Consider the following 987401-nt stretch of genomic DNA (forward strand, 5'->3'; position numbering starts at 1 on the left):
AATCACATGGTTTCATCTGCACGCACTACAAGCATGCGCTGTTGTTTTCATTGCTGCTGGTGGGTTTTTTTAAAATTTTCTGGTGTTTTAGCTACAATATTGTGGTAATTACTATTTGTGATTTAAAAGTAACATCAATACAAAAAAATTACTAAGGATTCTGTATAGTCTGGTATGGGAGGAGGTCTATGGGGGGGGGGGGTGGTGACACCATGAGTTACTGCACCAGATGTCACCCACCCTAGTGATGCCACTGGACGGGACCAGGTGGTAAGTCTGGATTCGGGCCGTCAAGAGCTCGGATGGAGGGACGGTTGAGACAAGGATTCGCGGTTGGAGCTCAGACAGGCAAGTGGCTGAAGTGAAGGTGCGCGGTCAGGACATTAGCACCTTGGATGGTTGGGTGGCCAAGGCGAGGGTTCACGGTCCGGGCATCAGGGTCTTGGATGGGTGTATGGTCAGGGTGTTGGGAACTCCGGTGAGCAGCAGCCGGGGTTAGAGTTGGGGCATTGGGAGCTCAGATGAGTGGGCGGTTGGAACCAAAAATAGGGGAGTCAACTTTTACACGGGATATATGGGAAATAGGTGATTTTTAAGCCAAAAAGGACTATTACATGTATATAAGGTACCTCTTATTTTGGCTTACATTCATTTTTCTAGTTTGAGTGAGTATGCATTCATGTTACTGTGTCTCTGGAACAAAGTCTTAAACCAGGATCCTTCTGTTCTCTTACAAGACACGTGTTCTCCTGGCCTCAATCTATGAAATTTAACAGAATCAGAATTTGTCATGAACACATCACAAAATTCATGGTTTTGCCGCAGCGTCACAGTGCAAACATTTACAAAATATATAGAAATTAATGCACAAAAAGGTCAAAGTGAGGCGGCGTCTTTGGTTCATTGATCATTCAAGAGCCTGAGGAAGAAGCTGTCCTTGTGGCACTGAGTGCTCGTCTTCAGGCTCCTAAACCTTTTTCCCCAATGGTAGCAGAGTGAAGATCTTCATCTGTAATTTAATGTAGTTACGTTTTTAATGCATTTCATAAAGCACTTTATTACATTTGTCTTGCAGTGCCTGATTAACCCTAATTAAATGTCCCAACTCAAAAAAAGCATCATATGTTAATGTTATCCCACCAGTGCTTTAGAGCAGTCTGGTTGTTAAGACAAAAGGTTATGGGTTGAAAATTTACTAAGGAAGCTCAGGGCCAAAAAATTAAACAGCTATTTCCAATGAAGTACTGAAGCAATGGTCAAATGTGAAAATACTGTTGTTCAAATGAGATGTTAAACTGTCCGCCCGCTCAGATGAAATGGGAGTTATTGCTAGTCTATGGGTCACCATCACCAAAGCAGATGCTGCTTTTTCTGCAATACAAAAGTGACTAATTGCAACAGCGTGGAAAATTTGGAATCAGTTATGTTGTTAAAGATGTTTTATACCTTTAACAGAATAGTTAATACTAATAATGTGCAAGCCAATGGATTAGAGTTGAGGCAGTGCATATGGAGCATATAACCCTAAAGCTCAGTAAAACAGCAATTCTTCCAGAAAGTTACAATGAGTAAAGAACGGTAACATATTAATTTCATGCATACAATATAAAGGCGTGTAATGGTTGAATTCTGTGGACCAACTTTTAGGGTAAAATTTAGGGGGTCGACTATTACACGCATATCACTTTGAATTGCAGTAAGTGCCTGCGTGGTTTGAGATGTCGCGAGCTTGGATGGGTGTACAGGCGGCTGGGGCTGGGTGGTGAGACTCCGGTCGGGCCATCAGGAGCTCGGATGGGTGGACAGCTGGGGCATCGGGAGCTTGGATGGGGTCGAGGTGAGAGTCTGCAGCCAGGACATCAGGAGCTTGGACGGAAAGGCAGTCAGGTCCTAGGCGAAGGTCCGCAGTTGGGTCATCGGGAGCTCTTAAGGGCAGGTGGCCATGGCTAAAAATATGGGGGGGGGGGATGACTTTCACACAGTATCAACTATTACACACATATAAATGATATATCAATCTTAATCACTTCCAACAGTGTGGCAAACAAATCCGAATGACAGGGAAATTAGCTAATCATCTCCACGAGCTAATTATAGTCCTATTGCCATATTCAGCTTTCTTTTACAGAGCCCCTTTCACAAAGTAAATTCTGAATGCATCTACCACAAATCAGATGCAACGTTGCTACAATTCAATTATATGCCTCTGTTTATTCAAAACAGTAATTCCACACTGGCAGGTCAACTTGTTTGACTAAAGAAAGCAGTCAGATCTGAACAAAGATAAGAAACACAAGTTGACTGGACAATGGTTGATGAGCTGTTCCAAATGACCAAATTACTCAGTTTTTAGAAATCAACCCCAATAACTTTAGAAATGAGCTCGGATCCTGACTGTAGAAATAAATGGAGGCTGAAATTACACCAATAAATTCTAATGAACAATAATTGTGAGGCTGCCACAAAACAACAAATTTTGTGACCTGTTCATGACAATAAATTCTGACTCTTGATATTTTAATGGCCCTGCTGAGTATTTCCAGTATTTCTGCCGTTTAGATTTCTATAAAACACCTTTTCTGTGCCCTTGGAGAATCTGGGTAGATGCTCTAAGTCCTGCTTCTGTTCATTACAGGTTAGCCATTGTGTGGAAACAGCATTTCCGATTTCACTTGATGACTGGGGATTTACAATGGTACATTGAACTCACAGTGAGGAAGATACACCAGTTATTCTGTGTAAATCATTCCATGAGTAGAAAATTATCACTCCATACATGCCCGTACATAAAGACCAATCACTCAAGAAGTTTCCATTTTGGGCTTAATTAGCATAATTTATTTCATTTAATCAATATTCATACACTGTAATTTGAGCTTTATGAAAATAGGTTACTTAAATTATAGTTATAAAGAAAGTCTGTTTTCTAATTAACTCCATATGTAACATTGAGGCCAGTATAATGTGTTTCAGTTTATCACAGGAGGATTAGAGAATTATTAATGAAGTTATGAATGTAATTCCCTTCCCACGTGCAGGATCAGACAGGACACAAAGGTGAAGATCCAACCCTGAGCTGCAGGTAAGAAGGTTCAATTTATATTCATACTGTGCCTTTCACACTAACTTATCTCCATGCTCTTAAGGCCACTGAGATTCTGCTGAAGTATAGTAAAGATTCTAATTAAGGGAAATTAAAGCACAAGATACAGAAGCAACGATGAAGCAAATGACCATGTGCAAAAGAGATAAAAATTGACCACGACAGCTCTTCTTTGGAATGTGAAGTGAAATCCCTCTCTCATCTTCCCCCCACTGGTTGATGGTCAATAGGCTGACAGGCCTGTTTCTGTGCCACATCTCTCTACAACTATAACACCAACTTGGCTCACAGTGTTAAGGTTCAGAATCAAAATCTATTGTCGTGAACAAGCGTCATGAAATTTGTTGTTTTGCAGCAACAATACAGGAGCAGAAATTGCTATAAAATATTTTTTAAAATAAATAACTAAATGCAAAAGATGAGAAAAAGTGAGGCATTGTCTGAGGTTTGGTGTGAAATCAGAAACTGGCAAATTTCTACCGAGATGTGGTGGAAAATGTGCTGACTGGCTGCATCATGCTCTGGTATGGGGACACCAATGTCCCCTGAACGCAAAGTCCTGCAAAAGGTAATGGACACAACCCAGGATATCACCGGCAAAACCCTCCTCACCATCGAGAACATCTATGGGGAACACTGCTGTTGGACAGCAGCAGCGATCATCAAGGATCCACATCACCCAGCACGCGCAGGTTTAGGAACAGCTGCTACCCTTCCACCATCAGACGCCTCCTCAACAACAAACTCAATCAGGACTCTTAATTTTGCACTTTATTGATTTTTCTTATTCTCTCTGTATTGCATATTTATTTTGTTATCTAGGTATAGGTTTACATACACATAAAAAAATGTAAACAACCTGACTATCCATTGCAGAGAAAAAAAATCAAAAAAGTTCAAAAGAGTCCTTAGACGAATCCGATTGAGTTTGTCATTGAGGGATCTGATGGTGGAGGAGTAGCAGTGGTTCCTGAAGCAGGTGGTGTGAGTCTTGTGGCACCTGTACCTCTTTCCTGAGGGCAGCAGTGAGAATTGACCATTTGCTGGGTGATGTGGGTCCTTGATGACTGCTGCTGCTCTTCGTTGGTAGCATTCCCCGTGGATGTTCTCAATGATGGGGAGAGTTTTGCCTGTGATGTCCTGGGCTGTGTCCACGACCTGTTGCAGGGCTTTTCATGGGGGGGGGGGGGGGAGGTATTGGTGTCCCCATACCAGATCTTTCCACTGTTATACTAAATTTCTGCAAACTCCTGAGGAAGTAGAGATACTGACATCCTTTCTTCACAATGCCATTAGTGTTGGGTCCAGGAAAGATCCTCTGAGATCATGGCTCCCAGGAACTTAAATTTGCTCTCCCTCTGCACTCTGATCCCCCAATGACCATTGACCTCTGGTTTTCCCTTCCTGAAGGCAACAATCAGCTCCTTGCAGACCTAGTTCTCAGGTTCTTTGGCTCACAGGCACTGAGACCTTGAAAGGCTCGGGTTTGAGGGCAGACAAGAGTTCAGGTGGAGACCTTCACCTGAATTTAAATTTAAATCTTATTTACTGCTTGGTAGAAGCTGGTTCTGGCCATTGAAACCCAAACCACCCAAATTAAATTGATGATTGAGTTTGGATCCACGTGCCTGAGTTTTGTGCATATATGCTGCCATGTTTGGGTGCACATATGCTCCTGTGTTTGGGTGGATATGTGCCCCAGGTCAAAGTGCACACACTTGCCTGATTTTGACTGCACAACACATTTAGGTTTGTGTGTTCAAGCACGTTGGAGTATGGGCTTACACACAGTACCTTCTTTTGACAGATATCCTATCACCAAAGCTGCTCTGCAAAAACTGTCATTGTGTTCAAATTTAACACCTGCACCAAAGCTGACAGCAGATGTGCTCCTCATTCATGTTAAAGTTGGACAAATAGAAATCTTGGTTCTTGATTATAGCAGGGTAAATCCCACTCTGAACATCTCTTACCAGGTCAGCAGGTAACGAATAAATGATGCATGGAAAAGACGGCAAAAGAAACATGAGCGAGTTGTAGTACTCAAGTAATTTGCAGTTTTGACTTCCCTTTTGTTGCATTAAGAAGCCATTATGTTATTTCTACAACTGTCAGGATGTCATAATTTTACCAAAGCACAGCTCAGCAGTAGACATCTAATTGGAGCTTTTGGGAGAGAAAATGATTTTGACACTTTAAAATAAAATGATGCACTACTCAGATGACTAACATCACGAGGCACTCTCTCAAATAATCAGTCACTCCACGGGATCCTCCAATTTCTTGCAGGGGTTGACAGCATTTTGTACAGTGCAGTGGTGCTTAGTGACACCATGCACCAGCATTGTAAAGGGAACTAACGTGTTATTCCATTGCATTGGTATCAGAGGGGAGAAAGATTTGCATTTCTATGCTGCCTTTCATGCTGAGGTGCAGTCACTGTTGTAAACTCAGATCCACCTTGCAAACATCAAGAGGCCATGTGGATGATAATAACCTGTTTTACTGAGGATACCTAAAGGACAGGTTTAAAGTACTGTTTTCTTTTTTGAATGGACATGCGGAATATTTTATTCTTGGCTGAAAAATAAAATGGAGTTTCAGTGCATACAGTGCCCTCTGTAATATTTGGGACAAAGACACATTTTTTTCCCTCTTTATTTGCCCGTGCTCCATATTTTCGCCTCGGTATTTCTGTTCATGAAGTCTTCTGCGAAGAGTCATCAACACATCAACGAGAGTGTTTCTGATCTGTCGGACATGTGTTTGGGGATTTTTATTCATTATGGTGAGAATTCTTCGGTCATCAGCAGTGGAGGTCTTCCTTGGAACACCAGTCCCTTTGCCATTACTGAGCTCACCAGTACTCTCTTCCTAATGATGTTCCAAACTTGATTTTGGTCCTCCTAAGGTTTGGGTGATGTTTTATCCTTGTTTTTCCAGCCTCATAATGACTTCTTTTACTTTCATTTTCACCCAAACCTTAGGAGGACCAAAATCAACTCTAGTCTTCATGTTGAAAAATGGCAACTCCAGACTCCAAAGGTGATTAGAAGTTTAGAAGCAAGCCCAGCTCTCTTATACCTGCACCATTGAAGCAATTAAACATACCTGAGTAATCACAAACACCGTGAAGCCAAATGTCCCAAACATTATGGTGCCCTGAATGAGGGGACGATGTATAAAAAGTGCTGTAATTTCTACATAGTTATAACTTTGAATATATTCTGGAATGTGCACTTTAATCACATGTACATTGTTTGATTACAAATTTAAAACTGTAAAGAAAAATATATCCTTGTCCCAAACATTATGGAGTACACTGTATGTTCAGATATTAAAATGAATATTCATTGAAAGACAATATTGTCAATGGGAAGAGGAGCACTGCAAGAACAGCAACTATGGCTTGTCCTTTAAATTCTCCTAGAGAATGTGGTGGTGAGTCACCATCATGAACCACTGCAATGCTTCTGGTCAAGATTCCCTTTCATCGTAGTTAAACAAGTCGTTCCAGAGGTGAGAAAGGCACGTATTTTCACTTTGGGAAAGCTGTGTGACTCAAAGGGGAACCTGTTGGCAATGGTGAAGCCTACATGTCTGGGTCAGAACCTTGGGAAAATTGCGGTGCAGTGGTAGAGTACATGTTGGATGCCAGTTAAGTGGCTTGCTTTGGTCCTGAAAGGTGCCGAGATTCAAGTTTAAGTTTATTATATCACCAAACAATTGTGAAGTACAACTGGGCAAAACGGCGTTCTTCGTTCCTCGGTGTAAATATATGCAAACACATATATAGACCTAGCACACAGGATTAAGCGATTTATATGCAGTACATATTGTATATAAAATATTGTTAAATAATAGTAGAATTTCAGTGGGATTGTATGAGCAGTTCATCAGTCATTCATCATTCTCAGTGCCCGTGGGAAGAAGCTGATCCTCATCCTGGTGGTGCTGGCTCTGATCCTCCTGTATCTCTTCCCCAACGGGAGCAGCTGAAAGATACTGTGTGTGGGGTGGAAAGGGTCCTCAATGATTTTGCGCGCCCTTTCAGACAGCGATCCCGGTAGATCACACCAGTGATCTCTCTGCCACTCTTATGGACCTGTGCATTGACCTCCGATCCATTTCTCTGCAACAACTACACCACACTGTGATGCAGCCGGCCAGGACACTCTCGATAGAGCTACTGTAGAAGGATGGCATAATGATAGAGCTCCGACACAAGTTGTGGAATCGGCTGACAGAGGATCAGTATTGATACCTCATCCAGGTTCTGGGGTTAGATCTCAATCAGCAGTCTACTCTCCTGAGGAACGAAGGACCGCATTTCTCTTCTTCAGCCAATTTGTGGAAGGTCCATCATCTCCGCTGAGGATCAAGGAGCTCTCCGAACATACAAATGCATAGGTTTATATTCTTTCTTTGGCTTGGCTTCGCAGACGAAGATTTATGGAGGGGGTAAATGTCCACGTCAGTGCAGGCTCGTTTGTGGCTGACAAGTCCGATGCGGGACAGGCAGACACGGTTGCAGCGGTGGCAGGGGAAAATTGGTGGGTTGGGGTTGGGTGTTGGGTTTTTCCTCCTTTGCCTTTTGTCAGTGAGGTGGGCTCTGCGGTCTTCTTCAAAGGAGGTTGCTGCCCGCCGAACTGTGAGGCGCCAAGATGCACGGTTTGAGGCGAGATCAGCCCATTGGCGGTGTTCAATGGGGCAGCACCAAGAGATTTCTTTAGGCAGTCCTTGTACCTTTTCTTTGGTGCACCTCTGTCACGGTGGCCAGTGGAGAGCTCGCCATATAACACGATCTTGGGAAGGCGATGGTCCTCCATTCTGGAGACGTGACCCACCCAGCGCAGCTGGATCTTCAGCAGCGTGGACTCGATGTTGTCGACCTCTGCCATCTCGAGTATTTCGACGTTAGGGATGAAAGCGCTCCAATGAATGTTGAGGATGGAGCGGAGACAACGCTGGTGGAAGCATTCTCGGAGCCGTAGGTGATGCCGGTAGAGGACCCATGATTCGGAGCCGAACAGGAGTGTGGGTATGACAACGGCTTTGTAGACGCTAATCTTTGTGAGGTTTTTCAGTTGGTTGTTTTTTTCCCAGACTCTTGTGTAGTCTTCCAAAGGCGCTATTTGCCTTGGCGAGTCTGTTGTCTATCTCGTTGTCGATCCTTGCATCTGATGAAATGGTGCAGCCGAGATAGGTAAACTGGTTGACCGCTTTGAGTTTTGTGTGCCCGATGGAGATGTGGGGGGGCTGGTAGTCATGGTGGGGAGCTGGCTGATGGAGGACCTCAGTTTTCTTCAGGCTAACTTCCAGGCCAAACATTTTGGCAGTTTCCGCAAAACAGGACGTCAAGCGCTGAAGACCTGGCTCTGAATGGACAACTAAAGCGGCATCGTCTGCAAAGAGTAGTTCACGGACAAGTTGCTCTTGTGTCTTGGTGTGAGCTTGCAGGCGCCTCAGATTGAAGGGACTGCCATCCGTGCGGTACCGGATGTAAACAGCATCTTCATTGTTGAGGTCTTTCATGGCTTGGTTCAGCATCATGCTGAAGAAGATTGAAAAGAGGGTTGGTGCGAGAAGCCTTGCTTCACACCATTGTTAATGGAGAAGGGTTCAGAGAGCTCATTGCTGTATCTGACCCGACCTTGTTGTTTTACGTGCAGTTGGATAACCATGTTGAGGAACATGGGTTTATATGCTCCAATGCTATCTGACCAATCACAAACAGTCTTCTTATGCAGTAAACATTATATCAAGTCAAGTTTATTGTCATCTGATTGTACAAGTACAACCTAATGAAAGTGTTCTCCGAACCTCAGTGCAAAATACGCAGACACACAACCAGACGTAACACACATACAGACAAATAGTACCCAGGCAGGACAAGTATTAGTTCTATAAAAATAAATAAATAAAATTTGTTTAATATTTGTAAATAAATATTATTTTATCCCATCAGCATTAAGCTACACAATGTACATCTACATGTTACATCCTATTATGAACCAATCACAGAGACGTGTTCCCCCTCCCTTCAGGTTCCCCTAATTCTTGTAAGTCATGCGATTTTGGATAAATTAGGGTGAGTGGAGCTTCATCAGCCAGGATGTTGTTGCCAGGCAACACATTAGGGGGCCCCCTCCAGTCCTTAGGTAACTGCAACTATCTCAGCACTCCTCCATGTAAGGATTAACCAGCATCAGGTCTAAACGAGACAGGCCCTTACTTTCATACAGCATTATGACATCAACCAGATTAAAAAGAATCTCAGGGTTGTATCTGTCAAATATAATTTGTTTTCTGCATGATTTGTTTCGGTATAAATGTCATCCAAGATGTAGGGAGAACTAACTTTCCATCTCATGGGTTCTTTCAGGGCAACATAGTTAGCACAATGTGATCGGGGCCTGGGTTCGAATCCCACAAGGAGGGTTTTCCCTGGGGGCTCCAGTTTCCTCCCACCTTTTAAAATGTACCACATATTGTAGGTCAACTGGGTGGCATGGGCTCGTGGGCCGAAATGGCCTGTTACTATGCTTCATGTCCAAATTTAAAATAAAATTCACATACTAAAAATCGGTTTTGGCATCTTAACACATTTGACACTGAAGCCCTTCTTTGGGACTGCATTTGAGGTTTGGGTCAGAGTTCTGAGCTCATCTCATGAGTGAAGCACTCTCCCAACAGATTTGTGAATTGACACCACCCCATCTCAATCTTTACTCAGTGACAAATCCCAGCTTCTTCATATCAATGTGCTTCATTTCTGAAGGTGATGTGGCTAAACGTGATGTGTTTACATTTGTTATCTGTTTACAATTCTTTATTTGTTTACATGTATACGCTGTGTTTTTGCACTACCAGTAAGTGGTAATTCTGCCTCGCCCGCAGGAAAAGGGACCTCAGGGTTGTATGTGAAGTCATGTATGTACTCTGACAGGTTATGTCCAACATTCATTCACCCATGTAAAGAGCACAAGAGTCTAAGATTGCAATGACAAAGAAAGACCAATTAGCACCAAGCAAAGGCCACATGATAACAATGTTATGGGGATCATTCAGGAGCCTGATGGCTGCAGGGCAGAAACTGTCTTTCAGTTCATTGGTCCACACTTTCCCACTCTTAAGCCTTCTCCCCAGTGGGAGGAGGGAGAAGAGAGTGTGATTGGGGATGGAGCTCCCTGATGGAGGAGTGGGAATCTGAAAAGTCACAGACAATTGGCTGCCACCTTGCAACACCTTCAGGCATTTTACACCCCAACTTGGATGGTGCAGCTAGTGGGGCCACTGCCTCTCAGCATCAGAGACCCATATCTGATCCTGACCTCTGTCACTGTCTGTGTGGAGTTTGCAAGTTCGCCTAGTGATTGTGTAGGCTTCTTACAGATGCTCCCATTTCCTCCCACATGCCAAAGACATGTCATTTGGTAGGTTATTTGTCTACTGTAAATAGCCCCTAATATATAGGGGAGTTGTAGAAATCAGAAGGGTTAATTAGAATGGGTTAACAGCCCCTAATATGTAGGTTAATAAGGGTTAACAGCCCCTAATATGTAGGTTAATAAGGGTTAACAGCCCCTAATATGTAGGTTAATAAGGGTTAACAGCCCCTAATATGTAGGTTAATAAGGGTTAACAGCCCCTAATATGTAGGTTAATAAGGGTTAACAGCCCCTAATATGTAGGACAGATGTAGAAATCAGAAGGGTTAATGAGAATGTGGGAAAATAAAAAAAGGGATTAATAAACAAATTCCATTGATAGAAAAATAAGATTAGTGTAATTATCAGTGTGGACTCGAAGGCCCTGGTTCTGTGCTGATTCTCTCAATAGCTGTATGTCCACCCTTGCACAGCAGGTGGAGACAGTTTAGAAGGAATCATGGAATTCAATTTATTCAAGTGTACGAGTTCTGTTACTGGATTTATTAAAGCATGAGTTTTTTGGTGCTTTAAAAAATATTTTGGTAATATTATACTGCCAGGCCATCTCTTTTTATTTCTTCATTCTGGTGAGGAGTGAATATAAAAGTTTCACAAGGGTTACAAAAAGAGAAAGTGAGCAGTACATCACAACCAGAGCAAAAAGCTGAGTCAAAATTAGTTCACGTTTCCACGTGGTTCTGTCCCACCATCACTTTTACAGAGGTCTTTGTCATCTTATGATATATATGAGGGAGTCAGGGGAACATGACCCAGTCCTCATCAAGGGCTCAGTAGTGGAGAGGGTCAAGAACTTTAAATTCCTGGGTGTCAACATCTCTGAGGATCTGTCCTGGAGCCTCCCTGTCGATGCAGTCATGAAGAAGGCTCACCAACGGCTACACTTTGTGAGGAGTTTGAGGAGATTCATGAAGACTCTTGTAAACATCTACAGGTAGACCATGGAGAGCTGGTTGCATCACTGTCTAGTATGGAGGGGCCAACTCTCAAGACAAGAAAAACCTCCGGAGGGTTGTTAATTCAGCCTGCGACATCTCAGGCACAACTTCACTCCATCGAGGACGTCTACAAGAGGTGGTGTCTTAAAAAAGCAGCCTCCATCTTCAATAACTCTCAACACCCAGGCCATGCCCTCTTCACTCTGCTACCATCGGGGAAAAGGTACAGGAGCCCAATGACGAGCACTCAGTGGCCCAAGGACAGCTTCTTCCCCGCTGCCATCAGATTCCTGAAGGAGCAATGAACCATAAACACGGCCTGACTTTTCGAGCACGATTACTTTTATTTTTTATAGTAATGTTGTAAGATGGTTATATGAACATTTGCATTATTGCTACTGCCACAAAACATCAAATTCCATGACAATGAATTGATTCTGATTTGCAAATATAGCATATTATATACACACAGTTATGCCATATATGCTATCTATATAGGCTACATATGCTATTTATCTGCACACACTATTTATTTATATTTCTTTGGCTTGGCTTCACAGACGAAGATTTATGGAGGGGTAATGTCCATGTCAGCTACAGGCTCGTTTGTAGCTGACAGGTCCGATGCGGGACAGGCAGACATGGTTGCAGCGGTTGCAAGGGAAAATTGGTTGGCTGAGGTTGGGTGTTGGGTTTTTCCTCCTTTGTCTTTTGTCAGTGAGGTGGGCTCTGCGGTCTTCTTCAAAGGAGGTTGCTGCCCGCCGAACTGTGAGGCGCCAAGATGCACGGTTTGAGGCGAGATCAGCCCACTGGTGGTGGTCAAAGTGGCAGGCACCAAAAGATTTCTTTAGGCAGTCCTTGCACCTCTTATTTGGTGCACCTCTGTCTCGGAGGCCAGTGGAGAGCTCGCCATATAACATGATCTTGGGAAGGCAATGGTCCTCCATTCTGGAGACATGACCTACCCAGCGCAGTTGGATCTTCAGCAGCGTGGATTCGATGCTGTAGGCCTCTGCCATCTCGAGTACTTCAATGTTGGAGATGAAGTCGCTCCAAAGAATGTTGAGGATGGAGCGGAGACAACGCTGGTGGAAGCATTCTAGGAGCCGTAGGTGATGCCGGTAGAGGACCCATGATTCGGAGCCGAACAGGAGTGTGGGTATGACAATGGCTTTGTAGACGCTAATCTTTGTGAGGTTTTTCAGTTGGTTGTTTTTTTCCCAGACTCTTTTGTGTAGTCTTCCAAAGGCGCTATTTGCCTTGGCTAGTCTGTCTATCTCGTTGTCGATCCTTGCATTCGATGAAATGGTGCAGCCGAGATAGGTAAACTGGTTGACCGTTTTGAGTTTTGTGTGCTCGATGGAGATGTGGATCTTCGCTAGGATTCTCCTAAATAGAATAATACCTAGTGTCGCCGAAAATATTCTCCCAGAATCACAGTGTGGCTTTCGCGCAAACAGAGGAACTACTGACTTTGCCCTCAGACAGCTCCAAGAAAAGTGCAGAGAACAAAACAAAGGACTCTACATCATCTTTGTTGACCTCACCAAAGCCTTCAACACCGTGAGTAGGAAAGGGCTTTGGCAAATACTAGAGCACCTCGGATGCCCCCCAAAGTTCCTCAACATGGTTATCCAACTGCACGAAAACCAACAAGGTCGGGTCAGATACAGCAATGAGCTCTCTGAACCCTTCTCTATTAACAATGGCGTGAAGCAAGGCTGCGTTCTCGCACCAACCCTCTTTTCAATCTTCTTCAGCATGATGCTGAAACAAGCCATGAAAGACCTCAACAATGAAGACGCTGTTTACATCCGGTACCGTACGGATGGCAGTCTCTTCAATCTGAGGCGCCTGCAAGCTCACACCAAGACACAAGAGCAACTTGTCCGTGAACTACTCTTTGCAGACGATGCCGCTTTAGTTGCCCATTCAGAGCCAGCTCTTCAGCGCTTGACGTCCTGCTTTGCGGAAACTGCCAAAATGTTTGGCCTGGATGTCAGCCTGAAGAAAACTGAGGTCCTCCATCAGCCAGCTCCCCACCATGACTACCATTTATTTATATATATATATATATATATATATATATATATATATATATATATATTACATATATATGTACATATGTGATTATTATGTTCTGTATTGTATGTATGCGTGTGCACAGAGGTCTGGAGAAACGCTGTTTTGTTGGGTTTTATATGTACAGTCAGATGATAATAAACAAACTAATCAAGAAGATACCAAACTCTGCCTTAAATCTACCCAATAACTTTGCCTCTACAGCCATCTGTGGCAACGAATTCCACAGATCCACCTCCCCTCCTGGCTGAAGAGATGTCTCATCTGTTCTAAAGGGATAGCTTTTTATTCTGAGGTTGTGCCCTCTGGTCCTTGGCTCCCCCACTAATGCAAGTTATTTTCAGGGAGGGATGAGAATTGACCGGGTCTCAATGTTAACAAGGAACTACAGCTGAGAGTACATTCTCTATGGAGGAAGTGAACAGGCCCAGTCACCTGATGCCTTCGAGGTCAGATAGCATTAGCAGCGCAGATAGATTGGGGTGATCTGCAGGCTTCAACTAAAGTGTGAAGCAATTGCAATTAATGCCACCCTCCCTCAAGGACCTTGAACAATGCTGGATGAGGAAAGAGTCAATAGAAATATCAGAGGCCGATAGTGGCCTTGTGAAACACTATTACAGCGCCAGCGACCAGGGTTGGAGTACCTCGCTGTCAGCGTGGGTTTCCTCCCTCTGTTCAAAATGTACAAGGCTTGGAGGTCAATTGGGTGTAATTGGGCAGCATGGGCTCGTGGTTAGAAAGGCCTGTTATGTATGTCCAAATTTAAATTTTTTAAAGAAGTTGAGCAAATGAAAATCAAGTATCAGGTTGCCACGGGCTATCTGAGTGGATGATAGAACAGGAGTGAGGGATAGAATGAGCAATATCTGATTATCGTCATGTTAACAGAGACAGTCCTCTGATTCCACGCTGACCATCAAGCGCCCATTCACGCTAATCCTGCACGTCGCTGAATTCCCATCAACTCTCCCAATGCCTCCCATGGTCTTGATGCAGGGTCTCGACCCAAAATGTTGGCACTTCCTTCTCACCCCCACGGATGCTGCTGGGTCCTTCAGTGGTTTGTTTTTCTGCTCTAGATTGAGTAACTGTCGTCTCTCGCGTCTCCACCCACTCCCCCCATTGTTGAGTGACAGGGTAGTACCACCAGAGAAAAAGAAGGTGCAAATGTCACACATGGGTGGCACGGCTAATGCCATGCTGTTACAGTGCCAGTGACCAGAGTTCCAATCCTGCACTGTCTGTTAGGAGTCTGCACGTTTCCCAGTGTCTACGTGGATTTCCTCTGGGTGCTTTGGTTTTCTCCTACTGCTTAAAACCTAACGGGGGTTGTAGGTCAATTGGGTGAATTGAGCACGTAGGCAGAAAGGGCCTGTTACCATGCTGTATGCATGACCCATCATGCCAATGTTCACACAGTCAGTCCCCAAGCTGCCTTCCAAGGTGAGTACTGCCAGCATCATGTACCCCAACCTGGGCATCAGTCTATACTGTCCAGCATTGGCAATGTTTTCTGCTTTTTTGGTTTAAGTACAGGTATACCCCACTTAACGAATAATCACTTTACGCAAATTTGCTTTTACGAAGAAACCGGTATTCGTTTTTATGAAAGGATTTTTGCTTTTTCAAAAGCAGCGAGCCAAAATAGAGGCTGCGCGCAAATCCCAAGGAGCTCCTTCCCTGGGAACTACAATGAGATGTCAATAGATAGATGACCCTCTTTTCTCTCTCTCTCTCTCCGACATCCCAGTCTTCTGTACCTCCCATCCAGTGGGTAAATGAAATGTATAAACTTCACTAGGGTTGGTTTAACCCCCCCACTATGGACTGAAGAAACAGGTGTGTGTTCCTCATATGTCCGGGGCGGCACTGAGCCGGGGGGAGGGCGGGCAGGGTCTCTGACCGGAGAATACTAGAAGGTTCAAAAATTAAATTTCTACTTTATTGGCTGTGTATTTTTCATATCATTCCTGCTTTTAATAAATACCTGTATTAGTGTTATTTGAGGTTTTGTGTGTTATTTGCTGGGGTTTTTTTGGGGTCTGGGAACGCTCAAAAATTTTGCCCATAGAAATCGATGGTCATCACTTCTTCACGACACCTGAGGAACACTCCAGTTTCGGTAAGCGGGGTATACCTGTACCCTCTTCCTTCTGACACCAACCTAGTCCTCTTCGATTCCAGGATGATGGATTCGTTTGAGAAAGGAAGATGACAAATAGTAAGCAGAGACCCCCCCCCAGGGAAGATGCTGCCAACAACTTCATAACAGATGGCTTGATATATTGAACAATAATTTGACATAAAATCAAGTGTAACCTATTGGAGATTCAGCACCTCATGAGATAATACAAAACCCCAGTAGAAGCAAAGTTGCTCTATGCAAAAAAAAAATGCAAACTTCTTTGGATTCACCCCAACACCTCAGTGACGAACAGCACTGGCTCATGCTGAGGTTCTCATTGCAGGCAGACTGCAAGTTGTGACCGAAAAGTCGCAAGTATTGATGGTCCTTTATATTTCTACGAGACGTACAAATAGACCATTCTGCCCATTGAATCAGTGTTAGTCCTCATTAAACGGCAAAGAGTTTAATGATTCATGAGGATATTACTGGAGGGCTTGTGTCACGAGGAGAAGCTGGGGCGTTTTCCCCTGGGGCACAGGAGGCCAAGGGGTGACCTGATAGAGGTATATTAAATCATGAATATGGTGGATGATCACAGTCCTTTTCCCAGAGTAGGGGACTCTAAAAGAGAGAGGGTAAACTTTTTCACACAGAGGCTGGTGGGTACATGAAATGAGCGGCCAGAGGAAGCTGTAGAGGTGGTTACCAGTTATGATGTTTAAAAGATATTTAGACAGGTACAGTAAAATCTCCATTATCTGGAATTCAAGCAACCAGCAAAAAAATAAGTAAACAAATACTAAAGTTTAATATTGGCGCACCTCGCAGTCAGTTCACCAATCTCGCAACACACAATCTCAAGCAACCAGCAAATTCACTTATCCGATATCCACCAATCCCCATAGGTACCGGATAACTTTTTTAATGGTATATGGATAAGAAAGGTTTAGAGGGAATATGAGCATATGGGACTAGCTTAGGAAGGCAATGTGGTCAACAAAGAACCTTCTTCCATCCTGTATAACTCTATCCTATTCCCCTACTTATCTCCCTGTAAACTATTCATTCTCATATGCCCACGATCATCCCACCCCGCCCCCCCCAACTCCATTCCATTCTACTCACAACAGGGGTCATTCACTGTGGTAAATTAACCAACCAGCACATCTTTAGGATGCAGGAGGGAACTGGAGTACCCGGAAGAAATCCAGAGAGAACAGGTCAACTCCTTGCACAGAATTCCAAAGAATCACAATTCTTTTTTAAAAAACGGTGTTAAATGTTCAATCATTTACCTTGACTCTTTCCCTTCATTCTGAACTCTTCAGCTGAGGCAAGAACCTCTTGCTATCCTGTCTGTTCAAAATCCATCATCCAGATTATCTTCCAAGCTCCAGATCATTGGCCCATTTTTTATCCAAATCTCTCTTCATGCGACAGCTCCTCATCGCAGGAACCAAAACTGAATTTCATTTAAATCAGTCGTTCTCAACCTTTTTCTTTCTACTCACATACAACTTTAAATATTCCCTATGCCATCGGTGCTCTGTGATTAGTGAGGGATTGCTTAAGGTGGGATGTGGGTGGAAAGAAAAAGTTTGAAAACCACTGTTTTAATCATACCTCATTGACTCATTATGTGCATGGTTGCATAACTCCACAAGAAATGGGCCAACGACAATTTTTCTCAAGCAAAATATTTCAGTAACAATTGGGTCGAGAGCAGTGGTTCTCAACCTTCCCTTCCCACTCACATCCCACCTTAAGCGATTCCCTACTCACAGAGGACCGATGACAATAGGGATGAAAAAGTGATATGCGAGTGGAAAGAAAACAGTTGAGAACCACTGCTTTAAATATACCCTTCCTCATGCAGGGTATTCCAGGTAGGATCTTTCCCCCTTTCCTCATTTAACCCGATTTTTCTATTCTTTCCCCACTCCTGCTAATATGGATTCCCTCTAAATTCATCTCTGCTGTTCAGTTCAGTTCATTGTGGCAAGTTCCTTACTCTCAAAACTCCCTGGATAAAGAATTCAATTTTACTGGTCGCCAGCATATTTATTTGCAAGATTCATCTACAAGTGAAAACTTTTATGCACGCTTTTAAAAGTTTAAAAGCTGTGAGAAGGAATGTGGGGAGAATAAATTGGGGTTAGTGTAGGATAGCGGTTCTCAACCTTTTTTCCCTGCTTGCATACAAAGTTAAGTAATCCCTTACTAACCAGAGCACCTAGTAGGGATTATTTAACTTTGTATGTGAGTGGGGAAAAAAGGTTCAGAATCACTGGTGAAGGATGTATGGGTTTGTGCGAGCTGGGACTTGGTGGGTTGAATGCCCTGTATCTAGGTGCACTGCGACATCCCTAATCTTCTCCTTTCTTGAGAAGGACCAGTGTTAAATTAAGACGGTGCTGGAGACGGGGTTATGGCTCGTACTTTCCCTCCTTTCTGATTTCTCATGCCACACATCGCTTTCAATTGGAGAGGTTGGGGCAAATAATCCAATCTTAGCTCTTTGCTGAAATCAAGGTCACGTGGGACCACTCTTCCTCCATGTGGAAGTGCACAGCTAACCTTCATCCAATCATTCTGTGGGCTCTGCTCAGACTGGGGAGTGGCTGACGTTCAGGACCTGATCTACTTGGAGCACAAGATGATTCGACAGAACTGACTAGAAGCATGAATGGCGCTGATGAGTAAATAAGACAAATGACTACATCCCATGCTCAGAACCCAGAGAACACACTTATGGTGATTAACACAGGAACCAAAAGCCACACAGGCTTTTTGTTAAATGCATGCAAGATGTTGTGCTAATTGGTTAGGCCAACAATGACAGAGAGAGAGCGAGAGATCAATAGTTTTACAATTACAAACACACACGGTTTAAGATCATACAATGGGCTAAAACCACACAGAAATGCTGGAGGAACTCAACAGCTTTCATAGGAGGTAAAGATAAATTACTAACATTTTGGGCCTGAGCCCTTCTTCAAGGAATAGTCAAAGAAATGGAAGGCGTCAGAATAAAGACTGAAGATTGGTCAGGGAGGGACCCAGACCAACAAAAGGGTTAATTGGATATGATAAGAGGAGAGGTGAGAGGGTGCGCAAATTTAAGTTTTTGGCAGTTACTATATCAGAAGATCTTTCATGGACCCAACACACCAAAGGCATCTTGAAGAGAGCACGTCAGTTCCTCTACTTTGTAGAGGTTTGGTATGACACGAGAAACCCTGGGAAATTTCTGCGGAGGTGTGCTGACCAGCTGCATCACACTCTGGTATGGGGATGAGCAGAAAACTCTCCAAAAAGGTAGTGGATGCAGCCCAGGACATCACAGGCAAAACAACCTCCCCACTATCGAGAACATCTGCAGGGAATGTTGCCGTCAGAGAGCAGCAGCAATCATCAAAGCCCCACACCACCCAGCACACCCTCTGTTCTCACTGCTGCCATCAGGAAGGAAGTATAAGGGCCACAAGACTTGTACCACCAGGTTCAGGAACAGCTGCTATTCCTCCACCATCAGACTCCTCAACAACAAACTCAATCATGAACTCATTTTGGACTCTTACTTGTGCACTTTATTAGATTTTTAAAAAATTCTCTCTGCATTGCCCAGTTTGCTTACATTTGTTTTCTGTTTACAGTTCTTTATATGTTTACGCTGTGCAGCTTTTTTGCCGCGCCTGCAGGTAAAAGAATCTTAGGGTTGTATGAGATGACAAGTCTGTACTCTGACAATAAATCGAAATTGATTTTGGCTCTGTGAAATGGGCTAATGGGCTAAATCCTCACATTGCCCCAGGGGTCCCAAACAGTTTTTCTCCGTTCCTCAATCCCAAAGGGTCCATATTTTCCAACCGCTGGAAATATGTAACAGTAAAGTGGTCAATCTGTAAACACACTGGAACTCAACCCTTCCCTTGCCCAGGGAGTGAGTGAGTGGACTCAACAGTAACGGTTGTTACCAAGCCATCAGCTCAAGGAAATGGTTCATCCCATGAAATGGAATTAGAGGTAGATAATGCTTGTAAGAAGTTCTGAAGGTCATGGGATGGTTTAAGCCACTCCCAATGGAACTCTGGGACAGGCTGGAGACCAAGGACCTACAATGCATCTTCTCAAATGTGCATTCCCAATTGTGCTAGAGGGGCTGGTGAGAAGTCAAGGGGTGAGTTAATAACTCAGGACACTGAGGGTTTGGAATTAACCAGGTTAAATTTAACCTCCTAGAGGAGAGAGAAATTAGGTAGGTGGACCCAGATCAAGATGGAAATCGAGCTGGTACGTGTAATAGGCAGGACAGTTAGTTCCTTTGATAAGTTTGAATGGAACAGCATAGAAGTGCAGGAGGTAGAGCCTCTGCCTTTCAGCTCCAATGACCTGTGTTCAGTTCACACGCGTGGTGCTGTCTACAGGATATCTGCAGGTTCTTCTGAGTCTGTGTGGGTCTTCACCAAGTGCACTTGTTTGCTCCCTCACCCCAGTGATGTTAATGGGCTACCATAAAACTGTCCATCAAGTGGGTGGGTGTCAGAATACTGGAGAAGCTAACAGGAAAGTGGGGAGAAGTGACTGCAAAAAGATGTTCGATGGGTGGCATGAATTCGATGGTCACTTCTCCATGGTGTGCCTGGGGGTGGGAAATAAGAGGAGGAATAAATCAACTCCCTTGACTGCTCTGTAACTGCAACAGGATGTGCTCTGGAACAAATGATTTCTACAGAAGGGGAGTTGGCCTCCTGACATTTACTGGAATCAAGGTGAAGAAAAACAAGTTGTTTTGAGACCTGAGTGACATCTACAGGAAGCTTAATATTGTAAGTACTGAACAAGAAAAAAAGTTAGTCGAGACTAATGGATCTCAGTGGGTGTTGTGGACTGGAACGCTTTCTAATCACTCACACGAAAGAAGTAAAATACTAAAGTCTGCAGACACTGTGGTTGAAGTAAAAAACATAAACTCTGGAGAAACTCAGCAGGTCAAAGATCAGTGAACCGGTGCAGACTCGAAAGGCCAACATGGCCTGCTTCTGCTCCGTAAATGGTTATATGGTTATGGTTATAAGGTCCTTTATGTAGCGCTTAAGTACTGAAGAAGGGCTCAAACCCTACAAGGAATGTCCAGTAAGAATGTGTTAATAGCGCAAACAATTGCAGCCTTGGCTATTACTTCTGAAATTTCTCCAGGAATTCAAAGTAAACTTGTTTCTGAGGGGCCGAGGCCGGGACGAAATGCCCTCCTGGGTGCGTGAGGACCACAGGGTTCACGAAGGACGTGGAGAGCTGCTGGCTCAGCTCCCCAGGAATGACCCGGTCTGTTTCACCAAACACATGCAGAGAAGGAAGAGCAATGGGCTCTTCGTAGAAGTGGCCATGCAGCCTGCACCTGCTCCTGAAGCCAGCGACAAGGATGGCAAAATTAAACTGGAATCTGGGGTCTCCCTGCTGCCTGAGGGCACAGATCATAGATACCAGAGCTGCCCCTTGGCTGAAACCCATGATACCGTCGAATGGGCCCAACTCAATCATGGCTTTGGCAATGGTCTCCAGCGATTCTTCCAGTCCTCTGCAGGACTCCACATGGTCCAAAGCATTAAAACTCTCCTCCTCTGGGTTTGAGAACCACCAACCTCGACTATCTCCCTCGCTATCCACCGCTTGAGCTCCTAAGAGAATGAGACAGAACACATTCTCAATGCGAGTCAAAGTATTTCCACCAAACTACAATTTTTTAATTTGAGATACTTGCTTCTAGGGTGCAGGTGGGACCATCAAGGCAATAATTACTGTGATTCTCAAGGCCTCTCCAAGGCTGTAGTATGAAATGTTTAAAGCAGGGGTGAGGGTGCAAATTCAGAGGTGATAGGATAGGTGCTGTTCTTCATCCAGAGTGATAAAAACCTGAAATGCACTGCTTGAGAGAGTGTCTGAACTGGGACACAGAGCATTCAAGATAAGTCTAGACCATTCATTTTCTATGACTCTCCCCTTCCTCCAACCCCCAGGGTCCACAGCACATTTAAGTATAAACCTTATTTTTCTCTTTAGTGCTTTTTTTTGCAATCTGTAGAAGTGAGGAAGAAACCAAAACTTGACCGTTTCACGGGGAAGGGGGCCTGTGAAGCTTTGAGCAGAATCCCAGGGTGGGGGTCATAACTGAAATATGATTGAGAATGGCTGGTCTTGACTAACACTTGGGCTATGGACCGTGCGCTGGGTGATGTGATTAACGTGGACTTTGGGCTGAATGGCCTGCTTCCTCAAGGCACCATTCTATGAATCGTCAGATTGATACTAGGGCTAAAAGAGCTGCACAGATTGGATCCATAATCTCTTAAATATAAATTCAGTCTCCAAGAAGAGTGTTAAAGATATTTAAAGAGCCTATAATTGAAAACATTTCCTCAGGCAGCACAAGGTGGCAAAACAATAAATTGAGAGCTAGACTTTCCTATAAAACTGTATTCAAGTAAAAAAAGTGTGGGGGAATTAATAAACAATTAATAAACAATTAATTGGCGCTCAACGTCATACAAGACGTACAAGTATGGGTGGCATGGTTAGCGCAAAGCTGTAACAGCGCCAATGATCCGGGTTCAAATCCGGCGCTGTCTGTAAGGAGTTTGTACATTCTTCCTGTGTCTGCGTGGGTTTCCTCTGGAGCTCCAGTTTCCTCCAAGTAGATTTGGAAAAGAGTTGAAGATTAACTGGGGTATTTGGGCAGCATTGGGTTGTAGGCTGAAAGAGCCCGTTACCGTGCTGTAAGTCTACATTTAAATTTAAAAAAAAGACATCTTCCTGAAGTTTAGCTAACAAACAGCGACCATCTAACAGAAATGGCGAATTGGCTACCTTCTCTTCCTTGTTTCCGAATCCCTCTCATGCATGACAAACTCTTCCAGCTGTTCACTCTCTGAGATCTCCGCACTCCTCCAATTCTCATCTGGTAGTGCCCCAGTTTCGTTCAGTCCACAACAGGTGCTTTCAGCTCCAGAATTCCCTCCTTCGCCCTCTTCCCTTTTCTGTAAGATGCCCCTTAGAATCTCATCCTTCTGATAATTCTTTCAATCATATCTTCATGCAGCTCAGTGTTAAAACTCCTGTGAAGTATCCTGGAACAGTTTTATTAGTGGAGGTAGTGGGTCTTGCTGTCAAGTTCAGTTATCAGTGTGTGTTCCATGCTGGACAGTTGCAGGCAGAAGGGACACTTATGGGGGTCCCAGTGTCAGACAGGACTGCAGAATCTTTTCAACAGGTCGGTCAATGTTTCTGGTTGGACAGCCATAAAATGTGACTGCATGGAGTTCGGGGCAGTAGATTTGGGAAATGGGTGAGGAGGAACTGCTACTCTCAGAGAGCAATGAATCTGTGGAATTATCTGACCAAGGAAACAGTAGAGGCTGCTTTACAGAAAATTTCAGTACAGGCCCTTCAGCTGTCTTTGTTGTGCCAACCTATAAAAATCTACTCAAACTGAACCTTCCCAACCTCACATCCATAATTCTCTATTTTTAACTACAGTCTAAGAGTCTTTTAAATACCCCCATTGTACCAGCTTCCACCACCACCTCCAGCAATACATTCCAGGCATCCACTACACTGTATAAAAAATCTTACCCCTGACATCTTCCCTAAACTTTCCTCCCCTTCATCCGATACAGATATTCTCTGGTGTTTGCTGCTCTCGTCCCAGGAAAAAGATACTGACTCTCCACCCTATTCTCCAATCTTAAACACCTGTTAAGTCATCTCTCATCCTTCTTTGCTACAACGAGAAAAGCTCTGTTAACCTTGCCCCATAAGACACCTTATCCAATCCGGGCAACATCCTGGTAAATAATCTCTGTGCCCTCTCCACAACTTCCACATCCTTCCTATAATGAGGTGACCAGAACTGAATACAATATTCGAAGTGTGGTGTAACCAGAAATTTATAGAGCTGCAATATTACATCACGAACCCATAACCATTGAATGAGATCATTTAAAATACAGCTAGATAGGTTTTTACATAGTTGAGGAATTCAGAGTTACAGGGAAAAGGCAGGTTGGTTGAGTCCACAGCCAGATCAGCCATGATCTTGCTGAAGGGTGAGAAGGATTGACTGGATTGATGGCCAACAGTCCTGAAACAAAGACGTTCCATTCCTCCCCAAAGATGCTGCCTCGGCCTGCTGAGTCCCTCATGATCTTCAGCACTACCGTCCAGGGTCGGCCTCAACGTGAAGGGACAAAAAGCTTCTTTGTGATCCAATGAAAGTACTTAAACCCTGCCCATTCCTGGGACCCCCTACCCCCTCTCGTCTTGGGACTCTCTGCCCCTTTCTCCCCCTCCCCCGGGACCCCAGCCCCCCCCCCCCGGACTTCCTTCCACTCCCTCCCCGGACCCCCCGCCCCTCCTCTCCCCCCCCCCCCGGACTTCCTTCCACTCCCTCCCCGGACCCCCTGCCCCTCCTCTCCCCCCCCCCCCCCCGCCCTCACTTACCGTCCCCGGCAGCAGCCAGCGGCTGAGGCGGGACTCTGAGCGGCGCTGACACGTAGAAGAGCTCGGCCCGTTTCCTCAGCAGCTTCCGCAGGGAACCGGTCCGCTCCCGAAAACTCCTCTCGTTCTGCCGGTAGCCGTGCACGCAAACGATCCGCAGCAACGGAGCCATTACCCGAACGACAGCAACGGCTGGGCGAGGCGGCCGGCCAATCCTGTCCGGCTGGGCGCCCAGAGTTGGGGTAAAGGTTCCGGGTCCTTCCTTCACCGACACCAATTCAGTCTCTTCAATCCGATCATTCAGAATGATACTTCCTAATTTTTTTGGTCTCTCTGCAAGGATAAAGAATTAAGCATTTGACAGATTTACATCACACTGAGCAATATCTCCTCTTCCCAAGAGCACTGAGAGTTCCTGAGGTTGGATATTTCCACAGAAGGAATTGAACACTAAAAGCTCATCTGATGATTTATTGTGACTTTAGAAATTCTCTCCATCTTTAAACAGGTTCGTCTGAGATGGTTTGAATCACATTCCCTTCCTTCGTGTACATTTATGTTAATTTTCGTGCCTTGTATTGTGGATTTGCTCTCTCATTATTGTACTACCAATCAACCATGATCAGACTGAGAGTGGTGATTAATAGGCTTTAACTGCCTTAAAGTGTCAGCACAGCTGTAGCGGTATAGCGGTACGCTTGGAGGGAGTGGGCAGAACCAGTGCTAACAGCTCTCGTCTTGTGATAGCAACTAGTTATTACAGCCACATTGAAACATAGAAGATAGGAGCAGGAGTAGGTCATTCGGCCCTTCGAGCCTGCTCCGCCATTCAATGAGATCATGGCTGATCTTAAAGTTCAGTACCCCGTCCCTGCCTTCTCTCCGTAACCCCTAATTCCCTTATACTGAAGAAATAGATCTTATTCCCTCTTAAATATATTCAGTGAACCTGCCTCTACTGCTCTCTGTGGCAATGAATTCCACAGATTCACCACCCTCTGGTTAAAGAAATTCCTCCTCATCTCAGTTCTAAATGGTTTGCCTATTATCCTCGAACCACGGCCCCGTGTTCTGGACTCCCCCACCATTGGAAACATCCCTTCCGCATCCATTCTGTCCAGTCCTGCCAGAATTTAATAGGTCTCTATGAGATTCCCCTCTCAATCTTCTAAACTCCAGCGAGTACAATCCCAAATTGCGCAATCTTTCCTCATAAGTTATTCCTGCCATTCCAGGGATCAGCCTGGTGAATCGCCTCTGCACTCCCTCCATTGCAAGAACATCCTTCCTCAGATAAGGTGACCAAAACTGCACACAATACTCCAGGTGAGGTCTCACCAAGGCTCTGTACAGCTGCAGTAAGGTATTCTTATTCCTATACTCAAACCCTCTTGATATGAAGGCCAACATACCATTTGCCTTTTTAACCGCCTGCTGTACCTGCATGCTCGCCTTCAGTGACTGGTGCACAAGAACCCCTAGGTCTCTCTGCATTTATGCCATGAGGCATAATGATTCAACAGAACTTGGGCCTACTGAGAAGCCCTGGCCTCCTCAATGTACCTACATCATGAGGTCATTCACACTTCAGATGTCATGATGCCAGGTCATATATTAAGCCTGATAGCACGTCAATAAATGCTTCTATTCTTCTCTGGCTGACAACTTCAGGTGAGGTCTTGTTATTCCTAACTCTTCAACATGATGACGTATGAGCACAAACATCATCCATCACACTGGCTCAGTTCCAAGGCACATACTGAGTGGGGTGTTTGGGCATAACAGTCTTTATGGGCATATCTGGAGGGAGGAGTCACAGGTTCAGGAGGGTGGGCCCAGCCCATACATCTATATACATAAAGGTAGCACCCCAATCACACTCATACACACTCTCTCTCTCTCAGTAAATACAACAGCCAATTCCCACACAGCAACCTGACGCCATTAATGACCACTTTGCAGTGATGTTTAATGAAGGATACTGACTGTTAACACGATGTTAGGGACATAATGCCATCCTGTACCTTTTACATCTACTTCATAGTTGAAGGGGTATTGGTTTAACATCAGATTCAAAAGATGGCATATCAAGAATGCAACATCCCCTCAGGAACTGCATGGAAATGTCAGCCAAGTTCAAGTCATATAATTTTATTTACAACACAGGGGAAGCTGATTCTGACCATTTAAACCTGTACCATCCAATTTGTGATGTTTCTTTTATTGCAATAAAGAAACTCAGGCTCTTTTAAAACAAAAGAGACTCGAGACTTTATAGACTCAAGACCATGTGGAGGCATCCATCTTTTTTTAAATAATTTTTTTTTCACTGTGAACCATATCAAGCAAAATATATAGAAACGCTTCTCATTGAATATAAACAGTGGCATTTTCTCCTTTTTTCCCCCCCCTACCCTCCCTCCCCCCTTGCCACCCCCCTCCAAAACCAATAAATATTCAACATACACAATACAATAAAACCATAAAACAATATCTTCACACAATGAAAAATAAACAAGAAAAATGTGTCATCTACTTTTACACACTGAATCAAGTTGTTTTGTCTTCTTATCATTTTAGAGGGTGGAGGTCTGAGGCAAGCCCTCTCTGTTATGTTCCATGTATGGTTCCCAAATTTGTTCAAATAATATGACTTTTTAAAAATTATATGTTATTTTTTCCAATGGAATACATTTATTCATTTCTATGTACCATTGGGGTATTCTCAGGCTCTCTTCCATTTTCCAAGTTGACATTGTACAATTTTTTGCTACTGCTAAGGCTATCATAATAAATCTTTTTTGCACTTTATCCAATTTGACGCCTAATTCATTACTTCTTATGTAACTTAGAAGAAAGATCTCTGGATTTTTTGGTATGTTTTTTTTTGTGATTTTATTTAATATCTGATTTAGATCTTCCCAAAAAATTTTCACTTTCGTACATGCCCAAATTGCATGTACTGTTGTTCCCATTACCTTCTTAAAGTGAAAACATCTATCTGATTACGTTGGATCCCATTCTTTTAACTTTTGAGGCGTGATATATAACCTGTGTAACCAATTATACTGTATCATGCGTAACCTTGTGTTTATTGTATTCTTCATAGTTCCAGAACATAACTTTTCCCATGCTTCATTTTTTATCTTTATGTTTAAATCCTTTTCCCACTTTTGTTTAGGTTTATAGCTTATTTCATCATTTTCCTTCTCTTGCAGCTTAATGTACATGTTCGTTATAAATCTTTTAATTATCATGGTGTCTGTAATCACATATTCAAAGTTGCTTCCTTCTGGTAATCTCAGTCTGTTTCCCAATTTATCCTTTAATAAGCTTTCAGTTGATGATATGCAAACATTGTACCATGAGTTATTCCATATTTGTACTTCAACTGTTCAAATGTTAATAAATTATTTCCCAAAAAACAATTTTCTATTCTTTTGATTCCTTTTCTCTCCCATTCTCTAAAGGAAAGGTTATCTATTGTAAAAGGGATTAGTGGGTTTTGTGTCAATAACAATTTTGGTATTTGATCATTCGGTTTTTTTTTCCTTTCTATGTGGATCTTCTTCTATATATTAAGTAAATGATGCAACACTGGTGAGTTTTTATATTGCACCAGCTTTTCATCCCACCTATAAAGTATATGTTCCGGTACCTTCTCCCCTATTTTACCTAGTTCCATCTTAGTCCAGTCTGGTTTTTCCCTTGTCTGGTAAAAATCTGATAAATACCTTAATTGTGCGGCTCTATAATAATTTTTAAAGTTTGGTAACTGCAAACCACCTTGGTTATACCTCTCTGTTAATTTATCTAACACTACCCTCGGTTTCCCCCCTTTCCATAAAAATTTCCTTATTATTCTCTTTAGTTCATTAAAGAATTTGTCTGTTAAGGGAATTGGCAACAATTGAAATAAGTATTGTATTCTTGGCAAAACATTCATTTTAATGCAATTTACCCTCCTTGGTAATTCTTTCCAATGTTCTAAGTCTTCCTGCAATTTCTTTATTAGTGGCTGATAATTTAGTTTGTACAAGTGGCTTAAGTTATTATCTAACCTGATCCCTAGGTATCGGATTACTTGTGCTTGCCATTTAAATGGTGATTCTTTTTAAAATTCTGTATAGTCTGTGTTACTCATTGGCATCACTTCACTTTTATTTGCATTGATCTTGTACCCCGATATTTCTCCATATTCCTTCAATTTCTTATATAATTCTTTTATTGATATCTCTGGTTCTGTTAGGTATACTATGATGTCATCTGCAAATAAGCTGATTTTATACTCCTTCTCCTTTATTTTTATCCCTTTTATTTTATTTTCAGTTCTTATCAGTTCTGCCAATGTTTCTATTGCTAAGGTGAACAATGAGGGGGATAATGGACATCCATGTCTAGTTGACCTACTTAATTTAAATTGGCTCGATACATATCCATTTACTGTTACCTTTGACAATGGTCCATTATACAATGCTTTAATCCAATTAATATATTTTTCTGGTAGATTGAACCTCTGTAATACTTTAAATAAATAGTTCCACTCTACTCTGTCAAAGGCCTTTTCTGCATCTAATGCCACAGCCACTGTTGGCTTCTTATTTCCTTGAACTACATGAATTAGATTAATAAGTTTACAGACATTATCCAATGTTCATCTTTTCTTTATAAATCCAGTTTGATCTTGTTTTACTATTTTTGGTACACAATCGGCCAATCTGTTTGCTAATAATTTCCCTATTATCTTATAATCTGAGTTGAGATATTGATCCATATGATGCTGGTGTTAATGGACCCTTCCCCATCTTTGGTATTACTGTAATTATAGCTGTCTTACATATTCGAGATGGCAGAGGCCGACAGCATCGAATCCACACTGCTGAAGATCCAACTGCGCTGGGTAGGTCACGTCTCCAGAATGGAGGACCATCGCCTTCCCAAGATCGTGTTATATGGCGAGCTCTCCACTGGCCACCGAGACAGAGATGCACCAAAGAAGAGGTACAAGGACTGCCTAAAGAAATCTTTTGGTGCCTGCCACATTGACCACCGCCAGTGGGCTGATATCGCCTCAAACCGTGCATCTTGGCGCCTCACAGTTTGGCGGGCAGCAACCTCCTTTGAAGAAGACCGCAGAGCCCACCTCACTGACAAAAGACAAAGGAGGAAAAACCCAACACCCAACCCCAACCAACCAATTTTCCCTTGCAACCGCTGCAACCGTGTCTGCCTGTCCCGCATCGGACTTGTCAGCCACAAACGAGCCTGCAGCTGACGTGGACATTACCCTTCCATTAATCTTCATCCGCGAAGCCAAGCCAAAGAAAGAACATGAATCTGGCAAGTTTTGTGTTTCTTCTCTCTGGTTCATTACTTCCAGGAGAGGAGGAGTTAATAACTCTTTAAATGTTTTATAAAATTCTTTTAGAAATCCGTCCTCTCCTGGTGTTTTATTGTTTGGCAGCTTTTTAAATATATCCTGTACTTCCTCTATTTCAAATGGTTTTATCAGTTTGTTTTGTTCCTCTTCTTACAATTTCGGCAGTTCAATTTTAGCTAAAAACTCTTCTATTTTGTCATCTTTCCCTTTGTTCTGTTTGGTATAATTGTTCATAAAATTCCTTAAAGTTTTCATTAATCTCTGTTGGGTTATATGTAATTTGTTTGTCCTTTTTCCTTGATGCCAATACAGTTCTTTTAGCTTGCTCTGCTTTAAGTTGCCAGGTTAATATTTTATGTGTTTTTTCTCCCAGTTCATAATACTTTTGCTTTGTTTTCATAATGTTCTTCTCCACCTTGAATGTTTGCTATGTTTTGTATTCCACCAATTCTCTCTTTTTCTTTATATCATCCCTTTTTACTAGTTCCTTTTCTGTACTTACTATCTTCATTTCCAACTGTTCTATTTCCCGATTGTAGTCCTTTTTCATCTTAGTTACATAACTTATTATCTGCCCTCTAATGAAGACTTTCATTGCATCCCATAATATAAATTTGTCTTTCACTGATTCCATGTTTATTTCAAAATATGTTTTAATTTGGCGTTCAATAAACTCTCTAAATAAACTCATGCCTTTTAAGTAGCATGGAATTTAACTTCCATCTATATGTTCCATCTATATGGTGGGATGTCCTCCAGTTCTATTGCTTATAACAGAGTCTAGCTTTATACTCAGTTTTCCTAACTCTCCCTTGAATATGGGCTGACAACAAAAACTTGTCAATCCTTGAGTATGTTTTATCCCTACTCGAATAATACAAATATTCCTTCTCTCCTGGGTGCTGCCTCCTCCATATATCCATAAGTTTAATTTCCTGCATTGATTTAACCATAAATTTGGCTACTTTATTCTTTTTGCCTTTCTTTTGTCCAGTTTTATCCAACATTGGATCCAAATTAAGGTTAAAATCCTCTCCTATCAATATATTTCATTGTGTATCTACAATCTTCAAAAAGATATCCTGCATAAACTTTTGATCCTCCTCGTTAGGTGCATATATATTGAGCAAATTCCAAAATTCTGAGTATATCTGACACTTTATCATTACATAACTCCCTGCCGGATCTATTATTTCCTCCTTATTTTGATTGGTACATTTTTTATTAATTAATATGGCTACATCTCTAGCTTTTGAATTATAGGATGCTGCTGCTACGTGTCCTACCCAGTCTCTCTTTAATTTATGTTCCACTTCAGTTAGATGCGTTTCCTGCACAAATGATATATCTACTTTTTCTTTTTTCAGTAAATTTAATAGCCCCTTCCTTTTAATTTGGTTATGTATTCCATATAGTTCAATGTGGCCATCTCATATCTTGCTTACACCTCTTTTCCGCTTACTCACCACCACTATCCACCTTTTCCCCATTTTCATCTCTCAGTTTTCTCTTTTTAAATTCAATGTATGACAACACATTTAAAACAAAAAATACTCCAACAATTCCCACTCCCAATATTACCTTAACCCCAAATCCCCCCCCCCTCTCTGAGTTGCCCTTATCCCTTGCTGGGCACCACAACTCCTCTTTCCATTTGGATTGCAATCTTGTCTGCAAGCATCAAATTATTTTGCAGTGACGGTTATTCTATCCCCCCCAACCCCCCGAGAAAACACTTATTTTTACACATATTACAAAGCTCTCCTTTTTCCCCCTTACTTCCTTCCTTCCCTTCTCTTTTCCCTCTTTAGTTCTTTACATATACATTGTTCTTACATCTTTATATATACTTTATCACCGTTCCTCATTCTTATTACATCTCTTCATCTCTCCTTCTGTCCTGCAAACATTCTGTGAATTCTTGTGCTTCCTCCAGATCCGAGAACAGTCTGTTTTGCTCCTGGGTATAAATATTTTAAGCACAGCTGGATGTCTTAACATGAATTTATAACCTTTTTTCCATAGGATCGATTTTGCTGTATTAAACTCCTTCCTCTTCTTTAAGAGTTCAAAACTTGTGTCTGGGTAAAAAAAATATTTTTTGTCCCTTGTATTCCAATGGTTTATTCTCTTCTCTAATTTTATTCCTTCATCCGCTCCAATATATTTTCTCTTGTTGTATATCTCAAAAATGTTACTAAGATGGATCTTGGTTTTTGATGTATCTGTGATTTCAGAGCTAATGCTCTGTGTGCCCTTTCTATTTCCATTTCTTCCAGCATTTCTGTTCCCAGGACCTTCGGGATCCATCCTTTTATAAATTCCTTCATGTCTGTGCCTTCTTCACCCTCCTTCAGGCCCATTATTTTTATGTTGTTTCGCCTACTATAATTTTCCAACATATCAATTTTCTGAGATAACAACTCTGTGTCTCTTTAACTTTTTTGACACTTTCTTCTAATTTTCCTCATAAGTCGTTTACTTCCATTTCTACAGCCGTTTCCCATTCTTCCACATTCTCTACTCTTTTCCCTATTTCTGTCATGACCAGTTCTAAACTTTGCATTTTATCTTCTGTTCTTTTCATTTAATTGTACTAAATTCTAATGACAACCATTCTTTTAATGCTCTCATTTGTTCTTGAAAAAAAGCTTTATCTATATTCTATCCATCTGTTTTACGTTCTATTTCTCTGTGAAGATCTTGGTCTTCTTCTTCCTCTTCTGTGTCTGTACCTGTGTTTGTGTCTTCTTCTCTTCTCTGTATCTGTATCTCTTCTGATTTTCCTGATGAGTTGCTTGTATCACTTTGTCGGGCCTCTTCTTGCTGGGCATCTTGCTGTTGGTCCTCCCCTTCCGGTCTGCTCATCTGTCAGGCCTCCTGCTGCTGCTCCTCTTGCCGTTCACCCTGTTGACTTTCTTTCTTACCTGGTACCTCACTCCCTCTCCTGCCACCTTCCTCATCTTCCAGCTGAGAGCCCTGGTGTCGGGTGTCCCTCAGCTGGTCGCTCCTCGGCTGAGCCCCCCTCCTGTCAGTGCTTTCTTTTACCTTTGATTGCGCATTTGCACACTTTTGTTTGGCTCAGAGAGCCATTATTGCAGTCCACTGGTGGGGGGGGGGGGGGGGGTTGCGACTCCGCAGGGCCGGCACCAACCTCAGAGAATGGACATTCTTTGCCTCCTGGCTTCCTGTTCCTTAGTTCAGGTAAGGCCTTCTTCTTTCTTTTCTGGTGACTTTTCTTTTTTTCCCATTGTTTTTACTTTTTCCTTCTTGGGTGCCATCTTCTTTTTTTTCTCTGCAACTTCATCTTCTAGTTCTTATATTTTATATTTGTTGAACTTTGTCTTTTTTTCTGGAGAGGGCTGGTTTTACCGTACTGTCACTACTCCATTATGTGACTCCTGGAGGCATCCATCTTGAATCCAAATGAAGCTGGAACAAACTAGTCTCTCATTCTCTCTAGTGGTCAGGAGAATACTAGCACCCTATTGCTGCACCTGAATTAACCTACAATTCCACCCCGTAGATTTTCTAAGGGTGGGAGGAAACTCTAGGAGGAGCACCCGGAGGAAACCTACACAAACATGAGGAGAATGTGCAAACTCTGTACAGACTGTGTGGGATTCAAATCCTGGTCGCTGTTGCTGTAACAACTTTGTATTAACCGCACTGCCCCACTTTATTGTCTGACTGTACATATACAACCCGATGAAACATCATTTCTCTGGACTCGGTGCACACAGACAACATACAGAGTATATAATAATTTTAAATCACACATAGCATATAAAAATGTTATTTATATTTATATATATCTATATATAGATATCTATAGATCTATAGATATCTATATATAGATATCTATAGATATATATGTTTATATGTATATACACAGACACACACATAAAGATATAATTTTAAAATAAACATATTTTGAGGTGATTTACTTGGTTTTTGGATACTGCTCATCATTCTCGCAGCCTGCGTGAAGAAGCCATTTCCCAGTCCAGCCGTCCTGATTTTGATGCCTCCTTCGTGATGGTTGTGGGTCAAAGATCCTGTGGGCTGGCTGGAAAGGTCTCCTCAGCTCTCTGGAGCAGCCATTCTCAATGGGGGCCACTACACATTTAAAGGAGAGCCAAGGACTGATATATTTTGATAAATGTTTTGTGTTTTTATATATAGTCAGTAGGAGAGAAGTACTGAAGAAACTAACTAAACGATGGCTTCACAGGGATGGGCACCCATAAACTTTCAGCAGTCTCCTAACAGGGCCATAGTAAAAAAAAAGATTGAGCATGGCAGGTCTGGGACTCGAACTAACAACTTTCCAGGACAACTGGAAAATAAAAGACTCTCCATTATCAATTGGGTCTTGAGCAGGATATTCTTTTCCACCTCTTGTAATTATTAGTTATCAGTTGCAGCATCAGTGACTGGAAGATTTATGATGAACTGCAGGAGAGGACAGTCCTTTTGGAAGGCAGCAAGCATTAAAGACTCTGACCTTCAGCACTTGTGGAACAGGAAATCCACTGAGGCATAAACCAAGAGTAAAAATGATTCAAACACAGGCCGATTCCCCTGAAAGAATTTCAGTACTTGGGTGGTGATGGGCACAAAAGTCAATAAACAGTCTGCATCGTAAATAATCAGATTAGAGGATGAGAAGAAAATGCCTTGAAGAACTGTTCATGACAGGTCAGTGTCCACGAAGTGATGCTCCACTGAGTCTGAGAGAAAACAAACTGAGGCTGTCTCTGTGATGATCATACCACACGATTTTCTGCGAGCATTCACTTTCCTAGTTTCGCAATGGGAAAAGGACACTGTGTTTTGTTCAAAGTTCAGATTTATTGTCACATCACATACAACCCTAGATTCTTTTTCCTGCAGGCCAGGCAGAATGTCTACTAACTGCTCATGCAAAAATCTGTATTCAAGAAAAGATGCATATGCAAAAGAGAGAAATGTAAATGAAGAAAGAAATGGTAACTGAGCAATACAGAAAAAAAAATATTCAGTAATAAATAATGTGCAAGAGTCTCCAATTGAGTCTGTCGTTGAGGAGTCTGATGGTAGCAGTTCTATCTGAACCTGGTGGTGTGAATCTTGTGGCCCCTGTACCTCTTACCTGATGGCAGCAGCGAAAACAGAACATGTGCTGGGTGATGTGGATCCTTGAGGATTGATGCTGCTCTCTGACAGCTGGGTTCCCGTAGATTTTCTCTATTGTTATGGACCATAGACTGACTTTTTGGATTGTGGACTGTCATTACAAAAGATGAATTTCTGCTAAGAACTGTGTAACATGGTGGTACAGTTTAGTGCTGACTCGCCAAGGTGAAGCCATGCAGAGAGAGAAATGTATTAATTCCTTGGAACTTTTGAGAATGAGGATTAATCCAGCTGTGAAGCAGAGTTCGGTTTAGAGCAGCTAAGAACAGACACCTCATGCTCTGTGCTTGAGAATAGTTCTGGCTGACCCACTTCTCAGGGGAAAGGCTGAATTAGAGTATGACTAAAAAGGTCACTGTGAATCTGTCTTGTCATAGAGATTTTGAAGAGCTGTGTGAAATGCACATGCCTCATAAGTGAGGTGGTTAAAAACCACACTTTGAAAACCGAGAGAAGTCCATCTGAGGAAACCGGCAAAAGGATTTGTAAGTTTACTGCAAGACAACATCAGCCATTTCGCTCTCCAATGTTCAATACGGCATCCTCTGTTATCAGGTTAAAGAACTGAACTTGGACATTGAACTTTGAGATTGAATTCTGTGGAACTAACTTGCTTGACCTGTGTTTTGGGGACATTTTTCCTATTTTGAGTATTGGGCACAGACTGTAATGGTCTGAGATGTAACACTATGGTAAGGAGAGTTGTGCCTGTGGTGTGCTGGGCTGTGTCCATTACCTTTTGAAGGCTTTCTGCTCAGAAATATTGGTTCCTCCATGCCAGGCCACGATGCAGCTGGTCAGTACACATCTGTAGAAGTTTGCCCATGTTTTCGATGTCATACCAGACCTCCACAAACTCCTGAGGAAGTAACGTTTCCTTTTATTAAAGGCAGATTCAGATTTTTCAGATTCGGATTTATTGTGCATATATGACATCAAATATGACCCTGAGATTCCTTTTTCCTGCAGGCCAGGCAGAAAAACTATGCTCAATGGTCACACAAATAAATAAATGTAAACAAATTAACTGTGCAATACCAAAGTAAGAGTCCTCAAATGAGTTCCTGATTGAATTTGTTGTTGAGGAGCCTGATGGTGGAGGGATAGCAGCTGTTCTTGTACCTGGTGGTGTGAGTCTTGCGGCATCGATACCTCTTTTCTGATGGCAGCAGCGAGAACAGAGCATGTGTCAATACTCTCTGATGGCAATGGTCCTTGTTGATGTTGTCGATGGTGGGGAGGGTCTCCTTATCATGGAGGGGGTATAAAGGAATGAATGAGATCTGTCCATTTATTCTCACAAGCCCTGTGGCTGCCATAGTGTAGTTGCTAGTGCTCTCACCTCTCAGTGGATCACCAAAGGATTGCTTCTTTGCCTGTGTTTGGAAGAAGTAATTAGACCGAATCTCCATTATGAATACAAACTATTCCATGACATTATTCAAGGAGAAACAAAGGTGTGTTCTCTCTGGTGAACTGACCATGATTATCCTCTCAGCAATGTCACATGATATAAAACTTGGCTTATTAGTGCACTGTTGGTGCTTTCTTGCACAAACTGACTGCGGTGTGTTCCACATACACCAGTTGCAGCACGCAACAAGCTCCAGAGTGTATTGGGAAGCCAAGAAAGGTGCTGTGTAAATGTATATTATTCCTTTACAGGGAATACAACCAGATGGAAACATGGCACAGGCTGTCAACCCCACCTATTAGCATTTAACGCAAGTTGATTGACTTGGTTCCACATTCTCACACTGTTCCCCCAGTAATTATTGGTTCCTAATTACCTTAAACTTTGATATCAGAGGGAAACTTCCAGTGACTCTGTCATCTCTCCACATCTTGCCCTCAGAATTACCTCAAGCACTTCACCAAATGCTTATGAAAGCTGAACTGCACTTGTGCCATCTCTCCCAGGCCCTTACTCCTCACAAACCATTTCCAAATGGTTGTCGTGCCTTGATTTCCCCACAGTTCCATCGTTAAGACAGTCCTCTCTTGATCTGTATAATGAATTGCAGACGTCCAAGCACTGATCCTTGTGAGAAGCCATGAATCAAAGCTGTCCACAAGAAATTTCCCATTAATGGTTACTTTCTGCTTCTTGGCCAGTATTCTGTCCAATTAACAATTACACCTCTGATTCCTTGAGGATTTGGTTTTATTTTATGGCAGCTCTTGTGAGGAACTTAAGTGCGATGCTTTCTGTAAGGTCACAGTTAATTCCCTTTGGTGATACCGACAGAAAATGGAAATCATCTTTGTGACCAGGGGAGATTGCCACATTAATTTCTCTCATTTCTCGGGAGCTTTGATTGCCAAGTCACTTGAAGGTTTCAAAGGACCCTTTCACCTTCTCCAGCAGGCAGGGCACCTTTGTACAAAATTGCACAGTTCCTGCACCTATGGAACCAATTTTCTCAGTGAACCAGGATATCATGACTTTATAATTAACATAGAGATACTATATATACTCGTGTAACGGTCAAACCTGTGTAAAAGTTGACCCCCCCTCATTTTTGGTTGCTTGCCCATCCGTGTTCCCAACACCCTGACCACCTGCCCACCTGAGCTCCTGACACCCCATGTGGATCCTCACCTCCACTGCCCACCCATTCGAGCTCCTGATGCCCCAACCATGGATCCTCACCTTGTCCTCCCACTCACCGGAGCTCCCAATACTCCGAGCACAGATTTACCACTCAGTCCTGCCTGTCTGGGCTCCTGTCGCCCTGACTGCGGATCCTCGACCTGGCTGCCTACCCACCATAGCTCCTGACGCCGCAGCCACAGACTCTCAGATTTATTTACCAGAGTGGTTGCATGGAATTTTCTTGGGCTCCTCCTGTCCGGTTACTGCAAACTCAGTAGAAGCGCAATTAATTATTTGGCTCATCCAGACATTCCACAAATCTTTTCTCAAATTAATTATGGAAAGGACAAGAAAATTCCTGAGGAAATTTTCAGTTATGATGACCGTTGATACTCCCCGTCCATCTCGTGGCCAATGTCTTGATTAAAATTCAGCCTTCGTGTCACAATTTACGAGTCAAACTCAAACCGTGTCACACTCCATGACTCACACTCAACTTCCTGTCACACTCCATGGTTCACTCTTAACTTCCTGTCACTCCATGATTCACACTCAAACTCCTGTGTTACACTCCATGACTCACACTCAACCTTCTGTCACACTCCATGACTCACTCTTCCTGTCACTCCATGACTCACACTCAAACTCCTGTCACACTCCATGACTCACACTCAACTTCCTGTCACTCCATGACTCACACTCAAACTGCTGTATCACACACCATAACTCACACTCAATTTCATCACACTCCATGACTCAAACTCAACTTCCTGTCACTCCATGACTCAAACTCAACTTCCTGTCACTCCATGACTCAAACTCAACTTCCTGTCACTCTATGACTCAAACTCAACTTCCTGTCACTCCATGACTCAAACGCAACTTCCTGTCATTCTATGACTCAAACTCAATTTCCTGTCACTCCATGACTCAAACTCAACTTCCTGTCACTCCATGACTCAAACTCAACTTCCTGTCACTCCATGACTCAAACTCAACTTCCTGTCACTCTATGACTCAAACTCAACTTCCCATCACACTCTATGACTCACACTCAACTTCCTGTCACTCTTCATATCTCACACACTCAACATAGTCCACAGAGAAGAGGTGGAAAATCTCTTGATATGGTGCAAGAGTAACAACCTGGGTCATAACATGGACAAGACGAAGGTGGTGAATGTGGACTTCAGGAGGACCAGGAATGACTACCCTCCACTACACATCAACAGCTTTGTATTAAAGAGAGTGGAGAGCACCAACAGTGACTACATCTCTTGAGAAGACTAAAGAAGGAAAGGCTATTGGCCACCATCATGTCAACCATCTACAAGATCTCTATCAAGAGTGTCCTGGCCAGCTGCATCATATGTGGTACATTTGCAGAGAAATGGATTGAAGGTTAATAGACAGGACCTTAAGAGAGGCAGAGAGGATCACTGGAGTCTCCGCCCCCCCCCACCTTGACATGATCTACTGGGATCGTTGTCTGAAGAGGGCGCGCAAAATCATTGAGGACCCCTTCCACCCTGCACACGGCATCTTTCAGCTGCTCCCGTTGGGGAAGAGATACAGGAGGATCAGAGCCAGCACCACCAGGCTGAAGAACAGCTTCTTCCCACGGGCAGTGAGAATGCTGAACGACCAAAGGAACAGCTCACACTAACTGTCCAAGACTCTCATAAGCACAAAGCAAAATTTATTTATTTATTTGTATATATGAATAACTTGTCCTGTACATGTATTGTTTGTCTGTACGTGTGTTATGTCTGGTTGTGTGTCTACATGTTTTACACCGAGGACTGGAGAACATTGTTTCGTCAGGTTGTACTTGTACAATCAGAGGACAATAAAGTTGACTTGACATAGCTGAAGATCTGCATTGGTTGTAAAACAGTTTGGGTTGGTCCTGACCATTTGAAACTACTGCTGAAGTGGTGTTTCCCGTTATTTAAAAAAAAGCACATCCTTCGCTTCATGTAAAAAACTGAAAGATTTGCGAATAGTTTAATTATGAACCGCGCTTCAGATGATATTTTCCCACCCACTTTGATGCGATGACCAAATAAACCCACTACTTCCTGAGAAGCCAAAGGAAATGCAGCACATCCCCGAGGTTGCTCATCAAGTTTTACAGATGCAGTACATAAAGTGTCCTGTCTGGGTGGATTGGGACAGGAAATGCACTGCCCAAGGCTGCAAGAAATCATGGAGAGCAGTGATCGCAGCTCAAACCAGCCTCCCCTCCCTCCGTCCACCCCTACTTATACTTCCTGCTGTCTTGGGAAGGCGGCCAACGTTGTAAATTCTGCTCACCCTCCTTTCTCCCCACGTCCACTGGTAAGAGGACACAGGAGTTTGCAGACACGCACCATAAAATCCGATGGCAGTTCCCTTCCCGTTGTTAGCGGACTCTTGAACAGACCTCTCTTTTGTCTAAAAGGTGATCTTTTTGTCTCCAAACACTGTGTTTTCGCCCTGATACTTGATTCTGTAGTTTTGTTTCATTTTGCTTACACTATTCGTTCCACTGAAGTCTCCGTTAACTTACCCGCTTTTCACTGTATTTTAATGTACATGACAATTAAAAATTTCAATTCAAATGCATCTGTGATCCTTAGAAATAAAAAAGTTGGATGTGAGGTTTTGGCAGAATATATTTCCTGTCTTTTCCCCTTATACTATAAAAGTAAACAGAGAACTTGAATTGGAAGGAAACTGGTTTTGCATTGCATCAATAAGATCTGCAATGACTGAAGGACAGAGAATTGGACTGTGCATTCATGTTGCACCCTGACCAATGGTTGTACTAACTGACGACCAACACCTCAGGAAATCTGAATGTGTGTGTTGCTATCTTCTTCTTTGGCTTGGCTTCGCGGACGAAGATTTATGGAGGGGGTAAATGTCCACGTCAGCTGCAGGCTCGTTTGTGGCTGACAAGTCCGATGCGGGACAGGCAGACACGGTTGCAGCGGTTGCAGGGGAAAATTGGTTGGTTGGGGTTGGGTGTTGGGTTTTTCCTCCTTTGCCTTTTGTCAGTGAGGTGGGCTCTGCGGTCTTCTTCAAAGGAGGTTGCTGCCCGCCAAACTGTGAGGCGCCAAGATGCACGGTTTGAGGCGATATCAGCCCACTGGCGGTGGTCAATGGGGCAGGCACCAAGAGATTTCTTTAGGCAGTCCTTGTACCTTTTCTTTGGTGCACCTCATTCACGGTGGCCAGTGGAGAGCTCGCCATATAACACAATCTTGGGAAGGCGATGGTCCTCCATTCTGGAGACGTGACCCACCCAGCGCAGCTGGATCTTCAGCAGCGTGGACTCGATGCTGTCGACCTCTGCCATCTCGAGTACTTCGACGTTAGGGATGAAAGCGCTCCAATGAATATTGAGGATGGAGCGGAGACAACGCTGGTGGAAGCGTTCTAGGAGCCGTAGGTGATGCCGGTAGAGGACCCATGATTCGGAGCCGAACAGGAGTGTGGGTATGACAACGGCTCTGTATACGCTTATCTTTGTGAGGTTTTTCAGTTGGTTGTTTTTCCAGACTCTTTTGTGTAGTCTTCCAAAGGCGCTATTTGCCTTGGCGAGTCTGTTGTCTATCTCGTTGTCGATCCTTGCATCTGATGAAATGGTGCAGCCAAGATAGGTAAACTGGTTGACTGTTTTGAGTTTTGTGTGCCCGATGGAGATGTGGGGGGGGCTGGTAGTCATGGTGGGGAGCTGGTAGTCATGGTGGGGAGCTGGTGATGGAGGACCTCAGTTTTCTTCAGGCTGACTTCCAGGCCAAACATTTTGGCAGTTTCCGCAAAACAGGACATCAAGCGCTGAAGAGCTGGCTCTGAATGGGCAACTAAAGCGGCATCGTGCCCTGACGATGTCCTGTTCTGTGTCACACACTAGATCGTATTCCCTTCTGCCAAAACCTGCACTCTTTAAGAATGCTACTGGAAAAAAAGTTTGTCACTGGCTCACTGGATCCCCATCCATCTAACTCTTTTTTCTGTTTCCCTATCTTCCCTGCCTGCCCCTCCCCTCCCACCCATCCCTTCTCACCTGTCTCCCTACTTTCCCTCTCACCCTCCCCTCTCCCAACCTCCCCACCCACCCTCTCCTCTCCCCTGACTCTCTACCTCCCCCATGCTCCCCTCCCCTGACCCTACCTCCCACCCATCCATCCCCTCTCCTGTGAACCTCCCCTCTCCCCTGACTCTCTACCTCCCCCATGCTCCCCTCCCCTGACCCTACCTCCCCACCCATCCATCCCCTCTCCTGTGAACCTCCCCTCTCCCCTGACTCTCTACCTCCCCCATGGTCCCCTCCCTTGACCCTACCTCCCCACCCATCCATCTCCTCTCCTGTACCTCCTTCCCGATGGTAGCAGAATGAAGAAAGTATGGCCTGGAATGTGGGTGTCCTTGAAGTGAGAGGCTGCTTTGTGAAGACAGTGCCTCGTGTAGATGTCCTCGATGGAGTGAAGTCTGGTGCCTGTGATGCCACAGGCTGAGTTAACAACTGTCTGGAGATTTTTCTTGTCCTGAGTGCTGGCACCTCCATACCAGACAGTAATGCAACCAGCCAGGATTCTCTACACCTGAAGAAATTTTCATGAGTCCTTGGTGACATATCGAATCTCCTCCTCATGAATAATAGCCACTGGCAAGGCTTCTTCATGTTTGCATTGACAAGGAGTCCCCAGGAGAGATTTTCAGAGATGTTGACACCTGGGAACGAAGTCCTTAACCCTTTCCATTGCTGAGCCCTGGATGAGAACTGGTTCATGTTCTCCTGATTTCCACAATCAGCTCTTTGGTTTTGCAAACATTGAGTGCAAGGTTGCACTACTCAACGAGCTGATCTATCTCTCTCCTGTATGCTTCCTCATTGCCGTCTGTGATCTTGTCGACAACTGTGGTGTTATTGGCAAATTTGTAATAGCATTGAAATTGTTCCTGGCCACAGAGTCATGGGTCTAGAGTGTAGAGCAGTGAGCTAAGCACATATCCTTGAGGTGCGCCTGCGTTGATAGTCTATGAGGAGGAGACGTTGTTTCCCATTCGTACTGTCTGTGGTCAATCAGTATGGGACCCCACCTATTTCTACCCATGGATGGCGCCTCCAGAAGCTCCTTGTTTTTCTCGAGGCTCCAGCACCTGCGGGCTTGGTGCTTCTCCTGCTCCACTGAGGTTTACTTCCTCCCATCCACTCTGCCTGCCTCAGGCCACTCTCTCCTTTCACCAGCTTGTGGCATCCTCACCGTCATGCCTGGACCTGGGTTTTGACCCTCGGCCCCTTCAGCACCGCCTCCTTTGTGGCTTCAACTCAATCTCTGCCTATTTACCACTGGCCCCACCCATCCCCAACCTTGTACCCCCTTGGCTGAAGTTCCATCCTTCACTCGCTTTAAACCCCAGCTTTTCATCAGTGCCCCTGCCCATTTCCTGTCTCCCAGTCCCCCACCCATCAGGTCCCATTTCCAAGTGCTCTTTGCCTTTGTGCTTTCACCCTTTCCTGCCTCCCCATCCAAAATTCCGATGCTCTCCTCACTCCTCATTCTCTCAGCAACTGATTGCACCACTGAACACAGAGCCGTTGACTACCAGGGACGCCCACCATGAATCTTTCCCTTCAACCTCTTCTTCACTCCACATTCACCTGCTTTAAGATGCTCCTTAGTGCCCAGCTCTTTCACAAAGCCTTTGTTCTCTCAGTATCTTGGGTCACATGACACAAAGGTTGGCAGCAAAGAAGGCTTTCAAAGCCTGCAGAGAGATCTCGACCAGCTGGAAAAATGGGCTACAAAATGGCAGATGGAGTTTAATGCAGACAAGTGTCAGGCGTTGCATTTTGGAAGGACAAACCTCGGTAAATAGTAGGGCACTGTGGAATGCGGTAGAACAGAGGGATCCAGAAATACCCTGAATGTGGTGTTCCTGGTAGTTAGGATCAGAACGAGACCTTTTGGCACATTGACCTCCATAAATAAAAGTACTGAGTATCGGAGTTGGGATAACATAGTAAAGTTGTGTAGATTTCAGTGAGGCCAGATATGGAGTATTGTGTGCAGTTTTAACATAACAATAATAACATAACATAACAATTACAGCACAGAAACAGGCCATTAGGCCCTTCTAGTCCGCACCGAACCAAACACCCCTTTCTAGTCCCACCTCCCTGCACAATGCCCATAACCCTCCATCTTCTTCTCATCCATATACCTGTCCAACCTTTTCTTAAATAATACAATTGACTCCGCCGCCACTATTTCTCCCGGAAGATCATTCCACACAGCTACCACTCTCTGAGTAAAGAAGTTCCCCCTCATGTTACCTCTAAACCTCTGCCCCTTAATTCTTAACTCATGTCCTCTTGTTTTAATCTTTCCTCCTCTTAACGGAAATAGTCTATCCACATCCATTCTGTCTATCCCTTTCATAATCTTAAATGCTTCTATCAAATCCCCTCTCAACCTTCTACGCTCCAAAGAATAAAGACCCAATCTGTCCAATCTCTCCCCATACTCCAGATGGTTAAACCCAGGCAACATTCTGGTAAACCTTCTCTGCACTCTCTCCACTCTGTTTATATCCTTCCTATAATTAGGCGACCAGAACTGCACACAGAACTCCAAATTAGGCCGCACCAACGTCTTATACAATCTCAACATCACCTCCCAACCTGGTCACCTAACTACAAGAAAGATATCAATAAGTTTTAAAGAGTGCCAGGATGTTGCTAGGACTTGAGGAACTGAGTTACAGGGAAGGGTTAAACAGATTATTCCCTGGAGAGTAGAAGAATAAGGGGAGATTTGATTGAGTTATTAAAAAATATGAGGGGTGTAGACAGAGTAAATGCAAGTCGACATTTTTCACTGAGGTTAGGGGAGATACAGAGAGTGGTGGGAGTGTGGAACAAGCTGCCAGCTGAAGTGGTGAATGCGGGCTCAATTTTATTATTTAAGAAAAATTAGGACAGGTAGTTGGATGGGAGGGGTATGGAATGGGTGCAGGTCAGTGGGACGAGGCAGAATAATAGATCAGCACAGAGTCTAAGAGTAAAGGGCTTATTTCTGTGCTGTAGTGTTCACTGTTGATAAACTATCTTTGGTTTAAACAGATCCTTCAGAAAGTCTGTGTGAATCAGACCTGCTGCAATGTGTGAATGGCCCTGATGCCTTTGCTTTTAATTACCTTGTGGTGCCATCTTCACTTACAGAATCAGGTTGCGTGCTGCTGCCGGCATCTGTAGAATATTGCCTTTAAAAATAACAAATGATTTGAGTACAAGAAGCTGGGGAGCCAGGCCGGAGACTTGGCTTCACCATTCAGAAAAGCTTCCTCCTCCTTTGTGATATCTTCCTTTTCTCAGTGAGTTCAGCAACATTTCTTGGCTTGAATGGTGTGGAGTCCTTTCATTCAGCCAGTTTAACCTCCTCACCCAACTTCCCCATTCTTTCGTTAACCTCTGCAACAATAAATATGCAAATGTGAACATGCACATCTCTGGGTCACGCTTCTAGTCATTTGCAGGATGACTGTATATTTGCTGTATTAAATCATGCTGGCAGAAAGGCTTAGTATTTTGGAAGAAGCTGGTGAGCTCAGAGACAGCGAGGCAAGTGTTAACATGACTTCTTAGATGAGTCTGAGAGAAGCCCACTTCATTTTTCATGGCTGTGTTTGAAGTGTAACATGCTTTTAAGCAAGAATGTTTAATATTTAACAAGATAATAGATAATGAATTTAGCCTTGACTCCCAGTTGTCAATCTCCCTTCCTTGTAAGGAGTTGATCAGGCTGAATGAAGTAAGGTCCCACCGATGTTGCAGTTCCATTCAGTACTTGATCACAGCCCCTTGAGTGGTTCCTCACCCACCCTGGATCTCCCTCCATTTATTACAGCTGCCATACGATCTTCCCTGTATTTATCCATTTGGCCCATGATCAGTTCTCACTCCAGTAATATTCAGTGGCAGTCTTGGTTTGGAAACTCACTCACTCTCCCCCCCCCCATCCCAACCAGAGCATCAAATCTTGACAGACACTCTGAGTGAGCCCTTCAGCAGTGCTGTAAAACACACACCAAAATGCTGCAGGAACTCAGCTGGTCTTGCAGCATCCAAAGGAGGTAAAGATACATTTCAGCCCTGAGCCCGTCTTCAAGGAATAAACAAAAAGACTGTGCTGGCTGGGGGAGGAGTCCAGGCCAACAAAAGGTGTTAATTGGATATGATAAGAGGAGAGATTCTGGTTCTGTGAAAGGAGACAGAGGGAAAAGGGAGAGAGGACTGTCCAAGGCTTTCCATTCAATGCAGCTGTCTAAATGTCCTTTGAAACTGACCCCACCCCCCCCAACCACCTCTACCACTTCCTCTGGCAGCTTGTCCATGTCCCCCTTTCTGTGTGAACAAGTCCAGGTCCTTTTGAAGCCCACCCTAACCCAAGACCAGCCACACCTGAACCTCCCATACAACCAAAACGGGAACCCCACACAAGCCCTCATACCCCATAGCGGACCCAGACAGTGGGCAAGACAGACTCCCAAGGGTAGGATACAATCACAGATCACAAAGGCATTCTTACACAAAATCAGCCTTAAAGGGTCCCACCAAATAACCCAATATTAGTCCCACGTGGGTCTGAAGTCCATCTGGCTTACTCTGCCAGGTAAGGACCAAGACTGACCCCCATGAAGGCAGCCTAACCCAAACTTAACCTTAACCTAAAAAAAAACCCAACTAACCAAATCTAACAGGGACACTAAGGCATTACAAAAAGCTACACCAGACACTGCTTAAGGCAGACTCCCCAGTCTAGGACAGAATCACAGATCACAGGAGCATTTTTACCCAGATTAAACCCAATGATAACCACCCAAATAACCAAAAATTAATTCCACATGGGCCTTAAGTCCATTCAGCTAAACCTGCCAGGCACTGCTTAGGGCAGGGTCCCTAGACTGGGACACAACCAGACGGCATAAATGCACCTTTACCCAGACTTAACCCTAACCCCCCAAACAACCCAGAATTAATCCCACATGGGCCCTAAGTCCATTCAGCTAACTCTGCCAGGCACTGTTTAGGACAGACCCCTCATGCCAGGACACAATCAGGAATCACAGAGGCAACCTTACCCAGACTTCACCTTATCCTAAACACCCAACAACCCCAAGTCAATCCCACAAGGGCCTACTAGGCCTGACAGCAAACTCCAACAGGCACTGCCTGATATAGACTCTCTAAGCCAGGACACAACCAGAGAGAATAAAGACACCCTTACCCAGACTCAACCCCATTTAAAGGCAACACAAATAGAAGCCCCACAACAACACCAATTCCCACAACAGATTCCCTGGGCCAGCACACTTATGACAAATTACAGGAACACTCTAACATAGACCCAAGCTTACAACCTAACCCTAACCCTAACTCTAATGTGGCAGTGCAAAGTGACACAGAACTCCAGAGAGGGGAAACAAGTGAACACATGGGGGATGATGATCCCGCTGTCCACATATTAGCACCCTAACCCTAACCCTTACCCAGACTCAACCCTTTTCAAAGACAACCCAAATAGAAGCCCCACAACAACAGCAATCTCCACAACAGACTCCATGGGCCAGCACACTTATGACAAATTACAAGGACACCTTAACACAGACCCGAGCTTACCAAGAAACACCCCCAATAACCCCAACACTAACACCATACAAATTGTAAAAACTTTTTAATGAATGATACAGAAACCTACCGGGGAAGATACGAGGCCAACAGAGGCTAGAAACAGACACAGTGTAATGAAAACATGGGCCAGCACAAAGTGGCAGTTCAGAACCCCAGAGAGGGGAAACATGTGAACACAAGGGGGGTGATTATCCCGCTGCCCACATATTGACAACCTCATATGCGAGAGAATGGTGAGGGCGCTTAATGGTGTTGGAGGTTCGGATCTGGAGCTCAGGTTGCCGATGATTTGGGACTGAAATCTGTGAGGCTACGGGAGAGCTGGAGGTGAATTCAAGGAAACTTGGTGACTTTGGGGGTAGGTGGGGGGGGGGGACTCTCTTTCTCTGACTGTAAGGGGTACTTGGCAATTCGTGTAATATTTACTGTTTTTATTACATGACAATGAAGGATTCTTGAATCCTGACCACCTTGAGGTTTGCTGACTCAGCAAAGACTGGCTCTTAGTCCTGAATCTTGATGATCTGTATACCTAGGTCCAATTACTCATTGAGAACATCTCATTGAACATCGGGGGAACTATATTTAAATGTCGTTTTGTTGGCTTTGATGTTGGCAGCTGCAGAAGGCTTCCTGTTAATTAGAAGACATTTCTACTTCCCTGACTTTTAAATGTTACAAAATGATTCATATGTTCCATGGCCGTTGATATAAAATCCTGTCATGAAGAAGAGGTGCTGGGGAACTCTCGCATGTCCTGGGGGGGGGGTCCCGCTGTTTATTCCCAGATCAACTGAACAAAAGCAAGATTGTTGGGCCATTACCCCATCACTGTTCCTGGGAACTTGCTGTGCTGTGATTGGCTTCCCCGTTTCCTTAGTAACTATACTTCAAAAATACTTTAGTGGCAGTGAAATGCTTTGGAACGTCCTGTAGTCGGAGAAGGTGCAATGTAAATAATAAGTCTTGCTTTATTCCTCATTACCAGTATCCATGGGCAACGAGGTACCACCTCACTGTTGTTTCTGGAACTGACTTCTTTAACATTAGTGGTCCCAATAAACCACAGAGATAGATACTTAGACAAGCACTGTGACAACTAATGAAAATAAACTATTCCTGGGACAGCCCGGGGCTATGAAAACATTAGAAAATTAATTTCAGTCCACAGACCCAAATATGCTATGCAAATTGAATTTTGACTTGCCTTTACCCTGTAGGCACAGGTTCAGATATGGATCCTGCTGTGGTACAATATTTATGCACATGTCCCTGACCCCAAAACAGATGTTAACAGCTGGTCAGGTTGGTGAGACATGGAGGCTTCTTGCAACTAAGTTGTTCCCAAGAAACATTTTAATTCTGAAGTAGAGATCTGGTGCAGCGTGGGAGATGCAGCAGCTGAAACGTGCGCAAAACAAGATTCCAACACCAGTGAGGTCCAGGTGAAAGTGCTTCAGTGACATAGAACTGTCTACGCCTATTTTGTCTCCCCCGCCACCCCCACCCTTGCAGGGGAGACGACTGTAGACCTGGAGGGCACAGGTTTAAATTGAAAGGGGAGATGGAAAAGTGACCTGAGAGGTAAACTATTCCACTCTGCATCGGAACAAAATGCCAGAGGAAACAGGTACAATTACCACATTCAAAAGACACCTGGAGAGATGAGTGGATCAGAAGGGTTTTGGATTTGGGCCAAACATAGGCAGACAGGACCATCCCAGAGTGCCATGGACAAGTTGGGAGAAAGGGCCTGTTCTGTGTTGTATACGTCTATAATGATGGGGGACAAATATTGGCTGTGGAACTGAACACAACTAATCCACAGTTAAATAAGTGATAATTATGCCTCGCTTGCAGAAAAAAGAATCTCAGGGTTGTATGTGATGGCATGTATGTACTCGGACAATAAATATGAAATCGTAATCTGTTTAGTATAGAGATAGGGCTTCTTTTACAACTCCCGAAAGAGTTGAATGAGCCTTCTTTAAGGCACCTTGGTCAGAGCAGCACTCCCTCTGTGGTATGGTGGAATGTACAGATCATGTGCTCAACTCCCTGATGCCACCACCAATATCAATTGCACGCTGTCAGTTTTTTGGGATGCTTTAACGGTTTTTTTTTTGCATGGGGTTTGACTTCTTCAAAAGCCAATTTGCTAATTACTGCTTAAGTTTTATTTCTCTCATTAGTGCCTCTGTAGGAGTTCTTGGAGACAGCATTTTTCGGTGGGATGATCAGCTGGGGGTAGGTCAGATTAGTGCTGCTCCATCACAAGGGCTGGCACACCCTCGAGAAAGAACATACCCACTAGATCTGCCATTTCCTCTGGAACAGTCGCAGTGGAAATGACACCCGTTTTACCCACGCACGCGCACACACACTCATTTATAGACACACAGACACACATATGTACACACACATGTACACAAACACACATGCACATTTGCACACACATTTGTACATGCATACAGAGACGCACACATTTGTACACACCCACAAACACACTGCACACAAACACATACTTGAATACACACACATCTGTACTCAGACACACTAGAAGTTACACATCTATTGGTACTCAGTGATATATGACACATATTGGACACACACACAAAACAGATGTGGTCTGCTGAAAACTATGAATTTACTGCCATGCCCTCTACCTTGAACATCCTTGGCTAATATTTATCGTTCGGTCACCATTATCACACGAGGCCCATGGGAGCGTCTGTGTTTAAATTGTCTGCTCCACTTCCTATATTTCAGCTTCAAAATCTGTACTTCCTTGGCTTTGGGACATTCTGAGGCAGGGAAGAGCTAATGGAAAAGGACATTTTCCCGACTCTTGGGGGCAATGACTTGTTCAATGGTCACCCTGTGGAGTGGTGATCAGAAGAAAATAAGCCCTCAAGCCTGTGAGCTCAATAAAATATTCATTGGGTATTTGCAAGTGAACAGAGGCTCCCTTGTGATTGGCAAATCTGGTAACGAATCAACAGCAAAATGACCCGGGGAAACGAGCCAGAGCTTCATTAAAGGACTTGGCTGTAAATCCTGCACTCCCATGAGTTGCCTGTCCCTGATGCAGGGTGGAATCTTCCCTGCACCATTGTCAGTCAGCGATGATCTCACACAAGCTGCTCACTTATGGCCCTGTTTTCAAACCTTGTCATTAACCGAGTAATTGTTTGCCTCATCATTGGACTGAAGTGCCAACAGCCGCTGCGGGTGATTGTTCAGCAGCTCTTGGTGTTAGCAGGCAGTGGGCTCAGTCCTGTACATTTTAGCCCGGCCCCCAGGGATTGCTCTTTCTATATCGTCTGTTAATTGCTTTACATTGGCTGTCCTGGTTCAGATAACGATACAGCCACCACAAAGAGCCCAGCATCGTCTTCACCTTCTGTCCAACCTACAGGAGTTATTGCCACTACTCCTCTCTCTAACAAAGTGATTTTATTTTTTACATCCTGTGATGATTTGGACCTTTTCAATATGCTGTCTCTGTCCCTGTGGGTAATGTATCAGCAGTGATTTCATGCTGAGTTCGACCCCAACGGCTTCTTGGGTTCAGGGTGGCACGATTGGCATAGAGGTTAGCGCCTTTACAACGCCAAAGATTGGGATCAGATTGGGTTTTGAATCCTGCACTGTGTGTATGTTCTCCCTGTGTCTGCGTGTGTTTTCTCCGGGGGGGGGGGGGGCATTGGTTTCCTTTCACCATTCAAAATATATCAGGGGTGTAGCATAATGGGTTGTAAATTGGACAGCACGGACTCACGGGCCAAAATGCCCTGTTACCGTGCTGAATGTCTAAATTAAAAAATTCAAGCCCCACTGTGTGAACTCTACCCTGAGGAAGAGCTGCACTGCTGGGGTGTTGTTACACTTGCTATGGCTAAAGCCATAGAGGCTGCTTTTTTTAAGACACCGCCTTATGTAGATGTCCTCGATGGAGTGAAGTCTGGTGACTGTGATGCTGCAGGCCGAGTTAACTGCTCTCTGGAATTTATTCTTGTCCTGAGCGTTGGCACCTCTATACCAGACAGTGATGCAACCAGCCAGAATGCTCTCCATGGTCCACCTGGAGAGGTTTTTGAGACTCTTTGGTGACGTACCGAATCTCCTCAAACTCCTGACAAAGTATAGCAGCTGGCAGGCCTTCTTCATGATTGCATCAACATGGAGGCTCCAGGACAGATCCTCAGAGATGATGACAATTTGAAGTTCTCGACACTCTCCACTGCTGATCCCTTGATGAGGACTGGGTTGTGTTGTCCTGACTTCCTCCTGAAGTCCACAATCATCTCCTTGGTTTTGCTGATGTTAAGTGCAAGGTTGTTGTTGTGACATCGCTCAACAAGCTGATCTATCTCTCTTCTGTTCACTTCCTCATTGCTGTCTGTGATTCTGCCGACAACTGTGGTATCATCCGCAGACTTGTAGATGGCATTTGAATTGTGCCTGGCCACACGGTCATAGGTATAGAGAGAGTAGAGCAGAGGGCTAAGGAATGAAGTAATGGAATAAGTGACCAAAATTAATCAGAAAGGAAGATTTGAAGGAACACCTTGATGAATGAGAGGGTTGGAGAGGCAGAGACTTTTAGAGGTGCTGTTCTGGAGCTCAGAGACTTGGCAGTTGAGGGCAGAGGTGCTGATCGGAGATGCACGAGAGATCTGAAGATCTTCTTGCCATCAGCACCCTCTCGAATCCTGGTTGACCTCAGTTCCTGATGTCACTGTCTTGTCATGCTGGGCTTTATCCCCAGATTCCCAGGGTCAGAGGGCATTGACAGCTCACTGTTGGCTGCGGGCGGGATAGCGAACATGACCGGTTTACGTAATGTGTAATATTGTCACATGAAGCTTGAGCCTGCATTACGTCACCCTGCTGTCCGCAACCATGCTGACGAGCAAGTCTTCCCCAGAGTCCTCAAGAGGTTTTATATAACTGCACCTTGTGACAATTTGCCATATACATAATTGGCTTCTGGGTTTCCTATGTTACAACAGAGTAAACACTTGAAAGTAGTTAATTTGATTACCTCAAGGTGTTGATGTATTACTGACTTCAATTCAAAGCCAAATTTTATCTTTTACATCATTAATAGCCAGACATGCAATTTTGATTAAATGAAAAGATAATTCTCCACCTACACATGCACCATGGCTAAGAGATATTATGTCTTGTTTAACTCAAGAAAAAAATTAGATATATCACGAAGGATTCAAATGTTAAGTTCCAAAAGACATGGGGCCTATTCATGGACGATAATCACACTCTCAAGATTTAAGATTGTTCTGGAATGTTGCTGCTGTTTAGGTCCCTCTCCCAGTTGTCACTTGATTTCAACGTGTCAATGTTCAACCTTGCTTCGAGGACGGGGTTTTGAAATTTTTCTTTATGTTATTAAATCTTATTTTATTGTTATGGTGGTGCTCTGTGCACTGGATTTCCTTATTATGAGAATATTGTATAAGGTTTAACCTTTTTTTTCCCTTTTTTCTAAATCTTGTAGCATGTTACATAATTGTTCAACCATTTATATTGTAAAACATCAATAAAAAGAAAAGAAATTACTATATATTTTGGCACATAGGTCGATCGGTGTATAAGTCAACCCCCACCTAATTTTTTGGGCTGTCCGAGCCTCCCAGCAACAACCCAAAATTTTTTACAACACCCCCTACCACCAAGTAACAAAGCTGTAAATTAAGCAAGTAAGTTAAAACAAAACCCTTAACTTCTGGCTGGGTCCAAGTCTTCAGCATCGGCTGCATCCAGAGTCGGCGGAAGTGATGATCTCAGGCTTTACAAACAAATGTAAAAGGTCTGGGTGGGTTATGGCAGTGCCAGGCGGTGGGATGTTGCTGGGGAGTGGTGGCGCTGGCGGCATGGAGGTGTTGGGGAGCGGCAGCGCTGGCAGTGGGGAGGTGCTTCCAGCGTCGTCTTATACGAATTGACATCAATCTGGTTTTATCATTGAATTTAAGGTCTCAAGTGTATAAGTTGGTTTCACGACTTGACTTATACATTGAAATATATGGTAGTTAATTAGTCATAAAGCAGTCCTAAGTCCTATCAATGCAAGTTATTCTTTACTCTGAGGAAGGTGGGAACAGATAAAAGATGGCAAGTTGACAGTAAAGAGTATATAGGTGTGTGTGCACTCAAAGCCACTGCACAGTAGATGACTGCTCACTGTTCACAGTGCCTGGCTTGTTTCCTCTGGAGGTGAGAGGAGATAAGCAGAAAGTAACAATGGAGAATTGGTTGACTGACCTTGGAGAAATCATCCTAAGCAGCTGGATGTTCTGTCCAAGAACTATCATGGAGAAAGGATGAAATGAGTGCTGCTGAGATAAAGGTTAGGCCCGACGAACTGTCGGAATGGAAAACATGCTCAAGTTGGCTGGCGCCAACCCAAGGGAGACAAACCGACAAAATCACAACTATTTCATTAGGTGGAACCACGCACAATATCTGGAGAGGTTGCGGGAGGATAGGAACCTTTGGATCGCTCATAATAAAAATGATTACCTCTCAGTTCATAAGTCAGAACATTTGTATTCTGCTGGAGAACAGAATTCTGCTGCTGAAGAGTAAGAATACAATGCTTCCAACTGTATGTCAATCTCTCTCTCTCTTTTTCTCTTTCCTCTCTTCTCTCTCTCTTTTTCTCTCTCCTCTCTCTCTTTCTCCCATTCTCAATGTGTTTCTAGTCAGTGAGCGGCTTTAAACCACTGTGAATCTGTGAAAAGGCAGTCATTTACGTTACTATTGAAATCATACAGATTAATGTCCTTACCTTTCTTTCAACCATGTAATTTTGCAGAGGTGGACAAAATAAGCATGAAATGCAGTGTAATTATACAGTATACATATATAAAAAGGGGACTCCTTGCATCTGTTTGCTCTTTGTTCATAGATGAGATGCAGAGAGACTCAATTTTCATAGAAGGTATATTTGTGTTGGAAAGGTCTCGTGGTGAGTGATGCTACGTCAAGGCATATGGGAAGAGGGTGTCCCTGGAGATGGACATTATTATCTTGGTTTAAAGTCTATGTGGCTCCGGAGTTCATGAAAGGAAGCCTAGTTATAAATCAAGTGCAATTTTTCCTCTCCTAACGAGGTGACAGCTTTACTAAACCGTGACAGTTCTGTCTCCACATATTCAATAGAGAGGGAGAGAGCATCATGGGAGTTCACGTTCTGTTACTGTCTGTTTACAATTTCCATTGCAGCTTCTTAATTAAGTTAAGAAACCCAGCAGACAATTCCCCTGTACGTCCACTTTCATAGGAGTGTAAGGCAAATATAGGAGAAATTACCAATTATACCTCAGAATTGAAATTGAAATTTTAAAATCAAATTAAGTTTTAAAAATGTAGATATACAAGACAGTAACAAGCCCGTGCCACCCAATTACACTCAATTAACCTACAACCTATGGTACATTTAGAAATATGGGAGGAAACCGGAATCCCCAGGGAAAACCCACACAGACACGGGGAGAATGTACAAAAGACAGCAGTAGGATTCGAACCCTGGTCCCAGCCACTGGCGCTGTAACAGCGTTGCGCTAACCGATACATCAACTGTGCCACCCCAGAGGGATGAAAGTTTAATTGTTTCTTTTGATCATTGCCCTTGGTGTCGAAGCTCTTCTCCCCCTCCCCTCCTTCCCTCCCCCAGCACCATCCCTGCATCTAAGGGCAGAGCGCCTCATCCAGATCCTCACCCGCCAGAGAAGTCAGCATTGGTCAAGGTCAAGTGGAATCTCGGAGCTAGTTATTCTCCAAAAAGATGCAGAGTGTCAGATGAGGAGCTCCTCGCTATTCACAGTCAGAATTATAAAGCCAGTCACCACAGCTCGTATTCAAGACTGTCAGCCCTCCGGGGAACAATCTCCGGGGTGGGCTGAGAGCGACTCAGAGAAACTGTAAAGGAACCCAAAGAGAACTACATGTTGTTTTAGCTTTCTGGGAGTTAAACAAGGAATTCTGCAGATGCTGGGGTCAAGTGCAATACCCAAATGTGCTGGAGAAATTCAGCAGGTCACCAACGTTTCAGGCCTGGGCCCTTTGCCAAGGTAAAAACAAAACTAAGCAGGTGCCTGAAAAGAAAAGGTGGGGGGGGGGGGGGTGGGGGAAAGGAGAGGAGGGAGGAAGGGCCAGGGGTAAGAGAACAGGGTAATAGGTAAGAGGTCACAGGTGGGAGGATAGAAGAGAAAAAAAACGGTTCTGTGATGGGGAGAGGGTAGATTTGATAGGAGAAGGAAGGGGGGAAGTGGGGAAAGAGAAGGTTTCGGAAAGAGAAAGACATGGGGAGGGGGTTAAGGGAAATTGGAGGTCGACGTTAATGCTGCCTGGTTGGAGAGTGCCCAGACAGAGTATAAGGTGTTGTTCCTCCAATGTGGGGGTGGCCAATTTTCCTGGACTACCTTTGCTGATTCCATTGGAGAAAGAGGCTTGACCAGATCAGGCAGTTGGAGGTGCATCGTCAAGAGCTGCGAGCTCGAAGAAATAGACATAGATTTATTTATAATTGTCACATGCACTGAGACACAGTGAAAACCTTCTGTGATCCCTTCAATGAGTGACAAAATAACAGAGAAAGGGAGGGAGAAGGAAAGAGACGGGCCTTTAGCAGAGAGAGAGAGAAATAGAGAGAGAGAGAGAGAGCGAGAGAGAGAGAGAGAGAGAGAGAGAGAGAGAGAGAGAACGAGTTTCACTGGCAACTCCTCCAATGCAGTGGTTTCCGTAGCAGGTAGCTTCATGTCCCAGTTCCCATGTGCCCAGGGACCATGCTGAGCCTAAGCCCCGATATCGTCTGTTCACTCTCCATTGCAGCCCCTTATATCCTGGTCCAAATTCTCAGATGGCTGCCGTCTACTGATTCAGACTTGAACATCCAGTTCTGCCACACCAATCACAAGGACACTTTATTGCTATGCTGGGTGTCTCCACTAATTGTGTGTTCCCTTATTGCTACTCTGGCTGAGATGAATTGATTTCCCCAGAGATGATAGTGTGCAGCCAAGGGCCTCTTGATGGACACCCCAATGTTCAGCAGTCTAGCCAATCACAGGGCCACACCCACTTTCTCCCACTCACTCCTGTGTGATTGATGAACAGTGACAGGAGCCTCAGGTCCACCTTCCTACCAGCCTGTCAAACATCTCCTCCCCCACCTGTGGCAAACTCCCAAATTCTCACAACTAAGAGTGCAAATGCAGTACATTTCTTTCGTTGTTTGCATTTATCTCCTTTTTGTACATATCTTTTCTTGAGCACAGTTTTTTTCGCACTACCAATAAGTGGAAATTCTGCCTGGCCTGCAGGAAAAAGAATCTCAGGGTTGTATGTGACTTCATGAATGTACTCTGAACTTGATCCTGAGGGACTGCCAGAGAAATACTGCAAGCAACGAAAAAGTCCAGTATCCAACAACAAATAAAAGGTGAATAAATTCAAAGGTTGGAAAACTATTGGCCAATTTATTTCAGTTTCAGGCAAAAATTGCCCAAATCAGTGTCACCCCCCTGCCAAGGCTTTAGCTGATCACAACCTGAGATCTGGACCTGCACCAACAGCAGTTGTGCGCCAATCTGATTTTACATTTTGAATCAAATGACCAGAATTACCCAATTTTGTGCATTTGCCACAGCGCGGAACATCAGGTCAGGCTTGAATAGGCCTGGGGTCGATCGGTGATGCAGGATTCTTTTGTTCCTTGAATCCATTCCTCCTGTTGCCTCAATTGCCCTGGAGTCGCCTTGTTGCTCAGGCTCATCCTTTCGGAGGGGGAGGGAGCTCCTCTGATTGGTCTTTGACTGACTCCTCTCGCTGGCACTTGGAATCTGCACACACACCTCTCAAGGCTGCTGGTGGCTTGGCCTGAGTGGAAACAAATCAAATCAGGCCACGTCCAATATAATGGTCCCCAACATCAGTGCTGGCACCCTTACACGAGGTTTAGGGTGGGTTCAAGCACACAACCTCCGCCTCCCCGTTGCAGTAACATGCAGAGATAATGAATCAAGTACTTGTACACCATTACAGATGACACAAAAGAGATGTCAGTCAGTGAATGCTGTCACCTGGAGCATTCCAGGCATACCCACAAAGGGACACACTGAAGCTTAGAGCAATCAACGTCATGGTTTTCTGAGGGCACATCACAATCTATGTTCCTGCTGCCTTGTCCTTTGTAAAAGCTTCGCTCGACGACGTTGCTCCAAGTGGCCACACGAATAGCATTGAAGGTTGCGATGAGTACAGAGTACAAGTGCACCAAAAATCTTACTTCCTGCAGCCGCGTGGGTACAGACACCAATTACTTCGGCATAAACTAAGTTACAACAATAAGCCAAGATGTCAAAAGAGAGGGCTGTAAAGTTAGTATAGTGGTTTGCGCAATGCTCTTACAGCGACCTGGGTTCAAATCTGTCGCTGCCTGTAACAAGTCTGTACGTCTCCCCGTATCCGCGTGGGTTTTCTACAGTTTCCTCCTACCCTTCAAAACATATGGGGTTTGTAGGTTAGTTGGTGTATTTGGGTGGTACGGGCTCGTGGGCCGGAAAGGCCTGTGACTGTGGTGTTTAAATGTAATTTTGCAAAAAAAAAAATCAAACATTTACATAATCAATCTAAGTGAATAGCTAAATAAATATTCTCATTTGCAGTTTGTGCCACAAAAGAAGTGCAGACTGATCTTTTTGGTGGTCCCGGTGTAGCTTATGGTTAGGATCAGGGTAGTACGGGGTGGTTCAAGTGGCTGATAGCTGGTGGAAAAATACTGTTCTTGAACCTGGAGGTGCTGGTCTTCAGGCTTCTGTACTTGCTGCCTGAAGGGAGCAGTGAGAAGAGGTTGTGACCGGTACATAATTTGTTGACACTACAAATGTACACATTTGACAATGCTATGGATGTATAGATTGGATGGAACTATGAATATTAAGAAGTCCATGCACTGTATGTCTTGAATATATTTTTATGGAGAAAGTTTATTTTTGAAATGTATAAGGGGCAACCTTTTCACTCAGAGGATAGTTCATTTGTGGAAAGTCACCAGAAGCAGGTGCAATTTTGACATTCAACAGACATCTTGATGGTATGTGAAAAGAGGTTTGGAGAACTGCAGGCAAATGGGACTAGAATAGATGGGAAACATGGTCAGCATGAATGTGATGGACTGAAGGGCCTTCTTGTCTGCCGAACAGCTTTTTAAACCTATGTAAGTGGTGCAGAGGGAACCAAATACTTTGAACTTTAGAGAAAAGCTGTCTAGACCTAGGATTAATGCATGTTCTCCCCTACCCCAAATAAATAACATTATATAGTAAAACTCCTGGTATCCAGCACCTACGGGATTGGTAGATGCTGGATAAGCGTATTTTCAAGTTGCTTGAACCATACACTGCCTCATGATCTACTACATTTACATCTGCCTGGTTGTTTTTCTTTTAGCATTGGGGGGGGGGGGGGTGGAATTTGTCCAAAATGAGGTCCTGTGAAACAGAATCTCCTGTTTGTTTACGTTGGTCACAAGGTGGGAACTGGTTTCAGGTGTCGCCTGGTTGCACGGTAGATTAATGAACTAATGGCGGGGCGCACCAATTAGGTTTTCTATTTTACCTATTATTTATTTTAATTTTAATTTATTTTCCTCTTTTTTTCTGCTGGTTGCTTGAATTCCAGATACTGTAGTTGGATGCCTTTCTCACCTGACCTCCTGTTATCAGCCTGCTTTCTCTCTCTCCCCGACCTTACCTACTTGTACCTGTGCTGCAGATTACACACTATGAAATGCTCCAGATGTTTCGCAGGAGCGTTAACCCACCAAATGCAATGCCAAGCCACATCAGCAAAGTCTGAAGTTTCAAGGAGCACCCAAGGAGAGGCGGAGGGGTTTAAGGGGAGAAATTCCAGTGGCCAGGAAGTTGGAAGTCAGGCTGCCAAGGGGAGAAGAATGAGAGTCGGGAGAGTGCTAAACAGGATTGAAAAAGGACAGAGACCTTGGAAGGCGTGAGAGCTGGGAGGAAGTTTCATAGGTGGGGAGGTGTGAGGGCAGGAATCAGTTTGAAAAGAGCTGTGTAAGCTTTAAAGTGCAGTGTAGCTTTGATGGAAGTGAATGTAGGTCAGTAAATACAGCAAATGAAAATTGCATGGACTGCAGATACTGGAAACAGAATTAATATCTCACTGTGATGGCTGGGCGCACCAGCAGCCTCATCCATCTCTTTACCTCTGCAGATACAGTCTGACCCACTGAGTTCTTCCAGCATCGGCATTCTCTTTCTATCTTTATAAAAGGGTTTGATGGGTGGATCTGGGGGTGATATTTCCACTGCGTACGAAACACAGGAGAATCGCCTTCACCAAGGAAAATGGATCCTCTTTCCTCTCCCCTCTCTCAAATACAGTAGAGGTCCTACAATTTGGACTGCTTGGGGATTGGGTCGGTCCAGATTTTCCAGATGCTCGGACAGTACTTTTAAAATTTGAACTTAACGATGGTAAAGAAGAGATGAACTGGTAAATTTTAATAGTTTTTTAATGGAACTTTTTTGTATCAAATACAAAGTACAAAAAAGACCCAAATATTTATTTATTCATTTCCGTGACCTCTGTGGCACTTCTGCATGTATGCATGCACACAAGAGAGTGCTAAATTAAAAAAGATTGAGAGTTTTCAAGAATTCCAGATTCTCGGGTGGCCCAGATTTCGGGCATCCGGGTTTTTGGACTTTTGCTACACCTTCTCCCTCTCTCCTGTTTGCTCCTGGGGCTGTTTTACAATAGAACAGTTTCTATCTAAATGCAAGTGATTCTGGTATCGTGAGGCACTGGTGACCAAACTGGCCAATGCAATCATTTCAACCAGAGCCTATCTCCTCCTCGCAAGCAAGCAATGAGACGGCTCAGGGGCTTTGTTCTGTCTCAGCGAGTCAGTCAATTCCACAGGAGGGGAGTGAACCGGGAAGGGGATCAGAATCCGCCATGATTCCTCTCATCAATCTCTTCCGCAATTTACCTGGAGTTGGCTATGAACGCTCAACCTGAACTGATTCACTTAACGCATCCGATCCTTTGCCCAACTTGCCTGTGATGAGTATGCTGCTGGAAAAGGCATCATCCAACATGCTGCCTTGGACAGATAATGGAGAAAATGACACACTGTGAGATTACACTGAGAGCCGGCTTCAGTGATCATCCACTTCGAAATATTATCAGTTCCTTTACTGCACGGAGCATTAGAATGGGAATTTCATCATGGAACAGGGTAAAAGAGCCTCTGGGCAAAATGCCCCACTTGTTGCAGAATTTCAATCAGTCTAGATATTACTTAAATTTCTAACAATAACAGAGGACCATTGAGGTTCAAATCAGATCAGATTCTACTTATTGTCATGTGATAAAACTGAAATGTCATTTTACACAAAATTGCCTTTAGTCTGCCATACGGGAGACCAAAGTTCACCATTAGTATCACCCAGCGCCATTTACAGTTAGAGAAAGAGAAACAAAAGAGAGTCCCTTCAAGGTCACTGGGTGTCCGTGGATTCACCTCCAGCGCTCCCGCAGCCTCTGCAGCCACACAGACTCCTGTTCGATTCATTGGCAACCCGAGCTCCAGATCCAAACCTCCGACACGATGAGGAAGCCTTCAGTGCCTGAGGCCCTTCGGGAGCCCTTCTTGCTCTCAGCGCCCTCTCAGATCCCGGTTCCAATACCTCATTCCCATGAGGTCTGGTACAGCCTGCTACTTTGCCCCGCGAAGATGCTGACAACATATATTATCTTTTAAAACTAAAGACTTTTGTTCCCCCTCCAGAACATCACAAAATGCTTCCAACAAAGTGACAGTGTGAGAAAAGTTGAGGAGCACGGTGGGAAAAGAGCCGTGAGGACGTCACAAATATCGGGCAATCAGGTCAGGCAAAGATCCGATGGTTTGATATCCAAAGAGAGTAGTTTAACAGTCATGGCATGTTCTCCTGGCTGAGGTTTGAAAAAGCCATCTTCACCAATAAAATCCACAAGAAGGCAGCCAACCTCATAGGAAGTACAGAAGCTTGAAGACCAGCTCCTCTAGGTTCAAGAACAGTTTCTTTCCAACAGCTCTTGAATCTTCCCTTGTTACCCTGATCATAAATCACTAAAAAAACACCAGAAAAAGGCCCGTCTGCACCATTGTAATGGCACTTTTCTTGTATTCTGGTAACTGTGAATAATAATTATTCATCTATATTTTGTATTTATGATCCCTTCGTAATTTAATTTAATGTATAGTTGCTTTTTTAAATAATAAATACTTTTTTTTCAAACGAAGTACCTGTTTGGCTGCAGCAAGTAAGAATTTTGGTGCATGTGTACATCGTACAATGTGTATGGCTATAAACGTTCTCGTTACTTCACTCTATTTGGCGTTCAAGACCAATGTGTAAAGCTTTTTAATTTATCGCCTCAACACAGTAGAATCCATTGAAACCCGTGTTGTCCGATTCAACCCAATTAACTGACAACCCCGTATTTTTTTTGGAGGGTGGGAGGAAACTGGAGAACCCGGGGGGAAACCCACACAGGTCACAGGGAGAAGGTACAAACTCTTTACAGACAGGAGGGGATTTGAACCCAGCCTAATAGTTGTGCGCTAACCGTGCTGCCCATCTGCAAGGCTAGACTAATTTTCAGTTTAAAAAAATTAATTTGTGAGTAATGAAATACTGTGTCCCGTTTTCTACGTAATTCATTGGGAAAGCGTCAACTGAAAATGGAAGCTGCATGTTTCAGATTTATGAAATGTGAAACCCAATTTGTACATAGGAACAGCAACAAAACAAATCATCTCACCTCGAGTTGGAGGTTGAGGGTTAAATATTGATCACGACGAGCGAGAACTGAACTATTTCTTCTTCAAAACAATCATTCACCTGAGAGGGCAGGACTGGGGTTTGACACCTCATTTGAAGGACAAGAACCCCAGTCATTCAGTTACTCTTTTCTTAGATGTGGGACAAGATTTAACAATGATCTGAATCCAAAGCAATACTTTGAACCAAGCCATTGAGTCAACAAGGCCCTCCCAATCTTGCTGTCCACTTCAGTTAGTCCCATATTCCTGCGTTTGGAGCATCTTCTCTGGAATGGGAGAAGACAGAGGGTGGTAGTGGATGATGGCTTCTCAGACTGAAGGCCTGTGATTAGTGGTGTGGCTCAGTGATTGGTGCTGGGACCATTGTAGTTTGTCGTTTATATCGATGATAACCGTAACCATATAAACCATATAACCATTTACGATCTGGATGATAATGTGGGAAATTGGATCAACAAGTTTGCTGATGACACTAAGATTGGAGGCGTCGTGGACAGCGAGGAAGGCTTTCAAAGCTTGCAGAGAGATCTGGACTAACTGGAAAAATGGGCCAGGAAATGGCAGATTGAATTTAATGAAGACGAGTGTGAGGTGTTGCATTTTGGAAAAACAAACCAAGGTAAGACATGGACAGTGAATGGTAGAGCACCAAGGAGTGTGGAGGAGCAAAGGGATCTGGGAAATCAGATACAAAATTCCTGAAAGGGGTGTCACAGACAGACAGGGTTGTAAAGAAAGCTTTTGGCATCTTGGCCTTTATAAATTAAAGTATTGAGTATGCAGCTGGGATGTTAGGGTGAGGATGCACAAGACATTAGGGAGGTCAAATATGGAGTATTGTGTGCTGTTTTGGTTGTCAAACTACAGGAAGAATATCAGTAAGATTGAAAGAGTGCAGAGAAGATTTACTAGGATGTTGCCGGGTCTTCAGGAGTTGAGTTACAGGGAAAGATTAAACAGGTTGGGACTTCATTCCTTAGAACGTAGAAGAATGAGGGGAGATTTGATAGAAGTTTACAAAATAATGAGGGGAATAGAAAGAGTAAATGCGAGTAGGCTCTTTCCACTTAGATTGGGAGAGAGTGGCCATAAAGGCTTATGTTTTGGGGTTAGGTTTATTGAGGTAATGCTATTATTGTTAATTTGTTAATAAATTTTGTGTTAAACTTAACCCTACTGCTTACGCACCTCTCAATTACTGCTGGCGAGGTGTAACACAGTCACCTGTTTGATTCTCATAACCCTTAATTCAGATTCCATTAATTGTCATGTACACATAAATTAAATTTAGACATATAGCTCAGTAACAGGCCACCCAGTAATACCCAATTGACCTACAACCCCCAGAACGTTTTGAAAGGTGGGAGGAAACCGGAGCCCCCAGGGAAAACCCACACAGACATGGGGAGAACGTACAAACTCCTTACAGACAGTGCAGGATTTGAACCCAGATCGCTGGCGCTGTGACAGTGTCGCGCTAACTGCTACACTAACCACGCCGTTTTCCTTTAGCCCAGCACTCCTAACGAGATGTGAATTCCCCAATTATTCTAAAACCTATCTGTCCCTTGAATATATTTAATGAGGCAGCCTTTCTCATTGGGCAGAGAATTCAGAGCAGCGCGGTTAGTGCAATGCTATTAAAGCGGTTGATCCGCTGCTGTCTGATTGTACGTTCTCCCCGCAACCGCGAGGTTTTCCTCAGGGTGTTCTAGTTTGCTCCCATGTTCCAAAACCTTTGGGTTGGTGGGCTGATTGATCACATGGATGTGATTGGGAAGCGTGGGCTCATGGGCTGGAAGGTCCAACTGCTGTTCTGTATCTCCAAATGTAAAAAAAAATTAAAAATTAGAATTCCACAGATTTTTTTATCCCCTGGGAAAAGCAGTTCCTTCTCATCTCAGACTTAAACATTCTAATAGTACCTGCTTCTGCAGCGTTTTCTAAAGCTGGAGAATTTGATACTGAATGCAGATGGTGGCTACTTGCCACGACAGAGATGAGGTGTTGTTCCTTGAGCTTGCATTGAATCTTTATGTCACAGGGCAGGAGACCACAATCACAGGGACCAGAGTGAGATTGGGACTGTGTAATGTGTTTAGTATCATATACACTGCGTGAGTACAATATATAGTTGGTGTAACTGTCAGCGTAACGAGCCAATGACCTGGGTTCAAATCCAGCGCTGTCTGTAAGGAGTTTGTACATTCTCTCCGTGCCTGCGTGGGTTTCCTCCGGGTGCTCTGGATTTCTCACACCATTCAAAAAACATACAGGGGTTTTAGGTTAATTTGGGTATTTGGGCAGTACAGGTTCGAGGGCCGGAAAGGCCTGTTACTGAGCTGTACGTCTACATTAAAAAAAAAATTTTAAAAATAAAATGTACAACTGCTCCAAAATTCTGACTTGGTGCAGCCAAACAGGCACTTTGATAAAAAAATAAACAACTCCAATAATATATATTAAATTGCCCCAGAACAGAAAGAGATAAGAAACACCACTAATAGATACAGAATAACATGTACAATTATAGTTAGTGCAAGAAAGAAACGGAGGCCTGTCAATAGTGCAGACAGGCCTTTTTGTGCTGTTGGGGGAGTTTACGATGCGAGTCGTAAGAGGAGGTTCAAAGGTGTGATAGCCCTGGGAGCCAGGTTTCGGAACTGGGATTCAAGAGGGTGCTGAGGGCAAGAAGACCTCCCGAAGGGCCTTGGATGCTGAAGGCTTCCTGATCGTGTTGGAGGTTTGGAGCTGGATCTTAGGCTGCCGATGGATCAACCATGAGTCTCTGTGACTGCGGGAGTGCGGGAGGCGAATCCACGGACACTCTTTTGATCTCTTTCTCCCATTGTTAGGGGTGCCGGGCAATGCTCATGGTGACTCTTTGTTTGCCTTGAGGCAGGTGAAAGTTGAAGTACATCATGTATATTAGATTTTTATGTGTCAATAAAAGGAACCTGTGAAAAACACTGTTCTTGAACATGAAGGTGATTCAAAGTGCCTGAACACCGTTCCCTTTTAGTGTCTGGAGGCTCCAACGAAGAGGGGGCCATACTGGGTGCACGAAATGCGGTCCCATAAATTGGGAGGTGCATCAATGCCTTTGTGTTTGTGGGTTCAAAGGAGGCTGGTTGAAATACCAGCAGGTGTCTATGGATGGCGCCATCTGCCTTGCCTTGAACAGATCCTGGGCAGAGCAGGAGTGCTGGTAGCAATCTGCAGTCGAGCCAATTTGGGATATATTTCATTGCAATTAACAATAAAGCAAACACTCCTCAAACCCCGAATAAATCCTTAAATGCCAGCAATTCTCCCACACAACAGCTGCAAAAATGTGAAAAAAATAAATAAAAATCTCACAAAATATGGAGAGAAACGGCACAGAAGATAAAGCCAGGGTTTCATTATCTTTGTGTTTTGCTCAATGCTGTTCAGGTAGGTTGAGAGTATCTGATGTTCTGATGTCAATTGGCTGCTGTCCCTTCCCCCATTCCAGCCTGATCTTGCTGCCTTCACTTGCCTCAATGTCACACCTACTTTAAAATATTTAAAAATACATTTGTTTCTGCAGTTTTTAAAATGAAAATTCACTTCACAGATGCCAACCTGTTTCCAACCTGTGTCTCTCATGCATTTTACTTGCCAAGGTTATCGAGTGCCTCAGCCCAGCGGGGCAGGGAGAAAAATAAAGGAAATCTTTTGGGTTGGGAAAAGAGGGAGAGGGAGGGGATAAATGGGATATTGAGATATGGAGAGAGAAAGGCAGAGAATGATGGAGAGGGAGAGAAAGTGACAGAGAGTACAGATGGAGTGATGAAACAAGCAAAAGAGAGAGTGAGAGCAAAAGAATCAATTGAGAGAAAAAGGAGGGCAAGGAAAGGGAGAATTTAGTTCTTACTAAATGGCAGAGCACGATCTTATTTCTTATTAGACAGTGGAGGATGGTGAAAGGGAGTCGGAAAGTGAGTGAGTGAGAGCAAGGAAGAGGTGATTGAAACAGTGGACAATAAGAATAAGAGACATTAAATTGAGATGAAGAGGCAGCGTTTTTAAAAAAATCATTTCAACAATACTATATGGTAGAAGCCAATTCCAGTCATTGAGACCTGTGACGCCCAATGACACCTAAGTAACCTTCCAACCCCGGTTCGTTTTGGAAGGGTGCGAGGAAACCAATGGAAACCCATGCGGACAGGGGAGAATGACCAAACTCCTTACAGACGGTGGTGGATTCGAACCCGGATGCCCGGGCACTAACCACGAGGCTAACTGTGGTGCCAGTTTCATGCAGTTGGTGCATTGGGAAGTGAGGAAGTGGTGGGGACAGAGAGCCTGAGTTGAGATTAGTGGGTACAGAATGGGTTTTGATCATGTCCAAAACATGACTTCCTGCCTCTAACCACTGGCCCACGGGCGCTCTTGGAAAATGATCCAAAATGGTGATAATGATCATAAATTTATCGTCATACACATTGTTCAGTCCTATTTCAATTGCTACCTCTTATGCCATTTTATCAAAGGTTACCTGGAAATTCATTGCATTTACTAGATCTGCTACTTATATCTTGACAGTCTAATTGATTTATTAGCCATGATATTCCTTTCATAAATATTTTCTGACCTGCCCAATGAGATTTCTATTTTTGCCACTACTTCCTCAATAACAGATTCTAACATTGTCCCAACCACTGATCTCAGGACAACAAATCGACAGCTTCTCATTTTCATTCTCTCCCTTCTTTCTTAAATCGTGGATTGCATTTGTAATCTTCTGATCTAGAATCTATAGAATGCTGGAAAATGACAACCAGTGTTTTTACCGTTCTCATGACAACCTCTCTCACGTCAGGTGCTGGTGATTGATTTTCAGCCCCATTATTTTCACCTATTTTTCTTTCAACCAAAATACTCATTTCTTTCAGCTCCTTATTTATTCTCGACCAGTTGATTTCCCCGATTGGCATGAGGTTTCCTGTGTCTTCTGTGAAGACCGATACAAAATATTTGTTTAAATTCTCTGCCATTTTCTCAATTCCCAATTTCACTCCTCCCTCACCACCATTTGGGACCTTAAATATTTATTCCAAATGAAGCAACATTTTTCACTTGTGAATCTGCAGGGGTCGTCTACGGCATCCGGCACTCCCGCTGTGGCCTCCTCTCCATTGGAGGGACTGGATGAAGACTGGGACACTTCATTGAGCACCTCGGCTCTATCTGCCGCAATACCAGGGATCTCCCAGAGGCCATCCATTCCAATTCCCTGCCCCATTCCTTTGCCAACATGTCTGTCCATGATCTCATGCACCGCCAGACTGAGACCAGATGGCATTGAGGACAACTTCTCCAGTTTCTGCCACCTATTTGCCTGAATATGCCTGGGATTGTCTGATCTCAGAAGCTAAGCAGGCTCAGGCCTGGTCAGTACTTGGAAGAGAGACCGCCTCGGCATACCAGGTGCAGTAGGTTTCTGTGAGGGGCGCTGAAGTTAAAGAATTTTATATATGTTACATTTTAAATGTAGTATTACGTGACAAAAATGGAATCTTTACCTTTTATTCCTTCGGTTTCCATTAGTCACCCTCCCCCATCTATCCCTATGCCTCCTCTCCTCTAGCTCTGCCTCTCTCTCTTTCCCCTAGCTCTGTATTCACAGAGCAAACCTCCTGTCCCCCCCATCAATTCTCACCTTTCCTCCAAAATGCCTTTTGTCTGTTGGTCTGCACTCCTCCCCCTGCTCTCTCTTCCCTTCTCCCCCAGTCTTTTAATTCAGACGCCCGCCTGCCTGCTTTTCACTCGTTCTTTGAGGAGGGACTCAGGCCTGAAACGCTGGTAATATATTGTTACCTCCTATGGACCCTGCGGGACCTGCTGAGTTCCTCCAGAGATTCTGTGGTTTTACTGCAATCACGGTGTCTGCAGACTTTCGTGTTTCACCTCAGTCTCCAAGCGGCTCATTCTAATTTAAAAATGTTTAACGAAGGAAGTTTTTACAGTCAGTTGTTCTCTTTCTTACTGAGCTATCATTTAATTCTACATTTCCTTTCCATATAATTTTTCTTTTTTTGTTGAAATTTAAAATGTTTCCAATCTTCCATCTTTTGGAAACCTTACGAAGCTTCGCCCTTCATTGAATTATCTTCAACTCCACTTGTTAGCTATGGATGTGCCAGCTATTTTGTTATTTATTTTGTGCCCTAAAGGAATACATAGCGGCTACAAATGATGCCGATGTTAGCCATTGCTCATTTGCTGTTACACCTTTCAATGCACTTTCCCAATCTATCATATTACATCTCAAGCCTTGTTAGGTTGCATTGTATGGAATTAAAATTCTTGTAAAAAATTGAACTGAATGGCTTTCAATCTAAATTTCTATCATACACTGTTCACTCTTTCCTCAAGGGTGCTCAACAATAAATTAACCTACAACTCCCCCCTTCCCCTCCATATGTTCGAAAACATACGGGGGGAGGGGGGGGTTGTAGGTCAATTGGGGTATTTGGGCAGTATGTGCTTTTGGGCCGAAATGTGGTGCATATCTAAATTTTAAAATGTTAACCATTCCAATATCAGATGTGAACTATATTATTCTCCTGTTGGCTCTGACAACAATCTCCCCTTCCTGGATCTCTCTGTCTCTGTCTAGGGATACAAGCTTTCCACCAGCATATATTACAAACCCAATAACTCCCACAACTACATCGACTACACTTCCTTGCATCCTGTCCCCTGTAAGGATTCCACCCCCTTCTCTCAATTTCTCCATCTCCGACCCATCTCCTCCCAAGATGAAGTCTTCCAGTCCAGATCTTCTAAGATGTCCACCGTCCTCCACAAACGTGGCTCCCCTCCACCACCATCAACTCAGCCTGCACCTGCATCTCCTCCATTTCCTACTCATCTGCCCTGGCTCCCTCTGCCCCCAGACGCAACAAACACAAAATACCCCTTGTCCTCACCTACCATCCCATCAGCCTCTGCATCCAACACATTATCCTCCGGAATTTCTGACCCTTACAACAGGATCCTACCACCGGACACATCTTGCCCTCTCCTCCCCTCTCTGCCTTCTTCAAGGTCCACTTTCTACATGACTCCCTTGCGTACTCATCCCTCCCTACCAATCGCCCGCACCCCCGGCACCTTCCCCTGTGACCACTGGAGATGCCACATTTGCGTCCACACCTAGTCCCTCACCACAGTCCGGGGCCCCAAACATATATTTACAGGACTGATTTACTGCATCCGGTGCTCCCTTTGTGGTCTTCTCTACATCGGAGAGACTGGGTGCAGACTGGGAGATCACTTCGCTGAGCACCTTCGCTCCTTCTACACTAGTGATAGAGACCTCGGAGTAGCCAACCACTTCAGTTCTGTGTCACACCCCCACACTCACATGTCTGTTCATGGCCTTACGCACTATCCTACCAAATTGGAGGAACAACACTTGATTTTCTGTCCGGGGGAACTCTCCAGTCAGATAGAATTAACATCGACACTTCTGGTTTCTGCTAACCTGTTCTCTCCTCCCCTTTCCAGTTCTCCTCCTTCCCTTCCCCCTCCACTCAGCCAGCCATCCCTCCTCCCGCTGATCGCTGCTGTCCCCTCCCTCCCTTCTCCACCTATCACCACCCCCCCACTCTTTTGTTCGGATGCCTGCCAACATTTTCCCATGCCTTGACAAAGGGCTCAAGCCCGAAACACCGGTTATGTTTTTTTTTTACCTTTGCTACATAAAGGACACTGCTTCACCTTCTAAGTTTCTCCAGCAGCGCTGGCTCTAGTTATTTGATTTGCTGTCAATTCTGCCCTCCAGCCTGAAGCCCTTCCCAGTAGCTCAGTTCCCTTCTTCCCCAGTACTGGTGCCATTGGCCCATAAAGTGAAAGTTGCTTGCCCCATGTATTTCACTTCCAGATCTCACTGGCAATATGCACGTCACGCCAAGTTTATTGTCATCTATTAAGTACAACCCGACAAAAGAGTTTGCCAGTCCTCGGCGCAAAACATGATGGTTAATGTGAGCAGATCCTTTGGTCGTTCAGCATTCTCACTGCCCGTGGGAAGAAGCTGTTCCTCAGCCTGGTCGTGCTGGTTCTGATACTCCTGTATCTCTTCCCCGAAGGAAGCAACTGTAAGATGCTGTGTGCGAAGTGGGAGGGGTCCTCAATGATTTTGCACGCCCTCATCAGACAACGATCCTGCTAGATTATGTCAATGGGGGGGGTGGTGGTGGGGGGGAAAGGGAGACCCCAATGATCCTCTCCGCCACTTTAATGTTTCTGTGGATTGATCTCCAATCCATTTCTCTGAAGCAACCGTACCGCACTATAATGCAGCCAGGCCAGGACACTCTTGATAGAACTCCTGTAGAAAGTTGACATTATGGTGGCCAATAGCCTTGCCCGCTTCAGTCTTCTCAGGAAGTGCAATCACTGTTGTGCCTTCCTGACAAGTGAGGAGATGTTGAGTGTCTACGGTAGGCCATTAGTTAAGTGAACTCCAAGGAACTTGGTGCTGAAGTATTCAATGGAGTGATCTCCTGGTCTGCACCCAGTCTCTCTGATGAGAGGGGTTGGTAGGTTAACTGGGTGTAATTGGGGAGAATGAGTTTCAATGGTCGGAGTCGGTTTCTGCCATGTTGAAAATAAATTTAAATTTTCCCCCGCTCTCTTTAAACTTGCCGGGTTCAATGCAAAATCTATTATAACACCATATGACACTTTGTAAAAAGAGAATTAAAAGTGTTTCAGGAAAGGGAGGGGGAACATTAATATTAATATCCAATAGTCTGGAAAAACTCCCAGTCCAGCATCACCTGAGGAGGCCAGATTATTGGAATGTAGTTGTACCGAGGATATCATCCTTTGTGAGAGATGCCTCATGACTGTCTTCCCCCTGTTAAAGGCCCAGCAACAGTTCTGAAGAACTGAAGAATACATCCCAACTTCCAGGCCTGTTTTTAACTCCCTGACTGACACCACTGAAAATATATTTGGTTATTACCTCCATGGGGTAATTAGGAATTGGCTGCCGGAACACTCCCTCCTACGTTTCCCGCAGTAGAACGGCCACCTTAGTTCAAAATTTTTTTTTCTCCCTAAAATAGACTTTATTCACAATAAATTATTTACAAGAAAGAAATCCTCTCACACCCTTAGTGTTAATCATATGTACACAATCCCATCAATGTACATCGGTACATTTGTTCTCTAAGTACCCCATGACTGCCCCAATGGCAAGTTGTCGCTTCTCTCCCCCCCCCCCACCCCCACCGCCCGTTGTTTGGGCGGCTCCCCTTTGGTCTAAGCCCCTCAATGCCTGGCCATGGGAGGGCTCCAGACTGTGGCCCTTCCCCATGGGGCCCTTGCGTTGGGTGCGCCAAGCTTCACTGTGCCCCTCAGCACGTACTCCTGCAGCCTGGAATGTGTCAGTCAGCAACGTTACCTCCCCAACATCTCCGCACGCTGAAAGACGGTTTCGGGAAGATACAAGTGCATCTTTCACAGACTTGATACAGCTCTAGATGTCTATCTCTGTGTACGTCCCTGGGAACAGCCCATAGATCAGAGCCACCTCAGTTCCCAAAGTAACCTGGTGTCTCAGCCCCCCCCGATATCAGCAGAGGGTGAGTTTAAACATCAGTGCCTGCTCTCTTTCAAAGCAGAACATATTTTGATCAGGACTCCTGGGGAGGAGGAAATATTCAAGATCAATTTTGCTGAAATTTTGCATCAAGACAAGACCAGAGTGAATCAACATGTTAAGAAATGTGTGGCTCTTGGTTTTTAGATTACAGCTACTCCAGGGATCCTGCACCTGCAAGGTTGGATATCTGATTTTCTGCAATTACATCGAGTAATGAGTTTGGGTTCTGTACACGCACCATCAGTCATCCATTAATATCTCATATATTGATTTTCAATGAAAACTATCCTGTGTCAAAACAAACTGATACGTTCCCACCAGTGCCACAACTCTCAGCACCAACACCATGTTTCTCCCTAAAATTAATTCACAGAAGGTGGGGGTAGAGTCAGAGAGTGAGGGGGTCAGAGAGGGAGAGTGTAAGAGAGAATCAGAGTCAGAGAGTGACAGAGAGAGGGGAAGTCAGAGGATCATAGAGGGGGAGGGAGAGAGAGAATCAGAGAGGGAGGGAGAGAGAGACAGAGAAAGAAAGAGAGAGGGAGGGAGAGAGAGAGACAGAGAAAGAGAGAGGGAGGGAGGGAGAGAGACAGAGAAAGAAAGAAGAGTCAGAGGGTCAGAGAGGGAAAGAGAGAGTCAGAGAGGGAGGGAGGGAGGGAGAGACAGAGAAAGAGGGAGAGTCAGAGGGTCAGAGAGGGAGGGAGAGAGAGGAAGGAAGGAAGGGGAGAGATAAATAGAGAGTTAGAGAGGGAGTGAGAGAGGAATGGGGAAAGAGTCAGAGAGGGAGGGGGAGAGAGAGTCAGATGGGAAGAGATAGAGCAGAAGAAAGAGAATGAGAGAGAGGGAAGGAGAGAGAGAGAGAGAGAGACAGAGGCAGAGAAAGAATAAAAGAGAGAAAGAGAGTCAGAGAGGGAGAGAGTGTCAGAAGGAGGGAGGGAGGGGAGGGGGAAGAAAGAGACCTGATCCCACTGTTGGTTCTACCACATCACCTGACTGGAGCAATGTGGGGAATGGAATCACCAGAACCCTTAAATCAGCAAACAGGAGCCAAATTAATTTCCTTGTTACTGGAAAAGCAAAACTAATGATGGTCCCTGAGATATTTACTGGCTCTGGACCTTTCGCCAGCTGCAAATCTTTTCTGCTGAATAGTTGTCAACCCTTGTAGAGATGGCTGTGTTTAAACACTGGCGATAAATGAAAGCTGACAGTGATGGACAGTGGCCGTAGGAGAGGTGCTCTCTGTGATTGGACAGTCTCAGGGCCAGAGGGAAGAGTGATTTACGGGGAGCTTTGTGTTTAAAAAGCACTCATGCTCAACAGAAGCAATGAAGGGTCTTGAATAGCTGAAGGATATTGATTACTTTGAATCATGCTCCTTGCATCATTTGCTGTAAAATCGGAGAGATTCTGAAAGGCACTCAATTCCTACTAATCAGGGAGATGAGGTCGAGCCTCCCCACAAAACTTTTATTAGGTGAACAGTTTGGGGATGTGGCTCAATCTGTCAATCACTTGGTACCAGGAAATGATGCACTGGACAATTAAGATTTTGCTTCCTGAACACTTATGGGTATATTTGATGGATTTTGGGCTGTTGATCAGAAAAATCGCTTTAAAATTTTCCTTTCACGTACCATTTTTTAAATATAACTTATTTTTGTGATTTCCTGTCATATTTTAAGTCTACTTCAAGCAGACAAAACCATGAGGTGCAATATGTCATTGAAAATTCATTCTCTGCATTTGCACTTGGACGTCTTCCCTGCTGATCTTGGTGCTATCAGTGACGAACACGGTGAAAGGTTTCACCAGGACATTGCGACCACGGAAGAGTGATATCAGGGCAACTGGAATCCATCAACAGTGGCTGAGAGGCATCAGATGCTGAGTACAAACGAAAATCAGCGGCAAAACATTTTTAGGTCGGTCGAACTAACGCAATGTGTCAGGATCATTATGTGATTAACCATGTTAAATTCAATAAAAGATAATGTTTCTCCAACTTCCTATGTGACACCTTTTGAAAAATTTGTTGACCAGTGAAATCAGCACACATACATCATATGACATTATCTCTCACTACTTAAAATGCCCATACTTAAACTGGTCGATTATGTTGGACACTGTTGCCCAGTGAATGTGTGGGGACAACACAGTGGTGCAGCAGGTGTCACAGAGATGCACACAGCCCACCGAGTGTGGCCCGGCCCAAGTTTTATACAGCTGCAACACAACCTCCTTACTCTTACACCAATGCCCCATCCAATGTAGGCATGCGTGCCATATGCCTTCTGCACCATCTTATCTATCTTGTGTGGCCGCTCAGTTATGGTCCAAGTCAGGGAGATTTCACTCGTGTAGAATATAGAGTAACTGGGACTGTTCAATTTGGAGCAGGTTGGGTTAAGACAAAAGCTGAGACAGGAGTTTCAGATCCCAAAAGTCTTTAACTGCGTAAACAAGAGAAAAAAAACTGGCAGCCAAGTTGGTACCTATAGATTCACGATAATTGACAAAAGGACCAAAGGGGAGATGGGGAGTATTTATTTTAACACAATGGCTCGATATCTGCAACCTATTGCCTGCAGGCACAGGAAGCAGATTCAAGAAGAACTGTCAAAAAAGAAATGGATAACACATTGCAGAAGAGGAGGCGCAGGCCTTAAAGCACTTAAAGATGGATAAATGTTCGAGGCCTGGCCAAGTGTAGCCTCGGATGTTGTGGGAAATTGCTGGGAGGGACCCTGGCAGAGGTGTTCGTAACACCGTTAGCTAAGGGTAAGGTACCAGAAGACAAGAGAGAGGCCAACATGGTGCTTTACTTTAGAAGGACAAAGGGAGGGAATTGGAGACCGGAGAGCTTAATATCAGCAGTGGGAAAGTTACTAGGAGGGTATTTGGGGAGACAAGATCTAACAACATTTGGAAAGGCAAGGACTGGTTAAGGATAGATTTTTGGCAGACATTGTCCCCATGGATTTTCACAAGGCCTTTGACAAAGTCCGGAATAGTAGGCTGGTCAGATGGGATCTAGTGTGAGCTGGCTAATTGGATATAGAATTGGTCTGATGGTAAGACTCAAGGGTAGTGGAAGCCATTTGTCTGATTGGACACTTTTCACCTATAGTGTGCCACAGGGATCAATGCTGGGTCCTTTTGTTTGTCATCTGTATTAACAACTGGATGAACATAGCACAGTACAAGCCCTTCAGCCCGTGATGTTGCACAGACCTATACAATATATTCCTACCAAAAAATACTAAACTCTTCCTACCTCATAGCCCTTTATGTTTCTTTCATCCATGTGCCTGTCTCAGAGATTGTTTCAGCCTCCAACACCATCCCTGGTAAAGCATTCCAGGCACCTGCAACTTTCTGTGTAAAAAATATACCTCTGATGTCACCCCCTAAACTCTCCTCCCCTTCACTTTGTACAGATGTGCTCTGGTGTTTGCTACTCCTGCAAATATCCAATGAGTTATGCAGTTGTCATTGTTAGTAAGTTTGCGAGTGGCATCAGCATCACAGGTATAGTGGACAGTGAAAATGATTGCCGAAGATTACAGTAGGATCTTGATCCACTGGGTAAGTGGGCTAAGAAGTGACAGATAGAATTAACATGGAAAAGTGCAGAGTGTTTCATTTAGTTAAGCCAAAGCAGGGCAGGATCTGCATTGCAAAGGGCAGGGCCCTGGAGAGTGTTGTCCAACAGAGAGATCTTGGGGTACAACAGATCGTTCCCCGGCAACAAAGCTAGACAGGGCTTGTCTAGTCTTCATTGGTCAGGGCATTGAGTACAGGAGTTGGGATGGTGTGTTACAATTGACACAGGTGAGACTGAACATGGACCATTGTGTGCAGTCTGGTCCTCCAGCTAGTGGAAGGATGTTGGTAAGCTGGGAAGAGTGCAGAAAAGATCCACAAAGATGTTACCAGGACTGGAGAGGCTTGGTTTATAATGTTGGATGGTCTGGGACTGGATAGCTTGGGTCTTTTCTCCCTGGAGCATAGGGGGTGACCTTACAGAGGTTTGTAAAACCAGAGATTTCCCACATAACATTCAGTCCACCTGGATGAGTTAGGGATAGGATGGGATTCCATCAATGGGTGGGGATCCAAAAGGAATTCCGATGCACTCAATGTAATCAGGTACTGTTCAGGCCAGCCTCTGGTCCACTGATTTATTCCATTGAATACACTCATTCAGTTGTTTATGCTGCTTAATTAGGACAAATTTGTAAAACCTCATGCTAACGGAGCGGCTGGTGGAAGTGGAGAAGTTGTATAGAGATGAGAAGTTTTTTTCAGACATACAGCACAGTAACAGGCCCTTCCAGACCACGATCCTGTGCCACCCAATTACATCCAATTGGCCTACAGCCCCGGTATGTTTTGAAGAGTGGGAGGAAACCAGAGTTCCAGGAGGAAACCCACGCAGACAAGGGGAGAACGTAGAAACTCCTTACAGACGGTACAGGGTTCGAATCTTGGTCCTGATTGCTTGTGCTGTAGCACCGCTGTGTTAACAGCCACGCTAACTGTGTCTCCCGGTATTGTTATACACATAAGTATAATTTAATTGCTACAGTTTCACACTAAGAAATAATAAGTATAAATTAAAATACCACATCATCCCAAAGATTTTTAGTTGGATTGTTTATGTGATCATTATGTACTGTGTATTGTGTGTGTAGTGCGGGCACCATGGTCTGGAGAGACTCTGTTTCATCGGGTTGTGTATGTATAATCAGATGATATTAAACTTGATCTTGAACTCAAGAGAAAAAATAAATATAAGGGGATAGAGAAATACAGTTTCAGTTCAAGTAAGAAACCCAGAAACACTACAAAATTGTAGACAGCCCATTGGTGGACCTGGACCATACAGGGAGGTTCAAGAAAGAAAGTGTTCTTGAACCTAGAGCTGCGGGACATCAGGCTTCTGAACCGTCTCCCTTTTTGGTGGCGGAGGGGATTAAATTGGTTATCTCGCCCAGAACCTTCGTTGAGGACCCCTCCCATTCCACACACAGCGTATTTCAGCTGCTCCTGTCAGGGAAGAGATACAAGAGGATCAGAGCCAGTACCACCAGGCTGAGGAACAGCTTGTTCCCGCGGGTAGTGAGAATGCTGAACAACCAAAGAAATTGCCCACACTAACTACCTGAGATGTTCATAGTTCTGAAAACAATATTTATTTATAAAAATCTATACTTGTCCTGCACGTGTATCATTTGTCTTTATGTGAGTTATGTCTGGTTGTATGTCCGTATGTTTTGAACCAAGGACTGGACAACACTGTTTCATCGGGTGCAGTCAGATGACAATATGGCTTGACTTCATAAAAGCTTGCCGAGCCTTTGATGTTTAGAAGTGGTTACCCGCCCTCAGAGCTTCATCACTGAGTACCTGCTAAGAGGGTGGGAAAAGGTGAGGAAGTTCTCAGTTTAGTGTGAGGACACATTTACTGACCACTAGAGTTGAAACACTAAGTAGGATAAAACAGAAAGCCTTGCCCCTTATTGCGATGCACTCTAGAGACAGAGACATCGCCAGTCCTTTCGGATCAAGTCTGACTGTGCTTGTGCGAGATGGGGTTCCACAATCGAATTTAGTGGCCTGAGTTGTCAAGCTCGATCACTGTCATGTGAACCTTGCTGGAATGTGTTACTGTGCAGGACTGGGTTTGTTCAAAGTGAAGCCGCAGAAGTTCTCTGCTGTTTATTTTGTACTTTAACAACAGTTACCACATGGCTCTTAATGCATCCTGAAGTTCAGAAAGGCCTTGTGCACTAAAACCCCCAGTATCTGGCACCTATGGGGAACGGTAGAGGCTGGATCAGTGAATTTCCTGGTTGTTTTGATTGCATGTTGCTTGATTGGTGAAAATAACTGCTTGGGGGCGCCAATTTTAAACCTTTTTACCAGTTTATTTTCCACGATTTGTTTTTTGCTGTTTGCTTGAATTCCGGATAACAAGGATTTTATAGTAGAAAGGTGCAAAGCTGTGGAATTACACCCGAGAGAAGGGAAAGTGGAAGGTATCTTAAAGACCATCATCTTGACAACAGCAGTCTTTTGTGAAAATGGTCTCATTTAGGCCATATCAGCACACAGCTGTCAGAAAACCATTTTTAACAGGAGGTTGTGAAAATCTGGAACTTTTATCCTCACAAGATTCTGAAAGGAATTTATTTTTCTTACATGGCCGAGGTGGATATATTTTCAGAGAAATGAAGCTTCAAGTTGTGGTCATTTTCATTTGTTCTGTCGTTGATACATCTTGCGTCCCTTTTCTCTGCAGCATGTAAAAATTTCTGTGTATCCGTGCTTCGTACTCAGTGTTATATCAGTAAACATGCTTACAATATAGATCAGTCTCGAGTCAAGAGGCTAAATAGCCTGTTCCTAATGAACAACAGCATGCACAAAGTCTTCAGAGGCATATAAATATCAGTCCGGTCCTCCCACTCTCTCAGCTCCTGATCCAATTTGCCCCCAAACCCAATCAGTGCAGTAACTGAGGCTGTTGATAAATTGCCACTAAGTGTGGCAAGCATAATCGGAGTACAGCATCGTCAGCTCATCTGACGCTAAATAAAATATTTGAAAATGATTTCTGAATAGTTCATTTAATTCCAAACTGCTTTCTGTGATAATATAACAGCTAAATAATGCGGTAACAATGTCATGGATAACAGGATGATGGAGGCCCATCCCTCATCCCAAATCTAATGAATCACGGTCGGCGCCAAGGTGGTGGGGGGAGGGTATTCGTGGCATTACTCCCTCCTTGCGAGGTGGTGTGTCCCCCAAACGCTCACGGCCATCACCCCCACCTGCGTCCAGCTTGATGCACGCTAGTGACTCTCCACGCAATAAAAGCAGCGCTTTTGGCTGCTACGTCAGAGGGAAGGAGGAGGTTTACATCTGCTCGACAGGTAGGCCACCTCCCCATGCTGAGTGGGTTTACGACTGTCAGACTATGCCCCACATGGGCAGGGAGGCTGCTGCCAGCACCCCCCATGCCCCCCTCAACTGAGTAGGTTTACGACCTAATGCCCTCCTCTAACACTTGTTCTGGCGCCAAGCCTGTAATGAATGATAATGGCTTATTCATAGAAGTCCTCTGGACTGCAGATCTGTGACTCAAGAGCAGTGCATTATTTCATCCAATGACGATCAATTGGCCCGATCTATGGTAAATGTCACAGTGTATGTGAGCACAAAATTGGCAAAGGAATATAGCGGGTCAGGCAGCGTCCGCAGAGAGCGACAGAGAGTCGGCGACTTCGGACCAAAGACCCTTCATCAGAAATGGGAAGAACAAGGGTGGAAGGCTGGGATGGGAGGGTGGGAGAGGAGAGGATTACGAGCTAGCAGGCAGCAGGAAGGTGCGTGGGGGACGGCGGGTGTTGGAAGAAATGCTATGGTGTAAGAAGCTAAGATTATTATTTTTTGTCTTTTTATTCCTTTTTTTAGATGAATGGATTATATACAGGTTTAATTAGGTTTGTCCTAGATAATAGTATCACATTAAACAGATATTACTTTGTGTTATGACCAACAGTTTCTATATTGTAACTCATTTGGTTTCTATCCAGAATTATTTTTTTTAAGAAATAATGTTTAATCAACAATTAGGGATGGATTTGAATTACATTTATATTAATTTGTAATATTTATATGATATGAAATGGTTTTTTTGCTACATTAGTAGACTATATGTAAGATTAATATGTTAAACTCAATAAAATTATTTTAACAGGAAAGAAGCTGGGAGGTGATTGGAAGAAATGGCAAGATACACTCTGACAGCGGAGGACAGCGGATCATGGAAAGAAGGAAGTGGAGCTTTCAACAATGTGTACATCGTCCTGGTTATCTCCAGCCAGATGGCATCTCCTATTTCCAGCACCTCCTTCTTGTTTTCTAAACCCCCCCACTCAATTTCCCTGATCCATCTGTAAATTTAAATTTAGACAAACAGCACAGGTTCTTCCAGCCATGAGCCCATGCCACCCAATTAACCTACTAACCCTGTACGTCTTTGGAACGTGGGAGGAAACCAGAGCGCCCGGAGGAAACCCACGCTGACACGGGGAAAAGGCACAAAGTCCTTGCAGACAGTGCTGGATTCAAACCTGGGCCACTGTTGCTGTAACAACGCTGCACGTACCGTGTCGCCCTCTTCTCCCTTTTCCTTCCCCTCCCCGGCCTCTCGATGGGCCCATCATCCTCAACTTCCTTTCTTTAGCTCCCCAGCCTCTTTAGCTAGACGGGATAAGGGGTTTTGGCTCAAACCGTTGGCCGCTTATTCTCTCTGACTGATGCCTCTTGACCTGCTGAGTTTCCCCAGCAGATCATGTGTCACATTGTGAATGCAGGTTGTGTGGTGAGTCAGAGCCTGCAGCTGAGGAGTTTGTGTCGACAGGTGATAGGCCCTCTCTAGAAGCTCTGACTCAGCATGCTCATGAACCCAGAGGTAACTCACGCAGACACAGGGGAGGACGAGCAAACTCCACACAATCAGCACCCAGGGGTGGGGCCTAAACCTGGTCTCTGCCAGTGCAAGGCTGTAGTCGACTGTCTGCGTCACGGGGCTGCCCACTGTGGTGCTATAGAAATGCAAGGCACCCAGAATGTGCAAACTCCACACAGACAGCACCGGAGGTCAGGATTGGACCTAGGATGATGGTGCTGAGGCCCTGGGTCTAACAGGGGTATCACCACACCCACCCTGACCCTCAACCCCAGAGAGGCAGAAGATCCGCTATGCAAGTCAGATCCTTGTCACATGGGGTCATATCTGTGTCACACCTGGAGTTAAGTCTGTGTCACACTCAGTGAAATGACTGTGCCACACCCACGCGCACGTCTGTTCCACACTCATGGTCATGCTGCCCTGACCTGAGGAATACCGGATCCTTAGCTCCCTTCCAGGCACACCTGTCTCACATCAGGCCTCCCCACAGCTACTCAACCCGACCATCAGATACCCCAACTCACCTCTGCAGTTTTACTTTCCCTCCTCGGGGGCTTGTGGTTCTCGTGGTTCACGGTCCACGGCCCCAGCGAGTGGCTGGCGTAGAAATCCATTGGGTAACGCTGTTGCCACTCCACCTTCTTCAGTGCTACAGTCGCCTATTATAGAGGGTGGACAACAAGATGTGGTGGGCCGGCAATAACAGGGGATGCATCAGGTCAAAGAAACCATACCACCCACTCACCACTTCGATGGCCTATCCCCCTGTATTATCCCCATCCCCAATCTGCCTGCTCCAGGACTCCACTGGCCACCTCTTCATGGGCTTCAATTATTTCCCGGGTGTCCTTGGGCCAACCCAAGAGGTGGAAACAGAGAGCACAAAGTGCCTGCTTCGTGGCGGAGTGAGGGGTGAAGGGGAGCAGGTGGGTTGGCCAAGCCACCGCCAGAGCTCCATCATGGGGCCGCTCCAGGCACCTCATGGGACGGCTCCGGCACCTCCTCGTCACCGTTTATGGTGAGCTCCAGCACCTAAAATATTAGCACTGCACCCCTGGGCCAGACCAGCCATGATCTCGTAGAATAACGGAGCAGGCTTGACAAGCCAGAGAGCATTAAACCAACCGACGCTAGATTCAAAGCTGTACTCCAAAGTGCTGGAGAAACTCAGCAGGCCATGCTGCTTCCACAGGAAGTAAAAGGCCATGGGGCATTTAGAACATAGAACACTGTACAGGCCCTTCAGCCCACAATGATGTGCTGACCCAAGAAAAAAACAAAACCCTCATACACCTCTATTTTTCTTCCATCCATGTGCCTGTCTGAGTCTCCTAAATGCCCAGCCTCCACCACCACCCCAGCAATGCATTCCAGGTACCCACAACTCACTGTCTCCCCTAAATTTTCCTCCCCTCACTTTGTACAGATGTCCTCTGGTGTTTGCTATTCCTTCCCTGGGAAAAAAAAGATGCTGCCTGTCTACCTTATCTATGCCTCTCATAATCTTGTCGACCTCAATAGAATTTTGGGCCTGAGCCCTTTGTCAGAAAAACAGGTAATGGCCTGAATAAAAAGGATAAAGGGGGGGCGGTGGAAGGAGGAGGAGAGGGAGTCAGGGGAAGGGGAAGGAGCATTGGCTGAGAGGTGATACAGGTGGGAGGGTAGAAAGTGAGAGGGAGAGTACACCCGATAACCTGCTCCTGCTCCCATTTTCTACATTCCATTCTTGTGCTGAGTATACTGACTCAAGACTCAAATGGCGACCCAGACCTCTGGCCCAGCAAGACCATGGTTTTGGGTGTCTGCTGCAGGCTTAAGCTCAGCGGAAGGATCGTTGGCCCTTGTGTGTCATGAGAAGCGACGTGAGCTCGGTGTCAGTATCAAGGATTTATGATCCTGATCTGAGTGGATCAGGACTTCCTGTTTGACCTTTAATTTTAAACAGCGCAGGCAATAGATATAATGAATGACCTGAATTCCTGTCGGGGACCTTTTACAGATAGCCTCAACCTGAAAAATGATATATATCATCTTTTTATTTTGTTTCCTCTATGTGTGTGTTTAAAGTTTAATTATCAATTGTTTGTTATAAATTACAATTGTATTTTTTCTCCCCCCCCCCCACATTATTTAACAATCAATCCCCTTGTTTGCTCATTAAGATCATGAAACTCAATGGAATTTGATCTTTCTTTAGCCGTCGCTTGCTTCGAAGTGAATTTTTAAAAAATAAAACATATATGTCTTTCCTTCTCTTGGTATCCCGGTGGAACACATTTGCTCCTGCATCACTGAGTGCCAGAGGCCTGCATTGGTTACTGTAATAACGCTGGAGTGCACAGGCTTCGTGGGGCCTAAGAACTGGGCCTCGGAACAAGAATTGCTCTGAAGGCTTCAGGAATTTTAGATTAAGCTCCAGGATAGTGCAGCAAAATCACAAGCCCAATTAAAAAAATGCTTTTAAGAAATAATTCTTTTACAATTATTTTACTCTTTTCTTCATGCAGGGAAAATAAAGGGCAACTTGACCAACAGGCAAGAATCATTCAATCACAAAACGCAGCACGTGCTTGCATTCCAACTGGCTGGCAACCACGACGAACGCATGAGGTGGTCAATGAACGAGGGAGGGCTTGATGGGTTTCTCCAGCACTTTTGCAATAGAAGGGCTCGGGCCCAAATCGTTGACTGCCTTTTACTTCCTATGGTTACTTCGTGACCTGCCGAGTTTCTCCGGCAATCTTGTGCACTACACCAGATCCCAGCATCTGTCCAGAGTTTTATTTTAACTTGGGCACTGAGTTCAGAACAGACACGTGTGGAGGTGGTGGGGGGGGGGGGGGGGGGGGGAAGGACCTGTTCCTGTACTGTACCATTCTATGATCCTATCCCTCGATTCTAATACTTTTGTAATAAAAGAAACATAACATTTACTTTCCTAATTACTTGTTGCAGCTATATATTAGTGTAGCAGTTAACGCAACGCGACTGGGGTTCAATCCCAGCACTGCCTGTCAAGAGTTTGTACACCCTCCCTGTGTCTGCGTGGGTTTTCCCTGGGACTCTGGTTTCCTCCCACCCTCCAAAACGTAATGGGGGTGCAATTTTACGACACGGGCTTGTGGGCCAGAAGGACCTGTTACCATGCTGTATGTCTAAATTTTAAATGTTGGCTTTTACTAGGTAATGAGCACATAATAACAATAAATCTTTCATTTAAGAATCTCTTGCTTTCTATTTTGACATATCGAGAAGGAGGACTGCTTAATGATTCATCTCGTGGTTCGTCTTCATCCCCCTAAAAGCCTCTGAATACCCTCCACTGTTGTTACACTCCCTCTTAATTTATATAGCAATAAACGTGCACATGTCACACCCGGTTCACCAGAGCTCATCGTTGATTGGGGTTACTAATAGCTGTGGGGTGAAAGCAATGAACCTGAATCTGACTTGAAATGAATCCTTCCAGGGATAAGCAGCCTCTACTGATCGATTATCTGCCTCTTGTCAGCTTCAAAACCCTGTTGGAAACACTGAGCCTACACTGGAAGACCCTGTTGTTCTTTTTCACTTTTCGGATGGTAACGTGGTGGACGTCTGAGTACCTTCACTAGGGTCCATGACAGGATCTTCTGGTACACCACCTTGCAACCTCAGTCGTGGTAGGGGATTCTAGGACAAGAGGCCACAACTTCAGGATAAAAGGGCGTCAATTTAAAACAGAGATGCTGAGAAATTTCTTTAGCCAGAGGGTCATGAGGCTGTGGGAGTGAGGTCGTTGGGTGAGATTGACAGGTATTTGCTCAGTCAGGGCCTTGGGTTATGGGAAGAAAGCCGAGGAGTGGGGCTGAGTGAGAGGATGGATCAGCTCATGATCAGATGGCGGAGCACACTCGATAGGCCGATGCCCCTACTTCTGCTCCTTTATCGTGAATTTGTGAACCTGCGACATCCCAAAATGAAACACAACAGCACAGAAACAGGCCCTTCTGGTCTGTGCCAAACTATTTCCTGCCTAGTCCCAGTGACCTGTACTCGGACCAGAGCTCTCCACACCCCTTCCTGTCAAAATTTCTCGTGGATGCCAAGATGGAGCTTCACCCTGCAGCTCGATCTCCAACCACTCTCTGTGTGAACAAGCTCTCTGAATTTTTTTTTAGACATCCAACACAGTAACAGGCTTTTTCGGCTCACAAGCCCATGCCACCCAATTACACCCAAATGAACTACAACCCTCCGGTCCGTTTTGAAGGGTGGGAAAAACCGGGTATTTGGAGGAGACCCATGCAGACACGGGGAGAACGTACAAGCTCCTTATGGACAGTGCTGAATTTGAACCCAGGTCAATGATGCTATATCAGTGTCACACTAATCACGTCATCCTGATGTCACCTTTAACCCATGCCCTTCAGTTCTTATCTGATTTGGAACAGTTAGGGGGTGACAGTTGTCCCATTGAATCTGCGTGGGATCCATTCATTGCCTGGTTCTCCATGGCAACCATGGCCACTCAAGCACCCATCTTCTTCACCCCTGACTGTTTCCATCGCCCCAAAGGTTGCGCGTTCCTGTTTGGCAGCTGAGCACCTACCTCAAAGGGGGTGAGCAGGGGTTTGGAAAAAGCCGTCCCCCAGTCGATGGAAAGTCTCGGACAGGCAACCTGGACCCACCTAGAAGAAGGACACAACCCCACATTGAATAATGCCTTGTCAGCAAAGCTCTGATATATTCCCACAGCCAACAACAGCTAACATTCAAGCGGTGCCTGTGGCTCAGTGAAACATTCCAACGCAATCTAATAAGACAGGGGCCTTTATTAACAGTAACAAATTAAATCGCAACTCCAATAACAATCTACGTTTATGAAGGGGCTTTAATGTTGCAAAATGTCTCAAGACGTTTGCATTTTAATCAACTAAAATTTGACACCAAGGAGGAATTAGGATCAATGTACAAATATTTCCTTCAGGTTGTGCGTAATGTGTTCAGTGATGAGGAGCTTGGGAGCTGAAGGCTCCTTGATGGTGGGTGCATGGAGTTGGAGAAGTGCAAGGGGTCAAGTGCAGTACATGACATCACATACAACCATGAGATTCATTTTCCTGCAGGCGAGGCAGAATTACCTCTTATTAGTCGTGATAAACTGTACACAATTAAACAAATAAAGAAATGTAAACAAACTGACTGTGCAATACAGAGAGAGAAAAAAAATCAATGAAGTGTAAATGTAAGAGTCCTTAAATAGTTTGTTGTTGAGGAGTCTGATGGTGGAGGGGGAGCAGCTGTTCCTGAACCTGGTGGTGTGAGTTTTGTGGCACCTAGACCTCTTTCCTGATGGCAGCAGTGAGAACAGAGCATGTGCTGGGTGGTGTGGATCCTTGATGATTGCTGCTGCTCTCCGACAGCTACGTTCCCTATAGATGTTTCCATTCAACCTTTCAAGTCTATGCCAGCTCGCTGAGCAATGCCCTCATACTAATGCTCCCTACATCCTCTTCTCCTTCCATCTCTGCCAACTGCTCCCAGATTCCACCACTCACCGATACACCGAGGACAATCGACAGTGGCCAATGAACCTTGGTGATGTGGGTGGAAGCCGGAGCACCCCAGGAAGCTCACGGGGTCACAGGAAGAACGTGCATGGGCCGCACCGGCAGTCAGGATTGAACTTGGATCGGTGGAGATGTGAGGCAGTGTCTCTGCCAGCTGGGCTACCCTGGTGCCTAGACAAAGCCCATCTCTTCCACGTTCCAAAGTGAAACAGGAAAGTCTGCAGACCCCGTGGTTGAAGTAAAAACACAAAGCTGGAGAAACTCAGCAGGTCAAACAGAGATAAAGATACATAACCAACGTTTTGGGCTTGTGACCTTATGAGCAAAATGTAGGCAGGCCCCCGAAGGATTTGACACAGACTGGGATATTGCTTCACTGAGCACTTTACATCAGTCTCAGGTATCTCCCAGTGGACAACCATTTCAACTCTGTGCCCCACGCCTATGCCGAAATGTCTGACCATGGCCTCAGACACTGCCAAACCAAGGCCACATATAAATTGAAGGAGAAACACCTTATTTTCCATCTGCACACTCTCCAAGTGAATGTCATTAATGTTGATTTCTCCAGATTCTTCTAGCCTACCCATTCTCCATCTCTTCCTCATCCCTCTGCCTCCTTTCCTCCAGGTCTCCACCCCCTTCTCTCTCCATTCACAGATCCATCCCCCCTTCCCCAAGCTCAAAATGTTGGTGATGTATCTTTATCTTTGCTACATGAAGTCCACTGTTTGACCTGCTGAGTTTCTCCAGCATTGGGTTTTATTTTTCTTCCACATTCCTGGCTTCTACTTACTTTCCGTGACCCAGAATTCCAGAAAGTTTGACCCTGTACCTTCCATCTCCCCATCTCATCCTTTTAGCCTTCATTCAGATTGTTATAAGCTCTGTCAAATCTAGCCCAGGTTGAGCTCCAGAGAAGTCCATTTACAAAATTAAGGTCACTACCTGACCTTGTTATCTGTTGCAGAAGCCACTTTCAATCCCACAATGTCCTTTCCCGACTGATTAATAAAGAATATGCTTGTCTCCGCTTCAGCAATGGGTCAAAGGAGTCCATCTTGTTCCTTTCAGCCTTTTGCATTGCTTTCAGAATGTTTTATTCTATTCAGGTCACTCCTTTTTCCTTCCCATTAATTAGACTGCTCGTGTGTAGCACCATGGACAGCAGCCCTGCTGCAGCTTCGGAGACAAGTCTCATTCAGAACAGCAGAGGCAGCACATTCCAGAATGTCTGAGTGTCCAACCCTTTGTCCATCCTTCCAGATACTACATGTTCATGATGCTCAGGACTGAAATGATTGGGGGACAGTGGGGGAGAGGGGAGAGGCCGTGAGGGGAGAGGAGGGAGGGAGGAGAGAAATGGGCAAGGAGGGAGAGGAGAGGGGAGAGAGGGAAGAGAAGGGGAGGAAAATGTGTAAAAGGGGCAGGGGGAGAGAGGAAAGGGAGTAGGAGAAAGGGAGAGGGGAAAGAGGTAGGAAGGGAGAGGGGTGAAAGGGGAAAAAAGGGAGTGGAGAGGTGTTGAAGGAAAAAGAGAGGAGAGAAGGGGAGAGGGAAAGAGAGGAAGAGAGGGAGAAATAGAGGTGTTCAAGAAGAAGTTGGAGAAGCAGAGGGAGAGGGGGAGAGAGGTGGAATCAGAATGAGAGGGATATCTCAGACCTTGGTTCGATCTCTGCCCAGTGGCACTTGTGGCAAAGTAGACATTAGTTGATTAGGAGTGAAGAAACGATTGATAAATGAATCAATTGCTTGGATTCACTTCAGTGCTGCTCCCTGAGCATGTGCAATGTCAGGGTCAAATGGCAGTACATGGCTGGAAACTGACTTAGTGTGCACCCTATGTCAGTGAGTTTCTACACACGTTTGAGCACCAGTGATCTTAATTCAATGACGCAGCTCATTGCAACTGTGCACACATCAGACTCTGTCACACTGTCTGGGAGTAAACCACAAAAGTCTGCAGATACTGTGATTGTAGTAAAAACACCAAAATGCTGGAGGAACTCAGGAAGTCTCGCAGCGTCCATAGGAGGAAAATATATATTACTGAGCCCTTAAGTGATCAGGCCCGAAACATTAGTAATAAATCTTGACCTGATATGGACGCTGCAAGACCTGGTAAGTTCCTCCAGTATTTCTGTGTTTTTACAGAGTATCTTTTTGGATCTAGGTAATTTCAGAACACAGGTCATTGCAGGCAGCACAGGTACCTGGTTAAAGCGGTCTCTCCAAGCACCAAGAAACAATGGATGAGCTGGCAATTGGATAAATGACAAGACAGCCAGGAGAGGACACAGCATTTGGGCAGACTATGGGAGAACAGATGTCCTGGCACTGGGTGACAAACGAATGGTCAACATTTCAGGTCAGACCCATTCATTAAGACCATAAGACCAAGGAACAAAAATAGGCTATTCAGCCCATCATGACCTGATCTATTTTCCCACTCAGCCCCACTGCCCGGCCTTCTCCCCATAACCTCTGATGCCCTGGCTAATCAAGAACCCATTAAACTCTGTCTTAAATACACCCAATGACTTGGCCTCCACAACCACCTGCGGCAGCAAATTCCACAGATTCACCTCCCTCTGACTGAAGAATTTCCTCCGCATCTCTGTTCTAAGCGAAAGCCCTTCAATCCTGAAGTTGTTCTCTCTTGTCCCAGACTCTCCCTCCACAGCAAACAACCTTTCTACATCCACTCTGTCCATGCCATTCAACATTCAAAATGTTTCAGTGAGATCCCCCCTCGTTCTCCTAAATTCCAACAAACTCAGGCCAAGAGCTTTCAAACTCTCCTCATTTCTGGAATTAAATCTCAATGAGCATTCTATTTCTCCCACGGACGCAGTTTGGCCTGCTGACCTTGTCCAGCACACGATCCGCTGCTTCACTTTTCAATGTCTGCCGTCTTTCGTCTCTCACTGAGACATGACGAATGTCTGGGCGCGCGACAGCCCAGGACAGGCATACCCTGCGTCTGAGTAGCTGGCCTTGACACATTGCCTGGACACCAGGTTAGGACTGACTGGCCAAGAACCAGGTTGCACCTGACTGCCCAGAGGCCAAGACTAAATTGCTGAGATTTACAGAGATCAATAAGCAATACAAACATTTGTCTAACGTTCTTCTAAGTCAGTGCTGTCAGAAGCTTGTACCTTGGATGGCTTCAGAATGTGAAACAATCTGACAGTGGCAAATAGATCTGTTCGAGCACTCTGAACTATCAGGTTGGGGAGGGTTGAGTGAAAGGGCTGACCGAATATTGATTGAAACTGTGCTGTTAATTAACAGAAAGCATGAGTTCTCTATTCAGGTTACACAAAATAATTGAACAAAACAAAAAGCTGCAAGTGTCACACACTGATGACATGGAGTCATGTTCGCCTTGTTCCTGTGTGATTTAACCATCATCCAGAGTAATCAAAAGTGAAGTACAGTTACACACGAACCATGCACTGCCTAAACAGCCCATCTCCTTGTTTGGTTGACACCATCAATGGCATTCAGCCAGGGGTTCAGACCTCACAGCGGGTTTGAGATATCAGTCGAGGTTTCAGCATCATGTGAACACATTAAAAAGAAAGAGCAAACAAAGAATCGCTGGAGGAACTCAGCAGGTCAGAGTAGAAATGGTCAGTTGACATTTCGGGGAGATTATTCAAAATTTGGAAGGTGCAAAGGGACTTGGGAGTCCTTGTGCAGGATAAAGGTCAAACTCCAGGTTGAGTTGGTGGTGAAAAAGGTGAATACAATGTTGATATTTATATCTAGAGGACCAGGAGGTAACAGCAGGGATGTGATGTTGAGGCTTTATAAGGCACTGGTGAGGCCTCACTTGGAGTAGTTTTGGGCTTATTTAAGAAGGATGTGCTGGCATTGGAGAGGCTTCAGAGAAGATTCACAAGAATGAGTCCTGGAATGAATGGATTTGCATGAGGAATGTTTGACGGCTCTTGGACTGTACTCCTTGGAGTTCAAAAGAATGAGGGGACCCTCATAGACATGAGCATTTTGAGTAGATGAAGCATGGTAGAAATGTCAAGGACATGACGGTAAAACTTCAGGATGAAAGGCGCCCAAGAGATGTGGAAGAATTTCTTTAGCCAGGGAGTGGAATTTGCTACCATGGGCGGCTGTGGAGGTCAAGTCATTGGGTGTATTTAAGGAAGTGATTGCAAGGTATCTAAATAGTAGGGGTATCAAAAATTATGGGGAGAAGGTAGGGGAATGGGGCTAAGTGGGAGAATGGTGGAATGTATTCAAAGGGGCGAAAGGCCTCCTTCTGCTCCTATATCTTTATCCAGAAGAATAAAGATTAGGTGAAATTACATATATGATCTGACAGTTCTAGTGAGGTGAATTACTGTTGCAAAATAAATAACACGGCATCCATTCTCTGTATTTCAGAATCCACAAAAATGAAAATACAATCATATAATCTGCTTTTCTTACATGATAATTGTTCTGGAATAAATAAAAACACAATGCTGGAGAAATTCAGCGGGTCAAACTGTTTATGTAGCAAAGAAACATAACCAGTGTTTCGGGCCTGAACAAAATGGTGGTGGTGGGGTTGGGGGGAAGGGTAGCGGGAGAAGCACAGTCCCACAGACATGGCTTCTCTAAAATGGAAAAACACAATGCTGGAGAAACTCAACAGGTTATATTCCAAAGGTACATCGACTATTCGGGTGCCTGTCTACATTTTGCTCATACCTTGCCCAAAATGTTGGTTATGTATCTTTGTTACATAAAGTCCACTGTTTGACCTGCTGAATTTCTCCGGCATTGTGTCTTTAGTTCAACCATAGTATTTGCAGACTTTCGTGTTTTACTCCATTGTTCTGGGATAAACAATGTCGTGGAGGGTCAGCCTGGTATCAGAGACAGAAGACAGTGGTTTTAAATCCCAAAGTCACATAATCTGGGCTAATACTCTCACAGTTTGTGTGAGGGAGAAGCTGCAGTTTGAATGTGAGACTAATCCAAGGTCCAAAACATCTTGGAGCGACCATATCATATCCTCCAACAGAGTTAGCAGGTAAGGAACTCTGACGTCCAATCATTGTGCAATCGCTAATACCAATAAACAGATTCAAGGATCTGTATCATAGACCACAGAACAGTACAGGCCCTTTCAACCCTTGAAGTTGTGCCAACCTATATATTCCTACTAAAAAAAATGTAAACCCTCCTGACCTTTAACCCTCGATTTTTATTTCATCCATATGCCTGTCTTTCTTTCTTTGGCTTGGCTTCGCGGACGAAGATTAATGGAGGGGTAATATCCACGTCAGCTGCGGGCTTGTTTGTGGCTGACAAGTCTGATGCGGGACAGGCAGACACGGTTGCAGTGGTTGCAAGGGAAAATTGCTTGGTTGGGGTTGGGTGTTGGGTTTTTCCTCCTTTGTCTTTTGTCAATGAGGTGGGCTCTGAGTCTCATAACTGCCCCTATTGTTCCACCACCACCCCCTGGCAATGCATTCCAGGCACCCACCTCTCTCATGTCTCCCCCAGACTTTCCTCCCTTCACTTTGTATAGATGTCCTCTGGTGTTTGCTACTCCTGTCCTGGGAAAAAGACACTGGCTCTCTTCCTTACCTATGCCTCTCAGAATTTTGTAGGCCACTTTGAAGTCACCTCTCACCCTTCTTCGCTCCAAAGAGAAAAGTCCTAGATTGTTACTGATTTTGGTCAACTTTTCATTCGGATCCAAAACGAGTGTGGTGAGTTTTTGTGAGTTCCTGCATGGCACACCAAACAAGACTTTTCACTGTACCTCTGTGCACATGGCAATCAACAATTCAATTATCGCACAAGTATTTGACAACATTCACTGGGAGTGTCGCTTAAATGGGGCTCCAAGAATTACCATCCATTGCACAAGATCTTGGACCACTATCATCAAGAAGGAGGTACACGATAATCAAAATCAGGACTGCTGGGCTTAGAACTAGCTTCTTCCCATGCTGGAAAATTGATGAACAGTATCCTGCGACCTCTTGAAAATCACTTATAAATGAAATGAGTGAATTATTCCAAAATATTTATTTTATATTTTATCTTTATGTATACAGTAAAAACTCAAGCAACCAGCAAAAATTGTGGAAAAGAAATAGGTTAAAAAAAATGGAGGTTTAAAGTTGGCGCACCTCACCGTTTGTTTTCCAATCCATGCAAAGCACAATCTCACACAACCGGAAAATTCACTTATCCAGCAACTACCAATCCCTATAGGTGCCGGATAGCAGGGGTTTTGCTGTATTCGTGATTATTATCTGCTGTGTGCATGCATTGTAATTCAGGGAAACTCTTTTGTCTGGTTGTATAGATACAGTGAGATGATGATAAACTTTTTAAAAAATATTTTAGTTTTGATTTTCCAAGACTCACACAAATCCAAAACAGTACAATCTTTTTCAACATGATATATTACATTCAGAGTCCATTTTTCCCCACCACCCCTCTCCTTTCCCCCCCATACCCTAATACCATAAGGAAAAGATTATGTAAATTAAATAAACATAAAGATCCAAAAATCTAGAGTCACTGACCTTTAAAGAAACCAAATATAAACCCAGAGTGAACAAAACCACATCATCTGCGCCACGACCCACTTATCTCACTCATTCCACTATTAGTACGGATTTTTACCTTTCTTCTATTTAGCACTAATGTGCTCCAGATAAGGCTGCCACACCCTAACAAATGAGCCATATTTCCTCCTTAAATTGTACGTGATTTTCTCCAGGGAAATGCAAACTCTGTATCTCTGTATTCCATTGTGTAATATTTGGAGTTGCCACATGACAAGGCGACCTTCATAAACTGAATTTGGTATTTGGACAGTTTAAAACTTATGTCCATAATGTTTCCCAAAAGATACAATTCCGGATCCTGTGGAAAATCCACCTTTGTAATTTTTTTCAGAAGGTCCCCCAGGTCCTCCCAGAAAGATCTCACCTTTGTACAGAGACAGGCCGAGTGGATAAAGGTTCCAATCTCCACATCACACTCAGAGCACATTTCTGAGATTCTGGTTCGGATTGATGCAATCTTGGTGGAGTGAGATGATAATCATCTTGAACTTGACCTGACTGGTTTTCTGGTGCTTTACTTGCTGCTATGATTCTTCAATTGTGATCATGATGAGGCTTCGAGAGTTAATGCTTGGCTAGAAGAAAACTTAGGGACTCTTGAAGTTGTGAGAGGTGCTGTGTAAATGCAGGCTGTTCATTTTTTTCATTCAAGTTACAACAGGAAACAGAGCACAAGTTATCATAAGGAGAGCCTGCATCCACAAATGGGGTAGCAGTCTGGGAGAAGGTGCCTGTACTCAGGGAGTTAAAGGCCCAAGCAGCTGTTTGCAGTTTGACATCTAATAGCTTGCCAGTGCCTTCAACAAGAAACCAGAAGATGTATTGAAGTTAGCTGATGGATATTACTTGACGTGCTTGCCAGTCGCAACTTGTGAGTGGAGAGAAATTGCTTTTATGTCAGGTAGAACTGCGGGAGAACATCATAGCTGACATTTGGTCCAAATAAAGCACGTCTGTGTAATTCTGGGAAACCATGCAGGCCAGAAGGAGAGCTAGGTGGCCCACATCCTTTACTGGAGCAAACCTAAATTAATCCCACCAGCCTTCGCCTGCTTCGAAGCACAGAATCATACTCACCTCCCTTACTTCCCTTATTCTTCTCCAAGGGCCACTGCTTACCCTTGGTGATGGGTTTAGACCACTAGTCCTTGCATCATTAACTGAGTTGTCACTATATTAAACCCCAACGGCTTTTTTTGAAAAGAAAATTGAGAAACAAAGATTGCGCGAATGAGAGGGTGAACTGAAGTAAAATGAGGGGAAATCGGACGCAGAACATTAATTTAACAGTCGCAGAGACTCGATGGCTCAAGCTCCTGCAATTCCATGTCAAGTCTCAAGTGCAGTCCTTTGAGAGTGGGCCATGCCAGCCCTGTGCCTTGCCACGGGTTCAATGTCTGATCCATTCTCAGCCTTTTTTTCTGGCTATGCCCCACACACCCAGGATTCTGCTCAAAGTTTATGGGCCCCCTTCCCTGTGAAGCAGTCAAGTTTCAGTTTCTTCCATACTTCTACCGACTACATCAAAACATATTTATGCTACACGAGATGAAAAGAAAACAAGGCATTTTCTAAAATGTGTTGTGGCCTCCAGGGTGGCCTTAAGGGCCCCATTGAGAATGGCTGGACGAGACAACCATGAGCTATTTTATATCAGCCCCTTTATGCCCAGTTAAACAGCACAATCAGACACCAAGTTATTTGTTGCATGTCATTAACTTGTACAAGTGTCACCATTGTTATGAGCTTGTGCATGAGACTCTGTGTGTGTGTGAGAGAGAGAGAGAGTGCATGAATATGAATGGATAAGCATGTGTGTGACTGGATTATTCTATGATTACATGTTCTTGGGTACAAGAGTTGTTTGACTTGCATCAAAAAGTCCTGTAATCGTCAACACTTATCGATCTGCCAGATACAAAGGTTACTGGCAAAAACACCTGACAAAGATTGATCTGTGATGGGAATTGGAGGGTTGTCATCTGGGTGGGGAGGGGGAGGAAGGATCTAAATGGTTCCAAGTGAGTGGGTGGAGGAATGACCTTTGTCGGAATGAACAACAATTTGTTCAGACCCGTGAGTGATTTGTGAAATACACAGTGTGATAGTTTCAAAAACAAGAGCATAATTCACTCAGCAACAAATTCAGGCAAAGCAATTTTGTTCATTACAGGGACCTCTCATTGGACTGGATAAATATCGTCTTCAAGTATTGACTAATCTTGACAACATTCATGATTTCATAATAACTGCCTGTATATTCCAGTTAAGTGGATTGTTTTTTTTTAAAGTGTAAGGTGTCTCTTATTCATTTACACTGTTGTAAGACTGAACTTGATTTCACTCAGTGTTAATTATTCCACCATGTTCTCAAGCTGTGCCAAATCTTTCAAGGCTCCTTTATATTGAATACAGTGTCAAATGCACAATGAACAACATCACTGAGAACTGTAAAAGTCTGGAGAACAGAAGAGCAGACGTCTTCCCGTTCTCTTATTATCATCTAAAGTACCATTTCATCAGACAGGGACAGCTGGGCCCCTATGGACGCATGGACACACGGAAATATAAACGAGAGGACATCTGTACAAAGTGAAGGGAGGATGGTTTTAGGGAAGATATCAGGGGGTCAGAGAGTTGTGGGTGCCTGGAATACATTGCTAGGGGTGGTGATGGAGGGAATTTAAGAGACAGGCATATAGATGAAAGAATAATAGAGGATTATGAGGTCGGGAGAGTTTCGTTTTTTTTTGTTGGTAGGTATATATGGGTCAGTACAACATCATGGGCTGAAGGGCCTATACTGTACTCTAAGGTTCTATGTTCTATGGAGCCGATCGCAGGATTTCCACACAGTGAATCCTGCTCTCTCACCCCATTTCTCTTGTAGGTGTTAATTTTGGGCTTCGCTTCCCAACATTCAATGCAGATCCCCGTGCAGACGTAGCCCCTTCCAACAGAAGGAAATATGGGATTGAGCAAAAATAGGCTTGCTGTATTGGCTTTACATCACTGAATAGAGTAAATATAACCCCGAGATTCTTTTCCCTGCAGGCGAGGCAAAATGACCACTTATTGGTGGCACACAAAAAAAAACTGTACACAATGTGCACTGATGGCACCAAGATCAGGAGGGAAAAAGTCCAAGTATGAATGCAGAAAATGAATTTTCAATGAAATGTTGAATTTCATGGTTTTGAATGCTTGAAGTAGACTTAAACTATGACAGGAAATCACAAAATAGGCAATATCTAAAAAGTGGTGTGTGATAAGAAAATTTCAAGGTGATTTTTGTGATCAGCAGCCCAAATTCTAAAAAATAAACCCAAAAATGTTCAGGATCTTTGTTCTCCAGTGCAGAAGCTGACAACACAGAGGAGCTCCTTCAGCCCATTAACTGGCCACAACCCATGGGTGTGTTGTTATCACATCACTGCTTCCAACCCAAGCAATAAAAACAAAAGACAACTATTAAATTAATTTGCTTCCTCTTTAAGCCACTGTTTTTTTTTTAACAAATTTCAATATCTGGCTCATTTAATTGGGTAATTTATTAGAGACTCTGGTAAAAAAAAATCAATGGCAATTCCAATAGGATGAACTTATTAGTGAATGGTGATGAAGGGAATGAAGCATGAGGAATCCCTCAGGATGGATGTGGTCTGGAAGCATTCCACATGTAGTTAACGCTTTCCACTCTGTTACCCGACGTTACTTATCCAGGCAACCACTCTCCAAATGGTGATTGCTTGCGTGACGATTCAGTTCTAACGCCATTACATTTATGCACAGAAATGCTGGAGGAACTCAGCCGGTCTCGCAGCGTCCATAGGAGGTAAAGATCTATCACCCACGTTTCAGGCCTGTGAGTTTTTACTACAATCACAATGTCTGCAGACCTTCAAGTTTCATTGCGTTCTGTGCAATTCTGGCTGCCCTGTTACAGGAAGGATGTCGGGGCTTCGGATAGGGTGCAGAGGAGAATGCTAATTAAAACACAGAAATGCTGAAGGAACTCAGGATATAAGGTAAAGATACATAACCCAGCGCTGCAGACCTGAGTCCTTCTTCAAGGTACGAGGAGTGGGGCTCAGGCCTGAAACTCCGGTTATATCTATTTACCTCCGATGGGCGCTGCAAGACCTGCTGAGTTCCTCCAGAATTTCTTTCCTTTTTAATATTTTTATGATTTTCACAAATAAGCATGAATATACAAAACAGTTATGAAATGCATAATAATAATGACAAATTAAATAACTCAACAAACTGTAAAACACAAAGATAATACAAAAATACACCAAAAAGAAAAAAAAAATTATCACATAAAGTGTGGCTCTAAACCCCATCCCCTCACCCACATTGTATGACTAAAGAAAGAAAGCACTTCGTTGCTGAAGCAAGTATTAAAATTCGGAAATAATATGTCTCGAGGTTATGAAAATAATTCAGAAATGGTCCCCACAATATTTGAACCCTTATACTTGAATTATTAATTGAGTCACGGATCTTTTCTACATTTAAACAGGACATAATGTCCCTCGGCCATTGAGGATGAGTGGGTGGGGCAACATCCTTCCATCTAAACAAGATCGCTTGCCTGGCCAAAATACAGAATTCAACATTTAATTAAAAGAATATCATCCTCTCCGGTTGTAGCAAAAAGAGCAACCAAAGGATTGGTCCTAAATTTACATTAATGATGAAAGATAAAAGTTTGAAACACATCCCTCCAGTATTTTTCAAGGCTACGGAACATCCAGAACATATGAATTAAAGAAGCCTCTCCTCTCTTACATTTATCAGAACAAGAATTTACATCTGAATAGATATGAGGTAATTTGACTTTTGACAGTTCAACTTTAAATTGTAACAAGCAATGATGGGGACATAAGGATGTAGTATTAACTAGCTTAAGAATTAGATCCCAGACTTTGTCCGTTAATGAGAGGTTTAAATCCTGTTCCCAGGCATTTTTAATTTTAGCTCAAGGGGTTTGTCTTAAACCCACCAACTTATCATAAATAATCGATATTAAACCTTTGTGAGGATGTTGTAGACTGAATAAATACATCAACAATGTTCGCATCAGGTGCCCGAGGAAAATCTATACCTGAGACCTCCAGCACTCCTGTGTTTTTACGACAATCTGAATAGAGTGTCTGCAGACACTCGTGTTTCACTCAATTGCTAACGTGCTGCCTGGATGAGAGGGTATGAGCTATAAGGAGAGGTTGGACAAACCTGGGTTGTTTTCTCTGGAAAATCAAAGGCTGAGGGAGTGACCTGATGGAGGTTTATACAGGGGTGCAGTGCTGCTGGAGGTCTCCAGAGCGCCGCTCCAGCACCTCTGTAAAAAAGGGCAAAATAAATAAGCAGGGAATTTTAACTAGTGGGGTATATAACAGCAGTCGCATATTAAATACAGGCAGGGTTGGCGTCATCCCCCCTGCTCAGCACTATTCTGAACATACAAGGAACCTGGTTCTTCCACGCCCCGTACACTCGTCCTCTTTCCTCGTCCTACCACTAGCTCAGAATTATACGACGCCAAATACAATATGGCGGCCACCAAGGCCAGGTCTCACGAGACCTCCTTGTCACTGTTTATTGTGACACTTTGGCCACCCTTGCCATAGGCGATATTTTTGCGTAGAAATAAACGGCGATAAGGAGGTATTGATCGCTGGTGCTGTAAAAGTGTTGTGCTGTAACTGCTCTGCTAACCATGACGCCCTGTATCTCGAACATAAACCTTAAACCTAAAGAGTTTGGGGGATTTGTTTTAGATAACACAAATAGGGAAGGGCATGCTGTCCGTTTCCTTTAGGGAGCATTGCCTTCTCTGTTGAACCTCGACACTATGACCAATGGTTCTTTCTTTCCTTTGGCTCCAAAGGAACATCGGAAATCCCAAAGGTTTTTTGCTTATTTTTATAGAGGCACCATAGAGGAATCTGCTCGGTTCCATCACAGCTTGGGATGGAAACTGCTTTGCACCAGATCACAGAAAGGTTTTTTGGTAATTTAACATTTTTTATAATTTAGCTATAACAGCACGGTTATAGGCCCTTCTGGTCCATGAGTCTGTGCCACCCAAATACCCCAGAAACCTACAAACCCTGTGCATTTTGAAGAATGGGAGGAAACCGGAGTACCCAGGGGAAACACACGCAGACACAGGGAGGACATTACAAACTCCTTACAGACAGTGCGGGATTCGAACATCGCTGGCACTGTGTTAACTGCTCTGCTAACTGTGCTGCCCTGGAGGGATTGTTTGTCTGCGTGACAGCCTCAACCTCCCCTCCATCAACTAAACGTACAGAAAGCTACCAACATAAAGGATCCCTTCCCACCCCCAGCCACTCTCTTCTCAAAGGTCCTTCTCCAACACCAGCATGAGTTGAACCTCCAGTTTCAAGGACTGTTTCCTTCCTGCTGTTATCAGGCTCTTAAATGAACCTCTCATCTGTAAAAGATGATGCCCCTGCATTGTTAAACTGTACTTTTCTCTAAATCATGCCCTTTTCCTGATTAACACTATGCCCTGCATTTTTGTTAGATTATTATACTACCTGTTACACTTGAGTAAGAGTTGACTTGCCTGTATAGCACGCAAAAGAGAACTGTCCACTGTACTTTGATGCACAAGACAATAAGCAATTCTGTAGATCAATTGGGTGTAACTGGGCCGCACGGGCTCATGGACCAAAATAGCCTGTTAGCAAGCTGTATGTCTAAATTTAAATAAATTTAAAAAAGAGCAAGTAATATAGTCAGTCTGATTACTGAGACGGCTATTAAGTGACTAAGGGGTGCGTAGAGTATACAGTGTGGATACGCTAGACAAAGGGATGATTCACATATCAGGTGGACGGTGCAAGATTTTATCACGCTACTCAGAACGCCACGTAATTTAAAACTTATGAATTGTTTATTTCCGGAACTTTCCATTTCATAATTTCGGTCCGTGGTTGACTGTGGGTAATTTAAATCATGGAAAGAAAATCTGCAGTTAAGTAGGGACCACTGTACCTAGTTAGGAATGAGGAGAATGGTTAAAGAGCAGGGATGCTGTGGGCAGGAATGTTGGAATGTGGGTGGGATTTAGGGAAAGATGAGACCTGCGGAAGTGAGAAGATCACTCTATCTTGCTGGAACCAACATTGTCAGATGGAGGTTTGCTGCTGCCATTTGGAAAGGTTCAAATCACTTGGTAGGGATTAGGATATCACAGAGCAAAAGGGGGCTGGGGGGGGGGGCGGGAGGCATTCAAGGAGTGACTATTCAGCCAAAACATGACAGATGGCTGACACTCCCCCATGGATCTATTGGCTGTGGCTGCAGTGGGATGGTCGGGACCCCCGATGCGTTGCAGAACAGATGTAAAGGTCCTGTCCTCTCTCACTCCTCATCCAGCTCCAGGCCAGCTTCAGCTCCATGAGGCACTGAGCTGAGGGACCTGATCTCCTTCGGATCTGGCCCCTCAGCTTTATCCTAACTCTTTCTTTGGCTTGGCTTCGCGGACGAAGATTTATGGAGGGGGTAAAAGTCCACGTCAGCTGCAGGCTCGTTTGTGGCTGACAAGTCCGATGCGGGACAGGCAGACACGGTTGCAGCGGTTGCAGGGGAAAATTGGTTGGTTGGGGTTGGGTGTTGGGTTTTTCCTCCTTTGCCTTTTGTCAGTGAGGTGGGCTCTGCGATCTTCTTCAAAGGAGGTTGCTGCCCGCCAAACTGTGAGGCGCCAAGATGCACGGTTTGAGGCGTTATCAGCCCACTGGCGGTGGTCAATGTGGCAGGCACCAAGAGATTTCTTTAGGCAGTCCTTGTACCTTTTCTTTGGTGCACCTCTGTCACGGTGGCCAGTGGAGAGCTCGCCATATAACACGATCTTGGGAAGGCGATGGTCCTCCATTCTGGAGACGTGACCCACCCAGCGCAGCTGGATCTTCAGCAGCGTGGACTCGATGCTGTCGACCTCTGCCATCTCGAGTACTTCGACGTTAGGGATGAAAGCGCTCCAATGGATGTTGAGGATGGAGCGGAGACAACGCTGGTGGAAGCATTCTAGGAGCCGTAGGTGATGCCGGTAGAGGACCCATGATTCGGAGCCGAACAGGAGTGTGGGTATGACAATGGCTCTGTATACGCTTATCTTTGTGAGGTTTTTCATCTGGTTGTTTTTCCAGACTCTTTTGTGTAGTCTTCCAAAGGCACTATTTGCCTTGGCGAGTCTGTTGTCTATCTCATTGTCGATCCTTGCATCTGATGAAATGGTGCAGCCGAGATAGGTAAACTGGTTGACCGTTTTGAGTTTTGTGTGCCCGACGGAGATGTGGGGGGGCTGGTAGTCATAGTGGGGAGCTGGCTGATGGAGGACCTCAGTTTTCTTCAGGCTGACTTCCAGGCCAAACATTTTGGCAGTTTCCGCAAAGCAGGACGTCAAGCGCTGAAGAGCTGGCTCTGAATGGGCAACTAAAGCGGTATCGTCTGCAAAGAGTAGTTCACGGACAAGTTTCTCTTGTGTCTTGGTAACTATGGCTGGTGCAAATCAGCTGGCCCAATCATTTGAACGGAGTCATTGAAGCTTCACGACAAAAAAATGTTATTTTTTCCAAAACTTTAATTCAGTACTGTGAAACACATTAACACAATCGTCCATCCACTTATATGCACATTAAATTAAACAAGAAAGTCTGTAGACGCTGTGATTGTAGTAAAAGCAGAGAAATGCTGGAGGAACTCAGCATGTCTCGCAGCGTCCATAGAGGGTAAAGATATATTACTGACGTTTCGGGCCTGAGCCATTCTTCAGGGTCTGAGCTAAAAAAAAAACGCTGCCTGCATTTTGCTCATATCTTGATGAAGGGCTCAGCCCCAAAACATTCCATGGACAATCTCCAGCATGTCTATTTTTTTCTTTAATTAATATTAATGCTTTTATTTAATTTTCATGTTAGCTGCCATTTTAAATGATCTTTCCATTGTTATATTCTAATTAAAATTACTTTCTCATTATCTAAAGGTTTTTCAGCTAAATTTTCTGATCATTGAAATGCTTGGTGGGGAAGGTGCTTTGAGAGAGCGAGGTGCAAAGAGACCGTTCGGGCATCCCAAGGGTATGGCTTCAGCAACCACTCACCAACACACACTCGCCACTGGTGGCCCACGGCCGGAGCAGCCCCAAAGCTGGCCCACGCTCATTGGGCGGGCCAGTGGGTACTCAACTGCCCGAAGCATTGGTTAGGCCAAACGTGGAGTATTGTGTGCAGTTCAGTTCATTCAGCTAGAGGCAGGACATCCATAAGTTGGAAAGGGTGCAGAGGACATTCACTAGGATGTTGCCGGCATTGGAAGGGTTGAGTTCAAAGGGGAGGTTAGATACTCTGAAACTTTAATCCCAAGAGCGGTGAGGGCAGAGGGATGGCGTTGTAGAGGTTTACAAAATTATTTAGACATACAGCAAGGTAACACGCCATTTCGGCCCACGCGTCCTTGCCACCCAATTTATACTCCATTAACCTACACCCCCGTGGAAAACCCTGACACGGGGAGAAGGCACAAACTCCTTACAACGTGGGATTCAAACCCCGGTCCCGATTACTGGCGCTGTAAAAGCATTGCGCTAACCTGCTACGCCAACTGTGCCGCCCTGGACATTACGACTGACATTAGTGAAAACAGGATCAATGTCAAGGTTACCTTGATGAAGGGCTCAGGCCCGAAACATTGGCTATATATCTTTCCCTCCTGTGGATGATACGGGACCTGCCAAGTTCCTCCAGCGTTTCTGTGCATTTCCTACAGTCATAGTGTCTGCAGATTTTCATGTTTTACTTAACGTGAATGTGGTGGAGGGATGACTGTGTGTGTGCACTCACTAACTGAAGGCCTATTTCAGGGGATTGGCTCTCCATGCCTTTATGATCTGTTTTCTTGTGCAATAACAAGGGGCCACAATTTTAAAGTCACCGAGGAAGACTTTTTCATCCAAAGTGTTTGATGTGAGGGGGGCAGGGTTGGTGGTTGAACTCATTGTCTAAAAAGCCTTCAGAACATTGACAAGTATTTGATATTAATAATATACAAGTTTGGGATTTTAATCAAAATAGAGAATGCAGATCGGGCATGATGTGTGGAGAGAGAAGAAGAATTAATGACTTGCTGTGAAGGATTTTGGCTTTGCTAGATTGTGTTTTTTGTTGTTGATTTGACCAGCAAGGCCATGAGGGGCCGAATGGCCTTCTACTGAACTGTCAATTTATATGGTTCTGTTATCCCATTGAAATTCTATCTGAGTTTAACCAGAAGGATGGACAGGAGTATCTGACTTGACTGACTACAGGGTTTCAGTAGGAGTTCAGTGAAGGCCAGGGTTGTTTTGTTTTTGTAGTTATTAATTTTTCTCGCCCTGGGCATGTCTGGTAAGGCCAGCATTTATTGCCCATTGCCAATCACCCTCGAGAAGATGGTGGTGAGAAATGCCCTCAGGGTGCGGAAAGTTCGACGCATCCCTTAACTGCAGGGCTTGCCTTCCCCCTCCCTCTGAGACCACGATTCATTAAATAATAAAAAAAGGACAAATAAACAAACAAAATTGCAAGAAAAGATGTTGCAGAGATATTACAAGGCACCATGCCAGGCAGCCACCGAGGGATTTACAGTGCCAGTCCGATCTCGAGCAGATACTTAAAGTTTTATAGCCATTGAGCGAACATCCAGGAGATTGGATGTTTTATGAAAAAGCATCAGTCCGTCAGCTGTAAACTAGAATATAAAGCAATCGCCTGTAAGGCCTCCAATATCATGGAGCTGCAGGGGTTCTTGGCTGTGCAGAGTAAGTCTATAGCTTTCAAAAGGACTATATTTAGAAATGCACTCTCAGTGTGAAAGATCTCCTGTTGCTTTCCAATAATGGAGAACGTGTTTCTGATCACTTAAAGAAACTCAGTGCTTTCATGAAGAAGTCTGAAGCCACAACTGTAAGCACATCACATCTTTAAAACAAAGGGAAAAAGCTCCCCTCTAGGTTTCCAGCATCGGGCAATGAGAGCTACATCTCTCTTGGGGATGAAATCAAGGATTTGTGCGCATCCACTGAGGATTGGATTCTCACAATCAGGATCCACCCCCCCCACCTTTACTCCAGCAGGAATGATAGATCACCATGTCTCGAACTTTGAGGTTGAGGTGGGAAATTTCAAATGACACTAAAAAGGGTAAAGTGGGGTGGAGTGCAGGGTAAAACACAATGCTGTAGAGAAACTCAACAAGTCAAGTAGTGTCCTTTATAGAGCAAAAGAAAAAATACATAACCAACGTTTTGGGGTTGAGCCCTTTATCAAGGTATGGACTAAATGCCAATAGGCATCCAAACAAAAGAGTTGGGGGAGGGGGGGAGTGCAGTGCGCAGGACATGGGTTGTGTGTTACATCATACACCAACAACCATATTTATTAATAACTATTAATAATATAACAACTTATTTCAACCTAAACTAACCCCAACTATGTGCAAATGTGCATGTGTATGGATTACCCAAACGATTACAGCTTAGGTACAGTTCTGAAAAGTCAATTCAAACTTCAGTCTTAGAAATCCTGTGTTGAGACTCATGTTCAGAAACTGATGTTCAGAAGTAATTATGAAGTAGGTGAGACACTGAGTCATCAAACTTCTCAAAACTCGTGAATCCTTGTTGAGTTGCTTCCAGAGAAATATTCTTTCATATAAATGATGATACAGCTCCCCTTTTCCTTGCATAGGGGAAATGAAACCTGTGACTTCCACGATGGTGCCAAAAACCCAGTCAAGGATTGTGACCATCAGAATGGCCACAATCTAAATACAGGAATGATCCTGTTTCCTTTAATCAGATATGGGTAAATCAAAAATGACCATTACAATGGTCATAGTAGGTCACTGTTTTCCCCTGACAAGGAGAAACAACAGAAGTGTCCATCTCACACAAGGTTACTTCATTTCTGTCTTGCAGATCTCTGGTTACTTATTAAATCAATCTTGCTCCTTCCAGAGCCTCAATCACGTCTTGCTTGATCAAAAGTGAAATCTGATTTTTGTTTTAATTTCCCAAAAACATGCGCCATAATCATGTGACCTGTAAAAGTCCCATCTGGTCTTCCTCACGACTCTCTTTAAGTGTCCTGGAATAGCAGCCATTGTTCTCCCAAAACATTAACTTAGTGGATAATTTGGATTTGATGATGCCATGATGCCTGAGAGCACAAGCTGTGGATGGTTTTGCTGTAAAAAGGTTTGGTCATGAAAGGTTTTTATCCCGTGTTAACTCTTAAAGTGTAATTACTAAATAAAATGTGAGCTTATAACATGTGGTATTCAATGCCGGGTGCAGCTCAAGACATGGGGATGAGAAATGTGGAGCGAAATTCAGGCAGAAGTTGGAGATATTCCAGCCTTTGAAACTTGCACCACCCATTTACATTCAATTAACCTATAGAGCAGGGATAGCCAACCTTTTAATTTTTAATTTAGAATTGGGCACCATGGACATATAGGCCAAAATGGCCTGTTACTATATGTCTAAATTAAAAATGTAAAATTAAAAGGTTGACCACCCCTGCTATAGAGCAATATGGAAGGGTTCAGGTCAGTGGGACCAAGCAGAATAATAGTTTGGCACAGACTAGAAGGGCTGAAGGGCCTGTTTCTGTACTGTAGTATTTTATGGCCCTATGATAATGAATATGTTAAAGAACTGAATATAATGTACAGGTTTAAATGTGGGATATGGGTAGAGCATGAGCTTTGGGATTGTATATGATATGTGGTTGAATAGGGAAAGTGAGGTTTTATTTGGAAATACAATGTGCAAGATATGGGGCAGTGCATGAAATATGGATCGGACATGAGATACAGGCCACATGTAAGATACAGGATTGAGGCAAGAATGAGACAGCTGTAAGATATTGGACAAATTGTGGGATCTGAGACAAGGAATGGGTAGAGAACAGTCTGTGATGCATATCAGCTGAAGTGTTAGTGAGATTCAGATTGGGGAAGAGGACGAGATATATAAGAATGTGAACAATGTGGGACTGAATGCAGGGTTGCTGTTAGATATCCCCTCAAGCTCTGTGCAACCTTGTTTCAAGAAGCCAGTGTGGACCCTCTGTTCTTTTTTTTCTTTGGCTTGGCTTCGCGGACGAAGATTTATGGAGGGGGTAAATGCCCACGTCAGCTGCAGGCTCGTTTGTGGCTGACAAGTCCGATGCGGGACAGGCAGACACGGTTGCAGCGGTTGCAGGGGAAAACTGGTTGGTTGGGGTTGGGTGTTGGGTTTTTCCTCCTTTGCCTTTTGTCAGTGAGGTGGGCTCTGCGGTCTTCTTCAAAGGAGGTTGCTGCCCGCCAAACTGTGAGGCGCCAAGATGCACGGTTTGAGGCGTTATCAGCCCACTGGCGGTGGTCAATGTGGCAGGCACCAAGAGATTTCTTTAGGCAGTCCTTGTACCTTTTCTTTGGTGCACCTCTGTCACGGTGGCCAGTGGAGAGCTCGCCATAGAATACGATCTTGGGAAGGCGATGGTCCTCCATTCTGGAGACGTGACCCATCCAGCGCAGCTGGATCTTCAGCAGCGTGGACTCGATGCTGTCGACCTCTGCCATCTCGAGTACTTCGACGTTAAGGATGAAAGCGCTCCAATGGATGTTGAGGATGGAGCGGAGACAATGCTGGTGGAAGTGTTCTAGGAGCCGTAGGTGATGCCGGTAGAGCACCCATGATTCGGAGTGTGGGTATGACAACGGCTCTGTATACGCTTATCTTTGTGAGGTTTTTCAGTTGGTTGTTTTTCCAGACTCTTTTGTGTAGTCTTCCAAAGGCGCTATTTGCCTTGGCGAGTCTGTTGTCTATCTCGTTGTTGATCCTTGCATCTGATGAAATGGTGCAGCCGAGATAGGTAAACTGGTTGACCCTCTGTGATCATACAGTAAAACCCCTGGCATCTATAGGGATTGGTAGAAGAAGGATCAGTGAATTTGCTGGTTGCTTGAGTTACATGTGGCGCGATTGCAGAGCTAATGGTGAGATTCGTCAATTTAAAAATTTTGTGGGTTTTTTTTTTCTTGTTTATTTTCAGCAATTGTTTTTTGCCAGTTGCTTGAATTCCAGGTTACAGTGATTTGACTAAATATTGTAATTGTCCAGTGATTTCAACTACTTGATTTACAATATCATGGAGCCCTGAAATATCCTCAATGCAGTCTGCAGGAACCTACTACATAGTGTGTTTATTGATTTACTTTTAATATGATTTTTATCTTGGCCAGTGGTATCAAAGTGTGGACTTAGATGCATTTTCATAGATTACAAAATGTTAATTTTATTATATTATGCCATTAAATTTAAATGCTATTAGCCAACAAACCGAGAAAATTAAACAGAATTCTTAGCAGAAGCAAGCCATACTTCCTGCTAATCATTTTCCAATTCAAGTTGATGTGCCATAAATCTGGTCCCCACTTGAGGAAAGATGAACTGGCTTTGGAGGTGGTGCAGAGGAGGTTCACCAGGTTGATTCCAGGGATGAGGGGGTTAGCCTATGAAGAGAGATTGAGTCATCTGGGACTGTACTCACTTGAATTTAGAAGATAACATAGAGGTAGGTAAATTGTTTCTATTGGTAGGGGTGACTAGAACTAAGGGACATAGACTCAAGATCCAGGATAGCAGATTTAGGATGGAAATGAGGAGGAACTGCTTTTCCCAGAAGGTGGTGAATCTATGGATTCACTGCTCATTGAAGAGTGGAGGCACTTCAATGAATATATTTAAGACAAGGTTGGATAGATTTTTACAAGTGAATTAAGGGATCTGGGGAAGGACAGGAAGGTGGAGGTGAACCTCTCATCAGAGCAGCCATGATCACATTGAATGGCAGAGCAGGCTTGACGGGGAGGATGGCCGACTCCTGCTCCTATTTCTGAGAAGATAAACTTTCTCTGTGGACATGTCACATTGTGATTCTCTCCTCCAGCCAGCGATGGTGCTGTCGGAACTTAGCTTTTGTCTCTCAACCTTGCCTGCATCTCTGTTTCTGGAATTGCCAAGGAACGTAAATGAGAGAAAAAAATGCAAATCAAAATGAAACGCTGAGTAATTCTGGTCCTGCACAACACCAAAAGGGATTGTTAACATTCTTAGTCATCAAAGAAATGCTCAGGTGTTAAGAGAAGATCAAATTATCTGCATTTTGGAACAGTGGTGTCTTAAGCTTTTAAGGAACATTTATTTGATCAAATTAAGAGCTTCATGGTATCTAAATGATGTCCAAGTTGTGTCTTAAATACATAACATTTTGCACTGACAATAATGAAGTTAATTTTAAAATGATTTATCACACAGTCATTTAATTGCAAGTTACATCAAGAGAACTTACTGCAGGTTTTTTAATAACGTTAAGGGAGGCATATTAAAATCATTGCCAAAGGGTTTAAAGTCTAGCCAGTTGGATTCCAAATTTATTACAATGCAACCAACCTATCTAATGTGTGCCTTTCTCATTAGCGTCCAGCGAAGGAATTAGAAACAGTTGCATTTTTTTGAAATAGCAAAGGAATGAGTGACTGAAGTTCGCAGAAGAGAAATATGAAAGAATGCTGTGTGACTTGCTGAGTTTCTCCATTGCTTTTGTGCATTAAAACATAAAAGAAGGATTTGGGTGAAATTTTAAATGCAGATTGAATGGGGTTTTAAATGAGCAGCTCTTGAATGGAACCTTGTTCCAACTTGCGAGATGTTTACCAGTTGAAGTCAGAGACAATCCAAATCCACATCTCCATGTCATCTCTGAGCAGAGATGGTGTTTGTCCCTGGAGACTGAAATTAATTGATTTGAAAATTCAGATCAGATCACTTTACTATTTATTGTCATGTAATAAAACAGAGATGCGATATTACACGAAATTAGCTATAAGGCGGACAAAGGTTTGCCATGAGCATTGTCCAGCGTCCCCTGCAGTCAAAGAAAGAGAAGCAAAAGAGAATCCCTTCAAAGACACTGAGTGCCCGTGATTTCACCTCCAGCGCCCCCACAGCCTCTGCAGCCGCAAAGACTCCTGTCCAATTCATCATCAACCCGACCCCAGATCCAAACCTCTGAAGCAGGAAGCCTTCGGGAGCCCTTCTTCCCTCAGCACCCTCAAACACTGGTTCCAATGCCTGGTTCCTGTCAGCCAGTGTGCAGCTCTGTGTGAGTCTTTGAACTCAATTCACCAGAGAACATGGGGATGTTATCCCCATTTCAGGTGCCCTGCGCCGGTCTGCTGCTTCGGCAGAGTCTGCAACCCCTTGTGGCTGTCACTGAACACAGGTGCCACCATCTTGGGCCCAGACCCTGCAGTCAAAGAATTTTTAAATAAAATACCATTGGTTCCTTTAACAGGCCACTTAAAGCCTGTACAGAGCCGTTGGAATTAGGACCCCACGGGGGAGCACTGTATCTCCGTTCTCCCCTCGTCCGTTGTTAATTTCTCCTGCAGCAGTCCAGAGGAATTTCATTGGAACATCACTGTGAGCAGGTTGGGGGTGGGCCGTTGTGCCAGTTACGTTGTCACACACAATTGGATGGAAGCATGGGCTGACATGCCTGGGTAACATGCAGAAGAAAGCATCTCACTGTGACAATAGACAATTCAGTTCAATTCAAAATAAGTCTGAGGCATTAAGGTGCACTGGCAATTCCTTCATTAGCCACACAAGTAGCTAGAGTGGTAAACAAAGCTCATGGTATGCCAGCCTTCGTTGAGAAAGGAAGCCATACCAGAGCTAGGTAAAACTTACACACTTTGAGTACTATGTGTAATTCTGATCACGCTCATTGCAGGAGGGATGTGGAGGCTTTGGAGAGGATACAATAAAGGTCTATCCACCGCAATAATGAGCCTCTCCCATTCTCATGCCCATGGTCTCGTGTACAACTGCCCCAATAAGAGTATTTGCTAATGACTGGGAATATCGGTTTTCTCACTGATGTTACTTAAGGGACTATTACAGCTGAGGACACAAGGCAGAGGACCCCTTGGAAATAAAAGATCTCCCAAAGGGTGGAGAAAGCCCCAATGGGTGCAGCGATGAAGAGTAGCCAGATGTATGTGTAGCTGTTATCTAGGTGGAGAGCCAGTGATAGTAACGTGAGGGTTTTGAGAAGAAGAGACAGAGCCAAGCTTGCAAGACTTCTTAGAGCAGTGGTTCCCAACCTTTTCGGTCTGAGGCCCACCTGGCTCAGGACTATCATGGCATGGCCCACTCGTGGCAATGACTGAGAAAAAGTTTCAAGTTAGAAGCAGCACTGTGAGAAACACATCTCATTTAAAGTGTTTTATTTAACATTTTTAAAGACCTGCATGTCAACATGCTGTGGCCCATGCTATGGCCCACTGGTTGAGGACCCCTGGTCTAGGGTCAATAGGACTTACATCATGGAGATGAGACCATGGGCCCTGGTTGTGCAGAAGAACGATGGGAGATTGGACAGAGGATACAAAATTAGGATGGGTATAGATAAACACAGGTAGGCTTTTTCCACAGAGGTTAGGTGAGATAAAAACTAGGACATTGGTTAAGGGTGAAAGGGAAAATTTAGGGGAACTTCTTCACGCAGAGAGTGGTCGGAATGTGGAATGACCTGCCAGAGGATTAACATTTTGACATTTAAGAAAAATTTGGAAGGGAGGGGTGGTTTATATGGACTGGGTGCAGGTCATTGGGACTAGGCAGAAAAATAGTTTGGTACAGATTAGAAGGGCTGAAGGGCTTGTTGTTGTCTTGTATGGTTCTAATGTCCATGCCGAACAAGGTGCCCTCCTACTTTAGTCCTACTTGCTCGCGTTAGGTCCAGATCCCTTCAATCCCCACCCATCCATGTAATTATCGTGGTCTCTAAAGGAAGCTAATGTACCTGCCACCACAACTTTGTTTGGCAGCTCGTTCCATGTGCCCACCATCCTCTGAGTGTAGAAACATCCCTTCGAAATCCTTCTACCCTCTTGTCCAATGTACCCACAGGAACACTCGACTTAGAACTCCAAACAAACACGGGCCCCAAGGCAGGCCCAGGGATATAATATTAACCACAATCTTTAAAGTGGCTTTTGTTTTGTCATATGCTCTCACATCCATTATGGGAAAAATTATGTACTTTTCCTGGTCTTATTGGCGGAGTGGAATTGACCAATCATTGTCTCTCCCAGATTTGGGGTGTGCTTTGAATTGTGAGTCAGTGCTCTGTCTGTACACCTGGTTAATATGTGTGCTGTCAGCTTTGGCACTTTCAAGCTGCAAGCAGCCTCTGAGCAAATTACAGAGGGATGTTGTTGCCTTGTCTTTAATCAGTTCTGCGGCTACTGGAGGCTGCGTGGGAACAAACGTGAACCAGAGACCAGATACAGTCACTCAAAGATCCAGGTAGAAATCCAGGAGGAGATACTTCATAGCAGAGTGGTTTGAACATGGAGCTTGTTGTGATAAGAAGTGATTGAGGAAGGGAGCAGACTTTCTCTTTAAGGAGAGGTTAGAGAAACAAAGTCTGAGAATGATTACCACACAGATGTCACTAAGCCCACTCCGTCAGTTAAACTGCCGCTCTTTCTCTCTAAACCTGCACATTATTATCACTGGCTCTCCAGCTCGACCACAGCAATACATACATCTAGCGACTCTCCATCGCTGTGTCCATTGTGGCCTTCTCTTCATCAGAGAGACTGGACACAGACTGGTAGATCGCTTCGCTGAGCACCTCAGTTCTGTCCACTCCTGCAGTGACATACCTGTCCATGGCCTCATGCACTGTCAAACCAAGACCACCCATAAATTGGAGGATCAATGCCTAAATTTCTGCCTGGGCTCTCTCCAACCAGATGGTGTTAACATCGGCTTCTCTGGTTTCTGCTCGCCCACTCCCCATTCTCCCCCATCCCTCTGTCTGCTCTCCACTACTTCCATTCAGAGCCACCCCTTCCTCCCCATCTTTTCTTGTGTCCTCACTCCCTTCTGACTTTTCGAATTTTTTCCTTGAAGAAGGGCTCAGGCCCAAAACTTGAGCATTTGTCTCCTATAGACGCTGAAAAAAACCAGCTGAGTTCCTCCAGCATTTCAGTGGGTTTACTACAACCATAGTGTCTACAGCCTATCGTGTTTCACCCTAACTAGACTTTAGGAACAGGGTAGGGGAGAAAATTGATCCTCCTGTTTCTGGTAGCACAAGGGAGAAAGGTTTGAGCTTTGAACTAGTTCAGGAAGAATAAAGAATAGGGCAGAATTGGTCTTGATCTGCATCAACTGATCAAATCTCAGAGCATGTTTCATGTGACCCATTGATGTGCACTCACACTTCCAGGCGAGCCTGTGAAAATCATTAGACCCAGTTCATCAAATAGACATAACAATGATTAAAGGCAAAGGAAACTGGAGGGGAGGACGCGTCGTCCTTGGCCCGTCCTGTGGAGAAGATGGTTTCAGAACATAAGTCACTGTCCACATGAAATCAATACAAGTGGAAACTAAACTGAAACGGGAGAGGGAGAGGACAGCACCGAGAGAGGGATGGGCAGTGAGATGGGAGAGAGGGCGATGGAAAAGAGAGGTGGATATGAAAGAGGGGGAGATGGGAGAGAGAGATGGATGGATGGGAAAGAGAGAGAGGGGAAATGGGAAAGAAATGGGTAAAAGATGGGAGAGAGAAAGAGGGATGGGAGAGGAGAGAAATAGGATAGGGAGAAAAAGAGGGTAAATGAGAGAGTATGCCTTTTGTTCCATGACCACTGCCTCACCTCCAATGGTTATAGAGTCTCTCCCTCATCCCACCCTTCCCAGACTTTCCCTTTCACTTCCCCCCACATCCCACCATCTCTGCTTCTTTAAACAGGATACTCAGGAGGACTCTTCCCTCTAAGTTGCACACACATTTTGGAGCCAGGGCACAAAGGAAGTTAATGTGCGCACAATAGGCTATTTACCTAAAATAATGGAGTCATTAATAATTCCACTTCTTGAATGCAATCATACTTGTTTTATAAGAAAACATGCCAATACAGTTTTATTGTCCACGAGAGATAGGCTGTGCCAAAATTATCCTGAGACAATTTCAGGTTTACATTTGCATGGGTGATCAACACACATGTACTTTTGTCACAGGAAAAAAAATGGGCACAACATAAGATTTTTGCGCACACTGGTAAGGAGGTACCCAGTGAGACGGTCTACGGAGAGAGAGTTAATGTTTCAGCCTAATGACCATCTATTAGAACCACCAACCTTTGCATCTTAAAAGTGGCTTCACATTTCCCAGCTGTGATTAAGGAGTGTCAGGTTGAAACATGAACCTCTCCACAGATGCTGCGGAGTATTTCCAGTCGTTTCTGCTTCATTCGCTACCTATCGGTCCAATTGAGAAAGTGATACTATTCTGTACAAATAAGAGGTATGATGAGAACCTTCAAGGCATTAAAGAGAACTGGTGGATGATGCATCAAAAGACCTGACTGCACTATTGGAATCTCACTTGCACTAACTGCAATATTTATTCTTCTATATTTTTGATCTCTGTCTCATGGCACATTGTAGTGATTGCAATTTGTGTCACGGTTGTTGGCGTACCTTAGTATCTCTGTGGCTGCAGCAAGTAGGAATTTTGGTGCCTCTGTATGTTACGTTCAAGTTTATTTATCATCCGATTGTATCAGTACAAACCTGATGAAATTGCGTTCTCTGGTCCACAGTGCAAAACAGTGCAAACACACATACAGACAAAACACATATATAGTCAAACAGATCCTGTATATAGTAAGATCCCCATTATCCGGCCCTCAATGAACTGGAAACTCAAACAACCAGCAAAAAAAAGGAGGAAACAAAAATATAAATAAAATTTAAATAAAAGTTCAGATAAAAGCTTTAAATTGTGAAAGTAAATGTTCTCCAAAGCAACACACAACCTCTTGGGAGCAAACATTCAGCCAGTGGAGCGCCTCGGTCATGACCTGCCCACAGCAGACGTTTCAATAAAGTTGCGTTTGAATAAAATGATGGCGCCCAGAATGAGGAGCTCGCCGCTGAGGCAACTCTCCTAAAGTATCTCCCTATCCCTGCATGGTAAGAATCTTTGTTTTTTATTAGTATATTATGAAGATTATTGGTAAGGCTTTATCTGTAGACCTGTTGGGGGGGTGGGGGGGGTTAATTATGATGGCGGCACGGTTAGTATAGCAGCTAGCGCAATGATCTTATGGTGCTCACAAATGGGGGTTGAATTTGCGTGGAGGTGAGTTGGGTGTCAGCACAAGGAAGGTGTGCCAAGGGCCTGACCTGGACACTTGAGTGGAGGTGAGCCGGATTGTGCTGAGGGCCTGACCGGGACACCAGGATGAAGAGCCAGTCGATGCAGCTCGCCACAGGGGTGACCCTCCCAAAGTGTCACCCTGTCATTGTCTAGTAAGAGTTTATATCTTTATTAATATTAAGTATATTAGTAAGGCTTTATCTATTAACTTAGGGGAGGAGGAGTTAATTATGACAGTTAGCAGTTAACGCCATGCTATTATAGTAATTTCTGTTTGGCCCCCCCTCCCCCATCTATCCCCATGTGTCCTTTCCTCCAGCTCTGTCTCTCTTTTCCCTTTTCTCTCTGTCTCCTTTCACAAAGCCAAAAACAAGCCTCCTCCCTCCCCCAATCAATTATCACCTTTCCTCTCTCCTGTCCTCTTACCAGATCCAATGAACTCCTTTTGTCTGTTGGTCTGCACTCCTCCCCTCCCATTCTTGCCTTTGGGGTAGGAAGGGCTCAGGCCCGAAATGTCAGCTACATATTTTTATCTCCTGTGGACGATGTGAGACTGGCTGAGTTTTGTCCAGTGTTCCTGTGTATTTACTGCAATCACAATGTCTGTGGACTTCTGTGTTTCACAGCCTCCTGCCGGTTTCAGTCTCAGCACATCTGGATTCGTGTGCTGAGACGAGAGAGGAGCACCCAATACCCGTTGGATGAATCTCCCACCAATTGCCGGTGTGTCTGAGCCACTGCTCAAAGCTGCCTGACTTGGCACCATTTCCATTCTGAAGCTCTCAGCCATTCTGTCGATCTATCCCTTATTGCTATTGTACGTCAGAGCCCAAAAGACTGCAATACAACAATTAATGTCAAACTGCATGTAACAGACAGAAGTAGATGTTTAAAAATATAACAAGGTCTTCTTTTACCAGAATTCTTCCAATTTATTATTGGCTAATCTGCAATCACTAACACTCTCAACATTGAGGCTGAACACACTGAAATCAAGTCCTACTCTGGAGACTTCAGCATGTCATCTGGGCTGACATTCCCAGTGCACAACTGAGCAAATGCTGCACTGACAGAGATACAGCATTTCCTTTTGGATGTCAAAGCAACGCTTGCAGATTCATGAGGAAGATCCCAGGGCATTAGGAGGAAAGGAAGAGAACTCCACTGTGAAATGTCCAGTGTTTAGTCCTTAATCAATGTCATGAATGCAGACCAAATGGCTACCTCCTGTTTGTCAAAACTTGCTGTGCACAAATTGTCCGATACATTTCCTTGCAACAGAGTCTATATTTCTAAAGAATTTCACTGTTTGCTATGAGTTGTTGAAAGGCATCTAAATATTTGTTCTCATTCTTCTCATGACCTCAAAGGCACACTGATCATGAACACCAGGGAACGTCTGGTTTGCTGGCATGATGTAACAATAAAGGAGATGTTGATTAACTCCAGGAATCATCCTCCATCAATAAGGCTGCAACTGTTCCAGGCATAAGATAGGAAGTCCCCAGTGCTGGAAATATTTAAAAACAAGTGGAGGACTAAAACCATCTGTCCCCTCCTGCAACACTCCACCTATCACACGTGATGCTTTGCAATTATTCAGGTACTACAAACTACATTTTCCTGAAAGAAATCGATTTCACTTGTATTTGAATAGAAAATTCAGTCTCTATTACAGACATATATATTTAATCAGCTCTCTGGGTTTGGGAGTGCAGGTGGGGGTGGGGGTGCATTTGGGATGGGATTGCAGGAGAGTTTCAGTGGAAGATAGAGAGGGAGAGAGAAAGGGGAGTAAAGGAGTGGGAGAGTGGACAAGGGGGAGAGGGTGAGAGAGGGAAGAGAGTGGGAGACGGTGAGAGAGTGGAAGAGGGAGTGGGACAGAGAGAGAGTGGGAGAGGAAAAAGTGGGAGAGGGAGGGAATGGGAGAGAGTGTGGGAGAGGGTGAGAGAGGGAGTGGGGGAGAATGGGAGAGGGTGGGAGAGGGAGAGGGAGAGACGCAGTGATGGGAGGCCCGGTGCAGAGCAGCAACTGTCTGTAAACGAGAGAAATGTTGGTCCACATCTGTATACTGATCCATTCACCTCCCAGTGTTTGCTGAGAAATAATGACTGACAGCTGAGGGTTGGTACAGGTGACATATGTTGGATGAGAAAGAGCTAACACCATTTGTCAGAACTGGGAAGGTGCAAAAGCAAGTTTGAATCCATTTTCAGCATGGGATGTATCAGGGAAAGGAAGTATCTCTGATAGGGTGAAACCACGATTGTCCCTGAGAGAAACTATAAATCTGGTCCACTCATTCATTTCTAGAAAAAGAGGAGAGAGTCCTTTGTTCATAAAAGCTAAGAGAGAAAGTAGAGGGTCTTCCCGAGGGTCTTGAAAGCATGCCAATGGCTCTACCTTCTGAGAAGATGAAGGAAGTTTGGCATTGTTGCCCTGTTCCTCAATAACTTCTACAGGTTCACCATTTCCTTGCTAAATTTGCCACAGTGAGGGATAGGAGCACTGTGCAAGCGTAAAAGGTTGTGGGGTGACTTTAGAGTTACAACAAATCATGGAGGCATGGATAAAGTGAAGGGTAAATGATTCTAGAACTGGAGGACATGGATTTGAGGGAAGAAATTGAAAACAAACCTGAGAGGCAGCTCTTTCCTTCAGAAGGTAGACCTTATCAGGATCAAACTGCCACGATAGACTATCAAAGGGGTATGTTTACAATGTTCATGTCCTTGGGTTAGACTTGTGGGTGGAATGGGTTTCTTTTTTTAAAAAATTCAGACATACAGCATGGTAACAGGCCCTATTGGCCCACGAGCCCGTGCCGCCCAATTAACCTACATTCCCAGTATGTTTTGATGGTGGGAGGAAACCCACGCAGACATGGGGAGAACGTACAAACTCCTTAAAGACAGTGCCAGATTGAAACCCGGGTCCCAAACGTGGGTGCTGTAACAGCATCGCGCTAACCACTACGTCAAATGTTTTGGAGGATATAGACCAAATGTGGTCAAATGGGACAGGCCCAAAAAGCTAGCATAAACAAGATGGGCTAAAGGGCCTGTTCCATGCTGCATAACCCTATCCTGTTTTTGTTTTTAATCAGCTGCTGAGCAGGGTTCTTTGACGTAAGAAGCGTTGGAAAGGCACGTGAATGCAAGCTGGACTTCCAAACCTCTCAGTGGCACGGAATCAAGGAGAAAACAATGCAACTCGTGGTTCTGCTTGATGTGGTCACTGTGAATGCAGTGTACTTACGCTTCTACCTCCTGGAAAAGCCGGAGCTTGTCTGGGAAGATTTCGGACAGCAAGACACTGATGTACGGCACATTGAGGGCTTGAAGCTGGGTCTCCAAGTGCTGAAAAAGAGGGATAGAACAACAGTCAGGAGAATCTGGCAGGAAACTTTTACTGAAGATCAATGGTAATGTTACTGAACCAGGAGTTCCAGAGGCCCAACTGAGTTTGTTGTTAATTGATATAAACCCAAAAGCTCAAGTTCAAGTTTATCATCATCCAATTGCACATGTACAACCTGATAAAACAATGTTCTCCAGTCATCGGTAGAAAACATGGAGACATACAACCAGACATAGAACATATGCAGACAAACAATATATACGCATATAAATATTTAAGAATAAATAAATATAAATATATAAGAATAGTGTTTAGTAAATATGAGAGTCTCGGATGGTTCAGGTGAGCAGTTCCTTTGGTCGTTCAGCACCCTCACTGGCCGTGGGAAGTAGCTGTTCCTCAGCCTCAGCTCTGATACTCCTGCATCTCTTCCCCGACAGAAGCTGCTAAAAATTGGTGTGTGCGGAGAGGAAGAGGTCCTTAACGATGTTTCATACCCTCTTCAGGCAACAATTCTGGTAGATCATGATGATTTGGGGGGGTGGGGGAGGGAGACTACAGTGATCCTCTCTGCCACTCTGATGGTCCTGTGGTTCTGTGGATTGACCTCCAATTAAATTCTCTGCCGCAACTGTATCACAGCTGGCAAGGACACTCTCGATAGAGCTCCTATAGAAGGTTGACAGAATGGCAGCCAAAAGTTTAAAAAAGTGGGCGTCGATGGAGGGGAGGGGGATATGTATAATGGAGTGTAGGTGCATCCCTCACACCTGCTTGTGTGTGTGTGTGTGATCCACCTCTGCAGTTTCTTGCAGTCTTGAAGGGAGCAGTTCCCATCCCATGCAGTGATGCACCCTGACTCTCAATGGTGTACTCTGGAGACAGGGATGCAGATCACAAGATATAGGAGCAGAAGTAAGTCAATCGGCCCGTCGAGTCTGCTTCGCCATTCTATTATGAGCTGATCCATCCTCTCACTCAGCCCCACTCCCCAGCCTTCTCCCCGTAACTCTTGATGCCCTGACTAATTAAATACACCCAATAACCTTGCTTATGCAGCTACCATTGGCAGCAAGTTCTACAGACTCATGACCCTCTGACTAAAGAAATTTCTCAGCATCTCTGTTGTAAATTGATGCCCTTTTATCCTGAAGGTGCCCTCTTGACCTAGACGTTATTGTACAGGAACTTGTACGAGACTCCCCCACCATGGGAAACAACCTTGCCACATCTACTCTGTCCAGGCCTTACAGCATTCAAAATTTCTCTTTGAGGCCCCTCCCCCAATCCTTCTGTAACTCCAACGAGTGCAGTCCAAGAGCTGACAAACACTCCTCATGTGCTAACTCTTTAATTCCTGGTATCATTCTAGTAAATCTTCTATGAACCCTCTCTAACGCCAGCACATCTTTTCTCAAATAAGGTGCCCAATCCTGTCTCACCAGTGCAGTTACCACCTTAAGTAAGCCCTATGCCATAGGTGCTGTGATTAGTAAGGGATTACTTAAGGTGGTCTGTGAATAGGAAGGGAAGGTTGAGAATCACTGCTCTAGACCCAACTGTTATGGAAATATTTTGCTTGAGAAAAATTGTCATTGGCCCATTTCCTTTGAAGTTATGAAACTGCACACATAACGAGTCAATGAGGCACAATTAAAACAGTGGTTTTCAAACTTTTTCTTTCCACCCACAGACCACCTGAAGCAATCCCTCACTAATTACAGAGCACCTATGGCATAGGGATTACTTAAAGTGGTCTGTGAATGGAAAGAAAAAAGTTTGAAAACCACTGGACCAGTGCTTTATAGAGTCTCAACATTACATTCCCGCTCTTGTAAGTTATTCCTTTAGAAATGAATGCCAACATTGCGTTCCCCTTCTTCACCACCAACTCAACCTGGAGGTTAACCTTTAGGGTACCCAGCTCAAGGACCCCAAGTCCCTTTGCACGTCCAACAGTGACAGGGCAGCATCTTGCTGTCTCCAGGCCCACCCAAAGCCCTGCTGCCACGTGGGGACGTGCAGCTGTGCCGGGAGGGTGGCGAAGAGTGCAGAGCAGAGAGAATAGTGGGAGAAAAGCACAAACAACCTGAAAGAAGCAAAGTAAATCAAGAATTTAATGGAAACAAGACACAGGACAACCTCCTCGCTCTATCGAAACTGACAGTTAATCGTCAGTCATCTATCTGCAGCAAGCAATTTCAATTAAGCCCTGTCACCAGTACTGCTCACAGGTCAGTGAGCAAGGCCTGTCGGACTGTTTTACTGTTAATTTTATTTTATTCTTTAATTAGATGGGCTATTTACATTTCCTGATTTATGCCTATGATTTATATTGTTTAAAAAACATTCAGTTCCAATTCTCTCTGTGGAAAATGCAGGGAACCAAAGACTCTGCCTTACTTCGACTTTTCGTGCACTTTATTTATTTATTTATTTATACGTTCGTTTATCTGAATGTTTGCACTGTGATGCTGCCACAAAACAACGAATTTCGTGACACGTTCGAGGCAGTAAGTTCTGATTCTGCCATTCAGCCCCACAAGTGTTTACACTCCGCATACACATTCCCTCATTGTAAATCATCTTGAGCTATTAGCATTTGCTCTATTCCTGCCTCCCTTGTGCATCTATGTCACCTTGGAAGGTACCAATTACTCAGGGAAGCGATCTGTTAGGTGCCAGTGGGACAGATCTGTGGCTTATTGGAGCAGCTACGTGAAGATGCTTATGTCACCTCCCTGAGAGAGAAGTAAATTATGGGAAGCTTATTGAAAACTGTGAGGGGAATGGATAATGGGAGGTTTGGCAAAATCTATATTTATAGAGAGAACCTGACAGCATAAATCCAATCAGAGATGATGTAAGAGAGACAGCTAACAGGGTGAAGCCTGGAGGGATTCAGACATGTGGAATTAGCAACTGCAGAACAGTCGGATAGACGAAGGTACATGACTTGCCCAGCTGACAGGAACTGAGCGGAGGCCAGTGCAGCAATCTCCAAGCCCATGGAGATGAAGGCGGATCAGTGCCAGAAGGGGCAATGGAGGTGGACAGACAGGAGGCAAGGAGGCAGGAGTCTTGCTCTCTGAGGCAATGACACGGGTATAACCTGGAAGGAATTGAAGTTAGTTCGTGTAAGTAAGAGAGATTCGAAGCACATGGTCATTTGAGGAAAGGGAAGTATCACAGATGATGCTCTGTACACTTTGTAACCGCTGTCAAAAGCTGAGGGGGTGGGGCACAGGTCGGGGGGGGGGTTGGGACAGAGGCAGTGGGCAGAGGGATCAGGGGGTGGAGCAGATTGGTCAGGTGGTGGGAAGAGGGGCGGTGTGCGACAGAGGGGTCAGGGGTGGGGCACGGTTCAGGTGGTGGGACAGAGGCATCAGGCAGAGAAGTCATGAGTGGAACAGAGGGGGTCATACAGTGGGATAAAGGGGTCGGACAGTGGGGTAGAGGGGCCAGGGGAGGAGCAGAGGGGTCAGGGGTGGGGAAGAATAGTCAGGGTGGGGCAGAGGAGTCAGGTGGTGAGACAGAGGGGTCAGGAGTGGGGCAGAGGGGTTGGGGGTGGGACCGAGGGGGTCAGACAGTGGGGCAGAGGGGTTGGGGAGGGGCAGAGGAGTCAGGTGGTGCGACAGAAGGGTCAGGGGTGGAGCAGAGGGGTCAGTCAGGGTGTGGGGCAGGGGAGATCAGGGTGTGACGGAGATAGGCCAGAGCGTGAAGGAGACGGGTCAGATGGTGGGACAATGCAATGAATTATGGGCACAATGAATTAAAAGAAATGCTGTGGTTGTTGGTGGAGTGTGTTGAAAGGAATGGGGAAGGGAGAAAACCTTGCAGAATTCCTGCCACAGTCCACTGCCCAGAGCGGGGATGTCTGCTCTTGTCAAATAGCACTCTGCACACCACCCACTGCACCAAACTGAATCGTTGTGCAGTCTCATGTACTGAAATACAGTCAAAAGCTTGGTATCAAAGCAAGTCAACTCACACACCAACTGAATGAATCAGATGCACAGGAGACTGCAGATGCAGCAACATGAAGCTAAGTATAATCTGCTGGAGGAACCCAGCAGGTCGAGCAGCATTAGTGGAAAAAAACAGAAAATGGTGGAAATCTGAAAGATAAGAATATAAGAAATAGGAGCAGGAGTTGGCCATTCGACCCATTGAGCACACTCTACCATTCATGGAGATTATGCTTCATCTCCACCAACCTGGCTTTTCTCCAGATCCCTTTATTCCCCTACTATGTAAAAGTCTCTCCAACCTTGTCTTAAATAGATTTATAGAGGTCGCCGCCTCTGCTTCAATGGGCAGCAAATTCCACAGATTCATCCCCTGCTGGAAAAGCAGTTCCTCCTCATCTCCGTCCTAAATCTACTACCCTGAATCTTGAGGCTACATCCCCTAGATCTAGTCTCCCCCATCAATGGAAACAGCATCCTTACCTCTATTTTATCTATGCCTTTCATAATTTTACACATTTCTGTAAGATCATCTCTAAATTATTCTAAATTCCAGTGAGTACAGTCCCAGATTACTCCTCACAGGCTAACCCCCTCATCTCTGGAATCAACCTGGTGAACCTCCTCGGCACCATGTCCAAAGCCAGTCCATCCTTCTTCAAGTCAGGAGACCAGAACTGCACGCAGTTCTCCAGATGCGGCCTCACCAGTACCTTGTTCAGTTGCAGCATAACCTCCCTTTTCCTAAATTCAATCCCTCTAGCAATGAAGGAAGGTTTAGTCTTCTGCCTCTGTCTGTCATATTTCACCTCTGCCTGGTTCACCCATCGCATCTTGCCCCTCCCACCCTTTCCCCTCTACACTGGCTAACATGCTAACTTCCCTCAGTCCTATTGAAATGTTTCAGAATGAAACATTGACCATTCTTTCTCTCCCCCCAACCCCTCCAATGATGTTGCTTGAGCCTCTGAGATCTTGCAGCAGATTGTAGGGAGTGTAGGGAGCAATGTTCCAAATAGTGCAAGGTGCAGAGAAAAGTATAAATGCCATGCAAGGGGATAGAAAAAAGTTGTTACAAAAGACAGTACAGGGGCATCACCATACGACCATAAGTCACTGGAGCACAAGTCTGCTCCGCCATCCCATCATGAGCTGATCCATTCCCCCACTCAGACCCATTCCCCTGCCTTCTTCCCATAACTTTGATAACATGACTATTCAGATACCTATCAAATTTACATCCACCCAATGACCTTGCCTCCACAGCCACCCACGGCAGCAAATTCCAGAGGTTCACCACTCACTGGCGAAAGAAATCCCTCCAGTTCTCTGTTTTAAATGGGCGCCCTTCAATCCTAAATTTGTGCCCTCCTGTCCTAGACACCCCGACTATAGGAAATAACTTTGCCACATCTACTCTGACCAGGCCTTTCAACATTTGAAATGCTTCTATGAGGTCTTCCCTCATTCTTCTAAACTCCAAGGAGTACATCCAAGAGCCAGTAAAATAATTTGCCTGTAAAAAATCCATTCAAGAGTCTGATAACGGCAGGAAACTATCCTTGAGCTGGGAGGTTTGCGTTCTCAAGCAAATGTATCTTCAACCCCAGTCATTCTCAACAGGTGCCATACAGCACCCCCAACCCCCATCCCCCAACCGGGGGCCACAGCACATTTTCACAAGCTGATGCCGAGCCTTTCCCCAAGGAGCAGGAGTTCTATGCACAGTCTCCTTCTACTTGCAGGTGTTCAGGGGCCAAGATTGGAGGGGGAGCCACCTTGGGGAGGAGAGCCACATTAGTGGCAATGGTGTTCTAAAGGGTTAATGCTGTAATATACAATAACAGAACATACAAACAAATCTGACACTAAGAATACAAAATCCTTGATGGTATCGATATTTGCATTTATTTGTGGAGATATAACTACAGTACGTTTCCAACTATCAAAAATGCTTGGGACCAGACCTGAATCGGTTATCTGGATTTTTCGGATAACAGAAATGGTAGCCCAGTAGCATCAGCAGAATACTTGTATCAGTGGTTAAAGAACAACAAAAAACAGTGGAAGGCTTTTCAAGCATGAAATAATGTTTAAATTTTACCAAAAAACAACATATACACACACACACACACACACACACACACACACACACATACATACACACACACACACACAGAGATATAAAATTTTTAAAAATTCAGATAACTGAGATTTTCAGTTAAGGGGTTTTCGGATAATCGGAAATGTACTGTATGTGATAATGTTGAAAGGAGAGATAACGTAGGGAAGCGTGAAGGAGAATGAAAAGGAAGAGGACAAAGTTAGAGAGAGGGAAACAGGAGGGTCAGAGAAAACAGAAAGATCAAAAGCATTTATGCCAGCAAGAGTTTTATAGACTCTTTCAGGAAGCTTTTTTAAAATAGAAAAACAGCAAGCCTAAAGACGAATGCCTGAAAGAAATATTAGAACATATCATGTGCTAATGCATAAACAAATGTTTTGAGAAAGCTGAATACCTTTAGTCTGGAAAGAAAGGTTCAGTTTTGAAGCCAAATTAAGCAGCTGTTCAAATTAAAGTAGATCTCAAACCTGAACTAATTTAAATTGTTATTAAAATTATGCTAATGGAAAATAACCTTCATCATAGAGACAGATGCAAACACACACTCACACACACAGCCACAAAAAATATACACACACACGCACGCACACACAAAACACACAAAACATACAGAAACACATACGCGCGCGCGCACACACACACACACACAAAAGCAGTCTCGATGAATTAGTCGCCATATACAGTATTTGGTGGGTAAGGGCCATCTTCAATTAAAGACAGTCTAACCTCCTCTTGACATCCAAAGTCATTATCATTATGCAGCTTCCATTCACAACACCCTGCAGTTTAATACAATTTCAGCCACACTAATAACCATGCAAAAGCACGTCAAAGAGGTCCTGCAGCAAGTGCCCTGCCCCTTATTACCCAAATGCACGTGCTACAACAGTAGCTAATCAAGGAGAGTTAACAAGGCTTTACGAGGGAGAAATCCTGCGTCGCTCATTTAATTAATTTTATTTTTGAGGAGGTAGCCAAGAAGACCGATGAAGGCAAGGCGGCAGATGTTGCTGATATGTGTGTGTGTGTGTGTGTGTGTGTGTGTGTGTGTGTGTGTGTGTGTGTGTGTGTGTGTGTGTGTGTGTGTGTGTGTGTGTGTGTGTGTGTGTGAGTGTGTGTGTGTGTGTGTGTGTGAGTGTGATAAAGTTCGCGTGGTATGCTGGTGCATAGCATTCAAGCACGTGGGATCCAGGGTGAGATGGCTAATTGAATTCAAAACTGGTTTGATGATAGGAGGCAGAGGGCAGTAGTTGAAGAATGGCTTTCTCATTGAATGATGAGCTGCGGGGATTGGAGCTGAGACCCTTAATGTTTGTGGCATGCTTTATTTATTTATTTTTCAGAGACAACATTGACATGGTTCATTTAAGAGGTACCTCTGTTGCAAGTTGTTTGGAACAGGATATGGAACTGTGACAATGGGTATATAATTGTTGAGGAACCATTGAGCCAAGTTGAACAGAAACAAATATGTAAGCTTTAAAATGCTGAACACTGCTAGAATAGTAGGCCAGAATATATCTTGATCAAGGCTGCTAAAGAGATATGTATATGACTGAATTAACAAATTAACATTTATTAAGAAATGTTTAAAGCACAATTGTACAGACTTCCTCACACTGCAGTAAAACAACGTAAAATATTATTTCTGAGAATCAATATTTTCTCAGTCCCATTCATGGTTTGGCAAAGCTGCAGGTTTGATTGGAACAGGACACTTACTGGAGCTTGTTAATTGCTAGATGAGCATGAATTTCAAATGAAAAGAAATTGCCCCATTGGAGTCAGATCTCCCACAGCAAGAATAAAGAACTGGGGAGATAACCATTAGGAAGTTTTGGATATAAACTGCCCTGTGGCATGTTCATGAAAGATCTCAATTCTGGATCACCCATACATTTTTAAACTGTCTGTGACTTGATTAACAAATAGGATGCAAATGTCGGAGGTATAACTGGCAGGTTTGCATGTGACAGATGGGATAGTGGTGTTGTGGACAGCGAGAAAGATTGTCTGAAGCTTTCCGACGGAAAGTTGGATGCGGCAACAACAGATGAAATTTAATCCCGAGAAGCGCCAGAAGACGCATTTTGGGAATTCAAATAGGGATGGGACATTGGGAATTCAAATAGGGATGGGACATTGCTTTTACCATAACCCTAGAACAATGCCAACAACCCAATTTGAATCCAGCGCCGTCTCTTAGGAGTTTGTTCATTCTCCCTTTGCCCTATTAGGGTTTCCCCTCCTTCTGCTGCTCAATTCAGCACCCAGGTGCCCTTCTCACCCTCAGCACTCTCTCAAATCCCGCTTGTGACATCTGGTTCTCATGAGTCATCCTCCAGCAGCCCCTGGTCTGGTGTGAGTCCTTGACCTCATCGCCAACAGCTCGCTGCCCGTGTGGATTCCTCATCTGCAAGTCGCCAACAGCTCGCTGCCTGTGTGTGCTCTTCAGCTGCAGAGCCCCTCTCAGGCCAGATGATATTTGTGATATTGGTTAATTCTGAGTAGATGCAAATTGCCTAATATTTCTCTATTCTTCTTTGGATCACTGGACAAAATGTTATTTCGGACAAAGAGAGCAAAAAGAGTCCTGATGTCATGTTTTATCTGACAAAAGAATGGTCCAACAGACAGACATACCCTGGCCACTACATGTGGACACGTTAGCCCACGTTTCTGCACTCAAGTCTCTAACGTGCTGGAATTAAAAAAAAAAAGTTTGGAGATACCACTAGCCAGCACTACACCCGTATGACCAATTAACCTACCAATCCCTGTGTCTTTGAAACATAGGAGGAAACCCACGGGGACACAGAGAGAATGTACACACTCTTACAAGATAGCGGCAGATTCAAACCCAGGTTGCTGGCGTTGTAATGGCGACGCGCTAACCGCTTTGCTAACCATGCCGCCCCTGTGGGACACGATTCATAGGCAGGAGTGCACTGAATTATGGTGCTCTCAGACTATGGAGAACTGACTGAAAGTCGGTATGGTCTCGGTGGTTAATTTGCGGAATTTTTTTGTCACAGGTGGTTGTGGAGGCCAGGACACTGGGTGTATTTAAAGCAGAGATTGATTAACCAGGGCATCAAAGTTTATGGGGAGAAGGCCGGGCTGAGTGGGAAATGGATCAGCTCGTGATTAAATGGTGAGGCTGAACAGCCTATTTTTGCTCCTAAGGTATTAAGGACTGGAGGCCGTTTCTGTGTTGTATTTATGAGAAACTGCAGGACCTTAGAAATTAGCAGGGAAATAAATAATCAATGCAAGCATGTAGCTAATCTGAAGTGTTTGTAAATTCAACCTGAAGTTAAAATAGTTGAACATGTTCTAATTATGCAGTGTTATGCACGATAATCATGGTGCCTGACAGACTCTACCTGTTAAATACGTACTCTGCAAGCCAACAGAATGTGATTAATTATAGATCCAGCAAGGGTTTTACAGTAATGTAGCGTTTTACATGAACTGGCTGTATCTTACACACCCTCCCTCCCTCCACCACCCAAACTCTTCCCAAGGAGAATTAACTTCATCAGAAATTCTGTAGGAATATTCTGTTTGGTGGGGGGAACAGACTCTCAGGAAAAGAATGTGGCCTTTCATGGAGAATATAATGGTCCAATAATTCAAGTTAATTGTCACAAGTACAACCAGTGACAAAGGGCAGCACAGTTGGCGTCGCAGATAGCGCAACACCGTTACTGCGTCAGCGACTGGGACCGAACCTAGGTAGAATCCCACGCTGTCTGTAAGGGGTTTGTACACTCTCCCCGTGTCTGCATGAGTTTTCTCTGGGGGCTCCAGTTTCCTCCCACCCTTCAAAAATATACAGGGGTGTAGGTTAATGGGGTGTAAAATGGGCAGCATGAATTGGCCTTTTACAGTGCTGGATGTCTAATTTAATTTAAAAAATCAGAACAGCATTCTCTGGTCCTCGGTGCAAAACACACAGACACACATGAGACATAGCACACATACAAACAGTCACATACCATATGCAAGGTATGGTGTAATTGGTATAATTACCATTCCGTGATAATTCTGTCTCGTCTGCAGGAAAAAGAATCTCAGGGTTGTATGTGATGTAATGCATGCACTCTGACCATAAATCTGAAATCTGATCTTTACCTTGATGAAGGGCTCAAGCCCAAAACGTTAGTTATGTCTTTTTATCTTTGCTACATAAAGTACACTGTTTATCCTGCTAATTTTCTCCAGTATTTATGTTTTTACCGACAAATACAGGCAAGTTTATGCACATTGTTACACCTTACACACACATCATAGATAAACACAAGCAAATTTAAATACACAGATAGCTTTTTCATCCTAAGGCATTTGGACTGGCACACGGAAAAGAAACATTTGTAGGGATATGAATTGTGCACAGGAAAATAGGACCAACTTAAATAGGCATCTTGGTCAGCATAGACGAGTTGGACCGAAGGACTTGTTTCCATTGTGTATGAATCTGACATGCACCAACAGACCTTAAAAACACACACACACACACACACACACACGCGCGCGCACGCACGCGCACGCACGCATGTATTCTTAACTCCCCCACCCCCACTCATGTACAACTGGAACTGACACATCCTCTTGGCATTTATTATTTTGCTTCTTTCTAACCATACGTAGAGGAGTGGGCAGCTGGTTAACAAAAGCTTTCCGCATCTTCTGCTGCACAGTGCAAACTTCATTATATTTCGTTAATTGAAAAAATGGAAAATGCAGAAAAAGGTTAAACATTCGCATCTCACACTCAAGAAGGAAATGGAACAAGGAGCAGATCAAATTGATTTCTGGCTGTGGAGGACCTTAACCATTGACTTGCCGGAGAGGACATGTCCTTCACAGCAAGCGCTAGACACAGCAAGTGGTTCACCCTCTCTTCAAGACGCTTTTGGTCGGACTTATCCACTGAATGCTAGTTTGTGCTTTCAGTATGTGTTCATCTTCCTGCTGTCTCCAAAATAAATTCCTGCTTCTTATCTTGTAGCCGAGAATCCAACTTACCCTGTCCACTATACTTTTGAAACAGTAGTCAAAGGTGAATTTAAAAACAAAACAGAAAATGGTAGAAATCTGAAATGAAAAGAACACAAGAAATAGGAGCAGGAGTCAGCCATCCAGCCCGTCAAGCCTGCTCCATCATTCAATGAGATCATGGCTGATCTGATGATCAGCTCATCTCCACCTTTCAGCCTTTTCCCCAGATCCCCTATTATGTCAAAATCTATCCAACCTTGTCTTAAATATATTTACTGAGGTCGCCTCCACTGCTTCAATGGGCACCGAATTCCACAGATTAACCCACCTCTGGGAAAAGCAGTTCCTCCTCATCTCTGTCCTAAATCTACTCCCCAAGTCTTAAGGCTACGACCTCTAATTCTGGTCTCCCCCACCAATGGAAACAGCTTCCCTATCTCTATCTTATCCATGCCTTTCATAATTTTATACATTTCCATAAGATCCCTTCTCATTCTTTTAAATTCTAATGAGTACAGTCCCAGACGACTCAATCTCTCCTCATAGGCCAACCCTCCCATCCCTAGTATCAACCTGGTGAATCTCCTCTGGACCACCTCCAATGCTAGTTCATTCTTCCTCAAGTAAGGAGGCTAGAACTGCATGTAGTACTCCAGATGTTCCAGTGTGTACAAAAAAATTATGATTTACCTAGCAAATCAGCAACATCTGTGGAGACAGAAATAATATGGTAACGCTATGGATCAATGAAATAGAAAAATGAGAAAATAAGGGTAGTTCAAGTTGCAGAGAGAGGGAGTAGTGGAACGGACAAAGTGGGTGATTGGAACATAGCGGTGACAAAGCCTGTATTTTTCATATTTCTCCTCAGTTTTAGAATGGGATCCCATTGACTATGAGGACATTTGCTACACATTCGTCTGACAACAGAGATGAACATTACATTTCTAGGTAATAAATTAGTAATTTAACTATTTACTCTACTGGCTAAATATCTCAACATTTGCAATCTAACTGAGGCAGACTTTCCCTCCAAACAAATGTTATTTTCGTTACTTAAATTTTTCCATGACTCATTTCTCTTGATCTGAATATATAACTCAAATACAGAAAACCCCCTGGTATTTGGCACCTATCGGGATTGGTAGATGCTGGGTAAGTGAATTTTCCGGTTGCTTGAGATTATATGCTGCCTGATTGGCAAACTGACCATGGGAGGCACCAATGTTAAATTTCTGCATTTTTTACCTATTCCACAATTCTTCTGCCGGATGCTTGAGGCTGCCAGTTGCTTGAATTCTGAACAACGATATTGTATAGAGTTAGCAACATGGGTGTTGTATGTTGGCATCTTTAGGTTTTAAGGGAAATGAGGTCAGTTAAATGCTGTTGATTTTCATAAGTGGACTGACATTTGCTTGGGGATTTTCTGAATGTTGCACGTAGCTGGTGTTGGGCTTGGATGTCCTGCTGAAGGGTCGCGGATGGAGCTAAACAGAGTGGCTGCTAGGGACAGCTGTAGGAAAGGTTAATGTGTCATGGGAGATTATTGTCATATATGTGAGTGTAATGCACAAACGCACAGAAATTCTCACTTGCTTCAGCCAGAGATGCACGATGCACCAACTACAGGAGTAAAAATGTAAATTGCTACGATCTGCCAAGACAGAAATACTGTAATTAATATTAAAGAATAAGTAAATAGATGAATATTCACAACTGCAGTTAGTGCAAGAAAAAAAAAGTGAGATTTCAGTTTTGCAAACAAATCTTTTGGTGGTCCTGGACTAGTTTCTGGTTTGGGTGGTAAGGGGAGATTTAATAGAGAATGTGTGTGTGTGTATGTTTTGTGTGTCTGTCTGTCTATGTGTGTTGTGTGTGTGTGTATGTGTTGTGTGTGTGTCTGTGTGTGTGTTGTGTTTGTGTGTCTGTGTGTGGGTGTGTGTGTTGTGTGGGTGTGGGTGTGTGTTTTGTATGTGTGTGTGTTTTGTGTGGGTGTGTTTTGTGTGTGTGTGTTGTGTGGGTGTCTGTGTGTGTGTTATGTTTGTGTGTCTGTGTGTGGGTGTGTGTGTTGTGTGGGTGTGTGTTTTGTATGTGTGTGTGTGTTATGTTTGTGTGTCTGTGTGTGGGTGTGTGTTGTGTGGGTGTGTGTTTTGTATGTGTGTGTGTTTTGTGTGGGTGTGTGTTGTGTGTGTGTCTGTGTGTGTGTTGTGTTTGTGTGTCTGTGTGTGGGTGTGTGTGGGTGTGTGTGTTGTGTGGGTGTGGGTGTGGGAGTGAGTTTTGTATGTGTGTGTGTTTTGTATGTGTGTGTGTGTGTGTGTGTGTGTGTGCTGCTTCGTCAGGTTGTACTAACATAAGCAGATGATGATAAACTTCAAATTAAGAGACTAATAGGTGTTTATTGCCTCCTTCTTTGAGGGAGGTGGTACCCCCACCTGGACACAAATTGGACTACACACAGTAGGAGAAAAGATAGCAGGAGATTTAATATATAAGTGGGACACTAAATTGATATTGAAGAAAACAGATAATCCCATATTAAAACATGTAATTCAGACACAGCAAAAAATTAAATCAATGTATTGGAATAAAGGTGGGGATATCTCCTAAAGTGCCCTTAACCAGAACAAATTAACACCCACGGCTCTTGATAATAAGATCCTGGACACCTGCTGCTAGAAGGGGATCAGGTGTATCAAGGAGTGTTATGACCAAGGACAGTTTATGTCATTTGAACAGCTAGGAATAAATGTGATTTGTCTAATAAAACTTTCTTCTGCTATCTTCAGCTAAGATCTTTCTTAAGGGATAATTTGGGACCATCTATAGCCTTGCCCATGTGTAGTTATATGGAGATTCTAATTAGAAAGAGGAATACGAAGTTAATCTCCATGATGTATCTCCCATTCCAAAGTGGAGGCCCTAAGCTGGGCTGACACAAGTTGAGGGAAAGGTGGGAGTCAGTCTTGGACACAACAGTCCACAAGCGGTGCTGGTCAAATCGGTGTCTGGACAGCATGGCAGCTGTTATTAATACCAGGTTGGTGCAATACAATTTCCTGCATCAACTGTACCTCACACCACAAAAATTACATAAATCCAAACCAGAAATCTCGGAAAGGTGCATTAGATGTGGTGTGAGATACAGTTGATGCAGGAAATTGTATTGCACCAACCTTTATCCATTCAACCTGGCTGTGTACAAAGGTGAGATCCTTCTGTAAGGACCTGAGGGACATTCTGAAAAAAATCACAAAGGTGGATTTTCCACACGATACAGAATTGGGAAATATTATTGGCATGTGTTTTAAACTGTCCAGATACCAAACTCAGTTTGTGAAGGTCGCCTTGATAGTAGCCAGGAAGTGTACAGGGGTCAGTGGAAGTCCGACTCCCAACTAAATATTACTCGATGGAATACGGAGATGTAGAGTTGCATTCCCCTGGAGAAAATCACGTACAATTTAAGGAGGAAATATGATACATTGGTTAGGTGTGACACCCCTACCTGCAGCTCATTGATACGCAGATATAATTCTACCCCTTCTACATAAAGGAAATGCAACAATCTGCATCAGTAGTGAGATGATTGGGATCAATGGGTGGTGGCGCAGATGACGGGCTCTTGGATTCTTTTTCTTATCTTTTTTATTTTAGGTTTGTTTGGGTTTTTCTTAAGTTTCCTTAAGGGTTTGTGATATTCCCGATATTTGGTTCTTTGCATTTGTTTAATTTACATAATTTTTTCTTTGTAGTATTAGGGTAGGGGAGGGAGGGGAGGGAGTAGGTGAATAAATAAATGTTATATACTATTGTTGAAAGAGATTGGGTTGTTGTGATTTGTGTGTCTTTGAAAATCAAAAATAAAATATTCCAAAAAAAGAGGTTGATAGGTGTTGGATTAAACATTCTTGAACCTAGGGGTTGCCTTGGGAAAAGAGTAGGACTGATTCCTGATGCAAAGTGTGACATGTCCAGGTTCAGGATTAAAGACCCTTCTGCTTCACAGTCAGCCACACAGCTCAGTCACTGTATCTCGGCTTCACCGTTACAGGAGCCTGTTCCCACTGAGTTTAATGACTGCTTCATGTCCCAGATCTTTTCCATGTGATTTTTTTTCTCCCTTCTTTTCTTGTCGCCTTCTGTGGCCTTTTCATTTTCTCCATCCATCTCTTTCTATCCATTGTTTTTCTTGTCCTCTATAAATGTTTAGCGCAGAATATTGGCTCATAAAAAAGTAATAAGTATTTCTCTTTGGTTTATGATCCAAGGTCCTTTAATAGGTTCAAAATTACAGGTATAGTAGCAATAAAGCTTTCCTTCTGTGGACTCATTGCCGAATTCACAATGTTGTTATTTTCTCTACTCCTGTAACCAATAAAACAGCAAAAACAAAATCTTCTATCTGCAGGCCGCAAGATTCAACTGGTAATCTCACCCAGAGGGGCAAATAAAAAATCCAATACATGGACAGTAAGGGTGGTACTCGGAAAGGGGATCTGAGACACTTGACTAGAGTCTGGGGAGCTTTTCCTCTACATGGCCAAGGAAATTTATTGATTTTTGTCAGACTACAGAACAGTGCAGCACAGTACAGGCTTTTCGATCCTCAAAGTTTTGCTGACTTATGTATGCCTATCTCAACTTCAATCTAACCCTTCCCTCCCTCACAGCCCATAATCCTCTATTTTCCTCAGCGTCCTTTAAATGTCCCTATTGTACCAGCCTCCAGCTCCATCTCCAATAAATCATTCCAGGCAACCATCACTTTCTGCATAAGAATATTACCTCAGATTTCTCCCCTAAATCTTCCTCCACTCAGTGAACAAATGTCCTAAATCTTCCTCCACTCAGTGAACAAATGTCCATTGCTGGCCTGGGAAAAAGATGCTGACTGTCCAACCCTCATAATCTGAAGTGACTTCTATTAAGTCACCTCCCATCGTCTGTTGCTTTAAAGAGAAATGGCCTATCCTCGGTCAACTTTTCTTCACAAGGAGTTCTCCAATCCAGACAACATCCAGGTAAATCTCCTCTGCACCCTCTCTAAAGCTTCCTACAAAGAAATGACCAGATCTGAACACAATACTCCATGTGCAGTCCCTAAACAGATGTTTATAGACTGCAAAATGACCTTGCTGCACCTGAACTCAATCCTCTGACTAATGAAGGCCAGCACACCAGCTATTTTCTTGACCATCCTATCAACTTGCACAACAACCTTGAGGGAGCCATGGACTTTGACCCCAAGGTCCCTCTGCTCCTCCACACTGTTGAACCTGCCATTAGCTACTGATTTTGCCTTCAAGTTCGACCTTCTAAAATGCATCAAATCACACTTCCTAATTGAACTTCATCTCCCACTTCTGTGCCCAACCTCAGACAACCTTCTACACTATCCACAATGCCTCCTACCTTTAGGTAGAAACTCTGAGAAGGAAAAGGAGTAGACCACTTGGAGCAGTGGTTCTCAACCTTTTCCTTTCCACTCACATCCCACTTTAAGTAATCCCTATGCCATAGGTGCTCTGTGATTAGTAAAGGATTGCTTAAGGTGAGATGTGGGTAGAAAGAAAAAGTTTGAAAACCACTGTTTTAATCATACCTAATTGACTTGTTATGTGCATGGTTGCATAACTCCAAAGGAAATGGGCCAATGACAATCTTTCTCAAGCAAAATATTTCAGTAATGATTGGGTCTAGAGCAGTGATTCTCAACCTTCCCTACCCACTTAAGCAATCCATTACAAATCACATAGTACCAATGGCATAAGGATTTCTTAAAGTGGCGTATGAGTGGAAAGAATAAGGTTGAGAACCACTGGGTTAGAGTTCTGGATCAGAGAAGATGCAAGGTTGGGCCTTATATTTAAATTTACATCGTCACAATGTTTCCTGTAAACGTTTCACTTCCTCTCAAAGAACTTAAAAGTAATCGAGGAGAAAGTCCGTCAGGGAGATCAGTTTCAGGAATGAATTAAGTGAAAGCATGGAAATGCTGGAGGAACTCAGCAAGTCTTGCAACGCCCATAGCTCAAGTTCATTTATCATCCGAGTGCACAAGTACAAACCAATGAAACAGCCTTCTCCAGTCCTCAGTGCAAAACATGCAGACACACATCTGGACAAAACACACATATAGACAAGCAATACATCTCTTTGGCTTGGCTTCGCGGACGAAGATTTATGGAGGGGGTAAAAAGTCCACGTCAGCTGCAGGCTCGTTTGTGGCTGACAAGTCCGATGCGGGACAGGCAGACACGATTGCAGCGGTTGCAAGGGAAAATTGGTTGGTTGGGGTTGGGTGTTGGGTTTTTCCTCCTTTGCCTTTTGTCAGTGAGGTGGGCTCTGCGGTCTTCTTCAAAGGAGGTTGCTGCCCGCCAAACTGTGAGGCGCCAAGATGCATGGTTTGAGGCGTTATCAGCCCACTGGCGGTGGTCAATGTGGCAGGCACCAAGAGATTTCTTTAGGCAGTCCTTGTACCTTTTCTTTGGTGCACCTCTGTCACGGTGGCCAGTGGAGAGCTCGCCATATAACACGATCTTGGGAAGGCGATGGTCCTCCATTCTGGAGACGTGACCCATCCAGCGCAGCTGGATCTTCAGCAGCGTGGACTCGATGCTGTCGACCTCTGCCATCTCGAGTACCTCGACGTTAGGGGTGTGAGCGCTCCAATGGATGTTGAGGATGGAGCGGAGACAACGCTGGTGGAAGCGTTCTAGGAGTCGTAGGTGGTGCCGGTAGATGACCTATGATTCGGAGCCGAACAGGAGTGTGGGTATGACAACGGCTCTGTATACGCTTATCTTTGTGAGGTTTTTCAGTTGGTTGTTTTTCCAGACTCTTTTGTGTAGTCTTCCAAAGGCGCTATTTGCCTTGGCGAGTCTGTTGTCTATCTCATTGTCGATCCTTGCATCTGATGAAATGGTGCAGCCGAGATAGGTAAACTGGTTGACCGTTTTGAGTTTTGTGTGCCCGATGGAGATGTGGGGGGGCTGGTAGTCATGGTGGGGAGCTGGCTGATGGAGGACCTCAGTTTTCTTCAGGCTGACTTCCAGGCCAAACATTTTGGCAGTTACATATACTGGACAAATATGCATATATAAATAAATATTGTTTAATAACTAGTCTCAGAGGGTTATTATGAACAGATAATTTCAATTTAAATTTAGACATATATCATGGTAACAGGCCCTTTTGGCCCACGAGCCTGTGCACTACAAGTTACACCTGATTAACTTACAACTCCATAATGTTTTGAACAGCAGGAGGAAACTAGAGCACCCAGAGGAAAACCACGCAGATACGAGGAGAACATGCAAACTCCTTACAGACAGAGCCAGATTTGAACCGCGATCGATGGTGCTGTAGCGCTGACCTCTACAATAACCACGCCGCCCACTATGCCATCCGTGCTGCCCAGCATTTAGTTGTTCAGCAGTATCACTGCCCATGGGAAGAAGCTGTTCCTCAGCCTTGTGGTGCTGGCTCTGATCCTCCTGCATCTCTCTCTCCCATTGGGAGCAGCTAGAAGATGCTGTGTTTGGGGTGGAAGGGGTCTTCAAAGAGAGATAAAGATATAACCAACATTTTGGGCCTGAGCCCATCTTCAAGGCATGAGTAAAAAGCAGGCAAAAGTAAAAGGCTGGGAAGGAGGAAAGAAAGGGCAGGGGGGAAGGTAGAGCTTAAGCCTCTTACACTTACAAGTATGTCCATGAGAGAGGGTGCAGAGAAAAGTACGGAGGCTATGGCCAGTATTTGTCTCAGGTGATTAGAAACAAATCTCTAAGGTGAAGGGAGTATAAACATGGGAGAAGAATTCAACTCAGTGCTGGAAAGTCGTATAATTGACCCCCTTCACCATGTTGGAGACCCTTTCACAATGTTGGAGACTCATTCACCACATTGTAGACCCTTTTCACCACGTTACAGAGACCCCCTTCACCACATTTGAGACCCCTTCACAATGTTGGTGACTCATTCACAATGTTGGAGACCCCTTCACCACGTTGGAGACCCCTTCACAATGTTGGAGACTCATTCACCACATTGTAGACCCTTTTCATCACGTTACAGAGACCTCCTTCACCACATTGGAGACCCCTTCACAATGTTGGTGACTCATTCACAATGTTGGAGACCCCTTCACCACGTTGGAGACCCCTTCACCACCTTGGAGACTCATTCACCACGTTGGAGACCCTTTCACCACGTTACAGAGACCCCTTCACCACATTGGAGACCCCTTCACCACGTTGGTGACTCATTCACAATGTTGGAGACCCCTTCACCACGTTGGAGACCCCTTCACCACCTTGGAGACTCATTCACCACATTGGAGACCCCTTCACCACATTGGTGACTCATTCACAATGTTGGAGACCCTTTCACCACATTTGAGACCCCTTCACCACATTGGCGACTCATTCACAATGTTGGAGACTCCTTCACCACGTTGGAAACCTCTTCACTACATTGGAGACCTCCATCAGGTTCCTCAAAGCTTTGGTAAAGAGCACATTTTAAACAGTTAATGTGAAGGAATTATCTTCAGGATGTCTGTAAAATGCTGGACAGACTCAGCAGGGTAGGGAGTATCATTTCCCCTCTGTCCCACTTCTGACAGAGGGCCTTCCTTAAAGGAAGGCTTTCACTTAAAGAGTTAACAAGACAAATGCCCTTCACTTAAAGGGTTAACTCTGTTCCACTTACGCCGTACATGCTGTTTTCAGTTTTATTTTTGTGCCAGGTATCTGATCATTTGCTTTTTCCATTGCTGAAACACCAGGGTCTCTGCTTTAACGACAAACTCACTGGTCCTGATGCATGAGCGAAACATCCTGAGGCACCTGCGGCTGAGTGGGTTTCACTCTTGCCTGGGGATTCAGGCCCCACTGCAAAACCTCGCTGACACTTCAGCACAAAGGCGTCAGTTTTAAAATGACCCATCTCTCCTCACAAGTCTAATTGAGGAATCCTGGTTCAGAGAGGTGCAGGGATGTTCCCTCTGGTGCAACAGATCAAGGACAAAGGATGATCTGGCCATTATGCCATTTCTCTTTGTGGGACCTTATCCTGCCCTAATTGGCTGTCTCATTGCCCATGTTACATCTTTGGCAATTCTTCAAAGGAACTTAATTGGCTGTAAAGCACTTCAGGACATCCTGAGGTCAGGCAAGCCTTTCCTTCCAAAATATTGCTAGTTTGTCCTTTAATATGGCTGCTTCTTGTTAAAGTGTCTTCAATTCATCAGACGTGTCCTCCTGAGATTCTCTTGGTCTTTGTCAAACTTTCGAAGCAGCAATAATCAAAGCAGAGAAAGTGTCCTTGCAGTGTGGATGGGGAACAGGAATAAGAGGACCAGTCTCATCCTGACTGTTTGCTTTATACTCTGTATTGAGAGAGAGAGAGAGAGAGAGAAAGGAGAAGGGGGAGAGTAGGGGGTAGCGAGAGAGGGAAAGAGAGAGGGAGAGAGAAAAGGGGGTAGAGATATAGAAAGAGAGGGGATAAAGAGAGGGAGAGAGATATATCGAGAGAAAGAGGAAGAGAGAAGGAGAGAGAAAGAGGGAGAGAGGAAAGGGAAGGAGGAGAGATAGAGAGGGAGATAGGAAGGGGAGAGAGAGGGGGCAATGAGAAAGTGTGAGAGAAAGAGAGAAAAAGAAATACAGCAAAATGATGGATACAGGCAACAGGAGAGACTTTGAAGAGGTCACTTCAATGCACTTTGCCTCATAAATAATAAGGAAAAAAATTAATTGCAGAATTAACAAAGCAACATTGTGAAATGAAAGGCATCTCTCCACTGAGCTGTTTTAATGAGCAATGAGCACACTGATTTTCATCCTCCCCACTTTCCCCCTCAAAAGGGGGTTTTGAATTGAAGCATTTATGCTCTGACTAATTGTTTGGCTGTTTCCAGCTCTTGGGTGAGTGGCTAAATGAAACCTGAAATGAATGGGCGTGCAGACACGCACAGACTAGTCATTAAGTCTAGTCAGGCAGAATGTAGCTGGAATTAAAAAAAAAGACATATCAATTCCATTAAAGCTCCGCAAGCCTATATCCTAACTAATGAATGGGTTTTAAAATGTGTCCCCTGGGGAGGGCGGGGAAAATCACATTTCATAACAGAAATAAGAGATTAGGAAAGTGATTATTTCCATTTCATAAATAGCTATTGTGCAGCTAAACTGCATTGTGTGGTTTATCATAATATGAGAATTGAAGAATTAAGATAGATCTTGGATCTGGAGCACAATTTAGGTCATATGATAAAGGTTATCCAAATTTTAAAGTAATGCATCTTGTTTGGTGACAGAAGCAGGGTCCGTTCCCATGAGGCTTCATGAAGCATCCATATTGTATAGAAAGGGGGGGGGGGGCATTTGGCCCATCATGTCCATGTTGGCTCTTTGAAGGAGCCATCTAATTAGTCCCAACCCTTCTTCCAATCGTCCAATTCCCCATTAATCCATTCAGTTCAAGTTAGTTTCACACATGCAATACTAATTTTTTCCAATTACAAACAAAACTTTGTAATCTCCAAGAGGAAGCAGAGAAAAGGTCAGTTCTGTGGTCAGGTTTCCCTTGGGCAATGAGGACGCTGAACGAGCAAAGGAACTACTGACACGAACCATCCAAGACTCTCATATTCATGAAACAATATTTATTTCTTTATTTGGGCAGATGAAATACTTGCATTGTTTGTCTGTATGTGTGTTATATATCTGCGTTTATTTGTACCGAGGACCAGGTTATACTTATATAATCAGATGACAATAAACTTGATGAGGTACTTTCCTCCCTTCTCACTTTCTCTACTTGTCCATTAGCCACTTACTCTGTCCTCCTCCACTGTTCCAAGTGGCCACCATTTCGTCGTTGTATGGTTCCACTGATCTCCCTTCCTCAGCTGTTTCCATCCTCATCCACCTCTCCAACCATTCTGGCTCCCACCTGCCTCTTCCCCCCTTCATTTGCTTCCACATACTACTCTCCCTTCCTCTGCCTCCCAGTGACATCCCTCCTGCTTGTCCACCTGGCTCCATCTATCCTTCCTAAGTCCACCTCTCACCTCATGATCTCTTCCCCTCTCCTTGTTAATACCAGATTCAGATCAGATTTAAATTTATGGAGTACACACATAACATCACATACAACCCTGAGGTTCTTTTTTCCTGCAGGTCAAACAGAATTATCACTTATTGGGGTGGCAAGGTTAGCATAACTGTTAGCGCAACACTGTTACAGCGAAAGCAATCGGGACCGAGGTTCGAATCTCACACAATCTGTAAGGAGTTTGTACATTCTCTCCTTGTCTGTGTAGGTTTCCTCTGGATTTCCTCCCATGTTCCTAAATTGTAATGGGTTGGTATGTTAATTGGCCACATGGCAGCTCGGGCCCATGGGCAGGAAGGCCCTGTTACAATGCTTTGTCTCTACATAAAATAAAATCTCAGATTATTGAAACCATTCCAGGAGATCATACCAATAATCCTATGTAACATACGATTTATTCTGTTAATCATACGTGTTATCAAGGAAAATATGACACCGAGCCATAGGACAGGTGAATAAAAATATTTGCCAAACTTTAATGGAATATGTTAAAGGATGGGAGGGCAGAACTGAGGTTGAGTTCCATGGGATGGGGTTTTAGCTCTCAATGTTGGGGAGCAGTCAAGAGACCAGAATTGGGGAAATGAAGCAGTCAGGGGCTGTTGTAGGCCTGGAGAAGGTTTCGGAGATGGGGGAGGGAGGGAGCAAGACCATAGTGGAATGTAGAGGCAAGAAATTGTGCTGGTGTACTAGGGAATATGATGCAGCTGGTTTGGACGGACAAGTTAAAGTTTATCATCATCTGATTGTACACATACAACCTGACAAAACAGTGTATCTCCAGTAATGCACATGAGTGGTGTTGAAAAAGCCAAGACTTGAATGAATACCCCTTGGCTCTGCTAAAGCATGCGGCAGGATAAACGTGGTTTCAGATTGTAGCTCCATCAACATGTAGTTACAACAGATGCTGCAGATGGCCCAGAATCTCTCCTGGTGTTACACCCTGAAGGCAAAACCTGGTGGACTTCACATATTGGCAAGAGAACAAAGGCAAACCGAGGGAGGTGAGATCTCCTTGGTGTTAGCTGACCTTTGCAATAAATCCCAGTGTACCACAGGCGATAACCAGAAAATCAACCCGCCTCCTGAAAGGTGAGGTGCGTAACAGGGCTATTAATATACTCCTTTCCCCTGTTTCTCCAGTTCTCAGGCAGAAAAGCCAAATCCCAATATTTCTGTTCTCTTGCATGCATTCTATTGTACGGAGAATTTGGAACCTGTACCTGGAATGGGCATGCTGGGAGCTTTCTGCCTCTGCCAAGACTCAAACTGACATCCAGAGAGTGTGAAACGAGAACTGGAGCCCAGCTGTTGTGATGTACTTCTGAGCATCTCCAAAAATAAAACCTCCGTGCTCCTGATGGTGGGAGTAAGGGTCTCTGGAGGACTTGACGACTGATGAGCCACAGGAGGGGCTCCTCTTCATGCCTCGCTGCATGGTGGGATCCCCATTGCGCAGTCATTGATGGGAGGGGTGGGAAGGAGGGAATTAATGACCCCCTGTAGGCCTCGGTCTAATTCAGATCATGCGGCAAGAACAGAGGTTCAAAGATAAAAGAACATGGACTTGCTCTCTGCAGAAGACTGCATACTTACAGAAGCAATTACAGATTCAGTTCAGGAACATATTGAATTGTTATTGAGGAAATTGGCCTTCTTTCTAATTTTTAATCATTTCTCAGTGAAACGTGAACAATTCTTTACAATTTCTAACTTGCCATTTAATTTTAATGGAAGACTATTTGAAATCTGCTCTATGTCGTAAGGACAACAGCTCCTGGTTGCCTTGAAGGGACAGACATTGCTCTCTCTTAACAGTTCCTAGTAATATGCCATAAAAATTCAGCAGTTACCTTTGATCCTTGGATCTTGGGATGATCACTGAGTGGGAATAGTATTTTCTGCACGAGGTTTGTGGCCAACATGCTGCGCAGACCTGCAACTATTTTTCAGATGGCAGGGGCTGGCAGCCATTCAGCCCCTTCAGATTATCCCACCACTCAATGAGATCGCTTTTTTAAACCAGATTTATTCTCCATTTAATAACTTTTTCCAGCAAAAATCTTTCAAACTCAGATATGATCTATCACATGAACATCATTTGCTTATTTCCCTGGAGAGGGTTCCATATTTAAGACACAGATACATGCATTTTTAAATGGAAGATAAGGGAACAGGTGGGTGAGTGAAGCTGAGTTCACGGCCAGATCAGCCATGATCCTATAGAACGGCAGAGAAGGCAGATCGCGCCAGGTGTCCGACTCCTGCTCCTGCCAAGACTCAAACTGACATCCAGAGAGTGTGAACGAGAACTGGAGCCCAACTGTTGTGATGTACTTCTGAGCATCTCCAAAAATAAAACCTCTGTGCTCCTGATGGTGGGAATAAGGGTCTCTGGAGGACTTGACGACTGATGAGCCACAGGAGGGGCTCCTCTTCATGCCTTGCTGCATGGTGGGATCCCCAACTTATTTCTATTATCCTTTTAATGAGGAAGTTTCCAAAGTTCACCCATAAGTAATTAACTCCTGGAGGACACGTGTTAAAGTTGAGAGGGGGAAAGTTTAAGGAGATAATGGGGGGTGGAGTTTTGAACACAGAGAGTGGTGGGTGCCTGGGACGGGCTGACGGTGATTGTAGTGTTTAAGAGGTTTCTAGATATCCACATGAAAATGGAAGGGCCAGAGTGATATATATCAGGTGCAAGCAGCAGAGATTTACTAATTGACTAATTGTCAATTTTTTTGAACCAATTTTTCGGATCAAATTTGAAAGGGTCAACTTTTACATAGCTCAAACTTTTGACCACGGAAACTACCTGCGTCATTCAAGGTGCTGAGAGCTAGGATGCTTAGGGCTAGGTACTAAGTCCACAGTCAGGGTGTTGGGTGTTCAAATGCGTGAGTAGCTGGGGCCTAGGAGAGAATCCGCAATGGGGTGTCAGGAGCTTGAATTGAGCTTGGATGGGGCAAAGGTCTGTGGTCATTGGGATGGGCAGCTGGGGAGAGGATCTCCAGCTGGGGCATCAGAAATTCTGGTGGATGTCAGGAGCTTGGGGTGGCCAGGGCTTTGGGAGCTCGGATAAATGGGTGATCAGGGCATTGGGAGCTGGGAGCTCGATGGGCAGGCGGCCGGAGCCATAAAAGGTGGGGGGGGGGGGGGGGGCTCGACTATTAAATGGGTCATATGAAAACAAGATTTTTGGCCCAAAAAAGGTTGAGAGAGTCAACTATTACACAATAATGACAATTTTATGAATATATATGGTAGTTTAATTTGGTATCATTTTCAGCACAGACGCAATGGGCCAAAGGGCCTGTTTCTGTACTGGTTGTACTACCAGATGTTCCATGAGGAGCTGAACTCTGGTTCAAGGATTCTGTTCCCTTGGCCTGATTCTCCTATTAATGTGAAAGGTTTCTGTCTTTTTGATTGTCAATTCCTTTTAAAATGCTAAAAAGACTCCAACGAAGTCAGCCCCTCGATCTTCTAGATTCTACCCAATAGAAGTCCCATTCACAATAATCCCAACCTGAAGACCTTGAGACTCGTCAGCAAGCTCAATGCTCTGGCAGCTTTGCAAAGGCGTGAGGACAACAGATGGTTAAACAAATCTTTCGATTCCACCACCGTGCTCCCGTAATGCACGTCAATTCTTCCTACCTCCATGATCTTGGGAGAACCCTGCCGTCCAAGGGTGCCAAGGATTAGACCCCACATCTTTGCTTTTCCTGCCACTGCTATTGCCTCCTTTCTGATTTCCTGCATCGCCCCGTGATTGTAGTACTCTCGGGAGAGGACTTTGCTGTAAGGATCGTATCTGCAACATCACAGAACATACAATTGAATTAATAGACAATAAATTTAAAAGATAATATAGAGAATAAATATTCACAGTTCTCCTTATGCAGAGGTTCTCAACCTTTTTGGGTCTAAGGCCCACCTGGCTTCCAGCCTAACAAACCATGGGCCACTAGTGGTAATGACTGAGCAATACTTTCAAGTCAAAGAAATACATTTGATCTAATGTACAGTATTTTATTTAATATTTTTAAAGACCCACAGCGTGGCTCACTGGTTGGGAACCGATGTGTTAGTGCGAAAATTTAAGCGACTTCGCAATTGAGCAGACAGTCCTTTTGTTGTGTTGGAGCAGACCCTGATTAGTGCAACAAGGGGAGGTTTAAGAGCCCGGCAGCTGTTGGACAGAAACTGTTCTTAAACCGAGAGGTGCCGGACTTCAGGTTTTTGCACTTTCTGCCTGAAATTAGCAGTGAGAAAAGATTGTGAGCAGGGTGATGGGGGTCCTTCATGATGCTGGCTGCCTTCTTGAGGCAACGCCTCACATAGATATCTGCAATGCATGGGAGGTCGGAGCCTGTGATGGATGTACGTTTACCACCCTCTGCAGCCTGCTGCATTCCTGGACACTCGAATGACCAAATCAGGGTGCGATACAACCTGCTAACATACTTTCCACAGAGCACCTGTCGAAGTTTGACAGAGTATCCGACGAGATGCCAAATCACCTGACTCCTTAGAAAGTAGAGGTGCTGATGTCAGTGTATACCACCTCTTCTTCCAATCAATATCAGTAAAAATCAGACATTCTCGCCTGCTTGGACACTGCTGCTAGTGAGACCATGCTGTGCAAAGTTTGATGTTGCATTACTTATAATGTGGATTCAATTTCTATAAAATCATCTTAGCAGTTGGAATTCCTAAAGGCACACGTGTCATAAACATATGCACACACGCACACAACAACCCCCCCTCCCCCCAAACCCTCACACACACACACAATCACTTTCTATTACACAGTCAGCCACTTAGAGAGATTAGAGGAATTTTTATTTTTAACATTCTGCCCAGAAAGAATTAATTTTCCTCTGACACAACCGCACGGAACCCCCCCCCCCACTCTCCATCCCCAGCAGAGCCTCGTATTTATGCAGTTAATTCCCATTCATAAACTCCCGAACGTTCACGATCTCTGCGGGAAATACAGATGGATTAGTTTAAGACAGTGATTTTCAAACTTTTTCTTCCCATTCTCATACCACCTTCAACAATCCCTTACTAATCACAGAGCACCGAAGGCATAGGGATTACTGAAGGTGGTATGTGAGTGGAAAGAAGTAGTTTGAAAACCACTGGTTTACGACCTAGCTCATCTCCCTTAGTTCCACTCATAATGTCCACACGGACCCTTGATCTCACCCTAATTCCTCACTGCTCTGAATAGAATCTCTTATCTGCCAAGGATGTCCTCTTTTTACCTCCTACATTCTTTTTTAAGTGTACTCCTGCATTTCTGATGCTTCTGCAGAAAATAATGCTTTAACAAACTGCAAAATCAATGCTGCTTTTAAAAACTATTATTCTAAATGGCTAAATGACATTTACACCTTTCAAGACAACCCTACATCACTAATCAGGAAGTACCACTTCAGTAATAGGCTCAATGCATTAAAACCATAGGGACATTCAGAGTGAGGCATATCCTTCAAGAGGATATATATCCGGTCCTTCCATTCCACACTTGCAGTTTTGAATGCACTGAAAGCAATTAATGTACTGTTAATAGCACACAGCCTCTTCCTTGTTCAGTCTCTCTCTTTCTCTCTTACCTATTATTTTTCTCCCATTGTCCCCACCTCTAGTTCTTTCCAGGTTTATTTCTCACTGAGTTACCTTTGTGTCTCTCAACATTGGATTCCTCACTCTGCATTCCACTTTTCAAAGTCCCTCACCCATTTTCTCGCTCCGTGCCTACATTCAACAACCTCGTGTGTGCAATCATTCTCTCTGAACACCCGTCTTCAATAGTCTCTCCTGCACCCTCAGACCCTCTCTGGTCAGCCCTCTATTTATTATCCTTTCCCCACTGGGCAATTTAATGTACCGTGTACACTCGTGTAATCATTGATACTGTGTAAAAGATGACCCTTCCCCGTTTTGACCTCGACCGTCTGCCTCCAAGCTCCCAATGCCCTGGCTGCGGATCCTCACCCCAGCCGTCCACCTACCGGAGCTCCCGAGGCCCTGACCATGGATCCTTACCCCAATTGCCCCCCTACCAGAGCTCCCGACGCCTTGATCGACACAGGTACTTATCACTGTCAAAGGTATGATCTGTGTAAAAGTTGACACCCCCATCCCCAAATTTGGCCCTGAAAAATTGGTCCCAAAAATTTGACGATTACCCGTATATATGGTACACTTTTGTGATTGGTGGGTCCGATGTTTGGCTGCAGCAATAAAGAAACATATCCTTTGTAATTATGTACATGACAGTAAACCCATCACCATTCTTTATCTGTTCTTCTTTGAGAGGATGAAGACAATTTTTTTCTCTCCCATTCTCTCCACTTGCACATGCCTTTAGTTCCAAATACTTGGGAGATAGCCCTCTCTGAACCAGAAAGTGATGCCTTCAATTACTCTCCCATTGGGCACAGATATTTGCCTGATATTCCCAGTCCAGTGCTGAGGGACTGCAACACTCTTGTAGGAACCACCTCATACTGGTTTGGTGAAGTTCAGATCCATTTCAAAGAACAGCACATCTCCAAGGTGTCCTGTATTATTTATCCCTCATCCAACAACAGGATGCACCCGTGGGATGGAATAATCTGAATCCGTCCTCCAAATACTTGATTAAAACACAATGCCGAAGAAACTCAGCAGGTCAAACAGTGCCCTTTATAAAGGCACATAACCAATGTTTCGGGCTTGAGCCCTTCATCAAGACATGAGCACAATGCAGACAGTTGCCCGAACAAAATGGTGTGGGGAGAGGGGCAAGAGCATGGCCCCAAAGGCAGGAGATAATCAGTGGATAAGGGAGGGAAGGCACAGCAGCAAATGGGGAAGGGGGATAGGAATGTAAATGCAGAGGGAAGGGGGTGGAGAGCTGGAGGAAAGGGGACAGAGGAACGAAGAAGGGAGGGAGAATGGGAGTAGAAACTGGAGAAGTAGATGTTAACGCCGTCTGGGTAGAGAGGGCCCAGAGGGAAAATTGGGTGTTGCTCCTCCAATTTACGACTGGTCTTGCACGGGAGTAGGGCTCAAAATTGAAAGGGTTGGCCACCGGGAGATCCCTGTCACTGATGCAGACAGAGCGAAGATGCTCAGTGAAATGCTCTCCCAATCTGCCCAGTCTCTCCGAGGTAGAGAAGGCCACAGTAGGGGCACCCAGATGCAGTAGATGTCTCCTGCTGATACACAAGTGAAGTGCTGCTTCTCTTGGAAGGCTTGTTTGGGGCCCCGAGTAGTAGTGAGGGAGGAGCTGAGGGCGCAAGTGTGGCCCATTAATCACCCCCTTGGCAGCTTCCCTTGTGGCCGCAGGAAGTGCCACACGTGCCCACACCTCCTCCCTCCCTCACCACTGCTCGGAAAAGAGAGAAATGTACACAAAGTGCAAACAAACTGACTGTAACACAGAAGATAATAATAAATAAAGTGCAATGTAAGATCTTTAAATGAGTCTCTGATTGAATTTGTAATGGAGGAGTCTGATGGTGGAGTGGGGGGGGGGCAGCTCTTCCTAAACTGGTGGGATGAGTCTTGTAGCCCCTCTATCTCTGTCCTGAAGGCAGCAGCGAGAACAAAGTGTGTGCTGAGCGGGGTGGATCCTTGACGATCATTGCTAATGATGATCCTTAATGAAGTCTCGATGGTGCGGAGGGTTTTGCCTGTGATGTCCTGGGTTGTGTCCACTACCTTTTGCAAGGCTTTCAGGCAGAAGGGACAGAGAAGCCTGAAGCCCAGCATGCTGGTTCATCTACCAAGCCAATTGATTTGAAAGTACAATCAGGGTGGCGTTTCTCCATTGGTTTAGAATGAATAGACATTTAGACAGGCACGTGGATTGGAAAGGAAGGGATACAAGCAAATGCAGGCAAGTGGGACGAGCTTGGTCAGAATGGATAGGCTGTGCTGAAGGGCCTGTTAAAGCCCAATGAGAGTATTTATAACAGGTTATCCCACTAGGGGGTGACACCAAATTGACTGTCTATAAAATTTTTGGGCAGTGTTTCGGCAGAAATTTATTATAAAAATATATGTGTAGATAGTTAAAACAACAAAAACATTTTTCATAAGCCCAGCTTACATGTATCAATATCCCTACCAGGCTAAAACTCGAGGCTCATTTACTTTTTGAACCTTCCAATGTGCTCCGGTCAGAGCGGCTGTTATTACCCAATTACAATGATGCTTTGAATCACGTGGTTTCATCTGCACGACTACCAGCACACGCTGCTGTTTTCATTGCTGCTAATGTTTTTATAGTCGTTGGTTTTGTCAAATTTTCTAATGTTTTAGCTAGAATATTGCCTATTTGTGAACCGAGATCAACAGCTTTTTTTTGAGAACTAAGTAGTAATTGAAGGAAACCAAGGAGAAAAATTTAAAAAAAAAGACATCATGGAGGAGTTGGGGTGGGGTGACACCACGAGTTACTCTAGTAGAGTTGCATGATTTTCCACTGGAGGATAAGACTGTGTTTTGATTCTGTGACCTTCAGTATCAGGTCTTGTCACACTGCAATGACTGTGCGTTCGTGCACTTCACTTTGCTCTGCTGCATTGTCCTGTTTTGTATATTTTAGCTGTTCAGTACTGTCAAGCACTACAGCACTGCCCTCAAATGGACTGCGCTCTACTGTGCTGCCCTGCATTGCACTGTGCTGTGCTTGGTTGTGGCCCAGAGCAGCCAATCTCAACAGGGGTTACAAGGTTTCCCTGAGGCCGCAGCACATATAAGGGGGTGGGGGAAGGATGAAAGCATGTTTTTTTTTCTCTCTTTGAATATTTTTATTGCGTTTTAGCAGTAGATGATACATAGATAATAACAATAATAAATATCCAACGCAATAACTACAAAAAACCTATGACACATAACCAGAAAATACATTGTATGAATAATAACCCCACCCTTATGAAGGTGTTGGTTGAACATACAATCTCCATTACTGTAAAAATGTAATCAGCCAAATCACTAAAATGGGATCCAAGTAGCTTGATAAATTATGAAAATAATTAAGAAAAGGATCCCATAAACTTACAAAGTTAAGATACATTTCAGTAGTAGAACATCTTATTTTTTTTCCAAAGTCAGACATGCCATCACATCAGATGGCCACTGGGTATGTGTCGGAGGGACAGCATATTTCCATCTCATCAATGTAGCTCTTCCAGCAATGAGAAAAACGCTTTTTATGTAGTCGGTAGGAGAGAAGTATGGAAGAAACTGACTGCAATTGTCTGTTTCATGGCAATGGGGGCCCATAAACTTTGTGCAGAGTCCTAAGGGGGCCATAACTGAAAACAGATTGAGAATGGCTGATGTGGAGCAGTGTTCAGTCTGGTGGTTTGTTGCCCATTCATATTATACTGCTCTATCACACTGTGCAATATGACACAACACTGTGCTGTGTTCTATGACACTGTGCTGTGGTCTAGGACACCCTGCTACTTTCTACAACACTGCTACATTTCTTGGACTCTGTATTGTGTTCTACAATACTCTGTTATATTCTATGGCACTGTGCTATGTTCTTAGACACTGTACTGTGTTCTGCGACACTACTATATGCTTCGGCATTGCTGTGTTCTACCACACTGTGCTGCATTCCTCCATTTTGTTTTTAATTTTTCGATGCAAGTACAATAAATCTACCATACTACATCAAATCACTGAAAAATGTGACAGCATCTATATTAAAATATTCCCATCCTTGTCCAGGATGCAATGTATCCTTGAGCTGACAACACTCCCAAAACACCTCCTGGGTTCCCATGGAGATTGCCTGCTCGTTTTCTGAGACATTCCCCCAGAAAATGACCAGTCAATCCAGGTGGAGCACCCAAAGGCTCGCTTCTTGGATGAACGGATAACGCGTTTCGCCGTGCCCAGGAGCAAGGATTGTTCTGCTGTGGTCAACAGCACCACTGTACCATGCTGTACTGCAGTCCGCTGCCCTCGACAGCCATGTTGCTTCATTCTCTGCTCTATTTTGCTCTGGCCCGTATTGCATGGCAGCACATGATCAACGGTTCCCTTTATCGTCATGTAATCATGCATTAAAAATGTCCCAATATACTTCAACGATTGTCTGCTCTAAAGCAAACAGAGTCACTGTGACCATTGCTCAGCATCCCTAACAATAGGAGAAAGAGAAGCAAAAGAGAGTCCTTTCAAACGAGCGCTCTGCTCTGTGCCACAGCTTTGTTTCCTGTAGTGGAAATGTTTGCACCACGAATTACTTTCCTGCATTGCCGCATTGCGCTGGACTGCCCTCTATTCCGTTGCGCCATATTATTTCTTTGGCTTGGCTTCGCAGACGAAGATTTATGGAGGGGTAATGTCCACGTCAGCTGCAGGCTCGTTTGTGGCTGACAAGTCCGATGAGGGACAGGCAGACACGGTTGGAGCGGTTGCAAGGGATAATTGGTTGGTTGGGGTTGGGTGTTGGGTTTTTCCTCCTTTGTCTTTTGTCAGTGAGGTGGGCTCTGCGGTCTTCTTCAAAGGAGGTTGCTGCCCGCCGAACTGTGAGGCGCCAAGATGGCGGTGGTCAATGTGGCAGGCACCAAGAGATTTCTTTAGGCAGTCCTTGTACCTCTTCTTTGGTGCACCTCTGTCTCGGTGGCCAATGGAGAGCTCGCCATATAACAAAACACACATCGGTACAGCAATGGAATAGGCCCCTTTGGCCCAGTACCTCTGCTGAACATCACGCCCATGTTAAACTCCGCTGCCTGCCATCATTCATATCCCCCTATCCACTGCGTATTCATCTGTCCATCTAGAAACTTGTTAAAAGCTACTGTTGTATCTGCTTCCACCACTGCTCTGGCCACCTGTTCCAAGTATCAACCAACCTCTATATAAAAAGCGTACACCACACATTTAAATTTAATTTTAAATTTAGGCATACAGCAAGGCAACAGGCCATTTCGGCCCATGAGTCCATGCTACCCTATTTGCACTCCTTTAACCTACACCCACGGTAAGTTTTGAACGGTGGGAGGAAATTATAGCCCCCCCCCAGAGAAAACCCATGCCGACATGCGGGATACAAACCTTGGATCAGTCCCTATTGCTGGCGCTGTAAAGGCGTTGCGCTAACCGTTATGCCAACTGTGCCACGCCCCCCAATAAACTGCCCCCTCCACCCCACCATTAAATGCATGGACAATACAGCTGCTCCCCCTCCACCATCAGACTCCTCAACAATAAACTCAATCAGGGACTCATTTAAGGACCCTTACTTTTGCACTTTATTGACTTTTTTTTCTCTAGTATTGCACAGTTTGTTTAAATTTCTTTGTTTGTTTACCTGTGTACATTGTGTATGTTTTTTTGCACTGCCAAGAAGTAGTAAATTCTGTCTGGCCCACAGGAAAAAGAACCTCAGGGTTGTATGTGATGTCATGTATGTACCCCGACAATAAATCTGAAATCTGACTATTTGGCCTACGATGTCTGGCTGGAACATAAGGCTGAATTAATCAAAATCTCTAATGATTGAATCTCTGTGTCCTTCCATCTTTGCACGCTCACTCACGTGTTTACCTAGAAATGCTACCATCATGTCAGATTGCACCACTACCCCAGCAATGCTGCAGAAACTTTGCCCACACATCTCCTTGCCTCGTTCCCCTCCATCACTCAAAGCACATCCTACAGCATTTGACATTAAATATGCCTGAATGTGCCTCTCTGCGCTCTTATTCCCCCATCTGATCGAAACAAAGAACATTTAAAGAAGTTCTATTACAGTAAAACATTAACACTGACGGGAGTCATTAAAACACCAGGAAAATGATGAACTGATGTTCCTTTTATTCTAATTAACTCCACACTAATGACTTTTCGAGGGAAACTCATTTTCTTTAATGTATAAAAATGTCACTCCTCTTTGATTTGTATAATTTACCAAAATAATCTGGACAATTCAGTCAACGGGTAGCACTGACTGAACCACATCCCTTCCCCTGTCACCATTAGCTCATGCCTTGGACCAGTGATTCTAAACTGGGTATGTCTGGTGAAGTTCAACTGTCGCAGCATTTTTCGTGTGTGTATGTGTGGGCATGCGTGCCTTTATGTTTGTGTATATGTGCATGTTTGAGTGTGTACGTGTTTATGCATGTGTGTGAGTGTGTGCATAAGTATGTGTTTGTGTGTGTGTGTCTGTGTGTATGAATGTTTGCATGTGAGTGCGTGTGCATGAATGTGTGCATGTGTGACTGTGTGTGTGTGTGTGTGTGTGTGTAAGTGTGAGTGTGTTTCCATGTAGGTCAAACAGGTCAGCAGGTCAAACAGTGCACTTTATGTAGCAAAGATAAAGATACAGAACCAACGTTTCGGGCTTGAGCCCTCCATCAAGGTCATTTTTCAGGTTGCCTTAAATCAACTGTGGTGTGTTGTTTGTCTAAATACTTACTGTATAAATGAACACATCCTTTACATTAAATTGCGGGTTGTAATGGTTAACTTACTTGGCTGGTAATGGGGACCTCTGACCTCACTGTCTGAAATGCCAACCTCGTCAGAGGTTTTGGAGAATTTAAATTCAGTCAATAAAATTTAAAAATCTAGAAGAGTGACCTTTTGATTTAATTTAGAGAAACAGCGAGGTAACAGGCCATTCCAGCCCACGAGGCCATGCCATCCATTTACACCCAACTTACCGAAAATGCCGGTAAGTTTTGAAGGGTGAGAGGGAACCGGAGCAGCCGGAGGAAACCCACGCAGACACAGGGAGAACGTACAAACTCCTTACAGACCGTGCTGGATTGCTGGCACTGTAATAGCATTGTGCTAACAGCTACGCTAACTGCACCCACCTTGAAAGCGGCCTTGTTTGAAAATGTCCTCTCACCTCGTTCTCATGCCTCTTTTTCCTCTCTTGCTCCAGTTTATTGTTGACTCCACTTTCCCTGCTACGAGACTATTTACTTTGCCCCACTTCATAGCCACATTATTTCAAAATGTCAAGATTTAGGACATGTTCGTGACATGACCTAGATAGCAGTGGAAGCCAGCATTTCAGCTTAGAAATACAGGAGAGAGGAAATTGGATCCATGCTGGTTGGCAAAGAGCTGACCACCCCGATCCCACCTTTCAGCACAAGGTCGCTGGTCTGCAAGTCCGTATTTGAGCACTGGTGAATGGCGGTGACAATTTCTGCATCTCCATCCTTTCAAACTGCAAATTCCAGGCCCTCTCCATTCTTCGGATGAAAGAAAAGTTCCAGATTTCCCTCCAATTCAACTACTAATGGTAGATCGGGGTAGAACGGTTAGCACCACACTCTTACAGCAATTGGGACTTAGGTTCGATTCCCACACTATCTGTAAGAAGTTTGTTCGATCCCCCTGTATCTGAGTGGTTTTTATCCTCTGGTTTCCTCCCACTGTTCAAAAAACTTTCCGAGGGTTGTAGGTCAATTGGGTGCAATTGGGCAGCACAGGATCATGGGCCAGAAGGGCCTGTTAACGTGCTGCATATATAAATTTAAATTTAAAATTTATGACTTAAAATCTATGGATTTGAAATGCATTCCCCTCTCAAAAACACCAAGTAGACTCTAACTTTTCATTCCTGAGCTAAGTCTAGATCCAATTTTCCATTCTTTCTTTTACTTTTTTAACCACTGTGCCATTTGGACTGAGATAAAATCCATGTCGACTGTGTCAAAAGCAGTGCCTTTATCAGAATTCATGTTACCTCCTCAAAAACTTCAGTCAAGTTCGTCAGACTGCCCCTGACTAACCTATGTTTTTTCTAAATTAAGTCCCATATGGATTCTTATTATTGAATTTAATAAACCTCCCACTGTTGATGTTAAACCAATAATTAAAAATAATTAAACTAATAAGTCCTCGTACTTTGCAACCACTCTATACCTAGAGTGTTGTTAAAGCCACTGCAATTTCCTCCCTTGCTTCTTCTAACAGCTTGGGATGGATTTCATCTGGGTCTGGAAACTTATCTGTTTAGAATTTTAAATTTAGAAATACAGCATGGTAACAGTCCCTTATAGCTCACAAGTCCAATTACACCCAGTCGACCCACAAACTTGGTATGTTTCCCATGAGCCAGGCTCCAGTGGCCCACAGCCCATGCAAGTCTCGCCCCCATCTGTAAGTCACCTGTAGGCTGTGTGGGTCACTCAGCTGATGAGCCCCTCACTGGTCCACCGTTGTGATCATAGGGTCGTTTCCTCTGCTTCTCCTGCTCAACAAGTGGTGCTCTCCCCATTTCGGGTGCCCCACGCCGGGTCCGCTGTGCTTTGGAATCTGCCATCCACCGTGGCAGATACCGAGCACGGGTGCCGCCATCTTGGGCACAGACTCCGCAGTTGCAGATTTTACTTTCAAAACACCATCTGCTTCTTTAACAGGTCGTTTCACACCCGTACAGAGCTGCCAGCATTAGGACTGGGCAGCTGAACCATTAGGACTGGGCAGCTGAACCATTCGGAGCAGCGCTGTGTCTCTGCCTCCCATTCTTCTGGGTCCACACCAGCTGCAGCACCGCCGTTACAGCAGCCCTGGCAGTGCCGCCATTTTTTTTGTGACTTGCCAATAATTTCCCAAGCCCTCTCTTCCTTTCCCTAATTTCCCATTGAATTTCACTCCCAGACTCTCGATACTCTTCTCGGTTTTCTGCTGTATTAAACTGCCCATCTTACCTAAGCTTTGTCTTTGCCTTATCCTCTCTGTACCTTGAAGCTGCTTCCAATGGCCCTTCTTCAAAGGTTATTTACCAATGCTTTGCCTCCTCTGCAGTTCATAGTTTAGGACAGAGAAGGCTTTAATAGATGAGAGAAACTGCATTAAATGTGAACTGCCATAAATTATAAGAACTGCAAGTTGCTTTTACATTGCCAGCTGAAGAATAAGTTTCTAATAATAATAATTAACATTTATAATAAACTGTGCTAAGTGCTAAGACACATAAAGGACAAAAAATGAGTGAACCACTGGAGAAGTGGTCTATAGCTCCTCTGTGTGGAGGATGACAATCTGAAAGACTTTCATATGAATGCAAAAGTCCCGGATTAATCTGAGAATCCAACTGTACAATGCTGTTGGGCTCCCCACTGTGTCCAGCAGCACAGTACAGGTTGCCAGAAAACATCAAACATTATGGCCTACAATGTTGTGGTGACCTACTCCACAACAATCTAACTCTTCCCTACCTCATTTATTTCTCTTACATCCACTTGCTGGTCTGAGAGTTGTTAAATATTCCTATTGTACCAGCCTACACCACCATCCCAGGCACCCATCTATCTCTCTGCAAAGAAGCTAACCTCTAATGTCTCCCCTGAATGTTTCTCCAGTCGCCTTAAGCAGGTGATATTGTCGGCCCAAGTAAAAATGTGTTGGCTGTCCATCTTATCTAAGCCCCTCATAATTTTATCTTTCTTTGTCTTTGGCTTGGCTTCGCGGACGAAGATTTATGGAGGGGGTAAAAAGTCCACGTCAGCTGCAGGCTCGTTTGTGGCTGACCAGTCCGATGCGGGACAGGCAGACACGATTGCAGCGGTTGCAAGGGAAAATTGGTTGGTTGGGGTTGGGTGTTGGGTTTTTCCTCCTTTGCCTTTTGTCAGTGAGGTGGGCTCTGCGGTCTTCTTCAAAGGAGGCTGCTGCCCGCCAAACTGTGTGGCGCCAAGATGCACGGTTTGAGGCGTTATCAGCCCACTGGCGGTGGTCAATGTGGCAGGCACCAAGAGATTTCTTTAGGCAGTCCTTGTACCTTTTCTTTGGTGCACCTCTGTCACGGTGGCCAGTGGAGAGCTCGCCATATAATACGATCTTGGGAAGGCGATGGTCCTCCATTCTGGAGACGTGACCCATCCAGCGCAGCTGGATCTTCAGCAGCGTGGACTCGATGCTGTCGACCTCTGCCATCTCGAGTACCTCGACGTTAGGGGTGTGAGCGCTCCAATGGATGTTGAGGATGGAGCGGAGACAACGCTGGTGGAAGCGTTCTAGGAGCCGTAGGTGGTGCCGGTAGAGGACCCATGATTTGGAGCCGAACAGGAGTGTGGGTATGACAACGGCTCTGTATACGCTTATCTTTGTGAGGTTTTTCAGTTGGTTGTTTTTCCAGACTCTTTATACCTCTACTAAATCACCTCTCATCCTTTGTCATTCCAAAGAGAAAATCCTTACCTCTGTTAACCAACCTCACTTCATAAAACATGTTCTCCAATCCTGGTAAATCTCTTCTGGGTGGCATGGTTGGTGTAGCGGTTAGCACAACACCGTAACAGCACCAGTGATCAGGACCGGGTTCGAATCCTGCACTGTCTGTAAGGAGTTTGTATGTTCTCCCCGTGTCTGTGTGGGTTTTCTCTGGGGGCTCCGGTTTGCTCCCACCATTCAAAATGTGCCGGGGGTTCTAGGTTAATTGGGTGTAAATTGGGTGGCACGGGCTCGTGGGCCTGCTACTGTGCTGTATGTCTATTTTTAATTTCTCTAAAGCTTCTACATCCTTCCTGTAATGAGGCCACCAGAAATGAACACAATATTTCAAGTGTGGTCTAACCAGTTTTATAGAGCTGCCACATTACTTAATGGTGCTTGAACTCAGTCCCCAAACTAATGAAAGCCAACACACCATACATCTTCTTAACCACCCCATCAAATTGTGCGACAACCTTGGACGTGAACCCCATGATCCCTTTTTTACTCCACACTGTTAAGAATCCTGCCTTTAACCAAGTACCCCACCTTTGTTCAACCTTTCAAAGTGCATTATTAAACAAACTTATCCTGATTGAACTCCATCTGCCACTTCTCCACCCAACTCTGCATTTTGTCTGTATTCTGTTGTATAATGAAAACCTTCTACCCTAATTATCCACAACAGTTTCAACTTTTTGGATCACTTGCAAACTTCCTGAACCACCCTTCTATTTCTTTGTCCAAGTCCTTTATAAAAATCACAAAGAGCAGAGGTTCAAAACTGATCCCTGAGGAATGTCAGTCACCACTAACCTCCAGACAGAATACGTTCCATCCACTACCACCTTGCAGGCACGCCAATTCCAAATCCATGCAACAAAGGTTCCATGGATTCCATACCTCATGACCTTCTGAATGAGCCTACCATGGGTGACTTTGTCAAATGTCTTTCAACAATCCATGTACTCCACATCCATCGCCCTAACTTAACCTCCAGCTCATACGCCTGTTCTACACTGACCAAGATTCCTCTCTCTGGTGAAACTGAAGCAAAGTATTCATTTAGGGCCTTCCCTACCTCCTCTTCATCCAGGCACATTCCTCCCCCCCCTCCACCTTTTATCGCTAAACAGCACTACCCTCATTTCAGTCATCCTTATGTCAATTCTCCCAGTGGCCAACCATTTCAATTCTGCTCCCTGCTCCTGCGTCAACCGGCATGTGCGTCCATGGCCTCATGCACTGCCAAACCAAGGCCACCTGTAATTGGAGGAACCACACCTAATATTCTGCCTGGGCACTCTGCAACCGGATGGTGTTAACATCGACTTCTCTGGTTTCTCCCTCCCTCATCCCTCCATCTCCTTTCCTCTAGCTCTCCACCATCTTCATTCACAGAGTCATTCCCCCACCATCTGCTGCTGTGCCCTCCCTCCCTTATCTACCATTAGGAACTGTGGGACTGTGCTCCTCCCCCCTACCCCTCCTCTCCACCATTTTGTTCAGGCACCTGCCTACATTTTGCTTATCCCCTAATGAAGGGCACAAGCTGGAAATGTCGATTATCTTTGCAACAGAAAGTAACTGTTTGACCTGCTGAATTTCTCCAGCATTGTGTTTTACTCTTGTCATCCATGACTAGTTCTGTTCTCATCATCTTTTCCGAGCACTTAAGCTGGGGAATTTGCCTACAGCTGCTACCCTGGGTTCAGTCTGATGTAGGATCAGTGACTTAATTCTGGACACTGAGGGCAAGAGGTAAGTTTCAGCAAATGCAAATTTTTTTCAGTTAAATAAGCTAATTTACATTAAATCCCCTGGAATCTGTCACCTATAGGGATTGGTTGATGCCGGATAAGTGAATTTTCAGGTTTCTTGAGGTTATGTGTGCATGGATTGGCGAACTAATGGCGAGAAGTGCCAATGTTAAACTTCCATATTTTTTACCTATTTAATTTCCGCAATTTTTTTATGTTGGTTGCTTGAATTCCAGACAACAGGATTTTAATGTAGATATTTTCAGTTGTTAATCTAAAAGTAAGTATTTAAATTGATTTTGTGATTTCTTGTACTTCCAACTGTTTAAATTAATTTTTATAAGATGTACATCTCGGAATTGCCTGTAATTGGGATTGGTTATAGATTGGTACACCATTGGCCAGTATGGACCTGGTGCTCTGGGATTACTTAAGGTGGTATTTGAGTAGAAAGAAAAAGGTTGAGAACCACTGCTTTAAACTAACTGCCCCACGAAGGGTTCAGAAAAGTTAGAAACAGTGCAAAGGTGTCAGCTTTTGTCAGCGGGAGATCCACCCAAGAGTCTGATAGAGATCTCCCCTCAGCACTCTCAGTCTTGATGAAGATTGAAACACTGCCCATTCCTTTTCTCCCATGGATGTTGCACGATCTGCTGAGATCCTCCAGCATATCATCTGGTACTGAGGCAAGAAAATGGCCTTGAACCTGGAGCCTCATGTTTTCAAGTTCCTGTACCTCCTGCTCGTCGGATGTTGTGGGGGGGGGGGGGGGAGTGTTGTAAAGGGAGTGTGATCGGGGTGGGCCGGGTTCGTTAATACGTTGTTAACCAAAAAAAAAAGCTGGAGACACTGGGGTTGAGTGCAATGCACAAAAGTGCTGGAGAAACTCAGCAGGTCACTCAGTATCTATGGGAAGTACAGGGTAACCAAAGTTTTGGGCCCAACGATTCAAGATTCAATTTATTGTCGTGTAATAAAGAATGCAATATTACATGAAATTTGTTTTCGTCTGCCATAACCCAGATTCTCCATCATCAGAAATTGCCTGAAGCGCCTTTACAGTCAGAGAAGGAGAAGCAAACTAAAGTTCCCCCAGAGTCACCGAGTGTCTGTGGCTTCACCTCCAGCACTTCCACAGCCTCTGCAACCGCACAGAGTCCAGTCCAAACCATCAGCAGCTGAGCTCCAGATCCGAACATCTGACATTATCAGGAATCCTTCAGTGCCCACAGCACCCTCTCGCACCCCAGTTCCAACATTTGGTGCTTTGTAACTATCAACAATTGTAGTTAGGAAGTACTCTTCGGCTCAGGGAGATATTGTTTAGTTGGTAAAATAGGCAGAGCAGTGGCAGATGAATTTAATCCTGAGAAGTGCAAAGTGATGCACTGGGTTGGGGCGGGGGGGGGGGGGGCGGTGGAAAGAGGGTGTGGGGAAAATTGGTGGGAATAGATCAGAGGGGAAATGGGATACTTCTGAGCTAGCACAGACTCAATGGGCCAAAAGAAGAGGTAGTGTGGAATCATGTGACTTATCCATGGACGGTAAAGAGGACCAAAGGGAGATGAGTGCTTGCAGATGTGGCACGAGACATTCACTAATTTACTCTGTCATAGTTAGGAGACTAACTCCTGAAAGATATTGAGACAGAGCTGTCTTGGGCCAACATATTTCTGATTAATGGAAGTTGAGTTTGCTTTTCACTCCATTTCTCAAACAGGATGTTTCTGGATGACCTGCTGCACAATTTATCGTGACTGGATTCACTGACTTGGATGCCATTAAGGCTGAACCCTGTTCATAAAGCAAAGTTAAGCACTTCATCAAGAAAGGATGACGCAGTCTTCCTCCTGAAGCAATGCTTAGCACCGACAGTTCTGCCTTCCAATAGCTCCCACAAAGAGCATCGAGACGACAGCCAGTGAACTGCAGTGCTGGAACCAGAATGCAAATCATGTTTGTGTGGAATTAGTGGTCTCTGGTCTGAGGGCCTTGTGGAAGCATCGGGACAGAAGAATTAAAGCCCAAAACGTCCACTGCCTTTTACTTCCTATGGATGCTGCATGACCTGCTGAGTTACTCCACTGTGATACAGGAGTTACGTGGACTCAGGAGTGATTGGTAAGAGGATCAGAGATGATCCTCAGTTGTGTCCATCATGCAACCTGTTTAATGATGTAGATTGAGGATGAAATATTGGCCTGAGAGGAACATGGTATCATATCCACAGGGGAGCCTCGGGTAACCATAAGATCATACGACTACGAGAAGAAATAGGCTATTCAGCCCATCACATCCGCCCCATCATTCAATCATGAGCTGATCCATTTTTCCACTCAGCTCCCTTTGATGCCTTGGTTAAACAAGAACCTATCAATCTCTGCCTTAAATACATCCAATGACCTGGTCTCGAAACCGCCTATGGCAACAAATTCCACAGATTCTCCACTCTCTGGCTGAAGAAATTCCTCCGCATCTCTGTTTTAAGTGGGTGTCTTTTAATCCTGAGTTGTGCCTGCTTGTCCTCGACTCTCCCACTCTGGAAAACAACTTTCTACATCAATCTGACAATGCCTTTCAACATTCAGAATGTTTCAATGAGATCCCCCATCTCATTCTCCAAAATTCCAAAGAATACAGGCCAAGAGCTGTCAAAATGTTCCTCGTATGATCACCATTTCATTTATTGGAATCATCCTGGTGAACCTCCTTCGTTCCCTCTCCAATGTCAGCACATCCTTACTTAAATGAGGAGCCCAAAATTGCTCACAATGCTCCATGTGAGGTCTCACCACTGCCCTATAAAGCTTCAACATCACATCCCATCAGTGGCAAAGAAGCACTCCCTCCAGGTGCTGGCAGTGTTTGAGGGATGAAGTGCTAACTATAGACTTCCAGACTCATGAAGGAACCATGATGAACACAACTAAAGCTCAGTCCTGACCCTCTTACCGAAAGGCCCATTCTTGTGCTGTGCCGTTTGATTTTTATAATCTCCTGACTCCTTTCTCTGTTAAACGTGGCCATTCCTTCAGCTGCCTGTTTCAGATGCTCAAGAATTCTCACCCTAAAGCCATCCTTCTCCCCACCTTCATTTCTCCTCCCTACGGCCATCCATTTGGCCTTGGGTTGCGTTCATTAATTGGTGTCAAACCTTTGTGACAGACCCTCTTTCAGCACGTGAATAGATTCATTATTGGGTCATTGGATGGATGTTCTGCAACCAATCAAATGACAGTCCTCCATCTTAAATTTTCTGCTTTGGTACTATTACTGATTTTTAAACCATAAGCAAAAGAGAAAATGGAAAAAAAAAGCCCAACGATTTCTACTGAGATAACCCCCCCACCCCGATCTGGTTCCACTGTTTTCATCTGTCTTTTCTCAACCCCATCCCCCTCTCTTTGTGTTCTCCTCCCCTCCCTGTCTCTCCACCTCTCCCACCTTTGTTTGTCCAGTGTCCTATCACCTCTTAGCCCCCCGGCCCAGCTCCCCCCTCCCCCCTTCACTTCCCATTTTAGTTTCAGTAAAGGGTTCCAACCCAAAACGTTGAATATCCACTTCGCTTCACGGATGTCACTCGACCTGTTGAGCCCCTCCATCTCTATCCCGTGCTGTCTGTAAGGAGTTTGTACATTCTCCCCATGACTGGGTTTCCTATAGGTTCCTAACGGTTTCCTCCCACCGTTCAAAATAAAAATGTTCTGGGGGTTTTAGGTCAATTGGGTCTAATTGGACGGCAAAGGTTCATGGGCCGAAAGGGCCATTCCCATACTGTATGTCTAAATTTTTTACTTAAAAAAAAAATCTAATATTTAGAGATTTAAAGAAGCAGCACAGTAACAGGCCCTTCCGGCCCACAATCCCGCGATGCCCAAATGCACCTATGTGACCAACGAACCAACTAATCCCCATGCGTCTTTGAGAACATGGGAGCGCACCGGAGCCCCTGGAGAAAACCCACACAGACACGGGGAGACTCCTTACTGACAATGCAGGATTCAAACCCGGATCCCTGGCACTGTAACGGCATTACTAGAAGCGCTACGCTAACTGTGCCAGCAGTTCTTGTGCTTCTCCTTTTTCCAACAATTTATCCATCCCTATGCTCTCAGGCAGGGCCTGATGATTGAACCCAGAGACCCCAGGATCATCCTGACCTTCTCTATCCCAGATGGGCTCCCCCATCAATGCCCCATGATTTTCCCAATATCTGCTTCTATCTGAGCCTCTGAGAAATGCCCATGGGACCTCACTTTTCCATTAAAGATGCTCTATAAATGGCAAGTAGTTGCCGCAAGAATTTTCCTTTGCAGCACCAGCGACTGTGGGATGAAGCTGTTTATTATTAACACATTTTCTGACTGTGGCTTCCAACGGGAGGTTAAAAGCATTAACAAAAGTAAAGATTTCAATTTCCTTCCAATATTGAATGCCTCTCTCTAGGTGCCTGATATAATTTGTGGCACTGTATTGATGGAAATTATTTTTTACACAAGGTGACAATGTGTGCAGTATTTGCATAAAATACAGAGAGACAATGTGCTGTCAGATTCCAATCCTGAATCAGGATAATTGCTGTGGATTCTGGGATGCATAGAAGATCACTGTCAACTGGCCTCTCCCCTATTGTAGTTCCCCAATGCTAAGCAAATAATTGAAAAAACACTAAAGCCGCTTTCAGGTGCAATCGCTCCGAGAATGAGCCTGCGGGTGTGTTCGAATCGATGTTCAGGTGGTAGCGCTGAAGGCGCTGTTCAGGCACCTGAAAGGGCCGACTGCAGGAGAGGCGCCTCGGAGCAAACGCTGGCTCGTGTCGACTGTGGTCGTAGTCCCGTCCACTATTGTGATGTCATTTGCAGCGCGTCAAGGCTGAAGCGGAAAGGAACACAGGATCATGGCGGGGCCCGGAGCAGAGAAGAGAAATGCCTCTAACGTACCGAAAAATGTGACTGTACTGGTAATGCCAAGCCTGCACACTCTCCAGTTTTTCAAAAATCGTGCCAAAGCATCTCAGGCTGATGATGTCACGGCAATGTCACCATGACGCCCCGTAGCAGCCGCTGCTGCTTTCAGGTGCCTCGGGGGACTGCTCGGAAGCAGAGAATATCCCTCCCTGAGGAGGGTTGGGTGAGTACTCCCTCCTCAGGGCCGGGTTTTCCGCTTTCAGGTGGCTTCCCGACAGTTGCATTCAGGTAGAATAGGCAGCTTTACATCTGGGTATTCTGGCCACCTGAAAGCGGCTTAAGAGACTTCCATCAGAGCAGAAAGAAGCTTCTCGAATCTCTATCACCCAGACAAACAACGTGGCTGCTTTATCTGGGATGAGATGGTTGCTGGAAATGTCGGCACTATTTAGAGCAACTGTTCCATGTACTGGTAAAATTTTGTCTTCCAGTTTTTTCCCCATGTCCATCAGCCATGGCCCAGCCTCTTCCCAGGTAATGATCATGAGTTTATTTACAATGCACATCTGCACTGAAATTCTTCCCTGCTGCTGAGGAATTGTGTAAAAGAGCAGGAAGGATTGGGATATGCTTAAACTTGTTCACAACCTTGAATTACCTATTAGCAGTTCATGAACTTTATGATGTACATAATGGTTGTGACTTGCATGAACAATGGCTGAAGAGGAACTGACTTAAAGTACCTGTTAAACGTGCACACCGGTCATGAATTTTGCAGACAATGGCTGCAGAGGAATTGACAGCACTGGCTGAGGTGCTCAAGACCAAGACAGGACATGCCTGCAGTATGAGGTGGCCATGCACCCCTAATCAATGGTGTCTGGCTTCAATATGCAAGTGTACCTGAAAACTGATGTATTAGAAGCAGTCTTGAACCTTGTTCGAGGCTCACTTGGTGACAGATATCTAAGCTTTATGAGTGAGACCCTGTATATCAATTAAGCAATGCAAGCTTACTCATAAAGGGTGCTTGGTTTGTAGTTCAATGGGTCTGAAGTTACTCCCTTGATCTGAAACAAGAAAAGGACAAAGCTGCACAATGCAGCTAAACAGGTAGGGGCAAAGAAAATCTATAATAGTAACCTTTTTACTCTGAGAGTGACGGGTGCTTGGAATGCATTGCCAGGGGTGGTGGTGGAGACTGGTACAATAAGGATATTCAGAAGACTGTAAGATAGGCACGTGGATGCAAGAAAACTAGAGGGTTATAGGTGTGAAGGAGGGAAAAACTGGATTGTCATGAAGTAAGTTTATATAGGTTGGCACAACATCAGACTGAAGAGCCTGTACTAAGCTGTAATGTTCCAAATTGTATTAAATTAAAAGAGACAATGAATACATGATAGATAATAAATAGCCACAATCATACAAGGGGAGGTTCAAGAGTCTGATAGCTGTTGGAAAGAAACTGTTCTTGAACCTAAAAGTGCTGGTCTTCAGGTTTCTGTACCTTCTGCGCAGAGAGAGCAGTGAGAAAAGGTTGTGACCAGGGTGATGGGCATCCTTCTTGATGTTGGCTACCTTCTTGAGGCAGTGCCTCACATAGATGTCTTCAGTGGTTGGGAGGTCAGAACTTGTGATGGACCTGGATAAGGTTTCGTACCTCCTGCGTTCCCGGACACTCGAATTATCGAACCAGGGTGTGATGCTCCCGGTCAGTATTTTTCACAGAGAACCTGTTGAAGTTTGATAGAGTGCCCAACGACATGCCAAATCTTCCCAGATTGCTTTGAAAGGCACTGGCGTACCTCAGTATTTGGCCACTCACCCATGGCCCTCCAACTTTGCCTGATCTATTTTCCACGTGTGAGGGCAGAGAGGGAACATCAGGGAAGCAGCAATAGGAGCAATAACTAGAAAAAAGCCCCATACCATTGAAGAACAGAGGTTTTGCTATCCATCAGTGCCCAATTATAATTAATTTTAGCTGTGCTATTTTACAGGTTGCTCCACTTATAAACTTGCCATTATAAAAATAATCCAGTCACCATGATTTTACTTGCTGAGAGAGCAGCAACGATAGTGAGATTAATCTTGACAAGAGCAGTTCGGGTTAAAAGCAAGCTTGATGTTACAAATTGGAAAATTATGCTCTTTCAGAGCATTTCATGCATGATATACCACTTCTGCATCGGGCTTTGCAAATTTACGTTAACTCATACAACAACAAGGCTCTATAATTGTTACTTGGCTGAGAAGTAGTCTGTTGCCCCCCCCCCCCCCCCCACCACCACCAGTGCAGGGAGCAGCGAGGTATGTGAATTGGGAGAAAGGCATTTCATTTTCTGTTGGCCCCTCGTTACTTTCCAAAGCAAATCATAACGGCCAGTTGGGTAGCTTGCTTCACTGAGAGGGTACCGAACTTGTGGAAATGTCAACCATTAGAAAGGTGTGGAGCCCAAATCAGTGGATATGCTGAAGGCGGAGACATTCTTGAAGCAGAAAGCCTTGAGGGGTATGTGAGAGAGTGGGAAAGTGGTACTTGAGGCATGGAATATGGAGATATCAGACTCAAAGGGTTGAATGGCCTATTGCTTTTGACCTATGTTGGTTCTGAATGTGGGCATTGTTGTAATGTAGAAAGGATGATCCCAGCAGGTTCTCACAATCAGTCATGTGACAGTGACATTAATCTGTTTTATTGATGATGGCTGAGGAATAAATATTGCGCGGGACCTTATTTTTTGAGGTTCAGCACAGTAACAGACCCTATTAATCCATGAGCCTAAATACACCAATTAATGTAGTGGTTAGCATAACTCTGTTCCAGTGCCAGCGATCGGGACCGGACCAAGGTTCAAATCCGGCGCTGTCTGTAAAGAGTTTGTACCTTCTTCCCGTGTCTGCATGGATTTTCCCTGGGCTCCCACCCTACAAAATGTACCAGGGGCTGTAGGTCAAATGGGTGTAATTGGATGGCATGAGCTTGTGGGCCGAAAGGGCTTGTTACTGGCCTATATGTCTATATTCAAAAAAATTAAAATTTATAATTTAAACTACCAACACCCGCACATTTTTGGAGGGTGGGGCGAAACCGAAGCACCTGCAGGAAACTCAAGCAGTCACAGGGAGAGCATACAAACTCCTTACAGACAGCGGCAGATTCAATCCCGGGTTGCTGTCACAGAAGTAGCATTGCGCCGACCCACACTGCCCTTTGCTGGGAACCCCCTTGCTCTTCTTGGAAGCAGGGGCTGAGAGGTCCCCCATCACCCTGCAGAGTGTTCAGCATCTGATCCGATGAGGGCAGGCATTGGCGGAGTCCTCGGAGCCTCTGGCGTTCCACACCAAGCCCAAGGGTGGCTCCGAAACGAGGCCCACCAAGGTTTAACAAGGACTGCCAGGCAACCCAAAAAGAGAAATTACCGCAGATTCAGATAAAATGCAAGGGAAGTAAAAATCAAAATCACAAAGCACCAGAAAGAAAGATAATATAACCAGAGACCCATTAATCCTACAGTTACTCTCAGTGTCATCAGAGACATGGGTTCAGTTTATTATTTTTTGACTCTGCATCACATTTATCAAGATGATCATGGTTTCTATTTATCATTTGATGCTATGGCGAAGGTGTATTATCATGGGATTTACATACTGTGGTAATCAAGTGCAAGGTCTCAGTCAGTTAGGTATCTTTAAAGTCATTGTTTGCCTAGACATCAATTCATTCTGCCAGGGAAATAAGGAAAAGTAATGGATTTTAAGAACGGTTTGTGCTAAAAGCCCTTCCTTTCTTGGATCGATTGAATGTCAAAGGCAGATCTGACTTTTTCCAGGATTAACAGATCTAATTACTCAGGAAGGAGGAATCATCAACTTTGTGCGCACCCCAGCAAAGCAGAACAGATGTTTGGTTTGATCAAAAACAATTCTTTTCATTTACTCATCTTTTCATTTCGTCCCTGAGAGGAGACTAAGGCAGGAAGGGAGAGAGCAGGAGGAAAGGGAGATTGAAGAAAATAGAAGAGAAGGTACAGGGAGCAAATTGGGAGATGAGAGCGATGGGCAGGAGGAGCGAAAGAAAAGAACAGGGAGGGTAAAGAGGAGAGATGAGAGAATAGGGTGGCACGGTTGGTGTAGCAGTTAACGCAATGCCTTTAAAACAACAGCAATGGAGACCGACCGGGGTCTCTGGTTTCCTCTCACCCTTCGGAATATTAGGTGGCAAGGACTTGTGGGCTGAAATGACCTGTTGTCTAAATTTAAATTAGAGGAATGAGGAGATGGGAGGGAAAAGATGTGAGGAGGTATGGAACAAGGGTAAAAGGGAGATGTTGAATGTGAACACACAGAGAAGGATGGGCACTCTTTGAGCTGTGGGCTGCCACTGCAGCAGTCCAGATCTGACTGTGAACACTGCAGTTGGACAATGTACAAACGCATCCCCATCATAGACCTGGGCACATGGCCAACATCACCCCTCAAATAAAAAAAATTAAATCCTGGGAATACTCAGCCAGTCAGGCAGTGATGGTGGAGAAACAGTGATAACTTTCCAAATCAACTACCTTTGGTGAGAGATTGGAATCAGTTTTAAGCAGGCAGAGAAAAGTAGGAGGGAGGAGAGAGTGAGAGGGGAGGAAAAAAAAAACCAGGCTGGAGAAACTCACCAGGTCAAACAGTGGATTTTATGTGGCAAAGATAAAGACACATAAACAGCGTTTCGGGCTTGAGCCCTTCAGTAAGGTGTGAACAAAAAGAGAGGAAGTTCTGTGATGGGGAAGGCAGAGGAGATTCAATGACCCAAGGGGTGACAGCCCAGGGTGAAAGAAAGCAGCAATAACACAAGGAAGGAGGGAAGAAAGGTGGTGTAAAATGGGGAGGTGGTGGAGCAGGAAAGGGTTCAAGAAATTAGGGAGATCAAAAAAGTAGGTAGGGGTGCAAGAGACGTACGGCCTGCTTGCCTTTATTGGATGGGGGGTGGGGCACTGAGTGTAAAAGTAAGGAGGTAATTGTGCAGATGTATTAACGTTGGTTACACCAAACTGAGTATTGTGTCCAATTCTGGTCGCCCTATTGCAGGAAGGATGTGGAGGCTTTGGAAAAGGCACAGAAGGGCGGCACAGTTGACGGAACGTTTAGTGCATTGGCTTTACAGGGCCAGGCATCAGGACCAGGCCATGGTTCGAGTCCCGCGCTGTCTGTAAGGAGTTTGGATGTTCTCCCCGTGTCTGCGTGGGTTTTCCTTCGGGGCTCCAGTTTTCTCCCACCTTTCAAAATGTACCAGGGGTGTAGGTTAATTGGGTGTAAATTGGGCGGCATGGACTCGTGGACCGAAATGGTCTATTGCCGTGCTGTATATCCAAATATTAAAAAAATTAAAAATAAATTTAAAAAGGAACATATACATTCACCTTCTCTTTGTGCTAGACATTCCTTATTACAATTTAAAATAGTCCATAGGGCCCACTACTCCAAAGTTCAATGAGCTATATTTTATCCCAATAGATCCTCTAAATGTGATAAATGCACCATTCAGGAAGGTATTTTATATCCTATGTTCTGGCTATGTCCCTCTCTCAGTAACTACTGATAGCTCTAATAGCTTGGTGATTGGAGCACTGGCCCTGTAAAACAGGGCTTGTGAGTTCGTTCCTCGCTGGGGCCTCATTTCTGTGAGGGGTGCTGGACAAAGTGGCGACTCTCTGTCTGCCTTAAGGTAGACAAAAGTTAAAGAATTTCATGTATGTAACATTCTAAATGTAGGACTATAATGGAACCTTTTCCTATTGGAAAGAGATATTTAGTAGTCTATCTTTAATTCTTGATATTACTCTGACTCCGAGTCTTTTTATTGCTATTTTTGGAGTGAGAGGACCACTAGTCTTAATTCGGACACCATCTCAATCTCATGTAGTCGCTTTTGTTTGCGAGGAGGCTCATTCTGCTGAGGTGGAAAGATTTTGTCCTTCCCACGCATACACAATAGTTCTTGGATTTGATGGCATCTCTCTCTCTAGGTGTTCAACTACCTCAACGAGTATTATTTTCTTCTCTTTGGAGTTCTTATTTCAACTATTTTCAAAATTTATATTATTATTTCAATTATTTTTCGTCCTTATTATTTTTTTTCCTTTCCCTTTTTGTTTTGAACCTATTAGTATCAAAATTAGTAGTTGACGCCAGACTTTGCAGAAATCGTTCAGGTTAGGGTTAGAAATTAGATTAGCAATAGATAGGCTTTTTCCTTCCTTTTTTTCATCAGTAATATGGATCCATGTGTATCTTGTTTACCATTGTTTATCATTTGTAATTCTATTTTATCTTGACCTGAACATTATATCATGTGTATCTATGAAACCTGATATTTTTTGTTCAAAAAACCATTAAAAAAGATTGAAAAAGAAAAAAAAACTTTTAAAACATTAAATTTAAGTGGTTTACAGGCCAGACTGGAGGGTATGAGTTGGACAAACTTGAACTTTTCTCTCTGAAGGGATAAAGGCTGATAGAAATTGATGTGAGGCATTGATAGGGTAGGCGGTCTCAATCTTATTCCGTGGGCAAAAGCATCACACCCTAGAGCAGTCATTTTTGATGGGGGCCCCATGGGGGTCACAGCACATTTAAATAAAAGCATTTATTCTTTTCACCTCAAGTAACATAAACATTTTTTGTGTTCTTTAATATAGTTGGTAGGATTGTATGTCCAGATTGGGCAACAGTTTTTCCCCCCCAGGCCATTAGACTCTTGAATTCCCAGAACATATGTGGATAGAGTACCTTGGTACTGGGGGCTCTTACAGTAAACATCTTAATATTTAATATTTTATGTGTTTAACTTGTATCTTAACATTTTTACGTAAACATGTTCCGTTGTCCTGGAGAAACGCTATCTCATCTTTACCATGTGAGCATGGTATGAACGATAAATAAAGGTGTCTTGACTTGAGAAGTACAGAAAAAAAACAAAACCTGACTGCTTCATAGGAAAGCGGGCCCATAAACTTTGAGCAGAGTCCTGAGGGGTACATAGCTGGAAAAAAGGTTGAGAATGGTTGGTCTAGAGGACATTCTTTTAAGGTGAGAGGTTGAGGGTGCCCGTCAAGTTTATTTCCATAGAATGCGGTGGAAGTCTGGGACGGGCTCTCAGGAGTAGTGGTGGAAGCAGATACAACGTGGTAGTGTTTAAGAAGCTTGCAGGTAGACACATGAAGATGAAGGGGATGGAGATAGACTATCAGGTGCAAGCAGCAGCACTGGAGTTGGATTTGGGCATCGTGTTGGGCACAGACACTTGAGCCCAATGGCTGTTCCTATGTTGTGTTGTTCTATGTTCAAAGTGGAAAAATGCTGGAAATGTTTATTAGTAAAATACAGAAGTGATAATTGCACAATGGTCAATTCCATTCAGAACCTCTACGAAAATGCAATAGCCCACACCTGCAAACAGCAAGACCCAGACAACAGTCAGGCATGGGCTGATGCAGGGAGAAGGAGAAGCAGAGGAGATAACCTGACAGGACGGTGACCACGCAGGAAGACTAACAAGGGGCTCAGTGGCTGAGGGATCCATGCAGGCTGCAGGTGACTTACAGTCGGGGGACCCACACGGGCTGCATGAAACTGGCTCAAAGGAACCAGGTATTGGAGCCAGAATTTGAAGGGGCGCTGAGGGCAAGAAGGTCCCAAAGGGCCTTGGGCCCTGATTGTGTTGAGGGGATTTGGATCTGGTGCTCAGGTTGCTGATAGATTGAACAGGGTCTGTGCAGCTGCGGGATGCTGGTGTGAATCCATGGGCACTCAGTGTCTCTGAAGGGACTCTCTTTTTCTGTTTCTCTCGTACTGTAAATGACGCCGGACAACACTAATGGTGACTCTTTGTCTGCCTTATGGCAGATAGAAGCCAATTTTGTGTAATATTATACATTCTGTTCTATTATATGACAATAAAAAAATCTTGAAACTTGAAGTAACAGTCACAAAAACGACAGACGATGAATGTGGCAAAGACTGGGTCTCACCACTTACTTTTGGCATTCACTCCACCATCAACAACTGGTGATGAACTGAAACTATGAAGGGCGGTCTGAGACTAGGTAGCCTGTAGTGCTACCTCTTCTCACTGCTGCCTTCAGCCTGCAGTCCTGCTCCTCTAGCTTCAAGAAGAGTTCAAGAACAACTTTTCTCCAACAGCTATCAGCCTCTTGAACCTACCCTAAACCAAGTTCAGGGCCATCTAAATAGCTGTCTGCACCACTCTTTTTCAAATTTCAAAAGTTGATCTACTGCAACTGTGAACATCTATCTGATATTTATTAGCTGTTTTCCTGTCTTGATATACTGTGGTAATTCACTATATACGATTGTAGCAGCGATCCCAAAACCTTTCCACTGTCTACAAGGCTCTGTCCAAGAGGGTCAGCGAGAATGTGAGTCCACACCTTTGGGTGAAGAGAAGGGAGAATGGGACATACAACTCCCTGACGTAGAGCATCAAAGATCATTGACCATCTGACTCCCTTTCTTTTGCCACAGCTTATTTTTCACATTTAAGTCATAGAGTACAGAACAGGTCCAACTTGGCCATGCCTTTGGGACCACTGTAATCCCACTTGCATGCATTTGGTCCGTATCTTTTAAACCCTACCTATCCATATATCTGCTCAAAGGTGTTTTGAATGTCATAAATGTAGCGGCTTCCATAGCTTCCTTGGCATTTTAAGGTTCCTTTATTGCCTGTAAAGGCATCAAAAGAGGCATCAGGGTTGGCCGCCCCCACCAAGAAGAGAGAGAGAGGGAGAAGCAAAAGGGAGTCCCTTCAGAGACATTGAATGACTATGGATCCCGCCATCTCCTCCAATGCCGTCGCCTCCTGTGCTCCCGTAACCTCCGTCACTGCACAGCCTCTTGTCTGGTGTGGCAGTGGACTCGAGCTCCAGGCATCCGAGTCACCCTTCTCGTCCCCTGGTTCCCAACCCCTGATACCTTCAGGTTTGCTGCTTATATTTCAGATTTTAAGCGTTTAGTTTTTAGCATTCGGCTTAGTGTGGATTGAGAATTTGGTCCTCCTAACCCAGTCCCTTAGAGGAGAGAGAAAGGGAAACACGGTCAGAGGAATGCTGTTACAGTGAAGGGTTCAAATCTGGCACTGTCTGTTCTCCCCGTGACCTCCATAGGATTCCTCCAGTTTCTTCCCTCCCTTTAAAAGCGTATGGGGGTTGTAGGTTAATGGGGTAATTTGGCTGGAAGGGCCAGATATCGTGCTGTACGACTGCATTTTTAAAAGAAATTAAGAACAGTGAGAAGAGAGAGAGAGAGAGAGAGAGAAAGGGACAGATAGGGGAGGAAGGGAGAGAGAGAAAGGAAATGGAGAAGGAGTGATAAAGAGGAATGAAAAGGAAAAGCAAAAGAAAAAATGCGAAAGAGGGAGTGGGAGAGAGAGAGAAAGATAGAAAACAAAGGGAAGAGTGAGAGGAGGAGAGGAAGAGCTGGCAGGAGAGGAGGGAGAGATGAGAAGATTGGGTCAACAAAACAAATTTATTTTTCAGGAAAATGATTTTCTTGTGAATAGAGCTTTGCACAGATTATTCAGCATTGATGTTGATAGTAAATCATTGGAGTTGAGTGATTTTAATTGTGGTCCATAAATGCCTGTTTTGCAGAACAGTGAGGGACAGGTCATCTCCACTGCTGATGGAACACAGACAGCAGCATTTGAAGAAGTTGCTATCATGTTTGCTGAAAACTGATTAAAGGGTTTTTTTTAAACGTTGCCACGGTAACAGAACCATGCTGTCACGCTGACATGCTGCAACGTGGGTTTTGCAAGTGCAGGGAATCAGTTGAGAACAGCACTAAGGAAATTACCTGTCCAGTTTGGATAACATCCCAACAATGAGAAGGAGCAACGGGAATGCGTAAACAGCAGCCAGGGGGCTTTTGCTTCCAAGAGAGCCGAAGGCTACTCTAGTGTCTTCAAACTCCCATCAATGTCCATCTATCTGTCTTTCTATCTATCTACCTATCAGAGATGTAGCACAGTAACAGGCCCTTCTGGCCCATGCTGCCCAAATACACCCGTATGATCAATGAACCTACTAACTCTGCGCGTCTTTGGAAGGTGGGAGGAAACTGGAGCATCTGGTGGGAGCACGTACAAACTCCTTCCAGACAGCAGCGGAATTGGACGCCAGTCGCCGGTGCTGCAATTGTGCTGCGCTGACCAAGCGGCCTGATATGCCTCTGTTAGGTCACCCATTAGCTTCCTGCACAGCAGGAAGTAATAAAGTTCCAGCCGATCCATCTAGAAATCACCTTTCAATTCAGAAACAGGAACTAAGTTATCCTGGATCTGGGTGGGGTGGGGGGGGGGTGGTCTAAGAAGGAGTTCACAAATGGGCATAGTGCTTTATCACCACATTGCTTTGAATGAGGACAGTTCATTGCAGTGGGCTATGATTTGGACTCCTCTCAGGTTCTGTTACACCATGAATGGCTAAACAGCTTTTTACATTGAACATTGCAGGCAGTACAGGCCTTTCAGCCCACGATGTTGTGCTGACCTATAAAAACATTCAAAATCCTAAACCTTTTATCCTGGATATTATGAATGAACATAGCATCTTGTTCTGGGCTACCAAAAGGTTTGTAAAATTATGATGGGGTAAATTGTCAGCAAAGAAGGGGAGCTGAATACTGTAGATTTAAGATGAGAGGCAAAAGGTTAAAAGGGGTGCCTAGAGGCAGATTTTTCCACACAGAGGCTGGTGGGTTTACAGAATAAGAGGTATGGACAATTACAATGCTTGAAAGACATTTGGACAGATACATGGATAGGAAAAGTTTAAGTGGATATGGGCCAAAAACAGACAGGTGGGATTAGAATTAGAATCAGAATTTATTGGCATGATCAAGTCACAGGATTTGTTGTTTTGCGGCAGTGTCACATAGTGCAAAACATATACCACGTTACAATAAAAATAGTGGACGAGAAGGCAAAGTAAGACAGAGTCTTGGGTTCATTGATTATTCAGAAATCTGATGGCAGAGGGGAAGAAGCCGTCCTTGTGATGCTTCAGGCTCCTGTATCGTTTCCCCGATGGTAGCAGAGTGAAGAGGGTGTGGCTCTTAGGTGGTGGGGGTCATTGAGGATAGAGGCTGTTTTCTTAAGACCCCGCCTCTTGTAGATGACCTTGATGTAGTGAAGACTGGAGCTTGTGATATTGCAGGCCAAGTTAACAACCTGTGGAGTTTTTTTCTGTCCTGAGCTTTGGCACCTCTGTATCAGACAGTGATGCAACCAGCCAGAATACTCTCCATGATCTACCTGGAGAAGTTTTTGAGAGTCTTCTGTGACATACCGAATCTCTTCAAATAAGGTTTAACCACTGGCAAGCCTTCTTCATGATTGCATCAACATGGAGACTCCGGGGCAGATCCTCAGAGATGTTGACACCCAGGACCTTGAAAGTTTCTACGCAAACAGTTCCCTGCCTTGGCTATGAACTGGAGCAGTGCTTGCCCCAGATACTATCAATTAAAACAGTCACCTGAGGAAAATTGGATGGAACAGTTAGTGAAACGATTAGCTGTTACAGCGCCAGCGACCTGGGTTTGAATTTAACAGTCTGTAAGGAGTTTGTACGTTCTCCCCATGTCTGCATGGGTTTTCTCCAGGTGCTCTGGTTTCCTCCCAGCTTTCAATAACATGTGGGGTATTCAGGTTAATTGAGAGGCATGGGTTTGTGGGTCGGAAGGGCCTGTAACTGTGATTTATGTCTTAAAGTAGCGATAAAGAAGAAATCTGCAGATGCTGGGGCTCTATATCAGTACACAGAAGTGCCGGAGGACCTCAGCACATCACACAGCATCCAAGGAAGGCATTCGATGTAGCCCAGGCCCGAAAAGTCAACTGCCTTTGGCTTTTGATGGATGCTGCGTGGCCTGCTGTTTTCTCCACCTCTCCCATGTACCGCAGGAGGAAATTAGCCCTCTTCCTCAGCACCGAGTAACCCAGCTGGGCACGGAGGGCTTTCTGAGCAGCCACAAGTGAGGGAGAATTGCAAAAGTGGGACGTGCCCATTCAATGCCCTTTGCTTACTTGTTCCTGGCTTTTCCCCATTCCAAGATGGAGCTAAGGTGAAGAGCGAAATTAGAAAGTGTAGTCATAGCGCTGGACAGGTGCATCTTTAATTAACGGCTATCAAATCTGTTCCCCTGGTGACTGGAGCACTAGAGGCTTGTGACATGACTGGCTAAGGTTTACACCCCCTGCCATTTCTGATGTTTAACTCTTTGGAGGAAATAATTTCACACATGAGTAGAGCGCTGTATCACGAGCAATTCATCTCTCAGACTTGCTGAGAGGAAGATAACAGAGACTATTACCGGAATGGAAATCAAGGTGAGCTCCAGACCTCAATTACTGCAACAACATGCAATTAAGGAGAGCCTTTAGTGCATTAAAACACCGCAAGGGCGTCCTAGAAGTGGAAATAGAGAGCTTGAATTGAAAGAGGCATGATGAAAGTTGACCAAACAGCTCAGCCAAAGAAAAAGTAAATAAAAAGAGAAGATAAGTTTAACTAGATTCATGGAAATGTTACTGGGACTGGCGGGCTTGAATTATAGGCTGGGATTTTCCGTCCTGGAACATAGGGGGGTGGGGGGGGGGCACTTTGAGGTTTATAAAATCACGAGGGGCATAGATAAGGTAAATAGTCATGGTCTTTTTTCCCAAGGTAGGGGAGTCTAAAAACTAGATTTAAGATGAGAGAGGACAGATTTTAAAGAGAACTATGGGGCATTTTCTTCACACAGAAGGTGGTGACGATAAGGAACAAGCTACCAGAGGAAATGGTAGAAGCAGGGAGAATTTTCATCTTCAAAGACCATTTCTGTTTTATTACATGACCATAAATAGTATCTGATATAGGCAATTTCATGGATAAGAAAGGTTCAGAGGGATACTGGCCAAACACATGCAAATAGAACTACAGCTGGAAAGCATCTTGGTCAGCATGAACAAGTTGGGCTGAAGAGCCATTTCCATGCTGTAAAATGCTATGGAGAGAAGTTACATTCAATTGGTTGCAAATTAATTTTGGACATTCTGAGTTATAAGATTGCAACTCAATTCATTCATGCAGCTCTTTGTATAAGAGTCCAGTTTAAAAATCCAAGGATGCATTTAAAATTTATTTCTGAAATGAAAACCTGCTGTAACATCACTCAGGACAGTATTACCAATGTTTAGATTTGCCTGATTTGCGGCTATACTTTGGGAGGAGTTTGAGGAGATTGGCCACGTCACTAAAGACTACATGTGTGCCGTGGAGAGCATTCTGTCTGGTTGCTTCACAGCCTGGTATGGAGGAGCCAATGCACCGGACAGGAAAAGGCTACAGAGGGTTGTGAACTCAGCCAGCGCAATCAAATCATCAATCTTCACCCCATTAAGAACATTGACAAGAACCATTCTCTATCCTCAAGGAACCCCACCACCCAGGCCATGTCCTCTTCTCACTGCTACCATCAGGAAGGAGGTACAGGAGCCTGAAGACAGACACCCAACTTTACAAAAGCAGCTTCTTCCCCTCCTCCATCAGATTTCTGAATGGATAATAAACCTACAGACACAGCCTCACTTTTTTCTTCTTTTGCATTAATTTATTTGTTTTTTGAAAAATTTAATTTATAGCAATTTTGCACCTGTAATGTTGCCACAAAACAACGAATTTTGTGCATATGTTCATGACAATAAATTCTGAGTGATGTTGGTTATTTGCCAAACAATTTCAGTATGTAACATTTGAAGCTGAAATATTCATCCCAGTATCTCCGATACAACATTTTTAAAACCAAAAATAGAATTTATTCACCATAAATTATTTACAAAAGGAAAATCGTTCCAAGTCTCTTCCTATCTTTAGTTTCGTATCCATACATTTCCATCACTGTACATTGTTTGTTAACATTTATTTCTATTTACACCATTACGGCTCTGATAGCTTAGTGGTTAGAGCTCTGGTCTTGTAAATCAGGGGTCACGAGTTTGTCCCTCGCTGGGGCCTCATTACTAAATGTAGTATGACATGACAATAATGGAACCTTTACCTTGACCATCCCCTTGGTCTCATCCCCTCAGTAATGGGAGGACTCTTAACTGTGGTCCTTCCCCAGAGTGCCCTCGCGTTGGCTGCACATGTACTCCTGCAGCTAGTCGGCAGCATTACCTCACTGATGACTCCGCGTTCTGAAAGACCAAATGTGTCTTTCACTGAGTTGATGGTCTTCCAGCAGTTCTGGATGTCTGACTCTGTGGGCGTCCCCAGGAACAGCCTATAGATTAGTGAGTCCTCTGTCACGCTGCTGCTGGGGACCCTTCTATCCTTCTCCCCACACTCTGAGCGAATCTGCATTCTTCAGCAAAGTGGGCGACTGTCTCCACTCCACTGCAGTCATCTCGGGGACAACAGGTTGAGGGTGATATTCCAGACATACAGGAAGGGCTCCTCTCACCGCCAGCAAGGCCAAGCCCTGGTGCATGTTTGCGAGCACTGGCGATGAAGCATTCCGCCAGATGACCTGAACGATCTGCTGAGGGAACCATGTCAATTGGGCCATTGAGTCTTTGTCTCTCAGGACTGCAGGACTTTCTACTAACCACTGTCTCTTGGCCTTGTGGTCAAAGACGTTTGTCTGGAAAATCTTTTCCACTTAGGATAGGTGGTGTGGCCAAGCCCAGCTGACTGGGACATTACGTGGCAACGGAGCCAGGCCCATCCTTTCCCACACCTGGGACAGGTAGAACCTCAGAACATCGCGGCACTTGATGCCCTCGTACTTTGGTTCCACACACAGCTTGATGCAGCCACACACGAAGGGGGTCATCAGGATGGGGACCATGTTGAATATGCCCTTCCCCCTGTTGTCTGGCAACTTGTACATGGTGACCCTTTGGACCTCCTGTACATCATAATATGGAAATGCGGTACTGATGGCCATTCACAATAAAACTGTGTCTCTGTGCACGTGTTCCTCCACTGAGTTCAATGCCATTAACTATAATGAGATGAGTTTATGCTATGGCTGATAGTTCCGCACCATTTACACAATAGCCGGCGTGGTTAGTGGAGCATTAGTGTGACACTATTACACTGCCAGTGACCCAGGTTTGAATCCAGCATTGTCTTTAAGGAGTTTGTACGTTCTCCCCGTGTCTGTGTGGGTTTCCTCTGGGTGCTCCAGTTTTCTCCCACCCTTCAAAATATACGGAGGTTGAGGGTCAATAGTGGGGCATGGGCTCGTGGACCGAAAAGGTCTGTTACTGTGCTGTATGTTTAAATTTAGATTTAAATTTAAAATTTAGTGCTAAGATCATTTCCTTCAACTGTTGAGTCATTGGAGTGACTTTATGTTGCATCAGGAAGGGGAACTCAGATTAAAAAGTCAAAAGGTGTCACCTTGTATGTCACCAAAGCCTACCCTGAGGTGACTCAAAGGCAAATTAGCAAATCAAAAAGCAAGAAAGAGACTATTTCTGATCAGTGCCTCTGCATTAAAAGTTGAAAACACTCTGAAAGAAAAGAAAGGTCTATTTGCTCAAATTCTTTCTTGGTTGCCAAGTGTTGATTTGCTAGGTTCAAACAATTTATGCTTGCTAATTTTGATTCTGTGAGACAGGAGACTGTAGATTCTAGCAGGTGCCTCCTTTTCGGAAAGATGTCAAAGGCAAAGAGTTGAACGTTGTATCTGGGGCTGGTAAAGATGCCAAAACTGCTCTGTGGTCAGTAAGGTGGTATGTGAGTTGAAAAAAAAGGTTGAGAACCACTGATCTAAGGTTATCTACCAAAGCTACCTGTGCTTGGCCCATGTTCCTGTAAGCCCTTCCTATCCATATACCTGTCAAAAGGACTCTTAAACGTTGTACCGTACCTGTGCTTATTACTTCTACGGCAGCCAGTTCCATGTACCTACCACCCACCCTTGTCAGGTCCCTTTTAAATTTTTCTCCTCTTGCCTTAAACCTGTGCCTTCTCATTTTAGACTCCCCTAACCTTCGGGAAGAGACTGCGACTATTTACCTTCTCGAAGTCTCTCACGATTTTACAAACCTCTGTCAGGTCACCCCTCAGTCAAAAGCCCTCCAGTCCCAGCAATACTCTTGCAAATCTTTCCAGGGTCCTCACTTTACGCCTGACCATGCGGCAACAACCCTCATTGAACAAAATTCTCTAACTAAGGCAAGAACTTGTGTTTCATAGAAGTTCAGCGCGACCTTGCTCTTCATATTCTCGGCCCAGAATTGCATGTGCTTTATTGATGGATTTTAAAACAGTAGCTTTAATTTTACGTGGCTTCTTTTAGTTCTTCATATCAATGTTCACAGTTCAAATTCATTGACAGTAAACATACATGACATCACATTCCTTTTTCCTGCAGACCAGGCAGAATTTCTACTTATCGGCAACAGGTTCACCACTGTGGTCACTTCTGCTTCTTCTTCTCAAAAGGGGTTGGGTTGGGGGGGGGTCTCCCTATTTTCTTGTGCCCTGTGCCAGTCCTCTGCACCCCCCCCGGAGTCTGCAACCCCTCGTGGCTGCTGCTGATCATAGGCGCCACCAGACCCCGCAGTTGCGAGATTTTAGAATAATGTACTGTTGGCTCCTTTGACGGGCTGTTTAAAGCATATACAGAGCTGACGGCAGAAGGACTAAGCAGATGGGCCACATGGATGAGCGTTGTGACTTTGCTCCTTGCTGGCAGCGCTGCCCTTACAGTAGCTCCAGCTGTGCCGCCATTTTCTTTACATAGCTGGTACAGTGAGAAGGACTGTTGTGCAGGCAGCCTAACAGGTTATCTTTAACATGCATACAGATGTACGAAACACATAATAATGTTGAACAGGAAAGCCTGCAGATGCTGGGGTCAAGTGCAATACGCAAATGTGCTGCAGAAACTCAGCAGGTCATGCAACTTCCACGGGGAGTAAAGGGTAACCAATGTTTCAGGCCTGGGCCCTTTGTCAGGTAGAAGCAAAAGCAGGCAGGCGTCTGAATAAAAAGGTGGGTGGAGGGGTGGATTGCGGGGGAGGAGGGAGGAAGGGGGAGCAGCTCACAGGTGGGAGGGTAGAAGAGAAAGAAGCTGAGAAGTGATGGGGAGAGAGGGCAGAGGGTGGCTCTGTTCAGAGAAGGAAGGGAAGGGAGCGGGGAGCTGGAGGAAGGGAGACAGAGGGATGAGGGGAAAGAGATGGGGAAGGTTAATTTACTATGCCTGGGAGCTTTCTCTGAGTGAATTGATTTTCATTTCTTTCACCTAACAGAAGTAGGTTTCAGAAGTACATCATCTGCTTTAAAGTGCTTTGATCAGCCAGAGGTTGTGAAGGAAGTTATAGAAATCAAGATTTCTTTAATCTTTCACCCAGACACCTTGCAATCTTTATTGCTTTAAACTCCATGACAGAAAAATCCATTTCCCCTTCTGCTGAAATCTCCCAGGCCCTGCAAAATCATTGAGGACTCCTTCCACCCTACACTTAGCATCCTTCAACTGCTCCCATTGGGAAAGAGATACTGAAATATCAGAGCCAGCTCCACCAGGCTGAGGAACAGCTTCTTCCCATTGGCAACGAGGATGTTGAACGACCAAAGGAACTGCTCCCAATAACCATTGGAGACTCTCATATTTACAAAACAAAATCTGTTTATTTACTTGTATCTATGAATACTTGTCCAGCATATGTCTGTATGTGTGTTCTGTCTGGTTGTGGGTCTGCGTGTTTTGCACTGAGGACCGGAGAACGCTGATCCGTCGGATTGTACTTGTGCCATCGGATTACAATAAACTTGACTTGAACTTTCATCTTCTCCCACACGTCCACTCCATTTGGTAACATTTAAAAATCTGCAGAACAATTTAATCATTCTTCCTTCCATTATTTCCACGTGGCACTTGGCAAGGCCACCGTGATCCCCCTCTCCCACCCCACCTGCTATTTCCATTGCCAAATCAGTTTTCAATCCAGTTAACTAATTTCTCATTAATTCCGCATTCTTTAATCTTCTTTGAAAGCTTCAATGCTGACCTTTATCAAATTGCTTCTGAAAATCCAAGTAAATTACTTTCATTGGATAGCTCTCATGTGCTAATTGAATTACCTCCTCAAAGAACTCCGCAGATGCACAAGGCATGACCCTATTTCCAGTAAAACTACAAAGTCTATCACTTCTACTCTTTCAATACACATTGTCTGTAAAATATTTTTCAATCCAAAATTCAGGGACTGATTATCCTATGTCTTGTTCATTACCCTGAATTGCAGGATAATGTACTTTACCTGGCCTACACCCTCTGTATTTTTCATTTAAAAAAAAGCCAAACAGGGCCACAGCTATTTCTTAAATATACATCTGCTATTCCTTTCTTGATGCTTACATCTTCCAGGTATTATCACTATGTCACAAGAGAAGAAAAAGACTCATGATAAAACCAATGAGACACAACAAACTTCCTCATTCATAAGTGATAGAAACGATTTGTATCCAACCTAGAACCATTCCCCAATATTTCAAGACATTCAAAGGTGAATCATGGGCAAATAGGAATTGGGGAAATGTCGTTGATGGTTGGCCGGACTTCATGGTTCGAAGACCTCTTTCCATGGTGTATGACTCTATTATTCCATGGTAGCCATTCTCAACTAGGACCTTATGTTTCCCTTCCCCTTGGATCCACGGTATATTTAAGTTTTCTTTTCACCTCATGTATCATTGGTATTTTTAATGTTCTTTTTATGTTGTGAGTAGGAGAGAAGTACAGAAGAAGGGCGGCATGGATAGCATATTATAGCACCAGTGACCAGGGGTCGAATCTGGCGCTGTCTGTAAGGAGTTTGTACGTTCTCTCCATGTCTGTGTGGGTTTCCTCCATTGCTCCAGATTCCTCCCACCATTCAAAGACATACCGAGGGTTGTAGGTCAATTGGATGCAATTGGGTGGCATGGGCTCGTGGGACAGAAGGGCCTGTTTCCGTGCTGTATGTCTAAATTTAAAAAAAATTAAATTAAAATTAAAACAGTGGCAGCGATCTGGGTTCAAATCCGGCACTGTCTGTAAGGTGTTTATATGTTCTCCTCATGACTGTGTGGGTTTCCTTTGGGTGCTCTGGTTTCCTCCCATCTTTCAAAAACATACTAGGGATTGTAGGCCAATCGGATGTAATTGGGTGGCATGGGGTCGTGGGCCGAATGGGCCTGTTACCGTGCAGTACATCTCAATTTCACATTTCAAAATTTCACACCAAAACTTGACTGTTTCACAGGGAAGGGGGCCCATAAACTTTGATCGGAGTCCTGGGATGGCCACAGCCAAACAAAAGTTGAGAATGGCTCACAGCCACAGGGAGAAGGTAACCTGTCAAGGGAGAGAACCCATTTGATCAGTTCAGTTCCCTAGGAGCAAGGTCTTGGCAAGAGTTCATGAGTTTATTGTCATATGCATGAGTACAATGTATAGATGCAATGAAATTCTTATTTTCTGCAGCCACTCAGGTATGTAAGATTCACCCATTTATATATAGAACATTGAACGTTACAGCACAGACCAGGCCTTTCGCCCCACAATGTTGTGCCGACCTGTAGAAATCTACTGAAAAATGAATCTGTCCCTATCTCATAACCCTCTATTTTCTTACATCCATGTGCCTGTTAAATGTTCCCATTGTGACAGCTTCCACCACCATCCTTGGCAAGGCATTCCAAGCACCTGCCACTCTATAGTATAAATTAAATGATTACAATGCAACATGAGACGAATGAAAGATAATAAAATATAAAATGGATAAATAAACATTAACTTTTTGCAATCAGGGCTAAAAAAAGATATGTTTCAATTGAGCAGACAGATCTTTTAAATTTTACATTTATTTATTTAAGTTTAAAGATTTTTAGACCCACAGCACGGTAACAGGCCATTTCGGCCCACGAGCCTGTACCGCCCAATTTACAACTGGAGCCCTTGGGGAAAACCCAAGCAGACATGGGGAGAATGTACAAATTCCTTACAGACAGCACAGGATTCAAACCCCAGTCCCGATTGCTGGCATTGTAACAGCATTGTGCTATCCACTACGCTCCATTTGGTGGTTCATGAGTTCAGATAGTCTTCATGAACGGTTCCAGGCTGAAATGTCAACCATTCTTTTTCTCCCACTGACGCTACATCTATGGCCCACATATTGAAGTTTATCCAGCAGAGGGACAGAGAGAGAGGACAGACCCACTCCGTACCATCTTAGAGCACACAAGAGTTGCTCACAGCTCATCTCAGTTCCTCGCTCCCCATTCTTCCCTTCTCCCCAGCCTTTTAGTTCAGGCGCCTGCCTGCTTTTTATTCAGACCTTGAAGAAGGGCTCAGGCCCGAAACGTTGATTATACAGTAAAATCCCCAGTGTCCAGATTTTAGCAACCAGCAAAAAAGGAAAGAAAGAAATTAAAGATAAATAAAAATTTAAATAAAAGTTTAAAATTGTAAAAGTAAGTGTTCTCCGAAGCAATACACAACCCCTTGGGAGCAAACGTTCAGCCAGCAGAGTGTCCCAGTCGTGCCCTGCCCGCAGCAGCTGTTTGAATAAAGTTTCAATAAAGTTGTGTTTGAATAAAAAGGCAGTGCACAAATGAAGAGCTGGCTGATGCCGCTTGCCACTGGGGTGACTTTCCCAAAGTGACTCCCTATCCCTGCCTGGTAAGAGTCTTTATCTTTATTAGTACTAGGTATATTAGTAAGGCTTTATAGGTAAACTTGGGGGAGGGCCGGTTAATTATGACGGCGGCACAGTTAGTGTAGTAGCTAGTGTAATGCTGTTACAGGGCCAGCAACCGGGGTTCGAATTTAAATTTAATAAGTTCTGGGAATTGCCTGATTAGAGTGATCTTTACATAATCGAGGACTATAATAATGATTTTTTTTTAATTACTTCACATTTTGTGCTATCTTTTGTCCTTTAAACTATTCATTCTTAATGCAGGTGTATTAGTTAAGCATTGCAGGAGTGAGTCTCAGGCAACCGGAAACTTGCATATCCGGCATCCACAATCCCCATAGGTGCCGGATACCTGTAATTTTACTGTATATCTTTACTTCCAATGGACGCTGCGAAACCGGCCGATTTCCTCCAGCATTTCTGTGTGTTTTACTACAATTACAGCGTCTGCATACTTCCGTGTTTCACTGCATTCTCCCCTCAAAACATCTGGGGTCTGGCATCTGAATTACGAGACCAATGACTTGACACAGGGTCCACACAGAATTGTGTCTCACAGTTAATATCCCAGACTACTTTCAACAGCAAGGGAGTTCTGTAAATCCTCAACATTGTCTCCAGATCCTGTGAGGTCTCCCGGCAGAAGGTCAGGCATGGGCAGAGTCCATTAATTGACAGTTAAGTGCTCACAGGACAAAGCACATGTACCAAAGGTTTTGCTATCGATTACATCACGTTCAATTCCATCAGCCACGGAAGCATGCAACAGTCACCTGCCCATGTCTAAACGTCTTTTAAACACTGCAAATAGACTCCGCTGTACCACTTCCAGAGCAGCTCACTCCACTTATACCAAACTCTTCTGTATGAAAAAAGTTCAAGTTCATTTATTATCTTCTGATTGCACGAGTAAAACCTGTTGAAACAGCGTTCTCTGGTCCTCGATGAAAAACACACAGACACTCCTCCAGGCATAACACACATATGCAGGACAAGTATAAATAAATAATGATTACAGCAGTGGTTTTCAACCTTTTCTTTCCCCCATTCACATACCACCTTAAGTAATCCCTTGTTAACCACAGAGCACCTATGGCAGTCTGTGCTGGCTCTGATCCTCCTGGATCTCTTCCCCGATGAGAGCAACTGAAAGATGCTGTGTGTGGGGTGGAAGGGGTCCTCAATGATTTTGTGCGCCCTCTTCAGACACCGATCCCAGAAGATCACATCAATGAGTTCCTCAAGTTCTCCTTCAATTCCTTTTTAAGTTGTATCCCTCTCCCCTCAAACCTAAGCTCACTCGTTTTAGACTTCCCAATCCTGGGAAACAGATGACTATCATCCGTATCAGTGGATAAACCTCCATCAGGCCATCCCTCAGCCTTCTACACTTCAAGGGGAAAAATCTCAGGCTATGCAGTCTCTCTTCACACCCTTCGGTCTTGGTAACATCCTTGTGGATCTTTACCCCACCTTTTCTACCTGAACAACAGCCTTCCTGTCTCTGGATGACCAGAACTGATTGATTTATACACTACCTTTAGGCTGTGATGGCAATAATTATGTGGTGACCTAAATCTTCGGTTCAAGTTTATCTATCATCCGATTGTACCAGTAGAACCCAACAAAACAGCATTCTCCGGTCCACAGTGCAAACTACATACATAACACACACACACAAACGATACATAAACACTGTACATATTAAAATAAATATTCAGAATCAGAATATATTGTCATGAACAGGTCATGAAGTTTGTTGTTTCGTGGCAGCACCACAGTGCAAACGCTCACATAAACCACCTTACAAAAATAGATTTTGAAAAAGTGCATGAAAAAGTATTCTTAGCAAATAGTAGTCATGGAGAGTTGTTTTTACAGTCTCACTGCCTGTGGGAATAAGATCTCTAGCTCAGAGAACTGGGGGTGCTCAGTCCTTGCACAGACTCTGGAATGGGATAATTAGTTTTTGAGCACTCCAGGAATGCAGGGTTTATGGGGCTGGGGCGGAATGTAGAGGGTGGGGGGAGAGGAGTTGGGGGGGGGGTGGGGTTGAAATCAACCACAGACAGTTAGGGCCACATCATTTGCTTCAATTTCTTTCTTTTGGACTAAGATCATTTGGGGGAAAATGCTTTCCGCTGGTGTGAACGGACTCTTGCTGCACACTGCCTTATCCTATTGGGTCCCAATGCCCCAAATTAACTGCAGCCTGTGGAAATGCTGCAGAAACAGACTCATTCTTGTGACTGCACTCTTGGCCGAGGCTGCCATGCCAAGTGCTGAGGGAATGACTGCCAGACTGAGAGATTGGCAGCAACTGCCGAATCTAAAACAGGCACTGTGCCATGCTGGTGCCTAGGTGGAAAGCAAGAATGGCAGAGGCAGAGATGGAGGAGAAAACAGTTCAGTTGGAGAGAAACCATCGAGAAAGATAAAGGGAGAAAAGGACAAAAGAGAATGGGGGAATGATGGGAGAATGAGAAAGTGAGGAACAGGATAAGAAATAAAGATGAAAGGCAGGTGAACCACAGTGAGCAGAGACAGTGGTCAGTGAATGAGGTTTGCTCAGTAGTGATTGGTGTATTTGTATGCAGGAACTCTGCCAATGTTGGAGTAGACCAGTGAATGAGAAAGCTCGTGACTGACCCGGGCTGGTTTCCAAACTACCAATGCCTGTCCTCCTTGTTTAATTCCTTGATTCCTCCTGATTTCGTGATCTTACACCCTGTTCAAAAGCATAGGTCAATCAGGTGTAATTGGGTGGCACATGGGCCAAAATGGCTGGTTACTATACTCCATGTCCAAATTTAAATTTATAATTTAAAAGATTAAAAAATTTATTGAATGACGGAGCAGGCTCGATGGGTCGGATACCCTACTCCTGCTTCTAGTTGTTATGTACCCATGATTTCTATTTCTACTTTCGACCTCTGTCCTTTCAACTCTGTGCAAGACATCACAACTCACTTCAATTCCTTTGATCCCACTATCTTCTCCACAATAAAAGCAGGTGAGAAATATTCATTTAATCTCACCCGTCTCCTGTGGCTCCACTCCCTGCTGATCTTAAAGGGGACCAATTCTCACCCTGACACCCTTTTATTCTTCACTTTTATTACGGGATTTTCCTTCACTCAACTTGCCAAATGCATCTCAAATCCATATTTTCCCCTGTGATTTCCCTCTTAAGTGTCCTCCTAAACTTCTTACATGAACTGAAGAGCTTAGTTGATCTGGAGGGGTCTAAATTTGAAGTTTGCCTCCTTTTTTAAGTCCAGGGCCTCACTATCCCTCATTAACCGGGGTTGCCTACACTTGCCAGCCTTGGCCTTCACTCTCACAGGTCCTCGAACCTTTGCCATCCTGCTTTTAAAAGCTTCCCAGACGCACCCTTACATGCAAACAGCTCATCATTTAATGGCAGGGAAGGCTCGATGGGCTGAATAACCTATTTCTTCAGGTCAATAGGATAGTTAGGAATGCATATGGTATGTTGGGCTTCATCATTTGTGGTATTGAGTTATGGAGTTGTGAAGTGATGTTGCAGTCTATAAATATTGTGTTTGGTTCTGGTCACCTCATTACAATAAAGATGTTAAAGCTATTGAGAGGGTGCAGAGGAGATTTACCAGGATGTTGCCTGGATTGGAAAATATGTCTCATGAGGCAAGTTTAACAGAGCAAGAGTGTTTCCCTTTGGAGCGTAGATGGATGAGAAGTGACTTAATAGAGGTCTACAAGATTCTGAGAGGCATAGATAGGATGGACAGCCAGTGCCTTTTCCCTAGGGTGGGAGTAGCAAATACCATAGGACATCTGTACAAAATGAAAGGAGGAAAGTTTAGGGGAGACATCAAGGGTAAGGTTTTTTTACACAAAGTTGTGAGTGCCTTTTTTTAATAACTTTTTTATTTTTCACACTGTGAACCATATCAACCAAAATATGTACAAATGTTTCTCATTAAATATACACAGTGGCATTTTCTCCCTTTTTTCCCCCTTTCCCTCCCTCCCCTCTTCCCACCCCCCCTCCAAAACCTGTAAATATTCAATATATACAATATATATAACCATAAAACACTATCTTCACACAGAGGAAAATAAACAAGAAAAATGCGTCATCTATTTTTACACACTGAATCAAGTTGTTTTGTCTTCTTATCATTTTAGGGGATGGAGGTCCGGGGCAAGCTCTCTCATGTATGGTTCCCAAATTTGTTCAAACAATGTGACTTTATCTTTTAAATTATATGTTATTTTTTCAAATAGAATACATTTATTCATTTCCATGTACCATTGCTGTATTCTCAGGCTCTCTTCCATTTTCCAAGTTGACATTATACATTTTTTTGCTACTGCTAAGGCTATCATAATAAATCTTTTTTGCGCTTTATCCAATTTGAGGCCTAATTCATTACTTCTTATTTTACTTAAAAGAAAGATCTCTGGATTTTTTGGTATGTTATTTTTTTGTGATTTTATTTAATATCTGATTTAGATCTTCCCAAAACATTTTCACTTTCGTACATGCCCAAATTGCATGTACAGTTGTTCCCATTACCTTTTTAAAGTGAAAACATCTATCTGATAATGTTGGATCCCATTCTTTTCACTTTTGAGGCGTGATATATAACTTGTGTAACCAATTATACTGTATCATGCGTAACCTTGTGTTTATTGTATTCTTCATAGTTCCAGAACATAACTTTTCCCATGCTTCATTTTTTATCTTTATGTTTAAATCCTTTTCCCACTTTTGTTTAGGTTTATAGCTTATTTCATCATTTTCCTTCTCTTGCAGCTTAATGTACATGTTTGTTATAAATCTTTTAATTATCATTGTGTCTGTAATCACATATTCAAAGCTGCTTCCTTCTGGTAATCTCAGTCTGTTTCCCAATTTATCCTTTAAATCAGCTTTCAGTTGATGATATGCAAACATTGTACCATGAGTTGTTCCATATTTGTACTTCAACTTTTCAAAATTTAATCAATTATTTCCCAAAAAACAATTTTCTATTCTTTTGATTCCTTTTCTCTCCCATTCTCTAAAGGAAAGGTTATCTACTGTAAAAGGGATTGTGGATTTTGCGTCAATAATAATTTTGGTATTTGGTAATTCATTTTTTTCTTTCTATGTGGATCTTCTTCCATGTATTAAGTAAATGATGCAACACTGGTGAGCTTTTATATTGCACCAACTTTTCATCCCACTTATAAAGTATATGTTCCGGTACCTTCTCCCCTATTTTATCTAGTTCTATCTTAGTCCAGTCTGGTTTTTCCACTGTCTGGTAAAAATCTGATAAATACCTTAATTGTGTGGCTCTATAATAATTTCTAAAGTTTGGTAACTGCAAACCACCTTGGTTATTCCGCTCTGTTAATTTATCTTACGCTAACCTCGGTTTCCTCCCTTTCAAAAAGAACTTCCTTATTATTCTCTTTAGTTCATTACCAATTCCTTTAAAAGAGAAATTCTTTAATGTTTGAAATAAATATTGGATCCTTGGGAACACATTCAATTTAATGCAGTTTACCCTCCCTATCAACGTTAGCGGTAATTCTTTCCAATGTTCTAAGTCTTCCTGCAATTTCTTTATTAGTGGCTGATAATTTAGTTTGTACAAGTGGCTTAACTTATTATCTAACCTGATACCTAAGTATTGGATTGCATGAGCTTGCCATTTAAATGGTGATTCTTTTTAAAATTCTGTATTATCCGCATTACTCATTGGCATCACTTCACTTTTCTTTGCATTGATCTTGTACCCCGATATTTCTCCATATTCCTTCTATTTCTTATGTAATTCTTTTATTAATATCTTTGGTTCTGTTAGGAATACTATGATGTCATCTGTAAATAAGCTGATTTGATACTCCTCCTTTATTTTTATCCCTTTTATTTTATTTTCTATTCTTATCAGTTCTTCTAATGGTTCTATTGCTAAGGTGAACAATGAGGGGAATAATGGATATCCCTGTCTAGTTGACCTACTTAATTTAAATTGATTTGATACATATCCATTTATTGCTACCTTCGCCAACAGTCCATTATACAATACTTTAATCCAATTCATATATTTTTCTGATAGATTGAACTTCTGTAATACTTTAAATAAGTAGTTCCACTCTACTCTGTCAAAGGCTTTTCCTGCGTCTAAAGCAACAGCCACTGTTGGTTTCTTATTTCCTTGAACTGCATGAATTAGATTAGTAAGTTTACAGACATTATCCGCTGTTCGTCTTTTCTTAATAAATCCAGTTTGATCTTGTTTTACTATTTTTGGTACACAATCGGCCAATCTGTTTGCTAATAATTTCCCTATTATCTTATAATCTGAAATAAGTAGAGATATTGGTCTATATGATGTTGGTGTTAATGGATCCTTCCCCATCTTTGGTATTACTGTAATTATTGCTTTCTTACATGAATCTGGCAAGTTTTGTGTTTCTTCTACCTGGCTCATCACTTCAAGGAGAGGAAGATTAATAACTCTAAATGTTTTATAAAATTCTATTGGAAATCCATCCTCTCCTGGTGTTTTATTGTTTGGCAGCTTTTTTTAATATATCCTGTACTTCCTCTATTTCAAATGTTTTTATTAGTTTGTTTTGTTCCTCTTCTTGCAATTTCAGCAGTTCAATTTTAGCCAAAAACTCTTCTATTTTATCATCTTTCCCCTTGTTCTCAGTTTGGTATAATTGTTCATAAAATTCCTTAAAGTTTTCATTAATCTCTGTTGGGTTATATGTAATTTGTTTGTCCTTTTTCCTTGATGCCAATACAGTTCTTTTAGCTTGTTCTGTTTTAAGTTGCCAGGCTAATACTTTATGTGTTTTTTTCTCCCAGTTCGAAATACTTTTGCTTTGTTTTCATAATGTTCTTCTCCACCTTATACGTTTGTAATGTTTCATATTTTATTTTTTTGTCCGCCAATTCTCTCTTTTTCGTTATATCATCCCTTTTTACTAGTTCCATAAGTTTCATTTCCTGCATTGATTTAACCATAACTTTGGCTACTTTATTCTTTTTGCTTGTCTTTTGTCCAGTTTTATCCAACATTGGATCCAAATTAAGGTTAAAATCCCCTCCTATCAATATATTTCCTTGCTTATCTGCAATCTTCAAAAAAATATCCTGCATAAACTTTTGATCCTCCTCGTTAGGTGTGTATATATTGAGCAAATTCCAAGATTCTGAGTATATCTGACACTTTATCATTACATACCTCCCTGCTGGATCTATTATTTCCTCCTCTACTTTGACTGGTACATTTTTGTTAACTAATATGGCTACACCTCTCGCTTTTGAATTATATGATGCTGCCGCTACATGTCCTACTCAGTTTCTCTTTAATTTATGTTCCACTTCAGTTAGATGCGTTTCCTGCACAAATGCTATATCTATTTTTTCTTTTTTCAGTAAATTTAGTAGCCTCTTCCTTTTAATTTGGTTATGTATTCCATTAATGTTTATAGTCATATAGTTCAACGTGGCCATCTTATATCTTGCTTACACCTCTTTTATGCTTCCTTGCCACCTCTATCACCTTTTCCCATTTTCATCTTAGTTTTCCTTTTTTAAACTCAATGTATGACAACACATTTAACACATAAAATACTCCAACAATTCCCACACCCAATAATACCTTAATCCCCAAATGCTCCCCCCCTCTCTGAGTTGCCCTTTATCTCTTGCCACGCAACCACAACTCCCCTTTCCATCTGGATTGCGATCTTGCTTGCAAGCATCAACTGATTTTGCAGTGGCGGTTATTCTCTCCCCCCAGCACCCCCCAGAAAATACTTCTTTTAACACATAACAAAGCTCTCTTTTTCCCCCTTACTTCCTTCCTTCCTTCTCTTCTCTTTTCCCTCTTTAGTTCTTTACATATACATTGTTTTTACATCTTTATATATATACTTTATCGCCGTTCTTCATTCTTGTTACATCTCTTCATCTCTCCTTCTGTCCTGCAAACATTCTGCGAATTCTTGTGCCTCCTCCAGATCCGAGAACAGTCTGTTTTGCTCCCCGGTTATAAATATTTTAAGGATGGCTGGATGTCTTAACATGAAATTATAACCTTTTTTCCATAGAATCGATTTTGCTGTATTAAACTCTTTCCTCTTCTTTAAGAGTTCAAAACTTATGTCTGGGTAAAAAAATATATTTTGACCCTTATATTCCAATGGCTTATTCTCTTTAACTTTATTCCTTGCCCGCTCCAGTATATTTTCTCTTGTCGTATATCTTAAAAATTTTACTAAAGTGAATCTTGGTTTTTGATGTGTCTGTGGTTTCGGAGCTAATGCTCTGTGTGCCCTTTCTATTTCCATTCCTTCCTGCATTTCTGTCGTTCCCAGGACCTTCGGGATCCATCCTTTTAAAAATTCCTTCATATCTGTGCCTTTTTCATCTTCCTTTAGGCCCACTATTTTTATGTTGTTTCGCCTACTATAATTTTCCAACATATCAATTTTCTGAGATAACAACTCTTGTGTCTCTTTAATTTTTTTAAATCACTTTCTTCCAATTTTTCTCAAGTCATTTACTTCAATTTCTCCAGCCATTTCCTGCTCTTCCACATTCTCTACTCTTTTCCCTATTTCTGACAAGACCAGTTCTAAACTTTGCATTTTATCATCTGCTCTTTTCATTTTTCTTTTAATTGCACTAAATTCTAATGACAACCATTCTTTTAATAATCTCATTTGTTCTTCAAAAAGGCTTTATCTCTATTCTGTCCATCTGTTTTACCTTCTATTTCTCTGTGAAGATATTGGTCTTCTTCTTCTGTGTCTGCACCTGTGTTTGTGTCTTCTTCTCTTCTTTGTGTCTCTTCTGTTTTTCCTGATGAGTTGCTTCTATCTCTTTGTCAGGCCTCCTCTTGCTGGGCCTCCTGCTGTTGTTCCTCTTGTCAGTCACCCCGCCCGTCTTTCTCCCTCCCCTGCCGCCCTCCTCATCCTCCAGCTGAGCGCCCTGCTGTCGGGCATCCCTCAGCTAGTCGAACTGTGGCTGCCCGCTCATTGGCTGAGCCACCACCCCCCCCCCCCCCCCCCGTTGGTATTTTCTTTTTCCTTTGATTGCGCACTGCACACTTCTGTTTGGCTCCGAGAGCCATTTTTGAAGTCCACTGGTTGGGAGGTCGCGACTCCGCAGGGCAGGCACCAACCTTGGGGATTGGGCGCTCTTCGCCACCACAGCTCCCTGTTCCTTTGTGCAGGTAAGGCCTTCTTCTTTCTTCTGCGGTGACTTTTCTTTTTTTCCGGTTGTTTTTACTCTCTCCTTCTTGGGTGCCAACTTCTTTCTCTTCTCTGTAACTTTATCTTCTATTTCTTGTATTTAAAAATTTGTTGATCTTTCCTGACTTTTTTTCTGGAGAGGGCTGGCTTTACCCGACCGGCCACTACTCCATCACGTGACTCCTTGAAAGTTGTGAGTGCCTTGAAAGACTTGCTGGGGATGGTGGTGGAGGCTGGAACAATAGGGGCATTTAAGAGACTTAGACAGGCACACGAATGAAAAGGAAAATGGAGGGTCACGAGGTAGGGAGAGATTTATTTTTTGAGGTATATACAGTATAGGCCAGCACAATATCGTGGGCCGCAGGGCCTGTGGTGTGCTGTAATGTTCTATGTTCCTTTGTCTCATGGTCCAAGTTCACCCCCTTCCCTCTGGTCTGGGTAACAGGACCAGATCTGAAACATTGACTGACCATTTCTACCCATGGATACTCTCTGACCTGCTGATCCCTCCAGAAATTATCTACTCAAACTTCTAATCATTATTCGTCTGGCCGCCCACAACAAAGAAAACAAAGGAGAAGGACATCAATGGCTTCACAGGCCCTGTGGTTCCTTGTTCTTTGCACTGGGGGACTGAGATGAACTGTCAATGATCTAATCAATGTCCCCCTGGCCTTTAACAAACTGACTGCACTGTCTTATTTTTTTAATGACCTACTTAAAAGAAGAGGTTTAACAGCAGCTCCCTCCTCTCCAACAGATATGAGGTCAATTAGTGCAAGAGAAAGAATTAAAATCCAGATATGAACTGTCAGTTATGGGAACAGTTCACTGAGAATGAAAATCTGCACATCGGTGACACCAGCTCAAAGCATCAATTGAAACATTCAATGTAACTGTGGACACCCTGCTCCCTGAGTCCGAAACATAATACTGTCGAAGGTGGAAGGCCGGACCAACGGCAAGAAAGATATGATATTGCCGAAGGCTTCCTGTACGTATTGGAGGTTTGGATCTGGAGCTTGGGTTGCCCGTGGATAGAGCTGGAGTCTGTGAGGCTCCAGGAGGGCTGGAGGAAAATACATGGACACTCAGTGACTCTGAAGGGTCACTCTTGCTTCTCCTTCTCTTAGTGTATAGGGCACCCATGGCGACCCTTTGCCTTACGGCAGACTGAAGAAGGTTTGGAGTGATATTATGTTTTCTGTTTTATTACAGGACAATAAAAGAATCTTGAATATCACAAGGAACACCAGAAAGAGGACACAAGGCAAATCCAAGTTACACAGTTCAGGGGCATTTCGTGGTGTTTATGGTTAGGATGGTGTGGGGTGGTTCAAAAGTCTGATAACTGAAGGGAAAAAAAAAACTGGCTCCAAATGAATGAGGAGACTGAAGATGCAGGAATCTGAAGCTACATAATCGCTGGAAGAACTCAACAGGTGGAGACCAGCTTCAGCAGGAGAGTCTCGGTGAAGAGTTTCCACTCAAAACATTGACCTCATTTTTTTCCTTACACTGGTGGTGCCTGATGGCATGGTTAGCACCACTCTATTACAGTCCCGGCAATCCGGTTTTGAATCCAGCCCTGTCTGCAAGGAGTTTACACGTTTTCCCCATGACCAGGCGCTCTGTTTTTCTCCCATATTTCAAAATGTATGGAGGTTGTATGTATATGGGGGGCATGAGCTTGTGGGCTAGAAAGGCCTGTTACCATGCGGTATGTCTAAATTTGATCCATTAATTTCCTCCAGCAGGTCGTGTTTGGCTACCAGAGAGGACTTCCCCATAACTTTGAAATAACTCTCGAGATCTTGTACATTCACTGAGAGAGTAAGTGGAAGATTGTGAAAGGCCTCACTTTTCCTCCTTTCTTCACTGTGTCCTTGTTTCACTCATCTGGACTCTCAAAGGTTCATGGTTCCTTTTTATTGTCACGTAACAACTCATTAAAAATGTCAAATACATGATCTACTTTGTCTGCCTGAAGGCAACAGAGTCGCCATGAACATTGCCCAGCACCCCCTAACAATAGGAGAAAGAGAAGCAAAAGAGAGTCCCTTCAGAGTCACTGGGTGTCCGTGGATTCACCTCCAGCATTCCCGCAGCCTCTGCAGCTGCACAGACTCCAGTTCATAGGCAACCCAAGCTCCACACCCAAGCCTTCGATACAATCTCTCTCTAACTGGCAGCATTACAAGGCAAGTGAAGAACAGTGAGAGAACCAGAAGGGAAATGGCAGGACAACTGAAGGCGCTCAAGACAAAGTTACATACATTCAGACATACAGCACGGTAACAGGCCCTTCTGGCCCACGATCCTGTGCTGCCCAATTGCACCCAATTGACCTACAACCTCCGGTGCATTTTAGAACAGTGGGAGGAAACCAGAGCCCCCAGAGGAAACTCACACAGACAAGGGGAGAATGTACAAACTCATTACAGACAGCGCGGGATTTGAACTCGGGTCACTGTGGTGTAACAGCATTTGCTAACCACTACGTTAACTACGCCACCCTAAAGTGTAAAGACGGCACAAGGAACACTAAACACCTCAGATTCATGTTTACATTGCCCCCTAGCAGGCTATAGGTCTAAATTAAATAGGCCATTAAAGCGGAGAGGCAAATGCTTAAATAGCTGTTAGCAACTTGCGGTAGTCTGTTAACAGGCTCTGCTTCTTCTTTAAAATTCACATCAGCAGGTTAATAGCATGAACTGTACCGGTTAATGAGTACAGCATACTCAATGGCAATCATTACAATCAATAACTTGCCAATGGCATATTTTCAGCAGGCAGCCACACTTGTTAGTGGTCTATTTATACATTCACCACCCATGAGCTCATCACACAGTTAATGGACTCGTCATGATCAGACCTTGAGAAGAAGTGTGGCTGACAGCAGTCTCGCGCCAGATGCTGGAACCTTGAGCAGACTCGTTATCCCAACCTGACATGTTGACTGACCACTTCTACCCAGAGGTGCTATACAAACTCCAGTGTCTCATTCCTCATTAAGATCCAATTAAGTTTCAATTAAGTTCAAGTTTATCTATCATCCAATTGTACAAGTACAACCAGAGAAAACAGCGTTCTCTAGTCCTCAGTGCGACACACACATACAGATACATATGCACAGTACATTGTTATACAAATATTAAAATGAATATATATTCTTGTTACATCGAGTTGAGTGGTATATCTCTGTCTGCAACTCAGGAGAAAGTTTTAGCCTTTACCACGCTGATAGCCAGACGAGCAATTCTTTTTGAAACGGAAAGATGACTCTTGATGTAACGTCCTATTTAATCATGGAGTAAATGAGATACAACACGAAAGATAGAAAGTTTCAATTTGTAAAGATGTGGGGCCCATTCATAGAATACCATCACGATTGGCAGATTTTTTTGAATGTTCTGAAGATTCTCTGCCTGATATCTGGAGATCGCTATCCAATCCACAATTTCTCTTTTCATTTTCAAAGGTAACATTGATTAGAGGGAGGGGGTCGATTATATTTTGTTTTTAGGGGTTTTTTTTGTTTGTTTTCTTTTTTTTCTCTTTTTATCAATTTTTATTTGATTAATTTGGCAAATACGGGTTTCAACATGGTTATCATAGATTAATTCAATTACTTGTTTCTAATGTGGATTAAGAAACCGACTAATGTAGTTTCATCCATTTTTGTTTGTACTTGCATGTAATATGAGAAGACTTGTTATGTTTTTTCCTTAACATTTTGTATGTAAGTTTATATGTTAAACTCAATAAAAATATTTCAAGAGAAAGAAATATAGTTGAGGGTTTGTTGAGCAGTTCATCAGTCATTCAGCGTTCTCGTTGCCTGTGGGAAGAAGCTGGTTCTGGCTGATACTCCTCTATCTCTTTCCTGACAGGAGATTTCAGATACATAATATCACCTACAACCCTGAGATTCTTTCTACTGCAGGCCAGGCAGAATTACCACCAATTGGCAGGGCAAACAAACTGTATATAACTGTATATATACATGAACACAAATAAAGAACTGTAAACAGATAATGAATGTAAACAAGCTGACTGTGCAAGACACAAAAAAACAAAAAAGAAAAACAATGAAGTGCACAAGTAAGAGTCCTGAAATGAGTCCCTGATTGAGTTCGTCGTTGAGGATTCTGATGGTGGAGGGGGAGCTGGTGTGAGTCTTGTGGCACCTGTACTTTTTTCCTGATGGCAGCAGTGAGTACAGAGCATGTGCTGGGGGGTGTGGGTCTTTGATGATTGCTGCTGCTCTCTGACAACAACGTACCCTCTAGGCGTACTCAACAGTGGGGAGGGTTTTACTCTCAGGGGTATTGGTGTCCCCATATCAGACCATGATGTGGCCGGTCAGCACATTTTTCACCACACCTCTGTAGAAATTTGCCAGGGTTTACAATGTCATACCAAACCTCCGCAAACTCCTGAGGAAGTAGAGGGGTTGATGTGCTTTCTTCACGATGCCATTGGGTCCAGGAAAGATCCTCTGAGATAGTGACTCCCAAGAACATAAATTTGCTCACCCTCTCTACTTCTGATCTCCAATGATCACTGGATTGTGTACCTCTGGCTTAGCTGGAAGATGTGGTGTGCGGGATAGTAGGGGTCTCTCCCTAATTATGCAAGCCATCTTCAAACAACAAGTTTCATGCCAATTCACTGTTGTGTGATTTCTGAGATTGGGTTATTTATTACTGTGGACCAAGGGCATGTTGCTCAAACAGAAAACAAATGCAACAACGTTCAGTGATGAAAATGTACAGATATAACATGAAGGATGTGAAACAGCTTTGAACAATTTTTCCTTTGTAAATAATTTATTGTCCTCCTTGGTAAAAATCCTCAAAACGTCTGCACAAATATTTCTGAGGAACCTGAATTCTTGGATTAATTTTCTTACTTATTGGTAATAAATGCAAAGATTAATTGGAGAAATTCACACCAACTTCCCTCCCCTCTACACTAGAACATTGCACCCATTTCCCTCTTGTATGCAGAACTCCAACTTACCCTGGAAGCACTCACTTCTCCCTCCTCCCTTTGGGCAGAAAGATCAAAAGTATGAAATTGGGCATCAGTGGGTTTAGAGAGTGTTTATTCTCGCAGCCATCGTGCTCCCGAATGAACCCCACCACAGTGCTCTCACGCTCCCCTTGCTTTGTCCCAACTGATCTTTCTTTTAATGCTCTGTAATTGTGCTCTTGTCTTGTTCTTCTACTTTATATAGTTGTATCAATGCTAGGTAACTAGTAAGACTGCTCACAGAAGAATTTTTCCCACTCCACCAGATATAATATGATAAAGTAAATCAAACCGTTATTCCATGAATGATCCCTTTATATCTCTTTGCATTTCTCTAATGGCTCTGTGCTCTTTTAATAATATAGCAAATGGAACTATAGAGCATGCTTCTCTCTGCAAATGGATCATTGACTCCTCATCGGAAGACCATAGTCAGTGCAGGTTGGCAACAATGCCTCCTCATCACTAATAATCAACACAGTCTCATCCCCAAGGATGCCTACACCCATGACTGTGTGGCCAGGCATAATTCAACTGCCATCTACAAATTTGCTGATGACTCTACGATGGTCGGCAGAATCACTGAAAGCAATGAGGAAGCGTACAGGAGGGAGACAGATCAGCTCATTGGGTGGTGTCACAACAACCTTACATTCAGTGTTATCAAAATTAAGTAACTGATTGTGGACTTCAGGAAGGGAAAACCAGGAGAACATGAACCAGTCCTCACTGAGGGGTCAGCAGAGGAGAGGGTAAAGAACTTCAAATTCCTGGGTGTCAACATCCTGGGCCCACCATGTCAATGAAGAAAGTTTGCCAGTGGCAAAATTTCATGAGGAGTTTGAGGAGATTCTTGCAAGTTTCTACAGCTGTATCGGGGAGAGCATTCGGACTGGTGGATCACAGTCTGGTACAGAGGAACTGATGCACAGGACAGGAAAAGGCTACAGAGGACTGTGGACTCAGCCAGCGCCATCACGGGCACGAGTCTTCACTCCATTAAGGACATTAACAAGAGACGGTGTCCTAAGAAAGCAGCCTCACCATCCAGGCTATGCCCTCTTCTCCTAGCTACCATCCATCAGGAAGGAGGTACAGGAGCCTGAAAATGCGCAACCAACTTTACAAGAACAGCTTCTTCCCCTCTGCCATCAGATTTCTGAACGGACAATGAACCTATAGACACTACGTCACTTTTTTCCTCTTTTTTATATTGTATTTATGGAAATGTAATTTATAGCAATTTTTATACCTGTAATGCACCATTCTTCTGTCAAAAAAACAACAAATTTTGTGACAATTCTGCTTCACGTGGACCCTTAACCAATTTAATACATCTTCACTTCTTTCCAGTTCTACCACTCTACAAATAAACCCTTGTGCTTGGCTTGCTCAGTCGTCTCATAATGTCAAAATAATGGTGTGCACTGTGAAAAGTACACTGAATGATTGTAACACAACCTGGTTTGGAAATGCGAGGTATCCAGGAACACACAAGGCTGCAGAGAGGAGCAAACCTAGTTCAGTCGATCCTGGGATCTGATGTCCCATCTATGTGAGCCCAAAGAGAGTCGTCAAGAACCCCCATCACTTTGGTCACGACCTCTTCTCACTGCCACCTTCAGGCATAAGGTACAGAAACCTGATGTCAGCACCTCTCGGTTCAAGACCACCATTTACCTCAAAGCAGACAGACTCTTGAACCTCTTTGTACTACTTTAGCCCAAAACAATATGGGAGATGATCCTACAGGGAAGGTGACCACAAGAGCAGACCAGTGAGGGGCTCAGAAACTGAAGAGGCTGGAAGAGGTTGGTGAATTGAAGTCGATGGACCCACATAGGCTGTGGGCTGTTGGCGACATGAGGTCAGAGGACCCACTTGGCGACTGGCTCATGGGAACCAGGATTCAAGAGGGCGCTGAGGGGCTCCCAAAGAGCCTTGGGCGCTGAAGACATCCTAATCATATCAGAGGTTTGGGCTTGGACCTCGGGCTGCCAATGGTTTGGACAGGAGCCTGTGTGCAGAAGCTGCAAGAGCGATGGAGGCACGTCCGCAGACCTCCAGTGACTCCGAAGGGATTCCCCTTTGCTCCTCATTCTCTTGTTGCTAGGGACACCGGGCAATCCTCATGGTGATTCTCTGTTTGCCTTGCGGCAGACAAATGTTGATGTATATCGTGTATCTTACATTTTTAATGTATTATTACATGACCATAAAAGGAACATAGAATAAAGGATCCTTACCACAATCTACCTCAGGACTTGAGCAATTGGATGATAAATAAACTTCAACTTGAAGATCTGTCCACACGACTGAAATGTGACTTTTTTTTTCCTGGCACTAACTGCAACTATGTACAACTTTGAGATTTATTATGTATTTTTCTGTCTTGCATTTGTGGTAATTTTTTTTTAACCAATGTAATTGGTGTGTCTTAATTACCCGCCTGGCCGCAGCAAGCAAGAAAGTTGGTGCGTCTGTACATTGTACTTATGCATCTGACAATAAACTCACATGGAAGTTTAGGTGAAGCTCCATTGAATTGGTGTTGAGGTGGGTGAGCCAGGCCATCTTTGATGGAGAGATCCACTGGGCTCAGGTTGTTCTGCTGCTAACTTACCCTGGGTGCTGACCTGCCTCACTGGTTACTTGGGGTTCAGCCAGATAAAGGAAGCGTGCATTTTCTGGGCCAGTGGCTGAAAAGCTGGTCCACGTGCCCTGGTTTGACAGATGACGACAATCGTGTCCTGCAGTGCCTGTCAGCCGCGTAAACTCAGTGGCACCTATGGTAGTGTGGCCTGCAGTTCCAAGTTCTAAACAAGAGGCGAATTATCCCTTCTTCAGCCAAGGTAACATCTGCTGCATGTGGGCTTTGCTCTGAGCAGTAAATTGGTGACACTCATAGAAACACTGGAAAAAGAGCAAAAAAAAAAGGTCTCCTTGTGACTTGACTTCTTTCAACCATGACCACCAAAAACGGGCTATCCAAGATATAGAGTTTGATTTTACTGTTCATCCTGTAGGCGAACTTCGTAACAAGTGCCGATGAAAACAATTCGTGGTTGTGCTCCACAGATAAATGACTGCAGAGGCTGGAAACCCGCAATAAACAGCAGGAAACACTCAAGACGTAAGGGAGTGTCTACTGAGAGAGAAAAACAGATTTTACATTTCAAGATCATTTTATTGTCATGCAATATAACAGAAAATGTGACATTACATTAGATTTCCATTAGTCTACCATAAGGCAGACAAAGATTCGCTAACAGCACAAAATGTCCAGCACCCACCCCTTCCAGTCAGAGAAGGAGAAGCAAAAGAGAGACACCAGAGTCCTTAAATGCTCATGGCTTTTCCTCCAGCATTCCTGCAAGCCTCTGCAGCCACACAGCCTTCAGTCCAAACCATCAGCAACCCGAGCACACCTCTGACATGATCAGGAAGCCTCCAGCGTTCTGGTTCGATACCTGGTATCCCTTCAGCTAGTTTCGAACCAGTTGCCAGCAGCCCACAGCCTGTGTGAATTCCTTGCCTTGAGTCACCAACAGCTGAAGCCTGTGTGCTCTTCAGCCATAGGTGGGGCGGTACAGTTAACGTAATATTTTGTGCAACACTGTTACAGTGCCAGTGATTGAGACCAGGGTTTGAATCCCACGCTGTATTTAAGGAGTATGTTCATTCTCCCTGTGTCTTCATGGCCTCTGGTTTCCTCCCACTGTTTGAAATGTACCAGGGGTTGTAGGTTAATTGGGTGTGACTGGGTGGCATTGGTTCATGGGCAGAAAGGGGCTGTTACCATGCTGTATGTTTAAATTTAAAGTTTAAGAGCCCCTCACTGGTCTGCCACTGTGGTCACCGTCCCATAGGGGGTGGTCTCCTCTGCTGTTTCTTCTCAGATGGGCAGAGGGTGGTCTCCCCATGCCGGTCGTCTATTTCCCTGGAGTCTGCAACCCCCTCGTGGTCTCTGACAATCACAGGTGCCATCATCTTGGCACCAGTCCCCGCGGTCACAGAATTTTAAAATAAACCACCATCGGGCTTCTTTAATTGGTCGTTTGAAGCCTGTACCAAGCCGATGGCAGTTGGACCGAGTGGTTGGACCGAGTGGTTGGACCCCAGGGGCAAGCGCTGTGTCGCCGCTCCACGCAGGTCCACTGCCGAGGCAGCAGGTCCAGCAGCACTGATATTTCAACTTGGTTTCATCAGGAGGAAATGTTATGTCTGTCTTCCTCTCCACAAATGCTGCACAATTGTTGAGAGTTTCCAGTCTTTTTTTGTTTTCATTTCACAGAAGCTCTTTTACCTTAAATCATTTCAATTCCAATAAAGCAACACATAAAGGCAAATTGCTCTTTTAGTCTCTCTTGGCTCCAGTTGGCGTATGTACCAGCCACAAGGGAAAAAAATCAAGGCTGCCTGACTTCAAATTTAGAAGCAAAATCTGCACCACAGGATAAAGTATAAAATGCGAACTGTAAAAAGTACATCCTCTTTAAACAGCCTGCAAGTCAGTGGAACATTACCATCACAGCACTGCATCTTCCTGAGTGACACTCCACGGCATATTGACTGATGATTGAAACACTGACTTCTAACTGTGGGAGCAGTGGGTTAAAACTGGAAAACTCATTCACTTCATTCAAAGCCCACCTACTCACTATAGGCATCCCTCATGTATTCAGACACAAGCCTTGATGGGATTGTTGGCTTTGTTCGCTTACCAGCAGGTTAATAACCTGCAAAGACATCATTAGCCTGGCAAAGAGGCAGCAGCTTTATCAGAACAGCCATTTCGGAGCTGGTGTGCCCAGTGCTCGACTCTTTCACCTCTTCTATCAAAGCAACAACTGCAATAATGGCAAAAGCAGGACCTCAGGTCCGTTGGCCTTTTGGGAAACAGACTCAACTTTCTTTCCCACGTGTTTATAGAAGAATAAAAAAAAAATACCCAAAATCACAGGGAACGTAAAGGTCCGGCCAGTTAACGCTGCCACAGTCTGCCTCTTTCCATCGCTGCTTGTCAGTCTTTATCGACTGAACCTTCTCTTTCCTGCTCCTTCATGTTTAACCAGCCTCCACTCAAGTGCGCCCATTCTACAACCTCAGCCAGGTTCCATGGAAGCTAACTCTATATTCTCCATTCAATTTTTGGTTAAGTATCTTAATTTGGCAACCATTTGGGTACATCTGTGACCTTAACAAGCCTTTGTGGTTTTTTTTAAGTCAATCCAATATTTCTAAAGTGTAATCCTGACAAAAATCTACATTTATTTTTCTAAAACAATACCTCAGGCATGAGAAAACTGTACATTCGAATGCTATGTTGGCATAAAGAATAAAAAGCAAATCAATCAATTCATGCTGGTTTAAGCTTCAGCAGACTCACCTTTTAGTTAGATGACTGGCTTCAAAGCCTTATTCATTGACTTGAATGGAAAGTCCAGGCTGATGTTTCATGTGCAGTGCTGAGGGAATGTTGCACTGTATGCAGTGGCATTTGTCTCTGATAAAAGGTCAACTCGAGATAATGGTATGCTTTTTCAGATGGATTCAAGACATCCCATTTTATTACCTCAAAGAGGGTCTCCGGAGTTATCACCAGAGTCCTGGCAAGTGTTTCTTCAACTGAATCTCAAATTAATTGACAGACCGGGAGATCGCTTTGTAAGCATCTCGGCTCTGTTCGCCGCTAAGCCATGGATCTCCCAGTGGCCATTCATTTCAATTCCCCATCCCATTCCCTTGCTGACGTCTGTCCATCATCTCATGCACTGCCAGACTGAGACCTGCAAATTGGAGGAAAAACCACCTCATATTCTATCTGGGCGCCTTCCAACCAGATGACATTACAATTGATTCTCATTTCCATTAAAAACATCCCCCTTCTTTCCCATATTCTTCCCTCCGTCTCCTTTCACAGAGCCAAAATCAATTCTTACCTCTCCTCTTATCATATCCAATTAACACCCTTTTTGACTGTTGGTCTGGATTCCTCCCCCTCCCATTCTTCCCCCTTAATCTCTCGTCTTTAATTAAGACACTTCCCTGCTTTTTGCTTATCCTTGAAGAAGGGCTCAGGCCTGAAACGTCAATGATACATCTTTACCTCCTATGGACGCTGTGAGACCAGCTGAGTTCCTCCAGTAACTTTGTGTGTTTTTACTACTACCTCAACATCTGCAGACCTTGGTGTTTCACTCTGGCCATTTATTCATTAAGGGAGTCTGCTGATGGAGAACAAACATTTCCTTACATAACAACTGCACCACACTTTCAAAGAACATCTTGGAGTGAAGCACTCTGGGATAACTTCAGGCCACAATAGGCTAAGTATGCCACAAAGATCTCTATAAGAGGCAGTATGATACCTCTAAGGTCAGGTAAAGCAAGTACATGAGGATGAAGGGAAAAGAACGAGTTGTTGAAGCTGGGACAATTGCAGTGTCTAAGAAGTGTCCAGATGGAGCCTTGAATCATTTAGGAGGAGCAAGCTACAAACAAATGCTGGGTGAATGAGTGAAGCCAAGTGGCCTGTTTCCACAGTGTACAACTCTATTACTCTATCCTTAATTCTACAGAAAGTATTGGTGATGGGATTAGACAAAGGAGGGAGAGTGGGTATTGTATGCAACAAAAGAGTAATTGATCCGAACGGATCTTTCTCTACTGCAAAGTTAAAGTAACGTGACAGGAGTCAGGCTTTTAAAGGAAGCCACTTTTCCCAACAGCTTATTTCCAGCATACACTCAGGTTAATTGATTTATTTCTTAAAGAGTTGAGGATCAGCATGTTCCACAAAAGGCAAAAGTGGTGACTTGAGGGAATGTTGAAACACAAAGCATATTGAATGCGGATCAGGAAACAAAAGGGAACATATTGTCTGGGTATAGGCAACAGGGATCCAGAAGGTAGAGGCAGTTCCATGAAATTGGCAACAAAGGTAGACTGTGCGGTGAAGAATGCATTCGGTACTCTTGCCTTCATCGGTCAGGATACTGAATACAGGAGCAGGAAAGTCATGGGACACCTGCACAGCATGGACAAGTTGGGCCAAAGGGCCTGTTTCCATTGAAGAATCCTTTATTGTCATGTAAAAGTACACAACATGAATTATCACATGAAATTACTTTATGCCTGCCATAAGGCAGGCAAAGAGTCACCGTTAGTGTCGCCCAGCTCCCTTTACAGTAAGAGAGAAATAGAAGCAAAAGAGAGACCCTTCAGAGTTGCAGAGTGTCTGTGGTTTCGCCCCAAGCCCTGCTGCAGCCTCTGCAGCTGCACTGACTCCCCTTCGATCCATTGGCCACCCAAGCTCCAGATGCAAACCTCCAACAAGAAGCCTTCAGTGCCGAGGCCCTTTGGGAGCCCTTCTGGCCCTCAGCACCCTCGAATCCCGCTCCGATACCTGGTTTCCATGAACCAGTCTCCAGCAGCCCATGGAAGTTTCTGTCTCAATCTATGACTTGTCAATAATGCCCAAGGCCCAAAAATAGAAAGACAAACCAATTAGCTGTCTACAAAGTGTTGGAGGCACTTTTGTTTCAGTCCGAAGTGTTTGGCATATCCTGATGCTTCCCACAATTTTGCCTGCGGACTGAACTGGACTCAACGCAATTAAAACATTTGGTAAATTCCCAGCAAGAATGAAATCTCCAAAATCCAGCGCAAATCAAGGCTGCATCCTGATTCTCCTTTAGAGAGAAAGAGTTAACATAAATCCTATGACAAATCAATGAGCTTCTTTTGGGGAAAAAAAAACATATTTAGCCAAACATTTATCTCCTCATCCTTCCAATTCTCCTCGCGCCCCCTTGCTCCCATTAGCTTTAAGCACTTGACTCAGGGATGCCTTTGCTTACCTGTATGTTGGGGTGCCAGGGTTCGCTATCATGATGGATTCCAGGTGGAAGCGGCCGTCACCAAGGTAACTGCAACGAGAAGAGAAGGCACATGCTGAATTAGTATTGGAGTGTGCCTTCGATCTACTGCACAGACACGCACATTAATCACTGATGCTGTTGCTTGGCAAGTTTGTCAAGAAAAGCAGGTCAGCCTTGCAAACTGCTCCGCAGGCACCGAACTGGGGCCTCACTGAGAGACCAGCAGGGGGCAGGGAGTGGATTCATTACACTCATACGGATTAATGTTCTGTGCCTTTACTTGTCTCTTCCTTCGAACTTAAAATGTGTTATAAATCGACAGCACCCCTGTACTCAGTGGGATGGAGTTCCCTGTGGTGAGCTGTTGAACCATGCAAAACAAGGACATCTCCAGTATAGGATGGGATAGGTACTCGGGGGGGGGGTTAGTTATCATGTCATACGGCCCAATATTCTATGCCGACCAAGTTGGCAGCTTGGTGCCTATCCTTCAAACTCTTCATGAATCTCTCCAAATTCCTTCCAAGTGAACAATTGTTCCCATATCTAGTTTCCTCTGGGAATTCGTTCCAGATATGGACCACCCTCTATGAAAAAGTCACCCTCTCTATTACACAATCGACAATAGACAATAGACAATAGGAGTTGGAGTAGGCCCTTCGGCCCGTCGAGCCAGCACCGCCATTTTACAGATCATGGCTGATCACTACCATAGTACCCCTTTCCAGCCTTATTCCCATAACCCTTAACTCCTTTGCCCACTAGAGTCTTATCTAACTCTCTTTTGAACATAATCAGCGAATCTGCCTCTACCACCCTCTGTGGCAGAGCATTCCACAGATTCACACTTCTCTAGGTAAAAAAATGTTTTCTCATCTCCGTCCTAAAGGGCCTACCCTGTATTCTTAAACTATGCCCTCTAGTCCTCGTCTCCCCCATCATTGGGAACAAGTAATCCGACTTCACCCTGTCTATCCCCCTGATGATTTTGTATACCTCAATCATGTCCCCCCTCATCCTTCTAAACTCCATTGGATACAAGTCCAGTTTTTCTAGCCTTTCAGCATATGTCAACCCCGCCATCCCTGGAACTAACCTTGTAAATCTGCGCTGCACACCCTCTATAGCTAGTATGTCCTTCCTCAAAATTGGAGACCAGAACTGGACGCAATACTCCAGGTGGGGTCTCACCAGGGCCCAGTACAACTGCAGAAGGGCGTCTCTGTTCCTATACTCCAATCCCCTCTTTATGAAAGCCAACATGCCATTAGCCTTCTTCACAGCTTTCTGAACCTGCATGCTAGCCTTCAGTGACCGGTGAACAAGTACTCCCAGATCCATTTGCTCCTCCCCACTCCCTAGCTTGTCTCCATTTAAATAATACTCAGCTTTCCTATTATTGCCCCCAAAATGGATAACCTCACATTTGCTTACATTGAACGTCATCTTCCATTCAGCAGCCCACTCCCCCAACCTGTCCAAGTCCCTCTGCATTTTCCTGACATCCTCCTCACACCCCACACCTCCACCCAGTTTCGTGTCATCTGCAAATTTGCTCAAGTTATTAATAATCCCCTCATCCAAATCATTTACATAAATTACAAACAACTGAGGACCCAATTCCGATCCCTGCGGCACTCCACTCGTCACATCCTGCCATCCTGAAAAAGACCCGCTTACCCCAACCCTTTGTTTCCTATTTCTTAACCAATTTCCTATCCATGTCAGCACCTTACCTCCAATACCATGCTCCCTGATCTTGCCCACTAGTCTCCCATGCGGTACCTTATCAAAGGCCTTCTGGAAGTCCAAATACACCACATCCACTGGCTCTCCCAAGTCCACCCTCTTTGTCACATCCTATTCCCTAATAAATCTCTCCCCTCTAGTTTGAGAATCATCTGAGAAATAGTTTGGGGCAGCACAGTTAGCGTAGCGGTCAGTTAGCGTAGCGGTCAGCGCAACGCCGTTACAGCGCCACCCACTGAGGTTCAAATCCGGAGCCGTCTGTAAGGAGTTTATACGTTCTCCCCATGTCTGTGTGGGTTTCCTGCAGTTGCTCCGGTTTCCTCCTGCCCTTCAAAATGTATCGGTGGGGGGGGGGGGGGGGGTGTGTGTGTGTGTGTGTAGGTTAAGTGGGTGTAATTGGGCGGCATGGGCTTATGGGCCAAAAGAACCTGTTACCGTGTTGTATGTTGAAATTTAAAATTTAAATTTAGTTTGTGAGCATTCACTTTATCCCTGCCTCTCATGGAGGTATGCACCTCTGTAAAGTCACCCCTGGGCCTCTTAGGCTCCAGGGAATAAAGACCACCTTATTTAACCTCTCCCTATAACTCAATCATTCCGGTCCTGGCAACATCGTGGTGAACGTCCTCCACACCCCTTCCATCTTATTGATGTTTTCCCCAGCTGGGCAACAGGACCTGATTGGGGTGGGGGGGGGGGGGGAAGGGATGGAAAAAGACCTTGTTACTCCTGGAGACTGGAGGACCCAGAACTGCAGCAGTCACTGACAGGTCCAAGAACGTTAACAGGAGCATAGGTTCCTGGAGTAGGACTGGGAGGTCATGGCCGGGAATGAGCTTGAGCTTGTCTTCCACTGTAGCAGCTAGGGAATTCACGTCATTGACTATCAAACTGCCAGTCGTCAGTTGAGAGGCTGTCAGTTGACAATAAAGAAGTTTTAGAGCAGTTCCATGCGCTCAGTATTACAGACCTTCCTTGTCTCCCTTAACATACTGAGTTCTCTGATGCACCTCTGTGGATTTGTAAGATTACACAGTTCCTTGGCTTGAATCAATACATTATAGATTTCATTACATCTCTATCTTGCATCATTAGAGCTCCCTGACGTGTATCATTACAGAATTTCCTTACACATTGTCTCAGAGCTCCCTGGCTTGCATCAATACAAGCTCCCTGGATTATACCATTACAAAACTCCTTGGCTTGCATATTAGAGATCCTCGCCTTGTATTACTGAACCCCCTGATGTATATCATTACAGAACACCCTAATGCAGGGGTGTCAAACTCAAATTCACAGAGGGCCAAAATTAAAAACTTGGACTAAGTCGTGGGCCAAACTAAATATTTATTGAAATTTTCAACAACATCTGCATGTTTTCTCTTCTTTCAACATGTGTAATGTTAAACTTTTTCTTATTAAAATAAATGTTTAATAATAGTTTTGGTTAAACTCTTTCCAGAAGAAGCATTAACAAATGAGAAATAAAATATTCAATAAATAATATTTCTCTATAGCCTTTAAGCTCCTTTTAAATGTATTTTTTCACAAGCCAACTAGTCAAAAAAATCACAACTTGCTTCAATGACAAACAGGTTTGTCTTTTAAAATGATGAACATATAGTCTGCCTCCCACCTGTCTTGAAAGGTCCTGTTTTCTGTCTTTCGTTTGGCCATTTTTCGTAAGGGGTTTATTACGTGTGAGTTGGGTGACAGGTCGCAGATGCTAATGAAAGTAAAGAGAGGAGGTGGGGGGGCGATTAGCGGGCTGACGCCAATGCATTTGCAAAGCATTCTGGGATTTGTCGTATTAGCTGTGCATGTGCTATACTGGCACGGCAGGCCAGCTCTAATACATATTTGGTATGATCTTGCGGGCCAAATATAATTATATCATGGGCCAAATTTGGCCCGCGGGCCTGAGTTTGACATGTGTGCCCTAACGTATCATTACAGAACTCCCTGACATACAGACATACAATACGGTAGCAGGCTCTTTCAGCCCGCAAGCCCATGTCGCCCAATTACACTCAATTTACCTACAACCCCTGGTACGTTTTGATCGGTGGAAGGAAACCCATGCAGTCACAGGAGAGAACATATAAACTCTTTACAGACAGAGCCAGATTCGATCCCCAGTCCCAATCATTGGTGCTGTAACAGCATTGCTCTAACTGTTATGCTAACCATGCCACCTGGCATATCATTACAGAACCCCCTGACAAATCATTACAAACTCCACGTCATGTCTCATTACAGAACTCCCTGACTTGTATAATTTTACATTGGTGAAAATGTATAAAACTGCAGTTGCTGGAAATCTTAAATAAAACAGAGAATGCCTGAAATACTCAGCTGCCTCCATGGAAGAAAAAAAGTTAAAAGTTTCAGGTCAGAGACCCTTGGAATCTTTTTATCATTATGCAGTTCCAAGCAGCACCATGTCTTCCAATGTTACACAGCTCTTCGGTAACTCCCACAATGTATCATTAAGAAGTTCCTAAATGCAACACCATGGTTTGTAGCGCTGCAAAGTCTCTGGACATATCGCCATGCTGTGCAGGCAAGGTTCCATCCAGTCTGCGTGCAGGCAGCCTGTTATCACCCAATCTCAGGCAAACGATATCATCAACTGGCACAATAATGATGCGGTGATGTGGACCTTTTCACTTGTAACAATGATTTATCTGATCGAAATATTTATTAAGTAACCACTAGCTGCTGGTAATCAATTTGCTAAATACACCAGCGACATTGTCTGATCAATAGCAGTTGCTCAATGCCAGGTTAATCCTTTTTTTCCCATTATTTTATTGACAGGGTGTTCAGTCTGAGCACCTTTGATCTTGACTGCCCATCTAATTAGGAGAATTGTATCTTTTGTTTGCCATTGAAAGTCATTTTGTTAGCCCCGTTTACTGAGAATGTTAAGGTGGGTACAAGACAAGTTCAGGATGGTTTTGGCTTTCTCCAGGCGATAGATTTGAGCCCAGATCAAGGGGCGTGGGGATAGAAACTATATTAGCCTGATCACTGGCACCTTGCCCCAGGAATTGACGGCCAATTTAATGGTTAAGGGTCCAGTGGGAAAGTGAATCAATCGGCACGCCAGCGTCAAATCACACCTCGACCCCTAATCACATCCCCGGCACCAGCTGCCGCTGGTGTGCCGATTAACCCAGTGTGCAAAGGACAAGTCACACAGGACGCTTCTGGTTGAAGGTAGACTCAACCTTCCCGGGGATGACATAGTCAGTGTGTGAAAGCAGGTAATGTCCTGCTTAAAAGTGGCCCAGTGAGAACAGTAAAAATGGCTTCTTCAACCAGGACACAGCACGGCTAATTAGCTGAGATGCCCGTGAAGAAAGGGCTATTGACAGAGATACTTCCAGATGTGGCAAAAGCTTATTTGTAGCCCCTCTCTCTCCATCCTGCCCAGTCAGCACACATGTGAGTTAATAAAAGTGCTTTGTTTTAGATTTATTTTAAATTTAGACAGACACTACAGTAACAGACCTCTCTGGGTCAAAAGCAATTTTAGCTTTTACCCCATTTAAAAAAAAAATTTCTTGGGCTGACTCCTGGGGACCACCATCTCTGATTGGTTGCCATCCTGAAATTTTCCTCACATGACCTCCTCTCTTGAACCACCATGTTGCCTTGTGCTGGCCTTCTGCACCTCGATCCTCTTGCAATCCGGCTGGAATAGTATAATCTTTGGCACCTCAACCTTTTTCCACCATTCCTGTGATCTCATTTAAAGAAAATTCGTGAAAAATAAACCCCCCTCCACCCCAAAAAATGTACTGAATGGTTTTGCCCTTGTGTCCTTTCTGCAGGAATACTCTCAGGAGTACCCTGGATATTAATTAATATCTTCAGTAAAATCCCCGGTATCTGGCACCTATGGGCATTCGTAGATGCCGGATAAGTGAATTTGCTGGTTGCTTGAGATAGAGCAGTCGTTTTCAAACTACTTCTTTCCACTCATATATCACCTTGAGTAAGCCCTATGCCATCGGTGCTCTGAGATAAGTAAGGGATTGCTTCAGGTGGGATGTGAATGGAAAGGGCAGGTTGAGAATCACTGCTCTAGACCCAATTGTTACTGAAATATTTTGCTTGAGAAAAATTGTCAATGGCCCATTTCCTTTGGAGTGATGAAACTGCGCTCATAACGAGTCAATGAGGGACGATTAAACAGCGGTTTCAAACTTTTTCTTTCCACTCACATCCCACTTTAAGTAATCCCTTACTAATCATAGAGCACTGACGGCATAGGGATTACTTTAGGTGGAAACCACTGAGAAGGAATGTTGCATGGATTGGTGAACTGACCGCTGAGGGAGTCACTTTTAAACTTACGTATTTATTAATAAACTTTACCTATTTATTTTCTACGATTTTTATTTTGCTGGCTGCTTGAACAGGGATTTTAACTGTGCTTGCTGGAGTCCCTGGGGTAATTGTAAAGGGTAATTAAACCTCCCCCCTGCAGCTTTCCCTTCATATATCCACGCAGCTTTTTCAGTGTAGGTAGTTTGTTAACCTCATTCAGGTCTGCAGCCCATACGACTTCCTGCAAATTTGACTACCTGCAGGAGGAATCAATGAGACATGGATACGGGCTCTTTAACGGTAAAGATCGCAGGTTGCTCCTTTATTTACAAGGCACAGCTTCTATTATAACATTTCACGGGTTTTCTTTTATAAACCAGGTGTACAGCTTTGCATGGGGACAAACAATTAAAAGATGAAGCCATTTACCTAAATACAGACAGATACATTGCAGGTTTATTGTATTTATCTGCAGGAGGCAGTCTGCCCACTGTAATTCATCTTTATCTCCACTGCCTTTTCAAACTGCACCAAGTCGCGCGAGGAGCTGCAAGAGTTGAGCTGAGTGCTTTAAATAATTGAATGACTTCAAAATAGGAAGGGTCAGATAGTGTAGAAGCAGCAGCAGTTCATTATTCTCCCAAGGATTCTGACCCACGAAATGAGCTCAACCATCCACCTTGGTCTGCAGATTCTCTTGCTTAATTTACTCTTTTACCAATTCCGGGTGAAATTACGAAAAATGTAATTTCTCTCGCCAACAGCAGAAGCGTCTTGCAAACTCCACCGCTCAGGGATTAGAAAGGAACCTCTGATACCAGCACACACGTTAAAAAGAGCAAACGGATGTTAAATTATAAATGTGCTTGCACTTCACAATCGATAGGCTCTTCCTGCTGATTGGTTATGGTATTGTTGAGACAAACAACATGGAAACAGGCCTCCAATCCGTGCTCACCATTAAACACCCATGTGTGCTGATCTAATTTTATTCTCCACATTTTTCCCATCAATTCTCCCCCAAGATTCTATCGCTCACCTACACACCAGAGGTGATTTTACCACAGCTAGTTAACTAAAGGATGATCTCATTTCTGGGACGAGAATCCAGAGAGAGAGAGACAAACAGAAGTGGAAAATCTCGCAAAATGGTGCGAGAGGAACAACCTGACTCTCAATGTGAACAAGACGAAGGAGATGATTGTGGACTTCAGGAGAATCAAGAACAACCATCCTCCACTACACATCAACAACTCTGTAGTGGAGAGAGTGGAGAGCACCAAGTTCCTTGGAGTTCTCTTAACTTGTGACCTATTGTGGACATTCAACATCTCCTCACTTGTCGCTGCATCACAGTGTGGTTATGGTTGCAGCAGAGTGTAATGGATCGAAGATTAATCCACTGAAGCATAAGAATGGCAAAGAGGATCATTGAAGTCTCCCTCCCCACCATCGACGTGATCTACCAGGATCGCTGTCTGAAGAGGGTACGCAAAATCATTGAGGACCCCTCCCACCCTGCTCCCATCTCAGAGCCAGTACCACCAGGCTGAGGAACAGCTTCTTCCCACGGCAGTGAGAATGCTGAACGACTAAAGGGACTGCTCACACTGACCCTCCGAGACTCTGCTATTCATGAAGCAACGTCTATTTATTTATTTCTATATATGAATACTAGTCCTGCATATGTATTGTTTGTCTGTATGTGTGTTATGTCTGGTTGTGTGCCTGTGTGTTTTGAACCGAGGACCAGAGAACGCTGCTTCGTTGGGTTGAACTTGTGCAATCAGATGACAATAAACTTAACTTGAGAATCCTACACAGTCACCGGGAGAACAAATCAACTCCAGAAAAAGGTCAGGATTGAACCCAAGGCAGTGGAGGTGTGAGGAGGAAGTACTACTAGCTGCTGCCTTGTGGACTAGATAACAGTTTGATCAGGTCAAAAATGACCCTTGGGTTTGTATGAGTTTGTATTTTGATGGGCTGAGTAGATGAAACCTGATCCAAACCCAAATGCTAGGAGATGTGTGTGATGGTCAAAGGTGCGGACATGGGAAGAGTGGCTGGAGGGCTAGCTCCATTATATGTTGAGGTCACTTATACTGAGGTATAGTGAAAGGATTGTTTTGTATGCAAGTCCACATTAGGTACAGCAAAATAGAATGCAGTACAATGACAGATCAGTTCAAACAGAGCCAGGGAAACATTATTTCACCAGTGTGAGTGGTTGGTTTGTCATGGGAAGGAAACTGTCCTTGAATCTAACGGCGCATGATCTTGCCCTCTCAAATCTTCTCAACGGGAGGAGGGAGAAGGGAGTGTGGCCGGGGTGGGATGAACCCTTTAGAGTGTTGCTGAGGCACGGGAAAGTGAGGACGGATTTCATTGAGGTGCGTGGGATGGTCGGAGGTGTGTTCACAGTTCTCTGCAGTTTCTTGCAGTCTTGGGCAGAGAAGGTCCTGTACCACGCAGACAGGACAGGACACTCGTGATGTTGTTGAGGGATGCTCAGGACATGCCAAATTTTCATAAAATAAAAATATAATGCATTCAAACAGAGTTGAAAAAGTGTGTGGGAGTCGTCTTGATCATTAATTTAATCCATTTCTAAATCATAAATTAATGATGTGTAATAGGGCCAAATTAAAGAGAAGCAGCAACAAGAAGAACGAGTAATCAGATTTTTTTCCATTTAAAACTTTTTTTCAAATCTTGTTAGAGATCACAGACAATAATAAAAGTCTTTAGTTAGTTATGAGGAGCATGGAAGGCACAAATGGATCCCACAAACTCAGTATTCCCAGAAAACCAAGCTTCCGCCTGTCAAAAGGTGACCTTTCTGGAGAGAAAGGAATGATTTTATTTCTTTACAAATGGGGATGTCCCTGGCCATACACGACCAGTCGCTACCCATTTCTAACATCCTCGAGCTAAAAGGATTGGTGAACCGAGGGTCAACTACATTGGTGGGTCTGGAGTCACAAATGGAGGCTGGATAAGGGATGGCAGATATCCTTCCTTATAGGGCATTAGTGACATAGATAGACTTTAACATGATCTCCATCACAGACAGCAGTTGTTAACTACATATTTAATGGAATATTAAATTCACAGCTGCCGTAGTAGAATTTGAACTTGTTCAGGCTTCAGCCACTATTCTAGGCCTCAAGATTTATCAGTCCAGTCACATGACCCCTTTACTACCATCAATTTTATTGTCATAATTCCAACAAATAAAAGCAATGGGAAATGGCCACTGCTTGCACCCAGCACACAAAAAAAAATTTAGTTCAAAATTAACATGTAAAGAAATACATTTAAATAAGCAGTAGCTTCATGGCCATCCTGAAAACAGCTTGAGAAAGTGTTGATTAGTCACCTACTTGAACGGCTGGAGTCTGCGTGCCCAAATATTCCCACCACAGGAAGCTCTGGGAATGGGATCTTGTGGTGGTGAAGGGACAGGCAATGCATTTCCACATCAGGATAATGATTCATGGCTCATTCCAACCTCACTTCTTTATTGCAACATTTCTTCCTGGGATATCAGTTGCTTTCAGCTCATCTGCAATTTTCCAGAATGGCTGTTTCTAAGAGAAATTCTGGGCCTCAGAAACTCCAGACAACAACGATAAAAATGGTCTTTGTCACACTGATTACTGGGCAAACAAGTTTCATGTCCATATTTGTGTGGTCAGCATGGTTAACATTTAAGAAAAATTTGGACAGGTACATGGATGGGAAAGGTATGGAGAGCTATGACTGGGTGCAAGTCAGTGGGACTAGGCAATAAAAATGGTTCAGCACAGACTAGAATGGCCTGCTTCTGTGCTGTAATGTTCTATGTATAAACTCCACAGAGGCGATACCCGAGGTTAGGATTCAACCCAGGCCCTGATGCTGCGAAGCAACCCAGCAATTCAAGATCCATTTATTGTCATGGAAAATACAGGTGCAATATTACACAGAATTGCCTTTAGCTGGCAAAGATCAGTCATGAGCAGAAATTGCCTGCTGCCCCGTACAGAGAAAGAGAAGCAAAAGAGTGTCCCTTCACGGTCACTGAGTGTCCATGGATTTGCTTCTGGCACTTCCGAGGCCTACACAGCCACATAGACAATCACTGGCCAGTGAAAGAAGTGCAGAAGTGCCCTTGCAGCTTGTCATGATTGTATAGTGGATAGTACTCCAAGGTGTGCCGCAGCAACCTTGGTTCAAATCCAAGTCATGGCATTGCGGGTTAACAATGATACAGCAATGGTCTTAACTGGACGGAGCGGTTAACGCAATTCTATTATAACGCTAGTGACCGGGGTTTGAATACACTGCTATCTATAAGGAGTTTGTACATTCTGCCCGTGTCTGCATGAGTTTCCTTCGGGTTGTCCAGTTTCCTCCCACCTTTCAAAAAGTATGGAGTTGTAGGTTAATTGGGCTATTTAGCCAGGAGGACCTGTTACTGTGCTGTATGTCTAAATTTAAAATAGAAATGAAGAATCAAAAAGCCCGAGACTTGTTAGTGAAATGACCGGTTTTTATATAATTACAGGGTGATGTTGGGGAAGGAGATAGATAGGCCATTGATGATGGAGCATGGAGCATTGGGATCAACCCAATGTATTGTAAGCCTCAATGCTGCTTGTGTAACCCCAGGAGGCCAAGACTTTAGCATCTCCACTCCACTCGCTGTAACATAGAATTCTTGGAGCCAAAAAACAATCTGCTGGAGGAACTCAGCAAGTCCAGCAGCATCAGTTGGAGAAAAAGAATGGTGAATATTTTGGGATGAAGGGTTCCAGTCTGATACGTCGAATGTTCTACTTCTCCCAGTGAGGCTGCTCGACCTGATGGTTTCCCCCAGCAGATTGTTTCTTGGCTCAGAATTCCAGCATCTGCAGTCTCCTGTGTTTCCGCATCTTGGAGACAATTGTTTTCACGCTGACAGTGGCGAGTGTATGAAACAAACTGCCAGTGGAAGAGGTAGAGGTGGGCACAATTAAAGACATTTGGACAGGTCTGTGGATAGAAAAGGTTTTGAAGGATTTGGGCAGACAACATGGTTGAGTTGGGCTGAAGGGCTTGTTTCCGTGCTGTAAAACTCCAGGATGGCGGTTCTTAACCAGTGGGCCATGGCGTGTATCCATGTGGGTCTTTAAAAATGTTAAATAAAATACTTTAAATTAGATAAAGGTGTGTTTCGTACAGAGCTGCCTTTGATTTGAAATTATTGCTCAGTCATTGCCACTAGTGGGCCATGGCATGTTAGGCCAGAAACCAGGTGGGCCTTGACCGATAAAGGTTGAGAACCTTTCAAGGCAATTGTCGATTGCAGGCTCCAATCTGCAGGGAGCTTAATTCAGAGAAGCACAGATGGTTAAGGTACAATTGGAATCTTTAACCTTGACTGAAGTGATAAGGGAATTGCATCTTAAAGAATTTATTTTCTGTTATTGATTGCTTTATTTCTACTTCATTTTCTCCTCTATTTATCCAATGGACAGTTATTCACATTGTTTTTAGTGTCTAACACTCGAATTGGAGCAAGTTTTTTATTTGGTTTTCAATTGCTTTGTGCTCGTCATGGTGAAGAATGGGTCAACACCTTAGATTGGATCAGTTAAACCAGGCTGTGTTGTAACGAGCAAGGCAGTTGCTGCCAGACACCTTGAAGAGGGCTCATTCCGGAAACGTCGGTTATATATCTTTACCTCTTATGGACACTGTGAGACCTGCTGAGTTCCTCCAGCACTTTTGTGTTTTTACTACGATCACAGTGTCTGCAGACTTTCGTGTTTCATTCCATTCAGTTGCTCCACTGCAAAATCTCTTCAAGGGATGCCTACCCTGAATAAGTTCTCCTCCTCTCTTCGAAGGGAGCTCCATAAGAATCTTTCTCACTGCTCCACCTCTGCATTCCCTGTTGCACTCAAGCTCTACGATATACCTTCTGGCCCGAAACATTGGTTATATATCTTTACATTCTATGGATGCTGCGAGATCTGCTGAGTTCCTCTAGTGTTTTTACTACCTTCTCTCAAAAGCAATCAAAGAGAAGCTCAAGGAACTCAGCAGGTCAGGCAGTGTCCATGGAGAGAAACGGTCAATCAACGTTTTGAGTCGGGACACTTATTTTGGGTAGATGTAAAACACGGAAGTCTGCAGACACCATGGTTGAAGTTTAAACACACAGCTGGAGAAACTCAGCAGGTCAGACAGTAACGTGAGTTAGTACTGACATTAGTATTGTCAGTACTGTCTGACCTGCTGAGTTTCTCCAGCTTTGTGATTTTACCCTTATTTTGGGCACCTTCTTTCAAACGGGACATTTGATTGAGGAGCTGCCCACATTCTCAAGTGAACATAAAGTAGCTCTTGATGTGACGTCAAATGACTGCAGGAGACTCCTCCTCAGAAGTTCGCAGTCCACATCACTAAAGCAGTAAATCAGATCATGCCCACTCTGCTTCATGTGAAATCTTACTGTACACTTACTGATACCACAATTCTGACATTCAAAGGGTGGCCAAATTCTAACGTGTTTCATTGTTTACCACATGATAGCCCAAAAATGTGTAACAGGAATGTCGGAGATGCAACAGAAACGGCCCCTTCACACTCAACGTGATTATCAAGGACCTGTGGGAAGCATTAGAACATTACAGCACAGTACAGGCCCTTTGGCCCATAATGTTGTGCCAACCCATATACCTGTAACCCTCTAGTTTTCTTTCATCCTTATGCCTGTCTAAGAGTTTCTTAAATGCCCCTATTGTTCTACCTCTACCCCTGGCAATGCATTCCAGGCACTCACAACTCTCTGTGTAAAAAAAGTCTCCCCTAAACTTTCCTCCCTTCATTTTGTACAAATGTCTTCTGCTGTTTGCTCCTCCCACCCTGGGAAAAAGGTGCTGACTGCCTTATCTACGCCTCTCAGAATCTTGTCAACCTCTATTAAGTCACCTCTCATCAACTGAAGTGTTGCCTATCTGCCCAATCGGCCTAAAGAGGAGGGAACCCATGAAAATCATCAGTGGAAGATAAAGCGGCAAGGAAGCATGACCATTAGGTGCCACTAGTTTGATGAGGAGAGTGTACAAGAGTACACAACAAAATCAGTTTACAAAAACAAATGTTTATGGAGCTGTAATGCACAGTTTGTACAGAAAATTTAAAAAAAAACTGCCTCCTATGTCTTTCACAATCTCAACATTACTCAGTATTTGAATTAAATATAAAATCCATTATATTTGTGAGTGCTTTCTACAATGGCAATCTACAAACACTGACATTGGTTTTGAGGCCAGAGGTTGTTAGACTGTATTTATGGCTCAGTGATATCAAATACTTTCAAATGTATGGTGCAACGCACTCTTCCATCTTCCGGAGATTGGATTGCCTGTTTCTTTGTGGAGGAGGTACATAAAATTGTGAAGGGGTGCCGAGACAGTGAATAGGAGGATATTTCTCCCATTGCAGCTGTATCTAAAAGTGGAGTGCATTGGTTCATGGTCAGGGGTAAAAGGTTCAGAGGGGATCTAAGGGAAAACTTTTTCCATTCAGAGCAGTATTTTATAAACCGTGATCCATGGATTCGTTGTAGGAGGCAGAGAGTTAAAATTATAATTAAAATTTTAATTTAGACATACAGCACAGTAACAGGTCATTTCAGCCCATGGGTCCGTGTCACCCAATTACACCCAATTAACCTACACCCCCAATATGTTTCAAATGATGGGAGGAAACTGAAGCCCCCAGGGAAAATCCATGCAGACACGGGGAGAACTTACAAACTCCTTACAGACAGTGCGGGATTCGAATTCTCGTCCCGATCGCTGGCGCTGTAAAGGCGTTGCACTAACCGCTACCATCTGTGCTGCCAACTGTTCACTTCTAATAAGAATTGAAATATAAAACAAGGCTGTAAATTTGGCCAAAAAAAATCTCAAGACTGTTTCTCCACCAAAACAGAGCAAAAATTCCAAAATGCTAGCAAATGGGTTGGGTCAGCATGGGTATAGTGGGGCAAATGGCCTGTTCCTGTGATGTTTGATCTATGGTCCCCATTGCACATTAATGGTTATCAAGTTCTGGACTCACACAAAATGGAAACATGTTGTTAAACAAGAATGTTTGCAGATGCTGGGCTCAAACGCCATACACAAACGTGCTGGAGAAACTCAGCAGGTCACGCAGCATCCAGAGGAAGTAAAGGGCAGCCAATGTTCCAGGCATGGACCCTTCATCAGGTATAAACAAAATCAGACAGGTGCCAACCAAACTCCAATACATGAACCCACCGCGCATGTACCTACTGTATGCGCACAGGAATCAAGCTAGCTGCACCCAGCCTACGGACCCCGGGATTCCGACTAACAAGGTAAGTATGCAATTCCAACATACATCCATTTCAAGATACGACTAGTCATCCAAAACAGAATATGGATGTATGTCAGCGAGTACCTGTACAGAAAAAAAGTTCCGTACTAAATGGTGTACAAGGGTCCTTAAATGAGTCCATGATTGAATTTGTTGTTGAGGAGTCTAATGGTGGAGAGGGAGCAGCTGTTCCTGAACCTGGTGGTGCGAGTCTTGTTGCACCGAGACCTCTTTCCTGATGGTGGCAGTGAAAACAGAGCGTATGCTGGGTGATGTGGATCCTCGATCATTGCTGCTGCTCTCTGACGACAGCATTCCAAGTACTGTCCATTCTCTTGATGGTGGGGAGAGAGAGGTTGGCCTGTGATGTACAAATCTATGATGTACAAATAAACAAACTACAAATCTCTGGTGAGACCACAGTTAGAGTATTGTATTCAATTATTGGAAGGATTTGGAAGCTATGGAGAGGGTGCAGATGAGATTTACCAGGATGTTGCCTGGATTGGAAAATGAGTCTTATGACACAAGGTTAGCAGAGCTGGAACTTTTCTCTTTGGAGCGATGAGAGGAGACTTAATATAGAGGTCATGAGATAAGAGAGGCATGGATAAGGTGGACAGGGCAGGACATCTGCACAAAGTTAAAGGAGGGAAGTTTAGGGGAGACATCAGGGGTAAATTTTTTTTAAACACAGAGTTGTGTGTGCCTGGAAGGTGGCGATAGAGGCTGAAACAGAGGTATTTAAGAGGCTCTTAGACAAGCACATGAACAAAAGAAAAATAGAGGTAGGAAGGGTTTAGTATTTCTTTGGTTGGATTATATAGGTTGGCACAATATTGAGAGCCAAAGGGCCTGTACTGTGCTATAATGTTTTCTGTACCGGGCTATGTCTACTACATTCTGCAGGGCTTTCAGCTCAGAGATATTGGTGCCCCCATACCTCATTCTTCTTCGCAACCCTGCAAGTGGCTGCTAGCTGAGCTCACCCAGGAGGGCTGCTTGTACCACACTGAGAGACTCCCTGTCCAACAACGCGGCACTCTTTCAGCACTCTGCTGCAAACATCAGCTTGGATAATATGCTCAAGTCTCCGGAGTGATGGGTGAAGCCACATATGTCTGACTCAGAGGTGAGAGCACCACACTGTACTGCTAATCTCACACTCAGCACCCATCATGTCGAATTCCTCCGTCTCCACCTTCTCACAACTATTCCCCTTTCCTCCCATTACATAAAACACATTTGCTTTCTAACTTCAGATGAAAGATCATCAACTTGAACCATTAACTTTGTTTCCCTCTCCACAGGAGCTGACTGACCTGCTGACTACTTCTACTTGATGATAGGACTATTAACATCAAGGCTGTCAGTGTTGCTTGGCGACTACAGAAGGAAGACTCCATCACATTATGCAAATCTGAGCCATTGGGATCAAAATAAATGACCGAGTCGTTTTATAGAATTTTGACCAATTTGTATTATTTACTACAGGGAAGCTGAATCCATCAGCTGGGTCAAAAAGACACGAATGACAATGTCACTCAGTGTGATCACGGCGGGCTAATGGATCAATGTGGACTTTTGAGTTGTCATTTTGTTCCACGCATGTCAGGTGGACTGTCATTGAAATCCAGAGTCACGCCGCAAAAACCGCAGAGGAACCCTCTTCACAAATCTGTGGAATCAGATGCAAGGAGGTGAGGTGGCAAGAGGTATTATACTCAGGCAGATAGGGGAAGGGCAAGAATGCTTTCTCCCTGAAAGGTGTGAACTGGTCTGAGGACAAGTGGAATCAAATCCACTGTCCAGAACATTGATACATCCATTTGAAATAAATCAGAACTTTAAAATTTTTTAGACATTCAGCATGGTAACAGGACCTTTTGGCCCACGAACCCATGCCGCCTAATGACACCCAAATGGCCTACAACCTTCCCGTACATTTTGAACAGTGGGAGGAAACCAGAGCCCCAGCGGAAAACATACAAACTCCTTACAGACAGTGACGAATTAAAACCCTGATCCCAATTGCTGGTGCTGTAACAGCTTGCACTAACCAAAATGCTAAATCTATTACCAGTCATACTCACACAATTTCTGATTTCCATTTGTTAGAACTGACTTTGCAAAGCTCACGACCTGCAACCTTCAAAATCAGAATCAGAATTTATTGTTCTGAACATGTGTCATGAAATTTGTTATTTTGCGACAGCATTACGATGCAAAAGTTGCTCCAGATTACCGTATATTTTGGAGTATAAGTTAAGTTTTTAAATGCTCAAAAAGCATTTAAAATCAGGGATACAAAAATTAGACCTTAAATTCAATTTTATAAACTGATTTGGTGTACACCACGACCCCAAACACCAACAAAAAACCCAACCAACATACTTTCGTTGTTTTGCTGAGGCTCCATGATAACAACCACCTTCTGGCAACACCCAACAGCTCAGTCAACGCGATTTTTTGGGGGGGAGAATCAAATGATAACGCCTGGTATAAATGATAAAATCATGAAAATGAGGACTTGACTTACCTGCCAAAATATATGTTACATTTTAATAAAATAAATTAATGAAAAATAAGAGAAAAAGTAAAGTTAGTGTCTGTGGTTCATTGTCCGTTCAGAAATCGGATGGTTGAGGGGAAGAAGCCGTCCTTGAGCCGCTGGGTGTTCGTCTTCAGGCTCCTGTAGCTCCTTCCTGATGGTAGCAGTGTGAAGAGGGTACGACCTGGGTGGTGAGGGTCTTTGGGGATAGAGGCTGCTTTCTTCAGACACTGCCTATATAGATGTCCTTGATGGAATGAAGACAAATGTCTGTGATGGCGCTGGCCACCTCACAACCCTCTAGAGCAGACGCGTCAAACTCAAATTCACAGAGGGCCAAAATTAAAAACTTGGACTAAGTCGTGGGCCAAACTAAATATTTATTGAAATTTTCAACAACATCTGCGTGTTTTCTCTTCTTTCAACATATGTAATGTTAAACTTTTTCTTATTAAAATAAATGTTTAATAATAGTTTTGGTTAACCTCTTTCCAGAAGAAGCATTAACAAATGAGAAATAAAATATTCAATAAATGATATTTCTCTCTAGCCTTTAAGCTCCTTTTAAATGTATTTTTTCACAAGCCAACTAGTCAAAAAAATAACAACTTGTTTCAATGACAAACAGGTTTGTCTTTTAAAATGATGAACATATAGTCTGCCTCCCACCTGTCTTGAAAGGTCCTGTTTTCTGTCTTTCGTTTGGCCATTTTTCGTAAGGGGTTTATTACGTGTGAGTTGGGCGACAGGTCGCAGATGCTAATGAAAGTAAAGAGAGGAGGTGGGGGGGCGATTAGCGGGCTGACGCCAATGCATTTGCAAAGCATTCTGGGATTTGTCGTATTAGCTGTGCATGTGCTATACTGGCACGGCAGGCCAGCTCTAATACATATTTGGTATGATCTTGCGGGCCAAATATAATTATATCACGGGCCAAATTTGCCCACGGGCCTGAGTTTGACATGTGTGCTCTAGAGCCTTTTCCTGTCCTATGCATCGACACCTCCTTAACAGACAGGGATACAACCAGTCAGAATGCTCTCCATGGAACACCTGTAGAGACTTCGGTGACATACGAAATCTCCTCAAAATCCTCACGAAGTATCGTCACTGGTGAGCCTTCCTCATGATTGTATCGACATGGAGGATACATCTTCAGAGATGCTGACACCCAGGGATGTGATGTTCTTTATTCTCTCCACTGCTGATCCCCTCAATGAGGATTGGATTGTGTTCTCCTGGTTTCCCCCCTCCTGAAGTCCACAATCAGTTCCTTAAAGTTTGCTAACATTGAGTGCAAGGTAGTTGTTGTGACACTACTTAACAAGCTGATCTATCTCACTGAAAGGTTTGAACTGGACTGAGGACAAATGGAATCAAATCTATTTCTCCCTATTGCCACCTGTGATTCTGCCGACGACCATAGTGTCAATTTAATTTGTCACCAAATACCTTGATGCTATTACACAATCTCCTCCCTGGGCACTCCACTTCAGGCAGTGCACACAAACATTATCTGGTAGAGCACAGAAGAAACAGCACCGTGGAGTCAGAACAACCACCTTGCTTTCAACGTTGGCAAAACTAAAGAACTGGTTGTGGTCTTCAGGAGGGGAAAATCAGAAGAACACAAACCAGTCCTCATTGAGGGGACAGCAGTGGAGATGATAAAGGGTTTCAAATTCCAGGGTGTCAACATCTCTGAGAATCTGACCTGGCACATCCATGTTGATGCAGTCACGAAGAAGGCTCACCAGTGGCTATACTTGGTGAGGAGTTTGAGGAGATTTGGTATGTCATCAAAAACTTGCACAAATTTTGACAGGTGGACCATGGAGAGCATTCTGACTGGTTGCATCACTGCCTTGTAAGGAGGTGCCAATGCATAGGATAGGAAAAGGCTGCACAGAGTTTTGAATTTGGCCAGCGCCATCATGGGCACCAGTCCTCACTCCTTCGAGGACATCCAAAAGAGGTGGCGTCTCAAGAAAGCAGTCTCTCTCCTCAAGGACCTCCACCACCCAGGTTATACCCTCTTCAGTCTGCTTCCATCAGGAAGGACGCACTGCAGCCTGAAGATGAACACCCAATGGTACAAGGACAACTTCTTCCCCTGCTATCAGATTTCTGAATGGGCAATGAACCACAGACATTAGCTCGCTCTCTCTTCTTTTGCATTATTTTAAAAATGTAATTATAGCAATTTTGCACCTGTGATGCTGCCATAAAACAATGAATTTTGTGACAATAAATCCTGATTCAATGGCCTATTTCTATGTTGTTATCCACTCGAGCCTCCACCTCATTGGTTCACTGTGGAGACTTTCACTGAAACAAACACGTAATATCAGTGGGACAAAGGGTCTCCACCATCTGGTTTCATGGCACACCAATGACGTCTATCCCCGAGCTACCCCAGACCCCACCCCACGACCTGGAAACTGTCAACTATGAAATTCACAACCACTTTCAATGCACCAACCCAACCTTTGGTTGGTGAAGGGACAAGGCTTGCAAAATCAGGGAGGACCCCTTCCACCCCGCACGCAGCATCTTCCAGCTACTCCCTTCGAGAAAGAAATACAGGAGTATCAGAGCCAGAACCACCAGGATGAGGAACAGCTTCTTCCCACAGGCGGTGAGAATGCTGAACAACTGACTTCTCTGTGACTACTATTTATGAATAATACTTATTTTAATGCATGTAAAAATGTACAGTGAATATGTATTGTTTGTCTGTACATGAGCTATGTCTGTACATGTTTTGCACTGTTCTGCACCGTGGACCGGAGAATGCTGTTTTGTTGGGTTGATTCAGAATCAGGATTTATTGTCATGAACAAGTCATAAATTCAGTGTTTTGCAGCAGCGTCACGGAGTGAACATTCATATTATAACCATCTTACAACATTACTGTTAAAAAAATAAAAATAATAGAGCATGAAAAGTAAAGAAGTGTCTTTGGGTCATTGATTATTTGGGAATCTGATGGCAGAGGGGAAGAAGCTGTCCATGTGCCACTGAGTGCTCATCTTCTGGCTCTTGGACCTTTTCCCCGATGGTAGCAGAGTGAAGAGGGCATGGCCTGGGTGGTGGGGCCCTTGAGGATAGAGGCTGCTTTTTTAAGATGTCCTCGATGGAGTAAAGTCTGATGCCTGTGATGTCACAGGCTGAGTTTACTACCCTCTTAACAATCAGTACAATTGGATGACAAATAAACATGAACTTGATTTCTGGTTGAAGATCAAAATGTCTACAAGACAAAGGCAACTCATGTCCTCCAAAATTCTTCTGAGACCTGGATTACCCACTGTGGACATGCTAAGGTACAGAGAAGATCCACCTTAAGATGTTTGGAAGGATAAGCAAACCAAAGTTAATGCCCTCTCCCAGCCAAGATGCCCAGCATTGAGGCCTGAGCTCTCTCTGTCACGATGCCTACAACACCAATGCCCCAACACATCTCTGTTCTGAGCCTTGTCATCAGAAGGAGTTACCAGATGGAGAGTGCTCAGAGACTCCTTGAATCATTGCAATATCCTCACTGTCTCCTGGGTCTCACAGAAAGAACAGTATTTGGGATGGCATTGAGAATCTCAATTCTGTGCAATTGACAGCACACAGCGGTCCTGTATCAGTGGCAGAAGGAACACATAAAGTCCCTCACAATGAACTCACATATCCTGTCGACCAAGGACCACCTTGCCTCTGTTCCCACAGCGGGATCATCACAAAATTGGAGTAGAAGTCAGGTACCCACTGGGAAAGAGAGGAAAGAGCTCTCCCTCTGTAGCCTGGGAGGATGTTAAGAGTTGGTGCAGTCTCCAAAGAGGGATGTAAACCCACAATCTTTTGATTCAGAGGTGAGATAGCTACCCAGGGAGCGGCAGCCCTGCCATTTCACTAATAGGTGGTTAGCAGATGTAGTCAGAATGAATGAAACCATGGAGTTTATCAAACAGGAGAGCCAGGATGTCTGAGGTGTAAGCTGACTTCACGCTAAAAACACTCTGCAGAAGTGGCACCTAGAGGTTAACGAGACATGCTGATCAACTCTTCACCATATGTGGTGAGCACAGAGCTTGTCTGCTCAGGAAAGCATGGTAGCAATCAGCTTCCACACGCTTCCTGAAGCAATGTGCTCATCGGCTCATTGATAGTGAGATGATGTTGGCAGGTTGGGGAGGGGTGAGAGAGGTGGAGAGGGGAGATGATGAAATGGGGGAATTTAATCTGCATCTGCAAGATAGAGACCTGCAGAACACAATAAGGTTCAGGAGAAGAGTAGTTGCCACTGGGAGAAAGAAAACATGGACAAGGTGTAGTACTATCAGGAAATTAGGGTGGTCAATAAAGGCTGTGAAGATCCCTTTCCTCTATTGCTTCAGTAGGGCTCAAAGAATTAATGTGGACCCCAACCATCCAGCACACAGTATCTTTGACCCATTACCATCAGAAAGGAGGGACAGGAACATCAAAATCAGGTCTGAGAGACTGTGAGACTGATGAACAGTATCTTGTAACCTTGAGCCTCTATAAATGAAATGAGTAAATTATTCTGAAATATTTATACATTTTGATTTTATATTATATTTTTTATGTATATACTGTATGTGATAATAATGTGCTGTATGTGTGTGGAGATGCGCTGTTTTGTCTGGTTGTATACGTAGTCAGATGATAATAAACTTGAACTTGAGTGAAGAGTTTGGGTTGGACTGATGTGCACTGGTCGACAGAAGAGAATGTGAGGGGGCAGGATTAAAATGTAGAAGATTATAAGAAACAGGAGCAGGGGTCAGCCACTGGCCCGTGGAGCCTGATGCACCATTCAATAAGATCAAGGCTGATCTGGCCGTGGACTTAGGTCCACTCACCAGCCCGTTCTCTATTTCCTAATTCCATTATTATTCAAAAATCTATCTATCTGTGTCGTAAATGAGGCAGCATCTACTGCTTCATTAAGCAGAGAATTCCACAGATTCACTACTCTGGGAGAAGCAGTTTCTCCTCATCTCTGTCTTAAATTTAATCCACTGAATCTTGATGCTCTGTCCTCGAGTTCTTGTCTCACACACTTCTATCTTATCTTTTCCTGTCATAATTTTATGTTTAATGAAATGCCCCCTCATCCTTTTAAACTCCAGCAAATACAGTCCCAAACTATTTTCAATCTCTCCTCATCGGCTAATCCCTTCATCTTTGGAATCCCTGACTACCCTTTGCACCATCTCCAAAGCCAGTATATTCTTTCTCAAGTAATGAGATCAGAACTGCCTGCACCCAGTCCCCTGTAGAGTTGCAGCAGAACCTCCCTGCTCTTAAATTCAGTCCCTCTAGCAATGATGCCAGCATTCCTCCCCTGTCACTCACTGCCCCTCCTCATCGTCTCTTAAATTCCCAGTAAATTCCCATTTCCATACTCTCGCCACTCAGTCCTGTACCTCTCTTCATCACTCCCCCCCCCCCCCCCCACCGCCAACCCCGCAGGCAAGCATCACTGCCTCTTTTCCCTTAGTCGGTCTTCATTGCCCCTCTGCACAACTGACTCCTCCAAGCGGCCATGCCTCTCTGCTACTCTCACCTCCCTCCTTGCTGACTCTGTGTACCTGACACCTCTGGTATGGAAGTGCCAATGCTCAAGACAAGGAAAAAATTCAGAGGATTGTTAACTCGTCCTGCGACATCACGGGCACCAGACTTCACTCCATCGAGGACATCAACAAGAAGCGTTGCCTTAAGAGAGCAGTCTCTATCCTCAAAAACCCCCACCACCCAGGCCATGTACAGAACACTCAGCGGCACAAGGACAGCTTCTTCCTTTGTGCCATCAGAATCCTGAATGAACAATTAACCATAGGCACTGCCTCACTTTGATTTTTTTCTTGCTCTATTTTTTATTTACTTTGTAAAGTGGGTTTTTAAAATATTTCCACTGTGATGCCGCAAAACAATGAATTTGGTGATTTGTTCATGTCAATAAATTCTGATTCGGACCCCTGGAAAACCCCCTTTCCTGTTTTCCTCTCGACCATGACGAACCGGAATTGTTTCAACCATTAGAAAAGGGGGCTCGTTTACTTCCACTTGTGTGATCCCGCAGAATTATACGTTGACATTTAAATGTTGTAGATGAGACACAAAGACTGCAGTCCAACCATGAAGTGGACTTATCTGTGTGATTAAATGTGGTAGATGGGCTGAGGGTGAAAGGCTGACGATTGAGTGATGACAAGGGAGAGAGATGCCACAGTTTCTGTAGACATTGCAATATAAAATGACGGATCAGTGTTCCAGACACTGCTTCTGTGGAGATACATGAAGCACGCACCCACTGGATTATTCTATCTTTGAAACCAATCAGACTGCTTAATCCTCACTGCCTGCAGCCTCTTTTTGCATGATATCGGCTCAAAGCAGCCACATCCTTGTCCTTTGTTGCTTCATTGAAAGCCTTGCTTGCTCCTGAGTCGGTAGTTTGTGCATTCACTAGGTCCCTGGACACAAAATCTATTCTGACACTCCAGTGAAGTAATGAAGCAAATATTGCAGCTCCTGGGAGTTCCTTGCATGTTAATTGGGAGTTACATTGCAAGTCAAATTAAACATCAATTTTTGTGAAATTCCTTGAATGTGCTAAGGAATGTAAGATTTTCATTTTTCACCTTGAACGATATTCAAGATTTCTTTACTGTCATGTAATATCACACGAAATTGCCTTCTGCCTGCTGTAAGGCAGTCACCATTTGTTACCCCTCACAGTATGAGAGAAAGAGAAGCAAATTAAAGTCCCTTCAGTGTCATTGAGTGTCCGTGATTCACCTCCAGTGCCCCCACAGTCTCTGCAGCCACACAGCTGCTTGTTTGATCCACCAGTGACCCGAACTCCAGATTCAAACCTCCGTCACAATCGGGAAGGCTTCAGCACCCTCTCGAATCTCGGCTGATATCTGGTTCCCATGAGCCAGACTCCAGCAGCCCCACAACCTGGTGCAGGTGGCTCGACCACACGGCGCTGACAGCCTGCAGCCTCAGCTGCTGAGCCCCTCACTGGCCTGCTGCCAGGGTCACTGTCCTGTAGGATCATATCCTCTGTTTCTCCTTCTCAAACGGGGAGGGGGGGGGAATGATGCTGGGGGAGTTGTCCCTGTTTCTGGTGCCCTGTCAGTCCGCTGCTCCCTCGGAGTCTGCAACCCCTTATGGCCACTGCCGAGCAAAAGCACTGCCATCTTGGGCGCAAACCTCTGTTGCCAGATTTTAGTTTAAAAGCACTGTCGACTCCTCTAACAGACCATTTAATGTCTGTAATGAAACCAGCAGCATTAAGACCAAGCGGATGAGCCCTTCAGAGCAGCGCTGTGTCTCCGCTCTCCCGGTCCGCACCAGCGGTAGCGCTGCCATTTTTTTTCCTTCTTACAGATGAATTAGTCACTGCCATTTTCAGGATATTTCTGCACACCACCATGCCTTTACAACCGGAAAATAATTAATCATCTGTCAAGCTTTTGGCATATTCCTGCAATATGCAATTGGATATTGATCAACATTAAATCCCTGATGCTTTCCTGACTTGTACAAAGGTACTGATAGTCCATAAATTGAGCAAAATGGCAGAAATTCCACCCTTCAAAACGTACAGATGTTGTAGGTTGATTGGGTGTAATTGGACAGTGTGGGCTTGTGGACTGAAAGGGCCTGTACCATGCTGCATGACCAAATTTAAAATTAAAATTTAAAATTTGGAGAGTTCAGTTGAGATACAGTCATGATTATGTAATTTAGAGATAAATTACCCAAGAGGCCAAATATACCCCCGTGACCAAGTAACCTACCACATCTTTGGAGGGTGGGAGGAAGCTGGAGCCCCTGGAGGAACCCAGGCAGGTCTCAGGGAGAACGTACAAACTCCTTGAGAACAGTGCTGGATTCAAACCTGGGGTTATTGGTGCTGGTATAATGATGCACTAACCCAAAGGTTCATTGTTCAGTTTTCTCAAATAAAACCATAAAATATGTACTTGTGCAGTAAGTTATAAAATGGAGTTCTTCCAGTGTCTTTTGGCCCTTAATTTTGTCCAAATTATTCCCTTAAGTCCTTTAGTCCGCAGACACGGTGGTTGAAATCAAAACACAATGCTGGAGAAACTCAGAAGGTCAAACAGTGTACAGTGTAAATGCAACCATACTACGAATATCTTTTGGGAAAAGAATCCTGCCTCTGTCTGTCTTCGGAACCATGTTAATCTGCTTCACACTGAACTGCCTTCTGAAATCTCCTGGCAAGTGGCTCAGTTGTATCAACCATGGCTGAGCAAGATACTGGCCTCACCAAGTTCAAGTTTATTATCAACCGATTCAACCAATTGTATATGTACAACTGGACAATAAGGTGCTCTTTGGAACCTCGGTGCATAAACATGCAAACATGGATGCAGACACAACACACATACAATCGATTCGTATGCCGTACATATATACATACATAAATATAAGTAAATATTGTTAAATAATAGTAGATTCTCGGAGGGATTGTATGAGCAGTTCATCAGTCGTTCAGCAGTCTCATTGCCCGTGGGAAGATGTTCCTCAGCCTGGTGGTTCTATCGCATCCCCAACAGGACGAGGGGCACCCACGTCCAAAAAAAAAATCAAATAAAAAATATATAAATAAAGCAGAGCAGAGGAACGGACAGGTGCTGCTTTATAAACCAATCTGCTGCCTGAACTGGAGTTAAACAAGGAAGTCTGCAGATGCTGGGGTACACTGTAATGCACAAGTGTTCTTGGAGGAACTCTGGGCCCTTCATCTGAAAAGTTGGTTCCCCATTACTTCCTCTGGATGCTGTGTGACCTGCTGAGTTTCTCCAGTGCGTTTGTGCATGGCCGCTGGAAATAAGCAGCAAGACTAATTCTAAAAATGGAAAGGACATTGAAGCTGGTGGATTAGTTGTGTTTGATCGTACAGCGTAAATGTTGTTGTATAGGATAATCCTTGAAACTTATGTACGTCACCTTAAAATCAGGGTTGTCCTATGCAATGGGTCTAAAATTCTTACCTTGTTTGTGAAGTCTCATCAAGGCCACCTCCGATGCAATCTCGTACATGCACAGATAGTTATTTGCAAAGTTTCAGTGCTACTCCGTGGGGTCCATCCACACGCTGTCAGCTCCGAACAGGCTTTAAAAGGCCTGTTACAGGATATGACAGTGGTTTATTTTAAAATATCCAAACAAAATTTAAACTTTTAAATGATAATTTGCTATTAAAATATTGTGATTTGCGTTTTAATAGTATCCATTGGTCAGCAGTAAGTGCCAGATTTGGGGGGCGGGCAGATGGGGCTGTATTGCTCAAAACCAACATTTTAGGAGGAAACTCTGGGGTCGTCCTATACATAAATCGTATATTTATTTTGAGCTCCTGTTCCACTGGTACCCAGAGAACCTCCTTACTGTGACTGTGATGAGCTCTCTCCCATTAATTTTCATTGCATTCTGGTATTGATTCAATTTATTTATTGTTTATTGTCATGTAATAAAGACAGTGCAATATTACACAAAATTTGTTTTTGGGCAGATGGATTCATTATCGACAGAAATTGCCTGAAGCGCCTCTTACAGTCAGAGAAGGACAAGCAAAAGAGAGTCCCCTCAGAGTCACCGAGTGTCCGTGGATTTGCCTCTAGCGCTTACCCAGCCCCTGCAGCCACACAGAGTCCAGTCCATCAGCAGCCCGAGCTCCAGATCTGAACTTCCCACACGATCAGGAACCCTTCAGCGCCCTCAACATCTTCTCATCCCTGTTCCAATACCTGGTACCCCTTCATATTGGGGTATGACTTGTAGTACCCCTTCAGTCAGTCTCCATATTTGGTGTGTGACATACAGGACACCAAACAGGGCATGAAAGCTGGAAGCCGGCAGCTGGAACTCTGCCATCCTGCCTGTGAGTGGCTCATCAGGTGAGATTAGAGAACCACAATCTGAAGCCCAGGTTGAATCAGAAGGTCAGCCTCCCACCCCCCAGCATCAGTGTCATGGACCAAGGGACACACAAGGCACTGCAGATGCTGTGCAGTGTAATTAATACTCTACTAGAGGATCTCAGCTGGTCGAGCAGCATCAGTGGGAGCGAAACACGAACGTCTGCAGATGCTGTGATTGGTGTAAAAGCACAGAATCGTTGGAGGAACTCAGCCGGCCTCGCAGAGTCCATAGAAGGTAAAGATTATAACCAATGTTTTGGCATGAGCCTTGAAGGGCTCAGGCCTGGAACGTTGGTTATGTATCTTTTCCTCCAACGGATGCTGCAAGACCTGCTGAGTTCCTCCAACGTTTCTATATGAGTATCACAGGGTGAACCATTGACCCACTCAGAGGGCAGGTTGAGGGGTGGTGTGGGACCGTGGTTGGAGGTAATGGATAAACTCACTCGTCAGGCTTATCCACGAAGCAGGAGCATTTGTATGAGTTTTCCAAGGGTGACAGGAAACCTACCGGAGCACAAGGCCGTTGAGTTAGGAACAAAAGGGAGGCTGTGGAGCAGAGAGGAGGGAAGCCTGTTGTCCCATAGCTCGTGACATTGTCTGTGGAGACTCTGCCATGGTTGGTAGATTAATTGATCTGTGTAGATTGCCGCTAGAGTGTGGGAAGAACAAAGTGGGCACCTGAAGGTGTGGACTTGGTGGGGTAAAGGGTCCAGTTTCCATGCTGTGGGACTTGATTTATAACTGAGAGAAGGTAAAAGAATAGGGAAAGGGGAGGTGAGGGGAGAAGGAAAGGCAGAATGAAGGGGGAAGGAAGAGGACAATGGGAGGGCAGTGGAGAGCGTGGGGATGGTGAGGAGGGATGGGAAAGGGTTGAAGGAAAGGATGGTAAGAGTGCAGGGAGAGGGGGCACCAGGAGGGATGAAGGGGAGGACATCATCAGTAAAAAGGGAGAAAGGAAAAGAAATGTGTGAAATTCATTCCTATTTGTATTGCTGAAATTGATTTACTGACCATCTCTTTTCTAAATCATCACCAGTGATTCTGAATTTGTGAAATTGACCTGAAACTTACGAGTAAATCATTGGAAATTGGCTTTTGTAGTTCTGTCACATCCCAACATAGTGCCCTGAGGAATTCTGCTCAGTATCAGAAGCAAGAGTAACACTAGGATACTTTATAAATATGTCAAATCCACTCATCTGCAATTTAAATAAAAAGGCAATGTGTTTATATTAAAGACGCTGCGCTTTTTTTTGCCTGTGTTTTTAAGATTTATTCTCCATCTTTCCATTCTCATCTTTTTAGGAAATGCATTCTTCCCAGTCCCTTGAGATACTGCCATCTCTTAGGCAAATGTGGATAAGGCTGTCAGCCATGGCGCAGTGAGAAACACTCTCTCAAGTGAAGCGGAGGGTTCTGGTTTCAGCCCCACTCTAAATACACTCCAGTCACACAGCACGGAACAGGCCCCTCACCCTTTGTGTTCTGGCCTAGTCCCAGTTGACTGCATTTGGTTCATATGCCTCCAAATTCTTTTTGATCCATAAATCTGCCCAAATTTCTTTTGAACGATGTAATTATGCCCACTTCTAAAGTTTCCTCTGGTAGCTCATCCAGATATGGACCACCCTCTGAGTGAAAAAGAGGCCCCCTCTTAATTTCCATGCCCTCTGGTTAGAACCATAGAATCTTACAGCACAGAAAACAGGCCATTTGACCCTTCTAGGCTGTGCCAACCATTATTTCGCTAGTCCCATTGGCCTGCTCCCATTCATGTATCTATCCAATTTATTCTTAAGAACAAGCCTGTATTCACCATATCAGATGGCAGCTCATTCCACACTCCCCCATTCTCTGAGAGAAGAACTTTCCCCTAATGGTCCCCCTAAATTTGTTCCTTTCAGCTTAAAACTATGACCTCTTGTATTTATCTCCCCCAATCTATGAAAAAAGCCTATTCACATCCATCCTGTCTAAACCTCTGATAATCTTGTAAACCTCAATTAAATCTCCCCTCATTCATCCTTCTTCTCTCCTAACCTGTTTAATCTTTCCCTGTAAATAACTCCTGAAGACCCAGCAACATCCAACATTGATATCCTTCCTGTAGTTAGGTGACCAGAATTCCACACAATATTCCAAATTTGGCCTCACCAATGTCTTACACAACTTCAACATAACATCCCAACTCCTATACTCAATACTTCAATTTATAAAGGCTAAGATCCCAAAAGCTTTCTTTACAACCCTGTCCACCTGTGACTCTACAAAGAACAATGTATCTGTATTGCCAGATCCCCTTGCTACTCTGCACTCCTCAATTGCCCTACCATTTTACCGTGTATGACCTACCTTGATTTGCCCTTCCAAAATACATAACCTCACACTTGTCTGCATTAAACTCCATCTGCCATTTTTTGGCCCATTCTCCCAGTTGGTCCAGATCCCTCTGCAAGCTTTGAAAATCTTCCTCACTGTCCACAACACCTCCGATCTTTATGTCATCAGGAACTTGCTGATCCAATTCACCACATTATCATCCAAATCATAAAATACAACAAACAACAATGGTCCCAAAACAGATCCCTGGTTCTAGAATCATCTACCACGGGGAAAAGATTCACTTTATCCATGGCTCTCATGATTTTATAAACCTCAATAAATTCACCATGAACATTCCGGGGAATAAAGGCTCATCCTATTTAACCTCTCCCTATAACTTAAGCCCACTACTCCTGGAAACATCCTGTGCATCCTCTGCATTCCTTCCAATTTATTGATGTCCTTCCTATAGCTGGAAAACCAGAACTGTCCACAGTACTCAAAGCGTGGTCTCACCAACGCCTTGTTCAGCTGAATCGTGAGTTCCCAGCTTTTGTTCTCTATACCTCATCCAAGGAATGACAGCAGGCCAAATGCATTCTCTCCCCCCCCACCCTCCACCCACCATCTACGTGAGTCACCATTTTCAGGGAATTCTGCACTTGTACCCTTCAGTCTCTCCATTCGAGCCCCACCATTTAACTATGTGAGCCCCACCCTAGTTTGACTTAACAAAGAGCAACACCTCACATGTGTCAGAGTTAAATTGCATTTGCCACTCCTTGGCCCATCTTCCCAGCTGATCTGGATCCTTTCCTCACTGTCCACTGCACCACCCAATGTTGGTGTCTTCTGCAAATTTACTATATACTGGTAAATGTACTAATCTCTCACCAAAACACAGAAATGCTGGAACTTAGCAACCATAGGAGGTAAAGATATATCACTGACATTTTGGGCCTGAGTCCTTCTTCAAGGTATGAGTAAAAAGCACCTGCATTGGCTGGGGGAGGAGCACAGAGCTGGAGGAAAGGAGACAGAGGGGAAAGGGGGGGGGGGGGGGGAGAGAGAGAGAGAGACAGACAGAGCTAGAGTACAGGAGATGTAGGATTAGATGGGTGGGGTGCCAATGGAAATTGGAGAAGTTGATGTTAATGCCTAATCACTAGTACTAGTACACATCCAGACTGTCTGGAGATTTATTTGGGCATAAGATTAAAATTCAGTTCATTTACAGTTAATCCAAGTCTGCAGACAACATTATAGACCCACCAGATCTAGTCAGGTCACGTCAGGTAGTCAGGCTCCTAAGTCAATAGACCAGAGTCGGTACTTTAACTTATGTGTTACTGAAATAAAAATCCAAAATAGAAACCTACTGCCAACAGCAATGAATACTCATCAACGATTTTCTCTTTCCCCTGATGCCACCTCATTCAGTGAGCAGGAACAGCACTTCCTGTCTTTATTTCAAGATTTCTGTATTGTCATGTAATATAACATGAAACATTCTTTTTCTTGCCGTCAGGCAGTCAAAAAGTCACCATTAGCATTGCCCGGCATTCCTTACAGTACAAGGGAAAGAGAAGCAAAAGAGAGTCCCTTCAGAGACACTGAGTGTCCGTGGATTCGCCTCCAGCCCTCCCGCAGCCTCTGCAGCTGCACAGACTCCTGTTCGGTCCATCATCAGCTTGAGCTCGAGATCTATAACTCCGGTGCGATTGGGAAGTTTTCAATGCCCGAGGCCCTCTGGGGGCCATTCTTACCCTCAGCACACTCTCGAATCCCAGATCCGATACCTGGTTCCCCACGAGCCAGTCTAGAGCAGCCTGCAGCCTGTGTGGGTCCTTTAGCTGCTAAACCCCCTTGCTGGTTCGGTGTCGTGGTCACCTCTCCCATAGGGTCGTCTCCTATGCTTCTCTGTCTCAACGGGTGGGGGGGAAGGGGGTGTTTCTCCCTTTTCTGGTGCTTTCCACATCATTTTACTTATATTGTATTTATATGAAGAATGAGCACAGGTACTCTGGGTAACAAGATCCTAGACACCTGGTGCTGGAAGGGATCAGGAGTATTGAGAATTGTTATGTGCAAGGACAGCTTTTGTCATTCGATCAGCAAAGAAATAGATATGATTTGTCGAATAAAAACTTCTTCTGCTATCTCCAGCTAAAATCTTTATTAAGGGAATAATTTAGGACCATCTATGGCCCTGCCTATGTGTAGTGATATGGAGATTCTAATTCGAAAGGGGAATACTAAGTTCATCTCTATGATGTATCTCCGATTCCAAAATGAGGACCCGAAGCAGGGTTGACACAAGTTGAGGGAAAGGTGGGAGTTGGACTTGGGCACAACAGTCCATGAGGGGTGCTGGTCAGATCTGGGTCTGGACAGCATGACAGCTGTTTTTAATACCATGTATAGGTTGGTGCAATACAATTTCCTGCATCAACTGTACCTCACACCACAAAAATTACATAAATCTAAACCAGAAATCTCGGGAATGTGCATTAGATGTGGCATGGGGATTGGAACCCTTATCCATTAAGGGTTAAGGGTGGGAGGAAACCGGAGCCCCTGGGGACCTGAGGGACTTTCTGAAAAAAATCACAAAGGTGGACTTTCCACAGGATCTGGAACTGTACCTCTGGGAAACATTATGGGCATGTGTTTTAAACTGTCCAGATACCAAATTCAGTTTGTGAAGATCGCCTCGTCAGTAGCCAGGAAGTGTATAGGGGTCAGTGGAAGTCCGACTCCCAACTAAATATTACACGATGGAATACGGAGATGCAGAGTTGCATTCCCCTGGAGAAAATCACATACAATTTAAGGAGGAAATATGACACATTGGTTAGGTGTGACACCCCTACCTGCAGGACACTGATATGCAGATATAATTCTACCCCTTCAGCATAAAGGAAATGCAACAATCTGCGTCAGTAGTGAGATGATTGGGATCAATGAAGTGGATCGTGGCGCAGATGACGGGCTCTTGGATTCTGTTTCTTATCTTTTTTTTTAGGTTTGTTTGGGTTTTTCTTAAGTTCCCTTAAGGGTTTGTGACTTTGGCGATATTTGGTTCTTTGCATTTGTTTAATTTATATAATCTTTTCTTTGTTGTATTAGGGTAGGGGAGGAAGGGGAGGGGGTAGAGAATAAATAGATTGTATGTCATATTCTATTGTTGAAAAAGATTGGGTTGTTTGTTTGGACTTGTGTGAGTCTTTGAAAATCAAAAATAAAATATTCAAAAAAAAAATAGAATGAGCACAGATGAGTGGATTTATAGTAAATCAATATGACAATGGTGAAGTTTAAAAAGGCCCAGTGGCATCTGTACAACAGAGCAATTCAATAAACTCTGATCATCTGGTAAGATCAGGCCATTGGTGGTATCAGACCAACAGATTTTCTGGATTAATTTTAATTTAGGGATACAGCACAGTAACTGTCCCATGAGTCCGTGCTGTCCAATTTACACCCCATTAACATACAACCCCCCTGAAATGTTTTGAAGGGTGGGAGGAAACCGGAGCCCCTGGGGAAAACTCATGCAGACACAGGGAGAATGTACAAACTCCTTACAGATCACTGATCACTGGCACTGTAACAGCATTGTGCTAACTACAACACCAACCGTTCCGCCAAAATTATTGGCTATTATTCCTACTGACACACTAACGTACCTTTAATTTACTGTTTTTGACACCACACAGTATTATCATGAATTTTCTAGTGAACCCAGTAGGTGTGGTAACAAATCTCTTTGTTACGGCAAATCAACAGACACTCGGGGCTCTCTTTTACTTCACTTTCTCTCATACGTAGCAGTTAGTGCAAGGCTGTCACAGCACCAGTGATCATTCCCCCTGTGTCTGCGTGGGTTTCCTCTCATCCTTCAAAATGTACCAGGCTCATAGGTCAATTGGGTGTAATTGGGCAGAATGGGCTGGTGGCCGAATGGGCCTGTTACCGTGCTGCATGTATATTCCAAGTGAGTGGGGTTTGAGCTCCCCAGTAAGTTCCAGGGGAGTGGGGACTGGGGACCAAGTGAGTTCCAGGGGAGTGTGAGGTCTGGGGTCCCCAGTGGGTTCCAGGAGAGTGTGGGGTCTGGGGTCTCAGTGAGTTCCAAGGGAGTGAGACTGGGGTATTCAGTAGGCTCCAAGGGAGTGAGCACTGGAGTCCCCAGTCAGCTCCAGGGGAATGTGAGGACTGGAGTCCCCAGTGGATCCTGGGTGTGTGTGAGGACTGGGGTCCCCAGTGGGTTCCAGGGAGTGTGAGGACTGTGAACCAGAGTGAGGACTGGGAGTCCCAGTGGGTTTCTGGGAGGTTTGAGAACTGGGGATCCAGTGTGTTCCAGGGGAATTGTAGGAACTGGAAGCAGGAATGTTTGACCAGTGAAGAGGACAACTTTATGGCAAGAGCCAACATCAAACTTGAGTCCAACCTTACCTCACTGACACTCAACGGCATTTCTGTTAGTGAACCCCTCTTCCTGGGAGCACCATTAACTGGAAGCTTCATGCCTCAACCACATACAAGCAAATCAAATAATTCAACCTCCTGGATTCACAAAGCATTTCTACTGTCCTTAGGGTGCAAGTGAGCCACTTCCATTTGTGTCCTGGCATATAAGGAGACTGGTGCTGCTCATTTGAAAAATGCAATGAATGGGACGGTCACTAGTCTTGACAACAGGACTGAGGAAACTGAATCAATGATGACAGATTCAGCCATTAACCAAGCTGCCACGTTATTCCAGTTTTACTTGCACTGCTTTAATGCTTCAAGAAAACTGAATACAAAACCTCTTCCTAACCATTCTCCATCCCTCTCCTCAACCATCAACACTCAAATGGCTGGACTAAATCAGCCATTAAAAGCAATTGCAATAATCCCAAGGTTTCATTTTTCACAACATGTTGATGGCAGGCTTTGCTCTTCAACAGATGCTACACACACAGTAATTACACTTCACAATATTATTGGAACACATTATTATTACAAAGGCACTTACGTGGCATAAATACAGAGGACACAGCAAACATGTTATCCAGTTAACAGGTTTCCAGCTACCTTATGATGATGGCTAGTAGCTCTTTTCAGTTTCCTATGTTGATATGTCATTTATAGAAGAGAACAACCCAGGCCCTTTGGCCCATGAAGTCTGTGCGGAAATCCCTTACGTCGCCACGAGCTTACTTTAGCTGCCGCTTCAGGCACTGAGGGGGGAAGGCTCCATATCCTCTGGGAAGATGCAGGGAGGAGCAGTACCTCCTTGGGGGAAGGCTTTGTAAACTAAGATGAGGAGATTTACGAACAGCCAGCTGGGACATGATGCCAAGACCATGAGCAGAAATAGGTGATTCAGCCCATCAAGTCTGGCCCACCATTCAATCATGAGCTGATCCATGTTCCCATTCAGCCCCACTGCCCTGCCTTCTCCCCATAATCTCAGTGGCTAAACAAAAACTGATCAATCTCTGCCTTAAATACACTCAATGACCTGGACCACACAAGTGCCTATGGCAACAAACTCCACTGATTCACCATCCTCTGGCTGAAGAAATTCCTCTCCATCTCTGTTCAAGTGGACACCCTTCAATCCTGATCTTGTGCCCTCTTGTCCTAGACTCTCCCACTGTGGGAAACAACCTTTCTGCATCACTCTGTCCACGCCTTTCAACATCTGAAATGTTTCAATGAGATGCCCCCCCCCCCCCCCCCGCCTCCCCCCATTCTCCTAAATTCCAATGAATGAAGGCCAAGAGCTGTCAAACGCTCCTCATACGATAACCCTTTCATTCCCGGAATTGTCCTAATGAATTACCTTTGAACCTTTTCCTATTACTGCATATCCTTTCTTAAATGAGGAGTCCAAAACTGCTCACAATGCTCCAAGTGAGAGCTCATCGGTATCTTATTGAGGTTGAACTCTTGAGGTGAATTTAGAATCACAGAAAAGTAACAGGCCTGTCTGGCCCACGAGACTGTGCCCCCTAAATATACCTAATTAACCTACAAACCCCAAAACATTTTTGGAGGGTGGGAGGAAACCAGAGCACCAGGAGGAAACCCATGCAGACACGTGGAGAATGTACAAATTCCTTACAGAACCCGGATCGCTAGTGCTGTAATAATGTTGCGCTAACTGCTATGCTAACTGTGGTTTGATGAAATGCGGGGAGAGGTTTAGGAGAAGGAAGAGTGGGGGTGGGAGAGGGAGACCAAGGTGGGCAAGTGAAGCTTCACCCTTCCCCTGGTAGACCACTCCAGGCCTGGTCGGCCCAGACGTGGGTGGGACGTCATCCCACCCTCTTAACCAAGCAATCAGATTCAGATTTATTGTCAGAGTACATACATGACATCAAATGTAACCCTGAGGCAGCATTACCACATATTGGTAGTGTGAGAAAAAAAATGACTCAACGTATACTCAACTGACTCAAAAAAAGAAATGTCAACAAACTGTGCAATACAGAGAAAATCCTTAATTTCCCGACTGTTCAAAATTCTGTGTCTTAAATATATTGAATGAGGCAGTCTCTATTGGTTTCTTGGGCAGAGAATTCACAGATTCAAATCTCCCCTCATGAGCTAGCCGCCCACTTCCGAAACCACCTTGGTGAACCTCCTCTTCCCTGCCTCGAAAGTAAGAAAGATGTGATTATATGGCGCCTTTCACAAGCACAAGATGACACAAAACACGTGACCCTTTTATTCTCAGTCGATAGTTCATGTACGGTAAGAGCTAAAAGAGGCAGATTTAGATTTATTTATTTATTGTCACATGAAGTGAGATACAGTGCAAAGCCACTTATCGGGTCGCGAAGAGTTGCCACACTCTGACGTCCATTTTGCAAACTGATAGCAATTGGAAAATCTGCTTATCTGTTGTTATTTGAGGAATAAATTTGACCAAGGGACTTGAGGAAATCTCCTCTGCACTTCTTCCAAATAGAACCATAATGCTACAGCACAGAAAATAGGCCATGTGGCCCTTCTAGTCTATGCTGACCAGCATCTCCCTAGTCCCACTGACCTGCTCCCATTCCATAACTCTCCAAACCTCACCCATCCATGTACCTACCCAATGTATTCTTAAAACACACGATTGAGCCTGCTTTCACCACTCCCACCACTCTCTGAGTGAAGAACTTCCCCCTAATGTTCCCCCTAAACCTTTCACCCTTCAGCTTAAAACTATGACCTCTTGTATTTATCTCCCCCCCCACCAATCTAAGTGGAAAAAGCTTATTCACATCCACTTTGTCTAAACCTCTCAAAATCTTGTAAACCTCAATTAAATCTCGCCTCACTCTTCCTTATCTCCAAGGAATAAAGTCCTAACCTGTTTAATCTTTCCCTGTAAATAACTGCTGAAGACCCAGCAACATCCTAGTAAATCTTCTTTGCACTTTTTCAATCTTATTGACATCTTTCGTGTAGTTAGGCCACCAGACTCCACACAATATTTCAAATTTGGCCTCACCAATGTCTTAAACAACTTCAACATAACATCCCAACTCTATAATCAATACTTTGATTTATAAAGGCTAAGATGCCAAAAGCTTTCTTTACAACCCTGTCCACCTGCGACGCCATCTTCAAGGACTAATGTATCTGTATTGCCAGATTTCTCTGCTCCTCCGCACTCCTCAGTGCCCTACCATTTTACTGTGTATCTCCTACCTTGGTTTGCCCTTCCAAAATGCATCACCTCACTTGTCTGCATTAAACTCCATCTGCCACTTCCCAGCCTATTCTCCCAGTTGGTCCAGATCTCTCTGCAAGCTTTGAAAATATTCCTGGCTGTCACAGCGCCTCCTATCTTTGTGTCATCAGCAAACTTGCTGATTCAATTCACCAGATCATTAATATAGACAACAAACAACAATGGTCTCAACACAGAATCCCTGAGGTACACCACTAGACACAGGCCTCCAATCTGAGAAGCAACCATCAACCACCACCTTCTGTCTTCTCCCACACGGCCAATTTCGAATCCAGTTTACAACCTCTCCTTGAATACCCAGTGTCTGAACCTTCTGAACTAACTTCCCATGTGGAACCTTGTCAAAGATTTTACAAAACTTCATGCACACAACATCCACAGCCCTTCCCTCATCTACCTTCCTGATAACCTCCTCACAAAACTCTACAAGATTCATTAAACATGGTCCACCACGCACAAAGCTTTGCTGACTATCCTTAATCAGCACTTAACTGTCCAAATACCTATATATCCTGCCTCTCAGAACTCCCTCCAATAATTTACCCACCACTGACGTCAGGCTCACCAGCCCATAATTACCTGGTTTATTTTTGGCACCATTTTTTAAACAACAGGACAACACGAACTACCCTCCAATCCTTCAGCACCTCACCTGTGGCCAAGGACATTTTGAATATATCAGGCGCAGCCTCTGAAATTTCTACATTAGTCTCCCTCAAGGTCTGAGGGAATATCATATCCAGCCCAGGTGATTTGTCTACCTTAATTTGCTGTAAGGAGCATGCACCTCTTCATCCAAAATCTCCATCTGTTCCATGACACTTCTGTTTGTTTCCCTTTCTTCCTTATGGACCAAACCAGTTTCCTGAGTAAATACTAATGCAATAAAAACCTTTTAAGATCTCCCCATCTCGTGAGGCTCCACACATAGTTGACCACTCTGATTCTCTCGGGGACCAATTTCGTCCCTTCTATCCTTTTACTCTTAATATACTTGTAGAACCCCTTCATGTTTACCTTCACATTATCTACCAGAGCAACCTCATGTCTTCTTTTTGCCTCCCTGATTTCTTTCTTGAGCATTTTCTTGCTTTTATTGTTCTCTTCAAGTACTTCATTAGCTCCTTGTTGCCTATATTTGCTATACATCTCCTTTTTTTCTTAACCAGATCGCCAATATCCCTTGAAAACCAGGGTTACCCAAGTCTGATAACTTTGCCTTTAATCCTATCTGGAATATGCAAAACTCTGCACTCTAAAGATTTCTCCCTTAAGATATGTAACATCCACCTGAGAGGGAAGATAGAACTGGTGCAACGTCCTGGTCAGAATCCTGCACTCGTGTCAGACAGGACTTCTCTAATACTGCACAAGAGGACTGTCAACTGTTTTGAGCTCATCCCTGGGGTAGGGTTTACAGTGGCCTCCATAATGTTTCAGACAAAGACACTATTTTCCTTTATTTGCCTCTGCCACTCCAGTTTTAAATTTGTAATCAAACAATCCATGTGATTAAAGTGCACATTCCAGATTTTATTCAAGGTTATTTGTAAACATTTTGGTTTGACCATGTGGAAATTACAGCACTTTTTATACATAATCCCCTCATTTTATGGGACTATAATATCTGGGAGATATGGTTTGTATATTAAAGTCATCATGCTTAGTACTTTGTTGCATATCCCTTACATGCAGAGACATCACCAGGTGCTGAGTATCTTCTCTGGTGATGCTCTGCCAGGCCTCTACTGCAGCCATCTTCAGCTCATGCTTGCTTTAGGGGCTTGTCCCCTCAGGTTTTGTCTTCAGCACATGGAAGACATCCTCAATTGGATTTAGATCAGGTGACTGACTTAGTCATTCGAGAATTTTCCAGTTTTTAGCTTTGAAAAATCTCCTTGGATCACTGTCCTGCTGTAGGATAAGTTTGGAGACATTTTCTCGAACTTGGCCGGATAAGATGCTTCTATGCAGCTCAGAGTTCATTTTGTTCCTGCCAACGGCAGTTACATCATCAATGAAGATCAGTGCGCCAGTACCTGTGGCAGCCGTACATGTCCAGGCCATGACACCCCCACCACCACGTTTCAGAGATGAGGAGGTATGCTTTGGATCTTGGGCAGTTCCTTTATACCTCCACACTTGCCATCCCTCTGATACAGGTTAATCTTAGTCTCATCTGTCCACAAGACCTTTTTCCAGAGTTCTGCAAGCTCTTTTAAATACTTCTTGGAAAACTGAAATCTGTCATTCTGTTTCTGTGACCAACTAGCAGTTTGCCACTGTATTGAGGCCACACTATGATGTAGTCCCTGTATTTCTGTTCATGAAGTCTTCTGCGGACAGTCAGTCATTGACACATCAATGAGAGTGTTTCTGATCTGTCGAACAGGGATTTGGGATTTTTCTTCATTATGGTGAGAATTCTTCGGTCATCAGCAGTGGAGATCTTCCCTGGAACACCTGTCCCTTTGCAATTACTGAGCTCACCAGTACTCTCTTCTTAATGATGTTCCAAACGGTTGATTTTGGTCATCCAAAGGTTTGGGCAATGTCTCTTACCGTTTTATTCTTGTTTTTTAGTCTCATAATGGCTTCTTTGACATTCATTGGCACAACTCTGGTCCTCGTGTTGAAAAATGGCAACTACAAATGTAATTAAAAGCTTAGAAGCAAGCCCAGCTCTCTTATGCCTGCACCAATGAACCAATTATACATTCCTGAGTCCTTACAAACAAAAGTGAAGCCAAATATCCCAAACATTATGGTGCCCTGGAATAAGGGGCCTATATCTATATATAGAAAGTGCTTTAATTTCTACATGGCCAAACCAAAATGTATACAAATATACAAATAATCTTGAATAAAATCTGGATTGTGGACTTTAATCACGTGAATTGTTTGATTACAACTTTAAAATTGTGGAGCTCTGTGGCAAATAAAGGAAAATGTCTTTGTCCCAAACATTATGCAGGGCACTGTATGCGCTGACTCAGGAGGAAAGTGCCCTGCGTCATGGCTTACATCTGAAGTAAACGTGTGAGAGAGTAGGGAAAGAAGGGGAAAAGGTGCGAGATAATCAAATGACGCAAAACCTGAAGAAGGAACTCAAGAGACAAATTTAGGACTCATTTATTCAATCAGATGCTACATTGAGCATCTGGTATATTTAGAGTATAAATTGCATCAGGCAGCAAAGGAGTCAGAAGGAATATGAGCTGTTGAAATATTCTATCACAAAGACCATCAATTTAAACAGAACTAAAGAGATAGGGATTTAAAAAATTACTGAAAATGCTCGCAGGGCTGTTGTGCATCCTATCGTTTATCCCCCACTTTCCCCCTTCACCCTTTTTGTTGCTTTTTTATGCTCCAGTAAAATACAAAACTCTCATCTAAATTGGATCCTATTATAAAATATTCAATATGTAATTTGTTTTGCTGGTAGCTTGGAGATTTATTGCATTTGAACAACATCACCTTTTCTTGCCGCAGATATGAATTAATGTGCTATTGACCAGTGCAGTGGTTTGTGACAGAGGGCGGCGAGAGGGGTGAAGCTCTCAGGGTTTGTCTCCGGGAGACATGCACAAGGTCACCGGCGGCGGCTCTGTCAGTGGACTCAGCTCGATCACACACTCGGGCTCTCTCCCACTTCAAAGGAAGTAAAACTCACAACCGGAGGGGCTACATTACAGTTTAATATTTTCCATCAGAAGCCATTAGCCGCTGGAAGACTCACCTAAATTGGATATTGCACTTTGTTTGAAAATGGCACAGTTCACAAGGTGTCAGAGGCAGACGCAACAATGGTTTTAATGACCTGAACTGGAATGGATTGCGAGAAGTGGATAAAAATTCTCTGAATTGATCTTTTACTGTTAGAGAATTTCAAAAGCATTCTTGCCAAATTTATTCTGATTCAATTTGTGTCTCATAAACCAGAACTATCTCGTGGGTCTGAATCGATTCCTCCATCTTGGTGGAACAAATCCATGGAAAATATAATGTAGTCCTTTTCCTTTATCTTGTCAATGAGAAAGAGAATTACATAGTAAGGAAATTCAGGGATATGGGGAAAAGGCAGGTAGGTGGAGATGAGCCTCTCATCAGATCAGCCATGATCTCATTGAATGGCAGAGCAGGCTCGATGGGCTGGATGGCCGACTCCTGCTCCTATTTCTTATGTTCTTAAAATGTATCATAGCACAGGTTCAGTGACTGGGGCTCTACTTTCTTAGTTGATGAAGGAAGTTCAGTGTGCTCTCCTTGTCCCCCAACAACTTTTACAGATGCACCATCGAAAGCAGACTTGCAGGATGCATCCCGGCGAGGAACGCGAGCTGATCTGTTCCAGAAACTGCAGCTGAGAACACCCTGCAAACTCCCCTCCCAACCATGGACTCCAGCCAAAATACTGAAGTCCCATCCTATCCTAGACACTCACTTCTTTTCTCTCTCTTCCCATCAGGGCCAAGAATATGAAAACGAACGCACACCACCAGACTTAAAGACAATTTCTTGCCCACAGTTTCAGGCTCCTGAATGGACCCCACAGCCGTGTTCTCATGCTTTGAGCTAAATGATCTTTTTTTTTCCCATTGCAACCCTATATTTTGGTGCCCTTTCGTTTTTAACTTTATGCAGCATGTATGTGAGAGTTGAACTGTTAGATTGCTTGCAGAAGAACGCTTCTCATTGTATATGGTAATGGCCATTTAACTGGGACAGGTATTCAGGATACAATGGATGGGTAAGTATGCAGGGTTAGGTATGGGCTGGATGCAGGCAAATAGGACCAGTATGGGTATACAACTGGGTTGGCATGGACAAATTGTGTCCAACTGTATTGTAACGGTTAGTGTAGGGGTTAGCGCAATGCTATTACAGCGCCTGCCATCTGGGTTAGAATCCGGCGGCGTCTGCAAGGAGTTCTCCCCGTGTGGTTCCTCCAGTTTCCTCCCACCCTTCCAAACATTCAGAGTGCAGGGAAGGGGGTTGTAGGTTGGAGTAAAACACGAAAATGCAAATACTGGAGAAACTCAGTAGGTCGAACAGTGGACTTTTCGTTGCAAAGATAAAGATACATCACCAGCATTTTGGGCTTGAGCCCTTGTGGGGAGTGGGGGTTGTAGGTTAATTGGGGCACAGGCTCACGGGTCTGAAGGGCTTGTTACCGTGCTGTATGTTTAAAATTAATTTCTTTTTTAAACTCAAAAAAAAACTCCAGTTGCAGTCTAACCAAGATGTACAGAATTGTAGCAAGACCCCTTTCCTCATGTTCAATTCTCCTTGCAATAAAGGCCTTTGGGCATCCAAACTACCTGCTGCATTTTTATGTCTCCTGTGGTGTCATGTCCATCCCCCAATATTTTGCCACAGGAAATACTCAGTGCCTCACATTGTATTCCATCTATTTTGTTTATGCCCTTTGAATATTCTCCGCATGTTTACCACTGCTCACGTTTCCACTTTATGTACTTTATGTGTCAAAAATAAGTGGGGATACGAGTTGCAAGGAAGCGATTTCCTCTTCAAATCTGGGAACTGAGTGCGGCGGGAATGACAGAGAAGCTTGCAGATCATACATAAATTATCCCCATGCTTGGCAGCGAAGAAGAGAGCTTCAGAATCAGGAAGGTTAAGAAAGAATGGTCCAGTGAGGAGAAAAGTGCCAAGTGGAATTTAATCGGGAATTATTTTAAAAATAATTCGAGGAGAGGTTGGGCATGGAGGAGGGTTGTCTTCTCTAGAGTGTCAGAGGCCATGGGATTCCTGAGAGAATTTGACGAAAGTATGAGAATCAATGATAGGCTAGAGAGTCAGATTTAATTCCCCCAGTGTTTAAGTGTCACACGAAGAGCAGAGGCGTTTAAGGGGGGAAAGTTTAAAGGAGCTGGGCCACACAGCATCCATAGGAAGTAAAAGGTAGTCAATGTTTCGGGCCTGAGCCCTTTGTCAAGCATGAGAATAAAACAGGAGAGAGGAGGGGGCAGGGTTGGAGCACAGGGTAACAGGTCATAGGTAGATACAGGATTGAGGGTCGAAGAGAAAAAATGCTGAGAGGTGATGGGAGAGGGTGTAGCTCTCTGATCAGAGAGGGAAGGGAAGGGATGTGGAGCTGGAGGACAGATAACGGAAGGTTGGGGAAAAAGAAAGACTTGGGGGAGAGGTTTTGTGAAAGAATGTTTAACGAATATGCTGACAAAAGGTTAATAGATTAAGTGAGAAAATACAGTAGCTGCCTGTAAATTGGTGGGAATTACTAAACATGACCTTCTCTGTGCTGCTGTGAGATTGTAGCTAACTCCACAAAAATGCCCATATATCTTGAATGATCTTTCTAGACACCACAGGGTAACATGTTATTTCAAACACAAAATTGCCAGGTGGATGAAACTCATGTGAAACTAGTAAGGGTCCATCTCAGTCTCCTGCCCAAAGTTCGGTGAACACTTGATGCTTTGAGTGAGGCTCAGTGTAAAGAATGAGTTACTAAACTCTTTCCTTATGTCTTCACTCCTGCTAAATGTTTTGGTTCAAGAATATTCTTTCTCCAATGGACAAAATCAGTGAACCGGTGTGGACTCGAAAGGCCAACATGGCCTGTTTCCGCTCCGTAAATGGTGATATGGTTCTATGGCTATAAAGAAACTTGTACGCTTAATTGGTTCTGCTGTTTTCTGCTGTTTGATTTATTACAATGTGGGCTGACTTTCACAGTTTAACAGAAATTGGAGGCCGATGATAATGCCTTCTGGTTGGACAGTGCCCAGTCAGAATGTACTGTAAGATGTTGCTCCTCCAATTTACCGGTAGCCTTGGTTTGGCAGTGCATGAGGCATGAATAGACATGTCAGTGTGGGAATGGTGAGTAGAATTAAAATGGCTGTTCATTGGGAGATCCTTGTCTTTGCTGTGGACAGAGCTAAAGTGCTCAATGAAGCGATCTCCCAGTCTGTGCCCAGTTTCTCTGATGTAGGGATGGCCCATTACAGCCCATTAAAATATACCCCCGGTATCTTTCGAACAGTGGGAGGAAATCGGAGCCCCCGGGGAAAACCCATACAGGGAGAAAGTACAAACTACTTACAGACAGCGCGGGATTAAACCCTGGTCCCGATCTCTAGCGCTGTAAAGGTGTTGTGCTAACCGCTACTCAAACAGTGCTGTCCCAGCTGGTGTGAGCAGTTCCTTTGGTCGATCAGCATTCTCGTTGCCCATGGGAAGAAGCTACTCTTCAGCCTGGTGGTGCTGGTTCTGATACTCCTGTATCTCTTCCCTGATGGGAGCAGCTGAAAGATGTTGTGAAGAGGTCCTCAATAATTTTGCGTGCCCTCTTCAGACAACGATCCCAGTAGATGACGTTGATGGGGAGGTGGTGGAGGGGATAGAGAAAAATGACCCCACAATTCCCTCTTAACTCTTTCCCCTCTCACTTTAAATCTACACCCTCTGGTTGTCGAGTTACCTACCCTGGGGATAAAAGACTGGAATTTATTGGTTTGCTCTTTCCAACAGCTAACACAGGTACAATGGGCCAAATGGCTTTAGTCTGTGGTGTTGATGCAACGCTGAGCATATTTTCTCGCCTACTTTCTTCCCTGCTCTCATGAATTAACCAACTGTTGCTGTGATACCAGTTCCATTGGCACCAACTGCTCTTCACCTAATTGTGTGAGGCACGACTGGCAACATGACAAGGGTTGGAATAATCAAACGCAATCATTACAGGCTTCACAACTGAAAACTGATGCACTTTCCAGTTGGGAATACTCCCTGGGGAACTTTAGCTTGACACTCTACATCTTAAAGGAAAGAAAATGGGCATCTTATGGTCTGTCCGCACCTTTGCTGCGCAGCTCAGCTGACTGAGGCAAATTTCTCCCCACTGGCTCCAGATGCAGTCATTGCTTTCATCTGATGAGTGTGTGGTTCTTCAGTTATTTAAAGGCTGATTCCTATGACCCTGTGCCTCGCTGCAGGTCACCAAACATCAACAGCTACATCAGAGCACCATGGAACTCAGAAAGAACATTCAACCACCTGTGTCCAACCGCTGCTCCATCTCAATCTGGGTTTGCAGATGTATGTCTCATTGAGGTGTTGTGCATGCAAACTCTTCACGTGTTGTTAAGCTCTCTGACTGACCTCTCACCCTGCCAGGTGGCTGTCGCTGGGAAGTTGGAAAGCAATTGGAACAGAGCTGTTCTCACAATTCCCTCACAACCTGCCATGAGCCGAGCTCCAGAGCAGGCAGTGACTGAAGCAGCCCACATGAAACCCACAACTCCAAGGAATGCTTTTCTTGCAAGAGCAACAAGATCATCGGCCAGCCCTGAGGTTGGGAGTGAGCATACACAAGCTAGAACTATATTTAAGTTTCTTTAAATGGTTTAAATTGCTTTGAAATTATTAATGTGCATGTGTGTGTGGGTAAGAGAGAGAGAGGGGGAGGGAGAGAGAGAGATAAAGATGTAGTTAAACAAAAAAGTCTGCAGATGCTAGGGTCAAGTGCAATACACAAACATGCTGGAGAAACTCACCAGGTCACGCAGCATCTGTAGAAATAAAGGGTAGCCAATGTTTCAGGCCTGAGCCCCTTGTCAGGTATAAGCAAATACTGGAGGTGCCGGAATAAAAGGGTAGGTGGAGGGGGGATTGGAGAGAAGGGAGGAAGGGGTAGATGAAAGAGCATAGGCTAATAAGTAAGTGGTCATAGGTGGATGCAGGTGGGAGAGTAGAAGAGAAAAAAGCTAAGAAGTGATAGGGAGAGGTCAAAGGTGGCTCTGATCGGAGAGGGAAAGGGAGGGGGAGGGGAACTGGAGGAAAGGAGACAGAGGGATAGACTTGGGGGAAAGGGTTAGAGAGAGATATGCTCTGACTGTGTGTGTGTTTACGGATGTGTGTGTGTGTGTGTGTGTGTGTGTCTGTGTCTAGAGACGTATCTGTGTGTGTGCGTTTGTATGTGAATGTATATGCACATGTGTGTGTGTGTGTTGATGTGCGTGTGTGCGTGTGTGTTTATGGATGTGTGTCTGTGTCTATGGATGTATATGCAAGTGTGTGCATGTGTGTTTATGGAAGTGTGTTTGTGTCTGCACGAACCCTTCTCCCACAACCCATGTCCCCATCCACATGTGTGTCCCATCTCCGCGGACTTGCATCAAGAAAGGCTCCAACCCTGTTCTCACTCCAGTACTTCACTTTGACTCATCTCCAACAAATATTCTGCTGGAGCAGAGCTAATCTACATAACGAATGGGAATGACCCTCTACTCCAGAACTAAAATTGCCCAAAGCTCTGTTACCGAGGCATAGTATGCATGCAAGGTTTGCATATGTGCACACATTAGAAGGTGAGCTTTCAATACTGAAGATTATTTTATTGTCATGTAATAAAACAGAAAATGATACAGGTATATCCTGTTTTACGAATACTCGCTTTACAAAAATTCACTTTTACAAAGAAATCCGTGGATTTGCCTCCAGCGCTCCCGCAGACACACAGAGTCCAGTCCAAACCATCAGCGACCTGAGCTCCAGATGCACACCTCTGACACGATCATAAAGCCTCCAATTATCGAAAGTCAGAGTGATTTATTTAAATGGTGAGATTCAGAGATTGAAAGGTGGCATTCAGAGGGACCTGTGTATCACAGAACGTTAACATGGAGATACAGCAGGCCGTTAGGAAGGTAATGACATTTTGTTCCAGTTATATTGTGCCCCAGTGAGGCAGTACCTACTATATCGTGTAGGTCTGGTCTGCCTACATAAAGCAGGCATATTCGCAACAGTAATGAAAATTCACCAGCTTGATTCCAGGATGACGGGTTTGTCCTTTGAGGAGAGATTAAGCAGACTGAACCTATACTCTCCATGGAGTTTATGAGAATGAGGGATGATCTCACTGAAACATATGATTTCTTACAGGCCTGACAGAGTAGTTTCCAGATTGGCTTCATCCGTCACCTTGGAATACACAGAACTGCAAAGGAAGTGACTCCTCTTTCATCCCACAGGATAGCATTGGCTGAGAGGGGGATACATGTTGTGCAGTTGTGAACGTGAATGTCAATGCTCACCTTCAATTTTCTGCAAAGCCTCCCAGTGCAAATAACCTTCTCAAGCCCCAGTCTCGTTCATGTGATGGGTATAGATAGAGTAAATGCAAGCAGGCTTTTTCCACTGAGGTGAGATTTAAAAAAACTCAAGGACATGGATAAAGGTGTTTTGATGTTATGCTAAAGTTGTACAAGACATTCATGAGGCCAAATTTGGAGTACTGTGTGCAGTTTAGGTCACCTAACTACAGGAAAGAGATCAATAAGATGGAAAGAGTGCAGAGAAGATTTACTAAGATGTGGACTGACTTCAGGAACTGAGTTACAGGAAAAGGTTAAACAGGTTAGGAGTTTATTCCCTGGAGTGTAGAAAAATGAGGGGAGATTTGATAGAGATTTGATGAGGGGTATAGATGGAGTAAACGCAAGTAGGCTTTTTCCACTGAGGTTGGGTGTGATACAAACCGGAGGACATGGGTTCGGGGTGAAAGGGGAAACATTTAAAGGCAACATTGGGGGAATTTCACGTAGAGATTAGTGTGAATGTGGTACAAGTTGCCAGCTTAAATTGGTAAATGCAGGCTCAATATTGACATTTAAGAAAAATTTGACAGGTGCATGGATGGGAGGGGTGAGGAATATGGTCCACATGCAAGTCATGGGACAAGGCAGCATAATAGTTTGGTACAGGTTAGAAGGGCCAAAGGGCCTATTTCTGTGCTTTTGTGTTCTCTGGTTCTAAGTGGCTTCCTGGTTACTTAATGCACATGCAGTGTAAGTGGAGAAGAGAAAGCTTCTGTCTTTTCTAACCTCCTGCCTCCTTCCATCTATTATCTCTTACCTTTTAGTCTGTGCTCGTCTTTCCTCTTCATCTCCCAATCCCCACTCCCCCATGTTTTTATGCAAGCGCCTGCCAGCTTCTTCACATTTCCGACATAGGACTCAGGCCTGAAACATTGACTAACTTTTACTTCCCAGAGATGCTGCATGATTTGCTGAGTTTCTCCTGCACCTTTGTGTACTGCACTGTGAGGAGATGCCCACAGGAAAAGAGAACCTCAGGGTTTGACTTTGAACAGTGGCATATGTGATGCTGGGTGGTGATAATTCAGCAGATGCGAAATGGGGAGAACCTCTTGAGAAGGAGAAACAGAGGAGATGTTCCTGCAGGACAGTGACCACGAAGGCAGATCAGCGAAGGGCTCAATGGCTGAGGGACCCACACAGGCCGCGGACAATTTATGGTCGGAGGACCCCACATGAGCTGCTGGAGACTGGTGCATGGGTACCAGGTATTAGGGCTGAGATTCAAGAGAGCGTTGAGGGCAAGAAGGGGTCCCAAAGGGCCTTGGGTGCTGAAGTCTTCCTGATCATGTTGGAGCTTTGGATCTGGAGCTCAGGTTACTGATGAATCGAACAGGAGTCTGTGAAGCTGCAGGAGCACTGGAGAAGACTTCACGGACACTCAGTGACTCCCTTTTGCTTCTCTTTCTTCTATTGTTAGGGGCACCGATTAATGCTCATGCGACTCTTACAGCAGGCAAAAGTTAAAAGGTGTCATGTATGTTAGAATCAGAATTTATTGTCATGAACAAGTCACGAATTTCGGTGTTTTGTGGCAGCATCACAGAGTAAACATTCATATAAACCACCTTACAACAATAAATTAAAAAAAACAAAATAGTGGATGAAAAGTAAGGCAGTGTCTTTGCTTCATTGATCATTCAGGAAGCTGATGGCAGCGGGGAAAAAGCTGTCCCTGTGCTGCTGTCAAAATACATTAATATGTGACAATAAAAGGAACCTTGAACCTGGAGGTAATCACCTAAGAAACCAAATTACACTTCAAAAATAATTCGCTGACTGAGTTATGCTTTAGGATGTCCTGGTTAATTATTTTTTCAACTGTCTATAATTGATCAAATTTTCCCTTTTTGGAAAGTTAAAGGAATCGGTTTTTTTTTAAGATTTGTTTTTAGATGGTAGTTTAACGCCTTTTGAACAATTATCCAATAAATATAATATACCTAATTCAAATGTCGCCGCCCCTGCTCCGTGGCAAATTGCTGTCTGGTAGGTTGAGGTATTTTTTTTTAACTTTGTTACTTGCGATTGGGGTATTAAAAACATTTTGGGTTGTTCCTAGAAGTCCTGGACAGCCCAAAAAATGGAGGTCAACTTATATGCCGGATATACCATAAAACCCCAAAAATTAGGTTAAAAATGGGGGTCGACTTATACACCGAAATATACGGTATGTCATGTTTAAGTTTAGGGAAAATTAGAAGTCATATATTTGATACCTGAAGAGACTTGGTGACCTTTTATAAATAATTTCCACAAGATTTGGTTAGTATAATTAATTTCCCTTCCAGACTATATTTAATTTTATTTCCTTTTATCTTTGATGGTGAAAACCAGACGATTAATTTTTAATTAATAAATTCTCAGGATAGGCTGCCAGTCTTATTATTATCTTTTTCTTAGATTAGGTGGGGTTTTATATAATAACATTTTTCTTTTCATTGAAGATTTCAGTTTGAGGAGACGAGAACCTATCCGTTAACTGTGGTGTAATGCAATAGGTTATATCATATGATATTGTCTAGTGATTATTTTTTTCCTTTTTGATGATGTCCTCCTATTCTCCTCATGTATTGTTTACCTAAAATATGATTAATAAAAAGATTGAAAAGGAAAGAATGTCCTCGGGATGAGAGAGGCATTGTCAAGGTGTGTGTAAAGTGTGCTCAGGATACATTGCCTTCAATGCATTAAGAAATATCACCTGCAGAGCTGGTGAAAGGTAAAACATAAAAGGGAATAACCAATAACTAAAATAAGAAATCGCGTTTGGCAATTGCTTTTCCCAACAGCCAGCCATGGGACCCTCATCACTAAGTAGAAGCAGGTACACAGGAAACTCTTCTGGGATCGTAGTGCTGGGGAAACTCAGTGAGTCGTGCAGCTTCTGCCTGAGATTTGAGGAAATTACAAAGATTAACGCCTCAACCACAACAGACATTAATCCAAGGAGATCTTTCAAAGGCACAACAAATGCACGATTGACTAAATAAGCTTTTTCCTGATCATTCATGATCTCATACTGTTGCAGCTTGTTATCCTTAGGTACTGAGAATCTTTGTGAAAGATTAATTTCAGGAATTTATTCGACCTAAAAGAGGGAGTCTCAATGGAAAACTGTACACCTCTTTCGACACAGGATAGTGCAACGCTACTACAACGCCTGCAGCCTAAGTTCGAATCCGGCGCTCTCTGTGAGGAGTGTGTACCTCCTCCTGGCGTCCTGCGTGGGTTTGTTCTGGGCGCTTCGATTTCCTCTCATCTTCCAAAAACATATGGGGTTTGTAGGTTAATTTGTGCAGCCTGAGTTGGAAGGGCCTGCCTGTAACGTGCTAAATCTTAAAATGACCCTCTGATTAATGTGGAGCCTCACATCTTCCTTTCTGACATTCCCTCCTCATAATCCCAATTGCTTCAACTTCAGAGCTATTTTTAACGAGCTACTCTTTGCTATCCTACCCACTTTTACATTGTCGGTTAAAGGAGGCAAACAATGCCACAAAATATATTGCACTCATCAATCACAAAACCTTTGCACATGAAAACAATGTGAGAAAGTGACTGAGAGGGATAGAAACACCAATCTACTGGAATTAGAGGTTAATGCTATCCCACAGGCACTTTGCACAAACCTATTCATAACATAGCTGTCACCAGCGAAACACCAAATTCCACAGATTAACCTGAGGATAATTAATTCTGCATGCTGTGGGCACAGCATTGCAATCTACAAGGAGCCACGGGACTAGGTAAATCGTTCAATCCCCAGCCTGTGCTAACTTCTCCTTGAACTTCATTGCGACAGGAGTTTTCTGGAAGTTAAGAAGTGGCATTGGCTCTTGGGTGTCCGGTTGCCCTGTTAAAGCCCCTTTGGGGGGGAGCCCTCATAAACCTGCTATATAAATGCAGGCTGTTGTTGGCTGTAATAAAGTGGCACGTAGGGAAAGTTAAGACAAAATCATAACAGAAAGTCAAGAGAGTGAGCAGGTGTCCACATGCACGTGAGATACATTAGGAGACACTGATGTTGGTCCAGGATCCTGTATCCTGGGCAGTTACTGACCAATGCTGGCCATCTCTACACAGGCAAAATATGACTATTGATCTTTCACTCACACACCAATGCAAACTGTCGTTGCTTGAAGAGTCGAAACGATGACAAATTATTTCTTTCTTTGGCTTGGCTTCGCGGACGAAGATTTATGGAGGGGGTAAATGTCCACGTCAGCTGCAGGCTCGTTTGTGGCTGACAAGTCCGATGCGGGACAGGCAGACACGGTTGCAGGGGAAAATTGGTTGGTTGGGGTTGGGTGTTGGGTTTTTCCTCCTTTGCCTTTTGTCAGTGAGGTGGGCTCTGCGGTCTTCTTCAAAGGAGGTTGCTGCTATATTAAATGGCCAGCACTGGCAATAACAGAGGATATCTGTTTAAGGTAGGGGAGATGCCAGAGATAGGTTTTTTTTTTACACAGAGTGGTGGGTGCCTGGAATGTATTGCCAGGGATGGTGGTGGAGGCTAGTATGATAGCTCATTAGATAGAGCACTGGTCTTGTAAACCAGGGGTCATGAGTTCGTACCTTGCTAGGACTTCATTTCTGTGAGGGGCATTGGACAAAGTGGCGGCCGGTCGGGTGACTGCCTACATTTTGCTCGTACATTGATGAAGGGCTCAAGCCTGAAACGTTAGTTATACATCTTTATCTGTGCTATGTAGGTGCTCCTCAACTTACAATGGGGTTGTGTTCCAACAAACCCATCATAAGTCGAACAACTGTAAGTTGAAAAAGAATACCACTCCTGCCATTTTGTATAATTAAATTATGAATACCTTTATTCTGCACTGGATAAGACCACTAATGTACACAGCTGAAAGCTCACAGGGCATGAAGAATGTTTGAAGCATTGAACTAAAATTAACTGCTGGATGGTGGATGGTGAGGACCTTAAAGCGACAGGCTCATCAATTTCACTCTCATATCCGCATATCGCAAGCACAGGAACAGATCAGGCTTCGAAATTGAAAGTACGGATTCAAACCATAAGAATTGTAAGTTGGACCATCGTAAGTAGGGGAGCATCTGTCACTTTGAAGGTGGAATACTTATCCCATTAGTCCATTCGACACACAAGAATAAGGCAACAATAATAAGCCACACTTCACTTGTGTCTCCTCAGGATGGATCCAGTGCTCCTGCTGTGGTCCTCTCTACATTGGAGAGAGTGTACACAGACTAGGAGATTGCTTCGCTGAGCACCTTCGCCCTGTTTGCATCAATGAGATGGATCTCCCAGTAGCCAACCATTTCAATTCCGCCTCCACTCTCTTGCCATCATGTCTGTCCATGGCCTCATGCATTGCCAAATGGAGGCCACCTGTAAATTGGAGGTGTAACACCTAATATTCCATCTCCACCCAGATGGCATTGATATTAATCTCTCCAGTTTCTGCTCGACCACTCCCCATTCTCCCTCTCTTTCCCATCTCTCTGTCTTCTTTCCTCCAGCTTTCTACCTCCTACCCTCTCTATTCACAGACACTCCCCCGATCCTATTTGCTAGTGTGCCCTCCCTCCCTTATCCATCTATTAACTCCTGCCTATGCTCCTCCCCTATCCCTCCTCCACACCATTTTGTTTGGGCGCCTGCCTACATTTTGCTCATACTTTGATGAAGGGTGCAAGCCAGAAATGTTGGTTGTGTATCTTTATCTTTGCTATATAAAGGACACTGTTTGACCTGCTGAGTCTCTCCAGCATTGTGTTTTCCCTTCATACAATGCGCCTGCACACTTTCGTTTTACTCCACAATAAGGCCTATTCTTAGATGAGACACATGGTTGACTGCAGATGCTGGAATCCAGAGCAACAAACAATCTGCTGGAGGAACTCAGCCTCAGTGGGAGAGAAAGAATGGTCAATGCTGTGGCTGGAACCCTTCACCAGGGCTAAATGAGGTGCGGGATGGTGGGTTGGAAGGGCCTATTACCGTGCTGTATCTCGAAATTAAGATTAAGAATTAAACACTGCAGGGAGACAGGTCCTATGGTCCACCAAACAACCTTTTTCCATTTTATCCTCTGCGCAATACCCAAATGTGTTGGAAAAAAACTCAGCAGGCCACGCAGTATCCATCAGAAGTAAAGGGTAACCTGGACCTTACCTGACAAAAGGCCCAGGCCTGAAAACCCTGCTGCGTGACCTGCTGAGTTTCTCCAGCACATTTGAGTACTGCCTTCGACCCCAGCATCTGCATACTTTCTTCTTTAACTCCTCGTTGATTCCTGTCAGATCCCGTCCTCTGGGGTCTACTTCACCTAAGTTCTTGGGCTGCAGGTACAACCCAGGAGTACCCGGTGCAGCCACACGGAAAAGGTGAATTGAATCCTTCGCACATTGGTTGCGGAGCTGCGAGGCAGTAGATCTACCAGTTGCCCTGCCTTTGGTGCAGTAGGACCAAGCTGTCTCCATGCACCGGGGTTACTTCAGGCAACCTCTGGCCTGTTGATTTCACAAGGCATAGGCAGCTGCTGAGAACTTAAGCGAAAGAGACTACCAATGAATATTAAAAGCTGCCGCTCAATTCGTTACAGTGCATCCACTTCAGAGGAGTTCCCTTCCCTTCTCCAGCTACATTCATAGCAAAGGGAGAAGGCCACCTTGACCCATGAGCCTGGTCAACGTGTTTATGAGTGAAGCCATTCATGATTTCCTGGCTTAATTCTCATCTAGTTCTAAAATTTGCTACCCAATATAATGGTATGTCAGGGACAAGAACAGCAGAACATTAAATAAATTGTTCAGCTCCTTAAGTTGCTGTGACACATCCAGAGCAGCGAGTCAGTGGACTCTCTGATTTATGGGCTGTTCCTGGGGACGCGTACAGAGCCGGACGTCTAGAGCTGTCTAGCGGCCACCATTACGTCAACCTTATGCAGGATCTTTATCAAGAACGTCCTGGCCAGCTGTATCACAGTGTGGTGCAGAGGTTGCAGAGAAATGGATCAGAGGTCACTCTACAGGACCATAAGAGAGGCAAAGAGGATCACTGGAGTCTCCACTCACACTCCTCCCCCCACCAAACATGATCATTGTCTGAAGAGGGCACACAAAATCAATTGAGGACCCCTTCTACCCTGTACATAGCATCTTTCAGCTACTCCCGTCAGGAAAGAGATACAGGCTGAGGAACAGCTTCTTCCCACGAGGATGCTGAACGACTATCCAAGAATGTCATGTACTCAAAACTACAATTATTTATTTATTTGTATTATGAATACTAGTCATGCATATGTATTATTTGTCTGTGTGTGATTTTGTGTTTGTTCATTTTGCACTGAGGACCTGTTTTGTTGGGTTGTACTTCTGCAATCAGAGGACAATAAATTTGACTTTACTTGACAGAGCTGCTGGAAGACCATCAACTCAGTGAAAGACGCACTTGTCTGCCCAAAACCTGTTGGTCTTTCAGCTCACAGAGGTATCGGTGCAGGAAAGCACATTCTCGCATTCCTGGAGTTCGTGCTGAGGGACCCACCATCCATCGTGAGGGTGATGTGGGGAAGGACCACAATCAAGATCCCTTCCTTTCCTTACCGGGCATTGAGGGGCTGAGACCGAGGAGAAGCTCCTCAAACAACAGAGGGAGTAGAAGCGACAAGATGCTACAGTGGCAATAATGATGTAAACAGAAATGAATGTAACAATGTAGAGTGATGGAAATTTATGGTTATGAGACTAAAGTCCCTTTTCCACTGGCATCCCAGTTAATTGGCCATGCAGTGTCCCAAGACAGGAAGCCCTTTGTGCTGTTTCCACTGGGCTACCTTTAACTGGGACACTATTTGCTTTTCCACTAAAAACAACTCATCCCCAGGGATTGGAGTGTTCTACCTTCAACCTGAAACGACTTTCTGCTGTCCCTTTTTCCACTGGTTTTATCAGCAAACGCCGGGGATATGAGTAGGGGGGTAGAGGTGGTTAATTTTCCCACTCAGGTGAGGTGGTTAAACCCCGGCGTGAAATGATGCCATTTGATGCCGGCGTTTGGACAATGTTCCTTTTCCACTGGACCCCGTCCCAGTTAGTTCCTGGGACAGGGTACCAGTGGAAAAGGGGCGAATCGGTGGGAAGAGACTTTGAACAGTTTTCCTTTTGTAATAATTTATTGTGAATAAAGTCTTATTTTTGGTGAAAAGAAATTTGCATGTGGGCTCAATCTACTCAGAGTATTAAGGTGGAAATCGGTTCTGGCCCCACTCATCCATGCCACTCAACATGACAACATTTGGCCCAAATTCCCCTTAAATCTTTTCCTCTTTGCTCATTTACTGTCATTCTTTTTATTCTTCCCACATTCTCATCAATTTTCACCCAATTCTCCACTGTACCCCATGCATTGGAGGCATTTTAACAGAACATATAACACTCCAGCTCAGTGCAGGCCTATCAGCCCACAATTTTGTGCTGACCCATGTAAACCTACTCCAAAGCAATCTAACCCTTCACTCCCTCACACCCAGAACCCTCCATTTTTCATACAACTAAGAGTCTTTTAAAAGTCCCTATTGTACCAGCCTCCACCTCCACCCCCGGCAATGCACTCCAACCACTCTGTGTAAAAAAAAAACTACCTCTGATGTCTGTGTAAAAATTCACTACAAATGTTCTGCTATGTGGAATGATGTTTTAATGAAAGTTAAGTCAGAATTATGGCCAAACAGATTCTCCAGCATTGAAAGATTCATGTTATATGTATGGAGTCTAATGCTATCAGAACTGTGGGGCGCCACGGTTGGCGCAATACTGTTACAGCGCCAGCGACAGGGGTTCGAATCTGGCGCTGTCTGTAAAGAGTTTGTATGTTCCCCTCGCACGTGTGTGAGTTGCTTCCAGTATTCAAAACGTACGGGGGTTGGAGATCAATTAGGCTCGTGGGCCAGAAGGGCCTGTTACCATGCTGAATGTCTAAATTTTAAAATTTAAATGTATGTCAAAATTCCAAGGTTGACAGAGATAAAATCATTGCTTCGTTATTTGTTTTTTTAAAAAGATTGTATATAATGTTTTGGCTTCCACTTTAAGCTGTTTTGTGTCAGCTTATATTGAGATCAGGGCACAATGTTTAAAAGATTATAAAAATTGCTTTTTTTTACTTCCTGCTTTGTTGTTGCATGGAAGGTTTCTTCAGTCTGACTCACTGCCTCGCCTGCCTGCCAACACCTCCGTTGCTAGGCGCACAGTCCCCACAGCAGTGACTTGATGTCGGAGAAAAAGTGAAATCTGTGCCAGAGAGCTGGCTGAAACTTTTGGCAAAGGTTTCATCAGCGTCGGCGGCACAGTCTGGGGAGCCCTGGCCGATACAGTTACACCAAGTTATCAAATCCACTTGCAAATGCACAGGCCATGAATTCTTCTATAAAGCTGCAAGCAGTAAAATGAATGAGAATTATGCAGCAGAGCAGAAACCATTCGGCCCATTGATCTTGGGTTGGCTCTTTGGAAACACAATCCAATTAGTCTCACTCCTGTGCGCCAAAATGATTTTATTCCTTAAAGCTGGTAATTGTTATTTTAATCCTCTTCTCAACAAGAGATGTAGCTTACTCAGTCAATGTGTGGGATAGGATAAAGGTAATAATGATTTTAAAACTGTATTTTCTTTTATGGAACTAATAGAGAAATTAAGTTTGTTACAAACTAATTAGATCTCCCAGGTCAATTTTCCAAGTATGATTCGAATTAATATAACATAATCTTTCAAGGAACAAAAGCTCAGTTCAATGACAAGTCTCATTTATTCACATCAAGGTTTCCTAACCAAAAATTCTCAAAAGTTGACAGTACAGCCTCGTGTCTGTCAGAGCAACACAGGGCAAATGTTGATCTCGAGCTATGATTCATAAAGAAAAAAAACCTAGCAAAATTGGAGGAGTAGACCACCAGGCGCTTAAAGTCTGCCCTATCATTCACCATGGCTGATCATGAGGCATTAATAGAATCTGTTGAGCCAGGGCATCAAAGGCTTTGGGGAGAAGGCTGGGTGGTGGGACTGAGTGGGGAAATGAATCAACTCATGATTGAATGGTGGGACAGACTCAATGGGCTGAATAGCCTATTTCTGTTCCTATTTTGATGGTCTTATCAATGGACTCAACTCCTCTTCTGCATCAATTTTCTGTAACCTTCAGTTCCTAGAGCTTTCAAATATTTACACATTGCCATGCTCCAGACTTCGCCACAGTCAGGAGTAGAGAATTTCAGAAATTCACCGCCCTCACAGAAATGTACCATGTACCTCAGTTTCAAGTGACCAACTCCTTATTTTACAGAAATCTCTTCTTGTTTGTGAAAACATCTCAACATCGATCATGCCAAGCCCCCTTCGAACCATGTATGTTTAAATACAGTCTAGACGTCAAACTATACGGACCCAATCTGTTAACCCTATCCTGGTGAATCTCCCAATGTTACTACATCCATTTTTAGGTAAGGAGACCAAGACAGCACAGGATTTCAGGTACAGAGCACCTCAGCATTTCAATTCCCTGCCCCCATTCCCTTGCTGACTTGTCTATCCACGGTCTCAGACCACCTGCAAATTGGAGGAACAATACCTCATCTTCTGTCTGTGCACCCTCTAATTAACATTGACTTCTCCAGTTTCAGTTAAACCCACTCCCCACCTCCTTCTTCCTCTGTCGTCTTTCCCCCCCAGCTCTGTCCCTCTCACTCTCTCTCTTCCCTTTTCCCTCTGTCTCCTTTCACGGAGCCAAAATCAATTCTCACCTTTCCTCTTATCATATCCAAATAACACCTTGTGTCATTTGGTCTGGACTCCTCCCCCCTTTTCCTTCAGTTTTTATTCAGATGCCTCTGATTTTTTTTTGCTTATACCTTGAAGAAGGGTTCAGGCCCGAAGCGTCGGTAATATATCTTTACCTCTTGTGAACTCTGCAAGACGGGCTGAGTTCCTCCAGAATTTCTGTGCGTTTTTACTACCATCACAGCATCTGCAACTTCCGTGTTTCATTCCAGGTAGGGCCTCACCAGCACCCTGTACAACCACTATCTCCCTATTCCTAAAGCCCAGCCTGAGGACAATAACAACCAATGAGCCCTTTACCCTTCTTCACGATTTGCCTGCACCTGCCAGCTCGTGTTTTGTGCACTAGAACACTTGGACTCCTCTAAATTTCACGCAGTCTCTCTCTCTCTCCCCCGAAATATTAATCTCCCCCGAACGCTACGCGACCCCACAATAAATTCCATTTATCGGTTTCCACCCCAAAACGCCATCAGTTCATATCCCATCACACAATCACGATGGTTCATCACAACATGCTCTTGTATTATTGGAAAACTTGGAAATGACTCATTTTGTTTCTTCTTCCAGCTTAGTAAAGCCATTCAGAGCCAAGAACTAATTTCTGGGGGGACACCACGAGTTACAGCCTGAAAAGTATCTATTTATTCCCACTCTTCCTTTTCTACATCAACAACAGGAATTCAAACAATGCTAATACTTCCTCAACTACCTTGAGTTCTTAAACTCTTAAGTGGGAGCTTATCAGATGCCTTCTGGACTATCTAAATATACTACATCAACAGGTTCTCCTCTATCAACCCTCTCTGCTGCATTATCAAAGAATTTGAACAAATTTGTTAAATCATAAAACGTGTTGATTCGGTTTAATTATACTCAGCTTTTCTAAATGATTGGTTACTTTCTCTTTGATCATTGACTCTGTTATGAGCAGGATTCCAAATACCAGCAGCAACAGAAATTCACCAAGACAATGGTTACTTAAACAAAAATGTTCTTCAAACATGATGGATAATAAGATCAATCTTTAACTTATTACTATTAAATAACCCCCTTCTAATTCTAAGCGCATGTGTATGTAATGTGTATGCATTCAGGAAAGTTCTTTGTTTCACTGTTCAATCATTCACTTTTCACTTCTCCAAGTTCACTGGGATCAGGCAATTTCCATACTGTGCTCAAAATGTAACATTTATGATCTTCAACAGCCTCTGGTGATTTAATTTAAATTGTTACTTCAAAGGAAGGTTTTTGTTGGTTTCATAGAGATATTCTTTGTTAATTGGACACACACAAACTGATCTCCTTCAGTCAGCCACTTTAGTGTCTTGCTGAAGAAACTTGTCCCCTCTCGGTTTTCCGAAAGATAACCTCTTCTTCCAGATTACCACAGAGAGTTCTTCTTTCTCCCCTATTCCAGGAGAAACACATTAACCAGCCTCTTCCTCGTGTAATTGTCTACAAGGGTTGAGAATAGGCTGAACTCAGAACTCAAAACCCGTCTTCAAAATGGGGACTCATAGCAGGAGTGCAAAGTTTCCAGCCTCCAACACCATCTCCTGTTGTAAAACGGACTCTCTCTCTCCCTAAAGAATCACATTTTATCCCCCTCTGTTTGCAAAACCACATGACCCTTCTTATAATAACAACCTTTGACTATCAATTTAAACTTCCAGCACCAGTCTTAATAGTACAAGATTTTCAATTCTTGAGCCTAGGTACTATTTAAACAGGGTGATTTATTAGGCACTTTCAAGCAGGGAAAACATCCATCTGTAAGGGTGGAGGTTCTTATCCCTTATGGCTAAAGACATACCTCTCTGAATGCACCGTGGCTGGCTCCGAGGCACTAATTCCAACCTTTCTCGGGGAAGGATAATCGGTGGAGCGCTGCTCTCCGCTGCCTGACCTGAATGTACAGCCGCTACAAGTGGCTGGTTATGGGTGGGCTGATGATGCCATCTGCCTGTGACCCATTTCCCCACTCACCCCTCTCCCTCTATGACCCACTCTAAGCAGGGGCGGTGGCTGGGAGCCGTCAGGTCAGTGGGAGCTTGCGGGCCGCTCCGGCATTCAGGGCCACTCTCTGCAGTTCAAAGTGTGGCAGAGCAATGGCTGCCTTTCCTCCCCATAATTCCCCATGCAACTGGAACTGTTCTGGGAACCACAGAGCAGTTCCAGCTGCGAGGGGGATTATGGGTAGGGGAGACGGCCATTACTCATAAATATGTGGCAGACTAATGGCCATCTCCCCTACCCATAATCCCCCTCGCCTGACATGAAATGGCCAATAAACACCTACTTGTAAAACTGTCACAATTAAATTCACTGTAGACTTGTAACCTCCAACTAGGCATAGCTCTTGCATTTTAAATGAGATGTCTTTTATGAAATGTTAATGTCTGTTTGTGATGTGTACCTAAAGTACTTTGCTGTTATGCACTATGTAATATAAGGAGGTCACATATAATGTTAAAATGAAAAGAAGGGTATATAAAGCAGCAAGAGTTGGTGATAGGAGAGGGGGCGAGGATGTTTTTAGGATCCTCCAGCAAAACACTAAAAAAAGTTCTTAAGTAAGAAAATAGAACTTGAGACAAAACTTCTGCATCATATCAAAACTCACAGTCAGAGTCTCTATGGATATATCAATGTGAAGAAGTGGCTAAGGAGGGTGTGGGGCCTTGAGGGATAAAGATGCTGAATTCATAACAAGAGACACAAAACCATGAAGGACAGTGTAAACGTCCACAAGATAACAAAAGGATTCATTTCAAGTAAGATGGAGGAAATTGCAAAAAATCCTCAGCATGAAGAATAAAGTATTGGAAAACCAAGGGCTGAAGATGGGCAAATCATTGGGGCCAGATGCCGCTCCCAGAGGTTTTGAAAGGAAGAGGCAGCAGAAACAGTGGGTGGGAAAGTTTCAAAATTTGCCGACTTCTGGGAGGGGAACAGCAGATTGGAAAAGTATCCAATGTGACTCCCTTGTTCAAAAACAAGACAAGACAGGAGACAGGGGACTGTAGGCCAGTTGATTTAACATCTAGTTCAAGGTCAACTTTATTATCCAATTGTACAAGCGCAACCCAACGAAACAGGGATCTCCAGTCCACGGTGAAAAACAGTGCATACACATGTACAGTTATAACACACGTACAGACAAACAATACATATACCCAGAAACTATATATATATGTATTAAAATAAATATTCTTAATAAATAGTAGAGTCCTAGGGAGTTGTTTTGACAGTTTAACAGTTATTCAGCCGTCTCTCTGCCTGTGAGAAAACCCTTCAGCCCTCAATGTTGAGCCAACCTATATTACTCTTCCTAACTTGTAACCTTCTATTTTTCTTTCATCCATGTGCCTGCCTAAGAGTCTCTTAAATATCCCTATGTACCACCCTCCAGCATCACCCCTAGCAAGGCCTTCTAGGCACCCAACACTCTCTGTGTTAAAAAACTTACTCCTGATGTCTCTCCTAAACTTTCCTCCCTTCACTTTGTACAGAAAGTGTGCCCCTTTCTCATGGAACCCCTCTTTCTAAGTGGGATAAATTCACACTGAGAATTAAGGAGCAGTTTTTAGCCTTGACAAAGGGTCTCGACTCAAAACATTGACTGACCATTTCTAACCTCCAGCAGCTCATTGCTTGCTCAAGACTCCAGCATCTGTAGTTTTTGTGTTTCTCTATTCTTTGTTATTGCAGATGAGCTGTCTAAATATCTGCCTCTATTCATTTGAAGACCTGTTCCTTGGCTCATGTTCTCTGTCTATGCTCCCAGTCTACCTCAGGTAACCTCACCTTTGTTCCATTATAATTTCCCCTATTTAAGCTGAAGACGGTAGTTTTTGTCCTGAAGTGCTCCTCTTCAAACTGCATTGGGAATTCAAGTCTATTGTGGGCAAAATGTCCTTGGGGATCTGCAACCACAAGACCCCTTATGTATGGATAGGATAGATGTAGGAAGGTTTTTGAGCTGGCCGGGGAAACTAAAACGAGAGGACACAGACTCAAGATTCGGGGGAGTAGATTTAGGACAGAGATGAGGAAAAATAGTTTTTCCCAGAGAGTAGTGAATGTTTGGAATTCTCTAACCAGGGAAGTGGTTGAGGCTGCCTCATTAAACATATTTAAAATTCGGTTAGATAAATTTTTATATGATAGAGGAATTAGGGGATATGGGGAGAAGGCAGGTAGGTGGAGTTAGGTCATAAATTAGATCAGCCATGATCGTATTGAATGGCGGAGCAGGTTCGATGGGCCCTTTTTGGCCTACTCCTGTTCCTACTTCCTATGTTCCTATGTTCCTAATCCTTCCTCAATACCCATGACCAAACCTGTATGTGTGTAGATTCTGCAACATACTGTTCTAAGAGTCAGTACCTGACACATCCACAAATTCTTCTTCCACAATACCCTCATCTTCATCTGGCCATCCTCCAACATTAACATCGACTTCTCCGCTTTTCAGAGGTCCCCTCCCATCTCTCTGCTTCCCCCATCCCCATTCCTCCTTTCCTCTAGCTCTTTCACTTATGTTTTTTACATAGAAATTACGTTTTTTTCCATTCAAATTTTTTTCCTACCTTCCTGAGTGGTCATTAACACATGAACAACCAAAACTCAAAATCTCCGTTCCCTTACGCGATTTTACATTGAACTTGCAAATACGTGCGCTATTCATTAACCCATTGTTGTGGCCCGCCTGCAGTTCAGTTCAGTTCAGTTGCAGGTGGGCCGCAAAACTGTCTCGGGATGCTGCAGGAAACATTTCGGAACAGGAATGAGTCATTCGTTTCCTTTCCAAACGTTTTACAGAGCGGTTGTGTAAAAATCATATCTGTCTCATTCCCTATCCTTGTCTCCTTTCCCCCAGATCTGCATTCACAGAACACCACTGCCCCTTCCCCCACTCAATTCTCACCTTTCCTCTCCTTTCCAAATATGGCCTTTTGCCTGTTGCCCTGTGCTCTTCCCCCCTTGTCCCTTCCTTCCCTCTTCCCCTAGCCTTTTTATTCAGATATCTGCCTGCATTATGCTTGTACCTTGAAGGGCTCAAGCCAAAAATGTTATTTATATATCTTTACCTTGTCTGGTAAAACAGAGATGTGGAGGAATTTCTTCATCCAGAGGGTGGTAAATCCGTGGAATTTGTTGCCCTGGGTCATTGGGTGTATTTAAGACAGAGATTGATAGGTTCTTGTTTAGCCAGGGCATCAAAGGTAATGGAGAGAAGGCCGGGCAGTGGGGGGTGAGTGGCAAATTGGATCAGCTCATGATTGAATGGGAGGGTAAACTCAACGGGCTGAAAAGCCTATTTCAACTCCTATATCTTATGGACGCTGTGAGACAGGCAGAGCCCCTCCTGCATTTTTGTGTTTTTACTTTCTCCTTGACTGCTTGGTTTATGCAATCACTATGCAAATTATAATCTCCACTGACAACTGCAGTTCCCTTCAAGGAAAGCCTTTCAAACATATACAGACAGCTCCGGAGTCAGAATCGAATCAGGGTTTATGGATCTAAGAGGCAGTGGCTCTATTTGCTGCATCACCTCGCTTTTGGCTGAATAATTTTTTTCCCAACTCCTGACTCCACCACACTGCCACCCATTGCTGCATTGGCTTGACGCCATCCTGTCCCCCCCACCTCCACCTGTCCTCTGATGGGCTCTGCCACTTGCCTCCCCTCAGATCTGCTCTCACACCCACAAAGCAATCAGCCCAAAGAACAAGTAATCTCCAGCAACCTGGCACAGGGCCAAGAGATGCTGGTGACCTCGGGCTTGTATAGAACATGATTCCCGTTGCCCATTGTCAACACAGACACCCCGCGGCCTTTCACTCAACATTAGCAAAACCAAGCAGCTGACTGTGGACTTCAGGAAGGGGAAATCAGGAGGACATGACCCAGTCCTCATCGAGGGGTCAGCTTTGGAAAGGGTTAAGAACTTCAAGTTCCTGAGTGTCAACATCTCTGTAGCTCTGTCCTGGGCCCTCCATGTCGATGCAATCATGAAGAAGGCTCGCCAGTGGCTATACTTCGTTAAGAGTTGGAGGAGATTTGAAATGCTACCAAAGACTCTTGCAAATATCTACAGGTGTACCGTGGAGAGCATTCTGACTGATGGCATCACAGACTGGCATGAAGGTGCCAATGCAGAGAACAGGAAAAAAAAGCTTGAAGAAGTCCTCAGGCCCAAAACATCAACAATATATCTTTATCTCCTATGGATGCTACGAGACTGGCCAAGATTCTCCAGCATTTCAGTGCATTTTTACTACAATCACAGTGTCTGCATGCAGGACAGGAAGAGACTACAGAGAGTTTTGAACTCGGCCAGCGCCATCACGTGCATTAGATTTCACTCCATTAAGGACAACTACAAGATGTCTCAAGAAAGCAGCCTGTATCCACAAGAACCACTTCGCACTGGTACCATCAAGAAAGTGCCTGAAATGGTACAAAAACACAATGCTGGAGAAACTCAGCAGGTCAAACAGTGTACCTTATGTAGCAAAGATACATAACCAAGGTTTCAGGCTTGTCCTTCATCAAGGTATGAGCAAAATGTGGCCAGGCGCCTGAACATAATGGTGAGGGGGGGGGGGGGGGGGGAGAGAGGGAAATTAACCACAAATACTACATCACTTTCTCTTATTTTGTTAAAGTGTAATTTATGGCAATATTTTCCCCTTTATAATGCTGCTGCAAAACACTGAATTCGTATCGTTCATGGCAATAAATCCTGATCACATTTCAAAAATCTGTCCATTAGACAAGGTAGCTCTTGGTCCATCAGTTGGTTCTCCAAAATCCATTCAGCTTTACTTCCCAGCTCATCCTTACTGCATGGAATTCTTTTACTCCTCTGGTTTTCCTTTGAATTAGAAGAGGAGAGGAGGTGGTAATGTGGGGTGATGGAGGGAGGAATCATGTTGGAATCAGGAACATTGATGCTCTCCCTTCTGCTGTGGGTTGAGGAGGTAAGAACATGGGAAACAGGCGTAGGAGTCGGACGTCCAGCCCATTCAGTAAAGATCTGGCCGTGGACTCAGCTCCACTCACCTGCACATTCCCCATAACCCTCATTTCCCCAACTGTTCCAAAAACCATCTGTGTCTTAAAAATATTTACTATGCTGCCTATTCAATGGGCAGAGAATCCCACACATTCACAACGCCTTGGGAGATGCAGTTCGAGGACAATGATAACTTCCCTGTTGCTTCCACAGTTTAAATTCTGCACACACCAGGGGACACGGGATTACTCTGTTGAACATAATTACCATCGATTGGGGGAAATCCCAAAGATACATCTTTAAAAATTTTATTTACAACCTGGTAGAAGCCAATTCCTCCCAATTCCATCCAACCCCCAACATTTTGGAGGGTAGGAGGAAACCAGGGAAAACCCACGCAGGCAACGGAGAAAATGTAGACGTTGCTGGGTTCGACCCCCGGCTCACCAGCACTGTAATTTTGTTGCACTAACAGCTAAGCTAACCATGCTACCCTAAGTGAGAGATGGAGAGGAATAAAATACATCTCCACTACAGAACCATACAAAACAGAGGGAGGCCAATCTGAATGCCAATGCAAATTAGTCCATTTGCTTCACTGAGCACCTACGTTCTGTCCGCCACAATAGCGTGGATCCAATTTCAATCTCCATCCCATTCCCTTGCTGACATGTCTGTCCCTGGTCTCATGCACTGCCAGACTGAGGTCGCCCGCAAATTGGAGGAACAACACCTCATCTTCCATCTTATCTGGGCATCCTCCAACCGGACAGCATTAACATTGATTTCTCCGGTTTCTGTCAACACCACCCCCCCCCCCCCCCAGCTTTCTTCTTCTCCATCTCCTTCCCTCTATCTCACTCTCTCTTCCCTTTTCCCTCTGTCTACTCTCACAAAGCCTAAATCAATTCTCGCGTTTCTTCTTATCATATCCAATTAACATCTTTTGTTGGTCTGGACTCCTCCCCCCATCCTTCTTTCTCTCTAGCCATTAATTAAGGTGCCTGCCTGCTCTTGGCTTATACCTTGAAGGGCTCAGGCCCAAACGGTCAGCAATATATTTAACACTTCCTATTGATGCTGAAAGATCTGGTAAAGGTTTCATTATTGTCACGTGATACTACATTTAGAATGTAACATACATGAAATTCTTTAACCTTGTCTATCATAAGGAAGACAGAGTTTCCACTTTGTCCAGAAATGAGCCCCCCAGCGAGGAACAAACTTACATCCCCTGGTTTACAGGACCAGTGCTCGAACTACTGAGCTTTCGGAGCCCCCTCTGCCGAGTTCCTCCAGCATTTACTGTGCGTTTTTACTATAATCTCAGCATCTGCAGACTTTTGTGTTTCACTCAAATTAGCCCATCCCCCTAAGCTTCATAGCTCTGAAAATTATGCCTGTTCAAGCTTTTATCCATCTCATTTGAAAGTTATTATGGAATCTCCTTCTACCACCGTTTCACAGTCAGTGATCCAGATTATGACAATTTGTTGAATAACAGTTTTCTTTCTTCAGTCTCTTCTGGTTTTATGTGCCAAATATCTTAGATTGGCATTACCTACTTCACAGAAAACCCTGCTAGTGGAAACAGATCCTTCCCATTTGCATTATTTTCTAAATTCTTTCCAGACATGGCTGTATCTGTTTATTAAATTTTGCATTCGTGCTGCAAAAAACCCCTTAAATTTGCCACTTCAACTTGCAAGCAGTTAACGGATTTTCAATTTATTTCACATACGATACAGGATTAGTCTCCTGCTTCAATGGCGCAGTTTAATAAAGCTTTATTGTCAGAAGCGAGAAACTTTGTAAAGTGTGCACACTGAGCTCTCAAATGAGGAGGTGAATGAACAGCCATGCACAGAATTGAGAAGCTATTGAGCAACTGTTTTTGACTCTGCTTCATGCCGCACAACATTCAGCTCAATATCCCAGGGATCGTCCTAGGAGCAGGGTCTTTTCTAAAAGAGAGGCACAAGAGACTGCAGATGCGAGAATCTGCCTAAATGCAAAAAATGTGAGCCACTGGGGGAACCTAGGTTGGGGGCGGAGTGGAGAAGAGCAGGAGTGTCAGGTAGCATTTGTGGATGGAAAATGGATATTTGACTTTTCGTATCGCAACCCTTCATCTCGACAGAATGAGGGAATTTAGCCATGATAAAGAGGTGAAGGGTGGAAACAGAGCAAGAACTGGCAGACAATAGGCAGATTCGGGTGAGGAGGGGTTGATTGACAGGTAGTGAGATGGGGTGAGAAGGGTGGATGTAGCGGAGTCTTGTGCAGCTGCAGAGGCTGCGGGAGCATTGGAGGTGAATCCACGGACACTCAGTGGCTCTCTTTTGCTTCTCTTTCGCTGACTGAAGAGTCACGGGGCAATGCTCTTGGTGAATCTTTGTCTGCCTTATGGCAGAGTGAAGGCAATTTAATCTAATATTGCATTTCCTTTTCATTACATGTCAATAAACAGTATCTGATCTGATTTGGTCTTGTTGGGGGGGATGATAAGTGGAGGCACTAAAAAGCTGCAGCTGAGGAATCAGTAAAGTTAAAAAGGAAAAGAGGCAAAGTTTATTTTTCATATTATAGTGACCAGGGTTCTTCTGTGAGCACTCAATAAGCCATACAGTTACAATGAAAACAGGATCAATTAATAGAGAGCAAGAGCATCATGAGAGCACTGTTGTGGGGTTCATTCAGGAGCCTGATGGCTGTGGGGAAGAAACTGTCTTTAAGCCTGCTGGTGCATACTTTCATTCTCTTGAACCTTTTCCCCGATGGGAGGAGGGAAAAAGCCGTGTGCCCGGGGTGTGATGGGTCCTTGCCTTTCCTAGGCAGTGGGTGATGAGGATGGAGCTCATCGAGAGGATGGGGTGTGTGGGATTTGACAATGATACTGTATATATGCACCAAAATAGAAAACCCTATAAAAGCAGCTGATAAACAGACAGTAGAATATTTAATTGCATTAAAAAGAGAGACAGTAAATCCAAAAAATAGTTAATAATTCATCATAATCCTAGAGCAAGAAAAATAGTGATTTGCAGTAGAGCAGACAGTCCTTCTGTGGTGTTGCAGTAGTCCTTGATTAGTGTAACAAGGGACAGAGAGCTGTTGGAAAGAAATTGTTCTCAAACCGAGAGGTGCTGGTCTTCAGGCTTCTGTACCTTCTGCATGAAGGTAGCAGTGAGAAGAGGCTGTGACCAGGGTGACGGGAGGATGTTGGCTGCCTCCTTGAGGCTGTGCCTCAACAATGGGAGGACACCCTAACCCTCCTCGAGGCTGTGTCTGCAATGCATGGGAGGCCAGAGTCTGCGATGAATGTGGGTAAGTTTGCTACCTTCTGCAGCCATCTGTGTTCCTGGACACATGAATTACCAAACTAGGCTGTGATGCAACCAGTCAGTAAACTTTCCCCAGTGCACCTGCATAGTATTGGATAACATGTTAGGCTCCTTATGGCTTTCATCCAAGATCTCCAAATGGACAGCGTTTAAGTGCTCAACAAAAAGAGTATGGTAAGAGCAAAGGGATGGGTACTATAAACTGCACAGGTGAACTTTTCTGTTCAGTCAGTAAGTGCCTGCAGTCCATGCAGTGCTGATCAAGGGACATGCAGTCCAGTGGTTATGTTTCTGGACCAGTAATCTGAAGCAATAATCTGGAGATACGAATTAAAACCCAACATCTTACCCAGATAATTTCATTTCAGCGGATGAAATATCCTGGAACTATTACATTTTAAATTAAAAAAAAAATTTAGACAGGGATTCGAACTCTGGTCCCAGTCGCTGGTGCTGTAATAGCGCTTCACTAACCGTGCTGCCCCTGGCGGCATCAAATATTGGATTGCTGTTCACACTAACAAATATATGATTCTTTCTTGCTGTTATCAGCCTCTTGAGTGAACTTTTCCTTGGTAAAGGATGATGTGATTGTACTATTTAACAGTATTTTTCTCTGTCTCCTGCACCTCACCCCACTAATTCGATACCATGCAGTTTTTGACTTATTGTTGCACCACATCCTTCACTATCTGCTGCACTAAAATATGAATTGACATGCTTTGATAGTGTGCAAAACGAAGCTTTTCTCTGTATCTTGGTGCATGCGGTAATAAGCCAATTCAAGGAATTGTAAGGAACTCTGCCACTTTGATCCAGTATGCAACTCTAGAAACAGCAGTGGCTGTTCACCTTTCCTTACCATAGAACCAGAGAACATTGTATCACAGAAAAAGGACCTTTGGCCCTTCTAGTCTGTGCCAAACTATTATTCTGTCTATTTCCACTGACCTACACCTAGTCCATGTCCCTCTATATGCCTCCCATCCATGGATCTGTCCAAATTTTTCTTAAATGCCAAAATTGAGCCCATATTCACCACCTCAGCTGGCAGCTCATTCCACACTCCCACCACTCTCTGTGAAGAAGTTTCCTCTCATGTTCTCCCAAAACTTTTCCTTTTTCACCCTTAACCCATATCCTCTGGTTTGTATCTTCCCTACCCTCAGTGGAAAAAGCCTGCTGACATTAACCCTGTCTATACTTCTCATAATTTTGTAAACCTCTATCAAATCTCTCCTCATTCTTCCACACTCCAGGAAATAAAGTCCTCACCTGTTTAACCTTTCCCTGTAACTCAATTCCTGAAGTCACGGCAACAATCCTAATGTTACAGAGTTCTGTGTTGTGTATTGGTCTATGTGTTGTGTGGTTTTATGTTGAAAAATGAGTTTGCCTTTAAGAGCCAAGGTGAAGGTGGACTGCTGAGAGAGTGGGAGACGGACTGAGCACATGCAGAAAATGATCTAACAATTTCTGAACTTGGATGATAAACCAATGGTGCTGTGTGTGGAAGGCGGCCCAGAGCATGAGTCATGGTCTGGAGGACAGTTTAGAATGTTGGGATTTCAAAAAGAATGAACATTCTGAAGGCAGCCAGAAGGATCAGGACCAAGCCAGTGGTTCCTCTCTCTGCAAGCAACACAAGACTTTCGAATTTTGTGCTCTCTCTCTCTTTCTCTCAAAGATCTTTTGGCTTCAGTTTATCAAACAAATTGAATTTTGTTTATGATCTTTGCTTCAGTTGAGATCGAAGTTTTGTGAGTTGTGTGTTTGTGTTTCTTTTGTGTCTAAGTTTTTCTGTGGGCTGGTTGGAAATATAACTTAGACTTTAATTACATATGTTATATTTAGGCTGGGGAATTTATTAGTTTTACACTGTTATAGAAATTTGCATAGTAACCAGTGGGCATTGTTATAAAAAGGGGGATAAAGTTTGATGGTGAATTTTTGTTAATAAAGTAATTGCTCATCTTTATCCCTGTGAGATATGCCTTCTTTGTGATTTGATATTGTAACACTAGTAAATCAGAAATGAATTACCCCTCAGAAATGGCCAAAGCCATGGGATTTAGGGAAAGACATGAAATGTGGACCATGCAGTCAACTTCTCACATTCAACAAAAGAAGCAAAATAAACATCAGTCCACCGAGTGTGTTCAGAAGGACAGGGGAGTCAAGACCTATCAAAATGTCCCTCAAGTTGCAGGAAGAATGGATTAACCACTCCGTATAATTACTGTGTGAACATTGGAATTGATGGATGAGATAAGACCAGTGTTAGTTGTAAGGGAATCGTTGGTACCACTTTGTCCACAAGATTAATATGTTTCCTCTCGGTAGGTTGCAAAAACCCAAACTAAAGGTAAGTGGATATGTGAGAAATTCAGGCGCAACTGTTTTGCTTTGAGAATGGTAACAATGTGGAGATCACTACCAAAGGGAGTGGGTCAGACATGCAGCATTCCAAGAGAAATACATGGAAGAGAAAAAAAGAATATCCCTGGAACTACCTGGTTCCACTGACTAATTCTAGTCTAAAGTTCTTCCCGCCCAGCTCTCTCCCTCTTCCTGTCTCTCCACCTCTCCCACCTTCCATCCAATACCCCATCATCTCCTAGCCCCTCCCCTTCTTGATATCGTTCACATCCCCTCCCGTTTCCACTTCAGTCTTGATAAATGGCCCCGGTCCGAAACGTTGACCGACCGATTCTGCCTGTGGATGCTAAGTTGCTCTGCGAGCTCATTGTTGCTTTTCTCCCCTGAAAGGATGCAAACTATTTAGCACACAATTGACTCTAAAATGTGGTTATTTTGAAGGAAGTAGGTGTAGTGGTGTAACTACGTGTGCACAGAATTTCTAATCACCAACTTGGACCAACCCTGTGATGTTCCCATGCCCCTCAACAACCTCTAATATATGCACCACTGAAAACATACTTGCTGGATGCATTACAGCGTGGTATGGGAACTGCTCTGCTTGAGGTCAGAACTGGTGAATACAGCTCAAAACATCACACAATATAAACCCCCTCCCCCACCAACGCTCCATGGACTCCATCTACAAAGGCTGAAGGACCCATTATATTCCAGACATATTCTCTTCTTCCTTCTCTTATTGGGGAGAAAGATAGAGCGTGTGAAATCACATAATGCCAGGCTTAAGACAGTTTCTTCCCTGCAACCATCAGGCTCCTGAATGAACCTCACACAGTACCCTCAGGCTACCCTACTTTGAACTAATAATGTTTTTTTCCCTTTCCAACTCTGTACTCAGTAATTGTGCTCTTGTTCTACTTGAGGCAGCTGTATGAATGCTAGAGCTCCCCTGTAAGACCATACATGGAAGAACTCTGCTCACTGTACCAGGTATGACAAATTTTGTATAATGGGGCGGCAAGGTTACATCATCAGGGATGTGGATTTGAGTCCAGCGTTGTCTGTAAAGAGGTTGTGCGTTCTCCCTGTCTGTTTGGTTTTCCTCCCATTGTTTAAAACGTACAGAGGTTTAATTAAAAATTTAAAATATTAACATTAATGATCAGAAACTGTCTAAAAACTCCAAATTATTTTTTGAACTATTCATCTATCTGATGAACATCAAAATAAACCTATCCATCCTTGCAAATACACTTCCACATCAGAGAGACCCACAAGATTGTAGATGCTGGAATCTGAAGCAAAATCCCGGACGCAACTCAGCAGGCCAGACAGCGTCTGAGGAGGGAGATGGACAGTCGACGTTTTGGGTTCAAATCTTTGCTTTGGCCTGAAATGCCGACCCTCCATTTTCCATTTCCCTCCACAGATGTCGCCTGAGTTCCTCTTGCAGATTGTACTGTTGGACTTGTACATTTGTCCAGTTGACAGGTAAGTGGGGATGAACAATTGAAAAGTTATTGTTCAACTGTCCCTTGATGACACTAAATTCTTCTGCCTGCTGAATCAACAGGATTTGAATCGAGTTTAAAAAAAAAGAGCCCTAGAGCAGGGGTGTCAAACTCAAATTCACGGAGGGCCAAAATTAAAAACTTGGACTAAGTCGAGGGCCGAACTAAATATTTATTGAAAATTTTCAACAACATCTGCATGTTTTCTTTTCTTTCAACATATGTAATGTTAAACCTTTTCTTATTAAAATAAATGTTTAATAATACTTTTGGATAAACTCTTTCCAGAAGCATTAACAAATGAGAAATAAAATATTCAATAAATAATATTTCTCTATTGAGGATTTGTCAAATGTTGCTAGTGTGCTGTCGAATAGTAAAATCTGAGGGCTATTGAGAATGTGGGAGAATAACATGATTCCTGAAAGAATCAAATGGGCGACTGATTGTGGGCATGAACTCTAGCAGGGTTATTTGCTATGCCCTTTTTCCATTGGTACAGATAACCTTTGATTTACACACTTTTCAAGTTTGATGCCTAATGAGCTTGTATCCAGGTGCAGGACCATTTTTAACCAGGAATATATTTATCACTGCGACATGAAACTATTGGAAGATCGTTTTATCCTGAGATTAAAGTTCATAATACTTACTCAGGCCTGTGTGCGGGAGGGCAGGGTTTGCGGGTGATCGGGTTGGACAACGACAGTGCGGGGGCATCGGCTCTCGCTGCAGGGCGGCATCTCGGCGGATCGGCGGCCCCGTCACCGTGAGTCGCGGGTCGGCCTGCGGCAGGGAGGGGGAGTGGGCAATGGTCCTGGCGAGGTCAGGCCCGAGGCCTCCGGTTCCGGGCGCTGGGAAGCAGCCTTGGCTTCCCCTGACACCGGCCAGGCCCCAAAACCAGAGTCCACGGTGAGACCCTGCAACGTAAACAGAGGAGGTGGGGGCGATTAGCGGGCTGACGCCAATGCATTCTGGGATTTATAGTATTAGCTGTGCATGCGCTATACTGGCGCGGCGGCCAGCGGGCCACCTCTAATACATTTTTGAAATGATCTTGCGGGCCAAATATAATTATATCGCAGGCCAAATTTGGCACGCGGGCCAGAGTTTGAAATGTGTGCCCTAGAGTGTCAGACGGAGAAATGTGGGTGAAGCTTTGCAGCAGACGTGTTGCATGTCTTAATTCCAGACAAGCATCACTGGTGTTCACTATTAAACTCCAATGACAACGATAAGCAAAGTCAAAGCTGAGAACAGAAAATTGAGGCCATTGTAAGCACTGTAATTGCTGATACATAACTGGGTAAGAATCATCTTCCCCGCATGTGTGATGGTACTGCTTCTCAGTACAAGATATGTATCATATCAGCCAAGAGATTCTACACTGCAGTGTATTTACATATCAGTTCAGTAAATGGAAAATCAACAGCATCTGAATAAAAGGGAAGACCATAAAATATAGTAGAAGTAGGCCATTTGGCCCATCGAGTCAGCTCTGCCATTCCACCATGAGCTAATCCATTCTTTCACTCAGCTCCACTCCCCGGCCTTCTCCCCTAAACTTTGATGCCCTGACTATTCAGATACCTATCAATCTCTGTCTTAGATACACCCAAACAACTGGCCTGCCCATGGTAGCAAATTGCCAGGCTCACCACTCTCTGGCAAAATAAATTCCTCAGCATCTCTCGTTTTAAACGGGTGCCTTCAATCCTGAGGGTGAGCCCTCTAGTGTTTGACTCCTCTACTAGTGGAAAAAATTTTGCCACATCTGCTCTCTCCGGGCCTTTCAACATTCAAAATGCTTCAATGAAGTCCCAGCTCATTCTTCTGAACTCCATGGAGAACAGTCCAAGAGCCCTTCATTCCAGGAATCTACTCTGAACTCTCTAGCACATTTTTATTAAAATAAGGACTTGACTGCCTTCAAATGTGGGCTCTCATTCCCAAAGATAAAATGAGTTCCTTTAATAGGTGATTATCAATATATAAGATTTGATTAAGCATGTGATGTAGACTGGCACCCATAGAGCAGAAAGCAGAGAGGGCAGCACTGTCTGGAGATAGCCCTGAAGGATTTAAGAATCATAGAATGCTACAGCACAGAAAAAAGCCATCAGATTAGTGGTGACCATCATCTCCCTAGTCCCACGGACTGCTTCCATAGCATAACCCTCCAGTCCTCTCCCATCCATCAATCTATCCAATTTATTCTGAATACTTAAGATCGAGTCCACATTCACATCTGAAGGCAGCTCATTCCACACTCCCACTATCCTCTGAGTGAAGAACTTCCCCCTAATGTTCCCCCTAAACCTTTCCCCCTTCAGTTTAAAACAATGACCGCTCGTATTTATCTCCTCCAATCTCAGTGGAAAAAGCCAACTTGCACCCACTCTGTCTATACCTGTCATAATCTTGCAAACCGCTATCAAATCTCCCCTCATTCTTCTTCTTCCAAGGAATAAAGTCCTAACCTGTTTAATCTTTCCCTGTAACTTAACTCCTAAAGACCCAGCAACATCCTAGTAAATCTTCTCTGCTCTTTTTCAATCTTATTGATATCCTTCCTGTAGTTAGGCAACCAGAACTATATTTGAAATTTGGCCTCACCAATGTTTTAAACAACTTCAACATAACATCCCAACTCCTCTACTCAATACTTTGGTCTATAAAGGCTAAGATGCCAAAAGCTTTCTTTACAACCTTGTCCATCTGCGATGCCACCTTAAATTAATAATGTATCCGCACTCCTAGATCCCGCTGCTCCTCCGCACTCCTCAGAGCCTTATCATTTACTGAATATCTCCTACCTTGGTTTGCCTTTCCAAAATGCATCACCTCACTTGTCTACATTAAACTCCATCTGCCACTTTCCGGGTCATTCTCCTTGCTGGTCCAGATCCCTCTGCAAGCTTTGATTACCCTCCTCGCTGTCCACAATGCCTCCTATCTTTTTGTCATCAGCAGACTTTGGAATAGATATGACATGAGAGTTTGTCATACACACTTTGGTACAAATGCACCAAAATTCTTACTCACTGTAGCCACTCAGGTACGTAAGTTACACCAACAACAAGAGTATAAATTAAATTACCGCAACATGCCAAGATAGAAAAAAGGTAATAAATATTAAAGGATAGAAATATAAATCTTCACAGTTGCAATTAGTGCAAGAGAAAAGGAATATTTCAAAAGTACTGACATCTTTTGATGGCTAGGGTTAGGAGAAGTTCAAGAGGTGATATCCATTGGAAAAGAGTTGCTCTTGAACTTGGAGGTGCTGAACCTACTGCCTGAAGGATGCAGTGAGAAAGGTGGAATGCTATTCCACCACCTGCATTTCAAATCTGGGGCTGTCTGTAAGGAGTTTGTATATTCTCCCCGTGTCTGTGTGGGTTTTATTCCACCCATTACATAAGATACGGGGGTTGTAGGTTAATTGGTGTATTTGGGGGCATGGGCTCATGTTACCATGCTGTATGCCTAAAAAAGAGATGGGATCTTAATGTCAGAAGAACTCCATTTAAATTTGAAATTAAAATTTTTAAATTAGACATACAGCATGGTAACAGGTCCTTTCGGTCCACGAGTCCGTGCCGCCCAATTACACCCAATTAACCAACACCCTCGGTATGTTTTGAATGGTGGGAGGAAATTGGAGCCTCTGGAGAAAACCCATGCAGACACGGGGAGAATGTACAAACTCCTTACAGACAGCATGGGATCTGAATGCTGGTGCTGTAACATCGTTGCGCTAACTGCTACGCTAACATTGCTGACAAGATTGCTTTCTGCACTTTGTGAGAGTGTGTGAGTGAGTGTGACTCCCTGCGGTGAATTTCCCTCATGGGCAAATAATGACTGTTATCACATACGAACTGTGCCAAGACATATTTCTCTACGGGTCCGTCTTATTTGTTCCTCACGTAACAAGTGAAGAGAGTGCGGCTGGTGTGGGATGAGTCTTATAATGTGCAGACAGAGGCAGTTATGGATGGAGGTGTTGGAGGTAGGAAAGTCTGAACCACCTCCATCCTAAACCTCTGCAGCTTCTTGTGATCTTGTTAGAGCAGATCCCGCACAGACACAGTCGCATGCTATGAAACTTCGCAGGAAATAACAAATCGATTTACTGGGGTAAAATATGGAAAGGTTGGTTACAGACCAACTACCCACGCTGGCTCAGTGCTGAGATTGTTTTGGACGGCCATGAAGTGATATAATTTAAGATGTTGTGGGTGCTACGTATTATAAATCCCACAGCACTAATTGACGCAGAGGAAGAATGTCTTCAGGTGTCTTGGTCAACAATTAAACAAACTGGCAAAAACATCTCAGCGATGTTTCTGGGCCACTTCTAGCTCAGAGGAGTTGCTGCAATTGCTTTCAAAACGACGTTCATACTTTGGGACGTTTCAACAATATGAATTTCTGAATGTAGAAGATTTCTGAACGGCAAAGCACTATCCATTCAAGGAGTCCCTTGTTGCACTATTTTACATTATACTGCAATGCCTGAGATAGGAGGCAAATTTTCAAGATAATTCCACATTCTTTAGATCAAATCAGGCCATGCAGATAATTTAGATATTCATGTATAATATATACTCAAAATGAACAATTTATTAAGATTAATTATTGATGATAGAGTCCTCTCCTCCACAGGGTAAAGCAGAAGACACCAAATCCTGCTGAGCTTCTCCAGCATTTTGTATTTTTACCAAATCCAATCAGGTGCTTTCAAAGTCACAAGCGTTTTATATGCAAATAGGCCAACTTGAACCCAGCAAGATCCCACGTATAGCACTGGGATCGAAGAGGGTGACCGGTACCTGATGCCATTGACTGAGGGATAGAACTCCACAAGAATATCCACACTTTAGGTAGTGCTGTGGGATTATTTAGATGAACAGGGATGTTTGATGTAAAACATGAAAATCTGCAGACGCCGTGATTGAAGTAAAAGTACTTTGCAGGAGAAACTCAGCAGATCAAACAGTGCATTTTATATAGCAAAGAAAAAGATATATAACCAATGTTTCAGGCTTAAGCCCTTCATCAACGCATGAGCAAGATGTAGGCCTGAATAAAATGGTGGTTGGGGGGTGGGGTGGGGTTAAGGGCAGGCGTGTTGGAGACAGAATATTAGGTGTTGCTCCTCCAATTATGGGTGGCCTTGGTCCAGTGCACGAGGCCATGAGCAGAAATGTCAGTGTGGGAGTGGGGCGCAGAATTTAAAAGGCTATTTCAATTAAATAAAAAAAACAATGAGTTAGTTTGCTGACTTGTTAGTTTTGCTTCCAGTAGAATGCAGCACTCCCTCAAGTAAAGTACCAAGGTGTCAGATGATGGGGTCAGGCTCAGGGAGGGTGTTAAATCCTCAACTCACTGACTCGCACTGGGGAAGGACTGGACCCAGGAGATGGGGATGGAATGTAATCAAATGATCCCAAACAACGCATCCTGAACAGAGAAACATTGGATGGTGAATGAACTTCATTAAAAATAGCACATCCGTCAATATAAGCTCCGGATATGGGCAGAGATATGGCAGATGGAGTTCAAGCCTGACGAGTTTGAGCTGTTTGGGAGGTCAAATTTAAATTTTTTAATTTAAAATACGGTAGAAGCTGATTCTGGCCATTTAAACCTGCCTGGACTATTTACATCAAAATTAACCTCCAATTCCCTTTCATTTGGGAGGGTGGGAGGAAACTGGAGCACCAGGGGAAACCCAAACAGACATGTGGAGAATGTACAAACACCTTACAGTCAGTGTCGGATTTGAACCTGGTTTGCTGGCGCTGTATCAGTGTTGCGCTAACTGCTACGCTAACCGTGTCACCCACCTAAGGAGAATGAATAGTTATTGACAAGTCTCCTAAAAGCACTGATGTGCAGAGGGATCTGGGAGTCAATGTCCTTAGCTCATTGAAAGGCCATGCAAGTAGATAGGGTGGTAAAGAAGGCAAATCGCTTGCTTGTCTTCATTGGGCAGAGCACTGAGTACAAAAACAAGGAGGTCATGTTGCAGTTTGGTTAGGCCGCACTTGGGAGTATGGTGTTGCCCCATTATAGGAAGGATGTGGAGGCTTTCGAGAGAGTACAGAAAAGATTTACCAGGATGGGGCCTGGATTAGAAGGTATGGGTTATGAGGAGAGGTTGGACAAATTTGGGTTATTTTCTCTGGAGTGTTGGGAGGCTGAGAGAGATTTGTAAAATCATGAGATGGATACAGTAGGCAGTAGGATTTTCTTTCCCCAGGGCAAAAAGTTTCACATATTCAAGGACATTTTAAAAAAAAGAGACGTACAATACAGCAACAGGTCCATGAGTCTATGCCGCCCAATTTACACCCCATTAACCTACAATCCCTGGTACGTTTTGGAATGGTGGGAGTAAACTGGAGCCCCCGGAGAAAACCCACACAGATACGGGGAGAACATAAAACTCCTTAAAGGCAGCATGGGATTCGAATCCCGGTCTGGTCCCAATCGCTGGCCTTGTAAAGGCATTGCGCTAATCGCTATGCCAACCGTGCCGCAACATGTGCTTAAGGTAAGGGGGGATGAAGTTTAAGGGAGGTGAGGTAGAGCAAATATTTTACACATCGAGTGGTGGGTGTCTGGAAAGGGCTGCCAGGAGTAGCGGTGCAAGCAGATGCAATAGTCGCATTTAAGAAGCTTCCAGATAGATATGTGGATATGAAATGGATGGAGGGATGTGCAAGCAGTAGAGGTTTAGTTTGGTTTGGACACTGTGACCAGCACAGACACGAGGGCAGAAGGGCCTGTTCCTGTGTTAAACTGTTCAACGTTGTAAATTTTCTGTCTGCACCATAACGTGAAACAAAAATATCTGCTCGGTGCTCCCTTCACACCACAGAATGCCCAGTTCCAACACACATCATGACCTGCGGTGCCCTCAGGTGCACCTCCCCACTGATAACATCACCATCCTCTTCAATGAAGGAGGTTCTGCCAACTTGGGGTCTCTCACTAAACTTACTGCACAACGGAGATTGTCATATTTGAACTGCGCTCTAAACGTAGGAGAGTCTAAATCAAGGGTAAATAACCTGTTTTCTAAAAACTCACATTCCATCTTAAGTAATCCCTATGCCATAAGTGTTCTGCGATTGGTTAAGGTGGGATGTGGGTGGGAAGAGAAGATTGAGAACCACCGCTCTAGATCCAATTGTTACTGAAATATTTTGCTTGAGAAAAATTGCTATTGGTCCATTTCCTTTGGAGTTATGAAACCTTGCACATAACAAGTCAATCAGGTACAATTAAAATAGTGGTTCTCAACCTTTTTCTTTCACTCACGTCCCATCTTAAGCAATCCCTTACTAATCACAGAGCACCTGTGGCATACGGAATACTTAAAGTGGAATCTGAGTTTAAAAAAAAGGTTGCCCACCCCTGGTTTAAATTAAAAGCACATCATTGCACATAATGAGAGATTCACAAAAGAGGCTGGTAATGGGCAATAAAATAAACGATGCGATGGATCAACCATCTGCAGTGTAGTGAGCAGTGGCCTGAATAAGTAATTTGATTATGTTTGCACTTGCTGTTTTTGCCCAAAATTAGCCTTCCAGCAGCAAAAGGGTTATGGTGTTATTGTATTCAGCTTCTCTCCAATGGAACAGGAATTCACTGGTCGGGATTTAATTGAATGGTTGCAAATGATAAAATAAAGTGTCCTGCTGGAGATTCTGAAGAGTTTCAGTCGAGGAGATATGGAGAGGGTATTTCACTTTACATCGGAAAGTCCAAAAACACGGTAAAAACACAGAAATGCTGGTGGAACTCAGCAATTTATAGGAGGTAAAGATATATTACCCAAGTTTTGGGCCTGAACCCTTCTTCATTGAATGAGTAAAAACCAGGCATTTTCATCTTATGCCCAAATAAATCTTGAGACGTCACAGTGAAAACACAACGCTAGAGAAACTCAGCCGGTCAACAAAAATATGTAACTGACGTTTTAGGCTTCAGCCCGAAAGCTATATAGAGGACACAGTTTGACTGGCTGAGTTTCTCCAGTTTTGTGTTTTTACTTCAACCATGGCATCTGCAGACTTTCGTGTTTTACTTTTTAAATCTTGAGACAGCTTGAACTAGTACTAGTTATTGGGCATTCACATCGTTTTCTCTCGTTTTCATTAGCGCCCTCACCCCCCCCATCCCCCCAATTTATCCCTTTGTTTCCTTTCCTCTAGCTCTGTCTCTCTTTCATTTTCCCTGTCTCCTTTCCTTCATCTCTGCATTCACAGAATGCATCAATTCTCACTTTTCCTCTCAAGTCAAGTCACCTTTATTGTCATTCATACCAGGTATTGCACGGTGAAGACGAGTTATCGTTTCTCCAGGGCCATGGAGCAGATTTACATTGATAGAAGTTAAAATATTAAGACGTATACAGTAAAAGTCCCCAGTACACTATCCACATATGTTTTGGGAATTCAGGAGCCTGATGGCTTTGGGGGGAAAAAAAACTTGCCCAATCTGGACGTAATGACCTGAGTGCTACAGTACCTCCTACCAGATGGCAAAAGGGAGAACAGTTTATGTGAGGGGTGTGTGGAGTCCTTCACAATGTTTATTGCCTGTTGGCTGCATCGAGGGTTGTAGATGTCCTTCCTGGTAGGAAGAGAGCCCCCAATGATCTTCTCCGCTGCTTTACTGTCCTCTGCAGGGTCTTGTGATCTGAGAAGGAACAGCTTCCAAACCAGATGGTGATGCAGTTGCACAGGTTGCTCTTGATGCATCCTCTGTAGAAGGAAGTTAGGATGGAGGGTGGGAGATGGACAGACATGCCAGCAAAGGAATGCAATGGGAAATTGAAATGGGTGGCCATTGGGAGATAGACGCTATTGCAGCAGACAGAACCAAGGTGTTCAACAAACCAACTCTCAATCTGCATCCAGTCTCTCCGATGTAGAAGTGACCACAAGGGGAGCACTGAATGCAGTAGATGACCCCTGCAGATTCACACGAAATGTTGCTTCACTTGGAAGGACTGGGTGGGGCCCAAAAGGTGATGATGGATGAAGTGGAGCACCTCCTGCGTTCACAGGGATAGGTGCCAAGGGGACAAATGGTGGGGAGAGAGGAGTGGACAAGGGAGTTATGGAGGGTAGAGAAGGGAATATGTGTCTAGTTGTGGGATGATGTAGTAGGCGATGGAAATGGTGGGGAGGATATGTTGGATACAGAGGCTGATGGGGTGGTGGGTGAGGACAAGGGAAATCCTGTTCTTGTGTGCGTGGGTGTGGAGGGGGCCAGGCAGATGTGCGGGTAATGGACGATATGCGAATGAGGGCCGAGTTGATGGTGGTAGAGGCAAAATCACACTGTTTGAAGAAGGAACGCATCTATATTATGGACGCGAGTCCGAGGTCGTCCAAACACCGAATTCAATTGGTGAAGGTGATCTTGGCGGTGGCCAAGAAATGCATAATGGTTACCTGGAAATCTGACTTCCAGCTAAGCACAACATAATGGAATACAGAGATGAAGAGCTATGTTCCACTGGAGAAAATTACTTACAACTTAAGAGGGAGATATGATACATTTCTTAAGGTGTGGCAGCCATATCTGTGGCACATTGAAGCGCAGGTGTGATCAACCTTCCCAGGGCCTTTCTCAATAGGAATATAGTGAACAACAAGATCACACAAGTCCTCAGAGGTAGAGAATGAATGAGGAGACAATTGGAGGTCCGGCCTTTCTCTCCCCCCCACCTTTTACCCCATTATTTTTGTACTGTTACTTTTAATAATTGATTTTCATGTCTTTATTGATGTTGAAGCGGGAGGGAGGGTGAAAGATGGGGGGAAGGTGGGGGGGGGGGAGAGAGAACTCAACTAAGAATTACATGTATAAGGAGAGGAGTGTTCCCCAACAATGCTTATATAAAACGAGTCTGTAAATCTATAAATAAAATTTTCAAAAAGTAAAAGGAGGACATCTCCGATGACCTGGCGTGGAAGTCCTCATCATGGGAGCAGATGTGATGGAGACAGAACAGGAGTCAATGGACCATTTAGTTTCAATAGCTTTATGGCCATATTTTGAGTATAATATAAATGATGTTAAATTATTTTATGCATGCAAATACCAAACAATGCATGAAGGCTGTGAACCATCTTAAAGTGGTTAAAAACTTCACTGGAACTTTTCTTTCAACCAAGAAACATTACAAAGTGCCTCAATAAATACCCAAAGCTACTCTGTAATCCACTAAATACGGTTTCTATCGATTACAGAGTTGGCACAGTTAGTGTAGTGGTTAGCGCAATGCTGCTACAGCACCAGCGATCGGGTCCAGGGTTCCAATCCAGCAATATCTGTAAGGGGTTTGTACGTGTCTGTGAGCTTTCCCTGGGGGCTCCAGATTCCTCCCACCCTTTGAAATGTACCAGGAGTTATAGGTCAATTGGGTGTCATTGGGTGGCAATGGGCTCGTGGTCTGAAAGGGCCTGTTACCGTGCTGTACGTTACATCTAAATTTAAAAATTTATAACTGGATCATTTTAGACCTGTTGTACCTTTGGAAGTAATATCAAAATCATAAGACATAGGGGTAGAAATCGGTAATTCAGCCCATCGAGTCTGCCCCACCATTCAATCATGAGGTGATCCATTTTCCCACACAGCCCCACTGCCCGCCCTTTTCCTCGTAACCTTCGATGCCCTGGCTACTCAAGAACCTTATCTTCTGTCTGGATGGCATTGACATTGACTTCACCTACATCTGTTAAAATTTCCCCCGTCCAATAAATTCACTGCGGTTTGTAATCAACTTTTGTTTCGTAATTCTACCCCCATCCCAGCCCCTTCTTGAAGATACCCGATGAAGAGTTCATGCTCCAAACGTTGCTTACTCTTTACTGCCCATGGATACTGCGTGACCTGCTGAGTTTCTCCAATGCGTTTGTGTATTGCCCTCGATCCCAGCATCTGCAGGCTTTCTTGTTTAATTCGAAGATCGTAAGGATGCTTTCTTTAAATTAAATTTAGATATACAGCACAGTAACAGGACCTACTGGCCCACAAGCCCTTGCTGCCCAATTACACCCAAGGGTGGGATGAAACGGGAGCACCTGGAGGAAAGCCAACGCAGACATGGGGAGAACATACAAACTCCTTACAGACAGCGCGGGATTCGAACCCAATTTGTTGGCTCTGTAATAACTTTGCGCTAACCGTTACGCTAATCATTCAGCCCTGAATTTCACATCGGGTCATTTAAACTGGTCATGGGATTCTGATTGGTACTTTCCGACAGCATTTATTAGTTTTCAAGCTCTGTTAAATCATCCCCTAGTTAATCCTTCCAAGCTGAAAAAATATTGTCCAATACTTTCTTTCTAATTAGATGAAGTGTTTTTAAAAAGCTACTTTATCAATGTCATGAATTCCATTCTATTATAGCAACTCAGCAAGAACACCACTCCCATGTCCAACCAAGTCACTAATTCCAGCACTCCATATTCCTCAGCCGGAACTCCTAAGTTATTTTTCTGAACTAAACACAACTTAGTACCTCTGGAATCCAAAGACCCCACGTCTGACTTTTGGGAGAGTTTCTAAAACCTTGAACCTGCGCACAAAGGACAAAATGTCAGAAATAGGCCTTGAACTGTGGAGAGCATTCCGACTGGTTGCATCACTGTCTGGTTTGGAGGTGCCAATGCACAGCTCAAGAAAATACTCCAGAGGATTGTTAACTCAGCCAGCGACATCATGGGCATCAGTTTCTCTCCATTGAGGACATCTACAAGAGGCGGTGTCTTAAGAAAGCAGCCTATGTTATCGGGAAGGAGGTACAGGAGCCTGAAGATGAGCATCCAGGGGCACAAGGACAGCTTCTTCCCCACCACCATCGGATTCCTGAATTGTCAATGAACAACTATCTCACTTTCTCATATTTTTTGCACTCTTTATTTATTATGAACTGTAATTTACAGGAATATTTGCGCTGTGTTGCTGTCACATAAAAAAAAATTCTGTGGCATGTTCATGACAATAAATTCTGATTCTGAACTTAGCTGTACAAGATGTTGGAGGATGTGTTCTGGAGCCAGCATGCTGAGAAAGCCATGAAGAATGGTCACCAATGCCTCTGTTTTTTAAGAAGTCAAGGGAGATTTAACACTCAAAGTTCTACTCGTATACTGTGGAAAGTGTACCGATTGGCTGCATCAGTGCCTGGTTTGGAAACTCAAGTGTCCAGAAATGTGGAGGGCAACAGAAAGTGCAAAACCTAGCCCAGTCCATCACGTCCGCTGACCTCCCATCTGTTGAAGACATCTATGTGAAGGCAGCCAACGTAAAGGATTGCCACCACACTATCTTCTTCGTACTACCTTCAGGCAGAAGGTACAGCGCCTAAAGTTCTCAAGACTCAAGAACAGTTTTTTTTTTCCGCCCAACACATCCTTGAACCTCATACTCCCCTAACCATAAACTACTCTGGGACCACCAGAAGACTTTTTTTTTTAACTGTGAACCGTTACCTGGAATTCAAGCAACCGGCAGCTCTCTATATTGCACAGTGAGTTTGTTCATATTTCTTTGTTTGTTTACGTGTGTACATTGTGTACAACTTTTGTTTGCACTAGCAATAAGTGGTAATTCTGCCTCGCCACAGGAAAAAGAATCTGAGGGATGTATGTGATGTCATGTATGTACCCTGGCAATAAATTTGAAATCTGACATCTGTTTGGATCCTGTTTGAGGGGAAAGGTATGCAAACAAGGTTGGTTGGTTCATTGTCATGCAGCAAGATTTAGAGAACTTAACAAAGAGAAATCAAAAGAAAATACGCTAGTATTGTTAATTAATAATGCTCCTAAACCTATCCAAATACTTTTTACAGCAGGGCCAGAAACTGTAAGATGCCAATGTCCAATTAATATCTGCACATAATACCATTGGTGCCTGATATTAATCCTCAGAGACCAACAGCAGAAATAAGAGTCAAACCCGCTGAATATCAGGTAATTAATCAAATGAAATAGCAAAGCTTGCAATGTTCAAATTCTGTAATGTAGTACAAGAACCTCTGCGGTTATCATTGGAGAGGCGAACACCGTGTAATATTATGCTAACTGACAGCAAGATTAATTATTGTATACTGTATCATTTAATGATCCTCATTTTACTGAGCAGAATACAACAGCAATCACACTGTCTGTCCACACCAGCACATGGACCAGTTTAACCGTTCCCCTCGGGAAACCAAGTGGCCAAAGTTTTTTGTGAGATACTCTATAGTGTTTTACAGAACTGAAAAAAAAATTCCTAGACTTTACCTACAAGACTAATTAAACGCTTGACTTGACATTTGGAAGCCTTAGACAAAAAAAAATCCCAGTTGAAAGAACTATATTGTAGCAGGATTGCTGGCCTTTTTCTAACCTGTTTCATTCTATATCTCCAGGCAGTGGTGATCAGCAAGGTCCACAAGTGGTCAGTGAACCACAGGTCATGAGGAACTGGCTTGGTGTATATTAGTGAGAGAGAAAAACGTTACCCTTCAGGTCTTTGATCCGTCACGTGAAGAGGTAACTCCGTTTCCGTATCCACAGAAAAGGTGACCTATGGAAAACTTCCAGCATTTTCAATTTGAAATTTTCACCTAGAACGCACTGTCTGGCATTCTGAGACTGTGATGTCTTCACTGAGCACATTCCTGTTACTTTGTTCAATCCTCCAATGCAAACCTCTTATTATTTAGACATACAGCACTGTTACAAGTCCGCACCATCCAATTTATACCCCATTAACCTACACCCTGATATGTTTTTGAATGTGGGAGGAAACCGGAGCCCCCAGATAAAACCCACGAAGACATGGGGAGAACGAATAAACTTCTTATAGATAGTGTGGAACTCGAACCCCAGTCCAGTCCTGATCGTTGTTGCTGTAAAGGTGTTGTGCTAACTGCTATCCTAACTATGCTTCTCCTCATCTAATCCCAATGAAAAGGAAATCTTGCTGGATGGTGAAAATTTCAAATTGAAAATGCTGGAAGTTTTCCATAGGTCACCTTTTCTGTGGATACGGAAACGGAGTTAACTCTTCAGGTGACGGATCAAAGACCTGAAGGGTAATGATTTTCTCTCTCACTAATATGCACCAAGCCAGTTCCTCATGACCTGTGGTCCACTGACCACTTGTGGACCCTTAGTTATAGTGGTCTGTAATTTAGTTATGGGTGATCCACTGATTATATCTCTTTTAAGTCACCTCTCATCCTTCTTCACTCCAAAGAGAAAAGTCCGAGCTCTGATAACCTTGCCTCATAAGACTTATTTTCCCAATCGAGGCAACATCCTGGGAAATCTCTGCACCCTCTCCATAGCTTCCACATCCTTCCTATAATGAGGTGACCAGAACGGAACACAACACTCCCATATGGTCTCACCAGAGATTTGTGGAGTTTCAACATGACCTCTCGACTCTTGAACCCAATTCCCCTATTAATGAACCCCAAAATCCTAGAGGCCCTTTTAACTATCCTATCCACCTTCACAGTTATCTTGAGGGATGAATGGATTTGGGCCCCAAGATCTCTCTGTTCCTCCTAGTGTTAAGTATCCGACCATTAACCCTGTACTCAGCCTTCTGGTTTGACCTTCCAAAATGCATCATCTCACACTTATCTGGATTGAACTCCATCTGCCACTCTTCCTCCCAACTCTGTATCCTGTCTGGAACCTATGACAACCTTCAGCTCCATCTACAACTCCCCCAACCTTCGATTCATCCACAAACTTAATGACCCATCCTTCCGCCTCTTCATCCAGGTCATTTATAAAAATCACAAAGAGCGGGGTCCCAGAACAGGTCCCTGTGGCACTCCACTAGTCCAGGTGGACTTCCAGGCAAAATACTTTCCATCTACTACTACTACTCTCTGCTTTCTACATGCAAGCCAATTTTTAATCCACACAGTGAACGTGCCTCATGACTTTCCGAACGATTCTCGTGGGGGATCGTGTCAAATGCCTTACTAACATCCGTGGGTGGTCTGCGAGTTAGTTATGGGTGGTCCACAAATTAGTTATAGGTGATCCATGAGTTAGTTATGGGTGTCCCACCTTAGTTACGTGCAGTTCAGTTTAATTACAGGTGGTCTGCGGATTAGTTGTGGATGGTCCCTGGGTTATTTATGGGTGATCCGCGGATGAGTTGTGAATGGTCCCTGGGTTAGTTACAGGTGGTCCGTGGATTAGTTATGGATGATCCCTGGGTTAGTTATGGGTGGTCCAAGAGTCACTAATGGGTGCTCCACGGGGTAGTTTTATTTTTTTTCTCTCTGTGGTGTCTTAAAATGCCAGTGTGCCTTAGGTACTCAGTGTGGCTGCACATTACATTGCATTTGTACATTGTACTTATGTGTATGACAATATTCATTCATTCATTCACAATTCTCCAGGGGGTCATCCTCCAGATCTGAAAGCTCACTACCCCTTTGAGCTTTTGCCACAGTAGAGGTGAACAAAACCTTTCAGATGGTGGGTGTATGAAGGGAGGGAATATCCTGTCACAATTCAGAAAGGCAATGATTTTCCCAACTCCTTGAGCAGTGTTCACGAAGCAAATTTGATCTTCCCCTTTGCTGGCACTGCAAAATCAAGACCTAGCAGGAATCACGAGACGGGCACCAGCAGGTTCTGGAGCAGCTTCTCCCCATCCACCATCAGGCTCGGCAACAGCACACTCAATCAGGGACTCATTCAAGGACTGTACTCTGCACGTGATTTATCGCTGAATATTTATTTTCAGTATTGCACAGTTGGTTTGTTTGTGTTTCTTCATCCGAGTACAGTTTTTTGCCCTTCCGGTAAGTAGAAATTCAGCCTGGTCCGCAGGAAAAAGAATCTCAGGGCTGGATGAGAGATTTATTGTCCTCTGTCAATAAATCTGAATCTGTGTGTTCGCTATTTCCCAGGTTCTGCCCACTGCACCTAAGTGACTCAAAGGAAGAATATAAAACGAAAAGGGAGGGCTGTTGAAGTTGGGGTTGGGGGGGGGGGGAGATTGAATGAAATCATGTTTGACAAAGGGATCCTTACAGCATAAAAGAAGGCTGTCTGGCCTCTGTGTCTCAATAAAAGGGTCCTGACTGCCCATCTCTCTCCAGCCTGACCTGCTGAGTTCATCCATCTTCCCACTGATCTACAAACAACCAATCCAATTCATCCAAGTTCATAGGACTACAAATGTTCCTTTCCCTGCATTTATCCAACTTCCTTCTGAATATTACTATTAAATCTCTTTCCACTGCCCATACAACTCCGCAAAACCATTGGCCCTCGTCCACTTTTCTGATCGTTTTGAATGTTGAAGTCAGTTTCGTCTCGACTATTCTAAAGCCCCACACTGCTGATACAGAGTACTTATTGACAAAGTCGACTTGTAGAGAAGAGATAACCAAAATTAAAGTAATTTCGCCCAGTAAAAGCAGGGTAATTGCTTTGAAAAATTCAATGAGCAGAGGGTATAATTACAAATAAATTATGTGCAGAAAATCAATCTCAGTCACTGAAAGCATTGTGGTAGCAAGCTTGATGGATGGGGCTATTACCCAATCATCTCCATTCTACCTGCTTGTGGTATAGTCACTATGCACGACCTCATGTTAACCAGCTGTAAAATCTCCTTCTTACCTGGATCCATCTGTTATCTGGAGGATTATCCAACAGGTCAGACAGGAGATCTGGTCCGAACAAAGGAATTTCCATGTGCCTGCTCCTGGAGGTCATTTCCCCATGTCAATGAAGGTTAGATCCACCTCCAGGTGAGGGTGCCATGCAATTGGTTCTTGTAGGTCACATAAGTGGACCTGGGCTGGCCCTTCTAGCCGGTTGCAGTAAAAAACCCCCTTGGTTTCCATGAGACATCCCTGAGCTCCACTCCAGGTTGTGGGCTACGGATGACGCAGGAAGACCGACTGTGAGGAGTCCAGTCCAGGTTATGGGCAACATTTGAGAACCAATTGTGTGGTGCATGCCAGTATGGGATTGGGGCTATAGTGCCATACACCCGTTCTAGTTGTAATTAGATTGCTGTACTCTATCAATAAGTGCACCATGCTTGCATATTGTAGAGCAGTGGTGGGTATTATTGCATAACCCTGGCATACTATCAGGAGTTGCGAGTACCTTTATCTACCTAGCATCCGATGCATATGATTCCCTGTTGTGAATGTAAAGATAACTGTTTTATACATGTGTGTGCAGGACTTGTTAATCTTTGAACCCATCAAACCTATTTTCACCATCACACCATCTAGCACATGCCAACTCATGCCCCACCCCTCCCCCTCTCGTTTACACTGACTTTCTCCCCTTTACCATTCAGTACCATGAAGGGCCTCCACCTGAAACGTCGTCTGTCCATTTCCTTCCACAGATGCTGCCTGACCTGTTGGGTTCTTCCAACAGTTTGTTTTCCCCTCCCTATGCCTGCACCTATTTCACTCAGAGGGTGGTCAGAATCTGAAAAGAGTTACCAAGGGAAGCTGTAGAAGCGGGCTCAATTTCCATGTTCAAAAGACATATGGACAGGAATGTTTTAGATTAAATAGAGGCAAATGGGACTGGCTTGGTTGGCACGGACAAGTTGGGCTGAGGGGCCTGTTCCATGCTGTGTGATTATAACACTCCGCATAAGCCAGAGGGCTGTGAATCTGTTGCTAGAGACGGCCCAAGTCATTGGGCAGATTTCAAATGGAGGTTGATAGGTTCTTGATTAGTAAGAGTGTCAAAGGTTATGGGAAGAAGAACAGGGTTGAGAGGAAAAATCTATCAGCCATGATTCAAACAGCAGAGTATACACAATGGGCTGAATGGCCTCATTCTGGTCCTACGTCTTGTTCTTTATGCTTGCATGCGGACACAGATGCTTTTCTTTATATGTTTATGTAACAATTTATCGTACAAAATTTCCTGGATAAAAGAACACTTATCTATGACAGAGAAAACATGTGATGACAATTCTCTCCAGAGACATCTCCCGACAGCTCACCTGAGAGCTCATTCACCCTCATCTCTCCAACTAGAGAGGGGGGAAAGTACAGGTGAACGAGGCCTCAGATGAGGTGTGATAATTTACACAACACAACTGGGGCTGCTTCAAAGCTGGAAACATCTTGTATGAGACCAATCAAGACAGTACTCACATGATGGCATCCAATGACTTTTCAATGCATGGTGAGGTGCAACCCAGAATTTCACCCGGTGACAGGGGTTTGCACTGTGGGATGTAGATGTCAAATTCTGATCGCAATTCCTGGCTGGTGGACTGGACAAAGAGAGGAGGGAGAGAAAGACAGAAGGGAATAGTACTTCAGAACTATTGAAAATTAGCCAGAGAGACAGTCACAAGTTACAGTCAAAGCTCATTAGCTATTTCCCACTGGGAGCAGCTGAAAATGGGCCATCAGTGCCAATCCCCATAACACCCAGTGACTGGTTCCAGCATCACTTGAGCTAGTCCCTAAATTTTACAGCCAATTAGATAGTAATCCTTTACCATCACCCTTCAGTAAAGCCTTCCTTAATGATTATTAAAGTGGGAGTTCTTTTTCCTTAATAATCCTGCTGTTGATTGCAACACAGAGAACCCGCTCTGTATTTAAGAAGCTCTAAAAATAGAAGATCCAGCTGAGCTTTTACTTGACTTTAGGAAATGAGAGCTAGACCTTTCCCTTCCATCATTTTGACCAAGAATCAGACAAGGACAGAATGGTTAACGTAGGGCAGGCACGATTAGTGTAGGGGGTGTTATATGTGGTCTGTGGAGGAACATGTGGCCTCCCTGCCTGTCTGGGACGTTGTGGATTGCAGATGGTCACGTGTCCTCCCTGTCTGAAACTTATTCAGAAGTCGCATCACCTGCAATCATGGTTGGACTCCAGCCACTTATTAGTGTGCACCTTTGCCATTGGCTCATTTAGATTATTTAGGGTGATCATTGACTAGTCAACCAGCTCAAACACATAGCACATTTCTTGCTCTCTACCTTGTGGTCCAGGCTCCGGACACTGTTCGACAACAGGTCGCTACTGTGGACATCACTGGAAGAGCCGCGGGTAAGGTGCGCACTACACTTAAGCTGAGCGTAGTACTGCGATAGACCAGTACTTGCAGAGAGCCACACCCGCACTGGTACAGGGAACTGGGAGTGTGTTTGAAAGACCTTGTCTGTGAAGCGTGTAGAAGATAGGCGGCAACTGGTATCAGAGCCTGACCTGGTGTCTATATAGTTTAGTAGTAGAGTAATTAGGTATCATTTGGGACCTTCTCCCATTTGCCTCCTGTGGGTTCAATAAAGTTACCTTTGATTGAAACACTGGGGTCCAGAATCATCCCTCTGTGAACCCACCAAACCTGACACTTTTCAAACACAACAGGGTCAGCACGGTTAGCGTAGCAGTTAGCGCAACCTAATTACAGTGCCAACAACCAGGGTTCAAATCCGGTGCTGTCTGTGAGAAGTTTGTGCGTTCTCCTCTTGTCTGCGTGGGTTTCCTCTGGATGCTCCGGTTTCTTCAAAAATGTACCGGGGGTAGGCTAATTGGGGTATTTGACCAGCATAGGCTCATGGGCCGGAAGGGTCTGTTACCATGCTGGAAGTTAAAATTAAAATTAAGGGTGCACTCTGTGTGTCTCCTGCATGTTTGGTTCGACAAGAGGCCAATACTGGCTGGAGAAATTCTGGTGAAAATCTACTCGTTTCCATCAGAATGCCAGCAAGTCAATTGTGGCATCTTGCCTACCTGAGCTGTCGAGTAGAACATCAAATAGTAGAGCAGAGGGACAAGCCCTTCACCCTACTTGTCTGTGCTGAACATGATGCCCAAATCAAACTGAAATGGAATCTACAAGTATACATAAATGTGATCCAGTTGCAACATTTTAGGCTGAATGTGACAACCTCCTGAAGCTGCTGCCTGGGATATTCCCAGACTTAACGAGATCCAATGCTTAGCATAGCCCTTAGCGCAACACTGTTACAGCACCAGCGACTGGGGTTCAAATCCTGTGCTGTCTGAAAGGAGTTTGTCTGCGTGAGTTTCTTCTGGGTGCTTCAGTTTCCATCCACCTTTCAAAAAAGAATAGAGGGTGTAGGTCACTTGGGTATAATTCGGCGTCACAGTCTCGTGGGTTGGAAGGCCTGTTACCATGCTGTATGTCTAAATTTAAATTCAAAGCACTGAAATTTTGGTTGAGGTGGTGGCAATAGATTGAACGAGTCTTCAAAATGCACAGGTGTCAGCACAGGACTAAGTGCAGGTCTCTTGTCTAGGAACCAGGTGATGGTGGGTTAAATTCTCGCACCAGAAAAAAAAATGACAAAGGTAGATTTTCCACAGGATCTGGAGTTGTACCTTCTGAAGGTTGGGAAAGGACAGTTTAGACTGTCTAAACACCAAATTCAGTTTGTGAAGGGCGCCTTGTCAGTCGCCAGGACATGTCTAGCAGTCACGTGGAAGTCTGACTCCCAGCTAAATATGGCACGATGGAATATGGAAATACAGGGTTGCATTCCCTTGGAGAAAATCACCTATAATTTACGGAAGGGATATGACACATTTGTTGAAGTGTGGGAACTGTATCTGAGGCACTAGGTGTGCAAATGTAATTTACAAACCCCCTCCCCCCCCCACCCCGAATAGGAGAAAAGAAACAATCAGTCCCAGCAGGTAAAGGATTAAGAATGTGAAATGAGCAATGTGGCGCAGAAAAAACATGTTTTTGCCCCGACCGGTTTTAATTTAATATCTGAGGTTTTCGAGTTTCAAAGAGGATCGTTGTCTTTCTTGGTATTTAGGTGGTTTTTATATGTCTGTATTTTTGTATTTTGGTATTTGTATAATTTAAGGGACAGGGAGGGGAGGGTGTAAGGAAGGGGAAATAAGGACTCTGTAAATCAAATTACATGGAGAGAGAATGTAATATTTTATTTATCGTATTTGCATGAGTCTTTGGAAAATCAAAAATAAAATATTCAAAAAAAAATTTCTCGCACTGGAGATTTCATGATGGGAGTCCAGACTGATTCCATTAATCCAGCAGTTGGGGAATCTGCCTTTCACGTGAAATCTTAAACCGACAAATACTTGTCATCTGTGTTGGGCGGAGAAGAAGTACAGAGTCATCCCCAGGGCTCGTGAGAAACATAAATCACTCAACCAAAGTCGATGAAAACCCTTCCTTCTGTTTTCACGGATATTTATGACATCTTGCTGTGTACAAGTTGACAGCCATATTTCCAACAAAACAGTGACTCTGCTTCAGCCACACTTCATTGGCATAATGCCTTTGAGAATGCCACATTTCCTGAAAGCTTTCTCCTCCTGCAATGAGTGAAGAATCGAATAGCGGGTTGCCAACGTTGCTGCTCCCAACAGTCAAAGTGTGGTTGTGAACATCAACCGCGGTCATGTGACGTTCTGCAGGAGGGTCGCTGACCCGAGCTGTCTCCCTTCCCCTCTTCTGAGACTTTCCAGCAAGCCTGCCCCTCTGTTTCACACATGCAGTGACTGCAAACATTTCAATCATGCTCCAGCTTTTGATCAAAATGCCTTTTGCCATTCAAAATAAAGGAACAAGAACGAAAATTAAAAAAAGCCAGAGCAAAATGAGAGGGAGAGGAAAGTAGCCACTCCCAGGGAAGAGGCTGGGAGCATTCATCCAGAGTAGCAAAACCAAGAGAATTCTCAGCTCATCAGCTGCTGGCCTTCCTGTCACCTGAAGCTCATTGTGAACAATGACACCTGGGAGAGGGAAAAGAACAAGATGATTCCTTCCCTTTCGCATGGCAACTGAGGCAGGTAAGGTTTACAAAAATGAAGCATCATTTGATGGGGATGGAGATGGTTGGTCATGGTACAGAATTAAAACCTCTCTGACAGCTACAACTACAGTGCTGGCTGATAAACCGGAGCCTTGTCTTAATCAGCGGGATATCCTCCAAATTATCACCTGTCAAATGAAGCATACGAATAATGGACTTCATCAAGATAAAAGCAGACAGCTGATAAATGCCCAACATCACCAGCAGAATTCTCAGAAACATTCATTCATCTCTCCTAGTTCCCATTCAATAAGATCAGTTTAAACTCATCCAGGCAATCTATCAGTGTCATTCCGTGATGTGCTGGATGGTTGGGGTGCTGGCATTCAAGGAAGGAGAGGCGTGAGACCAGACTCCTCTCCCCTGCCGCTGTTCAGCAGTGGAGCACTGGAGAAAATTGAAGGAGAATTCATCATAGTCATTGCATACAGTCACCCTGCTTTCTTACTGCTGAATGTGAAGGCAGAGACCCCTAAAACAAGCAGCAGGCTGCTGAGTTTGTCTACTATTCAGCTCACCTCCAACATATCCAGAGGGTAAGCACCTCAGTTATACTCCAGCATAGCCCCTTCAGGACTTCAAAAGGGACATTAATGTAAAGGGGCAAAAACAGAGAGAGAAGAACGCAGCTAATGCCAGGGGACAGGCGGAGCTGCCTTCATGTGCTAATTACACAGATACATTGTGCCTTCTTGACCCTCCATTGAGAAGGAGAAGCTCAGGACATGCCCCTACAAGATGGTGATCACGGCTCCAGTCCAGTGAGGGGTTCAGCGGCTGAAGGACCCACACAAGCTGTTGGCGGTCGACTTGCAGTCAAAGGACTCACACGAGGTGCGGGCTGCTGGGTACTGGCTCATGGGAACCAGATACCGAAACCAGGATAGGAGATGGTGCTGAGGGCAAGAAGGTTCCTGATGGACCTTGGGCGCTGAAGGCTTTCTAATTGTATTGGAGGTTTGGATCTGGAGCTCGTGTTGCCGATGGATCAAACAGAAGTCTGTGCGGCTGCAGAGGCTATGGGAGTGCTGGAGGGAATCCACGGACACTCAGTGACTCTGAAGGATCTCTCTTTTGCTTCTCTTCCTCCTATATATAGGGGCACTGGGCAATGCTCATAGCTACTCTTTGTTTGCTTTATGGCAGGCAAAAGTTGATGTCCAGTAAAACCCCTGGTATCCGGCACCTATGGGGTTCGGTAGATGATGGATAATTGAATTTCTGGTTGCTTGAGATTGAATGTTGCGTGATTGGCAAACTAACAGCAAGGTGCATCAACTTTAAACTCTCGCATTTTTTACTTATTTATTTTCCGTGATTTATTTACCGGTTGCTTGAATTCCAGATTACGGGGGTTCACCGTGCTTCATGAACAAACATCGTTAATGTTTTATTTTGTGACAATAAAAGGGACCTTTGACCTTCCCTGCTCAGAAGGCAAAGAAGACACATGTATGTTTATACTTGCAGTCATAACAAGAGGATGACCAGGGTGAGGATAGGACCACTCAAGGAATTTGTGCCAGGAGGCAGGTGAGCATTTTTAAGGGGTATTCACCAAGGAGTAGGAAAGTAGTGGTGGGAACCGGTGTAGAGAATGGAATTGCATTAAGGCATTTTGAAATTAAGGAGGAGAGGGTCCTGAGTCTTTAGAAGAGCTTTAGGTGGTTAAGTCCCCAGAGCCTGATAGAATATATCCCAGGTGATTGAACGAGGTGCTTACTGGGGCCAATAATCCCCACTATTAACATGTGAGATCCTGGAGGAAGGGAGAGCAGCCAGTGTTGTACTTCTGTTCAAGAATGGAAAAGCCTCACGTATTTGGTAGGGAAACTACCGGAGAGGATTCCAGGGGATACGAACTGAGCACAGTTAGAAGGTGATGGTCAGGTTAGGGACAGTCAGCAAGGCTTTGTGCTGGGCAGGACAGGACTTACAAATTTGATTGAGATTTTTGAGGAGGCGATGAAGGTGGTTGGGCAAAGGTTGTGTAGTAAATGCTGTCTTCATGGACTTTCGTAAGTCATTTGACAAGGTTTCTAATAATAGGCTATCCAGAAGGCATACTTACTTGGAATCCACTGTTGTTATATGTGAATTGTGGAGAAACATGTGGCCTCCCTGTCTGAAACTTATTTGGGAGTCACATCACTTGTCATTCAAGGTTGGACATCTTGCTGTTGACTTGTTTAAATTACCCAGGGTCATTATTGGCTAGGCACATCGATGCATAGCACATTTCTTCCTCTCTGCCTCGTGGCCCAAGCCCTGGACATTGCTCCAGGCCAGCTTGCTACTGTGGACAGTGCTGGAAGTGTCCAGGAAAGGTGTGCACTACAAAGAAGCTGAGCCGTAGTACTATGATAGATCAGGACTTGCAGAGAGCTGCACCCCCAATGGAACAGGGAACCAGATGTGTGTGTGAAAGTCCCTGTCTAAAGAGTGTGTACTCAAGTGTATGAGCGTGTACAGTACAGGTGGCCACTGGTATAGAAGTCCAACCTAGGCCCGATGTGAATGTCTATATTGCTGTTTAATGTAGTAATCGAGTACTGTTTGATGTTCTCCTGTGTGTTATTTAAAGTTACGTGTGATTATAACACGTGACCAGACTCATCTCTCTGTGAACCCACTGAACCTGACACTTCCCATCGTGACAACCGTGAAATGATAGTTTGGATTTGGAATTGGCTGGGTCAAGGAAGACAGAATGGAGGGAGTTATTTTGGTTGGTAACCAATGGTGTTCCACAAGAATCACTGATGGGAATGTGATGTCAATAAACGACTTGGATAAAAAAGTAGGTGGGTTGGTTTGTAAGTTTGCAGATGATACTAAAATTGGTGGAGTTGTGGACAATGTAGAGGATTACGAAAGAATACAAAATGATATACATAAAGGAGCGGCAAGGCTAGTGTAACAGCGCAACGTTGCTACAGCGTCAGCGACGTGGTTTTGAATTCACTGCTCTCTGTAAGGAGTTTGTACGTTCTCCCCATTTCTGCGTGGGCTTCCTCCAGGTGCTTCTGTTTCCTCCCAGGTCAATTGGGTGCAACTGGGTGGCATGGGCTCGTAGGCTGAAAGGTCCTGTTACTGTGTTGTATGTCTAAAACAAAATTACATATATAGGCAGAGAAATGGCAGTCCGAGCTTAATCCAGAAAAGTATGAAGTGTTGTAAATATAAGGGGAAGTGGAAAGTGTACAGCCAGAGGGAGGTGAATCTGTGGAATTTGTTGCCACAGGCGGTTGTGGAGGCCAGGTCATTAGATGTAATTAAGGCAGAGATTGATAGGTTCTTGATGGAAATGGGGATGCCAGGCAATGGGGCTGAGTGGGAAAATGGATCAGCTCATGAGCAAATGGCAGGGCAGACTCGATGGACTGAATGGCCTATTTCTGCTCCAATATCTTATGGCTTTATGGTTTATATACAACTTTGGTTAGGCTGCACTTGGAGTACTGAGTGCTATTTTGGTTGTTCCATTACAGGAAGGATGTAGAGACTTTGAAGAGGGCGCAGGAGATTTGCCAAGATGAAGCCTGGCAGAGAAGGCATGAGTTATGGGTTGAGATTGGACAAACTTGGGTTATATTCCTCTGGAACGTCAGAGACTGAGGGGAGACCTGATGCAAGATTATAACATTAGGAAGATAATCAGAATGTTTTCCCCTCACATACTTGAGATCATGATTTAAGGTGAGGGGGTGGAAGAGGTTTAAAAGAAATATGTGGGGTATTTGGTTTTGACCCAGAGATCGGTGGGTGGCTGGAAGAGGCTGCCAGAAGTAGTGGTGGAAGCAGATACAACAGTAGTGTTTAAGAAGCTTCCAGATAAACACATGAATACACTGGGAAGAGATATCCATTAAAAACTAGCAGCAGAGTCTTAGTTTAACTTGGATAACATGTTTAGTACAGGCAGAAGAACCTGTTCCTGTTACATGACCCTTCACTTACAGAGAGGTTTGATATGGAGATATTCCTGCCTACAAGGCAGACAAACACCAGTATTAAATGGCCATTAATAAATCTGTTTGTAAATTTGGGAGAAATATAACATGCGGTGAGTGGTGAGAGTGCGGCACTCCCTCTCGTGAGAGCTGATCTTGGGAGGCGCTGGATAAACACATTGAAGATAGGTGAAATGTAGTGAACAGAATGGAAGGAAGCTCATTGGACCTTCAACCAATTTTGGGATGGACTGTCTGATTCCGCTTTGTAAAATTCTGTATAAATATTTATTTCTGCTCTCTGAAAAGCATCATCAGGCAACAGCCTGGCCTCCCACTGACTTCTAATCAGAATCCATCAAAAGCCGAGACAACGTCTGCAAGACTCCCTCACCTGCTCCATTCTCAGAAGACTTTAAAATTTAATTTTTACAAAATATATTATGCAGCACTCCGCAACAAAAATAACCTGCTGGTCAGACAAAGCATCCCCAGGCACCTCTCAGAGACAAAATCAGAGAAAAAAGGGATACCAAGGATTGTGGAGATGAGCAGAGGGGGCGGGGGGGTGGGGGGTGGGGGGAAGGGAGTTGAAGCAGAGGGTGAGAGGAGGAGGAGAAGTGGTGCTGGGGGTTTTCAGAAGGCTGAAAACGTTACCACTGACAGATGCATGAGAAATCCACAAGAGCCTGATGAATAAAGGGGAAATAAGGAACATATATGGGGGTTTAGGGGAGATGGTTAAGACCATAAAACACTGGAGGAGAAATACGTTATTCAGCCCATCGAGTCTGCCCCACCATTCAATCATGAGCTGATCCATTTCCCCACTCAGCCCCACTACCTGGCCTTCTCCCTATATCCTTTGATGCCCTGGCCAATCAACAACCTATCAACCTCTGCCTTCAATAAGCCCAATGACCTGACCTCTACAACCTTGGCAACAAAATTCCACAGATTTACCACCCTCTGGCTTAAGAAATTCCTCCACATCTCTTTTTAAACGGACATCCTTCAATCCTGAACTTGTGCCCTCTTGTCCTAGACTCTCCCACCAGGGCAAACAATCTTTCTACATATACTCTGTCCACACCTTTCAACATTCAATGGATGCCCCCTCATTCTCCTAATTTTTTTTTAAATGAGTAAAGCCCAAGTGCTGTCAAATGCCCCTCAAATGATAACACTTTTATTCCCAGAATCATCTTCATTAACCTCTCCTTGTGAACCTCCAATGTCAGTACATCCTTTCCTAAATGAGGAGTCTAGAACTGCTCACAATGCTCCAAGTGAGGTCTCACCATTGCATTATAAAGGCTCAACATCACATCCCTGCTCTTTTATTCTATTCCTCTTGAAATGAATTCCAGCATTGTATTGGCCGCCATCTCCACTGACTCAACTTGCTATCCTGCACGAGGACTCCAAGGTTGTAGGCCCAGACGATGTTACATAGGTAAGAAGGGGATGAGAGACCAGGATTCTGTGCAGGTCAGCTGATGGGTTAACAGGAGAATAAGAGCAGACGAGTTTCCATATTTCGAGGCATTGTAAAATTTGGGGACATTCAGCCCCCAAAGCTAATCCATTTTCGAGTCATTCCTTCCAACTATTTACGTCTGAAAAACCTATTCTCTTCTACGTGCCCTATTAAATCCGTTGTGATTCTCCTGGCACCCACATACACAAGATAATTAACAGAAGCCCATAACCTTTGAGCCAGTGTGGCTTTAGGAAGTGGGAAACACCAGAGAATCCTTGGAAAATTCCACACATTCTCAGGGAAAACTACCCTCCTGGGTCCCTGGATCTCTGAGCCATGCAAGTTAATGCATGGGAAGGTGTCGAACAGGTTTATGTCAGCTTAAAGATGGGGTGGTGGAACAGCTGAGAATGGAAGCGAGGAATATTTGAATATGGATTTCAACGGCAGATTCCCACACGCAGAGGAAGTTGCTGGTACAGAGGTGGTCACAGGCAGTGGAAGTGGTGCCAAGGATTTCAGATTTATTGTCGGAGTACAAACATACAACCCTGAGATTCTTTCTTCTGTGGGCAAGGCAGAATAACCACTTATTGGTAGTGCAAAAATCTGTACTCAAGAAGATCTGTATATAAAGAACCTGACTGTGCAATACAGAGAGAAATAAAATAAATACAATTCACAAGTAGGAGTCCTTAAATGAGTCCCTGATTGAGTTTGTCATCAAGGAGTCTGATGGTGGAGGGGGAGCAGCTGTTTTTGAACCTGGTGGTGCAAGTCTTGTGCCACTGATACCTCTTTCCCGATGGCAGCAGTGAGAACAGGGCGTGTGCAGGGTGGTGGGGATCCTTGATGATCGCTGCTACTCTCTGACGGCAGGGTTCCCTGGAGATGTTCTCGATGGTGGGGAGGGTTTTGCCCATGTCCTGGGCTGTGTCCACTACCTTTTGCAAGGCTTTATGCTCAGGAGCCTTGGTGGCCCCAAACCAGACTGCGATGCAGCCGGCCAGCACGCTTTCCATCACACAACTGTAGAAATTTGCCAGGGTTTCTGATTTGAGCTCCAGACTGAAAGTATCGCTCAGGTAGATGGGAATTCAATCCTGTCAGGGAGCGAGGGGGAAGCTCAGTCCTTTGTCAATGAGGATGGGAGAGTGAAGTCAATGACATTGGTCTTCCCAAAGCTCAAATGGAGGACTTCCTCTGCAACTGGAGACATGGAAGGCTGATTCAGACAGCGGAGGGTCACCGCCGAGAGGCAGGGAGAAGTGGAGCAAGTCTGGCCAGCACCCTTGTGTCAGCAGACACAACGATCCACTTTGACAACCAATTTAAATTGAACTGAGAAACAGAGCAGTTGGCTAGCTTGTCCTTTTAACTTCAACTTACTCACCATTACTATTGTTTACTTCCGGTTGCCCCATTTATAGGAAGGATGTGGAAACTCTAGAGAAGATGCAGAGGAGATTTACCCAGATGCTGGTCGGATTGGAGACCATGTCTTATGAGGAAAGGTTGAACACGCTACGCTTTTCTCTTTGGATTAAATGAGGACGACGTGATTTAATAGAGGTGTATAAGATTACGACGGGCATAGATAGGGTAGACAGCCAATACTTTGTTACCAGGCAGCAACGACCAATACCCAGAGAACATCCCTGGAGTGTAGGAGGCAGAGAGGTGACCTTATAGAGGCGTACAAAATCATGAGGGGCTAGGATAAGCTTTTTCCACCAGGGTAAAGGAGTTAAGTTGAGAGGGCATAGGTTTAGGGCAGTGGTTTTCAAACATTTTCTTTCAACTCTCATACCACCTTAAGTAATCCCTATGCCATAGGAGCTCTGTGATTAGTAAGGGATTACGAGATAGACAACAGACTCGCCAAGGCAAATAGCGCCTTTGGAAGACTACACAAAAGAGTCTGGAAAAACAACCAACTGAAAAACCTCACAAAGATAAGCGTATACAGAGCCGTTGTCATACCCACAGTCCTGTTCGGCTCCGAATCATGGGTCCTCTACCAGCATCGCCTACGGTTCCTAGAACGCTTCCACCAGCGTTGTCTCCGCTCCATCCTCAACATTCATTGGAGTGCTTTCATCCCTAACGTCGAAGTACTCGAGATGGCAGAGGTCGACAGCATCGAGTCCACGCTGCTGAAGATCCAGGTGCGCTGGGTGGGTCACGTCTCCAGAATGGAGGACCATCGCCTTCCCAAGATCGTGTTATATGGCGAGCTCTCCACTGGCCACCGTGACAGAGGTGCACCAAAGAAAAGGTACAAGGACTGCCTAAAGAAATCTCTTGGTGCCTGCCACATTGACCACCGCCAGTGGGCTGATATCGCCTCAAACCGTGCATCTTGGCGCCTCACAGTTCGGCGGGCAGCAACCTCCTTTGAAGAAGACCGCAGAGCCCACCTCACTGACAAAAGGCAAAGGAGGAAAAACCCAACACCCAACCCCAACCAACCAATTTTCCCCTGCAACCGCTGCAACCGTGTCTGCCTGTCCCGCATCGGACTTGTCAGCCACCAACGAGCCTGCAGCTGACGTGGACATTTTACCCCCTCCATAAATCTTCGTCCGCGAAGCCAAGCCAAAGAAGAGACTTAAGGTGGTATGTAAGTGGGGACAAAGAAAGGTTGAGAAACACTGCCTTTGAGAACCACTTTAGAGTGATATGAGCCAAATGAAAGTAGGTCAGTTAGACATTGAACTAGGGTGGTTCTCTTGCTGCGTGAGCCAGGTATTCTGATCCTCTTGTGTAACCCAATCACTTCTCCAGCACATAAAATGTCTAGCTTCACATTTCTGCCTCTTTAACAAATTAATATGCTTCTGAACAGCAGCACTTGTGCATGGGATTAGTCTTGTCACCTTGGTATTGACAGAAATCAGCTCAGCTCCTCAAACCCAGTGACTCATCTCACAGGGCTGCGAGGGTGGGGGAGGTGGGGGTGGGGTGCTGGGGGGGGGGGGGGTGTTGTTCAGAGCAAGCTGACGGATGGGCGGGGTTGGATTGGAACAAATTTTTCATGTTGGTCATCAGTTATTGAAACAATTGATCAAACGCTGTGACACAGCAGACCTTTTTTTAATGCTTCAGACAGAGATGCCCCAAGTACACAGCTTCAACCAGCCTCTGTTCACATTTTTATACTTAACACAAAAGGTGTCGGGTTGCCAGCTCATACATAAAACAGATTTTATGTTTGTTTTTACTGACAACAAACACATCATTTGTTTGACTGCAGGAAGATGGATAGGATGGCAGGTTGGTGGGATTGTAGCACGTGGAGCTTTGCCTGCCTGCACTGTGATTGGTGCTCTCGAGGGGCAAGGAGATGTACAGGCCCATGAGGGTGCTGAGAACAGAATGCCATTGAACAATAAAGTTTGCAGTTGCTGGGGTTGAGTGCAATCCACAAACGTGCTGGGGAAACTCTGCATGTCACTCAGCATCCGCAGGGAGTAAAGGGTAACCAATGTTTTGGGCCTGGACCCTTTGTCAAGTATGCCTATACACCTGATGAAGGGCCCAGCCTTGAATCGTTGGTTCCACTCACAAATTGGAGGAACAATGCCTCATCTTCCGTCTGGGTACTCTCTAACCGGATGGCATTAACGTTGACTTCTCTGGTTTCCATTAAACCCACTGCCCACCCACTTCTTCTTTTTCCTGTCATCTTTCCCCCAACTCTGTCTCTCTCTCTCTCTCTCTCTCTCTCTCTCTTTCTTCCCTTTTCCCTCTGTCTCCTTCCTCAGAGTCAAAATCAATTCTCACCTCTCCTTTTATCATATGCAATTAACACCTTTTGTTGGTCTGGACAGCTCCTCTGGCCACTTTTCAATCTTAATTCTTTTGCCTTCCTGTTCTTTGCTTATTCCTTGAACAAGGGCTCAGGCCTGAAATGTTGGCAATGTATCTTTACTTCCTATGGGCGCTGCAAGTTCCTCCAGCATTTCTGTGTGTTTTTACAACAATTACACAACCAACCCCAACCAACCAATTTTCCCCTGCAGCCGCTGCAACCGTGTCTGCCTGTCCCGCATCGGACTTGTCAGCCACAAACGAGCCTGCAGCTGACGTAGACTTTTACCCCCTCCATGAATCTTCGTCCGCGAAGCCAAGCCAAAGAAGAAGTGTCTGCAGACTTTTGTGTTTCACACCGAGTCGTTAGTTCCTCTTTACTTCCTATGGATACTGCATGACCCGCCAAGTTTATCCAGCACATTTGAGATTGCTATCTTATGACCTTCACAGATAATGGTCACCAGATCATGTGCTGTGACGCAAATGTGCAGTGAACATCCTAGCTCATTCACATGCACTGGACTTCCCTCCTGATAGATGCAGTTTAGGAATAGTCAAGGTTTCCAGAGGCAGGTGGGTGATTACCGTGATTATCCCATGGAAACAAGAAGGTAAAGTGTGATGCTGAGGTTACATTGGAATCACAGGCTCGCTTTACTGAGTTTCTGAGTGAATGAAGGAGTCACAGTGGGGTAATTCTTTTTAAAAATACAGCACGGTAACAGGCCATTTCAGCGCACGAGCCCGCGCCGCTCGATTAACCAACAACCCCCAGCACGTTTCCCCTGGAGAAGAGCCACACAGACACAGGGAGCAAGTACAAACTCCTCACAGACAACCCAGTCCCGATCACTGGTGCTGTAACAGCATTGCGCTCATCACTAAGCTAAATACTGATTCTACACTGGGGTTTCACAGCTACTGCGAGTCATGCTGGAGTTGGTGGAGGGGAAGATTTAGTTATCCTCAACACTGGAAGAACAAGCAAGCCAACATTAGTGTCCTCTTCCAGACCAATGCAGCAAAACACTTAAAGAAACACAAAAAAATGCAGATGCTGCAACCTTAAAGAAATGAGAAGTTGGCTTCTCAATGGCACCGTTGAGAAATGACCAGTCAACGTTTCAGCATCTTGGTTGAGGGTCCTGAACCATACCGTTCACTGAACATTTCTCCCCATGGATGTTGCCTGACCTGCTTGAGTCCCTCCCCCTTTCCTTTGCTTGCTCTAGTTACACTCAGTTGGCCACGTTGGGTAGGCTACATCATTCAGCCAACTCCCAGATCTGACCACTCTGAGCTCTGTTGGACGGATGGGGATGACGGGGGGCGGGGCAAGGAGAGATTCGAGGAAATGCAACATCCCTACTAAATTATGGGGATCTCTGACCCACACCAGCTCAAAATAGAGATGGAGTAGCATTGCAGTAGTGGCCAGTTTCGATGGATACTGTTGAGTACAGCGAGGTCATGTATTGGGTGTATGTAAAGGCTCTGTGGAAATGTAGTGCACTCCCCACCCAGACCCATCAGTGCAAGAGTCTGCTGTTCCCAAATGGGTCTCCGTTGCCATCCATGAGCCTACTGAGTTTGTCAGTCACCCACAGTGCCAAGGGTCCCTGCCCCAAGGGAAAGTGTGGAGTAACAGAGAAGAGCTGCTGGTGTTCACTTTTACATTTAAATTTAAAATGCATTTACATTTAAATTAAATCTTTAAATTTAAATATACAGTATGGTAACTAATAGCTTAGTGAGGCTCCAGTAGCTCAGTGGTTAGAGCACTGGCCTTATAAACCAGGGGTTATGAGTTTGTTCCTTGCTGAGGCCTCATTTCTGTGAGGGGATCTGGACAAAGAGGCAACTCTGTGTCTTCCTTATGGTATGTGACAATAATGGAACCTTTACCTTTTACAGACCATTTCAGCTCACAGGCCCGTGCCACCCAATTGAACTACAACCATGGTACGTTTTGAGCAGTCGGATGGAAACCGGAGCCCCTGTGGAAAACCCAAGCAGATGGGGAGAACGTACAAACTCCTTACATTCAGAGCGGGATTTGAATCCCGGTCCCGATTGCTGGTGCCGTAACCGTGCCGTTGTTTACCTGCAATGTTGCCACAAACTGGATGGTGCTGACGAGACCCAGTGCTGAGCCCCGAGGGAAGTTGAAGCGAACAGAGTCAACAAAGTGTGTGCTGTCGATTTTGATATCCACAAACACGTAGAGCATCTTGATCCCGGCAGTGGCATCAATTGGAACTGAAAGGAAGAACATGAGAACAAACATAAGAAATGGTAGCAGGAGTCGGTAAAGGGTTGTAAAGTGAGCTTTTTTTAATACTGGCCTTCATAAATCAAAGTATTGAGTATAAGAGCTAGGTAAAGTTATGGTAAAGTTGTATAAGACATTGGTGAGGCCAAATTTAGAGTATTGTGTGCAGTTTTGGTCACCTAATGACAGTAAAGATATCAATAAGATAGAAAGAGTGGAGAGAATATTTACTAGGATATTGCTGGACTTCAGGAACTGAGTTACAGGGAAAAGTTAAACAGGTTAGGACTTTATTTCCTGGAGTACAGAAGAATGAGGGGAGATTTGATAGATGGAGACAAAATTATGAGGGACAGAGATAGAGTCGATGTAGGTCAGCGTTTTCCACTGAGGTTGGGTGAGATACAAACGAGAGGACATTGGTTAAGGGTGAAAGGTGAACATGAGGAGGAACTTGTTCACACAGAAGAAAAGCCAGGTCCATAAGTCCTTTTACACAATAAGTTAGCTTCACGAAGCAAAAGAGGTGGGACGTGTAGTACAGCAGCATGACAACACGACGCAGTCTTTTAGACTGGTCTCACATTAATAAGCACCACTTCTGATATTACCTACTTTGGTGGATCAAAGTTGGTAAAGTTTAGACCACCCCCCCCTCCCCAAATCCACCTTCGATGTGTTCATTCAGTGCTCAGAAGGCGAATAATACCTGGCTTTCAAGCGCTGTGTAAAAGGGATAAGAGTGTGGAACGAGCTGCCAGCTGAGGTGGTGATTGTGGGGTCAATTTTAACATTTAAGAAAAATTTGAATAGGTAAATAGATGGAAGGGGTATGGAAGGCTATGGACTGGGTGCAGATTGAGCCTGCTCCACCATTGATCATGGATGATCTAGCGCTGGCCTCAGTACGACCTGCCTGTCTCTTCTACATAACCCTACTATGCAAAAATATATCAAACTTTGTCTTGGATATATTTCATGAGGCAGTCTTCCCAGAATCAGAATGTGTTGTCATTGAACACATCACAAAATGTGTTGTTTTATGGCAGTGTCACTGTGCAAATGCTCTTACAAAAAAAAAATAGTGCAGGAAAAGTCAAAGTGAGGCAGTGTCTTTGGTTCATTGATCATTCAGGAATCTGATGGCAGCAGGGAAAAAGCTTCTTCCTACTTCCTTAGGCAGAGAATTCCACAGATAGAACAATGTAAGTCAGCCCACTGACCAGAGGGCCAATGGTGGGATGGAGCACGATTGCAAGGCTCACTCTCGCCCTCCGTCAACAAGTCTCCGCCCGCTTTTCAGTAGCTGAGGCAATTCACTTCTGTGTCATTGGTTGAAGACAGAGGCTCATCTCTGCACCACTGACCCATCTACTGTCCAGTAGCCTATTGCTAGCGGAACTACTTGGGTGAAGTTTTCCTGGACTGCTGAGCAGAATACATTCAGGTTCAAGTTTATTGTCACATGTACTGAAGTAGAGCGAGAAATGCTGTTGTGTGAGCAGTTCAGCTAATCAACTCATGCATAGCACAGCAGCATAAACACAGCACAGTATGTAGAGTTATAGTTAATATTAATGACAGCGCAACACTGTAACAGCCAGCAACTGGGACCGGGTTCGATTCTAGCGTTGTCTCTAAGGAGTTTGTGCATTCTCCCTGTGTCTGTGGGGGTTTCTTCCACCTGCTCAGTTTCCTTTCACCGTTCAAAATGTTCCGGGGGGGTGGGGGGGGGGGAAGATGTAGGTTAACTGGGCATAATTGGGCAGCATGGGCTCAGTGGGCTGAAAGGGCCTGTTACCGTGCTAAATAAAATAAATAAAAGGAAAATAAAAAATAAAATAAATAAAGGGCTCAGGTGGGGACCATTGGTTATGTATCCTTATCTCTGCTAGAACAGGAATGCTGCATGACTTGCTGAGTTTCTCCAGCATCTTTGTGTAAATTATTTTACTAGGGGCCTGATAACAGTGCAAATGAAACAGTGGGTGCAGCTGTCAAGGCCAGTACTGAATTCCCACCCAGCTGCCCTTGGAATAGTGGTGAAGATAATTCTGTAGTGTCATTAAGGAGGGCACTTCAGGAAATTGACTTGGTGGTGATGAAGGAATGCAATGTATTTCCAAATCTGAATAGTGTGTGACTTACCAGAGGGGAACTGTCCACATGGTCATGCCTTTGCTGCTTGAGCAGATTAAAATTAAAAAGAAATTTAGACATACAGCATGGTAACAACAGGTCCTTTTGGTCCATAAGCCTGTGTTGCTCCTTTACATCCAATTGACCTACGACCCCTGGTATGTTTTGAAGGGTGGGGGAATCAGGAGCACCCGGAAGAAACACACGTAGGCACAGGAAGAATGTACAAACTCATTACAGACAGTGTGGGATTTGGACCCCGGTCCTGATTGCTGGTGCTATAACGGCATTGGGCAAACCGCTACACTAACCATGCTGGTGGTAGAGGTGGTGGTTTGGGAGAAAGTTGTCAAATAAACCTTGGTGAGTTGCTGTGGTGCGTTTTGTCGATGGAATGTTCTGCAGCCATGGTGTGTAAGAGATGGATGAAGGAAGGTTCAGGTTGCTGGATTGGGTGCCATCAAACAATGGAAGGACTTTGATCAATCAGGAGATGCATCAGTGAAGAAAAAAGCCAGCAGTAGGTGCCCTGAACCTTTTGAAGCCCACGGGGAAGAGTAAACACCTCTGGGGAGAAGGGTGAAGGGGTGGTAGGCACTGAAATAAAGACAGCAGGGTTGACCGTCTGAGGCCAGGCCCCCAGGACGAGCACTAGGCAGTATTTTGATTTCCAGCACGGACCTGACCTTCTGCAGATTTAATCACATTCACAGTTGTGGCAGTCCAACAAATCATTTCTGATTCAACATAAAAAATATCAGTTGTGTGTCCATCGGATGAAAGGGCACAAAATGAGAGACAATCCTCAGAGAATTATACTGTACATCAACACACACACACACACACACACACACACACACACCCACACACAGATGCACAAGCACAATGCATGCGCGCGCACACACAGAGGCATGGAAACATACACGTGCATAGACCCACAGATGCATGAAAAGACACATGCACAGACACACACGTGTATATGCCCACATGCACATGTGCACATACACACACGTGCACACACACGCGCGCATACACACACGCCTTGACCACAGGGAGTGGAATAATGGATGTTTATGATCTCCATCATAAGCTTCTGGAAATCTCCACACTCCTCTGCTTCTAGCATATGTAACATCACTGATGCCAGTGATATGGGTGGATATATAACCTGCCAGTCAACACCTCCCAGTTACCACCCAAAGAAACTGAAAGAAAAGGGCAGGGAGAGAGGGAATGAGATGGTAGGGAGGGGTCGAGAAAAAGAGAGAGAAAGGGAAAATGAAAAACTTTCACTTTTGCCGTGTGAAGACAAAGGAGACCTGCCAATGCTGGAACAGAAGGCAGAATGCTGGAAGACCTTGGCAGGCCAAGCAGCATTTGTGGAGGCCAAAGGTGTACGTCACCATGCATCAGGTCCTCATACAAGTCGCGACCCAAACCATCGACTTGCACCTTTGGACTGACTTCTCCCAGAGTTAATACAATTGTGAAAGTAATAGGTAGAAGCAGGGAGGTTGTTTCCACTGACAGGTGAGCCATGAACTTGGGGACATAGCCTCAAGATTCAAGGGAGCAGATTTAGGACGGAGATGAGGAGGAGCTGCTTCTCTCAGAGAGTAGTGAATCTGTGGAATTCGCTACGCAAGTAAGCCTCTTCATTGAGTATATTAAAGTCACAATTAGATAATTATTGAATAATTGGTGAATTAAGGGAAATGTGGGACAGGCTGGTGTGTGACAGGAGGTGAATCAAAGGCCAGATCAACCATGACGTCACTGAAGGCTGAAGCAAGGCTAAAATCCTTTCCTTGGTCATTTATAGCCTGGTCACCCTTACATATTTTGGATAAGGCGTTAAACTAGAAAGTTTTTTTTATATATATGATGATCTTTTTCTCTCCCTCTCTATCTATCCATCTATCTATCATAAAATATCTGTTATCCATAATTCAAACAACTGGCAAAAAAAAATCATGGAAAATAAATGGTAGGTTAAAAAAAATGAACATTTCAAATTGGTGCCCCCTAGTGGTGGTTCACCAATCACATAACATGCAGTCTCAAGCAACTGGAACATTCACTTATCCAGTATCTGCCAATCCCCATAGGTGCCAGATGCTGAGGGTTTTAGTCTGTTTCTCTATCTATTCCAATTTATTGTCAGAGTACATACATGACATCACATTACAACCCTGAAATTCTTTTTTCTTTGCATGGTGGTTTTGAGGAGAGTTATTTAACAATTGAGAGCTGATGAGAGGTTGTAGAGATGGGGGAAAGACTGCTTGGCCAGGGAGGTAGGTTTAAGCTGCAGAAAGTTGTGGAGAGAATGAAGGTCAGCTGACTAGCTTGTGAGCATATTTTGTTCAGGTCCCTCTGAAAAGAGAAAGCACGGTGGGTGGGCTGAGCAGGAAGGTACTGGATTTCTGGATGTGAAACCTGAGGTCATGGTGGTGAGACAATGAGCCTTTCCTGATTTGTTGGAACCAGCAGGAGCTCCCTGGATTGATTCTTCCTGAGACCAGCTCATTCATCACGGTTCACAAGAATGGAGGAAAGGGGGTGATGCAGTCCCACAGCGGTGTGCTCTGTGAAAAACTTGAGCATTTACTGAGAACCTGTTGTGTCATAAAAAAACCAGGCTGGACATTGATCAACCCTTGGTTACAGGAGGCCACAGTGCGGGAGGGCAGTAAAGCAAATCAGCCTTGCTCCAACTCTTTGAGTTTAACATGACAGAGTTCACAGTCCTGTGAAGCTCCTTAAACCTCCTGCAGGGGATTTAATGGAATGGCTAATCAATACTTTGAATGTCAAGGGCCCCATTATCTCCTCATTACAGCATTAGCACGTTAGTGGGGGGGGGGGGGGGGCAGTGATTGAATAGGAACCTTTTTTCACACAGGGGGTAGTGGGTGTATGGAACGGGCTGCTGGAGAAGGAGGATAAAGCAGCTTCTTCTTTGGCTTGGCTTTGCGGACAAAAATTTATGGAGGGGTAAAAGTCCACGCCAGCTGCAGGCTCGTTTGTGGCTGACAAGTCCGATGCGGGACAGGCAGACACGGTTGCAGCGGTTGCAGGGGAAAATTGGTTGGTTGGGGTTGGGTGTTGGGTTTTTCCTCCTTTGTCTTTTGTCAGTGAGGTGGGCTCTGCGGTCTTCTTCAAAGGAGGTTGCTGCCCACCGAACTGTGAGGCGCCAAGATGCACGGTATAAGGCAGCTACTATTGCAACTTTTAAGAAATGTTTGGATGAATACATGGATAGGATGGGTTTGGAGGAATGTGGGAAAAACGCAGGAAGGTGGACGAGTGTGGGTGGGCCATTTCGGCCCCAGTTTCTTCCGACCAACTTCTAAGGTTGCCATTAGGTCACTCCCCATTCTCCCTCTCTTCTCCATTCCTCTGTCTCCTTTCCTCCAGCTCTCCACTCCATTTACAGAGACACTGCCCTCTCCCCCTATCACCACAGCATTTTTTCTCTTTTGTCCTCCCACCCATATCCACTGATGACCTCATATAAAAACATAATACTGGCACCTGAACAAAAATGCCCACATTTTACTCATACCTTGATGAAGGGCTCAAGCCCAAAATGTTATTCATTCATCTTTATCTTTGCTCTGTAAAAGACACTGACCTGCTGAGTTTCTCCAGCATTATGTTTTTACTTCAATCACAGTGTCTGCAGATATTCAAGTTTTACTTCACCTATGAAGGGTGGGAGGAAACTGGAGCCCCGGGGGAAAACCCACGCAGATACGGGGAGAACGTACAAACTCCTTACAGATAGCATGGGATTTGAACACAGTCTCGATCACTGGCGCTGTAAAGGCATTTGGCTAGCCGCTATTTTTTTTTGTTTAAAATTTTGTTTAGAGAAGTACAGAGCACCAAACTGCATCCAGGTGATTGACAAACATGCTGCAAGCAAACAAAACCATGAAGTGCAACATGTCATTGAAAATTAATTTTCTGCATTCTCACTTGGACATCTTCCCTGCTGATTTTGGTGCAGTCGGTGACGAACGTGGTGAAAGGTTTCACCAGGACATTGTGACCATGGAAAAGCGGTATCAGGGCAACTGGAATCCATCAATGCTGGCTGACTATTGTTGGACACTGACATGAGAGGCATCAGATGCTGAGTACAAATGAAACTCAGCGGCAAAACATTTTTAGATCAGTTGAACTAATGCAATGTATCAACATCATTATGCAATTAAACATGCTAAATTCAATAAAAGTTAATTAATGTTTCTCCAACTTCCTATGTGATACAGCAAATCTAAAATTATCCTTGTGTTCAACTTGAAGTTGTCTATCAAAATCCCCAATTTATTTTCCAGGTACCCACCTTCTGAAAAAATATCTATTGTCCAGCTGTTCACTCTCTTCACCAGCACCTCCCAACTGACAAAGTCTATGCCAAAAAAAGGCAAAGAAAGCAGGGGCAGGCAAGCATCACCACCTCTAAAGCCCCTTCCGTGATAATTTGACTTCAAGGTTTAAGATTCCTTTTATTTACATGTAATAATAGCAGAATCGAAATTTATTGCCATGAAATTTGATGTTTTGCGGCAGCATCATAGTGTAAACGTTCACTTTATAACCATCTTACAACATTAATATAAAAAATAAAAATAATAGAGCACAAAAAGTAAGGCCGTGTCTTTGGTTCATTGATTATTCAGGATTCTGATGGTAGCGGGGAAGAAGCTGTCCTTGTGGCACTGAGTGCTCATCTTTTGCCTCCTGTACCTTTTTCCCCGATGGTAGCAGAGTGAAGGGGGCATGGCTGGGTGCTGGGGGTCCTTGAGGATAGAGGCTGCTTTTTTAAGACACACCTCAAATAGATTTCTTCAATGGAGTGAAGTCTGGTGCCTGTGATGTCGCAGGCCTAGTTAACAACCCTGAGAATTGGTGCCTCCATACCAGGCAGTAATGCAACCAGCCAGAATGCTCTCCATGGTACACATGTAGAAGCTTACGAGAGCCTTTGGTGCCATGCCGAATCACCTCAGACACCTCACCAACTATAGCCGCTGGCGAGCCTTCTTTTTGATTGTATCAACGTGAAGGCTTCAGGGCAGATCCTCGGAGATGTTGACCCCATGAAATTGAATTTCTTGACCCTCTTCACTACTGAGCCCTCAATGAGGACTGGGTCATGTCCCCTTGACTTCCTCCTGAAGTCCACAATTATCTCCTTGGTTTTGTGGGCATTACACCATTCAACAAGCTGATCTATCTCCCTTCTGTACACTTCCTCATTGCCATTAGTGATTCTGCCAACAACTGTGGTGTCATCGGCAAACTTGTAGATGGCATTCGAATTATGCCTGGCCACCCAGTCATGGGTGTGTGATGAGTACAGCAGTGGGGTAAGTATGCATCCTTGGGGTGCGCCTGTGTTGATAATCAATCAATGAGGAGGAGAAGTTTCCAATTTGTACTGACTGTGGTCTTCCAATGAGAAAGTCGGGGGGGGGGGGTGCGGGGAGGGGTATAAAGGCCTAGGAGTTTGTAGCCTAGGAGACATCTGTAGTTTATATAAAACTGTTTGCAGACACTGTGGTTGAAGGGAAAACACAACTCTGGAGAAACTCAGGAGGTCAAACCGTGTACTTTATATCTTCTTGGCTTGGCTTCGCGGACGAAGATTTATGGAGGGTATACATAACCAATGATTCGGGCTTGAGCCCTTCATCAAGATACACTTTAACTTTTGATTGCCATAAGGCAAAGAAAGAGCTCTGCCCGGTGCCCCTAACAATAGGAGAAAGAGAAGAAAAAGAGAGTCCCTTTAGAGATACTGAGTGTCCGAGTATTCGCCTCCAACGCTCCCGTAGTCTCTGCGGCCGCACAGACTCCTGTTCGATCCATCAGCGACCCTAGCTCCAGATCCAAACCTCCATCATGATCAGAAAGCCTTCAGTGCCTGAGGCCCCTTCAGGACTTGGAATGACATCAGCAGCTCCCTCACCTTTAGTGAATCGAATCCCCGGAACCACCTGCCCCAATCATTTAGGACTGCAGTAACTCAGGGGCAGGCAGGAAAGGGCAAACAATTGCCAGCTGACAATTACATTTCAAAGAAAATCATTCATCAAAAGGTTGCTGGTAATTTGTCATAGTCCTACTTTTTTGGGATCGTCCTCTGCATAATCGGCCAGCTGTGCTTACTCCATTATCAACACTGATGACACACAAACATTGGCTGTAAACATCGGGGAAATGAAAGGCACTACTGAAATGCAATTTCTACCTCTGCCGTGGCTGATGTTGGAGAACCGTGACTCGACGCAACCTTCCTGTCCCCCTTCACATCCAACACAACAGCCTGACATTTTCATGCGCGCCTTGAGGTCCTCCCAGGAGACAAATGCAGAAATTAGTGTCAGGTTTGAGGGCAGTGTCTGCGCCTCTGGGAAATACTCTGAAGCTGCCGCGTCGCATTTCACTTAGGAAGCTCAGGAGCTGTCAGGAGACAAGAATCCACAATCCCTCTCCTCGGCCAGTGCTGAATGTGAAACTATGATGGCAGAAGTCATTGAAAGTTGCTTTACAGCATCCCACCACCCCCCACCCCCCCACCTAATGTACATATACAGGAAAGACTCTTCTGATTGGTGCGTTAGCAACATAGTTCAAGAACACAGACGTATGGGGTCAGTCAGCTTCACACAGAACCAGCTGGCTACCTCTGCTTGCCTGCCATTTGCATTCAATGAAACCTCATAAAGAGCTGTCTGCGCTTAAGGGGTGATTGGTGAAGGGCAGGGCGGACAGCCCAACCAACTCCTCAAGCTTCCCCCCCTCCCTCTCACTCCTCCCACCTGTTTCACTCCACCTTGCCAATTATATGACCTTCCAGTTTACAGCAGGAATTAGAACAGATTTCTTGATGTACAAATTCTGCTGTGGAAGTATATGCAAATGGCCAACTGAAAGTATTGCTTTCAAAGTGTTCTCTCTCCCAAAGTTACCCAAATCCTATTCTATCCCAAATACTGATAATTTTAAATACAATTATCATGTCTGCTTGAGCATCCACCAAACAACAAGGTTTTGCATTCTTTTGTGCAGTAAAATAAGAAAGGACAACAAACTTTTGAAAAAGGATTGCCTCCTGAAAAACAATGGAAATTATGATCGATAACTTCAAGCTGAACACAAAGATAATTTCAGATTTGCTGTATCACGTAGGAATCTGGAGAAACATTAAATTAACTTTTATTGAATTAAGCACGTTTAATCGCATAATGCTGACACATTGTATTAGTTCAACTGATCTAAAAATGTTTTGCCGCTGATTTTCGTTTGTTCTCAGCATCTGATACCTCTCATGTCCAACAATAGTCGGCCGGCATTGATGGATTCCAGTTGCCCTGATACCGCTTTTCCATGATTGCAATGTCCTGATGAAACCTTTCACTGTGTTCGTCACCGACTGCACCAAGATCAGCCGGGAAGAAGTTCAAGAATGAAGGCAGAAAATGAATTTTTCAATGACATGTGGCACTTCACAGTTTTGTATGCTTGAAGGAAACTTAAAATGTGACAGGAAATCACAAGAAAAACATTAAGTGATGGGAACATTTCAAGGGGATTTTGGAAATCAGCAGCCCAAAATCCATAAAATACACTTAAAAATTTTCAGGAAGTGAAATCTTCATTGTCCAGTATTATCCATCCTTGATAATAAGTTTATTGTCGTACACATTGTACAATGTACTTATGAACCAAAATTATTACTTGCTGCAATTGAACAGGGACTACAGAAAAAAAAACCAACTACAATAGTCCACGTTAAATTAAGAAGAGCCTATGAAGGGTGTAGATGGAGTAAATGCATGCAAGCTTTTTCCACTGAGGTTAGGTGAGACAAGATCTAGAGGACATGGGTTTAAGGTGAAAGCTGAGATGTTTCAAGGGAACTTTATGGGGAAACTTCACACAAAATGTGGTGAGAGCATGGAACGAGCTGCCAGCTGAATTGGTGAATGCAGGCTCAATTTTGACTTTGAAGAAACATTTGGACAGGTACATAGGAACATAGGAAGTAGGAACAGGAGTAGGCCAAAAATGGCCCATCGAGCCTGCTCCGCCATTCAATACGATCATGGCTGATCTAATTTATGACCTAACTCCACCTACCTGCCTTCTCCCCATATCCCCTAATTCCTCTATCATGTAAAAATTGATCTAACCGAATTTTAAATATGTTTAATGAGGCAGCCTCAACCACTTCCCTGGTTAGAGAATTCCAAACATTCACTACTCTCTGGGAAAAACTATTTTTCCTCATCTCTGTCCTAAAACTACTCCCCCGAATCTTGAGACTGTGTCCTCTCGTTTTAGTTTCCCCGGCCAGCTCAAAAAACCTTCCTACATCTATCCTATCCATACCCTTCATAATCCTATATGTTTCTATAAGATCTCCTCTCATTCTTCTGAACTCGAGCGAATACAATCCTAGACGATTTAATCTTTCATCATAAGTCAACCCCTTCATCCCAGGGATCAACCTAGTAAACCTCCTCTGGACCATCTCCAAAGCCAGTATATCCTTCCTCAAATATGGAGACCAGAACTGGACACAGTACTCCAGGTGCGATCTCACCAGTACCTTATACAGTTGCAACATTACCTCCCTACTCCTGAATTCAATTCCTCTAGCGATAAAGTCCAACATTCCATTTGCCTTCTTAATAACCTGCTGCACCTGCAACCTAACTTTTTGCGATTCATGCACAAGCAATCCCAAGTCCCTCTGCACAACAGCATGCTATAGTTTTTCACCCTTTAATAATATTTAGCTCTTTTATTTTTCTTGCCAAAGTGGATAACCTCACACTTACTAACATTGTACTCCATCTGCCAGACCTTTGCCCACTTATCCAGCTTAACTATATCCCTCTGCAGACTCCCCACATCCTCATTACAATTTGCTCTTCCACTCAATTTGGTGTCATCCGCAAACTTGGCTATACCACATTTGTCCCCTCCTCCAAGTCATCAATGTAAATGATGAACAGTTGTGGGCCTAACACTGACCCCTGCGGCATCCCACTTACCATTCTCTGCCAACCTGAAAAACTCCCATTTATCCCGACTCTCTGCCTGCTGTCAGACAACCAATTTTCAATCCAGGCCAAAATACTTACCCGGACTCCACTTTCCTGTAACTTACCGAGAAACGCTTTCTGGAAATCTAAATATACAACATCAACCTGTTCCCCTCTATCCACCGCACCCATTATAACCTCAAAGAATCCTAACAAGTTTGTCAAACAAGATCTTCCCTTTCTAAAACCATGCTGCGTCTGCCTGATTGAACCCTTACGTTCCAAAAGTTTCACTATTTCATCTTTAATGAAACATTTTTCCAACTACAGACGTCAAGCTAATTGGCTGATAATTTCCATTCTTCTGCCTACATCCCTTCTTAAAAAGTGGCGTGACATTTGCTGTCTTCCAGTCTGCCGGGACCTGCCCAGAATCAAAGGAATTTTGGTATATGACCACCAATGCATCAACTATAACTTCGGCCATTTCCTTCAGAACCCCTGCATGCATATCATCAGGACCAGGTGATTTGTCTGGCTTTAGTCCCATTAGTTTCTCCATCACTACTTCCTTTGTAACATTCGCATCCTTAACTCTGCACTTGGGCATGCTGTACGTGTCTTCCACTGTGAAGAGTGACACAAAATATTTGTTTAATGCCTCGGCCATTTCCTCATTTTTTGCTACCAGTTTTCCTTTCTCATCCTCAAAGGGTCCTATGTTAACTCTGGCTACCCTCTTCCGTTTTATATATTTATAAAATTTTTTGCTTTCTGTTTTTATATTTTGTGCCAATTTACTTTCATAATCCTTTTTCCCATTTCTTATTACCCGCTTTGTAACCCCTTGTTGTCTCTTAAAGTTTTCCCAATCTTCCAGTTTCCCACTGCTCTTTGCAGCTTTGTACACCTGCGCCTTCAATGTTATACTCTCCTTTATTTCCTTTGTTAACCACGGTTGATTTTTCCCTCTTTTGCTGCCCTTTTTCCTGACCGGAATATATTTTTGTTGAGCATTACAAAATATTTCTTCTACTGTTCCTCAACTGTTTCATCAATTAGCCTGTGTTCCCAGTCCACACTGCCCAATTCCTCCCTCATCCTATGGTAGTCACCCCTGTTTAAGCATAATATATTAGCTTTAGATCTAACTATTTCCCCTTCCATCTGAATGAGAAATTCAATCATACTATGATCGCTATTTCCCAGATGGTCTCTAACTCTTTTTTTCTTTGGCTTGGCTTCGCGGACGAAGATTTATGGAGGGGGTAAAAAGTCCACGTCAGCTGCAGGCTCGTTTGTGGCTGACAAGTCCGATGCGGGACAGGCAGACACGATTGCAGCGGTTGCAAGGGAAAATTGGTTGGTTGGGGTTGGGTGTTGGGTTTTTCCTCCTTTGCCTTTTGTCAGTGAGGTGGGCTCTGCGGTCTTCTTCAAAGGAGGTTGCTGCCCGCCAAACTGTGAGGCGCCAAGATGCACGGTTTGAGGCGTTATCAGCCCACTGGCGGTGGTCAATGTGGCAGGCACCAAGAGATTTCTTTAGGCAGTCCTTGTACCTTTTCTTTGGTGCACCTCTGTCACGGTGGCCAGTGGAGAGCTCGCCATATAACACGATCTTGGGAAGGCGATGGTCCTCCATTCTGGAGACGTGACCCATCCAGCGCAGCTGGATCTTCAGCAGCGTGGACTCGATGCTGTCGACCTCTGCCATCTCGAGTACTTCGACGTTAGGGGTGTAAGCGCTCCAATGGATGTTGAGGATGGAGCGGAGACAACGCTGGTGGAAGCGTTCTAGGAGCCGTAGGTGGTGCTGGTAGAGGACCCATGATTCGGAGCCGAACAGGAGTGTGGGTATGACAACGGCTCTGTATACGCTTATCTTTGTGAGGTTTTTCAGTTGGTTGTTTTTCCAGACTCTTTTGTGTAGTCTTCCAAAGGCGCTATTTGCCTTGGCGAGTCTGTTGTCTATCTCATTGTCGATCCTTGCATCTGATGAAATGGTGCAGCCGAGATAGGTAAACTGGTTGACCGTTTTGAGTTTTGTGTGCCCGATGGAGATGTGGGGGGGCTGGTAGTCATGGTGGGGAGCTGGTAGTCATGGTGGGGAGCTGGCTGATGGAGGACCTCAGTTTTCTTCAGGCTGACTTCCAGGCCAAACATTTTGGCAGTTTCCGCAAAGCAGGACGTCAAGCGCTGAAGAGCTGGCTCTGAATGGGCAACTAAAGCGGCATCATCTGCAAAGAGTAGTTCACGGACAAGTTTCTCTTGTGTCTTGGTGTGAGCTTGCAGGCGCCTCAGATTGAAGAGACTGCCATCCGTGCGGTACCGGATGTAAACAGCGTCTTCATTGTTGGGGTCTTTCATGGCTTGGTTCAGCATCATGCTGAAGAAGATTGAAAAGAGGGTTGGTGCGAGAACACAGCCTTGCTTCACGCCATTGTTAATGGAGAAGGGTTCAGAGAGCTCATTGCTGTATCTGACCCGACCTTGTTGGTTTTCGTGCAGTTGGATAATCATGTTGAGGAACTTTGGGGGACATCCGATGCGCTCTAGTATTTGCCAAAGCCCTTTCCTGCTCACGGTGTCGAAGGCTTTGGTGAGGTCAACAAAGGTGATGTAGAGTCCTTTGTTTTGTTCTCTGCACTTTTCTTGGAGCTGTCTGAGGGCAAAGACCATGTCAGTGGTTCCTCTGTTTGCGCGAAAGCCGCACTGTGATTCTGGGAGAATATTCTCGGCGACACTAGGTATTATTCTATTTAGTAGAATCCTAGCGAAGATTTTGCCTGCAATGGAGAGCAACGTGATTCCCCTGTAGTTTGAGCAGTCTGATTTCTCGCCTTTGTTTTTGTACAGGGTGATGATGGTGGCATCACGAAGATCCTGAGGCAGTTTACCTTGGTCCCAACAAAGCTTGAAAGCCAGATGGTCTCTAACTATTACATCATTTACTCTACCTATCTCATTGCACAACACTAGATCCAGGAGAGCATTTTCTCTTGTGGGTTCCTTAACATGCTGCTCAAGAAAGCTATCGCGGATGCATTCTATGAAGTCCTCTTCCAGACTCCCACGACCAACTTGATTTTCCCAATCTATGTGGAAGTTAAAGTCCCCCATGACTACTGCTATATCATTATTACATGCCTCACTTATCTCTCTATTTATTTCCTGTGCCACTAAACTATTGTTATTTGGTGGGCAATAGATAACACCCACCAATAATTTTTTCCCTTTGTTATTCTTTATCTCTACCCAAATGGACTCAACATTATGCTCTTTAGATCTTATATCATTCCTCACTACTGCCTGGAGCTCATCTTTGATTAAGAGTGCAACTCCACCTCCCTTACCATCCTGTCTATCTCTTTGCACCACCTGATACCCTTGAAAGTTTAATTCCCATTTAGGGTCACCTTGTAGCCATGTTTCCGTGATGGCTACCCAATCATAGGCATGGGTACCGATTTGCACCTCAAGTTCACTAACCTTATTTCTAATTCTGCGGGCATTCAGATAAAGTGCCCTCATGCTCTTTGTCCTTTTAATATCTAGTGACTTCTGTAACCTTTTCTTTTGATTTTTCTGCCCACTATTTACAGCAGAAATTAGAACAAATTAGAACACTATGGATGGGAGTGGTATGGAAGGCAATGATCTGGGTGCAGGTCAGTGGGACTAGGCAGAATAATAATTTAGCACAGACTATAGAACCATATACATATATTTTTTTTGGAAGAAAGTCTCAGGCTCAATTTTGACATTGAAGAAACATTTGGATAGGTACATGAATGGGAGGGGTGTAGAAGGTGATGATCTGAGAGCAGGTCAGTGGAACTAGGCAATATATATTTGTCTCCTATGGACACTGAAAGACCGCCTGAGTTCCTCCAGTATTTCAGTGTGTTTTTACTACAACCACAGTGCCTGCAGACTTTTGTGTTTCACATAGAATGCTACAACAGATAGACCAGCCCTTTGGACGGAAGGGTTATGGAGGGATATGGTCAGGCGAAAATCAGTGGGACTCGACAAGAAAATAGTTCGCCACAGACTAGAAGGGCAGAAGGGCCTGTTTCAGTGTTGTAGTATTCTATAATTCTTTGGACCTTCTAGTCTCGATGGGCCTAAGTTTCATTTCAAAAGATAGACAGACAATAAATACAGTTACCATTGTGCAAGAAAAAGCAGTATAGTGCAACAAGGGGAGATTCAAGAGTCTGATAGCCATTGGATAGAAACATCTCTTAAACTGGAGGTGCTGGTCTTCAGTACCTCCCGCCCACAACTATGTCAGGCATGGGTGGCGTAGCGGATAGCACACCGCCTTTACAGTGCTAGCAATCGGGACTGGGGTTCGAATCCTGCACTGTATGTAAGGAGCTTGTACATTCTCCTCGTGTCTACATGTGTTTTCCCCGAGGACTCTGGTTTCCTTCCACTGTTCGAAACATACCAGGGATGTATGTTAATTGGGTGTAAACTGGGCAGCACGGGCTTGTGGGCCGAAATCGCCTATCACCGTATTGCATGTCTAAATTTAAAAAATAAATTTAAAATAGCTAAAAATTCAGTGAACCGCAATTTTCTACCTGTTATGCTGCCACAAATCAGCCAATTTTGTGGCACGTCATGACAATAAATTCTGATTCAGCAATGAATAAACAGAACAAGGGCATGGTCACTGAGTGAGGTTTTAATTTGATTTATAGATGACAGAGTTAAATCCCAAGCTTTATGAATGAGAGAGTTTTAATTGCCTAAAGCCCAAGCTTCGGAATTCTCTCTCCACAGGGAATTCCAAAGCTTGGGGCTTAGTCTATTAAAGGTATTGTGGTCAATGGAGATGAAGGGGAGGTCAGAATCAGGGCAAATAGTTGGAGGAATGGAGGAGATTGCAGAGAAGAGGAGCAGAGGGATTGTAAGACCATAAGACATTCAGAAGAAGCTAAAATAAATGGGACTTTTGTTAGGTCTGCTTTGTTCATGAATGAGTGAGACAAACACCAGGCTGAGTCGAAATCAGGGTTCTTTGTTCTTTATTACCGGATTGTAACACTTGCGACTAACCATGTTAGTCGGAGAATGCATTCTGCCGTTATCAGCAAAATGGTGATTTTTTATACCCTTGGATATGTGCTTAGAACATCATCATATCATTACTTGTCCAATGACTAAAACTGTTGCTATCCTTTCCCTGCTAGCTTCCTGCCTCTCAATCCATCAATGTCTCTCTTATCTTGTAAGTACAAGGATGCATTCACATCTTGTTACAGCCCTGTACATTCCCATCTCATGATGTTTTACCTAACAGGAGTACAAGGACACCTCCCCTTCTTGTTACAGCCCTGTACAGGGTAACTCCCTACACATTCCCATCTCATGATGTTTTACCTTACACTTTACAGAACTGTCCTGGACCCCACCATTTATAAGTGCTTTCCCGGTTTGACTTACCCAAAGGCACTTGTCAAATTCAATTTTATCTATCATTCTTTGGCCCATGTTCCCAGATGATCTAGGACCTGTTGTAATTAGAAAAATGGCAGGGGGAAGAGTCCAGACCAGCAAAAGGTGTTAATTGAATATGATAAGAGAAAAGGTGAGATTAGATTTTGGCTCTGTCAAAGGAGATGGAGAGAAAAATGGAGAGAGAGAGAGAGAGCTGGGGGAAAGGCAACGGGGGAGGATGATTGGGGGTGGGTTGATTTTAACGGAAATTGGAGATTCGATGTTAATGCCATACGGTTGGAGGGTGCCCAGACAGAATATGAGGTGTTGTTCCTCCAATTTGCATCTGGTCTCAGTCTGGCAGTGCATGAAACCTTGGACAGACAAGTTGGCAAGGGAATGGGATGGGGATTTGAAATGGGTGGCCACTGGGAGATCCACACTATTGCAGCGGACAGTGTCGAGACACTCAACCAGATTGGCCTGACTTGTCAGAGGCGTAGTTGAAGTCACCTCTTCAAAATAAAACTCACTCAAATTCATGAGACCCAATTTCCCACACACAAAGCCATGGTGTCAATCTCTAATCAGACCTGGCCTTTCCAAATACAGATTGCAAAGTGCACCTCCTGTACTTTGGTGCAGACTCTGCTTTGCGTTTATTTAAAACCAGATTTTCTTTTCCACTTCCAACACATTGAACAGTTGAAAATCATTCCTGCGCCCACAGATATTCAAAATTTGATTTAAAAAATTGTTCCTTATTAAAAATACATTTCTAGTGAGTGCATTTTCATGCATCTCTCCCAATAGGGTGCCATATTACTAATGCAACCTTCCCACCTCAATATGGCATCTTAGGAATTCAATAATTGCTTGAGAAAAGTTGCCTACATTGGCTGGGGGAGTATTAAGGCAGAAACAGCTCATCAAATGCCATGACAATACTGCTTTATCTATCTTATATCGAGTCTTTAAGGGAAAAGAATCACCCGCCATTGTGGTCAACAGAGCCATCTCCTGTGCTTCCTCCATTTCTTGGAGTTCTGCTCAGATTGCGCCCTCCCCTCTAAGAAGATCGGAGAGACGGTTCCTCAGGTCTGTATCTTCCACCCCACTGACCTCCACTTTCAGCTCATCCAACATCTGCAGCCTCAGATATAATATTTTTAAAATTTATACATACAGCACAGCAACAGGGCCTTTTGGTCTATGAGCCCGTGACGCCCAATTAAACCCAAATGACATACAACCACTGGTACGTTTTGAAGGCTGGGATTAAACTGGAACCCCTGGGGAAATCTCACGCAGACACGGGCAGAAGGTAAAAACTCCTCATTTATTGTCAGCGTACATACATGACATCACATGCAACCCTGAGAATCTTTTTTCATGCAGGAGAGGCAGAATTATCACTTATTGGTAATGGAATAAACTATGCTCGATGTACAGAAATGTAAAAACCCTAATGTGCAATGCAGAGAGTAAAAAAATCAATAAAGTGCAAAAGAAAGAGTCCTTAAATGATTCCCTGATTGAGTTTGTTGTAGAGGAGTCTGATGGTGAGGGGGAGCAGCTGTTCCTGAACCTGGTGTTGTGAGTCCTGTGGCACCTACACCCCTTTCCTGATGGCAGCAGTGAGAACAGAGTTTGTGCTGGGTGGTGTGGATCTTTGATGATTGCTGCTTCCCTCCGATGGAAGTGTTCCCTTCACATGTTCTCAATGGTGTGGAGAGTTTTGCCTGTGAAGTTCTGGCCTGTGTCCGTTAGCTTTTGGAGGACTTTATGCTCAGGGATATTGGTGTCCCCATACCAGTGTGTCTCCTGTGTGTCTCACGAAAATTCTGTGGATTTCAATTCCTAGACGGGGAGTGGGATAGGTATAGGCTGGAAGTGTGGAGCTTGAGAGCCATCAACCAAAGGCAAGGGAGCCGGTGGAAAAAGATAATTACAGAGAGGAAAGAACTATTTTTTAATTACATGCAAGATGAGTCTACAAGATTCTGAGAGGCATAGATAAGGTAGATAGCCAGTGCCTTTTTCCCCAGTGTGAGAGTAACAGACATCAGAGGGGATCAGTACAAAGTGAAGGGAGGAAAGTTGAGGGGAGATATCAGGAGTAAGTCTTTTTACACAGTGAGTTGTGGGGGGCCTGCAATGCATTGCCAGGGGTGCTGGTGGAGGCTGAAACATTAGGGGCATTTAAGAGACCCCTATGGATGGAGGAAGAATAGAGGGTTAAAAAGTAGGGAGGGTTTAGCTTTTTTATTCTGGTAGGAATTTATTTCTAGGTCGGCACAACATCGAGGGCCAATGGGCCAACTTATACTGTGTTGTGGTGGTGTTCCACGATGCTAATGATGAGGAACGACAGTGGAAGTAGATTCAATAATTGGGTTGACTACAATTGGATAACATTTTGAGAACCATAGAACACCACAGCACAGTTCTTTGGCCCATCTAGTTCATGCTGAACTGTATATTCGGCCTAGTTCCATTGACTTGCATCCAGACCATACTCCTCCCTTCCAACCTTCTCTGAAATGTCACAATCAAACTTGCATGCTCTACGTCCACTGACAGCTCGTTCCATCCTCTCAACACCCAATGAGTGAAGGCGTTTCTCTTTAACCTTTCACCATCCACCCTTCACACACGTCCACTAGCTCTTTTTGATCGAATTTCAGCGGAAATTTTCCAGACTGGCAGAGACATGATGGACAGAAAGGCCTTCCCCTGAGCTGCAAGGTCTTGGACATCAAAGCAGAAGCATATGAATGCAGATACATAATTTCCTGAAAGTGGCATCACAGGTAGATAGGGAGCTTTTGGCATATTGGCCTTCATAAATCAAAGTACTGAGTATGGAAATTGGGATGTTATGGTAAAGTTGTATAAGACGTTGGTAAAGCCAAATTTGGAGTACTGTGTACAGTTCTGGTCACCTAAGTACAGGAAAGATATCAATAAGATAGAAAGAGTGGAGAGAAGATTTACTAGGATGTTGCCCAGACTTCAGGAACTGAGTTACAGTAAAAGGTTAAACAGGTTAGGACTTTATTGCCTTGAGCGTACAAGAATGAAAGGAGATTTGATAGAGGTATTTAAAATTATGAGGATATAGACAGAGTAAATGTAGGTCGGCTTTTTCCATTGAGGGTAGGTGAGATACAAACCAGAGGACATGGGTTAAGGATGAAAAGGAAAAAGTTTAGGGGGAACTTGTCACACAGAGAGTAGTGGGAGTGTGGAACGAGCTGCCAGCTGAAGTGGTGAATGCAGGGCTCAATTTTAAATATTTAAGAGGAATTTGGACAGGTACATGGATGAGAGAGATATGGAGGGCGATGGACTAAGTGAGGTCAGTGGAACGAGGCAAAAAAATAGTTTGGCACAGACTAGAAGGGCTAAAGGGGCTTGTTTCTGTGCTGTAATGTTGTATGGTTCTAAAAGCTGGATGGGGTCTGACAGATACAAAACAAATGCAAAATAAAACCCGCAGGAAATGACAGATTTGTGTTCAGCCTCGAGGTTAAAACAAGCAAGGAATAAAAAAATAAAATTATCAAAAAAAAACATTTTGCTTTGTCACTGGCAGTTGAGGAATAATTAAGATTGAGGAGGCCACTGACTATGGATTGGTAATTTCTTACCAGCTAAATATTCTTTCCTTTTTCACCTCTCAGCAGTCAGGTACAGGGCTGCTCTGATTCACGTGTAAAGGGCAAAAGTATTTTGACTATCAAGCAAGCTGTCATTGCACGGAATTTTGCAGAAATTACCAGCTACATCAAACTGCATCAGTAATTCCACTCTCAGTTGTCAAAGTCATGGGCAAATAATGAAACTCCTGATGTGCAGTGTCTGAAGAATGAAAACTCTTGTCTACTGGATTATCTTTAAAACAGTGGGGTTTTTTTAACCTTTTTCCATCCCCTTTATGAGTATGTAATAATGCTCCGCACAAACAGTCAGAACAATCTCCCAAAGACTGTCAACACTCCAGGATTGAGCCCGAGTCTGCGGAATTGAAGGCTAATCTCTGAGTTGCTGCCACGTACAAATCCAGGTCACAGAATAAAAACCACAAGGGCAAGGAAAAAAAATTGGAGACTGGCATTTTAAATTTCAGACGTGTGGATTCAAAATAGGGATCGTTTGACTGACAGCCTAAAATCAATCGATCTCAAAATTTACCAAGAAATTGCCTGGATTGGAGAACATGTCATATGAAGACGGAGTGAGGGCTTTTCTCTTTGGAGCCACGAAAGATGACTTAATCAAGGTGTATAAGATTAAGAGGGGCAAGACAGGGTGGACAGCCAGTACCTCTCTTCCTGGGGCAACAACAGCAAATATCAGAGGACATTGGTTGAAGGTGAGGAGAGAAAAGTTTAGGGAGATGTCAGAGGGAAGGTTTTTTTTTTAAAAAACACTAGAATGGTAGGTGCCCGGAATGCATTGCCAGGAGTAGTGGTGGAGGTTGGTATAAGAGGGACATTCAAAAGACTCTTGGACAGGTACATGTATGGGTCATGGGTGTAAAGTGAGAAAAATTTAGATTGTTGTTGAGTAGGTTTACATGGGTCAGCACTATGTCATGGGCTGAAGGGTCTGTACTGTGTGAACTATGTTCTAAAATCACCTGGTGCACTCATGAAATATAGGCATCACTGACAATGGTGGGATCTGTTGCCCATCTCTAACTGTTCCTGATCTCAGAGGGCAGCCAAGAGTCAACCACATTGGTGGCCTGAAGTTCCATGTTGCAGGAGGGGCATCACTGAACCATGAATAAGTGAATTGTTTTATTGTTAAGTGCAATGAATTGCTCCAGTAAGCTTAATTTTGCATGCCATCCAGGCAATCCAACTTGGGTCGTCCAGTAACAAGAAATAAGCAAATAGAAAGTAGTTGTAGAGAAAAATAAACTAATTAGTTGTAAACGTCCTACTCACTACTGCATGTACTGTGTGGAACTCCAGTCAAAAAGTACCATCTCCCTCGACTGCTGAGTTGAAGTGAATTAATACCACCGTGTCACAAGATCTCTATTGGCCAATCAGCTTGCTGCTGATCTGAGCTTTTCAAATCCAACTGCCTGAATCACCTGACTCCAATTGCCAGGTGCGGCCTTCAGATAAAACCCCTGTTGAAGTCTGCTACATTGTGTTAGAATCGTTAAGTTATGCAGGGTACAGAGAAAAGTACAAAAAAGACCATAAGACAATGAGCTGATCCATTTTCCCACTCGGCCCCACTGCCTGATCTTCTCCCCACATCCTTTGATGCGCTGGCCAATCAAGAACCTATCAATCTCTGCCTTATCTACACCCAATGATCTGGGCTTCACAATCACCTGGTGCAACAAATTCCACAGATTTACCACCCTCTGGCTGAAGAAATTCCTCCGCATCTCTGTTCTAAGATGACGCCCTTCAATCCTGAAGTTGTGCCCTCTTGTCCTAGACCAGTGGTCTTCAAACAATTTCTTTCTACTCACATACCACCTTAAGTAATCCCTCACTAATCACAAAGCACCTCTGCACTGCAACTCTGCAGTGTCCACAGCCGAGTGCACAATACAGGAAGTGAGCCAATGCAAAGCTGCCTCCTGCGCCAAGGCGAAGTGATGGGGCCCACAGCTCTGCTCCTGCCTTTCCCACCCTCTGCTCCCCTTTTTCCAGTCGCTGGTGGGATGGGATGAGCGGCTGCTGGGAGGCTGGGGTATGGACTGATCTAATCTCTGCGCTGCCTGGTGCTGTCTCTCCATCTGGTGGGGCCAGGACTTGCTCGTGGCCGCTGACAGGATCCTCGCTGCTGCTGCCAGCTCCTTGATGAGGTCCTCATTGGGAACCCCGTCCAGCCTCTCCTCCCTGTCTCTGTCATCTTGCTTCCCCTCTGCCAGGGAGGCCTGTTTTGGACACTCAGTCTCTAGGGTAGGCCACGCCTCATCAGAGCACTCCTGGCCCAGCCCCAGCATCCCAACCTCTGCGGCCATTCCCTGCAGAGGACCTTCAGCTTTGCCCGGCAGCGCTCTGCCGTGGTGTGTCCCAGCCTGAGCGAGGAGAACCCGACCCTGGCCTCGCTCTACTCCTCTGCAGGGGCTCTTCCTCCACACCCACCCACTCCCTCTTCCCTCTCTTTGTCACGCAACCTGGGCTGTGACTGTCCTGGGACCACCTTGTATGGCTGGAGGGATTCCGAGTATCTGGGAAGCTTTGGATGCGCTGGTATCTTTCCACAAGCCACATATTACATGTCAAAGAGCTGTGTGAGGCTCACGAGCCGCAGTTTAGCCACCCCTATCATAGACACGAACAATGCACTTATTCACCAACGTTCTTACTGCTGAAGCCTGAAAGTTTAAAAAAACTCCAATAATACTAACAGGAAAGAAACTCTCCTTGAATCTGAAGGTTTGTGCTCTTAAGCACCAGATGGTCAGGAGCTGAAAACTTCTCCTTGTCATGAGAGACAAGGCCTAGACACAAGGCTTATCGAGTTTTTGGTCTCTTTCTGTTCGGTCAGGGTATCGATAAGCTGTAACACAGGACACTGAAGGCTGTGTGTCCATCCCATTTGTCCCCCAGTTTCACTCTCAGAAGGGTCACCAACCTAAGTTACAAGACATCGCTAAGGAGGTGACTTTCTATGCCATTTCAGAGTGTTCTGAAAGTGAAGCCGAACCGGTAAGTTTGGTTTGGTCAAAATCATTCTGAGGTGCAATAAACAAAGGGCATGTACAAGAGCAAACATGGATACAACACAATCAAGATACTTGGGGACAGGTTGGTGTGGAAATCAGCCAATAACAGTCAGAGAGGCAATGTGAAGCAATGTTGGAATTGACCAATCATGGTCAGTGCAGCAGTCAGCGCAACGCTATTACAGTGGCAGCAACTGGGGTTTGAACCCGCCACTGTGTGCAAGGATTTTTTTTCATTCTCCCCGTGTCTGCGTGGGTTTCCTCAGGGGGCTCTGATTTCCTATTTCCTATTCCTGTTCAGAAAAACGTACAGGGGTTGTAGGTCAATTGGGTGTAATTGGGCAGCATGAGCTTGTGGGCCAGAAGGGCCTGTTACCATGCTGCATGTCTAAATTTAAAATTTAAAAATATTTAGAGATCACAAACAATTCCCACCTCCCCACACCTGTGAGGTCAGTGTTAACTGCGAGGCATCCCTTGTGAAACATTTTAAATTTAAATTTTTAGTTTTTTTTACACCATGCTAGAAGTCAATTCCAGCCATTTAAACCTGTGCTGCCCAATTAACCCTCAACTTCCTATGTTTTTGAAGGATGAGAGGAAACTGGAGCACCTAGGAAAAACCCACGCAGACACAGGGAGAACGTATAAACACCTTACGGACAGCGCGGGATTCGAATCAGCGTCGGTGGCACTGTCACAGTGCTGTAGCCCATCGCTAACCACAACGCTGATTGTACTGCCCAAGCTCATCTGCAAATCCTCCCATTTCTCAAACCAGAGTGGCCAGCTAAACTCCATGTACTGTTTCGAATTAGATCACACATTCTCTTCCTTTGGTTTCGAACCATAATAAATTCGATAAAGAATTAAATAAAATGTTGTAGATTTTATGTAATTAGCTAGTAGAAAAGAGAACTGCTATTTATGTCAGAGCAAAAGAAATAGAAGTCGGCCACAGAGCCCCGAGAGCTTACTTCATCGTCGGTCAGATCATGCAACTCTTTTCTGCTTGATCCCTAAATGCATAGATTCTCGTACAAAAGCATAATCTGTTAATCTCCATCTGGAGAAAACTGCGATCTATGTGAGAGGCTACCTCAAGAAGGCAGCTGACATCATGAAGGACGCCCGCCACCCTGGTCACAACCTCTCTCACTCCCGCCTTCAGGCAGAAGGTACAGAAGCCTGAAGTCCAGAACCCCAAGGTTCAAGAGTTTTTATTCACCAGCGATCGGGTCCTTGAACTTCCACATGCTACCCTAACCATAAACTACCCCAGGACCACCATAAGATCTGTGTGCACGACTAGAAATTCACTTTTTTCTCTGGCTCTAATTGCAACTAAGAATATTTATTTATCCATCCCTTGATATTTATCATCACTTTTTGTGTCTTGGGATGGAGGAGTGAGAGAGAGGTGGAGGGGGAGGGAGGAAGGGAGAGAGAGGGGGGGGCTAGATTGGAGAGAGGGAAGAGGGAGGAGCGAGAGGAGAGAGTGGATTTGGAAAGGGGATTTGGAGAGATGGAGAGAGGAGGAGAAGGGAGAGGGCAGTGCCGGATTTAGGCATAAGCTAAACAAGTTACAGGTTAGAGCCTCACAATCTACAAGGGCATCAAAAATATACTAATGTATGTTAAAACTATCTAAAAAATTACATTTAAGTATTGATTTAAGGCTAAACTATATGATACTCTATGATAGAGATAGAGCCAACCAAGTGATAAATATGTAATCAGTAAATGCATTCATCTGAAAATAATTTGTATTGTAATTTTTTAACAAGGGGACTCCAAGCTTTTTTGAGCTTAGGGCCTCACCGTCTAAATCCAGCACTGGGAGAGGGGAGAGGAGGTAGAGGGGAGAAGGGGAGAGAGAGAGAGAGAAGAATGGGAGAGGGGAAAGAGGGGGGACAGGGAGTGAAGGGGAGGGGGGGTTAAGAGGGAAGAGAGGAGAGGAAGGAAAGAGGAATGGGGAAGGGGGATGGGGAGGGAGAGGGGGTGACAGTGGGGTGATTGGGGACGGGGAGGGGGGAGAGGACAGGGAGGGAGGGGGCAGAGGGGGAAAGGGGAGAGAGAAGAGAGAGGAGAGGGAGGGGGAGAGACTATGCCAGGCATGACCAATACCACTTATGGATGTGTTAACATTCCACTGAAGGAAGAGGTTGCTGCTGAATCACACCACACATGAAGAGTCCGATCAGCCTCACTAAAAACAGAGGCAGGACAGCCAAACCCAATGAATTATTGAAGCTGTAATGGTGTTATAATTGTGATGGAGTACAGTGTCCAAGCTGAGACAACGAGATCATCTGTTTCTGTCATCCAGCAGGTAATCATGAAGTATGAAGCACTGTGACCACACAAAGTGGATGGTGAACAGAAATCTCAGTTTAGGAACCTCTCATTTGATACATCTACATACACCAGTAGTTCCCAACCTTTTTTCTCTCACCCACATACCACCTTAAGTTATCCCTTACGATCCACAGACCACCTATGGCACACTGTTCAGTGGTCTGCTGTGTGGAGGGCCGAGATCTGTATGGCCCCATTGTTCTGCGATCAGCTGTGTGGAGGGCAGGGACGGTGTGGCCTCACTGTCCTGCAATCCATTGTGTGGAGAGCAGAGGTGGTGTGGTCTCACTGCTCTGAGTTCTGCTCAATGCTACAGGCAATCTCTGCATGCTGCCTGGGTGCTCCACTCGACATCAGCCAGGGGATAGTGAGTTACCCTTTCACTGCAGGGGCACAGTGCCAGTAGAAAGACAAGATCCTGGCAATAATGCCACTAATTCATCTCTCTCCATATGATATGCTCCAATGACCCTCTCTAACAGGCAAATGGGACCAGCTCAGGCAGGTGAGCACGTCTCCCCTTCCCTGTCACCCATACCTTCCTTTCTTCAGCTCCGCACTCCTTCCCTTCCTTCTACCCATCACATCTTTCTCAGCCCTCTGCCCCCTCCCAGCTGCTTCCCTTTCTCCCAACATGCTCCTCCCTCTTCCCCCAAGGACCCGCCCCCCCCCGACTTTCTCATTGGGTGGTTTCCTAATCTTTGGCATCTCTGACGAAGGGCTTGCCCCAACTTTGGACCTCAACTTGTGAACCATAATTGTATTAGTACTAACAGAGTTTTGGTCACTAGTCCCAAAGAAGAGGTCCAATGTTGTATCCTCTTGAGTAATCTACTGCTTTAAGAAGCTTTCTTGGACACAACGAATAACTGAGCTCTCTGCATAATGGTGACCCAGTCAACAGTAAGGAAGTTAAAGCCTACCAGTAGTACTCCCCTCCTACCTTTACAGCCATTCCATAGACACACAATGTCTCTTTTGCTTATTTTTCTTTCTTACTGTAAGGGGCACTGGGCAACAAAAACCATCTCACCATATCCGGCACGGAACAGGCCAGTTTGGCCCTACGAGTCCATACCGGAACAAATCCCCACCCTCCTCGTCCCACTGACCAGCACCTGGTCCATACCCCTCCAATCCGCTCCCCTCCATGTAATTATCCAGCCTTTCCTTAAATGTAAATAACTTCAACCACCTCCGCCGGAAGCTTATTCCACAGCCCCACCACCCTTTGCGTGAAGAAATTTCCCCTCATGTTCCCCCCTGCAATCTCAAACCATGGCCTCTGGTTTGAATATCCCCCCACTCTTAATTGAAAAAGCCTCTCTCTGTCCCTTTTAAAATCTTGAACAGCTCCATCAAATCCCCCCTCAATCTTCTACGCTCCAGAGAAAAAAACCCCAGGCTGCTCAACCTTTCTCTGTAACTCAAACCCTGACATCCTGTCAACATTCTCGTGAACCTTCTCTGCACTCTCTATTTTGTTTATATCCTTCCTATAATTCGGTGACCAAAACTGTACACAGTACTCCAAACTTGGCCTCACCAATGCCTTGTACAATTTCATCAGAACCTCCCTACTCTTGAATTCAACTCTAATGGTTATTCTTTGCCTTACTTGAACCTTGAAGTTATGATCTCCCTACACATCTGCTCCTCCCATTCCCCTTGACTTTTGGAGGGACCTAGAATCAAAGTGATAAATTCCTCCTTCTTTCTAAGTTCTACGCATTAGGTTTTTACTGAATTAGAATTTATGGTCATGAACATGTGACAAAATTTTTTGTTTTGCTGCAGCATCAGTGCAAACATTAGAATTGCATGTAAAAATAAATGATGAGTACACAAATAAGAGCAAGTAAGACAGTATCTGTGGTTCATTGTCCATTCAGAAATCTGATGGCAGAGGGGAAGAAGCTGTCCTTGTGCCGCTGAGTGCTCGTCTTTAGGCTCCTGTACCTTTTTCCCTGATGGTAGCAGAGTGAAGAAGGAGGTGTGGGTCCTTGAGGATAGAGGCTGCTTTTTTTAAGACACTGCCTCTTGTCGATGTCCTTGATGGAGTGGAGACAGATGCCCGTGATGGCGCAGGCCCAGTTTGCAATTCTCTGGATCCTTTTCCTGTCCTGTGCTTTGGCGCCTCCATACCAGACAGATAGACAGAATGCTCTCCATGGTACACTTGTTGAAATTTGCAAGGGTTTGGATGATTCCCAACAATATATTCTCGAAGCACTACTGTAATGCCCCTTTCATCAAAATAGCAACCCCCTCACCCCCTCCTCTTACCTTACCTGAAGATCAATCACACCTGAAGCATCCACATCCTTGGCGATATTAAATCCACCAGAAACCAAGGAGGATCTTCATTGGCTGGGGTTATAACTATGCCTCCTGTTACAGAATATTTTGCATGGGGAACAGTATCTTACTCTGCCAACACCACCCCCACAATTTTGAACAGCTCTTGAAATCCTCCTGAAAAATCTGTTTTTTAACCTCTACATGCAAATAAAATCTCCATGACACTGGGCATAGAAAAGTGGATGTAGAAAGGTTGTTTCATGTGGTGTGAGAGTCTCGGATTAGAGGGAACAATTTGAGGACTGAAGGGCTTCCGCTTAGAACAGAGAGGTGGAAAAATTTCTTCAGCCAGATGGTGGTGAATCTGTGGAATTTGTTGCATTATGCAGTTGTGATGCCAGGTCATTGGGTGTATTTAAGGCAGACATTAATGAGTTCTTGATTAGCCAGGGCATCACAGGTTATGGGGAGAAGGCCAGGCACTTGGGATGAGTGGGAAAATGGATCAGCTCATGATTAAATGGCAGGGCAGACTCATTGGGCTGAATGGCCTATTACTATCCTATGTCATCTCCATGGAGCATTGGACACATCAATGCAAGGTCCTAGGGCAGCATGGTTGGTATAGCGGTTAGTGCAATGCCTTTACAGCACCAGGGATCGGGACTGGGGTTCAAATCATGTTGCATGTTCCACGTGTGACTGCGTGGATTTTCCCCAACACCTCTGGATTCCTCACACCATTCCAAATGTACTGGGGTGTAGGTTAATTCGGTGTAGGTTAATTTGGTGTAGGTTAATTGGGCAGCAGGTAGCTCTGCGCAACAGGGTACATGACAATCTGCATTTTGATCAGGACACCTCTGAGAACTCGTCCACTCCGCTACGAAACAGTGGCAGGAGATTTTTTTAATGTCCACCTGAAGGGGACAGAACTGTTCCTGCCAAACGATGGTGGATGCTCAGTAACGTGCAGGTGGAAGGCAGTCACAGATTAATGGACTAAAATTTCTTCTCCTAGTTTCAGACCACCAACACTGGGCCTTTTACTCAGCTATGTCAGGGTGACAATACCAGTGCCAGCAAGGAACTTCCTTCAGGCGTTTGCAGGGATGGCACGTTTATCAATATATTTTATGAAACTAGAGCACTCCTATGAAATGTTTTATAAGCTGAAATAGTGTAAATTCGGCACATTTGTAGAGTGAGGAGAGAAGCCCTGGAAATCCCAGGTGCAGAGACCATGTGACCAGCAAATTGAAGAAACAGTACACAACTTTGCTCAGGGGGCCATTTTAAGGAGACAGCAAAGGAGCAAACAGCTGGATTGGCTTCATATGTGGTTATAGGCAATCTGTCTGATTTTCTCCCGTTTGTTATAGAGGTATGAGAAGATCATTTGTTGGGGTCTTTCATGGCTTGGTTCAGCATCATGCTGAAGAAGATTGAAAAGAGGGTTGGTGCGAGAACACAGCCTTGCTTCACGCCATTGTTAATGGAGAAGGGTTCAGAGAGCTCATTTCTGTATCTGACCCGACCTTGTTGGTTTTCGTGCAGTTGGATAATCATGTTGAGGAACTTTGGGGGACATCCGATGCGCTCTAGTATTTGCCAAAGCCCTTTCCTGCTCACGGTGTCGAAGGCTTTGGTGAGGTCAACAAAGGTGATGTAGAGTCCTTTGTTTTGTTCTCTGCACTTTTCTTGGAGCTGTCTGAGGGCAAAGACCATGTCAGTAGTTCCTCTGTTTGTGCGAAAGCCGCACTGTGATTCTGGGAGAATATTCTCGGCGACACTAGGTATTATTCTATTTAGTAGAATCCTAGCGAAGATTTTGCCTGCAATGGAGAGCAGCGTGATTCCCCTGTAGTTTGAGCAGTCTGATTTCTCGCCTTTGTTTTTGTACAGGGTGATGATGGCGGCATCACAAAGGTCCTGAGGCAGTTTTCCTTGGTCCCAACAAAGCTTGAAGAACTCATGCAGTTTGGCAGGCAGAGTTTTGCCGCCAGCCTTCCAGACCTCTGGGGGGATTCCATCCATACCTACTGCTTTGCCACTTTTCAGTTGTTCGATTGCCTTATATGTCTCCTCCTGGGTGAGGACCTCATCCAGCTCTAGCCTTAGGGGCTGTTGAGGGAGCTGGAGCAGGGCGGAATCTTGGACTGAGCGGTTGGCACTGAAAAGAGATTGGAAGTGTTCTGACCATCCGGTAACGCACGGATGGCAGTCTCTTCAATCTGAGGCGCCTGCAAGCTCACACCAAGACACAAGAGAAACTTGTCCGTGAACTACTCTTTGCAGACGATGCCGCTTTAGTTGCCCATTCAGAGCCAGCTCTTCAGCGCTTGTCGTCCTGCTTTGCGGAAACTGCCAAAATGTTTGGCCTGAAAGTCAGCCTGAAGAAAACTGAGGTCCTCCATCAGCCAGCTCCCCACCATGACTACCAGCCCCCCAACATCTCCATCGGGCACACAAAACTCAAAACGGTCAACCAGTTTACCTATCTTGGCTGCACCATTTCATCAGATGCAAGGATCGACAATGAGATAGACAACAGACTCGCCAAGGCAAATAGCGCCTTTGGAAGACTACACAAAAGAGTCTGGAAAAACAACCAACTGAAAAACCTCACAAAGATAAGCGTATACAGAGCCGTTGTCATACCCACACTCCTGTTCGGCTCCGAATCATGGGTCCTATACCGGCATCACCTACGGCTCCTAGAACGCTTCCACCAGCGTTGTCTCCGCTCCATCCTCAACATCCATTGGAGTGCTTTCATCCCTAACGTCGAAGTACTCGAGATGGCAGAGGTCGACAGCATCGAGTCCACGCTGCTGAAGATCCAGCTGCGCTGGATGGGTCACGTCTCCAGAATGGAGGACCATCGCCTTCCCAAGATCGTGTTATATGGCGAGCTCTCCACTGGCCACCGTGACAGAGGTGCACCAAAGAAAAGGTACAAGGACTGCCTAAAGAAATCTCTTGGTGCCTGCCACATTGACCACCGCCAGTGGGCTGATATCGCCTCAACCGTGCATCTTGGCGCCACACAGTTTGGCGGGCAGCAACCTCCTTTGAAGAAGACCGCAGAGCCCACCTCACTGACAAAAGGCAAAGGAGGAAAAACCCAACACCCAACCCTAACCAACCAATTTTCCCCTGCAGCCACTGCAACCGTGTCTGCCTGTCCCGCATCGGACTTGTCAGCCACAAACGAGCCTGCAGCAGACGTGGACTTTTACCCCCTCCATAAATCTTCGTCCGCAAAGCCAAGCCAAAGAAGAAGATGAGAAGATCAAAAGAGTGAAGTTCACTTTTGTTCGACTGACCCACAGGAAGGATTCTACTTGCAGAAGAAATACTGCGCTTGGATAGAAACCAGAGTGAGAATCACGAGTTCAGCTGACCCATGAAAATGGTTCTGCAAGTTTTGTGAGCATCACTTGCTTCGTGTCTCCTACACCAAAGAAGAGGGGAATTTTGGATGGCAATCGTCCAAAAAGGACATTTCGTTGGAAGCACCTCAACAAGGGATTATGAGGGGGAGTCACGTGATGGAGTAGTGGCCGGACGGTGAACTCCAGCCCTCTCCAGAAAAGTCGGAAAAAACAAAGGAAAACACAAAGGCACAGAAATAAAAGTTAAAGAAAAGTGAGTATAAAGGTGGAAAGAAGATGGCGACAAAAAAAGAAAAATCGAAATCAACGGTAAGAAGAGAGGAAGAGAAGACAACGGAGGAAGAAGGAGAAGGCCTTACCTGTTCGAAGAGGTCCGCGGTGGAGAGAGAAACCCGCTCCCTCAGGTCGGTAGAAATTGGACTACAAAAATGGCTCGCTGAGCCGAGTAAAAGTGCGCAACCGCGCATGAAAAAAAACACACCGACGGGAGGGGTGACCAGCTGGGGAGTCGATCTCCACAGCCGGCAACGACAGCTGCAGAGCACCTGCAGCAAGAAGAGACCACAGAAGACAATGAAAACAAGAAAGAAGAGAAGAAAAGGGCAACAAAGAAACAACAGATGGCCAACCCAGAGGAAGAAGAAGAGGAAGAGGAAGAGTACAGTGAAATAGAAGAAGAAGGGAAAGGCAAGATAAAGGATATACTTTCTCTTATTAAAGAATACATGGAGTCATTTAAAGAATGCAAACACAGGAATTTAATGATTTAAGAAGAAGAATAAACAACACAGAAGAGAAAATGAATAAAATAGATATGACCTTAACAGAAATGGGAAAGAAAATGGACAAGATGGAAGAGCAGGAAGCAGCAGCAGAAATGGAGGTAGAGGACTTAAAAAAGAAATTAGAGGAATCTAATAAAAAAGTTAGAGAGACACAAGAACTGTTAGCTCAGAAAATAGATATAATGGAAAACTATAACAGAAGAAATAACATAAAGATAGTGGGCCTTAAGGAAGATGAAGAAGGCAAGAATATGAGAGAGTTTATAAAAGATTGGATCCCTAGGATCCTAGGATGTCCAGAACTACAGCAAAAAATGGAAATAGAAAGGGCACATAGAGCATTGGCCTTTAAACCACAACCACAACAAAAACCAAGATCTATTTTAGTAAAATTCCTAAGATATACTACAAGAGAAAAGGTACTGGAGAAGACAATGGAAAAAGTAAGAGAGGGCAACAAGCCACTGGAGTACAAAGGGCAAAAAATCTTCATTTATCCAGATATAAGTTTTGAACTCCTAAAGAAGAGAAAGGAGTTCAATACAGCAAAGGCGATTTTATGGAAGAAAGGGTATAAATTTATACTAAAGCATCCAGCGGTATTGAAAATATTTATTCCAGGTCAACAAAACAGACTATTCTCGGATCCAGAAGAAGCACGAAAATTTGCAGAACAATTACAAAATAGACTGAGGGATGAAGACGTGTAATGAGAGTAAAAATGACCACGATTTATATGTATGTGGGTAAAGAGGTATAAGAGTGTATATGTATAATGTGCATACGTGAATGTATCCGTATTTAGAGGAAAATATAGATAGTATAGACAAGAATTAATAAGGGAAGGAAATGGAATAGAGGGAATAAGGAGGGAACTAAAAGAGTGACCTTTGTTACATATGAAAAGTGAAATCTTTTCTGGGGGGGGCTGGGTGGGGAGGAGTTGCGGTCACTGCAAAATCAGCTGACGCTTGCGAGTGAATTCGCAAACCCAAATGGAGAGGGGAGATGTGGTTGTCCGACAAGGGATAAAGGACAACTCAGGAGGGGAAGGGGAGATTGGGGCTAAAGAAGTTTTAAATAGGAGAATAAGGAAAATGTTTGATGTTTTAGGAATGTTGTCTTATAAAGGGTTTAAAATAAGAAAACAGAAATGGAAAAGGAGGAAAGGTAATGATGGAAAAACGGAAAGGGAAGATAAACAAAGTATAAAATGGCTACGTTGAACTATATGACTTTAAATATTAATGGAATACATAACCAAATTAAAAGGAAGAAACTGCTAAATTTACTGAAAAAAGAAAAAATTGATATAGCATTTGTGCAAGAAACACACTTAACTGAATTGGAGCACAAGAAATTAAAGAGAGATTGGGTAGGCCATGTAACAGCAGCATCGTATAATTCAAAGGCAAGAGGAGTGGCTATATTAATTAGTAAAAATGTGCCATTTAAAATAGAAGAGGAAATAATAGATCCAACAGGGAGATATGTAATGATAAAATGTCAGATATATTCGGAGTTTTGGAATCTACTCAATGTATATTCACCTAACGAAGAAGATCAAAAGTTTATGCAAGATATCTTTTTGAAGGTAGCTAATACGCAAGGGAACATATTAATAGGAAGGGATTTCAACCTGAATTTGGATTCAAATATGGATAAAACTGGGAAAAAAATTAACAGAAAGAACAAAGTAACCAAATTTATAATTAAATCAATGGAAGAAATGCAACTTTTGGATATATGGAGGAAACAACACCCAAAAAAAAAGGAATATTCATATTACTCGGCTAGACAAAAACATACTCAAGAATAGACCTACTTTTGTTATCAGCTAGTATGCAAGATAGAGTAAGAAAAACAGAATATAAAGCTAGAATACTATCGGACCATTCACCCTTAATATTGACAGTAAAGCTAGAGGACGTCCCTCCAAGAATGTATAGATGGAGATTAAACCCCATGTTAATTAAAAGGCAGGATTTTAGAGAATTTATTGAAAAACAAATAAAAATGTATTTTGAAATAAATACGGAATCAGTGGAAGATAAGTTTATACTATGGGATGCAATGAAAGCATTCATTAGAGGGCAAATAATAAGTTATGTAACCAAGATGAAGAAGGACTATAATCAGGAAACAGAGCAGTTGGAAAGGGAAATAGTAAATATAGAAAAAAAATTAGCAATGAAGGAAGATACAACTAAAAGAGGAGAATTGGCAGATAAAAAAATAAAATATGAAACATTACAAACATATAAGGTGGAGAAGAATATAATGAAGACAAAACAGAAATATTATGAACTAGGGGAAAAAACGCACAAAATCCTAGCATGGCAGCTTAAGACAGAACAAGCTAAGAAAATGGTATTGGCATCAAGGAAAAAAGACAAACAAATTGCATATAATCCAAAAGAAATTAAGGAAAACTTTAGAGAATTCTATGAACAATTATACCGAACTGAAAACGAAGGGAAAGAAGGGAAAATAGATGAATTTCTGACTAAAATTGAACTACCAAAACTACAAATAGAGGAACAAAATAAATTAACCGAACCATTTGGAATAGTAGAAATACAAGAGATAATAAAAAAATTACCAAATAATAAGACACCAGGAGAGGATGGATTCCCAATAGAATTCTACAAAACATTTAAAGATTTATTAATTCCGCCCCTCCTAGATGTAATCTACCAGATTGATGAAACACAAAGCTTACCAGATTCATGTAAAACAGCAATAATTACAGTAATACTAAAGCAAGGGAAAGATCCACTCTCACCAGCGTCATATAGACCAATATCTTTACTAAACACAGATTATAAGATAATAGCTAAACTATTAGCAAACAGATTAGCAGAACAGGTACCGAAAATGGTAAATTTAGACCAAACTGGATTTATCAAAAAAAGACGCACAACAGACAATATTTGTAAATTTATTAACTTAATTCATGCAGTAGAAGGAAATAAAGCACCTACAGTAGCAGTTGCTTTAGATGCAGAGAAGGCCTTCGACAGAGTAGAATGGAATTACTTATTCAAGGTATTGCAAAAATTCAGTTTACCGGAGAAGTATATTAATTGGATTAAAGCATTATATAAGGGACCGTTAGCGAAAGTGACAGTAAATGGACATGTATCAAAGCAATTTAACTTAAGCAGGTCAACGCGGCAGGGATGCCCACTATCACCTTTATTGTTTGCGTTAGGTATAGAACCACTAGCAGAATTGATAAGAATAGATAATAATATAAAAGGAATAAAAATAAAAGACAAGGAATATAAAATCAGTCTATCTGCGGATGATGTTTTAGTGTACTTAACAGAACCAGAACTATCAATAAAAGAATTATATAAGAAATTGAAGGAATATGGAGAAGTGTCGGGTTACAAGATAAACGTAAATAAAAGTGAAGCAATGCCTATGAATAATGCGGATTTCTCAAAATTTAAGAAGGAATCTCCATTTAGATGGCAAATGCAGGCAATAAGATACCTAGGTGTACAAATAAACAAAAATCTCGGCCAACTATATAAACTCAATTATTATCCACTAATGAAAAAATTACAGGACGATTTAGAGCATTGGAAAGATTTACCACTAACACTAATAGGAAGGATAAACTGTATTAAAATGAACATTTTTCCAAGGATATTATACTTATTTCAGGCATTGCCAATACAACTGACAGAAAAATTCTTCAAGGAGTTAAAGAAAATAATAAGGAAATTTTTATGGAGAGGGGGGAAACCGAGGATAGCACTAGATAAATTAACAGAATGGTATAAACAAGGAGGCTTACAACTGCCAAACTTTAAAAATTATTATAGAGCCGCACAATTAAGATACCTATCAGATTTTTATCAAACAAGGGAAAAACCAGACTGGACGAGATTAGAATTAGATAAAATAGGGGAAAAGATACCTGAACACATATTATATAAATGGGATGAAAAATTGATACAACGTAGAAGTTCTCCAGTATTACATCATCTCCTCAATATTTGGAAGAAGATTCATGTAGAAAGAAATAAAACAAATTATTAATTACCAAAACTAATATTGACGCAAAACAAGTTACTCCCTTTTACAATAGATAACCTTTCCTTTAGAGAATGGGAAAAAAAAGGGATTAAAAGAATAGAAAATTGTTTTTCAGGAAATAGATTCTTATCCTTTGAACAAATGAGAGATAAGTACAATATAACTGGAGATACAGCGCTGGCATATTACCAATTGAGATCCTATTTGAAGGATAAATTAGGAAGCAGTTTGAGTTTGCCAGAGCAAGTAACCTTGAATATGTGATTACAGATACAATGTTAATCAAAAGATTTATAACAAATATGTATATTAAACTGCAAGAAAAGGAGAATGAGGAAACAAATGGTAAAACTAAACAAAAATGGGAACAAGATTTAAATATAAAGATAAAAAAGGAAACATGGGAGAAATTATGTTCTGGAACGATGAGAAATACAATAAATACGAGGCTACGTATGATACAATATAACTGGATACACAGACTATACATTACACCTCAAAAGTTAAATAAATGGGACCCAACAGTATCTGATAGATGTTTTCGATATAAAAAAGAAATGGGAACAACAATTCTTGCAATCTGGACATGTGAGAAAGTAGAAAAATTTTGGGAAGATCTCAATCAGATATTAAATAAAATAACAGAAAACAATATACCAAAGAATCCAGAGATCTTTCTCCTAAGTAACATAAAAAACAAAGAATTTGGAATTGATTTGGAGGATGCACAAAAAAGATTTGTTAAGATAGCTCTAGCCGTAGCAAAAAAATGTATTATGTCAACCTGGAAATTGGAAGATAATCTGAAAATACAACAATGGTATATAGAAATGAATAAATGTATTCCATTAGAAAAAATAACATATAGTTTAAGAAATAATATTGAAATATTCGAACAAATATGGGAGCCTTACATTAAATACAATAGCGAAAACCTACCGGGGACAATCATTACCTAAGTTGATGGAAGGAGAAGGAAAGAAAAGAATTGACTCAGTAGAATTTCTGGTGTATTTTTGTTGAGTGACAACATTGTCTGACTGGTTTAATGTATCCTAGATTGTATACCTTAAATGGATGGGGGGGGTGGGGGGGGGGGTGGGTTGGGAGGAGGGAGGTGGGGGGAGAGAAAATGTCACTGTATATGTGTGAAAAGGAAAAAGTGTGTATCATGGCTAATGTGATTTATGGTGTGAAAAATAAAAAATTTAAAAAAAACAAGGGATTATGAGTTAATCAACATTCTGTCACCCTGGTCTCTTCCACCCATTTCATGAACTGCCCATTTCATCTAAAGCCCATGGTCTCATCCATTTGACGCCTGCATGTCGCATCAATTGCAAGCCTACGTGTCATCACTGAATTTCTAAAACTGAACTTTGGACTTTGAACTGCCTTTCGAGAATTGTGCCTTGAGCTGTGGAAGCTTTGGGTATTCCACACACATGCCAGTATATTTACTCATAGTTGGGAGTTTAGTTAGATTTAGATAAGTGTAAATAAATTAGATGAGGTGTTATATCATTGTTAATTAATAATTTAAAAATATTATTTTAAATATAACACCGTCTGGGCTAATTTCTATTGCTGTTGTCTGGTACTCTAAGACTTAACACAAACTGTAGAGTATAGAAACTGGCCTTTCGTCCCATCTCACCCATGCCGAACGCGATGCATGTATTTGCAAATTGCCTTTGCCTGCATTTGTCCTGTATCCTTCAATTCCTTTCTCTTGCAAGTACCTGGCTGAATGCCTTTCAAATGGAATTGTATCAGGAGACACAAAATGCTGGAGGAACTCGGCTGGCCAGGCAGCATCCATGGAAGTGAAAAGAGAGTTGACGTTTTGGGCCGAAGCCCTTCCATGGAGGCTGTACCTAACCCTCTGAGATCCTCCAGCACGTGGTTGTCCAGTTTTCCAGCATCTGCAATCTCTCCTTGTGATTGTATCTGCCTCTACCAACTTCTCTGCAATGCACAAACATGCTGGAGAAACTCCGCAGGTCACACCGCATACATTGAAAGTAAAGGGTGACCAAAGTTTCTGACACTGAATAAATGGCTCAGGCCCAAAACATCGGTTACCCTTTACTCCCTATGGATGCTGCGTGACCTACTGAGTTTCTCCAGCAGGTTTGTGCATTGCCCTTGAGCTCAGCTTCTGCAGACTTTTTTGTTTAACTGCCACCTCCTCTGGCAACTCGTTCCATGTCATCAAAACCCTCTGGATGAAAAGTTACCTCTCAGAACTCCATTTAAAGCTGTGCCCGCGAGTTCAAATTTACCTTGTGAGGGTCAGGTGTCAAACTATGTCCAATAACACTTGAACGACATTTTATCATGCATTCTTGCCACCACTTCAAAAACATCCGAGAGCATTAGATCTGACACTGGACAGCAAAACTTTTCAAAAGGTTTTCTTCCTGACAGAAAATTGGGGATTACACTTCAAGCTGAACATAAAGAAAATTTCAGATTTGCTGTATCACGTAGGAAATAGGAGAAACATTAAATTAATTTTTATTGAATTTAGTATGTTTAATCGCATAATGATGCTGACACATTGTGTTAGTTCAACTAACCTAAAAATGTTGATTTTTGTTTGTACTCAGCATCTGATGCCTATTTTGTCAGTGTCCAACAATAGTCGGCCAGCATTGATATTGCTTTTCTGTGGTCGCCATGTCCTGGTGAAACCTTTCACCATGTTCGTCACTGACTGCACCGAGATCAGCCAGAAAAAAGCCCAAGTGCGAATGCAGAAAATGAATTTTCAACGACCTGTTGCACTTTATGCTTTCGTAGGCTTGAAGCAGACTTAAAATATGACAGGAAATCACAAAAATGGGTTATATTTATTTAATAAAAGGTACCTGCTAGGAAATATTTTAAGGTGATATTCATGATCAGCTGCCCAAAATCCATAAAATGCACCCAAAAGTGTTCCGGAAGCAAAATCTTCATTGTCCAGTGCTATTAAATACTACAAGAGGGGTTAGTGAGAGAATGCGACAGAGGCAATCATATGAACGTATCTCTGCAGGGCATGATTCAGATTGGTTTCTTCCTTACTAAAAGAAATTACCATACCGATAAAACACCATTCAAGTGACTCATGCTTGTAATCAACCTTGCTCTCCCTTCAGTGATTCTATTGAATACTTCAGCATCCACGCAAACCCCTCATTACCGATAATTAACGACTGCACTGATGAAATGGTGCACAGAGGCGATGGATATTTGGAAAGCTGCCAATTACCGGGAGCCTGGGGAATGGTGAAATGCTGCCCTGCTGGATTTTCCACCAGTTGATCCGTATCACTCAGGAAGATTAACACAGAGGAAGAGCTTTAAGTAACCAGGTGCGGTGTCGGCAGGCACAGAGTAATGAGTTTGACCTGCAACCCATCAAGAATTTATTCCTTTCGCCTCATTAAGTAGCCTTTCCCTGAGGTAGGCTGGGGAGAAGCACAGTTATTTTCACTTCCTCCCTATCCTCTCGCACCCTTTAAAAGCCTGATGGGATAGGGTCCAGAAACTGGGGCAGCACCTGAAAGTTCCTGGGTGCCAGACCCAGAAGGTATTGACCGACTTCTTGGATTTCTGTTACCCCACCTACTTACCCGTATTGCCTTTCCCCCAGCTCTCTCTCTCTCTCTCTCTTTCTCTCTCTCCCCTTTTCCCTCTGTCACATTTCACAGAGCCAAAATTAATTCTCACCTCTGGATGTGGAGAGGGAGGGGAGGATGAAGGTAGACTTGGAGGGGAGGGTGAAGGTGGAGACGGAAGGGAGGGTGAAGGTGGAGGTGGAGACAGAGGGGAGGGTGAAGGTGGAGATGGAAGAGGTGAAGGTGGAGGCGGAGGGGGGGTGGATGTGGAGATGGTGGGGAGGGTGGATGTGGAGGCAGAGGGGAGGGTGAAGGTGGAGACGGAAGAGGTGAAGGTGGAGGTGAAGGGGAAGGTGGTTGTTGAATCGGAGGGGGGGGTGGATGTGGAGATGGCGGGGAGGGTGAAGGTAGAGGGAAGGGTGGATGTGGAGACAGAGGGGAGTGTGTAGGTAGAGACAGAGGGGAGGGTGAAGGTGGAGACAGAGGGGCAGGGAAAGATGCTGAAGGAAAGAGATAGGTGGGACAGCGTGAGGGAGGAATAATGACCAGAAAAGAACAGCAGAGGAGAGGAGATAGTGAGAAAGGTGTGCACAAGTCTGCTCAGAGTGAGACAACACCCCACAATCCTCATCAATTCAGTAATGCATCAACATAAATTTCCAGATGTGGTGAATCTGTACACATGCTGAACAAGAATTATACACTTTGGTAAATGGTTATTTACTAGTTCATTAAAAAAAAAACCCTTTAACCAAATTTTAATGGAATTAAAAAATGCATTTGTCCACAATATTTCAGCCATCTTAACATTGGTCAGCAAACTATTATTTTAAAGATTAATTGGTCTTTCTCATCACAATAAAATCTTTGGAATATCTGGAGACTGTGAGAGAGGTGAAATAATTGTGCGTTCTTTCTTTGAGAATTTGTTAAAACTATTCCCATGGATCAGTCAGAGGCTGCCATATCAAGTGGCCTCTTAACATCTGTGTCAGCCAGCTGCTTTGTATCACTGAAGAGTTTTATCTTCAGCAGATTAAAATATTCAGGGGTAGCTGCAGCTGTGAGATCATTGAACGTGTTATTCTCCAGCAGTGACATTCAACGGGAGCAATGTTTTGAATACATTAAGACAATTTAGTTGTGCCGAGCCCATCATTGGTTTGATGAGGAGATGCAAATACTCATTGGCGACTGGCTGACTGGAGGGACGAGAGAAGCAGCGGGCCAGGACAGAGCAGCAGGAGGCCATCAGCTGACTGCGAGAGTATTGCTTTGATTGAGCCAGGATCCCTCGGTGTAGTGTAATGAAGAGCATTAGCATATTGTGCCAATTATACAGCTCACCCCTCCCTCTATCAATAATGTATCAGCACTGGCCTAATTATTATCATATCGTGGCACAATGGCACTTGCTGTTTCACAATTAAGATCCGCCTGTTGGTTGGTTGAGATTTCCTAAATGCTGCAATTATGGACAATTTCACATTGCCACTTTTAAAAGCCTAGTTCCTTAAAACTGCGGGCCATACAGTGAGGTTTGCAGAATGATGATTATCTATTATCATTTCTGTTAGAAAAGGGGATGCAGAGAGTTGACGATGAAACTATTTTTGACAAACAATATCTTGGATCATTATTACACAAACAACATATTCAAAAAGAGCGATGCAGCAACGGGAGGGTGAGGGAAACCCAGATCAAAATCCCAGCCTCATATACACATGAATATTGGATCCTTGCTCTGGGAAGGAAAGGATGAGCATTTGGGCACAACGGAGGCCAATAGCAAGGAAGCCAGTGGGCAAAGAAGGTGTCTCTCAGTTTCAAACACTAGGTCTCCCTTGGTAACTACCTCACCTGCTCACCGGGGAGCAACAAAGATGCAGAGATTTATCACATGGAAAGTCTGGAGAATGGAATGAACATGGAGAAATGGAAGAGCGTGTGTATGACAGTAGGACAGGCAAATGGATTGGAAGGGGATGGCTGGATATAAGCAATGGGCAGGCAAATAGCACGAGCTCAGATGAGCAACTTGGTTCGCGTACAAGTTGGGCTGAAGGACCTATTTCTGAGCTGTATAGTTCTGTGACCAGAAAGCCACATTTTCTTCCAAACGTTTGTATTGAATTATATTGTATCATGCATAACCTCGTGTTTATTGTATTTCTCATAGTTCTGGAGCATAGCTTTTCCCATCGTTATTGAATGAAGATCTACCGGGACCAATGCCTGAAGAGGGCGCACAAAATCTGTGAACCGGTGCGGACTCGAAAGGGCAACATGGCCTGTTTCCGCTCCGTAAATGGTTATATGTGCGTGCGCTATATCTATATTACACACACATTGTATGTGTATATAAATATATATATATATATATATATATATATATTTATATATATATGTATATGTTATACACACACATTTATAAATACATGTGGAAATGGAGACCTTTGTTTATAAATATATATGACCTCAGGACATCCCAAGGCATTTCACTAATTAAGCAGATTTTTTTGAAGTGTCATCACTTGGAATGTAAGAAATACAATGATGAATTTGCACACGCCACTTAGTATAGAATCCCAGCACCAGACAGCACTCTCTCCTCCCCTCTTGGCCATCTGCAGGGATTGCTCCCTCCGTGACTCTATCGTGGACTCATCCCTCCCTATCAATTGCCACCCCCCCCCCAACCTGGGCGCCTTCCCCTGTGGCTGCAGAAGGTGCCACACTTGCACCTACACCTCCACCCTCACCATGGTCCGGACCTCAAACAGGCCATTGAAGTGAAGCAACAGTTCACTTGTGTATCTTGCAGGACTGATTTACTGCATCCGGTGCTTCCTTTGTGGCCTTCTCTACATTGGAGAGACTGGTCACAAATTGGGAGATCGCTTTGCTGAACACCTCCGCTCCCTCTATTACAGTAACAAAGACTTCCCAGTGGCCAACCATTTCAATGCTGAGTCATACACCCATACTCACATTTGTCTGTGGCCTTATGTACTACCCCACCAAGACCACCTGCAGATTGGAGGAACAACACCTTATTTTCCGTCTGGGCATACTCCAGCCAGTCGGCATTAACATTGACTTCTCTGCTTTGTGCTAAACTGTTCGCCCTTTTTTTCCTCCCCCTTTTCTGCTTTTCCAAAATTTGGGTTATGTATTTTTACCTTTACTACATACAGGACACCGTTTGACCAGCTGAGTTTCTCCAGCATTTTGTGATTTTACCATGTGGAGCTCGCTACATTTCAGCAAGGATACATTTGAGTGACAGTGAACCAAAACAACATGTTGATTGGCTGAGGTGAGTGGAGGGGTGTGGCCTGCAGCATCCAGGCAGGAAGTGTGCCAAGGCCATAACAAGATACACTCCCTTGGCTTTCACCCTGACTGCCTCATATATCAGGTCCTAATTGTTGCCCCCTCCCCATCACCCACCACACAATTACAAGAGCAGCTTGAGCTGAATAAAAAATGAACTCCAAGTCACCTGATCTCAGCAGCTCTGTGTGGCTGCTTCGCTTCAGGAGACCCATCACACACAGTGGTGCACACATGAAAGATTCATGGACTCAGACGCTCTGATCTCTACCCAGAGGGCACCTACCCTAAAGGTCTCCATGAAATTTTAACAGGTGCCCCTTTTACACAGAGATTCCAGTAAATTGGCATGTCAACGACCTGTACTTAAAGCCAGGTCAGGTCAGATCGGGTTGTTCACACTGAACCATGAAAAGCCGGTTCAGTGTGAACTTTTACATCCCAGTGCAGAGGAGGCGGGACCTTCATTACAGCTTTGGCATCCTGGGAAGGCAGGTAAGCTGATGCAAAATGCATGGCTCTGATACTACCTACCTTGGCGGGTAACTACCAGGGTGAAAGTGAACCCCCCCCATCCCATATTCATCATGTTCACACAGGTAAGTGAAGCAGTAAAAAGGCGGTTAATTACCGTCTTTCGAGGGAAGTGTAAAAGGGCCTCGGGTCTTACTGAGCAATAGAGAGGGGTGGTTGGGAAGGAGTGGGTGAAATGTAAAAGTCAGACCTTTAAACACAGCAACCTGCAAATAACCTGTCGCAAATGCCAGCACTTTCAAACGTATTGTATTCTTCAGCAAGTTGATGAAAAAGATGAACGATTCTCGCAAATGATCAGAAATGTGTCATCTGCTACTCGTTCAAGGACAATTGGCTCAAGTTTGCAGGTGGAGACCGTGCGCTGGAACAGAGATCCATGGTGGCAGGGGAGGGTTCAGATGGGAGGATTAAAATGAACCCTGATGTGGGTGAGAGACCGAGGAGGGAGGGCAGATGTGTGTGGGTGTAAGAATGAACTGGGAGTGATCTCAAGTGTGTGGGTGAGAGTGAGCCCAGATGTGTGGGTGAGAGTGACGGAGAAGTGAGCCCAAGTGTGGGAGTGAATGAGGACTCGGTGAGCCCAGGTGTGTGGGTAAGAGAGAGCCAGGAAGGTGTGGATGTGAATGAGGGCAGAGGGAGCTCAGGTGTAGGTGTGAATGAGGACTCAGTGAGCCCAAGTGTGTAGGTGAAAGTGTGAGTGAGGATCAGGACAGAGTGAACCCAGACCAACTGCAGCAACACTTTGTACACATGAGGAGTGTGAACACATTGTGTTTGTTATGCCCCAGCATGAGGATCAGAATCTTCCTTATGAGATGATTGTCTGGTCCCTTCCTCGAGTTGCGGTCTTCATTCCCACTCAACCTTGTGACAATGAGAGTTGTGAATTTGGATAATTCACATCATTTGGACAAAGCTCACATCAAGCGCCCTTCTGGATAAGGATATGTTTCTTCAACCACCTGAGAGGGGTATAAGAAGAATCTCAGTAGTTCCCTGGTTGCCTATCCTAAGACGGATGAGGCAAGTGACAGGATCCATCAAGCTGTCATTTTCCATCATCTTAATGCGGGGCGAACATTGGACTTCCAATGCTCATCAATGTGATTAGTTTGCAGTTAAATTAACCCTCATTGATTTTAATTGATAGAGAATTTTAATTGAACAGAGCTGGGCATGGGAATTCTCTTTCAGAGACACTTTAATATTTTGTTGCCTGGATACACACTTTCAAGGCTCAGATGGGTGCTGGGGGGGGATCTCCTCATCACACCTCTGCGAGCGACGAAAAGCTTTGCAAACAGAGGCCCAAATTTGTGTGTTCCTTCCAAATGTGCCGAAGGGAACAAGTTGGCTGTGATATGCCGTTTAACCAGGATGTTGCTTGGATTGGAAAATATGTCTCATGAGGCAAGGTTAGCAGAGCTCGGGCTTTTCTCTTTGGAGTGAAGAAGGATGAGAGATGACTTATTCGAGGTCTACAAGATTCTGACGGACACAAATAAGGTAGACAACCAGCATCCCAGGGTGGGCGTTGCAAACACCAGAGGACAGTTGTATGTGATAGAGGGAGGAAAGTTTAGGGGAGACATCAGGGGTATATTTTTTTTTACACTGAGAGTTGTGGGTGTTTGGAATGCAGTGACAAGGGTAGTGGTGGAGGTTAGAACAATAGGGGCATTTCAGAGACTTTTAGACAAATGCATAGACGAAAGAAATATAGAGTTACGAGGAAGTGAGGGTTTAGTTTTTCTGGGGGGTATTTATAGGTCGGCACAACCTCTTGGGCCAAAGGGCTTATAACTGTGCCATAATTTTGTGTGTTTTTACATCAAGACTAGAAGAAGAAATGTTTCTGGCTTTCACCTCACTGTTGTTGGAGGCCTGCATTTCACAGAACATCCCTCGCGTTTTTATCTCACACCCTCCCAATTAATCTCAGCCACTAAGCTCCACTTGATTACCTGTCAGTCTGAATGATGAAGACATATTTTAAGTGGGGGAGGACTGATGTGTATCTTGATAAGCAGACCACAAATAGCAGACACAAAGAAACAATAGACGTATCTCTGTAATGCCCTTCACAAACATGGAACATCTCAATACTCTTTATAGTCAATGAAGCAGCCTCAAAAGTATAACTATTGATGCAAAGTTGGAAGCAGTACAACTAATTTAAAAAAAACAGATTATGCATCTCATCATCCATTGTTTGAAAGATAATCCAGCACTGAGCAGGATTACCTATCCATCTTCACAACAGTGCAATGATATCTTTAACATTTATTTTAAAGGGCAAAAGGATCTTGGGCTTAACACCTCTTCTGAGTGATAGCACATTTAACAGGCAGCGCTCCCTCAGTACGCCATTCAGGGAGTCAGACCCAGGGAAAGTGGTTCGGAGGGGGAACACGAACCAAAAGTTCTGAGTCAGGGCAACCCATCAGAACGCAATTGACGGCTTTCATCAATCTAAGCAGATTGCTATCGAGTCCTCTGGCAGAGGAAATGTACTGTCAAGAACTAGTTCTTTGATTAACCTTGAACTCACACAACATCCCAGTCTAAATGCCATGTGCCATGTAGCTATCTAGCTCTTGTAGGTAGAAGCTTATGCACCGCACTGTTTATAAAGGAAAAGCACTGAATAATTTAAGGAGAATTGCAACAGTCCTCTTGAGATAGCTGTACTGATTCCATTATGTATCTGCCAAGTATGAATAATATGCAAAAAAGCCAAGCGGATACAAAATTGACTAATAAATAGAAAGGAGTGAGTGGCAATAAATGGATGCCTTTAGACAGTAGTGAAGTATTCAGTGATTTTCCCCCCGGGGGGCTGGTCTACGAACGTTGTTGTTTTTCCCAAAATATTGTTCATGACATAGTGTGGCCCATCAAGACTGTGGCTGTTCTCAGAGCACCTGCATTCCTCCAACCATTCCCCAGTAACCATCAGGAAAGAGGTGTAGGGGCCACAGAACTTGCACCACCCGGTTCAGGAACAGCTGCTCCCCTTCCATCATCATACTCCTCAACAACAAACTCCATCAGGGACTCATTCTTTGCACTTATTTATTACTGAATACAGTAAACTCCTGGAATTCAAGCAATTGACTGCCTCAAGCAACTGGGGGAAAAAAACTGCCGAAAATAAATAGGTAAAAAACACTAAGGTTTAAAATTGGCGCCCCCTAGCGGTTGGTTCACCAATCACACAACACACAATCTCAAGTAACTGGAAAATTTACTTATGTGGCATCTAGTGATCCCCATAGGTGCCAGATATCGGGGATTTTACTGTATTTATTTTCTGTATTGCAGAGTCAGTTTGTTTACATTTCTCTCTTTTGTCTTCATATCTTTTCTTGAGTACAGTTTTTTTGCATGACCGATAAGTAGAAATTCTACCTCGCTTGTAAGACAAAGGATCTCAGGGCTGGATATGATGTCGGGTATGAACTCTGCCCATCAAGTCCACCTTGAGGTTTCTGCCATTGACCCACACTGGGAGTAATTCCCAGCGGCCAATTGACCTTGTGACCAACACATCGTTAGGGGAGGAAGAAACCCTTGAGGCCACAGGGCATAAGTGTGAACTTTACTCAGACAGAGTATTGCGTTCAGTTCTGGTCACCTCATTATAGGGGTAGATGCTTTGGATAGAGTGCAGAGGAGATTCAGCTGTTACAGCGACAGCAACCGGATTTCGCTTCCCACGCTATCTGTAAAGGATATGCACGTCCTCCCTGTGTTTCCGTGGGTTTCCTCCAGGTGCTCCAGTTTCTTCCCACTGTTCAAAATATACCGGGGTTGTAGGTCAATTGGGTGTAATTGGATGGCATGGGCTTGTGGGCCATGTTACTGTGATTTATGTCTAAATTAAAAGTAAAAAGCATTTAAAAAAATAAATTAAATTAAAGTCAAGCTTCATTGGGTAAAATTAAAAAGACATGGAAGCAGAATCTCCATATTTCAATTCCTGAAGATTCTTGGAACTTTATCTGGAAATTGGTTAACAGGGGTATATTTTGGGGCCTTTTAATGTTGTACATTAATGATTTGGATTATGAAATTAATGGCTTTGTGGTCAAGTTGCAGCTGAGGGCTGAGTTGATAGTGGTGGAGGGGAAGCCATGTTTGTGGAAGATCTGGACTGGAAGACCTCATCAGAAGATATGGACTGGAAGACCTCATTGGAAAATCTGGACTGGAAGGCCTCTTTGGAAGATCTGGACTGGAAGGCCTCATTGGAAGATCTGGACTGGAAGACCTCATTGGAAAATCTGGAGTAGAAGACCTCATCAGAAGATCTGGACTGGAAGACCTCATTGGAAGATCTGGTTTGGAAGACCTCATCATGGGAACAAATGCAGAGAGATGGAGAAATTGAGAGAAAGGGATGGAATCCTTGCAGGGGACAGGGTGTGAGGAAGAGTAGTTCAGGTAGTTGTGTGGGAGTTGGTGGGTTTGTACCAGACCGTGATGTAGCCGCCAGCACACTTTCCATCACACCTCTGTCCTCCAGCATTTCGGTTGTTTTTAATTCAATCATAGTATCTGCAACCTATTGTGTTTCACTCAGGGTGAATCAGTGAGCTGCAGTGGGAGTGAAGTTGGATTGTGCCAGCTGTGGATTTGAGGCAAACGATTTTCAAGGCAGGGCTCGATGCTAAGTTTACTGAGATGCTAGTGTGAGCTTTGGAGAGATGGGAAAACCAGACATTCATCTGAATGGCTGCTCACTTTGTCACAAGCCTATTCTCAAGGTTCAGGGTTCCTTTTATTGTCACGTAATAATATATAAAAAATGTAATATACATGATACACAAAGAGTCACCATGAGCCCCTTACTGCAGGACAAAGAGAAGCAAAAGAGAGCCCCTTCAGAGTCACTGAGTGTCTGTAGATTCGCCTCCAGCACCCAGTCTCTGCAGTAATGCAGAGTTCTATTTAACCCATCGGTGATCCAAGCTCCAGTTCCAAACTTCTGGCATGACCAGGAAGCCTTCGGGAACCCATATCAGGACCTCCTCTTTGGGGCTCAGCCTATTTGTTTGTCCCAAGTCATTTCCACTACTTGCACTTCCACTGTTCGCGAATCAACACACACTGAATGCTCGGATGTGGAAGGACTAAGGTGAACAGTATTTTTTGTGAAAAACTTGTTATTAAAAAAAACCGAGCAGGGACATCACCTTTTGCCTGTGAGGGGTTCATTCAAGAGCCTGATAACAGCAGGAAAGAGACTATTCTTGAACCTGGTGGTGCGGGAGCGACTCATTTATTCATTGCACTCGTCCCCAGCAGACTTTCTTGTTTAACTCTTAAACCTGGAGATCCATTTTCTGCCTGAAGGACGGGGGTGGGGGAGAGAGGGTGGTGACTCAGGTGGGATGGATCCTTGAATATTTTAGCCGCTCCCCCTAGTCAGTGAGAGGTATGATCGCTATCTCTATACACTATCTATTGACACCAATGAAGGGAGGTTAGTTTTCTCAATGGTCTGAGCTGCCTTTACCAAGTTTTACATCAGTGCAAAATTCTTGAGTGAGGTTTTTTAAAATCATCTCTTTTTGTTTTGCTTTTTTGGCGTACTTGATGTTGCTCAGGGATCTTCTTGGCTTATGTTACCTTTGGATTATTTCTGTGACCTGTTTGTACCCATTATTATTCTGTTGTGTTTTATTTTCTTTTGTAACTAGCATGTGTTTGCTGATTTATCATTTTGGGGTGGGGGGGGCTGAGGGGTGAGGGGAGTGGCTGAGGAGTGAGGGGAGGGGGTAGAAAGACTCGGTATAATACACTCTGTAAAAGGGGTCAAATGTTCTCCTGTGTTGTTTGAAATGCATGAGTCTGAAAATTCAAAAATAAAATATTCAGAAAAAAATTCCTGAGTGGGCTCTTTTACAAAGATGGTTCCCTGTTCACTTTGCACTCACTGAGTCTTTCACGAATATTATGCTCTATGTAAGATGGAGATTTTTCAGTTAAGTGAGACTTTTTTTTTTAGTAATTTCTTCTTCTCCGAACATGGACATCATTATTAATTGCCTCTGAAGTGAGAATCTACTATATTGAGAGTCTGATCACAGGTCAGCCATGCTTAACAAGCAAGAATGGCAGATTTTCTTCCCTGAAGGAGAATAGTGAAGTTGATGATGTTTTACACCAATCTGGTAGATTCCCATCATTCTGCCCTGACAGTGATTGTGATCAGCAATATTCTTCCAACCAGCCAACCAACCAAAGAAATTCAATTACTTGAAACTAAAATCCCCAGATGCCGTGTTCATTTCTCCAGATCAATAGTCCTGGCCTTTAGATGTTTGTCTAGTAATGTAACTACTATGTGACCACACTCTTGTAGATAACATATTGAGATGATCCGTATCATAGCACCTTGCATTTAAGTATTATAATTCAACCATTTAGAAAGCTGGGCTGATCCTTGGCCATCGGCATAATCTATACTCTCTTCATAGCTGCATCACTTCAAGGTGCAGATTTACTGTCAGAGTATACGCATGACGTCACGTACAACCCTGAGATTCTTTTTCCTGCGGGCCAGGCAGAATTTATACTTATTAGTAGTGCAAACTATACTCAAGAAAAAGATACATATACAAAAGAGAGAAATGGAAACAAAGAAAGAAATGGAAACAAATTGACTGTGAAAATACAGAAAAATATTCAGTAAGACATAATGTGCAAAGTAAAAGTCCATAAATGAGTCTCTGATTGAGTTTGTTGTTGAGGAGGCTGATGGAAGAGTAGCAACTGTTCCTGAACCTGGTGGTACAAGTCTTGAGACACCTATACCTCTTTCCTCTACTCACTCTACTCTGCTCAACACATTATACACCACCTGACTGTGTGGCCAGGCACAATTCCAATGCTATCTACAAATTTGTCAATTATACCATGGTTGTCAGCAGAATCACAAATGGCAATGAGGAAGTGTCCAGGAGGGAGATCAGCTTGCTAAGTGGTGTCACACCAACAACTTTGCACTCAACATTAGAAACACCAAGGAGATGATTGTGGACTTCAGGAGGAAGTCAGGAGAATACAAATCAGTCCTCATTGAGGGGTCAGTAGTGGAGAGGGTCAAGAACTTCAAATTCTTGGGTGTCAACATCCCTGAGGATCTGTCCTGGAGCCTCCTCGTTGATGAAATCATGAAGAAGCTCGCCAGTGGCTATACTTTGTGAAGAGATTTGGTATGTCACTGAAGACTCTTGAAAACTTCTCCAGGTGTACTGTGGAGACCATTCTGGCTGATTGCATCATTGTCTGGCTCAGAGGTGCTCCCACTTAGCCAGTGACATCACGTACACCAGACTTCATTCCATCGAGGACATCTGCAAGATGCGGTGTCCTTAGAAAGCAGCCTCTATCTTCACCCTCTTCATTCTCCTACCATTGGGAAAAAGGAGCCTGAAGATGAGCACTCAGCGGCACAAGGCCAGCTTCTCTTCCTCTGCCATCAGATTCCAAAATGATCAATGAACCAGAGACACGGCTTGACTTTGACTTTTTATTCCACTATTTTTATTTATTATAAATATTTGCACTGTGATGCTGTCGTGACATGTTCATTACAATAAATTCTGATTCTGATTCCTGATGGCAGCAGTAGGTATTGGAGCATGTCCTGGGTGGTGTGAATCCTTGACGATTGCAGCTGCTCTCCGACGGCAGTGATCCATATAAATTTTTTCCTTCATATTGATGTACTTCACATTGCTGTTAATGCCAAATTTAACTACTCTGTGTAGCTGGGGCTCTGTAGCTGAAAACCAACCACTGATGAAAGGACGGGAGGCCTGTCACTTCTGATGAAGGAGCCTAGTCAGAGGCCACCTGCATCTCATTGCTGGTTGTTGCTTGGCTGACCACAGTTGCTGATGACCTTGAACTTCAGCCATCCTCCATGTAACTGGCAGAAAACCAACAATGACTGATTTTGTGGAAGCATGCCAACCTGAATCAATCCGAGCTCGGAGTGTTTCTGCGTGCAGTGAAAAGGAATGTAAGGAAAGATCCTTTTCCCTTTTATTTTATCCTTTCTTTGGCAAGGACTAAATAGTCCACATCTGGTGTGGGCAGAGGCTGCTATTAATAGATGCACAAACAGCTTGGGATAGCTTGCCTTCCTTTCTGATGCAACAACCAGGCATCAAATGAGTTGGAATCACTGAGGACCACTTACAGCAAGGCATTGAGCCACATCACTGGCCAAGGTCAAGAGCTCCCTCATTTCAGGCTCGATGGTGAGACAGAAGAGAACAACATATGGTAGCCAATCTCTTCTGCCCCTCTTTGGATGAAAAAAATGAAAGGATTACTGGATCAGTCATGATCTAATTGAATGGTAGTGAGGAGTTAAGGTCTGGTTTTATGTCAGGTTCTGAGGTAACATGTGCATATACCACTCTCTCTTTCTCTTCCTGGAGCCTTTTTAAAATATTCTTTAAATTTTTCACACTATGAACCATATCAACCAAAATATGTACAAACATTTCTCATTACATTTACACAGTGGTCTTTTCTCCCTTTTTTTCCCCCTTTCCCTCCCTCCCCCTACCCACCCCCTCCAAAACCCATAAATATTCAACATATACAATACAATAAAACCATAAAACAATATCTTCACACAAAGGAAAATAAACAAGAAAAATACGTCATCTATTCATTACACACTGAATCTGGTCGTTTTGTCTTCTTATCATTTCAATTCTCATTTTAGCAATGGTGGTTGTAGGCAAGGTCTCTCTGATATTTTCCATGTATGGCTCCCAAATTTGTTCAAACATTGTGACTTTATTTTTTAAATTATATGCTATTTTTTCCAATGGAATACATTTATTCATTTCTATGTACCATTGCTGTACTCTCAGGCTCTCTTCCATTTTCCAAGTTGACATTATACATTTTTTTGCTACTGCTAAGGCTATCATAATGAATCTTTTTTGCACTTTATCCAATTTGAGGCCTAATTCTTTACTTCTTATGTTACTTAAAAGAAATATCTCTGGTTTTTTTGGTATGTTATTTTTTGAAATTTTATTTAGTATCTGATTTAGTTCTTCCCAAAACGTATTCACTTTCGTACATGCCCAAGTTGCATGTAATGTTGTTCCCATTTCCTTCTTACAGCGAAAATATCTATCCGATAATGTTGGACCCCATTTTTAAAATTTTTGAGGTGTAATATATACCCTGTGTAACCAATTATACTGTATCATGCGTAACCTTGTGTTTATTGTATCCTTCATAGTTCCAGAACATAACTTTTCCCATATTTCATTTTTTATCTTTATATGTAGATCCTTTTTCCATTTCTGCTTAGGTTTATAGTTTATTTCATCATTTTCCTTCTCTTGCAGCTTAATGTACATGTTTGTTATAAATCTTTTAATTATCATTTTGTCACATATTCAAAGCTGTTTCCTTCAGGTAATCTCAGTCTGTTTCCCAATTTATCCTTTAAATAAGCTTTCAGTTGATGATATGCAAACATTGTACCATGAGTTATTCCATATTTATACTTCAACTGTTCAAATGTTAATAAATTATTTCCCAAAAAAACAATTTTCTATTCTTTTGATTCCTTTTCTCTCCCATTCTCTAAAGGAATGGGATTAGTGGATTTTGCGTCAATAGTAATTTTGGTATTTGGTCATTCGTTTTTTTTCCTTTCTAAGTGGATCTTCTTCCATGTATTAAGTAAATGATGCAGTACTGGTGAGTTTTTATATTGCACCAGCTTTTCATCCCATTTCTAAAGTATGTGTTCCGGTACCTTCTCCCCTATTTTATCTAGTTCTATCTTAGTCCAGTCTGGATTTTCCCTTGTCTGGTAAAAATCTGATAAATAGCTTAATTGTGCGACTCTACAATAATTACTAAAATTTGGTAACTGCAAAACACATTGATTATACCTCTCTGCTAATTTATATAACGCTACCCCTAGTTTTCTCCCTTTCCACAAGAATTTCCTTATTATTCTCTTTAGTTCAATAAAGAATTTTTCTGTTAAAGGAATTGGTAACGTTTGAAATAAGAATTGTATCCTTGGGAACACGTTCATTTTAATGTAGTTTACCCTCCCTATTAATGTTAGCGGTAATTCTTTCCAATGTTCTAAGTCTTCCTGCAATTTCTTTATTAGTGGCTGATAATTTAGTTTGTACAAGTGGCTTAAGTTATTATCTAACCTGATCCCTAGATATCAAATTGCTTGTGTTTGCCATTTAAATGGTGATTTTTTTTTAAAATTCTGTATAGTCTGCGTAACTCATTGGCATAATTTCACTTTTATTTGCGTTGATCTTGTACCCTGATATTTTTCTTTTTTTTTAAACTTTATTTATTCGTTCAAAAAACAAATAATATATGACATATGCAGCAGTTAAACATGAACATGAACGTTTTTTTTTATATACAAAAAAAAAGAAAAGAAAAGATCCCCCCCTTCAGCCAACTCTCCTAAGGAGAGCCATAAAAAAAGAAAAAAGAAAGAATATTAAAGAAAAAGTTAAATATACATATTGTAATCTAGTCAATATAAATTGAAATGTAAATATTCCGAGTATAACAACCACTTATTAATAAAAAAATTATAATTATCATGCAAAACATACGTAATTTTTCCATTATTAAACAATATTTCATCTCATTATGCCATCTATTAATATCAATCATATTTGTATCTTTCCACGTACTAGCAATACATTTTTTCGCTACGGATAAAGCTAAATATACAAAAGCAAGCTGGAACTTATCTAATCCCAAACCTTTCAAAGGTTGCAAATTACCCAATAAAAATACTGTTGGATCTAAAACTATTTTAATCTTATACAGATATTCTAAAAACGATTGAATTTTCCTCCAAAAAGATTATATATGTGTACATAACCAAACAGCATGAAAAAAAGTTCCAACCGTATCACCACATCTAAAACACAAATCTGATTCATTAAAACCATATTTTTTTAATTTTTCAGGTGTCAAATATAATTGATGTAAAAAATTGTAATTAATCATTGCATAATGTGCATTTATCAATCTAGTTACACTATCATAACAGATATCTAACCAATCGTCTACAGAAAAAATAAAACCAACATCCGCTTCCCATTAAATTTTAGATCTATCCCAACCTTTTTATCCATACCATCCTGTAACATTTGATACATAGATGAAATATAACCTTTTTCTGGTACCTTCATAAGGAAAGTCTCAAATTTAGTCATTTTAGGTAAAATCATATCTCTACCCTGATATTTTTCCATATTCCTTCAGTTTCTTATGTAATTCTTTTATTGATATCTCTGGTTCTGTTAGGTATACTATGATGTCATCTGCAAATAAGCTGATTTTATACTCCTTCTTTATTTTTATCCTTTTTATTTTATATTCTTATCAGTTCTGCCTAGGGTTCTCTTCCTGGAGCCTTGACTCCAAAGAGTCATGGAATAAGCCATACCCCCTGGGAAAGTCTGCAGATGGGGGTGGGGTGGGGGAGGTTGATGGGAATTCAGTGAGGATGACAGATTCTTGATTCCAAGCTTCATTTATCCCATCACGATACCCTAACACTGTTGCATTTAAACAGATACAAATGAAGAGAATATATTACCCGCATCCCTTATTCACAGATAGAAGTTCAGGCATTAATCACTGTAATATTGCTCAAATATTAAATTAATAGAACACACATACACATATTTTATGACTGAGAGAGGGCACAAAGGAAACTGGATCAACGGGTCAGCTGACATCAATTGACAGCAATATGCTGGAAGGCTTGTCAAGGATCTTACAACAGGACATCAAAAATAATGATAATTCGCAATACTCAATATGGTTTTTGACAACGATATATCAAAGAGAGTTTGTTTGAGGTAACCACCAGAGTACATAAGGGGAACTAGACTTTGTTGTACATGTGACGTTTGATAAGTCTCACTCAAAGAACTGCTATACATAAAACAGCACAGCACAGGAATAGGCTCAATCATATAAACCACATCTAACCATTTACAGCACAGGAACAGGCCAGCTTGGCCCTACAAGTCCATGCCGAACATCATCTCCCACCTAGTCCCACTGACCCGCATTTTGCCCATAACCTGCACACCGCTCCCATCCATGTACCTATCCAACTTTTTCTTGAATATTAACATCGATCTCGCTTCTACCACCTTTGCCGGAAGTTCATTCCATACCCCCACCACCCTCTGCGTGAAGAAATGTCCCCTCATGTTTCCCTTAGACTTTCCCCCTTTTACTCTCAATCCATACATACCCTCTTGTTTGAATCTCCCCCATTCTCAGTGGAAAAAGTCTATCCACATTGTCTCTGTCCCCCTTATAATTTTGAACACCTCTATCAAATCACCCCTCTTCACTCCAGAAAATAAAGTCCCAGCCTGCTCAACTGTTCCCCTATAACTCAAACCCTGAAACCCCAGCAACATTCTCGTAAATCTCCTCTGCACTCTCTCTATACTATTTATATCCTTCCTGTAATTCAGTGACCAAAATTGCACACTATATTCCAAATTTGGCCTCACGAATGCCTTATACAGTTTCAACAGAACATCCCAACTCCTGTATTCAGTACTCTGATTTATGAAAGCCAACATACTAAATGCCTTCTTCACCTCCCTGTCCACATGTGATTCAACTTTCAGAGAATTATGTACCATGACTCCTAAATACTTTTGTTCCACTGCATTCCTCCATTGTCTACCATTTAACGTGTATGTCCTATTTTGATTAGTCCTACCAAAATGTAGCACCTCACAATTATCAGTATTAAACTCCATCTGCCATCTTTCAGCCACTCTTCTAACTGTCCAATATCACCATGTAAGCTTTGATAATCTTCCTCACTGGCCACAAACATGTCTGCACCAACAATTATGCCAATGTAAACTAATCCCATCTAATAGCACTTGGAATTCATCCCTCTGACAGTTACTGACCTGTTCATGTATAAATAAGGGCTCATGGTGTTGGGAGGAGTATATCAGCATTGAAAGTGGGTATGTTGATAGGCAGAACTCAAAGATGAAGAAAAGATTGGCCACCTTCAGATAGCCATCTATATCTGGGGCAGCAAGGCTAGTGCAGCAATTAATGTGATGCTATTACAGCCCAAGCGACCGGTATCCGAATCCCACACTGTCTGAAAAGAGTTTGTACGCTCTCCCTGTGTCTGTGTGGGTTTCCTCCAGGTTCTCCAGTTTCCTCCCACCCTTCAAAACGTTGTAGGTTAATTGGTGTATTTGAGCGGCACGGGTTTAAATGGCCGGAATTAGCTTCCACCATGTTGTAAATTTAAAAAAAATATGGAGAGTACTGCAGGGATCTGTTTTTAAATTCCACTATTTATAAACGATATCATTTAAATAAATGTGACTTAGCCAATGTCTATGGGAATGTGCAGGTGGAATACAATATAGGTAAAAGCACAGAAATGCTAGACGAACTCAACAGGTCTCACAGCGTCCATAAGAGGTAAAGAAATAAAACCAATATTTTGGCCCTGGGCCCTTCCTTAAGGTCCATCTTCAAGAAGAGGTCAGGCCCAAAACTTCGTAACATATTTGTGCTGCGAAACTGGCCGAGTTCCTCCAGCATCTCTGTATTTTTACTGCCATCACAGCGTCTACAGTATGGGTAAATTCACTTTGTTCAGAAGAATAGAGAAACAGGCACTGTCAAATGTGGGCACACAGGGAGACATGAGTGGGCTGACTCATAAAACACAGAATGGCAACATGCAGTTACAACAAGCAGTTAAGAAGGCAAGTGGTATGTTGCCCTTTATATAAAGTGAGGTGGAGGTTCAAGGTTAGGAGATCGGGCTGGAATTAAACTTGGCTTTCGTGAATCCACATTTAGTGCATTTTATGTTTTGGTTTCCTACCCAAGACAGATCAAATGGAGTTGGGAGGTGGTGGGAGGCAGGTTCGCTTGTCTGCTTTGTGAGATGAGAGTAGAAATGTACCAAGAAGGAGGATTGGCCTTTATTTACTGAAGCTTAGAGAGATGATATGATTAAAAGATACAATATTTCTGAGAGGGATTGATGGTGTGGATGATGGGTGCTGGAAAGACTAGACATTATCTCAGGATCAGAAGCCAGTTATTCCAGTTAAATGGGGAGAAACTTCACCCCCTTTCTCTTCCTGGAGCCTTGAACATAAAGAGGAGTGGAACTCAGTGGCACGTCTCCTGAAAGGATGAGCATGGTGGACATGAAGTGAGACTGGCAGACCTTTGTTAAGAAAGAATATGAAAGGATTTGAAACAGGAGCAGAAACACGGAGTTCAGATTCCAATCAACCATGACTACATCGAGGGGAGAAGTAGCATCACTAGTTGATTAGTTCCATCTTGACCCCTTGCTTTCTCCTTCTCCCACCTGGACAATAATTAAAAGGTTAACCACTTTTCCCTGTAATTCTCACAATTCTCAACGAGTGATTCAAGACTGATACAACTGATTGAAAGGGATATGGGCTTAGCGCAGTAAAAATGTGTAAAAATAATGCTGTGAACTTACCAAATGCAATCAAAACCTAGAAATGCTGGAGGAACTCAACTGGTCTTGCAGCATTCATTGGAGGGAAAGGTATGAGCATGACGTTTCGGGCCTGAGCCCTTTTAAAGGTTGGTAATATATCTTTAACTCTAATGGACACTGCGAGACTGGCCAGGTTCCTCCACCATTTCTGTGTTTTTTTACTACAATCTCAGTGTCTGCAGACTTTCGTGTTTCACTTCTTACCTAATGGAGAAAAAGGCACGAGGTTGAATAGATTAGCCCTGTTTTTAATACCTTACAATATTCCATTCCAACACCAAGGCATACTCCCTCCGCATGTTTACCTGCTCATATGGAGTAAAAGAAATTTAAATTTTATAAATTTAGACATACAGCACAGTAGCAGGCTATTTCAGCCCGTGAGCCCCTGCCACCCAATTAACCTTCAAATGGTGAGTGGAAACCGGAGCCCCCGGGGAAAACTCAAGCAGACACAGGGAGAACATACAAACTTCCTACAGACAGCGTGGGATTCAAACGCTGATCCCAATCGCTGGCACTGTAACAGCAGTGCGCTAACCACTACAACAACCGTATCACCCTACACTATTCAGAGAATTTTTCTGAATGACTTCTTCAGGCATGCCACTTACATGTCCTCATGTAACAGTGATGGCTTGATTTGCCAAAGGATGCTTTGCCTGTCCCTGTCAGGTACATCAGCTGCCAGGCACCTAAGGTTAATCATGGACTATCAGAAAAAAATCCCAGCCTCTTTACGATCACTGTAAACCTTTGTGCTTTCCAGAAAGGATTCATCAATTTGTATATTACTCCTTCTAAAATATTTATTTACCTACCCCTCTCCCCTCTCCGAGGACATTTACTGGCTGCTGGAATATATTAGCAGGGAGGTACTGAAAGCTGAGAGACAACGTTAATATTGGAAAGCTTTTTAGCAGATGAATATTTAATTCATTGATAGGATAATTCCTTGTGCTATGTCTTAAGGCAAATGCTCTGTCATGAACTTGTAGTTTTATACACTTGTATCTAATTGTGTTAAGTGCTGCCTATGACAATCCTTGGGATTCAACTCTAGATTCACACTTTCAATGGATCAGCAAGGTACCTTGCAATCAGGTTCCTGACCTTGGCTTTAACCCATACTCTTGCACAAGGTCCCCCTCTACCTTTCAACAGGTGTAAGATTCCAACTTCAGAGTAAGAATCAGGATTTATTGTCATAAACAAGTCATGAAATTCGGGGTTTTGGGGCAGCGTCACAGTGCAAACATTCATATTATAACCATCTTTCAACATTACTATAAATAAAAAAATTAAAATAAAACAAAATAGTGCATGAAAAGTAAGGCATTGATTATTCAGGAATCTGATGGCAGAGGGGAAGAAGCTGGCCTTGTGCCGCTGAGTGCTCGTCTTCAGGCTCCTGCACCTTTTACCTGATGGTAGCAGAGTGAAGAGGACATGGCTGGGTGGTGGGGGTCTTCGAGGATAGAGGCTGCTTTTTTAAGGCACCGTCTCATGTAGACGTCCTCGATGAAGTGAAGTCTTGTGATGTTGCAGGCCGAGTTAACAACTCTCTGGAATTTATTCTTATTCTGAGAGTTAGCGCCTTCATACCAGCCCGTATGTATGTGAATGAGGGATACAGGACCAAGACTCCATGTTGATGCAATCAAAAGAAAGCTTGCCGGAGGCTATAGTCTGTGAGGAATTTGAGGAAATTCGGTATTTCACTGAAGACTCTTGAAAACTTCAACAAGTGTACCATGGAGAGCTTTCTGGATGGTTGCATCACTGTCTTTTATAGAGGCACAAACTATTATGTTTTGCACCGAGGACATCAGGTGGTACTTGTAATCAGATGACAATAAACTTGACTTGACTTAGTACCTGGGAGGCTTAACTCCTAATTTCCTAAATTTCGGAAAGTGCGTTCGCTGCTACAAAGTTGACCAGTCAAGTCCCAGTGTCATTTGGGTAAACCTGAAATGCATTCCCCACAAGATTAATATATCCTTTCAAAGGTACTGCTCATGTTATTCCTGCCTGATCTAACTGTAGTTTTTATAGCCCAACCATTACACTATGAGCTTCAGTTATTGTGAAACAATTTTAATTCAATGTAGACATCCAGCATAGTAACAAGCCCTTCCAGCCCACAAACCCACACTGGTCAGTACAGCCCCCATACATCTTAGAAGGGTGGAAGGAAGCCGGAGCACCTGGAGGAAACCCGTGCAGACACGGGGAGATCGAAGAAACTCCTCACAGACTGCACCAGAGGGGAACCTGGGTTGCTGGAGCTGTAACAGCATTGAGCTGACCACTACACTTACTGTGCTACCCAAAGGCCAGGAGTCCATGGGTTTCTTTGGTCATCTGCCCATAAAACAATTTCTGTTCTTTTGGCTCTTCAGTACTCACTCTTTTTCAATTAATCCTTTGCAGCTCAAAAAGCAAATGACCTCAAAGTTCTCCATGCAGAAGCTAAAGCCAGTTCTGAATCAATTCAAATCTCTTTATAATTTAATGCCTCCATCTACCTGTATCGTCTTTCCGTTTCTTGGCTGTGTAGATTTTTATCCCATCATCTTCGCTGTCAATAGTCATACACCAAACAAGTCCTTCAGTCTCAACGACAGCAAAACCAAGGAGATGATTGTGGACTCAGGAGGAACTCAGACGAACACAAACCAGTCCTCATCAAAGGGTCAGTAGGGAAAAGGGGCAAGACCTTCAAATTCTGAGGATCTGTCCTCCATGACAATGCAATTATGAAGAAGGCTCACCTTTGGCTAAACTTTGAGAGAAGTTTGAGGAGATTTGGCATGTCACCGAAGACTTTCGAAAATTTTCTACAGGAGTACTGTGAAGAGCATTTTGTCCGGTGCTGTCTGGTATGGTGGTACCAAAGCTCAGGACAGGAAAAAAAAACTCCATAGGGTTGTTATCTCGGCCTGCGACATCACAGGCACCAGTCTTCACTCCACTGAGGACATTGTCAAGAGGCGGTGTCTTAAGAAAGCAGCCTCGATCCTCAAGGACCCCCACCACCCAGGCCATGCCCTCATCATTCTGCTACCATCGTGGAAAAAGGTACAGGAGCCTGAAGACAAGCACTCAGTGACACAAGGTCTCTGACATCAGATTCCTGAATGAACAGTGAACCACAGAGACTACTTCACTTTGTCTTTTTCTTGCACTGTTTTATTTATTTTGTGACATGTTAAGGACAATAAATTCTGATTCTGAAGTTCGGACCTACCTATTTGACTGCATGCGTATATGAGTTAAGATTACTAGCAGCTTTAACTAGGCTGGAAAAGATTTACTAACCATTGCTACCTCTATCTGTTGCAGAGATCTTCTGAAATGTACTAAGGCAGTGGTATAACACTGACATGCACACAACAACAATGGAGCCTTTTAGAGGAAACTCTTTGTGAATAGCACTGGTGGGATCATCAAATATTCCCACTTAGAACTACTACAGCCCAAGGCCACAGTCGCAGAAACCAACACACCTAAGAATGTTGCATGAAGTGCGTTGTGAAACTCAGTGATCAACAGGAACGGCAAACTCCGGTGGACCACAGGTGATTCAGGTCGCCGACGCACAGGCCCTTTAAGGCTGATCTGACCACACTTGCGCACAGGCTCAATGAAAACACCTGGCCCTGGGGCCTCCACTCCCTACCATCTTCCTGGCGCGTTTACCTGTTCATATGGAGCAAAATAAATTGATAAATTTAAACAGTCTGATAACAGGCTATTTTGGCCCATGAGCCCATGCTGCCCAATTACATCCAATTAACCTACACACCTGGTACTTTTCTACAGTGGGAGGAAACCGGAGCCCCCAGGAAAAACCCACACAGACACGGGGAGAACATACAAACTCCTTACAGACAGTGTGGGTTTCGAACTCTGATCGCTGGTGCTGAAAAGGCATTGCACTAACCACTATGCCAATAGCGCCGCCCTTCAAATTCCTGAGTGTCAACACATCTGAAGTTCTATCCTGGGGTCATCGTGTCAATGCAATCATGAAGAAAGCTCACCAGCGGCTATACTTTATGAGGAGTTTGAGGTGATTTGGTATGTCAACAAAGATTCTTGCAAATTTCTACAGGTGTACTGTGGAGAGCATTCCAACTGCTTGCGTCACGGCCTGGTAAGGAGGCGTCAATGCACAGGTGAGGAAAAGGTTCTTGAGGGTTGTAAACTCAGCTAGCATCATATGGGCATCAGTCTCCAAACCATTAAGAACATCTCCAAGAGGTGGTGTCTCAAGAAAGAAGTGTCTATCATCAAGGACCCCCACCCCACCCCCCCCACCACCACCCAGGCCATACCCTCTTCACTCTGCCACCATCAGGAAGGAGGTACAGGAGCCTGAAGATTCACATTCAACGTTATAAGAACAGCTTCTTCCTCTCCGCCATCAGATTTATGAACAATGAACCTACAGACACTGCCTTACTTTTTTCCCTCTTTTTGCTCTAATTATTTTCAAATATTGTATTTACAGAACTGTAATTTATAGCAATTTTTCATCTCTAATCCATAATCCTGCTGCTGGATTTTGTGACATGCTCATGACAGTAAATCTGATTCTGATATTGCCGATGAGCATTGTCCATGGTTATTCACTTTCATTTTAGCCTTAGGGCAAGGACACTCATTCCACCCATGCTTAGAGGGCTCAGCCCTTTCTGCAAACAACCGACAATATCTTTTCCGCAATCATGTCAATCATGTGCCCTGCTGAAGAGCTGCTGGTCACCTCGAAAAGCATCGCACAGTTAGAGACTGAGTTTCTTGGTTTTGACTGATTATAATCACACAGGGCTACTTGCAAACTGATTCTCCTTGTACACTGATGAAACCCTGCATTTTCAAAGTATTTTATTCCATGCATTTTCCTTTCAGGAGGAGGCTACAGTGTACAGATTACACTATTCCCATCATTGATGAAAACCTAATAGAATGCACGAGTTTGTGATGTCTTTGGAGCAACTTGGAGGCAAAAGAGGACAGGAAATGGCAAATTGCAAATTGCAACAAGTCCAAAAATCCGGATGCCATTGACCTGCACCTTGTCCATTTCCCTCCATACCCCTCCCATCCATGTACCTGTCCAAATTATTAACCTCATTCCACACCCCCACCACTCTGTGTGAAGAGGGTCCCCCTTATATTCCCCCTAAACTTTTCCCCTTCCACCCTTAGCCCATGTTCTCTGGTTTGTATCTCACATACCTTCAGTGGAAAATGCCTACCTCCACTTACGTCTATACCCCTCGTCTAAGTGCTACTGGTACCATGTAATCCAGTACTATCTGTTGCATGGTCAGGTGGTTGGTGAATAAACCGATTCCTCCACCAGGCTTGCCTGGTGTGGAGGGTGACTAGACACCCTGCAGGATGAAAAACAAGACCTGTTAAAGGGCGGAAAAATCCTCTCGCAGGGTTAACGACCATCTAACAAACACGAGCCGTGAAGCGCAGATCTTGCGTCGATGCTTGGTCTGGTCATTCACTGCACAGATCTTCCCCCAGCCCTCTTGGTCCTCACCATGCCACTGGATCCAGGAGGGGATGTCGAGAGGATGGGTCTGGACCTGTGCAACCCCCGCTCACATAAATCCATTCATACACACGTTGTTCCTTTCTGAAGAGTGGGGTATCCTCATATCAAACCCCACAAACTGATTGAAAGGAACCATCGTCATCCAGTGGGATGGATAGCCAGAAGTAGATACCCCTCATAATTTTAAATACCTTGATCAAATCTCACCTCATTATATTTTAATTTAGACTTACAGCATGGTAACAGGCCAATTTGGCCCTTGAGTCTGTGCCACCCAATTTACATCCCATTAACCTACTTTCTTGGTACGTTTCAAATGGTGGGAGGAAACCAGAGACCCTGGGGAAAACCCATGCAGACACAGGGAGAACCTACAAACTCCTTACAGACAGCTCAGGATTCGAACCTGTCCCGATCACTGGCGCTGTAAAGGGATTGTACTAACCACTGCCCCTTTCTTTCTTCTACGCTCCAGGGAATAAAATCCTAACCTGTTTAACCTTTCCCTGTACTCAGTTCCTGAAGTCCAGGCAGCATCCTATTAAATCTTCTCTGCACTCTTTCAATCTTATTGATATCTTTCCTGTAGTTATGCGACCCAAACTGCACACAATACTCCAAACCCCTGAAATGAACCAAAAATAAAACTCATAAAATTCAAACATTCAGCAAAATAAAAGATCCCAAGGTACTTCACTGGTCAGTGATCAAACACACCTTGGCATGAAGCCATACAGGTAGGTTTCTGAATATAATTAAATTCTTGATCAAGGGAAGTGTTTCCAGAATCCTTTAAAAGAACAAAAAGAGGTTGTACGAAGGAACTCCAGTCTTTCCCTGGGCCCATCAATGTTTACAAAAATTGGAGCAAAGCTGAGATGGGGCTAGAGGAAGCTAGATGGTGAGAGTTTATTGTCATATATATAAGTACAATGTGCAGATATTCAGAAATTCTTACTTGCTGCAGCCACACAGGTATGTAAGATGCACCAACAGCAATAGTATCATCAACTCTGTAGTAGTGGAGAGAATGGAGAACACCAAATCCTTGGAGTTCACTTAACTAATGACCTATCGTGGACACTCAACATTTTGTCATTTGCTAGGAAAGCACGACAGCGACTGCACTTCCTGAGAAGACCGAAGCGGGCAAGGCTACCAGTCGCCATCATGTTAATCTTCTGCAGGAGCTCTATCAAGAGTATCATGACCAGCTGCATCACAGTGTGGTACAGTTTTTGCAGAGAAATGGATCAGAGGTCAATCCACAGGACCATAAGAGAGGCAGAGAGGATCAATGGAGTCTCCCTCCCTGCCCATTGATGTGATCTACTCGGATTGTTATCTGAAGAGGGTGCATAAAATCATTGAGGTCCCCCTCCACTCAGCACACAGCATCTTTCAGCTGCTCCCATCGGGGAAGAGATGCAGGAGTCTCAGAGCCAGTACTATTAGGCTGAGGAACAGTCTCTTCCCATGGGCTCTGAGAATACTGAACAATCAAAGGAACTGCTCAATCGAACCAGAAGTGATTCATGCACAAAGCAATATCTATTTATTTATTTATTTAGATGAAATACTTGTCCTGTCCATGTATTGTTTGTCTGTATGTGTGTTATGTCTGGTTGTGCGTCTGCATGTTTTGCACCAAGGACCAGAGAGCACTGCTTCATCAGGTTGTACTAGAACAATCAGATGCCAATATATAACTTGCAAATACCACAATATGCCAAGACAAAAAAATAGATCATAAATAGAAAAGGATTGATACATAAACATTCCCAGTGGCTACAGGCCACTGTGAGTTATTTGTTCCACTGTAAAATGCAGCGCATTACCTGTGACACTGCAGCCTCTGTAAGTAATGCATGTAACCCGTGGAACCGAGAACCTCGTAAAACTCTTCGCAAGTTACCCGTGGTGCTGTAGTGACTCTGTAAAATTCCATACAACGACGAGCCGATGGCAAATCAGCGAGAATCGAAAATCCAAAACAGAATTTAACAAAAGCAGCATCAGCACCTCCGGAAACGGTTTCTATTTTACGGTGGAGTGACGGCATTCATTTCAGGCTGGAACCTACTCAGCCAATCACTGCTCAACTCACATCTGTTCATACTTCACCTCTGCACATCAGAGTGGGACGACGATTTATTAACTTTTGAATTATTTCCTGAGACTTCTGATCAAAGGCTGTTTTGAATCGATTTGAGGAGCAAGAACAGGCTCGTTATTCTCCATTCCTTTCTAAGGAGACAGAACTAGTGCATTCATGTCAATCTTCTGCCATAAATTTTAAATCACAGCTTTTAAACAAACTCAACACAAAATATCCCATCAGCACAGTAAGACTAACAACAAGATGACAAAAGTGTTCAGTCCAAAGGAAGGTACCTTTGGAAGTACTGTATATTATCATTCCTTGAGCAATTCACAAAGAATACATTTTATTTCTGATTTGGGCTGTTTTCAATCATTTTCACCTCAATGTAGCCTGGAATAAGAGATAAAGACTTGCAGGAAAGAAAGGGAGAGAGCTGTATGCACAGGCATACAGAAGGAGAATTAGCGAAGGTAAAGGCCCTGGGCAACGAGGATTTCAGAATATTTTAGTTGAGGGCAATTTCTTGGCAGAAGTACAATTTTCTCTGGTTCTACTTGTATTCTGGATTAATATGCCTTGTTTACAACAAATTGAACAATTTAAAGATGCCAAGCTAATTGATGAATGTCTTCAAAGTTGTATGGATGCCTTTAATTTATCTGTGGTGGCTGTTTTCACTCGCGTGGGAATTAAAATTTTGCCATACAGCACAGTAACAGATCATTTTAGCCCACGAGTCGGTGCCGCCCAATTTACACCCATTTACCTACATCCCAGGTACATTTCAAACGGTGGGAGGAAACTGGAGCCCCTAGGGAAAACCCACGCAGACATGGGGAGAACGAACAAACACTTTACAGACAGCGGGAATTCAAACCCCGGTCAAGGCACAGTTGGCGTAGTGGTTAGCGCAACGCCTTTACAGGAGGGACCGCGGGTTTTGAATTCTGCGCTGTCTGTAAGAAATTTGTATTTTCTCCGTGTCTGCGTGGGTTTTCTCAGGGGGCTCCAGCTTCCTCCCACCGTTTGAAACGTACCAGGAGTGTAGGTTAATTGGACGTACATTGGGCAGCATGGATTTGTGGGCCGAAATGGGCTGATACCATGTTGTATGACTAATTTAATTTTAAAAAGGCATTGCACTAACCGCTATGTAAACCATGCCACCCCAAGCGGAATGGATCTTGTAGTACTTCCCTTTAGTGTTAATGGACCATGTGTGAAATGACAAATTGGCTGATAGTTAATAGAACAAGATTTTGAATGCTTTTCTGCTTTTGTTAGATTTACGGTAATAAAATATGTTGTTTAAAATTTCCATCCAATTCTTAGATAGAGATAGGATATCACCTTCGGAATAATGGGCCGAATGAGCAGAATTCTGAAATAGATGAGGTAGGTTTGGAAACAGCTTTGACCTAATTTATTCATAAATTCATTGGTTACACTGGACAATTAAGATTTTGCTTCCTGAGCACTTTGGGTATTTTATGGATTTTGGGCTGCTGATCACGAAAATCACCGTAACATTTTCCTATCACATATCATTTTTTAGATATTACCTATTTTGTAATTTCTTGTCATATTTCAAGTCTTCTTCAAGCAGACAAAACCATGAAGTTCCATGTCATTGAAAATTAATTTTCTGCATTCCTACTTGGACGTCTTCCCGGCTGATCTGGGTGCAATCGGTGACGAACATGGTGAAAGGTTTCACCAGGACATTGCGACCGCGGAAAAGTGGTATCAGGGCAACTGGAATCCATCAATGCCGGCCGACTATTGTTGGACACCGACACGAGAGGCATCAGTGTACAAATGAAAATCAGCGGCAAAACATATTTAGGTTAGTTGAATAAATGCAATGTGTCAGCGTCATTATGCTATTAAACAGGATAAATTCAATAAAAGGTAAATTTCTCCAATTTCCGATGTGATACAGCAAATCTGAAATTATCTTTGTGTTCGGGTTGAAGTTGTCATCATAATCCCCCATTTTTTTTCAGGAAGCAAACCTTTTAAAAAAATTGTTGTCCAGTGTAGTCAGCTAGATCATCTTTTCTCCTACATAGGGTCATAAAAAATGGGGATTTTTGAGGTCAGTATTTGACGGCATGGGACAGCACGGTTGGTGTAGCAGTTTGCACAACACCTTTACAGTGCCAGTGATCAGGACCAGAGTTTGAATCCCGTGCTGTCTGTAAGGAGTTGGTATGTGTCGGGGTGGGTTTTCCCTGGGAGGTCTGGTTTCCACCAGGAGTGTGTTAATTGGGCGTAAATTGGGTGGCACAGACTCGTGGGCCAAAAGGGCCTGTTACTGTGCTGGACGTATGTCTATGTCTAAATCCATTCTGCTTATAATCCTTTAGGCAATGAAACAGGCTTGGCTGTGTGCGGGAAGACTTAACACAGTTGCTGCAGAGCATTGGAACGGAGGTCATTTCACATGACCATAAGAGTGGCAGAGAGGATCACTGGAGTCTCCCACCCCCCCTCATTGACATGATCTACTGGAATCGTTGTCTGAAGGCACGCAAAATCATTGAGGACCCCTTCCACCCTGCGCAAAGCACCTTTCAGCTGCTCCCGTCGGGGAAGAGATCCAGGAGTCTCAGAGCCAGCACCACCAGGCTGAGGATCAGCTTCTTCCCACGCACAGTGAGAACGCTGAACGACCAAAGGAACCGCTCGCACTGACCACCTGGGAGCCTAATATTTATTTATTTTTATATTGTCCTGCATATATATAGTTTGTCGGTATGTGTGTATGTCTGATTGCGTGTTTGCACGGTTTGTCAGTATGTGTGTGTATGTCTGGTTGCGTGCTTGTACGGTTTGTCGGTATGTGTGTATGTCTGGTTGTGTGTTTGTACGGTTTGCACTGAAGAACTGGAGGTCACTGTTTCGTCAAAGTGTACTTGTGCAATCGGCTGATAATGAACTTGGAGAAAACATACAGCGATGAGTGGTGAGTGGCAAGTGACATCTGAACCACCCCATCAGCCATCTACAAGTCGGGAGGTGTGGAAGTGGAAACATGAGAACTGCAGATGCTCAAACATGAGCAAACAACGATGGGCTAGAGGAGATTAGTGGGTCAGGCTGCGTCCGAGGAGAGAAATGGTGAATCACCACTCCAGGTTGTTGGGGACCCTTTATCGAGATTCAATACAGTGATTGTTCATAATGTGATCTGACCCAAAACGTTGACTGGCCATTTCTCTCTACAGAGGCTGCCTGACCCACTGAGGTCATCTAGCTTCAGGTTTACTCTCCAATCTGCACCTTGAGATCTAAAAAATTACCTCAACTGTATCCTAGATTTCAGCCAGGCATGTGACAGAGCACCTCATAGATGCTTGACTGCAAAATTAGATGAGATTCAGGGTGTCCTGCCTCAATAAGTTCACTCCAACATTTTCACCATCTCCCCAGCACAAGGCAGATTCACGGTGGAACACCCTGCACTTGCCCAGATGAGAGTAGTTCCAATGATGCTCGTAACTAACACCATCCTGAGCACAGCATCCTGCTAATGTACGCGTCAGCCACCAGCCCGAACACCCACACCCTCCACAAAATTCATTCACAAATACTTCCTTGACAAGTCCACCGCAAATCTGTGACTATAAAGGAACATTCCGGGAATTTGGAACAAGGAACCCACATAATGTAGGTATCCAACAACAAACTGAATGTATATTATATGAGGTCATTAACAAAGTTAGATCCTAGTTTTTATTTTTCTTTAAAACACAGTTATTTCAATTTTTTTACGGCATTTGGTTTTCAGTTTTTTTGCATGCTCCTTTCTCTGCTTTAATTTACTTTAACAACTACTTGTGAAAAGGATATGTTTTAACTTTTAATTTTAATTTAATTTTGATACTGCATGGTAACACAACCAGAACACTTGGAGAAAACCCACAGGGAGATGGAAAAATACCTTGCAGACAGCGCTGGATTCGAACCTGCGTCACTGACGCTGTACAGTGCTACGCTATCTGTGAAGAGGAATAGGGCGTAAAAGGGTGTGCAAATGTAGCAATAACACTTGTGATTTAATATCAAATCATGACAGAAAGCTAAACCCTGGTACTTAAATAACAACTGTTTGAAATAAGGCTTTCATGTACAGTTAGCTTTTCCCTGAAAGATTAATGACATTTCTTCACAAACATGGTGAAAGCAGCAATAATAACTTCCCTTTCTTTGCCAGACGTTTTTCATAATCTCTGTACGTCCCAAAGTACAGCACATGTACTACCAGTGTAATATTCTTGAAGTGAAGCCACTATTGTAACAAATTAGCAGACTGTGGGATCCTAAAAACTGTAAGGAGATAATGAGGAGATAATCTATTTTTAATGTTGCTGATTGAAAGATAAAGATAGGGTTGGGACACCAGGGAGAAACCCCCTAATCTTCTTCAAAAGAGTGCTGGAGAAGGGCAGAGGTCTCTTTGGAACAGATTATCCTTCCTGGCTGAGTCCCCGCAGCTGGAATTGATCACTTGTCTACTGATGCAGATGGCTCTTTGCCAGGTATTTCCAGAATGCTCTGTTTTCTTCCCCCTAGCTTGCCAGTACTTTTAAAAAAAATACAGAGTCAGGAACTGCATATCGTCCGTTCGGGCAACGACTGACCGCAGATAGATCCACGGTCCCATAAAGTTATAATAGAGGTCAGAAATCCCGATCGGAGAACAGGATGCTGCAGGCGTAACCGGGCATAGCGAACTCAACAGCTTCCCGCACGCAACACGGGTATCTCATGTCTCTTGTACACAAGGTGATGGTGCTGCCAGGTGTATAATGGTACATGTATTATAAACATATACATATGCCTATAATAGGTTAGACATATGTATAACTTATAATACATACGTCTCGATCGTCATAATAAACGCCTATATTACTGGCTTATGTATGTAATGGACCGACTATCATTATTTTAATGTGAACCTTCCCTATTTACAAATAAAGCTTATAGTTTTAATCTACTTAACCCATCTATCACCTGGCCAGATACATGAGGTTTACAGTAACTGGGCTATATAGTCAATAAAGATACACTGCTGTATTCCATGTAGCTTTACTAAGTATATAATATAGTGTTCGCACAGCATCCACATCGCATAACGTCCAATTTCACAGAAGGTATTGTGGACATTTTTTATAGATATATGTATATATTCCATTACTTGTCTGTCTACTGTCTGAAACCAACTCTAATTCCCCTTCATTTTTGATTTGCTGTTTTGTGCTGCATCAAAGCAGCAGCTACTTGTCAGTGAAGTGGATGTAAATTCATGAGCAGTGGGGAGCACTTGGAAAACCTGAAGATGCAGACATATATGAAAATACAGGGAATTGTCAAGGCTCTTTACATAACTTCACTGATATAAAGATTACATTTCTCTGACAGTTCCCATGCTGTGGCTAATCAAGCTAGTGAAAAGCTCATTTGTTTCAGAGGTTAACTTGCCCATATGTGCAACAGCCAAAGACCTGACCATCTAATACAGTGTTGCACCGCCAAAGTAGTATATTTTCACCCAATAATTCCTGCCATTGTAACCACGTGGAATATAATTTTTAGAGATCATATACTACTCAGAGCAGCCGACAGCTGTCAGGGTAATTGAGGCTTACAAAAGAGCCCATTACTGAGGAAACACTCAGACTTACCCGTTCGGATATGAACTTTCATTTGTTCTCACTATACCTGATGTGACTCGTACATGTTAACAAACCCTGTGGTCTGCGGGCAACAGGAAGGCAATAAACCATTCAGCTTTCAGCTCATCCTGTCCGGCATCTTAATCCATGGCCCATAAATCTCAGAAGAGCCCCGCATCACAGCCTTCATCAAATGAGAGTTTCATATTGGCCAGATCCATGGAAGTACTCCCCAACAAATTCCCTGAATGAGAGCCGTCGTCTCTGTACATCAGGCATTCTCGACGGGGGGCCTTACAGCTCTCCCTTGGGGCCTCAGCAGATTTAAGGGTGGAGAGGCCACAGAATGAAATCATTTTTTAAATGTAGTCGATTGAAGAGACGTACAGAAGAAACCAACTAAACTTGACTGCTTCACAGGAAAGGAGGCCCAAAAACTTTAAGTCCTGGTCACGACCTCATCTCACTGCTACCTTCAGGCAGCGGTCAGGCTCCAAAACCTCCACGTATTACCTGGATCAACGCTTATTCCAGAACCACCAAAAGAATCCGTTGCCACTATTGAAACATCACTTCTTGCTACTGTGAATACAAGACCAGAACAAATAGCAGAAATAGGCCATTCTGCCCATTGAGTCTGCCCAACTATTCAATCATGAGCGGATCCGTTTTCAGCCCCACTGCCTGCCTCTCTCTTCACAACCTTTGATGATTTATCTGTCAATCCTTTCATATTTATTCTCTCATCTTCTGTCTTGTCATTTTGTGGCAATTTAATTTATACTCTTATAGTTAGTGTATCTTACGCTCCTATGTGACTTCAGAAAAGAAGAACTTGTGCATTGGACTGTATCTGACAATCGACTCTTTCCCTGACTGGAATGTACATAGAACATGACAGCACAGAACAGACCATCACTGGAATTTAGAAGAATTGAGAGGGGATCTTATAGAAACATATAAAATGATGGAAGGCATAGGTAGGTCAGTTGTTTCCATTGGTGGGGGAGACCAGAAGTAGGGGACATTGCCTCAAGATTCAGGGTAGGAGTCACATGATGGAGTAGTGGCCGGTCGGGGAACTCCAGCCCTCTCCAGAAAAGTTAAAAAAGATAGAGAAAAAGCAAAGACTATAACAAAGTGAAAGTGAAAGTGTGGAGAAAATGGCAGCGAAGAAAGAAAAACCAAAAACAACGGGAAGAAAAGAAGAAGGAAGGACATCGGAAGAAGAAGGGGAAGGCCTTACCGGTACGAGGAGAGAGAAGCCCACTCCCTGAGGTCAGTTGAAGCCCCGAACTCGGGACTACAAAAATGGCTCACGGAGCCAAACAAAAGTGCGCAACCGCGCATGCGCGATGCGCAAGACAAAAATAACACTGATGGGAGGGGGGACCAGCTGAGGAGTAGATCTCCACAGCTGAAACAGGCAACTACAACACAACAGCAAGAGGAAAACATAGAAAATAACGAGAACAAGAAGGAAGAGAATAAAAATAAGAAATCAAAGAAACAACAGATGACCAACCCAGAGGATGAAGACCAACACCAAGACACTTCTAGTAAAAATAAGAAGACCAAAAATACCCAACAAAATAAAACAAACAACCCAACAAGAAAACCAGAAGAGACAGAGGTAAAGGACACAGATCCTGGAGTGGAATCAGAAGAAGAGGAGGAAGAACACAGAGAAATGGAAGATGAAGGGAAGGACAAGTACATGGATATATTTTTTCTTAAAGAATAAATGGAAACAGTAAAAGAATGGCAATCACAAGAATTCAGTGAAATAAAAAGAAGATTAAAAAGTACAGAAGAAAAAGTGAATAGATTAGAGATGATCATGACAGATATAGGAAAAAGAGTAGACAAGGTGGAAGAACGAGAAACAGCCATAGAAATGGAAGTAGATGACTTAAAAAAGAAATTAGAAGAATCTGATAAAAAAGTTAAGGAGTCACAGGAGCTGTTAGCTCAGAAGATAGATATAATGGAAAATTATAATAGAAGAAACAATATAAAGATAGTGGGCCTTAAGGAAGATGAAGAAAGCAAAAATATGAAAGAATTTATAAAAGAATGGATCCCCTGGGTCCTAGGAAGACCAGAATTACAGGAAGAAATGGAAATAGAAAGGGCACATAGAACATTAGCCCCTAAACCACAACCACAAAAAAAACCAAGATCCATTCTAGTAAAATTCCTAACATATACAACAAGAGAAAATATGTTGGAGAAGGCAATGAAAAAAATAAGAGAAGACAAAAAACCAAATTTTTTTTCTATCCAGATATAAGTTTTGAACTCCTGAAGAAGAGAAAGGAGTTCAATGCAGCAAAAACGACCCTATGGAAAAAAGGTTATAAATTTATGTTAAAATACCCAACGGTACTTAAAATAGTTATTCTGGGGCAGCAAAACAAACTATTCTCGGATCCGGAAGAAGCAAGAAAATTTGCAGAACAACTACAAAACAGACAGAGAGATGAAGAGATGTAACAAGAACAAAAATGACAACAAACTATATGTATGTGTGTATGTTGGTATATATTTATATATATATATATATATATATATATGTATATGTGTCTATGTATATATATGTGTATATATAAAAAATAGAGTATAGGTAAGAACTAAGAAAGGAAAGAAAGGGAAGAAAGGAAGTAAGGAGAGAATTAAGAGATTGACCTTTGTTATATACGAAGATTAAAATCTTTTCTGGGGGGCTGGGTGGGGAAGAATTACAGTCACTGCGAAATCAGTTGACACTTGCGAGCGGATTCGCAAATCCAAATGGAGAGGGGAGATGTGGTTGCCCGACAAGGGACAAAGGGCAACTCAGAAAGGGGAGGGACTATTGGGGTTAAAGGAATTTTAGATATGAGAATAGTGGAAATATTTTATGTTTTAGAAATGTTGTCTTATAATGTGTTCAAAAAAGAAAGCAGAAATGGATAAGAAGGGAAGGTGGTGCTGAGGAAACAGAAAGGAAAGATAAACAAAGTATGAAATGGCTATGTTGAACTATATGACTTTAAATATTAACGGAATACATAACCAAATCAAAAGGAAGAAACTGTTAAATTTACTGAAAAAAGAAAAAATTGATATAGCATTCGTACAAGAAACACATCTAACTGAAGTGGAACACAAGAAATTAAAGAGAGATTGGATAGGACATGTAACAGCAGCATCATCTAATTCAAAAGCCAGAGGAGTAGCTATATTAATCAATAAAAATGTACCAATCAAAATAGAAGAGGAAATAATAGATCCAGCAGGGAGATATGTAATGATAAAATGTCAGATATATTCAGAATTTTGGAATTTACTCAATGTATATTCACCTAATGAAGAAGATCAAAAGTTTATGTAAGATATTTTTTTGAAGATAGCAGATACGCAAGGGAACATACTAATAGGAGGGGATTTTAACTTTAATTTGGACTCAAACATGGATAAAACTGGAAAAAAAACTAACAGAAAGAACAAAGTAACCAAATTTATAATTAAATCGATGCAAGAAATGCAACTTTTGGATATATGGAGGAAACAACACCCAAAGGAAAAGGAATATTCATACTATTCGGGTAGACATAAAACATACTCAAGAGTAGACCTATTCCTGTTATCAGCCCACATTCAAGGGAGAGTTAGGAAAACGGAATATAAAGCTAGACTATTATTGGACCACTCACCCCTGTTATTGGCAATAGAGCTAGAGGACATCCCACCAAGAATGTATAGATGGAGATTAAACTCCATGCTACTTAAAAGACAGGATTTTAGAGAATTCATTGAACGACAAATTAAAATGTACTTTGAAATAAATACGGAATCAGTGAAAGATAAGTTTATACTATGGGACGCAATGAAAGCGTTCATCAGAGGGCAAATAATAAGTTATGTAACTAAGATGAAGAAGGACTACAATCGGGAAACAGAACAGTTGGCAAGGGAAATAACAAATATAGAAAAAGAATTAGCAATAAAGGAAGATACAACTAAAAGAAGAGAATTGGTAGATAAAAAAATAAAATATGAAACACTACAAACATATAAGGTGGAGAAGAACATAATGAAGACAAAACAGAAATATTATGAGCTAGGAGAAAAAACGCACAAAATTCTAGCGTGGCAGCTTAAGACAGAACAAACTAAAAGAATGGTATTGGCATTAAGGAAAAAGGACAAACAAATTACATATAATCCAACGGAGATCAATGAAAACTTCAGGGAATTCTATGAGCAATTATACCAAACTGAAAACGAAGGGAAAGAAGACAAAATAGATGAATTTTTAACTAAAATTGAAAACTACCGAAATTACAAACAGAGGAGCAAAATAAATTAATAAAACCATTTGAAATAGAAGAATTACAGGAGATATTAAAAAAACTACCGAACAATAAAACACCAGGAGAGGAAGGATTCCCAATAGAATTCTATAAAACATTTACAGACTTATTAATTCCCCCTCTTCTGGAAGTAATCAACCAGATTGATAAAACACAAAGCATACCAGATCCATGCAAAACAGCAATAATTACAGTAATACCAAAGACAGGGAAAGATCCACTTGCACCAGCGTAATATAGACCAATATCTTTACTTAACACAGATTATAAGATAATAGCTAAACTATTAGCAAACAGATTAGCCGACTATGTACCAAAAATAGTAAATCTAGACCAAACTGGATTTATTAAAAAAAGACGAACAACAGACAATATCTGCAAATTTATTAACTTAATTCATGCAGTAGAAGGAAATAAAACTCCAACAGTAGCGGTTGCTTTAGACGCAGAGAAGGCCTTTGACAGAGTAGAATGGAATTATTTATTCAAAGTACTACAAAAATTCAGCCTACCAGAGAAATATATTAATTGGATTAAAGCATTATATAAGGGGCCATTGGGGAAAGTGACAGTAAATGGATATATATTAAAACAATTTAACTTAAGCAGATCAACAAGGCAGGGATGTCCACTATCTCCCTCACTGTTCACATTAGCTATAGAACCACTAGCAGAACTGATAAGAACAGAAAATAAAATAAAAGGAATAAAAATAAAAGAGAAGGAATATAAAATCAGTCTATTTGCAGATGACGTTATAATATATTTTCTTCTTTGGCTTGGCTTCGCGGACGAAGATTTATGGAGGGGGTAAAAAGTCCACGTCAGCTGCAGGCTCGTTTGTGGCTGACAAGTCCGATGCGGGACAGGCAGACACGATTGCAGCGGTTGCAAGGGAAAATTGGTTGGTTGGGGTTGGGGGTTGGGTTTTTCCTCCTTTGCCTTTTGTCAGTGAGGTGGGCTCTGCGGTCTTCTTCAAAGGAGGTTGCTGCCCGCCAAACTGTGAGGCGCCAAGATGCATGGTTTGAGGCGTTATCAGCCCACTGGCGGTGGTCAATGTGGCAGGCACCAAGAGATTTCTTTAGGCAGTCCTTGTACCTTTTCTTTGGTGCACCTCTGTCACGGTGGCCAGTGGAGAGCTCGCCATATAACACGATCTTGGGAAGGCGATGGTCCTCCATTCTGGAGACGTGACCCATCCAGCGCAGCTGGATCTTCAGCAGCGTGGACTCGATGCTGTCGACCTCTGCCATCTCGAGTACTTCGACGTTAGGGGTGTAAGCGCTCCAATGGATGTTGAGGATGGAGCGGAGACAACGCTGGTGGAAGCGTTCTAGGAGCCGTAGGTGGTGCTGGTAGAGGACCCATGATTCGGAGCCGAACAGGAGTGTGGGTATGACAACGGCTCTGTATACGCTTATCTTTGTGAGGTTTTTCAGTTGGTTGTTTTTCCAGACTCTTTTGTGTAGTCTTCCAAAGGCGCTATTTGCCTTGGCGAGTCTGTTGTCTATCTCATTGTCGATCCTTGCATCTGATGAAATGGTGCAGCCGAGATAGGTAAACTGGTTGACCGTTTTGAGTTTTGTGTGCCCGATGGAGATGTGGGGGGGCTGGTAGTCATGGTGGGGAGCTGGCTGATGGAGGACCTCAGTTTTCTTCAGGCTGACTTCCAGGCCAAACATTTTGGCAGTTTCCGCAAAGCAGGACGTCAAGCGCTGAAGAGCTGGCTCTGAATGGGCAACTAAAGCGGCATCATCTGCAAAGAGTAGTTCACGGACAAGTTTCTCTTGTGTCTTGGTGTGAGCTTGCAGGCGCCTCAGATTGAAGAGACTGCCATCCGTGCGGTACCGGATGTAAACAGCGTCTTCATTGTTGGGGTCTTTCATGGCTTGGTTCAGCATCATGCTGAAGAAGATTGAAAAGAGGGTTGGTGCGAGAACACAGCCTTGCTTCACGCCATTGTTAATGGAGAAGGGTTCAGAGAGCTCATTGGTGTATCTGACCCGACCTTGTTGGTTTTCGTGCAGTTGGATAATCATGTTGAGGTACTTTGGGGGACATCCGATGCGCTCTAGTATTTGCCAAAGCCCTTTCCTGCTCACGGTGTCGAAGGCTTTGGTGAGGTCAACAAAGGTGATGTAGAGTCCTTTGTTTTGTTCTCTGCACTTTTCTTGGAGCTGTCTGAGGGCAAAGACCATGTCAGTGGTTCCTCTGTTTGCGCGAAAGCCGCACTGTGATTCTGGGAGAATATTCTCGGCGACACTAGGTATTATTCTATTTAGTAGAATCCTAGCGAAGATTTTGCCTGCAATGGAGAGCAACGTGATTCCCCTGTAGTTTGAGCAGTCTGATTTCTCGCCTTTGTTTTTGTACAGGGTGATGATGGTGGCATCACGAAGATCCTGAGGCAGTTTACCTTGGTCCCAACAAAGCTTGAAAAACTCATGCAGTTTGGCATGCAGAGTTTTGCCGCCAGCCTTCCAGACTTCTGGGGGGATTCCATCCATACCTGCTGCTTTGCCACTTTTCAGTTGTTCGATTGCCTTATATGTCTCATCCAGGGTGGGAACCTCATCCAGCTCTAGCCTTAGGGGCTGTTGAGGGAGCTGGAGCAGGGCGGAATCTTGGACTGAGCGGTTGGTACTGAAAAGAGATTGGAAGTGTTCTGACCATCGGTTGAGGATGGAGATCTTGTCGCTGAGGAGGACTTTGCCGTCTGAGCTGCGCAGCGAGCTTTGGACTTGGGGTGAGGGGCCGTACACAGCCTTTAGAGCCTCGTAGAAACCCCTGAAGTCGCCAATGTCCGTGCTGAGCTGGGTTCGTTTGGCGAGGCTAGTCCACCACTCATTTTGGATCTCCCGGAGTTTGCGCTGAAGATGGCTGCATGCGCGACGGAAGGCTTGTTTCTTCTCTGGACAGGACGGCTTTGTAAGGTGAGCCTGGTGGGCAGCTCGCTTCTTTGCCAGCAGCTCCTGGATTTCCTGGCTGTTTTCGTCAAACCAGTCCTTGTTTTTCCTGGAGGAGAAGCCCAGTACCTCTTCAGTGGATTGCAGTATGGTAGTCTTCAACTGATCCCAGAGGGTTTCAGGGGACGGGTCCGTGAGGCGGGTTGCAACGTCGAGCTTTGCTTTGAGGTTTGCCTGGAAGTTTCCTCTCGCTTCTTCTGACTGCAGGTTTCCAACATTGAACCTCTTTCTGGGGGCTTTATTGTTCCTGGGCTTTGGCTTAAAGTGAAGGTTGAGCTTGCAACGAACCAGCCGGTGGTCAGTGTGGCATTCCGCGCTAGGCATGACCCTGGTGTGGAGCACATCTTGTTTGTCACTTTCTCGCACCAGGATGTAGTCCAGGAGGTGCCAGTGTTTGGATCGGGGATGCATCCAGGTGGTCTTAAGGCTGTCCCTCTGCTGAAAAAGGGTGTTTGTAATGACAAGTCGCTGTTCTGCGCAGAGCTCCAACAGGAGGCGCCCATTGTCGTTGCACTTGCCGACGCCATGCTTGCCCAGGATTCCTGGCCAGGTTTCTGAGTCTTTGCCGACACGAGCGTTGAAGTCGCCCAGGATGACAACCTTGTCGGCTGTAGGGGTACGTTGGATGAGGTTGCGCAGGTTGGTGTAGAACTTGTTCTTTTCTGCTGGTTCCACCTGGAGGGTTGGAGCATAGACACTGATGAGGGTGATGTGACGCTTGTTTTGAAGTGGGAGTCGCATGGACATGATTCGGTCCGAGAGGCCTCTCGGATAATATATTTAACAGAACCAGAAATATCAATAAAAGAATTACATAAGAAATTGAAGGAATATGGAGAAGTATCGGGGTACAAGATCAACACAAATAAAAGTGAAGCAATGCCAATGAATAATGCGGATTTCACAAAGCTTAAGAAAGAATCGCCATTTAGATGGCAAACACAAGCAATGCGATACCTAGGTATACAACTAAATAAAAACCTCGGCCATCTATACAAACTCAGTTACCATCCATTAATGAAAAAATTACAAGACGACTTAGAGCATTGGAAAGACTTACCACTAACACTGATAGGAAGGATAAACTGTATTAAAATGAATATTTTCCCAAGGATACAATACCTATTTCAGTCATTACCAATACACCTAACAGAGAAATTCTTCAAGGAGTTAAAGAAAATAATAAGGAAATTCTTATGGAAAGGGGGGACACCGAGGATAGCACTAGATAAATTTTCAGAATGGTACAAACAAGGAAGCTTACAACTACCAAACTTTAAGAATTATTAAAGAACCGCACAATTAAGATACCTATCAGATTTTTATCAAACAAGGGAAAAACCAAATTGGGCCAGATTAGAACTAGATAAAATAGAGGAGAAGATACCTGAACATATACTATACAAATGGGATGAAAAATTGGTGCAACGTAGGAATTCACCGGTATTGCATCATCTGCTCAACATTTGGAAGAAGATTCATGTAGAAAGTAATAAAACAAATTACCAACTACCAAAACTAATATTGACGCAAAATCAGCTAATCCCTTTCACAATAGATAACCTTTCCTTTAGAGAATGGGAGAGAAAAGGGATCAAAAGAATAGAAAATTGTTTTTCGGGAAATAAATTATTATCCTTTGAACAAATGAAGGATAAATATAATATAACTCACGATACAATGTTTGCATACTACCAACTAAAAACCTACTTGAAGGACAAATTGGGAAACAGTCTGAGGTTACCAGAAGGAAGCAATTTTGAATATGTGATTACAGACACAATGATAATTTAAAAATTTATAACAAACATATACATCAAACTGCAAGAAAAGGAGAACAAGGAAACAAACAGTAAACCTAAACAAAAATGGGAACAAGATCTAAGCATAAAGATAAAGAATGAAACATGGGAGAAGCTATGCTCCGGAACTATGAGAAATACAATAAACACAAGGTTACTCATGATACAATATAACTGGATACATAGGCTATACATTACACCTCAAAAGTTAAATAAATGGGACCCAACAGTATCAGACAGATGTTTTCGCTGTAAAAAGGAAACGGGAACAACAATTCATGCAATTTGGACATGTGAGAAAGTGGAAAAATTTTGGGAAGATCTAAACCAGATATTAAATAAAATCACAAAAAGCAACATATCAAAAAACCCAGAGATCTTCCTCCTAAGTAATATAAGAAACAATGAATTTGGACTCGATTTGGATGGAGCACAAAAAGATTTGTTAGGATAGCCTTAGCTGTAGCAAAAAAATGTATTATGTCAACCTGGAAATTAGAAGACAACTTGAGAATACAACAATGATATATAGAAATGAATAAATGTATCCATTAGAAAAAATAACATATAATTTAAGAAATAACATTACAATATTTGAACAAATATGGGAGCCATACATGAAACACAATAGAGAAATCCTACCGTGGACATCTACCACCTAAAATGACAGAAGGAGAAGGGAATGAAAAGAACTGACTCAGTAAAATTTCTTGTTTATTTTTATTAAGTGACAACATTGTTTAACGGGTTTAATGTATCTTATAGATTGAACTTTAAATAAATGGGAAAGGGAGTGAGGGAGGCAGGGAAGGGAGGGGGGGAAAAGAGGGAGAAAACGACACTGTACATATTTAAGAAGAAAAATGTCTGTATGTATCTTGGTCAATATGGTTTATAGTGTGAAAAATAAAAAAATTTTAAAAAAAGATTCAGGGTAATAAGTTTAGGACAGAGGTGAAGAGGGTGGTGAATCTGTAGAATTTGCTGCCCATTGAAGTAATGGAGACGACCTCAGTAAAACTATTTCAGACAAGTATGGAGAGATTTTTACATAGTAGAGGAATTAAGGGATCTGGGGAAAAGGCAGGTAGGTGCAGATGAGCCTGTCATCAGATTAGCCATGATCAAGCTGAATGGTGGAGCAGCCTGGTTGGTCAACTCCTGCTCCTATTTCTAATGTTCTTCTGTTGTGCCGACCTACATATTCCTACTAAAAAACAAAGCCTTTCCTACCTCGTAACCCTCCATTCTTCTTTCATCCATGTGCCCTGTAATGTTCCAGCCCCAATCATCATCCAGGCAAGGCATTCCAGGCACTCACAATTCTCTGTGTAAAAAGACTTACCCCTGATGTCGCCCCTAAACTTCCCTCCCTTCACTTTGTGGTGTTTGCTACTCCCACCCTGGAAAAAAGGCGCCGACTGTCTTCCTTATCTATGCCTCTCAGAATCTTGTGTATCTCTGTGAAGTTCTTCTTCTCTCCAGAGAGAAAAGCCCCAGCTCTGCTAACCTTGCCTTACAAGACATATTTTCCAATCCAGGCAACACCCTGGAAAATATTTTTTGTACCCTCTCCACATCCTTCCTATAATGAGGGGACCAGAACTGAACACAATATTTTAAGTGTGGTCTCACCAGAGATTTGTAGAGCTGCAACATGACCTCTCAAATATAGTTTTAATACATCAGGTGCACAGGGACATTAATAGCCATATTCCTTACAAAATTGTCTAATATATATCTCCTGCCTTTCTTTGTAATCTTTAATGATATTTTCTCCCTCGTATATTTTGCCTAATTTATCTTTAAATCCTGTGATTGAATTGCCTTCAGAAGATACAAAACCAGCAGAAGGCCCATTATATACATGAAATGCCCATCCACTTAGTCTCAATCTGCCCTTTGCTTGTGACCTTTCAGCTTTCTCATCTTAAAACCTTTTATAGATTTTGCTTCCAGCGGCTTTTCGTAGGTCACTCCATGTTCTGACAATCCTTGCGTTTCAAACTTGTTGCTAACCATTTTAGGCTTCTTCCCTGGATCAAGCCTCGTGGCTGCAGGTAGTGTCTAGACTATCCCGAGTAGGAAAGATCACCAAGGCTTAGGCTGGGCACGGGCAGCAGGTGACCTCCTGTGGCAAGGCACCAGTGACCTCACTGTGTTCGTGAAATTCGAAGAAACTCTTTTATTCTATGGAAGAAAGTCAACCCTGGATACCTGGCCTCCTCTCCATATTTAACTAACACCTTTTGTCTGTTGGTCTGTACTCCTCCCCCTGCTCCTCCTTTTAATTCAGACACCTGTCTGCTTTTTACTCATATCTTGAAGAAGGGTTCAAGCTCAAAATGTCAGTTACAGGTGCTCTTCAACTCACAATGGGGCTGTGTTCTGGCAAACCCAGCGTAGGTCGAAAAAATCGTTAAGTCGAAAAAGAATCCTGCACCTACCATTTTTTATAATTAAGTTTTGAATACCTTTATTCCACGCATTAACGTTCACAGCTGAAACCTTGCTGGGCGAGAGAGTGTACAGTACAATACTCTTGCGTGATGCTGCCACTGCCCAGCATGACAAGAGAGTAGCGTACTGCATATGGCAAGCATGGGAACAGATTGGAATTCGAAATTGAAAGTACGGATTCGAACCACTGTAACTTTAAGAAATCGTAAGTTGGATCATTGTAAGTAGGGGAGCACCTGTAGACATCTTTACCTCCTGTGGACGCTGCGAGACCTGCTGAGTTCCTCCAGCATTTCTGTGTTTTTACTAAATCACAGTGTCTGCAGACTTTCTTGTTTCACTACAAACCTTGTCCGGCCTGTGCATTCTTTTGCTAACTTAAATTTTTGAGATTTATGTTCTAATAATTATTTCAATAAAACAATTCTTTTCTACCTTCCTTTAGGCTTTAAGTAATTATAGATTCTCAGAGCACTGGGGAGGAGACCAGTTGGCCCTTCATACCTCGGCTAACATTTGGAAAGAGTTGCCCATTTCGCCTGATGCCCATTTCGCCTGTCCTCCATTCCTATTTCTGATACCATGTGGTAGGTGAACTTTCAAGGAAGGATGAGAAGGATGAGAGAGGAGTCGAGGGGAATTTTATTTTTGCGGAGATGGGGAACTCAGGAATTAGGAGGCTGTTCGAGGCAGAAATCTTTTTCCCATTTACAAAGTCCCTGGACATCCGACTGATGTGCCATGAACCCACAAAATGACTTCTGAGAGGTGGCGTCAGATGTTCCCTGACCAAGGTGTGAAGGGCCTGAACTGTCTCTGATGCCTGAAAAGGACGTGCAAAATCATTGAGGACCCCTTCCACCCTGCACACAGCATTAGGCATGGAACAGGACTCGCTCCACACCAAAGCCACCCCCTGTCAACTCGGCAGGGTGGCAAGGGCAGTAAACTGAAGGCCAGCTGAAGGGCCTAACCACAACCCATCTCGCTCCCGTGGGAATTGCTGCATGTAACACGCGTTCCAATTAGTTTGATAAATAAATTATGAAATAGCCTGAAGGCAAAGCTCTAAATTGGCTGTTTCAGTCGAGGTGATTGAATTCTTGACCAAATCGAACGTTTCCCTGGAACAAACAGCTGTGCGCCAATTGTAAATCACACTCACTGACATCCTGAGGCATTTTTGGCCACGTACTCCTTCCAATTGAAATATCGATTGGTACCAAGGCACCAATGTGCCTTCTACAACTAATATATAAAAATGTATTTGTAGAATAGATATATGTATGACAACCACTGGGTGGTCAAAAGCTGTTTTTTTAAATGCTGTCATATCAGTATGTGACAGTCAAACACCACAAAGAAAATACTCAGACTGACATATACAGACTTGCATGCTTACTTGTTCTCACCACACCTGTTGGCATTTGCACATGTAAACATGTGCGGATAACAGGAAGGCAATAAACCATTCAGCTTTCAACCATTCTGTCCCGTATCTTCATCCATGTCCCCTCCCCCCCACCCCCCCACCAAGCACCCCCCCTGTGGCCACAGGAAGTGCCACATTTGAGCCCTCATTACCATTTGGAGCCCCAAACAGTCTTTTCAAGTGAACCAACACTTCACTTGTGTATCTGCAGGAGTTATCGACTGCCTCCGGTGCTCCAGTTGTGGCCTTCTCTACATCGGAGAGACTGGGTGCAGACTGGGAGATCACTTCGCTGGGCATTTTCACTTGGTCCACATTAGTGACAGGGATCTCCAAGTGGCCAACCACTTCAATTCTGGGCCCCACTCCTGTGCTGATATATCCCACCGAGACCACTCGTAAATTGGAGAAACAACACTTGATTTTCTGTCTAGGCCCTCTCCAACCAGCTGGCATTAACACTGACTTCTCCAGTTTCTGCTAACCTTCTCTCCGTCCTCCCTCCTTTCCCTTCCCTCTGTCTCCTTTCCTCCAGTTCTCCACCCCCCCTTCCCTCTCCATTCACAGATCCATCCCCCATCCCCTGGTTTATTGATGTGCCCTCCCTCCTGCCTGTGGGACCATGCTCCTCCCCCCCCCACCATTTTGTTTAGACGCCTGCCAAAATTCTTCCACACCTTGATGAAGGGCTCAAACTCGAAACGTTGGTTATGTATCTTTGTGTTTGCCACATAAACTCCACTGTTTGACCTGCACTTGATGTCATAAATCTCACAAGGAATCCCCATCACAACCTGTATCAGCTGAGAGTTTCATATTGGCCAGTTCTGTGGAAGTTCTCCCCGACAAACTCCCTTAATAAATGGTGTTGATACTGAACATCAGACATTCTCAATGGAGGCCACAGCACATTTAAGTGGGAGGGGGGGCTAAGGACCAAAATCATAATTTTTTTTATATGTAGTTGTAATGAGAGAAGTATAGAAGAAACCAACTAAACTTGACTGCTTCACAGGGAAGGGGGCCCATAAACTTTGAGCAAGGTCCTAAGGGTGGGGGGGGGGGGGGGGGGGGGGAGTCCAAAGAGTAACAGTCGAGTATGGCTGCTGTTCACCAATCACGTCAGCAGCCATGCCATTGTGACCTCAGATGTAAGCCGAAGTTAGGTGCTCAAAAGCATGAGTTGGGGCTTGATCTCCTGATCTTTGGACTCTCAGAGCCAAGCTTTTTAATCTGCGCTATTATTTGATGGATAAATAAAGGTCATGAAGAAGAATCAGCTTATTGACCAAATTAGGTGAACAGATTTCAGGGGCGATATAGGAAATGTATGGTTAGCACAACGCTATTACAGCACCAGCGACACAGATTTGAATCTGGTATTGTCTGTACAGACTTTGTTCGCTCTCTCTGTGTCTGCCTGGGTTTCCTCTGGCTGCTCCGGTTTCCTTTCACGCTCAAAAATGAGCAAGGTTGTGGGTTAATTGGGCGGCAAGGGTTTAAATGACCAGAATTGGCTTCTATTGTGTTGTAAATTAAAAAAATAAAATAAAATAAAATTCCCACTGTTCACACAATCCTCACAGACACTTGACCAAGGCTCTGTGTGCACAATCCTCACAGACACTTGACCAAGGCTCTGTGTGCACAATCCTCACAGACACTTGACCAAGGCTCTGTTCACACAATCCTCACAGACACTTGACCAAGGCGCTGTGTGCTCAATCCTCACAGATACTTGACCAAGGCGCTGTGTGCACAATCCTCACAGACACTTGACCAAAGCTTTGTGTGCACAATCCTCACAGACACTTGACCAAGGCTCTGTGTGCACAATCCTCACATGCACTTGACCAAGGATCTGTGTGCACACCACCCTGCTCTCTCCTGCCCGTCTGTAAATCCACCTCTGCTTTTCACCTGACATGAATTTATCCAAAAACACATTGCTTTTTGACTACATTTCTCCCAAATCCTGCACTGGATGGAATCAGATTTATGATTTGAACCTTCAGAAGGGGAAACAGCTTATGTCACCTTTCTTGGGGAAAAACAAACACTGGAATGGTTCACCAAAGATAGGCTGAAGAAGTTGGTGTATTATGAAAATGCTGACTTTAACATCTGATTTACGCGAACTAGAAGAAGCCAACATGAGCAACAAAGTCTTGACTAAATAAAAGCGTTGTAGAGTTTTTTAAAATTTAAATTTAGACATACAGCACAGTAACAGGCCTAATTGACCTGCAACACCGGTACATTTTTGAAGGGTGGGAGGAGGAAACTGGAGCCCCTGAGGAAACCCATGCAGGCATGGGGAGAACGTACAAACTCCTTCCAGACAGCACCGGATTCGAATCCCAGCCCTGAATGCTGGTGCTGTAATAACATTGCGCTAAACGCTATGCTAACTGCGCCACCCCCAGTTTTACTGAGAAGAAACAAATTCTTCGGCCCAACTTGTCCCTGTTAGTCCCTTTTTCCTACATTCTGCTTTTTTGAATGTTACAATTGTAGCTGCCTCTCAGCTTCCCCTGGCACTTGGTTCCATGTACCCACCACCCACTGTGTAAAGAAGATGCCAATCAGTCTTCTTTTAAATGTCTGCCTCTCACCTTAAATCTAATTTCAGATTCACCTACCCTTCAACATTAAAAATCAAGCATTACAGTACAGGCCCTTCATCAAACATTACAGTACAGAACAGGCCCTTCAGTCCACAACATTGTGCCAACCTGTACAAATGTACTCCACAACAATCTAACCCTCCCCTACCTCACACCCATGTTCTTGTGCCTGTCTAAGAGTCTTTTAAATGTCTCTATTGTACATCCTCCACCACCACCCTGGCAATGCATTCTAGGCACCCTCCACATTCTGTGCAAAAAACCTACCACTGATATCTCCCCTAAACTTTCCTCCACTCGCCTTAAACAGATGTCCTCTGAAGCTTGCTACTGTTGTCCATGTAAAGGATATCGACAATTTACCTGATCCATGCCCCCAATGATACTGTAAAGCTCTATGAGATACCTTCTCACCATCCTAAACTCCAGGATGAAAAGTCCCAGCCTATTGAAATTCTGCTTGTAAATCAAGCCCACCAGTCTGGATAATATTCTTGTGAATCCTAATATTTTCTCCCTGTCCTGATAACGCAACAACCTTATCAGGACAGAATTCAGTCTCTGCCCGGGACCTGGCCTTGGGAAAAGGGATCTATGTGCCCTTTCTATCTCAATCTTTTCTCCCAGTATACCCTTGTCCAGCACCTTGGGGTCCCAGGTCTGAAGAAAACTTACTGGCTTTTGCCCTTCAATCCCTTCCCTCAGCCCCATTATTTTAATGTTATTTCACCTGCTGTAGTTCTCAAGGGCCTCGAATTTCCTCCAGATATTCTCTCTTTCATTCAGAGCATCTCCACTTTATTGCCCATATCAGATATGGTGTCCTCATTTTTACCCACCCTACTCATCAACTCAGATAGGGTACTCTGGACCTTGTCTAGTTTCTCTCCCATGTCTTGTCGACAGCCTGGAAGAGCCTGCCTTCCATCTGGCCCAGCAATCGAAGTTTGAGTGAGTCGTCTTGTTTTATATGTGGGGGGAGGGGGTTTGGCTTGTATATATAGTCATAAGGAGAATGAATATATGTATATTGGAATGTGAATTGCCATCGTTAGCATAACTGTACAAGTTGGTGTGAAAAGCTAAATAAAATATTCAAAAATCCATTCTTGTGAATCTTTCCTGCACCCTTTCCACCTTAAGATTATCTTTTCTTTAGCCAGGTGGCCAGAATAACGATCTTGTTCCATAAGATGATAAGATTCAGTAGTGGTAGGCCATTCGGCCTAGTGAGACTGCCCCGCTATTCCATCAGGAGCAGATCAATCCTCCCCCTCAGCCCCACTGCCCTGCCTTCTCCCCATAACCCTTAATGACCTGACTATTCAGAGAGCAATCAATCCCTAAATACACAGAGATGCGAAGACAGGCAGCTGTGGGAGTGAGGTCGTTGGGTGTATTTAAGGCAGAGATTGACAGGTATTTGACTGTCAGGGCATCGAGGGGTTTGGGGAGAGGGGCTGAGTGGGAGGATGGATCAGCTCATTTACACCAGGAACAATACTCCCCCCATTGAATCTGAATTGGAACCACACAGGTAGAAGAAAGAGATACAGACCGAGGCAGCTGTGGCCGTAATGAACCATAAAGTCAGCTCCGAGGGCCCGAGCTGTGAAGTCATCCACGCAGCAGGCTCCGTATGTGACGTCCCCCATGATCAACGTGTCTGCTCCTGTGAATCTGCAAGACAGGCACAAGCATAAGGGATCAGCTTCACCCCTCCCTGAACGAGTTTCAACAGTACAGGCAACCCCCCCTCCCCCCCACCCCGGTTACAAATGACCTGACTTAACAGAAATTCATACAGATTTAAAGCATTTTTCAAGCTGGTAATAATAAAATGCTTCAGGGTCTTCATTAAGGATGAGATACAGTACAAATGCCATTAGTTTAATGAGGGTGGCTATTGAATGGAATGAAAGAAAGATAGCAAGTGTGTGTGTGTGTGTGTGTGTGTGTGTGTGTGTGTGTGTGTGTGTGTGTGTGTGTGTGTGTGTGTGTGTGTGTGTGTGTGTGTGTGTGTGGAGCAGCATGATGTGGATTCTTCTAACAAGTAGAGATTCAACTGTGACCAGCTCTCAGAGAACATTCTGCTCGAGGAACTAGGCGGCTTGAGCAACGTCAGTGGGACAGAAAGAACGGTCAACACTTTTTCTCCCATTGATGCTGCTCGACCACTGAGTTCTTTTGGCAGATTGGCTTTGGTTTCTTTGCTCCAGAATCCTGCATGTGTGATCTCAAGGGTCTCAGGGATGCAAGGCTGATGTAACCCATGTTATCATGTGTTGGCCAGGCTGAGTGATGGAGATGTTCTTCCATAAAAGACGATGGCGATCTGAATGGGTTTTAACGATTTGCTTTGTTACAAACACAACTTATTTTTTTTATCCCAGATGTGCTAAATAGGTGAACATATATTGTGTTGGAATTAAACTTGCTCGTCTCGATCAGCCATTCTCAACTGGAGGCAACAGCACAATGAAGTAAGCCTTGTTTTCTTTTCACCTCATGTAACACAAATATTTTTGATGTTTTTTTATGTAGTTGGGAGAAGGAAAGTATGGAAGAAACCAAAACTTGACTGGTTCCCAGGGAAGCAGGGTCATAAACTTTCAGCAGAATTCTAAGTGGGGGGCATAGCCATAAAAAGGTTGAGAATGGCTGATCTAGATGTAGATCACTGGATTCCTAGCCAACAACCCGCTGGCTTTATTGTGGTCATTTTTTTTGGTCAGGATCCTGGCCTCTTGCAGCATCCATCGGAGATAAAAGATACATAACTGATGTTTCTGGCCTGAGGTACAAGTAAAAAGCAGATAGGCACCTGAATTAAAAGGATGGGGGAGAAGGAAGGAAAGGGCAGGGGAAGAGTACAAGCCAATAGGCAAAAGGTGGTAATTGGATATGGATGGTAGGGCAGGAGAGGAAAGGTGAGAATTGATTGGGAGGGTGGTTTTGTAAGTGCAAAACTGGGGGAAAGGAGAGAGGGGAAAGGGAAGGAGAGAGACAGAGAGTTTCTCCGGCATTTGTGTTTTGACTGCAATCACAGCGTTCGCAGATTTTTGTGTTTCTCCACAATACCACCTCAGAACGGCTGCAGCTAAATGCAGAAGAAACCCTCTCAAAATGCTGTAACCTTGAGTTAAACAAGGTCTGCAGATGCTGGGGTCAAGTAGTGGAGAAACTCAGCAGGTCACACAGCATCCAGAGAAATAAAAGGTGACTAAGGTTTTGGGCCTGATCCCCTCGTCAGGAATTTGGAACTGTGCCGCAGTTGTGTACTGCAATACTGCAACGTGTCTGAGTCACAGTATGAGTGCAGCAGCCCCTCAGGCCCCATACTGGACAATACAGGTCATTTACTGCATCTGGTGCTCCTGTTGACAGAGGAGAAACATGGATAGATGAGGCGGTGTGGCTAACAGAAATTGGAGACGTTGATGTTAATGCCATCCGATTGGACAGTGCCCAGGCAAAAGGTGAGGTGTTGTTCCTCCAATTTGCGGGCAGTCTCAGCCTGGCAATGCATGAGACCAGGGACAGACATGCTAGTAAGGGAATGCGATGGTGGGGAATTGAAATGAGCGGCTATTTCAGCAGACAGAGACAAGGTGCTCAATTAAGTGATCTCTCTATCTGCGCCCAAGTCTCTCCGATGAATAAGAGACCACACAGGAGCACCAGACACAGTAAATGATCCCTGCAGATTCACAAGCGAGGCATAGGCCCAACTAGAAGGGCTGCCCGGAGCCCAAAATGATGGTGAGGGAGGAAGTGTGAATGCAAGTGCAGCACAGAAGGAACAAGGCATGAGGACATAAGATCTGGAACTGGGGCAAGAAGAAGGTAGAGGCTGTTGAGATGGGATGCTTCAGGGTAGAATATGGGCTTGAATGTACTAGGATGATAACACTGGACTACAAATTTTTTCAAAAGGTTTGCTTTCAGTAAAAAATTATTGGGGTTATGATAATCAACTTCAAGCTGAACGCAAAGATAATTTCAGATTTGCTGAATCACGTAGGAAGTTGGAGAAGCATTAAATTAATTTTTATTGAACTTAACATGTTTAATTGCATTATGTACCTCTGAACCAAGCTCTCAGGTTGACGGCAGATGTTGCTTAACAAATGTGAGGAGCCCAGGGTTTGTCTTGGTCACCAATTTTACAACCAAAGTAGAGCTCATAGGGTTTCTTAACAAGAGCAGCCATGCTGCGTCTTTGAGCCTTAAACGTATACTCGGCACAAATGTAACAGAATGTATCGCAGCTGTTGTGACATTTCTGCCGCATTAGATCTTCCTGGAGACAATATATGCAATTGTTAAGTCCACTCACTCTGCTATTGCCTGAAGAACATGTGGACCAATATGCATTCAATCTATATCAATGTAATGCACAGCATCTGTATATGTGAGCTGCTTCTATAGGTCGTCTGCATCTATCTTGATTAAGTATACCCAGTCCGAAGACAACATTTGCATAGCCCCTACACTGAGTGCATGCCAGGCATGCTTGCACTAAACAAAATAGCTTGCTTTGTGGACAATATACTAGTATACAAAATATGTCAGGAAATCACAAAAATAGATTATATCTATAAAACGCTAATTGATAGAAAAATATTAAGGTATTTTCCTGACCAGCAGCCCAAAGTCCATAAAAATACATCCAAAAGTGTTCAGGAAGCAAAATCTTTGTTGTCTAGCATCTGAATTAAAGGCTGGGGAAAGAAAGAGGGGAAAAGAATGGCTGGGGGAGGAGTCCAGACCAACAAAAGGTGTTAATTGGATATTAGATGAAAGGTTAGAATTGATTTTGGCTCTGTGAAAGGAGACAGGGGAAGAAGATGCAGTGGGGTGGGGGGAACAGAAACCAGAGAAGTCGATGTTAAGGCCATTGGTTGGAGGATCCCAGACTAAAGAAGAGGTGTTGTTCCTCCAATTTGCAGGTGGTCTCAGTCCAGCAGTTGCCGAGCCCATGGACAGACATGACTGCAAGATCTCCAGAATGTCCCAGAATTTAAATCTCAAAGACTGCCATCCTGCTAAAAATGCAGAACATTCTGACTAGAGTTACAGTTTCTGGCAACTTGTAGTAATCTCTCCAAAGGCTTTCCTTTGCATTTCAAGCCCAGTGAAGTGTTGATTATATATATGACCGAAAGTTGAAAGAGCGCAAAAATGTCAACACAGCAATGTTCTTTCAAGATTTTGACTTCAAAGGCATGGAGGGTGAAAGACAACGTCACCCTGAACTATTATTCAATTCTCATTAGAATAAAGGGAAAAAAATAATCATCTATATTTACACAGTTTGGAGGACACGATCTTTATTATGCTAATTAAGTCTAGCCAAATATGCTAAGCATAATTTACATATGGAAATCAAGCTAATTAGCTGAACTTTGCCCTAAATTTAAATTAGATAAGGGTTGCATTGATTGTCTGCATGTGTGAAGGGAAATTTTGTGCTGGAGTACATGACAAACATCGGTAATATGGCTATGGATGCTGCGAGACCGATTGAGTTTCTCCGGCATTTGTGTTTTGACTGCAATCACAGCGCTTGCAGATTTTTGTGTTTCTCCACAACACCACCTCAGAACGGCTGCAGCTAAATGTGGAAGAAACCCTCTCAAAATGCTGTAACCTTGAGTTAAACAAGGTCTGCAGATGCTGGGGTCAAGTAGTGGAGAAACTCAGCAGGTCACACAGCATCCAGAGAAATAAAAGGTGACTAAGGTTTTGGGCCTGATCCCCTCGTCAGGAATTTGGAACTGTGCCGCAGTTGTGTACTGCAATACTGCAATGTGTCTGAGCCACAGTATGAGTGCAGCAGCCCCTCAGGCCCCATACTGGACAATACAGGTCATTTACTGCATCTGGTGCTCCTGATGTGGCCTCCTCTACATCGGGGAGACTGGACCCAGAGTTGAAGATCCCTTCATTGAGCACCTTTGCTCTGTCAACCAGAACCTCCCAGTGGCCAACCACTTCAATTTTGCGCCCCAATGTTCAACTTACATCTGACTACATCTTTACATACTACCAAGTTGAGGCCACCCACAAATTGGAAAGACAACACCTGAAACAGCTTGGCAGTCTCCAACTGGACAGCATCAATATCGACCAGCAATTTCTGTGATCTCCTCCCTTCCTCCAGCTCCCCACTGTACCCTTCCTTCTCCCTCTCCTCCTATCACTTCTCAGCCTCTTCTCTTCTGTACCCACCTATTGCCTCTTCCTGGTAGTCTTTTTGTTCGGGTATTGGTCTGATGTTCAGCACTCTTGTCAAAGAGCCCGATACATCGACTGCTGTTTGCTTCCCTGTGGATGCTGCGTGGCCTGCTGAATTTCTCTAGTATTTTTCAGTGTAACCTTGGCTTTGTGGTTAATAAATTGGCTTGGAGGAAGAAAGCAGAGAGTAGTTGTGGAAGGAAAGTATTCTTCCTGGAGGTCGGTGACTAATGGAGTGCTACAGAGATCTGTTCTGGGGTCCCTGCTCTTTGTGATTTTTATAAATGATCTGGAAGTGGAAGGAAGGGTCAGTAAGTTTTTGAGTAGCACAAAAGTTAGAGGAGTTGTGGTTGTCGAAAGTTACAAGAGGATATAGAAAGGATGCAGAGATGGGCAGAAAAGTGACAGATGGATTTCAATCTGGATAAGTGTGAGGTGATGCATTTTGGAAGGACTAACCAGAAGGCTGAGTACAGGGTTAATGGTTGGTTGCTTCAGAATGTGGATGAACAGAGGGGCCTAGGGGTGCAAATCCATATATCCCTCAAGGTCGGTAATAGTTAAGAAAGCCTATTGTATGTTGGTATAGGGGATTGATTTCAGGAGTAGAGAGGTCATGTAAGACTACACTTAGAGTATTGTGTTCTGTACTGGTTGCCTCATTATAGGAAGGGTGTGGAAGCCATGGAGAGGCTGCACAGGAAATTTACCAGGATGTAGTAAACAAGTCTTATGAGGCAAGGTTAGCAAAGCTGGGACTTTTTTCTTTGGAGCGTAGATGGATGAGGGGAGATTTGATAGAGCTACAATATTCTAAGAGGCATAGGGTGGATGGCCAGCACCTGTTTCCTAGGGCAGGATCATCAAACACCAGACGATATATGTACAAGGTTTAGGGGAGACATCATGGGTAAGTTTTATACACAGAGAATTGTGAATGCCTGGAACACCTTACCAGGGATGGTGGTGAAGACTGAAATATTGGGGGCATTTAAGAGACTCTTGGACAGGCACATGGATGAAATAAAAACAGCGTTATGGGGTAGGGAGGGTTTAGTACTTTTTATTAGGAAGTAATATATGGGTCGGCACAACATCAAGGGCCGAAGGGCCTGTACTGTGCTGTATTATTCTATGTTTGAGTGCTGCATCTCATCACTGTGACACTGTCCCATGATGGCCTCAACAGCCCTTGACAAACTTTGGGTGAAGCTTCCTCTGTCAAAGTCAGTCAGCTTGGTCAAAGTTTTTTAATGTCTCTAACACACAGTGACATTCAAAAACTATTAAAACTGCTTTAAATAATTCATAAAATTTTACACACAAAATATTATGCAAATTTTTAAAGCAGCAATAAATAATTAAGAATTTGAAACAAAATACGCAATGTACTTATCTCTGTGAGGCTCAGTACAACAACAACACCATCTACAAATATGTCGACAATACCATGGTTGTGGGTTTTATAAAGGAAGGATATGAGTCAGCGAACGGGCTGGAGATTAAAAACTTGGCTGAATGGTGCACCAACAACAACCTTGTCACCAAAACTAAGGAGCTGATTGTTGACTTCAGGAAAGGAAAGCCAAAGGTACACAATCCAGTGATCACTGGGGGAATCAGAAGTGGAGAAGGTGAGCAAATTTAATTCTTGGGAACCATTATCTCAGAGGATCTTTCCTGGACCCAACACACAAATGGCATTGTAAAGAAAGCACGTCAGCGCCTCTACTTCCTCAGGAGTTTGCGGATGTTTTGTATGACATCGGAAACCCACATAAATTACTGCAGATTTGTGGTCTGGTATGGTGACATCAATACCCCTGATTGTCAAGTCCTCCAAAAGGGAGTGAACACAACCCAGGACATCATAGGAAAAACCCTCCCCACCATCGAGAACATCTACAGGAAACATTGCATCAGAGAGCAGATCATCAAAGATCGAAACCACACAGCACACACTCTGTTCTCACTGCTGCCATCAAGAAAGAGGTGTAGGTGCCACAAGACTTGCACCACCAGGATTAGGAACAATTGCTACCCCTCCACCATCAGACTCCTCAACAACAAACTCAATCAGGGACTCATTTAATTTTTCTCTCTCTCTGTATTGCACATTCAGTTTGTTTACATTTCTTTATTTGTTTACATGTGTATGTTGAGAACAGATTTTTTTTGCACTACCAATAAGAGGTCACAGGTCTGCTTGGCCCACAGAAAAAAGAACCTTAGGGATGTATGTGACAATAAATCTGAAATCTCTCTAATTTCCTGAATGTCAATTCTTATTAAAACGAACGGGGACTCTACCCACAGGTCTGGTTGCAATCCTAGTGTGACTGGCCTCTGGCACAGCAAGCAATAGGGCAACCTATGTGCTGAGACATGTCAATCAGCTTGTACTGGTCCTGAGGAGGAGCTGGGCTGTTCGTAACTGCAAGCGGTTGAGCATCTGTTGCTCTTGGTTCTGAGATTCACAATCTAGAAATAATATTCTGCTTCCCGATGAAAGTGAGCGACCTCTCCTTTCCCCATGTCACTCTCCATTTGTCATCTTCATTTTGTACTGTCCACATCACCTCTTGCCTTCTCCTCTGACAACTTTCTCTTCTATCAATCTTTTGTTTCAGCTTCCAAACTCTTCAACTCTGGAATACCCTCAGTTTTCAATGCTTTGATCACAGTAAACTGGCCTTTGAATCCGGTGCTGGCTGTAAGGAGTTTGGACTTTCTCCCCGTGTCTGTGTGAGTTTCCTCTGGGTGCTCCTGTTTCCTCCCACCCTCCAAAAACATAAGGTCGGGGGGGGGGGGGAAGTGGCAGGAGGCATTTGAAGGGTAATGGATGTATTTGGGTGGCACAGGGTCATGGGCCGGAAGGGCCTGTTACTGTGTTGTACATCTAAATAAAAACATAATTTAAAAAAAACTTCTTCACCCTCTTGGCATCTCTCACCACCTGCCATTCATTCCTTAAAATGTTTTCTTTGATCCATATTTTGCCCATCTTGACTAATTGTTGACAATCCAATGCTATGGGATGTTCTACCACTTAAAAGCCTTTTAATGTGGCAAGTTGATGGCACTGGTCATGCACAGATCCCCAATCTCAAAAATCTCCAGCCCTAAGCCCTTATTTGTGTTTGATAATGGGCACTAAGGGCAATGGGATGCAGTCAGATTGATAGAGCACTTCATCAATTAACTGATGACAGAGGAGTAAAGGTTATTGGAGATTACCACAAGATCTAGATCAAATGGGAAAGTGGGACAGGTATGACACTTGGGATTTGAAGTGCAGATCATCACAGAGAGTTAACTTAGGGCAGGATCTACACAGTAAATGGCAGGAACCTGAAGAAGGTTGTAGAACAGAGAGACCTGGCAGTGCATGTGCACAGTTCCCTGTATATGATGTTTGGCTCTCCTGGCTTCATTATCAGGGATTCGAGTGCAGGAGTTGGGCCATCAAGTTACAATTGTACAAAATGGTGGTGAGGCTGCACTTGGAGCATGGTGCATGCAGTTTTGGTCACCCAGCTGCCAGAAGGATGTCATTACACTGGAAAAAGTGCAACAGATATTCACCAGGATGATCTTAGGAGCGGAGGGCTTGTGTTATAAATGTGTTATAAAGGAGTGAAACAAGAAAGTCTGCAGGTACTGTGATTGCAGAAGAAACACAGAAATGCTGCAGGAGCTCACCCGGTCTCGCAGCGTCCAGAAGAGGTAAAAATATATTACTGATGGTTCAGGCCTGAGCCCTTCTTTAAGCAAAAAGCAGGTAGGCGTCTGACATATGCTTGGAAAAGCCTTCAGATACTTGCCTTGAAGAAGGGGTCAGGCCTGAAACATTGGTTATATATCTTTATCTCCTCTGGATGCTGTGAGATCTGCTTGTGTTATAAGGCTGTACACGATGGGACTATTTTCCTTGGGACCTAGGAGGCTGAGAGGTGGATCTATGGAGGGACATAAAATCATGAGGAATATAGAATGATCACAGTCTTTCTTCCAGGGTAAGAACTCTATCCCCAGAGGGCAAGAACGGGGAAAGATTTAACAAGGAGCTGAGGCGTAACTTTTTTTTTTTTACACAGAGTGCAGTGGGCATGTGGAATGAGCTGCTGGGGGTGGAGATGGGCACAATTACATTGTTTAAAAGACATTTAGACAGGCACATGGAGGGCAAAAGGTTTAGAGACCAGCCATTCACAGCCTTTTACCAGCTATGGCCCCCCTCCCCTGTAATTCCCCTGTTCCTTTCCTCATCCTGCCACAATCTCATTTTCTTTGACTCCACTTGTCAAAAGTTTATGGGCCCCCCCCTTCCCTGTCAACCAGTCAAGTTTTGGTTTCTTCTGTACTTTTCTCCTACCCACTGCATTAAAAAAAATTATGTTACGGGAGGTGAAAAGAAAACAGGGCTGTGACTTGAATGTGCCGCTGCCTCAGAGAAGCTGTGGGGCCACAGTTGAGAAGGGCTGGGTTAGAAAGATGAGGCCCAAACGCATGCAAATGGAACTAGCTCATGTAGGGGCGCTGGGAGGCGGGGATGAGCTGTTCTGTGCTTTGTAGCCCCATGACTCTCAGTGGTGCTATACGACTTGCAACAAACCAAAATGGCGATAACCACCCTGCCTCACTGCGGTCATCCAACTCTCGCCTCTCAACACAATGACATGAGTTGAAATCTCACAAAACTCACCTACAGAGCCCAATTTCAGATGCATTTAATACTCTGTGATGCCTGTCAGGCCCCAGATCCTTCATTTCAATGTAAATTTTTCATGTTTAATTGAGTAGCAGTCTTGTTCTTCACTGCTAAGCACTGATTACAAAGCCCTGTCACAATTCCTAAAACAAACTAGTTTGACCTTGAGTTCAATGTATTTACCAAAATGCAGAATCTTTGCAGTTTAAATACATACAGTGCAAACAAGACAACGTTTGCCAGTTTCTGTCCGCTTGTGCCTCGAATGACAGCTCGTCTCCAATTATCCAAGCGCCTGCAGGGACTTTCCACTCCATTAATGCTGGCCCAAAACAGACAGACTAAATGCTCATATTTCTGTTTCATGAGTGCCTCAAAGCAATGCCAAACTCCAAGAGATCCAGCAAGACAGAGGTGGAATGGAGATAATGACAGGGAGAGGTAAAAATAAAGGAGGAGAGGGAGGGAGTGAGAGAGAGAGAGAGAGAGAGAGAGAGAGGAAGTGGAGAGAGGGAGAGAGAGCAAAGAGGGGGAAGGAGAGAGTGATGGAGAGAGGGAGAGAGGAAGAGTGAGGAAGGGAAGAGAAGGAGAGGAAGACAGTGAAGAAGAGAGAGAGGTAAGGAGGGAGAGATTGAGGGAGGGTGGGAGAGAGGGGGGGAGGAAGAGAGAGTGAGAGAAAGAATGAAAGACATGTGAGAGAAAATGAGACCGTGACAGGAGGAGGAAAGGAAAAGGGGAATTACAGAGAGTCAAACAATAAGGGAATAAGAGAGTTTGAACAATGAGGGAAGAGGGAGAGAGTGGAAGAAAAAGAGAGTGGAGGGAAAAAAATGACGGGAAGAGACAGCGCCTGCAGGGAAGTCTGCAAAGAGAGAGACAAGGGAGAACTGAGAGATGGAGAATATAACAGATACAAGGCAAGAGAGAAGCCAGAGAGAGACAGTGAGCAGAAAAGAAAGTATGAAGAGACATGAGGGATGGGAACAAACAATATCAACAGTAATAAGACTATAGAATAAACAAAATCTAAGGAAGTTGGAGAAAAGGGGTGTGGAGGGGAGGAGAGGAGGGTGGTGGGGATGTGGAGGAGGGTGGAGCAATAAAGTAAGAGTGGGAAGGGGAGGGAACAATGAGATGAAAGGACAGGGGAGAGAATGTGGAGAGAGAAAGGAAGTGAGAGGGTGTGAGTGAGAGGAAGAGTGAGTGGCAGAGGGAGCTTTTGTGAGAAGGACAGTGAAAGGGACTGAGGGAGAAAGCTGGGTTAGGGAAAGCAGGTGGGGAATGAAGGAAGGGAGGCAAGTGGGGCATGACAGTTAGGGAGGCAGGTGGAGCATGCTGGGAAGGGAGAGCAGTTGGGGCATGATGGGAAGGGAGAGCAGGTGGAGCATGCTGTGAAGGGAGAGCAGGTGGAGCATGCTGTGAAGGGAGAGCAGGTGGAGCATGCTGGGAAGGGAGAGCAGGTGGAATATGCTGTGAAGGGAGAGCAGGTGGGGCATGCTGGGAAGGGAGAGCAGGTGGAACATGCTGTGCAGGGAGAGCAGGTGGAGCATGACAATTAGGGAGGCAGGTGGGGCATGCTGGGAAAAGAGAGCAGGTGGGGGTACTAGAGGAAGACGAGGTGGACTGGTGGGTTGGGGAAGAAGTGAATGGGGAGTCAGACAGAGAGAATGACACATGAAAACAAAACAGGTAAGCTATAGAAACAAAGATAAAACAGACTAATTTATAGATAGACAGGAAAAAGAGTGTAGAGTGTAAAAAGAGAGGCAGCAAAACACAATCAGAAACGTCCCCGTGTGCTCTCCGGCACAGAATGCTGGGGGTATCATAGCCTCTGTAAAGGTTAATGGGAGAACACCTTCATCCACCCCACCCCCACTCCATGCCCTCCCTTCCCCATTTCCTACCCCGTTCCTTGTTACCGTGATGTTGCAAGAAATTAGTAGGCAACTTGCTGAGGGCAGGTCATAATTATTTGCTGACATCTCCTGACTCTTGAGAAGAGTGGAGTGTGGCCCCACACTGATAACGACACTGCTGGAGACATCCAGAACAACCATGCATAATGGAGCTTGAATTTGATTCACCTCTGGCTTCTGATTCACCTTCCAATCTCTTCTGGTTATCACAGTTCAGCACCACTTCAGGGCAGTGGAAGATAAAATTAATGTTGGGGGTGATGTGATCTCCTGGCTACGGAATAGGGAAGCATTGTCTGCGAACTATTTAATATTGATTGGGTGCTCTGGAGAAATTACATGTAGAATGTTTTTTCATAACTGTCCCCAGCACTATTTCCAATAAATTTATACTCCATCCTTCTGTGGCACTGAACAAAATGCTTGTAGGTTTAAATACTTCAATTGCTGACATCTAAAAGACTGATAGAACACGCATCGGCAAATTTCAATGGAAAATTACAGCAGAAAACTTGCAGAATATTTACGGGGATGTGGGGGGGAGGGGGGGAATGTAATTATAGGAGACTTCCAGCAGATGATCAAACAAAGATCTCTGATGAACTGACGACTCCAAGGGGGTTGTCAAGCAGGGAGGGAGGTCGGTCAGGCGACTCTGGGCAAGGGAGAGCGTGGAAGCAGCCAAGGACACCACAGGCGCCCAAATGTCAAGAAGGTTTACGTGGAATGCAGCAGCAATCATCTGTTCTCGCTACCATTAGGGAAGAGGTATAGGGGCCAGAAGACCCGCACCAGCAGGTTCAGGAATAGCTGCTACTCCTCCACCATCAGACTCCTCAACAACAAACTCAGTCAGGGACTCTTTAGCCCCTTTTCCACTGGAATTGACAACCAATTAACTGGTTAAGGGCCCAGTGGAAAAGGGAAACAATCAGCACGCTGGCGTCAAATGATGTGAAATTATGCTGGGGATTGACGGCCTTGACCCCCACTCACATCCCCCACATCAGCTGACGCCAGTGTGCCGATTAAACCAATGTAAAAAGGACAAGTTGCATCCCTGGGGACTATTGTTGAAGGTTGACTCTCCTATCCCTGGGGATGACCTGTGTTCAGTGGGAAAGCTGTTTGTGTCCTGGTTAAAAGTGGCCCAGTGGAAACAGCAAAAATGGCTTCTTCAACACTGCACGGCCAATTAACTGGGATGCCAGTGAATAAAGGGTTTTTAAGGACACTTACTTTGCACATTATTTATTATTGAATATTTATTTTCTGTATTTGTAGTCAGTTTGCATCCATTTCTTCTTGAGTGCAGTTTACAGTTATTGGTAATTAGAAATTCTGCCTCACCTGCAGAGAAAAGAATCTCAGGGTTGTATGTGATGTAATTTATGAACTCTGACAATAAATTTGAATTTTGAATGGGTTGGATAGGGTGGGTGTGGAGATGTCTCCAGTGATGGGAGAGTCTGGGCCAGAGGGCACATGAGGGAGAAAAAAGGACGTCCCTTTAGAACAGAGATAAGGAGCTTCTTCAGCTGCGGGAGGGGTGGGGGGGGAGACACGTAGGGGGGGTGAATCTGTGGAATTCGTAGTAACAGACAGTGGTGGAGGCTAATTCATAGGTACATTTAAAGCGGAGGTTGATAGGTTCTTGATTAGTCGGGGTGTCAAAGGTTATGAAGAGAAGGCAGGAAAATGAGGTGGAAAGGGAAAATCTATCAGGCATGATTTCAATGGCAGAGAAGGCTCGATGGGCCAAATGGTCTACTTCTCCTCCTATCTCTGAACAGGAGGTCAACAAGGAGTGATGTCAGTTGGTGTGCAGCGAGTTATTATTGACTCAGGCTGCATGGCCTAGAAGATAAGAGGCCTTGATTTTCATCTGTACTCGTTACCATGACAGGTTCCCCCAAAGTCTCACTCTCTCACCCTCAAGGTATCTTCTTCAAACACAGATAACCATCAGTAAAAATTTTCCAATAATCTTTGTCATCAGAACTATTTAAAATTCATACCATGTATTAATGAACAACAAAATCAGCGATTTTAATCATGTTAGTTGGACTGAACAAGAACATAGAGAGACAGAGGGTGTGGAATTTATAAAAAATCATCTCATGTTCCAAAACACAATCAAAGTGGAGAGATAGAGAGAGCAAGAGAAAGCTCATGTGTGTGTATGTGTGTGTGTGTGTGCAAGAGAGACAGAGATAGACAGAGAAACAGTGAGAGAGACAGAGAAGCAGAGAGAGACAGAGAAGCAGTGAGAGACAGAGAGAGTGAGTGTGAGAGGGAGAAAGGGGGTGAGGGGGAGGATGGAATGAATGAGAGTGGGAGAGGGAGAGTAAAGCAGAGAGAGTAGCAGGGAAAGAGGGAGGCGAAGAGAGTGAAAAGCAGTATGAGTCAGAAAAACTGTGGGGAGAGAGAGAAAGGTAGACGTACACAGAAAAAAGGGAGGGAGGAAACAGAGAGAAGAGAGAGGGTGTCAGAATGGAGGAGAAAAAGAATGATGGATAAATAGGGACAAAGGCTGGATGAAGGGAGAGAGAGAGAGAGAGAGAGAGAGAGAGAGAGTGAGATGGAGGCAGATACAAACAAATATTTGGCTCCAGGTTGCCAACATGAAGACAAAGACAGATACAGGTACTACCATATTGCAAAAGATACTGACAAATGTAAAGATGGAGGGAGACACATGTCAAGTGAGAGTTTACTGCCGGTCCTTAAACTGAACCTGCCAAAATCGGCTCCAAACCAGGGTGGAAGGGATGCATGGAGCATAGTAAAAGAGTGGGTTCCCAAGAGGGGGGAGGTGAGGGTGGGGAACACCTGAGGGGTGAGGGTGAGGATGAGACAAGGCTGAAGACCTAGGTTGAGATATAAATACATTGGGAAGCACACTGAATTTACAACAAAAAGAACTTCAGCGAGATCTCATCGATCAGCCTGGTCCTTTGTACAGTGACATTCAACATAACACTGGACAACAATATTTTCCAAAAGGTTTTCTTCCTGAAAATGGGGGATGATGATAGACAGCTTCAAACTGAACACAAAGATAATTTCAGATTTGCTGTATCATGTAGGAAGTTGGAGAAACATTACCATAACTTTTATTGAATTTAGCATGTTTAATTGCATAATGCTACTGAGCCAAGCTCTCAGGTTGACAGCACATGTTGACAACAAATGTGAGGAGACCAGGGTTTGTCTTGGTCACCAATTTTACAACTGAAGTAGAGCTCATAGGATTTCTTAATAAGAGCAGCCACGCTGTGTCTTTAAGCCTGAAGCATATACTTGCCACAAATGTAACAGAATGTATCGCAGCTGTTTTGACATTGACGGGACATTTCTGCTGCATTAGATCTTCCTGAAGACAATAAATGCTATTGTTAAGTACACTCACTGTGCTATTGCCTGAAGAACATGTGCATCAACATGAGTTCAATCTACATCAATGTAATGCACATCATCTGTATATGTGAGCTGCTTTTATAGCCTGTCTGCATTTATTCTGATGAAGCATGCCAAGGCCTAAGACCATATTTGTATAGCCCAGGCATTGCGTGGACTGACCAAAGCAGCTTGCTTACTAGTAGACGTGAGATATAACAGGAAATCACAAAAATAGGCAATATCTTAAAAATGGTACGTGATAGGAAACTTTTAAGGCTATTTCTTGTGATCAGCAGCCCAAAATCCATAAAATACACCCAAAGTTGTTCTGGAAGCAAAATCTTCATTGTCCAATGGAATTATTGTGGACTGGAGAAGCTTAAAATTTACACGATATTTTACAAACTAACAACATCATATCCCTCTTAATCCTTTGAGGCTTCTGTCGGATGATTTGCAAACAAAATAAAATTAAGAAATCTGGAGTGTGTTACATTCAGTAATCCATGTTAGAAGAAAACCTTTCTAATATCAGGCAAAATCCTTCAGTCAGAGGATGGGCACCATGAGCTGATTCAATTTACACTGGTTTTAATACACCACAGCATCCTGGACATAGTTGTTGCAATCAAATTAATCAGAGTTAATCACATGTAATACAAGGATTGAAGATCAAACCTTGCACCTGATGCTACTTGGCATTACAGGCTGGGGAGGGGGAAACAATTGCCCATGTCTAAATGTGGAATGGGACCTACTGATTGAACCAATAAAAAAATATGGCTGCGCTGCAGGAGCTGGTGTAGAAGAGGCCCTGCTGCTGTTGTGCACCCAGGGAGAGCAAGGAGCGGAGACACAGCACTTCCCTGTAGGGTCCTACTGCCCAGACAGCGCCATACAGGTTTTAAACACCCTGTTAAAGGAGTCAACGGTGTTTTATTTTAAAATCTTGCAACTGCAGGGTCTGAGCCCATGCATGTACCTATCCAAATTTGTCTTAAATGTTAAAATTGAGCCCACATTCCCCACTTCAGCTGGCAGCTTGTTCCACACTCCCATCACTCTCTGTGTGTGAAGAAGTTCACCCTCATGTTCCCCCTAAACCTTTCCCTTTTTGCCCTTAACCCATGTCCTTTGGTTTGTATCTCACCTACCTTCAGTGGAAAAAGCCGACCAACAGTTACTCTATCTCCCTCATAATTTTAAATACCTCCATCAAATCTCATCTCATTTTTCTATACTCCAGGGAATGAAGTCCTAACCTGTAATTCAGTTCTTGAAATTCGGGGAACATCTGAGTAAATCTTCTCTGCACTCTGATATCTTTCCTGTAGTTAGGTGACCAAAACTACACACAATACTCCAAATCTGGCCTCACCAATGTTTTATCCAATGTTAACATAACATCCCAACTCCTGTACTTAATTCTTTGATTTATGAAGGCCAATGTGGCATAAGCTTTATCATTTCTGTTTCATTACATGACAAATAATAGTATCTGTAACAAAGGTAGCACCCATCTTCCTCAACCACACCAACTTTCTCCTCTTTAAATTAAACAGTATCTCAGTAATCTCCACTCCCAATCATTTCCCAGAGCATGGGTTGTACTCTGGATTTTAATCAGATTAATTCTGACCATTCAGATGTGCATTGTTATGACTTGCCCTCCACCGCCTGAGAGGGTTTGGAGGAGTGAAATGGGTGTGGTGGGAAGGTCAGTGGGGAAAGGAGGGGAGGAGGGAGAAGAAGCAGGGAACTCCTCCAGTGAACTAATGCAGACAACGCTCTCCCACGGTGATAAGAAAGATCATCAATGTCTCTATTTGTTCAGAAGCCTGAGAAGACTTGGTGTGCCACAATGTCTCTCACCAATTTTTATAGATGCAGCTCAGAAGGTATTTGTTCAGAAGCCTGAGGAGGCTTGATGTGCCCCAATGTCTCTCACCAATTTTTATAGATGCACCTCAGAGGTATTTGTTCAGAAGCCTGAGGAGGCTTGGTGTGCCCCAATGTCTCTCACCAATTTTTATAGATGCACCTCAGAGGTATTTATTCAGAAGCCTGAGGAGGCTTGGTGTGCCCCAATGTCTCTCACCAATTTTTATAGATGCACCTCAGAAGGTATTTGTTCAGAAGCCTGAGGAGGCTTGGTGTGCCCCAATGTCTCTCACCAATTTTTATAGATGCACCTCAGAAGGTATTCTACTGGATGCATCACAGCTTAGTACGGGAACTGCTTTGCCCAACATTGCAAGAAACTGCCTGCTGTTCTCAGACTCTTAACAAAACTCTGATTGGTAAAAAAGATAACTGTCTAACTATACTTTTCTGAATATCCTGCACTTGGTATCATTAACACTACTCTCAATACTCTTTGATTTACTGTAACACTGCACCCTGCTGTACTCAAGAATAGGTTGGCTTTCCTTGGTAGCATGTAAAACCACACTGCATCTTGGTACTCGTGAACATCTTCAGACCATCGTGCAAACCAATTTCCCCTTCATTAACTCTGTCTTCATCTCCTGCTGCCTTGGGGAAGCTGTCAATATTTGACAGATCCCAACTCACCCTGATTACACTTTCCTCTCCCCCCCCCCCCCCACCCAATGGGCAGAAGATGGAACCATAGAAACATGGAGGGCTATGGTCTGGGTGCAGGTCATTGAGACTAGGCAAAATAATAGTTTGCCACAGACTAGATGGGCTGAAGGGCCTGTTTATGTTCTATGGTTCTACGACTCGTTCCACTCTTTCCCTCCCATTGGGATGCCATGTTACAGCTGTATGAAGCATTGGTTAGACTGCATTTGGACAACTGTGTGTTGTTCTGATCACCACACTTTGAGAGAGTGTAGAAGAGACTCCATCAGGACGCTGCTTTGGATGGAGGCCTGCGATTGTAAGGAAAGGCTACGTTAATTCTCACTGGAATCTGGGCTGCTGAGGGGTGACCGTATAAAATTAGGAGGGGTGTAGGTAGTCAGGGTCTTTTTCACTGAGAATGTACAAGTAAAGAGTAGGTTAAACATGAGAAGGGGAAGGGGTAAAATTTTCACATAGAAGGTGGTAATTATCAGGGGCGAATTTCAGAAGAGAAACAGGAGGATCAGACCAGCACCACCAGGCTGAGAAACAGCTTCTCCCACGTGCAGTGAGAATACTGAATGACCAAAGGAACTGTTCACACTGACCATCTGAGATTCTCATTCACACAAAGCAATATTTATTTATTATAGCTGTAATACTTATCTTGCAGATGTATTATTTGTCTGTCTGTGTGTTATGTCTGGTTGTGTGTCTGCAGGTTTTGCACTGAGGATCAGAGAACATTGTGTCATCGGGTTGTACTTGTGAAATCAGATGGCAATGAACTTGACTTAACTGAGATACTATCAAAGGCATTTGGACCAGCAGCGTCACTAAGGTTGGGACACCCGGTGCGGTAATTCACTGTGTCACTTCCACATTCCCCACCCCCCCCCCCCCCCCCCAACGCCATGAACCGACAGTACAAATGTACAAAGCGTAGAAGAAACAGGTGTGTGTTCCTTGTATGTCTGGGGTGGCGGTGCTGAGCTGGGAGTGGGGGTATATTGATACATGTATGCTGGGCTTTCAAAAAATGTTTTTGTTCTTATAACTAACTAACGGCACAGATATTTTTATAAAAAATACATTTCTGCCAAAACACTGCACAAAAATTTTATGGATAGTCATTATGGAGTTACCCTCTCTGATGGTGTCACCCGGTATGGTCTGCACCACACCACCCCACCCACCCCCCCCTTAGGCAGAGAGGGATACGGCCCATGCAGGGAAATCGGATCAGTGCCGTGGACAGGGTGGGTTGTAAGGGCCTGTTTCTGTGCTGCACAACTCCATGATTCTATGAGTGGCTTATTTCAGAGATCGATGATAATGTGGGTGAGAGCAAGTCCAATGGAATTGTTGCTTCAACAATAGCCTTTGAGCAAAAACATTCTTGTGTAACTTATATGGCTTCTTGTGCACTTTGAAAAGAGAAATACACACACGCACATTTTTCTCTTTCAAAGCTATGCTTGATAATGATTTATATGTGGATATTTGGTATGTCCTCAGATGCTCTATTGAACTTCTAAAAGTGCCCTGTGGAAGGTACACTGACTGGCTGCATCACCACCTGATTTGGAAACTCAAGCGCCCAGGAACACAGAAAGCTTGCAGAGGGTGGCAAACCTCGCCAAATTCGTCACTGACCAACGAAGATGTGTTCTGTCCATTGAAGACATGACAGCATCATAAAAGGTTGCCCCCATCAGCCTGGCCACACACTCTTCTCACTGCTGCCTTTAAGCAAAAGATACAGAAGCCTGAAGTTTGGCGTCTCCAGGTTCAAGAACAGTTTCCACTGCCCCCCTCCCCCCCACCCAACCACCACCCCAAAGGCACTTGAACCTTCCTGCACTAGCCTAACCCGAACCATAAACTCTGGGACCACTAAAAAGAATGATCTGCAAATGTGGCCGTTTTTTGGATTCACCACGATTGTGAACATTTATCTATCTATCCTTTCAGATTCAGAGTACGTACATGACATCACTTACACCTCTAAGATGCTTTTTCCTTCAGATGAGGCACTTATTGGCAGTGCAAAAAATAAGAGTCCTTAAATAAGTCCCTGATTGAGCTTGTTGTTTATACTCGAATGTTGAAAGGCATGGAAAGAGAAGATGTGACAAGGTTGTTTCTCATGGTGGGGGGGTAGTCAAAGACAAGAAGGCACAACTTCAGGATTGAAGGGCATCCATTTAACACAGAGATGCAGAAATATTTCTTTAGTCAAGGAGTCATGAGTCTGTGGCATTTATTGCAACAGGCGGTTGTGGAAGTGAGGTTGATGGGAATATTTAAAGCAGAGATTGACAGGTATTTGATTAGTCAGGGCATCAAGGGTTACAGGGAAAAGCCGGGGAGTGGAGCTGAGTGGAAGGATGGATCAGTTCATGATTTTAATGGCAGAGCAGACTCGATGAGTCGATTGGCCTACTCTGCTCCTATATCTTGTTATCTTATTTCCATCTCATGGCAGAATGTGGCAGTTTACTTTATACTATTGCTGTTGGTGTAACTTCTGTACCTGTGTGGCTGCAGCAAGTAAGAATTTCAGTGCATCTGTACTCTGTGGATTAAAATGTATTTCAAGCAAACAAATTCTGTTTGTGGCTTTCAAACAATTGTTTACATTTTCTTTGAGGGTCTCCTAGCGACATCTTCGAGCCAAGGTTTTAAGGCTTGTTAAAGAGATTACATGTTAGTTTTTGTTACTTTGTTCTACGAAATGATAAAGAATTAGAAAGTCAGACAATTTTTATTGACCGTCTAACAAAGTTTTAGCCCCATCTAACAGTGTTTAATGGCTTGTAACAATATATAGCAACTGAAAAAAAAGTTAAAAATGTTTAATAAACTCTGTAAAACTCAACTCAACTTTTAGTATGGAGTGGTTTGAACGAGTCATAGACAATCACAACATTCTTATATTCTCCAAGCAATTCTGATGGAAAATAGTTGTTACATATACATTGTACTTATGTGTATGACAATAAACCCTTGTACGCAGGGAGGAAGAGAACGAGAAAGAAAGAGGCCCCTAGAGAGGAGATACAATTATCTACATCTTTGGAGAAACATTCCAAGTGTCTCCCTCTGCTACCCTTGCAATGGATTCTATTTTATGTGCAGTTTAAGTTAACCTTTCAACACATAACTGAAGCTAGAGATGGGTTTATCTCCTCAATTCCACTGCCGATGACAGGGAGCCGACAAGATTTATTACTCAGCCAACAAAGGCAAAACGCCTTCTGAACTCTCTCTCTGATAAAGCTGCCTCACCTGCCTGCTTGTAATTTATGATACTTGGATGAGCAGACAGCTTCAAAGAGAGTGAGTGAGCTGTCACAGAGCGGGGGAGGTAAAGAGTGGGCTCACAGGCAAGCTATTTATCAGGATAGGTGAGAGTGTGATGAAGACCACTGAAGGTCAGTGCATGGAAGTGGCAATTAAATATCAGAGCTAGTGGAAGAGGGCCCAGTTTAACCCTGGCTTCGGGTGCTCTCTGTGTGGAGTTTTCATGCTCTCCCCATGGGTTTCCTCTCACACCCAAAAATCGTGTGGGTTAGTGGTAGAATCTGATTAGAATATGGGAAGAACAAGTTACAGGGAAAAATTCGTATGACCATGGGATAGCTCTATGAGCTGCACAGACCCGATGGACTGCAGCAGTCTTCCTTGTATAGCAAAAGGAACCATAGAACAGACACACTAGCGTATCGGTTAACGCACGGTTGTTATAGCGCCAACAAGGTGGTTTCAAATCCGGCACTGACTGTGAAGAGTTTGTATGTTCTCTCTGTGTCTGCATCAGTTTTCCATGGGTGCTCCAGTTTCCTCCCACCCTCCAAAACATACAGAGCTGTCGGTTCATTGGGTGTAATTGGGTGGCACGGATTTAAATGGCTGGAATCGGCTTCTACCGTGCTGTAAATAAAAAAAGGATGATGTAGGGACATATTCTCTTCCACCTATCCTACTATCTCCCCTCTTCAGAATAACTCTGGGGATCATTAAGCCTTGAAATCAATTTGCCACCCTCAAATCAAAAGGCAATGGATTTTACAGTGAAGGAAAACTCAAAGGATATGCTGCAAGGTCACAGATGCCATCGGCCCTCTCAGGTAGATGTGAATTAGCTTGAAACTACCCTCACAGAGCGGGGGAGCTCCAGTTGACCTTTATCCTCAATATCATTTTTTGCACTGCTGTTAAGTAGAAATTCTGCCTGGCTCACAGGAAAAAAGAATCTCAGGGTTGTATGTCATGTCAAATATGTATTTAAATAAATTTTAAATTTCAACATACAGCGTAATAATAGGCCATTTTGGCCCACGAGCCCGTGCCGCCAAATTACATCCAATTAACCTACAACCCTCACTGTGTTTCGAACAGTGGGAGGAGACCAGACCCCCCCCCATCCAGGAAACCCCATGCAGACACAAGTAAAACGTACAAACTCCTTATAGGCAGCGTGGGATTTGAACCACGTTCCTGATCGCTGGCGCTGTAACAGTATTGCACTAAACACTAACGCCAACCAGGCCACCCTCAACATTGTACTCTGACAATAAATCTGAAAAATAAACGAGTTGGTCTTTACCGGTTTACTTCCCGTAGGACCCTGCTTATACACAAATTAACATTCTCTCTCCTTCAGTCATAGGTTCATACCACACATCCTTCGGCCCATCCAACCAATGCCAGCCATCAGGTACCCATTACTATTTGTTCTATATTGATCCCATTTTTTATTTTCTCCCAAAATGTCAGCACTGCCCCATTTGCTTGGAACGTTTTACAGCAGCTGATTAACCGACCAAACAGCACGTCTTTGGGATGTCAGAGGAAACTGAGCGTCCAGGGCTGGGGGGTGGGGGGAGGGGTGGGAGGAGTGCACAGTCACAAGAAGAACATGGAAACTCCACACACACAGTTCCCATGGTCAGGATTGAACCTGGTCCTCTGCAGCTGGTAGACAGCAGCTTGATCTGCCACGCCGCCAAACTGTCTTTCAGCATAATGAGATTTTACCTCCCTCCCGGTGCCCTCCCTTCACTGAGTCCATTCGGTTGATTCTGGGTGGGTGAGGAGAGAGCTGACACGCTCCTCATGGCAATGCCCCAGGACTGGGGAGAAAGGGGAGATGAAAAATACCCACAAGAGACCAACCAAAGAGGAATCAAAAGAGCATGAAATCCGACAAAGTGGAAATTTTAATGAAGACCGTCACTCTTTCATGAGATTATAAATAGCTGGATGCAGGCTTCTCTGTTCTGCAAAACCCAAAATCACAATGAACCCTACCCAAGCCTTGCGGTAGCCAGCCATAATATAGTTGGCCTACGCCCGCCCTCTCAGCCTCCCAATGCCTAGCAAAGAGCAGGTCCCTGTGCAAAATCCAGGCTGATGTCGCTCTGTCGGGGTGGAGGGAGGTCAATAAGCATCTTTCAGAGGGGGAAATCCAAAACTAGAGGGCATAGGTTGAAGGCAGTGGTTCCATCCAGTGGGTATGGCCCTCTGACGGGCCACAGCACTCTCCCGTGTAGGGCCATCGAGACCTCCTGACCCACTGAGGTGCGGGTGGGCTGTATGGCCACATATCTTTGTGAATCAGGCTTTTCAACATGGCTGCAGTTGAAAACAAAGACACGAAACCGCATTGAAATGGAGGCAGGTCTCAGGTATGCATTATCGACAGTAGAACCAAGGATGTGGAAACTGGTGACGAAACTTCAGGAACAGGGGTCTCATTAAAGTGGATTGAGCTTTGATTTTGCGTAGGCAATTTTATGTTCAGTGTAGGCTTGCGGTGTTTTTTTGTTTTTTAAAAATGTGAAATAAAAATACTTTAAATGAGGTAAAGATGTATTTCGTACAGAGCTGCCTTTGACTTGAAAATATTGCTCAGTCATTGCCACTAGTGGGCCATGGCTTGTTGGGCCAGAAGCCAGGTGGGCCTTAGACCCAAAAAGGTTGAAGACCACTGGTTTAAGGTGAGAGGGGAAATATTTAAAAGGGACCTGAGAGCAACTTTATCACTCAGACGGCGGTGGGTTTGTGGAAAGAGCTCAAGCTCAAGTTCCTTTATTAGTTGAACTTATCTTTACCTTCAACCGACGCTCGGAGACCTTCCATCATTTCTGAGTTTTCGCTCAAGTTTGCACCTATAAAACGCGACAAAACTGCACATCTCCAGACCAAAACACACAATACACAGTACATAAAGATTGGGGATAATTGTGACATTTCGAAGATATTTAGATGGGTAGACATGGAGAGGAAAAGGTTGAGGGGCCAAAAACAGGCAAATGGGACTAGCTGGGGTAGGCAATCAGGTCAGCATGGACAAGTTGGGCCAAAGGGCTAGTTTCCATGCTGTAAAACCCACTGACTATAGCTCCAGAGGTCGTGCCTGCTCTCTCAGGTCGATGTACAAGATCCTCTCCATTTTAGCGTAGAGGGAATACTCTCGGGCAAATTACACCTGTTGCTGAAATTTTGGAGGATTTGAAGTTAAATTTCTTTAATTTGAGATGTCCAATTTTCCACAACTGATGACTCGCAATTACTGCCTGGAGTAGATTCCAAGACAAATGCATCAGAGGGATGAGATTGACACACACATACAGAGTCTACTGCAATAAAAGAAACCATTCCCAGGAACTGAGCAAACAAGGAATTGCTGGGAACACATGGAGAAATGTCCAAGAAATACTGTGCCTGCTGAAGATTCCGGCACCTGGACCTTTTGTGTTTCTCCAACCCTGGCAACTGTATTGCTGATGGTTTTAATCAGCCCTTGGAATGTTCGATGTTTATTGAAATCGCACACCTAAAAACATTTCCAGCCAGTGCCGTCGTCAGCACCATCCCTGGGATGTGGAGCTGGCCAGCAGGACTGGCATTTGTTGCCCATATCCAGCTGCTCTGAAGCAGTGGCCCCACTGCCACAGCTCAGCAACTTGCTCAGAAGGTGCTGGGCTGGAGTCATTCAGGTAAGAATGCCTCGAAAGAAAACCGACCGGTTAATCTTCCATTGCCATTTGTGCCAAGTTCACTTAATTTTTTAAATTTAAATTTAGACATACAGCACAGTAACAGGCCTTCCAGCCCCCGAGCATGTGCCGCCCAATGACACCAAATTAACGAACAACCCCTGTATATTTTGAAGAGTGGGTGAAACTGCACACAGACTCAAGGAGAACGTACAAACTGCTGACTTATAGTGCCGGATTCGAACCGGGTAATTGGCACTGTAACAGCGTTGTGCTAACCGCTACGCTAACCATTTTCGCATTTTCATCTTTTAAATTAGCAAAACAAATTCTCCACTTCCATGGGTGGGGGGTTTGAACTCAATGTCTGAAGATAATTGTGCAGTATTTTTTTAATGAAGATTAGATGCTGCAAACTAGCTATTGTGTGGGTTGACAAAGTGGAGTCTTGGTCCAATGGCAAAAGAGTCCAAGATGAGTGGAAACCAATTTCTGCTGTACAGCGCGCCCACGCATGCATGCACACACACACGCACCACTTTCAGCTGCCTAACCCCTTCGATAGTCACCAAATTACAACTCCATTGCACAAGAGGACCTTGATCTCCTGGAAGCATTAGTCCCTTTTCCATTGGCATCTTGTCCCAGGAATTAATGGGGAATTAACCAGTTAAGGGTTCAGTAGAAAAGGAAAACAATCAGCATGCCGGCATCAAATAACACCAGGGATTGACGGCCTCGACCCCTACTCATATCTCCGATGTCAGCTGACGCTGTCATGCTGATTAAACTAGTGGAAAAAGGAAAACTTCTATCCATCCCATTCGAAGAAGACTCTCTAATCTGGGGGATGAGTTGTGTTCAATGGAAAAGGAGTCAGTGTCCCAGTATAAACAGCTTCCTATCCCGGGACGTTGCACAGACAATTAACTGGGATGCCAGTGGCAAAAGGGCTACTGTTTCTGTCAACAACATCAGTACAACTTGACTGAAACCTTTATTTCATGGTGTAACTAACATCAGCTGTGAAATCACAGGACCAATGAGACAGGAGGAAGCCAGAGAAACTCAAGAACTGCCGATGCTACAATCATAAACAACAATGAAAAGCTGGAGGGGCTCAGCAGGTCAGGCAGCATCCGTGGAGAGACATGGACATAGGGTGGATAGTGGAGGGTCACGTGACCTCTCCGCCTAGACCTATTTGGAAGTCGCATCACCTGCCAATTAAGGTTGACTCTGCCCACCCGTTGGTGCACACCTGACCTTTGGCCCATTTAATTACCCAGTGATTACCTTGGCCAAACTCTCCATCTTACTGTACTATAAAGTCCGCCATGTGGACTTTTGCTCTTTTGCTCTTCGGCCCTGAGACGAACCCTGCTTCACTCCAGGTCACGAACTATGGACAATGCTGGAAGAGTTGTGGGTAAAGTGTGCACTACACAGGGATTGGGGCTGTTAGGTAGCATTGGAGCCATTCCCACATTAGACAAGGAACGGCAGGAAAATTCTGGGTTGTTATAAATCTGTATACAGTTGCTAGTATCAGTAGTGTTAAGCCCCATGTGACTGATTATACTGCATTGTGTGATTGAGAGTCCTAGTGTGTGTTATCCCTGTTGCAATTCCCTTACGTGTGTTTTAATAAAGATCCTTCCTGTGTTCAGCCTGTGACCAGACTCGTTGCTCTGAACCCACCAAACGCTTCCCTTCCCATTCAAGTTACACTGGGTGTGAGCTGTTCTACCTCAACTCGACTGAATCTGATTTATGAAGTGCCCATGAAATCTCAGTCTGGAGATGGTCAAAGTTTGAATGTCCAAGCCTCCATTCAGAACGTTCACAGCCCTCTGGATGTGGTCTTTTTTCCTCTTTCCAGTCCTAATTATTGTGAAACTGTGGCGTCCCAGTCTCTGAGCTTCAACCCTTCTACTGTTGCAATAACTTCATTTCTTCTGTCTCACAGCAAAGAGAAACTTTCTCAAACTAATGCTCGGTTGTTTCAAGAAATTGGCTAGATGTGAAAATAAGTCATGAAAAATTAGGAATCTTCTCAATACACCCACGTAGATTTATAAATATGCCATAAACCATTGGATTTATGCAGTTTATTCCTAAATTCTTTGCCATTCAAAAAGTGCAGAGATACTCTGCAATTGCATAAAACATTGGAGCTAAAATTTCTTCACCTACTACTCAATATAATCCAATGTTGGTGGCTCTATGACACCCATTCTATTGTATATTACAAACTTTATTGCTCTTGTCCATTTTCATAATCTTCGGATTTGGAATCGAAGGTGCGAAGGAGACTAGTCCGCCCATTGCTCCTGTGTTGCCCTTTTGAAAGGGAACATAGAACATGGAACTCTACAGCACGGTAGAGGCCCAGTTGAGCTCATCTAATAACCAATTCTAACAACGGCCTAGAATTTCTCTACTGCATAATCCTTTCAGTTCCATAGACCTATCTAATCACCTGCCTGCCTCCACCACTGTTGCTGGCAGTGCATTCCATACACCCACCACTCTCTGTGTGAAGAACCTACCTCTTACAGTCCCCCTGTACCTTAAAACAATGCCCCCCTGGTGTTAGCCATTTCAGCCGTGGGGGGTGAAGGGGGGAGAGGTGTGGGGAGCCTCTGGCCATTCACATGATCAATGCCTTTTATCCTCTTAGGTCATCCTCCGTCCCTCCATGGAGACATGCTCTCTGATCCAAGAGCTTCTCAAATTTTGTAAATCTGAATTCCTTTCTCGGAGTGTGACAACATTTTCCTTTTTTGAGCATGTATCCAATCCTCTTTCGAAAACTGTTGACAGGCAATGCAGCCACAGTCAATAATAACTCACTGCATAAAAAGCATTCCAATCTTGCATTCCGATAAATAACATAAATTTTCTGTCCATTGGTTACAGATTCTTCCCAACAGAAACGGATGCTCCCTATCCATTCTTATCAAAACCCGTCCATCTCCATCACCATTTAAAATACTGCATCTGCAAATCCAGCTTTTGTAATCTCTCCGTATAACTGATGTCTCCGTTGGCTCGCACCGTGTTAGTAGATCTTATCTGCACCTTCAATAAACCTTCAGGTTTCTTCCTCTAACTGGATGAGCAATTCAACTGGAGATCACCTCTTATTAAAAGAATAAAGTGTTCACAACAATACTGACATCAAGTTTCATTGCACAGGGCAGCTATAAAACAAAATTATTGTTTGCAGTAAGATAGCGGACTGTGGGCTACAGGGAAAAGCAGAATTAAGCTGGTTCTTTTCCTATACTACCGTCTTCATTCAATAGCATCCTCGTGTTCCCTCCGGCACTGCATGGCAGTACACCCTTATGTTTACACAGTTTTGAAAGCTCCCTCTAGACACAGGCCAATTCAGGAAAGACAAAGTCTATAAATTTTACTCCTGTTTATTTTTCAGCTTCCTCGTTGACACTTGAATGAAAATTTTATACATCCAGAATACGCACTTCATTGAAATCCCTGTAACAACATGGAGCTCTAATTAAAATGGTAATTAAGGCGATGCTCTTGTTTCACGCAGGGACGGGGCGGGGGGGGGGGGCGTGCAACACTGCAGGCTTCGCAGCGCGCTTTCAATGCGGATGAAAGGAAGGTCACCCTTGGAAGGGTCCTGTGCGGGCACAGGGGACCCATCCTCAACGCCAATCACAGCAAAGAGGGAACTGGGATCATAGCCCTAGAGCAGGAGGTGGGGATTGCGAGATCAGTGACGACGCTGCAGAGAGACTGGTGGTGGGTCTGATCTGTGCCCGGCGGGGAAGGAGCGACAAACTGGGATGCAAGGCATCAAAGTGGTTATGCATTTTAGACAACTTAGGTCTCATTAAAGCAACAGCTGGAAGCTCTCCTGGTATCTCCTGACTTCCTAAGGCACTGTTGAAAGCTTTGTGACTGATGACATTTCAGAATGATGGATGGAAGTAACCTATCCTGCACTGAATGTTGGTGCTAATTATCATCAGAGCTGAATGTTTTAAAGTCCTGACACCTTCCTCAGTGCATCCTCAACAACAACCTCAAGTTATTCCAGGTTCATTGTCACATGCCCCAAGATGCAGTCATAGTTTGTATTGTGAGCAATCCAGCTTAACATCACATTCATAGCACAGCATGCTGTCAGGAATGTGTATGTCTGCGTGGGTTTCCTCTGGTGGCTCCGGTTTCCTCCCACCATTCAAAACGTACGGGGGTTGTAGGTCAATTGGGTGCAATAGGGGAGCATGGGCTCATGAACTGAAAGGGCCTGTTACTGTGCTGTGTATCTACATTTAAAATAAATAAGACACAGCAAAGGCAATACAATTTTTACTATTTTGAGGTTCTTTCTGGAGACTGATAACTGCAGGAAGGAAACTGTCCTTGAATCAGGTGGTATGTGATCTCATACTGACAGTGTGTGGCAGGGATGAGATGAGTTTCTTAATACAATGGCTGCATTCCTAAGGATATTTCTACATGGAATTAGATTTCTAGAGGGCAAAAACCCTTCAAGTGATGGAAAACTGAAAACCTTTGATGTGATTTCAGATTGATTCAGGGTACATACATGACATCACATACAACCCTGAGATTCTTTTCCCTGCGGGCCAGGCAGTATTACCCCATATTGGCAGTGCAAAAAAACTGTACTTGGTGTAAACATGTAAATAAATAAAGAAATGTAAACAAATTGACTGCAATACAGGCAGGAAAAAAAATCAATTAAGACCAAAAGTCAGAGTCCTTAAATGAGTCCCTGATTGAGTTTGTCGTTGAGGAGTCTGATGGTGGAGGGGGAGCGGCTGTTCCTGAACATGGTGGTGAGAGTCTTGTGACCCCTAGAGAACAGAGCGTGTGCAGGGCGATGAGGATCCTTGATGATTGCTGCTGCTCTCCAACGGCAGTGTTACCTGCAGATGTTCTCGATGGTGGGGAGGGTCTTGCCTGTGATGTCCTGGGCTGTGTGAGACTGACCTTTGCTTCTGACTCCAGATGCTTGCAGGTTCACCTCCCACTTCAAAGACTTCAACAGAGGCCAACGTTTCATTGCCGTAATGTGAGAGGACAGCAACGTCAGGGGGGTCACTAACTTCGCGATGAAACATTAAACCAGGGTCTGGTCCATCTATTCAAATCGGCTGATTTGAAATTCTTCCCTCAATCAACTGCAGGTTTGTCTGCTTGTCCATTGCCTGCACCCCTATTTCATCCTCCACCATGTCCTCAGTCCCAATCCACAAACACAAAGGTGACATATCTCACTCAGCTCAACCTCTGCACCTACATTAGCTCCCCATCTCCCAGAAGAGAAATTAAATACACATCTCTAGCCGCGTGACCTTCAATCCTGTCATTCTCACTTTGTGCGGACCCACGTTAAAATTAGGATCAGAGGAAAATTCACCTTAAACTTCCTCTCTTAAGTCCCAATTGTACCCTCTCTATTTTCCTCACTGATTCAATCGCTATATACCTACGACTGTGGCTCAGTATCACCTACAAATTCGTTGATGATGAGTTAGCATACAGAAGAGAGATTGAAAACTTGGCTGAATGATCCACCAACAAGAACCTCACACTCAATGCCACCAAAACCAAGGAGCCGATCATTGACTTTAGAAGGTGCAGAGAGTGAGCAAATTTAAGCTCTTGGGAGTCACCATCTAGGAGGATCTTTTCTGGACCGAACACACAAATGGCATCGTGAAGAAAGCCCGTCAGCGTCTCAACTTCCTCAGGAGTTTGTGGGGGTTTGTTAAGACATTGGAAAGCCTCGCAAATTTCTACAGATGTGCAGTGGAAAGTGTGCTGTCCAGCTGCAACACCGTCTGGAATGGTGACACCAATACCCCTGAGCATAAAGCCCTGCAGAAGGTAGTGGCATACCCCAGGGCATCACGGGCAAAACCCTCCCCACCATCAAGTACATCTACAGGGAACGCTGTCATCGGAGAGTAGCAGCAAAAATCACCAAGGATCCGCATCACCCAGCGCACGTTCTGTTCTTGCTGCTGCCTTCAGGTGCCACAAGACCCGCCCCAACCAGGTTCAGGGACAGCTGCTACCTCTCCACCATCATACTCCTCAACAACAAACTATTTAAGGACTCTTACTTTTACTGAGTTTTTTTTCTCTCTGTATTGCAGTCAGTTTGTTTACATTTCTTTAGTTGTTTACATGTGTACATTGAGTCTGGGTTTTTTTGTACTACCAATTCGTGGTAATTCTGCCTGGCCCACAGGAAAAAAAAACCTCTGGGTTGTCATGATGTTAAGTATGTACTCTGACAATAATGTGAAATGTGAATCTGAATTTTCATTCTTTTTCTGTGCAAATCATTTTTCTTTCAGTAAGCACCCTTACAATATTTTCCTACACTCATGAATTTACAAGAACACTCAGACTACTGCTGATGTCAATGCCTGCATTTTCTGAGCATCTTTTCAAGGCTTTTAGGGGGCTGCAGTCATGTATCAATGCTGTCAAGAGCCCAGGAGGGTGTGAATATTTCCACGGGAGCCGAGAGCGTGCCAATAATTCCAGAGTCTCCCAGCTGCACAGCAAAGCTTTCAGAAGAGTGTCATTACGTGGATACACTGCAACATTAAATACCCTGCAGGCACCAATAACAGAGACGTTTGAAAGTCAAGTGTCGCAACCCCATTGTAGGTAGAAATTTGGCATGTGATAATCATTCAAGGCAGAGATCAAATAGTGAAAGGGGAGAAACAAATGAAATAAGACAGTCACATGAACACTCTCACAGTTGTAAGAAACAAAAAAACACACTATACCTATTCATTTTAAGTCTCCCCTGCTCTTAAGGGAGATGGTAAAGTGGAAGTAAAACACAATGCTGGAGAAACTCAAGTTAAACAGCGTCCTTTATATAGCAAAGATAAACGTTTCGGGCTTGAGCCCTTCATCATGGTACGGAAAAGTGTCATCCCGGGGTCCGATCAAAAAGGTGGGGGGGGGGGGGGGGCGGGGCACTGTCCCAAAGGCTGGAGGTCATTGATGGAAGAGGGAAGGGAGGGGGGGGCACATCAGCCGCAAGCAGGGAGAGGAGGGATGTCTCAGTGAATGGAGAGGGAAGGGGGTGGAGAGGTGAGGGAAAGAAGACAAGGGGAAAGGGAAGGGAGGGAGAGAAGAGAGCAGGCTAGCGGGTTAGAGAGTTCCCAGACAGAAAATCAGGTTTTGTTCCTCCAATTTACGGGTGGTCTTGGTGGGGATAGTTCACCAGGCCATGGACAGATATGTGAGTATGGGAGTAGGGCACAGAACTGAAATGGTTGGCCACTGGGAGGTCACTTTACAGTTTTACTTACTGATACATTGGAAGCAGGAATTTGCTTTAGTTTTAGCTCAGAGCCTCAGGAATATCAGTCACATAGCATTTTCCTCAAACTGAAAGACGACAGCTACAAAATATCGGTCAGAGAGGAAGAGATTTCACGTTCTGACCCCCTTCAAAGATCCCTCAGGTCTCGGACTAAACTGGAGATGGAGAGGAGGGGAGGGAAGGGGGTGGTGTGGGGAGTAACAGTAACTCTCTGCCTACTCAACAGGGGGCAGAATTACACCAGACTTCTGGTGGGGTTAGTTATCTCCGTGAGACGAGGCAAGCAACGACGCCGGCAACCTTAGTCCCGTTTGTTGTCTTCAGCGCGGCAACTGAACGAGGATCACCATGGCATCTTCACGATCTATCAGGTTATTTATCAGCAGGACGGCAGGTGTCAGGCAGGGAGGTGTGAGCAAACTACCAACGAATGACTGCCTTCATCATTAGGCATTCCCTGCACAGCGTGACCTAAATCAGTCTGATTTTTTTCAAAAGAGAAATTGGAACACTTCTATTTTTAAACAAGTTTCTGCAGCAGGTTCTGAGCAGCAGTGACCACTCCTATCTACACAGAACATTACAACATTGTACACACCCTTCATGCCATGATGTTGTGCCGACCTATATAAACCTACTCAACAATCTAAACCTTCCCCACCTCACTCCCATAACCCTCTATTTTTCTTGCATCCATGTGCCTGTCTAAAATTTCCCTATTGTACCAGTTTCCCCTGGCAATGCATTCCAGGCACCCACCACTCGCTGTGTAAAAAACCTACCCCTAACGTCTCCCTTAAACCTTCTTCCCCTCACTTTGTACAGATGTCCTCTGGTGTTTGCTATTCCTGCCCCAGAAAAAAGATGCTGGCTGTCCACCCTATCTATGCCTCTCATAATCTTGTAGACATCTATTAAGTCACCCCCCCCCCCCACTCCACAGAGAAAATCTCCCAGCTCTGTTAATCTTGCCTCCAATCCAGGCAACATCCTGGTAAATCTCCTCTGTACTCTTCCACATCCTTCCTGTAATGAGGCCACAGACATGAACAAAAGTGTGGCATAACCAGAGTTTTATCGAGTTGCAACATTACCTCATGACTCTCAAACTCAATCCCTGATGAATGAAGGCCAGCAAACCTTACGCCTTAACTGCCCCATCGACATGCGCGGCAACCTCGAGAGGTCCATGGATTTGAACCACAAGATCCCTCTGTTCTTCCATATCTGTAAGAACTCTACTCACAGACAGAACTTGCGTGCATGCTCAAAGTACTTGCAGCAAATGAAGCCCATTATCCAGTTGAAGGTGATGTTGTAATGTAGGGAGTATGGATGCCAAATACACATTGCAAGCTCCCATACACAGCACAATGAACAAACCAGTTATGTTGGTTAAAAGGGATAATTATTAGTTCGGGCACTGGTTTTCAGAATTCTGCCACAGAATCCTTTACGTTAACTTGAGAGGTCAGATGATTTGATCTCTTCCATGACAGAACACTCATGGCAAGGACTGAGGAAGCTGCTCTAACCTTCAGCTAAAACATCTCTCTGTGACTCTACCATTTATTAATAACATTTATTTTAATATATGTATATGTGTACTATGCATATATACGCATGTCTGTATGCATGTTACGTCTGCACGTCGGGTTGTACTGGTCCAATCTGATGATAAATTGGGTGAAGCCCGGGCCTGCGTCACCTGCTGGCATTTGGAATACAGCTACTTCAATCTGAGGGCAGCATCGTGAGCAATGTAGATAGAAGCGTCAAATTAAACAGAAATATTGCAAAAGAGACAAAACTGAAACAAATGGAATGAAAAAGGTGTCTCTTATGTGGGGGAAAAACTAGAAGAGACCATCCAAGGGACTTGGATAATCAAATACAGGGATACAGGGGTGGTTAAAATATCATGGACAAGTCCAGACACCAAAATAATTTTTACCGTAATTTTTTTTAAATGTTGACGTACCGCACGAAAACAGGCCATTCTGGCCCACGAGCCCATGCTGCCTAAATACCCCCATTGACCGGCACCCCCAAACACTTTGAAGGATGGGAATAAACCACAGCACCCAGGGAAAACCCACGCAGACACGGGGAGAGCATACAAACCCCTTAAAGACAGTGCAGGATTTGAACCCAAGTCACTGTAATAGCATCGCACTAACCGCTCACTAACTGTGCTGCCTGGAGAAACACAAAGACTGCCGATCCTGGAATCTTAAGCAAATGACAAGAGGGATTTGGAGGGTCAGGCACCATCCGTGGGGAGAAAAGGTCAGTTGACGATTCGGGCCAGGACCCTATATCATGACTAAAAGATTTGTGCCTTAATAAAGGGACCTGACTGATTATTTCTACCCATGATGTTGTCTGTCCCATTTCCTTCCCACAGCTCATTGTTTGCTCTTGATTAAAATGTTCTACTTCGCATCTAAAGGATGTATTACTACTATACGAGCTTCTGAAGTGTCGGGAAAAATTCTCAACACCACACGACATGGAACAGTACAACAATGGGACAGGCCCTTCACCCCACATTGTCGGTGAAGGCCATGATGCCAATTTAAACCAGGCCCATCAGTCTGCAGATGGTCTATATCCTTCCGCCCCCTCCATGTTCATGTGCCTGTCTACACTCCTCTTAAACAACACTGTCACATCTGCTTCAACTTTCCCCCGACCTCTGAGCAGCGCACTCCAACCTCTCTCTGCGTCAACATTAAACTTCCCCCTCTCACAAATCTGTACCCTCTGGTTCTTGACATTTCCAAATCAGGAAAATATCTACCATATCTACACCTCTCATAATTTTATAACCTTCTAATCATGCCTCCTCTCAGCCACCAATGCCCCACGGAAAACAACCTCATTTTGTTTAACCTCTCCTTTGAGCTAATACTCTCCAGTCCAGTCAACATGTTTGCTGAATCTCTTCTGCACCCTCTCTAAAGGCTCCATATCCTTTCTGCAATGTGATGACCAGAACTGTAGACAATACTGATGGAGCCCAACCAAAATGACCTCTTTCTCTCCCAAAGCACCACCCTAAGCCTGTTCCATACACTCAATAGAGTAAGATGGCCATCAGCTACCAGCTGCCATTTTGTTTTCATGGAACGTATTATTTGAAGAGTAAAACACGAATATATGCAGACACTGTGATGGAAGTAAAACACAAATGCTGGAGAAACCCAGCAAGTCAAACAGTGTACTTTACATCGCAAAGATAAAGATATATAACCAACGTTTCGGGCTTGAGCCCTTCATCAAAATGTGAGCTAAGTGTAGGCAGTCGCTTGAACAAAATGGCGGGGGGAGGAGGGGCAAGGGGAGGGGCACAGGCAGAAGGAAATAGGTGGTTAAGGGAGGGAGGGCACACAAACAAGGGGATAGCTCTGCGAATAGAGAGGGAAGGGGGTGGAGAGCTGGAGGAAAGAAGACAAGGGTCAGGGAAGAGAGGGAGAACAGAAAGTAGGCTGGCAGAAACTGGAGGTCGATGTTAAAGCCATTCAGTTGGAGGGGCCCAGAAGGAATTAGGTGTAGCTCCTCCAATTTATTTACAGGTAGTCTTAGTTTGACAGTGATGTGTGTGGGGGGGGGGGGGTATTGCTTCACAGATTATCCAGGACACATTGTGACTCACAGGACATCGGCCAAGACTGAAACTGCACAGCTCAGCTCGTTCTGCAGTAACTTCAGGTATCGGATGAGTTGCCCCACTTTTTAACGATGCTCCTGGCAATTATTGCCTGCCAGCAGCTGACTGAAACCCTGGCATTCCCACTAATGAGCAATTAGTGACATCTCATCAAGAGGAGCTGTCTGGCATGGGTGCCCCAGCCTATGAACTCTGCAAGCAGAAGCAGGAGTTTTCAAGTAGGTGACAAGATCTTCTGTATCACATGTAGCTGACAGACATTTATGAGAGAGTAAGCTTTTGGCATGGAATATTATCCCCAGCGCCAATCATCAAACTGGTGACAAGGGCCAAAGAACTGGGGAGAAGGTTGAGAGGAATTTCTTAAGGGAGGCAGAGAACTCGGGTGCATTGGGGACGGAGGGTGGACATGAACTGTGACTGGGGGGGGGGGGGGGTTGGGGAGTTTTTGGAAGAAGTCATGGCTGGGTGTGGAGTTGACGGTGTTGGTGAAGAGGGAGGAAGAGAAGGCAGCAATGGATTAGGGTGAGAAAGGGACAGTGTGGATGAGGTTGGAAAAGAGTGACGGAAGGTAGAGTAAGGGAAGGTCGAGTAAGGAAAGGCGAGAACGATGGAAGAAAGGAAGGCAGCCTTGGTCGGGCTATGCTCAGAGCAGCTGTTTGAACAAAGATGGTGTCGCCCAGGATGAAGACTTGGTCGATGCTGCTCGCCGTTGGGGTGACTCTCTTAAAAATGTCTCCTAATCCCTGCTTAGTAAGAGTCGCCCTGTAAACTTGTCGCGGGAGGGGTGTTGGGGTGTTAATTGTCTACAATGTTATGGTTCATCTACCGGGCAGCTCTGTGAAAGGGAAGGAACCTGCAGATCCAGCAACGGTTAAATGTTTTCAAAGAATGTGACTGAAAATAAAGTAAAATACTTTAAGGTTTATATATTCACGCAAGTGACGTTTGTTCAGTGTAAGTACAGTATGGTATTTTTTTCTTTTAAACTGTTTATTCTTAATGCAGATATATTTGCTATGCATTGTAAACGCAAGTTCAAGCAACCAGAATATATGCTTATCCGGCATCTACCAATCCCATGAAGGAGGGGCCAGCAATTTGTACATGGCCATTGCTGAAGGGGTAGGGGAAGGAAATGCTACTCCAGCCAACTACTTTTGTGCAATATCAATGGACAGTTACTGGGTGTTTAGTGAACTTGGAAGAATGACCCCAGGGGAATTTAATCATGGTCAGTTTCAGTAACAGTAGCAAAAAAGCCAAGCACTTTGGAGGGGAAATGAAGAGGTGCTCCTTTGTTCCATCCACCTTATCTCATACACGTGTGTTGTTATTGGGAGGAGCTTTTGGAAGAAGCGATGGCCGGGAGGGATAGCAGACGATGGGAAGGAAGCAATGGATTAGGGAGAGAATGAAGGGCAGTATGGATGAGGTTGGGAAAGATGAAAGGTAGCATGAAAAAAGAGAACGAAGGAAGGCAAAAAAAAATGGGACTAGGAAAAGAGGAAGGGCTGTGGAGTGGGATAAAATGAGGAGGGGACAAGTAAATGATGAGACAGAGATGTGGGGAAAGGGATGGGACAAAAGGAATGGCTGACCAAAGGGGATCAGCCCAAAATGCCAATGGTCAGCATAGTCAAGTTGGGCTGAAGAGCCTTGTTCTGTGCTCTATTGATCAGGTGATTGACTTTCAAATTTCCTATTCATGGCCAATTCATGATGGAAAAGAGATGCCAACATTTCCAGAGACAGTGCTCTAAATGACTCTTTCACCCATGGCCTTTAGATCCAGAGATGGAATGCAATGCCATTCTCAAGGAGGGGCCCTATGCCTATGCAACCACCCCGCCCTTTCCAGGGCCACAACACACTTAAGTAAAAGCCTTGTTTTCTTTTCACCTCACGTAACATAAACATTTTTTTGGTGTAGATGTAAGGAGAGAAGTACGGAAGAAACCAAAAATTGACTGCTTCACTTTGAGCATAGTCCTAAGGGGGCTGTAGCTGAAATAAAAGGCTGAGAATGGGCACTGCAATCCATAGGTAAGCCTCGAGCAAGCAGCTGTACACTTTGTCCAAGATTACAGGATGATTTCCAGGTTCAGCAATGTCTCAGGGAAGCATAGGCCGTGCACTTGAAGTATCTTTGACACGGATGGATGATGGAAAAATAATAAAATTCAATCCCCAAAACTTTTGAGAGATCTGATATAAAAGAAAAATTCCATCGGGACAATAAGAGCTGACATTTCAGGTTATTGAGAAATAAATCATCAAATTCATATTGTCTTCAGACAGTGAGAAATGACCTATTGCACAGGTAACTCAATAGGATGTTACAGCAATCCTTCATTGTTCCAGTCAATGTCATTCAAATGTCTCCCTCACTTAACCACTGCTTGGAGAAGAAAAAGATCCGGATTGGTGCAGCATTCCAAGGAAGAGGCTTTACCGGGATCTGCTGGAGAATTCCACGGCATCAATTCCAAACAGAGATGTGGAGACATTTCTTTAGCCAGAGGGCCGTGAGTCTGTGGGGCTTGCTGCCATCGGCAGCTGTGGAAGCCAGCCTGTTGGATGTATTTAAGGTTGAGGAGTGACAGGTATTTGATTAGTCAGGGCATCGAGGGCAGAGTGGGTAGATGGATCAGCTCATGATTAGAATGGCGGAGCAGACTCGATGGGCCAATGGGCTTACTTCTGCCCTTATATTTTGTGGAAAGCAAAAGCACAGCCCTCAAATCAGTTGGATTCTTTGTTCAGGAATTATATCAGACAATCACAATTCCCTAAGTATTTATATGGGTTAATCTTGTTTTTAAAAAAAAATGCATTTAAAATTTATGCAAATTCTCCAATTTGACTCTTTCAAACTAAACAGCAACCAAAAGCCCATGAGGTGCGAGAAATTTTCATCAAATGTATTTAGCTTCAGGAATGTAACAGCCGAAAGCAGTCAGGCTGGGGGCTGATTATACCAACAGACTCACTGTTTGACCACTATTCCTTACTCAACTGCAATTAGCCTTGATTTAATGGCAGTCTATGAACTGCTGCCCCTCTCACCTCAGAGAACAGCGCTCTCCCATTTCTCAGTTGCCAAGTTACAAAACTGAGCAAATTGCACACGAACTTTAATCAGTAATTTTAAAAAAACCCCATTCAGTCCACCATGTACTTCAACAACATCTAATTAAATACCAAGCAGGGTTTGATTAAATTCAGAGAATAGGTGTAGTGCTTGGCCAACTCAGGAGAAACAATAAAAGGTGCCTGAAATGAAGACTCCTTTGGCCAAGGTAAGTTTATTTGTTGCATTAAACTGTATAGTGGGAAAGGTTCTACTGTGAGCAATCCAACAGATTAACGCTAACATATATACAACCTTCTAAAGTCAAAGAGTAGAGGCACAATTACAGAGGGGAGTTACAATGAAAAAAATGAATCCTTAATAGACTCATTCTCTCACAGTAGAGAGGGTGATTAAACCTGCTGAGAAGATCACTGGGGTCTCCCTTTATCATCAGGGACCAGTGCTTAAAGAGGGCTTAGAGAATTATTGACGACCTTTACCATCCAGCCCACAGTATCCTTGAGACACTACCTTTGAGGAAAAGAGAAGGAACATAAAAACCAGGATGGTCAGGCTGGGAAGCAGCTTCTTCCCACAGGCGGTGAGACTGTTGAACAACCCGAGAAACCGAGAGCCGCAAGATAAGAAAAAAAATTACATACACATTTTTACTCTTACATGCACATTTTGTTATCAAAATTTTACATAAATATTACAAAATACATGTAATGTAATAATATAGATTCACATATGTCATTTTTAAACTGCTAATTTGCATTTGTTTCAATAATCAAAAAGTACACATACCATATAAATTTGAATTTCGAGGATTAAATTTTTGGGTAAAATTTAGGGGGTCAACTATTACAAGCAAACTACTTTTGACCGCGGTAACTACCTGAGTCGTTCAGGAGCTTGCATGGGCTGGCAGGCAACCGGGACTGGGTGGTAAAGTCTGCATACGAGGCATTAAGAGCTTGAATGGGCGGGCGGATGGTAAGTCCGATTCGATGCCTCGGGAGCTCAAATGAATGGGCGAGAGTCCGCAGACGGGGCATCGGCAGCTCGGATGAACAGGAGGCCGGGACCTGGGTGAGGGTCTGCAGTTGGAGCATCAGGGCCTGTGCAAGAATCCGCAGTTGGGGCATCATGAGCCCGATTGGAACGGCAGCTGGGATCAAAGATCATCTACGTTGGCTATTTTAGATTTTGGCTTACCCTTTTCATTTACTAAACTGACACATAATCCAATAATGAGAAATAGGTTGACCATCTTTTTCAGCCATATGTGTTCGGAATGATACAGATTAGGTATCAAAAAGGCAAATAGTTGAGCGAAATTGGATGGAGTTGTATGACAAACTCAATTAATGTAAGATACTGGTTTGATTGTAGCTGTCCTACATCATATCATCAACTTAGACAGATTTTACTGGGTATTTTGACCACGGCTTGGTATAATGTAACTCAATGGGTTTCTATCCAGAATTATTTTTAATAAATAATATTAAATCAACAATTATGGATGGATTTGTTTTTGAATTTCATTTATATTAATTTGCGATGGGCATATGATATGACATGCTTTTTGTCTTATTAGTAGACTTTGTATGTAGGATTATTACGTTCAATAAAAATATTTTAAAAAGAAAAATAAGGGGTATCTTTTATACACGTATATAGGGAATACATAGCAAAGAATTTTCAATAGCAAGTCACGCCCACTAACACTACCATTGTGAGCACCGGTTCATATGATTCCTGTCTCAGCCAACATATTTCCATGAGGTGCATGTGGCTTGCAAGCCACAGTTTGTCCACCCCTGGTGTAGGGTGCACTGTGTGCCTGTACATGTGCACTATGGTCTGGAGACAGGCTGTTTCATCGGGTTGTATATCTACATGTACAATCAACCAGATTGAATACAACATGGCAAATTTCTTCACACAGCAATATCACAAGCACAAAGAGGATTTTAATCAATTAAAATGCCAATAGCAGGCAGGGAACAGGCCCTTTGCTCCATACTGAGCAAAATGGCTTGACCTGAGTTCACAACTCTCGACAGTTTATTGCAGTCCTGGACAGACTTTTAAGTTCATCTGCCTGCCTGCTTTGTACTCGTGCCTTGAAGAAGGGCTCAGGCTCGAAACGTCAGTAACATTACTTTACCTCCTATGGACGCTGCCAGACCTGCTGAGTTCCTCCAGCATGCCTTTGTTTTGTTTTAAAGCAGTTCCTGTACTGAGCTGTTGCTCAACCTCGAGGCCAGTTGATGAGCTCCAAAGGTACGCAAATCTCGGTAAGCTCTGTGGAACACCCCAGAAGGAAAGAACACAGCAGACTCTCGATCTGAGGGAAGTGTTAACTAAGTTCTGACATTAGAGTGCGCCACTGACTGTTGAGGCCTTGGTGTCGAGTCACTGTTCATTTTGGGGCACCAATACTAAACAAATGCAGGAGCAGACATGGCTAAGATCCACAATGCACCACCCTGGATAGCGGTGTCACTAGGTTGGTATCACTTCCCACCCACCTCCTCTCGTCCAGACCATACAGAATCCTTAGTAATGTTACTTCTACTAATGTTACTAGTAAATCGCAATTCCTGTATAATCATTGAATGTAGCAGCAATAGTAGTGAGACAAACAACAGGCAACATTAAAATTACATCTTTAAATTACAATAGCATACTGCTTCATTCTCAAAGTTATTGATCTCGGTTCACAAACACGAATTACCACAATATTGTAGCCAAACACCAGAAAATTTGACAAAAGCAGTGACTATAAAAACACCTGCAGCATCGAAAACAACAGCGCGTGCTGATGAAACCACGTGATTCGAAGCTCATTGTAATTGGGTCATTATGACAGCTCTGACCGGAGCATAGTAGAAGGATCAAAAAGTAAATTAGCATCAAGTTTTAACTTTGTAGGGATATTGATACGTGGAAGCTAGGCTTATGAAAAATGTTTTTGTGGTTATAATTAACTACAAGGATATTTTTATTGAAAAAAATAATAAATTTCTGCTGAAACACTGCCCAAAGATTTTATAGACGGTCATTTTGGTGTCACCCCCTCTGATGGTGTTACCCAGTGCGGTCCACACCCCCCGAGTGACGCCAGTGGTCCTGCTGTGTGTCTGTGTGGCATTCCTTAAAAGCCAAGCTCAAAGCTAATCAGACAATAGGTTATTTATGGCGGAACACCAAGTCTTGCGCAAGTAATGATTTGAGTCGTTCGATAAACAAAAAATGTTTGGGATGAAAAATCATGTTTGGCCTCGAACATTTGGGAGTGTGGATTACTCAACACACTCTCCTCCCAAACCTACAAAAGGATTTTGCTGCCAAATGGTGCGCAGTGTCTGATAACAGGTTTTCTCATCTGGACCAACTCCCATTGCATGTTAACGATGTATATGCTCTGAACAACTCCTGTAATGCGCACGGAAGCCAGAACACGCATTAGTGCCGCACAGCCTCGTTGAATTTCAAAGTTTGCAGCCTATTGACAAGCTTCTGAAATGTAATCGCTGTTGGGATGGAGAAAATAATCTGCTTGTGAAGTGTCAAGCAAGTGTCAAGATGGGATCAATGTCTCTTCTGAAAGCTGTATCCTTGTCAGTGCAACATTTCCTTCCCTATCGTACTGGAGTGAATTAGATTCCCAACTCAAAACCTAAGGAGTGAAGCACGAAAGTCTGCAGACATAAAGACTGAAGTAAAATCGCAAATGTTGGAGAAACTCATCAGGTCAAAAGTGTACTTTATATAGCAAAGATAAAGACACATAACCAATGTTTCAGGCTTGAGCCTCTCATCAAGGCATGAGCAAAATGTGGGCAGGCACCTGAACAAAATAGTGGAAAGGAGGGGCAGGGAGAGGAGCACAGTCCCACAAGCGGGCGGCAATAGGTGGCTAAGGGAGGGAGGGAGGGCACACCAGCAGACAAGGGGAGTAGGGGGGATGGCTCTGTGAATAGAGCTGGAGGAAAACAGACATAGGGATGGGAAAGAGAGGGAGGACGGGGAGTGGGCCAGCAGAAACCAGAGAAGTAGATGTTAATGCTGTCCGGTTGTGGAGTGCCCAGACGGAAAATTAGGTGTTGCTCCTGCAATTTACAGGTGGACTTGGTTTGACAGTGCCTGAGTACATTTTGCTCATACCTTGATGAAGGGCTCAAGCCTGAATCACTGGTTCTATATCTTTAACTATGCTATTCTACAAATATGTTAATGGTAAGAGGAAAGCTAGAGACAAAATTGGTCCCTTAGAAAATCAGAGTGGAAAACTGTGTGTGGAGCCTAGAGAAATGGGGGAGATATTGAACAGTTTCTTTTCTTCGGTATTCACTAAGGAGAAGGATATTGGGAGATGTGGGATAAAAAAAGCAAATTGGGTAAATATGGGGAATATAGAGATTACAAAAGGTGTAGTTTTAAGGCTTTTGAAGAATATAAAGGTGGATAAGTCTCCGGGACCAGACGGGATCTTCCCCAGGACATTGAGAGAAGTTAAGGAGGAAATAGCAGAGGCTCTGGCGGTAATTTTCCAAATGTCATTAGATATGGGGATAGTGCCGGAGGATTGGCGCATTGCGCATGTGGTTCCGTTATTTAAAAAGGGTTCAAGGAGGAAGCCTGGCAACTATCGGCCTGTAAGTTTGACGTCTGTGGTAGGTAAATTAATGGAGAAAATTCTTAGAGATAGTACTTATAAACATCTGGATAGACAGGGTCTGATCAGGAGCACTCAACATGGATTTGTGGGAGGAAGGTCATGTTTGACCAATCTGATTGAATTTTTTGAAGAGGTGACTAGGAATGTGGATGAGGGTAGCGCAGTGGATGTTGTCTATATGGACTTCAGTAAGGCCTTCGATAAGGTACCACATGGAAGGTTAGTTAGGAAGGTGCAGTCTTTAGGTATAAATTTTAAGATAGTCAAATGGATTGAACATTGGCTGAAAGGGAGAGGCCAGAGAGTGGTAGTGGATAATTGTCTGTCAGGTTGGAGGCCGGTGACCAGTGGTGTGCCTCAAGGATCTGTATTGGGCCCATTGTTGTTCGTTATATACATTAATGATCTAGATGATGGGGTGGTGAATTGGATTAGTAAATATGCAGACGATACTAAGATAGGTGGAATAGTGGATAATGAAGAAGGTTTTCAAGGATTGCAGAGGGATTTGGGCTGCTTAGAAAAGTGGGCTGAAAAATGGCAGATGGAATTTAATGCTGATAAGTGTGAGGTGCTTCATTTTGGTAAGAAGAATCAGAATAGGACATATGTGGTAAATGGGAGAACATTGAGGAATACAGAAGAGCAGAAAGATTTAGGAGTAACGGTACATCGTTCCCTGAAGGTAGAAACTCACGTGAATAGGGTGGTGAAGAAGGCTTTTAGTATGCTGGCCTTTATCAATCATTGCATGGAATATAGGAGTTGGGAGGTGATGTTGAGATTGTATAAGACGTTGGTGCGGCCTAATTTGGAGTTCTGTGTGCAGTTCTGGTCGCCTAATAATAGGAAGGATATAAACAGAGTGGAGAGAGTGCAGAGAAGGTTTACTAGAATGTTGCCTGGGTTTAAGCATCTGGAGTATGGGGAGAGATTGGACAGATTGGGTCTTTATTCTTTGGAGCGTAGAAGGTTGAGAGGGGATTTGATAGAAGTATTTAAGATTATGAAAGGGATAGACAGAATGGATGTGGATAAACTATTTCCGTTAAGAGGAGGAAAGATTAAAACAAGAGGACATGAGTTAAGAATTAAGGGGCAGAGGTTTAGAGGTAACATGAGGGAGAACTTCTTTACTCAGAGAGTGGTAGCTGTGTGGAATCATCTTCCGGGAGAAATAGTGGCGGCGGAGTCAATTGTATTATTTAAGAAAAGGTTGGACAGGTATATGGATGAGAAGAAGATGGAGGGTTATGGGCATTGTGCAGGGAGGTGGGACTAGAAAGGGGTGTTTGGTTCGGTGCGGACTAGAAGGGCCTAATGGCCTGTTTCCGTGCTGTAATTGTTATGTTTATGTTATATAAACCAGGCTGTTAGACCTGCTGAGTTCCTCCAGCATTGTGGCTTTACTTTTGTTCCGTCCCTGTCTCACTGGAGTTGATAAGTCTTTGAAAGAAACACACAGATGCTGGAGAAACTCAGCAGGCCAGACAGTGCCTTTATATAGCAAAGGTGAAGATACATTGGGGCTTGAACTGATAAACTCTACGTGCTAAAGCGCTGCCTGCTGAGCCGTGAACAACACCCAATCAGTTCCTACTGGAATGTGAATGCCAGAGCCAGCAGCGTGTGATCATGTCGCGGGAAGTGCTGGTCTTGCTGACTGAAATGTGGATGCTGGCTCCACTGGATGGATATTGTAAAGGAAAGCATTTTGAGCTCTTTCCTCAACAGGCCTTGAGTGAGGAAAGCTCGAACCATTTTAAGTATCCGTGCAAAAATGACCGTCCCATTTCTTTTTCTATAGCCCTTTTTTTTTTAAATTATGAATAAAGACATAAGGGAATTATACAAAAAAAACACACACACACCCAATCTGACATAAATTAGTGGTCTCTGCCGCAAGCCTACAGCATGAATCTGAGTGCGTCTTCCAGGATGCACTGTGTGCCTGGCAGCAAAAGAAAAAGTACTGTATATACTCTCGTAAAAGTAAAATTTTCTCATTCAGTTTTAATGTTAAATTTAAAGGGTCGACTATCACATGCATACTACTATCACGCGAATGCATTTTGGCCAAATCGACCTAGCCGCTATCCATAGCTGTGTTTCCATCTACAAACGGTCAGCAGGTCAACATACCGTAATTTTAAGTTACAGCAGTACCCATTCACATAGTGAAGTACTGTAAATGCATATCCGCCTAGCTTCCTGTACATAAGGAATGTGGGTGTGATATACCCGAGACTGACTCAGTAATAGGGGAATATAATGTCAATGAATTTTGGCCTAGCTGTGTTCCAACTCATGACAGTTTACAACTGCGAACGGCAAGCAGTCAAAGTGTTGAGTTAAGGTTTTAGTAATTTTACAGTAGTAACGGTATTAAGTGTCCATTACAGGGATACAGTCATTAAATTTAAACATACAGCATGGTAACAGGCCATTTCAGCCCACGAGTCCAGCCCCCCAACTTATACCCCATTATCCTACACCACGGGAACTTTTTTGAACAGTGGGAGGAAACCGGAGCCCCCAGAGAAAACCCATGCAGACACAGGGAGAACATACAAACCCCTTACAGACAGTGCAGTTTTCAAACCCCAATCTGGTCCCCATCGCTGGTGCTGTAAAGGTGTTATGCTAACTGCTATGTCAACCCTGCCACCCAACCGCTACGCCAACCGTGCGAGAAAATTCTAGATTTTCTGGCCAAAAATAGGGGGTTAACTTTTACACGAGATCGACTTTCACACGAGTATATACGTAAATGTATTTACATACAAGATGTGATTCTGGGATATTTTATAATTGTGAAACATACCTTAATGAAGTTCTCAAGCCTGAAAAGTTGTTTATGTATCTTTATCTTGCAAGTACACTGTTTGACCTGCTGAGTTTCTCTGGTATTGTGTTTCTACCTCAAGCACAGAGTCTGCAGAACTTCGTGTTTTACTTATAATCGTGAGTTGCCTACTGTCTGGGGATCAGGAAAAACTTCATCAATATGGAATTTTACAACAGACAGGCATTGTATATGGAAAGAAAGTTATGTTTACTCAAGGACAGCTCAGTCGCACCTCGTGTGCTGTTGGATGTGTCAGTCACAGAGCTTGCTAAACATCCCAGTAACAATAGGTCATGGAGAAAAATTTTAGAAAAATCACACTTTATATTTAATGTTATATGGTGCACTTCCTGTGTGATCCCACCAAGGGGAAATTATAGTCATCAGTGCAGACTCTACATGTTGGTATCATTTCCTCAGAAGATGAGAAGATTGTTTGAAGAGGGCATGCAAAATCATTGAGGACCCCTTCCACCCCGCAACACAGCATCTTTCAGCTGCTCCCATCGGGGAAGAGATACAGGAGTATCAGAGCCAGCACCTCCAGGCTGAGGAACAGCTTCTTCCCACGAGCAGTGAGAATGCTGAACGATCAAAGGAACTGCTCACATTAACCATCCGAGACTCAACTATTTATTAAACAGTATTTATTTATTTTTATAGGTAGGTGTGTGTGTGTGTGTGTGTGTGTGTGTGTGTGTGTGTGTGTGTGTGTGTGTGTGTGTGTGTGTGTGTGTGTGTGTGTGTACTATATAAGTATTGCTTGACCGCATGTGTGTTTGCGTGATTTTGCACAGAGGACCGGAGAATGCTGTTTCAGTGTGTTGTACTTGGACGATAATAAACTTGAAGATTTGAGTGAAATATTTTAAGCCCTAATGGAGAAAGGCAAGTTTGCCTATTTGGAGGTGCCCTTGATATCAGTTAAGAGAATTTCCTTTATGCATGAATGGTCTGAGGTGGGCTCAAGGCAGAAACCACTGCACTTTTATGGAACTGAATGGTAGACATGTGATGTGGAGGATGATGAAAAGACATTGGGGCAATAGGTTGGTTTTGGATTGCTCCAGTAAAATAAAAGCTCAGCACGTAATGCTTCTAAGTAAGTTTATAACCTTCGATTGGCCCCACTTCATCTGCAGTTCTGTACTCATGGCGTTATAGTCTAAGTTTCAAGTGTTGGCACAGCGGTTAGCGCAACACCTTTACAGCGCAAGCGATCGAGACTGGACCTGGTTTGGAGCCCCGCGCTGTCTGTCTGTTCATTCTCCCCGTGTCTGTGTGGGTTTTCTCCAGAGGCTCCGATTCCTCCCACTGTTGAAAACGTACCGGGAGGTGTGTAGGTTAATGGGATGTAAAATGGACGGCACAGACACGTGGGCCGAAATGGCCTGTTACCGTGCTGTACGTATGTCTAAATTTTAAAATCCAGTTCAATTACTGGATCCATGGTGAGTTGACACCTTGGATTTGGAATTGGTTACATAGAGAAGAGGGTAGTAGTGCAGAGGAAAGGTGCTATTCTGGTTGGAAATCCGAACCAATATTATTCCGCAAGGATCACGTGCAAGCAGCAGAGTTTCAGTTTAATTTGGCCATCATGCCTGGCGCCACATTGTAAGACCATAAGACATAGGCCATTCAGCCCATCATGTCTGCCCCACTATTCAATCATGAGCTGATCCATTTTCCCACTCAGCCCCACTGCCCGGCCTTCTCCACATAACCTTTGATACCCTGGCTAATCATGAATCTATCAATCTCTGCCTTAAATACACCCAATGACCTGGCTTCCACAACTGCCTGTGACAAAAAAAATTCCAGAGATTTACCACCCTTTAGCTGAAGAAATTCCAATGCATCTCTGTTTGAAGTGGAAGCCCTTCAATCCTGAAGTCGTCCACCATGGGAAACAACCTTTATCCATCTACTCTGTCCATGCCTTTCAACATTCAAAATGTTTCAATGACATCTCCCCTCATTCTCCTAAATTCCAATGAATAAAGGTTAAGAGCTGTCAAACACTCCTCATATGATAACCCTTTCATTCCCCAAATCATCCTTGTGAATCACCTTTGAACCCTTATTCCTAGGCCTGTGCTGTGTTGCTTTAAAGGTAAAGGTTCCATTATTGTCACATAACACTACATTTAGAATGTAAAAGACATGAAATTCTTTAACTTTTGCCTACTGTAAGGAAGGCAGAGTTGCCACTTTGACCAGCGCCCCTCACAGAACCCACTGCACCTGGTGTTCCTAGTCAGTCTCCCCTTCAAGTACTGATCAGTCCAGAGACTGTTTAGCTCCGAGATCAGACAATCTCAGTTGTATTCAGACTGTTCTATGTTCTATCTGTGCTCCTCGAGCAGAACTCATGTTGAGCAGGTGATAAAAGTCTGAAAATGGCAAACAGCTCACAGAAACCTTACAGGCCACAGAGAGCGAATTGTTGCTCAGAACTGCCCGGGCAATAGCAGTGGAACACACAAACATGCTGGAGAAACTCAGCAGGTCACAGAGCATCCATAGGAAGGATGGGTAGTCATTCCCGATGAAAGGCCCAGGCCTGAAACATTGGCTACCCATGGATACTGTGTGACCTGCTGAGTTTCTCCAGCATGTTTGTGCATGGCACTTGACCCCAACATCTGCAGACTTTCTTGTTTAACTCGGCTTAGTGCAGTGCAGCCTGCCACAATCACCACCGCAGCAAAAGTTTATAAGCACGATGCTTGGTGGCCTATCACCTTCCTTGATGCGGGATTGTTGGGGAGGCAATGGAAAATTGCAGAAGATGCAAGAGATATAAAGTACAACTGCATCATTTGATCTAGCTGAAGCGGGGTGGGGGGGGGGGCATTTACCCCTTTTATGGACATTGCCAGGCCCGGTTATCATGGGATTGGGAGAAAGAGCAATAACAATATCAGTGAATGGTGGAATAAGCCTGAGAAAACACATGGCATCTCCCACCGCCCCGCCCACCAATTTCTTCCTTTGTCTTTGTTCCATTTCCTTGAAACTCATACCATTCAAATGCTATTCAAATGTTTTCTGTTTAAAGCTGTCTGATAATCTTCATAGAAGTATGAGAGCAAGGAGAGTTTCTTTCCTGCTGTTATCAGACTCCCAAAACACCCTAATTTACAAAGTCTCGGACTAGTTCTGCATCACGGTCTCAACTCTCCCTGGACGGCACAACTCATTTGCTACTTGTCATGTCCCCATACCTTCTCATGTGACTCAGATTCATGTTTTGGTTGTGTGAAGCCTCTTCCAGTCTGCTAGGATAAATAGAGGTTGGTAGGATTTGCCAATATAAATGGGTATGCACAGAGTCATGTGGCACAAAGCTGTGACAAAGTGATGAAAACAGGAAGTCAAATGGCAGAGAAGAGGCTGTGGGCACGAAAAATAATTCAGGGGAGGAAAGAAATGGAGACTAACGCAGGATGCTGGAAATCCATGATCAACACACAACCTTGAACTGTTTACTGTCACATGCGCCCAGAGACAGTGAAAAGCATGCTATCCAGGCAAGTCAATTCATACAAATGCAGCAGGAAATGCAATATTAAAATTAAATTGCAACATGTAGTGTTACAGTCGAGGAGGACAGAGAGTAGAGTTACAAACACCAATGAGGGATCTGTTTCAGAGTCTGGTAACACCAGGAAAGAATCTGTCCTTGAATCTGTGGGCTCATATTTTCAAGTTTAAGCATGCAATGCAAAGCATCGGCCGCCCCAGCCCCATAGTCCCGCACTGGCCGTTCCAGCCCCGTAGTCCCACACCGGGGGGCTGTCGGGGGCAGGGAGGGGGGCTGTTGGCAGCAGGGAGGGTAGCTGTCATCGGGTTGCTGCTAGACACCTGAAAGTCGCTAGCCTGCCTTGCTGCTTTCTGGTGCCTGGTGGGAGCGCTCCAAAGCGGAGAATATAGGGTTAGGTAAGTACTCCTCGGTGCCGGGTTCTCCACTTTCAGGTGGCCTCCCGACAGCCATATTCGGGTATTTTAGGCGGCTTTATCTTCGGGTATTCTGGCCACCTGAAAGCAGCTAAAGACCCAGAAACACCCAGCACATGCTCTGTTCTCACTGCTGCCATCAGGAAAGGGGTATAGGTGCCACAAGACTGGCACCCCCAGGGTCAGTAACAGCTGCTCCCCCTCCACCATCAGACTCCTCAATGACAAACTCAATCATTTAAAGACTCTTCATTGATTTTTTTTTTCTATCTCTCTATTAAACAGTCAGTTTACATTTTTTTATTTGTTTACATGGGTACACTGAGTCAGGCTTTTTTTGCATTGCCAGTAAGTGGTAACTCTGCCTGGACCGCAGGAGAAAGAATCTCAGGGTTGTGTATGCCCTCTGACAATAAACCTGAAATCTGGAGCACGTCACCCACAGCTATCAGCACATGGAGGCAATCAACACTGCCCAACACAGGCTGTCTGCAGTCACGTGAAGGACAGATTCCCAAGGATAGGGAATTGGTAGCTGCAGAACTCCGAGACTGTATCATAATCCAAGGCTCAGATCCCAACAAACACACACACAGACTGGGAAATAAGCAGCATGGCCCTGCATTCACACACCTAGCCAAATCATATCCAGTAGAACAAGCCTGTTGGCGTCAATCAAGCTCAGAGTCAGAGAAATATAGAATGAGAATGTTATGGTGCAAGATGAGGTAACACCTAATTTTCTGTCTAGGCCCTCTCCAACTGGGTGGCACGAACATCGACTTCTCTGCTTTCTTCTAGCCTACTCCTCGTTCCTCTCTTCCCCATCCCTCTATCTCCTTTCCTCCACCTCCTTCCCTCTCCATTCACAGAGCCATCCCCCTTGCCCCTGTTTGCTGCTGTGCCCTCCCTCCCTTACCCACTGATTACCACCTGCCTGCAGGACCTACTCGCACCATTTTGTTTGTACTTTGATGAAGGGCTCAAGCCCAAAATGTTGGTTCTGTATCTTTATCTTTTCTATATAAAGTCCACTGTTTGACCTGCTGAGTTTCTCCAGCACAGTTTTTACAAGGTTACTGCCTCATGCCGCAAACATCAATTGATGAAACAGATGGATTTTTACGACACTGACAAATCCACAGTCACTGTAACAACAAAGAGCTTTTTAATTCCAGATTTTATTTAATGAACTGGATTTCAATCGCCCAGCTTGTGCCAGAGGGTACAAACCTTCGAGCACCACATTGTTTTTGGATGTGATCTCACAGCCCTGGTTCACTTCCCAGTAACATCACGGTTGTGTTCCCTCACTTTGTGAGCTCTTAGTCACAACCTCACCTCATATCACACTCCACAGATTTGAACACAAAAGTCTCGACTTGCTGCTGAGAGAATGCCACGCTGACAGAGAGATGTTAAACCGAATCCCTGATTGCCTTCGGAGCTGGCCTTAAAAGATGGCCCAGCATTATTTCAAAGTAGTGTTGTCGAAGAGAGAGGCCCAGCAGTACAATTATCAAGTTCCCGGGCACTGAGTGCAACCGGTAGGACACCATGTAAGAGCTGTACCTGACATGCGAGAGACCACATTTGGTGTGCAGTTTTGGTCTCCATGCAATAGGAAGGATGTTATTATGTGAGAGAGGATGCAGAAAAGATTCCTAAGAATGTTGCCAGGATTGGAGGACTTGAGCTAGAAGAGAAGGGAGAGGCTGGGACTATTTTCCCAATGGCAATGAGTTGACTATTTTCCCGAGGCTGATGGGGTGAATTTGGTTCTTCCCCTGAGCCATCAGAAATCTGAACCTCTGGACACAACTTCACTTTTTTCTTTTTTTTTAGACACAACTTTTTAATAAATCTTGTCTTTACATAATTGTAATTTTATAGTAATGTTTGCACGTTGTTCTGCACCATACTGCTACCGCAACGCAACAAATGACACGTTCATGACCTTACAGAAGCTTATAAAATCATGAGGAGTGAAGTTATTGTTGCAGTATTTTTCCCACGCTAGCGAAGTCCAAAGCAAGAGTGAGAAGGGAAGGATTTGAAGGGGGCCTGAAGGGTGTTTCACCTGGAGGGTGGTGGAGAGGTCGAATAAGCTGGCAGAGGAAGTGGTAGAGCTGCGTACAATTACGTTGCTTAAGTGCCATCAGGATAGGTACATGGATAGGAGTCATTCTTAATGGGCACAGCTCATTTATGGGGGTGCCACAGACTTGAATGATTAATTTTTTTTTAAATTAGTCGGTAGGAGAGAAGTACAGAAGAAACCAAAACTTGACTGCTTCACAGGGAAGGGGACCCGTAAACCTTGAGCAGGATCCAAACCGGCTCATAGCTGATAAAAGGTTGAGAATAAGTGTGAAACACGAGAGTCTGCAGACTTCGTGACTGGAGTAAAAGCACAATGCTACGCAGGAAAATGGGTCACTTCAGGTAGGCACCTAGGATGAGTTGGGCCATAGGGCCTGTGTTTGTGCAGTGAAACTCCAACAGGGGAATCATCCCTAACATTCTGGATAATATTTATCTGATGAGCAACATTTCCCCCCCCCCCAAAAAAAATTGCTTCTCATTACTGTACTGTAGAAGCTTGATGGCACAAATTCCTTCTTGCATTACATGAGAACCCACAATTCTAAAGAATTCCAGTGCCTTTAAAATGCTTTGGGACATCGTTAGGGTGGTGTATGAATGCTTCTCCTTTTAAACACCCTCATGAACACTCACACACTACAAACACACTCACTCACACAACATATAGGCAGAGAAATGTGCTCATCTCTTCAACACGCTGTGACTGTGCGATCCCCCACTGATCCACCCACCACTTTGCCCGGTGGGGCAGAAGTGAGATGCTATCAACAGACGCGCGGATTCTGTTTGATGTTTAAGGCTTCTTTGCCTTGCTCTGCTTTGTACAAGTCACTCTCTCTAATGAGATGTGGTTTGAAGTGCAGTCGGCTACTGGATGGCAATTTTTCGCATCAGTTTTGTTCAGAGTATAAACACCCACTGCAAACAATTCCTGACAATATCAACGTATGCCTTTTTTCCGTCTGGTGTAAAATCAAGTCTCCTATGAAGCCTCCTCCTCTTCACCCCAACCCCATCAGGTCCCACTTTCTATCTATTTTTTTTACATACTCCTGTACTATTTTTTCCCTCTAACTTTTCTTTCCCCCTCCTCCGTTTCAAATGGTTTCTCCCAGTACCTGTCTCTCCAGCTCTTGAACCTCCCCTTGTTACACTAATCAGGGACTGCTCCAACACTCTGAACAAAAGGACCATTTAAACTACTGCGCATTTCTTACGCTCCGATGATCGTGAATAGTTATCGTCCATCTATCCTTTGTATTTATTGACTTTTTAAAATTAAATATACAATTGTGATTTTTTTTTGGAAGTACATATTTGGCTACAGCAAGTAAGAATTTCAGTGCATATGTACATTGTACAACGTGTATGACATTCTCATTATGGCAAATCTGCCCAACACATTAGCCAATGGCTACATGCCATTGATCAGGTACAGGACGATTCCCAGAGCATGTGAACTGGAACTCTGATCTTGCCTGTAAGGCAAAAACAAGGCCGCTCTGTGGCCGTACTTCTTGTCTGTAAGCCCCTCCAGTGCTATGGTCTAGTGAAGTCTCTGCGGCCCATCGTGATTTCATTCTGATACCAAATTCTTAGTTCTGCAATATCCCCCCATTTATCTGCCTTATTTCTCGTGTCCTTGAAGATGCTCCTTAAAACCTACATCTGTGACCAAGCATCCTGTCTTGCTTTGTGACTTGACAACAAATTTCACATTACTCTTTGGAGGATGAGTGCAATTTTAACAGGATGTGTGTGTGTGTGTGGGTGTGTGTGTGTGGGTGGGTGTGTGTGGGTGGGTGGGTGTGGGTGGGTGGGTGGGTGTGTGTGGGTGGGTGTGTGTGGGTGGGTGGGTGGGTGTGTGTGGGTGGGTGGGTGGGTGTGGGTGGGTGGGTGTGTGTGTGGGTGGGTGTGTGTGTGGGTGGGTGTGTATGTGTGTGTGTGTGTGTGTGTGTGGGTGGGTGTGGGTGGGTGTTTTTTGTATATACACATTTGAGAGTATGTGCACGTGCGTTTGAGTGTATACATTTTTGCATGTATATGCACGTTTGAGAGTGCGTGTTGTGTGTGACTATTATATATAAAATTGTCATTGCTGGTTACTGATTAGTAGTGAATATTAGTTCAACATGTTTTTCTGTATTATGTGTATGGAATTATTTAAAATTAGTACAGTGTTGCCATGGCAACAGCAGGCCGTAATTTCCATTGGACGAAAGAGCCATAGGGAGCAGAGTGAAAATTAAACAGGAGGGTTACTTCGCTAATTATTCGCTTAAACCCTTTCCAGAACAGTACCACTCTCCCTGTTTAAATTGGAGTGTATTTGTCACATTGCACTCGGATCATTGAGAAGAGTGATTAAGGTACAGCCTTCTGAATAAGCACAGGCTCTTGTACAACATTGGTCTCAGGTGCAGCGGACAGTGCTGCATCCACCTCACTGTTGTCACGAAGAGATTAGTCAGGACTGAGAGCGCAGGCCTTGAGGTGAGAATCAAGGATGCTCCCCACTGAGGCAGTATGACAGGGAGTATCCAGATAAAGAACCTGTCCATACCTTGAAATGAAGAATACAGAAGAGAACAGGGCAGGGACAGGCCCTTTGGCCCACAATGTCTGGGCCAAATTAAATCTCTCTTTTGCCTGCATATGATCCATATTCCCTCCATGTTCCTGTCTATGCCTCTTGAATGCTGCCTCCGTACCGTCTTCCACTATTTGACTGCCCTCTACACTGTCCGCAACACCACCAATCATGGTCTCATCTGCACACTTACTAACCCGTCCTCTGACTTTTTCATTCAAGTCATTTACTGTATGTTGATCACACATGACGGGGCAGAGATCATGGCCACTGCACTCCTCTTCCCAAGTAAGCCACCATAGAGATCTGAATGTATGGCGACTTTAAAATTTGCCTCCTGCATGTTTAAATTTAGACATACATCGCGGTAACAGGCCCTCTCGGCCCACGAGCCTGTGCTGCCCAATTACACTCAGTTGATCGACAACCCCCGGTATGTTTTTAAGGGTGGGAGGAAACCGGAGCACCTGGTGGAAACCCACGTAGACGTGGAGAGAACATACAAAGTCGTGTTAGACAGCTCTGCATTCGAACCCAGGTCGCTGGCGCTGTAACAGCGTTGCGCTAACTGCTACGCTAACTGTGCTGCCCTTGATGTTGTTATTTTCAATCATATTTTGTTTTCAATCAATCCCCCATCCTTGGTTCTGTGTTTCATCCCACCTGCGTTATTCTCGCGGAACCTGGAAAATGTGTTACTCACCAAAAAAAAATGACTGCAGCCGTTGTAAGGAATTGTAAGATCAGGCAGTTGGGGCACTGGTGGGTGGTTTTGGTACCTAATTGGTTATTTAAATATCTACTAAAATGATAAAGAAAGCATGCTGCAGAAGATATTAACATTCCACATTATCGCATAATATGTGGGAAGCCGAGTTAATGCTGAAAATCTCAAGTTATATTTCTGCTCCCTGTAGAATGATAAAGGAGAACAGAACAGAACCCTCCAGCCATTCCCTGCCACCTCCCAACAGTTTTCATTCACTCACTTCCCTCAACCCTTGCCCTTTATCCCAAACTTTTCACTTCTTGAAGACTGACCTCCCCTACATCTAGCCTACAATTCCCGCTGCCTCGGAAAAGTAGCCCGTTGTTAAAAAAAAGTCTCATTCCCACCCCAGATCTCGCTCTCTTCGTCTCCGTTCCTGAGTGCAGATTACACACACCACCAGATTCAAGGACACTTTCTTCCCCACTGTTATCAGTCCCCTGAGTGAATCTTTCATTAGTAAAAACCAAGGCCAGCCGTAAATTGGAGGGAAAACACCTAATATTCCGTCTGGGCACTCTCCAACCAGACGGCACTAACATTGACTTCTCTGGTTTCTGCTAACCGTTCTCCCTCTCTTCCCCAACCCTGACTTCTTTCCCCTTCCCTCTCCATTCACAAAGCTATCTCCCCCCCCCCCACTCCCAGGCCGGTTGCTGGTGTGCCTTCCCTCCCTTAACCACCTATTATCTCCCTCCAGTGGGACCAGATTCCTTCACCCCCCCCCTATCATTTTGTTAGGGCGTCTACCTACATTTTGCTCATTCCTTGATGTAGTACTCAAACCTGAAATGTTAATTATGTATCTTTATCTGTGCAATATAAAGAACACTGTTTAACCTGCTGAGTTTCCCCAGCACTGTGTTTTTACCTCAATCACGCTGTCTGCAGACTTTCGTGTTTTATTACAGTATAAATTAATTGGTCTTTATCCTTTTCCATCTGATCCCTCTCTCTTACATATGGCTCTATGTATGAGATGTCTAACCAGACTACTTGCAAAACAAACTTGATACATGTGCAACTCTGATAATCCAAAATCAGATTCTCCAAAATCTTTATTTATCTGAAAATTTAATAACATTTTTGGGATAAATGAGGATCTCCAAAACAAATCAGAAATCCTCAATTATCCAAATTTTTTTCAGAGCAGAACTGACCAGGGACTTAGTGGCAGCAGCGGGCCTCGAGATCCCAGCACTAGCGGGGCCTCGGTGGGGAGATGTTGGTGATTGCATGGCCAGCATTTTTTGGGGGTGAGAATTAAACATTATTTCATGCTTAAAAAGCCTTCCCTTGTTGTTTGAACACTGTTACAGGAGATTTGCTTTTGCTACTGGGCTGTTTTTCAAAAATGACCGGTTCTCCGAAAAACCTGTTTAACTGACGTGGGGCTGGTCCCAACCATTTCAGATAATCGGAGTTGTACTGTAATTAGCTCAAACTAACTTCCATCTTTCAGCAAACCTTTTCTCCCAGGCATTCCATAGCTCTGTCGTTTAAATACTCATGTCAAACTCTCATAACTTTCTCTGCGCTTCATTTACCAATGATAACACAGCAATATGAATGCAAGTTTCTTGTTCAGAATCTTCCTCCGATTCCAATCCTATTGTCACTGCACTTCACATTGTTCCAACAATAACTGCATGCATTACCCTTCCATTCTGCAATCTCTACTTCTGATTCTCCATGTCAATATATTTGGGAGAAAATAGCACATTTAGTATCGGTTAGCACTCTCGGAAGAGTTCATTTCTCGGACCACACGATGAGAACTGAATACCATGGGAACGACCACCAATCAAATGAAATGTTAAAATTCGGCACCGTTATCCCTCTTCAATGACCTTCCACTCAATGTCACCAAACCTAAGGAGCTGATTGTTGACTTCAGTCACGGAACGCCAGAGGTGCACAATCCAGTGATCATTGGGAGATCAGAGGTGGAGAGCAAAGTTAAGTTCTTGGGAGTCACTATCTTGGAGGACCTTTTCTGGACCCAACACAGAAACGGCATCATGAAGAAAGCACGTTAGCACCTCTACTTCCTCAGGAGTCTGTGGAGGTTTGGTATGACATGGGTCTGGTATGGGGACACCAATACCCCTGAGCGTAGAGCCCTTCAAAAGGTAGTAGATACAGCCCAGGACATCCCAGGCAAAACCAACCCCACTATCAAGAACGTCGACAGGGATCCATACCACCCAGCACATGCTCTATTACCATCAGGAAAAAAAGTATAGGGGTCACAAGACTTGCACCACCAGGTTCAGGAAGAGCTGCTTCCCCTCTACCATCTGACTCCAAAGCAATCAACTCAATCAGGGACACATTTAAGGACTCTGACTTGTGCACTTAATTGATTTTTTAAATTCCCTCTGTATTGCAGCTTGTTTACATTCATTATCTGTTTACAGTTCTTTATTTCTTGACATGAATATACTGTATATTTTTTTTGCACTACCAACAAGTGGTAATTCTGCCTGGCCCGCAGGAGAAAGAATCTCAGTGTTGTATGTGATGTCGTGTATGTACTCTGACCATAAATCTGAACTCTGAATGATGTAAAATATATTCATCACACAATGAACATATTTATTCCTCAACAGCTATCACTAAAAGTAGGTGAACTCATTATGATCTCATTGGTGCGTTTGGAACCTTTCTGGGCAGAATTAACTGCAGCACTGATCTTTTTTGAACTGTGATTGCACTTCATTAACTCAGTGAACTTTTTTCATTCTTTCTTCCTGCCAGCAGAAGTAGAAAATAAGAAAACTCAGCAGGTTCGGCAGCATCAGTGCGGAAAGGGAAACAGAAAGGTGCCTTGGAAAAGATGGGATGTCAATCTGGAAGTAATTCAGATTGTCAGGGGAGGAATGGTCCCCATGGAATGCTGGGAAGGGAGGACAGAAAGGTGGGGATTTTGGTGGAAGGGATGGATTTTCCATCAAACCTCATTCAGGGGTCCCTGCAATGTCAGTATTTAATTGCCCATTGCCATCGGTGGTCCTTCACGAAGCTCTGCAGACGCTGTGATTGCAGCAAAAGCACAGAAAGGCTGGGGACTTTCTGGATGCTGTGAGACCTGCCGACTTCCTCCAGCAATTTTGTGATTTTACTTCCAGGCAGGCTCACTAGTGAGTTGATTTCACTCGGTATACTGTCACGTGCCCAGAGATAAAGTTTTTTTCTGCTCTCTATCCAAGCAGAACACAAAACAGTCACTGTGCTCCAGCACCATTTTGAATGTAACCCTGGTGAAGCAAGTAACAGGTAAAAACACTAACCAAGGCATCTGGGTTTATGGTATTTTAACTGATAGGCAAAACAAAACCATATTCCCATTAAGAGCGGTATTGGTAACTGCCATAACCTTCCTGACTTCTGTTAGCCCGAGAAGCCATCTCCGGCTCTACTGGTCTCCGCCATCTTTGCCGTTCCTCTCGTTCTCCATTCTATTTACAACTCCTCTCAACCCAAATGCTGTTTCTTTTCCACTCGCTATAGTCCCCTCTCTCACCTCCTTTTATAATGTAACCTCCCCTGCCTTCCACTCCGTCGCTAACTTCCCCTTCCGCTCTCTCCGCCTTCCTCGCCCGACATCCCCAAACCTTTGCAACTCCCGTAAAAATTCACCGACCTTTAGACGCTACTCTGCTCTTTTCCCCGCGGTCACTGCATAATCTGCCCCTCACTGCTTCTATCCTTGATCCGTCCCTGTCGGTTTGAGTGGCCTGAAATATTCAAACCTTGGGTCAATGCACAAAAATAGATCTTACCCCAGAACCATGCCCTCAAGCACCAAGTTGCAATGCTGCTAAGCTTGATATGACTGCTAAATTCCAGCCTCTCGACAGTGAATGCGGTGGTTCTCTTGCTGGACACATAATCTGGAGGCCTGGACTAATGATGATCCAGAGATACAATACATACGAGTTCAAATCCCACCACAGCAGCTTGAGAATGTAAATTTGTTTATTTAAATAAAATGACCTTCAGGGAAGCAAATCTAGCATCTGTAGCTGGTGATGTTATCCAATCAGTGAACTCAAGTCCCCTATGAAAAAACCTAACAAGCCAATTAATTCAAGGGCAATTAGGGTAATTTTTTAAAAAATTCTAAAATATATTTTATTTATAACATATGCAGTAAATACTCAAAGCTCAATGTACCATCTATTCAACGCATTCTCTCACAATGTGACAATGCCACTCACGTCTCCTCATGTAGTGGAAAGGGTCAAGAACTTCAAATCAGCATCAGCATCTCCGAGAATCTGATCTGGAGCCTCTCCATGTTGATGCAATCACAAAGAAGGCTCATCAGCGGCTATACTTCGTGAGGTGTCTGACAAGATTCTGTATCTCACTGAAGACTCTCGTAAACTTCTACAGGTGTACTGGAGAGAACATTCTGGCTGGTTACATCACTGTCTGGTACAGAGGCGCCAACTCCCAGGACAAGAATAAACTCCAGAGTGTTGTTAACTCGGCCTGCGACATCATAGGCAGCAGACTTCACTCCATCGAGGACATCTACATGAGGCGGTGTCTTATAAAAACAGCCTCTATCCTCAAAGACCCCACCACCCAGGCCATGCCCCCTTCACTCTGCTACCAGAGGAAAAAAGGTACAAGAGCCTAAAGACGACCACCCAGCAATACAAGGACAGCTTCTTCCCCTCTCCCATCAGAATCTTGAATGATCAATAAACCAAAGAGACAGCCTCACTTTTCGTGCACAATTATTTTTACTTTTTTATATTAGTATTGTAAGATGGTTATAATTTGAACGTTTTCACTGTGACGCTGCCGCAAAACCCAGAATTTCATGCCTTGTTCATGACAATCAATTCTGATTCCTTAAAGTGCATGCCCGTGAAGCTACCGAGAGGTCATTGCTCAGAGCCAAGCCACCCTGTACCCGGGAGGGAGCAGGAACTTGCGACTGCAGCCCTACCCCGCTAGGTGTCTGCGGTGGCTGCGCCGAGCTTCGGGGGTTAATCAGGAAAGTCTGCAGACGCTGGGGCTGAGTGCATTACGCAAACGTACTGGAGAAACTTAGCACATCACACAGCGTCCAGAGAAAGTGAGGGGCAAACAAGGGAAGGAAAGGATTCCTGACAACGCAGGTGTCAGCGAAATTATCGGAATTGATTTGGAGACCTCGAGTATCGTTTCACTGACTTACTTCACGTGATATATAATGGAGAGTAGGTGGCAGTCTCCACTGCTTACCGACTCCAAAATCTACTTCTACAAGCATGAATACAGAGACAAACAAGCTGTTACAAAAAATAGGATTACATCATGGAATAAACCCATTGAAAACTATATCAAGACCTTGACTACAAATTTTGTATTAAAATCTTAGTTTTGTCTGATATGAAGGAGAAAGTGTTAATAATCACTGTTAATGTCAACAACCACTGCTAGCACCCTTGACAACTGTTAAGGATTAACTTCTAAATAATATCTTGCTGAATAGATGTTGCATTAAAACTGGCTGTTTGCCAATTACGTTAGTGTCAATGTCAAAGCTGCAGCACAAACTTTCTTTCACAGAGTGGCGGTGTCAATCTTCATAAAATTTCTTCCAGTTAGTTACCCTTTGCTTCCTCCAGATGCTGAGTGGCCTCCTGAGGTTGACCAGCACATTTGTGCTTTGCACCGAGTTCCAGTAAATTTACTCAGAGCATACTCCTTAGGTATGACCTTCCAGTAGCAGCTGACATTTGTTTCGCTGTGAGTCCCTGGGAACAGCTGGAAGATCGTCGAGTCCTCCCTCTGTTGTGTGGGTGCTCGGGCAGAACCTCAACAAGGACTGTCACATCCCTATCCACACCATCCAGGCACATCATGAGAAGTTGGTCAAATCCACATCACGGCCATCTCGATGGAAGTGTGCATGAAGAGTGAGACTCCGGGTGCACAGGAAGGATATGATGAGGTGTCAGAGTGAGTTTGTGGCGATTGAGCTGGCTTTGATGGTCAGATGGAGAACCAGTCCACAGAATCCATCATCTTTTTTCCCACCATGCCTTTAGGATATTCCATGCTGTGCACTACCTGATGGACTTGAGGTCAAAGGTGTACTCTTGCCAAAACCTTTCAACCAAAGAGCACCAGTGTAAACGAAATGCTGAGCAGTCAAGAGACCAGGCCCATCATTTGCAGCACTGGAGATAGGGAGAACCTCACCACCTTGATATCTATGTTTCACACATAGGGTAAGCCACAGGACTATGTGGGCTTTGCTTGTCCCTCCTTGCTCTAGAGACCTGGCCATTGGATGGTTGGCATAGCATTTAGAGCAACACCTTTACAACGCCAGTAATCGGAACTGGTGTTCGAATCACGTGCTGTCCGTAAGGAGTTTGTATGTTCTCCCTGTGTGTACACGGGTTTTCTCCAGGGGTCTCCGATTTCCTCTCACCATTCAAAATATACCGGGGGGGTCTACGTTAATTGGGTGTAAATTGAGCAGCACAGATTTGTGGGCCGGAATGGCCCATTGCCATGCAGTATATCTAAATAAACAAAAAAAGCCTTGTGAATGTACTCCATTCAAGATCTCCAAGGGAATCAGACAACTGCTAGGAGCAAGAGGAGGGTCTGGGCCACACCTCAGCCATGTTCAGCGATATCAAGAGCACCTCTACTCAATCACCAAACCTACCATCCCTGGAAACAAATTATTGAATCTTCACTGTTGACACCCTGTGCGTCTTTTTTTAATAAATCCAGTTTGGTCTAGATTTACCATTTTAGGTACATAATCTGCTAATCTGTTTGCTAATAGTTTAGCTATTATCTTATAATCTGTGTTAAGTAATGATATTGGTCTATATGACGCTGGTGCGAGTGGATCTTTCCCTTGCTTTGGTATTACTGTAATTATTGCTGTTTTACATGAATCTGGTAAGCTTTGTGTTTTATCAATCTGGTTGATTACTTCCAGGAGGGGAGGAATTAATAAATCTTTAAATGTTTTATAGAATTCTATTGGGAATCCATTCTCTCCTGGTGTTTTATTATTTGGTAGTTTTTTTTATTATCTCTTGTATTTCTACTATTTCAAATGGTTCTGTTAATTTATTTTGTTCCTCTATTTGTAATTTTGGTAGTTCAATTTTAGTTAAAAATTCATCTATTTTGCCTTCTTTCTCTTCGTTTTCAGTTTGGTATAATTGTTCATATAATTCTCTAAAGTTTTCCTTGATCTCCTTTGGATTATATGTGATTTATTTGTCTTTTTTCCTTGATGCCAATACCATTTTCTTAGCTTGTTCTGTCTTGAGCTGCCATGCTAGAATTTTGTGTGTTTTTTCCCCTAGTTCATAATATTTCTGTTTTGTCTTCATTATGTTCTTCTCCACCTTATATGTTTGTAGTGTTTCATATTTTATTTTTTTATCTGCCAATTCTCTTCTTTTAGTTGTATCTTCCTTCATTGCTAATTCTTTTTCTATATTTACTATTTCCCTTTCCAACTGCTCTGTTTCCTGATTATAGTCCTTCTTCATCTTGGTTACATAACTTATTATTTGCCCTCTAATGAACGCTTTCATTGCATCCCATAGTATAAACTTATCTTTCACTGATTCTGTATTTATTTCAAAGTACATTTTAATTTGTCTTTCAATGAATTCTCTAAAATCCTGCCTTTTAAGTAGCATGGAGTTTAATCTCCATCTATACATTCTTGGAGGGATGTCCTCTAACTCTATTGTCAATATCAAGGGTGAATGGTCCAATAATATTCTAGCTTTATATTCTGTTTTTCTTACTCTGTCTTGCATACGAGCTGATAACAGAAATAAGTCTATTCTTGAGTATGTTTTATGACTACCCGCATAATATGAATATTCCTTTTCCTTTGGGTGTTGTTTCCTCCATATATCCAAAAGTTGCATTTCTTCCATCGATTTAATTATAAATTTGGTTACTTTGTTCTTTCTGTTAATTTTTTTCCCAGTTTTATCCATATTTGAATCCAAATTCAGGTTGAAATCCCCTCCTATTAATATGTTCCCTTGCGTATCTGCTATCTTCAAAAAAATATCTTGCATAAACTTTTGATCTTCTTCGTTAGGTGAATATACATTGAGTAGATTCCAAAACTCCGAATATATCTGACATTTTATCATTACATATCTCCCTGCTAGATCTATTATTTCCTCTTCTATTTTAATTGGTACATTTTTACTGATTAATATAGCTACTCCTCTTGCTTTTGAATTATACGACGCTGCTGTTACATGTCCTACCCAATCTCTCTTTAATTTCTTGTGCTCCAATTCAGTTAAATGTGTTTCTTGGACAAATGCTATATCAATTTTTTCTTTTTTCAGTAAATTTAGCAGTTTCTTCCTTTTGATTTGGTTATGTATTCCATTAATATTTAAAGTCATATAGTTCAACGTAGCCATTTCATACTTTGTTTATCTTCCCTTTCCGTTTCTCCATCATCACCTTTCCTTCTTATCCATTTCTGCTTTCTTGTTTTGAACACTTTATAAGACAACATTTCTAAAACATCAAACATTTTCCTTATTCTCCTATTTAAAACTTCTTTAACCCCATTCTCCCCTCCCCCTCCTAAGTTGCCCTTTATCCCTTGTCGGGCAACCACATCTCCCCTCTGCATTTGGATTTGCGAATTCACTCGCAAATGTCAACTGATTTTGCAGTGACCGTAACTCCTCCCCACCCAGCCCCCCCCCCCGGAAAAGATTTCAATTTTCATATATAACAAAGGTCACTCTTTTAATTCCCTCCTTATTCCCTCTATTCCCTTTCATTCCCTTATTAATTCTTAGGTGTTGAACCCTCTTTAAGCACCTTTCCCTGTCACCAATTGAGGGAACGGAGACTTCAGTTTGAATCACCTTCTGTACTGACCTCTGATCTGATGCTTTGCAGCTGCCACACCACACTATGATGCAGCCAGCATTTACAGGAGGGGAGGAGACCCATTGTGGTCCCTTCGTGGTATTCAGCATGGTAACAGGCCATTTCAGCCCACGAGGCCGTCCCACCTGATTACACCTCATTGACCTGCAATCCCTGGTACATTTTGAATGGTGGAAGGAAACTGGAGCCCCCAGAAAAATCCACACAAACACGGAGAGAATGTACTAACTCCTTACAGACAGTGTGGGATTCGAACCACGGTCCCAATCACTGGCACTCTAACAGTGTTGCGCTAACCACCATGCCAACCACTTTAAATGGTTGCCCTCATATACTTCTCTCAATAGTCCCTTCTCTCACCTCCTTTTGTAATACAACCTGCTTTAATTATACAACTATGGCATAATATATAATGAATGTGACGCAAACTTTTTCCTTTAAAAATAAACCGTCTGAAGCAGGTGACTGAGAAGCATAGATAAGGTGGACAGCTAGCACCTTTTTCCCAGGGCAAGAGTAGCAAACAACAGAGGACATCTGTACAAAGTGAAGGGAGGAAAGTTTAGGGGAGATATCAGGGGTACTTTTTTTTATACAGAGAGTGGTGGGTGCCTGGAACGCCTTGCCAGGGATGGAGGCTGGAACATTTGGGGTATTTAAGAGACTCCTAGACCAGCACGTGGATGGAAGTAAAATAGAGGGTTATGAGGTAGGAGGTATTTAGTTTATTTTGGAAGGAAAATACAGGTTGGCACAACATCGAGGGCCGAAGGGCCTGTATTGTGCAGCAGTGTTCTATGTTCATCTTCCGTGACCTCTTGATGTTACAAGGTGCTTTACAAACAAGTGATGTCACTGATGTAAGGCAGGAAATGCAGTAAACAATCTTCACGCAGCAAACTCCCGTAAGAGCTGAATGCTGAGAGCCAGATGATCTATGACAGAGATGTGTTTGCGGGGTTAAGTACTTGTGACAGCTCTCTTCTGGGATTTTTGATGTTCATCTGAAGCAGCGGATATGGTCTGAGTTTCATACCTTCTCTACGTTTCTGATGGACTCCCTTCGGGATAGTCAAGCCTGGGATATGGTGCTCAAGGCTCCAAAGTGGGAGTTGGAGCCAGAAAAATAAACTACTGGAGGAAGTCAGCAGATCAAAAAGTATCTGGCAGCTCAATTAGCATAGCAGTTAGTGCAATGCTACAGCGTTAGCAACTAGGGCTCGAATCCGCCGTGTCTTAAGGAGTTTGTTCGTTCTCCCCATGGCCTACATGGATCTTTCCCAGGTGCTCCAGTTTCCTCCCATGTTCCAAAAACATACAGGATTTGTAAGTTAATTAATATTGGTCACGCAAGTGCAACAACCTGAGCCTCAACGTGGACAAGACAAAGAGATGATCGTGGACTTCAGGAGAACCAGGAACGACCAGCCTCCACTGCACATCAACAGCTCTGTCATGGTGAGAATGGAGAGCACCAATGTCCTTGGAGTTGACTTAACTAGTGACCTATCGTGAACACTCAACAACTGCTCACTTGTCAGGAAGGCACAACAGCAACTGCACTTCCTGAGGAGACTGAAGCGGGCAAGGCTACCAGCCACCATTATGTCAACCTTCTACAGGAGCTCTATCTGGCCGGCTGCATCACAGTGTGGTACAGTTGTTGCAGAGAAATGGATTGGAGGTCAATCCACAGGATCTTAAGAGTGGCAGAGAGGTTCATCAGAGTCTCCCTCCTCCCCCAAAATTGACGTGATCTACCACCATCATTGTATCAAGAGGGTGTGCAAAATCATTGAGGACTCCTTCCACCCTGCACACAGCATCTTACAGATACAGAGATACAAGAGGATCAGAGCCAGCACCACCAGGTTGAGAAACAGCTTCTTCCCACGGACAGTGAGAATGGTGAATGACTAAAAGAACTGCTCACACTAACCATCTGTGACACTCGTATTTCCAAAACATTTTTTTTTGTAAATATGAATGATGAATATGTATTGTTTTTTTGCATACAAGTTATGTCTGGTTGTGCGTCTGTGGGGTTTGCACCGAGGACCGGAGAACGTTGTTTTGTGGGGTTGTACTTGTGTAATCAGATGAAAAAAAATTTGACTTGGCTTGAGTGTATTTGGGCAATGATGGCTTGGGGTCTGGAAGGGCCCTGTTACCGTGCTGTGTCTCTAAATTTAAAAAATAAATTAAAATCACTTGGGGGGGGGAGATGAATTGTCGAGGCCCTGCATTGGGACTGAACTGAGAGGGAAGGCAGCTAGTATAAAGAGGAGATGGGGCCAGGAAGTGATGGGTGGACTGGAAAAGGATGATAATGGAAGGTGGGGGGGGGGGGGGGGGGTGGGGAGGATGAAATTGGGAGACATACGTAGGTAGGTAATAGATGAAAGGAGACAGGGGAACAAAGAGGTCAGGTGGAGGAGGCGAGAACAGGGGAAGGTGAAGGTGGAGGTTGATACAAAGGCTCCCACTGCTCTAATCCAATCAGGAAGGAAATGGACATTGGAAACCACAGAGGAAGAGATGCAGAGCAGATGGAATCAGAAAGGGAAGGGAACGCAGTGGCTAAAGGTCATAGGTGGAAGGAAGCAGGAGGGTGAGAGAGTCCAAGATGGCCGAAGCAAGGTCTGGGAAAGCAAACCGAACTGGGAGGGCTGAAAGGGGAGAGAGACAGGGAACACAGGAGGTAAGGGTGACTTGAAATTGCACCCACAATGTTCGGATTCAGGGATGAATGCATCATAGAATAAACCTGCAAATGTACACTCACATCGAGCAGAATTACCAAATGCAAATCAAAGGGAGAGGAGTGGAATGCTTTTTTAATATATATAATGTAATTGTCACTGCCTCAGTTGGTCCCAGTGGGTAATGCATTCCACACACAAAGACATTCTTCCTAACCTTTCTTATTGGCAATTTTAAATTAAAGACCCCCAAGTCACTGACTCCATTACATGAAATAATCTCCCTAACCCACTAGCACACTAATTTTCCTACTGAAGTCTTTCGCTTTAGTGCTCTCATTCAATCTGCAGAACTCCGTACCTTTTCATCACTCCCTCTGGGTACCACCCTGACAACTGAACCATGATCTTCAAAAACACAGGCACAATCAGGGGTCTGAACTACAGAAGCACCTGAAAATCTGTCTTGGGAACATATCTCAAGGAAGTTTATACGTTCTCCTTGTGTCTGCATGGGTTTCCTCCGGCTGCTCCGGTTCCCTTCCACACTCCAAAACTGCACGGGGTCTGAAGGTTAATTGGGGTATTTGGGCGGCATGGGCTCGTGGGCCGGAAGGGCCTTGTACTGTGCTGTCAGTCTAAAATTTAATAAAAGTCTAAATGAAATTTAAATGAAAGGAATAGGGAGAGAGAGAGAGACAGAGAGGGACATTGAAGCTTTGAGAGAGAGAGAGGAAGAAAAAAAGAAGCAAAGGAGGGGCACAGATAGAAAAGCTGAGGCCAAGAATGAGGGGGAGGAAACCAGGACACTAAAAGGACAAAAGAGACAAAGTAGGCCAACAAATAAGGAAAGATAGACAGACATTCTGTAACAGAGAGGTAGAGGGACAGTCAGAGATGCAGAAAGAATCAGAATCTGAATTTATTGTCATGAACATGTCTCAAAATTTGTTTTGTGGCAGCATTACATTTGCAGAATTGCTATAAATAGCTTCTGCACAGTTGTATCTTTTTCCCCACGGTAGCAGTGTGAAGAGGGCATGGCCTGGGTGGTGGGGGGTCTCTGAGGATAGACACCACATCTTAAGATGTCCTTAATCGAGGGAAGACTGATCCCCGTGATGGTCACTGGTCGAGTTAAAACTCCTCTGTAGTTTTTTTCTTGTCCTATGAATGGCACCTCCATTCCAGACAGCGATGCAACTGGTCAGAATGATTTCCACGGTGCCCCTGTAGAAATTTGCAAGAGCCTTTGGTGACATACCAAATCTTCTCAAACTCCTCACGAAGTATAGTCGCTGGCGAGCCTTCATGATTGCGTCGACACGGAAGCCTCAGGATCGATCTTGACACCCAGGAATTTGAAGTTTTTCACCCCCTCCTCTGCTGACCCCCTTGGTGAGAACTGGTTCGTGTTCTCCTGGTTTCCCCCTCTTGAAATCCACAATCAGAGGCAACTGGACAGAAGGAGGGGAAAGGGGACAGAAAAATAAAGTGCAGGGGGAGAGAGAGAGAGAGAGAGGTACAAAGGCATGGAGAATGATAGAGGAGGGAACAGAGAATTAATGGAAGCCAAATGAAAAAAATAATAGCTTTTAAAATAAAAAAGCAAACAAAATTGAAGTGCGGTGCCCCTAATGGTCCCTCTTCCTCTGGGATAAGAATGGAGATAACACAGAAAAGGCTGAAATGAAGTTTGAGTAAGCAGAGCTGATATAGAAACAGTTGTGTATCAAACTATCAAAAGAAATTTTTCCCTACTGAATAATCCACAACCTGTGGCATTAATAAAAGCAAGCAATTTTAAAAAGAAAAATAGATGTTTAGGACATTATTTTAAGAAAAGGGAAATCCATTTTCCAAGGCCATTACACAGCCATTTAATTGACTTGTTACAACTGACATTTAGACATTACCCGCAGCAGCTGGTACCAACCTGCTCTAATAATATTTATTAATAAAGTCAGCCTGCACTCTTGACCGTTGCGAAACAGAGATCAGAGAAATACAAAATATTCAGAAGCCTGGAGTGAAAATTGCGATCATCTCACATCACATGGGACAGTGTGATGGTGTCACGCCATGCACACGGTGCAGTAAAGCTGATCTTGCAGCACATGGCACCATTCTATAATGGCAGGCCATGTGGTGGGGTGAACTGACCTCACGCCACGCGGTGGAGTGAACTGCCCTCACGCCACGCGGTGGAGTGAACTGCCCTCGCGCCACACGGTGGGGTGAACTGATCTCGTGCCACGCGGTGGGGTGAACTGAACTCGTGCTACCCGGTGGGGTGATCTGACCTTACGCCACACCGTGGGGTGAACCGATTTCATACCACATGGCACCGTACAATTATGTCACATCATGCAGTCCGGTGCCAATCACCTACCTCCACCTCTCCATTTGTTCTTCATCCTTCACCCTACCCTCGCTTCCAATGTCCAATGGCCCTCGTCCAACCCTTCCCAATCTGTCCTCAGTGCATGGGCTCCCTCCCCTCCACCCTCTCAGTCTTGACGAAGGGCTCCGATCTGAATTGTTAGCCATTCATTACTTCCCTCCCTCTGATGTTGCTCAGCTCACTGAGTTCCCCCAGCAGATTGTTTTTTTGCTCCAGATTCCAACGCCTGCAGTCATACAAGTTAACCTCATGTTGCCAGTCCACCACTGGGCATAACCGATGTCACCTGAACTGCTTGCGTGAATTTCAGGTAATCCCTGACTTACAACCTATGTGACTTATGGCCATCTGTATATATGACCGGAATTTTAAAAAATAAAGAAAAATATATGTAAATATAAAATTACGCTCTTGGGGTGAAAGTAGGGGCCTATATATGGAAAATGGCATCTATAGCGAGAACTGGCCTTGGTGGCCGCCATGTTGCATTTGACGAACGATAAAATTGATAAGGTGAATTTCCGACTTATGTCCATTTCGAGATACGACAGATCAGTCAGACGGAATACGGTCGTAATTTGTGGACTATTTGCTGATTTGTTTATGGCCCTGAAGCTCAAAGGCCCATCCAAGCTGATGACAATCAAAAAAAAGTTTAATTCAAGAGATCAGCACATGCATCGCCAGGCAAACAGACGCAGCTTGTGAGTGGTAGAGGAGAAATTCAGATTCATACAGAAACAGAGTGTGACTGGGACACAAAACAACAGACGCACAGAATCACACATACTGTAGATGTGAGAACATGTAGGGTACACATTATTGGTTGTGAAGATGTGTTTCTTTAAGGCCTGAGGTTATGTCCTGTAACAAACCAGACTTTGGACGACATTCATAGAAAGATTCAGACAATGTGCTAAACAAGAACATCTGCAGATGCGAGGGCTGAGTGCAACATAGATGACAAAGGACCCAGGCCCGAAACATTGGTTACCCTTTACTTCCCGTAGATGCTACGTGACCTGCTCGATATCTCCAGCACATTTGTGCAAGGGATTGAGTAAGGCTTGAATAAAACACACGTTCTGCTTTGAGTTCCATGTGTCTCATGTGCATACCTGTGCGTTCCATGATGGCTGGCGTTAGGGCGCATACGTAGAGCACGAACGTCAAAGCAAGAAAGAGCCATCAGCGGGAGTGGGGTCCTGGAGGAATGTGGTTGCAGAAGAGGAACAGAGACAGAAATCGTCAAAGCATGCTTCTACACAGGGACAAACAAAGAAAGTCAAAGAAATCAAGTCAAAAGGTTGTACAGCACAAAAACAGGCCCTAATGCCCATCAAGTCCATCCTGTCCCACACAATAATCCCACTCCTTCATCCTTCTATGGAGTGAAACACCAAAGTCTGCAGTGGTGTAACCAAAAGCTTGCTGCAGGGCTTCCTGTATTGCAAAAGTGACAACATTTCCAAAATATTTTTCTTGCAAAACAACCAATTTACTGACATGCTCATAACAATAAAATATGATTCCAACTACAAAACCTTTAAATCATGAAAGATGCTTTGGAAAGGCGATTCCCCCTTTTGCTTCGCTCCACTGTTATCAATCTGGAGGCAATGTCCACCGAGGAGGACAACAGACTTTTATTGTGAAGAATATCAGTTCCTCTCACATGGCACAAAGTGAAATGCGCAGTGAACAACAGACACAATCTCATTTACCAGGACTCTTGCAGATACTGCAGCAAAGATCAGTTGTTTGCCAAAGAGTCAAGGATATCACACTCAGGGGCATCAAATGAAAGCATAAATAACAATCAAACCTTGCAAGCAAGAATACACTCCCAACGTTGTTTATAACATGCACCCCCAATGTGCCATCACATAATGACATTGCATTTCCCATGTCGGCAGTACCTCTGCTCCCTCCGATGGTGATAGCCAATTTAACATCAATTAGTGCCGAGTTATGAGCAATTTTGTGTTTCATACTCATGTCCATTAGGACTTGGATCGAGGAAACCCAAGCTTGTTTTGCGTAGGTGCCCTGCAGCTGCCAGCAATTCCATTGTTTTTTTTTACCCCTTCCACGTTGGCTAAGTTCAAATTCTTATCTGTGAGCAAAATAACAGAACTGCAAGTTTTATTATATGCATGCACTCATAAAGAACATAAGAAATAGGAGCAGGACGAGGCCACCCGGCCCATCAAGTCCTCTCCGCCATTCAATGAGATCATGGCTGATACGATGATAGACCCGAGGTTTTCAAACCTTTTCTTTCCACGCACAGACCACCTTAAGTCATCCCTATGCCATCGGTGCTCTGTGATTATTAAGGGATAACTTAAGGTGGCCTGTGAGTGGAAGGAAATGGGATGATGACAATTTTTCTAAAGCAAAATATTTCAGTAACAATTGGGTCTAAAATAGTGATTTTCAACCTTTCCTTCCCACTCACACCCCACCTTAAACAATCCCTTACTAATCACAGAGCACCGATGGCATAGGGATCACTTAAGGTGGGATGTGAGTGGAAAGAAAAAGGTTGGAATCCACTGTGATCAGCTCCTCTCCACCGACATCCCTTAATTCCACTACTATGTAACAAACCTATCTAAATGGCACTCTTTGTCCCCGCACTATTGGTGTGCAATTTTTGGGTGCCATTTTCCACTTAGATTGGGGGAGATAAATATGAGAGGTCATAGTTTTAAGCTGAAGGGGGAAACACTAGGGGCAAGTTCTTCACTCAGAAGGTAGTGGCAGTATGGAAGGAGCTGCCATCCGATGGGGTGAAAGCGGGCTCGGTGTTTTATCCATAAATTGGATAGATACATGGATGGGAGAGGCCTGGAGGGTTATGGAGCGGGAGCAGGTCAATGGGACGAGCGAGATGATGGTTGGCACAGACTAGAGGGGTCAAATAGTCTGTTTTCTGTCCTGTAGCGTTCTATGGTTCCATTCAGAAATCTGATGGCGGAGAGGAAGAAGCTGTTTTTTGGATGCTCGTCTTCAGGCTCTTGTACCTACTTCCTGTGCCTGGGTGGTGAGGGTCCTTGAGGTTAAAGGCTGCTTTCTTAAGATGTTGCCTTTTGTAGGTGTTCTCGATGGAGTGGAGACTGATGACCATGATGGCGCTAGCCAAGTTCACAACTCTTTGTAGTGTTTTCCTGTCCTGTGCATTGGTTCCTCCATACCAAGCAGTGATGCAACCAGACAGAATGCTCTCCATTATACACCTGTAAGAGTCTTTGGTGGTATCCAAATCTCTTCAAACTCCTCATGAAGTACAGCTGCTGACGAGCCTTCTTCGTGATTGCATCAACATGGAGGCCCCAGGTCAGTGCTGAAGGTTTGCTGATCGTGTGGGCGGTTCAGATCTGGAGCTCGGGTTGCTGATGGTTTGGATTGGACTCTGTGTGGCTGCAGGAGCTGCAGAAGCGAATCCACAAATGGTGACTCTGAGGGGACTTATTTTTGCTTCTCTTTCTCTGACTGTAAGAGGGGCTTCAAGCAATTTCTGCCAATGGCGAATCTGACCTGCTTTACGGCAAACAAAAACAAATGCCATGCAATATCGCACTGTCTTTAATGCATGACAATAAATTAAGTCTTGAATCTTGTGATGATGACACTCAGGAATTTAAAGTTCTTAACCCTTTTGATTGCTGACCCCTTGATGAGGACTTCAGATTAAAACTGTGGCAGAAGAAATGTGGCACACACTGATAAATGTTTAACCTTTAAACGTCTGCATCAAACAGATAGGATGAGCTGCCTCAGGATTACTGAGCTGATGTGGCATTTCCTTGCCTACAACGGTCATTTCAACTTGGACTAAAAGTTGTCCAAACTTCCCGACAAGACCCATGAGTCAGAGGGAAAGTTTCAGAGAGACATCAGGGGTAGGCTTTTTGACACAGGGTTGTGAGTGCCTGGAATGCATTGCTACAGCTGGTGGTGGGGGCTGAAACAATAGAGTAATTTAAGAGACTCTTAGACAGGCCAATGGATGGAAAAAAATAGAGGGTTACGAGGTAGGGAGGGCTCCGTTTATTTGGGAGGTTGGTATATAAAGGTCGGTACAATATCATGGGGCAAAGGGTCTGTACTGTGTTGTAATGCTTTGTTCTATGTTCTTCCTTTGTCCTTGTCCTTTGTCTGCTCCCGAGATATCCCTAGTTTTTAATGGATGTACAAAATAACTCGGGAGTTTCCTTAATTCTACTCACCAAGGGAATTTTATAGCTCATTCTGCTTCTCCTGTCTGCACCGATGTAACATCACAGTTTTTTTTAACACTCACCACAACCTCTGAATATTTATCTGTCCTTTTGTATTTATTATCTTTTGTTTCTCTCATGTGGTAACTTAATTTAGACTTATTGTTTGCCTGTGTATTTTACATATTTGTACCAAGCAAAAATGTCAATTGTTCCTCTGTGGAAAACAATAAACTCCCAACCAACATTGTCATCACATGCCTGTTCCTCTATCTGGTTATTGGCAGGCATCTCATTAAACATGACAGCACAAGACAGGTCCTACGGCCCATGATGATGTGCCGACCTACCGAAAAAACCTAAATCCTTCCTCCCTCGTAATCCTCTATTTTCCCTTCATTCATGTGCATGTCTGAGGGCCTCTTAAGTGCCCCTATTGTTCCAGCTTCCACCACCATCCCTGGGAATGAATTCCAGGCACCCACAACTCTCTGCGTAAAAAACAATTTACCCCTGATGTCTCCGCTAAACTTTTCTCCTTTCACCCTGTGCTGATGTCCTCTGGTATTTGCTACTCCTACCCTATGAAAAAAGTGAGGGCTGTCTGCCTTAATGATGCCTCCCATAATCTTGTAGTCCTCTACTAAATCACCTCTCATCCTTGTCATTCCACAGAGAAAAGCCCCAGCTCTGTTAATCTTGCCTAATGAGACATCTTCTCCAATCCAGGCAACATCTTGGTTCATCTCCGCAGCAGCCTCTCCACAACCTTCCTGAAAAGAGGTGGCCAGAACAGAACACTATATTCTAAGTTGGTTTCAGCAGGCATTTGTAAAACTACAACATGACCTCACGACTCCTGAACTCAATCCCTGATTAATGAAGCCCAGCATCCCAAAGGTGTTCTTAACTATCTTGTCAACCTGCACAACCTCCTTAAGAGATCTATGGATTTGAACCCAAAGGTCCTTCTGTTCGTCCACACTGTTAAGTATTCTACCATTAACCATGTACTCTGCCTTCAAGTTTGACCTTCCAAAATTTATCATCTCACAATTAGCTGGATGGAACCCCATTTGCCACTCCATCTCGTACACCTCATCTGCACCTTTCTTATTCTTGAGCTCCATCCACATGAGGTCACCAATATGTCTTGAGCTCCAGAAACCGGGTTCCAATCCAGTGCTGTCTGTAAGGAGTTTGTACATTCTCCCCATGACCCATGAGGGGTTTCCCTGGGTTCTCCAGTTTCCTCCCACCCTCCAAAACATGGGTTGGAAGTTAATTTGGATTTAATTGGGTGGCATGGGTTTAAACGGCTGGAATCAACTTCTACCTTGCTGATTCCCCCTCCCCCTCCCCCTCCTCTTTTACATCCCTTTCACTTCTGCAACATCGAAATCTTGGAGCATTGAACCTCCACTCCTACCACTTTCTCAACCATCCCCTTGTGGCCACAATATCATGTACTAACCCAGGCTCAAAGAACCAGGCCTTACCCATGATTCATTTCAGCCCACATGGCCCACTGTGTTCATTAACCTGGCCTGTACTGCTTATCAGGGTTACCTGGTCTAACCCCAACCTTCCCCTCAATCCTTCTACTTGGTATCTGAAGTTCTGGATCTCAGCCCCTGCCATGCTCATTTAACCCCTCCCAGGTGGTACTTGCAAGACTTCCTGCAAGGATACTGGTGCCCCTTCTTTCGGATCCTTTTTGCACGGGTCCCACTTACACTAGATCACTGGTCACACCTTCCTATATCTTGCTTTGCTAGCACATGGCATGGGGAGAAACCCTGAGTTTACAACCTAAAGGTACTATTCTTAAAGTTCCCAATTTCAATTTGCTGAACACCACCTCTTTTCCTACCTACGCCATGATTAACAATATGAACCACAACCTCTAGTTGGCTCATCTTCCCCTTATCTGAATGATAGGTTGCCGCTCCAGAACATCCTTGACCCTGGCAGCTGGGAAGCAACACGCCATGGAGTTTGCCTGCCAGAGCCTTGACTAGAGAGATCCCCCCCATCATTAAGACTTACCAACCCTGATGTACCAACTGAGCCAGTTGAGGGGTCATATTCCCCAGAAAAGCTGTCACAGCCCCCCCCCCCCACCACCTCCCGTCCCAACCCTCACAGTATCTAAAAAGGTAGAGAGTTAAACAAGAGCAGCATGGTTAGTTCAGCGCAGGGGTGGCCAAACGTGGCTCACGAGCCACATGCAGCTCAGGAAGATAACTTGGCTGAGACACGAATTGTATGAGCCATACATTATGTGTCAAACAGGTGCACGTGAACAGGGTCTCTCACTTAGGCCCCAGCCACCCTCTCGCCTAATGTCTCAGCATCCCGAATGCAGTCTTACCACCCAGTACCAGCCACCCACCTGCCCATCCAAGGTCCCGACGCCCAAAATGACGCAGGTACTTACCGTGGTCAAAAGTAGAATGCATGTAATAGTCGATCTCCTAAATTTTACCCTAAGAATTGGTCCACAAAATTTGACTATTACATTCAACACATGAAAATACTGTATGTGCACTTTTTGATTTTGAAACAAATACAAATTAGTAGTTTAATAACTATGTACATGAATAAATATTTATATAAAATTTTTCTAACAAAATGTGCAAGTAAGTAAAAACGTGTAGGTAATATTTTTTTCACATCTTGCGGCTCTCAAACATCTGAAGTTTATTGTATATGGCTGTTACATTAAGCAAATTTAGCTGCCCTGCTTTAGTGGTTAGTCCACCACTGTCAGAAAAGTGCCAGCGACTTGAGTTCGAATCCCACACTGTAAGGAGTTTGTATGTTCTCCCCATGTCTGCGTGGGGTTTCCTCCAGGGGCTCCGGTTTACTGGGGTCAATTGGGTGTAATTGGGTGGCGTGGGTCAAAAGGGCCTATTACCGTGCTGTATGTCTAAATTTAAATTTTTTTGAATCTGCAGATGCTGTGATTGTAGTTCATACAAAAAAATGCTGGAGAAACTCAGCAGGTCATGTAGCGTTCTTTAAAAATAAAGAGGCATAACCAACACTTCGGGCCTGAGCCCTTCATTTTACCAAGGTCTATCCTTGATGAAGGGCTCAGGCCCGAAATGTTGACTATGTCTCTTTATCTTTAAAGAACGCTGCGTGACCTGCTGAGTTTCTGCAGCATGTTTGTGTCAACTCCAAAACGGTGCAGCTGTTTGAGAGGAGGGACAGTCACGAGAGACACCTGCGCTACCTGCCTGCCCAGGAAGATCAAAAGGGGGAAAATAATGTATTCTAAAACAGGGATGCTGCAGGGGAAAATGGATTCAGCTGGCAATGCAAAATGGACAGTACGAAAAGCTGAGAAGGGTCACCTGGCACGTTTGGCAGCCATAGCCAACCTTCTTCCTAATTAAACCTGTAATTATTACGGGTCAGCTCTGGGATTAGTCACAGGGTTATTTTACATTTCAAAAGTAAATACAGACGGCTGCTGGGAAGAATGCCATTACTGAAAATCTTGTCCTAAAACCTTTCCTTTAATTTGAATTGAATTAGAAATACGATGTTACAGGGAGTAATGAGCGCTGAGTAAATGCCATCGAACAATTCAAATTTAATTCAGGCCATAACTTCTCCATTTTATGATGCTTTTTTTTTCCCTGCAGAGATGAGATTTGCAAACGTATGATGATGGTTTGACCTCGGGAGGCACTTTGCAGCCATTAAAGACACTGTGAAATTCCAACAACTGTTGAAGGTAGCATGGTTCTGTGAGCTCCCAAAAACAGCCTGCGAATCTGCTTCAGTGATACTGGCCCCTGGACAATCCGCCCAATGACCTCTCAGCAGTACAGGCAGATCAGTCGCTGCAACGCCTCAGTATGTCCATTATTGCACTCAGAGGATAATCAGGCCACAAAAAAAAAGGCTCAAAGTGGAAAGAATAAGAACTTGAACAAGTACTTTGCACATAAATCACCTTTGACATCCAGCCAGGAGACAACTATTCAGCCCAGCAAAACTTCCCAGGTCTAGGTCTTTTTTGCAGTATACAGTCAGAATCAGACTCCATTGCCATGAACAAGTAACAAAATTTGTTGTTTTGCAGCAGTGTTACACAGTGCAAATATTCACATGAACCACCTCACAAAAATAAATGTAAGACAGTTCATTGGTTATTCAGGAAATCTGATGGCAGAAGGGAAGAAACTGTCCTTGTGCCACTGAGTGCTTGTCTTCAGGCTCCTTGTACCTGTTTTCCCGATGGTAGCGGTGTGAAGACGGCACGGCCTGGGTAGTGGGGTCTTTGAGGATAGAGGCTGCTTTCTTAAGACACCACCTCATGTAAATCTCCCCAATGGAGTGGATTCTGGTGCCCGTGATGTCACAGGCTGAATTAACAACCCTCCAGGTGTTTTTCTTGTCCTGAGTGGAGGCACCTCTGTGTCAGGTAGTGATACAGATGCACCCCGAATGCTCTCCAAGGCACACCTGTAGAAGTTTACGAGAGTCTTCGGTGGCATACCGAAACTCTTCATACATCTCACTAAGTAGAGCCGCTGACGAGCCTTCTTCGTGATTGCTTCGACATGGAGGCTCCAGGACAGATCCTCAGAGATGTTTACACCCAGGAATTTGAAGTTCTAGGCCCACTTCACTGTTGAGGCCTCAGTGAGTCCATGGGAATTAAGAAAAACAGTATGGTGCTGACTCAATAACCAACTCCAACAACTGCCTAGAATTACCCAACTGCAATACCCTCCGTTTTTCTCAATTCAAGGTACCAATCTAATGGTCTCTTAAAAGATTCTATTGCACCTGTCTCCACCACCTAAGCTGGCAGTGCATTCTGCGCAGCTGCCACTCTCTGTGTGAAGAATTTCCCCCATACTTCGTCCCAAGCACTATGCCCAGTGGTGTTAGCCATTTCAGCCCTGGGGTAAAATCTTCTGGCTGTCCACATGGTCAATGCCTTTCATCATCTTGTACACCTCTATCCCTTCACCCTCCGTCGCTCTAAGGAGAAAAGACCAAGTTCACTCCACCTATCCTTTTAAGACATGCTCTTGAAACCATGCCATGTCCTTGTAAATCTCTTCTGCACCCTTTCTATAGCATCCACGTTCTTCCTGTAGTGAGGTGAGCAGAACTGAATGCAATATTCCAACGAACCATGGTCTTCTATAGCTGCAACATTACCCCATGGCTCTCATCCTCAATCCCACGGTTAATGAAGTCAACAGTATTGCTTTTTAAACTAAACACCTTCTGCTGGAGGAAGTCACCAGCATCAGTGGGAGAGAGAAAGGGTGGTCGAAGATTTGGACCTCGAGAATCAAGGTGTTAACCCCTCTCTCTCTCTGCCACGGATGCCGATTGACTGGCAGAGTCCCTCCAGCAGATTGCGTTCAGCTTCAGATTCCAGTCTCCATGTCAATGGTTTGTAATCACAGTCCAAAACTCTCTAACAACACTGAACAAATGCATGCCCAAAATACAAGTGCCACCATTTCTACGTCACCACCATAAACTCCATGTGGTATGGCCTTCTACTGTGGACAAAGTGCCACCTACTATCCCCTCCCAAATGGTTCCTGGCTCACTGGAAGAGTCTTTCTCTCCTCACAATCCTTTCCAATGCCACAGAACCATACGGATAATCTGCACCTCTGCACCTCATACCACTGTAGCACCATGTAACCCCAAAGGGAGGAACAACCATCTCATTTTCCATTTGGGCACCCTCCCACTGAATGGCATTACCATCGACGACTTCTGTTTCAACTAAACGCCCCCTTCTTTTTCCCCAGTCTCCTTTCCTCTAGTGCTGTCTATCTCTCCCCCCCACACTTTTCCGTCTCCTTTCACAGAGCCAAAATCAATTCTCACCTTTTCTCTTATCATACCTTTTGCCTGATCTCCTCCCCCTACCATTCTTCCCCCTCTCTCTCCCCAGTCTTTAATTCAGATGCCTGCCTGCTTTTTGCTTATTCCTTGAAGAAGAGAAGAAGAGCTCAAGACCGAAACATCAGTATTATATCTTTACCACCTGTGGATGCTGCGAGACCAGCTGAGTTTCTCCAGCATCTCTGTGTTTTTCTGCAGAAGTTCATGTTTCACCCAGTATACCCACACCCAGATGAATAAACCAGAAGTTGGATGCAGTGGGTCAGGCAGCATCCATGAAGAGGAATGGCCAGTCAGCATTTTGGGCCGGTACCCTTTGTCAAGACTAGTTAAAATCCTGACAGTCTTGATAAAGGGTCTTGACTCAACCATTTCTCTCCCTGGATTCTGTCTCACCCTCTGACTCCCTCTGGCCTCTTTATTCATTTGACATTCCAGCATCAGGTGTTTCTGCGTTTCTATAATCTGACCACACTCGATGCCTGGAAAGGAACTGTCCTGCACTGTTTGACAAAAACCATTCAAAAGCAGGGACTGTGGCTGATCTGAGTCCATCAGACTCCCAAACAACTGACTCATTTAAGGACTCCTACTTTGGACATTATTTTACTAAATTTTTATTTTTCCTGTATTTGCACAGTAAATTTGTTTACATTTCTTTCTTTCTTTACATTCCTCTTGCGGACTTATGGAGGATTAGGAATCACCAACCTCCACAACTCATTAATAACTTGGTACAAGGCCGAGTGAAGAGCACCAAGTTCCTCGGAGTCCACTTAACATGTGACCTCTCCTGGTCACATAACATCTCCTCACTTGTCAGGAAGGTGCAACAGTGACTGCACTTCCTGAGAAGACTGAGGCAGGCAAGGCTTCCAGCCACCATCCTGTCAACCTTCTACAGGAGATCTATTGAGAATGTCCTGGCCGGCTGCATCATGTTGTGTAGAGCATTGGATTGGACCATAAGAGAGGCAGAGAGAATCACTGGGGTCTCCCTTCTCTCCTTCAACATGATCTACCAGGGTCATTGTTTGAAGAGGGCATGCAAAATCACTGAGAACCCCTTCTCCTCTGCACACATTGGGAAAGCGATATAGAGCCTGCACCACTAGGCTGAGTTTCTTCCCACGGACAGTGAGGATGCTGAATAACTGAATGAATGTTTCATACTTACCCTCCACGACTCTACCACTTAATAAATCATATTTATTTATTTTTATATGTGTACATATGTATCCTTTATCTGTATGTGTATAATTGGATGACATTAAACTTAAACTTTTGTATATGGATCTTTTTCTTTTGCACTACCGATAAGTAGAAATTCTGTCCGACCCACAGGAAAAAAGGTATCTCAGACTTGTATATGATGTCACATGAGTATTCTGACAATAAATCTCAACTTGAAGAGCACTGAGGTGCCCAATTCTCTATCATAGCCAAGGCCACAGAATGGTCTCTTTGTGCCTCAGAACATCAAAGGATTAATTTGCAATCTCCTATATTAAAATGACACATCAGAGCTCCATTCACTCAAGTATTTCAAAGGAAATACTTGAATACTTTGGACGTGGAAGCAATGGAAAAGATTCAGAGGAGATGTTTCCTGGTTTGGAAGCCGTGTCTTATGAGGCAAAGTTAGCAGAAAAAAAGCGCAGAAGCACGAAAGGTGACTTAATAAAGGTCTACAAGATTAAGAGAGGCATAGATAAAGTAGACAATCAGCAAACACAAGAGGACATCTGTACAAAGTGAAGGCAGGAGGATTTAGGGGACACATCTGGGGTAATTTTTTTTACATGCCAGGGATAGTGAAGGAGACTGAAACAGTAGGACATTTAAGAGACTTTTTAGACAGACATTAAGAATTAAAGTAAAATAGAAGGTTAAGATGTAGTTTTTTGGGGGATAGGTCCATATAGGTCTGTACAATATCTGTACGGTGCTGCAAACAGAACTCTCTCAGTGTTAAACAGAGATTTATGCAATATTTCACAATCTTGGATTGTGTAGGCAATGAAGCACTTTCAAAGCCTGATCTTGCTCTAAATGGGCAGATGTATAATCAACTTGCTTCGAGATACGACAAATAATAACATAGCAATGATTAAACCATCTGATTGGAGGGTGCTGAATGAAGAATTAACTCCAACTATGTCAATGGGGATAAATCGCTTGAACATTGCTGAAGTGCCTTTAATCGGTTTGTTTGATGTTTGTCATGAACTAGATATATTTTTGTCTGCATCTCAAGAGAAAGTTTTAGCTTTTAGCACATTGATAGCCAGACGAGCAATTTTATTGAAACGGAAAGATGACTCTTCATCTACCCGTACACTGTGGTTACATGATGTAATGCCCTATTTAAGCTTGGAGAAAATTAGATACGACATTAAAGATAGAAAGCTTCAATTTTAAAAGATGTGGAGCCCATTCATAGAATACTATCAGGATTGGCAGATTTAAGTAATTTGGACGCTCTGGTGATTCTCTGTCTGGTTTCTGAAGAGCGTTATTCGATTCTTAGCTTGTTCTTTTCTGTGAAGTAACCTTGATTAGAGAGAGGGGTATAGTATGATCTGATTTTAAGTTTTGAGGATTGTCATGTAAAATGCATATATGGCAGAAAGCCTTGTTTTTCTTTTCACATCATGTAACAAATATTTTTTATGTAGTCAGTAGGAGAGAAGTACAGAAGAAACCTAAACTTGACTGCTTCACAGGGAAGGAGGTCTTAAGGAGGCCTTAACTGAAAAAAAAGGTTGAGAATGGCTGCTAGAGGACAGCAATGAGGAGAAATCTGTGGAATTCATTGCCACAGATGGCTGCGGAGGCCAAGTCATCGGATAGACTTAAAGTGCAATTTGACAGGTTCTTACGGGGAGAAGGCAGGAAAATGGGATTGAGGAAAAATAGCCATGATTTGAATGACAGGACAGACTTGTGGGCCAAGTGGCCTAATTCTGCTCTGATGTCTTATGGATTCCTTACGGACATGAACATCAGCCACAATTTAAAGGGAAAAACCAGGAAGGTAGAATTTAATAAATATAAGGTATCATCATCAATACTCCAAACAAGCATCAAAACATGATGAACTCTATTGCAAGAAATAACCTACATTTATCATACTTTTAACAAGCTAATGATGTCCCAAAGCACTTCACAACTAATTAAGTATTTGTTATTATGTACGAAATGTGACAGCCAATTTGCTCACAACCGGTTCTCACTACCAGAATGTCATGACGACCAGATAAATTGATTTTGCTTTCTTGATGGCTGACAGATTAATATTTCCCAGGAACTGAGCAAGTAAAATTGTCCAACATCATGACATACTCATCATCTGCCTAGGTACAATGGTATTGGAGCACAGCAGTTTGCTTGTCGGAGGGGGTTCAGGAGAACACTGCTTAACAAATGATTTGAATGTGTCAGGAGGTTTGGACCTGGAGCTTGTGTTGCCGATGGGTCGAACAGGAGTCTGTGCGGCTGCAGAGACTGTGGGAGCGCTGGAGGTGAATCCATGGACACTCAGTGACTCTGAGAGGACTCTCTTTTGCTTCTCTTTCTATTAATAGGGGCGGCATGCAATGCTCATGACGACTCTTTGCTTGCCTCAGGGCAGGCAGAAGTTCAAGTATAATCTTACGATTTTGATGCGTTATTCCATGACAATAAAAGGAATCTTGAACCTTTGAACTTGAATGTTTAAAGAATGATAAAGACAACCGTGTTCCTGAAGGTCAAGCCTCAGCTCACGACGTCAGAGCTCAAGAGCTCAGTGGCACTAAATCTGTGGTTGGATGCATAGATGGAGTCTGAAGGATTGATGCACTGTGCAGCCATTCTCTGTCACGATGCAGAGCCATAAACCACCCATAGCACGATAGAGAAACCACCAAGCTTGCTCACAATTCCACAGAGTGCAGGCCATTCAGCCTATCTGGTTTCACCTCACCTTCTCTCTTCTGCTTTCAGCAAAACCATTCATTCTTTTCTACTTTGCAGATTTAGCAGGCTCCCTTTTAACAAATGATTTGAATGTGTCTAACAGCAGCCATTCTCAACCATTTTTCAGCTATGGCCCCTCCCCCAGGACTCTGCTCAAAGTTTATGGGCCCTTTCGCAGTGAAACAGTCAAGTTTTGGTTTCTTCCATACTTCTCTCCAACTGACAACATAAAAAGACATCAAAAATATTTATGTTATTTGAGGTGAATAGGACAAGAGGGTACCCTATCAGGATTGATGGGCTCTGCTTGGAACAGAGCTGCATGGGAAATTCTTCAGCCAGAGGGTGGTGAATCTGTGGAATTTGTTGCCACAGGCAATTGTGGAAGCCAGGTCATTGGGTGCATTTAAGGCAGAGACTGATAGGTTCTTGATTAGCCAGGGCATCACAGGTTATGGGGGAAAAGTTGAATAGTGAGGTTGAGTGGGAAAATGTGTCAATTTATGATTGAATGGCAGGGCAGACTTGATGGGCTGAATAGCCTATTTCTGCTCCTACATCTTGTAATCTTAGAGGACCCCTTCCACCCTGCACACAGCATCTTTCAGCTGCTCCGTGGGAGAGACACAGGAGGATCAGAGCCAGCACCACCAGGCTGAGGAACAGCTTCTTCTCACAGGCAGAGAGAATGCTGAACGACCAAAGGAACTGCTCATACTAACCATCTGAGACTCTCAAATTTACGAAACAATATTTATTTATTTGTATATATGAATATTTCTCCTGCATATGCATTGTTTGTCTGTACGTTTATTACGACTGGTGGTGTGTCTGTGTGTTTTGCTCTAAGGACTGGAGAAAGCTGTTTTGTCGGGTTGTACTTGTGCAATCAGATGACAGTAAACTTGACTTGTCTGTGACTTAATGGAGATGAGTGGGAAGGTTGAGGGAGAGAGTTTTGTCCTTTTTGGGCTTGCAGCAGGAAGTGCCTAAGGGGATGGAAGTGTGTGTGGGGAGGGAAGAGCAGACCAGGAAACTACTTGCATTGAGGTTGAAAACCCACTAGATGTAAAACTAATGAAAATGCTGGAACACATTAAGACGTTGTGAGAGAGACAGAAATATGTTGCCTGAAGCAGTTTCAAAGTACATTTCAACAGGGAACGGGTCAAATATGTGAAGTGGAAGTATTTCCCCGGGGTGGGGTTAAACAGAAAGAGAAGGGTCCAATCATTATCTCTTTCAGGGAGTTAGAACAAGCACGATGGACTTTGTCTGTGCAGTATGAAGCATAAAATCCCAAAGTCAGCACAGTTCTACCTCATCACAAACATGTCAACTACGCAGATAATAAACAAAAGGAAATCACTCTCAGTTCAATAGTTTCAGTGCTATTGATTGCGTGTTGGGATTGCAAAGCTCACTGAAGTCACCACTTCATATCTTTACAAAATGAGGCAGGAGCAGCTGGTATACAGCTGGGTAACCAGGCCTTTTAACATTCCGATCGATAATGTTGATTGCTGCCAATCTAATGTCAGTGGCCCTACAGATTATGGTTAACCTCTCACAGCAGTATCGCTTCAATCCTTGTTGAAAGGAGCAAACAAGGGGAGCGAACCGTGGTTCAAAATTTTTGTCACTGAATTGAAATTTAAGAAAGGCTACAGAGACCCTCTCCCATCTATCAGTTGGGTATCAATGGATTTCTTGAAGCCAGCGACTGTTCCACTGAGGCAGACAAGGTAACCCATAGGTCTGCCAAGGGCATTGATGACGAAAATGCACACAAACTGCAGATGCTGCGATCTTGAGCAAACCATGGAGGGACTCAGCAGGTCGGGCAGCATCCATGGGGAGAAATTGTCAATGTTTTGGGTCAGGACCTTTTCTCTGAGTTCAAAGTAGAAAGTGGTGGTATCAAGTATATTGTGTCCCTCCCCCACCCCTATCCGATAGGTCGGCACAACACCATGGGCTGAAGGGCCTGCACTGTGCTGTAATATAGGCCCCAGCCTGCTTTTTGCTCATACCTTGTGGAAGGCCTCAAGCCCACAAAAAGTCAGTAATATATCTTTACTTCCTATGGACACTGCGAGACCAGCTGAGTTCCTCCAGAAATTCTGTGTGCTTTTACTGTAATGTTCTTTGTCCGCTACAGTCCGTCATGCTTAGAACAAGCACGATGGACTAAAGAGTCTTCTTCCCTGCAGTATGAAGTGTAACCTGTAAGCATCTTGCATGAACCATTCCTGATTCTTGACTTCCTGGAATTTTTTCCTCTCCCCCTACTGATTTACTCCATAATACCTCTTTAGTCACAAGAAAGGGTCTCGACCCAAAACAATGACTGACCATTTCTACCCACTGACAATGTCTAGCCTGCTGAGTTCCTCCGACCTTTCACCGTATGCATTGAGGAAGGAGATTATTTTCCAAAGCTGGTGGTTAAAACCATTGGGTTTAATTGGACATGGTGGTTGGGCTCGAGTCATGTCACCTGACTAAACAAAGTTCTCTGGTCCTCGGTACAAAACATGCAGACATACAACCAGATGTAGCACACGTACAGACAAACAATACATATGCAAGACAAGTATTTCATCTATACATATAAATCAATATATATTGTTCATTGAATATGAGAATCTCGGATGGTTAGTGTGAGCAGTTCCTTTGGTTGTTCATCTCCACAAAGCTGAGAGAGCGGACCCTCCTAGAGCCACACTGCCTATGATCCAGCTACATTTCGTCACACTCTCCCTGCTCCTTCCCAACACATTACTTTTTCCTTTTTAATATTTTTCCCCATTGCCACACCAGCAGCACTTGTCAGGACATCTGTCTGGTTTTCAGCCAGGAGCTGCTTCCTGGGGGAGATCTAAACACACAACATAAAATGGAAAGTCCACACTGAGAGAATCCTATTAACCCCAATTTTTAGTGCACAAAGCAACTCTTACACAATTCCTGAGCAAATAAATCAAAATTCACAGAGTGCACATCAGAACCATCAATAAGTTCTTCCACTTTTCTAACATGAACCATGACCTCACACTCCCAAAATGTCTTTTGAAGCTATATTTTATCTATTTGTTTTTGAAGTGATGTCACCATTGTAAAGCAGGCAACATAGCAATCAATCTCCATGCACCAAGATTGCACATAGAGCCCGTGATAATCGGCCAGATAATTTGTAATTTTAGTGATGTTCGTTGAAGGATAAATATTAGCCATCACAGCATGGAGAATGCCTCTGCTCTTCTTCTAAAAATGACCTTGGGTTTTTTTTTAAACACACACCTAACACAGCAGACGGGGATTCAGATAAACATAGAATCTAAAAGATAAATAGAATAAACCCGCTGGCATCATTCTCCCTTTTAATGGGAGTCTAATGCAACAATCACTGCTCTAAGTAAATTCACAAAGGACACATATATGAAATATCTAGCCTGAAAATTGGAATAAACAAACGAAGTTACAAATAACATTAAAACTAAATATAGGATTTACAGTTTCCTGTTATTGCACAGGAGACTGTTTGGCCCATCAAACTCCTGCTGGCTCTTCCAAATGCAACTCCATCAGTCCCATTCTTTCTTGTCCCTCTCCTTTCAAGAACCTCACACCTTTGTCAATATGGAGTCTTCTTCCACCGTGTTCCATAGCAGCAAATTCTGGTTGGGAGCTATCAGCTGCATGGGTTTACCTCACCATCGTGGGATGTTCTTCCAGTCATCTTAAAACTGCATTCTCTCATTCTCTTTCAGCTTAGCCCACCCACAAAATATAACCTCTGCATCTCCCCAATCTCAACCCTAACTCTCCTCTGCAGATTCCTGGTGTTCCTCATATCCTTCCCAAAACATGGCAACAAGAGCTGAAAGCAACACTCCAGTTGGTAAGTCCACAATGAAATAATCCCCATGTTTAGCTCGTGATATGTACTTGTTGAGAAAACAAATCATATTTACCAGAGCACACATTATATCCAGTGAAACACAAAAGTCTGGAGATGCTATATTGTAGTAAAAACACACAAAAATGCTCAAGGAGCATCCATTGGAGGTAAAGATATATTACCATCATTTCAGGCCTGAACCCTTCTTCAAGGAATTAGCAAAGAACAGGAAGGCGACTGAAACCTTGCCAGGGGGAGGAGTCCAGATCAACACAAGGTGTTAATAAGAGGAGAGGTGAGAATTGATTTTGGTTCTGTGAAAGGAGACAGAGGGAAAAGAGGAGAGAGAGAGAGAGAGAGAGCTGGGGAAAGGTGACAGAGAAGAAGGGAGGGGGCTTTAACTGAAACTGGTGAAGTCAATGTTAATGTCATCCAGTTCGATGACATTGCTCGGATGCAAGATGAGGTGTTGTTCCTCCAATTTGCGGGTGGTCTCGGTCAGGCAGTGTATAGGACCATGGACAGACATGTCAGCAAGGGAATGGGGTGGGGAATTGAAATAGGTGACCACTAGGTTTAACAAAACCAGTACTTCTCTCAGGGTAATAAGATAATAATGGGAGTTCATGGGAACGCTTCAAACTCGAGGACTGGGATCAGTTTAGAACGTAACAAAGGAGAATATAGAGTACAAAAGTAAGCTTGCATGAAACATAAAAACTGACATTACAAGCTTCAATACAGAAGGGACAAGAACAAAGGTTAGGCTGTGAGCTGCTGTGGAATGCCGGAGTGGAGACCGGCTCGAGTGGCTAAATGGGTACCAGGTATCAGAACCGGGATGCAAGAGCACTAAGGGCTTCCTGATCATGTCTGACATGTACATTTGGAGCTTGGCTTGCTGATGGTTTGGACTGAAGGCTGTGTGGCTGCAGAGGCTGTGGGAGCGCTGGAGGGAAAGCCACAGATACTCAATGACTCTGGGGGAAACTCTGTTTTGCTTCTCTTTCTCAGACTGTAAGGGGACGCCGGGCAATTTTTACTGACAGCGAATCTTTGTCAGCCTTATGGTACACGAAAGGAAATTTTATGTAATATTGCATTTTCTGCTTTATTTACATGACAATAAAATAATCTTGAATATACTGAGGATCTGACTTCACGGAGGAGGACACATGTTTGAGAACCTAGAGTCTAAAGAAAGGGAGAAATTAGTATTAGGAGAAAAATAGACTCAAGGAAATGGATGGAATTAAAGGCCAATAAATCCCCAGGGCCAAATAGTCTGCAAGCTATAAAGTGGCCGAGAAATAGAGGATGTATTGGTGGAGATTTTTCTGCATTTCTTGAACTGTGTACTGCAGCTGAGTGTTTTGGTGATACAGTCCTGCAACCGAGTGTTTTGGTGATACAGACCTGCAGCCAAGTGTTTTGGTGATACAGTCCTGCAGCCTAGTGTTTTGGTGATGCAGTCTTGCAGCCGAGTGCTTTGGTGATATAGTGCTTTGATGATACAGACCTGCAGCCGAGTGTTTTGGTGATACAGTCCTGCAGCCGAGTGTCTTGGTGATACAGTCCAGCAGCCAAGTGATTTGGTGATACAGTTCTGCAGCCGAGTGTTTTGGTGATGCAGCCCTGCAGCCGAGATTTTTTGATGATACAGTCCTGCAGCTGAGTGTTTTGGTGATACAGTCCTGCAGCCGAGTGTTTTGGTGATACAGTCCAGCAGCTGTGTGTTTTGGTGATACAGCCCTGCAGCTGAGTGTTTTGGTGATACAGCCCTGCAGCCGAGTGTTTTGGTGATATAGTCCAGCAGCCAATTGATTTGGTGATACAGTCCTGCAGCCGAGTGTTTTGGTGATGCAGTCCTGCAGCCAAGTGTTTTGGTGATACAGTCCTGCAGCCAAGTGTTTTGGTGATACAGTCCTGCAGACGAGTGTTTTGGTGATACAGTCCTGCAGCCGAGTGTTTTGTGATACAGCCCTGCAGTCGAGTGTTTTGGTGATACAGCCCTGCAGCCGAGTGTTTTGGTGATGCTGTCCTGCAGCCTAGTGTTTTGTGATACAGCCCTGCAGCCGAGTGTTTTGGTGATGCAGTCCTGCAGCTGAGTGTTTTGGTGATATAGCCTTGCAGCCGAGTGTTTTGGTCATGCAGCCCTGCAGCAGAGTGGTTTGGTGACACAGTCCTGCTATTTTCTTACATTCAGCTGCATTTTAGCCCTTCAAGATGTCATCCAAGAGATGAAGAGAAGTAGAAGATGGTGCTAGTGTTAATAAGCTTTCCCTTAGGGGTCAATTTCTGCTTTCTGGCATTTTCTGTGGTCTGACAATGCCTAGGTCCCAACATCATTGGATTAAAGAGGTACAACCTGTAATGGGACTGAATAGAAAATAAACGAAACAATGTCCAGTGATGGAAATGTATGGATACGAAACTAAGGGTGTGAAGAGACTTGAATGGCTTTCATTTTGTAAGTAATCTACAGGTAATAAAGTCTATTTTTGGTAAGAAAGAAAGTTTGGGCGAGGAACGACTGCAACATGCCTGCAGGACCTGATGCTCGTTGAATGAGGGGAGAATGAAGAGAACTGTTGTCTGAGGCTTTAATAGTACAGAGCATCTACAAATTCAACCAATCTCACTAAACAGCACTAATGGTGATAACTGTATTAGACCAAATTGAGCACATTAATGTGGACAAGCTATCCAAGCCACAGCGATCCCACTTTCAGACAGAGATGGTAACTTGAATTAATTAAAATTAAAACAACTCAGCCTTTAAATTGCCTGTTGCTGAGAGAATTGGATGCGTATTTTGCTGGTTACCGTAATATGATGAAATTAATTATCAGTTCATTACAGCTCTCATCTCATTTTCTTCATTTGTTTTTTTTTAAACAAAATTAATTTGCTGAGCACTTTTTACATTAATGGAAATCTCAACGATGTCTCAATTTGACTCCCTGGTATACCAGCAGCACCACCTGCATCCGAATCTGGGGTTGGGCAGGGACTGTGGAGAATGAAATTCCACTCTGGTAGATCTGATAATCTATGAAACAGCATTAAAAAAACCCACAAAAGCCACCTTAACGTATTGAACATTTTATTGTTTCCTAAATCTCTTCCAATTTTTTAGTGAATTTAACACATTCAGATAGTTCAACCCATTCTCATTGAAGACAATGAAGACCCAACTTGGCCTGTTATTCTATTCTCTTCCCCAAGGCATTTTTTTCACACCCGCCTCTCCCCTCTCTAACTTTACAGGGCTCACTGAATATTTTCGCAAGGGTTTTTTTTTAAATTTCCAAAGACCTAGCGTCTTTTTAAATCTCCTTGATCTCAGAATGCCAACGTAATGGGTATGGAGAATTTAGTTTTGATTTCCCAGACAAGCTGATGAACTGATTTCTTTATTGGAAAACAATTTACATTTGTCAGATTAACCAAATGTTGCCTCTATCCCTTCATTTAATCTGAAGAGAATATACTTTGCTTTGAAAGAAGCATATATTTAATATAACTGGATACACCTCAAAAGTTAAATAAATGGGACCCAACAGTATCTGACAGATGTTTTCGTTGTAAAAAGGAAACGGGAACAACAGTTCATGCAATCTGGACATGTGAGAAAGTGAAAAAATTTTGGAAAGATCTAAACCAGATATTAAATAAAATCACAAAAAGCAATATACCAAAAAACCCAGAGATCTTCCTCCGAAGTAATATAAAAAACAAAGAATTTGGACTTGATTTGGATGGAGCATAAAAAATATTTGTTAGGATAGCCTTAGCTGTAGCAAAAAAATGTATTATGTCAGCCTGGAAATTAGAAGATAACTTGAGAATACAACAATGGTATATAGAAATTAATAAATGTATTCCATTAGAAAAAATAACATATAATTTAAGAAATAATATTATAATATTTGAACAAATATGGGAGCCATAAATGAAACATAATAGAGAAAACCTACCGGGGACATCTACCACCTAAAATGACAGAAGGAGAAGAGAATGAAAAGAACTGACTCAGTGGAATTTCTTGTTTATTTTTATTGAGTGACAACATTGTTTGACGGGTTTAATGTATCTTAGATTCTGAACTTTAAATGAATGGGAGGGGAGGTAGGGAGGGTGGGATGGGAAGAGGGAGGGGGGGGAGAAAACGACACTGTATATATTTGAAAAGGAAAACGTATGTATCTTGATCAATGTGGTTTAGAGTGTGAAAAAAAAAATTTAAAAAAAAAAGAAAGAAGCATATATTTAAAGAGCAAATCTTACTTTGGCAATCTTTCAGTAAAATGACAGAAGAGTACACTTTCCCAGAGCAGGAGTAGCAAATACCAGGGGACATTTCTACAAAGTGAAAGGAGGAAAGTTTAGGGGAGACGTCAGGGGTAAGTTTTTTTTTACAGAGCATGTTGGGGTACCTGGAATGCCTTCCCAAGGGTGGTGGTGGAAGCTGAAAAACTAGGGGAATTTAAGAGACTTTTAGACAGGGACATGGATGAAAGGAAAATAGAGGTTTACAAGGCAGGAAGGATTTAGTACTTATATTTGGAAGGAATATATAGGTCAGCACAACATTGAGGGCGAAGGGCCTGTACTGTGCTGTAATCTTCTATGTTCTATGAATAGTGCCACAGTATAAATCTTGGGATGATCCAAGATTGTGGAAAAATACAGTATAAATTCAAGCTTCTCCTTGCATTCAAACAAAAGGTCTAAGATTATTTTATTCTAATGTAATTAAACAGAAAATGTGATATTACATAAAATTTCCTTGAGTCTACTGTAAGACAGACAAAGATTTGCTATCAACAGAAATTGCCTAGCACCCCTTACTAGCAGAAAAAGAGAAGTAAAATATAGTCCCATCAGAGTTAATGAACGTCTGTGGCTTCACCTCCAGCGTTCCCACAGCCACACAGCCTTCAGTCCAAACCAGCAGAAACCCGAACTCCAGATGGACACATCAGACACAATCAGGAAGCCCTTGGCACCCTCTCGAATCCCGGTTCCAATACCTGGTACCCCTTCAGCCAGTCTCCAGAAGTTTGCAACCTGGTGTGAACCTCCTGACCATAGTCGCCAGCAGCCTATGTGGGTTCTTCACCTCGAGTCACCAACAGCTCACCGCCTGTACATTCTTCAGCCACCTAGCCCGCTGCCAAAGTCTCTATCGTGGAAGGTCATCTCTTCTCCTTCTTATACGGGGGTGGGGATGGGATGAGTGGTCTCTTCATTTTCTGGTGCCCTCCTCTGCTTCCTTGGAGTCTGCAACCCCGTCAAGGCCACTGCCAATCACAGGGCCCAGACCCTGTCGTCACAGGATTTTAAAATAAACCACTCTTAGCTCCTTTACCGGACTATTTAAAGCCTGTACAGAACAGATGGCAGTCAGGCTGAGCAGTAGGACCCTATGGGGGACTTGTGCATTCCTGTTCTCTGCAGGTACGCACCAGCAGCAGTGTTGCTGTTACAGTAGCTCCGTAAGCGTCGCCATTTGAGTTGGGCTGCTGACAGTCCAACTCAACTCTTCGAGCCTGCCCCACCATTCAATACCATCATGGCTGATCAAAGCTTCAGGTTCCTATTCCTGCTTTCATTCTATTCCCCTTGATTCTGTCCTCCATGAAGGATACATCCAATTCCCTTTTGAATATATCTAATGAATTGTCCTTGACAACTTTCTATGACAGTGAGTTCCAGAAGTTCACACCACTCAGAGTGAAGAAATTTCTCCTAATCTTAGCCCAAAATGACAACCTTCCTTACCTTTAGACTGTAACCCCTGTTCAGCACTTCCCCAAAATCATCTTGTCCTGTCTGAATTTTACATGTTTCAATAAGATCCTCTTTCATTAAATTCCAAGAGAGTAATAACCCTGGTCTATTCATCATCAGTCCTGCCATCCCAGGGATCAGTCTGGTGACCTATAGCTGCACTCCCTCAATAGTAAGAATTCCCTACCTCAGATTACAAGACCAGAACTGTATACAATGCTCAAGGGATAGCCTCATCGAGGCCCTATACAAGTTCAGTCAGAGCTCTCTGCTTCTAAATTCAAGAACACTGGCTATGAAGGCCAACGCTATGAAAATATTCCTTCATTTTTCGGACCGGAGCTGTCAGTAATCATTTTCCTGTGCCCTTCTGGACTCGGACATTCCTGGAGATAGACCACCCAAAATCACGTTTCCATGCCACCCCTCAAATCGATGGGTCCCCCTCCCTTCCCACGGCTATGGGCTATGTCAGGATTAGAATCAACACCCAATGGTACATGAACAGCTTCTTCCCCTCTGCCATCAAATGGACAATGAACCACAGACACCTTTTCTCCTCTTGTGCACTAACTTTTTTTAAAAAAATGTAATTTACAGCAATTTTTGCACCTGTAATGCACAATAGTGCTGCCACATGCTCATGACTGGTTCGGATTCTGAAAGTGGGGATGCTGCCATTTTCTATTTCAGCGGGGGGGGGGGACTGATCCCACCACAGCTCAGCCGTGTTGGTCGAACGGGCCACTCAGTGAGTTGCCCATTGCTTTGCCATTGTCTTGAGCCAGTGCCATCTGGTCCTGAAGGAACTGTCACCCAAAATAGATATCTATATTTGTTTCATTACCCAGACAATGGCAGCAGTATTCTACTGCAAGAGTGCCTCATCGTGAGCACACTGTGCCCACACCAGTGGGTTGTTTGACGCTGTCATTCCTCAGTAATTTAATTTTCTGCTGATTAAAAAAAATTGCTGAACCCTTCTAATTGACTACATGCAGAACCAACGTCCACTGAAGCAAGTGGTATCAAGTCAAGTTTATTGTCGTCTGATTGTACAAATACAACCCGACGAAAGAGTGTTCTCTGGTCCTCGGTACAAAACACACAGACTCACAACCAGACAAAACCATGTACAAACTATACATATGCGGGACAAGTATTCATATAGACGAATAAACAAATATTGTTTCATGAATGTGAGAGTCTTGGTTGGTTCGGGTTAGCCGTTCCTTTGGTCGTTCAGCATTCTCATTGCCTGTGCGAAGAAGCTGTTCCTCAGCCTGGTGGCGCTGGCTCTGATACTCCTGTATCTCTTTCCTGATGGGAGCAGCTGAAAGATGTTGTGTGAGGGAGGAAAGGGTCCTCAATTTTTTTGTGCGTCCTCTTCAGACAACGATCCTGGTAGATCACAAGGTCGGGGAGGAGGGAGACACCACTGATCCTCTCTGCCACTCCTATGGTCCTGTGGATTGACCTCCAAACCATTTCACTGCAGCAACTGTACCATACTGTGATGCAGATGGCCAGGGCGCTCTCAATAGAGCTCCTGTTGGAAGCTGACATAATAGTGGCCAATCATAATGGTATGTCTGCAATTCAAGCAAAGGTCTCACGACATCTTAGCTGCTGAGGAGGAAATTTCCATCTCTTCACCCCTTCTCTCCTGCTGATGTTTATGGGGTGAGGTACAGAAACCTGAAGTCGAGCACCTCCAGGTTCAAGGACAGGTTTTAATCAACCAGCTATCAGGCTTTTGTACTACTCTAACCCTATTCATAAACTACACTTGGACCATCAAAAGATCTGTCTGCACAACTGAAACATCACTTGTTTTTCAATTCAAGATTCCTTTATTGTTACATAATAGACAGAACATGTAATATTTCATGAAATTGCCTTCCGCCTGCAACATACCCTCACTGCAGTGGAAAGCTAAGGCTTTCAATTTCAAGTGGGTTCCCATACAGATGTCTGGGTTTCCAATGAGTCCACCAAAAGTTCTTCAAACTTTTCCTTCTCACTTGCAAGAAAATTAATGGTTTTACTGGAGTCCTATTAAGGTGCATTAAAAGCAGTGGGAAAGTTTGATCAAACCAATTAAAGTATTTTGAATACTGTCTTCAAGCTATGAATAAGACAACCTTGAAGACAGTACGAAGTCTGAGACTTGGAGATGGATAGAAAAAATGAAACGCTATTGAAAGGCTCATCATTGTTAGAAGTTAGGAGATCATCTACTGAACAGGAACAAAAAAAACAGACAGTCCAGACAAAATAGCAATCTAAAGCTAATAGAATTAATTGATGGGTGAAAGTCTCGTCTTGATAAATCTCATATATAAATTTCCAAAGACTAAAAACAAACTAAGCATTGGAACTTATTTTGTCAATGAAATCAATATACTTTCAGGGAGAGACACGACAGTGGTCGTGTTCCAAGACAGATCATCCGTGATCCTGTTGGATGCTTCTCTTAACATGAAATCTGAATCTACTCATTCAGTTTGGCCCATATTCCTCTAAACCTATTCTAACCTCGCACATGTCTGTTTTTAAACTCTGCAAATGCACCTACATCTACTACTTTCTCTGGCAGCTTGTTCCACATACCCATTGCTCTCTATCCCCACTCACCTTAAATCTATGCCCTGTGGTCTTGGACTCCCCTACCCTGAGAAAAAAGGCTGCAACCATTCATCTTATGGTTTTATATACCTCTCTAAGCTCACCCTCAGCCTTTTACGTTGCAGGGATAAAAGTCTAAGCTTCTTCCTAAAACTGAGTCCCACCAGACCTGGTAACATCACTGCCTATTTTATTGTATGAATTCCATAAGACCATAAATAACTGGAGCAGAAGTAGGCCATTCGGCCCATCGGGTCCGCGTTGCCATTCCATCTTGAGCTGATCCAATCTCCCACTCAGCCCCACTCCCCATAACTTTTGATACCCTGACTCTATAGATACTTATCAATCTCCGCCTTAAATAGACCCGATGACCTGGCCTCCACAGCTGCCTGTGGTTGCAAATCCTAGATTCATCACTCACTGGCTAAAGAAATTCCTCTCTGTTTTAAATAGGCACATTTCAATCTTGAAGTTGTGCCCTGTTGCCCTAGACACCCCTACCACAGGAAATAACTTTGCTACATCAACACTATCTATGCCTTTCAACATTCAAAATGGTTCTCTGATGTCCCACCTCATTCAGAATCAGAATTTATTGTCATGAACAAGTCACGAAATTCGTTGCTTTGAGGAAGATTCACAGTGCAAACAATCATTTAAACCGCCTTATAAAAAATAAATAAAAATAGTGCATGCGAAGTGATTCATTGTTCATTCAGGAATCTGATGGCTGTGGGGAAGAAGCTTCTCCCTACTGTACAGTTCCTCGTTGCTTTTTGTGATTCTGCCGACAACTATGGAGTCATTGGCAAATTTGTGGATAGCATTGAGCATATTCAGAAGTCTTTGGAATTCTTCTGAACTACAAGACAAAGACATTCTTCATATGCCAATCCCTTCAATCCAGGAAGGGGAAATGTTTAGAGGGAACAGTATGGGGAACTTCTTCACACAGAGAGTGGTGAGAGTATGGAACGAGCTGCCAGCTGAAGAGCTCAATTTTAATTTTTAAGAAGAAATTGGAAAGATATGTGGATTGGAGGGATATGAAGGGCTATGGTTGGGGTGAAGGTCAATGGGACAAGGGAGAATAATAGTTCAGCACAGACTAGAAGGGCCAAAGGGCCTGCTTCTCTGTTGCAATGTTCTATGGTTCCCCTGAAAAATTTCTCTCCAAATGCTGTCTGACCTCATGAAGGTGTGTCAGTGACACGGAATCACCATGTTTGTAAGGGACTGCTGCCTTGTCATCTCATTGTGGGCTTTGATGAATACCAGACTTTAGCGAGGAGTAAGCGGCATTAATGAAAGATGATGGTCAGGGTTTTAGTTTTTACTACTTCCAAAGCTTGTCAAACATTTTCCTCACAGCTTTTATTCATGGCAGGTGAGCCCAGAACTATGCCACAATCCTCCTGCGCAATGTGGGAACTCAGGGATGTTGACAACGACGACGTGTGCAAGAAGTGTGTCCAGCCACAGCTCCTGACAGACTACAGGGTGGCACAGAAGCTGTGCATGCATTGACATTGGAGCAATGCTGAGAATGTGATGTATGCTTACCTTTTCTTGAGTACAGTTTGATTTAGCATGGTACAGGCCCTTTCGGTCCACGAGCCCCTGCTGCCTGATTACTCCCAATTAACCTACAACCTCCAGTACATCTTGAAGGGTGGGAGGAAACAAGAGCACCAGAGGAAACCCACGCAGACACAGGGAGAATGTACAAACTCCTTACAGACAGCATTGGATTTAAACTTGGGGCGCAGGCACTGTAATGGGGGTGGAGGGAGGTGGCGATTAATTGGGAGGGATAAGTAGTCAAGGAACTCATGGAAAGAGCAATCCCGACAAAAAGCAAATTTCAGGGAGTCGATCATCCACTTTGGAAGGAAAATTAGAAGATCAGATAAATAATTAAATTGTGAAAGATTGCACCATGCTGTTGGGAAGTGGGACTTGGGAGTGCTTGTTCGTGATTTACAAAAAAGTTGGTCTGCAGGTGTAACAGGTAATCATGAAGGTAAATAGAACATTGGCCATCATTGCTGGAGGGATTGAATTTTGGAGCAGCAAGGTTCTGTTTCAACTGTACAGTGTGCTGGTGAATCCACACCTGGAGTACTGCGTGCTCCTTACTTGAGAAAAGAAACACTGGCTTTGAAGATAGTACAGAGTGGGGTTATCAGGTTCATTCTGGAGATGAGGGGAGTTGGGAGAGATCAAGTAGCCTGGAACTATACTCACTGGAGCTCAAAACATACAAAATTACGTAAGGGGTAGGTAACACAGAGGCAGGAAAGTTGTTTCCACTGGTAGGTGAGTCTAGAACACGGTCCTATCAACTCAAGAGTCGGGAGTAGTCCCTGAGGACAGAGATGGCTGTGAGGTGCTTTACCCAGGGAGCAGTGAATCTGTGGAATTCTCTGCCCATGGAAGTGGTAGAAGCTGCCTTATTAAATATATTTAAGACACAGCTAGACAGCTGCTTGAGAATTGAATGTAGGGGGGGAAATGCAGATAGGAGAAGCAGAGTCCATGACCACGATCTGATTAAACAGTGAAGCAGGCTCGATAGGCCAGAGGATGACTCCTGTTCCTATTTCGATGTCCTTATGCACTCTTTTGAAGAACAAATCACCTGCAAAGTTACTGATCCCCAAACAACAATGCATTCACCTCATGGATGAACTATTTCAGGGTCTGAACATTTCTTTGTAGAATGGTGCTATGTGAATACAAGTGATTTTTAATCACCAAAGTTTCAAAAGCTATTCAAGAGGAAGTCCTTGAGTACAAAACATTGAGGGGCTGGTCTGATCAAGCTGTTCAAAATGATAAGAAACATTCCCTATACTACAAGAATCGAGATCAAAGCAACGGATCCTCAAAATCAGAGTTGGTGGTTTTGTAGAGAAATCAGAAACATTTTCTCTGCACAAAAGGCAGCAGAAAACCATTCTTCCAAAATGGTGCAGAGAATGGAATATTTGGGAGGTTTCCAAGTGGAGATCGACAGATTTTGGTTCAGAAAATGGTTGCTCATAATGTCAGAGCAAAACAGGTCACCACCAAAGGATTAATGGTCTTTCATAACTGAAGAATTTTATTTCATTGCAAATTGGAATATCTGTATTATTATCGGAAGGGTGGAAATCCCATCTGCCCCCTGCCCTGCTCCTTCCTCAGAGCCTTGTAAATGCTTCCTTCAAGTGTTGATCCAAATCCCTTCTGCTTTCCCTGATGGATTTACCTTTTTTTTTTAAAGACATGCGGCACGGTAAAAGGCCCTTCCCGCCCATGAACCCATTCTGCCCAAATACTCCAATACATCCCCTGTATGTTTTTGGAGGAAACTGGAGCACCCAGAGGAAGCCCACGCTGACAGGGAGAATGTATAAAATCCTTACAGACAGCATTGGATTTGAACCCGGGTCGCTGGTGCTGTAGTAGCGTTGCACTGACCGCTACGCCTACCCATATATATGATCATACTGGCTTTCTATTCCTTCACTATTTTTAGGCGAGGCTTTGCACCAAACACATTAACTACCAAGTTTGCAGTCAGGTCATGACAAAGCTCTGTCCGCACTACTGAAACGTCACTTTTTTCTCGCCCTAACTGCGATTGTGAATATTTATGTATCTATCGTCTGATATTTATTATCTCTTTTTCTGTCTTGCATTTGTAATCATTTAAATTGTTACTGTTGTAATTGGTATAACACGTAACTACGTGGCTGGAGCAAGGAAGAATTTTGGTACATCTGTGTGAGTGTACTTACGTATATGACAATGAACTCACAGTGAAACCCTGACAGATTTGCCAAACCAAACTGAACACCACCTAGATGACTCCCCCTCACCCCCACCACCACCCACCCAATTATGGATGTTTATGTAACAGAAAATTGGTCTTACAGAATTCACAAGTCACTACCCAAAACTCACTCACATGGAATTTCTGTGAAAGGACCTTGCCTGTGACACACATGCAGGTAATGTGGCATTCTCTGAATGCCGCCTCCTCTGACCTTCCCTTTTCCTCCAACCCCGTGATGAGGGGTCACCTGCTTTAACAATTAATGAGATCGGGACCCAAACTGTGGTTTCGATGTGTTCATCCACTTTGGAGTATTTATGGGAGTCGCACTTTGTACCAGCAATTGGGCCAATGAATCTGAGACGTCAAAATTCAGATTCCTTGTCAGAGTACATGCAATGACATCACATACAACCCTGAGATTCTTTTTTCTTATTCTACTTATTGGTGGAGCAAAAAATTGTGCTCAAGGAAAGATACGTATACAAAAGAGAAAAATGGAAACAAAGATACAGATAGATAGATTTTTGAATAGTAAAGAATTAAGAGTTATGAGAACAGGCAGGTGACTGGAGCTGAATCCATGGTCAGATCAGTCGCCCTCTTATTGATGGGTCAGATGGCCAACTGCTGCTCCTGTTTCTTATGTTCTTTAATTAATAAATGACACTATGAAAGAATTGGTCAGGACTCTCCTCTAAATACTGGCATAGTCACCTGACTATTATGTAACTTTGACGTGTGAGATATAGTTGATGTAAAAAATTGAAACCACCTGAGAGGTGGCTGCCCTTCTAACACTGAGGCCCACTCCGAGCATCAGAGGTGGGTCTTAAACCCTCAAACCTCTGACAGAATCAAGCAAAAGAGGTGTTACATTCTTATGGTTTTTCTGATAATCCCCCTCTGAGATCCCTAGTGATGCATACATGGTCCAGAGATAAGGGGGTTAGCCTATAAAGAGAGACTGGCATCTGGGACTGTACTCCCTGGAATTTAGAAGAATGAGAGTGGATCTTATGGAAACATATATAATTATGGAAAACACAGACAAGATAGAGGTTAACAAGTTGTTTCCATTGGTGGGGGAGACCAGAACTAGGAGATAGCCTCAAGATTCAGGGTAGTAGATTGAGGACAGAGATGAGGAGGAGCTGCTTTTCTCAGAGGGTGGTGAATCTGTGGAATTATGGGGAAAAGGCTGGTAGGTGGAGATGAGCCAATCAGATCAACCATGATCACAGTGAATGGCAGAGCAGGCTCAACAGGCCGGATGGCCGACTCCTGCTCCTATTTCTTATGCGTCTGTCAAAGGTCCTGAAGTGTGATGGACTCAACTCGTGCACAGGTTCTTGGCCAGCAGCCGAGACGGGGCCAGAGGATCAGCCGGCGATAAAGCTGGGAGCTCGGGGATAACAGATGGATAGAGAGGGACCTTCTTTGAAAGGCTTTGCAACAGTGGAATACAAATGAAAGCTGGGTTTGTAAATTCTTGGTGCTGAGCTGAATAAAACAAAAGACTGACATCGGCAGATGATAATTAAGTAAATCCCGAGGGAGTGCAGCTCTCCTGTATTGATATGAAGTAACAAGATGAGATGCGCTACATTATTTTCGTTTTTATTATCAAGTGCTTTATAACCTAATGCCAAGTTGACAGCAGCACCAACAGGAATGCCTTTTGTAATATTCCCGTCTTGAGGAAAATTAAAAGCAACATCAAAAGTTAAAATTTAAACAAACTCTGCAGTGCCGCTGAGCATGACATGTCCGTGCCACAGAAAAGCAACTGCAGATATAATGTCTTGCTTCAGCAAGTTGTGAGCTGTTGGTCTCAGTAGCACTGTGGCTGGGAGGAAGGGCAGGAAGAACACAGGCTGATCAGGAAAGGAGGGTTGCCTTGGGTATGTGGAGTGGAGGAGGGGGCCTGGTGGTAGGGAGGGGAGGTGGAGGGAAGGATCTAATTTATTTCCATGTCCAAGCTGCTGTTGGGTTCAAAGTTTTTTTGTTTTTTTTTAAATTTTTTATTTTTCACACCATAAACCACATTAACCATGATACATACTTTTTCCTTTTCAAATATATACAGTGCCATTTTCTCCCCCCCCCTCCTCCCATCCCAACCTCCCTACCTCACCCCATCCATCCATTTAAAGTACAAACAATGTTGTCATTCAATAAAAATAAACAAGAAATTCCACTGAGTCAATTCTTTTCATTTCCTTCTCCTTTCGTTAATTTAGGTAGTGAATGTCCCCGGTAGGTTTTCTCTATTGTGTTTCATGTAAGGCTCCCATATTTGTTCAAATATTTCAATATTATTTCTTAAACTATATGTTATTTTTTCTAATGGAATACATTTATTCATTTCTATATACCATGGTTGTATTTTCAAATTATCTTCCAATTTCCAGGTTGACATAATACATTTTTTTGCTACGGCTAGAGCTATCTTAACAAATCTTTTTTGTGCACCATCCAAATCAATTCCAAATTCTTTGTTTTTTATGTTACTTAGAAGGAAGATCTCTGGATTCTTTGGTATATTGTTTTCTGTTATTTTATTTAATATTTGGTTTAGATCTTCCCAAAATTTTTCTACTTTCTCACATGTCCAGATTGCATGAATTGTTGTTCCCATTTCTTTTTTACATCGAAAACATCTATCAGATACTGTTGGGTCCCATTTATTTAACTTTTGAGGTTTAATGTATAGCCTGTGTATCCAGTTATATTGGATCATACGTAACCTCGTATTTATTGTATTTCTCATCGTTCCAGAACATAACTTCTCCCATGTTTCCTTTTTTATCTTTATATTTAAATCTTGTTCCCATTTTTGTTTAGTTTTACCATTTGTTTCTTCATTCTCCTTTTCTTGCAGTTTAATATACATATTTGTTATAAATCTTTTGATTATCATTGTATCTGTAATCACATATTCAAAGTTACTTCCCTCTGGTAAACTCAGACCGCTTCCTAATTTGTCCTTCAATTAGGATCTCAATTGGTAATATGCCAGCACTGTATCTTGAGTTATATTGTATTTATCTTTCATTTGTTCAAAAGATAATAATCTATTTCCTGAAAAACAATTTTCTATTCTTTTGATCCCTTTTTTCTCCCATTCTCTAAAGGAAAGGTTATCTATTGTAAAAGGGAGTAACTTATTTTGCGTCAATATTAGTTTTGGTAATTGATAATTTGTTTTATTCCTTTCTACATGAAACTTTTTCCAAATATTGAGTAGATGATGTAATACTGGCGAACTTCTATGTTCTACCAATTTTTCATCCCATTTATATAATATGTGTTCAGGTATCTTTTCCCCTATTTTGTCTAATTCTAATCTAGTCCAATCTGGCTTTTCCCTTGTTTGATAAAAATCTGATAGGTATCTTAATTGTGCGGCTCTATAATAATTTTTAAAGTTTGGCAGTTGTAAGCCTCCTTGTTTATACCATTCTGTTAATTTATCTAGTGCTATCCTCAGTTTCCCCCCCTTTCCATAAAAATTTCCTTATTATTTTCTTTAACTCCTTGAAGAATTTCTCTGTCAAGTGTATTGGCAATGCCTGAAATAGGTATAATATCCTTGGGAAAATGTTCATTTTAACACAGTTTATCCTTCCTATTAGTGTTAATGGTAAATCTTTCCAATGCTCTAAATCGTCCTGTAATTTTTTCATTAGTGGATAATAATTGAGTTTATATAGTTGGCCGAGATTTTTATTTATTTGTATACCTAGGTATCTTATTGCTTGCATTTGCCATCTGAATGGTGATTCCTTCTTAAATTTTGAGAAATCCGCATTATTCATTGGCATTGCTTCACTTTTATTTACGTTAATCTTGTAACCCGACACTTCTCCATATTCCTTCAATTTCTTATATAATTCTTTTATTGATAGTTCTGATTCTGTTAAGTATACTATAACATCATCCGCAAATAAACTGATTTTATATTCCTTGTCTTTTATTTTTTATGCCTTTTATTTTATTTTCTGTTCTTATCAATTCTGCTAGTGGTTCTATAGCTAACGCGAACAATAGGGGTGATAGTGGGCATCCCTGCCGTGTTGACCTGCTTAAGTTAAATTGCTTTGATATATATCCATTTACTGTTACTTTCGCCAATGGCCCCTTATATAATGCTTTAATCCAATTAATATACTTCTCTGGTAAACTGAATTTTTGCAATACTTTGAATAAATAATTCCATTCTACTCTGTCAAAGGCCTTCTCTGCGTCTAAAGCAATTGCTACTGTTGGCGTTTTACTCCCTTCTACTGGATGAATTAAGTTAATAAATTTACAAATATTGTCTGTTGTGCGTCTTTTTTTAATAAATCCAGTTTGGTCTAGATTTACCATTTTCGGTACATACTCTGCTAATCTGTTTGCTAATAGTTTAGCTATTATCTTATAATCTGTGTTAAGTAATGATATTGGTCTATATGACGCTGGTGTGAGTGGATCTTTCCCTTGCTTTAGTATTACTGTAATTATTGCTGTTTTACATGAATCTGGTAAGCTTTGTGTTTTATCAATCTGGTTGATTACTTCCAGGAGGGGAGGAATTAATAAATCTTTAAATGTTTTATAGAATTCTATTGGGAATCCATCCTCTCCTGGTGTTTTATTATTTGGTAATTTTTTTTATTATCTCTTGTATTTCTACTATTTCAAATGGTTCTGTTAATTTATTTTGTTCCTCTATTTGTAATTTTGGTAGTTCAATTTTAGTTAGAAATTCATCTATTTTCCCTTCTTTCCCTTCGTTTTCAGTTTGGTATAATTGTTCGAAAGTTTTCCTTGATCTCCTTTGGATTATATGTGATTTGTTTGTCTTTTTTCCTTGATGCCAATACCATTTTCTTAGCTTGTTCTGTCTTGAGCTGCCATGCTAGAATTTTGTGCATTTTTTCCCCTAGTTCATAATATTTCTGATTTGTCTTCATTATATTCTTCTCCACCTTATATGTTTGTAGTGTTTCATATTTTATTTTTTTATCTGCCAATTCTCTTCTTTTAGTTGTATCTTCCTTCATTGCTAATTCTTTTTCTATATTTATTATTTCCCTTTCCAACTGCTCTGTTTCCTGATTATAGTCCTTTTTCATCTTGGTTACATAACTTTTTATTTGCCCTCTAATGAACACTTTCATTGCATCCCATAGTATAAACTTATCTTTCACTGATTCCGTATTTATTTCAAAATACATTTTAATTTGTCTTTCAATTAATTCTCTAAAATCCTGCCTTTTGAGTAGCATGGAGTTTAATCTTCATCTATACAATCTTGGAGGGATGTCCTCTAACTTTATTGACAATATTAAGGGTGAATGGTCCAATAATATTCTAGCTTTATATTCTGTTTTTCTTACTCTATCTTGCATACGAGCTGATAACAAAAATAGGTCTATTCTTGAGTATGTTTTATGTCTAGCCGAGTAATATGAATATTCCTTTTCCTTTGGGTGTTGTTTCTTCCATATATCCAAAAGTTGCATTTCTTCCATCGATTTAATTATAAATTTGGTTACTTTGTTCTTTCTGTTAATTCTTTTCCCAGTTTTGTCCATATTTGAATCCAAATTCAGGTTGAAATCCCCTCCTATTAATATGTTCCCTTGCGTATCTGCTATCTTCAAAAAAATATCTTGCATAAACTTTTGATCTTCTTCGTTAGGTGAATATACATTGAGTAGATTCCAAAACTCCGAATATATCTGACATTTTATCATTACATATCTCCCTGCTGGATCTATTATTTCCTCTTCTATTTTAATTGGCACATTTTTACTAATTAATATAGCTACTCCTCTTGCTTTTGAATTATACGACGCTGCTGTTACGTGTCCTACCCAATCTCTCTTTAATTTCTTGTGCTCCAATTCAGTTAAATGTGTTTCTTGCACAAATGCTATATCAATTTTTTCCTTTTTCAGTAAATTTAGCAGTTTCTTCCTTTTAATTTGGTTTTGTATTCCGTTAATATTTAAAGTCATATAGTTCAGCGTAGCCATTTTATACTTTGTTTATCTTCCCTTTCCGTTTCTCCATCATCACCTTTCCTTCTTATCCATTTCTGCTTTCTTGTTTTGAACCCTTTATAAGACAACATTTCTAAAACATCAAACATTTTCCTTATTCTCCTATTTAAAACTTCTTTAACCCCATTCTCCCCTCCCCCTCCTGAGTTGTCCTTTATCCCTTGTCGGACAACCACATCTCCCCTCTCCATTTGGATTTGCGAATTCACTCGCAAACGTCAGCTGATTTTGCAGTGACTGTAACTCCTCTCCACCCAGCCCCCCCAGAAAAGATTTCAATTTTCATATGTAACAAGGGTCACTCTTTTAATTCCCTCCTTATTCCCTCTATTCCATTTCCTATATATGTGCACACATATACCCCTTTACACACGTACATATAGATCGTGATCATTTTTACTCTTATTACATGTCTTCATCTCTCTGCTTGTTTTGTAGTTGTTCTGCAAATTTCTTTGCTTCCTCTGGATCCGAGAATAGTCTGTTTTGTTGCCCTGGAATAACTATTTTAAGTACCGCTGGGTACCTTAACATAAACTTATATCCTTTTTTCCATAAGATTGTTTTCGCTGTATTGAACTCCTTCCTCTTCTTCAGGAGTTCAAAACTTATGTCTGGATAGAAAAAAATTTTTTGACCTTTATATTCCAGTGGCTTTTTGTCCTCTCTTACTTTCTTCATTGCTTTTTCCAATATATTTTCTCTTGTTGTATATCTTAAGAATTTTACTAAAATGGATCTTGGTTTTTGCTGTGGTTGTGGTTTCGGGGCTAAAGTTCTATGTGTCCTCTCTATTTCCATTTCTTCCTGTAATTCTGGTCTTCCCAGGACCCTGGGGATCCAATCTTTTATAAATTCTCTCATATTCTTGCCTTCTTCATCTTCCTTAAGGCCCACTATCTTTATATTATTTCTTCTATTATAGTTTTCTATTATATCTATCTTCTGAGTTAACAGCTCCTGTGTTTCTTTAACTTTTTTATTAGATTCTTCTAATTTCTCTTTTAAGTCTTCTACTTCCATTACTACAATTGTTTCTCATTTTTCCATATTTTCCACTCTTTTTCCTAACTCTGATATGGCCATTTCCATTTTATTCATTTTTTCTTCTGCATTCTTAATTCTTCTTTTTATCTCATTAAATTCTTGTAATTGCCATTTTTTCACTGATTCCATATATTCTTTAAAAAAAGATACATCCATTGTCTTGCCTTTCTCTTCTTCTTCCACTTCTTTTTGTTCTTCTTCTTCTTCTTCATCTGGATTGACCATCTGTTGTTTCCTTGTTTTCTTTTTACCCTCTTCTTTCTTGTTGTCATTATTGTCTGTGTTCTGCACCTGCTGCTGTGCTGCAGGTGTCTCTCTCAGCTGTGGAGATCGACTCCGCAGCTGTTCCCCCCTAGTCGCGAGCCCGGGACTTCCACTGACCTGTGGGAGTGGGCCTCTCTCTCCACGGTGGGCCTCTTCGGACAGGTAAGGCCTTCACCTTCTTCTTCCGACGTCTTTCCTTCTTCTTTTCTTCCCGTTGTTTTTGGTTTTTTTTTCTTCGCTGCCATTTCTCCACACTTTTACTTTCACTTTGTTTTGGTTTTTAAGTTTGTGCCTTTGCTTTTTCTCTATCTTTTTTTAACTTTTCTGGAGAGGGCTGGAGTTCCCCTACCGGCCACTACTCCATCACGTGACTCCCCCCCAGGTTCAAAGTTCAGATTTATTGTCAGAGTACGTGCACGACATCACATACAACCCTGAGATTCTTTCCGCTGCAGGCATGATAGAATTGGTAGTGCAAAAAATAATCTGCATACAACGTTTACAAATAAAAAAATGTAAACCAGTGACTGCAATAAGAGAGGAGATGAAACAAATGCCTAGACCTCTTTCCTGATGGTGGCAGTGAGAACAGAGCTGGGTGGTGTGGATCCTTGATGATTTTTTTCTGCTGCTCTCCAATGGCAGTGTTCCCTGTAGATGTTCTCAATGATGGGAGGGTTTTGCCTGTGATATTCTGGACTGCGACTTTTCGCTTGGGAAAATTGGTATCCCAATACCAGACCATGTTGCAGCCCGTCAGCATACTTTCTACACCTCTGTAGAAATTTTGCCAGGGTTTCTGGTGTTGCACTAAACCTCCGCAAACTCCTGAGGAAGTAAAGGTGCTGATGTGCTTTCTTCATGATGCTATTAGTGTGTTGGATCCAGGAAAAATCCGCCAAGATAGTGACTCCAAAGAACTTAAAATCGCTCACCTTCTCCACCTCAGACTTCCAATGATCACTGAATCATACACAGTGAATGACAGATGCCACTCAGGGCTTGACAGCTCGATCTTTCACCTCAGAGCCAGAGAACTTGATTTCAAATCTCAGAATTGAGCACAGAATCTAGAGCAGCCATTCTCAACCTTTATTTGGCTATGGTCCCTGAGTCCTCTGCTTAAAGTTTAAGGGGACCCGTTCACCATGAAGCAGTCAAGTTTAGTTGTAGAGATTCTTCTGTCCTACTGACTATATAAAAAACATGAAATATATTTAGGTTTTCAGTCCATGGCCCCAAGGGTGTGGACTGTATGGACGCTGTTGAGAATGGTTGATCTAGAACAACAATCCCAGTGCAGGTGCTCTCAAATACGAAGGCAGCCTATTTTGGATGAGCCCTCAAATGGCACGGGCTGCAAGGTTAGCATAGTGGTACAGCAACAGTGACTCGAGTTCAAATTTGGCATTGTCTGTAAGGAGTTTGTACATTCTCCCCGTAATCTGCATGTGTTTTCTCCAGGTGCTCCGGTTTCCTCCCATTTTCAAAACTCCTTTCAGCTGGATGCACAAGATGCCAAATCAGTTCACACAAGAAAAAGAGAACTCTTCCTAATGATGTTGAAAAGGACAGGTGGGAAATAGCTCAGTGTCAACCACCTATGAGCAGTGATCCCTGCAGTAGTGTCCATGCCAGTGACACCTTCCCCTCACAGAGCAGCCTTGCACGTGGACTTGGAAGGAGAAGTCTGGCACAAACAGGGATAAAATTAGTGTTTGAGAGCAGGATACTAGCATGGTGTTGATGGGTTGAGGATGGCTGACTCCAGGTACACCAGACCACAGTCATCCATCACAATGAAGTCTTGCTCACTGCAGGCAGCCTGGTGCCAGAAAACAAGCAGCAGCTGGTGGGCGGCCTGTGAGTCTTCCTGCCTCCTACATATGGCAGAGCTTCAATTCTGGGTGCACTGGGAAACCACTGCCTGAGGCACTAACTCTCATCTCACCATCAACAACAACTTCTGCTCGAGAGGCGCCAATTTCTTACTTTTTTTTGTTCAAAGCCAACTGCATCAACTCTAATTGAACAGAAAATGCTGGAAAGTTCTGCAAGTCAGGCAGTATCTGTTCAAGTCTTACCAAGCTTGTGCTTTTCTCATAAGACACCTCTCATCCTTCTTCGCTCCAAAGAGAAAAGCCCTGGCTCTGTTAACCTTGCCTCATAAGACACATTCTCCAACCCTCCTAAATCTCCTCTGCATCCTTGCCATAGCTTCCACATTCTTCCTATAATGAGGAGACTAGAACTGAACACAATATTCCAGCTGTGGTCTAACCAGAATTTTACAGAGTTGCATTATTACCTCACAACTCTCAAACTCAATCCCTCGACTAAAGACCAGCATGCCATAAGCCTTCTTAACTACCTTGCGTGGATAGTTTACCTCTGCCTCAGTCACAGTGACCACTGTTTACAGTGTTGATTGAGAGTTGCTTCCAAACTGTGATGGAATTCTGATTGGAGGATTTCAGGCAAAGAGATTTGGAGAAAGATGGGCTTGCATTTCGGAGGCCACAAGGGCCCTGGAGAGGTGTGGTTCGACATGGGGTGGAATAAGGGGAAAAAAATGTTCCTTTACCAAGTACTTCCTCAGGAGTTTGCGGAGGTTTGGTATAACACCATAAACCCTGGCAAATTTCTACAGAGGTGTGGTGGAAAGGGTGCTGACTTGCTGCATCATAGTCTGGTATGGGGACACCAATCCCTCTGCAAGAAAAGCCCTCCAAAAGGCAGTGGACACAGCCCAGGACAGTGCAGGCAAAACCCTCCCCACCATCGAGAACTTCGACAGGGAACGCTGCCGTCAGAGAGCAGCAGCGATCATCAAGGATTCACACCACCCAGCACACTGTTCTCATTGCTGCCATCAGGAAAGAGGTGTAGGAGCCACAAGACTCACCTCAACCAGGTTCAAGAACAGCTGCTACCCCTCCACCATCAAACTCCTCAACAACAAACTCAATCAGGGACTCATTTAAGGACTCTTACTTTTGCATTTCATTGATTTTCTTTTTTATTCTCTTTATTTGTTTACATGTACTTTTTTTTGCACTAACAATAAGTGGTAATTCTGCTGCGCCCTCAGGAAAAAGAATGTATGTGATGTCACGTATGTACTCTGCCAATAAATCTGAAATATTAGTCGTGAACATTGTTGTCGTGAAAGGGCCTGGGCCCCTCATCAGGCCCGAAACATTGAATTCCCCTCGACTTCCTATGGATGCTGCATGTCCTGCTGAGTTTCTCCAGCACGTTTGTGTATTTCATGCAAGACAGCCTTTTGATGCACAGGAACTTTGTCCTGGCAAGGGACTGAGGTAAAAGATTGGCCGCGACTTTACTGGAGAGAACAGGCAGAGGAACCGAGAGATTTACTCCAACTTCTATTTACCATGGTCGAACGAACAATTTGTCGTCAGCTCGAATGCAGATAAATGAGGAGCAACATTGTGGAGCACTGAATCTTCAAGTACATCAGTTTCTCAGTTAGCTACACATTATTGCTCTTTTATCCTTATTAAGTTATTGCAGGGCCTTTCTCCAACTCACACACTTTTGGATCAATTAGCTTAAATGTTTTGAGACTTTGTGCAAGGGTTTGTCTGGGAATGGCTGTCCTTGACAGAAGGGCACAGGGCAATGAGCAAGCTAAAAAAACCAAAAGAAAGAAAAAATTTTCCTTTCCTGGAGCTCCCTTCATGATATTGGAACATCAAGCTCAAGCAAGGTTTAAATTACTGATTCCATTTGAAATTACGGCATTTCACTATGAGCTGATCCATTCTCCCACTCAGCCCCACTCCCCTGCCTTCTCCCTATAACCTTTGATACCCTGACTATTCAGATACCTATCAATCTCTGCCTTAAATCACCCAACAATCTGGTCTCCCCAGCCACCCATTGCAGCAAGTTCCAGAGATTCACCACTCACTGGCTAAAGGGTCGTATGGGATGACATGTATATATTCTGAGGTTCACCACACTTTTGGTTGAATGGTGCACCAATAACAACCTTGCACTCACTGTCACCAAAACTAAGGAGCTGACTGTTGACTTCAGGAAAGGAAACCAGAGGTGTACAATCCAGAAATCATGGGGAGATCAGAGGTGGAGAGGGTGAGCAACTTTACATTCTTGGGAGTCACTATCTCGGAGGATCTTTCCTGGACCCAACACACCAATGCCATCGTGAAGAAAGCTTCCTCTAGATTTTGTGGAGGCTTGGTACGGCACGAGAAACCCAGACAAATTTCTTCAGAGATGTGGTGCAAAGTGTGCTGACCAGCTGCATCACAATCTGGTGTGGGAACACCAATACCCCTGATCTAAAGCCCTCCAAAAGGTAGAGGACATAGCTCAGGAGATCACAGGCAAAACCCTCCCACTATTGAGTACATCTACAGGGATGCCGTCAGAGGGCAGCAGAAATCATCAAAGACCCACACATACCCAGCACATGCTCTGATCTTACTGAATGCGATGTTATGTATGTACTCTGACAATAAATCTGAATCTAAAACTAAAGAAATTCTTCTGTGTCTCTAATCTAGACTCCCCTACTATGGGAAACAACTTTGCCACATCTACTCTGACAAGGCCTTTCAACATTTGCAAAGCTTCTATAAGCCACTCACTCATTCTTATGAACTCCAAGGAGTACATCCAAAAGCTGTCAAATGTTCCTCATATGTGCTGATCTCTTCATTCCAGGAATTATTCTTGTGAATCTTCTCTGAGCCCTCTCAAATGTCAGCACATTCTTCTTTAATTAAGGAGCCCAAAACTGTACCCCATACTCCAAGTGAGGCCTCACCAGTGCCTTATAAAGCCTCAACATCACATCCCTGTTCTTATATCCTAGTCCTCCAGATATGAATCCCAACACTGTATTCCCCTTCTTCACCACGGACTCAATCTGCAGCTTAACCTTTAGGGTATCCTGCACGAGAGCTCCCAAGTCCTTTTGCACCTCCAAATTTTGAATTTTCTCCCCATCCAAATAATAGTCTGCCCTTTTATTCCTTCTACCAAAGGGCATGACCGTACACTTTCCAACATTTGCAACTTCAGATTTCAGATTCATTGTCAGTGTACAGACATGACATCACACACAACCGAGATTCCTTTTTCCTGCGGGCGTGGCAGAATTCCCACTAATTGGTAGTGCAAGAAATAAATTGTACACAGAATAAAACATCTAAACAAAGAACTGCAAACAGATCATGAATGTAAATAAAACTGATTGTGCAATACAGAGAGAACAATAAGAAAATCAATAAAGCGCACAAGTGTCTGTAAATGAGTCCCTAATTGAGTTTGTTGTTGAGGAGTCTGATGGTGGAGGGATAGCAGCTGTTCCTGAACCTGGTGGTGCGAGTTTTGTTGCACCTACACCTCTTTCCTGATGGCAGTTGAGAGAATAGGGCGTGTGCTGGGTGGTGAGGATGCCTAATGATTGCTGCTGTCCTCCGACGGCAGCGTTCCCTGTAGATGTACTCATTAGTGGGGAGGGTTTTGCCTGTGATATTCTGGACTGTGTTCACTACCTTTTGGAGGGTTTACGCTCATAGGTATTAGTGTCCCCATGCCAGATCATGATGCAGGCAGTCAGCATACTTTCCACCTCGCCTCTGTAGAAAATTGCCAAGGTTTCTGATGTCAAACCTCCGGCAACTCCTGAGGAAGTAGAGGTGCTGAAGTGTTTTCTTCACAATGCCATTGATGTGTTAGGTCCAGGAAAGATCCACCGACATTCTTTGCCCATTCTCCTAATCCATCTAAGTCTCTCTGCAGCCTCTCCATTTCCTCCTTACTACCTGCCCCTCCACCTATCTTTGTATTATCTGTAAACTTGGCCACAAAGCCAGTTATTCCGCAATCCAAATCATTAACACACGGTTAGCATAGGGGCAGCACGGTTAGTGCAACGGCGCCAGTGACTTGGGTTTGAATCTGCCGCTGTCTGTAGGGAGTTTGTACGTTGTCCCCGTGTCTGCAAGGGTTTCCTCTGGGTGTGCTGGTTTCCTCCCACCGTTTAAAACATACATGGGTCAATTGGATGTAATTGGCCAGCTCGGGCTCGTGTACTGGAAGGGCCAGTTACTGCAATGGATGTCAAAAAATAACATGAAATGAAGTCTGACTCCTGCAGAACACCACTGATAACCAGTCTTCTTCTTTGGCTTGGCTTCGCGGACGAAGATTTATGGAGGGGGTAAAAAGTCCACGTCAGCTGCAGGCTCGTTTGTGGCTGACAAGTCCGATGCGGGACAGGCAGACACGGTTGCAGCGGCTGCAGGGGAAAATTGGTTGGTTGGGGTTGGTTTTTGGGTTTTTCCTCCTTTGCCTTTTGTCAGTGAGGTGGGCTCTGCGGTCTTCTTCAAAGGAGGTTGCTGCCCGCCAAACTGTGAGGCGCCAAGATGCACGGTTTGAGGCGATATCAGCCCACTGGCGGTGGTCAATGTGGCAGGCACCAAGAGATTTCTTTAGGCAGTCCTTGTACCTTTTCTTTGGTGCACCTCTGTCACGGTGGCCAGTGGAGAGCTCGCCATATAACACGATCTTGGGAAGGCGATGGTCCTCCATTCTGGAGACGTGACCCACCCAGCGCAGCTGGATCTTCAGCAGCGTGGACTCGATGTTGTCGACCTCTGCCATCTCAAGTACTTCGACGTTAGGGATGAAAGCGCTCCAATGGATGTTGAGGATGGAGCGGAGACAACGCTGGCGGAAGCGTTCTAGGAGCCGTAGGTGATTCCGTTAGAGGACCCATGATTCGGAGCCGAACAGGAGTGTGGGTATGACAACGGCTCTGTATACGCTTATCTTTGTGAGGTTTTTCAGTTGGTTGTTTTTCCAGACTCTTTTGTGTAGTCTTCCAAAGGCGCTATTTGCCTTGGTGAGTCTGTTGTCTATCTCATTGTCGATCCTTGCATCTGATGAAATGGTGCAGCCGAGATAGGTAAACTGGTTGAACGTTTTGAGTTTTGTGTGCCCAATGGAGATGTGGGGGGGCTGGTAGTCATGGTGGGGAGCTGGCTGATGGAGGACCTCAGTTTTCTTCAGGCTGACTTCCAGGCCAAACATTTTGGCAGTTTCCACAAAGCAGGACGTCAAGCGCTGAAGAGCTGGCTCTGAATGGGCAACTAAAGCAGCATCGTCTGCAAAGAGTAGTTCACGGACAAGTTTCTCTTGTGTCTTGGTGTGAGCTTGCAGGCGCCTCAAATTGAAGAGACTGCCATCCGTGCGGTACCGGATGTAAACAGCATCTTCATTGTTGAGGTCTTTCATGGCTTGGTTCAGCATCATGCTGAAGAAGATTGAAAAGAGGGTTGGTGCGAGAACACAGCCTTGCTTCACGCCATTGTTAATGGAGAAGGTTCAGAGAGCTCATTGCTGTATCTGACCCGACCTTGTTGGTTTTCATGCAGTTGGATAATCATGTTGAGGAACTTTGGGGGACATCCGATGCGCTCTAGTATTTGCCAAAGCCCTTTCCTGCTCACGGTGTCGAAGGCTTTGGTGAGGTCAACAAAGGTGATGTAGAGTCCTTTGTTTTGTTCTCTGCACTTTTCTTGGAGCTGTCTGAGGGCAAAGACCATGTCAGTAGTTCCTCTGTTTGCGCGAAAGCCGCACTGTGATTCTGGGAGAATATTCTCGGCGACACTAGGTATTATTCTATTTAGTAGAATCCTAGCGAAGATTTTGCCTGCAATGGAGAGCAGCGTGATTCCCCTGTAGTTTGAGCAGTCTGATTTCTCGCCTTTGTTTTTGTACAGGGTGATGATGGTGGCATCACGAAGGTCCTGAGGCAGTTTTCCTTGTAACCAGTAGCCAACCAGTAAAGGATGCATTTATTCCCACTCTCTGTTTTCTTCTGATCAGCCAATACAAATATCTTTCCTGTAATTCCATGGGCTCTCATTTTGTTTCTACACTTTATATCCTATGTAATCCAATATCCAATGTAAGACACAGCTGTTCTGGAGAGATGGAATCTACACTTAAACAAATATTAAAGGTGAAGCCAAAATGGATTAGTCCTTCTGCACAGGAATCACAACAAATTAGCAACACTTGGGAGTTAAAAAACTAGCCTCTGGCATCATCTTTAATACGGTGTTTCTTAGCTGTGTCCAACTCTTGATGTTATAGTTTGAATTTGCTGTTGCTAGAATTCCAATTTTCAATCCTTTATGCATCAAATCTAGCAGCGTGGTAAAATCTCAATCAATTCCCTGTCCAGACCTCGAAATAAGAAGGCCAATGCAGTCCTGCCTCATAAATGAACAAGTATTGAGAGCAATGAAAATGACTTCCCAGCAAAGGTAAGATTGTGCAAGATGATAGCTTATCTCTAAATTGAACAAACAAATTCAACTTTGAAATAATCTATCACAGATTCCCCATCTCCCAGTGGCCAACCATTTCAATTCCCTGCCCACGTCTGTCCATGCACTGCCAGACTGAGACCACCCACAAATGGGGAGGAACAACACCTCATCTTTTGACTGGGCACCCAAATGGCGTTACCATCGACTTCTCCGGTTTCCTCACCCTCTTCTTCCCCATCTCCTTCCCTCTAGTTCAGTCTCTCCCTCCCTCTCTTCCCTTTTCTCTCTGTCTCCTTTTACAGAGCCAAAATCAACTTCATCTTTCCTCTTATCATCTCCGATTAACACCTTTTGTTTGTTAGTCTGACTCCTTCCGCTGCTATTCTTTGCCCTTAATCTCTAGTCTTTAATTAAGATGCCTACCTGTTTTTTGCTTATACTTGAAGGGCTCAGCTCGATACATCGGTGATATATCTGTACCTTCCATGGATGCTGCAAACTCCTGTCCGAGTTCCTCCAACATTTTTTGGTACAATCTCAGCAGACTTTCGTGTTTCATTCTAATCTATCACATTATGGAGAGGGTCTAGAGGGAGGTTTGCCAGGATATTGCCTGGATTGGAAAACAAGTCTTATGAGGCAAGGTTAGAAGAGCTGGGACTTCCCTCTTTGGAGTGTAGAAGGATGAGAAGAGACTTGATAGAGGTTTACAAGATTATGAGAGGCATAGATAGGGTGGACAGCCAGCAGCTGCATCTCAGAACAAGATCAGCAAACACCAGGGGACATATGTACAAAGTGAAGGGAGGGAAGTTTAGAGGAGACATCAAGGGTGGTTTTTTTAACGCAGAGAGCTGTTGGGGCCTGGAATGCTTTGCTGGGGATGGTGGTGGAGGCTGAAACATTAGGGGCATTTAAGAGGCCCTTAGACAGACACATGGATGGAATAGAGGGATAAGGTGTAGGGAAGATTTAGTACTTTTATTTTGAAGGGAATATATGGGTCAACACAACATCGAGGGCCGAAGGGCCTTTACTGTGCTGGATGTTCCATGTTCTCCATTTAAACACATAGAACTTACTGTGCAGACATCAGACTTTAAGCCTAAATGCTACGCAACAGCCTCCTCCCACCTTTCATCTCATCCTTCTGCAAAATCTACTATTTTCACCCCTGTCTAGTCTCTACTTAAAAACTGTTTCAATAAGGTTCATCTACTTGCCACATGGTCATCACCTTGACTGACTGACAATATTTCTCTGAAACAGATGGCACCATGATTAGTGTCAGAGACCTGGGTTCCAATCTGGCGCTGTCTGTAAAGTGCTTGCACGTTCTACATGTGACCTGCGTGGGTTTTCTCCAGGTGCACCAGTTTCCTCCCACCCTCCAAAAGCGCATGGGGTTCGTAGGTTAATTGAGTCCAGAGAGTTGTGAACTCGGCCTGCAACATCAGGGGCACCAGTCTTCACTCCATCGAGGTCGTCAACAAGAGGCGGTGTCTTAAGAAATCAGCCTCTATCCTCAAGGACTTCCCACCACCCAGGCCATTGCCCTCTTCACTCTGCTCATCATTGGATTTCTGAATGGAGAAAGAACTTTATCCTATTTTCTTGCAATATTTATTTAGTTTTGAAATGTAATTTAGAACAATATTTCCACTGCGAAGCTGCCACAAAGCAATGAATTTGGTGATGTTCACGACAATAAATTCTGATTCTGTAATTAGATGCCACAGGTTTCACGGACTAGAAGGACCTTCTACTATACTGTGTATTTCAATTTTTAAAAATCTTTATGGTCTTTATTGGTGACAATACTTAGATTTACGGCCCTGGACCCATGGGGTCATTGACCTGGAATATTAACCTTGTTTCTATCTCCACAGATGCTGCTTGACTGACTCCACCAATATCTGTTCATCTTTCCCAACGTTCTTCACGGAAAACTGATGCAGAAAGATGAGATTATCAAAATGCCAAAGCACAGGAGTTCATTTGGCCATTTGCCATCCTTCATCCCTGCTCTTTTTTGAATAACCAACACATTTTTCTCTCTCAAATATTTATCCAATTTCCATTTTAAAGGTTACTATTGAAACAGGATCCACCAAACTCTGAGGCAACACATTTTAAATTCTAACTTCTCGGTCTGTGCTCTTTTGCTAATGAGTTTGAATCTAGGCCCTTTGCTTGCTGACAATTCACTGAGAAGACAAATGATAACAAAAGATGAGCCAAAGATGGAGATTTTTTAATGAGATCTCCAGCAGAAAGAGGTGGAGGCGATAACTGTGGTTATGGAAAACCTATCACTGGGTGAATCTGACCAATAATGTTGGTGTGGTGCATTCACTGAATGGAATTACACAAGCTTGAACAGCGATGTAGTTAACTAATGCAGTGGGTTAAACGCCGAGCTCAACAAACAGTTGAAATGCAGCACTTTATGGCGTCAGCTACCCTGATGCTGAACCTGAGAATATTTCAATCGTAAAAGTGTAAAACACAAAAATCTGCAGGTACCATAGTTGAAGTAAAAAGACAATGCTGGAGAAATTCAGCAGGCCAACAGTGTCATTTATACAGCAAAGATACATAACTGACGTTTCGGGCTTGAGCCCTTTATCAAGGTATGGAGAAATATCAGCAGGCATCCAAATAAAAAGGTAAGGGCGGAGGTGTGGGGAGAGGAGTGTGGATGCAAAGGCAGGAGGTAATAGGTGGAGAAGGGAGGATGGCTGGGTGAGTAGAGGAAAGGGGGTGAAGATAGAGGGAAGGGAAAAGGAAGGGGAAAGGAGAGCAGGTTAACAGAAACAGGAAGAGTCGATGTTAATGCCATCTGGCTAGAGAATGCATTTTTCAGAAACACAGACAGCTAAGAAAAATAGGCTCCCCATTTGCCACATTGGGTAAAATTTCCGAGATAGCTGGTGTAACTTCTCAGAGGCATCCTGCACAAACATCTCCTGAGACTGTGTCCCATCCGAACTGATGAGAAATCTTTGTGTGTTATCAGACTAAAAAAAAAATTTGCAAGGGCTCCGCTTTGGTGCCTGAAACCCTCGAACAGAAAAATCATGTGTTTGATCATTTTCTGCATTAGAGACTTTTTTTAAAAGACATACAGCACGGTAACAGGCCATTTTGACCCTCGAGTTCGTGCCACCCAATTTAAACCCCATTAACCTACACCCTGGTATGTTTTTGAAGAGTGGGAAGAAATTGGGCCCCCCCCAAGAGAAAATCTATGACACGGGGAGAACGTACAAACTCCTTACAGAGAGCATGGGATTCGAACAGCGGTCCTATTCCAATCGTTGGTGCTGTGAAGGTGTGGCGCTAATCACTATGCCAACCCTGCCACCCTGACTTCCATAAATTTGTGTCGATTCTCAGAAACTTATGGCTGGAACCTTCTTCAACATTCGCTGCCTTGGTTTATCTGGCTGATGGAATTAAGTTTGGGTGGGAGACTGGTCAAGGGACGGTAATTTTTTAAAATCCCCAGTGTACTTGCAACTTCTCTTTAAAAGAGCAATATGAAATTGTAGTTACTGCCAGAAACGTTTGCTGTGGTATTGCAGTGTTGTATGTGCAGTGACCAATCAGTCCACCAGAATTCAATGACAACCCACGTCCATCAAAAATGTAAGACGACCTTGCAGGAACAGAAGCAGAGGAGACGGCCCACGAGGCGGTGACCACGGCAGCAGACCCGCTCTGAGGCTCAAGAACACATAGGTGTCGGGCTGCTGATAGCTTGAGGCGAGGAACCCACACAGGCTGTGGGCAGCTGATGACTGCGGTCAAGGGACTCACACCAGGCTGCAGACTGCTGGAGACCAACTGGCTGAAGGAGTACCAGGCAATGGAACCGGGGATGTGAGAGGGTACCAAGAAACGCTGGAGGCTTCTTGCTTGTGTCAGAGGTTTGGATCTGCACTTCAGGTTGAACTGAAGGCTGTGTGGCTGCGTAGCCTGTGGGAGCACTGGAGGTGAATCCATGGACACTAAGTGACTTTGAGGGTTGGGGTGAATTTCTCTTTCGCTTCTATTTCTATTTCTATTGCCGCCGGGCAATTTCTGCTGATAGAGGATCCATGACTGCCTTACGGTAGACTAAAGGAAATTTTGTGTAATCACTTTATTGGTTTTGTTACATGATAATAAAGTAATCCTGGAACCACCAGTTCTTCACCTGTGTTGTTTTTATTTAGTTATTCGTGGACTGTAGCTGGATGGTCTTTGTCAGGTCTCTTTGCTTGAACCCCAATCCTCCTGGTGACAACGTTCCCACAATGCTGAACTTCACAATTTAGATCCATTATCAATGAACGAAGAGCAATACATCTCCAATCATAAAAGCGTGTGCCTGGAGACTTTGTCCGTTTAGATGTTAGAGATTGTAGATTTGGGAGGGGCTGTCAGAGTGACCGAGGTGAATGTGGTGGATGATACAAACAACAGTCATTGAGTTCCAGTGGGTGAAGGGAGTTCAGGATCCCGGATGGAGTGAGCTGGTTGATCCCAGATGGAGTGAGCTGGTGGATCCCGGATGGAGTGAGCTGGTTGATCCCAGATGGAGTGAGCTGGTTGATCCCGGATGGAGTGAGCTGGTTGATCTCAGATGGTGCTGAATTTGTAAAGGCAAGTGGAGAGCATTCAATCACACGCCTGATCGGTGACTTGTGATTGGTGGAAAGGCTTTGGATGTCTGGAAGTGAGTTATTAAATTTAATTTTAGATTTGGACACACAGCACAGCAATTGACCTCTTCGGCCCACGAACCTGTGCCGCCCAATTACACCCCTTGTACATTTTTGAACGGTGGGAGGAAACTGGAGCACCTGGAGGAAACCCACGCAGACACATACAAACTCCTTTCAGACAGCACTGGATTCGAACCCCGGTTGTTCAAGCTGTAACAATATTACGCTAACTACTACACTAACCTTGCCTTCCTATTCTCACTGGACAATCAGCATCTGACATGTTCCCATACGATGCCAATTCTATGGCTTGGCCAATGGAGCTCTGGCTAATAGTGATGCTGGGATGGGATTGGTGGGGAATACAGCAATATTAATGCCATTGAGTGTCAGGGGTAGGAGATTACATGCTCTCTTGTTGGAGATGGCCTTGTGGTGCACACATTGCTTGCCACTTAGCAATCCGTGCCTGAATGCTTCCCAGATCTTGCTGCAGCAGGCACAGACTGCTTTATTTGCTGATGACTTGTGAATAGAATTGAATATTCTGCAATGATCAGGAAAGATCTCCATTTCTGACCTTCTGTTGTGAGGAAGGTTGTTAATGAAGCAGCTGAAGGCATTTGGACTATGTTGCCCTGAGAAACCGCCTCCAGCAATATCTCAGGGATAGAACAATTGACCTCTAACAACCTTCAACTAAGGTACAATTCCGACCACTGGAAAGTCTTTCCTTTAATGCCCAGAACCTCAGGTTTACCGAGGATCTTTGATGCCACACTTGGCCAAATGCTGCTGGTCATTTTATTCACACCTCTCGAATCATCGCCTGTAGCGCAAGTTAGCACTGCAGATATGATTAGATGTAAATTTGAACAGGCTGTTGGGGAGCAACCACCGTATGGGCAGCACTTTTGACAATGTTTTCCATCACTTTGTTCATGACTTAAAGGAGGCTGATTAGCCAGCTTGGATTCATCCTGTGTTTTGTCAATAACATGCATCTGGGCAATGTTCCACTTTGCCAGACACAAAAGTGCTGGAGAAACTCACCAGTTCACGCAGCATCTATAAACTTTTGCGTATTCCACTCCAGTCACAGCATTTGCAATGTGTCTAACAATGCTCTACTTTGCTGGGGTGGTGCCAGTGTTGTGACTGCACTGGACTAGTAGCCCGTTCTGGAACACGCACTTCAGTACCACAGCCTCTGATCCCATGGCCTTGGCTGCATCCACTGCCGTCAGCCCTGTCTTGGCCCCACATGGGATGAGGCAAATGGACTGAAGACTGGCTTTTCTGGTGGAGGAGCCCCCAGGAGGAAGATAAGAGAGAGGATCCACAAAGTAGCTGGCTGAACACAACAATCGCTGGCTAATGATGGCATTATATACATTGACAGACATGTCTCCATGTGTGAACAGGGAGAAGCTGGGGGAACCCAGCAGGTCAGGCAGCAGCCACGGAGAGAAATGGTCAATCAAAGTGGTGCTGGGACTTTTTATCGAGACTGAAGAGGGGAGTTATCAGATACATAAAGAAAAGGGGAAAGGGGATAGGCTGGGGAGGGGCCCAGAGGTGACAGGGTACTGGACAACAGAAGAGAGACTGGCAGGAGAGGAGACCAATGGGAGTGAGGGAAGGTTAGAAATAAAAATGAGAAGGGGTATCAGGTAATGGAGAGAAAGAAACACGAGTTCTCGCCTGCACCCACATGTTCCCATTCATGATGATGGACCTGTGACATCTGCATACCAGCTATCAGCCTGCCCATGCGTGATTCTCATGTAATTATAAAAGACCACCTTGCCTTGTTTATAGAGCAGGGGAGCCTTCTTTCTTGCCAGTCCCTTAATCAACAGCTAGTTCATATTGGCCCTAATTACACAGCTGATTGCGGGAGTCCACTGTGCAGAATTGGCGGCTCCATCACACCGAGTACTAAAACACATTCCAGGTTTCCCTGAGCTTCTGTCACTGGAAATGTCTTCCCCTTGTTTGTTCCTCCATGCTACATTCCTCCATGATTTCTTACGCTCGTGAAGACTTTGTCACCTCCCTGAATGTCGCCTGCGCACAATTGCAAAGCCTCCAGGCATCCTTCCGAAGAGTGCCCAGAAATGAAATCAGCAATCTAGCTGAGGCCTAACCAGTGAATGAGCCAGAGAGAGGTAGCAACAGCCAGCTGAGATACTGGGCTTCTCATAAGAATGTTGGTCAACGTGATGGCCTGGCCAGTCAAGGGGGGAGGGGGGTCACATCTGAAATTTGGTTGGGGAAAGCCTAAAAATAATGGAAGATGTGAGGTTAAAACCCAATGCTGGAGAAATTCAGCAGGCCAAACTGTGTATTTTTTAATAGCAAAGATAAAAATACATATCCAACATTTCGGGCTTGAGTCCTTTGTCAGCCGGTTAAGTGCCTACATTTTGCTCATTCCTTGACCAAGGACTCAAGCCCAAAATGTTGGATATGTATTTTTATCTTTGCTATTACAAAAATACACTGTTTGGCCTGCTGAGCTTCTCCAGCATTGTGTTTTTAATTCAACCAGGGTGTCTGCAGACTTTCTTTGTATCCTTATGATGTCCCTGATTGAGTTTGTTGTTGAGGAGTCTGATAGTGGAGGGGGAGCAGCTGTTCCTGAACCTGGTGGTGCGAGTCTTGTGCACCTACACCTCTTTCCTGATGGCAGCAGCGATAACACAGCATGTGGATCCTTGATGATTGCTGCTGCTCTCCGACAGCAGCATTCTCCGAAGATGTTCTCGATGGTGGGGAGGATTTTGCCTGGGCTGTGTCCACTAACTTTTGCAGGACTTTACGCTCAGGGCCATTGGTGCCCCGATACCAGATTGTGATGGAGCCAGTCTGGAGATAGTGGACTCAAAATGTCTGGAGGCTTGTAGAACAGAAACAGGGTATAGGTATATTCGTCAGCAAGTATCCACTTAAAACCAGAAGCCTATTGAATATTATAAACTCATGGCAGATTGCACTTCAGTCTCCAGGTGAAATGGGAAGATACACTCATCACATTATTTAATTACCCACTGAACACAGAGAGAAAAAAAATCCACAAATGCATCAGACTCCAACTGGGAATTCCACGTTGACTTGTTGGACTTCTGCTCTCCACCAGTTCAGTGACTATCTAGAGCCTAACCCCACACGCAGCTCCCAGTGGGCAAAGCCGATGCAAGAGTCCCAGGCAATCTCAAGAGTTCTTAGTTAGGCCACATTTTGCCTGCCTTAATTGTTATTTTGGAAAGGACAGAACATCGGGTGGTAGGGAACGACTGCCGACTCACAAATGTTTGAGTAATTTACTTCCCAATTTGCAACATTACTCATTAAAATTTGCATCTGGGGAATACCAGGTTCTGAGTTCCTCTAATGAGCAAGGAAACAAGGAGCAGGGGCTGCATGAAAAATGCATGTGTTGCTCTTAACCATTATCTTCCATATGCAGTGGGGGGGGGGGGGGGGGGGAGGAGGTTGGGGGGGTTAGCTGCAGCAGCGATGCCAGGGTTCCCAAAGGAGGATTCCTTGGGATGCTTCCTTTTCATATTCGTGTGCACAAATGTGCCTGACAATATCCCAGAGATTGCGTGCTCCATTTCTTTGGAGGATTAAGGTTTTAGTTTGCAGAAAAAGAAACCTTTTTCCCCCTACCTCCTCTCCAACCTCCAGTCTCCACATCCCTTGGTGGCAGCAGAGGCTTTGCTTCCACTGGGAATCCTGTTCATTCTCTCTATCTTTCCAATTAATTGCTAAACACCAAAGCCCCCAAACGCCCTACACACCCCATAAAAGCCTCATTACAACAGCACGGTGACAGTTAGAAATCAAATGTAACTGCAGCACTGAGACAGGCATGGATCAGCTTTCCTGGAAGTGGTGTCTGCATTTTTGTTCCGTACACTTTCTCTTTATCTTTTCCTCAAATTTCTCATTCACCTCAAAAATAATGTCGCATAAAATGCAATCACTTTAAATAACAGAATTAGATAGTGCAACAAGTTAAATCTTCCTCAAAATATATATTTAGCCTTAATATTAAATACTGAGTTTGGACAGCGGACAGGAAAAAAATAGCTGTCTATAGGTTCTGTCAATATAATTATTTCCCCCATCCTTGCCCTCTTCTCATAAAATATTGGAATCCCTCATAGACCCACAGGTACAGGAATTGTGGGACAACACTATAGGGCTAGGATCAAACTGGACTCAGCCGTGCCTGATGACAAGTTCCTGTTACTCTCTGCTGAAGGGGCCTTGGAAATGGTCGTTCATTTACTAAAAGACCAACTCAGAGAACATCCTTTCCTCAGACCACCATTACACACACACACACACACACACACACACACACACACACACACACACACACACACACATCAGTCACCACATATACACATACGCGCGCGCGTGCGTGCTTTCCTCAGTCACCACCACATACATGCAGGCACTTTTTTCTAAATCCAAAAAACTTGCATTGTTATGCTACCTTTCAACAACCACAGAACATTTTGCAGCCCTTTATTTTACAGAAAAAAAACACAGCTGATATGAGATGTTCTTTCTGGTGCCTATAATACAATAATAACTGCACCTCTTACAAGATTTTACCATTCCCTGGGTGTCACCTTTAACCCATTCCAGCTATTCCTTGAAATCGATGTTAAGTGACACCACCCATACTGAGAGGGTCAGTTCAGGGATGTCACAAGTGTAATGCTCTGCTTTATCTGGGAGGCAAAACAAAAGTACAGAAGGGTAGTCTACATAACAATTTACAAAGCCAATCTCCCGAAGAATTAGCACGGACGTATACAAGATGTTAGCACAGGTGGCCAAGGGCAAGAATCATTATGCTACAGGAGGCCACCATTCTGCCCATCACTCCAAGCCATCTCTTCAATTCCACCTCTTGGCTCTTTCCCTAAAGCCCTGTAAATATTCTCCATGCTTGACCTGCTGAGTTTCTCCAACATTATGTTTTTACTTCTACCATGGTGTCTACAGATTTTCATGTTTTACCCCTTCTGAGTCTATCAGCCTCTCCTTTGAAAGTCCCAAATGATTCTGGTTCTGCCACACTTGTCATTTCAGATTATAATCATATTCTGCTGTAATGGTTAGCGCAACACTGTTACAGTGCCAGCGACCCGGGTTCAAATCCACTGCTGTCCGTAAGGAGGTTTGCATGTTCTCCCCGTGTGGGTTTCCTCCAGGTGCTCCTGTTACCTCCCACTCTCCAAAAACATACAACTAATTTGTGTATTTGGGTGGCACAGGCCTGTGGGCCGGTTACTGTGCGGAAAGTCTAAATTTAAAATTTAATTTAATTTAAAGTATGTTTCTTTACAGGCTTCTCAAACTTTTAACCAATGGATTTAATCTACAGTATGTCTCCTGGGTCTTCAACCATCAGACAATGAGATCAGCTCCTCTCCTGTTGCCTTTATCCTGATCTGCACACCTCAATCGAGTCTCCATACAACCTTGATTGCTCCAAAGACAGTAACTACACTCCTCCAGTCTAATCTCGAAACGACTCAGAATCTATTGTCACGAACATGTTACAAAATTAGTTGTTTTACGACTGCATTACAGGTGCAAATATTGCTATAAATTACAATTTTTTTTGAATTCCTGCAAAAGAAGAGAAAGTGAAATAGTGTCTGTGGTTCATTGTCCATTCAGAAATCCGATGACAGAGGGGAAGAAGCTGTTTGTCTGCAGACTCCTGCACCTCCCTCCTGATGGTAGCAATGTGAAGAGGACATTCTCTTCTGGTTCAAACTTTCCTACATCCATGTTCTGAAGATTCAGTGACAAAAATAAGATGTATTAGGAAGCATCTTAGAGGGAGGGAGGAGATCTGGAACAGCAAGTGAAAACCAGCTAAAGACGCAGCTACCAAGTGAACGTGAGGAGCTCCAACCAGAGAGAACGAGATGGTGACAACACAAGTGATGTTGGCAGAGGCAATAATGTGGTTTTAGAGTACTTCAATCGTCTGAGCTTGGAATTTGACGATGAGCACATATTCTTTTCAGATTAAACAGGACATCTATTATAAAGATAGTGGACAGTTATTGGTAATTTACGAGGTCATTCCAGTTAGGATTAACGACTTGGTCTTAAAATATTTACAAGATGCAGTTTGTGATCTAATAGCAAATCGTTTTGGAGCTTTTATCCAATCAAATTAACAAATGGCCAAGCAAAATTTAAGTGTTAGAATAAACAACGTGAAAGTAGTGGTTTTTTTCTATATTCACAAAGCAGCACTGTGCCTTTGAAATGGCATGACTGAAAATTATCTAGATTTTTACTTTTTAAAAAAAACATTTAATTTTTTAAATTTAATTTAGAAATACAGTACAGCAACAGGCCCCTCCGCCCAAATACACCAATTAACTCCCAAACCCTGCACGTTTTTTTAAAGGGTGTGAGGAAACTGGAGTGCCCGGAGAAAACCCACACAGACACGGGGAGAACATACAAACTCCTTTCAGACAGCACCGGATTCGAACCCGTCGCTGGTGCTGGTCTAGTGTTGCACAAACTGTTCCATTCTTTGCCCACTTGTCTTACTCAGCCTGAGTGGCAAACTTCCCTGTAAACCAGCCCCAAAAATTCTAATTGTGCCCTTCCACAACAAAGAACTTGTCTGTTTGAAGTGCTTTGGATGGTCTCAGGTGCTCCAGAAGCACGTCACTGTCAATGAACATAAAAAAGTACCTTATTAAATGTGGTCTCCAACATAGATTCATGCTGTTACAGAGTTCTGTGTTGTGTATTGGCCTATGTGTTGTGTGGTTTTATGTTAAAAAGTGACACTTTGCCTTAAGAGCCAAGGTGAAAGTGGACTGCTGAGAGAGTGGGAGTCGGACTGAGCATGTGCAGAAAATGATCTAAAAATTTCTGGACTTGGACGATAAACCACCACTGGGAGGTGCTGTGGAGTGGAGTCATGGACTGGAGGACAGTTTAGAATGTTGGGATTTCACAAAGGATGAACATACCGAAGGCAGCCAGAAGGATCCGGACCAAGCCAGTGGTTCCTCTCTCTGCAAGCAACATAAGACAACTTTGAATTTTGTGCTCTCTCTCTCTCTCTAAGATCTTTTGGCTTCAGTTTACCAAACAAACTGAATTTTGTTTATGACCTTTGCTTCAGTTGAGATTGAAGTTTTGAGTCTTGTGTGTTTTGTTTCTAAATTTTTCTGTGGGCTGGTTGGAAATATAACTTAGACTTTAATTACATATGTTATATTTAGGCTGAGGTATTTATTAGTTTTACACTGTTATAGAAATTTGCATAGTAACCAGTGGGCATTGTTATAAAAGGGGGGATTTTGAATTAAAGTTTGAAGGTGAATTTTTTTGTTAATAAAGTAATTGTTCATCTTTACCCCTGTAAGATATGCCTTCTTTATGATTGCTGGTTTGATCTTGTAACAATGCCTAAACACAACGAGATGAACAGAGTAATTGCTTAAATTATCTTAGTTGACCAGGCCATCAAAAGATCCTCCCTTCTCTCCAGAGATCCTTTACATTCGCATAAGAGGACTGAATGGTTAATTGCAAATACAGCACCTCTCACACTGTTGGAGTTCTTGCAGGAAACCCCAATAATCCATCTAACAGAGAGTGCTCAAGACATGAGACGTCGGCATATGCTCTATTACGAGATGTCACGGGAGGAGAATTCCAGTGGACAGAGGAAAGATTCAAAGCCTTTTCTGAAAAATGCAAAATCCCCAAGCATTCAGGATGATAATGAAGACATCCAGACCATGTATTGAGAGCAAGAGTCGGATCGGAGGTCAATCCACAGGACTATAGGAGTGGCAGAGAGGTTGTCTAGAGTCTCCCTCCCCCACCTTCTACATGACCTACCAGGATTGTTGTCTGAAGAGGGCACACAAAAATCATTGAGGACTTCTTCCACCCTGCACACAGCATCTTCCAGCTGCTCCCATCAGGGAAGAGATACAGGAGGATCAGAGCCAGCACCACCAGGCTGAGGAACAGCTTCTTCCCATGGGCTGTGAGAATGTGAACGACCAAAGGAGCCGCTCACACTCACCATCTGAGACTCTCATATTGACGAAGCAACAATTATTTATTTATTTGTATATTTGAATACTTGTCCTACATTTTTACTGTTTGTCTGTATGTTTAGTTGTGTGCCTGCGTGTTTTGTATTGAGGACCGGAAAACGCTGTTTTCTCGGGTTGTATTTGTACAATCAGGTGATAACACAAGATAACAAATGTTTTCAAAAGGTTTATTTCGTGAAAAAAAATCAGGGATGATGACGACTTCAAACAAAACATAAAATAGTTTCAGATTTGCTGTATCATGTAGGAAGTTGGAGAAATATTAAATTAACTTTTATTGTATTTAGCATGTTTAATGCATAATGACGCTAAAACATTGCATTAGTTCAATTGACCTAAAAATGTTTTGCCGCTGATTTTCATTTGTACTCAGCACCTGATGCCTCTCATGTCAGTGCCCAACAATAGTCAGCGGCATTGTTGGATTCCAGTTGCCCTGATACTGCTTTTCCATGGTCACAATTTCCTGGTGAAACCTTTCACTGACAGCACCAAGATCAGCAGGGAAGACGTCCAAGTGCAAATGCAGAAAATGAATTTTCAATGACATGTTACACTTCATGGTTTTGTATATAGGTTACACAAAACACAGTGACTGATGGGAAACTTTTATGGTGATTTTCGCAATCAGCAGCCCAAAATCCATAAAATGCAAATGTTCAGGCAGCAAAATGCATGATAAACTTGACTTGACTTGAAGTCCACACAATTGAATTATTTATTGTCATGTGTACCATGATGCAGTTTTTGTGCGCTATCCAGCAAGTCAACCTCTTACACAGAACAGCAGGTAGTGTAAGAATACAAACACTGTGCTACAGTAACACCAAAGATCAAGATGGTGGCACTACTGGAGCTGCCCTGCCACTGGTGTGGATCCATGGAGAGTGGGGAGCAGAGACACAGTGTTCCCACAGGGTCCATCCATCCGACATTTTTAGGTCAATTGAACTAATGCAATGTTTTGGCGTCATTATGCATTTAACATGCTAATTCAATAAAAGTTAATTTAATATTTCTCCAACTTCCTACATTGGCTCTGTACAAGCATTAAGTGGCCTGAAAATGGAGCTGATGGTGGTTTCATTTAAAAATACTATGACCACGGGGTATGCGCCCAAGATGGCAGTACCTATGATCGGTAGCAGCCATCATGCAGGAAAGTGGGATGACTGGTGCAGGGCACCAGAAAATAGGGAGAACAGTCCCCCCCATTTGAGAAGGAGAAGCAGAGGAGTCAACCCACGGGACAGTGGTCACGGTGGCAGACCAGTAAGGGGTTCTGCAATTGGAGAAACACATAGGCAGCAGACGGTTGGGAGACTCGAGGCGACTGCAGCTGGTGGAGGATACCTGGAGACTGGCTGAAGGGATACCAGGTATCGGAACTGGGATGCGAGAGGGTCCAAAGGCGCTGAAGTGTTCCTGATCGTGTCGGAGGTTTGGATCTGGGTGGTTTGAACGGGACTCTGGGTTGCTGCAGGGGCTGTGGCAGTGCTAGAAGTGAATCCACGGACCCTCAGTGTCACTGAGGGGGTACTCTTTTGCTTCTCTTCCTTTGATTGTAAGAGGCACTTCAGGCAATTTCTGCTGATGGTGAATGTGTCTGTGTTTCAGCAGACAAAAGCGAATTTCGTGTAATATTGCCCTGTCTTTATTACATAACAATAAAGTGAATCTGGAATCCTGAATCTATATAGATCAAAGTAGTAAAAGCAATGCTACTTCACAAAATACCCAGTTCCACCTCATCTGTGAAAGAGGCTCCAATACCATCACACCGAACCAAGCAGAAAAACTTTGAAGACATTTTAATTGCAATTCCTACAGTCCATCAGAGTCCATCTATGTTCAGACCAGCTTATGGTATCACAACCATGGTCAAGCACACCTTGTGTGTAGAACTGTAGTGTGTAACTCCTGTGGCGTGACCTTGCATGTAAACACCATTGGAACAACACGTAGCAGAACCCTTTCTGAAATAGGATCACCTTATTAACCTCTTGGTGTACTATTAATAGTTCAATTCTAGCAAGCAATAAGTTTGTTTAAGAATTCATGCCGTTGTTCCTGGTGCTTAGGTGACAAATACGTTGAGGATCTCTGTGTTTTCTCCCTTTTATGGGTTACTCTCTTTTGTTCACTTTCAGTAAGCATAAATCTCCATTTTGGAGTGTGGTTCCAGGAAGGTTGAACATTATTCAAGATTCCTTTATGGTCTTGTAATAGTGGAGAACACATAATATTACACAAAATTACTTTCTGCCACAAAATTACTTTCTGCCTGCTATAAATCAGACAAAGAGTCACCCTTACAGTACAAGAGAAAGAGAAGCAAAAGAGAGTTCCTTCAGAGTCACTGAGTGTCTGTGGATTTGTCTCCAGCGCTCCTGCAGCTGCACAGACTCCTGTTCAATTCATGGTAACCCTAACCTCCGACACAATCAGGAAGCTTTCAGTGCCTGAGGCCCTTTGGAAGCCCTTCTTGCCTTCAGCACTCTCTCAAATCCCAGTTCTGATACCTGGTTCCCATGAACCAGTCTCCAGCAGCCTCTGCGGGTTCCCTGACTGCGTCGTCCGCACCCTGTGTGGATCCCTCACCCACTGAATCCCTCGCTGGTTAACTGCCGTTGTCACTGAGACGCAGTAAATAACTCGAGAGGCTGAGGCTGAGTCCCTGCTTTACAGGCTTTTATTCACAATGGACCGGGACCTCACCCTGTGCCGTGACCCGAGCTTTCTGGGGAAGGGTGAAGGTGTTAGAGGATTTATACAAGTTCAGAGGAGGAGGGGCCACAGGTACAGTCTCAGAACGGGGAGGAGTCAGGTAATCAGCAGTTAACCACAGTCCACCTTCACTACAGAATGTCTCCATTCTTCTCATTCTCAACAGGGGTGTTCTCCCCATTCCTGGCACCAGCCCGATCCTCACCAGAATCTACAACCTCTCGTGGCCGCTGCCGAACACAGGTGCCATCTTGGGCACTATCTCCCGTGGTTTCAGAATTTTACATTTAAACACTGTCGGCTCCTTTAGCAGGCCATTTATAGCCTATACTGAGCCACAGGCAGTAGGACCAGGTGGTTGAATCCTTTGGAGCAGTGCCATATCTCCTCTCTGCTCTTCTGGGTCCATACCAGTGACAGTGTTACTGTTACAGCAGTTCCTGCATCACTGCCACTTCAGGCTAAAGCTATTGAATGGAACTATTTCTTGTCATGTGTACCAACGACACTTTGTTTTGTGTGCTATTCAGGAAAGTCTACCCATTCTTAAGAACAGCAATGATAAATTAAAAGTGCAAGTAAGTCAAAGAGTGCGGTGTTCAGTGTTAAAAAGAGTCTATAGTGCAAGCCCATTATCTTTTACCAACCAGGGGTCCATTCAAGCAGGAAGGAAGTTGTCTCAAAATTGTTTGAGTGAAACTCTGGCAGTGCAAAGAGAAAGAGATAGAAACGTGCCTTGGATTTCCTTGCGGAGGAGACACGGTCTCTCTGTTGCAGACAATGCTGATGTAGGCGAGTGACAGACATTTGAATAACTAATCAATTTGTGCCTGCGGTGACTGGAAATGTGCAAGTTGGTCACTTACATCCTATTTCATTGACGAGTGCACAGACCAAGGCAGTTAACAAAAACAAACTCAGTAAGTTATTATTTGGTTCCTGATTTATTGGATGGGCAGCTGAGATTGCAGAGAAAGAAAATGTAATTGGATCATTTCACGTGGCATATAAAGACAAGATATGAGAATGTGGTTTTGCTGACGGCCAGGATAGAGGATACGCTGCTTTACCTCACGAGGATGGCAGGGACTTGAAATGACCGTGACTCTCGTGTCAAGAATCAGCCACTTTCCACAAAAAAATTACTATTTTTGACAAATATTTCTCTCAGCTTTGAGCACCGCAAACTGTGAATGTGGCCTGACAATCGAACAGCTCACTGTCGAACTTGCCTTTCCTTGTAAAAGGTAAAGGTTCCATTATTTTCGCATAAAACTACATATAGAATGTAACATGCATGAAATTCTTTAACTTCTGACTACTGTAAGGCAGAGAGTTGCCACTTTGTTCAGTGCCCCTCACAGAAACCCACAGCACCTGGTGTTCCTAAGCAGTCTCCCCTCCAAGCACTGACCAGTCCTGAGTCTGCTTAGCTTCCGAGGTCAGACAATCCCAGGTGTATTCAGCCTAGTACGTGTTCCCCAGCAAGTCCCAGTTCCGCCACTCTCTTTCCAAACCTAACACCGGTGCACGAACAAGTGGCTGGCTGAGTGAACACTGCAGAGAATGAGCCTCCCCTCGTTAATTTAATTTTAATGATACAGCATGGTAGAAGGCTCTTCACCGAATTAACCTATAAATCCCAAACATTTTTGGATGGTGGGAGGAATCTGGAGCACCCTGAGGAAATCCACGCAGGTTACGGGGAGAATGTACAAACTCCGTACAGGCAGCGCCAGACCTGTTGTAGGCTTAAGGAGCAGCAATCAGCTGTGGGTTGGTGAGACCAACCACCCAATTAGAAAGTGGACTTTGGATCACTGTACAATTCCAATGCCCTTTTGACATGACTAGCAGAAAGCAGCCATGAATTAAAGTACGCACTGATGAACATTTTGACCTGCAGAGTGCTGGGGTAAAGTACCACTATTATTTCCTGTGGCAATTGCTGGAATTTCACCATTCCTTTTGGCATCTTTAATACAATCTGGAAATTAACTTTAAACTAAATTGCAACAATTGGGACAAGGACCTGTAAGATCACAAGACATAGGGGCAGAAATAGTCTGCCCCACCATTTAATCATGAGTTGATCCTTTTACCAACTCAAACCATCCCCCACACCCTTCTCCCCATAACCTTTGAAGCCCTGGTTAATCAAAAGCCTGTCAATCTCTGTCTTAAATACACCCAATGACCTGGCCTCCACAACCACCTGCAGCAACAAGTTCCACAGATTTACCACCCTCTGGCTGAAGAAATTCCTCCGCATCTCTGTTTTAAACGGATGGTGTATCCAAAGTTAATAGCATTCACACAAAATTATAATCCATGCTAGGAGTAGTTTTGAAAGTTGGAAAGAGACGATAGAATTACTTAACAATTGGATGCCGCGACGATAAAAGACCGTGTGGATGGGTCCTTTGTTTAACACTTCATCTGAGAGAAAGCAATTGCACTGCAGTAGAATGGTATATAGTCTGGAGCTCAGGTCACTCTAGACTGGGACTTGGAACCAGAAACAGTCCTTCCAAGTGAAGCAACAGTTCATTTGTAAATCTGCAGGGGTCAGGTGCTCCTGTTGTGGCCACCTCTGCATCGAAGAGACTGGACGCAACTTCGCTCTGTCCACTGCAATAATCGGGATCTCCCAGAGGCCAACCATTTTAATTCCACACCCCATTCCCGTGCTGACATGCCTGTCCATAATCTCATGCACTGCCAAACCGAGGCCACACGCAAATTGGAGGAACAACATCTTGTATTCCGTTATGGCCTTCCTCTCAGCTCTCTCTCTCTCTTTATCTCTCAGTCTTCCAGCTCCCCACCCCCTACCCTCTCCATTTAGAGATCAACCCCATCCCCCCCCAATCCCAGGTTTTTTTCTTTTGTTCTCCCACCCAGATCTACCATGACCTCTTACCTGTGGGCCTGTGCACCTCCCTCTCTCCCTTCTGTCCCCTCCCCCAGCATTTTATTCAGACACTCACCTCCTTTCTGCTCATACAAAGGGATCAGGCCGAAAACATTGGTTAACTTCCTTTTGCTTCCTAAAGATGCTGTATGACCTGCTGAGTTTCTCCAGCACTTTTGTGTACTGCGCCACAAAAAGAGACAGGATTGCTAGACCACAGCTGACCACATCACTTGAAAAAAATGAATGCATAAAATGTATTCTCAAAAAGGAAATATAGATGCCAGAAATTGGGGGGGGGGGGGGGGGGGGGGGAGGGCTTTATCCACAAGCAGAAAGTCCATGGGGCCCAATGAAATACTGCAGTACCACACATCTGACACTAGAGGGGGAACTGCTCATTTTCTTTCCCTGTCTGATTGGCAGCAACGAGCATCTGAGGCCTTTTGGTGAAAACACAAGAGACTGTGGATGCTGGATTCTAGAGTGCGTTAAAAACAAACTGCTGGAGGACTCCGTGGGTTGAGTAGCATCCGCAGAAGGAGAGGAACTATCGACATGTTAAGTCGAGGCCCTTCATCAGAACCTGAGAGTCAGCAGGTCACGCAGTAAGACCAGTTTATTATCTGATTGAACACGTACAACCTGATGAAACAGTGTTCTCCGGTCCTCGGTGCAAAACATGCATACACTGATCCAAACCTCCGACACAATCAGGAAGCTTTCAGCACCCTTTGGGAGCCCTTCTTGCCCTCAGCACCCTCTCGAATCCCGGCCTCGATACTTGGTTATCTGATAACTTGACACTCAGGGACTCTCTTTTCCTTCTCATTCTCCTTAGGGGCGCTGGGCAATGCTCAAAAGCACTCTCTCAAAACAGGGACATGGAGTCTAAAGGGTTAATGTGCTGTGCGCCCTCCCCCAAGCGGGGGCCGTATGGTCCCTGTTGAGAAGGGTTACTCAAAGATGCCTACAGGAAACAGCAGCTTTGCCCTCATGTACTGTCCCACGAAGATGACCCGTAAATTGGAGGAATAACACATGATTTTCCATCTGAGCACTCTCTAACCAGATGGGATTAACATAGACTTCTCTGGTTTCTCCCAACCTACTCTCTATTTTTCCTTCCTTCCCTTTCCCCTTGTCTTCTTTCCTTTAGCTCCCCACCCCCTTTCCCCTCTACTCAGCAAGCCATCCTTCCTCCTCCAGTTTGATGTTGTGCCCTTCCTCCCTTATCCACCTATTACCACCTGCCAGTGGGACTGTGCTCCTCCCAAACCTTTTTATTCGGACCCCTGCTGACATTCTTCCACACTTTCATGAAGGGCTCAAGCCTGAAACGTTGATTAGGTATGTATATTTATCTTTGCTATGCAAAGTACCCTGTTTTGACTCGAGTTTCTCCAGAATCGTGTTTTTACCTCAACCACGGTGTCTGCAGATGTTTGTGTTTGACTTCCTGTCCTCAAAATGGAATGTGGAATTGCAATTTTGATGGACATTGTTTGAAGGAAGTTATTTATAACAATGGGCTGCCCTTTCCAGGTGAACATGACTCTAGAAAACTCACAGGTGTTGGGCAGCTGAATTCAGCAATCATGATTAACTTTGGTGACCCTAGCAGCACAATGGGGTAACAAATTGTCTGGGAGACTCACAGAGGAGAGAAGCATGGAACACAAACAAAGGTTTTGCTGCATTCCAGATGTCTGCTCATTAACTGGATTGGAGCTGGCTGATATCATCCATGACTGATGAAGTAGAAAATTAGAAACGTCACCTGCGTCCCTCAACAACTTCCACAATGGTCGGAGCAGTCCCTGATTTATGTAACCAGGGGAGGTTCTAGAGTCCGATAGCTGTTGGAAAGTGCTGCCCAGAGCTGCTGTAATGGTGTGGAGATGCAGCGCTGCTCCGAAGGGTTCAACTGCCCTGTCCTACTGCCGGTGGTTCTGCACAGGCTTTAAATGGCCTGTTAAAGGAGCTGACAGTGTTCATAAGTAAGATCCTATAACCGTGGAGGTCCATGCCCAAGATGGCAGTGCCTGTGCTCATCAGCGGCCACAAGGGGTTGCAGATTCCGGGGGAGCAGTGGACCGGCGCAGGGCACAAGTAACAGGAAGGTCATCTCCTATGGAGGAGAAGGGGATGAAGGTGGTGGCTAGCAAGCGGATGAGGGACCCACACTAGCTGCAGGCAGTTGGCAACTTGCAGTCGGGGGACCCGCACGGGCTGTGGGCTGCTGGAGACTGGCTCATTGGAACCAGTTATCAGAGCTGGGATTGGAGAGGGGTGCTGTGGGCTCCGATAGGGCCTTGGGCACTGAAGACCCTGATCGTGTGCAGGTTTGGATCTGGACCTCATGTTACCAATGAATCGAACAGGAGATTGTGGCTGCAGGTGCTCTGGAAGGGCTGGAGGCAAATCTGTGGACATTCAACAACTCCGAAAGGGCTCTCTTTTGCTTCTCTTTCTCACTTGCTGTCAGGGGGCGCTGGGCAACACTAATGGTGACTCCTTGTCTGCCTTAAGGCAGGCAGAAGGCAATATTGTGTAATACAGAGTATTACATCTTCTGAACTGTTGCACGACAATAAAGCAAATCTTCAACCTTGAAAGAAATCGTTCTTCAGTAGTTACATAGAATGAGAAGAAACAACCAGACTTAACTGGAAGACAACTAACTTCAATGAAGTGAAAAGGGATCATGTCCTGGTGAACTCATAGGCAAACATTGGGAGACCTCTTAATGTCAACTCGACTTGACACATTCCATAAGACTATAAGCATAAATTGGCCATTCGGCCCATCGAGTCTGCCTTGCCATTCAATCATGAGGTGATTCATTTGTCCACTCAGCCCCACTGCCTGGCCTTTTCCCCATAACCTTTGTTGCCCTGGTTAATCAAGAACCCGTGAATCTCTGCCTTAAATACCAGTACACCCAATGACCTGGCCTCCACAACTGCCCAAGGCAACAAATTCCACAGATTGATCACCCTCTGGCTAAAGAAATTCCTCCTGTTCTAAGCAGATGCCCTTCAATACTGAATTTGTGCCCTCTTGTCCTAGACTCTCCCACCATGGGAAACAACCCTTCTCCATCTACTCTGTCCATGCCTTTCAACATTCAAAATGTTTCAATGAGGGGCGGAGTAGCGCAACACCTTTACAGCACCAGCGGGACCAGGTTTCAAATCCTGAGCAGTCTGTAAGGAATTTGTGCGTTCTCCCTGTGTCTGCATGGGTTTTCCCCAGGGGCTCCAGTTTCCTCCCACATTCAAAATGTACCAGGGCTGCAGGTTAATTGGGTGCAAATTCGTGGCCCAAAAAAGCCTGTTACTTCGTTAATTTTTTAAAAATTAAAAATGTAAAAGATCCTCCCCCCCCCATTCTCCTAAATTCCAATGAATACAGACCAAGAGCTATCAAACGCTCCTCATATGATAACCTTTTAATTCCTGATCATCCTAATGAATCTCCTCTGAACCCCCTCCAACATCAGATAAGAAAGCATATCCAGAGCTCAAGATCACTGATGATTTAAAGTAAAATACGTGAAAACGTATGGCAATCGTAAGAGTTATAAACAGCCAAGAGCCAAGTGAAAAAGTACAGAGAAGTTCAAAAAGGTCAAAAGTAGGGGGCAGAGGGGAAAAAGAGAACTTGCGAATACATTACGATTGAAGTAAAATTGAAGCTATGTCTGTGTTTTTATGATCACGTGACTAGTACACAAGCTAATTACTGACGGCAATATTGATAATGTAGTGACAGAGGCCACGGCTGAGGTAAGAAATGTAAACTTTGCATCTCTGCACCGCTGAACAGGGTCCTGCTGAAACAGCAATAAAAAAAGCAGTGGTGGTGTAGATTAGGGTAAAAATAAAAAAGTCACACTGGGGGAATTTGGGCAGCGCAGGCTCATGGGGCAGAAGGGCCTGATACTGTGCTATATCTCTAAAATAAAATGTGCCGGCATCTTGCCAGGTGGGGTGGATGGTCCATCTCAGCATCTAATAGCCTGAATACACCTGGGATTGTCTGATCTCGGAAGCTAAGCAGGCTCAGGACTTGGAGGGGAGACCACCAGGGAACACCAGGTGCTGTAGGTTTCTGTGAGGGGCGCTGGAAAAAATGGCGACTCTGTCTGCTTTACGGTGGACAAAAGTTAAAGAATTTCATGTATGTTACATTCTAAATGTAGTATTACCGAGCAATAATGGAACCTTTACCTTTACATTAAGGATGTCAGATTTATTGTCAGAGTACATACAACCCTAAGAATCTTTTACTGAGGGTGAGGCAGAACTACTAATTATTGGTCGTGTCTTCCAGTTAGTGTACATGTAAACATATAAACAGATAATAAGTGTACACAAACTGACTGTGCAATACAGAGAGAATTTTTTTAAAAAAAATCAATGAAGTGCACAAGTAAGAGTCCTTAAATGAGACCCTGATTGAGTTTGTTGTTGAGGAGTCTGATGGTGGAGGGGGAGCAGCTGTTCCCAAACCTGGTGGTGTGAGTCTTGTGGCACCGTTACCTCTTTCCTGATGGTAGCTGAGAGAACAGAGTGCGTGGTGGTGTGGATCTTTGATTGCTGCTGCTCTCTGACGGCAGTGTTCCCTGTAGATGTTCTTGATAGTGGGGAGGGTTTTGTCTGTGATGTCCTGGGCTGTGTCCACTACATTTTGGAGAGTGTAAAGCTCAGCAGTGTACTGATGTACTGGTCATAGTTACCCAACCATTAAAGAATGCAGGCTGATCTGCTGAGTGTTTGCAGCAATTTGGGTCCAAATTTCACCTCTACAGTTTTTTAACCTGATGTCCATAATGTGCAGACAATAATCTGCAACAAAGATAACTGAGTTTTGGGTTTTTCACAGGATGTGGGCATCACTGTCTGTAACTCAGCCCCAGCTGTACATATGTGTCACAGTCAGGCATCTGTTGAAATGCTGCCAGCCTTAAGCTACCCCATCTTCTTGCACACGATCCATAATCCCTCTAAATGTCGACAAGCGTAAACTTCCATTAGAAATTCCCAACCAGATTTCCAAATCATTCTGTGGCCTCACATCTCCCCATCTCTTTGGCTTTCTCTGTCTCAGCCAGGTTTCCTCAGCTCACAGAAGTTAGCCCTCTCTCGTAGAGTTTGTACATTTCTCCCATCTCGGTCAAATCTTGCATTCTTGCACACAGCAGATCTGAATCACTCCATCACAGACAGCCATTCAATTAGCACCTGGAATTCCCTTCCACGTTGTTTCCGCCTCATTTGCCTCCTTTCAACCAGGTCTTTCCTTTTTGTTCTGTCCTCATTTCTTAATGGGAAAGGTTGAATAGGTTAGGACTCAGAAGTGTCAGAGAATGAGGGGAGATTTGATAGAGGTGTATAAAATTATGATGGGTAAATGCAAGCAATGTTTTTTCCAGTGTTTGGGTGAGACAAGAACTAGAGGGTAAAAGGTGAAATATTTAAGGGAGACAGACATTAGGGAGGACTTCTTTAATCAGAGAGTAGTGAGTGTATGGTGATTTTGACATTGGAGAGAAAGGTGGAAAGGTACATGAATGGGAGGTGTATGGATGGCTATGGTCCAGGTGGAATAATAGTTCAGCATGGAGGAGATGGGACAAAGGACCTGTTTTTATGTTGTAGTGTTCTGAGACTCTTTTTACACCAGAGTTCAATTCTGCTTGGTGACACTCTTGCGAAACAGCGCAGGATCCATCATAATGGTAGACCAGACCAAAGAACATGCTTCTCCTTCTAGGAACCTATTGGCTTCCTACGACAACCATCCCATGAATTGGATTAATTCCCTTCTTACCGATGTGCTACACTAGTGGCTAAAATAAACCAATGCATTGAAGAGTTTTGGAATGGAAGTTTATCTGACCCTGTGGAAACTAATACTGTACACCCACAGAGAATCCCATCTCTTGGGGATTTTCAATTTTTACTCTATAAGATTAAAACATTTTTTCTGATACATAATACCCACTGGTTGTAATCAGCTTCTTCAGAGGTGACTCGCTAATATCTAAAAAAACTGAGAAAAATATTTCTTGCTGGTAAAATTTAATTTTCTTTTTGCTATTTTGAGAGCTTTGCTTTGAAGAAAAATTTGATGGTGCAGTCAGCACCACTGAACGGATCTGCCCTCTCTTCATAATGGTTCATCTTTCCCCAGTTCTTCTGCTTGTTTGCTCCCATTTGAAGCTGCTAATTGATGTTTTTCTCTCTCTCTCTTTTCCATAGACATTGAAGAAAATACCATGTGTGAGAAAACAAAGAAAATGGAGGAACTCCCACTGACAGAAGGTCGAGCGCAATTTGTACTGTTGGTTGGATGGTGAGAATTTGCTGCCGATCTCTACCTGGCCTTTCAGGTGATGGGAAGAGCTATTCCTGACCCACTGTGTTGAATGTACTCTCCCTGAAGTCAAATGAGGTTGAAACTTCCAATTTTGGCTCAGAGGCCTTGAAGGGGCAGTCAATAAATGTCCAGGTCTGTTTCCACTGGACAACGAAGATTTTGAGTCCTGAACACTTTCAAGTGTATTTGATGGATTTTGGGCTGCTCAACACGTGCTTTTTTTTTAGATATAACCCTATGCTTCAAGCATAAATGCATCATGCTTTGGGCATCCAAAACCATGAAGTGCATCATGTCATTGAACATTCATTTTCTGCATTCACACTTGGATGTCTTCCCTGCTGATCCTGGTGCCGTCAGTGAAGGACACGGTGACATTGCAACCATGGAAATGCCGTATCAGGGTAACTGGAACCCATCAATGTTGGCCATCTATTGTTAAACTGACATCAGAGGCATCAGATTTCAGATTTATTGTCAGAGTACATATATGACATCACATGCAACCCTGAATTTTTTTTTCCTGTGGGCAAGGCAGAATTATACTACTTCTTAGCATATCACAAGCGCAGGAACAGATTGGAATTCAAAATTGAAAGTACGATTCGAACCATCGTAACTTTAAAAATTGTAAGTCAGATCATCTTAAGTTGGGGAGCACCTGTATGTCCTGGAATCTTAGTCTCCAGTACTCTCTGGCTTGTAGACCATGCATTCTGATATGGAAGTGACATTGCACAGGTCAGGAAAAGACTCCAGAGGGTTGTGAACTCAGAGTTCAGTTTCTACTCCATCAAGGACATCTACAAGAGATGGTGGCTTAAGAAAGCAGCCTCTATCCTCAAGGACCCTCACCACCCAAGCCATGCCCTCTTCACACTCCTACCATCAAGAATGAGGGGCAGGAGTCTGAAAACGACACTACAAAAACAACTTCTCCCCCTCCACCATCAGATTTCTGAACGGACAATGAACCACAGACACTACCTCAAGTTTCTCTTTTTTTTTTTGCACTAATTTATTTATTTAAAAAATACAATTTAGCGTGATATTTGCAACCTGTGATGCCTGCTGCAAAACAATGAATTCCATGACGATAAATTCTAATTCTGATTGTGAATCTAAGTCCACATACCAGAGATTAAGGGCAAAGTCCTTGGTTCACTCATTGGAACTTGATGGCAACAAACCTATGGAATACTTGTACAAGCCTGAAATTTGGAACAGGGAATTGCACAATGTAGCAAAAGGAATTAGCTGGGAAAATAGGTCATAAAAAGGATAACTTGGTTGTTTCTAAATCCTTCCATTGCCTTTTGTTGTCATGGTAACCTCTTTTGGCCCAGTAAACCTTTGACATTTCTCCAATTTTTAAAAAAGATTTAGCGATACATCACAGTAAGAAGCCCTTAACCTGCTAACCCTGTATATCTTTGGACAGAGGGAGAAAATTGGAATATAATCATGGGGAGAATGTACAAACTCCTTACAGACAGCGCCAGATTCAAGCCTGTGTAGCTGGCACTGTAACAGCATTGCGCTGACTGCGCTGCTTTCTGTCTTCTCCAATGCTGTCATCTTGCAGACATTTGACCTTTTGTGACCATGATTTGAACTCTTGAATTCTCACCCTAAAGTTCTCTGAAAACAATTTCACTTCCAAAATGTTCCACGGTGATTAACATTCTTGGCGTAACAGTCTCTCCTGTCTTTGGAACACCCCAAATGCTGCTAGAAACGCTTCAATCAAAGAATTGATTTGCACATGGGCAGCCCGTTTAAAAAAAGCCTTTTGCAAAGGGCAAACCTGTTATTCTCATATGGTATAAGACAATTCAGGCCATTGACCAACTCTGAGGCCACTCCCATCAAGTCCATCCCCTCCACTACATTTCCCAGCAATGTTCTCTCTCACATGTCCATCATCTCTCTACCTGATTTTCCTACTACCCACTTATGCCCATTTGCCGTAACCAATCCTAGACCAGTGGTTCTCAACCTTTTTCTTTCTACTTGCATAGCATCTTAAGTAATCCCTTACTAACCACAGAACACCTTTGGCCTAGGCACACTGTGTAAGGGAATAGTTAAGGTGCTATGCAAGTAGAAAGAAAAAGGTTGAGAACCACTGTCCTATACTTCCTCTCCCTCCTGCTTATTACATTCAAGCTTGTCATTTTGAACATAGACTACAGGACAGCACAGGCCCTTCACCCCTCAATGTTGTGCTGACTTTGTAACCCTCTACTTTTCTTCCATCCATGTGCCCAAGAATTTCTTAAATGCCCCTAATGCTTCAGCCTCCACCACCAAACCCAGCAAAGCATTCCAGGCCCCCAAAATTTTCTGTGTAAAAAAAACTTACCCCTGATGTCTCCCCTAAACTTACCTCCCTTCATTTTGTACAGATGTCCTCCAGTGTTTACTATTCCCACTCTGGGAGACAGGTGTTGGCTGCCCACCCTATCTATGCCTCTCATAATCCTGTAGACCTCTACTAAGTCTCCTCTCATCCTTCTATGCATCGAAAAGTCCCAGCTCTGCTAACCTTGCCTCAAAAGAAATTTTCTTTCCTCCATCATGCACATTTGCAATTCCCTTTTTGGAGGCGTGTGTTGAATGTGCTTTTCACTTCCTCCAAGTACTACGGACCGCTCACTGCACACAAAACGTGTCTTTTTCACCTCCACCGCTCCCTTTAAATCTATACCCTCTTGTTTATCGCCTCCCCGGCCAGTGGAAGCACGTTCTTTTTACTCACCCCATCTAAATCTTGCCACGATTTTAAGTGCCCTCATAAGAATTCCACAACCTAGCTTCGGTATGGGTGCAACATAATCTTTTTGGTTTACATGCACTAAATAGAAATTATCTCAAGTTGGTTAAATGCTCTCCACACTTGGGCTTCGAAAATCCACCATGGAAAGCAGGTTGCCTTCCCCGTCCAGATCCAAGTGAGACCATGACACTGAAGTTACTTTCTCCATTCAGGAGACTTTAATTAAATAGCCCAAGTCTGAGCACAGATTGTGCACTTCTGGTTGGAGAAAAAAAAAATACCATGACTCCCTTATTTTTGCTGATGTCCTGATTTTTGGGGGATTTTATGCTTGTATTACAGTTCCCTGGGAGCAAATGAAAGCAAATTGAGTCACTGCCAAAAGGACGAACACTTAAAATTAATGTGAAGAGAAAAGATCAACTCAACAGCTTCAGGCATTTGATTCCCTGCTTTGAATCCATTTGCAAATTTTGTTAAATAAACTATTGATTAAAAATAAATCCCCTCCCCCCAAAAAAAACCTCTCCCCTTGCAAAGGTCACCTCAACATCCCTTTTAAGATGTGTTAAATCTTTATCAATCATTGGTTGCTACTACCTTGGTGGAATTTTATCCCAATGGGGAACATGTTTCGGGAAAGGATGAGTTTCGGTTTTCCGGAGAGACTGGGATTGTTTTCTTAGGAATAGAGACAGTTCGGGGAAAATTTACTGAAGGAGATTTGAATTGTGAAAGATTGCAATTGAGAACATTTAGGAAAATAGACCCTGCAGCAGGAAGTCAAGTTGCCAGAAAACAACAGATTTAAAATAATTGCTAAAGAAAGCCAAGGAGTTAAGATTTTTTTCATTCAACATGTTATCTGGAATGAAGTAAAGTCGGCAGTAAATTTTGAAATGGAAAAGGGCATCTATTTGAAAATATTTCTGCTCTCCAGACAAGATGCAGCTTGGTGGAGAACCACCCTGCCATCAACCCCTTACCCCGACCACTCCGAGACCCTCACCCAGTTCCCCCAACCCCCGCCACTCTCCAACAGCAATTGAAACATCGGCAACTGCCTAAGCCAGCCATTCTCAATGGGAGCCCTATGGCCTTCCTGGAGCCCCAGCACGTTTAAAAGCCTTTTCTTTTCACCTCACGCAACATCAATATTTTTAATGTTTTTTACGTAGTCGGTAGGAGAGAAGCACAGAAAAAAGAACAACTAGAGTGCTACACAGGGAAGGGAGTCCATTGGTCAAAGTTCATCAGTGGGGCCATAGCCAAAAAAAGCTGAGAATGGGTGGAGGCCTCTGACCCCCAAATCCTTTTCAATCACCCACACTACCAACATTAACCTTTGCAATGTGGGCTCAACCTTCCACACCTTTAATGGCCAGCGGTCTAATCCACTTACAAAAGCAGAGACACTTCAGGTGCACAATCCTTCAATCCTTCTTCGGGTCCTGGACCTTAGAGGCTGGCTGACCCTCTTTCCACAGATGCCTTCTGACTCACAGAAAATTTCCAACATTTCTGTTTTTATCTCAGATTTCCAACATCTGCCATTTTATTCCATCATTTCTCTCCTAATATCCTTCTTTTTCTCATATTATCTCTTTTTTCAATTCTCTCTCTCTCTAAATCTCTCTCTTTCTCTAAATATCTATTTCTTTAAATTTTCTTTCTGGATTATTTGGGGTGGCACTATTAGGTATGACAATGCCAGCAATCGGGGTTAGAATTCAGAACTGTCTGTGAGGAGTTGGTACATCTTCCCCAAGTCTGTGTGGGTTCCTCTCCGCCCACCCTTCAAAATGTACCAGGGACTGTAGGTTAATTGGGTGGCACAGGTTCATGGGCAGAAAGGGCCTGTTACCATGTGGTTTTTCAAATTTAGACATCCAGCATGGCAACAGGCCCTTTTGGGCCTAGAATGTATGTCTAAATCTAAATATAAAATTTGTAACTGGTGAAAAGAGAATTTTATGTGAGGAGGGCATGTGGGAACATTCTTCAGATATAGGAAGTAATGGTCTCTTCCCATCGCACCTCCCTGGGCACAGGTGGGAGTGATTTGAAATGATTAGTACTGTGCAAGCAGCACATAGGTTGAAGAGAATCTCACAGCATATTGGTCCTAATGAAACAAAATTAGCCCAGCCACTGCAATAATTCTGTACTAAATTTAACTCAAGCGCAAGGGGTGACTGATGGTTCAGGCAAGGTTCAGACGGTGTCTCAGCATGACGTGCCAGGAGATAGTTCAAGGATTCACGCATCTCGCTGTCATCAGTGGGAGGAAGGCGAGTGATTGTCAGCCTTGGCACTCGCACAAACAGGCCATCTGGTCAGGGGGCGGACTCCATACGGGTTTTGCCACCGGAAAACTGTCACCATTGAAGTGGGGGGAACAGAAAATTTGAGGCTTTTCACAGAAATTTGGATGAACAGTCAGCCGTCAGACAGTTAACAATGACGTACCCTAGTTTGTAGCATGCCAGGTGGATGTGAATGCTGGGAGAAAGTTTCTGCTATAATTAGGGGAGCAGCTGCTCCCTGGTACTTGCACCAAATTCATGAGAAAGATCTCATCACAATACGAAAACTCTCCTCCCAGCTTTCGTTCTCTGCTCCTGGATTTTTTAAACCTTCACCCACTGTCAGAAAGCCACCCAACAGCAAGCAGAAGAAGTTGAAGGATTTCTTTAGTAAAACACTAAAGTCTGCAGACATTGTGGTTGAAATTAAAACACAATGCTGGAGAAACTCAGCAGGTCTAACAGCGTACTTTATATAGCAAAGATGAAGATACACTAACAACGTTATGGTCTTGAGCCCTTCATCAAGGTATCCTGTTAGACCAGCTGAATTTCTCCAGCATTGTGTTTTTACTGAAGGATTTCTTTGCTGCTGTCTTATGGACTATCCAGTCATCTGCCTCTGCTATATTCTTCATCCAAGCACGATGTCTCTCCGATCCCCAGGCCTGAAATTGAGCTTCCACTGCTCTCCTGAATTCCATCCTCAAGAGTCCCACTGCTTCACATTCCCACTTAAACAGCTCCATTTCAATCTTTCAAACAATTCCCCTCTTCAGATTCAGATTTATTGTCAAAGTACATACATGATACCACATACAATCCTGAGATTCTTTTTCCTGCGGGCTGAATTCCCACTGTACACAACGTAAACATATAAACAGATAAAGAAATGTAAACAAACTGACTGTGCAATACGGGGGGGGGGGGGGGGGGTAAGAGGATCAATAAATAAAGTGCAAAAGTAAGAGTCCTTAAATGAGTCCCTGATTGAGTTTGTTGTTGAGGTATCTGATGGTGGAGGAGAAGCAGCTGTTGCCAAACTTGGTGGCATGAATCTTGTGGCACCTATACCCATTTCCTGATAGTAGCGTTGAGAACAGAGCGTGCGCTGGGTGGTGTGGATCCTTGATGATCATTGCTGTTCTCTGTAGATGTTCTCAATGGTAGGGAGGATTTTGCCCATGATGTCCTCAGCTGTCTCCACTATCTTTTACAGGGCTTTACACCCAAGCACTTGGGAGAGAAAGTAGATGCTGACACAGGGGAATCAAAGATCTCCAGTTGTACCTCACATGAGGGTGGGTTTATGCCAGACAAATCACAAATTCTTCCTCAGAAATCAAGGGAAGAGAAACAACTAACTAAATATGATGGACTCTACTGTGGGCTCAGTGGCTAAAGGCCTTCTGCAAGACTACACGTGCGGACAGGAATTGGGACCAGGGAGTTGCGACGGAGAGCAGGCAACTGGTCATGGGGGCTCGAGCTCACCGTCTGGGGATTGCACTCTACGTCAGAGGAGGCAGCCTCATATTTGAGCTATCGCTGCCACGGAAGGCATTTCCTTTTTTGCTTTCCCTCTTCCGGAGCCAATCAGCGCTGGAGCGCAGCAACCCTCTGCCCATGAGAGAAAGCTTTCCACTCTACCCCTGCACGTGTGACAGTAAAAACAAAACTGATTGCCTGGAAACTGGCAGTTGTAACACGGCGGACGGAAGAGCAGGGTGAAGTCGATGAGCATTTCAACTGTTTAACGACATTCACAAGGACTGGTTCACTGGATGTGACAGCAATTTAATACTGCTACAGTGGGGAGCACAGGGTTAACTACATTCGGTACCCAAACTGACACATAGCAAGCTCATCACACTGGCTTGATTCTCAAATCTGCTTCACTCACTTGCAAGGATGCACTTAATTTTCACGGGTTAACAGTGAAGCTTTTTTGGGGCATCCTCCTTTTTCTGCCATGTTTTCTCCTTCTTGGTTTAGCCCTGCTTCATTTTCATCTGTGCCACACAGAAATAAGATTGTCAGAGAGGGCTGAATGGTCTCTTCCAGTCTTGTCAGATTATCTTATTATTCAATAAGACCATGACCATGTTGGATGAAGACTGAAAGATAGACTAGAAATGTGAACAGCGATGACCTTCTCAGGTCGTGAATCTATCTGCACCTGATGATGGTGGAGGCCAAACTATTTGGAAGTATTTAAGGTAGAGATAAATCAAAATTTGATGGATTGAGGCATAATGGGAAACCAGCACAGAGATGAGCCAAGCACAGATCAGCCAAGATCATTTTGAATGATGGGACAAGCTTGAGGAGTTGAGGGGCCTACTTCTGCATCTTGAGCGAACAGAGCCTTTCAAGAATTCCTGACTTATTACAACCAATTATGGAACACATGGTGGTTAGTGCAGTGGTATCACCGTGCCAGCGACCCGGGTTCAAATCCAGTGCTATCAGTATGGAGTTTATATGTTCTCTCCATGTCTACGTGGATTTTCTGCGGGTGCTCCGGTTTCCTCCCACCCTCCAAAACATACTGGGATTGTAGGTTAATTGGGGTATTTAGGAAGCACGGGCTCGTGGGCCAGAAGGGTTTGTTACCTTCCTGTATGTCTACATTTTTTTAAAAAGAACATTCCAAATCACAATTCAGGCCTTTCAGCCCATGATGTCATACTGAACTCTGCAGACCTACTCCTCAACATTTATCTCTACCTCACACCCATAACCCTCTATTTTTCTTACAGCTATGTGAATGTCTAAGAGTCTTAAACCTCCCTATTGCTTCAGCCTCCACCAGCACCCCCGGCAATGCATTCCAGGCACACAGAGGTGCTGCCATTTTTCTTGGACATAACGCACAGCAACAAATCTGTCAGAAACTCTGGCTGAATGTCTTTAAAGAATGGCAAAGCATAAAGGGGCTGGAAAGAATTACTCTGAACACTCAATCTAGAAGCGCCCCATACACAACTGGTTCATCATGGTTCTCTTGAACCTCCCATAATTAAACATCCATAATTAAACCTTTCCTGACACAGACCCCCTAAAGTGCAGTCATTACACATCCCAACCATTCCCTAAAGCAACATGTTCCACCTTCTTACCACTCTCTGTATTTTTTATTTATTGGGGTTCTCTCGTTTTGCTCTTCTTCACAACTGGAAGAACAAACTCCCTGTAACCATTTCATCAAAACCTTTCCGAATTCGAAAACTCTCCAATTGGTCCATCTCAGTTTGAAGACAAATTTATGAATCCTCTTGCCATTTTGGTACCAGCCCTGCAAATCCCTTTGATATGCTGAGCCCTGCCTCTATCTCCTTTTGATAATTTATCGGCCTGGACTGTATATGGCATTAGGAGAAGCATTTGCAGTGGTAATGTAATTATGTCCCAGTGATCAGATTGAGGTAACTCGAGTATGTTCTGATTTCCAGTGATCAGATTGAAAAACGCAAGACAATACTGAGTGCTGCCTGGCACACACTCCACTGTGTTTTGCAATGTGCATACAGAAACAGGAGCAGTAAACAAGAAAATGGGGTTCTCTAACCTCTTCAACATAGTTTACCTCATGCAGTTTAGTTTCAAAGCAAAGGCAAAGCTATCAAGCAAGTTATGAATGTACTTCCATCTGCCAACATACAAAAAAAATCTGGAGCTGAATGGGTGCTGATTCCGACGGAGCCCAGAGACATCGAAGTGAGGCGCTCCCTCAAAAAGGCAGTCAACATCATGGTGGACCCCAATCACCCGGGTCACAACCTCTTCTCACTGCTCCCTTCGCGTACAATGTACGGAAGCATAAAGTCCAGCACCTCTAGGTTCAAGAACAGTATTGATCCCAATAGCAATCAGGTTCTTGAAATTCCCCATATTACCCCAACCATAAACTACTCCGGAATGATCTAAAGATCTCTCATCCATTGGAACTTCACTTTTTTTTGTACTCACTGCAACTGAAAATTTATTCAGAATCAAAATTATTTCAAGAAATTAGTTGTTTTGCGGCATCTATTTTTTATCTATATTTATCTATCCTTTTATATTTATGATCGCTCTTTCTGTCCCATGGCAACCTGTGATCATTTAAATTTATACTATTGTTGATGGTGTATCTTACACACACTTGTGTGGCTCTGACAAGTAAGAATTTTGGTGCATGAGAACGTCATCGAAAAAATTAACTGGCAAGTTACAACATTGACCCTTTGTGGGTCTTTGCTGAGAACAATTGTTTCCACTCTCAGGATGAAGGATGGACATTGATAAACCTCCAGCTCCACAAAACCCTTCTGTCAGCTGCATTGTACAGAGGTAATGGAATACCGTCCATGTTCTGAGATGGATACAGCTCCAACAACATTCAAGTAGCTCAATATCTTCCAGGACAGGCCAACCTGCAAGATTGGCACTCTATCCCAAATAGTCAAATCAAGTTTATTGTCATCTGATTGTGCAAGTACAACCCGATGAAATAGCGCTCTCCAGTCCTTGATGTAAAACACACAAACACACAGCCAGACATAACACACATACAAGCAAACGTTCATTTACAGGACAAGTATTTCATCAATACAAATAAATAAATTTTGTTTTGTGAATATGAGAGTCTCGGAGGGTTAGTATGAGCAGTTCCTTTGGTCGTTCTCCATTCTCACTGCCCGTGGGAAGAAGCTGTTCCTCAGCCTGGTGGTGCTGGCTCTGATCCTCCTGGATCTCTTCGCCGACAGAAGTAACTAAAGTAACTGTGTACATGGTGGAAGGAGTCCTCAATGATTTTGCACGCCCTCTTCAGACAACAATCCTGGTAAATCACATGTTGATGGAGGGGGAGGAAGGCCCCACTGATACTCTCTACCATTCTTATGGTTCTGTGGATTGATCTCCGATCCACCTTTCTACTACCAGGACTCCAAGTCAATTGTGCATCATCTACAAAATGTATACAGCAAGGCTCACCAAGACTTCTTCCACGTGCTTCCAACATTTCTACCACCCAGGACAAGGGCATGCATAAACTACCAGTTTCAGAGTGCACCTCCAAGCCCTGCACCTTGGAAACATACCACACTTCCCTTCTGGTCACTGGCTCTAACCCATGGATTCTCCTCCCTTTCTTCACTGACGAACGCAGCATGACCTTTTCGCTAAGTCATCTCACTGCCAACTTCTCATGGATAATTGAGAATTATAAAATGGGGAGGATAAATGTATATTCTTAGTTAAAAGAAAAAATGTACTTCTCGAGAGCTTTCTGTCTGGACATTGTTAGTAAATTGCATGAGTACTCTGAGGCCAACCTTTGTTGTAATGTGGGGATTGCGATGCCAGTTTGTGGACTAAAAGCTCCACAAATAGTGGCAATGATAAGAGAGCTCATTATTTTAATGTCTTCTTTGTAATTGTTGGTCACTACTGCAGTGATGAATGGATCTTGCTCAACCGTGCAGGTGGCACAGTTGGCATAGTGGTAAATGCAACGCTGTTACAGCGCCAGCAATCAGGACCGGGGTTCAAATCCCGTGCTGTCTGTAAGGAGTTTGTATGTTCTCTCTGTGGCTGAGTGAGTTTTCTCCGGGGATCCAGTTTTCTTCCACCTGTCGTTAGGTTAGTTGGGTGTAATTGGGCGGCCCAGGCTCATGGGTCAAAAAGGCCCTTTGCTGTGCAGTATGTCTAAATTTATAAACAGGAGAGGGAATGTAAATCCAGAAACCTGGCTCAGGTGGGAGTACCCCATTCAGACAGACGGTTACCACCTGAAGTTTAGTCAACATTGTAACCATGTAACAAGGTTGGGACAACAATACACGATCCGCTGGGGGAACTCAACGGGTCAAGCAGCATCAGTGGGAGCAAGTGAATGGTCAACATTTTGAGCTGAAACTCTTCCTGGGACCATCCTGTGCAGTTTGCTACAGGCAGATCTGTTTTTAACACAGAGATGTGAGGGTGGTGTAGGAGCAAGGTTTTCATTGAAGCAGCTCTGACGTGTAGGCTGCGGGTTGGAAGCTCTTGCGTGCTGTACCATTGAGCAGGGAGGATGTGGCAGACAGCCCAAGCTCATCATTATGTAATTAATCTCAGTGTTAATCTCAAGGGATCGAGAGCTACCTGAGAAGGAAGTGAGTGGGCTCCCATGAAAACCACCTGCAAAGATATGCCATTCATAGTCATGCAGGGGAGGTCTCTTCGGTATTTTCCTTAACATTTACTTCTCATCCAAAACCATTTAGGACTGAGATGAAGAGGTGGTTTAACTCAGTGGGTAGTGTGACTTTTCAAATTCTCTATCTCTTGGCCATAGTGTCCATTCAAAAAAAAAGTAGATCTTTGAGATGTAAGGGAATCTGGGGATAGTACAGGAAAGGAATGCAGAGGTGGAAGATCAGCCATAATCCTGGTGATTGGCAGAGCGAGTTATTCCTGTTCCAAATTCTTATGTGGTAGGCATCTGTGAAATGATCAGCATGGCTGATCAACGCTTGCTGCTTCTCATGGGGGGTGGGTGGGAATGGAAGGAATCCACCATGAAGAAGAACAAGAGTGCATCCTTTCCCATCCCCTCGGAAGCTGCCATCATGGTGAGACATCCCTCAACTTTCCTGGGGGTGTAATACTGAAAATCCAACTTCGAGGAAAGGCAATGAAGAATGGATCATAAATGCTGCTCTTGTCGACAATGCCCATTTGAATTAAAAAGCCAGAACTTATTTTAGACATACAGCCCACAAGCTGGTGCTGCCCAAATACCCCAATTGACCTACAACCCCCGTACATTTTGTAGGGTGGGTGGAAACCAGAGCACCCGGAGGAAAGCCTCACAGACACGGGGAAAATGTTCAAACTCCTTACAGACAGGGCCGGATTGAAATCTAGGTCACTAGAGCTGTAATAGTGTTGCACTAAACTGTGCCGCAAAATACACCGATCCTGGCCTCATTGCACTTCCAACAGGAATAATAACACTTTCTCCTCACAGTGTCGGCCCTTTACAGCCAAGAAAGGTCTTTCTTTGAGACACTATTATAATTCGAATCACCAAGCTGATCTGTGTACTGCAGTCCCCCAAAAATAGCGGCTACGGAATGATTTAACTGTTTTATCAAGTTCTTGGTTGTGCTATTCTTAGAATGGATGGTCAAGGGAAGAAGCGTCCAACTCCATCTGCTTGCCCTATGGTTTAATGCGTGGCAGAGCCATTGTCATACCCACTCCTGTTCGGCTCCGAATCATGTGTCCTCTAACGGCATCACCTACGGCTCCTAGAATGCTTCCACCAGCGTTGTCTCCACTCCATCCTCAACATTCATTGGAGCAACTTCATCACCAACATCGAAGTACTCGAGATGGCAGAGGCCGACAGCATCGAATCCACACTGCTGAAGATCAAACTGTGCTTGGTAGGTCACGTCTCCAGAATGGAGGACCATCGCCTTCCCAAGATCGTGTTATATGGCGAGCTCTCCACTGGCCACCGAGACAGAGGTGCACCAAAGAAGAGGTACAAGGACTGCCTAAAGAAATCTCTTGGTGCCTGCCACATTGACCACCGCCAGTGGGCTATATCACCTCAAACCGTGCATCTTGGCCCCTCACAGTTCGGCGGGCAGCAACCTCCTTTGAAGAAGACCGCAGAGCCCAACTCACTGACAAAAGACAAAGGAGGAAAAACCCAACACCCAACCCCAACCAACCAATTTTCCCTTGCAACCGCTGCATCCGTGTCTGCCTGTCCTGCATCGGACTTGTCAGCCACAAACGAGCCTGCAGCTGACGTGGACATTACCCCTCCATAAATCTTCATCTGCGAAGCCAAGCCAAAGAAAAAAAGATATACTTGTGTAATTGTCAAATTTTTTGGACACTTTTTCAGGCCAAAAAAAATGGGGGGTGGAGGGGGTGTAGGTCATTTTTACAAGGGGCAAACTTTTGACTTAGTGAAGTATCTGGGTCATTCAGGCATCAGGAGCTCAGATGACCAGGACCAGGTGGTGAGTCCAAGGTTGGGGGCATCGGGCGTTCGGATGCACGGGCAGCTGGTGGGAGGATCTACGGTCAGAAGCTCAGCTGGGTGGGCGTGTCAGGAGCTCGGATGGGCATACAGCCAGTGGTAGGTTCTGCAGTCGGGAGCTCAGCAAAGTGGGCATGTTGGGAGTTTGGATGCGCAGTTGGCCGGGGCAAAAATCTGCGTCGGGAGCTCGGCTGGGCGGGCGGCCGGGGCCAAAAAAAGGGGGGGGGGGGTCAACTATTACACAAGTATGCACGGTAGACATTACATGATCATAAAGAATGGAGGATGATTTTGGAGAAAAGGTTCATTGAATTTCTTGAAGAACTTTCACCTGAAGCACGGTAACTGAGCCAACAATAAAATCAGTCCCATTCCCTGTCCAGGAGTCCAGGTCAGTAAAAATATAGCACAGCTAATTGGATGCACTGCCCACGCATTTCATTTTGGTGATTTTCCAAAGGAGACAGCATACTCAATGTTCTAAAGACAATCTCATCCAGGCGCCTCACAATTAATTGCAGTCAGCTCATTGATACCTCAACAAAAGAAGTTAAACTGTCAAACAGAGAAGGCAGGTGGAAGATGGACCCTTTTGGAATTCAAGGGGAGAGGCAAAGGTTTAATGAGATGCTGTCAAAACGCTGGAGAACAGCCATATCTTGCAGCACCTCCAGCACCTCTCTTGTAGCACTACGGGTTATTAAGATTGACCTAACAAACAAAACTTCTTTACTAAACCAAGGGGATTCAGTTGATTTTGAAAGAACATGAGCAAAACAAGCTTATCACTCTGGAATCGATGGAAGCCCTTACACTTGGTTGCACAAAACCAAGATCAGGCATCTCATGAATCTTGACGATCCTCCCTCTGTGACAAGTAAAGCTATTCTTGGCTGAGACCAAAATCACACTCACTGCTTTCGCCATGGCACTGTACAATTAGAATGATGCCATACTGTGACATGAAACACCAAAGTCTGCAGACGCTGTGATCGTAGTAAAAACTAAAAAAAAGCTGGAATTTTCCTGCCCCATTCCCATGCTGACATGTCTGTCTGTGGCCTCGTGCACTGCCAAACAAATTCGAGGAATAACACCTTGTATTTCATCTGGGCACCCTCCAACCAGACAGCATTGACTTCTATGGTTTCTATTAGAAAACCCCCTGCCCCCAACCCCCTTTCCCTTATCCCTACTTCTCCTTTCCTCTAGCTCTGTCTTTGTCTCCTTTCCACCAGCTCTGCATTCACAGAGCCACCCCCCACCCCAATCAATTCTCACCTTTCCCTTCCTGTCCACTTCCAATGACCACCTTTTGTCTGTTGAACTGTGCTCCTCCCCTTGCCCTTTCTTTCCTTCTCCCTAGCCTTTTTATTCCGATGCCTGCTTTTTACTCATACCTTGAAGAAAGGCTCAGGCTCAAAACATTAGTTACATATCTTTACCTCCTGTGGATGCTGTGAGACCTGCTGAATTCCTCCTGCGTTTTTGTGCATACATGACATCGTTATTTTTTAGTGTTCTGAAAAACTATGATAAATTGGATGAAAGTTTGTGCTTTTCTGCTTCCTGGTAATGGTGCATAAATTCTACTCAGCCACGCAGGTGATACCACAGACATCAATCAACCAGAAGACCACATTCAAGAACTCAAAGATCACCCCTAATGAATAAACCGTCGCTGTTTCTAACTTCATTCGTAAGTGCATTGAAGGTTGTGTAATTAAGTGGGCAATACAGGTATTCCCCGAACAGAAACCATGGATTAACTACAAAGTCAACTCACTAACGAAGATTGGGTTCGGGGCCATCAAGTCAGGACCTAGATATAAGAAATCCACATTGCTATCAGGAATGTCAAGAGACGGTACCGTGTTCGAGTCAAGCTCCATGAGATTGTCATGGACACCTTGCAATATGGCAGAGCATTCACGCTATTGTAGAGTACAAAGCAAAGCGGGGCAACAAAGCAAGACTTGCCAATGAGCTTCGTGCATTCTACACTCACTCTGAACAGGAAGACATCCACCACAACTGCTTCATGTCTTCCCAACCTGGAGCAACCATGTCAATGCCTTGGAAGCAGAAGAAAGATCGAGACATCCCTTAACAACTTCTACATCAACTTCATTTGTACTCCCTGCTGCATTGGATAGCAGCCAAAACAGTGAAGGACCCATCCCACTCCCAGACACTCTCTCCCCCCTCCTCACATTGGGGAGAGGTACAAGGGTGCGAAACCACACACCAACAAGCTCAAAGAAGACTTCATCCCCGCAGCCATCAGGCCCCTGAATGAACCTCACCACAGTGATCTCATGTTGTCCCTTGCTGTGGATATGAATTGATGTTTCACTGTAACACTACACACTGCTCTTGCACTTCTCCTACTCTCACCAAAAGATTCTTTTGGGGAGTTTTCTTCAAGGTCAATGCTGAATGCCATTAGTATCAGAGTTACAAAGCCCAGAAAAGCACGGCCAACTATTTGACAGCATAAAGGTGGTGACTCATCTGGGAATGTGGAGAATCACTCACAAATGGTCCCAGTGAAAATTCAGGGATTTACCCTTCTTGCAAAATTTCAAGGTCATCACTCATCTTTAAATCAAGCCCACCCCCACCCCCACCCCCAATCACAGCCGTAAAGGCAGCAGCAGGGCAAACAACTGCCATGAAGCTCAGTGACTTTCCTTCCCATTGATCTGAGAAGGGTAGCAAGGTTAGCGTAGCAGTTAGTGCAACGGTGTGACAGCGCCAGCAACCAGGGTTCAAATCCCATGCTGTCAATAAGGAGTTTGTACGTTCTCCCTGTGTCTGCATGGGTTTCCTTCAGGTGCTCCTGTTTCTTCCCACCGTTCAAAAACATACCAGGGTTGTAGGTTAATTGGGAGTAATTGGCCAGCACGGGCTCATGGGCCAAAAGTGCCTTTTACTATGCTGTACGTCTAAATTTGAATAAATTTAAAAGTGAAAGGGCAGAACCACAGAAGGAAGAAGCCACAAGGTGCTGCCAGATCTGGCACCATGCAGGTCGGTAGGTAACAGGTCGAAGGGCAAGCAGGAAATGCTGCAAGTTCAACAGCAGAATTTTGTTGCTGGTCTACTTACAGCCAAATTTTAATTATAAATGACACAGTAAACTCAACCCACCCACATCTTTGGCAGCTAGACAAAAAAAAACTAGCATGTTTTAGTGAGGCAAAATTTTTACACCATCTGAAAATTCAGCGGCAGCCACAGGGGATCTGGGGAACACACTTTCAAGAACTCAAAAAACAAGTTCTTCTGTGAATTGCAACAACAACCCATGTTTATGCTGCGCCTATGATATCAAAATATTTCTCAAGGCACCTCAAAGGCAAAAATTTGACACTGCCTTCATCAAGGGAAGGAAAAGCACATGACCTAAAGGAGGGTTGGAGAAGAGGTTGAAGAAGGGAACCCCGAAAGTGTCTCTGCGGCTGGAGACATGATTAAAATCGCGAATAACTAAGAGATCACACTTTCGGGACCACAGAGATCGCTGAATGCTTGAGGAGATTTCAGAGACTGGGAAGGGTAAGATCAAGTAAGGATTGGAAAACAAAAATGAGAATCTTAAAACTGAGACACTGCTTGAAAAGCACACTCCTAGATGCACAGTCACCTTTATGCTGACAAATAATTGGGCCGTACATTCTGTCAAAGGCAGGGAGCTTTGGGTAATGAGGAAATAAGGAGAGTGCAAACTGCAACAGGGGAACCCGTGCTTTGATTGAGATCAGATTTTTGGATTGGAGAATGAGGAAAAGCAGCCATAAGTCCAAAAGACAGAAAAAGATGCAGGCTATTCAGTCCAACGAGTCTTGCCCTGCCATTCAATCATGAGCTGATCGATTTTCCCATTCAGACTCACTGCCCAGCCTTCTCCCCATGACCTGGTTAAATAAGAACCTATCAATCAGCCCGTAGAATGGATAACTACAACCACCTTGCGCACAACATCAGCAAAATCAAGGAGATGATTGTGGACTTCAGGAGGAAGTCAGGAGAACATGACCCAGTCCTCATCAAGGGCTCAGTAGATGAGAGGGTCAAGGTCTTCAAATTCCTGTTGTCAACATCTCCAATGATTTGTCCTGGAGCCTCCATGTTGATGCAATCACAAACAAGACTCACCAGCAGCTATACTCTGTGGGGTGTGAGGAGATTCACTATGTCACCAAAGACTCTCGTAAACTTCTACAGACGTACTGTAGAGAGCATTCTGGCTGGTTGCCTAGTATGGAGGTATCAACTCTCAGGACAAGAATAAACTCCAGAGGGTTGTTAATTCGGCCTGCAACATCACAGGCACCAGACTTCACTCCATCGAGGACATCAACATGAGTTGGTGTCTTAAATATGCAGCCTCTATCCTCAAAGACCCCACCACCCAGTCCATGCCCTCTTCACTCTGCTACAATCATGGAAAAAGGTCTAGGAGCCTAAAGACGAGCACTCAGTGGCACAAGGACAGCTTCTTCCCCGCTGCCATCAGATTCCTGAATAATCAATAAACCAAAGACACGGCCTTATTTTCATGCACTATTATTTTTACTTTTTATAGGAATGTTGTAAGATGGTTATAAAATGAACGTTTACACTATGATGCTGCTCCAAAACACCAAATTTTATGATTTGTCCCTGACAATAAATTCTGATATCTGCCTTAAATGCATCCAATGACCTGGCCTCCACAACTGCCTGTAGCAACAAATTTCAAATTTACCACTCTCCAGCTTAAGAAATTCCTCCACATCTCTGTTCTAAGTGGACTCCCTTTAATCTTGAAGTTGTGCCTTCTTGTCCTAGACTCTCCCACCATGAGAAACGACCTTTCTACATCTACTCAGTCCATGTCTTTCAAAATTCGAAAAGTTTCAACGAGATCTCCCCTCATTCTCCTAAATTCAAATGCGTACAGGCCAAGAGCTCCTCATATGATAACCCTTTCATTCTCAGAATCATCCTGGTGAACCTCCTCCGAATCCTCTCCAACGCCAGCACATCCTTTCTTAAATGAAGAGCCCAAAACTGCTCACAATATTCCAAGTGAGGTCTCACTTAGGCAGGAATCTGGAATAAGCAAACTCACCAGTGAAGCAAGCAGGAATAGTCAAGGTGAGAGGAAACAGAAATAAGCATAGAGGCTTCAACAAAAGTAGGAAGCATTATGAAAAAAGAAATTGGGTGACTCATTGATCAGCGTTCATTCCTTTCCCGCTTTTGTGCCCTGTCCTACCACACAGCCTCCCCACCACCCTATCCGTTCTCATGTGCCTCCTTCTTTGGTTCCATTCTCTTCAACCCACATTTACCCAGGATTCTTCTCCCTCTTCCCCCACCCCAACCCACTTTGGATCCATCTACCCTCTCAGTGCACTACTATTGTCTCCTTCTCATTATCAGATTCCGGCACTGGCAACCCTACCCTTTATTCATCATCCAGTCCAACACGCATGATTCATCTTCCTCTACTGGACCCCTTTGGTCCCTTGTCTCGCACCTGCCAATCAACAGCCTCTGTCCGTCATCCTTCACACCATCCTGATTCGCCAATTCCCCCATTGGCCCCAGTCTAACCCCTCCTGCTCTGTCCTCACGATACTAGCTTTTCTCCCTTTTCTAACCCTGTACTTTCAATGTTGAAGAGTTACAGCCTGAAATGTCGACCTCCCACTGACATTGCCCGACCCACTGAGTTCTTCCAGGTTGTGTTTTGCTGGAGATTCCAGGATCTCCAATCATTTGTGTGTCCTCTGTGCTCAACATCATGTACCAGATATCTGGTCCAAAGGTTATCTCAGGATCAGATATAACACTAAGGTGATACAAACCTGGATCCATTTCAGACAGTTGCCAGGATGGACAGCCAGCACCTTTTTTTAGCCAATATGAGAGGACACATGTTTAAGGTGAGTGGAGGAAAACTTAGGGGAGATATCAGGGGTAAGTTATTTTTTACTCAGAGGGCGGTAGGTATTTAGAATGAATTGCTGGGAGTGGTGTTAGAGACTGGTACAATAGCGACATTCAAAAGAGAAAGAAACTCCATCGCAGAGTATGCAAATGTTTTTGTTCTATGTCAAAATATTCTTAGACAGGCACAAGTATGTAAGAAAAATAGAGCGTTAGGTGGTGTGAGGTTGTGAAGTAGGTTTACATTGGTCAGCACAACATCGTGGGCTGAAGGGCCTGTATTGTGCTGTAATGCTCTGTGTGATGTGACATGGGATAGATAGTGTGAGAACATAATGTTTGCAGCAGGTTGAAAGAAAATGTTCTTCCTAATTCTTAGCTGGAGCCAATTACTACCTCCTCACTCTGAATGTTGGAGAGGTCTTCTGATGAGACATGACCCTGAACCAAAGGTGGGTGAAATCAACATACAAGGAAATCAAGCACCTTCAGATGATGTTGTGCAGCACCAACATCAGCATATTTGCTCTTGGCCATGGTCTACTGCACATAATTACTACACAACTGTGTTCAAAGTAGTGTCTGGATACCAGCACAAGTGGTGAATGATCTGAGATTCAAACTGCTTCAAATTGAATCACTCCCCTCCTGCCATTTTATATGAGCCGTAGCCATCTTATTAAGCACCCTCCCACCTCCTCACCCTGTTGAACCGAGTCGCTTGAATAATCAGAACAAATCCCTGCTAGCATTCAACATCAATTCTTTTGCAGAAGATACACAAAAGCTACGGACGCCGAAACCTTGAGCAAACAGTGAGGAGCAGGAGGAACTCAGCGGGTCAGGCAGCGTCCGTGGGGAGAAATGGCCAGCTGACATTTCAGGTCGGGTCCCTTTATCTCATTGGGATGAAGGGTCCCGACCCGAAACAATGGCTGGCTATTTCTCCCCACGGACGCTGCCTAACCTGCTGAGTCCCTCCAGCTTCTCATTAGATTCGTTTGTACCCATGTTCTGTGAAAGATTTTGAGTTTATAAATCCAGCAGGAATGTGGAACTTGAGCTGGATTTCATCCCAGAGTTCAACTCCCTTCCATGAAGTTCCTCCAGTGACCTGGTGAAAGTCAAAGTGCAGATTCATTGTCAGAGTGCATACATGACATCATAAACAATCCTGAAATTCCTTTTCCTGTGGGCAAGGCAAAATTACCACTTATTGGTAGTGCAAAAAACTGTACTCAAGAAGATTTGTACACATGTAAACAAATAAAGAAAAGTAAACAAACTGACTGTGCAATACAGAAAGAAAAAAAAGCAATAAAGTGCAAAAGTAAGAATCCTTATATGAGTTCCTGATTGAGTTTGTTGTTGAGGAGTCTGATGGTGGAAGAGGAGCATCTGTTCCTGAACCTGCTGGTGCGAGTCTTGTGGCACCTAGACCTCTTTTCTAATGGTAGCAGCGAGATCAGAGCGTGGGCTGGGTGGTGTGGATCCTTCATGATTGCTGCTGCTCTCCGACGGCAGCGTTCCCAGTGGATGTTCTCAATGGTGGGGTGGGTTTTGCCTATGATGTCCTGAGCTGTGTCCACTATCTTCTGCAGGGTTTAATGCTGAGAGGTATTGGTGTCCCCATACCAAATTGTGATGCAGACAGTAAGCACACTTCCAATCACACATCTGTAGAAATTTGCCAGGGTTTCTGATGTCATACAAACCTCCACAAACTCCTGAGGAAGTAGAGGTGCTGACAATGGGGTCGACAATCTGAGCTATAAAGGAGCTGATTGGGCAAGCCTTCAGTCAATGCCCAAGGTGGCTGGCAGTGCAGCTAGTGGATCCTTGTCTCCAATGCTTCCAGGGCACAGTTTGCACCGTGATTACCTCCTTTTCCTCTAGATCCTCTCGATTCTTCTCATGTCCCGAGGATGTGCAAATTGGCAAGTGAAACAGCCATTGCAAATCTCCCCCTGGTGTGATGTGGGTGATGGAACTGACAGGAATGTGAGAGGATTATGTTATAGGCAACACTAGGTGGGTAAATGAGGTTGCTCTGTGAGGAAGCAGAGAAATCTCAATGAGCTGAATGTCTCCCTTCATGTTGCTCTTAAGTCAGGTCAAGTTTATTGTCATCCGATTGCACATGTACAACCCAATGAAACAGCGTTTTCTGGTCCTCGGTGTAAAGCTCGCAGACACACAACCAGACATAACACACATACAAATTATACATATGCAGGACAAGTATTTCATCTATACAAATAAATATTGTTCCATAAATATAAGTCTCAGATGATTGGTTTGAACAATTCCTTTGAGCATTCTTACTGCCCGTGGGAAGAAGCTGTTCCTCAGCCTGGTGGGGTGCTGGCCCTGATCCTCCTGTATCTCTTCCCTGATGGGAGCATCTGAAATATGTTGTGTGTGGGGTGGAGAGGGTGCTCAATAATTTTGTGCATCCTCTTCAGACAATGATCCCAGTTGATCAGGTCAATGGTGGGGAAGAGGGAGACTCCAGTGATCCTCTCTGCCACTCTAATGGTCGTGTGGATTGATCTCCGATCCATTTCTCTGCAGCAACCATAGCATACAGTGGTGCAACTGGGCCAGGACAATTTCAACAGAGATTATGTGGAAGGTTGTCATAATGGTGGCCGGTTGCCTTGCTCGCTTCAGTCTTCTCAGGAAGTTCAGTCACTGCTGAGCCTTTCTGACAAGTGAGGAGATGCTGTGAATCCACGATAGGTCACTGGTGAAATGAATTCTAAGGAACTGGCAGAAAGGAACAGGGACTTCACATGTTATCAGTGACCTCCAGTGACTCACCTCCCTCACCAACTCAGTCGAGGTTAGGGAGCAGGAGCGTGATTCAGAAGCTTGCTTCCTTTGAAGAAATTGCCAGTTCTCCACTTAGCCTCTCTTAGGGAACTACAGAGGCAACATTGAATGAATACAATAGAGAAAACATTGTCCTCATACCTTTAAGGTTCTTCAGACTGGCTAATAGATTCCACATGCATTGTTTTCTCCACAAATCTGATTTTTTTCCCCTCTCGCCAGTTTGTTTTTGGAAGTTCCTATTGAATTTGCTTCTACTATCCTTCTTGGCAGCACCATCTGGATCACAGCAACTCGCTGCATAAAAAAAATCCTCCTGTCGTCTCTGCTTCTTTTGCCAGTCACTTTTAATCTGTCCCTTCTGATTATTGACCCTTCTGCCAGGAGAACTAGTATTTTATTTATTCTAGTAAAATGAGCTTCAATATTCCTATCAAATGAAAAGACGAATTTTCTTTGTAGCTTCTCAGCTCTACTTCCAGTTTGTCCAGATAACTGAAGCTCTTCACCTGCAGCAATAGGTTCCTACTCCTCGAAGACACATCTCCAGTGATCTGGCCCGGTCCAACCATGCTGATGTGATGGCCAAGAAAATGCACCAGCGCCTGTACTTCCTCGGATCGCCTGACGAAACCTGGTAGGTCACCCGTGCCCCTCAGCAACTGTGCCGGGCGCCCTATGGAAAGTATCTTTCCAGGATGCATTGCTGCGTGGCATGTGGGCTGCTCCACCCAAGAAACCGCAGAGCGATGTAAGCTAGGCATAGATCATTAGACGAAGAGGTAAAGGTTCCACGAGACTCGCACCACCAGGTTCAGGAACAGCTACTACTCCTTCGCCATCAGACTCCTCAACAACAAACTCAATCAAGGACTCATTGAGGAATTCTTACTTTTGCATTTTATTGATTTTTTATATATCGCTGTAGTGCAAAGTCAGTTTGTTTACATTTCTTTATTTGTTTACATGTGTACATTGAGTCAGTTTTACTTTTTGCTCTGCCAGTAAGTGGTAATTCTGCCTGGTCCTTGGAAAAAAGAATCTCGGGGTTGTATGTGATGTCAAATATGTAACCTGACTGCAATTTGAGGAAGAGTGGGGCGCAGAATTGAAATGGTTGGCCACTGGGAGATCCCTGACACTTGTGAGCAGCAGTCAATGCTGTACAGGTACCTCAGATGGGGTAATGAAAATGGGAGTTGAGTTGCCGCTTCACTGCTACCATTCTTACACAGTCACACTTGTGAGCCATTCACAGACTTCTCAAGAGCCAAAGCAGACACAGGAGACACCTTTCCTCTCCTGTCCTCCTATCTAATTGTCACTATTTGTCTGTTGGTCCGTACTCCTCCCCCTTCCCTCTCTTCTCCTCAGCTTTGTAACTGAGGTGCTTGCCTGCTTTATAGTCATACAGGTACTCCCCAATTTACATCCGTGTTCCGTTCTGACCACCTGGTTGTATCTCAAAATGGACACAAGTCGGAAATCCATTCTAAACAGGTTATTGTTCATCAAATACAATATGGCAGCCACCAAGGCCAGCTCTCACAAGAGGTAGGCCATCTCTGCCAACCTCTCACGAGAAGCATTATTTTTTAAGATAGGCCCCGACTTGCACCATAAAAGCGTAAATTTTTTTTCAGTCGTATGTTTGGATGGCTGTAAGTCACATAGGTGTTAAGTCAGGGAATATCCATATTCCCAGATCCCTCTGTTCTACTGTGCTCCTCAGTGGCCTTCTATTTACTCTGTATGTCCTTTCTTGGTACACTGAAGAAGGGATCAGGCCTTAAATATCAGTTATATATCTTTCCCTCCTATGGACGCTGCCACACCTGCTGAGTTCCTCCAGCATTTCTGTGTTTTTAACCACATAAGACTCTTGTCACCCTGTAAATACAAGGGGTGAACATGCATTGTCACCATCAAATCCTCTCCTCTCCCTCCTTCAACCATCCACTGGCCACCACTGAAGTACCACATGACCTTGCCCACAATTCATTGGGGTTAAAAAGTGCAGCGGTTACAGTTACCAGGCTCATAATCCAGAATCCTGGACAAATAATCATAGAAACATAGACATAGAAGATAGGAGCAGGAGTAGGTCATTCGACCCTTCGAGCCTGCTCCGGCATTCAACGAGATCATGGCTGATCTTAAAGTTCAGTACCCCATCCCCGCCTTCTCTCCGTAACCTTTAATACCCTTATACTGAAGAAATAGATCTAATTCCCTCTTAAATAGATTTAATGAACCTGCCTCTACTGCCCTCTGTGGCAATGAATTCCACAGATTCACCACCCTCTGGGTCAAGAAATTCCTCCTCATCTCGGTCCTAAATGGTTTGCCTATTATCCTCAAACCATGGCCCGGGGTTCGAGATTTTCCCATCCTTGGAAACATCCCATCTGCATCCATTCTGTCCAGTCCTGCCAGAATTTTATAGGTCTCTATGAGATCCCCTCTCAATCTTCTAAACTCCAGCGAGTACAATCCCAATTGGCACAATCTTTCCTCATAAGTCATTCCTGCCATTCCAGGGATCAGCCTGGTGAATCGCCTTTGCACTCCCTCCATTGCAAGAACATCCTTCCTCAGATAAGGTGACCAAAACTGCACACAATACTCCAAGTGGGGTCTCACCAAGGCCCTGTATAGCTGCAGTAAGGTATTCTTGTTCCTAGACTCAAACCCTCTTGATATGAAGGCCAACATACCATTGCCTTTTTAACCACCTGCTGTACCTGCATGCTCGCCTTCAGAGACTGGTGTACAAGTACTCCTAGGTCTCTCTGCACTTCTCCATCTCTTAATCTATTGCCATTCAAATAGTAATCTGCCCTCCGGTTTGTATTACCAAAGTGGATAACCTCACATTCATCCACATTATAGTGCATTGCCATGTATCTGCCCAGTCCCTCAATTTATCCAAATCACACTGGAGCTTCCTGACCCCCTCTTCCGTGCACACAACCCCTCCTAGCTTAGTGTCATCTGCAAATTTGGAGATATTACATCCAATCCCTTCAACCAGATCATTAATGTAATCCAGAGATGTGCTCAAATCCTCCCATGACGCTGAGGGAATGCAGATTCAATAATGATGTAATTCTTGGAATAAAAAAACAATATTGACCGCAAAACTGTCAGAATGTCACAGATATCCACTTGATCAACTGAATTCGCTTTGGGAAGGAAATAGGCCATCTCTCCCCATTGTGGCCTGTACAGACTGGTAAGTGTCCTCTGCAATTGCTTATCAAACAATTCAAAGGCAACGAGAGATGGAAAATAAACAATAATGAGTTTCTCTGACTTACATACGGTTGACAAAAGTTAAAGAATTTCATGTATGTTACATTTTAAATGTAGTATTAAGTGGCAATAATGGAACCTTCACCCCTTTATTGTCATACATATTGTACAACGAACATTTGCATCATAATTCTTACTTGCTGCAGCCAAACAGGTACTTGTATAGAAACTACACATTAAATTGTAACTGTTAATACAAAAGACAGGCAGATCATAAATATTCACAGATGCTGTCCAAAATGCTGGCCTTTCCAGCAATGTATGAATAAAACAAATTGTTGGCCTTTACAAACATGGAATGTACAAATCATTGTGACTTTATCCACAGGCAACAGGAATGCACAAAACATATGCTAAGATTGGCTTCATTTAATTCAATCAGTTCGTCACGTAATACAAAATAATGAACATGCTATAATTCCTCAGATGAGTGGGTTGTCTCACTTGATTTAAACAAAATAACTCCTAACACACTCCTGTATGTTAAATGGATGATCCAAGACAAAGCAATCCCATGCAGATAGATATCTGGTTAATGATTTAATGCATTTTTTTTAAAATATGTGTCCAAAACCTGAAAAGGTAGTCAATCAGATACCAGGACACAAATTGCAGGGTCATTTACTGCATCCGGTGCTCCTGTTGTGGTCTCCTCTACATCGGAGACTGGACACAGACTGGGAGATCGTTTCATTGAGCACCTCGGCTCTAATGGCTGCAATAGTGCAGATCTCCATAAGAAGACAAAACGACTTGATCCAGGGTGTAAAAGTAGATGACACAATTTTCTTGTTTATTTTTCATTGTGTGATGACATTGTTTAATGGTTTTATTGTATTGTATATGGTTTTGGAGGGGGGAGGGAAGGTAGGGAAATAAAAGGGAGAAAATGCCACTGTGTATATTTAATGAGAAACATTTGTAATATTTTGGTTGATATGGTTCTCAGTGTGAAAAATAAAAAATTATTTAAAAAATAGTGCAGATCTCCCAGTGGCCACCCATTTCAATTCCCTGGCCCATTCCCTTGCTGATATGTCCGTCCATGGTCTCATGCACTGCCAGACTGAGACCACCTGCAAATTGAAGTAACAACACTTCATCTTTCATCTGGGCACCTTCCAACCGGACGGCATTAACGGACTTCTCTGTCAGCAACTACCCTTTCACATCTTCCCCAACCTCTTCTTTCCTCTCGCTCTCGGCCATTTTATGCCAGGCCTCTGCCAGGAGGCCAGCTACAAGAGCGGATCTAAAACTTAAAACTTACCTTTCAGACAGCAGTCCTAAAAGGCTGTTCCAGCGCCCCATTCATATCCAGAGGCACCTTATAGCATCCTCCGGAGCTGATGGAGGCTGAGCGACTGCTGCCGTGGCGTCACCCGTCATAAAAATGTGGTTCCCAGAACAGTTCCAGCCGCGTGGGGGATTATGGGTGGGGAAGACGGCCATTGCTCTGCCGCATTTTGAGCTGCAGAGAGCAGTCCCGGAGGCCGGTAGCATGGTATGGCTAACTCAGCCTGCACCGGCTGCCCCCGACAGCTCCCACTGCCCCGCTGACAGCTGCTGCTGCCCCAACAGCTCCCACCCACCTCCCTTGCCTTGGAGAAAGAGGGGTGAGTGGGGAGATGGGTCACAGGCTGACGGCATCATCAACCCTCCCCCAACAAGCCGCTTCCAGTGGCTGTACATTCTGGTCAGGCAGCGGAGCGCAGCGCTCCGCTGATTATCCTTCCCCGAGAAGGATTAGAATCGTGCCTCAGAGCTGGCCACGGCGTATTCAGAAAGGTGCGTCTTTAGCCTAAAGGGCAAAGAACCTCCGCCTTTACAGATGAATGTTTTCCCTGCTTGAAAATGCCTTCTGTCTCTCTCTCTCTTTTTTTTCCCTGTTTCCTTTCCCCAGCTTCTGCTTCCATAGAGCCAAAAACAACTCCCTCCCCCAGTCAATTCTCACCTTTCCTCTCACCTGTGTCCCCATCTATCTCCAATTAACACCTTTTATCTGTGGTATAACATAAAAATCTGTAGACACCATGGCTGAAGTAAAAACATAAAATGCTGAAGAAACTCAGCAGGTCGAACTGTCCTTTATGTAGCGAAGGCAAAGATACACAACCGATGTTTCGGTCTTGAGTCCTTCATCAAAGTACGAGAAAATGCGGTCGGGCATCCGAGCAAAACATTGGGAGAGGGGAGGGGTGGAAAGGGCAGCAGATGATAGATGGAGAAAGGAGGAAGGGGACAGCAGCAATGAAGGGGAAGAGGGATGGCTGTGTGGGTGAAAGAACTGGAAAGACAGGAAAATGGGGAGGGGAAAGAAAAGGTGACCAGGTTTAATGGGAAAGCAGTAAAGTCAATGTTAATGCCATCTGGCTGGAGGGTGCCCAGATGGAAAATAAGGTGTTGTTCCTCCAATCTGCGGGTGGTCTGGGTGGGATAGGACACAAGGCCATGGACCGCATATGAACACAGTAGTGTGACTCAGAATTGAAATGGTTGGCCGATAGGAAGTCGCTGTAGTTGTGAACGGAGCATTGTGCAGAGCGAAGCGATCTTCCAGTCTGCGACCAGTCTCTCCAATACAGAAAATGCCACAAAGGGTGCTCCGGATGCAGTAAGTCCTCTGGATGTACAGGTGAAGTGTTACTTCATGCGAAAGGCCAATTTGGGGCCCCGGATTGTGGTGAAGGAGGAGGTGTGGGCACTGCACCGCCTCCATTTGCCGCTCATCTGCCCTGGCGCCTTCTGCCTCCAGACACAACAAATATAGAATCCCCCTCATCCTCACCTATCACCCCACCAGCCTCCGCATCCAACACATTATCTGCCAAAATTTCTCGCATTTACTACAGGATCCATCACAAGATGCATTTTTCCTTCTCCTCCCCTCAGTCTTCCGCGATTCCCTCGTGCACTCATCCCTCCCCACCCATTGCACCTCCGATACCTTCCCCGAGGCCGCAAGTGGTGCAACGCTTGCGCCCACACCTCCAGAGTACCCAGCCAATCAGATCAGAACATGGCCAATTAACTCTTGGGTAAAATGCAAAAGTCAGCAGACTCTGTGATTGTAGTAAAAACACACAGAAATGCTGAAGGAACTCAGCAAGTCTTGCAGCGTCCATTGGAGGTAAAGATATATTACTGACAGTTCAGGCTTGAGCTCTTCCTCAAGCAAACAGGAAGGCGTGAGAATAAAGACTGAAGACTGGCCGGGGGAGCAGTCCAGACCAACAAAATTGATTTTGCTTATGTGAAAGGAGACAGAGGGAAAAGGGAAGAAAGAGTCAGAGCTTGGGGAAAGGTGATGGCGGGGTGGGGGGGGGTGGGGGTCAGTTTAATGGAGACTGGACACACAACATCTCCTCACTTGTCAGGAAAACGCAACAGTGCCTGTACTTCCATAGAAGGCCGAGGCTATTAGCCACCATTCTGTCAACTTTTTACAGGAGTTCTATGGATAGCATCCTTTGTGGCTGCATCACAGTGTGGTAAGGTTGCTGTAGACTAGAGCATTGGTTTGGAAGTCAATCCACAGGACCTTAAAAGAGGCAGGGTGGATTATTGGGGTCTCCCTTCCCCCCCCCCCAACCCCCCTCCCCCATCAATGTGACTTACCGGGAATGATTAAAGAGGACTCGCTAAATCAAGGAGGATCCCTACCAGCCCACAAGCAGCATCTTCCAGTTAATCCCAGCGGGGAAGAGATACAGGAGTATCTGAGCCAAGACCATCAGGATGAGAAACAGCTTCTTCCCTCAGGCAGAGCGAATGCTGAGGCCTCCAAGTCTCGACCATTTATTAAATAATATTTATTTATTTTTATATATGTACAGTATATATTTCCTGCATATGTGTTGTTTGTCTGCGTATGTGTTATATCTGGTTGGGTGCCTGCGTGTTTCGCACCGAGGACTGGAGAATGCCGTTTTGTTGAGTGATGATTGGGTGATGATAAACTTGAACTTTTGGAAAAATGTCCCATTTCACCCCAGCTCCTTTGCCATTTATCCTAGTTCATGATTCTCTTGTTGCTTGCCCTCATGTCACTGGAAACACTTTCTTTGGTTTTATTCCCATCAAAAACTCATAATGATGACACAATATCTACCAAATCTCACTTGAGCTCCCCTACTCAAGGGAGAATCATCCCAGCTTGTCAAATCTCTCCTCATAACTTGAGTATATCCTCCACTTAAACAGATGTCATCTGGCATTGGCCATTACCACCCTGGGAAAATGCCTTGTGGCAACATCAAACCAATTTGTTTTTGCACTTTCCAGTTCTTATGAAATGTCTTTGACTTGAAACTTTAACTGTTCCCCTTTCCAAGAAGGCTGTCTGAACTGCTAAATGCTTCCAGGAGTTTCTGGTTTATTTCAGCTTTCCAGCATCTGCAGTGATTTCATTGCAAACTATTTACCTGTTCAACCCTGGACCGACTTTTGATAAACTTCCTTCAACAGTGGCCGCCCGCCATCAGCACAAGGTCTCAGCCTCGCTATAGTGAAAACACAGAAATGCTGGAGGAACTCAATGGGTCTCGCAGCACCCACAGGAGGTAAAGATGTATAACTGATGTTTCGGGTCTCAGCCCTTCGTCAAGGTATAAGTAAAAAGCCTGAATTAAAAGGCTGGGGAGATGGAAAGAAAGAGCAGGGGGAGGAGCAGAGACCAACAGATAAAAGGTGATCATTGGACATGGATAGGACAGGAGAGGAAAGGTGAGAATTGATCAGGGGAGGGGGTGGCTCTGTGAATGCAGAGCTGGAGAAAAGGAGACAGAGAAAAAAGGAAAGAGAGAGACAGACAGAGTTAGAGGAAAGGAGACACAGGGTATAGAAGGGGGTTGGACGGCTAACAGAAACCAGAGAATCGGATGTTAATAGCATCTGGTTGGGGGGTGCCCACACGGAATTGTTCCTCCAATTTGCTTCACACACATTCTTTGCATTAGGTGCCCTTGACCGGACGCTGAAGGTTAGCTGTGCTCTTAAATCACTGCACACTGAGTGATGAAGTTGCTCCAATGGAGATGCAAGACCAGAGGAGCTCGGAGTTTGACCACACAACACTGAGGTAGCACCTAATATACTTCCAAGTCAGATGTCCCCTGCAGCATGGATTACAGGTGACCGCGTTAACACGTGCTCACTGTCATCATCCTTCTAAGCCACAGGGTCCTTTGGTGATGAACCTATCTCAAATTACCACACTACCTATTCTAGCGTGATTGATATGAGGTGAAGTGGAATGGAAATTCTGTCTGTAAATCAAAATGCAATAAACAAGTTGGCTGCATTCCCATGGTACAGTTTCCTGGATTACCATGCTTCTGATTCTTTGCTCCACTGTCTTGCCTGAGGGATCTGGGTCTTCAGTGGGCACAAGTAAAAGGTGCCCAGGGAAGCACGAATCAGTGGCATTGAAAAGAAGTCAATGGGGCAAGGCAACAGCCTCTGTACACATCAGTGTTCCTGAAGCCAAGTGGGATGTGGGTGCAGACAGGGTTACTCTCTGCCCCCAGAGTCTGTTCCATTACAGACACAAGCGGGATGACGGGTAGGCTACAACAGACAGGAGTGAAGGGAGGGAAGAGAAGCAAAGAAACGGAGCCACGTTGTGAGGCAAGAACAAAAAATTTTGGAAACCTTCAGCAGGTCAGAACCTCTGCAGAAAGAGAAGTGAGTGCAGAGAAAAAGTTTGAAAACCACTGTTTTAATCATACCTCATTGGCTTGTTATGCACAAGATTTCATAACTTCAAAGGAAATGGGCCAATGGCCATTTTTCTCAAGCAAAATATTTCAGGAACCATTGGGTCGAGAGCAGCGGTTCTCAACCTTCCCTTCCCACCCATGTCCCACCTGAAGCGATCCCTTACTAATCACAGAGGATCGATGGCCTAGGGATTGCTTAAAGTGGGATGTGAGTGGGAAGAAAAAGGTTGAGAACCACTGGGTTAGAGGAACATGAGCCAAGTGCAGAAAAATGGCTCCAGCTCAGATGGATAACTTGATTGGTATGGATGATTTGGGCCATAGGGCCTGTTTCCGTTCTGTATGAAAGCTCGATGACTGAATCAGCACCTCAAGAACACTAATCCCATGTTATCTAACACACCCACCCACATTAATTACACCTCTGGACCTCCTGTCCCTCATCTGCACGGAGGCAATTTCCAGTCGCCATTAACCCAGCCACTGGCACCTTCTTGGCACAAAGGATGAAGCAGGGAGAATCTGTACACTTCACACTCACAGCACCCAGAGTCAGGACGAAACTTGGGTCTCGTCGCTGAGAGGCAGCAGTGTTAATCGTTCCACCGCTGCGAAGAGCCAAATTGTGCAGCGGTACCACTGGAAATTTACTAATTTGTAATCATTGCCTCCCTCAAGAACAGAAATAAATTGCAGAATTAATCAGTGCACAGTAGGCAGGAAAGGAGGAAACAGCTGGAATTACAAAATACTCAAAAGAAGATTCAGCAAATGTGCTTGTATTCAGGCAATAACAAAACAAACCGCATTTTCAGCAATTTTCACCCATCCTTGACGAGCCATCTTCCATGCGCTTGGCTTCTACAGATCACTGGGAGGACTGCAGAATGCAGTTGATCTCTTCTCAAGATCCTTTTTTATTCAAGAAGCTTTTAATTGTCATGTAATAAAATAGATGTGATACAATACAAAATTGCATTTACTGTACTGTAAGGCTGACAAAAGGCCCTTTCATGCAGTGAAAAGGCCCGACTGTTTCGGCGGAGATTCTCCACCCTTGCGTTGGGAGACTTACCTCTATGAATGTGCCGTGGTCGGCTCCAAGGTGCCAACTGCAATCCTTCTCGGGGAAGGATCATGCCCCACAGAATGTAATGCGGCTGGCTAGGGGTGGGCTGATGACGCTGTCACGGTGATGCTGTCAGCCCATGACTCATCTCCCCCCCCCCCACTCTCCCACCCCTCTCCATCCATGACCCCCTCAAGGCAGGGGCCATCAAGTCAGGGATGGCCAGTGGGAGCTGTCAGGGTGGGAACTGTGAGGGCGGGGGCTGTTTCAGCCTCGCCAGCCACTCCAGCACCTTATCAGGCTGCTTCAGCCTTCGGGGCTGGTCATCAGCGGCTCAAATAACGGCACAGCAATGGCCGTTTTCCCTACCCATAATCCCCCATGTGGCTGGAACCGTTCTAGGAAACAGAGTGGTTCCAGCTGCTGTGGGGATTATGGGTAGGGAAGACGGCCATGGCTCTGCTGCGTATTTATGACGGGCGGTGCCACAGCACCAGTCACCCCGCCTCCACCAGCTCAGTGCTACAGAGTGCCACTCAACATGAATGCAACGCAAGAATAGGCTTTTAGGGCTTTTCAATGAAAGGTATTTATATTTTACTTTCCGCGCTTATAACTGGCCTCCAGGCGGAGGAATGACATGACAGGGCCTAAAGATTTGCCATCAACAGAAATTGCCCTGCACTCCTTATAGTCAGAGAAAGAAAAGAAAATCCCTTCAGAGACACTGAGTGTCCGTGGATTCGCCTCCAGCGCTTCTGCAGCCGCACAGAGTCCAGTCCAAACTATTGGCAACCCGAGCTCCAGATCCAAACTTCCAACACAATCAGCCTTCAGCCACTCGAGAGCCCCCTTGAGTCCCTGTTCAGATGCCTGGCACCCCTTCAGTCAGTCTCCAGCAGTCCACAGGTTGCCGCAGCCTGCATCCTGCGTGGGTTCCTCGCTTCGTCGCCAACAGCCTGCAGCCTGTGCTGCAGTGCCCCTCACTGGTCTGCCACCGTGGCCTGAATGGTTATCAGTTCATCCATTGACAGGATTGTCAGTCCTGATAACGTGTCGAGATAACTCAACGGCTGGAGAATAGTACGCTCTGAGCCATTATCAATAACCCTCCACTGAACCATGTCTCTGCAGATTACCGAGCCACCGGTCGCAGTCAAAAGTTGTTTGCTCTGAAATAAGTTTCAAAGTGCTAAGTTCTGAATTCCTGACAGCAAAAAGAATTGGTAATTAAAACTCTGATACAAATAAATGACAAAAAATAAATAAACTGGAAACACACAGGAGGCTGCGTATAGTGGAATCTGAACCTAAACACAATCTGTTGGCAGACATCAGCAAGTCGAGCAGCATTAGTGAGACAAAATAAATGGTCGAGGCTTCAAGCTGTAATGCTTTATCAAGATTGGGGAAATGTGGAAGAGAAGCTAGTGTAAGGAGGACAGGGTGGAATGCCCTACCCTCAGCTTGTCCCCTTTACACTGCTTTCTATCGATAAAGGGGTTTGGGCTCGAAACAGCGACCATTCTTTTACTCCCACTGATTCTGCTCGACCCACTGAGCATCAAAAACAGTTCCCCAATTCTCTTCTCCAAGAGTTGGACTACAATGGAAAATAAACACTGGGGTGGGGGGAATATAAGATCCAAGCAGCAGAATAATTAGGACAGACCAATCTCTTGGCTGCTGACTGATGTTGCATTAGCAGAGAGCTTGAAGCTACCCAAAGAATTTTCAGTCTTTCCAAAATCTCCTCTCAAGGTTAGCTTTTATTCCCTGGTTCCAGTGGCCCTTGAGAAACAAAAGGCAAGGAGGGCTGGTGCAAAGCACGGGGCAGACAAGGCTCAGCATGTTCACAACCCCAACCCCCCCCCCGTTTGGGTCTTGCTGCAGTAACAAAGGCTGAAAACTCTTGGGCAGTCCTGGGTGGCCCCTGTACTGTGAGAAGTGCAGTCATTTGGATGAGGTGATGAACTCAGGACTCTATTGCTCTTTCAGCTCGCCATAAAAATCCTATGGCACTATTTCAAAAGAGAGCAGAGGAGTTGGCAGCTTTGGGAGGAAGTATTTATCCCTCAGCAACATCATGGCAATTTGTAGGATAATGGCGGGTGCAAATTAGCTGCCATATTTCCTGTCCTGCAACTGTGATCACAATTCCTACATACCACCCTGACTGCAAAGCATTTTGGTGGCTTATAATGTGAGGGATGCTGCATAAAAGCTAGTCTCTTTCCTATCTCCATGCAGGGCAGGGGGCGAGGAAGCTCCAGGGTAAACAAAAGTGACAGCTGGAGTAGCATGCAAAATGCAGTAGGATCAAGCAGCATCCACGCAAGGCATGAGAAGGCAACAGTCAACGGTTCAGACCAAAACATTGACCATCTATGGCCTTCTCTGGATGCTGCCGGATGAGTTCCTCCACCATTTTGTGTGCTGCCCCAGGAGTACCAAATCAGATTTATTGTCAGAGTATATACATGACATCACAAACAACTCAGAGATGATTCTTCCTGCAGGTCACGCAGAATTTCCACTTATTGGTAGTGCAAAACAACTGTACAAGAAGCTATGTATTCAAGTCAACAAATAAAGGAATGCAAACAACCTGACATCTACAAGATACGGTGCCTTAAGAAAGCAGCCTCTATCCTCAAGGACCCCCACCTCCCAGTCCATGCCCTCTTCACTCCGCTACCATCAGAAAAAAGGTACAGGAGCCTAAAGACGAGCACTCAGTGGCACAAGGACAGCTTCTTCCCCACTGCCAGATTCCTGAATGAACAATGAACCAAAGACAGCGCCTCACTTTGACTTTTCGTGCACTATTTTTATTCATTTTTGTAAGGTGGTTTCTGAACGTTTGCACTGTGATGCTGCCGCAAAGCAACAAATTTTGTGACTTGCACATGACGATAAATTCTGATTCTGAGTCCTTAAATGAGTCCCCAACTGAGTTTGCTGTTGAGGAGTCAGATGGTGGAGGGGTGGCAGCTGTTCCTTAACCTAGTGGTGCAAATCCTGTGGCACCTATACCTCTTTTCTGATGGCAGCAATGAGAACAGAGTGTGTACTGGGTGGTGTGGATCCTTGATGATCGCTGCTGCTCTCCGATGGCAACATTCTCTGAAGAGGTTCTTGATGGTGGGAAGGGTTTTGTGTGTGATGTCCTGGGCTGTGTCCACTACCTTTTGCAGGGCTTTCCACTCATATGGATTTTAACCCAATGAAAAGCCCAAGACATGGTGGTATCCCCAAGCATCCTTCACCTTTGACCTTCCAGCTGGCAGGAATCACAATTTGCTGGTTTATTACTGTGTTTTCTGTCTTCACCTCTGTTTGATGGATCTGACTTCTAATTTTTGATTTTGTCAAAATAAAATTGTCCAATATAAAAGTTGAAAAGTTTAAAGGGAACATTGGAGGGAACTTCTTCACACAGAGAGTGGTGGGAGTGTGGAACGAGCTGCCAGCAGAAGTGGTGAATGTGAGAAATTTGGACAGCTACATAGATGGGAGAGGTATGGAGGGATATGAACTGTGACAGGACAGTGGGACTAGGCAGCATACTAGTTCAGCATAGACTAGAAGGGCCGAAGGGCTTGTTTCTGCGCCGCAGTGTTCTAAGGTTCGATAAACATTCTGATGAAGAATTACTTTTCACTTCAGGTGATCCTGTTGGAGCAAATCATGGCTCTGCATGCAGATGAACAAACATGAATAGTGTTCGGCTCTGTCCCCAAGCCAAAAGCTCAGGGACCCTCAGTAGCTGAACAAAAATGCAGGGTGGAACAGAGAGGGCAGACTTCAGCTCAAGGACAGAAGAAATCAATGAATTTAATGTTGCAACAGTGCACTTCATGATTCATGTCCCCAAACTGGTTAAAGCACGTCGACCAACAAGTGACAGTTCTGCAGCAGGTAGCTTGCCCATCTTTTCATTGATAAGATTGTGTCAAGAGCAGAAGCTCTGAAAAAAGAAACTTATTTTTCTTCACCCTCGCACAGATACAAGTGTACAGCTCATTAGCTATTTGGAAGGGAACAGATATTCCCTTCTAAAAATATTCTTGCAGCAAGATGTGCAAATGGAAAAGAGAAAAAAAATACTGCGGTGCTATGGAGAAAGAGCAGCTAAATGTGTGTGTGGGGGGGGGAAATTAGTTGACTCTTTCACTGAGATGGAACGGGAACAAAAGGCCAAATGGCCTCAGTCTGTACCACGCCATACCATCGGTTGACTCACGAGTGGCTGCAAAGCCTGACTTCATGGGAACATCTGCTGAAATGCGGCAATTTTCCGAGTTAACATGGGGAAGTGAGATTTTACCTGTAAGTGTGAAAAAGTGATTGTGATTTCATTGGCACATCAGACAGAGAGGGTGGGGGGAGCTGACTATTTCAACAGTGTCTCCATATGGAGTGGGAGCGTGCTATATCTAGGCAAAGTAACACTGAAGTCAGGGTTGCGTTCACACATTTCTCATCACTTTCCTGTTTATGGGGAAGGAGGGAGGTTGGAGAGAAAGGAGAAGGATTATCTAGTGTGGCAGTCACTTAATTGCATTATGTCCCCATGTCTCCTGCTAATTACTTGGAATACTTTTTTTAATGTCGCTTTATTGCTGTGGTGAAAGTGTACAGCACTCACTAATATCTAACCAATTTGGTTGCCATGGCATCATTCTCTGCTAATTATCTTCAGTTAAACGATGTAATTGTGGGTTTTGCTGTATGAGGGACTCAACTTTTAAATGACCATGACAATCTCAGACATACAACTCTGGCTCGTCATAATAATTACCCAGAGCTCTCAGCAGCCACTACAGTTCAAGTACAAGGGTAAAACATGAAAGTCTGCAGGCACCATGCTGAAGTAAAAAACAAACTCAGTGGGTCAAACCGTGCACTTGAGGTAACAAAGATAAAGATAAGTAACCAGTGTTTCAGCCTTGAGCTATTCATCAAGGTACCAAGTTCAATGTCACATTACACCCAGTTTAATGAGAAGGGTTCTCCTGACAGCAACCTAGCAAGTCAACTCTCACAAGCATATTGCTGTTTGGAAAGGCACAGGTTGAAGGATCTCAGGAAATACCGAGAGGGAGAACAAGACATTACTTTCAGAATATATGAAACAAAAACAATGGAATAGTTTTTCAAAAGACTGGGGACGGCAAGCAGTCAAGATGAAAGCAGGTGGTTACCCTAACAGCCAAAGGCAAAATAATATTGACTTTGTTGGATTGATTTTTAATCTTGATAGCATTTCCTTTACTTTAATCACTAAAACACAGCTTAAATGGAAATGGCATGCAAAACCATGCCCAGATAATTTGATGCAATGTTTCATGGATTGATGACCTTTAGTAAGGCTAAAATGCCCGAAAGCTCTTCACATGAGTACTGTTGGACCAAGGTCAAGTCAAAGGAAAAGATAGGAGTGAAACATGAAAGTCTGCAGACGCCATGATTGTAGTCAGAACACAGAAATTCTGGAGGAACTCAGCCAGTCTCGCAGCATCCATTAGATGCAAAGATGCATTTCAGGCCTGGGTCCATCCTCAAGATATCAAAGAAATACACAAAAGCCCTGGAGAAACTCAGCAGGTCACGCAGTGTCCATAGGTGGCAAAGGGATTCAACCAGCATTTCAGGCCTGGTCCCCTCTTCGAGGTATGAGCAAAAATCAGGCAGATGTCTAAATAAAAAAGGTGGGCAGAGGAGAGGAGGGAGGAAGGGGCAGGAACACCGACCAGTCAATAGGCAAGAGTCATAGATAGATCTGGTGGGAGGACAGAAGAGAAAAAAGCTGGGAAGCGATGAGGGAGGCAGGAAAGGATATACCATTTTTAAAGAGAGGAGGAAGAATGGTGGCCAGAGAAAAAAACACAAGAGGGAGCTGTGAACAGAAGTTAGATTTAGATTGCAGGAAGAGGCTTGAATGAAGCATGGACATGATCATTACTGGTTGGGCTAAATGGCTGGATTTTATGCTGTGTAGAATCGTAATTAATCCTTTCTAAGGAAGCAAGCCAGATTCAGTCATCACACTAATTTGAATATCCAGTGACTACTTTTGAACTGAGCTGGCAGTTAGTCAGATGCACATATGCCACTTTAAACAAGTACAGAGGATTGCGTATTCAAATCAGCTAATGACAGAACGAGGTGGGAAAATGTACAATGAAGAAGAGATCTCCAAAAGGAGAAGGCCAGGTTAATAAGAGTGCAGGCAAAATGAAACTGGGGTTATGCTTGGCTGGTAGACGGGGAAATAAAAAGAGAACCTTTGAAGATTTAAGATATGGTTAACGATGGAGCAACAGGATCTTATAAGTCTGCTGGCTGGTGAGATGGGAACGTTAACAGGCAGAGACAACAAGCAATTAAAAAGGTAAAATGTCACGGTGGTCTTTGTTAAAGAAAGGGCTGGAATTCAAGAGTAGGGAAGTCTTCTGCAAAATGTAGGGCTTTGGAGAAATAGTACCCAGGACCACACATTGGAATACACTCCAAAGAAAGAATATGCTTGCCTCCGAGGCAGTGCCACACAGATCGGCTAACGGGATGAAAAGCTTAGCCCGGTTCTACACTTAACAGTGGTTGAGTGGAACAAAAAGTAGACTGACTGAAGCAGGCAAAATTATGCAAGTGATTGATAGGGTAGATGCTTCCTCCCCCTGGAGACTAGGGGAAATGATCTCAGAACGTACTCGGCCACTTTCAACAGAGACAGGGGGAAATTTTACTCAGAGGTTAACTTTGGAAATCTTTATCACAAACCACTTTGGATGTTCAAACTCTTGAGTGTATTGAAGATCTGGGATAGATGAATAAGAGAATTAAAGTATATGGAGATTGGGTAGGTAAATGTTGTAGTTAAAGTGCTCAATTAATAAGCTGTTCTATGGTAATCAGCAAGATTGCACAACGATCATTTTGAAGGGATATCAAGGGATACAAGAAAAGAGTGAGAAGGTAAAACTCAGGTACAAGATCAACCATGATTTTGTTGAAAAGGAGGACTGGCTTGATGCCAACTCATTCTCCTATTTCTTCAGCTCCTAAACATCAATGCATCACAACATCATATTGTCATGAACAAAAAAAAAGGACAGAAATCAAATTTGGACTATTTTCTAAACGACCTTCAGCTACCAAACAAGATAGTCCATTCAACAGTCCCCTGCCTTCTTCGAGTTTCTACTTTTCATTCACACAGCAACAATAGTTACTGCCTGCTCCCAAAATGTTGCCGAGAAGAAATGGTGAGTCACCTCCCTCAACACTACAGGTAGTGTGTATGGTGAATATACTCAGTGTATAAAGATGTGAAAGATTAAAGCCTGATGAGAAAATCGGTGCCAAGTATTGCTTAGATCTTTTAAATTGTGAACAAGTGTAGCCTTTCACTACTTGTGCCAAAGCTTGACACAAGGTGAAGTGTACAATCGCTCCACAGTAAGTGCAAATGCTCAAACATCACTATTAACTCACCTGCTCATTTGTTGGTCAATAATTATTGGAAAAGAGGTCCATTTGAATGGCAGAACTGTGCAAAGACTGAAGGAAACTTTAAAGCAAGGGTTTTCTGAAGGCACCCTTAAATCACAGGAAGAAGGCAGGGGACTGTTGAGAATACCAAGACTCCAGGAGCTCAACCAAAAACCACTGGAAGAACAACATTCAGAATTTATTGTCATGAACATGTCACGAAATTCGTTGTTTTGTGGCAGCCTCACAGTGAAAATATTACTAGAAATCACATTTTAAAAAATAAATAAATTAGTGCAAAAAGAAGAGAAAGTGAGGTAGAGTCTGTGGTTCAGTGTCCATTCAGAAATCTGAAAGCGGAGGGCAAGAATCTATTTCTGTACCGTTGGGTGTCTGTCTGCAGGCTCCTGTACCTCCTTCCTGATGGTAGTATAGTGAAGAGGGCATGGCCTGGGTGATGAGAGTCCTTGATATAGAGGCTGCTTTCTCGAGATACCGCCTCTTGTAGATGACCTTAACGGAGTGAAGGCTGATGTCCATGACGGCGATGGCTGAGTTCATAACCCTCTGTAGCCTTTTCCTGTCCTGTGCTTTGGCATCTCTGCACCAGACGCTGATGCAACCAGTCAGAACGCTCTCCATGGTATCTCCGTAGGAACTCAGTGGGTCAGGCAATATCTGTGGAGGGATGCTTTTGGATTAAGACCCTTCATCTAGCCATGTAAAAGGTCTCAAGTAACACGGTCCATAGGAGGCAGCAATGAACTCGGGTCAGAGAAATGGAGACTTCCCTTTCCACATTGTCCGTCTTAAATCGTGGCAAACTATAGCTCTGATCGGAGAAATAAGCAATGCCTAAATTCAACATCGATTACGGTAATCCGAAGCAATCACGTCACGAAAATGATCTTACTCTGCATGTTGAGGCCACATTCAAAATTGCAATGATTCCTGTGAGTACCTGGAATGCATTTCCAGGGATGGTGGTGGAGGCTGAAACATTAGGGGCATGTAAGAGACTCTTAGACAAGCACATGGATAAAAGAAAAGTAGAAGGTTACAAGGTAGGGATGGTTTAGTTTTTTTTGATAGGAATATGTAGGTTAGCACAACATCAAGGGCCAAGGGCCTGCACAGTGCAGTAGTGTTCTATAAAGGACAGAGGAAAAGGGAAAGAGAAAATCCTGGAGAAGGCGTCTGTATCAAGCTCCAATTTTCGTTAACCCCTTTCCCTGGTCTCCCTATTTCCCTTATCCCTCTGACTTCCTTCCTCCTTCCCTTCTTTCTCCAGTCAGAACTATCTTTCTTAGCTCTCTACACTCTCCCCTTAGCTTCTTCTCCCTCCCCACATCTGCATCCACCTGCTCACCTGTGCTCCTCCTCTCCCCTCCCTCCCCACTCCCCACCTTTTCTGTTCGGGTGTCTGCCTGACTTTTGGCACCCTTGAAGAAGGGCCCAGGCCCGAGACACTGACTGCCCTGCGCTTTCTGTGGACACGGGGTTTCTCCGGCACTTTTGTGTACAGTACTGCACTTTGCCCCAGCATCTGCAGCTTTTCTTGTTCATTTCCAATGAACCGAGCTTTTAATTGGAAATATCATCAGCCACACGCTAAAAATGTGGCAAATTAAACTTTTGACATAACAAGTGTGCCTATTCCCAATGTACAACAAGACATTTATGTAATAGTTGCAAGCACACTTCTGTATAGATGAAAAATTACCATATAGCTGCAAATGGCCAGTAATTCCAATATTAAAAGCAATTTATCATGTTCCACGCAGAACATTAAATTGTACGGTATGAATACAAACTTTATTGATGATAACACAACAGAAAAAGCAAATGCAAATTACCGACTGGCTTCACGTTGAGAGAGTCCCCGGTTTACCAACGTCTGACTTACGGACAACTTGTACTTATGAACAAATTATGCCCCCAAATCGTGCACGCGCATAATGTCACCTCATGAATGCCTCTTCCGGGATGCAAGGCATCAATGGAACTAAAATTTTCACTTTTAATCGTGATCTTTTTTCTCTTTTTCCATCTAAACTGTTTTAAGAACTGTTTATTTTTATTTACAGTACAGACAAGCATTTGACTAACTGACACCAAATAAAGAACAATATATCCCTGTTCTGACTTATCTACAAATCTGTCATAAAAACACATGTAGGAACAGATCTTGTTCATAACCCTGTTGTGAGTAAAATGATTAACAAAAGTGCTTCAGCAAAGGACAGCACAGGCCAGTGGATATGAAGCAGGTCCTTCGATAACAATGAAGAATGGTGACGTGATTCCACTGCCTACTTGTTACGAAAGGAACAAGTTCAACAGGTCAGAGAAGTTCAACGGTCTAGACACAGATTAGTTGTAATTTGCCCGTGAGGGCAAGATGCATGCAGCAATTGCATCGGACGCAACTAGACATGTAATAACTACAAACTGTGCTAAATATATATATTCAAGATTCAATTTTTTGTCATGTAATAAAAACAATGCAATATTACACATAATTTGTTTCCATCTGCCGTAAGGCAGACAGATTCGCCATCGGCAGAAATTGCCTGAAGCACTCATTACAGTCATAGAAAGAAAAGCAAGACTGTAAAGGAAAGACGCAACAACAGTACCCACCCCCCCCGACCCGATGCAAGTAAGGCCCTAAGATTCATTAAGAAGAAACACGGTAAAACGATGGTTTGTTAGTGGGCATCACAAAAGTCCCGTACCTGTTACTGGCACACACCTTGATATCGATTCTCCAGTATCGGCTTTGGCTTGTGACCTGGAGTGGAGCTTGGGTTTGCTCCTCGGGGGAAACCCCGTTGCTCCATGTGTTGGGCTTTATACCCCCTACGAGTCAGTGGGGACAGCCCAAGTGTGTGTTTTTTTTGAAAAGGCCAAATACAGACTTTGCTGTTAACTTTTCACAGAATGATGCAGCACAAAAAATAACCACTGAAGAATTTTTAAAAAATTACACCTTCAGGTAAAGCATGTAACTCAATGGAAACACTCAGCAGGTCCAGACACAGCATAAACGGTTCAGGGAATACATACAGATAGTAATTTGAAGAATTTATATAAATTGAATTATTTATCTTTTCTTAAAAAGATTGAGGAAGATTTGAAAAAATGGAAAAATTTACCAATAACTTTAGTGGAAGAGTGAATTGCATAAAGATGAATATAGTTCCAAGAATACAATATTTTCTCCAGATGTTACCAATTTGAATACCTCAGAAACTTTTTCAAGAATTAAATAAACATGTAAGGAAATTTCTTCGGAAAGGTAAAATGGCAAGAATTTCAATAGAGAAGCTAACATGGAAATATGAAATGGGAGGTTTACAGCTTCCTAATTTTAGAAATTATTAGAGCACAGATGAGATTTCTCACTTCTTTTTTTGAAAATAAAAGAAATCGGCATGAGTTAATATAGAACTGAATAAAATAGGAGAGAGGAAAGCAGAATTTGTATACAAGTAGGAATCGAAATTCCTGGTTGCTGATAAAGAGACACCATTATTGAATCATTTGCTTAATGTTTGGAATAAATCATGCTTTTGGTGGAAGGTCTGTGTCACCCCTCTCTTAACTTTTTCATGAGATAATCAGTTCTTGAATCTATGGTTTCGTATAGGGATTGTTAAATGTTGAAGATTGTTATGAAAGAGGTTAAATTAATATCATTTGAGCAATTGAAAAACAAATCTGCTATACCACATAAATACTCTCTTTTTGTTATTTTCAATTAAGAGCATATTTGAGGATTAGGCTTGGACCAACAATGTTTCTGAAGTAGAACTTCTTATTAGGAGTGGGATTGTTAAAAAATTAACTTCTTTGATATATTCATTATTACAAGCAGGAACTTTTAAATTAGGATTACATAGATCTAGGCAGAGATGGGAAACAGACTTGAATATTATAATTGAACAACAGCCGTGGTAAAAATTTACATAGGGATTGTCTGACTAATACTATTTTAATGTCAAGATATAGATTAGTTCAATATAATTTTTTACACCAATTCTATCTTACACCACAGAAGTTGAAGACCAATGTTTTAAATGTGGTGAAGATGTAGGATCTTTCATACATTCAATGTGGTCTTGTCCCAATGTGAGACCTTTTTGGATGGCTTTATGTAACTTTTTGGAACAAGTTACAGAAATTGCTTTTCTGTGAAGTCCTAATTTATTTTTATTAGGAAATATCAAAGGTACAAATCTTAAATTGAAACTATCAATTTATCAACTGGAATTTGTTACATTAGTATTAGTGATAGCAAGGAAATGTATTGCAATTACTTGGAAATCGGATACATCTTTGACTCTGCCGAGGTGACATGCTGAAATTCAAAGTTGTATTCCTTCAGAAAAAAAATTCTTATAATTTAAGAAATAAATATCCGATGTTTTTACAAATTTGGCGCCTGAACACCCAAATAAATTTGTAATTATATCCTTCTTATCCCTCGAGATCTGCGGGATTCTCCTCTGTATTTTAGATCTGATGATTTATGCTTGTTATTTTCTTTCTCTTTTTTATACCTATAAAGTTTTATTTTTTTCAGTTTGCATATTGTTTCCTTGAGGGGGGTGGTTGGGAGGGAGGGAGCAGCTTTTAGGGTGGGGCAAAAACCATCAATTTGTTTTTTTTATATATATGCAGTATTATAATAACTATAGTTAGAACATAAGAAATAGGAGTATCTGGTCCGTCGAGCCTGTCATTCAATGGCTGATCTGATCATTAACTCAACTCCACTTACCTGCCTTTTCCCAATATCCCTTAATTCCTTTCTTATGTAAAAATCTATCTAACTGAACCTTAAATATGTTTAATGAAGTCACCTCAACTGCTTCCCTGGGCAGAGAATTCTGCAGATTCACTACTCTCTGGGAATAACAGTTTTTCCTCATCTCTGTCTTAAATCTACTCCCCTGAATCTTGAGGCTGTGTCCCCTAGTTCTGGTCTCACCTACCAGTAACGATTTTCCTGCCTCTATCTTATCTATTCCTTTCACAATTTTATATGTTTCTATAAAATATCTCCTCTCATTCTTCTGAATTTGAGTGTATATAATCCCAGGCAAGTTAGTGTCTCCTCATAGGTCAACTCCCTCATCTCCGGGATCAACCTGATGAACCTCCTCTGACTGTCTCCAAGCCCAGTATATCCTTCCTCAAGTATGGAGACCGGAACTGCACTCAGTACTCCAGGAGCAGCCTCACCAGTACTGCATGTATGGAATGTTTCAATAAATATTCATAAAAGAAAGTAAAGAGTTCAGAAAGAAGACAACCAAATGGACAAACCTGCCCATGCAAGACAAAAATTAAAGCTTGTTTTTCAAGTTTAAATTTATTGTCATCTGATTGCACAAGTACAACCCAATGAAACAGCATTCTCCGGTCCTTGGTGCAAAACACGCAGGCACACAACCAGAAATAACAGACAAAGGAAACATATGTAACACGCACATACACATATAAAAATAACTAAATATTGTTGAAAAAATAGTAGAGCTACGCATAGTGAGATAACTGTGAATGGTTACATCATGATTCAAATTTAGGACATTCTGAATAGAAGATTGATCTATATATATTACAAACACACAGACACACACTTTATATGTCATTCCTTGACATGATGTGTAAATACACAACAAATCAAGTTAAGTCATTTTATTTGTCATTCACACCAAGCTCACATGGTAAAGACGAGATAGCGTTTCTCCAAGACCACAGAGCAGATTTACATAAATATAAAATAGATGTTAAACATACAAAATATTAAATATTAAGACATTTACTGTAAGAGTCCATGATGGCCTGGGGGGTGGGGAGGGGGACCGTTGCCCAATCTGGACGCAAGGGCCTTAGTGCTCTGGCACCTCCAACCAGATGGCAGAAGGGAGAACTGTTTCCTCAAGGGGTGTGTGGAGTCCTTCACAATGTTTATTGCCTTTCACCTGCATTGGATGTTGTAAATGTCCTTCATGGTAGGAAGAGAGCCCCCAATTATCTTTTCCACTGACTTCACCATCCTCTGCAGGGTCTTGTGATCCGAGAAGGTTCAGCTTCCAAACCAGGCAGTGATGCAGTTGCACACGATGCTCTCGATACATCCTCTGTAGAATGTAGTGAGGATGAAGGGTGGAAGATGAACATTCCTCAGCCTTTGCAGGAAGTAGAGGCGCTGCTGGGCTTTCTTGGCTATAGAGTTGGTGTTAAGGGACCATGTGAGGTTCTCTGCCAAGTGTACACCAAGGAAATTCATACTATTGACAACCTCAATGGTGAAGCTATCAATGGTCACTGGACGAAGGTCCTCCTGGGCCCTCCTGAAGTCAATAACCATCTCTTTTGGGTTTTTTTAACATTCAGATACAGCTTGTTGCTCTGCACCAGTTTGTTAGCAACTGCACCTCATCTCTGGACACTGACTCTTCATATAATATACAAAATATAATAATGATTAATATTATGTAATGTGGCGGAGATTTTTGTCAAATGAAAACGCAAATTATTATTCATTGGGAAACATACATCACGCATTCATCTAAAATTTCACAGCAATACAACAGCAAATTTAAAAAAAATCCCACCCAGGCAGATAGCAAACAGATTAAGAAGATCAATTAGAAACTGGCAAATTGGATACTTCAAAAAAGAACAAAAGAATGAAGGCAATGTGCACCCAGAGAGAGAAAAATGTGGATGTATCAATGAAATTGTTTTAAGTGCAAATAATTCTTTTTAAATCTGCCTCTTGCTTTCTTCCTTAAATTGAGGAATTATTGCTGGAAACGAGCCTCGGGAAATAATAGACTCAAACTGCAATGTCTATAAAATGAGTAACTCACAACATCTCCCAGAGGATAGCATGTAGACATATACATGACTTTAGCTCTGGGTCCCTCCACACCACAACCTACAATTAGATAACATCTAGGACATTGTAAAGGACCTCAAAGTGCTTCAGAGCAACTTTTGGAATATAGCTAGATAATGAACCATTGAAAAAGGTCGATTTTAAGCAGGTTTAAGGGAGAAATTCCATAGTTTATGGTCCAGGCATCTAAAGGTACAAACACTGGTGGAGCCAGAAATATCTGACACTGAACATACACGTGAATAAACGTACAAATTCTAAGCATCAGGAAGCTTCTTCAGTGAAACACGAAAGTCGGCAAATGCTGTGATGGTCATAAAAACTCAGAAATACTGGAGGAACTATACAGGTCGCGCTGTGTCCATTGTGGGTAAAGATAGATAACTGATGTTTAGGGACTGAGTCCTTCAAGGTAAAAGAAGAGCTCAGGCCCGAAACATTAGCCATATATCTTTACTTCCCTTGGATGTTGCGTGTCCTCCTGGTTCCTCCAGCATTTCTGTGCTTTTACTGTAAGCTTCTTGATCCTGTTTTGCAAATTAATAAAATAATGGCTGATCTGATTGCATCTCCAACTACTGGTGGCAATCCAGTATCTAACTTTGCCATAAAAATATTCCAAGACTCTGCTTCCATCACCCCTTTGAGCAAGGCAGTTCCAAAGACTCACAACATTCTGACAAAACAAACATCCCTTTGAAATGTACTACCTGTTCAGTTTAAGCAGAGATCCTTAGTTCTGGATAATCACACAAGAGGAAATGTTCTTTCCCTGCCCCCTCTGCCAAGATCTCTAAAGATCTTGTGTTTGAATAGACCCCCCTCTCACACTTCTAAATTCCAGTGGATACAAGTCTACCTTGTTTAACTTTTCCATGAGGTAATCAACAACTACAAATCTCTGGTGAGATCACACTGAGAGTATTGTGTTCAGTTCTGGTCACCTCATTATAGGGAGGATGTGGAAGCTATGGAGAGGGTGAGGAGGAGATTTACCAGGATGTTGCCTGAATTGAAAAATGTTATGAGGCAAAGGACTTTTTTGGAGCATAGAAGGTTGAGAGGAGACTTTTATAGAGGTTTACAAGATTATGAGAGGCATAAATAGGGTGGCAGAAATGGCAAACATCAGAGAAGATATGTACAAAGTGAAGGGAGAGAAGTTTAAAGGAGACGTCATTGGTAAGTTGTTTTTTTTTTACACAGAGAGTTGTGAGTGACTGGAATACCTTGCGATGGGATGGTGGTGGAGGCTAAAACATTGGGAGCATTTAAGAGACTCTTAGACGTTTGGATGGAAGAAAAATAGAGGGTTTTAAGGTAGGGAGGGTTTAGTACCTTATTTTTAAGGGGAATAAATGGGCTGGCCCAACATCAAAGGCCGAAGTAGTGTTCTATGTTCTGTGACCTGTTCCTGGTATTAAATTTTTTTAATTTTAAGAATGAAAGAAGTGGATTCCTGCCATTTAAACCCATGCCACCCAATTACACCTAAATTAACCGACAACCACGCATGTTTTGGAGGGTGGGAGGAAACTGGAATACCCAGGAAAACCCATGCAAACAAGAAGAGAGAACGAACAAACTTCTTACGGATAGCGCAGGATTTGAATCCGGGTCACAGGCGTTGTAAAAGACAAAAAGTAAGGAAATATGCCCTTCGGCCCACTGCGTTGGTGCAGCGCCCATCTCGACCTTTCCAGGTCCCGCCCTCCTTCCTGCTCGAGGTGGCCCAGTCAACACAGCAGTGAGTGCAATGTTGTCACAGCACCAGCAAACCCTGATTTGAATCCACCAATGTCTGCAAGGAGTTTGTACGTTCTCCCTCTGCATGTGGATTCCCCCCACATTCCAAAGACAATCAGGGTTAGTAGTGGCACTGGCTCGAGGGCCAGAAGGGCCTATAACCGTGCTGCATCTCGAACTCCTTCCCACATCTGCACTATGGGCCGTTTACAGTCGCCACAGAAGCCGATTAATCTCCCAACATTTTTGGATTGTCGTAGGGGCCCAGAGGAGCCAAGATCGAGCCGGGTCTCTGGAGCTGTAGAGCAGCAGTGCCAACCACTGCAGCACTGTCCTGTTAGTATGGTCGTCCTCTCCTGAACTGCTTCCAATGCATTACTCATCTCTCTTAAATAAGGAGGCCAAATAGTGCACACAGTAGCTCAGTAATAGGTTACAAAACTTTTTATCAATATCTCTATATTCTGTCCCCTTATCAATAAATAATATAATTTTAATTTTCCTAATTACATGTTGAAACTAGTTTTTTGTACATTAAGCACCCAGAAAAAAAGATGGCGGCGCTGTCAGAGCTGATATAGTGCAGCGCTTGAGGATCTGCAGCGATGCAGCGCTCCCGCAAAGTCCAGCCACTCAGTCGACTGCCGTTGGTTCAACATGGGCTTTGAGTGGCTTGTTGAGAGAGCCGACGGAGATTTATTTGAAATCCCATGACCGTGGGTCTGCGCCCAAGATGGCAGCACCTATAATCGGCAGCAGCCACAAGGGGCTGCAGACCCTGGGCAGGCGGAGGACTGGAGCAGGGCACCAGAGGACGGTATTATCACCCTCCCCCATCCGAGAAGGAAAAGCGGAGGAGACGACCCGCGGGGATGGTGACCATGGCGGCGGGTCAGTGAGGGGGCTCTGCGGCTGAGGGACCAGTATGTGCGGCGGGGCTGCTGGCGACTCGAGGCGAGGAACCCGCGGAAGCTGTGGGCTGCTGGAGACTGCAGTCGGAAGGCTGGCGTCGGCCTGCAGACTGCCGGAGACTGGCTCGCACTGGCTGGAGGGGTACCAGGTATCGGAACCGGGATGTGAGGAGGTGCCGAGGGGGCTGAAGGGTCCCTGACCGTATCTGAGGTTCAGATCTGGAGCTCAGGTCACCAACGGTTTGGACTGGACTCTGTGTGGCTGCAGAAATGCTGGAGGCGAATCTACGGACACTCAGTGACTCTGGGGGCTCTCTCTTGTGCTTCTCTCTCTCCCTCTCCGACTGTAAGTCAGACTGTAAGAGGTGCTTAGGCAATTCCTTCCGGTGGCAAATCTGTCCTCCTTGCAGCAGGCAAAAAAAAATTTAATGTAATACGACACTGCTTTATTACTATGATAATAAATTGAATCTTGAAGACTGCCGGACACCTCTGCATCTCAAGAGGTCCCAGCACTTGGATTAAAATTTTGATGGACATCAGATGGGGAGACGGGGAAAGGAAAGGGGTTGGGCAAAATGTCATATGAATATGAGAGTTTATTGCCGTGTACATAAGTACATTGTACAGATGCAGTGAAGTTCTTACTCGCTGCAGCGACACAGATACATAAGATACACCAACACAGAGTAAAAATTAAATTACTACGAGTCGAGACTGAAAAAGAAATGATAAATATAATAGGATAGATATGGAGTTAATGGAAAACATTTTCAGTCGTGCAAACAGATCTCTCGTGGTCCTGTAAGAGGTTAGAGTTAGTATAGTGCAGAGAGGTCAAGATCATAAGACATAGGAGCAGAAATAGGCTATTCAGCCCATCGCCTGCCCTGTCATTTAATCATGATCTGATCCTTTTTCCCCACTCAACCTCACTGCCTGGCCTTCTCCCCATATCCTTTGATGTCCTGGCTAATCAAGAACTTGCATCTAACGACCTGACCTTCACAACCGCCTGTGGGAATAAATTCCACATATTTACTACCCTCTGGCTAAATAAATTCCTCTGCATCTCTGTTCTAAGCATACACTCTTCGATCCTGAAGTTTGTCCTAGAGGTATCTATCATGGGAAACAACATCTACTCTGTCTATGTCTTTCAACATTCGAAATGTTTCAATAAGATCGCCCCTCATTCTCCTAAATTCAAATGAGTACTGGCCAAGAGCTGTCAAACACTGCTCACATGTTAATCTGATAGTTGTTGGAAAAACTGTTCACGAACCTAGAGGTGCCATCTTCAGGCTTCTGTACCTTCTGCCCAAAGGTAGCAGTGAGAAGAGATCGTGATGGGGATCATTTAAGACGTTGGCTGGCTTTTTGAGGCAACACCTCATGAAGATGCCTTCAATGGATGGGAGGTTGGTGCCTGTGATGGACTGGGTAAGGTTTGCCCTTTCTGCAACCTTGTGTGATTCTGGGGGCTCAAGTTTCCAAACCAGGCTGTGATGCAACAAGCTACTCCATAGTACACCTATCAAATTTAGACAGAGTATTTGATGACAAATCTTCTCACACTTCAAGGCAGTTGGGGATGGGAGGGAACAGATGCATCACCTCCCAATAAGAAACTTCACTTCCTCCAATTAAACCATTCAAAGACAAGGATCAAGTAGGCTGCCATTACCAACCACCTCACCCCTCCATTCCATGACTTTGCCTTATTACACCGAGGACTTTAATTAACAGAACACTACAGCACAGTACAGGCCCTTCAGCCTTCAACTGCATGCCAACCTATATATTCCTACCAAAATAAAAAACTAAACCCTTCCCACCTCATAACCCTCTATTTTTCTTTCATGCATGTGCCTGTCTAAGAGACTTTTATACACCCCCAGTATTCCAGCCTCCACTGCCACCCTTGGCAAGGCATTCCAGGCACCCACCATTCTCTGCATAAAAAACCTACCCCTGATGTCTCCCCTTCACCTTTCCTCTCCCTTCACTTTGTACAGATGCCCTCTAGTGTTTTCTGTTCCCGCCCTGGGAGAAAGGTACTGACTGTCTGCCTTATCTACGCTTCTCATTATCTTGTATACTTTGGAGAACCCTTAAGTGCCTTAATTACTGGGCACCTCCCTTGCCCCAAGAGTTTCGACCACACCAGGAACAACCTGGCTTCTTGATGCATCTACAGTAATGGCTCTTTTGTCACAAGCATCACTGTCCATCATTGATAACAGACCTCAAAGACAATCACTGAAAGTGGTGACAGATACTAATGATGTGAAGACGAGCCTCAAACTTAAATTATAGGGAAAAGAATGCAGCTAGGCCAGCGGGGACTGTGTGGTAATAATCTAATCTCCAAGTGCAGGGCACGCAAAGGCTATTGCAAACCACTGGGGCTTTGCCTGCACGGGTTAGAATGTCATCTGTACCCTCTCGACAATGTATGTGTTAACTCCCTGTAATTCACTGAAGATTGAATTCCAGCAATCTTGTAACGATTACATCACAAATTGAATCCTTCTAGTCTACATGCATCAATTGAACGCAATGCCCTGGTGACATGTTCAGCGTCTGCTGGCTGAGAATTGGGGAGGTGAAATTGCCTTCCAGCCAGCACTCGGTAACAAGGAGTCAGGTTTAATTGTTATAAATGATACTGGTGCGGATATAGATCTATTATATACAAAAATAATGGGTGGCCGTGAAAGATCACAGTGAAAATAATCTCATCTGAGTGTTCGCGGAACAATAAACCACTTGAGCTTTTCTTTCAGTCCAGACAGGAGAAGGATTACTGGGCAAAGCACTTGACTTTCAGTAAGTTCCACTAAGAGAAGTGGGGCAGCTCTATTGCATTACCATGGCAACAGAGAATTCCTGGTTTCTTGCCAATACACTTGGGGAGAGGCGAGGAGGCTTGAGAGCAACTTGCAAACAAAAGCAAGGAGGTGATTTTTAAAAAAATGTTCTAATGTAATAGTTTATCTTGGTATCACTTAACCATTCAGATTAAATTTATCCTCTGTACTTGCAGAAACCAACCTCTGCTGAAGCCTGGCCTGTCAACAGATGTACATATTTAATAAAGAGGAGAGCAAGATCCAGAGGGAGATAAAGGATATAAAATGGAATGGGTTGGACTAACTGCTCCACCAGGAAGTCTCAAGGTGGAGCAAACAGGGACGGCAAGACAAACGAGAACCAGTGTCACCTCATGCAAGCCCAAGAGCTAAACACTCCGTACGAGAGTTTACTGTCATATACACAAGTGCAACATACAATGCAATGATATTTTTACTTGCTGCAGCCACAAAGATACACCAGCTACAATAGTACAGTAAAATCCATTATCCGGAATTAAAGCAACAGGCAAAACAAAATCAAAGGGAATAAATAGGTTAAAAAAAAATAGGAGTTTGAAATTGGCGCCCCCTTGCGGTCAGTTCACCAATCACACAACACACGATCTCAAGCAACCGGCAAATACAGTTATCCGGCATCTACCAATGCCCTATAGGTGCCAGATACTGGGGGTTTTACTGAAAAAATTAAATTACCACAATATGGCACAAAGCAGAGATAATGGGCATAAAATAATAGATCAATATATATATTTAGTGCAAAAAAAAAAGTGGTGGTCCCAGGGTAATTTCTGCTGAGAGCAATTACAGGGAAGTTCAAGAGCCTGATAACTGTTGGAGAAAAACTGCTCATGAACCTTGCGATGCTGTAATTCGGGCTCTGTACCTTCTCCCAGTTGCAGCCAGAATCTTCAACATAAATACATAAAGGAAATAGAACGATAAATGTAAAAGAATTGAATAGAATTGATATTTGAATTGAATTATTTAGTCATGCTTCATGCAGTAAAGAACTTTGTTTTAAGTGCCATCCAGTCAAGTCAACTGCCATGTAGCATAGAAGTGCTACACACATAAGAACCATGTTACAATAAGACAAAAGAGCAGTATGACATTAAAGACAATAGTACAGTGAAACACTGTAAGGCATCATCATACACTAATGGGAGGTCCATTGTATGAAAGAACCTGAAGACATGCATTTTTAAAAACATGTATCTTCTGCTCTGAAAGATTGAAGACCCCAAATGTAAGGGAGTTCCTCTGCACTTTCATCAGGTTTATTTTACAAGGACTGCCCTGCAAAAAATGGTATTTCCATGGTTACGGTTACTGCTTCTCACCAAGTTCCCAGCAGGAGGCACCGTTTCAGAGGCGCAAGATGTACACCAGCATTTCCTCCATGCCATCCATACAGAATATTGGCTTTTCATCACCTGCTTGGCAGCCAAGTGAAGAAGCCACACAACTGGCTGCTTACTTGGCGTCGCCAAGCTGAATATCCGAACCCACCCATTCCTCCTCCTCTCTTCTCACACGCCCACCCGAAAACACACACATTAGAACTCAACTGGTCACAAGGCTGAGCCATTCATCATTTCAGAGGAATGACTGCAAGGTCACTGGTAAGCAACAATCCCAAGACTATTTATGCACCATAGCCATTAAACACTGCATGATGAGGTCCTCCAGCAGACTCGTCCTTGATCGCTCACCTGAAGAGTAGCCAATTAAAAATAAATTGCCGACAGCACATCTCCTGGTCAAATGACCACTTCAAAGCAAAATCCGCAGCCTCCAGTGGTTTCAACGACTGGGAAAATAATAACCAATAGGTCCTTGACTCTTGAATAAACAAACAGAACAAACCTCAATACCTAGGTCGCACAATTAGGTCCTTCAAACGTTATTGTGTAATGGAATTTATGCATGAGAATTTTGCACTAATTATGCTTTCTGAACCAATTTACCTTCAGCTAACATATTTTAGCCAGTATATTTTAAATCACTTAAAAACAATGCACGAGAATATTTTAAATGTTGTTAATTAGAGAATCTATTTCTGAGCACCAGGGCTCACTCCCAAAACTGGGTGAGATATAACAAGCCTTCAATGAAGTACTTGTACTTTTCACAAGAGATATTTTTAAAATGTAAAACATGGTTTTAAAAAAACCATCGTAGAATAGTATACCAAATAAATAAAGCAAGAGATACTCAGCAGGTCAGGCAACATCTATGGCAACCACTCTCAACTGTTTTTTTTTTGGCTAAGGCCTTCCTGGGACCAAAGCAGTTCAGCTTTGGTTTCTTCCGAACATCTCTCCTACTGACTATAATTTTTTTTTAAATTATGTGATGTGAAACAAAAAGAAAACAGGGCTTTAACTTAAATGTGCTGTAGCCACAGGGTGGGGGGGGGGGGGGCGTAGGGGCCTCGTTGAGAATGGCCGCTCTATGGACACAGAGAGAGTAAATGTTTCAGGTCAATGGGCAGCCATTGACCGCTACGCCAACCGGGTGGCACAGTTGGCGTAGTGGTTAGCATAACGCCTTTACTGCGCCAGCGATCGGGACTGGGGTTCAAATCCCACACTGTCTGTAAGGAGTTTGTATGTTCTCCTCATGCATGCGTGGGTTTTCCCCAGAGGGCTCTGTTTTCCTCCCACCCTTCAAAACGTACCGGGTGGGGAGTAGGTTAATTGGGTGTAAGCTGGGCAACACGGACTCATATCAAAGGACGAGGACCACAGGTAGAGCAGCAGAGTCGGTGAGGCGTCTGGGTGCGACCAGGAGCTGCAGAGTCGTGCCTGATTTGAAGGACTCAGAGACACTCTACCCAGTCCTTGTGGTGACAATCGAGGTCTGGAGGCTGCTTTGTTTGGGGTCTTGTGGACTTTATAACATCTAGTCCATGGGGAGTCGCTGAACCTCACATGGGATGGCAGCACATGTAATCCGCAACAGCCTCGGAGATTAGGGAAAGTGTTCTTCTCCATCTGAATGGTGGACATTTTAACATCTTGTTGCAACCTGACTTACTGTACTATGTCTAAACTCTAGTAACTAATTGTGCCATGAAAGACCCCAACAATGAAGACGCTGTTTACATCCGGTACCGCACGGATGGCAGTCTCTTCAATCTGAGGCGCCTGCAAGCTCACACCAAGACACAAGAGAAACTTGTCCGTGAACTACTCTTTGCAGATGATGCCGCTTTAGTTGCCCATTCAGAGCCAGCTCTTCAGCGCTTGACGTCCTGCTTTGCGGAAACTGCCAAAATGTTTGGCCTGGAAGTCAGCCTGAAGAAAACTGAGGTCCTCCATCAGCCAGCTCCCCACCATGACTACCAGCCCCCCCACATCTCCATCGGGCACACAAAACTCAAAACGGTCAACCAGTTTACCTATCTCGGCTGCACCATTTCATCAGATGCAAGGATCGACAATGAGATAGACAACAGACTCGCCAAGGCAAATAGCGCCTTTGGAAGACTACACAAAAGAGTCTGGAAAAACAACCAACTGAAAAACCTCACAAAGATAAGCGTATACAGAGCCGTTGTCATACCCACACTCCTGTTCGGCTCCGAATCATGGGTCCTCTACCGGCACCACCTACGGCTCCTAGAACGCTTCCACCAGCGTTGTCTCCGCTCCATCCTCAACATCCATTGGAGCGCTCACACCCCTAACGTCGAGGTACTCGAGATGGCAGAGGTCGACAGCATCGAGTCCACGCTGCTGAAGATCCAGCTGCGCTGGATGGGTCACGTCTCCAGAATGGAGGACCATCGCCTTCCCAAGATCGTATTATATGGCGAGCTCTCCACTGTCCACCGTGACAGAGGTGCACCAAAGAAAAGGTACAAGGACTGCCTAAAGAAATCTCTTGGTGCCTGCCACATTGACCACCGCCAGTGGGCTGATAACGCCTCAAACCGTGCATCTTGGCGCCTCACAGTTTGGCGGGCAGCAGCCTCCTTTGAAGAAGACCGCAGAGCCCACCTCACTGACAAAAGGCAAAGGAGGAAAAACCCAACACCCAACCCCAACCAACCAATTTTCCCTTGCAACCGCTGCAATCGTGTCTGCCTGTCCCGCATCGGACTGGTCAGCCACAAACAAGCCTGCAGCTGACGTGGACTTTTTACCCCCTCCATAAATCTTCGTCCGCGAAGCCAAGCCAAAGAAAGAATTGTGTAATACTGCATTGTTAGGCAGCTTTTGTAACTGTACACTGAGATTTTGTGTGTTTCGTGGTATAGTTTTACAAGACAATGACAATAAAGTGAATTGTCGTCATGGCCTGTTACTGTGCTGTATGTCTATATTTAAATTAAAAATATTAATTTAAATTTAAAACATTACCCAATTTTTTTTATACCCTCAGATGCTACCTGAACTACTCAGGATTTTGTGTTTTTATTTCAGATTTTCAACAACTGCATTTTCTTTGCATAGGAGTATCTCACTGGAGGCCATTTGGCCCACTGAGTACATACTACCTTTCAAAGAGCAATCTAGTTCATTCCGCCTTCTTTGCCCATAGCCCTGCAACATCCCCTGCCCCCACCTTTTATTTATTTGACCAAGTTGGTGATTCATCTGTTAGCCAGTCCCCCGTCGGTGCTTTCCAAAATCCTAACAAGTCAGACGTCAGGAATTTAACGCTGTGGTCCAGGGTATCTGCCCCCGTGCCTCTGCCAGCATCAGTGTCAACCCCTCAGCAGCCAAGCATTTCTTCACAACCACACGGCAACAGGGACTTGTGCCGAAAGGAGCAGGAGGTTTTCCCAACGAGGAACATCCTTGTAAACAACACGGTCTGTTTTTGTTACATTTCTAATGAACAGCTGTGCATAAGAAATTTCACTAATTATGTTTTCTGCATCAATTTAACTCTAGCTCCTAGGGGAGTCGGCATAGCGGTGATTCAACTTGTTTAATGCTACTATTTAGATTCATAGCATTCTACGGCAAGGAAACAGGTTCTTCAGCCCAGCTTGGCCTTGCAGAGCAAGATGCAATATCAAAGCTAAACCCATTTGCTGAGGTTTGACCCACATCCCTCAAAATCTTTCCTGGCCACACACCTGCCAGATGTCAGAATTTATTGTCACAAACATGTCATGAAATTTGTTGTTTTGCAGCATCAGAGGGGCAAACGTTGCCATAAATTACATTTTAAAATACTGTAAACAAAAAAAAAAAGATAGTGAGCTCACATCAGTGGTTCATTCATTCAGGGCTCTGATGGCAGGGGGGAAGAAGCTGTCCTTGTGCCGCTGAATGCTCGTCTTCAGGATCCTGTAGCTCATACCTGAAGAGGACGAGGCCTGGGTGGTGAGGGTCCTCGAGGATAGACACTGCCTCTTGTAGATGGCCGGATTCACAACTCTCTGTCGTCATTTCTTGTCCTGTGCATTGGCACCTCCGTACCAGACAGTGATGCAACAGGTCAGAATGCTCTCCACGGTACACCTGTAGAAATGTCTTTCAAATGTTGCCTCTGTATGGAAGCTCATTCAGTACCCACCACAATTTATGTGAAAATATTATCACTTCAGATCCAATTTAGATCTTTCACCTTAAACCATACCCTCTCGCTTTAGTCACTTCTCCCTTGAGAAAGGACAGTGACTATCTACCTTGTACATCCTAATTTTATATGGTCACTCCTCAGCTTCCAACATGCCAGGGAGAAAAGTCTCACCCCATCTAATCTCTGCTTATAACTCAAGCCTTCTAGTTCAGGTGACATCTTTTCTGCACTCTCTCCTGCTTTATTAAATCCTTCCTCTAGCATGGCAATGAGACCTGAACACAATACTCTGTGTAATCTAACCATCGATCTGTACAACTCCTGTTCTCAATCGCATGGCCAATTTAACACCATACACCTTCCTCACCACCCTCTCCACTTTCAGGGAACTAGGTACTTGTAGCTCCATGTCTCTTTGCTCAACAACCATCCCCAGTTCCTTATATGTACTGCATGTCCTGCCCTGATTTAACTTCCCAAAATGCATCAATTGCCAATGAGCGTAGCAGTTAAAGGGTAGCTATTACAGCACCAGCGACCCAGGTTCACTGTCTGTAAGGAGTTTGTATATTCTTCCAGTGTCTACGTGAGTTTCCTCCAGATGATCCAATTTCCTCCCACCTTTCAAAGCATACGGGAGTTGTAGATTAATTTGCCTTATGGGTCGGAAGGGCTTTTTACCGTGCTGTATGTCTAAATTTAAAAATTAAAACAATAATAATTTAAATTCCTCCTTAGAATCATCAATTTCCCTTTACAATATACCTTATTCAAGTGCAACACGTGCCTCACTTCCCCTGCCATAAGGGAAAGGAGTGCGTGACGAGGCCAAGCATCAATCGATCATTTCGAAACTGAAAGTGGAAAGGATTTCATCAAGCCAGGACATTGAAACTCCAGCATCTAACTTTCAGCTTTCCTTGAACTTCCATGGCCAATTTCATGTGCAGGAATCTGGGATGTGCTGAGCCACAAAGTATAGGCAGCCAGAAATTCCCTGTGAAACTGTTGGCTGATCACCTCTGTGTGGACCAGTAAAAACAATTGCATCAATTCCATCTTATCTTTAGATTCTTTTAAAATCCATGAATCTATTGATCTCAGCTCCACTGAACATTCAAAGTACATCAAGTCAATAGTTCCAAAAATTCATAATCCCCAATGAAGGAATTTCTCACCTCAGTACTAATGGTCTTCCCATTTTCCTCAGTTTAACCCATTCTAGGCTCTCCAACCACAGGAATCAGCCTCTCCACTTTTATATCAACAAGCCTTAAGAATTCTGTACTTTTCAATGAATCACCCTTTTCCCATAACACAACACACAAAAAATCTACTCAAATTATTCCTCAGAGATCTGCTCTCCCAACCAAGCAATCGATGAATCAAGCTAATGAACTTATCTGGAAAGTCCCTGGGTGGGACAGGAAGGATGTCAAAGGCTGGAATCATTAAAAATTGAGGTGCTTGGGAGATGGCAGAATTAACCATATGTTTGAATGAGAGTCCTGATGGTGGAGATTTTTTTAAAAATTCATTGCTCTGATTTAAATTTCTAACATCCTCCCTGGATATAATGATTGAGGAGAATCATGTACTTCTGCTGTTTGCCTCCGAATGCCGCCACTGTCCAAATGAGGGCGCAGGTAGCCAATGCTTAGTGCTGGTTATTGAAGCTAGTGTTATTGCTCATGAGAGGGGGGCTAAGCCCACAGGTCATCTATTCTTTATTTTATTCTTTCCCTATCCACAACATTCCATCTCTGATCTCCGCCAAATTCATGTTGTCAACAAGGTCTAATGCAACCTCAATCAACAGAATCTCCTCTTCTAAATTCACGGACGGCACGGTTAGTGCAATACTGTAACTGCGCGAGCGACCAGGGTTCAAATCCGGTGCTGTCGGTGAGGAGCTTGTACATTCTGCCAGTGTCTGCATGGGTTTCCTCCCACCTTCAAAAACATACAGGGGTTGTGGGTGGAAGTAGGGAGGTGGGAGAAAGAGAGAGAGGTATGGAGGGTGGAGAAAGGAGAGATTCAGGAGGTACCAAAGAGGTATTCTTTTCCACTCACATCTAGAACAAGCTGCATGAGGTGGGTTCAATTCTGACATCCAAAAGAGATCTGGATAGAGAAATGGATAGGAAGGGTTTAGAGTTGTGGTTGTCGACTATTTTTTCCCCATAGGTATGCTATAGGTGCTCTGTGGTTTGTAAGGGATTACTTAAGGTGGTATGTGAGTGGAAAAAGGTTGAGAATCACTGGTTTAGAGGATATGGACCAAATGCAGGTAAATAGGACTTGCCCAGAACACCAACTTGGTTGGCATGGACAAGTTTGGCTAAAGGCCCTGTTCCATGCCATGAGACTCAATGACTCTATATTGATCTGCTAACCTAAATCAGATGACAGAACATTATCATATTGCTGTTTGTGTGTGAGTGCTGGTCACCTCTTGTCAGACACACTTCCTACATTATTCATCCTCAATGCCTTCACACTGTGGTATATTCTGAACAAGACGTGAAAGGTGCTTTACAAATACCATCCTGTGCTTCTTCCTCCCCTCAGCCAGAAGACTAGGCAGCTTTTCTTAAGTCAGCCGAGGCTCTGCGCTCGATGGAACTGACAATCTTTTGACTCTCGCAGTACTATTATGAGCAGAGCCAAGTCGAATAACAATCAGAATCAGAGGGGAGAAGAGAGGAAATAAAGCATCTTACACTGGAAACCGATAAAAATTGCTTAACTTCTTGTAACCTGTCAAATTACAAGATGGTAATGACATTGCAATTCCCACAGGAATAATCGGGAGCATCATCCGGCCGAACGTATCAAGTGTCAGCACTTAAACCTTGGCAGCAGCAGATATTGTCAAATTATGACTTATATTCCATTAAATTCCATTACCATCTTTGTCAGCCTATTGTATTATATACAATAAACCTGTAAAGCAAGGCTTCCATGGATCCTGCACACTGCGGTGCAGTTTGTCAGATGATACTTAAGACTGAGACACCTCGTGCCCTTTTAGATAGCCAAAAATTGCCCAGCATTACTTTTGAGGAGCTAGGGATTTCTCCCAGTGTTTTATCATCCACTCTGATCAATGATTCAGTAAGATTTAGCCATCATCCTCTTATTGCTTGTAGGTATTTGTTCTTTACAAATGAACTGCTGTAATTCTTCCATCTCAACAGTGCATGCACCATAAAACAACTTCACTTACACTTTTTGTGGCCATGGAAAAGTGATTAACAAAGTCAAGTTTGGATTTCTCTTCAAATGTACCTCACACCACAAAACAATTACATAAATCCAAACCAGAAATCTTGGAAATGTGCTTTAGATGTGGTGTGGAGATTGGAATCTTTATCCATTCAACCTGACTGTGTACAAAGGTGAGATCCTTCTGCGTGGACCTGTGGGGCATTATGGAAAAATAACCCCACAAAGGTGGATTTTCCACAGGATAAAGAATTGTACCTTCGGGGAAACATTATGGGCATGTGTTTTAAATTGTCCTGATACCAAATTCAGTTTGTGAAGATCACCTCGTCGGTAGCCAGGAAGTGTATAGGGGTCAGTGGAAGTCCGACTCCCAACTAAATATTACACAATGGAATCAGTTGCATTCCCCTGGAGAAAATCACGTACAATTTAAGGAGGAAATATGATACATTGGTTAGGGTGTGGCACCCCTACCTGCAGCACATTGATATGCAGATATCTGCAAAGTGTAATTGGTTCTAGGGAGATTCAGCATCAAGGAAATGCAACAATCTGCGTCAGTCGTGAGATGATTGGGTTCAATGGGTGGTGGCGCAGATGACGGGCTCTTGGATTCTGTTTCTTATCTTTTTTATTTTATTTTTTATTTTAGGTTTCTTTGGGTTTTTCTTAAGTTTCCTTAAGGTTTTGTGACTTTACCGATATTTGGTTCTTTCCATTTGTTTAATTTACATAATCTTTTCTTTGTTGCATTAGGGTAGGGGAGGGAGGGGATGGGGTAGATAATAAAATAGACTCTGTATGTTATATACTATTTTTTGTTTGGATTTGTGAATTTTTGAACATCAAAAATGAAATATTTTTTAAAAAGTTTGGATTCCTCCAACATTCAGAGATGTGCGGTTAGCACAATGCTACTACAGCACCCACCAACCTAGCTTCCAATCCAGCCAGGCTTCCAATCAAGCCAGTCCTGTCTGTAAGGAGTTTATATGTTCTCCCCATGCCTAATGGGTTTCCTCCCACCTTTCAAAAACGTACTGGGGGTTTGTAGGTTAATTGGGGTATTTGGGTGAGACGGGTTCATGAGCTGGAAGAGCCTGTTATCGTGCAGTATATCTAAATTTAAAATTAAAAAAAAAATAAACTTTTAAAACTCAGGGGGAAATCGTATAATTATCATAAAGCAGGTCTTTCCATCTCACTTAAAAATGATGAAAAGGAATGAAGTTTGCAATTATTATCCGTCTTCAAAGAGAAGACATAACTACTTCATTATACATAGACCAATCTCCTGTGGTAGAATCAGCACCAAATGTAGTATTCCAGTAAAGAGGTTAGAGGACAAAGTGTAATTGGTTCCAGGGAGATTCAGCATCCTTGGATCAGCATTAACAGAAAGGAGTAAAGAACCTATAGTTAGGGTTAGTCAGGTTGAACAAAAGTAGCAAGAAAGAATATCCTGGTCTAAAATGATATTCTAGGTTTAGTCAGGAGAAGAAAAAATGTGTGGGCTTCAGGAGACTGAAATCAGACCAGGCTCTTGAGGAATATAAAGGAAGCATTGGACTTTCCCCTCCATTTTAAATCTGTGCCCTTTAGTATTTGATATTGCCACCCTGGGAGAAAAAGCCTCCTCCTACTCTAAAAACACAGCAGGTCACACAGCGTCTATCGGAGGTAAAGATATACAACCAATGTTTCTGCCCTGAGCACTCCTTCAAGGTTCTCTAGATGACAGGGAGTTCAGGGAGGGATATGGAGATGTTCTTGGTTATGTCAATATTAATGGAGGAGGTGCTGGATGTCTTTGGCGGATGACTCCCCAGCGATATACAAATACAGGTTCCCCTCCCTCTTTCAGTATCAACCAAGTACAATGTGAGCTGATCAATGTGCCAGGAGACAGTGTTGGTGAGAGATTAAGAGGTTGACTTCAGTGATGGGAGCAACTGATGCTCCATGGTCCAAGAATCTTTCTGTAAATTTATTCCAAGTATAAATTGATACCAACTTCAAATGCTAGTGTGTTAGAGGACCAGCAAGGGACTCTGTAGCTTAAGAGCTACAGAGACTGTTGGTGACTAGTGGGCGAGGAACCCACACAGTCTGCTGGAAACTTGAGGTCAAAGGACTCACACTAGACTGTGGACTGCTGGAGACTGGATCATCGGAATTCAGATTCCAGAGGGTATGAGTACAAGGAGGACTTGCAAATGACCCTGGGTGCTGAAGGCTTCCTTGTTATGTCAGAGATTTGGATCTGGACTCAGGTTCATCAACAGTTTGAACCAAACTGGAATCTGGTGTGGCTCCGGGAGCACTGAAGGTGTATTCAAAGACCCTCAGTGACTGGGGGAGATGACTTGCTTTTGCTTCTCCTTCTCTGACTGTAAGGGGCACTGGGTGATACTAATGGCGAATGTTCATCTGCCTTATGGTACACTAAAGGCAATTTTGTGTAATATGACATTTCTAGTTTTATTACATGACAATAAATAGGTGTTAAAACATGGCAGGTTGGGGGAAAAATATCAGATGATTACTTCTTTATTTTTCCAAGTCTCTGGGCTCAACCCTGCTTTTATCTTCCCTCTTCAATCACTATTTAGAAAGCAGAGAAAAGAACACAGCAGGTTTTCCAAGTCGTTTCATGTGCTGGAGTAAATCCTGCTTCATTCCATCATAGCCCTTCGATCTAGTCAATTCCTTTGATTGCTCGTTTCGTTTCTCCTGACTTTTCATGGGGATTCTGTGAGATTACAGAAACAAAGTCAAAAGGCTCAGGCGGCATTGTGGAATCCTGCTTGCTGAGATAGTGAGCACGGAGATAGGAGCTCCGTCACCCTTTGATCAGGCATTACTCGTCCCTCAGTGCCAGGCTTTTACTGCCTTCGCATCTGTGAAATCAATTTTTGTGTAAAAAAAAAAAATCCGAGACCAAACACAGCATCGTAAGAGCCTGGTTTGGTGGCAGGGGGTACAGGGGCTCTGTGATTACACTAATAGTCTACACAAGGCCTTGAGTAATAATCTCAAGAACGTGAGATACCAGGATATTTTGACCCAGAGGACGACATCCTTTCTTCTTGTTCTTTTCCTTGGCAAGCACAAGGGCCCATATTCATATTCATATCCTTGCTCCTCGCACTTCCTGATTTCACATCTTTTTACTCCACTCTCAGACCATAAAACATAGGAGGAGAGAAAGGCCATTCAGCCCATCAAGTCTGCCCCGCCATTCAATCATGAGCTGATCCGTTTTTCCACAGCCCCACTGCCCGGCCTTCTCCCCAAGGCCCTTCCCATACAATGCTAAAATTAATGTCTGACACAATACAAATAAAAAAGATATTGCATAAACCAAGAGCAGTTGGCATGGCGATAAGAATTAATTGTCATACACATCAGGACAATGTACAAATACACTGTAATTCTTGCTTGCTACAGTGATACATGTGCATAAAAATACATTCACAAAGAATAAGTGTAAAAAATTACCACACAAGAGAATAAATATGAAAGAATAGATAAATATTCAGTTAATGCAAAAAAAAAGAAATTAGTTTATAATACAGACATATGTAAGTGGCCCTGGAGTAGAGTTATGGATAAGGTAGAACAAGAGGAATCAAAAGCCTGATTGCTAATGAGAAAAAATAAACTGTTCTTGAACCTTGAAGCCCTGGGCTGGGTTTTGTATTGATTCCATCTCTTTGATTAAAAAAAATAACTGTTCAATCTGGTCTTTCACTGATCTAATTTTCCTTCTCAAGTGTAACTTGAGTCAAGTGGTGGCACAGTTAGCAAAACGCTGTTGCAGCGCCAGCAACCAGGGCTCAGATCTGGCGCTGTCTGTCAGGTGTTTGTACGTTCTCCCCATGACTGCATGGGTTTCCTCCGGGTGCTTCAGTTTCTTTCCAAAAAAAACACACTGGGGGCATGGACTTGAGAGCTGAAGGACCAGTTACCATGATATATGCCTAAATTAAAAAAAAATTAATTTAACTCACTGCAGTAAGTTAGGGAGAATAGACTGCCCCCCACCTCCCCCCAATCTATTCATCGTCCTCCACTCTTCTCTAGTTCTCCAATCACCTCCTGGCTGATGTTCAAGCCTTCCCACCCTGTCCTGTTTTTACTGGCCATCTCCCTTCTGCACCCGATGAAGGGTTCCAACCTGAAAAGCCAACCGTTCTTTTCCTTTATCTCACACTGGACGCTGCTCGATCTGCCAAGTTCCTCCAGCAGATTGGAGACACAGAGGGGGACCTGCAGAGGCTGGAATCTGGAGCAGCAAACAATATGCTGGTGGAACTCACCGAGTGGAGTGGTGTCAGTGGGAGAATGGTCAACGCCTCTGACCTGGAACCTCTCATCACGACAAAAACAATAACCATTCTTTTTTCTCCACTGCCGGTGCTAGACCCGCTGAGCTCCTCCAGCAGGTTGCTTTCGTTTCCCACTCAGGAGAATAAAATGGCGCTGGCTACAATTAACAGGTGTAATAGAACACAGGGTAATTTGGTAGACTATCAGGAAATGCACGGAGTGCCAGCTTGAGAGATGGAGAGTGACTCCGATGCTTGCTCATTTATTTCAGTTAGGAGATGCAATGGGAGTAGGAACCAAGACTTGACCAATGTGGCTGGTGATAAAATAAAGCGTTCAGATTCAAGTTGGCAATGTACTTGACTGTTCAAACTTCATCATAAAATTTAGGCTGATGGTTTAGTGCAGGTTGAGTGAGTGCTGCAACAATAGACTGAGAACAGGCCTGCCTACTGAAGTGGATACACACCAATCCAAGGCACCTTTTCCAGGGGGTGGGGAATGGGGGGGGGTTGCAACAGTACCAGATATGGTTGCATGTTGCATTGCTGCCTGCGAGATTATTGCTGGCTCGTTGTCACCAGCACAAGTCACCAAAACTCAAGTCAAGTTGTCAAGTTTATTGTCATCTGATTTCTACAAGTACAACCTGATGAAACAGCATTCTCTGGTTCTCAGTGAAAAACAGACAGACACACAGCCAGACAAAACCCACATACAGGCAAACAATTCATTTGCAGGACAAGTATTTCATCTTTACAAATAAATAAATAAAGATAATGTTTTGCACACAAGAGAGTCTCTAATGGTGAGTGTGAGCAGATCGTTTGGTTGTTCACATTCTCGCTGCAATTGGGAAGAAGCTGTTCCTCAGCCTGGTGACGCTGGCTCTGATCCTCCTGTATCTCTTCCCCAATGGGAGCAGCTGGAAGATGCTATGTGCGGGGTAGAAGGAGTCCTCATTGATTTTGCATGCCCTCTTCAGACAACAATCCCAGTAGATCATGTCAATTGGGGGTGCGGGGTGGTGGGAGGGGGAGGGATCACTGCGTTTGAAGAAGATGCTGTACATAAGGATCCAGGTCAGGAGGACAGAATTAAATTATACATCAAGGTGCCACACTAAGGAGATTTTGAAGGGAGAACAGAGAAGATCCACTAGATCACACATGTCAAACTCTGGCCCGCGGGCCAAATTTGGCCTGCGATATAATTATATTTGGCCCGCAAGATCATTTCAAAAATGTATTAGAGGTGGCCTGCCCTGCAGCAAGAGCCGATGCTGTTTTTTGGTAATGTCACTCCCACCATCCTCCCCCTTCATTGCACATCCTTCCACATTGTAACACGAGAAATTATAACACGAGAAGTCTGCCGATGTCATCAGCCGGCAAGCCAGTTGGAAGGGTCCCCGCACAACCAGTCACTTCTCCCACCTGTCGAGCGGCGCAGCGGATTGGCGAGCGCCTGTGATTTCCTGTCGGCGCGACGGGCATGGCAGGCTGCGCACGGCCCCCAGGCAGCGCGAGCCCCACGCGACTGGCACCGGACAGCCCTTCCACAGCGCGAGCGCAGTTCTCCCGGTCGCCACGGCCTTCAGTGCTTGCACCTGCGCGGACCCCAGGGACGGCTGGTTCGGCCCTGCACGTGAACAGAGAGATGGTGGCTGTCCGCAAAGGCTGATCGGCAGCGTGCTGGGCCTGAGTGGGTGAGTAAGCAGGAGTGGGCAGAGGATGTAGGTGAGGAGTAATGGGCAGGGGAAGTTATGGTGGTGCGAGGGGCAGTTAGAGGGAGGGATGAGTAGAAGGAGGGGTGGATAGGGAAAAGGTAAAAGGGGAGGGGCAGGGTGAATAGGGGAGGGGCAGGGTGAGTAGGGGAGGGTTGATTAGAGGGTGAGAGACGAGTAGAGGGAGGAACAGGTTGAGGGGAGAGGCAGTAGAGGGGCGTGTATAGGATGGGGTGGGTAGAGGCAGAGCGAGTGGAGTGAGGGGTGAGTAGAGGTTGGATAAAGGACTGGTCAGGTAGAGGGATGGTGGGTCGAGGGTGAATAGAGGCCTAGAGCCTGAGGAGTGAGCAGGAAATGCTGAGTCCTGATGCAGGCCAAAATGGACACAGCCTGTGAATGCTGACTACATCTCCACAGGGACCAAATATGTTTCCCTCAGGTCAAGCAAAGGGTGAACTTGAGCTACCTACTCCTGACCATTATCCTCCATTATCCTCCTAAAGTTATATCCTAAAGTTTAACATTACATATGTTGAAAGAAGAGAAAACATGCAGATGTTGTTGAAAATTTTCAATAAATATTTAGTTCGGCCCTCGACTTAGTCCAAGTTTTTAATTTTGGCCCTCCGTGAATTTGAGTTTGACACCCCTGCACTAAATCAACATGGAATGAACAAAATCAGGCCTGCTTCAGAGTGTGGCACTCCTGCCTAAGGTTTAGGAGGTCACTCTCTGTCAATAAAAAAACAATGCTGGAGAAACTCAGCAGGTTAAGCAGTGGACTTTATGTAGCAAAGGTAAAGTTACATTAAAAAAGTTTCAGGCTTGAGCCCTTCATCAAGATACGAGAAAAATGTAGGCAGGTGCCTGAACAAAATGGCAGTGGGGAGGAGCACAGGCCCACAGGCAAGAGCAAAGGTGGATGAGGGAGGGAGGGCACACCAGCAAACAGGGGGAAGTGGGAATGTCTTTGTTGACCAAGACCATATGTAAATTGGAGAACAACACCTAATTTTCTGTCTCGGATGGTATTAACATAGACTAGCCCACTGCCCATTCTCCCTCTTGTCTCCATCCCTCTGTCTTCCTTCCTCCAGCTCTCCACCTCCTTTCCTCTCAATTCACAGATCCATCCCCCCGCCCTTGTCTGCTGGTGTGCCCTCCCTCCCCTATCCACCTATTACCTCCTGCCTGTGGGACCGTGCTCTTCCCCACCCCCATCATTTTGTCCAGATACCTGCCCACATTTTTGTCCATACCTTGATGAAGGGCTCAAGCCCAATACGTTGGTTACGTATTTTCATCTTTGCTACATAAAGTACATGGTTTGACCTGCTGAGTTTCTCCAGAGTTGTGTTTTTACTTCAACTACAGTGTCTGCAGACTTCCATGTGTTAAGGAGGTAACCCAGGTAGAATGGGAATAATGGCCTCCTCTTCTCTAACATTTCATGATTTAGAAAAAAATGGTCTGAAAATTAAATTTGCTTCCACCACCCTAATCCGCATTCCCAATGTGTGACTTGTTTTCTTCCTTGTATCACCTCCAGTTCTTTTGCCAACCACATTTTATATATTATGCTTCAGTTCCTGGTAAATTCCACTACTGAAACAATTTCTCCTTATTTATTCTCTTAAATAGGTTTGTAATTTTGTGTTCTTTCATCCTTAACCTTCTGTGATATAAAGAGAATAATTTCTCCACAATCCTTGATGCAGGATTCAAAGACTCACAATGACCACTCCCCAGCATCAATCCCAAAAATTTTGGCCTTCAATGAACACTGGGAAAATTCCCACATCGAGATAAAGGACAGAGCAAGAAAAGCAGAACAAAATCGCAACTCACCTTCTGTTATATTTTACACATCAAGTCCCCTCCGAATGAACGAAAGTAACAGCCCTGTCTCCAGGGTTCAAGTCTGACAAATATAGCCCAGTCAAAACGTCCCTCTTGCAGTTTATGACACTGAACATGTAGCCCATTATCTTTAATTCCTTCAGCTAATTAGGAACCAAATTGAGTCATTGACAAAGCTGTGAATTGTAACATCTTGACCTGCGACTGCTCTGCAAATTTGATGGGGGGGAATAAAATCACCATCCAACCAAATGCAGCATCCCGAATGAGCAAACGCAAGCAACGGATGTCCTACATTCGCCAGGAGGGCTACATCTATTCAGATCTCCCTTAATTACTTACAAGTCCAAAGTGGCCCTCTGGGCTCGGTGCTTGAAGCTGCAAATTTAATGAGTTGCTGTCTTACCTTTCTATGATATCAGCAATTGCGCAGGCAAACATCTGGAGTCCTTCCGGCATTTGCAAGGCAACTAAACAAACAGAGAGAGTTATTTTTTTTAAACTGGATAGTTTTCTTTGGTATTTTGTTATCAATTGCAGTGTTACGGTTTGAAAAAGTTCGATTCCTCTTGCCCACATCCTCGCTGTCTGATTCAAGCTGACATCTTCCCCACAGCTCAGAACTGCACGTTCCTTATGTACCTCAGGAGAGCAGCTCCAGAGGTTGGGGTGGTGATACAAGCCAACCATTTAATTTCCACTGCCTGGGAAAGGGTATCCAGCATACCATTCTCCAATCCCTCCCCCCATTAGGGAGAAGTGCGTGAAAGCACACACCAACAGGCCTAAAGACATGTTTGTCCCCTATTCAGCAGCTATCAGGCTCTCGAACGAACCCCACAGCTGCTATCTTGCTGCCCTTGCTTGGAACTCACTGATCTTTCTTTTCATCGCAACTCTACACTGCATAAATTCTGTTCTTTACACAGCTAAATGAGCATTAGAGATAACCTGTTAGGCTGCTCACAGAAGCACCCTTTTTAACGTATTAGGTATAACATGACAAATAACAAGATTTTTTTTTAAAGCAGTTAGTGCAATGCTTTCATTGTTCAGCAACCCGAGTTTGTACGTTCTCCCCATATCTGCATGGGTTTCCTCCGGGTGCTCCTCTTTCTTTCCACCTTTCAAAAAACATTCAGGGGTGTTGTAAGTTAATTGGGTAATTGGGCAGCACGGGCTTGTTGACCTGAAAGGCCTGCTACCGTGCTGCATGTCTAAAATAAAAATCTCAAGCGTCACCTGAAGCATTTGATCCTTCCATCGCTGGTATAAGGAGGATGCAGTCTTAAGCATTTACGTAATTGATCCTGCTAAATTCTCCGAGGCTTATTTGCCAGAAGCTGCCAAATGCCACCCCACAAGAAGGAAATGGGCAACAGATACAAGGGAAGTCAAGATCTACAAAGTTCCCTCCAAACCACCCACAAATTGATCACCAGAGCCACAAGGTACTGCAGAGTTCCCACCTAAAACGGTGATCATTCTTTTTCTCCTGCTAATGCTGCTCGATCCTCGAGCAGACTGTGGTTTGCTACAAATATCTCAGCATTGCTTTATTCCTACAGAACTTCCTATCTTGGGAAGGCATTCCCTGTTTGGATGTCCACCCAAGTGCATCAGAAGGAGGAGCTGGTCAGCTATTCTGTAAAATCATGGCCAATCCTGTGCCCTACCATCACTGCAACAATAGGGAGACCATTCAGCCCCTTGAGGCTGTTCTACCATCCAACAAGATCATGGCTGATGTTCTTCCACATCCTGCTTATCCTAAGCCTTTATTCACAGTATCTAAAATCAATGCCTTTTTGAATGAACTCAGCCATTCCAATCTTTCAGGGGTGAGAATTCTAAAGTTTCACCATCGATGAAGAAATCTCTCCCCATCTTATTCCCCAATAGCCCATCCAATGTTGACACTTGAACTCCAAGTTCAAGATTCCTGAGATGGAGAAAACTCTTCCCATATCAAGCCTGTCAAGTCCTCAAAATTTTGTATATTTCATTCTTGTAAAGTTAATATAGGCCTAAACTATTCAATTTCTCATTGAGAAGATTTGTCATCATAAATAAAAGCCCAGTGAATAGATGAGGTATTCTCTGAGGAACAAGTCTTATTTTGTTTTGTAGGAAAGACTAATATTCAAGAGTAATGACACCATATAATTGCCATTAGATATCTTTACTTGTAGTCAAATTCTCTTGTGCTGGGCAGCAGCCTCGAGGGGTTTGTGGAACAATGGATTGGTGCAGGGTACCAGATACGGGGAGAACACCCCCCCCCAATTGAGAAGAAGTATGGGAGGTGACCCAACAACACAGTGGCCACAGCAGCAGACCAGCATGGGGTTCAGCAGCTGAGGGACCAGCAAAGTCTGCGGGCGACTTGCAGTCGAGGGGGCTGTATTGGTTGTGGGGCTGCTGGACGTTGGCTCATGGGAACCAAGTATCAGAGCTGGGATTCAAGATGGTGCTGAGGGCAAGAATGGCTCCCGAAGGGTCTCGAGTGCTGAAGGCTTCCTGATGGTGTCAGAGGTTTGGATCTGGAACTTGAGTCTGTGTGGCTGCAGAAGATCTGGAGGAGAATCCACGGACACTCAGTTTCACACTCTCTCTCTCTTGCACTGTAAGGGGTGCCAGTCAATGCTCATAGTGACTCTTTGTCTGCATTACGGCAGGCAGAAGGCAATGTTGTGTAATATTACATGTCTGTAGTATTATATCACAATAAAGGAAATTAATACTTGAATTCCCATGGGTTCATGTCATCAATAAGTTTGGAAATATTACATTTAGTCCCTGCAAGCTTGTCATTGATATGCGAAGGGTTTGGGTCCAAGCACTGAAACCCACAGTACCCCGCTAACCTGCCAACCTCAAGGTGATCCAGAAGACAGAGACAGGCCCTTCATCCCACCATATCCATGCTATCAAGGTCCAATCTATATTTAATTTTTTTTAAATTTAAATTTAGACATGCAGCGCAGTAACAGGCCATTTTGACCCACGTGTCCATGCTGCCCAATTTACACTCCATTAACCTAGACCCACCCCCGGTACACTTTGAACGATGGGAGGAAACTGGAGCTCCCGGGAAAAACCCACAGAGACACAGGGAGAAGGTACAAACTCCTTACTGACAGCCCAGTCCAGTCCTGATCGCTGGTGCTGTAAAGCTGTTGCGCTCACCGTTACACCAACCACGCCACCCAAATTCATCCCACTTACCAGCACTTGACCTCATCCTGATGCTTGCATGTTGTGAGAATAGCTCCCTCCCACACCTCCTCAGCCAACAAGCACCAGATTCCAACCATACTCCTGGTAAAAAAAAAACCTCCTCAAAATCCCACGAGAACCCCTGCTCCATATCCACGCCCTCTGGTTTCAGATTCTCCACTATGGGGGAAAGCTTCTGAATTCTGACCCAATCCATGTTCTTCAGGGTTCTGAATGCCTTTGTCAGATTCCCTCTCCTCTGCTCCAAAAAGAACAAACCAGCTGAGCATGTCTCTCCTCATAACTCCACCCTAGGCCATATCCTGGTGAATGCACCTTCCCCAGTGCAATCGTGCCTGTCCTGTCGGGTGGTGACCAGAACCACATACAGTACTCTAGCTACGGCCAAAACAAAAATTTAGAACATTTCTGCTGTTGTATTCTATCCCCTGGTATGGCTTCTTCCCCATCACATCTACCTGTCCTTGCACCTTTAGGAATCCTCTCTGCTCCTCTGGGGCCCATGGTGTGTGTCTCACTTTGATTAATATTCCCAAACTACATCAGATCACATGTATCAGGAAATAAAGTCTGCAATTGTTCAGCTTGAATGGTAAGGAGAAGTTAATTGGGCAGGGACTTACTCCCCTGAACATTGGAGGCTAAGGGGAAACCTAAAAGAGATTTATAAACTCATGAAGGGCACAGGTGAGGTAAACAATCAAAGCTATTTTCCCCCAGAGTAGGTCAATCTAAAGCTAAAGGGTGCAGATTTAAGGTAAGAGGAGAAATATTTAGAAGAGTTAAACAAGAAAGTCTGCAGACTCTGTGGTTGTAGTTCGATGCACAAAAGTGCTGTTGGGAGACACTCAGCAGTCATGCAGTATTCTACATACAGAAAAGATAGATAACCAACGTTTCAGGTCTGAGCCCTTCGTCAAAATGTAAGCAAAAAGCAGGTAGGCGCCTGAATAAAATGGTGGGGGGAAGGGGCAGGGGGAGGTCCAAAGGTCCACAGGCAGGTGGTCATAGGTGGATATGGGTGGGAGGAAGAGAAAAAGGCTGAGAAGTGACAGGGGATAGCTCTCTGAATGAAGGAGGCAGGAAGCTGGAAGAAAGGAGACAGAGGGATAGGGAATGAGACAGAGACAGGCAAGGGGCCCAACAGAAACCAGAGAACTCAATGCTAATACCCAGATGGATTATTAAGTGTGGCTCCTCCAATTTGCAGGTGGTTTCAGTCTGGTAGTGCATGAGGCCAGTTCAGCATTGGGGTAGGGCACAAAATTGAAGTGGTTGGCCACTGGGAGATCCCCACTACTACAGAGGACCAAACAAGGGCGCTCAGCGAAACAATCTCCCAGTCTACATCCAGTCTCTCCGATGCAAAGGACGCCACAACAGGAGCACTGGATGCAGTAGATTTAAAACAGTAGCAACTTTTCACACAGAGGGTGCTGGGTATATGGAACAAAAGCCGTAAGTGGTAGAAGTAGGACCAATTATGATGTATAAAAGACATTTAGACAGGAAAGGTTGAGAGGGATATGGGCAGAATGCAGGCAGATGGGAGTAGCATGGGCACAATGGGCCAAAGGGCCTGTTGCCATGTTGTAGAACTCTATGAGTCTGCCCACCGGATGCACTGATCAATACAATCCTGTTTCTGTGACTAACAACATTCAACCAATTCTCATGTTGTCCACAAGCTAAACAATCATACCTTCTACCTTTTGTAAACTGGCCATTCTCATCTTTTATTTTGGCTATGGTCCCCTGAGGACCCTATTCAAAGTTTATGGGCCCCCTTGCCAATGAAGCAGTCATGTTTAGCTGGCTTCTTCCATACTTCTCTCCTTCTGACTACATAAAAAAACATTTTATGATTTCAGTTCCCCCCCCCCCATTTAAATATGCTGTGGCCCCCAGGGATGTCATATGATCCCCATTGAGAATGGCTGCACCAAATGTAAATCCACACTAGCATATCACCACAAATTCTGTGTGTCCTCATCTTGTTCACCAATCTCCCATGTGGCACCTTACTAAAAGCTTTCTGAAAATACTATGCATCACATCCACTGTTGCCCCCCACATCTATTTTTTACCAGATACACCCTCAAGGAATTGAAACAGACTAATCACATGAGATTTCCCTTTCATAAATTCACATGGAGACTGCGGTATAATTTTCTAAGTGTCTTGGAATTACTTCTATCCTGCCTGATCCCCATTTCCTCTCTCTTATTGCTTAAAATGTCAAATCTAGCTGATGACATCCACACAGAATCCAAAAAAGTTTAAATCTTTTGATAAATAAATAAAGCTATTTATTTATTTATTTTTAATTCTCCTGAAGAACTTGACCACTCTTCCTGGTTCTGTGTTGCATATTTATAGACTCACCTGTTTAGAGAGTCTCTCAGCACCAACCCTGGCAAGTCTGCAAAGCTCCTGAAAGCCTCAATGATATCAAATCATGTTCATCTGAACACCATTTTTATGTGGAGACCAATCTTACACATTCTCCCCTCGAAGGATAACGTCTTCATCCCTCCCCAACCCTCCCACCCCGAAAATTAATCAGTATTTCAAGACAAATGCTCATTGACCTCTCAAGGGCAAAGGCAGTTTTACCTCAGCAAACATTGCTGCATTATTCATTAAATGGAATCACAATTTCAAGTTCAATTCATTCTCTTGTACAATGAACATATTCAGAAAGTGTGACAGTGTAATGATGAACCATATGCAGTTTGATCAACGCTGTTGCAAAATGTCTTGCTTAAGAAATAAGCCACTGCTTTTATCCTGGTTTTGATCTAGTCAGCTTGCTGAAAATGCTGCTCTCAATAACCAAATAATCTTTCTAATTCCATTCAGATTTTTATCAATACAGCAAAACCCCTGTTATCCAAAATTCAAGCAACCGACACCTCCAGCAACCGGCAAAAAACATGGAAAATAAATATGTAAAAAATATGAAAGTTTAAAATTAGCACGCCTCACTGATCGCTCAACATGCAATCTCAAGCAACCAGAAAATTCACTTACTGGCATCTACCAATGCCTGGATACCAGGGGTTTTACTGTAAATGTTGACCTTCTTAAGGACTCAGATTGTGAATAAAAATTCCTTCCTCCCAGGCCTCCTTCAGATGTCCACTCGTGCCAATGGACCGTTCACAAAGGCTTGTTACAGCTACCTCTTGCCAAATTTGACCAGAGCTAATGAAACTGATTGCAGAGAAAGGATCTGTCATTCATTTTGAAATCACACTTTATGATAATAGGGAAGACAAAGATTTGCCACCCTGTATGTAACATTTACAAAGTGCAACACAGATAATAATGCACGCCGATAAAATGCCAACCCTCGTTTGTTTGTCAATCTTTAAAAGGTTTAATTGTATAGATGCAATTCTTCACTCTTTCCAGCCCCCATAATAACCTGTATTAATGCAGCATATTTTATACTGAACATTGCAAAAGCTTTTCTTCAGATACACATTCTAAGCCTAAGGAGGAAAAAAATAATCTGGAGGCTAAAATCAAGAAAGAATCAACTTTATGTGACCTAAAGAGGTACAGATTACACTGGACGATGAAGATTTTGCTTCCTAAACACTTTGGGGAGCATTTCATGGATTTTGGGTTGATGATCCTGAATATCACCTTAAAATAATTCCATCACTTTTTTTTTTAAGATTTCACCTATTTTTGTGATTTCCTGTCATATTTAAGTCGACTTCAAGCATTAAAAAAACCACAAAGTGCATCATGTTGTTGAAAATTCATTTTCTGCATTCGCACTTGGACGTCTTCCCTGCTGATCTTGGTGCAGTCAGTGTCTTCCCGGCTGATCTTGGTGCAGTCAGTGTCTTCCCGGCTGATCTTGGTGCAATCAGGGTCTTCCCGGCTGATCTTGGTGCAGTCAGTGACAAACATGGTGAAAGGTTTCACCAGGACATTGTGATGGTGGAAAAGCAGTATCAGGGCAACTAGGGACCATCAACGCTGGCTGACTATTGTTGGTTACTGACATAAACGGCATCAGATGCTGAGTACAAACAAAAATCAGCGGCAAAATATTTTTAGGGCAGTTAAACTAATGCAATATGTCAGCGTCATTAGTAAAAGTTAATTTAATGCTTCTCTAATTTCCTACGTTACCAAGCAAATCTGAAACTATCTTTGGGCTCACCTTAAAGTTGTCTGTCATAATCCCCAATTTTTTTTTAGGGAGCAAATCTTTTGAAAAAAATTGATATTAATGCCTTCAGGATCATAGAGATTCTGCTGCAAGGAACCAGGCTCTTTGGTACATGCTGACCAAGCTCGTTCCCAACAAATCTTTCCAATCCATCCATGCAGAATAGTTTTCATTGCAATCAGTGGCACAGGAGAGATACAGTATAAACCCTGGTATCTGGCACCTATGGGGATTGTTAGGATAAGTGAATTTTACTGTTGCTTGAGACTGCGTTGTGTGATTGAGGAACTAATGGCGAGGCATGCCAATTTTAAACTTCCATATTTTTTTAACCTATTTATTTTATCCAATTTTTATGCCGTTTACTTGAGGCTGCCAAATGACAAGGGTTTGAACTAAGGGCCAATACAGAAACAAAATACTTGTGTTGACCCCCTTTTTTTGGCCCAAAAATCTCATGTTTTGCATGACACACGTACGAGTCAACCTCCTTATTTTTGGCTCTGACCTCCCACCCATCCGAGTTTCCGACGCCTTGACAGCTCACCCATCCGAGCGCCTGACACCCCGACAGTGGAGCTTCGCCCCAGCTGTCCACTCAGAGGAGCTCCCGACACCCTGGCAGCCCACCCATCCAAGCTCCCACCTGCAGATCCTCACCCTGGACATCCTAGCTGTTCATCCATCCAAACCCGCAATGTCTCAGCTGCCCAGCCTACCGAACTCCCGACCGCGGATCCTCACCCCAACCTACCATCCATTCAAGTTCACGATGCCAACACCACAGACTGACCACCCAGTTCTGGCCATCTGAGCTCCTGATGCCTGAAAGACACAGGTACTTCATAAGGTCAAAAATTTGACCTGTGTAGAAGATGACCTGCCCTTTCCTATTTTGGCCCAAGAAAGAGGTCCAAAAAATTTAAATGATTACACAGTAAATACTGCAGAGTTTGAGTTGCCTCAGCAGGATGACAGGAAGACAACAATCAGGAATGATCGAGGCTCAGAGCTTCAGAAAGAGATGAAGAAAAGCATTGGAGAGAGAAGACAAGTGGGAGCACTTAAGAGCCTCCCTAACAGTGCCTACATCATTATAAAGAGCTTTAATCAAGTAGTAACAAGAAAACAAATTATTTCAATAATTGTGGGAGACTCATTTTCATAAATCAAGTTGGCAGGGTTAGTCCAGAAGGAGAGTTCATAGCATACATTCAGAACATATTCCTGGGGCAATACATAACCATGGAACAGGCTATTTTAGATTTTGCTTTGCATAATGGATTGTGTATTTGTGATCTACAACAGAGATGGTTGAATTGGCATAACATGGGTCCCATATAGAGGGTTACAGAGCGGGTGCAAGTCAGTGGGACTAGCAGAATGATGTTTTGGCACAGACTAGAAGGGCTGAATAGCTTATTTTCTGTGCTGTAGTGTTCTATAATGAAACAGACATAATTTGTAATCTCCTGGTAAAGAATACTCTGGAGAAGCATGAACAAAACATCATAGAATTTCACACCAAGTTCAATGGTGATATTCTGGAGTCCAAATATTTTCTTAAATTTAAAATAAACCCAATTATGCAAGTGAAATGTAGATGAGGAGGAGGTATTGGTTGGGTGTAGGTGCACCCACATTTGAAGCTCCATGTACACTTCTGGTTTTCTTATTATTGGCAGAATGCATGGGCATGGACAGTTGGGAAATTAGATTAAAAGGTATTTAGACCGATGAGCTGTACACATTTAAAGGAATGTTTGAAAATGTCTAACAGTTACATCCTGTTGAGATTTAAATGGTCCACAGGAAAAGTATTCCATCAAGGCTAACTAAACCAAAAAATGATGCTAATTGGCTTTATCCCAAGATCGTAAAAATACTGGATGGGGAGACAGTTAATGAGCAGGTTTTAATTTTTGCGACATTCTTTTGATTTGTAGCAGGTTCCTATTCAAAAAGGGAGACAGAAAAAAGGAAATTACAGGCCTGTTAGTTTAACATCTATCAGGATCAGAATTTATTGTCATGAACAAGTCATGACATTCGATGTCATGCAGCAGCGTCACAGAGCAAACCTTCATATTATAACCATCTTACGTGACTAGAAAAAAATTTAAATAATACTACACGAAAAGTAAAGCAGTGCTTTTGGTTCTTTGATTTTTCAGGAATCTGATGGCAATGGGGAAGAAGCCGCTGAATGCTCGTCTTTAGGCTCCTGTACCCTTTTCCCGATAGTAGCAGAGCGAAGAGGGCATGACCTGGGTGGTGGGGGGGGGGTCTTTGAGGATAGAGGCTGCTTTTTTAAAGACACCGCCTCATGTAGATGTCCTTGATGGAGTGGTCTGGTGCCTGTGATGTCACAGACCGGGTTAACAACCCTCTGGAGTTTATTCTTGTCCTGAATTTATTCTTGTTATATAGAAAACTAGAATCTATTATTAAAGGCATTATTGTATGGTATTTTAATCAGGTAAAGTCAACATGATTTTGCGAAAGGGAAAAAAATGCTTGATAAATTCAATAAAGTTGCGTGTTGATGATAAGAGGGGAACCAGTGAATGTTTTATACTTAGAAATTACCATTTTAAAAAGTGCTACACCAAAGGTTGTTGCAGAAAAAATAAAATCATGGCATACAAGGTAACGTTTTGATATGCAGAAAAGTTTAGCTGACTGACAGGAAACACAGAATAGGCATGCACAAACAAGGGCTGGAGAAACTCAGCAGGTCACACAGCATCCAGAGGAAGTAAAAGACAATCAACATTTCTGTCCTGAGCCCTTCGTTGAGAATGCACTGGATCCCAGCATCTGCAGATTTCCTTGTTTAACAGAACAGGCGTAAATTTATTTTTCTGATTGGTGAGATATAACTGGCAATAGGCCACATTGATTAGTGCATCAACTTTTTCGATTTATATAAATTACTTGGTGAGGGGTTGCTAAATTTGCTGGGTACAGAGATAGGTCAGAAATTAAGGATGTTGGACCGGTCGAGGAAGCAAAGATCTGGCATCTGGAGCAGAATGAGGGAAAGGATTTGGCAGGAAAAATAAAACATTATCTGAATGGTTGGGGATTATAGAGCATTGAGATGAAGATGGAGCCAAGTGTTCTGGTGCATGATTTGCATTTGGATTCAATGCAGATACAGTGTAGGATTTGGTGAAGAAATTCAACAGAAAAGTAGGGAAGGGAATTCTCAGATATATGGGGCATTGTGAGACCACTCCTGCAGTATTGTATAGTATAAGCATCCTGATTTAATAAAGACATAAATATATTGGAAGCAGTTCAGAGGTTTACCTCACTGATATCTGGAATACCTTATGAGAAATTGCCGGACACAGTGAACTTGAATCTGCCGGAGTTTGGAAGAGGGATAGGTGACTTCACTGAAACACAAGATTCTGCAGGGTCGGATAGCATATTTCCTCTGGTATAAGAATCTAAAACACTGACTGACTGTCTGAAAATAAGGGTGTGCCTACTCAGAGAAGATGGGAAACATTTTCTCTGACATGTTTACAAGTTTTTGGTGTCCTTATTCTCAAAGAACAGTGGAAGCAGAATCTTTGAATATTTTTCTAAGCCAGAGATCGATCAATATCAGCACAGACTAGAAGGGCCTGTTTTCTGTGCTCCAGTGTTCTATGGGTCTAACCATGATAAGCAAAGGGATAGAAGGTTATCAGGGATTGTTGGGAATATGGAGTTAAGCTTAGCCATGATTCTATTGAATAGTGGAGCAGATTAATGAACCTAGTTCACTCCTGTCCCTAATTTGTATATTTGATCATCGGAGATGCAGTTTTGCAAGTCTGATAGTTTTCTAAAGCATAAAATATATTTTAAAAAATTGATCAAAATGGAAGTAGATAAAGTGTTTTTTTTTAATTTAAACATACAACCTTAAAGGTTACCACAGGAACAATTATGATGGGGCAAAATAAAAATGGCCAAGCTGTTAAAACAAATATTTTATGTGTCTTCACAGCAGAAGAGAAAAACAGCATTCCAGATGAAGCAAGAGACCACCAAGGGACGAAGTGTCAAGTAATGTGGCATTCATCAGGCAAAACCCTCCCCACTATTAAGCACATCTCCAGGGAATAGTGCCATCGGAGAGCAGCAGCAATCATCAAGGATCCACTCCTCCCAGCACACGCTCTATTCTCACTGCTACCATCGGGAAAGCGGCATCGATGCCACAAGACTCACACCACCAGGTCCAGGAGCAGCTGCTCCCCCTCCACCATCAGACTCCACAATGACAAACTCAATCAGGACTCATTCAAAGACTCTTTTACACTTTATTGATTTTATTTTTTATTCTCTCTGTATTGCAGTTAGTTTACTTACATTAGTTATCTGCTTATACAGTTCTTTATTTATTTAAATGTGTACATTGTGTAGTTTTTTTTCCACTACCAATAAGTGGTAATTCTGCCTGGCCTGTAGGAAGAAGAATCTCCAGGTCGTATGTGATGTTATATATACTTACTTTGACAATAAATCTGAAATTTGAATCTGAATCATTCATTTATTTTATTGTAGGAGTAACCAGCATCTTTATTTAATAATTTGTTCACAGAATGTGAACCTTAACTGTCACTCATAGCTCTTGAACTGAGGTGGAACTTAAAAATCAAGGACATTAATATCACATATTTAGTAACACTGACATCATGTGGATTACTTTGTGAAGAATGACAGAACATCTCAAAATGCTGCCGGAGGTACACGCATAGAACGATAGAACACTGCAACACAGAAGCATGCCCTTCGGCCCTTCTGGTCTGTCCCAAATAGTCTTTCTGCCTCGTCCCACTGACCTGCTCCTGGACCATATCCAGCCATGCCCCTCCCATCTATGTACCTGTCTACAAATTCCTTAAATGAGCCTGCATTTACCAATTCAGCTGGCAGCTTGTTCCACACTCCCTCCACTCTCTTCATGAAAATCAGATTTATTGTCAGAGTTCATACTTGCCATCACATACAACCCTGAGATTCTTTTCCTTCGAGCGAGGCTGAATTACCACTAATGCAAAAAACTCTACACAACGTATACATGTAAACAAATAAAGAAATGTAAACAAATTGTACAATACAAAGAGAAAATAATATAGGGCAAAAGGGTCCTTAAATGAGTCCCGGATTAGAGTTTGTTGTTGAGGAGTCAGATGGTGGAGAGGTAGCAGCTGTTCCTGAACCTGGAGGTACAAGTCTTGTGGCCCTTATACCTCTTTCCTGATGGCAGCAGAAAGAACAGAGCGTGGGCTGGGTGGTGTGGGTCCTTGACGATTACCACTGCCCTTCGGTGGCAGCGTTCCCTGTAGATGCTCTTGATGGTGGGGAGGGTTTTGCCTGTCCACTACCTTTTGTGGGGCTTTTTGCTCAGGGGCATTGATGCCCCCATAACAGACCATTATGCAGCCAGCATACACTTTCCACTGTAAATCTGATAATTGGTTCCCCCCTAATGTTCCCTTAAAACTTTTCCATTTTCACCCTTCAACCATGCCATCTAGCTTTTCTCTCTCCTAAACTTATCTCAAGAAGACTGTTTCATTACACTCACGATGTGCACTTTGTAGATGGTGAAGTGGTTTAAGGGAGCCAGGTGCCAAGTCATTTACCTCTGACCTGCAGCCTTAGTATTGATATTGCTGCTTCACTTCTATTTCTGGTGAACGAACACCCTCCAGCGTATTGATGGTGAGGGGATTCAGCACAGTAGTGCCAGTGAATGTCAACGAGAAATGGTTCTTGGAGAGTGTTATTGCACGGCTTTCACGTGGCAGAATGTTACTTGCTATTTATCAGCCCGTGTCCAAAGTCTTGTTTTACAAGACATGAATGCTTCATTTTCTGAAGAGCCGCAAATGCAAATGAATATTTTGATATCAGTGAACATCCCCGCTCTGACTATCCTTCTGTGGGATGAAGAAGCCGAAGATTCTTAAGCCAAGAGAGATGCCCTCAGGAATATGGAGCTAAGATGATTGGTCTCCAGCAACCTTCGTCCTGCAGCCAGAGAAATGATTCCCATGGGTTGACTTTTACAACGCCTCCTTCATGCCACACTCAATCAGCATCAAGAAAAAGGCTGGAATACATCATTAGGGAAATGATAAGGAACTTCAAAAAGAACATCATGATTCAGCAGTCAACATAACAGAAAAGTGTTGACTAATTTTATTTAAAGGAGGGCAATAAAATGGTGAATGTAGAATATTTGTCAAGACGTGGTTGTCCTGAGGTCTTAACTTTGCTCTGCAGGATCTTATATATATTTAGAACTATAGAACATTACACCACTAGAAGACCCTTCTAGTCTGTGCCGAACTATTATCCTGCCCAGTCTCACTGACCTGCACCTAGTCTATGTCCCCTCGATACCACTCCCATCCAGTACCTGTCCAAATTCTTCTTAAATTTTAAGATGGAGCCCACCCTCACTACTTCAGCTGGTAGATCGTTCCACACTCCCACTGCTCTCTGTGAAGAAGTTCCCCTTAAAAGTTTCCCCTTTCACCCTTAACCTATGTCCTCCTGTTTACATCTCACCTATCCTGAGTGAAAGAGGTTATTTCAAAAAAGTTTGTTTGAAATTTTAAAAAAATTGAATTCCTCCAATTTAAACCTTTTGCACACTCCTAATTTCCAACATCTTTCCTTTGAGAGACATCATTTCCATACCCCTTCTTCTTTGCCCCCCTCATGATCTGTTGCTTTGTGACCCAGAGTCAAATACTGCCTCACATTCATAAGACATAGGAGCAAAAATAGGCTGTTCAGCCCATCAAGTCTGCCCTGCCATTCAATCATGAGCTAATGCATTTCCCCACTCCCCACTGTCCGGCTTTCTCCCCATAACCTTTGATGCCTTTCAAAAAACCATCAATCTCTGCCTTAAATACGCTCAGTGACCTGGCCTCCACAACCACCGTGGCAACTAATTTCACAAATTCTCCTTCGCTCTTCTGAAACGTATGAAATGTTGGCAAGGAGGACAAGGGCTTTCAAGATGAACACTGAATTTTAGACTTGCCAATAACATTCAACTATCACAAATATAAAAATATGATTTTTTAAAAATCAGTCTGCTGCCCATTATTCTTGAAGTAATATTTGTTCAGTCAATATTAGTAAGATGAGTTTATGCTATGGTCACACATCCCTTGTGCAAAGAGATGTAAACTATGACATTAACTCCAGTACTGGCATCAACCTCTGTAAAAGGCTTAAATTAAATGTCTCCAGGGAAGAGCAAGCCCATATTTAGGCTTTTCACCATCACTTGCCATCTTTGTTCGATCACTGAAACCTCACATCGGGACCAGAATGTAATTCTCTTTTCAAACATGGCAATTGTCATCCAAAGGTCGAGGGCTGGCAAATGTTAGATCTGAGCTGTGAGGAGATGGGAACATTGCACTGCACATGAGCTGAGAACTGGGAGCATCAGGAGCATGGTAGTGCTGGCCACAGGATGGGCATGAAGTCCGGCCACGCGAAAGTGCGCACAATGTCTTGAAATACTACATTGGAGCAAGGAGAAATGACGCATTCACTACCTGTAGTACAGCGCAAAAGTATGCAGTGAGGTGCATGTATAGATGAAACATCTCAGGTGGATGCAGGTATAAAGAGTAATGTGGGAGGATAGAGTCAGGAAAGAAGTAACATAAGGATACAAATAGTCATAGGGAGCCCCAATTGTAGGATGAGAATGGGTAGGAGAGCTTATTGGAGATGCTGTAATGGCAACGCTGATGCTCATGCATTCCCAGAAGAACGGAGAGCTGAGCCATAGTACTGCTCCACAAGGTTCAACCGCATGGTCCTAATGCTGATGGCTCAGTACAGATTTTAAACAGCTTGTTCAAGGAGCCGACGCTGTTTTATGTTAAATTCCTCAACTGCGGAGGTCTGCGCCCAAAATGGTAGCATGTGTCCGGCAGCAGCCACGAAGGTTGCATTCTCTGGGGGAAGCAGTGGACCAGCACATGGCACCAGAAATGTTAAGAAGTGGAGGGGTTTACCCTACAGGATGGTGACCATGACAGCATACCAGCGAGGGGCTCAGCAGCTGAGGTACCACGCACAGGCTGCAGGCGACTTGCGGTCGGGGGACCCGCATGGGCTGCGGGCTGTTGGCGACTGGCTCATGGGAACCAGGTATTGGAGCCTGGATTCAAGAGGGTGCTGAGGTCAAGAAGGGGTCCCAAAGGGGCCTCAGATACTGCAGGTTTGGATCTGGAGCTCGGGTTGCCGATGAATCAAAAAGGGGTCTGCGCGGCTGCAGGAGCACTGGAGACGAATCCACGGATACTCAGTGACTCTGAAGGGACTCTTTTGCTTTTCTTTCTCTCGTACTGTAAGGGGTGCTGGGTGACACTAATGGCAAGCAGAAGGCAATTTCATGTAACATTCTGTAAAGGCATCTTTAATAAATTCACGAACAGCATACAAATGCACCAAAATTCTTACTTGCTTCAGCCTCATAAGTATGTAAGATACACCAACAACAATAACATATATTAAATTATCATAATATGTCATGAGAAAGATAGTAAACATAAATGGACAGGTAAATAAATACTTACAGTTGACATGAATTTGGTATGCTGTTTCAAAATGACATGGAATAGGAGAACAGAAAGCAAATATATTAAGATGTTAGCACAGCACTGTTACATCGCCAGTGACTGGGGTTCAAATACAGCAATTCTGTAAGGAGATTTTACGTTATCCCCGTGTCTGCGTGAGTTTCCACTGGGTGCTCCGGTTTCCTCCCACTGCTCAAAATCTATGTGGGTTGTAGGTCAGTTGGGTGCAATTGGTGGGCCAGAAGGGCTGGTTACCAAGCTGTACGTCTAAATTTTTTAAAAAAAATAAATTTAAATTATATGAAAGTATGGATACAGGAGGTGCAAGGAAATATTGAACAGTAAGATGGAGGGGTACAAGTACATAGATCCGTGAAAGTGGCTACACAGGGAGATGGAGTAGTGAAGGCATGTGGTTCTGATTCTGCCTTGGCCAAGCCATGAGCTTCTGTTGCAGTTGTGTAAATCATTGGTTAGATTGCACACAGAAAGTTTCAGAAGGATATGGAGTAAACGCAGGCTAATGCGATGAGCACAGATAGGTATCGAAGTCAGCACGGACCAGTTGGGCCAAAGGGCCTGTTTCCCTGTTGATAACTGTGAATCTATGGGATTCACCATTAGAGGATAATGGTGCAGAGTGCTTGCAATGTAAAGTACAAATACAGGAAGGGTATCATAGAAAGATATGGAAAGGGTATTGAATCAAAGCACCAATGCAGAGGAGGGAATAATATGGAAGTTCAGATGCAAAGAACAAATGATATGGATAGTTTAATATGGGTACATGGACAGAGGTTAAGATAGAAGAGTGTGCTTACACGGAGTGTATAACATGGAAGTACAGAGGAACTACTGACATGGTCTTTGCCCTCAGACAGCTCCAAGAAAAGTGCAGAGAACAAAACAAAGGACTCTACATCACCTTTGTTGACCTCACCAAAGCCTTCGACACCGTGAGCAGGAAAGGGCTTTGGCAAATACTAGAGCGCATCGGATGTCCCCCAAAGTTCCTCAACATGATTATCCAACTGCACGAAAACCAACAAGGTCGGGTCAGATACAGCAATGAGCTCTCTGAACCCTTCTCCATTAACAATGGCGTGAAGCAAGGCTGTGTTCTCGCACCAACCCTCTTTTCAATCTTCTTCAGCATGATGCTGAACCAAGCCATGAAAGACCCCAACAATGAATACGCTGTTTACATCCGGTACCGCACGGATGGCAGTCTCTTCAATCTGAGGCGCCTGCAAGCTCACACCAAGACACAAGAGAAACTTGTCCGTGAACTACTCTTTGCAGACGATGCCGCTTTAGTTGCCCATTCAGAGCCAGCTCTTCAGCGCTTGACGTCCTGCTTTGCGGAAACTGCCAAAATGTTTGGCCTGGAAGTCAGCCTGAAGAAAACTGAGGTCCTCCATCAGCCAGCTCCCCACCATGATTACCAACCCCCCCACATCTCCATCGGGCACACAAAACTCAAAACGGTCAACCAGTTTACCTATCTCGGCTGCACCATTTCATCAGATGCAAGGATCGACAATGAGATAGACAACAGACTCGCCAAGGCAAATAGCGCCTTTGGAAGACTACACAAAAGAGTCTGGAAAAACAACCAACTGAAAAACCTCACAAAGATAAGCGTATACAGAGCCGTTGTCATACCCACACTCCTGTTCGGCTCCGAATCATGGGTCCTCTACCGGCACCACCTACGGCTCCTAGAACGCTTCCACCAGCGTTGTCTCCGCTCCATCCTCAACATCCATTGGAGCGCTTACATCCCTAACGTCGAAGTACTCGAGATAGCAGAGGTCGACAGCATCGAGTCCACGCTGCTGAAGATCCAGCTGCGCTGGATGGGTCACGTCTCCAGAATGGAGGACCATCGCCTTCCCAAGATCGTGTTATATGGCGAGCTCTCCACTGGCCACCGTGACAGAGGTGCACCAAAGAAAAGGTACAAGGACTGCCTAAAGAAATCTCTTGGTGCCTGCCACATTGACCACCGCCAGTGGGCTGATAACGCCTCAAACCGTGCATCTTGGCGCCTCACAGTTTGGCGGGCAGCAACCTCCTTTGAAGAAGACCGCAGAGCCCACCTCACTGACAAAAGGCAAAGGAGGAAAAACCCAACACCCAACCCCAACCAACCAATTTTCCCCTGCAACCGCTGCAATCGTGTCTGCCTGTCCCGCATCGGACTTGTCAGCCACAAACGAGCCTGCAGCTGACGTGGACTTTTTACGCCCTCCATAAATCTTCGTCCGCGAAGCCAAGCCAAAGAAGAAGCAGAGAGGGGAGAGAATATAAGTTCTGCCCCAGGCAGGATAGGATAAAGGCAATAAAACACTGGCCTTTGCGTTTTGTCTTTGAGGACCTCAGTCTCAACCAAGCCACTGTTGCTACAGTGATAAAGTCCTTTTTATCCCCAGGGGATGCAAGAAGGGTGATCATCTGGTTTACTTTTGTATCACAGTTTGGGAATGGGCTCACTGATATTCATGGTCCGAGCTCAAATAACAAATTGCTTTAATATCATGCCTTGATTGCAGTAAAACATCCCAAGACACGCCACTGGAGCATAATCACATAAAATACCAAGTCATGGACTAAAATACGAAAATCTGCACACACTGTGGTTGAAGCCTTCTCTACATTGGAGAGATGGGCACAGACTGGGAGACTGCTTCGCTGAGCGCCTTCGTTCTGTCTGCACCAGTGACATGGACCTCCCAGTGGCTGACCACTTCAATTCTGCGTCCCACTCACATGGACTAATGTGCTATCCCCACCAAGACAGCCAGTTCGCCAACCTCAAGCAACCGGCGGATACACTTATCCAGCATCCACCAATCTCCATTGGTGCAACATAGCAGACATTTTACTGTATTTATGCTTAACTAGGTGGATGTTGGGATGAGTTGGCCCAAGCTGAAGTGTCTAAAATCAGGAATCATTCCCTCAAAATAATTCTGGGTCATTTATAACAGGGTTAGGAAGAAATTTCTCCACCCATAGTGAATATTTGGAATTCACTGCCCAAGAGAGTTGAACATATGGGTACATCAGGATGAGGTTGAATCAATTGTTGGACATTTAGGGTATCACGGATTATGTGGTTAATTTTTTTTTATTTAATTTAGACATTCAGCACGGTAACAGGCCCTTCCAATTCACGAGCCTGTGCCGCCCAAATACACCAATTAATCTACAATCCTGTATGTTTTTGAAAGGTGGGAGGAAACTGGAGCATCTGGATAAAACCCACACAGACAAGGGGAGAATGTAAACAAATTCCTTACAGACTACGCCAGATTCAAGCTCAGATCTGATCAGGAAAATGGCGTCAGGGTCCAAGATCAATCATGAAATGCGAGGACCTAATGTTGCTTTTATATCTAATAGCTTCTGTGACAGTCAAAGGAACCCTTTTTCTCCTCTTAGGCAGATACAAAAGATCCCACAGTACTACAACCGATGGGAATTCTCCTTTGCTTCTTGACCAATCAATGACTCAAACGAATGTGCTTTATGGGAGCTTGCAGTGCACATATTGGCTGGTGTATTTTCTACACTGCAACAGTAAGGATGGATTAGAAGTGATTTATTTGGTGTGAAGTGCTTTGTGATCTAGCAAGATCATAAAATACACCACTAGGTCTCCATGCAAGTAGTCGCAAGTAAGAGTTTCCAGAGAAGGCTTGAATTCATTGAATGCTTGATTCAATTAGTCAGTATTAGAAGGAGTGTATGTGTCAGTATGGGATCATGATCCAGGTTTGGGAATGGGACCAACATTCCTGAGGGTGGAATTAATTTAACTGTTGTGGTACATTGGATGCAGGCTCTTCAGTTCACTGCAGTTTATTCTCTCAGTGATCAAGGAATTCCAGTCACCTCTCCTCAATCCATTTCCTCATTTAATCCTTGATAACTGTTGGGAGTTTTATGCCAGAACTTTTCACTCAGAATCAAAATTTATTGTCATGTACAAGTCACGAAATTTGTTGTTTTAAGGAAGGATCACAGTGCAAACGTTCATGTTACACCTTACAAAAATATATATGAAAATAGTGCACAAAAAGTCAAGGTAAGACAGTGTCTTGGGTTCATCAATCATTCAGGAAAATGATGGCAGAGGGGAAGAAACTGTCCTTGTTCTGCTGAGTGTTCGTCTTCAGGCTCCTGTCCTCGATGGAGTGAAGTCTGGTGCCCGTGATGTCGCAGGCAGGGTTAATAACCCTCTGGAGTTTTTTTCTTGTCCTGAGCGTTGGCACCTCTGCACCAAACAGTGATGCAACTAGCCAGAATACTCTCCATGGTACATCTGTAAAAATTTTTGAGAATCTTCGGATTCATACCGAATCTTCTCAATCACCTCACAAAGTAGAGACGCTGGCAAGCCTTCTTCTTGATTGCATCAACATGGAGGGTCTAGGACAAATCCTCAGAGATGTTGACACCCATGAATTTGAAGTTCTTGATCCTTTCTACAACTGAGCCATCGATGAGGAATGGATCATGTTCCCCTGACTTCCTTCCGAAGTCCACAATCATCTCCTTGGTTTTGATAGCATTGAGTGCAAGGCTGTTGGTATGACACCATTCAATGAGCTGATCCATCTCCCTCCTGTACGCTTCCTCATTGCCATTTGTGATTCTGCCGACAACCTTCGGCAAATTTGTAGATGGCACTGGAATTGTGCTTGGCCACACAGTCATGGGTGTATAGTGAGTAGAGCAGTGGGCTAAGCACGCATCCTTGAGGCACTCCTGTGTTGATAGTCAGTGAGGAGGAGATGTTGTTTCCAATTCGTACGGACTGTGGTTTTTGGGTGAGGAAGTCAAGGATCCAGTTGCAGAGGCCCAGGGTTTGGAGGTTCTTGACCAGCACAGAGGGAATAATTAATGTTAAAAGCTGAGCTGTAGTCTATGAAGAGCAGCAGCAGTTTCGAGGTGATCCAGAGATATTGCATCTGCTGTGGAGTGATTATGACGATAGGCCAATTGCAGTGGGTCCAAACCTCTGCTTAGGTATGTGTTAATTCTGACCAGCTCTGTTAGTGACCTGAAAATATCTTTTTTTCTGATGCTGCCTCTTAATCTGACAAGTATCCAATGCGCATGGTGCATTATCGATTTGGAGATGGCCTGTTGAAACATGATTCAAGATTCCTTTATTGTCATGTAATAGTACAGAACATACACTATCATTAGAAATTGCCTTCTGCCTGTCATAAGGAAGACAAAGAATCACCATTACTGATGCCCCTTACAGTATGAGAAGGAAAAGAGAATCTCTTCAGAAACAGAGTTTTCGTGGATTCACCTCCAGCCCTCCCACAGCCTCTGCAGCCACACAGACTCCTGTTCAATCCATTGGCGACCCAAGCTCCAGATCCAAACCTCTGACACGATCAGGAAGCCTTCAGTGCCAGAGTCCCTTAGAGAGCTCTTCATGCTCCCAGCACCCTCTTATATCCTGGTTCCTCCGATCACATTGCCCATATCCTGTGTGGGTCCCTCAGCCGCTGAGTCCCTCTCTGGTCCATGCCCATCTCAACAGAGGGTGGTCTCCCCAATTTCTGGTGCCCTGTACTGGTCCACTGCTTCCTGGAGTCTGCAACCTCTCATGGCGGCTGCCGAGCACAGGATCCGCCATCTTGGGCAAGACCAGTGGTTGCAGGATTTTAGTTTGGCTCCTCTAAAAGGCCATTTAATGCCTATACAGAGCTATTGGCATTAGGACTAAGCTGTTGAATTCTTCAGAGCAGTGCCCTGTCTGCATTCCCCGCTCTTCCGTCCATGGTAGCACTGCCATTTTGTTTTCTCTGTGCAATGCTATGCAACTTCCAGTCAATTAAATGACAATGGAATCAAAACATAGCATCGGCAATCTCACATTCTGAAAACATCGCAACGTCCCCAAGAAACATCAGCCTTGTCAGAGACTCCCACATGCTCAGAATGAACATGAAGAATAATTGAAACCCATTTCAATTTCCCAATGGAGGTCCAAATCAACAAAAAGTAAGAAACCAGTCCAAACCATCAACACTTCAGTTTCAATTATTCCTCTAACCCAGAGGCAGAGGCAAGACCACCACTGCAGTCTGATAAAGGCACTCATCTCAACAGGATCTGGGAAGCAAACATAACCTCCTCGCTTTATGATGATGAGTTTATTGTCGTACACATTGTACGACGTCCATATGCCCCTGAAATTCACTACTGTGCAACTGAAAAGGCACTTTTCAAAAATCAACAGCAGAACAACTACCCAGTAAACATTTGATTGACTTTAAAAAGCAATAAATGTACAAAAAAAAATATTCACGGTTATCAGAGTTCAAAAAAAGTTACTTGGCAACAGTATAGACTGTCCTTGTGTGGCATTAGAGCAGTCCCTGATTAGTGTAATGGATCACAGGTACGAAGAGCATATCGGAGACCACTTCCAACTTGCAAGAGTACTGTCAAACTACGCCATTACAGTGCCAGTGACCTGGTTTGGAATCTGGTGCTGTGTGTAAGGAGTTTGTACGTTCTCCCCGTTACCCGAGTGGGTTTTCCCCGGGTGCTCCAGTTTCTTCCCACCCTTCAAAATGTGCGAGATTGTAGGTTAATTGGGTGAAATTGGTCAGCACAGATATCAATGGCCAGAATCGGCTTTTACCCGGGTTGTAAATAAAATGTATTTCCTAAATTCTGGCACTGAGCCATGGAGAGAGGAATCAGTGCAGGTGAACAAAAGCTTAGGATAAGAGCTGGGTCTCAGCAACATCGTAGAGGGAAGGATGTGGAGAAAGTGGAGTCAGTGCTGGTGAACTCTCAATCCAAGGACGTGGAGGAGGTCAAAATTCAAAGGGCTTGGGAAGGAGTTGAAGTGGGTCGAGGTTTGGCAGTGAGGGAAAGACACTGTTGCTGGTGGAGCCAGTGGGGGAAAGAAGGCCTCTGGCAAGTTAAAGCATACAGCAGCAATGGTGGATTGGGAGTCTCTCCAGGAGAGAATTGGAACATTCACATCTTCACATTTCCTGTGTTTATAAACAGCACCATTTGGAGAAGAGAAACCATTATTACCTCTCTTAGCTTCTGCTTGCTTTATTCTCCACACAGTCTTATAAATCTCAAAGTTATAATTACAGGGCAGCACCCGGATAGCCTTCTGTAATTCTTTGTCGTTCAGTATTTCTTCAGGAATCTGATGAGCCACTCGTCGATGGGGACCTTTTATCCAAAAGAAAAGGGAAAAATTAAATAGTTGCTGCTACTTTTTAATTCAACTGACCTGAATCAGCTCCAAATGTTTAACAAACAACATTGTTCTATGTTGACATAATGAGGGTCGGTCGGTAGATATGGTCGACATAGATTTTAGTCAGGAATTTGACAAGATCCCTCATCAGAAACTCAATCAGAAAGTCATGAGGCATGGGATCCATGGAACCTTGGCTGTGTAGATAAAAAAAAATTGGCTTGCATGTAGAAAACAGTAGTGGATGGAAAGTATTCTGCATGGAGGTCAATGACTAGTGGAGTTCCACAGGGATCTGTTCTAGGACTCCTGCTCTTTGTAATTTTTTTAATATAAATAATTTAGATGAAGAGGCGGAAGGATGGGTCAGTAAGGTGGGAGGAGTTGTAGATGGAGATGAAGGTTATCGTGTTATAAAAGGATATAGACAGGATACTGAGTTGGGCAGAGAAGTGGCAGATGGAGTTCAATCCAGATAAGTGCGAGGTGATGCATTTTGGAAGGTCAAACCAGAAGGATTAATGGTCGGATACTTAAGAGCATGGATGAACAGAGGGACTTTTGGTCCAAATCCATACATCCCTCAAGGTCGCCGTGCACGTTGATAGGATAGTTAAGAAGGCCTATGGAATGTCGGGCTTCATTAATAGGGGGATTCAGTTCAAGTGTCAAGAGGTCATGCTGCAACTCAACAAATAAATGGTAAGACTAAACCTGGAATATTGTGTTCAGTTCTGGTCACCTCATTATAAGGATGTGGAAGCTATGGAGAGGGTGCAGAGGAGATTTACCAGGATGATGCTTGATTGGAAAATAGGGTTAGCAGAGTTTCTCTTTGGAGTGAAGAAAGATAAGAGGAGAATTAATAGAGGTCTACAAGATTATAAGAGGCCTACAAGATTATAAGAGGCATAGATAGGGTGGACAGCCACTGCCTTTTCCTCAGGACAGGAATAGCAAACACCAGAAGACATCTGTACAAAATGAAGGGAGGGAAGTTTCGGGTGTTACAAGATCAAACCAGCAACCACAAAGAAGGCATATCACACAGGGGTAAAGATGAACAATTATTTTAATAACAAAATATTCACCTTCAAACTAATTCAAAATCTCCCCCTTTTATAACAATGCCCACTGGTTACTATGCAAATTTCTATAACAGTGTAAAACTAATAAATTCCCCTGCCTAAATAATAACATATGTAATTAAAGTCTAAGTTATATTTTCAACCAGCCCACAGAAAAACTTAGACACAAAACAAACACAACTCACAAAACTTCGATCTCAACTGAAGCAAAGATCATAAACAAATTTCAGTTTGTTTGGTAAACTGAAGCCAAAAGATCTTTAAGAGAGAGAGAGAGAGAGAGAGAGAGAGAGAGAGAGAGAGAGAGCACAAAATTTGAAGTTGTCTTGTGTTGTTTGCAAAGAGAGGAACCACTGACTTGGTCCGGATCCTTCCAGCTGCCTTCGGAATGTTCATCCTTTTTGAAATCTCAACATTCTAAACTGTCCTCCAGACCCTGACTCGTGCTCTGGGCCGCCTTCCACTCCACAGCACCACCCAGTGGTGTTTTATCGTCCAACTCCAGAAATTGTTAGATCATTTTCTGCACGTGCTCAGTCCGTCTCCCACTCTCTCAGCAGTCCACCTTCACCTTGGCTCTTAAAGGCAAACTGTCACTTATTAAAATAAAACCACACAACACATAGGCTGCACAGAACTCTTTAACAAGGTGAGACATCTGGGTAAGGTTTTTTTTAAAAAATGCAGAGAGTTGTGGGTGCCTGGAATGCCTTGCGCCAAGGATGGTGGGGATGCTGGAACATTAGAAGCATTTAAGAAACTCTTAGACAGACACAGGGATGGAATAAAAATAGAGGGTTATGAGGCAGGAAGAATTTAGTTTTGGGTGTTTTTTGGTAGGAATATATGGGTCAGCACAACATCAAGGACTGAAGGGCCTGAACGGTGCGGTAGTGTTCTATGAGAGACAGATCAATAGAGAAAGAAAAAATCCAGGGGAATTAATCTGTATCAACCCACACAGACACGGGGAGCATGTACAAACTCCTTACAGCAGCATTGGAATTCAAACCTTCGTCGAACAGCATTACACTAACCATTCTGTACGTCCAAGTTTAAGTATATGACTCAGTAAGCTAGTTGGCATGTGCAGATGAAAAAACAAGGCTCTATTACAGAACAGTGATCTTTGACACAATTGAAAAAGTTAAAAGGTGCAACAAAGTTGGGGAGAGGAGGAACCAAAAAAAAGGAAGTTCTGTCACAGGGTGAAATGATAACGAAGATGTTAATTGAAAGGGGAATGATGGTCCAAGGTTAGTGGTCAAGACAGCATGACAGTCTGAGAACCTCCCCTTTTCTTCTTTGACCAATTTCACATTGACTCTGAATTTTCACTCATCTTGTTTCTAATATTTTCAAGCACGGTGGAGCTCATCAACTTGAAATTATTCCTGATTTGCCGATTGTTTCCAGGACTTTGTATAATTTTTTTATATCTCTCTTTGGGGTTGTTCACGCCTTCCACCACCTGAGAGGTTGGCAAAGCTCCTACACAGAGACCTCTCAACTTTACACCATCATTATATAATAATCATCCTTATATCTCAGCACAGCTACCACCCAGCAACATGGCAGGGAATATCTGTGCCATAAGCACATAAGAAATAGGACCATGAGTAGGCCATTCAGCCCAACGAGCCATTTCCGCCATTCACTGAGATCATGGCTGATCTGATAAAAGGCTCATCTCCACCTACCTGCCCTTTCCCCCATATACCTTAATTCTCCTACTATGTAAAAATCTATCCAACCTTGTTTTAAATAGATTTACTGAGATAACCTCCACTGCTTCAATGGCAGCGAATTCCACAGGGAAAAGGAGTTCCTCCTCATCTCCATTCTAAAACTATTGCCCTGAATCTTAAGGCTACATCTCCTAGTTTTGGTCTCAACCACCAATGGAAACAACCCTTTCATAATTTTATGTTTCCATGAGATCCACTTTCATTCTTCTAAATTTCAGCGAGTACAGTCCCAGACGACTCAATCTCCCCTCATCTCTGGAAGCAATCTGGTGAACCTCCTCTGTACTACTTCCAAAGCCAGTACATCCTTCCTCAAGTAAGGAGGTCAGAACTGCATGCAGTTCTCCAGATGCAGCCTCACCAGTAACTCGTACAGTTGCACCATAACCTCCTTGTTCTTAAATTCAATCCCTCTAGCAATGAAGGGTAACATTGCATTAGCCTTCTTGATGTCCTACTGCATCTGCAAGTCAACCTTTTGCAACTCATGCACAAGCACTCCCAAATCCTTCTGCATGGCAGCATGCTGTAATTGCTTGCTATTTAAATAGTATTCTGATCTTCCATTTTTCCTTCCAAAGTGGAAAACCTTACATTTGCTAACATTATACTCCATCTGTCAGACTCTTGCCCTCTCACAGCCTATCAATCTCTCTCTGCAGGCCTTCACATCCTCTGCACAATTTGCTTTTCCACTCAATTTAGTGTCATCAGCAAACATAAGATGCACAATACTCTGTCCACTCTTCCAGATCGTTTATGTATATTGTAAACAGTTCTAGGCCCAGCACCAAAGCTTTAGCATATCACTCTTTACCGATTGCCAACCAGAAAAATACCTCTGTACCCCAACACTCAGCTTTCTATTGGTTAACCAATTCTCTGTCCATGCTCATACATTCCACCCCCCCACCCCCCCAACTCCGTGCACTCTGATCTTCTGTAAAAGCCTTTTATGCAACATCTTATCGAACGCCTTCTTGAAATCCAGGTGAACAACGTCCATCTGCTCCCCTGTATCTACCACGCTCGTTTATATCCTCAAAGAACCTCAGTATACTTGAAGGACCTGCTATTTCTTCTTTAATGATAACTTCAAGCATTTTCCCAACAAAAGATAACATAACATAACAATTTACAGCACGGAAACAGGCCATTAGGCCCTTCTAGTCCGCACCGAACCAAACACCCCTCTCTAGTCCCACCTCCCTGCACAATGCCCATAACCCTCCATCTTCTTCTCATCCATATATCTGTCCAACCTTTTCTTAAATAATACAATTGACTCCGCCGCCACTATTTCTCCCGGAAGCTCATTCCACACGTCTACCACTCTCTGAGTAAAGAAGTTCCCCCTCATGTTACCTCTAAACCTCTGCCCCTTAATTCTTAACTCATGTCCTCTTGTTTTAATCTTTCCTCCTCTTAACGGAAATAGTTTATCCACATCCATTCTGTCTATCCCTTTCATAATCTTAAATACTTCTATCAAATCCCCTCTCAACCTTCTACGCTCCAAAGAATAAAGACCCAATCTGTCCAATCTCTCCCCATACTCCAGATGCTTAAACCCAGGCAACATACTGGTAAACCTTCTCTGCACTCTCTCCACTCTGTTTATATCCTTCCTATTATTAGGCGACCAGAACTGCACACAGAACTCCAAATTAGGCCGCACCAACGTCTTATACAGTCTCAACATCACCTCCCAACTCCTATATTCCATGCAATGATTGATAAAGGCCAGCATACTAAAAGCCTTCTTCACCACCCTATTCACGTGAGTTTCTACCTTCAGGGAACGATGTACCGTTACTCCTAAATCTTTCTGCTCTTCTGTATTCATCAATGCTCTCCCATTTACCACGTATGTCCTGTTCTGATTCTTCTTGCCAAAATGAAGCACCTCACACTTATCAGCATTAAATTCCATTTGCCATTTTTCAGCCCACTTTTCTAAGCAGCCCAAATCCCTCTGCAATCCTTGAAAACCTTCTTCATTATCCACTATTCCACCTATCTTAGTATCGTCTGCATATTTACTAATCCAATTTACCACCCCATCATCTAGATCATTAATGTATATAACGAACAACAATGGGCCCAATACAGATACTTGAGGCACACCACTGGTCACCGGCCTCCAACCTGACAGACAATTATCCACTACCACTCTCTGGCCTCTCCCTTTCAGCCAATGTTCAATCCATTTGACTATCTCAAAATTTATACCTAAAGACTGCACCTTCTTAACTAACCTTCCATGTGGTACCTTATCGAAGGCCTTACTGAAGTCCATATAGACAACATCCATTGCGCTACCCTCATCCACATTCCTAGTCACCTCTTCAAAAAATTCAATCAGATTGGTCAAACATGACCTTCCTCCCACAAATCCATGTTGAGTGCTCCTGATCAGACCCTGTCTATCCAGATGTTTATAAGTACTATCCCTAAGAATTTTCTCCATTAATTTACCTACCACAGACGTCAAACTTACAGGCCGATAGTTGCCAGGCTTCCTCCTTGAACCCTTTTTAAATAACGGAACCACATGCGCAATGCGCCAATCCTCCGGCACTAACCCCATATCTAATGACATTTGGAAAATTACCGCCAGAGCCTCTGCTATTTCCTCCTTCACTTCTCTCAATGTCCTGGGGAAGATCCCGTCTGGTCCCGGAGACTTATCCACCTTTATATTCTTCAAAAGCCCTAAAACTACATCTTTTGTAATCTCTATATTCCCCATATTTACCCAATTTGCTTTTTTTTATCTCACATCTCCCAATATCCTTCTCCTTAGTGAATACCGAAGAAAAGAAACTGTTCAATATCTCCCCCATTTCTCCAGGCTCCACACACAGCTTTCCGCTCTGATTCTCTAAGGGACCAATTTTGTCTCTAGCTTTCCTTTTACCATTAACATATTTGTAGAACTCTTTTGGATTAGTTTTCACCCTGCTTGCCATAGTTTCCTCGTACCTTCTTTTAGCTTTCCTAATTCCTCTCTTAAGATTCCTCTTACATTCAATGTATCTTTCAAACATCCCCTTAACTCCATGCTTCTTATATCTAATGTATGCCTCCCTTTTTCTTCGAACCAAGTTTCCAATATTCCTTGAAAACCACGGCTCTCTCAAACCTTTTGCCCCTCCTTTTAACCTAACAGGAACATAAAGCTTTTGCACTCTCAAAAGAGTGCTAAACAGATGCTAAACTAACTGGCCTATAGTTAGTTCCTTGACTTTTTCCTACATCCTTGTTTGAATAGTGGTGTGACATTCCCATCTTCCAATCCACCGGGACCTGGCCAAAGTCCAGAGAATTTTAGTAAATTATCACCAAAGCCTCGACTATAACTTCTGCCATTTCTTTCAGTAACCTGGGATACATTCCATCAGGATCCAGGGATTTAGCTATCTTTAGACCTCAAGTTTTCTGAGTATGACCCCTCTGGTGATAGCTATTACATCCAGGTCCTCACCTCCCATCAAATCCGTAACACCTCTCTTTGGAATGATCGATGAGTCCTCCACTGTGAAGACTGACACAAAATAGTCATCGTTATGAGATATCTCTACCCCACAGAGAGCTACTCTACAGCCGTAGTTGCACCACAACACAGCACATTGATCCACCTGAGCCAGCAGCTGTGCTCTGCTTCCATTCACAGCCTGTCCACTACTGAATGTCAATCACCTGATTAACACCCTGCACAAAGCAAGCTCCATCACTTGGACAAGCCATATGTAACTCTTTTTCCATTCTACAACCTTTTTCTTTCCCATTTTACTACCACTCTGAAACCATTACTTGTGTAAACTGACCTCTCATCAGCACAAGATTAAGTTCAAGTTTATTACCATCTGACTGCACAAAGATGAACTCTTGATCTTAAACCCTATCTCATCACGCCCTTTCCATGTTTATAACTGTACTTCTTTCGGTAACTCTGCACTCTGGCACTTCTGCTTTATTTTTGCACAAGCTGCTACACATTTTTTAAATTTATTTTAATAAAAAATCATTTTAGAGATACTGTACAATATGGTAACAGGCCCTTCTGGCCCATGATCTGCCCAAATTAACCTTCTAACTCTGTAAGTATGGATTAACTTGCCTGGATAGCGCACAAAATAAAACTTTTCACTGTTCCGAGGCATACAATAAACAATGCACGTGAAAATTGAATGAGCTGAAAGTGGGAAGAAGTTCTAGCCAGGTCACTTGAGGACTGGCCATTCTTCGTTGACTATTGCAAATGATTGTCATATAACACACATTCTTACACATCAATTATTTCCGTTAGAAGTTACACCCTCTGGTGGCATCACAGCCAGGTTTGACAATTCAAGCGCCCATGAACACAAAAGACCACAGAAGGTAGCAAACACAGCCAGGTCCATCAGAGGCTCTAATCTCCCATCCACCGCAGACCTCTATGTGAGGTGCTGCCTCAAGAAGGCAGCCAACATCAAGAAGGACACCCTAGTCACAATCTCTTCTCACTGCAACCTTCAGGCAGTACTTCAAGGTTCAAGAACAGTTTCTTTCCAATAGTTTCTTGATCCTCCCCTTGTAACCAGGAACTACTCCGATACCACAAGAGCACTGTCTACATTATTGAAAGTCACTTGTTTTGCACTGGGATGACTGTAAATACTTATTATCTATCTTGTACATATATATTTTCTCTTAATTTAATTCAATTAGTTTACTTTTATAGCTTTTCTTTACCAGTGGAAGACCTTCAAAGGTGAAATGTTGAGAGTACAGAGTTTGTATGTTCCTGTCAGGATCAAAGGCAAGGTTAGAAGGCATAGGGAACCTTGGTTTTCAAAGGATATTGGGGATCTGGTTTGGAACAGGTATAGGCAACATGGAGCAAATGAGGTACTTGAGGAGTATTAAAAAATGCAAAAAAAACTTCAAGAAATAAATTAGGAAGACTAAAAGAAGACATGAGGTTGCATTGACAGACAATGTGAAAGCAAATCTTGAAGATCAGAGAGGTCGGCTTTGTATGGAGCCAAAAGAGGAGGGAGAGGTCTTAAATGTTTTATTTTCCATCAGTATTCACTCAAGAAAAAGGGCATAGAATCATGGGAAGTAAGGAAAACAGGCAACGAGGTCATGTAACCTATACAGATTAAAGAGGAGGATGTGCTTGCTGATTTAAAACAAATAAGGGTGGATAAATCCCCTGGGCCTGACAAGATATTCACTCACTTGAGTGAGGCTAGTGTAGAAATTGCAGGGGCTCTGGCAGAAATATTTAAAAAGTCCTGAGCCACCAGTGTGATGCCAGAGGATTTGACAGTAGCTCTCGTTGTTCCATTGTTTAAAAAAGGCTCCAAAAGTAACTCTGGAAATTATAGACCAATACGCTTGGCATCAGTAGTAGGTAAATTATTGGAAGGTGTTTGAAGAGATCAGATATACAATTATTTGGATAGCCATGGACTGTTCAGGATAGTCAACATGGCTTTGTGCGTGGTAGATCATGTTTAATCAATCTTAGCAAGTTTATCAAGGAGGTTACCAGGAAACCTGATGAAGGAAAGGCTGTGGATGTTAACTACATGGACTTCAGTAAGGCCTTTAACAAGGTCTTGCATGGGAGGTTAGTTAGGAAGGTTGAGATGCTAGGTATTCATGGTGAAGTAGTGAACTGGATTCAACAATGGGTGAACAGGAGAAGACAGAGGTTGACTGCTTCTTAGACTGGAGGCCTGTGACTAGTGTGTGCCTCAGGAATCGGTGCTGGGACCATTGTTGCTTGTCATCTAAATGATAATGTGGTAAATTTAATCAGCAAGTTTGGAGATGACACTAAGGTTGGAGGTGCTGTGGACAGTGAAGAAGGTTTTCAGAGCTTCCAGAGGGATCTGGACCAGCTGGAAAAATGGGCTGAAAAATGGCAGATGGAATTTAATGCAGACAAGTGTGAGGCATTACATTTTGGAAGGACAAACCAAGAGAGGAACTTGGACAGGTACATGGATGGGAGAGGTATGGAGGGTTATGGACTGGGTGCAGGTCAGTGCGACTAGGCAAAAAATTAGTTCTGCGTAGACTAGAAGGGCCGAAGATGCCTGTTTCTGTGTTGTAATGTTCCATGGTTCTAGTATGGGTTTGACTGCAACAGGTAAGAATTTTGGTGCATATATAACGTTGTATAATGTGTATGTCAATAAACTCCTAATGTGCTGTACTCAGTCATGCTGCTAATGGGCAGCGATGAGTAAAAGGGTTCTGATCCAGCTCGTGAGGTTCAAGCACCAAATCCAGGTGAATACCATCACGGAGGGACTGCTATTGGGGATGGCATTTATTGGCTGAAAGGCCAATCCAAGTCTGCCCTCACCAACACTCCACTGTCTTGTGAAATGACCCAAAGTCGAGAGATCTTTCCAACATATGGCCAACAAAAAACATCCTACCCCTGACCTCTGTATGTTTGGAAGGGTGGGAGGAAACCCACTCAGACACAGGGAGAACATATAAACTCCTTACTGACAGCACTAGATTCGAACCCTAGCTGTTGATGCTGTAACAGCAATGTGCTAATTGCTACGTTGACCGTCACCCTTCATTTAATTGAATTATGGGAGATTGCTGTACACAATTTAGCACTGCAGCATCACTGAACACATATGTTACATATATATAAATGATTTAGAGGAACAAGTAGACGGGTGAGTTAATAAGTTTGCACATGGCACAGATTAGTGGAGCTGCGGACATGTACAGGGCTATCAAAGCATGCAACAGGTAATGTTAGTTACGGATACGGGGAGGGAGATGGCAGATTATGTTTAATCTGGACAAGTGTGGTGTGCTGCAGCTGCACCTTGGTATGTCAAATATCAGGGTATACAGTGAATGACGGGATTCTGCAAACCAATAACATTTAGAGAGATTTTAGGGGGATGTCCAGGTCTACAGAACCTTCAAAGTCTCCATGACAGTTGATAGGGAGCTAAAACCAAAAGGTGTGCTTCTCTTTATAGGCACCGAGTATAAAAATAAGGAGTTCATGTGGCAGCAACGTAAAACTTCAGTAAGACACTTCTCGGGTATTGTGTTCAATTCAGGTCATCCCATTACAGAAAGGAATATAGAGGCTTTGCAAAGGATACAGAAGAGATTTACTGGGATGTTGCCTGAATTAGAGGGTGCGAGTTATCAGGATAGGTTAGGTTGAACAAACTTTGGCTGTTTTATGGAGCATCAAAGGCTGAGGGAAGACCCAACAGAGGTTTATAAAATTATGAGAAGCACTAATAGGGTAGACAGTCGGAATCATTTTCCTAGAGTACAAGAACTGTTAAATACCAAAGAACATGCATTTAAAGTAAGGTTGGGGTGGCAGGATATCATAAAAGAGGTGCATGGACATTTTTTTTTAAACAGTGGTAGGTACCGAGCTTGCTGCCAGGAGTAGTGGTGCAAGTAGATGAAAAGCGGAATTTAAGAGGCTTCTCCATGGACACATGAATGTGAAGGAAACAGAGGGACATCCTTCATGTGTGAGCAGCAGAGATTTAGTTTGATTTGGGCATCACGATCAGTGCAGACATCCTGGGCCAAAGGCCCAGTTCCTGTGTTGTACTGTCCTAACCAGTTAGCATTGAGACTTCACTGTCTATAAAGTGCTTTGAGACTTAAAGTGCAAGTACCAGTACATTTTTCTTCTCATTCCTCTGTACTATGATATACAGAAAACTACATGGCAGCATGGCCAGCGCAACGCTGACCGGCGCTGTCTGTAAGGAGTTTGTAGGTACTCACCACTTCTGCGTGGGTTTCTTTCAGTTGCCTCCCACCCTCCAAAAGTGTATGGGTTTGTAGGGTAATTGGGTGTAATTGGGTGGCACAGGCTCATGGGCTGTATCTCAAAATTTAAATATGCAAAAAAAGAAATCAATTTATATTCAGGAATTGGATAAATGGTGGTGGGGAGAAGTAAGTGTTGGTCAGGGCACAGAGATTTAGCCATTGCTCACTGTGGGATCTCCAACATCACCCCAAAGTAGTGAGGCAGAGCCTTAGTTCAAAGTCTGACTCAGAGGTGACTGTATGGCCAGCTGAGCCAAGCCTAGCTCCAGCTCCACGGCAGCATGAACTCGGCTCCCTACTCGCACCCCTGTGGAAACAGATTGCTGTCTGTCCCTTGGTGCGGAAATAAATGCAATGAGATTCACAGACCAAGGCTTACAGATCATACAAGAATAGTTTCCCAGTCGTTCAAAGTGGATATCAGCAATGCAGTCACTCCCTGGTAATCACTGCCCTCAAATGTGCATCGAAATTCCCCAGTCATTTGCATTGAATGATAAAATTGCGAAAAACTTTGTAAGATCAAATCATTTGCATTGCAAGTGTGTGTGTGTGTGTGTGTGTGTGTGTGTGTGTGTGTGTGTGTGTGTGTATGTGTATATATATATATATATTTATATAAGAAATATAAGAAGAAAACTGAGGTCCTCCATCAGCCAGCTCCCCACCATGACTACCAGCCCCCCCACATCTCCATCGGGCACACAAAACTCAAAACGGTCAACCAGTTTACCTATCTCGGCTGCACCATTTCATCAGATGCAAGGATCGACAATGAGATAGACAACAGACTCGCCAAGGCAAATAGCGCCTTTGGAAGACTACACAAAAGAGTCTGCAAAAACAACCAACTGAAAAACCTCACAAAGATAAGCGTATACAGAGCCGTTGTCATACCCACACTCCTGTTCGGCTCCGAATCATGGGTCCTCTACCGGCATCACCTACGGCTCCTAGAACGCTTCCACCAGCGTTGTCTCCGCTCCATCCTCAACATCCATTGGAGCGCTTTCATCCCTAACGTCGAAGTACTCGAGATGGCAGAGGTCGACAGCATCGAGTCCACGCTGCTGAAGATCCAGCTGCGCTGGATGGGTCACGTCTCCAGAATGGAGGACCATCGCCTTCCCAAGATCGTGTTATATGGCGAGCTCTCCACTGGCCACCGTGACAGAGGTGCACCAAAGAAAAGGTACAAGGACTGCCTAAAGAAATCTCTTGGTGCCTGCCCCAATGACCACCGCCAGTGGGCTGATATCGCCTCAAACCGTGCATCTTGGCGCCTCACAGTTTGGCGGGCAGCAACCTCCTTTGAAGAAGACCGCAGAGCCCACCTCACTGACAAAAGGCAAAGGAGGAAAAACCCAACACCCAACCCCAACCAACCAATTTTCCCCTGCAACCGCTGCAACCGTGTCTGCCTGTCCCGCATCGGACTTGTCAGCCACAAACGAGCTTGCAGCTGACGTGGACTTTTACCCCCTCCATAAATCTTCGTCCGCGAAGCCAAGCCAAAGAAAAAAAAAAAAAATATATATATATATATATATATATATATACACGTATGCTTGGCTGTCTCTCGTTACATCTCTCTCTGTGAATTCCTGTCTCGCTCGGCGCCCCTCACTCTCGCTCTCGCTCGGCGCCCCTCACTCTCGCTCTCGCTCGGCGCCCCTCACTCTCGCTCTCGCTCGGCGCCCCTCACTCTCGCTCTCGCTCGGCGCCCCTCACTCTCGCTCGGCGCCCCTCACTCTCGCTCGGCGCCCCTCACTCTCGCTCTCGCTCGGCGCCCCTCACTCTCGCTCTCGCTCGGCGCCCCTCACTCTCGCTCTCGCTCGGCGCCCCTCACTCTCGCTCTCGCTCGGCGCCCCTCACTCTCGCTCTCGCTCGGCGCCCCTCACTCTCGCTCTCGCTCGGCGCCCCTCACTCTCGCTCTCGCTCGGCGCCCCTCACTCTCGCTCTCGCTCGGCGCCCCTCACTCTCGCTCTCGCTCGGCGCCCCTCACTCTCGCTCTCGCTCGGCGCCCCTCACTCTCGCTCTCGCTCGGCGCCCCTCACTCTCGCTCTCGCTCGGCGCCCCTCACTCTCGCTCTCTCGGCGCCCCTCACTCTTGCTCTCTCTCGACGCCCCTGACTCTCGCTCTGCACCCATCTCTCCCCGTTTCTCCGCATCTCTCTTTCAGTGTGCCTGTGTATTACGTCAATACACAGTGCCTTCACTTCCTTTTCAGTTTTTGCACCTCATGCACACAACAGACTATCAGCCGTCAGATTTTTATCCCCTCCTAACTGTGCACATTCATCTTTACAAATCCTGTCATTGTTGATCTCAACACATCAATTTAACACCTTAGCTGTCAAGAGACAGCTAAGAGATTCTGCACAACCTCCAATCCAAAGTATTATAAATAAAACAGTGTTCTTTTCAAATCATTTGTTTTTCAGAAGTTTTTTCTGAAATGAAAGTTGAGGAAAGGGCCTAGCACACAACTGGAAAATGGTTCAGTTGTTTTCAATAAGATGTTCTGAAGTGGGAGAGGAGTGGAACAAAGTACACATAGCTTTTTCAGTGGAGGCATGCTGTGCCAAATTCTACAGGGGTACCCTCACCAAGTGTGAACAGTGCTCGCACATTGAAAATCGTATTTACAATATTTCTTTCCCATCATAAATAGAAATCCTCCACCATTGGAATTCATCATCACTCGGTTGCCTGTCAACTTGTACTGAAGAAAACTCGACAGGCAACAAAAGTGACAAATGGCTTTCTTTGCCTTCCCCATCCCCCTTTGGGCAAGAGAGCTCAACACCTCACACCTTCAAATAGTGCCATGCAATCCTTCGTACCGACCTGAAGAGAAAGGCAAAGTCTTTAACATAATACCTCACCCATCTCCAGCATCACAACTTCATTCAGGGTTCAAGATGATATGCTTGGGCATTGCAGTCAAACCTGAATCAACATCCTTCGAGCTCAGTCTATGGCTTCAGATTCAGATTTATTGTCAGAGGACATACACGCTATCACATCGAACCCTGAGATTTATTTTCCTGCGGGCCAGGCAGAATTACCACTTACTGACAGTGCAAAAAACACAACTGACTCAACGTATACATGTCAACAAACACTGTGCAATACAGAGATTTAAAAAAAAAACAATCAAGTGCACAAGTAAGAGTACTTTAAATGAGTCCCTGATTGAGTTGGTTGTTGAGGAGTCTGATGGTGGAGGGGGAGCAGCTGTTCCTGAACCTGCTGGTGCGAGTCTTGTGACCCCTAGAGAACAGAGCGTGTGCTAGATGGTGTGGGTCCTTGTTGGTTGTTGCTGCTCTGACAGCAGCGTTCCTTATAGATGTTCTCGATGGTGGGGAGGGTTTTATCTGTGAGGTCCTAGACCACTGCTCAGTCAAACTAAGCTACGAAGGAAATTAATGAAGAAGCCACGCAAAAAAAAAATGTACAACAGAGTTCAATTCTAAAGGAAATGAAAAGCAACATTCAATGTATAAAATCTTGGTCAGGCTACAAGAGTACCAAAAATAGATCCAGCCTCATTAAAAAAAGGATATAAAAGCGTTGGCAAGGATGCAAACCAAGTGTAATACAAAAAAGAGAAAATGCTGGAGACACCGAGCACCAACATTTTCAAGTTGTTTGATCTTTCAGTAAATCAAGAATGATGAATGGTTGCTGCAAAAGAGAAAGCAGAGGATAGCGGGATAGAAAGCTTCATCCATGAGGACAAGTTGTAAATATTAAGTTAGTCACTAATTTTTGATGTCAGTCCTTTATTTTCCCTAATTTTTTATAGGGCAAGAAGGGCTTCCGAAGAGCTTGGTTTACTGAAGGTTTCCCAGTTACATTGGGAGGTTTGAATCTGAAGTTCTGGTCGCCGATGGATTGAACAAGATCTATGCAGATGCAGAGGCTGTGGGAGCACTGGAGGCAAATCCATGGACACCCAGTGTCTCTGAAGGGAATCTCCTTTTCTTGTACCGTAAGGGGGGTATCAGGCATTACTCACGGAGACTCTTTGTCTGCCTTACCGCAGGGAGAGGTTAATCATGTATGCGACATTCTTAATAAAGTATATTATTACATTACAATAGAATTCCAGGATAAAGATTACTTTCTGGTAATACTGGTTTTCTAGCTTCTTCAGTGAATGAGATCAACGATGGATTTTCCAACTCTGCCTTCGGTGGGGCAAAAGGTGCTTGGCTGGGCAGGTGGATGGGTAGTGGGGAAAGTAGTTCACCCCCTCCACCAGATATGCAAGTTGTGTTCCCACAAATTGGTGGTAACATTATGCTTTCTCCAAAGAGTCATTGAAAACATTCCTGAGGTTATTTAGTTTGTCTACTTAGAAACCTCCTGCTATGGTGTGTCTGGACTCAAGTCCAAAAACAATATGGTCTGCTCCCCAGAACCATCCAATCAACCACCATAAACCTACATTCCCACCACCTGCCACTTGCATACCACGCCTGCAGAGCATACTGCCTACAAAATGCAAAGCAATAACCCATCTGGTTACAGTAACAATGCATCCTAAACCCTTTCCTCTATTGATGACATTTACTGGGAGCATTGCCTAAATGGGGCTCAAAGGACTTTTAAATCCAACACACAGGATCTTTGACCCACTATGGAAGGAGCATCTAAATCAGGACTGGTAGGCTGGGGAATAGCTTCTTCCCACAGGCTGCAAGATTGGTGAACAGCATTTTGTATCTGAGTAAATCATCCCAAAGTCTCTGTGTGTGTATGTGTGTGTGTGTGTGTGTGTGTGTGTGTGTGTGTGTGTGTGTGTGTGTTTGTGTGTGTGTGTGTGTGTGTGCACTCTCAAAAACTTCAACACGTGACTGTGGAAAGGATTTGTGACATTATTGAAAATAAATTCTGAATTGTTATGTGCCATGTATTGTACAGGCATGTGTCTGCACTGTGGTCCGGTGAAACCATTGTTATGTAGTTAGATGATGATAAATTGAAATTGAACTTGAACCCCCATACCACCAGGATAAGCAGGGGCATCATGTCACTGCCTGCTGGGTCCTTTGCAAACTCCTTCCCCACCCCACCCCAACCCAGGGCACCGCACTGCATCCATTGCATGGTCCAAATCCTGGAACTCGCATCAAACAGCCCCGTGAGAGTACCTATACCAGGACTGCAGATGATTGAGAAGGCAACTCACCACCACCTTCTCGAGGCCAAAATGAAATAACCTTGACAGTGGCATCCAAAAATGAATAAGAAACAGATTGCAATTGGGGCCTCCATGTTGGGGATGTTATCCTGGGAGAGGACAAGGGTGTTGATTCATTTACCCTTTCATGCATCTTTCCAATGCATAAGGCGTTTGCAATGGTAGACCACAACTCAGGAGTGTTGAGGAGAGTAGGGATCAATAGTGTTCAGTAGACCAGGAGCAATGTATTAGATATGACATCCAACAGAAAACCAGCGAGGTTTAGATCAGATGGAATGTGCCCAGAAGGCCCAAAGACACAATGACAATGATGGCACATGTGAATTTTTCAAAGGTGTCAAACCCACCTACCCTTTCCCTTCCATTAATTCCATCCTTTCACTGCCTTAGAAAAGCAGCCAACATGTAAAGACTCATCCCACTCTGGCCACACTTTCTTCATCCCTTTTCTCCCCCCCCACACAGTGTCGGGAAAGTTTCATGAGTGTGAGATCACACACCACCAGTTTCTTTCCTGCCATTATCAGGCCCTTGAATAAACCTCACACTTGTCAAATTATGTTGTCTTTGCTCTGACCTGTCTCTGTACTTTTGTACTGTTCCTTTCTTGCAGTGCCAAGCACAAAATATCCAGCACAATTGCTCACGAAACAACCTTATATAATTGCTCCATGGTATGACATCGAAAACCATGGCAAACGTCTATAGGTGTGTTGCAATAAGGGTGCTGATCAGCTGTATCACGGCCTGTTATGGTGGGGGGGGGGGGTTCCAATACCTCTGAACGGAATGCCCTGCAAAAGGTAATGGACACAACTCAGGCAAAATTCTTCCCACCATCAAGTAAAAATCTACACACAACGCTGTTGTCAGAAGGCAGCACCAATCATCAAGGATCCACACGCTCTGTTCTCGCTGCTACCATCAGGAAAAAGGTCTCGGTGCCTCAAGACTCGCACCACCAGGTTCAGGAACAGCTGCTCTCCCTCCACCAACAGACTCCTCAACCACAAACTCAATCAGGGACTTATTTAAGGATTCTTTACTTTGCACATTATTTATTACTGAATATTTATTGTGTCAGTTTGCTGGCATTTCTTTCTTTATTTCCATTTCTCTCTTTTGTATGTGCATCTATCGAGAGTACAATATTTTTTTGCACTATCAATAAGTAGAAATTCAGCTTGGCCCACAGAAAAATGAATCTCAGGGTTGTATGTGATGTCATAAATGAAATCTGACAATAAATCTGAACTTTGAACTACATGTGATAATAAACTTAAACTTGACTGGAGATGTCAAGATCATTTCTTGGCACCGTGCACACATCTTGCTGAGAGTCAAGAGTGGAGGCAAACTTTTCAAAGCAAGTCAGTCAGGAGCACTTCAACTAACCCTTCAACCACACATCTATCCTTAACATGAGTACTCGTGATTCCATTCCATTAAAGACTCCCCCATCCAGTCTCACTGCCACACCTAGAGAGAAGGCTAAATGCCAACTGAAAAACAAGGTCTCCAAAACAGATGGCATCACTATTTAGGTTTCACACCTCAGCTGAGAAAAAACTTGAGTCACTAATAAATCCAGCAGGAAACTCAGAGAAATGTCCTTACCCAAAAAGTGAGGAGAATGTGGAACTCATTAGCACGTTAAGAGGATGAGGGAAGTACCACAGATATATTTTCAGAAAAACTAAACATGCACGAGTGAGAAAGAAATGAGAGAAATTTTAGCCAGGGTTATTAGATGAAGATGGGTAGGAGGATTCTTGCTTCAGTATTGACCCAATTAAAGTCAGACTGCAAAGATAATGGCCAGTATTTTGCAAGGAAATGTTTGCCTATCACTGTCAACCTTTCCTTGAATAACACACCAGGTTTGAAGCCACAGTGAGCTGTGTCTTTGGGACTTGTGTGCTATTCAGAGAAAGAACAGACAACATTCCTAACCATATTCCAATACTCATATATTACCAATTCTCAATCACACATGGTTTTTGTTAAATCTTACAATTTTAACTTTAATTGTCGTTTGTCATACTACACTCTGGATATTACTACTGATGGAAATATTTCAAGCTGTTGACAACAGATCATGTTGCTACACAGATTACACTGGACAATGAAGATTTTGCTTCCTGAACAATTTTGGGTGAATTTTGGACTGCTGATCATGAAATTTGCCTTAAAATTTTCTTATCTCAGACTGTTTTTTTAGATATAACCTATTTTTTGTAATTTCCTGTCATATTTTAAGTCTACCTCAAGCAGACAAAACCACGAAGTGCAACGTGTTATTGGAAATTTAATTTCTACTTTTGCACTTGGACGTCTTCCCTGCTGATCTTGGTGCAGTCAGTGATGAATACGATGAAAGGTTGCGACCATGGAAAAGCGGTATCAGGGCAATTGGAATCCATCGATGCTGGCCGACTATTGTCGGACACTGACATGAGAGGTATCAGATGCTGAGTACAAACAAAAATCAGCGGCAAAATGGGTTTAGGTCAGTTGAACTAACACAATGTGTCACATTAAATATGCTAATTGAATAAAACAATTTAATGTTTTTCCATCTTCCGATGTAATACAGCAAGTCTGCAAATTATCTTTCTGTTCAGCTTCATTCACATCAAAGCCGTAAATACTGAATCATCATAAACAATAAAGGTTCCAGTACTCCAATGGTCACATCTTTCCACCGCTGCCCTGCATATCCCATCCCAGAGCCCAATTTTTGATCCAATTAACCAATTTGCCTTGGATTCAGTGTGGCCTCCTCGACATCTGGGAGACTGAACTCAGATTGAGGGAAATCATATTGTTGAGCACCTTGGCTCCATCAACCGCAAAGGACCCAGCAATGTCCAGGATCTGCCAGTGGCCAGCTAGTTTCATTCCATTCCCCATAACCATGCTGATATGTCACACTATCAATCAATGAATTGAAAAAAAAGCTATGTGAGGGTTCCTCAGCTCTAATGCACCTTCCCTGGTTTGTCCCTGTCATACATTGACCCCCAAATCCATACAGTAACACACTATCAGCCCCAATTTCTGAGGGGCTGCTGTGACAGTCCCCAAGCTGTTTGTACAGATTCTATTTGCCTTCATCCACCAACACCAGTAGTTCTTAACCTTCCTCTTCCCATTCACCTACCACTTTAAGTAATCCCTATGCCATAGGTGCTCTGTGTTTGCTTAAGGTGGTAGGTGAGTGGGAAGGTTGAGAACCACTGCTCTTTACCCAATTGTTACTGAAATATTTTGCTTGAGAAAAATTGTCAATGGCCCATTTCCTTTCGAGTTATGAAACCTTGCACATAACGAATCAATCAGGTACGATTAAAACAGTGGTTCTCCACCTTTTTCTTCCCACCCACATCCCACCTTAAGCAATCCCTTACTAATTACAGAGCATTATCACATAGGGAATACTTAAAGTGGTACGTGAATGGAAAAGGTGGAGAACCACTGACCTACACCTTTTCCACCTTGCTTGTAAATGCCTTTTAAACTTTGCATACATTTAAACATTGTGCAGTTAACTCAGGGAGACACAGTTGGCAAAGTGGTCAGCACAAAGCTATTACAGTGCCAGTGACCAGGCTCGAATCTCCCGCTGCCTGTGAGGAGTTTGTACATTCTCCCTGTGACCGCGTGTGATTCCTCTGGGTATTCAGGTTTCCTCCCATGTTCCAAAGATGTGCAGGGTCAGTGGGTTAATTGGTCACATGGGTATAAATGTGCAGGCTCATGTCTCTTTAAATTGAATTAAAATTTTAAAAATTGTAATTGTACCTTCCTCCACCACCTGCTCTTGGAGTTCTTTCCAGATACAGTAAAAACCCTGGTATCCAGCACCTATGGGGATTGTGAGATGCCAGATAAATTAATTTTCTGGTTGCTTGATATTGCATGGATTGGTGAACTTTTATATATTTTACCTGTATGTTTTCTGCAATTTTTTTCCCCGTTGCTTGAATACTGGATAACAGGGGTTTCACTGTATTTTAAATTTTATTTTCAGAGCACAAGAAGCCAATTCCAGCCATTTAAACCCAGGCCTCCCAACATCCTTCCTGTCATGCAGTGACTCGAACTGTAATAATCCAAGTGCAATCTAACCAACATTTTGTACCCCTCCCCCATGATGTCTCATCTCTTATACTCAATGCCTTGGCTTGTAAAGGGAAGCATACAAAAAGCCTTCTTATCCACCCTCTCCACCTGTGTCACCACTCTCAGCCAGATATGGATTTATAATCCAAGGTCTTCCTGTTAACATTGCTGCCAGTTACTCCATTTTACCATGACACAACTTCCCAAAGTACACTAGGTCACAACAGTATTCATGTTCTGAAGCTGCAGTAACACAATACTAGCCCCTTTCACACTGCCAACCCTCCTAGGAAGCAGGTAAACTTACTGGGCATCCTGCACTTGGGAGCCTTCCCCACTGCACTATGCTTTACCTGGTTAATTGGCAACCCGCCATTTTAAAGGAGGAGTGACGAGGCGAGAGCAGGTTGTGCTTTCACACAGCCAAAAGGCAATTAGTGAGTTAACTTGGCCGGGCTCTGACACTTGACCCCACCAAGAGTCAGAGCCCGGTTGAATTAAACTCGCCCTACCAGGTTGGATGGTTTCATAACCGCACAATTACTGGGTATGGACCCCCTAAATTACCTGGTTCAATCCAGATGCAATCAGCAGTGTGAAAGGGGCACTGTCTCCTGTATCCAAGAAGCTGTCGCCAATATCTGAAGAACTGCTCTAACAGTGTTCCAAGCCTACTTTCAGTAAGAATTAGGACAGGTACATGAATGGGAGGGTAAGCAGGGTTATAGTCCAGGTGCAGATCAGTGGGACTTTGGGAGACTAATAGTTCAGCATAGACGAGACGCTGTAATGTTCTATGAGAGGTTGTCCCCAACTGCTGGGCTGCACTCTCCCCAGGTTGTTACCATAGGAAGGGCTGTTACCTGCAGTATCCAAGGTGCTGTCATGTTTTCCCCAGTACCCTGGGGTCTGCATTCACACCTTGATTCTAAATTGTCCCCAGCATATGACAAGCTACTCAAACTACTTCACAGGTTAAAGGAACACAGAGACCCCAACCTCCTGTCTCAGGTCTCCTCTGCACAACATATAGTAGTCACCTGCTGAACCCAGCCAGGGTATCCGAGGGGTTTCGATCACCCCACTACCCCAGGTCAGTCCCAGTCTGAGGGGATCCTGTCACTGCCCCCCCTCCCCCTCCCCCTCCCAAATCCAGGTCCGCTCCAGTGTCTGTGGGTCAGTCCCAGTACCAGAGGATCTCTGCACCTCCCCCACCCAGTACCAGGTCATTCCAGTGTCCAAGGTGGCACCTGTCAACTCCTGTCCCAGGACAACCCCCCCCCCCCCCCCCCGCCCGGGTCCGACACACCCCCCTACCACGGCCCGGGTCCGACACCCCCCCCCCCATCACTGTCCCGGGTCCGACACACACCCCCCTCACCGTCCCGGGTCCGACACCCCCCCCCCCACCGTCCCGGGTCCGACACCCCCCCCCCCCCACCGTCCCGGGTCCGGGTCTGGATCCGGGTCTGGGTCCGACACACCCCCCTACCACGGCCCGGGTCCGACACCCCTCCCTCACCGTCCCGGGTCCGACACCCCCCCCTCACCGTCCCGGGTCCGACACCCCCCCCCCTCACCGTCCCGGGTCCGACACCCCCCCCCCTCACCGTCCCGGGTCCGACACCCCCCCCCCTCACCGTCCCGGGTCCGACACCACCCCCCCCCCACCGTCCCGGGTCCGACACCCCCCCCCCCCCCCACCGTCCCGGGTCCGGGTCTGGATCCGGGTCTGGGTCCGACACACCCCCCTACCACGGCCCGGGTCCGACACCCCTCCCTCACCGTCCCGGGTCCGACACCCCCCCCCCTCACCGTCCCGGGTCCGACACCCCCCCCCTCACCGTCCCGGGTCCGACACCCCCCCCCCTCACCGTCCCGGGTCCGACACCCCTCCCTCACCGTCCCGGGTCCGACACCCCCCCCCTCACCGTCCCGGGTCCGACACCCCCCCCTCACCGTCCCGGGTCCGACACCCCCCCCCCTCACCGTCCCGGGTCCGACACCCCCCCCCCTCACCGTCCCGGGTCCGACACCCCCCCCCCCTCACCGTCCCGGGTCCGACACCACCCCCCCCCCACCGTCCCGGGTCCGACACCCCCCCCCCCCCACCGTCCCGGGTCCGGGTCTGGATCCGGGTCTGGGTCCGACACACCCCCCTACCACGGCCCGGGTCCGACACCCCTCCCTCACCGTCCCGGGTCCGACACCCCCCCCCCTCACCGTCCCGGGTCCGACACCCCCCCCCTCACCGTCCCGGGTCCGACACCCCCCCCCCTCACCGTCCCGGGTCCGACACCCCCCCCTCCGTCCCGGGTCCGGGTCCGGGTCTGGGTCGGGGTCCGACACACCCACACCCCCCACCCCCCGTTCTCAGTCCGACAACCCCCGCCCCACCGTCCTGGTATCCGGGCCCGTTGCCTCCGCCGCCCGATTCCCGGGGCCCCCCCGCACACACCTGCCATTCTGGGCCTGCGACTGTCCGTGGAGCCGGGGGGCAGAGCCACCTGCATGCCGAGACCGGGGCCTGAAGGCCGGCACCTCCGCGCTCCCCCCTCCGCCATCCCTCACGTGGGTCGCTTGAAGGCGGCACCAATCGCACCTGAGCGGCTCGATGTTGCCCGGCAACCGCTGCAGGGCGGGCAGTCGCTCGGCTGATCGATCGATCGATGGATGAAGGGTGATGAAGAGAGTGAGGGGGCAGGGGTAGGGAGTGAGAGTAAGGGGTGGGGAGTGATGGGGTAAGGGTGAGGGGTGGGGAGTGATGGGGTAAGGGTGAGGGGGTAGGGGATGGGTAGTTAGGGTGTGTGGAGTGAGGGGGTAGAGGGGGTGGGGGTAGGGACTGATGGGGAAGGGGTGAGGGGGTAGAGGATGGGGAGTGATGGGGTAGGGGTGAGGGGTAAGGGATGGGGAGTGAGAGGGTAGGAGATGGAGAGTGAGGGGGTAGGGGCTGGGGAGTGAGGGGATAGGAGTGAGGGGTAGGCAGTGGGGTGAGGGGAGTAAGTAGTGGGTGGGTAGTGAGGGAGTAGGGATGAGGTGGTACGGGGTGGGGAGTGAGGGGGTTGGGGCTGAGAGTGATTGGGTATGAGGGGGCAGGGGATGGGTAGTGAGGGGCGGGGAGTGAGGAGGTAGGGGTGAGGGGGTGGGAAGTGATGGGGTAGGGGATGGGGTGTGAGGGAGTAGGGGGTAGGGGTGGGGAGTGAGGCAATATGGAGTGGGGTGAGGGGGTAAGGGATGAGGAGTAGGGATGAGGAGTTAGGGGTAGGGAATGAGAGGGTAGGAGTGGGGGTAGGGGTGGGGAGTGGGGGTAGGGGCTGGAGTGTGAGGGGATAGGAGTGAGGGGTAGGTGGTGGGGTGAGGGGGTAGTGGGTGGGGTGAGGGGGTAGTGGGTGGGGTGAGGGGGTAGTGGGTGGGGTGAGGGGGTAGTGGGTGGGGTGAGGGGAGGTGGTAGGGATGAGAGGGTAGGGGTAGGGGTGGGGAGTGAGAGGGTAAGGGTGAGGGGGTAAGGTCTGGGGAGTGAGGGAGTAGGCAGTGGGTGAGGGGGTAGTGGGTGGGGAGGGCATGGGGTGATGGGAGAGGAGTGAGGGTGTAGGGTTGATGGGGTGGGGAGTGAGGGGGTTGGGGATGGAGGAGGGGGTAGGGAGTGAGGTAGGAGAGAGGTTTGGTCATACCAAATATACCAATATTTCTATATTCAAAATCTCTTGCAATAAAGGTCAACATACAACTTGCTTTCTTCAATACCCTCTGTACCTGCATTTCCTTGGTATGCAGGTTCTAATTTGTCACTATTTGGATCTCAAGCTGCCTGCCTATTATTGTTACCTGTAAGGTAAGATGGTGGAAAGCTGATAATGTGCTTTTGCGTCCAATTTTCTTCCATTCCCAGTCCTAAATTGACTATATCTCCCGGGTGCGTTGCTGAAAGAGGGCTTAAAAGTATTATTTAGGGCCCATTCCATCCAGCGCACAGTATCTTTGACCCACGACAGGAAGTACAGGAGCATCAAAATCAGGACTCCAAGGCTGAGAAATTGTTTGTTCCTGCAGCCTATGAGATTGATGAACAGTATCCTGTAAACTGAGTAAATCATCCCAAAATATTTATACGTATATATTTATTTAAATAATATATTTATGTGATTATTGTGTATGTGTGTGTGTACTGTGGTCTGGGCAAATGCTCAGGTTGTATATGTAAAGTCAGATAATAATGAACATGAACTCTGAACATCCTTAAACTTACAATAGTTCAAAGGAAAACATTTGTAATTTTTTATCTTATACCAATGTAAAATTGGCCCCTGAAATTTCCACATTGCAGAGCTACCTAATTGGCTGACGAAACTTCAGTGCTGGTGAAGTGCTCTGGGACTTCCAAAGCATGTCAAGCTCTCTATAAATGGAAACTCAGCTCTTTTACTCCATATCTCACTGGCAGTTTGTTTTTGTAATTCACATTGCAAGATGTTGCTCTTTGTCACGAGCCTCCTTGTTCAAAAGAATCATTGGATTGTTGGAAAACCCTTTGGGAAGAACAGTTCCGAAATTTCAGAGACAAAACGAGATTGTATGGAGGTCTCAGAATAATTTTTTTAATATTCTTGACGAACAGGAAAGCCATTGTGTCTCCTCAGAAATTAACCTTATTGCATGCCTGAAGCAGGAAGATTCATCATGTCGGACAGCATCTGGGAGAGGTAAACGGCATTAACATTTCAAGTCCCTTTGTCAGAACTGGGAAAAAAAAGTAACTGACTGATAATGTTGTATATAGTCCTCGAAGTACAAAATAAAATGGTGGTGTTTCCAGAGCTTCTGTAATGACAGTCCTGTTGCTGAGGAGAAGGGGGACCAGAGACGCACACTCCCCCAACTGGTCCAACCGCCCAGTCCTACTGCTGACAGCTCCATACAGGCTTTAAATGGCCTGTTAAAGGAACAGACAGTGTTTTGTTTAAAATCCTGCGTCCATGTGGTCTGAGCCATGAGGGGTTGCGGATTCCAGGGCAGCAATGGACTTGTGCAGGGCACCAGTAATGGGGAGAGCACCGCCACCCACCAATGAGAAGGAGAAGCAGAAGAGACGACCCCAAGGACTGTGACCACGGCGGTGGGCCAGCGAGGGGCTCTGTGGCTGAAGTATACATGCAGACAGTGAGCTGTTACTGACTTGGAGGTCAAAGGACTCACAGCAGGCTGCGGGCTGCTGGAGTCTGGCTCATATGAACCATGTATCGGAACCAGGAATCGTGAGGGCTCTGAGCACAAGCAGAATCAGGATTTATTGTCATGAACTTCGGGGTTTGCAGCAGCATCAGAGAGAGTATTACAACCATCTTACAACATTACTATAAAAAAATTAAATGACAGTGCACGAAAAGTGAGGCAGTGTCTTTGGTTCATTGATCATTCAAGAATCTGATGGCAGCGGGGAAGAAGCTGCCCTTGTGCCGTTGAGGGCTCGTCTTTAGGTTCCTGTACCTTTTCCCCAATGGTAGCAGAGTGAAGAGGGCGAGGCCTGGGTGGTGGGGGTCCTTGAGGATAGAGGCTGCTTTCTTAAGCCACCACAATAAACATTGTGAAGGACTCCACGCACCCCTCATGTAAACTGTTCTGCCATCTGGTAGGATGTACCATAGTACTCTGGTCCCTTACATCCAGATTGGGCAAGATTTTCCCCCCCCCCAAAGCCATCAGGCTCCTGAATTCCCAGAACATATGTGGATAGTGTACTGGGGACTTTTACTGCATACGTCTTAATATTTTAACTTCTATTTATGTAAATCTGTGAGGTCCTGGAGAAACGATATCTTGTTATCACCATGCAAAACCTGGTATGAACAAGAAATAAATTGATTTACCTTTAATAAAACATCTATGCGTTTAACATCTATGACTAGCTCATAAATCCCTGAAAGTTTACATTTTGTTTAGAACCATGTTTCTTTGGTGTAAATTAAATTTTATAATTTAGATATACAGCATGGTCACAGGCCCCCAAATACCTCAATTCACCTACAAACCTCATCATGATCACATTACTGGAGAGAGAAACAGAGATAACAAGTCAGGTCAATGCTGTGTTTTTAGATTTCCAGAAGACATTAAATTAAGGGACACACAAATAATTGTTTCTCAAAAGCTCACAGAGTTGAGGATGATCGATTAGAATGAGAAAAGGATAATTAAGAGAGAATATGCACAGATAGATAATTTCAGTAGACTCTAACTTATTGGACATCTAAAGAATTGGTACTTGGGTTGAAGCCACTTACTCAATGAAGAGACCAAGTGTAATATTGTGAGAAGTTTGAGGAGATTGAATATGTCACTAAAGACTCTTGCAAATTTCTACAGGTGTACCGTAGAGGGATTTCTGTCTGGTTGCATCACTGTCTGGTATGGAGGTGCCAAAGCACAGGACAGGAAAAGACTACAGAGAATTGTGAACTCGGCCAGCACCATCACAGGCATCAGTCTCCACTCCATCAAGGACATCGACAAGAGGTGGTGTCTTAAGAAAGCAGGGGCCATCACCACCAGCACATGACCTCTTCACACTGCTGCCATTGGGAAGGAGGTACAGGAGGCTGAGGACGAGCACTCAGCGGCACAAAGACCTTTGCCTTCAGATTTCTGAACAGACAATGAACCACAGGCACTGCCTCACTTTCTCTTCTTTTTGCACTAATTTATTTATTTATTTATTTTTAAAATGTAATTTCTAACAATATTTGAGCAGGCTATAGAAGGTTGTAAACTCAGCCAACACCATCATGGGCATCAGTCTTCACTCCATTAAGAAGATCTTTAAGAGGCGATGCCTCAAGAAACCAGCTTTGATCCTCAAGGGCCCTCACCACCCAGGCCATGTCCTTTTCTCACTGCTGCCATTAGGAAGCAGGGACAGGGGCCTGAAGACGAACACCACATAAAACAGCTTCTTCCCCTCCACCATTAGATTTTTGTGGACACTATTTCAAGGTTTCCCTTTTTTTGCACTTGTTATTTATTCTTTAAAATCTTGTCTTTACGGAATTGTAATTTAGGAATTTTGCCCCTTGTCGCAAATACAACAAATTGAATGAAACATGTTCAAGATTCTGATTCAGAGTAATTAAAGTTTGGAAATGGGATGGTAAAACAATCTTGAAGTGCCATATCATCCATTTCTAGAGTCATAAAGTGATCACCTCAGAAACAAGTAAAAACACAATGCTGGAGAAACTCAGCAAGTCAAGCAGTGGACTTTATAGAGCAAAGGTAAAGACACATAACCAGCGTTTCGGGCTCGAGCCCTTCATCAAGGTATGGAAAAATGCTGGCAGGTGTCCGAACAAAAGAGTAGGGGAGGGATGGTCGCAAAGGCAGGAGATGACAGGCAGAGATGGCAGGACTGGACAGAATGGATGCAGATGGAATGTTTCCAATGATGGGAAAATCCAGAACCCGGGGCCATGGTTTGAGGATAATAGGCAAACCATTTAGGACCGAGATGAGGAGGAATTTCTTGACCCAGAGGGTGGTGAATCTGTGGAATTCATTGCCACAGAGGGCAGTAGAGGCAGGTTCATTAAATCTATTTAAGAGGGAATTAGATCTATTTCTTCAGTATAAGGGTATTAAAGGTTACGGAGAGAAGGCGGGGATGGGGTACTGAACTTTAAGATCAGCCATGGTCTTGTTGAATGGTGGAGCAGGCTCGAAGGGTCAAATGACCTACTCCTACTCCTATCTTCTATGTTTCTAAGGGCTCAAGCTTGAAATGCCGATTATGTACTTTTACAGTTGCTCTATAAAGGACACTGCTTGACCTGCTGAGTTTCTCCAGCAGCGTGTTTTTACTTCAACCACAGTGTCTGCAGATTTTCATGTTTTACTTCGTACCTTTCAGGAACAAGTGTTCATCTCACCCAGTGAACACCAGCACTCACTTATTTTACATTAGTCCTGCCCTTACCCATTTTATTCCATTTCCCCAGATTAGTGAACACAGGTCAGGTTATCATGCAAATGAAACCCCCACCCCCACCATTGACTCTGCCTATACTGTATCTCCTGCTGAATCGGCAAAGCTGCCAACATGTTAAAGGAACTACTCCATGCTAGTCACACTCTTGTCTCCTGGTGTCCATCAGGCTGAACATACACAAGCTTGAAAAGTCAAAATTTGAGATTCACGGTCTGCTTTTTTCCTGCTGTTATCAGTCTCTTGAATGAGCCCCCTATTAGATTATGCCCTTACACTGTTGAACTGTTCAGATTCTACCACTCATCTACACACCAGGAGCAGTTCACATTTCCCAATTAATTGGAATCATAAATTATTGTCATGAACAAGCCTCCTGTTCACACTACTGACCCTCGACTGCATCACCTGATGCAGTTCCAACAGTGTCATCAAGTTTGCAGATAACACAACAGTCGTCGGCCTCATCAGCAACAACGACGAGTTGCAGTTGCACTGCAGAGAAGAGGTGGAGAATCTCATGAAATGGTGTGAGAGGAACAACCTGATACAAGATGATTGTGAACTTCAGGAGAACCAAGAACGACCACCCTCCACTACACATCAATTACTCTGTAACAGAGAGAGTGGAGAGCACCAAGTTCCTTGGAGTTCACTTAACTCGTGACCTGTTGTGGACACTCAACATCTCCTCACTTGTCAGGTGGGCACAGCAGCAAATGCACTTCCTGAGAAGACTGAAGCGGGCAAGGCTACTGGCCATCATCATGTCAACCTTCTACAGGAGCTCAACTGAAAGCATCCTAGCCAACTGCATCACAGTGTGGTATGTTTAATGCAGAGAAATGGATTGTAGGTCAATCCACAGGACCATAAGAGTGGGAGAGTGGATCACTGGAGTCTCCCTTCCCCCCCCCCCCCACCCCTATCGACATGATCTACCCAGATCGTTGTCTGAAGAGGGCGCACAAAATCGATGAGGACCCCTTCCACCCTGCTCACACCATCTTTCGGCTGCTCCCATCGGGGAAGAGATACAGGAGTCTCAGAACCAGCACCACCAGGCTGAGGAACAGCTTCTTCCCACGCGCAGTGAGAATGTAAACGACACCTACCGAGACTCACATTTATACAAAACTACATCTATTTGAAATACTTGACTTACATATGAATACTAGTCCTGCTTATGTATTATTTCTATATGTGTGTTATGCCTGGTTGTGTGTCTGCCTGTTTTGCACCAAGGACCAGAGAACACTGTTTCATCGGATTGTACATGAATAAACAGATGACAATAAACTTGACTTGAAATATAGTTTGAGATTTTGGCATAAACTGGAGCACCTATACCATCACTTCAGTTGAAGTTCAAGTTTATTTGCCCTCTGATTGTACCAGTAAACCCGACGAAACAGTGTCCTCCGGTCCACGGTGCAAAATATGGATACAAACAAAACACACGTATGGACCAACCACGTACATACACTCTACATAGAGTAAAATACATATTATTAATAAATAAGTCATGGACAGTTGTTTAATCAGTCATTCAGTGGTCTAACTGCCCATAGGAAGAAGCTGTTCCCCAACCTGTTTGTACTAGCTCTGATACTTCTTTATCTAGAGCTATGAGATATTTAATAGAATTCACCTGAGCAAGAAGATTAAAACTTTAAAAAATACAAACTGAAAATAATTTGCCTCAGAATAGGTGTTGAGTCACCGTGATGTGTCATCTCTATAAATGATTTAGATGACAATCTAGTTGGCATCATTAGCAAGGTTCCCAATGACCCCAAAATTGGTGGAAGTTTATCAAAGATTACAACAGGGTCTCGATCAAGTGGGAAAGTGAGACATGGAATGGCAGATGGAAATTAACTTGGAAAAGTGTTAAGTGTTGGATTTTGAGAAGTTAAATCAGTGTTGGGCTTGCACAGTAAATGAGAAGGCCCTGGAAAGTGTTGTGGAATAGAGGGTCTGAGGAGGGTCTGAAGCGAGGAACCCACATAGGCTGCAGCCGACTGTGGTCAAGGGTCTCAGCCCAGGTTGCTGACTGCTGGAGACTGGCTAAAGAGGTACCAGGGATCAGAACCAGGATGTGGGAGGGCACTGGAGGCTTCTTGACCGTAACTGACGTGGGCATCTGAAGCTCGGGTTACTGATGGTTTGGACTGAAGGCTGTGTGGCTGCGGAGGCTGCGGGAGCGCAGGAGGGAAAGCCACAGACACTCAGTGACTCTGGTGGAAACTCTGTTTTGCTTCTCTTTCTCTGGCTGTAAAGGGCGCCGGGCAATGTTTCCTAATGGTGAATCTTTGTCTGCCTTATGCTAGACTAAAGGAAATTTTGTGTAATATCACATTTTCTGTTTTATTACCACGACAATAAGATAATCTTGAATCTTGAACATAGTTCCTGGAAAGCGGCCACACAGGTTGACAGGGTGGGTAAAGGAAAATATTGAGCACAGCAACTGGACATCATGTTATAACTGTTGAAGCATTGGTGAGATTACGCATGGGGTAACCTGTGCAATTCCGGTTGTTTGCCTTTCAGAAGGACATCATGAAAGCTGGTATGGGTGTAAGATTCATGAGGATGTTACAGGGTTTGAATTATATCGAATGGCTGGAGAAGCTGGGGGTTTTATTCCTGGACCTTAGGGGTGACCTTATCAGATTTCAGATTTATTGTCAGACATACGTAGCATCACATGCAACCGTGAGATCCCTTTTTTCTGCGGGCCAGGCAGAATTACCACTAACTGGTAGTGCAAAAAAATAAACATGTAAACAACTAAAGAACTGTTAACAGTTAATGGATGTAAACAAACTGTGCAATTCAGAGAGAACAAAAGAAAATTAATAAAGTGCACAAGTAAGAGTCCTTCTCAATGAGTCTCTAAATGAGTTTATTGTTCAGGAGTCTGATCGAGGTGTATCAAATCATGAGGAAACATCAATAAATCACAATCATTTTCCTAGGGTAGGAGATTTTAAAATTAGAGAGCATATGTTTAATGTGAGAGAGGAAATATTTAGAGGGGTGCTGCAGAACAATTTATTTTCACAGAAAGTGCAATGGGCGAATGGAACAACCTGTCAGAGGAAGCAGGTATAATTACAGCATGTGAAGGACATTTAGAGAGGGACGTGGATAGGAAAGGAATATGGGCCAAGCAAATTGGTATTGGGACGATCTTAGGTAGACAATTTAATCAGCATGGAAGGGCCTGTTTGCCTGCTGTAAAACATGATGACTCCGTAATTGGCAGGTTGTTGTGACTTAGAACACAATGCTGAAGGAAGAGTAGAGGGAGACTCATTACCAACATTCAAAAGGGTAAAAATCACAGCACTGGAGAAACTCAGCAGGTCAGCAGCAAACTTTATGTAGCAAAGATAAAGATACATAGCCAACATTTCGGGCTTTAGCCTTTTGCTTCATCAAGCCCTTCATGAGCAAAGTGTAGGTAGACATCATTTTATTGTATTCATTTTGTTCGGGTGCCTGTCTACATTTTGCACATACCACAAACATTGGTTATATGTCTTTACCTTTGCTCTGTAACTTGTCCGTGAACTACTCTTTGCAGATGATGCCGCTTTAGTTGCCCATTCAGAGCCAGCTCTTCAGCGCTTGACGTCCTGCTTTGCGGAAACTGCCAAAATGTTTGGCCTGGAAGTCAGCCTGAAGAAAACTGAGGTCCTCCATCAGCCAGCTCCCCACCATGACTACCAGCCCCCCCACATCTCCATCGGGCACACAAAACTCAAAACGGTCAACCAGTTTACCTATCTCGGCTGCACCATTTCATCAGATGCAAGGATCGACAATGAGATAGACAACAGACTCGCCAAGGCAAATAGCGCCTTTGGAAGACTACACAAAAGAGTCTGGAAAAACAACCAACTGAAAAACCTCACAAAGATAAGCGTATACAGAGCCGTTGTCATACCCACACTCCTGTTCGGCTCCGAATCATGGGTCCTCTACCGGCACCACCTACGGCTCCTAGAACGCTTCCACCAGCGTTGTCTCCGCTCCATCCTCAACATCCATTGGAGCGCTCACACCCCTAACGTCGAGGTACTCGAGATGGCAGAGGTCGACAGCATCGAGTCCACGCTGCTGAAGATCCAGCTGCGCTGGATGGGTCACGTCTCCAGAATGGAGGACCATCGCCTTCCCAAGATCGTATTATATGGCGAGCTCTCCACTGGCCACCGTGACAGAGGTGCACCAAAGAAAAGGTACAAGGACTGCCTAAAGAAATCTCTTGGTGCCTGCCACATTGACCACCGCCAGTGGGCTGATAACGCCTCAAACCGTGCATCTTGGCGCCTCACAGTTTGGCGGGCAGCAGCCTCCTTTGAAGAAGACCGCAGAGCCCACCTCACTGACAAAAGGCAAAGGAGGAAAAACCCAACACCCAACCCCAACCAACCAATTTTCCCTTGCAACCGCTGCAATCGTGTCTGCCTGTCCCGCATCGGACTGGTCAGCCACAAACAAGCCTGCAGCTGACGTGGACTTTTTACCCCCTCCATAAATCTTCGTCCGCGAAGCCAAGCCAAAGAAAAAAAAAAAAAAAAAAAAGTACATTGTTTGACCTGCTGAGTTTCTCCAGCATTTGTGTTTTTACTTCAATCATGGCATCTGCAGACGTTCATGTTTTCCAACATTCAAAAGGAAATTGATTTATAAATATAAAGGATGCTTTTTTTAGAGCAATGGGCAAAGAGATCAGGAGAAAGCCAAATCTATTTGGCGAGCCCTTTCATTGAATTGGAACAGGCACATTGTGGGCTGGATGGTCTCGTTCTGTGGATGATTGTGATATCACATAGATTCTCCTCCACTCTTAAGTAAAGGAGTTGCATTGGCTAGCCTCCAGTTCCACAGGACCATTTGCATTTTAAGGCTGTTTGAAATAACGTTGGCTGTTTTCGTGTTCACTTTGGTGCCTTTCCACTGCCTTGAGATCTGCTCTTAATATTTAGAACAACTTTTTTTTTCCCAACAGTTAATTTCCAACAGTCATTCCATATCTTCCACCAATACTCTTCCATTTCCTCAATACTTTGAAAAGAAATCTAAAAATTAATTTATCTCTGCTACGCTCTTCAGTAAGACTCTTAATTCAGCCCAGTGCTCCACAGCTATCAGATCAGTTCAGTTCTGATCTTATTGAATGGCGGAGTAAGCTTGAGGGGCTGTGTAGTCTATTCCTGTTCTTAGTTCATATTTCTTTAATTAGACTGTCACTTATTAATATTTAATGTGTAAAATATCTTAATTATTTTATAAACCAGGGTCACAATCGTAAACATGGAGACATTTTGTTTAAAATTTTATTCTGTCTATATTCCCAAGGGGAGCCTAAAACAAGAGGGTGTGCATTGGAGGTGAGAGAGGGAAGGCGTAAAAGAGATCGGAGGGGGGGCGGCTTTTTGAGTCTGAGGGTGGTGAGTGTGTGGAATGAGCAGCCAGAGGAAAGGTAGAGGCAGCGTCAATGATAAAAGATGTTTAGTCAGGGCCTTGGAATGCAGGCAACTGGGGGCCTGTTGGCCAGCATGGATGTTGAGCTGAAGGGCCTATTTCTATGCTCTAGGACTCTATGACTGTTACTTTCTATCAGGAAAAGTCCTGGCTGGTTTCAGTAGAACTGGCCATCAGATGCTTGTAAAATCTCACGTGATTAAAATTTAGACATAGACATTTAGACTTACAGCACGGTAACAGGCCCTTCCAGCCCACGAGCCTGAGCCACACAATTACACTCAATTAATATACAACCCACAAACTTTTTTTGAAGTCTGGGAGGAAACCATGGCATCCGGAGGAAACCCACGCAGACACGGTGAGAACATACAAACTCCTTACAGGCAACACCGGATTCGAACTCAGGTCGCTGGCCCTGTAACAGCATCGCCCTAACCAATATGCTAACTGTGCTATCCATGGGAACTGTTGAGATCCTTTATTGAAACAAACCTTCTAGTCTTACCTGGTAACCCTAATCCCAACAGAGCAGATAACTAGCTACCCACCAAGCCATAGAGTTGTACTATAATACTGAGGAGCAGAATTAGGCCATTTGGTCAGTCGAGTCTGTCCATCGTTCAAATCATGGTTGATGTATTTTTTATTTCAACTCCATTCTCTTGCCTTCTCCCCATAATCTTTGACACCCTTACAAATCAAGAATCTATCAACCTCTGTTTTAAATCCAATGACTTGCCATCCACAGTCACCTGTGGCAACGAGTTCCCTCTCACTGAAGAAATTTCTCTTCATCTCTGTTCTAATGGGACGGGCATTGCACCCCCCCCAAATGAGGTATTATGACCCTCCACCCATGCTAGGGTGGCCAGATGTCTGGTTTTAGGCCAGACAGCCCGGATGTCCTCCATTTGTGACTTCCCGGGATGCATAGGCCATGCACAGCCATGTTTCTTCTTGCGCACGAGCTAGTGCTGGTTGGCGCATTGGCACTGGATTGGAGTACTGGGGCCTAGCATCACTTCACCCTCCCTCCAACGAAGTGACGCTAGTGGCCCCAGTACTCCAATCCATTACAAATGTAATGACACAAAAAGAAACATGGCCGTGCATGGCCTACGGATCCAGGATGCCGCATTTAACATGCCCCTCCACACCATTGAGTGAGTTTTCGAGCAGCAAATTATGCCCCCCCCCCCCTCCGGTTACCCTAAAGCCCCCTGGTAAGATTTGTTCTGGCGCTGACCCTATGACATCCTTTTATTCTGAGGTTGTGCCCTCTGTTTCCAGACTCTCCCACTACTGAAAACATCCTCTCCATGTCCACTCTATCTGGCTCTTTCAATGTTTGTTATGTTTAGATGAGATTTCCCCCTTATCCTTCTGAACTCAAGCGAGTACAGAACCAGAGCCATAAAATGCTTCACATACATTAACCTTCCCAGCCGCAGAATCATTAGTAACACTTGCAAAAAAGGGCTGAAGTTCCCTCCTCACTGTAGCTCGGAATGGGCAAGGATACTGACCAGGCCAACAGAGCCCACAACTGAGGAAAGATCACTCTCCCATTCAGCCCAGTGTGGACATTCTCCGTTGCTTCCCTGGGCACTGTGGATTAGTGCTTTGCCCTCTGAGTGCTTGGGCCCCGCAGTTTCCTTGTGATTCACCCCAAAGACCAAATTGCTTGCTACTCCCTGTGTGTCTCTGTTCACTGTGTTTATGGCAGCCCCACAAGCTCTGGTGGCATACAACGGATGCCCTCTCTTCCTTATCCACTTATTACTTCCTGCCTTTGGGAGCATGCTCCTCCCCCTCCTTCTCACCATTTTGTTCGGGTGGATACTGACATTTCTCCACACCTTGATAAAGGGCTCAACCCTGAAACATTGATGATGTATCTTTATTTATATAAAGTCCACTATTTGACCTGCTGAGTTTTCCAGCATCACGTTTTAACTCTGCGCAGCCAGTGTCATGCAACTTAGTGTGTCTGGTCCACAGATGCCCCCTCCCTCACCTTCTCCTCCTCTGCTTCTGTCTTCATCTCTCACTCACTGCGAGGGGCACGAACTTCTGTGCTGCAACCTAACCAACCTCAGAGCACAAAAATCATTAAAAATTCATCAGTTGTGCCAAAAGTTAGGAGCTTTGATGGTTGCCAAGTAACAGATTCCATGCCCTTCTTTTCCAACAACCAGATCCTTTTTAACATTTCAGTTTTCTTCCTCATGGGACGATTCTTGACATACACTTTTACATTCTAATGCTTTTATTTGATGCGCCATAGCTGTTACACAACAGGGTTCATAATCCAGAGGCCAAAGCCACTAAACATAGAACGCTACAGCACAGTACAGGCCTTTTGGCCCTTGGTGTTGTGCCGACCCATATATTCCTTCCAAAAAAAAACTACTAAACCCTTCCTACCCCATATCCCTCTATTTTTCTTTCCTCCATGAGTCTCTTAAATGCGCCAAATATTTCAGCCTCCACCACCATCCCTGGTAATACATGTGTGAAAAAACGTACCCCTGATATGTCCCTTATACTTCCCTCCCTTAACTCTGTATAGATGTCCTCTGGTGTTTGCTGATCCTGCCCTGGGAAACAGGTGCTGGCTGTCCATAATCTCATAATCTTGTAGACCTCTATCAAGTATCCTCTCATCCTTCTGTGCTCCAAAGAGAAAAGTCTCTTGTCTCATAAGTCTTGTTTCCCATTCCGGGCAGCATCCTGGTAAATCTGGTAAACGGGTGATTACAGCTGAGTTTTCTATTAACGCATCATCCTCTCCACTCTAAATTAATTCCAGAGATTTTTTTTAATCAGTCTTCTGGGTGACTGTGAGCTGTCAGAGAATCAAGGAGAGGAATGGGGAATGAAGGGGAGATGATACCATACATTACTGAATGGGAACGTGAAAGCACTAAGTGGGGAAATGAGAAGTCATTCACCTTGGATCTAAGGAGATCAAAGCAGACTGTCTTCTTGATAATGGGAATGAAGTCCACCATAAGGAAAGAAAGAAGTGATGAGGTCAAGTACTCAAGTCACTAAGTGACCACGACACAGGTTCAATCTGAGCACCTCATGGAATGTTGGCCATTGCCCCCAAGCTGAAAAGAAGCAAGTGATGTTTCAGGGGGTGAAACACGAAAAGTCTGCAGATGCTGCAATTTATGGAGGAAATCAGCCGGTCTTACAGCATCTATAGGAGGTATATCACCTAATATACGTCACCGACATTTCAGGCCAGTTATCATATTCCTGCCTGGAGATCTATATTCAGTATCAAGTAATGGACCTCAGGAGAGATGCATCAGCCAAAGAGAGGTTACAATGTATATTTACCAGAATCTATCGCTGAGTCCCTGAAACCTCCACTTGCACATCAATCCTCTGGAAAGATACCACAGTGTCTACAAGATTCACTAAATTCATTGGAGAGAAGAGGGATCTAACATTAGATTCATCACAATCTGGTACAGGAAAAGGCTACAGAGGGTTGTAAACCAGTGCCAACATGGGCATCAGTCTTTCACTTCATTAAGGGCATCTACAAGAGGTGGTGTCTCAGTGAAGCAGCCTCCTTGTCAAGGACCCTCACCCCCTCAGGCCATGCCCTCTTCTCACTGCTCCCATCAGGAAGGACTCCACAAAAATGATTCTGAGCATCTATCCCAGGCCGATATCCACATCTTCGAAGATGCACAAGAGACTGCGGATGCTGGGAATTGGAACAGCAAACAATCTGCTGGGGAACACAGTGGGAAGAAATAGGAATGTTCAACATAGTGGGCCGGAATCCTTCATCAGGACTGTTTCTACCCCCTCCCCCCACCAACTGAGTTCCTCCGGCAGACAGTCTGTCGAAGGGAGGCTTGAGTTACTTTGTGTTGAGTTGCTTATTGGCGCGCTGTGGCACAATCAATGATCACTCACAGACACGAAGCAAGTAGCCAAAGGGTTTATTAATCAGAAAACTTTGGCATGCTCTACATGCATCCAAGGCAGGTATGAGGGAGGAGACTTGGGCTCTCAGCCTTTATTACGGGGAGGAGCTACAGGTACAGAAGGCGGGCCAGTCTGCCCATCCCAGTGAGGTCATGCTTGCAGTACCATGTTCCACCACATACACATAAAGAGATAGAGTCGAAAGCTTAGTTGTGCGTGCTGTCCAGGCAGGTCATATAAAGGACACCCCACTCAATACCACCTTGCAAGGTCCGTGCCAGAACAAGTGTTAGAGGAATGCATTAGGGACACTGGGTGGGGCACAGTCTGGCAGTTGTAGACTCAGTCAGCGATGGGGTGGGGGCGAGGTGCGGCTGGTGGTGGCCTACCTGCCAAGCCGACAAGAACCTCCTCCGTGCCTCTAATGTAGCAGCCAAAAGTGCTGCTTTTATTGCGCGGAGAATTGCTCATGTGTGTCAAGCTGGGTGCTAGTGACACTTGGCGCATGCAAGTGATGTGGGCGGGGGCAGGTCTGGTGGCAAGGGATGGCCACGAGCGTAAGGGGCACTGCCTTGCAAGGAGGGGCCATGCCTGTGAATGCCCCCCCCACCCTTGGCACTGACCGTCCCACCTTGGATCCACAGAAAACGTGGAGGTGGAGCAGATTCCAGAACTGAGGAGGGTCAGCTAATGAAGGGAGATTGAGTAACCTGGGATTATACTCGTTGGAGTTCAGGAAGATGGGGGGGCGGGGGGGGGGAAATGTTAGAGAGACATGTCAAATTATGAAAGGAAGAGATAAGATGGAAGCAGGGAGGTTGTAACCACTGGCAGGTGAGGCTAGATAAACGTTTGCACTATGATGTTGCTTGTAAAACAACAAACTTCATGATATGTTCAAGACAATAGATTCTTATTCTGAAATAAAATCGAGGTACAATATGACCATTATAATGTTTAAGAGAGACAGACAGATCCATGGATGGGAAAGGTTTGGAGAAATATGGGCATAATGCAGGCAAGTGGGACTAGTATGATTGACTTGGACAAGATGGGCTGAAGGCCCTGTTCCTGTGCTGTAGACATCTAGCATTTTTATCATCTTGTATAAATAAAGCAGAATAGTGGAAAGGGACTGAATGGTGCTCTCCTGTATTGATATTGGAAGCCAACAAGACCTCTGTGACTCCAGTTACTGGCGCTGAGCTGGCCTGACCCTTTAAGTTACACTCCTAATAGGCAAACTGCATCCACTTAGCATCTCATTACTGATAACTGAGGTTAATCAGTGGATAATTAGAACTGCTTTTACCACTCACTGGCTCCAGACTAGTAAATGTTTCTTTTCCCACTTTCTTAAGAGTGGGGTCACCTGTCCCCCATCATTTACAGTGATGACTGTTTAAAGAGGGCTCACAAAATCAATGAGGAACCCCACCACCCCACACGCAGCACCTTCCAGAAACTCCCATCGAGGAAGAGATCCAGGAGTCTCAGAGCCAGCACCACCAGGCTGAGGTACAGCTTCTTCCCACGGGCAGTGAGAACGCTGAGCAATTGCTAAAACAAATGGCTCTACTATTCATTAAGAATATTTATTTTAATATATGTACATACACACTGTGTATATGTATTGTTTGTCCTTATGTGTGTTATGTCTACACACGTGTTTTGCACTGTTCTGCCCCATGGACCAGAGAATGCTGTTTCATCAGATTGCACTGGTACAATCGGTTGACAAATGAACTCACCACTCCATTTCTGTTGAATTATGTTCTCGATGTTGCTGTATACGTGCAATGCTGGACCACATCACCCAGGCAACACACAAGAGACTGCAGACGCTCCCCAAATCTCCTTGAAATGTTATAATTGTGAAACATGAAAGTCTGCAGACACTGTGATTGTAGTGAAAGCACAGAAATGCTGGAGGATCTCCAGACATCCACAGGAGGTAAAGATATTTTACTGACTTTTCCGGTCCTGGGAACCTTGTTGAGCACCTTGGCTCTGTCCGCCACAATAGCCCGCCCCATTCCCTTGCTTACATGTCTGTCCATGGTCTCAAGCACTGCCAGACTGAGACCACCTGCAAACTGGAGAAAAAACACTTCTACTGCAACTGGATCGTGTTAACATCTCTGGGTTCACTCCCCCACCAAATCAACTTTCCTCTAGTTTTGTGTCTCTCCCTTTTCTTTCTGTCTCTTTTCACAGGGTCAAAATCAATTCTCACATTATTATATCCAATTAACGCCTTTTGCTTGTGGGTCTGGTCTCCTCCCCCTCCCATTCTTCCCCCTTTCTCTCCCCAGTCTTTAATTCAGACGCTTGCCTGCTTTTTGCTTATACCATGAGGAAGGGCTCAGGCTAGAAATGTCAGTTATATATCTTTACCTTCTATGGACGCTGCGAGACCGGCTGAGTTCCTCCAGCATTTCTGTGTGTTTACTAAAATTGTGCCTCTCTCTGTAGCTACCTCTGGCAGCTTTATCAACTGGGAGCACTGACTTTGTTACTCTCTCTACTGATGTCATTTGGCCTGCTGAGAATCTCCACCATTTTCTGTTTTCTTATTGCATCCAAAATCCTAACCCACTTTGGCAGAATGTCACTAACTATCCAGAGTCCCTTTGAAGTTCAGATCCCAGCTCACATTGCTTCCATCAACCCTACCTGCTTCAATGCCAGATCACTCCCCACACCAGGTGACTGACTGACGCAGTCAATGTCTATCGGGGTGGCCAACCTTTTAATTTTTAATTTTTAATTTAGACAGACAGCACGTTAGCGGGCTATTTCGGCTCACGAGTATGTACCGGGGGGTGTAGGTTAATTGGGCGGCACGGACTCAAGGGCCGAAATGGCCCATTACCGTGCTGTCTGTCTAAATTAAAAAGTTGGCCACCCCTGGTCTAACTTCATGGATGTATGAATTTGCTATCAGTCTTATTTCCCCTGTTCCACTATTGATTGCTATGTCTATGGCCATTGTAACTCTGCAATTTCTTCTGTCAAGCTAAATGCCTTTTTCTTCATTTAAAGTAATCTTCAAGACCTCTTTGGCCAAACCTTAGAACACCTCCTTTGTATGATCACACTCCTGTGATGTGACAGAACTGTGAGAAAAGCGAAAAGCATATGTAAACTCAAGTCCCTCCCATCGGCATCAGAAAGAGATCGCCAGTATCGTGGCTCAATTTGAACACAGACTAAATCAAACACAGTGAGCTAGTGAATTCAAAATCCATCTCTACACTAATACATGTATGCGCCGCTTAACGTCCATGATATATTCTGTGAAATTGGACGTTATGTGATGTGGACATTGTGCAAACACCATATTATATACTGAGCAAAGCTACATGGGATACTGTAGTGTACCAGTAAACTTTTTATTTGTAAGTAGGGATCAAGGTGGCAAATGACATGGGGCTTTGGGGAAAGTGTTGGGAAGGGGGATCAGTTGGGTACCAGCATAGGGCTGTGGGGAGAGACCAGGGCAGTGAGATCAGTGAGGGTACCGATACGAGGCTGTGGGGAGAGAGCAGGATAGTGGAATCAGTATGGGGACTGACACGGGGCTGTGGGGAGAGAGTAGGATCAGTGTGGGGACTGACACGGGGCTGTGGGGAGAGAACGGGGCAGTGGAATCAGTGTGGGGATGGATACAGAGCTGTGGGGAGAGAGCGGGGCAGTGGGATCAGTGTTGGGACTGATACAGGGCTGTGGGGAGAGAGAAGGGCAGGCGGACCAGTTTGGGTATAAAGTATACAATTCCTATAGTTAGCGATTGCTTTTTCTAAAATACTGCAGACTTGCTCTCAGTAACTGAATAATTGCCCAAACAGACGTTAAATTGCGTATACCTGTATTGGCAAAATACACTTCAGGGTGCAGAAAATAAAAAAAAAATCCTTAATTTCATTCATTCAGAACAAATTAGATGAACTTGGGTTTGCAGTTTCACAAACCCAGTGCAAAATGTAATATCACAAGTGTTAAAAGAGGTTTAAAACAAGCTCCTGAGACACCACAGATACAATTTAACAAGAGAGGAATAGAGTTTCTCTTCTCTGTAATTGAATCTCTTATTGTAGACAGGAGTCCTACACCATCATTTGACACCTTCTGGATGGATATGACTGCCACAAAGCAATGTCTTCTGGTTATTGCATTCCACAGCAGAGAGTTGACATCAGCATTGACTCACCTTCCCATTTGGTTTCGTTATCAGACCCATGTCAGAGGCGATTTTGGGTTTAGTGCATCGCTGCCCGAAAATCTGACAATTCTGCAAGCATCTTTTTCAATATCATATATAACTCTTCATTTCCACAATCTCATCTTGGGCGGCACAGTTATTCAAGAAGATAGAACACTTGTAACACTCTGGGCAACCATTGAATAAATTATTTTCAATTGAATTCAGGGCCTTACTGAAATTTAAAAGAATAGTTTCTGGAGTAGAACCAATAATTATGACCATCAGTATCTGCAGACGAAAGATTGAATGACGAGGATGACAAACCAGATGAGCAAAGGTCAGTACTTGGTGGAGTCAGGGAGTCACTTGGCCTTCAGACCACCTCACAATGGGCAAGTCCCGTTTGCCTGCATCTGGCCCAAACCTTTCGAAACCCTTCCTATCTTTTGAACATTGACATCAGAGCAGCTTTTACAGCTACAGTCTCTTGAGAAGGCAAATGAAATGATAGCCTTCATTAGAAGATACTGGTGGGACTGCATCTGGAGAACTGCATGCAGTTCTGGTCTCCTCATGAGGAAGGATGGACTAGCATTGGAGGTGGTACAGAGGACATTCACCAGGGCGATTCCAGGAATGAAGGGGTTGGCTTTTGAGAAGAGATTGAGTCGTTTGGGTCTGCATTTGTTGGAATTTAGAAGAATGAGAGGGGAACTTATAGAATTTATAAAATCAAAATCAGAATTTATTCTCATGAACAAGTCATGAAATTCGATGTTTTGCGGCAGCGTCATAGTGCGAACATTCATATTATAACCATCTTACAACATTACTATATAAAAATAATAGTGGACGAAAAGTAAAGCAGTGTCTTTGGTTCATTGATTATTCAGGAATCTGATGGTAGCGGGGAAAAAACTGTCCCTATGCTGCTGAGTGCTTGTCTTCAGGCTCCTGTACCTCCTTCCTGATGGTAGCAAAGTGAAGGGGCACAGCCTGGGCCATGGGGGTCTTTGACGATGGAGGCTGATTTTTTAAGACACCGCCTCATGTCGATGTTCTCGATGGAGTGAAGTCTGGTGTCTGTGATGCCGCAGGCCAAGTTAACAACCCTCTGGAGTTTATTCTTATCCTGAGAGTTGGCGCCTCCATACTAGGAAGTGATACAACCAGCCAGAATGATCTCCACGGAACACATGTAGACGTTTTTGAAAGTTTTCGGTGACATACTGAATCTCCTAACAAAGAATAGCTGCTGGTGAGCCTTCTTTGTGATTACATTGACATGGAGGCTCCAGGACAGATGTGCGGAGATATTGAAATTATGAAAGGCATAGATAAGATAGAGATAGGCAAGTTGTTTCCATTGGTAGGGGAGACCAGAACTAGGGAACAAAACCTCAAGATTCAGGGTAGTAGATTTAGGATGGAGATGAGGAAATGCTTTTCCCAAAGAGAATTCCTCCCATTGAAACAGTGGAGGTGACCTCAGTGAATGTATTTAAGACAAGGTTGGATAGATTTTTACATAGCAGGGGAATTAAGGGATCTGGGGAAAAGGCAGGTTGGTGGAGTTGAGCCAATCATCAGATCAACCATGATCACTCAGAATGGAGGAGCAGGCTCGACGGGCTGGATAGCCAACATCTTCTTATCTTCTCCGACATCTTGTTCCAGATCCAGACAACCCTCTGAGGGAACAAGTTGCCCCTCAGACCCCTCTTCAATCTCTCCCCTCTCATTAAACCTAAGCCCTCTGGTTCTCCAATCACCTTCTCTGGGATACCATGCCCCTCATGGATTTAAGACCTCCATAAGGCCACCACTCAAGTTCCAGAGAAAGGTCCGGGGGTGATTTTCTATTGGGAACAATGATTGTGAATTGAATGCAGCAAGTAAATGCAACTCACTGAGGAGGCGGCTGGTGGGGGGGAGTGTGACTTGGAGCTCTACAGGATGTAGGTGTTGGAGTTTTGGAAGAATCTGCAATGCTGGAGGTTGAATTACAGGAGATAATTGTGGAAAACAACAGTGGCCCAGTCGAAGGTGGTGACGGAGTAGGTAGTGTTGCTGCCTCGAAGCTCTGGCAAGCCTGATCCATTCCACCCAAGACCATAAGAAGCTGCAGTGGTTTTCAAACGTTTTCTTCCCACTCACATACCACCTTAAGTAATCCCTATGCCATTGGTGCTCTGTGATTAGTAAGGGATTGCTTAAAGTGGGATGTGATTGGGAAGGGAAGGTTGAGAATCTCTGCTCTTGACACAATTGTTACTGAAATATTTTGCTTGAGAAAAATTGTCATTGGTGCATTTCCTTCGAAGTTATGAAACCGTGCACAAACAAGTCAATTACAATTAAAAGTGGTTTCAAACTTCTTCCCACCCACAGACCATCTTAAGCAATCCCTTACTAATCATAGAGCATGTGTGGCTTAGGGAATACTTAAGGTGGAATATGTTTGAAAACCACTGCTGTAGAGGGCTGTGTCTGAGGCCATGGGGGCTATGAGGGGACTCTCTTTTGCTTCCCTCTTTGCGCTGGGATAGAGGCGTCCCTTTGTGTGCCTTTATGGCAAAAGAAACTTCAGATTTCAGATTTATTGTCAGAGTACATACATGACATCACATGCAAAACTGAGATTCTTTTTTCCTGTGGGCCAGGCAGAATTACCACTTATTGACAGTGCAAAATAAAAGACTGTACACAACGTACACATGTAAACAGATAAAGAAATGCAAATAAACTGACTGCGCAATGTAGAGAGAATTTTAAAAAAATCAATGAAGTGCACAAGTAAGAGACCTTAAATGAGTCCCTGATTGAGTTTGTCATTGAGGAGTCTGATGGTGGAGGGGGAGCAGCTGTTCCTGAACCTGGCGGTACGAGGGTAGCAGCGAGAACAGAGCATGTGCTGGGTGGTGTGGGTCTGCACAAATTTTGTGTATGATGTACACAAGGGAATCTTGAACCTTTCGTTTAGTATCACTGTTGATACTTCCTAGCACAGAAATGGCCAGGGCAGTGATTCTTGGAATGGGGATTGATGAACAATACAAGAAGGGACTCATTTCAGACAGAAAAAGAATAAGATCCTGGGTAAAACACAGGATTCTGTGGGCACTGTGGTTAAATGAAAAAAAAACACACAAATGCTGGAGAAACTCAGCAGGCCAAACAGTGCCTTTATGTAGCAAAGCTACATCACCAAGGTTGATGAAGGGCTCAAGCCCGAAACATTGGTGATGTATCTTCACCTTTGCTACATAAAGGCACTGTTTGACCTGCTGAGTTTCTCCAGTGTTTGTGTGTTTTTTCAAGGATAAGACCCTCTTTATATTTTTGTGTAAAAAAAAAAAAAGGCACATCAAGATTCCCCCAGGAACGTAGAATGAATATTTAGTTCATCTGGATTTGAGTTTGGTGCAACTCTAAATAGTTTGTTAATGAATCTCACTTTGTGCAAGAGAAATGTGCCACTCTGCGTCAAAATTTCCCCTTACTCCAGCTCATTCTTTCGCAGGACTCCATGGGTTTCTGACTCGATCAATGTCCCACCTCAGACACCCCACCTCACCCTCCGTTCACCAAACCCCAATCACTCCCATACCTAACTGGCGGGGGCAGGGAGGCACCACAGACACTACCTCACTTTCTCTTATTTTTGCGCTGATTTTTTATATGTAATTTTATAGCAATATTTGCACTGGTGAATGATGCTGCAAAACAACCAATTTTGTGCTGTGTTCATGACAATAAATTCTGATTCCGATTCTGGATACGTGAGGCTCGTATTACAGATGTTGACTTGAGAGTTACCACAATTGAGAATTGGTGACACTCAGAAAACTGTTTATTTCACATTTTTAAAAAAAGGCAAATTACTCAGAAAACAGATTCTGTTTAAAGAAAAACTTCACTAACTTGGTTCCCATTTAAAGCAGAACAATGCAGTGAGTTGAGGATAATTACAAATAAATTAGGTGCAGAAGATCAATCTCTGTCACAGAAGCATGGTGGATAACTTCACTGACAGAGAAATTAACTAATCAGATTCACCTTGCCTGGTTGTTGTCACAATGTGCTGCCTTTTTATTGCACTTGGTCTAAAATGTGCAACCTCACAATGGAGAGATTTAGAACATTGCTCGAGAGGTACCGTCATAGCGACAATGTATTCATGACTCGCCCGTACTATCAGGGTACCAGTCTTCACTCCATTGAGGACCTCTATAAAAGGTGGAGTCTTAAGAAAGAAGTCTCTAACCTTGAGGACCCCACACCACCTCGCTCTGCTACCATCAGGAAGGAGGTACAGGAGCCTGAAGACACACCCCCAACATTGCAAAAACCAGCTTCTTCCCCTCCGCCATTGGATTTCTGAACGGACAATGAACCTACAGACACTACCTCACTATTTATTCTCTTTTTGCTACTAATTTTAAAATCTTGTACTTATAGCAATTTTGCACCTGCAATGCACAATACTGCTTCTGCAAAACAACAAATTTGGTGGCACACGTTCATGACGACAGACCTGAGTCTGATTCAGGGGCAACATATGGAAGTCAGAGTGAAACATAAAAGTCTGCAGACCCTCCAATTGTAGCAAAAACACACAGAGATGCAGGAGAAACTCAGTCGGTCTCGCTGTGTCCACAGGAGGTAAAGAAACATTACTGAGATCTTGGGCCTGAGCCATCCTTGACAAAGGGCTCAGGCCCGAAACATCAGTAATTTTGTCTTTACCTCCTGTGGGCACTGCGAGACCAGCTGAGCTCCTCCAGCATCTCTTGTGTGTGTTTACATCAAATGGTTAATGTGATTTATGGTGTGAAAAATAAAAAATAAAAAATAAAAAAAAATGAAAGTCTGGAGAGTTGAAGGAAAACAAAGAGCTGATCTTGGTATCAAGGCCCTGTGGAAAACTCTGGATTTAAACCTCACTTTTCTCATTTTGTGGTTTCAAACAACAGCCACGTTAATCATAAATTCGATGTTTTTGGGACTCAGAAAAAAGAGACAGTTCAAGGATATCCTAATCAGATGAGCTATAAAGGCACTCCATTAAATGTCCAACTCGCTCACCATTATCAAAGCCAAATGAGGAATTTTTCTCAGGTTAGATTCTACACAATGCTGAATGACAATCTATTGAAGAAGAAGTGAAGATCGACTTGGCTGGGTGGTGTTCAAGGTTCAGAGGGACTGTGGTGGAAGAGGTCAACAGATGTAAGAGTGGCCTTCCACTTGAAGCACGTTCACTATCATAGTCCAATCCCAGTCACACCCTTGGGATTATAGAGAGGACAAAAAAAATTAGAAGACAAATTAACTGTATCTTGAGGTAAAAAGGGGATTGAGTTCAAATGGGTCATTAGTGAAAACACAGCAGGTTAAACAGTGTATTTTATATAGCAAAGATCTTCTTCTTTCTTCTTCTTTGGCTTGGCTTCGCGGACGAAGATTTATGGAGGGGGTAAAAAGTCCACGTCAGCTGCAGGCTCGTTTGTGGCTGACAAGTCCGATGCGGGACAGGCAGACACGATTGCAGCGGTTGCAAGGGAAAATTGGTGGGTTGGGGTTGGGTGTTGGGTTTTTCCTCCTTTGCCTTTTATCAGTGAGGTGGGCTCTGCGGTCTTCTTCAAAGGAGGTTGCTGCCCGCCAAACTGTGAGGCGCCAAGATGCACGGTTTGAGGAGTTATCAGCCCACTGGCGGTGGTCAATGTGGCAGGCACCAAGAGATTTCTTTAGGCAGTCCTTGTACCTTTTCTTTGGTGCACCTCTGTCACGGTGGCCAGTGGAGAGCTCGCCATATAACAGGATCTTGGGAAGGCGATGGTCCTCCATTCTGGAGACGTGACCCATCCAGCGCAGCTGGATCTTCAGCAGCGTGGACTCGATGCTGTCGACCTCTGCCATCTCGAGTACTTCGACGTTAGGGGTGTAAGCGCTCCAATGGATGTTGAGGATGGAGCGGAGACAACGCTGGTGGAAGCGTTCTAGGAGCCGTAGGTGGTGCCGGTAGATGACCCAAGATTCGGAGCCGAACAGGAGTGTGGGTATGACAACGGCTCTGTATACACTTATCTTTGTGAGGTTTTTCAGTTGGTTGTTTTTCCAGACTCTTTTGTGTAGTCTTCCAAAGGCGCTATTTGCCTTGGCGAGTCTGTTGTCTATCTCATTGTCGATCCTTGCATCTGATGAAATGGTGCAGCCGAGATAGGTAAACTGGTTGACCGTTTTTAGTTTTGTGTGCCCGATGGAGATGTGGGGGGGCTGGTAGTCATGGTGGGGAGCTGGCTGATGGAGGACCTCAGTTTTCTTCAGGCTGACTTCCAGGCCAAACATTTTGGCAGTTTCCGCAAAGCAGGAAGTCAAGCGCTGAAGAGCTGGCTCTGAATGGGCAACTAAAGCAGCATCATCTGCAAAGAGTAGTTCACGGACAAGTTTCTCTTGTGTCTTGGTGTGAGCTTGCAGGCGCCTCAGATTGAAGAGACTGCCATCCGTGCGGTACCGGATGTAAACAGCGTCTTCATTGTTGGGGTCTTTCATGGCTTGGTTCAGCATCATGCTGAAGAAGATTGAAAAGAGGGTTGGTGCGAGAACACAGCCTTGCTTCACGCCATTGTTAATGGAGAAGGGTTCAGAGAGCTCATTGCTGTATCTGACCCGACCTTGTTGGTTTTCGTGCAGTTGGATAATCATGTTGAGGAACTTTGGGGGACATCCGATGCGCTCTAGTATTTGCCAAAGCCCTTTCCTGCTCACGGTGTCGAAGGCTTTGGTGAGGTCAACAAAGGTGATGTAGAGTCCTTTGTTTTGTTCTCTGCACTTTTCTTGGAGCTGTCTGAGGGCAAAGACCATGTCAGTGGTTCCTCTGTTTGCGCGAAAGCCGCACTGTGATTCTGGGAGAATATTCTCGGCGACACTAGGTATTATTCTATTTAGTAGAATCCTAGCGAAGATTTTGCCTGCAATGGAGAGCAACGTGATTCCCCTGTAGTTTGAGCAGTCTGATTTCTCGCCTTTGTATTTTATATAGCAAAGATAAAGACACAAAATCAACGTTTCAGGTATGAGAAAATGTTGGCAGGAGTCCGAACAAGATGGTAGGGGAGGGGCCAGAGCACAGTCCCAAAGGCAGGAGGTAATATGTGGATAAGGGAAGGAGGGCAAAGCATCAAGCAGGGAGGAGGAGAGATGGCTTGAAAGGGAAAGGGGTGGAGAGCTGAGGGAAAGAAGACAAGGGGAAAGGGAAGGAACGGAGAATAGAGAGTAAGTTAGCAGACGCTGGAGATGTTGATCCCATCCGGTTGGAGGGGGCCCAGACAGAAAACCAAGTGTTGTTCCTCCAATTTATGGGTGGTCTTGGTGGGACAGTATTTGAGGACATGGACAGCCGTGTATGGGAGTGAGCCACAGAATTGAAGTGGTTGGTCACTGATGTGGATGGAGTGAAGGTGCTCAGTGAAGCGATCTCTCAGTCTGCGCCCAGTCTCTCCGATGTAGAGGAGGCCACGAAGGGACCTCCGGATGCAGTAGATCATTACCGCGGATATACTGGTGAAGTGTTGCGGCACTTGAAAGGCCTGTTTGGGGAAACTGGGTTATTACATGATTCTGGGACATAAAGAAGCGCCTTTTAAAATATAGATACTCAGGAGGTTGTAGGTGTTGCAAACTGAAACTAAACACCATCTGCTGAATCTCAATAAAAGGTTTCAGCTCAAAATGTCAGCCATTCTTTTTCTCCCACTGATGCTGCTTGACTGATCTTCTGGGTTCCTCCAGCAGATCGTGTTTGGCTTTTTCAGTGTGCTGAGCACTTTAACTACAGGAAAGAAGGGGGGCGGCAGCCAATTTGTTCCACAGCAATAACTCAGAACCAGCGATATAATGAACGAAAATCCCGCAACTTTTCTTTTGTTCTTGGTGGTGTCCTTTGAGGGGCCAGTAATCTGGGGAGAATCCCAAAATAGGCCCTCGTTATCCTTCAACCCTCTTAATAGGCTTAACATCTCATCTGAGAGACAGGAATTGAGAGCGGGATTTACATCGCCTGTGCACCTCATTTTCTGGGGCTTGAACCCTTTGGGCTACAAACTTTTCTTCACAAGGGAAATCCTTTTCTTTGGAGAAGAAAAAAATTCTCAAACGTTGTACTTATTATCAGGTGCTCATCAACAAATGGCAGGGTTATGCTCCGACAAGCCCCTCGTAAGTCGAAAAAGAATTGTTAAGTCAAAAAAAACTGTATAACTGAAGAAGGTTCACTGCATCATATGTCCCTCTCTTTCCAATTTTTGGGAAGGGGTATTTCGTGCCTTTTCTTTAGTTCTTAACGTTACTTTTTTCTCTCTGACATTGATGGCTTCACAATCCCATGTCATTGCCCTCGCCTCCCTTATCGCTAGAAGATTAACTAGATGGAAAGATGCCATCCTTCCCGCTCGCACTCAATGGGTGTCCACTATGATGGCGGGTCTGACTTTGGAAAAAATTAGATGTTCCATGACTGAAATGAATCTTAACTTTGTTTCCTTATGGGATTCATTTCTCAATTATTTTCAAAATTTCTAAGATTAACTATTTTCTGGTTTATTACCCCATTGGTTTCCTTATTTGTTTTTAATTTTCAGCCGGGGCCTGTCTGTGTTAAGCCAATAGTCTCTGTAGGGTGGGTTTAGATAAGTAGAATAGTAGTTTAATGGGTTTTTCCAACTTCTTTTTAATGTAACAGGTTACAATATCCTCTATTATTCTATAAGTTTGTCAATATTCTATTTAAACTCATGTATCTATGTAACATTTATATGATGAAACTAATTAAAAATTGAAAGGATAAATGGATACTGCACCTACCTCTTTTTTATAATTAAATCTTGACTACCTTTATTCCGCACTGGAAAAAAAACCATTAACGTACACAGCTGAAAGCTCACTGGGCATGAAGAATGTTTGAAGCATTGAACTAAAATTAATTGAGGATGTTAAAGCAACAGGGTCATCAATTTCACTTGTTCGCATGATCGCTATGGAGACTGCGAGTGCAGTCGAGCCAGCATCGCGGTCGAGTATGCTGTATGATACCCTCGCCATCGCCCAGCATCGCGGTCGAGTATGCTGTACGATACCCTCGCCATCGCCCAGCATCGCGGTCGAGTATGCTGTACGATACCCTCGCCATCGCCCAGCATCGCGGTCGAGTATGCTGTACGATACCCTCGCCATCGCCCAGCATCGCGGTCGAGTATGCTGTACGATACCCTCGCCATCGCCCAGCATCGCGGTCGAGTATGCTGTACGATACCCTCGCCATCGCCCAGCATCGCGGTCGAGTACGCTGTACGATACCCTCGCCATCGCCCAGCATCGCGGTCGAGTATGCAGTACGATACCCTCGCCATCGCCCAGCATCGCGGTCGAGTATGCTGTACGATACCCTCGCCATCGCCCAGCATCGCGGTCGAGTATGCTGTACGATACCCTCGCCATCGCCCAGCATCGCGGTCGAGTATGCTGTACGATACCCTCGCCATCGCCCAGCATCGCGAGAGTGTATGCTGTACGATACCCTCGCCATCACCCAGCATCGCGGTCGAGTATGCTGTACGATACCCTCGCCATCGCCCAGCATCGCGGTCGAGTATGCTGTACGATACCCTCGCCATCGCCCAGCATCGCGAGAGAGTATGCTGTACGATACCCTCGCCATCGCCCAGCATCGCGGTCGAGTATGCTGTACGATACCCTCGCCATCGCCCAGCATCGCGGTCGAGTATGCTGTACGATACCCTCGCCATTGCCCAGCATCGCGAGAGAGTATGCTGTATGATACCCTCGCCTCGCCCAGCATCGTGAGAGAGTAGCGTACCGCACATCCCAAGCACGGGGACAGATCAGAATTCGAACCATCGTAACTTTGAAAAATTGCAAGTTGGACCATCATACGTAGGGGAGTGCCTGTACAGTGTCGGACAATACACTCTCATCTCAGAACCATTGTATACAGATGCCAAATTCATGCAAAGACAGATAAAATTTTACCTCTTTTTCAGGGGTATCAAGAGAGTAAATGCAAGTAGGCTTTTTCCGCTGAGGTTGGGTGAGACAAGAACTGAAGGGCACGAGTTAAGGGTGAAATGTGAAATGTTTAATGGGAATGTGAGGGGGAACTTCTTCACACAGAGAGTGGTGGAAGCGTGGAATGAGCTGCCAGCTGAAGTGGCAAATGCGGGCTCCATTTGTAAGGCAGCTACATGGTTGGGAGGGGTATGAAGGGATATGGTCTGGGTTCAAGTCAGTGGGACTGGGCAGTGTAACAGTTTAGCACAGAGTAGATGGGCCGAAGGGCCTGTTTTTGTGTTATATAGAATCTTTACATCAAGGGCATTTCTGTTCATATACAATGCAGACTTAAACCACAACACAAAGGTTCCGTCCTCTTGTTCACTGCCTGCATGAACCTGTGTTTTGCTGTCCCTTCGTCACTGCTCCTTCCTGTGGGTTACCCTTTGCATGCGTGCATCCTGTGGCTCGCCTTTCATGTCGGATTCTGGGCTAGTCCACTTGCTTGCATTTGGTCCCTATCTTTTTCCCTCCTTATGCCCATCTCCTATAGCTTCCTCTGGCAGTTTGTTCCAGACACAGAATACCCTTTGAATGAAAATGTTCCTCCTCAGATCTCACCCCTCTCACCTCATAACCATCACTGCTGATGTACCACAGCTCACAAGTAAATTAAGAATACGCTCACTCAGTTCTTTCAGTGCACCACCAAGTCGACTTTCTTTAATTATTCACTGGACACCATTGCATTCTTCAACTCCCCAAACACCAACCAGCTAAACTCCTCTGTCCCATGTGGCTCACTGCCACACGGGTGATCCTGACCCTCATATTCTCCTCCCGACGAAGGTAAGTACACGACCCCGACTACCTTAAAACCTATGTCCTCTAGTTCTAGAATCGTTTACTCTGGGAAAAGGACAGTGAGCTCTCATTTTATCATTAGTATCACCTCTGAGAGAGAAAAAAAATATACACCCCGGTCTCTCCAGCTTCTCCTGAGGGCTCAAGCCATTTAGTCCGGCAACATCCTGGTGAATCTCCTCTCCGACTTAAATGACATCCTTCCAGCCAACCACCTGCCACTCTTTCGAGGTTACATCCTGGCCCGTGTGTCATTAGAGTGGGAGCGCATGATATCCGAGGGGACGGTGGCCGAGTTCTGGGAATGGTGGGCTTCCCATGGGATTGAGTGTATCATGAATAAAAACAATAGGATTTTAATTTGGAAGGTATTGATTTAACACTGATTGCAATTGTTTCTCTATTGATAAAAGCAGTTTATTAGATGTAGTTAAATTTAAATTTTAAAATTTTTTAAACTACATCTAATAGACTATTTTTATCAATAGAGAAAAAATTGCAACGGTAACAGGCCCTTTCGGCCCACAAGCCTGTGCCACCCAATTACACCCAAATGGCCAGTACATTTCAAATGATGGGAGGAAACTGGAGCCCCAAGGGAAAACCCACGCAGACACAGGGGGAGCGTACAAATCCATGCAGACAGTGTTGGATTCGAACCCCGGTCCAGATCTCTGGCGCTGTAATAGCATTGTCCCAACTGCCATGCTAACCTTGCAGCCCTAGTTGTGTGTATAGTTTGTGTTTTTTCATGTTGGTGTTGAAATAAATGCTTGGTTAAAACAAAATGACGTCCTTCCTGCAACTGGGTGACCAGAACTGTATGTAGTACTCCAAGTGTGGTCTCACCAATGCCTTGTATCCTTGTGTGCCTGTATTCTAATGTTGCACCTTCAGACTCAGTAACCTGCCCGAGTTTTTGGGGATGAAAGTTGGGACATCACATACAGGAGTCTGTGTGCCTTGGTTACAACTCTTCTCATAATTCTTGAGCAAACCACCCATGGAAAATGTTGACTTTCCAAAAAGACCACAGAAGGAACAAATCTTCGACATCAGCTGCAAATAAGACTCCAGTAATCCACACAAGAAACCTTCCTGAAAAACTACTGGGTAAACGATTGGCCATAACAAGTAGTTTTATGTGTGCAAAGTTTTTATTGCCTAAATTAAGCATGTGAGAAACCAAAAATGATTAATAATATATCTGCCTGCACCAGATGCCGTGACAGAATTCCACGACAAGACTGATTTAAACACAATAAATATTTTATTTAAAAGAAGCTGAAATTCTGCCCTTTTTAATTAATGTGAATAAAGATCTTGCATTTGTATAGTGCCTGTCACGAGCTCAGGAGTTCCTGTCTATCACACAGTCATTGAGGCTGGGGTATTTTAGACGCTCACCTCATGAAGGGCCAATGTAAGCTCCCACAAACAGCAATGGGATAAAGACCTGATTATCCCAGGGACAGTGACTGACAGAGGACATATTATCCAGGACAATGGTGCATAGTCTCCAATAGATGGTTCACCTCAGAGCCAGATTAAAGAGACTGGTGATATCTGATAGGAAGTTCCTATGTAATACAGATCATAGAGTTGTACTGAGCATAAACAGGCTTTTCAGTCCAATTTTCCCACACCCAGAAAATAGCCCCAACCCCAACTAGTCCACCTGTCTGCATTTGGCCCATATCCCTATCCATGTATCTGCCCAAACCCACCCTATCCATGTACCCCTCTCATCCCATCCTATCCATGTTCTCCTCTAAATCCATCCTATCCATGCATCCATCCATTGTTGCAATAGTACCTGCCTCATCCACCTCCTCTGGCAGCCCATTCCATACACCCATCACCTCTGTATAAAAAAAATTACCCCTCAGATTTCTGTCAAATCTCTCCCCTACACTGGGCAAAGGCCTCTGTGCGTCTTTAATAAATATACAGCACGGTAACAGGCCCTTCCGGCCCACATGCCCATACTGCCCAAATACACCAATTAACCTACAACCCCCGTACATTTTGAACGGTGGGAGGAAACCAGAGCCCTTGGAGGAAACCCACACAGACACGGGAAGAACGTACAAAATCCTTACAGAGAGCGCTGGATTTGAACCCCGGTCGCTGGCACTAACCGCTACACTAACCATGCTATGCCAATTAATGATCTTACTCGCACCTGCAATTTGAATAAAATTAAGCATTGGCCAAATAATCATTTTATTTTTGTTGTATTTAAGAGTTTAAAAGAAAGTGTCAGCTTAAAACTGTGGCTTGTTTCTAAAAATAGACCTTCGACAAGTGAAAATGGGTCCCAGTAGAATTAACCATAACTTCTCACTGTCAAGTATGATTGAGGGAATGAGAAGCTTGCATGCTGATTAAATGCTGAGGCTGTTAACTTGGGACCACACTGAGAGTGACCGTCGATCTCATCACGTGAGAGAGCGGCACGGTTAGCGTAGTGGTTAGCGCAATGCTGTTAAGGTGCCAGCAATCAGGACCAGGGCTTGAATCCTTCGTTGTCAGTAAGGAGTTTGTACGTTCTCCCCGTGTCTGTGTGGGTTTCCTCAGGGGATCCGGTTTCCTCCCACAGGGGCTGAAGGTCAATTGGGTGTAAATGGGCAGCAGGGGCTCGTGGGCCAAGAGGGCCTGTTACCGTGCCAGAAGCCCCAGCAGAAGACCGCTGTTGGTCCACCCATCTCAGCCTGGCTAACCCTTAATTTACCCTGATGATGTGATAGGAACGTACATGACAATAGTGACTTTCATTCTGATACCCAGCTTCTCATAGCTACACAGTCCAAATTCAGCAAAACCCTTGGTAACTAGCACCTATGGGGGATGGGTAGATACCAGATAAGTGAATTTTCTGGTTGCTTGAGATTGCGCGTTGCATGATCGGCAAACAGCAAGGTGCACCAAATTTTAAACTTCCGTGTTTTTTACCTTTTTTTGCCATTTGCTTCAGGCTGCTGGATGCTTGAATTCCGAATAACAGGGGTTTTACTGTACATGCAGAATTTTGGATGAGTTGTACTGATTAATAAGATCTGAAAATTCTGGGATGAAGGCAACATTCCTGTGAGGGACATCTCTTGGGCTGAACTCCTTAGAGTTCATCAGAATGAAGGGGGACTTCAGAGAAGGATTTTGAATGTTGAAAAGCCTAGACAGGGTAGAGGTCACAATGGTACTTCCCAAGGTAGGGGAGTCTAGAACAGTGGGGCACAACTTCAGGACTTAAAACAGAGATGCGGAGGAATTTGTTTAGGTGAACCTCTGGAATTTCCTGCCACGGGCAGCTGTGGAGGCCAGAATGTTGGGTGTATGAAAGGCATGGATTTGATAGGTATCTGAATAGTCAGGGTACTTAAGGTTATGGGGAGAAGGCAGGGGAGTGGGGCTGAGTGGGAGAAAGGATCAGCTCATGATGGAGTGGCGGGGCAGACTCGATGGGTCAAATGGCCTACTTCTGCTCTTATATCTTATAATCATATCAAAGGTTCAAAGGTTGCCTTCCGTAAGGCAAACTAAGAGTCGCTATGAGCATTGCCTGGTGACCCTAACAATGGGAGAAAGAGAGTCACTTCCATATGATAACGAGGTTAATTTTAATTTAATTTAGAGACAGAGCACATCAACAGGCCCTTCCATTACACGAGTCCCCGCCGCCCACATGACCAATTAATGTTCTAACCCTGGGCGTCTTTGGAGGGTGAGTGGAAACCGGAACATCTGGTGGAAACCCACATGGACACATGGAGAACATACGAGCTCCTTACATTCAGTGCCAGTTTTGAACCGAGGTTGCTAGGGCTGTAGTAGCATTGAGCTGACCTTGTCATACACATTGTACAATGCACATATGCCCTGAAATTCCTACTTGCTGCAGCCGAGCAGGTACTTGTAAAGAAAAACTATAACGGCAAAATAATTGAGACGATAAATCTCGTGCAATAAAAGTGACACAGGCAGTCCTTTTGTAGAATTGGAGCAGTTCCCAATTAGTGTAACAAGGGGAGGTTCAAGAGCCTGACAGTCATTGGAAAGAAGTTGTTTATGGCCTGCCGGAGCTGCTATAACTGTTGTGGACCCGGGACGACGGAGAGCAAAGACTCAGCGCTGCTCCAAAGAGTTCAACCACCCAGTCCTAATGCCGGCAGCTCTGTACAGACATTAAATGGCCTGTGAAAGGAGCCGATGGTGTTTTTTTAAATGTAACTCCTGCAATCGTGAAGGCCTATTGAAGAAACTGAGCTGCGGGATAGAGGGGCGATTTGGCCTCGGCTTCTAGTGGTGCCTGCTTCGACGGCCATGGAAATGATGCAATATGGCGGAGACGCAGCTGGTGCCCCAGTACGACCGGAGCGGAAGAGCAGTGTTAGCCGAGGAATCCCAAAGGATGTGTTGGTCATGGTCAATATCAACCTGAGGCGCGAGGCGTTCGGATCATCTGAGGTCGGGGAGGGGTTTGAGGCGGACTCAGAGGTGGCAACACCTGTGCTCAACAGTGGCCACGAGCAGTTGCAGACTCCGGGGGAGCAGCAGACTGGCGCGTGGAGCAGAGAAAGCACCATTCCCATTGAGATGGAGAAGCGGAGAAGACCCTGCAGGACGGTGACCAGTGAAAGGATCAGCAGCCTGAAGGACCTACATGCGGTTGCGGGAACTGCACGGGCTGCTGGAGACTGGTGCATGGGAGCCAAGTGTCAAATCCGGGAATTGAGAGGGCGCACAGGGCCAAGAAGGGCTGCTGAATTGCCTCAGCCGCTAAAAGGTCCCTGATCGTATCGGAGGTTGTAAGAAAGCATCACTTGAGTCTCTGATTGGGACTTGAACCCACCACTTTTGAACTCAGAGAGGGACACTATTTCCTGACCCCCCCCAAAAAAAATGTCAGGGGAAGAGGGCCTAAAGTTACTGTCTGCTGTTGACTTTACAATTAGCCACAGATGCGCCAAACCACCGAGCGTGAGAATTTTTACTCCTCGTCAACCAAGCTGAGATTGACACAACTCAACCCTACTTTGCAGATGCCAAACTTCCAGTAAAGCACAGACTTTTATTAGAATTAATGAATTTCTAACATACATTACATAATGCATTGCCTTGAATAAAACATTGAATAATAGTGAGAGATGATCTGCTAATGCCCTATTAAATTTTTTTTCCCAAATAAACCTTCTTAGTAATCCTTTGTTGAAGTGTCAAAGCTTTCTGCCTGTACTTTCCTCTCTGTTCCCAGTTTGTTAAAATAATGAGCTCCTGGAGAAAAAAAACTGGAATAACAGTCGTGTTGACTAATACCCTCTGCAGTCTGCTGCATAGATTAAGAAGATTCCTCCCGTGGTCTTCACCGTTAACTCAGGCAGGTGGGGGAGGGCTGGTTACGCCGCAACTGGGCTGCCATTGACCGTGAAAGGGGTCGCTCAACAACAACTTATGTTTATACAGTGGCAAAAAAGACAAAATTTAGGTTGGCGCTGCTCCAGAAACATGGGTTTGATTCTGTCACAGCAGATGGGGGTTGAGGTAGGTCCTTTTGGGGGGAAGAAAATATTGGACGGATACTTGGATGGGATGGGTGTGGAGGGATATGGACAAAAGGCAGGCAGGTGGGACTAGAGGGAGTGAGACACTTTGGTTGGCGTTGACAAGTAGCCATAGTTTATTTACACAGCATATTTAACTCAACGCACATTGATCCAAAGCGCTGAACACATAATTAGGAATAAATTGGTTACTATCTAAACGATGGCAGGCAGCCAAATACACCAGTGCAGCCATCTTTTTACAGAGACCATCCAACTATTTAAACCCTAACCCATCCCTCCCGATCGCAGCGATGGACAACTTCCCAATTTCAAATGAACAAGCACAGAACAAGCAGGGAACACAAATAGGCCTGGTCGCAATTCTGTTTGGATGTTACAAAAAGGTTGACCATCTTAGGGCTGGTTTGCTGGTGTCAGCAGGACCTAAAGGTTATCGTCTGCCAGCTTCAAAAGGGAAACTACCAACCAAATCACAGTTTCTCAAGGTAGCAGAGCAACTGTTCGCTTCAAAGCCTCCCCAACCCCCCCGACCTTGGACAATCCAAACGTGTCGAGGCCTCACGCCTCAGGTCGACATCGACCACGACCAACACATCCTTCGGGATTTCGCAGAGCTAACACTGCTCCACCGCTCTGATCATACCACCTCCGTCTCGGCCAAGTTGCACCATTTCCACGACCATCGAAGCAGGCACCACTGAAAGGCATGCCCACAGCTCGGTCTCTTCAGAAGGCCTCATTCCACAACCGTTGAGGTGAAACCCTTGTGGCTTCGTCTCAGCGACCTGCTCTTGGTTTGGCGACCCAGGTTGCAGTTCCAGACTCACTGCATTTCACCGAAAACTTGTCGAATCCAGGTTTGTGCATGGAGCATCTACTTGTTAGTTACAGCAGTCCTGGGATCCAGAGCAGGTGCTGCTGTGACCACAGTCATGCAGCCATCTTGGGCCAATGGGCATGTTCCACACTCTATGAGTTTATGCTATGATTGGCTGCTGCTGGATGGACAAAGCTTCCAAAACCGATCCAACCCATAATCCCTTGCATGCTCCCATTCATCCTGCCATGATCAGTCGATGAGGTTGATGGCTGCTCCAGTCTATAATAAAAGTCTATCCGTTCCATTCTTGGCATCTGTTAGCAAGACCGTGTCTCCAACCTGGAGGTCTTGCGTCACACAGAGTCCACCAGCATTGAGTCCCTGATCATCAGAGCCCAGACGCGATGGGTGGGATAAATCATCAAAATGGATGACCTCTGTATGCCTCACCAGCTGCTCTACAGTGAACTGAAGGAGACCTCAAGGTCATCCATGCAAGCGCTGTGAAGACATTGTGAAGTTATTGTGCCCTCCCACCCACCCGCAGCACTAGCATCACTAGGGAGTTACGGACCGCACCAGGTGCCGCTATCAGAGGGGATGTGTCACTAAAACGAATCACGTGGTTTTGTCTCCATATGCTATAAGCACACGCATTTGTCTGAAATGAAGGAGGGAGGGAGAAGTGTGACAGCGTGGTGGTCAGAGGAGGTCCATACCAAATACGGCACTCGCTCCCCGTTTCCCCCCTGCAGTTACCTTAATGACCCCCTCATGATTAGATCTAACACCGTCTCTGGCGGGGGTTACAGACCACACCAGGTGACAACATCATAGAGGTGACACCAAAATGACCGTCTATAACATTTTTGGGCAGTGTTTCAGCAGAAATCATCAGTTTAACTGTTTCTCCACCTCTGTTTCCACCCCTTTGTTATAAAAATACCCCTGTCGTTAGTTATAACAACAAAAACAATTTCCATAAACCCAGCTTCCATGTATCAATGTCCCTACCAGGCTAAAACTCGATACTCATTTACTTTTTGAACCTTCTAACGCACTCTGGTCAGAGCTATCGTTATGACCCAATTACAATGACGCTTTGAATCACATGGTTTCGTCTGCCCGCGCTGTTGTTTTTGATACTGTAGTGCATATGATATTGTTATTTAAAGGTGTAATTTTAATTTTGCCTGTTGTTTATCTCACTACTATTGCCGCTACCTTCAGTGATATACGGGAATTACGATTTACGAGTAACATTACTACAAGAAACAAATTCTGTATAGTCTGGTACAGGAGGAGGTCCATGGTGGGGGGGGGGGGGTGTGGAAGGGTGACACCATGAGTTACCGCACTGGATGACACCAACCCTAGTGACACCACCGAATTAACCTACAATCCCCCGTATGTTTTTGAAGGGTGGGAGGGAACTGGAGTCCCTGAGGAAACCCACACTGACATGAGGAGAACATCCCAACTTCTTACAGTCAGTCCCAGATAAAAAAGGAAAAACACAAAAATGAATATTTATCATTGGTCATAGACGTCGTCCTGAAGTAGTGTTAGGGTAAGGGTAGGACAAGGACGTCTATCCAACAGCTGGGTGACCAGAACTGTCAACAATACTCCAAGTGTAGTCTCACCAACATCTTGTACATTTGTTACATGATGTACCAACTCGTGTACTCAAAGCCCAGACAGATGAAGACACGGGTGCTGAAGGTTAGGATGGGACAGGTAGGGTTCGGAGCCTGATAGCTTTTGGAAAACAAAACTAAAGGTGTCAGTCTCTGTACCTTCTGCCTGAAAGTAGCAGTGAGGGGCAATTGCAGGTGATGGGGGTCTTTCATGAAGCTGGCAGTCTTCAAGAAATGTGAACACCAACACTTTCCAATCTCTCACCATTCAAAAAATTCTCATTTTAAATTTTGTTTCTTTCTGTGGGCTTTTCCCACCAGTAGAAATATTTCTCTCTATCTGTTTTATAGCTCCTTCAAAGCTCTGATTCAATTTCAATCATATTTTACGCTCAGGAGTACAATCCAGATAATCCAATTCCCAGTGATTCGAGTTCGAATCCAGCATGGTCTATAATGAGTTCTCCCCGTGACCTGCTTGGGATTTCCCTGGATACTCCGGTTTCCTCTGATTCTCCAAAAATGTACAGGGTTGATAGATTAATTGGGTGGCACGGATTTCAACGGAAGGAATGTCATTATAAGAAGGATGTGGAAGCTATGGAGAAGGGGCAGAGGAGATTTACCAGGATGTTCCCTGGATTGAAAACAAGTCTTTGTGAGGCAAGGTTCGCAGAGCTGGGACTTTTCTCTCTGGAGCAAAGAAGGACAAGAGGTGACTTATTTGAGGTCTATAAAATTCTGAGAGACACAGATAAGGTAGACAATCAAACTATTTTTCCCAGGGTGGGAGTAGTAAACATCAGAGGACATCTGTACAAAGTGAAGAGAGGGAAGTTTAGGGGAGACGACAGGGGTAAGTTTTTTTACACAGAGTTGTGGGGCCTGGAATGCCTTGCCAAGGATGATGGTGGAGGCTGGAACAATAGGGGCTTTTAAACTGGATGAAAGAAAAATGGAGGGTACAGAGGGTTAGTTTTTTTTTGGTAGGAGTAAATAGGTTGGTTAAACATCAAGGGCTGTGTTCTATGAATTGGCTTCTACTGTGTTGTAAGTAAAAACAACTTTAAAAATGAACAATGGGATATGCTTGTATTGACAACCTGGCTGGCAGAGACTAGTTGGATTGAAGAAGCCATGATATATTTATATTTCACGTACAAAGCTAGGGCTTTTCACTTTGGAGCAACATAGGATGAGAGGTGACTTAAGAGAATGAGGGGCTTAGATAGGGTGATCAGCCAGCACCTTTTTCCTGGTGCGACAATAGCAAATACCAGATGACATGCGTTGAAGGTGAGGGGAGGAAAGTTCGGGGGAGACGTCAAAGATACTTTTTTTTTACTCAGTGGTGGGCACCTGGAATGCATTGCCAGGGGTGGTGGTGGAAGCTGGTGCAATAGGGACATTCAAAAGACTTAGACAGGTGCATGGATGTCAGAAAAATAGGTTATGGGTGTGAGGGAGAGAAGAGTTCAACTTCAGGAGGAAGTCAGGGGACATGACCCAGTCCTCATCAAGGACTAGGTAGTGGAGAGGGTCAAGAACTTCAAATTCCTGGGCGTCAACATCTCCGAGGATCTGTCCTGGAATCTCCACGTTGATACAATCAAAGAGAAGGCTTTCCAGCGGCTATACTTTATGAGATAACTGAGGGGATTTGGTAGTTCACAGAAGACTCTTGTAATTTTCTACCGTGGAGAGCACTCTGGCTGGTTGCATCACTGTCTGGTACGGAGGCGCCATCTCTCAGGACAAGAATAAACTCCAGAGGATTGTTAACTTGGCCTGTGACATCATAAACTCCAGACTCCACTCCATCGAGGACATCTACATGAAGCAGTGTCTTAAAAAGCAGCCTCTATCCTCAAGGACCCCCAGCACTGAGGCCATTCCCTCTTCACTCTGATACCATCAGGAAAAAGGTACAAGGACAGCTTCGTCCCCGTTGCCGTCAGATTCTTGAATAATCAATGAACCAAAGACACTGCCTTACTTTTCATGCACTGTTATTTTTACTTTATATAGCAATGTTGTAAGATGGTTATAATATGCTCTCTAATGCTGCTGCAAAACATCAAATTTCATGACTTGTTCATGACAATAAATTCTGATTCAGGAATCTGATTGTTGTGGATTAGATTTATATAGGTCAGCACAACATTATGGGCTGATGGGCCTATGTTTTCACTGTAATGTTCACGATAGAGAACTTGTAGTCTAAAATTTGGTCTAAAAGCCAGCTCTATGGAATAGTTGTGAGCAGGTCCAACCCCAGGAGAAAGGGAGCTCTGTCAGACCTGCCATCTGAGCCTTCCACAGAGACCTGTCACCGAAACATTGGTGTCCTTTTTACTTCCACTGAATGCTGCGTGACCCACTGAGTTTCTCCAGCATGTTTGTGTGTTGCAACCGGCAGCGGCCTGTACCTCCACCCAGCCAGACAGGCAAACTCTCAATCCCTCAGCCATCTTCCCCACCTCCCCCAATCCCGCAACCATCATCAAACACGCCCAAGGATGCAATACGGTCCCAAACCTCAGAGTACACACGAGCAAACCTTCAGTCAGGAGAACAAGAGGCCCCTGAGACAGAAGTGGAAAATAAAATCTTTAAAAAATAGTTTAACCTTTCCTGCATTCAATGAGACAATGCTACCCATAAATAAAAGATACCTTCCCAGCTTTATACCCCTTGGGAGTCCATTCTAATGAGTGCTTTTACACAAAAATAAAAATGTTGGGGTCATGCAATTGGAAGTTCAGATGGAATAAAATAAATCCTCCATCAGCGTGTGTGCAATGTCGGCAAATGTTTTCTAATAATTGGAACTGAATACTAAATCTAAATAATATGAACAAAAGAATTAGGCTGGTTATTCATGCACTAATATCCCCAAACTGAGAAAAATTAAGCTCAATTTAGTTGTCAACTTGAAAAAGGGGCAGTAGTTTAATTTACAGTTTATAAAAATAAAATAATTACAAAATAAAATGTGTCTTTTGTTATCTGATTCAATTAGAATCTGGCTGGATGCTTGATGTCAGCCGATGCCACTTTGAACAGACTGGGAGACAGTGACTAATGTATCTTAAGGGTCAACTGATTCTTTTCCTTCTTCTGACATGCTAAAGACTTCTCCTGCCAATAAAATACTCCCTTTGATGTGTTGCCATGCACAAAAGGCTGCAGCGAGTTTACACACCATCACCAACATTGTGTTTTCAACCTATTTTCAAGAAAGGTCATTGATCTGACACATTACTGTCACTCTCCAGAGGAGACCATTTGGCCCAACAAGTCAGTGCTAACTCTCAGACCACTCCCATCAATCCACTTAGCATCACAGAACACTACAGCATAGAAACAGACCCTTTGACCTATCTAGTCTGTGCCACACTCTTATTCTGCCTTGTTCCATTGACCTGCGCCCATAGAACCATGGAATCTGGTTCCATCTCAATTCCACCTGATTTTCCCACTTCCCGGGATACTTCCAGTTCAAGTTCATTATCATCTGATTGTATAACCCCGACAGGTTAGTGTGGCAGATAGAGTGGCACTCTTACTGTGCCAGTGACCCGGGTTCGAGTCCGGCGGTGTCTATAAAGAGTTTGTACGTTCTCCCCATGACCTGCGTGGGTTTCCTCCAGGTTGGGTGCTCCGGTTTTCTTCCACTCTTCAAAACATACAGGGGTTGTAGGTAATTGGTGTAATTGGGCAGCAGGGGCTTAAGGACTGAAAGGGCCTGTTACCTACCGTGCTATATGTCTAAATAAAATTAGAAGCAGCGTTCTCCAGTCCTCAATTCAAAAACATTCAAACACACAACCCCAGACATTACGCACATGGAGACAGACAATACACATGCAGTACATATATACATATATAAAAATAAATAAATATGGCTTTACAAATAGTAGAGGATTTGTATGAACAGATCATTTAGATGTTCAGTAATCTCACTGCCCGTGGGAATAAGCTGTTCCTCAGCCTGGTGGTGCTGGCTCTGATCCTCCTGGATCTTTTCCCTGATGAGAGTTATGAATTATGACAGGGGGAGGAGACAGACCAATAAAAGGTGTTAATTGGATATGATAAGAGGAGAGATGAGAATTGATTTTGGCTCTGTGAAAGGAGACAGAGGGAAAAGGGAAGAGTGAGAGAGAAAGAGCCAGAGAAAAGGTGATGGGGGAAGAAGAAGAGGGGGGGGTGTTTAACATAAACTGGAGAAGTTGATGTTAATGCCATCTGGTTGAAGGGTGGCCAGATGGAAGATGAGGTGTTTTTTTGACATACAGCAAAGTTTCAGGCCATTTTGGCCCATAAGTCCTTGGAGCCCAATTACATTCAATTAACCTACACCCCCAGTATGATTTGAATGGTGGAAATCCTACACAGGAACGGGGAGAACATACAAACTCCTTACAGACAGAACAGGATCCGAACACCGGTCCCAATCGTTGGCCCTGTAAAGGAGTTAAACTAATTGGTATTGTTCCTCCAGTTTGTGGGTGGTCTCAGTCTGGCAGTGTATGAGCCATGGACAGACAGGTCAGCATGGGAATGAGGCTGGGAAATGAAATGGGTGGCCACTGAGACAATCCACCTTATCTGTGCCCCTCCACGAAGTCACGTCCTACACCCCAGCCTATCCAGACTCTCTATAACCCAACCAATATCGTGATCCTTCCTGCACCTTCCATCTTGATGATATCCTTCCCATTTGCCGTTCCTTGGTCTACTTTTCCAGTTCATCTCGATCCCGTTGTAATTTCAGATCACAATCTCCGTGGTCCATTTACCTTCTTCTGTTTCCTGTCCTGCGCTCTCTTCAAACTCAATGAATTCACCGCAACATGTACTATTCTACAGTGCACCATTGAACAAAAACTGATTTAAAAGTGTGCTGAGGGACAAGTAATTGTCCGAGAAATCTGCTCACCTGACATCACCAATGTAGAACTGAGTAGCACAGGCCCACGTGACTGGACTGTACAATATGTCCAATGAAGTCTGGAGGGTTATGGAGTGGGAGCAGGTGAGTGGGGCTAGAGAAATAGTGGTTGGCACAGACTAGTTGGGCTAAATGGCCTGTTTTCTGTGCTGTAGTATTCTCTGGTTCTAAATGAAACCTCGTTCTTCCACATGATCCATATCCTTCAACCCCTGCACATTCATTTAAGAATCAAAATCAGAATTTATTGTCATGAACATGTCTTGAAATTCATTGTTTTGCATTAGTATCACCATGCAATTATTGTTATGCATTAGTATCACCATGCAATTATTGTTATAAGCACATTAAATAAATTAGTGCAAAGAAGAAAGAGTGAGGTAGTGTCTGTAGTTCATTGTCCATTCAGAAATCTGATGGCAAAGGGGAAGAAGTTATTTCTTTGCCGCTGGGTGCTAGTCTTCAGGCTCCTGTACCTCCTTCCTGACAGTAGCAAAGTGAAGAGGGCACGACCTGGGTGGTGGGGGTCCTTGATGATAGAGGCTGCTTTCTTGAGACACTGCCTCTTGTAGATGTCCACAATGGAGTGAAGACTGATGCCCATGATGGTGCTGGCCAGGTTCACAACTCTTGGCAACCTTTTTATGAGGCTCTGATAGCTCAGTGGTTAGAGCACTGGTTTTGTAAGCCAGGGGTCATGAGTTCATCCCTTGCTGGAGCCTCATTTCTGTGAGGGGTGCTGGACAAAGTGGCAACGGTAAATAAAGTTAAAGAATTTTATGTATGTTACATTCTAAATGTAGCACTGCGTGACAATAATGGAACCTTTACCTTTTCCTATCTTTTTGGGACTTCCATACCAGACAGTGATGCAACTATTCAGAATATTCTCCACGGTACACTGACAGAAGTTTGCAAGAGTCTTCGGTGACATCACAATTCTTCTCAAACTCCTCACCAAGTACAGCCACTGGCAGGCCTTCTTCATGATTGCATTGACATGGAGGCACCAGGATATGTTTTCAGAGATGTTGACCCCCACCCAAGGAATTTGTTAATCCTTTCCAATGTTGACTGCTCAATGAGGACTGGTTCATGTTCTCCTGATCTCTCCCTCCTGAAGTCCACAATCAGTTCCTTAGGTTTGCTAACGTTGTGTGCAAGTTTAATCCCTCTTAACCATTCTTATTGTACAGTAACATCCCTGGTATCCAGCACCAATGGAGATTGGTAAATGGTGGTTGCTTGAGACTTACTCTTACAATCCCTAACTAATACACTTGCATTAAGAATAAACAAAAGACAAAAATTCTACGCAGAACTTACATTGAACAAACTTGACTTGATAGAATATATAAACCTTAAAGCATTTTTCTTTATTTTCAGTCCTATTCTTTGAAAACATTTAACCGTTGCTGCATCTACAGGTTCCTCCCCCTTCAGGGAGCCGCAGGAGAGACAAACTGTAACATTATAGATAATTGCACCCCCCCCCCCAAGTTTATAGATAAAGCCTCTGACCAGGGCAACTCTTACCAAGCAGGGATAAGGAGACACTTTATCGGCAAACGGCAAACAGCATGAACCAGCTCTTCATTCTTCCTCCTAAGTAACATAAAAAACAAAGAATTTGGAATTGATTTGGATGGTGCACAAAAAAGATTTGTTAAGATAGCTCTAGCCGTAGCAAAAAAATGTATTATGTCAACCTGGAAATTGAAAGATAATTTGAAAATACAACAATGGTATATAGAAATGAATAAATGTATTCCATTAGAAAAAATAACATATAGTTTAAGAAATAATATTGAAATATTTGAACAAATATGGGAGCCTTACATGAAACACAATAGAGAAAACCTACCGGGGACATTCACTACCTAAATTAACGAAAGGAGAGGGAAATGAAAAGAATTGACTCAGTGGAATTTCTTGTTTATTTTTATTGAATGACAACATTGTTTGACTGGTTTAATGTATCCTAGATTTTGTACTTTAAATGGACGGGGGGGAGGGTGGAGGTAGGGAGGGTAGGATGGGAGGAGGGAGGGGGGGGGAGAAAATGGCACTGTATATATTTGAAAAGGAAAAAGTATGTATCATGGTCAATGTGGTTTATGGTGTGAAAAATAAAAAATTTAAAAAAAACCCAGCTCTTCATCCTGGGCAATGCCATTTCACACAACTTTATTCAAACAGCTGCTATGAAAATAGCCCGACCAAGGCTCCCCGCTGGCTGAATATTTGCTCCCATTTTCACCAAAGGTTTATGTGTTACTTCAGAGAGCATTTACTTTTACAATTTTAAACTTACATATTTTACCTATTATTTTATTCTTATTTATTTCAATTTTTAAAATGTATTTTTCTTGATTTTTGTTTTGCTGGTTGCTTGAAATCCAGACACCAGGGATTTTACTGTATCTGCTTCCAACACTATCCCTGAACATCTCCCTTAATCTCCCCCCCACCCCCCAATATGGAACATCTCCAGGGAATCCTGCCATCGGAGGGAAGTAGCAATGATCAAGGATCCACACCACCCAGCACACACTCTGTTCTCGCTGCTGCCATCAGGAAAGAGGTGCAGGTGCCACAAGACTCGCACCACCAGGTTCAGGAACAGTGCTACCCCTCCACCATCTGGCTCAATCAGGGACTCATTTAAGGATCTTACTTTGCTCATTTTTTAAATTATTGAATATTTATTTTCTGTATTTGTAGTCAGTATGTTTACATTTCTTTCTTTTGTATACATTTCTTTCTTCTTGAGTACAGTTTACAGTTACTGGTAATTAGAAGTTCTGCCTAGTCGGCAGGAAAAAGAATCTCAGGGTTGTATCTGATGTCATGCATGTACTTGAACAATAAATTTGAACTTTGAACTTTCCTGAAATGCGCATCCTCTATTCATACACGACAAACAAGATTGCCTACCCTGTCACTGGCTCTCATACTTTTGCAAACTTTATCAGGTCTTCCCTCAGCCTGGATTGAAGCCCGTGCCACCCAATTAACCAACAACCCTGTACATTTCTGGAAGATGGGAGGAAACCGGAGCACCCGGAGAAAACTCACACTGTTCACAGAGAGAATGAGCTGCATCTTTACAGAAAGCAGCAGATTTGAACCCGGGTCGCTGGCGCCGTAATAGCGTCATGCCGCCCAATACAACCACCATCCGCTTCTTCAGCTGGGGAGCGGAGAACACTGTGATCTGCAGCCAATGGTTTCTGTGAATGGGAGTAATGTTTGTTTGGTCACCAAAAAAAAGGACAGAAGATAGAAAGTTAACTTTAGCAAATTGGCCCTGAGAACATCTGAAAGATGAAATTAAGTGTGAATACAGAATGATGAACGCGAAAGGCATTCATTAGAAGACAAGAGACCAATCAAAGTTCGGAGCTTATTACAGAAGTTCAGAGCAAGTAGTGAACTCCACCAGACCCACGTTTCATAATCCTTATTATGACTAATTCCTACGACATTCCTCTAGCTCCAACTGCACTTTTGACATCCTGGGTCACCTTTGTTCAAGTCAACTGTCCTCTGATTGCACTTGTACAACCCGACGAAACAGCGCTCTCCGGTCCCTCGGTGCCAAACCCGCAGACACACAACCAGACATAACACACATACAGAGAAATAATACACATGCAGGATAAGTAAATAAAATGCTATTTTGTACATATGGAGTCTCGGATGGTCGTTCCGCATTCTCTCTGCCCTTGAGATGAGGTGTCTTGACTGGGGGATATTTGGTGACAAGCAAATAAGGATGGGGGGGTTTTCGAAACCTAGTAACATAAACTGAGGAGCTTGGATAGAGGGGACTTGGAGAGAATGTTTCCATGTGGTGGAGGGGTCTGGGACTAAAGGGAACAACCTCAGAAGGCTAAAAATACGAGGAGGAATTTCTTAACTCAGAGGATGGTGAATCTATGGAATCAGTTCATGCAGACAGCTGTGGGGGTCAAGTCATTGGGTGGCTTTAAATTGGAGATTGATAGGTTCTTAATTAGGAAGGGAATCAAAGGTATGGGGTGAAGGTATGGGTTGAACATGATGGTAAATCAGCAATGATGAAATGGTGGGGCAGACTTGATGGGCTGAATGGCCTAATTCCACTCTGATGTCTTATGGTCTTTCAGTCATCAGGAAATGTTGTGAGTTATTTAAACTGAATGTTCCACTGGCTTTTCTTTCAGCCCCTATTAATGAAATGACATACTAACATTCAAGACAGTTCAAAAGAATTATTGACTAATTCCTGAGTGTCAAGATTTCTTCATGATCACATACACAAAACACACAAGAAGGAGATTCCGCTCTTTGCACCATACAGGCACACAAAGAGGGGCCAGAAATGTCCTTGGAGTATTGGCTGTGAGGGGTAACCTTACAGAGGTTTTGTAAAATCATGGATAAAGTGAATGGTCCTTTCCTCAGTCCAAAACAGGACATAGGTTTGAATTAAGAGGAGAAACATTTAAAAGTGGACTGAGGGGCACCTTTATCACACAGAAGGCGGTGGGACTGTGGGACGAGCTGCCAGAGGAAGTGGTAGAGGTGGGAACAATTATAATGTTTAAGTCTTTTGGGCGGGTACCTAGGTAGGAAGGATATGACCCAAATGGGACAAGTGTGATGGACAGCCTGGGTTAGCATGGCCAGGATGGGTGGAATGGCCTGCTTTCGTGCTGTGACTCCATGACACCTATCAATCAGGCTAGGTTTGAGTGCTCAGCACTAAACCATCCTGGGGTTGGGGGGGGGGGGCCTGCTGATGCTCCTCTGACAATCCTGCTGCAGCCAACATCGAGCCCCAGGGCTGAGCCAGTGGCCCTCTAGATACACCCTGAGCCAACTCCTTCACCAACCTTTCTCTGGGGACTCAAAAGAAATGCGGGAGGAACTCAGCCGGCCAGACAGCACCCATGGGCGCAAATGGTCGGCTGGTGGTTCAAGTTGGGACCCTGTATCGTGATAAAGACCCGGAACATTGACCTGGCGACCCTGCCTGACCATCCAGCAGTTCCTCGTCTGCTCAAGATTCCAGCATCCACAGGCCTGGCGCCTCTCTCCTCCTTCCACTGCGGGAAGCACTCTCCCCTTTCGTGCTGATCGGCCCAAGCCCCTCTGCTAATGCAAGAGCATCAGGATCTCGACTAGAGGGAGGTTCATGGGAATGGATTGGGTTCCTCAGCGTTGTGAAGATGCCTCCCTAACCACAGCCTAACTGGCATATTAATGCAATCTCCAATGAGTTTTCACTCTGGAACTGCTTTTCCTGTTCTTACTTTAAACTCCTAATGTATATTTTTTCTCCAATTGAATCCCATGCAGCAATCACATTTACTGATAGCATAACCGAGCTAACTGCATTTGACATCTGACAAACGTTTCACAAACCCTCTTTGTTCAATTCTGCTTAACCATTCCTATTGACAGGAGCAGAGCTCAATATGAGTGGGGCAGCCTGTCAGACACTTCCCCCTCACACCTTCTTCCACTAGTCAGTGGTTGTCCATCATGTCTCCCACTTCACTGTCTTAGAGAATCTCTAGCAGCCACCAGTAATTGAAAGCCCAGCAGATCCTCGGCTGGAATAAGTTGCATGGATCTTTAAAGTGTCAGAAGCATTGGAATTTGTTTCAGTCGAGAAATTTAAACATTATAACTATTATAGCTCTTTTTGTTTATTTTCAATTGTGAGGATATTTAAGGGAAAAGTTAGGTCCAGCTATGTCATTACCTACTTATACTAAGGTGGAAACTCTCAGTAGGAGGAGAAATATTAAGAAATTTACTTCTGTAATATATCTTTTGTTACAAACAGGTAAATAAGGAGTTCATAAATCTAGACAGAGATGGGAGTTAGATTTGAATATTATAATTGATGAGCAAAGATGGTCAAATCTCTGCCGACATTGTATAATCAATACTATTAATGTAAGATATAAATTAGTTCAATATAATTTTTTACATCACTTATATCTTACACCACAAACATTGAATAGAATGAAATCAGATCTATCAGATCAATGTTTTAGGTGTGGTGAGGAGATAGGATCTTTCTTACGTTCAACTTGGTCAGGTCCCAAGGTAAGATCTTTTTGTGTGGATTTAAGGAATTTTTGAGAACAGGTAACAGGTGTATTTCCACAAAGCCCAGATTTATTTTTACTGGGAAATATAGAAGGAACAAGACCCAAGTCGAAATTATCAATGTACCAAATGGAATTCGTTAAAACTGCATTAGTGATGGCAAGGAAATGTATTGCAGTGACCTGGAAATTAGATTCCCATTGGGAAGATGGAATGCAGAAATTCAAAGTTGTAGTCCCTTGGAAAAAAATCACATATAATTTGAGAAATAAATATGGTATATTTTTGAAAATCTGGCACCCGTATATGCAAATTTTAGGTATAAATATGTAGTAGTCTTTCTTGCTCCTCAAGACCTGTGTTAACCTTCTCTAAGTTAATTATATAGAAATTCTGTTGGCATCCTGTATGTTGGATGACAATTCTCCAAGCAATCTTTGACGTTTATTATTTTTCTTTATATTACTATATTATATTTTTCTTATATATTAATTTCTTTTGGGGTGGGGGTTTAGAGGGAACGGGGTGTGCGGGGAGGGATTATAATCATTGCAACTGTTAAAAAATTTCTATTCTGATATATTAATTGTTTATTAACTACATGTATGGGAAAAAATTTAAATAGAATATTTTTAGAAAGAGAAATTTAAATATTAAAAATGTGTGACATAAGCAAGCCAAAATTAGGAAGTGAGCTAAAGATTAAACATATTGATGAAGGAAGAGCAGTAGATGTAGTGTAGGGGTAGGCAACCTTTTTCTTTCCACTCACATTCCACCTTAAATATTCCCTATGCCATTGGTGCTCTGTGATTAGTAAGGGATTGCTTAAGGTGGTATGTGAGTGGAAAGAAAGTTTGAAAACCACTGTTTTAATCGTACCTAAATGACTTGTTATGTGCACATTTTCATAGCTCCAAATGAAATGGGCCAATGACAATTTTTCTCAAGCAAATATTTCAGTAACAATTGGGTCTAGAGAAGAGATTCTCAACCTTTCCTTCCCATTCATATACCATCTGAAGCAATCCCTTACTAATCACAGAGCACCAATGGCACAGGGATTGCTTCAGGTGCTCCAGATCATCCTTACCCACATGAAATTCTTGACATTCCCTGTCCAGTTGTAGGTAGATGAGTTAAAAGGAGAGTCGGAGTTTGGATCTGAGGCCCAGACCATATAACCATGGATGAAATCGAGGGCACTGAGAGAAAGTTGAGCTCGTCACTCAAGTAACTGAAGGCTGACTTGGAAGAGGAGGTTGTCTCAGTTTACTGGGTAACAGTTCTTCCTCAGCCCAACCTCATTGAGGTATGTATAGATTAATCTGTTGTCCCATTGGTTTCTATGGGGTTGTCCTGATTATGAGGTTGCACTTGTTCTGTTGATAGCAACCACTGTTCTTCCCATGAAGCTTTCTGAGGGATTCTGTGCCTTGTGCAACCTGGGTATAGCAACTCAAGTGAAGTTTATTGTCATCTGATTACACATATACAACCCGATGAAACAGCGTTCTCCGGTCCTCGGTGCAAAACATGCAGACTCACAACCAGACAAAACACACATACAGACAAACGATACATACGCAGTATTCATATATACAGATAAATACAGATTGTTGCATAAATTTGAGAGCCTCAGATGCTAAGTGTGAGCAGTTTCTTGGATTGTTCAGCATTCTCACTGCCTCTACCACTTAATGTGCCACTTGCCTCCACTCATTGAATGATTCTCACTCTGGCTATCGAGTGAGATGGGAAGCAAAGGAGTCCTGGTGCTGGGAGGGGTAACCGTCCTGAGTCCTCACCTACAGGAATATGTATTGCAATATTGCATTAATGATCCAGATGTGTGTTCTGATGAAGAACCAATTGAAATACATGAATGGAGGCCATTGAGCAATTTCTGAACCAGCTCTCCTTGGCTCTACCACCCAGTGCCCTTTGATATGGAAACAATTTGATTTCCTACTATATCTAGAACTTCAAATTCCTGGTTGTCAGTATCACCAAGGATCTGACCTGGAGCCTCCATATTAATGCCATCATTAACAAGGCTTGCCGCGGCTATACTTTGTGAGGAGTTTGACGAGATTTGATATGTCACCAAAGACTCTCAAAAATTTCTACATGTGTAACGTGGAGAGCATTCTGACTGGTTGCGTCACTGCCAGGTACGGAGGTGTCAATGCTCACGAAATAAAAAATTCCAGAGGTTGTTAACTCGGCCTGAAACATCACAGGCACCAGACTCCACTACATCGAGGACATCTACAAGAGGCGGTGGCTTAAGAAAGCGGTCTCTACCCTCAAAGACCCCCACTGCCAAGGCCATGCCTTCTTCACTCTGCTACCATCAGGAAAAAGGTAGAGGAGCCTGAAGACGGGCACTCAGCGGCACAAGGACGACTTCTTCCACGCTGTCATCAGATTCCTGAATGGACAATGAACCACAGGCACTGCCTCACTTTGACTTCTTCTTGCACTATTTTTACTTATTTTGTTAGGTGATTTATATAAATGTTTGCGCTGTAATGTTGCCGCAAAACAACGAATTTCATTCATGGCAATAAATTCTGATTCTAATCTTGAGATGTTCAAGTTTAGAGTGGATGTGGTTTCTTGTGTACATTAATGAAACATTACTGTGGACATGCAATTTTCCCAATCACATTCACAGTGAATTTTTGAAAGCCAATTCCAGGGCCAGAATAACATATACCAGGGTGCATCTGTACAAAGTGAAAGGAGGGAAGTTCAGTGGAGACACCAGTGGTAAGTTTGTTACACAAGAGTTGTGGGTGCCTGAAATGCCTTGCATGTGATAGTGGAGGCTGGAACATCAGGGGCATTTAATACATCTTACATGGATGAAAGAAAAATTGAGGGTTATGAAGTCAGAAGGGTTTAGTTCTTCTCTTTAGATCAGCACAACATCAGGGGCCGATAGGCCTGCACTGCCCTGTTGTGTTCTATGTTTGATCCATTAATTCATCCATTCCCAAAACACTTTTGATTTATTTATGATCATTCAAAATGCTTTGGCAATTTCGATTTAACAACATACAAACTAGGAGCAGGAATCTGGCCTGTTGAGCCTGCTCCGCCATTGAATGAGATCACGGACTCAGATCATTAGATGTGGGCATGAGAATGCTGTTTAATCCTCCTGCCTGAGGAGGGTCTACAACTGAGTTCTACCCAAGATCAGACTCCAGAGGGGTCATGAGTACAGTTCCTTCCTCAGTGTATGATGGGTGTGGCAGTGATGGTTCTCACAGTGTGAGAACTTTGGTTTTATTATGTCCATGACCTGGCTCTACCTTTACACTGCTGATGTCCCCGTACCACCCCATATCACATGCTTGATATCCTCCTCTGCGAGTCGCTGTAGTTCTCCTCCAAAACCCCTTCATCTCTTTGCGCATTCTTTCTGCAAACAACTCCTCAGCTCTGGCACTTCTCACCGTCCATGCCTCCTCTCTCCTCACTCTCCACCTTGGCCGTAAAGGCTCTTCGAAAGTTTTAAGAGTCATTTCTCCATTGAAGTCACTCAAGGTCACAGTTACCTTCTCACAGTTGGTCGACGTTCCCTCTACTAAACCCTCGACTTTTGTCAACGAATCAACTGATCGAATCTCCCTCTCTTCTCTTCCCAATGCTCTTTAATGTAGAAACAATTTGGTTCCATTCTAAATCTAATCTTGAGATGTTCAGGTTCAAAGAGCACTCGTGGCTACTTGTGTACAGTAATGGAACATTATTGACAGCCTCTCCACACCTCATTGCACTCATTGGGAGAGAGAGAGGAATTAAAAAATAAGTTCCTGAAGATATGATGAAGAGAGACTCCAAAATTAAATTTCAAGCAAATAATTATCAAAAATAAATCTTTGTTTGCAATGGCAATTTCCCCTCATAAAGTATTTTTTTTAAATCAGAAATCTGGAGTCATTTCTTTTTAAAGGTCAAATTCTCACTATGTTAAAGAGAAATAAAAGTGGAATCTCCATTGAATTTCCATTTGTTAAACTCAGAGCGCTTCTATTAATCTTAATCAAATGATTCACCTGGTCTGCTTTCCTCGGTTTTCCTCCTGTTTCAGAAGCTCTGCAACATTTTGGAGTAACAAATTTCATCAATTATTAACATGAATTCCATTCTCCGTCTGAAGATGAAGTTGCAGGCATCTCCTGCATTTCCTTTGAGGATCGATAGATGTGACTGGTGTAATCACCATTCGGTTGGATACAGTGAAATTGCTCAAAATACCAAGCTATATTTTTTTATTACAATCAATACACTTTTCCTCAGGCTTTGTGCTGTCTCTCACCTATCTGCTGCCCGCTTCTTAGATACACCACTACAAAGAGGATACAAAGGGCAAGGCAACATTGAGAAGCTTTCAGGAGTAGGTTATTCCGCTGGTGCTCCAGAATCCAGGTTGTTGGAATGGGGCCGTACAACTTTGGGAGCTCTTGGATCCAGAGTCACTCCAAAGCAGGGGTCGACAAAGGTTTAGGCTTTAGAAAAATTTATTATTGATTATATTTATTTATTTTACATGCTTGGAGGCTCAATGAGAGATCAAAGATCAATTGTTAAAAAAATTTGCCAACCCCTGCTCCAGAGAGGTCCGAGAACCATGCAGTTCACCTCTGATGGATCCACTCTGCCAATCTTTGAGATTGTAAATATAGATAATTTTATTGGTCTCCACCATTCGACTCCTCAACAGCCAACTCAATTAGGGACTCATTTAAGGACTCTTACTTTTAGCACTTTATTGATTTTTTTCCCTCCGATTTGCACAGTCAGTTTGTTTACATTTTTCTATTTGTTGACTTGTGTACGCAGTGCCGATTAATGCAAATGAAGGCCCTGGGCTGCGAGACCTTGGGAGGCCCAAACTTAAAAGCATCTGATCATGAGAAACAAAGCCTCATTCTCTTCTTTATCTACTCAATGAAAGTAGAAAATTGCTAACATTTTAGCATGGATAACAATTTTATTGAAATTCACAGATATCAAAGAATCCTCACTTGTTCTCAAAGCGCATGCTATAATGATAGACAGTAAATGCAGAGCTCTCGCCAGCATGCGCGATTGTGAGAATCCCACAAAGAATTCAGAAAATTCCAGCAAGTTGCAAATCGGCCAGGCGGGAAAAGCCTGCGTGAAAACTTGTGTAACTGTTATACATATGTGTCTAACGTTTCTAAGCAACTAGGCCTTGAGAGTAAAATCAAGTGTAGGTGCGTTCAGCCCTCCCATCAATGTGTTCTTGAATGTTGGATTTGTGCTTACACATTACTCTGGCCTAGGTACACCCCTGATTCTTATCGTTACAAATTAATGGTAATTTTTTTTTGGCAGGAAGCTGAGGCCTCCTTAGATTATGAGGCCCTGGGCTGCTGCCCGCTCAGCCTGTATGTAAATCCAGAACTGTGTGTACGTTGAGTGCAGTTTACTTTTTGCACTACCAATAAGTTGCATTTCTGCGTGGCCTGCAGGAAAAAGAATCTCAGAGTTGTATGTGATATCACGTATTCACTCTGACAATAAACCCGAAATCATAATCTGAAATTTAGTCTGCCTTGCAAATGTAGATACATTTAGGAATCACGTGTCGATATTAAAACGCTGCTGCAAACAGCTGTAAATGTTGACACACTCCTCATGTAAATGTTCACACAGTCCTCATGTAAATGTTCACACACCCCTTAGGATCAAATGCAGCCCTTAATAGACACATAAGGTTCACTTTCAAAGATGGATAAATTTCTGATGATCATTGGTAAATATCAAACATCCAGGGATTTCCTGTGAAGATGTATTACTCTCAAGGCAATCCTTTAAATGGTGAATCCTTGTGATTCTATCGCACACACCTCAAAGCTCTTATGGACAGTCCCAAAGACCACCTATACACGCTGCTATTCTCTCTAAGACCACTCGGAAAATTATCCACTCATAAGTGAAGAGAGAAAAGTTTAGGGGAGACATCAGAAGTGAGTTTTTTTTTAAACACAGAGAGCCTTGGGTGCCTGGAAGGCCTTGTCAGGGGTGAAGGTGGAACAATAGGAGCATTTAAGAGATTCTTAATCGAGCACATGGATATAAGATAAATAGAGCGTTACGACGTATGGAGGGTTTCATTTTGTTTTGGTAGGAACATATAGGTTGCCGCACATTGAGGGCTAAGGACAACTTGAAAATATCGCATCATTTCTGAGAATATTCTCTTGGAAAATCCAAATAACTACCTACCAATCCTGATATAAACTGAAATACTCCAGGAAACTTCCATTAATAATGTAATGATATTTGGGATACCTGTAAGAGTAATCCTTGACAGATTATGTATTAATGTGACAAATATTCCTGAGAACATTTTTCAAATACTGATGAACTCTTGTCATCATTATAACATTGTCCAAATAAGTGAAGAAAATACTTCAGATGTGCAACGCAAACTTCCCTCCCCTGTATGGATTTCATGTATATCTCCCACGGCCTACAAAAAGCAACCAACATCCTAAAGGACACTTTGCACTCTGGTCACAATCTCTTCCCCCTCCTCTAAAGGTAACAGGTCCTTCCGGCCCACGAGCCTGTGTCACCCAATTGACCTGCATCCCCTGGTATGTTTTGAACAGTGGGAGGAAACCAGAGGAAATCCACGCAGACATGGGGAGAGCGTAAAAAATCCTTACAGACAGTGCCAGATTCGAACCTGGGTCACTGGCACTGTAACAGTGTTGCACGAATCGTGCCGTCCAATTACACCCAATTAACCTACAACTCCAGTACATTTTGAAGGGTAAGAGGAAACCAGAGCACCTAGAGCAGACATGAGAGAACGTACAAGCTCCTTACAAGTAGCACCACATTTGAACCTGGGTCACTTGTGCAGTGATAGCGGTGTGCTAAATGTTTTGCTAACTGAGCAGTTCAAATGGTTTAAGAGTGTGAAATTGTGCACCTGCAGGCTTAAAGTCAGTTTCAACCATCAGGCTCCTGAATGAACCCCACAACAATGCTCTCAATGCTTTGTACTAATTGATTTATTTTTCCTTGTAGCTCTGTAAATGTACAATTGCCTTTCTGCTTAGCATGGCTGCATGCATGTTAAAATTGACCTGTTAAAATGCTGGTGGAAGAACAAGGCATATACGACAAATAAACCTTCACTTAAAATAGTATTTTTGGTGTTGGCCAATCAACAAGTAGAGATGGATGCTGAATAAAGTTACTTCACTCAAAAATCTGTTGCTTTTAGCAGTGATTTCCAACTGGCCCACATTGGGAATGTTTCCCAGCCTCCAGAAGACCCGATAAAGCACTGATAGGGTGCTTGTTTATCTTTCCTAGTTCTGATCAAGGGGCTTCGACCTGAAACATTATCATTGCTTCTCTTTCTGCACATGCTGCCTGACCTTCTATAGTAAGGCCAGTGCCACGTTCAGTTTAAATTTCAATTTGCGCGGGAATCTCACTGAGTTTTCCATAGTTCACTGGATGCCATTGGTAACTGCAGCATCATCAGTATGTCCTGACTCCAGGAAGGCAGCTCTTGATCCTGAATGAGTTATCCTACATTCTGTCAAAGCATGAAACATTCATGGCACTGACTGCGTAGAACAACATTTACAATATAGTACCTGTAACCTAGTAAAAGTGCCCCAAAGGCACAGGATATTCATCCAATTGAACATGACACCAAGTCACATAAGGATGTATCAGGACAACTGGCCAATGCTTTTTCTTCTCCATGAAATAACCCATCCTGACAATTAAGGAAATTCCCCTGAGAAGCAGATGAACCAATGAAGCCCCCAAAGTAAAAAAAATCCAAACGAGGCAAAATTTAAACCAGTTTCAATGGGTAGAGGGGTAACATTTATTTTAGACAGTGAGTATTTGTGTTTTGTAAAAGATAGTAAAACCCCTGGTATCCAGCACCTATGGGGATTGGTTAATGCCAGATAAGTGAGTGCTTGAGACTTACTCTTCCAATGCCTAACTAATACACCTGTATTAAGAATAAACCATTTAAAAGACAAAAATACTCACATTGAACAAACTTCACTTGTATGAATCTATAAACCTTAAAGCGTTTTACTTTATTTTCAGTCACATTTTTTGAAAACATTTAACTGTCGCTGCATCTGCAGGTTCCTCCCCCTCCACGGAGCCATTGTAAAGATGAACAATAAATTAACCCCCCTCCCCTAAGTTTATAGATAAAGCCTCTGACTGTGGCATATCTTACTAAGCATGGATAAGGAGACACTTTCAGAGAGTCACCCCAATGGTGAGCGGCATCAACCAGCTCTTCATCCTGAAAGGCTCGATGCATAGTATCAAACAAAATCTTGGAAGGTGATGGGTGGAGGTGTGGGAAAATAACAAGTAAGAGGTCAGGGGAAGGGTAGAAGAAAAAAAGTTGAGGGGAAGGTGGATAGCTCTGAATGAAGAGAGAAGTGGATGGAGACCTGTAGAAAAGGAGACGGAGGGATAGGGAAAGAGAGAGTCTCCGACAAGAGGTTTAATAGAAACTGGAGAAGTCAAAGTTCATACCATCTGGCTGACAGTGCCCAGACAGAATATTAAGCATTGTTCCAATTTTCAGGTAGCTTTGGTTTGGCAGTGCATGAGGTCATGGACAGACATGTCAGTGTGGGAATGATGTGTGGAATTAAAATGGTTGTTTTCTGGGAGGTTCCTATTATTGCAGTGGGCAGAGTGAAAGTGGTCAATGAAATTATCTCCCAGTCTCCCCGAAGTAGAAGAGGTTACATGAGAGCACCAGATGCAGTAGATGATCACTGCAGATTCACAAGTAAAGAGCTGCTTCACTAGGAAGGTCTGTTTGGAGACCCAAATAGAGGAGAGGAAGGAGGTGGGGGCACGTGCAGCATTCCTTGCAGTCACAGGTGGAAGTCCTGAGAGGGTCATTGGTGGGAGTTATAATTTGATGAGGGAGACCCAGAAGGAGTAGTTCCTGCAGAAGGTGGGTGGGAGTGGGGGGGATGGGAAGATGTTTCTGGTAGTGGGATCAAGTTGTAAGTGGTGGAAATTACAGAAATGTTGGATGTGGAGGCTGGTGGGGTGGTTGGTGAGGACAAGGGGAACTCTGCCCTTGTTACATCTTGGGGGCCAGGGTAGATGTGCGGGAAATAAGGAGATGTGGGAGAGAGCTGAGATGATGACAGTAGAGTGGAAGCTGTTTTTTTGAAGAGGTGGGACGTTTTGGATATTCTGGAACAGAAGATCTCATCCTGGGAGCAGATGTGATGAAGGAGGAGGAATTGAGAGGAAGGAATAGAATCTTTAACCATCTGTGGGGAGCTTGCTTCCCAAGATGGAAACAGAGAGAGCCAGATAGGGGAGAGTGTTGCCAGTGATGGGGCAAATGAATTTAAGGTCGGGGTGGAAGTTGGCAGTAAAATGGATCAAGTTTAGGAGCTCATCATGGGTGCAGGAGGCAGCACTAATGTGGTCATCTATTGGGGAGAGGAAGCCTTGCTTGGGGCATGGGTTGCTTCACAGAGCCTCCAAAAAGGCAGAGGCAGAGCTAGGACCTATGGAGAAAGTGGGGATGAGCCAAAGGAGAAGCAATTGAGCTTTTAAACCTCGTCAAATGCCTCGGGAAACTATTATTGCAGTCCAAGTGGAACTCCAAATCCACATCGTTGCGTGACTGTGGGAAAATCTGCCGCCAGATGTCCCAAGCACTGTTTTAACGACACTTGCTCTGGTCTATTTAACGAAGGCGCTTTTCCAGGCGGGCCAATATTTAGTTTTATTCCTGGATCGGGATTTGGTCATGGAACTTGGCTTTTGAAGCAGGAGAGATGTGAGCCAGCAACTCAGTCCCCATTTACCCAATCAATGCGTACAGGTAATCCATGTTAAAATGGTGACTGTTCTCACCTTGCGAGGACAGGAATAGCGGGAGCAGGAATCGAATGGAAGATAGCCTGATAACTTTCTCAACTTTCTTTTCAAAAGAGAAAATGATTGGGGCCTCCGTTTGGGGAATTCGCTCATGTCTTTGAACACCTTGATGGCCACATATTGTAGAGAGAGAGAGGGGGGGGGGGTGGAGGAGGAGGTCTCCACTGCCGCAGCCGGCAGGCCGGGCTCTTTCAAACCCCCCCGCGCACCACCTTCCTCACCTCCTTCGTGTCTCCTTGGGAAATTTGAACATTCTTTCTGCATTCTACTTTCCCTTTTTCCCTCAAATTCGGAGGGGTATTGGTGAAGGGCGGTTGGATGCTGAACAGCGCAGGGAGATCTGGTCGACGGGGAGAGGTGTGTAGGAGCGTGTCTTTATATATAAGGCGGATGCGTCCATCACTCCTTTTAAGGCAAAGCCTCTTATTTTCCCTTAAACCAGGCGTCGCTTGCTCGGTCAACCCCTCCCCCCCTGAATTAAACATTTCAACACTGTTCGGTGGCTTGGCACTCTGAGGAACGCGTGTTAGTAACAGCTTTATATATAATATATACTCTTTTTTTTCAAAAAAGAGAAAGAAAGTGGGTTTTTTTTTGTTGTTCTGACCTCCTTCTTCCCCCCCCCCCTCTTTTTTTCATCCCTCCTTCTCCTGAGCAGTCGCACCTCCTCCACCCGGGGCGAACCCTCTCAGAAAAGCCGGGCTCGCTGCGTCTCCTGCCGGCTGCAGCAGCCGGCTGCGAGCGCTCGCTCCCTCCCTCCCTCTCTTTCTCTTCGCGCTCTCTCTCTCTCTCTCTTTTATCCCAAGCACTCAGGATGCGGAGGAGCTCGTTCAGGATATCTGTGCAACCACCCAGGACTCGTTCCCTTCTCCCGGATCGCTGTTAGTTCGAGGTGATTCTCCCAAATAAAGGGCCAACTTTCCTTTGAGCGGCACCGGGGCGAAAATGGACAGGAAAGGTAAGTTAAATTTGTGATTTTTAATTTGAAACAAAATAGAAGCAGTGTTTAATTATGGAGATGTCATGTGAAATGTTATAGTATTCAGAGTAAATGCATAAAATATTCATATACACATACACATGAAATATATCAAGGGTCGCCGCAGTGCGAGTTTTGAGGAACAAATCCCTCTATATTTAGTGACAGCTCAGTATAAGTTTTTCGAGACGACTGAGCTGCAGCTCGGAAGATGTTCATTGAGAGCAATGTCAATCCCATCATTTAGACGCTGTGTTCTTCAAACATTCCCGGTGTGGTTCTCCCTCCCTCCTTTGTCCACCTGCCTCTGGATTCATTTCAAGTTGTCAGCCCATCAATGTTACTGATTTATTTTTGTTTATTTAGACACGGGACCGTCCCCCCCGTATTTTCCATCCTCCCGTTGGAATAGATGATGAGCTTTCTGCTTTTCGCGTGCAAGAACCATCAGACAACCCAGCCCAATTTGAGATTTGGTTAGTTGGCATCCGGTTCACTTTGGAAGAGAGCAGCACGGCTCCTAATGATTAACTTCCAAGTTGATATGGTTAGGATTTCAGGCAGGGAATGTCTCAGTGTGTGTGTGTTTTTTTGCACCGATAGTCTATGCTTTGTTGCTGTCTTTCCCCTGACACACTCTCGGGCGCTCATCTCCTATTCTCTGTTATCGAGCGCCTTCAGTGGCTATGATGGTTAAAGAGGATTTAGGCGGATGAAAACTTGGTTCCGTGTTGTGTGTGAAAAGCCCCTTGCGAACCCACAAAAAAAAACACGCTGCAAACCCAAGATTACACCCACTCTGGTCAGCCTGAAGGTAGCAACTTTATATAAAAACTATGTTTCGCCCAGAAACAATTTTCCTAGTTTAACCCTTGATTGGCCAACGAACCCCTCCCTGAATAGACATTAAAACAAACCTCGGGCAAATCGCCTCTGTTTATGTCAGTGGTTGGCTGAACATTGGAATCGGGACATTTTGTTAAATAGTGACAAATCCCAAAGAAAACTTTACAGTTTTTGGCCGTTGCAGTCCTCCTCCTGGCGTTCCAGCCCAGTTTGCAGGGAGAGAGGGTATTTTTTCCGGAAAAAGGGTGTGTGTGTGTGCTTCTCTCTCTCTAATATATATGTGTGTGTGTGTGTGAGAGAGAGAGAGAGAGAGAGGGAGGGGGCGTAATTCTCTGATTCAGTTTCTCTCACACTTTTAGACTGCTATTTAAAGCTCAATATGTGATTTAATAAGTGGACTCTACTCCAGCCACCTCTATCCCCCGCCCTCTCATTCCAGTCCTCAACAATCACCCCCCCCCCACCCCCTCCACCAGAAAACAGAATGGAAATGATCGGTACTCCTCTGCATCGACTCGAGATGTCGGTGCCTGTTTTAATTCAAAGACCTCGGATAAAATGGGGAGAGAGAAAAAAAAACTGACAATGACCTGGAACTGCATCAGAGACGAGGAGCTCATTAAAAAAAACACACTGGCCTGGAGTCTCGGTACTAAAGTAAACCTGTTATCGGGTTGGCAGCAGAAGTGCTTGATATTAAACACACTGTCAACGCACACAGGACTTACCAGATCTCTTGCTAAGGACTCCGATTGTATCGGCAGCGATGCCATTTACCCAGAGACGGAGTTGTGGACGGGCAACTCCTCTACTTGCCTAAATCTGCAAAAAAAAACCCAACAAAATAAATAATCCGTAAAACCCGAAACTTAGCTCATAAATTGCTAATTTGTCGAAGGGGGAAAATGTTTAAAGAGTAACAGGAGTTTGGAAGCTGGTGAACATAAATCCGATATTTCAAGCAGAACTTTTAAGGCAGCCGGGGGGCGAAGCCCACCACTAAACGGACTGGCCCCGCTTCTCTCCGGCTCCGAGGATTATTGTGAATCGTCAAGGAACCACAAACGCAAAGTTTCAATGCTCTCCGCTTGAGTGTTAGATGAGGAGACACCTTGCACGCCCATCGCCACGCTCACTGTGATTTAGTGAAATGAAAGAACCCATCCAGCAATTTAGCAGCGCAAAGAGCGATCTCTAGGATACAAGGGGCGGCGGCAAAGCCAATGCAATTTGATGAAAAATGGAGTTCAGGCGGTTTTCAGTGGCATCAGAAAATTGTGCTTGAATCAGCGGGCTGCATCTTTTCTGTTCTTCGAGCACAACACATCAGGCTGCATTCATGTTTATTAAAGGACGTTCCAATTGGTTTGAAAGTATTTTATCTCTTAGTGTTCGCTTTGGGGTGCGAAAATCTGGATGGTGGATGGAAATGACACAGGAGTCAGAATCAAGGTGGTTTTGATTGTCATGGCATTGCTAACAATTTACAAGACAAATAGATAGGGAAATAGGTTTTTCTACATTCACCAGAGGGGTCACTGGGATGGTATTTTTAGCCGTGGGTTGTGTTGGCGGCACTGTAAAAGTGGAGCGCGTTGGTGGAACAAGGATCGAGTAGAGACCGTAGTGGTAATCGGGAAAATATTGGATATGATGACACCACTGGTGATGGTGGCGATATTGGGGGTGACAGGTGGCATTGGCGATGTTGGGGTGTCAGATGGCATGGAGATATTGGGGGGTGTCAGGTGGTATTGGCGATGTTGGGGTGTCAGATGGCATGGAGATATTGGGGGGTGTCAGGTGGTATTGGCGATGTTGGGGTGTCAGATGGCATGGAGATATTGGGGGGTGTCAGGTGGTATTGGCGATGTTGGGGTGTCAGATGGCATGGAGATATTGGGGGTGTCAGGTGGTATTGGCGATGTTGGGGTGTCAGATGGCATGGAGATATTGGGGGGTGTCAGGTGGTATTGGCGATGTTGGGGTGTCAGATGGCATGGAGATATTGGGGGGTGTCAGGTGGTATTGGCGATGTTGGGGTGTCAGATGGCATGGAGATATTGGGGGGTGTCAGGTGGTATTGGCGATGTTGGGGTGTCAGATGGCATGGAGATATTGGGGGGTGTCAGGTGGTATTGGCGATGTTGGGGTGTCAGATGGCATGGAGATATTGGGGGGTGTCAGGTGGTATTGGCGATGTTGGGGTGTCAGATGGCATGGAGATATTGGGGGTGTCAGGTGGTATTGGCGATGTTGGGGTGTCAGATGGCATGGAGATATTGGGGGGTGTCAGGTGGTATTGGCGATGTTGGGGTGTCAGATGGCATGGAGATATTGGGGGGTGTCAGGTGGTATTGGCGATGTTGGGGTGTCAGATGGCATGGAGATATTGGGGGGTGTCAGGTGGTATTGGCGATGTTGGGGTGTCAGATGGGATGGAGATATTGGGGTGTGTCAGGTGGTATTGACGATGTTGGGGTGTCAGATGGCATGGAGATATTGGGGGGTGTCAGGTGGTATTGGCGATGTTGGGGTGTCAGATGGGATGGAGATATTGGGGGGTGTCAGGTGGCATTGGCGATGTTGGGGTGTCAGATGGCATGGAGATATTGGGGGGTGTCAGGTGGCATTGGCGATGTTGGGGGCAAAAGGCATTAGGTGCAATAGGGGAGAAGAAAAGGGCAGTAACAGCAGTGGGTGCCGAATGGTAGTGCCACGAGTGAAGCGGAGTAGTGGATGGCCGCAGCATGCCGATTCATCGTGGAGGAATATTGGGAGGTGCTGGCATTATTGGTGTGTCTGAATTGCAAGAACAGGAGCAGGAGTCGACCATCTAGCCGGTCTGGCCTGCTCCGCCATTCAACAAGATCACGGCTGATGTGGCCGTGAATCAGCTCTTCCCCATACATCAGCAGGCAGGAGCGAACCACGGCGCAATGCGTTGGATGGTGGCGGAACGGTGACGGTATTGGGAGAAATCTTGGATGTGGGAGCAACGCGTGGGGTTGGCATTGGTGGGGTGTGTTGGCTGGCGGTGCCAGGGGTGCGGTGGATGATGACGAGGTGTGCTATGTGGGGCAGGCTCTGGAATGGGCATTTCGGTGACAAAAAGCGTGTTGCGTTCTGGAATAAACATGGGCGTGATGGATCTTGAAGGACGTGCATCAGGGCAGAAAGCCAGCTTTGGATGGGCATGAGCTATTAGATCATATAAGATGGTAAAGTGGGCGACGTGCCCAATCTGCTGCCCATGTAAATGCCCTTGCCATCTCCTTCCAGGGCCCAGCGCTTTCTCCTGGGTCGCCGCTTGAATGTTCTGGGTGGAGATTTCGGCAGTGCGTTCACTGGCTCAGACGCACAGTCAGTAACGTGCACCCAAATCATCGGACCGTCCTGAAGCGAGGGTGGTATCTCTGCATCCGGACTAAAACGGAGGAGTCTCGGCTCCCCTTCAACCTTCCATCAAGACTCATTGTCATTAACCTTGCTCAAGTTCTGGGGAGAACATCCAACGCCACGATTTCGCACCGGCTTTGGTGATCATTTCTCGTCTCTTAACGACGGGGCCTCGGCTCCTGAACCCCTCTCACATGCAGTCACTTCCAGCTCTGTCGAGTTCGACTTGAGCGGGGTCGACCAACGAGACATCAGTGGGGCCGCGCTGAATGAATGGGTGGGGAGACCGGTGGCCGGGTGTGCAGATGAAGCCATGCATCTGAAGATCTGTTAGGGCGGGTTGGCCGCAGTGGGGTGGTGAATGACCAAAGCAGCCAGAACAGGTACAAAAATGTAAGTTTATAGCTGACCAATTCATCTGTTGGGCAGCGGAAGGGGGTAAAAATGTCAGGAGAATGGGAACTGAGCAGGAATAAGTCGGAGTGTCGCATTAAAGGATATCTGTGAGCCGGAGATGGGGTCTCCTTGATTTGTGTTTTGAGACGTGTATCATTTTAGTCAAGCCAAGAGGTTTCCAAAAATGACCCCTCCCCGAGATTTTAAATGCCTTCTCTGTTCTTTGGGGAAAAGTTTGGGCGAGGAAAGGGTTTAGTTGGGGTGTGGCCTTCATCGGTTTATGTTTATACAACCCCCCCCCCCCCCCCCCCCCCGCCACCACTGAACACCCACCCATTGTCCCAGCCGCTCTCTGAAACAGACCCAACTCTCTTCCAAGGAAACCAGCAGCGGCTGGGAAGGAGAGGCAGGCGATAAGACAACAGCCTCGGGCTAAGGGGAAGGTGGATATGGTCCTCCGGGTCACTCTTCTGCCTGGGCACCATGGTGCGCCTCTCTCCCCGCCCCACGCCTTATAAACGTCTGCAGTCGTGTTCCGGGAGCTCATGTTCGTCGGAGAAACTGGGGCAGAGGGTCTCTCGGGAACTTGCACAATGGTTGTCTGAAAATGTTACAGGAGCAGGTTTTATCCAAACTTTGGGGGGGGGGGGGGGGGGGGAGGGGGAGGAGAAATAATGTTGAATTCCTCATGACAAACAGGGAGCGCGTTGGATTGAACTATCAAACGCCTTAACCGAGTCTATTAATAAAACAATATAAATAAGGTGGTAGTATTGTTAAGCTAGCGCTGGTCGTAACGTCTGAGCCGAAATGTGACAGCAAGAACGATGGTAGTAGAATAATGCATTAGTTGTAACAAGGTCACTTTGAAAGCCGGAGACTGAAGAGGGTTGTGAAAATTATTAGAGAATAGAGTCTTGTCTCCATCACTTGGAGACGTCTGGAAAAAAAAAAGCACATGGACCTTTTTAATTATTTTATGAAGGAGTCATAAAATCTAACCAGCCCCTGAAGCTGAGGAAATGATAAAGTTTTTTTTTAAAGAATGAAAGAGATCCACTACAGAAGAAATTAAGACTCTATTTCAAAAAAAACTTCAGAAATAATTCTGAAATCAACATGATTGTACTGGCTTTTGTTTTCGGTTTGGCTTTGAGTCAATTTAAAAATGCCTTTCACGGTTCCCCACTGCTCCTCATTCAAAGGTACAGAGTTACTGATAATGAAAATTGAATGAAAAAAGCTGGCAGATACTGGAAATGTGTAATTAAAAAAAACACAAAAGCTGCTGGGGATACTCGGTGGATCACACAACATCTGTGGGAAGAGAAACAGAAATTAACATTTCGGTTCTTTGAAGCAGCCGTTTCTCTTTTCACAGAGTGAAGGACCAAAGTCTGCAGTGATTGTAGTAAAAACATGCAGGAGGGGCTCAGCCGGTCTCGCTGAGTTCTCAGGGCGTGAGGTGGAGATGTATGGCTGACGTTTCGGACCTGAGCCCTTCCTCTGGGTATGAATGAGGAACACAGGCATCTGAATTAAAGGCTGGGGAGAAGGGAGCAATGGGGGGTGGGGTGGGGAGAGGAGGGAGGAGTGGGGGGGGGGGGTGGAAGACTGGGAGTTTTGGTTGGATGTGATTGGAGGACAGAAGAATGGTGAAAATTAACACCCCCCCCATCAATTTTTGCCTTTCCTCTCTCCTGTCCTCTTATCATATCCTTTTGTCTGTTGGTCTGCACTCCTTCCTCTCCCATTCTTCCCTTCCATCATTCAGGTGCCTTGCCGTTCGGTGTGGGCGATCATGTCTCTCCATCGTCATGGTCTCTCACCCTCCAAATTGTAGTTGTTGCCTCCCCTGTTCTCCTTCAGTGAAGGCTCCATCTTTGAGCTGAGACAGTAGTCGATGCTGAGTTCAAGGGAAAAACATTAAAGTGGTTTCCCGTTCCCTTCTTCGGTTGCAGTGCTCTTACTGGACAGGTCACCCTGGCCATTGATCAGCAGATTCATCCATCCAGCATTTTTAGTTTTACGACCGTAAATTCCAATTTGTAGAATCTGCCTGTAAAAACCATCTACGATCCATGGCTTTACGTGACCCTGATTGAGAGGCTGAAGAGGTTGACCTGTAGCCTATTGGACAGAAGGAGCAGCTTATACCTCCTTTTGCTGAGCAATTGGAAAGCACGACACCACGATGCTTCCAACCTTTTAGTACAGATGCCCGTCTGTATTTTGCTCATACCTTGAGAAAGGGTTCGGCCCCTCAATGTCTTTTCTTCCTCTGGATGCTGCGAAACTGGTTGAGATCCTCCAACCTTTCTGTCTCTTTTTACAGAGACTGCTTTGCTACCAAGTGTTCCCAGCATTTTCCATTTCTATCCCATAACTTGACATTTTATCTGCGCCATTCCAGATTTTAAAATCATGCCGTTTTCTCTGATTAATTCATATTATTGGACAAATCCATAAAGAAATTGTCAATTATCCAGGGGAAATCACAAATGGCTTTTGTTCTCCTTGTGTGAAAGTGGGCAAAGGGTCCTGGAGTTGACAAGGAGTTGCGAGACTCTTGTTGGCCACAAAATACTAGAACCTGTTTAATTTTATTTGGTACTTCAAGTTTGAGAGGCTCTGTAACTTGTATCTCACTGCTAAAGAAATGTATGAAAACTGCTCCCTGATATATTGATTCACAACATAGTGAGTCTGTTGCAAGAGCCATCACACACACTCCAACAGTACCTGTCTCAGTGTATGTCCACTTCTACCCATCCCATTTTCTTTTTTTTTAAACTTTATTTAAGATTTTATAACATGAATAAAATAGAGGATTACATTTAAAAAAAAATAAAAGTAAGATAATAAAATTACAGTACCACATCGGTAAACTTAATAAACTAACCCCCCCCCCCAATAATTATTACACAACATTAATAACCTAACTTAGAATTAGTCTAACCCCCCCAATAAAGAGTGAAGAGTTAATAAAGTGAACAATATTATATACAAGAAGAAAAAAAAGCCCACTTACAAAAAAAGATAAAACATAACAAGTAAAGATACTAACAAAAAAAAGTTATCAATACTAAAATATCACACTTAAAAACATATTTAAAGCAAACTTAAATGCATATATTTAACAAACGGAGTCCACTTTAACCTATAAAAAGACATCCTATCCTGAACTGAAAAAGATATCCTTTCCATGGTCAAACAGGATTTCATCTCCAAATGCCACCTATCTAAAGTTAATATATTTCTGTCTTTCCAAGTAAGAGCTATACATTTCTTGGCCACAGCTAAAGCTAAATAGATAAAGGAAATCTGATAATCCTTTAAACCTAAATCAATTAGTGATTGCATATTCCCTAATAAAAATATATCAGGGTCTAATACAAGACAGATATTATAAAGTATTAAGTATAGATTGAATACCTTTCCAAAACTGTTGCAATCGATCACAAAGCCAGACAGTGTGCAAAAAAGTATTAGCTGTCTGGTCACAACGAAAACAGCAATCCGACTTACTAAGGCCAAACTTTTTTAGTTTCTCCGGTACCCATCCCATTTTCATCATAGACAAGACAGCAGGTGCTGGGGTACAAAAGGGAGCAACACACAGAATGCTGGGAGAACTCAGTGGGTCAGGCAGCATATGTGGTTGTTGACATTTATGGCAGAAGCCCTTCATCAGGAATAGCAAGGGGGAAGAGGTCTAAATAAAAGAGTGGTGAGGGGAGGGATAGGACCTCCAGTTGGCAGGAGGTCAGAGAATAAAGGTTGGAGGGGGATGAAATGGTGTAAAATGCAGCTTGGAGGTGACAGGATGAAGAGGCAAGAGGGTAAAAGTAAAAACACAATGCTGGAAGGAGAAAGCGAAGGGTCAAGATGAAACTACTCGTGCCCATTGAACTCCATGTTCTTGCTAAAAACAATGATGGGGAAACTCAGCAGGTCAAACAGTGGACGTTATGTAACCAACATTTCAGGTTTGAGCTCTTCATCAAGGTATGAAAAAAGTATCAGCAGGCATCTGAACATGATAGTTGTGGGGGAAAAGGGCAGGGGGATGAGCATGGTCCCAAAGGTAATTGGTGGATAAGGGAGGGAGGGCACAGCAGTAAGCAGGGGGGAGGAGAGAGGGCTCTGTGAAGGGAGAGGGGAGGGGTGGAGAGCTGAAGGAAAGCAGACAGAGAGGTGGGGAACTGAGGGAGAGTGTGGAGTGGGTGAGCAGAAACCAGGGAAGTCGATGTTAATGCCATCCGGTTGGCGAGTGCCTAGATGGAAAATTAAATGTTGCACCTCCAATTTATGGGTGGCCTTGATGGGATAGTTCACAAGGCCATGGACAGACATGTGAGCATGGGAGTGGGACTTGGAAATGAAGTGGTTGGCCACTGGGAGGTCCCTGTCACAGATGCAGACAGAGCGAAAGTGCTCAGCAAAGTGATCTCCCAGTCTGCGCCCAGTCTCTCCAACGAAGAGAACGCCACAAAGCGAGCACTGGATGCAGTAGGTCACTACCTTGGATACACAGGTTAATCCCTTAGAGGCAAGAGGGTGGTTCTTAATCAAGAAAGTCTGCAGACGCTGGGGTCGAGTGCAATACACGAATGTGAAGGGCCCAGGCCTTAAACTTTGGTTACCCTTTACTCCCTACGGATGGTGTGCGACCTGCTGAGTTTCTCCAGTGTGTTTTTGGATCAAGGAAGAAAGTAACCAAGCCTGGGATGTAGAAACTCCCTCAGGCAGAGAAGATAGAAAATGGAAGTAATGTCCTGATTAGCTCTTTTTTTTTTGGAGTTTGGAGAAAGCAGTATGTAGGTCAGACAAATAGGATAGAATCTCTGAAGGAAACTTGCAGATTAGTTCTGAATCTTTAAAACTGAAGCACTATGGGTTTTTTTTATAAAAAAAATGCTTTGCAGTTTTTCTTAGGCAAAGAATGTTTTATTCACCCACTTTGCCGCAATCACAGTGGAGTGAGCAGTGAGACTCTGGCCACCTACTGACACTGACCATTCCTATATCAGGAAATTATCATTTCCACCCTTGGATATTGCCAGACATATAAATCGTTGGTGATTCAGAGGAACAGGACATTCAACCCGTAGCAATGCAACCATCAATAAAACCCCCCCACAACTGCCACCCCCTTCCTACTTGATGGCTTCCTGAATGATTGTTCGTGTTATAGCTTCACATCTGTTTTACAGACTGAAGACACACCTCTTAATATCAATAATAATGGTGCCTTCTACTAATCTAGATTTTGACAAGAGTAACACCCACCAATTTAAACCTCTGTATGATTCCCTTGTGCTCAATGAGATAACAGTGGGATAAAAAGTTGGCCTGGTCAGCAGGGTTCAAATCACTGAAGGGAGTTTGTACGTTCTCATGGTTCTCATGGTGTCTGCGTGGGTTTTCCCCGGGGGCTCTGGTTTCCTCCCACCGTTCAAAACGTACCACGGTGCAGGTTAATTGGGTGTAAATTGGGCAGCACAGACTCATGGGCCATAGGGCCTGTTACCGTGCTGTAGGTCTAAATTTAAAAAAATTAAAAAGGGACACTACAATCTCCTCCTAACAAATTCCTTTCAATTAACATGCCTTTTTTGCTTTATAATTAACTGCATCCGTGTAATTCAATAGAGTTGTTTTATTTTGCCGTATGCCTGTCTATCTTGATTTTCATTTTAGCTTTTAAACAATTTTTTGTCATAGATCAGTCAAATATCAATGCAATTTAAAGTTGAGACATTTCCTCAACCTGACAATGTTCAGGTGCCAATTGTCACTTTCCTCAAGAGACAAATCTTACTTTGGTGATGAGGAACTTTTACTGAACAAACCCTCACGTCGTAGGCACTGATATGGGTACATCAGTTCAATGTTGGCTTCCAGACAAGCCTTCTATCATTCCAGTCCCCACAGTTAACAAGCCTCAAGATGTGTGCCAGATATATGCTGCGCACCTCAGTATATGGTTCCAGTTTCCTGTTGTGAACTAGCTTCAGAGAGCAGAGTGTCACATCCGCAGCTAACCTGACAGTGGAACAGTTCCAGACTTTGAAAGCTAACTAGCTTCTGTGACAGTTCCAGACTCTTGTCATTAATCAGCCCCAGGAGCTGTTCTAGATAATTTGCAATTAACCCATCCCTTGAACCATTTCAATAATTTGTACTTAACCCATTTTTGAAATTATTCCAGATAAATTATGTACAACACATCTTTGGAATGGTTTCAAATTATCACAGTAATCCATAGAATAGTTTTAGATCTTCCTGAACATCTAGCCTTGTTTGAAGACCGGTTTAGCTTCTAAGTGCTCATTTTAAGCTCCTTTCTTTTTAAAATATTTCTATTGAGTTTAACATACAAGCAATAAATACAGAATTGTCAATTACATAATAATTCATTTGTATTCGAGGAAGCACACACAAAAAAAGGGAAAAAAGTGGATAAAACTACGTCAATAATTGCTTATAGTACATCAAGCACTGAATTGAAATGATCCATAGGACCATATTAAACCAGTTTGTTGAAATAACTTGTAGAAAATGGAAAAAAAACTAAATCTAAATCGACCCCCTCCCTCTAGTCAAGGTTACTTTATAAATTAATTTTAAAAATCAATAGTGTGGAACCACTGGCGACCCCCAGAGAACCATTGGAAAAAACAGTAATTGTTAATTCTTCCAATTATAAAAACATTCTAGGAATGGGCCCCACAATTTCATAAATCAGGACTTTCTATCTTTAATACTACATCTAATTTTCTCTAAACTGAAATAAGACATGACATCATGTAACCACTGTGTATGAGTAGGGGATGAATCATCTTTCCATTTCAATGAAATTGTTTGTCTAGCCATCAATGTGGTAAAAGCTAAAACTTTTTCCTGAGATGGCAATATAAGTTTGAATCACGAGAAAATCCAAACAAAGCAATTAACCGGCAAAGTTCCAAATTAATCGTTGATAAAGTTCATAGGTTAAGAATTTGGACTCAATTTAAGAAATTCTTTGGAATTAATGGTTTTTCACTGTCCAGTCCTATTATAGATAACCATTTTTTTTCCAACCTTCCTTGTTGGATGTAGGTTTCAAGGAATGGTATAAAATAGATATTCAAAGTTTTTAGGATCTTTTTATTCAACATTATTTTGCCTCTTTCGAACAATTATCAGCTAAATTTAATCTTTCTGATAGGCACTTTTTCCAATATTTTGGATTTTCCACAAATTTCCAACACTAATATTCTTGATCTGTTATTTAATTTATGGTTTTATTTTCATGGCGGATTAAAATCATGTATTTATAATAATTTGGTGGATTTAAATTCAGTTCCCATGGCTGGGATCAAGAGAGATTGGGAATGAGAGTTGAACATAACATTTTCAGATGAAGATTGATCCTTTACTCTCAGCTCGATTAATGATGCCTCAATTTGTGCAAGACATTACTTATTACAATTTAAGGTGGTGCATAGAACTCGTATGTCCAAACTTATCTTGTCTTTATGCAGATACAGGTACACAATCCTTTATCTGGAACTCTTGGGGGACAGTGTGTTCCAAATTTCAGAATTTTCCGGATTTTGGAAAGCCAGATTTAAGCCCACCCGAATTATGCTGCCGTATCCATCCCCATCCCCTTCCAGTCACACTGCCGATCTCTTCCCCCCCCCCCCCCCCCCCACCTCGCCCACCCAATTCACACTGCTGGTCTCTCCCCTCATCCACCCGACTCACATTGCTGGTCTCTCCCCCTTGCCTGCCTGATTCGCGCTGCCGGTCTCTCCCCGTTGCCCACCCAACTCGCGCTGCCATCTCTCTCTCTCCACTTGCCAGATTTTGGAGCTTTTCGGATTTTAGATGTCCGGGTAAAGGATTGTGTACCTGTATTGATCCACTATGTGGGAAATATAAAAATTTTGAAGCTTCTCTGATCCATTTGTTTTGGGAGTGGCCAAATTTATAGGAATTCTGGAAAGACAGTTTCAACAATTCTTAAGCTAATTTTAAGTTTCAAGCGAAGAAAAAATAAACTCCGAGGAAATTTTAAGGCTTTCATAAAATGATACATTTTCCCTGAACTTTCCTCCCTTTCCTGTTGTAAAGTTAGACTTTCTTCTTCCAACTCCCAATGCCAAACATGTCCCCACCCCTACCATCCTAGCAGGCAATTTATGGTCATCCAAATGGGACTTGGTAACTTTTTGTTTTTTCAGTATCAAAAGGATCCACTTTTTTTTGACAATTCAATTACCCTTGTCGTGGAGAACTGAGAAGAGTGGTGTGAGACTGGAAGGAGTTTGAACATTGAAAATTGGAGCAGGAGTCAGCCACCATCTCCCAGTCTTTTCCCTCACTGTGCAAAAATCCAACTGTTGTGGCGGCCCGCAACCACAGAGATTAGGCCGGCGCAACACACGGTAATAGACAGCAGCATAGCTCACTAACGTGACCCCTAGCATAGTGAACCAGTGCAGTTGGAAGCTTGGGCTGTACAAATGCCCTAAAATAGCACTGGCCAGGCTGCCCAGCTAACAGAGCAACACCAGGCTGGGGAAGAAGGGTATTCATATGCGAAAATGCTCCCGCAGGCAGGAAACCTGTTTTTGTTATTCATGCGGCTGATGTCAGCCAATCAACCAAACGGCGGGAACTCCAACTGTATAAAAGGAGCATTTCCAGCCTCAATAAAGTCAGAGCTTAACCTCCCACACTGCGAGCGTATGTGTTTCTTCATAGCAGACAGCTACACTGTCTTAAAATACATTGAATGAGGCACCATCCAAGATTCCTTGGGCTGAGAATGAGACAGATTATCTACCTTCTGGGATAAGCAGATCCTTTTAATCTCCATCCCAAATCTACTGCCCTGAATCTTGAAGCTTGTTTGAGTACGTGTGAAGTAGACATCCGAGTCCAGCAGTAAGAAATGGGTGAATTTACTTTCAAGTAATTTGATAAATATGATGACGAAGCCATTGAAATCACAGTAACATTCATTAGGGCCACTGATGCTTCCCCCCCTCCACAATCAAGAGATCTGCCCAGCCCACCCACCCAAGAAAGAGATCCATCCCCAAGGATACACCTCCTCCTCCCCAAGGATACACCTCCTCCCCCCCAAAGGAGGCCTCCATCCCCTTTCTCTCTGCCCCTTATCCCCACAAGAGGCCTCCTCCTTCCTCTCTCTCTTTCCACCCCTCACCCCTGCAAGAGGCCTCCTTCCTCTCGCGCTCTCTCTCTCTCTCTTTCTTTCCACCCCCTCTCTTTACCACCACCCCTACCCCTTCTCCCTCAGGAGGCCTCACCCCCCCAGACCCCTTCTCCTCCTCCTCTCTCCCTGACACCTCCTACCATTCTCCCCAAGGAGGCCTCACCCCCCAATCCCCCACCAAGGAGACTCCTCCTCTCCTGAGACCCTACCCCCACCAAGGAAACCTCCTCCCCACCAAGGAGACTCCTCCTCACCCTTCCAATCCCTCTCCTGAGACCCCAACCTCCTCGCCACCAAGACTACCCCTCTCCCTCCTCCCCTCCCTCTGACCCCTCCTCCCCCTCCCTCTGATCCCTCCTCCCCCTCCCTCTGACCCCTCCTCCCCCTCCCTCTGACCCCTCCTCCCCCTCCCTCTGACCCCTCCTCCCCCTTCCTCTGACCCCTCCTCCCCCTCCCTCCAAGACCTCTCTTCCCCTCCCCCTCCCTCCAAGACCCCTCCCCCTTCCTCCAAGACCCCTCTTCCCCTCCCTCCAAGACCCCTCTTCCCCTCCCTCCAAGACCCCTCTTCCCCTCCCTCCAAGACCCCTCTTCCCCTCCCTCCAAGACCCCTTTTCCCCTCCCTCCAAGACCCCTCTTCCCCTCCCTCCAAGACCCCTCTTCCCCTCCCTCCAAGACCCCTCTTCCCCTCCCCTGTCATCCCCTCCTCCCCATCCCTCCAAGAAGACCCCTCCTCACCCCATCCCTCCAAGAAGACCCCCCTCACCCTCCCTCCAAGAAGATCCCTCCTCACTCCCCCTCCAAGAACACCCCTCCTCACCCTATCCCCCCCACGTCGTCCCCTCCTATTCAAGGAGACTTGCCTACCCAACCACACCCTCCCACCCCTTACCAGCTCATAGGACTAGAACCCAATGAAAGGACCAGCAAGCTACATGGCTTTGAGAGTAATTAGGTCTTGGCCAGTGACTTCCAAGTATTGTAATTTTAAAGATGTTTTAAAATCAAGGAAGTTTTGGGCTGCGTCTCTGACTGGATGGGAAAATTTTCAATACACTGGGCACAGCATTGCAGGGGGAGAGAATGACAGCAGGCTCGTCCACGTGCTCTGCAATTGTGAGCAGATGCAGTCATGAATATAAAATTATTCATGCAACTGGGGGATTTAATGCTAAAAAGAGATCTTTATAAATACAAGGAGAAGAGGGGGGAATTAAAAAAAAAAGCCCTCTGAAACTACTAAAACAGACCAATATGAACCACCAACTCATTGAATTTCAACCTAGAGTTGGTGGATAGGGATAAATATTGTCAAGCAGAAGTCTGATGGGCCACAGTGTGCAGAAACCACTGGTCTATCTAGGCTCCCAGCAATTCGGGGTTTAGTTCTTTCCAAGACCCAACAGAGGCACTAGATGCTGTGATTAGGTTCCGGGCAAGTCTCCTTTCTGTGTTTCCATTTCAAGTTTCTCCGTGTGGTTGCACCATTGTGAATGTTGCTCTCCCCTTCTGCTGTTCTCTTTCTCAAGCAGGAGTTTTCACCCATGGATCCCCATGAGAAGGACCGCAGAGAAGGTCGAGGCCAAATTTGGAGTATTGTGTGCAGTTTTGATCACCTAACTACAGGAAAGATAAAAAGAAGGTTGAAAGAGAACAGAGTGCTAGGATGTTGTCTGGACTTGAGGAACTGAGTTATAGTGAAAAGTTAAACAGGTTAGGACTTTATTCCCTAGAGCATAGAAGATTGAGGGGAGATTTGATAGAGGTATTTAAAATTATGAGGGGGGTTAGACAGAGTAAACATAGCTAGACTTTTTCCACTGAAGGTTGGTGAGATACAAACCACAAGACATGGTGAAAGGGGGAAAATTAAGGGGGAATATTCAGGGGAACTTCTTCACAGAGAGCGGTGGGGGTGTGGAATGAGCTGCCAGCTGAAAAGGTGAATGCTGGGTCAATTTTAACATTTAAGAAGAATTTGGACAGTTATATGGATGTGAGGTGTATGGAAGGAGATGGACTGGGTGCAGGTCAGTGGGACTGGGCAAAATAATAGTTTGGCCAAAGGGCCAGTTTCTGAGCTGTAGTGTTCTATGAGGGGGGGTGGGGGGACACCTTACAGAGGTTTACCAAACCAGGAGGGGATGTAGCTAAGCCAAATAGTCATGATCTACCTCCCTGGCATAGGAGAATCCAAAACCAGCAGGCATAGATTTAGGCAAGAGGGGAAAGATTTCAAAGGACATACATGGAAGATTGCAGATGCTGGAATCTGGAGCAGAAGAAAATGTGGAAGGACTTTGTGGGTTAAGCAGCATCCGTGGGAGAAAAGGAATCAATGTTTCCGGTCAGTATAAGATACAAAAAAGGGACACCTTCACCCAGAGGTTGGGGGTACATTGAACGAGCTCCCAGAGGAAGCTTTAATATTTAAAAATCATTCAGACAGATACAAAGGATGAGAGAGGGAGACAGAGAGGGAGACAGAGAGAGAGAGAGAGAGAGAGAGAGAGAGAGAGAGAGAGAGAGAGAGAGAGAGAGAGAGAGAGAGACACACACAGAGACAGAATATGCAGGCAGGTGGGACTAGGTTGGTCAGAATGGATAAATTGGCCCAGAGGCCCTGTTCCTGGGGTGTAAAACTCCAGGACTCTAATCCTTCTCCACAAAGGCATGCAGATGCTTCTACCTAAAGATCCAAGGTCCTCAAACTAACTTTGGGTCTGAAAGCAAAATTCTGGTTCATATTGCATGGTGGCATAGTTGGGAGAGCAGATAGCACAATGCCTTCTCAGCGTCACCAATCAGGATCGAATCCTGCGCTATCTGTAAGGAGTTTATACGTTCTCCCCATGTCTGCATGGGCTTTCTCAGGGGGCTCTGGTTTCATCCCATCCATCAAAAGTACCAGGGTGCAGGTTAATGGGAGGTAAATTGGGCAGCACAGACTTGTAGGGCCAAATTGGACTGTTAGTGCTGTATGTCTTAATTTAAAAAAATATAGGTAGGGTTTCTCTATCACCCTTCCTTTGAGAAATTTCTCACTCTGAAGCTATCCTGGAACAGCAGTTGAAAGTAGTAAAACTTGAAAGTCTGTAGATGCTGAGATTGTAGAAAAAGCACAGAAATGCTGGAGGAACTCAGCAGGTCTCACAGCGTCCATAGGAGGTAAAGATATATTACGTCCATATCTTGGAGAAAGGCTCAGGCCCGAAACATCAGTTATATATCTTTACCTCCTATCGACACCGTGAAACCTGCTGAGTTCCTCCAGCATTTTTGCTTGTTTTAAACCACAGCAGTAGAAAAGCAGCTTTATTTATTTATTTTAAAAATCAGTTCCTTTATACTCAACATCTATTCCCCTGTATATTCCTTGACCCAGCTACATGCCATTTCTGGTCAGTTCTGAGTGGTGTGATTGGAAACCAGCCATCCAGATGATCTACTTTCAATCAGAAGCCAGTTCTTCCCACTTTTCTCTGCATCTACTCATGTGGAGCAAGATTTATTAATTATTTAGGATGATATTGAATTTTCCAAATTCAAAATTAAAGCCCTGATCCAATTCTTGACCTTTTGATTCATGGAATACATGTTGAGGAAAGTAGTTGAGGCTGCCTCATTCAGTACATTCAAGACAGATTGATGTATTTTTACATTGTAGAGATTTTGGGGATAATGCAGGGAGGTGGAGCTGAGCCAACGGGCTGATCAGCTGTGAACGTATTGAATGGCAGAGTAGACTCCAAGGCTGGATACCCGACTCCTGTCCATTTCGTATGCTCTTGCCGTAAACCATCCAGAAACATGGGAACAGGAGACAGCTATTCACCCCCTCAGGTTGCAGAGGCAGACAACAAAAAAGCAGGCCCAACACATCCTTGCCAGCTATCAACACTCACACTGCGGGCAGGACAGACACGATGGGCTGATCGGCCTACTTCTGCTCCCATATCTTATGGATCCTACATGAATCCAATTTTTATTTTTCTAAATGGTCAGGCTGTCCTGAACCCCATCCATTTCTTTCACATTTCTGTTCTTTCTAGTTTTCAGGTTTTCTCCCTGCTACCTCTCCCTCCCAAAGTTCCCCATCGAAAGCATCTTTGGCCGTTCCTTCCACCAACACATGGCCCAGTGCTTTGTGGTATCTTCCTTGATCTCAGCCTCAACCTTTGCCTGCTCACTGGAACCGCCCATCCATACCACCAACCCCAGAGAAAATTGGTTTTAATTATGTTGACAAACCTAGTCATCAATCGCAGATACTCCAACAAGTTATTAGATCCTAAAATCAGGAATTATGTCTCCTTCATTTCTATTAAATTGAGAGAACAACAAGGATGGGTCTCGTATACTGGGTTCATCAAGAAGGAATTGCTTGAGTCACTACAGGAAACAACAAACAGAAGGAACTATTATCTTGAAATTGAACAACTGTGAAACAAAAGGTATGATCATCTGAAAGTCTGTCATTGAATTGATAAGATTGTTTCTTTTTTTTGTAATGTGGTATTTGAAAAATCTGCAATGCCTGAATATTTGAATAAGAGAGGAAATTACCAAAGCGTGAAATCTCAGTTGACCTGGAAATTGCACAAGGTCCATACTTCAAGAGGCTGGTGTTAGTTAAGATTTGTGTCTCATACAAATGCAGCACCAGGGAACAAATCTGGTTGTTTACATAAAAGAGGCTTTCACTTCATATTTCATTTCAAAAGGAAATCCATACTGGGGTGGGGGGGGGGGGGGGGAAGAAGACATTCACAATCTTTCACTGGGTAAATGTAAGATATGCCAATAAATAAAGAATATTATCTGATTCAGTCTTTGTTCTTATACCAGTTAATGGTATTAGTAAATACCAAAATCAATGCAGATGCACACCAGGCACAAATAGACCAATCCAGCAACATGATCAGTACATACCTGGAGTATAAAGATGTATACCAAGGGTGGCGATGGATGTACATAAGATTTGCCTGTTGAAACCATGAACTGCATCGGAACACACTGAAAGAAAGAAAAAGACTTCTGTTTATACAGTGCCTTTTGTGACATCTCCATGGGCTTTTCAACAGGTAGAATTAGAATTTATTGTCATGAATGTGACCCAAAATTTGTTGTTTTGTGACAGTATCTCAGGTGCAAATATTGCTATAAATTATATTTCTATTTATATATCTGGGAATACAGATATATTGTTCTCTGAAGGTGGCATCGCATGTGGACAGGGTTGTAAAAAATCTTAGCCTTTATAAATCAAAGAATTGAGTATAGGAGTAGGGATGTTATGTTGAAGTTGTTTAAGACATTGGTGAGGCCAAATTTGGAATATTGTGTGCGGTTCTGGTTGCCTAACTACAGGAAAGATATCAATAAGATTGAAAGAGTGCAGAGAAGATTTACTTGGATCTTGCTGGGTCTTCAGGAATTGAGTTACAGGGAAAGATTAAACAGGTTAGGACTTTATTCCTTGGAGAGAAGAATGAGGGGAGATTTGATAGAGGTTTGCAAGATTATGGGAGGTATAGACAGAGTGGATGTGAGTAGACTTTTTCCACTGAGATTGGGGGAGATAAATATGAGAGATCACAGTTTTAAGCTGAAAGGGGAAACGTTTAAGGGGAACATTAGGGGAAGGTTCTTCTCTCAGAGTGGGGGGAGTGTGGAATTTGCTGCCATCTGATGTGGTGAATGAAGGCTTGATCTTGTGTTTTAAGAGAAAATTGGATGCATACGTGGATGGGAGAGGTCTGGAGGGTTATGGAATGGAAGCAGGTCAATGGGACTAGTGAAATAATGGTCAGCAGAGACTAGAAGGGCCAAATGGTGTGTTTTCTGTTCTGTAGCATGCTACTGTTTAAATTAGTGCAAAAGACGAGAAAGTGAGGTAATATCTGTGGATCATTGACCATTCAGAAATCTGATGGTGGGGAGAGGGGGTGAAGCTGTTTTTGTACCGCTGGGCGTTAATCTTCAGGCTTTCCTTTTTTCATGATGGTACCAGAGTGAAGAGGGCACAGCTTGGGTGGTGGGATCCTTCAGGATAGAGGCTGCTTTCATGAAACATTGCCTCTTGGAGATGCCCTCAATGGTGTGAAGACTGATGCCTGTGATGTCATTGGTCGAGTTCACAACTCTTTGTAGTCTTACTGTTCTGTGCATTGGCAACTCCATTCCAGACAGTAATGCACCAGTCAGAATGCTCTCCAAGGTACACCTGTAGAAATTTGGTGACATAGTAAATCTCCTCACAAAGTATAGGAGGTGAGCTTTTTTCATGATTGCATTGGCATGGAGGCTTCAGGATAGATCCTCAGAGATGCTGACACCCAGGAACTTGAAGTTTCTCTAGAACAGTAGTCACTACCACAATGGAGAAAATGCAGCAAACGGCATTGTGATAACAACCAGAGAGTCTATTCTAATGACCAGAGGATAAATATTTGACCATCAGAAACACTGTTCAGTGTTGTGCCAAGGGATTTTTCCCATCTACCTTGCAGACCAGACAAGATAATGTCTCACCTGGAGGATGGCGTTTCCATTTATGCAGCTCTCCCTCAGCATTGCACTGGCCTCAACCCTTGGCATTAAACCTCAACCCCACAACCTATTGACTCAGGGGTAAAGGAGTTACTGGCGGAGGCACCCTGTCAATATCAGATGCACCCTAGGAGCTGGCCTTGGAAATACTGGGGGTGTTTTCTGTCATTGTATGAATTGGAAACCACATCTCATCCTCACTGTTGATCAAACCAGGTGCACCTCAAGGATGCCTGTTCTACTCACAGTGCGCCCATAACTGCGTGGCCAGGAACAGTTGAAATGCCATCTTCCTCCAGCGCTCATGCAGGCTCACGTCTTCCTGTCAATCAATTGATGAACCCGAACCTCCAATACAGCCAGGAAGTGTCACAGTCTGGGTGACATTGTATTGTCTGACCTACTGCAATGTGCCAGGCATGGCAGAATTTATGAATAGAAGGGGGAGAGGAATGGCAGCCACACACAGGCGAGCACAAGTTCAGAAGAGGTCAGCATTGAGCCTTGCAGGTAGTCTCGCCCTAAGATGAAGAGGAGCCGATGTTCCTCGAGCTGACGCCAGGCTTCGGAGGAGAATAGTATGGATAGAGAAGGCAGAGCTAAGATGGCCAGCAGTGATACTTTCTCCTGCTTGCTTTCGCTGAAAGTTTCACTGATTCGTGTTGGGTCCAGTATCTCATCGGAAGGAAGAGCAGGAATTGGTCATCTTGCCTGTTGAGCTTGCTGAATTCCTTCTGTTGAGTAGATGGGCCGAAGAACTTGTTTCAATGCTGCAGGGTTCCATAAAGCTGCCTCCATTTACACTTCCTTCAGTTGGCACAGAAGCCAATTCCAGATGTTCCAAATCTGCAGGACATCTGAGCGAGTTCTGCAGGACGGAATCTTGTTTCATACACAACTCCACCTCATTTCTTCAGGGTGCAAAATTATTTTTCCCAGCAACCCAGAATTTTCTTCTCTAGCTGTGGAACAGACGTGAAACAGCTTCATGTAGTCAGGTTTGTGGCTCCATTTGGAGGGAGATTAAGGAATGTGAGAAAAAGCTGTTCAATATATTGTGGAATAACACTCCAGGACTTACACAGGCAAGGTGCAAGCGTGGAACAGTGTGACAATTAGTGAATGTCCTGATGGGAGTTCTCACGCCAAAGCTGCACTGACTTAATACTTTTTAAAAAAAGCATGCACTTCAAACACCTCAGCACCTGTTCAGCTACTGATAAGGTCTGAAGTTAGTTTCAAAGAATTATTCAATCTCTTTGTGATATCTGTACGTAGCATGACCAGATAGATGAATGCAGAGTTGCTGTTTCCATCCCTGCCTTGAATCAGAGACTACAGAAATACTGAGGGAATCCAAGGGTACTGGGATGGAACGAGGAAAGTGGATTCGATGTCATATTGAATGGTAGAGCTAGAACTACCTGCCTTTATTGGTAATATTCCTGGATCTGAATCATCTATTGGAGAGCACAGTTCCAACATCCCACCTGATTGTCGTTTACTGTCATCTGATTGTACAAATAAAACCCTGACGAAACAGCATTCTCTGGTCCTCGGTACAGCACACAATCAGACTTAACACATGTACAGCCAAGCAATACATATAGAGGAGAAGTATTCATATATACAGGTAAATACAGTTTCATGAATATGCGAGACTCAGATGGTTCATGTGAGCAGTTCCTTTGGTCGTTCAGCGTCCTCACTGCCTGTGGGAAGAAGCTGTTCCTCAGCCTGATGGCGTTGGCTCTGATCCTCCTGTATCTCTTTCCTCATGGGAGCAGCTTAAAGATACTGTGTGCGGGGTGGAAGGGATCCTCAATAGGTTTGAATGCCCTCTTCAGATAATGATCCCAGTAGATCATGTCGATGTGGGCGGGGAGGGGATGGTATGGAATGAGACTCCAGTGATCCTCTCTGCTGCTCTTCTGCTCCTGTGGATTGACCTCCCATCCATTTCTCTGCAGCAACCATACCACAGTGTGATGCAGCTAGCTAGGACACTCTCAGTAGAGCTCCTATAGAAGGCCTGTAGCCTTGCCCACTTCAGTCTTCTCAGGAAGTGCAAGTGCTGGTGTGCGTTCCTGAGGATAGGTCACTAGTTAAGTGAACTCCAAGCAACTTGGTGCTCTCCATGTCAGAGTTGTAGATGTCTGGTGGAGGGTGGTTGTTCCTGGTCCTCCTGAAGACCATCTCCTTTGCTTGTCCACATTGAGACTCAGGTTGTTACTCTTGCACCATACCATGATATTTTCCACCTCTTCCCTGTAGTGAGACTCACTATTGCTGATGAGGCCGACCACTGATGTGTCACCTGCAAACTTGATGACACTGTTGGAGCTGGACCTGGCGATGCAGTCTTGGGTCAGTAGGATGAACGGGAGTGGGCTGAACACATAACCCTGAGGTGCTCCAGTGCTCAGTGTAACGGTGCCTGACATTCTGTTACCTTCCTTTTGCTATTTTACTTTGGTTTATGATCCCCTCAAATTCCTGGCTCACACCTTACCCCTACCCCCAACCCACATCTAAACTCCTGACTCACAGTTGACCACCCCTCGACCCAATGATCTGATGTTCAGTTTGCACTGGAGAATGCAGGAATATGGGTCACTGTTGTCAAGACAGAATGAAGCTCTACCTCCCCACCTACCAAAACAAAATGCTCCTGTGAATGGTGTAATAGCAGGGGATAGTCAGCGGGATAAACCAGGGTTCCAGTCATGCTTCAAGGTCGAGGCCTTCCATTCTGATGCCTCTCAAATGTCCTCCTTCTTGGAACATGGTACCTCTTCCACAGTGGATGAATCTCTCAACTTCACATCTTGGATGCCTGCTCCCACCTTCTCTCTTTAGAGACATGATAAAAGGGTCCTGACCATTTCTACCCACGGATGCTGCCTGACCCACTGAGTCTCCCCTTCAAATCTTTGTTTGTTCAAGATTCTAGCATCCGTAGTTTTGGTGTTTTTCAACACCTGGGCATTTTGCAACCCTCTGAACAGATCAACCTCTGCTTTCTAATTCCTGATCCTTTAAAATGCTTCAGTACTCACAATCCTCATCACCTTAACCCATCTCCACATTGGCTTTTGCCTTGCACCTCACTCCTCTTTGTACCTCTGCTTCAAACCCCTCTGCTCTCTTCCCCCACCCCCCCCCCCCCCACCCAAACCAGGTCTGAGGCAGAGTCCCTGACCCGAGACGTCAGCTGCTTTTTCCTTTCACAGATGCTGCTTGACTGGTCAAGTTCTTCCATCACTTGAGTTTGTGGTTTTATTTGTTTCCTACATCTCAAGCGGGTCAGGAGGGAAGGATCTAGAATAAAACATTGGAATCGCATGTCCCTTTAAAATTCATGGAGTTCAGCATGTAAACAGACTCTCCAGCCCATTCATCTATTCTGCAAAGTTGTACACCCGAGCTTGCCCCATTCATAAAGCAGACAGATTCGCCATTGGCAGAAATTGCCTGAAGCACCTCTTACAGTCAGAGAAAGAGAAGCAAAAGAGTTACCCCCAGATTCACGTAGTCTCCGTGGATTTGGCTCCAGCGCTTCCACAGCCACAGAGTCCAGTTCAAACCATCAGCAGCCCGTGCTCCAGATCTGAATCTCTGACATGATCAGGAAACCCTTGAATGGCCTGGGCAACATCTCACATCCCGGTATCCCACTGAACTGTTCGTGTTCACATACCCTCCAAATGTCTCATGCAGTTGTCTCCACTTCCACTGACATCTGGTTCCACATGCTCAACACCCTCTGAGTGAAAAGATTCCCCTTTTATCTTTCCCCTCTCACTTTAGAAACCCAAGCCTGGGAAAAAGACCATCTACTGCCTTACCTATACCTCTCACGATTTTATGCATGTCAATGAGGTCACCCCTAGGCTCTCATGCTTCAGAGATTAAAAAGAACAGCAGTGTAACATCATGTGACATGTTGCTTTGAAGTGTCGATGAAATATACTGGTCCACATAGATTTTGCTTCCGGAATATTTTTGGGTCAATTTTATGGATTTTGAGCTGCTGATCATGAAAATCGCCTTAAAATTTTCTGATCACATACTGTTTTCTAGATATGACCTATTTTTGCTCATTCCTGTCATAGTAGTATATTGCCCACAATATTTTGGTCAGTCCAAGCATGCCTGTGTGTGCAATCAATGCAGGTACTATGCAAATGTTGTCTTAGGCCTGGGCATACTTAATCAGGATAGATGCAGACAGCCTATAAAAGCAACTCACATATACAGATGATGTGCATTACATTGATGTAGATTGAACTAATGTTAATACACATGTCCTTCAGGCAATAGCATAATGACTGCACTCAACAATAGCATTTCTTGTCTTCAGGAAGATTCAATACAGCAGAAATGTCTTGTCAATGTTTCAACAGCTTTGATACATTCTGTTACATTTGTGGCGAGTATATGCTTAAGACTCAAAGATGCAGCATAGCTGTACTAAGGAAGCCTTTGAGCTCTACTTCAGTTGTGAAATTGGTGACCAGGACAAACCCTGGGCTCCTTGCATTTGTTGAACAATATGTGCAGTCAACCTGAAAGCTTGGCTCAGAGGTACATTATGCGATTAAACATGTTAAATATATTTTAAAAATAATTGAATGTTTCTCTAACTTCCTACGCGATACAGCAAATCTGAAATTATCTTCATCTTGAAGTTGTCTATCATCCCCACATTTTTCTTTAGGAAGCAAACCTTTTGGGGAAAAAAAACTGTTGTCCAATGATATCTTTGTGAGTAGGTGAAGCATGCATTCAAACAAGAATCTGAGGGGATGTATAAAATTATGAGAAGCATTGCTAAGGTAGTAGGTGATCAGAGTCTTTATTCAGAGCAGAAATATCAAATACCAGAGGGTATTTAAGGAGAATGTGGGAAAGGTTAAATGAAGCAATATGTTTTTTTTTAAAAAACAGGCAGGTTCCTGGAATGCACTCAGGGGCGGTGCTGGAAGGAGATTGTAGCCTTTGAGAGATGTACAAGAGGGAACATGGACCTGGCAAGGAATGAACAATTATGGATCACGTACAGGGAGACAGGATTGGTTGTGGATGGCACAGACATTGTGGACTGAAGGGTCTTGCCCTTGTACTGTTCCACATTCTTAAACAAGATTGAAGAATCATGTGTTGTACAATAAACTGGCAGAACTATCACTGTGACAAACCTTGCAAACAATGCTGTGCCCTCTCAACATAGGAAATTGAAGTGGATTAAATGGAGGAAAAAATCCATAACTTTACAGTTTTAAGTAATAAAATATACAAAGCAAATCAAAATTAATTACAAAATCCATTCAATGGAAACCAGCTGTCCAAAGAGAGTAAAGGAGACTATTGAACTACAGGTCAATAACATACAGGACGTTGGAGTTTAGAAAGAGTTTCAATACAGAGAGAAACAGCAAAGGCACAAGAAATTGGAGATTAAGTACCGTCCATCGGTATCCAATGGGGCAGACGTCAATAGTTCTGCCAATTTCTTTTATCTGTTCAAATGGGGTCTATCTGTCTTGGATACAGATAAATTTCACCCCTGTATTTTTTTTTTAAAAAATGCAATATTTTTAAATACTCATTTTAGACATCCACCACGATAACAGGCCCACAATTAACCTTCAACCCCCGTATGTCTTGAAGGGTGGGAAGAAACTGAAGTGCTCGGAGGAAACCCACGCAGACACTGGATTCAAACCCGGGTCGCTGGCGCTGTTACAAGGTTGCTGCCCGCTAGTCTAACCCCACCGTGGTTTATAAAAACAGGAGGTCGAGAATTGTCAGTTTTAGGGTAGAAGAGCCTAAAGCTAGAGGGCATAGGTTTCAGGTGAGAGAGGAAAGATTTAAAGGGGACCCTTTTCCCCTTGCAGAGAGGTGGGGGGGGGGGGGGGGGGAGAGCTGCCAGAGGAAGAGGGGAAAGAGCTCCCAGAAGAAGGGGGGGAAGAGCTGCCAGAGAAAGGGGGAAAAGAGCTGCCAGAGAAAGGGGGACAGGGCTGCCAGAGGAAGGGGGAAAGAGCTGCCAGAGGAAGGGGGACAGAGCTGCCAGTGGAAGGGGGAGAGAGTTGCCAGAGAAAGGGGGGAGAGATCTGCCAGAGAAGGGGGGGGGGAGAGCTGCCAGAGGAAGGGGGAAAGAGCTGCCAGAGGAAGGGGGAAAGAGCTGCCAGAGGAAGGGGGGAGCTGTCAGAGGAGGGGGAAGCTGCCAGAGGAAGGGGGCAGTGCTGCCAGAGGAAGGGGGCAGTGCTGCCAGAGGAGGGGGGAAGCTGCCAGAGGAAGGGGGGGGGTGTGCAATGACAAGATTTAAAAGGAGTTTAGCCTGGTGCACAGATAGGGCCGTTTGAGGGAGGACCAACGCAGGCACATAGGTTCGGCTCAAAGTGCGTAAGGGGAGTAGAGGTCCGAGTGGTGACTCCATGCCGGCAGCTCATCGACCCGGACTGCCCACTCCAGTGCGTTCTGCAGGGATGGAGTCCAGGCCCTTCGGCTATCGGACTTCACCTGGCCCATTTACCCTGGGTCTGCAGTAAACCCGGTTTTATCCTCCTCACTTCCTCAACCACCACTCGCCCCCGCACTTCCACGTCCAGTTAACCTGCCGACCCCCCGCCCCCCCTCCCGGGTCTTCGGGAGGAAACCGGGACAAACTTACACAGTCACAAGGAGAGCAGGCAAACTCCACGCAGGCAGCATCCGGACCTGCGTGTCTGGCTGGCGCCGCGAGCCAGCAGATGGCTGCACTTCACCTTCCAGGAGTTGGACAACCAGCTCGGGCGAGGGGGGAAGAAGCTGCTCCATCAACTACTCGCCGACGATCTCGTTTCCCAACGACATGATCTTGCAAGTAGGCACGGATTTAAACGGCCTTAATCCCATCCTCCATTGGGTCACCTCTGGAGAAAAAGGACCTAAAATTGGCTCTCCTGGCCTTCGTTTTGTCAAGGATTTTGCAGCAGAGATGGGAAAGGCCAGTTATTCATTTACTGCCGTCCTTTCACTGACCACAGCTCTCCAGCCACTTGATCAATCGTGGGCCTCGTCCAATCGTGGGCCTCGATCCAGAGTGGACGGCGATGAATGGTGGACCTCGATCAATCGTGGGCCTCGATCCAAAGTGGACCTCGATCAATCGTGGGCCTCGATCCAGAGTGAACCTCGATCAATCGTGGGCCTCGATCCAGAGTGAACCTCGATCAATCGTGGGCCTCGATCCAGAGTGAACCTCGATCAATCGTGGGCCTCGATCCAGAGTGGACCTCGATCAATCGTGGGCCTCGTCCAATCGTGGGCCTCGATCCAGAGTGGACCTCGATCAATCGTGGGCCTCGTCCAATCGTGGGCCTCGATCCAGAGTGGACGGCGATGAATGGTGGACCTCGATCAATCGTGGGCCTCGATCCAAAGTGGACCTCGATCAATCGTGGGCCTCGATCCAGAGTGAACCTCGATCAATCGTGGGCCTCGATCCAGAGTGAACCTCGATCAATCGTGGGCCTCGATCCAGAGTGAACCTCGATCAATCGTGGGCCTCGATCCAGAGTGGACCTCCAACAATCGTGGGCCTCGATCCAGAGTGAACCTCGATCAATCGTGGGCCTCGATCCAGAGTGAACCTCGATCAATCGTGGGCTTCGATCCAGAGTGGACCTCCAACAATCATGGACCTCGATCCAGAGTGGACCTCCAACAATCGTGGGCCTCAAGCCTGGACGTCAACCCATCGCCCAGTCCCCTCAACCTCCCTGTAGTGCCCACACTGGTGGGAGGGTGTAACTGAAGAGGGATGACTTCCATAGTATATTGTTATTGTTGGCTACTATATATATAGAGAGAGAGAGAGAGAGAGAGAACCTATGACTCCTCCCCCATGGTCCTGGGCCATAAAGGTCGAGCCACCGCTTCCTTCCCCTATTCCTATACCTGGATCCGGGTCAGCAAGGTTCTTCTGTATATCAAATTGTTAGGCACTGGGCAGGCCAGCTCCATATATACAATAGTCAACAATAACTATATACCACAGAGGAAACATTGTGGGAACAAGGTAGGAATTATAATGGGCTCTCGACCACAGGACAGTGATGAGAATTTATTGTCCAACACAAAAGCACAATGCACTGTGCCAAGGGGCTGCGGTTAGTGTAGCAGTTAGTGCAATGCTGTAGCAGCGCCAGTGACCTGGGTTCGAATCCGGTGCTGTCTAACGAGTTTGTACGTTCTGCCCGTGTCTGCGTGGGTTTCCTCTGGGTGCTCCAGTTTCTTCCCACCCTTAAAATAAACAGAGGTTAATTGGGTGTAACTGGGCGGGACAGGCTCATGGGCCAAAAGGGCGTGTTACCGTACTATATGTCCAAATTTAAAATAAATTCCTGCTTGCTGCAGCTACTAACAAACAGTAATTATAAAATAAATTAGCATATACAAGAAAAAAAGACAATATAGAAGAATAGATAAATATTCACATTGCAGGTGGTGCAAAAAAAGGTGGTTTAAATAGTGCAGACAGACCTTAGCTCTTCCTGCAGTCATGTTATGGTTAGGGCAGTACAGTAAGGTTCAAGAGCCCGATAGCTGTTGGAAAGAGAGGTGCCAGAATTCAGACTTCTGTACCTTCTGCCCGAAAGTTGCAGTGAGAAAAGAGCATAACTCTCGTGATGAACGTACTTTATGATACTGGCTGCCTTCTTGAAGGCAGTGCTTCAATGGCCAGGAGGTTGTTGCCCATGATGGACTTTGGTGAGGTTTGTCATGTTCTGCAGTCTTCTGTGTTCTTCGGGAATTGAGTTTGCAAACCAGGCCACAATGCAACTAATCAGCGTACTTTCCATAGTGCATCCCTCACTGCTCAATTAGTTCGAGTTCAAGTTTATTGTCATCTGATTGCAAAAGTACAACCTGACAAAACAGCGTTCTCCAGTTCTCAGTGGAAAACAGAGACATACATAAAGACAAACAATACATATACAGGACAAGTATTCATATATATAAATAATAAATGTTGTTTAATAAATATGAGGGTCTTGGATGGTTAGTGCGAGAAGTTCCTTTAGTTGTTCACCATTCTCCTGGCCGTGGGAAGAAGCTGTTCCTCGGCCTGGTGGTGCTGGCTCTGATCCTCCTGTATCTCGTACCTGGCGGGGACCGCTGAAAGATGCTGTGTGCGGGGTGGAAGGGGTCCTCAACGATTTTGCACACCCTCTTCAGACAACAATCCCAGTAGAATGTGTTGATGGGGGTGGAGATAGAGTCTCTGCTACCCCGGTGGATTGACCTCTGATCCAATTCTCTGCAGCAACCATACTACAAAGGTGGGCATGTATTCCTTCCTCCAAGTGGCCTCGTTCCCCTCCAGAGAGGAGAAAGTAAATGCCTTCTCGGCGATGATCACTGTTGTAAGAAATGTGGTAGCTTTATTGTGCAAAGCAAATGGCATTGAGGTGAGAGCCAAATTATGTATTTTAGTGATGTTCATTGTGGAGGGGGAGGGGGGAAGAAGCTGCTCCATCAACTACTCGCCGATGACCCAGGCCATTGGGTGGGACTTAGCACTCCTGGAGCAGGTGGTCCTGCTCCCTCCTCCATGAAGGGGAGGGGCGAAGGGAAGGAAGGGCAGGGGGAGAAGGGAAGGAAGGGCAGGGGTAGAAGGGAAGGATGGGCAGGGGAGAAGGGAAGGAAGGGCAGGAGGAGAAGAGAAGGATGGGAAGGGAGTGAATGGAAGGAAGGGCAGGGGGCAGAGGGAAGGAAGGGCAGGGGAAGAAGGGAAGGAAGGGCGGGGAGGAGGGAAGGAAGGGCAGTGGAGTAGGGAAGGAAGGGCAGGGGAGGAGGGAAGGAAAGGCAGGGGAGGAGGGAAGGAAGGGCAGGGGAATAAGGGAAGGAAGGGCGGGGGAGGAGGGAAGGAAGGGCAGGGGAGGAGGGAAGGAAGGGGAGGGGAGGAGGGAAGGAAAGGCAGGGGGAGAAGGGAAGGAAAGGCAGGGGAGGAGGGAAGGAAGGGCAGGGAAGGAAGGACAGGGGGAGAAGGAAGGGCAGGGAAGGAAGGACAGGGGAAGAAGGAAGGGCAGAGGAGAAGGGAAGGAAGGGCAGGGGAGGAGGGAAGGAAGGGCAGGGAAGGAAGGACGGGGGAGAAGGGATGGTTGGGCAAGGGGAGAAGGGAAGGATGGGCAGGGGTGGGAGAAGGGAAGGTTGGGCTGGGGGGAAGATTGTCAAGGGATAAGCACAGGCCAACAGGCAAAAGGCATTAATTCGATATGGATAGGACACAGGAGAGAAGAAAGGTGGGAATTGACTGGGGGAAGGCAGTTTAGGGCTCTGTGGAAGAAGTTAAGGGAAAGGAGAGAGGGAAAAAGGAAGTGAGAGACAGAGTTAAGAGGAAAGGAGACACGAGAAAGGAAAGATGAGGGGGGGGGGAGCCTAATGGAAACCGGAAAAGTCAATGTTAATGAAGGAGCTATAATCCCTGTTTTTGAAGGGTAAGAGGAAACTATGATTCGAGGGATGTTATTGAGTGGGTCCATTCATTTGCACTTCCTTTGACCTGTAAACAGGCTGCAGGCAGGTGATTTGATTCAAATCTTTATAACAAATGGATAGAGAGAACACATCCACGTCGGGGAGACATCTGAAACCAGGGAGTGCAGAACGGCAGTGGTGGGAATGTTGGTGTCTCTGACAGGAAAGGGATGAAACTGGAGGGATTGGTGGAAGTGATGCAGTGATCTGGAAGGGAAGGGACGAAACGGCTGCGTGGATGGATTTTGAGGAGAAAATAGGGAAGACCCTTGCGGATTGTAAATGCTAGTGTTGACTAGTTGGGTTGAATGGCCTTTTTCTGTTCTCTGCCCTTTATATACCTGATGATTTGGGCAGAAGCCATTGATGTTTCTTCCAACAGGTCTCAGGGACTTGAACCTTCCCATACCACCCTGACGATAAACATGTACCACCTGACGTTAAACTACTCCAGGACCATCATAAGATCTGTCTGCACTCTTGACACAATTCCTTTTTTCGCACGAACTGCAACTGCTAATATTTATTTATCTATCCTTTTTATATTTATGATCTCTTTTTCTGTCTCATGGAACATTATTGTAAATAATTTTTGCTGATGTTGGTGTGTCTGTATGTTGTATTAATGTGAGGTAATGTTCCAGCCCTATAAAAGTCCGGTTAGAGCCCACTTGGAGTATTGCGTTCAGTTCTGGTCGCGGCATTGTGAATTATTCAACCCAGAGCTCAATGGTCAGCATTAACACTGGGCTTAGGAGGGAATTGAGCAGCTCATTTGCTTCCAGTCACTGCATCAACTGAGTGAGATGGTTGTCGAATCTCACACAGGGTGCCCCGGTGAAGGAGATGGAAGGAAGCCAACAGTTGCAGAATTAACACTGACCAATTGCTCCCCCAAAAAAGCATCGTCCAGACACCCCCAAAAACATTGTTCAATTACTCCCAAAAACATTGATCAACTATCCACAAAACAGCATCCAATCTCCCTCCAAAATATCGACCAACTACCCCATAAACATTGTCCAATTACCCCCAAAAATTATCAATCGATTACACACAAAAATCAACCAATTACCCCCAAAAAACTTTGTCCATTGCATGCTGCAAGTAAAATAGAGGAGGTGCTGGGATGTGTTTGTGTGTGTACATATGTGTGTACGTTTTTATGTGTATGCAGGTTTCTGTGGAATTTTGTATGTGTATGTGCAGGAGTGTGTGTATGTGTCTGTGTATATGTGTGTGTGTACATGTGTGTGTATGTGTTTATGTGTATGCAGGTTTCTGTGGGATTTTGTGTATGTGTGTGTGTACATGTGTGTGTATGTGTTTACGTGTATGCAGGTTTCTGTGGGATTTTGTGTATATGTGTGTGGGTGTGTATCTGTGTGTGTGTATGTTTAAGTTTATGTGTATGCAGGTTTCTGTGGGATTTTGTGTGTGTGTCTGTATGGGAATATGTATATTTTCATGTGTGCATGTGTGTAATGTATGCTCACATTTATACATGGAATTATTGATGATTGGGAGCAAGTAATAAAACTGTAATTTAATCTGAGATCTTGGACGACAGGTTTATGGAAGAAGTTGAATGTCTCGATTAAATTACTGCCTTTTACTCCCTCCTTATCATCAGTTATTCTTTTCATAATATACTGTGTGGCATGAGCCGGGTAAAACCAACACCATACTAACAGCAGCTGAAGCACAGAGCTGGAATTACACGATCTGAAGCTCTATTGATGCATTATCGGGTTGAAGCTTTCCAGTGACTGTGTCAGAGACCAGGAAACACAACAGAGAATTTGACATGGGTGTGGTCATAATTAATAGGGTCAAAGAAAAGCGTGGAGAACACACCGGGCACTTTCAAGCTGCCTTGTGAAATGGGGTTAACTGGGCTATTTGTCCAGTTAGTGCCCCACTCACAAGGCAGCTTGAAAGAGTTCGACCTGGTCAGTGTACTCCTAAATCAACCAAGTCTCTGCCCTACCTCGGAGATAGTCAGACAACTCAGTTAAACTTACCTAGGTCTCATCCACTGGTGACTTGAAAACAAAAATGGCCAACCCGATTATTCTGGTGACATCAGCGCCAAGTTCAAATGTAGAGGAACTCAGCAGTGCAGGTCAGGAAAGGGGATATTATAACGTGGTTTAAACATGCTTCCCAGGAAGAATAAGGTTAAAATCTTTTACTCCATTTCATCCAGTGACGCGTCACTCACCACGCCATTTCGGAGGTAGGATCCCCCTTAAATTGCCGGGTTGGTGATTTAATGGGGCGATACCCTTGCAGGTTAAAAAATGCTGGGAGCATCTTCGACCCATTAAACACACATGGGTCCCAGGAGGGCTACCCAGGTGCGGCAGTTTAAAAACATCTACTGTGATACAGATTGTGTACAGAGAGGCCCTAAGATTCATTGAGGACGTGACACAGGGAAAACGTCCTGCACTGGTCACGTGCTTGTGAACAAATAAATCTCAGAACTGACCCAATTTTCGTTGACCACCCATTCACTCTCATCCCATTTCTTCGGCTTTCCCACATTCCCACCAACACTCCCCCCCACCCCCCCATGGATTCCACCGCTCACTGGCCCACTGGCGGAAATTAACCTACCAGCCCATGTGTCTTTGGGGTGGCACAGTTAGCACAACGCTGTTCCAGTGCCAGCGACTTGGGTTCCAATCTGTCCTATGTGTAAGGAATTTGCACGTTCTCTCCATGTCTGCGTGGGTTTCCTCCAGGTCCTCCCCGTTTCCTCCCATGTTCCAAAGATGTACAGGGTTAGTAGGTTAATTGGTCACGCGGGTGTATTTGGACGGCCCGAGCTCGTGAGCCAGAGGGCCTGTTACTGTACTGTGTCTCAAAATGTAAAAATAATTAAAAACGAGACTGTTTTCTCTCTTCCAATTGATCGGGAGGGGAGTGGGTGAAGGAGGTGGCGTGGGCAGTGGAGGCTGTTAGTGGGTAGAGAAGGAAGTGATGGGAGGGGATGTGCCCTCTGCAGAGCGATGACGAATGGCCCCAGCTGTCTGTCCACAGCTTCTAACATAAACTGCGGCTGCTGGAAGACTGAAGTAAAAACAGAAAACGCTGGACATGGGGCAGGCCAGGTAACACCAGAGAAAGAGTGAGCGATTTTCCCCCATCAGATCCTCGCCTGTGGTGACGTCCAACTCCTTCAGAGCATGCAACTCTGAGGGAAGGTTGAATAAACAGGGGCCTTTGCTCTGCAGGGGAGAAGGTTCAGCAATATTCTTGCAGACATGTTTAAAGTGACAACAAGGTTAGTTGCAAAGGCGTAAAGAAAATGTATCCATGAGCTATATGGAGAGTCACATGGATAGGAGAGGGTTGAGAGGAATTTTGGGTTTGCAAGATTGACAGAGTGAAACACGAAAGTCTGCTGACGCTGTGATTGTTGTAAAAGAATAGAAATGCTGGAGGAACTCAGCCGCTCTCGTGGCGCCCTTAGGAGGTAAAGATATATTGCCAACATTTCGGGCCTGAGGCCTTCTTCAAATTAGAAGGCTGGGGTGAAGGAAAAAAAGGGACAGGTGTATGAGCACAGACCAATAGACAGAAGGTAGTAATTGGATATGGATAGGACAGGAGAGAGCTGGGTATTGATTGGGGAAGGGAGGTTGTTTTTGGCTCTGTGGAAGCAGGAAAATGTGAGAGAGCTGGAGGAAAGAAAACAGGGAGAAGAAGTGAGGGGAGTGAATGGAAATGTTAATGCCTTCCAGTTGGAAGGTGCCAGATGGAAGAGGAGGTGTTGTTCCTCCAATATGCAGGTGGTCTAAGTCTGGCACTGCATGAGACCAGGGACAGACATGTCGGCAAGGGAATAGGACGGGGAATTCAAATGGGTGGGGCTTTTCTCTTTGGAGGATTTGAAGGCTGTTTGTACTGTGAGTTTACTCATGGACCCAGTCCGGAGAATATATTATGAAAGGTTAAAAATAGCCAGAGTCCAAAGGGTTAAACCACTTCTCATCTGTATGTTCAAGGGTTGCAGAAATGATTCCATACCCTTGTGAAATGCAGCAGGGAGATGTTACTGCCAAAATGCATGGACCACAGAATTTAAACCTGGTGCGTATCATGGAATTTGTTCAGTGTCAACTTTCTCTTCTCATTACATTTCATTGAGAGATACAAGATGAAGAAATTGTTAACACAGAAGGATATATAAATTGAAGTTCCATTTTGTATGGCGCAGTTAAATCTTAGGATGAGTCTGCAAAAGCAACTTAGAATATGATATTTGTACAAAAGGCCAGGCTCAATATTTCCTTCAAGCTTCATGTTCCTTTATGGTCATGTACATAAATACACAAAACTTGTTTTTTTTCTGTGGTAAACCACTGTGATTGGCTACCGGTAGCTGGACATGCCTCCCAAGTCCGATCCTCCCCATTACCCCTTTGCCTGCTCCCCATGCTTCCTGCCATGATCAGTCGATGAGGTTGGTGGTCCTCCAGTCTATAGTCAATAAAGACCTATTAGTTTCACGGTCTTTTGTGGTCATGTGGTGCATCATTTTGGTTTGCCCGCAAAGACCCACAAAGAGGTGGCACTACCCCGGCGACCCTCCCCAACAAGAGAAAAAGAAGCAAAAGGGAGTCCCTTCGGAGAAACCGAGTGTCCATGGATCCCACCATTTCCTCCGATGCCGCCGTCTCCTGCGTCCCCGCAACCTCCGTCGTCATACGGCCTCCTGTCCGGTCCGGCACTGAATCTGAGCTCCAGGCGTCAGAGTCACCCTCCTTGGTCCCTGGTTCTGCAATCAGGAAGTTGTCAGCACCCGAGGCCCTTTGGGAGCCCTGCTCACCAGCGGCACCTTCACGGTCCTGGCACCTGGTGCCCAAAGGCTCGTTTTATTGTCACACAATATGTTAAGATACATGATACACTTCAAAATTTTCCTGCCATAAGTCAAAGAGTCACCCTGAGCATTGCCCGGTGCCTCTAACAATAGGAAAAAGAGAGTCCCTTCAGAATCACGCGTGTCCGTGGATTCCCTCCAGCCCTCCCGCAGCTGCACAGACTCCTGTTCGATCCATCGGCAAACCAAGCTCCAGATCCAACCCTCCGCCACAATCAGGAAGTTGTCAGCACCCGAGGCCCTTCGGGAGTCCTTCTGGCCCTCAGCACCATCTTGCATCCCAGCTCCAATACCTGGTTCCCATGAGCTAGTCTCCAGCAGCCCGCAGTCTGCGTGGATTTCCCTACCGCAAGTCATTGGCCCCCCCTCATCCCCCCGCAGCCTGTATGAGTTCTTCAACCACTGCACCCCTGGCTGGTCTGCTGCCATGGTTACCCTCCCGTAAGGTCATCTCCTGTGCTTCTCCTTCTCAGTAGGGTGGTGTTCTCTCGCTGTGGACACTCCATATCCTGCTCTCAGATGAACCATTGCTTTTCTATTCACAGTGTGTCAGAGCGGAGACAGAGAATGGCTAAAAGGGTTATGAATGCAGATGCCTCCCACAATAATGCATAAATAGTTTAAGTTACAGCCACGGGTAAGGAGGTGAAGTGGGAGGGATCAGTTGGGTTGAGTTTGTTCCAAATTGGGTCAGTCTTCGTGAAGGGCAAACATGAACCAGCCTTTCTCTTCCACTGTCACCGCTTAGCCCACTGAGGTCCTCTAGTAAATTGTGTATTGTTCCAGATTCCAGCCTCTGCAGTCTCCCGCATCTCACAACACCAGGAGTTACTTTGCATATTGTTTATTCGTGAACAAATCTTCAAGCTTTTGGCTCTTCGGTGGATTTACCTGTGGTTAATGACCATAGCCTCCTGACCGATAGCTCTCCCAACGCTATAAGGCAGGGAAATGAGCAAAGCACAAACGTGCTGGAGAAACACAGCAGGTCACACAGCATCCATAAGAATTAACTCATGTTAGGGTTGCAGTTGCAGCGGGCAACAGCAGGGTACTGGTGAGGCTGCATGTGGAGTACTGCGTGCAGGTCCTTCACCCAGCCCTACTTTGAGAACAGAGCATCGCACCCTTGTCACATTGCTGTTTGTGAGCTGCACAATTAATTGCTCTGTTCCCAGCGTCGGCGTCAGAACGAGGCTAATGGGGGGGGGGGGGAGCATTATGGTAACCGCAGGGGAGAGGACAAACCGACATTCGAAAACTCACTCAGCTCTGGGGTGGGGGGGAGCTATACCTGCCTTGAACCTCTTCCGTGCGCTGGCGTCACACTTCCCCCTCCCTCCGATGTAACAGACAAACGCGTGGAGATGAAACCACACTAGTGCTGCGGATGGGTGGGGGCGCACGGCCTGCTGAGCCTGTTTGTTCCTCCTCATGAAGCCACTTGCTTCATTTGAGAAGTACATCAGCACCTGTAAAGTGCTTGGGTCGAGCCAGACATACAAGCACAAGGTTAACACACTTTCCCCCCCCCCACCCCAAACTTCTCTCCTTTTCCCCTACTGAAGGCAAATGCAAGTTGAGACAGCGGTGAAGAAGGCTGTACTGTCGCTCATTTCAAGATGAAAAGAATATAAGAGAAGGGATGTGATGTTGAGGCTTTATAAGGCATTGTTGAGCAGTTTTGGGCTCCTCATTTAAGAAAGGATGCTCTGACGTTGGATATGGTTCAAAAGAGGACTACTAGGATTATTCCAGGTATGAAATTGTTATCATATGAGGAGCGTTTGACAGCTCTTGGCCTGGACTCGTTGGAATCTAGGAGAATGAGGGGGGGAATCTCAGTGAAACATTTTGAATGTGGACAGAGTTGATGTAGAAAGGTTGTTTCCTATGGTGGGAGAGTCTCTGACAAGAGGGCACAACGTCAGGATTGAACAGGATCCACTTAGGACAGAGATGCGGAGGAATTTCTTCAGCCAGAGGGTGTAAATCTGTGGAATTTGTTGCCACGGGCAGTTGTGGAGGCCAGGTCATTAAGACAGAGATTGATAGGCTCTTGATTAGCCAGGTCAGCAAAGGTTATGGGGAGAAGGCCGAGCAGTGGGAAAATTAATCAGCTCATGATTGAGTGGTGGGGTAGTCTCAAAGGGCTGAATAGCCTATTTCTGCTCCTATGCCTTATGGTCTTAATACTGCATTCAAGTGATCTGACGATTGAAATTCGCTCACAGAGCTCAGCTGCCACTTTGATGTTGCAAGTTGTTGAATAATTTAAACAAATTTAAAGGGCAAATTGAAGTTTCAGCGCAGTAATTGCGAGCAGGAAAAGACACTCTAGGTTATTCAGCGTCCACGAGTGGGAGAGCTACACTTGCAGGATTTAGTGCTGGTCACCTCCATGTCTCCAGACTCTCTCCTAGTCACCGCATTATTTTTTTTTCCCCTTTCAGATGCTTGCCAGTTTTGTATTCCAAGCAATTTCTATTTTTATTTCGGAGCTGAATTTTTTTTAATGATTCTTTTTCTCTCCTCCCAGTCAATCCATTTTAATACATATTGCTTCTTCTTTCTCATAGGATTTCAGGTATAAAATATGTAAGAGGAGAGAGAGAGAGAAAAAAAAACCCTTAAGAATGTCTCTTAAATAATTCAAGAAAATATTGTTTGCTTCGCAAGGTGCATGGAGCTGAACAGTACAAGCGGAATGTTGATGTCAGCAGTATCTTTGCTGTTGATCTCAATCCGTCCTTTACACGCCTCCTGTTATAAATACCTCGTTCACTCCAAATATTCCCCCTGACACTGGACCAGGCACAACAACAACTTGTATTTATGCAGCACTTTTTGGCAGAGTCAAACATTACAAAACAGATCACAAGAGTGCTGTATTAATTACCATGCAGGATACTATTTCGACTCTCATCAGTCGATCAATTTTGCTCTCATCTCCTTGTGACTCTTGTTTGGCGCTTGCTTACACTCGGGGTAATTGACAATTAACTGACCCACCCACATGACTTTGGGATGTTGGGGGGCGGGGGGTCACGTGGAGCTAAAGCACAGAAATGCTGAGGGAGCTTAGCAGGTCTCGCAGCGTCCACGGGAGTAAAACACAAGCGTCTAGTTGGTGGAAATAAAATGCTGGAGAAATTCAGTAGGTCAAACAGTGTCCTTTATATAGCAAAGGAAAATAACAAACATTTCAGGCTTGAGCCCTTCACCCAATATGAACGTGGGCAGGCAACCGCACAAAATGGTGTGGTGGGGGAAAGGAGCACGGTCCCAAAGGCAGGAGGTAATAGGTGGATAAGGGAGGGAGGGCACAGCAGCAGACAGGGGGAGGGAGGGGGGATGGCTCGGCGAATGGAGAGCTGGGGAGAAAGAAGACAGAGGGAAGGGGAAAGGAAAGGGAGAAACCGGAGAAGCCGATGTTAATGCCATCCGGACAGAGAGAGGGCCCAGATGGAAGGAGATTGGAGTAAATAGTCCATAGGAGGTCAATGTTTCTGGCCTGAGCCCTTCTTCAGGGAATGAGTATCGAGCAGGCAGGTGGCTGAATTAATTAAAAGGCTGAGGGGACAGGGGGATGAAGGGAAGAAAGGGCAGGGGGAGGAGTACAGACCAACGACGAAAGGTGATCATTAGATATGGACAGGAGAGGAGTCACGTGATGGAGTAGTGGCCGGACGGTGAACTCCAGCCCTCTCCAGAAAAATCAGAAAAAACAAAGCAAAACACAAAGGCACAAAAATAAAAATCAAAGTAAAGTGAATATAAAGGTGGAAAGAAGATGGCGACGAAAAAAGAAAAGTCGAAACCAACGGTAAGAAGAGAGGAAGAGAAGACAACGGAAGTTGAAGGAAAAGGCCTTACCTGTTCGAAGAGGCCCGCGGTGGAGAGAGAAACCCGCTCCCTCAGGTCGGTAGAAAGTGGACTACAAAAATGGCTCGCTGAGCCGAGTAAAAGTGCGCAACCGCGCATGGGCGACTCCTCGTGCATGCGCGATGCGCATGCAAAAAAACACACCGACGGGAGGGGTGACCAGCTGGGGAGTCGATCTCCACAGCCGGCAACGACAGCTGCAGAACACCTGCAGCAAGAGGAGAACATAGAAGACAACGAAAACAAGAAAGAAGAGAAGAAAAGGGCAACAAAGAAACAACAGATGGCCAACCCAGAGGAAGAAGAAGAGGAAGAGGAAGAGTACAGTGAAATAGAAGAAGAAAAGAAAGGCAAGATAAAGGATATACTTTCTCTTATTAAATAATACATGGAGTCATTTAAAGACTGGCAAGTGCAAGAATTTAATGATTTAAGAAGAAGAATAAACAATACAGAAGAGAAAATGAATAAAATAGATATGACCTTATCAGAAATGGGAAAAAGAATGGACAAGGTGCAAGAACGAGAAGCAGCAGTAGAAATGGAGGTAGAGGACTTAAAAAAGAAATTAGAGGAATCTAATAAAAAAGTTAAAGAGACACAAGAAGAAATAACATAAAGATAGTGGGCCTTAAGGAAGATGAAGAAGGCAAGAATATGAGAGAGTTTATAAAAGATTGGATCCCTAGGATCCTAGGATGTCCAGAACTACAGCAAGAAATGGAAATAGAAAGGGCACATAGAGCATTGGCCTTTAAACCACAATCACAACAAAAGCCAAGATCTGTTTTAGTAAAATTCCTAAGATATACTACAAGAGAAAAGGTACTGGAGAAAACAATGGAAAAAGTAAGAGGACAATAAGCCACTGGAGTACAAAGGGCAAAAAATCTTCATTTATCCAGATATAAGTTTTGAACTCCTGAAGAAGAGAAAGGAGTTCAATACAGCAAAGGTGATTTTATGGAAGAAAGGGTATAAATTTATACTAAAGCATCCAGCGGTATTGAAAATATTTATTCCAGGACAACAAAACAGACTATTCTCGGATCCAGAGGAAGCACGAAAATTTGCAGAACAATTACAAAATAGACTGAGAGATGAAGACGTGTAACGAGAGTACAAAAGACTGCAAACTAAAAAAACATAAGTTTTGAACTCCTGAAGAGGAGGAAGGAGTTCAAAACATCGAAAACGATCTTATGGAAAAAAAACTATTCTCAGATCCAGAGGAAGCAAGGAAATTTGCAGAACAACTACAAAACAAACAGAGAGATGAAGACATGTAATAAGAGTAAAAATGACTACGATTTATATGTATGTGGGTAAAGAGGTATATGTGTGTATATGTATAATGTGCATACATGAATGTATCCGTATTTAGAGGAAAATATAGATAGTATAGACAAGAATTAATAAGGGAAGGAAAAGTAATAAAGGGAATAAGGAGGGAATTAAAAGAGTGACCTTTGTCACATATGAAAAGCGAAATCTTTTCTGGGGGGGGGCTGGGTGGGGGGGTGTTACGGTCACTGCAAAATCAGCTGACGCTTGCGAGTGAATTCGCAAATCCAAATGGAGAGGGGAGATGTGGTTGTCTGACAAGGGATAAAGGACAACTCAGGAGGGGAAGGGGGGATTGGGGCTAAAGAAGTTTTAAATAGGAGAATAAGGAAAATGTTTGATGTTTCAGGAATGTTGTCTTATAAAGGATTCAAAACAAGAAAACAGAAATGGATAAGAAGGAAAGGTAATGATGAAGAAATGGAAAGGGAAGATAAACAAATTATAAAATGGCTACGTTGAACTATATGACTTTAAATATTAATGGAATACATAACCAAATTAAAAGGAAGAAACTGCTAAATTTACTGAAAAAAGAAAGAATTGATATAGCATTTGTGCAAGAAACACATTTAACTGAATTGGAGCATAAGAAATTAAAGAGAGATTGGGTAGGACACGTAACAGCAGCATCGTATAATTCAAAAGCAAGAGGAGTAGCTATATTAATTAGTAAAAATGTGCCATTTAAAATAGAAGAGGAAATAATAGATCCAGCAGGGAGATATGTAATGATAAAATGTCAGATATATTCGGAGTTTTGGAATCTACTCAATGTATATTCACCTAACGAAGAAGATCAAAAGTTTATGCAAGATATCTTTTTGAAGGTAGCAAATACGCAAGGGAACATATTAATAGGAGGGGATTTCAACCTGAATTTGGATTCAAATATGGACAAAACTGGGAAAAAAATTAACAGAAAGAACAAAGTAACCAAATTTATAATTAAATCGATGGAAGAAATGCAACTTTTGGATATATGGAGGAAACAACGCCCATAGGAAAAGGAATATTCATATTACTCGGCTAGACATAAAACATACTCAAGAATAGACCTATTTTTGTTATCAGTTAGTATGCAAGATAGAGTAAGAAAAACAGAATATAAAGCTAGAATACTATCGGGCCATTCACCCTTAATATTGACAGTAAAGTTAGAGGACATCCCTCCAAGAATGTATAGATGGAGATTAAATCCCATGTTACTTAAAAGGCAAGATTTTAGAGAATTTATTGAAAAACAAATAAAAATGTATTTTGAAATAAATACGGAATCAGTGGAAGATAAGTTTATACTATGGGATGCAATGAAAGCATTCATTAGAGGGCAAATAATAAGTTATGTAACCAAGATGAAGAAGGACTATAATCAGGAAACAGAGCAGTTGGAAAGGGAAATAGTAAATATAGAAAAAGAATTAGCAATGAAGGAAGATACAACTAAAAGAAGAGAATTGGCGGATAAAAAAATAAAATATGAAACACTACAAACATATAAGGTAGAGAAGAATATAATGAAGACAAAACAGAAATATTATGAACTAGGTGAAAAAATGCACAAAATCCTAGCATGGCAGCTTAAGACAGAACAAGCTAAGAAAATGGTATTGGCATCAAGGAAAAAAGACAAACAAATTACATATAATCCAAAAGAAATTAAGGAAAACTTTAGAGAATTCTATGAACAATTATACCGAACTGAAAACAAAGGGAAAGAAGGGAAAATAGATGAATTTCTAACTAAAATTGAACTACCAAAACTACAAATAGAGGAACAAAATAAATTAACAGTGCCATTTGGAATAGTAGAAATACAAGAGATAATAAAAAAATTACCAAATAATAAGACACCAGGAGAGGATGGATTCCCAATAGAATTCTATAAAACATTTAAAGACTTATTAATTCCGCCCCTCCTGGAAGTAATCAACCAGATTGATAAAACGCAAAGCTTACCAGATTCATGTAAAACAGCAATAATTACAGTAATACTAAAGCAAGGGAAAGATCCACTCACACCAGCGTCATATAGACCAATATCTTTACTTAACACAGATTATAAGATAATAGCTAAATTATTAGCAAACAGATTAGCAGAGTATGTACCGAAAATGGTAAATCTAGACCAAACTGGATTTATCAAAAAAAGACGCACAACAGACAATATTTGTAAATTTATTAACTTAATTCATGCAGTAGAAGGGAATAAAGCACCAACAGTAGCAGTTGCTTTAGACGCAGAGAAGGCCTTTGACAGAGTAGAATGGAATTATTTGTTCAAAGTATTGCAAAAATTCAGTTTACCGGAGAAGTATATTGATTGGATTAAAGCATTATATAAGGGACCATTAGCGAAAGTGACAGTAAATGGACATGTATCAAAGCAATTTAACTTAAGCAGGTCAACACGACAGAGATGCCCACTATCACCTTTATTGTTTGCGTTAGCTATAGAACCACTAGCAGAATTGATAAGAACAGAAAATAATATAAAAGGGATAAAAATAAAAGACAAGGAATATAAAATCAGTTTATTTGCGGATGATGTTATAGTATACTTAACAGAACCAGAACTATCAATAAAAGAATTATATAAGAAATTGAAGGAATATGGAGAAGTGTCGGGTTACAAGATCAACGTAAATAAAAGTGAAGCAATGCCTATGAATGATGCGGATTTCTCAAAATTTAAGAAAGAATCACCATTTAGATGGCAAATGCAAGCAATAAGATACCTAAGGTTACAAATAAATAAAAATCTCGGCCAACTATATAAACTCAATTATTATCCACTAATGAAAAAATTACAGGATGATTTAGAGCATTGGAAAGATTTACCATTAACACTAATAGGAAGGATAAACTGTATTAAAATGAACATTTTTCCAAGGATATTATACCTATTTCAGGCATTGCCAATACACTTAACAGAGAAATTCTTCAAGGTGTTAAAGAAAATAATAAGGAAATTTTTATGGAAAGGGGGGAAACTGAGGATAGCACTAGATAAATTAACAGAATGGTATAAACAAGGAGGATTACAACTGCCAAACTTTAAAAATTATTATAGAGCCGCACAATTAAGATACCTATCAGATTTTTATCAAACAAGGGAAAAGCCAGATTGGACTAGATTAGAATTAGATAAAATAGGGGAAAAGACACCTGAACACATATTATATAAATGGGATGAAAAATTGGTACAACATAGAAGTTCTCCAGTTTTACATCATCTACTCAATATTTGGAAGAAGATTCATGTAGAAAGAAATAAAACAAATTATCAATTACCAAAACTAATATTGACGCAAAACAAGTTACTCCCTTTTACAATAGATAACCTTTCCTTTAGAGAATGGGAGAAAAAAGGGATTAAAAGAATAGAAAATTGTTTTTCAGGAAATAGATTATTATCCTTTGAACAAATGAAAGATAAATACAATATAACTCAAGATTTCTTCTTTGGCTTGGCTTCGCGGACGAAGATTTATGGAGGGGGTAAAAAAAGTCCACGTCAGCTGCAGGCTCGTTTGTGGCTGACCAGTCCGATGCGGGACAGGCAGACACGATTGCAGCGGTTGCAAGGGAAAATTGGTTGGTTGGGGTTGGGTGTTGGGTTTTTCCTCCTTTGCCTTTTGTCAGTGAGGTGGGCTCTGCGGTCTTCTTCAAAGGAGGCTGCTGCCCGCCAAACTGTGAGGCGCCAAGATGCACGGTTTGAGGCGTTATCAGCCCACTGGCGGTGGTCAATGTGGCAGGCACCAAGAGATTTCTTTAGGCAGTCCTTGTACCTTTTCTTTGGTGCACCTCTGTCACGGTGGCCAGTGGAGAGCTCGCCATATAATACGATCTTGGGAAGGCGATGGTCCTCCATTCTGGAGACGTGACCCATCCAGCGCAGCTGGATCTTCAGCAGCGTGGACTCGATGCTGTCGACCTCTGCCATCTCGAGTACCACGACGTTAGGGGTGTGAGCGCTCCAATGGATGTTGAGGATGGAGCGGAGACAACGCTGGTGGAAGCGTTCTAGGAACCGTAGGTGGTGCCGGTAGAGGACCCATGATTCGGAACCGAACAGGAGTGTGGGTATGACAACGGCTCTGTATACGCTTATCTTTGTGAGGTTTTTCAGTTGGTTGTTTTTCCAGACTCTTTTGTGTAGTCTTCCAAAGGCGCTATTTGCCTTGGCGAGTCTGTTGTCTATCTCATTGTCGATCCTTGCATCTGATGAAATGGTGCAGCCGAGATAGGTAAACTGGTTGACCGTTTTGAGTTTTGTGTGCCCGATGGAGATGTGGGGGGGCTGGTAGTCATGGTGGGGAGCTGGCTGATGGAGGACCTCAGTTTTCTTCAGGCTGACTTCCAGGCCAAACATTTTGGCAGTTTCCGCAAAGCAGGACGTCAAGCGCTGAAGAGCTGGCTCTGAATGGGCAACTAAAGCGGCATCATCTGCAAAGAGTAGTTCACGGACAAGTTTCTCTTGTGTCTTGGTGTGAGCTTGCAGGCGCCTCAGATTGAAGAGACTGCCATCCGTGCGGTACCGGATGTAAACAGCGTCTTCATTGTTGGGGTCTTTCATGGCTTGGTTCAGCATCATGCTGAAGAAGATTGAAAAGAGGGTTGGTGCGAGAACACAGCCTTGCTTCACGCCATTGTTAATGGAGAAGGGTTCAGAGAGCTCATTGCTGTATCTGACCCGACCTTGTTGGTTTTCGTGCAGTTGGATAATCATGTTGAGGAACTTTGGGGGACATCCGATGCGCTCTAGTATTTGCCAAAGCCCTTTCCTGCTCACGGTGTCGAAGGCTTTGGTGAGGTCAACAAAGGTGATGTAGAGTCCTTTGTTTTGTTCTCTGCACTTTTCTTGGAGCTGTCTGAGGGCAAAGACCATGTCAGTGGTTCCTCTGTTTGCGCGAAAGCCGCACTGTGATTCTGGGAGAATATTCTCAGCGACACTAGGTATTATTCTATTTAGTAGAATCCTAGCGAAGATTTTGCCTGCAATGGAGAGCAACGTGATTCCCCTGTAGTTTGAGCAGTCTGATTTCTCGCCTTTGTTTTTGTACAGGGTGATGATGGTGGCATCACGAAGATCCTGAGGCAGTTTACCTTGGTCCCAACAAAGCTTGAAAAACTCATGCAGTTTGGCATGCAGAGTTTTGCCGCCAGCCTTCCAGACTTCTGGGGGGATTCCATCCATACCTGCTGCTTTGCCACTTTTCAGTTGTTCGATTGCCTTATATGTCTCATCCAGGGTGGGAACCTCATCCAGCTCTAGCCTTAGGGGCTGTTGAGGGAGCTGGAGCAGGGCGGAATCTTGGACTGAGCGGTTGGTACTGAAAAGAGATTGGAAGTGTTCTGACCATCGGTTGAGGATGGAGATCTTGTCGCTGAGGAGGACTTTGCCGTCTGAGCTGCGCAGCGGGCTTTGGACTTGGGGTGAGGGGCCGTACACAGCCTTTAGAGCCTCGTAGAAACCCCTGAAGTCGCCAATGTCCGCGCTGAGCTGTGTTCGTTTGGCGAGGCTAGTCCACCACTCATTTTGGATCTCCCGGAGTTTGCGCTGAAGATGGCTGCATGCGCGACGGAAGGCTTGTTTCTTCTCTGGACAGGACGGCTTTGTAAGGTGAGCCTGGTGGGCAGCTCGCTTCTTTGCCAGCAGCTCCTGGATTTCCTGGCTGTTTTCGTCAAACCAGTCCTTGTTTTTCCTGGAGGAGAAGCCCAGTACCTCTTCAGTGGATTGCAGTATGGTAGCCTTCAACTGATCCCAGAGGGTTTCAGGGGACGGGTCCGTGAGGCGGGTTGCAACGTCGAGCTTTGCTTTGAGGTTTGCCTGGAAGTTTCCTCTCGCTTCGTCTGACTGCAGTTTTCCAACATTGAACCTCTTTCTGGGGGCTTTATTGTTCCTGGGCTTTGGCTTGAAGTGAAGGTTGAGCTTGCAGCGAACCAGCCGGTGGTCAGTGTGGCATTCCGCGCTAGGCATGACCCTGGTGTGGAGCACATCTTGTTTGTCACTTTCTCGCACCAGGATGTAGTCCAGGAGGTGCCAGTGTTTGGATCAGGGATGCAACCAGGTGGTCTTAAGGCTGTCCCTCTGCTGAAAAAGGGTGTTTGTAATGACAAGCCGCTGTTCTGCGCAGAGCTCCAACAGGAGGCGCCCATTGTCGTTGCACTTGCCGACGCCATGCTTGCCCAGGATTCCTGGCCAGGTTTCTGAGTCTTTGCCGACACGAGCGTTGAAGTCGCCCAGGATGACAACCTTGTCGGCTGTAGGGGTACGTTGGATGAGGTTGCGCAGGTCGGTGTAGAACTTGTTCTTTTCTGCTGGTTCCGCCTGGAGGGTTGGAGCATAGACACTGATGAGGGTGATGTGACGCTTGTTTTGAAGTGGGAGTCGCATGGACATGATTCGGTCCGAGAGGCCTGTCGGAAGGTTTTCGAGTTTGGAGGCAATGAAGCTCTTGACCATGAAGCCTACACCAGATAGGCGTCGTTCATCCGAAGGCTTGCCAGACCAGTAGAGTGTGTAGCCCGCGCCGCGTTCTTGGAGGCTGCCTACATCTGCCAGGCGGACTTCACTGAGAGCGGCTATGTCGATGTCAAGTCTGAGGAGTTCATGTGCAATGAGGGCAGACCGACTTTCAGGTCGGTGGCTGTCAGTCTTGTCTAGCATGGTTCTGATGTTCCAGCATGCTAGCTTGAGTTTGTGAGCATCTTTTGAGGGGGAGGACGTGGAGGGGGAGGACGTGGAGGGGGAGGACGTGGAGGGGGAGGACGTTGAGGGGGAGGACGTGGACCTGTCCTCGGGCCTGCGCAAAGGAGCTTTTAGGTGGAGTGCAGTGCGCGCAGTACTGGCCCCACCCTTTACACCCATGGCCACGGCTTGGCCACGGCACATAACTCAAGATACAGCACTGGCATATTACCAATTGAGATCCTACTTGAAGGATAAATTAGGAAGCAGTTTGAGTTTGCCAGAGGGAAGTAACTTTGAATATGTGATTACAGATACAATGATAATCAAAAGATTTATAACAAATATGTATATTAAACTGCAAGAAAAGGAGAATGAGGAAACAAATGGTAAAACTAAACAAAAATGGGAACAGGATTTAAATATAAAGATAAAAAGGAAACATGGGAGAAGTTATGCTCTGGAACGATGAGAAATACAATAAATACGAGGTTACGTATGATACAATATAACTGGATACACAGGCTATACATTACACCTCAAAAGTTAAATAAATGGGACCCAACAGTATCTGATAGATGTTTTCGATGTAAAAAAGAAATGGGAACAACAATTCATGCAATCTGGACATGTGAAAAAGTAGAAAAATTTTGGGAAGATCTCAATCTGATATTAAATAAAATAACAGAAAACAATATACCAAAGAATCCAGAGATCTTTCTCCTAAGTAACATAAAAAACAAAGAATTTGGAATTGATTTGGAGGATGCACAAAAAAGATTTGTTAAGATAGCTCTAGCCGTAGCAAAAAAATGTATTATGTCAACCTGGAAATTGGAAGATAATTTGAAAATACAACAATGGTATATAGAAATGAATAAATGTATTCCATTAGAAAAAATAACATATAGTTCAAGAAATAATATTGAAATATTCGAACAAATATGGGAGCCTTATATTAAACACAATAGCAAAAACCTACCGGGGACAATCACTACCTAAGTTAACGGAAGGAAAAGGAAATGAAAAGAATGGACTCAGTGGAATTTCTGGTGTATTTTTATTGAATGACAACATTGTCTGACTGGTTTAATGTATCCTAGATTTTATACCTTAAATGGACGGGAGGGGGGAGGTGGGGAGGGTGGGAGGGGAGGGAGAAAATGACATTGTATATGTGTGAAAAGGAAAAAATGTGTATCATGGTTAATGTGATTTATGATGTGAAAAATAAAAAATTATAATAAATAAAAAAAATATGGACAGGAGAGAGGGAAGGTAAGAATTGATTGGGGAGGGTTTTTTTGGGCTCTGTGAATGCAGAGCTGGGGGGAAGAGAGAGACAGAGCTAGATGAAAGGAGATGTTGGGAAAGATGGGGGGGGGGGGGCTAACCTGCCTTTGAACTGTATTAGCACAGTTATCTTTCATCACCGTTCCCGCGCCCCACTGATTTTTATCTCTGGGCTCTGATTACACCTCCCCCTTTGCTGTGCTCCGATTTCCACCACGTGTCCTGCACCTGGACAATCCTCCAGGTGTTAATCCACAGCAGTGCTGGCAGTTTCACCTCACTGAGGACCAGTGACAGTAAACCCCGTTGTTGCCTCTCCTTCCCTCTAACCCCACCCTACCCCCCCAACCCCAAAGCCCACCCCCTGGAACTGCCCGTTCGAATGAACGCTCAAGGTGTGACCCTTCCAAGCTTTGCCACAATCCCATTGCTATGCCAATAAATACATATTTTAAGCACTTCCCAGGAGACTAGTAATTCAAGAGAATTCAGGTTTCATTTTCAGCTTTATCTAGCTTATTGAATCTGCAGCCTTCTGCAATTGTACAGACACCATGTAGAGTTCCCAACTAAGCAAATTACTAAATACAACAAAAAAATTGTGGTTTTTTTTTTTGCAGACATTAATTATGAAGCAGAGAGGTTGGTGAAGAGAGTGCATAAGCCAATCGCTTTCACCCTTGATCACTGTTGGAAGACTAATTAAACAATTTATAATAGTGTTTTCCTTACAATTGTTCTTGGCAGTGGCATTTAGTGCTGGATTTGTTGATTTTAGTTGGATATTGGTAGGGGGTCCAATCTCAATGAGCTGGAAGGCAGATGCACCAATGCACAGTGAAAGTAGGTTGGGGTTCTCTTTGATATTCTTCCACACTGAATAAAAATATAAAAACCGAGGAATTGGATCAAGCAGGAGACATTTTGTTATAGAGATACAAAAGTCTGCAAATGCTGCAAACTCTGCTACCGGTGGGAGTGGAGAGATGATTCATGTCTCGGGTTGAGACCCTACATCAAGACTCTCCCTTGCCTCTCATTTCGAGTGCAGTCCTTTCAATGTGGGATACGTGGTAGCCTGCTGAGATCCTCCTACTTGTGCTTCTGCCCTGGCCCCCTTGGCAAGGGCAGGATTCCCCTTCTCTTCATCTATCAACCACCCCCCCCCACCCACCAAGCCTCCACATCCAACACATCTTTCTCCACCATTTCCGCCACCTACTACGCGTTCCCACCACCAGACACATCCTCCTTCTCCGCCTTCCACAGAGACCGCTCCTTCTGTGACTCCCCTGTCCCCTCCTCCCTCCCCTCCAATCGCCACCCCTTGGCACCTACCCCTGTGACTGCAGGAAATGCTCCACTTGCACCCGCACTTCCTCTCTCTCACCATTTAGGGCCCCATATAGTCCTTCCAAGTGAAGTGACATTTAACTTCTGAATCTGCAGGAGCCGACTACTGCATCCGGTTCTCCCGTTGTGGATTAGACACAGACTGGGAGATCACTCTGTTGAGCACCTCGGCTCTGTCCGCTGCTAAAGTGGAGATCTCCTGGTGGCCAATTCCCCACCCCATAGCCATGCCGACGTGTCTGTCCATGGTATCAGGCTTTCTGTGCCAATGACTGTAGGAGCTTTGAGAATGCTGGGCTCCTTCCCTAGTCTAGGCTGTGCACCAAGTTCTGGGCTTGTATACACTGGAATTTAGATGGATGACAGGGGATCTGATTGAAACCTATAAGATTATGAAGGGATTGGACATGCTAGAGGCAGGAAACATGTTCCTGATGTTGGGGGAGTTCAGAACCAGTGGTCACAGTTTAAAATTAAGGGGTCGGCCATTTAGAACGGAGTTGAGGAAAAACCTTTTCACCCAGAGAGTTGTGGATCTGTGGAATGCTCTGCCTCGGAAGGCAGTGGAGGCCAATTCTCTGGATGCTTTCAAGAAATAGTTAGAAAGAGCTGTTAAAGATCGTGGGGTCAAGGGATATGGGAGAAGGCAGGGATGGGGAACTGACTGTGGGTGATCAGCCATGATCACAGTGAATGGCGGTGCTGGGTTGAAGGGCCACATGGCCTGCTCCTGCACCTATTTTCTGATCTTCAAACATATTACCTGACTTCTCAATAGAAAGTGCAATATAATTTAAGTATTAGCTGATTAAATCACTGCCTGATTTTAAATCTTCGATTGTGTTCCCTAGAGTTTCGAAGAGTGAAGGTGACCTTACTCAAACGAGCACATCTTGAGGGGATTAAAAGTTAAGATGTTTTCACGACTGGGAGATTCAGGAACAAGGGTCACAGGGACAGAATAAGGGGGTTGCCAGTTAGAACTGAGGTGCATAGAAGTTCTTCCTCTCAGAGCACGGCAGGTCTTTAGAATTCATTGCCATCACACTCCCCCCCCACCCCCCCACCCCACCACCGAAGGGTGGCAGGGAACTGGCACAGAAGAGGAATTGAGGTCTGCAAGGGTCAGCCATGGTTATGTTGAATGGTGGGGTCGGTTTGTGGGTTTGAGGAACCGAGTGGGCTACTTCTTGCTTCTACACATGGAACCTTCTTGTATTGGTGAGACTCATTGTAGCTGCTGCACTGGAAGACAGGCTGGAAGATCGCAGAAGTATAAACTGACGAAACAGCGATCTCTGGTCCTTGGGGCCAAACCTGCAGGTGCCCAAGCAGACATAATACACATTTTGCGTGCCCTCTTCAGGCATCGATCCCGGAAAATCTAAGCAAGGGCCAAATTTTGTTTGTCATGGTGTTAAGATGGGCACGTTTAGAAGACCCGATCCACAGGACAGTTGCGCCACTTATTCCATAATTGTGCTTTATCTCATTCCACCTTTACATTTAAATTTAGACATGCAGGCCCTTCCAGCCCATGGGCCTACATTGCCTAAATACCCTAATTAACCCATACATTTTGAAAGGTGGAAGGAAACCGGAGCACCCGGAGGAAACCCACGTAGACACAGGGAGAACGTACAAACTCATTACAGAGAGCGTGGGATTTGAACCTGTGTTACTAGCGCTGTTAAAATGATGCACTAACCACCTTGCTCACCGTGGCATGATTATACTGAAATGATGTGTGATGTTCCCTGAATAGATTTATGTTTGTTGCCTAATGCCATAACATGGAATTGAATGGTATAAAGTTAAAACACGATGCTGGAGAAACTCAGCAGGTCAGTATCCTTAATACAACAAAGATAAAGATACATAACCCATGTTTCGGGCTTGAGCCCTTCATCAAGATATTCATATTAAGCCTGAAACGTGGGTTTTATACCTTTGCTGTATAAAGGACACTGTTTGACCTGCTGAGTTTCTCCAGCATTTTTATTACTTCAACCATGGTGTCTGCAGACTTTCGAGTTTGACTTCTTTGAATGGTATAAAACATTGTTGGGACTCACCTTGTCTTTTTGTCCAATTGCAGGGAGAAACCTCGAACTGTTCCTTGTGCTACTGGGATTGGAGCTTCACATCTCTGTCTCTTGCCCCCGACACTGCGTCTGCTACCCGTCTCCCATGACCGTCACCTGCCAGTCGCACGGCTTCACCTCCATCCCGGAAGGAATTCCGGCCAACAGCGAGAGGATATTCCTCCAAAACAACAGGATAACCCTTCTCCTGAGGAATACGTTCAGCCCTTCCACAGTCACCCTTTGGTTGTATTCCAACAACATCACCTTCATCGACCCAGAGGCTTTCCAGGGCTTCAGCCTTCTGGAGGAGCTGGACCTTGGAGACAACCGATACCTAAGGTTTCTAGATGCTGAGACCTTCAATGGGTTGGAGAGGCTACACTCTTTGCACCTCTATCGATGTGGCTTGACCTTCTTGCCCAATGGAATCTTTGAAGGTCTCCACAATTTACAATACCTTTACCTGCAGGATAACCACATCGAGTACCTTCAGGATGACCTATTCGTGGAGTTGGTTAACCTCACTCAGCTCTTTCTGCATGGGAATAAATTATTGAGTTTGTCCCAAAACACTTTCAGGGGCCTGGTTAACCTTGACCGGCTCTTGCTCCACCAGAACCGGCTTCACTGGGTCAATAAGCAAGCTTTCCATGATCTGCGCAGGCTGACAATTTTGTACTTGTTCAACAACAGTTTGAGTTTACTCCCAGGTGAATGTCTAGCAGAACTTGGCTCGCTGCAGTACCTCAGACTGAATGGGAACCCTTGGGAGTGTAGTTGTAAAGCACGGTCCTTGTGGGAATGGCTTCAGAGGTTCAGAGGATCGAGCTCCAGTGTCATCTGCGAGTCCCCCAGGGAGGTACAAGGGAAAGACCTCAAGGTCCTCTACGCCAGGATCTTCAAGAACTGCACGGCACCCGATTCACTCAACCAGATTCGGACGAGCCCCAAGCAGCATCCCCATCACTCAGGCAAGGGCAGGCTGGGCGGGGGTCCGCCATCACGGGGCACGGCGCTGGCCAAGGGCCAGAACGGCACGGGCCAGCGGGTTGGCTCAGCCAAGAACTACCTGGGAGAGGCTGCACCCAAGGAGTCAGCGGACGGGCACCTGGATGGGGCGTGGGGCGCTGACTACTTGCCGGACGCTGGCCAAAAAGGGCAGACCATCCGCCCATACCCCACCAGGCACAAGACGCGGATTAAATGCACCAGGCGCACGCGACTGGAACTCCCACCTGGGATCCAGCAGCCGTCCGGGAGGGGACTGAGACCCGGTTCCAGTCCCGGGTGGCTCATCTTCATCCTGGCTTTAGTCCTCTTTGTCCACTGAGAAACCCCACCTACATCAATACCCCCCTCTTCCTCCTCCTCACCCCAACCCCCAGTAATGAGAAGGGCAAAAACATTCTAACACTGCCATCAATCCATAGGGACCAAAAAATATATATTGAAAGAAACAACAACAAAAATCGCTAACTTTTGAAGTGACAATTCTTTTACTGTGTGCTCAAGCAGAACCGTGGATTTGTTGGATGGAATTCCATTTTGGAACATTGGAGATTCTCGGAATAAGACCACCCTGTACTGAGCCACAGCACCGTGGTTCCCACTTTCCCCAGTCATCTGGAAGACACCACTTGGAAGTTGTCCTTCAATTAAAACAAAAACACAACCCCCTCCGCCCCCTCCCCTCCAGTGCTGCTTTGACGTTCCCCGGTCATACTGCGGGGGAGAGGTTCTCACCCCCCCACCCCCTCCCCACCAATCGCACCGCTCCGAATCACGAGGGCGATGAACGGGGACGCAGGCAATGGTTGTCTGCAAAATTGCACCGACCCTGAAACGGAAATGACTGGATGGCGTCACTGACTTCTGAACCAGGTTACTTTGCTCCCAGATGAATTATATGCATTGTATAATCACGAAGGATGATCAAGGTCTGGAGGGCAAAGCTTGATTCATCCTGGTATTATAAACTGGTGGCCGGATAATTGTATGAAAAAATTCCCAATGGAATATTTTTTTTTAAAGTGTCAACTTATCATTTGCTGAATGCACAACCCTTATATATTAAGACATCTTGATTTCTGGAAGTCTATGTTCACAGATTATATCATTACTGTTACATTTTATGCTAAGGTATTTCGTTTCGACCCTGAGAATCAGAGGGCGTTTTTTTTTAAACAGGATCTTTGGATTCGGATGCGAGAGGCTACGCTGAACCGGCCGCCTTTGACTTTGCCACTGCCTTGGGTTCAAACGCTGGCTGCCTGAAGCCACCGCCGAACGGTGTAACCTCCAAGGCTACAGGCCAAGAGCGGGAAAGTGGAATGGGATGGGTTAGCATTGGACACGATGGGCCAAATGGTCTCGGTCTGTGCCATAAATTTCCACTATCTTGTGGAAACAACCCTGATATTCTGGATGTGGCTCTGTATGATGAAGAAACAAAATCTTCTCATTTATTTTTTCTGTATTAAATATTAAATTTGTCGTACCTGAATTTACAGAATATCTTTAAATATATATATAATATATAAATATATATATATGCACGTTCACATATATATATATTTATATACATGTATAAAGAAAAGCTGTTTTTTTGGAAGAAATCAAGGTAATAATTGCAGTATCCCTTTTTGACACCCTATCCACATGATTGTGGACAGAAGTGTTTCAGTGATGTTTGCACAGGTCGGGAGTGGGATGTGAGTTTATTGTCATATACATGAGTAAAATGTACAGAGGTGCCGAAATTCTTCCTTGCTGCAGCTACACAGATTTGTAAGATGCACCAACTACAAAATTATCCAAAAGTACAATATGTCAAGGCAGAAAATGAAATCGTTAATATGAAAGATCAGTAAAATTCACAGCTGCCATTAGTGCAAGAGATCAAAAAAAATGGTAATTCAGTAGTGCAGAGATCTTTCGGTGGTCCCAGAGTGGTTTATAGTTAGGGTAGTGTGGGGGAGGTTCAAGAGCCTGATAGCTGTTGGAAAGAAACTGATCTTGAACTGAGCGGTAAAAACACAATGCCGGAGAAACTCAGCAGGTTAAACGTTGGGTTTTTTTTACAGTCATGTTTCGGGCTTGAGCCCTTCATCAAGGTATGGAAAAGTGTCGGCAGGCGTCCGAATGAAAAGGTAAAAGGGGAGGCGTAGGTTGCAAAGGCAGGGGATGATAGGTGGAGAAGGGACAGCTGGCATTTTTCCATACCTTGGATGGCACAGTTGGCATAGCGGTTAACGCAATGCTGTTACAGTGGCATTAATCGGGACCAGGGTTCGAATCCCGTGCTGTCTGTAAGGAATTTTCACATTCTCCCCATGTCTACATGGGTTTTCCCCAGGGGTTCTGGTTTCCTCCTATCGTTTAAAAAGTACTGGGGGGTTGAGGTGGCATAGGCTCGTGGGCTGTTACCGTGCTGTATGACTAAAAAAAGGCTCAAGCCTGAAACGTCAGTTATATATTTTTATTTTTACTATATAAAGGACACCTCTTGACCTACTGTGTTTCTCCAGCATCGTGTTTTTACTTCAACCACAGACTTTCATGTTTTACTTATTGAATCTAGAGGTGCTGGTCTGCAGGTTTCTGTGCCTTCTGCCTGAAGGGAGCAGTGAGAAGAGGTTGTGACCAGGGTGATGGGGGGGGGGGGTCCTTTTTGATATTGGCTGCCTTCTTGAGGCAGTGCCTCACTTAGGTTTTGTGCATGGCAGGTCAGTGCCTGTAATGGACTTGGCTAGATTTGCCACACCCTGCAGCCTTCTTGGGCACTTAACTTTCAGTGCTGCTGAGGGCTGGAAAGAGGTGTCAGAGACCAGAGCTCAGGGTGTAAACGTCAGCCGGTTGGTGAGCCAGAAATAGAACTTCACCTCGATTAAAAAAAGCTGTGTCTGAATAATCAGTCTCCAGCACCGATCCTTCACTCAGAATATGCTGATACAACTCTGACCACAGCCGCCCCATGCAAACCTGTTTCCAGAATCCTTCCATTGAAGATGGCTCATTTAAAATAGCAGGTGCTACCCTGTGAGCAGCTACTTGGATGCAGGTAATACCTGTGGGTGCTGGGACTGGGTTGGTGTCATGGCAGAGACATTGTGGATCTCTGGAGAATAGGAGGGCAAACCCAATCTATAGGAGGAATCCGTTGTGTCCAGAGAATGGATTCTAGAACAGCCAATAAACAGTATCTCTCTCTCTCTCCCTCCCTCCCTTTCTCTCTCTCTCTACGCATGCACACACTGCAGTGCTCATTTTGAAATCTGTTGGCCAGGCCACCATTGGCATCAAACATTTCCCCCTGATTTGGGCCAACCTGGTGTTCTCACTATGATGAACTTGGGAAAGATTCAGTTACGGGTTGTTTGAGTTCAGTGTCACCTCTACTGAGGTGCAGCGAGCAGCCCAGTAGTGAACCCGTACACAGTACAAGCGTTAAAAACACAGCAGGGAGTGCAGAATCAGGGAGAGGCCAGTTAGAACATGAGGATGGTGGAGCGCAGGCAAACAACAAACTAGGCTTGCCAATACTCTACCATGACCAGATGGTCTGGTCACCGATTCATTACCACCATCTCATAGAGCTCCACAACAAGCCCTTCAGTGCAACAATTCCCCACCACATCCTCAGGGCATAAATCTATGCTCTTCTCCCTCATGTTTATCTCTGATCTGTCAGTACGTTTATGCTATTGTTACGTGACAGAGGTGCACCAAAGAAAAGGTACAAGGACTGCCTAAAGAAATCTCTTGGTGCCTGCCACATTGACCACCGCCAGTGGGCTGATAACGCCTCAAACCGTGCATCTTGGCGCCTCACAGTTTGGCGGGCAGCAGCCTCCTTTGAAGAAGACCGCAGAGCCCACCTCACTGACAAAAGGCAAAGGAGGAAAAACCCAACACCCAACCCCAACCAACCAATTTTCCCTTGCAACCGCTGCAATCGTGTCTGCCTGTCCCGCATCGGACTGGTCAGCCACAAACGAGCCTGCAGCTGACGTGGACTTTTTTACCCCCTCCATAAATCTTCGTCCGCGAAGCCAAGCCAAAGAAGACCTGTAGCAATGGCCCCTTATTTTGGAAAAGCAGGATATGGGAGGGTCCACTCTCCCAACACCAACACTATTATTAATTAAACATCATCACCTAGGGAAACAAAACATCACCAAGATGAGATGATAAAGCACCCAAACACAGCAATGTTTTTGCATGCAGAATGGAAAGGATTTTAAACATTGATGAGAAATGTCTGCTCTAAATAAAAGCAGCCACAGGCTCTTATTACCCATTTATCAGATCCTTTAACACCCTTCCAGTGGAAAGGTTCCATTTACCATATAATGAACAGGCAATTTGTACAACTCTCAACAAATAAAATAGTGGTGTAAACGACAATTTACCAAATTTTATTTCCTGCTTATGGGGTTGTTTATTTTTCCCAAAATATATAAGGAAAATGCAGTAAAATGTTATTGAGCAAAGTGAATCAATTCTGCAGGAACTGGAGTCAGACCCAATATCAGTGGGTATTTTTTTCATTTTCTGACGCAAATTATTTCATGGCAGTTAACTTTTACAGCAGAAGTATTTTATTTTGGCAGATTAAATTTTAGCGGTGTAGTAGTGGAGCAGCTCCCGCCCCTCTGATACAATGCTAATCTCTGGAGGCTGGGAAGGGTGCCAAGACTAACCCTGATCTGAGCTGAACACCAGCTTCCGAGGCCAGAGTTTGTGATGCTGACTGCAATCCATCCTGATGGGTATCAGGACAGGAGAAAGCTTGGATATCATACCCACCTCCCCCTCCCCCCCCCCCCCCCACAACAGTTGAATTACCCCTTCCTCCCAATGGATTTTGTTTTCTTATGTGTTTGTGGATATATCATATAAACATTTTTAATACTTTATTAAATTTTTGTAATGCATATATAATGCAGAACATTCAAGTCAACATTTTGGTCACAATTCACAGTTAGTGCCACACTATGACATCGCCAGTGCCCCGGTTTCGAATACTCCACTGCTGTACCTTTTCCTTGTGACCTGCGTGGGTTTCCTCCCACATTCCAAAATCATACAGGCTTGGTAGGTTGATTGGGTGTAATTGGGCAGCACAAGTTTCATGGGCCAGAAGAGCCTCCTGCCCATGACGTACTGTTAAAATTTAAATGTTAAACCCATGCTATTTCCACTACTGCCATCAGTTATCATTGAGCAAATTGCTTGTGAAGTTGAACACACATTCCAACTAATTAGTATTGTATAGAGCAGTGGTTTTCAAACTTGTTCTTTCCACTCACAGACCAACTTAAGTCATTCCTATGCCATAGGTGCTCTGTGATTAATAAGGGATTACTTTAGATGGTCTGAGAGTGGGAAGAACAAGTTTGAAAACCACTGTTTTAATCGTACCTCATTGACTCGTCATGTGCATGGCTCCATAACTCCAAAGGAAATGGGCCAATGACAATTTTTCTCAAACAAAATATTTCAGTAACAATTGGGTCCAGAGCAGTGGTTGGGGGACAAGTCGGGAACCCAGTGCACATTAGTGTAGGTCTGCTGGACTTCCCTGTCATAAACCAGATGGGTCTTTGCAACAACCAGTAGCACAGAGAAGATTTTATTGCCGATTTGTTTGCAATTACAGGAAGTTAGATTCCTCTTGAATGGGGACATGGATGTAAGATAAATGGAGGTCATGGTTATGGATTGTTGTGGAGTAGGTTTTCCATAGGTCGGCACAACACCATTAGCGTTAGCACAATACTGTTACAGTGCCAGCGACCTGGGTTCGATTCCGGCGTGGGTTGTAAGGAGTTCATACGTTCTCTCTATGTTTGTATGGATTTTCTCTGGGTTCTCTGGTTTTCTCCCACTGTTCAAGAACATACAGGGGTGGGGGGAGAGGTTGTAATTGGGTATAAATTGGCTCGTGGGCCAGAAGGGCCTGTTATTGTGTTGTATGTCTATAGTTAAAAAAATATTGTGGGCTGAAGGATCTACTCTGTGCTGTAATGGTGGGATTTGAACTAACATCTTTTCATCATTAGTCCAGGTTTTTGGCTCCAACTATGATCCTGATTGCACTAAAATCTCTGGCAGTGGGTCATTAGGGAATGGGTGAAGAGCCCCAGTGGGATTGAACCCCTGAACGAGTCTCAGCTTCAGGAGAGGAAGGTGGTGGAAGCAGTCGGAGGGTCAGACAGCATCCATGGTCAGTCCAATGGTCAAGAGAAGCATTAAAAGACAGAGGACCTAGGGAAAGGGAGAGAGAGTGACTGGTTCTTTCAGTTATGATGTAATATGTGACTGTTTCTACAAAGAAATAAAAGGGATACTGCAACGTTGATTGTTTTGTCAGTGGTGTTTACTGGTTGAAGCAATGACCACACACAAGGAGTAGCCTTCAAGCCAAGCAGCTTCCACACCACCTGGAGCTGCACTGGTAATTCACCCTGGAGGTTGTTGGCAATATCCATCAGGGACACACACTGGATCGGCACGGTTAGCACAACGCTGCTATCGCGCCAGCAACCAGGACCACGGTTCAAATCCAGCGCTGACTGAAAGGAGTTTGTACATTCTCCCCGTTTCTGTGTGGGCTTTCCCTGGGGGCTCCAGATTTCTTCTGCCCTTCAAAATGTACTGAGAGCGGAGGGGGGGGGGGGGGGTGTTGTGGGTCAATCAGGTGTAATTGGGCGGCACGGGCTAGTAGGCCGAAAGTTACCATGCTGTATGTGTAAATTTAAATTTAAAATCTATATCTAAATTTAAAAGGAGAAATGTCAAAGCAGGATTAACCAGAACCATCAAAACACCTGCTAAGTATTGCTTCCTATTTGAAACAAAACAGAAAGGAAGACGATTCTTCTGTGAGCGCAATATGCCCTGTTTGATTTCCACGCAATTTTAAAGCAAGTTTCCTGCGAGCAGTTGATAGTCCCAGTTTCAGTCGGAGGGAATTGTTTTTAGCCTAGATTTTGAAAACCCACTCATAGTCCCTGTTGCACGTTGCCATGATGGAATCTGCCAGAACCTGGCATTTAAGGTTCCGTCCATTACGGTTGACATAGTTGTTGGAGTCAGCAATCGGGACCGGGGTTTGAATGTAAGGACTTTGCACTTCTCCCTGTGTCTCTGTGTGGGTTTCCTCCAGTTTCCTCCCATTGTAGGTCAATCAGATGTAAATTGGCCGGCACAGGCTCGTGGGGCAAAATGGCTTGTTACCGTGCTGTATGTCTAAATTTAAAATCACCACTATCTCACGCTCTCTCCTCCTTCACCGGCTCCCAACGTCTTGGTGCGTCGGGCAAATAGCAAATCTTGCAATAGGGAGTATGGTTCACAAGGGGAATGGAGGTTCCATGATAGATCTAACTCCTTTTCTCAACCACTTTCCCATCTTGGGTCACCAGACATGAAGCAAGTGTCAAGAACCTATCAGCAGCTTTCGTCTTTCTGAGGCATATTCAAGAGTTGAGATTCCTTTTAGTGTAATGGACACAAACTACAGAGTAAACACAAAAGTCTGCAGATGCTGTGATTGTAGTAAAAATGTGCAACTGCTGGAGGAACTCAGCCAGTCTAACATTTCAGGTCTGAGCCCATACCTTGAAGAAGGGCTCAGGCCCGAAATGGCAGTAATAGATCTTTAGCTCCTGTGGACACTGCGAGACTGGCTGAGTTCCTCCAGCAGTTCTGTGTTTTGACAAAATACACAAAAAAAAGTTCTTCTTCTGTTTACTTTGTAAAGACAAATAACGAAGCATCACTAGACCAGTGCCCATATCTGGTCAAGAGAAGCAAAAGAGACATTGTGAATCCTGCCACTCCTCTGGTGTCATCACCTCTTGTACCCTTGTGACCTCCGTAGCTGCACAGTCCCCTATCTGGTCCAGCGGTGAACTCGAGCTCCAGGCGTCCGAGTCTTTCTCCTCGACCCTGGTTTCAAATCTCCAGATATGATCAGGAAGCTGTCAGCACTCGAGGCCCATCGGGAGCCCTTGTTTGCCATTGGCATCCTCAGGGATTCTGGTCCACGGTTGCCAGGAGCTGGTCTCCAGCAACCTGTGGCCTGGTGCAAGGCCTTCCTTCGCCTGATGAATCCCGCACTGAAGCCCAATCTTTTATTTGTCCACAAGATATGGGTTTTGTGGCATTTATGGCCAGTCCATAATTATCCCTGAGAAAGCGGTGATGTAACTTCAGGAGAATCGCAGGAACAGAAGAAAATAGGAGCAGGATGCCATTCAGCCCCAACAAATCTACCCCACCATTCAACATGACTACTCCTCTGTGCCATTTCACCATTAACCTCAATTTAAATATTTATCTATCATTACCCTAACTATTTTTCATGGTCCAACCTCCAACCACCATCACCCTCAGGGGCAGGAGGTTCACCGCCCTCTTGAGAGGTTTTTTTCATTTTTCTCTCTTAGAGAATTGATTAGCTCTGTGTTTAGGGTCACCGAGACCAGAGCTGGTAAGGACAGCAGCTGTTGTATTTTCATGGGTAGAAGGTAGAAACGGGCAGTGTTGGGGGGCTGGGAGAGAATGAGGTTGGTGGCCGTGGAGGGGAGGTGACCAAAGGTGATGAGGTTGGAGATACTGTTGGAGGCAGTGGCTTGATGTGTCTTGGTGGGGTCCTGTGGGTGGGGTAGACAGGAGGAGATGTCTGAGAGTAGTCGATGGGCCTTGGCAAGGTAGAGGTCAGTACACCAGACCACAACACCACCCACCTTGTCTGTGGGTTTGATGGTGAGCTTGGGATTGTTGTGGTGGAGGGCAAGGCGTTCAGAGGGAGTAAGATAGGGGGTGGTAAAGTTGAGATGGTTGATGTCTCGGTGGCCATTGGAAATAAAAAGGTCCAGAGCGGGAAGCTGGCCAGGACAAGGTGTCCAGGCGGAGGAAGAAAGCTTGAAGAGGGAGAAAGGTTCTTGGGAAGTGGGGGGGGGGTGGGGTAATGATAATGGAAGTGAGCTTGGAAACGGAGGAGATGGAAGAAGAGTTTGGTATCGTGCCGTGTTAGAGGTGTGGGCAGAGGGGGGTGAAGGTGAGGCCTCTACTGAGGACTGAGCGCTCCACCTCAGAAAGGGGATCGTAAAAAAACCAAGCAGGGGTCAGAGTGGGGATGGGTGTTGTAGAGGGTGTTGGGGGGAGGGGGAGGAGGAGAGTTGGGGAGGAGAGCAGTTTCTACTTCAAAGGAAATGCCAAGAAGTTTTGATGACCATCTGCTGCTGTTACCGAGACTAGTCTCTTATTGCAGATGTAGTTAATGGGATTGAAATGCCACGAAGTCCCAATCAGACATGATCTCATGCTTCTGAATCATTGGTCCAGATCTTTGGGTCACTTGTCTAGTCAAGACAAAGCCTTTCCACTGTTCCAATCAACCACCCCCCCCCCCCGCCCCCCCCAATATCCTGGTAGGATTCAAACCATTTTCTTTCTCTTGTTCATTAGGTTCAGGGACAGGGTGAATCTCTGTGTTATTATCTAGGCCCATCTCCAAAAGACAAACAAACAATCTGCTATAGGAACTTACCAAGTCAAGTTACATCAGTGGGAGAAAAGGAACAGTCGAGGTTTCAGACAACAAACCCACCGTGTCCCTCCACAGATTGTAAAAACACATTGCTGGAGAAACTCAGCAGGTCAAACAGTCTCCTTTATAGAGCAAAGGTAAAAGTACATAACTGATGTTTTTGGCTTGAGGTCTTCATCAAGGTATGGAAAAATGTTGGCAGGCATCCAAACAAAAGAGTGTGGGGGGGGGGGGGGGAGGCGTGATTGCAAAGGCAGGAGGTGATAGATGGAAAAGGAAGGGATGGGACAGTGGCTAAGGGGAGGAGGAATGGCTGGGTGAACAGAGAGGGAAGGGGGAAGGAGGAGAGATGGAAAGGGGAATGGAAGGGGGGAGGGGGAAGTTGGGGTTGGGGGGGGAGGAAAGAAGAGATCAGGTTAGCAGAAACTAGAAAAGTTAATGCCATCTGGCTGGAGAATTCCCAGATGGAAAATCACGTGTTGTTCCTCCAATTTGCGGGTGGTCTTGGTGGGATAGTGCACAAGGCCATGGACAGACATGTGAATATGGGAGTCTGACACAGACTGAAATGGTTGGCTACTGGGAAGTCTCTGTCATTGATAGGTCTCCTTTCTCTCCAGCCAATTGTTTGCTGCTCCAGCTTCCAGCAGTTTCTCTCTCTTTCTCTCTCTCTCATCTTTAAAAGACAAAGTTGGGGGGAGAGATTAGGGGAATGACCCCAGCAGAGAGATGTGGAAACACAATGCTGGAGAAACTCAGCAGGTCAAATAGCGTACTTCATGCAGAAAAGATAAAGCCACATAACCAACATTTCGTGTTTGAGCCCTTCATTAAGGCTGAAAGGCCTCCATCATTGTTGTGGAGTCATGCAGCGAAGAACAGGCCCCTTGGCCCATCTCACCCATGCTAACCAAGATGCCATTCTGGGCTTGCCCCATTTGGACTATACCCTTAACCCTTCCTATCCACGTATTTGTGCAAATATCTTTTGAATGTCAAAACCATATGTGCTTCTACACCTTCCTCCGGCAGCTCGTTCCAGGTATGGACCACACTCTGAGTTAAAAATTGTCCACTCAGGTTCAAGGCCAGTTTAAGGCCAAATGATGCCCCAAGCACAGCCCAACAATAGTTCCCCCTCGACCCTTCCATTGTCTAACTGACAAGACATTAAGACTCAATAAGTGCTGAATGTGATATAATAGATTAAAAATTTAGTTTCTTCCAGGCACCACAATTATAGTAAGTATAACCCATTTTTAAATTTTATTTATTTAACACTAAATAGCAGTAAGCAATATAAGCAAATTAGTTACTTATAATGAGGGCAATAGGAAATTGTGGGGCCCTAGTTCAACTGCACCATGGTAAATCGGGCTCTTTCCTTGGTGCCCTAAGTACGTGCTCAGGCCCATCTCAAATTTTTTTTCTGGATTAGATTTTAATTTAGATTTAGATCTTTGCATACAATTGGATTACTATGGGGAAAAGGAGCCAAGTCCACGGCCAGATAACTGATCTTATGGAGCATGTTTGATGGCCTATTCCTGTTCATTCCTTGACGAAGGGCTCAAGCCTGAAACGTTGCCAACGCTTTACTTTCTATGGACATTGCGTGACCTGCTGAGTTTCTCCAGCAACGTTTTCATTTGGAGTATTGCACTACTCCTGCTCCTGTTTCTTAAACTGACCAGGGTCAGAGGAGCTAATACGTTTGGTTTGGAATTTTTGGGAGGGCAGAATGATGCCAGTTTTTTTTAAAAGGGAAGGCTACACAGACTGAAAAGGGGAAGTATTTGAAATGTTAGTCAGTATGGAAGGTAAGCTAGCTGTTCAGGTGAAGTGGAATGCCATCAAGGAGCTGGGTCCAACACTTGTGAAATCTTCGATGGCATGAACAGATTAGGACAACTGGAGAAAATAAATTGGCAAAACTATGGCAGGTTTGTGCTGCCTGGCAGAAACATTAAACAGTTACAGAGAGATTGGATGTAAAAGGGCAAATATCTACTGTATTAAAACGCAAAAGTCTGCAGACTCCATGATTGAAGTAAAAACATAATGCTGGAGAAACGTAGTTGGTCAAACAATGAATGCACTTTATGTAGCAAAAGTCAAGATCCATAACCAATGTTTTGGATGGCATTAATGTTGTCTTCTCCAGTCCATTCTCCCTCTGTTCCCTATCCCCATCTCCTTCCCTCCATATCTGTTCCCCCTTCCCTCTCCATTCACAGAGCCATCCCCCTCCCCCTGTTTTCTCCTGTGCCCTCCCTCCCGTATCCATCTATTACCTCCTGCCTGTGTTCTTCCCCCTTCCCTCCCACCATTTTGTTTGGGCTCCTGCCTGCATTTTGCTCGAGCTCAAACCGTTGGTTCTGTATCTTTATCTTTCCTAGATAAAGGACACTGTCTGACTAGCTGAATTTCTCCAGCATTGTGTTTTCACCTCAACCACGGTGTCTGCAGTGTTTCGTGTTTTACTTCAGAGAGATGTGGAAGCTTTTTTACCCCACAACGCATCCCACCAGGGTCCAACTAGGACTGAGGTGAGACCTCTGACAACCTGGAGGGCCCACTGTTTGGTTTGGAGTCAAGCAAGTTTACTTTGCTGGGATCCCTGATTGTGATGTTACATTGAACTGTCTCTGTGCCTTCAATGGCACTGTTAAACTCCCTGTGAGTACTGAATAAAACTTGAACCATAATGGATTTGACCATATATTGTGCTAATGTTCCATCATTTTCTGAATTTTTTTAATTAATTGCCATCTCATGCCCATAATTTCCCTTAGCTGGTCTAGACATTGCTGGAGTTGCCCACAATTCAAAGGGGCATTGGCTATAAAGCACTTTGGGTTATGATGAAATGAAAGGGAAATGAAAGGTTCCAGACAAATGCAACGTCTCTACTTTGATGAAGGTGTCAAGCCCAAAACATTGGTTATGTATCTTTGTTCTACAAAAAACCTGTTTGCCCTGCTGTGTTTCTCCATCAACCACGGCGTCTGCAGACTTGTGTGTTTAACTACTTTTTGGACGTCTTTAAGATACAAGATTTTGTTTATTGTCACACATGCTTAAAGAAGGTTCCCCTTATTCTGCTCTGCAAAGACCTTCAAAGGTCTTTATAGCTCATTAGGTAAAACGTCCTTTGATCGTGAGTCAGCGGAGTCAGTGAGAAATGGATAAATTTACTTCAACTTTCTGCTTTCATATCACGACATCCTTTGTGTGTTAAATTGCTTTGAACTTCACGTTGTCACGCCCTGGCAATTCTTGAAAACAAAGGACAATGGCGAGTGTCCTTTCAGCAAAGCGACTTTGGCTCCAGGCCAAATCCACTGGAAGAATTCAATGGGATGAGCATTATTGTGGGGGAAAAAAAGCCCATTTTGGGCAGAAATCTCCAGCTTCAGTTTCATTTCTCACTTGAAGGGCGCTCCTTCCAAGCAGGAAGTTTCGAACGAAGATCTGGTCGGTTGTGGAACAGGGACAAAGGCAGGTTGCCGGAACGAATGCAACCTTCTCATTTTCGGACTTGGATCCACCTGTGGTTCTTTCCCCGCGTCCTCCAGTTTTGTCACCACCCTCAGGAGGTAAGGGGTTGTGTTTATTGAGTGCCTCTCAGGAGCACATCCCAGCGCACCTCACAGCCAGCTGAACGCTTTTGAAGCGCACTCTCTGTAGTGACGCTGAGCTCCACTTAGTAAACTCCTCGAGACAACAAATGACAAATGTTTAACTGAAGTCGCTACATGGATAAATATTGGCTTAGACACTGAGATGAACTCGCCCTCTCCTGTTCTTCGAAGCCATATTTTATTGTCGAAGAAAAGAAGGGGCAGATATTTGTTCAATCACTCCCAGACCATAAGTGTCACCGACTGGACCCGTGTTAATGATGTACAGCAAGGTAGCAGGCCCTTGTGACCCACGAGTCCATGCTGCCCAATTTCACCAAAATTACCTACAATCCCTGATACATTTTGAACGGTGGGAGGAAACCAGCATCCCCAGAGGAAACCCTTGCAGCGACAGGGAGAACATACACACTCCTTACAGACAGCACTGGATTCGAACCCCAGTCCCGAACGCAGGTGTTGTATTGGCGCTGCGCTAATTGTGCCGCCACGCTCTTCTAATCGGGCCGATCCTACTCGACCTTGAACTGATGAGTTTGCTAGTTCATTCCTGAGTTCTGCTCAGAGTCATCGCCTTGTCCTAGGCTTGACCGGATAGAGATGGCTATTGTTTCCTTTCCCCAGAGGATATTATTGGATAGGAAATAATCCCACCAATCTAAGGCACTGTCACTGATTCTGGCTTTCAATTCATTGGCTTGGAGTTTGTGGGGAAATGAAGGGGGTTAGCATATGAAGTAAATCATGAAAGTCTGTAGAGAATGCTGGAGGAGTTAAAGCAGGTCTTTGCAGCGTCTATAGGAGGTAAAGATACAGATGCTCCTCAATTTACGTTCCGGCAAACCCAGCATAAGTCAAAACATCGCAAGTTGAAAAGGAATACCGCGCCTATCATTTTTTTATAATTAAATTTTGAATACCTTTATTCCACTCCAAAAAAAAATCCATTAACGTACACAGCTGAAAGCTCGCTGGGCATGAAGAATGTTTGAAGCATTGAACTAAAATTAATTGCTGGATAGTGAGGAGGTTAAAGCGACAGGGTTATAAATTTCACTTGTTCTCGTGATCACTACAGAGACTGCAAGCGCGGTCGAGCCACCATTGCGAGAGAGTATGCTGTACGATACTCTCACGTGATGCTGCCATCGCCCAGTATTGCGAGAGCGTAGCGCACCGCCTATCACAAGTGCGGGAACAGATCAGAATTCAAAATTGAAAATATGGATTTGAACCATCATAACTTTGAAAAATCAAAAATCGGACCATCGTAGTAGGGGAGTGCTTGCATATCACCAACATTTCAGGCCTGAGCCCTTCTTCAAGGTATGAGTGAAAAGACTGGGGAGAAGGAAAGTTAGCTGACGAGGAGAGATTGGGACTGCACTCTTTGGAGTTGAGAAGGATGGGGGGGGGGGGTGGAAATCATTATATGTACAATGCTGAAATACATAAGATAGAGGCAGGAAAGTTATTTCCACTGGTAGGTGAGGCCGGAACTAGCGAACACAGCCTCAAGATTTTGGGGAATGGATTTAGGACAGAGGTGAGGAGGAACTGCTTCTTCCAGAGAGGAGTGAATCTCTGGAATTCTCTTCCCCAGGAAGCAGTAGAGACTGCCTCATTGAATGTACTGCAGGGACAGATCAGTAGGGTTTTGAATATTAGGGAAATGAAAGGTTATGGAAAACAGGCAGGTAACCTGAGCTGAGTCCACGGTCAGATCAGCCATGATTCTTATTGAACAGACAGGCCAGATGGCCAGCTCCCATTTCTTATGATGTTCTACTGTGTCCGCATCCTTGAAGGCACCTTGGCTGAAAGGCGACTGCTGCTCAATTTGCCACACCTGACGTAAGAGTCTCTCTCACCTGCTACGTGAAACAAGTTGGGCAGACTTGGACCCCTTTTCTGCTGGACTACAGAAGGGTCCCAAATGTAGTAACAGCACTCACTGAGGCTGTAAATGCATGGTTATCCAGGGATGTAGGCCACTAACCAGTCACTAGCTGATTCCAGAGAGAATGAGCATTGAGGGAAGAGTGGGAACAAAATCCATCTACATTGTCCTATAGTTGATGCAGGATTATATGTGGAATTCTGCATTAGCTATTTCTGTTTAGAAAAATTAACATCCCTAATTCTTGATCAGCACAAAGATGAACACATCTTTATGCAGAGCAGAGAAAATGATGAAGACTGGAATTTGTGCCGTGAAAGTAATGCTGTTGCCAGATATTGGAGAGCAATGCTGTCCCACAAACATCTGCTGTTGCTTTATGCTGTGTCTTCCAAGCTCACTCTGTCTAATTACATCAATCAACCCATTAATTTCTATCTGTAAAGAATAATGCTTTGGGTGCCAGCACTCCACTGTGAAATGCAAATGCATGTCTTCCAAAGGGTTTAGTCTGCCGATCATTCGGGGGAGAAATTGACTTGGATGGCTCCATCTCCTTGAGAATGTTTCCCCTGGTCAAAGTGCGGGACAGGACGCTGAGGAAACAGCGTCCTCTTTGAGCCACACTCCTACTCCCGAATGCCAGTTTGCAACAGGTGAAGCTCCACCTGCCACACCCCAATCTCAAAGGACCTGGCTCGATCCCTATTTCTCCTGTTCTCTGGATAAAAGGCATTAGCTATCAGATACTACATTATCATAGGCTCCAGAGGTCAATGGCCACTTCAAGCCACCTCATCCTCATTATTTCAAATTTTAACCAGATATTTATTTTTGATTCTCTTTGTAAATGGACTTAAAAGTGCTTTTTTTTTGTTGCATATGTTACTTTTAAATTCTCAGAGATGAGAAACATCTCGGTCTCTCATTGATTAACCTGAGAATGGTTAGATTACAGGGAAGGTGATGGAGATCAGGCCAGCTGCTATCTTATTGAATGAAAGGAAAGGCTCAAAGGGTCGAGTAGCCTTCTTCCGCCACTATTTCTTAAACTCCTCAAACATAGATTACTGCACAAAGAGAGGCCATTCGGCCCACTTTAATAAATTCACCCTATTGTCACTGCGCGTCCCACATAATTTTGCCTTCGAGAGTTTATCCATTTCCTCTTTGGAAGTTTGCACTGGATTTGGCTTGCACCCTCCTCCAGATCACATATCGCCAAGTAATATAATTAAATTTCCACCACGTCTTCTTATTTGGCAAGTCACTTTCCAGATATGTTGCCTAGTTACCAAATCTTTTGACACTCAATAAATTCTATCCTTTAGTCGCTTCACATGTAGGACAGCATTTCTCAACCAATGGTCTGTGGATTTGTTGTAGGCGGCTCACAGCGATTGATATTATAAACCAGTAACATATGTACAAGAATGAAGAGTTTACTGTCATACACATAAGTATAATGTAAAGATTGTAATGAAAGACTTACTTGTTTCACCTTCCCAGGTACATAAAAACAATAGCAACATCTTAATTATGATTGAAACAGAAGATAAAATGAATGTTCCCAGACTATTTCCCCACGTTCTAGAAATAGGGAGCACAGTTTTCAGATGAGAGGGGAGAAATTTAATCCTTTGGACTCTGCCCATTTTTAATCTTTCATAATATATTCTCTGGACTGGGACCGTGGGTAAACTACAGTACGAATACAGTTCGAACCAGCTGGTGGTTGGGTATAAAACCAGGAACACGGAGAATATGCGCTTGTTGGTAGTCCCTGAAAACTAAGACACAGAGTCCAAAGGGTTAAGAGGAATGAACTGCTAGAGGAAGCTATAGGTGTGAACAGGCAAAAAAAAAGGTTTGGCATAGACTAGAAGGGCCGAAGGGGCCTGTTTCTGTGATGTAATGTTCTATGGTTCTATGTGGACATAATTGGAACATTCAAAAGACATTTGGACAGATATATGGATAGGGAGGGTTCGGAAGGATATGGTTGAAATGTAGGCAAATGGGATAGGCCTGAAATCCCAACTTGGCTGGCAACAAAGATATTGAACTGAAAGGCCTGTCCATGCTATATGACTCCAATACACCACAAAGAGAAAAAAAAGGAACCAAAATAAGTATTCACAATGACTTTTCTAAGTAAATATATAAATAAATAGAAATTGTGAAACAAGGTTGATAAATTGACATCAAACATAAAACAAAAATTCCTTAAAGGTTTTCCAACTGAAACTAAAAGAAAGACTTTGTGGATTGGTCCAGGAAGGGGTTTGAGTTTGCCGACCTCTTCCCCTCCAGGAAGAGTAAAGAGGAAGGAAAGAAAGGGTAAACAAAGGGGATTAATGGTCACAGTGTAGGACGGTTGCTGCAGAGAAATAGATTGGAGGTCAATCCACAGGACCATAAGAGTGGCAGAGAGGATCACTGGAGTCTCCCTCCCCTCCAATCGACATGATCTACCAGGATCATTGTCTGAAGAGGGTGTGCAAAATCATCGAAGACCCCTTCCACCCTGCACATTGCATCTTTCAGCTGCTCCTATCGGGGAAGAGATACAGGAGGATCAGAGCCAGCACCACCAGGCTGAGGAACAGCTTCTTCCCCCAGGCAGTGAGAATGCTGAACGACCAAAGGAACTGCTCACACTTACTCCCCAAGACTCTCATATTTATGAATCGGGATTTATTTATTTAAACAGCTTGAAATACTTGTCCTGCATGTTATTATTTGTCTGTATGTGTGCTATGTCTGGTTGTGCGTCTGTGTGTTTTGGACCGGACAATGCTGTTTTGTTGGGTTGTACTTGTGCAATCAGATGACAATGAACTTGACGCCTCCACCCCCAAAGGGTGTTCTGGTTTCCTCCACATCCCAAAGGCATAGTGGGTTAATCGGCCACATTAAATGGCACCTTAGTGTGTGGATGGGTGGTGAAATCTGAGAAGCGGGCCAGAGAATGGGAATGTAAAATACATCCATGTTATTGGCCGCAGCTGCTCTCTGAGGGAAAGAATTCTCAAACAACTTAAGGACCAGAAAATGGCAACTGTTCCAGTAAAATAGCAAAGGGTTAGATGAATGTTCGCAAACAGAATCCACGATTCATTGATGGCCTGTTAAAGAATATACCCTCATGACAGAAAGAGTGCATGAAATTAATATTTATGAAACATCAATGTCTTCATGCCAAAGGAAAAAGCAAATTAAATATTCTAATGTATTTAGCCGTGAAGAGGTTCGAGGTAGGTCTCAAGGGCACTTGACTTGGATTCGATACAATGCTCTGACCTTGCATGAATCACAGGTGGAAAGCTGTGAGCAAAATGGGACTCCTCCTTCGAAAGGTCATTAATACATGACAGGAAGACGAGAGGAGAAAATAAATTATCATTTGCATTTCTACACCTTTCATAATCTCAGGATGTCTCCAAGTGAAGTGTTCTTTGAAGTGTAGATTCTGTTGTCATGGGGGAAACACAGTAGCCCATTTGTGTAAACCCTCCAGATGGATTGAAGGAACATCATCTGCATCCTTTCGTGTGCCTCGTATATATGGGCCTGCACTGGACCCCAGCATCTGCAGATTTTCTTGTTTAGCTCCAAGTCTCAGTTTTTGTTGGTCTAACATTATATTTACATTTTTAATGTTATTTACAGTGTGGTAGATTCCGGCCTTTTAAACCCGTGCCGTCCAAATTAACCTGCAACCCCCGGTACGTTTTGGAAGGAGGGAGCATCCGGGGAAAACCCGTGCAGACCCAGGGAGAAGGTACAAAGTCCTTTCAGACTGCGCCAGATTCGAACCCTGGTTATTGTTGCTGTAATAGCGTTGCGCTGACTGTTAAGCTAACCATATTAGGCCTGTGCTATTCTCAGTATGGATTAAAGCATCTGCAAACACACGTTGCAATCAAACAGGCTGAGGAAATATTTCTGTTGTGACAAAATTCAACATGTCCTCTCTTTGTGGGCTGTTGATAAAAGACATATTTACACAAAGGGGATTGAGTAAATATGGAAACACCCCGATGTTTTTCTCCCCTTAGTTTCAGCTACATTTTGCAAATGGTGTTACAATGTCTAACTCAGCCAATATTCGATCAGCCATGAACCAAATGAAGTATCACTTTGAAGTTTATCAATAACCCATGGGAGCAAATTATGGATCGAGAATAAAACTAGAATCCATTATTTGTTTGACATTTTACCTGAGAGAGCTCCCAAACTTTATGTTGGTTTGAGGCTGTATATCAAAATTGATGCCTCAAAAAAGAAATTATTTCAAGAGTCAGAACTTTGACATCTCTGAAGAAAGAGCAAATGAAGTCATTCACCAACCAATGTACAGAAATGCGGATTGAAAAATCACTGCCTTGAACGCCCATGGTTTTAAAATTAATTTCGATGTTGACGCTGCTGGCATTTATTGCTTATCCCTCACTGTCACTGAGAGATCATCCTTGAGGTGAAGATACTCCCACAATGCTGTTGGGAAAGGCATCTTTTTTTATACCCACACCCAGCTACGCAGGAATTAAATTAATGTAATTGTTTATTGTCACATGTTCTGAGGCAATAGATTTGTTTTGTGTGCTATCCAGGCAAGTCAACCTCCACATAGTACAACAGGCAGTGCAAGAATAAAAGCAGTGTGACAGTAACACAAAAGTTTAACATTAAAGAAAAGAATACAGTTGAACATTGCAAGGCATCATCTTGCACCTATGGTTCGCACAATGCTACTACAGGTTCGAATCCAGTGCTCCCTGTAAGGAATTTGTATGTTCTCACAGTGTCTGCATGGAGCTTCCTCCGGGTGCTCTGGTTTTCTACCACCATCCAAAACATATGGGGATTGTAGGTTAATTGGGGTATTTGGGAGGCACGGTCTGGAAGGAGCCTGTTACCATGCCGTATGTATAAAACAAAAACAAGAGGTCCGTCCAAGAGTCTGAGAGCAGATGGAAAGACACAGCCAAAGGAGGTAGGTGTTTTCTAACTCGTGCACCTTTCTCCTGAAGCAACAAGGGAAGGGAAAATCATGATTGGAGTGGGATGTATCCTTTCACCCGTTAGCAGCAGAGCCAATGGAGGGGAGGCAGGTTTGCATGGCAGCCTGAAGTGTGTTCACAACTCGGTATCTAGTTCCACATTCACGATAGTGTTGATGTACTTGGAAGTCAGGCGAGTGAACATCCCAGAATCAGATTCAGGTTTATTGTCATGAATGTGCACCACAAAATTAGTTGTTTTGCAACAGCAATATTGTGCATTACACGTGCAAAATTGCTATAAATTACAGTTCCAAAAATACAAGATTTAAAAATAATTAATTAGTACAAAAAGGAGAAATGTGAGGTAAGTCAAGTTTATTATTATCCAATTGCATAAATACAACCGGATGAAACAGCGTTCTATGTCCAAGGTGCAAAAAATGCAGACACACAACCAGATATAACACACATACAGACAAATAATACATATGCATGTATATTCATACATAGAAATAAATAAATATTGTTTCATGAATCTGAGAGCCTTGGATGGTGAGTGTGAGCAGATCCTTTCTCACTCCCTGTGGGAAGAAGCTGTTCCTCAACCTGATACTCCTGTATCTCTTTGCCGATGGGAACAGCTGAAAGATGCTCTGTGTAGGGTAAAAGGGGTCCTCAATAGTAGTCACATCAATTGGTGGGGGGGGAAGATGGAGACCCCAGTGATCCTCTCTACCATTCTTAATGTCCTGTAGATTGACCTCCAATCCATTTCTCTGCAGCAACTGAACCGCACTGTGATGCAGCCGGGCCAGGATGCTCTCAATAGAGCTCCTGTAGAAGGTTGGCATGATGGTGGCTGGTAGCCTTGCCCGCTTCAGTCTTCTCAGGAAGTACAGTCACTGTTGCACCTTCCTGACAAGTGAGAAGATGTCATGTGGAGGAGAGATAGTGTCTATAGGTTCCTTGTGCATTCAGAAATCTGACAACGGAGGGGAAGAGGCCCTTCATCAACACTGAGAGTGCAGAGGGCAGGTGGTCAGTATTATGAAAACAAGGTGAGAGGGTCTGGGCATGGACCAATAGGAGACTGGCAAACTAGGGAGGGCCAACAGGTGATGGTCAGAGGGGAGGTGGAAGCAGATGATTGGCAGGTTCCAGACAAAGGGAGAGAGGGAGAGAGGGAGAGAGAGAGAGAGAGAGAGAGAGAGAGAGAGAGAGAGAGAGAGAGAGAGAGAGAGAGAAGAGAAGAAACGGTGTCAGGTGAAAGAAAACAGCACGGTTAGCACAAGGCTATTACAGCACCAACGACCTATGTTCAAATCCACCACTGTCTGTAAGGAGTTTGTACGTTGTCCTGTGACGGCATGGTTTTCCTCCGGGTCCTCCGACTTCCTCTCACATTCCCAAGATGTGCTGAGTCACGGGGCTAATAGCTTAATTGGTCACATGGTTGTATTTAGATGGCATAGGCTCTTAGGCTGGATGGACCTGTTACCGTGCTGTGCCTCTAAATGTATACATTTATTATTAAGATATCTCCTGCATGGTAGGCGAGGGGATCGCTTAAGATGAGAAGAGAAACTGATGCTGGAATCTGACAAGGAGAGAGTGAAATCTATTGGGGGGGAATGGTCAAGGACAATTTGGACCAAAGAGATCCAAAAACAGGGGTGCGGTGGGTGGGGGGATATGGGGGCGGGGTGGTGGGGGTGTGGAGAGAGAATTGTGTCAGTGAAATGTAGATGGAGGATGGGGAGGTGAGAATGGGCAGGGGGCTGAAGGAAAGGGATGAAAGTGGCTGGAGGGAGAAGAGGGAGAAATTCCTTTCTCCCCACAACATGGAGATGTGTTCATCTGATACTCCTCAAGCTTGAAGAGCTTGGGTTCACGTGGGAGCTGTTGGGATTGAATTTAAGAGCAGGGAGGTTGTGCTGCAACTGTACAAGGTCTTGGTGAGGCTGTATCTGGAGTACTCTGGGGAGTTCTGGTCTCCTTACTTGAGGAAGGATGGACTGGCTTTGGAGGTGGTGCAGAGGAGGTTCACCAGGTTGATTCCAGAGATGAGGGGGTTAGCCTATGAGGAGAGATTGAGTCATCTGCGACTGTACTCACTAGAATTTAGAAGTATGAGAAGGGATCTTATAGAAATGTATAAAATTATGAAAGGCAAGGTAGAGATAGTTAAATTGTTTCCATTGGTGGGGGAGACTAGAACTAAGGGTCATAGCTTCAAGATTCAGGGGAGTAGATTTAGGACAGAGATGAGGTTTTCCCAGAGAGTGATGAATCTGTGGAATTAACTCCCCTTTAAACCAGTGGAGGCCACCTCAGTGAATATATTTAAGACATAGTTGGATATATTTTTACATAGTAGGAGAATTAAGGGATTTGGGGAAAAGGTAGATAGGTGGAGATGAGCCTGTCATCAGATCAGCCATGATCTCATTAAATGGCAGAGCATGCTCGATGGACTGAATGGCTCCTATTTCTTATGTTCTCTGCAATGGGTAAATGATGAGCTGGCTGGAGCTTCACTCAGCAAGATCGGTCGTATCATGGCAGCCAGTAAATTAATACTGCCTGCCAGCTTTTATATTTAGCCTAAAGCCAACATAAAGGGATAGCAGTTTTCTCATACAAAATGTCAAACAAATAATAGATTTTAGTTTTGTTCTTGATCCATAATTGGTTCCTGTGGGTTATTGATAACCTTCACTATTCAGTGGTGATATACTGATGGTTTGACTGATGGAAATTTGGCTGGAAGTGAGAGAATGATTTCTTCTCGACAAAAATACCACTATTTGGAACAAAGCAACAGATAATAGGGATGGGGGGGGGTGGAATTTCAGTGTTTCCATATCTTTAGAGCCCTCTGTAAAATTTATCAAATATGCCAGTGTATAAGATGACTCTATAAGACGATCCCCTGAAGTTCCACCAAAAAAATGCAGGTTTTGAACTATCTCTTCTCTTTGGCTTGGCTTCGCGGACGAAGATTTATGGAGGGGGTAAAAGTCCACGTCAGCTGCAGGCTCGTTTGTGGCTGACAAGTCCGATGCGGGACAGGCAGACACGGTTGCAGCGGCTGCAGGGGAAAATTGGTTGGTTGGGGTTGGGTGTTGGGTTTTTCCTCCTTTGCCTTTTGTCAGTGAGGTGGGCTCTGCGGTCTTCTTCAAAGGAGGTTGCTGCCCGCCAAACTGTGAGGCGCCAAGATGCACGGTTTGAGGCATTATCAGCCCACTGGCGGTGGTCAATGTGGCAGGCACCAAGAGATTTCTTTAGGCAGTCCTTGTACCTTTTCTTTGGTGCACCTCTGTCACGGTGGCCAGTGGAGAGCTCGCCATATAACACGATACTAATTCACAATATTTTTAAAGGCAAATTATCCAATAAAGGTTTAAAATTTATTAGCACATTTCAAAATGTCCGCTCCTTTAACAGGCCGTTTAAAGCCTGTGCAGAGCCGACAGCAGATGGACTGGGCGGATGGACCCACAGGGGTGTGCTGAGACTTCGCTGTTAAGGTTCAGATTTTATACTTGGTGTTTACAATGACCCCTGGTTTTGAGGTGACATAAAGATCAAGGATGGTCTTATACGCTGGCATATACAGTAAAACAAATTCTCAATTTGTCTATTTCACTTGAACTTGAGAATATTGGTGAGTGTTCAAGTTTAAATGAGAGCACCTGCATTATTGCTGAAAATAATATTTTAATTTGGTTCAAAATCTTGCCTGGTCAAAATATTCACATCAGTTCATTGTCTGTGCCGATGGCCACTTTGAACTTGGACTGTGAATAGCATTTCTTACTCCGCCGGAGCAAACAGGAAAGCGAGCAGAGGCTGGAAATCTGGAGTAACATACACAGAGCTGGAGGGACTCGGTGGGTCAGGCAGAGTCTGTGTAAGGTGGTAGAGAGTCGACATTTGCGGGGCTGAACCCTTTCATCGGGAATGGGCAGAAGGAAAGCAGGAGCCGGAATTGCTCTGCCTCCTGCCATCTGTCTTCCCAATCGCGATAAAGGATTTTGCGCTTGAATCGTTGACTGTACACCGCACGCGCATGTGTGAATCCACATTTTAAATTTAGGCTGCAGCATTGTAAAAGGGCCTTTTGGCCCATCAGCCCATGCTGCCCAATTGCACCCAATTGACCAACAACCGCAGGTACATTTTGAACGGCGGGAGGAAATGGAGTGCCTGGAGGAAACCCACGCAGACGTGGGGAGAACATATAGACAGTGCTGGATTCGAACCCCGGTTGGTGGCGCTGTAACAGTGTTGTGCTAAACACTACGCTAATCCTGTCATCCTGATTTTTTTTTCTTGGAGGCACTGGGGAGGAAGCTAAACAAGGGGAAAGGATGCAAAACATCCAACTTTCAAAAAAATATTAAAAAAAAAATTTTCACACTATGAACCATATCAACCAAAATGTGTACAAAAGTTTCTCGTTAAATTTACACAGTGGTCTTTTCTCCCCTTTTTTTTCCCCCTTTCCCTCCCTCCTCTCGACCCAGCCCCCTCCAAAACCCATAAATATTCAACATATAAAAACATCCAACCTTTGTAGCGCACAGCTGATATTCAGATCTGCCAAGGTTGGCAGGAAATGGCAGAGTTGACAAATAATTCGCCCATGTCAGATCCTGACCCAAGCCCAATGATTGGTCACCTGAAGAGACTTCCCCTAGGTAGTCTGGACAGGTCAGACCATGTGCGTGGCCAATGGTAATCCATAGCCAGGCACTGTGGGAGTCATAATGTTTTACAGCATAGAAACTGACCCTTTGGCCCAACATGTCCGTGCTAACCACGTTGTCCATTTAAGGATTTGCTTCTATCCTGCACATCTTTTATGCTTGTCTCTTCCACTTTCTATGGCAGCTAATTCCATGTCCCCACCACCCTCCCTTCCCCTATCACTTTGGGGAACTCTATACCTTCAATTGAGTCCAATCTGACCAACACTTGATAGGTTGTATCTGTGGATTGGGTAGCAGCCAGGAGCACGAGGCCTGGCTGATGTACTTCCACCTTGACTTCAAAGATCTGGACAGGCATTAGATCTTGGGGCAGAACGCAGAACAGAACATGCAACACAAATCACAGTATATGCAGCACAGAACATAGAACAAAGAACACAGAACATAGAACAGCACAGCAGCAAGTCCTTCATCCCATGTCTGAGCTGAACATGATGCCCAAATTAAACTAAAGCTCGACCACATGCACACAACCATATACATATGGTGTGCACCATGGTCTGGAGAAATGCTGTATCGTCTGATTGTATATACACAGTCAGATGCTAAGAAGCTGTGCATGAATCAATCTGAAAGCCTTTGAAACAACACTATTATATCTGTTTCCACCATGAATCCCGCACCTGGCTCCCACCACTCTGTGTACAACATGTGCCTTGCTTGTTCCCCCCCACCCCGCCACACCCCACCTCTAGCATGTGATGCTGTTACCCTGTGGAGAAGATTCTGAATGTCTATCCCATCCATGCTTCCCATCGGGTCTCTCCCAGGTATGGCTCAGGGCTTAACACACAAGGGAACATGCCTTACTTAGCCAAGAACCACACAGGAGCCATCAAAACACATCATTCAAAAAATTAATTAATCGGGAAGGGTTTACCTGGGTGATTCAATGGACTCTTGGCTTCAGGTTGATCATTGGGTGGAGCTGGTGGCCTGAAACAGGAAGGAAGATAACGCTGCTGGATTTACCAACGGTAAAGAGTGAACCTGCATTTAAATAGCATCCTTGGCCTCAGTTGACCCGAATTCATCAACAGCTGTTGAAGCAATATTGGACAGGAGTTACTGTTGTATAAAGGGGAAATTATCCCCCCCACCCCAGGAAGTTCTCACAGAGAGAAGTGTGACAATGGCCAGACATTGTTGTGTTGGTAGAGGGATAAATATCGACTAGGACCACCAATCGCTCTGACCTCCTTCGTGGGATCTGTCTTTCGCTCAGTTTAACAATTCAACCAAAAGTCAGCATCCCCAGCAGTGCCTTGCACATTAGCCTGGAGTTTCAGCTCATGTGTCTTCCGATGCAGAGGGCTGAGAATCTTACCACCTGCCCCATTTGTGGTATCAGTAAAAACACAATGCCGTAGAAACTCAGCAGGTGAAACAGCGTAGCAAAGATAAAGATACATAACCAACGCTTCAGGCTTGAGCCCTTTATCAAGGCATGAGCAAAATGTTGCCAGACACCCGCACAAAATGGTGGGTAGAGAAGGGCAGGGGGAAGAGGGAAGGGCAGGGGGAGGAGGAGGAGCACAGTCCCGCAGGCAAGAGGTGGATAAGGGAGGGAGGGCATACCAGTAAACAGGGTGGGGGGGGGATGGCTCTGTGAACAGTGAGGTAATGGGTCAGAGAGTTGGAAGAAAGAAAGAGGGATAGGAAAGGAAGGGAGAACGGGAGTGGGCTAGTGGAAACCAGAGTCGTCGATGTTAATGCCATCCAGTCGGAGAGAGCCCCATCTCCTTGCTCCCCACAACCTGAATTTTCAATCCTGCCAGAGTTGGCTCAGACTCTTATAAATCAGAGATTCCATTATTTGAATTTCTGAAATATCTAATTATTCTTAAATTCCAAAATGCTGTGGGAATATTTGAACACCATCATTTAAACGGTGGTATAAAAATGGTGGCGCTGCCAGAGCTGCTATAACAGTGCTGCTGGTGCAGAACTGGAAAAGTGAGGTGTGGCGACACAGCACCTGCTCTGAAGGATTCGACCATTCGGTCCTAATACCTAATGGCTCTTTAAAAGAGCTGATGGCTTTTGTACGTAAAATCTTGCATCTCTGGAGGTCTGTGTCCAAGATGGCGGTGCCTATGCTTGGCTGTGGCCTCGAGGGGTTGCAATCTCTGGGGACCAGCAGATCAGCACAGGGTACCATAACATCCTCAGCCTTCCACTCTCTTATTGGCATTGAGAAGAAGCAGAGGAAATGACCCTACAGGACAGTGACACGGAGACAGACCAGAGAGGGGCTCAGCGACTAAGGGATCCGCAAAGGCTGCTGGACATTGGTTCATGGGAACCAGGATTCGAAAGGGTGTTGAAAGCAGGAAGGGTTCTCAAAGGGGCCTTGGGTGCAGAAGGCTTCCTGATTGTGTTTGGATCTGGAGCTTGGGTCACCAATGGATCGAGTGGGAGCCTGTGCGGCTGCAGACGCTGTGGGAGCACTGGAGGTAAATCCACGGACACTCAGTGACTCTGAAGGGATTCTCACTTGCTTCTCCTTCTCTTTTAATGTAAGGGGTGCTGGGCAACACTAATAGTGACTCTTTGTCTTTCTTACGGCAGGCAGAAAGCAATTTTGTGTAATGTTACATGTTCTGGATGGTTACATGGAAATAAATGAATCTTGAAATCTTCAGCAAACAACCTTTAGCTGACCAGGGCAGTAACAGAATCGATGTCCGATCTTGCCCTCAGTCAGATTGTGCCCTTTAATATTCCTGGAAAATAAGCAACATTTTGCAACCTTTTAAATTTAAAACAATTTAAAAGTTTGTTCTTTTTTTAAATCCACAGGCGCACATCTTTATGCACTAAAGCTACACCTATTACATCAAACTAATATTTGGTCTCTTCCTTGCTTCAGTTGTAAATACTCTCTGGATTAGAAGGTCATGCAATGCAAGCTTCCCTCCAGAGGACTGAATGTACCATATAGCTCGTCACTTCACAACAGCACTGAAGGACTCTCGCATTGTCAGAGGCACTGTCTAATATATTAAACTAAAGCACTATCTGCCTTATGTTAACAATCCCAGGACTCTCCTCGAAGAAGAAGATTATTTCCCACTCGGGTACACAAAATTAAAGTATTAGAGCACGGTTTAATCTCATATCATAAAGGTTTTCCTTAAAATATATAGCTTGAAAATGTGTAATTATTGCTGAACATAATAAATGGTAGATTTTCTCATTCTTGCACAGAGGTGCAGTTTACAAGATCCACTGATGTTTCACACAAGTAGAACCAAACAACATTTGAAATTGTTGCCTTTAAATTTAAAATAAAGACATACAATGCCTTGAAATTAAATTCAAAATTTAACCCCACCCTCCAATTTACAGATAAAGCCTCTGACCCAGGTGACTCTTACTAAGCAGGGATAAGGGGACACTTTAAGAGACTCACCCCAGGTGAGCGGCATCAACCAGAGCTCTATTGAGAACATCCTGGCCAGCTGCTTCACAGCGAGTTATGGTTGCTGCAGAGCATTCAGTAGGAGGTCAATCTACAGGACCATAAGAGCGGCAGAGAGGATCACTGGAGTCTCCCTCTCCCCCCCCCCCCCCCACCCCCCATTTGACATGATCTTTGTCAGAAGAGGGCGCGCAAAATCATTGAGGACCCCCTCCACCCTGCACACAATAATGTTTCAGCTGCTCCTGTCGGGAAAGAGATACAGGAGGATTAGGGCCAGAACCACCAGGCTGACAAACAGCAATGGGCAATGAGAATGCTGAATGACCAATAAACTGCTCATACAAGAATCTACTATCATTTAACAATATTTATTTTTATATGCATACTGCATAAAATCACTTGCAAATATGTGTTCTATGTCTATATATATATTAGTTTGTATGTTTTTTACACCAAGGGCGCAGTTTCGTACAGATGTACTTTACAATTGTATGATAATAAAAACTTAAGCTGCAGGGGGGAGTGGGTAAAAGCAGGGTAAACATGGGGATGAGCTGCTAATAAGGCTGTCTGGTCAATCAGTGGAAGTCAGCAGTGAGAGAGGGAGAATGTAGGATCTTCTATGTGTGGAGCAGGACAGGAAGGGACAATGTTCATCCCCTCAAATACTCATTGAGATCATACGGAAAGTGAAGGTCAATAAAGAAAACAAAACTGCAGATACTGGAAATATGAAATAAAAATAGAAAATGCTGGGGGGAAAATACTCACCTGGTCGGACAGCATCTGTGTCAAGAGGAGCAGCAACATTTCAAGTCTGAGCCCCTCCAGTAAAGGGCGACGTGGTTAACGTATGCAGTGCCGGTGACGTGGGTTCGAATCCCCTTCTTTCTATAAGGAGTTTGTACGTTCTCCCCGTGTCTGAGTGGGTTTCCTCTGGGTGCTCCGGTTTCCTCCCACGTTCCAAAACATATGGAGTTTGTTGGTCAATAGATGTATTTCGGGCAGCATGGGCTCATGCGCTGGAAGGACCTGTAACCAAGTTTCAAGATTATTTTATTGTCACGTAATAAAACATAAAATGTAGTATTACACAAAATTTCTTCTAGTCTACTGTAAGGCTGTTTGCAAAAATTGCTTGTCACCCCATACAGCCAGAGAAAGAGAAGCGAAACAGAGTCACCCCCGCCCCCCAGACCATTGAGTGTCTGTAGATTCACCTCCAGCACTCCCACAGGCTCCGCAGCCATACAGCCTTCAGTCCAAACCATCGGCAGCCTGAGATCCCGATCCAAACCTCTGACATGATCAAAATGCCTTCAGTACCCTCGGCACCCTCTCGCATCCCAGTTCCGATACCTGGTATCCCTTCAGCCAGTCTCGAGCCAGTCTCCTGCAGTCCGCAGCCCAGTGTGAGTCCCTTGACCGCAGTCGCCAGCAGCCCACAGCCTGTGTGGGTTCCTTGCCTTGAGAAACCAACGGCCCACCGCCTGTGTGCTCCTCAGCCACCATGGTCACCACCCCGAGGGTTGTCTCCTCTGCTTCTCTTTCTCAAACAGGGCGCCAGTCCCTTGCTTCCCCGGAGTCTGCAACCCTGCACGGCCGCCATCTTGGGCCCAATCCTGGCGCTGTATTTAAAAAATTCTGAAAGGGAAACCACACGCGTTAGGTTTTAGAAGGAGAGGAGGCTGAAGGAAAAATGTATGAACCAAAGGGAAGATCTATGATATTGTGAGATGGAATGGAAAATGATGCTGGGGGTGTTCAAATTATGTAACCGAAGCTGGAATTTAGCAAGAAAAAAGGCTTTGTCAACTTCAGGAGATCCTTTGTTGGCACAAAACAAACTGAGGTCAAAAGGCCTAAAGTAACGGAGGTTGGCTTAAATCATACACTATATCTGAAATATCAGTTATTAAAACTGAAAACCAAACCTATCATGGCATAATGGATGATCAAGGTTTCAAGGGATGGCTATACTGGTGACAGCTTTCCAAAGTTCTTACACGTTCCCTCACAGTTCATTGTTAGAGACAAGAACAAAGACTCCACGATGGTTCTCTACCCAGAGTGATATTGTTTTTCTTTCTGTATAATGATTTCCTTTGGCTGAATATGCCAAGATTCAGTCAAACTTAATAAAGATGATTGCAAACCAAAAAACTTGTCTTAGCCAAGAGCCTTAAACAGTGCCTGGTGATTCAGGAACTATTTAATACTCATCTTTATCAAAACAGATTATCCCGTCATAAGAACAGAATAAATAGGAGCAGGAATCGGCAATTCGACAAGTCGAGCCTGCTCCGCCATTCAATTAAATCTGACGATCGGCTCATCTCCACCAACCTGCCCTTTCCACATAACCCTTAATTCCCCTTCTATGTAAAAATCTATCCAACCTTATCTTTAATAAATTTACTGAAAGAGCCTCCACTGCTTCAATGGGTGGTGAATTAACAGATTGAACCCCCCCCCCCCCCGGGAAAAGCAGTTCCTCCTCATCTCCGTCCTAAATCTACTACCCTGAATCTTGAGGCCATGTCCCCTAGTTCTGATCTCCCCCACTTACCTACCTCCCGCAATGTTGTTGATTTTGTGATCTAGTAGAGCCAACAGAACACTACAGCTCATGCACAGGCCCTTCAGCCCATCTAAACTGTGCCAATCTATTATTCAGCCTCATCCCACTGATCTGCACTTGGACCTTATCCATCCACACCCCTCCCATCCATATCCATTTAAGAAAGATTTCTTAAATGTTAAAATTGAGTCTGCATTCACCATTTAAGGTAGCAGCTCGTTCCACGCTCTCACTAGTCTTTGCATGGAGTTCCCCTTAAACATTTCACCTTTCACCCTTAGGAAGTAGGAACAGGAGTAGGCCAAAAATGGCCCATCGAGCCTGCTCTGCCATTCAATACGATCATGGCTGATCTAATTTATGACCTAACTCCACCTACCTGCTTTCTCCCCATATCCCCTAATTCCTCTATCATGTAAAAACCCTTAACCCATATTGTTACAAGATCAAACCAGCAACCACAAAGAAGGCATATCACACAGGGGTAAAGATGAACAATTACATTAATAACAAAATATTCACCTTCAAACTCGAATTCAAAATCACCCCCTTTTATAAAAATGCCCACTGGTCACTATTCAAATTTCTACAACAGTGTAAAAATAATAAATTCCCCTGCCCAAATATAACATATGTAATTAAAGTCTAAGTTATATTTCCAACCAGCCCACAGAAAAACTTAGACAAAAAACACACAAGACTCACAAAACTGAAGCAAAGATCATAAACAAATTTCAGTTTGTTTGGTAAACTGAAGCCAAAAGATCTTTGACAGAGAGAGAGAGGGAGAGAGGGAGAGAGAGAGAGAGAGAGAGAGAGAGCACAAAATTTGAAGTTGTCTTGTATTGTTTGCAGAGAGAGGAACCACTGGCTTGGTCCAGATCCTTCCAGCTGCCTTCGGAATGTTCATCCTTTTTGAAATCCCAACATTCTAAACTGTCCTCCAGACCATGACTCATGCTCTGGGCCGCCTTCCACTCCACAGCACCACCCAGTGGTGGTTTATCGTCCAAGTCCAGAAATTGTTAGATCATTTTCTGCACGTGCTCAGTCCGTCTCGCACTCTCTCAGCAGTCCACCTTCACCTTGGCTCTTAAAGGCAAACTGTCACTTTTTAGCATAAAACCACACAACGCATAGGTCAATACATAACACAGAACTCTATAACAGTATACTTATCTCACCCATCCTCAGTGAAAAAAGTTTGCTCACATTTATTGATTGCCATCTTTTTCTTGATTGAAATTGGAAAGAACTTTGGATTTCCTTTCATATTTTTTCCCCTTGTTCGATCTCCTGGCCCATGGATTGTGCTGACTCTGGTCTGAACACAGCCCGACCATCTCCAAGAATATCCCGCTGGGGAGATGGTATCTGGACAGGAAAGAGGTGTAGGTGCCACAAGACTCGCACCACCAGAATCAGGAACAGTTGCTACCCCCTCCACCATCAGACTTCTCAACAACAAACTCAATCAGGCACCCGTTTAAGGACTTGCATATTTTTGGACAGCGTGGTTAGCGCAATGCTATTACAGCGTCAGAGACCTGGTTCGAATCTCGTACCATCTGTAAGGAGTTTGCACATTCTCCCTGAGTCTGCTTGGGTTTCCTACCACTGAAAACTTTTCGGGAATTGTAGGTGCAATTTTGAGCAGCAATGGTTCATGGGCTGAAAGGTCTGTTACCATGGTGTATGTCCGAATTAAAATGATTTTCTGCATTGCACACTTTATTTGTTTAGATTTCTTCCTTAGCTTACATTTCCCTCTTTAGTATGCATATCTTTTCTTGAATAGTTTTTTTTTTGCACTACCAATAAGTAGAAATTCTGCCTGCCCCGTAGGGAAACGAACCTCAGGGCTGTATGTGATGTTATGTCTGCCCTCTGACTGTATCTCTGAACTTTAAACTTCGGTCTGCCACCTCTGACAGAGTTTGCAAAGCTGACCCCACCCCTACCCTGTCCCTCTGGAGATATTATTGAGTATTGAAGTGGGTTAAATTTCGAAAAGATGCAGGATGCTCATGCAATTAATAGGCAAAGTTTTCAGGTTTCAGAAAAAAGCTGTTTGTCACACTCTGTGTCACAACTGCTATCTGAATCCGTGCAGAAGAAACCAATTTAAATATTTTAATCTCCCCCTGTTATCACTTAAATATAAACAAGGAAATGCATTTGGGCATCTGGTTAAGGGAGATGCAGCTTTATTTTTTTGTGGAAAACTGCATTAATATAAAGAACTTTCACTGAAGTTTTCCATGCTTGGTGTAGAACTGACAAAGTTTTGCCAAATCGTCACTACAGTAAAGCCTCTTTAGAACACAGTGGTTGGGGTCCAAGATTTCATACCGTGTTACAGCCAAGTCGCGGAACAGATGCATATAAGTCATGATTCAGGAAGCAGGAAAACAGAATATTGTGACTCAAACCCTATAGTAAGACCATTAAGACCTTTAAACTCCTATTAACATGTAAATGAGTCACAAGAGTCCATGTTTGAGTTTGTGGCTGTTCGCCTGGCATCAATGTTTGGGGTCCGCGGATTAACAAATCGTGTTCTAATGAGGTTTCACTGTAGTTCTTTTACCCAAAGTGTGAAGGAATAGCAGAGATTGTGGCTGAATATCAGAGAGATTAGAATGGCTGAAAGACATTTGACCCCTTCAGGTTATACTCTGTCAAGAAGACCCCCCACCCCCACCATCATCAACATCAGTTGGTTCCAGAAGCTCCATGAAGCGCCAAGAAGCCCCAAGAAGTTCTATCAAGGAGCCCAGTATATTTCTTCCACCAGGCAGCTCATAAACAGCTGATGACTGTTCTTGGCACCGTGACACTTTACTGCTCCAAAGGTTTCATGCAAGCTTCTGGTGTTGTACTTCAAGTTCCTTTTACTTTCTCTCTTCAGGACGAAGAACAAAACAATAATCCTCAATTAGTCAATAATGAGTGACAATTAAGCTTTCTTAGGAACCCATCATCAACTATCTTTCCTGCGGAATCTGCTTTACAACAGTCAGATAACAGTTAGCATAACACCGTAACAGCGCCAGTGAGCCGGGTTCGAATCTGCCGTGGTCTGTAAGGGGGCTCTACGCTCTCCCTGTGTTCATGCGGATTTCTTCCCACATTCCAAGGATGTACAGGGTTGGAAGATTAAATGGTCACATGGGTGTATTTGGGCAGCGAGGACCAGAAGGTCCTTTTACTCTACTGTACCTCTGAACTTAAAACATGTCTTTCAGACACAATTCCAGACTCAAACTGGAACCAGGGTCAGAGAAGTCACAGGAGACTGCAGATATAGGACCTGGAGCAAAGAACAAGTTGCTGGAAGAACTCTGAGTCAGGCAGCGTCCGATGCTGGCTCTCGACCGGAACCTTGACCCTCCATTTGCCTCAATAGATACTGCCTGACCCACTGAGCTCCTCCTGCAGTGTGTTTATGTTTCAGGGCCTAGGCGAGTCTCCCCAGTCACATGTGGCTCTTTCACATATAATGTGCACATCGTATGATTCCAGTCTCTGCCAACATTATGTGTCATGAGCTGCGGTTTGGCCACCCTTAGGTTTAGATGCTTCCAAAATAAATGAGAAGTAAATGAGAAAAGAAGGAACAGAGAGATTGCAAGTTCATGTTGAAATGTATCGAATATGTACACTGAGTCACAGTGAAAACACTCATTTTGCAAGTAGTCCAATAAGACGACCCCTGAATTGTACAAAACTTGATGGGGAAAGAACAAAAACACAACGTTGGAAAAACTCAGCTGGTCAAACAGTGTATTTTATAGACCAATACATGACCAACATTTCGGGTTTGTGCCTTCATCAAGATATGATTAAGCTTGTGCTCCTCCCCCTGCCCCTTGCCCTCAGGCACCTGCCGAATTTTGCTCATACCTTGATGAAGGGTTCAAGCTTGAAATGTTGGTTATGTATCTGCTGAGTTTCTCCATATTCAACAGATTTCAACATGAACTTGCAATCTTTATTCTTTCTCTTATTTACTGCTGGTTTATTTTGGAAGCATCTAAACTTAAGGGTGGCCAAACCACAACTTCAATCACTGCGTCTGCAGACTCTCGTGTTTTACTCCACAATACAGGAAGAACACAGTACAGGGTGCAGACCTACAGAGAGGGGTCAGTTAGGACAGAGCAAAGATTATTTTACTAGAAGGAAGAAAGTCAGGCTAGGGCACAAAACATCGGTCCCTAAGGATGGTGCATGATCCGCTGAGTGATGGTGTATTGCACTGGACAACTGCAGATCTGCAGATTTTCTTGTGGAGCTGCGAATGTTCCAAACCTGGTGGTGATTACGGAGATGGGAGAGACGACAGATGCTAGAGCAAAACCCAAACTGATGGAGGAACCCGCAGGTTGGGCAGCGTCTGTGAAAGAGGGGGGGACAGTTGTTGCTTAATGTCGAGACCCTGCTTATTATATGTTGGGAAATAGGGTCTCTAGTACAAAGAGAATGAACAGGAAGGTGTTAAGCTTGGAACAGAATTAAGAGTGGATTAGGTGTGTTATTATCAGTACTAAATACATTCCTGTCTTCTTAACAGCTGTTGCAGCTGTGTGTAATTCTTTGGAAATGTGGTATCTAATCAGGCAAACTGAAGCACTAATCCATGTCAGTAATCATGAGTGTTTGTGGATGTCACTTGGTGGATTAATTAAAATGGTGGATTGCATTTTTAAAGGGTATAAGCTGATCTTTACTGCTCTTTTATTGCAGATACCATGCTTAAGGTCTAAGGAGTAATTAATCACAGCAAAACACGTATACACAGGCCAAAACAAATACAAAGTATGTGGCTATATCTCTAGAGACGGGGGGAGGGAGAGACGGAAGAGAGACAAATGGTGAAACACAGCTTTACTCCAGCATCCTCTCTCTTTCTGTTTGGATGAGGATGGGAATTCACTCAGAGACAGTATCAAAATGAATGACCATTTCGAGTTTATGGAACCAAATCCCATTGTGGATTTCAGGAAGAAAAGCAGTAACAGCATTGCAGTGCTGTTGATGTGGGATCGTTGTCTGAGAGGGTGTGCAAAATCATCGAGGACCTCTTCCACCCCGCACACAGCATCTTTCCGCTGCTCCCGTCAGCGAAGAGATAGAGATTAGGAAAGAGATAGAGCCAGCACCACCAGGCTTCTTCCCACAGTCAGTGAGAATGCTGAACGACTAAAGGAACAGCTCAGACGAACCATCCGAGATTCGCATATTCATGTAACAATATTTATTTATTTGTATAGATGAATACATGTCCTGCATTTGCATTGTTTTAGTCTGTATGTGCATTATGTCTGGTGGTGTGTCTGCATGTTTTGCACTGAGGACTGGAGAATGCTGTTTTGTCAGGTTATACATGTGCAATCAGATGACAATAAACTTGACTCAACCCACCTTTCAGCGCCCAAAATGCAAGTCTTCATCTCATTCCCACACAGACATCAACACCCTCAGCCTCCTACTGCTCTACAGAGTTCCTTTGTGACATTAGGGAATGGCACCTCATCCTCTGACCAGGTACGTTGCAGTCGCACAGATTCAACATCAAAAGCATCCGTTTCAGACAACCAGTGCCGGAGTACTTCCAGTGATCATTTCCATATACAGTAAAACCCATTATCTGGAATTCAAGCAACTGGCAGCCTCAAGCAACCAGCAAAAATATCACAGAAAATAAACAGGTAAATAAATACAGAAGTTTAAAGTTGGCGTGCCTTGCCGTTAGTTTGCCAGTCATGTAACGTGCAATCTCAAACAACCAGAAAATTCACTTATCCGGCATCTACCAATCTCCACAGGTGCTGGATACCAGGGGTTTACTGTGCCTTTGGATAACTGTTCTGCTCTGGCACTCGTGTTACCCAACTGTGGCTCAACAATCCCTTCTCCTTCAATACTCACCTCCCTTGTAACCCATCCTTTCACCCTGTCCCAAGCATTATCTTTTGCTCTCTCCTCCCTTCCTTCCTCTGCATTTTAAAACCTTCAATTTTTCAGTTCTTCTGTTAAGTTAATTTAGACATACGGCATGGTAACAGGCCCTGCCAGCCCATGAGACCATGCCATCCAATTACCCTACAACCCCCATACGTTTTTGAAAGGAAGAAGGAAACCAGAGCACCCGGAGGAAAGCCACGCAGGACACAGGGTAGAATGTTCAAACTCCTCGCAGACGGCGCTGATTTGAATCTGGGCTGTTGGCGCTGTAATGACCTTCTCCTGATCATCGACTCTTTTCCATAATGCCTCTGATAGTTAATGCTCGTTTTCGTTGTCTTGAAATGGTCAGCATCCCTGATTTGATGAACGTATCGTGGATTTGGGGGAGAAAAAAGTTAATCTTGTGGCCAAGTCTACAATTCTGGATACCACTTGACGTGAACTGAAATATCATGTTGTTCAGGAAAATGATAATTCCAACCTAATATTCCTTTTTATCACCTTCAAATTTGTCACGGTCTCAGTCTTTCACAACCTCCGTAACTCTTCCCACTCTCGAACCCTCACGTCCTGGTGCTTTGCACACTTCCTTCCAATCCTTTACTGATAGACGAGCCTTCAGGCTGAGCTCCAGTGGTAGCAGATCCTTCTCCAAGGCTCTTTGCCTCTCCCTCTCTCTCTCTCTCTCTCTCTCTCTCTCCACTCCTTAAAGGCACAACTTCTTGGAACCGAGCTTTCCCCGGCATTTCATCTTGTTAATTGCTTTTGTCCTGCGTTCATTTGTGTGAAGTACCTGGCGGTGGTTTACACTTCTGAAGAATCACAAATGGCAGAATTGTTATCGCCACCGGGAACGGCGAGAGAAAATGATTGGATAATTGCCTTGTCAATCAAACGTTGCCATCAAATTGCTCCAAGTCACTAAAATTGATTTTATTCACATAATGTAAGAATCCTGAACTGACTGATTTTTTTTTTGGAGAAAAACTAATTGGCTTTTACTTCAGAAAGCCACTGCAGTTTATTTTCAGTACTATTTAATTATTCTTGGTTTTATACATCCAAGTCACCTCCAATAAAGCCAACAGTGTTATTGTGTTCAATTTCACCTACTATTATTGACACTGAAACACATTACAGTTATACCTGCAACACAATTGTATTTTTGTATCAAAATCTGTTTAAGATGCATCAAAATGGTGCTCTGCTCTCATGGTCCCTCTCAAATCTTGATCTTAGTTCCCAAAAATGAAACAATCCACGGCTAAAACATGAAAATAATGTGTAATTTTCCTATACCTTTTAGTCAATTACAAAGCTTTATACTCCAAAGAGAGCATGGTTTCAGGTGGCCAGAATACCCGACTGTAAATCTGCCTATTCTACCCCAATGCGGCTGTAAGGTGGCCACCCGAAAGTGGAGAACCCGGCCCCAAAGAGCACTTACCTAACCCTCCTAGGGAAGGTATATTCTCCGGCTCGGAGAATCCCCTGTTGCACCTGAACGCAGCATCGTGACTGCAGCCCAAGGCACAATCCTTCTAAGATATTTAATATAAGATTTAATATCCTATTAAATGTTTTTTCTCTCGCCATCAGGTAGGTAACAATTTAACAACAGCATTTAGTTAGTAACTTTGTCTCAAAACTCGGTAAAAAAAAAGTACATTGCTTCCAAAACTCAGAACCTTGACAGCTGAAGGCAGGGCTGCCAAAGTTAGCACAATTAAATGCTGACATAAATAAGAGGTCAAAATTAAAGGTCTGAAGATATTTCAAGAGATACAGGGCTTGGAGAGGAGAAGGGAACACAGCAGCGACTACGGCCACAGTCCACAGGAGCCGTGTTCGCTCGGACGCGGCTCTCCTTTAGCCGGCATGTTCAGGTTACAGAAAGGCGTCTTCTCTACAGCTACCTGAATGTCCCAGCTGCACTTTCCCAGCCGCGTCTGCCGGCGCATTATCTACGTCCGAACACCTGAAAGTGGCTTTAGTCAATAGGGTAAGATTGAGCCCAGGACTCACATGAAACAGTTAGTTTCAATAAATAAAATGCAAGAATTCACAATTCCTTTATTGTCATGTATTAATGCAGAACATGTAATACTAAACAAAATCCCCTTCTGCCTGCCTTAAGGGGTCCGGTGCCCCTGACAGTATAAAGAGAAACAAAAGAGTCCCTTCAGAGTCATTGAATGTCCGTGGATTCGCTTCCAACAGCTGCACAGACTTCTGTTTGATCCATCGGCCACCCAAGCTCCAGATCCACACTTTCGATATGATCAGGAAGCCTTCAACGCACAAGGCCCTTTGGGAGCCCTTGCCCTCAGCTCCCTCTCGAATCCCGGCTCCAGCCGCCCATAGCGCACGCGAGTCCCTCAGCTGTTGAGCCCCTCTCTTGTCCGCCGCTATGATCACCGTCTTGTAGGGTTTTCCCTCCTCTGCTTAGGGGGTGTTCTCCCTATTTCTGGTGCCCCGAGCCAGTCCAGAGCTTCCCTCGGATTCTGCAACCCCTCGTGGCTGCTGCCCAGCACAGGTGCCGCCATCTTGGGCACAGACCCAGAATTGAAGAATTTACTTTAAAAACACCGTTAGCTCCTTTAACAGGCCATTTAAATCCTGTACAGGGTCACCGGCATCAGTACTGGGCTGCTAGACTTTGGAGCAGCACGGGGTTTCTGCTCTCCCGGTTCCAATCAGTGGCAGTACAGCCGTTACAGCAGGCTCAAACAGCTCCATTCAATTAAAATGCTAATGCCAGTAAAATACCATTAATCTGTGGAATGGTCATTCCAAAATTCCAATGGCTTAGAGTCTAGATTTCCATGTTCCTGAAGTCCTCACCTGGTCCCCCTTTCCCCCGAGACCCCACCTGGTTCCATTCACCCCTGGGCCTCACCTGGTCCCCTTTCCCCCTAGACCCCACCTGGTTCCATTCGCCCCCGGGCCCCACCTGGTTCCGTTTACTCCCTGGGCCTCACCTGGTTCCATTCGCCCCCTGGGCCCCATCTGGTTCTGTTCACCCCTGCACCCCTCCAGTTCCAATTCCCCTGGACCTGGTTCTGTTTTCTCTGGACTTCACCTGGTTCCGTTTGAATGAGTTTATTGTTGTAGACACAAGTACAATGTACAAACACATCGAAAATCTTGCACGGTGCTGCTTCCCAGTGATGTCAACAAACTCACAAAAAATTCAGGACACCACGAAGAGAAAGTAAAGATAATACATATAAAAGGAAGAGAAAGTAAAATGAGCAATAAATATTCCCCATGCTCCTTTGAACCTCACCTGGTTCCCTGTAACGCTCAGAGGCATTATTTTTGTGTCTCCCTCTGAACTTATCAGGTTTACTGGAAAATGTTTTATTCTATTGAGCGCCATCAAAAATAAAATTGAATTTGAAGTATTTTGGAAGACCGATAGTAATAACATCCATTAGTCAAAAACATCCGCTCGTCCAGTGCTGTCAATATCCAGAGGGTGCCAGATTAATGGAGTTTTATTGTATTTTGCAAACATAGGATCATGAACTACAGTGAATTGAATGATGTCTGAAATTACAGCAATGCCTCCTGACAATAGCAGAACAATAAAGTGCTGGAGAAACTCAGCAAGATCATGCAGTGTCCACCGAAAGCACCAGCCGTATTCCAAAACATCGACTGCCTTTTACTTCCTGTGTGTGTGGCGTGGCCTACTGAGTTTCTCCAGCGGTCTTGTGCACTGCCCTGGACCCCAGCATCTCCAGATCTTCTAGTCAACCTAAAAATCGATTTTTCAGGGTGCGGGAGAGAGTTGAAAAGCATAGATACAACCACACAAAGCAGTGGGGCCTCTTTACCTCATTGAAAGGGAATGGCACAATGACCTTACATTTCAATACGGGAATGGTGGTGACGTTGTATGCGGTGAAACACGAAAGTCTGCAGACCCTGTGACTGTGACAAAAACATAGTAAACACTGGAGGAACTCAGCTGGCCTCGCAGCATCCATAGGAGGTAAAAATATATAACCAACATTTCAGGCCTGAGCCTTTCCTTGAGGCATGAGTCACAAGCAGGCAGGTGCTTGAATTGAAAGGCTGGGCGAGGGAAGAATGGGCATTGGCAGGAGTAGAGACCAACAGACGATAGGTACACAGTCATTTCAGGCAGGAGCTGGTGTTGAGCAACAAGTTCACACTTGGTTCAGCAGTAATTAAACTTTAATCACTTCGAAGTGATGTCAGCTAATAGTGAAGGCGTTTGACTAATGCGCTAACAGGGTCCATTTACATCCCTTGGTTAGCATGTTTAATTAGTTGTTAGGAGGGAATTTCGCTGGTGTGATATCTGAAACTCCCAACTCAGGTAGCTCTTAGCTAGAGTTTATTGGTGGCAATTAAAGTGACTGCTTTGGTCCCCCTCATTTACTTGAGCAGAAAACAAGATGTCACATTTTCACAAGCTGTAAGTGAATTTGGCCTAATGTTGAATTTTATTAGCTATCGCAGGAATTAAATATGAGGAAATTATATATTCTGAAACACTGTGCAGAGTTACAAACATCATTGAGGGAGTCACCTACTGCATTTGGTTCTCCCGTTGTGGCCTTCTCTACCTCGGAGAGACTGGGCGCACACTGAGAAGTCACTTCACTGAGCATCTTCGCTCTATCCACATCAGTCGCAGGGATCTCTCAGTAGCCAACCACTTCAATTCTGGACCACACTCCTGCGCAGGTGCGTCTGTCCATGGCCGCATGCACTGCCAAACCAAGGCCACCCGTAAATTGGAGGAGCAGACCTAATATTCGATTGGGAACTCTCCAATCGCATGGCATCAACATCGAGCTCTGATTTGGTTTGGCCTCTCTCCCATCCCCCTCTGTCTCCTCCAGCTTCCCACCCCCATTCACAGAGCCACTCCCCCCCTCCTGTTTGCTGGTGTGGCCTCCCTCCCTTATCCATCTATCACCTCCTGTTTGTGGGTTTGCACTCCTCCCCCTGTCTCTCCCCCACTTTTTTAGTCAGACGTCTGTCTACATTTTGCTCATACCTTGATGAAGGGCTCAAACCCAAACCGTTGGTTATGTCTCTTCATTTTTGCCATATAAAGTGCTCTGTTGACCTGCTGAGTTTCTCCAGCCTTATGTTTTTACTTCAATAACAGGGTCTGCAGACTTTCGTGTTTTACTAGATGATGATAAACTTGCCCCACTGCACACAATGTCAGTCACGCTGGTACCAGCCTGCCATTGACAAAGTGGATTTAACATTCTGTCAACCACTTGACATTGTATGGTGGATTTACATGTCGGCTGGGATTCTGGTTGCGGTTCTCTTTCCTCTGAGTCAGGTGGTTGCAGACACAATGCGAGAGCACAAAGTGTTAGATTGGCAGTCAAGAGCAGTGCGGACTGATTGGTTCATTGCAGACACACGAGGGACCGCAAGCGTTGGAACCTGAGCGAAAAGCAATCTGCTGGAGAAACCAGTGGTGTTCCTCCACCAAATTGCTCATTGCTTTTGATTGATTGACTGCAACTGTACAGTTTTTTTGAATGAGACGCAAGACTGAAGAACGGGGAATTTTAACCTGGCCAATATTTGACCCTTTGTCAACAGAGCTAAAACAAGGATGTCAGAACTCACAATGAAAGTGCTCAAACTTAAAGAAAGTCATTCAGAACTGGAAAGCAAACAAGTCAATTATTCTATCTTTTATATTCAATATATGAATGAACATACAGTTAAACACCTGGTATCTGGTACCTACTGGGATTGGCAGATGCCAGATAAGTGCTTTTTCCAGTTGCTTGAGACTTACTCCTATAATGCCGAATTAATACACCTGCATTAAGAATAAACAATTTAAAAGAAAAAAATACCATACTGTACTTACACTGAACAAACTTTCATTAGTATATAAACCTTAAAGCAGTCTTTGAAAGCCTTTAACCATCACTGCAGGTTTCTCCACAGAACCGCCCGAAAGTCGAACAACCGTTGTAGATAATTAACCCCCTCCTCCCCCAAGTTTACAGATAAAACCTCTGACCAGGGTGACCCTTACTAAGCAGGGAATAAGAAGACACTTTCAGAGAGTCACCCCAATGGCGAGCAGCATCAACCAGCTCTTCATCCTGGGCGACGCCATTGCTGTTCCAAACAACTTTATTCAAACAGCTGCTTCGAGCAAAGCTCAACCAAAGCCCTCCGCTGGGTGAATGATTGCTCCCATCCTCACCAAAAGTTTATGTGTTACTTCAGAGAATTTACTTTTGCAATTTTAAACTTGGATTTTTTTTTACCTGTTCTTTATTTTTATTTATTTTTATTTTTCCTTCAGTTTTTTTTGCCGATTGCTCGTGTCTGCCAGTTGCTTTAATTTCTGATACTATGGGCTTCACTGTTACTTTGTTCCTCTTGCCTTTCTCTCCCCCTGTCTGACATCCACCAGTTAACAGGCAACATATTTCAATTCCCCTTATTGACACGTCTGTCCATGGCCTTATGAACTGCCACCCACAAATTGAAAGAGTTCGTATTTCATTTGGGCACCTTCCAACCAGATTGATTTCTCCAGTTTCTGTCAGCCTACCCCCACCCATCCCTCTGTCTCCTTTCCTCTAGCTCGGTCTCTCTTTCTCTTTGTTGCCTGTCCTCTAGCTCTCCAGTCACAGAGCAAACCCCTCTACCGATCAATCCTCTCCTGTCACCCCATCCATGTCCACCTATGGCCTGTTGGTCTAGGCTCTTCCCCCAGCCTTTTTCTTCACACCTTGAAGAAGGGCTCAGGCCCGAAATGTTGATTAGAACATTACAGCACAGTACAGGCCCTTTGGCCCTCAATGGTGTGATGACCTATATATTCCTACCAAATAAAGTATTAAACCCTCCCTACCCCGCAACCCTCTATTTTCCTTTCATTCATGTGCCAAAGAGTCTCTTAAATGTCCCTAATGTTTTAGCCTCCACCTCCATCCTCAGCAAGGCATTCCAGGCCCCCACAACACTATGTGGAAAAAAATCTTACCCCTGACATCTCCCCTAAACTTCCCTCCCTTCACTTTGTACACACGTCCTCCGGTGTTTCCTGATCCTGCCCTGGGAAACAGGTGCTGGCTGTCCACCCGATCTATACCTCTCATAATCTTGCATACCTCTATCCTCTCATCCTTCCACACACCAACTTTAACATATAGAACACTCAGTTCTTCCAGCATCTTTGCATTTTTACTAAAATGCAACACTATTGTTTTCCCCCAAGCATGATGTCTATATTATACCCTTTCACTCTCTTCACATTTCCAAGATGCTGAAGCAGAATAATCTCCCAGATTGCCACAATTTAAAGGTTTCATCTGCTTCCCACCTTTCTGACTGCTGTTTCCCTTAGCTTAACGTTCATCATATTATTAAAGGAAATTTCACCCTGAGCTATAGAAGCAGGCATTATAACAGATGCCCAAGCATTGGGTCAAAGAGGAGGATTGTGGTGATTTTATTTTTAATCCCGCAACCGCAGGTTCTGCGCCCCAAGATGGCGGCATCTGTGATGTGCAGTGAACCACGAAGGGTTGACGACTCCGGGGAGCAACGGAATGGTGCAGTGCACCAGAACTAGTGAAAGCAACCCCCACCACATCCCCTTGTTGCGGAAGAGAAGCACAATAGGCAGCCCTACAGAATGGCAGCGGATCAGTGAATGGTTCAGCAGCTGAGGGGCCCACACAAGCTGCGGGCTGCTGGAAACGGGATACGAGAAGCCGCTGAGGGCAAGAAGAGCTTCTGAAGGGCCTCGGATGCTGAAGGCTTCCTGATCGTGTTGGAGGTTTGGATCTAGAGCTCGGGTTGCCGATGGATCGAACAAGAGTCGGTGCAGCTGCAGAAACACTCAGTCTCTGAAGGGACTCTCTTTTGCTTCTCTTTCTCTTACTGATATGGGCACTGGGTAATGGTCTTGGTAAGTCTTTGTTTTATTTACGGCAGACAAAAAGAAATTTTGCGCATTACAATTTTTGTATTATTACATGAACAATAAAGGGAGACTTGAATAAGGGCACAAGGAGTTGACCATCTATTTGGTAGAGCCTGCTAGGTCATTCAGTAAGATCAAGTTTGTTGTCACCTGATTGTACAAGTACAAAACAGCATTCTCTGGTACTCAGTGCAAAACACGCAGACACACAACCCAGACATAACACGTACAAAACAATACATATACAGGACAAGTATTTATCTATAAAAATAAAAAATAGAAATGAATATGAGAATCTCGGATGGTCAGTGTGAGGGTTTCCTTTGGTTATTCAGCATCTTCACTGCTTGTGGGAAGAACCTGCTCCTCACTCTAACGGTGTTGGCTCTGATACTCCTGCATCTCTTCCCCGATGGGAGTAACTGAAAGATGCTGTGTACATGGTGGAAGGGGTCCTCAATGATTTTGCACGCCCTCTTCAGACAATAATCCCGGTAGATCATGTCGATATGGGTGGGGGGGGGGAAAGAGAAGGGAGACTCCAGTGATCCTCTCTGCCATTCTTACGGTTTTGTGGATCGACCACCAATCCATTCCTCTGCAGCAAGCATAACACACTATGATGGAGCTGGCCAGGATACTCTCCATAGAGCTCCTATAGAAGGCTGAAATAATGGTGACTGGTAGACTTGCCTCAGTCTTCTCAGAAAGTACAGGCGCTATTGCACCTTCCTGACAAGTGAGTGTCCATGATAAGTTAAGTGAACTCCTAGCAACCTGGTGCTCTCCACTCTCTCTATTACAGAGTTGTTGATGTGTAGTGGAGGGTGGTCATTCACAGGAGATCTGACCATGGACTCAGCTCCACTTACTGCTATGTAAGGAAGCAGGAAAGCAATTCCAAAGTCAGGGGCAAAACTTTCAATGATGCACTAATTAAACTAGACTTCCTCAATTGGAGGTAGACTGAGCTCTTAAAAGATGGAGACGTTTATAAAGTGGAAGAAAAGCAAGTCCAATGATATAGTAACTAATAACTCAGAGACATGAAATTAAAATCCCATAAGCAGCTTTTAAAGTTTAAATCATCAGTTTTTTTTTTTCAGAAGCAGCTAGATCTAAGGATGAAGGCGCTCAAGCCGGAAACATTCATTATGTATCTTTACCTTTGCCTACTGTTAGACCTTCTGACTTTCTCCAGCATTGTTTTTACTTCAATCGCAGTGTCTGGAGACACATACACACACCACGTTAACAGGCCCTTTTCGACCCACAGACCCATGTGCCCAATTGACCTACAACCCTCAGCACATTTTTGAACAGTGGGAGGAAACCAGAACCCCTGTGGAAAACCCAGCAGACACGAGGAGAATGTACAAACTCCTTAAAGGCAACGTGGGATTCAGAGCCCAGTCCCGATCGCTGGTGCTATAACAGAATGGTGCCTACCACTCCACTAACCATGCTGCCCCCCCCAACACTTTCATGTTTTACTAATAATGACCACTGAACCGCTATTAAAATCCAATATCCTTCACAGTGGGGAATACGCCATGTTTATGCTGTCTTGCCCACATGAACCCAACCCCAAAGCGTGATGGTCCCCGAATCACCAACTGAATCCTCTGAGTAAGTCACCCTATTTGCGATAAACATTGGCCTTGTCAGTGTGATTGCCCGTGTTCATGAAAAATAGATTGAAAAATTCTGGGCTTCCATCCATCGATGAGAATTTATAAAAACCTCATGCTGTCGCAGGACTGAGAGGGAATGCAAGTCAGCCTTGCCTTTTATGGGTGTTTGGGGGCAATGGTGGGGTTTTGGTATATCGTGTACGTTCCATTTTTTGCGTGACAATAAAAAGAACTTTGACCTCAATAAAAGGGACTTTCTCAACTAAGATACTGCTCACATTGGTTTAAAAATTATTGATTCATAAACAGCTAGTGACAACCTGAACTGTGCACTACACCAACTAGGAATATCTCCAATTATTTGTTTTCCTATTCCTGCTATTTCCTTTCCTTCTTATGTGTTATGTCAGTTATGTTCCAGCTGGGAAGCTGCAAGAAACAAGACTGTAAATTGTCCCCGTGAACAAGACAATAAACAAACTAATTACAGTAGGAGGTAAATGGCACATTGGCTTTTACTGCAAAGGAATTGGATCTTAGAAAGCATGTGGGGAGTAGTGAATCTCTGGAATGATCTGGCCTGAAGGGCTGTGGAGGCTGCACCATCAGAAATATTTAAAGTGGAGGCAGATACGAAGATTGAGGCAGTCAGGAATGAGCTGGTGTCCCTCATCCTGACTGCCTCTTCCACTACCGTGTCCAAAGGTCAAGTCGACTAAGCTTCACAATCTTCAGAAATAAAGAAAGAAATAGCTTTTAATAGCCAGAGGGTTAACAACAAGTTTTTGAAATGTTAATATCAAAATTCAAATATCAAAGATTTTTCCTATTTACAACCTTGGTTCTCTCTGGATTTAGATATGCACTGCTAACCCCATCACTGAAGATCTATCCTGGGGCTTTCATGTCGATGCAATCAGGAAGAAGGCTTGCCAACAGCTAATATCTTGTCAGTAGTTTGAGGAGATTCGGTATGTCACCAAAGGCTTTTGCAAATTCTATAGATGTACTGTGGAGATCATTCTGAGTGGTTGCATCACTGTCTGGTATGGAGGTGCCAAGGCACAGGACAGGAAAAGTCTACAGAAAGTTGTGAACTTAAGCAGCGCCATCATGGGAATCAGTCTCCACTCCATCAAGGATGCCTTCAAGAGGTGGTGGCTCAAGAAAGAAACCTCTATCCTCAAGGACGCCCACCACCCAGGCCATGCCCTCTTCACTCTGCCACCATCAAGAAGGAGGAAGAGGAACCTGAGGCAAGCATCCAACGGTACAGAAAGGGCTTCTACCCCTCAGGCATCGTATTTCTAAATAAACAGTGACCCACATACACTACCTCACTTTTTATCCTTTTGTATTAATTTATTTAAAAAAATTAATTTACAGCAATTTTGCACTTGCATTGCTGCCTCCCGAAAAAATGAATTTCGTGACATATTCGTAACACTAAATTCTGATTCTGTTTCCAATGTCCCAGTTTCATATTCTGAAGGTTTCCTTTGCACAACTTTCAAGTCATGCTTATCGTCCCTGATTATACAAATACAACCTGATGAAACCGCGTTCTCACATCCTCAGTGCAAAACACACAACCAGACATAGCACACATGCAAACAAATAATGCACATGCAGGACAAGTATTCACACACTGAATGCAAGTAAATAAATATTGTTCCATGAATATGAGAATCTCAGAGGGTTAGTTTGAGCAGTTCCTTTGCTCGTTCAGCATTCTCTCTGCCTGTGGGAAGAAGATGTTCCTCAACCTGGTGGTGCTGGCTCTGATCCTCCTGTATCTCTTTCCCAAAGAGAACAGCTGAAAGACATTGTGTGGAGAGTGGAAGGAGCTCACAATGATTTTGTGCGCCCTCTTCAGACGATTCTAGTAGATCCCGTCAATGGTGGGGAGCAATCCTCTCTTATGATCATGCAGATCGACCTCCGATGCATTTCTCTGAAGCAACCGTACAACACTGGAACATAGCTGGAGCTCCTATCTTTGGCTTGGCTTTGTGGACGAAGATTTATGGGGGGGGGTATGTCCACGTCTGCTGCAGGCTCGTTGGTGACTGACAAGTCCAATGCGGGGCAGGCAGGCATGGTTGCAGCGGTTGCAAGGGAAAATTGGTTGGTTGGGGTTGGGTGTTTCCTCCTTTGTCTTTTGTCAATGAGGTGGGCTCTGCGGTCTTCTTCAAAGGAGGTTACTGCCCGCCGAACTGTGAGGCGCCAAGATGCACGGTTGGAGGCGAGATCAGCCCACTGGCGGTGGTCAATGTGGCAGGCACCAAGAGATTTCTTTAAGCAGTCCGTGTACCTCTTCTTTGGTGCACCTCTGTCTCGGTGGCCAGTGGAGAGCTCGCCATATAACACGATCTTGGGAAGGCGATGGTACTCCAATCTGGAGATGTGACCCACCCAGTGCAGTTGGGTCTTCAGCAGCATGGATTCGATGCTTGCAGACTCTGCCAGCTCGAGTACTTCGATGTTGGTGATGAAGTCACTCCAATGAATGTCGAGGATGGAGCGGAGACAGCGCTGATGGAAGCGTTCTAGGAGCCGTAGGTGATGCCGGTAGAAGACCAATGATTCGGAGCCGAACAGGAGCATGGGTATGACAACGGCTCTGTACACGCTGAACTTTGTGTGTTTCTTCAGGTGGTTGTTTTTCCAGACTCTTTTGTGTAGTCTTCCAAAGGCGCTATTTTCCTTGGCGAGTCTGTTGTCTATCTCGTTGTCGATCCTTGCATCCGATGAAATGGTTCAGCCGAGGTAGGCAAATTGGTTGACCGTTTTGAGTTCTGTGTGCCCAATGGAGATGTGGGGGGGGGGGGGGCTGGGCTGGTAGTCATTGTGGGGAGCTGGCTGATGGAAGACCTCAGTTTTCTTCAGGCTGACTTCCAGGCCAAACATTTTGGCAGTTTCCCCAAAACAGGACGTCATGCGCTGGAGAGCCGGCTCTGAATGGGCAACTAAAGTGGCATCGTCTGCAAAGAGTAGTTCACGGACAAGTTGCTTTTGTGTCTTGGTGTGAGCTTTCAGGTGCCTCAGATTGAAGAGGCTGCCATCCATGCGGTACCGGATGTAAACAGCGCCTTCATTGTTGAGGTCTTTCATGGCTTGTTTCAGCATGCTGAAGAAGATAGTAAAGAGGGTTGGTGCGAGGACGCAGCCTTGTCAAAGGAAAAGGGTTCGGAGAGCTCATTGCTGTATCTGACCCGACCTTGTTGGTTTTCGTGCAGTTGGATAACCATGTTGAGGAACTTGGGGGGGGGGGGGCATCCGAGGCGCCCTAGTATTTGCCAAAGCCCTTTCCTGCTCACGGTGTCGAAGGCTTTGGTGAGGTCAACAAAGGTGATGTCGAGTCCTTTGTTTTGTTCTCTGCACTTTTCTTGGAGCTGTCTGGAGCTCCTATAGAAGGATGCTATAATGATGGCCTTGCCCGCTTCAGTATTCTATGGAAATGCAGCCGCTGTTTGTCTTTTTTTTAAATAAATCGTTCCAGCCCTTACAAGTAAAAAGCTACCTCCAGTGTGCAAGATGATGTACAGCAAGTTTGCTGTTTGCAATTTTTTTAATATAATATATATTTGACAATTTACTTTTGGCAGTGATCACAGTTTCTTATAAAGGAAACCAACTGTGCTTGCAGTGTGACATCCAAAAAAAAGACAGCTCTATTTTCATCAAAAAGCTTTAATAATCCAAAGCAGAGAGCTTGGTGTTGCAGAGACCAGAGACCAGCAAGTTCCAGGGTGAACAAAGAAGTTGGAGGGACTCAGTGGGTCAGGCAGGACCCAAGGGAGAGAAATGGTCAGTCAAATTATTTCCTCAAGTCTGCTGGTGAACAAATTAAAAGGAAGAAACTACTAAAATTGATATAGCATTTATCCAAGAAACACACTTAACTGAATTGGAGCACAAGAAATTAAAGAGAGATTGGGTAGGACATGTAACAGCAGCATCGTATAATTCAAAAGCAAGAGGAGTGGCTATATTAATTAGTAAAAATGTGCCATTTAAAATAGAAGAGGAAATAATAGATCCAGCAGGGAGATATGTTATGATAAAATGTCAGATATATTCGGAGTTTTGGAATCTACTTAATGTATATTCACCTAACGAAGAAGATCAAAAGTTTATGCAAGATATCTTTTTGAAGGTAGCTAATACGCAAGGGAACATACTAATAGGAGGGGATTTCAACCTGAATTTGGATTCAAATATGGATAAAACGGGGAAAAAAATTAACAGAAAGAACAAAGTAACCAAATTTATAATTAAATCAATGCAAGAAATGAAACTTTTGGATATATGGAGGAAACAAAACCCAAAAGAAAAGGAATACTCATACTACTCGGCTAGACATAAAACATACTCAAGAATAGACCTATTTTTGTTATCAGCTAGTATGCAAGATAGAGTAAGAAAAACAGAATATAAAGCTAGAATACTATCGGACCATTCACCCTTAATATTGACAGTAAAGCTAGAGGACATCTCTCCAAGAATGTATAGATGGAGATTAAACCCCATGCTACTTAAAAGACAGGATTTTAGAGAATTTATTGAAAAACAATTAAAAATGTATTTTGAAGTAAATACGGAATCAGTGGAAGATAAGTTTATACTATGGGATGCAATGAAAGCATTCATTAGAGGGCAAATAATAAGTTATCTAACCAAGATGAAGAAGGACTATAATCAGGAAACAGAACAGTTGGAAAGGGAAATAGTAAATATAGAAAAAAAATTAGCAATGAAGGAAGATACAACTAAAAGAAGAGAATTGGCGGATAAAAAAATAAAATATGAAACATTACAAACATATAAGGTAGAGAAGAATATAATGAAGACAAAACAGAAATATTATGAACTAGGGGAAAAAACGCACAAAATCCTAGCATGGCAGCTGAAGACAGAACAAGCTAAGAAAATGGTATTGGCATCAAGAAAAAAAGACAAACAAATTACATATAATCCAAAAGAAATTAAGGAAAACTTTAGAGAATTCTATGAACAATTATACCGAACTGAAAACGAAGGGAAAGAAGGGAAAATAGATGAATTTTTGACTAAAATTGAACTACCAAAACTACAAATAGAGGAACAAAATAAATTAACAGAACCATTTGGAACAGTAGAAATACAAGAGATAATAAAAAAAATTACCAAATAATAAGACACCAGGGGAGGATGGATTTCCAATAGAATTCTACAAAACATTTAAAGACTTATTAATTCCGCCCCTCCTGGATGTAATCAACCAGATTGATGAAACACAAAGCTTACCAGATTCATGTAAAACAGCAACAATTACAGTAATACTAAAACAAGGGAAAGATCCACTCTCACCAGCGTCATATAGACCAATATCTTTGCTAAACACAGATTATAAGATAATAGCTAAACTACTAGCAAACAGATTAGCAGAACAGGTACCGAAAATGGTAAATTTAGACCAAACTGGATTTACCAAAAAAAGACGCACAACAGACAATATTTGTAAATTTATTAACAATTCATGCAGTACAAGGAAATAAAGCACCTGCAGTAGCAGTTGCTTTAGACGCAGAGAAGGCCTTCAACAGAGTAGAATGGAATTATTTGTTTAAAGTATTGCAAAAATTCAGTTTACCGGAGAAGTATATTAATTGGATTAAAGCATTATATAAGGGACCATTAGCGAAAGTGACAGTAAATGGACATGTATCAAAGCAATTTAACTTAAGCAGGTCAACGCGGCAGGGATGCCCACTATCACCTTTATTGTTTGCGCTAGCTATAGAACCACTAGCAGAATTGATAAGAATAGATAATAATATAAAAGGATTAAAAATAAAAGACAAGGAATATAAAGTCAGTCTATTTGCGGATGATGTTATAGTGTACTTAACAGAACCAGAACTATCAATAAAAGAATTATATAAGAAATTGAAGGAATATGGAGAAGTGTCGGGTTACAAGATAAACGTAAATAAAAGTGAAGCAATGCCTATGAATAATGCGGATTTCTCAAAATTTAAGAAGGAATCTCCATTCAGATGGCAAATGCAGGCAATAAGATACCTAGGTGTACAAATAAACAAAAATCTAGGCCAATTATATAAACTCAATTATAATCCACTAATGAAAAAATTACAGGACGATTTAGAGCATTGGAAAGATCTACCACTAACACTAATAGGAAGGATAAACTGTATTAAAATGAACATTTTTCCAAGGATATTGTACTTATTTCAGGCATTGCCAATACAACTGACAGAAAAATTCTTCAAAGAGTTAAAGAAAATAATAAGGAAATTTTTATGGAGAGGGGGGAAACTGAGGATAGCACTAGATAAATTAACAGAATGGTATAAACAAGGAGGCTTACAATTGCCAAACTTTAAAAATTATTATAGAGCCGCACAATTAAGATACCTATCAGATTTTTATCAAACAAGGGAGAAACCAGTCTGGACGAGATTAGAATTAGATAAAATAGGGGAAAAGATACCTGAACACATATTATATAAATGGGATGAAAAATTGAAACAACATAGAACTTCTCCAGTATTACATCATCTCCTCAATATTTGGAAGAAGATTCATGTAGAAAGAAATAAAACAAATTACCAATTACCAAAACTAATATTGACGCAAAATAAGCTACTCCCTTTTACAATAGATAACCTTTCCTTTAGAGAATGGGAAAAAAAAGGGATTAAAAGAATAGAAAATTGTTTTTCAGGAAGTAGATTCTTATCCTTTGAACAAATGAGAGATAAGTACAATACAACTGGAGATACAGCGCTGGCATATTACCAACTGAGATCCTACTTGAAGGATAAATTAGGAAGCAATTTGAGTTTGCCAGAGGGAAGTAACCTTGAATATGTGATTACAGATACAATGTTAATCAAAAGATTTATAACAAATATGTATATTAAACTGCAAGAAAAGGAGAATGAGGAAAAAAATGGTAAAACTAAACAAAAATGGGAACAAGATTTAAATATAAAGATAAAAAAGGAAACATGGGAGAATTTATGTTCTGGAACGATGAGAAATACAATAAATACGAGGCTACGTATGATACAATATAATTGGTTACACAGACTATACATTACACCTCAAAAGTTAAATAAATGGGACCCAACAGTATCTGATAGATGTTTTCGATGTAAAAAAGAAATGGGAACAACAATTCATGCAATCTGGACATGTGAGAGAGTAGAAAAATTTTGGGAAGATCTCAATCAGATATTAAATAAAATAACAGAAAACAATATACCAAAGAATCCAGAGATCTTTCTCCTAAGTAACATAAAAAACAAAGAATTTGGAATTGATTTGGAGGATGCACAAAAAAGATTTGTTAAGATAGCCCTAGCCGTAGCAAAAAAATGTATTATGTCAACCTGGAAATTGGAAGATAATTTGAAAATACAACAATGGTATATAGAAATGAATAAATGTATTCCATTAGAAAAAATAACATAGTTTAAGAAATAATATTGAAATATTCGAACAAATATGGGAGCCTTACATTAAATACAATAGCGAAAACCTACCGGGGACAAACATTACCTAAGTTGATGGAAGGAGAAGGAAAGAAAAGAATGGACTCAGTAGAATTTCTGGTGTATTTTTGTTGAATGACAACATTGTCTGACTGGTTTAATGCAACCTAGATTGTATACCTAAAATGGATGGGGGGGTTGGGGGGGTGGCTTGGGAGGAGGGAGGGGGGGGGAGAAAAAGTCACTGTATATGTGTGAAAAAGAAAAAGTGTATATCATGGCTAATGTGATTTATGGTGTGAAAAATAAAAAATTTTAAAAAAAAGTCTGCTGGTGAACTAGATTGGGTTCTTGTACAATAGTTTTACGTTCAACAATTCCCCCCACCCCCCAAAAAAAATCTTATTTTATGTGAAATATAACATCTCTGGATTGCTGGTTCAGGTATCTGAATCACATTGCACCATTGAAACTCTACACACCTTAAGAGTAAAATATGTAAGTCTGGAGACACTGTGATTGAAGCAAAAACATTAATGTTTCACGCTCAACTTTGAAGGGCTTCAGCCCGAAGTGTTTGTTATGTACCTTTATTTTTGCTTTACAAAGTACTCTTTGACCAGCTGAGTTTCTCCAGCATTGGGTTTTTATTCTACCCATCTTTGACTTTCAAGTTTATTATCACCTGACTGTAGGTAGACTATACAACAAAAGTGTTTCTCTGGGCCACGGTACACATACATACACACAGCACCTAAGATTCAGAAATATATGGAAAGATACAATTTAAAATAGATATATACAAATATTTTGGGAGGATTTACTCAGTTACAGGATACTGTTTATCAAGCTCACAGCAATGATGGATGAAGCTATTTCCTAGCCTGGCATTTTGATCCTCTTGTACCCCCTCCTACCTGATGGAAGTGGGGGGGGGGGTCAAAGCAATTGCATGTTGGATGGAAAAAAGCACCTCAAAAATTCTCTGAGGCCTATTTAAATCATGATCCCATTGAATGTCATTATTAGAAGAAAGGGAATGGTAGAAAAGTGATGATCTCAGATGATTCTCTGTATTGACTTGTTCTCTTCCAAGATCTTCTGATCTCCACTGAAGAATCCTAGGAGACGATGAGATCTTGACAAAGTGGACAGGAGCTCCAGAGATGTGGCAAGTGGAGCAGCGGGGGTGGGGTAGGAGTGGCGGCGATGAATAGATCAGGTGCAAGGAGGCAGCAAATGTATCTGCAGACATTATGGAATTTCTGTCTTTAAAGTTGACTAAAAATACCAGGTTTCCAGTACAAGTATACCCTGTTTCATGAATACTCAAATTACAAAAATTTGCTTTTACTAAGACCGCCGCGTTCATTTTTAACGAAATAATTTGAATGGATTTTTTGCTTTTATGAAAATAGCCATTTCGTAAAGGTTTCACAGAAATGCTCTAGTTTCGTAAAGTGGGCCTAAACCTGTACCTTGCAGTGAATAGTTGATATAAAACATGTCTGACTATAAGGGGCGCCAGGTATTGCTCGTGGAGAATCTTTGTCTCCTTATTGCAGATTAAAGGCAATTTTGCCTCAAGACATTTCTGTTTTATTACATGGTACCCGATCTGATTCCGTGGGTCACATCACACCCAACTTCTTGCCCTGCCTTTGACAACTCCATACAACAGCTTGGGTGCTCCCATCTCAATTCTGAGCTGGAAAATCTCAGCTAACTTTCCAGACCAGTGGTATGAAGGGATGTTAAAGGAAGTGCCTGAGCTGGGAGGAAAAAAATGTCAATGCACTATTTCAAAGGAGTTCATTCACACATCCCCTGGTCTTTGGCAGTCAACCTTCAAGTACCTATTCACATTAATCCTACACTTATCCTCTCTTATTCTCCCCACGTCCCCATCAACACTCCCAGATTTCACCATTCATCGAACACACAGGGGATAACTTATTGTGACCAATTAACCTACAACCTCCACACAGACAGCACCCGTGGGTGGTCAGGGTTGAACCTGGGTTGCTGGAGCTGTGAAGCAGGAGCTCAACCAGCTGCTTCACTCACCAATGAATATGGTGCAACAGATTTGTGTCAATCTTCAAAGTTAAAATCTTTAGTTATAAAATATATACTTCTTAGGAAGTAAGTTATCGAGTTAAATCTATTTCTAGTGAGGGAATTATGGGATGGATTTAGGGTTACATAGACACCACAGACCTTTACACACAGAAGTCAGTTCAGAGTCGCAGCGTCTGGAAAACAAAGCCATAAAGCTGAAGAAGTGTTCTTCATTGAAACTCAAGAACCATGTGTTCTTGAAGGGACTTTTGTGGACCATCACCATTGTGCTAGTCTCCATTTCAAAACTCAAGTGCCATTTGAGTGACATGTGCTAGACTTTCCAAAATTGTAAACCTCTTGGAGCAGATGAGGTCAGAGGTTTGTATGGGTATGATGTGGTTTTGAAGAAAGCCAAAAGGTCCTGAAGAAATGAAATTAAAACTGTGGTGATGTCACATCACATGATGCCGGATAAAAATAAATGAAGAGAGAGATTTTGAAACCAGTTGGAAGAAACCCTACCACCTGTGAATACAAGATTGTTTTCTCTGTCAAGAGAGGAAATTTCAAAAAGAGCTGTTATTCTTATTAACAGAAGGAAAAACCCAGTGGTATTTTAAAATAAAATAGCTTCTCTGACTGCTCTTTTAAGAAGAGAGGCAGTCTCGTTTGTATCCAGAGGAATGGTCACTTTTGATTAAGAAGTTTGAAATCAGTGGAAAACAGAATCCATAACTCTTAGGCAAGATAAGAGGGAGTTTGTGAAATCATTCGGAGGAAGAAATATTTCTCTGAAAGACAACTCATCGAGAAACTTTTGAGTTTAAAGGGATCTGAAGATAATGTTTATAAGTGCTTCATAATTACTTCTGAACTGCAATTTAAAAAGATGTTTGAAACTGGACTTTAAAATGGACTTTTTCCAGAATTAAGCTTAAACTAATAGTTTGGAATTTAATCACACACATGGATTAATCAGATATATTAATATATTATATACCCATAAAATTGTTTCATACATACGAGAGTCTCAGATGGTCAGTGTGAGCAGTTCCTTTGGTCGTTCAGCGTTCTCACTGCCAATGAGAAGAAGCTGTTCCTCAGCCTGCTGGTGCAGGCTCTGATCCTCCTGTATCTCTTTCCCGACAGCTGAAAGATGTTGCATGCGGGGTGGAAGGGGTCCTCAACAATTTTGTGCGCCCACTTCAGACAATGATCCCGGTAGATCATGTTGATTGTGGGGGGGAGAGGAAGACAGACTCCAGTGATCCTCTCTGTCACTTATGGTCTCATTGACCTCCAATCCATTTTTCTGCACCAACCGTACCATACTGTGATGGTACTCGCAATCTCTAATTTAAATTATTATATTAACATTTCAAGAGCAATTAAGGATAGGCAGTAGTTGAAGCCTGTTGTCAGACTATCAGGAAAAAAAAACATTTTCAGACACATTTGAGAGAATGAGAAAGGACTGGCTTACAGCACAGCATGCTGTTAGATCACACAGCTATCTTCTTGACAGCCGTGGGATAAGAGATGACTGCAGAAGGATGACAGCCAGCTGCACATGGGAACTCGCTTGTGGAGAGTTGATTTTATTTATTAAAAAAAGTTCATTTTCACCGACTTCAATCCAGTATTTTACAGACTTAATCTCTTTATCGACTCTTGGCTCACATGGAAATCTGTTACTCTGACACCAGACTCCACAAACAGAAGGAATTTATGGCCAATGTTGACAATTGTTTAGCCCATGATTGATTTTCTTTTTCAATTATTTCTTTTTCTCTTTCCTGTGCTGCACCTCTTTTGTGCTCAATATCACAGGTAAAGCAAAGATGTTGAGGTGTGGTAAGACACTGGTGTGACCCCACTTGGAAAATTGTGAGCAGTTTTGGGCTCCTCGTTAAAGAAAGGATGTGCTGACGTTGGAGAGGGTTCACAAGGATGATTCCAGGAATAATAAGGTTATCATAGGAGGAGTGTTTGACAGCTCTTGGCCTGAACACGTTGGAATTTAAGAGAAGCACATTGAATGTCGAAAGGCGTGGACAGAGTAGATGGAGAAAGGTTGTTTCCCACGGTGGGAGAGTCAAGGACAAGAGGCCACAACTTCAGGATTGAAGGGCGTCCACTTAGAGCAGAGATGCAGAGGAATTTCTTCAGCCAGAGAATGGTAAATCTGTGGAATTTGTCGGCACAGGCAAATGTGGAGGCCAGGTCATTGGGTGTATTTAAAGCAGAGATTGACCGGTCCTCGATTAGCCAGCACATCAGGTTATGGAGAGAAGGCCAGGCAGTGAGGCTGAGTGGGAAAATGGATCAGATCATGAATGAATTCCAGGGCAGACTCAATGCCACTGTACAGGCTATTTCTGCTCCTGTATCTTATGGTTTTTATGGTCTAATGGTATTAAATGTTCCCAATACTGGTTGAAGTCTAACCCAAAGTGGCTTTGTTCTACAGAACAGCAGATGCTGGAATCTTGAGGGAACACCGAGGAGCTGGAGGTACTCAGCAATTCAGGCAGAAGTTGTGGGGAGAAATGGAGAGGCATTGTTTCATCCCTTCCGGCTTTGCTCTCGATCAAGGGGTACCGAGCCACAATATTTCTCCCCACGGCTGCTGCTTGGCCTGTGGAATTTCTCCGGCTTCTCAAGGATTTCTTTCCTTTTCAATCTTTTTATTGGTTTTTTTTTTGGAAAAAAAAAATCAGGTTGCATATGCTATAATGTTCAGGTAAAGTTAAAACAGACGATAAACAACGGGGAACAAGATACGCACGATCCATGTTACTGATGAAGAAAAAAGGAAAAAAAACACATCTATTGCTAATCTAATTTCTAACCCCAACCTGCAAAGTCTGGCGTCAACTACGAATTTCAATACTAATAGGTTCAAAACAAAAAGGGAAGGGAAAAAAAAAATAAGGACCAAAAATAATTAATCTGTAAATTTTGAAAATAGTTGAAAAAAAGAATCACAAAGAGAAGAAAATTTAATACTCGTTGAGGTAGTTGAACATCTAGAGAGAGGGATGCCATCAAATCCAATAACCATTGTGTATGCGTGGGAGGGACAACAAATTTTCATGGCAGCAGAATGGCTTCTCATGGATTTCTTACCATTTTACACAACTGTCTGGCATCCTTCAGTCCACAAAGCCCATGCTGAGCAACCTGCATCTTGGTATTGTGTGAACCAGACGCCAAATTAAACTCCATCTCTGCAGGTTACACCGGATGCATCTCCCTCCATCCCCTCAGCTGCGACAAATTATCATGAAGGAGAGCGTTTTCAGATTTTTCACTCCTGTCATCATTCCTTTGTATTCCTTTAAAACAAAAACAGCCACTGTTTGTCGCCGTTATGGATTGGGTTCAATTTAAGCACATACATTACACATGTTATACTGTTATACTTATCTTTTTAAAAAAAAAAACACAATTTCCGTTGGGACAGTGTTCGAGGACATTGCTGATGGGAGATAAAACTGACAAAGTCCGCTGCATTAACATGATCTTCCAGCCAAGCCATTCTAAAACCTCATTATTACATGAGATGCAGTGCCCTCCATAATGTTTAAAGACACTTTTAGTTCCTCTTTTCTCCAGTTTTAAATTTGTAATCAAATCATTCACATGATTAGAGTGCGTATTCCAGATTTTATTAAAGATTAATGGCATACATTTTGGTTTGAAATCTGGAATGCGCACTCTAATCATGTGAATTGTTTGATTACAAATTTAAAACTGTGGAGCACAGGGGCAATTAAAGAAAAAAATGGTGTCTTTGTCCCAAGCATTATGAAGGGCACTGGATCTACTGGGAATGAAATCTGTTTTACACAATATTTTTAAATTTGTATTGTGCCAATAGCATTATGTAGGAAGGGCCTTAGGGAGAAGGGCTGAGTGGGAGAATGATTAAATGGCAGGACAGACTTGATGGGCTGAATAGCCTATTTTAACTCTTTTGGTCCTAAAATGGGAATTTAAAACAATATCAACTGCAGCCAAAACCCTGACAAAGGGCTCTGGCCCGAAACGTGGCCCTTTACTTGCTGTGAATGCTGCATGCCCTGCTGAGTTTCTCCAGCATCTTTGTATATTGCAATCAACCCCAGCATCTGCAGGATTTCTTGTTCGACAGCAGGCATTCACCAGGAAATGTGGTACATTGAAGAAGAGGTCAGGCCCGAAACGTCGGCAACTTATCCTTGCCTATGGATGCTGTGAGGCCCGCTGAGTACCTCCAGCATTTTTGTGCTTTTATGCCAATCACAGCATCTGCAGACTTTCGTGTTTCACTAACTCCAGAAAACATCCCGTTCTGATTAAGTGACTCTATCCACTGTGAATACAGTTTGATGAATAAACTCAGCATTGATAGGGCTTTGGCAGCAAGCATCTCACCCAAAGAGAGAACTTTCACACACTCACTACTTCTGATTGCACAGTTGGGACGGAATCCTCGACCACCAGATCCAAGAAGCAACACTAACTCCTTGGTTTTATCAAGCCATAGATTCACCTCTTTACACAGAAGTGGATACTCCATTTCTTGCCCCTAATGCAATCTACTTTGAAACAAACCCAATGCTTTAGGAGACAGAGTTAGGAACTGAGCAGATGATTAAAGCATTTTGATGCTTTCAGAATTGGAAATTTGTTGTCTTGGGGAAGCACCGCAGTACAAATGTTGCCATAGATTACAATGTAAAAAATATAAATTAGTCCGAAAGAGAAAGTGAGGTAGTGTCTGTGGTTCATTGTCCATTCAGAAATTTGATGGCGGAGGGGAAGAAGCTGTTTTTGTACTGTTGGGTGCTTGTCTTCAGGCTCCTGTACCTCCTTCCTGATGGTAGCAAAGAGAGCATGGTCTGTGTGGTGGGGGTCCTTGAGGATTGAGGCTGCTTTCTTGAGACACCACTTCTTATAGATGTCCTCAGTAGAGTGGAAACTGATGCCTGCGATGGCGCCGGCCGAGTTCACAATTCTCTGTAGCCTTTTCCAGTCCTGTGCATTGGTGCCTCCACATCAGGCAATGATGCAACCAATCAGAATGGTAGGTTTGAATTATGAGAAGCAGCTTCTTGGATTGGGACTTCTCTGCCTGGAAGGCAGGAGGCTGAGGTGTGGTGTCTTCAAAGGTTTATAAAATCAAAAGGGGCAGAGATAAGGTAAATAGTCATAATATTTTACTCAGGGAAACCTAAAATGAAGGAACAAAGGTTAGAGGGATGAGAGGGGAAAAATTTAAGGGATATCCAAGAGGTACAGAGGGTGTAGGATATGTTGAACGAGCTGTTACCTCATCCTTCTCTTGTAATACTTGATACTGTGAAGACTGAATGATACAGCACAGAAGCAGGTCCTTCAGCCCATCGACTCTGCACCATCAAGGCAGCCCTATGGGAAGGTGACCATGGCAGCAGACCAGCGAGAGGCTCTGTGGCTGAAGAACACAGGCACTGTTGGGAGACCTGAGGCAAGGAACCCATGCAGGCTGCGGGCAAGTTGCGGTCAAAGGACTCACACCAGGCTATGGACTGCTGGAGACTGTCTCGAGAATGAAGGAGGTACCCTGTATTGCAACCAAACAGGATGTGAGAGGGTGCTGAGGGCACTGAAGGCTTCCTGATTGTGTGGGAGGTTTGGATCTGGAGCTCAGTTTGCCGATGGCCTGGACTGATGTCTGTGTGGCTGCAGATCTGCACGAGGATTGGAGATGAATCCACAGACACTCAGTGACTCAGAAGGGACTCTTGCTTCTCTTTCTCTGGCTGTAAGGGGCACTGGGCAATTTCTGCCAATGGCAAATCCTTGCCTGCCTTACAGCAGACTAAATGCAATTTTGTGTAATATTATTGCATGATAATAAAAGAACCTTGAATTATTCCCATGTTCTCATCAACTTCCCGCGAACCTTAACTCGGTGGCCAATTAGCCGACCAACCAGCACACCTTCAGGGAGGAAACCAGAGCCCCCAGAGAAAACCTGGATGAACACTGGGAGAACATGCCAACTCCACACGACAGGATCAAACCTGGCTCTCCAATGTTGTGAGGCAGCATGTCTCCTATTAGTGATGCCCCAACAAAATATCCAAATATGCCAGATCCCCTTTATCTACTTTGCTGGTTCCAAAAATTAATGTTCGTCAAACTCCATTTCATAAAATCCTTTTGGCTCTGCTCCATTGCACCACCATTCAAAACATACGGGGGCTGTAGGTTAATTGGTTGTATTGGGGAGCATGGATTTGTGGGCCAGAAGGGCTTGTTAGTGTGCTGCATGTCTAAATTTATATTTTAAAATACAGCACCGTAACAGGCCCTTTCGGCCCATGAGCTAGTGCCATTCAAATACATCCATGTAACCAATTACCCTACTCACCTCATGTCTTTGGAATGCGAGAGGAAACCCACGCGGACTGGGGAGAATGTGCAAACTTCTTATAGACAGCAGCAGATTCAATCCCTAGTTGCTGGCATGAGGAATTCCAAGCAGTTAGTTTAGGCTCATCGTTCACAAGTCCAGGCTCAAACTGTGCACCAATGGACACTATTCCAAACAGATTACGTTGCCTCTGGACATACAATGCACAATAACAGGTCTAAAATCCACAAAGTTCATGTGCAGAAAGGTTCCATTGTTCAATCAATAGCCCCCTTTCCACTGGCACCTTGTGCTAGGAATTAATGGGGAATTAAGCAGTTAAAGGTCCAGTGGAAAAGGAAAACAATCAGCACGCTGGCGTCAAATCACGCCGAGGATTGATGGCCTCGACCCCTACTCATATTTCTGGTGTCAGCTGATGCCAACGTGCCGATTAAACCAGTGGAAAAAGGACAGCAGAAAATCACCTGTTTCCGGTTGAAGGTAGAACACTCTGATCTCCAGGGGTGATTTGTGTTCAGTGGGAAAGCAGTCAGTGTCCTGGTTAAAGGTAGCCCAGTGGAAGCAGCACAAACTGCTTCCTGTCCCTGGTCACTTACACATCCAATTAACTGGGATGCCAATAAAAAGGGCTATTGGAAACATCTGTCAATTACAAGCAAAAGACCTCAGCACAACATGAACATTGGATTTTTTTCCCCATGTTCCGTAATACAGAGAACGAAGATCTGTAATATCAGAAAAAAAATACCTTCAGTTAATATACTCATGAACTCGCAATTACATCAGTAGTAATATAGTGATGGATCTCATCTGGAGAAAGCTGCAATAGATAGGGCATTGATATTTTGATGGTCTATTGGGCCTCCAGCCATTAACTTACAGAAAGGTGCAAAATGCTACCCAAAAAAAAAAATCACTCACCTATTCAATTACTTATTGGCAGCACAGAGATGTAGCTCCCTCCAGCAATAGTAATTGATCACTGACAGGGATGGTGAAATAGTGAAAGCTAGACAACCCATTCTTCGATGTAAATTCAGACCAGTTTAAGGCAAACACTGCCACAGCTTCCAGCTGTGTCACCCCGAAGATAGCCTTCAATACTTTTTTTTAATTAAAATATTTGTATACTTTGTTTAGTCAATGAGGCAAGTTAACAAAAGCAAACTAAAAGCAAAGAAATTGCATTTCCTTGAAAAACCTGCAGCATTGTTGAAGGCAATGTCATTATTTCAATTGGGTTCTCTTTGCAACTTTAACTGTTTATCTCTCTGTAGGAAAGAGATCACCATTGTTTGATCTAGCCATTTCCTGCATTGCTTATTTCCGTTAACAGTAGCCAAATTCAAGCATTCTTATTTCCTGTGATGAAGGAAATCCAAAATAAGGGCTGAATTATCAAAGTTCAAATTTATTGTCAGAGTACGTACATGACATCATAGACAACCCTGAGATTCTGGTTTCTGCAGGCCAGGGAGAATTATTATTTATTGGTAGTGCAAAAAAAATGTATTCAAGGTGGTATACAAATAAATGCAAACCACTGACTGTACATTACAAAGAGAAAAAAATTAATAAATTGCAAGAGTCCTTAAATGAGTCCGATTGAGTTTGTTGTTGAGGAGTCTGATGGTGGAGGGATAGCAGTTGTCACCGAACCTGGTGGTGCGAGTCTTGTGGCCTCTATAACTCCTTCCTGATGGCAGCAGCGAGAATAGTGTGTGCTGGGTGTGCGTGGGGCTTTGATGATTGCTGCTGCTCTCCGACGGCTGTGTCCACTTTCTTCTGCAGGGCTTTACGCTCAGGGATATTGGTGTTCTCAGACCAGACCACATGAAGCAGCTGGACAGCACACTTTTCACCACACATCTGTAGAGGTATTGATGTCCTTTCTTCATGATGCCATTAGTGTGTTGGGTCCAGGAAAGATCCTGTGAGATAGTGATTCCTAAGAAGTTAAATTTGCTCAGCCTCTCCACCTCTCATCCCAAAATGATCACTGGATCATACACCTCTAGCGTTCCCTTCCTGAAGTCAACAATCAACTCCTTGGTTTTAGTAACATCAAATGTGAGGAATTTTATTAGAATTGATATGTTGGGATATCAGGTTGGAGCATAAACACCAAACTGACCATTAGAATGAACAGCCCATTTCTATATTGTGATTGGATGAAGATATTATTCCCTCAGTGCTGGTGAAGCAACTACAAGCCTCTGTACCCTACTATGCACTGGATCCTTGACTTTCTCATTGGAAGACCACAGTCAGTACGGATTATAAAAAATCTCCTCCTTACTGATATTCAATACAGACGCACCCCAAGGATGCATGCTTCACCCACTGCTCCACTCATGATACACCCATGACTGTGTGGCCAGGCACAATTCCAATGCCATTGACAAGTTTTCCGATGACACCACAGTTGTTGGCAGAATCATGAATGGCAATGAAGAAGCGTACAGGAGGGAGTTAGATCAGCTCATTAAATGGTATAACGACAACAGGTTTGCACTCAATGCCAGCAAAACCAAGATGATTGTGGACTTCAGGAGGAAGTCATGGGAACATGACCCAGTCCTCATCGTGGGCTGTCATGGAGAGGGTCAAGAACTTCAAATTCTTTTGATTCAACATCTCCGAGAATCTGATCTGGAGCCTCCACGTTGATGCAATCACAAAGAAGGCCTAGCAGCGGCTAGACTTTGTGAGGTGTCTGATGAGATTCGGTATGTCACTGAAGACTTGTAAACTTCTACAGGTGTACAGTAGAGAACATTCTAGCTGGTTGCATCTCTGGCTGGTATGAAGGCGCCAACTCTCAGGTCAAGAATAAACTCCAAAGGGTTGTTAACTTGGCCTGCAACATCAGAGGCACCAGATTTCACTCCATCGAGGACACCTACATAAGGCAGTGTCTTAAAAATAAAGCAACCTTTATCCTCAAAGACCCCCACCACCCAGCCATGCCCTCTTCACTCTGCCACCATCTGGAAAAAGGTAGAGGAGCCTAAAGATGAGCACCCAGTGGCACAAGGATAGCTTCTTCCCTGGTACCATCAGATTCCTGAATAATCAATAAACCAAACACACTGCCTTACTTTTCATCCACTTTTTTATAGTCATGTTGTAAGATAGTCATAACATGAATGTTTGCTCTATCTTTGGCTTGGCTTCGCGGACGAAGATTTATGGAGGGGGTAAATGTCCACGTCAGCTGCAGGCTCGTTTGTGGCTGACAAGTCCGATGCGGGACAGGCAGACACGGTTGCAGCGGAAAATTGGTTGGTTGGGGTTGGGTGTTGGGTTTTTCCTCCTTTGCCTTTTGTCAGTGAGGTGGGCTCTGCGGTCTTCTTCAAAGGAGGTTGCTGCCCGCCGAACGGTTTGAGGCAATATCAGCCCACTGGCGGTGGTCAATGTGGCAGGCACCAAGAGATTTTTTTAGGCAGTCCTTGTACCTTTTCTTTGGTGCACCTCTGTCACGGTGGCCAGTGGAGAGCTCGCCATATAACACGATCTTGGGAAGGCGATGGTCCTCCATTCTGGAGACGTGACCCACCCAGCGCAGCTGGATCTTCAGCAGCGTGGACTCGATGCTGTCGACCTCTGCCATCTCGAGTACTTCGACGTTAGGGATGAAAGCGCTCCAGTGAATGTTGAGGATGGAGCGGAGACAACGCTGGTGGAAGCGTTCTAGGAGCCGTAGGTGATGCTGGTAGAGGACCCATGATTCGGAGCCGAACAGGAGTGTGGGTATGACAACGGCTCTGTATATGCTTATCTTTGAGGTTTTTCAGTTGGTTATTTTTCCAGACTCTTTTGTGTAGTCTTCCAAAGGCGCTATTTGCCTTGGCGAGTCTGTTGTCTATCTCGTTGTCGATCCTTGCATCTGATGAAATGGTGCAGCCGAGATAGGTAAACTGGTTGACCGTTTTGAGTTTTGTGTGCCCGATGGAGATGTGGGGGGGCTGATAGTCATGGTGGGGAGCTGGCTGATGGAGGACCTCAGTTTTCTTCAGGCTGACTTCCAGGCCAAACATTTTGGCAGTTTCCGTAAAACAGGATGTCATGCGCTGGAGAGCCGGCTCTGAATGGGCAACTAAAGTGGCATCGTCTGCAAAGAGTAGTTCACGGACAAGTTGCTCTTGTGTCTTGGTGTGAGCTTGCAGGCGCCTCAGATTGAAGAGACTGCCATCCGTGATGCCACAAAACAATGAATTTCATGACTTGTTCATAACAATAAATTCTGATTCTGAAATTAGAGAACACAGCTCAGAAGAAAATTCCTTCTTCTCCCATTGCAGTGGAAAGGACCCACCACACCCCAGACACACTCTTTTCCCTCCTCTCAAGCAACTGAAATCATGCACCAGACTTCACTCCATTGAAGACATCTACATGAAGTGATTTTTCCCTGCAGCTGTCAAGTTGCTGAACGAACCCCATAACAATAAACTCACGCACTTCCCATTGGAGTAATCGTCAGGGACATTGGAGTACCCTGACTCCCCACGTTCTGCAGGATCACCACCAACCACTGAAAGCAAAAGCAATGTTAAGACTGGCCTTCATCTTACCTGGTGTACCTCTGCATCCTCTCTTGCCAAAGCCTCGTGTCCAACTCTCGTAATGGGCGCTCCGCTTCACCTCGCCTTTTTGTTACTGCCAACTGTTAATTGACTAGGCTAATATACCTGTGAAATCTCTTCAAATTTAATTTAATTATATTTTAATTTAATTTTTAAAGTTTTTAATTTGGACATAAAGCACATTAACAGTCCCTTCTGCCCCACAACTCCATGCTACCTAAATACACCAATTAACCCAAAAACCTCAGTACATTTTTGAAGGGTGGGAGGAAACCGGAGCATCCGGAGGAAACCCAGACAGACACAAAGAAAACGTACAAACTCCTTACAGACAGCAGTGGATTCAAACCTACATCGCTGGTGCTATAGCAACTTTGCGCTAACTGCTACACTAACCATGCCACTTTATGTTATTGCCAAAGCCATCTCAAGTCCTCTTTTTTCCCTCCCTAAACCCAAACTACATCCCTTGTACTGTTCAAGGGATTTGTTTGATCCCAGTTTCCTTTATGTGATGTTTGTCAATTCAAGTTTATTGACATCCAATTGTACAAGCCAATGTAATAGCCTTCTCCGGTCCTCAGTACAAAACACACAGACACAGAACCAAGCACACCACACACCCAGACAAACTACGCATATGCAGGACAAGAATTTCATCTTGACAAATAAATAAATAAATAAACGTTGTTTCATGAATGGAGGGTAAGTGTGAGCAGTTCCTTTGGTCGTTCAGCATTCGGCCTGTGGGAAGAGGCTGATCCTCAGCCTGGGGGCGCTGGCTCTGATCCTCCTGGATCTCTTCCCCGACGGGAGCAGCTGAAAGATGCTGTGAGTGGGGTGGAAGGGGTCCTCAGTGATAATGCGCATCCTCTTCAGACAACGATCCTAGTAGATCCAAACAAGTGCATTCAATATGGAGTATAATGAAGAATTTATTTTATGGATTTCACCTCAAATAATGCAAGACTCTTTCCAGAACCTGTAATTGGAATTACCATAGGACACAGGAACAGAAATAGGCTATTCAGGTTATCGAGTCTGCCCCACCATTTAATTATGAGCTGATCCATTTTCCCACTTAGCCCCACTGGCCAGCCTTCTCCCTATAACCTTTAATGCTCTTGAACATCAATCTCTTCCTAAAATTCACCCAATGACCTGGCCTCCACAACCGCCTGTGGCAACAAATTCCTGCATATGCAGTTTGACTGTATGTGTGCCTATGTCTGGTTGTGTGTCTGCATGTTTTGCACTGAGGATCAGAGAACACTATTACATCAGGTTGTACTTGTACAATCGGGTGACAATAAACTTAACGACAGATTCACCACCCTCTGGCTGAAGAAATTCCTGTTCTAAGCAGACACCCTTCATTCCTGAGTTTGTGTCCTCTTGTCCTTCACTCTCCCACCATGGGTAACAACCTTTCCACATATACCTTTTTCCATGCCTTTCAACATTCAGAGATTCCCCCCATTTTCCTAAATTCCAATGTGTACAAGCCGAGAGCTGTCAAACGCTCCTCATATGATAACCCTTTCATTCCCAGAATCGGTACTTTAAAGCATGTTAGGCCAAATGTTTTTGGTTGTTGGTCACATACAAAAAAGTACAAGTCTCAGCCCCAACCATATTTAGCCCAGCAATTTTGCAACCACCGTTGGCACCCTTAACAGGCCGTTAAAGCCTGCACAGAGCCATCGGCAGTCAGACTGGGTGGTTGGACCCCCCCAGGACAGCACAGAAACTTCACTTCCCCCTGGGTCTGCACCAGCGGCAGCACTGCCATTTGTTTTCTTCTAACAGGTCACTTAAAAAGGGCAATGGGGCACAGTTGGCACGGCGGCATTGGTTTGGCCATCTCTGCTTTAAATCCTTCACAGCAGATCGTGGGAGTCCATCACGTGGTAAGCTACCAGCTGCATTCACTTCATGCTCTTGACCAAGTTTTCTGCAGGGTTCAAAGCGTTTACTTTTTGGAAAAAATTTATAAGAGCATTCAAAGCAGTCCATGCCTCCTGAATCCTACATCAAGGAATAATGGAAAAGGACCAGTTGGGGGCTTCCACATTGTGCCATGAGAAATGAAATTCTGGGGGCGGCAGAAGACTGAAAGAAAGGCAGCATGGTGAGCGCAACATGATTACAGCGCCAGCGACCCGGGTTAGAATTCCACATTGTGTGTAAAGAGTTTGCATGTTCTCCCTGGGTCTGCATGGGTTTCCTCCGGGTGCTCTGATTTCCTCCCACCATTCAAAGAATCACGGGTTGACTGGTATAGTTGGACAGCAGCACATGCTTGCGGCTGGAAGGACCTGTTACTGCCCTGTACATCTAATTTTAAAAAAAATTCAAAGCAGATAAAGAACCACCAATAGCAGAGTTCATGAATATGCACACAATGTTGAGTATGCTGAATGGAGTTTTGACAAGGAGGTCTGCAGATGCTGGCATTGAGTGCAATACACAAATGTGCTGGAGAAACTCAGCAGGTCACACGGCGTCCATAGGGAGTGACCTGACAAAGTTGCTGAGTTTTCTCAGCAACTGGTCCTTCTCAGTAAGACCAAATTTAGCCTGGTCCAATGTTTTATTATATCCATCTATTCAATGAGATGAAACAGTTGCTTCAGTTCCCTGAGTGAAACACCAAAGTCTGCAGAAAAACGCCACAAAATGCTGGAGGAACTCAGCCAGTCGAGCAGCATCCAAAGATTTAAATATATTGCCGACATTTTGGGTCTGAGCCTTTCTTCAAGGAAGCAAAGAAGTTTCAGAAATAGGCTTCAGTGCACTGTCAACCACTACAATGCTATTCTGATCCTCACGGAGAGAGGCCAAGCTGGCGCTAACATTATGATTTTGCTTCCTTTTGGGTTCTCGACAATAGCAAAGAGCTGATCAGTACAATAGCAGAGTGAAGAATGGATAGTGAACTCTTCGAACTCAAGCAGGCATTTAGTCTCTGAAGCCTGCTCTGCCATTCAAGAGAACATGACAATTTGTTCCGAAACTTAATATACTAGCCTTGGTTCCATCTTGTTGAATACTCCAGACCTAGCCACCAATTTTAGTTTTCCGGCTGCCTTTCATTTTTACATTATACCTAATGGCTTCATGAAGAATAAAACATCAATTTAATATATACACTGAGCACCACAAGAACAAGCAAGTCGGAGCAGGAGTCAGCCATCCGGCCTGCTCTTACTACTTGATAAGATCAGGGCTAATCCACGGACTCAGTCCCACATCTTCTCCACAATTCAAATCCCCCATTATTTCAAAACCTGGTGTAAATACATTTGATGAAGTATTTTTGACTGCTTCATTGGGAGAGAATTGCAGATTCACTACTCTCTGGGAGAAGCAGCTCCTCTTTATCCACGCTAAATCCATCTCCCTGAATCTTCAGGCTACTTCCCACAGTTCTCAAGTTTGCAGACAACACAACAGTAGTTGGCCTCATTAGGAACAACAATGAGTCACATTACAGGTAAGAGGTGGTACATCTCTTGAAATCATGCAAATAAACAACCTGACTCTCAACATGGATAAGATGAAGATGAACGTCGACTTCAGGAGGACCAGGAACGACCACCCTTCACTACACATCAACGACTCTGTAGTAGAGTGGCCAGCACCAAGTTCTTCAGAGTTCACTTAACTAGTGACCTATCGTGGACACTGAACATCTCCCGACTTGTCAGGAAGATGCAACAGCGACTGCACTTCCAAAGAAGACTGAAGTGGGCAAGGCTACTGGCCTATCTATCACCATTGTGTAAGGTGGTTTATCGGCTTCCACTGTGCTGCTGGTACAAAACATTTTAATAATAAATTCTGAATCTGATCCCCAGGCAGCATTCAACTTATCCTCCTTGCAAACCTTACTATTCCTTGGATGGCTTCAAGTTTGAACTTCTTGATTCCATCTCGCAACAAGATTGGGTGCTGAGATGGAATCAAGAAGTTCAAGTCTGAAACACAACTTGAAGGTGGTCTTGTGAGATTTTCACATTTAACTTCATGATCAGCTCCCATGTTAATTCCTGATTTGAATCCAAGCATAGCTCCTTTTTTTAAAAAATGTTGGGGCAAGAGAGGCAAGGGGGAAAATCCTTTGTATTCCAGACGTGCTTCATTTTGATGGGTCTAACTTGAGCATCAAGGGTGGTGGCAGACAAACCCTCACTTTCAAAACGGCAACAATTAGTCTGTAGCAGACGGTGGAAAAACCTCCTAGGGAGGAATTGGAAACATAACTTCCTGACACAGATAACAGAAAATAAAACTAAATACAAACAAATCCAATGCTTTGTAAGGAATTTGTACATTTTCCCCATGTCTGAGTCTCCAACCATTCAAAAATGTGCCGGGGTGTGGGTTACCATGCTGTAGGTCTAAATTTAATTTTTTTTTAAAAAATGACCAAAAAAAATTTTAAACAGTGGAGCAGTGGCACTGAAAGACGGAATAGGAAAGAACACGTCAAAGAAAAATTGTATTTAATGCCACAACTGTATGACAAAATAGGCTATTTCATACCAAACTGTCAAAACTGGATTATTCAAACAAAAAAAAACCCTCAAATCTCCCAAGTCAATTTTTATTCAAAAGCAGAATGGAAACAAGTTGTGCAAAAGGAAAGGGGGGGGGGGGGGGGGGAAGGACAAGACAAGTGGCCTTTCTGACAGTCTTGTGATTTACATTGTTACTGCACAGATTAACTATACCATGGCAGTAAAGCCTATTTACAGACAACATGGGTCAGTCTTGTCATCCAATACAAGTTGACCAGAATTCCCCAACTCTAGTTTTATCATCCACACTGCCAGCCCTTTTCCAGTAAATCTGGGAATGCAGAATTCTACAACTGATTCCAAATTAAAAAGGTCTCGCCTTTTCTCGGCACGAAAGCAAGTGTATTTAATTAAATATCTGAAGCACCCAGTTTCTCCCAGTGCTCATTCTTCGCATCTGCTCAGCATTCAGTAAGCTTGTGTAGCTGCGTGTTTCCTAATATTCATTATCAGTCTCTTGCTGTACTCCTTATGGTCCACTGGTTTCACATCCATCATTGTTGCTTTGATACGAGATTCATCCTGCAAATACAAAGCAGAAACAATTAAAATCTGTATCACAGACTTTTTCTCATTGCCTTATTAGCATAGATCACCCCCAGTTGTTCGGCTTGTGACAAAATCTTCTCAATGCACATAAAAGATAACAAGTGGTGGTGTTTTGTCTCACTCAATCAACTACTAAAGAATGGCTGCTGGTATAAAATGTTCCAGTGAGCTGCTAAATTTTAACGAGTTGACCCAAATCACTACTTAACTAAAACTTGGCTCCTTCAAACAATTTTTTCATTTAAAATTAGGAGCTACCAGTCATCTGGATAGCCTCTGGTGGGCACAGGAACCAAGCCCAAACACTCTCCATTTGCCATATTCAAGTTTCAATAAGGCAAGTTGAAGAGGAATAAAATGCAAGAGCAGGGATGAGATGTTGAGGCTTTAAAAGGGCACTAGTGAGACCTCACTTGGACGGTTTTGTGAGCAGTTTTGGGCTCCTCATTTAAGAAAATATGTCCTGATGTTGGAGAGGGTACAAAGGAGGTCCACCAGGATGATTCTGGGAATGAAAGAGTTATCACACAAGGAGCGTTTGACCCTTTCATTCCCAAAATGGCCTGTCCTCGTTGGAATTTAGGAGAATGAGAGGGGGAATCCCATGGAAACATTTCAAATGTTGAAAGGCGTGGAAACAGTAGATGCGAAAGGTTGTTTCCTATGGAGGGAGAGTTTAGGACAAGAACAACTTTTTCAGCCAGAGGGTGGCAAACCTGTTGTGGAGGTCAGGTCATTGGATGTACTTAAGACAGAGATTAATAAATTCTTGATCAGCCAGGACATCAAAGGTTATGGAGGGAAGGCAGGACAGTGGGAAATGGATCAGCTTGTGATTATAAGATGGGCTGAATAGCCTATTTGTGCTCCTATGCCTTAATGTCTATCTTCTCTACTCTGCACACATGGCTAACATCAGAACATTGTACAAAGATGACGCTGTTAGAGGAGGGGGGGGGGGGGAAGAGAACTTAGAATGGATAGGTTATCAAATGCTCCCCCCCACCTCGTGCCTGCAAATCCAAACAAGTTGCTCAGACAGTGTTCGAGGCTTGTAAAAGTTCCGATGAAAGGTTGTCAATCTGAAACTCCGTTTTCCATCACTACAGCTCCTCCAGATGTGTATTTCAGGCAGCTTTAGTATTTAACAAGAACAAATTCTAAACCTTGTACCAACTAATAGCACTTCCCCACTAAATATCAAGGGCATCCTGGTCTTGTACAAACATAGTCGACAAGTACTACAGCAGAGAAACAGGTCCTTTGGCCCACATGCCAATGCTGGGCATGATGCCCAATTTAAACAAACTTCATTGCTTTTACATGATACACATCCTTCTATTCCCTCTATAATAAGAAGCCTCTCAAAAACTACTGTGGTATCTGCTCCAACACTCCTGCTGCTATCAACTCATTCCAGGCACCCATCAGTCAATGCAAAATAAAAAAAAAACTGCCTCACACACATCTCCTTTAAACTGTACCCACCCCTCTCTAATCTTAAATGCACGTCCTCTGCTATGTTACATTTTTATCCTGGGAATCTGAAATCTGAAATAGAACTACCCCACTTACATATTGTCTATATAAACCACGGGGAATCTCTTCCTACTCTGCACTCTTTCAAAATAAAGCAATGATTTTTTTTAAACGATTGGAGTTCAAAGGCAAGTCAATGGCCAGAAAAGAGATTTAGGATCTGGCTTGTGGAGAGGCTTATTTCTTGAGCTCTTAGCAAAGCCAAAGGAAGAGGCTATGGTATAGGGTTTACAGCAATGAGTATGCAACAATCTATCGAGCTGCTTTGGGCAGCATGGTTTGTGCAACCCAAGCGCTAGTGACCTGGGTTTGAATCCAGTGCTGTCTGTAAGGAGTTTGCACGTTCTCTCCATGTCTGCGTGGATTTCCTTTGGGTGCTCTGGTTTTCTCCCATCCTCCAAATGTAAGGGGTTGGAGGTCAATTGGGTGTAATTGGGCAGCATGGGTTCATGGGCTGGAGGGGCCTGTTACCATGCTGCATCTCCAAAGTTCAAACATAATACATACCACAATTTCTGAACTTGTGGCCCATGGAACACAGGTGGAATGTGGTAAGTAAGGAAGGTAATCTCGGAAGAGGCCAGTCTATCGCTTGGTATCGGGGGCTTGCTGCCTGCAGGATGGGCAAGGGGAGTGCCTAAACTTGGTCCACCAAATATTCTCCAAAGATTTTCCGATTAAAAGTCCTGTCAGAGCTCTAGGACAGTGCTGGAGAGAGCCAGCCCTCCCACCACCCCACAAGTGGCCAGCGGGTTTTGTTCTAGATCACTTGCAGCAAGGTTGAGAGCCACGGAGATAAATCTTTTCAAATCATTAGAAATAATTACATAGGATGTCCATGTCACAAAGTATCTCTAACGTGCTGGAATAGACACTCAACAGCTTGTACCATGCAAGGAAACATATGCACAGATAGAAGGGCAGTAACACTGATAATCTGCTACCTGAATATTTAGAAATCACAATGGCATACCAGGTAATGGTTGCTGTATTCTCGGACAACTCGCTGGAGCAGCACAATCTGGAGCTACTCAGCAGGTCCAGTAGCGATGGAGGTAAAATAATCACCATCATCGGAAAGACGAAAGGAGGCCTCTGGCCTGCAACCTTGACAGTTCTCCCAACGCCGCTTGACCTTCAGCAGACTGTGTTGGTCCAGCATCTGGAGTGTCTTAGTGTGTCTCCTCAAGACCCTGGTTCTCAATAAATCACAGGGTCACTGGTTTCAACTCACAGAACTGACTGGAAAATTTATCACAATGTTGTGTAACAGCTGGATAAAAAAGGTGATTGAAGTGTTTTGCAGTATTAAAGGTCTCCCTCTCCCTTCTGCCATCGACGTGATCGACTGGGATCGTTGCCTGAAGAGGGCGCACAAAACCATCGAGGACCCCTACCACCTCGCACACAGCATCTTTCAGCGGCTCCCGTCGGGAAAGAGATACAGGAATCTCAGAACCAGCACCACCAGGCTGAGGAACAGCTTCTTCCCACGGGCAGTGAATGCTGAACGACCAAAGGAACGGCTCACACTGACCATCCGAGACTCTCATATTGATGAAGCAATAATTATTTATATGTATAGATGAAATACTTGTTCTGCATATGTATTGTTTGTTTGTATGTGTGTTATGTCTGGTTGTGAGTCTGCACGTTTTGCACCGAGGACCGGAGAATGCTGTTTCATCGGATTGTACTTGTGCAATCAGATGACAATAGATTTGGCTTGTCTCTGGTGTGCCAATTTTTTAAAAAATTGTACATGGAGGAACATACTAGCTTGAAAGACAGAGGGAACAAGCAAAGACAGGGATTTAAAGAGTTCTAGAGGTACGGATTAGTTGATCAATCAAGCATAGGAATAACAGCTGATCAGAAAAGCTGCTTGAGGCAGTGAACTTGGTTAACACAGAGACAGGTTACTTTGAGACCTCAGAGATTTGAAAGCAAATAAAAAGATTCTGAAAATGATACATAAATAAATGAGGTGTAATGCAAAGCTCCAAGTGATAAAAGATGTGGATGGTAGCAGCATTCGGAATGAGTTGCATTGTATGGAGGTGGAAGCAGAGGGACTAGTTAGAGCAGCATTAGAGAAACTATTTTGGCTTTAAAGGCATGGATTAAAAGTCAAGGCTGCAACAGGGTAGATGAAGAAAGGAAAGAGTGAGGCACAGACCAGGCAACAATTCAATGGTCGTAAAGGACATAGATTAAACAGATCTGAGACTGAAAGCCAAGCACGGAATTAAACAAGGTCCAAAATTAATGGGCTCAGCCCAAGAGAGTCATTCAGGATTATGGATGCAGTCAAGGATTGGCACATGGGGGTACTGACAGAATAGTGAAAGAAATGTTTTGATTCATCAAATGCATTTGGCGAGCTGAGGCGCAGCCTTTGAATTCAAAGGAGAAAGTAGACATCAATCCATTTCATCACGAACAGGGAACATTCAGAAATTGACAGCATTCGTTTGAAGAGAAGTCAACAATGAAAATGAGTTTTAAAAATACAAATCTTAGTATTTGCATCGTTCCATGTGGGATTAAAATGCAGAGTGCATCTCAAATTATTTTGCTGGAATGTTAAAGATTTTAATTTTGTTTCAATTTGTTGTCTGAAAGAGGGGACAAACTTTTCAGTTTGCTTTTATGTTTTGAGGTTAGCACCACGAAAACTTGTTCTTACACCAGTTGATTTAGCGTGAAGATGGAGAGATTATTTATTAAAGTAATAAAAGAAAAAGCCTCTTCACGTGTTTTAGCGTTCTCAGTTCCTACTTGGGGAAAGTTTGATTTTTTTTTAAGCATGCTGTTTGGTTGGCGTCCATTGGAAGGACAACCTGCAACATCTCAGTCGCCATGAAAGCGCAGTCATGCCTACCCTTCCTAAGGAGGCAACTGGCTACCATGCTCACAACATTCTACAGGAACACAATGCTGAATCATAGTGTGGTACGGCAGCTGCAAAGCATCAAGAGAGGCAATTAAAACTACTAAGATGATCACTGGGTACTCCCCTCCCTCTATACATGGCATCTAAAGGGAGCAATTCTTAAAGAATGCTCAGAGAATCATCGAGGACCCTTAACATCCAGCTAGCAGTATCTTCAAGGAAGAAGTACAGGAGCATAAAAAACAGGACAGCTAGGCTGAGAAACAAACAGAGGTGAGACTGTTGAACAATCCTAGAAACCCGCAAATGATTTTTAAATATATTTATTTGGAATCGCTGTGTTTACATGTCATTTTGTTTAGCGTGTGCCCTATGTGCATATGATCTTGAGATCTGCTGTTTCGTTGAAAGTTCAAATTCTTCTAATCTAACTGTATATCTATTTAATGAATATTTGGCTGTTAAAGATCGAATCGTAGTCTACTGTGGTAGGGTCTTTTAATGTCATTTGACTGCTCACTATGCTCTAGCCTGTCTGTTAACCTGGGTATGCATAAACATTATGGACATGGGGAGGTGAGGTGGGGGGTGGGCAAAATTATGCAACGCCAAACTGAATAAAAACCTGAATATGATAGAGATCAATGAAGGAAACCTGAAAACAAACCCATGGTAATAATCCAGTCAGGACGAATAAAGCAGAGTAAGATAAAACAAGTCTTATCAGTATGAGCGAGAGGAACACCTGGAAAAGGCAGCAGGACCTCAAAGGACCGCAGAGAAGAGACGCTGTACAAAGATCAATGCAATTAAATGGAGCAGAGAGGAGAAAGACAAAGGGTACAGTCATAAACAAGGTTTTCTAGGAATAGAGTGGATACTCCTCTTTTTAAATCAGCTGCCTTCTCCAAACAGTTTCACAGCTGAAAGCAAATCTGAAAGAAGTGGAAGAGTAGGTCATTTTGAGCCTCCTATGCCTTACAATGAGATCATGGCTGATCTTCGAGCTCAATTCCCACTTCCTGGTCTCTTGCCAAATTATTCTGTTTCCTTAGTTTTCAAAAATCAGTTAGATACATTCAGGACATAGCCTCTACTTTCCTGAATTGAAGAATGCTTCAGGGGGATGGGGAAATGTCGGTTTGAAATAGATGGCCTCTCATTCTCAGCTCGAGCACATAACCCACCATTTTACCAAAGATACTTCTCCATCTTTTGGTCAACTCCTGTTTAACAACCATTTCAAAAGGCAGCTGCCAGCACAAACAATCCAGCAGGATTCTCCAGCAAAGTGAATGCAATCCAGAAGATTCCCCAGAGATTGTGGCAACCTCAGTTTTAAAAAAAAAACATTTGCACGGTAGTTAAATCTGTATAGTTTGCAGAACTACTTTTACATTTTAATACTTTGTGCCAAATATGGCCTTTAAAAATTTTTTAAAAATCACACTTCTCAGAGGCTCTTATTTTCCAGACAAGATGATCTGCAAAGGGAAGAAAGGAATAGGGGTAATTTGAAGAACTAAACACTTAATGTTCCGAGAATCTTGACAGAGCAAATGCTGGGATACTGTTTTCTCTAGTTGGAGAAATAGGGTTCACACTCAGGGAAGTGTTAACTCTTTAGGATTTAGATAAGTTTTTCTTAACACAGAAGCTTGACCTTAGGAATTCTTAACTCTGGAGCAGCCATAACAATGCCTGCGCCCCCACCCCCCCAAGGATCACAGCACATTTAAGTAAAAGCCTTGTTCTCTTTTTACCTTGCGTTTAAAAGAAAAATTTAAAAAAAAAAATATATCTGCAGCAGAAGAAAGCACAGAAGGAACCAAAACTTGACTGCTTCACAGGGAAGGGGGCCTAGGGAAGGGGGAGCAGAGTCTGAAGGGGTGGGCCATTGTCAAAAAAGGTTGAGAGTGGCTGCTCTATAGGTTGACGGATGCCAACAAAATCAAGGGATCATTAAGAATTGGGGGAAACAGGACTGGCTCTGAACAAGTTGGAATACAACAGGACAGAACTCCAGTTTGGTTAAAGTCTATATAGAACATTAAAGCACATTACAGGCCCTTCTGCCCATGATGCTGTGCTGACCCAAATATACTGTACTTCCAAAAAAAACCCACCCTACCCCGTAACCCTCTTTTTTTTCCCCCCATTCGAGTGCCTGTCTAAGAGTCTCTTAAATGACCCTATTGTTCCAGTCTCAGCAATGGAAAAGAGATTTTGGAAATTAGCCCACGTCAGATTTTAAAGGAGCAATCAAAAGTTGAACATTCTCCCTCCACGACATCCATTTGCAGCACCTGGTGTTAAATTGAAGTACAATCTGGATTTGATTCAAACTAATGATACATGTCATCCTTTCATGTCAATTGCTTGCAGTCTCAACAAGGAATTGAAAAAGACACCTTTAGTGTTAATTTTGTCAAAATTACCAACTATTTTAAACACGATTAATCTAATTTTGAATGCAAAAAACCTAGCAATATTTTTATTTAAAGCATACTCTAGATTATATTGCTTACATTGTAAGTTTCAAGTTTGACACGAACTCTGCAGGTGTAGGACTGGAAGTTAGCCTTCTGGAAAATTTCCTCAAAGGCTTGTTCATTCTAGAGAAAACAAAAATATTTCGGTATTGCACAATAAATCATAAAAATCTTAAACATCCAAGGATGGCAGTTTCAAATGATAAACATCCCTCGTATAATGAGCTGGAAGGTAAGCAATGAACTTTTATTTACTATTGAAGATTTGGGTACGACGATCAAGTTCTATCGCTGTGAACTTTCACCAATGGAAATACGAGGCTGGAAACAAAGACTAGTTACATCTTCCAAATCCTCTCAAAAGCAGCAGGAAACTACAAGGGCCAGTTACCCATCTGCTCAAGACAGGCTGTGTTTTTTTCCCCCCAAATGTGAACCTTTGCTTCAAACCAGAAAACCATCACCAAGCAGCCGAATACGATTCTCCTGCACCCACTACAAATGCAATCATATTTCACTTTAATTGTGTTTTATTTATCACCTTGTCATTTCTGCCTCGTTAGTTTTTATTTATAAGAGCATGAATGCCGAATGCAGAAACTATAACTCAAGATCACACTGACACTTGTTATTCCACATAATACTACTGAACTAGAGAGTTGTAACTATTTGTTGACGTCAGAAACCATAGCTGACTTTTTCTTCCCCCCCCCCCCCCCCCAACAACAGTTGTTCAAATAAATGCATTATTTCTTTCTAGTTGAAGTCAGTGAGAAAAAAGGCAAATCAACTCGCTGGCTAACAAGTAACATCAACTCCTGTCAATTTCACAATCAATAGCCTTTTTTTTTAAACCATAATATCTTAGTTATTACAATTCTTTGGATCCTTGCATTGGTCAAATACAAAGGCACGTCTGGAAGACAATCCCAAGAAAATCCTCCAAAAGCAAAAAAAAACAAAATCTCAAAAATGCGAAATAGAAATTTCGCAGCATTGAACATAACAGCATAACAGCCCTTCAGTGGGTGGATGGATCAGCTCATGATTAGAATGACAGAGCAGACTTGATAGGCCTACTTCTGATCCTTTATCTTGTGATCCCTTCTAGTCTGTGCCTTAAAAATAACAAGGGCCCTGAGAAAGGAAGCAGACAATGTTGCAATTATAATCACTATAAAATAAACCAAAACTAAGACAAATCCTGAAAATACCAAAGCAAAGCCCAAGTGCCAAAATTACACCACCAACTGGTCATCATGTGAAAGAGATGCCAGGATTGACAGGAAATTGTTGACTGTTAAGATTTAAAATTCCTTGATTGTCATGCAAAAAAACAAAAGTAATATTACACGAAAGAGTCCTCCCAGAGTTACTGAGTGCCCTCGGATCCACCTCCTGTGATCCCGCAGCCGCACAGACTTCAGTCTAAACTGTCAGCAACCCAGGCTCCAGATCCAACCTCCGACACAATCAGAAGCCTTCAGTGCCCTTGGCACTCTCTTGCATCTCAATTCTGATAACTAGTACCCCTTCAACTAGTCTCGAGCCAATCTCCAGCAGTCCACTGTCTGGTGGGAGACCTTTGCCCACAGTTGCCAGCAGCCTACAGCCTGTGTGGGTTCCTTGCCTCAAGTCATTAACAGCCCACTCCCTGAGTGTTCTTCAGACGCAGAAGCCCTCACTGGCTCGCTGCCTCGGCCACTGTCCTGTGGGTCGTTTCCTCTGGTTCTTCTCAAGCAGAGGGTGGTCTCCCTGTTTTTGGTGCCCTGCAGCATTTCTCTGCTTCCCCGGGAGTCTGCAACCCCTCAAGGCTGCTGCCAAACACAGGCGACGGCATCTCGGGCCCAGATCCTGCAGTCACAGTATTATATAATAAACCACCGCAAACTCATTTAACAGGCCATTTAAAGCCTGTACGGGGCCGTCAGTAGCTGGACAGAGCGTCAGAACCCTGTGGAAGAGCGCTGCTTCTCTGTTTCACACAGCTCCACCACATTTTTTCTAAAACTGTTCATTCATTAGTTTCTAATAATTTACCATTAAAGTTTTTACTTAGAATTAAGCCGTAGGAACTTTCTTGAACTCAGAATTGGACTGCAGATTCTATAATAGAAATAAATGACTGTAAAAAAAATTAAATTCTAAGAGTCAACATTTCACAGGAGGCACGGGATCCTATGTGTTCTATGCATTACTTGTATACGTGGAGCATTAAAATGCTGTAAAGACCATGCGATATTGTTTAATTTGTAGTACTGGTTTGCCATTTTTGAATTTCATGGGCTTAGAAGATTAGAGATCTGCTCTATAAAAGCAAGCAAAAAAATTTCTGACGCTATTTGAGTTCCAACTGCCCTAAAATGATATTTACATTTGCCCTTTGGCTACTCCTCACTGACAAATGTATTTCAATTAGGATACAAAGACAATAGCATCTTAAAAAGTGCGCAAATTAATTCGTAATTTAAGTTCAGATGAAATATCATCGACATGAAACATTAATTTGTTTCTCGTTGTCGATGTTGCATGCCCTGTTAAGAAACCCTAACATTTTCTCTCCAAGTACACACAGTCTGATGTTTCAGGGAATTTGACTGATAATTCACAAAGGCAAAAGTAGAGAGGGAGTAAATGTTGATATATACAAATATTATGTTGAGGTTTAGTTTAGGAATATTTAACTATAAATAATACTGAATTATTAACCAAATGTCCCATGCTAATTACCAAGCACACAGAAACACAAGTAAATTTCCACTCTGTATTGGAATATTGCATGATCTTTGCAGTCCATTTACAGAATTTTCATGTTGCAGTATTATCATTTCAATAAATCATAATCTTTGAAGCATTTAAAAACTGCTGGAGTATATCTGTACAATACCTTGAAATGCAAAAAACAATCTCTAGTTCAACAAGAGTAGTGTTTTTTAAGCAAATATTTTCATCCAAAAATGCCAAGCTCAATCTTCAGCATTGGTATTCAACAGAATGGACAGCTAGCGTAAACAAAAATTTGTAGGTTTCTTCAAAAGCAGTTTGAAAAAAACAAATTACAAAGAAAAGAAATTCAGCTGCTCCAGATCAAATTGTAAAATTGAAATGAAGACTTACTGAGTCCTTCAGCTCCCCGAGATAATCAGTCTTCTGACCAAGAATTCTCTCGCTTGTCTCCTGGAAACATGTTATCCACTGATTTTCTCCAAAGTCGGCCAGATTTAACTTGAGGACATAATTGAAGACTTGGTTCACAAATAAATAGCTATTTTATATTTTAAATTCTTCCCAGCAAATATTGTTCATATAACACTAAATAAAATTTCAAAAGTTAATCACAAATGCTAAACAATTCAGAAAAAGTTGGAAAAAGGAACCAATGTACTGTAAACTCTTACACCACCTTCCAGCACTGGTTCAATAAAATTACATGGCAACTGGAAGAGTGCTTTAAGGTATAAAGGACACTTCCAATCCATCGCTCTGGAGACAGTAAAAATCAGTGACCTTTTATGCCATATGAGCAACTCTTTCATTTCTGTGTACTTATCACTACAAAAAAATTACCAACATTTTGAACCTTAGAAAATGCTGGATGCTGTGCAAGAATTAAGTTATTTAGCAAGAGCAGAAACCTAGGGTTCAAGCATGCCTCCAGAGAATTCTTACCGACAAAATCATTCGATATTTGAAGTTGGGGAATTCGCGATCACACTTCTCACACCTATAAAGGCCATTCTGTTGATCTACAACTTTCTTGTTGCATTCTGCGGTGGGACACGCTTGGTACATGCAGTTTTCCTTCTTTAGATACACAATGGTACCCACAGTTGTGTAATAATCAGGCTACAGAAAAGATAATTTGAGAAACAAATTTGAGCAGAAATGACCACTTGATGAAGTACAACACACAAAGGTGCTGGAGAAACTCAGCCTGTCACATAGGAAATAAAAGATCATCCAATTTCAGGCCAGAGCCTTTAGTCAGGAATTGAAGAAGTACGTCAGACTACAAATGCGTATTGTGCCAAATTTCACTTCACCATCATGATACAATTCCAAAGGTCTACCAAGGGGATTCTGTCTCTGGCCTTTTGAGCAGGTCAAAACATGCTCAGTGGCCTTTTCTTGCAGAGCCTTCCCCCCCCACTTCATTTCTTTCACTTTCTCCAGAGCAACTGAAATGAATAAACTCAATTGCCTCATGCAGCTATTATTCATGAACAACTTATGCTGCATGGATTGCAAAAAAAAAATCTGATTTATCCTCTCCAAAAAGTTCAGCTCCAATATCTTTCTTAAAAGAAAAAATCCCACTGAAAGGTTCAATGGCTTCGATGGATTTTCTGTCCATTAAAAACTACTTCCTGCAGCCCATCATTTATGTCAACTTTATCTATTATTAATTCTAATGTCCACAATTGTAGCAGAGAAACAAAGTTGTTGACATGCAATTTAACAGACTTCAATAAATAACATTTATTCATTGAAAATATTTTTAATTTAAATTGAGGCATACAGCATGGTCAGTTTCAGTTACCAAAGGATAAATGACAAATGAAAACATTTAATAGTACAGTTACCACAATGCTGTTACAGCATTAGTGATAGGGACCAGGGTTTGAATTCCGTGCTGTCTTTAAGGAGCTTGTACCTCTCCCCGTGTCTGCATGGGCTTCATCGAAGTGCTCCTGTTTCCTCCCATGAGCCCATGCCGCCCAATTACACCCAATTGACCTACAGCCCCGGTACATCTTTGAACGATGGGAGGAAACAGGAGCACTTGGAGGAAACCCACACAGACATGGGGAGAGGTACAAATTCCCAACAGACAGCACGGGATTCAAACCCCAGTCCCCATTACTGGCACTGAAACAGCGTTGCGCTTACCATACCACCCATATTAAACATTTTCACTTGCCATTTATCCCTTGGTCACTGAAACTGAGAGGTCATCCAAAAATATTTAATCCTTTGAATTGCAAGTCCTGTTAATATCTTGGCCAAAATATCTATTGAAGTAGCCCTGTCAGTCACCTAGGGATGGCCAAACTTGCTTAAAGCAAGAGCCACAAGACAAAAAAAAAACACGTTTTTACTCTTATATTCACATTTTGTTACAAAATATTATATAAATATTAAATACATGTACATAATATTTATTCATGTAGTTTTGATTAATTTCAATAATCAAAAAGTACACATACCATCTATACTCATGTAATAATCAAATTTTGTGGACCAATTTTTGGAGTAAAATTCAGGATGACCAATACTCGCATACAACTTAAAACTGGAGTAATTATCGGAGTTATTCAGGGTGGCGGGAGCTCGGATGGGCGGGTGGCCTGATCACATTTGCACTCCACTAATCCCTTTACCGCCAACACAGGCACACGCGAACAATCACGTGATTGCAAGCTATACCCACTTTGGCTTGGCTTCGCGGACGAAGATTTATAATATACCCACTAACACTACACAGCCAACATATTTCCGCGAGCCGCATGTGGCTTGTGAGCCATGGTTTGGCCACCCATGCTCTAGGGGATAACTTCAGATTTTCGTGAGGAGCCAAACTCACATGAAGGAACACAATTCAACCTAAGCATGTCGCTATTCAGTAACTGAGCTTATAAAGTTTTTTCTTGAGCTTCCAATAGTCCCTGCCTATTTATTTTACAAAATAGTCTGGAAGAAATCTGGGTGACAAATTTTATTTCCTCGCAATGTTTAATAGAAATAGGTAGTTTGTCATAGTAAATATACATATCAATATTTCCTTTTGCACTTGATAACTTCAGAAAGTGAGCTGAAGTGTTAATTGGGAGGCAACAACTGTCCCCCATTTATATTTGTGTTGCAGCTTGAAACAACTGTTAAATGATCTTGGTTTACATTGAAAATATGTAAATATCACGAGGCAGAGATGGACAACTACTTGAATTCCCTTCGAAGAGCTGAACACTGGATGCTATAATCATATTCGATTGATAAAATTACATGGTGTAGATTTTCGAATAGCTGTCAGATCACAAGAGACCAGAACAAAATCAGGACAAACAAAGCTCCCTTAGAAGGCAGTCCTAAGATATAGGAACCTTTCATGAAATACTGTCACATGGGTATTATGCCTGAACTGGATTAGCGAACTCAAGGAAATCATAAAGCAGTATAGGCCCTTCAGCCCATGACATTGTGCGAACCTATGTAAACCAACTCTACGTCATTCTAAATCCTCCCCTCCCTCACAGTCCACAACCCTCCATTATATGTTCAAACTGTTAAGTGTCTTGAATGGCTAGTGCGACCAGTTCTTTTGGTCGTTCAGCATTCTCATTGTCCGTGGAAAGAAGCCTTGTGATACTGGCTCAGATGCTCCTGTATCTCTTTCCTGATGGGAGCAGCTGAAAGATGTAGGGGGGGGGGGGGTGGTGGTGGTGTGGAAGGTGCCCTTAATGACTTTGGCCTCTGGTATTGCTGCCCTGAATCAATCACAAGTTAAATACCACATCCAATACCAGTTATGCAAATCAGGTTTGGCTCCCATATCAACCATCGATGCCAAATGCTGCAAAACTAGATTCATAAGATGGATTCTCAGATCTGTCCTCTCGTGTTATCCAATCTCTTCCCCATCTTGGACAAATAGCATCCTTCACACTAGTCAAGGCATCACATTATCTCAGGTCATATCGCCCCATATTCTTAAAGGTAATTCAGGAGCAAGAATGATCAGATGCAAAACAAAAAACTCTGCAGCATTTTTGAACAAGATAACCCAGCTGCACTGGGTGGGTCACGTCTCCAGAATGGAGGACCATCGCCTTCCCCAGATCGTGTTATATGGCGAGCTCTCCACTGGCCACCGTGACAGAGGTCCACCAAAGAAGAGGTACAAGGACTGCCTAAAGAAATCTCTTGGAGCCTGCCCCATTGACCACCGCCAGTGGGCTGATATCGCCTCAAACCGTGCATCTTGGCGCCTCACAGTTCGGCGGGCAGCAACCTCCTTTGAAGAAGACCGCAGAGCCCACCTCACTGACAAAAGGCAAAGGAGGAAAAACCCAACACCCAACCCCAACCAACCAATTTTCCCCTGCAACCGCTGCAACCATGTCTGCCTGTCCCGCATCGGACTTGTCAGCCACAAACAAGCCTGCAGCTGACGTGGACATTTACCCCCTCCATAAATCTTCGTCCACGAAGCCAAGCCAAAGAATTCAGGAGCAAGAATGATCAGATGCATTTTTGAACAAGATAACCCAAGCAGTTTAGTAGTTAATTTACTTCAGAGATGCAGCACAGTAACAGGCCCTTCTGGCCCTCCAGCCTGTGCTGTCCAAATACACCCATGTGACTAATTAATGTACTAACCCTGTTCGTCTTTGGAACATGGGAGGAAATCCACGCAGACACAGAGAGAATGTACAAACTTGTTTTGCGACAGCATCACAGTGCAAACATTTATATAAATCCCCTTACAAAATTTTAAAAATAGTGCAAGTCAAAGTAAGGCAGTGCCTGTGGTTCATTACATTTAAATTTAGACAGCTCCTTTCAGCCCACGAGCCCATACCACCTAATTAACCTACAACCCCCGGTATATATTGAAATGAACGTTACCATTCAAGAGGGAGGGACGCAAAAGTTGAAGGGAGAGCAAAAACGCATAATTGTGCTTCCGCTGTAGCACAAGCCTCAACAGTATCGCACCAGTCGCTTGAAATTCTCACATTGAGACCATTATACATTGAGCAAATTGATGCTAGCACCAGGCAACCAAGGTTTTGCTTCATGAAAACTTTTGGGCGTATCTTATGGATTTTGGGCTGCTGATCACGAAAATCACCGTAAAATTTTCCTATCACGCAACTTTTCTTTTTAAAAGATATAATCTATTTTTGTGATTTCCTGTCACACTTCAAGTCTACTAGTATATTATCTAAAAAATAAGCTGTTTTGGTCAGTCCAAGCAGGCCTGGGCATGCACTCAGTGAAGGGACTATGCAAATATTGTCTTGGGCCTGCACGTGCTTAATCAGGATACTTGCAGACGGGGAATAAAAGCAGCTCACAAATACAAATGCTGTGCATTACATCTATATCGAATGAACGCATATGGATGCACATTCTTCAGACAATAGCAGATTGAGTGTACTTAACAATAGCATTATAATATGCAGCGACCATTGGGCAAGTTGGGGCTCATGTCATAATCAGCCTGTCTTTGACTCACCTTATTTCCATGTCCCAAAGTTTCATTTTTAACTTCAAGTAGCACTTTCCAGTTAGTGTTTCCCAGAAATGACATTGCCCTTCATGTCAGAAATAGATGTTCCTTTCCATCACCTGGCCCTCTGCATCAACCTGCATGTCAAAAACATGAGCACTCTTGTTGAGACATTCCACAAATACAAGTTCCAAATGTACAGAGATTAAATTCTGAAATAAACTTGGTAAAAGGGGAGCAAAACTCTGATAGCGACCAATAAGAATTATTCAAGACAATGATGAGGGGAGCGAGTGGGGCATGGGGGGGGGGAGAGCGTGGGGCAGGGGGGGGGAGAGAGTGGGCAGGGGGGGGGGAGAGAGGGGGCAGGGGGGGGGAGAGAGTGGGGCAGGGGGGGGAGAGAGTGGGGCAGGGGGGGGGAGAGAGTGGGGCAGGGGGGGGGAGGAGAGATGGGGCAGGGGGGGGGAGAGTAGTGGGGCAGGGGGGGGGAGAGAGTGGGGCAGGGGGGGGAGAGAGTGGGGCAGGGGGGGGGAGAGAGTGGGGCAGGGGGGGGAGAGAGTGGGGGAGGGGGGGGATGAGAGTGGGGGAGGGGGGGGAGGAGAGTGGGGGAGGGGGGGGAGAGAGTGGGGGGAGGGGGGGGAGAGAGTGGGGGAGGGGGGGGAGAGAGTGGGGGAGGGGGGGAGAGAGAGTGGGGGAGGGGGGAGGAGAGTGGGGAGGGGGGGGAGAGAGTGGGGGAGGGGGGGAGAGAGTGGGGGAGGGGGGGGAGAGGAGTGGGGCAGGGGGGGGAGAGAGTGGGGCAGGGGGGGGAGAGAGTGGGGCAGGGGGGGGAGAGAGTGGGGCAGGGGGGGGAGAGAGTGGGGCAGGGGGGGGAGAGAGTGGGGCAGGGGGGGGAGAGAGTGGGGCAGGGGGGGAGAGAGTGGGGCAGGGGGGGAGAGAGTGGGGCAGGGGGGGAGAGAGTGGGGCAGGGGGGGGAGAGAGTGGGGCAGGGGGGGAGAGAGGGGGCAGGGGGGGAGAGAGTGGGGCAGGGGGGGGGAGAGAGTGGGGCAGGGGGGGAGAGAGTGGGGCAGGGGGGGAGAGAGTGGGGCAGGGGGGGGAGAGAGTGGGGAGGGGGGGAGAGAGTGGGGCAGGGGGGGAGAGAGTGGGGCAGGGGGGGAGAGAGTGGGGCAGGGGGGGAGAGAGTGGGGCAGGGGGGGAGAGAGTGGGGCAGGGGGGGAGAGAGTGGGGCAGGGGGGGAGAGAGTGGGGCAGGGGGGGAGAGAGTGGGGCAGGGGGGAGAGAGTGGGGCAGGGGGGGGAGAGAGTGGGGCAGGGGGGGAGAGAGTGGGGCAGGGGGGGAGAGAGTGGGGCAGGGGGGGGGAGAGAGTGGGGCAGGGGGGGAGAGAGTGGGGCAGGGGGGGAGAGAGTGGGGCTAGGGGGGGGAGAGAGTGGGGCAGGGGGGGAGAGAGTGGGGCAGGGGGGGGAGAGAGTGGGGCAGGGGGGAGAGAGAGTGGGGCAGGGGGGAGAGAGAGTGGGGCAGGGGGGGAGAGAGTGGGGGCAGGGGGGGGAGGGAGAGTGGGGCGGGGGGGAGAGAGTGGGGCGGGGGGGAGAGAGTGGGGCGGGGGGGAGAGAGTGGGGCAGGGGGGAGAGAGTGGGGCAGGGGGGAGAGAGTGGGGCAGGGGGGGAGAGAGTGGGGCAGGGGGGGAGAGAGTGGGGCAGGGGGGGAGAGAGTGGGGGCAGGGGGGGAGAGAGTGGGGCAGGGAGGGAGAGAGTGGGGCAGGGAGGGAGAGAGTGGCAGGGAGGGAGAGAGTGGGCAGGGAGGGAGATGAGTGGGCAGGGAGGGAGAGAGTGGGGCAGGGAGGGAGAGAGTGGGGCAGGGAGGGAGAGAGTGGGGCAGGGAGGAGAGAGTGGGGCAGGGAGGGAGAGAGTGGGGCAGGGAGGGAGAGAGTGGGGCAGGGAGGGAGAGAGTGGGGCCAGGGTAGGGAGAGAGTGGGGCAGGGATGGAGAGAGTGGGGCAGGGAGGGAGAGAGTGGGGCCAGGGAGGAGAGAGTGGGGCAGGGAGGGAGAGAGTGGGGCAGGGAGGGAGAGAGTGGGGCAGGGAGGGAGAGAGTGGGGCAGGGAGGGAGAGAGTGGGGCAGGGAGGGAGAGAGTGGGGCAGGGAGGGAGAGAGTGGGGCAGGGAGGGAGAGAGTGGGGCAGGGAGGGAGAGAGTGGGGCAGGGAGGGAGAGAGTGGGGCAGGGAGGGAGAGAGTGGGGCAGGGAGGGAGAGAGTGGGGCAGGGAGGGAGAGAGTGGGGCAGGGAGGGAGAGAGAAAAGGAAAAGAAAAGCCAATAAAAATCTTCAGGTGAGTATTATTAAAAATTCCAATTCAAATGCATTTGTCAGCACATCCTCTGAGAAATGGATGTTTTGATTCAATGCACTGGATGATGGGAGATAAAGGCAGTCTTTTATCATTGAGAACCAGCGCATGAAACCTGGCAAAATGACACAAAGCTAGTCTCATGAATTTCTACCCAATTCCCACTCGTCCACAACACAAACTGCCCACAAGTCAGCAGGTCATAACCTTCGTATTTGTTGGGTTTTAAACATTACAGAAAACAAACGAACAGCTGGCGACGCTTGCTAGGTGCAGTCAGTCAAGCATTTATGAAGATGAGTTTTGGATTCCGACTGCGTCGGACCTGATCTGAGAGTGCACCAGGCAGTTGGGCAATGGCAAAAGTGAAAATCTGCCACCACTAGCTAACGAATTGGAGATTCAAAATCAAATACAAATTTACATCACCTTAATTCAATTTGCATTTGGTCAATAATTTTCATGCTTAATTCCAAAACAGAACTAAGTAAAAGCTATACGATTGAACACAGCTTCGTGCCAACTGCAACAACAAATCTGCTTAAACCTTCCATGATTACGATGTCTGGAGAAGCTGGTTCACATTAGGGTCTCCAAAATTTCTAACTGTTTGGCTCCAAAACACTAATATGCCCTTCAAGAGCAAATTTCAAATAGGAATGCATTGAAGATACTTTTGTGTTTCATTTCCACGTTCAGGCCCTTCAATGCAATGCATTGCATTATAGATATTGAAAACAATTTTCCTACCTCCACTGTTGCATGCAAGCAATAAAGCAAAAATAAAAAGCTCACGTTGTGTGCCTGTAAGATGAATTATTGATAAGAGACTACACAAAAGATTTCCACTATTGACACCAACTGCTTGTTGAAGACAGTTTTCATAGATTTAGTGGCAAGACAAATGGGCCTACTGTAAATTAACAAACATCTCATCTGAAGCTGTTTTTTGATTATTAAATTTCCTTTACTCATCATTTTCAAGCTGTGAAAGTTAGGGCAAAATTCAGTAAGCCTGCATCACATTTTTGAATTTTTATTCTCAGCACTTTTCAATCTGAAATAATGAGAAAGAACATTACGGCATTGAAAACAGACCCTTTGTCCTTTCTAATATATGCTGAAGTATTATTCTGCCCAGCCCCATTGAAATGCACTCCAGTCCATAGCCCTCCATACCTCTCCCATCCACGCACCTGTCCAATTTTATTTTACATGTTAAAATTGAGCCTGTATTTATGACTTCAGCTGGCAGCTCATTCCATACTCACACTTTTGTGTGAAAAAGTTCCCCCTAAACTTTTCCCCTTTCACCTTTAACCCATGTCGTCTGGTTTGTATCACACCCAACCTCAGTGGAAAAAGCCTGCTTACATTTACTCCTTCTATCTCCCCTCATTCTTCTGTGCTCTGGGGAACAAAGTCCTCAGGTGAGAATGTAGTATTGGTTACAATTGGATAAGCCACAGATATATTGAATGGCAGGCAGGGTCAAGTGGCCTACCCAAGCTTGTAATTTATATACTCATGGCTTGTAAATTGATCTCTCACAAAAACATTACAGACATCCAGGCTCTTCACCCACGATGTTGGTGCTGACCAAATAAATCTATTCCACAATAAGCTAAATCCTTAACTACCACACACCCATAACACTCCATTTTTCTTGCAACCAAGTGCCTATCTAAGAGTCTTTTAGATGCCCCTCTAATGCACCAGCCTCCACCACCAACCCCAGGAATAACAATTCAGTAAAAGCTGACTTCTCATCTAATGCTGAAGACAGAGGCGCCGCAGTATTACTCAGATAAATTATTCTCAAATGATCTGCATCAAAAACTTGTACTGCTCACATTTGGTGCTCCATTCAAACAAATTAGGAACATGCAATACTTTTTTCCTTAGATCATTCACACAAAAATATCTGTCGAGGCATCTTCAACAGTGCAATTGGACAAGTTCGGTGCTATAACCAAACTTGCTGAACACAAAGTGGACATCACTTCAGTACCATTTATTTGTACTTGTACTACATTCCAATGGAAAGAAAAATAAAAATCACAGAGCTAGTGATGTCCGTGCATATACATGTATACTTAACATTTTAAATACGATGCTCAGCAAGAGGTAACAAAAACACACCATGCTCTCAGTTTGAAAGCCTCAGGGATGTCAGGGTTCATCAAGATGGTGCTGGATGACAAAACAGAGAGAGATCTGCCTCCAAAATCTGAAAGGCGAGCTCCTTTAATAGCCATCACTGGTTGTCCTGACCCATCAAACTTCTCAGCCTAGAAAAAGATGAAAGCGTGAAATTCTTATATTCACTCGAGTCACTGCCATCTGTAGTCTTCAGCCAGGTTTTAGGAATGGCAAAATGGCCAACACTTACTTGTGTGATATCTTCCTTTCCCAGAGTAACTACATTGTGACTGTCAAATGTTAATTCAATATTAAAAGCTAGAAATCATGTGAATAAAATACCATCTACAAATTGCAGTGAATGAAACAGAAGAAAGACTATCACACCATAGCAATTTATCCCATGTAGTTTTTTTTTTGCAGCATCCCTTAAATTTTCTTTCTCAAGCAATTGTACAATTCCCTTTTGGGGGGGAAAAAAAACAATTGTACATTAATTTGTGCATAAATTCAATGTTCTAAATAATCCTGTTTACTAAACCTCCACATTACTGCCTTTGGGTCAACAGGATTTTACCCTGACAGAATTCACAGATCAATACCCAAAAAAGTGACAAGTAGTTTAAAAAATTGTTCCCGTGAAATTTGTGAGAAAAACCTGAACAGAATCTACTTTTCAAACATACAAAATTATGAAAGGCATAGATAAGATTGAAGTAGGCAAATTGTTTCCATTGGTGGAGGAGATCAGAACTAGGGGACATAGCTTCAAGATTCAGAGTAGTAGAGGGTGGTATTCGCTGCCCATAAAAGCATGGAGGTGACCTCAGTAAATCTATTTAAGGCCAGGTTTGATAGATTGCGACATAGGAGGGGAATTAAGGGACCTGGAGAAAAGGCAGGTAGGTGGAGATGAGCCGATCGTCAGATCGGCCATGATCACATTGAATGGTGAAGCAGGCTCGAGGGGCTGGATGGCCGACTCCTGCTCCTATTTCTTATGTTTGCTTCTTGACATGCAAGTGATGCGACTTTTTGTAATTTAGGGTTGGGGAAGAAAAAAAAAAAAATCACAATGTGGACAGTTTTCTAAGAATGTAACCCCTCATCCCACCCTGAAACATCAATGTAGGCTCAGGTATCCACACGCTTGTGTAGTCGCCCCACCCCCCAAACCAATAGGACCTGAAAATCTCCTGCAGTTCTGAAATTTCTGGTAGTGTAAAGACTGGTAATCTCTTCCTCCTTTGATGTATAATGCAAGGACCTTTCTTCAATAGGAAGTGCAGGAACTTATCTTGCTGGGGATATGGAGGCTCCAGGAACATGTATAAAAGAAGCTCCTCACTGACATGCCCATGCAATTGCAACCCCACCGAGAAAAACTGGTTTAACCCATAACTCAGATGGGTTCATCAGAATTTGTACAACGGATAGTCCAAATTCAGCTGTAAGAACATTCATTTTATCTCAAGACTTGCAGAACTCATCAATTCCAAAAAAAAGATGCTTACATCATCACCCCACAGCGTGGTGCTGACAACTTTCCCAGACATGTCCATCAGATACACATTTCTCTTGGATACCTCACGACTATTTGACCTCACTGTTATTGTAGTGACAGCTTCATAGGACTTGCAGATTCCAATTACGTCTGGAATGAGATTTTTTTGAGAAAAAAAAACGAGAAGATTTGAAATGATATTAAACAGTAGAATATGAAAGAAACGCTCCCAATGAAGGTAAGAGAAACTTTTTTTAAAAAAGTAAAATGCTTTAGCACCCCATGTTCCAAAACCTGCTTGATCCATTTTCAAGTCATAATGGCATTTTTAATGCTCATTTTTATTTATACTGCAACAGGATGCCAAATTATTTTCCATTAGTTTAACTTCTTAATTTACAGATAAAATTGTTCTAACAGAGACTAATAGGGACAGCCAAAGAATTGCTTTTCACTAACGTTTCCTGACAGCACCATCTATTGTCCAGAACCTGCACTGGAGAAAATCATTATTAGTTATTTTCCTGCCCCAATATTACCCCCTTTTTAAAAAAATGTCCTCACCAAGAATTGTATCTTTGCTCTTGCTTTCAAGCTGACTAATGGGTACAAATTCAAATTGTACTGTGGGCAAATCATTTCCATCATTACAAGGGATCACAGAGGTTTCACTGTTAAACGTCATCTCATAATCATTCTTCACAGATGTGTATTGTTTGTTGGCTGTCTTCAGTACTCCTTTTGACACAAAATACACCTGAAATGACAAAACAAGTTTACATCAACTGCTCTGTACAGTGCTCATATAGTTTGATCTTGCACCTCCAATTCTCATATCCAGAAACATTTGCTAATCTCTCTTACTGTAAGGGGCACCAGACAATACTAAAAATGACTGTACGTTGCCTTACAGCAGACAGAATGAAATTTTGTGTAATATTCCATTTTCTGTAATATTACATAACAATAAAGGAATCTTGAATATAAAGAACGTGCAGCAGCAGTTTGTCAACAAATAATATTTGGACAGGAAGGGTTTAAAGGAAAATAGGATTAGCCCAGACCACCATCTTGATGGCACAGAAGAGTTGGGCCACATGACCTGTTCTGTGTTGCATGTCCAAGACTAATGTAGCTCCGTGGAGATGAAGATTTATACTGATCACAACTCAATTCTTGCATGTTTTTGATTTAATGGGAAGAACATGTGCAGTAAAACCCCTGTATCCGGCACCTACGGGGATTGGCACATGCCGGTTAAGTGAATTTTCCGTTTGCTTCAGATTGCGTGTTGTGTGATTGGCGAACTAACAGCAAGTTGCGCCAATTTTAAACTTTTTACCTGTTTATTTTCTGCAATTTTTTTTTCCCCGGAAGCTTGAATTCCAGATAACATGGGTTTTACTGCAATAAAGTCAGTCTTGTATTTCTTCCCAAAGCCATTTCTTCGAGCAAAAGATTTTTTTTGGCCCCAGCACAGTTATTAACACAATGCTATTACAGTACCAGTGACCAAGGTTCAAACCCAGCACTGTCTGGAGGCAGTTGTCACTCTTCCCATGACCTGCTTGGGTTTACCCCGGGTGCTCCGGTTTCATCCCATCCCCCACCCCCAAAAAAAATATACAGGGTTGGTAGGTTAATTGGATGCAATGAATCAACACTGTTTTCAATGACAGGAATCAGCTTCTCAAGTGTGGCAAATAAAAAACAGCAAGGTATTTGTTGAATGAGGAGCACCACCCTCCTTCAACACTACTATTCACCGCGACCCTCAATCAACACCATGACAGAGAAATTATCAAACAGTGCGTCCACAACATTGTATAATTGCTAGTTATCCCTTTATATTTATGATTTTTTTTATCTGTTCATGGAAGGAAAAAAAGATGAACAATGGACAAATTATTTCACGGCTGAAGCGGTTTCTTGATAGTTACGTCTTCAGATAAATGTGAAATTGACTTTTGAGAAAGAATTTAAAAAGCTTTTTTGCCACAACTCATTTTTTACTTAATGACTGGTCAAATATTTTTTTTTTAAGTCTGGGATTAGAAGTGAATTTTTATTCAAATGGAACTTTGATTTTTGCCTTCAGATTTGCAATAGGAAAGACAAATTTAAAATGATTGACACAAATCATTAGGAGCTACGTAGACATTTAGTCCATTGTAGCAGCGTTATGACTAGAACTATATTTTGTTTCTTTTCACATTTTTGATGTAATTTCTTGAATGATGCTTCAGTAATCTGTGTCCAAATGAGAGAGAGAAAAAAAAATCCTGGAGGAAATTTAACTCAGCAGGTCTCGCAGTAGCCACGAGGTGGCAAAAATATATAATCAATGTTCCGGTCCCAAGCCCTTCTTCAAGGTACGAGTTTTTTTAAAAATCAGGCAGGTGCCTGAATGAAAAGGCTGGGGAGAAGGAAAAAAAAGGCAAGGCAAGGAGGAGTATAGACCACAGACAAAAGGTGTTAATTGAATATAGACAGGAGAGAGGGAAGGTGAGAATTGATAGGGGAGGGGAGGTGGAGGGCTCGGAATGCAGAGCTAGGGTAAATGAGAAAGAGAAAAGGGAAGAGAGAGAGCTAGAGGAAAGTCGACACAGAGATAGATGTCAGGGCAGGATCTAACAGAAACCAGAGAAGTCGATGTTAATGCCATCCAATTGGAGGGTGCCCAGATGGAATACAAGGTGTTGCTCTTCCAATTTGTGAGTGGTCTCACTCTAGCAGTGCACAAGACCATGGACATGTTGGGAATGGAGTGGGGAAATGGAATGGGTGGCCACTGGAAAATCAACGACGTGATCTCCCAGTCTGCGTCCAGTCTCTCCGATATAGTGGAGATCACAGCGCAAGCACCAGATGCAGTAAATGACCCCTGCAGATTCACAAGTGAAGTGTTGTTTCACTTTGAAACACTGGGGCCCCAAATGGTGGTGAGGGAGGAAATGCCAAAATAGCAACTGCACTTTTAGTGATTTCATTGATAAGAGCAATGGGACAGCGCCCTATTACAGTTCAACTGGCAGATCCAATCAAGTACTATTTTGTCCTCTTCAAGTCTTTCACAATTCTGAAAATCTTAGATCTCCTTTTGCCTCACACTGCTATGAAAAATACCTCACCATTTAGAGTCTTTCTTAGCAACTGCAGCCCAGCAGCCCAAGAGTCAAAAATACATTAAGGAATAGTTTTCCTATTGAAATTTTCAAGACAAATTACTACTTTACTTTTGATTGGATGAGAAAGTGGAGGGATAACTAAGACAAGCAGGTGTGATGCATTTAATATTTTGAAGTCTCAATGTGCCCTTATTATTTCAAATGACAAGGCTTTGAAATCAAATGGACCCACATTCCAGATTTACGCTTGATACATTTTTTAAACAACTATATAGCCAAATCACTGCAAAACAGAATTTCATAATATTAAATGACTCTGCTTCATGCATACTTCAAATGTTAAATTAAAAAATAATTGAATGGATTCAATTCACACTAAATATCAAATAATTTCACAAGACTTACAAAACTGACGGAGTCAGCCATTCAAGCCTGCCCCACTATTCATTGGGATCATGGCTGATCTATGATGGCCTCAAAACCTCTGCTGTGCCATCCTCCATACCTTTCAATTCCTCACCCTATGAAGTATTTGTCCACCTCCACATAAAATTTCCAATGATCGAGCTTCCACCACCCACTGGGGAATAGAATACCAGAGATTGCAGAAACTTTTTTTTGTGGTGGATGGCAAACTTCAGTTTAAAATGATTGGCCTTGTTCGAGACTCTCACGAGCAAAAACACCCCAACGTCTACCCTGTTAAGCCTCCAAACAAGAGGCACAAGAGATTGCTGAAGCTGGAATCTGGGGCCAAAAAAACAATCTGCTAGAGCAACTCAGCAGGTCAAGCAGCGTCCATTGGGAGAGAAGCAACGTCAATACTTTGGGTCAGAATCCTTCATCAAGAATTTTGATAAAGGGTACTGCCTCACTGATGCTGCTTGACCAAGCAGACACTAACGAAAACAAACCCTATTCATGACAAATTCTGATTTTGAACCATGCACTCTTGCTCAATAGAACAAGGCTCTCATCCCAGGAATAAACCCAGTGAGCCACCTTTGTTCAGCCTCCAATATTACAATGTCTATTTCCTTCCCCCCCCCCCCACAAGATTGGTTTCATTTTGGAAGCAAAAATCTGCTGTTTCTTCATCTGAAAGATAATTTAAACATAGAAATCAATGTATTATTTACCAGCACAGGTCATAATATTTTCCAAATTCATCTCTTTACCTTATTCACTTCAATGAGTGGGAAAAACTTATCCACTTGTTCAGTGAAAACTGTGGCTCTAATTTCACCCTGCAAAGTAAAGGAATTTAAAATCAGAAACTCTGCATTCACTGAAGAACAACTTCTGGATTAAATTAAGAGCAAAATTAATGAACTTTTATTGTAGCCATTAATAACCACCAGCAGGCTAAATTGTACTTCATCTCACTTCTCACCACACTCCAACTGTGTATAAAATATAACGTATCCATCACGAACCATCTCAGAATCTTCGTCAAGAATAAAAATAAGTGCTGGTTTAAAAAAAAATCACATACCACACTTGAATTATAACATGCATGTACAATGTTTTTTTTAAAGTTGGTGGTGCTCAATTAAAGAATTTTTTTTAAACTAAAATACAGTCAACTCTAATAATGTGACATCCAATTATTCAATGGTCCGATGGCCTGGCTTCTGGCTCATTTACTGCCCGAATTTGAACTGAGCTTTGAGAGCATGCAGGGTGCTCTGTCAGAGCTTATAGTCTGGAATACAGCTGGGGCTCTGGAGTGTGGGTCCAGTGTCAGAGGGTGGGTTTGAAACACCAAAGGTCAGAAATATGGGCACTCTTGCGGCCATTATTTGTTTGTATATTTCGCGTCACCTCTAAACTTAACAAGTTCAATGAAAAATTTATTATGCAATTACATAAAACGAAATAAAAGTGTTTCGACTTTAATGATCACTTAGTGGGCCAGAAAACATGCTAGTTCAGCACAGCCGATGACCAAAAAGTGCCATATTAGAGTTTTACTGTACTCAGTTAAACTTGAAAGAACCGCAGCATCAAAACCACCATTCCATTTAAACAAGTAAAATATGAAAAAATTAGTGGAAAGGTTTTCACCCTCAAAGTTCACGATTTGATAGATGAATAGTGAAAGAAAAAACAATTTAATGCAGCACAAGTGCCCAACGTTTAAAACTAAGCACCAATACCTGCCACCCCCAGGCAATATTCAAATGTGATTATGCTGTTGGAAGCTGTTAGTTAGGATGGAGCAAGTTCAAAATAGTGTTGCCTATTTCTTCATTATTCAATCCAAAACCACCATCTTGTCGTCCCAACACAGCAGTGAGCTACAGTGATGCACAAAAGCTAAGCGCAGCTCCAGAAGGCAAGAAAAATTGAAGTTGTATGAAAGAAACAAAAATTTGAGCATCACATTATCACCGTTGCAATCACAGAATAAACAATTCTGGAGTTTCTATCGCATGAACCGATATGGATATAAAGTTGGAGTAGCACAAAAAAAAAGTCGAACTATCAGTTTAAAAAAAATTAAAACAGAATGGCAGAAACATCCAGGTAGACAGAACAAACTTTCATGCTAATAAAACCTTCTGAAAATCAGATAGAACGGTTCTCATGAAGAGCAGACAACCCACTCTTCAAAAATTATAATCCCATTGATAAGGATGGAAGTTCACACCAAAATGCTTATATGTTGAGCTCAAACAGCAAGAATAAGATGCAATTACTGTGATCACATTTCGAGCATCAAACATTAAAGAATGCTTCAGTCCCACTGAGATTTGGGAGGAGTCTATTGTTAATGTATGAGATTATTTAGTTTCTACATGACCAACAATTTACATCAGCTATCCTGGATAATGCCAAGAAAAATTGCACATGGGAGATGGAGAATGAATAAGGAGGCATTAATACAACTTAGCCACTTATAGGTCAAATTAAATGTTCCTTGGAATCAAACCCAGCACAAAGAAAGAGGGTGCTGACATTTTCAGGTCATAATTCATTCAAAATGATGCCGTGTGTGGCGATATTTTGCGAGCTACTCCAAGCAGATCCTCCCTTTACATTCACTGTAATTGTTCAACTCTCTGATCTCTCTGCTCTTACACGACCAGAATTACTAATAACACACCAAGAGATTTACCTTCAGGTTTGCATCTCAAGGTTAAAGGATGGTTCTTTCCGGCTGTTATCAGACCCTTCAAAAGACCTCATATTAGACAAAGAGGATGCCCTGCATTGCTTAATTATACTTTCTACTAACATTATCCCATGCACCTTTTTAAAATTGTAACGCTATCCATTACACTTTTATTCTCACATGACCCGTTATACTGCATAGAGATTCTGGATAGTACACAAAACAAAGTTTTTCCACTTTGTTTCAGTATGTGACAACAAACAATTCAATTAATCTGAACACCAGGTCATTGTTGCAGGAGTTATTGAAGATTATGTCCTAGTGAAACACAAAAGTTTGCTGACGTTGTGATCGTAGTAAAAACAAAGAAATGCTGGAGGAACTCAGCAGGTCTTGCAGCGTCCATAGGAGATAAAGATGCTTAACCGGCATTTACGGCCCAAGCCCTTCCTGAAGGTACATGTAAAATGCAGGCAGCCACCTGTATTAAAAGGTTACGGATAAGGGAAGAATAGAAGGGGGGGTGGTGGGAAGAAGAAAAAGAGTACAAGCCAACAGACAAAAGGCAATGCTCCTCATTTTTTCCTCCACTATTATCACTGACTACTTCTGTGCTGCCCTCATGCATCCTTGAATAAAAAAATAAGTGGATAAAGTTGACAAGCTCACATTCAGGAACTTAATCAATGACTCAATTCTCAAGGTCATATGTGACAATGTTCATTGATGAAGTGTTCTCTTAAAGTTTCAACTAATGAGACAATGAAGTAATCTATATAAAGCAGGGCAAGGTAAATTTATACTCTAACTTTACTGGGCACATGTCTCACTAATGACCATTCCAATCCAGGTTCTAGTCATATTCCCTTGACATTTCATGGTACAGACGAGAAGGGCCAAAAGGGGCTGTTTCTGCGCTGTAAGGTTCGACATTCTATAGCTTTGACATCCCTGAATCCTGCATTCTGGAAATGCAACCACAAACTAGAAACACAATCAATTTAGCCAGATGGCAAATATAGCATACACAGTTAGTGCAACACTACTGCAGCGCCAACAACCCAGTTGCGAATCTGCTGCTATCTGTAAAGAGTTTGGCCATGCTCCCCACGTCCTGTGCTCCAATTTCCTCTCACCCTCCAAAAGCATTCGGGCTTTGGAGGTTAGTTGGGCGGAATGGGCTCGTGGGCTGGAAGGGCTTGTTACCATACTGTAACTAAAAAAACATCCACAGAAAACAGCTCACCTTCAGACTCTCCTAAGGCCTTTCCACAAGGCATGCCCGGAGAGTAATGGAATATTTTCCACTTGCCTGGATGTGTGCAGTCCCATTGGTATTCAACAGTCATAACATCTCCAAGAAAAATGCCACTCACTGTACTCCACCATAAACATTAATTTCTTTAACAAGCAATGAAGTCTCAAAACTTTCCAAGACTCCTTTAGCAACATCTCCCTCACTGAATGCCACCACCTCCAGTGGAAGCCACCAGGCACATGGGAACATCACTGCTTCAAGCTGCTGTCACACCAACCTTTTTTCATAGTCACTGGTGCCTACCCAACATGGATAGCAATAATTTAAGCTGGATCATCACAGAGCAATTTGGAACGGGCAATAAATGCTGGCTTCCCCCATGACTACAAACTGAATAATTAATAAAAGTGAATGGAAGAGACAGGAATAAAATTCATCTCAAGTTCCTTCATGGCCAGAGGTCAACTGTTTAGTGGAGACTATATATTGCTCTTTGGAAATTATAAAATACTATTGCAAATTGTGGCAGACAGTATTTTAGTGATGTCACATTAGGGCTCTAGAACAGCCATTCTCAACATTCTTAAATGTGCTGTGGCCCCTGGAAGGGTGGTGTGGAGTGAAATCATAAAATTTTTTAAATGTTTTTTATGTAGTCAGTAGGAGAGAAGTACAGAAGAAACCAACTAAATTTAACTGCTTCACAGGGAAGGGGGCCCATAAACTGAGCAGAGTTCTCACGGGGCCAGAGCCAAAAGAAGGTTAAGAACACCTGTCTAGGACAAAAGGAGCAACTAAACTCTGCCTGGCAACATTCTTAGATGGCCTTTAACACTTGATTGTAATGTAATGCAAAGATAAATTGATAAATAAGTGAGGCTATGGAATAAATTGCAAGAATAAATCATTAGAAAGAATCAAGTATACAGTAGAAGAAAGTCCTTTCATACTGTGTTCTCATATCCCACATGAACCTCCTCCCATCTTTACCTTTACCTTAAAAACCCATCTGCTTGCCCTGTATACTTCTGTCTAATGTGTATTCAACTTCCCTTAAATGTGCTGTTTGCCATAGTCACTAAGTGAGTGCCATATTCTCCACATCTATTGGGTAAAGAGATTTCCAAAGAATTGTTCATGTTTTATCTTATTGAAGGCTCCCTAACAAATGCAAGCATCTTCTTTATGTTTATCCTATCTTTATAACCTCCTGAATTAGTTCATACCTCTACCCCAAATTAGATCATGCCACTACCCGCACATCTTCCCTAAACCCCTCTGCCACCATGCACAAGAGCAAGATTCCCCTCGTGCTCACCCACTACCCCACCAGTCTCCGTGTCCAATATATCCTCCTCCGCCATTTCCTACAGCTACAAACATGATCCCGCCACCAGACACATTCCCCTCTCCGCCTTCCACAGGGTCTGCACCCTCTGTGAGTCCCTTGTCCATTCCTCCCTCCCCACCAATCTTCCCCTTGGAACCTACACATGACCATAGGAGATGCTCCACGTGCCCACACTTCCTCCCTCATCACCAGTCAGGGGCCCAAACAGTCCTTCCAAGTGAAGCAACATTTCACTTGTGTATCTGCAGGGCTCGTTTACTCCCATTGTGGTCTGCTCTAAATCGAAGAGACTGGGCGCCATCTGGGAGATCGCTTTAATGAGCACATCTGCTCTCAATCCGCCGCAATAGCGTGGATCTCCAAGTGACTACCTACTTCAGTTCCCCGTCCCATTCCCCTGCTGACATGTCAATCCATGGTCTGGCAGTTATGAAACTGAAACCACTTGCAAATTGGAGGAACAACACATCTTCTGCCTGGGCAACCTACAACCGGATTGCATTAACATCGACTTCTCCAGTGTCATTTAACCCTCCCCCCACACCCCCAACATCTTCATCTCGTCTCATTTCCTCTACTTCTCTCTCTTTCCTTTTCCCTCCATCTCCTGTCACAGAGCCAAAAATCAATTCTCACCATTCCTCTCATCACATCCAATTAACATCTCTTGTTGGTCTGGACTCATCCCCTTGCCATTCTTCAGCCTTTATTCTAATGCCTTCCTGTTCTTTGCTTATACTGTACCTTGAAGAAGGGTTCAGGTCTGAAACATCAGTATTATATCTTTATCTATGGATGCTGTGAGACCGGCTGAGTTCCTCCGGCACTTCAGCATTTGCAGATTTTCATGTTTCACTCCCTCGGTCAGACCTTTAGCCTTCACAGTTCCAGAAAAAGAACCTGAAACTCTGTGGGAGTTAAAACCTGCATTTAGTGGAGAATAGGAGCACTAAAGAAAGCAGTAGATTGTTTGCAGATAACAAGGAGGAATCAGAACAGAACCAGAGTGGACAAGTTCGGAGCCATGAATCTGTCCTGCAAGAGAGCTCCAAGCAGCACGGATGGCGAGGGGGAGAGTTGGAAGGCGATGAAAATGAAAAAGTCATACCCAGGCTAAAGCTCGAGTAATGCCTTGTGCCAAGGAAGGAGCATGGAAGCAGGCTGCCTGCCTTCTCTCAGCTGCAGACTTGTTCAAACCGCGTTTCTCTAGCCAAAAGTCCCAAACCAGGACTGCAACAGTCTTTGAGAAAAACAAGTTATAGCTACCACACCTTTGAGTGCAACTGCAGAATCTCGCACAAGGACATAGTTTAAATGCTATTTTTTTTTTTTAAACAATCTGCAAGCAGAACATAAGAAATAGAAGTAGGAAAAGGCCATCTGGCCCATCGAGCCTGCTACACCATTCAATGAAACCATGGCTGATCTAATTATAGGCTCGTCTCCATCTACCTTCCTTTCTCCCCAGATCCCTTAATTATCCTACTATGTAAAAGTCTATCCAACCTAGTCTTCAATATATTTAATGAGGTCACCTCCACTGCTTCAATGGGCAGCGAATTCCAGATTCGCCCCCCTCTGGTAAAAGCAGTTCCTCATCTATCCTAAATCTGCTACCCTGAATCTTGAGGCTATGTCCCCTAGATCTCATCTCCACACCAACCACTTACCTACCTCGACATTGCCTTTCATAATTTTATACATTTCTATAAGATCTCCTCTTATTCTTCTAGATTCCAGCAAGTACAGTCCTTGACGATTCAATCTCCCCATATCTCTGGAACCTCCTCTGTCCCGTCTCCAAAGCCAGTACATCCTGCCTCAATCAAGGAGACCAGAACCGCACGCGGTACTTCAGATGCAGCCTCACCAGGATCTTGTACAGCTGCAGCATAACCTAAATTAAATCCCTCTAGCAGTGAAGAAAAGCATTCCATTTGCCTTCTTGATAGCCTGCTGCACCTGCAAACCAACCTTTTGCAATTCATGCACATGCTTCTAAAAATAAAATAGCAAATATTTAATCTGGATAAATAATAAATTGAGTATCACGAGTTACTTCCACATTATGATTTCAGTTTGAGTAGGAAGTTTGCAGAGATTTACATTATTGCTCTCCCAAGCGTCCCCAACAGATGATGCCTGTCAGTGAAAACGTTTTACCTCAATCCACATACTATCAGCAGCTGAGACCAATGCACAGATACCCTCCCAAAAAGGTGGCATACGGGCCATCGTAAATTCAAAATCATTCCAGCATTCACAAAAGGCTTAAAAGACTAAAATAAAATGGTTTCAGTTAACAACAGTGATCATTTTTGTAGCTGTTAAAATTACATTCAAAGTCAGCAGGGATATATTAATGCAGTATGTGCTCATGCCTTCAGAACAGGCACTGGATCACCTAACAAGAATTCGATTTTTTTTTTTTTTGTTGCCGGTATTTTTAGCACGGCAATACGAAAATGATATTTGAAGGCGGTTTGTCAAATCAATTGGAGAGTAGTTCTAACCCTCTCTGTTAAGTGCTATAACCAAGATGTTTTGAAACCTAATGTTGTACCAGTGCAGGCTCTGGCAACTGCACAAATAAAAAGAGCATGGCAGATCTGCAAAAAGCATGGGACAGTCTGGTGCCTGGCTGTGAAATCTTTGGCCTATACTGTCCCTATATGCACAAAGAAATACTGTAAATGCTGTTGTATAGGACGATCGCAAAACTTAAAAATTGGGTCATCCTATACAAAGGGTCTAAACTTCTTACCTTGATGAAGTCACAACACCGCCACCATCTTCCTGCTGATTCAATCTCGCTCATGCCCCATTAGTTATTTCCAAGGATTCAGCGCTCCTCTGCAGAGTCCATCCACCCAGTCTGACTGCTATCAGCTCAGTACAGGCTTCAAACGGCCTGTTACAGGAGCCGACAGTGGTTTATTTTAAAATGTCCAAATAAAACTTAAACCTTTAAATGATAATTTGCTATTAAAATATTGTGATTTGCTTTTTAACAGCATCCACTGGTCAGTGGTAGGTGACTGGTTTTGGATTGGGTCGTCTTATACAAAGGCCGTCAAAACCACCATTTTAGGTGGAAATTTCGGAGATCATCCTATGCACAAGTCATCCTATATAATGGCATATACGGTGTTCAAATATCTACTCCAAACAATAACTTTAAATAGATCATAATTCCAGCCCTTCCAAAAAAAACTTTAATTATAAACCTAACAAAAATTAAAATAAATTTAAAAGTTTAAGTCCATCAACTCAATCAATAAACTGAATAATAGAGCATATAACAGCCAGAGGATTGGTTTGGTTATTATTTGCCGAAGACCTCCAATAAGAACCAATCAAGCAACAATTGGAGATTGCCTCCTACTGACCATTGGCTGCTGAAGATGAAGCTGTTTGGCTCAAACACTCCCTATTGGTGAGCGAACAAAGCAGAAAAATTGATTGAACAGAAATATTCATTCATGCTGGGAAGGATTCTTACACTCTCATCCAGTAGCTCAATAGAAAACAGCCTTCCTTCTCCACGGGAATTGCTCCACGTTCTGATGTGAGTTTTATTTGTAACACGAGCCCGGATTGTCCACCTGGGCAAAAAGCAAAATTTAATAGAGCCTTGTTATTTCACAACTTGAGCCAATTCAACAGACAGTGGAGATTATACCTAATAATCTTGTTAATACTTTGGCATGATAAACAAAAGTCAATTTGTAAAACATTCTAAAGTATTTAGTGATTTGTGAAACATCAAAAAGAATTGATGCAAAAATTCAAGAAGCATGACTCTTCTCCCACAAAATCAGGTTCCATCTTCTGTACATTGTACACCAAAAATCATTCTTTGTCGTTTTTTAAAAATGGAAAAAGGGTAAAGACGGGGAGATCGAGGTTTAAATAAAGGGGAATTATTTTTCTGGAAAACAGCTAATTCAGATTTATTGTCAGCGGATATCACATACAACCCTGAGATTCCATCATAGTTACATAAAGTAGCAGAGGTATTGACTAAAGAATGAAGTCCTGCCACATAATGTGAAACACAGACCATAAGCACAGCAGTGACAATGTTACAATGGTGATCATGCAATTTTCTGAAGGTCACATCCCCGGAACTAAGCAGCTCCCTTAAATAACAACACAACAAAAAATATATATACTGTACTTATTTCAGTGCAGTGCTGTAATTTACTAACTCTGGAACAAGATTAGGTTCAAAAATCAATAAATCAGAGCTGACAATTATTCTTTGGGTGGCAACTAAATCTATAAGGGTAGCACGGTTAGTACAAGGCTTTCACAGCGCCAGCAATCCAGCGCTGTGTGTAAGGAATTTGTGCATTCTCCCAGTGTCTGTGTGGGATTCCTCCATGTGTTCTGGTTTCCTCCCACCCTTTAAAACATTCAGGGATTGTAGATCAATTGGGTGTAATTGAGCGGCATGGGTTCATGGAGTAGGAGTGTCTAAATTTTTATTAAAATTTCAAATTTATTATTGAGAGATTTGTAAGACAAGAAGTTAACTAGGCAAATAGGTAAACAGCTTAATGACGCAATTCAGAAGGTAACAATTTAAAAAAACATCAATGGCATTGACAAAACTGCGCTTTAATTGCACATGGCCTTTGATCAAATGGAGCTGATTAACATTCAGAGTTTTTCGGATTAAACATCAAAATAGATGTATTGCCTTTCAAGGTATTGCTGTACTGATTTAACAGACCAATGCAGAGTTTGAAATATTAAGCTTGGAGAACAATTGGTCAGATTTCCCTTATATTCAAGGGACAAGTTAAATGTTTAAAAGGTAGCTATGGAGATGTTGTCCTGACTGAGGACAACAAAAGAAAGTATGGGTTTAGTGTCGATGGTGAGTCCAAGTAAAGTCAGGAATCACTCTGCATACGAAGCATTGGGGAATCCTGAAACTCTTATCCCAAAAGGCCATGGATACAATGCTCAAGACCAGTGGGCATTTTCATTTTTATTGTCAGAGTACACACATGACATCACATATAACCCTGAGATTCTTTTCCTGCAGGCCAGGCAGGATTACCACTTATTGGTGGTGCATAAAAACTGTACTCAATGTAAACAAATGAACAAACGGACCTGCAATGCAGAGTCGGGGGGAAAAAAAAACAATCAAGTGCAAAAGTAAGAGTACTTTAAATGAGTCCCTGATTGAGTTTGTTGTTGAGGAGTCTGATGGTGGAGGGGGAGCAGCTGTTCCTGAACCTGGTGGTGCGAGTCTTGTGGCACCGAGACCCGAGTACAAGTTGTAAGACCTCACAAATAGCTCAAATGCAAGACATGTTATCTTCAAAATTTACACAAGGAAGTTCACAAAAGTGACAAGAATTTATAACCACGAAAAAGAGAATGACAAATATATTTCATCGCTGGGGAAATGCTGAGTATTGTTGGTGGGGAGGCATGATACAGATCTTCAGAATAACAGGCAAATGTGATGTAGTTTTATTCCATTATCTGGTGATACGGGTGTTAAATTCAAATTAGTAGCTTTCCCTTGGTGCTCCTTACACTCTGTTATAAATGACAGTTGCATTGTGTCATGTTTCTCATAATACATTCTATAACAAAAGATACATTTGTCTTGATCACCTTTTCCTGACAAGCATAAAAGGCCTGTCTTGAGTAAAGCTGTCTGTTCATAAGATGCTTTACTTAGAACCATAGAACATTACAGCACTGAAACGGGCCCTTCAGCCTTTCTAATCTGTGGCAATCTATTTTTCTCCCTCGTCCCACTGACCTCTACCCAGCCCATACCCTCCCATTCATGTATCTGTCCAATATTAAAATTGAGTCACATTCATCACCTCAGCTGGCAGCTCGTTCCACATTCCAACCATCTGTGTGAAGAAGTTCCCCCTAAACCTCCCCTTTCACACTTAACCCATGTCCTCTTGTTTGTATCTCACCTACCCTCAAAAAAGCCTACCTATATTTACTCTACACCTCTCATAAATTTAAATTCTTCTCAATTTTAAATACCTCTTACTTGGTCTAAACCCTTTGGGTAACAAAATATTAATAGAGCACAGTAAACCAGCTGCACAGTGATCAAACTATTCAATTACAGCCCATATCATAATGTCTCAAATAAAGTATAAAGTAATTCCCCTTTATTTAAATTGTGGAGGTGATTGGTTTTTTTTTAAGAAGACCATCAGATAAATTCTTATCATTGCTCCTCAGGGCAAAGTCTGCCTTCTTAGGCCAGCAAACTCCAGTACAACGTATCTGCACAATTCACAAATATCAAGAGCAGCACTTCACCAACAGTAAAATGCAGATAACAAAATTAGAGGACACCAGAAGATAACAAATTACATTAGATCAATCTGGCGTTGTTTATTATATTAACAAAAAGATCAATCTTAAGCAAAAAAAAACCCCAGCTAATTTAAAATTTGATTAAATGGATAAATACAGTATTTGCTTAAGGTTAACAGGGCCAAGTCCAGAGAAAGGTGATCAAATACTCAACATGCAGTATTCCTACACTGCTGCAATCATGGAAATGTCATTGTGAAATGCACCTTGAATAATGTCACGCCATATTTATTTCCACCAATTCTGCAAGAATGCTCTCGGGGAGCAAGTGATTAGCCAGACATATTGATTTTTCTAATATTTTAACCTGTTCTTCATATCCCCTGTGAGAATAAGATTCATGCAACCCATGAAAGTGCAAATTATATCTGGTTCTGTGAAAGATTAAGCTTGATGAGCCAAATGGCTCCTTTTTGTCTTTTGTTTTTACTTATGGATATTGATTTTGCAACGATCACAACATGTTTGTTAATACATCGTGCACAACAAAAGTTAATTAAAACCTTAGCTGTTTCGAAGGAGGACAGCAAGGAGATTGATACAAGCAAATTAGAAATTTAATGCAGGGAAGAACTAAAGCAGATTTAATTGTGCACCTGTATTAATTTATTTGCATTTGAGAGAGAACAGATAGCAATAATCATCCAATTGCAAAGAGATATTCTCAATCAAGCATAAAGTGAAAATGAACCTTAAAGCAAATTGTTTATCAAATTCTTCTTTTTTCTTCTTTGGCTTGGCTTAAAAGTAAAAACAGGTATAAACTCACAATCATTAAATTAAGGGTACAAACTGAGCAAATTGATATTGCTTACTTCGACTGGTAAGGGTTCAGACAGGCAATGGGCACCACTTTTATCTGTGATCCTCCAGTGCTGTTTGACGGTCCTCTGACCCCACCAGCTTTACTTGGCAGCTTGCTCTCAAATTTTCCTGGAATGCTGTGGACTACAAGTTTATTTTATACAGCAACACCATCATTTTGCTTCGAACAGGAAAATAAATGAGAGAAATAACATTTATTCAATTCTGTGGAAATGTTTTCTTTCATGCACACAATAAACAACCTTTCTGAAGCTACATTACAAATGGACACCATTGCATTCCACTGCACAATGCAGCCATACAGCTCATCACGCACTCTCTCCCAAGAACTGTTCACCAGCTCCAATTCCTTAATCGTCAATATCTTGGAAAATAATCAAGTTTGCCCTTATTAGAATGAAGGTGCATTTTTGAAGAGTTCCAGCATTTACATCATTAAAAATCGAGAGGCCGCACTTTTTCTGAAAAATTGTTGGGTGCAATACAAAGACCGTGACACCACAATTTCTTACTTGAAGCAGCATCTGGTGCAGACTCAGTTTGCACAGATTGGATGGTGGGTGGGTTGGCAACAGTCGCTGACTGCTGCGACTGACCTGTGCAAATAAAAATATTCTGGATTGAAATCAATTAGGAATCAAATGCAAATATCATTTTCACAGGTATAGATTTGAGTCACTTTGGGTTAAAACAACCCAAAATTGGAGATTTCTCTTACAGAAAGTTAACATGTGCACAGGAATCAGGACATATTCCAATCAGATATCACACTCTGAATCAATTGATCTTATAACAGTATATTCCAAATAGATCTGTATGCTTTGGTTAAGAAGAGGAATCAAGGACAGAACTTCACTCTTGATACTATTAAGTTCATCTTTATTGTCAGAGTACATAAATGACATCCCTGAGATTATTTTTCCTGCAGGCCAGGCAGAATTTGTACTTATTACTGTGCTCCAGTAATAGGTAGGTACACAAGAGAGAGAAATGTAAACAAACTGACTGTGCAAATAGAATCCTTAAATGAGTCTCTGATTGTATCTGTTGTTTAGGAGTCTGATGAAGGGATAGTAACTGTTCTAGAATCTACCTAGTGTTAAGAGTCTTGTGGCATCTATACCCTTTTCCTAATGGCAGTAGTGAAAACAGAGCGCATCCTGGCCTTTATGATTGCTGCTGCTCTCCGATGGCTGTGTGCCATAGATTTTCTTCGATGATGTGGAGAGTTTGCCTGTGAAAACTTGGCTGTGTCCATAACCTTTTGTAGAGCTTTCTGCTCTGAGCTATTGGTTCCCCCATACCAGGCCGTTATGCAGCTGGTCAGCACACTTTCCATTACACATCTGTAGAAGTTTGCTCGGGTTTCTGATGTTAAACTAAACCATTCAGCAAGTGCTGCACAAACTACATGGATGAGGAGTTCCAGGCCAAAAAACAAAATTCAATTAACTTTACAAATGATCTGCTGACACAAATATCTGGGCCAGCTGCATGGATTTAAAAAAAAAACAGAACACATCAGGCCAGGCATGCAGGAGGGAGGAAAAACTGTTTTCTAGCATTCACACCAAAACACATATTAAAGGGAAAATTCTGTGAGATGTCACTTAACCTTCATTGATTGGCACTGGATTCCCAATCTTTCCATGCACTTGATCAGCTCTTCTAATTACTTTTAAGTCAACAATGACCACTGCACGTCTGGAATGGAAACAATCACATTAAAATCCTCTCATTAATCTTTTACATTTCTAGTGTTTTAATTATTGTTCAAGTTTTGATAGCGTAAGAGCAAGAAGGCGGCACAGAGTATTAGCCAAGTCTACCCCAGTGATATAGCCATTATCAACTTTTTAAATCGACGATGCCCCATCTCACCTCCCCCACCCCCCTTCACCAAGAACTATGCTCAAAGATTGTGGGCCCCCTTCCCATTGAAGCAGCCAAGTTTTGATTACTTCTATACTAATTTTTGCAGATAATGAATCTTTGCCTGCCTTACGATGAACTAAAGGAAATTTCGCGTAATATCACATTTTCTGTTTTATTACATGACAATTAAAGAATTTTGAATCTCTCGGACTACATAAAAACAAAACATATTTATGATGAGGTAAAAAGAGAACAAGGCTTTGACTTAAATGTGGGGCTCCCGTTGAGAATGGCTGATACAGATAGTTGCACTTGATTTGACCAAATCTCAGCAAGTACAGTGTCAACAACAACAACAGATCCATTTTTTTTTGTTGAGACGTACCTCCACATTCTAACTACTGTACTGGAAGATAAATTTTTCAAAAACAAACTTGACATTAAGACTAAATTTCTTACTAAAATTATGAACAACATCAACATACACAGGAGGCTCTTTCAGCAAAACCTATAAGTGATACCATTAAGAACATTGAGGCACTCATTGTAAATGCATCAATACACTTGCATACCATATATGCCATTGTATACGATGACTCTGGAATTTCTACTTAAAATGTTGGTTTTGAATGATACCCTTTGAATAAGATAACCCCCCCACCCCCCCAAAATTCTGGCACTTATCGCTGACCAGTCAAAAGCAAATCACAATATTTTAATAACAAATTATCATTTAATGGTTCAAATTTTATTTGGATATTTTAAAATAAACCATTTAAGCTCCTCTAACAAGCCGTTTAAAGCCTTTAAAACAGAACACATCAGGCCAGGCATGCAGGAGGGAGGAAAAACTGTTTTCTAGCATTCACACCAAAACACATATTAAAGGGAAAATTCTGTGAGATGTCACTTAACCTTCATTGATTGGCACTGGACAATAGCAGTCGGATAGGGCTGATGGGACTCCGCGGAGGAGCGCTGGGACTTCACAAATAACTAACGGGGCATGCGTAAGATTGCGTCAGAGCCGGCAGGAAGATGGCAATGGTGTTGCGACTTCATCATCCAGGTTTAAATTTTAGACTCTTTGTGTAGGATGATCCTGATTACATTTTAAGTTTTGGATCATCCTATACAATGGCATATATGGCAAGTCCCTCCTTCCACTTTTCCACTGCTGTTCACTCCAGCAAATGACTGTTGCCTATCAGAACTTCACCTTCTGAATGATTTATATCTGAGAATTCATGTGTTACATGACACTTTCGATTAAAGATATAGACAAGGTTTACAAGTGCCAGTTTTAAGCATTTAAGGCAGTGAAGGAGAGATCAAGGGAAAAGAGAACAAAAATGGAGAAGTTGAAAAAAGGAAAATTAGTGCACGATATGCATCACATTTGAGAACTTTTTTTGGAGCATTAGTTTACAGCAAGAACCTCAAGGATGACCAGATGAATGTGCTCCAATTGGCCAGGAAATGAGAGTGCACGCTCACACTACTGTCACACGAATGGAAAGCATCCCATTAAACTCCTTGGGTCCTGAAGAATCATGTCATGTACATTGTACAATGAGCATTTGCACCAAAATTCTTTCTTAGTGCAGCTGAACTCCATAAAAATGATCACAGTATAAATTAAATAATAAATAAAATAGAGATAATAAATATTCAGTTTTCCAATTGCAAAATAAGGTGATGTTTGCAAAAGTTAGACAAGAAAATCTGCAGGTGCTAGGATATAGTGCAGAACACAAAAGTGCTGGAGAAACTCATCAGACCACACAGCATCCATAGGAAGTGAAAGGGTCACAAATGTTTCAAGCCTGGGCCCTTTATCAGGAACATGGAAAAAACAGGGGAAGCCAGATGGGGATAGGGTTGGGGGGGGAAGGAGGAGGAGGAGGAGGAGAGAAGAGGGAGAAAAGTAATGGGGAGAGGAACTAACAGGCAAGAGATACCTGGTGGATACGTGGGAGGGTAGAGAGAATGAAACTGAGTAATGGGGAAGAAGGTAGACGGCTAAAGGTGGCTCTCTGATAAGAGAAGGGGTGGGGAGCTAAGGAAAGGAGACAAGAGGAGTAGGAAAACTGACCAGGAGGGAGGGATTAACAGAAAAACATGTTAGCTTATGCTCCTCCCCCTTCCCTTCTCTACTAGTTTATCCATATTTCTGAAAAAGGGCTCAGGCCCAAAACATTGATTGCCTTTTTCTTCCTATGGATGATTTGTGACGTGATCTTCATTTTTTGTGGCCTCTACTTTGGAATAGTTAACATGTTTATCAACTTTTTAAATTTATTATTTTTTTTTTAATTTTGACATAGCACGATAACAGGCTGTGCCTGTGCCATCCAATTTACTTCCAATTAACCAATAGTGTGTGATGATCGCTGGCGCTGCGCTAGCCACTACACGAACAGTGCTGCCCCTTTCAATTCTCCTAGAATTCTATAGTGCAAAGTTATTCTACTTACCTGTTATTTTCATTTTGGATGATAACAATGCTTTATTATTTTTTTTAAATATTTATTATAAGAACAGGGATGAAACAGTAGAGATCCCATGAAATGTTGCAGAATTATCTTTGTACTAAAATTTGGCATATTATTCAGCAGTGGAGTGTTTTCCTCTAAATAAATCTGAGAACAATTCAAAAATCAAGGTTCCAAAATTGCCAGGCAAATACACTAAATTAAGAACAAAAAAATCAATGTCTAGTCTGCTGTGGTTAATATTTTTCTTCTGTATTCAACTCCACAGTTTGTTGTCTGATGCAATCTGTCCCACCTTGTACTTAACTGGTACTGAACAATTTCACCTTCCACTCTCGCCACTCTAGGGAATTTCAGGATTGCCATTCACTGACACAACAGCTCATTCAGGGGATGTTTTATCCTATGTTTCCAAATACTTACCTAGTCTCTGACAATATTCACTGTATGAATATTTGATGACCTGAAGTTCCCCATGTATTTAACCACAACCAGTTAAGGCAAGACCATATAATCCAAACCAATTCAAACACAGGAGATTTAACAATGAAAACATATTTCTTTAAGTCTGAAATGATAAATCAATCTGTAGAGTGGACGACATTTCTTTAATATATTGATTTCAGATTTGAAATGGCTTATCTAGTTTATTCAATTACCTGGATAACTTGCATTTGCAAAGGGCGATTTTTAAAAAATTCTCATTCACAGACAAGATCGACAAAGCCTCCATTTAAAACCCACTCTTAATTTGTGAAAATAGTGGTGATCCAAGCTTTGACAACTACAGCTCTTGTGATGAAGGAACTGGCAGTGCCAAGACAAGACAAGCCAAGACAAGTTTTTGTGACCAATCCAGTTTATTTCCTGGTCTGTTGCAACTCAGACCACCCCAAAACATTATAGATGGCATACTGAGTGATGAAAATATTGCTCAATGTCAAGTGGAGGTGTTTACTCTGATGAGATGCAGATAGGATAGCCATTTCCTGGTACTAAAGTAGCAGATAATGTGCATCACACATCAGCTCTTGGCTCCGAATTCCCCAACCACAATAAAGAGTGCTGAATTATATTAGCAACAAGTATATTATTCAATCTCACAAACTTCCACTATTTGCAGTTGTTTTGACAAAGAAACTAAGTTACTTTGGGAATTTCTTCTAAAATAGCCTTGTCACCAATAATGCTACTCATCCACCCAGGAATTGCACAATTGTAGCACAGAAAAATCTCCACGATATGGAATTAAAGCAACCGGCAGCCTCAAGCAATCAGCAAAAAAAAATTGCAGAAAATAGGTGAAAAAAAAACAGGTTTAAAATTGGTGCCCGCTAGCAATTAGTTCACCAATCACACAACCATGCAATCTCAAACTAATGGAAAATTCATTTATCTGGCATCTGCCAATCCTCATAAGTGCCGGATACCGGGGAGGGGGTTTACTTTGTTTTTACTGACCAGGCCAAGACCCTTTTGTGAGCAGGACTGATAGGTGCCCAATGATTCGCAATTATGTGGAGAGCTGAATGGCCCGTTTCCATGCTGTATGACTCTGAGCAATTTGCATATAAAATAGTCTGTTTGAGTACAATATTGAAAGACAGTACTTTGATGCTGTGTGGTCTGCTGAGTTTCTCCAGAATTGTGTACTGCATTTTACTGCAAAATCCCAATTAGAAGATATTAAACCAAACTGAATATATACAAATAAAAATCACAGCTGCTATAAAAAGGGAGCAGGTCCATATATTGTGCAATCCTGCAAGAGTGACTTCCTCTGTGGAATCTGAGTATGTATGCATCAGTTTTCCTTGTTTCCTTTGTGCTAATATAAGTGCCTTTCAAAACTTTTAAGGTTTACTATATAATTCTACAGGCAATTAAGTACTTGGGTGTATCCAGAGTTGTGATGTAGGGAAATGCTACAACCACTTTGAGCACAGTTAGAAGTGAGATAATTACATAACCAACTGTTTTAGTGAATGGGTTAAAGGATAAATATTATGCCATGTCATTATAAATCATTTGTTCTTCTTCAAATAGTCCAAATTTTTGCAACCTAGATTGTATACCTAAAATGGATGAGAGGGGGGGGGGGGGTGGGGGGGTGGCTTGGGAGGAGGGAGGGGGGGGAGAAAAAGTCACTGTAAATGTGTGAAAAAGAAAAAGTGTATATCATGGCTATTGTGATTTATGGTGTGAAAAAAAATAAAAAATAAATTAAAAAAAAAAGTCCAAATTTTAACTTTTAAATACACCCAGGCATGACCGCTGCATCACTCTGCAGAACAACCTATGTCCAACACTATATTGAGGGTGCATAATGCACTTGTTGCTGGAGTTGAACATGGAACCACCCCACTTGATTAAGGTGCAAGGCCTGGTGACACTGAAATTTGAAACTGCTGGAACTTAAAAAGGACGACAGAAAATAAAATCAATTCTCTTATCCATCTCAGATTTCCTCAAGTTTTTGAATCAGACTTTGGGAAGTATATTACTTTCAATATCATGTTATTCTCTCTCCACTCAAATGGAGAAATGTCCCTTTTAAAAATGGAAAGCTTCTAACATTTTGGTATTTCTGAAGTTTTTCATAGCTCACAAGTACAAGATAACCTATATGTTGTACCTTCCATCCTTCATTGTATTACAGATGAATCGGTTGATTTGACAGATGCAGTTTATTGAAATAAGGCCCTCATCTCCCATGTAGTTCAGCTGAGTTGCAAGGAGGAAAGCTAAAAGAAGAATGTTTATTTTAATTTACATCAACATTTAAAAATATAACATTACATGCGGCCAAATCTTCTTTCTTTTTCAATCTTTTCATTAATCATATTATAGGTAAACAATACATGAGGGGAAATAGGACACAATCAAAAAGAGGGAAAATTACTATATGGCATCATCTAACATATTGCATTCATTACACCACAATAGGTTTTAATCTCCTCACTCAATCTTCAAAAGAGAAAAATATATAAAACCCCACCTAATCTAAGAAAAAAAAGCAAGCAAATAAATAAGACTGGGCAGCCTATCCGAGGATATTATTAATTAAAAATTAATAGTCTCGTCTTCACTAACAAAGAGAAATATAATCCTGAAGGGAAAATGATTATACGAAAGTCATGTTGTCTCACTAATTTGAGATAGAGACAACTCAAGAATTCATTTTCTGCTAAACTCCTCACAAAATCTATGTTGCAATGATATTGGTAGAAATGCTTATCGTCCAATGACAGAAGAATATGACATGTTTGATCATGCATAGAATACTAAAGTCAGGATGTTATGTTGCTATGACAAAAAATGCTGGTCATTCTGTGTCCAGCTCTAGTCACCACACAATAGGAAAGACATGGTTGCACTAGACAGGATGTTGTCTGGATTGAAGGGCTTTAGTTATGGGGAGAGATGAGATAGGCGAGGTTTGCTTTCCCTGGAGCAAAGGAGGCACAGGGACAACTTGACAGAAATATAAAATTATGAGACCTTGATATGATAAACAATCAATCTTTTTGATGGTACAGGTATCAAAAACTAATAGGTATAGATTTTAGGTGAGAGGAAGGAATGTAAGGGGTATTTTTTTCTTTATACTGTGGTTGATATCTGGAACTTGCTGCCAAGGGTGGTGGTAGAGACATTCCAGGGTTTAAGAGACATTTAGATAAACACTTGAATAACCATTGAATAAAAATTTTTCTCAGATAGGAGCAAGAATAGGCCATCTGGCCTGTCGAGCCTCCTCCGCCATTCAACATCATTGTTTGGGCAAGCATTTTTCTCCCATTTTCACTGCATTCCCTGTCCTGCATTATAAGATTGAAAAATAAATTCCACATGATGCACACCTTCCATTATTAAAAACTTTTTCTCAAAACCCAGTTATCTTGATCTCTACTCAGCATTTATAACTTCTCATTATGTTAAGAGCACCATCCAAGTGGATGCTGTAGTTTCACCTTTTTTTTTTAAATTTTCACACTATGAACCATATTAATCAAAATACACACAAACATTTTCCTCTTGAATATACAGTCATTTTCTCCCCTTTTTCCCCGCCCTCCCTTCCCTCCCTACCCACTAAACGTTCAACGTATACAATAAACCCATTAAACAATGTCATCACAATGAAAATACACAAGAAAATTGTGTCATCCACTTTTGTGTCAACCAGTTCATTTCGTCTTCTTCTCATTCTATAATTTTAGAGGGTGGAGGTCCGCGGTAGGCCCTCTGCTGTGTTCCATGTACGGTTCCCAAATAATGTGACTTTATTTTTTAAATGATATGTTATTTTTTCCAATGGAATACATTTATTCATTCCCATGTACTCTCAGGCTCTCTTCTGAATTCCAAGTTGACATTATACATTTTTTTGCTAACCCTAAGGCTATCATAATAAATCTTTTTTGCACTTCATCCAGTTTAAGGCCTAATTCTTTACTTCTTATATTACTTAGAAGAAAGTTCTCTGGATTTTTTGGTATGTTGCTTTTTGTGATTTTATTTAATATCTGGTTTAGATCTTCCCAAAACTTTTCCACTTTCTCACATGCCCAAATTGCATGTACTGTTGTTCCCATTTCCTTCTTACAGAGAAAACATCTGTCTGATACTGTTGGATCACATTTATTTAACTTTTGGGGTGTGATATATAGCCTGTGTAACCAATTATATTGTATCATACATAACTTTGTGTTTATTATATTCCTCATAGTTCCGGAGCATAGCTTTTCCCATATTACATTTTTTATCTTTATGTTTAGATTTTTTCCCACTTTTGTTTGGGTTTACAGCTTATTTCATCAATCTCTTTCTCTTGCAGCTTGATGTACATGTTTGTTATAAATCTTTTAATTATCATTGTGTCTGTAATCACATATTCAAAGCTGCTTCCTTCTGGTAATCTCAGTCTGCTTCCCAATTTGTCCTTTAAGTAGGTTTTCAGTTGGTAGTATGCAAACATTGTACCATGAGTTATTCCATATTTGTACCTCATTTGTTCAAAAATAAATTATTTCCCAAAAAACAATTTTCTATTCTTTTAATTCCTTTTCTCTCCCATTCTCTAAAGGTAAGGTTATTGTGAAAGGGATTAGTTGATTTTGCATCAATAATAATTTTGGTAGTTGGTCATTTGTTTTTTCCTTTCTACGTGAATCTTCTTCCAAATGTTGAGCAGATGGTGCAGTACTGGTGAACTTCTATATTGCACCAGTTTTTCATCCCACTTATAAAGTACATGTTCTGTAACCTTCTCCCCTATTTTATCTAACTCTATCTTGGTCCAATCTGGTTTTTCCCTTGTTTGTTAAAAATCTGATAGATATCTTAATTGTGCTGCTCTATAATAATTTTTAAAGTTTGGTAGCTGCAAACTACCTTGTTTGTACCATTCTGTTAATTTATCTAGCGCTATCCTCTATTTCCCACCCCCCCAACTTTCCATAAGAATTTCCTTATTATTCTCTTTAGTTCGTTGAAGAATTTCTGTTAAGGGAATTGGTAATGATTGAAATTGGTATTGTATCCTTGGGAAGATATTCATTTTAATGAAATTTACCCTCCTATCAGTGTTAGTGGTAAATTTTTCCAATGTTCTAAGTCATCTTGTAATTTCTTCATTAATGGTTGATAATTTATTTTGCATAGATGGCCTAGATTATTATCTCGTCTAATACCTAGGTATCAGATTGCTTGTGTTGCCATTCAAATGATTCTTTCTTAAACTTTGTGTAATCCACATTATTCATTGGGATCGCTTCACTTTTATTTGCGTTGATCTTGTACTCCCATATTTCTCCATATTCCTTCAATTTTTTATGTAATTATTTTATTGATAATTCTGGTTCTGTTAAGTACACTATGATGTCATCTGCAAATAAACTGATTTTATATTCCTTCTCTTTTATTTTTATCCTTTTTATTTTATTTTCTATTGTTATCAGTTCTGCAAAAGGTTCTATAGCTGAAGCGAACAGTTAGGGAGATAGTGGACATCCCTGCCTAGCTGACCTGCTTAATTTAAATTGGTTCGACATATATCGATTTACTGTCACCTTCGCCATTGGTCCCTTATATAATGCTTTAATCCAATTAATATATTTCTTGGTCTATACGATGCTGGTGTTAGTGGATCTTTCCCCATCTTTGGTATTACTGTAATTATTGCTGTTTTACATGAATCTGGCAAGTTTTGTGTTTCTTCTATCTGGTTCATTACTTCCAGGAGAGGAGGAATTAATAACTCTAAATGTTTTATAGAATTCTATTGGGAGTCCGTCCTCTCCAGGCGTTTTATTGTTCGGTAGCTTTTTTAATATATCCTGTATTTCCTCTATTTCAAATGGTTTTATCAATTTGTTTTGCTCCTCTTCTTGCAATTTTGATAGTTCAATTTTAGCTTGAAACTCATCTATTTTGTCTTCTTTCCCTTCGTTCTCAGTTCCGTATAATTCCTCTTAGAATTTCTTGAAGTTTTCATTGATTTCTGTTGGGTTATATGTAATTTGTTTGTCCTTTTTCCTTGATGCCAATACCGTTCTTGTATCTTGTTCTGTTTTAAGCTGCCAAGCTAGTATTTTTTTCTCCTAGCTCATAATACTTCTGCTTTATTTTCATTATGTTCTTCTCCATCTTATACATTTGTAGTGTTTCGTATTTAATTTTTTTGTCCGCCAATTCTCTTCTTTTTGTTGTATCTTCCCTTGTTGCTAGTTCTTTTTCTGTACTTACTATCTCCCTTTCCAACTGCTCCATTTCCTGATTGTAGTCCTTCTTCATCTTAGTTACATAACTTATTATCTGCCTCTGATGAAGGCTTTCATTGCATCCCATAATATAAATTTGTCTTTCACGGATTCCATATTTATTTCAAAGTACATTTTAATTTGGTGCTCAATAAATTCTCTAAATTCCTGCCTTTTAAGTAGCATGGAGTTTAACCTCCATCTATATGTTCTTGGTGGGATGTCCTCCAGTTCGAGTGCTAATAACAGGGGTGAGTGATCAAATAACAATCTAGCTTTATATTCCGTTTTCCTAACTCTCCCTTGGATATGGGCTGACAACAGGAACAGGTCAATCCTTGAGTATGTTTCATGTCTACTCGAATAATATGAGTATTCCTTCTCCTTTGGGTGTTGTCTCCTCCATATGTCCAAAAGTTGCATTTCCTCCATTGATTTAACCATAAATTTGGCTACTTTGTTCTTTTTGCTAGTCTTTTGTTCAGTTTTATCCATCTTTGAATCCAAATTAAGGTTAAAGTCCCCTCCTATCAATATATTCCCCTGCGTATCTACAATCTTCAAAAAAATATCTTGCATAAACTTTTGATCCTCTTCAATAGGTGCATATATATTGACCAAATTCCAGAGTTCTGAATATATCTTACACTTTATCATTACATTCCTCCCTCCTGGATCTATTATTTCCTCCTCTATTTTGATTGGTACATTTTTATTGTTTAATATAGCTACACCTCTGGCTTTTGAATTATATGATGCTGCCGTTACGTGTCCTACCCAGTCTCTCCTTAATTAATTATGTTCCACTTCAGTTAGATGAGTTTCCTGCACGAATGCTATATCTATTTTTTTCTTTTTTCAGTAAATTTAATAGCCTCTTCCTTTTGATTTTTATAGTCATATAGTTCAACATGGCCATCTCATACTCTGTTTACATCTCATTTCTGCTTCCTCACCACCTTTCCCCTTTTCCCTATTTTCATTTCTTAGTTTTCGTTTTTTGAACGCAATGTATGACAACACTTCTAAAACATAAAATACTTCAACCACTCCCACATCTAAAATTCCCTTCACCCCAAGTGTCCCCCCACCCCCCCACCCCCGAGTCGCCCCTTGTCCTTTGCTGGGCAACCACAACTCCCTTCTCCATTCGGACTGTGAACCCTTTCGCAAGTGTCAACTGATTTCGCAGTGACTGTTATTCTCTCCCACCCAACCCCCTCCAGAAAATTTTTATCTTCACATTAAAACAGAGCTCCTCCTCTTTTCTTCTTTTTATTTATTTACCTCCTCCTCTTCCCCCCTTCTCCCTTACTTCCCTTTTCTTCCCTCCTTTAGTTCTTACTTATACATTATTTTTACATCTTTATATGTAGTTTGTTGTCATTCTTCGTTCTTGTTACCTCTCTTTCTGTCTTGCAGGCGTTCTGCAAATTCTCGTGCTTTCTCTGGATCCGAGAACAGTCTGATTTGCTCCCCCGGGATAACTATTTTAAGCACCGTTGGATATCTTAACATATATTTATAGCCTTTTTTCCATTGGATTGATTTTGCTGCGTTAAACTCCTTCCTCTTCTTTAGGAGCTCAAAACTTATGTCTGGGTAGAAAACATTTTTTTTGACCTTTGTACTCCCATGGTTTTTTGTCTTCTCTAACTTTATTCATTGCCTTCTCCAATATATTTTCTCTTGTGTATCTCAGAAATTTTACTAAAATGGACCTTGGTTTTGGTTGTGACTGTGATTTCGGGGCTAGTGTTTTGTGTGCCCTTTCTATTTCCATTCCTTCCTGCCTTTCTGGCATTCCCAGGACTTTTGGGATCCATTCTTTTTTAAATTCTTTCATATCTTTGCCTTCTTCATCTTCCTTTAGGCCCACTATCTTTATATTGTTTTGCCTACTATAGTTTTCCATTATATCCATCTTCTGAGCTAACAACTCTTGTTTCTTTAACTTTTTTGTCACTTTCTTCCTATTTTCTTTTTAAGTCGTTCACTTCCATTTCTGCTGCCATGACACGTTCTTCCACATTTTCCTTTCCCTACATCTGTTATGACCAGCTCTATTCTACTCACTTTTTCTTCTGTACTTTTCTTTTTTCTTTTCATTTCACTAAATTCTAGTGTCAACCATTCTTTTAATGCTTTCATTTGTTCTTGAAATTTTTTTTAATCTTTGTACTGTCCATTCATTTTACCTTCTATTCCTCTGTGCAGAGCTTGGTGTTCTTCTTCTGTGTCTGCTCTTGGGCTCATGTCTTCTATTTCTCTTCCTTGTATCTGTGTCCCTTCTGACTTTCTTGTTGAGCTGCTTGTCTCAGTTTGTTAGGTTTTTTTTTCATGGTTTCTTGATGTTGGTCCTCTTCTTCTGGGCTGGTTATCTGTTGGGCCTCCTGCTTCTTGTTTTCTCTCATCCCTCCCTCTCCCGTTGCTTTTTCTTCCAGCTGGGTGCCCTGCTGTTGTGCAACTCTCAGCTGTTCGTGCTGTGTAGTTTCACTCCACAGCTGGTCCCCTCTCCCGTTGGTGTTCTCCTTGTCCTTTTTGTGTAGAGTTGCGCACCTCTGTTTGGTTCAGTGAGCCGTTTTTGCAGTCCTGCAGTCAGTCGGTCGTGACCCTGCAGGGTCTCCACTAACCTCGGGGAGCAGGCTCCTCTTTCCATGGCGGGTCCCTGCTTTTTCATGCAGGTAAGGCCTTCTTCACTTTTGTTCTTCTTTTCTGGAGAGGGCTGGTATTCTCCTACCGGCCACTACTCCATCACATGACGCCTCCTGTAGTTCTATCTTGAGTTTGGAATACATCCATAATTGTCATGCTAATACTTTGGATAAAATTCCATAAATCAGTTAACAATTAACTTTTTTTCTAATGCAAATAAATCCTTCAATACTTACATGACAGTGTATGAACTCCATCACTCATTAATACACGATACCTTGGGGGTCCATTTGTAATTTTCCGAATACTCTGTAAACAAAATGAATTCTTACATGGCAAAGGCATTTTTCTCCAGTGGATACATAATAAATTCAGCAGCAGACAAAAAGGGCCCTTTCCAATAGTCACCCAAACAAACTCCAATCATTATAATTTGAGCAGCTCATTGCTGACACATCAGGTGTGTTGAACCTCAATTTCATGCTCACAGCTAAATATAACAGGACAGATTACATATTACTTACGTCACAAGTCACCTCGAGACTGCAAATTTTTAAGTGCAAATTGAATTTCAGCAAATCTTCCTTGCTAGTTTAAAAAATGTTTTGCTCGAAGACAGCACCACCCACAAATCTGGCAAGTTCTCAGGAGGAATTAATCACCACGGCAAATTCCTGCTAATTGTGTATGCTGTTTGTTTGCAGGCCTTTGAAGTGGTTTGAAAAATTAAGATGCCACTTCTGGGCACAAAAAAACACCAAGAGATCTTTTAAAAGCATTCAAATGCAAATTTAATTTACAAGAAAATGACAGCTACACTCCTATTGAATCAACAAATGATTGTGTGTTTAGTTTCTCAAGTAATTTCCAGTAAAATGAAAATAAATTACACACATTCTATTTTCTATCATATTAATTGAACTACAGTTATCACAAAATATATCATGCGATTTTATTAAATAAAATCACAGAAATGGATCACAAATTTTCCATACACAAAATTCCAAGCTTGATTGGAAATGAGAACAAAATATTTTTGAACAATCGTGCAATTCGGAGTGAAATTTGCAAATGGTTTGTGAAATGCACTCGAAGTAGAAAAACACTGATCGAAAGATTCACTTTTATTGAGCTTTCATTTATTCTAATCCTGCTTGCATTACCAAGACATCAACTGGGTAATAACAACACATCCAATTAAAAAAAGCCAAGGGAAGTGCAAAAATGCCCAAATGTGGAAGCCCTGAACTAGTACTTAGCTGCTTGAGCCTGTTAAACTCACTCTGCTCTTTTCGGATCACAAACTCCTTGCAGCAACCCAACAGATCTCCAAAAAAAAACTGGCTGCAATGTTTGGCTGACTCCATGTTCAGCAACACCACCATTCACTTTAATGGAAAGGAATGGCTGTGAAGGAAAGAAGCAAGTTTAAGGTCATTTGTGTTTCCTTTTGGAAGTGAATTGATATTTCAGCTTTTAATACTTTTAACATAATTTTTTCTGAATTTTAAAAAGTGTCATTCACTCGGAAGAAGCAATTAAGAACACGTGATGGACTCTGTCATTCTCAAACAAGCTCTGGTGTTTTCAGGTAAAGCAGCCATGACACCTAGAGATGTTAACCCACGATGGACACCGGAGCAGCCTGGGCACAGTAGATAGCCTACCACACAAGAAATGGACTCAAATTTTGTGAGCCCATGTCTGGAATGTTGTGCTCTCGTGTCCCTACCCAAGGAATAAAGAAATGCTACTGATTGCCAGATGATTGATTCCTAGGAAATCTGCTTTACGTAAGAGAGATTAAACAGACTAGACCTAGATCCACTTGGGCATAGAAGAATGGGGAGGTCACCTCATTGACACATCTCCTTGGGCTTGATATGGTAATTGCCATGGTTGAGGTCAAAGTAAGGGTTAGGCCATTCAGAGATGAGAAGAAACTGTCATCAACAGAATAGTGAATCTTTGGAATTCTCTTGCCAAGAACAGTGGAAATCTGTCGTTGAATAATATTTAAGATTGAGAACATCGATATTGGCTATTAAAGGAATCAATGGATATGGGATCAGTGCAGGTCAAAGATCAGCTGTTAACTTCCTTCACTACAGATCAAGGAGCCAAACAGCCTTATCCACTATTTTTCTTTTAAATATAACAGAATTTTACCAAATGATGGCTCAAGTTCACAAAAGAAAGGAATGGGGAGTTGATTTGGCAGGTGGCATATTATATAGTTCACAAACACTGCTATGGGATTTATTTTTTAAATGCAAAACTGTACTAGTCAGGCTGGAATTTATGTTACATACAATGAAGATATTTACTTCATAATGGTTAATTGCTGGACCTGATTACAAACAGAGTAAGAAAGAAGTTACTTACAATGACTTGTAAAAGTGGCTGTGAAGGAGTTCCCCCTTGAACTATTGACTGCAAAACAAAGATAAAAAATCGTTGTTGTTTCTTCCACAACAATATACAGTCCAAGACCTTTGAATTATCAAAGATAATCATTTGGATTCTGAACAAAAAAGAACTTCAGTTGTTCAGGTAGCATTCATTGTGCTGGGTCCCTTTATCAAGACTAAGAGAAATGACCATCTCCATCCACTGATGCTGCCTGAACTACTGAGTTTCTCCTGCTTCTTGTTTACTCGCGACTCCAGCAATTACTGTTGTTTCATTTCTCTGGATTCTAAAGTACTTTGTGCTCACAGTGAAAAAGGAATTTGCAATTCAAGACGATTCATAAATATTAGACCTCAGTGTTAAAGCTTTTGCAGAGCATTCTACTATTTCACACCTCCCCAAAAACATCTCCACAATTCAGACACAAATAAAAGTTAATGCAGCACTATGTGACTGCATCCTTTCCATTTTCATGGGATAGTCACATTATGGTTGCATCACAGGACTAATATCCAAAGGCCTGGACAATTGATCAAGAGACAAATTCAAATCGTTATACATTTCTCTTTCAATCTTTTTTTATTGGTTTCTATAATATATACAGTACAATGAAGAAAAGGGAACAAAACTTAAAATACAATATCCTACACACATTATATATATTAAAAAAGTACTCCATTTTAAAAAAAGAAAAATTACAAAAAATACCTGAGCAACTTATCCTGAGGGTTACATACATTTGGTTTCTTTTGATTTACACAGTGAATCAAAAAACAAAGGTAAGACTATATGTCATCTGGAAGAGTGAGAGAGTACATCTAATGACATTGACATCAAATGAAAATAAGACACAAAAGGTCACCATGTATCTTCAAATTTCACCGATGAATCAAATACATGATATCTAATTTTTTTCTGAACTTAAACAGGACATAATATGAGAGAACCACTGAAACACTGTTGGAGGTCAAGAGTCTTTCTGTTTGAGTAAGATGGCTCTTCTAGCCAACAATGTAGAGAAGGCCGCAACCCGTGGTACAGGTACAGAAAAACTCCCTGCGTCTGGTTCAATCACCTCAAAAAGTGCAGTTATTGGATTGGGCTGCAGTTCCAGCTGAAATACAGTTGAAAAGATATTAAAAATGTCTTTCCAATCGATTTCTAAGGATGGTCAAGACATACATGTCAATGTAGCAATATTAGATTTGCATCTGTCATAAGTAGGTTTACTATTATAAAAAATACAAGCCAGTTTATCTTTGAACATGTGCACCACTTTGAATTGGATTAATGAATACATTGAAGATGTATTCACCACTTTAAGAATCTTGTCCCATAGATCTTCTGATAAGGGTCTTGCAAATTCAATTCCCAAGCCTTTTTAATCTTATCATGAAGTACTGAATGTAATTACAATAATCTATCATACACAATTCCAATTAATCTTTTCTGAGAAGGATTCAATTGAAAAATATTACAAACTAGTCATGGTTTGATATAAAAATGGAAAGTCCAGTAATAAGATATTTAAGAAATTTCTATTATGTAAATATCTAAAATAAACAAATGTCATATTTACTTTCTAGCTGTTCAAAAGACATTAAACAACCTTCCTTAAATAAATTTGCAAAAGAAATAATATCTTTGATTTTCCATATAGAGAAAGATCGATCAATTATTGATGGTTGAAAAAAAAGCTATGAGAAATTGCACTATTTTCTTAAATTTAAACATTTCCTAAATTTGAACCAGATTGACAATCTATGTTTGAGTTTTCGATTCGATATATCCTTATTGATCTTGGAAAAGCTAAATGGAAGAGAGGTACCCAATAAAGCCACAAAATTCTAAATCTGTCCATAATGGACAATTCAATTTGTCAGAATAAAAAAAATCCAAAAAGTTAGGTAATGAATATTAACAGTCCAGTCATAAAATTTAAAATTAGGTAGGGCCATACCTCCATCTTTCTTCAATGAAATTTACTTGAGTCTTTGTTCTTCCAAATAAAGGAAGAACCTTTTGAAGTCAATATTATCAAAAAAATACTTTGGGAATGAAAACTGGAATCGCTTGAAATAAATATAAAAACTTAGGGCATATTATCATTTTAACTGCATTAATACGACCTATTAAAGATATCGATAAAGGAGACCATCTAGAAAAAGATAATCTCACATACTCGAATAAAGGAGAAAAAATGAATTTATAAAAATCTTTAAATTATTTAGTAATTTTTAACCCCTAAGTATGTGAAATTATCTCTTGATAATCTTTAATGAAACTTGAGTGTAGATAGGGACCTGCATAATCGGAAAAAGTTCACTTTTATAAAGATTTAATTTATATCCAGAGAAAGAGCGTAATTGAAAAAACATAAATAACATAGCTGGGATAGATCTATCGAAATCGGAAATATAAACTAATAGGTCATCTGCATTCAAAAAACCTTACGAGTTACTCAGTTTCTGACAACCCCTTGAACCTCATGAGTGTCTCTAAGGGCTATTGCCAGAGGTTCTAAAGCTAAATCAAATAGCAAGGGGCTCAGGGGACTTCCTTTTCTAGTTTCCCTAAACACCCTAAAAAAGGAGGATTTGTTATTATTAGTAACCACCTTAGCTATAAACCAATTTAATCCATGTTTTTAAAAAAGCCTATACCAAAATTAAATATTTTTAATGTTTCAAATAAATAGTTCCACTCCACTCTGTCGAAAGCCTTTTCAGCATCGAGAGAAACTATACATTCTGGCTTTATATCCAAAAAGGAATAAATAATGTTTGATAATCTACCAATGTTAAAATGTTAACAAATCCAGTCTGATCTTTAGATATTACAGAGGGAAGGATATTTTCCAACCTACCAGCCAAAATCTTAGAAAGAACCTTAAAATCTACATTCAGCAAAGAAATTGACCAATAGGAAGTGCATTCAGTCAGATCTTTATCCTTTTTAGGAGTCAATGAAATTGACATTTCATAAAAAAAGTTGCTGGTAAGATCCCAGAAAAAACAGAATTTTCAAATACTTTACATTTTTCTGCCTTCTCCCTGTAACCTTTGATGCCCTGAACTCATTAAGAACTTGCCAACCTCCACTTTAAAAATGCCCAATGACTTGGCCTCTACAGTCATCTGTGGTAATGAATTCCACCACCCACCCCCCGCCCTTGGCCTGCGACTCTCCCACAACTGAAAGCATCTTCCCCTCGTTCACTCTCGCCCCTTCAATGTGAAACTGTGAATACAGTAAAGTGCCTGCTATCTGGAATTCAAGCAACTGGCAAAAAAACCCACAAACAAACAAACAAACAAATAAATAAATAGAGAGAAAGTAACTAAGAATAAATACAAATGTAAATAAAAGTTTTAAATTGAAAAAATGAATGTTCTGAAGTAATACATAAACCTTTGGTGATGATAGGAGTAATATTTCTTTTTAATATTTTATTTTAACTTTTCTAAGACTCAGAATATTATTCTTCTTCTTTCTTTGGCTTGGCTTCGCGGACGAAGATTTATGGAGGGGGTAAAAAGTCCACGTCAGCTGCAGGCTCGTTTGTGGCTGACCAGTCCGATGCGGGACAGGCAGACACGATTGCAGCGGTTGCAAGGGAAAATTGGTTGGTTGGGGTTGGATGTTGGGTTTTTCCTCCTTTGCCTTTTGTCAGTGAGGTGGGCTCTGCGGTCTTCTTCAAAGGAGGCTGCTGCCCGCCAAACTGTGAGGCGCCAAGATGCACGGTTTGAGGCGTTATCAGCCCACTGGCGGTGGTCAATGTGGCAGGCACCAAGAGATTTCTTTAGGCAGTCCTTGTACCTTTTCTTTGGTGCACCTCTGTCACGGTGGCCAGTGGAGAGCTCGCCATATAATACGATCTTGGGAAGGCGATGGTCCTCCATTCTGGAGACGTGACCCATCCAGCGCAGCTGGATCTTCAGCAGCGTGGACTCGATGCTGTCGACCTCTGCCATCTCGAGTACCTCGACGTTAGGGGTGTGAGCGCTCCAATGGATGTTGAGGATGGAGCGGAGACAACGCTGGTGGAAGCGTTCTAGGAGCCGTAGGTGGTGCCGGTAGAGGACCCATGATTCGGAGCCGAACAGGAGTGTGGGTATGACAACGGCTCTGTATACGCTTATCTTTGTGAGGTTTTTCAGTTGGTTGTTTTTCCAGACTCTTTTGTGTAGTCTTCCAAAGGCGCTATTTGCCTTGGCGAGTCTGTTGTCTATCTCATTGTCGATCCTTGCATCTGATGAAATGGTGCAGCCGAGATAGGTAAACTGGTTGACCGTTTTGAGTTTTGTGTGCCCGATGGAGATGTGGGGGGGCTGGTAGTCATGGTGGGGAGCTGGCTGATGGAGGACCTCAGTTTTCTTCAGGCTGACTTCCAGGCCAAACATTTTGGCTGTTTCCGCAAAGCAGGACGTCAAGCGCTGAAGAGCTGGCTCTGAATGGGCAACTAAAGCGGCATCATCTGCAAAGAGTAGTTCACGGACAAGTTTCTCTTGTGTCTTGGTGTGAGCTTGCAGGCGCCTCAGATTGAAGAGACTGCCATCCGTGCGGTACCGGATGTAAACAGCGTCTTCATTGTTGGGGTCTTTCATGGCTTGGTTCAGCATCATGCTGAAGAAGATTGAAAAGAGGGTTGGTGCGAGAACACAGCCTTGCTTCACGCCATTGTTAATGGAGAAGGGTTCAGAGAGCTCATTGCTGTATCTGACCCGACCTTGTTGGTTTTCGTGCAGTTGGATAATCATGTTGAGGAACTTTGGGGGACATCCGATGCGCTCTAGTATTTGCCAAAGCCCTTTCCTGCTCACGGTGTCGAAGGCTTTGGTGAGGTCAACAAAGGTGATGTAGAGTCCTTTGTTTTGTTCTCTGCACTTTTCTTGGAGCTGTCTGAGGGCAAAGACCATGTCAGTGGTTCCTCTGTTTGCGCGAAAGCCGCACTGTGATTCTGGGAGAATATTCTCGGCGACACTAGGTATTATTCTATTTAGTAGAATCCTAGCGAAGATTACACACAGCATATTAACAGTATTTTAGAATTACAGCCTCATATGATTGCCCAAATCTCACCCCGATCACCAACTGCTAACATTAAAAAAAACAATTGTTTGAACATGCCTTCATTAATTAGTCCAGATCTTGATCTTCAGGAATTCAACGCTATTAACCTAACTATATTATTCAAACCTTTTTGGGAAGTTAATTATATCCTTAACCCAGTATGATTCAAATAAGGTTGCCGTATTTTAACAAACACTTCATATTTCTTTCTAAGATTATATATTATCCTCTCTAAGGAGGTGGGGAGGGCACACCTTTGCATTTCCATATTCCAGTGAGTAATAAGTAAGGGGGGGTGAGGAGTAAATATTCAGCCATCAGAATAACTTGGTTGTTCTCTGCTCGTGTAACAGCTGTTTGAATAAAGTTTGAATAAAGTTGTGTTTGAATGAAGAACTGGTCAATGCCACTCACCATTGAAGTGACTCTTAAAGTATTTCCTTATCCCTGCTTAGTAAGAGTCTTTATCTTTATTAGCATATTAAGTATATTAGTAAGGCTTTATCTGTAAACTTGGTGGGGTGGGGGTTTAATTATCTATAATGTTTTTGTTTGTCTTTCGGGTGGCTCTGTGGAGGGGGAAGAACTTGCAGCGAAAGTATGTGACTGAAAATAAGGTAAAATTCTATGGTTTTATGAAAGTAGAGTACAATATGGTCTTTCTGTCTTTTAAACTGTTTATGCAGGTGTATTAATTTGGCATTGCAAGAATGAGTATCAAGCAACTGGAAATTTGCTTATCTGGCATCTATCAATCCTCATAGGTGCCAGATACCAGGGTGTTACAGTTTTTATTTACCTATCCTTGTATAAATTTGTGTAGATATCCTTTTATATTTATTATCTCTTTACCTGTCTTACAGCAATGGTCTTCCAATAAAGGGTTGTACTAAAGTGGTGGGAGCAACATCACTGTGCACCCCACCTCCATGCAGCCACGAGCAGCACCACAGACAGGTGGCTGGCCAGGCTCTCATGGTGGGGAGGGAAGCAAGTTAGCCTGAGGCCCATTACATAGCTGCATACATACAATCGCACCCCCCCTGCCCCCCGCCCCCCCAGACAACCTCATCACCAGTTTGTTCAGTGAAGGTACAGTGTTTCTGTCTTTTAAACAGGTGCATTAATTAGGTATTGCAAGAGTCAGTCTCAAGCAACCAGAAATCTCACTTATCTGGTATCTTCCGATCTATGAAAGGGCCAGATTCCAGGAGTGTTACAGTATTTATTTACCTATGCTTATATAGGTATATGTATATATCCTTTTATATTTATTATCTCTTTACCTGCCTTGATATGTTTAGTATTGTACTACTGCTGTTAATGCATCTTGTGTCCATGCGTGGTTGCAGCAAGTAAGGACTTGTGTACATGACAAACGTTAATCTCATCTCAGACTGTGTTCCTAACATTGCACACTGCAGATCACCTATAACAAACTCATGGACCAGTGGATAACAGGATGAGAAGATGCCCCAAGGAATAAGAATTGCAAGAAGAGAGATAGAAACTATTGGAAAGGATGTGTAACATCATTGTGAAAACACACTAAGCAAATAGCAGCAGGATATTAATGAATATTATTATTTAAAAGAAAATTATTTCAGATGCCGTGGGCCTATTTCAGATGTCGATATGAAACCACATGAGATAGGTGCAATTTTAAATGGATATTTCTCATCAGCCTTTACTTTGGAGGGGAATCGCAGAATCCAAAAATTTGAAGGAAACAAGTAGCAACGTGCTGGACCATATTAGAACCACCAGGGAGGACTTGGCAGCCAAGGAGTGTATGAAAGAGGACAAAACCCCTGGGCCTGATGAAGTGCCTGAGGGGCAGCTTTTTCACTCAGAGAGTGGTCCCTATCTGGAATGAGCCATCAGATGAAATTATAGATGCAAAGAACTTGGTCAGATTCATGGCTAGATATGGACTAAATGTCACTCCTTCTGCTTATTCCTTGAAGGGCATCAGGCCCAAAATGTTGGCAATATATCTTTGCTTTTTATTGATGCTGAAAAGACTGGCCCAACCAGCACACATCTAGGTTTCCCCAGCATTGTATTTTTACTTCAACCAGTGTTTGCAGCCTTTCATGTTTTACTTCAGGAAAACAGGAAAGTCTGCATATGCTGGAGTCTAGTGCAATACACAAAGTTGCAATACATCTAGGCCATGTTGATAGCAGGAAGTGCTTCAAGTCAAGTGACCTTTATTTATTATTCATATCATGCTCGCATGGTAAAGACGAGATAGTGTTTTTCAAGGATCATGGAGCATATTTACATAAATATAAGTTAAAATAGAAGTTAAACACATTATTGTACTCTACTTTCATAAAACCATAGACACATACAGTATCCTCCATAAAATAGTGACAGTGGAAAAAAGAAAATGAAGTGGCAGGTAAGACAGCAGGGAAACAGGAAAGTTTGCAAATGTTAGGGTCAATTTTAAGTGCATAAAGGTGCTGGAGAAACTCAGCAGGAACACAGCATCTGTAGGGTGATCAATGACAAAGAGCTCAGGCCAAAATCACAAAGAAGGCTCGCCAGCAGCTAAACTTTGTGAGGAGTTTGAGGAGATTCAGTAAGTCACTGAAGACTCTCGTAAACTTCTACAGGTGTACCATGGAGAGCATTCTGGCTGATTGCATCACTGCCTGACATGGAAGCGCTAAATCTCAGGACAAGAATAAGCTTGAGGGTTGTTAACTTGGTCTGCGACATCACAGGCAACCAGACATCACTCCATCGAGGACATCAACATGAGGCGGTGTCTTTAAAAAGCAGCCTCTGTCCTGGAGGACCCCCACCATCCCAGGCCGTGCCTTCTTCACTCTGCTACTCTGCTACCATCAGGAGAAAAGGTACAGGAGCCTAATAAAGACAAGCCCTCAGCAGCACAGGGACAGCTCCTTCCCAGCTGAATAATCAATGAACCAAAGACACTGCCTTACTTTTCATGCACTGTTATTTTACATTATTGTTGTGAAATGGTTATTCTGGCCGCTGAGCGACCTGCTGAGTTTCTACAGGACGTTTGTGCATGGCAGGCGGGGGTGGGGGGAGGCGGGGGAGGGAGGGGAGGAGGCGGGGGAGGGAGGGGAGGCGGCGGGGGGGGGGGCGGCGGCGGGGGGGGGGGCGGCGGCGGGGGGGGGGGCGGCGGCGGGGGGGGGGGCGGCGGCGGGGGGGGGGGGCGGCGGCGGGGGGGGGGGCGGCGGCGGGGGGGGGGGCGGCGGCGGGGGGGGGGGCGGCGGGTGGGGGGGCGGCGGCGGGGGGGGGGCGGCGGGGGGGGGGGCGGCGGCGGGGGGAAAGGTCACACCAGCAATGGCCCAAGGAGTTGCACAACAGTGGTGGGAGCCACAGAGCCGATGCACCCCACCTCCATGCAGCCAGGAGCAGCACCACAGAGACAGGCGGCTGCAATGGCCGGGACGGCCAACACGCGAGCCTGAGGCCCATTACGCAGCTGGATACCTACCGCAATCGCCCCCTCGGACAACCTAATGGCCATCACGACGTCTTCCGAACACTTTTACTCTTATCCAGGCCGCCGCTTCCACGCTGGCGCCAATTTAATAAAAACAACCCACCTCGTTTCGCGATTCACCCGCGCGCTTTTACTTTTTTTCCCCCCCCCGACGTCATCAAGGCGCAGGCGCAATGCTATCGCCGCGCAGGCGCGTCCGGCCTGCGCGGTGACGTCACGACCCCGGCCAAGGCAGCCCGCGTCAGGCAGTCGCGCACAGGCCGATCCCACCGGCGGTTGCTATTGGTTCCACCAGTCGAATGACCACGGTAGGCTCCCCTGCTCTTCAATAGATGCCATTGCCCACAACCTGAGAGGGCCTGTTTTTTTTTTAAACCATTCTCTGCAGAAAGGCCAATGAGCAGAAATAGGCCATTCTGCCCATCGAGTCTGCCTTGAACTGATCCATTTCCCCACTGCCTTCAGGGGCGGATCTAGGGTGTGACAGACATGGCACATGCCCGGGCACCACTTGAAAGCCAACCGCCACCTCGCTCAGCGCTGCCGCCGTCACCCCAAACGTAAAAGGAACACATGCCTGTTTCTTCTATGCTTGGTACCCTTGTCCTCGTTCCTCATCCTAGTCTTCGCGCTCAATTATTCAACGCCAAATACAAGATGGTGGCCACCAAGGCCAGTTCTCGAGACACCTCCTTGATGCCTTTTATTTTGAAGTATTGGCCACCCCTGCCATAGGCACTATTTTGTGTCGATACACCCCTGTTGGCCTCCCCATTGATGTCTGGCTAATCAAGAACCTATTCTTTGTTTCTGTTCTGACTATTTCTTTGCTTATTCCTTGAAGAAGGGCTCAGGCCTGAAATGTCAGCACTATTTCTTCATCTGCAAGACTGGCTGAGTTCCTCCAGCATTTCCATGTGTATTTACAATCACTTTTGTGCTTCACTGAGAATCTCTGCCGAAATACACCCAATGACCAGGCAACAAATGCCACAGATTTACCACCCTATGGCTGAAGAAATTCCTCTGTTCTAAACTGATGCCCTTCAATTCTTGTACGAGACTATCCCACCATGAGAAACATCCTTTTTACGTCTACTCTGTCCATGCCTTTCAAAGTTCAAAATGTTTCAATGCAAATTCCCCCTCATTCTCCTAAATTCCAATGCATACAGACCAAGATCTGTCAAACACTCCTCATATGATAATCCTTTCATTCCCAGAATCATCCTTGTGAGCCTCCTTTGAACCCTCTCCAGCATCACCCCCCTCTTAAATGAAGAGCCTAAAACTGCTCCGTGAGGGCTCACCAGTGCCTTACAAAGCTTCAATATCACATCTCTGCTCTTAGATTCTATTTCTCTTGAAATAAATGCCAGCATTGCATTTGCCTTCTTCACCATCGACTCAACTTGTAAGTTTATCTTCAGGCATCCTGCTCAAGGATTCCCAGGTCCATTTGCATCTGTGTATTTTAATGTTCTCCCCATTAGTCGCATGGTTAGTACAATGCTGTCACAGTGCCAGTGATCAGGACTGGGGTTCGATTCCCACGCTGACTGCAAAGAGTTTGTTCGTTCTCTCCATGTGTGCGTGGGTTTCTTCCGTACTCCACTTTCAAAATCAAACTGGGGTTGGAGGTCAATTGGGTGTAATTGGGCAGCATGGGCTCGAGGTCTGAAGGGGCCTGTTACAGTGCTATATCTTTGGAATTTTGTAAATTCCCAAGATCTTGAATTTAAGTCAATTTAAAGATGATCCACCAAGATATGTCATTTGTTCAATGCAGCTCACAATAGTTCCACACAGGTTGCTCTTTCTTTATCATTGACTAAACCCCATCTAATCAGAGGGAAAACCTTTTACTAAATTCAATTACTGCAATCTCAATTTTCATTTGCATTATTTATTCCCAATTGGTTGAGATTCAAAATGTACCAGGAGTGTAGGTTAAATGGGTGTAAATTTTACGGCACTGACTCGTGGGCCGAAAAGGCCAGTTACTATGCTGTAAGTATACATTTGAAAAATAAATTTAAAAAAAATTTAAATTAAAAATATTTAATGTTTGCATGGTGCAGGACACTCAGCAAATCCAGAGCACTGGTAGTCCTTAATTATTTCCCTAAGCTTTTTTCCCAATCACAGTATTAGCTATGACTTCTAATTTATATGTCCCTGGCAATCTGCCCATGTGCTCAGTCCTTCTACTTCCTCATTGCCACATCCACTGGCATCTTCAAAATCATATTATTAATTCTCCTGTAGATTGTCTAAACTCGCTTGCTGCTACAAAGACCAGGTTTGAGCATATATTTGCTAATTATCATAAAGTTATGTATGCCACAGGTTTCATAGTGTGGGGCATTAGACTGTTCCCTTAGTTTTTCAATGAATTTGCTGATGTTTGACAATGGTCTTAATAGGTTTTGAAAAATGTTCAAGGATACAGATTTCTGTGTGGCATTTCTGAGAAACATTCAATCATTTGAATTAAAGATTTGTAGTATAAACAGCAAAGCTAAAATGGTAGAATAGTGAAGCAAACTACTCCATCTATCAATTTCTTGCCCAAGCTACTCCAATCATACCTCCTAAATCTACTTATGCCGTTACAGCTTCAGTGAGTGGGGGTTTGAATCCGGTGCTGTCTGTCAAGAGTTTATACCTTCTCCCTGAGTCTGTATGGGTTTTCTCTGGGTGCTCTGGTTTCTTCCCATCCTTCAAAACCTGGGTGTAATTGGGTGGCACGGGCTCATGGGCCAGAAGGGCCTGTTTCTGTGCTGTATGCTGAAATATAATAATTTTTTTTGTTTTTAAAAAAAATAAGGGTACCAGATGGAAAGGAGCAAAATCATCTCCAGTAAAAGACGAAAGTCTGGAGGTCTCACAGCGTCCGTAGGAGGTAAATATTTATTACCAACGTTTCAGGCCTGAGCCCTTCTATTAGCTTGGTGTAACTCCTGCAACTCACCGCCCAGCAGCCCTGTGTGAGAACTTCACTAGAAGGACTGCAGTGGTTCAAGAGACAGCTCCCCACTACCTTCTCAAGGGCAGTAAATACATAACTTGCCATTGATAGCCATATCATATCTGAAAAATGAACATTGGAAAATAACCTCTGGTTCTCTTGCCTATCACTTTAAATTTATGACTTGATTGATCCTACAGTCATTGGATTATGTTTATCTTTATTTACTCCATTTAAATGTTATTGATTTTAAACACCCTATCAAATCTTTTCTGAGAATGTGGTGAGAAAATTCAGTGGAGTCGTTCAATATTTACATTCATCAGGTAGTAGAATTCCGACAAATGAACAATCATGAAGGCAAGTCGGGGGCTTAAAGTGGGGGGGGGGGGGGGGGGTTCCACAAAGTCACCCATTTTTACTTTGAGTCTGCATCTGCCGCAATTAGAAGCAGTAGTGACTAGTGATGACTCTCATAGCTATCAAGGGTGACAACAGGAGTTAGGCGGAAAAGTGGCAGTGGATTTCAATCTGGGTAAGTGTGAGGTGGTGCATTTTGGAAGGTCAAACCTGAAGGCCGAGTACATAGTTAATGGCAGCAGCGGTGGATTAACTACCACCTGGGCCCAAGGCTGAGCTTTAGGAAGGGCCACCCTGACCTTGCCCCCCTCCTCTCTCGCCCCACGGCCCCACACCTTTCGACTGAAACTGAAGGAACTCAGCTGGTCTCGTAGCATCCACAGGAGGTAAAGATACCCTGAAGCAGGACTCAGGGCCGAAACATCGGTACTACATCTTTACCTCCTTCGGACGCTGCAAGACTGCTGAGTTCTTCCAGCGTTGTCATTTTGCAACTCAGTTTCCAAACATGAGATCAGCTTCTCCTCTGGCATGTTTTTGTATTGCACTTGCCCTCAACTCTGCAGACTTTCTTGTTTAACACCTTTAACGTTCGGAATGGGTTGCACTATTTTTACTTCCTGGTGTTAGAATAGACTGGTCTAGGCAGAGTGGAGAGATAATATGGGATTACAAGCTGTGATTTAACTAGCGGTCACTTCAGTGGTGATAGGAATTTGCCATAAAGAATGTAGTAAATAGCTCTCAGTTCATTGTTATTTTCCAAGTCTTTGTCTACAACCACGAAAAGTTCAGGGTTTATTCCAGTCCCATCACAGCACCCTTCAAGAACAGAAACATAATATCTCTTTTCTCTGTGTCTGCAAGATTGTACCCCAGAGTTGTAACTCTGTCCCTCCCACCACCAACCCCCCCCCCCCACCCCAGCCTGGGTCTCTCAACATTCTGCACAACGCTGAATTAAACAGAAAGTGCTGGGCAGAGGTCGCATCCCCCGACCCCATCCCCCTCGCGCCGGGCAGGGAGAGGTCCCCGTCCTGCTGGGCAGGCAGAGGTCGTCGACCGTACCGCCCCAATCATCCTCCACCTTCCCACCAAACTATTAGATTTTTAACATTTCTGACCAAATTGGATGTTAAAAATTTAATAGTTTGGTGGGAAGGTGGAGGATCGCACACATGCCGGTGATGCTGCAAATCTTGGTGGAAGTGTGCTGACTGGCTGCATCCCAGACGGGGATGGTGATACTAATACCCCTGAGCATAAATCCCTGCAAAAGGTAGTGAACACAGCCCAGGACCTCACAGGCAAAACACTCCCCACTATAGGGAACACTGCCGCCGGAGAGCAGCAGCAATCAGCAAGGATCAGCACCCACTCTGTTCTCACTGCTGCCTTCAGGAAAGAGGTGTAGGTGCCACAAGACTCGCACCACCAGGTTTAGGAACAGCTGCTACCCTCCACCATCAGACTACTCTACAACAAACTCAATCAGGGACTCATTACTTTTCCACTTTATTGCTGTCTGTATTACACAGTTTACATTTCTTTATTTGTTGACATGTGCATGTGGTATGCAGTTTTTTTTTGCATAACTAATAAGTGGTCATTCTGTCTTGCCCGCAGGAGAAAGAAGCTCAGGTAAAAACGCAATACCGGAGAATCTCAGCAAGTCAAACAGTGTACCTTATATAGCAAAGATAAAGATACATAGGCTTAAACCCTTCACCAAGGTAAGATTCATCAAATAACCTCAGGGTTGTATGTGATATTGTGTGTGTAATCTGACAATAAATCTGAAATATGAGGTGACCATCATCCTCTCACCAGTGAGCTGTCCACTGGGACCCCAATTTCTTCCCTGCTCCATGTCTCTCTTTTCCACCAAGTTACCAGCTGGCAGCTTCACCATTTTCCCTCTGCTTGCTTGAACAGCTTGAAGCGTGCAAAGGGAATAACTCACTGAACATTCATGTCATTATCTCGCCTCTCCCTGGGTGGAAATCAAATCAAGTTGTGGCATTAGGGGTGTGGGCAGGAGAATAAGCCCTGGAAGTGAGGGCTAAAATGGGAAACGGCAGAGATGTAGTTTTCTCCTGCGTGTTTGTGCCTGAGTGGTAGCTGGCATATGTTCCTTACATAATAAGTGTAATTCTCAAAGTCTATTGTTAGATTGCATCTAATCAGTCTGGTGCAACATGCAAATTAGAGAAATGTTAGCATTTGTTGCAGTTGTCAACTAATGGCATAATTTCATCTTCCTATAAGCATGTACCAGGAGAAGACTACAACTAAAAGGGGAGCAGTTAAAATCATGGCATTCTGTGTCTTGAAAGGGTAGAAATAAATACAATTAAACCATCGTCTCCACAATTCAGGACCTTTGGAATACTGACTTTCCGGAAAGTGACAACATCTGCTGTATCCCCCCTTGTCAAACTGTTTCAAACAATCTGAAAAGCGAACAGTCAAACCTTTTTCTTCCACCTTATGCTGAGTTTCACAGAAGCAGAAGCAAAGATAGTAACGGAGATTGATTTGGAAACTGTCCTCTCAGTTTCAAGATGTGACAAAACTTGGGGTTTTTTGTAGCAGCTAAATTGCTATAATTTTTTAAAATTAGTAAATTTTGTGATGCTTGTTAAATATTTGATAAATTTTTAAAAAATAAAATATTTTAATAAATAAGGTTTGGGATGACATCGGAAACCCTGGCAATTTTCAACAGAGGTGTGGTGGAAAGTGACCAGCTGCATCATGGTCTGATACACCAATACCCTGAGCGTAAAGCCCTGCAAAAGGTAGTGGAGACAGCCCCAGGACATCACAGGCAAATCCCTCCCCACCATCGAGAACATCTACAGGGAACGCTGCCATCGGAGAGCAACAGCAATCATGAAGGATCCACACCACCCAGCACACGCTCTGTACTTGCTTCTACCATCGGGAAAGAGATGTCAGTGCCACAAGACTCGCACCACCAGGTTCAGGAACAGATGCTACCCTTCCACTATCAGACTCCTCAATGACAAACTCAATCAGGGACTCAGTTAAGGACTTTTACTTGTGCACTTTATTGATTTTTTTCTATCTCTGTATTGGACAGTTTGTTTACATTTCTTCATTTGTTTACATGTGTACGTTGAGTCTGTTTTTTTTGCATTGCTGATAAGTGGTAATTCTGTCTTGTCCAGAGGAAAACGAATCTCAGGGTTGTATGTGATCTCATGTATATACTCTGACAAGAAATCTGAATCTGAAATTAGTGTAAAAAAAGAGGAAAGTGAGGTTGTGTCTGTGGTTTATTTCTATTGTTCAGGAGGACCACCCTCCACAACACATCAATAACTCTTCAATGGAGAGAGTGAAAAGCACAAAGTTCATTGGAGTTCAGTTAACTAGTGACCTATCCTGGACACATAACATCTCCTCACATGTCAGGAAGATGCAACAGTGACTGTACTTGCTGAGAAGACTGAAGAGCATTGATCACCATGATGTCATCCTTCTATAGGAGCTCCATTGATAACGTCCTGCATCACAGTGTGGTATAGTGGCTGCAGAGAAACGGATCAGAGGTCAATCCAAAGGACCATAAAAATGGCAGAGAGGATCACTGGAGTCTCCCTCCCCCCATCGATATGATCTACTGGGATCATTGTCTGAAGAGGGCATGCAAAATCATTGAGGACCTTCACACAGCTTCTTTCAGATTCACCTGCTGGGGAAGAGATACAGGAGTATCAAAGCCAGCACCACCAGTGAGCATGCTGAATGACCAAAGGATGGTTCACACGAACCATCCGAGTCTCGCATATTTATGATCCAATATTTATTTATATCTATGAATATTTGTCCTTCGTATGTATTGTTTGTCTGTATGTGTGTTGTCTGTGTGTTTTGCATAGAGAATTGGAGAACGTTGTTTTGTCAGGTTGTAACTTGTGCAATCAGATGACAATAAACTTGACTTGAATCAGAAATCTGATGGCAGGGAAAGAAGCTGATTTTGAAGAAGTTTCTATGAAGCATGAACTAAAAATGCTGAAAGAACTCAGTAGGTCTCTATAGCATCCCTTTTTTTTAAAGATGCTTTTTGATGGTTGAGAAACGTGATGTTTTTCTCAGTCCTTGAGTGAGTATATTTCAAGTCAATGTGATTAAATACCAGAGTTGCTGACCATGTTTCATCCACTAGATGGCAGTTTTATTTGCATTGGCAGGAATGTCGGAAAGTGAATGGAATGTTGGCCTTTATTGCAAAAGGATTTGAGTCGCTGTCTTGCTCCAATTAAATGTGGTCCTGTTGAGGCCACGTCTGGAACATTGTGCGTAAACCATGCCCCCTACCTCAGGAAGCATATTACAATCGAGGAAGGCTCACCCAACTGATTCCATCGATGGCTGTTTGGTGTAGTGACTTTACATTCTCATTACGTCTGAAGAACAAGAAATGGTCGCATGCAAAATTCTTGCCTGTGGAGTAAAGAGTGTCTGCAACCAGACAGGTCACAGTCTCATTTGGCAATTCAGAGATGAGGGGAAAGTCTTCCGCTTTTCAAACTTTTCTCAAACAGCTGCTGCAGGCAGGACGTGACCAGGGGATTTCTTTGGCCGAATGTTTGCTCCCATCTTCACCAAGGGACTGTGTGCTGCTTCGAAGAACCATTTTAAACTTTATTTTTAAATTTTTGTTTATTCTTAATTATTTTAATTTTTATTTGTTTACTTCTGCAATTATTTTTGCCAATTGGTTGGGTTACCGGTTGCTTGAATCCCAGAATACAAAGATTTTACTGTATTGAGGAAGCAAGAGATATGGGGTTAGTGCTTGAAGATTATGCTGAGGTAAAAGACCGGCAGATACAAAGATCTTGCAGCTACTGTCAGTGAAAAGAATGATTATACTGAGATGCATGCTCCTTGAGCTCTTCTCTGTCCTTATTAGCTATGCATTGCTACCCAGCAAGCCCTGTCGAAGCTGAACATCATTTGTCAGCTGATTGACCAGGCAGGTAGTTCAGCTCTGAAAATCAGAAAAATCGCTGATGTTGGAAAACAGAAATGCTTGGGATACTCCACAGATCAGTGAGCATTTGTAGAAAAGGGAAGAATGAACATTTCAAGGCCATGGTCCTTAGTCAGAGATGGAAAAGGAACGTGAACTGCTCTGCTCAAGACCGCAAAAAGAGACTGCAGATGGCTCAGGCTATCACACACCACACTCCCCCCACACTTCCCCTGCATCAACTCTATAACTCCCACTGCCTTGGCAAAGTATCAAACATATTTAAAAATTCAAACAAGGAAGTCTGGCACCTGCTTTGATCGCAGTTTACACAAAAATGCCAGAGAAGCTCAGCAGGTCACACACCATTCTTTATATGGCAAAGATAAAGATACATAACCAATGTTTTGGGCCTGAGCCCTTCATCAAGGTGTGAAAAAAATGCAGACAGGCCCCTGAATAAAATGGTGGGGAGAAGGGGCAGGGGGAGGAGCACAGGCCCAAAGACTCCTGGATGACCCTTCTATTGTCCAACTGACAAGACATTAAGACTCAATGTGCTGAATGTGAAATAATCGATTAAAAATTCAGTTTCTTCCAAGCCAGACCTCATTAAATATAACCTGTACATTTATTGTGGCAACCTAGTTCAGCTGTACCATGGTTAATCCAGCACTGGACAAAAACTTTGTGGTTCCCCGTTCTCTTGGTGCCCTAAGATCTTGCTTGTTTTGCTTAATGGTTAATCCAGGCCTGTGGGTAAGTGTTTTACACAGAGAGTTGTGGGTACCTGGAGTGCCTTGCTAGGTATGGTGGTAGAGGCTGAAACATTAGGGCCATTTAAGAGACTTTTAGACAGGCACATGGATGAAAGAAAAATGGGGGTTTACAAGGTAGGAAGGGATTGGTACATTTTTTTGGGTAGGTTAGTGCACATCGTGGTACTGTGCTGAAATGTTCTATGTTTTATGTTTTAAAAAACATATTTAAAGACTCCAGCCAATCTCTTCCCATAATGAAGAAGATTCACGAAGTTGAGATCAGGTCCTGTCACATTTGAGGACAGTTTTTTGTGGCTCTTGCCCCATGTCGAATGATCTCTTTCTGTAACTCTGCACAGTTGTACCGCATCTTACTACGGTACTGTGCGTGAGATATCTAACTGGTCTGCTCGGAGAACAACCACTATCACTCCATCTTGGAACTTAAGGAAGCTGTGAAGTAATAAATGAAAAGACGAGCCATTTCCTAAGCTTTGGAAAACAAAAGTAATGGTTCAGCAGGACTATTTATAGCCAAGTACTGGGATGAGCTGATATGATGGGAGAGGCAGGTCCTGAAAAAGTTTGAGTCTAGAGTAATAAAAGACAATTTGAACATTTCAGTAGCAATTGGCCTGAGGCGTGAACCAATTAAAAACTACTTTCCAAGTAACCAGGGACCAATCAGATCACAGGTGCCATTATTATTAAAAGTGCATCAATCACATAACAGTCAAATCAAATCAAATATATTTTTATAGCATCCCATCACCATGGAAGATTTCTACAACCGACAATTAATAAAAATTAACTTTCTAACACAATAAAGCAAAACAAAATGGAGATCAGCACAAAAGACTGAGAACCTGTTCATCTTGCACTGAAAACTGAGACGCTGCTGTGAGTTTTGTTTTCAATGACAAAATCAGGTTAAACCATTTCGACTAAAATAGCTGTCTTTCTCTACTTTACCAAATATTGTTAGTACTTTCATTTTAAAGGCTTGGAGAACACTGAAGACATGATGAGATCTGAAGCAGTATCTCCAATTAGCAAACCATCAATGACCCATTTTAAATCAGTGGAGTAAAGATTGATTGATAACCATGAAATGCTTTCAAAATGTGTTTTTTTTAAACTGGAGCTGTTGCACAAATCAGAAGACAAACCTGGTACAGATACGATGAGCATGTGCTGGCTACATACCTGAAGATAGGAAACGGAAGATGAGGAGAGTGAAGGGTAGAATCAGGAGACGACGTATAGCAAGTGGGAGATGAACGCTGGAAGAGACAAGTCTTTAGTAACTCTGCATGAAGTAAATGCTGATACTAATGAGATCAATTAAACCCTCGGTCATAATTAAACAACTGCATTCACGTTAAAATTCATAAAATATTCTCATTACAGGGAGTTGTTGTCGATACAGTCCATTGGCTAAATGTAAAAAGAATAAATTAATATGTACACATAATTTCTCCAGAACCGTTTCTCTAACTTAAAATGTAATCTTTATTTTACAGTTCAGTGATAAAACATGAAAATATATTTATGAGGTTTTGGAAAATTACAGCTTGCAGTAATGAATGCTTAATTAACAGAATAAACACAATGACCTCACACCAATGCAACAGCCACTAATCAGAGGACAGATGTGATTCATATAATTTACATCTTCAGGGCTCTTTTCTCATTCCGACATTAACACAAACGACATTTTGGAAATCTCTATCAGTACTGAAAACTGCAGCCCGGTTAATGTCATGGTTAGCACCACACCGTTACAGCGGCGGCGATCGGGACTGAGGTTCAAATCCTGTGCTGTCCACAAGGGGTTTGTATGTTCTCCCCATACCTCCATGGGTTTCCCCTGAGGCTCTGGTTTTCTCCCTCCGTTTGAAACGTACCAGGGGTTGTAGGTTAATTGGTTATAATTGGGCTGCATGGGCTCGTGGGCCGAAATGGCCTGTTATTGTGCTGTATGTCTAAATTTAAAATAAACATTTAAATTGCCCTACACATGCCACACATAGCATGCAGGGGTGGTCCAGTTAGCATAGCAGTTAGTGTGACACTGTTACAGTGCCAGTGACCGGGGTTCGAATCCTGTGCTGTCTGTAAGGAGTTTGTACATTCTCCCCTTGTCTGTGTGGGTTTTGCCCTAGGGCTCTGGTTTCCTCCCACCAATCAAAATGTACCGGGGGTGTAGGTTAATTGGATGGCACAGGCTGATAGGCCTGTTACCGTAAAAACGCAATGCTGGAGAAAGTCAGCAAGTCAGTGTTCTTTATATAGCAAATATAAAGATACATAACCAACATTTTGGGCTTGAGCCCTTCATCAAGGTGTATCAAGGGCCTGTTACCGTGCTGTATGTCTAAATTAAATAGTTTTGTTTTTAGTTTCCTTTGCTTTATATTAACACTGGGTGAAAGTGGAGCTGGATGGTACAATGTAATGTATCTTTTCAGCTCTGAGATCAAACTTCAGCTAGTCTTCCCCTCCCCCTCCCCTCTCTCTTGTGACTACAAGAAGCTTTGCCTTGTGAAATTAGCTTGTGCCATGTTCCAAAGGATATGGGTCAAAACAAAGCTGGCAATATCTCGACAATGAACTAACAACTTTACTTATAATGGCGCTGAGTTACCCAAGATGGAAAATGGAAATACGGCGAGTGGGGAAACTGGTATGGAGTAGATGTTTCCCAGGTTAGGACAAGGAGGCACAACATCGGGATTGAATGTGTTCATTTCTAACAGAGATGCAGAGGAATTCCTTTATCAAGAACCTCTGGAATTTGGCTATGGAGGCCAAATTCCAGATTGATGGCCAAAGATTGATGGTCAGGGTATCAAAGGTTATAGAGAGAAGCCAGGGGATGGACCGAATGGCCTACCTCTGCTCCTATATTTTTATGGTAAGCTGCATTGTTGTGCGCCGTACATTTATTGCATCACTTTTACAGGTGCAAATCGGAACCAAGTAAACAGAGAAAGATTCTGTTTCTGCCTGTGACTGCTGCAGGTCTTTAGTGCATTGCAATGATTGTCTGAATGAGTATACTGCATTGAGAGATTCCCATCATTGTAGATGCTGATGGGACACAGCTTTGGAGCTAGTTCAAACATGCTCCCTGTATCATAATTGCAGCCTGACAGAAATTCTCTTAATGACAACATTAAGGAGACAATCTGATAAACTCTATACAGGAAGCAGCCACAGGAAACAGGAGCCTTTGGATCAGATGCTGTGACCAGATTGGTGAAATATTTTCAAATCTGAGATAAATGAAGCTGTGATCATTTCCTTTTTACCCATGATCATCTTACCTCCGAAAGGCATGCCACGACCCTCTCCCTTCCACTCTCTCCTCCTCTTTCCTGTGTGAAACTATCTGTAAGGTGAGCACACGAGCCCTGGAGCAAGTTACTGCCTTCAAATTCCTGGCAGTCTACACAGCGGTGGGCTTCTCCTGGAGCCAGCACTTCGAGGCAACCGTGAAGGAATCTTTCAATTTCTAAGAAATTTGAGGAGATTTTGCATGTCAAAATCTGTTTTTTGTTGTCTGAAGAGAGCGTGCAAAATCACTGAGGATCCCTTTCACCCTGCACATAGCATCTTTCAGCTGTTTTTGTCGGGGAAGAGATAGAGGAGTATCAGAGCCAACACCACCAGGCTGAGGAACAGCTTCTTCCCATGGACAGTGAGGATGCTGAATGACCAAAGGAACTGCTCACATTAACCATACGAGACTCTAATATTCATGGAACAATATTTCATTTTTTTTGTATAATTGTCCTGCATATGTATTGTTTGTCTGTACATGTGTTATGTCTGGTGGTGTGTCTGTTTTTTGCACCGAGGACCGGAGAATGCTGTTTTGTCAGGTTGTACTTGTACAATCAGATGACAATAAACTTGACTTAACGGATACTCTAACAAACTCTTGCAACTGTGGAAGGTACACTGACTGGTTGCATCAGGACCTGCCGAGGAATGTAGAAAGCTGCAAAAAGTGGCAAACCCTAGCCATCACAGATACAGGCCTCCTGTCCTTTTCAGCTGACATCACAAAAGGCCCCCATCACCCTGGTCACAATCTCTTCTGGCTGCCCTCTTCAGGCAAAAGGAACAGAAGCCTGAAGTCCAGTACCTTCAGGTTCAAGAACAGTTATTATAGGTCCATCTACTGGCTAGTCTCACCCCCTCCCCCACTCTTGGTTGCAGGTTTTCTCTCTCCACTCTCTGTCTCAATGCAGGATCTTCACCTATAACATTGACAAACTACTGTTTGACCCACTGGGTTCCTCCGGCAGTTTGTTTCTTTTTTAAACTCCAGATTCCAGCTTCTGCAGTCTCTTTTACGTCAGTGGGAAAATATTTGATTTTGAAAAAAAATGATCTTTACCAATGTTTCCAAAGAGCAACAGAAGGCTGAAATTACATTTTTATTAATTCTCCACTCCCTTATTTTCCCCTCGCCTCCTTAATATGTTAATTCCAACCTGGGGCACGTTTACCACAGATGAATGCACAATAGTGTGCATTTCCCCACTGGTCATATTTAATATGCAAAGGCCCCTGCCTCTGACTGGGTTTGCATCCCACTGTCGACTGAGGTATGAGCATGTGAACCACTGTCAGAAAATTATCTGCTAAACCGAGCCCTTGTCAAATGGATGGAGAAGTCCCGGGGCACAACTTTGAAGGAGAGCAGAAGACTTTTTTCTCATTATCCTTATCCTCTAATCAACTTAATGATGTGCTTAAGGCAGGTGGTAATTTTCCTCAATTGCGACATTGACAACACGTCAAAAGTTCTGTTAATTTCTTTATGACATACTGAAATTGTGTAAAGTGCTATATAAATACAATCAAATTGTGTTTGATTAAATTAATGCTGAAACGGGTACTTCAAACAGGGAAACCTGAGTGTTAGCTCTGTCAGTCAAAGGACCATTTGTCAGGGAGGTATCAAAAGCCTCGCTTGAAAATGTATGGACAGAGTGTGTGGCCACAAGACTATTACAAGCAGGTAGCGGTCCAGTTTACCATTGAATGGAGTAAAACGCGAAAGTCTGCTGTGATTGTTGTAAAACTAGTTACCATTAACTAACCCTCACTCGTGCCTTCAACAAAGTCCAGTTATAAATTTAAAATTTAGACATACAGCACGGTAACAGGCCCTTCCGGCCCTCAAGCCCAAATTGCACCCAATTAATCTACAACCCCAGTACATTTTGAAGGGTGGGAGGAAACCAGAGCACCGGAGGAACCACACAGGGAGCTCATGCAAACTCCGTACCGATAGCGCCAGATTCAAACCCAGGTTGCTGGCACTGGAACAGTATTGTGCTAACCGTGCCATTTCTTTTTAACCATTGCTCACTTCAAGACTTTGTCCCTTGCTTGTCTTCACATAGTGACTAAGACAAGACTCGCACCACCAGGTTCAGGAACAGCTGCTCCCGCACCACCAGGTTCAGGAACAGCTGCTCCCCCACCACCATCAGACAAACTCAATCAGAGAGTTGTTCAAGGACTCTTACTTGTGCAACTTCATTGAATGGTTTTATTTTCTTTGTAATGCGCAGTCTGTTTGCATTCCTTTATCTGTTTACATGTGTTCATAGTGTACTGTTTTTTTTTGCATTACCAATAAATAGTAATCTAAGTGAAAAAAGAATCTCAGGGTTGTATGTGATCTCATGTATGTAATCTGACAAGAAATCTGAAGATTAATTTACCTCTGTAATATTCCCTGTTCTGATGTAAAGGGATAAAACTGAAATATTTATTCCACTTTTCTCTCTCCACTGGTACAGCAGTTTAGGTTTATTTTTCAATTTTAGTTTGGTTTTTTTTCCTTGCACTCATTGTGATAGAGAGCATTTAAAGAAATGCACGGGAGATTGCAGATGCAGGAATCTGAAGTCAAACACAATCTGCTGGAAGAACTCAGTGGGTCGAACAGCATCAGTGGAAGAAATAGAACAGTCAATATTTTGAGCCAAAACTCTTTGTCAGGACTGAGAAAGGTTGGTGCAGAAGTAGTGTAGAGAGGATAGAAGGGGGTGAAGCAGGGGCCCCACATGGGGTTGGCCCAACAGGCGGAGGTGATCCATGATGGGCAGAGACAAAAGAGCGGCAGATGCTGGACAAAGGGCAAGAGGGGCAAGGAAAGCAAACAGATCAGATGGGACAAGATGAGTCGAACAGGGTGGAGTAGAAGGGATTGGAATTGAAGTCAGGTGTGGGATTAGAAGAGTGGGAGGAAGGCGATGGAGGAGGGGGATTAGGAAAGTGGTGGAGGGGGAAAAGGGGAGAGGGAAACAATGGGGCTGGGGGGTGGAATGCAAGATCAGAGGAGGATCCAGGTCCATGTGAGAACTGTGGTGAGAGACGGTTGGCGTAGTGGTTAATGCAATGCTGTTACGGACACTAGCAACCGGGACCAGGGTTCGAATCCGGCGCTGTCTGTAAGGAATTTCTATGCTCTCCCCATATCGGCATTGGATTTCCCCTGGGGATTCCTCCACCCTTCAAAACATACCAGGGGTTTTAAATCAATTGGGTGCCATTGGGCGGCACAGGCTCGTGGGCCAAAAGCGCATGTTGCAATGCTGTATGTCTAAATTTAAATTTAAAAAGAACAACGGGGTTTCAAATAACATACTTTTTGGATTTTGTGAGGAAGGTAAAGGATATCAGTGGTACCATCTCATGAAGATTGATATTTTTGCACTTTCTCTGCTTCATTACAAATTATTCCAAATGGGCCTTGGGTGTGGAATGGATTTAAATGAATTGCTTTCTGTTTATTTGAAGGAAAGCAGATGGATATTTTTTATCTGAAACAGCTGTTCCAGAAATTCCACAAATTCTTGCATGTGTCTGACTTCCACAGCCATCAACTCTCCCATGTATAAAAATCAACAGAACAGCCGGTCTGTGTGTTGTGAGCTGCAGGTCGCTAATGCCTGATTTATTAAACCATTTCCATTCTCATTCTGCAATACACAAAGAAACTCAGCAGGTACGCAACCTCCATAGGAAGTGAAAGGCAGTTAACGTTTTGGGCGTGAGCCTTTCATCAGGAATCAGGCCTGAAACATTGAGTACTTGGTCTCACACACTGCCCGGCTGAGCACGCTGTGCTCTCTAGGCTGAGTGCGTGTGCGCACGCAAACAGGTTTTGTGACCAGCACACAAAGGCAAATCATGTGCACTCAAAGGGCCAGTTACCTAAAATAATGTAGTAATTAATAATTATACTTCTTGAAAATAATCTTTTAGCTAACTGTTTCTGTGAATTGATGGCTGTTATTGTTATTAATTTATTTTGACATTGCATCACATAAAAATAAGAAATACTCATTGCTGTTTTATTTAATGGAGCAACAAACTGAACAAAGTTATTCAAAGTATAGAATAAAATTTTAACTAAATACCTAACTTCGTGGAATGCAATCAAACTTGTATGATATTAAAAGATGCCAATTCAGTTTTATTAGCCATGAGAGAGAGGCTGTGCCAAAATGACCTTGAAAGAATTTCAAGTTTACATTTGCACAAGCATTCAAAGCGCACAGATTTTTGTCACAGAAAAAAAATGAGCACAGCCTAAGATTTTTGTGCACAATGACCACTCAAAATTAGAGAGAGCATTGACTAAGACCACGTGCAAATTGGAGGAACACCTTATATTCTGTCTGGGCACCCTCCAACTCACCGACTTCTCTGGTTTCCATTTGCCCACCCCTTCCCCCCATCAATCCCTCTAGCTTCTTTCCTTTTGCTCCGTCTCTCGCTCTCTCCCCTTTTCCCTGTCTCCTTTGCCCCTGCTTTGCACTCACAGAGCCAAACCCCACCCCCTCCCCCAATCAATGCTCGTCTTTCCTCTCTCCTGCCCTCCAACCCATATCCAGTTAACACCTTTTGACTTTTGGTCTCTGCTCCTCCCCCTGCCATTTCTTCCCCTCTCCGCCAGCCTTTTTAATTCAGACACCTGCCTGCTTTTCACTCTTACCTTGAGGAAGGGCTCAGGCTCAAAACGTTGGTTGTCTCTCTTCACCTTCTGTGATTCTGTCAGACCTGCTGAGTTCTTCCAGCATTTCTGTGTTTCCACTGAAACAATCCCTTTTACTTCCCATGGATGCTGCATGGCCTGCTGAGTTTCTCTGGCACTAGGCCCTTTCAAGTTGCCGTGTAAAATGGGATTAACCGGGCAATTTGCCCAATTAGCGTCCCACTCACAAGGCAGCTTGAAAGGGTCCAACCCGGTCAGTGTGGTCCAAATCCAACAGGGTCTCTGAATTACCTCGGAGGTAGTCAGGGAGCCCAGTTAGGATGTGTCCTCTGGCGGCTTGAACAGCAAAATGGCTGAGCTGGTTACTCCTGTGTCATCAGCACTTGCGTGCTGGCATCACAGGGAAACCCCTGGGTGAAGTGCCTGCTGCGATCGGGGTTGGGGGGGAGAGTGGGTGGTACACCACCGGCCTACTGCAGGGGGCAACCTCTGAACCTGCAGTAGTGCAAGGGGTCAGAACAACACCTGGCCGGCTGTCAATCAGTCGGCCTGAATGGATCAAGCCCACCCGGTCAGGTGTCAATCACCCGCCAGGATATAAGCCTGCACCGGCCTCCCGAGGCCTCACACAGAGTTGCCGCAGCCACACCCAGTCTGGCTCTGTAGAAGTCTTTGTGGATTAAAGCCTGTTGTACAGCCTTTACCTTGTGTGTGTCTGATTCTGTCTAACAGTGGACCACAATTTAATTCACAAAATCTTCCCACGGCTGCCCTGGAAAAACTCCTGTGCGCAGGGAGCCTCGAAGTTGACGCACGCCACCTGGAAGCCCAGACACACTTTGAGATCTGGCAGCACACGGTCGAGGCAATCATTGAAGCACACGAGGGCAACATCCTGGACTCCGATCGGAAGAGATTGGTTCTACTCTGGTCAAAGCTGGGTCCCCGCGCCTTCCAGGTAACCAAAGGCTGCTCCACGTACAAGAGCGCAATAGACACTCTTGAGAACTTGTACAAGTCCCCCATGAATGTGGTCTGTGCAAGGTACCTCCTCAACACCTGAGCCCAGCAACCCGGGGAGATGGCTAAGTCTTACCTGGGACACTTGTGAGAGTTGGCCCAACCATGTCTGGCTGAACCCGGGGTAGGTGTAGAGGAGGTCGAGAGGCTGATCTGGGACACCCTCGTCTGAGGGCTACAATCGAGGGCCATCCGGCAGAAGATGCTGGAAGACACCATCTATGCCCTAACCAGGACTGTGGAAGTGGTCCAAACCCTGGAAGCAGCAGCCCTGTAAGTCGATGCCTTCGATTCCAGGTTCCACCAGGCTCCCTCATGGCCCTCTCACACTGCAACTGCAGCCGTAGGCTAAGCTGGGAAGGAGAACGTCGCAGCGGCAGGCGCCCAGCGCCCTTGTAAGTACTGTGGGTCCTGGTGTGGGTCAGATCGACGATCGCACCAAAACTGCCCAGCTAGGAACCAGAATTGTTCCCGATGCGGTAAGAAAAGCCACTTTGCAAAAGTGGCCTCTCTAAACCTGCTGCAGCTCAGCAGTCCTCTATGACCTCCCCCGCATACACCCCAACGTGCGCGTGCCGGTTGGCGCCATTGTCCCCACAATGACTTTCCCCTTCCCTGACTTCGACCGCACAACATTCGGCCCCGCCAGAGACCGTCAGAGCGTGTGCCACAAACATCTGCACCAGCTGCCAGCCCCCCCCACTTCCCCTCTGACCAGTGACCAGGAGCCAGTCCTACGACAGTCACAGAGACCCCGGTGGCCGCCAAATCATCTCAACCTGTAAATATTGTATGTACATAGTGGGTGCAATTCCTTGTTACTACCCCCCCGGGACAATTTTAAAGAAGGGGATGAATGTGGTGGTACACCACCATCCTACTGCAGGGGGCAACCTCTGTACCTGCAGGAATGTAAGGGGACAGGACAACATCTGGCCGGCTGTCAATCAGTCAGCCTGAATTGATCAAGCTCCACCCAGTCGGGTTTCAATCACCCTCCGGGCTATAAGCCTGCGCCAGCCTCCCGAGGCCTCACACAGTTACTGCAGCCACAGCCAGTCTGGCTCTGAAGAAGTCTTTGTGGATTAAAGCCTGTTGTACAGTCTTTATCTTATGTGTGTCTGATTCTGTCTAACAGCGCACCACAGAGAGGAGTCGCTTCTGCAGGGCCCAGGGTGGGAGTGGGAGGGGGAGGTCGCTGCATGAGGGAGGGAGGGCCACAATAAGGGGGAGTGAGGTCACTGCTGGGGGGGAGGTAGAGGTCGATGTTGCGAGGGGGCAGGGTTTGACACGATCAGCGGGAGATGGGTCGCTGACGTGGGGGAGGGAGGAGAGGGGTCGCTGCCGTGGGGAGGAGAGGAGAGGGGTCACTGCCGCGGGTGAGGGGGCGGGAGAGACTTACTGATAGTTCCCCTGAGTGTGTGACACTTCACTTTCCGCGAGGCGGGATCCCCCCTTAAATCGCCGGGTTGGCAATTTAATGGGTCGATCTCCCTGCCCCAGTAATTGCACCTGGGGCCCAGGAGGGTTACCTAGGTGCTGCAGCTGAAAAGGGCCTATTTTTGTGTGTTGTCCTCGATCCCAGTATCTCCAGATGTTCCTGTTTACCACCACTCTGCGTGATATCTGTCCAGTGGCAGAGAAAAGAGCTGCTCCAGGCCAGAGAATAGGGCAATCACCGAGTTACTTTTTTAATGTTATCATGCCAGTCCTAATGATAGATTTTAAAACAGAGGTAAAGTGGCCTCCCAATTTAATTTATTTTACTAGTCAGCTCCCTCTAATCTATTATTTCAAGCTCCCATCAGTATTCCTGAAGATCACTGAAGATATTTCACAGATTAATAAAACTGAATATCATTAAGAATTTTTTTCCAGTGTGGTTTGGCAAATTATCTCTTCTCATTGGTGAATTCTTTTAGAATGATAGGAGTACAATCTAAGCATTAATGTTGAAAGTTGAATGAATTCTATCATAGATCTTTTTTTTAAAAAAAACTACTTTGAATTGTAATTTCTAGTGAAAATTTTTTGCAAAATACAGCCCCGAGACTTGTTAGCACAATGAATCAATCTCTAAAACAAGGAGTTTTTTTTCCTACAATAATTGGAAATATTAACCTTTCTTCCTTCTTCAGATTGCAATCAATCTCTGGTGGATCGGTTTTTTTTGCATCTTCTGTAAATGTTACAAATGAGCTAAAGACCAGGTTATGGGATGGACAGAAGAGAGTGAGACTTTGGAAATCTCAATCCGACAGAGTTGTGAATGATCAGTTGTTCGGCACATTCAACCAGGTCAATTGATCTTTCGACCTTTATCGATGCAGCTTTAGAGTGGAGAGTGGAGTTGATGTAGAGCAGGGGCCAAACTCCCCTCCCCACCGCACATTAAGAGGGGTGGGTGGGAGGGGGGTTGTCAGTATGGAAGAAACCAACTAAAAGACTTCTTCACAGGGAAGGAGGGGTGCAGAGCCCAAAGGGGGTTGCAGCCAAAAAAATAAGGATGACTGATGTAGAGGTTCCAGAGTTGTCAGATCCCCTTTTTCCAAAGGAGATCTCAGCTGAAAGAGCAACATCCTGACCCAATTAATTCTTCACCCTCGTAAATAATGATCAAGGAGTAAAGAGTAAAGAATTTCACGTTCACTGAGTCCAACTTGTGACCCTCCCATCGTGCTTCCAACATTCCATCACCAACTCAAGCATCATCCCCATGTCCACTCCATCTTTAGAATCCAAGACAGACAGCATAGAAATGTGCCCTTCAGCCCATCTCGTCCATACTGACCTTTTCGCTCAGATACTCTAATCTGGGGTGGGGGGGGGATCCTTTTACCATGCGTGAACCTGACGGTGACTCAATGGTTGAAAGGTGAGCCTCGCTGATTTTTCGGTGGCAGCAGGCCGGGAGAGGGTGGGATGCTGGCATCTGTGTCACATCAAGGGTGGGTGGAGGAAGTTGGCGGTGGCAGTGGACAGGGGGTTGGCAACATTTGGATCTAGAGGCCTGCAGGCCGTAGGTTGCCCACCCCTGCTCCAATCCCATTTGTTTGCATCAGGGCCACACCCTTTTATTCTAGCTTCTGCTTTCTTTCTTCGCAGTCCTGGTGAAGGGTTTCAGGGCCAAAATGTTGACAGTCTCTTGCCTTCCATGGATGCTGCCTGACCCACTGCGTTCCTGCAGCATTTTATGTGTTGCCTTAAAAACACACTGAATAGCTGGAGGAACTTAACTGGTCTTGCAGCGTCCGTTAAGTGATAGATATATTGCCGACGTTTCAGGCCTGAGCCCTTCTTCAAGAAAAAAGTGAAAAACAGTAAATCTCAGAATAGAGGCTGTGCTGGCTGGGGGAGGAGTCCAGGCCAACAAAAGGTATTAATTAGATATGATAAGGGGAGAGGTGAGAATTGATTTTGGCTCCGTGAAAGGAGACAGAGCTGGGGAAAAGCGATGGGGGGGGATGAAGTGGGGTGAGGGGGCATTAATGAAAGCCAGAGAAGTCGATGCTAATGCCATCCATTTGGAGGCCAGATGGAAGAGGAGGTGTTTGTTCATCCAATTTGTGGTGATTTGCACTCCCTACTTTATATGCCTCATTTACTTAAGTGTCTGTCTGAATGCCTCTTAAACATAGTAATTGTATCTGATTTCACCACCTTCTCTGGCAACACTGCCTCCTAAAATCCACTGACTAAATATTTTCTCCTCTCTCTCTGAGCTACTTTTGCTGGTTGTTTTACTTACGCATCTTGTTTCCGGGCACTGTCTAGTGAAAGCTTTTTTCCCCATTTGCTCCAGACAGACATTTACTGATTTTGGTCACTTCTATTCAACCCACCCTTTGTTCCAAAGAGAAGAATCCAAGCTCCTAAGTTTTGGTGGAATAATTACATTGCTTCTTCATGGTGCTGCTATAGTAAATTGCCTCTGCGCTCTGCTAAAGGCCAAGCTGTCCTTTGTAAATTTTATTCCGGCCATTTACACCTATCCCGTCCAATTTACCTACAACTCCCATACGCTGTTGGAGGTTGAGAGGAAACCAGAACATCTGGAGGAAACCCGCACAGAAGGTACAAACTCCTTACAGACAGCGCCAGATTCGAACCAAGTCGCTGACGTTGTAATAGTGTTACATAACTGCTACGCTAAACATGCCATGTTCCCTGGAACTGGCTGCAATGTTCAAACTAAGGTCCATAAGGTCAATGATTTAATGGTAATTATTATGTTTATTGTAATATACATTATATAATATACGCCAAAATTCTTGCTTGCTGCAACCAAACAGATTTTTTGTTAAAAATAACAATAGTCAGAGAGTTTTCTTGCTTCCGAACTCTATATGTTTATTGATAATGCCAAGTATCCAAAATGCTTTATTAACAACCTTTGTAAATTGTCCTGGCAGTTCAAATTCTCCAAGTAAGGAAGTTTGTAAAAGTATTAACGTCAGTTAATCTAATTACAGTAAAATCCCCGTTATCCAGAATTCAAACAACTGACAAAAAAAATCACCAAAATAAATAGATCCAAAAATACAAAAGTTTGACACTGGCCCCCCCTACTGGTCTGTTCACCAATCCAAGCAAAAAATAATCTCAAGCAACCGGCAAATTCACTTAGAACCATAGAACATTGCAGCACAGAAGACGGGGAGTTTGGTCCCTCTATCTGTGCCGACCATCATCTCACTAGTCCCACTGACCTGCTCCCATTCCATAACCCTCCAGACCTCTCCCATCCATGTATCTATCCAATTTATTCTTAAAACGCACGATTGAGCCCACATTCATCACATCAGATGGCAACTCCTTCCACAATCCCACCACTCTCTGAGTGAAGAACTTCCTCCTAATGTTCCCCCTAAACCTTTCCCCCTTCAGCTTAAAGCTATGACCGACCTCTCATATTTATCTCCCCCAATATAAGTGGAAAAAGCCAATTCACATCCACTCTGTTTATACCTCTCATAATCTTGTAAACCTCTATCAAATCTCCCCTTATTCCTCTTCACTCCAAAGAATAAAGTTCCTTTTAACTCAACTCCTGAAGACCCAGCAACAACCTTGTAAAGCTTCTCTGCACTTTTTCAATCTTATTGATATCCTTCCTGTAGTTAGGCGACCAGAGCCGTACACAATATTCCAAATTTAGCCTTATCAATGGCTTAAACAACTTCAACATAACATCCCAACTCCTATACTCAGTACTTTGATTTATAAAGGCTAAGATGCCAAAAGCATTATTTTCAACCCTGTCCACATGCCACATTACCTTCAGGGAACAATGTATCTGTATTCCCAGATCTCTCTGCTCCTCCGCACTCCTCAGTTGCCCTATCATTTTACTGTGTATGTCCTACCTTGATTTTCCCTTCCAAAATGCATCACCTCACACTTGTTTGCATTAATCTCTATCTGCCAGTTTTTGGCCCATTCTCCCAGTTGGTCCAGATCCCTCTGCAAACTTTGAAAATTTTCGCTGTGCACAACACCTCCTCTCATTGTGTCATCAGAAAACTTGCTGATCCAATTTACCACATTATCATCCAGATCACTGATATATACAACAAACTTATCTGGCATCTATCAATCCCCTTAGGTTCCGGATACCGGGTGGGGGGGGGGGGATTTACTGTACAAAGATAAAAACCAAACCAACAGCTGACAGCATCCTGAATTAGGGAAACCACATTGCAAAAGCAAAGGTTTTAATTCCATTTGTTTGTGTGGGTATTTGTTCAGAACTTCATTGAACCAATATTACAGGCTTGAGCCTTTCATCAAACTATCGCCATTTGTTTTCATGCTGGGCCTCCACTTCGAGGCTGGCTGCAGAGGCGGATAAAAATTTTACCTATTCATGGAGCATTCCTAAAAGGCTGCTCCAACGCTGCTTTTTAATGCAGAGTGATGCCTTGGTGCATCGTCCGGTGCCGCTGGAGGTGAGGCAACTGTTGCCATGGCTCTGCCCATCACAAATACATGGCAGAGCAATGGCTATCTTCCCTACCTATAATCCTCCACACTCTGCCACGTATTGAGGCGCTGGCACTGATGAGCGGCTCCGAAGACTGAAGTGGTACAGTGAGGTGCCGAAGCGGCTGACGGGGCTGTAACAGCCACTCCCTTTTGGCCCCCGCTGGCCACTCTTACCCTGATGGTTGCCCCTGACCTGAGGGGGTCATGGTGGGAGAAGGGTGAATGAGAGGGAGACAGAGGGGAAATGGGTTGTGGACTGATGGTGTCATCGCGACGCCATCAGCCCGTCCCCTAGCAGCAGCAGTTCATTCATGCAGGGGGGCAGAGCGCAGAGCGCAGCCCTCCACCGCTGACCTTTTCCCCCGAGAGAGGTTGTATCCGGCGCCTTGGAGCCAGCCAGGGCACAGCAGGCAACGAACTAAAGAGTGGGGGGGGGGGGGGGGGGTTGGGTGAAGGGGGGATGGCAAAGTCAGAAGATGGTAGGTGGAGAAAGGAGGGAGGGGACAGCAGCAATGAGGGGGAGGAGGGATGGGTGGGTGGGTGGAAGAATTGGAAAGACAAGAAAGGGGGAGGGGAAAGAAAGGGCGAGCAGTAAAGTCAATGTTAATGCCATCTGGCTGGAGGGTGCCCACACTGAAAATGAGGTTGTTCCTCCAATCTGTGGTTAGTCAGGGTGGGATGGTGCATAAGGCAGACATGTGAGTGTGGGAGTATGACCCAGAATTGAAATGTTTGGTTACTGGGAGGTCGCTGTTGTTGCAAACAGAGCAGAGGTAATGAGCGAAGCGATCTGCTAGTCTGCAATGTAGCGAATTCCACAGAAGGCTTACGAAGAGTTTTCAAAAGACCATTTGGAAGGTAGTAGGCAATAATGGATTCTGGGGATCAAATACAAAGTTTAAATCCTGTAATTTACTCATATCTTAAGCCACATTTAATAACACATTTTGATGTTCTGATTTACAAGTTATTCATCAATGGAAACTAGTGCTAAGGACAGCCAACGTCCGGTGATTCAATTGAAATTGAACAGATCTGTTCAGAGAGTGTAAAAAGAACAAAGATGTCTATACTTTGTGGTTTGGAAACAAAGATTGAGGGATAAAAATAGGTACAGAACATACTGAAGACATCATTGCATGAAATTAAATGTCATTCCTAAATTATAATGAAGGTTTTTCATTTCTTAATACACTGTCGAGAACTACCATAATCAGTTGGCTCAGAGGTATATTTCCAAAATATTAAAAATCTTTTGACTCAAAGCATCAACTACAGATAAATAGAATGGAATTTCTCTTGATCTTGTTTATTGATCAGTTTGTATGCCAGTTGACAAAGAAAGTTGATTGATTTAGAGCCATTGATCTTTATCTCTGAGTCCTTGGAAATAGAGAACAAAGCATAAAGTATTCTGAGAATGCAAATATTTTTAAAGATCATTGTTAGCTGCAACATTTAACAAAAAAGAAAATGATATAACATATTAATAAGTCTAATGTTCAAAGTAGCTATTATCTTCATTTATAATAAGCTACAGTCAACAAGGTAACGTTGAGGCTCTTCTCCATAATGAAACAGGGAATTGCCAAAGACACCAACGTAAATTATAGTGAAGGCCAATCTACCTGAAATTTATGCTACTGTAGAGTGATACCTTTCTTCCAGGAGGGAACATCGTCTGTTTAGAACATGGCGCAGAGGAATTTCATTAGTCAGAGGGTAGTAAATCTGTGGAATTATTTGCCACGAGCAGTTGTGGAGGCCAGATCAATGGGTATATTTAAGGCTGAGATTGACAAAGGTTACGGGGAAAAGGCCGGGCAGTGGGAAAATGGATCAACTCATGATTAAATGGTTGGATAGACATGATGGGCTGAATAGCCTATTTTTGCTCCTGGGTCTTATGGTCTAAGACTTTGAATAGTGAATTTTTTAAAATGCAGGAGATGCCAACGGGGTCATTTCCTTGCCCACTTGGTTGACATTTCAAAGGACGGTAATCACATCCTGTGAGACCAGAATCCTGGAGTGGTCAGACTGCGGATGATTTAGGACGTTTCTCTGCAGAATGTTTGTGAAAGGGTTGGGGTTTTACTCAGGATGGTTGCCAACACTCAGGCCAAGAAAAAACTCCAGAGGGTTGTTCATTCGGCCTGTGACATCACAGGCACCAGTCTTCACTCCATCAAGGATATCAAGGCAGTGTCTCAAGAAAGCAGACTCTGTCCTCCAGGATCCCCACCACCAAGGCCAGGCCCTCTTCACTCTGCTACCATCAGGAAAAAGACACAGGAGCCTGAAGACGAGCACTCAGCAGCACAAGGACAGCTTCTTCCCCGCTGCCATTAGATTCTTGAATGAGCAATGAACCACAGACACTCCTTACTTAGACATTTCATGCACTATTTTTATTTATTTTTGTAATGTGATTGATATGAATGTTTGCTCTTTCATGCTGCCGTAAAACAAATAATTTCATTACTCGTTCATGACAATAGATTCTGATTATGCACCTTAAGCCCATGTCTTCTGGTGACCTATTCCACCACTCTGGGCAAAAGACTCTGTGCGATCACCCAATCTATTCCTCATGATTTTCTATTCCTAAATATACTTACATTTCCTTCATGTCAAGTTATATCCTCTGGACCACTCTCCGAGGTTACTTTGAAGTAAAATCTGTATTTACATTATGCCTTCCATTTTGTGTTTTATATGCTGAAGTGAAATCAATTCTTAACTACCTACTTTCCAGACTGTCAAACTTAAGCTTCTCTAATCCTCTCTCACAGCTCATCCCCTTTTGGGAAATGTTTCACAGTTCCACTGCTGGATAAACCATCTCAGTTCACTACAACACTGGAGTTGTAATATGGAGTCGAGTTAATTCTGACTCTGAGGTAAACACAAGCTCCCAGAAGGAGTCAGGCTGGACTCTGTTTTTAAGTCACAGCTGTTTTATATCGGCCAAAACTAAAAAACATTTCACACAGTTGTCGTGTCAATGTGGCCTTGCAAGGATGACAAATTTATTGCTCTTCTGTTCAACTTTCCTATATATGTTTTACAGAAAAAATGCTTGAAACATTGGCAATATATCTTTATCTCTTACAGATGCTGCAAGATCGGCTGAGTTCCTCCAGCAATTTGTACAGTGTTCTTTTTGTAGCAAAGGTAAAGATACATCACCAACATTTCGGGTCTGAGCCCTTCATCAAGGCATGAGCAAAAAGCAGACAGGCTTCTGAATAAGATGATTGTGGGGAGGGGCAGGGGGAGGAGCACAGCTCCACAGGCAAGAAGTAATGTGGGAGAGAGGGCGCGAGAGAAAAATGCTGAGAAGTGATAGTTGGAGAGGGAAGGGGTGGAGAGCTGGAGGAAAGGAGATAAAGAGTTGGGGAAGAGAGGGGAGGGGCTTAACAGAGAACTTGATGTGAATGCCATCCAGATGGAATGCCCAGGCTCCAATTTTTAGGTGGCCTCAGTTTGGCAGTGCACAGGCATTGGATAGACATGTTGGCGCAGGAGTGGAGCATGGAATTGAAATGGGTGGCCACTGGGAGATCCCCGCCATTGTTGCGGACGGAGCAAAAGTGCTCAGTGAAGTGATCTCCCAGTCTGTGTCCAGTCTCTCTAATGTAGAGGAGTCCACAATGGGAACCCTAGATGCAGTAGATGACCCCTGCAGATTCACCAGTGATATATGGCCTCACTTATAATGACTATTTGAGGCCTTGAGTGGTGGGGCATTTCCTCTATGTGTGTCCTTATTTGGAAAATAGTTTAAGAATCAGCCATTAGGGATGACAGAAGTACACAGGGGAGTGAAGAAGGTATTTAGCACTCTTGCCTTCATCAGTCTGTGCACTGAGTATCAGAGCAGAACATTATCCTCTGTAAGACTTGGATGAAACCGCACTTCGAGTATTGTGCCCAGTTGAGATAATCCAGCTAAAGGAAAGATATCATTAAGCTGGAAAGGGTGCAGAAAAGAATCAAGAGAATGTTACTGGGACTGATAGACAAATTACGAGAGTCTGGATAGGCTGGGACTTTTCTCCCTAGAGCATTGGAGGTTGAGGGAGACCTTGTACAGATTGATAAAACCATGAAGTGCATCAATAAGTTTGACTTATTGACTTTTTCCCAGGGTAGGGATATCTAAATCTAGATGGAACAGAGTTCAGATGAAGGGGGGAAGATTAAAAAGGGGCCTGAGGGGCACTTTCTTCACAAAGAGGGTGGTGGGTATATGGAGCAAAGCTGCCAGAGGATGTGGTGGAGTAGAAGCAGATATGACTGTAACATTTAAACAGTGCCATAGAAAGGAAGCTTTAGAAGTGGGTTAAATGCAGACAAATAGATCTCACGTGGTTGGCATGGACAAGTCGGGCTGAAGGGCGTTTCCGTGCTGTAGAACTCTACGACTCGAGTGCTTTAAACTTCTCCTTCGGCAGTTTCCACTGATGAAACCAAAGTGGGAATGGTCAGCTCCTCCACAGAGCGGGTAGGGGGTGGCCGAAGGGGTCGTGTGATGTGGTGCACTCGTTCCGCCAGTTCAGCAGCACTTACCCAGGTTCCTGATGCCTTGCCTCAAGATTCTCAATACCATTCCAAATGCTCCTTCTTCACTTTGATTATCACCAAACACACTGCAGCCACTCACCACCAACCTCTCAAGGGAAATAGGATGAGCAGAAAACCCCACATTTAAACAGTGAATAGAGAACTTGCACCCCACTAGTCTGATGACGTTAGTAGTGGCTTTGTATCACCGTTTATTACCTGGACACGAACATGCCATTTACAGAGCCTCCTGATCCAGTTACTTCTTGTTTGAGTGCTTAATCGGTTCTTAATCAGCAGTGTGGTTTGCTTAGCAGGTAGCGCAATGCCCTTACAGCGCCAGCGACCCAGGTTCTAATCCGCCACTGTCCGTAAGGAGTTTGTACGCTCTCCCCGTGTCTGCGTGGGTTTCCTCTGGGTGCTCTGGTTCCTTCCCACCAGGCTCGTGGGCCAGAAGGGCCTGTAACTGCTGTATGTCTAAGTTTAAATTTATATCCTTTGCTGATCTTCAGCTGCATGTTTTATCTGTACTGCAGTCTCTATTCAGTATCAGAATTTACATTTAACCAGCTAAATCTTCCAATCTTTGCCAAGTCTCAATTCAGTACCCTGCAAAATGCTTTTGGTCTTTATTTGCTACATTGAAGACAGAATCTGCATTCCATTAAAGCTCATAATTAGTGTCGCAGATGTTTCACTTGGAGATTTACACCATTTTGACTCTGTAATGTTAAACCTTTGTGATCTGAGAAGCTGTAACCCAAGTAAAGATTTGCAGAAAAATGTGCATTAATTTTTCAGAATGATACAGAAGACAAATTATGGTTCACGTTTTGATGATAACGTAAGAGCAGGAGAAAAGTACTGAGCATTCGAGAAGTTTCCACCAGTGATGTAGCCGTTCTCAACCTTTTTTTGGTTACTCCCCCCCCCCCAGGACTCTGCTCAAAGTTCATGGCCCTCTTCCCTGTGAAACAGTCAAGTTTTGCGTTCTTCCGTACTTCTCTCCTACCCACTACATAAAAACATGAAAAATGTTTATGTTCTGCGAGGTGAAAACAAGGGTTTTACTTAAATTTGCTGTAGCACCCGGGTCACAGCAGATTCAACCCCGATCTCATGCTGAATTCCCTCCATTTTTGATCAATGAATTTTTAGATGATAAAACGCTATGTGTTTTTTAATTAATAGAGTGTTTCTGGTTCCACTGACCACAAGTTTCAGACTCATTGGTCTTTGGATGAACGAAATTTGATCTCAATTATCTCCTAATCCATCTACAAATTACCTTTCTATTTCCTGATGTTGCTGATCTAGTCCCAGGTATGGGAATCAGAATCAGAATCAGGATTTATTGTCATGAACAAGTCATGAAATTTGGTGTTTTGCAGCAGCGTCGTGGTGCCAACGTAAAAATAATAATAATATTGCACGAAAAGTAAGGCAGTGTTTGTGGTTCATTGATTATTCAGGAATCTGATGGCAGTGGGGAGAAGCTGTCCTTGTGCTGCTGAGTGCTTGTCTTTAGGCTCCTGTACCTTTTCCTGATGGTAGCAGAGTGAAGAGGGCATGGCCTGGGTAGTGGGAGTCTTTGAGGATGGAGGCTGGCTTTTTAAGACACCGCCTCATGTAGATGTCCTCAATGGAGTGAAGTCTGGTGCCTGTGATATCGTAGGCTGAGTTAACAACCCTCTGGAATTTATTCTTGTCCTGAGAGTTGGCGCCTCCATACCAGCCACTGGCATGTGGAGTCCAATTGGGTCCAATGTTCTCTCTCTCCCCTTTTAACCCAATATACCCTTTACTCTCCACACTCCTCTATAAACCTTCACTCAATTATACCACTTCTTCAATGATAACCAAACTGTGATGCACTTACAGTCACTGTGGTGACTGAACAACAGGCTTTATTCTACTTAATGTTTTCTGCTGTAGTTAGCTGCAACTCTGTGTGACTGACCTTGAGGGGCCGGATGTGGCTTATATCCCAGCGGATGATTGGCAGCCGACCAGGTGGGGCTTAATCCATTCAGGTCGGCTGATTGACAGCCAGCCAGGTGTGGTCTGTTCTCTGGTGATCTTCTTGCAGGTACACAGGTCTCCCCCTGCGGTAGGCAAGTGGCGTATCACCACACAAACTTCTCCAGCTTTCTCCAACTTCAGCAAACTAAAATCAACATCTCTTTAATTTGGGAATTCTTTCCCTAAACTTTTCTATCTCCTCATCCTTCACCCTGTAATTGTGTTTCAGACTTCTCACCTTGAAACCTCTTATGTGGTTTGGAGTCGCGTTTTATTGGGTGACATTTCTGACATGTCGGAATGCTTTGCTATGATAAAGCTACAATATGAATGTAAATTGTTCTACATCAAGCTGGTGATGGCAGCACTTCATTTTTGGTGCATTGGTTTTGATTGTCTTTTGTTGAAGAAGAAAGGAATTATCCAGTAGTCAAAATGATTAACCACATAAAATGCCTGCTTTTGGAGTCTTTGTTCTTCACTCTTAAAGTTATCACATCAGTTCAGGACATTTTCCAGTTGTAAAGCTATTACATTTGATGTCCTTTCCAAGAGACTGAACAAAAATCTGAACATCCAATTAACCAGTTCAATTGCACTATTTTAGACAGTGAAACCCCTGGTATGCGGCACCAGTGGGGATTGGTAGATGGCGGATAAGTGAATTTTAGGTCACTTGAGATTGTCTGTTGATTGATTGGCGAACTAATGGTGGAAATTTTAAACTTTTGTATTTTTTTCCTGTTTATTTTCCATGATTTTAAAACTTTTTAAGTTACAGGCCTTTTCAGCCCATGAGCCTGTACCACCCAATTATATCGTATTGACCTACAACCCCTGGTATCTTTTTGAACATTGGGAGCAGACACGGGGACAATGCACCCATTCCTTACAGACAGTGCAGGATTTGAACCCCAGTCCCAATTGCTGGCGCTGTAACAGCTTTGCACTAGCTGCTATGCTAACCGTGCTGCCTTTAAAATTATTTTTATATTAATTTATTTTGGATTGCAGTGTATATATTTTTTGCTAGTTGATTGAGTGCTGGTTGCATAAATTCGGATAACAGGGGTTTTACTGTATTCACACTAAGAACCTGCTAAGAGCTATAGATAGGTTAATTGAATGGACAAGAGTCTGTACAATGTTGGAAAACATGAGGTCATCACTTTGGAAAAAAATATAGTTGATTTGGCAGTTCCCACGTTACAAACATCCGACTTACGGACAACTCGTACTTATGAACGGACTACATGTGGCTTCTGCAGCTTGTCAGCTCAAGGAAGGAGATTGCTGTCTGCCATGGTTATTTATCCTTGTAACCATGCTTCCAAAGCGTAAATCCAATGCAAGGAAAGCTCTGTACAAACCTCCCTTGATGCCTACTTCAAGAAATTTGACTAACTGATGCTAAATAAAAACTGTACGTTGAACAACCCAAGAAACCTGTAAATTATTTATATATATATATTCATTTTGGATTGCTTTTTATATATGGCATGTGTGTGTGTGTGTGTGTGTGTGTGTGTGTGTGTGTGTGTGTGTGTGTGTGTGTGTGTGTGTGTGTGTGTGTGTGTGTGTGTGTGTGTGTGTGTGCGCGCGTGCGTGCGTGCATGTGTGCGTGCGCACTCCCCCCCGATGGTTTGAAGGTACACTGATTTGTTGCGTTGTATATGTATGTGTACAATCAGATGACTATAAACTTGCACGAGATATCTGCAGGAACGTTGTTTCCACTGGTAGGTGAGATGAAAACTGGGGGAAATAGCCTTAAGATTCAGTGGAGTAGATTTAAGATGGAGAGGAGTTACCATAGCAGTTAGCACTAAGCTATTACTCCGGCAGCAACCCAGATTCCAATCTGACACTGTAAGGAGTTTGTGTGGTCTCCCATATCTGCGTGGGTTTCCTTCGGATGCTCCTGCTTTCTCCCACCCTTCAAAACATATGGGGGTTGTAGTTTAATTGGGGTATTTTGGCAGCATGGGCCAGAGGGTGTATTAACATGCTGTATGTCTAAAATTAATTTTTTAATTAAAAATTTAATATTTAAAATTGCTTTTCCCAGCGAGTGATGAATCTGTGGAATTATCTGCTCAATGAACCATTAGAGGTTGTCTCATTCAGTATATTTAAGACACAGATAGATCTATGTTTGCATAGTAGGGGAATTAAGGATTATGGGGTAATGGGAGGTAGGTGGAGATGAGTCACATCAGCCATGATTTGGTTGAATAGCAGACCAGGCTCACAGGCCAGATGGCAGACTCCTTCCTCCTATTTCTTAATCTTCTCATACAAAAGTGAAGAAAAGTGAAATCTCAAACAAAAGTGGTATGGAGGTGCTAACACTCAAGACAGGAAAAAACTCCAAAGGGTTGCTAACTCGGCCTGCGACATCATGAGCACCAGACTTCACTCCATCGAGGACATCTACAAGAGACGGTGTTTTAAGAAAGCAGCCTCTATCCTCAAGGATCGCCAGCACCCAGACCATGCCCTCTTCACTCTGCTGCCATCAGAAAAAAGGTACAGGAGCCTGAAGATAAGCACTCAGCGGCTCAAGGACAGCTTCTTCTCCTCAGATTCCTGAATAATCAATGAACCACTGACACTTTGTCTTTTATTTTCTTTTTCCTGCTCTATTTTTATTATTTTGTAAGGTGGTTTTTATATCAATGTTTGCTCTCTGATGCTCCCGAAAAACAACAAATTTTGTGACATGTTCATGACACTAAATTCTGATTCTGTTAAAAATCTGAAATAAAACCAGAAAATACTGGAAACTAAGCCATCAGGACAATAGGCCCTTTAATAGAGAAAAAAAGGTGAATGTAAAGACAGAGATTCTCCGTCTTTCCATCGTTGCACTTGCCTCCATAAAAAGTCTGAAGATGGATGAACGACTGGAATACGCTCCAGTCCCATCCACCTAAGGGGGTAGACTTAAAGGTGGAGTGTAGTCGCTCCTCCTCCTCTGTAAAAGGAATGCCGCTGAACAACGCCTGCAAAGGGGAGGGCTGATGATGTCGCGATGACGCCGCCAGCCTGCGACCCAGGACCGTGAATTTAAAAAGACCCATAGATAATAGAGGTGAGTACGTTGCACTGGAGATCTGCCTGAGTCTTAAGACTGCTGGGACAGGTCTCCACTGGCGCTCTTACCTGCCCTTCGGTCGACATTGTTGAGTCTAGGCCGCTTACTCTTCTTGGTGCACAAGTTTTATGTCACGGTAGCGGGCAGCGCGACTGCACCACTTGCCTCACCTCCTTCAGCTCTGGAAGCCAACTCAGCTCTGCATAAAGGGACCGCGGCATCCGCCTTGAAGGTCGTCAGCATAAGAGGTAAATTCGCCTTGTTTTTAAACTTGAGACAGCTATGATGCGGGGTTTCAGCATAAAAAGGCCTGAAGCTATTGACAAGAGAAGTAATTAATCAGGTTGATGAACTCCAGTGGAAGGACAGAGATCATTAAGCCCTGCAGTCTGCTTTCAGTGGTGGAAAAGCAGTGCCTCCCGCCGACTTCAAGAGAAGTTCCCTGGAAGCTTAAGAAGTCTATAGTGAGAATATCTCCTCTTGAGGCATCAGCAGGAACCCTATTTAATGATTCTAGCTGACAGGAAAGCAGAAAGCATTTTTAAATGTTACATAGAGTACTATATAAAGATTGGAATAAATGCATGATTAGAAGCTGAAATATTTTAAAGTATTTTCAAATCCCATTTATTTTGAAATATTCATGGAAATAATTCATCATTCAGATAGGTAAATGTAATATTTTAGTGCAAGGTAGATTGCCAAGCAGTAAATATAGACCGGGACGCCTTAATAAAATCCCACACGAATCACATTTAACTAAGTAAATCACGAAAATCTATAGACACAATGCTTGATTTTCAGGGGAATGTGCAGTGGGAGTAATTTGTAAAAAGCTGCATCTATGTCAGTTCAAGTGATTTCAGCTTGATTGTGTGAAGGATGAAATCGTTGCAGTCTGCAAGAACACACCGGATCACTGAGAGTAACCACTGGGTGTCCGTGTGGTTATACAGGCATGAAGATCCTCACATCCCTGTAGTTGCAACAAGCAATGCCAGCAAACGCAAGAGGTGTCTGAGCTCAATGTCTGAGCTCAGTTATTATCAGCTCTGTCTCTGCACGTTTGCAATTTAATCTGTAACATTTAGCGTTTCCTGTATTTATTTACAATATATACAGACACAACCCACCCAACCTCTAGGAAAGGCAAAAATAGCCTCTAAAATTTTAAAAAAAAAGGTGTTTGATATCACCAGACAACAGATTTTGCTTCCTGAATACTTTTGGATGTATTTTGTGGATTTTGGGCTGCTGATCGTGAACCTTAAAGTTGTCCTATCACATTCCGTTTTTTAGATACAATCTATTTTTGTGATTTCCTGACATATTTGAAGTGCCACATTTCATTGAAAATTCATTTTCTGCATTTTCACTTGGACGTCTTCCCTGCTGATCCTGGTGCAGTCGGTGACGAACACGGTGAAAGGTTTCACCAGGACATAGCGACCATGGAAAAGCGGCATCAGGGCAACTGGAATCCATCAATGCCGGCCGACTATCGTTTGACACTGACACAAGAGGAACCAGATGCTGAGTACAAACGAAAAGTCAGCGGCAAAACATTTTTAGGTCGGTTGAACTAACGCATTATGCAATTAAACATGCAAAATTCAATAAAAGGTAATTTAATGTTTCTCTAACTTCCTACATGATACAGCAAATCTGAAATTACATTTGTCTTTAGCTTGAAGTTGTCAATCACTGTGTCCAAATTTATTTTTCAGGAAGCAAACCTTATTGAAAAAAAATTGTTGTCCAGTTTTTGAAGGCACTCAAATAGATGTACATAAACAGAGAATTAGTATTTAAACAGAGCGTTCAGAAAGATGAGGCAGCATAATTAATCACCAGTATTGTCCCTGCTGAGGTTCAATTTTAAGACCCCTCCCTGTTCTCAACCATTCCGGTGTTGATGTGGCAGGGTACTAACCTACAGATTTAACAGTTAATAGGCCTTTAAAAAAAAGCTTCAAGGCTGCTTCAACCTGGACATTAAAACGAAACACGGGCACTAAGAAAGATTGAAAAGTGAACATTTAAGCTGGAGAGTGATTAATTTTGGAAACTTCCCACGCTCTCTGTTTGATATGGCTATGTGCCTCGACTCCTCCGGGAATTTACACTATGCCACTGATGCGGCCTCCTTTTAATTGGTTTAAAGGGTTCACCACTCTCCCCATGAACAGCAGCGATCTGGTGTGATGCTCAAAGATGAGGAACAGGAAAGGACGATCAGCCATGAATTTAGCCTGAGTGGAAAGAGGCATGAACCCAGAAAGGGAGACAGTAGCTGCTTCACTCCCTTCTTCGTCCACGTTCAGGGCAACATGTTGCTTCAGCTGAGGAAAAAGGGGGAGAAAAAAACAAAATTGAATCATTTGTCATCATGTGAAAAACTTTGCAGGGTAAAATACTCCTGAGCGTAAAGCCCTCCAAAAGGTCGTAGACACAGTCCAGGACATCACAGGCAAAACCCTCCCCACCATTGAGAACATCTCCAGGGAAAACTGCAGTCAAAGGGCAGCAGCGATCATCAAGGATCCCCACCACCCAGCCCATCCTCTGTTCTCACTGCTGCCATCAGGAAAGAGGTGCAGGTGCCACAAGACTCGTTCCCACCAGATTCAGGAACAGCCGCTCCCCCTCCACCATCAGACTTCTCAGCCACAAACTCACTCAGGGACTCATTAGGGACTCTGACTTGAGCAGTTTTTTTGATTTTTTTTCACTCTGTATTCCGTGGTCAGTTTGTTTACATTTCTTTATTCATTTACGTGTGTACATTGAGTCCAGATTTTTTGCACCACCATAAAGTGGTCATTCTGCCTCACCCACGGGAATTGCCTCTGACAATAAATCTGAAATTTGAAATGATGTTGAAAAGTTAATGTCTGCTTCCACCGCTACTCCTAGCAGCCTGTTCTAGTCACATCCACTCTCCATATATAAAATGTGCCCCCGACATCTCCTTTAAACTTACCGTCCCTAATAACCTTATATCAGGTCTCCGACATTGCCAAGAAACCAAGCCAAGTTTGTTCAATCTGTCCCCATCAATCATACCCTCAAATCCTGGTAAACTTCTTCTGTATCCTTTCCAAAGCCCATAATGGGATGACCAGAATTGCACAATTCCCCAAGTTCAGCTGGACCGAAGGGCGGCACAGCTGGGGAAGAACTCAGTAATGTAGGCAAAGGCTACAAAGATCTCCCAATACATTGCTGCAACTTTAAGGCCAAGCCATCTTTGGAATGCACAGTTATGGACACTCCCAGGATATGTCTCACCTGTAAAAAGTATTGAATAGGAATCCTGTCAACCCACGTGTCCTGACATTTAAATCACCCTGTGATTACAAATGGGACTCATTGAACTAGGATGGCTAATGATGAAGGCTACTCCTCGGGGGAGTTCATTCAAAGGGTGGACAAATCTATACAATTGAACCCACCTAAGTCAGGAATGTGCTTGAATGGAATGTCATAGCATATTTTTACCATTGTATTTCTTTAGAAAGTAATTCATCATCCCTTATGTTTCCATAAAATATCACTAGTCCAAAACATCTCACACAGAAACCTCCAATTGCAGAGAGAAACTCACCACTTAATGGACGGACCCATATCATTGAAGCAAATCTGCTAACTCCTGGGATGCTTATTTCATTTGGAGATACAGCACCTTAACAGACCCTTCTGGTCCATGAGCTTGCACTGCCCAAATGCCCCAATTAACCTACAACCCTGTCTGTTTTAAAAGGTGGGAGGAAACCCACGCAGACACGGGGAGAACGTACAGACTCCATACATACAGGGCCAGATTGGAATCCAGGTTGCACTAACTGCTACTAGAAGACATCGCCTCAAGTTTCAGGGAAGTGGATTTAAGATGAAGACGAGGAGGAACTCCCAGAGGATGGCGAATCTATGGAATTCACTGCCCATTGAAGCAGTGGAAGCTCCCTCAGTAAATATATTTAAGACAAGGCTGGATAGATTTCTACATAGTAAGGGCATTAATGGATATGAGGAAAAGGCCTAACATCAGATCAGCCATGATCACATTGAATGGTGTAGCAGGCTCAATGGCCAACTCCTGCTCTTATGCTACACTAACCGTGTCGCCCATGAATTGCAACTAGTGGTTGGGTTCTCGAACAGACAGATCACCAACTTTTCAGCAAATTATCTGCACCGTGTTAGCTTTGCCAGAATAAAAGTTGAAACCGCAACTGAACCACTCACCGTGCTGATGTGCAGGTTTCCCTGTTTGCAAGCACCAGACAAATCTGCGTTGTTCTGGAAGAGATCCGTCACACCCAGGTCTTGAAACATTTCAATTAAATCATAGTCACCTTGTAGCGTGAACTTTGGAATGTAGACCTCTCTTGTCCTGTTATGTAGTAGACATAAATTATTCAGATTGCAAACTTGTTGGATTTATGCATTTTATAACATACATGATTTAAAGAAAAGTCTGCACCCTGAGGTTTTAATTTATTCTTGGACCTTTCATTTTTAATATTCTCTTTTTTTTGATTCTTCTATCAATCTTATTCATATTGTTAATGTTCTCACCCACATTCCCCATTTCAAAGTCTCTGGGCGAAACTCCAAAGCACCAGGTTGCCTCAAATCATTGCAGCAGATGTACGTCTTAGCAATGATCGAGGCGAACTATATTTCAACAATTCCTAATCTGGCCCCAATAGGCATGTCTGGATCACCATTAAAAACCAAGCTAATTGTTCCTCCACACCCCACCCCACCCCCAACCCTGTTCCTGACACAATGGGGCTGTTTGGATGGGGTGGGGGTGAGGAGGGGGGGGGAATCTCCCTGTTTGCAGAAATCTGGCAACTCAGCAGAGAACTGAAATCGAAACAACTTCCTCAGTTTGTCAGATCTGTGATTCTCTTCAGGAGTTGTCATTATTTTATATTTTCCTTTTCAAACCAAATGTAATTTGTGTGCTTTGTCCCTCCTAATCACCTGTCACAAAGGTAGAGGGAAGAACAGCCAACTAATTTCACATCCAGGAATGCAGAAATTACAAAGGAACATCTAGTAATTACAATTAGTAGAAAGCTGTAGGCCAGCAATGTAACTGTGTGTTATGCTTCCATACATTGTCCAATTGCAGCCTGAAACCTTGATATACAATATTAACTATCTCTACACATACAGTTCCAGAACTTGCAATTTGTATTACATTAGCTGTGGACGCTAACACCAATACAATTAATTCAATTGTCACTTATTTAAAATAAATAAAATGTGTCCCTGGATATTGTGTCACTGGCAAAGCTGCCAATTATTCCCATCTCTAGTTGCCTTGCCAGTGTCACCAATCAATGTCACCCAAACCAAGGGGCTGATTGTTGACTTCAAGAAAGGAAAACCAGACGTATACATTCCAGGGATCATTGGGGATCAAAGGTGGAGAGGGAGTCACTATCCCGGCGGGTCTTTCCTGTGCCCAAAACACTAATGACATCGTGAAGAAAGCACGTCAGTGCCTCTACTTCCTCAGGAGTTTGCGGAGGTTTGGTCTGGAAAATATCTACAGATGTGTGGTAGAAAGTGTGCTGACCGGATGCATGACGGGCTGGTATGGGAACACCAATATCCTTGAGCATAAAGCCTTGCAGAAGGTAATGGACACAGCCTAGGACATTTCAGGTAACACTCTCCCCACCATTGAGAACATCTACAGGGAACGCTGCCATCAGAGAGTAGGAGCAGCCATCAAGGATCCACACCACCCAGCACACGCTCTGTTCTTGGTGCCACAAGACTTGCACCTCCAGGTTCAGGAACAGCTGATACCCCTCCACCATCAGACTCCTCAACAACAAACTCAAGCCAGGATTCATTTAAGGACTTACTTCTGCACCTTTTTTTTTCCTATCTCTGTATTGCACAGTCAATTTATTTACATTTCTTTATTTGTTAACATATGTACGTTGTGTACAGTTTTTTTTGACACTGTTAATAACTGGTATTTCTGCCTCACCCACAGGAAAAAGAATCTTAGAGTTGTATGTGATGTCATGTATGTACTCTGACAATAAATCTGTAATCTGAAGATGGGGAGGGAAGCTGCTTTCTTGCAGCATTCCAAGCCTTGAGGAGTTCCTGCAGTGTTAAAGGGGATGGATATGGTTGACCGTTCTCCTGGTCACTGAGCTCCAAAACATCATTGCTGCTGCCTGCCTAATTGGAGAAGGAGGGTACAGGGGTGGGTGTGTTGAGGTGTTGCCATTCATCCTCGTGGTACATACATGGCCCAAAGTGCCCTACTGATGGAATGAATCCAGCCAAAGGGAACTTATTAAATGAACTGATTTAAAACTTGGGCGACTTTTCAAAAGAGAAATCCAGCACCTTTGCCTAATGTATGAGCTTTTTGATGCAAGAAAAATGCCTAATGTTCCAAATTTTGTTACCAACTTGGATTGAAAGCTAGATGTCTCCAATAAGCCAGTGAATGAATAATTCCCAAGATAGTAAGTTAAAAATTGTGTATTTCAGAAATCCTATTTTCAGATTGATAAAAGTCACTTGTTTTCTGTCCCCCTTTTCAGGATGCAACTTTAATGAGATGGTTCCTACATTTCGGATTCTAAACAGCATACATGGTGAGTAATCCCACCTTTGATGTTATACGAGAAGATTTCAGGAACCAGGCTGTAGAATTATACTATAAATAAACTAAAAGACTTTCATACCTCACCGTGTCTCTCAGGAATATCTCCTTCCATCATGCATTGAGTTATTAGTTTGCAATGAGGGCAAATATCACTGAGCAAAATGACTGCGGTAACTCCTCATTAGGAAGTAATCAGTGCATGTTGAACGATACTAGATACTCTGGTGCAAGGAAATTAACTGTGAAGAATTGTTATGCCAGTATTTTATGAAAATTAGCATGTTCCGCAACTTGGAAATTGGCTTCCCCAAAGGTGTGGCAAACTTAGGGACCCTCACAGGTTAAAATTCAAGAAACCCTCCTCCCATTACTGGGCATTGAGAGGCTGAGACCGAGGGGGAGAAGCAACAATGTGCCACAGTGGTGGTAACACAATGCTGTAAAAACTTAGCAGGTGAAAGAGTGTGCTTTATATAGCAAAGATAAAGATACATAACCAGCGTTTCAGGCTTGAGCGCTTCTTCCTGATGACCACCTTCATGTATGCCTACATCAGACTGTGCGTGCAACCAATGTACAAGTGCCGTGATGTGCTGAGGTTCTAACTGTCCCAGGTGTTGCAAAGGATGGGCCTGGCTCTGTTGCTCAATGAGTAATCCCTTACTAATCATATAGGGAATTCTTAAAGTGGTATGTGAGTGGATAGCAAAAGGTTTTGAACCACTGAGTCTAGAGTCCTCCAATTACCAGGTATGAGGGGCTGAGACTGAGAAGTCTCTCAAACAAAAATGGGTGGGAGAATCCACAAGGTGCCACGGGGTGGTAATGGTGTAAATAGAATGGAATGTTACAATGTACAGTGATGGGAATGTATGGATATGAAACTCAGAGTGGGAAGAGACTTTGAACAATTTTCTTTTTACAATAATTTATTGTGAATAAAGTCTATTTTTAGTTTAAAAAAATAGATTTATCTGAATGGTACCAAGATAAAGGGCTTCAGGTGCATGGAGAAGATAGAAAAGATGGAGTTGTACCTCTTAGAACAGGGAAGAAAAAGTTAGAAATCACACTGGGCCTTGATAGTAGTGGGGGTTAACTATTTCCAGTGGCACAAGGGCCAGTAACTGGAGAACATCATGTTCTCATATTTCTTTGCAACACTGGAGATAGATGTTACTAACGTTTTCTCACCTGCCCATGTTCACAATCATGTTGGTATGAGAAAAATAAAAACCCAAATCTGCATTTGGTGTCACCAATGTAATGGGGGCCACACCGGGTACACTCAACGTTGTGGATTAGGTTGGTCGATGTTCATGTAAGGCTGTGCCTCACCTGGAAGGCTTGTCTGTGGCTCAGATGATCTACTGCATTCAGTGTAGCTCGTGTGGCCTCTTCTACATCTGTGGGTAAACGTAGATTGGGTGACTGCTTCACCGAACACCTACTCTGTCTGTAGGTCTAAGCTTCAGCTTCCTAAATTCAACAATTTCAACTCCCCCAACCATTTTTGCAATAACATGCCTGTAGAAACTTGAGGAACCACAGATCATATTTCTCCCAGACAGCCTAAAAAATAATGGCATAACTATTGATTTTTCCAATCTGATGTAATCCCCACCCCTTCTGATTCCACTTTCCCACTATCTATTTTTCATCTCCCTAACATTTCTTCTCCCCATAATAGTTCCTCCCTTTACCAGTCTCTCATACCTCTGCCCTTTGGGCCGCTCCCCATCTTCTTTCCCCCTTTATAAACATAATAACACTCCCTTCCCTCTCATCTTGGCAAAGGGTACAGGCTTGAAACAGTGACGGGCCATTTAATTTAACCCATGCAGACATGGGGAGAATGTACAAACTTCTTACAGACAGCGCAGGATTCAAGCCCCAGTCCCGTTCGCTGGCTCTGTAAAGGCGTTGCACTAACCACTACGCCACCCGTGGATGCTGCCTGGCTCGCTGAGATCCTCCAGCAATTCTTTGTAAGATTAATAAGATGTTTGTCCATTGTGAGAGGGCCTTTTTGATCTGCCCATCATTCACAGGTGAATTGGTGTACACTTTGTCAGGCCTGTGATGCTGAATGAAGCTTCCCCTTTGATACTTTCTGTCTGTAGATTGCTCTCATTTTGATTGATTCAGTGAGATTTTGCCAGGTTGCAGCATGTTTCTGACCCTTCTACCATGGAGAGGATTTTAAAAGGCAGTCATAATTATTCTTCAATCTAAGCTACATTCTCAAGCTTGGAATAGGGATTCCAGCCAAAAGATAATTAAAAAACTAATTAGTGGCAGCTTCTCAAAGACTAAAGGTACAAAAGATTCTTCAGCTCATCCAGAATATTACTGTATATATAAAAAAAATACTTAGCATTCACTGTGGTTAATCCCTGTGGAGAAAGATAGAAATGGATTTAGAGAGGTTTATGTAAGAGGATGTCACATGATCAGACAGAAAAAGGAAGATATAAAAGACAGAAAAATCGCAGGTCCAGGAAGATGACTCAGTGAAGTGAAGTTATATTACACAAAAAGCAATTCTATTAATTAAAACAAATGAATCCAATTCTAGGTGTTGACCCATATGGTCCTGATGATGTGGAATGAAACAGTTTAATGGGTTGTATGAAACTTCGCCAAATGTCAACTTGGTCCAACTTTGAAGGAAACAAACATTGACTCAAATCTTGTACAGGTTCACAAGGAGACATCCCTGGCATTGATCATTGTAGATGTAATTCAGGCGCATAAACCCCTATGAAAGCAAGAAAGATAGGCCAGTCATGGGAGAGACTGCTGAATTTGAGAAGCTTTCTGCAAACTGAACAAAATCTTCATCTTAATCTTTTGGGGTGCATTTTTAGTAGGTTTACATGAATTAATGAATCAGAATTTATTGTTATGAACATGACATGAAACTCATTTGTTTTGCGACATCATAACGTGCAAAATTGCTATAAATTACATTTCAAAAATAAATTAATGCAGAAGAAGTGAGGTCGTGTCTGTGGTTCATTGTCCATTTGATGGTGGAGGGAAAGAAGGTATTTTTGTACCATTGGGTGTTAATCTTCAGGCTCCGTTCCTCCTTCCTGATGGTGGCATTGAGAAGAAGGAATGGCTTGGGTGGTGGTGGGAGGATAGAGGCTGCTTTCTTGAGACACCGCCTCTTGTAGATGTCCTTGATGGAGGGAAGGCTAGTGCCCGTGATGGCGCTGGCCGAGTTCACAACTCTCTGTAGTTTTTGTCCTGTCCTGTGCATTGGGATCTCCGTGCCAGATGGGTGATGGAACCAGTCCTAATGCTCTCACAGAACTCCTGCAGAAATACCAAATCTCCTCAAATTCCTCACAAAGTCTAGCTGCTGGTGAGCCTTTGTGATTGCATCAACATGGTGCTTCTGTATTTTTACCTTTGGTACATAAAAAGACCCGGTTTGACCTGCTGAGTTTCTCCAACATTTTGTCTTTATACTTCAACCAAGGTGTCTACAGATTTTCGTGATTTACTAGATGTGCAGGGATGTTGACACCCAGGAATTTGAAGTTCTTGAAGTTCTTCAATCAGCTGATCTATCTCACTCCAGTTCCTCGTTGCCATCTGTGATTCTGCTGACAACCACGGTGTCATTGGCAAATTTGTAGATACCATTTGAATGGTGGCTGGCCACACAGTTGTGGCTGTAGAGAAAATAGAGGAGTGGACATCCTTGAGGTGCACCTGTGTTGATCGTCATTGAGGAAATGTTTCCGATTTGTACTGACAAATTATGGGCATTCAGTTGTTTTGCCAGAATACTAAAAACAGTAAAACTTTGCGCATGATCAATCAGTGATTCTTTGGATATTGCATCTCTAGTCTCAGTTCGACTGAGGTAAATCCTGTCACTTCGCCTAGTGACCTGCCTTGTTTCTCTTGGTCGACCATTCATTTGTTATGGGGAATTTAGACTTTGATTTGAAAATCTATACCTAAACACTTCTTGAATAAGGTACAGAGATGGTACAAGTGCAGGTTACACTGCGCAACAATTTGTTTCAAAAGGTTTGCTTCCTTAAATCAAATTGGGGATGATGATAGACGACTTCAAGCTGAATACAAAGATATTTTTCAGATTTCCTGTATCACATAGGAAGTTGGAGAAGCATTAAATTAACTTTTATTAAATTTAGCATGTTTAATTGCATAATGACGCTGATACATGCGTTAGTTCAACTGACCTAAAAATGCTTTTCCGCTGATTTTCATTTGTACTCAGCATCTGATGCCTCTCATGTTAGTGACCAACAATAGTCAGCCAGCATTGATGGATTCCAGTTACCCTGATACTGCTTTTCCATGGACACAATGTCCTGGTGAAAATTTACACTGTGTTCAACATTGGCTGCACCAAGATCTGCAGGGAAGACGTCCAAGTGTGAATGCAGAAAAATAAATTTTCAGTGACATATTGCACTTCATGATTTTGGATGCGTGAAGCATGTTGCCAATCAGCTGGATGTAGTTTGGTGCTCTGTAGTTGCCAATAAAATTCTCAACAAGATCTTTAAATGCCTTCCAAGCATGCCTAGGCCTAAGACAACATTTCTATAGCACCTGCACGGACGGACCAAAACAGCTTGCTTTGTGGGCTATATGCCAGTCGATCAGCAATCACCAAAATAGGTTATATCTAAAAAACAATAAGTGATAGGAAACATTTAAGGTGATTTTCATGATTATCAGTCCAGAATCGATAAAATATGCCCGAAGGTGTTCAGGAAGCAAAATCTTTGTTGTCCAGTGGCGTAGTAACTGTGGTAAAATTTGTCTTTGACCTGAAGCGTTACATGTATACAAGAATATCAGCCACTGCTTTTACTCTGCAATATTTAGTCACTGTATTCATCCCCCATCTGAGCCACATGGAACCATGGAGGTATGCGCAACTGGCAGCCAAAAGTGTAGCTCTGATGACTAAAGACAAGTTTCTCTTCATGTTCCACTCAAATCGTGCATGGGGATCCTGCTGGCCTTTTACAAGGTCAAGAGTATCAGCGCTGTCCACTCCATTGTGGTTCCAGAACTGATTTTAAAAGATCTGGAAATGAATGAAAGGAATGCCAACCCTGAATATCCCATCTAATCCCAGCAGAGTTTATTTCTTTTAATTAAATTTAGACATGGAGCAGGCCCTTCCGGCCCATGACCCCATGCTGCCCAAATACGCCCTTCCGGCCCATGACCCCATGCTGCCCAAATACGCCGAATTAACCTTAAAATCCTGTACGTTCAAACTCCTTACAGACAGCGCCAGATTCAAGCTCAGATCAGTGGTGTTATAAGCGTTACTACGCTAAGCACGCCACCAAAAAGTGAGCCAATCAGTGCTGTGCAAACTTTGTGTGGTTATCAGGAAGCCACATTGACCACAGAAGAGTCAACTGAGTCCACCATTATCCACAACATCGATCATCAGTTCTCTGAGCTCCTGAACACCCAGATTCCCAACAAGCATTGAAATGAGGGCATCTGAATTTAAAAAAATAAAGTCACGGTATTCGAACAAATTTGGGAACCGTACATGGTACACAACAGAGAGGGGCTACCCCAGACCTCCACCCCCTAAAAATGAGAAGAAGACGAAATGAACTGACCCAGTATGACACAATTTTCTTGTTTATTTTCATTGTGTGATGACATTGTTTAATGGATTTATTGTATTGTATAAGTTGAACATTTAGTGGGTAGGGAGGGGGGTGGGAAGGAGGGAGGGAAGGGAGGGGGGGGGAAAATGACACCGTGTATATCCAAGAGGGAAATGTTTGTGTGCATTTTGGTTTATATGGTCCATAGTGTGAAAAATAAAAAAAATTTAAAAAAGAAATGAGGGCATCTGGAGAACAGCAGTACAATAACTGAGTTCCTGCTGTTTGATCCAGGGACAAAGGTTCTGATTGGACCAGCGAATCACTAGAGTTTGCAAATTCGTGAAATTAAACCTGAACCCATCGCGATGATGGATATCAAGCTCGCGAAAATCATTTTGTTTCACCAATATTGAAAGAATGAGTTGGGAATCTCCCCTGGCCTCATACCCCGAGGTTCCCAAACCATTGGGCGACTGAGAGAAAAGCTGATGTTTTTTTTTCCAAGGATGATCCCATCTCAAAAATGAATAATAATGATAAATATGCAATATTTCTGCTTTATGTAACCAAAAACGAGAAGTATTCAAGTCAAGTTTTTTTGTCATCAAGTACAACCCGACGAAACAACGTTCTAGGGTCCTCTGTGCAAAACATGCAGACATACAAACTAGGAGTACATTTGCAGGACCAAGTATTTCATCTATACAAATAAATAAATATTGTTTTGTGGCTGTCAGATGGTGAGCGTGAGCAGTTCCTTTGGTCGTTCTCTATTCTCACTGCCCGTGGGAAGAAGCTGTTCCTCAGCCTGGTGGTGCTGGCTCTGATCCTCCTGGATCTCTTCCCCAACGGGAGCAGCTGAAAGATGCTGTGAGTGGGGTAGAAGGGGTCCTCAGTGATTTTGCATGCCCTCTTTAGACAACGATCCTTGAAGATCATGTCGATGGGGAGGAGGGAGTCTCCAGTGATTCTTTCTGCCACTCTTATGGTCCTGCGGATTGACCTCCAATCCATTTCTCGGCATCATCCATACATTTTATTCATTATGGGTGATCTTGGCTCATTGATTGTACACAAGCATCGAGAACATCAGGTTCCGCTCCAGGATTAGATCACATAATCCAAGGTGGCACTTCAACACAGTTCTTTAAGATTCAAGATTCTTTTCTTGTCATGTAATAAAACAGATGTAATATTACACAAAATCACATTTTGTTTGTCAGGAGGCAAAGATCTGCCATCAACAGAAATTGACCTACACCTCTTACAGTCAGAAAAGGAGCAGCAAGAGAGCCCCTTCACAGTCACCGAGGTTCACCTCCAGCATTGCTACAGCCTTTACGGCCACACAGACTTCAGTCCAAACCATCGGTGACCTGAGCTCCAGATCCAAACCTCTAACACATTCAAGAAGCCTTCAGCGCCCGATATCCCCTCCTACCCTCGGCACTCTCTCGCAGCCCAGTTCTGATACCCGGTAACCCCTTCAGCCAGCCTCAAGCCTGTCTCCAGCAGTCTGCAGCATGGTCTCCAACGCTCTTCAGCCGCAGAATCCCTCACTGATCTGATACTGTGGTCACCGTCCCATAGGGTTGTCTCCTCCGCTTCTTCTCAAACAGGGAATGTCTCTGCTGCCCCGCTCTCCCTGGGTCTGCACCAGCGGCAGGACTGAAATTATGCTATGGTCGAAGGAGTTCATCCAGTGTGACCGCCAACATTCTTGTATTAATCTCTGCCAAGCAAGTTAATTATCCAAACATTTAGCTTTCTGATAGTTAATCTTTCCTTTTTAATCCATGTGACAATAGCAAGCATATTTTAAAAGAACCTGACTGATTCGGAGGCACATTAGAGCCTTCCAAATAAAAAGAAAAGTCACTATGTAAATGCAAGTTCATACTTTATACCCGCAGGTTGCAGTTCTGGGGGAGTGGAGATTGTGCGAGGCAACAAAGGAAGACTTATTGGGTCAATCACTAAACTGATTCCAATAGCATATGTATTTTTTGAAATAGTTCAGGGAATGGAGGAACGAATAAAATTGCCTTTAATGCAAGATGAATTAATCTCTCTCTCTTGCTCATCCTTTTTAAAAAAATGTTTCATAAAATACCCGCTCTTAGCAGCTTGATGCTGGCCTATTAGATTTAGTCCCACATTAGTATCTGTACCATTTTAAAGTAGGTTGTAAATGTTAATTGGGTTTTAAATTTGAATTGACTTCTCTAAATTTTAAATGTTAAAATTATAAATTTTTTTATTTATTCCCCTATGGGGACCTTCTACAAATTACCTTGCATCTTAGCAGCCAGGTCTGTGAAATTACAATGTTCTTTTTGTCTCTATTTCTAACACCTCTTCTGAAGATGATGCTTCACAGTATTTGATCAATATGCCAGCAGATGAACTGGCCACACAGCTCAACTCATCTGCTTTATCATTTCCCTTAATACTTGGTGCAAATACTGTATATACTCGTGTAATTGTCAATACCATGTAATTGTCGACCCCACTCCCCTTTTTTGGCCCCAAAATAGTGTGCTTTCCATATGACCCATGTAAAGGTTGACCACCCTAACTTTTGCCCCTGACTACCCACTCCTCCGAGCTCCCAACGCCCTGACCACAGATCCTTGCCCTGGCCACCCGCCCATCCGAGCTCCCGATGCCCTGACCGGAGATCCTCGCTCTGGCCACCCACCCGTGCTCCCGACGCTCTGACCGCAGATCCTCACTCTGCCCGCCTGTACTCGCAACACACTGACCGCAGATCCTCACCCTGGCTGCCCGCCCATCTGAGTTCCAGATGCCCTGACTGCAGATCCTCGCCCTGGCCGCCTGGCCATCCAAGCTCCTGACACCCCGGCCACAGATCCTCGCCCCAGCCACCCATCCGTCCAAACTCCCGACACCCTGCCTGCAGATCCTTGGTCTGATGTCACACCGACAAATACAGTGCTAAGCTACTGGCCAGAGAAAGTTCATACCAATTGCTGATGGCTAAGTAATAAAGGCAAGTGACAAGAGCTGGCCGCAAAGTGTAATCCAGGTATTTCTTGTCCTGATTATGATCAGTGTGTTCAAATTCTATTGTTATTATAAATTTAACAAACTTTCACTTGATCACTGTAACTGGAGTTCAGCTTGTTCACTCCTGTATCACCTTTGTCCTTTTGTCCCTGAATAAGGCATGTAATTATCACAGAAATGTGAAGAGCCCCAGACATACAGCATCATTGAGAGTTTGTGGTGAGAATGAATGTGGTGAATAGCAATCTGACGTCATCCCAGTTCAAACTGCCCTTTAAAGGTTAGTAGAGAAGCACGTTGGACGGATTTTACTGCTGGCAAAGTGTGAAAGTGTGTTGGCAGCCTCAGATTTCAGGCTTTTTATCGTTTAAGTGGTGTGGTCATAAATCCTTTCATTATTGGAAACTGAGTTCAAGTGGAACTCAACCTGATGAAATGCAGCTCACTCAATGAAGCAAGAATTGTGTTCGTTTCTGGTCACCTCATTGCAGGAAGTGTGTGGAAGCACAGAGAGGGTGCAGAGGAGATTCAAGGATGATGCCTGGATTGGAAAAGTGTCTTACGGGGCAAGGTTAACAGAGCTAGGGCCTTTCTCTTTGGAGCAAAGAAGATGACTTAACAGAGGTCTAAAAGATTACGAGAGGCTTTTTTTTTTAAAGACATACAACATGGTAACAGGCCATTTCAGCCCATGAGCTTGTGCCGCCCAATTACACCTAAATTGACCTAAAACCCCCAGTAAGTTATGAAGGATGGGAGGAAACTGGAGCACCCCGAGGAAACCCATGCAGACATGAGGAGAACATACAAACTCCTTACAGACAGCATGGGATTCAAACCTGCATCGCTGGTGCTGTAACAGTTTTGTGCTAACTGTGTCACCCACCTGAGAAGGTAGATAAGGAATGCAGAAATGTCCCCAATCTCCAGAACAGGGATGTTTGCACCACCCTCCCAGGAATCTGGAATCAGGTGGAAGTGTAACCTCACAGATAACCAAATGAATGCAAACACACACCTTCCAAGGAATTAAGCTGAAGAACAGCTAATGCAAGGGTGGGCAACCTACGGCCCGCGGGCCAGATCTGGCCACTGATCCAAATTTATCCGGCCCACAGCCCAATGCATTTGCCCTCAGCCACTCCACCATACCCATTCGCCACACTAAACTGTCAGCCTTTGTCATCAGTGGCCCCAGGGACAGTTTTCGTGGATTAAACATCCCTCAGCAAAGGAAATACTTTGTGGCTATAGAAGTGCCGCCCATTCCTTCCGGGGTCGTGAACCGGGCAGCAAAATGACTGCGTTCACGCGGAATGTTCACTAAAGTCTCCACGTCATTAAAACCAGAAATTGATCATCATCCACTTCACTTACTGCCCCAGAAAAATAACTTATTCTGGCACCCCTGGGAACATGCTTCGCCCTCAAGACGGGGCTTAGACAGCTGTCCCACTCTTGGTCCCAGGCCACTCACCCACCGGTGAATGTGGAGCTGGGCGACCAACAGAACGAACCATTCAGAGCGACACCAAAGCTCCCCGCTCTCTTGAGCCACTCTTTTTCCTGCTCCCCTGAGCCGCTCTCCCCTCACTCCCCTGAGCCATCCCCCTGCCTCAGGTCCCCTCACCCCACTTCCGAGCCGCCCCCTCTCCCCACTCCCCTGAGCTGCTCAAAAAGGCGCAAAGCCAGAGGTCCGGGTGTGGACCCTCCGACTCCGGCTGCAAGCAGAACTCATTTAGCACAAAGCAAATTTTGTTCACTCGGAAATGGGATTTACCTCACGTACTCATAGTTCAAATCACACCTCAGAGGGCAGAGAAATTAAATAAAAGAAGGAGATCTGGATCAAAGGCAGAAGTTGAGAGGAATACACAATAGCTTCTGCTGAGAAAGATTCAAATGCTGTATTGGACAAATTTATTTATGCCGCAGTTTTGCAACAAAAATATTTGTTACTGATTATTTTTAAAACTCCTAACCTATTAGAAAAATTATTTAAACCAAGTTTAAATGACAGTTTGCAGCCTCCAAACAGCATTTTGTAATATTTATATCCAACAAAGGATGGTTTTATCACTCCTGCTTTGTCGTTGGTTCTACCAGTGGGAAGATTGATAGGACAACTCCTTGAGATGAGGTCTTGCTATTGGCATCAACGACTCTGTCACCAAATATCGAAACGCTTTCAAACAGCAAACAAAATCAACTTTCCCACTGCTTGAGCTGTGGACTGTTTTAGTTATTTTGTTTTCATTATGACTAATTTTAATGACCGATTTGTGATTTTTGGTGCATTTCCAAATTTGAAGATGCCTTCCTTGACCTGAAATGCATCATCATATTTATTCCTTGAATTTATTTATTCCCTCTATTTATTTATTTATTGCAGCATCAGTGCAGCCCACGGTTCAACCATTGACATACCATCCGGCCCATGTGTGGTAAAAGGCTGCCCACCCCCGAGCTAACGGGATCGTTTAAGCCAATTCACTCTCAACCCATTCTTCATGCTGTCACACTACCTGTTTGTCATATCCTTGAGCCAATGGTCAACCATCTCCCAGCTCAGCTCTCTCTCAATGTGCCTCAGGCCGGAGATTTTGTAGGGAACCACCACCAGCATGCTGGCATTGGCACTGTACGGGAGACTGACGATGTCACACTCGTGGGTGTGATCCGTGGCGGCAAGGAAGGTGGTCCTGATGTACATCATTGGTACCTTCACCACTTCGGTCCTGCTGGTGTGGAAATGGAGCATGGTGGTCTTGCTCTTGATGAACTTGTGCTCCCACAAGCCTGCAAACAGAGTGAACAGGGAAAGTAATGACAGCCTTGTAGCGCTGCACATCGAGGGAAGATTTTGATGTGATCATACCAGCAAGGTTGATAACAGTGTGGAACATTATCACATTAGTTACCCAGTGATGGCAGAGACGTCTCCCAGTGCAGGTATTGTTCAAAATATATGGCCAGACTTGATCACGATGGCAGCATTCCTCAAGCATTTTTGAATTATTTTGTGGTAAAGGCTTGAAATTGCAACCAGGGATTGGAATTCAAGCTCACCATTTTTACCTCCATTACTGTAGACCAGGGTCAATTAATGCAGAACACACTTGTGGTGTGGTCATTCCCAACTCTGTGGGTGAATCTTTCACCTCTGCCCAAAAGTTTAAACATGGGGTTGGCATTCCAGAATGTTGTTTGTGTGAAACCAGTTCGACGGGTCCAGAGGGTAATGAGTCTGGATGCAGCTGAATGAACAGTAGTACTTTATTTACACATGCAGGGGAGTCGCAACAGGGGTAAAAGACACACTTTCCAGATTAACTCGGAACCACTCGTGGGTAGAAGGCTTTACAATCAAGTTACAACACATGATACCAGCCACCCCTTGATATCCCTGGCAGGCACAGCTCTTATCCAACTTAACTAGAGACACTAGACACTCAGTGCTACAGCCCCCAACCCTTTGTCTGCACAACGATCCTCCAGCACGGTGCCCCACCTGGAGTGGAGCTCAGAAGAGAAAGAGGAAGATGGCTCACATGTGATGAGCTTCATAGTGTCATCAGCCGGAGGGTCCGACCCAGGTATTGATGAGGCAAATTAAAGGGGTCAATGACCAGGTGTGCACTGCCCTATGGACGAGGCTTAACCTTGAGTGGCAGGTGAGGGGACATCTGATCAGGTTCCAGATTGTGAGGCTACACGACCCTCCTCAATCCACAATCCCTCTACAGAGCCACAGAAGGAAGGTCGCCTAAAAGGACTCTGAAAGTGAGAGGTCAAACAACACAACTTCAAATAAGAGCAAGGGAGAGCCCTTTGTCCCACACACATTCTACTAGAGAAAGTCACAGGATTCACAGCTTTTGATTGCTTGAAAATATCTGAACACTTTTCTTTAAAAAAAAGTCTATTGGGAAATAGCTGCAAACTTTTGTGTTTTACTCCTCTATTGGGAAGGAGCAGGTGAGTGGTATGAATGAAATAGCGCTTTCATGGATTGAGTGGGCTCCTCAAGAGGAATAGAATTTAAAAATGGGGATGTGATGTTGAGGCTTTATAAGGAACCGGTGAGACCTCACTTGGAGGGTTTTGTGAGCAGTTTTCGGCTCCTCATTTAAGAAAAGATGTGCTGACATTGGAGAGGGTTCAAAGGAGGTCCACCAGGATGATTCTGGGAATGAAAGGGTTATCATATGAGGACAGCTCTTGGCCTGTACTCGTTGGAATTTAGGAGAATGAGAAGGGATCTTATTGAAGCATTTTGAACGCAGAAAGGAATGGACGGATTCTCCCACCATGAGAAACAACCTAAGACAAGAGGGCACAATTTCAGGATTGAAGGACACCAGCTTAGAATGGAGATGCAAAGGAATTTCTTCAGCCGGAGGGTGGTAAATCTGTGGAATTTATTAGGACTAGCTGAACAATGTTTGGCACAGACTAGAAGGGCTGAATGGCCTGTTTCTGTGCTGTAGCATTCTATGGTTCTAGAAAAGGCCAGTGCCTTCCCCAAATTCTCCTTCTGGAATGATCGGACTTTACGAACACCCTTCCTCTCATTAAACTGCCGGTAGTTTTCTCGTAGATGAGCAGATTTGCTCTTCCCGTCCCATTTCTCTACCTGCCCCCATCTCCCCACCTGAGCTGCATTCAGACAAATGTTTGCTTGCGAGTACCAATTTCCATCATCCCCACTCACCTTCCCCCCACATTTCTCTTTGAAAATGAATTCCCAAGGGCTGTCAAAACCAAATGTTTCACATTACAACTTGCTCCATTTCTACTTCAGTTTGCAGTCATTTATCAGGAATGAGCCCTTATATAACCCAGGGGGCCTTCTATATTACAGCAATGACTGTACCTATACACTACTTTCATAGTTGTAAAGCATGATGGAATATTGCAAACCCCTCCATATTACAGTCCTTTTATTGATCAGCTAGTCAACCAGTCAATAAAACAAAACATCTATTTCAGATAGTTGCTACGCCATCGCCACATCTAAAGGAGCATGAAGTAATTTCTGGCTGTGTTTGTGTGTCCACTGAGATGGGTGGGGCCTTGTTGTGAAAGTTGCTAACAACATTCTTGGAGAGAGGCTGCAGTCAGTTTAGCTACAAGATGGAGACTGAGCAAGAAGAGAGAGTGGGAAAAGCTGGGGTTGTCTTCCTTGGAGTGGGGAATGGAGAAAATAAGGCACAATAATGAGTGATAAGAACCAGAGGAAGCATCAAAATAATTGGCAAGAATGGGAAATCTTATCAATAGAAAACATTCTGCTGATTTACAGGGAAAGTGGAGGGGGAGGGGCGTGGATAGACACCGATTAAATGATCGTGCCAGCGCAGACAGGATGAGTACTTCTGCGTTTCTCAGCTCTGGGTGAAAGGATGAGGTGAGTTGCGATTATAATGTGTTGTGCACATGCTATGAAAGGGAGACTGAGAATACTGCCAAGTTATATCCAATTAGAGAGCTCTCTGAACCCTTCTCCATTAACAATGGCGTGAAGCAAGGCTGTGTTCTCGCACCAACCTTCTTTTCAATCTTCTTCAGCATGATGCTGAACCAAGCCATGAAAGACCCCAACAATGAAGATGCTGTTTACATCCGGTACCGCACGGATGGCAGTCTCTTCAATTTGAGGCGCCTGCAAGCTCACACCAAGACACAAGAGAAACTTGTCCGTGAACTACTCTTTGCAGACGATGCCGCTTTAGTTGCCCATTCAGAGCCAGCTCTTCAGCGCTTGACGTCCTGCTTTGCGGAAACTGCCAAAATGTTTGGCCTGGAAGTCAGCCTGAAGAAAACTGAGGTCCTCCATCAGCCAGCTCCCCACCATGACTACCAGCCCCCCCACATCTCCATCGGGCACACAAAACTCAAAACGGTCAACCAGTTTACCTATCTCGGCTGCACCATTTCATCAGATGCAAGGATCGACAATGAGATAGACAACAGACTCGCCAAGGCAAATAGCGCCTTTGGAAGACTACACAAAAGAGTCTGGAAAAACAACCAACTGAAAAACCTCACAAAGATAAGCGTATACAGAGCCGTTGTCATACCCACACTCCTGTTCGGCTCCGAATCATGGGTCCTCTACCGGCATCACCTACGGCTCCTAGAACGCTTCCACCAGCGTTGTCTCCGCTCCATCCTCAACATCCATTGGAGCGCTTTCATCCCTAACGTCGAAGTACTCGAGATGGCAGAGGTCGACAGCATCGAGTCCACGCTGCTGAAGATCCAGCTGCGCTGGATGGGTCACGTCTCCAGAATGGAGGACCATCGCCTTCCCAAGATCGTGTTATATGGCGAGCTCTCCACTGGCCACCGTGACAGAGGTGCACCAAAGAAAAGGTACAAGGACTGCCTAAAGAAATCTCTTGGTGCCTGCCACATTGACCACCGCCAGTGGGCTGATAACGCCTCAAACCGTGCATCTTGGCGCCTCACAGTTTGGCGGGCAGCAACCTCCTTTGAAGAAGACCGCAGAGCCCACCTCACTGACAAAAGGCAAAGGAGGAAAAACCCAACACCCAACCCCAACCCCAACCAACCAATTTTCCCCTGCAGCCGCTGCAACCGTGTCTGCCTGTCCTGCATCGGACTTGTCAGCCACAAACGAGCCTGCAGCTGACGTGGACTTTTACCCCCTCCATAAATCTTCGTCCGCGAAGCCAAGCCAAAGAAATATCCAATTAAAACAGAAACTACTGTTGGTAGTGTGGCGAGATGTAATTACACTACTGGGTCACCAGGGGTCATCCCAGTGACCTTGTCTCTCAAGCAGTCCAGAGCTATAGTCTAACCTTCCAGGTTTGTCTTGCAGAGAGACAAGACCTCTTAGTGTACATATTAGTTTATTACAGCTGCCTTATCCTCGCACTGCTGCTGTGGTTATTGTCAGTACAGGTAGAAGTACAAACGCAATGCTGGAGAAACTCAGCAGGTCAAACAGTTGGCTTTACATAGTAAAGGTTAAGATACATAACTAACATTTCAAACTTGAGCCCTTCAGCATATACGTTCATGATTCAAGATTCAGTTTATTATCATAGCAAAAAGTGTCCTAGTAGATGAAATTTCTTTTTACCTGCTGCAAGGCAGACAGATTTGCCACCGGCAGGAATTGCCTAAGCGCCTCTTACAGTTCCTACAGTCAGACAGAGGGAGAGAGAAGCAAAAAAAAAGTGCCCCCCAAGAGTCCATAGATTCACCTCCAGTGCTTCTGCAGCCAGTCCAAACCATTGGCAACCTGAGCTCCAGATTCAAACCCTCTGACACGGTCAGGAATGCTTCCTTCAACGCCCTCAGCACCTCCTTGCATCCTGTTTCCGATATCTGGCGCCTCTCCAGCCAGCTCGAGCAGTCTGCAGTCCAGCGAGAGTCTTCCAACTGCAATTTCCAGCAGCTCGCCGCACAAGCTGGTCCTCAGCCGCAGAGCCCCCTCACTGGTCCACTGCTGTGGTCACCATCCCCATGGGGCATCTCCTCTGCTTCTCCCTCTCAGATGGTGCGTAATCTTCCCATCCTCTGGTGCCCTGCTCCAGTCCTCTGCTTCCCCGGAGTCTGCAGCCCCTTGTGGCTGCTACCAATTAACAGGCACCACCATCTGGGGCGCAGACCTGTATCATGGGATTTCAAATAAAAACCCCCGTCGACGCCCTCAACGGACCGTTCAATCCATGTTTGGCACTGATGGTAGTCGACTGGGTGGCTGGACCCTGCGGGAGCGCTTCATCGCCACTCCCTCACTCCTCAAAGGTCCGCTCCATCGCCGCTGCCATCTGAAACATTATATTTTTACTTCAATCACAGTATCTGCAGACTTTGTGTTTTGCTACTGTGGTAGGATACGTGCTATAGAGAAATTTGCCATGCAAGACTTCAGCAACATGCACTCTCTGCATCTGTTTCCTGCCTCTTGGACCTTAAATCTCCTCTAACTTCAAAATGTTGTTCAGAAACTCTGCTACAAGGATATCAATGCAAGTGGTGATCCTGTGCAAATGTTTTGCCTGCTATTCATCCAGAGAGGAAACCTCGGGTGAAGCAGCAAATGTGCGAGAACTTCACACTCAAGCACAACACCAAGGCAAGCCTAAGGTGGCACAATGAAGCTGAATTGTCTGATCTGGGAAAGAGCCTTCCTCTATCACTATTCTTGGAAGAGTTAAGAAATTGTGTTTGTATCTGTATTTGTAGGTACATGTACAACGGTTGCTGGGAGACGTTCTCGATATTTATAGTTCCATGTATAAAGTGAATCATTACATTATTCAACATCAAATGGGATGCAATAAGCATTAATACGAGAGGGAGAGGAGTAATGTTAAATTTATGTCAAATCTTTGCTGGCATCGGTAGCAAGGAAATTAGTACCATGGCCTCATAGCTCCTGGGACTTCAGTCCTGACCTCAGGTGCTTTCTGTGTGGAGTTTGCATGTCCACAGTTTTGTGCTGTGTGCAAACCAAAGATGTAGCAGTAGGTGAATTGGACGCTGTAAATTCCCCCTCAGTGCAGGTGAATGGATACGTAATTGGGAATAGATTCTGGGCTAGAAGGTGCCACAAGACTCGCCCCACCAGGTTCAGGAACAGCTGGTCCCCTTCCACCATCAGACTCCTCAACAACACTCTTACTATTGGACTTTCTTTTAATCTTTTTCTCTCTGCTGCGCAGTTTGCACAGATTATTTGTTTACGTGTACAGTAATTCTACTTCACCCGCAGGAAAAAACTCAGGGTTGTATGTGATGTCAAGTACATACTCTGGCAATAACACCTCTAGGCTCCAGTGTATAATAAGGAAAAATATTTACTGCAATGACATCATAGCTTGAGGTTCTTCTATCTATTCAGAGAGGGAGGGGAGAAAGGGGGAAGAGAGAGAGAGGAGGAGGAGAAAGAAAGGAAGAAAGGAAAAGAGAGGAGCGAAGAGAGAGAGAGGGAACACTCACAAGAGAGAAAGAAATGGGTTATTTGTGGAACTGAGAAAAGACATTGACAGGAACCTGTTGCTTTGAATCACTCCTCTGGGTTGTGACTGCTTTATTAATATTTTGACTTCCATGGACCTAATTCATCAGTATTACTTACCTCAGGTAAGCCCAATTATGGATTCATTAGGAAGTCTGTGACGATAGTTGGAATGAACATGATCTCAATTATGTTCCAACTGTTCTAAGACCACCTTGTCTAAACCGAATTAACTGCTTTTATCACAATTAAGCACCAGTTGTCAAAGAGAAGAAAAAATTCGGGGCGATCTCCTTTCTGGAAAGTGTTTGGCAAAGGACAAAACATTTGGTGAGTCACGTAGAGATTTTCAACTCGCATCGTTTTGTAATAAAGCACGAAAGTCTCCAAACGCTGTGATTATAGTAAAAACAGATTCTGGGGGAACTTGGCTGGTCTCGCAGCGTCCACAGGAGGTAGCTATATTAACGGTATTTGGGACCTGAGTAAAAGGCTGGGGGGAGAAGAATGGATACCAGAACGAAGCAGAGCCCCAAAAAACTCCTCTTCCCCCAGCTCTGCTTCCACAGATCCCCAAACAACCCCACTCACCAAGCCAATTCTCACCTTTTCTCTGTCCGGTGTCCCATCCATATCCAATTGGCCTGCCCGTCCTTCCCTCCGCCCCTTGCCCGTCCTTCCCTCCGCCCCTTGCCCGTCCTTCCCTCCGCCCCTTGCCCGTCCTTCCCTCCGCCCCTTGCCCGTCCTTCCCTCCGCCCCTTGCCCGTCCTTCCCTCCGCCCCTTGCCCGTCCTTCCCTCCGCCCCTTGCCCGTCCTTCCCTCCGCCCCTTGCCCGTCCTTCCCTCCGCCCCTTGCCCGTCCTTCCCTCCGCCCCTTGCCCGTCCTTCCCTCCGCCCCTTGCCCGTCCTTCCCTCCGCCCCTTGCCCGTCCTTCCCTCCGCCCCTTGCCCGTCCTTCCCTCCGCCCCTTGCCCGTCCTTCCCTCCGCCCCTTGCCCGTCCTTCCCTCCGCCCCTTGCCCGTCCTTCCCTCCGCCCCTTGCCCGTCCTTCCCTCCGCCCCTTGCCCGTCCTTCCCTCCGCCCCTTGCCCGTCCTTCCCTCCGCCCCTTGCCCGTCCTTCCCTCCGCCCCTTGCCCGTCCTTCCCTCCGCCCCTTGCCCGTCCTTCCCTCCGCCCCTTGCCCGTCCTTCCCTCCGCCCCTTGCCCGTCCTTCCCTCCGCCCCTTGCCCGTCCTTCCCTCCGCCCCTTGCCCGTCCTTCCCTCCGCCCCTTGCCCGTCCTTCCCTCCGCCCCTTGCCCGTCCTTCCCTCCGCCCCTTGCCCGTCCTTCCCTCCGCCCCTTGCCCGTCCTTCCCTCCGCCCCTTGCCCGTCCTTCCCTCCGCCCCTTGCCCGTCCTTCCCTCCGCCCCTTGCCCGTCCTTCCCTCCGCCCCTTGCCCGTCCTTCCCTCCGCCCCTTGCCCGTCCTTCCCTCCGCCCCTTGCCCGTCCTTCCCTCCGCCCCTTGCCCGTCCTTCCCTCCGCCCCTTGCCCGTCCTTCCCTCCGCCCCTTGCCCGTCCTTCCCTCCGCCCCTTGCCCGTCCTTCCCTCCGCCCCTTGCCCGTCCTTCCCTCCGCCCCTTGCCCGTCCTTCCCTCCGCCCCTTGCCCGTCCTTCCCTCCGCCCCTTGCCCGTCCTTCCCTCCGCCCCTTGCCCGTCCTTCCCTCCGCCCCTTGCCCGTCCTTCCCTCCGCCCCTTGCCCGTCCTTCCCTCCGCCCCTTGCCCGTCCTTCCCTCCGCCCCTTGCCCGTCCTTCCCTCCGCCCCTTGCCCGTCCTTCCCTCCGCCCCTTGCCCGTCCTTCCCTCCGCCCCTTGCCCGTCCTTCCCTCCGCCCCTTGCCCGTCCTTCCCTCCGCCCCTTGCCCGTCCTTCCCTCCGCCCCTTGCCCGTCCTTCCCTCCGCCCCTTGCCCGTCCTTCCCTCCGCCCCTTGCCCGTCCTTCCCTCCGCCCCTTGCCCGTCCTTCCCTCCGCCCCTTGCCCGTCCTTCCCTCCGCCCCTTGCCCGTCCTTCCCTCCGCCCCTTGCCCGTCCTTCCCTCCGCCCCTTGCCCGTCCTTCCCTCCGCCCCTTGCCCGTCCTTCCCTCCGCCCCTTGCCCGTCCTTCCCTCCGCCCCTTGCCCGTCCTTCCCTCCGCCCCTTGCCCGTCCTTCCCTCCGCCCCTTGCCCGTCCTTCCCTCCGCCCCTTGCCCGTCCTTCCCTCCGCCCCTTGCCCGTCCTTCCCTCCGCCCCTTGCCCGTCCTTCCCTCCGCCCCTTGCCCGTCCTTCCCTCCGCCCCTTGCCCGTCCTTCCCTCCGCCCCTTGCCCGTCCTTCCCTCCGCCCCTTGCCCGTCCTTCCCTCCGCCCCTTGCCCGTCCTTCCCTCCGCCCCTTGCCCGTCCTTCCCTCCGCCCCTTGCCCGTCCTTCCCTCCGCCCCTTGCCCGTCCTTCCCTCCGCCCCTTGCCCGTCCTTCCCTCCGCCCCTTGCCCGTCCTTCCCTCCGCCCCTTGCCCGTCCTTCCCTCCGCCCCCTGCCCGTCCTTCCCTCCGCCCCCTGCCCGTCCTTCCCTCCGCCCCCTGCCCGTCCTTCCCTCCGCCCCCTGCCCGTCCTTCCCTCCGCCCCCTGCCCGTCCTTCCCTCCGCCCCCTGCCCGTCCTTCCCTCCGCCCCCTGCCCGTCCTTCCCTCCGCCCCCTGCCCGTCCTTCCCTCCGCCCCCTGCCCGTCCTTCCCTCCGCCCCCTGCCCGTCCTTCCCTCCGCCCCCTGCCCGTCCTTCCCTCCGCCCCCTGCCCGTCCTTCCCTCCGCCCCCTGCCCGTCCTTCCCTCCGCCCCCTGCCCGTCCTTCCCTCCGCCCCCTGCCCGTCCTTCCCTCCGCCCCCTGCCCGTCCTTCCCTCCGCCCCCTGCCCGTCCTTCCCTCCGCCCCCTGCCCGTCCTTCCCTCCGCCCCCTGCCCGTCCTTCCCTCCGCCCCCCTGCCCGTCCTTCCCTCCGCCCCCTGCCCGTCCTTCCCTCCGCCCCCTGCCCGTCCTTCCCTCCGCCCCCTGCCCGTCCTTCCCTCCGCCCCCTGCCCGTCCTTCCCTCCGCCCCCTGCCCGTCCTTCCCTCCGCCCCCTGCCCGTCCTTCCCTCCGCCCCCTGCCCGTCCTTCCCTCCGCCCCCTGCCCGTCCTTCCCTCCGCCCCCTGCCCGTCCTTCCCTCCGCCCCCTGCCCGTCCTTCCCTCCGCCCCCTGCCCGTCCTTCCCTCCGCCCCCTGCCCGTCCTTCCCTCCGCCCCCTGCCCGTCCTTCCCTCCGCCCCCTGCCCGTCCTTCCCTCCGCCCCCTGCCCGTCCTTCCCTCCGCCCCTGCCCGTCCTTCCCTCCGCCCCCCTGCCCGTCCTTCCCTCCGCCCCCTGCCCGTCCTTCCCTCCGCCCCCTGCCCGTCCTTCCCTCCGCCCCCTGCCCGTCCTTCCCTCCGCCCCCCTGCCCGTCCTTCCCTCCGCCCCCTGCCCGTCCTTCCCTCCGCCCCCTGCCCGTCCTTCCCTCCGCCCCCTGCCCGTCCTTCCCTCCGCCCCCTGCCCGTCCTTCCCTCCGCCCCCTGCCCGTCCTTCCCTCCGCCCCCTGCCCGTCCTTCCCTCCGCCCCCCTGCCCGTCCTTCCCTCCGCCCCCTGCCCGTCCTTCCCTCCGCCCCTTGCCCGTCCTTCCCTCCGCCCCTTGCCCGTCCTTCCCTCCGCCCCTTGCCCGTCCTTCCCTCCGCCCCTTGCCCGTCCTTCCCTCCGCCCCTTGCCCGTCCTTCCCTCCGCCCCTTGCCCGTCCTTCCCTCCGCCCCTTGCCCGTCCTTCCCTCCGCCCCTTGCCCGTCCTTCCCTCCGCCCCTTGCCCGTCCTTCCCTCCGCCCCTTGCCCGTCCTTCCCTCCGCCCCTTGCCCGTCCTTCCTCCGCCCCTTGCCCGTCCTTCCCTCCGCCCCTTGCCCGTCCTTCCCTCCGCCCCTTGCCCGTCCTTCCCTCCGCCCCTTGCCCGTCCTTCCCTCCGCCCCTTGCCCGTCCTTCCCTCCGCCCCTGACAGCCCTTGCCCGTCCTTCCCTCCGCCCCTTGCCCGTCCTTCCCTCCGCCCCTTGCCCGTCCTTCCCTCCGCCCCTTGCCCGTCCTTCCCTCCGCCCCTTGCCCGTCCTTCCCTCCGCCCCTTGCCCGTCCTTCCCTCCGCCCCTTGCCCGTCCTTCCCTCCGCCCCTTGCCCGTCCTTCCCTCCGCCCCTTGCCCGTCCTTCCCTCCGTCCCCCTGCCTGCTTTGTACTCATACCTGGAAGAAAGGCTCAGATCCGAAAAGTCAGTAATCTATCTTTACCTCCTATGGATGCTCCAAGACCAGCTGAGTTCCTCCAACATTTATTGTGTGTATGTTTTTTTTTTAAAATCACAATTTTGTGTGTTAGGGATGAGGGTGTGAAGATCTTGGATGGCATGTGGTTCAGGTAGCAGAACTGGATGAACTGTGACCCCAGAAGGAATAAGGAGAGGAAGGGGTGTCATTGGGAAAAAAATCCTGTTGTATGTAATCTCCCACTTGGCCTTTACCACAGTACATCAACAAATTGGAGTCACATCTGTGAATGTTGGACCCTCTCCAGCTGTAATATATGATCAGAATTTTCCCTCTTTCTCAGACTGCTCTGCAAGCGGATATATTTTGTTTAGATACAGCCTCTGCTGACCAAATACCCCAAATTAACCTACAAACACCACACGTTTTTGGTGGGCGGGAGGGACCTGGAGCACCCTGAGGAAATCCACACAGATTACGGGGAGAATTTACAAACTCCTTATGGACAGTGCAAGATTCGACCTAGGTCACTGCACCAACCGCTACACTAACCGTGCCAACCGTGGCCAAGATTGTTGCTATTTAATGCCCCATCCGGTTCATATCACACCATGTCTGGAAGTGGCCCAGTCAAATAGACTGGGAATGGCGCATCACGAGCAAAGGCAGGACAAAAGTCATTTAAACCAGCCATTCTCAAGAGTGGCCATGGCGCATTTAAGTAAAAACTGAAGTGGAACGACAACTCCCAGAAGGCATCGAACTATGTGACATCAGTGCGTGATGGTGTCAGCACGTGATTTGGGCTTTTAAAAGGTTGCACGGGTTATGAAGAGTAAATCCATTTTATTCACTCCAAAAACGTCTTGTATGGTTATTTCATCATGTCCATTGCAATTCCAGTGGCTGCAAAGCCTCATTTTCTTTTCACCTTGCGTAACAAAAATAACTTTTATGTAGTCGGTAGGAGAGAATACTGAAAAAAAAACTTCACTGCTTCACGGGGAAGGGAGCCTATAAACGTCGAGCAGAGTCCTAAGGGTGCCTTAGCTGGAAAAAAAAAGGTTGAGACTGGCTGATTTAAACTAAGGTAACCCGAGTGACCGTGTTAAACTTAAATCTAGGGACCAGCTGCGTTTAAATTGGATGTCAAGCACCTCCCCACAGGGAAATATCGTGAAGTGTAAACTAAATTCCTAATTCCGTGGACGTTGAGTCCTCACTAGCAACACCTTACATTTATTAGCACCTTAAACACATTAAAAGAGGCAGAGGTATTTCTTTGGTGTTAAAGACCTGTATCAAGTGGTGTGCCGCAGGAGTTGGGGCAGGCTCTACTCGTCCATCAAGTGGTGTGCCGCAGGAGTTGGGGCAGGCTCTACTCGTCCATCAAGTGGTGTGCCGCAGGAGTTGGGGCAGGCTCCACTCGTCCATCAAGTGGTGTGCCGCAGGAGTTGGGGCAGGCTCCACTCGTCCATCAAGTGGTGTGCCGCAGGAGTTGGGGCAGGCTCCACTCGTCCATCAAGTGGTGTGCCGCAGGAGTTGGGGCAGGCTCCACTCGTCCATCAAGTGGTGTGCCGCAGGAGTTGGGGCAGGCTCCACTTGTCCATCAAGTGGTGTGCCGCAGGAGTAGGGGCAGGCTCCACTCGTCCATCAAGTGGTGTGCCGCAGGAGTTGGGGCAGGCTCCACTTGTCCATCAAGTGGTGTGCCGCAGGAGTTGAGGCAGGCTCCACTTGTCCATCAAGTGGTGTGCCCCAGGAATTGGGGCAGGCTCCACTTGTCCATCAAGTGGTGTGCCGCAGGAGTTGGGGCAGGCTCCACTCGTCCATCAAGTGGTGTGCCACAGGAGTTGGGCCAGGCTCCACTTGTCCATCAAGTGGTGTACCGCAGGAGTTGGGGCAGGTTCCACTCGTCCATCAAGTGGTGTGCCACAGCAGTTGGGGCAGGCTCCACTTGTCCATCAAGTGGTGTGCCGCAGGAGTTGGGGCAGGCTCCACTTGTCCATCAAGTGGTGTGCCGCAGCAGTTGGGGCAGGCTCCACTTGTCCATCAAGTGGTGTGCCGCAGCAGTTGGGGCAGGCTCCACTTGTCCATCAAGTGGTGTGCCGCAGGAGTTGGGGCAGGCTCCACTCGTCCATCAAGTGGTGTGCCGCAGGAGTTGGGGCAGGCTTCACTTGTCCATCAAGTGGTGTGCCGCAGGAGTTGGGGCAGGCTCCACTTGTCCATCAAGTGGTGTGCTGTAGGAGTTGGGGCAGGCTCCACTTGTCCATCAAGTGGTGTGCTGCAGGAGTTGGATGGCAAGGTAGTAAAACATTATTGTATGGTAACGGGCCCTTTCGGCCCCCAAGTGTGAGCTGCCCAATTACACTCAATTGACCTACAACCCCCAGTACATCTCGAACGGTGGTAGGGAACCGGAGCCCCTGGAGGAAAGCCCATGCAGACATGGGGGAGAACGTCCAAACTCCTCACAGACAGCACTGGATTTGAACCCCCGTCCCTATCGCTGGTGCAGTAACAACATTCCGCTTATCACTACACCAACTGTGCCTCCCAAATGGACCCAATGCAGGTGGGTGTGACTGGCCCATTATGCCAAGTTGGCCAGTGTGGACGAGTTGGGCTGAAGGGCCTGTACCGTGCTGTCTGGCTCAAAGTGAAATGCCCGGCTCCTGCTTGTTCTGAGATTTATTTCAGACACAGCATCACGTTCTCTCATGGGGAACGGCAGGTTAGAACACTAATATGCTGTATCGTACTTGGAAATGTTAGCATCTACATTCACTGTGAATCCAGCAACCTATTATTGTTATTGCCTGTTTAATAATGACTATAATTTTCTCTGCAGGTCTTCTATTACTGACTGCCTTTAATTAAGCTCGCTTTATTTTGACAAGTTTTCAAAAATGCAAGTTAATGACATTCCAGTGAGGGGGATTAGGGTTTCAGTGTCCTGAGTGAAGCAATGAGAATGAATCTAATGGGAATGAAGGATTGTGAAATTAATACCACAACTGGGAAGGAAGTGCAACTTCGAGTAAGGGGTCTGAATGTAAAATCAGGGACAGAAAGGGGGCGGCACGGTTCGCACAACACTAGCCTCTTTTAATCTGCAGCCCCTGGGTAGCCCTCCTGGGACCCGGGTGCGATTACTGGAGCAAAGGTGCAGGGGGAAATCGACCCATTAAATGTCCAACCCAGCGATGGCTTCACCGGAATAAACCTGCGGATGTGACCTGGGGAGGTTTAATTGGGTTCCCCGACCTCCCTCCGAGGATTTCGACGGGGTTGACCGGGTCGGACCCTTTCTAATTGCCCAGTTAACCCTCGTTTACACAGCAGTTTGAGAGGGCCTACAGTTATAGCGCCATCGAGCAGGGTTCGAATCCGACACTCTCTGTAAGCACATTGCGTGGATTTCCTCCGGGCACACCGGTCCCACCCTTCAAAACGTACGGGGTTTGGAGGTTAATTGGGCAGCCCGGCCTGTGGGCTGGAAGGGCCTGCTACTGTGTCCAAATTAAGCCAAAGAAGACAGGACGGAGAGGATAAAAATTAAAGTTTAAAAATAGATTCCCACAATTATTCGCTGCCTCCATTCATGGAAGAGATTATTTGGAGAGACAGAGAAGTTCACTTGGCTTTCATGCAAGACGTCGCCTTCTGCGGACACTGTGGAAGGAATTTCATCCCACTCATGGTCCCGAGAGAAGGCAGATGGTGATGGCCGTCAATACTGGTCTAAAAGTCGAGACCATGCAAAACTCGACCCAGAAACCGGTTTCCCCGCCCCCCAATAGCGTAAAGGTCGCCCCTCGTCTCTCACTTCCCACCGGCCGGAGCTCCCGACGCCCGCACCGCGGATTCCCTCCCGACGCCTTCGAAAGTGATATCCATGTAACAAATTCAACGTGATGTGGACACACGCTTTTCCACGAGTCTGTAGGGTCAACCTTTTTTGTTTAACAAGGCGAAGTGGAGGGAGCTGCGCCTCCCCCGATACAGGAGCCCTTTTCAGCACTGACCTTTGAAGTGGACGGCCTGGAAGATGAGCATCACCGTCTGGGGGTCAATCTCCCCCACCACGTCCTGGAGCTTCCCCTTTGTGGCCCTCGAAACGAGCTGGTTGAGCTTGGCCACGAGCTGGGGTCCCGAGAAGTCCACGGACTGTGCGTGTGCCCCGTAGTACCGCCGGAGCCCCTCCTGGAAGGTCTCCCTGATCCGCAGGCCTTCCTTGATGTAGACTCCGGAGAAGTCTTTCAGCGTGGACCCAAAGTCGTGTCGGAAGAGCCGGTGGATGAGCTTGTGGAAGACATCGTGCAGGACCGAGCCGGGCTTGGCTTGGCCCAACTGATCAAAGCCGAGCGCTCGGGAGATCTGCCCCTGGGTCCTGTTGCCAGAGGCCAGCATCACCATGGCCATCAGGCTGGACAGCCCAAATGGGGAGAAGACCACATTCTTCGGCCCCGACTGAGATCTCAACAAGGTCCTGTAGAAAGTGAACGCAAACTCGGTGTTGACCAAGGCCAGGCGCTGGATCCGAGATTTGCCCTTGAATTTTTTCCGTATGGAATCCGAGGCTTTGGAAGCTGCCGGGTGCTTTGTATTGAGAAACAGGTCTTCAGGAAAGCCGGAGACATCCTCTTCCTCCTCGTAGTCTTCAAGCTCCGTGTAGTCATCGTCCTCGAAGTCGGGGACCCTGAGCTCTCTTGTCAGAGTATTGCTCTCCATTGGCCCCACATGTCCAGCCTCTGGAGGCGCGGGGGCGACGACTGTGCAAAAAAAGCACAGCATGAAGCAAAGCCCGTGAACCATGACTTGCCGGTTTTGGGACCTGCCCCTTCCAGACCAGACGCTGGCTATTCTTTTTCAAGCCCCTCTGTCGAAGCAGCGAGTCTCCGGCTCCTTCTCAGCGCGACTGAAAATATTTCGCGTCCCAATTTCTCTTGGATTGACTTTTTTTTTGTTAAAAACTCCCAGCTGTTGCACAACCCGAGGGTGAAACAAATCGCCGCGGTTCCGCACAGACACAGGATGATGGCCAAACAACTGAAATCAATTAAGAACTGTCTGCGCCCTCCAACATTGCCGTCCTGTGATTTTCCATCTCTAACCATCTCCATGTGCGGGGCATCGTGACGGTGCAGAGTTTGATTCTGCAGCAAATATTGCAGGAGGGGAGTTCTCTTGCAGCCGACTTTATTGGTCGAATGGGGGCTCGATGTGCTGGCCCCCAACTTGATGAAGGAACGGCGTGGCATTGCCAGCCGTTCGGTCGAGGGCGCGGTTCACAATTCTTCCCCCACCCCCCAGGGTGTTGTCGAACGCTGCCCGGTGCTGTCGGGGTCAGCAGAAGCTTCGGAGAGAGAGGAGGGAGGGGGGGGGGGGGTGGGAAGGAAGGAGAGCAATTCCTGGCCACCGTTGCATATTAGTCGGGGAAGCCCTGAGAGCGTGAACTCAAGTTGGAAACTGAGAAGTTTTTCCCTGTAAGAAAGAAAGGTTTTTGCTTAAATCTCCGTGGCTTTACAGCACAGAAGCAAATCCATCAAGTACATTTAACATGAGAACAGTGCAGCAGAGCCTCAGGCCCTTCGGGCCATAATGTCTGTGCTGAGCAGGGGCTGACCGATTTTGAGCTCAATGCCCTGATAGGGGTTGGTAATGACGGGGGTCAATGCCAGCCTGGGAGTTACGTGACAAAGGCCAAAGCCTTGTAAAGGTGAGAAAAATGAAGCCCCAAGGTGGGCCAGCAGATTTAGTGTTATGACCTCAGAGATTAGGATTTCCCGCTCCACCTGATGTTCTGAGGAACAAGCCCTTACGTGCATCAGTTATTCTCTTCATCTAGTGCCACCTTATTCCACAAACATCACTGCCATCTGGGTAAATCCTTCTGTTTATAGCCAGATACAATATAAACAGAAATCTTTTAGGTTGATGAATGTTGGTTATGTATCTTTGCTATATATAAAGGAGACTAGTTGATCTGCTAGGTATCTTCAGCTTTGTTAAAAAAACCACAGTATCTGCAAACTTTTGTGTTTTACTTCAAACGTTTAGCTTTATTTGACCCGGGAGAGTGGGAAGCAGAGACATGGTGCAGGGTTCTACTTCCTAGTCATGATGTAAAATACTCCATACAGGCTTTAAGGCCTGTTAAAGGAGCCAACACAGTTTAATTTTTAAATCCTGCAACCACAGAGGTTTATGCCCAAGATGGCAGCACCTTTGCTGGGTAGTGTACCACGAGGGGTTACAGACTCCAGTGGAGAGGTGGACTGGCGTCGGGCACCAGAAATGTGGGGAGAGCAGTGGACTGGCGCAGGGCATTAGTAATGTGGGGAATGTGGTGGACCGGTGTTGGGCACCAGAAATGTGAGGAGAGCAGTGGACTGGCACAAGGCAACATAAACGTGATTACTCCCACCAGACCCGACCCCCCCCCCACACATTCCCACTGAGAAGAAGAGTAGGAGACAACCCTACAACACAGTGACCGTCACACCAGAGCAGCGAGGAGCAATGATCATGCCAACTCTGGTTTTCAGCAGGCAAAAGTTGAAGTACATCATGTATATAAGATTTTTATATCTGATTACATGACAATAAGTGGAACCTTCGGAAGTGCTGTAGTCCAGTGGCCTGTTAAAATTAGAAAGAGAAACAAAAGAGAGTCCCTTCGGAGACACCGAGTTTCCGTGAATCCCACCACCTCCTCTGATGCCGCTGTCTCTTGCGTCCTTGTGACCTCTATAGCCACGCGGCCTCCTGTCCGGTCCAGCAATGAACTGCTCCAGGCATCCAAATCACCTTCTTCGACCTTTGGTTCCAATCTCCTGAAGCGATCTGGAAGCCATTAGCATTCCCAATCGTAACTCTTGTCTGGAGACATCCCCTCAACTGAAACAAACAGTCCAGTGTGTGCGAATGTCAGTGTGTGCAAGTCTAAGTTTCAGATTTATTGTCATATCACATATAACCCTCACCCTCTCCACCTCTGATCCTCCATGATCACTGGATTGTGCACCTCTAGTTTTCCCTTCCTGAAGTCAACAATCAGCTCCTTGGTTTTGGTGACATTGAGTGCAAGGTTGTAGCTGGTGCATCATTCAGTCAAGTTTTCAATCTCCATCCTGTAGGCTGACTGCAAATATTTATGTAAGTCTAAATTGTGTGTGTGTGTGTGTGTGTGTGTGTGTGTGTGTGTGTGTGTGTGTGTGTGTGTGTGTGTGTGTGTGTGTGTGTGTGTGTGTGTTCATGCATGTATGAGCACACACACATAAAAGAGTCCAGATTCTGTAATTTTGTGTGTGTCCTTTTCCTGCGTCCATGTGTGCATTTGGTCTGCCTGGGTGAGTGCTTTACTCCGGCTCTAATCAGTGTGGTCTCCCACACCACTCCCCCCTTCTTGCACACAGATAACCTTCGTGAGGCGAGGGCTGAAATTTGAGAGGAGATGGAGTCCCTTATTTTCCATAGAATTAACAGTTGAGTCGGATCCTAGCAGTACATCACGAAGATTGAAATCCAGATGCAAAGTGTTATATTGCCCTTTGCTTGTCTCCAGTGTACGTCTTGGCCACATTTAGTATCTTCACATATCCATTATTCTCCATAGAAATGGGGTCTGAAGCTTAGCAGCTGAAGATGCATGGGCTGAGAGATAAGTGTTATCAGTTCAGTACTCAAAAGATTATTGATTCTGGCTGATAAAAATGCTGTTGATTTATGAATTGTGCAGATGGCCAATTCACTTTCTTCTCAAGGTGCTTTGAGCGGGCAGTTAATTCATTTGAAAGGATGTTTCTTCTGTTTTGTTCATCTCATATCCTGCTGCACCTGACTCTGTTTTTCCAGCAGATGCTCTTCTTGGCTGTGACTAATGGAACCTGGCATCACAACCACATGAATAAATGTATCTCAGAGTTCCCCTGGGAGTGGCACCGAGGCTGGAAAGGAACGTATTCCGGCCTCACCACATTAAAGATAATGATCAGTTGGGGTAATGTTTTGACTTGTACACTCCCCAGCAGGAAATATCAGATAACCAATGGAATTGGGAGCCAGTATGATTTTGTTTTTTGATGCAGGGGTTCTTGTAAATAATTTTAGAACCCAAATCATGTGGGAGCAGAGGGGTAATAAACAACTACAGTGCTTGAGTTAACTGCATCATCCATGACTCAGTGGAAGCCACTCAAAGGTTTAAAGATTCATTTTATTGTCACATAATAATAAATAAAAATGTAATGGCCATGATATACTTCAACTTTTGTCTGCTGTAAGGCAAACAAAGAGCATTGCCTGGTGACCCTAACAATAGGAGGAAGAGAAGTTAAAGAGTGACCCTTCAGAGACACTGAGAGTCTGTGGATTCGCCTCCAGTGCTCCCGCAGCCTCTGTAGCCGCACAGACTCCTGTTCGATCCATTGGCAACCCAAGCTCCAGAGGTCCAAACCTCCGACACAATGGGGAGGCCTGCAGCACCCGAGGCCTTTCATACCCTCAGCGCTCTCTCGAATCCCAGCTCCGATGCCCAATTCCCATGAGCCAGTCTCCTGCAGCCCGTGGAGGTCCTTCGACTGCAAGTCACCCACAGCCTGTGTGGTTCCTTCAGTTGCTGAGCCCAAAACTGGTCTGCTGCCCTGTTGTAGGTTGTGAGCTCAAGTCCCACTGTGGAGATAGGAGAGTGGTGCAGTGTCCAAACTAGAGACTTCGGGAAGAATGCCATTTCCCATTGGCGATGGATGGAACAGATGCCCTTATATTTCTTACACCAGGGTTGGTGAAATTCTTCCAGATATCAAGCTTCATCCTCAAGCATCACTTCAAACAGCTGTTTATTTATTTTATTTCTATTTGCAGGAAGTGCTGTGAACAGGTTAACAGGTTAACTGTCATGTGTCCCCTTTATGACAGGAATGACCTTGTTTCTAATGTTCTCCTCTGGAATGATCAGAGCCCACGTCACTATACAACTTAAGATTCAGAGAAGAAACCAGTTAGTTTCCCATTTGGGGATGGGAGATTACTAAAATTTATAATTAGATTGAAAACTTACAACTGATCAGAGCAAGTGATGGGGCAGCACGGTTAGAATTGCAGTAATTACAACACTACTACGGTGCCAGAGCCCCAGGCTCGAGTCCGGCGCTGTCTGTAAGGAGTTTGTATGTTCTTCCTGTGTCTGTGTGGGTTTCCTCCGAGTGCTCCAGTTTCCCCCCACCCTTCAAAACCTACCGGGGTTGTAGGTTAATTGGGGTATTTGGGTGGCACAGGCTTGTGGGCTGGAAGGGACTGTTACTGTGCTGTATGTCTAAATTAATTCAATTAAATTCAACATGGTCAGGTGACATCTGGCAAACTAAATGAATCTTATGGAGACGTTACTAAAGTAGTTAACTGGAGGCTCTCTTGTATGATGTTTATATTGGCATCTTTTGATGAATTTCCTCACAGGCAAAACCCTCTCCACTATTGAGTACAACTGTAGGGAATAGTGATGTCGGAGAGCAGCAGCGATCGTCAAGGACCCTCACCACCCAGCACACGCTCTGTTCTCGTTGCTCCCATCGGGAAAGAGGTCTAGGGGCCACAAGATTCTCACCTACCAGGTTTAGGAACCGCTGCTACCCCTCCACCATCAGACTCCTCAACGACAAACTCAATCAAGGACTCATTTAAGGACTTATTTTGGACACTATCGCTGAATTTTTTTTTTTAATTATTTCTTTATTTTGTATATGTATCTTTTTCTTGAGTATAGTTAACATAACCAATAAGTAGAAATTCTGTCTGGCCCACAGGAAAAAGAATCTCAGGGTTGTATGTGATGTCATGTTATTTAGTACTCCAACAATAAATCTGCTTTACTGCTATTGGAGTTCATGGAATTACAGGCAAGTGACTGGTCTCTGTGGCGCATTGGCTGAGAGGGCAAGAGGCAGAGAAGACCTATTACAGGCACTGTAACTGCAGCAGTCGATGGGGTGATGGACCATTTCTCCCCACGGATGCTGCCTGACCCGCTGAGTCCCTCCAGCTTCTCATTGACTAGTACTTTCAGATATGCTGTTGGGACTCAACCACTCACTGAATTCAATTGTTTCTTGTCATGTGTACTGAGATACAGAGAAAAGCTTGGTTTTGCATGCTATCCAGGCAAGTCAACACGAACTTAATTACAACAGGTAGTCCCATAATAAATCAAAAACACAAGGTGCAATGTTTCATTAAGTCAAAGAATGCAGGGTATAATGCTAGAAAGATGGAGCGTGGAGTAGAGAGAAAAGTTCAGTTAAAACAGTACAAGGTCATCATCTTTTACCAATAAAGATCAGATTTCAGAGCTATCCATCCCATAGGGGTTTGATATGAGGATACCCCACTCCTCAGAAAGGAACAGCATGTGCATGAATGGATTTAGGTGAGCAGCGGGTTGCACAGGTCCAGACCCACCTTCTCGACATCCCCTCCCAGATCCAGCGGCATGACGAGGTCCAAGACGCCAAGGGGAAGTTCTGTGGCTGTGAATGGCCAGACCAAGCATCGATGCAAGGGATGCCCTTTCCACGCTTCACGGCACGTGTTAGCTAGATGGCCTTTGACCCTGTGAGAGGGTTCGTCTGCCCTTTGAAAGGTCTTGTCTTTCATCCTGCAGGGTATCTAGCCCAATCTCCACCCCAGGCAAGCCTGGTGGAGGAGCCAGTTAGTCGCCAACCACCCAACTGTGCAACAGGTACAACTGGGTTAGGTGATACCAGTAGCAATCAGACCAGTGATCTGAAAAATGTCAGAGTACATACATGACATCACATACAGCCCTGAAATTCTTTTTCCTGCGGGCACAGCAGAATTACACTTATTGGTCGTGCAAAAAAAACCTATACACAGCGTATACATGTAAACAAATAAAGAACTGTAAACAGATAATGAATGGAACCAATCTGATTGTGGAATAGAGAGAATAAAAAGAAAATCAATAAAGTGCACAAGTAAAAGGCTTAAACGAGTCCCTGATTGAGTTTGTTGTTGAGGAGTCTGATGGTGGAGGGGTAGCAACTGTTCCTGAACCTGGTGGTGCAAGTCTTGTGGCACCTACACCTCTTTCCTGATGGTAGCAGCAGGAACAGAGCGTGTTCTGGGTGGTGTGGAAGCTTGATGATCGCTGCTACTGTCCAACGACAACTTTCCCTGTAGATGTTCTCAATAGTGGGGTGGGTTTTGCCTTTGATGTCCTGGGCTGCATCCACTACCTTTTGGAGGGCTTTACACTCAGGGGTATTGGTGTCCCCGTATCAGACCATGATGCACACTTTCCACCACACCTCTGTAGAAATTTGCCAGTATTTCTGGTGTCAGCAGGAAAGAAACTGACCTTGAATCTATTGGGTTGTGTTTTCAAGGTCTTGAATGAAGGAAAGGTGGGGAGAACAGATTGTGACTAGAGTGGGATGGGTCTGTTAACATGTTGGCAGCTTTCTCAGGCCAACAGGAGGGATAGTTGGAGACCATGAGCATTATCCGGTGCCCTTAACAATAGGAGAAACAATAGGAGAAGGAGTGTCCCTTCAGAGACACTGAGTGTCCGTGGATTCACCTCCAGTGCTCCTGCATCCCCTGAGATGACCTGAACAGCAGTTTCTAGTGCTCCGTAGACATTAGTAGTGTAGATGGTGTAATAGAGAGCTGTATTTTCATGCTTCGATAAATTTTTGAAGACTAGAGGAATTAAAGGTCATGGGGAACAGGCAGGTAAGCGGAGCTGAGTCCATGGCCAGATCAACCATGATTTTATTAGATAGCGGAGTGGGCTCAACGGGCTGGATGGCCGACTCCTGCTCTTATTTCTTGTGTTCTTCTGCACAGATTGCATGCAAATAGTACTATTTAGATGGATTTCCAGCCACAAATTGCATCAGGGTTATGGACTGGGAGATGAGAGGGTCAGCAACAATTTGTTGCTGGTTGGAGATGTTGAAACAGACAGCACCACCACAAAATTAGATCCAGTCCTGGCGTTCAGAAACATTTGCACGTGCAAAGATGACAGAGGCTTGGAACTCGCCTCTGCAAACTACCACTGACACAATATCAATTGTTGGTTCAGCTGATTTAACTTGGTTTAAGTAACTTGCATGGTTAAATGGAATCTTGTAGAGCAGCCAATATCTCGGTGAAACTAGCTGCTGGGGCTAATTAGTTTCCATTCCTACGTTTCCAATTCCCGTAAGAAACAAAGTGACAATTTTCTTAATGTTTTATTTATGTTTCTTGGCAGTCAATATTGAGCCGATCACTCTGAATAACTCTCTTGCTCCAGGCAATAAACTGTTCCTTCATTCAATAAGCAAGTGTTCGGACATGTGGCCCATGCTGCTGTAGATCACCCACTCAATGGGCCCTGCTGTAACCAGTTCTTCTTTCTCTTTCCCTCCGCTCTCTGTGAAAAGCTGACCACACAAGAGGGACTCTAACCAGTTGATGTTTAATGGCATTAACAGAATTTTTCTCATCCTCCAAGGCAACGTGGTGAGTGAGACACCATTACAATGCCAGCGACCCAGGTTCTGTGAGGAGTTTGTACGTTCTCCCCACATCCAGTTGCTCTGGCTTCCCCCCACATTCCAAAGACAAAGTTCAAAGCTGTTGTCAGAGCACATGCATGACATCACAAACAGCCCTAAGATTTCTTTTCCTGCGGGCAGAATTTCTAATTACTGGTAACTGTCCTCAAGAAGAAATAAATGTATACAAACAAAATAAATGTAAACAAATTGACTGTGCAAATACAGAAAATAAATATTCAGTAATAAATAATGAGCAAAATAAGATCCTTAAATGATTGAGTTTGTCGTTGAGGAGTCTGATGGTGGAGGGGTAGCAGGTGTCCTGAACCTGGTGCTGAGAGTCTTGTGGCACCGATACCTCTTTCCTACAGCAGAGAGAACAGAGCATGTGCTGAGTGGTGGGGGTCCTTGATCTTTGAGGTACGTGGTTAGTAGTTTAATTGATCATGAGTTCAGGGGCCAAAAGAGCCTGTTAACATGGTATATGTCTACATTAATAAAACTGTGAATATTTATCTATCTTTTCATAGTTATTATCTTTTTAATCTCTCATGTGGTATTTTAATTTATTATTATTGTTTGTGGCTGAATCTTAAGTCCCTGTGTCATTAGAAGCAAGAATGTCAGTGCATCTGCACTATGTATTCTATGTATGTCAATAAACTCTACTCTCGTCTCAGTCCCTTATCATCAACATCCTGGGGTCACCATTGACCCGAGACTCAACTAGATTAGCCACTTAAATAACCATAGCTGCAAAAGTGGATCAGAGGCTGGGAAAAAAAGCTCCTGTTGGTAAAGACACAGAAATGCTGGAGGAACTCAATGGGTCTCTCAGTGTCCATGGGAAGTAAAAATATATCACTGACGTTTCAGGCCTGAGCCCTTCTTCCAGGTGTGAGCAAAAAGCAACAGGCGCCTGAGTTAAAGGCTGGGGAGAAGGAAAGAAAGGGCAGGAGGAGGAGCAGAGGCCAACTGATAAAAGGTGATAATTGGACAGGGAAAGGACAGGAGAGGAAAGGTGAGAATTGATCAGGGGAGGGGGTGGCTCTGTGAATGCAGAGCTCGAGAAAGGGAGACAGAGAAAAAAGGAAAGAGAGACAGACAGACAGAGTTGGAGGAAAGGAGACATAGGGATAAATTTGGGGGGGAGGGGGGGGCTAATGGAAACTGGAGAAGTTGAAGTTAATGTCATCCGGTTGGAGGGTGCCCAGATGAAATAAAAGGTGTTGTTTCCCCCAAGACAGTGAGATGAAGTTTTGGAAAGGCACTGTGGAACTCTGAAGGGACTCTCATTTACGTCTCTTTCTCTCATACTGTAACGAGCACTGGGCAACACTAATGGCAACTCAGTTGACTATCTTAGAGCAGGCAGAGACATTTTTGTGTAATATTACATGTTCTGTAATATAACAATAAAGGAATACTGAATCTTGAAATACCAACGTGAACCAACTGGCAGGTGATCTGCGACTATGCTGGGAATGACAGAATTCTACGTTTCCTTCAACGATGTTTGGTTCAATGCCTATCAACAGAGCCTGACAGACTGTTAAAGCAAGTGAGTTACTCCTCGGTTTGTTAACACGAACTTCAGGAGGCAAGATATCCCTGGATTGAAATATCTTTTACTTTACCAGACGATGACTTGGCTCTATTTGACAATGTAATAGATCAAACATGTTCAACCCCAGCCATTCTCAACCTTTTATTTTTGGCTATGCCCCCACCCCCACCCCCCAGGACTCTGCTCAATATGGGCCCCCTTCCCTGTGAAGCAGTCAAGTTTTGGTTTCTCCTGTAAATATCATTAAAAAGTTATTTATGTTTTGTGAGATGAAAAGAGACCCTCACCACCCAGCACATACTCTGTTCTCACTGCTGCCATCAGGAAAGAGGTCGAGGGGCCACAAGACTTGCCCTACCAGGTTTGGGAACAGCTGCTACCCCTGTGCCATCAGAATCAATCAGGGACTCATTTAAGGACTCTTACTTGTGCACTTTATTGATTTTCTTTTTTTATTCTCTCTGCATTGCACAGTTTGTTTACATTCATTATCTGTTTGTTACGCTATGTACAGTTAATTTTTTTGCACTACCAATTAGTTGTAATTCTGCCGTGCCTGCTGGAAAAAGAATCTCAGGGTTGTATGTGATGTCATGTACGTGCTCTGACAATAAATCTGCATCTGAATGTGCTGTGGCCTCCAGTAGGACCCCGGTTGAGAAGGTCTCCCCTACACCATAAATAAGTATCCTCTACGGAAGAGGATAAAAGTTACAAACTTCATTTGTTTCCCTGAATTGGGTAAAAGCACAGAAATGCTGGAGGAACTCAGCCCGTTTCACAGCGTCCATAAGAGATAAAGATATATAACCAATGTTTCGGGCCTGAGCCCTTCCTCAAGGTGTGAGTGAAAATAGACAAGCATCTCTCTCACTCTCTCCAGGTTCTGTGCTGGCCGATAAAGCAAACGTGCGAGCTGCCGACCCCCCAGATGCGGGCAGGCAGGCGAGGATGTTGTGGGGTGGTTCGCTCCAAATGCTGTGTAGGTGGGGTGGGCGCAAGTTCCTCATACACACAAGTCACTTTTACAGTGGAGCACAGTGTATTCCACAACCTGAGAATGACCAGGATCTCATAGACTGTCAACCAAGGCCACCCGTAAATTGTCGGAACAACACCTAATATTCTGCCTGGGCCCTCTCCATCCAGATGGCATTAACATCAACTTCTCTGGTTTTGGCGAGACCACTCCCTGTTCCCCCCTCTCTTCCCCATTCTCTCCAGCTCTCCACCCCCTTCCCTCTCCTTCCACAGACCCATCCCCCCCCTCCCCCGTTTGCTGCTGTGCCCTCCCTCCCCTACACACCTATTACCTCCTGCCTGTGGGCCTTGCTCCTCCTCTCCCCACCATTTTGCTCGGATACTTGCCTACATTTTGTCCATACCAATGAAGGACTCAACCCCGAAACATTGGTTCTGCTTCTTTATTTTTGCTCTCTAAAGTCCACTGTTTGACCTGCTGAGTTTCTCCAGCGTCGTGCTTTTACTACAGTGACCAGGCTGAGATGGACATTGGTTAAATTCCACAGCTCTGAACAGCATGAAACTTTCAGTCTCTGCCTGGGAGGGCAGGTTAGGCCTGTTTAATATTTTATCCAATAAACAGCACCTCTAAGTGCAGGATTTGTGAAAGCATTGCTTCATAGGTTAATCGCTTCAAATACAAGATAACAAAGACAGTAATGGAATATAAATCATAAGACCATTGCTCAAGTTTAAGTGCTGAAACCTGATACATTAGACTTGGATGATGGTTCTTGATCATTCCTTTAGGGATTAGAGTCATTACTGTCTTGTAATTTGACAGGGAACAAGAACTTATGGATTTGTATTGGTTTTCAGTTGCTTTAATTTCTCCCCCATCTTCTGAGTCAGGTTCAGACCCAGACATTTCTCAGCCTGAGCTGGTTGTAGCATGGCTGCCTGATCCATGGGGTTCAGGATCAGCGGTTTAGACTCACACAGCACTCTGTGTACCTGACATTGGATTGGAATCTGGCTCCCTCATCAGGACTCCAGGTCCTCAGTACCCTACTGTTCATAGACCCCGTGTGCTCATGAAGTTGGTTGTGTTTTATTGGGAGGGTGGAGCAGATGCGACACTGAAGCCAGGGCTGGAGTACAGAACACAGGAGTCAGGAATGTCGGCTGCTTTATGGTTGGAACGGAGGTCTAGGCTGTGGAGGGATGCGGTCAGAACATAGAAAATAAAACATTCCAGCACAGCACAGACCCTTCAGCCTACAATGTTGTGATGACCAATAGAAATCTACTCAACAAAACCTTTCGTCCATTAGCCTCGATTTGTCTTGTATCTATATGCCCAAGAGTCTTTTAAATGGCCTTATTGTACCCGCCTCCACTGTCACTCCTGGCAATTTATTCCAGGCACCCTTTACTCTCTGTGACAAAAAACGTGCCCCTGACATCTCCCCTAAATTTTCCTCCCCTCACCTTGTACAGACATCCCTTGCTATTTGCGACTGTTGTTTAATTTTTTTTAATTTTTAAGAATATTTTTGAAAATAATGTGGACATTCAGCATGGTAACAGGCCATTTCAGCCCATGTGTCCGCACTGGCTCATTTACACCCCATTAACCTAGAGCCCCTGTACATTTCGAACAGTGGGACGAAGCCGGAGCCTATGGGGAAAACCCATGCAGACACAGGGAGAACTTACAGACGGCGTGGGATTCGAACCCAGTCCTGATCGCTGGGTGCTATAACAGTGTTGTGGTAACTGCTACACCAACCGTGCCCCACCTCCCCCGGTTCTGGGAAACAGCTGCTGGCTGTCCACCCTCTCTATGCCTCTTGTAATCTTGCAGATCCCTCTGAAGTCTCCTCTCATCCTTTTCTGCTCCAATGAGAAAAGCCCTTGCTCTGCTAACCTTGCCTCATAAGACTCGTTCTCTAATCCAGGCAACATTCTGGTATATAGCTTCTATATCCTTCCTGCAATGAGGCAACAGAAATGAACCAGAGTTTTTTTGAGGTGCAACATTACCCCATAACTCTTGAACTCAATCCCCCAACAAATGAAGGCCAGTATCTTAACTACCCTATCAACCTACACGGCAACCTTGAGAGATACATGGATTTGTTCCCCAAGGTCCTTCAGTTCTTCCACACTGTTAAGGATCCTGCCATTAACTATATTCTCTGCCCTCGTGTTTGACCAAGTTTAGGGTTGGGAACACAGAGGGTCAGGAACAAGGAGAGGGAGGCAGGAAAGGCGACAGGTCCATGTTCTCCTGGTTTCCCCTTCCTGAAGTCCGTAATCAGTTCCTTAGTTTTCCTCAGATTGAGTGCAAGGTGGTGAACAAGAAGGGAAGAAGAATGAATCATTCATATCATTGTTTTCTGCAGGACTTTTGCCGTATACACAACATCGACTCAAACTTGGCTCAACCCACGTTCTGCTGAGACTTTCATCTGCATTGTTCAGAAGAATGTGAGAAATTGGACCAGGAATCAGCCTGTCAAGCTTGCTCCGCCATTCAATAAACAACGAGGCAGCCTCTAGTGTTTCTTTGGGCAGAGGATTCCACAGATTCACTACTCTCCGGGAGCAGTTCCTCCTCATCTGTCTTAAATCTACTCCCCCAAATTTTGCCCCGAGTTCTAATATTCTAACACATTTCAGATCATAATTCTCTTATCCTTTGAGGACATCACCAGGCCACTGTGAATAGTTAGCAGAATTATGTTAAAATTAAAATTAGCTACATTCATATTAATAAATTGAAGGATGGAACAAAAATCAAGAACAGGATTGACTTTCAGTTCTTCAACCATAGTTTGGTGTAAGTGTTCCTCCCTTAATATAATTAATATGTTAATCAAAAAAAATAGCTGATATTATGAACAACATTTTACTCACTTCCAAGGATCATTTTATTGTCACGTGATTGCACATTAAAAATGTAACTTCAACTTTCCCCTCCCATAAGGTAAACAGAGTTGCCATAAGCATTGCCCGGCGCCCTGAGAAGCAAATAGACATTGAGTGTTTGTGGATTCGCCTCCAGCGCTCCCGCAGCCTCACAGACTCGAGCTCCAGATCCAAACTTCCGATATGATCAGGAAGCCTTTAGCACCTGAGGCCCTTCTTGCCCTCAATGCCTTCTCGAATCCTGGCTCCGATACTTGGTTCCCTCAAGCCAGTCTCTTGAAGCCCGCAGCACGTGCAGGACCCCCGAGCGCAAGTCACCAACAGCCTGTGTGGGTCCCTCGGCCACTGAGCCTCTTGCTGGTCCACTGCCATGCTCACCGTCATGCAGGGACATCTCCCATGCTCCTCCTTCTCAACTGCGGGTGTTCTCCTTGTTTCTGGTGCCCCAGTGTCTTGTGGCCACAGTGATATTGTTAATGGCACTATCTCAGAGGATCTTTCCTGGACCCAGCACACCAATGGCATCATGAAGAAAGCCCGTCAGTGCCTCTACTTCCTCAGGAGTTTGTGGAAATTTGATATGACACCAGAAACCCTGGCAAATTTCTACAGAGGTGTAGTGGAAACTGTGCTGACCAGCTGCATCACAGCCTGGTAAAGCCCTCCAAAAGGTAGTGGACACAGCCTAGGGGATCACAGGTAAAACCCTGCCCACCATCGAGACCATCCACAGGAAATGCTGCCCTCGGAGGGCAGCAGCGATCATCAAGGACCCCCACCACCCAGCACATGCGCTGATCTCGCTGCTACCTTTAGGAAAGAGGCATCGGGGCCACAAGACTTGCACCACCAGGTTCAGGAACAGCTGCTCCCCCTCCATCATCAGATTCCTCAACAACAAACTCAATCAGAGACTTATTTAAGGATTCTGACTTGTGCACTTTATTGATTTTCTTTTTTTTAATTCTCTCTGTATTGCACAGTTTGTTTACATTCATTATCTAGTTACAGTTCTTTGTTTGCATGTTTTACTCTGTGTACAGTTTATTTTTTGCATTACTAATTTATGGCAATTCTACCTTCCTGCAGGAAAAAAGAACCTCAGGGTTGTATGTTATGTCATGTCTGTATTCTGACAATAAATGTGAAATCTCATACTACCATTCTGTTATTAGCGACACTGGGCAAAATTATATCTTTTAAAACAATCATTTCGTTTGAATCATATTGAGGAAATATGGTGGGGTGAGGGTTAAATGCTTTGGCCAATACAAATCCCCGAGAGCAAGATTACTAAAACCAAATAATCCGGTCATGCATCCTCCACTTCCTGCAAGTTTTCTGTTAAACCTTGAAGAGTGTCTCAATGGCTGGAAGTTCCTTCCGTATCTCCAGTGAAAGGCGCTGTTTCTTTTGTTTGTTGTAATCTATTGAAGCAGATGAACTAGTTCTTAAATCAAGTAGAAATCAATCTAATTTAATGAGACTGCGTAATTTCAGACTCGAAACTAAAAGCATTCAGTTCATTTTCATGCAATTGATTTTGATGAGAGATCCTTTCTTGAATTGGTTAGGGTCCTACCCCTGTTCCACACAATTGATCAAACCCACACAAGGAACAGGCCTGGGACCCTAAGGAAGGAAGGAAGGTGAAAGCCCCTTTTACACAGCCTCTTCAAGAGGGGAATATTGCACTTTAATTGCGCCACGTCGTTCTGTGTAAAAGGTACGAACATGGAATGTTGGGGGGGGTGGGGGGGGGGTTGGGGGGAGTCATTGTACTCCCGCCTTTAAACTGGCAGCGGAGGTAGTCACAGCACTGTGTAAAAAAGGGCAAGCCATCACACTGGACGCTAACACTGTTGTGTTACATGTCACGTCTCTTTTCCTTCTAGAATGCCGGCATGCTTTGTAAAATGATGCACTGGAGCAGCATTAGGCTTGCTTTGTTTGGTTCAGTGTGAAAAAGCAAACACAGCTTAATGACGGGTCTTCTTTACCGCAGTATTGCAGGATCTCTTGTTAAGGGGGCTGAAGTCTCTCTTGTGTGAAACTACACCCTGCATCGACTCCCACTCAGACTTTTAGAGACGTGATCCACAATACATGGTGGACACCGCCACCATGTGGAAAGAATAAGAAGTACTACTTGGTGCAAAGCCCTTCCTGAGACCAGGTCTTAAAGGAATATCTTTGGCTTGGCATCGCAGACGAAGGTTTATGGAGGGTAAATGTCCACCTCAGCTGCAGGCTCGTTTGTGGCTGACAAGTCCGATGTGGGACAGGCAGACGCGGTTGCAGGGGAACATTGGTGGGTTGGGGTTGGGTGTTGGGTTTTTCCTCCTTTTATCTTTTGTCAGTGAGGAATATAACATCCTGCCAAATCCTGGGAATCTCTGGTGCATGACTGCTGGAACTGGAGGAGCAATATTTGGGATGGCATTGAGAACCTCAGGAGCACACAGAAAAGGTTCAAAGTTCAAATTTGAACATTACATACAGCCCTGAGATTCTTTTTCTTGCAGGCTAGGCAGAATTTATACCTATTGTTAATTGTAAACTATACTCAAGAAAAAGAGTACTGTAAAAAAAAAGCTGACTGCAATACAGAAAAAAAAATTCAGTACTAAATGAGGCCCTGATTGAGTTTGTCGTTGAGGAGTCTGAGGGTGGAGGGGGTAGCAGCTGTTCCTGAACCTGATGGGTGCAAGTCTTGTGGCACCTACACCTCTTTCCTGATGGCAGCAGCGAGAACAGAGTGTGTGTTGGGTGTGTGTGGGTCTTTGATGATCGCTGCTGCTCTCCAATGGCAGTGTTCCCTGTAAATGTTCTCGACGGTGGGCAGCGTTTTGCTGGTGATATTCTGGGCTGTGTCCACTACCTTTTGCAGGGCTTTATGCTCAGGGGTAAGTAGCCAATGCTATGGACTGCTCAAATCACCCTGCATAATGCACCTCCAACCCTGTCTGTTCCATTCTTCAGAGCCCATAGAACTGAGAGGAAGCAAGTCATCCTTGATCCTGAGGGAGAGCCTAAAAAGAATGTGGATTAATATCTAATGCATTTCACAACCAATGAACAGCATTGGGAGAGTTCACAGTGTTGGTCCCTCCTTGACCTGGGGATGAGCTTCCGATTACTCAATGACAAAGACTGGTTGTTTCCACACATGCAAAACCTGTTTAAGTACGTTTACCGGTAGATTTCCCGAACATCCCTCACCCATTCTCCTCCTATGACGTCTTTAGCATTCCCAGTTTTATTTGCTCCTTCACTGACAGCCGTGTCTTCGGCGACCATGATTCCCCACCTCTGCCAGTCCGTCGTCCCTCTCCATTCCACCTCCTTTCAGAAACTCTTTAAAACCCATCTCCCGGACCAAGCTTGGAGTCAACACAAACCCATCACCTACATATGGCCGTAGTTTGGCTGTGAAATGCTCTGGAGTGCTCAGAGCATTTCATGAGGCCTGATGGAAGAACTGGGTGACACGGCTGGAGTTGCTGTAATGGCAGAGCCAGGAGAGAGGAGTTTAAACAGTCTGTTAAAGAAGCCAATGGTGTCATTTTAAAAAAGTGATTCCCAAAGTGGGCGCTGCTGTCCCCTCCTGTAGGTGGTGGAAAGATCCAAGGGGGGCAGGGAGGAAAAAAGGGGCGGTCTGAACCTTCTGTCTTATCATTCAGTTTGCTGCAAAGTTTAATGAAGTAATTTTCTGGCCAGACTCAGGGTGACAGTAGTGAGCAAAATAAATGGCGAAAAGGCATCCTCATGAGAGCTGGTCTCAGTGGCTGCCATGTTGTATTGGCGTTATTACCCCTCCCAGCCCACTCAGTGCTGTCACTACACCCCTTCAGCGCCGTTGTATGGGGGGGGGGGGGTGCTCCGGATGTCAGCCCGAAAAAGTTTGGGAACCACAGTTTTAAAATCTGACAACTGCGGAGGCCTGCACCCAAGACAGGAGCGCCCATGCTTGGCTGCGGCTACAAGGCATGGCAGACTCCAGGGGAGGAGCGGTCCAGCGTGGGACACCAGAAACCCCGCCCCCGCATTGAGGAGGAGGAACAGAGGAGATGACCCTACAGGGAAGGTGACCGCAGAAGAAGGCCAGCGAGGGGCTCAGTGGCTGAGAGACCCACACCAGGCCGCGGGCGACTGGCGGTCGGGGGATCCGAACAGGCTGCAGGCTGCTGGAGACCGGCTCGTGGGAACCAGGTATCAGAGCCGGGATTCGAGAGGGGGCTGAGGGCAGGAAGGGCCACGGGCACCGAAGGCTTCCTGATCACGATGGAGGTTTCGACCTGGAGCTTGGGTTGCCGATGGATCGAACTGGCTGGAGGCGAATCCACAGACACTCAGTGTCTCTGAAGGGGCTCTCTTTCTCTCGTACTGTAAAAGGTAGCGACCAATATTAATGGCGACTCTTTATCTGCCTTAGGGCAATTTTGTGTAATATTATTTTTGGTACTATTACTTGACCCTAAGGGAATTGTGACACGCAGACCAAATGTTTGTAAAACACCCCAATCAGTAATGGAATAGGCGATTGGATAACCTATCATTTTTAGTTGGTTGAGTAACGAATAATAATCCTCACCATTTTAACGTGTGTGACTGGACCTTTGGCTGTGAAAGAGATGCTCTGCCAGGCAAGAGCATTCCACAAAGTTCTGAATGACAAACTGGAGGCTCTCAGCCTACTCACTGCCTCCTCCTAGAGTCCAACACATCACTCCATTCATGGGCCCTGAAAGCATTCAATGAGATCCACTACCATCCAATGCAAACTCATCTTCAGTCACCTCAAGCAGAATACATTGGGGCCTGGACAGTGTATGGTACAGGATCACCAGGCCGTTGCCAGAGTTCGTAGACATTGTTTTGCAACCTGCACTGCATTTGTGAGGTGATCCAAATTGATCAAAATGTCCTTTTCTGCGAG

General features: G+C 44.0%; 6 protein-coding genes and 5 long non-coding RNA genes across 26 annotated transcripts in view; 4 read left to right on the forward strand and 7 right to left on the reverse strand.

Moving 5' to 3' along the window:
- Nucleotides 1-24286, reverse strand: part of trim37 (tripartite motif containing 37) — a 128766-nt gene extending 104480 nt beyond the window's left edge. The window contains exon 1 of one of the 2 annotated variants that reach the window (XM_069911765.1): nt 24202-24286. The gene's annotated coding sequence lies outside the window, so the exon portion shown is untranslated. Of the gene's footprint in view, nt 1-646; nt 761-24201 lie in introns of those variants that run through there. The other variant, XM_069911766.1, reaches the window with a different exon arrangement.
- Nucleotides 19282-24378, reverse strand: ovca2 (OVCA2 serine hydrolase domain containing). Its single transcript, XM_069911799.1, has 2 exons — nt 24202-24378; nt 19282-21383 (listed from the first exon to the last, which is right to left on the reverse strand). The coding sequence occupies exons 1-2, from the start codon at nt 24368-24370 to the stop codon at nt 20884-20886; spliced, it is 669 nt and encodes a 222-aa protein (XP_069767900.1). The 5' UTR covers nt 24371-24378; the 3' UTR covers nt 19282-20883.
- Nucleotides 24379-53709: 29331 nt separating this feature from the next.
- Nucleotides 53710-799625, reverse strand: dph1 (diphthamide biosynthesis 1). 14 transcript variants are annotated; one of them, XM_069911789.1, is made up of 19 exons: nt 799476-799625; nt 797549-797833; nt 796961-797221; nt 793643-793802; nt 733177-733260; nt 715946-716039; nt 698858-698926; nt 631573-631719; nt 608834-608897; nt 470083-470169; nt 399546-399667; nt 310467-310621; nt 295431-295552; nt 204899-204967; nt 142765-142921; nt 116782-116882; nt 84647-84725; nt 80580-80714; nt 56521-56940 (listed from the first exon to the last, which is right to left on the reverse strand). In XM_069911789.1, the coding sequence occupies exons 9-19, from the start codon at nt 608884-608886 to the stop codon at nt 56833-56835; spliced, it is 1188 nt and encodes a 395-aa protein (XP_069767890.1). In that variant the 5' UTR covers nt 608887-608897; nt 631573-631719; nt 698858-698926; nt 715946-716039; nt 733177-733260; nt 793643-793802; nt 796961-797221; nt 797549-797833; nt 799476-799625; the 3' UTR covers nt 56521-56832. The 14 variants fall into 14 exon arrangements, with proteins under 14 accessions (XP_069767884.1, XP_069767890.1, XP_069767889.1 ...); XM_069911788.1 differs by having other exon boundaries at nt 793643-793698; nt 799293-799625; XM_069911787.1 differs by having other exon boundaries at nt 799293-799625.
- LOC138749847 (uncharacterized) lies at nt 112954-117141 on the forward strand. The gene is made up of 4 exons (XR_011348894.1): nt 112954-113336; nt 114150-114246; nt 114894-115126; nt 116630-117141. It is a non-coding gene; the product is annotated as an uncharacterized lncRNA (long non-coding RNA).
- Nucleotides 396582-403228, forward strand: LOC138749848 (uncharacterized). Of its 2 annotated transcripts, none has more exons than XR_011348896.1 (3): nt 396582-396657; nt 400381-400470; nt 402940-403228. It is a non-coding gene; the product is annotated as an uncharacterized lncRNA (long non-coding RNA). The 2 variants fall into 2 exon arrangements; XR_011348895.1 differs by lacking the exon at nt 396582-396657 and adding an exon at nt 398502-398938.
- LOC138749845 (uncharacterized) lies at nt 434884-477408 on the forward strand. The gene is made up of 2 exons (XR_011348891.1): nt 434884-435112; nt 476847-477408. It is a non-coding gene; the product is annotated as an uncharacterized lncRNA (long non-coding RNA).
- LOC138749846 (uncharacterized) lies at nt 546651-553368 on the reverse strand. The gene is made up of 2 exons (XR_011348892.1): nt 553238-553368; nt 546651-546886 (listed from the first exon to the last, which is right to left on the reverse strand). It is a non-coding gene; the product is annotated as an uncharacterized lncRNA (long non-coding RNA).
- Nucleotides 713897-771676, forward strand: rtn4rl1b (reticulon 4 receptor-like 1b). Its single transcript, XM_069911795.1, has 2 exons — nt 713897-714350; nt 766885-771676. The coding sequence occupies exons 1-2, from the start codon at nt 714338-714340 to the stop codon at nt 768201-768203; spliced, it is 1332 nt and encodes a 443-aa protein (XP_069767896.1). The 5' UTR covers nt 713897-714337; the 3' UTR covers nt 768204-771676.
- Nucleotides 799626-826893: 27268 nt separating the features above from the next.
- LOC138749522 (uncharacterized) lies at nt 826894-831459 on the reverse strand. The gene is made up of 2 exons (XR_011348722.1): nt 830780-831459; nt 826894-827244 (listed from the first exon to the last, which is right to left on the reverse strand). It is a non-coding gene; the product is annotated as an uncharacterized lncRNA (long non-coding RNA).
- An 8038-nt stretch (nt 831460-839497) lies between these two features.
- Nucleotides 839498-902176, reverse strand: rpa1 (replication protein A1). The gene is given in 19 exon segments (XM_069911169.1): nt 839498-840009; nt 847000-847086; nt 850081-850188; nt 850633-850809; nt 855203-855274; nt 855276-855305; nt 855307-855333; nt 859670-859822; nt 861188-861327; nt 861742-861934; nt 865484-865552; nt 873535-873637; nt 877223-877355; nt 877745-877828; nt 878848-878936; nt 884238-884346; nt 891258-891330; nt 893407-893454; nt 901991-902176. Coding segments are annotated over 19 exon segments (1842 nt in total). The 5' UTR covers nt 902024-902176; the 3' UTR covers nt 839498-839895.
- A 34272-nt stretch (nt 902177-936448) lies between these two features.
- On the reverse strand, nt 936449-969690 carry LOC138749587 (heparin cofactor 2-like). Its single transcript, XM_069911168.1, has 4 exons — nt 968455-969690; nt 953668-953941; nt 940070-940217; nt 936449-938163 (listed from the first exon to the last, which is right to left on the reverse strand). Exons 1-4 carry the CDS (start codon nt 969242-969244, stop codon nt 937942-937944), a joined length of 1434 nt encoding a protein of 477 aa, XP_069767269.1. The 5' UTR covers nt 969245-969690; the 3' UTR covers nt 936449-937941.
- Between the last annotated feature and the right edge of the window lie 17711 nt (nt 969691-987401).

This window comes from Narcine bancroftii, chromosome 14 (genome assembly GCF_036971445.1).
Source record: "Narcine bancroftii isolate sNarBan1 chromosome 14, sNarBan1.hap1, whole genome shotgun sequence".
NCBI classification, from domain to species: domain Eukaryota; kingdom Metazoa; phylum Chordata; class Chondrichthyes; order Torpediniformes; family Narcinidae; genus Narcine; species Narcine bancroftii.

Bases quoted from the DNA above. Each gene is read 5' to 3' on its own strand.
- LOC138749587 (XM_069911168.1), bottom strand. From the start codon at position 969,244: ATGGTTCACGGGCTTTGCTTCATGCTGTGCTTTTTTTGCACAGTCGTC. The intron at 953,942-968,454 runs GTCAGTGCTGAA...CTCTGTTTGCAG, and splicing joins CCAGGCCGTCCACTTCAAAG to GCTTGTGGGAGCACAAGTTC. The intron at 940,218-953,667 runs GTAGTGTGACAG...ACTACATAACAG, and splicing joins CTCAAGGATATGACAAACAG to GACAAGAGAGGTCTACATTC.
- dph1 (XM_069911781.1), bottom strand. From the start codon at position 654,331: ATGGCGGAGGGGGGAGCGCGGAGGTGCCGGCCTTCAGGCCCCGGTCTC. The intron at 470,170-608,833 runs GTAAGACAGCAA...ACATTCCTCCAG, and splicing joins ATTGCTGATATCATAGAAAG to GACCCCACTCCCGCTGATGG. The intron at 80,715-84,646 runs GTAGGTGCTCAG...CCTCTATAATAG, and splicing joins CCCTGCTCACCCCCTTTGAG to GCGACTGTAGCACTGAAGAA.
- ovca2 (XM_069911799.1), bottom strand. From the start codon at position 24,370: ATGGCTCCGTTGCTGCGGATCGTTTGCGTGCACGGCTACCGGCAGAAC. The intron at 21,384-24,201 runs GTAAGTGAGGGC...TCATTCTCTTAG, and splicing joins GCTGGCTGCTGCCGGGGACG to GAGCTCAAGCGGTGGATAGC.